The sequence below is a fragment of the Lissotriton helveticus genome, chromosome 9 (genome assembly GCF_964261635.1).
Source record: "Lissotriton helveticus chromosome 9, aLisHel1.1, whole genome shotgun sequence".
NCBI classification, from domain to species: domain Eukaryota; kingdom Metazoa; phylum Chordata; class Amphibia; order Caudata; family Salamandridae; genus Lissotriton; species Lissotriton helveticus.
In genome coordinates, this window is record NC_136070.1 from 522,062,730 (window position 1) to 523,216,162 (window position 1,153,433).

The 1,153,433-nt window shown below is 44.3% G+C and overlaps 1 protein-coding gene across 3 annotated transcripts; it reads right to left on the reverse strand.

The window, feature by feature from the left end:
• Nucleotides 1-149,770: 149,770 nt before the first annotated feature.
• ARMH4 (armadillo like helical domain containing 4) lies at nt 149,771-757,031 on the reverse strand. 3 transcript variants are annotated; one of them, XM_078660370.1, is made up of 7 exons: nt 756,774-757,031; nt 618,683-619,917; nt 577,037-577,234; nt 528,577-528,837; nt 218,716-218,747; nt 152,107-152,241; nt 149,771-151,894 (listed from the first exon to the last, which is right to left on the reverse strand). In XM_078660370.1, the coding sequence occupies exons 1-7, from the start codon at nt 756,782-756,784 to the stop codon at nt 151,829-151,831; spliced, it is 1,938 nt and encodes a 645-aa protein (XP_078516496.1). In that variant the 5' UTR covers nt 756,785-757,031; the 3' UTR covers nt 149,771-151,828. The 3 variants fall into 3 exon arrangements, with proteins under 3 accessions (XP_078516496.1, XP_078516495.1, XP_078516497.1); XM_078660369.1 differs by having other exon boundaries at nt 149,771-151,897; nt 756,774-757,028; XM_078660371.1 differs by having other exon boundaries at nt 149,771-151,897; nt 756,741-757,026.
• Nucleotides 757,032-1,153,433: the final 396,402 nt, after the last annotated feature.

The window sequence follows — 1,153,433 nt, forward strand, 5'->3', positions numbered from 1 at the left end:
CTCAGACACCTAGCCCTTGCTCTCCCTCCGCCGCAGCGCCCTTTGTCCCCTGGGTGCAGCCACCGAGTGGGGGGGCGCGAGAACGGACTACAGTCCCCGGCAGCCATTGCGACCGGAAGTCGCACAACGCAACGTAGCGGACGAACAGCGCCAGGAGGCGCTTAAAGCAAAGCTCCACTTGCGGCCGAGCGGGGTTCCTGCAAACCGCACCTGCTGTCCAGACTTGCTCAGACTTCCACATTTCACCGCTGCTGGCCTCAGACACCTAGCCCTCGATCTCCCTCCGCCGCAGCGCCCTTTGGTCCCTGGGTGCAGCCACCGAGTGGGGGGGCGCGAGAACGGACTACAGTCCCCGGCAGCCATTGCGACCGGAAGTCGCACAACGCAACGTAGCGGACGAACAGCGCCAGGAGGCGCTTAAAGCAAAGCTCCACTTGCGGCCGAGCGGGGTTCCTGCAAACCGCACCTGCTGTCCAGACCTGCTCAGACTTCCACATTTCACCGCCGCTGGCCTCAGACACCTAGCCCTCGCTCTCCCTCCGCCGCAGCGCCCTTTGGTCCCTGGGTGCAGCCACCGAGTGGGGGGCGCGAGAATGGACTACAGTCCCCGGCAGCCATTGCGACCGGAAGTCGCACAACGCAACGTAGCGGACGAACAGCGCCAGGAGGCACTTAAAGCAAAGCTCCACTTCCCGCGTCGCGGGAGCGCGCGGGGCAGCGCCGGGCTGAGCCCGGGCAGAGGACGGGCCATCTGTGGCCGTCTGGGGACGACCAGGGACGGGACGGGCCACCCCCCCTTGGTTCTAACTGTGAGTATGAGTACATCTGAGGCTGGGCTAGTAGCAGTTTTATTTTTTAACAATTGTTTGTGACTTCAACATTGCCTGAGTCTTTGGAGATAACCCCAACATGTCTATTCAATCTACACTACCGGATAATTATCTGCTGAAAGTAGTTACTAGAATTAATAGCGATAGGAGGAAATCGCTAGGTAAAGGCAATTTACCTGATTTACCATTGGCTGTATCTCTGGACCCTAATAATGAGGACATTAATAACATCAATAATACCATTATGGCAGTTGAGACTGCTGAGACTGATTACACCTGTATAAATGTTGAATCCACTGATGTTGAGGCCCCTGATGATCTTATTGTAGTGGAAGATCTATCGAACCCATCTGAGACTCATGAAGGCACCCCTCAACAATCTACTAGGGCCACAAGATTTATGAGAGCATGTAGGAAATCTGCTCCTAAAAGGGGAAACCATTCTGCAAGGGAAAAAAAGGATAGCATACAAAAGGAGAATAATGGTGATAAAGGGCCCCCATCTAAGGACAATTGTGTCTCTATTAATACTAACCAATTGGATCTGCTTGTCAGCACTATTGAGGATAAATTGAAGTTGATTGTGGAGCCTTTGTTAGCTAAAATTGACGAATTGTCGGCTGAAGTACTGAGACTGGGGGCTGTGGTGGATCAGCATGTAGCTAAATTGGCTAAATCTTTACCAACTACAAAAGATGCTACATGCTCGCAAGCTGCACCTAAACAAGATAAGGGAAGGCCTCACCACGTTAATAGTGCCCCCCCAGGCACTAATGTAGGAAAACAACCACTTAAGCCGACACCTGTATTGACCTGCCCGAAGCTTCCATTAGTACATGATACGGGTCGACCTTTGCAGGTACCGGTGGTTGCGCCAGCAGCTATAGTGCCTGTAGGTGTAAATTCTGGGGTAAGAACATTACCAGCACCAGGTAGAGATAGGAATATGCCGGGGCCAGCTGTGTCAGCTACACCAGCGGTCATTAGGGGCACTGATGGGGTACCTGTAAGGATATGTAGACGACCAGTAGACCTTCCCCCTGAGTGTGTGCCCTATGTTGTGGTTTTGACTAACGTTCCGGTTCTAACCCAGGCCTCACATACCCAGGAGACCGGGGATTCTTTAAAAAACAAAACGATTTCATGGTTGAACCGCCATTGCGGTTATCCAGTTGGCTACTCTGATCAAGTTATATCTATCAGAAGGGTTAACTGGATTGGTAATACTCGGAAGACCTGTGGGGGTGATTGTGTAATCATTAATTTTAAACACCCACAGCATGTTGCGACGGTCCTGCTCAGAGCAGCTGCATTAATGCAGTCTGAGACTGACGTCGTCGCAAGACCACTGGGCTATTTTTATAACCATCTTAACATGTTGCCTTCTGCTAATTGTAGGGAGGGGGCTGTGAATGCTAATTTTTCATCTATCGGAAATAGATCTCCATTGCTCACTTTCAGTCCCGATTTTACGGGGGGCAGATCCATCTTGCCTATGCTGAACCCTGTTTCCGGTGGGAACAGATTTGTAACACACACCCCCAATTTTGTTCCCTCTTGTGATAGCATTTTTTCGCCTGTTAATGGGATGGTCTATCAAGTCCCAGTCCAGAACAGGTACCAGTCCCTGAGTTTCTTGGACCAAAATGATTGACATCAGATGGGACCTGGAACTGGAAGGGATGGTATACTGAGTGTTAACAATAATCGCAGTGGAGAGTCAACCATGTCTGAAAATGAATTGGTTAATAGGGAGACTATAGATAGCATGTCCATTGGAGGAAAAGATGAGACTTTTACGCATAACATTCAGGTTTTTAATTTAGATGAGAACATGTCCATACTTAGTGATGGCCCATCAAATATTGGCTACTGTAGGAAAATCTGAACTTGCTATATCGCCAGTTGGAATGTTGTAGGCTTGATGGCCAAAGAGGATATTCTAGGATGGAAAGAATTCATCGGCCTATTTGATATTGTTTGTCTGCAGGAAACTTGGTGTAAAAAATTCAAGGGTTATGATGGCTTTGTATCTTACGAACTTCCCGCCTTGGCATCGCCCTCTGGTAGAGCAAAAGGGGGGTTGTTGGTTTTGATCTCAGTCAAGTTACCAATTTTGGTGAAAAAGCATGTATTAGTGGGGGCTCACTCCCAAATTCTATGGCTAGCACAAGAAGCGGGTAGAAATATCCTCCTGATTAATTTGTATAATAATATATTTGATGGCACCAGGCACACAGTAATTAACGATTTAAAAAATGCGTTAAGTAGTTTTGTGAATAATTTTAATGTTGTTTATGAATTTATTTTTGTGGGGGATTTTAACATTTCAGTTTGCCCCTTATCATACCAGAATTTATGTGGTGTCTTTGATCGTACAGGGGATGCCGATGCTCATTTTCCCCATAATTTGTATGGAGAAACTCTGAACAACTTTTTGGTAGCCCACGATATGGAAATTCTGGAAAACGGGAAAAATGACATGGGAGAAAGTTTACCAACTTTCATAGGAAGGGGGGCTAATACTGTCATTGATTTTATGTGCATGTCCTCTAACCTAATCCCCTTGTGCTCAGAACTGAAGGTGGTTGATGTTATGTTAAGTGACCACAATTGCTTGACTATTGAAGCCATGATCTGGAAATCTGCCTCTGTTTCCCATTCGGGTAATGTTGTTAATATTGAACCCCATAGACCCAATGGTTTCAGGTTGAGGTGGAAAGGGGATAAGGCCGAAATAACATCTGATTCTATCATTAATAGTTGTATGACAGGAATTACGGCGATCCTAGAACAGGAAGAAATCATGGCTGACAGTATTGATCACTTTGCTGGAATTAATGCAATTATTAATAAGAAGTTCACTAGAGCACCTGGGCACAAGAGCAGACAAAAAAGGGGATGGTTTGACCATGCTTGTTTTAACGCCCGGAAAGGCCTAAAAGATGCCTTAGCAGTTAAACCTAGAGATAAGAGTCTGGTGACACAACTAAGGCAGGATTACAACTTGACCCTTAAGCGCAGAAAGGCTGAACTTCAGCAGGAAGCGTGGGGTAAACTTAGCCAAGCTGCAGAATTGAAGAATTGTACACTGTTTTGGGCCACTGTGAACTGTCCATTTCTTAAGGACGAGAAGGTACCGGAGTTAACATCAAATGTGAGCATGGAATCATGGATCCAACATTTTTCCATTATTTTTGATTCTGGTAATGGACCGGTATCTTCCGGAGATGGTTGGCCTATCATTGCCCTAAATATCACCATACCTGAGGTCATGGATAGTATTAGAGCTAGTAAGGGCGGGAAGGCCCAGGGACCAGATGGGGTGCCTATAGATGTGTACAAGACTGCCCCGGAGATATGGGGCCCATTGTTGGTTAAGATTTTTAATGCAGCAGTTAGTTGTGAAATACCGTTAACATGGGCAGAATCAATAATCGTTCCCATCTTCAAGAAAGGTGACCGGGGTGATGCAAAAAATTACCGGCCAATATCCTTGCTGGATTCATCTGTAAAAGTTATGAGCCGGGTCCTTTTAGTTAGATTAGAGGAATGGGTAGAGACAAACGAGATTTTAACCAACAGTCAGTTTGGGTTTAGGAAGGGGCGTGGCACCATTGAGCAATGCCTAAATTTAGAACTTTTGGTAGGGAAATATACCCAGGCCAAAAAAGGGTCTATATATTTATGTTTCGCTGACCTAAGCAGCGCTTTTGATATGGTAGACCACGCTATACTCTGGGCCAAACTGATTGAAATGGGAGCACCCGAAGGTATAGTCTATTTCCTGGCTCGCCTGTACGAAAAACTATTCACTAGTGTCCGGTACGGACCTAATGGGGAGTGTACGAGCAAGTTCAGGATCGGGAGGGGAATAAGGCAGGGGTGTGTTTTAGCACCCCTGCTCTTTACACTCTTCATTAATGAGGTGGATTCTGTTCTACAGACAGTTGCGGCAGATGCCCCGAGAGTTAACAACTTTAACATCCCTGTGTTACTCTACGCGGATGACGCCGTGTTGCTGTCTAGGACCCCGTTAGGTCTTCAACGTTTGATGGACAGGTTTGTACAGTTCATCAAAAGCAGGAAACTGGTGATCAACAGGACTAAAACTTATGTTATGGAGTGTGGGACAGGACGATCTAAAATGAAATCTAATTCCCATTATTTTATAGAAGGTGAACCGGTCCAAAAAGTTGATAACTTTTGCTACCTGGGGATTACATTCTCCAAAAATGGCTGCTGGGATACAGAACATAAAGCAGTTAAAACAAAGATGACGAGGAGTGCTAATGGGGTATTTGTATTTGCTAAGAAGTTGGGGAATAGGCGTATTAAAGATATGTTAAATATTTTTCAATCTAGATGTCTTTCCGCGGCCCTTTATGGGGCTGGAGTATGGGGTGTGTCACCAGCCGGGAGTCTGCATGTAGAAGAGAATAGTTTTTTGAAAAGGCTTCTGTGTTTACCCAAATCTACATCTAATAATTTGATCCACAAGGAAATGGGGATTCAATTTCTGAATGACATGATTATGTTAAGACCCCTATTATTGTGGCGCTCGGTATGGCTGAAAGATGGTACATCCCTGAATAGAGCTATTATCGAGGATTGCCTTACTTTGGATCATCATTTAAAGATCCCTTGGATCAAATATACGATTGACAATTTTCAAAAGGTTTTTGGCCTTAATGTGTCCAATGATCGACATTGTGCCTCTGACATTTCCAAGTCTCACCTGAAAGCCACTTTCTTGAATTATTGTGCAGAGAGGCATGCATTGGAGGAATCGAATCTCTCTACCTGTATGCTGTATAACAGTATGAATGACTTTGTTGGATTCCAACTGTACTTGACACAGGTGACCAGAGTTTCGCATCAGTTTGTGTTGACCAGGATGAGGATGGGGACAATACATCATCTGGTTGCGTGCCCCACTGTAAAAATGCGTCCATCCGGACCCTGTCCTTGTGATAATAATGCTGAGCAGAGCACTATGCACTTTCTTTTATTATGTCAATTGTATGGTGAACTGAGGAAAATTTACCTAAAACCTATGCTGAAAAGATTTGGAGTAAGAACAATTAATGACTCTATGAAACTGCTTTTTAATTTGCACCTCCCGGATATTTGCTTTTTTACTGCTACTTTCCTGCTTAAGGCAATTGGTGCTAGGAAAAGTATGTGTTTTTAATTATTTATTCCATCCCCTTCTGGATAATAATGTATCATGTGTTTTTTCTTTTTAAATTGATCAAATGTTCTGTATTTACAACTGTGTTTGCTTTTATGGACATGTCTTTATGCTCCGAATAAAGCTTTACGAACGAACAATGGGAAATACAGATTCTGTATTTACAGAATCGTTAAATACCGAATCCTGCAAGGGTGCCGGGGGTGTCACTTTGACACCCTCTAGCACCCCAAGTACAGGCTTGTGTGACATGTGGCACACATACATGCCCTAAGGGCATGTCTGTGTGTCACATTGCACAGGTGTGCATGCACAGATGTGCATGCACACCTGAATTCGGTATTTTACCACACAATAGGATTGTGTGGTAAAATACCGACTCTTAAGGGCCTGTGGCACTCTTAGGAGTGTCAGCTACATATGGATTTACAGAATCGGTATATTTACTGATTCGGTAAAATACCGAAGTGGTAAATTTACCCAATCTGTAAATATACCGATTCTGTAAATAACGACCCACCTACATCTCAAAAGCCGGTCGGTAACGGCCGAAATCGGCCGTTACCGACCGGTATTTGGCTACCTACATCTGGCCCATAGTGATTAGTCTTAGGCTGTAGTTTATCTTTCTTTAAATATTTAAATGGGTTAATTTATGCTATATGATACATCTGTTTAATGTTATGTTATGTTATGTTAATTGGTTTTCTAAAGTGCATAGCTGCCAGATGGCTTCCCAGTGCTAAGTGATTGAGCTGTGAAAGGGAAGTAAGTATATTAAAAATACTGCAGAAATAACCATGTCTTTAGCTTTTTCCTGAATCTACATTCCACTTCTACATGTCTTAATTCACGTGGCAATGTGTTCCAAAGCTTAGGTGTCAAGTGTGAAAAGGATCTACCTCCCTATCTTGCTCCCTTGATGTCGTGTGCCCCACAAGTCTTACCTTTGCTTGTGGCGCGATTCCGCAGAGAAGACAGGAGCACCCGTCCCTGTACCGACGTGACCCTCGTGGAATGGTGATACCCAGCAGGGATGAGATGGACGCAGGGATGGAAGCCAGGGTGTAGGGCAGGGAAAGCGTAGAGCTGGCGGGGCGTTCCGGTGTCTACTGGAAACCAAGAAAAAGGCAAGATCAAGAACAGACCCGAAACGGAACCACCCCCCCTACAAGCACACACGGACCATGCAACCCTCTGTGGACTCACCGCTTCTTCATAAGAAAGCAGGTCTCCGGATGTGATCAGCTCCGAAGAGGAAGTCAATAGGAAATCACTCCTATGTGTGTCCCCTAGGTCCAACGAATGGAGGCGCTCCAGCGCGTTTGACCAAAGTTAGAACAAAAGAAAGCGCTCCTGCGCGTTGCCCAAGCTATAACAAAACTAAAGCGCTCCTGCGCGTTTGCACAAAGCTATAACAAAATAAAGCGCTCCTGCGCGTGGCACCCCAGAGTAAATGAAAGAAAAGCGCTTCTGCGCGAAAACGGCAATAGTCCGTAGTTACTCAGCTCCAGTCGGCAGGCTGAGCTTTTCTTCTATAATGTGCTCCTGCGCGCGTGACAGATACGGTGCACTTTATTATCCAGCCCAACCTGGTTTTACAAAGGACCCTCAAAGCGCACCATCGCGTTTAAGGGTTTCCAGTGATAGCACAAGTGCAACCAAATAGTTCCAGGCGGGCGCTGTCTCCGAAAGTTGAATAGAGCCCAACACGACGCTTGTCTCCAGCAGGACCGGCAGGTTCCAACGACGAGGCTCCAGCGAGGAATCAGGAATCCGAAGCACCAAGCCCGCGGGAAACGCGAGAGTTAAGCGTTTCCCCCGGAAGTGCTTCTGTGCTTTGCTGCCCGGGACTAGACCGGGTACTCGACTTCCGGCCGGAAGTGAGTATTCCGGCCTCCCGTGTGTGTCTGCGGGGATGGCCGGCCGCGGCAACGCCGCGAGCCGTGACAGTACCCACCCCCAGAACAGAACCCCCCCCAAAGCCACCCCCGAAGTCAGAAAAGAGAGACAGGGCGAGGACACAGGGGATGACTCAGATGGAAAGCACGGACCAGAACAGGAGCATGGCGCACATGGGACAAGGGCTCCCTGGACCGTTCATCGGGACCGTACCCCTTCCAGTCCACAAGGTAGAACAGCCTGCCCTTGGTACGACGGGACCCCAAGATAGCCCTGACCTCATACTCAACATGGCCCTCCACCACCACCGGAGAAGGGGGAGACGGAAGAGATCCGCCCGCCTGGACTGCCCGCAGCAGGGAAACGTGGAAGACCGGATGGATTTTCATGTGCGGAGGCAGGGACAGCTTCATGGCCACAGGGTTGATTACCTTCTCCACAAGAAAGGGGCCTACATAACGTGGCAACAGTTTTTTGGGCCCATGCACATTCAGGTGCCGAATAGAAAGCCACACGCTATCACCTATGCGATACGCGGGTTCTTGTTGTCTGTGTGCATCAGCTCGCTCCTTGTAGGTGTCCTTTGCCTTGGCCAGCTCGAACCGTGCCTTTTGCCAGAGGTCGCGTAGTGTCTCATGGTAAGATCGCACGGTGGGCAGGTGGCTGTCATGAGGCTCTTCCCATGCCGACGTGCGGGGATGGCGTCCATGGAGGCAGAAGAATGGGGACATGCCGATGGCCGAATGCTTGCTGTTGTTGTACGCATACTCTGCCATCCATAGCACTTCGGACCATTCCTTCTCGACTGTAAGCAGTAGACAACGGAGGTACTGTTCCATGGTGTGGTTTGTTCTTTCGGCCTGCCCATCGGTCTGGGGGTGGTATGCTGAGGAGAGACGCATGTCCATTTCGAGTATCCTGCATGTCTCCTTCCAGAAACGGGACACGAATTGCGATCCCCTATCCGTTATGACCACAGACGGGATGCCATGGAGACGAACCACCTCTTGTACGAAGATCAAGGCCAGTTTGGCCGCCGTGGGTAGCTTCGTCAAGGGAACGAAATGTGCCATCTTGGTGAGGTGGTCCACGATAGTGAGAACCGTGGTGTGTCCTGTTTTGGTGAGCGGGAGCTCAACCACGAAATCCATGGAGATGGTATGCCATGGGGATGGAGGCACAGGAATGGACTGTAAACGACCAACCGATGGTTCGGATCTGTTCTTGCCAAGCAGGCAAACGGCGCAGTTCATCACGTGTGCCTTTGTATCCGTCACCATCGTTGGCCATCAATACCGCCTCCGCACAAGATCGAGCGTTTTGTGGTAACCAGGATGGCCGGAGAGAACATGATTGTGACACGAGTATAGGGCCTTTTTCTGTTCGGGTACCCCGGTTAGATGTGTTTGGTCTCTTGTCCCTCCTTCTTCGTCCCCTGTCGAGACAACGGGATCGGACCGTTTCCTGTCTGGTTCTGCTTGGCCGCCGGAACGAACAGGAGCGATTATGCCCTGGAAGTGTTTCTCCGGTAAGATTAAGACAGGCTCATGGTCTTCGGCGTTTTCTTCCGTTTCAGCCAGCCGCGACAGCGCATCTGCTTTGGCGTTGTCTTTCCCTGGCCGGAACGTAATCACGAAGTCGTACTCGTTGAAGAATAAGGTCCATCGGAGCTGTCGGGCTGTGAGGGCACGTGCTGATCGTAGGAACTGCAGGTTTCTGTGGTCTGTGTAGATGGTCACCTTATGTTTCGAGTCCTTCAGGAAGTGACGCCATTCATCGAACGCGGTCTTGATGGCTAGTAGTTCCCGATCAGACACGGTGTAGTTGCGCTCGGCGGGTTGGAGTTTCTTGGAGTAAAAGGCCACGGGATGCAGTCGGCCCGTCTCGCAGTTCCGTTGTGAGAGCACACCGCCTATGGCGTCCTTAGAATCATCAGCCTCTACAATGAAAGGCTGCTCGGTGTCGGGGTGCACCAGAACCGGGGCCACGGTAAACCGTCTCTTTAGTTCCTGGAAGGCGTCGTCTGCGTTTTGGTCCCAAGCAAATCGAACTCCCTTGCGCAGCAAGCGCGTAATGGGAGCCACCATCTCAGAGAAGCCTGTGATAAAACGACGATAATAGTTGGAAAAGCCGAGGAACCGTTGAACGCCTTTCACAGACTCAGGTGTAGGCCAAGACAGGATGGCTTCCACTTTTTTGTTGTCCATTTGAATGCCTGCTGGGGTGATGATGTGCCCCAGGAACTCAACCGATGTGACGTGAAACATGCTTTTTTCTAACTTCACGTACCGACGGTGTTTCTCCAGTTGCTGTAGGACTGAACGTACGTGATGGACGTGCTCTTCGTTGGTTTGTGAATAAATCAGGATGTCGTCGATGTAGACGATACAAAAGACGTCGATGAAGTCTCTCAACACCTCATCAGTGAAAAACTGGAATGCGGCGGGGGCGTTGCAGAGTCCGAAAGGCATGACCTGGTATTCGAACAGGCCGAACTTCGTCCGGAAGGCGGTCTTCCATTCGTCACCCTTCCGGACTCTGACAAGATGGTAAGCCCCCCAAAGGTCCAGTTTAGTGTAAATGGTGGCGTTTTTGACCTGGTCCAAGAGGTTGGATATCAACGGTAGCGGGTACCGGTTTTTCACAGTGATGGTATTCATCACACGAAAGTCGATGCAGGTCCTCAGATCCCCTTCCTTCTTTGACACGAAGAAAAGAGGAGAGGAAACCGGAGATCTGGAGTGACGTATGAAGCCGTTGTCTAGGTATTCGTCCAGATAGGAGCGGAGGTGGATGTTCTCTTTTTCCGTGAGCGAGTAGATCCTGCTGCATGGCAACGTGGAGCCGGGAATCAGGTCTATGCGGCAGTCAAAAGATCGATGGGGTGGCAAGGTGTTGGCTCCCTTCTTGTCGAATACCTCCGCTAGGTCCATATACTCTTTCGGTATGGTTCCTTGGGAAACCATTCCCATGCCTACTACAGGCAACAAGTGTGCCTGTATGAAACGAGGACCTGCCAGGTTGACCTCTGCGTAACAGGTGCTACTGCAGTGCTCCGATTCTAGGTGGATGGTTCTGGTCACCCAATCGATGCGGGAATTGTGCTTCACCAACCACGGCAAACCCAAGATCACCTTGAACTGCGGGGCGTCTATGACATCGAAACTTATGGACTCGGTGTGGTTGTTTGAGAAGACCATTGTCAAGGTTTCTGTTCGGTGTCGAATGGGTCCGAAAGTAAGGTCCGTTCCGTCAACGGCCTTGACGGGTTCAGGTTGGGCCTTCGTCACTGTGTCAATGCCCAAGGTGCGGGAAAACGCTGTATCGATGAAACAGCCTGTCGCCCCGGAATCCAACATGGCGGTCACCACCCAGGTTCTGCCCGCCAGATTCCGTAAGGACACGTCTATGCCGACGTGATGACTACCGTCGTATACCACAGGGATCGCAGATGTGTAAGACGAAGAACCCAGAAGACGGACCCCTGTGTCTACTGGGTTGTCTCGTTTCCCGTCTTGTCTCCCTTGCAGATGGGCAACACGAACGGCCTTCTGCCTCGTGGTCTTGAGGGCTTAGCAGGGCATTCCCGTACGAAGTGGCCACTTTTGCCGCAATACAGGCACTGGTTCTGCTTCCTCCTTTTTTCCCGTTCTTGACTGGTCAGTGGTCCTCTTATGCCTCCGATCTGCATGGGTTCGGTCGCTTCTCCTTGGGGAGTGGGTTCCTCCTTGGCTTTTTCGGCGCTTATGTCCCCGATGGGCAAGAGACGGTTGTCGTTGCCTTTTTCCCTGTCGGTCTTTCTTTCCTGTAGACGGAAGTTCATTTTTACCACCATGTCAATGAACGGGCCTATGACTTCGGGCGGATCGGGATACTGAGAGATGAGGTCCTTCAGGTCATCCCGTAACCCCCGATAGAACACTGACCTTCTTGTCCTCTGGCCAGTGGGCCTCGATGACCAGCCTGTTGAACATGGTAATGTAATGGAGCAAATCATGAGTGCCTTGTTTGAGACCGAGCAATTCGTTGTCTGCTGCCTGCACGAAGGTATGACGAGCGAACATTCGCCGCATGGATTCCTTAAACGTACGCAAGTGGTGCAGCATGGGATCGTCGTTCTCCACCAAGGAAATGGACCATTGAGCAGCATCCCCGCCCATGTACGACAGTATATAGGCGACCTTGGAAGCATCATCGGGAAAAGCCGCGATCCTTGCCATGAAATGCAGCTGACACTGATGTATGAAAATCCCGTACTTAGTGCTATCCCCGTAAAAGCGTTCGGGTGGTGCCAACTGCACAGGATGGGGAGTGACTACCTGGATGGCTGTCTCTTGGTTGGTGGCGGCGGAGGACCCCCCAAAGGTGAATGTAGGTTGTCTCAATAGGCCGGCTCTGGGGCTGGGAGTGGTACCCCAAGGATTGGTGACCCCGGCTGCCATTTGACCCTGTAGGGCCGTTATATCCTGACGTAAGGCGAGATTCTCTGTTTGCATGGCAGCCAGCATAACTGCGATGTCTTGCAGAGTGACCTCTGGGTCGCCTATGTCGTCTGGGCGGAATTAGTAACGTGGGCTTCGGATTCTGTCGTGTGCCCCACAAGTCTTACCTTTGCTTGTGGCGCGATTCCGCAGAGACGACAGGAGCACCCGTCCCTGTACCCACCTGACCCTCGTGGAATGGTGATACCCAGCAGGGATGAGATGGACGCAGGGATGGAAGCCAGGGTGTAGGGCAGGGAAAGCGTAGAGCTGGCGGGGCGTTCCGGTGTCTACTGGAAACCAAGAAAAAGGCAAGATCAAGAACAGACCCGAAACTGAACAACCCCCCCTACAAGCACACACGGACCATGCAACCCTCTGTGGACTCACCGCTTCTTCATAAGAAAGCAGGTCTCCGGATGTGATCAGCTCCGAAGAGGAAGTCAATAGGAAATCACTCCTATGTGTGTCCCCTAGGTCCAACGAATGGAGGCGCTCCAGCGCGTTTGACCAAAGTTAGAACAAAAGAAAGCGCTCCTGCGCGTTGCCCAAGCTATAACAAAACTAAAGCGCTCCTGCGCGTTTGCACAAAGCTATAACAAAATAAAGCGCTCCTGCGCGTGGCACCCCAGAGTAAATGAAAGAAAAGCGCTTCTGCGCGAAAACGGCAATAGTCCGTAGTTACTCAGCTCCAGTCGGCAGGCTGAGCTTTTCTTCTCTAATGCGCTCCTGCGCGCGTGACAGATATGGTGCACTTTATTATCCAGCCCAACCTGGTTTCACAAAGGACCCGTCTCCGAAAGTTGAATAGAGCCCAACACGACGCTTGTCTCCAGCAGGACCGGCAGGTTCCAACGACGAGGCTCCAGCGAGGAATCAGGAATCCGAAGCACCAAGCCGGGGGAAACGCGAGAGTTAAGCGTTTCCCCCGGAAGTGCTTCTGTGCTTTGCTGCCCGGGACTAGACCGGGTACTCGACTTCCGGCCGGAAGTGAGTATTCCGGCCTCCCGTGTGTGTCTGCGGGGATGGCCGGCCGCGGCAACGCCGCGAGCCGTGACACTTGATTCTTGTGGTTCTGAGAAGGAATTCTTGAGATGATCTTAGGCTTTTGTTGGGGACATATAGCACAGCCATGCTTCTGATTTTGGGGGAACCTCTGTTATTTATTGCTTTATTCGTCAAGCAAAGTGACTTAAATGTAATCCTGGCGTCGATCGGGAGCCAATGGAGCTGCTTCAAATGCTCCTCTACTGCTTCATGAATTGGGACCTTACACAGAAGCCTAGCTGCCGCATTCTGCACAACTTGAAGTCATTTAATAATGTATTTTTGGGAGCCTAGGTAAAGGGAATGACCATAATCAAGACAGGAAATCACCATAGCATGAATTACTATTTTCTTTAAGTACTTTGGGATCAAACCCTGGCCCTTCCGGATCATTCTAGGTAGTCCGAAACAGGAGCTCACCAGCTTTTTTGCTTGAACTTCCATTGTTAGGTCATTGTCCATCCAGATTCCAAGATTCTTGCTGGAAGGGTTAGGAGCTGGCAAGTTCCCCATACAGCTTGGCCAGCTGAACAGAGGCCTGAGGACCGATTTGCTCCCCAGAATCATCAACTCTGTCTTGTCCCCATTTAACTTCAGGCAGCTGCTCATCATCCACTCAGCTACCTTTTCCAAATATGGCGCCAATTGTTTATAGTCCAAATTTGCTCCATTATTAAAGGAGACCACCAGCTCTGTATCTTCTGCTTACGAGACCACAGATAGGCCGAGCTCCTGGATGATATCTACCAGCGGTCGCATATAGATATTGAATAACGTGGGGCTGAGCGAGGAACCCTGTGGTATCCCACATATCAAAGGCATATTGTCAGAGAGGTAGCTGGATTCAATGACAGGGAAGGATCTATCATTTAGAAAGGACAGCAGACAATCCAAGACTTTATCCTGGATCCCAATCTCCCTAAGTCTGTTTAATGTGATTAAAAGTATTATTATTATGGACATTCAGTATTCTCATTAGCTTTATTTTTCTCATTTGAATGTGTATTATCTCTTGAATGTGTGAGGAATGCTTGGGATCATTTCCCAGAGGGAACTAAGGGGAAATACTTGTAGCATTTATTTCCTAACCTTAACCCCCTGAAGCTCAAGGGGTTGCTTTCTTTGTCTTTAATGGGTGTAGTACTTGGCCCTGTTACTCAGGACCCATAGATCAGGCCCCGGGACAGCTGGGATAAAAAGCCTCAATCACAGCGATTGGGCCAAGTAGCACCTGCTTTTCCCATGGCTTTCTAAAAGGGGTTTGGACACCCCATTAAAGGAGCAATACATTCTGCTGCCAGAATGATCTCCAGCACAAAAACAAGAACCATATTACTCTTATTCTCAAAGGCCTTCACTGGCTCCCATTTATGCCAGAATACATTATAAATTGCCTTGCACTACCTACAAGGCTGTACACTTCAATAAACCAGTTTGCCTCCTCTCTGGCAGCAAAAGACCGTGAGGCACCAAGAATATAAGGAATTAACAAAATCTCAGGGTATAAACTAAGGGATTAAACAACCATAAAGCAGCCTCACAAGAATACCCCAGTTCAACAACCCCAATAGGGAACTCAGTAATAAATGAAATAATGTTGTCCTACTTTTTTCTCATCTTGTCAGAAAGAACTTGAAAACTTTCCTATTTAACCTGCATCTCATCTATTGTCATTTTATGCTGTCACAATCAATGTACGGATAAATGTGTCCCACTATTCTCTCCTCTTTCACCTTTTAAACAATCTCTCCTTACTTTGTACTCTACTCCTTGTTCCTGATCCATTAAGCCAGTCACATCTTGTATTTGGCAATCTATGCTAGCATTTGGCCTCTTTTCTGATAGGCCATTCCTGTTAAGTCATCTGGATTTGTCACGTCCACGCTCTTTACTAAATCTACATCTCTGTTTTACTCTTCTATCCGTTCTCCTCCATTTTTCTCCTTATCTCGTTCTGAATATGATCTTATCTTCTTTGCGTAAACACTCCTAAATTGCTTGATTTCTATAGCTTGCTTATGCATTGTTAAACTAATTAACTTCACCCAGTTGTAAATACAGTGAATTGACACTCTTGGGTAGAGTGTGCTTTAAAAGAATGCATAAATAATAAATTAAAAAAATCAATCAGATAAATTAACTGTATTAAGCTGAATATATATATTTAAGCAAAGCCTAGGAATATTTTGTCACTGGTAAGTCATGTCTGTATTAACTCAGAATTCCACAGGGGATACATGTCAAGTCTTATACTAAGCATCACTCAAATTCCCTCTTTCCCAGGGACTATATGGGATTTATCCACATTTCCAAAGCACCCAGAACAGTATATATAAATCCAATATTCATGCACTCTACCACATTATTTACTAAATCTACCTTTTAGCAAGAGTTTGACCTTGCTATGAGGACCTAGATGCCTGACCCTTCACCCAGAAATCTTTCTCTATTGTCCAAGCTGTATTAAAACAGTAAAAGACAGACTGCACAGATGGTGTGGAAAAGACCTCGGAAAGTGAACAGGAAGAGAGGGACGCACAGTAATGTTGATTACCAATTAGTAGTTGGATCATTAACATTTCACCTGTCTTCATTGTCATAGTTATTAAATCTTGAGTACATACCAAGAAGCGCCAGTTGTTCATATGACCATCCTCAACTCATTGGTTCACTCGTTCTATATCACAACTTATGAAGGCAAGTGCCTGTCCAATAAGCTATCAGGTCAATGGTTAAAGTGGACAGGCTCTCTTACCTATATGTTGAAATCATGAATCACCCGTTTGCATAAAGGCATATTTACCAAATTGTGAAAAATATACTGAATAACCAGAAGCTCTGAAGTGGGAATTGTGGTGACACAAAGCCACACCAGAAGGCATTTTAATTATCTAACCACCATGAGTGACAAACCATGAGGTGACACAAACTAAGGGACCGTGGTTATCCCTCAAGGATAATCAACAAAACCTGTAAAAGAGCAAGAAACCAAAACAGGGACGCTCTCCTAGACACAGTCCAAAAACCCAAAGAAGATCCTGTACTCACCTGCGTAACAACGTACAACACAGCATCTAACCAAGTGTCTAACATCATCAACCGTAACTGGAAAATTATAAACTCTGGCACCAGGCAGTGGGAAAAGCCTCGTTTTGCCTACAAAAGAGCAACCAACCTAAGAGACCAGCTTGTGAGTACCAGACCGCGCCCCAAAACTCAAGATAAAGACAACACCATCACCAACGCATGGGGCTTGCCAAGGATTACTGGTCACCAACCCTGCAACAACTGCAGTGTATGCCACCTGACATCCCCCTCAAAAACATTGAACTTGGAACCGGGTAAGACCTGGACACAACGACAGTTTACAAACTGTAACTCCGCAAATCTAGTATACCTGATCACCTGCAGATGTGGCCTCCGGTACGTTGGAATGACGACCAGAAAAGTACGCACTAGAATGACGGAACACAGAAGCACCATAAGATGTGGGAAAAACATCAGTAAGCTCACAGACCACTTTCTGACCCACAACCACACACCCAATGACTTCACATGGACCGTCATTGAGAAATTTGACAACTTCAGGGATGAGAAACTCCTATTACAAAAAGAACAACGCTGGATTTACCGTCTTTCCACCCATACCATAGGCCTTAATGATTCCATCCCGTGGAACAGTCTGGCCACTTAGACACTCTTGTCAAACTCATGAGGTACCAGTGCCACCATGCTCCTACATGAACGTCCACCTCCCTAGCCCATTCTTCTCCAATAAAGACTGTCCCATGCGGCAGTAACATACTTTTGCTGACTCAGCTACTTGAACTAAGCTAATACAGCTAAATATTGCCACTTCAGAGCATCGGCAACCCTTAGAACTAGTTCGAAAGAGCTTCCGCTATCGCGCATGCGCGATTTCTAGACCGCTACAGCAGCCTACAACCCTCAGAACTAGTTCGAAAGAGCTTCCGCTACCGCGCATGCGCAATCTCTAGACCGCTACAGCAGCCTACCGCGCATGCGCTACCCATGCGCACTACTCCTCCGCACATGCGCATGCAGACTCTACATGAGACAGCGTTTACCGCGCACCCCTCCCTCTTTCTAACCTGAACAGGTGCATCGAGTCTACCAAACCATATAAATAGAGAGTGAGGCGGCCCTGTCAGCTCACACCGGGCGCCGCGGAAGGACGAATAGGTCCAAGGAGGAACCTGACCGAACTAGTCGTGAGTAAAACCGCTTGTCCAACAACATGGGGTAAGCCAAAAACTCTTCTTTCCTTACAGGTTAGACAGCCTTGTGAACCTCATTTATCTCCACAGGGTCTCTTTCTCTGCCAGGCGACCCATGAGGCTTTTTACAAAGAAATAACAGAGTGAGGACCCAGAACTAATACTTTCCTGTACCTCACCTTGTGATTTCGTTTTCTAGCCCACCACTACCCACCTACGGTTGTTTTTATACTCTCACCAGTCTCATACAATCGTTATGAGCTCACCCTAGCCGGTTTTAAGTCGTACACCACCCTATGAGCCGGCCACCATGAGTTCTAAAAAATGCCAACCTAATATGACTCTCCCCTGTACGTCCTGTCTTTGTCCTATGTGTTTCATGTAGAAAAGCTTGAGGGAATCCCCCTCTAACAGCTACAGCGCCTTAGCGAGCGCAACACATAGCCAACAAATAACACAATCACTTAATATAGTTTACTAGCTTATTATTTAATTGCACTTTTTTCACTTAACTCTTTGGTCCTGAGGAAAGCCAGCTTATAATAGAAAAGGCACTGGCAGAAACATGTAGACCACACTGGACATGGGAGATCATTAATTACTCCACTTTGTCCATTCGCCTTTTTAAACAGCTAACGGAGGCCCAGTTGATTAAATACTTGTTAACCCTCGGGTGCTGGGACCGCCTGTATAGCTTTTTAATCTTTCACATCTCACTCCTTCACTGCACACGCAGCAATATACCAGCTCCGCAGTCTCCTGGCGTTGCAGCACACCCAGGGCACATTCGGTGCCACTGTGGTGGGCCCGATGATGAAGCATGCCACCGACTAGGTCGGTGGGTGAGGGCTTTCAAAGGAAAATATTGCTTTTTTCCTTGTATTGTCTGACGTACCTGAGTCACCCTTTACCTTCCCCCTCTAAAGCTAACTAGCCCCCATTGATACTTACAAACCATGAGGTGAGACATTGTGTTGAATACCACATCTTCTTGGTCCGTGTGTAGTCAGACAGCACACCAATGGCTTACCTGCCATAGAAATTGGAACCAAGTAACATATAAAAGAAAATTTACATAGGCCCAAATACCTGAAAGACACCATCAGAGCCTTTTGAAAGTATGTTACAGGATAGCCTTTTAGTACTCCTGTACCAAGTTGGAGGAGAAAGGTCAAGCTCAGTCAGGCTACCCAGTTAGGATAACACCTTTTATCAAAGGGATCATTGAGAAGGAGGGACTAAGGACACCATCATCAAATATCGTGATGTTAGAAATGGGATTTCTGGTTGGCTCAGGCTTGTGTCAAAGCCAGGCAGAAACCACCACTCTAGTCAGGCAAGGGAGTTACACGCTGAAGATAACCCCTGCTCACCCTCTTGGTAGCTTGGCACGAGCAGTCAGGCTTATCTCAGAGGTCATGTGTAAAGCGTTTGCGCTTGCACACAGCAAAAACATACCAGGCACACCACAAAAGGAACTCCACACCAGTATATATAAAAAATAGCCTTTGTATTCCATAACACATTAGAATAGTAATCACATAATATACATTGTGCCACCTGGCAGTATGCAATATCTACAAGGGATTAATTACACCTGGCAGGGCCACATGGACCGCTGTCAGCACCATCACTTAGAACACAGCAAATGTAGAACATATAATACGTAGAACACAACAAGTACTCCCTGGCCATTACTGTACTCAGCATCATCCTGTAGCATAAACCATAGTATGCACAGTCTTACATTAGGTGCCAAATACATTGTACGCCAACCTCATCAGTCTAACATATTAGATCCTAAGCATCACTCACATTAGGGGTATACTCGAAGTAGGAAATAACCTCGCCAGCATAAACACATTATGCACATAATCTCATCCCCAAACGCATTTAAAGGCATGAATCACAGTAGAGAATCACATTTCCTACATCACATAAATCACTGACCCCCGGCCAACTGGCCTTCTCTAGGGCTCAAATGCCCTAGGTCCAGAATGTCAGGGCTGCTGCTAACGCAGCGGAATCCAAAGTGCGCCATTGTGCTGAGGCAAAGGAGTGCATCTCACTCCTATCTCTCAACACATGCCCCCAAAGAACTGTGGCCTAAACGAAGCAGCTGGTACTAAGTGTTGTGCAGCTGTGAATCCAGTGAAGGCCCTGGTACCACTATGTCTCTTGTCCAACTCAGGGACTCTCAAAACAAATGCCCCCCCTCATTGGTGCAGCTGCCTGCGCTCTTGCAGGGCAGCTGGGATCAGCCCACGGGCACCGCTGTGCCTCTGGATCCCCCACTGGTGCCCTACGAATGAATGTGCCCCCGTTGCAGCTGCCTGCTATGACGGCGCAGCTGTGACACTCCTCATAGAGGGGGCCCGGCTCCTCTGTGCCATCTGGACCCCTATGTGGCACTGAAAACATGCCGCCATTGTTGAAGTGGCCCGGTGCCAGACGGGGCCACTCAGAATGCGGACATGACACCATGCCTCGATCGGCACACGCAGGCAACCTCTACGGAGCCCCACTCACTGGCTCTCTGTATGGAGGAAGAAGTCTGCTCTCTCTGGACTGAGGGCAGGACTCTTCACCCGGTCCCCCCCTTGGGACCGGGACTTCCCCAGGGCAGCATGCGGGGCTCCGTCCTTGTCACAAGAGCCCCACCGAGAACCATGCTCCGGTCTCTTTCTTTGCCCAGTCCCCCCCTCGGACTGGGACTTCATGTGGAGCCTGCAAGGCTCTTTGCAGTTTCTTGCGGAGGCGGGGTCGGCTCCCCTCCTCTGTCCGTCACCACTCTCCTTTTTCGGCCGCCCTCCGCGGCATCCAGGAAGGCGGGGGGGCTCCCACCGGACTTCCTGCTTCTGGGTCGCTTGTTCCTTCGGCTGCGCTGCTATTGGCGGCCGCGGCACAGACTCCTCCTCTCTGCTCCGCCCAGTGTCAGGCACCTCTCATGGCTTCCTGGTCACTGGGGCTCGCTCTGGCTGCGGCGGTGAATCGCGGGGTGGGCTCCTGCATCAAATAAAGAGAATGGCGGGGTGGGCACTCGCCATGAATAAAATAGGCGCCACGATGCGGGTGGGCACCCGCTTTGCTCTCCTCCATCAGTTGGGATTCCCTCAAGAAAGCCTGCTGCTTCGTGCTGCAGAGCCCTTGTGCTCTCTTTCCCAAGGGAAGTTAAGAATAAAGCGCTCACAGGGCGCTAGGAGCTCCAGGAAGGTCTTCAAAGATGAAGGGGCAATGTAGGGCCCAGGGAGGCAAGCCTCCATGGCAGCCCCCCTAGGCCCCAGCAGCAGTACACCCCAGCAGGATCAGCACGCCAGAACTGAACTGAACAACCTCACAGCCCCTATATTTATATCCCTAATTCCTTTGTCTTAAGTGCAGGCCATGGGGGAACCAGATACAACTGGTTCAGGGGGGGAATTGGAGCACTTTGTTTTGCAAGCTCTTCCACTTTGTCAGGTGGGGGCTCGTTATCAGACACACCATGGGGGGCGGAGCCAGCATTCACAAGGGAAGACACCATCCTATTCAGAGTCAGGGAATTACCCCTCCCACTACTCTTAGCCCAGGTGTCAGCCTAGCGCTGACTCACCCTGCCCCTCCTGGAGTCACCCACACCTCTCAGCCCCAGTCACTCACAAACCAGACATGCAATTCACATCAGGCAGGCAGACACATAGAACACAGAAATGCCAACTTCTAAAAGTGGCATTTCTCCACCAGTCACCATAAATCTGCGTGCACCATTGCGCAGCATTTATTCTCATGAGTTCATAGATTCTAGACTCAACCCTGCGCTCCTCTCATACCAGGACTTACCACGGACACACTTATCCCTAATGCATTCCTATGGGAGGGCAGGCCAATCTCACCACAAACTCACAGAGAGCGCACGCACTTTATACTGGACCACCGTGTTAAAGTGCCCAGAGCCTAAAATCACCAACACCAGGTTACAGAAAAAGGCTAGAAGAATGCAAAAAGTTTAGGGGTGAACCGCCAAAAGGGCCAAGTCCAATATTTGATTGATCTAAACTCCAGGAGAATGTAATGGGCAGCATTAGTCCCAGCCTGGTCCACCCCTGGAATACTGAAAACATCACTGAACTTTTAAAACACACATTATTAGTAGGGTGACACAGGCCAACCATGAGTTAATCAATATCGATTGACTGACATTCCTGGTCCAAAGCACAACATTAAGGAATCTGAAGTTTAGCAAGAGCTATATTTAAGTACAGAAAATGTGCATGTAGGGAAGAAATGTTTAAGTACAGAAAATGTGCATGTAGGGAAGAAATACGCAGGACCTCTGGATGAAGGATGATTTATTTATGACATCTTAGCAAGTTAAATTGTTCGTTTTGTTAGTTTGTTAAAATTAAAGGACTGTTTCCCAATGGGACTCTTTTTAATGATGTACATATCTTGAAAATAGATGATGTACTTCTGATCTGCTTTTAACTCATTTCACAAAAGCAACTTCTGAAATGGATTCCCACCTTCCATTCTTTGATAGGTCTTTTATTTGTAAGACAGAAATTGCGAAGTATCAATAACTTTTACAAGGTAGACATTTAAAAAGGATCATGCTGCCTGATCCTTGAAAGAACATTGTTTTCTAAAACAGAAATGCAAAGTTGGCCAAAAGAGATGACCCTGGCTCACTGACAAGTCCTTCATTTCTAGGACATAAATAGATTATAAAACGAAGAAGTCATGCCTTGAAATACCTAATCTAATTCTTATTGAATACAAACAATACATCAATAGGTTGCATTGTAGAGCATGGGAATATGTTTTCAAACTCTTATTTTAGGGACAACCTACTGCAAGATAGAATTACAAACATGCAAATGGGTTTTACAAGTTAATATATGTGCAAAGGATATTTCAAAAAGATCTATTTTTACCTGTTGGCAAAATGCAGTCACGTAAATAGATTAAATGAGAGAAAACACGCATACTTAGTACATGACTCTCATTTCATAAAACACCTTTTGAATTTTATTGGCAAAATAAAGCCACATCAATAGCTTTTAAGTGACTTTGACCACAGGAGTTGATGTCCCTCTAAGTCCTCTTTGTTTCAGCAGCAGTCCTGTTGCCAATGGATTGCAGGTCTACACTCACAGCAAAGCCAGTTGTTCCCTTTTGTTGAAGGCTAGTGTCCATCTTGGTTGACTAAACTGCACTCCAATGACTCTCCCAGGTCCAGCAGACTCAGTTGCAACTTTGGAGCATTGGGACTCTGTTGTTCAGACTGCACATCAGCGGTCAGAGGCGAACAAGAAATTTTGGTGACTAATACTTCAAAATTTGTGGCCTTGCTGATGTAACAGGAAGTCAGTCAACTGACCTTTGGAGTTCACCTTGTTTGTCTGGGGCTCAGAGCGAATTTTGCAAGAGGCAGGCACCACATGCACAGTCTTCTACTTGCTAGCCCAAGGATCAGCAGGTGCAGTCCAGCGGATGGTGCAGCCTATCTTGCTGGGAACAGCAGTACAGTCCTTCTTCAGTCCTTTCTCCAGTCCAGGTGTGATCGGAGGTCTGGGAGCCAGCAGTGCCATACGTATGCCCAGAAAGCGTCCTCGGGATGTGGTGGTTACTAGCCAATGGACTACTAGGTCCTTTCCTTTCTGATGATTACTTCCTACAATGTGTGGATTTTAGGTATCTCAGAGTGCACTATTCATCCCACTTCTGAAATGACTGAACCCTTCTTTCCATGTGTGCAGCTTAGGTGTCCACCCTAGAGGTATGGCTATCTGAGGGCTACATGCCTACGAAAAAAAAAGTTAGGCAACTGGTCTCACCTCTGTGTCCCCGACACCAACCTGTTTACCTGAAAAAAAAGTCCCTATTGGCTGTGCCCACCATTTGTCATTCAAAAGCGGCTTCCACATTGAAGCTCGGCCTTTTGGGTTTACACCATATGTGGGTTCCTGCCAGGGAGCAGTGATACCTCTTTCAAAGGCATACCTCTATTGTTCTCACTCCTGGGAGTCATTTCACACTTCTGCCTAGTAGGGCAGAAGGCTGTCCTGTGGCCACCATCTGCAAATGGCCACTGTAAAACTGGGCAACGGGGTGGCAACTTTCTAAAAGTTGCCTTTACTGCATCAAGTCAAGTTTAATGCAACAATTTATTTCATACCTTAAAGTACCAACTTTAGTTGTCCCATTCAGAAGTTAGCACAGTTGAGTCGTCAGCGTGTAGCCCTATACTTACCAATTAGGCCTACTCACCATTTCCCCATTAAAAATAACAATATGTGTTTTTACTGTTAGTTCATATAAAGATATATGTTTTACTTTTTAATATACAGCACTCTGCCTTTGGACTGACCTGTGTTAGAAATTGGGTTGTTGGTTTACTGGAATGTGCAGGGTGAACCACAAAAAGTTACTAAATTAACCTGTGCTTAACCCTGGGTAGCTTGGCACAAAAGCAGTCAGGTTTAACTGTGAGGCGATGTGTAAAGTATTTATGCCGCACACAAACAGTAATAAAGTGAAAACTCAACACAAGAAAAATCCAACACCAATTTAGAAAAATAGAGTAAATTGTAATAAATTATTTTACACCAAAATACCAAAAATCCAATCAGTAAAACTGGAGTTATAAATTTGTAAAGATGTTAGGGAAAATAGCGCCAAAAGCAAAAAGTGCCAACTATGATTATTTGGTCATGCAGGACCACCTCAAAATCACAAATTCAAGCATCAGTCATCTGGTTAGGCCCGCTGAAGTTTTACGTTGCCAATCTGTGCCAAGAGTCCCGTTTGCAGTGGAGGTGCAACGAGGAGCAGGGAGAGCATCGCGGGAGGCAGCCAGCATAGCGCAAAGAGCAGGCTAGGCATCTCGGATGAGCATTGCTGGAGCTTTGTGTTGGCAATCCTTGCGAACGGTCGATGCTGTAGCACAAAGGGTCAGGCTGACGGAGCTTTGCGGTGCAAGTGGAGAGGTGCAAACAGGCCCGTTTGCAGTTGGGAAGAGCCCAAAAACTTGATTGCAGCTTGCTGAGCCACACCAAGGGTCCAAGACCTGAGGGGTACCACTTGGTGGACAGAGACTCACTTCAGCTGGGTCCAGGTTGTGGTGCAGGGTGTTAGGGTGCCTTTATCGTCCCTGAGGCCAGTAGACTAGCCCTTGGAGTCACTCTGGTAGCCCTGGGTCCAAGGATGAAGTTGCAGGTCCAGTTCTTCTTCCCCAGGCAAGGAGACATCAGAGCAGAGAGCCAGCAATTCGGCAAAGCAGCATCAGGTCATCAGTCCAGCAGAGTGGCAGTCCTTCCAGTAACACAGCAGTCCTCCTGCCTGGCAGAGTATCTACAGCTCCAGAAGGTTCCTGAGAGGTGGTGTCTGAGGTCCTATTTTTATAACCTGGGGCCCTAGTTGGGGAAGGTGGGAGAAGCTTCTAGACAGTGGCTTTGAAGTGCATGGCAATTCCTGACTCCCCTGCCATGGCTCCAAGCTGGCTGCAGTGACAATGCGAGGTTGTCAGCCCTTTGTTTAAAGGCAGAGAAGTTGCAAATGGCGCTGAGCTCAGTTCTGCCCCCTATCCTGCCAGCAGATGGCCCACTCAGGCATACCTGTTCCCTTGTGTGACTATCTGGGATGAATTCACAAAGTCTAACTGTCAGTTAAACGCCTTCACATTACCCAGGCCAAGCTACAGGCACAAAAAGACTAAGGGTAGGAAAATGCTAATGTTCTAATAGGGCCATTTTTTAAATTGTAATGAAAAAGCTGATGTTGCCATTAAAGAGGTTTATCATTACAATTTCATAGACTCCAAACATGACATAGCTACCTGCTCCCAGTTGGAAATTACAGCTTATTGAATGAAATAAGGAATCCCCACTATCAGAACATGTAAACCCTAAAAGTACATGTCCAACCTTTTAATTACTTAGCACCCTGTCCTATGGGCTACTTAGGGCCTAACTTAGGAGAATCTTATACGCAGTGAAAGGGGAGTTGAAGGCTTAACAAGGGGACTTCAGTGCCAAGTCGTCATGGCAGTTTAAAACTGCGTTCAGACTGCTGCAGCAAGCCACTTGGAACATGTTTTGAAGTGCTACTTAAGTGGGTGGCACAATAAGTTCTGGATGACCCACTTGTAGCATTTAATTTAAAGGTCCTGGATATGTAGTATACCACTATACAAGATACTTTACAAGCAAATTAAGTATGCCAATTGGGTATATGCCATGTAACCTTGTTTTTAGTGGAGTGAGCACAAGCACTTTAGCACTGGTTAACAGTGGTAAAGTGCACAGAGTCCTAAGGTCAACAAAAAAGAATTCAGCAGAAAAGTGGTGTGTAAAAGCAAACATTTTGGGGGTGACCCTGCAGAAAGGGCCAGGTCCAACAACTGGCCTGCTGTAGGGGTGACATATATTACAAAGAGAGCCTTGGACGTTATCATCACTTTAAATGCAAAGGCGAGTTTACCAGTTTAAACTGCTTTTCCAGTCTGCAGTGGCATGGTTGGAGGGATGTTTTCATGGTGTCACATGCATGGTGGCACAATCAGGTGTTGCAGCCCTGGTTGGGATACTTTACAGGCCCTGGGTACCCCTGGTACCATTTACTAGAAACTTATAAGTAACTTAACATATGCCAACTAGGTATAAGCCAATCAAACAATATACGTTTAAATGTCCAAGCACTGGCACTGAGGTCTGCTTAGCATGTCTCAGTGCTGCCAGAGTAAAAAAACAGCAGCATCAGTAAAAAACTTTGGGGGTGATTATGCAAAAAGAGGCATTTACTTATATGCCCCTCCAGACAAAAGGAAATAAGCAACTAACCTATATCCTGGTAGTTCTCATTAGCTAAGTGAAACGAACGTGGAAAAGCAACCTGCATTGGCATGGTCAGTCCCAGGTCTGTGTTCCACTGTAAAGTCCATACCGGGAACAGAAATGGACCACCTCGAATATTTTGGGTTCTCTCCTTTAATCTGCATAAGCCACCTGAGAGTTCGGTGGTAGGTTTGAACTCTGAAGTGAGTCCCAAACAAGTAGGGTCTCAACCACCTCATGGAGTAAACCATGGCAAAGGCTTCCCTCTCAATGGCACACCAACTATGCTCTCTGAGGGGTATCACCAACAGATAACAGCAACTGGTTGATTATTGTCATCATTTACCTGTGAAAATACTGCCACAACCCCATGTTCAGAAACGTCTATCTGGACAATAAATTAGGTGCCTTTAGGACAGATGCTGACCACAAAGCTTCCTTGAGAGTGTCAAAGGCCCAGATAACCTTTATTGGTTGCTTTTTTGAAGTGAGTTCTGTCAGTGGTGCCACTATAGTACCATAACCTTTGACAAATCTTCTGTAATACCCAGTCAAGCCAAGAGAGGCTCTGACTTGGGTTAGCCTCCCAGGTGGAACAAAATACAGTAATATCATCTAGATATGCTGCACTAAAACGTTCCAAGCCTGAAAGTACTCTGTTCATCAACTTCTGGAAGAAGGTTTCAGGTGCATTCTTCAGTCCAAAGGGTACTTTAAGCTGAAAGTGGCCTTCAGGACTAGAAAAACCAGAACGCACCTTGCGTGATGGCTATTTGCCTATAACCTGAAATCAGGTCAAAGGTGCTCAGATACACTGCAGCCCCCAACTTAGCAATGAGCTCATCAGATAAAGGTATGGGATGGGCATCAGTCTTGGTGACTGCAGTTAGGCCTCTGTAGTTCACGCAGAACCTCATCTCAGGTTTCCCTCCTTTTGGCTTGTTTTGGGCACCAGCACTAATGTGCTCAACCAAGGGCTACTAGACTGTTTAATCACTCCCAGCTCTAGCATCTTGGCAACCTCATCCTTGATACTATGATGGTGTGTAACTGGTAGAGGTGTGTAGTTTCTGCTTTTTATAAATTATAGTCTGGCATGCTCAGTGCTAATGTTTTTTTCCCCAAAATCAAGGTAATTTCTTTCCCCCTGTGGTTCAAGGATAACAAACATTTGTTTGAAATGTTGCCATTGTAGGCCACATTTGTGTTCTTGTATTGAGTATGAGACTCCACTCAGTGTGAGAGCACTGTCTGAGAATAAAAATAAAATTGAAGTTTATTAACATTTTATTTATAATGAATATTAATACATTTGAATAAAAAATGTTTTAGAAACTGTTTGTTGTTTATAAATGATTTGAATTAACATATGTATTTATATTGGATAAAGCTGATCACTGTGTTAGTAAGTACTTAAGCAGTTTCTCACTGTTGCAAACCCGCATAATGTCTCAGGCCCGACTGGGGACACTCTTTGGTTTGTATTTGTTTGAATTTTAAATCCTGTCCTTTTCAGAATCATCGTGTTGTTATACTGACGTGATTTTGAGCTCCATAATTGTTGTAATTTATAATCTCTGATCATTTGCACAGTAACACTTTAAAAACGTAAGATCTTCAGCAACCTTACCTTTTTTAGCCTTGGCGTTTGACCCCGGCGGTACCCGGATGTTAGACGAGACTGCACGGCACTGTGGTTGACTCTCTAGTCTTTTTCCACCCTCCACCCTATTTTTAGCGCTCTGGTGCGACCGTGCAGCGGGGGCGCTGATGGCAAGCCCATCTGCGCCCCGTTGGCGCCCGGAGCGTGACCAGTGCCAGAATCCCTGGCTGATCTGGGCCCCAAATTTACAGTAGGAGGCAACTGCTGGAATTGCAACGAGATATATGTGTATCTTTCCTTAATATACTCCCTCAAAACTGCACCAACTACCATTTTCGAATTAATTCTGACGTTATTCTGGTCCCTACGCCTACAAATAAGTCAGAGAAAGAGCAAGTAGCCATAAAGCTGGAAACTAGTAGTGACAGAGAGAGTGGTTATAGGGACAAGAATACAAATGAGGCCATTACTGACCCCAAGTCAACATCCATGGTGTCTGTAAAATGTCTCTTGCTGAACGCCCGCTCTGTAGTTTTTGTGACTGAGACTTGGACAGACTCTACATCAGCGCCAGATTGGAATATTGCCTTACCAGCAGGCTATGCTCTTCTCTCACAGGATAGGGAGAAAGGCAAAGGGGGGCAGAGCAATTATTTACCAAGACCATCTAAATGTACACGTAGAGGCTATTTCTGCTCTGCCTGCAGAAGCATTGCATTTCTGCATAAAGCTAAATAACCTCTCTACATTTCAGGGGATACTAATATATCGTTCACCTGGTACCAAAGCGGCTTTCTCCCAAGCCCTTTTGACACTCCTGAAGTCCTACACCGACCCCCATTTCCTCACAATACTTGGAGATTTTAATTATCATTTAGAATCCAAAACTAATATGGACACAATTAGATTGTTGGACAACCTTGAGGCTTTTAGCTAAAATCAAATCATCACTGAATCCACCCATCAGGCAGGACACACATTAGATGGCATATTTTCTAGCAATCCTGAAATTACTTTGACCAATATATCAGCTTTGCCGTGGACAGACCATAAGGCTATCTATTTTAATATTAAAGTCTTGCAGCCATATCTCGGCTCACAGGCCAAGCCATCCAAGGTACAAGTCAGGTGTTGGAACAAAGTCAAGGGCAGTGATTTTGAGCCGGCCCATGACCACTTTCCTGCCACACTAGGCAAGGATAATAATGCAGCAGCTTTGCAGGTTAATGGCTGGCTACTGTCATTTGCTGATCAGGTTTCACCTAAAAAACGAGTGACGGTGAAGAGTGCCAAGATATCATCTTGGTATACCCCAGAGCTAAAATGTTTAAAAATCAATTGTAAAAGAGCTGAGGGCCTTTGGAGACAATACTATGATAATCAAACGAAATGAACATATAACATAGCTATCAAACAATACATGGAGGCAATTATCGCCGCAAATCTTTCTTTACAACTAAAATAAGGAAGGCTGTTAACTCTACTTAGGAGCTGTTTAAATGTGTTAACATGTTAGCGAAATCGCAACAGGTAAATGCCTTTAAGCCAGATCAAGTCTTGTGCAATAAACTTGCCTCGTTTTTTCAAGATAAGGTGCACGGAATTTACAATGATTTCTTAATATCCTCAGGGTCTCAGGATACAATGGAACAATTTATGGGATCAACTCATTGCAGACTATGCTGTTTCCCAACAACAACAAGCAAGGAAGTACAACAAATGTTACTCTCTATAAAAAACGGCTCACCTACAGACCCCTGTCCCCCTACTATTATGCCACAGTCTGCTCAGAAGATCTGCGCTAACCTTACTCCTCTAATAAACCAAGTCTTGGAATCAGGTTGCTACCCAGAAATCTGGAAAAAGGTATCAATCACACCCCTTTTAAAGAAACCTAACCTGGACCCTTCTGAACTAAAAAACTATTGCCCTATTGCCGGCTTACCAATCATGGCCAAGATTCTGCAAAAATCGCTAAACACAACGCTGACCAATTATCTAGATGCTAATAACTTATTGGCCACCTCCCAGCATGGCTTCCGTGCACGCCATTCCACTGAATATGCATTGATCCTTGCCACCGAGGAGATCTGTAGGGTGGTGGACAGGGGGGAAGGGCGGTCCTCGTGCTCCTGGATCTATCAGCCGCGTTTGACACCGTGAACCATATGGTTCTGGTGCAGCGTTTGAGGGGTATAGGGGTGGAGCGGGCCTCCCTGGCCCTCCGGTCCTCCTTCCTGGAGGCAACAGAGCAAAGACTGCTTTGGGACGGCCTGCATTCAGACAGTTTCCATCTGCCATGCAGCGACCCACAGGGTTCCGCCCTTTCCCTGCCAATGTTTAACATCTACGTCACCCCTTTGGCTAACCTTATCAGGAGGCATGGTTTTGCCCTGGTTTCCTATGCTGATGATTCTCAACTTGTCATCTCTGTTACTAACCAGCCTGAGAACACAGCTGCCAGGTTCCATGCCTGTCTCACCGAGATTATGGCTTGGATGGGCCATAGCTTCCTGAAAATAAACACAGACAAGACGAAGGTGATGGAATTCGGCCTGGGCCAGCCCCTGTGGAACAAGTCCTGGTGGCCAACTGAGGCTGGAGAATGCCCTCGTCCGGTAAATAGGGTCAACAACTTAGGGATCATCTTTGATGATAAACTGAATTTTGGTGCTCAGTTAAATAGTCTTACCTCATCTTGCTTTTTCTTATTAAAAACTCTGAGACTTTTTTTACCATACATTTCTTTAGATTTGCTCAAGACGGTGATGGTGGCACTTCTGTTATCCAAGTTAGATTACTGCAACGCCCTGTTTCTGGGCATTGACAAATTCCAACTGAGAAAATTGCAATCCTTACAGAATGCAGTAGCGAGCCTACTCCTGGGCATACCCAGAGAACAGTCAACCTCTGCAAGAATCAAATCTCTCCACTGGCTTCCGATTAAACAGCGTGTGGAATTCACATAGAGGTTGAGCCTCTTTTATATACAACTCTCTCCCTGATCAAAGCTCAGCCTGAACCCTCCATTCGCATACCACATGTATCATGTACTGGTAGGGAAAGCTTCTTCTCTATAGAGGTGTCTCCCTAAACAGAACTCAGAGTGAATAGGCCAGGTCCACGTCACATACACTGCATTTTAATATGATGAACCTCATGTACATGCACTTGTCCCTCTAAACAAAGGTCTGTATGAAAAGACCAGTCACCCACTAGGCACATCAGGTATTAGGCCAAGCCTCTTCTACATTCAAAGTTTTGTTTTAAGGAAGTTGAGCCTAAAGAGTCTTGTCCTTCACCACACATATGTACTGGTAGGCCAAGCGTCTTCAACATACCGCAGTCTCTCTAAGCAAAGCCCAGGATCAAGAAGCCAGCCTCCCACCACGTACACTACCTTTGAGTAGATCGAACCTCATAATATATGTAGTTGTTCCTCTAAACAAAGGTCTGCATCAAGAGGTTAGGCCCCCTCTAGAGACACTAGATAGGAGTAGTTCAAGCCTCTTCCACATTCAACTTTCTCCAGGAAAAAAGCTCAGACTGAAGACTCCAGTCCCCCATCACACATCATCTACTGGTAGGACAAGCCTCTTCTACATGGTATGCCTCTATGATATATTTAAAGAGGTAATATAAGTATCCTGACATGTGTTTAAATCACTTCAGCAAAGTTTTAGTTACTCATAATATATAACACAAAGTAACTGTGGATAGCTGCACTCTACTTGTTTGTTCTTGTATGTTTGTACAATAGTTTTTTAATTCCCACATTATTTTTCAATTATTATTTAGTGTCCTTAAAAATCTGTCACATGAAATACGTAACATAGAGGCCTGCTGTGGACTTTTTTTATTTTATATTTTGCATAGATATGACATTAAAAAAGTTTATGGTCAAATTTTAATATTTTATATGGTTTGAAACTGGCAACACAATGAGAAGAAAAGTTTAAAGAAGAAGAACCCGAAGAATAGAATTTAAAAGTGGTTGAACAAATAGAGACTTGATTATGAAATTCTGTTTGTGTTTCAGCTTTAATTTTCAATGCTGTAATATTATAACTCTTTAGCTTTATGTACTGACATTTGAGGAAGTGATAGGTATAAAAAATGTGGATCATTTTTGAAGTGTTCTCACACAGACATACCCTTACACAATTAATAAGACACATAAAAACATGCCCCACACACTCAGTCACACATTTACACACATATTCAACCAAACACTGTGTCACACACAAACCAGACATTCACTCAAACTCACAGACACATGAAAAACTAGACCCACACATACATACCCTCACACACTTAGTCGGACACATGTACACACACCCCAAACATACAGCCACACAAATACACACATACACAACCAAACACTCTGCCACACACACATACACCGATATGCACGTATTCACAAGTCCACAGACTTTCACTCACACACCAACAACAGAACACATGCACACATGTACCCACCCATACATACACTCACAGACTGAGTCCATCACACACAGACGTCCCCCACACACTCAGTCACACAAATACCTGCATGCACAGCCTTTCTTTCACTTTGTCACACACTTAGCCATAGTGGATGTACTCACACAACCATAGATATCCACTGACACTCATAGAGAGAGATGCATAACTTTACACACTTACATATTCCTTCACAGACTCAGTTACATGTTGGAAGCACACACCCTTCACACTTTCTCTGTCAATGACTGGTGGAACGATAGACAAAGTAACAGAAAAATGGATATAGAGCTGCTTAACATAATCATGATCATGTAGGGAGCCAGAGGTGAAAAGGTATCTAAAGAAGAATCTCAGCACAAGGGAACAAGAAGACCACAGCTCAGAAAGGAAAAGCACACAAGAGGCAAATTGGCATTCAGAATAACTAACACCCTAGGATGGAAGTATAAGATATATATATATATATATATATATATATATATATATATATATATATATATATTCATTAAAAAAACATAGGTTTCACACACGTTATAGTTAGGACTTAGCATTTAAAAAAACATGCAAATTCATTGAAAAAACCATAGGTTTCACACATGTTATAGTTAGATGAACATTTCTCTCATACAAAACCTTTGAAATTCCTCCGTTATAGTTAGCTCAGCTAACTATAACTTGCACGCCCGCAATGCACTGCTGATGACGTTACATATTACATCACTCATGACATGGTCAGTCACATCACTCATGACATCACTGATGACATCATCCAGTGAATGTGTGTCTTTCTGAAAAATGAATATTTTTTATATATGTATATCTAAAGGCTGATGGAAGAATAAATGGATAAATAAGTGTCTAAACGTTTTTTGGGTAAAATTGATTGTATAACTGACTTATTAAGTATATTTTAGTGAATACATGTATTAGTGAGTAATGTTTAAATATGTAAATATCTGTATTAGTATCTCACTTTGTGTAAAAGTGGCTGCATGGGTTAGTTAGTAGCTACATGAGTGTCTATATAGGTTATTATTTGGATTTTTGAGTATCAGAATGAGTGTCTGTATAGTTTGGTGGGGGGTATTACCTAGATGCCTGAATGAGTGACTCACTGTATGTGTTTTGAAGACAGCATGTGTACAGGTCTGTATGGGTGAATGAGTGTGTGTATGGGTGTGTTAGTAACTGAATGACTGCCTCAATAGTGTATTTATGAGTAGGTACATATGTTTTAAATTAGTATATGTTAGTATTAATGCATATAAGTACGGATACATGACAGTAACAGATTGGAAGAGTTCCTGTATAAATAAGTATGTGTTTCTATAAGTGCTTGTTTAAGAGAGTAAGTATGTGTACGTTTCTGTAGAAATAAGTGTAGTGGTGTGTTTAGACCAGTATATGCAAGTAAATGGATGTTTGAGTATGTGTGTGAATAACTTTGTGTATAAGTGTAGGTGTGTAACAGGATGTATAGGTGTATGAGTACATATGATGAGTGAGTACATGTATGAGTGACTATATAGAACTATTGGTGAATAAGTAGATATGTATATAGATTTGGGAATTACTGAATAGGTTGTTCTAACTGGTATTGGTATCTCCATTTTTTTGAAAATTGTAGTTTCTATTCTTGAATGTGTGTATGAAGGGTTATATTACGCTGAGAGAAGGTCTGCCACTCTTTCACAAGGATGATGTCATCAGTGATGTCATGAGTGATGTCATTTGAGATGTCATCAGTGATGTCATGAGTGATGTCATTTGAAATGTCATCAGTGATGTCATGAGTGATGTCACTAACCATGTCATGAGTGATGTAATATGTAACGTCATCAGCAGTGCATTGCGGGCGCGCAAGTTATAGTTAGCTGAGCTAACTATAACGGAGGAATTTCAAAGGTTTTGTATGAGAGAAATGTTCAGCTAACTATAACATGTGTGAAACCTATGGTTTTTTCAATGAATTTGCATGGTTTTTTAAATGCTAAGTCCTAACTATAACATGTGTGAAACCTATGGTTTTTTCAATGAATTTGCAAGGTTTTTTAAATGCTAATTCCTAACTATAACGTGTGTGAAACCTATGGTTTATTCAGTGAATTTCAAAGCTTTTGTAAATGATAATTTATAAATGTATTAATTATTATGTCATTCTTCTTATACTAATTTGTTATATTTTTAATATAAATATTTTAATGTACTTAATTGTTTAGATTATATTTCATATTCCTATTATAAAATAATAACAAAACTAAATTGCAAAGTAATTTTTGGATTAATTACTGCTTGACTTCGGTTGCAAGTATAACACAGCTCTAGCAATGCTCTGGGGCCCTATGCTCACAAAGCTGTATCAATCCTTACACCTGCTTCAAGCATATGCAAGGTTTTGACGCAGCATAAGCTCAAAAGTGACTAAATGAAATGTTATACATTTCACTCAGTCACTTTTAGGAGGGGCCGCTGCACCCCCTTCTGCACAGGAAAGCCTCTTCTGGCGCAGGACTTTACAATGTAATGCACCCTCCAGATGCGTCACATTGTTAATAGCACACACCATGGCACATCTTTTGCACCACCGCTGTCTCACAAAAGTGACGCAACGGCTGTGTAAAAGAGGCACAAGGGGATTATAAATCTGCCCCTAACATATATAAATTCACCTAGGCAGTTTCACCAGCAGCGCAAATTGAAGCATAGACTTCTAACATATTTATGTACATATATTACATTCAAGTGCTTCGGACATACTACAGTATACTATAGGTAAACACCTTATAGATTTATGCTGTAGCACTTCCTTATACTTCTGTACTTTCATATTCTCCATAAACTAGTAATATATTCATTCATTCATTTATCAACTACACATTCATTCTGACAACCTTTTACACACTAACATAGAAATATAGTTCTTTCTTTGACCATTGAAGGTAGTTCTAAAAAGAACTGTTTTTTATTGTTTTTTTTTTTTTGTGTTTTCTGAACAAAATCCAAGCGGAACAAAAGAATTAAAAAAAAAACGAATGTCGAGGACAGCGATGCTCCTGCATCCTGCATTTCATCAGGTCCATAGACTGTTCCCCATAACACAAAAGTTTATCGCAATAAATGCATAGAATTTTAACTTTAGCAAAGTCAGAATCAATTTGCGGATGTGGACTGCTTGCTGAAAATGCTGCTGCAGCAGTTGATGTGCTTGGTGTAGCAGCAGGTGGGTTCTCGTGCAACGTGCGCCTTGCAGCTGGAGAAAAGATGTTGGGGTGCAAGTTCTTCACGTATCGCACCATATTTGATGTCCCAAAGGAGTATTTTTTACATGGATCACCCCTTGAAAGAGTTGTATCGCAAATTTTACAGGTTACTTTTGGAGCATGAACCTTTTTTTGTCCTTCTGGAAAAGTAAAAAACTTCCAAATTAGAGCTTCTTCACTCTTCTTTGGAGGATCTTCAGGAATGAAATCTCCCTCTGAAGAACTACTGGAACATGAGTCCATTGCTCTTATTATTGTGATCTTCCTTCTATTTGAGAAGATTCTCAGAAGAAATGATTCTTCTTAGAAACTCAAAGTAGAATAATTATAATGGGATGGGACTTTCAACAGTCGCAATAGGAAAAGTTACGAACCAATCAAATCTCTACTTTTAAAGTCACATGGCTTTGCGTATGCTTATGATGCGCTTGCGCAGCTCTTTCAATACGAGTACGCATCATGTTCTACCGCAATTTGTGTAATTGTTTTTAAAAGTAATATATGAATGTTACAAGTATTAAAAAAAATTCATAGTTATCCCAAATGTCTGACCTTAGTATGTACATTAAATACATAAATAAATGTTTTAAAGCAAGTAGAAGCATTGCTGCCTTTCGCGTACAGAACGCCGTACATGACGTCACACCGAAGCTTTAATGCGACGCGTAACATCAAAGCATATTCATACCGTATGCGCGGGTACACGCTGAGTATGATAAGCAGTACAAACTATGGTGCAATCACCCTCTCAGTGACAAATCAGAGCTCAGGGCGCACTAAGGAGAATGATTAGAAGTGCTGACTCATTGCAGATCCGATTCTGGGCCTGCCTCTGCGTACATTATAACACCGCCCCCATCTCTCTCTGTTGTTAATTGTTAGTGCACACACTCATACTTGCAAATGCGCGGTGCACGCCCGCCCACACTACCCACATGCCACCACCTAGCATGCTTCCTACCACTAACCCTGGAAACTAATACATTAGCCAATGGAATGTCCCCCAGGAGCGTCATTCTTGCAGACCGCGAAAACGCTACCAATCACGGCCCTCGGCTTGATTTGGTCAGCACCCGCGGTTCCCCTATAATGCGGGCACTGACGTGAGCATGCTCTCTTTTGCCTGCCTGTGCTGCGGTGACAAACAGAGTGTCGTCATCAACTTTACTAAAAACTGATTGCTTGAGCAGGGGAGGACTCCTGACACTCGACGTGGTGTCACTGCTGCTGTTGCCGCCGCCCAGCCACAATACCATAGGCGCGGAGTCGGCGCCGCCCGCATGCAAAACACCCCAGACTCAGCGAAACCGCAGCCTTTGAAGACACGACAAAAGACGACAGAAGCAAAGGTAAGAGAAGACGTCACAACATCAGCCTCCACTGTAAATTGTATATCCATAATACTATTTTTTTCTCCTTCATATGGCTTTCCTACCCTTCAATGGTTTTAAATTGTATGCACATAGTTTAAAAGTATCTATCTGCGTCACGACTTGCTCAATACCTCTATTTTTTTTATAAATTGTTCGTCCATGAATTTCTGTGTACTACTTCTATAGTACACCACGTGCTTAGGCCTCTATTATCAATTGTGCGTGCATGATGGTATTTTTTTTTCTGCGTCACAAGGCCGTCCCAAGCCTCTTTTTTTATAAATTCAGCATATATGAATTTCTTTTTCATATTTCTCTACTACACCACGTGCTCAGGCCTCCATTATTAATTGTGCGTGCATGATGGTACTTTTTTTTCTGCGTCACGAGGCCCTCCCAGGCCTGTATTCTTATTGATCTTCCTTTGTTGATCCTAATATTTCCTTCTGTGTCACGGAGCACTCCCAGTCCTCTTTTTTTTATAAACTGAGCGTGCATGAATTTCTGTGTCGTATTTTTGAAGAGTCTCACGTGCTTTGGAATCTGTTCTTTTAATTGTATGTACATGATGGTATTCTTTTCTAACCAGATTACATAGCATACACTTGAAGGTAGAGGGCCATACCATCAGTAAAGGATATTGTGACATACAAAGTGCATCAACAACATAGTTGGGCTACAATAGTGGACAGGCCCAGTAACCCGTACAGGAAGGTGGACATTAAGACTTGCCCTACATTATGATACACGTCTAAAAGGTACGCCATTGTGCATTTGAAAGGAAATCAATATATCAATCCCTGCAGTTAAGCAAAAGAGGCAGTACATCAGTCGAACCGGTGATAATAGTGGTAACATATTCATGTTATATAATCAGAGGTACAACAATAAAAAACCATAAAGTAAGAACATATGAAGCCACATGACTCAATGGTCCCCCGATTCCCTCACCCATCACAACCAATAAATGTGTTGCTTATGACCCATAAGTAAGATATAGTGGGAACGTGTGAGTGTGGAACTTTCCTGATTAACAAAAGGGATAGGCCATAGGCAGTATCCCTAGGCTCTATGCACAAGTTCCTTATAAGGGATCAGTGCCGTTGCTTGCCTTGTGCAAGTGGTTAGACTGCAAGTCTGATAAGATAGTGTCCCAGTAAGTCGCGATCGAATACTTCCTCAGTCCAAGTATGTAATTTCTATGCAAGCCCACGCTTTTTGCCCTTGACCAAATGAGCATTAAGCATGTCCAGGTTACAAATGGAGGGGGCTTGAAGGCTTTCCACCTACGAGTAATAAGGTGCTTAGCCACAATCAACCCCAAGTCCAGGAAACGTAGAGTAACCCTGTGTTTCTTGCACCTGCAGTACAGTCAAGGAGGCATATTTCCCTATTGTGCAGGTCCGGGCGCTCAGTGAATGCAGATAGACTTGACGTGATACTGGACCGAAAGTTATGTAGAGATGGACAGGCACATAGCTTGTGTAGCAAGACTGCTTCTGGCTGCGCAAAAAGAGAGCAAGTATCATCTGCTCTGTTGTAATAATTATTTATATTGGTGGGGGTGAAATAAGTCCTATGTACTGTGTAAAGTTGAATAAGCTTAAACCGAGCATTACGCCTTGGGTCCTCTAGCAAAGCAGTCCATTCCTTATCTGTACAAGGGCATGTTAAGTCAGTATCCCACCATTGTCTTAGAGTAGTGAGCTGTGGAATAGTGTGGGCATGATATGAATCAGCAAACCATCTTGAGAGGTGTCTACCCCTTCCCATCACATGTAGCTATTGGCCTGTGAGAGGGATGGGTATTTCAGTGGTCATGTCCTGCCAGTGGGTTCCCAGTCGGGCAATCAGTGAGTTGTGGAGTAGGAATTTACCTAGGGGCAGGTCATCCTCTCCATCAGCGGCAGGTATGGTGCCAAGGTACTGTCCGGGTATAAGTCCCCCAGCAAATGCAGGCCAGCAGCGTGCCATGTTGCAGCTCAATTCCTGATGTAAATCCCCCATTCCTTGGTACATAGGGGATCGTGTGTTTGGTAAGGCAGATGCACCAACCATAGCAGCAGAAGGCCACCCCAAGTAGCAGAGTCCAGCATGCACCTTCATGTAGAGGGGTGAAACAGATGCAGAATAGTGGGAAAGCTCAATTTAGGTGTATACCCACCAGCCAGTTAGTGATCCATTGGATTTGAAAAGCGAGATAGTGCTGCTCGGAATGTGATGCAGCTAGGCCTCCCTGATCTTTGAGTGATGAGCTCAGCTATAAAGAGGAACATTAGTAAAGAAATATAGGAGGCTAAGTAAATCCACCATTTTAATTACGTCACCCGCCCAGCAACAGCCAGTGGCAGCGTGTGCCAAAAAAACATTTGGGCCTGCAATGATGTGCCTGCACAAGTAATATTCCCATCAATAATGTCAGACATAGAATGGTAGACCTGCACACCTAGCTATATGAATGTGTTCATCTTCCACTCTAGGTGCGCCCCACCAATGACGAAGCATGGATTAGGAATGTCTGATAGAAAGGGAAACATACAGGACTTAGTCCAATTGACTCTCAGTTCAGAGATGAATGAAAAATTATCAAGAGTTAAAGCAATTGTGGCAGGGATGCTGTGCATGTCTCTAAAGTCTAGCAGCGCATTGGCGACATATAAAGATATTGCAAGCATCCTGTCACCTAAGGGGATGCCCCAGGGCACTTCCCGCTCTCGCATTGCTATCGCCAGCGGTTCGATTTCCAGGGAAAACAATAAAGGTAAGAGTGGGCAGCCTTGCCTAGTCCCCCTAATGATTGGAATGGACCCTGAAATAAGGGGTCCTGTCTTGACTCTCATTTGGGGCTTAGTGTATAGCAGTTTTGCTAATTGGACAAAATGGTGGCCAATACCATAGTGGGAATTACAGGGGTCCTCAGCACAGCCAAACGTAGCCGTCCGGGATGGAGTGAACACTACATCGCTGACAACTCGTGGGCCACAGTCCCTGCTCCCATCAGCGGTGGTTTTGCCACATATCAGTAGTAAGAGAGATAGGGAGTGCGGGAGTCAAGTTGGCGAGTGGTGATGGTGGGTACCAGGGAGGATAATTGTGGGACAAGCAGGACGAGCAATAGGGCTTGCTTAAAGCACGAACGCCATGTTGGCTTCTCAACCCCCCCCCCCATGCAGATACTTGATACCTTTGAATTTCAGGCAAATTGATGCGCAATGCTGTCTCTAACATGCATGGGTAAAGTAATCTGTTATGTTTATTTGTGTTACACATTTATTTCAAAGCTTCTGTTTTGCACCTGCATCATTAACGGAAAATTTGATCAAGTTCTACACTCCACTGAGCTGAAATGTGTCAAATGTCTAAACTGCTCTCCTCTGATTTTTTTAATTATCTTCTTACATTCAAGTTTACATTTTAACAAGCCTACTTTGGTGCAGATGCATCCTCTATTTAGTCATTTAAAATTGAACAACTGGAACAACTTAGATTGAAAATAGGTACACCGGAGGCCTAAAGACAGTAGCTGTCAGGTAAGATAAAGTCCAATGGATGCTTTCTGCTGCCTTAGAAACACTGTTTCATTATATAAACTTCATTATATGTTTGAAGCAAATGCTACAATGCCACAGAATTAGCAAATATTTTGGGCCTGATTCTAAACATGTCATTTATGGATGTAAACCTACATTTACAGCGGAAAATGACTCCATTTAAGCCTGATAGCTGGAACAGAGTAATTTAGGATCTATTCTCACATGTCACAGACACGCAATTATATACATAAACCTGGCATTATATTTATTGAGTGCCTTCATTTTATTACCATGTGTGAAACATTTAAAAGAATTACTGAAATGTATTCACTGTAGAAACATAGAGGTTTATATATGTGTGCACTAATGCTCAGTCTAAACATGAATCATGTTTTTTTATTCACGTTTTACACTTACACTTCAAGTTATATTTCCATATGTAAATATGTATTCTTTTGGTCAAGTTTTGCAGTTCCTTTAGATTTACACAAGTGCATGTATGAGCATGTAATCAAAGTACACAATAAATGCTCATTTAAGTTAGCCTGACTACTGGCCTCAGTTGAAATGTATTTTGCTTGCTTTCAAGTTTATTATTTCAATAGCTAGAGAAAGGCTCACTGTTTGTATTAGATGACTGATAGAGAGGTCTGATAGACTAGCCAGTGAACGTGGAGAAACAATGGTTAAAAGAAGCTTTCTGTTCATTGTGTACCAGGATGGCTAGATGTTCAAATCAGAACAGCAGCCTTAGTTTGATGCGTTGGGAATTCAGAGCTATGTTGCGGATACACTCGAGAGGTGCTCTGATTGATTCCTGGTGGTGTGAATGGAGATAAGATGTTTTTTTAATCTCCTGTTACTTTTATTTTGGTGTTCCTAAAGTTCGAATTAGGAGAGATTCCTTTTCGACTTGGAGAGGTACAGATCTCTCTGATTGCCCTATTCTTGCAAGTGTGAAGCTTTATGCTAAAACGTATTTCCTTTTTCGTTTGACTGATGATGCTGACACCTTCTGCTTTTATGCTCCTGAATTAGAGTCCCTTGATGGATGATCCTATGTTTGACCCATGTTAAAGAAGAGAAGTTTCTTTATGGAGAACCTGTTCACTTTGAGTTGCTATTGTATAACTGTGGCTGTCACAATTCTATATCTCATTCTTTTGCGTCTCAACCAACTGGTTATTGTACTTTTCCTATTGTACTTACTGAATTTGCATAGGGTTTGCCTATTTACTGGAATGATTGGTAATCCAAATAAAACCCTTCTAGTCATATTCAGTAGGTCCTAATCCTCATTGTGGAGTCACATTAGCTTCACAAGTAAATTGTATAGTTAATGTTTTTTCCCTTTCAATGCTTCATGTCAGCTATAAAGTTCATTTGACCAATGGGAAAATCTTCGACAACTTGACTAAGAGATTACTCTGTAAGGCCCAGGACACTCCAGCATAGGTATCCATAAAACAATACCTATTAGGTGTAATTGTATGACACTACTGCATACATTTATGGAGTAGTAAACACCCTGCAAGTAGTGGGAAATGGGAGGTTTTGGTGAGGTTTTTCTTGACACTTTGTGAACACCCAGAAACTCCTCTCTAACCTTTCCCAACCCTGGAGATTATTGGAGAATTACTTCAGCAAAGAGCTAGATTATCTCCATTTTTAGGGTTGGACGGAGAAAGGAACATGCCCAAACTGGCGCAAGGAAAGGTGTTTCTCTGTGGGAAAAAATATTTCCATTGTAGAGATAAAACTATAAATATGTACATTTATACATCGGGTAAATATCAGATGGCACATGAATTTCCAAGGAGTACACATGATTGACACAGCTTTACATGTGTACATCTGGAAAAGTTTGTAAATTCCCAAAAGTCATAAGTTTGCGTCCATTTATAGGAGTGTTTCTACAGTTGTAAATGTATGACTTTTCTTTGTGTATTGGGCCCATATTCATTCGCTTTTATAATAGGTAAACATACTGTAACTCTACAAATCTAATTGACTTGCATAGAGACTACCCTGGTCAGTCTGTGGGTATACCTAAAATGGACACCCTCAGTGTATTGTGCAGAGAGAAAGGGAATATTACGTGTCTACAGAATGTGCGTTTAACCACTGATCTTGCACGTTTCAAACATGTATTACTTCTGTTTCCTACAAATGGCAGGATATTATTCAAAAAGAGCACAACGTTCACAACATAAATTGTTAAGTAGTTAATTACCATTCAACAAACTCTTGTCATAGCACATTAACTCCATTAATACAACTCACAAGTAGCGGTCGGTATGTAACCAAGCAAAACACAAGGCTCTTTTCATCATACAGAAATAAATACACCCATCTTTAGCCAGAGAGTAAATATTGTGGGTAATTTACAGGATATTGAATGAGTGAAAATAAGCCTTATTACATGCCCATTCGCTAGAAAGAGGTTGTCGTGCAAGGTTTTCATATTAGGACAGGATCAGGTAGAGCAGAGAGATTCTGTTCCAAGAGCTTAATGTAGTGTTTCCCAAATTTTTGCGAAACGCGAACCACTTTTTAGTATGACACATTTTCGCGACCCACCTAGCGTTAATGGACATGAGGCGTGCGATTTTTAAATGTAAGTAAATGATTGTGTGCTAGCGCAATTCATTTACTGACAGAATATTTTCTATTGAAATGGTCAATAAATTTGCACAAACACAATTTTACTGACAAAACTAAATTGCACATAAACGATAATGTGTGGAAATCGGGTTTCCTTGTGCATTGCCAAGTAAAGTGTAGTGATTTGTTCTGAATCTATCAAAATTATGCTTTCCATCACTCTTCAGAATTACAAAAGAATATGCTTAATTTTTGCTTTCCTAACTGCTGAATGTGTACAGTTTATTTACAGGTATTTACATTTTGTTGCATGTTACCCAAAAATGACAGATAATTCACTTTACTTTTCTTTTTCTGACTAAAAAGTGAGAGGAGTTTGTCACCAGTCCCCATGTTAAAACAAATAGACAGATGTGTCAAGATATATACAGAATTTCAAGGCATATTTATTTATTGCTTGTACTTTGGCCACCCACCAAAAATTGACAGGCCAAACTGCCTTAATTCAATATTTGCCTATTTGTCTGGTTTGTTGGTTAATGAATGCCTGGTTTGCTTCCATTTTTTTTATATTCCATAAACGTACTACTATTCGTCAAATGGTATCAAAGCAAACATAGCTTCTTGCTTTAATTCTGCCTCCTAATGGATGTTGTGCTTCTCCTGACCATACCTTTTCCAGGGACATTTCCCACCCCACTTATCCTTCCCCTTCTGCATTACGCCTATCCTCACCTTCTAAGATATGACCGTCCCCTTGATGATGCCACTAGTTTTTGTCCATACCCCACATCAGCATTTTGAGGGAGTCTATACTTTACTCCAAGTATCTATTTTTAAAACGGCGAGAAAAAATTCTTTTAGCTTTTTAGGTTTAAACTTTGAAGTAGATATGGCAGCAACCGGCTGTTCAACACGAGAACTATATCATTTACTTCCATCACTTTACAAGAGTAATAATAAATAAAATTATTATACTTAACGTGGGAAATAGCTAATGACATAAGCAAAATATCTAGGCAAAAATAGTACGCTTTATTAGGCTGGTGGGTAGTTATAAACTGCAGATACCAACAATAAAAACTATGTAGGACAGTTTAGAATAAACTTAGAAGGGCAAATCTGTGTGTTCGAGTAACTGATTGGTACGCTGATCCCGACTCCCCCCTTTTCTCTACAGAACCTATCAACGTTTATTTGACCTGGGGATTCACTGTTGTGTAACCTGCCTCATATTGGCTTTAATTCTGGTACCATGTGTTGGTATCTATAGGTAAGCAGACTACATAATATAACAATAAAGTGTCCAGCTAATCAACATGGCCCTAGACGGCCTGTCAGAAAATGTTATAAACACTGTGACATTAGCCTATAAGCAGTTACCTTTTATTACTAGTAAAATAGCTCAAGAACTAATAAAGCTTTGAGGATAACGAAAATACGCAAACCTTGACAGGCTCTGTCCACTGCTCTTATCTTTTCTGGCAAATCATAAATATGGTCTACCATTCTCTACTATAGATGTGGATGTATAATAAACTGTTGTAGGAATTATGTGAATAGGCTCATATAGATATGTATATAGATTTGTATATATGTACATAAATGATACCCCCTATGTATGAATGTCTAGCGGTATTAATAGCCCTTGTGAGAATCGGAACACTAGTACTGTTTATGAAATGTTATATTGTACATTATAAACGTTTTTTGCACTGTAGATACAGACTTGTAAATATCTTTTATATATATTTTTTACAGAAATATGATGGTACAGTCCTGAGGAAGACACAGTTGTGTCGAAACGCGTAGACAGGAAACCATCTTTTTATTGTATCATATATGTACCTACTCATGTCTAAATTCACGCATATGATATAATGCTGGAATATCTGATCATGTATTGATACAAATGTACTTAAAAATAGTTTTTATCATTGAATCATGTTTTATAATAGAAATTAAAATACACTTAATGTGCAAAAACGTTTTTCTTATTATTTTCTCAAAAATCTTTTTGAGCTAATGTCACTGTTTATGTCCTAGTGTTCAATTGCGGATTTGCCTGGGTATTTTACTCACATATACTATTTCATGGGAAGGCCACACCCTCTCCAGAGTGCTCAGTATCTAAGAATTAAAGAGAAGTAAAAGTGAGAAATTGTATAAAAAACCTATTTGTAAGGCATGATTTAAAGTGTGGTAACTTCACTTGCCTGGTGTAAAGCAAGTTGATCGTGGAGGGTTAGCAGTAATGTGTATTCTATGGAAATAAATATGAATTAAAACTGCAATAATGCAATGAATAAATTAGTTGCAAAAAGGAACATGTCTACAATGTATGCCATGGTACTGTACAATTCAGTATTCTCTTTGTCTTCTACTATGAGAAGCGAGTCCTTCTATGTATGTTACCGAGATTAAAAATCTAGCGAACTATTGTTTCTAAATATAGGAGACACCCCAGGCTCTCTAAAATTATGGGATCACCCTTTGTTAAACCATATATATAGATTTATAATAGGCAGGGCCACTAGAAGTATGCGATGGTGCGGCTGCGATGATTTTCGCATAATCATTGATTTTGCAATTTTTCCAATTAATCCATGTTCTTCCGAGTAATCTGCAGATTTTAACAAAACAAATTGGGGTTTCTAGCTCAGAGAGTTCAAAGGTTACTAAAAATGTGACTACATGTGTTGGTGTGCAGTGGAAACAACTTTGCAAAGCTGGACTGGTCACCTTTCTGTTTCTTTTTTATATATTTGAGCGTTAAATTGGTACTAATGTAATGCAACCAAGGCCCAGAAAGTGTTACCAAGTTTAACAAGCATTGGCATAGCCAATAGGTCTCGCTTGTGGGACCGTATAAGTAGTTTTTCATGCAGCACATTATCCTCCGTAGTTTACTTGAAAGCAAGGATTGTTAAAAGACACCAAAACAAACAAATACCAATGAACCGGAGAAAATTTAGTTCGATTGAAGTGACTAATAATGATACCTTTTTTAACTGGGTTGTTACAGGATTGAATATGGCAATGAACAGCAGAACTTTCACCCTTCTGAAGAAAATACAGTCAGTAGCAATGAATAGATAATGGTAATAGCCAATTAATCTGCAGGACAAATGCTTAAATCCTCAAGGGTTAGATGACTCACAGGCCTATGATGCATGTGCTCAAGCACTAGGCTATCCCACAAGATCTATTTTCAGGAAAATGTTGGTTTACATTTTCTAGAGAAGCTTGTGTTCATAACAACTCCAATCAATTATATTTGTTTTATAAGCCAGTGAAATAGGCAGATTGTTTCCTGATGAGGTGGAAGGAAAATGAAAAGTAGCGTATAATAGAAGCAAAACGTCCTTCGTGATCTCCAGAGAAGAGGTCTTAGGCCGTAGATAGTGTCTATGTATCCTCAATCTATAAGTAGTGAACATCGCCTCTAAGGCGGGGGGTAAGACTCAGTGGGCAATTGGACACCTCCAGTGTAGCTACGCTTGCCGAACACGGTCTCGGCTCGGACACACTCACCGATTCAATCAAGTACTCTTACGAGACACATTAAAGGCGTCCAATTGCCTTCTGAGACTTACCCCCCCCCTTTGGAGGCAACGTTCACTACTCATAGATTGAGGATACATAGGCACCACCTAAGGTCTAAGACCTCTTCTCTGGAGATCACGTCCTTATGAAGGACGTTTTGCTTCTATTATACGCTACCAGATTGAATCAGTTGACCAAATACACCTCATTACCTTTTATTGCCCTGAAGAAGCCTTTGCTAGGGCCAAACGCGTTGGCTGTTTCTACAGCTGCACACAGAGCTTGTGTTAAATAAAGACATACAACGAAACCTGCAAATCGACTGTTGAATGAATGTTACTTTGTAGACTTTGTGATTTGCTGATTTTGTGTATTGCCTCTCATCTACCTTCTTCATCCTCCTTATTCTTACTGAGCCTTGTTCCACCTTCCCTAGCATTTTGTGAACCTCTTAGATTTATAGCTGCAGGATCCACAGGTATCATGCAATTGTATGCAACTTTTCTTACAGGAATCTTCTATCTAGGATATTCTCATCTTCAGGTATTGTCTCTTGAAAATCCAACTATGAATGACAAATTTCTCATGTTAAATCCCCCCAAAAATTGACTTCTTCAAAAACTAACATGACCATGCATTTCTTAAGAAATTCAAAGTGGATGATTGCTAAGGTTCTCTCGCCACCACAGTAAAATCCTTGTGCTTCATCAAGTAAACCATCAAAAGGCAGGCACAATATGGCAACTTTTATCTGCACTCGCTGGAGGACATCAAACTCCCCCTGACCTGTGAACCACCCACCTCTAATCATATCTCAACTAGACTCTGGAAACACATGTTTGCTTGTGCCCTTAGTCCTCTGTCACCCCAAACAAGGTTGTTTTGCACACTATGGCATGACTTGTCTCCATTACAGGTAAATGTCACCATATCTGCCAAGTATTGAACAATTTCGCCTGGATTCCAGTTAGGGCCACAGGTAAATTTAAAATCTGTGGTTTCTCATACAGGGCTGTCCATCTTAATCAGTTTATCTTGCCAAACTACTGTCTCTCCCTGGTAGACAGCAGAGCCCCAGCAGTAAAGACACAATACAGCTGGAAAACCTGAAATTCAAAATAACTCTAACATGGAACCATAACTCTGGAAGGAGGTTTGCTGCTGGTATGAGATGTGAGGGATCGATTACTTGGCCCAAAGACATCCCCCTGTTTTTAACCTTACCCCATTCCTGGCTTATTAAGGTGCCATTCTTTTGGGACAGGAGGTCATTTTAACTACCCCAACAGATCCCACCATATTTCTATACCCAGAAACTCTTCCTCCTGGTGGAGGCTTTACCTACCAGGAATACCCAATGCCCAGATTGGAGACCTCATGATGGCAGAATCTGCTACAAGTACATCAGTTGATATCATCTACACCACTGATAGAAACGAATGCGGAGAGTATCCAAGAATTTTCTTTATGAGACTCTGGAATATGGAATATTGTGTTTTCACTCCCCATTGATTTTGTAGAATTGCATTAGGAAGCTGAGTGATCACCTTTACGCCTCTCCCTCCCCTCCAGTGACTGATTTCTAGGGTGCTGCAGTATCTGCAATATTACCTTACTTGAGTTTCAAAAGTGAATGGGACGCCTTTAAGTTTTATTTTTATCTTGTCACATGTGCTATGCATTCAAAGACAGAGGTCAAATGTCAGGCTATGTCTTGTGACAAATTGCTGTTTATTCTTTTAACATGGAGATTGTTTTTTTTTTTATCTGACTAAAAAGTGAGAGGATTTTGTAAAGTGAACTAAGTGACAATTTTGCTGGTTTGAAAGGAAAGGCTGTAGGATGTAATTTTTTCTATCACACAACTAAATTAAAAAGCTTATAAGTCAACAGTACCAAAGCACGAATAATGCACTTTTTAAAACTAATTCTGCAGTGTGATGCAAAATATGATTTTAATACGATCAAAAGAAATCATGTCACTTTACTTGGTAATGCGCAAATGACAAATATTTGCTGAAACACAATTTTCACACATTATAGTTTGTTTGCTGTACAGCATTATCAGTAAAACTCTATGTGCAAACTTAGTGCTCATTACAATCTGCTGTCTTTAAACATCAGTGCATTACTACACCATCATTTAGCAATACATTTGAAACAGTGTGCTCCAAAGTGTACCATCAGCTACATAGCATGCTGTTACCACTCTTGCTTAATTCATTTGCTACATTTGTTCTTTGGGTGATGCTTGGATTTTACAGAATCCCTATGAATTCAGTGATGTAACATTGATGGTCCCACCCCCACTATGAAAATCGTTCTGAAACCATTGATGTACACAGTTCTTCACTGGTAATGCAATTACACTTTTCATGTTATTATCCTGTGTCTTTTAACTGTATTAAAATGCGTTGTGCCTTCATGAAAGCCAAGTCTGTTCTAAGCCTAGAAGAAATAAAATCGTTATGTTTGAATGGGGGGGGGGGCGTATGGAGCCCCTCAAAAGGCCCTCATTATGAGTGGGCCAGAATGGGGTAACGTTTTTACCACACCCTGGGTGCTGTTTTTACCCAGTGCAGTAAATACATCTAAATACCAAGTTTTGCCACCAATAACAACATGTGGAATTGGTGTTCTGTGTTTAAGGAAGCAGTCTGTGATCCAGTGGGCCACTTCCTTTAGGCAGGGTTCCAATTGCGATTCCTTTTCCTGCTTGTCAGGGGCAAGGGACAATACAAGATGTGTATCGTCAGCATAACTGACAATTGAGAGGCTGAAAGGCTGGACTATGTCAACCAATGGGCATACATAAAGGTTAAATAATGTGGGGCTTAGGGAAGAGCACTGAGGGGCCCCACATTTCAGAGGGATTACCTCAGAATCGCAAAGGTTGCCACAAACTTGAAAGCTCATATCTACCAAAAATGAGGAGTGAGAGTCCAAAGCAGTGCAGCTTATTCCTGCACTCTCCAGTCTCTGTCTGAGAGTTGGATGTGCTACTGTGTCAAATGCTGTGCTTAGATTCCAATAGTATGACTGCTGCCGAACACCCTTGGTTCAAGATCCTTTTTAATTCTTCATAAAAAATTATGAATTCATCTTAGCTATCGAAGACAATTTTTGAGTAAAACAAGCTCTCATTAGCAAGCAAACTTTGTTAATGAGAGAATTGATCTTGAGATCCAGCTAGCTTGCCTGAATATAATGTTACAAGGCAGTACCCTAGGTAGCACCCTCTCCAGTTATTGGTGAAGTCATTAGTTTAACACCTTTGGTTAACATTGGGGACTCAAAATACCTGTGATGTTTGTTGTCTGTGTGTTTAAAGGGTGGTTGCAATGCTATTGTGTATCCTGTAGCTGTTCTGTGAGTGAAGCCTGCAAGGCTACTAACATGTTGGACCTGACCTCAACATGAGGGAAGCCTGAGCTGCTGCTGCCCATAGGCAGTGGAAGTAAGGGATCTGCAGCATCCCCAGAAAAAATCATGCTGGAGTTCAGAAGGCGAATGGGTTCAGAAGGTGAATGAGCAATAAAGATGCCTTAATTTTTGGGCTTATCTTGTTACATTTGCTGCCTGTTCAAAGACAAAGGTCAATTGTCAGGTTATGTTGTCTAAAGCAAACACAAGATGATGGAGGGAGTGCTGAAACTTCTCACAGTTCTGGGTTGAGCCCATCATCCTTCTTTAGCTCACTTGCCACTCCAGTTCAGACCCAGCCATAGGCGAATCAGTCTTGACAGCCTGCTGTTTTTCAGAAACTGGCACGCACTTTTATTTCTCTGCCTGCAAAGAGTGGACTTTGTAAAAGTGATCTCGGTGACATACCTGCTGGTGTAAAGGAGGGAAAGGAAAGTCTGTAGGATGTTTTCTAATACAACAACAACATTTAAATACCTGTAAATGAACAATCCGCACATTTCAAAAGATATCAGAAATCAGGAAAGCACAAATGAAGCACAGGCTGTGTAATTCTGAAGTGTGCTGGAAAAATAAGATGTTAATAGAATCAAAACAAATCGAAGCACTTTACTTGGTGATTCGCAGATGAGAAATATTGGCTGAAATCTGATTTACACACATTATCGTATTTGCGCAAAACTTTTTTACTCATAAAACCGATTGTCTATGCAAATGTAACTACCATTTAAACAGAAAACATTTAGGCAGATTTATGTTAACTGGCGCATCCCCAGGGATGCGCCAGTTAATGTGCGCCACAGTGCGCCACAGCTCCGCCACCCATGGTGCGCCGCATTTACAATGCGGCGCACCATGGGGCAAAAACGGCACAGATGCGTGATGCATCTGTGCCGTTAAGGTGGCGCATTGCTGGAGTTGCGTCGCAAGCGCGACGCAGCTCCAGCAAGGCTCGGGGGTGCCCCATCTTTGCAATGCTGCGTCAAGACCTACGCCTACTTCAAGCAGGCGCAGGGTTTTGACGCAGCATTGGCCTGAAGTGGCACTCAGCCACTTTTGCGAGGCGCACCTGCCCCGGAACGCCCACCCTGCGCCGGATCGCCCACAAGCGGCGCAGGGCTTTACAACGTGACGCATCTGCCTAGATGCATCACGTTGTAAATCGGTCGTAGGGATGCGCCACGTTTACGCCGCCTTGCGTGACGCAACAGCGGCGTAAACGTGGCGCAAGGGCCTCATAAATCTGCCCCGCAGTATGTAAATGACCCGCCAGTACTTTAAAATGCACCACCAGCTACACACTACACCCATACCACTCTCCTGCAGAACGGGCATGGCACATTTACTACACTTGTTTATTTTTGTGTGATGCTGACTTTTTCCACAATGCCTATGACTTCAGTGTTATAACTTGAATGGCCGCTCCCCCACTCGTTCCAGCACCACAGCTTATGCCTGCGCTGCATGTGTACGAGGGATGCGTCCACTGCTGCTTGTACTGCACCTCTGTTGTTTGTGTGAGGAGCTTGGTCTGATACTGTCCATAATTCTGTTGTGTGTGAAGGGGTTTTCCTCTACTTTTGTTCATGCTTTTTCTACTCTGTGTGCGTTCGGGATGTCGAGAAAACCTTTCCTTTGTACAAACATTTGTTTTATTCTTGACTTTTATTTTTGACACCATGGATTATTAGTTTTAAGGTTATCAGGAGAAATTATTTCAAATATTTTTGTATCCGAACACAGAATTTCGGTTCGACAATCTGTAATCAAACATAACATTTCAGATACATTACGATGAAAAGAAACATGAACCTTCATTTTGAGAAAGGGGTCTATATAGTAGTTCCTTCAACAGCTATGTTTATGTACGTTTTTTGAATTACCGTCACGATGAGGAGTCTGCCATTTAAAAGCACTTATATAAATAATCAAATAGACTGAAAATTACATAAACTGCCCAGGGGCTATTAATTTGCACCAAGAGGATTCTAGGCACCACCCTACGCATTGTAAGGGTGTTATTTGCCCCGCTGCTTTTGTGGCTTTCTGTGTTTTGCAGCTGCTAAAATATGTCATATTTTGTCTACATGCATAGATATTACGCAAACATGTGACACTGGGCAGCATGGATTATTTGGTGCCCGGTGTAAAACCAAGATCTGACCCCTGGACTCCTGATCAGTCTTGGATTTCCGAATGGTAACATGCATTGTGTTGTCCCTTATGGTGACGTCACGCAACTGGAGACCACCCTCCCTGTCCAGCTTGTTGGCTGCCACCAGTTCGCCTACTCTGAATGCCCCATAGAATGCCAAAGTGAAAGCGGCCCTAAACAACCTGAGCTCGGCCGTGGAACTGCATGTGTCCTGGAGGGCGAGGAGCAATGCTGACAAGCGGTCAAAGCCTATTGGCTTCCTGACGTCAGCGGTGGGTGGTTGCAAGCGCCGCCATCCTCTCAGTGCTTTCTGTACTAGGAAAGTGTTTGTTGGATCCCTGACACCCCTGGCACGCGCGAAAAAGGATACCGCTGCTTTGTGTCTGCTAGCTGTCGCCACTGTGCGCCCTTCACTGTGTAAGGTGGACAAGTACCCATTGAAGCTAGCCTCCCGATCCCACTTGCTCTCCCAATCATGCCCCAGATAATCACAATAAGACCTGAACGCCCCTTCATAAGCTGTCTTTGTCTTTGGCGCTAAACTGGCTGCCACGAGGTCTTGTAGTTGGGGGCACCAATCTGCCAGAGAGTCGCTGGGAAATGAGTTGAGGAGGCCTCTGCAGCTGGTAAGTGTTCCCTGAATACCTGCATCTTAAAGCGAGAAAGGGCATCAGCTGCATTATTGAAGACACCCGGGACATGTTTGGCCCTGAAATGTATGTTCAGTTTCATGCAACACAGCACAATCTCCTTCAACAGGCGCAGAATGAAGCGACACCTCGCCGCCTGCTGGTTGATGCATTCCACCACAGTCATGTTATCCGACCAGAAAATTACAGAGTGATTGGCCAATTCCTCCGGCCACACTTCCAATGCCACCCAGATTGGGAAGAGCTCCAGGAACCCAATGTTTGCTGTCAGTCCGCTCTCCTCCCACCATCCTGGCCATTTCTGTGCCACCCATTTCTTGCCAAGGATCGCGCCAAACCCCACACTGCCTGCAGCGTCGGTCCATAAACCTAACTCCGCCGAGGACAACGCGGGGGCGCCCCACAGAATCTTTCCATTAAAATCCTCCAGGAATGCCATCCATATACGCATGTCCTGGCGAACCTCAACAGAGAGCCGTGTTCGATGATGTTTCTCCCGCAGACCCTTCATGGCTTGTGCAATTGAGCGGGAAAACGGGCGTTCCATGGGAATCACTCTCAATGCAAAGTTTAGCTGCACCACTGTCTGCTGTAACAATTGTAGGGTGACTTTCTTAGTCTGCAAACATAGTTCCAGCGTTGCCATGAATTTTTCGATCTTTTCTTTGGGTAACCTGGAACATCCCTCCCTCGAATCCTGCTCAATCCCCAGAAATTCTAGGCACGTTAATGGCCCCACCGTTTTCCCCTGCGCTAGCGGCACCCCAAAAGTACGCATGAGCACGCAAAATTCCTGCAATGCCCACGCGCACTCCCGAGAGCCAGCAGGGCCCAGGAAAAGAAAATCGTCTAGGTAATGCATGACCGACTGGTGACCTGTAGATTGTCTGAAGACCCATTCGAGAAAAGAGCTGAATTGCTCAAAGTATGCACATGAAATCGAGCAGCCCATGGGCATGCACCTATCCATGTAGTGTTTACCCTCAAAGGTGAATCCCAACAGGGGCTGGTCCGCCGGGTGCACTGGGAGAAGCCTAAAGGCTGACTCAATGTCTGATTTGGCCATCAATGCCCCAGGACCCAAACTCCTCAACATTTTCACTGCCTGATCAAAGGATGCATACTTCACACTACAAATAGATTCATCTATGGCGTCATTCAAAGATATGCCCTTGGGTGCTGACAAATTGTGTATTAGCCTGAACTCGCCCTTTTCTCTCTTAGGTACCACTCCTAAAGGTGAGCACACAAAATTATGCACAGGGATGTGAGAAAAAGGCCCCGCTACCCTGCCCAGGCGTAGTTCTTTCTCAATTTTGTCCGCTACCACCTTGGGGTTCATCTGTACTGACAACTGATTCTTACACTGTGGTGCCCCGGTGTACCCCCCAGCGGGAATCCGGAAACCATGCGTGAAACCTTCCTGTAACGTCATAGCGGCATTGTGATTAGGGTATCTGTTGAGCCAGGGAATTATAGCCGTCACCAATATAGGGGAATGTGTCACCGGGGGCTGAATTCTGCTATTCAGGTTTTCTCCTCCCTCTGTTCCCGGCCCCATTGCCCTTTGACCTGCATGTGCTCTCTGGGTGGGACGAGTGGCCGCATAAGTTACACGCGTGCCTGAACTTGCAGGTGCCCGGAGCCCTGTTGCACGTCCGCCTATTGAAATCCCAGCACACTCCCTTCCCGCCTGAGCCACTCCTGGACTTGTTGGCCGACTCCCCCCCTTGTGCTGGTCGAAAGGGTTGTTTAAAGGGCTGCTGGGGTCTGGGGGAATACCTGTTGCCAGAGGTGCTAGTGCTTGCGGCCTGACCCTTCTCAAACTGTGAATGCCAGGAAATGGAATCGACTGTGTCCCAAGCTAATGACTTGTTGAACTCCCTTGATTTCCTGAAGGCTAGTCATATTCCTTCCATGTATCCCCTCCATGATTCTTATGGTACATTGTAATCCTGCTCTGATAGCAGGCCATCACAGTTTGCAAACCTGAGAAGCGTTCCCCAATCACTGCACTATACACTGAAAAAGCCCTGATCCAGTTGGCGAGTGTCTCTTCCACCCTAAATTTGTACAGTTGTGAGCGGCACTCACTAGGCAACATCATATCCTTCAGAGATTTCGCATATTCCCATTCCCTGTTGTCAATCAGTAGTGAAAAAATATTAACATATTTGTCCGCCCAGATTAACTCCTTCACACTTTGAGATACGTGTTGCGCTAAGCTCTCCCCCTGGAGGGAATTGCGCCCTCGCCCAGCACCGGCAGTGTTACCTCCTTACCACTTTCGTTAGGCTGTTTAACTTCCACTGTCTTGACCGCCTCACCACCGTTCACAGGACCTGTTTGGGGAGAAATCGGTGTACTCGGAATGCCATTCCCCCCCTAGCCAGCAATATTTGTGCAACCAATCTTTGGGCCTCTGCAGAGGGATCTGCTGCAGCAGGTAACACTCCCCCAATTCCCAACCAAGGAAGTACCGCCGCTATTTGTGCTGCCAATTCGGGCGGCACTGGTCCCTGCACTGGGGTGACCGGTGAAACGGGTGATGGGGCAGGGATGGTCGCTGGCGCGACTGGTGCAGGAGGAGTAACCAGGGGGGCTGGGGCAGTCGGCGGCACGCTAGGCGCTAGTGGCACAATCACTGGTGGTGCCTGCGGGGCAGGGGCGGGAGCACCCCCCGCGGCGGGGGGGATAGTAATTGGCGCACTAGGGGCCCCAGGGGGTATATTATGGACTGGACTCGGGGACCTCCCCGCCTCACCGGATCTGGGGAGGCGACCACCCACTTTCTTAGCTCTAGCACGTTTGGGCGGTGCCTCAAATTCCCCCCTTGGTTTGGGGGGCACTATGGTCTGTTTAGGCCTTCCTGAGGGGCCTGCCTGGGCATCCACTCTCGCCCCTAATTCTGCCACAGTTTTACCCAACTTGTCCACCGTCCCCCATCGTTTGTCCATTGCTGACATCCTGCGCATCATTTTTTGAAACATTAACTCCACACTCTTGTTCCCTGCCCCTCTTCTAGCGGACATGTTGCCCTGCCCCTACGCTACACAATACGTTCCTTATGAGCACGCCGTGCTCGGTACCTGGCCAAGTTGGAGGCTCACGAGCTGGCCGTAGGCACCACGCGACTGTGACCGCACACCCCAGCTAGCCTGGAGTGTTTAGGCGAGCGAACTCTAGCCCAGCGGCCCTCCAGAAGCAGTGAAATGCAGGCCTGCCCGCGTCCTCGTAGTCCACCGACCACCGCGAGCTCCTCGGCTACACTGGTCCACAATCGGTCTTTAAATTCCGGCGTCCCCCGTGAGCTCCTCGGGTCTCTGGTCTGCGCCGGCCTTTGCTCGCAACCTACGATGAGAGAAATGTAAGTACCAAATAGAATCTCAAGAGACACTCAATTGAACCTTGAACAAGGATGCCCCCCGGGCTGGAGATAATGTCGCGTATAATTCAGGGTTAAAGCGTTTACATAAAGTAATACAGACTTGTCTCACAAGTATTTTTGCAAGTTTATCTATATATATATATATAATATAAATATAACCCAAAATGCTAACAATTTTGGCTTTAACTGTGATTTATTGCTCAAAACACTTTTTGTCTCACAGTCCCTGCTTCACACCACTTCAGCTTGTGATCACTTGCCAATTCGTACACTCTAGAACAAACTGCTTAACCTCAATTGTAACCTTCCCAATTGCCTGCAATTTAACAGCCCCAGCAAACTAAAATTTGTGTGCCCACCGCGGGGCAAGGAGCGAGCCTGGGGAGCGCGGGCACAAAGAGGCCGCTTCCCGCGCTCCCCAGGCTCTTGAACCCCACAGCTGGCACGGTCCCGCCCCCTTGCCCCGGAAGCGCAAAACTGCTTCCGGGGCAAGGCGGGACGCATGCCCAATCAGGACTGGGCAAGGGGAGGGGCCGGGCACAGCCATGTGTGCGTGGGGGCCGAGCGGCCCCCACTTTCCTGTCTACATGCATAGATATTACGCAAACATTCCTAAATATGCAGTGGGGGGCTATGTAGCATCTTAGTGCAAGTAGTAGAGTAGTACCACCTGTGCAATTTACGTAATTACCGACAAAAACATGAATTTATTTACTTATAATTGCTTTAAAACTATTAATAAGGTATGTCAATGTCACGCCTGTGAATCCAGGAGTGCGTATTTAAACAAAATATTTAATGCTATAGTTCTCCAAATCAAAGTTCTACATATTACCTTTAAAATAATCTTATTTGCAGTATAAAGCTACGAACACGCACACGGTGCATCTGTGAGCAGGTTATGTGCGGAATCTTATAAAGCCACGGGGGAAATGAACATCTGCCACTAATAATCTAACAGCTGGCAAGTATATACGGCTCGCAAATAACACAACATTTGTTAAAACAGAATAACCAGTTTTATTTACAAAAATATTTGGGCTTCTGTAGTAAATCTCATTCTGTGAGATCCCCCAGCACCCAAAGTGAAAATGAATCAAGCTGTTAACAAAATTACAAAATACCGTATTGCTGCAGCTATGTCACCACTGTCTGTGGAGTTCTAAATGAGCTGTGGAATTTAAATATTTTGCCTCGGTTAAGGCACAATAAAAGTTAGGCACAGAGTGGCAACCCCACGACTTTTGTTTATCCTTGACAAAACCCACACACTGCTCCAGTCTCAGACACAGCAATCCCACTTAAGGCCATCTTGCAGCAGCCCTCCCCTTCCTTCCATTTTTGAGTAATTTACATTTTTGGGTAGCTCTGCTACTTTTTGGCTATTCACAAAATTCAAGTGTAAATTTACTCCAAAAGTGTAACTTACACTAAGATTTTCTGAATAGCCAAAAAGTTGTTAACTTACTCAACAGTGTAAACTTACACAAAAGTGGAAATATGACAGTTGGACTTGACTTTCTATGCAGGGTCACCCCAAAGTTTTTGGCTTCAACCTCCTGTTTTCTGAATTTCGTTTATGTTGGCATTAGGACTGTGCACTTTATCACTGCGAACCAGTGCTAAAGTGCTTCTGCTCTCTCCCTAAAATATAGTAAAATTTGCTTACACCTTTTGGCACATTTAATTGACATATACATTTCTAATAAAGTAGTACTACATGTACCCAGGGTCTGTAAAGTAAATGCTACTAGCGGGCCTGCAGCACTCATTGTGCCACCCACTCAAGTAGCACTTTCAAACACTAATCAGGCCTGCCATTGCAGACTGTAGTACAGATTTAAACTGTCAATTCAACCTGGCAAAACAAACCTTTTGCCAGGCATAAACCTTCCTTTTTAAAACATATGTAACCTCTAAGGGAGGTCCTAGACAGATCATAGAGCAGGGTGTATTGTATTTGAAAAGTAGAATATGTGTGTTTAAGTTTTACATGTTCTGGTAGTGAAAAACTCCTAAATTTGTTTCCATTACTGTAAGGCCTACCTCAAACATATGATAATAACATTTGGTTACCTCTTTACATTTAATAAGTGCTAACTTTTTATTCAGAACCAGTAGCAGTGTCATATTTGGACTCAAATGAATTGCAATTATAAATCCACTTTAAAATGATGAAGTAGGACTTTAAGTCACAATTTTAAAAAGGACACTTTTAGAAAGTTGGCATTTCCCTGGACTAAGTGTTCTGAGGCATTCTAGGAGTTTCCTGCTACCTGGGAATGTTAAATGCTCCCCCATCAGAAATGCATATTGGTCCCTGACAGTGAACAATATAATCTGGGTGTAGCTGGGAGAGGGCCATTCTGCCAGGTTGGTTGAGGCATATCTGTTCCCTGCCTAATTTACAATTCAAATTGCTTACCTCCAGCACACACACAGGAACCTGGCACTAGTCTGTTATCACCCCACACTCTTTGGAGCTTTGGCTTTGGCAGGAGAAGGGAAGAACTTTCCAGAAACAGATGTGGGGGTAGCCTAGAAAATTCCCCCACTTCAGAGGATGGCAACAGGTATAAATATTGGACCTCCTGAGCCACTATCTTAATCATTCCTAGACCTGTGTAATACTGAAGAAGGGCAGCCTTGATCCCTAGAGGACTGCCCTACTGCCTGAGCTGTGCATTGTGTTCAGAGGACTGCCCAGCTGTTGCCAGAGAACTGCCCTGCTGCTTGAGGCCTGCCTTGTTCTCCGGTGGACTGCTCTGCTGCTTGAAGTTTGCCCTGCTGTCTGAGAAGGAAGACTAGACCTGATCCCTTTATTACAGGCTAGCCTGAGGGACTCCAATGGTCAGATGGCTGACCTCTTGTTCTGAGCTACAGGGACACAATGCGCTTCAGAGACCTCTTGGCAACTGTCCAACTGACCTCCTGCAAATGGACCTGCCTGGACTTCTAACTAGTCCTCAGCCATGTTGGCATCTACTAGAGTGAATCCCTGATCCCCAAGCGGTGCCTCCTCAGTTCCTGGACCCTGGGCTGGCATCAGAGTGCACTCTTCTTCAAGAAAAGCAGAAATCCTGAAGTTTTGGGCTCTTCACAATTGCGAATGGGCCTATTTACGCCGAGACTGCCATCTGCGCTGACCGCCAACGCGAAGCTCCTTTGAACCCAACTCTTTATGCTACAGCGACCACCAGCGATGACTGGCAGTGCGAGATCTAGACTTTGCAGTACTGCAATGACAAACCTCGGTGACCACCAATATAAAGGTCCAGCAACGATCGCCTGCGATGCCTGACTGAATTTTTGTGCTACTGTAATGACTGTCCACCATGCCAACACAAGCCTGCTCTTGGTGCTATAGAGATGACCATCCATGACTATGTCTCTGCTCCTCGCTGCCTCCTCCACCCTGAACCGGATTCTTCATGCCAGACTTTGAGAAGTGAACTTTTTCAGTCGGACTAACCTGGTCCCTTTTTCATTGCAGTGAACTTCGGCTGTCCACCGGTGTAGCATGACCATGTGACTGCAAGTGTCTCTTTGTGCTTTTAAGCCCTATATCTATTTAAAACGTTAACAATTTCAATTCTACAGTTCTACTGATTTAATTGTTGTTGTTCTGATATCATTTTATTTATAAAAGTTTACTCTATTTTTCTAAATTGCGTTGGGATGTTTCTTGTGGTGTGTTTTCACTTTATTACTGTGTGTGCTGCATAAATGCTTAACACAGTTCCTCTAAGTTTAGCCTGACTGCTTTTGTGCCAAGCTACCAGAGGGTTAAGCAAAGGTGGGGAGATGTCACTGGAGGAGCATGGAGCACATTGACATCTGTAGAATGAATGATTTAGGTGTGGTTCATGCCTCTCCATGATAGGTATTTTCAGTGCCCCTTTCGTACCAGACGTATTGTCTGCCCATCATTAAGAAATACCAATTCCAGCATCAAGAACCATGAATTAGCATCATTTCAAGGCAATGAAGAGAACTAGTACTGTGAGTACAGTTATCAGAAAAAGGAAGTATCATGACTACAGCTTATTAACATTATTGACTGAGACTGAGACTGTTTGTGGAAAACAAAAATTAAACAAACCTCAGTTTGTTTTCAGGGGCACAGACATGCTATTTTTACATGGAAATGGTAAACGTCAAGTCTGGTACTATCGATTGCTTGAATGACACATATTTTTTAAACGCATCCTTCGTATGAGCGTATGCACTCCAACTGCGTGTGCTTTAATTTATGATCAGCTGTAGTTAGGAGTGTGTGCATTCCATTAGTCAGATTCCATGGGCCGCGCCGTGCCGTGCTTTTCAGCGATTAAAAGCCATTATTGCCAGATCCATCCATGAGCACAAGCATCTCATTAGTATTGCACCATGCTTCTCAGCTGAAGATAACTGCGTGGTTAACAGCGAACGTGTATTAAAAGATAGTTAGTCAAGATCAGTTCAGGATTTCAACGGGAGCACGTGTGTTTTTTGCATGGATCAAATCCTTGTTTGGCCTGCAAAATAAAGATTTAATAACTTTTAAGGGAAAAGCTCACTCTCATTTTCAAGCTCTTCCAACTTTCTCTCTCTGACTGACCCCAAAAGAAGGTTTTGGAAAAACAAGCTAAATAGCAAGTGGGCCATATCTACTGGTTATTCAGAGGCAATTTATGAGCAATATGGAAAAGTTTTATTGAGCCTTTCAGTGATTTTCACATTTAGAAATGTTGCTGCAGATCATGATACCCACCCTTAGGGGCTGATTACGAAGCAGCTTGTAAAGGCTCCAACCTACAGTAATGGGCTGCTCAGTTTCCTTTCCGACCACCTCATTACGATGGAGGTGGTTGGAAAGGAAACTGACCGGTCATTCCGGTTGGCTTCCAACAGTCTCAGAGAACTGTCCGCCTGTCAGAAGCCAGGTAGTAATCTCAACGGCAGGCTTTTCTGCCCTTGAGATTATGATGATGCTTTATGACATGGTTTCCATGCTGGTTTGTCTGACATGGAAACTACGTCGGAAAGCGTGTTTGGGGGCCCCCAGCAGGGCCCCCTTGGGTGCACAGCCTGCAATTGGAGGGCAAGAGTGTCCCTTCCTGCACATAAACATTCATTTTAAAAATGACGATTTGCAACTTCTATGTGTGCTGCCCAAAGCAGCACACATAGAAGTTACAAATCGCCATTTAAGATTGTTTAAGTGCAGGAAGGGACAACTTCCTGCACATAAACAATAATTCCCCTCAATGCAGGCACCCTTGCACTATGGTGCAAGGGTGCCTGCTTTGGTGCTAGGCAGCTGAATTTAGGGTCAGCACAGGGGGAAACGCAAAGCTGCGCCATATTGTTGTAAATACGGTGCAGCCCTGCATTTCAGAAGTGGTGGAGCGCAGCATTAAGCCAAGAAGGCTAACACTGCGCTCTATCACGTCTGTGTAAATATGCCCCTGCATCCTCCAGATGTGTTAACAGCAGCTTTTGAAGGAAGTAGCATAGATCTGGTGGGTGTTTTTGGGCCTCCATTGGAGCTTTGAGTGAAGTAATTCAAGGAACATTTACGTAGCCAAAAAGGGGATTCACCAACTGAGTTCAATTTAACCATTAAACCTGGATAGGACAAACTATTTTGTATTGATAGATAAGAGGCAATTTCACTAATGGACACCTACAAAATCAACGAAGGTTAGGAGATGAAATTTGAGAAAGTTATTTAAGATAGTCTAGGGATAATCACAGATTATCATTGAAAATGTTGATGCAACTCTAGGGTTATCTCCCATAGTCCTAGGAAGAAAGAAAATAGGAGATTTAAGAATGGGTCTTGATTTAAGAAGCTTGAATAAAGCGATCTGGGTAGATAATTTCCAGTTGCCAAGAATAGAAGATGTGATAGCAAAATATTAGATGCTCTAGCTGATTCACCAAATTGGATTTGACAGCAGCATATCACCAAGTAGAACTATATATCCAGTCTTGTCATCTAACAGCATTTGTTCCTCCTGATGGAGTATTTCAGTTATGTACGTTAGGTTATGTCTGGCATCAGGGGCAGCTGTTTTTCAAAGACTGATATCAGATATGTTTTATGACAACTCTCATGAAGTTGTAGTATTCCTGAAAGATATTCAGATTTTTTCTAGTAATGGAATAGAACATGATAATATTCTAGATTCAGTATTGAGCATTTTAGAAAAGAGGGGTGTGACATTAAGAAAGGATAAATGTGCGTTCAAAAGCAGAGAAATAGAATATTTAGGACACATTATATCAGAACAAGAGGTCAACCCCAAACCAGGTCTAGTTAAGAGCAGTGTAGAGGCTCCTGTTCAAGGGAATAAAGAACAATTGTAATCTTTCTTAGGGATGTGTGATTTTACGTGAAATTTTTAAGAGATTTTGCCAAGAACACTGAATGCTTCAGATCGAACTATTAAAAAAGGGACCTACTGTCAGAAGTCTTAGCAGATTTGAGAAACTGGAGATTCTTGTGGTCTGTGAACACTGTGACTGTGTGTTTAGCACCCAACAGGTAATGCCTCCAATCTTCGAATGCATCTTTTACAGCCAAGAGTTCCTTTTCAGCGATTGTGTAGTTCAGTTCTGCCGCATTCAATTTCCTAGAGCGATAGGCCACCGGATGGAGTTGGCCCGTCTTGCGATGACGTTGCGAAAGGACCCCTCCAATGGCTTGATCAGAAGCATCCGCCTCCACAAAGAAGGGTTCTTCGGGATCTGCATGTAATAGAATGGGAGCCGTCACAAATTGACTCTTGAGGTCAATAAAAGCTTGCTCTGCCTCCGCGGACCACTCAAACTTGACCCCTTTTCTCAGTAACCGAGTAATTGGTGCAATTAATTGTGAAAACCCCTGGATAAAGCGCCGGTAGAAGTTGGCGAATCCCAGAAATCTCTGAATTTCTTTAATGTTCTGAGGAGACGGCCAGGTTTTCACTGCAAGCACCTTTCCTGGATCCATTGTAACCCCATGAGGGGAAAGGACAAATCCTTTACCACCAGAGCGACTCCGCCTACTGATGGCCCGACTCGTTTCCCTTCAACGGGGTCTTTGGACGTTTGGGGCATTCTTTTACAAAATGCCCGGAACCTCCACAGTACAAACACAATTTCTTTTGACGTCGCTCTTTTCTTCTTGGCTTAAAGGACCTCTCACGGCTCCAATTTGCATAGGTTCACTCTCATTACTGGCTCCAGTTCCTTTCTCACTTCTCATCCGATCAAATCGGGGAAAGGTCATCCTTCAACCCTTCTTCTTTTCTCCTTTGCGTTCAGAGCTTCTAAAATCTAACTCCAACACAAGATCCACCAAAGCAGTTAATTCCGTAGGACGATTCGGGACTTGTGCTAAAACATCTTTGATCTCATCTCTTAATCCCCGATAGAACAAAGCAGTTCTTTTCTCCTCGGGCCAGTTGGTTTCCAAAATGAGTTTATTAAATTGGGTAAGGTAGGTGATTAAATTCTGGAACCTTGGCGCAATTCCAATAACTCATTGTCGGTAGCCTGGGAAATCCTTCTCCTGTCAAAAATTCCAAGGAATTCACTCTTGAATTTGGCAAAATCACATAGTAAAGGATCATCTTTACTGACCAATGGCATAGCCCAATTTGCAGCATCGCCACTCAAGTAGGATAAGATGAAAGCCACTCTAGACTGTGCATCTGGGAATAGGGTGGGACGACACATGAAATGTAAAGAGCACTGTGTCAAAAAAATCTGCACTTTCTGGGGGTCTCCTGAAAACCTTTCCGGAGCCGCCAAAGGGATTAACGGAGAGACGGAGTGAATGACCTGTGTTACCGCCTTGGGGTCTGTGAGTGGAAGACTAGAACTGGGTGTTGAATGGCTCTGGACGGGATTTCCCAAGGTTAAATCATCTACCTTCTGCGCTAACACTCTTGTCGAGAGGCCACTAATTCCTGTTTTAGATTTTTACTCTCATCCCGGACTGCAATGATTTCCCTTTGAATCCCTTCTAAAATATTTCCTTGGGCCTTTAAATCCATTCCTTCAGCCATACTACTCAGGCGAAGAAGTTAACGTGGGCACTTCAATCTGTCAGAAGTCTCCAGAACCTTCGCAGGAGCAGTATGATGCTGGTCCCAAATGCCCACCTCCCAGTGGCTCCGCTAAGAAGCAGATACACTAGCAAGGGGGAAAAGGGGAATTGGACAGAGAAGAGAAAACCTTGACAACTGCTGGTCCCCTCTAGATCGTCACAGGTTGGAATGAGGACCTCAACGACCAATCTTCTGGAGTACCTAATGCACAGAACAGGGGAAACATAAGACCACAATCTTCTCTACACTTTAGGCTCTATGAAATAACTAAAGCTGATCCTACCAGGAGTTCTCTAGGCAATTCTTCTCTTCTATTGATAGCTTTTCTACAGGAAGTGTAGTGCTGTAATAAAAGGGAATTAGGTAAGGGCTTAATCTAATCTAACTTTCTTCCCTACTAGTATATGTTCTAAATTGCCTGTACCTGTAAACTCTCCTGTAGATACCTTCATACGGGGGTTCTTCTGCTTCAGTAATTCAATGCAAGCAATGTACAAACTTGACTCCAAAGGTCCTCATGAAGCGCGCAAAAAGGATCAAGGGAGGAAAGGAGGAAAGGAAAAAGCAAGGGCAAGCGCAATAAGGAATCAGTTAGGAAGCAAGGAACATTGCTTAGCTTCTGGTGCGAAAGTCTTACTGTCTTATCAGTTGCTCTGTTCGCGCTCTTGCCTTCTGTTGAGCTGCAGACTTTAACCCAGGAGCTCTGCTCTCAATATTCAGGAGAGTAGGAAACTGGTTATAGTGTCTGTCCGGCTGACTGAAGAAAACGTTTCTGAAGGCACTGCACGAAACGCTGTGGAAACTCCTCAAACGCAGAGTACACTCAATTCTCGGCAAACTCGACGAATTCACTCTGTGGATTCTCAAAAGATTCTGGCTGGGAATACCCTGAACTTGTTCTCTCTCTCACTCTTCGAAAATACTCCGCTACCTCCTGTCATTAATCATTGACACGGAGAAACGGAAAACGTGACTGACTCTAAACTAAACGTTGTTGAAGTGCGCAGTTAGTAGTGCGCAAACGTTCCAGGTACACTAGACTGCACTAACCTTCTGTGGAACTAGACGGCACTTGCGGCGGCCATCTTGAGAGGGAATCCAGCGCTGAAAAATGTTGAAGGTAGCAATCTCACCAGTAATATTTCAGAGGATATATTAGATGGCTCCCAAAGAAATAACGGGGGGAGAGATAAACAACATGTTGATAGAAATGTTGATTCCCTCCCAGCGCCCACTGGTTCACCGAGTGATGATTGTTTCTTCACTGGTAATGATGATGATAAGGAAGAAATTGACTCTGAAGAGCCGGAGGAGACGGCTTCCAATCGTAATTTATCTACCGATATAGAAGATACACCAACAACAACGGGAAGTGACTCAGAGACTTCGCAAACAGATATTTCAGAATCAGAGACTGAGTCAAACCCAGAATATAATACTATACTTAAACGAAATCTGGTATCTAAGCTAAGTAGAAAAAAGGGAGCTAAGGGAGCTAAGGGAAGGACTTGTAGAAGAACAAAGAAAAGAGGGAGTGTAATTCAATCTGTGGTGGCGAAAAAACTGGATTTGGACTATGTAGCCGCTCCACATATGTATCAAGAGGGCGCAGTTGGAGGCTCTGACCGGCTAAATAAATCACAAAGTCAGGCACGGGCATGCTCACAAACACAGGAAAATAGCAATGCAGCAAATTTTGAACTCTTGTTCTCAACTTTAAAACAAATTCAGGGAGAGGCCCGTCTGGAGAGCCAAAGAGCTAAGCAGGCGAACAAAAAAATTCAAGGGTCCCTCCGCAAGGTTGACGAATTGTATATAGAAATGGCTGATCGATTGGCGGAAGTTGAGGAGAGGACTGGCAAAGTCGAGGACGAAATGGTAAAGTTGCAGAAGTACAGGGAAGAGCAAGAAAAAACATCATCTGACGTCTTGTGGAAACTCGAAGACTTCGAAAATAGACAGAGACGCAATAACATAAGAATTTTGGGCGTTGAAGAAGAGAAGGAAGGGACGGACATACGTGTTTTTGTTGTTGAACTGTTGAAGGGGGCTTTCCCAGAGCTTGATAAATGGGATTGGGACAAAGAGGTGCAGCGCGCACATAGGTTTCCCTTAGCACAAAAGAAAACCACAAATCTGAAAGCAAGGGCTATTTTAGTATACATTGGGAAATTCCTGCTGAGAGAGGAAATAATTAAAAAGGCAAAATCTATGTCTAAGCGCTTATATAAGGATATAACATTTTTTACCCGCCCAGATTTTTGCCACACAACTGTGGAAAGAAGGTGGCGTATGAGGCAACTAATAACGCCCTTTCAGAATTTGGGATGTGAAGTATATTTAATGTTTCCCTGTCGACTTAAAGTTGGTCACAACGGCCAATTCAGGGTTTTCTTCTCAGAAGTAGAAGCGCAGGAGTATCTGAATTACTTAAAAGAAGCGAAAACACAAAGAGATGGGAAGACACAAAATGAGAGAGCGTTAGCCATAAGACAAACCGAGAGTATGACACAAAAAAAGAAAAAATGAAATGAAATAGAAAGAGAATAAAGTGTTAGGGGTGGAACAGTATAGGTAAATAGTACTAGCGATACAGATTGTATAAAATGACACTAACACTTCGGGAGGGTGGGAACGGAGAGGCCCTCTGGGGGAGGATCGGCCGTCAGACAGAGGTCAACATTGAACTCTTTGCCAGTAGGGAGGGGGGTGGGAGTGGGAGGGATGGGGCCTAGGGGAGGGGGAGGGGAGGGAGGGACAGGGCACGACAAGACAGAAAAAGGCAGAATTGTTGATGGAAGTAAGGACGGGAGTGGGAGGTAAAGGAGAAGGAGATAAAATGGGATACAAGATAAGAGATATGAGGTTGAAAAGAAGAAGAAGATATAGAGCGGTAAAGTATGAACATGAGTATGAGTACAAATATAGTTGGGCACATAATAGATATACAAAGAAACGTTTATGGGAACGAGGTATGTGACGTGGAATGTTTGTGGGCTAAATGAGGCTCAAAAAAGACCTAAGGTATCATTGCTATTAAGGCAAATGAATGCAGATTTTATTTTTATTCAGGAAACGCATGTCATGAGTACACAAGAATTTTTTTTAAAACAAATGGGCTTTCAGGTATTGGTTGCTTCGCAGCAAAATGTTAAAAAAAGAGCAGTTGCTATATTATCTAGAGATAAAAACATACGCTTGAGAAAAAAGGCGTACGATCAATGGGGAAGATGGGCAATGGTTGAATGCATGATTGATGGGGAGTGGACGACGTTGATAAGTGTATATGGGTCAACCGAGGATGACCCGGAGATTTTCCAATTTCTAGATGTGGAATTAGCCACTTGGGCTCCGAGAATTATAATGGCAGGAGACTTGAACATTAATGGTGCTGATGGATTAGGCTTAGGTTCATTTGGTAAATACTGTGGCAGAAAAAAACGAATGTGCCGTGCTTTACAAGAATTGGCTGCTAATAATGTCTTATCTGATGTCTGGGGGAAAAGAATGCCAGGGAATAAGGGCTATACATACTATTCTGCCCCACATAAAATATGCGTGAGATTGGATTATTTCTTTGTCTCAAATGAAATATTAACAGAATCTAGGATAGATAGACTCCCGCGAATTCTAAGCGATCACAATCCCCTAATCCTCACAGTGAGAAAATCAACAAATATTAAACAGCAAAGGCAATGGACTTTTGAAAGGGCATTACTATTGGAAGAAAAATACGTGGAGCATATGAAGTTGTGGATTAAAGAATTCTTTGAGAACAATAGGGATAGTACTTCTGTGGGGGTGGTTTGGGATGCATTCAAGTCGGGGGTACGGGGAGAGACTTTGAGTTTTAGTTCCTATGAGAGAAAACAAGAACAAAGGAAAAATGTGGAAATAGCTGAGGCAGTACTTAAAGCTGAGGAGGAATTAGAGGAATGCATTCGGAGTGGAACCCTGGCAGAAAATGTGTATCTGAAATTATTAAAAGTGAAGGGTGAAGCTGAGGGAGATATTGCGAGAAGGGCTGCAAAACTCTATATTAGTAAAAGAGAAAAATGTCATGAGTTTAGTGAAGCAGTGGGAAGAATTTTAGCAGTACGAACAAGACAACAAGAAGCGCTAGGCACGGTAAGGGAGATTAAGGATTCCTCTGGTAGGATACATACAGAGACTGAGAAAATAAGGGAAGTTTTTAGATCTTTTTATGAAGAGCTATACGAGGAACCGATTAGGAGAGATCCTGGGAAAATTAGAGATTATTTACAGGATATTCCGGTGGCTAGATTCACGGCAGAAGAAGCAGATAGTTTAGAGGAGACTCTCTTGGAGGAAGAAATAAAAAACGCTATATCAAATCTCCCATCTGGAAAAGCAGCAGGCCCGGATACGATTTCAATAGAATTCTATAAAATATTCTGGGATGCTTTAAAAATAGATATGCTTAGGACAATGCAGAAGGCGCAAGAGGGTAATTCAATACCTAAGACATGGGGAGGTGCCGAAATAGTTATAATATTAAAAAAAGGGAAACCAGCAGAAGAACCTGGATCATATAGGCCTATCACGCTGATGAATACGGATACTAAAATCTATTCCAAGGCACTGGCGACAAGATATGCTAAGATAATAGACAGAGTGGTGAGCAAAAATCAGCATGGTTTCATACCCGGAAGGGGCACCACCCATCACACATGTAAAGTGATTACACTGTTTGATGCCGCAGCAGTCTCAGGGGATCCGATGGCAATTATGTTATTAGATGCAGAAAAGGCATTCGATTGGGTCTCCTGGGACTATTTGTGGTATACATTGGAAAGAGCAGGAGTCAAAAAGGGGTTCATTAAAGCAGTCCAGGCGCTATATGCAAATCCCGTGGCCTCGGTGAGGGTGAATGCGGGGGTCACCACCCAATTTGGGATAAGGAGAGGTACAAGACAGGGTTGCCCCTGTTCTCCATTGCTATTTGCAATGTATATGGACCCACTAATTCGGATAGAAACGAGTGTTTTAATAAAACCATTACCTACACGGATTGGGTATTGTAAAATATTGGCATATGCCGATGATGTTGCAGTAATTACACCAGATCCAACGGAGGCTGTTCCCCAAGTAGAAGCAGAAGCACTGAAGTTTGGAATAATCTTGGGTTACAAACTTAATACTGCTAAGACCCAGATCATTAAAAATTGGCACACCCCCTGCACAGATAGCCGAGTAACTAAAACTGGCACATATTTGGGGGTGAGGATATCGGCTGAGTTAGATAAATTAGTGGAAATAAACATAACCCCTTTAATAAATAAAGTACGGAAGGATTTAGACAGAAAAGATAACTTGCACCTCTCAATTTTGGGGCGGACCAATGTGGTAAAAATGCTAGTGTTACCGAAGTTTCTTTATTTTTTTAGAGCAATACCTTTATTATTTGAGAACAACTTATTTAAGAAGATAGAAAATATGATTAATAGGTTTATATGGGCAAAGGGAAAAACTAGGAGAGCACTTAGGTACATGACACTGCCAAGGGAGAGGGGAGGGTGGGCATTACCAGATCTAAGGTTTTACTATTGGGCGGCATCTCTACAAAATATGGTGGGCTTGGCGGGCGGGGGAGAAAATGAAGGAGGGAATGAGTTAGGCTCATTGGCAATATATGGCTTGCTACTAGGGCCAGAGGCTGAGAATGTTCTTTTGAAGTATACTGAACCCAGCTATTACAAAAAGACACGGTTTAAGACACTTATCGCTGCATATACGGTATGGAAAGCCTTCACAAAAAAATTTGGATTGGGGCGGTATAATGCATATACGAGATTGAAAGGGAATCCGAATTTATCTGAGGAAATTACATCAGGGACTATACTGGCAGAATGGGAAAGAAAGGGGCTTAGAAAGGTAGGAGACATTCTGGGGGAACAGGGGGTCTACCAGTTCTCTGAGTTACAAATTAAGTTTGCATTAGATAGAAGACAATTCTTTAAGTATTTACAAATTAGGAGTTTTCTATATAATAAGAAAGGTGGGTCAGCAGGGTTCAATAAAAATCCAATTATGGAAGTGATACAAGCAGGTGAGGATTGCACCATTAAGAGATTTTACGCAGAATTGCTGACCTCAAAAGAGGATGATATAGAGAAATGGGCCGCTAAGTGGAAACATAGTCTGGAGACTAATGAGGAAAGTTTTGATATATCCTTGGAAATGGGATATACACTGTTATGCTCAGCGCCTCTACAGGCACAACACTACAAAACATTATATCACCTATATTATACGCCTGCTAAAATAGCTCAGTGGGGTGGTACAACTGGAATTAATTGCTTTAGATGCGGAGATTTAGAAGCAGACTTAATACATATATTTGCAGTATGCCCTCATCTGCAGTCGTTGATAAAAGATATTGAGGGTTTATTAAATCAAGGACTAGCAATAGATGTGACTCTCACTCCCTCAATTATTCTCTTAGGGGTAAAAGAAGGGGGAGATGGACAGCAATGGTGCAACACCAGGGCAGATGAGAGTTGGGAATATTTCTTATTTCTGGCTATGGCAGTATTAAGACTCTGTATTGCATCGTCATGGTTAGATCCTAAAACCCCGACATACCACCAATGGTTGGCTAAATTATTATCAATATATAACTTGGAGATAGAGATCTATGCAAGAAAGGGAAAAAAGGGTAGGAGAATTGGTAGACAGATTTGGGGCCCTATTAGCCGCTGGAAGGAACAGAGAGTGGAATGAAAGATTTGATTTAAACAATTGATGGTCTGGAGTAACTCGGATACAATGTATTAATATTGTTTGATTGATATGGAAATTTCAAAAATATTGTATTTGTTAATCTGCCTAGTCATCTGTAATGCTAAATATATTGTCGTGCCTTGTATGTATCTAAAAAATGTGGGAAAAAATTCTGGCAATAAAAAGATAAAAAAAAAAATAAAAAAAGAGAGGGAATCGGGATCGGTGAATAAGGAAACCACACTCCTACACTATTGGGTTTGGACAAGGAGCGTCTCCTAGCACATAGTTTAGCAGCACTAATGACGGCAATTCTGAGGTTCCTGACACCTACAGTCAGGTGGTCTAATTCAATGTGAAGGCGTTTCAAAAGATAAACAAGCATTTTCAGTGCAATAGGTCTCGCATTTGGGAGAGTGGAGTTATTGCCATTGTAAATGTCAATGTGTTTTACCTGTGTGTTTTTGTTTGGAGTGGAGCAGGCCACAGATGCATGAAGAGCGAGCGTAATGATTTACCAGCTCAACAAGGCTTTACAGCGCTGGGTGCCTTCAGACGTATAGTTTGAGTTTTAATGAGGATTTCTGTCAAGACGTAGAGTGTTTCTTTCCACGGTTGTACAGGAACAGATGGCTGCTTTTTTCCCAACTCTTCCTCCAAGATGAAAGATATATTGTCCCCGAGCACAATACAGCAGTTACTAGTAAATTCTGAGAGAAAAGAAGAACCAAATCATATTCTTTCTTTTTCAAAGTTCATTAAATCAGTTCCTTTTTATTTTCTTTTTTTCTTTTCTCTTCACATATCAAAAGGTCTCCATCACACTTTCAATCTTCATAATTCATTGAGTTCATACAGAATGTGGCCAACAAAGCAAAAACCAATGCCAACACGTGTTTCGTCACGGGAAACAATCACCCAATGACTTCTTCAGGGCTACAACAAAAAATAAAGAACAAATAATATATACAGTTTTCTTGAAATAAACAATATCATACCATCACCAATAGTCATAGGGAAACACACCTATCACCGCCATGATTTAACCAAGAAAGACGAGATAAGAGAGTTCAAGAAAGAAAGAAGGTCACATAAACACCAACCAATAATTAGGTGAAAGCATAGGAAATAAAGAAAAACCAATGGTGTCACTCATCACTACACCTGTAACCTCACAATAGAGCGTAGGCGGAGAGTAAGAAATGGCTGGAGGTCTGCAATTCTGACGAATCTTAGAAGTCCTAATGCACATAATAAAAGATTAATTAGCTTCCTACCTAACTCTCTCTCTACTCTTACTCTGGTTATGTAAACTCTTACCAATCTATCCAGAGACTAGTGCTACTCTTCTTTCTTTTTGTGTTCGTTTCTTTTTCTACTCTCATGCTCCTGGAGTTTTAACCTGTGAACATATTCATATTTTATTCTTGTTTTTCACTATGTTATTAATTTCTAATTATATCTTTCCTGTATCTATTCTTACCTCCTAAAATGGGCCTTCTGCTCTAACGATGTACTTTACTTATCCTCTCAGTATCTCGTTAATCTTTGGTTTAATATTTCTTCTTCTTGTCTTTCAGGTTGTCCAGAACGTCTATTTACATATCTCTAGGTAAGTGTCTGTATCTTGTCTCTATTTTATTATTTAAGGAATGTATTTATCTCGATTCCTTATTACATCAACTTCTCAAATGTGATAATGCTAATCACTCTTTAATTGCTCTACACCTTTTATGCGCGTTGTCTTCTCTTATCATTCTCTTATCAAACTCTGTCTTATTATTTATTCTTAACACTCTCTCTTTCTCTGATAGTAAGCGCTGCTTTCACTTATCTGAGTGTATCCTTGTTTCTTCTCCTCGTAGGGTGGATTCCGACTCGTCATCAGCAGCCGCCGAGATTCGAAGTCGGTGAGTTCTTCTCAGCAAGCTTCCTATGGTTCAGTTTTCTTTAAACTCCGATAACTAATACCTAAGAACTATTCCTCCTAAACCTAAATTCTATTTTTAGGGAATTTTACAAGAACTGGACTCTAATTTCGAATATAGGCTGACAGGAAAACTACAGTTGTCAACCGTCTCACTTCGGTGCTCTGGTGAAGTGCGCATTAGCATGGGCACGCGCGCTTCATCACCGCCTCTGCACTTGGAGGGAAGAAATCAACTAGACCGCCAACTCGTTTTCCGAGTCGGCGGCCATCTTGAGATTCCGCCGGTGAATCGCTATATTCCAACAGCGATTTCTGATTTTGTTTCCTTTACATGGCCAGCTATCTCCGCCTCGTATGGCACAAACTGAAGCGCTTTGTCTATTTTTGAGGATTCTGACAGTACCCCCCAACAAAGGAGATTCTTCCTCTCTCGGCTTAGTTGGAAATCTTTTGTGGAACGATTTGACCAGTTGGGGTGCGTGGACATCTGAAGCAACCTCCCATGACTGTTCCTCAGGACCATAACCTTTCCAGTCCACCAAGTAATACAATTTTCCCTTCAATCTTTTTGAGTCCAGAATCTCTTTAACTTCAAATTCCACTCCTGACTCTAACTGAATGGGTTTTGGTGGTGAATCTTTTCTTAACTCTAATGATGCCTTTTTTAGCAGAAATACATGAAAAACTGGATGGATTTTCATTTTAACTGGCAATTTTAGACAATAGGTTACTGGATTTATCTGTTTCTCCATTGGGTAAGGTCCTATAAATCTAGGGAGAATTTTTTTGTTTCCTTTCAACCTCAAATTTCTAGTACTTAACCAAACCTCAACTCCTTCTTTTAAACTAGGGCCTTCTCTCCTTCTCTTATCTGCATAGGTCTTATATTTCATTTTTGCCTGCTCTAGATTCTGGAAGGCATCTTGTTGAATTTCTTTTAAATGAGAAACTAAATCCTTAACTGTTGGAACAGTGAGTTCAGTATTTTTTATAGTAGACTGTGGATGTTGGCCATAATTCAAATAAAATGGGGAATACCCAGTGGAAACGTTCTTAGCATTGTTATATGCAAATTCGGCTGCCCACAGATAATCAGACCAATCTCCACCTTGCTTCAATAGGAACAACCTCAAGTACTGCTCAAGTTCCTGGTTAACCCTCTCGGTCTGCCCGTCAGTCTCGGGATGGAAACTAGTGGAATATCTAGCCTCGATTCCCAAACTAATTAAAAAGGCCTTCCAGAAATGGGACAGAAACTGTGAACCCCGGTCAGAAATGACAACCCTGGGAATTCCATGGATCTTGACTATGTGTGTACTAAAATGGTTCGCTAACTGTTTTGATGTTGGTACACCTTTTAAGGCAGGGAAGTGTGCCATTTTAGTATATGCACCCACAACCACCCAAATTGTATTAAAACCTTGACTGGGAGGTAAATCCACAATTAAATCCATAGTGATTGTATGCCATAGACCCGGAGGAGTGGGAATGGGTTGCAACAACGCTTTTGGTGCCTGCCGTTCAGATTTTCCCTGCGCGCAGATTTCGCAAGTCTTGACATACTTTTCTACGTCTGTGGTCATATGTGGCCACCAATAGTGTTTTTTCACTAGTTCTTTAGTTTTGTCTTCTCCTTTATGCCCAGCCAAAAGATTATCGTGACATTCATGTAATACTTGGTTCTGTAACTCCTTAGTGGGTATATATAGGGCTCCTCTGTGATAAGGCAGGTGATGTTGAATTTCTCTCCCTTCATCCTCTTTAACCCATTCTTGCATTTCTTCAGGTGTCATTACTTGAATAATCTGTTTCCCGAAGGTAATTGGAGTAATGGCACAGATTACTTTCGAGTGTGGTATAATAGCTTGAATCGGTTCCAGAGGTTTCTTATCTTCAGTACCAATACTTGACAAGTCGTCAGCCTTTCCATTTTGTGTTCCAGATCTGTATGTAATCACAAAGTCATATTCAGCAAAATACAGCGAGCATCTGAGCATCCTAGGTGTTAGAGTCTTGGCTGATTTAAAAAATTTCAAGTTTCCATGGTCAGTAAAGACGGTCACTTGATGCCTGGCTCCCATAAGATAATGGCGCCATTCTTTGAAAGCATCCTTAATTGCCAATAATTCTTTTTCCGTAATGGTGTAATTCTGTTCTGCCGATGTTAATTTTCGTGATCTATCGGCCACTGGATGCAATTGACCTGTTTCCTTGTGTCTTTGGGATAACACACCTCCAATGGCCTGATCTGAGGCGTCCGTCTCTACATAGAACGGTTCTGACGAATCAGCATGTAGTAACACCGTGGCCAAAGTAAAACTTTTCTTTAACACACCAAAAGCCTCCTCTGCCTTGTCAGACCACTCAAATTGGACTCCTTTGCGTAACAATTTGGTAAGGGGCAAGATTTTCTTGGAGACTTCTTCTATAAACCTCCTATAAAAATTGGCAAAGCCTATAAAACTCTGCATCTCTTTCACGCTGTTAGGGGACTTCCAATCCGTCACCGCTTGGATCTTGTGTTCGTCCATAGTCATGACTTTTGGAGAAAGGACAAACCCCAAAAATTCCACCTTAGATACGTGGAAGGCGCATTTTTCCAGCTTGACAAACAATCGATTTTCTCTGAGCTTCTGCAATACTCCTCTGACTTGTTCATGATGTTTCCGGGGATCCTCTGAATAAATCAGGATATCATCTATGTAGAAGACGATGACACATTGATTGATACATTCTCTTAAAATGTCATTAATGAAGTGTTGAAATGCCGCTGGGGCATTGCACAAACCATAAGGCATCACCTGGTATTCGAACAGCCCAAACTTGGTTCTGAAGGCAGTTTTCCATTCATAGCCCTCCTTCATCCTGATTAAATGATAGGCCCCCCTCATGTCTAACTTTGTATAGATTTGTGCACTCTTGACCTGATCCAACAGAACCGAAATGAGAGGGAGTGGATAGCGATTTTTCTTAGTTATTCTGTTTATGGCGTGATAATCTATACTTGTTCTTAGGTCACCTTCTTTCTTCGGCACAAAAAACAGAGGCGAATATACTGGGGATTTGGACGGTCTTATGAAGCCATTTCCTAAATACTTGTCCAAGTATTCCTTCAAATGTTGATGTTCCTTTTCCGTTAATGCATAAACACGACTGCAAGGTAGATTTGCTCCCGGCTCCAACTCTATTGAGCAATCATAGACTCGATGAGGTGGTAGTTGTTCAGCTTCTTTTTCACTAAAAACATCTTCGAAGTCTTGATATTCGATAGGTATCTCTTGGGAATTGATAACGCACACTGAGCCATCCATCGTGCACAAGGTATGAGCTGGATTTTCTTCATGGTTGTATTCTTTTCTTCCAGAACAGTTTCTCGTACAGTAATCTGAATCCATTGCGATCGTCCTTGCACTCCAATCAATGGTGGGATTGTGTTCTGTTAACCAAGGTAAACCTAGGATGAGTTCAAACTGAGGTGCATCAATCAAATTAAATTGAATAATTTCCTCATGTCCGTCTCGAGATGTTATTTTCACTGGCTCGGTGTGGCTTACAATTCGGCCGGACAAAAGGTTTGTGCCATCTACAGTCCTCACCGGTTCACTCTTGGGTTTTGGGATGGCTTTTAAACCTACTTTTGACACAAATTTCAAATCACAAAAGTTTCCCGTGGCCCCAGAGTCCAACATTACCGAAACATCTGTAAGAACCTTTTGTCGAAACTCGATTTCCATAGATAGAACCAAGTGAGGTGAAGAGGACTGAAGTGTGTTCGCCAGCTGGTGTTCCTTCGGAGTTGATTCTTGATTAGCACCCACCTGTCCAACTCCTCCTACAGGTGGTGTTGCAAGTTTTCCTTCAGTTTGAAGGAAGTTTTGGGTTTTCTCAGATGTTTTCACAAAATGTCCTATTGATCCACAATACATACATAAATTCCCTGCTCTTCTCTTTTCTTTTTCTTCTTTTGTTAGTGGACCACGAATAGTTCCTATCTGCATTGGCTCTGAACTTGATGGCCCTTCTACAGTCCTATTATAATCCGACCGAGCTCGATCAAATCTAGGCACCACTGGTTTAAAGTCTTTTCTTTTCTCTCCTTTTCGTTCTCCTTGACGAAAGTCGATCTCTAATGCTAGGTCTACCAATTCGGAGATTTAAGTGGGTCGGTTAGGAATTTGTGCTAATACAGCCTTCAACTCATCTCGTAACCCACGATAGAAAACCGCAGCCCTCTTGCTCTCCGGCCAATTCGTTTCCACCACCAATTTATTAAATTGAGCAAGGTGAGCAACTAAGTCTCGATTACCTTGTCGTAGCTCCAACAACTTGTTGTCTACTGCTTGTGAAATCCTTCTTCTGTCGAAAATTTGGAGGAATTCTTTTTTAAACTCGTTGTAATTTTGTAAGACTGGATCATCTCTGGATACCAAGGGCATTGACCATGCTGCTGCGTCACCACTTAAGTAAGACAGTGCAAATGCTACTCGTGACTGCGCATCTGGGAAAATAGAAGGGCGGCACATGAAATGGAGGGAACATTGGGTGAGGAATATTTGTGCCTTCTGCGGGTCCCCACTGAATCGTTCTGGAGGGGCCAAGGGAATAGCCGGGGAAAGAGAGTGGATTACTTGAGTGGTTAACCTGTTCGAATCCTCTGCTGACAATCCTAGGTTTTCCCTACCAGTACCAAATCGTTCCCCCATTCTTTGCGCCAACTCAGCCGTCTCCTTCCTAGATTTTACCACCTCTAGCTTAAGGTTTTGATTCTCTTCTCTAACAGCTATCAATTCCTTTTGAATAGATTCTAAAACCGTACCTAAGGTATGCAGATTTATTCCTTCTGCCATTCTGTTCGGGTACAATTAAACAACGTGGGCACTTCACTCTGTCAAGACGTAGAGTGTTTCTTTCCACAGTTGTACAGGAACAGATGGCTGCTCTTTTCCCAACTCCTCCTCCAAGATGCCCAGAGCCAGTTATATGAAAACTTGACCCTCGAGGATCCCAAAGGGGGAAGGGGGAATGGACAAAATAACAAACGAAGAAGAGACTGCTCTGAATCTTTTCTTATCTGCTTCTTCAAACCCGTCTGCAATTCTGACGAATCTTAGAAGTCCTAATGCACATAATCATATTTTATTCTTGTTTATCACTATGTTATTAATTTCTAAATATATCTTTCCTGTATCTATTCTTACCTCCTAAAAGGGGCCTCCTGCTTTAAAGATGTACTTTAATTATCCTCTCAGTATCTCGTTAATCTTTGGTTTAATATTTCTTCTTCTTGTCTTTCAGATTGTCCAGAACTTCTATTTACATATCTTTAGGTAAGAGTCTGTATCTTGTCTCTATTTTATTATTTGAGGAAATGTCTTTATCTCGATTCCTTATTACAACAACTTCTCAAATGTGATAATGCTAATCACTCTTTAATTGCTCTACACCTTTTATGCGCGTTGTTTTCTTTTATCAAACTCTGTCTTATTATTTATTCTTAACACTCTCTCTTTCTCTGGTAGCAAGCGCTGCTTTCACTTATCTGAGTGTATCCTTGTTTCTTCTCCTCGTAGGGTGGATTCCGACTCGTGGTCAGCAGCCGCCGAGATTCGAAGTCGGTGAGTTCTTCTTAGCAAGCTTCCTATGGTTCCGTTTCCTTTAAACTCCGATAACTAATACCTAAGAACTATTCCTCCTAAACCTAAATTCTAGTTTTAGGGAATTTTACAAGAACTGGACTCTAATTTCGAATATAGGCTGACAGGAAAACTACAGTTGTCAACCTTCTCACTCCGGTGCTCTGGTGAAGTGCGCATTAGCATGGGCACGTGCGCTTCATCACAGCCTCCGCACTTGGAGGGAAGAAATCAACTAGACCACCAACTCGTTTTCTGAGTTGGCGGCCATCTTGAGATTCCGCCGGTTCGATCGCTATATTCCAACAGCGATTTCTGATTTTGTTTCCTTTACATGGCCAGCTATCTCAGCCTCGTATGGCACAAACTGAAGCGCTTTGTCTATTTTTGAGGATTCTGACAATTACACCCTCTACAATCCTTCTCAAATTAAAATTCACAGAAAACAATGGATTTCTCCAGTAGATTGTGCCTGTCTCATGCTTTAAAGTAGGAACATAAATGAATAGCCATTTACATGGCGTCGGACACTGGCTCCACAAAGTTGTTTGCTTATGACACACACATTTGTTCTGCATGGAGTGCCCTCCACCAACAACAGCAGATCTCTGGGGCCCGAAACAATAATGAGGAAGAAACAGAGCGGAGCAGGTGGCACAGCACTGCCCTCAGGTTTCAGGTGAGGGTGGGCACTGCACTATGCTAAAATCTGCCGGACAAGCAGGTCTTACATTTGGCTACTTACACGCCTTACACCTGCTGACCAATTTCCAAATTAAAAAAAGTCCAAGCATCGTGATTTGTGTTGAGTGCCCTTTATCTTGTCTAGTGTTTTCTGAACTTCAAAGCCTCAATTTTTGGCAGTTTCACATTTTTTTAAATATATCTTTTTGGGGGTTATGACATTTATGATGTCAAGGGTTTTATTTGATTGGCTGATTGGGAGATTTGTTTAATATTCTCGGTCTCTGGATGTGACGTGCTATAATCCTCTCCCTGGCAGACTCAGACCGTCTTTGCCTGAAAGGGCTAATGCGCTGTTAATGAGCTTTAAATTACATTTTATCATAAAGTGTCCGGCCAATCACTTTCTCCTTTCAGCACTCCGCAGCTCTCTGTTCACCTGGTTGAGTGCATCACTCCCTTACTCAAAAGTCCACCCACACATAAAAAAAGTGCCAAAACTAATATGAAACGAACAAAACCCCTTAAAAGTACTGCTTTTACAGTGAAAACAAACAACCACTGTAACTAACCCATGTGCCTTCAGTCTGCTAGGTTTCCTAGTTAAATTGTTTTTTTAAAAGAGTGCAGTAATGGCGGGAGATATTTCCCCGGTCTGCCAAACGTGTATTGTTTATTTTTTTTTGCACTTTCATATAGCACAAACTGGACCCGAAGGTACCAGAGTGCTTAACAGGAGCACCAGTTGCATTATACAAATGGACATATTCATTTTTAGGCACTGGGAGGATAAAGTGATTTGCCCACAATCACAGGATGTTTGAAAAAACACCAAGGCTTGAACCTGGTTTCCCAGCTTCATAGTTGGCCACCCTAGCTGTAAAGCCACACCCCTTACGCTACTAGCTCCCACCCTACTTTCTACTAAAAAGAGGCATGCCACGAAAGAGTTAATCATGAAGGGGAAGAGTGTGGATTATGCTCTAAACCTGCCTCTCTTCCTAAATCCTCTTTGTAGCCCAGTGTGAAAAACAGGAACCAGAACAATGACACTGATTGTAGAAGGGATGGTCATGGTCCAAGATAAGCCTGTGGAGAGCAGGGTCAGTTTAAAACCTGACACTAAGATTTAGTGTGTGGATAATGCTCAGTTCACTCACGCTGCCTCACAGGGAGACTTTGTGTGAATGTATTAGCGGGATGCCCATGTCCTCCTTTCTTTTTTTCCATGGAAAGCTCTCGCTTCCATACTCCCAGGACCTCCTCTCCTGATTGGCAATGGCCAAAGCAGCCAGGCTACCAGCGTCAAAGTCCTGTAGACACGTGGAGGTGAGGTTGAGGGATGCTCAGCTTCCCTTCGAAGTCCCAGCCCCTCTGTCTCATTTCTTTGTTCTGGTGTATGGTGATTCCGGTTTTGCCTGCAAGTCTGAGCTCCTCATATGCTGGTGGCTGCAGACCTTGCAGCACCTGGGGTTTTCCTGCTGGTGTGTGAATGATGCCTCATTCCACAGCTTCTATGCAGCAGCTGGCTGTAACCACTCACACACTTCTCCTCCCTGTGTTACTACCAGTGAACTCTGCAATAGTCTTTTTTTAGTAATAGAAAGATTGAAGGCAAACACTAAGGGCCCCATTACGATCGCGGGCGGATCGCCACTGCCAGCTGGGCGGTTGCGATCCGCCCGTGGTGGTGGCGACGGTCATGCTCCAAGATAAGCCTGTGGAGAGCAGGGTCAGTTTAAAACCTGACACTAAGAGTTAGTGTGTGGATAATGCTCAGTTCACTCCTGCTGCCTCACAGGGAGACTTTGTGTGAATGTATTAGCGGGATGCCCATGTCCTCCTTTCTTTTTTCCATGGAAAGCTCTTGCTTCCATACTCCCAGGACCTCCTCTCCTGATTGGCAACGGCCAAAGCAACCAGGCTACCAGCGTCAAAGTCTTGTAGACACGTGGAGGTGAGGTTGAGGGATGCTCAGCTTCCCTTCGAAGTCCCAGCCCCTCTGTCTCATTTCTTTGTTCTGGTGTATGGTGATTCCGGTTTTGCCTGTAAGTCTGAGCTCCTCTTATGCTGGTGGCTGCAGACCTTGCAGAACCTGGGGTTTTCCTGCTGGTGTGTGAATAATGCCTCATTCCACAGCTTCTATGCAGCAGCTGGCTGTAACCACTCACGCACTTCTCCTCCCGGTGTTACTACCAGTGAACTCGGCAAAAGTCTTTTTATAGTAATAGAAAGATTGAAGGCAAACACTAAGGGCCCCATTACGATTGCGGGCGGATCGCCACTGCCAACTGGGCGGTTGCGATCCGCCCGTGGTGGTGGCGATCAGCCCACGATAAACAGCCCATTTACCCACCGCCACATTAGCATTCCGGTGGGTACCGCTGCGGACTGAAAGTATGTCCGCTGCTTTTTCACCGGCCGGGCGGAAAAGGCACACAATATTGTGGCGTTGCCTTGCAGGCACCGCCACCCATATTATGATGCATGCGGTGTGCATTCCTTTTCATGGCGGAGACTCTGCCGTGGAAAGCATGCAGTGAATGATATTGGGGGCCCATTGGGGGCCCCCGGGTGGGGTGGGGGGTGGGTGGCTGCGCTGGGAGGTACCTATTGCACCCCCCTTCATTGCCATGCGCAAGGTGGCAGGCACCGCTCGATGCCTCTCACGTTGTGCATTGCAATGCACTACATACTCCCTTAACATTGCGGATGGTGCTGTTTACAGCACCGCCCGCCGCAATGTTAATGGCAGGAATGCGTCTGCCAGTGCGACAGGTACAACCTAATTGGCTTAGCGGGACCGCCGCACCTCTGGCGGTCGGTCCCGTTTTCTATTATGGTGGCGGGCGGACAAAGTCATGTCGAAGTCGTTATTTTGTGGCCGCTGGGAGGAGGGGATACTGGTGGCTGGGGGAGAGGTGACGAGGAACTATGTTTGGCTGCAAATCCTGGTAAACAGTCATAATATCGATTCTAAAATATAGAATGGACATAATATCGAAGTAAAAATATAGAATGGACAAAATATCGAATGGACACAATATAGTGGTTAAAAATATCGAATTTAAGGTAAGTAATATCGATTTTCAAAATATAGAAGTCAAAATATCGAAATATACAATATAGGCATTAAATATATCGATTTTTTTAATAATATCAATTTTTTTCAAGTGTTTTGTATGTTAGTATATGTGAGAAAAGTGTATATTAATTTTGTAATGTATGTTTAATGTATTTTAAGTAATGAATGTTATGTTATTTAATTTTTGCGTAATTTAATTCTGTTGTGGGTTTATAGGGGAATAGGGTGGGAAGTAATTTAATTATATTAAATTAAATATTAATTTTTAGCAATTATTATTCATTTTGAATTAAATTTTGCTTTTTAGTTCTGTAGCAGGTTGTGGGTTTATAGGGGTATAGGGTGGGAAGTAATTTAATTGTAATTAATTAAATATTTGTATTTATTTATTGGTATTCATTTCGAATTTATTGTTATTTTTTAATTGGTAATTAATTTTTATTAATTGCCAATTAATTTGTAATAATTGATTAATTGTTAATTATGTTAATTTTCTAAATTTATTTTCTGTAGCGGGTTGTGGGTTTATAGGGGAATAGGGTGGGAAGTAATTTAATTGTAATTAAGTAAATATTTTTATTGGTATTGATTTTAAATTTATTGTTAATTAAATTTAAATTGGTAAATAATTTCTATTAATTGGCAATTAATTTGTATTAATTGGTAATTATTTTGTATTAATTAAATATTTGATAATTATGATAATTGTATTAATGTATTTTCTGTAGTGGGATGTGGGTTTATAGGGGAATAGGGTGAGAAGTAATGTAATTGTAATTAATGACATATTAAAAATACTTTTTGTGTATTGATAATTAATTTACTGTTAATTTTTAATTGGTATTAATTTTTATTATTAATTAGTTTTTGTTATTGAAAATTAATTAGTTGTTAAATAATTATGAATAGGTTATTCATTTTTAATAACTAATATGTAGTTGTATTTCTAATTAATTATTACATAATATTAAATTGATTATTAATTTCAATTAATGTTTTATTGGTATTGATATTTAATTTATTTTTAATAATATATTAAATCATTACTTTCCCTACTGTTAAACTCACTGGAGTGGGAATAGTAATTTTCACCCTCCCGCTATCCAACGCTTTCCCTACTGTTGCACTCTCTGGAGTGGGAATAGTAATTTTTACCCCTACGCTATCCAACGCTTTCCCTACTGTTGCACTCTCTGGAGTGGGAATAGTATTTTTTACCCCTACGCTATCCAACGCTTTCCCTACTGTTGCACTCACTGGAGTGGGAATAGTATTTTTTACTCTCCCGCTATCCAACGCTTTCCCAACTGTTGCACTCTCTGGAGTGGGAATAGTAATTTTTACCCTTACGCTATCCAACGCTTTCCCTACTGTTGCACTCACTGGAGTGGGAATAGTATTTTTTACCCCTACGCTATCCAACGCTTTCCCTACTGTTGCACTCTCTGGAGTGGGAATAGTAATTTTTACCCCTACGCTATCCAACGCTTTCCCTACTGTTGCACTCTCTGGAGTGGGAATAGTATTTGTTACCCCTACGCTATCCAACGCTTTCCCTACTGTTGCACTCACTGGAGTGGGAATAGTAGTTTTTTACCCCTACGCTATCCAACGCTTTCCCTACTGTTGCACTCACTGGAGTGGTAATATTAAATGTTACCCTCCTGCTATCCTACGGTAAAATATTGTATATTTTTTTATTAATAACTTAAATTAATTATATCTTAATTTTAAGGTATTTGAGTATTTTTAAGTATGTTTTAGTTAATTATATTTATTATTTCATTAATTTTAAATTACTTTTAAGACATTTAAAAAAATTCGATATTTTGACTGACTATATTTTTTACAGACTATATTTTGGATTCGATATTTTTGTACTTACCTGTTTGTAGATAGGAATTCGATATTTTGGCATTCTATATTTTGGTGACTATATTTTGGTAAGTCTATATTTTGTCATTCTACATTATGTCAGTGATCCGCAAATCCCTTCTAGCTGCCTTGGCTCGAATAAAAAATTTTGTCCAAAGGGTTAACTAACTGAAACCACCAAAAAAATAACATGCTGTGTTCTTAAGTGAAAGTGGTGAGCTCCAGACCACGCACTCCGTCAAGCAAGCACCAGTCTACACACACCGCCACCAAGCGCTAGTCCACACACACACCACTAGCCAAGTGCAAATCCTTACACACTGCCAGCAAAATGCCAGTACCCACACAGCCAGCCTAACGCCTGTACACGCAGACTGTCAGCAGAACTCCAGTTCACACACGCACAGAAACCTTCTCTGGTATCTAGTGGTTTTCAGACCCCCCTGGGGATCAGATGAGCCTAAAAATATTGACGATCTGCCCCCAAGAGGGCAGAAACTGCCCTATTGTGTCTCTAGATAAAAATGGCAGCAACCCTTGTCTATGGGGCTGCTCTATCCCTGTTGTCTAGTGGCCTTTCTACCCCCCCATGGGGCAGATCGGGGTAATAACACCCATCTGTCCCACAAAGGGGGCAGAAAGACTGTCCAATTTGTGTTTGGGGGCACTGGAATGTACATTTTGGGTAGCCCCCACCCCTAGGTATAACAAAACATAATCCCTGGTCCCTAGTGGGCTTTCTGCCCCCCGGGGACCGATCTGGTGCTATTGCCCCATCTGCCTCCCAGGGGGGCTGAAAGACTGTCCAATTAGTTTGGGGAGGGTGGGGGGCACTAGCAGGCCCATTTTGGGCAGCTCCCAACCCGATGTATAAAAGAAAAACAAAATCCCTGGTGGCTAGGGGGCTTCTGCCCCCCATCTGCCTCCCAGGAGGGCAGAAAAATCGTGGCAATTTATTTAGGGAGTGGGGGCATTGGCATGCCCATTCAGGTGCTGCCCACTGCCCTCAACTACAAAAAAAGTCCCTGCCTTCCTAGTGGGCTTTCTGGCTCCCACCGGGGGGGGGGGGACATAGCGTGTGTTATTGCCCTTGTCTGCAAACGGTGGGGGCAAAAAGACTGGCCAATTAATAGGGGTAGGGGCTGCCCAAAATGGGCATTCCAGTGCCCCCACCCCTACGTATAAAAAAGATATTCCCTGGTGCTTAGTGGGCTTTCTGCTCCCCCCCAGGGGGCAGATCAAGGGCTATTGTCCCATCTGTCACCCAGAGGGGGCACAACACTGTGTTAATTTTTTAATGGGTGGGAGAATTGGCATGCCCATTTTGGACAGCCCCACCCCTATATGTACATAAATAAAAATCCCTGGTGCCTAGTGTGCTTTCTGCCCCCCCCCCGGTGGGCGGATCGGGGGCTATTGCCACCCATTTCCCTCCCAGCAGGGGCTGAAAGACTGTTTCCAAATACATTTAGGTGGGGGCATTTGTAAAATGTAGTGTATTTTGTAAAGCGCACAGCTGCCCCAACGGGGCGTCCCGGCGCTGTATAACGCTGTGGAACCCTTCCTGGCTCTCCCTGTGAGATGCCTCTTCTGGGCACCCCCAAGGTGAAGCCAGGCATCCCAGTGTTGTAGGGGCCGTTGTAGAGATTAAGCAAGCTATTGCCCAGAGTTGCAGCGTGGGACCCATGATTAGAGTAGGCGCCGATGCGAGAATTATCGAGTCTGCAGACATTGAGCCCAAGACCCTGCCGCGTCGGGACTTGAACCCTGGTCCCGGGCCTGATCTCTGCTTCAGAGTCTGCCGCTCTAACCAGTGAGCCACACTTCTCCAGGGGGTAGAGGGGTAGAAGAGGGGTAGTAGAGGGGTGGAGGGGTAGTAGAGGGATAGAGGGGTAGAAAAGGGGTAGTAGAAGGGTAGTAGAGGGGTAAAAGAGGGGTAGATGGATAGAGGGCTAGATGAGGGGTAGAGGAGGAGTAGAGGGGTAGAAGAGGGGTAGAAAGGTAGAAGAGGGGTAGTAGAGGGGTAGAGGGGTAGTAGAGGGGTAGAAGGGGGTAGAAGAGTAGACAAGGGGTAGAGGGGTGGAATAGAGGTAGAAAAAGGGTAGAGGATTAGAAGAGTAGAGGGGTAGAAGAGGGGTAGAGGGGTGCAACAGGGGGAGGGGTAGAGGGGTAGAAGAGAGGTAGAGGGGTACAAGAGGGGTAGAGGGGTAGAGGGATAGAAGATGGGTAGTAGAGGGGTAGTAGAAGGGTAGAGGGGTAAAAGAGGGGTAGAAGGGTAGAAGAGGGGTAGTAGAGGGGTAGAAGAGAGGTAGGGGGTAGTAGGGTACAGGGGTAGTAGAGGGGTAGAAGAGGGGTAGAGGGGTAGATGAGGGGTAGAGGGGTAGAGGGGTTGAGGGGTAGAAGAGGGGTAGATGGGTAGAAGAGGGATAGAGGGGTAGAAGAGGGATAGAGGGTTAGAAGAGGGATAGAGGGGTAGAAGAGGGATAGAGGAGTAGAAGAGGGATAGAGGGGTAGAAGAGGGATAGAGGGGTAGAAGAGGGTTACATGAGGGGTAGTAGAGGGGTAGAAGAGGGATAGAGGGATAGAAGAGGGGTAGAGGGGTAGATGAGGGGTAGAGGGGTAGTAGGGTAGAGGGGTAGTAGGGTAGAGGGGTAGTAGAGGGGTAGAAGAGGGGATTTGTCTTCTCCATTGTGGGCAGCCCCCACCCCTCTTTTATGAAAAACATCCCTGGTGTCTAGTGGGATTACTGCTCCCTGGGGGGCGGATCGTGGGTAATAACCCCCATTTGCACTCCAGGGGGAGGAAAGATTGTGTTGGTTGTTTGGGGGCATTTACATGCCCGTTTTAGGCAGCCCCCATCCCTATAGGTATACATAAAATAAACCCCTGGTGTCTAGTGTGCTTTCTGCCCCCCTGGAGGCGGAAAGGCTGAATTTTGCCAGAAACATTGGGGGATCAAAAGCCCTTGCCCAAGCGGCTGCCCCCACAGTGCCTAGTGGGTGGATCCCTGCTTGGGGATTCCCCCCTCCCTGGCGCCTAGTGAGTGGATCCCTGCTTGGGGATCGCCCTTCTGGGGAGAACCCCAAGCAGAGGTCCACCAGGGATGGGTACATTGGAAATGGGAGATTCTCCCCTTTCCAGATACCTCTCCCATCTTGCTACGTGCACGGGGACTGAGAGAGCCACACAAGTACGTTGGAAGTGAAACTGAAATGAGCTGATCAGCCCATTTCAGTTTCGGTTTCAGTGAAATGACGTCTGCGCGCTGTGCGCGCTGATCATCATTTCACTGAAAACCCCTGCACAGCCTCGGGAGCTGGGGAAGATATTCCCCAGCTTCCAAGGCTGTTTTGGACTGAAGGAAATCCATCTGGTGCCTGGACTAGAGGGATTTCCTGTGCCATGGGTGCAGGAGGCCGTGAGCCATCCGACGCACACGAGCACTGTAGCGTCGGACGGCTCCCGGCCGTTCGACACACCGAAGGGGTTAAGTGAGCTAGATATCCAAGAATGACTAGCCCCTGGTCCAAATAATTGTGGCACGGTTAGCCATCCATGTACTACCAGTACCCTAAAGGGGATCAGTTGGAACATTGCTGAGGTCCAAGGTAAATTAGATGATGATGAATGTATTTAACAACACATTTGTTTTATCATCATCGGTTTACAAGAGATCTGGAATGTCATGGGGACTTTGTTTCTGGATGGTTTGTCTCCAATACCACGTCCTCCTGTCATGGTAGAGCTAAAGGGGGGCTAACCACCTTCATAAAACTGTGTCTAAGTTGTAAAATGGAGTGGTTGCATCAAAGTCACCTCACATTTTGGACACTTTCCTCGCTTTTTCAAGTTTGTACAGGGTTCTGGTGGTGAATGCCTATAATTCAATCTCAGTTAGGTGGGAGCATGATGTTGTTTGTGACCTTAGAAATTTCCTGCATGATTTCATTGCTAGCTCTCCAAGGTTCACAGTGTTGAGGTTGATGGGTGACTTTATTTTGTACCCATGCAGGGATTGTTATTTGTATGGAGATATTTCAGATGTATGTTTTTGTCTCAACTAAGCACATCTCAAACACTCCCCCTAGGGGGATCTGCTTGATAATTAGATTTTAGATCATTATCTAGTAACCCTGTATAACAAGGAGGATGTTAATTGTGGGGCACTGGGTGCAGGTTCCAGCTCGATTATATGTTTGTATCAGCATGCCTATTTTCCTCTTTAACCAATTTGAATGTAGTTTGGCACACACAGAGTGATCTTAACACTCTTTTCTCTAACTTTTGATCGTTCCAGACACCAGCTAATACTGACAGCCTATATAAGGAATTTGTATGCCTTAAAGATCAGTGGGATAAAGTAGTCCCAGCTGATTTAATTTGACACCTGTTATCCTCCTGCCAATCTGACTTTCATATCTGGTTTGATCAGGAAGCCCCTGATGCCACCTTTTTGGCTCCTTTCTCTAGCCTCATGGGATGTGTTAAGGTTACCCTTACTTTTACTAGTGCTGTGCATCCTGCACTTCCATCTAAATGATTTGACAAGACATGCTCACAGAGTAGTCATGACATTCCTACAAAACCAACCCGACAAACGTGAAGAGGTACACGGTGAAATAAAGAAGCTACGGAAAAAGGAGTTATGGGCAATCTGGGGTGGGGTGCCTCCTGTAACAGCCTGGCATTCTGGAGGGTAATAAACCAAAACTTGTTCTTCCCATGCAGGCGTTGCAGCAGACTTTTACTATCATCCCACAGGCATGACTTGATCATTTCATGGCCATGTATGATTTTGAGGAAGTAGAGGGTCTGAATTGTTGTGGCCATAAGGCTCAGGAGCTTACTTTCAGGGGGAGGAAGTCAGGAAAGCCATTATGTCTCTCCTAGATAGCAAGGCCCCTGGCCCAGATAGGGTACCAGGGGACCGGTTTAAATCTGCAGGTGATCTCTGGGCCCTAATAGGGACCCAATACCTCAATACTGCCACCCGTAGCCCACTACCGATTAGTTGGCATAATTCTCTGATTGTGCCTATATTTAATAAGGGTAATGGAGGGGACCCGCCTCTTATCGGCCTATCTCCCTGGTAGACAGTAAGGTTAAAATCATAGGTCAAGTGCTCTTAGATTGCCTCACTGTCTGGCAAAAGAAAATAATATTCTATCTGAGTTTCAATATGGGTTCAGGCCAGTGCGGGTAACCATTGAACAAAATTTGAACCCCTATATGTTGATCTCTAAATATACAAGGTCAAAGGGGGGGAAATTCACCTGACCTTCATGGACATCAGCTCGGTCTTTGATAGGGTCAATAGTTGTTGTAATACTTTATTCGACAAAAAAATAGTCATAAAAGAACAGACATACAAACTCATGGACATACATAAAATACATAAAAGCAGTCCGTCCCAAGTGTTACAACAAGAAGGATGAATTTGAAACTTAAGAAGTAAGTAAATATAACTAGCTGTTCGATTCAAGCGGGTTTACCGTGTCACTTAGCAGTTTTGAGCGGATAAATACAAGCAAGGTATTTTGAGACCCCACAGACAATATACAATGAAGCTGTATTGGTTAACATAATACGCAAGGCAGATTTATGATCATTCACGCCCATGGATCTACAGATTGGTTTTAGCCATTTATTCCTAACATGCTTATAGGCTGAACATGCAAATAAAAAATGCCCCAGGGATTCTTTCGGGCAACTACAACCTGGGCAGTTTAGGTCTTTCCCCTCCATGCTTTTCCATCCTGCCGTTATTTCTTTGATAGGTAAAGTTCCATGTCTAAATTTCAAGAACAAAGTCCTATCTCTAGGTGATTGGATGAAATCCAAAAAGGGTTCAATTTTGCGCCCTACTTTGTGTTCTAGGAACTTGGTGGTCAGGGAGCCAAGATTTGAGTTAGCATGTATCTTGGAGTCTACCCATTCCCAATATAACTTTTTTACTTCTTGTTTAGTGGGAGGGCATTGTGATGTCCAGGATGCCCCCAGACCTAATGACTGTACCAAAAGCTTGAGGTTGTTAAGCCACTTTATTTTATTATTCACATTAAGGATAGTTAGCTCGTCCAGGACTCGGGCACAGTCTTTCAATTCTTCCGTCCTTCGCAGTCGCACCCAAAATAATAAGGGTCTAAGATAGACTTTATCAGCTATACATTTCATACCCATGTCAAAAAATAGTGGCAGCAAAGGAGTTGACATGGGAAGTGAGACCAGTTCTCGGACAAACTTGTTCTCTATGACTGTCAGGGCTCTGGTGCTGTCAGCGCCCCAAATTTCCGAGCCGTAGACTGCCGATGCTACAGCCTTCCCCTCATAGACTGAAATGGCTGGAGCGATTGGTCTACTGGTGGATTGGCGCTGGTTTTTAATTATAGCACCAGAAACCCTTTTAAGATTAAGTATCATTTTGGATAAGTGCGGACGCCAGGACATATTATTAGATAGTCTAACACCCAGGTAGTCAAATTCATTTACCACCTCAAGCGGGGACCCGAAGAGTGAAATATTTACATTCCTAGACTTCTTTTTTGCTGAGAAGACCATTAGCTTTGTTTTCGTGGTATTTATTGTTAAGCCCCGCTTACTACAAAAAAACGAAAGGCGGTCTAACAGTTTCTGGAGGCCTGACGGGGTCTTGGACATCAGGAGGGTATCGTCAGCAAAGAGGAGTGTGGGGGTCTTCTCACCGGCAAGGACGGGCGCATCCGCGGGGTCCTCTCTCAAATGGTCTACCACCCCATTTATGAAGAGGGAGAACAGCGTTGGTGCCATCACACATCCCTGCCGCACTCCTCTATTGACTGGTACCCTCTCTGTCAGTTGCCCTTGGCTTCCCCAACGAATCCTCGCAAAATTGTCCTCATGGAGCTTGATAATAAATTGGAGGAGATAGTTAGGAAAGCCCATTTCCAATAATACTTCCCACAATTTGGGGCGGGAATGACATCGAATGCGGTTTTAAGATCAATAAAAGCCAGGTACAGGCTGCCTTTGTTAATGGATACTGACTTCCAATAGACCGCGCAAAACCGAAACACCTGGTCTATTGCGCCCACATTCTGTCTAAACCCTGCCTGGAAGTGGGTTAATACCTCTTCTTCCATAAGCCAGGTCTCAATTCTATTTACAATGACCGTGCCAACCACCTTTTGTATGGTGTCAATTAAACTAATTGGTCTATAGTTGGCAGGGTCCTCTCTATTGCCTTTTTTGTAAATTGTGATTACCTCTGCCCCTTTCCAGGAGTCTGGGACGGGAAAACCCTGTTGAATTAAATTCATTAAACTAGCTATAAAAGTCGCCCAGACCAAAGGGTCATGAGCTAACAGGTCTCCAGGCAAACCGTCTGGGCCAGGTGCTTTACCAGGCCGGATTTTAGAGATAGCATCTTTAACCTCTGTTACCTCAAAAGGGACTATCTCTATCGGTGATTCTATTCTTAAAGCCGGAAGTGTTTCTGGGACTAGATGAGCTTGGGTCTCATCTACACAATATAACTTTAAAAAGTGAGCGTGCCATTGCTGGGAATTTATGTGATTTAAAATTGGGTCAGCTCCTCTTCGATCTAAAATATTAATCAGTTTCCTAAAGGAGATAGAATTTTTATCCCATGCTGCTATTTTAAGTTTCTGCCAATGATCTTCCTCCCAATTCTTTTTTGAAAGTATCAAGGTTTTCCTATAGTCTCTCCTAGCCAGTCTTACAGCTCTGGAGTCATTTAACTTTATTGCCCGTGTGATTGCCTTTCTCTTTTCCCTGCAGTCAGCGGTATACCAAAGGTTTGTTTTTAAATGCTTCTCTACAGGTGGATCTCCCTTGGTGGTTTTTTGAAAGACCTTGCCTATTTTGACTACTAGGTCATGATAATGAGTTAAGAATAGTGGGCCATAGGTGTTAAGGGTAGCCAGATCCGTCTTTATTCCTAACATAGCGGAAGATTCCATTTTAACTAAGTCCCTGATATGTAAGAGCACCTCATCTTCAAGCTTGATCACCTCCCATCTCAATTTCCTATTACAATTGGTTGGGATGGCCTCCTTAGTAATTGATTTCGAGTCTGAAGACTCGCTTCGTTCATTAGGCCATTTAATTGACATGCATAGCGGATTGTGATCACTGTCTATAGTTTGTCTAATCTCCATATCTACAAGGTTGGACCAGGAATGAAGGTCTAAGAAGATATAATCAATTCGTGATGGGGAGACTATCCTGTTATATGTCATAGCCCCATTGCGATCAGAGATGGTCCGGCCGTTTAGGGCTCTTAGTTTATGGGCCAAGGCTAGAGCATTCAGCTGTATTACTCTAGGATACCATTTCTTAATGGGTGCTAGATCTAAGGTGGGAACGGAGTACTTCCAGTCCTCCGCTGTCCAGCCCAAAATATCCTCATCATCCAGAGGTTCGAAAGTACAATTAAAATCACCACCCACCAGAATCTTTGATCCCGGGGCTAATTCTAATAACTTAGAATCCAACAACTCAATTGTTGGCGAAGTTTGGCAGCCCTGCGATCCCCTAGCATAAATGCAGAAAATATGAATTTTGCCCCCTTTTGGACTTTTCAAAGAGATGTGCAGTAAGTCATCTGAGGGAACACTATACACATTAACAGCCAGGTTAAGATTGACTTTTACCCATATATGAAGTCCACCAGATGGGCGACCTTTCCCTGAGGAGACAGCCGGGACATAAAACGTAGAGTACCCATTTTTGTACTGAGGAGACAGACACCACGTTTCCTGGAACATGCATATATTGAAAGGATCAATAAAGTTGTTCCAATCTGGGATTTCAAGTTTTTTTTTTAGCCCTGCTATGTTCCAGGACAGGATATTTATAGGGGGGCTGTCTGTAGTCAGGACAGTTAGCAACTGGGGAGCAGCTATTTCCGTTACAGTGCTACTAAGACCACCTACTTCAAGAAATAACTCATCCTGCCCAACACTACCTACTTTAGTCACCAAATGTTCTGTCTTTTCCGCACTTGTTATTTCTCCGATTTTATTTGAGTTGTGAGGTACAGGAAACTTGGTTATAGGCCCAGGAATATGGGGTTTTAAGGGGACTTTAGTCACTCCTGTTATAGAGACTTCTAGACTGTGTACAGCTATATTATCCTTTGTTTCTTCTCTTACAGAAGTAGCTAAAAGTCAATCTACATTTTCCAGCCCGCTATAGCGGTTATAACAAGGTATAGACCAGGGATTGAGTTGGGGACCTGAGCAAGCTCTATTGGCGGGCTTAGGACCGTACAGAGGTCTGCTTGAATTTCTAGGGTCAATAGAGTTAAGCTCTGGGATGAGAGGGCGTCCATGAGAGTCAATCCTGTTTTGGTCACCTTCTTGCAGGATCTACATGAATGCCTCACAGTCTCCATGAGGTATGGGACAAGTGGCGAAAGTGCTCAGCCTATTAGTCTGAAGAAAGGGGTGCACTAGGGATGTAACCTGGCTTCCTTTCTCTTCATTCTATTCACTAATGCCTGGAGGCAGCCTTAACTGAAGAAGGGTTGCATGTGCTGAGTATGGGCGGTCTTTCATTGCCTGTACTCTTAAACCCGGTTGATGCCGTCTTAATAGCACGCACAGCTAAGGGCCTTCAGAGCCTCCCAGACATTTTGTCACTTTCATGGATTACCTTTACCTCTCTACTATTTATTTTAAGTCCCATGTTATGGTTGTTGGCCTCAGAAACACAAGTTTTACATTTGTGGTGAAGGGTCATGCTGGGTTGAGCAGTTTTCTTATTTTTGGATCCTCTTGGATCCCCTTTTCCTTGGCATTCATTGCTCAAAAAAAATGTATGATGGTTAAAAGGGCCATCAATGGCATCAGCGTTTTTTTTAGACAACTATGGCCCTACTCATATTTTTTACGGCTCCTCGAAGTCAGGCACAGGACTGCCTTCGGGCCTCAGACGTAGATAGCTCGCTCAAGTACCTGGCCCATAAGTAGACCATTAGGAGCGGGCGCTCTCACATTGCCTGACCGCAGATACTGTTACTTTTCCTCATCCATGCCTTGGAAGACTTGCTTTAGCACGGACGCAGCTTCTATTACTGTAAGCTCTTCAATCGCAGGTCTGTTTTTCCCACACACTTTGCTTTTGCGTGTACTTGCCTTAAGCTTGGTTACCAAGTTTGTCACGGCCTTACAGCCATTCGACCACCCTTTTATCATGATATGCTAACACAGCTACACCTTTTTCTGGCACCTCTATTAGTCTGATGTTTGGATTTTGACAGATACTTTGTCTCCTAACATGGTTTTCCAACTATAATAACTATAGGCACACTTTGTTATTTTGCACTTACCGCTACTCGCTCTTATTGTGACCACTCAAACACACTTCCTGCTGCTTACATTAGCCTTATCATGTGCCTCATCCCCTTTTCCTCACTTCCATTTACTATGCAGACCCAAATATTTCAAGACGCATTGGTATTATCATTTAAAGACTATTTGGTAAGCTTTGATCTGTTAACATAAATAGAACTTTTAGCAGGCCATTCACGGTCTAGACTCTCTTTCACTCTGGACTTTGTCAATTATTCTGTAACCATCACGCTTATATTCTGCTATCCGATCAGACATGCCTTCCCCTCTCCTGCATATATATATTGGAAAGAGAGGATGTGGTCTTATGGCTAGACTGCCGACTTTGGAGCTAGGAAAACATGGTTCGGGCCTTGGGGTCGACTCCACATCCTGTGATTATGGACAGATCACTTAATCTCCCCGTGCCTACCAAAAAATGAATGTGCCCTTGTGTAACGTAACAGGTGCTCATGTAAAGCGCTCCAATACCTTTGGATCGAGTTTGCGCTTGATAAATGTGCAAATTTATGATTGTACTTTTGTTCCCATCTGAGAATGCCTCTCTCAGGATCTCTGCATGCCTTGCATGATATTTCACTTGCCAAAAGTCTCTTTTCTTATGGTTCAAGCTGACTATATATTGTTATCAATAGAAACGTGCTGATTATTCCATATTATTTCAGCTGAACATGTTATTACATTGATATAAGTTGACTTTTTTGCTGGCCTGTCTCCTTCCCCCCTCTTTTCCTCCCCTTTCCTTTTGACTATGCATTTGCTGTGATGTAATGATTTTGCTGACTTGCTTCTTTCCTTCCCCTATACCTTCCTTCTCCCTCCCAGCCTTGTCAATCCATCACTTCTGGCCTCCTCCCCCTACTATGTTGCTGCCAACTTGGTTTTTGTTCTATGGCCATAAACCTTTCCCTTACCTGCACCCTATTATCTATCTTCCAACACGGCCCACCTTTCATTTTCCTCTCTCATCATAACAGAACTTTACTGATCTCTCTGTCCTATCCTAACTTATTCTTACTCTACACTTACTTTACCCCAGCACTCTCACCATATTATTTATACAACACTAGGGGCCAGATGTAGGTAAACGTGAAATACCGATTCCTTAATACCGAATGTTACCAATTCGGTATTAAGGAATCGGTATCTCCGATGTACGTAAGGATTCGGTAATAATTACCGAATGGGTAATATTCGGTAAAAAAATAGCGAATCGGAAGGTATCGGTAAAAAAAATACCGAAACCCCAATACTGATTCGTAAATACCGAATCCAACACCGAATCGGTAAATACCGATTCGGTAATTTAAAAATTCGGAAATTGATGAATCAGCCAATCCTGTGCATCCCAATTACCTCCCAATCAGGAAGTGGCCACACCCAGGCAGCTGCACTGAACCTGGAGCTGACTGTGAGGCAGGTAGCTGAGCAGAGGAGCCAGGAGCAACACAGCCTTCCTTTTTCACCCAAAAAAACCAAACCTTGGAAAATGGCAACCCAGAAGAGAGAGAAGGAGGGAGCAGAACGAAAAAGGAAGATGAAGTTCAGTGAAAAGGAGCTGGAGGTCCTCATCGAAGACGTCATCAAGGACCATGAAAAGCTTTTTGGCAAACAGTCCGTCCATGTGCCAGAGTCTCAGAAGAGACAGATCTGGCGTGGGATAGAGAGCAAGATAAATGCCATTGAGGTCACCCAGCGCTCCATTGAGGACATTAAGAAAATGTGGTATGTCCTGAGGAAGACGGCGAAGGCAAGGACGGCGGAGAGGCAGAGGCAGGCCAGCAAAACTGGTGGAGGGAGGAGCAGAGCACCTGCACCAACAGCTCTGGAGCTCATGGTAGAGGCCACCCTCCAGCCGGAGAGTGTGAGTGTGATCGGTGACGCAGACAGCTCTGCCAGAGCTGCCAGCAAACAAGGTAAGATGCATGCCCAGCATGCTGTGCTTCCCCCTCCCCAACCCCAATCCCCAGAGAGGCATAGGGACTCCCACTCCAGTCCATGTTTTACTCTTAACCTGCAATGCATCATGGGAGATGTAGTCATAGAAAACACATGTTCAGAACAGTCAGTCTAGCAAACACAATAGCATGTGACAGCAATTAGCAAGCAGAGGACAGTCAGTGTGATTGACAGGCCTAATGTTTAATGCAATGCAAATGCTGCCAGATAAGTGAGTATATCCACATTCTATCATTACAGGTGAGACATCTCGCACTGCAGCAGAGGGGAGCAGAGGGAAGGCACCCAGGCCAGGCGGGAGACAACAGGAGGAGGAGCAGTCGCCTGCAGGGCCCACAACCACCGCACCACCACCACCAACAACAATTTTTCCATCCCCACCATTACCACAGCTCCAGACAACGCCGGCATCACCACCAACACCAACACCACCACCACTGCCACAATCAACACCACCACCACCGTCAGGCAGGAGGCATGCCATGGCCACTCTCCAGCAGATGGAGGTGTCGGAGGAGGAGAGCACAGGGAGACAACAGTCACCAGTGGCTGAGGACGGCAACATGGAAATATCTGATACCCCATCAGAGACCGCACACACATCCTCCAGACGCCACAGGGCAAGGGCAGCCAGTCCTCCAATCTCAGACCAAGGTGACAGTGTGTTCACTGGGCTGGAAGGCAACATGCTGAAGGTTCAGCGCCTGCAATGGAGAGCGATGCGGTCAATGCAAAGGGAGAAGTCACACATGAATGCGCACATGCACAGAATTGAACATTGAATCAGTGCAATGAACAACACCATGTCTGAGGGCATGAGTGACGTGGCGTCGGCTGTGAGGCAGCTCTGCAGCAAGTTCGAGGAGGACCACCTGTCTAGGCGCAGGGAGAGGTAGAGACATGAAGCATACACCAGGGCAGTGAACCGGCTGTCCACTGCTACCTCCCTCATGTGCAGAAGGTCAATAGCCATGCAGGAGGAGATGGCACACTGTAGTAGGGATGTGGCTAGGAGGATGGTGACAATGACCTCAGCACTGGAACTGCTGCAAACCGAGAAGGTGGCCACTACAGCAGAGGGGGGGGGACAGTGAGGAGGCTACGAGCAGTAGTAGTATTACGCCCTCTCCCACCGAGACCAGAAGGCGCAGCGAACGCCACAGCGCTGGCGCAGGAAATAGAGCCAACTAGGATATGGTACTCATTAAATGGGTGATGTAACCCATGTCTGTATGGACACTGGTTTTGATCTTGGTGGTGTGCTCATTAAACACCATCACTCAAATATAGTAACTGGCTATGCCTCTTTTTGTGGAGGCAACGGAACCTGCTTTTTAGCAGTACAAAGGTGCGCTCCACAATGCTGTGTGTGCTTTTATGTGCCACATTGTATCTCCTCTCTCTTGGGGTGGATGAGTTGAGATATGGGGTTGGTAGGAAAGACTGGAGGGCCTATGCGCTGTCACCTAAATGTAAAAGAAAGTGCCATTAATTTGTTATTCCAAGGTATACATCAGGGTGTGTCACATTGATTTACCTAGTAGGTATCCTTCTCCAAATTCACCAGCAGTCAGACGTGTATAGATCCCACAGTTCCTGAATATGTAGGAGTCGTGGGTACTCCCTGGGAATTTAGCAACAATGTCAGTGATGATGAAGTTTGCATCACATATCATCTGCACGTTGATGGAGTGAGTGGATTTGCGGTTGTGGTAAATGTATTCTGTAGCTGCTGGAGGGCAGATTGGTATGTGGGTCCCATCGATGGAGCCTATTACGTGTGAGAACTGTGCCTTTTGGTAGTAATCCAGCTTGGTTTTCTGCAGTTCCCCCTGTGTGCTGGGGAAGCTTATGTAATGATGCATTCTGTCCATAATGGCGTCCAGGAAGGTGTTAAAAAAACTGGATAGGCAGCTCTTTGACACACCACCTGCTGCGGCTATCACACCCTGGTAACTTCCTGATGCCAGGAGGTGCAGGCAACAGAGTACCTGTACATGGGTGGGTATTGCGTGCGCCCTTGGTGCCTGGTGCTCCAGGTATGGTTCCAGGTCCCGTATCAGGTCAAGGATGGTGTGTAGGTGTAGCCTGTACCTGTCATGGATTTCTGGCTCAGTCAATTGGAACAGTGTGACATGCAGTCTGTACACACGCTCCTCCCGTCTCCAGAACCTCACTCCTGCTGCTCGCAAACGTAGCTGCCTTGCTATGACATAGAGGCCCGCCATTGTGTCCACACTGTTGCATTTTGGGGCTGTTTTTATGCACTGCACCCAATTACCACCTGCTCTGGGTCAGTGGTAATTAACGATTCTTTAATACCGATTTTGGTCAAATTCAGTATTACCAAATTTTGCTACATCGCAATTCTGAATTTTTACAGATTCCTTATTTACCGAATTGGTATTTTTTTGTTTTGGTGTTCACCGATCGGTAAATAAGGAATCGGTTACCGGTTCCCCTTTAATTTACCGATTCGTTATTACCGATGGCATTCGGCAATACCTACATCGCACAGGGCTAAATACCGGTTGGTAAAGCTGAAATTCACCGAATTTCGGCTTTACCGACCGGTATTTAGCCACCTACATCTAGCCCTATATCTTTTTTGGATCATATCTGATTATGTTATCCTCATTTATTTATTCTGTACAAATATTATGCCTATCCTTTTTTAATTAGCCGGGGGAAAGCCCTTGGCCTGCTGGGCATATGGGCGAAACACGTGTCGACCGTTCTTTTACTCACCTGTATTTATGATAACGAGTAAATACAGAAATACTAAATCTAAAATGCAACATTGGACCTTGGTATTTCGTTTTTCCCAGGAACCTTTATATATACTTAAGGCACGAATCTGTCATAGTTTCAAAACATACTCATATTGAGGCAACGCGTACAGTTTATAAGGCCAAATATATCCCTGCAGTAGCTTTTGGGTGTGACATTTGGGGTTATGCCTCTATAGCTCCATTACCGGTAGCTCAGAACATCTTTCTGAGAGGCCTTTCAAACATCTCCTAAAGCACTCCCAGCGAGATAGTTCATGAAGAACTGGGGTCGGGGTGCATTTCTAATTTTATTTGTCTATATCCCTTGCTTTTATAGTTATCCCTCTGGCTGAAGGTGGAGTTAAAACTTAATAGACTCATAGTGTGAGACTGTATGAATCTGGATATGTCCCGCATTCCATGACTGACATTTATAAAGAGAAATTTTACTGAGCCTGGCACACAAGAACTCTTCTCAGACCCTGACCCCATAGCAAAAGGGGACATCGCTTGGCTGAAGCTGTCATTTCAATCCAGGGTGGCAGTGGAGCAAGAGGCCTCTGCCTTGACTAAGCATTCGATTTGCAAACTCATTATGGTCAAAACAGGATGGGACCTTATTCTGAACTTGGAGTTGTCCAGCTACCACTGTAGGCTGTTGACCTATTTTGGGTAATACATGTTTTATCAGTTGATGCTGTCCAAGGGGGGCTGGAAAAAAGCATCAGAGCTTCCAGCCTGCTTTTTGATAATATTTGCACTCCCAACACTCTACACTTCACAATGATCTACCCAAGATTTAATAGCTTATGTCATCAATACATTCGCCTGTTGCTTTTACCCTTAAATCTTAGACAGGTAAGAGCAGCCTTCCTGTACTTACAACTCTTACAGTCCCACAATGTGTGTTTTTTCTTGTCAAGCTTTCTGTCTGGTATATTACAATGGCCATGAGCTGTGTTTATAAGAATTTATCTACATAGAATAATTGTAATATATTTTGCAATTCCTATGAGGACACAGTTGTTTTTATAGTGTTTGTGTATATGTATTTTACCTTTGCACTTGTGTTGTAATCTTTTCTCTTTTTTGTGGACATAACTATTCTTACTCAGAAAGTTACACTCTCTTTTTATGATTGTATTTTATATCGTATGTACTTTTATGATTTCAAGACTAAATCGAATAAAATTAACAATCAACCAACTATAGGAAAACTATTTTTTGATTTGCTTATAGCTTTGATGCCATTTGATAAATCTTCACAAAACGTTCACAAAAAATGTTCCCATCTCCTTCCTGTAATGTTTTGGGGCGATCCGTCAATCGGGGACCAAGAAAAAGGTTGTTCCAAACATGTTTTCCCAATGTCATTGTCGATAGGAAAATGAGGCACAGCTACAGCAAAAAATGACTGAACAGAAATACACCACTTTTGACAGAACGCTAGATCTTGGCCCGGAAAGCAGCATTCATACTGCACCTGCTAATTACTTCACATGCTACATCGCTCATGACATATTTTATGGCATCACTGATAACATATTATTACAATTCCTAACTATAAAGTCACTTTAACCTTTGTTTGTTTTGTGGAAAAAAAAAAAAAAATATATATATATATATATATATATATATATATATATATATAAATATATATAAATATGTATATAAATATATATGTGTGTGTGTGTATATATATATATATATTCACTAAAAAAAAACAAAGGTTACAGCGACGTTATAGTTAGAGTCATATTTTACACATACAAAACCAGAGAAATTCAGCCGTTATAGTTACTTGAGTTAACTATAATTCGAGCCCCTGCAATGCACTAAGTATGACCTCACATATTACATTACTCATGACTTGGCCAGTGACATCACTGATGACGTCTCAAACGACATCACTGGTGACCTCATCCAAAGCATCTCTGATCAACCCACTCACACCTCTATAGAATCTTTTAGAAGAGCGAAATGCTCTCACTTGTTTGCTATGGGATGGCAGGAGAATTCCTCATCCCACAGCAAACTGCAATGTCCTGGGTTGGGCACCCCAGGACATTGCTGGAGCTAGCCCTGGGGGTGGCAGTCCCCAGGGCCATTTATGGCTCCATTTTTAAAATAGCCCTTGGGAGGTGGGGGTCCCCGGGACAGCAGGGGGCACTTGGCCCCCCGCATTTTACTAAACTAACCCTTGAAAGGTGGCGGTCCCTGGGGCTGCGTAGGGGGGCCGGAGCTCCCCAAGCATCGTCATTCATTACATCCCTGAGGAGGTTGCAGTCCCTTAGGCTGCGTGGGAGCCCATGTGGCCCCCCGCATTAAAAAAAAAGCCCCGGAGTGGTGGCGGTCCCCGGGGCAGTGGGGTGGCCACAAATCTTTATTTTTATTGCCCCTGGGACCTGGCCCACCCTGGGAACTAAAGTAAACAACGGTGCAGGAGCCCATGCTTCTTTTTTTCTTTTTTTACATTTTCGGCTGGATTCGGGGCTCCACCACGAATCCTGCCTAACAATGTTTTTAAAAATGCTTTTTTGAGACCCCCTTAACAGGCCCAGGGGGTCAGGGTGTTTCTACCCTGCCCCCTTTTCTGGTTTTTTTAATGTTTTTGCTTGTGATTGCTTGTGACTTGTTTCAACTGAGTCACAAGATGGCTGCCAACACTTGCTGGTTTGAAATGTTGGCAACCAATCCACCTCGGCCACAGTTATATATCTGAGAAATCTTAACATTTCTCAGAAACTACTGAACTGATTTATACCATTGAATAAAAAGAGTGCTTTCTGGACCAAGAGCTACCTTTTAGCCAAATTTGGTGTAATTCCGTATAAAGTTTCCTATGGAACTTAACATGGAGAAAAAGGGTTTTGGGACCCCCCCTTTTTTCTCAGCCCCCACTTGATAGATCACCCTGAAAGTTTCAACTCAGCAGCTAAAGTGAGTGGCGTATAGCTTTGTAATGAAACAAACGCTCTTCCTATGGAAACTAGGTCTTATCTATAACTACCTACTGCCTACATCAAGTGTGAATATATATATATTTCTTACGGAGGGAGTACTTTGGATATTTTTCACGTCAGCCGGCGACGTGACTCAGAGGCCCCTGCTTCACAAGTTGCCCGCGGACACTGCTGGTAGATGCATCTGCAACATTGTTTGGTGTTCCGAGGTATCGGTTAGTCCGTGGCCCGCCTTTGCATTCAGGACACAAGAAGGTGGCGATACGTAGGGCGGGCTGAATTGACACTCCTGCCTCCACCGTAACTGTTGCCTGTCATGCGGGGCTGTAGCGGTATTTGGGGACCGGAGGAGACACCTGGGAAATCATTCCAATGGGAAATTGGCAAGTTTGATTCACCACGGCATGCCCTGCAAACCCCGCGATTCCACTTGGACTGATATTCTTCCCCCTAGCAGCACCTGCCTGGACTATCGAGGCATCCTGCGACCCGTAGTTCCAATGTACTACAGGTCGGTGAGTGGGCGGAGCGGGGCTCCACCAATGAGGTCGCAGGACATTTAAATTGAAGGTGTTTCAAGTGCCTCCTGTCATTCACGCATCTGAGGAAGGCCGCTCAAGGCCGAAATGCATTATGCCGCTTTTGTTCCGATAAAGGTGTTTCCGATCTGTCCCTCGTGAGGCCTCTGCTCTTTTCTTACTGAGGGAGTACTTTGGATATATATATACATATATGTTTACCATTTTCTTTCTGAAAGGATGACAGCGCGTGTAGATGCTAAAACTTTATTAGTCGGCCACCATTGAACGCATTTCTCACCCATGCCAAGGCACAATCTTCAAACAACATTTAGCCATCTTTTTGTGTCACGTGAGAACTACTATACAAACAATAGTGAATGCAGACTGGTATTTTTCATTACAACACAATCAATAAGTGTATTTCAATTCATAAATCATAGTGATATTTCTTGCTAATTTCACAAATTTAATTTTTATACCTATAGTAAAATTGCAGCAAATTACGTTTCATTATTTCAAATGTATTAATATCGTAGGGTTAAACCAATTTCTCAAACCTGTTTTTTATGCATCCTGCACAGCAGACTATTATGGCTCTTTTAAATTGTGATAAACGGTACTAAATGAATTCAGTCTATTACAACATATCAATATTTTTGCAGAAATATCGATATGTTGTAATAGACTGAATTAATTTAATAACGTTTGTAATAGTTTAAGATGTTGATTAATCTTTATATTCCTTAATGGTGGAATTTGAAATGAATTATACTGTTTCAAAATGCTCTGACAAAAAGATTATCCTAACATTTATCACAATTTTAAAGAGCCATAATAGTCTGCAGGATGCATAAAAAACAGGTTAAAAAATTGGTTGAGCATCTACACGCATCAAACTCATCCGTTCATAAGGAAAATGGTGAATTAAAAACGGACCTTCTCTTATGCGGTCCAGAACGACAATGCGTCAGGAGAAGCGGCGAAACTTTCACGAGAGAAAGCACCAAATTAATTATAACCCAGGGAGGCTGATCATCTTCACTACTGCCTGATTTCCACACAACGCGCCTTCCCTGCTAACACTGCTCACTGCACCCACAGCCCCGAATATACTGCATTCTGGGAACTGGAGTCCTACTTGGGAGTAGTGGCAGCGCGGACATGTGACTAGGGGGCTGAACTTTGAACCTCCTATCTCCGCGAACACAGGACACTTAAGGCGTGCACGGATACACTAGCAACAATACAGCGGCATCCGACGAAGGCTACAGACGCCGAAATGCATTATGCTTACGCTGTGATGAATTAAAGCTTTCCCTGCTGACCCCTGTTGTGGCCTCTCACCTTCTGTAACGGGAGTGGTGATTCTTCTGATATATATATATATATATATTCCTTGTACTCCGCTCGATGTTGCAGCCGCCACATCACTGTCCTCTCTGCTCGGACAGTTTTCGAAAAAAGCGAACAAGTCAGACCCAAAGTTTCTGGTGCAAATTTAGTGTTTTATTTCAGAAATAAAACCCAGCAAGTCCGCATGATGCGTTTCGCCTCTAGCTCGAGGCTTGATCACATGATACGATATATTTATATATTTCTGCAACGTCAAACTTTTCTTGAGGTTTGAGATAGAAAAGGCACACTCGAAGGATTTAAAGCAAAGAATGCTTTATTGGTGCTGACCCCCCCTTTCCCTTGACAGACACGTTTCGCCTCACGGCTTTCTCAATGTCAAAAAAATATATATATGTATTTTATATATATTATCTACTAGCGGTCGCTAGTAGATAGTTATAGTTAGGACCTAGTTTCCATAGGAAAAGCGTTTCTTCTTTTACTAATAACTTTAGCATCGGTTGACGAATCTTTGCGAAATTTTCAAAACTTGTTGGGCTCTCCGGTCAACTCCTGTCTTGAAAGTTTCGGGGTAATTCGCCAAGCAGGGGCCAAGAAAAAAGGGGGGTCCCAAAACGTGTTTTCTCCATGTTATTTTCCTTAGGAAACTTTAGACACGACTACAGCTCGAACTGCTGAACGGAATTACACCAAATTTGGCAAAAAGGTAGTGCTTAGTTCAGAAAGCATCCTCTTTTTTTAAATGGTGTAAATCCGTTCAGTAGTTGCTGAGAAAATCAAAAATTACAAGTTTTGATATCTGGAGGCGCTGTGGATCCGCGCACCCTCCAGACCACAAGCTTTATTCTATTTGGCTGTCAACACTCCAAACCAGAAAGTGTTGCCAGCCATCTTGTGACTCGGTAGAGCTGAGTCACAAGAAAAGAGAAAAACAAACACGAAAAACAAGAAACGGGGGCAAGGTAGAAACACACTGACACCCTGGGCTTGCTCAGGGGTCCCACAAGGACCCCCACGGCCCAAAAAAGATTTTTTTCAAAAGAATAAGTCGAATTCACGCAGGGTGCACGAATCGGGCCGAGAATTCTTTTTTAAAACGAAGCGCGGGCTCCCGCTCTTCGTTGTATTGAAGCCCCCGGGTGGGCCAGGTCCCGGGGGGAATGAAAAAATGTGTGAGGGATCCCCATCCTTCCACACTGGCCTGGGGACCGCCACCTCCACAGGGCTTGATTGATGAGTTGCGGGGGGCACGTAGCCCCGGGGACCGCCACTCCCAGGGCTCATTTTTTTAATGTATGGGGCCTCCAAGCCCTGGGGACCACCACCCCTGTGGCTTTTATCAATTATTTGCGGGGGACACACGCCCCCCGCAGCCCCGGGTACCGCCACCCCCTGGGGCTTTTTTTTAAATAAACATGTGGGGAGGCTTGAGTCTCCCCACACGCCCCGGGGACCACCACCTCCCCAGGGCACTAAAATGCAAATTTGGGGGTATGTTACGGACCCCCGCGCCCCAAGGACCACCACATCCCAGGGCTTTGTAATTGAAGGGAGAGGGCCGTGCGGCCCCCTTCCTGGAGCCGGTGATGGCCCTGGGGACCGCCACCCCCCAGGGCCGGATCCTGCAGTGTCCTGGGATGCCCACCTCCAGGACACTGCTGTTTGCTATGACAGGGTGGGAGCACGGCTCTTGCCCTGTCATAGCAAACTCTGCTTTGGATTTTGGAATCGAGAGCAGGGAAACCTGCTCTTGCTTCCAAAATCCAAAGCAGATTGCTTTTCCACACAGGGAGCTGCATGTCAGCAGCTCCCCATGTGGAAAAGCAATGCCGAATCCCGCAGGAGGCGGGGAGCCGGCAGGGACCTTGGGGGCATTGGGGCTCCCCCCACGGTCCCCAACGGAGAGGCCCTGCCCCGGGGATGGTGGCCCAAGAGGGGGGCCACGTGGCCCCCCTCCCCAGTAAAATAAATAATAAAACGAGGCAGAACCCCAGGGGATGGGGTCCCCGGGCTAACAGAATCCTCAGGAGGGGGGCCAGGCAGCCCCCCCTTTGAAAATATAAAAAATATATATAGTGGCCATGCCCTGGGGGTGCGGTCCCTGGGTCAGAAAATGGCCTCGGGAGGGGGGATGCGCGGCCCCCTTCCATTTTTTTTAATGAAAATTAACAAATGAGTGGTCAGGCCCTGGGGGATGCGGTTCCCGGGGCCCAAAAAATATGAAAGGAAGGGGGAGCCAAACAGCCCCCTTCTAAAAATTAAATTAAAAAAGCCAGCATCGTGCCGGAGGTCCCGCCCCCTCCCAGCAACACTATGCAAACACGCCCTGTGGCGCGATTTAAGATGGGCAATTAATTCCCCTACAATCCTGGGGGTCCCTGGGGTGCAACTAGCCCACCAGGTACCTCCAGTTAGCACCACAGGGCTGCGTTGCAGAGAGGTGGTCTGAGGCCATGCCCCTTTTGACACCTCTCTGCAACGCAGCTCTGTGCCGCTTACTGGAGGTACCTGGTGGGCTAGTTGGACCCCAGGGACCCTCAGTATTGAAGGGGACTTAATCCCCCAACTTAAAACGCGCCATGGGGTGCATTTGCAAAGTGGTGAAGGGAGGGGGTGGGGCCTGATGTGACATGTGTGCAAACAGGCCCTGTGGCGTGTTTTAAGTTGGGAGATTAATTCGCCGTCAGTCCTGAGGGTGGGGCCAACTAGGCCACCAGGTACCTCCAGTAAGCACCAAAGGGCTGCGTTGCAGAGAGGTGGTCCGAGTCCACGCCCATTTTTACACCTCTTTGCAACGCAGCTCTGTGGCGTTTACTGGAGGTACTTGTGGGTTAGTTGGCTCCCAGAGACCCTCAGGATTCAAACAGACTTAATCCCCCAATTTAATAATATATATTAACACTGTTCCTCCAAGTAAAAAGAAGAAGTCTGAACTTGGGGCGTGACTATTTTCCTTAATTTATTTGCAGGCAATGTTCACCAACGTTCAATTTCAGCAGCTTATATATATATATATATATATATATATATATATATATATATATATATATAAACACACACAGATGGCGTGCTTCGACCGCTTTAGACGGCGGGCACTCGACGGGGTTCGCCAGCCCCTAAATATTATACTGCACTCCTGGTCTCCTTTTCTTAGCTCGAAAACAACCAGAGTCGAGGCCCCAATGTAATTAAAGAGTGCTTCAGTTTATTTGGCACAAGAAAAACACCCAACGCGTTTCGAGATCAGCCGACCTCTTGCTCACGGTCTTGCTTGGTTGTTGTACATATATATATATATATATATATATATATATATACAGTCTATCTGAGAGAGCGCACCGCAATGGACCGCTTTGTTTGCGAACATGTATATATATATACATTTGTTTGCTGATATATATATATAGATATATAGATATATATATATGTATGAACATGTATATATATATGTACGAACATGTATATATATATATATATATATATATATATATATATATATATATTCGCAAACAAAGCAGTCCATTGCGGTGCGCTCTCTCAGATAGACTGTTCTCCAAAACATATGCTTTCCCAGAGAAATGATTGCACTCCAAGGAATCAGTATCACACAACAATTTTATTCACCTAAGCAACCGAGTCTTAACCCCACAATGACGTGTTTCAACACCAAGGGTCCGATTACGGTGTGGTTAGGAAAGCATTCCCACCTAGAGCCCGATTGCGATGTGGTTAGGAAGGCCTCCTAACGGCATTTGCTCCTTCCTAATCAAATCATGAACATGTCTTCTCCAATGAGGGCCCGATTACGATGTGGTTAGGTATATAGGCTCCCATTGAAGTTAATGGGAGTCCAACCAAATCGTATCTGGGAGAATCCGGATGCATCGTACTCGGTCGGTCGGACTCTCCCAATCCGAGTGGGTCGGAAACCACTTCCAAACTGTTTCGGACAGGAAGATTTCCTAACCGCGTCGCAATCGGGCCCCAAGCCTTTCTCGCAGTTACTGAGTCCCTCTTATTTTTCATTTAAATATTCATGTCCAGTTAACCATTATGCAGCATTATGGGAAACATAGTTATCTCTTGGGAAATAATTCTATACATTTCAAAGCAGTTAAATCTTTCCAACAACATTCAGATGGGAGCAGTGTTTACAACATAGTCCTTGTTGGTCACAACCTCCTTATTGTACACAGCAAAGTTACAGGTCACTATTTATATATGCTTTTCAAATTTTTTCAGATTTCACACTAATCACTAATGATTTTTTTATTTCCAATGTTCATATTTTGCTGAAAATCTGTCATTCTATGTTAAAGGCATGTTCCATATTTATTTTATATCTCCGTATTACATATGCCCTATTGTGAACTGTTAGGAAGATGGTCAGTCTAGTTCTACCATATATTTATTCCATAGAGACAGTTTGTGTTTACATGTAGGTTTGAGTCAACTGTGACTTATTGCCCGCAGTCCCTCGAACGTAAAGATTCCTCTTTTGTACGACTAATTGTACGTGCTCCTTGCACCTGCCTCATTTATTGTGCAACTGCATTCCGCCGTATGGCTTAGACCCAGGGTGCTCTATACGCATAATTGGGGTTATATGATACGTGAAATTTTGTCCATTGTGATGTACCAATCCCCAGGTAGTCTTGTAGGTAATTTTCATATGGCGGACTGCATTTACACAATAAATAGGGCAGGTGCAGGGAGCACATACAAACAGTCATACAAAAGAGGAACCCTTACGGTTCAGGGACAGCGGGCAATAAGTCACAGTTGACTCAAACCTACTTTTAAACACTAGGGGGCAAATATGATGTGGTCGGAGCCTTCCGAACTGCATCGTAATGTGCCGGTCAGTTTCCTTTCCGTCCGCCTCATTTTGATGGACGTGGTGGGAAAGGAATTAGACAGGTCACACTGGCTGGCTGGCTTTTTTTTTTTTTTAAACCTTTATTAGCAAGAAAGAAATACAGTTACAGGCCTACAACCGCCAGGGCCGGCCAGTCACACATCGTAACGGTAGCGCAGTAAGACACAGCTCATCAGCCGACAACCGAAGGTCCGGCAGCGATAATGCACGATATTATTCAAATCTACAATGAAAGGATATTTAAAAGGTTTCACATTTTATATGATTGAACAGTAAAACGTAACCAAGAAAAAGAGAGAGTCGAGGCTGTACCCTGCGATGTAGTGTCCGTTCCATAAGACACAGGGAGAGGCGAATATTATTTATTAACAAAGAACAGTGTAAAGAAGCAGGAGAGATTCCGGGAGAAGGGGGGGGACACAGAGCAAGAAACATATCGTTAACACGGCAAAGTAGGAAACCGGAACGTACAGTCAAGGAGAACAAGGAGTGTCAGGAGGTTCAGTAAAGGGGGGATCACATATCTCCCCTCGGTATGAATTCCATTGGTCCCATATCCTACCCCATTTCTTTGGCCTGCCACGGGAGACATATACAATTTTTTCTCTGAACATGCACCAGTCCATGTTCTCTTCCCAGTTGTGAACTGTTGGTGCACTCTGAGATCCCCACAATTAAGCAATGTCCCTTTTCGCAACCATGTTTCCCAGCGAGACCCATTGAGTCTGAGCAACAGTGCAGTCATTCGGCTCCCAGATGTTCAACAAACAGCGCCTGGCCTCAGGCCGCAACTCAACACCCGTCACCTCACCCATCACTGCATGCACTCTAGTCCAAAAAGACACCACTGCCGGACATTCCCATATGATGTGGGGGAAGGTAGCAAGCACACCACAGCCACGTCTACACAGCCCATCCGCAGAAAAACCCATATGCATCAGTCGCGGACCCGTGACATAGACTCGGTGCAGAATCTTCAGCTGAACGAGTCGCAGACGCGCCGGAATCGCGACCTCCTTAGGAGAGGATATCGCAGCCTGCCAGTCCTCATCATCCAACTCCAGCCCTTCGTTAGTCCAGGCACTACGAAGCTGGACAAGCAGGTCCGAACGATCATTGATGACTTTTTTATAAATAAGAGAGATAGTGCTGTCCGGAACATGTCCGTCCAGCACCCTGTCCTCCAGGGGGGAACACACCGGGATAGTAGAACCGTCTGGAAAAACCGAAGCAACGGCATGACGAACCTGAAGATAGCGAAAATATTCAGTATCATTCAAATTATATTCCAGTTTCAATTCAGCAAAGGTCTTAACTCTATTCTTAGCCCAGAGGTCGCCCACTTTACTAATACCAATGAGGTCCCATCTATCGAAACCCTTCGACGTCCACAGTTCACCCAGTCTCTCCGCGGCAAACAAAGGGGTCGCTTTGGTCAGCTTATCCGCCCACCCCGTAGCCGTGGTCGCACTGCCCCACACTCGCACCGCCACTCCAGTGGGACCCGTCAGGTTCTTTCTGGCACCTCGAGAATAGAGCGCCCTGTAATAATCGCCCCCGGGCAGTAGCCACCGATCCATCTCAAATGCAGGATTCGGAACCGGACCGTACATGGCATGGTTAACCGCGTTCAGCTGAGATGCCCAGTAGTATCTTTTAATATCAGGCAATGCTATTCCACCATCATACCAGGGCAACGTCAACTTAGCCAGCGCAATACGGGGCCGTCCGGCCCACACTAGTTGCCTCTGGAGGCCCTCGATTTCACGAAAATAGCTGGCCGGCACCAGATCGAGTGTGTTTTGGACGGCATACAGAAAACGGGGAAGAGACATCATTTTAAACAGGGCTGCCCTTCCCAAGGGGGACAAGGGTAAACTACACCATGCCGCAACGTCCGACCGAAGCCGGGCAAGCGGAGGTAACAAATTCCGCTCGTAGCATACCACGGGGTCCAGTGAAATATAGATCCCCAAATACTTAAAGCCACCTCTGGAAACCGGGATCGGGCAAGTGCGGGGCAGAGAAGGGGAGTCTCCAGTCAATGGGAAGATACAAGATTTGGCCCAATTGATGACTAAACCGGAGTTACGTCCGAAGGAACTCAAAACGTCAAAGAGGACTCCTAGTGACTTACGGAAGGAGGTCAGGTACAGTAAAATGTCATCGGCATATAATGATATACGATCTTTGAAGTCAGGAGACCATCGAATACCCTTGAGTGAGGGCTCCCAGCGGAGCAAGGGGTTCAAGCGCAAGCGCAAATAGAAGCGGCGACAAAGGACACCCCTGCCTCGTGCCACGTCCAAGAACAAAGGGCTCCGAGGCTCTGCCGTTAACCACAACCTGTGCCAACGGCTGCTCATACAGAAGTTTGACCCACGCAATGAACTTCGGGCCAAAACCAAATTTAGCAAGAGCAGCCCACAAATATGGCCACTCGACCGTATCAAAGGCCATCGAGGCATCAAGGGAAACCAAGATGGCCGGCTCGCCGAGAGACCCCGCCCTCGCAAGGACGCCGTGAAGACGGCGGAGATTGAGCGCAGTATTACGTTGGGGAATAAAACCAGACTGATCCGGGTGTATCAATTCACTAATCACCGTGACCAATCGGTTTGCCAAAAGCTTCGCCAATATCTTGGGTTCCGCATTTAAAATCGGTCGATACGATGAACAGCGCTCGCGGGGCTAGCCATCTTTATGGATAACCACAATGGACGCCAGCCTCTGGTCCCTGGGAAGGGACCCGAGGTCTCGCGAAGCCGCAAACATCCGAAGAAGATACGGCGCCATTTTGTCCGGGCACAGCTTGTATAATTCAACTGGTATACCGTTCGGACCAGAAGCCTTCCCCGAGCGAAGGGAGCGTATAGCGAGCGCAACCTCGTCAGTGGAAAAGTCCGCTTCCATAAGCACCCTGTCCGATTCTGAGAGACTAGGCAACACGAGATCACGAAGCAATAAATGCGAGTCCTCTTCCGGCATATTCGAGACCGGCGCGCACACGACCCGAAAGTGCTGGGCAAACACCTCGACTATCTCAATCGGGTCCACCACTCGCGTTCCGTCAACTTTCTCAACAACCGGTACCACACGATTCAATCTATCTCGCTCGTCTAGCCAAGCAATCAATTTTCCCGCTTTATCACCCACATCATACAAACGCCCCTGTTGCACACGATTCATCGCCTCGGCCGCGTCAGTCACCAAGGCCCTGTATTCAGATTGCTTAAGAGCCAAAAAGTGCAGTTTCTCGGGTGTAATCCCAGACTCCAACCGTTCCTCCAACCCAGCAATTTCAGTTTCCAAGCTCACCACCTCCTCATTTTTACGCCTCCTCTCACTAGCAACCAAAGACACGGTCTGACCACGAATCACCGTTTTATAGGCCTCCCACAGGGAGACCGGGGAGGACACCAATCCCTCATTTTCAGCAAAGTAGAAGTTCATACACTTGACCACCTCCGATCTAATTTTGGGGTTCTGAAAATGCCATGGATTGATCGGGGCAATCCGTCCCCCGTTCCCCAATTGTACATCGATGTGGAGCCAAAGCGGGGAGTGGTCGGAGATCCCCTGGCCAAATGCTTGATTTCACGTACCGAGACCAACTGCACCACCGGTACGAGGATATAATCGAGTCTCGAGAGACTCCCATGAGCTCCCGAGTGGAAGGTGTACTGGAGCCGTCCAGGGTGCAGTTGTCTCCAACAATCCGCCAGCCCAAAAGCATCCAAAAATTTCCCCAGCCATAACTGTGATGCGGGAAGGAGCCTGGGGGGGCTACGGTCACTCTCTCCATTAACCACGGAATTAAAGTCGCCACCCACTACCAACAAACCATCAGGCAGCCCCAGAACCACCCCACCCAAATCGGTGAATGTAGTAGACTGCAGACCAGGCGGAACATATACAGACAATATGGAGATCGACTTTCCCTCCCACCTCCCCGCAATAGCCGCATAGCGGCCCCTGTCATCCAACACCGTGCTATCTATCTCAAGGGGGAGGGAACTCCTAACCAGGATGCCCGCCCCCCTCGATCCAGTGGTAAAGCCGGAATGGGCCACCAAACGGTAACCCCGTCTATTCAGTGCCTGACACGTATTACCCACCAAGTGCGTCTCCTGGAGCAAGACCACATCTGGGGAACATCGCCTCAAGTACTGCAGTACTATCCCCCGCTTTATCCTGTCACCAAGACCGTTAACATTCCAGCTCAACACCCTCAGCCCCCTACCCCCATCCCAGAAGTAGACAGTCAGCCCCCCCCACCATGAAACAGGCACATAGCAGCAAAAATGGAACAAAGCGCAGCCTCTATACAAACAAGAAAGAAAGAACCCCACCACCACCCCCAGTGAACCCGCAAAACACAAACCCCCCTCCCTGCACCCCTGCGGTAGACCAGAAAGCCACCCCAACTTGCAGTGTGCCTGTCGCCCCATTAACTAAACTACAAGAAGAGAGAAAAAGTCCCCAGAGGAGGAAGATTCCCTATTCCCCCCCACCCCCGGGTAGCCACACTATAACAAAACATAGTCTCTGAGCCACTGCCGTGTAATCAGGCTCGCCGATGTAGACTCACTACTCCTGGTCTTCCAAGCCGCCTTCAGCGCCCCTCGAATTCTCCGGGCCCTCCTGGCGCATCGACAAAGTGTCCAACCAGTCACTAGCCACCTCAGGGCGATCGAAGAAAAACGCACGATCTTCATGTTCGATCCTCAGGCGGGCCGGGAAAAGCATAGCATATTTCAGTACCATATCCCTGAGGCGCCTTTTCACTCCCGTAAAACCCTTACGTTGTTTTTGCACCGCCTGAGTAAAGTCCGGGTAAAAACTGATCGATACATTCTCAAATTTGGTGGGTCCATTCGTGCGTGAAGCTTGCAGGATAGCGTCCCTGTCCCGAAAATTAAAAATCCTGGCTATTATGGGTCGCGGAGTAGCTCCCAACTTCGGCTTCCCACCAGGGACTCGATGAGCCCGCTCCACAGCGAAAAATTTACTAAGGCCCTTCGGTGCCAGGTGTTTCAGTACAAGGTCCTCCACCAGGACGTCTACGGGCAAGTCAGCAGAGTTCTCCGGAACACCCACGATGTGAACGTTGTTGCGTCTGGCCCGGCCCTCGAAATCGTCCAGCCGACGGGCGAACAGATCACTGGTAGTCCGAAGATTGCGGACTGTGGTCTGGAGATCCGAGACATCCGTGGTTGACTCGCAGTCTTGATATCAAGGGACTTGACCCGTTCATTAGTTTTCCCCAAGTCCGCCCTGATGAGGGTGACCTCGATCGCCACCGTGTCTATCTTAGCTGCCAATGTTTCATATTGCTGGCCCATGGTGGTACGAACACTCGCAATGGCGCCCATAATGTCCTTCAATGTTGGCTCCTCAATTTCAGGAGTACCGTCGCCAGCTTCCTCGAGGGCCCCACTCGACCCGCCCGAGGAGCCCCCAGGGCGAGTAAAGCGATCGATAGTCTGGGATTGGGCAACCCCTCCTCGGGACGGGCCTCTAGTGGTGCGCTTCTCGACAACCGCCCTGCCCGCCATGATGGGCAACAAACGCCGACGGGACCTGTAGGATCTGGTCAGAACTATTACCGTCGTGGCAAGCTCGTAAAGGCGAGAGGGTAGAGATGCAACGCTGGCTGAAGGTCGGCAGCAATAACAGAGGCGGCGTGCCGATCGGCTGCAGGACGATGACCACAACGACCAAAAACGAAACCGAAAGTACCTCAAGGGCAGAAGGCGTGGCGTAACAGCCGTTGTTGTTCAATTGCCACCTGGGTACCTCGGGGACTCAAGCCCCCGGTTGGCATACGATGTAGGCCTCAAAGTTCAAAGTGCATTAAGTCCGGTGTCCGGCGGCCAAATCGATTTCCGAAAAGAGTGTGGACATCAGCAGGGCATCAATGAATAGTACCCGTCGTCCAAATCAGGATCATTCACAGGATAGTCGCGGGAGGTGGAAAGGGTCTCGGGAGCCCTTAGCTCACACGTCCATCTTGGAAACGCGCGAAGCTCCTCCCTCCTGGCTGGCTTTTGAAGGGTTTTGGAGAGTTCATCTGCCAGCCAGAATGTGACCCGCCCTTGAGATTACGATGATGATTTCTGACACGGTTTCCATGCTGGTCGGTTCCACATGGAAACCATGTCAGAAGGCGTCTTTGGCTGCCCCCAGCAGGGCCGCCTTTGTTGCACATCCTCCTGTTGATCCCTGCACCTTGTGGCAGGCACCTTGAGGTGCAGGGATGAACCGCACCTCGCATTTTACTATGGGAGCATTTTGTTTATTTATTTTATTTATTTATTTGTTAAGTTTGTAATGCGCTCAGCTACCCAAGAAGGGTTTCCCGGCGCCAGGACGGAGCTTTGGCAGTAACGCAGGACCTTCAGCAGGTGTTATTGATCAAACAACCGGGTTTTGAGGTTTTTTCGAAAAAGCATGTAATTGGATTCTTTACGGATGAAGGTAGGGAGAGTATTCCAGATGGAGGGGCCCAGATAGGAGAATGATCTCCCTCCCATTCTGGAAAGTTTAAACCTGGGCACACAGAAGTTTTCCAAGGTTTCAGATCTTAAATGGCGGGCAGGTACGTAAGGACGTACTAGTGCTTGGAGATATTTGGGAGCTGTACCTACTTTTATCCTAAACATATAGCTCAGGGCTTTGAACTTAATACGGTTCTCCACCCTGAGCCAATGTAGGTCATGTAGATATCCAGAAATGCTGGAGGTCTTTGGAATCCTGCAGAGCAACCTAGCAGCAGAATTCTGGATTAGCTGCAGTCTACGGACCACGGCTTTGTTTGACCCAAGATAGAGAATGTTGCTGTAGTCAAGTCTTGATGTAATAAGAGCATTGACTACGGTCTATTGAGTGGACACGGGCAACATCCATAGAATCTTCTTGAGCCATTTTAGAATGGTGAAACATAGTGCAGCTACCTTAACAGTTTGTTGGTGCATGGACAATGTGTTGTCCACAATGATGCCCAAGTTCCGAACATGGCTGGTAGGTTCGGGGAGATTACCCATTTGAGTAGGCCAGTGGGAAAGCTTCCAAAGGTTTACCCAAGATGAGAACATCAGTCTTATCACCATTAAGTTTTAACTGGTTTTTGGTCATCCAGTTGGAAATGTTGGTGAGGCCTTGTTTGAGATGGGAAGGAGCAAGCGGGTTAGAGTCAGAGAGGGAAAAGATGATTTGAGAATCGTCTGCGTAGGTAAACAGAGTTAGTCCAGCTTGTTCTGCTATGTCCGCTAAAGGTCTAACGTAAAAGTTAAATAGCAGTGGACTTAGGATTGAGCCCTGGGGTACTCTGTGAGGTGAGGTATAGATGTTAGAGCAGGCTGTGGTTGACATGATTTGGAACGTACGATTTTCTAGAAAGGAGATGATCCACTCCAATGCCGCACCACATATGCCGGAGTTTTTAAGCGTATGTATTAGCCGTTTGTGCGAGATGGTATCAAAAGCCGCACTAAGGTCTAATAAAATAAGTGCGACTGTTTGACCTTCATCTAGAAGTTTACGGAGCTTTTCGGTGACACCCAGTAATGCTGTCTCTGTGGAGTAACCGGCCCGAAAACCGGATTGAGAAGGATGGAGAGAGTTATTGTTTTCCGTGAAATGTGTTAGAAGTGAGTGAACATGTCTTTCCAGGATTTTCGAAAAGACTGGTAAGAGAAAAATGGGTCTATAATTGGACAGTACCTCAGAGTCAGCCATAGGTTTTTTCAGGAGGGGGGTGACCATTGCATGTTTCCAGGACGCAGGTACAATGGATGCATGCATTCCGGCTGCTTTACCGTGTTCGGTCATATCCTAATAAGTTGATCAGGAGTGCTGACTGGGTGTCGGTCGGTCCTATGACTGATGCAGTGTCGGGCGGAAGTGATTCTGCTCAACATTAAAATGAGGACCAAAATGTCTCTAATGAATGAATATATGGTAGAACTTGACCGACCCAACTTCCTAACAGCTAAAAATAGAGCATATGGACTAACATGTGATACAAAGTTAATATAGAATATGCACTTAGCATAGAGTGACAAACTAGTGAAATATGCACACTGGAAATTTGAAAATCATTAGTGATTTGTGTGAAATCTGAGAAATCGAAATCCATACAAATGTAAAAAAATATATATAAATAGTGACCTTTAACTTTACTGTGTATAAGAAGGTTGTGATTAACAAGGACTGTGTTGTAAGCATTGCTTCCATTCAACTGCTGTTTGAAAGACTTTAATTGCTTTGAAAATAAACAATAATAAACTTATTTGTAAAAAAATAAAGATTTACAGTTTTAATGAAATTTTAAATTATTTAGAAAAATAACTTTTACTTTAAATGACTACATACTGATTAAATAATAAAATATAGTGAGTGTTTTTTAAATAGTGTTTTAAATATGTTTTTACAAATTAAATAATATACTTTAAATACTTAGGGATAGATTTAGGTGGCTAAACACCGGTCGGTAAAGCCGAAATTCGGTAAATTTCAACGTTACCGACCGGTATTTAGCCATGTGCGATGTAGGTATTACCGAATGCCATCGGTAATAACGAATCGGTAAATTTAAGGGAAAGCAGTTACCGATTCCCTATTTAATGATCGGTCGACACCGAAACTCCAAAATTCCGAATCGGTAAATAAGAAATCAGTAAAAATTTGATAATGCGATGTACCAAAAATCGGTAATACCGAATTTGTCCAAATTTGGTATTTAAGAATCGGTAATTACCACTGTCCCAGAGCAGGTGGTAATCAGGTGCAGTGCATAAAAACAGCCTCAAAATGCAACAGTGTGAACACAATGGCGGCCCTTCACTTCATAGCAAGACGGCAACATTTGCGAGCAGCAGGACTGAGGGTTTGGAGACGGGAAGAGCGTGTGTACAGACGGCGTGTCACACTGTTCCAAATGACTGAGGCAGAAATGCATGACAGGTGCAGGCTACACCCACAAACCATCCTAGACCTCATACGGGACCTGCAACCATACCTGGAGCATCAGACACCAAGGGCGCATGCCAAACCAACACATGTGCAGGTGCTCTGTAGCCTGCACCTACTCGCTTCAGGAAGTTACCAGGGTGTGATAGCTGCAGCAGGTGGTGTGTCACAGAGTTGCCTGTCCCATTTCTTCAACTCCTTTTTGGACACCATGATGCCGAGAATGCATCACTACATACGCTTCCACAGCACACAGGCAGAGCTGCAGAAGACAAAGCTGGATTTCTACCAAGAGGCACAGTTACCACATGTAATAGGCTGCATCGATGGGACCCACATACCAATATGCCCACCTGCAGCTACAGAATACATATACCGCAACCACAAATCCACTCACTCCATCAAGGTGCAGGTGATATGTGATGCAGACAACATCATTACGGACAATGTGGCCAAATTCCCTGGGAGTACCCATGACTCCTACATATTCAGGAACAGTGGGATCTCTACACGTCTGGCTGCTTGTGAATTTGGAGAAGGATACCTTCTAGGTAAATCAATGTGACACACCCTGATGTGTACCTTGGAAGAATGTATTAGTGACCCAAATTAATGGCACTTTCTTTCCCATTTAGGTGACATCGCATATGCCGTCCGGTCATTCATTCTAACTCAATACCTCAACCCATCCACCCCAAGTGAGAGGAGATACAATGTGGCACATAAAAGCACGCGCAACGTTGTGGAGTGCACCTTTGGACTACTAAAAAGCAGGTTCTGTTGCCTCCACAAAAATGGAGGTGCATGTCAGTACCGCCCCATCATCTATTGCAAAATAATAGCAACATGTTCAATGCTGCATAACCTTGCCACAAAGAAAGGAACAGCAGTGGAACTAACTGACTCTGAGGATGAGGGTGAGGACTATCCACAGCCAGAGCACAGCGCAGCAGGTGTGGCAGCAGCACCGGATGGGAGACACAGACGGGCTGAGATAACATGCAACTATTTCTGAGTGAGTAAGGAGACATAGCCAGTTACTGTATTTGAGTGATGGTGTTTAAGGATCAGAGCACACCACCAAGATCAAAAGCAGTGTCCTTACAAACATGGATTACATCACCCATTTCAGTACAACCATATCATGGCTGGCTCTATTTCAAGCACCCACGCGCTGCACTGCTACGTTCCTTTGCCCCACTGTCTGCACTGCCAGTTTGTTCAGGGCCAGCGCTGTGGCATTCGCTGCGCCTCCTGGTCTCTGTGGGAGAGGGCGTGATGCTACTACGACTAGTAGCCACCTCACTTTCACCCCCATCAGCTGTAGTGCCACCTTGTCTGTTTGCAGCAGTTCAAGTGCCATGGTCACTGTGACCAGCCCCCTAGCCACATCCCGACTACAGTGTGCCATCTCCTCCTGCATGGCTATTTAGCGTCTGCACATGAGAGAGGTTGTAGTGGACAGGCGGTTCACCGCCTTGGTGTAATTATCCAGTTTCTGCCTCTCCCTGCGCCTAGACAGGTGGTTCTCCTCCAACTTGCTGCAGAGCTGCCTCACAGCTGACGCCACGTCTCTCATGCCCTCAGCCATGGTGGTGTTCATGGCACTGATGCCCTTTTCAATGCAATGCATGTGAGCATTCATGTGTGCCATCTCCCACTGCACTGACCTGATCGCTCTACCTTGCTGGCGCCGGACCTTCAGCATGTTGCCTTCAAGCCCAGCAAACACGCTGTCATCTTCGCCCTGGATGTGAGGTCTGGCTGCCCTTGCCCTGCGGCATCTGGAAGATGTGTGGGCGCGCTCTGTTGGGGACTGTGATCTTGCCCTGTTGCCGTCCTCAGCCACTGGTGACTGTTGGCCCCCTGTGCTGTCCTCCTCGAACGCCTCCATCTGCTGGATGGTGGCCACTGCATGCCTCCTGCCTGACAGTGGTGGTGGCGTTGATTGTGGTGGTGGTGATGGTGATGGTGGTGATGGTGGCATTGAAGGGAGCTGTGGTGATGGTGGTGGCATTGATGGTGCTGGTGGTGGGGTTGTGTGCCCTGCAGGCGACTGGTCCTCCTCTTGTCTCCTCTCTGGCCTGGGTGCCTTCCCTCTGCTCCCCTCTGCTGCACTGCGAGATGTCTCGCCTGTAAAGACAGAATGTAGATATGCTCACTTATCTGGCAGCATTCGCATTGTAATAAACATTATGCCTGCCAATCCCACTGACTGTCCTCTGCTAGCTAATTGCTGTCACATGCCTTTGGCTTTGCTGGACTGACTGTTCTGAACATGTGTTACTTCTGACTACATCTCCCATAATGCATTGCAGGTTATGAGTAATACATAGACTGGAATGGGAGTCCCTATGCCTCTCTGGGGATTGGGGGTGGGGAGGGGGGTGCACAGCATGCTGTGCATGCATCTTACCTTGTTTGTCGGCAGCTCTGGCACCCCACTCACACTCTCCGGCTGGAGGGTGGACTCAAGCAGAAGCTCCAGGGCAGTTGGTGCAGATGCTCTGCTCCTCCCTCCACCAGTTTTGCTGACCTGCTTCTGCCTCTCTGCCATCCTCGCCTTAGTCTCCCTCAGATAGTACCATCTTTTTTTAAGATCCTCAATGGAGCGCTGGGTGACTCCGATGGCATTGATCTTGTCCTGAATAGCAAGCCAGATCTGTCTATTTTGTGATTCTGGCACATGCAGAGACTGCTTGCCAAACAACTTGTCATGGTCCTTGGTGATATCTCCGATGAGGACCTCCAGTTCCCTCTCGCTAAATTTCTGCTTTCTTTTCCTTTCTGCTCCCTCCTTCTCCCTCTCCTGGTTTGCCATTTTGCTTGGTGTTGTTTGGAAAAAGAGGACGTGTTGCTCCTGGCTTCTCTGCTCAGCTCCCTGCCTCACAGTGAGCTCCAGGTTCAGTGTGGCCACTTCCTGTTTAGGAGGTAATTGAGATCCACAAGATTGGTTGATTCCACAATTACCTAATTTTTAAATTACCGAATCGGTATTTACCGATTCGGTATTGGGATTCGGTATTTACGATTCGGTATTGGGGTTTCGGTAAAAAAAATGTTACCGATCCATTTCGAGTCGCTATTTTTTTCCGATTAATACCGATTTGGTAATTTTTACCGAATCTTTACGTACATCGGATATACCGATTCCTTAATACCGAATCGGTAAAATTCGGTATTAAGGAATCGGTATTTCACGATTACCTACATCTAGCCCTAAATTATTTAATTAATATTTATTTTGTTGCGTTGAGCTGTAAAATTTTATTTGAGTAGTTCTAGGTTAATAATAATTATTTTAATAAAATTTGTATTTTCTATTAAAATATTGTTCATATGTTTGATTAAGAATTAATGATGTTTAATTGTTTTCTCTATACTGCACCATGTGGGGATTCTTGCACCAGTTGTGGACACCTCTGCCTATGTGTGAAAAGTTGCTAGCAATAATTTTGCACTCGTAAAATCTCTCTCAGATGTCCATATACTCTGAACAATAGTGATGAAGATATGATATGTTAATCAGCACTTAACTGCAAATATATGTCCAAAAATGGTGAGTAGCAAAAAGTGCAGATTTATACCTATGTTCATGAGAATATTTCTATGTGAATAAATCTACATGCATAAATTTACCTTTGTGAATACCCTGTATGCGAGAAGCAAGAGTACTGGTATTGAGATATGCACATGTCTGTATGATAGAACATAATTTTTATGTTAGACAGTATTCCGGAAGTGCTATTATGAAACCACATGTGCATATATCAATAATAAGGCATAGCTGCAATGATTGTTAGATAGTCAATTATTTAATGATTTCAATGAAACCAAATATACAAATCCACTTGTGTTTGTGTCTTATTATTACCTAGGCACACAGATCTCTTAGAAAAGGCCCTTAAGTATGGTGTGCGGTGCCCCAAGAACCTTGTTTTGAGGGAACTCCTGGTTCCTGTATTTCTCCATCCCAGTACACTTTACTGAATACTAAGCACTGTTTGTGTGTAGCTACTGGCTGATTTGTGATCTTAACTGTTGGTTCAGTTTAAAGTAAAGCAAATAAATCAGTAAATTAATGGTTTTAATAAGATTCTTTATAAGCCACTAATTGCTCCTCATTTATGTTTCATGAATTAAAATGGTCGGTACTCTATCTCATTGTTTTGGATCATTTTCTATGCTCCTGGGTCTAGCTCCAGGTCACCTGCAAAAAACATTTATCTGAACTGGATAAACAACCTAATTATAGCAAAACAAAGTGAGCATTAGTAATGCCTTTTAAATATTGAAAAAAGTGTCACCGGCTTGAGTAATATGGTGTCCTTGCTGCATGTGTGTGTGTGCTTTAGATTCAACTATTTGAAGAAGAATGTTTTATCATAGTGATTCACAGGATCATTAGAGTTGTATCCCTTCAATAATTTTACCAGGTTTAGCATATTTGTATGTCAGAATATCAATGACAGAAATATCATCTGCTATAAAGATTGTGTCCTAATTATTGTATACAAAAATATCATCCCATTGGATGTAGATTTTCCATTACAAACTCCAATTGGAAGATAGTTTTGCAAACCATATTGCATGGGGTGTCTGTGTTGCAGGCAGGATTGTTTTTGTGCAAGAAGGGGCACCTTTCTGCACAAAAACAATCCATAAAGGTGTTTTTCACATACTATGTGTGTAGCAAAATGAGGAAAAAATTAGGAGGGACATAAGACTTTGATGCATTAACAGGTTTACAAGTCCTTGCAATTCTGGGAATGCATCAAATCACATGGGAGTTGCATGGGAACACCCAACACAACACGCATGGAACACCTCGTTTGCGCAGACTAAGGTGAGGCGATTTGTGCTGCATTGCCTTACTCAAGATTTATGATGCCACTTAAAGCCACACAATGTGGCTTTGGGTGGCTTCATAAATCTAACTCAAAGCCTTGAGTCATGCATGTACCACTTTGAGTGGTGCACATGTGATGCAAGGCTCTTATAAATATCGGCCTATATTTTACAAAAACTTAAAAGATACCTTAACAAGAATTACTGATGTTAAATCAGAAATCAATGTGTCAATCAATCAATCAGGGAATTGTGAAGCACGCTACTCACCCGTGAGGGTCTCAAGGTGCTGGGCAGCTCCGAGTCAGCCGAAGAGCCAGGTCTTGAAGGTCGTACTGAAGGTGTGCAGGGTGGGGGAGCGTCTAATGTTGATTGGGAGCTTGTTCCATGCCTTAGCCGTGATGTAGGGGCGGCTCTTCCACTCTCTCTGGTTCTGCAAATGCACAGGGTTTCTGCGAGGTCAGCGGAGTGGAGATTTCGCTTGGGTACGCGGAAGGAGACTCTTTCTTTGAGGTATTTGGGTCCGTGTTGTGGAGGGATTTGTAGGCGTGGGTGAGTAGCTTGAAAGTTAATCTCTTATCGACGGAGAGCCAATGGAGGTCTCGCAGGTGTTGGGTGATTTGTTCATGTTGTGGGATGCCGAGGATAAGTCTGGCCACGGTGGTCTGGAGGATCTGGAGTTTGCGTAGCAGGAATTTGTCGATTCCAGTGTAGAGGGGGTTTCTGTAGTCCAGTGTGCTTGTTATGAGTGCGTGGGTGACGGTCTTTCTGGATTCGAGGGGGTTCATTTGAAGGTCTTGCGAAGGATGCAGGGGGTGTTGAAGCAGGTGGAGGAAACGGCGTTGATCTGGCGGGTCATGGTAAGGCATGGGTCGCATATGTAGCCGAGGTTCTGGGTGAGGTCCATGGGGCTGGAGGGTTCCCGAGGGCAGTGGGCCACCAGGTGTTGTCCCAAGCTGAGGGGGTGGGTCCGAGGAGGAGGACTTCCGTCTTCTCCGAGTTGAGCTTCAAGCCGCTGCTGCTCATATAGGATGCTACATCTTTCATTCCTTCCTGGAAGCTGAGACTGGTGGCGTTGGGTTCCTTCATGAGGGAGAGGATGAGCTGGGTGTCATCGCCATGGGATACTGTGCTGAGTTCATGCTGTCTGACGATGGTGGTGAGGGGGGCCAATGTTTTTCCCTACTGACGATTGAGGAATCATGAAACACGTGTCTAGGGATACGAATTGCAACTAGCAATACAGCACTGGCTATGAACACTTTTGAACTGAACTGAGCGAGAAATAATGAACTACATGAACCATCATGCAAAAGGTAATTTCGTTGGGGCGTGTCTGGTGCGCTCCCACCTCCCTGAAAGTATCAAATTCCTGTGAGCTGACGAGCTCGGGAGCCTGCACCTTCATGCTGTGAGTGGAACTGGTCCTGAGAGATAAGGCAGCATGCCCTGCAACCTATGAACTTTGCTTTTTTTCCCTATTGACGATTGAGGAATCATGAAACATGTGTCTAGGGATACGAATTGCAACTAATAATACAGCACTGGCTATGAACACTTTTGAACTGAACTGAGCGAGAAATAATGAACTACATGAACCATCATGCAAAAGGTAATTTCGTTGGGGCGTGTCTGGTGCGCTCCCACCTCCCTGAAAGTATCAAATTCCTGTGAGCTGACGAGCTCGGGAGCCTGCACCTTCATGCTGTGAGTGGAACTGGTCCTGAGAGATAAGGCAGCATGCCCTGCAACCTATGAACTTTGCTTTTTTTCCCTACTGACGATTGAGGAATCATGAAACACGTGTCTAGGGATACGAATTGCAACTAATAATACAGCACTGGCTATAAACACTTTTGAACTGAACTGAGCAAGAAATAATGAACTACATGAACCATCATGCAAAAGGTAATTTTGTTGGGGCGTGTCTGGTACGCTCCCACCTCCCTGAAAGTATCAAATTCCTGTGAGCTGACGAGCTCGGGAGCCTGCACCTTCATGCTGTGAGTGGAACTGGTCCTGAGAGATAAGGCAGCATGCCCTGCAACCTATGAACTTTGCTTTTTTTCCCTACTGACGATTGAGGAATCATGAAACACGTGTCTAGGGATACAAATTGCAACTAATAATACAGCACTGGCTATGAACACTTTTGAACTGAACTGAGCGAGAAATAATGAACTACATGAACCATCATGCAAAAGGTAATTTCGTTGGGGCGTGTCTGGTGCGCTCCCACCTCCCTGAAAGTATCAAATTCCTGTGAGCTGACGAGCTCGGGAGCCTGCACCTTCATGCTGTGAGTGGAACTGGTCCTGAGAGATAAGGCAGCATGCCCTGCAACCTATGAACTTTGTTTTTTTTCGCTACTGACGATTGAGGAATCATGAAACACGTGTCTAGGGATACGAATTGCAACTAATAATACAGCACTGGCTATGAACACTTTTGAACTGAACTGAGCGAGAAATAATGAACTACATGAACCATCATGCAAAAGGTAATTTCGTTGGGGCGTGTCTGGTGCGCTCCCACCTCCTTGTAAGTATCAAATTCCCGTGAGCTGACGAGCTCGGGAGCCTGCACCTTCATGCTGTGAGTGGAACTGGTCCTGAGAGATAAGGCAGCATGCCCTGCAACCTATGAACTTTGCTTTTTTTCCCTACTGACGATTGAGGAATCATGAAACACGTGTCTAGGGATACGAATTGCAACTAATAATACAGCACTGGCTATGAACACTTTTGAACTGAACTGAGTGAGAAATAATGAACTACATGAACCATCATGCAAAAGGTAATTTCGTTGGGGCGTGTCTGGTGCGCTCCCACCTCCCTGAAAGTATCAAATTCCTGTGAGCTGACGAGCTCGGGAGCCTGCACCTTCATGCGGTGAGTGGAACTGGTCCTGAGAGATAAGGCAGCATGCCCTGCAACCTATGAACTTTGCTTTTTTTTCCCTACTGACGATTGAGGAATCATGAAACACGTGTCTAGGGATACGAATTGCAACTAATAATACAGCACTGGCTATGAACAATTTTGAACTGAACTGAGCGAGAAATAATGAACTACATGAACCATCATGCAAAAGGTAATTTCGTTGGGGCGTGTCTGGTGCGCTCCCACCTCCTTGAAAGTATCAAATTCCCGTGAGCTGACGAGCTCGGGAGCCTGCACCTTCATGCTGTGAGTGGAACTGGTCCTGAGAGATAAGGCAGGATGCCCTGCAACCTATGAACTTTGCTTTTTTTCCCTACTGACGATTGAGGAATCATGAAACACGTGTCTAGGGATACGAATTGCAACTAATAATACAGCACTGGCTATGAACACTTTTGAACTGAACTGAGTGAGAAATAATGAACTACATGAACCATCATGCAAAAGGTAATTTCGTTGGGGCGTGTCTGGTGCGCTCCCACCTCCCTGAAAGTATCAAATTCCTGTGAGCTGACGAGCTCGGGAGCATGCACCTTCATGCGGTGAGTGGAACTGGTCCTGAGAGATAAGGCAGCATGCCCTGCAACCTATGAACTTTGCTTTTTTCCCTACTGACGATTGAGGAATCATGAAACACGTGTCTAGGGATACGAATTGCAACTAATAATACAGCACTGGCTATGAACACTTTTGAACTGAACTGAGCGAGAAATAATGAACTACATGAACCATCATGCAAAAGGTAATTTCGTTGGGGCGTGTCTGGTGCGCTCCCACCTCCCTGAAAGTATCAAATTCCTGTGAGCTGACGAGCTCGGGAGCCTGCACCTTCATGCTGTGAGTGGAACTGGTCCTGAGAGATAAGGCAGCATGCCCTGCAACCTATGAACTTTGCTTTTTTTCCCTACTGACGATTGAGGAATCATGAAACACGTGTCTAGGGATACGAATTGCAACTAATAATACAGCACTGGCTATGAACACTTTTGAACTGAACTGAGCGAGAAATAATGAACTACATGAACCATCATGCAAAAGGTAATTTCGTTGGGGCGTGTCTGGTGCGCTCCCACCTCCCTGAAAGTATCAAATTCCTGTGAGCTGACGAGCTCGCGAGCCTGCACCTTCATGGTGTGAGTAGAACTGGTCCTGAGAGATAAGGCAGCATGCCCTGCAACCTATGAACTTTGCTTTTTTTCCCTACTGACGATTGAGGAATCATGAAACACGTGTCTAGGGATACGAATTGCAACTAATAATACAGCACTGGCTATGAACACTTTTGAACTGAACTGAGCGAGAAATAATGAACTACATGAACCATCATGCAAAAGGTAATTTCGTTGGGGCGTGTCTGGTGCGCTCCCACCTCCCTGAAAGTATTAAATTCCTGTGAGCTGACGAGCTCGGGAGCCTGCACCTTCATGCTTGTGAGTGGAACTGGTCCTGAGAGATAAGGCAGCATGCCCTGCAACCTATGAACTTTGCTTTTTTTCCCTACTGACAATTGAGGAATCATGAAACACGTGTCTATGGATACGAATTGCAACTAATAATACAGAACGGGCTATGAACACTTTTGAACTGAACTGAGCGAGAAATAATGAACTACATGAACCATCATGCAAAAGGTAATTTCGTTTGGGCGTGTCTGGTGCGCTCCCACCTCCCTGAAAGTATCAAATTCCTGTGAGCTGACGAGCTCGGGAGCCTGCACCTTCATGCTGTGAGTGGAACTGGTCCTGAGAGATAAGGCAGCATGCCCTGCAACCTATGAACTTTGCTTTTTTTCTCTACTGACGATTGAGGAATCATGAAACACGTGTCTCACTGGTTAGAAGTGTGGCTCACTGGTTAGAGGAGGCAGACCTGGAAGCAGAGGTCAGCCCGGGACCAGGGTTCAATTCCCGGCTCGGCGGGGTCTTGAGTCCTAAAAAATGTCCATGGACTCGACAATTCTCGCTCCGGTGCCTACTCGATTCACGGGTTCACACTCTGCGACTCTGGGCAATAGCTTGCTTAATCTCCACAACGGCCCCTCGTGGTGGGATGCCTGGCTTTCACCTTGCGGATACCCTGCCGGGGTTATCTCACAGGGGAATACCAGGACGGGTTCCCTAAGCAAGCGCTTAGAAACCGCTCGGTGATTTGCGCTATATAAATTCCTGTACATGTACATTTACATTTACATTTACATTTACATTCATGCTGTGAGTGGAACTGGTCCTGAGAGATAAGGCAGCATGGCCTGCAACCTATGAACTTTGGTTTTTTTCCCTACTGACGATTGAGGAATCATGAAACACGTGTCTAGGGATACGAATTGCAACTAATAATACAGCACTGGCTATGAACACTTTTGAACTGAACTGAGCGAGAAATAATGAACTACATGAACCATCATGCAAAAGGTAATTTCGTTGGGGCGTGTCTGGTGCGCTCCCACCTCCCTGAAAGTATCAAATTCCTGTGAGCTGACGAGCTCGGGAGCCTGCACCTTCATGCTGTGAGTGGAACTGGTCCTGAGAGATAAGGCAGCATGCCCTGCAACCTATGAACTTTGCTTTTTTTCCCTACTGACGATTGAGGAATCATGAAACACGTGTCTAGGGATACGAATTGCAACTAATAATACAGCACTGGCTATGAACACTTTTGAACTGAACTGAGCGAGAAATAATGAACTACATGAACCATCACGCAAAAGGTAATTTCGTTGGGGCGTGTCTGGTGCGCTCCCACCTCCCTGAAGGGGCCATGTAGATGTTAAAGAGCGTGGAACTGAGCGATGATCCTTGTGGTACTCCGCAGTTTATCTCTGTGGGTTCGGAGAGGAAGGGTGGAGGTCTGATCCTTTGGGTTCTGCCAGTGAGGAAGTTGAGGAGCCAGTCAAGTGCAGTTCCTTGTTTGCCGGCGTCGTGGAGTCTGGCTGTGAGAGTGCGGTGGGAGACAGTGTCGAAGGCTGCGGAGAGGTCTTGTAGGATGAGGGCTGCGGTGTGGCCTTGGTCGAGGAGCATGCGGATGTCGTCAGTGGCAGCTAGAAGGTCAGTCTCAGTGCTGTGTTTGCTGTGGAATCCAGATTGGGGGAGGGTCAAGGATGGTGTTCTCCTCGATGAAGGTGGGCGTTGATGATCTTCTTGGTGACTGTGGCCGCGAAGGGAAGGAGAGAGATGGGTCAGTAGTTTTTCAGGTCTTTGGGGGCTCCTGAGGGAGTGCTCTTCATGGTTGGTGCGGTATTTTCAGTGGTGACCGGGGTCCAGGCGGCGATGTTAGGTTGGCTGTCATTGCTGGAGGAAGGAGTGGTTTCTGGAGTATGTTCGCTGAAGTTGTTGTGGAGGGCCTTGATTTTCAGATGGAAGTAGGAGCCGAGCTTGTTGCAGAGGTCCTGGGCGGGTGTGACGTCTGTGGCTTCGCTGGGGGGTTTGGTGAATTCCTGGATGATGCTGAAGAGCTCCTTTGAGTTGCTGGAGTTGGCGATGATTTTGTTCCGGATGAAGGTCCTTTTGGTGGAACTGATGTGATTGTGGTATTCTGTCATGGCGTTCTTGTAGGTGGTCTGGTCTTCAGTGGTTTTGCTGTTCCTCCATCGCTTTTCACTATGTCTTCAGGTGTGTCTGGATTCTTGGAGGTCAGTGGTGAACCAGGTGGCCTTCATCGGGCGCTGTCTATCAGGGTTGCGGAGGGGGTGAGCTTATTTGCGCAGTTGTGTAAGTTTCATAGGTTAGTGAGTTTCATACAAATGTGTCTCTGCCATGAATGTATCAAAGGAAGTGTCATGTGTGATAGACTGCTAGATTTCTAACAATATGAACTCTCTTCTCTTGCACTTCTGTATAGTTTAGTTACTGGAAGTTGTAAAAAGCGGTGTGATTCTGGGCAGACTTACAATATACATTTTTTTTACATTTATTATTATTGTTTTCAGTGCAAAACAAAAGACCTACAACTCAAGAAAAAGAAAGCATGAGAGTGAATCGGAATAACATTTCAACGTATTAGATCACATGCATTTCTGATGCATCCATACTTAATAGCATATCTCTAGGATACAAGAAGCTTCTTACATAAGGTCCTGTCATTAAGTCATGCAGCACCTCAATTGATTCCTAATCATAGCCCCATTGACCCATACCATATTGGGGAGGTGGTGTAGTACTTTTGATCACTGGTGACGTAAGAATCCCCCATCCCTGTCTGGCATCTTCTCTTATACTGCATCTGGTAGGGGCGATATCTCCTCATTAGTGTTCTGTGACTTAGGTGGTGTCTCATTCGCTTTATTTAGCAAGAAAGTTTGATAGTTCCTTGGGTGGCTTCTGGGTGGGAGGAGTTGGCTATAGACATCAGTCAGAGTATTACAATACAGCATATCTTAATGCCAGTCTGCTAGTTGGGGACAGAGCCTCTCATCCAATGTAATGCTATCCTACGTTTAGCTAGTAGGAGGCCGATGGCCACTAACGGACGCATGGTCTTATTCACTGAGAGATCCCATCCAAGGAGCGCCATGTTAGGCTCAGGTTCCAGGTCTGCACTTTTAATAATCCCCAGCTCCCTGAAGACTTTCTCCCAAAAAGCATAAAACCCTGGACATTGCCAGGCTAGATGCCAAAATCCTGCTCCTCCCAACCCTCATCTAGAACAATCGGAGTTCTCTGCAAGACTATAACGAAACTGTCGCTCAGGGGTACAATATGCCCTATGCAAAAATGTATACTGATTGAGTCGGTGTCTACCGTTAAGTGATACTGATCTGGTGCGGGGGCAACAGTAGCGCCATTCTTTGTCACTTGGGGGTGAGCCCAAATCACGTTGCCACTCCAGCCTCACCGTTAATACTTCAGAATTACGTGTATCCTGTAGACTGTTATAGAATTTTGTGATCAACTTTGCAGGTTCTTCAATTTTAATTAATGTGGACAGTGCCCCATATTTTGCAGCTTGATAAGGTCATGCCCTATCAGGGCACGCCAAGTCTGCCTGGCTCTATAGTAATGACCCCCCACTTGTTTGTCTGGTGATTGTAATGATTTCCATGTCGCCAGCACTCCATCTTTGAAAAAACTCCCATTGTGCATATACCTATAGTCTGTAGTGCCTTCCTAGCTCCCGCCTCTTGGCCCAGTGGAAACCACATGCACCACTGCAGTGGCATTTCCGGTGCATATAAAAAGGCTCCCGCCTGCATGTGTAGTAGAGCTTGCCATGCTTGCACTGCAACAGCTATGGAGTCAAATACTCTTAATTTCCGGGAAGCAAATTGAGTAAGAGTTTGAGGAAGCGTGAGCGGGTCAGCTGCGTTTCTTTGCATATACAAGAAGGGCAAACCCTGTGGCCCGTGTACCCAATAGTGCGCAAATACACTGTTCACAGCTCTATAGTATTTCTCCAGGTCAGGAGCCCCCAAACCATCCAGTTCATATGGGAGGGTCAGTGAGGTCCATCTTATTCTGGGTTGCTTACCAGCCCACGCAAGCCAAATTAATTGTGTGCGCCAACTTTGAAACATGTGTTTTGGTAGCGGTAGGGGGATGTTCTCAAATAAAAACAAAAACAATCTCGGTAGTATTATCATCTTTATAATGGAAATTCTCCCCATCAGCGAGAGCGGTAGCTTTATCCAACCATCCACATTTTTTATGAGCCTCTGTGTGGCTCTACCATAGTTTTCTTGTAGCATCACCGCAGGGTCCGTGTGGAATTGGACACCTAGATATCACACTGCATCTGTGGTCCAGCGCAGAGGGAACTCCATGGACGGTTCCACTGTACAGGGTGTGAGGGCTAGAGCTGTTTATACTGCTACCGAGAAAGTTATTGCCTAATAGCTGAAACATCAGTTTTGTTGGACATGCCCTTCTCTGTAGGGTCGCCTCTAAACGTTTGGCTTTACTCCTCCTGTTTTTGCTGAATTTATTTTTCTTGGCCTTAGGACTCTGTGCACCTTACCACTGCTAAAGTCCTTGCGCTCGCATATTTAAACAGGGTGAAATTGGCATACACCTAATTGCCACATTAAATTTACATGTAAGTCCCTAGTAAAGTGGTACTACATGTACCCAGGGCCTGTAAATTAAATGCTACTAGGGAGCCTGCAGCACGCAATGTGTCACCCACTTAAGTACATATCTCAGGCCTGTCGTTGCAGCCTGTGTGTGAAGTTGTAAACTTTTGTTTCGACCTGGCAAAATATACATATAGAGGGACATAACGGGCTTTTTCAACATCGATGCAACTCCTCGCATCACAACGCAGCGCGACACAACTCTCCACTGGCACAGAGCCACACATCTTGTCCTCTGCAGCAAGGCATGCCTGCGCAATGCCCCGCAAGCCTAGGTGGCTTCTAGACTATGTTGCAGCTCCATGCCCACTTCGGCCCAGTGTGACGCATATTGTCCTTATTCGCAGCACCGCCAGGTGCTCCCAAGCTCCTGATAATGGCTTAATCGACTCTGCTACTGAGCGACACATCTCCACGCTGGACTTCACATTACAGCCCCTCATCGATGACTTCTTGACCTGGCCCATGCAGGGCTTCATTGTGGTCAACCTGAACTTATGACTTGTACCGAGTCGGCCGCAGCCAGATAAACGCAGTTGGTGCCTTTTTCTTCTCAGTGCTTGATTTCTTCAAAACCTTTGAAATTACATATATCCGGTTCTACTGATTGGATCTTTTTAATTTTAGTAACAAATCATTTATTACATTTTACTCTACTTTGTTAAATTGGTGTGGGATTTTTCTTTTGTTGTATTTTCAGTTTATTACTGTCTAAATGCTGCATAAATACTTTACACGGTGCCTCTATGTTAAGCTTGACTCTTTTGTGCGAAGCTACCAGAGGGTTAAGCACAGGTTAATTTGGCATCACTGGTGTTTCACCCTGACAGGATTGTGGTTGCTTCTTTATTAGGGTTTCAGCACCTTCAACCAGTAGCTCAATTTCTCACATTGGTGTTCAGTGGTGGGATTCAGTACTTGCGTATGTGCAGTGTCATACAGTGATTTTCTGTAACACTAAATTCCCATATAAATAATTTGATACCATATTTAACCTCTTTTTAAATTCTCCTTGATAGTCCTTTTTTGCTTTTTCCAAATTCACTCTCATTCTACCAATCTGTGTTTGTGACCATACTTGCAAAAATGGAATTTGAGCTCATCCATATGGAGAGCTAAACTGTGGCTGGGCTCAAGTAGGTCTTTATGCAAAGGCAACTTCCAATCAAGAGTAACACCTGGAAGCTTGGGCTACAGAAGGCTTTGAGGGCATTGGCAGAGGCTCGCCACTTGCTCGCAACAACAGTGGACCAGGATGATGAGGAGCGTATGGAGGAGCAGGAGGAGGACCTGGTCACAGGTCCTGGGCTGCAGCACTTGGAGAAGGGGGACAACTCCAACTCAGGAATAACAAGCTAACCCTCTTAGTCTATCTCACAGCTAAGGGAGCTCATGATGTGTTCTATGACCTCGGCACTACTTCCCCCTAAGATCATATCAGCCACTCTGTATATTTCACACCAGTGGTGGGTTTCTTAGCACAGGGTACCCCGGTGTGAGTCCTAACACAAAATAATCAAAGCACGGGTTTGAAATGGGTCATCCTAAGTCACTGCCCACCAGACCTTCTCCCTGTTTTTCAGAATGGGTATGGGAAGGCTCCTGCCTTATTCTGGGACTTATCTATGTCTCCCAGGACCTCCTCCTCACTCTGATGCGAGGAGTTGATCCACCCTTGTTAGGGTCACTCTCGGGTACCGTCTTAGGCACTCTGATATTAATCCTGAGGTTTGCCTCCTTAGCAAGCTCCAAAGTGTTGGCAGTGAGCTTACTTTTAACCTGGTGTAGGCGTAGCTGTGCAACAAAGATATTGAGGGTGTGATTTCTAGCAAACAGATTATACAGCCCCTTGTAATCATTCATATCACTGGCCTTCACCCCACCATCCACTGCCTTGCAACAGTAATCCATGAAATCCACCCAGGACTGCTGGGGCAGCTTCTGGCTGTCCCTAAATTTCTGCCCTTACTTTTCTGGGGTAAGGCCATACTTTATGATAAGGGTGTCCTTTTTGGAGATACCGCATCTTGTCCCCCTTTCCCAGGGCCAGCTAGGCATCCCTCAACTCATTAGGTAAGTTCCTCCAGAAACTGGCCCCCAATCCTCCTCAGAGATCCTATGCATCACCAAGGCAATCTCATAGGCTTTAAACCACTTATCTATGGCATCCCCCACAATAAAGATAGGCACCAGATCCTTACACCTGTGAACCCTTCCAGGAAGAAGGACGGCCCAGTGTGAAGTTTGCAGTGCTGCACATACTCTGCGTAGCTGACCAAGGACTGCTGTTGCTGCACCAGGACTCTTCTGCTGCTGTGAGCTTCCCTGCTCAATCCAGCTTGCCTCTGTGGACCAAGAACTCATGAAATCTCCAAGGGCAAGTTGGTGGGCCCCTTTTCAGAGCAAAAGATAAAAAACGTTTCTCAACATTGACACAACTCCTAACATTTCAATGCACTGTGATGCTACGCTACAATACTTTGATGTCGGCCCAGCTTGACTCATCTTGTCTTCAATGCAGACACAGCACAACATAACTCCTCGCAAGCTCCGGTCAACGGCTTGTCAATGATGATCCAAGGCATCGCATCGCAAGCTCACGTAAGCAGCTTCATCGACTCCACCACTGCATGACACATCTCCACACCAGACCTCTCATCGCAACTTCTCGTCAATGGCTCCTTGACTCAGGACCATGCAGCCCAATGCAAGGACTCCGCAACTCTACACCCAGGCCACAAAGTACTGTTTCAGTAGACTGAAATCATTTCTGTACCTGGCCCGCACTCCATAGGGGTCAGCCTGAACTTGAGACTTGAATCCACCCCATCACAACCAGATAATGTCACTTTTTGTTTCTCATCACTTGATTTTTTCAAACCTTTAAAATTGCATATCTCCAGTTCTACTGTTTGGATTTTTGTCATTTTGGGTAATATCTCTTTATTAAGAGTTTTGGTATACAAGTATCACAGTAAATAAGCCTTATTGTTTAGTCACATCAAGATTGCAACATTCCAGTATAGTATAGTGCCCAACTAAGGTCACCCATCACAATATAGCTGTTTCACATCCCCATTATTGTGACAGGATCCCCAAGGGCCTAAATAACCTTGTGAATAGTCTAGCTAACATAAGCCAGAATAATGGAAAAGTAAACATGTTCAATAGTTCAACATAAAAGGAAAATAAAGACGTGCAGGTAGAAGGGGAGTTAGAGTGTAGTTTAAAGGCAGTCATCTGTTGTGAGAGAGTATCCATTGGGGACCTATACAAGTAGAGTTTAGGGCAGTGAAGGCAGGTAGGGATGTGTAGACAAGGCATAGAAGTTCAATCAAAAAGCTGGAGGGCTTTGAGTGCAGGAGGCGAGAAACATGAGTGCTCCAATCTCAAGAAATAAAGTACAAGTGGTTGCCAGATGTGAGTGAATTTTTTTCTGTGTGGTTGATCCTATGAGGCAGAATTTCCATTGCAAGGACCTGCCACATGTGTGTAAACCAATGAGCCAGAGGAGGATCATGTGTGTTTTTAGTTATTACGCTGCCCCTAACATGTGACTGATTAAATGCCATTCCGCCTGCGACATGGCTTGAAAGCGTGGGGGCTGGAAGCCCAGAATAATAGTCAAATAGGACTCCGGGAGAGGGAACCCTACCGTCTCCCTTATATGACTAAGAATTTCTTTCCAAAATATTGCAATAATGGGACAGGTCCACCATAGGTGTATGAAGTCTTCCGGTACTGTCGAACAACGCCAGCAGAGTGGTGAGGTGGCAAGGAAAATAGAGTGTAGGCGCTTGGGTGTGAGATACTACCGTGGCATTATCTTATACGCAGCTTCACGTTGTGAAATGCATTTATGTATTCTAGGAATATCTTTCCAAAGTTGTTCCATTGTTTCATGGTTATATCCTCTCGACCTCCCCCATGCCATTGTGATGTACGTTGGGAGGGGATGAGTGCTGGAGTACCTGGTTTGTGCAGGAGATCAGCCCCCGATCCCTGTCAAACGACGGACCAAGGTCTCAAAGGCAGTGAGCTAGTGCGTGGCTTCCTGCGCTTTGGGCGAAGAGAGAGCTCAATGGCATAGTTGAATATACTGTAGCTTAGTGGATATGGGAGACCAAAGTCCTGCCGGCATTGGTCGAGTGTTTTAAAGGAGTCACCCTCAAACAGATCTCTAAGAGTGCAGCAGTCTCCTTCCCTCCAATGTGGAAAAGAGTGTGGTTGTAAGGCTGGGACAAATTTCGGATTCTGTGCGAGGAAGGTATTAGGTGAGGTGAAGGTGGTAAGGCCTCGTTTTAAAACCACTCTATCCCATATTTCAAGGACAGTTTTCGTGGGGATGGTGATATAGGAACTCTATGGCCTTGCATGTTTAGGGAGCCACGCTGGATCCCAAAGGGGTCGACAAGCCACGGCACATCACGGATCATGTGAAACCAGAGCTTGTCACTTTCCCTCACAACCCACTTGGAGATAAATCGCAAGTGAGCTACCCAATAATACTCAACAAGGTTGGAGCATCCCAAACCCCCCTTGTTGCGGGGTAGCATCAATATGGAGTTGGAGAAACAAGGACGCTTACTCCCCCAAATGAAAGAGCGTATATCATGCTGAAGACGTGTAATCTAATCTTCAGGGACCGTAGTAGGCATGGTCTGGAAGAAGTACAGGATCTTGGGAAGGAGGGATAGCTTTACTGCATTTAGTCAACTAAGCCAGCTATGTACCCCAAAAGTATTAAAGCAAGGTTTTAACATTATTTTAAGCTCAATTAATAATCCCAGACAGCTACACGACAGCCAGGAAATAATCTCTTCCCTTGTTTTGCCATGGTGACTATAAGAACATTTAATCTTAAAGTAGTTCCTCCACATTTGGCTACAGGAACGACAAAAAATCTAAATCTCAAATAGTTTTAGGTCACCAAATGTTTTAAGGTGTCTGTAGTAGGTCACCCAGGAAGAAGAAATACTGGAATATCTGTCAGACATCTCACGCCAAATAAAATATTTGAGTTACGCTCTCAATGGCCTATATTAGGCTAAAGCACTAGGTAATATGTGGAGAACACAAATAAAATTACCATACTCATTCAGTCGAATTCTAACCAAAATTGTACTCCTAGGTATGATATTGGTAAGTTTAAAAACTAATGAGCAAGGTAAGGCAGGGGCGGCTCCTCCGCTATGGCGAGGAGTATCCCCCCACTTCTGAAAATCCAGCACACAGAAAAAAATAAAATGACAATAAAACTATGTTATTGTCATTTTATTTTTCACTTCTAGTCCGCAAGTATGAGGCAGGGCGGGCCATGTCTCCGCATCATCAGGGGGGACTGAATGTGAAGGAACGTAGGTAATTTGTATTTAACACAAACAGGTCATTTGTAGAACTAGCTTGAGACCACAGCTGTCTGCAACCCTGTTATTACCTATTCTTTAAAATATACATAGGCCCTGATAACAAGTTGACAGGTACATTCCAGCACGTGTGTAAAACTGTTTACGCACGGGTCTGAATTATGAGTTGGTAGGTATTCAATGCATTCAACAATTATTGGATGTGTAAAATCCCTCAGCCTTCATTATATTTTGGCAGGTCAAACCTGATGAAATATAACAAGAAAAGCATACAGTATTTATTAAAACAGGTGGATTTCAGTGTGTTAAACACCAAAACCTGCATGTTATTTCCCACCAATTCATAAGAGGTGGTATTTGTCGCACGTGATAAATAACGTGCCCTCTCTCGTCGTTATCTATCAAGCGCAGTAAATAAAACCTAAACTTGTAAACAAGGCCATAGAGTGTGATTTGGCTCCACCCAGAGCAATCTTTCTCTCTCACCTCATATACTGGCTGTGTGGTGTATCCTGTCTCTTCCTATGGAAGTGCTTGCATTTCAATACATTAAGCACCATTTAACCATCTCAAAAGTACTCTGAATCATCATACTATAATTAATCATCTCATAGATGCATTTTGTATAGAAAACAATTGTGTTTGTTTTGTTTTCGCACTGCAGCATTTTATGTTTTACTTGTTGGCTTTGCCAAAGCTTGTTCTTTCTGCCAACTGCAAGCTGTAGTGTGATTCGATGATGCTTTATGGTGCTTTGTCTGTGGGATTAGAGTGCACTTTCCGTATTCAAGCTACTAGGCTTCATACTGAAAAAATGCTGCTGGTGACAGATTAACACTTGTCCAAAATTACCACATGAACAGATGATATTCCTGGTGATATTGGTGTTCCATAATATTACCTGCAGTTATTACATGTGGGGCTAAAAATACCACGGGCGGACTACATCATTTTCCACTTTTCAACCGCGAAAATAGTTGTATGTTTGACTGCTGGCCGATAATGATCACCCAGGGAATGACTGGCAAGTGAAAAGAACATGATTTGAAAGGGCAGTGACAGATGCACCATGACAAAAAGTACCCCTCTGTCATCCTAGTGTCAGAGACAGCTTCTAAACTACACTTCAGAGAGTGGCAGTTAGTGGTAGTTTTTTTCATTTTCAATGGTCTTACTTCTGTTAATGGAAAAACTAGTGGTAGTGCATTAATAACTAGCTGATAATTTACAACTAACGCTGTGGGAACGAGCCAAAATGCGGTGGGTCCATATACTTATAATTTTATAAAAATTGCAGCACCTGCAACCGAGTCTCGGATGTTTTTCTGGCAGTGAAGCGCAGAGTGATTGCATATATAGGGTCATGTATATGAAACCTGCTCTTACCTATATACTCTTACCTATGTGCGTAACTTAGTCAGTGAGATCTCGGGGGTTGTGGATCTCAAATTCCCCAACTAAAAAAGCAGTTGGCTGCAGGGTGCCCAAGATTTAGGACAGACTATTTCCATAAGGAACACGTCAGTACTGATTTGCATTAGGTGGATCTCTATCTTTAGTGTGGCGATGTGGGTAAAAAACAATGGCTTTGAATGCTACCCAAAACAATTGCCACTACCAAGACTATTTGCAGGCATTCGCCCCATCACATTTTGGGTCTTTGATTTCCAACAGTATGGTTGGAAACCTGAGATCGGTGCAGCTTTCCAAGCCTCCTACTGCCAATGTTTGTGAATTCCAAAAAGTAGTCCATTTGAACCCAGTCAAGAGGTGCTTCTATAGGTGCAGATTTACTACTGTTTTGGTAAACTGGTCAGTGTATGTTTCAGATCCTGATACAAAAATGAGCAACAAGAAAAAAGAAACACAGACATAGCAGACCCAGCTCAGGGCTCCTGGACCCAACAACTAAATCAAGAATGCAGTTAGGCGTTTCACACTCAAACACCTGTGCTAAAGCCAAGACCCTGCTCGTCCAGCCTTGGCCTGGTATTTCTTCCTGGGATGGGAACTCATGATTACAGTCACACACAGCCCACCGGTCAGTAGTCGCTATCCTGGATCACCTATTGTAAATGTAAAGTCCACATTTGTAAAGCGCACAATCACCCGTAAGGGTCTCTAGGCGCTGGGGGCCGTCGGGAAGATTAAGCGAGCTATTGCTCAGAGTCACATGGTGCTGGGCTAACCTGCCGCCGGAGCCGGGGATCGAACCGTGGTCCCCAGATTCCAGCGTCAGTCGCCCTGGCCGCGGCGCCACACCTCTCCCGAATGTATTTTCACTGCAGACACTCTTCTCCGCTGTGGCATCCTAGGGTTCTTTACCTGTTGCCAGGTGTTTAGGAATGTTATGCTTAAGAATGTTATGATGTGAGGCAGTTGAAGCCTGGCTTGTCTCCTGGTAATACCTCTTTTATGGATGGGATCCTTCTTATGGAATAAACTTATTTTCTACTTCAAAGCTAACTCACCTGATTCTTACATCCGCCTCTACTAAAAGACGCGTTGATGGTAGAGGTGTCAAATTGGTGCATGCAGGCAGGGTTCCATGTTTCTAGTCTCCACCTTTTACAAATTATTTTTTCAAGTGACTGACAGATGCATCTGTTAAGCCCGAGAAATAGAGAAGGGCGTACAGGTAAATTAAAAGGGTGAGCAAAAGCTCAGCTATGGGTCTGGCCTGGCTGTAAGAGATCATGTATGAGCTGAGCCATGAAAACTTTTGGCATGTATATAGAGCAACAATCATAATGTAAAAATATGATATAATATCTCCAAAGTTGAAAAAAAAGTGCATTTCTTTCACATGCGGAAGTGTTTCACCTTAGTACATCAGACTATATCATTTCATAGAGCAACATTTATTAAAAGGGATAGATTTTAGAAACATTCATAGCTTGGCACCCCCTAATGACAATGCCATTAATAAACTGAGGCAAGACAGTAGTCATGTAAACCCTAAACGTGACCTAGATTTTTATTATAGATGGAGTAATATCACAGTCTATAAAATAAAATATGAGCAGCTTGTACAGCGTACCTCCAATAATCTAGTATTTATGAGTACGCTTGTTGGAACAGAAATGTCCTCTGCATAGTAATGGACAAGCACCACTGCCCTAAGTGCCCAAATGTTATGATTGCGGTCTTGTTGGACCAGGAGGGGTGCCCAAAGCGCTATCCTCATAGTGATGAGCGACTATTGCCTTCACACGGAGTTAAGCAGCACGAGCGCAGGGGTGGCAGCATAGCGTGTAGTGATCAGTAGGAGTGAACAGGTCTATTTAACCTGTGTTACTGGTGTGAGGTCACCAAGCTCACTGATTTTAAAGTTAAGCTGCTGTGTGCTTAACTCACCCTTAGCCTACATTGGTTGGGTGTGTAGTGCTGCACAGCGCATGAGTGGTGTATATGTGCTGGGTGTATGCATACTTGTGAGTGGTACAATATGAGGATAATGCAATACTATACAGTGCATGAATTGTGGATGCATGTGGTGAGTGTATGTGTGCCTGTTGAGTGTATCAGCATCGGAGAGGTGCATGCTCTGGGGTCCGCAGCTACCTCAGGGTACCCCGCCCAAAGTTCCTTTCACCCTTATTGCAAGGTTTTCTTTTCTGTCTTCTCCATGATGCAAGGCACGTAATGCCTGAGGCCTGCCTTGTGGTACCAATGGGTCAGCGCATTGGTGCTTGCACTGCAAGCTATTGTGAGAATCTGGACTTTGCCGCCACTAAGCAGCTGCCTTTATTTGTTCTGACTCGGCATTGATACTCCGGACTTTAGCTCCCAGTTGCTTCTCGTGGTGGCCATCTTAGGTGTGGGCTTTGTATAAAGAGCAGACCTGATCTAGGTAACACTCTCACTATTCTTCAACTCTCCTGGAAATTGGTTCCTATCGCATGCCAGCTAGCACTTGTGGGGACAATTGGCAGCAGGAAAATAAGTCACAGCTATCTCCCAAGTGGGGGCATTGAAGTAAGACTGGTAGGATCTTTCGGGTAAGCTTTTGATTTTGGCAGCAAACGCAGTCAGTAGAAAAGGAGATTGATTCAGTCCTGGTACAAGTTCTGCATAAGTGAGCTTACCACTCATTCTGAAATGTAGTCCCCTATGGCTTCATAGGTGCTTGATGGGATAATCTAGTTACCTTGTGAATTGACCAGGAGTGTTTTCTTTCGTTGTCCTTAGGGAAATGCAGTGAAGTCATTGTTACTTTGTACATCGTTTTTCCTAACTGCAAGAGAGTGTTGACATGAGAGCATGTATTTATATCTTGTACAGCCACGATAATCTCTGATATACTTCCTTTCCACTCTTCAATATTACAGAACTGATATAAGGCACTCACATTCAGAGCAAGTTTATCAATCCTTTGTCGCGAACTGTAGTCATTGGAGCGTGGTGATTAATGACTCAAGTGCAAGTGATTCTTGGCAAATTGTTCGTTTTCAGATCTCCCGTCCCGCTGTTCCCTCCCAAAATCCTTTTCCCTCACCTGGCCATTCCAACTCTCAGTGCTAATACAGCATTCTGAGTTGGAGGTGCATAGAGGTGGACATAAAGATCATCTTGCAGATTTTGATGAAGGAGCCCAACACTGACAGAGAGGTACAATACATGTAGGGGCAGATTTACAAGCCCCCTGCACCACCACTACGTCACTTTTCGCGACGTACTGGTGGCGCAGGGGGCTCCTCCATATTTAGAAGGAGAAGAAAAGCCACCCTGCGTGACTTTTTCTCTCCTCGTAAATATGGCCCCTTCACATGCAGCACTGTGCGTTCAAGGGGCGTTCCATGGGTGTTGCTGTTGCAACACCCATGGAACAAGCCACATCTCCAGATTTATGAGAAATCGTAAATCTGGAGATACGTGTGAATGCTATACCACCCTAGAGGAGAAATGTCCTAGTTTTATCCTCTATCAATGTGTGCTGCATTCTACAGCACGCATTGAAAGAGGAAAAAGTCTCTTGTGATTGTGATTGTTTTTGGGGAGGAAGGTGTCCCTTCCTGCACAAAAACAATCTCCCAACAACGCAGGCATCCTTGCACCATGGTGCAAGGGTGCCTGCGCCAGCGCATGGCTGCAGTTTGTGCACCAGCGCGGGGGAGGCACAGAGATGCAACAAAATCTTATAAATATGTCGCATCTCTGTGCTTTCCAAACTAACGCAGCATTGCTGCACCGTGCTGCGTTACTTTGCCCTGTAGTGTGTACTGCTGTGCAATGTGTGTCAGACGTATACATACACTGGGTGTATGTATGCCTGTGGATGGTACCATACATGGTGGGCCCTGAGTTCCATTTTAGGAGACCCAGGCCTGCATGGTAAAACATGGAGAGGAGGTAAAGAAATTTTCCCAGACAGATTTGTGTATGGCTGCATTCCTCTGAGCTGAAGAGGGGAGGGCCAGGCTTCCCCTGCACACTTCAAAGGGTGCTGTTTGATTCAGTGAGAGAGCACAAGGAAGGGGTCTGGGCACATCTCAAGAAGGAGATGAGGCTGATAACAGAATCATAAAGAGTGGAGCTGGATCCCTGGGCTAACCTTTTGATACACATCACTTTGGCTGACATGTAGGTGTGAACTCTAGTCACTCCCATGGACTGTATTGGGGCAATCAGCTTTAGAGCCACTTCTGCTGTTATAGACTGCTTTCAAAAGGAAGAAGGGGGCAGAGGAGGGATGTACGTTGTTACAACGCATGCTTTTACTACGCATGCCATTACAACGACTTGCATTGGGGGGTGCTGGATAGTGAATAGTTTAATTTACTATTCCAACTCCAGTCCCCGTGGATAGTAGGGAAGGTGTTGGATAGTAAATTAAACTATTACCTATCCTAGAGCGCCCCCCAGCGCAATTCGTTGTAATGACTTGCGTTGAAAACCCTGCGTTGTAAAGGTACTGCATGGTAAAAGTTGCGTCGTAAAGGATGTTTCCCCAGAGGAGTGGTTCGTTCAAACGAAGCAGACCCGAACATAAACCTCAAAGATTCGGACTCTGAATCTCATTTTGTGTCAGGAAATAATATAAGAAGTGGAGGTTGAGACCCAAACAATTGTCATCTGTCAAGCAGCCAGATTGGATGTGTGAGTGGGGGAAGCTCTTAAAGACTTCTGCCTGTGGCCAGGCTGGGGCCAAGGCCTGCTAGTCTCGCTGCTAGGTGAGGGGACATTACCTAGGGAAACCAAGATCAACTGCATTGGACCCTGGAGCAAAAACGCTTGCCTTTATCGGTGTGCCCTGTGAGGAAGAGGAGGATTTTGGAGGGAGTGAGGTCCAGTGGGGAAACCTGTCAACTGAATTCCCATTGTGAGGTGTGAGGAAACAGATGCTGCACCAATCGTTTTGCTGCCCATTTGCAGGACAAAGTTGCTGACCCACCGTGAATTAAGCCATGGTGAACGCTGTGCAGATTGGGCTGGAGCCTGTGTGCAGCCAAGGAGCGGAAACCCCGTATGGCAGGAGGGGCTATTGCATGTGAACTTTGTTGAACACTGTGCCGATCAGGGTGTAGCCTCTGTGAAGCCTAGGATTGGCAAACCCTGTTTGCCAGAAGGGGCTGCTGTGTGAACACCTGCTGAGCTGAGTGGGTCAGTGCCCATGAATACAGGAGGGATGTGGTGCCCTTGTATGTTGGATGGTCACTGGCCCTAGCCAAAAGGATGTACTGTCCCAGAGCATAGTTGGAGGAGTGACGACACCATGGAAACCTACTTCTGGATGTTGGATCAGTGCCAGGAACTTCACGTCATCTCCCCCCCCCCGTCATGGGAGAGTCCAAAAAGCCTTCCCTGCAATGAGGAGCTGCAAGGAACCTTTGGTCACTACAGGAGAACAACCACGAGGGAAGGAGATCGCGGATCGACCTTGGCCGCATGCAGTGAACTCACCTAGACCAGCTGCTGCCTATCCAATGCCTGCAGAGGGGGCTGGGCTCAGAAACTCTAAACCCTCTGAGCCTGCAGGTGCAGGTGAGACTGAATTCAGGCCAGTCGGCCACAAGTGAACTTGCTAATTGGAAAAGTGCATCCGTACTGGAACACTTTTAACTTTAGAACAGAACCAGGGTGGACTCTTGAGACTTGGACTACAAGTGGGCCATATCCTGGGTGTTGCCAATAGTGAATGATCAGTTTTGCTAGATTGAAGAGGAAGTGGGACAGGGAACCATCAAGGAAACACTAAAGTCCTGACCTCTAGGTAGTTGCTTAGTTGATAGAGAATGTCTTATTTTTCCTTTGTGGGATTAGAGGTAGAAACAAAATACTTCTGTTTTCATGAAAGTGAGTTTTTGGCTGGATAGTGATTTATTACTGCTGAGCACATTTTAATTTGTGAGCCTGTGTTCACTCCATTGTATTCACTCCTCCCACCCCTCTCCAATGGAGACATAGACTGTTCGGGCCATTCTATTCCTGAGAGTCAAGTGCTGAAGGGATACTTGGCAAGGTTGCTCAGAATCCATAATAAGTCAGGCCAGAGACATCAAGAGTAAAAAGCTTCAGCCCGCACCATTGGGGCCCAGTAACCCCTGCTTTCCCTGTGTATCTCTAAAAGAGGTTTGTTACAATCAAAGATGGATACTCGTAGGATATAAAAGAAGTAGGCTTATTAGCTTAGTTGTAGGTAACAGATATCGCCCCACCACCAGGAGCAGCATCCTGCAACTCAGCCCTTCTCACTCCAGCTGTCCAATCATCCAAGCACAAACGGTCTCAACATTCCAACCATACAATGAACTGCTCACTTACTGGCTGAACAGCAAGGAACATCAAGATTGTGGGGAGAATGCATAAGATAGCAAGTGCCCACAACACATCTCCCCCTTATGAAAACAACAGAAAATTCAGCAGGATGAAGGACGGCAAAACACACCCCACAAAACGTCCAACAAAACTATAAATACCAACCCAACGAAATGAACAGTAATGGTTAAACAAACTCTCTCTGCATAACGTCAATGCTCCAATTGGATGTAAGATGGTAAAAACACAGGCAATCAATATGTCCCACAAATGTACAGTACAAGTGTACAGGTGCCCCAGACCTTCTCTGCTCATTCATCAGGGACACATACTCTCTAACAGGACCAGCTGATTGTAACAATGGTGACGATTGAGGAAAGAACCTGCGTGTGTAATTGAAGGGAAACTGATCCTACAGTTGAAACTAAGAGGACTAACCAACAGGAAGACTAGAAGACGAAGGAATTGAAGCTGGAAGGAAACCGAACTGCCCTGGAAGCCTCACCAGTGTCCTTTTCACTGGACAGCCCACAGTCAAGAGAAGTTCTGGGCATGTATCTGTTATTTAAGTGGACTGGCAGCATCTAGGTAAATTGACAGCGTTTAAAAACGGATGCTTATTCAGTGTGACTTTTCTACCAACAATATTGAAGTTGGCTGTGTGCAGCATCTCATCGTTTTAGTATACATGCCGGTGAGGACTGAAACCGACAGACCTGATGATAAAGGGATGCAGGGAATACAGCAAGCGATGTAAGTGAACCGGAAGTGTGAGTGATTTCAGCTGCTCATGGGCTCATATACAACTTTAATTAGCTCATGGGTCATGTACAACTTTAATTGTGTAAGTTGGGAATACAGCTAGTGGAAACATTGGTGCTTCATGAACTGACAATAAGACTCAACACCAGTGAGGAGTGAACAGATGAGGCAATGAACATCTGACCTGTGTAATGTATACGTATAGCAAGTACCTGCACTTAACGGGTACATTGAGGGGTGAGTCACCTGAGTTTCACAGTGACTGGTGAGTTTTACCTGATCTGGGGGGCCAATTTATGTTGTGCGAGGCTATCAGCGCTTTAGACCCTGTGTTTAAATTTCAAACGCAATGCGTGGAGCAATGCGGGAGCATCTTAAGACTGACCAAGTACACTTAAATGCAGTGCATGGAAGCAACCGTGAGCAGCTGAAGACTCAACGTTGCCTTTTGAAATGATCTGTGCCTCACCTGTATGCACTTTGGCTCGAGTGCATGTGTTTCACAAGTTCACTGTTCTCGTGACAGCTTGCTGAAACGTTGTCCCAATAAGAGAGGATATAGATCATGCTTCGGAGGAGGCTAGTGCTGACTGCATTGTCGGCTGTTGCACTGTGATGTATGTGTGATAGTGGCATGGGCATTCCTTCCTGAATTCCAAGAGGAGCGGAGGTACCTGCATGGAGCCGTCACCAAGAACAACTTTAGAACCTGCAGTGACCAGGAAGTGAACATGGCTGATCACATGATTTCTATCTGGCATATTTAAAGGGAAAAAAAGAAGGGGAAATCATGTGTGTGTAGCTCATTCTGGGTTCTTGAAACTGTTCCAGGCAACAAGAGGAAACATGAAGCTGCACTTCCTGGATTGATGTGAGAAAAGGTGAGCGCAGGGTTTAGCGCTGTACAAGGAAGTGGCACAAATGTTATCATGGGAATGGCACCCTCTTGACTGTGAATAGTGAAAGTAACTGTCCCAGTAGACTTTCGGAAACATGGCAATGTGGAACCCAAATCACATTTCAGGTGAGAAACTGCTCACTGATGTTGAAGAACATTGTAATACCTGTCATGGTCAGGTTTTTACTGTCATGTTTTTATTGTCAATGCTAGTTTGAGTTGCGGCTTATTTAGACATTTTATGTCATTCTGAGTTTATTGGCTTATTGGGCAGGTGTGATGTGCTGTATTTCTAGAGCCCTGTTGATTTTGGTGTATGCTTTTATGCGGTTCTATGCTATAGTCACATGTGCTGAGTGACATGTTAGTGTTGTGTGATTAGTCTTCTCGGTTCTGTTGTGTATGCATAAGGGGGAGAGTGTGAGTTATCTTGATCCTGAAGTGGGACTGTGTTTTGACCATCCTTCTAAGGGGTTAAGGATAAAGAGGCAGTGCGTTAAGCCCGGAGTTGTAAAGTTGACCATCCTTCCTTAGGGGTTTAAGATGTAGGGCCAGTTTGTTAAGCCCAATGTTTTAGGGGTGTGTATTACACTCAAGTGATATAGGTCAATCCTTCCTAAGGGGTTAAGGATGTGGGGCAGTCTGTTAAGCTAAATGTTTTAGGGCGTATGTTGTTACACCCTAATGCAGTAGAGGGTAGGTGAAGGCCTTTTACTGCTTAGGTGGATGGTGAAGGGGGTAGGTGGTTATACCCCAATGCAGTAGAATGGAAGAAGCCCTGGTCCTGTTTGAGTGTTTGTGTTGTGGAGGGTAACGGTCTGGTTCTGTTTGAGTGTATGTGTTCTGGAAGGGAACAGATAGTTAGTATACCCTGATAGATGAACAGAGAAGTTTTGGGTTATCTGTACATTTGTATTGTTAATTTGTGGAACGTATTTACTGATTGTGGATTTAACCATCTTACATTCCATTGGACCTTCTACTGTCTGCATAGGGAGATGTGTTGTACTCTACTGTTGAGTACAATGCATCCTCCCTATTGATCTTCCTTAATATTCTCTTCCTTGCTGCTCTGCCAGTGTGTGAGGTCATTAGAATATTGAGAGTGTGTTTGGATGAGTTCAGTTGGAGAGGTTGGGCTGAGTAGCAAGGAAGCTGCTACTGGTGGGGCCTTACCTGTAACAGGTAATGAAGTTAAAAAATACTACATTTGTAACGTATAAGGATTCATCATCATTGTAACGAGGTTCTGACAGTGCTCATCTATGATAATAAAGAAAAAAAAGAAGTTTTGTCAAATAAAATATTTGTCTAGGATCATACAGTTTGGACAAGCATTAAAGCCGAGATTCAGCCACCAAATATGTATCTGTTTAACTCTTTCTCCCTCCCGTTTAAATCAAAGGTCACTGTTCCCCTTTTTGCTCTCGGCTCACAACAAGAAAAACCAACACAGACATAGCAAATCTTACTCAGGGCCCCATGGCCCAACTACCAAACGTGATTATGATGAAGGTCGGACTTTCCTTCGATCGCCATCCTATCGGAGATGGGACCGCCCGACAGGCTGTCGGCGGTTTCGCCATAGGCATTGGGATGCGACCGCCACCACAGCGGTCGCAATGCTTAAACTTTGTATTGCGGCGGGTGCTGTGGACTGCAGCACACACCACAGTACAAAAAGAGGACACTAAACATATCCCTGCACTACGTGGCAGGCACATGGTGCAGGGATATGTAGGGGGGCACCTATGGTGACCCCCAAAGTCCACAGATGAGGGCCAGGGGGGAAGGGGAGCCTGCTACAGGCCCACATTGTCCCTTTCCCCCAGCCTTTTCATGGCGGGTAAACCGCCATGAAACAGCCAGCAGAGAGGGACATCATAATCCCAACGGCGGTGCCTGGCAGGCACCGCCACCAATGTAGGGATTGGAGTTCCCTCCGATGGTCTGATGGGCTCCTTGAGCCCATCGGATCCGTGGCAGTCAGTCTCTCCGACCGCCATACATCCACCCGCCATCCTAATGAGGCAGGTGGGAAGCCTCATTCCAATGGTTGTGGGACTGCCATGACGGGCTGTCAGGGGCGGACCCATCGTCATCATAATTAGGCCCTAAGGATGCATTTATTTCAGGGGGTGACACACCAAACCTGAAGCTACGCCTCTGCTCTTACCTTCACAATATTCTGTTAGTCAGTATTATTGTCACAATATTTTGGCAGGTATATATTTGAATGTACATATTTGGGCAGTAATCCTACGCACACGTGAGTCTTGTAACCAGTTTTACAAATTGCCTGCACTCCGCCCCCTAATATGTTTGGAAATGTGTTGTTCTATAATATTCCTTTATGTTCATAAATGAAACAATCATATGTGACCCTTCTTAAATATTTATGCAATGCGAGGTTTTTTATTAAAACTGATTATGAAATAACAACTTTCCACTTATTAAACAAAAATACCAAATTCTTGTCGTTTCAAGAAGCAAAAGAATGTGAACACTGTTTGGTTTTGTTCCATGCCTATTTGTCAGGGGATTTAAACTTCAAGTCTTCACTGAGTAACAGCCACAGGCTTCAACCACAGAATTTAAAAGCACCTCTTCACATTTATCTAGTGCACTGTCTGTGAGTTTTATTGCTCTGTCATTGTTTTGTTGACAAATGCATTTGGTATTCTGCCTGTTACTCAACGCCATGTCGTTCAATTTTATTTTCACTCTGCAAAGCATACACCTCTGGTACAAAGCTACTGTTTTGCTTTTTGAGAGGAAATGTTTGAAGTCAAATTCTTAAATCGATCGCCTTCATCTGCCAACAAGCAGTCCTATTGTACACTCATTAAATAAATGGTGGGTTTATTAGAGGTGTTTGGATAGATATCAATATTATGGATTAAACAGTCATTTATTTTTCTGAATAATAGGTATGAGATGTATTACAGTTCTAGAGAGACCAACATTTACTAGTAAACCCCATTACCTTGTTTCATGTTTTTCACTGAAAATGCAATACTATAGCTTAACAAAGACAGAAAAAGAGCATTAATTATCTTTTCCGCATTTCCATAGGAAGCCACAAACATTTACTATAAATAATTATATTGCTCAGATCAATGAAGAGTTCCTGAACAAATTAGGCCATTAACATATAATATTCGTTATTTGTTTTTTTAATTCCCATACTCATACTTTCCTTTAAAATTCATTACATGACTACTGTCAGAAATTGTTTAAATTGTTAGCAAGCACATTATTTCCATTATACCAATTCAGAACAAAATGTACACTGCAACAGCCAAAGCAACATTGAAACGATGCATGCTGCTAGTCCTGAAGAAGACACAGTGTGAGTGGACATTGATCTAATGCTTCACTTGTGGAATATGCTGTATCACACTACATTAGGGCAAAGGGATGGCAATCTTCAACACTAACTTATGACATGGCATACGATATGTGAGAGTAATGCGGGGGAAACCTTTAGCAGATGATGGCTCAATTCTGACAATGCCACAGTGATTTGGAAATATCTGGGTAAGTGTTGCATAATTAGAAAGTACATTGGTTAGCATACTAAATTTGAACAAAATCAGAGCACACCTTGAGAAAATGCTTCAATTATGAAATATAACACAGCATAGTACATTTGCTTAAAATGTGGGTAAGCACTGATCACATTATTTAATGATGGGATACATTATAGCATACTAATTTTGGGCAAAGGTGGGTAAAACTAAACAAAAACTAAAAACTAAACAATTGATACATTTGTGATCAAGGATACGCCATGCATTCCAAATGCGGTCACATTATGGGTACACATTCCTTAAGTGGCTCAGTTGTGAAACAGAGGTGAGTATAGTCAATTTTCACACACATAATTGTAATTTGTTTTTATAAAGTACTTCATATTGCATGGCAGTTGTTTTAAAAACTGTGAATAAGGGGTGTTACCATTACGTAATATTAATCAATTTACCAGACTCAGTATGAAGGAAGGTTGAGCTGGCCTTGTCAGGAGTTGAACCTATGACCAGGAGACAGCTCCTGGTGTTTGGAGTACGTCCTTAACTCACTGATCCTTTTTGCAGACTTGCAATGTGAATAAATGGGCAAGTGGGTAAACCCTGACCAGACAGTTAAATTGTGAAATCTGATGAGAAACATCTTTTTTTCAAAAGGAGGGTAGTCCTTGAGAAAACTGTTCACTTGTGAAATATTGTACAGTCTACTAAATGTTGTGTAAAGTAGTAATCTTAAGCAAATTGCTCACTTATGAAATATAATACAAGATACTAAAATTGGACAAAAGATTGACAAAACTTGTGGAAAGCTGTCTATTTAGAAACTGTAACATGGCATAATAAATTTTCACAAATTTGCTGGTAAACATTTAGTAAATCGTTATAAAATGGAATAGAGTGCAGAATACAAAATTAGGACACCTATGATGAACTTGGCTCAATGGCTGTGTATTAAAGCTTATATGTGTGAAATACATATGTTTATCATATATTTTAGAAGAGGGGAGCATTTTTCATGGAATGTTGCTAATCATAAAAGATAACATCCGAAGTTATACATGCTCTTGATGAAGCATGACATTATTACAAATAGCAGCCGGATAAAATCAGTTCATAACACACCTATCGACTATCACTTTACAGACTCAACAAGTGTGCACATGTAAACAAACGCTCACAACTTTATTAAAAAACAAACAATCCAAAATAAAGCATGCCTTTTCTTTTAGTGCATAAAAATCACTACACAGTTGGCGGATAGCAGTGAGACAGCATCTTTTTTTCTTTGTTCTGCAAAAGTGTCATTGGAAATCACAATAACGTGTGGCCTCAAAATTCATCTTCTGAGCTGTCGGCAAGAAGCATCACTCGATCTTGCATGCTGTTAAATTCTCTCTGCTTGAGAAAGAAAAGAAGAAACAGTCTTACAGGGATGATCACAAAGAAGCCTTGAAATCTGCAGTACAAACACAAGCATATCTTATAATAATGGTTCTGAGGCATGACAAGGAGACACCTACAGTGATTAGATCAGATCCTATTAAGAGACAGGCATGGCAGGTTAAGTGTCTGAGGATAAAATCTCAATTTTCACATCATCCAAGTACCTTTCTTTTATGTCGTTTGAAGCCAAGTCTCCTCCGGCGATTCATAAATTTAATGCTGTAGAGTACTCCCAGGATGAAAAAGGCTCCAGCTATACCAATCCCCACCGGTAACAGCATCCCAGACATGTATCCAGCCTGCAAGAGAACAAGACAACCACATGAATACTAACTACAGCATGCTTGCGCTTCTTCTCCCGCCCCCATGACTGCGGAGGGCTCTTACAAATGCATAGCGTTCTATCATTGTGTGACAATTTGTTATCCCTTTGACAGGATCAGTGATCCTAAAATGGCACCCATGAATGACAAGAAGCCCTCAAGATTCAGGTGACTGTTGAAACTTAAGAGACTTCCATGTGAGTAAATATTTAATAGACTTTATAGACAAAAGGCTCATTGCTCTACGAGGTGTTGTAAATCTAGGATAAAGTAATCCTGTTCATCCTTGTCAAAGGATTTATGCATTTGACCATAACACAGAATGGCATGTGAGATAAAGCAGACAAGACGTATGGACACCGGTTCTTTCACATTGTACATTTCTACAAATCTGCATGTCCAAACACGTCACATTTACAAGCGTCCTCCCTAGAACATCGAATATAATGCATCTCTTATGTATGCATGTATGTGTATGGTTGCATTCATGTTTGTATATGATATTTGTATAGTGCAGAGTGCTATACAAGGTCAAACAGATACAAAGGGACTGAAAGGGTAGTTGGGAGTGGAAAGATTCTCTTAATACATAGTTCTTTAAAGATGTGTGTCTTAAATTCCCTCCTAAATACCACCAGAGAAACCCTTAGACCCAAAGGGACAGGGTTATTAGTTATTGTAAACAACAATGCCCATGTAGGTATCAATGTATTTTTTTTAAAGCGTTATTTTTTGTTTATATGCAAATCAACTGTGCAGCAGTAGTAACAGAATGGACACTATACAGAAGGTAAGTAAAGGAACAGTACCCAACAGTGCAGTAGTCATTCCTATATCGCCCAAGGAGGCAGTAACAAACGCGCAACAGAATAAACCAGATACACCCACCCCCCACACTCCCCAATCCGGGGACACTACCCAACAACAGGCCATTATTCGGAGAAATCACTGTTGCCACTGTTCGGACCAGCATCTGGGGTCAAGAACCTGTCACTCAGTTCCCGCCACACAAGAATGTCGTCCCCCACCTTCTCATCTCTCCTGCTGAGTTTCATGAGAACCTCTTCTGCTAGCATCTCTTCTTCCACCGCCTTATGCCAACAGTCTATCCCCAGGATGCGCTGTCCCATTCAAGTGATGGCCACCCTACACCTAGCTAGCACCAGCTGCAGGAATGTAGATGCCATCTTATGACATTTAGGCCTCCTGATGTCCATCAGTGAGTAGCAGTGTGGAGTTAGCATGGTGTGGAGTTAGCATGGCCCGTAGTGAAGTATTACCTACGAATGCGCCGAACACCCAAACTCAACATCATGTACTGCACGGCAGCCCAAGGCCAAGTGAAGGAAGACGCCCACTTGAAACCCACACCAGGGTTATTTGTCAGTTCGGGACGGAGATATCCGCTTAAGAGTCAAGGGAGTTAGATAAGTGCATTGCAAAAAGTTAGAATGGACCAGCTTGAATGGAGCATTGCCCAATGCAGTCTGCATGAGGGCACAAATGTGAGTCCAGTCTTTCCCCCCAGGTCCCCCTCCAAAGCTGCCCGGCCCACTACCGGCCCTCAACAGCATCCGCTCTGAGGGCTTTATACATATATGCTATCAGATGCCTACCTGACCCGCAGGACAGCAGGGTCCCCAAAGTGTTACTTCCAGTGCTGCCAGGAAGGTCATCCAGGTCATCCATTTGTCTGACCAACTCTGCCAAGCCATGTAGTGCAGAAAGTGACCTGGCCCCAGTGAAAACTCTACCCATGCATCTTCAAACGAGCTAAAGTCCTGCAGCCGCTCACAACCCCGATCTTTCCTTGCCTGGCAGAACATCGTTTGAGCCATCTGACGGACAGGAGCCAGTATCCACACCGGCAACTCCTGGTGAAAGGGCGTGCACCTTAGCACTACTGTGCCTAACCTCTGCCAGAGTCAAGTGGTCTGCCTAACCACGAATGGCATGCCATTCGGGCCCCAGCGCCTCCATCAATATCACTGGGAGTTGTTCACCATCAACTACCCCGCCGACATGCACTTCTCCAAGCTGTCTCCAGACTCCAGCAGGCATGTGGCGTATCCCATGTGCATAGTATAGTCATAGCGCTTGAGCTGCGGCACTTCCAGTCTATCCTCCTCACACCCAGTGGCGTAACGATAATTGAGGGGGCCCCCCTGCCAGGTACAAGGAGGGGCCCCCTCCGGACTCTATTAGGAGCTCTCAGGCCGAAGTGCAGTGCTGAGGGGGCCCCTTGAGCTTGAGGGCCCCCCCGCACTGCGGGGGATGCGTGGGCCTGTGTTACGCCCCCGCTCACACCATTTAGTTAGGGTGGCCAAGGCCACTCTGCTTATTTACCCAGCCCAAATGAGAGAAACAAGGATCATGTCAGCTGTCTGAAGACTCTGATAGGCAGAGGGCAGAGAGAGTTCTGAATGACATATAAACAGCACAGTAGGAGCATCATTTTAGAGATAGCTATCCTACCCATCAGTGACAATGGGAGGGTGTTCTAGAAGGCGACCAAGGCACATAGAGAATCCATCACCATCCCCATATTAAGGCACATTTGTTGGGCCCTGTAATATGTAACCATAATCCCAAAGTACCGAAAGTGTTCCAGCTCCCGGTGCAGACCAATGTCTGCAAGGCTCTACACTGGGGCAGCCAAAGGGAACAACAGGGGCTTACCTCGGTTGACCCACAGCCCCGACAGGGTTCCCAAATTTGTCCAGTAAGCGCAACAAAATCACGGAGTCCCGGCGGGAGCTAAGGTAAAACAGAGGGTGGGCCACTTATAAGGAGACGATGTGCCTAACGTCGCCCAACTGTATGCCCCAGTCCCTCAGTTCCCACATAGTCCACACCACCAAACGCTCCATCACAAGCGCAAAAAGGAGCGGGATGGGGGGCAACATTACTGTGTGCCCCTCTCCAGTACCCAGCTCTCCGAGCGACAGTGCCCCACCCATACTCTGGGGCTAGGTTTAGTGTAAAGCAGACAAATCCAGAAGTCCCCTTCTCTCATGGTGGCCGGCAATACCCCGGTCTCCCAAGCCTCAAGGAGAACCTCGAGCAACCCCTGCATGATTGCTGGGGAGAATTCCTGAAAAAGGAGCCACTGGGAACCCTTCCCCTCCGGGAGCCTTGGCCCTCGGTAGCATATGCAACACTGTGCATAATTCCTCCAGCTAGGGTGACCAGGCGTCCCCGTTTTGCCAGGACGGTCCCTATTTTTAACACGCTGTCCCAGCAGATGTCAAAAAATGTAGCTCATGTCCCGGTTTTTAGAGTGGGTCGACTAAAAACGGTGGGAAGTGTTTTCTATATTTTACAAAGCAGGGATAGTTAGCAGTTGTTTCAAGAAAGCAATTTAATTAACAGGCAGGCTACTGGGTATAAACAGAGCATTTTAATTAGGTTCTTACTGCCTGTTCTGTAATTCTCTGCTGAGGAGCGCTCTCATCGCTTGAAGTAAAATGGTAGTCCTTCTTCCATTTTTGTGAAATGTCCCCATTTTTGGCTTTAAAATTCTGGTCCAGCTCGATGGTGAAGTCTAGGTCCTCGGTCGCGGCGTTCCCAATCCCTGGGTATCCCCAAGCCTCCCTTGACTCTTAAGCGGATATCTCCGTCCCGTCTTGTGCGACCTGAGGGTCGGCCCTGTACACACTCTCCAGATGTTCGCAAAAGGCAGACACAATGCCCGCTCTGGATGTCACATTCGCGCCATCAGAAGTCGCCAGGTGTGTTGTGGGAGATGGCGTGCCTTCCCTGCGCAGAATCCAAGCCAGCAGCTAGCTTGCCCAGCTTTTCTCCCTCCTTATGCATTTGCTGCCTGTATTGCCCTAGCGTGTATTTATCTAACCTGTCCCATATGTACACTATGCCCCATCTCACATCCGTTTTCTCTCTGTGTGTTTCAGGGTCCTTTGGGTCCCTTGCCTGCAGCAAAAGCCAGATCCGATTACTCTTACTTGAGATCAGCCTGAAGCTGATGCCTCACTCTGCAAGTGAGACCCATATGTGTTCACCATTGCAGCCCCTTCAGCACATCCCACTCTGGGGCCCTACGACCTGTAGTGCCCTAGTTAAAATCCATATAGTTGTTCAAAGGGTTTCCCTTCCCACTGGCTCTGTAAGTATTTCTGTCAGCAGCCTCCATGCAGTGTACTCCAAGTATCCACAAGGCCCAGATTATCCATAACTGCCCTAAGTGTAGCAGTCATGTGGGGTTTAGTGCCCTCCCTGGGATGCACCCTGTCAAGGCCCCCGTCAATCTCGCAACTAAATCCCCCCAGCCAGAAAATGGGCATATCCACCTCCAGCACGACAAGATCCTACATCGCGGGGAAAAAATCTGGGTTGTCTATAATCGGGGCATACGTGTTAAGCACAGATACTGGCTTCCCGTCCAGGGTGCCCTTGAGCAAAACATATCTGCCTTCCACATCGGCCTCGAGGATGTTAAAGAGAACAGTGTGCCTGGGGCTACCCAGATAAACAACCCCCTGGCATACATAGAGTAAGAAGAATGGAAAATCTTCTGGGCAAGGTGTCTAATAGACACCGCCACCATATTAAACTCTTTTCTGCCCGGTCGACTTTTAGACCGGGCAGAAAAGCCGCGGACGGTCTTTCCGTCTGCCGCGGTCCCCCCCGCCATAGTAATATGGTGGGGGAAATGGGTGGCAGGCAGGGATGGATCTCGGGCGGATCGCCTCCGCCAAGTGGGCAGTGGCGATCCGCCCGAGATCCTAACGGGCCCTTTAGTCTGTATTATCAACAGCCTGGTAATGAAACTTGTAATTCCAAGAGATACCATTTACCGGACTGATCCGTATCGCATGGGGTAAGAAAAACAGCCTCCTTACAAGTTGAACCCGGAGGGCTTGGTTCACAAACTGCATTTGTAGTATGTTAAGTAGTACTACAGTATTGCTGGTTACCTACTACAAAATGCAATTCACAAACCTACAAGTTTAAATCTCCAGCTCCACCTCTCCTGTCTTTTTTATGGGGAGGTCTTCACACATGTAAGTGTATTACTTAGAGGTAAATGTGGAAGAGACTAGGAGAGTGGCTGAAAAAAAGGGGTATGCTTACTACTAAATGGGAGGAGACAACACAGGCGGAAGGAGGCTTTTAAGGAGGGATAGGAAATGTTATAAGGGAGGGATATGCACTCACCCACAAAACAGTGAGTGCATTGTTGTCCACAAACTGCACTTCCAAAGCTACTACATCCAAAAAGGAGACACAGTGGCAGTAAATGTTCTCCAGACCAGAGCCTGAGTAAGTCCAGCACCAAACATGACCAACCACTGGTTCTGCAACATCCTCCCATAGAAAATAATGATAAATTAACTTCAATAATTACAATTAGTTATAAATATAAATATATTTACTGTAATTGCAAAAAAGTATATACAAATAAAATATTTATTAATGTATTTTAACATATTTAATAATCTTTTTTGAATTTTGACATAATGTAATATTATTATTTTATTAAAATCTAATTGCATTATTTTTAATTAATTATATACATCACTTTTAATATTAAAAAATGTTTTTCATTAGGTGTTTTTTTCAATTTAAACTTTAACAAAATAATTTAAAGTGAAGTTAAACATTTAATATAAAAGCATTTTTAATTCAAATTAATTTATAAAAATAAAGTCTATATTTAAAATTAAATGAAATTAAATTAAGAGAAATAAATAGATCCAAATATGTTTAGCAATTGTTCTTAAGTTTTTATTTTTTTATTTTTTTACTTTTCCATAAGCTTTACCATGGGGGGATCTTGCCACCAGGGCAAAGATCTCCTTGTGGCACAGCATGGGGAAATTGTTATAAGTTTATTACCATGAAGATAAAAATGATTAAAAATATTTTTATAATAAATATAATTATAATTTAAATGTATATGTGTATTTTAATTGTAGAAGAAAATAAACAGACATGCATAACTAACTACATTTTTTATAAAAATTTAATTTTTTAAAGAATTTCTAACAAAAATGTCCCATCTAAACTAGATTTTTCATATTTATGTATTATACATTAAAAATTACATACATTTATTATAGAATTAATTTAAAATATTGCAATTATTTTTCCGAATGAACGTGACAGTTCATTTAAATTTAAAGTCATTAATTTCTTTATATTTATATTTTTTAACATAAAATTATTTTTTTTAAACCCTCCCATGCTCAGCTCGTCATGAGCCACAGTTGCGCTGTGCTCATGACGAGCTGAGCTCGTCATGACCACCGTGGCGCTCACACGTGGGGATAATTCCCCTGCTGTGCTGAACGTTCCACAAAAATGGGTGTGGTCATGACGAGCTCAGCTCGTCATGAGCACAGCGCCACTGTGCTGCATGACGAGCTGAGCTCGTCAATTCAATTCAATTTTATTTATTATGTTTTGGCTCTCAACAGAGGGCCACATAAAATATACAGAAATACAGTACAAAGCAATACAAATGCTGGCAAATGTCCGCCCAAAAGGGACCTAAATTACATACAGACTAACTTACACACCACAGCAATAGAAAATTGGCATGTCAAAAGAGGATCTCCATGGATTATTAATAAATAGCTAAAAAAACCTTTAAAAAAGTTAAAAATGTGGAAGCAGAACATTTCATTGGGGGGACAATAAAGTGCAAGAAAAAAGTCTTTCAGGGTTAAAATGCCGAGACGGAGACAAATAACTTTTATCCATCTAGAGCGCAATTTACATAGTGCCGGGCAAATCAGTAGAACATGCGTACAATCCTGAATATTCAGATTACATAGATTACACAAAGAGGTGGAACCATACCATTTAGATAACAGGAGATTTAAAGGTATTAAATCGTAGCGTAGCAGGAACCAAAATCTACGTATGCCGTGTGGGAGGGACCATCGCACATAAGGTTGTGGCTGCTTCATCAGATAAGTGTCAAGAAAGATATCTACATTCCTTTTCCCATGAATTAATTTTTTATCCGATTGAAAGCAGAGGTCCCAGGAGGCTGTTTTTAAAACACGTTTTAACTGTGTAGGGGAATACACAAAAAGAATAGTTTCATCTAATTCAGTCATGAGCACCAGGTCGCTGTACGCGCCCACCTCCCCCCAGCACAGCGGGGGAATTACCCTCGGCAGCGAAGGGGTTAAAGTTAAAATCATTTGATTTAGTTTACCATTATTCCCTGGGGTTCAATTTTAGGTTCCTAACTACCTATTTTCTGTGGGAGGATTTTGCAGTATCAGTGTTTGGCCATGAGGGTTGTTTGACTTCCTATTGCTCATTTTTGCCAGTAGTAACTTTAAATTTGGCCCCACCCCTTTTCGGGAAGTGGAGACATGTGGAGAAAAATCAGGGGAATTAGATTTGAGGCATTAAATTTCCCTGCTTACTCCTCATTTCTAATCTGATTTTTTACCAAGCATTGCAGCTGCTTTGCGTAGATGGAGTCCCCAGGGAAAAGAGGTCTGGGGTCACCAGGTTACAGCATAACTCATAATCTTGATGGGCCCTGGAACTCCTATTAGCTTGCCCATTTGAGACTCTGAATACTTGAAATGTTCGACCAAGTCTTGCTCTGCCAAATTATGCATTCCTTGATCATTCAAAGCAAGACATAGTGATCAGACAAATAAAGAGTGTACCCCTCAAGAATGTCCAAATTACAGCAAATAGCCTTCAATCCCGCGAAATACAGGCTTAGAGGTGAGAATAAAGCCCATGCACTGAGAAATCCCCAGGAAAAACCACTATCCTCTGAGAATGACATCCACGCCATAACTATAGGGTACTCTGAATCAAAAGGCACCCACTTGGAGAAAAAAAAGCTGGAATCAACTGCCAAGTCAAAGCTTTTCTGATCACTTTGATGATTGAATGTCTAGTAATAGGTCTTCCAACAAGACATAACAAGAGAGACCAGTGACTAGAGGTGAAGATAGACCAATAGCACCATTACCATATACACTGCCAAGTTCCCCGGGCGTGCACATATTTGCATATGGCCACAGAATAGAGCCATTGGAAAAAATTGAAACTGATCACTCACTCTGGACCATTGATACTCAAAGTATCACCTAAGGTCCGGCTACGGCCCACTTGACCTTTACCTGCGGCCCACTTGTCAACAGGAGAGCAGGGCCTCTGTTTAATCAAGTCAGCACTAACAATAACAATATGTTAAATAAACAGGCAAGCATTTATTTAAAGGTTAATTGGTGTAAAAAAAAATGAAAATAACTAGGGAGTACTGCACCGCTTAACTTTAGAAATACTTTAATTTTTAAACACATCTTGCAGCAAAAGTGTACAAATATGACGGTCTCTTCAAAATCCAAAACGAGAATTTAATTAATATGCAGAAGCTTTTCACCTTGGTAAAATTGATTTCACTTTGTTCAATTCAGCCACTAGATAGATGTATATGCTGCGCTTCCCCAACACCCACCTTACTGCCATTTCCCGCCACCGCACCCTGTCGTCAACCACCACCCAACTGGCATCAATTCGGCCCTCTGGCACATCACACAACAAACATTATGGCCCCAGGGAAAATGTTTTCGAGTACCCATGTTACAAACATCCACAGATGTGTTGTGAATTTATCTCAAATTTATAGAGATTCAGTCAAAGAGGCAGTTCACAAAACACCTTTGAATTGAGTGGACTGGTCTGCATCATATAAACTTTAGAGTCTGCATGCCTGACACTACAAAATCTGTGACAGATAATATCCTCATGATTGGCTGACAAGTCATGCTGGAAAGTAAAATATCACATACGGTGCTTGAGACCATCCCCATATAAATTGTTTAATTCGTCCCAAAATCTCTTTTGTTTTGGGGAAGAAAGACACTCTTTTAGGGGAACATAGAGATAACCCGCTTATTCTCAGAGATGGGCTGTGACCCAGATACAGAGGTCTGGTTGGTCTAGTGGGCCAACTTCATAGTGCAGACCACTTCCTTTTCCCCTGCTTTCCTCAGCTTCATTACTTCCTAAATATGGAGCTCATCTGTGTCCTTGTCCTTTTTTAAAATAAAAACAGGAGTCCCCAGAACCCTCAGCAGTATTTCTTTTAACTGGTGAAGGAGGTATTTTGGTGTGGTTCAGTGGGTGGCACCAACAATTAAGCTGTGCCATTAACGTTTACTTTGGCTGGAAGACGCTGCACAGAACAGTCCACCTATCCCACTACAATGTCTTCACTATCCAGCCTGCCTGTGTTTGCCAGACCATGTGGATGACTCAACCAGAGGAACAAAGTATCTCTAGCATCTTTTTCTTCCTTGAAAAATAGAAGCAACCTAACATTCTTCATTAACAACCTTACATTTGTCTTTAAGCATGGAACCACATAGTTTAGATCTTGGGCAAGGAAGAGAGATAAAAATTAAGGGCCTGACAACGATGCGGTGGGAGCGCCACCGTCAGGCCATCTGTGGCGGTCCCACTGCCATCGGTCCCTGCAGGACCGCCCGCCGCATTAGGATGGCAGGCAGATGGTGGGCTGGCAGAGAGACCATCCGCCACGCATCCGACGGGCTCAAGGAGCTCGTCAGTTTGTTGAAGGGACTGCAATCTCTACAGTAGTAGCAGGGCCTGCTCAGGCACCGCAGTAGGGATTACAACAATGCCCCTTTCACCCCGGCCATTTCATGGCGGTTAACACGCCATGAAAAAGCAGGTGGAAAGGGATTAAAACAATATCCCTTTCCCCCGGCCATTTCATGGCGGTTAACACACCATGAAAAGGCAGGTGGGAAGAGACTTTCGGGGCCCCTAGCAGGACCCCACTGGCCTTCCGCTATGGGCCCTGGGGAACATTCCTGCACCAGGTGGCAAGGCACCACATGGTGCCTGCCACATAGTGCAGGGATGTTTTAAATGGTTTTTTTATTGAGGCGTGTACTGCAGCTCGCAGCCCACGCTGCAATACGAAATATACACATTGTGGCAGCCGTGAAGGCGGTTGCATAGTAATACGGCCAGTGGAACCTCCAACTCCTAGTCGGGCGGTCCTGCTTCTGCGTCGGTGCTGACATCCTAATAAGGCCCTAAACTCTTGAATATTTCCACTTTCCATATATAGAACTTGATGACAAGCAGCAAAGACTGCATCTGATACCAATGATAAAGCCCTCAGACCATGAAAGGCAATGTCAGGAATGATATGCACATTTTCAATCATCTCCAGATTTAAAAAAGAGTCCTTTGTTTCCAGTATTGCCCAAAAAAATATTTGGATGATCTACAGGTCTTTACATAGTAATTACATTGCAAGGGCTGTTTATGTCTCAGACATAACACAAACTGTATTGCTGAGTAAGTTTGCTTCAGTGAAGCATAAATCATGGTATAACCAAGAACCCTCCTTCAAAGAACCGAGAAATTGCCGGTCAGATTCAAGTGCAGAGGATGAATCTAGAAAATCTCATGGAACTGTAGTCATTGTTTCACTAAACCCATTTTCTACCTGACGCTGCTGTAAGGTCTCCACAGATAAATGACACTAACCTGACAGGAGCAAGTCACATTCTATATGTTTGCAATGTATGTTGGCTATGATAGTGAAAGAGAGAGAGAGTGAGAGAGCAAAAGAGTGAAAATAGGGAAGTGTGAAAAGAGAAAGAAACATATATAAAGAGAGAATGAGTTTCCCAAACCACTTACAATTCATTCATATGGACATCACTACTTCCATGTGCTTCAAATGGTCAATTAATCTAACTACATCTTATAATTCATTCATTCATTCATTTGCTTATGTGATGTATACAAATCTGCTTGTTACCCAGGCCCCTCATAGTGATGGAACTAAAAACAAATGCATAGCACAGAAAGTATTGACAACAATAAGGATGGTGTCCATCCAGATGCTGAGTGTATACCTACTCAGATACTCTTCCAACAGTCTTAATGACAAGATTAAGTTTACTGACAGTTTGGTTTTCAGGAGTTTCCTGAACTGGATGTAACAGTCTTCTTCTTCTGTGTGTAGTCGAAGGGTGAGGTGGTTACAAAATTTCAGTCAACAGCCCCCCCCCCCCCAATTCTACCACAAAGCTTTATCTTCTTGTAGAAACATTAATGAGTGAAGAGGGCTGAGCACAGTGTTGGGCCAAATTTAGAAGGTAGCCAGGAGCTGTGTCCCAATATACTTTTCACATAATGCACAGTGTTTTGAACCTGACACATGGTCATCCAGATAGCTGGGTTAAATACACCAGAACAGACCCAATAGGGGAAACCACCTACTTGTCAAAGTGTTTAACTCAACCAGACCAAATCCCACAAAAATCTCATTGCTCTTATTTCTGACCTCATACACCCCTGACCTCCCAGACAGATTTTTTATAGGGGGGCGCGATGTATACACCTCACCCAGGGTTGCTGACACCAATGCCATAACTGTTGTAGTGTAAACAGGTATGAGGTTGCATCACTCCTGCTTCCTGTATAAGACGTCACTAGGAATTGTGCAAGCCTGTATCTCTGTTTGTGAAAGTATGGTAAATAACTGGCTGTAGGCATGAGGAAGCAACACCCCGAGGGATACGAAATTGGGCCTACATCCTGTCTCACCCATCTGGATTAGTAGTCCTAAAAGTTTTGCACCATCCTGAGTTGCTCACTTACTGCACTGTAGGAATATGATATGTCTGGGGTCCCATCAACTCACTGAACTCCCTCCCATTCAAATGACATTAGAGGCTGCAAAAATAGTGTGAGGCCCACAGAGGTCTTGGGAATCTAACTGCTGGTGCCTCGTACCGACCTACTGCTCATCTGTTCAACCCTTGGTCAAAGAGAATACTGACTCTTGACGCTGAGAGCTGAATCCAATAAATGGTTGACCCAGCAAAGATCAAACTTACCATCCCCTATAAACTGGTGTGGTGACATGGCCCAAGACCAGCCTTCCACATCTGTCTCAACACCCTAGAGGGACAAAATGACAACAAATTATCCCTTGACCCGTACACACACAGCCACACCTCGTAGGGGGCTCAACTAGATAACCATAAATCTGTTACTCACAACAGACTTAGCCTGTACACATTAGCCCAATTGACTTACAGAGTTCTTCTCCCTGTGACATAAATATGGGACCTAGCCTCCTGCTACATGTTACACTCATTCTGCCAGGGGAAAGCGCCATACAGGTTTACTCAAAAATCTTTTTAAAGGGTACATGTAAGTAGTAGCTCGTCGTAAAAGATGCTTATCGAGAATTTTAGGATTTTATTGGTGACCTTGCAGGCATTCCTCTAGAGAAGCAAATACTTCACTGCTTATTTTGGCCAAAAATATATTTTTCACTTAAATTGAGAAGATGTGGCCTAACGGCTAGAACAGTCGACCTTGAAGCTGGGGAACCGGGTTGGAGTCTCAGCAGAGGCGCTCAACATCCTGTGATTCTGGGCAAATCACTTAGGGGCCGATTAGGATGGCGGACGGACTTGCGTCCGTCCGCCACCCCTGAGTAGGAGGGACCGTCCGCATGGGCAGCGGCGGTCCCTCCATGGCAATTAGGATGTGACCGCCAGGGTGGCGGTCACATCCTCTATTTTTTACATTGCGGCGGGTGCAGCTTCAAGCTGCACCCGCCGCAATGTTAAAAATGCATGTGTTGCATTTACATGCACAAAGCGGCAGGCACCGCACGGTGCCTGCTGCTTTGTGTACGCAAATGCAGGGGGGTACCATAGGTACCCCCCATGTGCACCCCCCACCCCCCATTCACCCAGGGGGCCCGCAACGGGCCCCCAAAGTGAATGTCCGTATGCTTTTCCATGGCGGAAAAGCCGCCGTGGAAAAGCATATTTACACCAACATCATAATATGGCGGACGGTGTCTCATAGACACCGCCTGCCATGTTATAGCTTTTCCGCCGCGGTCGGAAGCCGACCGCGGCGTAAAAGCGGCGGACGGAATTCCAGACCCACCAGCCATCCTAATTTGGCGGTGGGTCTTTGGAGTCTCCGCCGCGGTTTTTCCGCATCCTCCAGGCCGGCGGACACTTCCGCCGGCCCGGAGGATGCGGAAAAACCGCCATCCTAATCGGCCCCTTAATCTCCACGTGCCTAACAAAATGATTGTGTCCATCTGTAACACAACTGGTCCTCATTTGAAGCACTCTGATACCTTCGGGTCGAGTTTGCGTTCTATAAAACACCAACAAAAAAAGTAGAAAAAGGTAAAGTCTAAATTATTTTGAAGTCACACACATTTCTTTGGCTACTACTATGTGTAGTTCCCTCAGAGACTCTTGCCCTTTATACAATGGCTCCCAAAACGTCCGGAGATAGCACATGCATGATTCAGATACGCCCCTATTTGAGACTTCCCTGTGGAATAGCATTTGGGTTGTTGTGCTTCTCTTTGGGTGCAAGGGCTGAAGTAAAATTTGGTAGATTTGGTACCAAATACAAGTCTCCATGATTTTGTAGGAGTATAAGGAAATGACACTCCCAATATGCTGTCATTTCCATGCATTGGAAAAGCCTGAATCAGGAGTACTACAAACACGATCACTTGACACTAACCAAACAACACAACATTTTCAAATAAGGCGCATTCCACTCTTTTACATTCATTGGCCTCAGTTGTAGTTCTTTGTCTTCACCCACCTTCCCTAGTTGATTGGTCAATACCAGGGATGAAAGTTGTTTGCATTCCCTGAACCTCCTGATTGGTCCTCATTCTAGTTTAAGCAGTGCCGGCTTAATCAGCACGCCATGTTTCCTGCCATTCTGGCCTATAACTGCTTTGTGATGTCTTCCAACAACCGATGCACTAACTAAACACTCGATGGAACCTCGACATGTACAGACGTTTCCAAAGACTCGAAAGCTCCAGCACCCACCATGGTCAACTATGATTAACTATGATCCTACGGGTCAAAACCCGTTCCAGAGCCCTGCGATAGATATCTTTTCTGTGCGGTTCAGATGAGTCCGGCCTGAGAAATTATCCAGCTTAGCATTGGAACATTCTTGAGCATGGTGATTTCTCTTTAGGATTTGGAGCCTCCTACTATTGGTTCTTCATTATATCATAGGCCGTGTGTTGGACCACGGACATAGGTGGGACTATGACATTACCTTGAGTCCAGCGAGGACATTAATGCTGGCATATCTATAATATGAACAGCAGTATTTTCTATGATCATGAACACAGGCTAATTTCTCTGAAGATCATTCTGTCCATACCAATGCAAATCAAGCACATTTGAAATAAAGACACAAAGACTGCAACCAATTACTTTTTGTTTTTCTACCTGTATACTTTAGATCATTTTGAATGCTAATATTGCCTCTCATCCTGACTTCTTACAAGTTTCTATGTGTGGTCAAGTGGCAGCTTGACCATTTGAGGTGCGCAATATCTACACTTTAAGAGACTAGCCTAGATAGTGCCTTTTATCTATTGGATCCTCTTATTTTTATATTTACCACTTAAGCCAATGTCAGGCATAGCTCAAACCACGTGAAACAAATTCCCCTGGATTATAGACTGAGAGATAGGTTGAAGCATGTCCATATCTAAAACATCAATGTCTGCAGGCCAAGGTTATGGATCTTTAAACCAAACACCTGGCCACCAAATCCCTGCAAACCACCAAGTATCACCACAAAAAAGGAAACGGCTTGGATGGTGGCCATTTTTAAGTGACGCAAAAAAAAACACTTGAAATCATTGCCTTTCACCTTGAAGGCTTTCATAAAGATTGATAAACTGTTTCTCTTCACCCCGCCGAGAAACGGGGCTCAGTATGTATGTAATATGCATATGGTATTTCTATACTGTGAATCTACCCAAAAGGCAGGAGAGCGCTATACATGGTCAAAGTCCAGGGTAAAGTCAAAGGCATGTAGAATGTTAATGGATTTTGATGTAGTTTACTTTAAAGAGTCTTCAACTCTTTCCTAACTTGGACCACCACTGGGGGGGTCCAGATGGATACAGGGCTGTTGTTCTAAATCCTTGGTGCATAGAGGGAAAAGGCCTGTTGGCCTCTATTTTACTTTTTTTTTGCATCTTACTGTACAGGCCTCAAGGAACTCCGTAGGATTCGTAATCTGAAGCAGTGGATATCAGCAACCCGTTGCATGGTATCTGGTGGGCCGAGACCGCCCCAGCAGAGATTGGATTGGGGGCAGGTTTAGCACTGTCATAACCTGAGGCCAGGAGTGGGGGGGTAGAACCTATCACCGGTATGTCCTTTTTTGGATCACTGTCCTATTCTGTGTCCCTATGTTCATCAACATGATTCAACAAAGATAACTGAAGTTGGACCATCAGACAGGAGCCTTAGGGCCATATGTATCAACAACCTGATTTGCGATTCTCAAATAGCGATTTTTTAGAAATCGCTATTTGAGAATCGCAAATAGGGATGTATGTACAAAATCGCAATTTTTTTGCGATTTCTTAGTATTCCTTAATTGCGATTAGCAAATTACGAATCCCAATTAAGGAATACTGTCGCATTCATTTCTATGGGCCAGGGGGCCCATAGGAATGAATGGGAAGTAATTCTCAATTTGCGATTCGCAATTTGAGAATCTCAAATTGAGAACAATTTCAAGGGTGCAGGGGTGTCCAAAGGACACCCTGTTGCACCCCTGAAATAAGCATGGCTACACATGTGGCTGACATACATGCCCTAAGGGCATGTATGTGCTCCACATTGCACTTTGAGAAATGCAAAAAAGTGCATTTTTCAAGGAATTTGCAAATTACCACCAACTTGAAGTTGGTGGTAATTTGCAATTCCTAAAGGCGAAATTGCATTTTTTTTAAGCTTCTTACATTGCATTTAAGGAATCGCAAAATTTGCGATTCCCTAAATGCAATCGCAAAATAAGGAATCCCAAATTTTGTGAATCCTTATTTTGCACGCAGATTTCTTTGATACATTCCATTTAGCACTAATGTGTTCGCCAACGCCGAAATTCTGCGAATTTCGGCATTTGCGAAAGCATCAGTGCTTGATACATATGGCCCTTAATGTTTTGTTTATTCTTCGCAATTGTGTCTTTTCAGTTGTCTGTTGCCGCAGGAGTCATTTCCACTTTGGGATCGATAAAAGTAAGAATTTAGATATTGGTCTAAGAGCGCACGATAATGGAAAATCCTTCTTTCCAGGCATTCATCGGACAATAAACTTGTGCATGTCTAACTCGACCTTTAGTAACTCTCTGCGAAAAGGCAAGCTCTATTTTGTGAAGCTCCATATTTGAAATCTATCTGAAAGCTGATCGATAAACATGATTGCAGTGGAATTGGACTGCTTGCACTTTCGGCAGTTTTTACGTTTCTTGACAATGAATATCAATCCAGGGAGAGGGAATTGTTTTTTCCCAAATTTCGAGACCGCTGGTGAAATAAATGTTTGTAAAAGTGGTTCATTAATTCTTTAGCTCGGTGGATGAAGAGAGAATTGTGTTTATTAGATGTGACATTTTGATTCAGGCCCTGCTTTCTTCAGACATGGGATTCAAATAATTGTTTTGATTTCTTAATTTTTGTAAACCTCCACATTTTTTATGTAGATAGATCGGACAGGTCAGCTTAGGTATAAGATTGTTGTCTGTGATGTCTTATGGTCCTTCTTCAAGTAAAATATTGATACACTTCTAGTAGATATCCCACTGTGGCGCCCATCCCTTGATCAGAATCCCCAGACATGGTCTTTGGACCCTACAATTCTGGAGTTTTGCACTGAAGCATGAATATTCGAACAAGCCTCTCTCGTTCCTGACATCCAAAATGTCCGGGTGCTCACCATGGACTCTACCATGCCTTGAACCTCTCACTTGATAAGTCATCGACATCTCTCTCTCTTTATAGTTAAATACCCATGAATGGCTTCCATGCAATTATCACACCCCTTAAAACCCTAATGCGAACACACAGATCATGACACACCTCCAGAACCAAAAGGGGCTACCGCTCGAGCGAAATGTTCTCCAAGCATTTTGCACTATAGGCAGCACTTTCTGCTGCTGAAGGTGACAATAAATGTGCCGCCCCAAGGGGAGAGAGTGGAAAATAATGTTCCGGTACCCAATGAGTCCTTTATTTCTGAGAACAAGGGAAAGAAGCAACGAGTGTGCCTGACTCACCACAGCACTTTTACAAACTACTAGATAATTAGAATATGGGCCACAGTAATAAGGATACGCTTCTGATAGCCATGTGGAAATTAGTTTATTGGGAATAAATACTATCAGTTAGAGTCTTATATTATTACAGAGCAGGAAAAACAGGCCAAGGGGCATATTCGCTATCATCTTCAAAAAACCTAGCCAATGCTCCACCATCACGAAAAGCAGCACCAGAAACAAGGAACACCTGACCTTCAAACCCCTCATCACCGCCAACTACACCCTGACCAGCACCGTCGTTTACCACCCTCCCGGCCACATGCCAACTTTGGCTACACCATTACAGACTTCCTCAACCTCTAATCCTTGAATCCAGTACCTTCATCCTCAACGGTGACCTCAAGTACCACCTGGAGGACCTACCCAATCTCATCACAAGCAGCCACCTTGAGGACCTGTCAAATATCGGACTCATCCAGCGAGTGGAAGACACAATACACGCTGCCAGACACCTACTGGACCCCTTCTTCATCAGCAACATTACATTTTAACATGTCTACACTATTCACCAGGTTCGCCCACGCCCTCATCAACTTCAGCATACCAATCCCACACCACAGCAGTAACACCATCACCAAATGTTCACGATGTGACGGGAACAAAATCTCAGAACCATCCTGGCCTTCGGAACTCCTTCACCACTGGCCTTGTCACAAGAATAGCCTCTATGAATGCAACTTGAAACACTGCCTGCGCAGATACCCCTGCTCCTCTTAAAACCAACAAAGTAAGGAGAACCAGACCGCATACAAGTTGGTACATGGAAGAGCTCAAGCTCACCACACGCCACTACAAGCAACTCAAATGCAGATGGAGGCAAAGTCAGAACGACACCAACAAGAGCACCCACTTACATATTCATCCTCCGGCGCTACTATTAGCAAATCAAAGCCACCAATTGCTCCGCGCTCAACGACCACATTGAGAGTAGGACCAACAGTGCCAAGGAAATCTTTGCCATAGTGATAAACTTCACTTCTCCAGCAGCAAGCTCAGCCAGCGGGACCCCTTTCCACTTGATGTTTAAAAAAACATCTAAACCAGGTCCGTAACTAATCCCAGTCATGGTTTATATATAGGTGAGCAACACCAGTTACCAACTTGGCAGTCACAGACATGGAATTTGATCTGGAACACCTTGAAAGGGACTATGAATGGAGGAACTTATTCTCCTCTGTCAGGGAGACGGCAGACGCCCTTGGAATTGACATCTATGGTAATGTTGAGACGCCATTTAACCTAACTTAGTTTTCCTTCCAATCCTACCTACGGACTCAATGGACATACTTTCGAAACTGGTAATTAGTGACTTGAAATCATTATCAGTAACAATGAGTGAGAAATTTCTGTCTGGAAGTGAGGGACAGGGGGTGAGATATCAACAAGTTGTAAGCACAATTAAAAGAAAAAAGGATATAGTAATTTATCAATCAGACAAGGGGAGACATTGTTCTATGGCCCTTAGATAAGTATATTACAGAGGCAAAGTATCAGTTAAGAGAGCTACGTGCTACCAAAAGGTGTCACAATTGAACGTGGTTGAAATTAGAGACAAGTATTTTGTTGAGTTATCGAAGTGGAGAGGGGTAGGTTTGATCACCCAGTAAAAGTATCTTTAATTGAAAGTAGATGCATCGATAACTCCCATTTTATACCTGATCCCAAATATTCACAAGAACTACCAGAACCCTCCGGGAAGACCAATCATTTCAGCGATAGGAAATCTGTTTGAAAGAACTTCGCAATAGAGCAGGGTATTCCATTGGGATTTATGTTGGGAGAGAGAGCCCACTTGGGACAGCTGCATGATATACAATGTCCCATAATTGAATCAATGACTACTGCAATATGATTTAGACCATTGAAGATAAACATTGATATTATTGTGTTTCTAGAGGGATCAACCATAGATATTTATGTGATCCATTACTGTACTGTATACTTATCACATTGGCACAATTAATGTTATGATGATGAACTATGTATAGCACTAGCACTTTAGAATTTTCAAGCACCATGATTCATGTGAAGAATCCTGATAGTAACCTAACATTTTGCACAGCAATAGCACTTAAGTTGACTTTGAACACTAAAAAAAGGAATTGAAACAATGGGATAAACGTACATAAACGTACATAAAAGAAAAAGGCAACAACAAAGATAAAAAACCCAAAAACAGTAAAAAGAAAAAGAAAAAAAAGATTGAACAAAAAGCATGTGCATGGGTGTGTTCACTATGTCTATGATGATTTAGTTACGATGTGGCGAGGTATATATGAGGATGCAGCAATGGCGTCCATTGTGTGTGAGCAAGGCAGGAGAGACTGCTGAAACACATTGGGCCCCGTTAGGATGGCAGGCGGGCCGGTGGTAGTCACCGCCGGGCCTGCGGGGGTGATCAGCCCGCCATCCTCGCAGCAAAGACCCCCCGCCATATTACAATGGCTGGGGGGTCCGCGGCGAACGGAAAGACCATCCGCCGTTTTTCCGCCTGGTCGACAAGTCAACCAGTCCGAAAAGTGTTCTATATGGTGTGCTGGGACATGCCAATGCCGCAGCGGAAAGGCATGCAGAGTCTGCCTGCGGGGGCCCGTTGCCAGCTCCCAGGGACTCCGGGGGATTGGGGGTGCACATGGGGAGTACCTATGGTACCTCCCTGCAGTTCCATGCACAACATGCCAGGCACCGCGCGGTGCCTACCATGTTATGCATGGAAGTGCACAACATGCCTTCCTGGCATTGTGGCGGGCCATACTGAGTGCACCGCCCGCCGCAATGTCAGGAATGCAGGATGCGCCTGCCAGTGTGGTGGGCGCATCCTAATGTCTGCAACGGGACCCCCACACCTATGGTGGGTGGTCCCATTCCACGGGTCCGCCCGCCATCCTAATGACCCCCATTATGCTGTAATTTAAATAAACTGCGAAGAACAAATCTCCCCATGGTGTCAGTACCTGTTCATTGATGGACTGGTATAGGAGTTGAGATATATGCATATATATATATATATATATATATATATATATATATATATATATATATATATATATATATATATATATATATATATATATATATATATATATATATATATATATATATATATATATATATATATATATATATATATATATATATATGTATATAGTTATGTTAATGCATTGTTGTAATGAATTAGTGTGATGTACAACATAAGCACTTCATGAATAGAATTTGTTGGCAAAATATACCAATAGTAGAAAGATAGAGAGAAATTACAGTAATAGGCAAACAAGTGTGTGCTAATACACCAGCCTGTGCTGTATGCCGAATGATCATAGGGAAGATCAAGGGGTAGGAAATCCCTCCTCATTTTTCTACCTCTTCTTAAGTTTAATTGTTGAAAAAAAAATTGTATTGATTGTATATTATATGAACTGTAGTATAAGCCATGGGCACTAGCCAACAATCCCCAGGTCTCCTTCTGGCACTAACAAGTGACAATATGGAAAAGCATTGTTCACGAAACTGCTCTTTAATGAGACGGAAACAGTTACATAAAATTGGCTTAGGAAATTAACTTACATTTATTAGAAATGTATGTATAATTTTTTGAAATATTCTTAAAATGTTTTTTATGATCTTAAAAGAGGTTTTATTATGCCGATATAACACTTGCACTTTCGGAGATCATGGCAATGGATGAGAACTACTGCACTTCAATCCTTAATTGTTAATAACTAACTATGGGTTAATGAGACATGAAAATAGGACAATTTATGTATGTACATGTAGGAAGGTAGGATCCTTCTGCATGGTTACCCCCACTTTTTGCCTGGTGCTAAGCTGTTTTTGACTAAGCTGACTGGGATCTTGCTAATCGGGACCCCAGTCTCTCTGCTTCCTTCCTTAAATTGTTATGTTCAGTACTTAGGTACATCCCAGATTGGATACTGGGGTACCCTTATCAGTCCGTAGTATATGCTACTAAGGTACCAAAGGCTTAGGTACCTCAGAGTTTCCCCATGGGCTGAAGCATGTATTATGCCACCCAGGGTTGACCATTCAAACTGTAACTACATGCCTGCCATTGCAGCCTGTGTAAGCTGGTGCTAGCACCACTTACTAAAGATATAGGTTTCCTATATCTAGGTTCATTGGCCTTAAAACCTATAAGTCCCCCTATAGAAGGCAGGGTGCTTGGTTCTAAGTGTGGGGGTGCCCCTGCATGAGCAGGACACCCCTACAACCAACTGAGTCCAATCTCCTGGGTTGTAAGTGAAGCAGCCATATACCATGTAGAGGGGCACCGCGTAATCACGCGATGACCATCTCAAATCTGGCTGCAACAAATCCTATCATGTTTGGTATCAAACATGTTGGAATCATACCCCGACACCATAAACGGTGTCGGCGGTATGATTCCAAGCACTGGAAGAGCCCTCCTTTAGACCCTTCATGTACCCGGTACCAGTCTTCCAGACTTGGACAGCACAAAATTGTTGCTGCCAAACAGAGACATGATTCTGCCCTCTTGCTGCTGAGACAAGCTTGAGCAGGGGAAGGCAGAACAACAGGCTTCCTGTCACAGGGAGGTGTGACCACCTCCTAGACATGATTTAGTGTATTGGGGCAGGGTGGGTGCACTTGCCAGCGCCACTCAGTCTGCATGAGGGGCACATTTGGTGTCCCCATGCACAGTCCAGTTCAAACGAGCTGGTGGCAATCTGGACAAAGGACATGGGAGTAACCTCCCCACTGTCCAGACCCTTCCCTGAGAGGGTCCCCTGAATCATCCCAACACTTTCCTTAGGGTACTTAAGGACTTACCTGTGGGTGGGTCCCTAGATTCATCATGGGACATGATTCAATTCAGACACCACTACAACTTCTACCGTCTGGGCACTCTGGACTTTGTTAGACTTCGTTTGGGCTCGACTTCATCCCCCTTTCAATCCGCTGCATCGTCTGTGCCTGTGCACCATACAGGAACCAGTGCTAAAGTGTTTGTGCTCACTCCCCTAAAGATGTTTGATTGGCATATACGTAATAGGCATATTTAATTTACTTGCATATCCCTTGTAGAGTGGTATACCTTATACCCAGGGCCTGTAAATAAAATGCAACCAGTGGGCCTTCAGAACGTATTTTGCCACCCACCTAAGTAGCATTCTAAATGTGTCTCAGGCCTGCCATTGCAGCCTGAATGCAGTGCCACACTGCCATGTAAACTTGGCATTTAAACCCCTTGCCAAGCCTTAAGCACACCTTGTATTATATATTAGTCATCTCTAAGGTAGGCCCTAGGTACCCCATAGGGCAGGCTGCTATGTACTAAAAGGTGGGGCATGTACGTTTAGGTTTTACATGGTCTGTGGATCCCTTATTACCTTTAATAAACTGTAATTTCTAACTGAGAGGAGGTACATCTCTCATGTTTGGTACCTATGGAATTGTAATGATAAACTCTTTTAATAGTGAAGTCTGATTTTTCCTTACAATTTTGAAATTGGCACTTTAAAAAAGTTGGCATTTTCCTGTTCTTAGCCCTATGTGCATGCAGCCTGTCTTGGGTCACATCACTGGGTGTAGCTGACAGTTAAACGTTATGAACTCCTCTCAGACAGTCACACAAAAGAGGGATTAGGTGAGCCTCAATAGGCAATCACTGACAGGATTGGGCGAAGCTAAGCACAGCCCCACTTACACCAGAATAGGCTGTTACCTGTCTCTACACAAAAGGCTTAACAACCCTGTTTTGTCACTGCAGCCAGCTTGGAGGCAGAACCGGGGAGTCAAGAAATTCCAAGCACTTCAAAGAATGTTTCCAGATGCTTCTTCCACCTTCCAGGAGAAGGGGGCCAGGGTAACAAATTACGACCTTCATACTCACTCTTCACTTCACTACTGGACCTCTGAAAGCCTGCTGCTGTGACCTGACGTGCCCTCTTCCAGACTGCTGCTGGACCTGGACGGACTGCCTTGCTGCCTGGAGCCTGCCTTGAACTCTTAGAGGCCAGCCCTGCTGTTGAGCCCTACATCTCCACCTACACTCAGGACTAGCAGAAGTGACTCTAAGAGCTAGTTTGCTGGCTTCCTATTCAGAGCAACAGGGACATAAAAAGCACCTACAATCTTGCACCTGGATATAGTCTGAGTTAGTCCGGAACCCTAAGAGGTGTCCACCAGTACTGGACCCTTGGTTGTGGTGATAAAGATGCCCAAATAGCCAATTGCCAAAACTGAGTAATTAAACAACATTTGGCAAACGTTGCTCCGAGAACCAGGAGAAGACCGGGACTAACATGCTCACCCTTCTGCCCAAGGTGCATCACTGATCAGATTGACTTTGTGGCTTCTCCCGCTATGTTCTTCTCCGCAGCAGCACATCCGTTTCAGCAGTCCTTCGCCAAATGAGTCTCTGACCTAGTTTCACTGTCTTCGGCTACAGGCCTGTGCCTTGTCCCAATTGAGATTTTTGACTTTAACTTTGGCAAGTCCGAAAGTAAAATTCTTCACTGGGGCTTCGCTACTTGGCCATCTGACGACAATGCTCCCTCCTCGGACAGTCTTGCAGGCTTGCCCCGCTGAACCTCTACCTTCTCCAACATTTTTCTTTAAGAATTTTTCTAAGACAGAAGGTAAGCACAGGCCAGGTCCAATTCACTTCTTGAATCTAAACCATGCTAAATTGCGCTCGGCCTTAAAGATCAGGTTTCGCACAACCAGATGGCTGCAGTTGGCTCTTTGATCTTTTAGGCGCTAGATTTGACCAAAAAAAAAAACGTTATAAATTCATAACTCTGTTTCTATTCATCGGATTTTTGTTGTTTTGGTGTCAAATGATGTATTAAAATGTACTCTATTTTCCTAAAGTGGTTTGGGGTTTTTATTATTGTTCATGTGCTGCATAAATACTTTACGCATTGCCTTTAAAGTTAAGTATGACAGCTTCTTTGTGCCAAGCTGCACAAGGTTAAGCTTAGATTAATTTAGTGACTTTTTGTGGTTAACCCTGCAAGGGATTGTGGCTGTTGCTTAACCAGGGCTCACACTCTAGTCAACCAACAAACAAACTTCTGGTGCACTGTAGATTTAGAACCTCGTTAACCCATGTGATCACTGCCCCTCCCAAGTTCTTTGCCATGCCAGGGCTCCATCAGCCCTGACTGTACACTAATTGCTTAATACCCTTAGTAAGGATAAAGATGCTGACAACTGATGTGTGTATTACACCTTTTGTGCTTGTTCACCTAGTGACACATGACAAATAATGTTAGCAGCTCCCCTGACACTTCTCAAAGAATGAGTACACTTCACAAAATCACTCCTAGAGAGTATTAGTTGTTACCACCATTGTAGTGATGAAACGTATGACAAGATTTTGCGATCTTCCCAGATGCTTGGAAACAAACAACTGTCCTCCCATTGCTGAAGAAACCCTCTGTTGACCATTTAACATTTGACAACTACAGACTGATCTCTCTGCTACAATTCCCAGCCAAGGTCTTTGAAAAAACATCAACGGATTCCTCACTGATAACCTCAGTGACCACTTAGTCTGAATTCAGACCCAGCTCCAGTATGGAAACTTCTCTCACTCCCACCCTGTATTTGTATTTGTATTTATTTTATTTGTAAAGCGCTAACATTCATCCTAAAAGGACATCACGGCGCTAAAGAAGAATTACAAGTGATTTAACGGCAACACTTTAGAAATTATTGATCTGGGCTGGGAAAAAGGAATGTTTTTAGTTGTTTCCTAAAAGAAAGGAAGCAGTCAGTTGTTCTGAGTTTGTGGGGTAACTCGTTCCATTTTGTTGCGGCAATGTGAGAGAAAGCCCTCTCTCCCATCCTGACAGTCCGAGCTCGGGTGATGGATGCTCTTCCGGACGTCATAGATCGTAGGTTTCTAGAGGGTTTATGAAATCTGATCATATCATGTAGGATGATGGGGCCTGTATCGTGGAGTACTTTGTGTGAAATACACAACAGTTTAAAAATGGCTCGTTGTCGCATTGGGAGCCAGTGGAGCTCACGCATACATTTTTTGGCTGAGTCATATTTTCTTTTATTACAGATGGCTTTGGCAGCGGCATTCTGAACCAACTGCAATTTGGAAAATAGGTAATCTGCCATTCCCACAAACAGTGAATTACCATAGTCCAACCTACTCAGCAATAGTGATTGGACTAGTGTTCTCCTGCAATCTGTCGGAACCCAGGGAAATAATCGTCTGAGCATCTTCAAAAGGCCAAAGCCTCTGCCGCAAACTATGGAGACATGGGATTTCATGGATAAGTCCTTATCCAGTGTTATTCCTAAGTTTTTAGCTTTTGTAGTCGGGTTAGGAGGCAAGCCCAAATCGCTCGGCCACCAACTGTTGTCCCAGACCTGTGTGCATCTGCCAAACAATAGAATTTCGGATTTGTCAGCATTAAGTCTAAGACAATGGTCCTGCATCCATGTTGCCAGTTCGGTCAGGCAGTTTGTCAGTCTAGTTTTAGAATCATCATTTTCATCAATGGTGACCATCAGCTGGGTGTCATCCGCATAGGAACACATTTCGACACCCCATTTTTTGCCGATGGTTGCCAATGAGGAGACGAACACGTTGAACAGAGTTGGGCTCAACGACGCCCCCTGAGGAACTCCGTATTTTATAGGTCGCGGAGGAGATGTATAGTCACCCAGGCGAACTGATTGGGTTCGATCCGCTAGGAACGATGTTAACCATCCAAGTGCTTTATCTTGAATTCCTTTCTCTGCCAGAGTATTCAATAATTGATGGTGGGGTACGGTATCAAAAGCCGCTGATAAGAGACGCTGGGACAGAGAAGACACAGCAATCCTAATCTGCCACATTTGTCCCAGTCTCCCAACCGAACCAACACCTACTCGACATCAGAATCCAAAAGATCTGCTCTTTCCTGGATGGAAGGACACAGTCAGTCAACCTGGCACTATACACCATACACCCCATGACCTCATCAGTGGAGTTCCGCTAGGATCTTCCCTAGGTCTGATCCTCTTGAACACCGAAATGATCCCTCCAGTCTGCATCATCCACTCTCATGATACCCAATTAAACTCTCCCTCACGGACAAGATGCCCAGGACCCGGAGGAAGTTTGATGTCTGCATGGCTAAAATTGCCCACTGGATGAAGACCAACTATCTAAAGCTGTGAGCCAACAAGACCAAAATCATGAGCTTCAAAAACAGCACTTTACCTTGGGACTACACAAGGTGGCCAACATAGCTAGGACCTACACAACCACCACTCCAAACACCTCTGGGTGATCATAGAAAGCAAACTCGACATGACTGTCCAAGTCAACACCATCTTCACTTTATGCTTCCACCTCCTGAAGATGCTAAGGAACATTTTCAAATGGCTTATAATCAGTACCTGGACAACTGTTACAAACATCCTCATCACAAGCAAGCTGAACCCTCTGAGCTGGGATCAACAAAAAACTTACCAAAAAGCTGTAGACCATTCAGAACTCCGTGGCCAAATTCATTCTCAGCCTCACATGACACACTCATATCACACTATACCAGAACAGGAATGGCTGGTGAACTTTTAAAGTGGTGGGGCGAGCAAAGAGCCGCACCACCTCCAAAAACAAAATTTCCCTCCCTACAAAAGCCCATACAAAAAGAAATCCTCCCTCAAAAGCCTAAATAAAAACAACCCCTCCCTCCAAGCTAAAACAAACACAAACTAAAGCATAATCATTACACATTTTATATTATTTAAAGAAAATTAAATTGTCTCTACGTCTCCTCGCTGTTCTTCCAAATACTGTGGAACAAAGAACCCCCTAATCAATCCAGATGCTGCTCTCATGATGTCAACCAGCATGAGCACCAGCAGTAGAGGAAGTGGATTGGCCTGATGCGCCTTCAGGACCTAGCGGCCTGTACTTGATCTTCACCCAGCTGTTCTAAGACAGCTGTGCAAAGAGCTTCAAAGTGCGCATGTCACCTTGGTCGGGGCAAGACAGCTGGCTAAAGTGGCATGCATACTTTGAAGTGTCTGGCCACGACTACTCCAGTCCTCCATGCCACCAATCGCCAGCAGAAAATACACCCTCCTGGCTCGGGGGCAGGCTGCCGCTGTGGTGTGCCTAGGTTAAAAATTTAATATTTTATTGCAATTTTAATTGTAACACTTAGCACACACGCAGTGGGGGGTGACGTCCCCTGCCCTCATAAAGAAACCGCCACTACACATGAAGGAGCTCCACGGGCTCCCCATGCACAAAGAAGCTTAATTCAAACTCCTCACCCACACTTTCAAGGCACTAAATAGCACTGGCCCAGTTTACCTCCACAATCACATCTGCTTTCACAAACTTTCTAGGCACCTCCGCTCCGCCAGACTCCTACTTGAAAACATCCCACACATATAGAAAACCAGATCTGGCAGTGTGCCCTCTCCTACATAACTCCTAAAGTTTGAAACGACCAGCCACTACACATGAGAGCCACCTCCCCACTTCTTGAATTCCACAAAAAGCTGATGACCTGGCTTTTCGACTAGTCCCACTAGGCCCTAACTTTGGCTAGACTAACATCTACTAAGCGCCAGGATACGCTCCCGGTGTTAGTTCCTTCTACAAACCTGTATAACATAACATATTTTAAATGCTGCTGGTTTCATACATGGTCACCTTATTATTTTTTATTTATTTCTGAGTTTTCTGTATTCTTCCCGGTACTAGCTGATAGTTTTTATGCCTGTTTTCCATATCAAACATTTGCTAAATTCCCACCCACAATACAGTGGACTTCCATAATGGATTGCTTCTGCAATCAGCAGCTTTTGAGAAAAGCTGGCAATTCCAAAGCTTGTTACTTGAGATGATTGCCTGTACAAAGAGCCATGAGGTTCATACACAGAACACTGTGGCTAAATATCATTATTATAGTGTTCAGATTATATTGCCCTGTTGAATTCGCTTTGGCATATTTGGATCAACAGGGTACAAGATTAGAACATGCATTGGTAAATGCAATAGGTTTCGCCTATGTGATTAATAATAAGCTGTTTTTTGTTAAAAGTTATAGCTTGCTGAGTAGTTGTACAATATAAGTTACAGAAAGTCTGTTAAAGTGTTATGACTTTTTTATGTACAAAAAGGCAATATATTGTTTATTTTTTTCAGTATTTTTTGGGTTGCCAGCACAGGCTTGATTTGTACAAATAATCTGAGTTTATTCAATTTACATCCGGATATTTGCCCTAATAAAAAAGCCAATTGCTCTTTCTCCAGAATAACAGTAATTGGATCGGGAGTGACAATGGCAACATCGTCTGTATAGGCAAACACCTGGTAACTTTCCTGCCTATATTGGATGGATTTAATGATAACACTATCCTCCAACATAGTAAAAAATAGGTTGATATAAAGAGCAAATAATAAAGGAGATAGTCACGGGCTCAGATTCTAAGCCCATCCTGCAGATTCAAGCAGTAGGGGTTCTATACATAGCCCTTATGGATTTAATAAAACCTATCCAAGCACAAGCCGATGAAGAGCCATCCACCAGAAATCCCAAGAGACCCGGTCTAATGCCTTTTCGGCATCCAATACTATCAGCCCCATCGCAGCATGGTGTACCTTTGCCAAATCAAATAAAGTCACTACCTTACTGATATGATTAACTGTGCCTCTTCCTGGAATAAAACTGTGCTGTTGAATCGAGACCAAAGGGGCGATAACCCTGGCCAGATTGATGACTAGGATCTTAGCATATATTTTATCATCACAATTCGACATGGAGATGAGTCTATATAACCCAGATAGTGCAGGTGGCTTATCTCTCTTTTTGAAAACGATGATATTCACCAGATCCCGGGATGGCGGTACCATCCACTTCTGTGCTTCCTGGAATGTCACCAGTATATCGGTTTTGCGCTCTTGAAAAAAAACTTTGTAATGTTCTAATGCCAGTTTATCTGGGCCGGATGCCTTGCCAATAGCCAGTGTATTAATCGCTTTTTCTAACTCATCCAGTGTAATTGAGGCACAGAGTTGCACAGATTCCTCATGGCTGAGGCTCTCCCTACATACGTCCTGTATAAGGGCCTCGCCCACCAGGCCTCCAGTGCTACCACTCTCAGTATAAAGGTCCTCACTGTAGGGATCTTGAAGGGTGTATCCACTAGCCTCCCTGTTGAATCCTTCATTGCAGCTATCCCTCGATCAGCCTCCCTAGACCTGATCCGTTTCACCAAACATCTTCCTGTGGCCTCCCCATATTCATAACAATCTTTTCTATATACCTGATATTTATATGGAATCTCTTTGGTCCAGTTTATAAAGATCTGGCTATTTACAAACTAACACAACTCTCCTGTCCACAAGAACTCTGTCTCTCCCCTCTACTGAGCACCTAGACGCCCTTGGGCATTTGTGCGCTATATAAATCCCACAAACAAAGCAAATCAGTGTGAATTAATCCTAGCCCTACAACAGGTGACCTCAGTTTGTGACAGCGTAGTTGCGATATTATCATGCACACATTGTATGAGATTTTGCTCACCCTTCTTAGATCCTCGTATAAACTCTTCATCAGGAGCTTATGCTGCCGCTGTTTATGGAGCCCAAAACTAAGAATCTTCACCCTGAGCCCTGCCTTTAACGCATCCCATACCACCAAACAGGCAGTCGGCTACTGTTAATTTCAAGGAATTGTACAATCCATTGTTTCATATGGCTAACAAACAAGGTGTCTTGTCTCCTATCAAAGGAGAAAGATCTTCGCAGTCGAGAGAAACCTATATCCGGCATAACTAGCAGTACGTGATTATGATCAGACAAGATTCTAGGGCAGGTTTGAATTTTAATCCCTGCTATTCATATCCTAAAAGATAAAGAAGTAGTCTAGTCTGACAAATATGTTATGTAGGCAAGAATAGTATGTGAAACCAGGGTCAGGATACACCCTTGTCATCCAAACATCAATATTGAAATCACCGCATAATACCAGGGGTGTAGGCCAAGATGCCAATTCTTTATTAAGAAAATCAAGAACATGTGCTGTGTCCAAATTGGATCCCTTTACAGAGCAAATAACAAACTTAGTAGAACCTGCAGCACATTCCACAATCACCCACGGCCATATTTATCCACCAATGTTCTACCTACCATACGAACAGTTTGCTTTGTCAGAATGTCCACCCGTTGAGTTGTATTACCCTATTACATACAAGCTATTGAAATGTATCCCAATTCTGCCAACATTCTGCGCTTGCCCCAAGGGATATGAGTTTCTTGTATACAGACCACATCGGGTTGTAAACCCGTAGCTCTGCTGACACTCTCTGCCTTTTAGCACTTTTATTCAAGCCACACACATTAAAATAGCATATATGCAACCCTGTGGCCGTCATCCTATCCCCCATCTGATCATATTGATCTTCACATTAAAAAAATTAACCATGATTAGTGTCAAAATCTGCATACACCCATCTTGCTCCAACCTTGCCATGACATGGATTGCTTTTCTTTCTTCCCTACCCTGACCCCAAGGTACCCTGCAACCCTTACACCGGTGACCTCTCCCCCCGCGATCCCCCAACAACTCCCCAAATGACCCAAACTCCGCTGACCGCCCTTTCCAACCCCACCCCTCTCCCCCCCCCCAACTATCGAGGCAGTAGGATCCCTTGTCCTGTGTGATGGGAAACTCCCACTCCCCCTGCTCACCCCCACCTTTCCCCCGAAGTCAGTTACCATGCAGTATTCCTATATCCAATCCACTACACCCCAGCCCTCGACTTCCTCAGCAATAAACACGAGATCCCAGTAATAAATTTAAAGTGATGCAAGTACTCTTTAGCTTATATCTCAGAAGGGAAAAAACAGATTAGTTCATTATAAACAACCTTCAATTTTGTGGGATTGAGAAGAAAGACCTGTGTCCCTTTACCCTGGAATAATGGAATTAACTGCTGAAATTGCCAGCGTTTCTCAACCGTCCTATGGCAGAAATCAGGTCTCACAAAAAACGAATTCCTCTTCCCTGCCAGATCGTAAACTGCTTGTCAAGCCAGGAAGTTATTTAAACAGATTAGAATTGCCATAGGTCTAAAAGATGTTTGTCCAAGTCGATGATGTTGCTTAAAGGGAAACTGATGAGCTCTCTGGACTTCCTGGTACCAATGCCTTTACTGTCCTTCGAAGCCCTCTGGTATACCCAGAACTCTGAGATTGTTTGGACAGAGGCGATTCTCCAAATCCGTCAGTTTCCACTGCATATCCTCCTTCTGCGACCGTATTGCCTCGGTTATAGATCTCTGAGCTACAAGCTCATCTTCCAGCGTTGAAATTCGTGCCTCAGCTTCATTAATCCTTTTAGCGAACTCTGAGCAGGGCCTTGCGACATGCCAAATAGACTTCTGTAACTTGCAGCATGCTCTCTGAGTTTTTTGACTCTCCGTTCTTGTCTCATCTCTATGCGCCATGATACTTTGATAAATCACAGACAGTGAAATTTCGTTGGGATTCTCCAATGTCACTGGGTTGGTATGCCTTGGCAAGGAACCTCCATCAGCCCCAAGCCCAGAGGTGAACGAATCATCCCACAGGAGTTCCCCTGCAGTGTCTGATTGTTCTGCCCCCTCAAGCAGCTCTTTCTTTTTCCGCACTGTATTTGGTTCTGTATCTGTATTTTCCATGGCTTCGTCCTCGAGGTGCAGGCTGCTTGACTCAATCCAATCACTACCTGGTGATTCCTCTCCTGAATGTTGCCTTGGAACAAGCGAAGTCTCATCTCCTGATGAGTTGGAAGGATCCGAAAGAGAGAAAATGTATTACCCAAGTCTGTCTCTTTCAAGGCATCATGGTTACCAAGATTCTCCCTTGATTTGACCCAACTCTGGTCCTTGTAGTTCCCTGTCTTAGACTTAGATTTTTTTTAAAGATATCAGCATTGTTATGCCATTTTTCAAGGCTAGTTCTTAAAGGTTATTAGTTGTTACTATGCCTGGAAGAATTGATATAGCTACGAGCCCTGGCCCCCTCACCTGAAGCCATCCTACAATTCTTTTGCACCCCTTCACCCTAATGAGTCTTGCCTGTGTTACCTGGATTATCTTCATTGGTAGGGTTCACAGCAGGCTTCTGCTCAGACAGACCAGCCTCCTCTTGTTGACTCTGCTGAGTATCTATACTGGCTTCACAGCCATCCGCAGCGGCACTGAGATTCTCCCTGTCGGTTTGGGCTAGTTGACACTATCTACCTTTGACAGACAGAAAGAGTGCTGAGCTGATTTTTTGCCAGGCTCAGTGCATCGGGCTTTCTCCGAAGCATTTTCCGGATTGACAGCAATATCTGCAATGCTGCGCTGCACACAGAAGCTGCCTTTCGCCGACCCGGAAGAATTGGCTGGTCAGCGAGTTTTCACTCCTCTCGCGGCCTGTTGGGGGGCATTGCGGCTGCTGAAGTCGAAGAGGCCGCACTGCGTTCGAGTGCACCGAGAGCTATTTGGAAGCCAAAAGAGATATATCTTAAAAATAGATGTAAAGAATATGTTCCATGTGCAGCCCAGATCATATCCAGATACGTTGCTGCACGGTTGAGCCTTCAGATCCAAAAGTCGTATCGGAGCATGCTTTGGAATGGGGGTCAATTAGGAGTGAAAGCTTATGTGACCAACAGAGCAGACGCCATCTTTCCTCCTAGATTAAAAAAAGCCAATATATTGTGCTGTTATTAGTGGTATAGTGTGGGAAAGTAACAGCAACATTTTGAAAAACGAAATGAAAGAGGGAAATAGAATTCATTGATATAATAGCAACTTTATGCGTTTAGAGCTGTTCTGATAACTATTGGGCCCGGTGCCACTACACCTGCTGCACCATTCAAATCATGCCCCTGGTGCCTGCAAGATAACTGCTTTTGTGACTGCCTGTTTAGTAGTAAAATATAGCAATGTTTGGTGTTTAGAGGAGTTATGACAACTTGTGGCCCCGGTGCCACTGCACCTGTTGCATCATTTAAATCACGCCCCTTTTAACTGCAAGATAACTGTAATTGTGTCTGCCAGTATAGTAGCAATATTAGGAGGTCATGACAAATTGTGTGCCCGGTGCCACTGAACCTTCTGCACCATTCAAATCATGACCATGTTGTAAACAAGGTAACTGCACTTGTGATTGCCTGTTTAGTAGTAAAATATAGCCATATTAGGTGTTTAGTGGGGTGCCTAGAGCTTTTAGTCCTGGTGCTACTGAACCCGCTGCACCATTCAAATCATGACCCTATTGCCTGCTAAAAAAATGCACTTATGCATGTCTTGTTTAGTGATAACATTTAGGAATAAGGTGAGTTTAGACAGAGTTCTGACAACGTTTGGGCCTGGTGCTACTGCACGTGCTGCACTATTCAAAACATTACCCTGTTGTCTGCAAGGTAGCTGCCCTTGTGGATGTCTGTTTGGGAATAAAATGTAGCAATATTAGGTGTTTAGTGGGGTGCCTGGAGCTTTTGGTCCCAGTGCCACTGCAGCTGCTGCACTATAGAAATCATGACCCTAGCACTTGCTAGATTACTGGACACATGCCTGCCTAATTAGTTGTAAAATATAGCAATATTGGTTGTTTAGAGAAGTTCTGACAACGTGTAGGCCCAGTGCCACAGCACCTGCTGCACCATTCAAATCATGACCCTGTGGCCTGCAAGGTAACTACAACATGACTGCCTGTTTAGTTTTACATTTTAGCAATGATCTGGGTTTGGTGGGGTCCCTGGAATTCTTGGCCCTGGTGCCACTTCACTTGCTGCACTATCCAAATCAGGCACCTTTTAACTGCAAGGTAACTACAGTTGTGACTGCCTGTTTAGTAGTCTAATATAGCAATATTTTGTGTTTAGAGAAGTTCGGACAACTTTTGGGCCTGGTGCTACTGCACTTGCTGCACCATTCAAATCATGTTTCTGTTGTCTGCAAGGTAACTGCACTTGTGGCTTCCTGTTTAGTAGTAAAACATAGAATAGCTTTTGTATGTTAACTTTATTTTTAATATGCAATGTTTATTAAAACAGTTACAATTTGATCATAATGACGAAATAGATTAAATTGAAAAAATAAATCCGATAAGCCTACAAAGTGCAAAGAAAGCTACTGAGGCATATATAGGAAATGCCATGAAGATGCTAAGGCTAAAGCATCTGTTTTACACAACTAAGTAATAAAAAGCAAGCATTCCAGCAAACTGTTAGACTCTTTCTGTCTTTTCCATGGGAAGAAATCTTATCTTGACAGTGAATGGGGCTTAAACAGAGTGAACAGATTTAGTAGTAGTTTCGTAAATGCGTGCAGCCAGCAAAAGTAAAAAAAAAATGACAACACAAAAGCGAATGAACACAGTAAATCAGCTATGTGAATTGAAAAGAGCCTCCTTTGAAGATATATTAAATACAAGAGATTTCACAAGCACAAATCAAGCGCTGTGCAGGTCAAACCTAAAAATTGGGTGCTGCTTACCAGCAGCACGTTGTATCCCTGGCCACTCTGATTGCAGCAATCCTAAGGTTAACCTTGATGTGATATTGACACAAGAAATCTATCTAATACACCCACACAATATGAGCTGTGGGACCCATGTGTGAGAGGGATGCACAGGCTGCACTTTTAATGCATAATGCTCCAGTGTGTATAGATGTGTTTAGACAGAAATGAAGGGACATCTGGTAGATGCAATACTGTACTTCAGACAATAAGCTCTGCTTCTATAGCTAAAATTGTCCCAAGAGTTAAGTGGTTTAGGAGCAACTAACCTGCAATGGTATAATATGCCGTGCATGGCATGGCAATTCATACATTGCTAACAACAGACGGACGTAAAGAAACGCTTGTTTTCTGAAACTGTAATTCTGCTATCTTCAAATTTATTTTGCTCTTTCTTTATTAGGCATCTGTCATCCATGGTTTGATGTAATTTGTACAACTGCAATATTGATGGTTTACTCTCACTTTTGGCATTAGATGCTATTCTTTGAGGTTTTTGGCAATGGCGCAGTTGAGTAGGTAAGTGATTTTCCTCCATTTTGTTGAATTTAAAAACTGCTGGTGAGCTGGATGGCAACAGATATGGGAATGGAAATACAAGCACAGCCGCTGCCCATGCAGGTATGAGAGGTGAGGCCGGGTGAGGGGGTATTTCAACATACGACCGCGAGGGAAAATTAAATAAATAAATAATGTTCTCTCATGGTCGTATGTCGAAATCCCCCCACCCCAACCAGGCCCCACCGTTCTTGCCTGCACAGACCGCGGCTGTACAAGCAGAGTAGAAACAGCATAACACTACAAAAGAAATTCCACAGCAAAACCGAGAAAGGGGAGTAAAGAGGCAGCCACGTTGTGAATTTTGAAAAGAATGCATATGTTGGAAATATTTTGAACAAGTCAAGTGAAAGGTCATACTAGAACATGAAATTCATTTTCATATCTGATGTTATGTTATGTTATTAATACTTCTAAAGCGTGACTGTTACCCTAGGGTGGCCTGGCGCTGAGCACTGCCTAATTGGAAATTGATGCATAAAAAAGAAAATGTAATAGTGAGCAAGGAAAGGAAGAATGTCGGATTATTTTTAAAAAGTGTGCGGACGATAGAGCGCAAAAACTAGAGCTAGATATACATGTAGCAAAATGTAATATAGTACAAAACATTGAAATATTACTGCTGATAATCAAAAAGAACTGAAAAAATTGAAGAGACAAAAGTGTTTGAGAGATAAAATTATCATGCACTATGGTGAGAATATATAATTTTTTTTTTAATGATGCTGTGACAACAAGAATCGTGAACAGAAGTCGGAAAAAGGGCGTTGTAGAAAGAAAACATTCAATTAAGGGAATCTCTGACCCAAGATTAACTTTGGATGAAGAAGCAGAATCAACCATTTTTTTTTAAAGGAAATGTGCCTGCTTCATATGGGTCAATGAAGCCAATTCTAAGGCAAAAGTCACATGAGATCAATGAGCAGAAGAGGTAAAAAATTTCCTATTGACAATAATAGAAACACAACTGCCCACAACAGAGACATAACTTCCCCAAATCAGGTTCTTGCTTCGAAGAGCAAGAACAAGGGCTGTCATCCACACAAGATAAACAATTTTTGTAATCAATATCTGACGTACAATGATTACTCACACAAAAATGGATGTACGAGAATTAGGCCTTATCTTCCAGCATAGTATAAATGTGAACTGAGCGCATAAGGTCTACAAATACACCAGAAAAATCGGCCTGCAAATGTGAGACTGAAAAAGACGGAAGGCTTGACAAGAGTTTAAATGGAGTAATTGGGAAAAGAAAAAGTATTTTTGGAAGCACCAATAGAACTTACAAAAAAGCACTGGTCAAACCATTGTAGGTTTGGAACCAGGTACATTAGGACACAACTGTACTTATCTCTCAGAAAAGAGAGGAGTAACATTTTAAAGTAGGTTACACCCAACCTAACCACTTGGGAATCTAACTAACATTTAATGATATCATCATTGAAAATCTGAAAGAAAAAGAGAACCAGAAGAGGAGAACGAATAGACAGTTACAAAACATCAAACAGTGGCCGTCAAAAATTACAAATATACAATAATGTAAAAAAACGAAAGCCCTCTAATTAGACCTGGAATGTAGTTATTATGGGTATTTCCAAGAAGAGCTGAGGTGATTCAGGGACCTATCACAATATTAAATAGTGTAGAACAGTCCCATAGAAACAATACAAATAATAGTGAAAATGTGGTAATCCCAGCAGTTTAAACATTGCCCTTGGGCACAGAACCCATGTAAATCCATCCTCTCATCAATAGGATACTCTCTAAGAAATACTTCCAGGGTTTTGGAAATGTTCTTTTGCAAACCTGTCCAAACATTTGCTTCTCACATAAAGGCACAACACATTCCCTGCCAAAATGTGTTGAATACCTCGCTAAAGTCACACAGAATGCTCTAAGAGTGAGGCTGATTCTTTTACTTAAGGAAACTGACATGCTACTGGCAATACTGCAACTTCAACGATGAGATATATCTACAAATGAGGATTATAGCAAAGGAAACAGTGTTTGCATCCACCTATACCAATTTATTTCTGGGGTTCAGGGAACATAAAAAGGTTTGTAACCTGAATATAAGAAATATGTACCTGATATCGCCGTATAAGACTAATTTATTCATGAGAATTTCCTGACATGAAATGGTGGCATTGACTTGGTAGAATGCAATCAAACGTACTCATGCATGCGATATGTGAGTGTAAATTTGATATTAAGATGTAAAATTGCATGCTTGTATTGTTCAGTCAGACGACCAGGAATCAGATATATGTTTATAATATGCTTTGTTATGGATCCTATTCACCCGTAAATACTAACTGGAATGTTATACCGTAGGAGGTACTCTGTGCATCATATTGTACTGCTGTCTGCATATGCTCCACTGTTATGCATTTTCTTTATTCTTTTGCTGATGGCTTTGATTTCAGCAGAGGAACAATATGTCATTTGGCACACTGCAACATAACTGTATAATTTGTCTCCTGCCTTTAGGTATTGTTGTACATATTTTCTGTTCATTTTTGAAAAATCTAATAAAACATCTTTTTTTGAAAGATACCATTCAAAATGTCAGATATAACTGAAAAGCAACCTATTTTGCAAAAACACTCACACTGCATGCAACAGTACCCTCCCAGAAGCTCTTAAATGGAGCATCTCCTACAGGGATCTCCCCAGAACAAGTACAAGGAAGGATTGCTCTGAATACATGTATTTGAAAATTAAGCAAATTGAATGATGAGGAGAGTCTATGAAAATTGGTATCAGAAAAATCTTTGAAGCAGCTAAAACAACTTATTGCAGTCAAGTGAGTATGGTAATCAGAATCAATCACCAGAAACAAATCTGGTAGATTTTAATGCTGGATAATGATATTGGGGAAAATATGAGAGAAATCACATAGATAATGGAAATACTGCTCCCAAAATAATAAACTGACAGCAGACTTTTAGAAAGAAAAGGAAACAAATTTGAGGGCATGATGTGCAGGCTTCACCCAGAAAGGGCTTTTTGGAAATGCTCAGCTTGTCAGGCAAGTGAACATGACTATAACATATATTATATCTGCATTTGAACTAGATTGAAGGAAAAATATACAACACGTCAAATATTAAAAAATGTAGAAGTACATTAAATTAGATAAACCAATAATGGCAGGTGATCATAATGAAGCAAGTAGTAGAACAGCGAGAGGCAGTTAAGATAAAACTCTAAAATATTAGAGAACAGAATGAAGATGAATAAAATGCACTGTACGAAACTGATTTGATTATAATGTCACAGTTGACTAAGGCCAGCTTCATATACATTTTTGATTTGCTCTGAAAATGAAAATGTACAAGTTTCAGAAATATATGCCAAGGAAAATTACAGGCATTTTTTGCAGTACTAAGTTTAATGTTAGGTGTAATCATATGTATGTGTAGATATCCATGTACTTTCCCTATGCGTTTTTCACCCAGTGTACTCTTGTAAATATACTCCTATAAAACATGTGGGTGTAAAGTGTCCCCCAGCATGCTCACCTAACATATTGCTATAGCAAAAGAGAGTGCTTCAAAAGGAAAAATAGTTCCAGGCAGAAAAAAAGGTTTGATGTGCTAATACAAAATTCCACTGCAATACCTCCTGTGGGTTTCTTGCTATGTGACCAATCTGCAGGATTAACTGTTCAGGAGGAGGAGAACTCACGGAAATCCATGTGTGCTGATTGGAATTTGTGTTAACACTGATATCCTTGAGATAAAAACTACAATGACTAGATTTCTGACTACTGAAAATACTTATGAAAATCACCTCACTTGCTGCAGTCTTCATCCTGGAATACTGATTACTAAAACTGAGATTACATACCCATACACACAGACACACGCTATATATAGCCTGAGAGTTATAGATTGTGCAGCTAACCATAATTTGTAATTTCTGAAGTTTTTTTTTATTCTACTTCTGTACCATCATTGCTATTTGCCTGAATTTTATGAATGCTATTTATTATTATTTTTTTATTTCGCAGATATCTATAGCGCCTGGACATTCAAGTTATAGATGTGCTTGACCAGTTAAAGCAAAACAAGTTCTTAGATAGAACTGGCAATTTGTTGAAGCAATAAGTGTGATAAAGGTTTGACACACAGAGGGGTGGGAATTGATCTATTTATCTATCTATTTATCTATCTATCTATCTATCTATCTATCTATCTATCTATCTATCTATCTATCTATCTATTTATCTATCTATCTATCTATCTCTCTGACTCAAGAGAGGTTAAACCCCTCTCCACCCACAACAATGGCAATAAATAGCGAATTGCACACTCTACATCAGAATATATAGTTTATGCCATGGTGTTTCTCATATGTATTTTTTTAAAATAAAAACATATGTAGGCAAGAAAAGAAAGCAAGTTGTTAAATGTGTACAGTGAGGTAAAATCAAATTGGAGACACGCCCTAACTATTGGCAGAGATATACATAGTTTATTAGTTAATTAAAACCATAAACAGCAGGAACAAAATATAAAAGGAAAAATAAAAGCAGAATAGTTAATCAACATTCTTAAGAAAACCCTACATACTTGATCCAGTAATCCCTAGATCTAAAGGAACATGATTCAGTAAGGTTAACATCCTACAAATTATCCCCTCAATGTTTACAAAAAACGATATCATGCCAGGACACCTGAAACAGTTGGTCAGATCTAAGGAAACATTCTTCAATTAGGTTAACATCTTTCAAAATGATTCCCTCATGAATACGAACATGTGTAACGGGGAAACATCCTTTACGACGCAACTTTTACCACGCAGTGCCTTTACAACGCAGGTTGTACAACGCAAGTCATTACAACGAATTGCGCTGGGGGCGCTCTAGGATACGTAACAGTTTAATTTACTATCCAACACCTTCCCTACTATCCACGGGGACTGGAGTTGGAATAGTAAATTAAACTATTCACTATCCAGGACCCCCCCAAGGCAAGTCGCAACGACTTGCGTTGAAAAACCTGCGTTGTAAAAGCATGCGTGGTAAAAGCATGCGTTGTAACAACGTACATCCTGTGTAACGTAGGATTTTGGGGGAGGGTGATAATCCAGCTGAAAAGCAATCTTCTAGAAGCCTGGCCCCTGGGAATAAAAGGTGGATAATAATCATAGGGGGTGAGCATAAAGGACAGCAAAACTCAGATAAAGAGAGCAGTCCTCTAGCAGCCTGACCCTTAAGGATAGAAAGCAAAAAAGAGACATAGGTGGAAATATCTTTTTCATGACAAATGACATCATAGATCACTCTACAACCTCCTTAATGAAAATGTCTAAGAATCGCACTGTTTGAAGGTTCAGGAGAAGGTTCCACTGATGTAATGACTCAGTGAGCCTGCAGGTCCACACCCCAAGGGACAGGAGTTTTTTGCACAGCAATGAGCTCCGATGGATGCGCATACAAGGACAAATGCAGAATATATTCTAGATTGTTTCCTCTGCAAACTTGCACAGTTGACATCATTTATTCACAGCATTACCTTCTTTGAGCCACTTTAGGGTGTAGTCCAGGATCGGAAAGGATTCTAATCGCAGAGGCATTCATTTTCTTTTAATATGTATAGGGTAGCAGTCCCCCAAGTGTGGTTGCTCCACCATGCCTGTGTAAGAATGTAGCAGCAACCATCCAGGAGCCCGCGTTGCAAGAGCCTTTTTTCCCTCCCCCCCGGCTTATCCTCTGGATACATTGTAAACCGTTTTTTAAACACAGCTTGACTCATTGGAAGGGGCAAAAAAAAAAAACTAGGCCCAAGATCTCATCTGATTCATCCAAATATCTTATAGAGTGCCTTTCTTTTCGGCATGTTTATTTCCGCTCATACATAGTAATCCAGGGTGTCATTTGTAGTGGTCCGAATCTTATAGCAGATTTTTACTTTATCCCTCTATTCTTGGCCAGTTCATTTTCACTGATTTCCCTGTTTGCCCTCCTGGTGGTCTGGCCTAGGGTTGGGGGCTACTGTTTGGCCTACTTACCCCCACCCTTCACTCCTTGTTTCTCCTTGTGGGTTGCCACTCGTAGCAGTTAAGTTTGAAGTGCGGCCAGCCTCAAACCAAGTGCCTGAAAATAGAAGGTAAGGAGTGGGAATAAAGAGATTTTTTGGGAGGGTTGCCGTATATTGGGAGGCTGCATTAAAATTCGAGCTAAGAGTTTCTGGGTGAGAATTGCCTGATCTAGACCAGTTGATTGGCAGTACATTGCTGGAATTTCCTTTAAAAGCAGCATATGTTGTGGGTCTTCTGCTGTGTTTGTTACAGGTTGTTGTTACTTAGGGTTAAGCCAGAACCATGCCTCCAAAGTCAATTAAGAAGGCTACACAAAAAGGGATAGGGACATGGAGTTTGTTATGAGCAGACTTGACTCAATTGACAAATTGCTGACATTATTACATCCAATGCACTTGCTGGTTACAGGGTCAAGGCTCCTGTGCTGGTAGAGGTTCAGGAGCGACTGAAGAGAGCTGTGGTCCCATCAAGGTCAGCGTTTCTGCTGGTCCCTAAGAAGCCTAGGAGGGGGCAAAGGCAGGGCATGACCTCAGTGTTCCTTCTAGTGTTGTGTCGGGGAGAGCAGAGCAGCCAGGTTTGTCTCCAGTGGCTGGGCCGGTTGTCCGCAATAGTGAGCGGTCACAGCCAGAGGGTGATTCCGATAGGTGGGCCTGCTGTCAGCACCAGCCTTGTGCAGAGCGGGGGAAATTGCACTGGCAGAGAACGGGGCAGTAGGAATTCCGGGGCCAGGGCATAGCAAAGGGGGACAGCAGTCAGGACAGCAGGTCGACTTGGTGGGCAATCTAGCAAGAGCCTTGCCGTTGGGTGCTTAAGGTGGGGGGCTGTCTGCAGCACTCATGGGGGATGGGTCACAGAAGGAAGTGAAAGAGACAATATGGAAAAGGCAAGGTGGTTTATTGCTTAATTTGGAGCTGGCGAACAATGGAAAGGGCAGCCAACCCCGGTTTTTCAGGAGAGGGCTGTATCTGCGGCCGTTGTGCCTGCGACACTCTCGTCGTATGCGGAACAGTAGGTTCTACTCCATGTGTCAGCTGCGGCACAGGCAGCTGTTGAAGTGATGTCAGCACGGTTTACTGTTGCCTAGTATAAGGCTGGGTGCTGTGGAATCTGAGTGTGACCGGCTGGGTAGTCATCTTTTGGTTAAAGTGCAAGAAAACCTTTGAAATGGGGCTTTTATCAAGATATTTAATTTGATTTTGGACATTCCTGTGAGGGAAGTGGACAACAGGTGCAAGAAGTGTTCACACTCGAGAGACTGTTCTCACACGCATTGCATGCAGAAAGTGGATGAAGCCGCAGAGAGCCCATCAACATTCCCATACAATCTGTGGAAGCATGGTGCCCTGTCCTACCAGACCTCGTGGCAGCCAATTTAGTGCCAAAGTCAAGAAGTGCATATGAGAGGGCATTTCAGCTTTGTCTCATTTCTGGGGCAAGGGGGCAGTGGCGATATATTTTCCGAACAGTCTTGGGTCGCTTCCTCACTCTATTGAGGCAGCAAGGCCAATCCATGGCTTATGCCAGGTGGCATGTGGCAGCATTATCCTTCTTTACAAAATGGTGGGTCACAATTATTAGTCAGGTTCCTTTTTGATTAAGAAGGCACTGAAGGGTTGGTAAAGACTTAAAGGGAGATGTCATAATGTGAGGAGACCAACAAATATAAAAGGTTTGGGCAGTATAGTATATAGGCTTCCACAGGTTTGCAGGACTGATTTTGAGGCACGGCTGATCAGGGTGGCTATTTTGCTTGGCCTTCTATGGGGCCTTAAGAGTAGGAGAGTTAGTAGCGGGTTCCAGAAAAGACAGACATACATGGTGGGCTCCTGCTCAAGGAGGTCTGCTGGCCAGGTGGTGACTTTGCAGTAACATGCCATTTTCTAAGACAGGCCAGATGGGCTAGGGGGAGCATTTATGTTAAACAGGGTTCCTGGCTCAGACCGTTGCCCTGTCTGGGCCCTTGAAGAGTACATTACAGTGAGTTCACATGGACTGACATGGGCGCTGTTTTTACATGTGAATGGATTGCCACTGTCCAAAGTCATGTGTACACAAGTGTTAAAGATGACGCTAGTTATTGCAGGGATTGATCCAACTAATATTAATGCTTGCCCAACCGCATAGGGGCAGCCACTTTGGCTGCAAGGGCCTGGTTGGATGGTCACCAGGTTAAAAAGAGTGGGCAATAGAAGTCTGGGTGCTCTAAATGGTATGTGTGCTTGCACATGGTCTAATCAGGGCCACCAATAGTGATGTAATGCTCTCTTCTCCTTTATAACTTGTATTAGGTACATGCAGTATTATGCCCACTCGCAAAGTTTTGTTGTCGGTGCACTCCTACATACCAAGGTCCCCGGAGGTGTATCTGTCAGGCGGCATTCTTGAGCATGCAAGAAAAAGCAGATTCATCATGTGGTGGTATGGCCAGGGAGGCCATGGAGTCACAACCTGAGGACGGCTGTGGAAAGATTGGTACCAACAGGGCTTCCGCCTAGTGTTCTGGAAATTTTACAGTTGGGTGGCAATGATCTAGCTGATCTTAGCCATAGAGACTTGTCTGATGCCCTGACCACTGAGGTTATGTGGTCGACTAAATGTTTTCCAGAGGCAATGGTAGGATGGTCACACACTGTGCCAAGGCAAGCTTGGCATGAGGACTTTTCTGTTTGGGCGCTGGATAAGTTCATAAAGTGTCTGAAGAGAAAAATCTCCCGGCTCCTGAGGTCACTTAGAGTCAGGTGCATACCCCATGACTCCATCAGGAGTGTTGGTTTTTTTCTTTCTGATGAGGTGCACCTGCATGCTTATTTTTTTTAAATACCATGTTCTCCTTTGCAGGCAAATAACTCCTGCAGTTGGGTGGGGGTCTATGGTAGGTGAACCATACTGGCTCATGGAGGGTGAGTTCATGGTGGACAGAGACACTTCAGATTCACTTGGCATCTCCCAGGAGCTCTAAACACAGGACACCAGTGTCATGGGGACCTCAAAAGAGGGTGCCTGCAGCATGTAGCAAAGAATCTGTAATTTAGCGGGGCAGATTGGGGCGGCAGATTTCCACAGTCATTTACCCAACTACGTTCCTTCGCATTGATGCTTTTGGACATTGGCCGTTTGGGATTTGTAGGGTGCCGCCTGTGTCAGGGAACCAAGGTATGGCCAGATTTTCCACACAGGCTCTCCAGCAATGTGGGGGTGCCACAGGTAGGGTTGTTTTGTGGTGAGCAGACCTCCTGCATGTTTTTGAATGTTTTAGGAGGGTCCAGGAAGGACCCCCCTAAAGAGTGGTGGACCCTCATAGAGCTTTTAGAGAGCAAGAATTGTTGTGCAAGAGCTTGGGAAAAGTCCCCGTTGAGGGCCCTACAAATTGCAGAGGTGCCAGGGGAACTGAATTGAAGGGCAAACCATAAGCTCACAGAATGTTTCTTCCACAGGAGGTAATGGGTTGTTTGATGTCTAGTATACTCCATCAAAATGCGGAGCTATGTTACAAGAATGTAAATAGGTTTGATGGGTGATATTTTCAGAGTAAAACTTTTGATGTTATCAAGTAATGTTTCAAAATGAAATACCGCCTGATTTGATATCCGTACCCAAAGTACAAACTTTTGTCTCAGTCTGTCTTCTTAACAGGGGTTTTGGGGCAGGTGCAAGGGTGCCTGCATTGGCACTAGGCTGCCGAAATGGCACCAGCACAGGGGAAAAGGACGGGAATGCCCCGTGTGCCATAAATACTGCGTATTCCTGCCCTTTCACTTTAATGCAGGGCTGCCCTGCTCCAAATCCCTAAAAATATACACCTACTTTTATTTCAGTACGTGATTTACTGGGATTCTTTGCAAAAACTAAAAAAAATGCCAATTCGGCAAGGCTTGACAAGTTAGAGTAATGATTACATTTTTTTTATTGAAACCGTATGACACAAAAAGAAAAAAAAATGGTGCCACCTAAATATGGTGGGTAAATAAGAAAACATGTTACTGCCTAAACACGGTGGCCATGTCTGCAATAAAACGTGTAAATAAATAAAAATATTCATTGTATATAACTTTTAATATAACACTATATAGCAGGAAAGTGTTCTTGAAATAAGTATAGACACCCTTTTTAGAATTAATGTGCAGCATAGGAAAACATGATTCTTATTGGTGCAACGAAAAGGAACTACTAGCTTTGAATTCTGTAACCTATAACGCATTTTAAGCATACAATGCTGACTAACACATTAACAAAAATGTAGATTGGAAAGAAAAAAGCACTGCCAAAGTGAAATATTAACCCATCAGTCCTACCAATGAAATACACTTCTTTTAGGCAGATGTGCACACGTGATGAGTTGAAATACCATCAATAATATTGCGAGAAGGTCAACGGCTGAAGTGTGTTGTGTCCTGAGGTTAGGGAAGGATTGCCTTAGGGGTAACAACTCGGGAGCTACACTTCGGGGCATCTAAGTCTAACTAGGCCTGACACGTGGCCCTAGAAATAACTGAGGCAGACTCTGGGAATAACTTGGTGGCTCTCCGTGCGCTCGTCTCAGAACTGCGTACGTCTCAGAACTGCGTACGTGCGTGCGGAGCCTCTCTTTATTGGCCTGAGTCACATGACTACAATACTGCACGCCCCTGGCGTCAGGGGCGGGCCATGCCCCCAGAACATAACAAAGTGTACTTGCACGTCGGCCCATCTCATGAGCTGTGGTGGGCAGAAGCAAAATAGGTATGACTGCTGAACAAGGCAGTGGATGAAGAGGCCTGACCCAAATCCCCTCTGGATATGCATTATTTATTTAGTCCGTTTTTTTTTTATTACATGAGTTTAGCAAAACTGCTAAAACTGTTCGCAGGCCAGACCTAATCCTTGCGCTTTATTAAAAGGTCTGCGGTAACTAAAAATAGGCATGGCAGTTTTTCATGCCTTTACTGTGCATTTCGCGAGGCTGGCGCTGTTGCAAAGCCTGTCACTACCATTTCCTCCCCGAGTGGCATGAAACAATGACAGCCCGAGCTTTATTTAGAAGGGCTGGCCTAGCTATCATCACTGGTGCCCCAGTTTGACTCAGCAGAAGCACTTCTTGAGAAGAAATAGCATCTTAGAGCCGCAGTTTCCCCATCGGAATCATACTCGGCGGTCATATACATATTGTGTTTACCAGCGGTGCAGCTATATAATTGGCATAGAGCTTTGCACGTGCATGAAGTCTGCAACAAGAGAGCTGGCAAAAAAAACGTAATTCTACGTTGTGGAATGTGAGTTTTAGTCAAATGCCTCGATAATGTGTATTTTTCAAAGATATTGCTCGGGAGAAAATTCTCGGCCGAGTGTGGGCTGGGGGTTAGTAATGGGTTCCGACATCATTCTGGAGGAGCTGGGCTGGTATTCAATCAATATTTCTAAGGACAATTCCAGCTTGAAATTGGAAATCACGCAGCTTGTAGTGGAAGGCAATTGAGAACTTGAAGAGAAAGCTAAATGGAGATTGGGGGAGGGGCAGGATGGTGGAGGAGAGCCTATGCCGGCCACTCAATGTAACGAAAAGGACAGTAAACGATTGTGACAAATTGTCTGGTAACGCGAACACTGGGTGGCAACTTGTGATTACATCTGATCCGGGCATGACCTGCAATTATTGTCCCCAAGGGCGCAGTGTATGGTAGATTGAACTGTCCAACTGGATTTCAAAATTGAAAAAAAAAAGAAAAAAAACGCTGATATGGTCATTCTTGAACCCGCAAAATCACGTTTTTCCAGATATTTGTAAATTGCTTACTTCTTTTGCTACACGTCAGCGCGTTAGATGGCGCCGATATGTTACTTCCCAACAGTATTGAAGTAGTACACAAAGGAAAAATGGAAATAAAAATATCCATTGGAAAAGTGAAACGGTCTGGTCTTGGCGAATTTTTTATTTAATGCGCTTTTTAGGTAGAGCATTCGAGGCCTATTGTATTTACTTTAGTATATACTTATATGTGTATGTACTTTGTGGGCTCTGGAGATCGTCTCTAGGACTTGCATGCTTCGCTTATGGACTTTTTTTCTGTTCAACTGCCTATATTTAACTGTCTTGAGGGAAAATGACCAGCGGAGGCCAATAAAATACCAGAATTGTTTTCTGCTTGTTCAACTGCCTCTTTTTAACTGTCTTGATATAAAACGACCAGTAGAGGTCAGTAAAATACCAGAATTGCTTTCTGCTGAGGGACTTTCTTTTTAAAAAATTTCTGGCAACGGCCTCTATTTAAATTTCTTGATAGAAAACGACTAGCAGAGGTCAGTAAAATATCAGAATCACTTGAGCATTCTCTAGATTCCAGTCCATAGAAAGTGTCTTCCACGAGCACCCGTAGACAATATTTTTTTCAAATCTTGTATTTTCCGTGATATGACCACCGAAGGCCCTGAATTTATATTGAAAACAGAGCTCTGGACTATACCATTTCGGAGCTGAAAGGCAATAGTTCTATCCATGTGTTCCCATACCTGGCGTGTCACGCAGTTTGGCGCTTACTTTCTCTCCATATTAAAGAACAGTAGATGTTTCAGCACCCAGGCTAATGTGCTGCATAGCTAAATACATATAAGGTCCCAAATGCGAGACCGATTGCATGGCAAATGCTTGTTAGATTCGGATGTCTGCCTGGTATGGTCACTGGGTGTGATTGACAATGCTTGATGACCGCCAAGTTACATTGTTTTTTTATTGTCCGTTTTCTATTTCTCACATTCCACTAAATTGTCTCTGCCTCAGAATGGTAGCTGAAGATGAGCGATCACCAGGGTAGGGCGCAGCTTCTGTCAGGCTGTGGAGAAGCATTCAGGGCCCAGGGCTTGAACAGCATGTAACATACGCTGTCTCTGCATGCCAGCGATTTGATCTATAATTGGAATTCTTCTCGTGTGTTCTGGGAGCCCTGATGTGCTTGCTCATGAGATGGGAGAGGACAAGGCAGGTGGGTATTTTTTACATTTTGACCCACCACAGGCCATGTATATGCACTCGACTTGTTCGGCAACTCTGATGTAAGAGGTTCATGTACGTATGTATTGTCCTGTGCTTTGAAGCTGCTTTCAGTTATCAGCAGCAGCATTAGAAAGTCAGACAATAAAAAGTGAATTTTTACATGATTCTGGTAAAGTGCATTTGAATTTTTGAGCATGTCGTTTTTGGTGACCAACAGGTGGACATCGGACAATGCAGGCCTTTAGGGCGGTGAGCACCCGGCGCTGAGTTCTGGGGCGCTGAGTTCAGGGGCACTGTGTTAGGGGTAGCTGGGTGTAAAAGTGGCACAAGGATTCAGGCAACAACAAAAAATGCCAAGATAGCGCTGCACGATGGTGATTAAATGTTATGTTCCTGCTGGAGAGACATCAGAGTTTTGTCTAGTGGTAGTTTTCACTGTAGTGCAGAGTGTTATTGTGCTTTCTGTAAAGAACATGTACCATGCAGATGACGGAACTGTATTTATGTGGACAGCTCAGTGGATTTCAGTTTTTGTCACAGAGATCCTGTTGTTACGGCCTTTTCATAAATTACAATCCTAATATAGCACAGACAGCAGACTCAGTTGAATTTTGTTCAAAAGTGCGTGTGGAAGTCTCTCTGAATGGAGTTGAATGTCTGACTTCCTTTTGAAATAGGCGGAGGTGGGATTTTGCAACTACTAGCCTGATCATGTAATAGAACTATTTGTTTGAAGCATGAGAGCCTGATTCTCCATCACAGCTTAATCCCAATAGTATAACTGACATTTTATAATCTTTTATCAGGAAGCCCTATCGTGATTCCACAAAAAGTTTTTGATGGCATAAAACCTTAACACAGGTAAAGAATCGCTATTCTGTGTCTTCGACAGCACAGCTATGCATTGATGAGACAGGACAAGAATGACACAGCCCTGTCGCCCCCCTTTTCTTGCTCTCCCTCAGTATCTGCTTTTCTTCCTCCCATTCACTCCTCACTCCTTCCCTTCACTCCATTCTTCCTTCACTTTCTGCCCTACGTCTATGTTTCCTCTTCATCGCCGCCTCTGCTCTTTAACTGCTTTTCATTTTTCACCTTCCCACCGTTTCCTTCCACTCTACTTTCACACGCTCCCCACTGTCTACTCTTCTTCCCTTGCCTTTCTCATCTTTCCATTTTTTATTCACATCATGTTCCACTCCAGTCTTGCACTCCCAATCTCTGCTTTCCCCACTTCTCTTCACATTCTGTCTACAGTATATATGTTTGCCTTCAGACCTCTCATCCTTCCTCACTCTCCCTTCTATGTTTTACCTTCTTTCACATATCTTTATATCCACTCCAGGAATCTGTGTTTGATCTCAGGGTTATAAATGCAAATCTTGGTGTGGCCACTCAGTCTTTCAACTTTCTGAGGTCAATAAAATTAGTGCCATTGAGCAGGATAACATAATTTTTAATTCTCTGGTGAATATGTGCTTTACAAACATACAAGGTGTGTTAAGGACAAATAAATGTATTTTAATCTTTTGTTTTTCAATTTCTTTGAAATATTACACTGTCACGATTCCCTCTGTTCCTCCCTGACCCAGTACCTTTCATACTCATAGCCATTCCCCTGACCTCCTTTCTTTCCTTCGTCCCATCTGTTTCCTTTCCTTTCTCAGCATCTCCAGCCATGCCTCCTTTCTTCTTTCCATTCTTGCTTCCTTACAACGTCATTCATTCCCCATCCTTCCTCCCTTGGTACATTTCTTCCTCCATTCATTCCTTACTTTCATTTTTCCCTGCTCCTTCCTTCATCCCTTCTTTAATTTCTTCCTGTCTTATCCTCAACCCTTCCTTCTGCTTCTCTTCCTCCGTCCCTTTCTTCTTTTTATACATCCATCAAACATCGTTCACTTCTATTCTCCCTGTATCCCTTCATTTCTTCCTTTCACATTCTTTCGTATTTACTCCTTCTTTCATTCATTACTTATTTCCTCACTCCAGTACTCCCCTTCCTGCCTGTACTTGTTGCTGTCTTCTTTAATGTATTCCTTCCTTCATCCTTTCCTTTCTTTCAAACAGCACAGTACAAAGATTCTCTTTAGTTTGGAAAGCTGGCTCAAGTCCACAAAAGACCTTTCCTAACGCTGCATTTTGAGATTTGCACACATTCTCTAATTTGAGTTGTTGTAATAGGCTCCCCATATATTATATTAAGTTTGTTATATTGATGTGTATAGTGCACTAATCACCCAAGAGGGTATCCAAGTGCTTGGGCAGGTGTGTGGTCCCTGAGGTACTTATGCGAAGAGCCAGGTCTTCAGCTTCTTGTGGAACTCAAGAAGTGAGGAGGTGGCTCTAATGAGTGAAGTCTTGTGGATGTGGGTGGAGCCAATAAAGGAAGTGAGTGGAGCCCCAGGAGGAAGTGGGCATGACCTCTTAAAAAAATTGACCACCTGCACTTAATATTTTACAAATTAGGCACTGCATAGCATGAGTCTACCACTCATGGCAAATCTGGGAATACGCCGAAATTCATAGGTAGATGTGTGGGAACAACCATGATCCATCCATGGAAATCCTCCCAGAGCACAGTAACTCAAGGTAGTGACTTGTGCTGCCTTGCGCTACTCCAGATTTTCTAAGCAACACAGGGCCACAAAAGGTACCCTTGCGTGGCTTGGTAAATCTGACTTTAGTGTTGCATTGCCTTTGCCTAACCTTGTGTGACGCAAGGTATCCAACCTTTACCACGCAACTTTTACAACGACCTACCTTTACCACGCAATTTTTGCAACGCAGGATCCATTACAACGAAGTACCATTACAACGCATGTATTTACAACGCAGGTACCTTTACAACGCATACCATTACAACGTAAGTATTGGTAAGTATATAATTTTATCAAAAATATTATAAGTTTGGGTTTTTGGGTAAAGGGGTATGTTTAGGGTTCAGGATCAGTTTTGGGTTTTTTGGGTAAAGGGGTATTTTTAGGGTTCAGGGTCAGTTTTGGGTTTTTGGGTAAAGGAGTATTTTTAGGGTTCAGGGTCAGTTTTGGGTTTTTGGGTAAAGGGGTATTTTTAGGGTTCAGGGTCAGTTTTGGGTTTTTGGGTAAAGGGGTATTTTTAGGGTTCAGGGTCAGTTTTGGGTTTTTGGGTAAAGGGGTATTTTTAGGGTTCAGGGTCAGTTTTGGGTTTTTTGGGTAAAGGGGTATTTTTAGGGTTCAGGGTCAGTTTGGGGTTTTTGGGTAAAGGGGTATTTTTAGGGTTCAGGGTCAGTTTTGGGTTTTTGGGTAAAGGGGTATTTTTAGGGTTCAGGGTCAGTTTTGGGTTTTTTGGGTAAAGGGGTATTTTTAAGGTTCAGGGTCAGTTTTGGGTTTTTGGGTAAAGGGGTACAGGGTAAAAATTAAGTACAATAAAATTTAAATTACATTAAATTAAACTGATTAAATTAAATTAAATTAAATTAAATTATATTAATAAAATTAATTTAAATAAAAATAAATTAAATCAAATTAAATTAAATTACATTATATTAATTTTAATTAATTTACATTTAAAAAAATATTATAAACTTACCAATACTTACGTTGTAATGGTATGCGTTGTAAAGGTACCTGCGTTGTATATACATGCGTTGTAATGGTACTTCGTTGTAATGGATCCTGCGTTGTAAAAATTGCGTGGTAAAGGTAGGCGTTGTAAAAGTATGCGTTGTAACGTCATACATCCGTGACGCAAGGGTAACACAACACTTTTAGTAATCTGGCTCGCTCTTAGTTCAAAGTACCCCTGCAAGCCCTAAAAATGACTTTCGAATGTCCACAATGTATCTGCTGGTCTCTTAATTGATTAAGACATCTCCAACTCTGTTTCTGCATCACCAGCAATGCTTACACTGGATGCCCTTAGGCAAACAAATTTATCTGAAATGAATTTGTATTTCCCATTAAACCTACCAGCTTTCAGACCTCTTGCAATCTTCTTAGCTGTAAGTCTAAGCAGAATTTGCGCTGCTCAAATATTCCAGAAGTATAGTTCTGGACTGTGCAAGAATCAGCTCAATGGTGTTCTTTTTTAAACTTGTGAATCTCCTTGAGCTGTTTGTACACCCTGCATGTGAACCTATGCTCTTAATCATACAGCTTGAATGGCTCCTAAGCCAACCAGCGGAAAGGTTTACGCTACACCAAATGGTCATCTTAAAGCAAATAAAAATATAAAATCATCTCAAAGTCTGGATCGAACTCATGCATTCCTATGTCACAATCACTATTTAACCACAACTCTTCCTTGTGCCTGACTATTGTAACTTGCCTATATGCATGTTTGTGTGATTAAATTTCAACCCAAGCCAACGTACTGGCCGAATTATCATCAAATAGCAGAACCAAGCAGAATAGGTTCTGCTGTTTGATGATAATCCGGAAGCTAAGAATGTGCTAAGAATACCTAGTGAGATTTTTGTCATACAAATAGGCTGTTTTTTTCTGTCTATAGTGAAACAGGGTGCTAACGAAGACATTGGCATACATACTCTCACCCAATATCCCTATATGAAGCACTGTGATCAGTGCACGGACCGGGATCGACTGTGGCATGGACTTCGGATAAGCTTTCCAGTGTAAGGCATTGTTCTGTGTGATTGGCATTAGCATATCTACAAGAACAATGTGACAGGAGAATGACAGGCTTCTCTTCTAAAGGTCAGTTAATGTGCAAGCTTGAGCTGGCAGGAATTGTTCTGAAAGGCAGGCTTCTGGCACTTTACCTCCTAAGCCAAATCATTCAGCAATTAAATGTGTTTTGAGTCTAGTGTTTTACCTCATTCCATCTCACGCTGAGGCATTGTGAATGCTGAGGCGTGGCCTACCTCTAGTCCAAACGGCTCATGCTTTTTAGGTTGAGCCTAGGCGACACATACGCTGTCTCTTCCAGACATGATGTAATCACTCTGTGGGATTACAGCCCGCCCATTGTCTTCCTATTTGTTCCTTTGAATGTCCTTTGAAAAAGGCTTGCTAGCTAGTGGGTAATCGTTCCTTGTCTCACCTTGTGCTCATTTGTTTCCTCCTAAGGCATTGCGCCTAATTACTGCTATTGTTCCACTTTGGTGCCTGTTGCTTTCTGTCTGGGACAATTTTTTCTTTCTGTCCGTCAGCTTAAAGGCGTCATAAGCCAAGCGAGTTGTTTAAAAAAATATATATTTTACCAATAATATATCTTAAAGTTGAAGGGACTTTTCAAAGAGTGTTCTTTAAGAGTCACCCTCTTGCCTTTTCAACTCGATTCCATCTTGTCGAAGACCCTCCAAACGTCCCCCGATGTCAGAAGAGCTGTTCCCGGAGGGCGGGCCTATTATTATTTATGTGTAGGCAAGAACACATTTCAACATGGCAAAACTGTTCTTTCTCGGATAATGTGACCTGGGACAGCGGGCCTTTTAAATGTTCCTTCCACTCCGGCGTCAGCTGCGGCACAATATCCCAGACAAGCGGTAAGGTACTGGTCCAATAGTTCTTAGGGCCAGCGCGGAAACTGGACTGCACATACTCAGCAGCCAAGTCAGGTCCAAGGAGAGGAGTTATTTCTCAGGCTTTGATTTTCAGCAGAGAGCTTCCCTGCTGGGTTACTAGTATGTGGTGAAGGGTCTCCTTTTTAGAGAAGCTATGTGATATAATTACTCGTTTGTAATGCTTCATCTGTTTTGCAGAGCAAGATTTGAGTTTACCAGAGGTTTTTCCTGGGTTTGTGCACGTCTGTTATTGATCCTACCAGGTCCCATTTTTCCAAGGTAAACTTCCCCTGGACTTGTTGATCCTCAGTGGGTACACTCTTGAGGTGTCAGTATCACTTGCATATCAGGGGAACTAAACTCCATAGTAAAAGTTGGTGCATTTTGTACGTCCAAGGATAATGTGCTGCATGGCTAAACACTTATAAGGTCTAAAAGGCAAGACCTATTGGCTATGCCAATTCTTGTTAACATCACAAGGACATCTAAGAATCCATAATGTGGATAGTATTCTGATAGGCTACTGAAAAGGTAATATTATATATAGTATAAAACAGTGCCGAGACCCAGCTCCCACTCCACTTACCTGGGATGGGTCCTCCGATCAGTCTAGGCCGTTTCAGACCTGGCCTTGGCGCCTCGAAGCCCCACCTCACTCCTCTTGCAGCCTCCTCGCTCCTTCCTCTCTCTCTCTCTCGCTCTCTCTCTTTTCATTCATCTCTTTTTGACCACCCCCAGCCCTCTTTCTCACACTCTGCTCACTTTATCGTTTCCATACTTATGCTGTCTTCTATCGTTTTTTCAACACTTTTGCTCTATCTGCTCGTTTTTCTACACTGGTGCTCATTTGTTTACATGTTTTCCCACACTGCTCTCTTCTATAGTTTTCCCACACTTGTGCTCTTGTTTTTCCACACTTGTGCTCTACTTATCTTATTTTTCCACACTTGTGTCTCTCTTTAGGCCTTGTGCACCTTTCTCATTTCTGCTTCCATCTCCTCTTGTGCACTTCTCTCTGCCTCGGCCCACTGGCCCCTTGAGGCCCCACAGCGCCCCAACCCCTCTTCTTCCCTTTACCCCCCCTGTGTTCCTCAGCTCTTTACATGCTCTCCGGCACCGTCATGCTTCTTCACGTGTCTTCTTCCCAACCATCCTGGCCCCACCCACTGCCCCCCTGACTCCTCCCCCATCCAGGTCCTACTTAATGGCATTCACTGCACGACCACGCCGCTGGTGCACCAAAAGCATGCCAAAGGTAAAACCATCTGTGCCCGTCTAATCCTGGACTGCGTCCAGTGCCATCCACCTCTGGTCCAGTCAGTCCCCGATGCTACAAAAGCTACCCTCCGTTCTCTCAAACTAGAATGCCCCACAGCCCACTGCTGCCACACCAATCCATACAGCACATTAGAACTTCCTACTTCCACGCTGTTTCACTTGCAGCATCCCTCCTACACATGCTCACTGCACTCATATACCCACACAGCCCACCCAGACCAGCACCCGATAACATGTCACACTTGATTCTCTGCAGATACTAGCATGAATGCTCCTCAACACCCGCTGGCTGTCACTGCAAACACTCCATCGAAATCTGGGACCTCCTCAGCAACAGTGCACCAGACCTCCTCTTCCTGATGGAAACATTGCTGAGCCCTTCATCGTCTCCCGGCATCGCCATGGCCATCCCAACAGGATACAAAATCACACGCCAAGACCATCTTCACAAACCGGGAGGTGGACTCGCAATTATCTACAAAGACACCATCAAATGCGCTACCAACACAGACCCTGACACCCCTTCAGGAGCACATGCATTTTGCCTCCAGATAAATGGAAGTTTCACCCTGATGGATGCCCTAGCATACAGATCACCCGGACCTCGAACAAACTTCAACAACATCATCTCAAACTTCATTGCACCCCTCACCATCAACTCCAAGGCCTTAATACTACTCGACAACTTCAATTTCCACTTGTAAGACTCCACTGATCCCTCCTCCTATGACCTCCTTGAAAGCCTGAACAACATCTGACTTTCCCAGCTCCACACAAACCCCAAACACAGCTCGCTCATGTCTTAGATCATATCTTCGTCCCCGTCAGCCACATTAAATACAACTCTGCGTTACTGCTCACTTGGACTGACAACTCCATAATACAATTCCAAATCGCCACACCGCAAGCCAAAGAACCCCAAACATCAACCTGCCCAGCCGAAACTGAAAACAAATAACATGAGCTCAATGGCGCAACACCCTTGAAATGGACCAACCCAACAACACGGACAACTTTGACAAGGATATCACCATCTTCAACCAGTGGATCAAGACCTTTGGAGAATCACTTGTACCCATCAAAATTCATAAACATAGCAGAACAAACAGATATGAAACCTGGTGCACAGACAAGCTCAGGGACTCCAAAAGATATTGCAAGCAGCTGCAAAGAAAATGGAGATCCAACCATGAAGCCGAAGCAAGATAAACCTACAAGGCCATACTCAGGCAACACCATCATCTCCTGAGAGAAACTAAGAGAAGAGACCTTACTGAATGGATTGAGGCTAGCTCCAACAACTGCAAAGACATTTTATATATCATCAAGGAGTTCACCACACCAGAGGCCACAGTCAACTCCATCGCTCCTTCTCAGGAACTCTGTGACAACCTTTCCAACTTCTTTCACAACAAAAATCTCCCTTACTGCAGGCATTGCACTGGCTGCCGGTGAAAGAGCGTGCCTTGTTTAAACTTGGTTGCACCACCTTCCAGGCTAAAACAGGCACCGCCCCGGAATTCATTTGTTCTGCCATCACCCCCTACATCCCTGGACGAGAGCTTAGGTCTACTCATCAGGCTCTGCTAACTATCCCCCGTTTCAGTAAGAAAAAGACTGGTGGTACGAAATTTGCAGTACTTGCTCCTTCGTTTTGGAACTCCCTTCCTTCGGAACTCCGCATGTCATCTTCCTACATGGAATTCCGGAAGGGTCTCAAAACTTTTCTTTTCTCTCGAGCCTACAATGCTTAATCCCCCTCTGCTCCTGCCCGCTTCTCTCAATCCAACAGCGCCATGAAACCGCATGGTAAAAGTGCGCTATAGAAAAGTTTTTAAATTCAAATTCAAATTCAAAATCAAACAGATCTACAGTAACTTCGAACAACAGCCCAACAAGGACATCCTAGCCAACCTGCCCATCACCATCCATGACCCTCTCCTAACCAACTTAAGAAAATTCACTGAGGAAGACACCACTGTAATCAGGAGAACTGTCCACTCCGGGTCCCCAACTGACCCTTGCCCCATCCCATGTGCAACATGGGAGGACTTCTGATCGGCAAAATCCACACTCTCATCATCAACTCCTCCATAATATCCACCACCTTCCCCAAAGACAGGAACATGCAGCAATCACGGCCCTCCTCAAAAAATCGTCCCCCAACCCCAGCGAGATGAGCAAACTGTATTCGAAGCAACTATAGCATGGAGAGAACACTCATTGTTGCAGCAGATAAGATTGGCACCACACTGGACTGTGGAGAAACTGCTCCCCTTATACTGCTTGACCTCTCAGCTGTATCAGACTTCAGCCTCATCAGAAGATTGCAAGACAAAGGTATCCAAAGCCTGACTCTCAACTGGATATGCTTCTTCCTCACAGGAAGAACACAGAGATTCAGATTCCCACTCTACACATCAAAACCCAAGAAATTGATCTGCGGAGTCCCCCAGGGTTCATCACTCAGGACAACCCTGTTTGACATTTACATGATCCTACTTGCTGACATCATCAGAGCACATGGCATCTCTATCATTTCTACGACAATGACACCCAACTCATCTCATTAATGTCCGACAAGTTTACCACCACCAGAACCACCTTCACTGAATGCATAATCAACATAGCAGAGTGGGGGAAAACCACTGCCTGAAATTGTTTCCTTTTCTGCATTTTCTTGTATTTGTCTTCTTTATTGCTTTTCAGATTGGATGAATTGTATCTAATATCAGGGAACTATTTTCAATTGATGTTTCATCCTTCCATAGAAATGCGTCTTTCTTCGCTTTTTCCCTCATCCACTTATTTCTCTTCACATCCTAACCCTGACACTCACTCTAGACTCAGAGGTCTTCAAACTGTGGGGCACGCCCCCCTGGGTTTCCGTGGCTGCATTCCCAGGGGGTCGCGAATGTCTCAGTAATGACTTTTAAATCTTGCGAATGAAGATGGCTTAGAAGCGCGTACTGGTTTATTTGCCCCATTTCCAGGCTATCTTCATTTACATGCAGCGCAAGGGAATTTTAAAAAGAGCACGGGAACTGTGATTTTCAGTGTCATGACCAAAGGTCAGTCAGTGTGGTGGCAGGGTCAATTATCGGTATACAAAGAACTCAGGAGCTGGTTTGATGTGTTCTTTTTTTTAATTTCACATAAACTGCATATAAAATAAGGCACACACTTTAGATGAAAAATAAATGGAAATGAATCAGGGGTAAAGGCACTCTTACAGGATGAAATCTTAGTTGGTACAATCACTGCAGATGTCTGTGTGTGTGACCAGAGTCACAAAATTGAATCCTGCTTGGTGCAATGAGAAATAGTGACTTTTGTTAGGCCGAGCATAGGCAGCACACGTGCTGCTCTGCGAGGCATGTTGTATTCAGGTGTGGACTTCAAGCTCCGCCCACTCCCCGCCCATAATTTCCATTGGCTTGTGTCATTGTCCTTTGTGAACTGTAGTTTTTCACTGGTCTATAGGCTTAGTAGTCCCTCCTTAGTACTACCTTGTCTCATATTGTAACTACCCATAAGGACTGGCCCTCTTACTTGTGTTGTTACTCTGTAGGCTTTAATTACAGCCTCCAAGGACTATTTCTTTAAATGGTTTTCACCTGCCTGCTGTTGCAGGCAAGACACGATCTCTCCTAACGCTTTATTATTATTTATTTCAATAGCATGGCATGCTTTCTGCATGTTTTTTCCCTATTCAGTCATTTTTCTTAGTATTGTTTAGAAGCGCCCCACACTTTCACGTTAATGGTGTCCGCGCCCTTTTCTTTAGGTGAGCCGTGTCTAAAGAAAGGCCCGCGGAAGCTATTAAAGTGAAGCCATGGTATGGGGCGCTTTTTTGTCAAAGCGCTCCCTACCGTGCTTTCACTTTATTAGTGGTGACAGTCCTTTCTTTAGTCACAGCTCATCTAAAGAATAGGGTGCGGACTTTATTAACGTGAAAGCGTGGCATGGGGCACATTTACAAAAAAAGTATTTGCCATCAATAAATCAATCAATCATAACACTTGTATAGCGCACTACTCACCCGGGAGGATCTCAAGGCGCTTGGGGGAGGGGGTCCGCTACTGCTCGAACAGCCAGGTCTTGAGTTGTCTCCTGAAGGCGAGATGGTCCTGGGTCAGTCGAAGGTGGATGGGGAGGGAGTTCCATGTCTTGGCCGCCAGGTAGGAGAAGGATCTGCCTCCGGCGGTGGCTCTTCGGATGCGTGGTACGACGGCGAGGGCGAGGCTAGTAGATCGTAGCTGGCGGGTGGGCGTGTAGAAGGTCAGGCGGTCGTTGAGATACTTGGGACCCAGGTCGTGGAGAGACTTGTGTGCGTGGGTGAGGAGCCTGAACGTGATCCTCTTGTTGACGGGGAGCCAGTGCAGGTCCCTCAGGTGGCCGGAGATGTGGCTTCGTCGGGGGATGTCCAGGATGAGTCGGGCGGAGGCGTTCTGGATGCCATGAAACGGTCTCGCATTTGCGAGGGTTTAAGCTATTGTCATTTACAATGCCAATAGCTCAAACTCGTATATACGAGACCTACTCCATTGCAAATGCTTGCTTTTATAATGTTGCAAGGTCCTAGTCTTTGGCAGAAAGCACTGTGAATGTGTCTTTATTTTAAAATGTCATTACACACAGCATAAGACAGGCTGGATCAAAATGATTTAGGCCAAGATTTGTCGTGTGATACATACCTGGCGCAAAATATGTTGGTATGTTGGTATTTACAATCCGGCGCATATCATGATTTGGATTTGCACTGGATTGTACCGAACGAAATGCAAGACTGCGCAGCACCACTCTAGGAATCAGATTTACTAATGCTCTGCAACAGGTTTGCATTACTTTTGTAATGCAAAACCAACGCAAAGTGTTATGCTGGGATTTACTATCCAAAGTAAGTCAAGATTTGCATCAGATAGTTTCCCAAAGTAGCGCAATGTTTTGCTACATGCTGCCTTGCATTACTTAGCATCAAAGTTCCATGAGTAGCGCATGGGCATCTTTACAAACACGGATATCAAGCTTGCTAGCATTAGAGCAAAGGGAACCCTTGCTGAAGAGTGGACACCTTGTGGAAGCTATTTTTGCTCTGAAAGAGATAGAGAGTATATGTCAAGACTGGAGTGATGTCCAGGCATGGGGGGGAAGGGGGGAAGAGGCACACGAGACAGACTGCTACTCAGGGATGCAGCTATTATTAGTGAAGCAGGTGGTGTTGCATTGGGGCCCAGGAGTGTGAGGGGCTCACATCTATCCCAATTATGGGGAGCAGTGTTTGTTGCTAAATTTCTGTTTTTGTTTCAAGCCTTTACTCTTTTGTAAATCTCACATTACTGTGGATTATGAGCTACATAAAAAGTACTCCTGAAATGGTCTTGCAAGCCCAAAGCCCTGTACTCAGCCTTGCCTCTCCAGTACGTCCCATAAAGTTTTGGAGGGGGGCCCGACCATGGGCGTAACAAACACCCCTGCAGCCCCCCGCTGTGCCAGGGGCCCCCAGTTTTCAGTAGGTGAAGGGGGCCCCCTCAGCTCATCAGTCGAGATCTGTGAGAGGCTCTGAAGCAGCAGCTGCAGTGTCTGCAGCCTGCTCTGAGCCCCTTGCTCTGACCCAGGACTGAAGAGAAACAATATAACAAGTTACATTGTTTCTCTATAGTCAGAGCCACAAGCCTGGAAAGAGGATGGGGTGGGGGCCCCAGCAAGGGCGTAACAAACACCCCCACAGCCCCTGCGGTGGGGGATGGGGACCAGTCTTCAGTGGGTGGAGGGGGCCCCCTCAGCTCATCGGTCGAAATCTGTGAGAGGCTCTGAAGCAGCAGCTGCAGTGTCTGCAGCCTGCTCTGAGCCCCTCACTCTGACCCAGGACTGAAGAGAAACAATGTAACAAGTTACATTGTTTCTCTTCAGTCAGAGCCACAAGCCTGGAAAGAGGATGGGGGTGGGGGCCCCAGAGAGAGCAGAAGGCAGCACAGAGGAGAGCTCACAGGAGAAAGGATCGGGGTGGGGGCCCCAGCGACAGCATTCCCCACAGAGCACTGCTTCCCTGAGGCAGCACAGAGCTGACTTCGGCCAGAAAGTTTGCAGCTCCAGAAACAGGATCTGCTGGGACGCATTGGAAGGTGAGAGTTAGAGCTATTGATGTTGTAATGGACAATGTATTTTACCTATGCGTTTTCTGTATGGAGTGGAGGGAATGTGTGTGGTGTCAAGTGGACATATATGGTTTGGATTGGAATTGTTAGTTGGGGAATTGTCTTGCGTGGATTGGATCTGTGTAGTAAAATAATGTGGCATGGTGTGCAGCGTAATTATGTGGTATTGAGAGGAGTGGGATTGTGTCTTGGAGTGGTATTATCTGGAACGTTTTTTTGTGTTGTGGAGTGGTATGTAGTAGAGTTTACTTATGTGGTGTGCTGTTAAATATTGTAGCATGGTGTGGAATTTTGTGATGTATATTGGATGTATGTGGTGTGTTGTGCATTTGTAGTGCTAGTCTGAATTATGTAGTTTGTTGTGAATTATGTGGTGTGGAATGGAAATGTGTAGAGTTGAATTGTGTGACGTGGAAGTTGCGGTGTTGAGTGAAATTATGTTGAGTGGTATTATGAGGCATGGTGTGAAGTGTAGCTATGTGGAGTGTTGCTACGTGGTATAGACTGGATTTATGTGAAGAGTATGTATGCAGTATGGAGTAGATTATAATTATGTGGAGGTTAATTATGTGGAACTGAGTGGTATTATGTGGAGTGTTATCATGCTCTGTGATAAATTGTGTGGGGATGAATTGTGGAATTGTGTGACGTGTGGAATTATGTTCCATGGTGTGGTGTATCATTATGTGGAGTGGAATTATGCAACATGTTGCAGAGTTGTATTTTGTGGAGGGTAAATTTGTGTTTTAGAGTTGAGTGTAAATATGTTGTATGAAGTGTAATCATACAGGTTGAAGTTGAATTATGTGTACTTGAGTTGTGTGGAATGTAATTATGTGGTTGGGAGTGGTATTAAGTTGTGTGGAATGTTATTCTGTGATGTGGAATTATGTGGTATAGAGTGAAGTGGAAATACGTGTATTTTTAGGATTGAAATTATGTGGTACGGAATGGTGTAGGGTTAAATTATTTATAGTTGAATTCTGTGGCATGGAATTATAAGCAGGGGCGTAACAAAGGCCCCAGGGGCGTAACACAGCCCCCGCGCTCCAGAGTGCCCCTCAGCGTTGCCAGCAAGCACTACACATCTGTGACCGTCTGGGATAGGTAATTAATTAATATAGGTAGGTTATGTAATTTACACTTGCTCTAGACTGTTCTTCATCAATTAAATGGTAAAATGTAAAAAAAAATGGTAATGGTGCACACTGCACAGCGTGCAGATGTCATTGCCGCCGCGTCTGCGCGGTCTTACTCTTCACCCTTAGGGTGGGGCTGGTGACCAATTGTCATGTACATTGCTGACTGGTGAAGCAAAGAGGCATCCCAGAGGCCAGAGTGGAGACAATTGAGAGGTAACATGCGACGGCGACCACCGGCCATAATTTAATTATTTCTCTGGTTAGCCTTGTTTGTCCTGTCTTCTGCTGCCCGCGCACGTGAGTCTGTCTGTTTCCCCAATCTATGCCACCCCCCGCAGACAAGTGCACACCACCCAAAATTCATTGCGACAACCACTTGTGTGTGTAAGGTCTCCAGTTTAAAGTGAATTCATTTAGTAAGAGAAAAGCGCCTTTGGTGCATGAAGGTTGTTTGGAAAAGAGGGGGGGTTATGTTACATATTAAAGATTAAAAGTGTGTGTCATCACTTTCACCTGCGATTTATATGGATTTGCGGATTTCACAGAAAACACAAAAATTGTCATTGAAGTTTGTGGGAGCAAGAAAATGTACCTATGAATTTACACCTTTGTCTGTGACTTTGGGAGAAGTTTCCCGGTTTCTCCCGACTTTGTCAAGGCAAAGTGGTACCCACTTCCCCCCAAAACTGACCCGATTTCTTGTCGCTGATTTCTAGTTGCCGAGTGATGTCAGTTCTGAAGGGGCGGGTCCAGCTGAACTGGACATCAGGGTGTGAGTGGGTGGAGTCAGGGGGAGGTTGGGGCAGAGAGGGTGAGGATTGGGGCTGTGGTGGCAGTGGTGCTACCTAAATTGCACGATTTTTTTTTAACACCAGCACAACCTACCTCACTTGCGACCTTTGAACTGTGGGGCGCTCAGTGTACTTTTCCGCCCTGAAGCTGTCGTACTCCGCTCAGTAGCAGTAAAAGGATCAATGTTTCTGGTCCATAAATGGCTCCAAATCCCTGGCTCTGGGGGTAAGACAAGATCACCCCGCATCCTGCCCCAGAAACCTGCCAGCCCCACAGACCTCTCCAGGCAGAGAAACCTGCTAGCCCTACAGACCTCTCCGGCACAGAAACCTGCCAGTCCCACAGACCTCTCCAGGCAGAGAAACCTGCCAGCCCCATAGACCTCTCCAGGCAGATAAACCACCAGCCCCACGGATGTCCCCAGAAACAGAAACCTGCCAGTCCCAAAGAACTCTCCGGGCACAGAAGCCTGCCAGCCCCATAGACCTGCCAGACTCACAGATGTCTACAGGCAGAGAAACCAGCCAGCCCCACAGACCTCCCCGGGCACAGAAACCTGACAGCCCCAACGACCTCCCCAGGCACAGATATCTGCCAGTACCACAGGCCTCCCCAAACAAAGTATCCTGCAATCCCCACAGACCTCTCCAAGCAGAGAAACCTGCCAGTCCCACAGACCTCTCCAAGCAGAGAAACCTGCCAGCCCCACAGACCTCCCCGGGCACAGAAACCTGCCAGTCCCACAGACCTCCTCAGGCAGAGAAATCAGCCAGTCCCACGGACCTCCCCAAGCACAGAAACCTGCCAGCCCCACAAAACTCTCCAAGCACAGAATCCTGTCAGCACCACAGACCTCCCCAGGCAGAGAAACCTGCCAGCCCCACAGACCTCCCCAGGCACAGAAACATGTTAGCCCCACAGACCTCTAAGGGCGCAGAAACCTGCCAGTCCCACAGACCTCCCCGGGCACAGAAACCTGCCAGTCCCACAGACCTCCCGGGCACAGAAACCTATCAGCCCACAGACCTCCCCAACCACAGAACACTGCCAGTCCTACAGACCTCCACAGGCACAGAAACTCCCATCCCCACAGACCTCTCCAGGCAGAGAACCCTGCCAGTCCCACAGACCTCCCCAAGCACAGAATCTTGTCAGCCCCACAGACCTCCCCAGGCAGAGAACCTGCCAGTGTCACAGACCTCCCCAGGCAGAGAAACCTGCCAGCCCCACATACCTCCCCAGGCACAGAAACCAGCCAGTTCCACAAACCTACGCAGGCACAGAAACCTGTTAGCCCCACAGACCTCCCAGGGTACAAAAACCTGCCAGTCCCACAGACCTCCAAGGGTACAGAAACCTGCCTGTCCCACAGATCTCCCCAGGCACAGAAACCTGCCAGTCCCACAAACATCCCCGGGCACAGAAACCTGCCAGTCCCACAAACCTCCCAGGGCACAGAAACCTGCCAGTCCCACAGACCTCCCCAAGCACAGAAATCTGCCATCTCCGCAGACCTCCCCAGGCAGAGAAACCTGCCAGCCAACCGAACCTCCCCAGACACAGAATCCTGCCAGTCCCACAGACCTCCCCCCAGGCGGAGAAACCTGCCTGCCCCACAGACCTCCCCATGCACAGAAGTCTGCCAGCCCTACAGACCTCCCCAAGAACAGAAACCTGCCAGTTCCATTGACCTCCCCGGGCACAGAAACCTGCAGGCCCCACAGACCTTCCCGGGCACAGAAACCTGGCCAGCCCCACAGACCTCCCCAAGCACAGACACCTGCCAGTCCCACAGACCTACACAGGCACAGAATCTATCTGTCATCCCCACAGACCTCTCCAAGAAGAGAAACCTGCCAACGCCACAGACCTCCCCAAGCACAGAATCCTGCCACCCCCACAGACCTCCCCAGGCAAAGAAACCTGGCAGAGAAAACTGCCAGTCCCAAAGACCTCCCGGGCACAGAAACCTACCAGTCCTCAGACCTCCCAGGGCACAAAAACCTGTCGGTCTCACAGACCTCACCGTCGGGGCACATGATAATGTTTTTCTAATTTTGTGCTGTGGCCAACATAGAATAAGCTTACTATGGGCTAATTATTGTTGCTATGTCAGTACAAAATGAATTTGTTCTGTTTTTACCTGGTGTCAAAGTGGATGTCATATGGCCCAAAGTTGTAGGTTTGTTGGTTTTTTAATGAGATAGCTCCATAACTGAAAATAAGAGGTGTTTCTGGCATCTTCACAGTGGCGTAAGATAAACCCCCGTAGCCCCTTAGGTGCAGGGTGTGACCTCAAGCTCCAGGGGGCCTCCTCTGCAAAAGTGGTAGGTGGTGGCCCGGGGAGGGGGCCCCCTCATTGTACTTTGCAGGGGGGCTCCCTCAACTTTCGTTTGAAGGCATCTGCTCTAGACGCTCCGCCCCTCCCCCCATTTATTTGCTGCTGCTCTCCCTTTTTTCTTTCTTTCTTTATTTTTCAATGCAATTGCTTTGGCAAGGGCCAAGCAGGTGCTCAATGCTCCTTGGAGTCTTGCTTCTTTTTCTTTGTGCGGTAACATATGTATACCTTTTACTTAACTTACAGTTTTAAAATGGCTGTCAGCCATCGTAGGATAATAAATAATCAAAAAACATACCAAAATGGTCACTGGTGCATCGCAACACATGCCCACTTATGCACACACATCGGCCACCATCTTGGAAGGCTTGTTTTTAAATTAGAGAAACCATTTCAAGATTGCGTATTTATGTCTTGTAATGTAACTGGCCACCTTGAAATAACTTTCCTCCTAAATAATAAATAACAATTTGACGATGGACCCCTAAGTGTGTGCATGCACGCATTGTGGGACACCAGTGCCTGCCTTGAAAAAAAAATTCTCGCAAATATAAACCATAGCAAGTCAGCCACCCATACTTGTGTATGTCTCATAACACACCACCAGCGAAATTGGAAGTGCGAAAGGAGTCGAGCATTGACAAAATCAATAGTCCTGGTATTACTTTTTAAAGGCAAAATGTATTAGCTCTGGCAGTTATTGTTTTATTAGTAAGTATTCTTCTGGTTCAAACACAAACAAAAAGTAAGTGCAGAGTTTAAAATAAATAAATAAATAAAATGGCAATTAATTGGGTATATAAAAGTAACCTTAGTGAGACAATGTCATCCCAGCTGCTTAGAAGCTGTGGAAATTTAAAACATTCATAAACTTACCCTAGAAAGACAGAAACAGATTCAAGAAATCTTTTTTTAAAACACAAATGAAGAAGGAAAAGGCTAATGGGAGAAGATAGAAAAAGTCTTACCTTGTCCTTCAGTCTCTCCATCCAGTTTCGTACTAGAAAATAGAAACACACCATGATTAAAACAAAATACCTTAGAATAATATAATCTATCCTTCTATTGACACATTATTTAAAAAGTAAACATTTATGTCAGTATTTTTAAAGCATGCAAGTACATGTAAGAAAAAAGGTTTTCACCATATGCTTTAATAACATTTTTAAAATACGCCCCACTTGTGTTTACGTGTACAATAATAACACATCCTGCAAACAATGTCATAAAGATGGAGGTAAGATTGTATTGTAAGTATTTTTATTCAGCAATGTAATATAAGTGTAGAAACATTCTACAACATTCAATGACAAATCTTCAGTTGTACCCAAAACTCTGAAATCCTAAAATTTGGTAAAATTATCTATACCACCGTAACTCTCACCACCATGAGCTGTGCATAGCATCACAGATAACTTCACAATTACATCATTGCTAGTCTACAGCCTACACAACAGCACTTCCAAAACCAGATATTATCAGGCCCTGACAAAGAGGCATCCTGTCAAATGAAGGTAAATTAATCAATAACAAGTCTTAATCTGGAACGACCTAATAAATATAATCATAAGTGACCACATAGAGACTGTTAGCCCCCTGAATTTAACCACAGCCTTCGATTTATAATCCTAACCACCTAACTCGCTGGACTGAAAGGCATGGTCACCCAGGACTCAGGTCTTACTCAGATTGCATTCTTCCTGAGATAGAGATAACAAAAAGTAAACATATCACTGTAATATATGGTGTCCCAAACGTTCCCTCCCTCCCGACCCTCAAACTAATAATCCACAACGGCACACAGATAATTTTCACAAGATAAAGACAACCATCTTTTGGCATCCCCAACAAAATTGACTTTTTCCAAAAAGACAGTCTTATGATAAGGCACAACCTCAAACTCATCCCAGACAACACCAACATTATCGTAGGTGGCGGCCTATCTGTGACCCATCCCTGTCTCTCAGCCTTAGCTCACCCACATGGCCTCCTGTCCCACCCTGGGCATGGGTAGGCCAGTTCTAAACCTAAGAGTGATCACGTCAATAAGTACTCCAAACATGATTCATTCGTCTACATACTTGATGTTCCCTCATACCTTAACTGGGCTACTCTCAAAGCCTGCGGACAATGGTTTCCTTGATACTTTCCCATGTGGAGTATACCATTCTACTATTTCTATGTTGCCAGAATTTTACTACACATCTCTGTGCTTTGCTAAGTTCACACTGCCTAAAGTTATACAGATTCAAGACCATCTACATCACACCATAATAAAGGTCCAGAATTTCTGGAGAACAGTATGTCGAAATGTCACCCCAGCTGGTCACTAATAAACATAGAAAAATGCAAATGAAACAGAAAGATGCTTTCCTGGAGATACAGCAGTAGGGAGATGTCAAAACAAATAGAGGTGAGGGCAAGGGTACTTAAAGACAAGGTGAGGTGGGGCCCAGGATACACAAGGAAAGGAAATTAGATTGGCAGGAGAAAAGGAACGCATAGGGTCAGGAGAAGGAAGAACATTATGATATAGGACAAGGGTGGCATAGGATCAGGACTGCATGAGATAAGGGAGATGCAGGGACAGGGAAGCTGAGGCCAAATATCATGAGTACAGGGAGACACATATTACTTGTGAGACACTGGAACGAAGATACATAGGAACAAAGTGACATGTAAACAAAAATGCATGGTCTGGGAGAAGAGTGAGTCGCATGGGAACGGAGAAACATAGGCACATGCGGACTTGGGGATGCTGGTACAGGGACAGGGAGATACGAGGGCATGGAAATTGAGGAACTGGGAAACACAGGGGAAGGAAAAAACAAGGAGGAGGGGAGCCTGAATGAATGAATGAATATTAGTCTTCTAAAGCGCAAACTTAGCCCGGAGGCGTCAAGGCACTGAGCCTGAGAGCCAAGAAGGCAGAAACACAGGGACAAAGAGGCATTTAAACAGTGAAGCATGGAAATATGAGATGCAGGAACTTTCATTTCATAGTAAGTCCTTCAACATCATCGGGGATGCATGAGCTAAAGTACCCGATTTTCAGTAAAAAAAAAAATGGACAGCACTGCTCTGACCAGTACCAAAATGTAGACATGTCGTTTTCTATGTATGTATCTATCTATCTATCTATCTATCTATCTATCTATCTATCTATCTATCTATCTATCTATCGGCCCCAGGGAAAGGGTCCATGGGGCCAAACTCCGAGTGATGGTGGGGGCTACTTGCCCCCTCCCCATTAAATATAGTGCCAGACCCTGGGGAACTGTGTCCTTGGGCCTAAATCGGCCTTGGCAGGGGAGCTGCGTGCACCCTTCCCCCTGATATATGGATGGGGTCCCAGGAGCCAAAAGAGGCATGATGAGGGGGGCCCTGTGTCCAACTCCCCCCACAACAATGCATCGGGAATGGGGTCCCAAGGGAGAAAAGCAGCCGTGGAGTGGGCCAATGGGTCAGCTGCCTTTCACCATGTGCTTTTGGCTTGTGGCCAACTTCCCCGGTGCATGGCGGGGTTTGGCTGCATGTGGGGGGTAGGCACAGGGCCTAGCCGCAAGTCAGGCCTTACGGCCAGCCCCATGACACCTTGCGTAATGTGGGGTTGGCTGCATGTGGTGGGTTGGCCCACGGGCATGTGCAGCGGCAGTTGAATTAATGTATGGTAATTAAATATTACTTTACATTTAAAAAAAACTAGAAATCCACTGGAAAAAAACAAGGTTGCAGGGATGTTATAGTTAGGAAATATCATTAAAAAAACATAGAAATTCACTAAAAAAAACTAAAGTTAGAGGGACGTTATAATTAGGTTCAGATTTTACACACACAAAACCATAGAAATTTAGCAGTTATAGTTATCTCCCGCCCCCACCATGCACTGCTAATCACCTGGTATATTATATCACTCACAACATCTTCTATGACATCACTGATGGCGCAAGTTATAGTTACCTTAGGGCATGAGTTATAGTTACTTGAGATAACTATAACTCTTGAATTTCTATGGTTTTGTATGTATAAAATCTCTACATGACTATAACCTTTGGTTTTTAATTGACAATGGTTACAGGAACTTTATAGTTTGGCTAGGGTTTCACTTGTGAAAAACCATAGAAATTCAGCAGTTATAGTGACCTGAGCTAACTATAACTTACATGCCCGCAATGCACTGTTTATGACTTCACATATTACATCACTCATGACATGGTTAGTGACATCACTGATGACATCTCAAATGACATCACTGATGACATCACTAAAGAAATCATCCTGTGAGTGTGTTTCTTTAACGTTTCTGAAACTTAGAGAAACCTATTGAGCTACTGCATAAGTTAAATTACTATTCTGTCTGTACTAATTATGATTGATACTATTTCTAACATATGTTATTTAAGTGGCTGTGAGACTATTGGTGTGTGAGTGGGTGTCTGAGTGGCTGTATGTGTATGTGAGTGGGTGTCTGACTGGCTATATGCTTGTGTGAGTGGGTGTGTGAGTGGCTGTATAGGTATGTCAGTCAATATGTGAGTGGCTGTATGAGTCTGTGAATGGGTCTGTGAGTGGTTTTCTGGATGTGTAAGTGTGTAAGTGGTTATATGTGTGTGAGTGGTTGTATGGGTGTGTGCGGTTGTATGTGTGTGTGAGTAGGTGTCTGATGAGCTGTGTGAGTAGTTGTGTGAGTGGTTGTATGGGTGTGGGAGTGTGGGAGTGGTTGTATGGGTCTGTGAGTGGTTTTGTGGATATGTGAGTAGTTGTATGGATCAATTGCTGGTTGGGTGCTTGGCTGTGTGGGTCTGTGAATGGGTGTGTGAGTGTCTATGAGTATAAGAGTGGATGTGTGAGTAGTTCTGAGGGAGTGTGAGTGTGTGTGTTCATGGATTTGTGAGCAGGTGTGTGAGTGACTGTATGGATATGTAAGGTGGTGTGTGAGTGGCTGTATGGGTGTGTGAGTAGTTTTGTGGGTGTGTCAGTGAGTGTATGGGTCTGTGAGTGGTTATGTGGGTATGTGAGTGGCTGTTTGGGTCTGTGAGTGGTTTTGTGGGTGTGTGAGTGACTGTATGGGTGTGTGAGTGACTGTGTGGGTATGTGAGTGAGTGTGAGAGTGGTTGAATGGGTGTGTGAGTGCGTGTCTGAGTGTCTGTGTAGGTATGTCAGCAGCTGTGTGAGTTACTGGCCAGAACAGAACCTCACTTGTCTATTTATCCAACAAGAGTCCACAGTTGTGTACCAAATGTCCACCCAACTGGAGTACTTTCTACTGGTTAATTAGTTAGGGGTACCTCGTTGGGTAAATGTCTAGTGCGTATTTGTTACAGCTGCACAATGCACCACGAAGAATTGTCTCCAGTGACCTTATGTGTGTTTCAATAATGTGATTGTTCCTCTGCGTCTTCATTCACAAATCTGTGATATCATGAATCCTCCTATAGAGAAGACCACAAGACTACAAAGAGGTAAATCTCCACCAAACAAGGTCCTTCCTCTTAACTATATGAAGTAAGTGCTTCTTTGTTTGAGGGAGATATTCTTCGGCATCAATAGCACGTCACTAAAATTGGCAGGTAATGCAATGGGGGGCCTTCTGGTAAGCTGTCCATCATACTGGTAAAAGGCGGGAAGACCTTTGCATACTAGAAAGGTCAACAGGGCGAGGCCAAATAGGAGATGCCTCCAGGTGATTTTGCTACTTCTGCATACTGGTAGTAATTTAACTTGAGAACCATGGACTTTGCTCTCACCAGGAGAGGCCAACAAAGAACTCACTTGTCACAGTCACTACAGATTACACTCCAATACATCAACTATGCATTCACCTCCATAAAGGTGATACAAGAGAAGGGGGGCCATGCGGCACCCCTCCCTAGTCTGATTTTGGCCCCACTGGGCTCCATCCTCTGGAGCCCAGACACTTGATTCTGGGTGCCATGGAGCCCACCCAGGTCACCCATTGTGTAATGTTGGGGGCAGTGTGGGAGGCCCAATGCCCCCGCAGTCCCAGCTAGCTCCCTGCTTCCAGGGGGAGCCAGCATTGCTCCTGGAGGCAGGGGGCAGCCAAAAATGTTGCTCCCTGCGTTCATCTGTTTTCCTGCCCAAACAGATGAAAAGTCTGCTACCAGTGAGCTGGAGCAGTTTTCCTGCTCCCGCCCACCGGGAGTGGACTTACTATTTGCTCTCACTTGACAAGAATTGTCCAAGCTCCAGCCAAGCAAGAGCCACCAGCTATTTCCTGGGGGTGGGCACCCCAGGGCATAGGCCAGGCCCCAGGAGGTAGTGGTCCCTGGGCCCATATCGTTCATGGGGAGGGGGCCATCCACATAATATTTAGCTAAATATGCCCCCGGCTCCTGGCCCACCAGGGATCTCAAAGACAAACAAGTGCGGAAGACCGTGCTTGTTTTTTTTTTTTAAATGATTTTCTCAAGGATTCACAAATCTACATGAGTTTCACTGCGAACATTACGAAAAATGCTTGGGACCCCCACACCAGGCCTGGGGGGTCAGGGTATTCCTACCCTGCCCCCTTCTCTTTATTTTTTCCATTTTGTTTGGGACTCCGCTAATTCTGAAGTCCAAAATGGCTGCCAACACTTCCTGGTTGAAGTGTTGGCAGGCAATCAGATCTCAGGTTGAGATCTGTTGGATTCACAGAGGGTCCGCGTCCCTCGATATCTATATTTATTTTTCCATCAAAATCTCAAAAACAATTGAGATGATTTACACAGCATCACAAAAAGCATACTTTCTCGACCAAGAGTTCTGCCAAATTTGGTGTAATTCTGTTCGGCAGTTCGGGTTGCAGTTGTGTCTAATGTCTCAATGGGAATTAACACGGGTAACACTCTTTTTTTAAACCCCCCCCTTTTCTCGGCCCCCGCTTGACGGATCACCCCGAAACTTTCCATGCACAACTAGACAAAGTGGGGAACTCTTTTTTTTTTTAATTTACTAAAGATTCAAATAAATTAAGCCAAAGTTATAAGCAAAAGAACAAATGCTTTTCCTATGGAAACTAGGTCCTAACTATAACTACCTACTGGCGACGGCCAGTAGGTAATATGTAGATCTATATGTAATATGTAGATCTATATATACCATGCGGATGGAATCACTGCATGAGGGGAGGCTGCGGCGAGAAACTTCTTCGTGGCCATGCAGGACGTTGTTTCAAAGTAACCAGCAGCTCTATAGCCTTTCCCCTCCTGCCTACTAAAGGTTTTTAAAAAACTCATAATAGCGCACAGAGGCTTGCAACCTACTTAAGGATGAATGCACCCACTTTCATGGACTACGTTTACCAGCATGCTGGTGGACGGGACTTTCAGCCACGCCGACTACGGGAGGAGATTCAAACAAATAAAAGTTTTTGAATTCTGAAGGTGCGCTGGCTGCCTCTGTGTGAGATACCATGATGAAGAGGCGTTATGGCCCCGAAACGCGTCGGACCTGGAAAATGAATGGGAGAGGAAGTATGAGAGCTGCACCTGGGCCAAACAAGCTGGATAGCAGAGCAACGTGGGGTGCCTTCCCGAAGCTCAAGGAGCTACTTTGTTTATTCATTTACCTGCAAGGCCGGCCTTGGCAGTGGGGAAGTGCACCACTCCCTCCATGCGGATGGAATCACTGCATGAGGGGAGGCTGCGGTGAGAAACCTCTTCGTGGCCATGCAGGACGTTGTTTCAAAGAAACCAGCAGCTCGATAGCCTTTCCCCTCCCGCCTAATAAAGGTTTTTAATAAACTCATAACAGCGCACAGAGGCTTGCAACCGACTTAAGGATGAATGCACCCACTTTCACGGACTACGTTTACCAGTATGCTGGTGGATGGGACTTTCAGCCACGCCCACTACGGGAGGAGATTCAAACAAATAAAAGTTTTTGAATTCTGAAGGTGAGCTGGCTGCCTCTGTGTGAGATCCCATGATGAAGAGGCGTTATGGCCCCGAAACGCGTCGGACCTGGACAATGAAAGGGAGAGGAAGTATGAGAGCTGCACCTGGGTCAAACAAGCTGGATAGCAGAGCAATGTTGGGTGCCTTTCCGAAGCTCAAAGAGCTACTTTGTTTATTTATATATATATATATATACAGGGCCGGCGCTAGGCATGGGCAGTGTGGGCAGCTGCCCAGGGCCTCGCGCTCAGGGGGCCTCGCGCCGCTGTGAAAGGTCACACTTCCACAGCCCACCACAGGGCCCCCTGCCTCACCTGATTACATTACGGATGGGGGAAGGGACAATCAGAATGGGGGCCGGCACAACAGCTGGGCCAGCAATTATGTTGGCTCACAATGTCAGGGGCAGGGCAGCGCCTCGGTTAAGTACCGGCCATTATCGGTGCTGTTTGCGCATTTTGTATCTAGGCAACAGAAGGCCCCTTTGGTTCCAGCACAAGCCGGACACAGGTAAAAGGAGGTGGGTGAGGGGAGGAGGGAGCAGCCTTCAAACCTTGATAGGGCAGTGTCTCTCATCTTCATTGAATACAGCTAAAGTTTGGTAATAAGCATGCCTGTGACATACAGTGATGATACATTCTTTCTAGCTCGATACATTAAAAGCAATTAATTCATTTATGCAGAAACACTATCTGACTCATACTGATCTGACACAGGGGGGCAGTATTACATACAAAACATAAAAATATTTACCGTTCTCGTTGTCATCTAAGCTAGGTACAGCTACCACTTTATTTTCTGCCCACTATTGAAGAACACCCCTTCAACTGAGGTTTTTTTGTACTCTGATGAGCTCTCAGCAGTGTCTTGGGAAGTGCCTTGTTACTGTTTGAAGGCCCATGGGAGGGGGCCCCCCCTCCCAAGGCCTTCAAGCACTGGATCGAGCTGCAAGGTCATAGTGTGGGGGCCCCCTTTCCTGGGCCTTGTAGTCTTTGGTGTCTGTTTCAGAAAGCGCAGCAGGAGTGTAAGTTTTAAGAAGGACTCATTCATATATTGGTGATACATTTGGCAAGTCAGTGATGGTGGCAATGTATGCCTCTATTGAGCCTGTCCTGGACTACAATATGGTCTGATACCTTGGAGATAAGTATGCGTCTGGATGCTCTCCCATGATGGTGTTGTTTTAGAGCTGGAATTTCGTTGACACAGGCCACATATACAATGAAGTGTCTCAGGTACATTTAGTGATCTTTGAATCCCTGGAACTGACCAGGGTAGTACTGTCTTCTTGACTCCACATTTTTTCATGTAAAACCACACCACTGTGATTGGGTTTGCGTATTATGGGTTATAAAAACAAGCATTGGCATAGCCAATAGGTCTCGCTTTTGGGACCTTCTAAGTATTTAGTTATGCAGCACAATATCTTTGGTGCAACCACATCAATTGTTGCATGGCTAAACACTTATAAGGTCCCAAAGGCGAGACCTATTGGCTATGCCAATGCTTGGTGTGGTTGTGTGTGTGTGTGTGGTTGTGTGTGTGTGGTTGTGTGTGTGGTTGTGTGTGTGGTTGTGTGTGTGGTTGTGTGTGTGGTTGTGTGTGTGGTTGTGTGTGTAGTTGTGTGTGTGGTTGTGTGTGTGTGTGTGGTTGTGTGTGTGTGTGTGGGTGGTTGTGTGTGTGTGTGTGTGGTTGTGGTGCTGTGGTTGTGTGTGTGTGTGGTTGTGTGTGTGTGGTTGTTGTGTGGTTGTTTGTGTGTGTGGTTGTTTGTGTGTGTGGTTGTGGTTGTGTGTGTGTGGTTGTGTGTGTGTGTGATAGTGTGTGTGTGGTTGTGGTTGTGTGTGTGGTTGTGTGTGTGGTTGTGTGTGTGTGGTTGTGGTGTTGTGGTTGTGTGTGTGTGTGTGTGTGGTTGTGTGTGTGTGTGGTTATGTGTGTGTGTGGTTGTGTGTGTGTGTAGTTGTGTATGGTTGTGTGTGGGTGTGTGTGTGTGGTTGTGTGTGTGTGTGGTTGTGTGTGTGTGGTTGTGTGGTTGTGTGTGTGGTTGTGTGTGTGTGATAGTGTGTTTGTGGGTGTGTGGTTGTGTGTGTGTGTGGTTGTGTGTGTGTGGTTGTGTGTGTGTGTGTGGTTGTGTGTGTGGTTGTGTGTGTATGTGTGGTTGTGGTGTTGTGGTTGTGTGTGTGGTTGTGTGTGATAGTGTGGTTGTGGTTGTGTGGTTGTGTGGTTGTGTGTGTGTGTGGTTGTGTGTGTGTGGTTGTGTGTGTGGTTGTGTGTGTGTGTGTGTGGTTGTGTGTGTGTGGTTTTGTGTGTGTGGCTGTGTGTGGTTGTGTGTGTGGTTGTGTGTGTATGTGTGGTTGTGGTGTTGTGGTTGTGTGTGTGGTTGTGGTTGTGTGTGTGTGGTTGTGTGTGTGAGATTGTGTGTGTGTGATAGTGTGTTTGTGGTTGTGGTTGTGTGTGTGGTTGTGTGTGTGTGGTTGTGGTTGTGTGGTTGTGTGTGTGTGTGGTTGTGTGTGTGTGTGTGTGTGGTTGTGTGTGTGTGTGTGTGGTTGTGTGTGTGTGGTTGTGTGTGTGTGCGGTTTTGTGTGTGTGGCTGTGTGTGTGGTTGTGTGTGTGTGGTTGTGTGTGTGGTTGTGTGTGTGTGTGGTTATGTGTTTGTGTGGTTGTGTGTGTGTGGTTGTTTGATTGCAATATTTCCTTTTATCTGGATATTTGCTCACCTGTTTTCCATCCCCTCTACTTTTTGTCCATGTTACTGATATCCACATTATTTAGCTTCAGTGATGCCAAATAAGATCAATAGTACGGTGATGTTACTTTCTGTGATGTCACTTATTGTGACGCAATATTCAATTAGGGGGGGCCTCACATCTTCCCTTTCGCCCGGGGCCTCAGAAGGCCTAGGACCGGCCCTGTATATATATAGAGAGAGAGAGAGATTGATAGTCAATTTAAAATTGAAGACTCCCACCCCGCAGTTTTGTTCCAAGGGCAGGTTTGTGACCCTTGCCTTGCATGATGGGCTCCAAAGCGACTGATTCAACTCTCATTAAATCCTACTGTGCTGTGTGACTGAGGTCAGGCAGCACCGCAGGAGACTCTTTGATCAAGTAAACTCTGTTCCAGGTGTGATAAGAAGGCCAGAGTAAAAGTGAGCCACAGCACGGTGGTAAATGTGCATGTTCAACCAAACCTCTCTGAAAACCTGGACATGTAGTTATTTTTGAAAACAAAGTGTAGGGATGCCGGGATAGAGAAACCAGTATTGTAAATCCGGGACATCTGGTCACCCTGGCAGTATCCTGTGATGTTTATGTGTATGTTTAGACCCGTTTCACACAAAAAATTGATGTGACTCTTGTAGTACTGTTTGCTGACTCCTGGAATTCAGGAGGGCAGTAAGTACCCCTGGATGTCAGGAATAAATCTTGAGTGCTAAAAGAGCAAGCCGTATCTACTCTTTGTGAATCGGGCTACTAGTCCTACCCTGGTTGTTGTTGTCCCTGTTTTCTGACAGTCATAATTAGTGCTTTCTTCGTCGGGAGCTGTCCTGCCAGTTTAGTGCTAACGCGAATAAATATCCAATTTTTCACCGAATAAAAATATGGCACAGTACTTCGCTGTTGAGGCCAGGAGACTATCATGTTTATGATCCTGTTTTTGATTTTTTTTATATCGGCAGTATGTAAATATTCAATCAGCTGCCGAGAACACTATCGATTGTCCATCCCATCAGTGTCCAAAAAAGGCCCTGCTTTGAACACTTGCCTCGTTTAAAGACCAGGGGTGAAGGGTTATATTTCGTAACAGTGGATGGTGAAGTAGCTAGACTAATAACATTGATTCCCAGCGCCCCCACGTGTAATGGCGCGCATTATGGAAATAGCTGCAGCTGCAAAGCAACCATTTGCATTTTCAGTGTCTCCACAGCCGCAGTGCTTACAAGGGTGTCTTTTCCGCTTAGGTATCAGCAAAAATGTGTAATTACATTGCTCTAAAATGGGCACAGAACGTTCTAAGGCAACCTTAAAATAACTGCACAGTTAGTAATTAGGCGTTATTGCTTCAGTGAGTCACAATATACCAATATGACTTAAATTAATCCAGTTTAACGTCACTCATATTGAAAATCACATTATAAAGACGGCATGCTGTGTCTCTGCACTGTATAACACTCTCTAGCGCATTGACAGCGGATCCCAGTGCTTAAATGGGAGAAAAATTGATTAAGGGTCCCAGTGTTTTTCTTAGAAGCCCACCGGATGCTGCTGAGAGGGTAATTGAATACCAATGCTGCTGCCTGTTACTGGGTCCACCTCAATCCTCTTTTTCCACCCACTACACTTCCTGCCTCTTTTTCTCACTACTTTTTCATCCCTGCTTTCCCCCTTTGTCACCGTTCTCCTATCTTTCTCTTCCCTTCTTTCTTTTGTGACTGTCTCTCTTTTGCTCTGCTTCAAGGTTAAATGATAAAAAATAAATTGCAGTCTCTAAAAATGAGTGCAGGTGCCCACCACATGCAAGAACCCACACAAATTATGCCCTGGTGGGCCACAGTTAGAGTAAAGTAGATAATTCTTGCCATGCACTGGCTCTGTTGCCAACTAACCCTGATATCACGGCCCTTGCTTCTAAAGTATCTTAATTTAAAATGATGACAAATGTAGTCTATCCATGTCACATTATAAACCGCACATTTCAACAACCAAGCATTAAAAAATGGAACGCAATGGTGCCAATTGCTGGCTTTTAAGTAGTGTAGAATTTTAATGTCTTAGACTCAGCGATGGAATTCTGTCACAGTCTGTTAGAAATGGGGGTTTCTAGTTGGCAAGGATTTGTACTTATGTCCAAGTAGGGACCCTTCTTCTTGGTCAGGATAAGGGAGTTACACTCCTAAAATAACCCCTGCTCACCCCCTTGGTAGCTTGGCACGAGCAGTCAGGCTTATCTTAGAGGCAGTGTGTAAAGCATATGCACATAACCAACAGTAATACAGTGAAGACACTACAAAAGGACACCACACCAGTTTAGAAAAATATCCAATAATTTTATATATCCAAAACAAGACCAAAAATTATAAATATCCACCATACAGTTCTGATAAATCTTCAGTAATCAAAATAGACTTTAAATACAGTTCCTTGAAGTCGATAGCTCTGTTTGGGGCTATCACCTCGTCGTGAACAACAAATCCAAACAATTCTGGCTGACCGTGGCGTCGCGGACCAGCTACGGTGTCGGGAAGACCCGCAAAACAGTACCTTTAGAAATGCAGGACATCAGTGACCTCTTGATGAGCTCCAAAGGGCCGGCTTTCGCAGGCGTCGGTTCGAAGGTCGGTGCAGGAGTCGTCGGGCCCTTGAAGTCACACACATTGCAGATCAGACTCCTCACGGTTGAAGTCGGGAGCTCCGGCCTCTGCAGGCGTCGGGTCTGTGGTGGGAAGAGCAGCCGTGCGGCGCCCTCAGGTCGCGGTGCAGGCAGCGGCTCGGTGACAGTCGTCCAGCAGCATCGGTGAGACCAGGGCTACAGTGCGAAGTGATGCGGTTCTCGTCGCAGAGAGTCATCAGGGATACCAGGACGACGGCGTGAAGCGAGGTGGTGCGGAGTGCAGGGCCCACACATCGCGGTGCAAGCAACGGCTCAGTGGCAGCGTCAGGTGGCGTTGTCAGTGTGACCAGGGTTGCGGTGCAAAGTGCGGCGGTGCCCTCTGCGGTGCCTTGAGGACACGGAGCCAGCAGCGGCATTGTTGACTGCATCAGGTTGCTTTTCTTCTGTTGCAGCACAAAATACACAGTCCCCAGTTCTGGCAACAGGTGAACTTGAATTCTTTGCTGTTGCTGAGACTTCTAGAACATGGGGAAAGCTCTACCTCAAGCCCTTGAAGAAACTCACAAACAGGAAGTTGCATAAATTTCAGTCCAGTCCTTTCACTGCCCAAGATAGAAGCAGCCACTGCAGGCCAACACAGCAAAGCACACAGCAAAGTGGTAGTCTCTCCTCACCGCTTATCCAGCTCTTCTTCTTGGCAGTCTTCTTGGTTCCAAAATAATTCTAATGTTTAGGGGTCTGGACCCCAATATTTAAACTCCAAATTAATTTGTGCTCAGGTAGAGAGTGTCTGTGCTTAGTCCAAACCCGTTTGGTACTCTCTAGCCCAGCTTCCGAGCAGGAGGCGAAGTCAGCATTGTCTATAGAAGACCAGGTCCATTCAGGTGCAAGGAAATCTCCTCCCACTACTCTAAATGCAGTACAGGTCTATTCAGCCCAGCTCTGACTCAACCAGACTCTCTGGAGCCACTGCATATCCCCAGCCCCTGTCACTCCCAAGCCAGACAGTCAATACACGTCCGAGCAGAGGCACACTTGATGAAAAGCATGAAAATACCTCCTTTCTAAAAGTGGTATTTTCAAACAAAGAATGTAAAAAACACCCTCACTAAAAGATGCATTTTAACATTCTGAGTTCAGGCATACTAAACTTTATCTTCTTATCTAGTCCCAATAGGAAGCTATATTTATAAGATGTTATAAATAAACTCTCATTCTATTCTATAGGACAGCTAGCCTTTCAGTAGTGAAAAACGGAATGCATTGTAATTCACTACCAGGACATGTTACACACATCAGGGCATATCCTACCTTTCACATACACTGCACCCTGCCCACAGGGGTAACTTGGGCCTACCTTAGGGGTGACTCACATGTCAGAAAAGGGAAGGTTAGGGCCTGGCAAGTGGGTGCACTTTCCAGGTCGACATGGCAGTTACAAACTACGCGCAGACTCTGCAGTGGCAGGTCTGAGTTACCTTTACAGGGCTACTTCTGTGGGTGGCACAATCAGGGCTGCAGGCCCACTAATAGCATTTGATGTACAGGCCCTGCCACACTCAGTGCACTTTACTAACTTTACTATGGGCTTGCCAGAAAATCAAATATGCCAATCATGGAAACACCAATCCATAATGCAATTTACCCAGAAAGCATATGTACTTTAGCACTGAATAACAGTGGTAAAGTGCCCAGAGTCCTAAAACCAGCAACAGCAGGTCAGGAAAAAAATAGGAGGAAGAAGCAAACAGTTTGCGAATAACCCTGCAAAAAGGACCATTTCAAACACAGTCTTTTAGTTTTCAAAGGCATTATAGCTTAGCGTACCCTAGAATCTCGACCCAAACATGCGCTTTTTGTGGAGTCGATGAATAAGCAGACAAAATTTCCCAAAACCGACAGTGGCTATTGTTTAGCACCGTGATTGTAGCAAGATCTCTGATCACGATGACTTCAAAGTCAGATTGTTCGGGATGCATAAGGATCCGGGTCTTTGGGGTTCATCTGAGCATTTTTTTAAAAAAGATACTTCAAAAAGTGTTTCGATGAGAGTGAGCCTCACCAGTCTGGAACAGAACACACTATAGCATACTACATATAACTGACCTGATACATAGGAACAAGAAGAGGAACATCTCCACAAGTTATGCCAACAATCATTGCAGTATCAGCAAATGGAAGACTGAGAAATGTGTAAATTAACCTAATGTCTTCTTGTAATACAATTATTTTAGAAAGATAAAAAGAGCATTTATTTACTTTAATTATATTTTCCTTAAATAATTTGGCCATCATCATTGATAAAAGAGTGACACTAAAGAAGGAGCAATCATAAGCTCCCAAAAGCCTTGTTCTATGATAAAATGGAATTAAGATTCAAGTATATAACAATTTGGATATATTTGTAGAAAATATGCAAGATGTAATGGAAGTACAAAAAACCAAGTACAAAAGAAAGAAGTAAAATAAAATTAGTTAATTGCCTTGACAGAAAAGCATAATCATTTTTGAAGTGTCTTTTTTAAATGAAATACTGGAATAGACCCCCAAAAAGAGGAGCTCTTATTCACTTGAGCCTCCTGGGCAAGCAAGGGCGTGACATCATTTAGATTAGTTAACTGATTAATTCTTGGAGTGGCCACCGAGGTAAGGAGAAGTACATTAAGGAAGCAAAACAATTAAACAGAGAGTGATATGGGCAATTGACTCATTCTGTAAGTCAAATTGTCCCCTACGTATCCCGAAAGGCCTGTAAAAAATGTATTGTGATCTACAGGAGGGTATATTGTTATTATCTGCTCCTAATCTTGGTAAATTCTTTTGGAAGTGAGGGATGTTCGGGGTATCGACTGTGGGAGATAGCAAGGCCAAGATTTACAAAGGCTTTGCCTCGGGTTTGCGTTACTTTTTTAACGCAGACCTAAAGCAAAATACCTTTTGGGATTTACAAAGCAACGCAAATTGATATTGCGTTGGTTTGTAAGAAAAAGCAATGTCAACCAGCGCAAAGCGCTGCTTTGTGTTACTCTGCATCCAGGGGGTGGTACATGGGTGGTACATGGGTGTTGCTGGGCAACCATCCTTGGTTTTTGACTCAAAACCCTATCTAATAACACAAGTAAACAGGGATTTGTGCCACAAAATAGTGGCACTTGCAACAGGCGTTAAAAGTAGAAATAAGTTTATTTTTCCTTTCTTTTCTGACTTTACATGTGTGCTGCACTGTACAGCACACATACAAAGTATGAAGTTTTAAATTCAATCTAAGCATAGTGTTTTGTATTGGAAGGGCACCCTTCCAGTGCAAAACCCATGCTAGACTCCAGCTGACACGTTTGCACCATAGCGCAAAGGTGTGTGTGTGTGTGGTACTTGCCAGAAAAATTCTGCGCCAGCACTAGGGAGAGGGGAGGAAATTGCCATATCTCTGTCGATATCGCGCTCTCCTGCTCTCTCCTTGTCATGCAACGCTGCTCAGCAACTTTAGTAGCTGCGCAGCACTGTGAGTTTTTCATAAGTCTAGGCCCAAGTTTCAAGGAGTCTTTTGCTTAAGATAATAATTAATAATTTGTGCAACTTTTTGATTTGATGACATTTTATACTGGCTAAATAGTAATGCATGTTTCTCTAACTGTTTGTAATTAATTGCATTTTTGGAACCTTGATTATGTACAGATTTTGCTATTTCTAATATTTTGAGGTGCAGTAGTAAAAAATGAAAAGGATAATAGGTTACCAAGAAATCTGAGCAGTAAATACAAATATTTGAATGTTACAGAAGTAATAGTTTAGATTATCAGGTTAATAATACCTGCAATAATCACAAAAATGCATACAAACCATAACAATATTTTCAAACAGTCATTAAAATCTCATATCACACTCAAAAAAGCGATTTTTCCAATTGTCTTATTTAACAAACGTGTGGCACATAAAAACAACAGGTTTGGAATGAAGAGGAGTGTAACATTTTATGGATACGCACAACGAGAATAAGTGCATAATATATTTAGTTCTCGTGCACACACTATAAAGTTCATGAAACAGAAAGATCAATAAGATAATGCATGCATACTCTTTTTTTTATCAACGAGCAACACATGTTTTTATTGCATAATTTTCTGCGCTAAGGTATTGTATTTTTCAACTTTCAACAAAAACTAAATTTTCGGCATAGAGGCCCATATTGGCCGTCAGAGCCATAGCTTTGTCAGTAATATTGGGGCAGTTTCAAATTACCAAATAGGCAAAGTAGGCACCAACCTATGAACCCCACTCCTTTTAGGGGCCCTGCGACAAGGGATCAAAATAATATTGATTTGACCTTGAAAGAAAATTACAATTAAGCTTTCTTAAATATTGTTTCCAAAAGATAGAAAAAACGAAAACTTTACATTAAAAACTCTATAGAGAAAATACTGTATTGATGTAATTAACTTAAAGCACATACACCTGAAACATCAGATTCACATAATAGTTTGCCTCTTAAAAGCAGTAGTCACTTTGTAAAAAAAAATCCAGTGTATTGGGTAATAGGAGATAATTTATGAAGGAGCGCCTGAAATTTCGACTGCTCTATTTGGCAAATTCTCACTGAGCACAGGAGCAAATAAAATACAGCGCGCATGAGAAGAACAGAGCAAGAGAGAGACACATTTACAGAGATATGGCACTCTCCTCCCCTCTCCCTAGCACCGGTGCACAATCAGGTAGCAGTGCGCCACCCACAAACCTTTGCACCATAGTGCAAGGGTGGCTGCTTGAGTCTAGCACAGGTTTTGTACTTGGAGAGTACCCTTAAAGAACAAAATACAATGCTTAGATTAATTTTAAAACTTTTTCCACTTTGTATGTGTGCTGAACAATGTAGCACACATGCAAAGTTGGAAAAGACAGGAGCAATAAAAGCATTTTTCCTTGATAGGGCCTATTATAAATGGGCTTTATTTTTTGATGCAAAACTTTGTCAAGGTATTGTTAGTAAATAGAGTTTGCACTACCCATGGAACGCCCCTCGGTGCTAATTAATGCACAACAGCGTTATGCACTTTTTGCATTACTTTTAAGTTAATTTCCAGCGCAAAACAAGTTTTGCACTGGAAATGTAATCTTGAAAAAAAGATTTTCGCCACAAATTCTTAGGAAATATACCCCATAATTTTAAAATATATTCTACCACCAGCACAGGGCACAAGAGGGGTTTAAGGGACAGTGGAAAAGGAGATTAATGCGGACTGGTAGGAAGTCTAAGTGAGAGAAAGCACATTATTTTGTGAAATAACCTACATTTTTTTCATTCTCTTTCAAAACAGAGAGAGGGAGAGTGTGTGATTGCGTTTCCAGTCTGTGTTTGTAAAAATTCCTGATGAAATCCGACAGAAACCTCACCTTACCTAACTGAAAGCACCTGTACCCAACAATTTATCACAAAATAAATGTATTAGGGGGGTGTAAAACCCCTAACACCCCCTCTGAAGCTACGCCCCTGTTAGCCGTAAGGGCACTCAGATGTGGATTAAAAAGTGATGGCTGCTTTTAAAATGTACATAAATTGCAAAAGAAAATAAATCACAACAAATTCTCTGGTGGGACAACATGAGCCAGGAAGGTGCCAGGGCAACTGAAGGTAGCCCTGAATTACCCCGCAGCCACTCCCCTTGCCCCGGTAGCCACATTCACAAGCTTGCCCACTGCCTAGAGCTTGCATAAAGCAAGCATTGACAAAGTCAACAGGTCCCACCTATGGGTAAACTTTGGGCTTTGTCAATGTTTTGTTTGCCTAATCTTTGCCTATATCCATTTCTCCGAGCGAGAATTCACCATATATATTGTAGGGGGCACTCTAGAATGAGTCAGGGCACATTGACAATAGTGCTTTAGTAAAACCTTGTACGTGAGATTGTATGCCTTGTAACTCTACCCTTAACTAATTGTGTAGTATTTCTTTTTGCGGTGGTATTTAAGTACTTATTTGTAATAAATACAAGTTTTTGGCTGGTCTGTGATTTATTGGCTCTGTTGTTTCTGTCCCCAACCCCACACTACCTCCCTGAGAAGCCTTAGACTGATCACCTGGCTACTCTGAAAGTCAAGTGCGAAAGAGGTATATGTGGCCCTGTTTGCAGAGCCCTATTAGAACGGACTCCACACAAACAACCTTAACACCCATGGTTGTGGCCCAGTGACCTCTGCCCAGCCTGTGACCACTGAACAGGGTCAGAACATATATTTCAAACCAAAAATCCAAAATACAGCAAACATACAATCATTAAAACATAACTGTCTAGGGATTTTTTATCCAACACAATTCTAAATAGCAAATGAGTATCCAAACTGACTTAAAGGGAACATTGCCTATAATTAAGATCACATCTGCTTAGGTGAGATTATTTTGCTTTCAACGGATAGAAATTACATTTGTGGCTTCTTCTAGCTACTATTAATGTATGCATCACAGACTCTTCGAATGTTTGTGTTAAAATACTTCTGTAACTCACTAACATATTAACTAAAAAATCCTAACAATACTCTGAAAGCCATATCCATAATATGTCTCTTTTGATATGGCATCATAATGTAAAAAATACTATCTAATAAATTCTTCTTAAAACATTCTCACAAGCCTAGCTTAGCATAAAAAAATGTGATAAGATTTTCATTATACTTTTTACTTCCTAAATTACCCCCACATAGAACATAAAGAGCACATATCAACAAAGGATGCATCATGTCCAGTGTGTTAATTATATAATTGCTCTATACCCATATAATCATGCAAGCGGATGTATGATGTTACAACGCGATCAAAATATCGCGGTACATCACAATGCATCTTTTACAACGCAAGCCGTTACCATGACTTGCGCTGTAGGGTGCTGGACTTAGTAATAGTAAGATTTACTATTCCAACTCCAGCCTACGTACAGTAGGGAAGGTGTTGGAATAGTAAATCTACTATTCCTTAGTCTAGAGCGCCCTCTAGTGCAAGTCGTGGTAACGATTTGAGTTGTAAAAGATGCGTCGTAATGGCACCACTGTGTTTTGACCGCGTTGTGAAGGATGTTTACCCATGCAAGCTAGACAGACTTGCAAATAAAAAGTAAAATTGATCAACCTATCATTTTAGGAAAGATCCACATAACCCCCAATCTCAATGTCCAGTGGTCCAGTTCTCCATGAGCCAATAAATAATCTAGGAATCCTGATGTAGGGAACACACTGCCTGTGTATTCCTCCTTACTTAGCTACTATAACTTCCTGAGCCATGTGCAAGAATCAAAATCCTTACTGTACCTTTACCCTCTAAATTACTTCACTGTGCAAAGAGCCAAACCAAAGGTAGCCATGCTAAACCAAAGCTGAAGCTAGGTCATGCTTCAACACTACACTAAGGAGGAACACTTATCTTTTTATCACACTCCCCTGCTTTTTGGTTTGGCAGCAGACAGTCTGAGGTGTCTGAAGACCTCACGTAATCAATTCTTCAAAAACTTACAATAATTACAAAGAGCAGGTGGGCTTGATGTCCTGCCAGTTCAGATATTGACTTTTGTGTTTTCGTCATAGGATGACATTCCTTCCATAAACTATCCATCAAGGCCATGGCTTTTACCTAGTGGTTGCAATGTACATTGCCTAGATAATGGGAAAAACACGTTGCCCCTTTGTTACACAGCAGAAGTGGCATGTTCAAGTTCAAAAATTTGTATAGCGCACTACTCACCCATAGGGTCTCAAGGCGCTTGAGGGAGGGGGGGTGCTCTACTTGTCGAATATCCAAGTTTTAAGTTGCTTCTGAAGGAGAGGTGGTTCTGTGTAAGGCGGAGGTTGGTGGGGAGAGAATTCCAAGTCTTGGCCGCTAGGAAGGAGAAGGATCTACCCCCCATGGTGGATCTATGGATGCGCGGATTTGCGGCGAGGGCTTGATTGGATGACCGTAGTTGTCGGGTGGGGGTGTAAAAGGACAGGAGCGTGTTGAGGCATTCAGGTCCTAGGTCGTAGAGGGCTTTGTGTGCGTGGGTGAGGAGACGGAACGTTATTCTCTTATTGACGGGGAGCCAGTGGAGGTCTTTAAGGTGACCGGAAATGTGATCTTGGTGAGGGATGTCTAGTATGAGTCTGGCTGAGGCGTTTTGGATGCGTTGGAGTTTTTTCTGTAGTTTGGCTGTGGTTTCGGCGTAGAGGGTGTTTCCGTAATCCAGTCGGCTTGTGACCAGTGCGTGGGTGACCGTTTTTCTTGTTTCGGTGGGGATCCAACGGAAGATTTTTTTGAGCATGCGTAGGATGTTGAAGCATGATGATGAGACGGCGTTGACTTGTCTGGTCATCGAGAGGGAGGAGTCCAGGATGGAGCCCAGGTTACGTGCGTGGTCCGTTGGTATGGGTGCGGTTCCCAGGGCCGGTGGCCACCATGAGTCGTCCCAAGCGGAGGGGGATGATCCTAAAATGAGGACTTCCGTTTTGTCCGAGTTCAGTTTTAGACGGCTGTTCTTCATCCACTCGGCTACTTCTTTCATCCCTTCGTGAAGGTTTGTTTTGGCGGTGTTTGGGTCTTTGGTAAGGGAGAGGATCAGCTGGGTGTCGTCTGCGTAGGAGATGATGTTGAGGTTGTGTTGGCGAGCGATGGATGCGAGGGGACTCATGTATACGTTGAAGAGGGTGGGACTGAGTGATGAACCTTGTGGTATGCCGCAGATGACTTCAGTGGCCTCTGATCTAAAAGGGGGGAGGCGGACTCTCTGGGTTCTTCCGGCGAGGAACGAGATGATCCAGTTCAATTCTTTTCCTAGTATTCCGACATTGCTGAGGCGTTGTATGAGGGTGCTATGACAGACAGTGTCGAAGTCTGCGGAGAGCTCAAGTAGGATGAGGGCAACTGTTTCTCCGTTGTCCAGTAATGTTCGAATGTCGTCTGTTGCTGCGATGAGGGCGGTTTTGGTGCTGTGTTTGGCTCGGAAGCCGGACTGTGAGGGGTCAAGAGATTTGTTGGATTCGAGGAAGGCGGCGAGTTGAGTTTTGACTGCTTTCTCTATGACTTTGGCAGGGAATGGGAGGAGCGAGATGGGGCAGTAGTTCTTAAGTTCAGTGGGGTCTGCTGTGGGTTTCTTCAGAAGGGCGCTGAGTTCGGCATGTTTCCAGCTTTCCGGGAAGGTAGCGGAGTTGAGGGAGCAGTTGATGACGTCTCGGAGATGGGGTGCGATGATGGAGTCTGCTTTGTTGAAGATGTGGTGGGGGCATGGGTCGGTTGGCAATCCTGAGTGGATGGAGTTCATCAGGTGGATGGTGTCTTCAGTGGTGATTGGGTTCCAGGCGCACAGGTTGTTAGAAGGGGGTTTTTGGTTTGGATGTGAGTGGAGTGTACTGGTCTCCGGACTGGTTTTCAAAGCAGTTGTGCATGTCGGCGATTTTGTTGTGGAAGAATAACTTAACTTGCTTAACTTCCGCACTATTCTGGTAGTTTCATTCTCTGGTGAGCGCTGGGATGCCCAATGGTAACCAGGCGCTATACAAAACTCAGAATAATAATAATAATAAGAATGAGGCTAGGGAGTCGCAGAGGTCTTAGGAGGGAGTGATGTTGTTGGTGCCAGCGGTGGGGTTGGTAAATTCTTTGACGATGTTGAATAGTTCCTTGCTGTTGTGGGCGTTGTTGTCAAGTCGATCCATGAATGCTGATTTCTTGGTGCATCGGATCAGTTGGTGGTGTTTGTGGGTGGCGTTCTTGAAGGTGGTCAGGTTGTCAGTGGTGGGGTTTTTTCTCCAGGCTTTCTCGAGGGTGCGACAGAACTTCTTGGACTTCTTAAGGTCATCGTTGAACCAGGGGGCTTTTTTGTTACCTTGCTTGATTTGATGGTTTTTCAAGGGAGCTAGTTCGTTGGCACTGTCGGTGATCCATTGTATGAGGTTGGTGGCTGCTTGGTTTGGGTCCAGTGATTTAGCAGGAGGGTTTTGGTGGAGCGATGTGAAGAGCTGGTCGGTGGTAATTTTGTTCCAGTTTCTTCGGGGGACTGGTTGTGGGAGGTTGTGGGTTAAGGTCTTTTTGTAGTTGAAGTGAACGCAGCTGTGGTCCGTCCAGTGGAGAGCTGTGGCGTGATTGAAGGAGATGTGCTTGCTGGAGGTGAAGATATTTGATATTTGATATTTATGAGCATTTGTAAAGCGCTAACGTTCGCTCCCAGGGGAGCATCATGGCGCTAGGGTGATTGGGTCGAGTGTGTGCCCGGCATAGTGGGTGGGGGTGTCAACTAGTTGTTTGAGTCCGAGATTGGCGAGGTTGTCCAGAAGGGTGGTGGTGTTGCTGTCGTTTTTCTTTTCCAGGTGGAAGTTGAGGTCTCCCAGTAGAATGTAGTCCTCGGAGGGGAGGGCGTGTGGGCTGATGAAGTCAGTGATGTCTTCGCTGAATTGTGTGCGGGGTCCTGGTGGCCTGTAGATGAGGGTGCCTCTGAGTGTGGTCTTGGGGTCGGTGTGGATCTGGAAGTGAAGGTGTTCGGCGGTAGCGAGGTTGTCGTCGGAGCTGGTCGTGATGCGGATGGTGTTCTTGTCGACGATGGCGATGCCTCCTCCTATTTGGTTGGTGCGGTCCTTTCGGATGATCTTGTAGTTGTCCGGGATGGCTATGGCGATGTCGGGAGCTGATGAGGCGTTCATCCAGGTTTCCGTAAGGAAGGCGACCTCCGGCGAGGTAGTGTCGAGGAGGTTCCAAAGGTCAATGGCGTGTCTGTGGATCGAGCGTGTGTTGAGTAGGATGCATTTCAGATGGTTAGTGTCGGAGTTCTGTTTGGAGTTAGTGGATTTGGTGTGGGTTTTGATGCAGTCGAACTTGCAAGAGTGGCAGGTGAAGGGTCCATGGGAGTGTCCTGGGGCGGCTTGGTAGCAGTTTAAGAGTCGGCCGGGATTAAGTGCTGAGAGGGTAGCGGCGTCGTACGTTATGCGGGTGGAGAGGATTTTGCGGGGACCAGGGGGTCTGGCAATGGGCGCGGTCCAGGCGCGGACGGGCGTAGACGGGATTACCTTTGGCGCGCCTTCGGCGCGCATGCGGCGCGACCGCTGTGCGTGAACGCTGCGCGCAAATGCATCTGTCATTAGTGGATAGTGGAGGGGGGTGGGGCGAGGGAGGAGCAGCTGGGAGACGGGAGCGGGGTGGAGAGGACGGGCTCCGAGGCACAACAACAACAAAAATGGCAGCAGAAGTGAAACCGGAACAGGATGGGGCACAAAGTGGGGATACGCTGTGGGAGCAAAGAGCGCAGCTCAGCGATACCACAGGGCAGCAGGGAGCGTGGGGAGCGACCGCTACTGAGAGCGTCAGGACGGTCACAGCGCTTCTCGGGACGGGACAAGCCTAAGCAGTCTGTGGGAGGGAGGAGCAGCTGGGAGGCGGGAGCGCGGTGGAGAGGACGGGCTCCGAGGCACAACAACAACAAAAATGGCAGCAGAAGTGAAACCGGAACAGGATGGGGCACAAAGTGGGGATACACTGTGGGAGACGAGCAATACAAATAATAATGAAAGGTCTAAGCTAAACAGGCGAGCGATACAGACTAGGACAGCAAAAATAATCGAGCAATGTTTAGGAGAGGCACAGCGCTATATCATAAGGCAGGCAGCAGTTATTCAAGGCGCAGAGCAAAGAGCGCAGCTCAACGATACCACAGGCAGCAGTTATTCAGGGCGTAAAGCAAGGAGCACAGCTCCGCGATACCACAGGGCAGCAGGGAGCGTGCGACCGCTACTGAGAGCGTCAGGACATGCGTCAGGACATGCCTTGCTGTATGTAATTAAGAACCAATATGTGTTCGTGTATTTACTTTGATGACTCAACTGCAGTGTTATGCATTTTTATAAGGAAGTGTGTGCTGTTTGGATGCCTTAGCCAGTCCTACAAACACAGTGTTATTCTCTAATCACTGATGGACATGGACCTTTCGGCACAGTCGTCCCCAAACCTTTTGCCTTCACCCTCCTGTTTTCTGATCCAATTTATGTTGGCTTTTAGGATTCTTCACACTTTACAGTGGTAAGTTGCTTGTCCTTTCCCCTTAAAACATGGTGAACTTAGCTTCCACCCAATTGCCCTTTTTAAGTTACTTGCAAGTCCCTAGTAAAGTGTGCTCTATGTGCCCAGGGCCTGTACATGTAATGCCTCTAGAGGGCCTGAATCACTGATTGTTCCACCCACCTAAGCAGACCTTTAAATATGTCTCAAGTCTGTTATTGCAGCCTGTGTGTACAGTTTTAACTGCTATTTACACCTGAAAATATAATTATTTTGCCAGGCTGAAATTTTCCTTTTTAATACATGTAAGTCAGCCCTCTGGTAGGCCCAGAGAAGCCCAGAAGACAGGATAAAGTGTATTTAAAAAGTTGGACATGTACTTTTAAATTTTACATGCCTGGTAGTTAAAAACTCCTAAATGTGTTTTTCACTACGGTAAGGCTGACCGCTCCCATAGGATAACATTGGAGTTACCTTATTACATTTAATAAGCTGTAACTTCCAATTGGGAACAGGTCAGAAGGTTGATTTTGGTGTCTAAATAATTGCAATTAAAAGCCCTCTTTAATGATAAAGTTGAATTGTTATTCACAATTCTGAAAATGCCACTTTTAAAAAATTGGCAGTTTTTTGTTCTAGCCGTTTGGAGCATGCAGCCAGATCCTGGGTCACATTACTCGGTATAGCTGGCAGTTTGCCTTTGTGTATTACTCCTAGACAGTGAGACAAAAGGAAGAAGGATGTTGGCAGGAAGGGCCACTCTGAGTTAACGAGGGGGAGGAGCTGTCACCAACCACACCTGCACATCACAAAGGCTCTGCCGAAGCCCACTCTTGAAGGGGTTGACACCAGTCTACTGTAACCCCAGATAATCTGGGACCAGGCCAGGGCGACAGGGAATTCCAAGTACCTCTGGGGTGTGGGGGGCTCTGAAAGCTTCAACCATTTCAAAGTGGGCACCATAGATAAATATTGGACCCTTAGACTCAACTCTTCAGTACACTTCTGGACCTATGGACTCTGTCCGGAAGAAAGACTGCTGTGCTGCTGAAAAGACTGCCACTCTTCTGGATTGCTGCTCCGAAGGACTGCTGCCCTGCAATGCTGACCTGCTGACCTTTTGCCTGGGTGAAAAGGACTCAACGTGCATCTGTTGAACCCAGGACCCATCTGCATCTGTTGAACCCAGGACTCCAAGGGATAGTTGGCTGTCCTTCTGACTAGAGCCTCATGGACAGAAGGCTCTAACAACCTTGAACCCAGCATCTGGTCCACGCCATCTGTGAGCCCTACCCCACTAAGTGGTGCCAACCCAGTCCTGGACCCTTGGAAGTGAGCTAGAAGGTGTTCTGCTAGCCCGGCTGTAGTCCCCATCGGAAGCCCAGCAAAGCCTCACTGCACACCTGCCAGCCTCATCGGTATTGACGGCAAGTGACGCAAAGCCCTGAAAAGCCTTGCCACACACCTCACCTGAACCGAAACAAAGCCGCACAAAGCCTACGGCACAGCTTCATCAGAACCGACCACGTGAAGCCTCACAAAAGCAATGCCATGCAGACTGCGCACAGGGATTTAAGGTGCTTTATTCAGTGGGTTGAATAAAAAAAGCACTTCGTTCAGTGGGTCTAACTGAGTGCCTGTAGCCAGCACACGCTTCATTGTGGTCAGCCTGAACTTGTGCGACCCGATTTGGTGCTTTGTGCAGTATTTTCACTTAAATCTTTAAAATTGCATGTCTCTGTTTCTACTGCTTGGATTTTTGTAGTTTTTGTCATGATTTACTTATCAAAATGTACCCAATGTGTGGGATTTCCTTTGTGTTATGTTTTCACTGTATTTCTGTTTGAAGAGCTGCATAATTACTTTAAACATTGCCTCTGAGTAAATCCAGACTGCTTTAATCAACCAGAGGGTTGTGTACAAGTTAATTTGGGGTTTGCTTGTCACTTCACCCTGACAAGGATTGTGGTTCCTGCCTGAGTAGGGTTTCACGCCACTCAAACAGTAACCCAGTTTCTAACAATTGCTTTTTAGTATTCATTTGATTTACTTTGCTTTCATGATTTCATGTTGTTAGATTTACTGTTTTGTCATTCACTTAGTAAATACATATACATGTTTTCTTAAAGATGCAACAACAATACTGACCCTTTGTCTACTATGCAATATACTTATTTAAGGTTATAGCTAAATCCTACTAATGCAGTCTGTTTAATAAAGGAGCACTACTCCCAGCTTCCATAGTACAATGATTGTTCCTTGTGGGATTTCCTTAATAGAGCTTTCCAGAGCAGCTGCCCCTACGTTGGGCAAATATTACATAACACTTCCCCTACAATGCCTCACATATTGGTTTTGCCAATGCCTGTTTTTATTGCAAGTCGAACAAAAGGGCAATCAGAAGAAGGGTTAGGTATATGAAATAACCAATTAATGTGATTAATAGAAAGAAATCAAAATAAGTACTTCCTATGCAGATAGATACAATTATGAAACCATTTGGAGCGGGTTAAGGCATACTAAGTAAGATGACACAATCAGAGCCCAATATAGTCTGTGACAAAGGAAAAAGTGAAGTAGTGTGGAATGGCATGCAGCTATGGATGAACTACTGGTAGAAGGCAAATAGTGCTGTTGTACTTGGGCATCAAATTCCAGTATAAAAAAGTTCAATCAAAATGAAATAAATATTCTGTTGAAGTGTTGTTTTTTTTGCCTTAAGTGGTGCTACCATACCTTCAGAGAAAACGGAGGAAAGGTGTTTCAGTAAACGGTTACAAAACACAGACATCTAAACTATTGCCTGGTCCGACTTTGCCCTGAAGCAAGGAAGAAAAAAAAACACTGTTGCCTTAGTAGCAGTATAGTCAGGGCTTTAACCGCATGCATGCGGCCGTTTTTCCCGCGGTATGCGGCATTTTTAGAATTACCGCGTTACATGACGAGCTCAGCTAGTCATCAGCACACGGTAGGTAACGCTGATGACGAGCTGAGCTCGTCATCAGCATGGAAGGGGTTAAGAGGCCTTGAACCGAGTCTCTATCGGGCTCTGTTTTATGCCCTGGTACAGGCGGTCCTCCTTTTTTCCGGACTGCAGTGACAGCAGGCACAAGATGCGCGCGTGCTCAAGCTGCTCACTTCTCCCTAGTGGAGAAGTTACAGCATGATGTCATGCCAGGTGAGCGGTCTGGGGGAAGGGAAATCCTTTAAAGAGAGTCATTTTCTGTCAGGATTTCCCTTCTCTTTTTGAAACTCGGGAGCAGCAACACTGTCCTGGTGTAACCAGGGTTCTAAGTGAAAGCTTTTTCAATATTATATACCACAAGCCATAGTTGCTGCTTATTTATCTAATGCAACTAACAACCATTGACAAAGCCAATAGTCCTGACTTGTTGTAGGTATGATGTTACTTGTTGTATCTTATATCTAGATACAATGACAGAAACAGCAAAATACAAGTTGGGTGACGCACTATGCTAAGCACAGATTTTTTAGTTTAAGTGTTTTAAGCCACGCCCTTAATTACATTGGCCACGCCCCTATCATACCCCCTCCAGTTTTTTCATCCCACTTAAAGCCCTGAGTATGGTTGTACCCTTACACCTGGGCTCGTGGTTTATGATGGCAGCATCAGTAAAAGACAAGGTAGAAATGTACCTGTGATCAGTATTTGTCACTCCTATTTAAAAAAATCAGACTTGTGAGCCCTTTTCCATCGAGATTAAGTTAGCCGATCCAGAATTAGAAAAAAAGGTATTCCATACATTCTCACAATCTCACTATAATTAACTTGCTTTCTTGCTTTAGGGAAAAAAATTAAAAACGTATGTATATTTACCTCAGAAAACAGAGATTGAGCAGAATGGTTGGAAACACTGATAAACCTACTGTGAATTAAAGAGAGACTTTCAGTGAATTTTCATCTCTAACCACATCTCAAGTAGAGAAGTGTCTTATTGAAACACCATCGGGATCCCCTGTCCACCACCCATTATCAAATATGGGGTAGGAAAGATAACACCACTTATTACTGACATCTCTAATATTTCTCTGTCAGCCGTGATTGTACATTTTCATTGTAAGAAGGTGATTATTAGACCGTTACTTAAAAAAGGCAATTTCTGATCTATACATTTATTTAACTACCAACCTATTTCGCTATTTCAAATGCCAGCTAAGATGTTAGGAAAACATGACGGAAACTGCTGACTCCAACGGCAAAACTGTTTAAAATTGAACAAGGAAAAAAATGAGGTTTTAGTAAAAAAAGATGGTTTAAGACTCTAGAAACCAAGAGGGCTGCAGGGGTTTGATCGTCCCATGCGGTTCTGGCTTTTTCCTTGCTGAAATAATGTACTTTAAGCGCTATTGACTGTAGGCCACAGGATTATGTGGTTGGAAGGCAGGCACCTCAATATTCAGCTACTTTCGTCAGTTTTTAGGTCTTGCCTAGCATCGCAGTGCATGCGTTGCTTGCTCTGAGAGATCTATTGTTATCGAGGCGATTTCGGAAGTGGAGTGGAAGCTCCGCCAATGCTTTTGATTGGCACGCGTCATTGTTTATGGTAAACGTTGGCCTCCGATTGAAAGTGATGTTTTTTGGTGACTGCCCTGTCTCCTTTAGGCCCCGCCAATTCAAGCTCGATCGTTTGTTTGCGGCATTACACCCACGGTCTCCATAAGTCTGTAAGTACTCTTTTTTTGCTTTTTTGTTATTTGTAGCTTGCTTGTTTATTAAATGTATTTGCCGCATGGGCCGCTTTCACATCGCTTGTTACTTCACTTTCTCGAGCAGGTAACATAATGTCATCCTCTAAACAAAGGTTTCACTGTACTCGGCTAGCTCCCTTCCAGAACCACTGTGCACTTCCCTGCCATGGCCATGTGTTCTGGGTTGTAGCAATAGCGGCTCTGTTCTTCGAGCACTCCATGCACCTCTTGCTAGGTTTTCCATGAAAGTACTCGGTTGAATGTTAATTTTGGGAATGTACCTGCAGCGTTTGCTGTTATTTGCAGCACACTTGTTTATTACATTTATTTGCTACAGGAGCCGCTTTCACCGCGCTTGTTTTCTAACCAATAATCCCTTCTTGAGCAGCATCCACCTCTATATATGATTCAAAGTATATCTGTACATCGCAGATACTGGATGTATGGGCGCCCGTTGTATTTTCTCCATATTATGCGGCTCATCCCCTTCACTAGTTAGAAATGGGCTCCACTGGATGCTGTGGACAGAAAATTGCTCTTCGGAAATAAGGTAATTTCCAGTAGATCCCTTCGCATCTTGAGCGGTTATGACGTTGAGTCATGTTCAATGGCTGCTTGCTGGTTTATGTTTTAACTGTATTAGAATTTTCCTTGTTACCACCAATTTTTCGGCAAGGAATGAGTGCGAGTTTGACACGCGGTGACCAATGTGACAGAAGTTTGAATACCACCAAGGCAAACTCCGCACTTTAGCCGCCAGAGTCGATAAACTGAGCGTCTTACCTGTAGTACTAGTTCCACCTGTTTGCAGCGCTTTAACGGCAAAACTGATCTTAAGTGCTTGTGTTTATTATTGTTTTTCCACTGCACACAAATAGCCTATTGTTGGAGACACTTCTAAATACTCATGACCTTAATGCAGGCCCTTGTAATCTGCCCAGCAAAGTCCCGCCCGAGGGATGTGAGCAACGTTCGGCCTTGGCCCCCCCTGTAGATGCCCCCATCAGCCTCCACCCTCAATCCCCGGGTCCTATTCCTGTGCTGTGGTCTGTAATTAAAGCCCATCGCGTTGCGATCTACTTTCAAAGGCCCAGTGCAGGGGGTCTGTTATTGTTATCCTTTCCAAGTCCCTCCGCCCCCAGGACTCTGACACCCCGCGCTCAGGGGCCATTTCCTCGACCCCTTGATATGCAGATGTTCGCACCTAGAGTGGCTGCGGGTGGGGTCTTTCCATGCAGACCTGTTCCATGGCCAAGACCACCTGCCTAAGAGCTAGCATTGACTGGGCGGTTCAGCTGGGAGGTGGAGGAGGGGGCTGGGGTTTATCAGCCGTCCATGCTGGTCTTACCTTTTCTCCTCTTTTCCTGCTGTACAAGGGGGTTAGTGACTCCCTCCCCCTCTAGCCACTCACTAAATATTCTGACTTCCGGGTGCTCTGTTAGGAGAATGGCTCAAAAAGCTACAACAATCCCTCCCACAAGGCACCTGTGCACAGTGTGCTTAGGTACCCCTGTCATAAACTGTATAGCGTTTGGAAACAAACCAGGACGGACAGCAGTCCGGACAGCTCAGTTCTGAAGCCTGCAGCTCTGCAGAACAAGCATTTGCAATGCAATAGGTCTCGCATTGAAGCACGTTTGAGCTATTGAAAGTGTAAATGACAATGCATTTTATTTATGTTTTGGTTTTTAAAACATAAATAAAAGGCATTATCAATTACAATGCCAATAGCTTAAACTCGAGTAAAAGCAAGACCTATTGCATTCAGCGCTTCACCACAGAATATGCAGATGCTTTCCTTCGAGACCTGGGCACTGTCCTTACAACGTTTCAAGCACAGTAAGAGCAGCATTTCATGAAGACTTTCCTCTTTACCTTAATGTAGGAGCATTACTCTTTTTGCAGTTATTTATTAATGAAAGTGGATTACAGTCTCTTATCTTCTCATTATTAACACTGTTGCTATATGGAGTGTTATTACTTATCACCAGCTGCGTTCTCCTTCACCCTAAGTCACTAATCTACTGAAGGTTTGACGCAGGTCTCCTAAGCTTCTGCAGTGCTTTGGGGTTGCTTACTTGGTGGTTCCATTCCTAATGTTGTGACTGGAAGATTTTCTGCATAACCAAGGGGATTCTCCTTCCCCTCATAAGTATTTAACAACCTAACACCCACTTATGGGCAGATCTCAGCAGCAGAGGCCAAAGTATATATATCTCTACCAAACTCCCCCAAACTCCCTATTCACCACAAGAATTGTCAATGGGACCTTGTCCCAAATAATTTCTCCGCTCTTATGGATGGCACTAATAATTTTGGTATAGTCGGTTGCACGACAGTTTCACATCTATGCAACAAAATTAAACGACAGCTTCTGTCAAATGACCCAAGAAGGACACAGATTCTCCCTCCAAATCACTGCCTCCTCTCATGCTAGATAATGTCATGGAAAAAATTAAAGCTCTAAAACCCTTTGTGGTAGAAACTAACGCTGCTCTTATACGCATTGAGGGGAAATGGTCCATGCATGATCAACGTCTTGCAGATGTAGAGAAGTGTATCAACAAGGTAGAGAATTCTATTACAGAAGTTTCTCAGCTGTCAAAAGATATTAAAAAACTCAAGAGAGCCTTGCAAAAGGCACTCCCTTTCACAGTTCATCTATAGGACAAAAACGTACTTGCTAAACATTGAAAGGGCTCATCATTGCTTGGGTCCCAAACTTCCTGCTTCTGCTTCTAATCCTCGATCTAGGGGCACAATTATTCTATTTTGCAGCATACTGCCTTAATGAGTATTCTTTCCACTGCAAAACAAGCTGGGCCCTTCCAATGGTCTGGCCAAAAGGTATATTTCTCACAGGATGTTTCGAAGGCAATGGCTGCCATACGGAAACGCTTCCTCGAATTTCATCCACAACTAAAGTCCATTAGCATTGGATACAGTTTAGTTCATCCTTGTGCTTTTAAAATCACTTATAAGCAGAACTCCTAATCTTTTGAGGATCCATCTCAACTTCAGACGTTTCTTCGTCAACATAGCCATGAAGATATGCAGATTGGCGCTAGGGCCAAACATGGCTGCTGTTCTGATATATTGCTTGTTATTATGCTCAACCTATTGATTTTTTTCTTTCAGGTACTACATTTACTTCAGGTAATTACAAATTTAACTTCTGTTTTCTCCCATTGTATATTATAATTAGACCTATGTATGGAGTGGATCACTGACAGAATATCGAGGAGCAAAAGATCAACCTGCCAAAATATCGTGGAGAAAATATAGAATGCCAGAATATCGACTTCCTATCTACAAACAGGTAAGTACAAAAATATCGACTCCAAAATATCGATTATAAAAAATATAGACAGTCAAAATATCGAATTTTTTAAATGTCTTAAAAGTAATTTAAAATTAATATAATAATAAATATAATTAATTTAAACATACTTAAAATACTTAAACTTAAAATTAATAAATAATTAATGTAACTTAAAAAAATAATAATAATTTTAATATATATATATATTACCTACTGGCGATAGCCAGTAGGTATATATAGTTAGGATTGTTTTCCATAGGGAAATCGCAACATTCTATTGGTAATAACTTTGGCGCCGGTTGAGGAATCTTCCTGAAATTTACCTTACGGCGCTCCTTCCCTGAAAGTTTGGGGGGGATTCGACAAGCGGGGGCCGAGATAAAAGGGGGTCCCAAAATGTGTTTTCCACATGGTAATTTCCATAGGGCGGTTGGACTCACTTTTAGCCCGAATGGCTGCATGGTTTTCCACCAAACTTGGCAAAATTGTAGGGACTGGTAGCCTGATGTGCCTTTGCTATGTCTCAAGATATGTGCTCCAGTGTTTTTTACGAAAATTTACTTTGAAAAAATATATATTGGGCTACATTGGGCTATATATATGTTAGAGCCCAAATGTAGCCCAATGTAGCCCAATGTAGCCCAAAGATGGCCACCAGAGACAAAAAAAACAAATGTAGCCCAAATATCAGCCAGATGTAGCCCAACTATAGCCCAATGACAGAATGTCCCAGAGTGTTCTAAAGAACAACTAGAGCGCTAACAGTTACTTATGACAAAAGTATGGCACACCTGAAGTCATCTTGATTGGAATAAAGTGTTAACACTTAAAACATTTAATTTGCAAAGGAACAAAATGAGGGGGTTCATTTTGCCATAGAAATTATGATTAGTGCTGAAGAAAGAAAAATTAGGGTACATTTTGAGTGACTTCTCAAATCCTCTTATATTTCATTAAAAAAATTCTGATATGCAGTCTCCCAAGATGGCCACCAGAGACAAAAGAGCCCAAATGTAGCCCAAATATCAGCCAGATGTTGCCCAACTATAGCCCAATGACAGAATGTCCCAGAGTGTTCTAAAGAACAACTAGAACGCTAACAGTCTTACTTATGACAAAAGTATGGCACACCTGAAGTCATCTTGATTGGAATAAAGTGGTAACACTTAATACATTTAATTTGAAAAGGAACAAAATGAGGGGTTTCATTTTGCCATAGAAATGTTATATATATATATATTCACTGAAAAAAACATAGGTTACACACCAGTTATAGTTAGGAATTAGCATTTAAAAAACCTTTGAAATTCACTGAAAAAACCATAGGTTTCACACCAGTTATAGTTAGCTGGAAATTTTACTCGCATAAAACCATTGAAATTCTGACGTTATAGTTAGTTGGACTCACTATAACTTGCACGTCTGCAATGCACTGCTGATGACGTCACATATTACATCACTCATGCATATATTTAAATATTTAAACATTACTCGCTAATATATGTATTCACTAAGATACACTTAATAAGCCAGTTAACCAATCCATTTTTTTAGAAAAAACACTGAAAAAACCATAGGTTTCAGGCCTTATATAGTTAGGAATTAGCATTTAAAAAACCTTTGAAATTCACTGAAAAAACCATAGGTTTCAGGCCTTATATAGTTAGGAATCAGCATTTAAAAAACCTTTGAAATTCACTGAAAAAAAACATAGGTTTCAGGCCTTATATAGTTAGGAATTAGCATTTTAAAAAAACTTTGAAATTCACTGAAAAAACCATAGGTTTCAGGAGTTATATAGTTAGGAATTCGTTTTTAAAAAACCTGTGAAATTCACTCAAAAAACTATAAGTTTTAGTGGTGTTATAGTTAGCTGGACATTTTACTCATACAAAACCAATGAAATTGCTCCTATATAGTTAGTTGTACTAACTATATTTCGCGCACCCGCAATCCACTGCTGATGATGTCACATATTAGATCATTCATGACATGGTCAGTGACATCACTGATGACATCTCAAATGACATCACTGATGACATAATCCATGTGACAATCACATACACCTTTTCATAGACTATTACAATTTTTCATCACTGTTTGTAAAATACAGAGTATCATATTTAAATCCATTGTCACAGCAATACAAGTATCTAAAAATCCACTCAGTGATTCATAGATGTATACACACATCTAATCACTTACCTATGGATTCACTCATACATGCTGTCAATGAACAATAGAACACTATCAAAAATACTTATACATCTATATCGACATTAAACAACAGCACGCATCCTATTCACATATGAAGTCATCCTACTCACTTATGCAAACAATGGATCATACTTACATATTTACTTAGCAAAACACTTATACAAACACCACTTCTTCTATTCATTTAGATAGTAAGTCATACTTAGTGAATTATAAAATCATTATTACAAGTATACAGTTATCCATACAGTCACTCACACAATCATTGTGTCTTATGTATACTTATTTATATACAACAACTGACACATACACTGCCTTTTATTTTTCTAGTTTGTTGGACCTGTACCTTTGAGAAATATATTTGCTCATCACCACACCCATAAAGAGATTCCCTCACCCAAACTGTTAGAACATGTAGTTTTAACTTCATATATCTACTGAATCAACTATTCACACATCTTTGGACAGTCACACACCCCCTACCGAACGACACACACTTTCACACTCCCATACAAATACTCAGTTACCTAATCAATAACTAATATAGACTTTCACATAGCTAGTAACCAACTGTAGAATCAGTTTACACAACAACTGACAAAGTGATACAGATATTCACACAGTTTAGTCACTATCCACTATATTTAGTGAGACATTATAAATTGGTCAAGTAAACAGTCAATTACACTGCTACTAAATCCTCCATCCAAATATTTATTTATATATATCCACTCATTCTTCAATGTAAATTGCTATATATATAATGCATATTTAAATAACGAAGCAAACCACATTCACTGGATGATGTCATCAGTGATGTCATTTGAGATGTCATCAGTGATGTCACTGACCATGTCATGAATGATCTAATATGTGACATCATCAGAAGTGGATTGCGGGTGCGCGAAATATAGTTAGTACAACTAACTATATAGGAGCAATTTCATTGGTTTTGTATGAGTAAAATGTCCAGCTAACTATAACACCACTAAAACTTATAGTTTTTTGAGTGAATTTCAAAGGTTTTTTAAAAACGAATTCCTAACTATATAACTCTTGAAACCTATGGTTTTTTCAGTGAATATATATATATATATATATATATATATATATATATATATATATATATGCAAAAACAAGATTTCTTGTATAAGAACCACGCCGCACACCACTCTTTAAATTCCGCTGTTTATTTCTTGTAGGTCTCCCACCTACGCGTTTCGGACTGCAAGAGTCCCTGTTCACGGTGTCAAACATTAGTACTCTGTTTGTTTTGCACATTTATACTGTTTAAGCCATGTAGCACATTATGATGCATTATGGGTACAGTAGGCAAAACTATTTTATTTTATTTATTATTATTTTTTTTGGCGAACGAGTGTCTGCACCTCCAGTTTGCTGCTGATCCTTGAAATGAAATGGATGCAAATATGCCGTTCCTGTGGCATCTTCCACCAGGGCTTAAACTTTGGATTGAATACTTGCGGCTAAAGCCCAGCCGCGGAAGCAATGCCTGCCGCTCTGAGGCGGACCTTGCGATGGGGTCCACTTGGCTCCATCGTAATGCGGGGGACCGTCCATCCTGGTGCAGCAGAATAAGCCAAAACTGGACAGTACAGAATTCTTTTCACCGGCCCACTGGGGTTTGAATTTGTTTTAATTAACAGTTTTTAATGATGAACTCACTGGAGTATGTATTTGTTCGTGGACTCCAAGAACCAGCATGCCGCCTTGCGGCCACGCCCACTGCAGCAGGTTCTTTTGATATTGAGCACACGTCACTCATCATTATCAACAGTTGCCATTGATAAAGGGATCACCATCCCGAAACCGGTCTGGCAGTTACTTACTTGGCGAATGAGTGTCTGCACCTCCAGTTTGCTGCTGATCCTTGAAATGAAATGGATGCAAATATGCCGTTCCTGTGGCATCTTCCACCAGGGCTTAAACTTTGGATTGAATACTTGCGGCTAAAGCCCAGCCGCGGAAGCAATGCCTGCCGCTCTGAGGCGGACCGTGCGATGGGGTCCACTTGGCTCCATCGTAATGCGGGGGACCGACCATCCTGGTGCAGCAGAATAAGCCAAAACTGGACAGTACAGCATTCTTTTCACCGGCCCACTGGGGTGTGAATTTGTTTTAATTAACAGTTTTTAATGATGAACTCACTGGAGTATGTATTTGTTCGTGGACTCCAAGAAACAGCATGCCGCCTTGCGGCCACGCCCACTGCAGCAGGTTCTTTTGATATTGAGCACACGTCACTCATCATTATCAACAGTTGCCATTGATAAAGGGATCACCATCCCGAAACCGGTCTGGCAGTTACTTACTTGGCGAACGAGTGGGCGGACCGTGCGATGGGGTCCACTTGGCTCCATCGTAATGCGGGGGACCGACCATCCTGGTGCAGCAGAATAAGCCAAAACTGGACAGTACAGCATTCTTTTCACCAGCCCACTTGGGTTTGAATTTGTTTTAATTAACAGTTTTTAATGATGAACTCACTGGAGTATGTATTTGTTCATGGACTCCAAGAACCAGCATGCCACCTTGCGGCCACGCCCACTGCAGCAGGTTCTTTTGATATTGAGCACACGTCACTCATCATGGGATCACCATCCCGAAACCGGTCTGGCAGTTACTTACTTGGCGAACAAGTGTCTGCACCTCCAGTTTGCTGCTGATCCTTGAAATGAAATGGATGCAAATATGCCGTTCCTGTGGCATCTTCCACCAGGGCTTAAACTTTGGATTGAATACTTGCGGCTAAAGCCCAGCCGCGGAAGCAATGCCTGCCGCTCTGAGGCGGACCGTGCGATGGGGTCCACTTGGCTCCATCGTAATGCGGGGGACCGCCCATCCTGGTGCAGCAGAATAAGCCAAAACTGGGCAGTACAGCATTCTTTTCACGGCCCACTGGGGTTTGAATTTGTTTTAATTAACAGTTTTTAATGATGAACTCACTGGAGTATGTATTTGTTCGTGGATTCCAAGAACCAGCATGCCGCCTTGCGGCCACGCCCACTGCAGCAGGTTCTTTTGATATTGAGCACACGTCACTCATCATTATCAACAGTTGCCATTGATAAAGGGATCACCATCCCGAAACCGGTCTGGCAGTTACTTACTTGGCTAACGAGTGTCTGCACCTCCAGTTTGCTGCTGATCCTTGAAATGAAATGGATGCAAATATGCCGTTCCTGTGGCATCTTCCACCAGGGCTTAAACTTTGGATTGAATACTTGCGGCTAAAGCCCAGCCGCGGAAGCAATGCCTGCCGCTCTGAGGCGGACCGCGCGATGGGGTCCACTTGGCTCCATCATAATGCGGGGGACCAACCATCCTGGTGCAGCAGAATAAGCCAAAACTGGACAGTACAACATTCTTTTCACCGGCCCACTGGGGTTTGAATTTGTTTTAATTAACAGTTTTTAATGATGAACTCATGTCTGCACCTCCAGTTTGCTGCTGATCCTTGAAATGAAATGGATGCAAATATGCTGTTCCTGTGGCAACTTCCACGAGGGCTTAAACTTTGGATTGAATACTTGGCTAAAGCCCAGCTGCGGAAGCAATGCCTGCCGCTCTGAGGCGGACCTTGCGATGGGGTCCACTTGGCTCCATCGTAATGCGGGGGACTGTCCATCCTGGTGCAGCAGAATAAGCCAAAACTGGACAGTACAGCATTCTTTTCACCGGCCCACTGGGGTTTGAATTTGTTTTAATTAACAGTTTTTAATGATGAACTCACTGGAGTATGTATTTGTTCATGGACTCCAAGAACCAGCATGCCGCCTTGCGGCCACGCCCACTGCAGCAGGTTCTTTTGATATTGAGCACACGTCACTCATCATTATCAACAGTTGCCATTGATAAAGGGATCACCATCCCGAAACCGGTCTGGCAGTTACTTACTTGGCAAACGAGTGTCTGCACCTCCAGTTTGCTGCTGATCCTTGAAATGAAATGGATGCAAATTTGCTGTTCCTGTGGCATCTTCCACCAGGGTTTAAACTTTGGATTGAATACTTGCGGCTAAAGCCCAGCCGCGGAAGCAATGCCTGCCGCTCTGAGGCGGACCGTGCGATGGGGTCCACTTGGCTCCATCGTAATGCGGGGGACCAACCATCCTGGTGCAGCAGAATAAGCCAAAACTGGACAGTACAGCATTCTTTTCACCGGCCCACTGGGGTTTGAATTTGTTTTAATTAACAGTTTTTAATGATGAACTCACTGGAGTATGTATTTGTTCGTGGACTCCAAGAACCAGCATGCCGCCTTGCGGCCACGCCCACTGCAGCAGGTTCTTTTGATATTGAGCACACATCACTCATCATTATCAACAGTTGCCATTGATAAAGGGATCACCATCCCGAAACCGGTCTGGCAGTTACTTACTTGGCGAACGAGTGGGCGGACCGTGCGATGGGGTCCACTTGGCTCCATCGTAATGCGGGGGACCGACCATCCTGGTGCAGCAGAATAAGCCAAAACTGTACAGTACAGCATTCTTTTCACCGGCCCACTGGGGTTTGAATTTGTTTTAATTAACAGTTTTTAATGATGAACTCACTGGAGTATGTATTTGTTCGTGGACTCCAAGAACCAGCATGCCGCCTTGCGGCCACGCCCACTGCAGCAGGTTCTTTTGATATTGAGCACACGTCACTCATCATTATCAACAGTTGCCATTGATAAAGGGATCACCATCCCGAAACCGGTCTGGCAGTTACTTACTTGGCGAATGAGTGTCTGCACCTCCAGTTTGCTGCTGATCCTTGAAATGAAATGGATGCAAATATGCCGTTCCTGTGGCATCTTCCACCAGGGCTTAAACTTTGGAATGAATACTTGCGGCTAAAGCCCAGCCGCGGAAGCAATGCCTGCCGCTCTGAGGCGGACCGTGCGATGGGGTCCACTTGGCTCCACGTAATGCGGGGGACCGCTCATCCTGGTGCAGCAGAATAAGCCAAAACTGGACAGTACAGCATTCTTTTCACCAGCCCACTTGGGTTTGAATTTACTTTAATTAACAGTTTTTAATGATGAACTCACTGGAGTATGTATTTGTTCGTGGACTCCAAGAACCAGCATGCCACCTTGCGGCCACGCCCACTGCAGCAGGTTCTTTTGATATTGAGCACACGTCACTCATCATTATCAACAGTTGCCATTGATAAAGGGATCACCATCCCGAAACCGGTCTGGCAGTTACTTACTTGGCAAACGAGTGTCTGCATCTCCAGTTTGCTGCTGATCCTTGAAATGAAATGGATGCAAATATGCCGTTCCTGTGGCATCTTCCACCAGGGCTTAAACTTTGGATTGAATACTTGCGGCTAAAGCCCAGCCGGGGAAGCAATGCCTGCCGCTCTGGGGCGGACCGTGCGATGGGGTCCACTTGGTTCCATCGTAATGCGGGGGACCAACCATCCTGGTGCAGCAGAATAAGCCAAAACTGGACAGTACAGCATTCTTTTCACCGGCCCACTGGGGTTTGAATTTGTTTTAATTAACAGTTTTTAATGATGAACTCACTGGAGTATGTATTTGTTCGTGGACTCCAAGAACCAGCATGCCGCCTTGCGGCCACGCCCACGCCCACTGCAGCAGGTTCTTTTGATATTGAGCACACGTCACTCATCATTATCAACAGTTGCCATGGTCTGGCAGTTACTTACTTGGCGAACGAGTGTCTGCATCTCCAGTTTGCTGCTGATCCTTGAAATGAAATGGATGCAAATATGCCGTTCCTGTGGCATCTTCCACCAGGGCTTAAACTTTGGATTGAATACTTGCGGCTAAGGCCCAGCCGCGGAAGCAATGCCTGCCGCTCTGAGGCGGACCTTGCGATGGGGTCCACTTGGCTCCATCGTAATGCGGGGGACCGACCATCCTGGTGCAGCAGAATAAGCCAAAACTGGGCAGTACAGCATTCTTTTCACGGCCCACTGGGGTTTGAATTTGTTTTAATTAACAGCTTTTAATGATGAACTCACTGGAGTATGTATTTGTTCGTGGACTCCAAGAACCAGCATGCCGCCTTGCGGCCACGCCCACGCCCACTGCAGCAGGTTCTTTTGATATTGAGCACACGTCACTCATCATTATCAACAGTTGCCATTGATAAAGGGATCACCATCCCGAAACCGGTCTGGCAGTTACTTACTTGGCGAACGAGTGTCTGCACCTCCAGTTTGCTGCTGATCCTTGAAATGAAATGGATGCAAATATGCCGTTCCTGTGGCATCTTCCACCAGGGCTTAAACTTTGGATTGAATACTTGCGGCTAAAGCCCAGCCGCGGAAGCAATGCCTGCCGCTCTGAGGCGGACCTTGCGATGGGGTCCACTTGGCTCCATCGTAATGCGGGGGACCGTCCATCCTGGTGCAGCAGAATAAGCCAAAACTGGACAGTACAGCATTCTTTTCACCGGCCCACTGGGGTTTGAATTTGTTTTAATTAACAGTTTTTAATGATGAACTCACTGGAGTATATATTTGTTCGTGGACTCCAAGAACCAGCATGCCGCCTTGCGGCCACGCCCACTGCAGCAGGTTCTTTTGATATTGAGCACACGTCACTCACCATCCCGAAACCGGTCTGGCAGTTACTTACTTGGCGAACGAGTGTCTGCACCTCCAGTTTGCTGCTGATCCTTGAAATGAAATGGATGCAAATATGCCGTTCCTGTGGCATCTTCCACCAGGGCTTAAATTTTGGATTGAATACTTGCGGCTAAAGCCCAGCCGCGGAAGCAATGCCTGCCGCTCTGAGGCGGACCGTGCAATGGGGTCCACTTGGCTCCATCGTAATGCGGGGGACCGACCATCCTGATGCAGCAGAATAAGCCAAAACTGGACAGTACAGCATTCTTTTCACTGGCCCACTGGGGTTTGAATTTGTTTTAATTAACAGTTTTTAATGATGAACTCACTGGAGTATGTATTTGTTCGTGGACTCCAAGAACCAGCATGCCGCCTTGCGGCCACGCCCACTGCAGCAGGTTCTTTTGATATTGAGCACACGTCACTCATCATTATCAACAGTTACCATTGATAAAGGGATCACCATCCCGAAACCGGTCTGGCAGTTACTTACTTGGCGAACGAGTGTCTGCACCTCCAGTTTGCTGCTGATCCTTGAAATGAAATGGATGCAAATATGCCGTTCCTGTGGCATCTTCCACCAGGGCTTAAACTTTGGATTGAATATATATATATATATACATATTATTAACAAAACATATACAATATTTTTACCGTAGGATAGCGAGAAAGTTAAATTTACTATTACCACTTCAGTGAGTGCAACAGTAGGGAAAGCGTTGGATAGCGTAGGGGTAAAAATTACTATTGCAACTCAGTGAGTGCAACAGTAGGGAAAGCGTTGGATGGCGTATGGGTAAAAATTACTAATCCCACTCCAGAGAGTGCAAAAGTAGGGAAAGCGTTGGATAGCGTAGGGGTAAGAATTACTATTTCCACTCCAGTGAGTGCAATTGTAGGGAAAACATTGGATAGCATAGGAGTTTAAATTACTATTCCCACTCCAGTGAGTGCAACAGTAGGGAAAGCGTTGGATAGCGTAGGGGTAAAAATTACTATTCCCACTCCAGAGAGTGCAACAGTAGGGAAAGCGTTGGATAGCGTAGGGGTTAAATTACTATTCACACTCCAGAGAGTGCAACAGTAGGGAAAGCATTGGATAGCATAGGGGTTTAAATTAGTATTCCCACTCCAGTGAGTGCAACAGTAGGGAAAGCGTTGGATAGCGTAGGGGTACAAATTACTATTCCCACTGCAGAGAGTGCAACAGTAGGGAAAGCGTTGGATAATGGGAGGGTAAAAATTACTATTCCCACTCCAGTGAGTGCAACACTAGGGAAAGCGTTGGATATCGTAGGGGTAAAAATTACTATTCCCACTCCAGAGAGTGCAACAGTAGGGAAAGCGTTGGATAGCGTAGGGGTACAAATTACTATTCCCACTCCAGTGAGTGCAACACTAGGGAAAGCGTTGGATAGCGTAGGGGTAAAAATTACTATTCCCACTCCAGAGAGTGCAACAGTAGGGAAAGCGTTGGATAGCGTAGGGGTAAAAATTACTATTCCCACTCCAGTGAGTGCAACAGTAGGGAAAGCGTTGGATAGCGTAGGGTTAAAAATTACTATTCCCACTCCAGAGAGTGCAACAGTAGGGAAAGCGTTGGATAGCGTAGGGGTAAAAATTACTATTCCCACTCCAAAGAGTGCAACCATAGGGAATGTGTTGGATAGTGGGAGGGTAAAAATTACTATTCCCACTCCAGTGAGTGCAACAGTAGGGAAAGTAAATACTTCATATATAAATAAAAATAACATAAATATTAATACCAATTACAAATGAATTTAAATAATAAACATTTTTATATATTATATTAATTAATCAATTATAAATACAAATACAAATTAATCTGTATTAATAATTACCAACTAATAAAAATTATTTACCAATCAACAATAAATTAATTAACAATTTAAAAATAACATATTTATCAATTAATCAATTAAAATTAATTGCCAATTATATTTTAATTAATTAACAATTAATTCAAAATATATACCAATAAATAATATAACATATTTAATTAATTATAATTAAATTACTTCCCACCCTATTCCTCTATAAACCCACAACCCGCTACAGAAAATAAATTACTAACATTAACATATTTAACAATTAATCAATTAAAAATATTTACCAATTATATTTTAAATAATTACCAATTAATAATTAATTAACACTTAATTTAAAACAAATGCCAATAAATAAAATAACATATTTAATTATAATTACATTACTTCCCACCCTATTCCCCTATAAACCCACAACCCGCTACAGAATTATATTACACAAAAATTAAAAATAATATTAACTTACTACCCAAAATTCGATATTTTTGTTGTCTATATTCTGTCCATTCGATATTTTGTCCATTCTATATTTTTGAATCGATATTAATGCTATTCCGTTTGATATTAATACTATTCTATTCAATATTTTGGTTGTCTATATTCTGTCTCGTCGATAATATGTCTGTTCTATATTTTTTACTCGATATTATTGCTACTCGATATTAAAAATTCGATGTTTTGACTGTACACCATATGGAGTACTACATCCGTCTTCGTATTCTCCGCTCTTTTGTCATTATATACTCCTCCTATAGACTCCTTTCCTTTGTACTTCATGGTAAGTCTTAACCTTGTATCATTTGCCCTTTTGTTTTTTACTTGACTATTATGTACATCAAATGCTTCTGTACTGTTTATGCATTGTTGTTATTCTTCAATAGTAATCTACAGTGTTTTTCAAAGTTCATTTTATGTCTTCCCGGTTGCCGGGGCTGAGCTTGGTTCCATCTTCTTTAGGTGCTCCGTACTCTCCACATCCCAAGGAATTATTTTTTTCCTCATTACGATCATTTCTGCAACCATTGTGTTGATTATTTCCTGTGTTGCCTTCCTGGTTCATTAGGGTTTTCTGCCCCATAATATTTTTCTTTTTTCCATCTTCTTTTTCTACCTGTCTTTTCCATCCTCTTCTGTTTCTCCAGTGGATATTCATTATGTTTTCAACTAAGTTATCTATGTAATATTTTGCTGTTACCTCTTAATTTCATTTAAAATGCCATGGAATGTCAAAGGTTTCAAAAATCCTATAAAGCAATAATGGGTCTTGTTGTGTAGTTCCTATATATTGCTATACAGAATCTGTGCATTCAGATAACATAAACTGTGGGTTTGATGGCAGACTGGTTCCAAGCACCCCCACCGAGAATGTTAACCTGTTTGCATTAGCTTGCTCACAGTGCCACTGGAATCTCCTCTTATCGGGGAGAGAATAGTTTCTGGCAACCTAACAACATGACAACCCTGATCCCTCTGGATCGTGGAAACAATGTACTACTTTACGCTCAGTCACTCATGCTCACTTATTCGGTCTCAGAGAGTTACACATAAGAAACAGTTGGGCGTCTTACAATAAGAATGAATTGCACAGTTGTTCTTCTAGTGTAAAATAGATGTGCTGCAACAACCGTTAGACAGTAGCAGATATATATTATTAGCAGTACAGTGACCATAAAAGGATAGTACAGTTCTACCATCTTGCAGTGATCATGAATACATACATGAATATAAAATGCATGATAAAAGAAAGCGCATACAACTACAATGCCTGTCTAGATGTACCTAAGTGTACCTAGCATGTGAGTAGGTGTGAAGCCAAGAATCCCTCTAGGATTTCGTCTAACCCCATTACCGGAAGTGAGAGAGTATGGGACCCCGTCCTGGTCTCGAGTTGGACACCCCGCGAGAGATGTGTTAGACCACTGTCACCTGGAGCGTCTGCATGCAGGATCTGCAGCGTCTCTGGTCAGTGTGTCGGCTGGAAGTCTCAGTCTCCTCTGCCTAACACTAGTAAGATGTGCTGTATGTATACAGAAAGTATCTAGGGTTCCTTTTGTCCCTTGTTTCTTGTATTAGCCATTGTTGGATTTGAGGATGACATATGGGATGAACCTTGTACGTAAATATTATGCAGGTGGATGTAGCCCCTGCCTGGTTTCCAAGAACCCTTATGAATATTCATTCATACAGTGTCAGTCGAAAGTTGATTTCATAGTACTCTATTATTCAGGGAAAACCCTTCTTCTGCGCCCAGGACCAGAACTAGGTAAAGGTTCAATCCTAAAAGACTTGTTACTGTGTAGTGTAGGGAAAGTGATGTAGGTGAAGGTGTATGATATTTCCCGGGCCTATATTAGGGTACCTATATGGAACATAACAGTCTCACTTCTCTAGATTAAAATGCCGCTTAGCATTACTTCGTGAGACCCATCTCACAAATGCAGAAACTACCAAGCTCATGAAACAAAGGGTGGGTGAGCCCTCTGTTCTACATAAAAACATTGTGGCAAGTTTGTGTCATAAATGTTTGAATACCTCACTTGTTTTTCAGGAGAATGATGAGGAGGGTAGGTGGGTTTTGGTTCAAATAAATATTGATGATGTCACTTTCACAATAATGAATGTTTATGGCCCTACACACTCCGACCCAACTTTTTGAGAAATAGTTCTCACAAGCGTACACAACATTCCACTACAAACTCCATTTTAGGAGGAGAAAGCAATCAAATTCTGGACTCATTCCTTGAAAGAGATCCCACTACTAAGGTCCTCCCTCATAAACCCCACACAGCTTTTAAGAACACCATTTCACACAATGCTTTATCTGATTCCTCTAAACTAGTCAATTCTACTCTCCAAGAATTATCCTTTTACTCTGCCCCTCACAATTCCCAAACTGGAATTGACTATATCTTTCTTAGTAAAAGTATGACCCAACACCTAATTCATTCAGAGATCAGTTCCATTCTGGTCTCAGACCACGCCCCTATAAGCACTGATCTGGATATGTTTGCGGATAATTCCTCGAAATCTCATTGGCGATTTAATAAATACGTTATTTTTCAATAAGGTATTCCTTTCTTCTTATGAAGCCTTTGTTGACGTCTTTTTTTCCTTCTACAATACTGGGGAGACCTCCGTGCACTTTGTCTGTGATGCCTTTCAGGCTACCTCTACGGGTTTCATTATCAGCTGAGTTTCTAATAAAAGCAATGGAAAAATAATCTGCTTCCATTTTATCCACCATCAAACAATTAGAACACAAATTTTATGATTCTAATAATAATAATACTGATTTAGGTGCTTTAGTAGCTGCTAAGATTCAATTTATCAAACCTACTACAGACAAAGCATATGGTACTGTACTAAAAATTGACGCACTGTATCAAGGGGCACAAATAAAATGAGTTCTCTTTTGGCCAATTATCTGAAAGTTAGGAAGGAAAAATCGGATATTAAATCAATTACCAATTCATCAGGTGCTAACCTTTTTCGTGACGACAACATCACTCGTTGCTTTGCAGATTATTATCAAGACTTGTATACGACAGAACTCTCACCTTCCGAAGAGACCACTGAATCCTTTTTCTCTCACCCTCAATGCATGAGTCTACTCACACTGATTTTTCTGTGCTTGAACAACCACTTCTCACTGAAGAATTATTTTACTGATGTCAAGCGTCTTCCCACGGGTAAAGCCCCTGGCACAGACGGCTTCACCATCTAATGCTTTCAACACTTCTCCAAATTATTCTTCCCTAAACTATTTAAATTACTTCAACATTTCCTTTCATTTAACAATTCCTCTGCTTCCTTCAAGAAAAAAGGATCGTGATTTATCCCAATGTCAAAACTATCATCCTATATCCTCGATAAATACCAATTGTAAGATGTTCCCTAAAGCCTTAGCCTTCCTAGTTAATGATAATATTACCAATTTTGTTTATATCGAACAATCAGGGTTTGCTAAAAATAGAAATATAGTCGACAATTCACGCATATTTCTTACTATCCTCAATAAAACCCTGAAGCTTAAGCTTTCTATCACAGTGATAACTTTCGATGCCGAGAAAACCTTCGATAGAGTTAACTTGAAATTTCTCATGCATTCTCTTCACTGCCATGGTCTGGGCCCTCAATTTTTACAACTAATTGCCTTCCTCTACTCTTCACTTCGTTTATGTGTCATGGTTAATGGAGTCCAGTCTCCATACTTTCCTATGTATTGCGGTACGTGACAAGGTTGGCCCGCTTATCACCCCTGTTCTTTATCCTTGCCCTTGAACCATTTCTGTATCGATTAAAGCACTCTAATGATATCTCTGGATCCCACATAAAAGATGGGTATATTACATGTACAGCATTCGCAGATGACATCCTTCTTTATGTTTCTATGCCAGAATCTTCTCTTCCATCCTTTTTTTTGAAGAGTTAAAAGCGTATTCAGAGGTATCTGGTTATAATCCTAATGTGGATAAATCTGAAACGATGCCATTGAACATGTTCTGTTTCAAATCCTCCTTTGATGGAATGAGCTTATTTTGGAACCTAGGTAAAATAAAAGGCCTGTGGGTCTGGTATATTAATAATCTTGGAGACACAGTCAAATCTAATATGGACGTTCTTATTTCCAAAGTTACCAAACTGACACAGGGCTGGTCAACCTTATATTTCTCATGGCGGGGCTGCCTTGAAACAATTAAAATTATGCCGCTTCCTATTGTTAATTGTTATGTGATGATGTTATCTATAACAATGTCCAGAAAATATTTCATAACCATCGACAAGCTTCTATCATGCCTTCTCTGCAATGGGAAACATTCTTACATATCTCTTTACAACCCCTGAGGCTATCTAAATCTCTGGGGGGTGGGGGGGAGTTAACCTCTGATTTTAGACTTTATCATAAAGAATTTGGCATTAAGCAAAGTCAGGGTAGTTTTTATGATCATTCTCACTCCCAATCTAAATTGTGGCATTTATTTGAACTTACCTTGATATCCACCTTTTCTCACACGTGTATTTTTCATGTGTCTGGTCCTCATAAGTATTGGATACCCTCACTTATCTCTCACTCTTGTTCCTTATTCACGCCATACTTGACTGCTTATCCATCCTCTAACGAGCACTTCCTCCAAGGCCGCTGTAATTTATAAAAGCTGAAAACTCTTCCATAAGACAGACCTAAATTAAAATGTTAGCTTACCTAGGAATTTGAGTTACAAACTTATTGGTCCACAACTTTCATGGGGAAAATATCGGACAAAATTCATAAAACCGCACGCACGCCCTGCTAACCTTACTCAAACTTTAGATTATTTTTATAACAGGCTCTATTATATCCCTGTACATCTCTTTAAACTTAACTGCTTCAACAAGATATTTGTTGGTGTTGAAACAAAAGCCCTGGAACATCTGTTTTTTCAATGTCCTAACCTGTCCCCATTATGGGATCAAGTGTGGTCACATATAAATGTCATTATGAAATGAATTTAAATTAAATTAAAATGTCATTTATATTGCATACTACTACCCAAAGGTGTAATATGGGTATTAGGTCTCCATTTTCCATAACTGCTTTATTTCTAGGTAGCTTGGGAAATCTCTGGTCTCATGACAAAATCCATGGCAAATTAGTGCACCTTTTTTATCAAAATTTGTTTTCAGGTAATCACTTCTCACTAGAACTCTATAGACACTATTAATCTCCATCAATGGTGTAACCCGGTCTGTCATAACCACAGTTTGGATCACCATAATGTACTGTCTACTTTATTATTTGTTAAACGGAAAGCATTGTGGGAACCACTTACTAGATATTTTTCCGTTATGCATGTAGAAACTGTAATTAACTGTAAGATTCTGGTAAATTCCTGTTCTTATTGAGGTTGCATATTTACCATGTTTTTTTTCCTCTAATTCTCTGGTATTGATTTGAATCCACAATGATTAGATACCTTTATCAGTATATACTTTTCTCATGCTCTTTTTCTTCACCTCTTTACTTTCTCTCATCCTCCCTCCCTTTCTTCCTTTCTCTTTTTTATTAACTATTCAGTATTTATATTGGAAAACTTGTTCCATATGACAAGCCTAAAATATGTTATCTCTGTAGTTCAACAATGGACATTATTTGTTTTCCCAGTTTTATAAAGCACTATTATTGAATTGTTCGTTGAGTATGTTTATTTCTCTTAATTAAAAAAAAATCTGCGCTTTATACATAAAGTTTATTACAATTCAGTATCAAGTTATCTCAACTGTAAAATCAAAACAAAATACATCCCCGGATGATGTATTTGCTCAGCAGATAAATGCTTAGCTGTAATACCAAAGGTGAAACGCTCCATTTCTTTGATGGCACCCTCTCTCTGGAATGCACTTCTGCTGGATCTCTGATAAAATAATAGTCATCTCTCATTCCAGAAGCAGCTTAAGACCTGGCTTTTTTTACAATAACTATATTTTCCTCTGTTCTATAGTTCTCGTCACTTTGGGGTCATAGCGCCGTGACACCGTTAGAGAGCTGTTACCCATTAAATGTGCCATTTTATTCAGTAACTAAAATGAAAGCAAACTGGGCCTACATACACAAGATGGCAATACCTTATCAACAAGATTCAAATTGTGAATATTATATTTTAAATCACGTTCACATGACTCCTCCAGAGAATTTTGCATTCTTCTCTGAAGGAGCAATTTGCTTAAGTAGAATACAAGTCATAAATATTCCGTAGACATTATTAAGCACATACTTCACTAGACAGAGCATATCACTTTCATATGGGCTCAAATTCCCACAGATACTTCTGGGCTTTCAGATGAACTATAGTGAAGGTTATTTGTAGAACTAATATTATTTCCCTTTTCAAGCAATTAATATCTCAAGCAGTGTATCTCTGACATGCTCAAATGCTGTGGGTGCACTAAAAACAATTGAAGAATGGGAGACATTAAGACTTTGCATAAAACGAGAACAATTTGCATTGTATTGCTAAATGTTTTATATTTTAGGGAATGTCGCATATGGGTTGCTAAATGGTAAAAATCCAGAGAGTGTGCTGCATTTGACCTAATCTAGGCAGTTGCCTTGTGGTGCAGCCACAAGAGGGCGCCAAATTGCAACTAGGCCTGGGCGGTGAACTCCGCTCCATTCATGGAGTTTACAGACTTTTTCGCAATCCTTGCTCCATAGAGTTCGCGGAGTTCCGAAAATCTGCGATCCGCATAGCGGAGAGGAGTTTTTCCCCACTCCTGCTCACCAAAGGTAAGTTGTGAGTGAGGAAAATCTCACGCTAGACTGCATTCCAGTGAAATTTCTCAACGTGGGTGGCCATGGATGGTCGCTACTGATCGTGTTGCGAAAACTGCTGTTCTCGTTGAGGAAGTTGGCGCTTGAGTAGAATTTCGACTCGAGAGGCAGAAAGAAGCTGCGCCCTCTTGTGCTGCACATTATGCTGTTCGCACGGGACAAACACCCGGCGCTAAAAATCAGTGTGAATGGCGCAAGGTAACGCATTCCGCCGCTTGCGGAACTCCACATAGCTTGGAGTTTTTGTTGTCTCTTGGCGAGTTTCACGCAGCGGAACTCCACAAACTCCGCCCAGGTCTAACTGCAACAGAAGATCTCAAAAATGGCTTTATTGCTAGGTAATGCAGAGTACCCAAATGAAAAAAAATATTGTTTTGCCTAAGACTTTGAAAATTTAGCACAAGAGCAACAAACAGTACCTATCCCGTCTAATAGTTCACATTTGACCCATTTATGACACGGAAAGCATACTCATTTTTTGCAATTATCTTTATGAATAAGTCCCATAGCTTAGGTTTAAATCACGTTTTAAACCACAGAACTATGGCTGAGTAACTTAACTGTTCACCTCTTGCATCGGCTATGAAAGCACGTCACTAGCTTGAATCATTCAGATGTTGTAATACTGAGTACCATTAAACTGGGTGTCAGCAATACATTATTTTCAGTGCTTAGAAACAGCTGAAGTGTGATATGAAGCGGATTATGAAAAAGTGAGTCAATTATCAACCATTTGGCCAGCTTTTTCAAACAAGATTCTCGTCTAATTGAATTTACAGGAAGCTTTAAGCCAAGCACTGGCAACTGGTGTAAGGGTTAATTAGGTGTACATTTTATAGCAAGCCCTCGACACAAAAAGAAGGACAAAAAGGAGAACGTGCCCCGCTGTAAATGTGGCAGTCATATGTTTGCAGTTTTAATTTTAAATTAAACATATTTAATGATCATAATCATTTTTAATAGAATGGGTGGTGCATATTTCGTTTTAATGCACATCAAATACAAATTTTAAAATAAGGTACACTGGTTTCGAATTACTGTAACTTGAAAAAATAGGTTTAACACGCAGAAATGACTAAAAATGAAAAAAGCAAAAGGATGAAAAGAAAAAGAATGGGAAAGCTAAGGTATTGGTCCACGAGCTCTAGGACGGAAAACACTTCTTTTTAGGTTGATGTGCACAGTTCATACCAAATGCCACCAATCACAGTGGAAGAGCCAATGGGTGAAGTAGGCTTACCCGCTGCCTTATGCTGTATGTTGTGGTGGGCAGTCACAAAACGTGGGAGGCAGTCGAACAAAACTTTGGATGAAGAGAACTGATCCAAAGACCCATTATACACATATATATGTACGTATTTTTAATTCATGATTTTTGTTAAATGAGACTGGCAAGACAGTTAAAGCAATCTCCTGGCCAGACCTAAAAACTATCATATGGAGAAGGTGATGGCGTGGAGGACCTAATTCACAAGGACGTGTGGAGCATGTGTACAGTCGATAAAATGTTTGTCAAAGGCAGGCTTGCCCAAGGGGCAGACATGTAAAGGTTTCTACAGTTTGGGACCTTGCTATCAATTAGGAAAACGACCATGAATAATGGAAGATATTATGCCTTCATCCGGAAGGCAAAACTGCATTTTAAGCAGTCATTGGGGACCGAGTCTTGCTACTGAAAGTGATATCACGGTTTTGCTCGAGGTCTTTTGACGCTGAAATGTCCTTTTAGATAATTCCTCCCCTCAGGCTACAAAGGACCTTGCACATTATATTCATGACTTTCTTCACCGTCCTTTGTAGCAATGGAGGTCATTTATTGATAGGCATGAAAAGTAATTTTCTGAGATCATCTCAAAACTCTGCAGACTGTAAGTGGAGTTCTATTAATCTGAACTGTTAAACATACCCTGCAGATTATATTGTATTTTAGAATTTATATATCACTTGATACCCTTGGCGAGGTCACGATGCACTCAAATTCACAACAGGCTGCAGGCGCGCTCTTAGAGTGCATGGTTGCAAGGAAGTGGGTTCCAATTTGGTCCAAATTACAGAGTTAGGTGGGGTGGGTAAGGATGAGACATGCTCCAGTCAGTATACGTCAAACTGGAGCTCTATATAGCCATGACACAATGCAGAAAAGTTTAAGAATAGTGTGTGTAGGTACCTACCTTTTTGAGGGTTTTTTCTGAATGATTTTGGAGCGATTTGTGTCATAAAATGATGTTCATGGTAACAGCCAAGTTTTTAATGTTCGCCAAAATTTGAGAAGATTGTCAATTATTCTTATACTTGCAGGAATAGAGCTCCAGAGTGTAGGTGCCTGAAGAGAGAAAGAGCTTCCACCAGTGTAATGCTTTCTAGAAGGATGGCCAATAGTTTGGCTCACCAGAACAAAGTGATCTTGGTTGGTGATAGACTTTTGGCATATTCTCATTATGTCAATGAAGCCATGTCAGTATCCATTTAGCAGTATTTTCTTATGTGCATTAAGACTGTTTTTAAACAAAATCGTAGGGAATTAAACAATATAAAACGTCCTTGTTAAGCAACGGTGCCACAACAATTTGGGGAAAAAACTCCTCTGACATACAATTCTTATTTCAAATCTCAAAAAGGAAAGGCAAGGCACTAGGCATCACTCTTACCAGCTGATGGCCCCCACATCAAACATTTGAATAGAAAGTCCAACTAACTACGCTATATGTCAACTTCCAATTGAACAGCTTCCACTTTGGTAGCTTTAATAAGGGCCACAGAGTGGCTTCAATTGCACCCAAACCAAGACAACCACAAGAAACCACAGCAAAACCTTGCCATGATAGACAGCTTTCCATTAAGAGACTCACGGCCCAATTTTTAGTTTTGCACATAGGGTACTTTGTTGCAACGACGACTGATTACTCTCTCCACCAAATTGAAGGTCCGCCGCCAAATTTAGAGTTGGGCAGACCTTTAGTATGTCGACGGCGGAGACTACTCCAGCTCCGCCACCGACATACACCTCCAACAGGCAGACAGAGGAGGAGGCTTGGTGGTTTGTCCACCCACCCTATTGAGAGTGGGTGGACAAATGGCCAGTTTTTACAGTCTGCCAGTACCAGGAAAACGGTTAGGTACAGTGAAAACTATAAAATAACCCCCACACCAAGGGAGACAACTGGATCATTGTTTTTTTTTATTTTTAAAAAGAAAATGTGTTAAGATTAAGAGTTCTTCACACAGGAAATCGATTAAAACTTGTCTTTATTGGTACATCAGTAAAAGACCACCAGTCCATACTAAGGTCAGGCTTACATTAACTCTTAAAACTCCATATTCTAAATGGAATGCAGGACTTCCTAAGCAACAAGGTAAAGAACAAGTATGAAGTGAAATTGTTCAACCACAACAAAATCTCACTTTGGGATTTTCTGTTTGAAACTAAAAAAAAAAAACATTGAAAGTTTGCCATACAGCTCCATCATGTTGATGGAGCCATCTGTCAAACTTTCAATGCATTTACAGAAAACGCTGTGACTGCAGTTCCTGTAAATGCAAGAGATGTCCACTGGGCTGCCAGACATCTAAAAATTTGGCAGCCCGAGACTTCTTCAGAGCGAAGGAGTACTTTACTCTGTCGCCCTAACGGAGTAAATACCTGACCTCCAAACTCTAAATTAGGCCCTCAGACACCTACACTTCTTCTAACTTACCCTGCCCCCTCACCAATTACCCAGGATCAGCTTCTTTACAATAATCTTCTTGAATGTTAGCCAAATTCTACAACAAAATAGTCTGACCTGCACTGTTCTTTAGTGCATTTAAACCATTTTAGAGACAGAGGCCCGCTGGGTCACTGATTATCATGTAAAATGAGAAACATCTATGTGTCTATGTTAGATGAGAAACAGATAAGAAACATCTATGCACAGGAAATCACTGGTTATTGGTCACGTAAGAGTTGTCTGATAATGATCAAGAAGAGACAAAGCCATGCCTGGTTTTCGGGATATCCACATGTGATAAATTTACAAGGAAATTATCTAAAAGTGAATCATTTACACAGTCGGTATTCTGAAAATCTGCAATGGTGTCCCTGTCCTCGTCGATACACTTTGGATTCCCACATCTGATAGGCTTGTTTCATGTTGGTTCTCTTAACACCACACTGCTGCACAAAGTGAGTGCCTACTTTGAGCCAGACCCCCCAGCATTCATTTTTAGGAACCTGACCTTATGTTTCCTCATCAGACTTTGACCCCGAAGACAAGAAAGAGAGAAGGGATGAAAACACCATGCAAGAATGAGATAAAGGGGCAGGGGTAGTCTCAGGTGAATTCAAGTGGCATAAGGTGGAATAAAGACTGCACAACCTTGGTATTTGGCACCTCAACTTTCAATAATACCGATCACTGGCTTGTGAGCAAAACTTTGAGCCCAGCTCTTAATCTTTTACAAATTAATCACTTCACATATTTGTATGATGTTAATTTTCCTTTGTCTTGTGATGATCATTTAAGCCCTTATTTTCAAATGGCACTTCTAAAACAGTTTGCATTCTTGCACAGCCCTCCCCACACTTCCTTGGGCTGCTGTATAGGAACACATGTTTTGCAATGTGGGATCCAGGTTTCACTTGTAACCAACAGTTTTGACAGTGAAATAGGCCACCTATGCTCCCAAAGGTGGCACGAGTTTGTAATCGGTCAGGAATGAATGATTTAGAAGAGTCTACATTGCAAGTAAAAACACTTGAGGTGTGTGCTCTTTCTTCATGTTTCAATCAATCAATCAGCATTTGTAAAGCGCAACACTGTCACCCCTAGGAGTATCTGGTCTACGTGTCTCTGTCGAAGAGCCAGGTCTTGAGTCTCATTCTGAACTCTTCCAGCGAGGGGGCTGTACGGTTTTCAGAACATCTTGGAAACATACTGCTAAGGAGAATTTGATGTCCTGCAGGTGGTAGTTTATGGAGACCAGGCATGGCAGATCAGTATTGAGGAGCTACGACCGACCTGGGCATCAGCAATTGAATCTGAATCCAAAAAGTACTTCTGGCAAAATAACTGCAGAACAGAAGGAGCTGTTTGAGGGTCTCCATTGTTACAATGTGCTGATGCCCCTGGTACAACCACACACACTGCATCCTAGTGTTTACACGACAGTTGTTGCTGCTTAGCCTATTAGAAACTGTGCTGAGTGGTCAGGTGAGAGTAGTGTGTGACAGGTATCAGGGAAAATCTCTGAAACAATACAATATGTTATGCGGGTGCAGTAAGGGTGTGAGGCAGAATACCTTGTGAAGCACAGTACCCCCACCCATAAAGGATCCACCCTGACTGTGATTCCAGGCCCTCTTCAATTTCAAAATCTTCTGCACTCCCTGCGAAACAGCAAAAAAACGAGCATCAGCCTACCTGGCTGAAAAACTAACCACATTAGGTGGCCAACGCAACTCCAAAAGACACAATATTGCCAGGCCTGAACCCGAGAAGTGCAAACAGAAGAAACCCAAAAGGTAAATGTTCTCTCTCCACGCACAAAGGATGTGGAGCAACATATGACCTAACATCAAGTTTGCACCATTGCTCCTGATATTCAAAAGTAACTTAAGACCCACCACTTCATCGACCACCCCTAAGACCCACTAGTACAGCTGGCCCTCTGCCCTACATGAGGCCTTCGACTTGCTGCCAATGGACACAGTCTGCATCACTCTTCACTAATCCTCAGTACCGGCTTTGCCTTGTATAGCGCTCAGTTGATAACCCATCAGTGTTACAGCCATGTAAATACCATTGCACACATACACTCAGCATGTGTAATTAGCAGTATGGTTTGATGCACGTATGATCTTTTTCTGATAAGGTGTAAGAGAGCCCTCCTTTGTTGCGTTTTGAAGTTTCAGCAGTCCATCGCGACATTGATGGCTTTCTGCTTTTACACTGAAAGGATGCCAGAAACTAAGCTCCCCAAGGGCCACTCTGATATCAATGTTTGCCTGACAACTCATTATATTAACAAATATAGTTAGAAGATAGACCTCTTCTTCAAGCTGAACAGTGTTGAACAATGACCATTTTCAGGCTAAATTTGGAGAAATCTTGAAAACTCTTAAAGGAGCCGACTACATTGGGGGCCATCTTAGCTGCCATACAGTGAAGAGATAGTACGGGTAGTACGTGGCATTTCTGAGATAGGTGAAAACCACGGAACAGGATGGCGGGTAAAGGGTACGTACAGAGTGCGATGGAGCAAAGGCACATCATCTTATCAAGCCCTGAAGGAAAGGTAATTAGTTTTAGAATGACATGCCTTGTTTCGGCAGAAAAGTAATTTGTGTAACATTTCTCTTCGGGATTGTATACCTCCACAATATCACATGCACTATATTGCATGGCAACGATATCGCGTCCAGTACATCAGCCTAATCAATATCTGTGAATAATAAAAACAATTTTTTTTAAAAGCCTAATCAATATATCGCAGGGCAAATTTAACAGATGAAAAAGTTAGTTGGACTTGGGAGACGATGCGGGGGTATTAATAATAAAATGATATCTACCTTGATGCTGAAGTGGATGTGGTTTACTGGATGTGATTGCTGCAGGTCAATGTTATCAACATGAATATAGTGACTAACAACCCTCATAACTACCTGTACAAACTACGGCTTTCAAGGTAATGGATTTGAGTAATTGGGGTGCACACTGAATTAGTTGGTCCTCATTTGTTTTTAAAACAAATATTTCCTGGATGGGTCGATTATTGGGGCTGCTTTCGGCTCTCAGGCCTGATCAAAATTGTGGTGGCAAACTATAGATCAGTTATAAGACCGATAAGGGTTGGTAACAGGCTCACACAGTGGAAGCTGTCGAGTGGAACCTTGCCCTCACTAAAAGACAGCTTCCACATGTGAAAGATGACTACCCGCATCGGGGCAAGTGCATAAGATCATTACATGCTCCCCCTAATTCCATCCACTGAATGCCTACCTTTATTTACTAAAGCAAACCATGCCCTTTTAAAGCTTCAATTCTTTACATAAGCATATGGCAGCCGGTGCAACGCCTCTTTGATTCTTCTAACCGCTCTGGGTCCATTATGCTGAAATTCTACCTTGGGGGATGCTCAAATGCATGGTAGTGAACTGGACACTCACATTTCCGGTAACAAATCCCCATGGACACCGAGGCCTTTGGCCTGGCAATCTTAACATTTTCCTGCAACCTTTCTCAGTCTGCAGAAATGTAGGTGCACCAGTGGCGTAGCAATGCGGAACATTTCTTGTTACCCCTGGCTTGACAAAATGGCTAAAAAATATGTTTAAAACACATATTTTTGCCATTTTGTCACCCCCTCAGTGATGACACGTGTCACCCCCGGCTTGACAAAATGGCAAAAATATGTGTTTAAAACACATATTTTTTGCCAATTTGTCAACCCCCTCACTGATGACACCCGGGGCGGCCCGCATAAACCGCACCTACGCCACTGAGGGGTACTTCGCTATTCTCCTTCAAAGACCAAACTGCTACAGTAGTCAATTCGAGCTATTTGTAGAACAAGATCTTGAAGCACTAGGATTCTGTCTAGTGTGCAGTTTCCAGTGCTGGTTTCATACTGAGGTGCCTTATTTAACCTTTGGGGAAATTCAGCTAGAGAGGGATTAGTTTGGCTTGCATGAGACACTCTCTGCAACTCACCAACTGCCCACTCTCTCTTCTATTTCTACGGTGAGTCAGCTCCATGAGCTGCTGGGGATGGCCTACTCTCCTCTGCACAGTCATGTAAGTGGAGGGGATGGTCGCCCTCAGCACCCGCTCATGCATATCTTAATACAGAAATACTGAGCACAATAATGCTAACGTTTAATATAAAACCATACAGTGTCCTATGCAATTGTTGCTGAATACACTTGACTTCTAGTTATTCATAGGAGGGCCGGACTAGGAACCCAAAGCAGCACTGGTAATTTTGTGTCGGACCGGCCCCACACCGTGGGTGGGGTTGGGAAGGGTACAAGCTTGCAAAACAAAACCGTCCCCCAGCTCTGCTGCTTTCGTTACTGGGGGTCGATATTGCAGCATCGATGCAAAACCAGCCCCCAGCAACAAAACCGGCCTCCAACACTCCAAAGCCGCCCCCTACCCTTCCAGCCTCCCAGGCAAACACCCGATGTCTGCTATGGCCAGTACAGCCCTGAATTATAGCCAGATCTACAAACCATGTGACCAGTAACTTCTGACGCTGGCTACCAGTAGAGGATCATACAAATTCAAAACAGTTTAAATACTAACCTACAAAATATTATATCTGCCACATAGAATATTACTACACTACCAAAGTAAGTATATATTTACTATTCCTAGCTCCAGATCCACATACCTTGATGATATAGTGGTAGTCGGTGAAGCAGATGCAATGTTTTGTATGTTGATCTTTCAACTGCAAACTAGTGACATACAACAAATTTGCGTGGTGCATAAGATGCACCAAGGCAGAGGTCCAGACTTCCTGATGAACACATTTCCAACTAACTGCTCCTTATTCGCAAGCTGTTGGCCTCAGGCCATTGTCAGCTTCTAGTATGAATTATAAAGTACAGTCAAAAGTGGTGCTTAAGGCCTCTGTAAGTGAAAAGAGCCACGCAACTCCTTTAAAAGTTTTCACCAAAAAAAACAGTTTTTTATTTGTTATAAATCTTTAGATTTATTGCATACAATTCACAATTCAATTTTTATCTTCCTTATTCCTGTGAATAATCTGACATCACTTTACCCTTCATATTAGGCATATAGCTTTTCATGAATGCATTTTGGAACTAAATTCCTTCATCAGAATGGTATACCTCCTGTTAGTAAGTATCATCACATAGAAATACCAACCATTTCACAATATACTCTTTTCCTCAAGTATCAACTTTTAATTGAATGAACAGAAAAACGACCTAGTTGACATTAATTACATTATGTATCTAATTTAGACCCTGCACTGCCCTGGTGAAGAACCACCTACAAAATGTACAGCTCTCTGATGGAGAGGTGGGATACTCTGTCTTCAGCAGAGCTGCACGTGCGAAGGTACCACTCAACTTGCTAAAAGGGGTCTACATTTGATTTGCCAGGTCAGGAAGGCACTTTGTTGTTTGGGAACAAACTCCCTAAGCATGAGTTTGTTGCTGCAGAGCAAAATAACTACCGCCCAACATGCAGGGAGATTTCACCCCACTTGTGGGTCCCATTTGCAATGTTCCTTCCCAGGACTGACATATCTGAAAGGCGACACCAGACAGAGAATATGAGTGACGGTTGTACCACCCTAAATAGAGTAGACAACCATCACTCTGATCTAATGGCCTTGTGGTGGAAGGACCGTTGGGTCAGATATTTTTCAGGGACGAGACATTTGAGGCTATGCCTTTGGAATCCTGGGGTTACCTCTCTTCTAAATGAGGCAGGGGAACCACCAATTTGGTAGAACAATGCATCACTCTTTGGCCAGACTCACAATAACAAACTTATAAAAATTTAATGATAAGCCAATCATTCTCTCACACTTCATTCTATTTGCATTGTCTTACGGACCAATATACTATTAACACTGTTATCACGCCATTGAGCATCCATCCATCATAATAGCAAATATTTTTTTCTGCCACTCTATTCGGCATTCTCATCCACTTCCGCCATCTTAAAGGTAAAGAACTGTACATCATTTCCAGTTGTTCCAGAGAATTAAATGGGATTTTTTTTATGAATGCATAACGAGAAACTTAGAGTGATGGAGGATAATCTCAACTTACTCTGCACTTTGAAAATGTTGAGTTGATCAGGATGATATCATGAAAATAATGCTGATGGGAACAGCCGTAAATGCCATACAAATGAATGAATGAATGAATGAAATAAAACTTATAACGCACAACTTTGCCCGGAGGCGTCAAGGCGCCTATGAAAGAATCATAAAAGGCAAAACCAGAAAACTAAGGGTAAGCTTTGGCAAAAAGCCATGTCTTCAGGGCCTTTCTAAAAGTTTGCATCGAAGGCAGAGTCCTAATTTCATGGGGAACAGTATTCCACCATCTAGGAGCAAGGCTGGAAAAGGCTCTACCTCCCCACTTGGCTCTTCGAACTCGGGGGACTGATAGAAGAAACTTCTTTGAAGAGCGGAGGTTTCTAGGGGGGGCATGGAGAAACAAGAGATCTTTTACTCCTCCTGTCTCTTTTCTGTTCAAGGCTCCGTAAACCAAACAGAGAACTTTAAAAGAAATCCTGGCATCGATTGGAAGCCAGTGCAAGGATTTCCAGGCGAGAGTTGCTGATGACCTCCTAGGCAAGTCCAGTACAAACTTTGCCACGGCATTTTGCACAGTTTGAAGTCTTTGTAACAAGCATTTATTTACTCCAGCATATAGGGCATTGCAATAATCAAGCCGAGAGGCTATCAATGCAACCACAATTTGCTTCCGGGCTTGTACGGACAGATAGTGCTTAATCTTCCGCAAGATCTTAATAATGCCCCAGCAAGTGGAGATGGTCCTGTTGACTTGATGACCCATAGCAAGGGCCGGATCGATCATGACCCCCAAGTTTCGTGCTAAGAGGGTAGGTACCGGGCAAGTCCCCAGAGATAGGGGCCACCATTTCATCGACCAGATGTCTTCCTTCCCGCCGAACACAAGGATCTCCGTCTTTTCGCCATTTAGCCTCAATTAATTGTCAATCAACCATTGAGCAACTGCCTCCATACAGTGTCTAAACTTGGAGGCAGAAGAGCTAGCAGGCTGGGCGAGAGACAGCAGGATCTGAGTGTCATCGGCGTAGGAAACTACCTCCATCCCGAACGATCTAATGAGCCTGGCCAGTGGGGTCACATAGATGTTAAACCGGGTCGGACTTAACGCCGACCCTTGTGGGACCCCACACTTCACTGGAAAGGATGGAGATAGGAACTCCCCCAGCTTCACTCTCTGTTCCCTCTGGTCCAGGAAGGAGGCCAACAAACTTAAAGCAGGCCCCTCCACCCCTATCTCCCTCAGTCGAGATGTTAAGACGAAGGGAGACAGGGTATCAAACGCAGCCGTGAGATCTAACAGGATCAGCAGGGTACTCAAACCCTTATCAACTGTAGTGCGGATGTTGTCAAACACCACAGTAAGGGCCGACTCCGTGCTGTGACTCTTTCGAAACCCGTGCTGCGAATGATCCAAGAGACCAGAGGTTTCCAGAAAGGATGCAAGATGCTGGTTAAGATGGATTTCCAGCATCTTTGCTGGGGCTGGGAGCAACGAAATGGGGCGAAAGTTTTTGAGAACCTCCGGGTCTAGGGTAGGCTTTTTCAAGAGGGGTTTCACCACCGCTTTCTTCCATTGGGAAGGAAAAATGCCATCCCTCATGGCCCTGTTCATGATCTGGAGTAGGGGGGGCAGAAGAGTATCCTTACATTGTTTAAGGAGTTTGAGAGGGCAAGGGTCGAGGGGAGAGCCCGACCTGGTCTTAGCCAGGAGGACATCCAGTTCCTGCAAGGAAAGAAGGGGAAAACTAGACAGAAGGACCGGATTAGCAGGTCTAACAAACACTGGGGAGGGAGAGACCTGAGAGGTGGAAAAAGATATTGAGGCCCTTTGTAGCTCTAGGGCCGAAACAATATCAGCAATTTTGGTATGGAAGTATAGGGCGATATCGTCACACAGCTGTTGAGTGCAGGTAATGGGGTCCGGGGTCTGCAAGGTAGTCAATGAATCCACAATCTTAAATAGCTCTTTCGGCGAGGTAAGAGCAGTGGTAAGATTCGAAAAGTATTCCTGCTTAGCTCTTATGACCTCAGCCGTATATTCCCTCAGAAGAGTTTTATGGGTTTACCTATCCTGTGTGTTCCAGCTAGCCCTCCAGAGTCGTTCCTGCTTTCTGCAGCCCTGTCTTAGATGTCTTAACGACTCCGAGTACCAGGGGGCCAACGGCCTTTTTCTGGCAGTGTAGCGTAGGGAGGCAGGTGCTAACTCATCCATGGCAGCTGTGGTGGCGTTTTCAAACTTACATACCGCTGAAACCACATCCTCATCCATAGAGATCGCCATGGTGGGAATTAGGGGAGCCAATAAATCATTGGTTATCCTCCTCAGGTTTCGCGTACATTCCATTTTACTAGGGCCCTTTGGAATATTATTTATGGGAGTAGTATCCAATTTCAACGGGGCTGCAGAATGGTCTGACCAGGTGAGCGGGATAGGGGCATCGGTGGTCAGGCGCCTATCATTCGAGAAGACCCCGTCCAGCGTATGGCCCGCCTGGTGGGTGGCACCCTTAACTAATTGCTGCAGGCCACAGGCCGATAGGGTATCAAGGAGAGAAAGAGTTTTGTTTGCCTCTAGATTTTCTAAATGGAAATTCATATCTCTCAAAACCGTAACATACTCGCAACCAAAGTAAGGTTCTAAGATACTAAACAAATGCTGTCCAAAATCTACTCTGAGCCCAGGAGGTCTGTATATAAGAATGCCCATAAATGGGACAGCATAGGATGCATTGATAGAAAAATGTAGGGCCTGAAAGGCATCGTGGGGGGCTGATAGAGGGGTGATGCGACACGTGTGAGAGTCCCTATACAAAATGCCCAGCCCTCCACCTATACGTCCCACTCTGTCCTGCCTAACTAGGGTATAACCCTCTGGCACTGCCTCTACCAGATCAGGTCCAGAAGATTCTTTAGCCCATGTTTCAGTGATGAAGACCCAAGAGGGTCTACTATCCAAAACGAAATCCTTAAAGGAGACATTATTCTTAATTAAGGATCTCGCATTAATCAGAAAGCCATGGTCTCTACTTATGCAGGTTAAAGATTTATCTAAGGAGCCTACATTCGAGGGTCGAGGAGGTAACGCAAGTACTGTGCAACATGACCTGAAACATCTACAGACGGGCGAGTTTTGGAGAGCCTCGGGGGTAAGCGAGTGGTGGCACGGTAACCGAGAAGGTTTAAGATCCAACAGGACCTGATGGGAGTACCTGATACAACCGCGTCCACTCTCGGTAGAGCTGAGCGCCCCCTCATCCAGCTCGTCCTTAGCGCGGACGGGCACAGACGGGCTGGACTCTGGCGTGACTCCGGCGTTACTGCGGCGGCACAAACGCCGTGCGCATGCGCCGTGCGCTTGCATACTCATGTTTAAGTAGGGCTCTAGCCAGTCAGCCTGACTACTAGAGCGCTAACCTACAATGGCGTCCGGCGTCCCTTTCAGACCCCCAAGGTGGCGTGTAGACTGCCGGGGAGCGCGCAGGAGAGCCGCTGAAACCGCGGTGTGGGCACAATTAAGGTGCAAGAATGTAGAAGTCAATTAAAAACAGGGCGGACAATCAAAGTAAGATTTTAACTAAAATACAAAAACGGGGCATTTAAAATACAACACAGCGCTTTAATTCAAAGCGTTACGCGCAGCAGTGGGTTGCCTTGTCAAAGCATTGACGCTAAACTTTACCCATTATATGCAAGATCTTACAATGCCCAGCACCTTTTAGTAATGTTTGGTGATGGACAATACTTGGTCTTCCTCATGCTAACAAGGTCAGTTGGTAGCTATGGGAGAGTTCTTGTAGTCTTAAATTGCTTTTTTAAACCAGTCCCATGAACATGATACCGAGTGTTAGAAATGGGGTCTCTAGTTGGCAGTGGCTTTCACCCTGTCAAGGTAGGGACCCTTCCTTCTAGTCAGGGTAAGGGGATCACACAGCTAAGATAACCCCTGCTCACCCCCTTGGTAGCTTGGCATGAGTAGTCAGGCTCATCTCAGAAGCAATGTGTAAAGCATTTGTATATAAACACACAGTAACACAAAGAAAACACTACATATGGACACTACTCCAGTTTAGAAAAATAACCAATCTTTTTCTAAACCAAACAAGACCAAAACGGCAAACACCAGCTTACACAGATCCAGATATCACTTTAAAAAGGATTAAAACAGTGCAGTACACAAACAACTATGGATACAGCACTTTTAGCACAAATTACCTGGGATGCACCAAAATCACAAGATGAAAACAGGTGCAGTGGAGGTGAGGCACTGGAAAGTAAAGAGATGCGTTGGTTCCTTACAAGCAGGGAAGGTGATGCGTCGGTTCCTTGCTCCCAGGGAAGGTGATGCATTGGTTCCTCACTTCTTCGCACTGGAGGTGATGCATCGGTTCCTTACTGTGAGAGGAGGTGGTGCGTCGGTTTCTTACTGGACGGGGAGGGGATGCATTGTTTCTCCCGACATATGGACACAGTTCCTTACTGAAGCCCAGCCTTGATGTAGACTTTGCACAAAAGTGTGATGCATGGAAAATCTGGGCGCACTGGGGTTGATGTGGCAGCGGTGAACAGGCGCTGTGTCGATTCTCCCAGCCGCGAGCAGATGATTATACGCCGATTCCTTCAGCTGCTCAGCAGGGCCTATGTCGGGTCGGAGTGGGGTCTCGGACTTCGGCAACACAATGCTCCGGGCTCCGGTTGTGGCGGTTCTTCCAGCAGTGAACAGGTGCTGCATCAATCTTTTCTGCTGTATTGCAACAATGCATTGGATTTTCAACTGCATGGCACGCTTGCGGGTGGAAAAACGGCACTGAAGGGGTGATGTGTGGATTTTTAACTCTTGAAGCAGCAACACCACCTCAAAGGGCTCAAAACTGGAATTGGCACCCCTTGGCAGGTCAGAACTCCCAACACAGAAGTTCTGGGAAGCTGCAGATGAATTTGTTGATGGCCCTAAGATGTCGTAACACAAGGCAAGCCCACACAAGCCCTTGGAGAATCTTTCCAAGCATGATACAAAGACAAAGTCTAGTCCCCCTTCTCTCCAAAACAGAAGCATCCATCGCAGGCTAGCCCAGCAAAGCAACACAGCAAAGTACTCCTCCTGGTACCTCTCCAGCTCTTCCTCTTGGCAGAGTCTCCTCTTGATCCATAAGTGTTCTAAAAGTCTAGGGTTGCAGGTCCCATACTTATACCCCTTTTGGCCTTTGAAGTAGGCCTACGTCAAAACCTAGTCTTTGTAGTGCACAGATCCTGCCTTGCCCTGTCCTGGCTCCAGACACACTACAGGGGGGTGGAGACGGCATTGTGAGAGGTCAGGCACAGCTCTATGCAGGTGTCAGTGACAACTCCTCCCACCACTCTAGCTCAGGAAGACCCATCAGCCTGGTGCTGGGCAATCAGGATATGCAGGGCATACATCAGCTCTCTTTGTGCGGCTGTCTAGAGTGAATGCACAAAAAACCCAGCTGTCAGTCTAAAAGTGGAATTTTCAAACATACCAGTTAAACCACCTTCACTAAAATATGTATTTTTAAATCCTGAACTCAGGGAGCCCAAATTCCAAATCTCTATCCCTTCCTAATTGAAAGTTACACTTGTACTAGGTTACAACTCAACTTCAATGATAACTAAGGCTCCCGGTTTTATGGTATTTATTTTTTGCCCAAGTTGTAAACTGTACATTTCCATATGTATTTAACTGATAGACGCGCACTCATATTTTGATGTTTGTTGTGTTTTAGCTATTTCAGCTGCCAAATATTACATAACAATACATCCACTGGTAAATACTAGCATTATACCATAAATGTATGTTGACATATGTTGTTATTTAAAAAAATGTCATCCTGTAGTTTAATTTCCCATGTTCTCCATCTGCTCAGCTGCTGGCCTATAATTCATAAAAGACAGCACTGAGAGTCACTTAAAAGAACCACAATTTTCTGTATTTATCCACTTTTAAAAATAAATGTAGACAGAAAACAGGAAGCCTCAATGATAAACTATGGGTGAGATAGCCCTTGTTATAGTGAATAACGAAACTGGCCGTATTTCACTATCAGGACATGTAAAATACACCAGTGCATGACCTACCTTTTACATATACTGCACCCTGCCCATGGGGCTACCTTGGGCTAACCTTAGGGGTACCTTACAAGTAGAAAAAGGGATGGTTTGACCTGGCAAGTGGGATCATTTGCCAGGCCGACATGGCAGTTTAAAACTGCACTCACAGACACTGTGGTGGCAGGTCTAAGACAAGTTTGCATGGCTACTCATGAGGGTGGTACAATCAGAGTTGCAGGCCCACTAGTAGCATTAGATGTATAGACCCTGGGCACACATAGGGCACTTTACTAGGGACTTACCAGTAAATAAAATATGCCAGCCAAGGATAGCCAATTACATACATATTTTACACAGGGAGTACTTGCACTTTAGCACTGATCAACAAGAGTAAAGTACCCAGAACTCTAAAATCAGCAAAAACAAAATGCAGCGCACAGTCAAAAACAGGAGGTTAGAAGCAAAATGACAGGGGAAAAATATGCCAAATATGCTAGGTCTAACAGAGAAGCACTGGAGGAGACCTTAGCACCCATCACACTCTTCCTCAAGCATTCGTTTCCTTTGATTTGCACAATTCTAAACTCCTAGGAAAGATTTGTCATATATTATTTCAAGATTTCTTTAACAAGTGAACCTTATGTAGGCATGGGCATCAATTTGGGTAAACTATTGGTAGGTGGGCTAAAGGTTTGTATTAAGTGAGCGTAGCCTTGTGTACTTCCTCTTTTATATCACATTCATTGTTCGCTATATTTTCTTCACCTACAAAGATTTTTTTTCACAAACTAGCAATATGTCTTCACAAGTTCCAATTTTTCCTTGTGAGTGCCAGTTGGCGCTGAAAATAGATATGTTATTTTCTCGTGCGTTTAGTTTAACACAATTTGCATGTGAACTTGAAAATGGATAAAGGATTCTTTTTTTCTTCGCAACAACTTAAAAGAAATACCTGTATTCTGAATTTAATGTGAAATCTCACATCCAGAAAACTTTATGTACTAGAGGTAGTAATCATAGTATTTGCAGGAATCACAAGACGTTTGCTAGAGAAATGGGTGGTATCTACCATTTCTGCCTTTCCTATAGTACCCTTGCACTGTGTATGTTACCTCAGGTTTCAGGGACCTTGGACAGCGCCAAGAACAGAAAGTAAGCAGGGCTCCAAGAGTCTTTTTAGGTTTCGCCTGCAGAGCACTTGTGCCAGAGAAATATGTTGTTTTTAATATAAACGTAAAAGAGATTTACATCCCATCGCCTCTCTTTCCTGGCTTCTCATCGATTCCTGTGTGTGCAACTTACCTTTCCTCCATTTCCATTGGCTGTAGCATATTTACCTGCATTTACCAATGTTTCTTTTATCTGTTTCCCGCTGCCGAAATACTGGTAATATCCATTTTGGTAGAACTGTATTTTCATAAAGTCTTGACTTTTACTCTTGTAGTATATTTATATAACAATTTATCACCCGGAGATATTAAGTGATTTGCATAGAATCACAGGATGTGGCGTAATACTGCAGAGACTCCAACTGGGATCCCCAGCTCTCAAGTCAGCAGCTCTGGCTGCTGCACCACATTCTCTCCACTCCGTGTTATCTGTCAGGGAACTCTTTCCTTCTTCAGGACGATGACTGATGAAAACAGCTCTTTATTCATTACATAGGCAAAGAAGATGCATTACCAATGCTTGTTTATTGTTTGCAGTTTCCTCTGTTTGTCATATCCCTGATTATAGTCCTTAATCAGCAAATAGGAAGGAGTTCAGGAGCAAAGGGTAAGATGAAGGTTCAACTCTGTGATGTCATCAGATGGTCATAGGGCGCATGATGTCACTACTGTTGCCCCTGCATAGAGTAGTAAATCAATGCCCATCATGTGACACAATATTTCAGAGAAGTCAGGTACAACAGTAAACAGTGTTCTGGCTTTGCCCGACTCAAATACATACTTGTAAATGGGTTACATATATAATAAAATACATGGATAATAAAATATCACGCAGCATTGTTTTTGTTCTTGGTAGCAGGTGCACGTGCGTCAACACAGGCTGTGAACACAACAACGCATTTGCTATGTATTCCCAACTGAGGGGGGGATTTCTGTTGGGTGAAAATTAAACCAAATCAATTAACTGACTAAACCAGAGGGTAGAAATAGCCTGTCCCATTAAATTACAGATCCCATCAATTTCTCTGACACACACCCCCGTTTCACAAAACTGCTTAAAGGACTGTTGCAAATCTTCCAGGCTTTTGACAAGTTAATAGGAAGACACAGCATCTGCTCCACTTCCTCGACAAAAGAAAATGCACTTAGTGACATGAATGAAGGACCATTGGCAAAGCCAACAAGTCTGGGGTTGGTTCCAGTCTTTGGCTTTGGCGAAGCTTGCTTTGTCATCATTTTTGTAAGACTTTATTGTTGGTTGATCTGCCGAGCACTCGCCAACATTAAAAAAAATTGACTGAAAGCAAAAGTTTTGTCTCTTCAATTCAGTATTTGAAAACAATATACTTTTGGCAATTTTTTGACAGATTGTTGTCAAATTGTAAATGATCTAGTTTTTTTTAAAGAAATGACACGTGTTGTTTAAAATCATTTTTAAAAGAAATTACAAGTGTTGTTTAAAATTTCTTAAGACAGTGAAGTTACGGATTTTTTTTTTTTTTAAATAAAATGCACTTCAAATATAGATTATTGGGGTCTGCCTGGCTGTGGGCCAACACTCTAAACATAGTTATGTTAAGGATTGACCAGTTCTGAAGACCTTGAAGTGGCAAAAAATCCAATTTTTCTTATGAACGACATTTCTTATACAGTTTATTAAATGTTGGACAATTTAGTGCCAGAAATCAATGAAGGTCTGGATTTCAGACTTCATAGAATTCTAACACCGGTGCAAAACATTTTTTGCCTTAGTGTCCGAATTATAAGTTTGTCAGTATAATCGACGAAAAGATTAGATGGAAAAGGGTAAGTAAATCTAAGGACAATTGGATTTTGATGCAATAAGCACCAAAGTGTGCATGGCATGTCCAAGTTTGAGAGCAGTATTGGCAATTCCTGTAATTTACCGTAGCTAATAAAAATCGATCCTAGGGTTTCGCTATTTATTGGGCGCCATAAATAACAATGCAATTATGCAGGACTTGTAATTCAGACTAAATGTAGTTATTTTAGGCAGGGCCGGACTGGCCATTCAAGAACTCCAGCGTTTGCCTTCTCAGAGAATACACAATACCTCCAACACTACTTTTGGCATGAAATACCACCCCTTCGCCATAAATATCCTGAAACCCCACTGAACACATGTAAGTTGCAGCTAGATTCATCAAAGTCCCGTTTTGCGAGTCTGTAATAGCGATTCATAAGGAATCGCTATTAAGGACTTGCAAAACGGGATTCATGTAGGAATTGCAAAAAATATTGCGATTCCTACATCTTCCTTATTTGCGATTAGAAAATTGCTAATCGCAAATGAGGAATAACTCCCCATTCATTCCTGTGGGCCCAAAGGCCCATAGGAATGAATGGGGAGTTATTCCTTATTTGCGATTAGCAATTTGCTAATCGCAAATAAGGATGCGAATTCAAGGGTGCCAGGGGTGTCCAAAGGACACCCTGTAGCCCCCCTGAAATGCAAATTTACACAGGTGTTGCGCACACACATGTCCAAAGGACATGTGTGTGTGTAACATGCAATTGAGAAAAATGCACTAAAGTGCTTTTATCTTTTTTTTCGCTATTTACCACGAAGTCAGACTTTGTGGTAAATAGCGGCCAAAAATTGCGAATTCGCTATTTAAAATTGGTTAATGAATTGCATTTAAGGAATCTCAATTAGAGATTCCTTAAATGCAATTCCTCGCAAATATGCGATTTCGCTAATAGAGATTTTTGCATTTGGGATGATGAATCCCAAATGCAAAAATTGCACTCGCAAAGGGCCAGATTCTCAGAATCTGGCCCTTTGCGAGCCGTTTTCGGCTTGATGAATCTAGCTGTAGGTGCCTTGCCCAAGGTGGGTTCTGCTTATGTAGCCTCTAAAAGATTAGGCTTTGAATGTATGTCTGGCATAATGCAACATTGTGGGCATGAATGTCAATTCATTAAAATGGCAGTGGTAGTGGAAGTGACATCGCACGCCCTTTGATCTACAACCCCGGGGTGAACTTTTACAGCACTGTGGGGCAGCTCCTCCACTACTGCGGAGGAGCATCGCCCCACTGCTTTCTCGCAGTGCCAGAAGCAGAAACATAAAATAGTAATAACTTTCGGTTATTACCATTTTATGTTTGGTAGCAGGCGTGCGAGTGGGCGGGGCTGCTCTGCGAGCAGTCAGGGCAGGGGAGGAGTGGTGTGCCCACTCGTGAGGGTACAATGCATGTTTGGATGGTCCTCTGGGGCCGCCCAAACCAGTCATACGCACTCTGCCCTTCTCCACGCAGGCTGCAATGCAGTCTATATGGAGAATATGGCCTGTCGTAAGGACCCGGCTGGGCTGCGTCCCCACCAATCACAATGCTGCTTGCTTTGGGGAGGGTCCGGAGGGAGCCTGGCTGCCTGCTTCCTGCTCCTTCTGGAGGCTGGAGAGCAGGAGCCAAGAAGGGGCGGGACCCGGCCGGCAGAGAGGTAATTCTATTTTTTGTTCTTGTTGTTGTTAAATTAAACTCCCCCTCCCCGCCCAACCTCCCCTCTCCACGCACGACGCCCTCCCACCTGCAAGACATACTGGGCGCAACTGACAGCACTGCCTACCTATGTCCCCTAACCCTTACTGCTGCTGCGGTAGATGTCCAAAATGAGCTAGTGGAAACTGAGGCTAGTACCTCCGATAGGGCGGGGGCCTGATCTGTCACATCTTTGGAGTCTGACAGGTGACCTATGAACAATCCTGGGGCCTTTCAGCAGCACTTGCTGTCAAGAATGCCACTGGATTGGATATAGTCTAGTCACCACCAAGCGGGATTTCAGAGGAAGCAAATAGTTCTGAAGAAAGAGTGAAATGAAATGTCTATCACAGTCAAAAAGAAAGAGACAACAATGCAGCAGCATAAACAAGTAACCGGTAAGATAGTGCCCTGAATTAATGCTCCTGCTGCAGAAATCACAGCTCAAACTGAAGGTCACAGAGTTGCTACTTCTGGACCAACTCACCCTTTTATTGGCCTAGAGTCAATACAAAGGACAGCCTTGAGTTGAAAACGAAAAAAATATTTCTAGCACTGAAAAGCTGGGGCTCAACCACTACATGGAAACTGCAGAGATATATATAAATATATATATTTTTTTTTTTCTGGGTCATCACAGTTCACACTGCCACATTCAGTTCTCACTGTCTTCTTCCTTCTGTGTCACAGACATATGCAGACATATGCAGGTACTTTGTTCCTGCTTGAGCATAGTCTTGCGGGGGACACCTTGTTTTTAAAATATTTGTTTTGCTTTGTGTGCTTTTAAACATCTCTCCTTCCGCTCTTGCGGCAATTTTTGTTACCTGATTTTGGGGGCTTCTTATTACGCCACACACCCCGGTCCACGAGGTTTCTACCGTTTGTGTGGAGGATGTAGGCGGCTCCATTGCTCCGCTGACGAGGGGCGAGGACAGGGGGGTTGGCGCTCTAGTGCGCCAAGCCTTCATTTACAGCCAGTTTTCGCCTGCCGCACCACAGACATATGCAGCTACTTTGTTCCTGCTTGAGCGTAGTCTTGCGGGGGACACCTTGTTTTTAAAATATTTGTTTTGCTTTGTGAGCTTTTAAACATCTCTCTTTCCGCTCTTGCTGCAATTTTTGTTACCTGATTGTGGGGGCTTCTTATTACGCCGCGCACCCCGGACCACCGCAGTTTCTACCGTTTGTGTGGAGGGTGTAGGCGGCTCCATTGCTCCTCTGCCAGCTGGCGAGGGGCAGGGACAGAGGTGTTGGCGCTCTAGTGTGCCAAACCTTCATTTCTATATGAACAACATGCCCTGCTCCCCACACAGCGGGCGTGCCGCTGGCGAGCCAAAGGCAAGCCCGTCTGTACCCGTCAGCACCAAGTTCGCGACAGGGATACTGTCCCTCCGCTGCAAGGCCCCAATCCCGAGTTAAGGTATTCAAGGGGGGATCTTCTAGAACTGGGCATGACGAATCCGTCGCGCTGTGATCATATTTCAAACTCAGAAATCCTTTTTCGTAAAGGGCCCTCCTCTTGCATGTCGTGTGGCCCAGGTTTCATGGGCGGGGAGGTGAAGAGTGTTTCCACTATCAAAACCAGAGCCATCCCCACGGGAAGGGGGAAGTCGCTTCGGGGCCTTCTTATTAATTCTAGGTCCCTGATTAAAAATAACGTTGCTTTTAAAGATTTTGTTCTTCAACATACACCTGACTGGGTATTCTTAACTGAAACTTGGGTTAATGATTTCTCTGGTCCTGAGCTTTTAGAGGCGATTCCATCTGGCTATTGCCTCACCATATTGGACAGAGTGGGTCGGCGTGGGGGGGTCTAGGCATCCTGGTTAGGGAAATTTTCACCTGTCGGTCAGAACCTCTTACCTGGCCGACCGATTTATACCAGGCCCTTTATTTTTCCATAAACTCGGCCCCCTTGGAAAGTTTCTCTGGGGTCCTTTGTTACAGGCAACCAGGCCCTAGGGCTGCTTTTAGCCAGGACCTGTGCAATCGGTTAGAGCCCTATTTAGAAAGAAGGAATTTTAGTCTTCTTGGGGATTTTAATTTTCATTTAGAAAATAATACAAGTCATGATACACAAACACTATTGGAATGCATGAATGATTGTGGTTTTCCACAATTAGTTAAATCTCCCCCACATGTGGCAGGTCACACCCTAGATGGGATTTTTTCCAATGATCATCGGATCATGGTGGGAGAGCCCCATCCGTTAGCTTGGTCAGACCATTATGCTATTCCTTTTGAAATAAGGGTTTTAACATCTGGTAACTCTCAATCTGCAAATTTGAAAGCTGCTGACAGACGAAATCTTAATTTGATCAGCAATGAAGAGGTCACCAATGCTCTTATGGATTTTCACCTCTCAGAACATCTAACTGCAGACTCAGCCGCAGATAAGCTTTCTAAAAAGCTATTAGCAGTGATGGACACACTAGCCCCCAAAAACCCTTTTTATTCAGCTAGAAAAAAAAACTCTGCACCCTGGTTCTCAGGCCAATTGCGTAAGTTGAGACAGGAGTGCAGAAGGAAGGAGAGACTTTGGCGTAGGGTTCTTGCCGCTTTGGGTAGAGAGTTACACAAACAATCCCTGAAGGCATATAGAGCAGCTATTATGGAGGAAAAGGGAAGATATTACTCTAAGATCACAGAGGATCTTAAAACGCCTAAGGAACTTTTTAACATCTTTAACTCCCTGGTTGTGCCTACAGCCTCTGACTCCGTGGAGCCATCTCAGGAGCTTTGCAACAGTCTCTCTTCCTTTTTCTGCTCCAAGATATTTGATATATATATATCCAGTTGGAGATTTTAAATCGGAATCAGACATCTGATGCCCTGCCTGAAATCTTTCCCATGTATAGCTCCAGCAACATGGCATCTCCTAGTCTATGTGCTTTTCCAAACCTTACTCCCGCTATATTTGAGCACCTATTGGAAGGAGTTAAATCGGGATCGCCCATGGATCCCTGTCCTTTAAAGGTTCTCAAAAGGGCTAAAGTGGCACTTATTCCGCATTTCACCACGGTCTTAAATTTAGCCATCTCATTGGGCCAGTACCCTCTGACCTGGAAGGCGGCAGTGGTTAGGTCACTCTTTAAAAAAGCCCTCTTTAGATCCAACAAATCTAAAAAAATCCGCCCCATCTCCCTGCTGCCGGTTCCAATCAAGATTCTAGAATCCCATTTGAACTTTCACCTGAGTGCCTACCTGAGGGTGCATCATATTCTGGATGGCTCACAACCCAGATTCAGAAGGTTACATAGCACGGAGACTACCCTCACTGTGGTTTTTGATAATATACAAGTTCAGGTGGATGCAGGACATACCACTCTTTTGATTTAATTGGATCTTACCGCAGCATTCGATACCCTGTCTCCCTTGACATTGGTGGAGCGTCTCAGGGAGATAGGTATTGGGAGCTTGGCCTTGGACCTACTCGCCTCCTTTCTGGGTGAGCAGTCTCAAACAGTCAAACTGGGAAATTTGTATTCGGATGCTGCACCCCTTGTTTGTGGAGTGCTTCAGGGCTACTCCCTGAGCCCCACTTTGTTTAATATCTATGTGGCCCCACTTGCAACGGTGGTGAAATCATTTGGGTTGAAATAATGGTGTCGATCACGCAGAACGAATGGCGAAAAGACGGAGGTCCTGATTTTTGGGGACAGGACAGACATCTGGTCTAGGGAGTGGTGGCCTGATTCCTTGGGCACCTGTCCTACTCCTGTTTCCCATGGTAAAAACTTGGGAGTGGTGGTGGATGACTCCTTATCCTTGAACTTGCAGGTCTCTAGGACAGTGGCCACCTGCTTTGGGCTCATCCGGATCATAAGGAAAATCTCTCAGTTCCTTTCATTTGATGCCCGTAAAAGGGTGGTTGTTGCATTAATATTGTCCAGATTGGAATATTGCAACGCCCTTTATTTAGGTATCAATAAAGGGCAGCTGCGCCGATTGCAGCTGGTGCAGAATGCCACTGCAAGGCTAGTGATGGATCTACCTAAACATCACTCAGTTTCGTCCTCTCTTCTTTCGCTGCATTGTCTTCCGGTGGATCGCAGAATTATGTTTAAGACTCTATGCCTCACTCACAATGCCTACTACGGCCTGGGCCCATTGGGCATCAAGACTTTATTCCAACATTACGTGCCCTCGAGGAACCTTAGGTCAGCAAAAAATAATCTCCTTACGGTGCAAAAGGATGAGATGGGGCGGGAAGAGCTTTTTCATTTACTGCCACCAACGTTTGGAACTCTCTCCCGGTTGATCTTTCGGGGCAACAATCACACACAATTTTTCGAAAGAAGTTAAAGACCTGGTTGTTACCTGTGAGGCGGGTTTGAGGGGGCATCTGTCTGCTTGCATATTGGTCTGTATTCAGCGCCTTTAAGCCCTTGGGCTAAGTCTGTGCTTTAAAAATGTGCTATTCATTCATTCATTCATTCTCCATTTATTTGCATTAGCAACAAGCGTGGAATCAGTTTTCAACCATGCCTCATTGCGCCTATATCTAATTAGAGTTCTTGGTGATTTCCCACATGCCATGTCTCACATGACATGAAACCACATTTAAAATCAGTGCCCACACCAAAATGTATTCTCTATTTATCTGCCAGTGCTTAATTTGTGCATGTAGTTTCGAATGGTGGGAACAAGAAATAATATCTGGGGACAGGGATTTATTTTTCATCATCAGATTTTGACCCAGAGCAAGAGGAGAACAAAGGTAAGGCAGAAAGCAGGAAGAAGTTGGAGGAAGAGAAATACAGAGGCAAAGGGAGAAAGCAGGTAGGTAAAAGAACCAGCAAGAGTGAGATAAAGAGGTATAATATGGAATCAACAGTACGAAACATTGCTATACGGCAGCTCTGCCTTTAGGCAATGCTGGTGGCACTTAAGTTTCTGCAAAATTAAGCAGTGCCATTCTCGCCATTCAATACCAGCATCGAGGTTTTGCTGCCATAGATAAAAATGCATAAGAATGTAAAAACATCCTGTCACAACTTCCCTTTCGTATAACACACGCTCATATTACCTATTGGCGGTTGCCAGTAGGTTGTTATAGATAGGACCATGTTTCCATAGGAAAAGCGTTTTTTGACTTGCCTATATCTTTGGCGCAGGTTGACGAATGTTCAGCGGTCCGTCAAGCAGGGATGAGAAAAAGGGGGGTAAAAAAGTGAATTTCCCATGTTAATTCGTATAGGAATTTTAAACTGTTGGACTGAATTACATAAAATTTGGCAGAAAGCTAGCTCTTGGTCCAGAAAAAGTGCTTTTTGTTATTTGGAGTAAATCCATTCAGTAGTTTTAGAGGTATTAAAATAAAATAAAAATTGTATATCTAGGTTTGCAAAGGCTCCGCGAACCGTCCTGATCACGTGTTGAGGTCTGATTGGCTCCCACCACTTCAAGCAGAAAGTATTGAAAGCCACCTTAGGACTAAGCTTCAGCCAAGTCCCTGAAATAGGTTAAAAAAAAAGAAACTGATGCAGGGTAGGAAAACCCTGACTTTCTTGCCCTGGTCAAGGATTCCCAGCAAGGGCAAAAAAAGCACTTAAAAAAAATATTTCCATTGAGAATCGTGGCAGATGTGCGAATCCGATTAAAATTAAAAAAACTAAGCAAGGGCTCTTGTGCTTGTTTTGAAAAGGGTCGCCGGGTGGGCCTATTCCCAGGGCATCTTATAAAAAAGGGAGGGGGGCGCACACACCCCCCTCCTGAGGCTTCCTATATGCCCCGGGGACCACCACTTCCCTGTGGCTAAAGAAACAGTAATGGGGGGCGCAAAGACCCCGGTGCCCAGGGGACCACCACCTCCCGGGGCTAAATAACAGCTAGGGGAGATGGCACGGCCCATTAGCTGGTATTTAGCCCCGAGAGGTGGTGGTCCCAGAGCTAGGGGGTCTGTGCGATCCCCCTTACTGTTTCTTTAGCCCCAGCAAGGTGGTAGCCCCTTGAGCCACCTCCTGAGGGCCAAATATGTTTTAAACAATGGGAGAGGGCCCATGCTGCCCTCATCCTAGAGCCATATACGGCCCTGGGGACCACCACACTCCAGGACTAACTCCTGCGAAGTCCTCAGTTGCACAACCCCGGTAAAAAAGCGGTTTGCTTTTGCATGGCAGGAGCTGACAGCTCCAGCCAAGCAAAAATAAGCACTCCGGTTCCAGAGGGCGGGACTTGTCAAAGTGTTCCCGCCTCCTGGAAGCAGAGGTTTCATCTCTTTCCCTGCCCACAGACATGCGGGCATGGAAAGAGATGAAACTATTGCATTTGCACACAGGGAGCTGTATTTCCAGGAGCTCCCTGTGTGCAATTGCAATGCCGCCACCATCAGGAGGTGGGGAGCCACGGTACCCATCCTGCACACTGGTGCCCTGGGTGAGCTCCTGGGCACCCAGGTGATATGAGCGGGCCCCAAGGGACGGGGTCCTCTTGGCCGAAAACATCCTGGGGAGGGGGGTTGCGAAGCCCCCTACCCAATTCAGTTGACACCTGGCCAGGGTGGTGGGGTCTCCGGGTCCCAAACTGCCCACTTTCCTTTCAATTAAGGCAGGGCCCCAGGGGTTGGGGCCCAGGGGGCGAAATATGCCAACTCCAAGGCTTATTTGAAGTCATTGCCTTTCCAGGATGTTTTGTCTTCAATATGTAGTACAACCACATGTTTGAGGATATTGGTAATATTCTAATGCTAGCACCAGCAGCAAGAGCGTGCCACTTCAGACCAATATGTTTAACATATATTAGGTTAAAAAAAGGTGAAATTCACTAGAAATGCAACTGTTAAATGGATGGTATAGTTAGGTGTTGTAATGAGACACAAGCTAATATAAAAAACTAAAAAAACACTGAAATACACCAGTTAATTTTAGTGAACTAACTACTTGCATCCCCGTCATGCACTACTTTTGATCTCACATTTTACATAACTCATAATATGAGCACTAATGCTTTAATACAAATACTAATACTCACTCAATCCTGTTTCAGTTATTTTTGAAATCTGGATATGGCAAATGCAGGACAAATTTACTTAAGTCTATGCTCTTGGGTGAAGTGATATTGAACAAAACGAATATATATGCAACTTTGTTCAGATAACATTCATTATTAACACAACATTGTCAGTGAATAGAAGCAGGTTGCAAATAAACTAATCAAATTATATAATCTTCAAATAGAAAAGGCAGAACAATATAATATTGGCCGGGGACTGAGTTTTACTTTTGACTATTCAACAAAAGAACAGCTATCTAGTACCCTTTATGCTGAAAATAATGCTCCTTTATGTGAATATGCTCCCTTGCAACATTATGTTAGATCCCAATCCAGCCAGGATCAAACAGAACATTTAAATGATGTTGCATATGTGGTTTTGACTTAAAAGTTTATCATTAAATCTTATCTACTTGGATCTACAAACTAAAATTACACTAAGGTAATACAATTTCAAATTTGTATATATAAATGACTAAAGGTAGGAGGAAAAGTAGGTTGATTAAATGTATAATATATGCTACACTTTTCAGGATCCTTTTCCGTTTTATTTGTTTTTATGGTTTTATATTGTGAATTTTATGCACAATAGTATGTAATAACCATATTAATTAAACCGAATTTGATTACAAGTGGCACACGTTTTGCCTCCACCTATGCAGGCAATATATACATAAGGGAGTGTTGCAGCTTCCTAGGAGTACTTTACTATGTGGATTTTTTTTTTGTATTTACTTCAATGTAGGATCAAATGGGAAACATCCATTACAACGCAGTCATTACAACGACATAACTTTACAACGCAACTGTTACAACGCAACTGCCTTACATCGCATGCCATTACAATGCATGCCATTACAACGCATGTCACTACAACGCATGCCATTACAACGCATACCATTACAACGCATGCCATTACAATGCATTATAAGGTAAGTAATGGAGATTGTTTTAGTATTGGGATGGGTATGGATTTTGGGGTAAATGGGAATAGTAATTTTTACCCCACACTATCCAACACTTTCCCTACTGTTGCACTTACTCGAGTGGGAATAGTAATTTTTACCCCTACACTATCCAACACTTACCCTACTGTTGCCCTAAAAGTATTATGCGTTGTAATGGTATGCGTTGTAAAAAATGTGATGCAATGGCATGCGTTGTAAAATCATGCACTGTAATGGTTGTTGCGATGTTAAGACTGCGCTGTAAAAGCATGCATTGTAACGTCATATATTCGCTTAAATCCACAGTAAATTGGTAATTTCTTTAAGGAATTGGACATCTACATTTAACTAAGAGTAAAAATGAGGGCTGATGAGAGAGTGAAAATGAATGTTTTCAAGAAAGGTGTTCAGGGAGGCTGCTGTGATGTTTCAAACAATTCTCCTTTCCTTTAGCAAGAATCGTGAGTAAGATATACTGGACGTTATACCGCTGTGTAATACATCGTTTTTGCTTGAAAAGTTGTGCTGACTATGGAAAAGGAGACGAGGCAGTAATGTCACTGGGAAGATGGCTCCACATTATCTGTAAAAAGAGCTGTCATGGGAGTTAATTAATTTAGAATAAAGAAAAGACCAAAGTTGGTACTTTTTGAAAGGTTGAAAGATAATAAAGATAATAGCTTTACGAGATAATTGCTATTCGGAACGTTTTTACGTCCAAGTCTGACAAAAATATCAACTAGGCCCCTGATATTCACACCACGCAGTTCTGCATGCAAATCAGCAACACTGTATTGCACGAATCATAAAAAAGTTGAATAGCACCAAATTCAGCAGAAGTCGACCACTGATTTTGTCATCCACCCCTCTGGCTCTATACAAAAGCTCATCTAAAACATTAAGGGCCAGATGCATCAAAGGGTTTTGCCCATTCTGTGTCTATGGGAAAATGTGTTCATGCATATGGCCCTAAGCATTACGCAATGGCACAAGGCTAACCCTGCAGTGCCTTGATGAGATTTGCACTAGAGTTAAACACTTCAGCAAAACTTTCAATGCAAGGGCAACTACCCAAGTTTCAGCTGTGTAAAATGTGTATTTTAGTAGTAATTATGTGTCCTTCATGTGGGAATATTACGCAATATACTACTTGCTGCTTAATACCACCTGGGCACCTAGCTTGCTACTGACCTGTGGCCTCCAGTTCCAGCTTGTTCGAGCTTGTCTAGTTGCTGCCTTTTGACCAAGTGACACCGCTACTGCCCGGGTGTTCTAGCCTTGGTTTTTCCCACACACCGTTCTTTCCGCCAACAGAAGCCCCATTCACCCCAGGACCTACTTAATGCAGGCCGCAGGTTGACCGCATCAATAGGCACCTGGGCGCCCAGCTTGCAACTTGCCAGTGGCTCCAGTTCCTGCTTGTTCCAGCCTGATCCAGTTTCCGCCTTTTGACCAAGAGACACCGTCATTGCCTGGGTTTTCCTGCCTTTCCCACTCACTGTTCTTTCTGCCAACAGATGCCCCGCTCACCAACAGGACCTACTTACTGCACATCGCAGATCGACCGCATCTGTAGGCACCTGGGCACCTAGCTTGTCTCTTGCTAGTGGCCTCCAGTTTCTGCTTGTTCCAGCCTGATCCAGTTGCTAGCTTTTGATCAAATGACACTGCCACTGCCTGGATTTTCCCGCCTGGGTTTTTCACACTCACAGTGCTTCCCACTAACAGAAGCCCTGTCCACCCTAGGACCAACTTAATCCAGGACACAGTGCAACAGCATCAGCAGGCACCTGGGCCCCTAGTTTGCTTACCAGTGGCTTTCAGTTCCTGCTTGTTTCAGCCTGATCTAGTTGCCGCCCTTTGAGCAAGTGACACCACAGTTGCTTGGGTTTTTCCACCCAGGTTTTTCCCACTTACCGGTCGTCCTGCCAGCAGAAGTACCGCCCATCCCAGGACTTATTTAATGCAAGCCGGAGCGCAACCACATCAATAGGCACCAGTGCACCTAGCTTGCCACTTGCCAGTGGACTCCTGTTCCTACTTGTTCCAGCCTGATCCAGTTTCCGCCTTTTGACCACTGCACTGGTTTTTCCCACTCACCGTTCTTACTGCCATAGGAGACCCGCCCATCCCAGAACCTACTTAATGCAGGCTGCTCAGCAGGCACCCTGCGGGTACGCCAAAGGCAAGCCTGTCTGTGATTGTCCATGCCTAGACCATGCACTGTGCCGGGAACTCTGCCCCACAACTAACCAACACCACAGTCACCACTGTAGCCAACAAACGCAACAACTACTCCTCTACATTTTTCTGCGACCTCAACACACACCAGCAAACAAACGTCTGCCGCGCATCCCCCAGCACCACGGTAGGACCTTTCTCCTGCACACATTGCAATTTCACCTGCAACACCTTAGACGCTGACAGCATCACCTCAGAATAACCGAGGCACGCCACTACCCCGCACCAACTGTTCTCCATGCTCCTCAGCACCCGATCCCTCGGGAAAGACTCCACCGAAATCGGGGACCACGTTAACAACAAGACTCAAGGCGTTTTCTTCCTGACTGAAACATGGCTCAACCCAGCCTTCAACCTGGATATCGCTTCAGCCATCCCACCCGCCTACAAAATCTTATACCAGGACCAAACCCACAAATCAGAACGGAGGGCTCACGGTCATCTATATAAACAAGATAGACTGCACCACCTAAAAGGACTCAGACACCAATTAAATAAAATGTGGTATTTATAAAGTGCAACTGTCACTCCGGAAGGAGCCTCCTGGCGCTATACGGATAAAAACAAACTTAGCAGTTAACCACAGGGAACACCTCCCCTTCAAAATACGAAAAGACTACAATGCCACAAATAAGAGACCCCTTACCTACCATCCCCCGGGCCCCCAAGTGGAATTCTGCACCCACATCATAGACTTCATAATTCCTCTATCCATCAATTCAATCAACTATATCTTCCTCAGGGACCTACATTTCCATTTGGAAGACGCCACAGACTCCACGGCCCTCCTCAATTGCCTCAACAGCCTCAGCAACCTCAGACTCACCCAGCTAGCCCAAGGACCAACCCTCACAGCAGGCCACACCCTCAACTTTATTTTCTCCTTCAACAACAGGATCACCACCACCCACCTGCTAATGTGGTCCAAACAACTTTACCATACATTTCAAGATACCAGCCCACTAAGACACCCCACCAGAAAAACCCAAAGCACCATCAAGAGACTGGGACAAAATATCCAAAGAAAACTGGACCAAGACCCTACAGAAATGACCGCCCAACTACACCGGGAACCTCGATGTCGACCTCAAGCTCTTAAAAAAATGGCTTGCCGACTGTGCCAACAGCACTGCTCGCACCAGAAATAAGACCTACAATAACAACAAACGACCCAGCTGGTACACAAACGAGCTCAGGGAGTCCAAGCACCACTGAAAACAACTTGATAGAAAATGGGGACTCAACAAAAACACCACCGCAAGATCCATATACAAAGCCACACTCAACCTCTACCACCAACAACTAGGAGAGACAAAGAAAAACACCCTAACTCTCAGACTCAAAGCCAGCTCCAACACCATCAAGGAGTTCTCAAATCCCGCAGCTGCCAACAACTACATCATTCCATCCCAAGCACTCTGCAACGGCCTCTCAAACGTCTTTGAACAGAAGATTGCCAAGATCTACAACACATTCAACGCACATTCGTACACCTACTTCATCTTCAAATAGCAGATAAACAACTGAAAGCTTCTCTTGAATAGAGAAACATCCATCCTAATGAATACCATCCACTCAGGGGCCCCTCAGGCCCATGCCCCTACTTCATATACAACCTTGGAAAACCCATCATCTCCCCCACGATCACCTACACCTCTCTAACCACTGCCGCCTTCCCATCTTGCTAGAAAAATGCAGAAGTCAATGCCCTATTGAAGAAACCAATAGCAAACCACAACACCTTCAGCAGCTACAGACACATCTCGCTCCTACGTTTTCAAGCTAAAATCATTGTGAAAGCCATCTATATCCAACTTGCAAACCACCTCGAACTCCATCAACTCCTAGGCAGCTCTCACTGGGGCTTTCGCACCAACCACAGCACATAGACAGCCCTTATTGCGGCCACCGATGACATCAGAAGCATCCTTGTACTCATCCTCCTCGACCTCTCTTCTGCTTTTGATATGATCTCCCACAAGTCACTCATCAGAAAGCTTCAGCACTTGGATATCTGTGGACCGCGCCTCAAGTGGATAATCTCCTTCCTCATGGGCAGATCTCAACAAGTTAGACTTCCCCCTACACCTCAGAAGCCAAAAACTGATCTGCAGAGTTTCTCAAGGATCATTGTTCAGCTCAACCCTCTTCAACATCTACATGATGCCTCCCATGGACATCGTTTGAGCCCACTGCATCAACATATTATCCTTTGCTGATGAAGCACTGCCAAATCAAACTTCACGAACTGCACGAGACACATCCCTGCTTGGATGAAAAACAACTGCCTTCAGCTCAACACAGATAAAACCAAATTCCAAATCTTCGGTAACAAACACCCCTACTGCAACGTCTCTTAATGGCCTTCTAAACTTGGCCAACGGCCCACCCCTATGTACTATGCCAAGAACCTCTGGATCATCCTGGACACCAACCTCTCCAGGAGCAGACAGATCAACACTGTCCTCTCATAATGCTTCTGCATCCTGAGAATGCTACGCAAGATATTCAAGTGGATCCCACTGAACACCAAACGAGCGGTCACCCAGGCACTTTTTACAAGTAGACTTGATTACGGAAAAACCCTTTATATTGGAATCTCAACATATGTCCTACGCCAACCCCAAACCACCCATAACACAGTCGCCACATTCATCCTGAACAGCCTGGGAAATAACCACGTCTCTCCACACCTCAACAATCTCCACTGGCTCCCAGTCTGAGAAAGATGTTAGTTCAAGCTACTCATCCGCGCTCACAAAGCTCTCCACAACACCGGTCCAACTTACCTCAAACACCACCTCAACTTCTACCAACCCACCAGACACCTTCGATCTGCGTCCCAGGCAAGAGCACATCTCCCTCGGATCAAGAAGACCAGAGGCGGAGGATGCTCCTTTTCATGTCTCTCAGCCAAGACCTGAAAGGACCTTCCGAAACAGCTCAGAACCTCCCCCTCCTTCATTGACTTCCGAAAGAACCTCAAGACATGGCTCTTCCAGACGAGTAGGATTAGAATGTTTTGCATATGGCTAGGTCCATGATTTAGGCCCAGATCTCTGACTGGGGGTGAGTGTTTGACATTGTTCAGCATTGCATCCATCAATTGTTATTTTTGCATTTGTCACCACAAGTAGGACAGGTGTGCCCAGATGTGGGTCCCCTGCTCTATATGCCTCTAGATTCAAGCTATCCTGGATAATGAGGGGTTATACCCTGACAACGCTCCATGAATGCTTGTTTCTTGTCCTGGTGGTATCTGGCCTGGCAGTTCAAATCAAATCAAATCATAGGATATTTGTTAAGCACACATATCATTCGAAAGTCTCATGGCGCTGGTGGATGACCATGAGATGAACTAGATTTGGTGCAGTTAGATGTCAAACAGCCATGTCTGTAGCTTCTTATGAAAACAGTTATGATCATTTATGGTGCGTAGAAGTAGCGGTAGTTTATTCCAGAACGCCGTGGCAAGGAAGGAAAAAGATCTCCCTCCACTTGTGGTGGTGCGAATTCTGGGAGATGACAGGAGTGCTTGGTTACTGGAGCTCAAGATTCTGCCAGGTTGATACCAGCTTAACTTTTTGGCCCAAAAACCTGGACCTTTTACATACATATTCTTGTGCGTTAAGCAAAGAATCTTGAAACGTATGCGTTTTTTTACGGGCAACCAGTGTAGGAGTTTCAGGCTAGATGCCAATGGGGATCTAGGTGGAAGATTAAGTACAAGCCTCGCTGCAGTGTTCTGCAGAACCTGCATCCTTGAAAGAAGATTTTCATTTGCGGATGCTAGCAGGGCGTTCCCATAGTCCATACAACTAATAATTAGTCCCTGGACTAGTGGTTTTCTCGCCTCCATCGGAATCCACTTGAAAACTTTGAGCAAGTTACGCATGATACCAAAACAGGAGCCAACGGTCTTATTAATGTGGGCTTTCATTGACAATTTATTGTCCACTTGAAAGCCCAGATTTCGCACTGACTGTGTTGGAGTAGGACAAGGGCCAAGGCTTAAGGACCACCAATCGGGTGACCAGTGCTCATGAGCTTTGCCATAGAGCATTATCTCAGTTTTTCCTCCATTATGCTGCCGGTGGTTGGAGCACATCCACTTATCGATGTGAGACATACAGTCTTTGAAACGGGACTTAGGGCCAGATGTAGGTAGGCTTTTACCGGTCAGTAACCGCCTTTTCCTATGTAGGTGGTATATTTACCGATTCGGTAAATAACGAATCGGTATTTACCGAATCGGTAAATGAGATGTAGGAAGCAGTTTAAAGAGTGCTTTTGTGCTTCAAGGATTCGTTATTTACCACCAACTATTGGTTGGTGGTAAATAAGGAATTCCTGTGTAAATGCAAATAAGTGCATTTACACCTGTGCCATGTGACAGACATAAATGCCCTTTGGGCATGTATGTATGCCACATGTGTAGACCAGCACTATTCAGGGGTGCAACAGGGTGTCAAAGTGACACCCTGCCACCCTTGACTATTTCCCTATTTTACCGAATCGGTATTTACATTCTTTCCTATGGGCCTCCAGGCCCATAGGAATGAATGGCAATTACCGAATCGGCAAATACCGATTCGATTCGGTCATTTTTACCGAATAATTACTTACATAGGATTTACCGATTCTAAAATACCGAATCGGTAAAATTCGGTATTTTAGAATCGGTAAAACCTATTTACCTACATCTAGCCCTTAGTTTTCAATGGGTCTGGACCAAGAGTGACCAGGATCTGAGTGTCGTCGGCATACGACAACATCAAAGCCATAGGTTCTAATCACTTTGGCCAGAGTGGTCACATAAAGGTTGAAGAGTGTCGGGCCCAAAATAGAGACCTGTGGTACTCCCATCCTGACTGACCTGCTACAAGAGATGGTATTTCCCACCGGTACAATCGTAGTACGATCAGTTAGATAATTTTTGAACCACTATAAAGCCTTTCCCCTGACACCAATCTCCCAGAGCCGACGTTCAAGAATGCTGTGGGAGATGGTGTTGAACACTGCAGATAAATCTAGCAGGATAAGGATAGATGACTGCCCCCCATCCAGTGCCAGTCTGATATTATCGGTGACCTCCAGCAGAGCTATTTCGGTACTGTGGGCTGCCCTGAAACCCGCTTGAGAGGGGTCAAGTAGTCCGTGGCTCTCACGATGGACAAAGAGCTGTTTATTGACCAGTGACTCAAGCATCTTACCGAAATGGGGGAGCAACGATATTGGACGTTCAGGCTGGACTGTACCCTTCCTATGGGGAGCAGGCTAAACCTGATTTGCATATGGCTGTGTCCAAACTGGAAGGGCATGATGAGCAAGAAACAACAGATTTTGGCTTAGATCCCTAACTGAGGGTGAGTGTTTTACATTGCTCAGCATTCCGTCCATCAATTGTTCTTTTTGCATTTGTCACCCCGAGTGGAACAGGTATGCCCAGATGTAGGTCCAGTGCTTGCCATGCCACTAGATTCAAGCTATCCTGGTTGATGAGGGGTGATACCCCGAAACCAGTCCTAGGATGCTTGTTTCCTGACTGGGGAGTACCTGGCCTGGCAGTTCGGGCTGGACTGTTTGCCTGGGAAGCAAGGTCAAGACTGATTTGCATATGGCTGGTTCCAAACTGTAATAGCGTGGTGTTCATTGCTTTTGTTATGTTAATTGCATTTAAAATATCCTGAAAAGACACAAGTTGTTGATTAACTAGGGTCTCTATAACCTTTTCAAGAAAGGGGAGCAATGATATTGGTCTGTTAGTTGACCAGATCTTTGAGATTAGCAGTAGGTTTGAGAATCGGTCTGACCCGTGATGAGCAACAAAGCAATGGATTTAGGCCCAGATCTCTTTGTTTGACATTGTTAAGCATCCCGTCCATCAATAGTTCTTTTTGCAACTTCCAGAGGAAGCAGGCATGATCTCCTCTTCCCCCTCAGGCCTGCCCTACTCAGCACTTGGATACCCTCAAGGATAATAACCGGGTGGTTAGCCGTGCTCTACAAACCCACATACATAACATTCATTTGCATTAGGATTTCAGGCCAGGCAAGGTTATTTTAGTTGTTCTACCTTTGTGTAAAACCCTTGGTTGTTGGCACTGCTCTGTTAAACCCCTTTGCATAAATTACAGGGAACCTGGTGCTACACAAAGTGAGTTGAATCTGGCTCAGGCAGGTGTATGGAGTCGAGGATGAGCTCAAGTCTCAAGAGTATCTGAAATAAACTGGATGGGCTTCTGAGCTATATGCTGCGCCCTCTGCTTGTCTTATGTCCTGGGAGTTGACATCCTCTGCTGCTCCTGTAATGCCTTCTTTCAGGTACAATTACAATGAACAGCTGGTCAACTTCCAACTGCAATCTTCGCTGTGCAAGGAGTTAGGGCGTCATCCCTTCGCTGTGCAGTGAGTTATGGGGTCATCCCGCGGCTGGTGCCAGCATTTATTTATTTATAAAGTTTTATATAGCGTGAACAAGTACAAGCCAATGGTGCAGGACTCCCAAAGGAATGGAAGTAGCCCCCATACAGTAGCACAAGGCCTTCCATCGAATGTTGGGCACTTCCCCGCTGCATCCCGGGGTGAGCTGAGGGGGTTGGGTAGTCACACTCGGCCCCCTTGCTGGAACCCGCCCTCAGTAGTCCATGACATAAATGTATCCCAGGCACTGTAGCGCATTTGTAAATACAAATAAGTGGGTAATGGCAAAAGCTGAAACAATTAGCATTACATTTAGAAGTCATCTGACATTGCTTGTGCTATACATAGGCATACGGCTATACAAAGAGCTTCAGAAAAGCACCGGCTGGGCATGATAACAGAACAAAGAAAACCATCGCATTTCTAAACCAGTACATTGAGGAGCATATGTACAAGCTCATATCACCACGGGACCGTCACTTATTGCGAAGTTCCTGTGGCGATAGAGGCTTCACCTTATTTACAAGGTAGCGTTGAGCCACTTATCGTGGCTGAACGCAGCCTTGTAAATAAGGCCCCCACTATGCTTAGGGTAAAAGTGGATGGCAATGGGTTTTGCTGTGGGCATTCCACAACAACATCCATTGATTCTGATGCTGTCTCCTATTTACAAGGGAGGCGTAAATAGGAGGCAGTGCCAGAATTAAGACCAGGGAAAACCTAATCTTACCCTGGCGCAATGAGGAGAAATGTTTCATTTCTCCTTGTTTTTGATGTTTCATGTGTGCTGCCTTGTGCAGCACACTTGAAAACAGCAAAAGGCCAATGATTGTTTATGTACAGGAAGGTCCCCCTTCCTGCACATAAACAATCATTTTTTTAAATGCTGGGGTGCAACTTCTGTGTGTACTGCTTTAAGCAGCACACATAGAAGTTATAAACCAGCATTTAAAGACTGTTTAAGTGCAGGAAGGGGGACCTTCCAGCACATAAACAATCTTCCCCTGTACGCAGACACCCTTGCACTATGGTGCAAGGGTGCCTGCAATGGAGCTAGGCTGTTAAGTGTAGCGCCAGCGCAGGGGGAAACAAAGGCTGTATCATATTCTTGTAAAAATGGTGCAGCCCTGCGCTTCCGAAGTGGCGGAGAGAGGCGTTAAGCCAGAAAGGCTAACGTCTCTCTCCGCTACTTCCCTTGTACATATGCCCCTGAGTCTTTTCTGCAACTGGCATTTAAAGCCCGCCAGAGGCCAATCAGCAACTAGCCCAGACGAAGGTGTCAGATTCAGCCTTATAAGGGTCAGAAAGCCAGAAGGTTAAAATATTGCTCTTTGTAAAACACAGGGAATGGTATCAGGTGGTTATTTTGAAGTTTTGAACCATAAATTCTGCATCTTGTGTGAGTCTAAACCGCCTGGGCCCAATAAGGGCCGTAAACTGTACGTCGAGAGTAGATTTAGCCTCAAATGTAGATAGACACGCACCGTATTCAAACACGCTATCTGAACTACAGCCAACATATAATGGGCATATGAATATGCATTATGCTCCATGCCGTCACTGTACGACACACAGTAAATACAGAGTCAGCACAAATGTAAAACTATAGAAGAAAACACGAAGGCACTAATGCATGAAGCACTTATAGCTGATTTACATAAAAGAACATACACGAAGAATTAAAAATGAAAAGGATTTGCATGCTTTGCAGAAGCACATGTTTTGGTAATAGTGAAGGAGTGAGAGAGCGGTTTTCTCTCACAAAGGGGCGAATGTTATCATTTGTACAGCCTCCATCCAACTGACAAAGACAACAAAAGATGATAACATTTGTAATGGACTTGAAAATGTCTTCAGATGAGCTCTGCGTTTTTCATCTTACACTTTTTGTGCTCAAGTTGAAGCATAAAAGCTGACTTTTGACACAAAGTAGTTAGATTTTATGTATAGGTCTGGAGTTAGCCAACAGCTTTTGAGGTTACTAAAATTATATTTTAAATACCATGCCATTGGCTAACTTCCCTGCGAGTGACGACGTTCTGTTTAAGCATGAGCGCAAAATCCGCTACGCTCGCGGATTTTGCGAATTTTCGGCAAATCCGCGATCCGCGAACTCTCGCGAATTTACCGAAAATCCGCAATCCGCGAGCGGCGGATCCGGGGGCAAAAGTTCAAGCCTTGCTGGCCTGTTGTAACTAATTTACGATGGCGCCGGCAAGCTGCCAGCGCCATCCTAAGAGAGTTACTAAATTAGCTTCAACAGGAAGCTCTAATAGATAAGATAAAGCAGGTCATCAAGCGCCTGCTTTATTTTATCTATTAGAGCTTCCTGTTGAAGCTAATTAAGTAACTATTTTAGGATGGCGCTGGCAGCTTGCCGGCGCCATCGTAAATTAGTTACAACAGGCACAAAACGGTGGCGTCTTCTTGAATAAATATGAAGGGCAGGGTTCATTCTGGCACGACGGTCCTGGCACAAAAATTAAACCTCAACAGGAAGCACTTTCAGATATCGATTAAGCATGTGCCCTAGTTGAAGCTTAAATTCAGTGACTCATTCATTGGCCCAAAAACAATCGTGAGCGTTGTCAAGGCTAGGCAGATGTGCCTTCTTCCCTAATATACCATCGCAAATCAGCTGTGATGCTGGACAGAGGCCTTTGCATCCTTGACTTTCACGAGCGCAATCCTCGTGCTGTTCCTGTGGCCAGGAGCTTCTGTATCTTTATCTGCTGCTCTGATCGGTCTCTGACCTTTAATGCACACAAGAGGCATGTGCACTCGCATGGAAGCCCCGTCCGTTTGGCCCCGCCCACACACTCGTGGTGTGCACCGTCTTCCCGCCATTTACCCACTATGACAGCTCACTCACGGGACCCCTGCGCCCTTCGGCGCGATTGCATAGTAACACACACCTGGTCGCTGTAGACAACTCTCTGGCACTTTAGGCAGCTGTAGTGTAGTAAAAGCACTATACATCTACCCAACGAGGTAGCACTTAGTGATTATCTAGTAGAAAGTACTCCAGTTGAGTAGAGGTATGGCACAAAACGGTGGCGTCTTCTTGAATAAATATGAAGGGCAGGGTTCAATCTGGCACGATGATCCTGGCATGGAACCCCCGCCCCAAATCCGCCGATCCGCAAAATCCGCGGATTTTGCGGATCCACGATCCGTGAATACGCAAATCCGCGAATCGTGGATTCGCAAAATCCGCCCATGCTTAGTTCTGTTCTTTCCCAACCACTCAGAACTCACTATGTCAGAAAGCATCAGGCAGACCTGATACAATCATTGTAAGGTATTGGTTCTGAAATTGTCAAACCTGAAAGGGGCCAGTCCGTAAATGATGACATAATATGTCTCAAAACTTTTATTTTGAAGAAGCGTCTGAGCTCACAGTAAAAAGAAAAGATAAAAATCAATGTCTTCGGGAGCATAACATTACATGATTAGTGTATTTGTAAAGCACACGTTCACCCAGAATGGTATCTTGCAGGGGCGGCTCCTCCGCTAAGGGGAGGAGCGTTGCCCCACTGCCTTTCAGCATTGCAAAAAAGGAAAAATAAAATGATAATACGTGATGTTATTATCATTTTATTTTTCTTTGCTGGGGCGGTTTTGTGGGGCAGGGCTCACTGTGCTGGGTTGAGGAGTGGTGGCACCCTCCTAAGTGTGCATGCATGTTTGGCCGTCCCTCTGGGGCAGGCCAAATATCCATGTGTACTTTGCATGTCCACCCAGGCTGATTTACAGCCTGGGTGGAGAACATGCCCAGGCTTCCATTCCCCATCTGAGTACCGAACCACGACACTCAGACCAATAGGAACGCTGCATTGCAGCATTGTGATTGGCTCAAGAGAGACTCAGTGCTCATCAATCACAACGCTGCTTTGCAGCAATGTGATTGGCTTAGGGGAGCCTATCCTACTTCCTGCTTCCCATTCCAACAAAAGCTAGGAAGAGGACGGAGGAGAGGCGACGGCCGACCAGTCGGCCAGCCAGCAGGTAAGTGATTTTTTTTCATTTCCCCCCCCTTCCCTGCTCCCCGCCCCACTACTGATTCGCAGGAACAGCCGCGACTGGTATCTTGGCACTGAATAACAATAGTTTATTTTTACCCAACCCAAAGCACACATTGCCTCAGGGACTGGAACTACTTTGTGTGCGAATGTGCTTCTTGGGAAACAGCAGAATGTTGTCACTACAGTGAAGTTAGCTAAAGCCTGAAGTAGGCAGACCCACCACCCAATACTGCGTGCTGTGGGGTGGGGGCAGAAGAAAAATATGAATTACACATTAACAGACCAATGGATGAACAGGGCTGGCTGAAAATCCTATAAAGTAAGTTTATATTTTTTAAGTATAATTTTAGTAAACTCAAAAGTTGTTGGCGAGTTCATAAATTGTCAAAGTTTCAAGGGGGCATCATCCAGTAAATGATGACACAATATGTCTCAAAACACCAACTGGACCAGACTGACACAATCAAAGTAATATTCTAGAATGCCTATTGTTGGTGATTGTATGTAGTGTATGAGTGGATGAAGAGGAGTGGATGAAGAGAACTGGATTTTTTATTACACTGGATGGTCCCTTTAACGTCCCATTCTGTATAATCAGGGCTACTGGAATTATGCAGCAACGGAAGACCAAATTATGTGGCATGGATTACTAAATTATGCAGTGAGAAAAAGCTACTTCTACAGCATAATGTGACACATTTTGCAATATTATTTCTTCACTATTTTGTAATTTTTACATGTTAATACTCTCTGAGCATAGGTTTCACCTCATTCGTACCACACCCAAATATAGCAATAAGCAATTGTAAAGTGACCAGTCAGCCTTTGCCAAGGGGCTTCCACTGCATGGCAACACATGTTGCTGAATTTTAGTAACTATTGTTCTGCTTCTGCTACAAACATTTTTTGTTGTTAAAATCTGCAAATTGTGCAGCAGATGATGGATTATGTGACGTAATGTGGCACCTTTTGTGGCAATATTACTGCACTATTTTCTCTTTTTTTACAATGTTAGCTCTGTCTGGAATTTTTTTTACCACATAAGTTTCAATTTAATATTTCGAAACAGCTTTTACCACACAGTCGGAACCACATAGTGGTTTTACAACGCAGGGAATTCAACAAACGCATTGTTACCACATGTTCCTTTACCAGGCAAGTCTTTATAACGACTTGTTTTAGGGAACACGTTGTTGGGCTGGTGTTTCCCTAATGTTGTGCAGAGTGGAGCTGGAATAGTAAACTATACTATTCCAAAGTCCAGCGCTTCCCAAAGGCAAGTTGTTGCAACGACTTGTTTGATAAGGGAAAACCTGGTAACAGTGCGTTTGTTGTATTGCCCGCGTTGTAAAGGCGTGCGTGGTAAACACATGCGTGGTTTCGTCATAGAACCATTTCACATCTAGGTACACCCTTCAGCAACTAAAAGGTGACCAGCTTCTGTGTTGCAACACGTGTACAAGTATTTTTAGTAACTTTTGAGCTAGTAAATGTTTTATTAAAATCTGCAAATTACTCAGAACATGCTGGATTATGTGGCAAATTAGGCAAATCCACAATTTAAAAATGCACAGGCCACAGAATTAAATAATTCCAGTGCCCATGAATGTAATCACAGCACATCCACGATGCTTGTGTTGAGCTGATAACTGAATATATGTCCTCAAAGACAGTGGTGTAGTTGAAGCTTTTGTTGCTCAGGGCCATCCCTCAGTTTGCCGCTTAGTGACGGCCAGTGCAAGTAAGCATTGGGGGAGCAGACAGACGACCGCGAGTGGGGGCAAGCAACAGACAAGGAAGATTAAAAAAAATTCTTTTAAAAGAAAACTTACCTTACCACCACCCCAATAAAGTGCTGCCCAGGGCGACCCCGCCACCAGTAACGCCACTGTTCAAAGACACCATATTTTGAGCACCATGTCAGATTAGCATCCTGGAAAACACTGAGGGCTTTTTATTGAGGTTTATTTTGATCTTTTTTTAGTAGGTTTGGTTATTTTTAATTAGTATTTGATTTTCAGTGCGTCTAGTGAGACCCATCCACGGACCTTGGAGAGGCATCGGCAGCGAGAGTAGTGAATGGAAAGGATCTTAAAACCATCAGCATGATGTGTTTGTACATCTGAAAATACATCCCCTAGAGCTAATACACTTGTGTTTTTTTTAACCAGAATAAAACATACTTCTGTTTAGAGACCACTTACCAGCGTGCTGGCTTTGCAAATGCAAAAAAAGTATGTGAATTCGAGTGAATCCAGGGGATAATACTTTTTTATTTCCCATCGCTTAAAGGAGGCTTTGGGGTTTAATTAGGAAATAATGCGTTTCTTGAATATATAGTTATGTCTTTGGGAAAATACATTTGCCGTCCGTCGATATGAGGAAGCATTTCTGAGTAATTTATATGAAAGTATCCAAAAAATCAATACAGGATTTATATGGTATCTCTCTGAAACAGGATTGTCAAAGGACGCTGCTCGGAAATGATAGCTACAGGCGGGCCCATTTTTTTCCTTAATTCCGTGTGTGTGCTGTAAACAGGCATGATTCTGCAATACGACTACAGATTGGAAACGACGCCATAATCTGCGTGCATTCTTCACGGCTGACAGACGTCGGGAAAAAAATCGCATTTGGATGTGTCGGCGTTACGCTCGTGCGCAGCAGTATAATAAGAACCACTGCCAAACAAAAACATGTTTTAGAGATTCTATGCGGCACAGAGGGACATTTTCTGCACAAGTGCACTTCATGCATAAATTAGGAATGACAGCCAAAAGTACATCTGAGACAGGTGAGCCTTTGGGAAAAATGCACATGCCAGCTCCAAACGGTCAATCTGTGAGGAGTTTACGCGTTTAATGCGCAGCATGACGTATATGGGTGGTGTGAGAGACACGGACAGAAAATTGTACTGTTTCTATGAAGAAAATCCTTTCCCGCCAGGCAGCCATGTTATCTGTTAATTCACTAACTATATACATTATTTCAACCTAGAATTAATTGTATGCCAATTTATTTTATGTGCCTGTGCTGAATGTTCTGCACGGTTTCAGCCTTCATGGGCCAACGCTGGACACCACTGAAATAGAGATGGGCTGAGAAGAAGCCTTGTGATGTGATCTTCTTCCTGCCCCCCACTGGGCTAAAACTGTATTTAGTTGTTTTGTGGCAGAGAAATTGCACCTTTAATCAGACCGACTGTTTTTCAAGTTGGGATTTTTATAAATTAAAAAAAGCATTTAAAAACAGAAATGTGGTGCTTTGTAATTTAATTCGTTAATTCAGCCATCCGTTTTGGTTTTATTGGCTTGGAGAGCATCTTTAGCTGCCAGGCCTCTTCTAAAGTAATCTTTCTTTGTCCACATGGGAGGGGAGGAGGAGAGACCCTGTGGTGTTGTGAGGGAAAATGCTTTGAAAGAAAGGTCACCTACCACAACTTCAACAGGCTCTGGTAAACAACTTTCCAGAAAGGTTAGAAAATACTCATAGGAGATTGGGTTACTGGTTGGGGGGGAATGGGGTTAAATCCTACTCATGCAGGACCACAATCTCTGTCACAGTAAAACACAATCAAACCCCAAATTATCCTCTGCTTGACTCTCTGGTAGCTTGGCACAAAAGGAGTTAGACTTAACTTAGCGGCAATGTGTAAAGGTATCCAGCACTTAAAACAGAAAAAAACACAACACGAAAAATCCCACACCAATTTAGAAAAATAGAGTAACATTTAATAAATTATTAGAGATCAAAACAAAAACATTCCATTCAGAAAAACCGAAGTCATGGAATTGGATGCATCGCACAGCGGCTTTGTGATGTGCAAGTGCTGTAGGTGACGCTCCTCTACCTCATTAAGTCAGAGATTGGTCACCCTGCCAACATCTATCTTTCCCTTATTCACACTATCCGGGATCAATACACAAAGGCCAACCTAGTCATGTGACCCAGGAAGCAGGCTGTAGGCACCAAATGGTTAGGACAAAAAATGATAACTTTCTAAAAGTGGCATTTTCAGAATTGTGACTTATAGTTCTACCTTGCCATTAAAGAGGGGTTTAAATTACAATTCCTTAAAAAACAAAACTTGACATTCACCCCTCCTCCTAATTGAATGTTTTCACTCATTAAATATAATAAGTTAACTCAATGTTATCCTATGGGAAAGGTAGACTTCACAGTAGTGTAGTTTTTCACTACCAGACATGTAAAACTTAAAAGTACAAGTCCAACTTTTTAAATGCATTGCATCCTGCCCTCAGGGTTGGCGGCACAATGAGTGCTGCAGGCCCACAAGCAGCATTTCATTTACAGGTACTGGGTACATGTAGTACCACTTTAATAGGGACTTACAAGTAAATATATGTGGTAATTGGGTGTAAGCCAATTTTACTATGTTTAAAGGAGAGAACGTAAGACTTTAGCACTGGTTATCAGTGGTAAAATGTGCAGTCCTAAGTCCAACAAAAACAATTCAGCAAAAACAGGAGAATGGAAGGCAAAAGGTTGGTGGAAAACCACACAAAGGAAGTTCAACACCACTGGACTCTATAGTAGGTGTGTCAGAATCCCTGTCAGAGGGCCACAGGGTAAGCAGGAGCTCCTGGGCAGCTACTGTGGGGGTTGAGGCTATTTACTCCTCATGTCCCTGGGCCTGACCTCCTCTGGATCCTGAGCAACTGGGCCAAGTGCTTTTTCAGCACTTTACTCTCTAGAATAGCATGGTACGAGCAGTCCAAGGCTCCCTCTATGTGTGGAGTAGATACAGGGAGTGAACACAGGCTAACAATTCAAAATACATGCAGCAGTACTTTAGACAACATACATGCTAAGTTCCACTAATAGTCCAAGTCTATAGAGACCACTCCGACATTATGATAAAGTCAAAAGAGTTCCAGCGCCGAAGCGCTATCTAGCAAGCAAGTTCCCCCGGGGTGGACTTGGCCCGAATTCAGTCTTACTCGCACCTGCAGGATCGGAGCGTCCCGAGTTCCTGAATCGACCCCGCTGCGGGTGCCGGAGCAGCAGGAGCTCACTGCACGCCACCCAGGCGGACGGAACTCAATGATCCCCAAGTTCCTCATGTGTGGTTGCACTCCAGCAGCACCTGGAGAATCTTAGTGGCTCCTCCTGGCAGGGTAAATCTGTCCGTCTGTCCCTCGATGACGAGATGGTGATACAAAGTTACTGATGCTGGTTTAGCATCCCAATATAGGAGCATGGGGGATCCCACAATGGACTCACCACTCCGGCGATGCTCCCAGTCAGGTCCCACTTCTTGCTAGTTTTGATGATCCCCTCTGGCATACGGGGTCACCACACCTCTGCTATATATGTGCACTGACCCGATCAGCACAGCAGATGACATACAACAACCTCACATGGCTCAGAGTCACTGGCTCATCACTGCGTTAGAGGTATGGCCCACTCCACATGGCAATCTGGCAACAGCAACCTCTCCTGACTTACAGTGTCACCATATCCTCACTGCACACAGGCTCCAGCTTGGTCAGCACAGTAATAAGGGTAATTCACTTTGCGGTGACCTCTCCCGGCATACAGGGTTGCCTGCACCTCACTGCACACCGGCTCCTACCTGATTGGCACAGCACAATGGTATCCATTGCTCACTTCACGACGGCCTCCCCTGGAATCAAAGGGTCGCCATCATCGTTCTACTTGCAATGACCCGACTGGTATAGCAGCCACTCCTCACACCTTGCACAGGGAACCCACTCAATAGGATTCCCCACTAGACCATGCTTCCTCCAAAGCTCTTCTATTCCTCACAGTGCACACTGTTTTTGGCATGCGCCAGGCTGCAGGGACCATGGTGTTGAATTCCCTGGGTGATGTCCCCTCACCCAGCAGGGAGACTAGCAGGCCTTAGCCTCAAGTCCTGGTCACAGGCAGAATATCTACAGAGCTTCTCCTCCTTGCACAGGATGTCAGCCACAGCAATATGTATCAAAAGGTTAGCCCAGGGGCTCAGCCCAGCTCTTTGGGATTCCCCTATGGCTCCCATCTCCTCAGATGTGCCGATGTCCCTTCATTGTGACCTCTCTCTGAATCAAAGAGCACCAAGTGTACAGGTAAAGCCTTGCTCTCCCCTCTCCAATGTGCCCCACCCAGCTTACTGGAATGCAGTAATACGCTAATCTGTCTGGGGGATTCCTCTACCTCCTCATGTTTTGCCATGTAGGCCTGTGTCTACCATAATGGAACCCATAGTCTGCCATGTATTGTGCCATTTACAGGCACGCATACACCCAGTTCATGTATTTAATATACACCCAATGCACAGCTCTTTATCATTCTGTACCATACCTTTCACAGGTACACAGACACCCAACACATACATTTTTCATGCTTGTACTGCACAGCGGTATACCCTTCATGTATTGTACCACTCAAAGGCACAGATACATCCTGCACATGTATTTATCATGCACACACTCCACAGCACTACATCCTTCATGTATTGTTGTAACACTCAGAGACACAAATGCACCCGGCACATGCATCTACCATGCATGCACTGCACAGTACTGCATTATTGCTGTAGTGTACCCCAACCAGGCACACATAGGCACAACACAGATACACCACTCCTGCACTGCGCAGCACTTCACAACAACCCAATGTAGCCCAAGAGGTGATTTAAGCACATAGCAGCGGAACCTTGAATGATTGACCCAGTAGGCCTCTCACCAGTGACACAGGTTAACAGGGACTTGTTCAGTCCTACTGATCACTACACTACTACGCACTTGTGCTACTCAACTCCTGGTAAAGGCAGTAGCCATTCACCACTATGAGGGTAGTGCTTTGGGTGCCCCCCTCAGTCCAGCAAGACCACAGTCCATCAGACAAGCCTATGTACAGTGCACACACATGATCCATGCTTGCCTATGGCAACAAAATCAGCATTAGGGATCCAGATATCAGTATAGTTGGGGTACTCGGGGCAGGTATGTATGTCTATTACCATACAGAGGCCTTTTTTTGTCCCAACAAAGTGTTAACATGTTTTGTCTTTACTGGAAGGAGAGAAATCAACTTAAATCCCGAAGATTCAGTTCACCAACCTAAAAACTGCTAAAGCAATTCCAGTAGTTTGTTGGAATTTAATTATGCACCTCTCATGACCGTAATTAGGGCAGTTATGGCAGGGAGATCTCAAATTAGGCTTTAGTGGCTTGAAAGTTTAAGAAATCATCTAGCTAGATTTTTTTAGAAAACCGGAGGTTGTAATTTTAACAGCAGCCAAGAATACAAGGAAAAAACTACATTGCACATAAGGCTCAGACACAGATCAATGTGGAACAATCTGTAGTGCCTTAGTGTTGAATAAACACGTGCAGGATATATTATTGTGGTTGTCTTGGATTTCTCAGAACTAAATTTACTCAGCGGATTCTCTTGCAGGTCTGATGTCATCTCCATACTTGTCCATCCAATAGGGTTGTTGAAACCCCTGTCTGTTTTTCCCTCTAGCTGATCCACAGGCAATCTACATGGATCTAACAAAAAGGGCAAAACATATTTTGCCATGCATGAGAATTATTATTAACTGCTGGATAAGTCAGTTTTACAAATTTATGTATTTGAAGAGATTTGTTTAGAGGAAGATCAGTCGATTTTTTTGTAAAAATATATTCCTGTTCATTTCTTCACACCGTGATCTCAAGTGAAAAACAAGCATTTGCAATGCAATCGGTCTCGCCTTTGGGACCTTATATGTATTGAGCTATGCAGCACATTAGCCTGGGTGCTGAAACATCTACTGTTCTTTAACATGGAGTGAAAATAAGCACCAAACTGCGTGACACGTCAGGTATGGGAACACATGGAGAGAAATATTGCCTTTCAGCGGGAAATGATAAAGTCCAAACCTCTGTTTTTCATATAAAATCCGGGCATTTGGTGGTCCTATGACTGAAAATACAAGATTTGAAAAAAATATTATTGTCTAAGGGTGCTCATGGAAGACAATTTCTATGGACTGGAATCTAGAGAATGCTAAGTGATTCTGGTATTTTACTGACCTCTGCTGGTCGTTTTCTATCAAGATAGTTAAATAGAGGCAGTTGCCAGAAAAATTAAAAAAAGAAAGTCCCTAAGCAGAAAGCAATTCAGGTATTTTATTGACCTCTGCTGATCGTTTTCTATTAAGACAGTTAAATAGAGGCAGTTGAACAGAAAGAAAGTCCCTACGCGGAAGCAGACAAGTCCTAGGGCTGATCTCCAGAGCCCACAAAGTACATAAACATATAAAGTATATATTAAAGTAGATACAAGATGCCGCGAATGCTCGACCTAAAAAGGCAGTGCATTTGCTCCTAACATTTTGAGCAATGTCCACTGGAAATCAATGGCTTTTGTGCTTTGCTCCTGATTGGGACAGGAGCAGATCGTGATGAGCCAATTGCATTTGCTCCCTTTGGATTAGTGAGTAACAGTTTTACAAGATTGATTTCCTTTGTAGATATTCATTTCACTTAACTTGCCTTTCTTTTGCCAATCCCAGTCTGCATGTGCAAACTGTTACCGCCTTTCATTGGTCCTCCATCTGGGGGAATCACTCAACCCTAAAAGTGATCCTCATCGGTGACAAAGAAGTCGCAGAACCAGCAACAAGAGTGAGTCTAAGATAAAAAGCAGCCACAGGGTTCCACTGTGTAGTTGTGCGGAATAAAAAATGAAGAGCCAAAAAATAGCCGTTTTATAAGGGCGTGGAGAGCGCTCCAGCAGCAAAATGCTGTTTTGCTTGAGGCACTGGAACTTGCAGCATTCATGTGAAGCAAGGAGGGGACGGGACATTAGCAGGACTGCCCAATGGGTCCTGAAGAGGGAGGCTGGACTACTAAGGAGAATGAAAAGGGAGAGGTGGCAATTTATAGGATAGGGTATAGGATATCCTCGCAGGTTATAATGCGCTTTTTAAATACATATAACATAACAATTTCTGGTGAACTTTGACATCAACAGCAAGTAGCACTTCTGTTAAGGAATAATGATCAGTATATTTTCAATCACCCTATACTGTATAAATAAGGAGTGCATGGAGTGGTGAAGATGAAGCATGGAGTTTTGAAGGCTGTCTATTTCAAACAATGGGGAATCGATGAGAACTATTTGGTCCAGCAGCACCATCATGCTGTGGCTAAGTGAGTAGGAATTGTGATGTGAGTATGAAGGTCATTTACTGAGGTGATTGTTTAGAAGTCATGCTGTGCATGAAGGAATGCCTAAATGCCCGTAGATTCACCGGCATGGGTGGCATGGGGAATGTGAGTGTGGCAGCGTAAAATGACAAAGGGAATGTTTTTTTACGTTTTGTGTTGCTGTTTAAAGTACTTTAAATTATCCTGTTAATGATGCAAAGGAAGTGGTGAAGGAATGTCTGAGCCACGTTGAAAGCCATCTAATGGATCCAATATGTGTTTAAATTCTGCACTGCACTGGGATCTGCGCTACCGTCAAGGCCCTGATGTACAACTGTCATGTTTAAATGAGTCCCTCATATGTGCCTGAACTTTTAGGACATCCCACAGGAAGGTTCCCAGACTACAAGAACATGTGATGTCCCTCGACTTTCCTTAAATCCTTATTAACTTCTAGTGATCAGTATAGGCAGTTTTAAATGGCCGGATACACAGTGCACTAGTTGTGCCCCAGCATGTTTTATACGCGGATGGGCTGATAAAATGGCCAAGCATCAGCATTCGCGATGAGCTCCTACAGAGTGTTCTCCATCCTGTGATTATCCTGCATTAACTTACTGGTGTTGCCTTGTGGCATAAGCCTCTTAGATTCATCTGATGTTTTTAATTGGTGGGATTAAATGATACAGGGCTCAGGAGTCTAGTACCCATTGTGTGGGTCCTAAACAACAAAGCACCCTTCTGAAATTGGTGATCACCTACCCTACAGCATGATGTTGAGACATCATTAGGATCTGACCAGGCATCTGAGTGTGGGCAGAGGAGCCATTCATCCACGCCAGCCAACAGTTAGATGAAGATCTGGACAAGAGGAGTAGAGGAAGCAGAGACAGGCCTAATTTCCGGCCTATGGCCCAGAGGAGGAAGTGGTGGTGGTGTGCGGTTGCAGGCTCTGCAAAAGAGTGCCTGGGCATGCTAACTATCCTGGGCTCACAAGACACAACACTCTATCCGTGGATGAGGTGACAGCAGGTAGTGCCTGCGTGGATCCACAGCAGTCACATATGAAAGATTCTGTGGCATGTTGACAAACATCAAGAGAGTTGCCATTAAGGAATGGAAGCCTAGAAGGGAAGTGATTACCCCGATCCTTAATTAGTGAATCTCTGGAGAGAACTGGTGCAGGTTGGCAACTAGTGTGCAAGAAAGGCTATAGTGTGGGGATCTAGTGGTCGATAGACCTGGCTTTCAGGGTGCAACAATCCACAGGTACTTTCTCAAAACTCTTCTACAGTCGGGCCACTTAGAAGGTATTCTAAATAAACAGTATTTGAACTGCAGAGACCATGACTTCCAGTTGTTTGGGAAGGGCATTCACACATTGTTCTACAGAGTGCTGATCATCTAGCAGTTGAACATATTGTTGAGAGACAAGGTCAGATTTGGCTCGGCGTGAGGTGCTGGGAAGGTGACTACTCATAAACATACAGCACTGATTGGAATAACCTCTGCTCTGGCCTGGGTGGATTCTGGACCTAGGCCTAGGCCTTCTCAGAGCCGACCAACAGAAACTGTCAAGAAGAGTTGCAGATGCACAGACCAAGCTCACCTCAGTTGGGTCCAAGGTACAAGATTTACAGATTGAGGTTGCGGATCTTCAAAGAATGGGTCTGCTTCCTGGAATATTTGGCCAATGACTTGGAGACAAACTCCAAAAGGAACAAGGTGTGTGTTGTTGGCTTACCTGAAATAACTGAAGGGGTCAGCATGCAACTGTATCTAGAGGATTGGTTTAGCACCCTTTCACTGTGCAAAGAGCCTATAGAGTCCCAGCAGCCCCTCCTCCATCTGATTTGCACTCCAGGCAGGTGGTCGCTCGATTATTGCCTACACAGACCAGGACCACCTATTCCAACAGGCCGGGTGGAAAGTTAATTCCTAAGTCAATAATAGTAAATTGCTTACCTTCCTGCAACTTAACAGATGTGGTTTAATCTCAAAGTGACTTCTTTCTGGCAATAAAGAGGACATTTATGGAAATGGACATCAAACACATGCTAATCTTCACTGCTAAATTAAAGTTGATTGCTGGCGGCAAAACACATTTTTCATCGACCTCAAGGAGGCTTAGGTCTTAGCAGTTGGAGTAGCGGGGTCAAAGATGTTTCGGAATTTAAATCACTATGGCAAAAGAAATGCAGAAAAAAACAGGACTCACTCCAGAAATGGATCAAAACCAAGTGTTGCACAGATACAAGCTGGGGAAACTGCATAGTTTGCCAATCTCTCTACATGGTGACCAAAGGATCATTCCATGCTGACATCGGACTCCGAGACTAGGCACAGGCTCTGCCACAGGTCCCAACGATAATGGCAAACTCCATCAAAGGTACAGAGATGGCAGTCTTCCTGTGTGTGGGAGCCCATGACCTGGTGCCTGACCCTAGGCATGACTGAACTGTCTTAGTGAAGAATGGCAAATGAACTAAGAAGAGAAGCTCTAGTAGGATAAATACATTTAACCGCATGTGCGCTAGCGGGTTTTCCCACTGTGCGCTGAAATTTAAAAAAAACGCAGTTTGTGACAAAGCCAGCTCGTCATCCGCGTAGCGCAGGAAACGTGCATGACGAGCTGGCTTTGTCATCCGCATCGAAGGGGTTAAGTAAGAAAAAAGAGGAAAACCTGTTATTTCTTGCCTCAGTACGTGTGTCAAATCATACGTTTTCGAATAATCTATTTAAGGTCAATGGTAGAGGCATGGTATAAGGCAACTGATGGCAACGGTTATTCTCATAATATGTTCACTCATGCAACTTTTCTTTCATATTTACATCAAACACATTAAAGCGATTGATTGAAGAATACAAAAATCATAGCAGCTGATTCTATGTACTTGGGCAAAATGCTTTAAGACAACAATCAGATTAGCACAAACAAAATGTACCTAGGAGAACAATATAACCGTAGTGATGGACAATGCACCGTTTTGCTGCTCACATACCATACAAATACATTGCAAACAACTTTTTTGGCAGTACTCTGAAACACAATTATTATTCCATATGTGTTCTTCTTGCCTGGTGTTGATCCTGGATTATGTGGGACAACACGTTTCAGTCTTTTGCTTTATGGCCTTTTCAGGACAATGCTGAACAAGAGTCACTCAAGCTTTAGAGGGAGCATATCAATCATTTGCTATGAATTCAAAATGTTGTAATTAATAAGAATTAAAAATTAAGCAATAGTGTGTGCTTCCTGCACGTATTGTCCTAGTGTGTTTATCGCATGCTGTTATCCCCCATGACAAGCCTATTGGGCATATGATGTTGCACTTCAAGGAGGAGTGGAACAGATAGTTAGCGTAACGTGTCGTAATTCTTGTGCCCGGACTAGTGCCTGTGAGATTATTTGGGAATGAGCTGTAAAAATTAACATGTAAGGAGAATGAGTCATCCCATATGCAATAGTGAAAAGTAAAAAAATAGGAGTAACAATAAAAGTGAAGACTCAAAAGTGCATGGCTGCGTCCGGAGCATTCCCCATGGTGGTAGTGATAATATTATGTATAACGGAAAAAGACCACGCGTACTATGGGATGGCCAACCATGGAAGCAAGGGAGGAGCTTTAGAGGGAAATGTAGATCCTAGGTGCTGCTCTACATGCGAGGTAAAATGTAATGAATACATTAGTTTCTGATGTTAGGAACCATCTCTGCTGCTCCTCAAATTGATGAAAAAGGATGGAGTGGTGAGGTGTGGCTCACTGGTTAGAGGCGGCAGACCTGTAAGCAGGGAACGGCCCGGGACCAGGGTTCAATTCCCGACGCGGCAGGGTCTTGGACCAGTGTCAACGGACTCGATAATTCTCGCCTCAGTGCCTACTCTAACCAGGGAACACACTCGGTAACTCTGGGCATTAAGCTTGCCTCATATCTACAACGGCCCCCCACAGACGCCGGGGATGCTTGGTTTCGCCCTGGAGATACCCAGAAAAGGGACCATCTCACAGGGAAAACCAGGACGGGTTCCCCAGCGGTCTACAGCGCCAGGACACTCGGGTAGAGTAACAGTGCGCTTTACAAGTATCCAACATTTACATTATTTACATTTAAAAAAAAGAGAGTGCCGCTTACATGTGTCCCCACCTCTAAGGAGCACAGAGTGTGAAGGAGGAGAACCCTTCTGAATCTCTAGCACAGGGAGGGGGTGAGTCCCAGATCCAGCCTTCAAGGTCAAAGTCTGCCAGTTGCAATGCTATATGTGTTGGGGTCCTGCGACAAAGCCCTTAAATGAAAGGGACACCAAGATTAAACGAGGTAGCAAGATAGAAATGTAGCGAGTAGGCCTCAAGGATGTTACAAACGTACATCGTCAAGATGTATTGCGGGAGCAGAACGTATCATACAAAAGCTTGGGTCTCTGCTGCGATCCTCAAGCCAGTGTGTCGCGAAACAAACTACGCTGAACCAGAAGCCGTAGATTACTACAGCCTATAAAAGCCAATGAATGGCGGCAAGCTAAATGCTGCTCACCCTTAGGGTGTGACCCTCCTTGATATTGGTAATGTGTACAGGAATGTATGCTTACTATGGGCACCACTCTCATGTTCATACTAATTTCTGTTCATTGTAGCATGTAACTTCAACACAAACAAGGATAATGGGTCACCCCCTGCCATGCAGCTCCCACATATGATATGAGTTAGCAGCGCTATGAACAACAACTGGCTTTTTGGTTATGTTTGGGCGCGACTAGTTCCTTTGTCTAGCCCTGAGAGGGAGCTTCCATTGAGGCTGGCAACAAATCGAGTCAGAGTCGTACATGTGATGATCAGATAAGGGTGTTTAGTACCTATATAAATTACACTGTCCAGGAAGTTCTATGTCCAAATTCACACATATTCTTGCACCATTGACAGCCTGTAACATTCCTCACATGGGAGGACAGATTTCCCAGTCAAACGATATAAGAGCTATAACTATCTCCATCATTGCAACATCAATATAATCCTACCGCAGGACAGCCATTTTGTCCACATTGGAGGGTTTTAGGTTCAGAAAAAGCTTGATGGGTCAGTTTGTGCACACTGCATACCCTTCCTATGCCAAGGGATGCTAAATTGCATCAGGCCCAGGATACTGTACAGGATAAGTGCAGGTATGTGCCAGTGGAGGGAAGTCTGGATGGAGGCCCGATGACATTGCTCTGTGTTTATGCCACCAACACATCACAGACTGTTCCTAGAGCACCTCAGAGACAAACATGCACACAGATACACCCCCTGATGATCAGGGGAGGAGATTTCAATTGCTTACCTTATGTTGAAGAGGACTGAACATTTCCAACCCTACCCAATACTTTCATTAGGATACCATCAGCAAAATTACAAAACAGCCTGCTCAAATGGAACCTCACTGAGGTTTCGAGAACCATGCGCCCACTAGACAGGGGGGATTTTCCTACTCCCCAGTCCATGATCTGCAGCATACACCATACATGTGAGTTTGTGTTAACAAGGCAGAATACATAGGCAAAACACTCTTGGATCATAGCCCTTTACTATTAACCCCTTCCATGCTCATGACGAGCTGAGCTCGTCATGAGTTGCGCCTCTCGCATGCTCATGACGAGCTCAGCTCGTCATGTAACGCAGTTTTTTTAAAACCGCCGCACAGCGCGAAAATCGCGGCCGCACGCATGCGGTTAAAAGTGTAATGGGGCAACATCATCACATGCATCCCATCTTGGAGAATGAAGGCACTGTGCATTCAGGATTCAGAGTGGGAGACATTCAAGGTGGTTATACATGGTACACATATCAAGTTGACATATGGGGTGAAAGTTGAGTTGAAAAGGGTGCTTCGAACTTCGGATAGCACCGTGGAAAAGCTAGAAGAGAACCATACATGCAACCAAGATAGTGAGATACAACTATTACAGACAAGTAGACAGTACTCGCAAAAGGTTGTCTGACTCCAACTATTTGACTACCAAGAATACATAGCAATGAGACATAGTATAGATGATATGGCGGGGCACCTTCTCCATTTGAGCTAACTGATCCAAAGAGTGTCGGTTTAGATGGTCGAAGGGAAGGACAAGGGTTAACCCTGTGATGTCATTAGAGGTAAAAGGGTGTATGATGTGAATTCTGTGACATTATAAGGGAACTAGCGTCCACGACGGTGGCTTTTTCCAGTGTTGATACTGAAGATGCTTTGAATTGTAAGATTAAAACAAAAGCACACTTTTGGCATGATTCCTAGCGGCTCAAAGAGTACTAAATGATAAAATGGTGAACACACCAATAATATCTAGTGTCTGTGGCAGCTTGGAGTGATCAAATTGCATTTTTTTCACAGCATTAATAGTGAGCTATACAATCTCTTTGATATTGGAGTGTTTTTTTTCAGATTTCTTACTTGCAACTACATGTTACTGATATGCTGTGGCAGAAAGTCTTCAAACCCCAGCAAATGCCTGGAATTTCATCTGTCAAAGCGCATACAGACCTGCCAATATTTCCTCACAAATGTCTGCTGCCTATTCCATCTAGAAATGATACACAGTGACAACTCTAGACTCCAGGGGGGACTTTCTTGAGCAGAAATTGACAACAGGCTTAAACAATTGTGTGGCTTTTGTGATGAATTGCAGTTTGCAGGCGGGATTGAGTTAAGCCATCAAAACCCATTCAAAAGAAAACTGTTGCTCCAAGGTCAGGACTTTATCAAGTCACAATGTCCAAAACATTTCTCAATGTTATTAAAAAAGAACATGTGATAACAATCATTCATTTTTACCTCATCTTCCCTCACAGTCTTTATTTCATGAACTACGTCCACACCCTGAGGTCCGACACTACCTGTGCATCTAAAAATAATGATGTGCTTTCCCACAGACTATCCTAAGCAATAACCCTTCACCTCTTCCCCAAACTCAATCAATCAATCAATAAATCAGGGGTTTGTATAGCGCAATTACTCACCCACAAGGGTCTCAAAGCGCTCAGTTTAATGAGGATTAACGGAAATCAGGGTCACTGGTCTTATGTGGTATTAGCAGTAGCTTAACAAAACTTGAGGGGGCCCCCTGAAAAGCGCATGGAGGGTCTTCTCTCCCTGGCCCAGCACCTAGCACTTTTTCTGAGGGTGCCCCCAGGAGCTCGAGGGCCCCCCATCTCCACGGGGGCTGCGGGGGCTCATGTTATGCCGCTGGGTAATAGAGGACCAAATTATCTGGCAAGAAGTAGAAAATGGTTTGCCACTTTCAATGTAATAATTATTTTGCTACTTTGTAATTTTAACACACTTTAATACTTCTTTGGGAGACATTTTACCTCATTAGCACCAGTTTAACACCTACACACTGCAACTGAAAGGAGAGCAAAATATCTGTCACTGCACACAAGTTGTTATGTAATGTTGATCTATGTGATGCAATAAGATTTTTTGGGGTGAAATCTGAAAATTATGCATCAGATTGTAGATTAGTGTGGAACATCGATATTTATGCAGAAAGCACCAAGACTGCAGAAACACACAACAGTGGTCTTGTATGTAAGTACTGGGAGCAATACACATACATACATTTACACATGAGGCCTTTTCCTAGAAGCTCTGAAGGCATACATGTTCCGCGCACTCCTATAAAAATCTACATTAGACCCTGACGTCCAATCCAACTACGGGCCCATCCTTCAGCTAACTTCATTTGCAAGATCAGGTAAGACCCAATCTATGCTCAACTTCAAGGTAACATCAGTGCTACTCATCTCATACACAGCAACGATTCTGGCTTCAAATCATGCTGCAGCACAAGACCGCGGCCTTATATCATGCAAGATGCTGTAAAGACCACAGATGAAGATGTCTTAGTCAACCATACCACCGTTATCCACATCTTGGAATCTCAAATTGTATTTCCTCACAATGCCCTTCACTGGTTCTCTCCCTATCCTTGATATGAACAGTAGTTTGGTCACATGAACACCTCATGGTCCCAAAGTAACCTTATCATCTAAAGAGTTTCCCAGGGTTCCATACTGTTCTCTGTCATGTTCAATGTCTAGATGGAACCCTGTGGAACTCTACCCACAGATGACAGCATCAAAATTCACCAATATGCTGACAATACACAACTCTACTTGAAAGTCTCCATTGCTCCAGACATGCAGCCTCTCAAACACTGCCTCACCTCATCCAGACCTAGATGTTCAGTGCTTAACTGAAGCTCTAACCCACCCTGAAGCTCTAACCCACCAATACAGAATTCCTGTTGTTTTTCAAGAACAACAAGTGTGAAACAGCGCAAATCTGGTTCACTGATATAAACCTTTACAGCTTCGAAACATGACTTTAACGGAATGCCAAGTGACTTGGACTCATCCTGAACATCAACCTTACCCTTAAGGAACACTGCCAAAAAACAAAGATGGCTCGGTACCAGATATCTACTCTAAAGAAACTGAAACTGTTTCTTCCAGGGAGCGACTTCAGAATTCCTGCTCAAGCCCTCATACTCATCAGGCTGGTAATAATGTTCTTTTCCGTAGCCTCCCAGACCAGACTCCACATTACAACCTCAGCAGGTCTCCTTGAGGACCTGAGAAACATGATCACATCACCCCCATCCTGATGGAACTCTATTGAGTTCCCATGCGGGCCCACACCTTGTTCAAAATCATCTGCATTATTTACAAAGCATCACAACAAGCACCTCATTTATCTTGCAGACAAGCTCACCATCGCTGGTGGATCTCTAGACACCATGAGGCTGGAGACTAAGAAGTTTGAAAAAGAAAACATAAGGCAGCAGGCCTTTTCCAACTATGCACCCAGAATCTGTAATAACAGTGCAGGATCGATCAGACCACTCCAAGGCTGCTCTAACTTAGGTAAGAGTTGATGAATCACCACTTTAAAAACACTACATCACAATGCAGTTATAGTAAACTTTTGCTTCCGGAAACCAGATACTTTTTCTACCACTTGTTGACTCTATGCTTGATTTGCAATATACAAATGCCACATACATACGTACATACATACTACACAGCAAACCTAAGAGAAAAATATTCAAATGAATGTAGTCTCTCATAGTTTTTCACATATCCAAGTTCTGAGATGCAATGCCATGGATATAAATTGCTATTTTTTAGAGCTTAGGAAAGTGTGTAAATGTGCGGGAGCCTATAAAAAGGCATGAAGGCACCACCCTCATAGTTTCCTGAAACTGCAGTTAGATAGCTGAATATGGTGATACAGCTAAATGTTTATAAAGAATACACTGAAGGTTTGAACTCACAATTTGCACAGAGGAGCCTTCACTGATTTTCACAACTAGAGCTATGGATGTTGGCATGGAACAAAGCCGTTAAATAATTAGGAAGGATGAGCCCAAGAGACTCCAACTTAAGGCCTAAAGGGCCAGGTCCATGACAGATGTTGATGATATCCAGATAAGAATAATTTGCATCCAATCTTTAGTCTCAAAGTATGGCATGACCTGGCCCTCCTGTGGCTACATCGGACACCCGTGGGTCAGGCATACTCCCCTCATACAAATGCAGCGAAATGGAAAATGCACACAGCACCTATAACTCAATCTACTACATTTAGACAGTCACAACTGACCTATGGGCGCTAGAACTTGGGATAACAATGTTGATTCATAACAGAAATGTCAAAAGCAGGATCAAGACACCCTGAAGAAAGAGCCAGGTTTTATATGAGATGATAACATTTAAATAATCTCCCTTTTCCTGCATGGCAGGAGCCCGGAAGTTCGATAGATTTCAGACAAGCACTGAATAAGGTCCACTACCATGACTAGCAGAATTAATTTTTGTGATTCCCAAAGGAATGCTTGTGAATACAGGGTTATGGGCCTGCCAAACAGAAGACCTCCATCCCTGTATGTGCAGTCATTCCATCAGCGGCAGCTCCTCCGCTATGGGGGAGGGACACCGGCCCACTGCTCTTTGAGTAGTGTAAAAAGGAAAAGTGAAATGATAATGAACACAATGTTATTATCACTTTATTTTCCGTACTGAGGCAGTTTTACAGGGCACGCCATCGTCACAGTCAGCAGGATGAGGAGCGATTAGTGCACTTAAGTGCGCATGACGGTTTGGCTGGTCGTCTTGGGCCGGTCAAACAGTAATGAGCACTTAGCATGTTCCCCGCCTGGCTGTATTGCACAGAATGGTTGGAGAACATGCACAGCAGGGGCGTAGCTAGAGATTGTGGCGCCCGGGGCTATCCCTCAAATTGCCGCCCCAGGGACTGTAGTGCTGGGAAAAAAGGACGGCGAGCACTTGAAACAGGTTCGAGAGACACGTAGTATCGCTGCTGATAGTTACCTCGATTATGCACATACATGACATGGTCTAAGGCTACATAGTTGAATACACTACATAAGGGCTACAGTATGAATTAGCTTCCAGTGTAGTAGTGTGATGTTTAAATAAATGTCCTCTACTCAATTTGTTTGACACCAGGGTTATATTAATGTAGAGCGGGAACAATGGGGTGCTGTAGGATGTTTTCGGGTCATTCAAATTTTTGAATGCCCTAAATGTTCACTGCAAGATGATCTAAGTCAGCGGTGGCCATCAATAGGCGGCTGGGCCAGCATGGCTTGATCCATGATACAGTTTCAGAATATGTGTACAGTATACATTTACATGCCGCAAATCTAAATAGGACTCATTTACATATCAGTTACTTTGAAAATATGGCAGGAATCTGGAGCTGCATTGGCCGCACCTGCTCTAAGCTTTAGTTCAGAAGCTGCACATCTCTGCAAATCAGATGTCTCCTTCAGGGGCAAAACACAATCCTCTGTGGCGCAGGGTGGCCCCAAACCTTTTAGGGGGCCCCCATTCAGCCCAAAGCCGATGAATACTTATGAGATCTTGGGGACTTGGGGCCCCTTATCTCAATCTGGAGGGGTACCCCATCATTTTGTTTTACGCCACTGGTGTGCTTAGGGTTCATGTGGATGTCCGATTTTTCATGGTATCGGGCAGTCACTGTTATTTAGACAGTGGTTGGTGACTGTTGTCACGACTTCATCGCCCTAGCAAGATTCGTTTGACCAACTTTATTTTGGTATATTTCATTATTTTAAACAATGGTTATTTCAGAGCGTCCTGCTTTATAGGTTGAGGTGGTAGTGCCCCCTGTGGATGCCTCACATGCCCTCCTAGGATGAGTTTACAGCATTTTTTTCTGATGGCAAATTAAGTTGCTTAGCTGAAGTGAGCTGACCAACAAGAGGCAAGAGGAGGTGATTTTTGTTTTCAGTACACTCCCTGTCCAAGGGAGTTTCAACTTAATGGTGCCCCATTCACCATTGAAAAGGCAGACCTTAATACAACCCCCCCTTCAATTAGTATTTTGGGACTGTGATGTCAAGTGACGTCTCACTAGGAGAGAGAGGATAAACCTTATGCCAGAGGTGCCACTGGAATTATTAGACTCTGCGTCCTAGAATTACTCCACAAAAATATGGATTTGCTGCACTTTCCACAAAACCCGCCATCTGCTATATAAATTGCAGATCTCTACATAAAACGTTTCTAGTTCAAATGCATCATAAGTTGGTGCCATACAGTTTCCAGCTGAAGAAGATCATTTTATTGACCGGATGCCACCAGTGCTAAAGCTGGCCCGGAGCAGCACAGTCTGTGCAGGAAGACTTTTGTGGTGCGTCATCAGCTCTGTGGTCAGGGCATGAGGCCGCCTCCTTGTTCACAGGTATGTTGGGACATACAAATTACAGGACATGGACTGCTTTGCTAACCATCCAAGTGCTAGAGGCATGCGTTTTTAGCTTTTTCACTAACCTGCGCACATCACCATGCGCTAAGCCAAAGGAACCCTGGTGTGCAGGGGTAACATCTGGCCAGATCACAACCAAACCCTCCTTGAATGTCACACACGTCCCACTACAATGAATTGCAGGACAGCTCTGATCCCAGTATTCGAATGCACCCCATCATTTGTCATTCTGTCACACTCTATTTTCATTTTAGAATAACCAACAATAAGGTGTGATGAGATGTTGCAATGCAGATACATAGCAACAGCAAAGCTTAAAACCATCAAAACATGGGGAAACAGATCAATAAGTCTCTACAGGTCCTTGAACGGCCCAGAGTAGCTTCTGAGAACCTGATGAAACCAGGATTGGCAAAGAAAATTGACCTGGCCTTGAAAAGTGTGAACATTTTTTTAATGTCTTTTTTTATAAACATTTGCAATATCCAAAAATAAATTGCCAAATGTATAAAAAAAGTGAAACTGAAGCAGTGTCTCAGCAGCCTTGACATACCCCCCTGATACTGAAGTGCCATCCTTTTCAGGCGGCTAAGCACATACACGCTGGTAAAGTGCTGTCACTCACAGTGCACATCAACAAATGGGTCAAGTTGACTGACGCATTGAGCCCATACCATGGTGGGCGGAAGTAAATCTGACTGACAGTAGGAACAGACCAATGGATGAATTGGGGGAACCAAAAGCCCTGTATTTATTTTTTCATTACGTTTGGGATAACATGAGCCGTCTCTAGGCCAGACCTAAGCACATTGACTGCAAAATTATAGACTCAGAAACGAAGACTGACAAAATCTCGACCACATGTAATGTAAATATCTCCCGACAAAAAGTCGACTTGCTTCTAAGCACACCATCAAACAGTTACCTCACCCCCTGAACCTGATAATACTGAAGTTTAAGATTAGCCCAGTCTTGAAAGAAAGTGAGTTTTATTGCATGTATACGTTTTATACATGCTAATACCGTTGCTGATTTGCAAGGTAAACTGCTCACCTTTCGGTTTCTTGCATATGAAGCTCCCCTCCCATGCCACAAACAGTGCTCTTGCGGCGGAGGAAGCTTTCTGCCGGGTTTAAATATCCCTTCCTCGGCTCGCAAGCACCAGGATACCATAGCTGCCAAGGTTTCAGATTGCTTACGTGTGACATTTTCATAATTTCAGTGTAATTATGAGTGACATTCAACAAGTATGAGTGAAATTTTTTCGCAATCAAAATCAAGCAATTAGACAAGAAAAACGTATAAACATCAATAATTACACCTATTTGACTAACGTGTATTTATTTTTGCAGACACCCAGCCGAAAAACGTGGTATTGCCTGTGTGTCAACTGCCCTGAAAGTTTGTCATTAACAAAAGCAATAAAAATGCTCCAAGAAACAATTTTGTGCAGGAGCCCATCATTTCACTTTGACGATGATGAATGAAATGTGCTGATGGTAATACAGCATGTTGGGGTTTGTATGACAAAGGGAGGCTGGCTGGCACAGGTTAAGAAAGTAACCACTTTTACAGGAAGGAATTGCGCAAGTAGGCAGTGTGCAAAAATATTCATGTCCCTTGCATCTAACCTGAACACAAAAAAAACACATGTCTTAAAAAAACAACACGTAACCAGAGAACTTCAAACTATTTTTTTTAACTAAAAAAATAAATTTTTGGCCTCTTCCTTACTGTGTCTTCAAGCTTTTCAAGGCAGAAACACCAGAGGTCCGCATCACTGCTGGCTGGCAGACCCCCCACACCCATCATGCCAGTCATGCTGCATGCAGCCGCCCGCCCGTCGCAGTCAACTTTGCAGAAGTTAATTCTGGGTGCGACGGGCCTATTCTAGGTCGTCGTGGTGTACGCTGCAAGCAGCACTTCAAACGGGCCCCACGCGCAGCGCTGGCGGTCCGTTGCAGCGGCCTTTATAATTTGGTGCCGCCTGAGGCGGACAGCCCCCACTTAGCTACGCCGCTGATTCCCTGTCTATGGGTGTAATAGTTTTATGGGTAGGAGGGCTCTAGTATCAGCAAGCACCATCACCATCACCTTGTGCCTCATTTCTATTAATACATTGAAGGGCTGTCAAACTAGTTTGTGATTTTAACATCCAGACAGCACTAATAAATCCAGAACGGTTGCATTTCACAGTGCTCTAACATGCATCTAATTTGACCTAAATATGTGAATAACTCATGTGAAGAACCAGAAAACCGCACAAATAATAGATTTATACGTGCGGTTACTGGAAAACCTAGAGCTGTGGGAGTTATAACTATGGAGTCATCGCTTGCAGCTGAATCGCATTAATCCTTATTTTTGTTTAGCATTCTGTTACTATTAGCTAAACTTCCCCCATTTTAAATGCAGAAGCAGAGGTATGAAAGTAAAACACAACATCAGAACTGGGCGAATTACTCATACAAGTTATGGGACAACTTGCGAGCGTTGTAGCTCATTCACGTATGGTTTCTACTTCCATTCAAGTGCTGGCAGTCTGAGCAGTGCACTTATCTATGGCAAGACGCATCACTGGAGTGGTGTGGCTCACTGGTTAGAGGCGGCAGACCCGGAAGCAGAGGACGGCCCGGGACCAGGGTTCAATTCCCAACGCGGCAGGGTCGTGGACCAGGTGCCTACTCTAACCAGGGATCACACTCGGCAGCTCTGGGCATTAGCTTGCCTCATCTCCACAACGGCCCCCCACATACGCAGGGGATGCCTGGTTTCGCCTTGGAGATACCCAGTAGGGACCATCTCACAGGGAAAGTTAGGACGGGTTCCCCAGCGGTCTACAGCGCGGAGATACCCCATGTGGGGTGATTCATGCACTTTACAAGACATCATTACATTACATTACCTCCCCTGTCCAGCACAGCCCCTTAAACCGGCAAATAGAAACGCATTTACTTCAATTGCTTAATAGAAATGCTCCATAAGTTTTCATTTTGACGCTCCACCCAAATCCCGATAATCAAAGGCTCTCACAGGTATCAAAACAAGAAGAAGAATCTAAATAGCTTTTCACCACTTAAGGAAACATCACTTAAAAAAAGAACTTTAAGCTCTGGTGCACTAATTAGTTCGCTTCCAGACTTGTGGCAGTAGTAGTCTACTGATTTGGTTATTAAGTAAACGAAATAATTTAAATCATCTCCATGCACACGTGCAAATACACGCTGCTCCTTTTTGGGGTTCATTCTCTGACTCACTTCCATATATAACGTTGCCCACGATGTCGGTCAGCGCATGGACAAAATGCCATACTGTGAAATGCGACCTCACCACTGTTGACAGAACGGAACAGCAGGCCCGAACTTCTTCGTCTATCACAGTTGTCTGACAGACTCCCCGCACCACCAGTCATGCTGCATGCAGCCGCCCGCCCGTCGCAGTCAACCTTGAAGAAGTTAATTCTGCGCGCGACGGGCCTATTCTAGGTGGTGGTGGTGGTGGTGGTGGTGTGGCGTGCGTGCAATGTGCAAGCTACCAAGAGGGAACCAGTGACTGGTCATGGAGGGTCCTCCCAATGGACCTCAAGGGTTCTTAGACTTGGTTTAGTTTCTAGTATTTGGTAAGTGCGGAAAAGGAAGAAGGACTCGACACTGGATCAACCTGGTTCCTGCCAAAGCCGGGCAACAGACACACAATCTAACCCATAAATTGGCAATGAAATCCAAAGTATTTTGGACTTGGGCTAGTTTTGCAAAAAACTTCAAAAGGCAAAAAACATTCACTCAATTAAAAACAAATTCTCTGGGAGAGACCCCCCCTTTATTATTTTCGCTCTCACTCAGAAAAATGAACAGTTTGTGCGCATCACCACCTTCAGACTTCACCAGCCGCCACTGAGAGATCGTCCAGTGGAACTCTATTCTACATATACAACACCAAACATATTTTTAAAACGATTGAAATATAAAAAAGTCTTTAATTTATTTTGGTTCCCTTGTTTTCTGTTTCACTGGATCTAATGAAAAAATAATATTCGAGAATTCTGGACCTAATGACCTACAGATCAATTTCATTTAAGCCCTATTTTTTCATCCGATGCCCATTACTTCAAAGAGTATGAGGGCGAATTGGCTGTACCGGACCTCAGAAAGTACTATTGGGCGACACAGCTGGTCAACATTAATGGGTGGGTTTTCTCCCCCATCGAGGAACCAGCTTATCGGGTGGATCGCATGATCCTGGGGAGGGGCAGCTATCTTGCAGCCCTCTACAGGAAGGAGAGGGGCAATTCAATTCTCCCGACCCACATGGAAACAGTGGTTGCTGTGTGGCGGAAGGCAACTAAGATGACGGGGTGGGAAGCCAGACTCACGGAGCAAACCCCACAATGGGAAGGAGACTTTGTGACAGAAACCGTGCGCCTGAGAGGCCTTCGTGGATGGAGTAACATCGGCATAGATCTCCTGGGTGATGTTTGGATAAACGGGAAGATGCTAGACTTTGCCGCCATGCAGTCGGAATATCAGATGGGAGGGGGAATTTTTACGATACCTACAGGTCAGGCATGCAATATACTGTCATCTGAAGGATGGGGAACAATTGGCAGAGTATGCTCCGCTAGAAGATAGGCTTCTGCTTGACCCAATGATTGACAAAGCCATTTCACTCACATACAAAAAACTACTAAACAACACATCAGACCCACTAGGACCACTGCAAGACGCCTGGGAATCAGATCTCGGCCTTCTCGAGGATGACGACTGTGCTGAGGCCCTACAGAGCCCCAGAGAAATAGCAATGCGGGCCAGGTTTCGCCTGGTCCAGCTCCGAATTCTTCATCGCTCATACGTTCCTAGGACTGCACAGTATCGTATCGGCTATTGTGGGTCTGACAAGTGCAGGCGGGGACGTAATGAGAACGGGACATTCTTTCATCTCCTGTGGGCGTGTCCCCTGATACAAAGGTACTGGGGGAACATAGCCCAGGTCATGTCTGAGGTGATGGGCTCCACGGTCCCGGTGGACGCTAGGTGGCATATTCTGGGGGTGACCGGGAGATAGTGTGGCCCAAATGGGCTACAACGTGGCTAGTGCTGGCGGGTATCGTGGCGAAATGAAATATTGCTAGTGAGGTTCCATCGGTGGTGGGCTGGAAAAAGGATCTTAACTGGTGCCAGAGGGCAGAACACACTGTGTACCAGAGTAGAGGGTGCCCACAAAAATGGGAATAAATCTGGGGGGGCCAGGATGACATACCCAGGTGATTTACTGACCGATTGAGGGGACTCATCAACTCAAAAGCGCAGGAGGTTATTGGATTAACTGGGATAACCTTGGGGACATCAGAGAATTAAGGGAACTGTACATTGTGAACAATGATATATAACTGTAGCCGCTGATCCACTGTAAAGTATATTGTTTTCATTTGTATGGAAAGTATTTGTTTTTGTTAATAAACAGATGTATAATGTGGTCATTTACATTGCTGATTCTGGGGACGCTCCGCGAAGATCAGCGTGGATGGTTGGTGGTGGCTGCACAGCTGCCTTGTTTTCTGCTAGCTAGCTGTGGCCATACTAAGATGTCACCTTGTGGCACTAACAGATCCTGGAGAGTGGCTATACCAGCTTCATCCTCATTTGGGTATCTCAAGCAGGTACAAAGAAGAGTGTCGGCTGACACCATAAACTAGCAGTCAATGCAGCCATTGGAGCATTGGGGTCTGATAACCAGTTGTAAAAATAATTTAATACATTTTTGCACCACCCCTCCATTGTGGGGCAGGAGGTTATCATTTTTTCCCACCTCACCATTTTAGTTAGAATAATATTGCCGTGGTCAGTGTGTGGCTGAACTCATTGGAATCGTCAATCGCTGTTGCCATTTTTGCATTTTGATAAATATTCTAGGGCAATATTAAACAGTTGTGAACTTTTAACCCCATATAAGAGTGATGTCTTTCTTCTGAGTGTAGGTTTGAATAAATTGGCTGCCAACATCTTACGATCTTGGAGGAGTGCAACAGAACAGGCTACCGCCCTCTGAAGCTGATCTGTGGGTTTGGCGAGGGTGCTTAGCCACCTAGCCCGTGGGATGGCTGTCCAGCATAAGAGTGCATGCGAAGTGTGTGCATGGGTACAACTGGACCCAGTGCCCCTCCCATGCAATATATATTCACATGTGGTTACTGACTATGGGCCATATGTATCAAGCAAATTCGCATTCGCCGACGCCGAAATTCGCAGAATTTCGGCGTTTGAGAATGCGAATTTGCCAAATGGTATGTATTAAGAAAAATCTGGCGCAAAACAAGGAATCGCAAAATTTGAGATTCCTTATTTTGCAATTGCACTTAAATGCAATGTATGAAGCAAAAAAAATAATGCAAATTGTCCTTAAGGAATCGCAAATTACCACCAACTTCAAGTTGGTGATAATTTGCGAATTCCTTGAAAGATGCAAATTTCTGTGTTTTTCAAAGTGCCATGTGACGCACATACATGCCCTTAGAGCATGTATGTCCGCCACATGTGCACCCATGCTTATTTCAGGGGTGCAACAGGGTGTCCTTTGGGCACCCCTGCACCCTTGAAATTATTCTCAATTTGCGATTCTCAAATTGCGAATCGCAAATTGAGAATAACTTCCCATTCATTCCTACGGGCCTCCTGGCCCATAGACATGAATGGGAAAGTATTCCTTAATTGCGATTCGCAATTTGCAAATCGCAATTAAAGAATACTAAGAATTCGCAAAAAAATGGCGAATTTGTACATACATCCCTATTTGTGATTCTGAAATAGCGATTTCTAAAAAAATCGCTATTTCAGAATCGCAAATGAGGTTGATGATATATATGGCCCTTAGTCTTTTGTGAGGGGACATGATGTGAAACCATCCTTGTGAGCCTACAGTAGATACACATGACAGAAGGTTACCTGACCCTCTGAACTGAATTATTCTTAGGAAAGTTCTGCTATGGAAAGAGGTTTTATTTGCATTTATTACAGTTGGTTAGGTGAGAGTTCTTATATCAAGGTGCAGTACAACACTTGCTGTTTTACGGCTTGATTTTGAGTTCTGTTGACCAGTTGTCAAACCATTGAGACAATCCCTTTTCCAGTCCAGCAATGCCAGCCTTCTATATCACTGGTCTGTCTATGGCTCTCCACCAAAATGGCAGGCTAGCTGGCATATTTTATGTTTCCCATAGATAAACCACCAAGGGTGAGTTTGATTTTGGAGATTTCTCCCAGTAGGTGTGGTACACTGTTTACTTATTCCCTACCCAGGACCACCATAGTGTACCATGCAGTTCCGGACACAAAATAAACATTAGAATGGCATTGGAAAGGCTGCCTTAAAGTAGGCAGCTATTCCAATGCTATTCTTCATAGGCATTTCGAGGGCAGAGCCAGTGGCGACGGCTCTGTCAGAAACAACATATTTACCCTGCCTCTAAACGAGGTATAGGAAGCAGCAGACGGGCTAACAGGAAATCTATCCATTTTTGACAAATGTCTCTTTAACACCCACCTCTGTCTTTAGTCTATTACTATAAAGTAGCATAGACTGAAGGGGTCATTGAGAGTTTGGCAGAGCAGGACCACAGCTGTAATTTGGTGGTGCTCCCGTCCTGCCATGCTTGTGGTTCCACCTTACCTTTTGGAATCGGGTAAATGGATGAGTTTACATCAGGGGATCCTCTGCTGGCATCATTGGTGTAACTCCGATCTCCCAGTACATCAGGGCCATTTTGTTTTGGTTTCCAAGAAACAACTGTTTGTACAGCAAACATGAAGCATTCTCAACAAAGCTCAGTGCTTTCTATGTTTTCATTGGAACTGCCAAAACAATATGGAGCTAGTTGCCTTTATGGACTACCTACGGGTGTTAAAGTCAACACTATAAACATATGGAAACACCATACAATTATGTTTACAAGGATGGTATGATGACGACCTATTGAATTATATTGATTCATAACAGCATTTTATGATGTAATATAGCAGTATGGATAATTATTTACATGTAGTGACCAGATCATTAGAAAATTGGATTAATTTGATCACACTTTGCTCACACAAAGTGCATAAGTAACTGAATGCAAAATGATTGTTTGAGATGCCCAACAATGACTTCAAGTATCAAATTTGAATGATCCCTTAAGGAACCCTCTTCGTATGATGCATTTGCACAAGCGCAGGTTCCGTAGGGGTTGTTCGGGCTACTCCATATTTTTTCCGCATCCCCAGCAGCTCCACTAAAGTCTCAGATATCCCTGTTGGTAGGGGGGTTCTAAAATCAGCTGGCGGTTCTTCATAACTGCATAACTGCAGGGTCTAAAGGACTTGGTGAATGTGCAAATTAGTTAACATACATTTCATCTATCATGTTAGGTAAAGTTGAAATTATTATTTTTGTAAATGCACAATCACATTTTGTGGTGTGTGGTCTCAACTCTCAAAGTAAAAATTACCTGGCCAATGGAACACAAGGAGAGTAAAAATCCTACTTCTAAAAACAACAAGAAAAAAAAAAGTAAGACTTTAAACGAGGCTTTCCCTTCCTTAGCCCCAGTATTCTGGAATGTTATCTCAGAACACATTATGTTCAACCTGGACCTACTACCTTTCCTTGAAACTTTGAAGACATATCTTTCACCAATCTTCTATGCTATTTATTATAACTGCTGAGCCATAGTTATTTGTAATGCAGTGCCTTACGCTCAAGGCTTGATTTGCAATATAAAACTACCAAAAATAAATATGTAATAAATAAATGTAGTGTACTTCAAAGACTGTACTGCCATGACAAACCTATGACCGAAGGATAAATCTCTGGGCTTCTTTTATTGTTTTGGGAGGCCGACTTAATCTTCTAACAACATTCAAGGGATATAGGGCCAGATGTACAAAGGTTTTTCCATGGGCAAACAGTTTGCGAACCCCTTTGCGCATGCAAAAACCAATAGGGGTATGTACCATTACGAAATAGCGAGTCGAAATTTATTTGCGACTCGCTATTTTGGAATTGCGAGTAGCTATTAGGAAGGGACATTCCCTTCCTAATAGCGAGCGCAACCGCATGTACAAATGTTTTGCGACCACAATTGGGGTCGCAAAACACTCGCAAATTACCACCCTCTTCAAGAGGGTGGTAATGGGGTCGCAAAAGGGAAGGGGTCCCAGGGACCACTGCCTGCCCTTAAAAAATGAAATTAAAACGTTTCATTTTTTTCTTCAAGGAAAACGTGCGGCATTAAAAAAAAAAAAGTTTATTTAAAAGCAGACCCAGACATAGTGGTCTGCTGACCCCAGCAGGCCACCATACCTGGGAGGGCTTGCCATTCCCAATGGGGTCGCAAATTGCGAGAGGTTTGTTAATATTTATGAGCCTCTCAATTTGCGACCCCATTGGGAATTGCTATCAGTGTGAAATACACTGCTATACATAGTGAATAGTCGCAAAAAACTCGCAATTTGCAAGGCGCTATTTTCTTGGGCGTACATCCGGCCCTAAAACAATATGGCAAATGCAGCCCAACCAACACAAATCATTTCATATTTACCTATAGGCCAATGTGTTACATGAATATCTCATTACATTTGAGGTACTTCAAGGTGCTTTAATTTGCAAATCTACTATTGCAATAGGGCAATGTAACAAAACCAAATTTTACAACTGACAGTTTAGAAGTTAAACAGGCCAAAATTCCAAACATGTAAAAGGCTGAGAATTTATTAACCCTGAAGGGACTCCCAAATTCAGATAACACAAGTCTGATCGTATTGCATTATTAAAATATCTAAATAATTTGGACATAATTAATAATAATAATTTGGTCTAAATTTAAGACCTCTTCTTCTTCTGAAGGAAAAAATAAATTCACCCAATACCTAAACATACTAGAGCAACACCAATTGTTTACAAGATGCATAACATTATGCTCAAGTCCAACCAAAGTTGGTGTCACTTCACACAAAGCCTTTTTTCAGGTACATGAAAATTAAATCACAATTGCATATTTTGGTATATAAAGAAAAAAACATCAGAATTTGCATAATCAAAAACCATGAACTTTATGTAAAACTCATTATAATGTGATTATCTCTTTCAATCAGAATTACCTATTACTTTTACAGAGAACATAAACAGTCAACACCACTAATTGCTCTAGAAGGTATACACCATATACCAGGGACATTTATTACTAAGTTACCCATGCACACTGAATTTTAATAGACTCAGGTTCCATGTTACTCAACCTTTCCACTACACAAAATATATAAAAGGAAAAAAAAAGGTGAAGTAATTAAGTATTTCATCTAAATGTTTTGCTTCTTTTTAGTTCCTATGACAATTATTGTTTTTTTTCAAATGTTATTAATTTATTTCAAACATATATTCAAAATAAAATGATTACATGTTTTGTTGTTTTAAACCACAATGAAATAGAGACAGTAATTGGAATATTTGTCCAGCTTGAAACACTAACTAATGTAATCACCCACTTGCTGACACTTAAGATGACAAATTTGAATTTTCCAATTTTCTACTCCTGGCTCTTGAGTTCAAAGAGAATAACATACTGTATAATGCCCCAGTACTTTCATGTAATATTGTAACTATCTGGACTGTAGATTGTACATCAAGTTTGACGAAAAAAAAACATCAGTGTTCTACATATCGGTATTTTTTCTTCAGACTGTTTTATTTATTTTAATGGGGAGTGTAGCGGGTTTCAATGCTCACTCTTTTTACAGCAAGACAAATCCTCCTGTACACAGCACCACTGCCCTTATCCACACTCCATTCATACGCACAACTCGGCTTGCCACTCCTGCTCTTTTTTATTGGTTATTTTTCCTGTCTCACTTTGGCATCTGTTGCTGTTTTTATATTAAGTGAATTTGGTACTGTTTTCACGAGTGTAGTTTTGGGTTAGCTATCGATATCAGTCTGCATGTCAATGTTGTATTTTGCAAATCCTGTGAACTTCAAAAAAATCCCTGTGATTTAATCAATGCGACCATGGAACATTAAACATATGTATGCCATTAACTTTAGTAAGTTTTGGTGGAAGGAAGTTTGCTCCTGTAGCCCATGATCTATTCAAATCCCTTCCTGTCAGGTCACGAGTGGCCATGGGACATGTGATGTCATTTCAATACCCTATTGATTTTGGTGAAATGACATAGTTCATAATGTGGGCTGTCAACATTTCTCATGTGTGTTTCTGTTGGAGAAAGGCTTATTTACATTTCCACCATGTGAATATTTTCTTGGGTTCGAAGTGTACTATAATAGGGATAAAGTACCCCCATGGTGTACATTATAAGGATATTGCAAGTCACAGAGGAGTCGCATAACCATATGGAGGAACAAGGCTGAAGGCTGAGTTCCATTAAAATGTTATGTTACTCCAAGGTGACTTGCAATATCCTTATAATGTACATCATGGGGTACTTTATCCCATATAATACATGGTCATGCCCTCATCTTTCTCACAAACCACTTAAATCTTGGTGCGTAACTCTTTGATATGAAAGAGTGAGCATGTTTGTGAACATGAAGAATGAAAATAAAACCTGTTAAATATTTGTTGCAAAAAGATATTAGAAACAGTTCAATACTAGTCAGTATTTTTCTAAAAGCTACAGTAGCTCAGAATATGTAGAAACATGCACAAAGAGTCTAGCTTTTCTCTATCTAAGGAGCACTAAAAATAAACATAATCTCTATACTTGTCATTATAAACTATTAAAATAGAGCAAAAGACAGAAAAGCAACATTCCATGTTCGTTGCTTTAAATAGCTGTTTCAGTTATGCTCCATGACCTGACCTGCCTTCACTTCGGCTGCTAGCTGAGGCGAAAGGCATTGTGACATCAGAACTCAACCGTAATAACTTATAATAGTCGAGTTCTGATGTCTTTTCTATAATCGGCGACTGGGTGTGTCACAAGGCACTGATTATATAGAAATTAGAGACTGCTGTTTATACAAGGATTACAGAATCCTGTGTAGCATGAGAAAATCACAACCATGTTCGCAGTATTTTTGTTTTCAGTGTTATTTTAGTAAGGATTTTCATTGCCCACCTTGAAAAAAAACCTAAGTCTAGATAACTCAGTGAACTAAGCCAAGTGTATAGTTGGCCTCTGGCTTTAAGGCCGTGGATGTTGACTATTTTCTTAGAAGAGATATCATACTGGAAATTTCAAGTGCTTTATCCCTCTTTATTTGAGGTGAGGTGTGTTTAATAACTAAACTTGATAGAGATTAATGTAAAAGAGATGGAAATAAAAATAATGGGGAAGTGTTTCAGTGCTCTGGTCACCTCTTTCCATAGAATGTGCCTTTTGTTACATGCTGGAGCTCGCACAGTGCGAGTTTCCAAACTAAATGTGCAAAAGATGATTCTCAATATCAAACATTCAGCTTCACAAAGAGGGATATTTTAAGTGCTTTACAGTTGTTCTCATACTTATGTGTTCAACATCAATTTTACCAGAGCTACAACAAGTTTTAATTAGCCAAATGATTTAAAGTTTTTAGTGTTAGTGGATTCAATGTAATACTCTTAGTTAGAAAATCATTTAGTTTGAAAAGGGTTTGAAATTTGAACTTTGACCATGGCCACAGCTTAACAATACAAATACGCAGTTCTACTGCCATATTGGCTGTGTTTAGAATTAGAAGTGTAATTCACTACTTATCTGTCTTCAAACTCTCTATCTACATAACTTCTTCTATTTTTATCTTTTCCTCTTCTTTTCTTTCTTTCTCTCTATCTTTTTCTCCCTCTCTTTGGTCCTCTCTTATTTCAATCTCTTTTTTCCTTCCTTCTCTCTTTTAATTTTTTTTTCTTCTCTAATATAATATACTCGCTCATATTTTTCACAGTTTATTAATTTACCAGTACGTTGTTCAGTACTTTTTTTATTATGTGTAATTTATTAGTTACTTTTTTAGGAATATTAATACAAATGTTCGGCATTATACTGATTGTATATTTTTAATTCACCTATTTACAGATGTTATTAATATGTAACTGTATACTTACATCTTCCTCTGAATGGAATAATATATTTGTATTCCTGTGTTATTTATCTTTAATAAAAATTATTTACCTAAAAAAGAAGTGTCATTCTGTATGGTAAAAGTAATTGCAAGGCAAAGGGAAGACCCAGATATCCCAGATATTTTAAAATTAATTGCATTACATCAGAATATATATTTGAAAAAGAGGTTTAAAACGATTCACGTAGTTTCAACTTAAAGAGGTCCATAGATACTTATGGTAAATATTCCATCACTACAATTTCTGATAATGATCAGCTGTAATTAATCCCTCGTCCACTGTCCAATTAAAATGGTCACCGTAGAAACATAGTACAGGTCTATTAATTAGCACAAATACAGATCTTAGACATGTATTTTCCTTTGACTTCAATGCCTAAGAACAGTGCATCGTAGACTACTCAGACCCTTTTTAGGTCGAGCAGACCTAAAAAGCATGCGAAGCATGCTTTGTCTGCGAAGACAACTTTTGCTGGCGTGTCTGGGGGAATGTGAGACAGCGATCGGCCACGCGCGTCGCTGTCTCAGATTCCTTCTCGAGGGCGCGCACGGCGCCGTGCACATCCCCTGCCTCGGAAGCTCCATTCACACACACACACAAACACGCACACACATACGCAGGCAAACACACACACAGGCATACACACACGCGCACACAGACACACATACCGTCGCCGCACCCCGCCGCACCCCACCCCGCCCCACTTACCGCGTCAGCGGCCTCAGCCGCCACTCCTGACTACAAACAGACAAACGGGCAGCCAGACACTCGCCTACACACCACCTCCCCCCCCACCCCACCAGTCATCGTGCTATTTTAACACGCACACACATGCATACATACACACGCATACACACACGTGTGCACACACACACGCGCACACATCCCCCTCACACCCCACTCACCAGGTTCTTCTTGCGTGTCCCTCGGCAGCCAGCGGGTCATTCCGGGTAACAGGCGGGGGCCGCGGGGCTCACCACGAGCACGGGAGCCCCGCTAGCTAACATGGAAATCCTCCAGCGGCCACAGGAGCGCCTGCTTCCTGTTTTTGTCCGTCCCCGCCCCCGTCCCAACAAAGCTTGCCTGACTTCCTGTTGAAGCCGGGCTGCGGCGGTGAGTTTGCTTGGTTTTTTTTTGTGTTACATAATCCTGTCCCTTGGCTGGAAATTGCAAGGGGCGGAGGAGAATGCATTGCGACACTCGTATCCATTAAAATCCACATAGCGCCTCGCGCGCTTCTAGGCCTTCACTAATCTATGCATATGATGATTTGAGGGCTCGCGTTATTTAATGAACCAGGATTACGGAATTATTTGATCCGAGGAAAAGAAACCGGTATTGGAAAGCTGCTTGTTCCTGCACTGGGCTGAATATCCGTGTAAGATTTGATTTGCCCGTGCGTGTAACGTCCCAGTGGGAGTAACGTGTTTGCAACTGCTACACAAACTATTTCCAGAGACAACCCCCGCCCCCATCCGCCATCTAAAGTAATCCAATACTTGAGTGCGATTTCTCGAATGGTCTCTTTCATTGCCTTCCATTGGTACCTTCAGAGGGGGTCCTTTTGATCCCCGTCAGGCTCCTCCTCCTGTCACATAAACACACTGACCTCGGCAGGTGGTAAATGACGGGCCCAGCTTCTCCTTCCTTTCCCGGAACCTGGATTTGCCGCCCCCTTTGTTTTAGTGGTGCCTCGAAAATTCGAAGGCGGTGGTGTTTACTAGATCGTTTGCCTTAATTCCAAATGTTCAGACATCATTTAACATATTCCGAGGTGGTGGTGAATCTAGTACAGTTGAGAGCAGAGTTGTGCACAGAGAAATCTATTCGAACCTATGGAACAGTATAAGGTATAGGCATGGAGTATAAGCAGGGGGGTCTCCTATTAAAAGGAGAACCATGTCCATTCAGAAAAGAATCCCATGACCTGTTCATAGTTTGCCAGAGGGCCAATTAATAATGGGATGGGGGAGAAGGGGGGTGAATAGCAAAATTAGTAAACTATCGCGGAGAAGATTCAACTTGTGCATAAAAGAGCATGTGCATTATTCTTTGAAACTTGTGCAGATGAAACCCAAAAATTAACAAGCATTTGCAATGCAATAGGTCTCGCAGTTGTGAAAGTTTGAGCTATTGGAATTGTAAATGGCAATGCCTTTTATTTACATCTTGATTTTGATAACATAAATTAAAGGCATTGTCATTTACAATGCCAATAGCTTAAACTCTCGCAAATGCGAGACCTATTGCATTGCAAATGCTTGTTATTTTTGGCAGTCAATTTTTACTCGGTCCACACCTACCGAAAGACCTTTTTCTCCGCACACCTTCGATTGAATGCTATCTGTTTATTAATAGTTTGAGAGAATATACATTTTAGTTTGCCAATGTGCTTGCCCAAAATGCACAAAAGATTTATTGAAAATCAGACATGGAAAGCTACAACAATATTCCACCTAGTAAATACATATTTATTTATTCAGGATCTATCACTAACCTATAGTAAAAGAGTGTTTAGAGTATTGCATTGTCTCTATAGATAAGCTATTATTTGGGCTACAACTTCCACAACTTTTGGGAAAGTAAAATTGTGTAGTTTCATGCTGAGCTTGAGGTAGTAAGTCGCTTTTAATTTGCAGGATGAATCCTACTTATCTACATGTACCTTTAAGAGCAGAGTCAATCAACGGACATTGCAGGACATGGTAAAAAATAAACACATTTAGCTTTAAAACGTCTTGATGCTAGCTCGATCAAATGCAACAGTGATTTAAGTAACACATACCAAATTGTATTGAAAATATTATAGATTTCTATTGTTAAATTTTCACCTTACAATAGAAAAATAACAATTGATTATGAAATGTAAAATGAATCTGACTCTAATCATACCATTCACTCAAAACATAAAATAATCTTTTACTACAGTTAAACAAGATATACGTAAAATAGTTTCGTAGCAAAATATCTAGCAAACCACTTTTTTATGCTGGAGTACACAAACAGATACGCCACCTGTCAATCTCATAATATTTTGTTGTGTTTGCTGATTCAAGTAATTTGACCAAGAGCATTTTGAGGAAGACTTTTTGCTGGATTGCTTACAGGTGACTGAAAACAAATTTATGAGATCTGTCCTAACAGTCCCACAGTCCACTCCCTCATATACTGTCCATTCTGAATTGGGGGCAGGTTTATTTTTTATTTTTATTTTTTTGCATTTGTATGGCGCGCAGCTACCCAAAAAGGGTTTCCCGGCGCCTTTGGCATGAGGATGAGCAAAGGTATACGATGAGCATTGTTTTAGCACAGTTGTTTCTGGAAAAGCCAAGTTTTTATATTTTTCCGGAACGTGGCATAGTTTTCCTCTTTCCTCTTTCATTTCTGATATGATAAGAATGGCTCCCATAATATGTTGGATGAAGACCTGGCTGAATCAGGAAATCTCTTTAAACCATATTATCCTGAAAGATTGTCTCCTATTAGAAAATGCCAGTAAGATTCAGTGGCTGACATATATTAAAAACTGTTTTTATAAACTAGGGAGACCGGAGCTTTTCTCATCACCAGAGTTAATTATTTCTAAGGACATTGTACAAATTAAGGGTGCAATGGCACAGATGCTGACACTGGAGAGAGAGGAACTAGAACTTAGAAAACCCACTGTAAGGGCTAATCTCATGGTAACCAACCTACCAGGACCTGAACTTTACCTTAACATGGTGAACCGTCCCTATCACAGGTTTCTTTTAACTCATGTTTGCTTCAACCTGATCCATCTGGACTTAGGCTACTTCCCTAATTGGAGCACCCCGGGAAATGCATTGCTTTGTACATGTGACAATTTTTCCACTCAGAACACAATGCATTTTTTGATGTTCTGTGGTCATTATACAGAATTAAGGATGACATTTCTGGTTCCTATACTCAAAGAGGCAGGGTTTCTGCAAGTTAAGCCTGCTCTCTTGTATCTGCAATTATTAAAGAGCCCCCGTATCATGTTTCATGTGGCTAGCTTTTTAGTGGGTGCTGCTCGGATCATGAAAAGGAAAGGAATTAATTGTTCCTAAATGAACTTGGATGTAAATAAGAATGTTGTCAGTTTATCCTGTAAAAATGATAGCAAGGGTAATCACACTGGTTGATGGTTTTTATTCTTTCTTACTGCGATTTTATGAAATGTTATGAATTTTTTGCGAAATTTTTAAATGGTCATGAATGGTTTTATATTCTTTTTTCCACTGTGTGTAAATAATGTATATTTTGTCTAGTACCATTGTCTTTTTATGATATTGATTTATCGAAATAAAGTATTCTGACTGACTGACTGGCTGGTTATCTCCCACAACGTGATATTATATTAGTCCTTCTAGAGTTAACCGCAAAATGTTTTGAAAATAGAAGATGAAGGATATATTACTGGGCAACTTCCTAATTTAAAAACGATTTATAAATTAACATATATTACTCCACCATGCAAATTATATGCATGTATGCTGACAAAAAATACACGTTAGCTCACTTTATTTTCACATTTTTCAGCACAGAAATGTATATTATGCCTATTTCTTGTGGAGTGCTATTGGAGAGTTTCATAACGAATTGTTCGGATAGTCTAAACAATATGAGCAAAAGACAAAAGCGGTCTTAAAAGATTATAGTGTCCATTAACTTTTATGTAATTGGTATGGACCCAAGTCATTAAACTTTCTTCTATGAGTAGATGAGAAGATGCCACTTACTCTTAGAAATTCAGACACGTTATGAGTAAACCGAGAATACATTTTATCTAGACGTAGAAATCATTTGTGAAATAGACCATATATGTTCACATTTTGAAAAAAAGAACAAATGCACACACATATAAAGAATAAAAAAATGATGTAAGTCAAGAAACCTCTGCTGCATAACAAGACTATCTTCCAATTGTTGCCTTTATACTTAGCTGCACAGTTATGTGCTCCTGGGCAACAATGCAAAGTCTACACAATAGCGGGCTACACAGCAGATGCACCACATAAAATAAAACAGTGCTCTAGAATATCCACTGCATAATTAGAGAAGGGCCCATTCTGCATGGCAATGAATAGCATGATGTTTAGGGAGCAGTAACCATCATGTCACTAGCAATGCAGAGGCAGTCCAGATCCATGCAGTCCAGATCCATGCAATCCAGATGGGGCGGTGGTTGTGTGTGCATCTGTTTTTGGGTCTTCAGAGCAACCCAAATTATAGTGTGGAGCCAATCTTCTGCAGTACATTAGGGAAGCTAACTTTTTTCATCAGACTTTTTTTTATCAGGTCAGATGTACCAATATGCCTATTCTGTTTTGAAAAAAATACTTGTTAGTCTTTCATAAGGAGGTAAAATCTCAGTGGAACTCTGGCCTTTCTATTGGCACAGGACCAGATATCACTAAGTGGATTGCACTATTGGGGTCAAGTAACTTTGTGCACAGAGCAGGCCATCTTATTAATATGCTTAGATCAAGGGCCCGATGGTCCCCGAGGCAGCAACATAGTCTTTCCTTGGACTGTAGGACACTGATTCAAAACGCATCAGGGCCTAGTCACGAATGCATTCTGAAAGTCATAAATTATTTCTACTGTGGCGCTTTTGTACATACTCTTACAAATATTTGTGAATAATCAACAAAATGTCTACAATGGGAATGAAACAGGCATATTCAGGGAATTTTTATATAAAAATTAATACAAAGGGCGTGTCGGTGTCTATAGTATACAATTAATCTAGAGGATGGCACCCTAATTGCGCCTTTAGTAATAGGGAGTTGGATGTTTTGGGGCTGACTCAAAAAAGGCATGTAAGAGTACGTAAAATAAACTTCTGAAGTACTACTTCACAATCAAAAATGCTACTGTGAATTGCAGCAGTATTCGCAATATACTGCATTGCAAGTCAACGAAGGAGCTATTTTGAATAAAACATGTTTATCATCACTGAAAAATAAGCCAATTAAAGTGTTTAATTTTGGGATGCTGTATTTACATTTAAATATGACCCATGAGGCAATGGTGAGTTAAATGTTCTGTGAAAAAAGGCTAGTTTGTTTACTGTTTCCTGATTTCTGCTTTGACAGCCAGTTTATTTGTCTTAAAATAGCTTTGCTTGAAAGGTAAGCACCTGCCTTCCCTGAACAGAAACAGTTTGGCAGCATCAATTGCTGTTTTGCAAACCGTGTATTCTTCGCCTGTCGAAATATCCTGAGCACTAGTTCTGTACAGTAACTGCAGACTCTTCTGAGGCACTGATTTATAAAATTGCCTTTAATGAGATTTTTGGGAACAACTAAGCCCAAACTCAAATTAGTAACATAAAAGAGCATAGATAATATGATATACAGAAACCTCAAGAACAGTCAACACAGTAAATAACAAGAAACTGCTACAGATGAAAGGGTCATGGGAAAAGAGACTTCCTCCTACCATGGCTAACTAATTAATTCTCTTGTGAGAAAGGAGGTCAGGAAGCAGCCACCTAGTAGCAAAGTAGGAGACCTGCTGGTCCAGGATTAATGCGATACCAAAGGGGATGATGGGCGGAGCGTTTGAGCAAATCAAACACTCACCCCCAGTCAACTGATCGGGGTTTGATCCATCATTATTCTTTAGCTCACTCCACCACCCCAGTTCAGACATGGCCATATGCAAATCAGTCTGACCATGTCCCTCATGGGAACAGTCCAGCCTGAACTGCCAAGCCATGTATTCCTTGGACCGTAAACAAGCATCCTGGGACCGGTTTCTGGCTAATCAGCCGTCATCAGACAGGCTAGCTTGAATCCAGTGGCAAAGTGAGCAAGGGACCCACGTCTGGGCATACCCTGCCAACTTATGGCGAACCAAGCGATACCAAAGGGGATGATGGATGGAGCGTTTGTGCAAATCAAACACTCACCCCCAGTCAACTGATCTGGGTTTGAGCCATCATCATTCTTTAACTCTCTCCACCACGCCGGTTCAGACATGATTAATAGCCTATTAATACATTGAGAGCTTTCCTTGCATGCCATGAAATACATTTTTTGTACTCCCAACTATTTGGTTGTGCTAATCCTGCAGTGAAGAATGGAGAGGTCCAGCCACGTTAATAACAAGCATTTGCGATGCAATAAGTCTCACATTACTGATAGTTGAGGTATTGGCGTTGCAAATAATAATGCAAAGCCAATAGCTCATACTTTCAGTAATGCAAGACCTAGTGCATGGCATATGGTTGTATAGTGAGCCAGGAACCAGCATTGTATGTCTCAGTGCAGTACCGAAAGCTGCTCCCTGAGCTCCCAAGGAACAAGGCACCAGCACTGCATGTCTAGGTGCAGTACCGCAAGCTGTTCCTAGAGGTCCCTAGTGAGTAAGGCACTAGCACTTCTTGTCTAGGTGCAGCACCACAAGGTGCTCCTAGAGGTCCCTAGTGTGCATCATAAACTTTGAAGATATGGTAAATCACCCTACCCATAAGGCATTGCATGCAAGACAGTACCACGAGTACATTCAAATAGCTGTATAAATATATAAAGTTAGTAGCTTTGAAATGTGATAAAAGAATTAAATTAATTCCTGATTAGGGTAGGTTGTACTCTATGTGGAGCTGATGAAGGAAAATGTATAGAAAGTGTAACATAAGTGAGAGATGTGCTAGCGAGTAAAGTAACCACTGCCAACCTTGTTTAGGACCAAGTGAGTGTCCTGTCTGAAGGCCTTTAAGAAAATAGTACCTTGAGGCCGTAATTAAAACCTAGGGCATAACAACACATGTAATAGGGGGTGTCCTAATCAAAAAGAGACAAGGCCGTACTACGGAGGGACTACAAAGCCTAATGACCAATGCAAAGCTGCCATTAACAAAGGACAGGGACGGGGGAGGAGCCAAGATGGCGATCGGAACAGTCGCATAAACGCCTCGCTCCGAGATCCCTTCCTCCCCGCCGCCTATCCTGTCTTTCATCCTGTTCGGGGTGTTCCGAATTCGGTTACCAGGGAAGAGCCTTCACTTACCGTCTTTTTCCGGGGCTCTGGCGTGCAGGGGTTTCTGCGTTCTGCCCTTGTCGCCTTGCTGGCCTTCCCGGCCCTGACGCCGAGGCCTCGAGTGCTGTGTCTGCCCGGAGGTGTTCGGAGTGCCGGCGGCCCGGAACCGCAGAAGAGACCCGATGGTGGGAGCCTGAGAGCCGCGAGCCGGAAGCGCCGGAGTGGACCCACCCCCGATGGTGGGCCGCCCCGCCTGCCTGATTGCCTGCCGGCCCGAAGAAGAGAAGCCGCGTTGTCCGGCACCCCTCGGGTGAGAAGCCCACTCCTGTTGATTGTCCCGCCTGGGATTCGGTGCAGGGCTCCCCCGAGTGTTGTGGGGAGCACGCCCGTTCTTCTGGTGACTCTCCTTTCTCCGCCGAGCGCCATCCGCCGCGGAGCGGCTGTGTGTCCTGGGGCCTCCGGCGCTCCTGGTGGACTTGGAGGCGGATGCGACAATGGCGGCGGGCGATATGCTCAAGATGGCGGATGACCCCTCGGAGTGTCTTCCTCCTGGAGACAGGGACGTTGCTGCATTTGCTCTCCCCAGACCGCGTTTGATTCGGGCGGCCCCTACACGGAGTGCTGTCTTGTTCGCCCTGGGTGCTCTGCGGATCGACCTGTCCTTGCACTGCCGGGACTTGGAGTGGCGGATCGCCGCCATGGTTGCTCAGCCATTTTGTGACGCGGTGTCGTCTCCCCGAGTTGGTATTGTTGAGACTTCTCTAGCTGCTGTGCTGGGATATCCGGCTGAGTGTTCGATTCCATGGGATCAAGTGGACCCGGTGCCGATGCTGCAGTATTTCCTACATCCTGATTTCTTTGTTTTGTGCTGGACAGCCCGGACTTTGTGCTTGGCCTCGTGGATCTTTGGGTTACTTTTGCATTCTGACTGCTGCCGAGTTTTCCTGGCTGCTTCTTGTTCGCCGGGACGGTGTTCCGCGAAGATCCCACTTGCTTTCCCTGACTGGTATGGACCCACTGTATCATGCTGTTTCCTGGCCGTGGCGGGGTCTGGCGACTCTGCTTTTCATAGAAGTGGACAGGGGTGATCGTGCCTGGATGCCTGCGGGACTTTTGTTTTGTTAATTGCCATCTCCGTGCCTCATCATTTGGACAGTTCCTGTCTTCATCCTTTATGTAGGCTTTTCTCAGTATCCTTTTTTGACCTCGATTAGTGATCCGTTATTGCGGGTGGGGTGGTGTTCTGTATTTCGATCGCTGGCTCCCCTCCTCTCTTCTCTCCTCTCCTTCTCTTCCCTCTTTTCCTCTCCTTTTATCCCTTCCTCCTTTTTCCCTTCGTTATTATTCCCTTTCTCTCTCTTTCTTCTATATTTCGGGTGACTCTGGGCGACAGGCACGCTGTTTAGTGGGGTAGGCCATAGCCATTACAGTGATGTAGGGTGGGGGGGGTGTTTGTTATTTTAGTTTGTTTTCTTCTATGGTCCCTTCTTTGCTTTATTTCTAGGGGGTGGGCTATGTCCCTTTGTTCTTTCTCCTTCGTTTCGTAAGTGTCTGCACTTTCTCCTTTTCCGGGGCGGGGGGGCGGTCTATGTGGTGACCCATTTACTTGTTTGCTACGATTTGTCCTTTATTTTTGAACCTTTGATGGGCATTGGATGTCTCTGGGCTTAGCCCTACTGTGGTTATTTGATTGCGGAGGGGGATGCATCCCTCTCGTCCCCCCCCTCTTTTTCTGTGTATGTTGCATGACACATGGGTAGATATGGCTTCTGCCTCCTCTATGCATCATAAAATGAAACCTTTCTTATCCTGGCGCTTACTGTGTAACGATTTCATTACACGTCTATCCTGTATTCATCCTACCGTACACATCGATGTTGTTCCTTTTTGACTCTCCTGATTTTGCGGCCGGCCCTTGTGGTTGTAGGCCTGCGCTTGTACTGATACCTGTCTCTCAATAAAGGTTTTAAAAAAAATAAATAAAAAAAATAAATAAAACAAAGGACAGGGACAAGAGCCAATTAAAAAGATGGTCGGGAAGTAGGCGGAGCTTTATGCACATATCCTGGATACTGCATGTCTCGCAGAGACAGCGCAAGCGCTGCCTAGGAAAGACATAAAAAGATTGATTAGAACTAATATTTAAAATGCCTCACATGTTTGGAACTTTCGACACTTAAGTAACAACTATTTGCACCTCCTGTGCTGTCCCAGTCCAAGAAAAGGAGACAACAGATCAGTGTTGCTTTTATTTCCAGCAGGCATGGAATTAGAAACAGGACAGCCAATACAATGCTCTTTCACCATTTCAGTGCACTGGTAGCCCTTCATCCATTTATATGAATGACAAAGAAAAATGAAAGTTGAAATATTTCTGGCAGCATGCTTAGGCGGTTGGAAGTTTTGAAAGAAAGATCTGCCACCCTCGAAAGAGAGTAACCCGACACTTATATTTTTCCAAATTAAACGCAGGTCAATATTGATCTATTTTGCATTATTGTCATAGGTCTGGCAGACAGGTATATAGCTGGCTCTAGACCAGTTTTAAAAAACATAAAACAAAATGTATTAAAACTTTTTATGAAAAAGTAAAGTTTGTCAGGGAACCCCAATTTGAAACTGAATTACTTAGCGGGTATCCATCCCCTTCATAGGCCGCAAATACTTGAGATTCACTAAAAATGGTTTGTCTGGGCCTACCGAGAACAGTATAATGGTGAAATGGGAAGCTTCATGAACTTCGAGAAGAAAATTATGTAAGAGATGCTTACATTTTATATTACATCCTTATCCTCTTCCTTGTCCCATTCCTTACACAATGAGGTTTACCCCATACTCCACTCAAACTTTCCCAAGCCATCTTTTATTTCAGGTACTTCAGTTAATATGACCATTGGCTAATCCCCTCCTGTCCCATTACTCCTACAGTTTTTTTTACATGTGCAAAGCCCTTTTTCACAGTATTCCTGGCATTAGAAGGTGCTTGAGCACTCCTAGCATATATCTTTTATATTTAATTTCCTCTCCTTATGAGAGGTTAGAAGGATAAAACTAGAATATCATTTAAAACGTTCAGCCATTCCCTGAGTATGCTTTATTCTGAAGCTTGCTTTGGCCACATTTTAATAATGGATGCGTTCCCTAGAGATCCACTCTTTTTCTTGGTGTCTCCAGAGGTCCACGTTAGCTATCAGTCACAGTCTCTTTCTTAAATGAGTGCCGGGGTAACGTTAGCGGCCTTGGAAGCATGCGTCTGTACCCTGCACCTCTGCGGTTCAGGGCTTGGTTTCTAACAAGATTTCCTCACTCTTTTTATTTCTTATAATGACTTTTATTTTAACTTACCTTCATGTGTGGCTGAAGGAGCCGGGGCATCGGTCTGGAAGTAAGTAAAAACAAGCATTTGCAATGCAATAGGTCTAGTATTTGTGATATTTTTAGCTATTAGCATTGTAAATGGCAAAGCGTTGTAGTTATGTGTTTAAAAAACCTGCAATGATAAAAGGCATTGTCATTTACAATACCAATAGGTCAATATTTTGAAAATGCGAGACCTATTGCATTGCAAATGCTTGTTTATATAGCGCTCGGGAAAAGTAGGGGACCGAGGCACAGGGAAGTGAAGTGATTCGCCAAACTGGGCTTTAGCACTCAGAAAAAGTAAGGGACTGAGGCACAGGGAAGTGAAGTGATTTGCCAAACTGGGCTGTACGGTTGACTAGTGAACCATTAGCCTGCATGTCCTTTTGAAAAGAGTCAACAAGGACTCAAACGGGTGGGGGCTGGTTTGAGGGGGTCAAGAAGGAGATGGTGGTTCCAAATGGGTACCGTATGATACAATAAAAGTAAAAGCATGGTATGCCGTGATGTTAAACAGCATTAAATCGAGCTTTGTAAAATCTAAAACATAAGCACACCCACCACTTTACATATTTAACGCGGTGTGCATGCTATTGTGAAAACAATGAACACAAGAAAATCACTCACACCATTATCCCACCTCAGGCTGCAGGCTGCTGTAATAAACAAGAACTCTGCAAATTAATTAAATAAACAAGCGTGGATAAAAAAAACTAGCAGGGCCGCAAATGTGAAAGTAGTGTGCAGCAAATGAATTAAATAAGCAAGCGCGGTCCCTACAGTGAAAGAGGACTGCACAAAATAACATACCAGCCATTATATATTTAATCTACTGCAGTAATTAAAGGGCACTGGATAACGCCGCGAGTAAAAGATCCAGTCCGGGTGGGCGTGGCCAAAATGAGACAGGGCGGTAATAAGGAGGGACTAAAAAGCCTCACTCACAATCCAAAGCCAGCGTTTAGCATCAATGATGATGCAAGCCAATGGAAGGAAGTGGCGGAGCCTCGACTCCACTTCTGAAATTGGCTTGATTACAAGAAGCTTCGCAGAGCGAGCAGCGCATGCACGCTGTAACGCAGGTCTGCAAGACCTAAAAAAAGGAGGGCATATGGTTTTTTTTCTTATGAGGTGGACTAACTGCCTAGTTTTGAAAAAATGTATAACATGTCACAGCCGCACATACTCTCTTTATCATATACAGAGGGTTATTTGTAATTAGATATTTATTTATATTTTATTGTTTTTTTCAGGCCTTGTTTTTAGCATTCCAGTTTAGGACTTGGGTGTATATTTAAGGGCTTTACGGACCTCTTAAATTTTGTCCATTGACCCGCTTTTGGCTAAATTGGCAGGACAGCCTTCCCTCTTAAACGAGGATGGTATAGTTTCTGACACTGTGGATATAAAAGTTGCGGGTGCTCCCAAGAAGGTTATACAAGACTGAACATTTCAATTGGATATAAGATATATTTTGTTTATACTTCTCAGTCTTTAGATGAAGATTTTCAGTCACTTTCTACAGCTATTCAAGAGGGTGATGACTGTTCCAAGTTGCTGACATGCCTGGAGGTCCGGGGCAAGTTTATATCGGATGTGGTGTTTAACAGTCTAAGAGACTCTGATGTGGCTTCAGCTGGAGTGGTGGCTGCTAAGCATCACCTTCATTTGAGCAACTGGAAAGTTGATTCTTCATAACATAATTGTCTACTTCTAATGCCATTTACAGGTAACAAATTGTTTGGTAAGGAACTAGAAGTCGTCCCGTGTAAATCCTTCAAAAATCAAAAACATATACCGCCTTTTAGATTCAGAGGTAAAGGATTTGAGAAAGGTAGAAGGGATTTCCACAAATGCAAGAACAAGAGATCTTCCTTTTTCCTTTAAAATGTCTTGTTTTAAATCAAGACACAAAAGTAATGACTCTTCCCACTACACCTTTGGGGTAAATGAAAACCCAAAACAACGTTTCTGAGTATACTGTGTCGTTGATAACCAAAATTTCAGTAGAGGGTTGCCTGAGCTCCTTTCAGGATCACTGACTCTCCAGCGCTTTAGACAAATAGGTTCGGTACATTGTGTCTGTAGGATACAGAATAACATTTTCTTTGATCCTTCCAGGGTCCAGATTTGTCCCCACTCCTCTTCCATCCATTCTGATCATCAGAAAGGCATTTATAGACAGTTTACTGCTCTTGGTCCAGAAGAATGCAATTTCACAAGTTCCTCAAGAGCAGTGGGAACAGATTTGTACTCCAGAGTGTTTTTGATCTAGAAGGTATCTGGAGATTTCCGAATGATTATAGACCTAACGGAATTCAGCAATTATATTGCCACAATTCATTTGAAGATTAATTCTCTTCAGCAGGTTATGCCCTTGATATCCAATGGAAGGTATCGGACAAAGATGGACTTGAGGACTCCTACCTGAACATGTCAGCTGTACCTCATATTCTGTGTAGGAGAGGACTATTGACAATTTCACATACTTCCATTTGGGTTCAAAACTTTGACAAGAGGTTTTAAGGAGGTTTTAGCACTTGTGATGGTGCTTTTTCACAAGGGGATACATATTTACCCTTATCTTAATGATTCCTTGATCTCGGAGCAACCTATCCCTCAATTACTGACTCACACCAAAGAGGTCTGCTAGGATTAGGAGATAATTTTGATCAACCAGAAGAAGTCCCTTCTTGTTCCATCTCGGTATCTGGATTATATGCCAATGTCAGAACAGATATGGAGGAAGTATTTCCTTCCAGGTACAAGGAAACTAAGGTGCACAGCCATTTGATACAAATACTGAAGAAGCAGGAAGATCCAGTAGGAGGATGGTTTGGGACCAAGGGAGATAGGGTAATTATTGATCTTTTTTTCCTTCCTTGTCCTAAAACATACAAGCATGGGAGGAAGATCCTTTCATTCTCTTCCCTCTTTTCTTTCCGGTATCAACAGTATTCATCATCCCTTGGGTATGTTTTCATCTCAGACAAATGGTTCTCCACAAAATTCACAATTGATCTCCTAGCTCAGAGGACTACGAAGTCTGTATTCCAGTGACCCCTTTACTGAACTCAAATGGTTTGGAGGACAGAGACCCAGGCCATATATCAGGGCACTTCTTTTTCTTCCCCGAGTCTTAAAATCTTGACTACAGATGGCAGTAGTCAAGGCTAGGTAGCAGTTCCAGGGGCTTTAGCTGCTCAGATGCTTTGGGCAGATGGCAGTTCAGAGGGTTCTGGATGTCCTTCTTCCTCCCTTCCAGGGTTCGGCATTGGTATTCTGTGTGAACAATCTGAAATTGAAGGCTTACATGAACAGCCAATTAGGGACAAGTGTCAATCTTTAATTCAGATTTCCCTAGATAAAATGTCCTGTGTAGAGTTCAAGCACTATGTTTCAGGTGGAGAAGCAAGATGATAGAAATGATGATAGACTGGACAAGATGGCCTCCAGGTGAGGAGCTCCGGAGGGCCTTTTAAAGAGTATTATTCCCTTACCTATTTGCCTTTCAATCCAGGATTCTAGAAGGGATTCCACTAAAAAAAATAGTAGTACAATTACCAATGCACCTCCTTCCTTAAGTGGGGCATTTCAAAATGTTTTTCTCCGTTACAGTGTCCTCAGGAGAGAATTCTTAAATTTCTTTAGGATGGTTTTAAGAAAGATTTTTCTGTTTCCACACTGAGGCACCGATTGTCAGCTAGCATGGCCTTTAAAGAGCATTGGGGTTGTGTTTCCACAATTGAGGATCTAGTCTCCAGACTCTTCAGAGGTTTTGATTTGATAAAACCTAAACTTAAGATCTTTTTGCCTCTCTGAGATCTTCCGTTGGTTCTGCCTAATTTGCAAGTTCCTCCCTTTCAACCTCTGGAGGACGCCTCAGATAAATGTTTGACCCATAAGGATTTTTCCCTCATTGCCATCACCACTACTAGAAGAATAGGTGAATTAGGTTCCCTCCAATTCTATTATCCTTATCTGACATCTTTTGAAGAAAGGACTGCATTGTCCTTGGGTCCAAGCTTCCTCCCTAAAATAAACTCTTCCTTTAACAAGAATCAGGAAATCATTTTCCCATCCTTAGATACTGCTTCTACAGAGTTATCGGTGGCATGCCTCTATTTTTGTGAAAATGGCAGCAAATTTCAGACAATCGACTTATTCATTAACTTTGGTACTGCAAGGAGGGGTTGTAAGTCCTCTAAGACCACTTTAGCAAAATGGATCGTATCTGTGCTCTCCTTAGCCTATATGCAGGCAGGTGAGGATTTTCCAGATAGTGTTCTAGCTCATTCCACCAGAGGCAGGCTGCTTCAAGAGCAGAGTTGGCTGGGATTTAAATATTGGACATTTGTGTTTCTTTCTTCAGCATGGGCTTTCCCATCCACATTCATTTCCCAGTACAGGCACAGAACAGAGGAATTAACTTAGTCAGAACCTGTTGTAACTTTTATATTGAGAAATTAGGTGTATGTAGAAAGTCAAATGTTTTAAAGCAATCCAGAAGACCCTGCACATTTAGCTTAAAAGGTGGGCTGTACCCCTATGAACATCGAAATAAGGGAGGTGTACAGTACTGCCTGACTAGGGGGCCGATTACTATAGCGGTTAATCTGCATCCTCCGGGCCGGCGGAAGCCACCGCCGGGCCGGAGGATGCGGATTAACCGCTGGGGACTGAAGAAATACCCCCCGTCAGATTAGGATGGCGGGGGCTGTTTTTTATGTCCGCAGCTTTCACGCCGCGGTCGCCTTCCGACCACGGCGGAAAAGCTTTAACATGGCTGGCGGTATTAGGATGGCTGCGGTTGTATGCCTTTCCACAGCGGCTTTTCCGCCGTGGAAAGGCATAGGGTATTTTGTTAGGGGGGAGGGGGTTGAACATGGCCTTTGCGTGCACAAAGTGGCAGGCACCACGCGGTGCCTGCCGCTTCGTGCATGCAAAGGTCAACATGCATTTTTTAACATTGCGGCGGGTGCTGCTTGAAGCAGCATCCGCCGCAATGTTAAAGGTAGGGGATGTGACCGCCAGGGTGGCGGTCACATCCTAATTGCCATGGAGGGACCGCCGCTGCCCATGCGGATGGTCCATCCTAATAGGGCCCTTGATCAGGTTTGGCCAATGTTCTAAGGGGAAATCGTAGCAATGCTCATTCAGTAGATCAAGGATAGGCACTAGTAGGGTCTTTGCTCCATCCCCCTTTTATTTTATTTTATTAATTCAACATTTATAAGATTTTATATTTTTAATTCCTGGAAATTAGATTTGTGACTATTGCATATACATAATGTTGATTTTTACTGCTATGTGTATTATGGATTTTTAGTCCTTAATAAACAACAACTGAACTCAGTTTGGGTTCTAGTATCTTTTGTCAAGCAACTTCTCGGAACTCACAATTGATGTTTTGCCATGTTGTAGTTCTGCTCCCTATGATCCACAGGGATGTTTTTATTAACATTTTTGTGTGCACTATTTCCAGTGTTATTTTATTTAATGTATTTCATGTCTTTGGCAAGAAGGCCCTTGCTTGGGTATAGTCTCAATTTGTAAGGAATGGGATGCGTAAGAGGATGAGGAGGTAATGCCCGCATTACGTACCGGTAACGTCCATTACTAAAAATCCTCTCTTCCTCATCCCATTTCTCACATCCCAACCTTCCCCCCTTGCCCGTGTCATTATTGGAGGGCTTCAGAGGCGCTCAGGAGTGTCGGTGGGGATTTATAGGGATGGGTCAAGGATAATTTTAAGTGAAATAAAAGACGGCTTGGGAAGGTGCGAGAATGGGGTGGAGCATGAGATAAACCTCAATTTGTAAGGTTTCCGATGAGGAGGAGAGAACATGAGTACTGAAGTTGACCGGCAGGAATTTAAGTGGGATGAAAAAACTGGGGGGGGGAGAGGTTTCTCTCATGGGGGCGTGGCCTATGCTATTAAGGGCAGGGCTCAAAAACGCTAAAAACCTGTACTTAGCATAGTGTGCTGCCCGACTGGCATTTTGCTGTTTCTGTCACTGCATCCAGACAGGGCCGGACTGGCTACTGGGCGATTTGGCATGCTGCCGAGCTGGGGGCTGATTTCGTTGATGGGGACCTGTGTGTGTTGAACGAAATTCGTTTTGATTTGTTTATTTCGAAGCACACGCAGGTCTCCATCAACGAAATTAGCCCCCACCGCAGTGACATCAGCCCCCAGCTCGGCAGCATGCCAAAACGCCCAGTAGCCAGTCCGGCCCTGCATCCAGATGTATAATACAACAAGTAACATTATACCTACAAGAACCCGAAGTATTGACTTTGTCAATGGTTGTATGTTAAATAAGCAAAAACTAAGGCTTCGTTGTATATAACATTGAAAATGCTTCGGTTTTGAAATTATGAGACTAAAAGAACCATAACGAGTCTCTTTGAAGTTACATCAAAGCCAGTGAAGAGAGGTACTGCTGAAGAGTTAAGATTTTTTTTTACCCTGAGAGTGAGGACAAAAATGGAGATAGGGACCCGTCTCAAGCCCGCTTTTTAGAACTGCCTGCGCTGAGCACCAGCCGGACCCGGCCCACTTAAAGCCCTGATACCAGACTACATTTTCAATAGCTATTTGCACTCGTTTACAAAGCTGCGCTTGAATATATTTTCGGTGCTTTTATTGATCATACTTAAATAAGATTCGCATCATAGCTTCCAATGCCTCCGCCCGCCCACCACCGAAAATAACATACTGATATTGACAACTCAGCAGAACAGTAATGCGAAGTGCTCTCTTCACTAAAAAGGTAATGCTATAACTATCGAAACTGTATTGGTTCCGCGGCAAGTTTGGACAATGAAATGAGTCACGCAGCACTTCTCTGTAAAAAGAATAATGCTTTCTTGCTAACAGCTCCAGGCTGCCCACGGTTTATCGAGCCGACCTAGAATGGATTTCTGCAGACTTGTGATGTATCAGCCAGAAGTGTGGTGCGCGCGTTTCTTATATTGGACAAGCCCTGAGGCCGCGGGGGTGCAGAGGAAAATGAAGCACCTGCGCTTGAAGGGGAAACTTTAAGCGATACAGTTAAAAAAATGCGCATTTATGTTTTGTGTTTTTACCAGTATCAAAGTGATTTATGCACATATTCGAGACCTGCAATTAAGTTTCTATGACTAAAATGGATTATACATACTGAAAGAGCAACTAAATAAAGCAACTTCAATGCTTAATTTGAGCCGGGGATGCCGTTGGGGGACACCGGCGCTCATTTTTACGCATTTACAGAGCGTAAGAGAGAAGAACACACAAAGCAGAAAGATGGAGGAAGAGAAAGACGGAAATCTGTCGCAAAGGGAGAAAGCGGGAACGTGCGAGAGTGGGATAAAGGGACGTGGTGTGTCTGGTCGAGAGGTGGATCTAGGAGTATGCACCAACTGTTAATTGGTACTCATTCTTTTACAAATTAAGCACTGGAAAACTGACATCTAAAATGCTTATTTCCAAGTTTACAGATTTATTTGAGTTACCCTACAGCTATTGGAGATGCTCGCTTTCTGAGCATGAAAAGAATTATCAGCAACCCTCTGAAAGCTGTGTAGTATCGTGAAACGCATGCCCCAAAGCAGACAACCAGGGCCAGACTGAACGAAATTCATTTTGCTTTGTTTATTTCGAAGCACACGCAGGTCTCCATCAACTAAATTAGCCCCCACCGCAGTGACATCAGCCCCCAGCTCGGCAGCATGCCAAAACGCCCGGTAGCCAGTCCGGCCCTGCAGACAACGGAGTTAGTCACAACACTGCGCTACAGGAAACAGACTTTACTATGCAGCCAGAACTACGCAGTACCATTACAACGTGGGCAATACAACGAACGCATCGTTACCACCCGTTCCATTATCACGCAAGTCGTTACAATGACTTGCATTAGGGAACCTGTTGTTGGATTTTAAATCCAACACCTTCCCTACTGTTGCACAGATTGGAGTTGGAATAGTAATATAAACTATTCTAAAGTCCAGCGCTTCCCTAATGCAAGTCGTTGTAACAACTTGCGTGGTAATGGAACGCGTGGTAAAAACGCATTCATTGTATTGCCTGCATTGTAATGGCATGCGTTGTAAAAGCAAGCGTGATTGTGTCATACATCCCTGCACTGCACATGCTTGCCTTTTATTTCTCAACGTAACATCAGAGCCAAAAGCAATAGGGTCATTTCCTATGTTTCGGGCTCTATATCATATGATTTCCTGTAGGAAGCAAGCGTCATGTGATGTAATTTATTTTATTTATTTTTTTATTTTTGGCATTTGTACAGCGCTCTGTTACCCGTAGGTGTCCTGGCGCTAAGTGTTACTCCTAAGATAGAGGCAGGTTCGGGAATCAGATGGTAAACAACCATGTCTTTACTGCTTTTCTAAAGGCCATGAGGTCCGTCAATTTTCTGATGGCGTGGGGCAAGGTATTCCAGGCTTTGGCTGCGCCCAGCACAAAGCTTCTGCCTCCCCACCGTGCCCTCTTAAAACGAGGGATCACGATCAACCCCTTGTCAGCTGATCTAAGATTTCTCATCGGACGGTACCAATAAAAGTGTCGCCGAAAGAATACAGGTCCCTTGCCTTGTAAGGACTTGAATACTAGGCATAGGGCTTTAAAGAGAGTTCTCTTTCGCATTGGAAGCCAATGCAACTTGACCAGCTCCTGAGACACGGAAACAAATTTAGGGATCCCCAAAATGAGCCTTGCCGCCGCTTTTGAAGTACCTGCAATTTGTTAAGTACCCCCTGTTGGGCACCAAGAAATAAACCATTGCAGTAATTCAACTTTGCCAAGACCAGCATTGTGACCACTGTTTTCCTGTCACTGTCAGGGATAAATGGCAGAATCTTGCGGATGGATTTAAGCAGGTAAGCCACCGAGGGGGATAAAGCACTGACCTGGGGACGGAAGGTAAGTTGATCATCAATCAACATCCCCAGATTTTTCACCTTCGCTACTGGGGTGGGGGCCTTGCGCATCTGGTCTGGCCACCAGCTTGGGCTCCAGAAGTTGGTGTTTGAACCAAACACAATAACTTCGGTTTTAGCCGAGTTCAATTTAAGGCAGTTAACCGCCATCCAGTTCCCCATCGCCAGCATACATTCCTGAAAATTCCTAGCTACTTCTTCTTCCTTCCCTGGTAATACCGACACCACATTCTGGGTGTCATCTGCATAGGATGTGAGATCAAACCCTTGTGCCTGGATTACTGGCGCCAATGAGCTAACATAAACGTTAAACAACGTAGGGCTCAATTTCCAGTGATATCTTCATTATGCTAATTAGCGGTTAAAGAAACCTGAAAAACGTGTCTCATTTTGTCACAGATTTTAGCAAGTATGAAAGAACCCAGACATTGGTCCCTTGCTTGCTCTGCCACATGATCCAAGCTATACCTCACTGACGAGACATAACAAAGCTGAAACCGAGCTTTGGATGCTGTGTTCTCTTTTGGAGGAGGTCACATTTGGCAGTTCAGTATGGACTGATCCTATGAGGAGCATAGTCAGTACTGATTTGCATAAGGTGAGCCTCTGTCTAGAGTGGCACAGTGGGCAAAAAACGATGGATTGGAGTGCTAACCAGGGTGATTTTCAGTGACTATTTACAACATTCCTCCCATCCCCTTTTGTGTGTTTGAAGTACATAAAGACGTCATAGGGCAAACGTTTATTGTTTTTTCAATGGAGAGAGTTTTTTTTTTAAATCATTGAATAGTAAAATCCAGTCAGGTATTCAATATAACAACAATGAATATGTCAAAATATGTTTTTTTTCTCTAATATTTTTCAATGAAGATAGTTTGAAGATTTGGTAGATACTCTGAGAAAACAAATCGAGCCAAAATATATAGAGCAACCAGAATGCAATCATTTTGGACCAGTTTTATTGTGTAAATATAGGTTTCAGTGCGAGTAGCTTTCAAACTATGGTCATCACAAGGCATATTGGCCAACTGTAATACAAATCTGGTATTAAGACGAAGCGTTTCATACTAGTACAGAAAGGTCTAGCAATGTAGTGATCCAGCGGGCTATAGAAAATATATCATAAACAACGCTACCCAACTTCATAACCTATAAACAAAATTCTATACTAAATATGGACCCATTTATGAACCTGATATATTTTGGGCCTACTGAATCAGGTGGTCAGAATAAATCTTTATACACATTATCTACAAACTATATACATATTTATACATTTGCTGAAAGAATATTGTCATTAGAATAAAACCCAACCATTTAAACGACCACCATAGGCGATGTGATCTAGCTAATAGTAACCTACACTTCTGAATAACCAAGACCAGCTTGTTTGTCAAAAGTAAGATTTTATTTACTAAATTATGGTATATAATTTGGAGGTTTTATAAATGAATTTTATTAGCAATAAAGCAAGCATGATTGTAAAGAATTAAGAGAAAATACAATTTAAGCAAATGAATCAAAAATCAAAGTGAATATTTAAAGTTTAGCATTTCTAAAACCTAAGTCCCTAAATAAGCTAAATAGATAGAAATTAAAGTAAAGTTCTTTGAGGATTCTTACGTGCTCCACGCAAAGTCCAGCAGCACTTCGCCCTCATCGGAAAGTCAGAAAGCAGCAGCCAGCCCAACCCTAAGGGCATGACTTTTTATACCTTTCTACGCTAACTAAACTAGCAAAGGAAAGTTTTCAGAAATCCTCGACGTCCCATTGGCTGAGAGTGACAAGTGACATGTCACCCAATTCTCAAAAAGTTCCATAAAATCAAGTCTCATAAGGACCATTGTCTCTTCCACGTGAAGCCAGAAGCTTCCTGAGATTGCAACAAATGTATTAAGTCATTCTCGCAGCGTCCATAGACTTTCAATACAACTTCCGCGGATGCCAAGTTAAGGACTGACAAAATGTTCACTTTCGACCTTGGCCATGTCCGACAGAATGATGTCAGCTCATCAGTTTTTGCTTTGTGAATGTAGCTTCAATAAACGCTTTAATTCGGAATGGGCGTCTCGTGACTTTCTGCAGAATTATATGTCAGCTCTTTTTCTGCGGTTCAAATGACTAGGCCCAAAAGCAGGCAACTTATGATTTCTAATATAAAACAAACACAAGAAAAGTATTAATGTAAGAAATAATGTAGATTCTGTATCCACCCCAAGTTTTACTAATTAATTAACCCACCCGATTAATCAAATGTTACCTAGCCATTGCAAACAAATAAAGCAGCGTTTATATCTACCAGTCTCCGTTTTTTCATGAGACCCATATGCACCTAGAATAGTAGAAATGACATCACACAGACAAGGAAAAGCAAAACAAGCACATGCTTCTTTTAAGTTTGCAGCAGTTAGTAATGACAAAAACGAAAACAATAATTTATTTTATTATTTTGCACGAACAAAAAGATGCAACATTTATGCACGTTTATGAGCACATATGTTAGTCCCCCCACATGTAAAGTTTAATCTAAGTTGTATTAGTACAACATATCACAAATCATTAATATTATTATTCATGTTATGGAAATATGACTTTGCGAGTTTAAACAAAATTTTGTTTTCTATCTCGCTCCATCAACTCCCTCATCTGGTGATTAACAAATCACCACACCAGCACTCAAAATTTTGGTAAATTAAATTTATAAGAAATCGATTCAAATTCATTTGTATCAGTAAACCTAAAAGTCTGTTTCTGCATAATCTTTGCAATTAACATGACGCTCTCTATGTAATTCCTGTAATTCGATCTCCCTTTCTTCTTCTTTTCTAAGTTTATAGATTCTTTTCTTTTCTTTCAACTGTTTCTTTCTTTTATGTAACAAACAACCTAATTTGGTCAAAATAAAAATGAATACTATTACAATCAAAGGTGCCAGAATCTTGCCAAGAATTGAACTTCCGATATTATGAAACCAGTTTTTAATTGCTTGAAACCTTTTTGAAAGTTTCCCTGTAAAATCTTCTTCTTCTAAAGGAATTATCTCTGAATGCATTTGTGTAATATTCTTAATATACATTTCAATATTTTTACTTTCGTCAGGTATATATGTACAGCAATGTTGAACATGTAAAATGCCACAGACTCCTCCCTCTTTTGCTAGGAGTATGTCTAAAGCAAGACGGTCTTGAATTACCATAGATCTAATTGCAATAACTTCAACATTCACTAATTGAAATCCATCAGCAGTGTCAGTTGATAATCTATCAACTAGAGTGGACAATTTTCTGATTCTCCCTGCATTTAGGGTTATACCAACAAAAGGAATTACAGCTTGAAAAATATCTCCCAGAACTTCAGTAAAAGTTTCTCTTTTAGCTCTATTTACATAATTATGAATTTTAAACAATCCTTCTGAATCTCTGTCAACATGAAACACTTTAGGAAAAACAATTCCCACATAACAAGTTCCATACCAATGGTCTGGAAGGTTGTAGTAGACCTTGTCACCACAAACAAAATAAATCCCAGGAAAGATAGGATCTTTTCCACCTTTAAATCCCCAACCTCCCATAATCTGATAAGTATCTTCACAGTTACTTGCACCTACAAAATAATTATCAAAAAGTGTGTTATCTCTTCTAATGCAAAGTTTTCCACTAACAGGTTTGTCTATGTGAATTGCAATATTTTCAAGCATTTTACCATTTAACTTCTCATCCTCTTTCTGCCAGAAAGCAGTTTTAGTCTGCTTGACTAATTCATTCCTTTTATAAATTGCTCTTCTCTCTTCAACCATATTCAAAAATTTCTTTCCTTCAGCACTTAATTTACATGTTAGATTATTCTTGTAAGCATACTCATATGTGAGTTCGTTAGTAACAAGGAAATATTCTCTCATTTGTTTTGCTTTCTTATGCTTATTTAAAGCATTATCAATCTTAACATTAGCAAAAATCTCATCATAATTTGAATAGTAATATTCTAAACGTCCATTTTGATAAAATAAACTAGTTAATACACTACATGTTACAGCATAAGTGAGAGGAAGCATATTATATGTTACTCCCTCAGAAACAGAAGCAGGTAACTTAACACAGACATAACAGTCTTTTGCATCCATTACCTTGACATATTCACTCAAAAGCTTTGTGAATGTATTACTTGAAAAATCACCTATTGATTTATCTTGATGAATGTTAGGCTGATGATCAATAACTTTTGCAGATGCACTATGTTTAGTTTGGCTAACTAGAGCTTTGCTTGTTAAATTAACTTTGTGTAATTCTCTATTCATTTCTAACGGGATAATCACAGCTAGAACCAACCAGAGCAGAACTAAAATGAGCAGACATACCAGAGTCATCTTACAGCATCTTTTAAAAACAGAACATTTTGAAGTGTTCTCCTTAACATAAGGCATTTTTGGTTAAATTTAGCCTCAGAAATAAAAATAAATTTTAAAATTTCTAAATTTATATTTACACCCCCCTTTTAAAATATATTTTTCTTTCTCTTAAAACCCTAAACAAGATTTCTTCGACCTTATGTCATACATAAGTTTCTTTTAACTAAAAACAGTTTTTCTTCGACCTTGTGTCAACTAACAAGATTTCTTCAGCCTTTTGCCAATTTAATATTTCTGTACTTCAATCATTGTCACTAATTTCTTGGATTTCGTTTTCTTCTTCACTACTATCATATATGTCAATAACAGGTGGAATTACTAAGTAAGTCCACTCAGGAGACTTGTATTTTTGATTTGGTCTTATTATCCTCTTCCCTTTTCTTGATATCACTTCAATTTTTCTTCCAACTCCAACTTCTTTTCCAGGACTCTTTTGACTACTGATTTCTTCAACTTGTTCTATTGGCTTTTTGATCAATCTGACTCTCAATCTTCCACCAGGCCAGTAGTCTGCTTTTCTCACGTACTTCTTCTTTGGTTCAGAATTATTTGATTCTGACTTCCAAGTCCTTTTCTTTCTCTTTTCACTTTCACTTTCCACGTCACTTTCTTCAGTTTCGTAGTCTGAAATTTCAATTGACTCAGGGACTTCTCTATTCGGCAATTTCACTCCTTCAGGAACTTCACTTTGTCTTCCATCACTGGTACTCGGTAATTCGTTCTCTTCCTCTTCTTCAATTACCTCTAACTTCCCAGATTTTGGATATTTGTTCCTTACTCCAGAGCTTGTTCTCTGCCTTTCGATACTCTCCTGGTCTGAAACTTCCTTTTGTTCAGCTTCTCTGTCTTCAATGGAGACAACCGAATCCTCAGTTATCTTTCCTTTTAACAGATTCTCTTCACCTTCAGAATCTATTTCAATGATTTCTAAGTCTTTTCTTGTTACATTTCCATTCACAGGCACAGTTTCCAGATGTCGACTTTCTTGTCGATCTTCAGAATCTGGAATTATTTCACCTTCTGTTCTGTCTTCTGCCTCAGAATCAGAATCATCTGTGGTGTCACTTTCAACATCAGAACTCTCAGGAGTTGGTACTGGAATAGTATGACTAGGATGTATCCAGCGTTTCAATCCTCTGCACTTTACAGCATTAGTAGTGATCAAAATTATCTGCCTAGGTTTCTGCCATCTAGGAGCTAGACAATTCCTCCTCCGATGTACTTTCGTTCTGACCCAATCGCCAGGTCTCAGATCATGAGTCAAAACCTTTTCATTTGATTGTGCTTCAGTTCCCACCTGATTAGACACAGAAGTTACCATATCAGATAACCTTTTACAGTAATCCAAAATTGCACTGTCATTTATGCTCAACAGTTTACCTACAGGTACAAAAGCTTGCCTCATAACTCTTCCCATTAAAATTTCATGAGGACTCAAACCTGTCTTTTTATCTGGTGTACTTCTTATTGACATCAAAACAAGTGGAAGAGCATCTGTCCACTTAATTCCTGTTTCAAGACACATTTTTCCAATTCTGTTTTTGATTGTTCCATTTATTTGTTCAACTACACCTGATGCCTCTGGTCTGTATGCACAGTGTATTTTCTGCTCAATGCTCAAAGCTTCGCAAATTAATTTCATCAGTTTGTTATCAAAATGGCTTCCTCCATCACTCTCAATAGTGACTGGAAAACCGTACCTTGGGATGATTTCTCTTAGCATTAGTTTTGCTACTGTAATTGAATCACAATGTCGTGTAGGGAAAGCCTCTACCCATCTTGAGAATAAGCAAACAATTACAAGTACATATTTCAAACAATTGTGTAAGGGCATTTCAATGAAATCCATTTGTAACCTGGTAAAGGGACCACCTTCTCGACCAATTATTCCTGTCCCCACCACTGATTTTCTGTTTGGATTCATTTGTTGGCATGACAAACACCTTTGACAAAAAGATTCAGCAATAGTTCTAAACTTGGTATTGAACCATGTTTCTCTGAAAAGTCTGACCATAGAATCTCTTCCTAGATGTGCTGGACCATGATATAATCTGGCCATATCAGCAATCAAACAATTTGGTAAAACTACTCTGCCATCTTTGTAAACCCACACTCCATCTTCTTCACGTGGTCTACAATCTGATCTTAACCACAAGTCTTTTTCATCATCTTCTGCTTCGTTTTGTAAATCTCTAATCTCATGCCATGTCTCTACAACAGTTGTTAGCATTAATGAATTTGAATCAGTTTCTTTACTCCTCTCCCGATTGTAAGAATAATTTTTCCTTGCGCAGTACTTTGCTGTTTCATCTGCGAAGGCATTTCCCTTGGAAATATAATCAGTTCCTCTAGTGTGCGCTGCACATTTGACAATGGCAATTTCTTTTGGTAATTGTATTGCTTCAATTAATCTCCTAATGAAAACTGCATTTTTAATTGGTGATCCTGTTGATGTCATGTATCCTCTCTGTGACCAGAGTTGTCCATAATCATGCACAACTCCGTACCCATACTGACTATCAGTAATGATGGTAACTCTTATATCTTTTGATATTTCACATGCACGAATTAAAGCAATCAATTCAGCCACTTGTGCTGAACGAACTCCTTCAAGACATGATGCTTCTTCAACATCTACGACTGTACAAACTGAGTATGAAGCTTTCAAGACACCTCCTTCGGATCTTAAACATGACCCATCTACAAAGTAGACATAATCCGATTCAGACAAAGGTCTGTCCTTGATGTCTTTTCTTGGTTTAGTGCAGAATTCCATGACATCTAAACATTCATGTTCTGTCTCAATGTCATCAACAATTTCAGAATCAGGCAGTAATGTAGAAGGATTCAGATTCAAACATCTTGAAATCGAAACATTATCTGCTCCCAGTATGATTTTCTCATATTTTGTCAATCTGCTACTTGTTAGATGTTGAGTCTTACCTCTTGTCAATAATATTTCAACTGAATGAGGCACAAAAACTTTCACAGGAAATCCCATAATGATTCCTTCACTTTGTTCAAGGCTGATACTTGTAGCTGCAACTGCTTTTAAACAACCCGGTAATGCTTTTGCAATTGGATCAAGAACTGCAGAGAAGTATGCAATAGGTTTCTTTAAATTTCCATGTCTCTGAATTAACACAGATAATGCACATCCTTCTCTTTCACTGCAATACAGTTCAAAATCTTTCTCATAATTTGGCATGCCTAAAGCAGGAGCTTGGCATAAGCTCTTTTTCAGGTTTTCAAAAGATTCCATCTCAGCATCATTTAGAATAATTGGATCTTTTACATCTGATTTGGTCAGTCTTTGTAGTGGTTTTGCAATTACTGAAAATCCACTTATCCATTGTCGACAGTAACCTACCATTCCCAAGAACATTCTGACCTGTCTTTGTGTTCTTGGTGGTAACATTGCTTGAATCATTTTTATTCTCTCTATTGTTACTTGTCTTTTTCCCTTTGCAATTCTGTGACCAAGATATTTTACTTCTTGTTTGCAAAACTGTAGTTTTGCTGGGGACACTTTATGTCCTTCTTCTGCAAGGCGATTTAACAGAATTATTGTGTCTGTTACACAATTTTCTCTTGTCTTTGCAGCTATCAGCAAATCATCAATATACTGCACTAGCGTAGACCTACCTGGTAAATCTAGGTCTTCTAATGATCTTTTTAACAGTTCGTTAAAGATTGAAGGACTTTCTGTATAGCCCTGAGGGATTCTTGTCCATCCAAGGGTCTTACCTTGGAATCTGAAAGCAAATATTTCATAACTGTCTGGATGTAAGGGAACAGTAAAGAATGCATTGCAAAGGTCAATGACTGTATACCATTCAGCATCATGTGGAATCTGAAATAGAATTACTGCTGGATTTGGAACCACAGGACAACATGGAACGACAATTTGATTAACCTTTCTCAAATCCTGTACGATTCTAAATGTTCCATTAGACTTTTTAACTCCCATAATTGGTGAATTACAAGAGCTACTCTTCATTTCCTTTAATACACCTTGCTTGATTAATTTTTCAATTATAGGTGTAATACCTTCAATTGTTTCTGTTTTCATTTTATACTGTGGAGTGTTTGGAAATTCCATTCCTTGTTTCAATGTAATCTTTACTGGATCTACATTTTTCATCAGACCCATTTCATTTCCAGTAAAATCCCATATTTCAGATTTCACTGTTCCTTTGAGTTCTTCAGGTAGATCTTTTTCTTCAAATGCAGGAAACAATTTTGTTTCTTCTGCTTCTATCATCATCATTGTCATTCTGTATAAACCATCTTCCTCCATTGTTTGTAACTCAACTCCATCAGGAGAACAATATATTCTACAATTCATTTTACATAGGATGTCTCTGCCTAATAGATTTACTGGACTACTATTACAAACCACAAATCTGTGTTTATCTTTGTAGTTTCCAATTTCAACTGGTACTGGATCAGTTAAGTCAGTTTTAATTTGTTGATTACTTACTCCGACAACTTGGATGGTATCCCCTGAGAGAGGTAGGTTTTCAATTTCCACTGATCTAACAGTAGAACGGGTAGCACCAGTGTCCACTAGAAAAGTGATGTCTACATCATTAACTTTCCCGTTTACATAAGGACCAGACTGGTCAACCTCAAGAGTGGCTCCAACAACACACTCTTCCTCCTCTCTCGGGCACCGTCAGCAATAATCATCAGAATCGCTGTCTTGTCTTTCTGTTAATAAGAATTGTTGTGACGCATTTTGCATTTGAACCCTTTGCTGCTTTTGCTGTTTCTGTGGTTTTATTACCTGTTCACTTCCCTGAAATCCCACGTTTGGATTATATTTTTGAACTCCCCCACAATTCGGAAAAGGTGGTTGTGGTAATTGGTCTTGACGATTATTCACCTGTTGTTGTTGCTGTTGCTGTAACTGTCGCTGAATATTAAATTCGTTTAACCCCTGTTGCATCTGTAGCTGTCGCTGCAGGTCAACACCATTCTGCATCTGTGGATTCAATAAGGGATTCTTTAAGTTTTTAGGAGGATGAGGACACTCGTCCCTCCAATGTCCAATTTCGCCACAATTAAAACAAGGTAATCTTTGCTTTAACTCCTCAATCTTTGGGCTAAATTTCTTTGGGAAACTATTACTTTTAAACTTTCCTTGTATCTGGTTTGTATTTCCAGTTTGAACGAAATTAGTGTTCTTATTACCCATGCTGGCAATCTGTTGCTCAGCCACCTTTACCTGAGCCCACATGGCTTTCTCCTTCAGCTTCTTCTGTTTTACTTCTATTTCATCACTGCAATACTTTGCTTTTCTTAGAATATCATCTACAGATAGTGATTGCCATCCGACAATACTAGTTCTGATCATTTCTCCAATTTCAGGTTTTAATCCATAAACAAATCTATAGACAAAATGACTCATGTCTTTTTCATCTAATTTTTCATAACCACTGTATTGTTTAAAGATTAACAGTAGTCTTTCATAAAAGGAATGAACTGATTCTTTTGTTTCCTGCTCTGTTCTTTCTATTTTAACCCAATCAACTTCTTTGGGTGGAATTTTGTTTTTCATCCAAACAATTACTTTTTCATAGAAGTCCATTACAATTGGATTTGGGGCACCTGTTTCTTTAATTCGCTCAGGTTCTGCTTTTGGCCAACTAATCGATATTTTGCATTCTGTCCAAAGATCAGATGGAACAACAATGTCAAAAAATCCATCTAAATCAATCCACAGAACTTTTGACACTTTGATAAATCTATCAACTTGCCTGTACCACTCAACTGGTTTTTCCCTCAATTTTGGAAAATCATTTGTAAATAACAGAATGTCTTGTCTCGACCACGGGATATGAACATATCCTCCACCTGCAACTTCTCTCATTGGAAATTGTTTTGACAATTTATCCAATCTTTCATCTTCCTTCTTTTTCGTCCATTTTACTCTCCATTTATTCAGTTCTCCTAGCTTTTTGATATAGACAATCAAATCTTTAATATGAACTATTCTTCCCATTGAGTTTAAACTCTCAATGTCACTTTCTGAAAAGTCTAATCTGTAATGTTTTGCAAAATTCTTTTGTTTACTCACATCGATTTCAAGTTCTGCTGCTAGATCCTCTAGTTGATCATATTTGTTTTTCGTTTTCCACTGAATGCTTTTGCAAATGAACAGTAGTTCATCATCTCGATAGTAATTTAAACTATCTGGACCAATTGTTCCAATTATTAATTCTTCGATATTCGCTTTTAATTTGGCCACGTCAAGTTTTGGTGTGGTTACCCTGACTTCAGGACTCCCTATATCTGATACAGCACCCATTGGTGTTTTTGGAGATAAATCCTCATTAAAGGTTAAATCAGGCATTCTCGATTTAGAAGTGTTTATTTCAGATAATTCTGAATAAAATCTTTCAGCAGCCTTTTGAATTTCTGTATTTAAAGGAATAGTTAATCCAGTTTTGTTTGTTTCTCTTTGCTCAAATACGGGTTGAACAGGACCAATCGTTACTGGAACTGTGACAGCTTCCATGCCTTTTGTCATTCTTTTTATTAATTCTTCCTTTGATCTTATATATTCATTATAATCAACATCTTCAACATTTCTTGTCTCTCTTGTATAATCTTTTGGAGGTTCCCTTGCTCTTGGAGTCATTGTAAAATGTCTACCTTCATTTCGAACATTCTCAAATTCTGATCTTCTAGGAGTTTCAGTGATTTCACAATTATTTGGATAAAGTTTAGGAGCTTCACTAATTGGAGGTGCACTCGGTGAAGTTTCAGTAGAAACCACCGGAGTAGACCATGATCTAGGAGGTCTCAAAGGCTGATTAGGCTGATTCTTTCTAGCAGTTGTATATATTTCTTCCATAACTGCATCCTCAGATTCACTTTCCATAGATTTCCCTGTAGGAGTACCCGTTACCATTTCATGAATTAAATACAATCCTTCACTCATATTTCCCTGTCTCCACATTCGCAATCTATCTTCATGAGTTTCTCTTTTCCAAGATGGATTTTTAGAAGGTCTTTTAATTCCACTAGCTTCTCTTTGTAACTGACACATCTCATCTTCCCACTCAACTAAAGCTTCAAATTGAGTTGGTCTCGGTTTAGGAACAAGAGCATTCATTTTCTCTCGTAAATTTCTTAAGACTCTTACATTAAATGAACCTTCATCAGGCCAAGTTAAAACACCGTCATTTTTAGTATAACGTTTCCAATTATCGAACCATAAGACAGTATGATATCCGTATTCACCTTCCATATACGCTGCAGGTGTTTTATACTTATGAAGTAGTTTACCACCTCGCGTTTCGATTTTCTTGTCAGGTGAAAATAAATTCTTGAATTTCTGAAATAATGTTGACTTTTTCTCAACATGTTTAAAATGATAACTCATTTTTAAAGTTAAATCTAATTCACAAAATCGTTCGTAAAATATTTCCGGGATGTTCCGAAAAACAACCAATCCGTGCGCGAAACACACCAACAAGCCAATGACAGTTGAGCTACGTCACTTTTCTGCTCAACCAATAAATTTGGAGTTTTTCCGAACTACCAATCAGCTCACAGGCTGTCAGAGACTCAAGAGCCAATCAGAATACAGCTTGTGACGTAGGTCACCCAATCCCAGCGCGGCTCTGTGACGTACACAGCAGCTGCGGTTTCTCGTTTCTCACTCCTGGCGCTCACCCCTCCTTCACAAAATCTTTTCACAGCGCCATTTTAAGAACACTTTTCAGTGTAAATTAATTCTTAACGATGACTATAAAGACAACATCTGTTCGTTTCACTATTTAGGATAGTTTACATACATTCAAGTATCCACACTTCGGAATAGACGGCGCTATTCACACTAAGGATAATATTCAATTGTCAGTAGAGTAACCTTACCCCACCCTTCTAACACGTATAATTATGAACTCGCTTTGCTCTGAACCCACCGCGAAGTGAAAGTTCTAAGAGTTCCACTTGAACATAAAATACAATTCAAACTCGCACTTTCATACGGAAAATTCCCTAATTTCAAACACACATGAAATCCGTACAGGACTCTCACCTGTTTATAGAATTCATGCACCGTTAGCAAAATAACGACTTTATCCGTACAGGGCTCTCACCTGTTTATAGATATGAAGCATGTACCCGTACAGGACTCTAACCTGTTTATAGATAATCATGCACCGACGTTAATTTACCCTTCACTCAAGCTCGAATATAACTAATACTCTCATCACAGTGAGTTTTATGGAAGGCGCTTTGTCCCTATTCTCATGCTGCTTTGATTTCTTAGAAAACCCTCACTATACAAGATTCAGACCTAGCCCTATAATTGTGCTGCTCGGCGACAACACTATGGTACTCGGCGATACCTCTTGTGATACTCGGCGATATCACTACAAACAGAACAGATGGCTTGCGTGACTAATTTCTCGCCACACAATCTATACCGGTATAGCTTACAGATAGGCACGAAAAACGAACTTAACATGTGTTAGAACATCGATCCTATTTCCATACCATAACGCAACCCTTAGCAACCAACATATTATCTTGGTTACCTCTTAGCAACCATCAATTTCTGCTACCAGAGAATTGATCCAGCGGGCTATAGAAAATATATCATAAACAACGCTACCCAACTTCATAACCTATAAACAAAATTCTATACTAAATATGGACCCATTTATGAACCTGATATATTTTGGGCCTACTGAATCAGGTGGTCAGAATAAATCTTTATACACATTATCTACAAACTATATACATATTTATACATTTGCTGAAAGAATATTGTCATTAGAATAAAACCCAACCATTTAAACGACCACCATAGGCGATGTGATCTAGCTAATAGTAACCTACACTTCTGAATAACCAAGACCAGCTTGTTTGTCAAAAGTAAGATTTTATTTACTAAATTATGGTATATAATTTGGAGGTTTTATAAATGAATTTTATTAGCAATAAAGCAAGCATGATTGTAAAGAATTAAGAGAAAATACAATTTAAGCAAATGAATCAAAAATCAAAGTGAATATTTAAAGTTTAGCATTTCTAAAACCTAAGTCCCTAAATAAGCTAAATAGATAGAAATTAAAGTAAAGTTCTTTGAGGATTCTTACGTGCTCCACGCAAAGTCCAGCAGCACTTCGCCCTCATCGGAAAGTCAGAAAGCAGCAGCCAGCCCAACCCTAAGGGCATGACTTTTTATACCTTTCTACGCTAACTAAACTAGCAAAGGAAAGTTTTCAGAAATCCTCGACGTCCCATTGGCTGAGAGTGACAAGTGACATGTCACCCAATTCTCAAAAAGTTCCATAAAATCAAGTCTCATAAGGACCATTGTCTCTTCCACGTGAAGCCAGAAGCTTCCTGAGATTGCAACAAATGTATTAAGTCATTCTCGCAGCGTCCATAGACTTTCAATACAACTTCCGCGGATGCCAAGTTAAGGACTGACAAAATGTTCACTTTCGACCTTGGCCATGTCCGACAGAATGATGTCAGCTCATCAGTTTTTGCTTTGTGAATGTAGCTTCAATAAACGCTTTAATTCGGAATGGGCGTCTCGTGACTTTCTGCAGAATTATATGTCAGCTCTTTTTCTGCGGTTCAAATGACTAGGCCCAAAAGCAGGCAACTTATGATTTCTAATATAAAACAAACACAAGAAAAGTATTAATGTAAGAAATAATGTAGATTCTGTATCCACCCCAAGTTTTACTAATTAATTAACCCACCCGATTAATCAAATGTTACCTAGCCATTGCAAACAAATAAAGCAGCGTTTATATCTACCAGTCTCCGTTTTTTCATGAGACCCATATGCACCTAGAATAGTAGAAATGACATCACACAGACAAGGAAAAGCAAAACAAGCACATGCTTCTTTTAAGTTTGCAGCAGTTAGTAATGACAAAAACGAAAACAATAATTTATTTTATTATTTTGCACGAACAAAAAGATGCAACATTTATGCACGTTTATGAGCACATATGTTAGTCCCCCCACATGTAAAGTTTAATCTAAGTTGTATTAGTACAACATATCACAAATCATTAATATTATTATTCATGTTATGGAAATATGACTTTGCGAGTTTAAACAAAATTTTGTTTTCTATCTCGCTCCATCAGTAGCAATCAGCCTTTAAAGGTGGAAAGTCCATTTGCTGTAGGAAGGTGCAAAATGATACCACACACATTTCAATTATATGGCTGAGCCCAGAGAAATCTGTCTCAACGCTTGTTTGAACTGTGTCTTGTTCTTACAATTCCTTTCCTTCACCATTCATTGATGGGTTTGTTCTACATGGTGCCGAGAGCACCCGGCTACCCCCAATGCTGGTCACTTCAGGCTTCCACGTGTAAAATGATCAGTTCAGTCAGTTTTTGGTATGAGTCCTTTATTTCTGATCTTCTTAGACTGCACTAGCCCAAGACATCTTTGCAATAAGTATACTAAAATTACTTTAATGACAGAATCATAGTTTTCAGATTGACAGTGCAGCAAATTGTGTTAAATTGAATGTGATGCCTCTTGAAGAGCAGAGAATTGTGTCCTTTGTGAAATATGATGATTATGGAAGGTAAATGCTGTTAACAGGCCAGAACAACCTACCTATTTGAGAATGAAACCAAGACACTCGTTTACATAGCTGTGACAGGGACAGAAATATGTGGTGATCAGCTGAATCTATGTTAGAAATGAATATGAAACAGCTAGTCTTTGTTATTATTTAATTCCTGACTATTTGCATTTTGTAGGGTCCATCTTTTTTTAATAATATGTTTATTGACATTTTACATGTTCATCATACGGCGAGGATAACATAGCGTCTCAGTGCATTTTTTGGGCGGGTTTTCTTTAGCGCAAACTCGACCCGAAGGTATTAGAGCATTTTACATGAGCACCAGTTGCATTACAGATGGACACATTCATTTTGTTACGCACAGGGAGATAAAGTGATTTGCCAAGAATCACAGGGTGTTGAGCATCCCTGGTGCAATTCGAACCCAGTTCCACAGCTTTGAGGTCAAGCACTCTAGCGGTTAGACCACATCCTGACCATCCACACAGATCAGTCAAGTAAGTTACTCTACTTTGTCTCTGTATTCTTCTGTAGTGTGAGCCTTGATGCACTCAAAAGTAGTTATTCCTGTTCTTAGAATCTTCAGCAAACCAGTAATTATGTAAATGTTTGTTTAATAAGTATCATTCAATTCATTAAAAGTTTTCAGATTAGATTACACTCATTTTACATATTTACCACCAGTAATCATTGTATCATACTCAGAGAGCTTGAACAAACTATCACACATTAAAGTAAGTAAGGTGGGAAGGGTGGAGGGAAAGATCTCAAACAAGATAAACAGTTTACATCCAGAAAGAACTGTCCCTGGACAACACCTTCAAAAGTGCATAATTGTAATCTGTGACATGTTTTTAATATTGTATTGTTGTGAAGCTAAAAACTAGATTTAATTACAAAAGTAACTAAAATGCAAAATGTATATTAAACAAGGTAACTGAAGCGTGTTTTCCCATGTGGCTTATTTGTCATGACTAGTGGTGCACTCTCTAGCGGAGGGTCAACTAAACATTTTCGGGTGTTTTAAAAGAAGTACTTAAATATATGAAAACATAGGTGCTCCTACTGACAAGATGGCTGAAATAGCACTACACTTTTATCACCAGTTATTAGACTGCAAACCTTTCAAATACAGTTGACTGAAGCTGGTGCTGTTCTGTTCATCTGATGAAAAGCATGAGGTCGTGGAAGTATCAGAACATTTAGCTACTAGAAGTGTACAATGTCCAATAGTGCTCACTATGGAACAAAGAAGGACAAAGAAGGTTATGCCTTTACTGGGGAGATATTGGTAATTTAGTGGATTAGTGCATTGGATACCATCAGTAAGTGACTGAGCCCAGGGTTTGAGTGCAGATTATGCACTGAACCAGGAAATTATAAGCATTTCGTCATGTAGAACCTTACGACTAAGCCCAGGATATGTAATTTTTGGGGGTACTGTTAAGCACTGGTGATCATCATCATAAGATAAGCCACTGCTATAATTTCGAAATTCTCGAAATGATGGCATTACCCAGTGTTGCATAATTTCGCTCCATTCACTGCAAACGTTTACCACAACCATGAGAGCTGTTGCTCGTACCGCCTATGTTTCTTGTGCTACTTTTTTACTGTGAAATGTGTCCTCACATCAAAACTTGACACAAGGGCTAAAATACAGCTGTAAACAACGGATTTGATTTTTCACATAATTATGCATATCTTCACGTCATTTTCTCGAAAGTTCATATAATTATGCAAATGCAACTTACACATATTTTGTACACCCGATGAGTCCCATTAGGATGGCGGGCGGATCACCCCGCCAGGTCAGCGGTAGCCACCGCCGGCCTGGCGGGGTCGATCCGCCCGCCATCGGTGCCGGAATGACCCCCCGCCATATTATTATGGCTGGGGGGTCCGCGGCGGACGGAAAGACCGTCAGCCACTTTTCCGCCCCAGCCACCTTGAGACCGGGCGGAAAAGGGTTCTATATGGTGGCGGTGTCTATCAGACACCGCCAGCCATATTAGAATGGGCATTTTCCAATGCCTTTCCGTCGCGGCATTGTCGCCACAGAAAGGCATGCAGAGTCTGCTGTGGGGGTCTGTTGCGGGCCCCAGGGACTCCGAAGGGTGGGGGTGCACATGGGGGGTACATATGGTACCCCCCAGCAGTTCCATGCACAACATGACAGGCGCGGTGTCTGCAATGTTGTGCATGGAAGTGCACAGCATGCCTTCCTGGCATTGTGGCGGGCGGTGCTGAGTACACCGCCCACCACAATGTCAGGAATGCTGGATGCGCCCGCCACTGTGGTGGGCGCATCCTAATTGCAGGCACGGGAACCCCGCCCTTATGGCTGGCGGTCACTATATATGATGAAATGGCGGGCGGACAAAGTCCGCCCGTCATCCTAATGGGCCCCTTAGTTCTAAGGTTGTGTGTGTGCAAGCTCGTATCTCATCATAAGCGTGAGTGAAGATATGAATTTTAAAATGTATCTCGAAGAATATACAGGCCCATTACTGCCTGAGAGAAAATAAGTCAAACAATTGGTTCCAGAGCTGAAAAACAAATGATAACATGAAAAGTGAGCCGGAGCTCTACTAGTAAAAAATTACCTTTCACATGTTCCCAAGATATTTCTGAAGAAATACTGCTGTTGTATTAATTTATCTACATATATATTTTGTGACTGAAAAATAACCCATATTAAGAAGTCAGTCATGCTATGGGGAATGTTTACAACTATAACTTCATGAAGTCGTTTCTGCTGTCTCATAAACATTATACACAATGCTATCGTTACATTCATTCTCACTCTAAGAATATTATTTATTATGGCATATGCAAGTGCACAGGAGCTATATTATGCATTCTGATCATAAAACACAAAGCATGAACCTAATAAGTCTACACACAGAAAAAAAAGCGTACATGGGGAACACGTGTGCGTGGTTAAAAGAGGAGAAGACACAGACTGTACAGCTTGATCATCTTGATTTAGAATTGAGCCAGTATAACGGAAGCTAAAAGTGGAAAGGCACTGACAGGGCGAATAACAGGTCAAATTATGAAAAAATGTAATTTTAACCCGAAATTTAAGTGCATGATTTTTTGGTTTATCAGCATTAGATTCTATAATATGACATCAAACCATGTCACGGGATAATTTGTCCATCCACAGTTTTTTTTAACTTTTGTGTGGCAAGTAATCAAATCGCGATTATATTTTTTGACTTTTCTATTATAAGAGACTTAAAAACGTAGACTGACTCTCAATGCATTCTTTTTTTCAACAAAAGCAGAAAAGTTTGCCCACTTCTGTTCCATAATTGAATGGAATGAGTAAATTACAGATTTGTCAAGGGAGCCCGGGAAGCAAAGCTCCATCAGAGTCAGGACTGGCTTTTGAGACAATGCTAGAGTGCTCATCAGAAGGCCCAGCATTCACAACAATTACTACTAAAGAATTGGAAACAATAGCGGAAAGGCCGAGCAGAGCTGTTCTGCTGATAAATGGTAATCCTCAATGGATGGAGTAGTCTCCAACAGGACCATAACTGCAAACTGAGGCCTGGAGAGGACAGCAAAGACATGTCTATCTCTACCCTATAAAGATGAGACCATACTCCCATCTGAGTACACAAAGTGGCTAAAATGTGACCACAGTTCGAAATATAGGGATAGTTAAAAAATCCTTTGAGAAGTCAGTAGGAAGAAAAAAAACAACTGTGAGAAGACAGGAGTGCTGTGCAGAGGATGTGCGTCCACAAGAAAGACTCAGAGTAACTGAAGGACATCAAGGGTAATGGAAATTGGAGGAGAAGTGTCCCCAACTCCAAAAACTATGAAATTTTGTGAAAAGTTAAGTTTTGTTACTTTATATTCAGAATTTACTGTTATGCTAGACATCTAGAAGGAAAAATAAGAAGATAGCAGGCTCATCGCCACACAGACATTATCAGATCAGAAATCCCAAAAATTCAATTTTGGCTATCCTGGTCCTAGAGACCTGTAAAGTATGAGTAACTAAAACACAACCAACCTGCTATACCGTCAACATGAAGCTTGATGCTAGGAATGTGTGTTTAATGTGAAAAAGAATCTCAGATCATTCCATATCAAGTAATTTAATCTACCAGATTATGATAATAGGTTATTTATTTCCAGCAATAGGTAATTTCATTACAAGTCAATCAGGTTTTGATCGCAGGTTTATATCTCCACAGAATTGCAAGATAAAAGACTTGGCCTAAAGCTGATAAGATAAGAGTGAGCAACGCAGGGACTAAATCAATATATTGCAGGTCTTCTTTTAGAAACAATGATAATCATGTGGTCGTTTCTTCCAGAAATTGTTTATGACACCACTGAAATACTACCAGAAGATTAGGGATGACCCTTCATCTCCTACACTAAACACAATGCAACAACATCAGAAAACAGTATGAAAATAGGACAAGTGAGGTAATAACAAAACTACAAAACAACCAGATTGAGGTTTCTTATAACACAAAACATAACATTTATTTTCTGTGAAATCAAGCATGTCACGTCATGCAATCAATTTGCTGACAAAGGGATTTAGAAGGTGTATTTCACTCTATTTTCATATTTTTAAAAGTTATGTAGTGTGGACCTAACCACCGAACCACGGGAGCACTGGGGCCCTTGACAGAGAACACGCCATCAGTAAAGTAGATTTACTGCAATTCCAAGACAAATTGAAACATGATTTTTTAAAGAACACGAGGCAGAAATCGGTGGAATAAGAACCAGAAGTACCTTTTTAACAAACACAATTTAAATAATCTACCAACAAATCCCAAAACATGACATCTGTAAAAAAGAAACAAAATAAAGGGATTTGTTAAGACATTAAATTGACCCTGACCATAATTAATTAATTCCGGCAGGACAGAATTGTGAGGAAATTAAATATAAATCTCCAAGAGGCCACATCATAGAACACATCAAAAACAGGATATCAAACAGACACACAACCTGTATTTTTTAGTAGCCTTAAGTTAAAACAATGCTGTTTATCAATTTACATACAAAATTCAGAAGACGGAAAGTCGGTATCTTCACATACCATAACCATGAGTAATCAGCTAGCCCATAGTTATGTGCTAGATGAGTCACTTACGTAATAAAAAAAACAGACCACCCAAGTAGAGCAATTATTTGGATTAAGACATTTTGGATATGTACACATTTTGTGAAAGTTAACAATCTGTAGATTATTTCCAGATAAGGAGATCACCTGGTAGCTCAAAAAGGCTTCCATGTGTTCAGGTCCCTGTAACCACTTCAAAAGAGATCAAACATCTTTTGTAAAATGGCTCTGACCCACATCAGTCCTGTGGTATTCTTAATAACTAACTCTTCTCCCTGGAAGTCTAATGGCCCTGGGTTGGCTCAACACTACATTTTGAGGAGACACTTTGAAAATATTATATTCAGAATACAGAAAAAGATAAAAATTGTCAAAAGAGAATTCCCTAGTCTGTTTCTTTATTTCAAGGGCATGCAATTAAAACTAAATGTTCAAGGAGATAATTCGAACTCCAATATCTGTCTGAGGTCTACATGTTTCAGCAGACCTTTCTTTTCTCTGTGGGTGGGGTTAAGCCTGCCCAAGGGTGTTAGACTTCCTCGGCAAGGATTGAAATACCTAGGACAGAATAGTCTGTGGATCGTCTGCACCATCTAGAAACCCCCTCCTAGAGAAATTATACAGGGCTATACTAGTCAGTAAAACTACACAATGATACCCAGCTGTAAACATTGACAATATTATAGCAGAATGTTATTGCATCAAAATGTATTCTAGTACTGTACTAATTGGATTGGATGTGTTTATTGATTTAACGTTTAGAATCAAATAAAAAAATAGCAGAGTTTGTCTAACAATTTGAGTTTTCAACTGAATTTTTAATCACTCAATCTTTTTTTATATAAACTACCAGACCTTGCATATAAAAAACATCACGTCCCGAGAGATCTGCACATAGTTTTTGAAAGTTATTTCCAAACTATCAAACAGATCCCACAAAAGATTGTACTACAAAAGAGCAGCTCTGTTTCTCTTACTTTGAGTGAATTTTTGATTGACAATCCCAGATATCATAGAATATGACCAGAAAATAGTTATTGCAAACTCACACAAAGTTTGTAAAGATTATAGAAAACAGTTCTGCAGCAACAATCAAACAAACTTACCTTGGTGTATCTTTCAATGCTCCAAGTTGTCTATCAAATAAAGGAAAATAAAACAATGTAGTCTAAAGCAGTGGTTCTTGACCTGTGGTCCGGGGACCCCTGGGGACCTACCAAGCCTAGTCAGGGGGTCCGTGACTGCTTAGAAAATTTAATAATATGAACAGAATTTTAAAATATGTATGAAAAAACAGAGCAAACTGTAAAAATGTAAATTTTAAACTGTTCCGTATATGTGAAGGCATTTGTAATTGGTAGCTAAAAATGAAGTTGACATCCTCAGATTGATTGGTGGGAGCAGTGCAAATGTATCATACAGAATATAATATGAATAATGAGTGTCCTCAAATGAATTCAGAAAAGCTCCAACCTTGCCTTTAAAATTATCATTGTTTTATATTTGTTTGTGAATTAAATAGAATATTTCATCACTTGTATTTTTTTGATGGATGCTTGTTTCTGTGTTTTTGTGTATTACGTTTTGGTTCAAATCATCAAAATCGGTTAGAAAGTCCCCTGATTCCAATAATGACTCAGTTGGGGTCCCTGGATGCCAATAAGGATTCAGTGGGTGTCCCCAGATTTCAGTTATGGTTAAGTGGGGGTCCATAGAAGTCAAAAGTTAAGAACCACTGTTCAAAGGTAATCAGTTCATTTAACAGCAGCACAAATCTGAAGATGTGTGAGCCGCACTTAACATAACTACAGACCTGCCAACTCACCAAGTGCAACTGTGTGTTACATGATTTCGTCTCCCTTCACACTGTCACCTGGTGAGGAAGCAAAATCACATGATGGCAGCGAAAAAGAGCGGAAGACCACTGTTAACAGTTCATTTCCAGCTTGTTTTCAGAGGCAGTAAGCAGCCAATGTCCATTTAAAGGTGTGAAAATACCCCAGGACATTGGCAACAGCCTTGATGACACTTTGGGTTTTTGGGGGGGAGAGGATGGGGGCTTGGTGAGGGACAGAATGCTATGTAAGGTAGTTCTTGGCATGAGTCCCGCCCCTTCAAAAGCCCGGCCCCCTCCTTACAAGGTGAAATTAATTTGCAAGTTGGCTGGTATGAGGCTAATATGAAGAGAGTCACATACCCACTTTAATGATAACCAGTTATGAGCTTCAGTGCTATGTAAGTGAAAATCCAGAGCATGTTACCTATTACAAGTTTCCTGACCTTAGAATGCCACCATACATTTAAAATGTTAATGGAATAAGAATGTACCTGTAAATAGAATATTGTATGTCAATAACATTATTTTGGCAACTCATAGTCACCTACACTTGTGCCTTTGTACTAATGATCTAGCTAGACAATTTTGTCAATAAGCAGAACAGTTTATGGTGAAATGAAAACGTATATAAAGTTACGCCATGTTATTTTAGATCACAAGGTTCATGAAACTCATTTAAGCAAACACGCCTGTCAAAATGGCCAAAAATGTTTGTTTATCTTAATTGACTAGATATACACTGTTTTATTAACCTATTGTAGCTGTACACCAAAACTAGAAATTTGTGGTTTACAAGTTAAATTAGTATTTAGTCAGTGTTGGATTTGTTATCGGTAATGGGTTCTGGAGTCATCACAGCACATCGTATATCCAGGATTCAGCTGTGGCCCGTGCAGGTAAGAGTGATGGGGCCCAGTGAGGGGGGGTACTTTGATGGACGATGATGAGGGAAAATTAAATAAATAATTAATTTTCCCTTGTCATCGTCCGCCGAAATGCCCCTCAGCGGGCCCCACCGCTCTTACCTGCACGGGTCGCAGCTGCCAGGATTTCTCAGAAAGTGAACATTGTAGTGGTCTTAATTGTCATCTCTTAATTATAGTGGTGGGTTCATGAATTTAGCTGCTCAGAAATCCTAGCAGCTAAGGCTGATGTTTCTCTCATACTAAAGCCATAAATAGCCTTCAGGGTGGTTGCAAATCTCGTCCTCCAGTGTATCTGCCACTCACTTACAATCATAACCCCTGTACTTCACCAGCACCGCTTCTGGTGGGATCTCAAACTCTTCAGCTAATGAGTCATTTTTATTTGAAGGAATGCATTGTGAAATTTCAGAGCAAATGGCAGAACTGGCTACAGCATCATGTGCTTAGTCATACACAGGCTGTCTGTGGTTTCAAACACTTTTCCACCACTTGAACTCTTTACCCAACATCTGTGATGTCGAGAACTATAGATATGGTGCCCTACTGTAAATTAAGTGAACTGCAGAAAACAAAAACGTATTTCATAAAGTCTCTGAGTGAGCTGCTTGGTACCAGTGTTGTAGAATCATCAGATGACGGCAAGGATATAAGGCTCATGAAGAGTGGACATGTCTCTCAGAAGAATGCTAGGAGGCATACTTAGACTATAGTGGAAAAATATGATGGAGGTAAAGGATATGTGGTCAGTGACAAGAAGTGTAGACAAGCTGTATGTAGTGCATGGCAAGCAAATAGTGCAGAAGAGCTAAGCAGCGGTTCCATTGAGCTAGATTAGACAAGTAACCTGACTCTGAACGCTTCAAGGCAGTGTTAATGTGTGTTTCTACCTTTCAATTGATAGGAGACGCATAAAAAGTCCCTACTCCTTAGAAATCTACAAATACAATCCCAGATCAATTGGTCTCAAAGATCTCGGAAGTAGCCATTATTCCTGAGGCAGACAAGTTACAGTGCTTCAACTTTTGCAATTCTCTTTCTCAGTGTCCTTTGAGCAAGCCTCTAAAAACAGGATTGTTCCCTATAAGTCAAGGTGAAGGAGTGATTACCCAGACACCCAAATTCTTTCTTTACCACCAATCACCCCAAGGCAGCAGATACTGTCAAGTGCCCAAAGTCAAATATAATAATTTTTCTTTGGAGAGATGTCTAAACCTAGCCGACACCAGTCGGGGTTAATAAGCATGGAAACAAAAGGGATCAAGTGGGCCGTAGTCACACTGAGAAAAGCACAAATACTTGGCATCATTACAGCAGACCAGGCCTGGTAAACACCTTCTTTGTGTGGCCCCACACGAATTGCTTATACTGGCATCAACAGAAGTATACCAGCTTTCATGAGTTGAAAGAAGTAAAGATGATCCACATAGAGATAACCTAGAAAACCAGAAAGGCATGACAGGAAAATCCATATTGATATCTGAAGGTATTTGCTTGCCTTCAAGGCCATGTCAAAAAGGGAGTGGTGGTTTGGACACACCTGGTCATCAGCACCTGCAAGACAAGTATATCAACTCCAGGCAGAAAACAGGAACACTTCTCAATTCAACTGAGGACTGCATTTAAAAAAAAGCTCTCAAACAAGCACAGAATAATTAACATTACATGAATTGAGCTGATCACCACACCAATGCAGTTATGTGTTTCCATCATACTCTGTCTGGTACCTAAGATGTTATGTGAGAATAGTGGTGTAACACATGATGGGGCCCTCCTGCAGAATGTGATAAGGGGACTCTGAGTCTCCCATATTTCACAGAATATTGACTTTAAAGGGTTGGAGCCCCTTAGGGGGATGGGACCCCCTGACCCACAGGGACTGCAAGGGTCTGCGCTATGCCTCTACCTGGAAACATGGTTATTGTCATTATACGCCAAGTGTACAAACTGGAACTATGAAAACAATTTCTTTGTGCGGCCAATTCCTCCCAGCATATCATGAATGAAATTTTTCAGAGTAACCCAGAGGGTAAGCCATTGCTCCCTTGCCTCAGTTAGAACTTAGATCGAAATACTTAAGATCTCAAAACGATTCTTTATGGATTAATACATAAAGACTATATATCATTTATGTGTTTGGTTTTTATTTGAATTTTTTTCCTTATTTAGAAAAATTTGCCATAAGATGAACATAGAAATGTAACATTGGATTGAATCAGTAAAATATGTATGTTGGAGACAGATAATTGACGGTATCTGTTTCACAAATAATTACGTCTCAATTTGAATTACCTTTGGCATCACCTGTATTTTGTCAGTTAGAACTTAGACAACTAGTAATGGCCGAATATGTTTCCAAGCAAGTTCCAACTCTATCCTCCATCATCTCTAAGAGTTTCATCAGAATGATTTCCTTCAGTGTCTATGGGAGCTTCATGTGGAACATGAACCTTATGTCTGATAACAAAGAACCATAGTACAAAACGAGGGAAACCCTTCAGATGCAAAGGAAACTGTGTTTAAGTACCTAATAACATGAAAATGTTCCCTAAGTTGTTGTTCCTTTGCTTACTGCCTATTGCAACATCATTCCCGTTCACTCATACACACCATACTGATTATAAGCCTGTATTTTTGTAAAAATATCACCTCTTTTATTGAAATTTTTTATTAAAAAACACCTTTTTAAAACACCAAAATTAATACATGAAATATCAACGAGAGGACACAATTCTGTTATTATCAGCTCTCTCACATAACATTTATCTACATAACATGGGGTGCCGCTCGAAGGCTTGAGACTCTGCTTGTTTGCTCACTGCCCTGGGAGTTCGCTGGAGCCAGGAATCATTTTGGGACCACGGTGAGAGGTGATCGCACGGGCGTGCAGCAGGACTGCGAGGACCAGGGGGCCAAGTTCCAGCTTAGTGGCCGCACCTGGGTCCTCTTCTCGCTCCGCCCCTTCGCTCTTATCAGCGCATCGCGGCCTCCGCTCCGCGGGAGCCGCTCGAAGGCTTGAGACTCTGCTTGTTTGCTCACTGCCCTGGGAGTTCGCTGGAGCCAGGAATCATTTTGGGACCACGGTGAGAGGTGATCGCACGGGTGTGCAGCGGGACTGCGAGGACCAGGGGGCCAAGTTCCAGCTTAGTGGCCGCACCTGGGTCCTCTTCTCGCTCCGCCCCTTCACCTCACTCCTCCCCAGTCTCTCAACTACTTAAAGGAATCACAGCTACGCCCACGCAGGACGCGCGCGGGGGCAAGCTCGGGGCTAAGCACGGGCCAAGGGCGGGCCCGTTGTAGCCCGTTAGAGACCGGTTAGGACCGGGCTGGGCCACCCCCCTAAAAACTGTTATCATCCAGGACTATCCTTTGAATTGCTATTGTTCCTTTTATGTTCCCCTAACACCTAATAACAACTACTAGGAACCCCTATATTTTCCAGTGCTTACATACGTTATCCTACTCTTCGACAGTTTTCAAATTCCATTATGTCCACTAGAGGAAGCAGAAGCAAAACTGTGGCAAAGAAAGGGCAACTCACAGGTCCTATAGATAGCTTCATCACTAGGGCTAACTCGTGTATTAACCAGAGCATCTCGCTCATGGAGTGCAGAGTATCCCAAGACCTAGCAAACGCTAAAAGATCCTCCATGTGGCACCTGGCAAATGTAAGAACGCCGGACCCCCGTAGGGATTTAAGATGGAGTGAAGGTGGGGGTCAAAGGCAGAGCTTACCCAACACAGTTGACCTATCGGTCTCACAGCTGTCTGTAACACAATAAATCTTAGATCTAGAAAAGACTCCAGATCCAGTGCCCCAACCCACCCCGGAACAGATAAGGCAGTCAAGAGGGAGGAGAGAGGGAGCAATAAGGAAAAAGAAACCTGTAGGCCCAACAAACAAAAAAACAGAAAAACCTCCCAAACCTCATACCGAGACGGTAGAGAACCCCCCCAGCTCCCCCTTGATAGAAGACCGGAATAGACATACGGTGATGACACCCCGTCCCCGATTAGCTTAGAAACTGCAACCTACGCACCATCAAATCAGGAGGCAGACGAAAACGCCAACACCCAACTGTTATTAAAAATTGGAGACCTATTAAAACAAACCCTCACACCATTACAAGTTAGATTATCCAAGATAGAAAAAGCACTAGCCGAACTTTCAACCCTGATAAAACCCAACTTAAAACCCAACCCAAACCAGGGAGTACAAAAAGGTGTGGCAGGCAAGCACCCTTGCTCTACTCCCACTGCCCAAAACAAAAAATCGACCGTCCCAGTGGTAGCAGCCAAACCCACCCAAACCACAGTGGTCAAAAACAAGACAATAGAGAAGCCACCATCAAATCCTCCAAGTATAATCACTAACACAAACACTAATCATGAATATAACAACACAGGCTTAAAAATGCAACCAACACAATCGAATAAAGGGAGGGAGAGAGAACTGTTTGACGGAAGACTTCCTGTCAACCTCCCGCCAGAAGCGAGTCCCTTTGTCGTCATCATGACTGGTGTTCCAGAACTGGCGGATCAAAACACCGAACCAAATTGGTCACTAAGGAACAAGATTCAACACTGGCTTAGTATGAACCGCCCACCCCCGGCCTATTGTTCAACTAGAATTCTGATGGTTAGAAGGGCCCCTTGGGTTGGCCACGGTAGAAAAACGATACAGGGTGACTGCGTCCTAATCACCTTTGAAGACCCCAGAATAGCTGACCATATCTGCACAGGGGAAGATTCGAGCTTAATCGGTGGGATAGGAACAAAGCGCCTTTCCTTTTTCTACCCCCCCAGATTTCGCGATGGTTCCCTCTATGATGGACCCTGGTACACAGTGGGACCTCGATATCGGGGCAGAGAAAGGGAAGAGTGGGGAGGACAACATCAGAGGGGTAATTATAGAGAGCCACCACGCTGGGAGAGCTGGAATGGAATACCAACGATGAATAGGTACAGTGGCCTAGAGTCAGTTGATTGACCATCACAGGCAGAAGATCCCCGAGGTTAAACTCAGTGGAGCCTGACATTCTTTCTGTTCCACACACTGGTGATGTTCCCAAGGGGGACCCCCAAGTCCTGGCCGTCGTTTTTTGGAACATCGCTGGTCTTCGCCCAAAAATTGAAGATGGGAGTCTGCTGAGCCTTGTAGATAGACAACAAATAGTCTGCCTTCAGGAGACATGGTCACTGACGGAACTCCACCTTCTGGGATTCAGGACGTACTTTTCCCCAGCATTGATGGGGACTATGGGCAGGCCAAAGGGGGGACTAAATATCTACATAGCTAATACCATCCAGCAAATAAAAATAACTACTGTTGAACTGGATGTTAATTTCCAGCTTCTTTCCCTCTCCCTACCCAAAAACGAGACAGTCCTCCTTATCAATTTCTATAATAACCTGGAGGAACGACAGCTTCTGAGGGTGATATCTAATCTAAATGAGAAACTCTCTAATTTAAGACAGGCAAAAGGCGGAAAGGGCACGGTCTTTTTCTTATGGGGGGGGGGGGGATTTCAACCTACATCACTGCACCCTTTTAGGAAAAAATTGTGCTGGGATGGTGACTGAGAAGGGTAACCCCCTTACCCATTTCCGTCACACTAAATTGGGGGCCACGATGAACGATTTGCTATCAGACTTGGACCTCCAAATAGCGAACAGTCTAAATGGTAATACCAACCAGTTAGAGCCAACTTATGTGGGGAGGGGTCATCACACAATGGTAGACTATATCTTACTATCGGCTGGTTTGTTGAATAGAGCCAAGCACTTTGAAGTTATTCCTAACGCACTAAGTGACCATTCGGCTCTTAAACTGGAACTGAACCTAATTCACCAACAATCCCTTCCCCTAATGATAGTAAAAGCCCTGAGTCGGAAAAACTTACACTTGGGTCAGTTAAACGGGTACACCTTAAAATGGGGGAAGATAAATCCTGGCCAACTCACCAAAGAGCTGATAAAATCTGCATACCCCCACATCAAAAAATGCCTAGATCTAACAGTGGCAGACGAGGAAGTCTTAAGTAATTTCTCTATTATTTTAGATAAAATTAGGTCCCTACTCACAACGAAACCAACAGCCCAAACCTCGAACAAGAAAGGATGGTTTAATCACGACTGCACACAGGCTCACTCCAAAATAAAAGTGGCACTGAATAAAGATGACAGAGATCCTCAGCTAATTGCCACACTTAGAAAAGAATACCTCTGTGCGCGGAACCAGAGAAAGGCCAAATTAAAGCAGGCCCTGTGGGACGAACTTCACAATAGTGCCCTTGCAAAAAACAGCGAAGCCTTCTGGAGAGTAGTAAGATCCCCATTTCTGGCTGATGATAATACTCCAAAAATTGAAGTCGCTATAGAAGAGGCCGTGTGGGTATCTCACTTTTCTAAAATTTTCAAAAAGAGAGAAACATACTTAGAAAGCGATGATGAAACTCCCGCAGTTGTGGCATACCCCATCTCCATAGAGTTTGACATCTCCGAGGTCCTACTGGCCCTAAAATCAAGTAAAAATGGAAAAGCTCCCGGGCCTGACGGTGTTCCAGCGGACGTCTTTAAACATAATACAGATCTCTGGGCCCCCATACTCACCAGGGTATGTACGGCAGCTGCAAGGAAGGGGCTTCTGGAGTCCTGGACGAAGTCCGTTATGGTCCCGATCTTCAAAAAGGGAGACCGCCAGGACCCTGCCTGCTACCGCCCGATTTCATTATTGGACTCGTTGGGCAAGGTAGCTGGCAGGGTCATTCTCGAGCGACTCCAGCAGTGGGTGGAGGAAAGGGGCATCCTGTCCGATCTGCAATTTGGTTTCCGGGAAGGCTTTGGGACAGTAGAACAGGCCCTAAACCTATCCATGATCATAGCGAAATACATTCACGCAAAGCAGGACAGACTCTACATGGTGTATGTGGACCTGTCCGCAGCCTTTGACTGCGTCTCCCACACGAAACTATGGTCCGTACTGTCACAAATGGGGGTGGATCCCCCACTTTTAGACTTCTTGAGGGAATTATACTCTAAGGCTTCCGCGAGAGTCCGTTTCGGAGCAAAGGGCGAGCTATCGGCATCTTTTGGAGTAGAGCGTGGAGTCAGGCAAGGTTGTGTCCTGGCCCCCTTTTTATTCTCCCTCTATACAAACAGCTTGGAGGTTGAGCTTTTGAGGGGTGCCCAGGACCTCCCACAAGCAAAACAACGCCCGATTCCCGCTCTGCTCTATGCAGACAATGCCGTTCTACTGGCTCGGACTCCGCGCGAACTGCAGAAGGCACTTTCCAGATACTCGACTTTCATGGGTAGTCTCGACCTCCATATTAACATTAAGAAGACCTTTGTAATGATGGCAGGTACAGGGAGAAAACGGCCCAAGGACCTATTGCTTAAAAATCAAAAAATAGAAGTGACAGCTCACTACCCCTATCTAGGCATCATGATAGACGACAAACTGTCCTGGAAAGCGGCAGTTGAGGCCAGGAAACATTGTTTTAAGAGAGCCATAGCAGCCCTGATGTCCTTATCACAAAAACTGGGCAAACGATCGCCCCTGGAATTATTAAAAATTTACAGTGCCAAATGCCAGACAACCGCACTGTATGGGGCCGGAGTCTGGGGGCACGTGGATGTTACTGCTTTACAGGTTGCAGAAAACACTTTTTTAAGGTTTCTCCTTGTAGCACCGAAACGATCCTCAACATACGCGTGCCACACAGAACTAGGCATACCATATATAGAGGACCTGGCAAAAATCCAACCGTTGCTACTATGGCGACGTATCTGGACCTCTAACAAAAACACGCTAACCAAGGGGATCGTGGCTGACTCTATGGCACTAGACCATTCCCTAAAAATAAGATGGCTTGCCTACATCAGAAACTTTCTCACTGACCTAGGCCTAGAGACTTTCTATTCCATACCGGCAAAGATCAGTGAGATATCCAAAAAAGAGCTAAAAGACATGGCCTTGAGCCACTTAGACAACTTAAGGCTCGCCAGCGAAATAGGGAAACCCTCTGTCCATCACACTATCATGGTCCAGACTACCCTTACCATCCAGCCTTACTTAACGTTTGAAATAGGTATTTTCGATCGATTTCTACTGACTAGATTCAGATTAAACCTATTTCACCGGTTAGTAGCTTTCCCCACAATGAACGATTGGGACCCAACTTTACCTTTCTGTCCCTGCGACGATAAATCAGTGCAGTCCACCATACACATAGCCATGTTTTGCAAAATTTATAATGATCATCGCAAACTCTGGTTACTATCCTTGTTAAAATTGTGGGGTGTCAGACAGTCCCGCCCTGCTATGTTGCGCTTACAGTTTTTCGATTCAGAAATTACCTGTTATCACGTTGTTAACTTCTTGAAAAGCATTTTTAGGCATAGAAAAAACTTGTAAAGTGACTTTTGCCAAACAAAGATTAATGCTTTTAAATGAAATGTGAACCTATATTCTTTTTAACTTTGCCTTTTCTAGCAGCAGTGTACTATAAATGTCATGCTTAATATTATAATAATGTGTACAATATTGCTATTATGGATTTCTATAACTGAAATACCGAATAAAGAAATTTTGATTTGATTTGATACATAACATTATCTACATAACATTTTTCAGTAAGCGCATTTTTTAATTCAAATAAACACAATTCTGTATGTTATCCTATTAAAAAATTCCAGTGTTGGCAATCAAATACCACTGAGACAAATATATTAATGTCTCTATGTATACATACATACAAAATGTACAAGTTAAAAAAAGGATTTATAAAGCCAATAGACAGGCCTTCACAATGTCCAATCTTAAAAAACTTTATAAACAATACTATGTAATTTTCTATTGGTTTGTTTGTTCTATTGAAAAATGTAATTAAAACAATTTTTTTTAAAAACAATACTATGGAAAGAGAACAATTGTCAACACTGCGTTTCGGTGGGCTGTAAATGGCTGACACCACCTTCTTCAGGACCAGCCACGGCCGGTGGTAGGTGTAACTGCAGGGCGGTGACGTAGGGAGGGGGAGGGGTAGGGTGGGGGGTTGTAATGTATGGATTACGGACTTTAACAGGTAAGTAAACATATAAATAAATAAAACGAATTTCGTTGTGTGCACTGCATCACCAAATGCGATGCAGTGCGCGCAACTAAATTCGTTTTATTTATTTAAATGTTTATTTACCTGTTAAAGTCCGTAATCCATACATTACAACCCCCCACCCTGCCCCTCCCCCTCCCTACGTCACCGCCCTGCAGTTACACCTACCACCGGCCATGGCTGTTCAGGACAGATTCATTCAAAAAAACAGCATTGTTGACTCTAAGAATAGAAAATACAAATACAAATAGAAAACAATGCATGTATGAATATTCAATAAAGGAGGAGTATTATTACTACAAAAATAGGCTCACAACTTAAGCTCCTAGGCAGCAGCCAAGATACATAGCTACAAAGTCTCTTGATGTCACATTCGACACCTTCAGCCAGTCCAGGCTTTTTAGCCAATATCACATTACATGTCGGCACTTGTAAGGCCTTGTCTAGGATGGATAAAAGTTAAACTACATCAGTGGCAGCTCCTCTTTGAGCAAAAAAAAAAAAACGAAAATGATAATAACATGACGTTATTATCATTTATTTTTCAGTGCAGGATTCAGAGACAGTGTAGGGTCGGGTTTGGCTGGCCAGAACAGAGGGAGGAGGGGTTTGCACTCTCTAAGTGTGCATGACTGTTTGGCCGGTTCTATTGGGCCTGCCAAATAGTCATGCGCACTTTGCATGTTCTCCACCGGGCTGTAATGCACAGCCTGGGTGGAGAACATGCACAATCTCCCAGCCCCTGTCTGAGCACCGAACCACAGCGCTCAGGCTAATCACGACACTGCTGTTATGGTGACAGCAGCGTTATGATTGGCTGTGAGACTCTGGGAGCCGGGGTACCTCCGTTCCATGCTGCCAGTGCCGAGAGAAGAGGACAGAGGAGAGGCGGAGGTGTTCACAGATAAGTTGATTTTCTTTTTTTTTTCAACTCGCCGCACCACCCTCGTTCAGAGGCACTGAACTATATGTCCCAGAACCACAATTGCTGACAAGGTTGTCACACATGGCACACACCAGGTGTGAAATCACCATCCCATGTGGCTGGGACGAGTAAGTACACATACAAAGGTCTCAGAAGCTACCAGTTCACTGGACTCCTCCACAGAGTTGATAATTTAATATCCCCACTTTAATCATTTAATATCCCCAGCTCGCATAGTCTGCGCTGAAAACGTTAAAGGAAAGTGCAAACAAAGCAAGTTTTAAGAATAAAGTACAAAGACTGGACGTGTTCCCGGATCATAAATGCCTGATATTGTACAGTAGCCATTTTGGCCCAAGACACTGGCTCCTGTCACGCGCACGCCTTCTCATTTCTCCTCAGTCACCAAGTTACTACTGCTGACCTTGCAGCATTGGACGTGCTGCTTCATATCTCAGCGATATTGTACGTTATTTTTAGGTTTTTCTAGATCAATAAATGACTGCATTAGAGCATTTCTAATGGATAAAAACTCAAAGCGCGGCTTTCGCTGCAAAGGCAGGCCTCTTTGTGCCAGGAGTACAGTGCTGAGCCAATAATGTCTCAAGCTGTAACCAAGCTGCTGGTGTCAATTCCAAATCCACTTGGAAAGTACAGTCAGAACTATTGTTAGCAAGCGTATCTAGTTTTATTCCTATGCCTACTGCTGGAACCCAGTAGACTTTATAAATGACCTCCACTTCATCCCACATTTCACCATTTAATTGGTTCAAGATTTTTTATTTTTTAATCATCTGAAGTAAGTAAGCAAGAAAACTCAACACAAACAACAGCTGCAAAGATCTTGAGCCAGATCACAAAATATTTTTGACTGTCACAATATCATGTCCATTCTTTTACCACTGTATTATGAAAGCAGCATCCTAGAGGTGGTGCAGTATGACAGGAACGTTTGTGCACTTTGCTGTGCGTCATTTTGTTGTGGCGGTGCTGTCTTCTGTTGTTTTTTGTGCTGCTGTGTTTTTATTCTGCATTATTGCACGGTAGTATTGTCACATTGTATTGATGTTGCTGTGTTTCATTCTGTTTTGTTGAGCTTATGCCATGCTATGTTTTGTTATATGTCGCTTTGTGTGTATGTTGTTGTGTTATGTTCAGTTTACTTTAGATATGTCAACAAATGATGCTATATCGCTGCTATATTTTCTGACAAAAGCAGCACATGCCTTGAAAGTTCCACTGACAAGCAACCATTCACCACTGTCTGGAGTTGTAAAATAGCATTGCTTCAGCTCTTCAACTACTTAAGACACCAGTATGACCGCTAGTGCCCACTTCATGTGATAAGCACCATTATGTCACACGCAGGGCTGGACTGGGCGCCAAAAGCAGCCCTGGCAATTTTGTCAAACCAGCCACACGGCGGGCAAGTGTGAAGCGCTGCTGCTTTTGTTACTGGGAGCCGATATTTTTAGCACCGCTTCAAAACCGCCCCAGTAAAAAAACAACAGGCCCACACCACTGGAAAACCAGCCCCACCCCTCCTCCAGCCTCCCGTGGAAAACCCGATACCCACTATCAGGGGCGGCTCCTCCGCTATGACGGAGGCACGTCGCCCACCCTGCCAGCACCCTCCAAATCATGATAAATAAAACCATAATAAAACAGGTTTAAAACCCGTCTTATTATCATTTAATTTTCCTTTGCCGACTCTAGGGGGCAGGGCCACAGTGAAGACAGGCACTGAGGGGAGTGGTATGTGCATTCCCTTCACTGCACATGACAGTTTGACCGACCGTTTCAGGCCGGACAAACCATCATGCGCAGTGAAAGTTCTCTCCAACCCAGCAACAAACAGGCACCGGCTCACAGTCTGTTCTGCAGTGCAAATTGAGGGCGCTCAGGCCAATCCTGAAGCTATTCTCATGCGACAGCAGCTTCAGGATTGGCCGCAGAGCAGGCTGGGAGCCTGTGCCTTCGGAAGAAAAGAGAAGTTGAGCGTGACGTCATGGAGGGCAGCAGGTACGTTTATTTTTTATTTTTCACGTCGAGCTCCCTCATCCCCTTTTCCAAGCCCCCCCCCGCCCGCATGTTTCCATGATGAGCCCGCGCCTGATGGCCAGTCTCGCCCTGGTCACACGGATGCTCCTTCCGACTTGAACCCTTAATTCCGTATTGGTCTGCCGTAAAGTGCACTTCTCCAGTTTCAATCTATTGGTTGTTGTGCCTATTTTTCGATTCAGTACTAACATATACCTTTTAAATGTGTGCCAGCTTGTAATCTCATGTCCCCCTACTGGTTACTACCATCACATCCACAACCTTACAGAAACATTGTGCCTTTACATCAACAAAATCGTTGCACCCACATGACTTTACCTCCATCAGTAATAATTATCTTGCCTTGGATAATTTAGGGCCTGATCACGAAGTGCCTAGTGTCTCCGCATCTGTTTTTCCCAAGAGTGAAAACACTGGCCCACTGTTACCAGCAAATTCTAACTGGTAAAATCATATGAGAATTTAACTGCAACAGCAGCCAAACTTCGTTTTCTTGGTTCCTGCCAAGCTTTTTCTTTGGCAAGGACAGGGAGCCTACCAAAAATATTCTTCCCCTCCCACCTCCCCACTGCCCCCCCTTAGACCCTGTTGTCTATAGTCGTATTTTGGCTAATGGTATTCTTCAAACTCAGACGGGCCACGTCCTCCTACCCCCATCCCCTATTCTTCCCCATTCACCGCCCCCACAACAGCGAACCAAATCGTCCTTCGTATTCTTTACCTCAATACACGTTCCCTGGTAAAGCACCAACTTGACGTTTTCCTGCTGCTTACCTCGGAAAAACCTGATGTCCTCTTGATTACCGAAACCTGGTTAACCCAGGACTCAACACCAGACATCTTAGCGTCAATCCCTTCAGATTATTATATCCTGTCGGCTAATCTGCCCTTAGGAAAGATGGGTGGCGGTGTTGCCGCCATTATACATAAAGATCACAAGTTTATTACCATGACCTCCCGGAGGTAGAGAATATTGTTATTAAACTCAACACTGACACTGGATCTCTTACAATAGTGCTTATTTACCGACCCCCCCAGGCAATGCCTACCTTCCCTCTCTCCCTAAGTGAACAAATGGCCAACATTGTCGTGAATCATGCTAAGGTCCTACTTATCGGGGACTTGAACTACTGGTTCAATGACGCCCTGGGAGGGCCACATGCCGCAGAACTCTCCGAGCTACTCTCTAATCTGAACCTGGCCCAGCATTTATCCTCCCCTACCCATGAAAAGGGACACACCTTAGACCAAATCTGGTCCCATAACCTTACACTGTTGGTGCCCATAATCTCTCCATGTATATGGTCAGACCACCACTTGATAAAATTCACAGCTACTATCTACGGTAAGATCAAGCCCCCCACAGTGGCGGGAGGTATGATAAGAAAGTGGAGAACCCTCGATAAACCGGAATTTGTTAATACCTTGGCTAGCTCATTACCTACCTTTAACCCTGATGTCAACTCCATGGAAGAGAACATCTCGGATTGGCTATTGTCGGCAAGTAATGTACACGTCCCACTTGCTAAATTCTCCCGCGCCCGTCACTCAGACGCCCATAAATGGTTTACCACCTAACTAAAAAAACTCGAGCTCTACCAAAAAGAGAGAAAATGGAGGCTAAGATACTCCACAGAAGACAAATTGCAGTTCTCGCTAGCTCGAAGAGAGTATAAAAAAGCCATTTTGGATACCAAAGCGGCCTACTTCTCCGCCAGAATATTAAATGCCCACAACAAATCTAAGGAAATCTTTACGATTGTGAACGACCTGTGTAATGACGAGAGAACATTGCCCAGCCAGGCACCTACCCAAGAGCTTTGCAATTCCTTGAATAATTTTTTCTTGGACAAAATCTCTACCATCAAAGCCAGCATCCCCAACACTGTCAGCACGGAACTACTGGAAGATGTATCCAGTAATTTATCCACCAATGACCTCCTCCCACCTATATGTCCCAAAACATTATTAGATCTAATGTCTCGTGTTAAATCCGGGACTCCTAATGACAGCTGCCCACCTTTTGTCTTGATGTACACTTTTTCCGTCATCCCTCACAGTGTACTCCCTTTCCTTAACGAGTCACTCGCACAGGGCAAGGTACCCAGCACCTTCAAGAACGCTACAGTAGTTCCTCTTTTAAAAAAAACAGGGGCTGACCCCTCGAACTATTGTCCTATATCCCTCCTCCCCTTTCTGGCCAAGATCTTGGAGGCCCACGTGGCCAGGTGTCTCTCCAACTTTATCGAACAATCAGAATACTTAGAGCCAAAGCAAGCCGGCTTTCGGCCTGCGCATTCAACTGAGTCAGTGATCCTCGCAGTACTGAACACTCTCAGAGCAAATGCGGGCAGGGGTGTCCATAAGGCTTTGATGCTCCAGGATCTGCCGGCCACGTTCGACCATAACATCTTGTTGAACCGTGTCGAACAGGCAGGCTTACGAGGGCCTGCACTCAACTGGATTAAATCCTTTCTTGTTGACTGAACTCAAGCAGTAAGACTTGGAGCTTTCACTGCCCCCAAGCTCACTTCCACTTGCGGAGTCCCACAGGGCTCATCCCTGTCCCCATTATTGTTTAATCTTTACCTCAGGCCCTTGATTCACTCGTTAAAAAACAGAAACATCACCGCAGGTGACCTTCAGCTTGTATTTCCATTGGACTCCCCTGAGTCCGCCATTACATTCCAAGCTATTATGCTTCATATTCAGTGCTGGATGGATCTTAACCACTTCAAACTCAACCCGGGCAAGACGGAATTAGTGTTGCCTGGGAAGAGTGAGATCTGCTGGGGTCCGCACTACTGGCCGACCGTACTCGGACCACCCCCTACTTCCTCCCCCTCGGTGAAAAGCCTAGGGGTCACCATCAATGCTGACCCCTCGCTTAGAGGACAAGTTGGAGCAGTAGTCTCCTCCAGCTTCTTCCAACTGCATAAAATTTGGAAGATCGCCCACTTGCTGACCCACTCAGCCCTCATACAGGTGGTGATAGCAAGCTATCTACCTCGGTCTGCCTTTGTTTTTACTCAAATGCCTACAAATAGTACAGAACCAGGCTGCAAGATTAATCTACAAACAGCCCGAATGGCAATCTGCCAGACCTGGCCTGCTTAAACTCCATTGGCTACCGATGGCCCAACGGGCAGCTTTTAAGACAGGATGCTTACCCTTTAAGGCCTTGCATTGTAAGAGCCCCAAATTTATCAGCAGCATGATCATAAAGCATGTCCCACCCGAAGCCTACGGTTGGCGCACCTCCACCTGTTAACCACACCGACTATCAAACGCAAATGACAGAGAGGGTGTCGATTCTCTTACCTTGCCCCTAAATTCTGGAACTGTTTACCCCTGGCAGTCAGGAGCTTCGACAACCTCTTGGGTTTCAGGAAAGCTCTTAAAACCTGGTTGTTCGAGCAAGCTTATGCATAGTTCGATTCTGATTCCTCTTACCCTAAATGCCCCTTTATGAAGTTCTAACCCATATATGGAATGTTTACGTTGCTCAAGACCCACTCTGGTGCTTTTGTAAGTAACATATTGTCAATCTGTTTCTTTTATCAAGCCATAGGGGGAGATAATGTGGTGTTATGACAAAAGTTGCTGACTTTGGAACTGAGGAACTGTTGTATAGCGTTTTAGGACCCTAGTGTAATTTTCCCGATTCATGCCCTTATATAGGTATAAATCACCTTGTCCTTATATAGGCATAGAAATCATAACCATATTTAGATGTCGCCCATGCAATCCAAATACAGCATGGACACTTCCACTTGTTACGAAAAGCCACAACGATTTCTTGGAAAAATCGGCTTCAGCAGTTAGGGACTTCCCCATGCTTGAATATTGATTTGTCCAAGAACTCAGGGACTTTTCAAAGAACTGAGACTCTTTGATGACGTTATTATGTCCAACTGTACGTCAAACTCGGCACCTTCAATTTAAAAATATGCCCACACTTGCCATAGCAAGCACACAGTGGTTTGGAGAAGTTCGACTATCTACTTGCCCGACTCAGCTCGCTACAGCAAGTGCCGAAGGAAGCCGACCCTCCAGCAGACGCACTGAGAGAGCCGCTGTCGTTTCTTTTGCCAACAAATCCAGCTCCAGTGTTTCCAAGCTCCCTTTGCGTGGTGTTGGGAAATCCAGTCCTGAGACAGAGAGATACCAGACCTCCTTCATTCTCAACCAAGGTACGGAGCTGATTAAGAGAAATCTTGGATAGATTCTTGGCAAAATAATACTAAACTTATGCTATACCACACTTACTTCTTCCCTCGTACTAGACTTAGGTTAGGTACATCGGGGTAGGCGTATTTTAGAAGCACCAGTTGAGTACTTTTAGCCTTTATTTATTTATGTATGTATTTTATGGCTTAGAAACCATACCATGCTTTTACAGTATTATTTTATAATACTCTTCTTGCTGTACGAATGATACTTTACAGCCAGTATTACGATTGTAGCAGTTCATTTCTTCTGCATGAGAAAGAAGACTGTTCAATAAATACCTTTTTATTGAAAATGCCCGTATCTCTATTTCTCTGCACCTCTGATGAAACTAAGCATGCACGATTGACTGAGTAAAATATCTATCTATTGTCTCCACGACTCTGAAGATACGTTTTATCTTGGGGAAACAAAGTTGTCATGTTTATGCGGTTGTCAGAAACAAATCCCTTCTTATTTATTAGAGAAAGTTTCTAGTGACCTCTGAGCTAGCTGGCACTCACAATTAAGTCTAGTATATTCGATAGAGACCTAGTAGACATAAGTCCTACGCCAAAACTATAGGATATATTATTCCAATGCGCAGAGCCTATTGGGAATATAGGAACTACACTACAGAACCACCTTCGAATTCCACCTTTGGCTCAACATCCTGTTTTTCTGGGCAAATCACTAAATCTCCCTGTGCCTACAAAAATACATAAATCTGGCCTTGTGAAATATAACAGGCACCCATGTAATGCACTCCAATGTCCTTGGGTCGAGTCCACACCACATAAAACTGAAGAAAAAAAAATCCTACGGCTACGGGTGAAGATCCTTCTCCCAATGATGGAGTGGAATCATATCCAGGACCAGATTGGAAACTAAAATCAGCGTTGGCAAAAAAGTTGAAAGCCACTCTACTCTGCAGGATCCTACAACTACTATGGGGTATGGGGTCTTTTGTGTGTGGGTCATGGCAGCCCATCCACCTCTGAAAGTAGCCCCAAAGCCTTGCAAGCATACCTGAAAAGTGCCAGAGTGGTAGAGTGACAAGTCCGCCCCTGACCATATTCTAGGGAAATAACCATTACAACTCAACTTTAACAACACACTACCATTACAACTCAACTTTTACAACACAATAACCATTACAAAGCATGCTATTACAACACATGCCATTACAACGCAGATGCTATTACAACGCATGCCATTACAACGTAAGTATGGGTAAGTATTTAATTTAAAAATTATTAATTTAATTTGAATTTAATTTTCTTAAATTAATTTAATTATTTTAATTATTGTTAATTTTAAATAAAATTAATTTTAATTTAATTAATTTTAATTAAACCCCCTGGAGTTAAAATAGTAATTTTAACCCCTACTCTATCCAACACTTACCCTACTATTACACCCCCCTGGAGTTAGAATAGTAATTTTAACCCCTACACTATCCAACACTTACCCTACTATTACACCCCCCTGGAGTTAGAATAGTAATTTTAACCCCTACACTACCCAACACTTACCCTACTATTACACCCCCCTGGAGTTAGAATAGTAATTTTACCCCCTACGCTATCCAACACTTACCCTACTATTACATCCCCCTGGAGTTAGAATAGTAAATTAAAATATATTTTAAAAAAAATAATAATTGAAATACATTAATTAACATTTTTGTAATTAAATTAAAATTAAATTAATATTAATAAAATTAAATACTTACCTATACTTACGTTGTAATGGCATGCGTTGTAATAGCATCTGCGTTGTAATGGCATGCGTTGTAATAGCATGCGTTGTAATGGATCTTGCGTTGGAAAAGTTGCGTTGTGTTGGTATGCGTTGTGAATGTATGCGTTAGAACGTCATACATTCCATATTCTACAACCCCTTATCCAGAAGCCAAGGGCGGTGAAACACAGTGGGGCGAGAAGGAGAAGTTACTAGCATAAAAGATGTGGCCTTGTAAAGGGATGTGCGACGTGCAGTCACCACTGTGGGATAAATGTCTCTCCAGTCAGCCGTGCGGGGTGGTCAGAGATCCCCATTCTCTTTTGAAGTAGCAAAGTCTTTACCCACTAGAAATTGTGGGGAAATGAGCTTCCCTATCTTCCGGTTGCTATCCTAAACCATTCCCATATTGAGGCAGGGGTTGTAAATAGAACCAGTTTAAAGTTGTAATATTGCCTAATCGAGGTACAACTGCTAGCTAGGTAATGAAGACACAATAGCTAAATGTGCTATGGAAGATACGTTACAATTACCAAAAATGTATGTAAGTTATTTGATGTTTATGTAAAAATTGATCTGAATGTAAATGTAAATGTAAATGTGTTGGATTTGTAAAGCGCACGGCTGCCCGTGAGCGTCCCGGCGCTTGCTTAGGGAACCCGTCCTGGTATTCCCCTGTGAGAAACCCCGGCAGGGTGTCCACAAGGTGAAAGCCAGGCATCCCGCCGCGAGGGGCCGCAGTGTCAATGAATCAGGTCAAAATTCATATTTGTCTCATGTATGTAATTTTACTTCACTTCCACGGATTAATATCTGTAACTACACCCATTAATAGTGTTTCGACCTTTTTTTAACTTCACTAACCTATATTTTTTTCTTTTTGTGTTTCGTCAAGCACAATTTACATTCCGTTGAGAAATGAAGACCTGCTGGTTCCAGCTAGTCACAGTTTCACTTCCTTGTAGTAGTAGAACATTAATAAATGCATAGAGGTGGGCCTAACCTCTGCATATTGATTAGAAGGAAGGCTGCACAATACAGCCTTGAACTCAAGAGTAAACCAGAGGGTCAGTGTCAGAGCAAAGTGGACAGCATCATTTACTTCCCCCCAAAAAATGACTTGCAGCCTAGGCAGAAGCCCCAGGGAAAAGCAAACAATCGGGGGACAGAGATATTTTCCAGACAAAAATCCTTAATCACAAGAAAGATGGGATATAGTGCTGTGCAAAAGCGTGCAGCTCTCTCCAGATGCAACTGGTGTTTTGAAAGTGGAAAGGGAGGAGTATATGGACTTAGGCATTACTGTGCTGCAGCCCCAGAATGTTTCTGGAAAAAACTGCTCTGTACTATGCAAAGCAGTTAATGATACCAAATCTGGGCAGAACCACGAGTGTCCACGCTTTTGAGACGCTAGTAAGAATCTACATAAAACATGTGTTTCTAATCTCCGTTAGTTGAATCAGTTGTACCACATAATCTGTTGTTAAGTCAACTGGTAGTGTCACTGGTAGTGTCACAGGACTTGAATGAAATCAAAGGGAAACCCAAAGGCATGCCTCTTGCATTACCCTACTTCAACAGCAGGAGGAAGGAATATATCCAGTAAACACACCAAGGTTATAAGACATCAGTTTTTCAGCCATCTGGAAAGTTTTGTGACAATTACACTGTATATATGCAAGACCGTAAGTCATTTCCATGTCATCCGGTTGAATGCATTTTCAATACAGGCAATATACATTGCCTTCTTTTAACATGCCACAAAACAATTACTACTCAACTACTATAAAACTTATATAGAATGGTGTGCAGTATGGAGATAACTGAACCAATAGCCTTTGAAGGCATATCAGAGACTATCCTTGTCAGTATCTATTGGACTATGCTGTAGTTATCAACATAATGTCAGGCACGGGAAGGAATAATAGAAAGAATGCTATGTAGCCCCCTGCTTTGTTACTTAAAGGGTAAGAAGAAGGTTTGATTAATGGCCTTTGAGTTTGAGAAAGGCGTGCATTGTGACAGCTGTCTATTACCGAAGATAGTGTCTAAAGCCTGTGATGTTTATGATGACTAATTATGTTGTCTTGAGATTGCACAGCAAAAACGACCCTACTTGTGAATGAGGGTGATAACAGATTGAACTGTGAAACGGGCAGGTTAATTTAACCTGTCTCGCTTTACCCCAACAAAACCAGTTGGTGATAGACGGTGCTTAATATATGAAGGACGGCATATGCAATTGTGCCTTGTATAAGACGCCAACAATGCAGCTTAAGAAATGTACCAATGATCTAAAATCCAGAGACTAGTTCACAAAGTCCTTTAGAAGAATCACATTACCCAGTCCTGTGCACCACAAAGAGACTGCTCGTGAAGAAGACCGTCAATTATAAAGCCATATTTGAGGTACATAATGCCTATTATCTGGCCTAACTGAAGTTTATTGTAAAATATCTTTACTAAATTTGTACCAAGGTGGTATATATAATCCACTGAGAACTGTCAATCAGTAGTCTACAAGTTTCATAAAATCGGAATGGAGGAAATGTTTAATCAGCAGAAGCCCTGGACTCGTGCAACAACCAACTTTTAGAAAACTCATATATCATTCGCAATTTCTGATGTCTGAAACACTAAAAGTCATGAGAGGAGCCTGATCCAATACAGATACAAGAGACTAATTTTGGCAAAAGCATGTTGTACAAATACTCATAGTTTTGAAAACAAAAAAATAATATTTTGGGGTTTCAACCATGTAGACATTGATGTGGTGATAAAACCTGGGAGCTGGGAAGACTTTTGAAAATGTGTTTTAGACCTTTTTAGAAGATGACCCTATTTTCAGAGCTAAAACGGGAAATGTTTTTTGCTAATGAATGATGTGCTCTGGAATATTGAATTAGTTATGAACAGGTGCAGTACCTTTATGAGCTGACTGTTCTCTCTCGCAACAGTACCACGCATCAAGAAGACCAGAACAGGAGGACGCTCCTTCTCCTTCCTCGCGGCCAAGGCATGGACCACCCTCCCTCTCCGACAGACACCAACACTCTCCAAGTTCTTGAAGGACCTCAAGACCTGGCTCTTCGACTAATCACTATGAACATCCAGGATCTGCCCGGCCCCCCTCTCCTCCCCCCTCAGAGCTTTGAGACCATTTCTAGTGAGTAGCTGCACTGTACAAACCCCTGATTGATTGATTGATGTACATTGCAATTTAGATCGCTATCATGCCAGTGGTGTCCAGAGGGAGCCCAGATGGAGTTTGTTCTTCATACATGGTCTGACAGTATCATGCACCTTGAGTTTCTTGAGGTCAGCTTAGAAGTATAAAGAGCTTTAACAAGATCCTGCACTGACAATTGAATTAGGTCAGGATCATCAATCCTGAACACGTTATGGTAATTCTGTTTCAGCCAAAGCACATCATTAGGCATGGTCATTTTTAGATCTGATTAAAATTACCAATATAATATACTTAGAGGGTGATCAGCCAGCCCTTTTAATTCAATGGTCAGCTCTTATGTCATTCACATTTTGCTTCTGCTCACTTCAGCCCACAGCATGGATCAATAGTTCAGGCTGCTTCAGACATTGGCTATTTTCCCTGTGAGTGACGGGATTCTGTTCTTTAGTATCAGCACATCTACACACAAAGTAATTCCCTTCGGTGTCATGGACAGTTATAAAAATGTGTAGCCCAAACACGCAAACAAATTTTCATTTGGCCAATGTTTTTTTTCATATTGGTGAGAGATCTGCAGCTCCTCCAATTTTGAAGTTTTTTTTGAAAAAGTGACAAATCAAAAGAGGCATTAACAAAGCCAAAATTCTAGCAGCCAATGCCAGACCTCTTATTGACTTTGGAATTTTTTGTGTTTGTTATATATATATGGTGTAGTGATCCATAATAGTCATTTTGTGCTTTATTTTTTGTACATGGAGAGACCTTGTGAAGAGAATATGTGACCCACTACTTATGGAGTCACCATATTGATAGGAGCAGATGGACCTTTTTGAGAAATGCTGGGTTATACGTAAGATTTTATGTGCCTCTGGCTTTAGATACAAGAAGTCTGTGTTGTTTTTACAAAGCTCTGAAATCTTTCTAATCTTTGGAATTACAACTGTTAAGGCCTCCATAAACAACTCCCTCTGGTGGCTACTGAGTATAAGTAAATAAAAAATGTAGAAGTCCAAATTATGCTAGAGAACCATCTATCCCTAGATGTGACGCCTTGGATCAAGATTTGCGTTTTTTACATTTATTCTTTTATCAAACCATTAGGAAGTGCAAATGTCTTCAAGATATGTAAGATGCGTGTATTTTATAGGTACCTCTCACAGCAATCAGGAGAATCCTCTGCAGCCTGAATTATGTATAGGTAAATGTACCTTTTTGTTCCATATTTACATTAAATACATTATTTAACAACACTGTTGTACTTTTGATTGCTTGTAACTTTCTTCTGTTTTCAAGTGTGTGCAAGCACAAGTGTTTGTGCATAAAATAAATTTCACAGGCCACCATAAAGACTATAGACACCATAAAAATAAAGATTTTTATCTTTGAGTTATATTCAAGTGATACATGAATGTAATTTCAACAAGGTTTTACCAAATAAAATCCTGCTTGGGTGAAATGATAACCAAATGGTTTGCCCAAAGGGCTATAATGATTGCCTGTAGTGCAAAGGTAGGACATAGGAATGGACAATAGTGGCATCAGAGCCTGTTCAGTGTGACAGATAAGTGGGTGTAAGAGTTAATGCCCGATTAGGTGGATGGAGACTAACAGGACCACAAGAATAGAAACTGTGAGAATTTGCAAGGATGGAGAAAGTTGCATCTTGGCTAAACACAAGGCAATTGTTTGCTTAGCTTAAAGGGATGCAAATGAAATCAACTGGAACTAAACAGATGTTTGGCCTATGTTGGAAACCCCAAATGTCAGCAGTGAAATGCATTTGTAACAAGTCAACTGGAACTTCCTTCATGTATGCTCCATAATAACACAGAGATCAGAAATGTCAGGATTAGTTGGGGTTTGTTTTGCTCTTGATTAATGCTGAAATGCTCAGAGGCAGACCTCTAAGAGCTGTGTGATGATCTGGACACACCAGCTAATAGGGCACCCTTCATAAATCTCCTCTGGCCACATGGTATGGCCCCTTGAAAGCAGCCTGGTCCTTACACTAATAACAAGGGCAGTCTGTCCTCCTGTGTTCCCCCTCCTACTCCACAATACTTACTGTTCTCAGTCTACTTACTATCCTACATCTAGAGTAAATGCCTTCCACATCAGATATACTATCCTTGCTACTCCAAGTGAAGCAGTATTCTCCTTCTAGCAGGCTACACAGTTTCTGTGACCTCACCCTACACTCAGGTTGGTTCAGTGAGCCCAACACCTTACACCTTTTGGAATGACACACTGACACACTAGCCCTGACTGAGCTGATGAGCTCCTCCACCAGCTCGCTGGTTGCATCTGCCTTGCTATGGCATTGTTTCCCACTCCTAAGATGTGATCTCTTTCTTGCTTTTAGTTTAACACTCATTGCCCAATCTGCTCTTCCTTTCTCCACGCTTGGGTCTGCATCAGTACAGCTACCACCATATTTGTTTGATGGTACCCAGGAAACAAGAACTTGAGACAATGGATCCATCAATAAAGGAATGACCTAAATGCATGGAGCGTGACACTACCATTTAATTAGGAAGATAGCGCTGCAACTGCACTGCTGACCAAGTGTGGATCCGAGCTACTGTCAGGAAATAGCATGAAGGACTATTTTGGGGTGGTAGCGGAACCTTTTTTATTTGCCATCTCTGCTTCACTTCCACTGAGAACAACAGAAAAGACTTGCAGCCTTCCTGATGGAAGACGCTCAAAACTGATTTACTGTGTTGAGATATAATCTTAAAATAAATCAAGTGCTCTGACATAGCAAATTCTGTCTAAACAGACAAAATTCAATCCCTTAGGGACAGAATCATAATGTTTCCTGGATTGGTCTCTGGCGGATCCAGAGAGCAGCATGTAGAGAGAACAGTCACTATTAGCCATTTCCCCTCTGCAAAGAGAGACTGTGAAAAAAAGATAAAGCAGAGGGTGGATGTTACCCCTGTAAATACATGTAATTATCATATCATTCACGCATCACATAACTCAGGACCTCATAAAAAGTTGCTGGGAGATATCAATTCCAACCAATATTTCTCACCCGTTTCCACCAATTACGAGATAGAGTCCCAGTAATGAAGAATAACCGACAGACACAGAATCATCAGACTAAAAACTGCAGCTTTTCCCTAATTCCAGACAGTATTTTGCTCACAATTACCACCAGCACTCGTGAATGTGAGGATTCAGCCGCAACAGGTTGCTGTTAAGGGACGGAGGAAAGGTATAGGGCAGGGACAGGGTCTATTAGTGTACGTTTCATGCTCCCCTTTGCTGTGGAGGGGTTTCAGGGGAGGGTCGGACTGAGCCGCTGCTCTCAAGCTCAAATCATGGACACCAGTAGTTTTAATGGGTGTATATTTCTGCACCTGATAAAACAGGGCCGGTATTCTTGCACCCAGTAATTTTGGATGATGGAACACAGGGCTACTCAGAGTCGACCAGAGCGGTATCTCCCCATGCATACTGTAATGGGCCCCTCAAAGTCTTGATATTTGGAAATCTTTAGAAAGCAAAGTTGACATTTAGAAATATTATTTCAGATCTAAACACAATAACTACTTCTAAAACATTGTTTCTGTATAGGAATGTGTAATATTCCTGCACTATGATTCTTTCTCCATGTTACCTTGTCCTAGATGCTCAGCCTGTGTGTCTGTGTTCTCTATGGAATGTTGGTGAATGGGCAATGAGTGGAATGCCTGTGTGACTGGATGAGTGGTGACAGTTGGTGGATGGGGCTGAGCAGCTAGCAGGCTGCTCCTGGTGGGGTTGTTGATGAGGACTTACTGAGGATTTATACTACCTGTTTATCTACCTGAATAAACCTACTTGGATTACAACGTACCAGCGTGTCTTCATTACTACAGAATGCATCATTAGTGTAGCAATGGATACTATATTCAAATGGAAAAAATAAGAAACAGCTCCAAATTAGAATGCAAATGGTTTCCCAAAATGTAGCCATTTTGCAAGGAAAGGTTCCTCTAGAGTTTGTATACAATATATCCAACTAGCATAGTCAAGACGTTGAGTGAACGTTGGCCAATGTTCTTGGAGTTTTATTTTTATTCAAATGTTTTTATTAAACATTTAGGACCGTCGATACAGTTAAACTATAAATAACATTATACCAAGTTTCAGTTCTTATTCGATAAGCGGCTTGGCATAATATACATTTTATGTAACTAGTCTAGTATATCACTCGGCCTTTTGTGGTTCTCAGTTAATACGTGTTGTAAGAGATAGCCAGACAGTGTCTACCGTCTGCACTATCAGTTTATTAAGTGAAGCTGCAGATTGTGCTTCCACTGCCAGACTAAGACAACCAGATTAATATCTACGTGACTTTAATGCAAATGGCGGCTGCAGCTGCCCCTGAGCGGCGTAGGACTGCTTCCAGCCAGACTGCACTAATACATTTATTAATGAGGCTGCCTTAGCAGTGGTTTGTGCGCCTGGAGAAACAGAAGGCGAAGAGGGGGTGTCAAGCCTGGGAAGTGAGAAAATAATTAAGGGAAATTATGTTTGGAAATACTACCTCAAATAAGCAAGTCTTTATGGGATTCGAGAAATATCCAATTTTCTTCCTTACTAAAAAAAAAATACTTTAGGAGGTTATATATATATCTGGATAGAGAGAGATGTGCTGATGTTTTTCTTTAGTTCTCTGCACTGTGGCTTTCTGATTAATGAGATTCGTTGTTGCACTATGTTTCTATCCTTCATACAGAGAAGGTCCTTGCCCAGTGGGCCAGCCATGTTGCAATAAAATAGAAAGTAGAAATGTAAGGTATAAGGCTGAGGCCAGAATTGATGTGACAAGTAAATGTAAGTAAATTCATTGGAATTCTGAGTGGCATTCCAACCTGCAAATAATGTCAACATGGATGAAAATTCCAGGTTCATATTGTGCAAATGGTTCCTAGCAGAACCAAATGTAACACATGGGAATTTGCACATTAGACATCATGTATGCATCGGGGAAAATGAAGGGAAGCTATGCTAGTCACAGTAATGATAACTGGATCCAGTCTTGACCATTTTCATGTGGGGACCATTTTATATTAAGACGATGGTCCTGATTTCAACATGGCTGCAGCATTAGATAGAGGCTAGTACCAGTCTACCAGCAATGAACCTCCAAGGGCCTATTCAAAAAGAACATTTTGTAGTACATTCATTGATGTTACAGACGTACTATTACATACCACAAAATGCTGTTCACTAACCTTAATGTGGAGGTCTACGCTTCTGCCTCTCCTATGTTTTATGTGCAGCGATTTCCTCCCAGACTGTGGAGCACACCTACAATTACCTTTTAGTAGTAAATGTGAGTGGGATCGGGCAGTGTCTTGAAAATGGGGAATACTTAATTCTAAATTGGAGGGGCTCATGGAGAATTAAGGAAGGGTTAAGAGAGAGCCTAGGTGGGATTTAGAAAGGGACATGGACTCCCCCACAAAAGAGTAAGCCTTTTGATATTCAAAAACTGCACTTATAAAGTTACTACAGACAAAAAGAACTCCAAAACATTGTAAATATACTCCGGTCACGACTGGAGAAAGTCCAGCAGGACCCATGGACACTCACATGTATAGTAAACTCTCTAAAATTAAGTGAATAGTGCTGCAGCATTTTTGTATTTTGTTATACATTTAAAGTAAATATACAAAATACATTAACATTATTATTTAAAACACAATTATTTTTATTATTTTTATTTGAGACCATTAAACTTTTTTACTTTTCCCCATACTTTTCATAGGGAGAATGAGATATCCAGTCTGAATGTGGAGATCTCCACCTATGTGTGGAAAGTTCCAAGTAGTAACTTTACACTCACAAATTTGGCTCCACTCCCTGAACTCAGGGGATGAGACAAATAAGTCTGCACTTTCTGGTAACTTTACACTTGGAAATACTCATATGGAAAATGTCCATTGTGAATAGGGCCCTCAGTCTCCAAAACAAGACTAATCTCCCACCAATTCATTATCACATTCAGCACTGCACTACCACCTTATAGAGCTGCACAAGCATGTTTAAGCCCCTGCTCTACGACCCCGTGCATCATACTTCCAACTTCACTACCGTAAATGCTGAAATATGGGAATGCCTTCAAGGAGAATGAGAGGGGAAAAGCGAGAAATTAACTTACATTGAAGTGGAAGAATTTAAGAGAAGAATTCTAAAACAACTTTAATTTTTAGCTTAAGCAAACAGGATCTACCACCTCACAAAAGCGTACTACAATGTGTAGTGGGAGCAACAGATTACATTTTTGGAAGCAATATGGACATGGGACTCACAATAACATTGAAATCAAATCTAAAATACGTTAATTGAAAGTATAATTTTAATTGGCTATACACTTTACCCTTAAGACAGTCAATAAGTTTTAAAAAAACACTGACGTTTATCAGCTATAGTTTACTGGGCTAACTATAACTTGTGTCCCCTTCATGCGCTGCTTATGACCTCACATAATACATTACTAATGACATGTTAAATTACATAAGTGATTACATCAGAATTGACATCTCTTATTACATCCTTGATGACATCACTGATAACACCATAGTCATATGAAGCATTGAGTTACTGAGTGTAAAAGTATGACTCAATAGCATAAAAATAGTGTAGGCCCTGGAAGCAAGCATGTGTATGCATATTGAAAGTGATGTGGTGCACTGTTTACAAATCAGTAAAGTTTGGGGTACTAGCATTATTCCCTATTAAATAAGATAAAGGCTCAGTGTATCGAATGCAGAGGTATGTTTGCAAGTAGGTTGAGACTTAAACCTAAATTCTCTTTAAAAAAAATATGTAAGAAATGCCGAACTGTCTGTTCACAAAAGATCATTTGCCAGTGGATATGTAGGCACAAGCTCATACTAAATAGTAGTAATGCAGTGATATAGATACATTCTATTAGCAAAGAAATGTATAAAGTGTGGGTGTTTATTTCCAGAACTTCTTGAAGAATATTGAGGCACTGTTGAAAAATTTAGAATATAGTTGTGTACCACTTAGATGTGGTTCATCTTTCACTGTGTTGTAACCATGACTGTAATGCTGTATGCCACTGTGCCCTTCTCAGGAACATGTGTAGTGTATCTTACTAAACTACATAGCATAGTTTACAGGGACTGCAGAAAAGTGTCATTACAATAGCAAATGTATATCTATCAACTTATTTACTAAACATTGCAAGTCATGCAAAATATTTTAGTGGCTAATACCATTAAGGTAAATCATCAGTAATGTAATCAATGATGTAATTTGAGATATAATTAGTAATGGTATCAATGATGTCACTTAACATGCCATAAGTGATGTAATATGTGGGGTCATAAGCAGAGCAGGTTGGGGTGTCAATTTAGCTCAGTAAACTATAATTGGTAAAATTCAATGCTTTTTTTAATTTAAAAAACATATTTTTTATATTATTAAAAGGACTAACTGTAATGTCAGAGCTTATTACCTTACCTTAATATAATGTCTCTTTAAATGTTGGTTTGTTCAGTGAACTTCAGCTTTTTTAAATCAAATTCAAACAAACCCATTACTGAGTATATGTGCTGGATGGGACACAACCCCAACCCCCTGCAGGCACCCAAACCCCTATGGCCATTGGCCATATGAAGGAAAGGCAGCAGCTTCCAACCCTCCACCCCTGCAACCTGCCAAAGCCCTGATGATACCTTATTTTCGCTGTACCATGGTATGCCCGTGGTGAAACAGCTCAATGGCTCAAGCTGCATGTTGCCACGGTACCCCATGCTACTCCTACAGAACCTCACAAAGAGGCCATGATGGGTCCAGTGGGACTCTTGCAGGACCTATAGAGGTTTTGTGCTGGGTCCTCCTAGCACATAATTCTATGGGATTTTTTTTGGACCCTGGTGGTCCATCTGAGCCCCTCTGCCCCCACAGGGGCCCCTTATACCATATTTTTAACTCAAGACAAAGTAACCAAGTCTCTGAGTCTTAAAATGGCAGGTGCAACATTTCTGTTGATGTCGCTGCTAGCTAATCATATTGCACAGTACAGCAGATCTGTTACCGGTCCCACAGGACTGAGGGGGGGGGGGCGATAGGAAAAAAATCTATCTCAACCAATCAGAATGCTCTGTTTTTTAAATTGATGGTACCGCTTTAGCACCTTTCTCAAAAAACGTCAAAACAGATTTACACCAAATCACAAACAACAGAATTTCTGAATAAAGATCTAGCTTTCTGCCAAACTTGGTGTAATTCTGTTCACCCTTTTTTTTCTGTATCACTTCTTAACAGTATGGTGGGAATTTGAATGGATAAAATGTATTTTGGTTCTCCCTCCTTTTTTCTCGGCCCCTTCTGACAGATCGACTGAAAACTTTACAGAAAGGAGCTGAGGTGGATGAACATTGTTTTGGAAAGTTTAGTGAAGCTTAGGCACCAAAGTTATTGGCAAAGCAAAAATGCTCTTGCTATGGAAACTCTGACCTAATTGTAACTACACTATGGCACACCACCACTGTCAGATAGACAGGCAGGCGGGTAGACAGGCAGACAGACAGAGAGACAGACAGAGAGGGAGAGAGAGAGAGAGAGGGAGAGAGAGGGAGAGAGAGAGAGAGAGTGAGAGAGAGAGAGAGAGAGATAGATTAGTGTCAGCGCACACTGACACTCCACACAAATACATAATGTTATGGTGATGACTTCACTTGTTTTATCTGCTCTGCAGGATTTTCTAGACAGTCAAAACAACTGATGTTTCAGATCTAAGATGTTCTACTTCTTCAGCCCTGACCTGAAGTGATTAAAAACAGTGATAGAGCCACGTGACATGGTGCCCAACAACCCTGAGAAGAATTATTTAAATTTATATGCAAAAACATTGCATTTAAAAGAGTACATTTTTATATATCTTGGTTCCAAAGCGATAGGATTTTGACACTGTTATGTTAAGGAATTATTCAATAATTCAGTGCCGCGTCTACTACGTTGAAATATTACCACTCCACCATAGGAAACACATTATTGCATCCATCGTCTCCCAGTAGCATTGGATGCAGCAATACAATGTTTCTTCCTCAGGACAATACTAGCCCCCGCAGAGTTAGCATGTGAGAGTGGTGGACAAAACACTGCATGTAGCTTCTCTCATGGATGTTCAATGGCTGGTTTGAAATCCCTCTGGCAGTATCAGTGGTCTTCAGGGTTGCAGTGGGGCACCTAGTGAACCCCGCATGCCAATGCATGGGTTTTCCTATAGGTCGGTAGGAAGGAAATGATTGAAACGAGGAAGAGCATTTTGTATAGTGAAGCTGGTCAATGGATATGTGCATACTGTGTGCCTGGTCAATGGATATGAGCATACTGTGTGCACGTCACTATACAAAACTCCTGTCACACTACAATGACTTGTGTATGCATGCATTATACAAAGTGGGTATCAGAGTACTGCTCTGATGAAACAAGATGATTATTCCGACCATTGGGGGTCAAATAAAAGGCTGCAATATTGTCTGCATGCAACAATCAAAACACCGGTTGGCCCGCAATGGACCGGGGATCGCCAGCCCCATTACTCAGGTAAGGAGATAAGTCAGAAATATACAGGGAAAATACCAAAGGGGCTAGAAGCAGCCCTGCTTTAGGCCATTTTTTGCAGGAATTACAGCAGACAATCCCTGACTCCACCCCCCTTAACAACACTTGACACCATGTAGAAGAATGTAAGACAATATATAAGTTTAACAATACCCCTGGTGTACTGAGTGTCGTGGCGTGGGCCCTAGGCCCTCATGCTGATAAAGTATTGACACGGACACCGTTATGGGGATACTACAACTGGCTTCGAGCACGTGCACCCGGGCCCTTTTATTGACAGGCTCACATCACTCGAGACGCCTGTGAGGGATGCCTGTGGGGGTGCAAGAGTGTGCCTACTCCCATAGGGGAGTGGCTATAAACTCTATGCCTATCGAGACACTAGAACGTATATCGCACGAGACTATTTAATTTTTTCCACAGGGTAGGACAATACACTCTATCAAATGCTGTGGAAACATCAATGACAGTTTCGAATACCAGGGAACCTCTAATAGTTATATATTTTTCCATTATACGTTGCAGGGCAGTGATGTAATCTAGTGTACCATGATTTTTCCTAAAGCCAGACTGTTCCAACGGGAGAATCATGTTTTTGTTACCCCAGGAATTAAGATGATTTTATAGGCTCTTTGTAAAAACCTTTCCCACTGCATCTAGTAGAGCAATCTGCTGATAGTTAATTGACAGGTGACACGCCCCCTTTTTAAATAATGGGGAAATACCTGTCCACGATGGAAAACTGCAGAATGGAGATACCAGTGTTCAAATACCGGTGTAAGGAGGGTTGCCCATAACTTAGCTTCTTTTTTTCTAACAGAGTTTATGCATCCATGTGTGCAACTGGTTGCAGTTAGGACAATGTATAGTTCAATTATTAATTCCACTACACGTGTTACTATAACTAATTATTTTTGTGTGAATGCCCCACCTCCTTTCCACATGGTGTTGCCCACTTTACTGTATATTTCGCACAATTTACACCCTGTAACTTACTGTGTGTGATAGGTGATCAAGGAAAGGGGGGCACTTGGCAATCCTTGTGAATATTCAGGAAGTTACTACTTTCTGGTGTGCAGCAAATGTGCATTGTTTGTCACTTGCCACTTCCCTTACATCCTCCTGAGCTAACCGTTCAGATATGAAATCTGTGCAACATATGCATACACTACATACATGATACATATACATCAGATGCACACATGTAGACTGTACCTACACAGAGTTCTGCAAATCTGTTGCAGTGTGCTCCCGTGTCTATCGCGTCCACAAACTCATAAAAGCTTTACAGATGAACTCCTAAAAATATATGGCCCAGCTCCCAAGAACATGGGCAAATTACAAAATGTATAATTTATGCCTTACATGATGTGGCTTCATAGGATGCGACAGATGGAGGCACAATTAAGTGTTTCAAATAATAGTTGGTAAATTTATTTAATTGAATTTTGTTAGTAAGAGAGATATTGCCTATAACTTAACACCTGTCAAGATTTACTGCCTCTCTGCCAACACTGGTGACAAAAACAATTTGAAAGAAGTCGCTTCTCCAGGGCATAAAATAACATCAGCTTGACGTGGAGAAGCGTGGCTCAGTGGTTAGAGGCGGCAGACCCGGAAGCTTAGATCGACCGTGGACCAGGGTTCGATTCCCCGCCTCGGCGGGTCTCGGGCTCAAAATTCCACGGACTCGACAATTCTCGCTCTGGTGCCTACTCAACTCACGGGGTCACACTCTGCGACTCTGGGCAATAGCCTGCTTAATCTCCACTACGGCCCCTCGCGGCGGGATGCCTGGCTTTCACCTTGTGAACACCCTGCCGGGGTTTCTCACAGGGGAATACCAGGACGGGTTCCCTAAGCAAGCGCCGGGACGCTTACGGGCAGCCGTGCGCTTTACAAATCCAGCACATTTACATTTACATTTACAGGTTAAAAAATGAACTTGAACATAAATTTAACAGTTGATGCTGAGGGTTTCCCATACAGGTTTATTGAAATACAAAAGATGGTAATAAATTGCTGAAACAGCTGAGTGAAATCTTTTGCATATGTTATCCTGCTGTTTGGCACTGCCTCCCTTATTAGCCCTGCTTAGGGTGACCAGAATTTTAAAAGCAAAAAAACGGGACATTTCACAGAAATAGAAGAAGGGCTATCATTTTACGTCAAGCGAGCGCACAGAATGACAGCGCTCCTCAGCAGAGAATTACAAAACAGGCAGTAAGAACATACATAAAATGCTATTTTTAAACCCAGTAGCTTGCCTATGAATTAAATTGCTTTATTGGAACAACTGCTAACTATCCTCGCTTTGTAAAACATAAAAAAAACTCCCCCCAATTTTAGTCGACCCTCTCCAAAAACCGGGACATGAGCGAAATTTCTCGAAATCTGAGCGGACAACTAGTGAACAACGGGGACGTCCTGGCAAATCCGGGACGCCTGGTCACCCTAGCCCTGCTGCTATGCTTTTGAATCACCTGAATTCAGCAGCGGCCAGTGGGGCCAGGTGAGGGGAATTTCGACGGACAATTACGAGGGGAAATTAAATAAATAATTACATTGCCCCTCATCATCATTGTCTTTTGAAATCCCCCCTCACCCAGCCGCACAGCCCCACCACTCTTACCTGCACAGGCCATGGCTGACTTAATTTGCAATTCACTGTCACCCTTTGGGCCATTTTTGGGGACTAGGGGCAGAACATTCTGTCAAAATGTGATGGATATTCCGTCCGCTGTAATACAAGTGCCACAAGCTATAATGCACTTGTAAACTCCTTTGTGTTATTTGCTGTGGCAAACCTCAGAGACAAGATGCTGTTTGTAGACATGTACAATATGTTGGTCTATTACCTGAACTTACCTCTCCTTTTGACTTAATGACTGTGACTTATGCGTGTAATATGCACACTTTTCTAACATACACATGGATAAAGCATGGAAATCATTTAGGGGATGCCAGGGGCCACAGCTGCGACCCCTATCTTGCCCCTTGCAACCCCTGGCACTCAGGGCCGGACTGGGAACCAAAACCGGCCCTGGCAAAGTGCTCGGCTGGCCCCCCAGGGATTTGAGGGTGCGGCTGAGCTAATTGTCAGGGCCGGTTTTGGCCGATTTTGACACAGGAGCCGATATTGAAGCTATGCTGCAAAAATGGCCCTGGGACGCCCCCCGGGGCCCGAAATCGCCCCCCACCCTGGCGGCCGACCGGGGAAATGCCCGGTGCCTGTTTCGGCCAGTCCGGCCCTGCTGGCACTACACTTGAGACCCCTGGCCTCAGAAGAAGCGAAATAATGGGCAGCTCATCCTTATGGACATCGGTTAGGTTTCTCCTTGTTTTTTCTCAATTTCTTTACTACACTAATAGTGAATAACAATGCATTATTCACTATTAGTGTAATAAGAAATGGAGTACAATTAGCTATATGACTCTCCATGGCAGGAGAGGGAATTAAAAACTGATTTTAAATGTATGCTGTGTGCATGTGTGCACGTGAGTGTTTTTATGTGAGAGAGAATGAGTGTATGCGTGAATGTGTTAGAATGTGTGTGTGAGTGAACATAAAAGTCAAATGGCGTTTGACGACGTCTCTTCCGCTATCCCTGGCTGTTTGGCGAATTAACGTTCATGGGATAAAATATTCATGGTATGATTTATTTTACAAACATAAGTGTGCAGCATTCATATACACTACATGCCGGCACGTTTTTATAACCTCATGTTTGCACACGGACATATTACTTGGGGTTAAAGAAAATTTGAAAATAGGTGATTGATCAATATCTTACAATACATAAACACATTTTTATAAAATAATATTTCAGCAAAAAAACTTCCCTTTATTACACATGCTCTGCGCAAACGGGTTAGTTTGGTCAACGTTCCGCACCTAAAGAGCCCTTACACCTCGGCCATTCATGTAAGCTACATGTGTTGGTTAAGTGTGGCAAATGTCTTGTCGAGTGGTCTCACCGCTGGTTATACAACCCCGAATAATTAAGAGTTAACCAGGCGTGGAACTGCACACAATAACTCCACTTGTGTTTCCATTTACAAAGTGCACGTGCTGAAAACAGGTTGAATTTGTGTGGGAATCTGTGTTCAGAAACGAGCTCGAAATCGGGGAGCTGGATATGGTACTGGGACTGGAAATTCTGGAACCCGCGAGTTCTCTACCGTTTAGCACATGAAAACCTTTAACTGCATAGTAATAGGTCAGGAAAACAATTCTTAAACGGCAATAACTACCTGAAACTCCCTTAGAGTTCACTTATAAGCATGTGTTCTATGTTTCTTGAACCAAGCATACATTTCGCATACAGAGCCACACCAGTGGTAGCAAAACTCCATATAAAAGGCAAATACAACGCAATCACAACTGTTTCCATTCTCAAGAAGAATGTATGAATCGACCACTCACATAATACTTATTAGGAAGATAGAGTTAAAAGACATTAGTAAAAGGTGATTTAGCTCCTAGAATTTGATGCTTCCCTGGTTTCTATTCACACTGCTACCAATGTCAGGAACATGAGAGGAAGTGACAGAGCAGGTCTATTTACATGCCAAAAATTCAGCATATGATCCCTGTTTTAAAATAAATGAATAAGGAGAGAATGGCAAGAGGCAATAGCTGCCTGTTTATTTGCTGCCTGCTCTGGCTTCCTTATTAATTAGATATATGCCTCCTGGCCAGTAGTGAATGTCCTGCTCCAGCTACCCCAGAGCCACATCCCTCTTGCTCTTTCTCTTTACATGCTATTAAAAGGCTCGTGAAATGCATCCCCTGGGCCCCCCATCCCTGCTCCAAGGTAATACGATAAATTATGCTCGTGACTCATGCTGGAGGTTACGGCGCAGACAGGCGAGTTCCGCGGCATCCTTGTCTGCCAATGTCTGAGTCCCGTCAGAGGCCTCTTTCCCGCCAGAGCCCGTGCACGCGGGTGATTGGCCTGTCAGTCAATGCGCAGCTGGAAATCAAGGCCACAGGTCACAGGGCTGCACCCAGTCGGCCATTCGACTGGGTGCACAGTTTTAACACGAGCCTCGTGAGTGAAGGAGTGAGCGGGTGGATGTAAGGTTGAATGAGTGAGTGAAAGGGAGGGTGGATGGACAGAAGGGTGGATAGATGAGTGAAGGGTGGATGGACGATAGAAAGGATAGATGGATGAGGGAAAGGATGAGTGAAGGAGTGAAAGAGTGGATATATAAATGGATGAGTGGATGGATGGATGAGAAAGGATGAGTGATAGTGTCAATGGATGGGTTCATGAATGGATGAGTAGATGGATGGGAGGATGGAAGGATGGATGGCTAAATGAAAGAGGGATGAGAGAGAAAGGAAGGAAGGATGGATGAGTGAATGGATGGATGAGTGGAAAAATGTATGGATGAGTGTATGGATGGATATGGTGAAAGGGTGAATGGAGGGATGGATGAGTGAAAGGGTGGATGGAGGGATGGATACGTGAATGATGGATGGATCGAAGGATAGATGATGGATAGGTTTGCAAATGGTTGAAAATTAATATGGACGGGCACACAGATGGGAGGACAGAATGAATGGTGAAAGACTGAATGATGGATGAAAGAATGATTACACCTTGTAACCAACATTATCTTAAGTACATTTCCAATAGATTGATTTTCACATTTATATCAGTCATTGTCTCTATATAATATGTGTGTGATGTAACGCACTCCGACACCCTGTCCTACTTACTTGGGATGAGTAGTACTATAAAAGAAATTAAATACACATGAGAGAGGGTCTATGTGGAGACGAAGGTCACCATTGGAGGGTGGTAGCAAGGCCAGACTGGCCGGACCAGGCATAGGGCGTTTCCTTGGGAGGCTGGAACGGTGGGGGGGGGCGGGTTTGTTACCACAAAAAGACCTGCACATTTGCTCAAAGCTGTGCGCATACTGAAAAACCATGATATGCACAATTGTCTCAACCTAATACAAACTTATTTTCGCTTGTACTTAAGTTGATATCTATTTACTTACTTATATACTATTGCGCAACCTCTTCTGATGTGTCTGTAAAACTTACTTTTTGTCCTGAAATTGACCTCCTGTCCTTAATTTTTGCCCTGAATTTTGACCCTTTGTCCTGAATTTTTACACTCACCTTCCTGAATTTGTACCCATGCCAGTTGGTCACTCTAACACGAGCGCCAGCGAAGTCTGGCACAAAAAGTGCGTGTGTGCGTCTTAAACTGCTTAAGGGCACTTATAATAAGCATTTGCAATGCAATAGGTCTCGCAATTGCAAGATTTTTAGCTATTGGCATTGTAAATGGCAATGCCTTTTATTTATGTTTTTAAAAAACCTGCAATAATAAAAGGCATTGTCATTTACAATACCAATAGGTCAAAGTTTCGAAAATGTGAGACCTATTGCATTGCAAATGTTTGTTGTTTACAAGCATCCCATGCTGCGCTTTCACGTTAATAGAGGCCATGCCCCTTTCTTTAGACGAACCATGTCTAAAGAAAGGTCAGCCACCGCTCATGAAGGGAAAACATGTTATGGTGCACTTTTATCAAAAAAAGAATTTGTTTGTCAAGTTGACAAACAAATGCTTTTTTTTTGTAAAAGCGCCCCATGAAAGCACGCATGGCACGCTGAATGCGCTGAATGTTGCAGGAAAGCATGTCATGCTTGCAGTACGAGAAACGCATTAAAGAAATAGTGCTGACAGACTAAATAAGTCATACCGTGTAACAACTGTAGAAAAAGGGCCAGTCCTCATGGGAGGTTACAAATGAAGACAAGGCGGTACTAAGGATGGACTAACAAGCCTATTGACGAATCATAAGCCAGCATTTACTAAGGACAATGACACAAGCCAATGACAAATTTGGGCGGAGAGTGGGCGGGTCTTCAAGACCATATCCTCGCAGAGCAGCGCATGCGCTGCCCAGGCTTGACCTAAAAAGGACAGTAATGACTTTTGAGGCAGAGGCAATTCTGAAGACGTTACTGCCTGTTGTGAGAAATCAACATGACAAAGCTGCACAACCTCTGCATGCGAAAGAGAAATGTCTGAACCATAACAAGCATTGCCTAAGAGGAAAGCACAGAGGTGATGGGGGAAAGATTTGCACAAAGTGTCAGCCGCTAGGAATCACTTAGGGTAGTTTTCTAAACATGTTGCCCCCTATCCTATTCCAGATAGAGGCCAGCTAAATAAGCCTTGGTCCTGCTTCATCAGGAACAGTCTAGCCCAAATTATCAACCCCAGGCTCTTCTAAATGGAAACACATGCAACCCCAGACCAATATCAGCCTTCTTAAGCATCATCAGTGAGATACAGATTGAGTGTGGTGGCACAGGACTAAGCATTGGCAAAGCCAATAGGTCTAGCCTTTCATACCAGGTGCTGATCTATTGGCTTTGCCAAAAAAAATTCCTTCACGTTGACCACTGTACGTGTGCATGCTTGCACTGTGTCCTCTCCAAAATGGATTTTGTGATGTTTGTTTTTAGAAACATTACGAGATGTCCAATGTGCACGCTTCACCCAGACACAGAAGATGATCTACCCTCCTAATTTTCACAAATCTGATACAATCCCATCAGCTCTTCCATGTTTTCAATGCATTTAAAAATATGCAAGGAAGGATGGGGAGTATCTCATGTGCCATATTGTCCTCTCTGCTCTAGCTTACCGTTGCATGAACGGAACACATAGAGAAAACGGAAGGCGCCACAGATAGTGAAGCGACAGTAGGAAACAGCACACAATGCAGTCAAACCTATATGTGCACCCACAAAAATAAGGAGGCGCTCCGTGTGCCTGGTTTTACTCCAAATAAATTGTTCTAAAGAGCAAACTGATCACAAGATCTTCCAGATCGGAGGGGGGGGGGGTGCGAACGTTATTGGGCTAGGACATAAAATGTTGTCAAGACTTCCCCTTCGAGATGAAATGGCATAGGGGCTTGAGGATACGCTTGTCTAATATTTATCGGACCTAGACAAAGCATCATGATGATAAAGATATGCTGGCGCAACCAAATGTTCCGACCGACCAAAGTAAGAAAATGCCAATTACTACCACCATTAAAGTCTAGTGCATTCATACGTGAGCTCTTTGTGGAGGCAAAAGAAACATGTTGCAACTAACAATTTCTGCCATATCAAGAATACAGTTGTAGACATGCTGCATCTAGCGTCGCCTTATTGGCAGTGGGTTTAAGTTCCCCTTTAGTATTTAATTTTCACAACCAAACAATGGCAAATCTAGGGCGGGGTCTAATAGGAATCTCAAGCATGCCACATCAGAAGAAATTTGTGGAGATAAAATATAAGCATGTACCACCTGGCTACATTCCTAAGCACAATAATGACCTCTCGTTGTAAAATATATTACATTCTTCAATCAAGCATTTCATTTCTCTGACTCAGCAAATGATAAACAGGATCCCAAACGTTGTAGCTACAAACAGGCAAGCTTAGGACTTCTATCATACGAACTTCAAGATAGTATCACTTTTATAATCTTTCACTCTTTTCAAGACTTTATTCAGGTTCTCTGCCCTTTTGAGGTCCTACAAGATATAGCTGGCTTTTTAGACAGTGGCGGATTGTTCATTGGTTTTCCAAGGGAGCAGAGGCCATGGCCTCTGCCACGCTTGCAGAAGATCATCTGCCCAATTTAAAGATCCCCACCGTCTTCGCAGGGAGCTGTGAAGGGAGCCGCTGCAGCCCCCCTCACAACACTGCAGGTTTGTTGAGGAGTGCCATGAATAAAGCACCCAGAAGGCAAACCTTTTTGTCTGGAGAAGCAAAGCAGGAGCTTGGTTTCTCTAAACAAAAAACAAATGCACAATATGTAAGAAGTTTCTACCTGAGCATCAGGGCCATTCAACATTTTTATTGCCTCTGTCTCCCATGCTAGAGTGAGGAAACAAGTGGTAGTCACCCTGCCCTAAGTGGGGCAGCTGCTACCATGAACTGATGGTCCTTACCGCGATGGCCCGCTGGGTCAGGTGTTATGGTTGCCAGAGTCAGCAGAGGATCCGCCGATGCTAACTTAGCAGATCCCACACCTATAAATGGTGTAGGGTTGTGTGGGTTTGGTAGGACGGGAGGACTGCTGCTTTTAGTGGTCCTCCTTCATCAACAAACACTGAAAGTGGCCCATTGTCCTTCCCCTCAACAGTAAGTCTCAATTTTGCAAGCTTCAGCAAGTCCTCCTTCACACCATGAGCTAGACCTTTTTTAATGAGATTGAGCGCTTGTCTACTCTTGGTGGTTACTATTACGAAGTCCTGGAAACATCAAAACCCTGGGGCCTGGAAATGACAGGCTCGCTTTAGCCCCAACATGCTGTTAGGGTGTGCTCTCGGTCTATGTTGGTAATCTGAAGACCCAGTGCTGATCCCGAGCCCTCACCTCCTGGACGCACACAGGCACCACTCTTGATTATATTTAATTTGTCCACGTACATTGCAACATTCACTCTTTCAAGACATCACTCTATACCCAAGTTAGCAATAGAAAGTGTCATAAACATTGTAACTGAAGACAATTGCTATTAGTAAAACCAGGATTGATAATGGCCATGCTTAGTTTTACATTTGCTGTTGTGTGGTGCAACAGTCCCAAACCACCAATTTTAACCACTTGGAGGAGACAAAATAGTTTGCCACCCAAGCACACAAGCACACACTCCGAGGTTACAAACTATACAAGATGCTGAATTGTAACACTAACAAAACACCTGAAAAGTTAAACAATCAGTTTAATGCTAAAGTAGCTACAATGATGACAGTGGGCTGGCTGCCACAGTCCTTAAAAGATAACCCAGGATGCCATGAGTTAAGGGCATGTGCTGTTCTTTGGTGGGAGCTCCACAGCCATTAATGCATGTCTTGTACAACTGGAAGGAAAATTCACATGATGATAGACATGGATGAATGGACAAAGTACATTGTAACTGACAGACACGACTCCCTGGGTACCTTCCACCAATGGGGAGTAGCCCTTTCTCTACCCCCAATGGTTGGCAGCTGCATGATCTCGCCATCTGAAATTAAGCTATTTTTGGCAGGTACACATTTGTTTACAAATCCCACAAGGCAACAAATGCACTTGAGAATTGAAGAACTTGATGGCTCGAAGGCTTCTTCGTCGCTTCATAAGTTCTCTCTGAACATCTTTAGACACTGGAGTGTGTACTACAGTCGCAATTTGTGAATGCGTCATCGATCACTTGCATCCAAAACCTGGTTACAACCATACCTCCATAAATGTGAACAAGTGCAGAACTTGGTGTCCACAGAACACAGCTGATCCTATATTTGGCAGTTCATGCAGTGAACATAATGGCAAGCTCGCGCCCAAATTGGAGCTCCCCACCAGGTTGTACTACAAATTGTACGTTTGTGCACTGCTGCGAAGAACAGGATGATTACATGTTAGCCATTAGCACGCAATTCTTTCTTGTTATCCACACAATGGCAAACTGATTAGTGACGTAAGCAGGTCTTGCAGCCATTCAAATACACTATGGTGACAGCCCCACTGTTTGTAGCTCTGTGCCTTACCTGCTAGTTAAGTCAATCATGTTGTGACTAAAATTTTGAAAATGACATCTGTATGTATGTATGTATGTGATATCTGTATAGCGAAAACCTAGATGAAAGAGAGTAAATCACTATAAAGGCTCAAAGGCGGAGATTCAATCAAAGACCAAATTCAGATGAGTTTCCAGCTCTTTCTTGAACTGAAAAAGGTTTGTGAAAGATTCCATAGATGCCTGATGGCAGTTTGAATTTTAATTTTCTTTTTACCAGCTCCAAGTGCAGAACGAGTCCTTGAGCGATTTTGCCGCTAATGTTTGAAGTTGCAATCCTGAAATATCTACCTCCTGTACTCAGCTGTGTTTGCAGGTAGACACTTTGATAACAAATCGAAAACTTTTCATAGGTGGTCATTTTCATTTCTAACTTTGCAATTTAATTATGGAAAATTTGAAAAGCAGTTTATTTTTTTAATAATGATGTTAGTTTGCTCTTTGGGTTGAGGTTCAACTTAGTTTGTCTTTATTACATTTCTAAAGTAGTGCCCTCAAACTTCTTCATTGCTTAGCCTCACCCATCTCTAAAACAAATCTGGATCGGTCCCCAGCCCCAAAATGCTATTTGAGTCTCGAGTTATGTCTTTTTTAGTTTCCTCTCCCATCTTGTTCTCTGTCCCTCTGCTTTTTTCCTTCCTCCTTATGTTCGTCATGCGTTTCTTGCATCACCTTCGGGCCTGACACAAGTGGTCAGTTTATGTTCTCTTTGCACTTGTAGTACTGCACTATTTGTCAATTATCTGTTTGTTGGCCTTCTCTGCATATAGTGCCCAGTGCCTGGTCTACTGCTCTCCAAGGGTGGACCATACTATCCTTGCTTTTATACTACTTTCCATCTAGGGGCAATCTGTTTGCATGTTAATCCACAGAACATGACCATCCTATCGCAGTATCCAACCATTGTAACTTGTGTTTCTACCAAGTTGTTCCACAATAGTTGGTCTTCTTCCAGAGTCCTGCCCTGCTATGTTTTCTCTCAAGTAACTGTCATCCATGCGCTTCACCGTGGATTTTGTCCACGTTACATCAATTACGTTTTCTTGCTAACATTTGTTAAAGTAAATGCTTTGTTTGCAGTCTCTCCTTCTCTCTCTTTTTCTCTCTCTCTCTCTTTCTCCTTTTCCCCCTCTCTCTTTCTCTCGCTCTCTCTACCCCCCTCTCCTTCTGTGACCTTGCTCTGCCTGTTACACTTTGCTCCTCCTTGGTCTTCATGGTACAGGAGCATCCTGAACTGATATGCCTCACTTACTCAGTCTAATTTGTTGGGGGCAAATGCCGGTATAAATATTCCTTGTCTTTTCTATGTTGCTTTGTGCAAGCCGGAACATGTATTGGCTCCCATCGCACCTTCTTGTCTTGCTAATTCCTCAAGATCATCAGGTCTTTCAATCCAGTTTTCTGCTTGATGGGTGTTTTCCTGTTTGGACATTTCCTTTGTGTCCTATACACCCTGTGTTGGCTGTCCACATATGAAGTAATCTGGCCTAGATAGTTTGTGGTAGGATGCTGCCACATCTGGATAGCTTTTACCTGGTGTTCCCTGAATTGGATACCTTCACATGCTGTACTCTGGCCTGGATGCTGTTTTGTTGCTGCTGGCTTCTACCCGGACTGTCATTTGGATGCCTTGCCTGTGATCTCAGAATGAAGAGAATATCACTAGGTTCTACAGAGGTGTGCTAGTTTGGTCCTGTGCCTCCTGGCAGCTTCCTTTCTAAGGTGACTGCATCCCCATCTTCTGTTTGGAACCTTCACTTTCTTCTTGGAATGAATTTGCCATTTAGATTGTCGCCTGTCTTAAGAGAAGATGTTTCTGGATGTGGCTGCCTCTTATGACTGTGCAGTTAAATTATCTCGTATAGTTTACTTTTCCTCTCTCTATTGTTGCTGTTTGGATCTGTAGTGAAGGGATTTGCACAAAATCCTCACCTTATGGTCTAATAAATTCTTTGATTTTTCCTGTACTAAAGCTAGGAAAAAAAGTTTTTACACAACTAATATACTTAGTTGAAAACACGGAAAGTGGGCCAAACATTTCAAGTGAGATCAAAGAAAGGGGGCATCTTAGAAGTCCAAAAGCTACATTCAATGCAGCTTCTAGAAAGCAATATAGTCGGTGTAGGAAACAAATTATGTTGCTAGTTAAGGCACCAGACCATCAATGGGAGCGTAGGGGAGCTATGTTATCTTAAAGAAAAATTTCCAAATAATTTATGTTTACAGTCTGATTTTATTTTGTCACCTTAACCAGTCTCACATTACATTTTCAACAATTCACTCAAGTAGAGAGATCCTTTAAAAAACAAAAAGTAACAGATGGAATACTTGAAGTAATCGATGAACAACATTCCCATAATTTGCTTTTTGCTCACGGTACCATTACAGGCATGTGACTAACCATATGCAAATCATTCTTAGCTCCACCCCTAAAGGGACGTGCCAGCCGAGCTCAACTCCACTCTGAAAGGGAGCATAGACAACCAGAGGCATGTTTTAGAATTGTTGGACCTCAACAGTAAGGTACAGCTTGAGGCTTTATGGTACACTCAGATTTTGTTCTGTTGTTCCTTTAAATTAAGTGATAATAGCAATGATTAGTTATCCAGAATTGATCACATAGTGAACTGTCTCTAGTTGGTGGAAGAAGAAGCAATATCATTACCAAATGGCAGATAAACACATGAACAGCCATGCAGGTGTTAGAATCAGGTATTTCCAAAGTATTTGTGCACCCAGGAAGAAAAACATCAAGGGGGCCCAGCATATGTCTTTGTCTAGTGGTTTAAGCCATGTTACCAGCCATGAATAAACAGCTTCAAAATATGGCTTCAAAATCTGGATATAGATTTTGCAGGAAAAGCGCGGGCCCTGAAAAAATGCAGGGCCCGGAGAATAATGCCCCCTCTCACCCCACTTCTGATGACCCTGGGTAGACTCTGTCGGCCTCAAAAATTGAATGTCTGACGGTTTAGTGGGCTCGAACCAGTTTCAACTGTTCTGCTTTTTTATGTTATGCTGCAGTTTATTTCTTGTTTAAGATTTTACTTTACTGATTGCCACTCATTTAAAAGCTAATTAGGGTTTATTTTAAGGGTTTTGCCTTTTTCTTCATCTAGACCTGTAATCTCTACCTCTGTCTCCCACTAGGTACACTGCACCACTGACCCCCATCTCTGCATAACTATCACCCCCTTGATCAGCCTCCACTATGATCAACCTACTACCTTCTGACCCACATAGTCAAGCATAATGATTGGGGAGACATATGTTTTACTCTGATCGCAAACCCTGGAAAATCTCGAACAAGATATCCCAAGAGGTAAGAGCTCTACAACCTGTTCCGTCTAAGAAAAGCTCTGCTCTCTCCCTGTTGCCACAATCCAAAAATTGCACACCAATTCTGCCAGTGAGAAAAAAAAATAGCGTAATGGTTGGCAAAGGCCATAGCTCGGGAGTAGGAGCTCGCGGAGCAGTGCGAAGTCCACAGTGTCCGGCCTTCTACCCCAACGTACCACTTTGGGCCCAGGAATGCCACCTGCGAGAGCAGCAGCACCCTGAAGGCTGGCTGAACGAGCACCGCAATAACCCCACCAAGGCGAGAAGATCATGCTCTGTAAATATGTAATATATATTTGTCCAACCTTAATTGCCTCAACATTTCTTAATTCGTAATCTTGAGTGAATTTGCAACTTGCATATCTGTAACTCTCACCACGAGTAACTGTAGTAGATATATGCGTTGTCACTTAGTACCAATCTTTTTGAGTTTAGCCGCATGTATCTGTTTGGTATCTTATATGTAATTCATGTACTCTGAAGTCCTCATGTAAAGTAACTGGTTCTATTGTAAAGCGCTCTGACGCCGTCGGGTAAAGTACGCAATAAATAAAAGCATATAAATACGATAGTTATATTTATTGAATATTTGAAAGACGTGACATAACTAAAAACAACTAATATGGCATCCCTCCAGTCAGTGGGTCCACCACTGCATGTGCTCTCCATCGCAATGTCAATGACTACCCCAGACTAGAAAAAGGTTGTCCCCTTCCCCAGTGTAGACTCTGAGGTGTACCGTTGTTCAAGAAGCAAAGGTTATTAAGCAATTCAAGTGTATGCATATCTTTTGTTGCAAAGTAATGGTGTGTGCATATTTTTTCTAGGAATCGATGCCCTGCATTTCTTTATTGATCATGTTTTGTTCATACAGACCAACTGACAGAACTTAATTTCCTAAAATTGTTTGGAAAGCGCATTATTTACCCTTTGAACCTCAGAACAAGAGGAGAGGTGTTTATCTCTGGGATGCCCTTTTCACTGAGGTCAAACACTGGGGAGAAGGCATATTCCAGGGGACCTACACTGCGCCCCCCCACACACACATATGCACGCATCAGCACACACACATACAGCTGTGTGCACACACACACAACACGAGCACAGCAAATGAGCCCAGCTCACTGAAGCCGATATTTTTAACCCACGACGAACAAAGAATAGGGGTACTCACTCGTGTTTGTGCTTTCATTTAAAACAGTATCACTCACCACTCCAGAAACAGGTTGCGCCTTTCATTACACACAAGGTGAACACATTTGAAAAGCGAATCAGCACTTTGTGTAAATAATACAGGTACATGTATTTCCTCTGGAGTATCACATGTAAGGGTTTGCATTTCTTGCTCCAGCCGTGCAGATGTTTCATTAATATCAAAGGCAAACAGGGTCCCTGAAAAGTCAAGAAAGGGCGTTCTTGGCACAAGATTGATAAGAGAAGTTCCCCTTCAGTTCACCTGGCTTCCCTTTGTTGTTTTGCCAGGTAGATTGTCTCAAAAGACTAGCGAAGGGATGATATTGTTAGAAGCAGATGGCAGGGACTGGCTTTGAGCCCCGCGCATAAAACAATGTTGGCTTGTGCAATTTTTCTGAATTAGTTACAATGCTATAGAGTGGGACCAAGTAGTCAGCGCGGTATGCGGGTTGTCACTTTTATTGTTATGAATGGACTGCAATATGGCTCTCAAGACAAACAGGCTGTATATTTTAACATTGACGTTAGCCAAGACATTTTGATTTTACTAATATACTTATTTATAGGGGTTTTCATCCAGCTCTCTTTCTCGTTTGGTTTATTGTTGTGTCTCTTACATTTTTCTTCCATCCATAACAGCATACAGCATGGGTCAAAGGGAAAGGTATTGTCTAACTTTATTGGTTGTGATGGCATTTTGCTCTTTCACAAAAAAACACATCCACACACAAAGTAGTTCCCTTCAGCAGAGGTGACCGGTAATTTTATCAGGGCGGGGTAGGGGCAGCCCATAGACGCACACACACCTAACTTCCACTCATGCATTCACACATGCACACATCCATTCACAACACTTACTAACAAGTACACATACATTCATGCATACACAAACGCACCAAACATTAAAAAAACATAATTCTTAACTGCTGCTCAGAAGGAAGCCTCGGAGGACCCAAGAGAGTTGGGACTGCTGCCTTCCCTCATTGGATGACATTAGATCAGCCAATGAGGGAAGGCAGCAGTCCCTTACTCATCACAGATTGGGATGGGGTCAGTAAGACTGCTGACCCCCCAACCCCCCGACTCTGTGACCAGGTGTCACTGATTACCACTTCGCCCTGGGCACTTCAGGGCTTAAAACTGAAGCGCCCAGTTCCGAGGCAATTGATCCTTCACCCCCTCATCACGCGGAGGAGAGCCTTGACGCACTTTTGCCAGGCTGAGGAGGTCACGCCCACAGGGTTGTTAAATTCTGAGCCTGGCAAAGTTCATCTCAGGCAGACAGGAGCCAGCACATTTAGCGCATGTCTAGCTCCTGGCTGCCTGCCCTGAACAAGAAGAGTGTCTGTCAGGCTGACCTTTGTTCAACTTGACAGACACTGTTCTTACCTGGAAAAAGGAAGGGGCGTGGCCCCTCAGCTCCTATGGACGGGCCACTGCTGCCGTTCAGTACCAGAGACTATTATGGCAAAATGTGCTTTGTGAGTCCAAAAATATATATTTTGTCTTTAGCCAATGTTTTTTTTAAATGTGTAAGGACCCTGCAGTTCCTCAAAAATAAAGTTTTACAAAAACCATAACAAAACAAAACAAGCAGTAAGAAAACCGAGAAGCTGACAGCCAGCACAAGACCTATTGGCTTTGCCAATGCTTGATCTCCTAAGTGGTCATTTCAGACCCTACTATAGACCACTTTGGGATGTAAGCTTTGATTATGTTCTTCCGGAGGCGAATGGAATCTGCACTGGGTTTCTAACCTATGATTTGATAGGGTGACTTACTAAAAACTTCTAAACATGTAATTTACATTCTGCAGCACCCAAATGCAATGCAATTGCTTCCCTTGTGGCTTGCAGTCTGTCAATATGATGGCAGATATGGTTCCCCACCATATCTCTTTTGATAATGATTAGTTGTTTTTTCATATATATCTGCAAACCTGCCTGATCCTTTGATGACGTTCATGATTAAAATCATCGTAAGACTAAATGGAGTGGTCTGGCCAAAGCCCCCGGCAAAGAGTTTGTCTGGAAGTCGAGGTTTGAAATGACAACTGTGTGAACAGTTGTGCCAGGGGACAGCTAGTTATGATACCTTTTCTATTCCCCCTTTGCTCCTTTGAAGCCAGGGGGGCAATGTATGGAAGAATCTAGGGTTGATACCCCCTTCAGCCCTCACACTTTGTACCCTAATCTTGCTCCTAGAGTTTCCTTTTGTTTCAGTAGAACAAAAGGCAGCAGACAGAGTACCAACAGTCTCCTCCTGTAAGGCATTTCCTTGACCAAGGCCAGGGCGAAACACCTCAGGAGAGTTGAACTTTTTGGAACCCTAAATGCTCATATTTCTAGAAGGGTGTTTCAAAGTTAGGTGAGAAGTGGGATGATGACTGGAACACATAGTCCTTTGGAAAACGGGTAAGACAGCCCTGATTGGTTATTTGAGAGGTACATCAATGCCTTCACACTCCTGCTCCTATATTTTTGGACAAAGGGTCAGTAGAAAATAAATCAGATAAAGGTACTATACAGTGATGTGGATTTCTGTCTTCGTATTTGGTAGCAGAGTGAGTGCCCTCTTCATAGACTGGAGGTGTGCAGTGTGGAACTGGTTGAAAGATATGCAGAGTCCAAGAAGTTTGGGCATACTAGCCAATGTTGCTGCTGGGAAGAATTAGAAGCCAAAGGATGTCTAGAAATGGATGTTGTGAGAATTTTCCTGAACTTTCCTTTGTTTGGAACAGTACGAGAAAAAGCAAGGATCTATAAGCCAATATCATGTTGCCCTTTTTAAAGGTGATGAGTACATTCTCATTCTGTTGACTATGATGCTTGTGACAGAGCTTTAGCGATTCTAGATTTGGTTTAAACAACCACATCTTTTCACAAAGGTGCTTGATAAGGAGCATGTGATCTACCACATCACAGAGTGCAGACTCACAAAGAAGGCTCAGGGCTGCAAAAAGTATTTGTTGAGTGAGATGCAGAGACATCTCACTCTGACATCTGATTTGGCAGTATCACTCACACTTTGGTAGCCCAATAAATCAACAGAACTGATGCTCCTTTGGCCATCAGAAACAAATTGGTGGTAAATAAATCTTGTGATAAAATAAGAGTGGGCACAACTTGAGAAACTAATGTTGGTACTTAAATGGGCACAGACTCAATCTGCACTTACATATGGATCTAATTCAGCCAGTAATGTCCTGATTTAAAGTTGGCATTACAGAAAATCTCCAGATATCTAGATGAAGTCTAAATTTGGAAGATAATCCACCACTGAAAATTCATCCTGCACAGTGGCAGTAAGCTGGAGAAAATTGCACTAGTGGAATATTTTGGATTTAGACCTTCCTCCAGAAATTAGAGTCATTTCTGTTAGCACCCAACTCAAAATTAGGCTGTTTTTTGTTGCAAAGCAAGAGTAGTTGGGTGTTTTGGTTTCTTATCACTTTAACATTGATTTGTATCTTCCATTTGAGGTCACATTGTTTCATTCTTGGTCGGGGAAATCAAATGTCTACTAGGTTAAAGATGATGCTCACTTTTTATGAAGCTATCTGCTGATTTCTTCTTGTTATATTGCTGAACAGGAATTCACCGGTGGTGTTTTCCTCTAGCCTCACATCTTGTATGGAGAATGCAGCACACCTTTGACTCTATTTCCTGGCATTTAGTAGGGTTCCTCTCCCTCTGCTTGGCCGGAGTAGGGATCTCTGCAATCACAGCCGCTCTTTGGGGTGCTCGCTGGTGTTGGGGAGCACTGGGAGCAGGAGGCAGCTGGCAGAATACAAATCTATGGTGGATGTCAAACATGGTATTCTTCTTGCTTCGCATGCAATTTTGGGGAAATATCATTGTCCTGGAATACTAGGCATTGCTACTCTTATATCTAGGTTTATTGAAGAACAGAAGTAGATGCCACTGTACCACGAGGCAGGTGTTCATATTTGAAACACAGAAAACTGAGAGTGAGGTGTGATACTGTAGCTAAAGGTCTTAGAAGCAAATACAGCTAGCCCCCCTAACAAGTAAAGAATCTCTAATAAGGTCACAATTAAGTTCAGCATTTTCTACAACACACTTCGACTACATTGTCTTTGGTGCATCAAATGAATAGGATAAACAACACAAATATACATTAACAAAAGGTAGGCTATTAAAAAATAATGAAACACTAATCTAAAAATAAGAATTGGCAAAATCAATAGGCCTTGCTTCGGTAAGTGTGCATATGCAATATGCAAAAGAATAGCAAACATAAAACTATATAAATCACGCAATGGCAAAGTAAATATGTCTCTAGCTGGGAAGCTGATATGATGGTTATTTGTTAATATTGTTTTATTCAAGCACAGCCACACGAAAGGAAAGCAAAAATAGACAACATCCCAATCCCTAAATGTGGTGGCCATATGCTTGAGGTAAAATGGTAAAACTGAACAAATTGCATATCAGTTTAATAGCACAACACGGAGCTTCCTAGCCGGAAGGTGTACTTGGAACATATATTTTTTTGTTTTAATGTACATCACTGTAAATGGGATTCCGAATTAATACAAAGAAAAAGGTACCACAGTCTTTCACTTACTATAACCTGAAGACCTACTTTAAACAAGGAAGGATGATTAAAAATAAAAAAAAATATATGGACAGGAAAGAAAAAAGAACTGGCAAAGTATTGGCCCACCAGCTTGCAAAGCTCACTGGGCATACTGAGCACCATATTCACTGGTCCTTTTCTGTTAATTTTAAACATAAACCCTTGAGCACACGCTTAATAATGTAACAAATTATGTGGGCAGTTGATAAACAATAATTCTTCTTTGTTATCTTTATATTCTTTCTTCTTTTAGCCAGCCAACACGTGTTTTGTCATGTAGGGAATACCCCACGTCTTTTTCAGGGCTGTTGAGAGAGCGCAAATCAAGAAAAATATAAAAGTGCACCATATTTACAAGCACGTTGTATTAGTTTAGTAAACATTTTATAAGAGTGTCGAATCTATAGAGTGAAAATATATAATAGTGTTTAATTAAAATAGAATACTTATATCAAGTGTGAAGAACTAATGTAGATGTTTGTAGAAATGTTGGAATGATGTTGAAATCCCATGTTATGTGGCGGTGGTAGGGGAAAATGTAATTCTGCTAAACGTAGAAATGTGTAGGCCACATGGCAGTTCACATAGAGTACAAGATGCTGTTACACTCTTACACGATGGTGGATTTTGATGTTATTGTAATTCAAAGTATTATCGATCATAGAACTGAAAAATATGTTTTATAGAAGTGTTTCATATAATCATTGTGTGTAATAAGTTAGAACACTGTTTAGAAGAAATTAAATGTTTTACAGAGTGCACAGGCCCGTTCATGTAATTCTAATAGGCCTGAATAGACAAAGTCATTTCTTTTGATCTGCATGTGCTCGTTAGAGAAAGGTCGTGTTAGGCACAAACTGTGGAGCCTGTTCGAATGGTTTACGACTTAGAAGATACGGTGGAGGCCGGAATTTGGGGCCCGCAGTACAAGTGTCTGTTTGCAGGTGCGAGGAGGTTTTAATCAAGAGAGTGATGAATAGACTTTTGTTCAAGAGAGCCAGGCACAGGCCTGGAGGAGTCTTCAGGAATTTCCTGGGGGTACCGTCTTGCCGGAGAGGAGCCTGGGAAGCAAGGTCAACGCTAACGATGGGCCCAGAGGAGTACCAGCATGGAACATACCAGAACCAACACCACGTGAGGGGCGTCTCTAAGGGGTGTCTCCAAAGGGCGTTTCTATTGTAAATGTGATTTTGTATTAGGGACAGTACCCCTGGGTGGAGTTAAGGCAGATGATCTGAGGAACCTAAGAGAGCGGATGGGTAGGCAGATAGGGAACTGCGCGACATCGTTTTTTCAACAGAGACTAAGGGAAGTGTGTGATCTTCTTTGGAAGTCACCACTGCTGACACCTTTTTAGGTTAAGATCTTGCTAAGTAGGGATGTCACTTAGTCTAGTGTAGGGACAGTCTAATCTGATTTCTTTCCTTTCTGTAAATGACTCATAAGCTACAGCTTGTGTCTATTCTTGCAACTTTGATGATTTTTGAATTGGTTTTGGTAATATTCTTCTGCCGATTAAGAGCATTTAGAAAATTCATGTTTGTATTGATACCCGTATATCTTTTGAACCTTATATTGAGATGTTTGTATCTCCAGTTAAGTTTGGCTTTGTAATAAACTTTTAAACTTTTTTAAGCTTAAGTGGTTCTTTGGAGTGGAGTAAGTTATTAACTGATTGACCTAGTAGTGGATTGCCTTTTACTCTATGACAGGTACCAACGGTTCAGTCGACCGGAGTTGGGATCTAGATCTATAACAATAGACCAGAAATCCCGCGTTAACAGTTGGTAGCAGAGGATGGTTACCTTCTTGAGGAAGGTGATGTAGACTAGGTTAAGTTTACCCCAAGGTCCCTAGAGATCGAGAGGTGGCCCGCCGAAGAGGGTGCTGACGGCGTGAGAGAAAAGCAGCAGAATCGGACGAGAGTGAGTATAACAAGGGTCATGCGTGGACAGATTGCGGTGTTTTGTGTTGTATTTGTAGTGTAATGTCATGTGGAGTTGAATGCCTGTAGAGTGAATGAGAGAGGGTTGTGAGCGCGCGCAACCTGGCAGACTGGTAAACTGGTAACCTGGGAAACGGGGGAACCGGTGAACTGGTGAAAATCTTAAGTTCGGGGAAGACTTAAGTGGTTCGGGTGTATCGAACATCCAGAGTAGTTGTCGACCAGAGAAAAGGGGGTCATGAGGTACCATTGATCACCCGCAGGACCGAGATAGGGGGAATGCAAGAGTGAGTGTGTGGGTAACGGACGCAGGTCGAAAGTTACCGTGTGCAAGTAACCTATCAGAGAAGGCGATTGTCTGGACCAACGGAAAGACATTTCGTCAGTTAAGGTGACAATTACAGTTAGACTGTGGACGTACAGTCAAGGAAAGTGATTGCTTGGTCGGAAGTAATCATTTTTCAGAGTATGAATGGGACGCATGCATGACCGGGAGACGAGCGGAGAAAGGAGGGGAACTGCTGCGAAAGGGGGACGAGTGACGTCAGCGAGAGCCGCGCTGAGATAGGCCGGTCGGTGTGAAGCCGCGCTGAGACGAGTGACGTCAGCGAGAGCCGCGCTGAGATAGGCCGGTTGGTGTGAAGCCGCGCTGTGATAGGGCGGTTGGTGTGACGTCAGCAAAGAGCCGCGCAGTGATAGGCCAGTTAGCGAAAACCGCGCTGAGATTGTTGGATTGTCATCAGGAAGTAAACAAACGCCGAGAAAATAGAAATTTTGTAGATTTTGAACATGAAGTGTTTTAAATGTTTGAGAGGGATTTTTAAGAGAAAAAGAAGAGAATCTTATTGCGGGGAAGAGGCACCGCCGGAAGGTACACCAGCTCACTATATGGCAACGAATGTTGGGTTGCACACTATACTGTGGCTTGGGACTTGGAGTAAGATTACAGAGGGGAATGAGGAACTGACTTTTCCGAAATACAGAACGTTTAGATTAGAAGTGTTACATCAGTTGAAAGCAGTATGTCCTCATTGAGACCTTTGCCTAGACCAAAACAGTTTGAGGCGCTTAATGCATGGATTAGGGCGGCGCACGACAGGAGTCAGAACAGACGCCAGGAAAGGGTACGGCGATCAGTGAGGGCAGTGCAAGATGCCAAATGGGATGCGGAAGCCAAGAAGTGGAGGGTACAGGTGATTGAGGTGGATAAGTTGTACCCCATGAGAGAGGTTACAGGTGGAAAGAAACCCATAGAAGAGGATGATGAGAGCGAGTCGGAGGACGGCCTAATAAATAGGTTGTTGATAGATAAACCACCTCCGGACAATAGGGAGATAGAGGGTACTGAGCTCTCAAGGAAAGGTAGGGTTGACATAGAAGAGAACAGGCCACTCCCTATAACAGATTGGGTACCTACCAAAGGGGAGGAGATACCTCAACATAGTCCTATACAGAGAGTAGTCGGAAGGGTTGTGGTGCAGAAGATGCCAGCAACAGAGAGGGTTGAGTCTTATGGATTGCCAGATACTCTTCAAGTACCCGTTACCATAGGTCCTGTAGTGTCGGTTTACCACCCAGAGAAAGGGAGAGAGGAAGAACAGGTACGGCTAGAGAGAGAGAGAGTTGAGATGGAAAGAAGGAATAACACGACAAATGCCTGGAGGCAATTGCCGGGACGGATAACGTGGAGCACCCCATTGGAGTCAGCAGTGGATCCCGTAACAGAACAGGGGGGTCAGAGGGGACCGATGGACCTGAGGGGACCACGGCCGAAATCCTACAAAGAGTTGAGGGCTGACTTGAGGGAATGGGATGGGTCCACAGGAGTACCGAGCAACAGGTCAAGAGCAGAAGCAGAATGGGGAAGTCGAGGAAATGGAATATTATCTCACTGCGGGGCTAGCGAAAGCAGTCAGGAGTGGGAAGGTAAAAGTCAGGAGAGTAGAGGAGTTACACGTCATACAGACAGAGGAAATGGGCAGGAGCAAAGAGGCAGAAGTACGGAGTGTGGAGAGACATCTCGTCCCATTCAAAGTGAGGGAGACCAAAGGACCCAAGAATACAGAGATAGGTTTAGGTGCACTCACCATGCACCTAATGATAACGTACAGCACTGGAATCGTGGGAACACGGGGAACAGTGAAGGATCTTGCCATGCGTCGAGTGATCAGAGGTCACAGGCGAATTGTGAAGACATGGGGGATAATGGAATGTCTTACCATGCACCTAGAGAAGCCATGCAGAATGAGAAATGTGGGATTATGGGAAATAAAGGAGTGTTTCATCATACACCCAGAGAGGATGGAACTGCATGGGACCTGGAGAGATGGGAACATGGGAGGACTCCCCATAACTCGCCTGAGCCTAGACGTAGGACTCAGAGCTGTGATGGGAGAGATGTAAATAGACTCTCTAGAGATGGCATACTGAAAGCTGTGATAAAAGCCAAAAGACTCGATGTGACCAGCTTAAGATCTGATCTGAACGATATAATAGATGGTACATTGTCTTTAGAAAGGATCGACATGTACGAACAAGATGAGCTACTGTTTATGGCAAAGGACATCACTCGAAAGGCCAGAGCAACTCGTGAGAAACTGTCTGAACTGGCAGACAAGTATATGGTAGATTTGTCCAGAACCAAGGCATTACAGGGTAACCACAGGTTGCATTATTCAGATCAGGACCTAGAAGAGAGGACAACTGGATTAAAAACACATATAAGGGAACTGATCACAGGAATAAGAGCATGGAGGGACCTGGACAAATGGGAAGAGAGGTGGTCGAAAAAGGGAACGGTTAGGCGAAGTGCGAATGTGATGTCTCCGGAGGGAAGACTAATGCAGATGGAGGCATTCCCTTTGCGAAAATAGCGAATGGGAATTATGTACACGTACCCTGGAGTAGGGGAGATTTGGCTGCCTTTGCCAACTCATTTCCAAAGTTAAGGGAGAACCCTGTAGAGTGGTACAAGCGGGTAGAGAGGTTTGTGAAGATCTCAAAAGTATTGTGGATTGATTTGAACACCTTGTTTGACATTGTGGTCCCAGGAGACTTGTGGATAGCATGCAAGGTTAGTGTCGAGTGGCCAACTGCAGAACCAGCAAGGGATACTCGTACTAATGGACCGTCAGAAACAGTAATGTTAAAATACGATAGGGTAATGACATGGCTGAAGGAGAAGGTGCCACCACAAGACATAGATTGGGTAAAAATAGACCGAACAAGACAGGAACCAAAGGAGACAGTCCATGAGTATTATGAGCGATTGCTGAAAGCATTCAAACAATACAGTGGACTAGATGTAATGGACCCCAAGGATATAGGACAGTTTGTATCAAAGTTTGTCTTGGGGTTGAGACCTGATATTTGTCTGATGATTCAGCAGCATTTAATTTGTTGGCAAAACAAACCATTGGATGAGATTTTGAGATACGCAAGATATTGCAGTGATGAGATAGAGTCCAAAGCAAAGAAATTAAAGGAGAAACTGATGATGGTGCAGATGCAGTCAGCTGGAAAGGGAGGACAGCAGCAACAGGGAACAGGGACAATGGGACAGAAATCAAACAATCATAATAAGGACAACGAGGAAAATCCGAGACCTAGAATAGACTTTGCTACATTGAAAAAAACGACAAAGTGTCACCAGTGTCACCAGGTGGGACATTGGAGACGCGAGTGTCCCTATAACCCTGAAAACGGAGAACTGGAAGTTCTAGAGGAGGAAGTTCAGGAAGTTCCAGTCCAAAGGGTGACAGTGACAAAGGGTAAGGTGGCCAAAGGCGGGATTTCGGCTCCACGAGCTCAGTTCCCGCAGCCACCAAAGATTACGACAGGGGGAAAGGTCTATAGACAAATGCCTTTTTTCACAGGTAAAGAAGAGTGTTACTACGTTGATCCATTGACGGGACGACGTGTAAGTAGAGAGGAGGACTGTACCCTCGGGGCAGTTCTAGAAGTGGATCAAAGAGGACCGTTTGTTGAGGCTGAAGTGGCAGGGTGTCCTACAACATTCTTGGTGGATACTGGAGCTACTCGATCAACTTTGAGATCGGCAGTGGTTCCAGATCTACCAATGTCGGGGGAAACGATTCAGGTGGTAGGAGTTGCAAATAGGAGAATGAATAGCCCTTTGACGGAACCAGTATCAGTGAAAATAGGAAACTATACGGATGAACATCAGTTTGTAGTATGTGATTCTAGTCCTGTGTGTCTGTTAGGAAGGGACTTATTGTGCAAACTGAACTGCACAATATACTGCACCCCTCAGGGAGTAGAGGTACAGACTACAGACGATGATGCTATCTTTAAAGTTACAAATTCGAGGACATGCATAGAACTGTATCCTACCCTGACTGTGGAGGACCTTCCTTGGGACTTACGAGATGCAGTGTCATCAGAGGTATGGTATTTTACTGGAGAAGAGATAGGACTGATCAAAGGAGTAGAACCAGTGAAGATTATGGTTAAACCAAATGCTGAATATCCAAGAACGCCCCAATACAAACTGACCCCGGAGACGATTGCAGGAATAAAACCTGTAATCGACTCTATGATAAAACAGGGAATACTGAAGGAAATCGTGGGAAGTCCATGCAACTCCCCGATTATGGGTTTGCAGAAACCTAGTGGGAAATTTAGAATAGTGCAGGATCTTCGAAAGATTAACAACATAGTTGTTTCATGTTGTCCAGTGGTACCGAATCCATCAGTGATATTGTTTCAGATACCATTCCAAGCTGAGTGGTTCACAGTGATAGACCTTTGTCAGGCTTTCTGCTCAATCCCATTGGATGAGGAGAGCCAGTACCTTTTTGCTATTAAACTGGAAAATCGTGTTCTAACATGGTGTCGTATCCCACAGGGGTATACAGAAAGCCCATCAATTTTCAACCAGCTGTTGAAGAAAAATCTTGAAAGTCTGGTACTGCCGCAGAACTCGGTTCTGGTCCAGTACATAGACGACCTACTTGTTGCGTCAGAAACGGAAGAGGCTTGTAAGATAGATACCATTGCCTTGCTGAACCATTTAGCTGAAAATGGACACAAGGTATCTCCGAACAAATTGCAGTACTGTTTGACAGAAGTACAGTACTTGGGTCACCGGATAGAAAAAGGAAAGCGCAAAGTGTCACCAGATAGGATAGAGGCGATAATGAAGATGAACACGCCTACGACACAGAGAGAAGTCAGGATGTTCTTAGGAATGGTTGGTTATTGTCGACAGTGGATAGCTAACTTTTCACTGAAAGCAAAACCTTTACAAAAACTGACGCACAAGGAGGTGAGTGATCCGGTACCATGGGACAAGGATTGTTTGATGGCGTTTCTACAGCTGAGAGAGGACTTGTGTCGTGCTCTGGCTTTGGGGATGCCTGACTATGAAAAACCATTTTCACTTTTCTGCTGCGAAAGGGAAGGTTGTGCTTTATCAGTTTTGGTACAGATTCATGGAAATGCCCGTAGACCAGTTGCATACTTTTCGGCTACCTTAGATCCAGTAGCCGCAGCGTTGCCCGGATGTCTCAAATCCGTTGCTGCAACAGGTGTCAGCATTGAGCAGTGTGAAAATATTGTCATGGGACACCAGTTAGTGGTGTATGTACCTCATTCTGTAGAACTGTTAATGACCAGGACCAAGACACAGCACTTGACCAGTAGTAGGCTCACGCGCTACGAGCAAGTTATACTTGCTGCGGAGAACGTGACCCTTAAGAGGTGCTCTGTTTTGAATCCTGCTACATTGATGCCACTTCCAAATGATATAGAAGGCGAAGAATGTGAAGATCACGATTGCCTTGATGTGACTGAACTATGCACGAAGCCAAGACCAGATATTGTGGATGAGCCGTTGATCGACCCTGATGAAATTTTCTTTGTTGATGGCTCATGTTTAAGAGACGATACTGGTCGGTTGAGAGCAGCTTATGCTGTTTGCACCATTACTGGAGTTGTGGAAGCCGCTTGCCTGGAAGGAGTACACTCCGCTCAAGTAGCAGAAATCATTGCATTGACGTGTGCCTGTATAGCAGGTAGCAAAATTAGAGTCACCATTTATACGGATAGCCAATATGGTTTCGGTGTAGTTCATGATTTTGGGCAGTTGTGGTCTCAGAGAGGTTACATGACCTCCTCTGGTTCGCCTATTCGAAATGGGGAATTTGTGCGACTGTTAGAAGCATTACAAGGTCCAGCTGCAATTGCTATCGTTAAATGCGTAGCCCACACCAAAAATACAGACTTTGTGTCACAAGGTAATAGATACGCAGACGAAGTTGCCCGCTATTGTGCGGAGCAAGGATACTCTTTCACGGAGGTGGAAGTAGGTGGGCCTCAGGAAAAGACAGAGTTAAACATGATGCTAGAGACAGTAGATACTTGGGAGGATTTTAAAAATATGCAAGAGAATGCACCTGAGTCGGAGAAAAAGGCCTGGGAAACAGCAGGTTGTGTGAAAAGTGAAATGGACTTCTGGGTTTCAGCAGATGGTAGGGCAGTATTACCTGAGGAATTTGTGAATCCAATGGCACGACAGATACATGGTCCAGTACACTTAGGAAGAGATGCCATGCTGAGGGTATTTAGGCAGACTTGGTATTGCCCTAAGTTTAGGATTGCAGCAGAAGCAGTCTGTAGGAGATGCGTTACTTGTCAACAACTGAACGTAGGGAAAAGAACACCAGTTACAATGAGTCATATTGGGAGGTCTGGGGGGCCTTTCAACAGAATGCAATTAGATTTCATTGAGATGCCAAAAAGCAACCGCCTCAGGTATGTTCTGGTGGTTGTATGCATATTTTCCAGATGGGTCGAAGCATACCCTACACGCAGGTGCGACACACTCACAGTAGCAAAGTTGTTGCTTAGAGAGTTGATCCCGCGCTTCGGGGTGCCGACCTCCCTGGAATCAGATAGAGGTACTCATTTCAACAGTGAACTTGTGAAAATGCTTTGCTCTGCATTGAACATTGATCAGAAGTTGCACTGCAGCTATCGACCAGAGGCTTCAGGTATCGTGGAGCAGATCAATGGCACTTTGAAGTCCCGAATAGCCAAAGTATGTTCATCGACTTCCTTAAGTTGGCCTGATGCTCTGCCCTTGGTACTCATGAGTATGCGTAGCACACCAGACAGGAGGACAGGTCTCTCTCCACATGAAGTTTTAATGGGGAGGGCAATGAGACTTCCGTCTGTACCAACTACAGCTTTGTTGAATATTACAGATGACCTGATCCTGGATTACTGCAAGGGTCTGTCTGACGCCATTCATTCTGTGTCTCTTCAGGTGCAGGCTGCTGAAGTTCCATCTTCAAGAGATCTATGTCACGACTTGTGCCCAGGTGACTGGATCCTGCTGAAGAAGCATGTCCGGAAGAACTGCTTAGACGTGCGTTGGAAGGGCCCCTATCAAGTTATCCTGACAACGAATACCGCTGTGAAGTGTGGAGGGCTGCCAAACTGGATTCACGCTTCCCATACTCAAAGAGTTCCAGCACCCCTGGAAGAAACAGCTCCTCTCACAGATGAAAATCCAGCTGTGGACGGTGAACCACTAGAGGGGATCAGTCAAGCTGTGGGGGTGTCGGAAGAAGTTGGGAGCGCTACAGATCAAGAAGAGGGACAGGACGGCAGTGAAACTGAAGTTGCCACAGAAGGAGAAAGTTGCTGTGAATACGGCTCAGACCCAGATCAAGCCCAGAGTGATCAAGAACTGAATGGGAGGACAAGATACAGGAGAACAAGGCGTGCAGAAGATAGTTGGCCTGAAAGAAGGAAGAGGCCAAGCTTGAAGCCAGCTCCAGAGAAAACTCTTGCCCCTGTATCAGAAGACTCGGATTTGGACGAAAGTGCACAAGGACAGGAACAGGAAGGTCCGAGAAGATCGAGGAGGGTGCGAGTGCCTTGCAGAAGATACGCTACTCCTGAGTGGACCTACCTCGCTGCAGATGTCCAGTGCACAGGGATCTGGGAGGGTGAGGGAAGTGACCCTGATCAGTACTGACCCCATCATAACAGTGGAAATAGTGTTGTTGATACCGGGAGTGGAAGTCGAAGGGTTGCTGACACTCAATATCCCCTATCCTCCTTATCTGAGTGGAATAAGAGACCTGGTTTTGAACAGAATAGATTTCCCGACTTGTTGTCCAAGGAGGTCAATACTTGGGGAGGTCCTTCTTCGTTTGGAAATATTAGAAGCCGTGATTAGAGTCGCTGGAACACGTATAATTTCGGATTGCTAAAAGACTGTGTGAAAGACTTTGTAAATAAACAAATTGAGAGATAACCTAGCGGCAAGTGGAAGAAGAAGAAGAAACTAGGGACTTCTATTTAGTGGACGGAGAAGGGCTAGGGTTGTCTGTTGCTATAGAACACAAAGACTGATCTTGCGGAGAAGATTATCAGCTTCCAGGTGTGGTTCGAAAAGAGACATTGTGCTGTGAAAGAAACTGGAACTACACTGTTTGAGATCATGGAGGTTGGCAACCCGAACCGCAGGGCCAAATGTATAGTAGGCACACTTTTAGTGGGAGTGATTTTTCTTATAGTTTTAGTAGTTACTATATCATATATAGTGGGACATGAAAATGAAGAAAAGGCTGCAAAGGAAGCAAAAATTGTATTGACGCAGAAACCTACTATTGCTGGTAAAAAGGGGGACAATACAGAGAAAGATAAAGCTTTACTAGCAGCAGAGACTCGTAGGTTACATGTAGATGAATCACAGGGAAATTTTAAATTGAATACATATGCTAAATTGCTTTATGAATACATTGATGCTATGGAGGCCAAGAATTGTTATGTTTGTATGAAATTGCCAGCCTCTGTAGACGAAGGTATCAGATATCATCATCTTCCATTGACTTATGGAATCACATGTAGTTTGTTGCTTAGTATATTTTATGAACGTGATGGGTTTGAATACTATTTTTCAAACTTCGATGCTCTTTTACCAGAAGTGCCGAACTACAAGCATTTAAATAAGTGGGATTATTATAAGAGTGAAGACAGATTACAGAAATGTTTCCTTCCTTGGAAAACATTAGATACTTCACACGCCAGAAGAAATAATTTGACTTGTAAAGTGTCAGAAATTGAGAAAAAGTTTGTAGGACAAGTGGATGATCGATACCGGAGACAGAAGATCTTAAAGGCTTCAGGTCAATGGAAAACAGATTGGACCGAGGAAGAAAGGGCACACCAAAGAAAGGGTAGCAATGGTCCAATAGCTTTAGACCGAGAGAAAAAGGGGAAACTGTGTATACATAGGGGTGAAACCTATTACGAGAATGTGTTTGTGGGAAAAGTAAGTTGTGAACATGCTTTCCAATTAGAGTACTACTCAAAAGACTTCTTGAAGGAAATGCAGGTGATCCCAAATGTATATTTTGTCTGTGGAAGAAATGCATACGTGAAACTACCAGATAATTGGTATGGATCATGTTATTTGGCAATTGTCTTCCCCAAAATATACCATGCTAAGGATTTGGAAATTATAGAGGGAGGAACTCAAGCTAGAGGAAGAAGGGATGTAAGCGCTGAGGAGGTAGTTGGAGACGTCTTTGGTGCTATGTTTCCTATTTTAGGGATAGCACTAAATGATGTCAAGATAAGAAGATTGGCAACAGTTGTAGATAGGTTGTCCGCCAGTACTGCTAGGTCACTAATGCTGGTGGAGGGAGAAATGCAATCGATAAGGGCAATGGTTCTTCAGAACCGACTTGCTCTAGATGTTCTGTTAGCCAAAGAGGGAGGAGTCTGTAAGGCTTTGAAGGTCCAGGAATGTTGCACTTACATTCCAGACAACTCAAAACCTTTAGAAAAGTACATTCGGAACATTACTGAAATACACCATGAGATTGAGGATTTGACAAAGGTAACAGTGTGGGAAAAAGTAGGTCAAGGAATGGGTAAAGTTGGAGGTTGGTTTGCCAACCGAGGAAAAAATATAATTTGGTACTTACTGAAACCTATCATCATAATAGTGATTTGTATAATCGCCTTGTGGGGATTGGTGCGGCTGTACCAATGGTATAGATCAAACAGGTTGCAAAGAACCATGAGAAGGCAAGAGAGGAGATTGACTGCGATGCAGGATAATCAGTATAGGAGTCTGAAGGCTCTAGAGATGATGAAACGAGGGGGTACTGCAACGACTTCAGTTTGACTCAGACCATACCTCAGGGATGGTGTTGTAATGGTGATGACTACTAAAAGTCATCAAAGGGGGGATTGAGAGAGCACAAATCAAGAAAAATATAGAAGTGCACCATATTTACAAGCACGTTGTATTAGTTTAGTAAACATTTTATAAGAGTGTCGAATCTATAGAGTGAAAATATATAATAGTGTTTAATTAAAATAGAATACTTATATCAAGTGTGAAGAACTAATGTAGATGTTTGTAGAAATGTTGGAATGATGTTGAAATCCCATGTTATGTGGCGGTGGTAGGGGAAAATGTAATTCTGCTAAACGTAGAAATGTGTAGGCCACATGGCAGTTCACATAGAGTACAAGATGCTGTTACACTCTTACACGATGGTGGATTTTGATGTTATTGTAATTCAAAGTATTATCGATCATAGAACTGAAAAATATGTTTTATAGAAGTGTTTCATATAATCATTGTGTGTAATAAGTTAGAACACTGTTTAGAAGAAATTAAATGTTTTACAGAGTGCACAGGCCCGTTCATGTAATTCTAATAGGCCTGAATAGACAAAGTCATTTCTTTTGATCTGCATGTGCTCGTTAGAGAAAGGTCGTGTTAGGCACAAACTGTGGAGCCTGTTCGAATGGTTTACGACTTAGAAGATACGGTGGAGGCCGGAATTTGGGGCCCGCAGTACAAGTGTCTGTTTGCAGGTGCGAGGAGGTTTTAATCAAGAGAGTGATGAATAGACTTTTGTTCAAGAGAGCCAGGCACAGGCCTGGAGGAGTCTTCAGGAATTTCCTGGGGGTACCGTCTTGCCGGAGAGGAGCCTGGGAAGCAAGGTCAACGCTAACGATGGGCCCAGAGGAGTACCAGCATGGAACATACCAGAACCAACACCACGTGAGGGGCGTCTCTAAGGGGTGTCTCCAAGGGGCGTTTCTATTGTAAATGTGATTTTGTATTAGGGACAGTACCCCTGGGTGGAGTTAAGGCAGATGATCTGAGGAACCTAAGAGAGCGGATGGGTAGGCAGATAGGGAACTGCGAGACATCGTTTTTTCAACAGAGACTAAGGGAAGTGTGTGATCTTCTTTGGAAGTCACCACTGCTGACACCTTTTTAGGTTAAGATCTTGCTAAGTAGGGATGTCACTTAGTCTAGTGTAGGGACAGTCTAATCTGATTTCTTTCCTTTCTGTAAATGACTCATAAGCTACAGCTTGTGTCTATTCTTGCAACTTTGATGATTTTTGAATTGGTTTTGGTAATATTCTTCTGCCGATTAAGAGCATTTAGAAAATTCATGTTTGTATTGATACCCGTATATCTTTTGAACCTTATATTGAGATGTTTGTATCTCCAGTTAAGTTTGGCTTTGTAATAAACTTTTAAACTTTTTTAAGCTTAAGTGGTTCTTTGGAGTGGAGTAAGTTATTAACTGATTGACCTAGTAGTGGATTGCGTTTTACTCTAGGACAGGTACCAACGGTTCAGTCGACCGGAGTTGGGATCTAGATCTATAACAATAGACCAGAAATCCCGCGTTAACACTGTCTTCTCATGAAAACCTTGTAAGCTCAGTCCTTGATACTGTCCGTCCCGAATATCAACTATGCATCGTCTCTGTTCCCTGTTTCTATATCGTGTGATTATGCAAACACCAATCCAAAAATCTCAGTAAGTCGATTATAACACCCGGGAATCATGTGCCTTCTGTTGCGGCAATCAAACCATTTCCTGGGGACAATCACTCCTCCAGAATTTCTCTGCAGAAACTGCAATACCTGAAAGTTAGTACGCTTGCAGAATATTACGACGTCTCGGAACCGTGCTACCTCAATTCTACCTCAGCAGACTGCTTATGTTGTTTATCAACTGCACGCATAATTTGTTAAACTATTCAGCGTGTGCTCAAGTGTTTATGTTCAGAATTGTAGTGATCTTTTTGATCCCATTTAAGAGGGTAGGGTGAATCCTCTTCCTTTAGTGCACTGTAACATATATGAAGGTCTACTACCTTAGTGCGAGATAGGTTGTGCACTTGTATTCCCTTCAACACCACAAATTCCCTGTCAATTTGCTTGAAGTATCATGTTCTTATTCTTAGAAGCTGATGGTGTGGGCGATTTTTGTGTCAAGGAGAGGGTTCAGTCTCATTACACTCTATGCCACTGCCTTTTTCTCATTTATAGATTGTCTATATGTGATCTAGAAGGTTGTTTTCAAAATGTAGTAGCTGGATATAAGGATGAGCTTTAAATGTTACTTTCTTTGAGTAAATGGCTCTACTTGACACTGTAATATGCTGTGCTCTCCAGACGCCTGTGGTAGTCAACACTGTTGCAGGTCAGAGACCCTGCATCGTGGACTGCAGACTGCATTGCCTTAGGCACAGTGGCAAATTCTACGCTAAGGTGGAGGAGCATCACCCCACTGAACAGGCCAACAAAAAAAGATAAAATGATAATAGCTCATTGTTATTATCAATTTAATTTTTGTCCTTGCTCAGCTGGGTAGGGGCAGTGCTACTCTACTCACAGCCAGAGCAGGAGTGGTTGGCCCACTCTAAGTGTGCAAGACGCTTTGGCCAGTCGTCTCGGGCCGGCCAAACCATCATGCGCCCTCTGCATGTTCTGCACCAGGCTGCATTACAGCCTGGGTGCAGAACATGCCTAGCATCCCATTCCCTGGCTGAGCGCAGAATCCCGTCGCTCAGACCAATCACAAACCTGCATTGCAGCGCTGTGATTGGCTATGGGGAGCCTGGGAGCAGGGTGCTTCATGCCCTGTAAGCGGGCGAAGGGGAACCAGAGGCGGAGTCGGCAACAGGCAAGTGATATATTTAATTTTTTAATTCCCCCCCCCCCCGCAACCCGGCTCTCCACCACCGTTAAATACCAGTCGCCACTGCTTAGGCACAGACCCCACCAAAGGTAACTCCCTCTTGACCTTTAGCTCTTGGTCTCCTGTCCCACTGCTATGACCTCCTCACTGTGCCCCGGTGATGCCTGGTGCACTAACCAGTGGTACTATGAACTCATGTCTACTGCTTCACTGCTAGCTCTCTGACCCGCTCCACTGTCCTGTTCTCACGGTCTACAGATCCCCACACTGCATATTGAGGGCATACACTAGGGTTCGGGATCAGTGGCAATTCGAGGCTTATGTGGCACTGCATAGATCAGCATGTAGAGTAACAAGGACCCCCTGATTTAGATAAAGTTCCTGGGTCAGGGCAAATAACATATGTGAAATAACATACCCAGGCAAACAGAACAAAAACTGGCACAATTCAAAAAGCAAACAGAACAAAGTTAATAATAATGAAACACTTAATTTAGCATAGAAAATACATTTTAATAAATTTCATAAAAAGTGTCATGAATGGAATCATTGACATATTGATAAAACATGATAAAACAAATTATTTTGATGAAAGTATAATGTTTATACAGTAAGATGATATAGTGGAGGGATGGTTTCCTGTCTACGCGTTTCGACACGTTGAAGGTGTCTTCCTCAGGACACTACCATCATGGTACTGTATAGCGGGAGCTGTGATATATCGAGACGGTGAAATTGTTCGGCAACAACACGCTCTGTGCCGATTCGGGGTGTTCACTATGTTTAGAGCCTATGTTGAATGGTTGATGCTAAGAAGTAGGAAACGGTCCCCCGTTCAACCGTATGTCTCCACAGGCGGGTAAAATGTCAGCGAGCTTAAAATACCGGCTGTCTTTTTAAAAATGAGTCAGGGCATGCCGGGATAGCGTGGTTGCGAGGTTGACCGTAGTTTTATCTTGATCGGAAAAACCGACTCTCTGTATATTGTGTGGGCATGCCGGTATCACGCGATTATACAGCTGGTGGATGTTTACTCGGCTACAGATTACCGGTTATCTGCATTGGTTGAGTAAGTGACGTGCCGTGTGGCGTGGTCTAACGTCTCGAGGTTCAATGGACGTGTCGAAACGCGTAGACAGGAAACCATCCCTCCACTATATCATCTTACTGTATAAACATTATACTTTCATCAAAATAATTTGTTTTATCATGTTTTATCAATATGTCAATGATTCCATTCATGACACTTTTTATGAAATTTATTAAAATGTATTTTCTATGCTAAATGAAGTTTATACTGCATAGATCAGCAACATACCTGGCAGTAGCCCCAGGGCCGGACTGGCCATAGCGGGCACCGGGCAATCCCCCGGTGGGGTGCACGGGTGGGTGCCGGTTTTGGGCCCCTGGGGGCCGTTTTTGTTACAGGGGCGTTTTTGCAGCAAAACGGCCCTGCGGCCGAGCACTTTGCCAAGGCCGTTTTTGGTTACCAGTCCCGCCCTGAGTAGCCCAATCACAAGCAGAAAAGAAGATGACATCCAGCAGATGTAAGGCAGCAACCTTAGAGAGCTACCTGGGGGAGGGAGTTCTTTTTTTTAATCTTTGTTTGGAGAGTGCTTTTGCATGGAATTGTTTTTTGCTTGTAAGTTATTCGTCATTTTTCTCTAAGGTGTTTCAGTGGGTGAATGGGACTTTTCCACATTTTAAACAAGCCTGCGAAATAGGATGATATAATTAAAGGGTATGAGAGTTTGTAAAAGCAAATCAAACAAGTCAAACCGCGAATAAACATCGTGAATTGATTAAAAAAATAGCCGAGTAACCTAAAGCATGAACAAGGCCACAATCTTGTCCTGGCAATAACAACAAACAAAAAAATGCTGTGTTTATTCTCTTCGAGTTCACGGACACAGCACCTTACATGCTAGCTGCCAACTCTGCGCCGCTGCACACCTGATGAAGTGTCGAACATCCCTTCCTGGACACCGGAAGGGTCGCGTGGGCGGAGGGGAGTTCAGGGAAGCGTGACCCGAGCAGAACGGACGCAGAGAGGACGTGCTGACAAACGCTGACACAGCATTATCTTTCGCCTTCCAATCAGCCAGGGCGGTGTGATGTGTGCTGGAAGGGTTTGGAGAGAAGCCATGCATCTCATCATGTTTATGTGTATTATGCTGGCTGGCGTTTTGTTGAAGCACAGCAGTTCCCAGGTCCCAGATCTGTGCTGACAAGACCACCTTGTACTAAATCCAGTACATGCATTATACATCTCTGTGCAACTCTGGTCAACCCATGTAACTCTGATACACATCTAGGGGCTTATTTATGAGTCCCTTGCAACACTTTTGCGACACCGTTGCATCACTTTACGCGACGCAGCGGCGGTGTAAATAATGCCCCACGTTGTGCCATATTTACAAAGTGAGGCATCTAGGCAGATGTGTCACTTTGTAAACCCTACATCAGGTATAATGTATGCAGGGTGGACGTTCCCCCGCAAAAGAAAGCCTCATAGAACTGGTGCAGTGAAATCTATCAGATTTCACTGCGCGACTTCTAGGACGCCACTGCGTCAAAACCTTACGCCTTCTTCATAGCAGGAGTAAGGATGACGCAGTGCAATAGGTATAGGCCTCCCCCATGTATTGCTGGAATTGTGTCCTGCTTATGACACAACTCAAGCAATGCATGAGTTTTGCACTGACAGATACGTCAGGATTCCTGACGCATCTGTCAATCCTTGCAACATGGAACACCGTACAGTAAATACAGCACATACATGGTGTCGCAAGGAGGGCGCAGTGAAAAGTGTTGCACCGCTGTTTTACCACAGCAATGCAACACTTTTCAGAAATGAGGCCCTCGCTATATAATGTTCTGAATTCTGAGAGGAAGTCAGTGGCTCCATCTTGCATAAAAGTCACCATCTTGAAGAAACCTACATGTTTTTAATGACTACCATACATGTAAACATCTTTATTTGTGCACTATGATGGGTAGTTAAAAGCACACACTTAATGAATAACAACTGGCAATGCCAATTGGTCGGGCATATGAATGCACTGTCAAGCCACACCTAAAGATTTATGTAGGTTAATGACTGTCCTCTTCCCATCTGTGATGCTGCCAGAGGAAAACACCATAAAATGTCTAGGTATCTAAGACACTTTCATAGCACTACAATGTCATTTGTATGCCCCTGAATGTTCAAGCTCAGGCTGCTGAATAAATAAACAAAATAACCACAGCTGTGTGGAAGGTAAGCTATTAAAACGTGGTGTCTTGCACCATAAGCACAGTTGAAAAGCTATTTATATAATGTAGGGCAGAAGGCATGCAGAAGCTTGTGCTCCAACACGTAAAATAAAATATATCTTTCTCTCCTGCTGTCAATACAGCCGTTAATCACTCGGGACACTCTTATTTCTCCTCTCTACTTATTTTTTATGTTCCTGCATGCCTCTTTGATTCAGACACCCAGCATCATATTGTGTCACCAACACTTGCTCTTAGTATTTGTATGTTTGTGTTGACTATTATGTTAAATTACTTTCATATTTTCCCTATACAAATTCACCACTAATCCTTTCTGGGTTCCGAAGTAGCGTGCTACTCGCCGAAAAAGCACTTCAACACCACATCAAGAGTAGCAAGCGCTATTTAAATGCAAACCTTTTTTCCTCTTCTATCCCTCCACTATGCTTCTCAATCCAAATAACTGGCTAACATATCCACCCCTCAAATTACTTTCATATTTTCACTATACTAATTCACCACTAAATATGTATGGTTCCGGAGTAGCATGCTACTCGCCGAAAAAGCACCTCGACCCCTTATCAGGGGTAGTAAGTGTTATATAAATGCAACTACAATACAATTACAATAGAATGTAAATTAGTATTTGTATAGGACACACTTACCACCGGATTGGGTAAATTCCTGAAGGCCATAAAAGATTTTGGAAGGGAGCAATGAACTGTATGTCTGCGGGTGCCACCCTCTTTTAAACTTCTTTTTTAACATGTATTGAATTTTAACTATTAATGATGTTGCCTATAGTACTGAGACGGCTTTAGTCGAAATATCGGAGGCTATTCGGGAGTGTCTTGACGGGGGTGGCAGAGCGGCTCTGATTTTATTGGACCTCTCTGCTGCCTTCGATACGGTGCCTCACTCCCTTCTACTCTCCAGACTAGCCGATATAGGTATTACTGGCTCCGCATTTGACTGGCTGACCTCATTTTTAAAAAACCGCACGCAACAAGTTTGGTTGCCCCCCTTTGCTTCCACTCCTAAACTGCTTTCTACTGGTGTTCCTCAGGGGTCCATGTTAAGCCCATTGCTTTTCAATATTTATCTTACCCCCCTGATCTACCTGGCTGAACAGTTAGGGGCAAAAATTATGGCGTACGCCGACGATACGCAACTTCTGTTTACTTGGCCCAAAGATAATTTAGATACGTCGGCGGCCCAATTATGCCTATCCTCTGTCTTCCAATGGTTAGCTAACGCCCAGCTAAAATGTAATGAAAGCAAATCCGAGATCCTGCTATATGGTTCTTTTCCTGAGGATTTTAGTGATTGTCTTTGGCCTACCGACCTACCCCCTCCAAAAGCTGCTTCGGGCCCAGTGAAAAATTTGGGGGTTTGGTTTGGTAAGAACCTTAAGTTCGAGGACCATATAAATAAAGTCACTGGAGTTTGTTTTTTCACTTTAAAAACTTTGCGCAGGTTTTTCCCTCTGTTACCGAAAGAAGCTAAAGAGACTGTCATTCGGGCATTAATACTCTCTCGGTTAGACTACGCTAATGGACTGTTTTCTGGCTTGCCGGCTTACCTGATTCACCGCCTTCAGGTTATTCAGAACGCCGCCGCCAGACTTCTGTTTAATGTCCCAAGGCGTTCCAGTGCTCGACCTCTTCTCCGTGCTTTGCACTGGCTCCCTGTTGCCCACAGGATTTTGTTTAAAATCCTAGTGCTGGCGTATCGGGCTATCCACCACACTGGTCCTGTCTACCTGAGAAAAAGGTTCTGCTTGTATATTCCCAATCGCCTTTTGCGCTCGGCCAATCTGTGCCAAATGACTGTCCCCAAATTTAAATATTGCAGACTTGGTGGCCAATCAATCTCAGTGAGAGCAGCGAAATCCTGGAATACTTTACCTCTTCATTTAAAAACTGCACCGACTCTTGGTTCTTTTAAGAAGGGTCTTAAAACCCATCTTTTCAATATTATAGTCTAAACCTCCTTACTTTCTGTATTCCTAGTTATTTACGCTCCCCCAGTCTGCTCTGCCTTCAACGCGCCAGGATACTATTTTTTTAGTAATAGAGCGCGATATAAAAGCCTTTAATAATAATTAATAAATAATAATAATGTAGTAGAATTTTGTCTGTTCGTACTTTTGGATTCTGATTGTGTTCTGTTATGTATTGTTTAAAAGACCATGGTCTAAATAAACACGTTTCTCTCTCTCTCTCTCTCTCTCTCTCACTTCTCACCGGCATGCCCTGGCAGTACAATGCACTGTCTGGAATGTGAGTGTATGCATACAGACCACAGGTTGGTGTACAGAGGGGTAGTAAGCTATGTGTGTTGAGAGCAGGCTGTGAGTTAGGGGGCATGATGGCAGTATAGCCCATGAGAAGTCTGGTGTGTGCAGTATTCCCAGATAAAAGTCTGTCTTCCTGTCCCAGCAGTTCACTGAAAGGCCATGCTTGGTGATAGCTAGTTGGTTGTGAGTCAAGTTTGTGTGGTGCATGCACCGAGTGGTTGTATTTGTGTGAGTGAGCAGCAAAAACTAGCGGGAACATCAGTCAATTTTACATTCTAGGATGCATACCGTTGTCCAGTATCCAGAATACAAATGTGATTTATACTTTGTCTAGGTGAGAGTGTGAGTATTGTGGAATGTTATGCTGTGTAGCAAAGACAGAGAAATACATCTAATGTATTCAGTTGCAGTAGATGTGATGGGCAGTACCATTCACCATGTGGTGTGTATGGTGCTGATGCTGTGTTGGTGGCAAGGCTTTCTGGTGTGTTTTTCACTGTTGCATAGCGGCACTTTGCAGTTGTTATTATTTGTGTGAGTGTGTGGCTGTGGTACATCTTCTAGGTATGTTGTGTTGGTAGAGTTGGGTGTTGTTCTACAGGCTCAGAGGTGCATCACGTGTGTACAATGTGTTTCAGATGTTAAGAAGCATCTGGTAGGTTCTGACATATTTTTGGTGTAGTAGAGTGATACACTGCTATATGTATGGGTGTTATCGTGGTGTTGGCTGCAGATTAGCATTGTCTCTGTGTTCATCAACTTTCCATTGCGCCACCCAGCGCAGAGACCACCATTTACATGACAGTTGTTATCAGGCCTTTAGTATTGAGCAGAGTGCCTGGTTTTGACCATTTGTAGACTACATTCAGTAGAACAGCCAGTGTGTAATTGTTTTCCAAATTTGAGCTTGTCAGTCCATTTGGTGTGCCTAGGAGAACACTGGAGGTTTGCTCCCTTCCATAAGCTCAGGTGATCATAAACTCTGTGTCACCCCCGTCGGATTGGTAACGTGGGCACTCGGGCAATGCCCGAGGGGCCGGTGTCCAAGTTCCAGCTTTGGGCTGCTTTTTTGAGCAGTCTGGAGGGTCGACTTGGGAGGTGTCAATGTTGTTCAAATACAGCCAGCAGCCCAGTGGGTGTCTGAGTGGCCTTCCTGGAGGCAGATGGGCGCTAATTAACTCCCATTTAGCAACAGGCAGAGATGTCACTCCCTTTCTCTCGCTGGCCGGCCCATTAATGTGTGCATACTGAGCGGGGCAGGGGCCTGAACATAAGTGACCTCACTTGTTTTCAGGTGTGTTTCATCAGTGTAAACGAATCCCTGCGCATTTTTTTAACCCCTCCCTTTTTTTTTTAAATAAAATTTCGCCGAAGCAGTGTTTTAAGGAAAGGCAATATGCAAATGTTGGCCACTTTTTTTTGCGTGCCCGGGACGATTTCTAATCCCAATCCAACCCTGTGTGTCACTGCTTATCATTTCATGCTCCTCCAGAAATGAGGCACTGTGTTTGAGATGGTAGGGGTGTCCCAGTCCCAAGACGTAAAGTACTAGCAATCATGATGATGAAATACCTCGAGATCAGCGAGAATTAGGTAGTAGGGCCAGATGCGTATGAAAGAGAGACTATCACCCTGAACGTGTGAGAATGATCTATGTTTCCGGGCTACCCAGCGGGTTTTAGTGTAGCTGTATTGTGGCACATGTTAGCCGGCTTCTCCAGTAGCCAATGAAAAGGAAAAGGCATTCGCCAAATCACTCAGCCAGAGAGCAGATGTGCTAGAGAGGTACTTTGTGATTACAGATCAAGGCGTGGCACATAACCAACCATGTATTATTAATTATTGGATAGGTCATATTTGCTTCACTACAGATTCACTCAGGTCAACCAAACAGCTGGGCGTGCGGGTGTCGGGTGTAAATAGGGCCACCACCTCATGGCCAGTCATTACAGACACTGTTTGCACTTCAGGACTCTCTTTTGACAGCTGTAGCAGTCTTGATTCGTTTTCATTGAATGAATTAGATTAACACACCCAATTATTAATGATTTATACATGAAAATTCATGACTGGACAAAGATGTTCATAGATCCCCCATCCAGAGTATTATTTTCTGTTCCAAATGTATAGAAATATAAAGAAAGATGCCAAAAGAGCCAGAAGGGGAGTCAGAGTAGAGAACGAAATAAGGTCATGGAGTTCCTACAGTGTGATACAGGAGGATTGCCTTAGACGTTATTATCCCTTATTGTAAAACTCAAGAAGGTTTAACAAAATGTCTTTACATTTCTGCAAATTTTCGCAACGCTAAAACTTGTATCTTATTTTTAAAAGACATGAAATATTCAAGTTAGGCTGAGGTTTCCTTGGTATTTTTTAACGTTTTGGGAATTTTTTTTGTATCTTATTGCCTTTCAGGTTCAAAGTCTTTTAAAATAATTAAAACTGTTTTTTTTTATTTAATGTTTTAAAAAATCAATCTAAACAGTTGTTTAGTAAGAAAGAAGAACACTGCTGCATCAATATATAATGCCGGAAGCAATATGGATGAAGAATTTACTTGCAGAGTCATGGTAATGCCATGTAGCGAGGACCTATAGTCCTTATGTTCAAGATAAACTCTCATTAATGGGATGAGATTAATGGAATGTAAGGTTGGAATGGAGGTTCTCACACATAGGTCACTGAAAAGGCCATAAGAACTCAGTCCAGAGACATAAAAATATATTGGATGCAAAATAATTGTATGCTAGCATCTGCGAGACGTATACACTCCACTGGGAATCACCTCCATCACTGTGGGTGGCACAGCCTGCCATGCCCACCTTTCCAGGCCTCAACACTGGTACGCACACTAGCCGGGAAGGCTTTGGCAACCAAAGACTGTTGTAGCCCACTCCCAATAGGTACAGCCAGACCCCACATCAGCAAGGCATGCTAGGCTCCCAGGATGATTATGGGTGGCCCAACTGGGCTTCAACTCACCCTGTCATCTGTCAATACCAGCTTAATAAAGCATACTATTTCTCCATTATTATTCTTTGAATATTTATGATAATTTCTAAACAACACTAGCATGCTGTTTTGAAAGTGTTAAATAATCCATAGCATTTTTCCCAAGCATTCTCTTACAAGCATTACTAAATTTTGTCGTACATCTTTATGTACAATACCTGTTCTTTCATATACCCTCCTAAAGTCAGACCAAATATATAAGAGCATGAGAAATACCCCAGTTGATTTCCTTTAAAACTTTGCAAAACCCTAAGTAAAAACGACTGGCAAACAAACATCCACAGAAATTGGTGACACCAACTCCATATCTACTAAACCTGTCCGAATTTTGTAATTCCAGTGTGCGAGTTTGAAAATGGCGGAAAACTACTTCAGCGGCTTCAAGGTGAGGAACATCTGGAATGAAACCGAAAGTGATACATATGGATTCTTTGTGCATGATAGGAGTCAGTTTTCTCAAACCTCTGCAGAAATTAGGTCAAGTGCCCTGAATGAGATAATGTTCAGGCACATCTAGGTTCTGATGAACGCTCCCCAAAATGTTTGTACAATAGAGCAAAAGTATGTTCACTTTGGTTATCAACAGCAATACTTTTGTTATCATAATCTTCTTTTAAAGAATGTTCTGCATTACTTATTTAGCTTCAGCAAACCACATTTTTCTGATGGTATCCCTGATAAGGTTGTAGATTTAGGTTGATATGAGATGCACCTGTAGTTACAGGGCATTTGTTAGCTACTTTAATCAAGAAGCAAGTTTTTTCAAAAACAAAAATGTAACATGTTTTTTTTATTATTTCAATTGAATTTTTCTATTTCTTATAGTGGCCCCGAACTAATTTTTTATGTTGATAGGCTAACTTTCACTAGAAGAAATAGTGAGATTTTTTTTAACAATGTCCTGAAGATTATTGTTCGGTCAAAGCCTAAAACGCCTCTTCAAATTACATCTTTTATATTTTTGCCTAATTTTGCAGTAGAAGCTACGTTTAGGCAAAATGTAAACCACGCTAGGATAATTTGATTAATTTCTGGAATTTCTGGAATTTCGCATTGTTTGTTATGTTAAACGACGTCATTATGCTAAATTGCAAAAAGACATCATAGTTCATGCAGAATTATAGCGTGAGGGTGCAGGAACAATGTGAACAGCTCGAATGTGTGTAGTGGTTGTTCACAGCACTTTTTTTCACACCATTTTTTTAGCGTGAAGTGCCTCAATGTGACAAAAATTGACACAAGGGTATTTTTTGTGCTAAAATATAACATTAAATGATGGATTCGCATTTCATGTAATTACACAGATTTTTGTGTACGTTTCCCCAAATTTTGTGTAATTACGCAGCAGCAAATTACACGAATTTCATACACCAACGAGCATATCTCCATTAGTAACAGATGTTTACGTAGTATACATAGAAATCAAATAGGAAGAGAATTGGTCTGGTGGCTATATTTTACAGCTTAAAGCTTTGCCTCCTAGATTCTGGATTGTAATCATGCCTCCCACAATCGTAGCCACAAAACCATGTGTTATTGGGAAAACCACTCCTCTCCCTCTGCGTGAAATTGTAAACAAGGGTCATATATTGTTCCTATGGGCCCTGCAAAGAAATTCAAGTATATACTTCGCTATCAAATACTCATACCCAGGCAGGGGTGATGTCAACTCAGTAGCCACTTTGTCATCCTTTCCCTTTGGTGTATGGAGACTCATGTGAAGAAGGGGATGCTTTCTTCTGCTGAGGTTGCAAGTTCCTTTTGCATTGCTGTGACGTCACAGATGTGACTAACGTGTTCTTTACCACATACTTTGAGACAGGAGAGGTGCTCTTCGTCAATCACAACCAGAAATAAATAACCAGGGATCTTTGACCATTCCAAATGTAGCAATCTGTTTAGGAATGAAAGTGGTCTGTATTGATGTCTGCATGATTGTTGTGTTTGTAGAGAGCAATTATATCTAATTGCAGCACAATAATGGGGTCAAAGGTAAAGACGCAGTCGCTAAGTTAATGGAGAGTTCATTGGGTTCTGCAGTCAACCTATTGGTCATGGTGGCAATGCAAAAAAAGCATTCAGGAATCTAATGCTCATAAAATCTATACAACCAATCAAATTCACCGTTAAAATAATTAATTTGTTTATTGTGTTCAGTGAGTTTCTCAAATATCAGCAAGGGGCAAAAAGTGCTCAGTTTCGCATGCTTCACAGTGTACACAATCTTATCTTCAATCGGTTATGTTTGAATCTCTGATCATAGTCATTCAGAATAAATGAACTACCAGAGTTATTGGTTTTATCGACCCCGGCCTTCCCCTCTGGGGTCCTTCCCTGCATTATTTGTGGGAAACGATCGGGGCCTGATGTCTTTCTTCTGATTGTTTTAGAACACTTAGAACCCCAGGATAGTCTGTCTTCTGACAGGTGGATCATACATATTTCATTTACTGAGCTCGAAGTCCCATCTCGATTCATTTTTTTAATCTTTGTTTGTGATGGGAAGCGAGGAGCAGGAGTGATTTTTAGTACTCTCTAGAGGGTTATTCTTTATTTGAATGGCAGCTCTCTCCGGGCTTCATTATTTATGCAAAGGAGACAGTACAATTTCACACTCACGTAATTTAAAGAGAAAGGCTAACCAATTAAAGCAATACATCAGCGCCTACAGCCTCATCCAGAAAAGACATATACTAATACTTTACAATGAACACAAGATAAATGGCATGCGTGCGCGTGCCCACACACACTCCACTGGAGCACACAAGGTCCTCCTGTTTATTGGTCCCCTACCAAGCGCACTTTGTTTCTGTAGTCGGTTGCCCATGTCTCGGGTCTCTCTTGTAGTTTCCAGGCTGGAGCCGCTGACTTGGACTAAGGACACACATTCATGGAGTCAGAACGTGACCCAGAAATGATGCCAAGATGCTGGAGTTAGTTGAGGAATGGAAGGCAGGAATCAGGCTCAAGCAGGGTGCCTCAGCGGCGGCTCCTCTGCAATGGCGGAGGAGCATCGCCCACCCCGCCTGGATCAGAGCCAGCAAATGTAAAATAAAACTATGTTGTTTCATCGTTTTATTTTGCATTTGCCAGCTCTTAGCTAGCGCTGGAGGGAGGGCGGGGCCTTGGAATGGAAGGGGGAGGAGGAGTGCTACGTGCACTCCTCTACCTAAGTGCTCATGTGTGATAGGCCGGCCGTCTCAGGCCGACCAAAACACACACACGCACTTAGGTTTTCTCCAGCCAAGCTGCATTGAGCAGCTGGGCTGGAGAAACCCCACAGATTCCCTGGTCTGAGCAGGGAGTCTTTTCAGCCTACTCAGGCCAATCCCCGTGCTGCTCTGCAGCAGGCCCGGACTGGCAGTTGCGGGCACCGGGCAATCCCCCGGTGGGCCGCACGGGTGAGGGCCGGTTTGGGGCCCCTGGTGGCCGTTTTTGTTACAGGGCCGTTTTTGCAGCATAGCTGCAAAAACGGCCCTGTAACAAAATCGGCTGAAAACTGGCCCCGGCAAAGAGCTCGGCGACAACTCCAACCCAACCCCCCCCCCCCCCCCCCCCCCCCCAGTGGGGAGGGGGGCCGGACGAGCACTTTGCCAGGGCCGGCTTTGGTTCCCAGTCCGGCCCTGCTCTGCAGCATAGGGATTGGATGGGAGTCTGTCCCATGGGCTGCTTTCATGTGCTGAAGTTGCAAGCACCTTTTGCATTGCTGTGATGTCACAGATGTGACTAACGTGTTCTTTACCACCTACTTTGAAATAGCCACACCTCCGCCCTCCCCCCTGCATGACCCCCCATGCTCTGCCACCCGCCCCACCAACCTTTATTTGTGGCGGCTGCCACTGGGGTGCCTGTCTCTTGCTTAGCTCGAGGTCCTCATGGACCTTCAGGCACAAAAAGAGCCTACTATTCGTGTGGCTTATGCCTGCCACCCAAGCTCTAACCTCATGTGCCAGGAATTAAAGACAATGTATTAACCTAACCCTTGATATTAAAATAGGAGAGAGAAAGAGATACCCATCTAGTGACTGAATTGCACAAAATGGACGTAAAAAACCCTGGGATCAATCCCGGCTTCCCCTCTTGACAAAACTGTGAAATCTGAGGTAAATATTTTATTTCACTTTGCGTCCATTTCTCTTCATTATTGAGAGCGCCTTGAAATATGTGAGTTTGGGGAGTGCTCCGAACAAAAACTTCTCTTGTATTAGATTTATTACCCTATAATGTTGCACCATATAGAACAAGACTACAGGATACATATAGGGCGCACAGGACAACTGACTTGCATCACAAAAGTAACGCTTCCAGCGCAAAAAATGCTTTGTGATGGAAAGTACCCTAAAAGTAACGCGAAGCACTGCTTTGCGTTATTTAGCGCCAAATGGGCATTACATGGACGTTCCCATGCAACCACCCATGCCTTCTGACGCGAAAGCCCTATCTACAAACAATAGTAGATAGGGCTTAGTGCCAAAACTTAACGTCATTTCAAAGGAGGCGTAAAAGGAGAAATGTTTTATTTCTCCTTTCTTTTCCAACACTGCATGCATGCTGCACTTTGTAGCATACGTACAAAGTGGGAAATGTTTTAAATTAAGACTAAGCATAGTAGCCTAAGAATAGTATAAAATTAAGCATACTATTTTGCACAGGAAGGGTATGCGAGACACGCACACACCCTTGCACTACGGCACAAAGGTGTGTGTGTGTGGTGCCTGGCCGCTGAAATCAGGACCGACGCAAGGGAGAGGAGAGGAGAAAGTCATATCTCTGTAGATATGGCGCTCTCCTGCCCCCTTCCTCTCACGCAATACAGCACAGCATTTTTGACTGCTGCTCTGTGTTCCGTTACATTTTTTAAAATCTGGCCCTTAATTCGCTAATGGTATTGTCATCGGGCCATGGGGGAAAGGACTGTTCCTAAGTACATTTTTAATAAATGGCACTCTATCCAGCAATATAATCTCATCTGATGTTAAATGAAACGTTTCTGCATGTTATAAAATACACTTTTTTTAAACTTTTGTAGACTTTATCATATTTTTGTTTGTTACATGATTTACATGCCCATCACTTTCAAGGCTCGGCTTGAGCATGGGCTCTTAGAGCCAAGCCAACCCTTTGGCTCAGCACTCAATGTTCAATAGTTGGCTCACCCATCTCTCGATTGGCCCTATGGTTTACCTCCTGGGGAGTAACTCAATCCCTTCCATCCCCTGCTCTGCAGGCTGACCCCAACCCTTCAGAGGGGCCCCAATCTGCCCAAGGTGAATGAATATCTGTGAGATATGGGAGTCTCAGGGGTCCCTCTTCACATTTGAAGTAGGACTCCATCATTTTACATTACACTACTGCTTGCCTCCATAGTGCAACCACACTACTTTTTCTCTGTGTTTTGCCATTTTAGTAAGCAATGATTGTTTTGATAACAGTAATTTTGTACATAATTTTATTATGGTATAGCTGATGATTCCCTTGTGGGAAAGCTTACGCCACAGTTCGTCTGAGTTGGTTTTTGAGACAAGCCTATGATATGGCTGATAGGTCTGAAAGTTTATTCTAAAAAGTTATGATAAAGGCATTAGGCCTCAGTGACGTGGGGGGGGTGGGGGGTGCTGGCGATTCCCGGGCCGACCGCAGGTAAGAGCTGCCTCCAAAATGCATGCCACCTGGGGTGGATCGCAACTCCCCCGCCCACCCCTTGCTACGCCACTGGCAGACCTGACCTATTGATTGTGAAAACCATATGGTAAATTCAATAGGCATTCAAGGGTGTATTATTATTACTTTTGATTAGAGCCTACAGTGTGATATTTTGTAACATGGAACCCCACGGATTACCAAAGTAGGCAAGGGTTTTTGTGTTGGTTACCTCCTCTGACAAACCGTGGGTATAGAAAATGTGCACAGTGAGGATCCGTGTTAGACCCTCCTTTGAGACATAGAATACTGCTTTACCAACTGTAATTTTGTACACATTTCTAATTTTATGACTGCATTTCTGCTGCTTGCCTTGAGAGAAAGACTACACTCAGTACAGTAGGCCTGATTTGATTATGGTGACAAGCCAACAATACCTGCCGCAATTTAACAGTGGAAAACAGTTCAGTTTTTACAGTAACAAGTGGATTTTGTTACGTTAAGCCTCAAAATCCGAATTGTAATACCTAACAACTCAAGATGGATGCTATTTATCACAACAGATACATTTCGAACACCATGGTGGGAGGTTTTATCTGGAGAGATAAACAGCACCTGCTTTCCACCGCACTCAGAATCGGGGCTTAAATGTGCACCACTTCCTAAGTGACACACAGTCAATGAGCCTTTTGATAGATTTTATATCCTTGAGAATATTATACAATAATATTGTGTGAGTGCAAGAGCAAAGGCACTACCTTATTTTCGAGGGACCATGCTCCTACACAAGTGAAGCAAGCCCCTTCACATTGCGGGGGTATAAAAAGTGCAACTGTTTAATGCCTAATATAAAAGGGCCACATAAGAGTCAGTGGCCTTGTCTATATTATTATTTTTTATTTATTATTTAGAAGTTTTCTATAGCGCTAACAAGACCCGAAGGTAGCAGAGCGCTTTACAGTAAAAGGAATGAAAAGGTGAACAAAAAGGCACGTAACAAATAAAGGCGATCATCGAAAGACAATAATGGAGGAGGAAAAGTTCGTAACAGTAGGACTTATTGGTAGTAGGATACAGAGATAACACATAGTTCTGGGGATGGTCATAGTTACCCAGGACCTAGGGAACGGATGAGGAACAAGGATTTGAGTTGGTTCTTGAATTCCGCATAGGACGGTATGGTTCTGATATGCGGGGGGATAGAGTTCCATATTTTGGGGGCATTTCCAGTGAAGGAGCAGTCCGCAGTTTTCTTCTTTCTGGTTTTTGGTAGGATGAGCAACAGGGAGTTAGAGTTATTATGTATATTATTATGGGAGTGGCAAGCAAAAAGCAGGTGTAAACGCTTGCTCCGCCCAGGGGCACTTTTATGAGCCAGTCCCAAGTATAACTGTAACCCAAATTCACAATACTTAATTTACAAACTTTGAAAGGTTGAGATGGCCTTGCAGGGATTTCAACGTGTAACCTGCATACCACTAGATGTCAGTCGCAAGTGTTTAATTCATGGATTCATCTTTTTGAAGCACAGTGTCTGCAGTAGTAGATACTACTGAGAGATGTAGCAGCACTTGCACAGACACCTCCCATGCATCAAAATACTTTAGTAGGATCTTATTACAGGTTGTGTGGGAACACTGCATCAGTAATCTTGCACCCAGAATTACTGATACATTTCAGGGTGTCGTGTGACTGCAGAATAACATGGTATCCACTCAGAAATCAGGAATAACCTTTGAAATTTATGTTTGTGTACAAATTCCTACAGGTTTTTCCTCAATTCTTGCCAGTTTCCCCCAGCAAATTCCATCAGATTTTTACCCAGCAAAATATCCTCGATGAAAGGTATCAGGAGTCCTTAATTTGGCTATAAATCCAAGTTTACAGTCAAATCGGTATTACCATGAATCCGGTAATGTGGTTCTTAATGTTAGATCTGCGAGCAAGAAAAATAAAGTTGAGCGTAAAAGAAGCATAATCTGATGAAGCAACAAAAGTAGATGTGCAGCTCCTTTTCTTGTTCATGGTGTGTGTTTCCTAAAGTTTTTTAAGGTATATTCCTTACCATCCGGAAAACTGCTTAAATTGGTATAAATTATTGGAATTAGACTTTTATTTCAATTCTGGCTGAGCATGATTCCCCTGGTGCCATGTAACAATTTTCATATTTAATAACTAAGACATTGCCTGCGCTTAGAGATTGGAGGCAGATTTAGCATTCGCAAAACAGAAGTGTGACAATTTGCACCTTCGACATTGAGGCAAAACAGACCTCTGCCTGCAGGGGGCGCTGCATCATTCGCATGCGCATGTAACCCTGTCTTCATCCATCCATACAGCTAACTCCACTCTCTCATTAATGTAAGGCAAACACATTGGAATATTATTATATCTAAGGACTTGATTCGATTCAGAAAATGTACTCAGCATATATAAACAGCCATAAAAGTGGATACAGGATTAAAAACAAGTACACTCAATTAAAACCTGTAGGCACAATTCTAGACAATTCCTAAAATAAATGAGTAACTTCACCCTTGTTTGATATATACAGTTAATAGACATCAAATCAAATGAATAATTCTACAGTCCTTCAACGTTTAAAACATGCTTTTTCGTGCCTTGATTGCTTTCAAGAATAAAAAGTGCACCATTAAAACACGCCCTGCTATCATCACAAAATAACATAAAATGGACTGTGCTTTGCTTACTCAGCCCATCACAGGGACAGGGAATCGTATCTGGATGGCAAGATTTCATAGTAGGGAAGGCCACCAAATGATGGATAGTCCCAAAGCTAAATCTAGTTAATACAAAACGATGCAATAAGTTAGTAACCTTAGATAAATAGCTTTGACAACCCTTTTCCAGCCAAAGCGACATGTAGAACATAACAGTTGGCTTTCCCAGTTCAGATCTCATACGAGATTCAGTTTGATAATTCATAAAGGTATCTTTAATAGACAATTTGGTTAGAGAGTTCACCTGAGAGGGATTGGACCGGACTGTAATTTTACACAAGCTACTAAAAATAGAAATGATGTAAACTAACCAAGGAATGCTCAAGGCGTTGTACAAGGACAGACAATCTATTACAATTGATTTGGTTTAGCTGATCTCATCTTTAACCCATGTAGAATGCAAGAGCAACAAGGGACATAGCATAAGCAGGTCCCCTAGATACTGTTGCCCACACTCCCGATCAGCAATCTCTGTATCTAAGGACACAAAATGACAACAGATTTCAAGTTTCATCATTTTTTAGATTTGCTCTGAAGGAATGGTTCAAGTTCAAAAACAAGTTGTGAGGCAGAAAGGGGGTGGGTATCAATAAAAGAAAGCTGCGGCTGACTAAAGTTCGCACTCAAATTTCATAGTAGAAAGTATTTTGATGATCGTGCAAATCACATCTGGGGCTAGCCGCACAGAAGCTCCGCTGCCAAGGCACATACCAAATTGTGTGAATGAAGGATGGTGCACCGAAAAAACTGGTCCGTAACAGCAAAGTAATTTAGAAAAAGTTCCTTTATTTTAAATATTAAAAAGGCCTCAGCCAACGCGTTTCGTCCCCAAGGGGACTTCGTCAGGGCTAGAATGAACCGTCAGTTATGGTTGGTCACAAGGAGGTCGAATTGTCACTCCTATAGCAACAGCCTAATCATTCAAAATTATGCATAGGCAATATTAATCTTCAATGTACGAAGAAGCAGCAAGTGATGCGGCATATATCAATCCTGTTCACCGCTATAGTAAAGGTCTCCCCGTATTAAGGGAACGTACTGAATTTGTAGTGCCGAGATTCAGCGAGCCAGAGATTCGAAGGGGGTGGGTGTTGGGGAAAGAGCAAAGAACGAAATAGGGGAAAGATAGTGGGGAGAGGAAAGGGACAGGGGAGCTAAGAGACCTCTCTCTACTAGTTGTCAATAGTTTGCACAAGTGTTCAACTCTTCACTATTTGTAGTGATCAAGGGATGTGGAGAGGAGTCCAATTTTATATACTGCCACTGAGTGGTTAAAACTTATGATGGGCTCTCACTCGCTTAGTTACCCGAGGCTGAAACAACCTTAATCCATGGAAAACATGTCTAACCTATATACCCGAATCATAATCTCCACATGTTTCCAGGTTAATCTTCAAATATGTAGTGCCTCCATTTTGCCTAGCTCTAAACTCTTTACAGTTTCAGCAAAATGGAAAAAGGCATATTTGCAAACTAAAACACAGACTCGTTCGTGGACTTTAGTAAAAGAAAACAAAGTCCTGAAGTGGGTGTTAACAGTTATTATGTATTAACCTTCTAAAATAGGCAGAAATTTACAACGTATAAAACGAAGAGTGCTTGACTGGATCCTCTTTACATCCTTTAATTTTATAGAATTACATGGCTGAGAGGCCACTAGCAGTGCTCTAAATATGAGAGCTACCCAGACGTGAACTGTAAGGAGGCATCATCAGCATCATTGACAAACAAGGATGCAAAATGTCATTGATGATATTAAAGAAATAATAGTAAATTTGCCAACATGAGGTCTATCTTTAAATGCAAAAGAAACATTTTGTGATGGCGGTAGGGCTCCAAAGCCTTTTGAAATACATTTGTGATTTCTTAAAATGTGTAGGTTTTAGACCATGATAGACTTTACTTAAGACATATAAATATCGAGATAAATTTAGAATTATTTCACGCAATGCAGCGCAGTAACTACAGTTGCTGCACCGCGTTGTGTGAACGAGGGGAGTAGGACAGCACCATATCTATTAAGATATGACACTGCTGCCCTTTTCTCACTCATTGGTGCACAATCAAGCTGCCTAGCACCACACACGCTCATTTGCACAATAATGAAAAGGTGTGTCTAGTGGAGCATAGGTTTCGTATTTGAAACATACCTTTCCATTACAAAACACTAGGCATAGACTAACTTTAAAACGTTTCCTACTTTGTGTATGTGCTGTACAGTGCAGCTACATGCAAATTTGAAAAGTGTCTAGGAAAAAACATTTTTCCACATTATGCCTGCCTCAATAGCATAGTTTTTTGGGAACAAAGACATGCCTACCAGAATTAGTAGATGGGGCTCTGCTTCAAAAACTATGGGTGGTACAGTATTTTTAGTCAACTTTGTAGTGCAAAACTTGAGTAAATAGTACATAAACAATTTAATCCAGTTTGTGTCACCTATGGTGACTTTGTACAGGTGCAAAGTGTTGATCATTTTTTTGAGAGTTAAGCCCTGTCTACTATTGTGAGTAGTAGATACGTTTTACTTCAAAAACATGTGTTGTAACCTTGGAAAGCCCATGTATCACCAATGGATGCCCCCTTGGCACAGGGTCATTCAAAGCAGAACAAAGTTTTGCAGAAGAAAGTAAATAACAAATCAACACTTTTCTCCAAAATGTGACTTTTGTTGACTTTGCATTGGACCATCGAATGTTATGTTGACTTTTTTTGATTGATGACCTTCCGTAAATGTTGACTGAAAGGCAGTCGTAAATGACAATGGTTCCTTGACCTGCTGCACTGGGAGCACATTTCAACAGCCCTGCTAACTTCCACATCAAAATACAGACTGGAATTTCCATGGTGGGTGGAATTGGGCTATAAAGAGATTATTGCCTGTCACATTTCTCACTGCAAACACCACACATATGCCTTTCTGAGAGAAAGTATGTAACTGAAGAGACCCTAGTTGCTCACACCACTTTAAAGAAAAAGTCCTTGATCAGTCTCTGCAGCCTGTGCAAAATACCACCCCCTGACGCATATTTAAGAAACTTTTTGCGGAAGTAGCTCTTAATCTTTTGACTTCTGCGGAACCCGCTGAATCACTACTGGAGGCCAGAGACACCTGCCTAAACAAATTTTACGATTTGTACCTCAAAACAATACACAAAAATACAGAAAATAGTATACATTAAACAAATGCACAAATTATTAAATATTTTATTCAATTCACAAACACAAAATATTGAACAAATCGAAATTTAAGGGGCAGGCAGAATCTTTTCTAAATTGTGTTTTACTCCTCTAAAAATGAAAAAATGCACTAGACTCTAGGATATCACTTTGCAGTGGAGTAGCTAGACCTTTTGCCGCCAGTCCTGCGTTTTGCGGCCCAGCGATGGCTACAAGTAAGGGGGCGGGCTGCTGACGATCCCAAAACTCGTAGCGCCCGAGCGGACTGCCCCGGTCCCCACCCCTTGCTACGCTACTGTCACTTTGACTCGTTTGCTCCCAATGCATGTTTTTTTGCCAGTGCATACCAGTTGTGCTTCATCTGATGCACCAATCTATGCTTGATTGGGTTTGCTGCACATGTGCTGCTCCCATAAATCAAGATAAGCATATCAACTTAAAGTTTCGTTTCTAATTTCAAATGCAGAGGGTTTAAATTTTTTAATGCTTTCTTGTTTTATATATGTATTTTATTAATGTGCTAATATTCTTTACTTTTCTAAACAGTTAAGGACCCCCTGAGTATGTGCTGTGGACACCCTGGGGTCCTGGTCTCTAAATTAAGAATTACTGGTTCAAAGCAGACCAAATTCATCTCTACAAATACTGCTGCTTTAAAAGGATGAAACAGTGCCAACAGTATTTACTCAGAACAAAGGGACTGTATTACACCTCGATTACAAGTGCTGCGTTAATTTACATTATTCAAGCAAACCCTTGTTTGCACTGGTGTCTCAATTACGAGTGGGTTGGAGTTTTTATATCCCTTGGGATTATCTGCAGATAAATATTGTTAGGTCAAACTTACTAATATTTACCAAAGTGAAAACTGCTCTGAAAATGTCAGCACATGTGGATTTATGTAAGACAGCCACGAAAATGAACATATTATTGCAATCAAACTGGTAATTTGTAGGGTACTCGTAATTGTGGCTTTAGTATTGGGTAGTAATGGGAATTGATCTCATTTATGGAGGAAATGGTAATATTAGTGGTAGACACTTATAGAAGGTGGAAGAAATGTCTCCAGCATATTCTTCTCGTGAGCCAGCATTTCTATCACCTATTGGAGGATTTCCCATTACAACACATTTCTAAAACAATTCCTATTGCTTTGCATCGTGCAAAATATGCCACAAACTGATGCCATACTGTTTTCAGCATTTATTCACAAAATAGAGAAAATTGATTAATGCCTGTTCCACACTTTCCAAATGTGAAAGATGACGAGTGTGATGGAAAATCAATTTGTGATTTTTTTTTATTACATAAGGACCTATTACATAAGGACCTAAAATTGCTCTGTTCATGATAAGAAACTTTATTCACTCTTTTTTAGAAACTGAATTACACTTATAACATGGTTGGTACGCTGTAAAGTGTTATATATCTACCCATGGTCTACCAATTCATTTCTGCATATTTGTTCTGCTGCAAAAAATCGGAAAATGAAATAAGACAGAATGGGTTTGCCCCACTCTCTATTGCACACGCATAAAACAGTGCAAAATTACAGTAGACCTGAAATCTACATTCTTTTTTGGTTTGGCCTGATGTTAAGACCTTTTTCCAAGAGGAGTGTGCTAATATTCAATTTCTTGCCCTTTGTCTCACTTGCTTGCCTTTTGATATTGTTTCATTATCTACACTTCATGCTGTCTAACAACTGATATTCTCTTTCATGCTTCTTGATAACCAGTGTGTCTTCAGCAAATATGCATTGCTCTAAATTTTGTTCATGTCCTCATGACATGCACAGCAAACACAAGGAGATGATGGACAGACTGCTGAAACTTTTCAGACACTCACCCCCCAGTCACAGATCTGGGTTGAATCCATCATCGTTCTTTAGCTCACTTCGCCACCCAAGTTCAGACCCAGCTATATGCAAATCAGTCTTGACCCTGTGCCTCATGGGAAAAGCCCAGCTCAAACTGCTTGTTTTCAGATCTGACTGCAGCAAGGAAGTTTAGAGACTGGCTATACCCAAATTCATCCTCAACGTGGCTCCTTGGGCATTAGAGCTCTTGGACATCAGGTATGTCATTGTGCATCCCTTATTAGTTTTCATAAACATTCAAACTTATTTTTTCAGTCGTTTTCCTTAACTCTGAACGAGGCCTTTTTCCCATCTTCAGCTATTATCTTGATGATCGGTCCAATTTTATTGATGACTTTCCATCTGAGACCTCATTCCGAATTGCACGTTATTGAGGGCGTGCAATTTCACCATTATCATATGGTAAATCCACCCCAGTACAGAGCAAATTCAAGTTAAACCACAAGGAATGAGGACGTTTTCAGTCGTAAATTTGCACAGAATTCCCAATTGTGGGGCTTAATGCATACATTTATCATATGCTCTGAGCTGGGAGGGAGGAGTGGGGAAGAGAAAGGGGAGGTGTTTTCTGGAATACGGAAGTGCTGTATGAACCACATTGTCGGAATCCAGGAAGGAGCTGGACTGGTAAGGCATCCAACACCTTATGCAATTTTACCAAACAGAATTACTCAGTAATAACAGGTCTGGTTCTCCCACACGAGGAAAAATCGGGTGTTGGAAAACTAACAAACTTGGAATCATGAGGAGCGGAAAACCTTGAGGTAATTCTGTTCCAGCCCATTCGCAATGAGGCTCTAACTAGCTCATGTTTAATGACTGTTTTTTCTCTGGTTTATTTTTTAGCTCTGTACATTTTATGATATATTTTTATTCTGCATTGCTGCCTTACCTTCAGTGGTTAGGGCCTCACTTTATTAAATGTTCAAATATGAATAGCTATTCATTCTGAAACACACTTGGCCTGTCCACAAGCTTACACAATTATTTTTCTACAGGCTTTTGTCTGGTGACTGTACAGCATATCTTGTGATGTCTAGCAACAGGCATACCTTTCTTTACAGTTTTCATCAACATTGCTTTTGGGGCAGTACTGTCTCCTTTCTCTGTTTAGTTACATCTGGATACAAAAATCTCGAGTGATTATTGAAATTGGGACATCCAAAAGCTGAAAAATATTGGGAGAGTGGCAGGTAAGTAACAAGGACTAAAAGTAGAAATAGAAGTGGGAAGAGTGAAGTATATAGTATGTCTAGTAAATGGAGGGTTAAGATAAAAAAAAATTGCTAAACTAAGGTAAAATGGGATTAACGATGATATTTTACATAAACAAAAAAGCAATTTATAAGACGTTTACAGACAAGTAATAAGGCCTTAAGAGTAAAACCATGAAAACGATTAAAGGAAAAATAAATGTAGTGGGTACAGGGGTCTCCCTGTTAATACAGTATTTTTGCACAAAAAAACCTAAAAATCTGAGTGTACTCACTCCAATAATAATAATCTCAAAGTGATTTACCAATCCACAATAAACACATTGATCCATTTAAGCCATTGAAAATATGAGTTGGATTTAATGGGTTCCCTGGCTCACAGTCAATGCAGAGCTTGGCGGTATGTCAGAATACCATCTACATATATATCCTCTTACATAAATATTGAATTCTTATTATCACTTATTTCAGTATTTTTAATATTTTAAAATTATATTTGGGGAACAAAGTTTATGTAAGGCAGGGCTTGAGTCGGGGTACCACGCGGGTGGACGGCGTCTCCCCACTTATTTTACAGGGAGCTCGATAACTGGAGCCACCCATTCTCTCTTTGGCCTCTCTGGGGCGAGCTCGGAGCCCATTCAGAACACTGCTCACACGTGGGCTTCTCTGATGCAATCACACCTAAGGGGTGAGCGGGGGAAGGCAATGAGTCTGATGGTGCAAGCCACCTTTCGTGACGTCACTTCCTGTTGTGACATCAGCATCTCCCCACTTCATTTTTTTAGGACTTGTGCCCTGATGTAAGGCACTATTCTTACAATGATGTCCTAGTGCCAGACCCAAAGCCTCAAGTGCGTAAGATGCATGATCACAGTAAACTAGTGCAATCAGAATCTAAGTGAAAAAATTCTGAAGCCAATTATTTTGAGATTATTAAATGCTATTACCCTCGTGCATCTTTGATAGGATTAAGTCCACCACAGGCTGTACTGTAGCGGAGGGACTCAGAAACCCAGGGATTTGTTCCACTCTATTTTTAGTCAATGATCATCCGACAGAGTGTGTGCCCATTGGCTGACAATGCACAACTGCTCCAGCAAGCTGCATCTTTCAATCAATGTCCACCCAATGGCCTCTTAATCTCTACAACGTTTTGTCTGGAGTCACATTATTCTAGCCTGTCAACAATTCTGGCTCTCATCACTAGGGGTCAAAAGTGCTATAGGAAATACAGCATTTAAAAGACAATGGATGGCCTGTACAGCTTAGAATGCATAATGTTCTTCCTGTCTCTCTGTCCCTTTACTTCATTGACTGCACACCCTTAGCTAATTGTCTATAAGCTACAACTGTCAATTTGTGATGTTTTTTATTGCCTGCCTCTTGAAGGCTGTAAATCATTGGGATAGAAAACACATCAACAGGGACACTTTCAAAAACATATTTCACCACAATCAGGAAAACATGTATGTGCGTCATATGCCACTAATGCTGCTGCTAGTAGTGAGACAGTCTGTTGACATTTCCTCTCCTGTCTTTGGTGACATCTGAGGGCACAACTCATCGAGACTATGAAGCAGTACGGTCAGTGGCGTAATGTAAAACGATGGGAGCCTGCCTCAAAGGCATTAACCCTTTCCCTGCGCCGCGAATCCCTCCGCGGTGCTGGGATTTAATTAGGGGGCGTAACCCCTTGCATGTTCAGGATGGCCCCGGCTGTCCGACGTCACGGTAGGCTTGTGCGGTGGACGGCCCCCGGCCATCCAAACTCCGCCCACAAATTAATTCTCCTGCGCAGGTGGGGAATTTGTGCAGCGCTGGGGAAGAGGTGGCGTTCGGACAGCCCCCGGCCATCCTGCGCACATGCCCACCGTGACGAAGGATGGCCAGGGGCCGTCCTGAGCACACAAGGGGTTAAGGGGCTCTGAGTCTCCATATCTCAGAGATATTCATTGACGTTAGGCTGAAAGGGGGCCCCCTGAAGACTGTTGTCCCCTGCACCTCAGGGGCTGCTGTAGCTTGTGTTACACCCTTGACTATGGTCATTTAATGGCATAGGAGGGCATTGCTGAGCGTACTACAACTCAACCGAACAATATTAGAAGTCTTGCATTCAAGGGGGACACTCCATCCAACACAATTTTGAGCAGTGAATGGCCCATGGTCTCTTTCTTCAGCTGCATCACCTCAGGAATTACTAAGGGCCTGATTTAGATCACAGCAGATGGATTACTCCATCACAACGTTGATGGATATCCTGTCTGCCGAAATATAAATCCCATAGGATATAATGGGGTTTATATTTCGGCAGACAGAATATCCATCACCGTTGTGACGGAGTAGCCCAACCACCGAGATCTAAATCAGGCCCTCAGTCTTCTTTCTTTTAACCTTTCAGGGGGCCCCCTCCTCCTCATCAATCTTCTAATGCGAGGAGGCTAGACGCTATTTACTGCACTGATGATGGCTGGATGGCCAATTGTAAGCCAGATAACTTAGTTTCGATTGGCATGGAAGAAATCCACCTCAGGATGGTTTTCGAACAGAGGTTTATTCGATTCCACCATGTACATATGCCCTGCTCTTGCAATTTTCTCAAAATGTCTGCAATTCTTACAGCAATCCAGTCCCTTCTGAAGAGAGCCATCATGCCAGTTCCACACCAAGAGTTGGGGGCGGGAGTCTACTCCATCATCTTTCTGATTTCAAAGATAGCAGGAGGCTGCAGACTAATTATCAGTTGGAGACATGTCAAGAAATAGATTCTGAATTGGGACTTTCCAGAGAATAATTCCTCTTATTCTAAAAAAGGCCTTACACAATCATGTTAAACCTTATGGGTGCATATTTTCACAACACCTATTGCATATCATCTGGCGTTCCCAAGTTTTTTTTTTATTATGGAAGCATTATCATTTCTAGGTATTGCCATTTTGAATCCTATCTGGCCAAAATGTATTTACCTGGACGATGGGTACATTTAGTGCTCTATTACATCTTCAAGGATGACATGTTTTCCCTTACCTAGACCATTGGTATCTTCATGCCCCATCAGATCAAAAGGCTCCTCTAGAAAACAAATAAGTTGTTCTTCAGAATGCCTGGTTCAAAATGGGCTGTTCCTCAATCTCCCCTAATAACAACTGACTCATTCATGAGACAGAGTTTTTATAGGAGCTCACTTCAGAACAAACTTGGAGATGGAGTTCTTTCCAGAAAATTGACTGAGATAAACACTTTCCTCTTCATTGTCCTCTCTTTGAGCTCCAGCACATCTATGCTTGAAGATGCAGGTGCTCATGGCCTTACGTGGGTTTCAGGTACCTTGGGCATGGCTTCATCTTAGGGCACCTATGGTTCATCTTTCCAAGCCTTGCAATCCTGACTCCTACGATTTCCACAAACTGGTTCCAGTAACAGTTCATTTCTCTATTATTATTTAGTGGCCGTTAAAGCCAGAATCTCCAAACAGAGGTCTGCCACTCAACTTCTAGTAGTAGCAATGATGAAAGAATGTAGGGATGAGGTTCAATCCAAGAGGATCTTTCAGTCTGGGGAAGATGGATCTTCAAGGAAATGCAGCTCTCTTTGAGCTGGATGGTATTATCTGCAGTTCTTAGAGCACTGACTCATTTTCACCCTGCCCTAGATCATCATCATGTACTGCCCTGACCAACAATCTGGGCATTGTGGCCTACGTTAATAGGCACAGAGGAACCAGTCTACCTCTCTTAATATAGAGACAATTAGTTAGGGGCAGGGCAGAACTTCATTTGCTTTCTCTAAAGGTTGCCCACTTCAGATTCAGGACGATCTCTAGGCAGACATGTTAAACAGAGCATATATCATATCTCAAGGTCTGTCCCTGTCTCCGGAGATCTTTAAAGTCATTTGCCAGATATTCATAAGACACTTGTCTGTGTTGAGAATGCACACCTTTCCAGGTGTTTGTCTCAATTCTGTGCCTCCTGGGTTCTTGGGCGGATGCTCTTTGTGTACTTTGGCCATATTATTATCTATATGCCTTTCCTTCTATTCTTCTTATCCCTCATTTCTGCTGAGAATTCAAGAAGGAGCAGCAGGTTTGATAGTGGCCTTTCTGTTCTCACCTTCCAGAGCTTGGTTTCCTGTCCTGCAACCATTGTTTCCGACCCCTCCTTGGAAAATTTCTTTTTTTCCCTTCACTCTCCAGGCTCAAGGGTGTCTTCCTCTTGAATGTCTGTCCATGCCAATCTAGAGATGGCGAGAGGTGGGTTGCAAATCAGAGGTCTCACAGCCCACCTCTAAGAAGCCATTCAGAGATTCAGACTTTTCTCCAGGAAATGGGGAAACTTTCAGGATGGGTGTACTTCTTGCTCTTTAACTGCTCTTCACTGTGAAATAGCCCATGTCTTTCAATATATTTATGAGAGATTTGAAAGAAATCTGGCTGTCTCAACAGTTGTGGCTTGGTAGACCGCAATAGGAGCAGTCTGTGAATTTGGGGGTATTGCCTAGGATGAATCTCTTTGCGATGCATTTTTCAAGGGATTTTTCTATCTCAAGGCCTTTGGTGTGTCCTTGTCTTCCTCCTTGAGACTTGTCTCTTGTATCGAATTTTCTTTATGGTTTTCCGTTTGAGTCTCTCATCTTTGCATAGTTGGCATTTTTGACAATGAAAGTGGTTTTCCTTGTGGCTATAACTTCAACCCGCCCGTAGGCTCATTATTTTTAGTTTACATTTCGAAGGTCAGCTCTTGTTTTGGTATTTCTCTAGAGTAAAGACTGGGACAAGGATGAGGAATGTTGGGATGATAACCTACCAGTAATTTTCATTTTTCCTTGACCTTCTCATCCTCATCACAGTCATTTTGACCCACTTAACTTACCCATCTGTTGGACTATGATTGGGCATGATAAAGACAGGGTGCTGGGTAAGCTGTACCTTTATGGATCTAAGTTGGCTGGGCAGCGTCAGATGCAATATATTTCAGTCTTTTTCTCCTGTCTTGGGGTGGGAACACGTCAAGAGTAAGGAATGTGATGAGTAGGACTAAGGATCATAAAGATTACCAAAAAGTAGTAAGACAACACCTCATAAACCTTTGGTTCAAACAAGTACAGGTGTAAGAACAGGAAATAAATGCATCAAGAATCAAAATATGATTGTGATTTTATTTGGTCCACAAGTAAGAAAACAAGGCTCATAAAACCACTGTTTCACAGTAACTAACCAAAATGCACCGACAGTCTTTAACTACAGGAGTAAGATGAACACTGTAGCAAACTGGTTTCTGTCTAGTAAAAAGTCAAGTACCACTCATTTACGTTAGTGAATAGGTAGTGTTTTAATGAAGGTGTTTGTTGCTGTGTAAAAAGTGTGTTTTGTGTACGGTTATGAGTGTTTTTGATAACTGCTGTTTTTAATCTCCAATCAACAATGCACAGATGATTGTACACAATGATTAGGCGCTGCTTACATTTCATTGATAAACTGATGATAAGCAAATGGGAATGATGAATGTCTTTTGTGTGTTTTAATGTTTTCAATAATCACAGTCAGTGTCTAACTTATAGATTAATTAGCTGTAGTGAATGTAATGCTTAGTTACCAGTTTTCTAGGCTCCCCCTTTTGTTGAGATCAATAATGTACAGGAAGTATACCATTGAAATTAATTAAGAAAATGTATTCATGAATATATCATCCCTTTTAATTATGGGTTTTGAAGCCACGTCTGTTTGTGCAATAACAGAAGCTAAATATGCATGCTATATGCACCAAATGCAATGATTATGACCTCACAATATTTATCGCGATCAGTACCAACATTTAAAAGCATGACATAATTAAAAACACATACTGAAACCACTCAACATAATCATGCACACACAAACACACACATACATATTCTGGGAGTAATTTAATAAAACATACAAACAGTTCGCAAAAACCAACATCACATGGATTTCATTAAAGGAATTAGACTGTAAAATGGTCCACAAATAAATTTGACAAAGAAGTTAGCATTAAGTCCGAAATAGAAACAAACAACACTTCAGATGTTCAACCTATTACGCTAAGCCGCTGCTCTATCAGAAAAAATCTATTTCCATGAACCAATAGATACAGGGGCTATTCCAAGAAGGACACAAATCAAGCGCTATGCCATGTTAGTTTGGCCGATTCTAAGAGCTCATGAGGTGAATATTTAAAATGGTCAATAGGGGAAACATATTTTTCAGAGGTGCTAGCTAAATGGGGTAAAAGAAGAACAAATTGGTCCAACTTTTAACATTCCAGAGCAGAAGGGAGAGACCTTTGACTGTGGGTTTGAGTGCCCCTTTTAGTACCTAACTGATCACAGTGGTGAAGTCATAAGTCAGCACTTAATCATTAGGTACTTTTCCAATTGTATCGCTACAAAATACAAATATGTTTCAGAAGATGTTGGGTCCCTTGAATGCAGATGGAGCTCTGCAGCACATCACCCTTAAGCTCCTATAGACAAGAAAACCATAAAATACAAACTAAGTTTTAAAAGCCATTTTAAGTTGAAGCCATGATGGGTGTGCCTATATATGTTCCATCCGGATGCTTCATAGTTGTTCATGAACATATTTGACGTATCTCAAAGTGCAGCTTCCATTTATCCTCAGCATCTCCCTCACTGCTTCTCTGTAAGGTGTTAGTTTTTGGGTTTCTCATATTCTCTTCCAATGTAGCAGCGGTTCCAGACATGCAGCCGGTTTGTTGAAAGTAACTCCTAGCTTGTGATAAAGGTGCACATTCGGTGTACTTTTGGGTAAGCATACCATAGTTTTTAACAAACCTATTTTTGGTAATATCCAGTGCACCGATATTGGTATTTTCCCAAATCTGTTAACAGCCAGAGACAGTAAACCACTAGGGCGTGTGATATTGGCCTGTCCCCAGACATTTCGTGAGAAATAACTGCCCTACATTCACAGGTGTCTTTTGCAGAGTAATGTGGTATGTAATTCCATCTGTAAGATTATTTAAGACATTTGTATTTTCATCTGTCATATCAAGGGTGTGGGCTTGAGGCCTGCATTTGATGTACAAGTTATAGTTTGCATGACTTTTGTGCGAGCTATGGATTCAAACATAACCTGGAAATTTCAGTGCTTTTTGGTATTAATTCATATTTATAACTGTACTACAAATATAGGTTTTCATATTCATTTCTGAGGTTTTTTAAACATACATTAAGATGTTAAAACCAAGGGGGCATATTTCCGAGCACCTGAGCATCACATTTTGTGATGATCTGGCTGTGCAAATTACAAATTCATATCGATACCACGCTAAGCCACTATGTGTGGCTTTGGATGGCCTGATGGACATGGAATAAGGCAAGGCAGAGCAAATCGCGGTGTTGCCTTACTCTGTGCTCGGGGGTGTTCTATGGGGGTTGTGGTGGGTTTTCCCAAGCAACACCCATGGATTTTGATACTGCCCGGATTTACAAGCTCATGTAAACCTGGGGAAGTTCCAAATCCTTACGCCTCCCGAGGTGAGACATAATGAGGAGAAAGATCTTTATTTCTACTCGTTTTCTCTTCTTTTTCTGCATTCTGCAGCACACATAAAAAGAGGAAAACGCTTCTTAGGATGGTTTTTGTGCAGGTGCCCCTTCCTGCACAAAAACAATCCAGCTGACAACACAGGCACCCTGTGTTGGTGCTAGGCTGTCGAAACAGAGCCAGCACAGGGAGAAAGGACAAGAATTCACCATATTGCATAAATATGGTGCATTCCTCCTCTTTCACTTTGGCGAGAGCAGCACAGCAAAATGACTTACTGCGCTGCCCTACGCCAAAACCACATAAAAAAGGCCTAAATGTGCAAAACAAGATCCGTTTAGAGACGGGGTGGATAAAGGGAATGAAAGATAAAGAGCTTGTATTTACAACGATAAGGTTCACAGACATTCAATAACTTGGAAATCAAGACAAGATTCTTGCTGAGCACAATGTATTTATCAATTAATGACTAAGTGTGCAGTCATCATGTTTACCTTCAGGTCTCAGACTGTGCAGAAATACTAATGAGAATCTATTGACACGCCGGATCTGCATTAGCAGGCAGCTGGCATTGTGCTGTACAGCAATTAGAAGGCAGCCCATCAGTCACCCAGAGTGAGATGGGATTGTTTTGCACCAGTAGCTTTCTATATCATTCCGGCGCAGATCACATTTCATTTTTTGATTTTAATTGTTCTTTTGTTCTGCTGTGTTAAATTGTCCCTAAGTATTCAGCTATCTCCAAATGAAATTTGAAATGACAATATGACTAGCACAACATGCTGAGTGCATATAAGGCAGAAGCACTGAATACCTAAGGAACTGAGGGATGGGGAACAAGCATTGGCACAGCCAATAGGTCTGCCATTGTCCATCATCTTTTTGGCAATTCTTGTTTTGTTTTGTCATGGTTTTTGCAAACAAAATTTTGTCCTGGAACTTGTTGGGTATTCGTCAATATAAAAAAATTATTTTACTAAAGGCAAAAATGTTTTAGGTCTCAAAAAAGCACACATTGCTATAGTACTCACTGGCACTGTAGATAACTACTTTGTTTGTGGAAGTGTTTATTGTGAAAGGGCAGCATGTCATAGCTCCTAGTGAAGTCACCAATGGCTTAAGTAGGCTGATGCATTGTCCCTCAATGTGTGCTGGTGTGGGTTGGAGAAAAATGTGAATGACTCAACCACAGACAAATGGATGAAGTGTGGCTGAAACCCCTTATAAGTAAGTGTCACACATAATTTAAATAAAATCAAAAAGTCTTGACTAACAAAGTACCAAAAGAAGCCAATCAATCTGCCATTGGGGCGTCAGCCTCTTGCCTTTAAGAAAGAAAGAAAGTAATATAGAAAGAAGAAAAAAAAAGAAAGTAAGCGAGAAGGAAGGAAAGCACAAAAGACAAGAAACGAGGCAGGAAAGAACGTGAAAATGAAAGAGGTAAAGAAAGAAGGAACTGTTTAAAAAAAGAAGGATAGAAGGAAAAATGGGAAAAAAGATAGAAAGAAAAAAGAAAATGAAAGAAAGAGAGAACATAGAAAAAAAGAAAGAAATAGAGAAAGAAAAAAGAAAGAAAGAGATGAAGAAAAGGAAAGACAGAAAGAAGCAACGGAAAGAAGGAAATACATTTAAATGAGTGTTTAAAGTGCTGTAAATTATACACAGTAACAGCTGATTTTCTTCTTGGGCAAAGTTTATTGAAAAACCATAAGTGAAATTGAGTCCAGAATAAATATGTTTTTAAGACGTGTCCACTTAAGGATTCACATGTATAATACTGAAGCTTTTGATTTGTGAACTACATGCATTGCAGATAGAAGCTAACCTAATAGTGAACAGTTCCAAATGGGCAAACCATTATGCTGTGAAATACCAGCAGTCAGATCAACAAGGGACTCTTCAAAAGGAGTTTACAACAGCATTGGCAAGCTAAAATAATTGATAAAATGGGGAGTGTGGCCTCTGATCACACCTGGTAGAAAGGTCTTCTTTTACATTAGGCTCTAAACACAAAGGTAACACTAAAATATTTATAAAGTAAAAACAAAAACAATTGAACTGAAGGGAACTACCTTGTATGTGAATGTGCTCACTGTGAAAGAGAAAAATGCAGTCACTCAAACTGAAGTTTACCAGTGGCTGAGGAGGCTGACCCATCGCTCCAGGCTGTATGCAGTAGTCACTGGAAGCAAAACACGAATGAAACGAAAAAAGACCAATGGAGGAAGAAAGATGACTGAAAGGGCCATTAACTAAGTATGTATTACAAATAATGTTAGTTAAATCAAAAAGTCTTGACTAATGCCAGACCTAACAAGAATTTCAAAGTATGAAATACATCAACTGAGAGGCTCAAGAGAAGCAAACTAGATAAACAGGCAAGACATGGAGCTAAATATAAAAATTATATATATATATATATATATATATATATATATATATATATATATATATATATATATATGTGTGTGTGTGTTTTACACCAACTGCCCAAAGCATTTCAGGATGCACGCTCAGCAGATTTCATACCATCCGGTTAATTTTCAAGGCAAACCGACCATTACAAATCGGAGTTCATTCCAATGCCGAGGCGTTTCGAGGCAGGCAGCCTCTTCTTCACAGGCAGTTTGTAATATATATATGTGTGTGTGTGTGTATATATGTATATGCATCTTGTTATTCAAAAACTAGGGTAAATATGCTTCACACAAGATGGAAAGCTGATGGACTATCAGTTTTCCATCTTGATGGTGTACAGTTGGCTCCGTCAATGAAAGGTTTCATCTGCGATCCTGATGGAGTACGGTCTCTCAGAGGAAGAGCGTTACCACTGCCCTGCTATTTAGGGTGGATGGTGTGATGTCCTTTTTTCTGTCTGTCACTGCCAGGTAAAACCTGTCTAAGAGGAACAGCCGAAAACAAATAAGGACCCCAAACCAAGGGGTATTTGTTTTTCAATAACAAACATGCACTTTGGGAGTTCATTTCAGAATACAAAAACTTTTGTAAACTTTGGTGAATGGTCATCAAAATCCACAGCGGACGGCCACCAAACTTTTTGTATCTTTACAAGAACCCTTTATGACGGTGTCAAGTTACAGAGCAAAACGCTGGGCTAACGGGGATCACTAAATGTTGAGAGCAGTAGTCAGTTCAGGTGGTTCTGTATTGTGCAATGAAGCACCAGGCGCACTGAGGCACTCAGCCCATCAAGCAAATGTTGAAGCAAAAAGAAAACACATCTTGTTGGGGAAAATGTAGAATGATGCTTAATCAATGCTTGGTAGGGATTGTAGGTTTGAAAGCCACCTAAGATCAGATGTTCTTAGACCAAGATTTTATGGGCAAAAATGGCAAAAGATCTTCCAACTAAGATTTATTTTGTCTGGTCCCCTGACACATTTAAGTTGACTACATTCTGTCTATCTCAGTGGGCATTCTGAAGCTTACATCCTCCTGTTGGTAGCCAAGTGGTGTGTGATGAACTTCTTCAGTGGTTCATTTATTGCAGATCCTAGTCGTGGAGAAGTGTGGATCAATGTTTAGAGCAGGTAGACCTCGATGCAGAGCTCTGGCCAGGGACCAGGGTTCGATTCGCGCCTCGGCGGGTCTCGGGCTCATTAATTCCCCTGACCGGATATTCTCGCCTCAGTGCCTGTTCTGATCATGGGTCCCACGCTGCAACTCTGGGCAATAGCTTGCTTAGTCTCCACAACGGCCCCCACAACGCAAGGGATGCCTGGTCTGCACCATGGGGATGCCCAGGAGTGGACACTTCACAGGGAAAGCCAGGAAGGGTTCCCTTGCGGTATTCGTACAAGCGCCGGGAAACCCACTGCGGGTAGCTGTGCGCTATACAAGTACAAAAACATTTACATTTACAAAGAGTTGTAGTAGACCAGTCGGGATGAACATGTGACATAAATGTCAGTGAAAATCAGTAATGTGCCATTAGAGGAATCAGCAACTTGGACTTCCATGTTTGCATGGCATACAGTAGCACCCTAATTCTTGCAGTAGTCATCTCTAGGCCGCACTATTGCAACAGCGCCTACTTTGAACACTCTGCAAAGACAGACATTTAATCCTAATGATCCCAGAACTAAGCAGCCTGCCTTATTTTCTAGGATGCTCAAACCATATAACCATGACTCTAAAATCACAACAACTGGCTCTTGAACATGCAAAAAATATATGTAATGCTTAAAGTATTCCTTAGCCATATACCTAAATATCCTAGGAATATGTTCTCATCATACAAGTCCACCAGTGCCTAATTACCTTTCTCATTACAAAATATCACTTCACACAGCCACATAACAACATTATGGATGTAGAGAGGACCTGGCTTGGCTATTAGACCTAGGCTGTTCCTATTGGAGCACAGTTGTCTTGCATATGGTTGGTCCCTGTCTGGATTGGCCTAGTGAACAGGATGGACGGATGTACATGCTCTCCTTGTGTTATGTAAGTGTGAACTTGAATAAGGCACACTTCGCCATTGGTGTGACATCACAGCACTTTTCATATCCGATAGTGACTTTCCAAACAAATCTACGGTTTTCCTTCGATACTGGATTCTGATCAGCTTCTGAAGAAAATACTGTCAGCAGTGTGAAGGGGTATGTTCTTTGTTATGTGTTAACTACAACTTCACTGAGTGGTGGGTGAACATTTTGGACACAACCAAAAAAGCACTTATCTGCACACTTTATACATCATCTATGTCAGTAGGCAAGCCATTACCTGGCAGACATATGTGTTTCTAAACCAAATTGTGGCAGCAAATGCTGAAGGGTGCTGTAACAGCAAATTAATGTCTTGTTTTGGTTGTCTTGTATGTACGTTCGGAGTTGTGTCTAACACCCCCATTCCCAGTGGGCCTACGAATTAAAGTGCCTGCACAAAACCCTGTTTGTGAAGGGATCAGCATGAAAAGCAGTACTGTAAACCAGCACATCACATGCAATTTTCCCGTGGTGAATGTCACTGGGGTAGACCTAGAAAATGTACCAGGTCATAAGATGCTCTTGTGTTTGAATTAATATACTATAATGCTGCATCATTTATAATAAGAATCTAGGTCATGTTTATGACTTACATGACTACTGACTTTCCTCTTAGTTCACTAATGGCATTTTAATTGGGGGGGCATGCAAAGAATGTTTCCATTATTTTAATAAATGTCTGTCTATCCAATGGTACAGTCTGATATACTAAGTAAGGTGAAACACTTTTGCATGTTAAAACAGTACACTTTACTGAATTTTCTAAGAGATTATATCATATTTTTATAATATATTTGTTCCGCTATATAAATACAACTTCTCATGGCTTAGTTTGTGCACAAACTCTTATAGCCAAGCCAGACCCATGGCTCGATCGTCCCATTAATCCACCTGCACTCCCTTCTCTATTTGCACTTCATCTCAGTACATGCCACGGTCAGTCACTTGATAAAATGATTTATAATATGCGAGGACTAGAAGCATTCAGCCCTGACCAAATGCACTGATTTGACAACCCTGCCATCAAGGCTTCTTTTAGCACAGACGAAGACGAGTGCGTTCATTGCAAATACATTTAAAATAGGTGATCCCAGAGCAGGGACTCCAGGCCATTTTGTTGTGTGTAACAACAGGGACATAGCTTCAGTGGGGTGTTTGGGCTGTGACACCCCTCAAATGCATTCTTGGTTTGTTAGTAGTAGTAAATTCCTTTATTCGGCATGATTTACAACACCATAAAAAGTACATATATTTTAAAAAAACAAGAAGAAAAACACGTTATTAGTTCAATACAGGGTCAATGAATATGACAATCAATAGCTAAAAACACATCAGCAGAGATGTTCATTACAATTCAATTGGGGTGAGGTAGTCCTGTTTCCTGAGTCCCTCTACTATCCAATGAGCCTCTCGTCTCTCTTAATTTCAGTGCTAACCGTAAAAAACTAGTGATGGCAAGCAGGGTAAGAGGGTCCTGCGCTAATTATAAATATAAAAGGGCACCCCTGGTGTGTCTGAATTTCATTTTCTTTAACCAATCTTTTAAATACAAACACCTTGGTAATTGATAGTATGGGCAAAATAATACAAAAGGAAGGGTGTCCTGCGGAGATCAGCCGCAAGGCTCCTTTGGCTGTCCAAAATTTATAAAACCTGCTGGATCAGCTAATAAATAATGTAAAATGTTGAGCCTAAAACGTGTTATTAAAAATCTATCCTGAGGGTTATATATAAGTGCTAGGTATGGTTCCATTTCTTCACAGGACCTGACCAAACTATAAGCTCTCACTGATTGTTTCCCCCATTCCTTCTCCTCTCTGGTGGCTGTCTTGTAGGTGAAGAACTTCTTCTTCAAACTAGCCTTATCCCTGACTATTCCCCTAGCCGGGTCGGGAAAGAGGTCCTTACAGTCAATATTCCCAAAGTCTGCCTTAATCGATTTTAGCCAGGGTATGTCCAGTCCCTTAACACTCCCGAGACAGTCCCTAATGATTTGCCTGGTCAAGTCAGCCTCCGGGTTTTCCCAAATCTTGAGCCATGCTAACAGTGGTCTAACTTGTATCCTATCTTCTAAAAAGGGGGCCCCTAATTCTTCATGATCAATATAAGCAGCCCCCCCATGGGGACCCGCAGGAGCCTTCTCATAAACTTATTCTCCTCAACCTGCAACTTTTCCAGATCGGAAAACCCCCAGAGCTCCGCTCCATACGCCACTTTAGAGTAGCAGATGGAGTTATACAGTGTCATCATTTGCTCTGGAGACCACCTCCCCAGTCTACGGCCAAAGTTCATTATGGCCCCTGTACTTGACAACAGTTTTGTGCAGCGTTCCTCAAGTAAGACTTTAAAATATAAACGCCCATCAAACAATAATGCCAAGTAAGAAAAGGATTGCACCTTCTTAATTCTACATTCTCCTATACTATAATTAAAACAGGCCCTCTGTTTCTTCCCCACTTCCATAACATAGGACTTGGATAGGTTGGCCAACAAGTCTAGGTTGCCCATAAAGGTCACAAATCCATCTATCAGGGTCTGAAGACCCCGCGGAGTGCGGGCCAACAAGACCACGTCATCCGCGTAAAGTAACACTGGGATTGCTCTTCTGCCTATACTTGGGGAATCCACCTGTAATTGTAGTAGCGCTTTCTCCAGACCATTTAAATATACTGAAAAAAGAAAGGGCGCCAGAATACATCCTTGCCGCACGCCACTTTTGCAGGCAAAGGAGTCTGTGCATCCCCCCTCCATATTGCATCTTACATTGGCCGAGGTGTTCCAGTGCAGGGCTTTTAAAATATATATGAGATTCTAGTCTGCGCCTAGGCTATCTAGAAGGTCCAACAGCTTATCTCTATTCACGCAGTCAAACGCTGCCGTGAGATCCATAAAGGCCAGGTAGACCGTTCCTTTGCCTGCGATTACATACTTGGACACCAATAAGTAAAGATTCAGGCACTGGTCTGAATTGATCTATTGGCTCTAAATCCGTACTGGACGTCAGAGATGATATGGTGGTCTTCCGCCCAGGTCATCAAGCGATTAAGGACTACTCGACCCAGGATTTTTGCCGTGACATCTATAAGAGAAATCGGGCAGTAGCATTGGGGGTTATCTTTATTGCCCTTTTTGAAAATCGGCACAATTGTAGCCGACGACCATGACCGAGGTAGCCCTGTGGCTATAGCGGCATTCAATGTTCTAGTTAAAATTGGGGCCTACAGCTGTACTATACTTAGAAAGAGATCCGGCGGAATCCCGTCCGGGCCAGGCGCCTTATTTTTTGTGAGACCCCCGATACCCGCAGTGACCTCCTCCAATGAGAACTCTAGCGCTACATTCCATTGCCCGTCACCTTCACCCCTGTTTGGATGCCCCTTATGGCTCCTATTGTAGAGGCCAGAGAAGTGTTCTACCCAGTGCTCCGGTAAAATGTTAGAGCCAATCTCTGGGATGTTAGTTCCATTGAAACAGGGATTATTAATTATGCTCCAGTAGGCAGCCAGATCCTTCCTTTCTGCGGCGCCTCTTAAGTCCTCCCAAACTTGCGTTTGGAACGACTTTTTCCGTCTGCTCAATTCCTTTTTATAACGTGTTCTACATAGCGTGACCCTAAGTCTGTCCCTGGGGTTAGACCTCAGAGCAGCCCTCAGCTTCCTTTGTGCAAGTGAGCAGGCATTATCAAACCATCTGGGATCCCTTCTGGTCCTTCCCTGTCCTTTTGTTCTGAGGAGGGCATCAATTATCCGGCCCATTACCTCAAAAGCCGTCACTAGTTTGGGTCCTTCTACCGAGAGATCCAAACATTTATCAATAACCCCTCCACCTTTAATTGCCACGGACCTATAAAATCTTTCTCCATCGATTCTTGCCCATTTCATCCGCCTGCCCTGGTCGATTAGCCTTTCCTTGTTTAGGCCCTCCCCTTTATTTCCCTTCCTGCTTGCATTTGATACTTGCAAGACCAATGTTAGGGGATTATGGTCGCTGAAGCCACTTGCTTCTATAGAGAAACCCTCAATCTTTTTTTTATCAAATGCGATACTAAGATAAAGTCAATAAAGGGAATACAGCTCCGACCTTTAAAGGTAGGCGTAATCTGCCTGTCTGGTGGGATCCTAACTAGATCAATGGTATAAGCCAGAGTATATTTGCACATTAACCTACTCAGACCCTTACCCTCCAATGTGTGCTCGAAATGTGGCCCTTCCTCCAAATTACAGGAGTTCCCCTCTTCTGTGATAGGAAGCAAATTGGGGCACAGGTGGCAGTTGACATCCCCCACCACGACTAACATTGGTGCCATGGATTTCTGATTTTGCTTCAACTGACTGAGCCTCTCATCGAGCTCTCTCACTCTGGAGCCTTTCGAGTTATAAGAGTTCACCAGGGTTATATTATATTCCCTATTCCTAAACACCAGTGCAAGAAGGTCTTCCGAGTTCCATCTTAAGTCGCCCCAGCTCCCACCTAGTGAGACATCTACAAATGTTAAGAGCCCCCCCCTTGCTCTTCCGGCCATTGAGGGGCACAGGAAAAGATGCTCGCTCAGAACAATGCCCCCAGCAGGGACAGGAATACGGCAAAGAGGCAGCAAGACTGCTGGTGAGGACCCCTTGGTTTGTTAGTTGGGTCTGGGCGCCCTGAGTCAAGTCTGCTCTGACTGTGTCATTTTGTATCATTGTTCTCAATTCACTTAAAGGTTTTAACTTGTTCACTTTTTGGATCGATATCTTCAATGTATGTATAGTGACTGTTCGACAAAAAAGAAGCAAATCTGCACCCACAGAAGTACTTCTTGAATGGGTGCAAATGTACTTCTACTTTTTGGAATCCACAAACTTTGGAAGTAGTAGGCGTAGGAAGCTGCACCAGTCTCAAGTTTCCAGGCATATGACTAGCCATCAAACACCCAAAAGGTGATGGGGTGAATGCTTTCAAATAGTCTAACCAGTGGCAATCGCTCAGGGTAGCATTCCAATCCAGCATTTTTCGCCCACTGTGCCATTCTAGACAGAGGTCCACCTAATGTAAATCAGTACTGACCCTTTTTCTCATGGAAACAGTCCATCCTGAACCTTGGCCATCTCACACCTCCAGCCTACAGCCCACTGCTTTTTTACTTGTGGAATCTGAGATTCACATATCTCGAATCTCACTAAGCTAGGCCCCTGGCACTGACGGTGTGTAAGGGTAAAGTAAAGACGCCATTGACACTAGGGAGTTTGAAGGGTCAGGAAAGGCAGAGAACACAGCGGATTGGAAACACATTACTAAATTTGAGCCCGTGGTTGCAGGTGGGGACTACCACCACTCGTTTTTGGGGACATGCATTTTTTTCTCCACAAACTTAGGGCCTGATTTGGATTTAGGCATCAGTGATGATATCCCGTCCATGGAAATCCAAATCACATAGGAAATAATGCCATTTAGATTTAGGCAGATGGGATATCCATCACCGTTGTGACAAAATAACCCATCTGCCGAAATCAAAATCAGGCCCTTAATCCAGAGGAAGAGAGAGAAAAACACAAATCGGGGAAAGAGGTAGGAAGAGGGCAAACAGTGACAACGGGAGGGAGAAGTGATGAAAAAGATTCTACAACAGTGAGAGAAAGGAGCAGGAAGTGTCAGGTGGTGGATTAAAAAGGCATGAGGTGGAATCTAAACTATGCAGCCTTGGTATTCGGCACACCGCCCTTCAATACTGTCGGACACTGGCTTTCAGAACTTATTGTATATTTTTACGAATTAAGCAGTGTGGAACACATGGTATCATGATGCTGGGAAGAGATGAAGCATGAACTGTTTCAGATGTCTACAGATCAGACGGTCAACCTAGAACATATCTATTTAGGTGTCTTCAAATTACAGATTCACAGCCAGCTTGTTTAATTAGACCAATTAACTTAGTAGTCAAAAGACATACACCATTTACTGGTATATTATTATGGTATTTCGTATAAAATATGTCAAACTCTCCATACACGGACCTAATGATGTGTATAAATATTTGAGGAGGCCAAGTAAACACATTAAAAGGGTTTCTGTGTTCGATGCAAGCATCTAGATACAATTCTAAGGTTTAGCTTACCCTGCCCCCTGCTGGATAAGGAGGGTCAAACAGCTGGTGCTTGAGTGAGATGTTATGTTTCTTTGAATAAATACCACGTTGATGATACTCTTCAGTCACTCCCTGGCTTAAAAACAGCTGAATTACAAATCAGTAGGAAAGAATTTCAGTTAATTTTTGGGGAGCAGGGTCATAAGATCCACTGCAGAAATTTTGTAAGTAATTCCACCTTTTTGGAAGTCCAAAAAACATCACCACAAAAGTTTCTGCAGTAAATGGTTTCCAAAACAAAAGAGGGCCATTAATTAGATGTGACTGGTATGTCACTTTTTCCCATATTAAAAAAAAATGCACGGGCGGCACAAGCGACTCGTAAATAAGCCCCACAGAGTTCATGCACCTTCTGTTTTTCAGTTCTGAAAAAGCTTATCCTAACATGTCAACAATTCTAATTTACCATTTCACTCCACTAATATAAGTTACGGCATAAACTGGCAGGTATACCCAAGGGCATAGAGTGAGCTGCAAAACTATGTTACTTGTGCAAAGTTAAGAAGTCTGCAGGCTCAAAATGTATGACTACTAATGGTCCACGGTTAGAGTGCAACTTATATTTTACACCGCTTGCTGATATCACTGTGTGGATTTGGTTGTATGTGGGTTTTTACGTATGTGCCCATAAGGGGGAGGTGTAATAAGGCGCACTTCAGCAATTTCACCTACAGCAGGAAGAAGTCTAGGGCGGCCAAGGCAATGAGAATCAATTTTCCCAGGGAGTAATGTTACCCCTGATAATAACAGCATGACTGGGCCAGGCTAAAATATCAATGGATGGTTCTAGACAGCATATGCATCAGTGGTCCAAGGTAGTATATTCATCAACGTCCCAGGTATTATATATCTGAGTGGCCCTGATAGCAGCATGTGTCAATGGCACAGCATGTAGCCGATTCAAAGTTTATGTTTGAGACAAAAAATGTAATGAAGACAAGAATCCTGTGCACACGTTAAGCGAGGTGTACACATGTATCATGCTTAATCAAAAGAACACAATAGGTAGTAAATGAAACAAAGTGGACACAATAGAAAGTCTTTTTGTTCTTCAAAGGATTGTATTTGACCTTCCTTTGTTGAAAGGCCAGCCCCTTAGGAAGACAGGACTCGTCTCTCCGCTGCCATATCCCAGGCATTAGCTGGTGTGAGACGGATGTACCCGCCCGTCTCTGAGTCCACAGTGACTCACTATTGCTGATTCTTTCAACCCAGACCCCAGATGCCGGGTCGGAAATATCACCGGCTATACAGACCGTTACCCCATTTGTGTTTACAGCCCTGAAGAGTCACAGGCAGGCATGGGCGGATTTTGCGAATTGGCAATCCGTGAAATTGCGTATTAACGGATTCACAATCCGCAAAATCCGCGAACTCTCGCGAATTTTGCGGATTCCTTTTTTTTGTGTTCGCAAGTGTTTCTGCCATTTCGCAAGGGTTTTTTACCAGTTCGCAAACGCAAACTTACTTGTCGGGTAGCAACGCTCGCAACCATGTTGTTTCTACCTCTGGTTCATCACAGAACCCTCTGTTTCACCACTGCCACCCTCTGTTTCACCACTGCCACCCTCTGGCTCACCCATGCCACCCTCTAGTTCATCACTGTAGATTATGGGGGGAAAAGCACACCTGCCCTGCCTCAACTGACATGAATGAATTAGGGGCTGATTAATGTGTCACTGAATTTGAACTTCCAGGCTGGCACCTGCTTCCTTATCTGTAATTGCTTTCTGTTGCAGTGTAATTTTTTTAACAGGACCTTTATTGTATACTTGTAGCTATTCTCTGAGCCTGCTGTGAGGGTCAGAGCAGGGTCATAGAATAGTTGCAAGTAGGCAACTGAACTCTGAAGGAGCCCCTCAGGAAGCACTACAGGGAATGGTTACTAATGATAAGATTGAACTTTTGCACCTGCTGAGTGCTTTCAGTTTTGCAAAAATCCAAATATCCAGCAGCATCCACAAAAAGTAATCCTTCCAGGCACTACAGGGAATGGTTACTAATGATAAGATTGAACTTTTGCACCTGCTGAGTGCTTTCAGTTTTGCAAAAATCCAAATATCCAGCAGCATCCACAAAAAGTAATCCTTCCAGGTCAAGATCCAAATCAAAGTGACCAGCACATGAAGAAAGCACTGGGAGGAGCCTGCTGGACAGGAACAGCAAGTTGGAGACTGTGTGGCACTTCCTTCCTCCCACCCCCCCACCCCCCAAAATGGACTCCTTGCAAAAAAAAGTGCAGGCAAATGTCAACCTGAGGAGTTATTCTGATAAAAATCATAATTTTCAAGGTTTATGCTGCCTGCTGGTGGATTTCTTGTGCGAAATTGCAAATTTTGCAATCTCGCAATTGCGAGATTGTCGCTGCCCACCACATCTACGTGTTCGCAAGTGTTTACTCCCGCGAAATTGTATAGTATTCTAGTTGACAAGTGCGACCAAGCAAAAAATCCGCTTCGCACGGATTTACGAATTTTCGGCAAGTTCGCGAGAGTTCGCGGATTGCGAATTTGCCGAAAATCCGCAAAATCCGCGAGCGGAACGGATTTTACGCCCATGCTTAGTCACAGGCTCCTTGCCCGCTTGACGAAACACGTGTCGGCTGGTCATTTGCTTTTGAAGTTACCTTTCAACAAAGGAAGGTTAAATACAATCCTTTGAAGAACAAAAAGACTTTCTATTGTGTCCACTTTGTTTCATTTACTAGCTATTGTGCACTTTTGATTAAGCATGACACATGTATACACCTCGCTTAACGTGTGCACAGGATTCTTGTCATAATTACCGAGTGGGCCCTGGCCACTCTCTGCAGAGGTTTTGGGGTCTCCTCTGACCTTGCTGTCTTCATTGTTTCTACCTAACACACACCGCTACCAGTTAAGGCGCCACACTTCCTGTACACGTCAAAACCCTCCACAGAACCCACAAAAAATTTAATTAACCCTACACTTGACACTGAAATGAAAATGAAATGAAGAAGGGAACACTGTGACAAATCACTGGAAAGAAATCATTTTATCACAGAACAGCGCTAGATAAGGCAGTTTTTATTGAATATGTATGGGATAAACTACCACTGCTATAAATTATGAGGATATTGTGAGTCACTGAGGAGTTCCACGACCATATGGATGAATGAGGCTGAATGCCAAATTCCTTTAGAAGGTTTGGTACTCCAAGGTAACTTGCACTATCTGTTAGAATAAAAAAATATGCTTCAGCATTGGTTATGCAAAGTTAGCATTTTATGTATGGCCGCCATTTTAAATCGTAATCGAAACTAATCCTTTGCCATTTCCGAGAAACGGCCTTCCCTGGCTTATGTTTCTCTGAAGCTGAGTTCTGCTTTGGAATGAATACACTGCTCCTAATAGCGCACACCTTTCTTGCGGAATGTAGGCCTTCTCTCACTTGTCTAGTAGTGGGTACAGGCAGAATGACCTTGAGTAGCAGATAATTTGTGCCCGGCTCCAGAATTGAAACTTACTCCTTTGTCATTTATTGTCCAGCTGCATCTGTTTGGAAAATTCCATGATGGGCGTGCTTTCATTGGTTTCGAAGTGTACCTAATGTATCGTTATGCTTGCTGATGTCAGTCCCTCTACAGCACTCTTAAGCGACCGGGCAGACTGGGCTCCACTCTGAGTGTATCTGAATAAACAAGTATTAGTTTGTATTCTATACTGTTTGACCGACTCATCATTTAGTATGGAAGGCTGAGAGGTGGTCGTGAGTGACCTGGGTGACCCTATTTGGGTCATTTCCTTCTCTATCCTTATCATGTACAGCAGTGGGAACTTACTTCCTTATAATACACGGTCACACCATCAACTTTCCAACAATCCCCTTAAATTCTTAGAGCGTAACTCTTTCCTATGAAAGAGAGAGCATGTTTGAAACATGACAAATAAAACCACATTCTCCAGTGCAAAATTAAATACATGAAAAAAACTGTCTAAAACATATCTATATCAGTTAATACAAAAAAAGCAGAGTGTGTGGAAACATGCAGAGAAAATGTAACTTTTAAACATATTGCCATAAATATATCTTTGCTGTTTGTCATTGTACACCTAGAAAAACAGAGCAGAAGAAAGAAAACGTTCTTGTTTCTTGTTTTCACTCTTTAAACAGCAGCTTTGATTATGCTCGTGACTTGACCTGCCTTTCCCCTTTGCTGCTGGCTCTAGTAGCAGGCATTGTGACATCAAAACTCAACTGTAATAAGTCATTACAGTTGAGAAGTTACGTCACAACCTCAAGTTGCTTACTGTAAAGAAATTACAGACTGTTTTTTATACAGGGATTGCAGAATCCCATGTATTATATAATTCTTACTGAGGCCATTGAATTCTCGTAATTTGGTTAGATGCTGGTCAGGCCTTAAGGTACGTTCATCTAGCGTTTTAAGAGTCTGGAGAAGTTAAGTAACAAGAGATCGCCATTTACTGGTAAAAAAGATATGCATTTGCAATATTCAGGTCAATTATCATAAGTGTGAAGCCCTGAACTTTTATGCTCAGAGCTCAATAGGCAAAGGTGCAAAAGGAAAGTTATAAGTGGCAACTCTCGTTACAGTGTCAAACTGCTTAATTGTAAAACAGAGATGCTTTAGGTCACCCCAAACCGCTCCAGGCAAGACATGCTCCCAATTGGCCCAACTTCCAATATTCTGAAGAACCTGGTGGACACTACATTCTAGTGTGGAACCTTGACCATAGAGAACATAACACACAGATGCCTTTTCAGAGTAAACAGGATATGCAAAGTACACAACAATATATCTTGCATATGACTGAACTACGTGAATACTACAAAATAGCTTTGTACGATGGTGCAAAGGGTGAGTGTGGCAATAGGTGGCCTTTATAATGTCAGCACAAGGGAAGACAACAGCAGCAGACCATTTTTAATAAATTTGGACCAGTGCAGGTTTCTCAGCCTTGTGCAGTGCAGCATAACAAGTTTTGTTGCTGCACTGCACTAAAAAAAAAAAAATCTACCCTGTGTTAAATGACAGTTCAAAGCAATACATCATGATGAGTTTGAGTTCAGAGAGGTCACTCAAACTGAGCTTTAGTCCCACAGTGGTAACCTATTCAGTGTGTATCCCATGCTAAACATGAGTTCTGAATGTTCTCTATGATTACAAGGCAGTGCCGGGCGCAACGAGCATGTTCCCGGAACTATATTTACACCGTGCTAAGAGTGATTCTGAAGTTGTACCCCATGCCACGAGTGAGTGTGGCGTAGTACTCTTTGCTGAATGTAATAAGTCACATATAATGGGTTGTGTAGTATAAGGCAGGAGCAGTACCCTTTTCCTGGTATATGTCATGTCTTGAAATAACGACAGACAATTCTTTATGTATACTTCTAAAGGAGCTTTATTGAATACTTCCTTCCATGTCCCGGTCCCTACTCTAAATGCCCACGAGCCGGTCCCGGCTCCTCCCGTTCCTCTTCCTAGCTCCGCCCTCCCAAGCACTAGACTGCATAGAACAATGTTACAACTCCCCCTTTCTTAACAAAATGAAATTAACTTCTACCAGGTTCGCAATTGTCCACTCAGCCCCATGAGTCGGCAGACAGTCTGTTTGGGCCACAGGAAGGTGTCCCCATGCATGAGCTCAGACTCAGTCCGGTCTTCGAGCATCAGTAAGGTCGAATCAGTGATGGGTCCGTCTTTGGTCGATCTTTCTGTTGTCTCACCACAGACATCTTTGACCACGGGAGTGCATTCTTGAGAACGTGAGGCATCGTGCATGAACGGCTTGTTCTCAGATTCCACAGTTGTTACGGTTTCGTTTTGCTGTGTGACTACTGATATCTCGGCGTGGCAGTGGCGGTCTGTTCTCCATTGTGGCACATGTTTTCCTAAGCATCCGCTTGTGAGTTCACTTCCTTTCTCCATTCGGTCAGGGGCATCAATGCTCTCGTGCTCACGACCCTGCATGTTGGACGATAGAGCACTGAGTGTCTTGGTTCGGCTTTGGGACTCATATGCAGGTTCTATTGATCCTATCTGCTCCCACTCGCGTTTGAAAATGTTGAACTCTTTGAGCATGGGGGTATCAGGTTCTATAGATCCTATCTGCTCCCACTCGCGGTTGCAAATGTTGAACTCTTTGAGCGTGGGGGTATGAGCATGTTCCGTTCTCGTCCCCTCTTGTCTCCGCGATGCGGATCCATCTTTGCCAACACACCTTGTCTCTTTGACGGAGTGATGAGACAGTCCTTTCCCATGCCAATGTGTAGTGTCCCATATGGTTGCTCCTTTTCTGAAAACCCTTGGAGTCAGCCTCGCAAACCCCGTCAGGGGTGACGGTACCCTCCTCAAATCCGGATGTGACTGCGACAGACAGGACAAGTTACTTGACGGGGTAATCAAATGTTCCAAGACATCTGCGTGCGATATGTTGTTTTGGATGAGTGGAGTAGTCTCTGAGTTTAAGGTCCGTTCAGGTGATCGGTGCCATGGATGTTGTCGTGAACTTGATTCTGTTGACCTCAGTGATCGTACCGACATGTCTTCTGAATCAGAGAGGTCTCTTGCTGCTTTTCTACGGGACCCTTCTTTCAAATGTGTTTGGACTGATACACTTCTTGAACTGGTAGGCTGTGACAAACGGCTCTTAGATTTAGAGCTGTCTGTGGGACACTTCTTGGGGTATGTGTCTCGCCATGTCTTCCATGCTGTTTCAGTGAAATGATTATCTGAAAGCCAAGCGTGTATTTCTTTTGTTCGATCCCGAGGCCTTTCGTTGCTGCCCTTTTCATATGATGTTACTGGTCTCCTCTCGGTTTCCTCATTTTCACGTGTGTCCTGAGTGTACTTGCCTAGCACCTTCTGGTGTCGGAGTGAATCACCCAGTTTTGTGAGGTCTCTTTCGTCTTCTGGCTCGCTGGGAGCCCTGGTGTCTGTGTCCTGGGAGTGGTGTTTTCTACGGCTGCATGTTTCTTCGGACTTGTCTGTGAAGATTGGTGACCAGCGGATTTCTCGGGTGTGTTTGTGTACCGGCTCCCAGAGTTGACATGACTGGTCCGGTATTCTGTAGCTCGCCTTTCCTTCATACTCGTTGAGTAAGCTGACATCGGTTCCATCTCTGTGATATGTCCCACTTGACTCTTCTTCAGAATGGTTTGTACCATTTGCTAAGGGACTCCTTGAAGTTGAGTAATTCCCTGAGGTTATGTCTGTGAGGCTGTCATAATCCTGGATCATCCCAGTCTTTCGTCTTCGCGTTGTTGACTCAGAGTCTTTTATGTCACTTTGTCTCTCCCGCTGTCTTGTCTCTAGTCTACCCTCGCCCTTCCTCTTTCTGGTTCCAGTTGCCTCTTGAATTTTATGCTCTGACCTGAGGGAGGTCTCCTTTCGCTTGTCTTCTCTTCTTGCATTAATGTGCAACTCTCTTGACAACTCTCTGGTTTCTGCTTGCTCTCCAGCTTTAGCCCTACTGATGATTTCCTTTAACGAGAATTGCCTTTGAAGTATCTTGCGCTGTGTGCCGGGTTTTGAACAGCTCTCAATCGCCCACACGCGGATGGCTTCCTCATTTGTGAATGTATTGAATTGACAGTATCGTACCAACTTTTGTAACCGCGTTACGAAGTTTGATAAGGATTCCCCTGGTTCTCGCCGTGCTGCATTGAAAGCGATGTGTTCATGATCGACATCTTCCTTTGTGGTGAAATGAGCATATAACGTCTGTTTGAGTCTTCTATATGTCCCTGTATCCTTTGCTGAAAAGGTTCTGACTAGGCGTCGGCCTTCGTGACCCACCAATTGAAGTAGTAGTAGTAGACGTTTGCTGTCTCTTCGCTCTCCGGTAGCGTCAAGAAATGCATCCAGTGATTCCAGCCACCGGTTCCATTCTGGACCCAGACTCTGGTTGCCGGTCTGTGTCACTTCGGGTGGCACTCCAATGCAGGGGCTAGATGCATGTGTTTCTTCTCTCGCCGACATGATGGTGGAATGTGCTGGCATGACAATGTCACAGGACTGTTCCCTCCTTCCTGTCTTCTTTTACTGACCCTTCCCGGCCGCTAGTCTTTGTTTGGTCGTTTTCTTTGAATTCTGGTGAGGTTCGCCGCTCCCAGGTGACTATTGTATGTTGTCCGCTCCTGGCGCGACTGTCTTTGTACGCTTCAGTGGGTTAAGCTTGGATCTCCTGACGTCAAATGGTCACCATTCAGCTGCACCATGTGTGACTCGTGACTCTGCGATTTTCCACTCTCTTTGGTGTTGCGTGCTAACTGCAGGTGGTCGGTGGAGCTGTTGCAACGATATGTGGCAACGTTAATATCTTCTTCTCGCGCTTCCACTTCGTTGACGAGAGAAGGCTTTTTTGATATTTATCTACTCACGCTTCTGTAACGTTTGTCTTATTAATCTCTGTTGCTCTTGAATTGTTTGTCTTCACATAGTGCTGAACATGTACTTTGGCACTCGCCTTTGCTCGTGTATGTCGCCTTCTCAGTGCACGCGTTTTCAGTACATGTCTTCAGTGCATCCTTTGCACTTGCCAGTGTTTGCTGTGTTCATTTACATTCAGTTTTACATTCAGTGCGATCTTCACTTGTTTCCGGCACTGCCTTCTGCCCTCTTCAGCTTGTGCCGCTGTTGTCTTTTGCATTTGCTTAGGCTTGTTTGTCACCTTGCTCTTGCACTTGCTGGTGCTTGTTTCACATTCCACTTTTGCTTTGGCTTGTGCTTGTTTTCTGTCTTATTCTTGCCTTGACTCAGGTTTGTTTGCCAACTCACACTTGCACTGACTTGTGCTTGTTTGTCCTTGTTCACTCTTGTTTTTACTTGTGCTTGGTGCTTTTCCTTGCACTGCCTGACTTTAAGATGGCCGCTCTCACACTGCACAGGGGTCTGTCCTTAGGGCCGCCTGACTTCAAAATGGCCGCCGTCTCTGACATCCTAGTTTACACGATACTTTCTCTCTGTCTATTCAGACCCTGTCTGATTCAAAACAGGACTCACCGGCCGCCGGTCCCAGGGACACCAGCACCTCTCCAGATCTCCACACCGGTCCACAGCCAGCACGTTCAGGTAAGGTTGGGGTGGGCTCCCACCTTGCTTCTTTACGTTCCGCGCTCACTCAGCGACAGCTTGCCGAGTCTCACGCATCGGGGGTGAGATCCCGATGTCGCGCGCCGCTCGAGCTCCGTCTTCTACTACGCTCGACAGCAGTGAACAGCAGTCCTTCTTGGGGGAGTACCCTCTGGCAGGGGCAATTCTTTGCTGCTTTGGGTGGCAGGCAGAGTCGGAGTGGGCTCCCGACTTCTGCCTCTTCAGTGCTTGCCAACTTGCACGCATCCGGCGTGAGTCGCGTTTTTTTTGGCGCAAACGAACTCTTCCTTTCTCGAGCGTCTCGGCGCTTACTCCTCCGGTCCCTCTTGGCCTCCTCACAGTCGCCTGACTGGGGGAATAGGGTCACCTGCTGCTGGCCTCTCTCATCAGGCGGCAGCTTCACTCTCCACAGCAGCACTTCTCTTTATTGACGCTGCTCAGGGCGGAACGCTCCAGCAGGGTTCTGTGGGTGGTAGACATACCCATCCCACCCTCGTCGCCAGTTGTCATGTCTTGAAATAACGACAGACAATTCTTTATGTATACTTCTAAAGGAGCTTTATTGAATACTTCCTTCCATGTCCCGGTCCCTACTCTAACTGCCCACGAGCCGGTCCCGGCTCCTCCCGTTCCTCTTCCTAGCTCCGCCCTCCCAAGCACTAGACTGCATAGAACAATGTTACAGTATAAGTCTGGAATAGCACACTGTGCTGAGTGTAAGTTTGGAATGGTGCCTCTTGGGGCTAGGGGTTCAGGCTAGAATTGCACCCCATGATGAGTGTGATTTTGGAGCAGTGCCTCATGTGAAGTGAGTCCAGAGCTGTATCCTGTGATGAGTGTGCACTTCTAATGTGGAGCATGTTTCTGAAGCAGTAGCCCTGTCCAGAGGGTTACTATGGGTTTTCACTGGATGCTGAGTGTGGGTGTAGAGTGATACAACATGTTCTGTTTGAGCCCAGTTTTCAGAGATGGTCGATTGACAACAGAGGGAAGGGCATTTTATGTGTTCCAAGGCAGGAATAATTAGCAGCTCTTATCAGACAGCAATTTAATTAATACAAATTAGACTAAGTTTAAAAATTGCATTTAATGTATTCCCTTAGTGACTCGTTCTCTGTTTCTATGTAGATGAACATTGTCATTTAAGCCATTCTGCGCCCCTCTGGCTGATATAAAATTGTAGTCCTTCTTCTATTTTTGCTACATGTCCCGGGTATTTGGCATTCAAACTCTAGTCACCCTAACCGCTAATCTGAAGTGGTCCCATTGCTGAGTCCGGATCCTTGTGCAAAGGGTAAGCCTGGATCTGTACCAGGTGCAGACTGTAGGTCTAGGGTGAAACAACACATTGAGTTCGAATCCAGAGTGCCATATGCTTAGAGTAAGTCTGCGCTGCTAAGCATGAATCTAAAGTAGAGCCCTTGCTCAACATGAGTCTGAAGCAGCAGCCCTGTGCAGAGAGCCAGCAACAGTGGAATAGGTCCCAGCGTGAACAAAAGTATAAATGTAGTGTCCAACCACTCAACAGAACCTCCTATAAGATGGGACTCCTCTATCTATAGGCCACATTACCGGTCATCATGAAGGACTGGTACTTTACAGAGGATGCTACTCAGCGCAACATGGGAGATCCCTTTGAGGAAGCCAGCCAGCTTACGTTGGTGGGAAAGGGTTCTACCACCTATGTGATGGGAAGGGCACAGGACATCACATACAAATTATTTAAAAAGGCTAAATTCACCTCAGACTGCCACATGTTAGTGTCAAATGTCGTAAGGTTAATAGAGGGTGGATGATGGTCTGTTTAAAATACCCTCTCTCTCCCTCCCATTTTATTTATGAGACATTACTGCATCAATTAGAAGTAATGTCACTGTCCTGTTTTATCCCTCAGTTTAAAGGGATGGAGCCTATTTTACAGTGGAAGGCAAGATACAGTCTTTGCTATACTGGATATAAGAATGTATATATATGTTTATGGGTATACATGTATGCATTCATATCTAAACCACACATACATGTATATCTACTTGTCGGTGAATGTTTAACAGTGAATCGTTTTTGCTACTACACAAACCTACATTTAAACAGTAATGCATTCATTTGTAACATGTAGTCATTTGCATGTTATATAATTCTGAACATACATATCTGTCATGCAGTTTTACTAAAATGAAGGAATGCACATAATACTTAAGGTGTACTCCTAAACTAATCATTTACATTTTGCACTTGTTAGGTTGTTATGTTATGTTAAAATGGCTTTTGTAGAGCGCACGGCTACTCAAAAAGAGTGTCCCGGCGCTTTTAATTGAAAAAGGCTGCAGTAAACTAACATAACACATTAAAAAAGAAAGAGTCACAGATAAAAAGAAAACAACAAACACAGGAGGCCTACTGGGGGAACAACCAGGTTTTAAGGTCCTTTCTGAAGGCTAATAAGCTAGTGGCTCCCCGAAGTGGAAGGGGCAGAGAATTCCACAGTTGGGGCGCCAGTAATCCAAAGGAACGACCTCCCAGGCGTGCTCGCTTCACTCGTGGAACAGTTGCCAGAAATAAGGATTCTGACCTCAGAGAGCGAGCCGGTTGGTAAAAGGTAAGTCTCCTTTGGAGGTACTTAGCACCCGTCGCATGGAGGGCCTTGTATGCCAAAGACAGAGCCTTAAAGGCGATCCGCTTGCGAATTGGGAGCCAGTGCAAGGTCTGGAGCAAGCCCGCAGCACTGGCGCGTCTGTTCAGTCCGTAAATTGCTCTTGCCGCAGCATTCTGCACAACTTGTAGCCGCTGTAACAGGTACTCTGGCAGGCCCAGGTACAGAATGTTAGAATAATCCAACCTGGAGCCTATCAGGGCCTGCACAGTCAGCTTCCTGTGCTCCTCCGATAATAAGGGAAGAAACCTCCGTAGCATCCTGAGGAGGCCGAAACACATACCCGACACCCCCAGAATCTGGGCCTTCATTGTCAGCCCCGTGTCCATCTTAACACCCAAGTTCTTAGCCAGTTGGGATGAGCACGTTGGGGGGAACATATTGATAGGCCACCAAGCCTGCCAGTCTGGCTCCGTGTTGCACCCAAAGAAGAGTACCTCAGACTTATCGGAATTGCACTTGAGGCTGTGCAGTTGGAACCATTGAAACACAGCCCCAAGGCAATCCCGGATACTCTCCCCCTCAAAATCTCCTCCTCTCTTACACGAGAAGAGGAGCTGGGTATCGTCGGCATAGGATACGATCCGGGCCCCAAACGACTCCGCCAACGCCGCCAAAGGGGTCATGAAGATATTAAAGAGGGTCGGGCTCAAAATAGAGCCCTGAGGGACCCCGACTCCCAAAGGCGGCATCACGGCGGAATCTGGTGAGGCCCAGACCGTTTGCCGGCGGCCAGCTAGAAAGGAAGAAAACCAGCTGAACACCGTTCCCCGAAGTCCTATCTCATAGAGTCTTGTGAGAAGACCGTCATGGGGAACGGTGTCAAAAGCCGCCGACAAATCCAACATTACCAGCATGGCTTTGCCCCCTGAATCCAAGATCCCCTTGATTGTTTCGGAGACCTCGAGGAGCGCAGTCTCCATGCTAAGACCCGGGCGAAAACCCGACTGGGTGGCGTGCAGAATCTCATTCGACTCTAGAAAATTGGAGAGCACCGTCTGCATGTGCTTCTCAACAACCTTCGTAAGAGCCGGCAGCAGAGAGATAGGCCGATAGTTAGCAAGGGCCTTAGGGTCCAGACCAGGCTTCTTAAGCAGCGGGATGACCATTGCCTGCTTCCAAGCCTGCGGAACCACTCCCTGACTCAGCGAGAGATTCAGCAGCGGATTAACCAATGGATTAATCACCTCAGCCAATTTCGCCAGAATCTTAGCAGGGCAAGGGTCCAGGGGCGAGCCAGATTTCAAGTTACTCATAAGTGCCAAGGAGACGGGCGCCGAAATAGGTGGAAATGCGCCGAGTGTGAGGCCTGGCAAAGCCGGGGGCGATCGATTGGCCCCCATGGCAGTCCGCTCCTCGGGAATAATCGACGGAAAGGAGGCCTGTATAAGTTGGATCTTGCTAGTGAAACAACCAGCAAGATCCGCAGCCCACGAGTCAGAGGGCCTCTCCTCAGCGATGTTAATCCGTGGCGATGTAAATTCCCTAACTATAGAGAAAATCTCCTTGCAGGAGTTGGAGGCAGCTTCTATCCTCCCTGCTAGGTAGACTTTCTTACCTAGGCGGATGTCTCGGTGATACTCCTTGACCATGTTCTTCAAAGTCACCTTAGCCTCTCCGTCATATTTTAGCCGCCAAGCTCTTTCAGCTACCTTGCACTGCTGCCGCTTAGCCGACAGTGCTGCGGTAAACCAGGGGGCGGAGACCCGTTTAGGCGTGAGACGGGGGACTAGTTCCGGGGCCAGGTCGTTAAGCCTGTCTGCCAGCCACACCTGCAGGGACTCCAGATCCTTCGTCAGGTCTCCAGAGAGAGGGCAGGGATGATCCAGAGCAGCCTGAGCCAACATCTCAGGGGTCACTCGATGGTACGCCCTATGGGGTTGACCGTGCCGCTGTAGGGCGGCAACAGCCAATTTAGCTGTGCCTTTGATCGAAAATTTAGCCAGCAGATGGTCTGACCATAGAACCGGGATAATCTCTAACACCTCTAAAGGGGTGGTCGAGAAAACCTGGTCTAGAGTGTGCCCCTTGTTATGCGTCGGCCCGTGTAAATAGGGAAGCAATCCCAATGGAGCCGTAGCCTCTAAGATTTTAATTGCAGCCGCATCCAAAGGATCGTCCATCCGGAAGTTAAAGTCCCCGGCCACAATGCAGTGTTCTGCTTTCAGGGCCAATCTCAGTAAGGCGGAGTCTAGATCTTCAAAAAACATTCCGGGAGGGCCAGGCGGTCTGTAGACTAATAGCCCCTTGACTGATTGGTGCAGAGCCAAAGAGATGGAAAAGGCAAGGGCCTCCGAGCCACGAATATCCTCCACTGGCAAGATAGAGCAAGCCATGTCCTTCCTCACCACCAGTGCCACTCCACCGCCCCTTCCCCTAGCTCTGTCCTTCCTGAATACATTGTAATCAGGCGGGATTGCCATGGCGACATCTGGATTCGATGATTCTCCCCACCATGTCTCAGTGAGCATGAGACACAGTGGCTTGACCGTATCCAGAAGCTCATAGATATCTTGAGCATGTCTGCATGCCGATCTGGTATTTAGTAGCATGCAGAGATATCGCACACTGGCGCTGGTATTGCCAGGAGACAGTGGCAGAGCCCGTGAGGGACGCCTGCCGCAACCGGGGCAGATGGACTTACCGCGGTGCCGCCCAGGGTAGACAGTGCAGCAGCCACTAGAGGCAGAGAGGAGAGCGCGAAGCTCCCCCGCAGAGTAGCGCAGCGCAGGAAGACCTGGTCGGCACATCATGCAAGGCCGAGCCTGCCACGCCGCCCCGAGCGCCTCCGGTTGGTATCAAGCATGACATATGAAGTCCAAGGCATTTATTTGTAATACCTTAAATTATGAGATTGTGCAATTAAGTCTGTGCTCACGCTATGTTTTATCAGTGCTATGAGTTGGCCTCCTGTCCGTGTGAATGCTTACAAAACTAAACACTGGCAAAGCCAATAGGTCTGGACTTCATGTTGGTAACATGCTTACAGGGGCTTGCCTATGTTGCAGAGATTCTGTTTGGAAACAGAACTATACCTGGGAACACATGATGTCAGAATGTAGAGACTGACTCACATGCCATATCAATACCCATGGGCCCAAATCTGAGTAGCTCATAGTGCCTTACCTGCCCTTCTAATCTTCCCAGACTACCAGATAAATAGGCACCCCAGAACACAACTCTCTAGTCGCCAGGGGAGCTGTAAAAACAGATCATCACCTTTCGTTTTCTCATTCATGCATGTCCATAATAAACAAAAGAACAACCAAGTTTACAATATTTATTGAAACTTTTGTGCTCTATCATGAAGCAACTGTGCTGCAATTACAAAACATACACAACTGAGCATAGTAATCCGCATTACGAGGAAACTATACAATGAGAAGCCCTGTAATGTTTAATGATATTTCTGCCTAACCCTACCCTCGCTACGTGAGCAGAGTGATATATCAGTTATCTCTGTGATTAGAACTGGCCCTCATACCTCCCATTTGTAGTTAGCTGGTCTGCATCGCAAGTTGCACAATGCTAGTGCGTCCGTTCCGGGACCTTTCTCTCTGCAAGAATCCTCCTCTCTGTTTTTCAAAGGGTACGTCTTGGTTTGTATGACAAGAAGTGCCATGTTAAAAAATAGCAGCTGCACTTTTGTTGTGTTTGTATGTTAGGAGAGTTTGCTTCAATGAGCACAGAAAAACAGGGCACAATGTGGTTTGACCTTGTACGAAATGTTCAGACTGAATCCCAGCATAAGAACTGTATAACAATAATAACATGTGCAGTCTATTTCTAAAATATTATCGTGGCACAAAAATAAATGTGTTACATGTGACTGTGCAAAGTAAATGTGGCCAACAAAGTGCAATTAGGCAAAAATAAGGGAAAACTAGAGTGGTCCTGTTAGAACTGGGGGTCTCTAGCTGGATGAGGTAGGTACCTTAGTCCAAATAGGGACCCTTGCTTCTAGTCAGGGAAAGGAGGGACACACTCTTAGATAACCCCCGCTCACCCCCTAATTGGCACGAGCAGCCAGGCTTATCTCCAAGGCATTGTGTAAAGTATTTGCAACCACACTCCCTGTAACACAGTGATAACACCACAAATGGACACCACAGTGGATTTATAAAAATAGCGGTATCTTTATCAAAAAGACTACGAAGAGACCAAACATTAGAAATCCAACATGGCCTAAAAGGGAACTCACTACACATAAATGCTCTGATGATTGTAATAGTGATGGTATATTTAATGACTCATGCTTGAGTCCTGAAAAAAAGATTAAAAAGCATATGGCACTAAAAAAAGAAAAAGAAAAAGCACTGATTTCTATAATAAATGTCGTATGAGATAAAGAACTGAATGTTATGACTGAGTGTATTTTTTATTTCTGAAATAGTTCCTCATGCACTGCGATGGATACATTCCGCAGGTGGCTGAATGATACACTAAACTGGCAACCAATAGCATGAGGTGAGACAACAATGAAACTCTGAATGGAGCCAAAGACCACTCACTCTATGTACAGTGTAAACAATTGGTTACAATATGTTATGCAGACAGTCACGCTGTCAAGCTAGACCTAACAACACAGGTGGCACTTGGTAATTACATGTAAAAAAAGCACTTTTTCTTCTTGTTTCCTTCTGCTGTTTTACCTTGCATCAAAGCACAGAACAGTAATTTGCACATCATCAAGAAATTAAAGTGCCACTGGTGGGCAGCTCCCTTCTCAGTTAAGAGCTTCAAAGACAATTCTTGGTCATCCACACCCAACCCGACTTTTACCGATTCAAACTCTCCTCATTTAAGCTAGAATCTCCCAATGGTATTTTATCATGAACATTATGTTATTTCACCTTTCTCCCACTTAACTCTTCTTCCAGTTTAGTGTAAAGTAATGGGAAAAAAATATTTCTCTGATAAAATGAACAGCATTGAGATGGGTAACAATAAACATTCGTTATGCACTGCCAAGAAGCTGATTGGGGTGAATGTGTACTTTACAAGCACACGCTTTGTTCGGATGATGGCAGTAGCGGCTGGCAGGGAACGAGAGTGAAGAGGCGGGGAAAGGGGTCCACGGGGGTACAAAACAAAAACATAAAACACTTACCTCCTCACAGCTACCACCACTGCCGTCCTTCTTCGTCTCTCTATGGGGAGCCAGGAAACACACAGGCTCCCTTCCCTAAGCCAATCCCAATGAAGCATTGTGATTGGTCTGCGCACCGTGGCTCGGCACTCAGACTAGGAATGGGTGGCTGGGTATCCAGGCTGTGTAATGCAACCTGGTGGGGAACATGCAAAGTGAGCATGACTGTTTGGCCGGCCCAAGAGGGCAGCAATCACTCATCCTCCAGGACGTCACAGGAGCCCAGCCCCGCCGCACCCAACCTGGCTGCTACTAAAAAATCAAATAATATTAACAGAAATAACTTCTGTTATTATTTTTTTATTTTTGCTTTAACACTGCTCTGAGAGCAGTGGGGCGGACCTCCTCCACCCCTCCACCTTAGCAGAGAAGCCGCATTTGGGTGATAGTAGGCTTAGTAGTAACATGCTCTTAGTCCTCATATTCCACAACCACCTACAATCCCATTGGCCTTCCTCTCACCCATAATAAAGTGTGCCACGTTTCCTGTGGCAGCACACTGGTGTGCTAACAAACTGCTTAAAATGGCACATCCACAATTTAGTAACCCTCGTTTTTAGAATACAAAGTGTTCTTTTTTTCATTGCCCGCTATTATCTGGCATCCAATACACTAGATGTGCGTCGTAGGAGTTAAATAACACATCTTCATGCATGCAGCCATTTTAGCATTTTAAAATGCAATCCATATGAACTGTTGCCAATGGAGCTCGCTGCTCTACAAAACTAGCGGAGATGTGAGCATCTGCGTTTACTTTAGATTAAAACCACTTTTTCTTTTCAGTCTCAGCTCATTTTCTTGCCGGTTATAATGTCCCCTTCCAAACGTAAACACAGTAGGCCTCAATTGCACTGCGTGAGTGGTTATTATCTGGGATGTTACGTCTTGAAGGTCCATAAGATCTCAGCGGGGACAAGGTCTTACCGCTGCAAGCACAGGAAATCAGGCCAAGACAAAAAAGATTACTAACACAATAAAGGGACCTGCACAAAAGTGAACAGCGATCTCTCACACTTCCTCTTCCATTACGCTGGAAAGTGATGCATCCCGTATTATTAAATTATTATTAAATTTTAATGCGCACAGCTACCCTTGACAGGGTTTGCCGGCACAGGCATGTCCACTACTGCAGACTGAGTAAACGGAGAGCTAATCACTGAGAGAAAAGCCAGGTCTTGAGATCTCGGCGAAACTTGAGGTAAGAAGATTCGTGTTTCATAGAGCTGGGGAGGGAATTCCAAAGTCTAGGTCTGAGACATGAGAAGGAGCGACCACCCACTCTGGTTAATTTAAAACTAGGTGTTACATAATCACCTTGAGTGGATGAACGTAAAGGCCGGTAAGGGACAGATGGATGGATAAGTTCCTGAAGATAGACACGCATGACATAGAAAGACTTCCTACATAGGCTCAAAGCAAACTCAACACTCTTCCAACCACACATCCACATGGTGGAGTGTGCTACCCAGGGAGGCAAAGGCGTTTCTAGTGTGCTATCCAGGGAGGCAAAGGCTTTCTTCCCCGCATAGGGGAAGAAAGCGCTATTCAAATTCTTTAAAACAATAGATACCCCTTCACTTTTGTCTAGGCTTCTGAGCAGTTCTAGGGAGGAATGGGAGCCAAGGGCAGTCCTGGGAAATGCGTTCATCCCAGCCTCGTAGTACAGGGGATGAGTGTAGCAAGTGAGACCATGGCAAATGGGCAAATTATATATGTGCTAACTGTGTATATTCTAGTTGCATCTTTCCTTCGTACCTTTGTCTATGCCAGCATGGGTGGTCAGTGTTGAGAATGTGTGAAGCGTGTGGGATGTTTGTCTGTTCCACAATGATCAGTTGGGAAAGCGCATTCCAGAATGGGCTGCGCAAGGGTCATCCTGCTCTTGGTGAGGTGTAACCAGAACTAGGCCTAAGGCTATCAGTTGGCAATACCTGTCACCTGTATCTTTATATGGAACTGATGATAATAAACTACATGTTACCTACAATGGTGTGAACGACCTCAACTTAGTAGTTCCCACAGGGCTCTTTTGTCAGGCTGGATATCTGATGATCCCTCCATCCATCAACACCTTAAAGCAATCCCGTGACCCTCCTGGGATTTTCCCCTGTGTCCAATAAGACCAGTCCACCCATGCACTACTGTGTAGTTATAATAGAAGCTGTGCTTATGCAAAAACTATAAGTTTTCCTTAGGAGTTCACCGCTGATTCTGCAAAATGCCAGGGCTCAGGGCCAGGTCGAGAACACAAATCAGCCCTGGCAATTTGATCAGACCAGCCCCCAGGGGTTGGGGGTGCAGGGCAAAGGGTGGGTGAGGGTGCAAGTGTGAAGCGCTGCTGCTTAACTAAACCAGCCACCAGCACTGCTGTTTTTGTTACTGAGTGCCAATATTGAGCACTACTGCAAAACCGACCCCCAGTAACAAAACCAGCCCCCACTGCTCCAAAACCAGACCCCACACTTCCAGCCTCTTGGGGAAACGCCTGATGCACGGTAACTGACAGTCTGGTCCTGCCGGGGCTGCCAACTACCGTAAATGTTTGGTTTGGATTCCAGGGCATGCCTCTTTCGTCCAGCTCCGTACACTTCCTGTCTAGTTATACCACTCTAGAAGGTTCTCTTCTATCCCTACTTTCTCTCTTCCTCCTTCAATCTCCACTCATGCCTTTCCTTCTCTTGTTCTCGGTCAAACACAAATGTTGAAAAATAAGCCCCGCCCCAAAAATGAGCGCCCGTGCCCACCACCAGCACGAATTCAGCAATGAGCGGTGACGTGCCACTGCTTCAATCAAGGCATCTGAGGCCAGGTGTAATGCTGCCTGCCAGTGGTTTGGATTTATCTATTGCTGGCACTATCAAATGTCAACCTTTCGACAAAGCATAAAACGAGAGATAAGGAAGTGCTACATTACAACATCAATTGGGTCAGATCCATGGCCCCTCAAACAGGATATCCTGACTCAGGAAATAAAAGACAGGATGTTTCCCAGGAAAGTGATTTTTTTAATGTATTAGCCTTCCCTTTTAATTCGTAGAATTGCAAGATCCCTGGGTTTAAAGACTAATGTTATAAGCCTCAGTATAGAACGTGTGTGTTGGTCTTTGCACCAGTTTTTGGTTTAAGAATGTTTGCTTTAAGTTCGAGCTCTTTTTCTACGCTCACTGTTTCTAACAGAAATCAATGTGACGATTCTTTACAGGCTCCTGAGTGAAGTTTGACTTTCAAACAAACAGTAAACTGAGGTCGAAGGTAACCGTAAATCAGGATTCAAAGGAGTGATTCCAATGCAATGACTATAGTTCTTGTGCCATTCATCCAAACATTCACACAATGTATTTATTTATAGGACTTTCCATTGCGCATTTCAGCAAAGCGCTTCATAATAATTATGTAAATGGTGCAATATATTTAAATATATGATTACACGGCGAAACACCACGTAGAAAATAAATCAAGACGAAAAACCAGGGTAAAAAGAGAAAATGAACACGTTTAAAAATAAACTGAGACAACGCTCTACGAAAACCTATGAGAGCATGTCCCAATACACCAGAAATGTTCACGCAAGAAACATAATCTAATAGAATCGTTCCGAGACCCTAAGAGGTAATGCAGTTTGACAAAGAATGATATACTCTGTTTCCCAGAAGAATCTTTATTTTTACGCAGGAGGGGGCGGGAATATGAAGGATTTTTTGAAAATGACAGACAATAAAAAAATTTGCAGTTCACATTGCGGAAGAATTAAAGTAAAACATGCCCTTGCTAAACAAGTATACATTGTAGTACTGTCTAACTAGAGATAAAATACACGGCCCGACACTGGGTAGATTTTCTTAAGAGTTTTACACAAGGGAAGCTTCTTACATAGAATATGCTCTGATATCAATCAATTTAGCAATCAATCAGGATTTATAAAGCGCACTGCAACTCAAAGAGTGTGGCAGCCCTAGGACCCGTTAGACAACTTAATACAAATCTAAAATATTGAAAAGCAGTTTGGAATAGCCAGGTTTTAAGGTTGCGCCTAAAGCAGTTTTGATATGATGTGCCTTTGCAGTTTATTCTGTCATGCAGACAACCAGAAAGGTACATATACATGAGAATAAATCAAGCAATAGGTATTGCATAGGTATGCTGTCGCCGGCATACAGAGAACCGGCCTCGGCTAGCTCCACTCCTTCCTCGCTGGAAGAACCCAAAGGATCAGACTCCCGCCTTTCGTCATCGAACCCACAGAGATCAACTGCGGAGTTCCCCAAGGATCATCGCTCAGTCCCATGCTCTACAACATCTACATGGCTCCCCTCGCCACCATGGTCAGACAGCATGGACTCAGCATAGTATCCTCCGCCTACGACATACAGCTCATCCTCTCCCTCGCAAAGAACCCTGAAGACACCAGACTCGGCTTCCAGGAAGGAATGAAAGATATTGTAGCTTTGATGAGCAGCAGCTGTCTGAAGCTCAACTCGGATAAGACAGAAGTCCTCGTCCTTGGACCCACCCAACCTCTCAGGTTGGAACAACACTTGGTGGCCCACTGCCCTCGGCAACCCCCCCACCCCCACGGTCCACGCCCAGAACTTCGGCATCATACTCGACTCTTCCCTCACCATGTCTCGCCAGATCAACGCCGTCGCCTCCACCTGCTTCCACACCCTCAGTATTCTTCGCAAGACTTTCAAGTGGATCCCCCTGAAGCCAGAAAACCCTTCACCCACGCACTCATAACTAGCAGACTGGACTACGGGAACACTCTCTACGCTGGAATCAACAAATCCCTGCTACGCAAACTCCAGACCATCCAGAAGATCGCAGCCAGACTCGTCCTCGGCATTCCCCGACATGAGAACATCACCCAACACCTGCCAGACCTCCACTGGCTCCCCGTCAAGAGGAGAGTAACCTTCAAGCTACTCACCCACACCTACAAATCTCTCCACAACACTGGACACAAATACCTTAATGAAAGAGTCTCCTTCCACATACCCAAAAAAACCTCCGCTCCGCCGACCTCGCCCTTGCGGAAACCCAGCACATCTGCAGAATCAGAGCGGGTGGAAGAGCCTTCTCCTATGGTGCAGCCAAGGCCTGGAACAAGCTCCTGGTCAACATTATATGCTCCCATACTCGGCACATCTTCAGGAAGAGCCTCAAGACCAGCCTTTTCGGCTTACTCTGAACTGCACCCCCCATACCAAGCGCCTTGAGACCCTCACGGGTGAGTAGCCTGCTTTCACAATTCCCTAATTGATTGATTGATTGATATATTGCTTGCCTAGAGATGCATGCAACATATGGGTACATATGCAACATGAAGCATGCACACAAAATAACACAGACACAGGTACTCAATGTTCAACAGACAAATAGGCACCAATGCCCGCAAACAAACAAACTCACAAGTATCAATGCACACAGGCCAAGAGTCTTATCATCTCTTTGTGTAGGAGTACTCCATCCATCAGCAGGAGGATGATGTGCTGTAGGGGGTATCAGTGGTACAACGCAAGTTGATGGGTCTGCCTGCAGAATGTGAGGAGGGGCTTGTTACATTGTAGGTCAGGGACAATCGTATAGGCCTAGCACGCTGAACACACCAGCACTGACACGCTTGCTTGGGGAAAGTAGTGCAATAACCTCGAGCCGTTACCACACCTTTATTTAAGCCCTTTGGGCTGCGCCTGGCCGCCAGGATGAGTGCACCATAAAATGCATTGTAGTGGCCGTGTGGCTCACTGCAGGGCCCTTGAGCCTTCCATATCTCACAGATATGCAATGGCCTTGGGCTGTATGGGTGCACCTTAGGTTTCGAGAGGCCCCTGAAGAGTTGGGTGCCTCCCTGTGCCGCAGGGGCTGCAAGGGACCGCATTACGCCCCTGTGGGCTATGCCACCACAGATAAGGCCTGATTAACAAAGGTAAACATACACTTTTGCGTAAGTTTGCATTTTTGTGGGTGTTCGCAAACTACAAGTTTCATTTTTCTAAAAGTTATTTTATGAGTGCAGTGACTCCACACTTGTTGCAGAGACTTTGCATATAAAAAGACAGGCCTGTCCTCTTTCTATTATGGAGTTCTCCTCCTTGACTGCGGAGTCGGCAACAGTCATAAAATTACTACTGCTAAAATTAAACTGGTAGTTTGTGAATACCGAAAAAATAGTAAACTTACACAAAAGTGTAAATTTACCTTTGTGAATCTGGCCCCAAGTGTTTAATATTGGCATGGAAAAATACTTCAGTATATCGACAACTACTATATCGTGAAGGGGATTTATACCGGTAATTGTTGATTTTCTACTAGTAACTCCACAATTACATACCTTGACTATATAATATCTTCAAGGTTCATAGATGTAGAGTTAAGGACAATAAATCTGTACATACATATTTAAGCCTAGTTTCATGATATAGTAGTAGTCGAGATTCTGGAGCCAATCATTTTGCAGGGCGACGTTATTAACCTCGATATATTGTTACACACACACACTATAGCCTTATGGCCCGCCGTAGCGGGCTATGTCGGCTATTAAAAGCTTGCTGCAGCGTTAAAGGCCCGAGCCGAAGGCGAGGGACTTTAACAAAGCAGAGGGACTTTAAAAGCCGGTATAGCCCTGCTACGAAGGGCTATAAGGCTTTTAGAACGTTCTGCGACTAGAGGGCAGAATGTTCTAACAATAAAAACAAAGCCTTCAGGGAGCGCGAGGGGATTGCAATCTCCTCAGGCTCCCTGAAGCCTTTGTTCACAGCCAGAGCTGTGAACAAAGAAACATTGGAATGTTGGAGCTCCAGGCTTATATCAGCCATTATCAGCCCGGAGCACTCCATTGTTTTCAATGGAGCTACCAACATTCCAATGTTCTAATTTAGGATACAGTTCTGTTTAGGGATGCAGTGATGTACAGCAGGGGAGTACAAGGTGGCATGCAAGAGGTGAATAGTGATGTGCAGCGGTGGAGCATCAGTGATGTAGATCGTGGTGGTACTCACTGGCATCCCTCAAGAGACACTCGGCGCTGTGCATCATGGGAGCGCTCTCTGTTGTCCAATAGATGAGCTTCTGGTGTTGTGCATCAGCAGAGCACTTGGTGAAACACAAGTCACTCGCACAGGGTGGTGGCATTAAGTGGAACATGATGATGTGCTGAAGGGGGCACACAGTGATGTACACTAAGGGCACTTTGATGCACAGTAAGTGGGCACAGTCTGAAATCAGAGACATTTGAAGGTGTGACCGCAGATATACTCTCCTCGCCCAATCATGTTTATTTCTGTATGTATTCTGGAAGAATGCAGAAGCATCAGAATGTCAATAGAAAGTCGAAAATAGAAGCACTTAACCTATCTGACCTTTATGAGGACAATTGGTTTAGAGCACCAGAAATCTATTTATGGGCATTTACCTTTGGAAACGATGGGGCCTATTTATGAAAAAGTCCCGTGGTGCAGCACAGCACCTTGTTGCTCTGCACTGAGTGACAGGTAGAGCGCAGTAATGTGCTATATTTAATGCAATACAGCGCATTCTTGCCTTTTGCTTTGCTCCGCCACCCTTTTGGCAGCCAAGGGTCAACGCTGGCACCTTCGCACCGTGGTGCAAGGATGTCTATGTTGCATGCAGCATGGTTTTTTCAGGAAGGGGCACTTTCCAGCACAAAAAGAATCCTGAGAGGCACTTACCTCTGTCTTTGTGTGCTGCAGAATGCAGAACATGTAGAAAGAGGAAGTAACAAGGAGAAATAAAGATATCTCTCCTTGTTACGCCTCTCCAGGGAAGGCTTATCATTTGGCACATTCCCAGGTTTACCAGTTCTGGTAAATCTAGGAGTGCATTAAAAACCATGGGAGTTGCATGGGAACACCCACGCAATGCCCATGGAACGCTTTTCTAGGGCAGAGTAAGGCAACGCAGCAGAGTGGCCTTGCGTGGCTTCATCAATCTGACTTACAGTTGGCGTTTCTCTTGCTTGGTGCGAGAATAAAGCAAACCAGCTCATGAATAGGCCCCTCTGTTTTTGTACAGGCAAGCATACACACACATAACACACATAGGCACAAAAATACATCGCTGCAAGAGCCCCGCACTTGTATGATACCAACTGACAGTACTGGGGATTTGACCAGTAGCATTTGCATTGTGGCGCTTTTATTGAAGAATTCTGTTTAATATTTTTAGCAAATTACAAATCACAAAAATAAGCAGTGACCAAAAGAGAAAACACAGCATAATGAACACCCCTTGTCGTGCAATCTGACGTTGGACAACACAGACAGGGCCTGGGGCATTTACATAAACCCTAAGCTTCCCTTAATGCCTTATTCATGATACCGTCATAACAAATAAGAACAGGACATCCAGGACCAAATTTTCAGGACAGTTGTAGAGCTCATAGTCTAGGAGGAGAACAGCACACATCATCCAATTTTGAAAACTAAGTAATCAAGTGTGCCCGTTTATTAGACAATTTTCGATTTACATGTGACAGGTCATGGGTAAACATTTTTATCAGAAGGAACTGTCAAACCCCCTCCTCCAACCCAACACCAAAGGCAAGAAAACCCAGTCTACTCAACCCAAACACTTTACCTGGGGGTCTCATCGGAAGCCCAAACCACTTCAACGTTGCCAAGACAATTTGAATGGCAGTGCAACCATATAGGGATCCAGGAGCAGCTTCAATTTAGACACTCCTTGCATAACTATGAGACGTTAGGAAACATGTTATGCTAACGTCCACGCATCATCTACCACTTATAACCTTGTTTGCCGATTTCCTATAAGGGATACTTCTATACAATTTGGGGATATCTCTCCAAAGGATTCACCAATCTTCCTTGGTAAAAAGCCTAGTCAAAGTTTTCTCCCACCAGTAATGAGAGCACCACCTAAGAGTTTGTGCCACATGAGTAATATCTGGTACACCTATAAAATCAGGATTATAGTGTACTGGAGCATTGGGTTAATGGAACATAGTCAGGACACCCTTTTCTGCTATCTATTGATAAACCTCAGGAACCAACTTCACTGGTGGAGCTGTGTAAGTACTGTGAAGGCATTTTTATTTCTCAAACCACGCAAAATCTCACAGGATGCTAGTTGTGACACCTGGCGAGGTGAGGTGATTCCTCCAGGCCTTGCCACCTAAAATGAAGCACTGACAGAAAAAAGCCAACACTACCTGAATTGCTTTTTATGACGTTCATGTGTCACTTGCCACAGCCCTCTTCTCAACAGCAATGCGGATACTGACAGTTCTTTATTTAGGAGTGTTTGAACTGTCACCATACTCCATAGAGTCCACCTGTCTGGCATCCCCCATGATTCTATCCTTAAGGCAAGAGCCCACAAGCTTATATAGAACATCCCAAGGTCTAGTGTTGGGGGACCTCTGGATGATGACCCATTGTGTGTGCACATATATTGCCGATGCTGCAAAACAGGTCTCTCTGTAGAACAGCCTGAAAGGTCTATGTAAAGCAGATGTAGGTATCATCACTTTCGGCTCTCAGGTTCCAATTTTGGATATTATCTCTTTTAGGCTTATTCTCTACATCATCACATTTATTGAACGAGACAATGTTTGCATCTCCAAAGGGGTGACAGTAGATAGTATGGATAAGTAAGTCAGCCCCCACATTTGCAGTTAGCAGGCTTTCATCTTTGGTTTGATTTGATTTCTGCCATATCCTTGCTTGACTTTGTCCTCGAGTAATCAAGCTGTCACTTTGTGTTTTCTTATAGTCTGCTTTTGCAAGAAATTAGGGTTCTCATTTATGGAAAGTGTTGCATCGATGAGTGAAAACAGTGATGCAACACTTTCAGTGAGCCCTCCTTGCAACATCATGGATGCGCCATATTTACTGTATGGCGCTCCATGCCGCAGGGCTTTACTGCTACGTCAGTATGCCTGACGTATCTGTAGGCGCAAAAGGGGCGTATTTTTGGAGTGTGTCTGAAAACAGACGCAACAGATGCAATGTGTCCTTTCACATGGGGCAAGCCCCATGTGAAAAGGCCTACGTCACTCCTTATGCCTGCTGTGAAGCAGGTGTAAGTATTTAACACAGTGGAGTACTAGAAGTGGCGTAGTGAATTCTCATAGATTTCACTGCACCACTACAACAAGCCTTTTTTCTGGAGGAACGCCCACCCTGCATACATTATACCTGACGGAGGTATAATGTAGCGCAGCGCTTTCCAAAGTGACACATCTGCCTAGATGCGTCGCTTAGTAAATATGGCACACTGTGGTGCATACCTTACACCGCTGCAGTGTCACAAAAAGTGACCCAATGGCAGCGTAAAGGGCTCATACATAAGGCAAGACTTGAAGCAGGCATAAGGAGTGGCAGAGGCACTTTTACATGGGGCTTGCCCCGTGTGAAAGGACACACTTCTGGAGTTGCGTCTGTTTTCAGACACACTCCAGCAATATGCCACTTTTGAGCCTACAGATACTTTAGGAATACGGACGTGTCTGTAAATCCTTGTGACATGGAGCACCGTACAGTAAATACAGCGCATCCATGGTGTAGCCAGGATGGCGCACTGAAAAGTGTTGCATCGCTGTTTTCACACAGCGATGCAACACTTTTCATAAATGAGGACTCGGTTTTCAGTTAAGGGGGATGGAAGCCCCACTCAATTATTAAACACAATCCATGTCAGGGTGAATCAGAAAAGTCACTAAATAAACCTATGCTTAACTCTCTGGTAGCTTGGCACAAGAGCAATCTGGCTGAAATCCGAGGCATTGTGTAAAGTATTTATGCGGCACTCAAACAGTAATAAAGTGAAAACACAATACAATAAAAATCCCATATTCCCATATCCCAGAGTTATTAATTTTTAAAGTTCTAGGTTAAAATAGTGGCAAAAAGCACAAAGTGGCACTCACAGTTATGTAGTAGTGGTGGAACAGGGTAAAGTAACAAGTTCAGGCCAAGCGCGATGGTGTATGGGTTGGATATAGGGACTAAGTTTGCCCCGCTGAAGTGTTTACCTTCTCAAGTCGAGGTCTACGTGATGAACTGCAGCTGGAGTTTTGCATTGATGGAGGCTGCGAGGAAACTGCTATCAGCGCGAGGAGCAGGTCGAACATCATGGATAGTCGCTGGAGCTGCATGTAGGAGGCCGACGCAGACTGTCATTGCCAACGTGAAGTGCAGCCATCCTAGACATTCATATCGGCAGTAGCGCAGATGTGCCACTGGATTCAAGCTAGCCTGGTAGATGAGGGATGTTACCCCAAAACCGGTCCCAGGATGCTTGTTTCCGGTCCAGGGAGGACCCAGCTTGGCAGTTCGGGCTGGACTGTTCCAATGAGGAACAGGGTCAAGACTGATTTGCATACAGCTGGGTCTAAACGGGGGTGGTGTGGTGAGCAAAAGAATGATGGATTTAACCCTGATCTCTTGACTGGGGGTGAATGTTTGATTAAATAAGCATGCCATCCATCATTTGTTGCTGCCGAACTTTCTATAAGTGGCATTTTCAGAATAGTAATTTAAAATCTGACTTTATCATTAAAGAGGAATTTAATTTACAATTCAAATGAGAGGAAGGAGCATTTCTCTGTCAATTCTCAAAGTGAAGTTATCACTTATTAAGTGTAGTAAGTTAACCCAGTGTTAGTCTATGAGAATTATAGCCTTACAACAGGAAAAAATGTCTTTAGGAGTTGTTCACTGCCAGGACATGTAAAACTTGAGAGCATATGTCCTACTTTTTAAATACCTATGCACCCTGCTCTATGAGCCTATAGGGTCTTCCTTAGTGGTGACTTACAAGTAGTAATAAAAAGGAAGGTTTAGGCCAGGCAAAAAAAAATATTTTGTGAATTCGAAATGGCAGTTTAAAACTGCCAGCTGGGCTGCAATACCAGGCCTGAGACATGTTTTGCAGCGCTACTTTGGTAGGTGGCACACAAAGAGCTGCAGCCCACTTGTACCGTTTAATGTACAGGTTCTGTACATGTAGTATTATTTATTAGGGACTTATAAGTAAATTAAATGTGCCAATTAGGTGTATAACAATATTGCCATGTTTAAGGGATCAAGCAAAAGCTAACTTTGGTTAGCAGGGGTAGAGTCCTAATGCAAAAAATAGGGAGGTGAATAGGGTTGGCTCTTCTGCTAAGGCACTACTGCTTTTTAGCAGTGTAAAAAAAGGAAACATAAAATGATAATACCTTGTTGTTATTATCATTTTATGTTTCCCTACTTTGGCAGCTCGGTGGGCAGGACAAGGCTGCTCTGCTTTTAGAGTGTGCATGAATGCTTGGTCTGCCGTCTCTGGCCGGTCAAACAGTCATGCGCACTGTGCATGGCCTCCACCCAAGCTGCATTACAGCCTGGGTGGAGAACATGCCCACGCCTCCAGTCCCTGGCAGAACGCTCAACCACGGCACTCAGACCAATCACAACACTGCATTGCAATGTTGTGATTGGCTATGGGGGGCCTGTGAGCCATGTGCTTCCTGCTTCCCTATTCCGGCCTGAAGAGACGATGGAGGAGAGACGATGAGGGATGCAGCAATCAGGTATGTTTTTTTCTTTTTTCAGGATTCTTTGTAGTTGCCATCTGGACGAAGCTGGCCTCAAAACAAAAGAGGAGTCTTCAGGGTCACTTCACAGGTCCTCCCAGCAGGCCGTACGGAGTGACCAACAGAAGAACAAGGCACCTCCTATCAGGCGCGCAACGCCCATAGTGATCAAAGGGCTTCCGGCCCCCTCCCACGTCGTGTGTCAGCCTGGGCTGAAACAGCTTCCCGGGCACACACACAGACAGGTCTTGAGCTGCTGTGGGCTGGCGTCCGTCTTAAGGAAGCAGCACCCAAGTACTTCACAGGTTTTAAAAGACCATTTGCTTGATAACGAGCCTTTAGTTTTTTTTCACCCCTTCCTAGAGCCCCTGCACCTCCACTCTGCCTATTTCTTAAAGTTGCAAATTACTTTTGCTGCCACAGTGTGAGAATGCATTTCCTCAATAGTAACCTTAGGCTTTGTTCTTTTCGCAGTTTTATATAGCTCAAACTCCACCTGAAGGTACTGAGGCACTTTGCGTGAGCACCAGTTTCATTATAAAAGGACACATGCTGGAATAATTAGCCCCCCTGACATTTTTATTAGCCCCGCCCCCGAAATTTGGCTCTAGATGCGCTCCTACCTCCTATCACAGTGATCATCCTAACCTCACCACCGAGGGAAACGCTAGTGAGGCAATCCAGCCCCCTTGACCGCCTAAATTCAATCTCTGGTAGAAGGGCTCACGATGCAGCCGGTGCCATCGTCCCTTCCAGTATGCCTCGCCTGGCATTGCCAAAATAACCTCGAGACTCACTATCCAACAAACATGCAGGATGCCAAGAAGGACCACAATAGTTACATTTGCCAGTCTGCACCTATCAATATCAATAAATTACAGTCGCACCACCAGACGTTGTGTTAATCTGTGAATCTGAAGACTATAATAGTAAAAGCAAAACTACAACATTCTGCTGGCTAAAAAGCCACACTTTACGTAAGAGACTTGGTAGCAATACATATAGACAGATGGATGGCAAATAAAAAGAAGCATTTGCAATGCAATCTGTGTCCCCTTTGGGATCTTATATGTATTTAGCTATGTAGCACATTAGCCTGGGTGCTGAAACATCTACTGTTCTTTAACATGGAGGGAAAGTAAGCAGCAAACTGCGTGACATGCCAGGTATGGGAACACATGGAGAGAAATATTTCCTTTCAGCTGAAAATGGGATAATCCAAAGCTCTGTTTTTAATATAAAAGCAGTGCCTTTGGTAGTCATATCACTAAAAATACAAGACTTGAAAAAAATATTATTGTCTACTGGTGCTCGTGGAAGACAATTTTTATGGACTGGAATCTAGAGAATGCTAAGGTGATCCTGGTATTTTACTGAACTCTGCCAGTCGTTTTCTATCAAGAAAGTTAAATCAAGGCAGTTTCCAGAAAAATTTAAAAAAGAAAGTCCTTCAGCAGAAAGCAATTCTGGTATTTTACTGACCTCTGCTGGTCGTTTTCTATCAAGACAGTCAAATAGAGGCAGTTGATCCGAAAAAAAAGTCCCTAAGCGGAAGCAGACACACCCTAGGGCTGATCTCCAGAGCCCACAAAGTACATACACATATAAGTACATACTATTTATTTATTTATTTATTTATTTATAAAAAGTATATATACACTAAAGTATATACTAAAGTATATACAAGAGGCCTCGAATGCTCGACCTAAACAAGCATTTGCAATGCAATAGGACTCGCATTTAAGCGAGACCTATTGCATTTGAAACGGGTGGGCAATAAGGCACGAACGGGAGAGCAGGGGGGGGTTGGTGGTGGGCCGATAAGTAACGAACTGCGGGAGGAGAGGGGGGAGGCACAGCGACAAAATTGTGTTGAAAGTTAAGGGGCCAGTAGCCATGGAAGGATACAAATTACTACATGGTCGTCAGGAGGAGGGACTAACAAGGCTAAAACCAATAGGCAGACAGCATTTAGGACCAAAGCCAATAAAAAAGATGGCCGAGAGTGGGCGGAGCTTACACAGAGCTTCCACGCCATACTCAATACTGCATGCCTCACAAAGTGAGCAGCGCATGCGCTGCAACGCTAGGCTCGGCCTAAACAAACATTAATTTCCCCTTTACAGTGGTAAATCTTTTAACTAATTTTTGTTCAGTTGCTTTAAAGTGCTCTCTGCTTTTTTGGTGTCCTGTGCCCTCAACAACAATGTGTGTCCTTACTAAAATGTTCACTTATTTTCATTCATTGTGCAGAGCCAATAGGTCGTAATTTTGGATATGTGAAGCTGGGAGTAGGGCTCCAATTCTGAACAGATTGGATTAGAACAGTTTTTGTTCTAAGTGCTGAATTTAAAAATACTGCATAGGAGATATATTTGAAAATGGGTAGGTATTTTTACTCTGAAAAAAAGCCATAAATCTGACAATGTTATCATAACAGTAAAAATGAACACGCAATTGTGATTAGTGAATAGCACTGTGTTTTTATGGAAGGCTAAAGCATCAAAAGAATATGAACCTTTTAAATAAAAAATCCATTAATCAGCAACTAAAATGTTTTTGTATCCTCAAAGTAAATACATCAAAGAGCACACAATGGCTCTCAATAACACGCTACACCTCATGTCACATCTACAGTCAAACAAAAGAACTACTTTATGCCCTTAAACATCAACCTAATAGAAACACAAATAAGACAATGTAACCAAGCAAAATGCCACAGCCTTCCAAGCAATGGCAAACCATGAAAAACACATGAAAGCCAGTAGGTGAAGTAGGCTGGTCCAAAGCCTACTTTCTCTATGTACTTATTTTTATAGTACCTTTTTGAAAAATGTATGACTTTAGATGTTCCAAAATTGTGAAGCGGCCCCTTAGCCACGAATTAAAACAAACAAACTACTGGCAATTCCAGTTCATAGTTCTTTTTCCTTGCTGTTCTGCTCCACATCGAGACCAACCTTATGGAATTTCGTCTTGGAGCCATCACAAAAGAGAAAGTCCTGCCCAAACAGCTTGGCCATGTTCCCCTTGAACAGGAAATCAGCAAAATCAGACTAGTTTAACCTTGCTTGTTCTCCATCAAGTGCTTGGTGCTCCCCATAAAAATAGGCTTCGTTTTCATTCCTCCTCACCACCTCTTGATCACTTGCGCCTTAGCCACCACCCAACCTTTTGGTCGCGTTAGGGGGGGACTTAATGCCTGGCTTCCGGAAGCTACTGGGTCTCAGTGTTTTTACAAATTATGTCTTCTAAGAAACATTTTTAGCTCTCCTCTCTGCAATTCACCTCAGCTTCTCTCCTCTCTGCTCTGCTTCTTTCTTCTTCTCATCTCTCTGCTCTTCTCTTCAACTCTTCACTCTTCTGCGCTCTCCTCCTCACTCTGCTCGGCTCTACCTCGCCTTGTTCAGCTTTGCTTCTCTGTTGTTTGCTCTGCACCACACCTCTTTCCCTGTCCCTGCCTGACTCCTTGTCCTCTACTCCCCACACTGCTACCTCCAATGGCCAACTCTTTTTAGTGACTTTGATCTGGACATGTGAGTATTTCAAGGCTTCCAGGGTTCAAGGCTTCCAAGTGACTGTCTCCTTGATCTCCAACCAATCTGACATTGCCCTTCCTGTATCAGCACTTTTCCTAGTTTACACTGCATCCACTCACGCATGGAATATACAGCCAAGTGTCCATGGTATGCAAGTCAGCATGTCACAGACGACAAATGGAGCCAGGCCCTGTACGCTGGCCAAATATGAAGCATTTCCATTCTACTGAAAGCTCTATTTTTGCTGAGAAGCTTAGCTCTGGAGGTTTGAATGAGAAATGGTAATTTTGAGACCTAATCAGTAGATGAAAAAAGGTGCGCCCTTATGAATTTTATTCAAGAAAATGCAGATTTTCGCAAATTGTGAACATTAATTTATGAAGTTAATGATAGCATTTTGAAATCTAAAAGACATCCACTAATGAATAAGATGTGACAAAGGCATATCTCAAAGCCACTAAGAGGTGCTGGTCATTTTGAATATCTAAGTTATTAGATAGAAGGTACTCACTGTTCTGATGTCAATTTAGAACAGAGGGCCAAAACAATAAAGTCTCCCAAACTGCCTAAGGGAAGAGCACCAGAGTCCTAGGCAGGGATTACTTTACAGCATTTCCCCCAGGGGCATTACATGCAATACAGCTCCTCATAACATAACATAGGAATGTTTTCGCTGTCAGCGTTTTCTCAATTATTATGCAACCATAGGTATATTTGGTCAGTATTTGTAGCCCTGTATTGCTCATGTAAAATGTTGACCACATCACCTCACTTTAGTGTGGGAGAGCACCATAGAGCCCAGGCCCAGAGCACAGGTCCTTTCACATTGTGTAGCCTTAAAAGTAAATGCAGTGCACTACAAAGACATACACTATGGAGTCAGGGTACAGGGTTGCCAAGATGCCAAGACTTTACCTGCAACTTTTCAACTGCACAGGTGGGCCACTGTGGATGCATGAATACAATTACTTAATACTCTGGACAATCTATTAATATAAACCAGCTACTGGGCATGTGCAGGACTGTCACTTGTACCAGCCTAGATATCACCATTCTGTGACCAGCCTTAATTAACGATACTGAGTTCCTAACACTGATACTACAGACAATCATGCATAAGGCAACTGGCTTCATTGCTTCTTTATGAAACACTTTGTGCCTTTGTTACTCAAAACTGAAAATCCTCCATTTTGTATAGGAACGTCTATAAGGAATTCAAAGGCTGAACCTCATTCATCGACAATATTAGCCCTTTGTTCGAGGAAATTGAGCCGGTGGATTCTACCCCATATTGAGAGTTTCCTCCAGGAATCGCAGGATTTTTCCCAATGTAATTTATCCAAAAAGCACATATGGTTGAAGATATGATGTTTCCACTTACCAAGACCCAGGTTTTGCTTCTCCCATTCCAAAGTGTCGGGCACCCGGTAGGACACCTCCTCCAGTGCCTGCTGGTTTGTCTTTTCTGCTGGAGTTTTCATGGAAGCCAGAACAGGAAGAGTGAATGCTGGAACATCAATATCACTTTCAATACTGTCATCCAAGGACTCAGGGTCTTTTTCTTCATCATCCTCTTCCTCATCATCATCATCTTCATCCTCGTCCTCATCTTTCTCATCCTCTTCTTCCTCCTCCTCGCCCTCTGTTTGGCAATGCACAAAAAAGAAAGCAGAAATAATTATTTTTGGAGCTTTTTTCATTCAATTCTAAAAGGAATCATCTCAAAATCAAGAACTTGTGACTAAATTGTTACATAGAGTGCAACTGTTTAGGGCTCTCTACCTTGCTTATGGTGGACTAGCTAGAGGTTACCTATGGTAAAGGGTGCCGCCAAGCCTCTTGGCTGGCTAGAACCCAGCCCCAGCACACCTCCCAGCAGCTAGGCCACCATATTTGGAATTATCCACTGTACACCAAAGACATTTTTGCTGAAAGTGCTGTGACCAACACAACAGGAGCACATTTGGTGAAATGCACGCCAAGCAGGCTGCCATATTATGGTGGCCTGCTCAGCATGTGTTTTTGATTTTGTTTTTCAGAAACAAAGTCCCAGAGCAGGGGTTTTGTTTGTGAATTACAAACCCAAATGTCCATCACAAGCATAGATTTTCACTCTGCATCTTGGGGGGCATTCTTTTTATTTCTCTGGCCTGGTCATCCCAGTCCTCACTTGCTGATCTATGAAAGGAAAATGCACATCAAAAAGCCTTTTCATGGGGTCTCCCAGTACACACAAAACAATGGCCCTGTGGGGGATGGGTCCTCGGTCAAAGGTTTCCGACAGCAGAGTCAACTGAAGCGCCATTTTCAGGAACCTGCCCGCTACCCCGCCTCTAAACGTGGTAGGCCGACCGCAGACCTGTCAATTTACAGAGAAACTCCCACTCCGTCAAACTTCAAATGGCTCCCAAACAGCTTTCCTTGGTATAACTGTAATCTGCACATGATACACAGTGAGAAGCTGGTGCAGGAAATCACTGAACAAATATCAGTGGACCAGCAGCCTTTCCCCTCTAATTGAATAGATAGCAGATTCCTGGGTTAGTGATGAAACCAAGCACTCACTCCTGCATATATATAGCTCCAAGCCCATGTAACAATACTGATTTCAAAGCTGGCATTGATAGGGAAGTACGTCTGTTTCAGAAGAAGAACTCAGTTGAAGTAAAACAATTTGACTAATTTCCTTCTCACCATACATTTGGGACCTCATTTCAAGTGTGGATAAAAAACATGTGCAAGAAATGCCAGTGGCAGAAATCAGATACTGCACAAAGTACGGGCAGTTTTTATGACTGTTTATAAAAATTCCCTCCTGAAATTCAGAAACACTGCTCCATGCACAATAACAGAATATCAAGCTAAAAACTGCTCTGTAAACAGCTCAGAATCATTATCATGGGCCCAGACCCTTAATCCAAGCTCTGCTGCTTCCTAGCTATGATTGTGCATTACAAATACTTATACATACATATATACATTTCCCCACTGGTACTGGAGCATAACAAGCATAATAGAATTTGGAACCAGTTTCACTTCGTGGTTCTCTATATAATTCACTGTTTTCACTGCACAGGTTCCTCCGTGTATTACCTTAAAGGAAGAAACTGCACTGCTACAAGTTTAAGGTCTGAGAGCAATTAGAAACAATAATTTGTGAGTCTGATTTCAGAATCAGAGCAACCCTCTGATTGAAGCCATCAGAAGAAACAACACCAGGCCTGCAGCATCCCTGCTATAAATTGTTTGTAGATAACTGGTTCAACATTTGTCTAGGCTAATATGTAAATTACAAATAAGCACAGAAATAAAAAATAGCTGTAACAGATAACCATTCGGTCATTCTAAAACCATGTCTACATTTCAGATCAGAAGTAACCTGGAGTTCTTAACGTATGTTAACAGTCACTGGTATACTTGCCCTCCAAGCAAAAGACCTGGAAATACAAGAAGAGGTGTGGCGCAGCGGCCAGGGTGCCTGACTCTGTATCACAGGGTTCACGGTTTGATCCCCGGTGCTGGCGGCAGGTTAGCCTAGCACCATGTGACTCTGGGCAATAGCTCGCTTAATCTTCACAACGGCCCCCAGCGCTGGGACACCTCTCCGGAGGTAGTTGTGTGCTTTACAATTGCTGGTATTTCATTTCATTTTCAATAGCAGGAAGTATCTTTGAACCAAATCAAGTTGTGGGTTTACTGGTTACCTTTATGATTTCAATATTGATCAAAGATTGGGTACAGCTGGAGAAGGATACAATCACACAATATCGGCAAAGCCTTTTTCGCAAAGGCGATTAATAAGGAAAACTGCTGGCATGGTTGTTAAAGCGGGACAGGTCCCTCACACATAAATTGTCTCTACAGGATGCTGGACGACCTGACATTATTGAAAGCGAAAAGATAAATGACGCTTGGTCTGCCTATCTGAAACTGGGGTTCGCCCATGCGGAAGCTGCTGCACAGGACAAGCTGGATCGCGATCCCTCCGAGATTGATCTGCCTCGCTGAGCTGCCCCATGGCAAGATGCTGGGAGCAGACGGGATCCCGCCAGAGCCATAGCAGGCGCTGCCTGTCCCTGTACTTGAGAGGCTCTTAGAGTTTTTACTGGAGGCAGGAGAAGAAGGGATCATGATCATGCCTCCATTAAGAGAAGTGGTGATGGTCCTTATCCCCACGGAGGGACGGGATCCACTGGACCAGGCTACTATTGATGCTGAATACAGACTTAAAATTGCTGTGCAAGGTCCTGGCTGCGAGGCTTCTCTAGGCAGAGGGTAGCATGGTGAACCCGGATCAGATGGGATTCATTCCAGGCAGGGGTATAATGTTTAACATCAGGCACCTGAACCATGAGCTATGTATGCTGGACTCCTCTGAGGAGGACTATGCTCTTGCCATGCTGGACTTGGACACAGTGGGGTGGCAGTATATGTGAGCGGTCCTCCGGCCTAAGGGTGTTAATATGCCAGTCAGTCAGTCAAAACTTTATTTCGGCCACTCGAGCCATAAAAGCACTTTAATATTTACACAAACTGATCAATATTTACATCCCATACATTTGTGCAAGATTAAAAAGACTGACAACCACACAAACATTTAAAATACATAAAAACAATAATTAAAATACAATGGACAGAGTTTGCAAGAGTTATTGTGATTTATTTTGGAGGCACCCAGAGTGTAACTTATAATGTTTTTTTCCAAATGATCCTCCCCTGTAATTACTTTAAAAACCCTCTCCTAATGTGCCACATAGCATTTAAGAAACGAGTTACGGCAAATATAATTGGAGGGTCAGTATCGTATTTTAGAACTCTGTAGGCCTCTAGACAACGAACAATCCCTACGTTTTTGCATAGTTGGGTTATCCAACGTTTACGGGGCAGGACATATGCAGAGCAGAAGAACAGTACATGGATTTCATACTCGGACGTTAAATTACATGCAGGGCACACACTTGGGTTCTGTGGAGCCCATAGGCTAGTGTGCGCTGCCAGTGGTAGGTTCCCCAATCTGAACTGCAGATAAAATTTCCTAGCCATAGGAGGGTAGATTACATCCAGAAAGAGTTCTTTTTTGTATACCTCTTTGATTTGTAGGAACTCCATCGTCAGCCTGCGCTCTTTAGCACTTTCTTGGAGGGACAGTAGGTTTGATTGCCAATAGTGTTTTACAAGGTCCAACCTAGATATCAAGACACAGGAAAACTCCGGGGATGACCATAGCTCTGGCCTGCCAAGCCTAGCGGAGAGATTCCTTATATGGGCCAGCCACTGTATTTTACAGGGATTTAATCTTGGGAAGAGCTCCTTTAGCTTGACTTTGTAGGGGGACAGCTCTGGAGTTACCCATACCCGGTGCCAAAATATCAGAGGCCTAAGAGCAATCTCTTCATCAATAGGCCTCATGCCCAGATCCAAACGGAGGGGAACTAATGGGGTGCAGCGTGGAAGGCCTATAAGCTCTCTCATGAAGTTGTTTTCCAGCTTGACGAGATCAGAAGTAGAACAATACCCCCAAAGCTCCGCCCCATATAGTGTAGCCCCTCTTGCTCGGGCCTTAAACGTCTCCACAACAGTAGCTGCTGGCTTATATACAGAGGTTCTAAGCATTTTCCTGATCCCCCCCACTGTCTGGGTTAGCCTAAGTCTTACTTTAGCCATCTAGGGGCCCCACCCAAATTGCTCAGATAGTGTGATACCCAGATAATCGAATATCCTCACTTTTTCAAGGACGATACCGTTGAGAGAGGGGTTTGGGCGCGTGCTCATCGGCGGATTAAAGACCATAAATTTGGTCTTGGATAAATTAATCTCCAGACCTCTCAAATTGCAAAACTGTGCAAGCCCATCCAGGATACATTGAATACCTAGAGGTGACTTGGACAGTAGCAAGGTATCATCTGCAAAAATCAATGCGGGTTTCTTCCCCGTGGTTAACTTTGGGGCATCAATGTCTTTTATGTTGTTAAGAAGATCAGTAAGCCCATTAATGTAGAGACAAAATAGGGTGGGGGCTAGAACACATCCTTGTCTCACCCCCTTTTTGACAGGAAAGTGTGTGGAGAGTTCCCCATATTTTCCACATCTTACCTGTGCATAATTGCTAGTATGTAACCTCACTAACACATTGAGAAGGTAAGGAGGAATCCCAAGGTCGCTAAGCACTTCCCAGAACTTCTTCCTGGGTACGAGATCGAATGCCGACTTCAGATCAACAAATATAAGATAGAGGCTGCCACCCTCCATCTTCACTGTTTTCCAGAAAAGTAGCTGTAGTCTAAAAATCTGGTCCACGGTTGACATGTTTGATTTTAAGCCGGCCTGGTAGGGACTCAAAATCTCCTCTTCCTCAAGCCACCCCTGTATCTGAGCCAAAAGGACCCTGCCCATCAGTTTTTGTGTGATGTCAATTAAGCTGATGGGTCTGTAATTATAGGGTAGCAGAGGGCAGCCTTTTTTGAATATGGGTACTATCTCAGCGCCATTCCAAGTATCGGGGGATTCATGCCCTTCAGAATAGCATTGAAAAGGGCACCGAAATATGGGATCCATATGTTGGGTTCCTCCCGAAAGAGGTCAAGAGTTTGTCAAGACCAGGGGCTTTGTTGGGGTGCAGGCTGTTAATAGCATTTCCAACTTCCGTCATAGATATATCCCAGCCCCCCTCCTGACACAGCTCCGGAGTTATACTCAGAATGTCTAGGCCGGTGGGACCATCAACCTCACAGTCATACAGAGACCCAAAATGTGACTCCCATACTTTGGGCGCTATGTTAATATGCAGTTCATCCAGTGGGTGAAACTGCTGAATACGGACCAAGTGGCCAGAGTGTGCGCTGGAGGTATTGTCTCTGAGGCCTGGATACTGTGTAGGAGCACTAGGCAGGGATGCCCACTATATCTACTACGATTTGCGCTGCAGTGAAACCACTGGCCTGTCGGCTAAGGGCAAGGCGTGGACCCTAGGGAGTTTGACTGGCTGCAGTGACATGTGGTGTATGCGGATGATACCCTGTTGTATCTAGGGGTCCCAACACAATCGACCCCTCTCCTATTGGAGAAACTGAGTGCCTTTGGGCAAATGTCAGGACTCCATATCAACAGGGCTAAGTCTTGGTTGTTCCAACTGTGCCAGCTTTTACACGCAACTGCAGCCCTCCCGAGGGGCTTGGGGCTGCAGTAGAAAAGGCTTAAAATGTACTATTTGGGAGTTTGGGTTTCGCACGATTTTGCTACCCAGTATGACCTAAATGTGGGGAGAGTAATAAACTGTGCAATTGTGGACTTCCTTGCCACTGTTTATGATGGGACGAGTGGCACTGGTGAAAATGGTGTTTCTCCTGTGCTGTTTGTACATGTTACAAAATGTGATGTGGCCAAACCTGAGTACTACTTTCGCTCGCCTAGATAAACTGCTGGGGGTTCTAGTGTTGGCTGGAAAGCGAAGCAGAGTCAACCCCGCTCCTCTTCTATACAACCACCCAGCTCCACCATACTGTGAGCTGGTTTGATGAGGGCCCTAATTAGGACAAAGCATTGCTGGTGAGCACCCATGGGGAGAACACCCTCCCAGAGCTCTTTATGATGGGGAAGGGGATACCCACGGGCTCCCTATTCCTGATCTAGATGATGTCAGACACCTGGCACAGGGTAGTCTGCAAAAAATTCTGGCGGGCCTCCTTTGAAGATGGTCTCCCATTGTTGTCTCTTTAGCCGTTCAACAACTTAATGAAGGACACAAATTATGTGGCATGGCTGACTGTCCACTGCCAGATGGTGGGTGACCTACACTTGAACAAAAGATTAATTTCTTTCATGCAGGCGCAAGAGTAGTTTGGCCTAGATGAAGGGCAATTCTCGCACTATACCCGAATTGCGCACAAGGCCCGTGGGATATGGCCAACCTTACTCGCAGGCCACAAGAACATGCCACTCTGCATCAACCACTGGAGTTAGCTGGTTGTCGGTGCCTGATTACGACCTGGTGGTGATCGGACTGTGCTGGGGTCTGTTTGGCTCTGACTAGAAGGTGGGAATTTGGTTTCTCCTAATGCAAGGTTAAAGCTTATTCAATTCTATTATCTGCACAGCCCATACTGGAAGCTTTACAAATTGTCCATGATTACCCCAATAGGCACCTGGCCTGTGTGCAATGCGAAAGCCTCTTGGCCAACTTCTTGCACATGGCGTGGAGCCATACATCTGGCATGCCCTTGATCCTCTTTTAATTTCGTGGGAAAAGACACTAGCTAAGTTCACCCCAAAATTCGCATTCACCTTGTAAAAACATGGAACGATGTTCTAGAATTCTGGTATGTATTATTTGGATGTATCCTCACCACAGTTTGGGAGGACACACCATAGGTATTTCTTCTAACAGGTATCACCATGGCTCCACTTATGAAGACAGGGGCTAAGGAGGCATCACTGGTAAAGTTATTAGAGGTAGCAGAGACATCTGAACTATCTAAATGAAAGAAAAGAGACCACCCAAAAGCTGGATGCAGATCCAGAGACAAAGGAAAGACACCGGGGAACTGAAGAAACAACTAGCCGAACAAATCTTCAAAATCTCGCTGAACCACACATCATCATAAAAAGGGAAAATTTAGAGAAGAATTTCCATAAATGACGTGGCCTGGTAACTACTTTTTAGAAAGAATATAGGTGCAGAGATCTGGGTTTCATAGTTTACAGTAGTTTCACCTTTAAATCAGCATCATCAGCAAAGAAACAATATTTCATTTCCATAAGCAACAGATCAAAGTAATATATTGAATATAAGTATTTGATAATTTTGTGATATTAAACACACCCATTAAGTAGCGACACCCCGGGGATAGTGATATATTCCATAAATAACAACGGTGCCAGGCTTTCCTGTGATAATGGGGAATAAAATGTGGATTTTGGTGCTACATTTCACCGTATTTTCCAGACCTTTTACCTCAGGAAAACATTGGCAGATTTAACCCCTTAACACTTCGAAGGGGTTGGAAAACTCCAACCCGCTCATAATAGCGGCAAACAGTAGTTTGGGCTGGTGCCGCAATATAACACGGTGATGGATTAAACCCAGATCTTTTGACTGGGTGTGAGTGTTTGATTGGTTCAGATGCTCCGTCCATCACCACCCCCTTTTGTACCGCAATATAACACAGCACTTGTAATCTAAGCCTAAGAGTACTGCAACCTCTGATGCCAAGATCTGGATGAGTTAGTTGCAGCAGAAACAGATCGTCGCACGAATCCCCAAGATTTCGCTGGTCTATTCCAGGCACGGCCAGTAGTAGGTGTAACTGCAGGGCGGTGGCGTAGGGAGGGGCAGGGGCAGGGTGGGGGGTTGTAATGTATGGATTACGGACTTTAACAGGTAAGTAAACATATAAATAAATAAAACAAATTTCGTTGTGCGCACTGCATCGCATTTGGTTATGCAGTGCACACAACAAAATTCGTTTTATTATTACCTGTTAAAGTCCGTAATCCATACATTACTACCCCCCACCCTGCCCCTCCCCCTCCCCACGTCACCGCCCTGCAGTTACACCTAATACCGGCCGTGGCTGGTCTATTACGAATCACCACTGACGAATAACAAGATGGGAGGCAGCAAAGCAGTGGCGGCTGATAGGGAGGGGGGTGGGGGCGTGGTTGAAAATATATATATATTTTTTTTAATGTACCTGCAGTCGCGTCACAGCTGCCACCTCTCCTTTGTCTCAGGAAGCACCCGGGCTCTCCTAAGCCAATCACAAAGCTTCATTGCAGCGTTGTGATTGGTCTGAGCGCCATGGTTCGGGGCTCATATGGGGATATGGAGCCTTTGTATGTTACTCACCAGGCTGTGCATTACAGCCTGCTGGGAAAGATGAAAGTGCGCAGGACTGTTTGGCTGGCCCAAGAGGGCCTGACAAACAGTCCTGTGCACTTTGGGAGTGAAAACCACTCCTCCCCCTAGCCCCTATTCTGGCCAGCCCCACCCCTCCCTGCACCTAGGAATGGGAAAATAAAATGATAATAACATTCAGTTATTATCAGTTTATTTTCCCTATTCACTGCTCTCAAAGCAGTGGGGCGACGCTCCTCCGCCTTAGCAGAGGAGCCACCACTTCTGCAAAGGCCGATGAATCACAAGATGGGAGGCATCAAGGGAACTGGCAACAAACCACGAGCAACCTGCTTTGGGGTCAGTTTGTGCGGTTAGGACTGCGTGTGGTACTTGTGGTTCACCATGGACAGCGTTTTTAGGGCAGAGAGAACCATAAGAACAGCACCCGCCACACAGAGCACCCATACATTACCATTTTCTCTTGTTTGTAATAGGAGCAGCTTTAGACTTTTTTTCAGATCTCAATGTCGCTCCATGATTTTATTTAACAAGCATTTTCAATGAAATCGCTCTTGCATTTGGGAAAGTTAGCGCTATTGGTGTTGGTAAATGACAATGTTTTTTACTTATGTTTTTTTGTTGGCAAGCATTTAACACTGCTCTTCCATAAGCAGATGCCATTTTTAGGAAAGCTGAGCATTTGGGCCGTTGTGCTGTAAAGAAAGATAACCGAGACTTGGGGCCTGATGAAATTGGAAAGTGTTGTGACAAATCTTGTGTCCATGGCAGGGAAACAAGGTAGGGGGTACAGATGCACAGGTAGAAGGAAGTGTGTTGTTACAGGTGTGACAGTACTCAACTTTTAGCGTACAGTAAGAACTGGCCTGCCCTGAAGCAAAAGTGTGGTGTGTGAGGAAAAGTCAGACACTTTAGACAAGTATCCAGGAAGAGAACGAGAGGACGTTCTAAAGAGAAGAGTACTGCTAATGTTGAAAAAATAAATATTGAGCGTTGAGGATGTTCAGGGGCTTCCTGGCGTTTTGAATGTCAAAGAGAGGGTTGTTTTGAATGTTCTTGAGAGGAGTAAAGTCAAGAACAAAGCTATACATTTTATCAGTGTTGGAGCTATGGGCATCTATATAGTATCGAAACTGGTTTGCCATATATCATTGTAAATAAGAATCCGTTTAAAGCTCCTTTGAGAAAAGGTTAGATATTAAACTCTGGGGATCCAATATGGTGGGTGTTGCCCATTTCTATCTATATTAAGTTACACAAAGCCGTAACTGACTCGTCCCCGACCACCACATACTTGCTGGCCTGTATGGTGGCTGCCATGGCCCTGCTCAAGAGAACAGCGCTGACACTGTGCTCAAGCGGGTTAGCAACCCTTCTGATCCGCCCTCGGCCGCAGGCGCTCCTAGAGACAGATTGCGCACTGAAGCAGTCACCACCCTAAACCAGGACTAAACAGGAAATGCTGGGCAGGCGTACATACAGCCTCACATCCCGCTGCGCGTGGGTACTCATTGTAGCACCATGGAAATAAAAAGCAGCTTTGGTTTGTATTGACTCATAGACAGTGAGGGAATAGATCGAGAAGTGTTCACTCAGCAACCCTTAGGAAAGGTAGAGAGGGTGATGCACTGAGGGGCACCAAGGGTGCACTCAGGATGCTGAAGCAATTGTTAAAGATAAAACGCAGCATGATGCGTTGTGGAGGAGCAGGCCAGTAGGACACCACGCAAGTTAAAGAGTCGTGAGATGGTGCTGATCGGAAAGCCACACAGAATGTTTTAAAAGTTGAGTTGGGAGCGCCATGCAAAACAAAATAAAGGCATGCGGCCGAAATTGTTAAAGTTAAAGTGCTGCATGTTGCGCTGCAAAAAAATGAGATAATGTTTTAAAAGTTGAGTAGGGCGAGCGGCGCAGAAGCAAAGCCAGGTGCTTGCAAAAAAAAAAAAAAGAATGTTTTAAAAGTAGATGTGGGCGAGCCGCACAAAACAAAAGAAAGGCGCCCGGCTGCTATGTTAAAGATGAAACACGGTGCGCTGTGCTGCGAAAATAAAACATAGAATGTTAGCTTGCATGCACTCTTACTAACATGACCAAATAACAAGAACAACGTGTTAAGGAAGTGCGCGGCGGTTGTACCTGCAATGCCAGCTACGACAAAGAAGTCATTAACGAAAGAGTGCTCAGAAACTGTAAATAAAACATAGAGAGTAAGGTAACATTTAACATGGGCAGTCCTTGTGGGAGGTTATAACAGTAGAAAAGGAGGGACTATTAAGGAAATTAACAGACAAAAAAGAAGCATTTCCAAAAGACAGTCAAAGGAGCCAATTAAAAACATGGTTAGAAGATGGGCGGAGCTTTAGGCCCATATTCTGAATGCAGCATCTCTCAACGATACAGCGCAAGCCCTACATAGGTGAGAACTAAAAATGGGCAGATTTTGCCTCTGTCTGAATTCAGCTCTATTGTTCACCGACCACTACCTATTCCATAAATAGAGTGATGAGCAGAATCGAAGTGTAGAAGTGGCCAAAAAAGAAAAGGAAAAAAAACAATTTGAAATCATACCAGCAAGGACATTTTAGGAGCACGTCTAAATGACTAATCCATGAGGGGCGGGGGGGTTACAGCTATCACTCGTGTTTTTCTGCATGTAAATTTCATGCACTATTTTCGTGACAATCTTTAACCTGTGAATTTCCTTGGAAAGAGTTTCATCCTGCTAGAATGGGTGGTACAAGGAAAAAACATTGTTTAGAAAGAAAAACTGGAAGCCTTTACATCAAACAACTCAGCAGATAGTAAAGGATGTTGCACTTTCTACTAATAAAGTCTCATTACCTATGATTAAGTAAACACATTTTCCATTTGATATGTGTGTGGATTTTCCATCTGTAAGAGGCTGCAGGTCAATGTGTAAAAGGTGCTAGGGCTGGGGATCTGGTGTGGGGTGTAGGTTAGGGTTGTGCTGTGCTGTGGTTGAAAGTGATTATGAAGCTACTGAGTAACCTTAAAATCCTTGAGTCACCACCCGTTCATTACTGCTGTGATGTTCATTTCTGGGCCTGCCCTGCTGCTCTAGTGCTAGGTGTAGTATATTATCACTTCTCGTGGGAAGTCAGGCGAATAATGCATACTTAGCAGTTCTACACTTTTTCAGCAGACCTACCACCTGCCAATTTCAGCCTCTGATCCTATCGCCTAGAAGGAGCCTGACCAGCCCTCTGCAATTCACAACCCCCTACAGTGAAACAAATAAAAAGCAATGCCCAGACAGGGAGCGTCATTATTAAGTGAAACCAGAAGTGTCTTCAAATGCGAGAGGAAATCACAGCAGTGGGCGAAGTGCAGTAAAGGGAGGCAAAGCCTCAGAGCGAAAGCAGTCTGTTTGTAAACCACTTCCAATAGTTTATATGAAAAGCAACATGAATGTTTGTGTGAAGTGCTTTGGATTCAATCTTTGGGGCAGGCACTGTGTCTGTATTTCAACACCAGGCTGTGCTGATTTTTGACAGCATGCAACATTTTAGAGTTGAATCCAAGAGCCCTGACACCTCAGAGCCTCAGGTAAATCTGGAAGACAGAGTATAGTGCTTTTTTATTTCCATTCTTTATAATTTTCTGTTTATTTTTAGTCATTCTTGTGTTTACACTTTGTCTTCATTTTAAAGTAATTCCCCAATGTATAGCTAATAGTACCTTTTCTTTGAGCCAGTAAGATTCATACGTTCCTGAGATGTTCACTAATCACTAGAATTCATTTAGGTACACATTTTGTCAACCGATCTTTCTGTATTACTCTTGAACCTGTAAAGCGCTCTGATACCCTCACGGGTCAAGTTCGCGCTCTATAAAACTTTAAAATAAAATAATAGTTTGCTAATCTGGTATGACTACCTGGCAACCTTCATCAAAGTTATCAACACTGGAAATTCCAGTATTAACAGTTAATGGCTTCTCTGATAACGTTTGCAGTTTGTTAGTCCTCCCTTCATTATAAGCACTGAACATATGTTTGCCCCTCGCCTTTTCATTCTATGCTGCTCCTTCATTTGTATTCATATCTACGTTATATGAAAACTATATATTTGTCGAGATTTGTTCCTATAATCCTATGTTCTGGAGTCTTTCTTTCATTTGTGGACTGACACCAGTTTCTCGTTGTCCTGTTTATTTGCTGATATATTGAATGAGATGGCAGGAGTTCATGCCACAGTAGCACGCTAGATCGCCTCCGCTGGCATTGTGAGTTCAGGGTAAAACCAAATGCTTCTTTGAAGCTAAAGTTTTGAACGTCATTTAGGGGTCACCAGGGGTTGCAGCTGCGACCCCTGGCTTGTCCCCGGTGACTACTGCCACTGCATTTGCGACCCCTGACCCCAGAGGTAGGTTATCAGGGGAAGTTTGCCCTTATATTCATCCGTTGGGGCTCCAATCTCATTGTTTTTTGAATTTTTTTTAATTATACTAATAGTGAATAACAATATATTATACACTATTAATGTAATAAAAACGGAATGCATAAAATGTACAAAATATTTTTGGGGCAGAACTCAAAACCTATAGAATGCTTTGCTTATTAAATGTGTGTGAACTCGGCCACAGAGCTTACTTAGCAGATCTTCGGTGCTCTTCCGCCTTCGAATTGATTAAAATACTTCTACATACCACACGATGGCAGCAGAGACATAAAATAAGGGCCAATCGCCCCAAAATCACACACGGGGCACATTCTATGTGATCCCGTCCACTTTCTTCACAGTCGCAATTCATATAAAAATACAGACATTGTAAATCCTTTGCAACTGAAGACGTATAAAGAGATCGAGGGCTATGCAGAAATCATACTGACTGATCAGCAAGTTAAGTAAGACAAAGTTGTAGACAGTAAAATATGTTGCATTCCGAAAGTACAGACATGTATTAACTATGCAAGCGCTATATAACTATGTAAGCGTTATATAAAAAGAAAACGAAAATGGCGCTATATTGAATGCAATAGTCTTCAGGAGGTTTGTTCGAAGCTATAACGTCATGTGTAAAAACTGGTAAAGTAGTAAGTGGAAACACCTTTTCCTCCTTTGCAACAAAAGTGGGAATTTATTTATTTATGTATTTGTAGAGCGCCTGAATCAGCCCCGAAGGGGTATCTCCGCGCTTTTGCTTCCGTTGTGGTGTTGTGTTGACAGACAAGGACAATACTGCAGTATGGAAGAGGAATTACTAGGCCTGAGTAAAAAGATATGTTTTTAATTTCTTTCGAAAGGAAAGAAGATTGGTGGTATGTCTCAACTGTGCAGGTAGGGAATTCCACAGAACTGGGCCTTTGAGAGAGAGAGAGCCCGACCTGTAGTGGGGCTTTTGTAAGGCACGTGTGTCTGTGTGCTGTTGAGGCAAATAACAAAATACAATACCACGAAGACATGCCAAAATACTCCAGGGTAGCCAGTGATGGTCCCCATTGTAAAGTTAGACGTGGAGGGCCCTAGGCCCGCATGTTAGGAGCAGCAATGACGGACGCAGACACCAGATGAGGGTCGTTGGAATGGCCTCGAGCACGTGCGCTCGGCCCCTTTTATTGCCAGCGTCATGTGACACCATGACGTCTGTGGTGGGTGGGTGTAAAGTAAGTTACATCACACTTGAACACTAGAACGTGTCCATGCTAGGACACTACATCCCTCCCATTTTTTAATTGCAAAGACCCACATTCAGAAATCAACCTGTGGGGAAAACAACATGTATCAGGATGCAGTAAAGTGTTCAGCTTCCGCAGTGTCTTTCAATCCGCCGCTGCTTGGAATCACAGATGGTGTTTAATCTGTTGCGGGGAACATCAGTTCACAGTGGCACCGGTTTGTGGTGCTCGATGGAAACAGTCTGTTGACGACTCTGCAACCAAATTGTCCTCACAGTCTTTCTTTTGCTCACTTCCATGGCGACGGGTGCAGTTAGAGTTCTTGTGGTTCGCCGGGGAATGATGCACGATTTCCGGTCTTGGCCTTAGCTTTATTTGTAGTCTGTGTCCTACTTGGCAAAAGGCAGATCCGTTGCAAGGCATCCCTCTCACTAGGATGACCCCTCTCGTCGGTGTTCCCCTGCCACGGGATATCCTTGAGGTCCTCTTTCTCGGATTCGCGCTGGGCTGGATGTGTCCACATCAGTTGTTCCTGCGCCGCCGTCAGTGGGGGTATGGAAGAGACGATGTGTCTCACCTCAGATTCCGCAGCCTCGTCCCAAGGTAGCTGTTGGTTTCTGTCTTTGCTTGCGATGTCTTCGCCCTCCCCGGACCTTTCGGATGGGCGTCGGAGGACCGTCTCTCGTCGCGGGGACTGCGTCCCGGAGGCCTCTGCCCCTGGGTCACCACGGCTGGCATGTGTCCAGTGTCCGTGTGACCCCAAAGGTGGATGTCACTAACGGTCTCGCTTGCTCCTCTCCGCAGATCCTGGGTGTGCGGAAACATCGTCTGTCAGCTGGTCTTCTTTGCCACTGGTGTTCTTCCGGCCTCGTGTTCCTCGCACCGTTGTCCTGGCACTTGTCGCCTTCCTTCTCTTCGGGAGCGTGAGTGGTCTTCCTGCACTCCTCTCTCTTTCCTTAGTTAGTTCGCTGTGGGGATGTTGCTTCGCACTGACTTCTCCTTCTACTCTTAACTGTGGCAACAGGCCACATGGATATGCTTTCTTCCTTTTCATGGTGGCAAACGTGCCACTCAGATCTCTCCTTTTCTTCCTTCCTTTTCGCAGTGGCAGACGTGCCACTCAGATCTCTCCTTTTCTTCCTTCCTTTTCGCAGTGGCAGACGTGCCACTCAGATCTCTCCTTTTCTTCCTTCCTTTTCGCGGTGGCAGACGTGCCACTCAGATCTCTTCTTTTCTTCCTTCCTTTTCGCGGTGGCAGACGTGCCACTCGGGTCTCTCCTTTTCTTCCTCCTGCATCGCGACATCACTTGGACCGATCTTGTGTCTTCACTCCTGACCCGGGTCCTCCATGCAGTGCGCGCACCCTGCATGTGTACCCCTGGTCTTGTCCCCGTCGGGGACACTTTCTCCTTCTTCCTCAGCAGCCAGAGTTGGTGTCGCGAACCTTCTTTTCTTGATGCTTTCTTTTCTTGATGCTTGTTGGTGACGTTCGGGGGTCCATGTATGTAGACCTGTTCATGGTTGAACGTCTTGGACCGGTTGGTGGTCCACTTCTGCTGATGCCTGGCAGGTTGCCTTCAGTCGTCCTGTCGGACTTTGTGCTACAACAGTTCCTGGGGGACCCGTTGTGGGTCAGCACTTGATGGGCGATCATTCTGCGGATCGGCTCCTGGGAGGCGCCATGGATCTGTCGCGGGTCGGCACTTGATGGGCGATAGTTCGCGAAGATTGTTCTGCGCGATGGCGCTGCATGCATTCTTCTTTCTGCTTGCGGTGGCTGTGCGTCGCCACGTGGCGCGTTGTTTGCGCACTTACTGTTCAGGGTTCTGGGACGCCTGTTGCAGGACGTTGGGTACTTGCTGCTTTGGCTGTCGTCAGGTGCTTGATGCCTTGGACCGTTGGCGGGAGTAGTTGATGCTGCGGTGAGCGCCTGTGGCCACAAGGCGTCGCTGCTCTCTCCGTCCTTTGATCGCGGCAGTCGTTTCCCTGGACGTTCTTTTAGTGCTTGGCAGTCGTTTCCTCCAGACGTCAGTGCTTGGATGCTTTGTGAGGCATTGGTGCCTTTTCCCACGTCGCGTTGGAAGTGGCAGCCGCCGACTCCTGGCTGGTGTGTGTGGGTGTCACTTGCGCTGTTGCGCAGTTACTTGCTGCGTGAGGTTGGATGCTTTCTTGCTGCGGGAGTTGAGACGCTGTCGCTGTTACTTGCGCTGTTGAGAACTTACTTGCTGCGTGAGATTTCTTGCGTTGTGCAATGCTTGTTTTGGTTCTTGGATGTAGGTGCACTTTTGCATTTGGCCACTGGGTGGCAGTGTTGCTGGATTCTGGTAACAGCTTGTCTTGTCTTTCCCTGATGTGCACCCTACTGCCTCAGTCTCTCAGTGCACAGGGGGGGGGGGGGTGGAGATGCTGCTGTGCATCGGCCCCAAGGACTGGACGCCAGGGGCTGGAGCTACTGCTGGGAACCTGGCCTCATGCTGTCTTCCAGGTGAGTCCCTTCCCTGTTTTGGTTTGTTTGTGCAGGGAGGGGGTGGCAGGCTTTCAGTGTCCTACTGGGTAAGTGGGGTGCAGGGAAGACGGCTCAGTGTTTTGCCCAGTTTGGGGTATGAGCTTAACTTTGGCAGCGCTGGCAGTTTACAGGCATTTTGTGTGTTCATGAGGCCCACGAGGTAGAGGCTCCTCTAATCTGCAGCGGCGCTGGCCGCATGTATGTGCTTCCTTCTGCAGCCGGGAAGCCTAGGAGGTGGGGCTCATTTGGACATGGCGGCGCTGGCCGCATGCAGGCTTTGCAAACCCTCTCCACCCTCCTCGCTCGCGGCAGCCTCCGGCAGTCCTTGCGCAGGCGGGGGGGGGGGTGCATTGATGCTTCTCTGCTCTGGTGGGGGAGCGCGTTACTCCGGTCTCTCTTCCCTGAGCGGGGGCGCCTGAGGCAGACCGCGGGTAGGCTCCGCCGGCTCTGCCCGTGTTTGAAATGCTGATGAGGCTCCGGTCACTTGAGGCAGGCCGCGGGTAGGCTCCGCCGGCTCTGCAGTTCTTTTCCTCTCGGGGGTGCCGTCGGCAAGCCGCGGGTGGGCTCCGCTGGCGCTGCAGAGTCCTTCCTCGGTGGGGATGCCACCGGCAGGCCGCGGGTGGGCTCCGCTTGGTCTTGATCACGTCGCGAGGGGGGTCGGGAGGCGGTTAGCTACTCCGCTCCCTCCCCCTCGTTGTTGACGGGTGTTGCGGGTCCGGCCGCGCTTCCTCACGCCGCCATTAGTCTCTGTGCCCCGCCGCTTCTAGGCACACACGCGGCAGGGGCGGGGGACGACTCGGGCAGGCCGCGGGTAGGCTCCGCTGGCGCTGCTTATTGATTGGCACAGTTCATGGCGGGCACTTCGCCCGTGGGGCTCACCGTCGGCCGGCGGGCCAGATGCTCGGTCGCGGCGGGTGGGCTCCGCCCGGCCCGTGCACCTCTCCGGTGGGGGTCTTCAGCCTCGCGGCCGTCGCAGGTGGGCTCTGGGCGGTCCGCTGTTCCTTGGTGGCACTCGGTGGTGGCGGTCGACGCGGGTGGGCTCCGGTCGGCTTGCTGTGGGGCGCCGACGTGCCCACCGGCTTCACGGCGCGTTGCGCCTCGCTACAGGGGATGCCCTCTAGGCGGGCAGCTCTCTTCCCCTTTTTTTCTCCTTGATCAGCCGAGGGTAGTGGCACGCATGGGCTGCACTACCGACCTCGTCGCCATTGTAAAGTTAGAAGTGGAGGGCCCTAGGCCCGCATGTTAGGAGCAGCAATGACGGACGCAGACACCAGATGAGGGTAGTGGGAATGGCCTCGAGCACGTGCGCTCGGCCCCTTTTATTGCCAGCGTCATGTGACACCATGACGTCTGTGGTGGGTGGGTGTAAAGTAAGTTACATCACACTTGAACACTAGAACGTGTCCATGCTAGGACACTACACCCATGACACTGATTTATATGATTTCAGCTAATCCTCAATATGTGGAAAAGCAAAGACTCAATACAAAGTACTGGAGATTGTAAATTACCCAAAACATTATTTTGTTTCTTTTTTCACAAGTAAATACCAAAGTTGCATCTTGAAATCATCACTGCATTGATTTAAGTCTACAATCTTGCACAGGAATTTTTCTTCAAACATCTTCAGCCAGATGGATGTTGCCAAGTTGCGGTCCACCGCTTTGTTTTTACCAGAGAAAGTATGATAAGGTGCGTAACAAAGACAGCCTTCCTTTGTGTGTGTGTTCCTGTCGAAGTGAGAGCGAGAAAGTGAAAGTATGTGGGAGAAACAGAAGGTGAAAAAGCAATAACAAGAAAAGGCAGTGTGTTCGTGAGGATAAGGTGTGTCAGAGAGCAAGAGAGTATTGAGAAGGGACAGAAATAGATTTGTGGAAAGCAGGTGTGTGTGTGTATGTTTATTTTATTTTTTATTTTATTTAATGTGAGTTTATATAGCGCAAACTTTACCCGAAGGTGTCAGAGCGTTTTAAATAAGAACAGTTGCAAAACATAAGGATTTAGGATTACGTACGTTACATAAAAGATACAAACAGAAAAAAATGCAAATGTACAAGATGTAAAGTCACACAAGGAAGAGATACAAACAGAAAGAAAAATTGCAAATGTACAAGTAGTAAAGTCACTCAAGGAAGAGATACAAATTGATATACTCTAAGAGTCACATAGGAATGGTAGAGAGAACAAAGGTCTACTGCATATACTAGCAATTAGAGTTATCTCTATATACATATATATATACACATAGTAAATTTTCTTAGGTCAAGACCCAAAAAAAAAAACCCAGGAGAGCAGAGTTCCATTAAGTGGGGTCGGAGGTGGGACGCAGTCACAGCACCAAGGGAGGGTGGGAGGGATACACAGGTATGGAGAAAAGGCAAAACAGAAAAGGGAAGAAACATTTGAGGATCGTCAAGAGGGAAACGAGGGAAAAGGGTAACGGGTGGGGAATGGACACCATGGCGGGTCAGGGTCCAGAGAAAAGCGGCGGAGAACAGCAGCAAAATGGCAGCCAGGACAAAAGAAAAAGTAAAGAGGTCCATGAGAGTCCGTGGCGGGACAGACCGCTCCGATGAAGAGTGTTCATGGGGGGCCTGGGGTGGGTATGTTCCGGAAGGGGCTGCGGTGTGCCAAGCAATATAGGTCGGGACTGGAGGGTAGACATGTCCAGGGTTAAATCGCAGGACCACCATCACTCACTGCAGGCTCCGGTTTCCACAGGCTCTGGTTTCAGCCATGGATTACACTGGAGCGGTTCCTCGCAGGCTACTTGCCGCAATCACCACTCCTCCCGGTCCGAGGGGGGAGAGCCGCCAGCTCAGACTCCACAGCAGCGAGGCATCTCTGCCGAACCAGCGGCCATGTTGGTGAAGGCTCCGTGGGGGCTCCCTCTAGAAACTCAGAGGGTGCAAGTAGGCAATCCGGATCGTTCCTGGGGTCCGCAATGCGTGGATAAATGGACGAAATCCTTGAGTAGGATGGCGGTCGGATGGGGGGAGCCGCCAGCTCAAACTTTACAGCAGTGAGGGATCTCCGCCGAGCCAGTGGCCATGATGGTAGAGAATCAGTGGGCGCTCCCTCGAGAAACTCTGCAGGTGTGTTGCAGGCTACCCGGATAGGTCCATGAGGAAAGGAAGGCACTGGAGTGCAGGCACAAGATCCACCGTTGGTTAGGAGGCAGAAGGGGGAGGGAGACCCGGGGAAAGTGCCAGAGTCCGTTCCCTTTCGGAGGAGCTCCTGGCTGGAGCTCCTCACCCGGCGGCCATCTTGCATTTGTTTTCTCGTTCAGTGACTCTGGAAAAGCGCAAAATATAATGAAGCGCGCCAGTAGGACGCGCCCCCCCCCCCCCCGGAACCCAGTCACACCACCTTTGTGGTCCTCATTGATGGTGTGTGTATGTGTGTGTATACACTTTATTGTCAACACTGGTCCTTATAGCAGCTGCCACATGATGGCGCTGTTTGTCTAATTTTATGAGAAGTACAACAGTTGTTTAATAATTAATTATACGTTCAAATCAATAATACCTGCCACCCAACGCTATACGAATAGCTTGGTCGGCATGTATTAGTCACTCTTAATGTATATTTAAAGTCTGAACTGTCACACTTGTATAAGTGTGATGGTTATTTCTGATGGTACTGTCATCAGCAGCGCTAGTGTGGGCAATGGGTGGTGCAAGCTACAAATGGCCTCCTGACGACGGCCCTGGCACTTATTTTTTTACAAATTAAATATCGGTAAAATGAGAGGGTGGGTGAGACATAGCAGATGTTCCGAAAATGCAGAGAGATGGGGCGTGCAAACGAAAAGTGAATTTAGGGGTGAGAGAGCTGGGCACACAGGAGCAATTCTTAGGGCAGTGAACGCGTATCTGCTCCATATTTTAGGCAGTTGCATGAAGAAACCGTCAGTATCTTTATTTGCTGTTCTCCTTTATGAATGTGTCCCTTTTCCTATCTCGATGTATCCTTTCACTTGTTTTTTTTTTTCCTTGTAAAGTGCCCTCATACCACTCTTGGTCGTGGTTTTTATTATCACTGTTGTTGTTGATGTTATTATTATGAGTGCGAAGGGGTGTGGCACATGTGTTTAAGTGCAGGGAGGAGAAGTAGTGATAGAAAGAGTTCAAGAGAGGGTGATGAGTGAGTCAGAGGAGAGGGTAGGTGTAAAGTTTGGGAATAGAATACTATTTGGGAGCCTAGGCTGCCACCAGCAGGGTGTGCTATGTTACCAGAGCAATCTGAAAATGTGGCACCTCTATAAGTGATGGTATAGAAAAAGTGAACTGGTCCTAGTTGCTGGAGAGGGAGATAGAAATATGCAATATGAGGAAGTAAGAGAGGAGGTAGGTGAGGGGTAAAGGTTGGGAGGGAAATCAGAAGAGTGTAAGTATGTGCAAGAGTGTGTGAAAAGAGAGACTGACTACAGTGTGAAGAAGGTGAGGATAAGATACGTGGTGAAAAGACAAATCAAGGTGAAACCAGGAAGGTGAGAAGAAATGTCTCTCCTTTCTGAGTCTCTCTCGTGTGTTCCCTAATATGAAATATGCTAAGGTAATGACCCTAAAAGAACCACTGTAGTTTGTTCTATATTGATTACTCCCAGGTTCCTATGGATACTGGGGTACCCCAATTTACTCTACAAGAAATATTACTGACATCATTGTGAAGTAAAACAAGAGTGAAAGAGAGTGACAGCAAGTATGCTGACTAGGAATGCTACCTGAGAGTAGTTACAGCTTTCACATACTCATTTACTCATCCATCTATACACTCAACTCAGTGGAATAAGCACCTTCTCCACAAAAGTGTCAAATCTACATGCCACTAAACGCTTAAGTGCTCTGTGAGTAATAAACGTTTTCACTTTGCAGTGGAGATAAGCTTGCACAGCAGCTGCCTCTGTGACCTGCTATCAAACCATACCTTTTCTGTGAGAAAGGGAATTTGCACCACTGCTGCTCGCTTTGTACCCGCCCTGTGAGAAGGAAGCTTGCAGTGCTGCTGCACAAGCTGTACCTGTTCAGAGAGAGAGGGAAGCTCGCACTGCTGCTGCACAAGCTGTACCTGATCTATGAGAGAGGGAAAATTACACTGTTGCAAATGTTTGGCGAGAAACTCACATTGTTTATGCTCCACTAAACCTATTGTATAAAGAAGTGAAGCTTGCACCATTACTACCTGTGTTGAACCTGTTCAGTGTGCATATGAGAAAATATTGTTCAGCTCCACCAGCTACTGTCACCTGTCCTTTACCTATGTTTGATGTTAAGGAAGATTGCACAGCTGTCACCCATGCTGTCCCTGTGTTGTATGATAACAAAGTTTAGTATAAAACGTTACACAATAAAAAAAACTAAAGTATCAGCATTGTCAATATTTGTTTGAACACATTATATGAGCGAAATAATGCGCCCCCGCAAAATAAGTTAGTGGACTCACTCAATGAAAGATGTTGTTATATATGCAGGACAACCTGGAATGTATCACAACAACCTCTATGGCAAAAAGTTTGCTATTTAAAATATAACGTTATAGGTAAGAAGTAATATACTTCAGAGACAGTTTAAACTCCATCTTCGTGGGGTTTAAAATGTATTGAAATGTTTCCCTTGTTGGAGCCACTTGCTGGTAACATTACACTACACCTGACTCTACCTGAGGTTCCGCCTTTAGATGGCTGGCAGCGCAGGTACGCTCAGTCAGAGACTGAACAACGGTCCCCCGCCTGTCCATCTGCCTCTCTTAAATTAGTCAGTAGTGGCTGGCAGGGAATGGGGGTGGAGGGGCAGATGGATTGGCAGGGGGATGGGACAAAATACCCCCAGAAAACACTTCCTCACAGCCATTGTGACCATTTCTCCACCATTGTGTCTCGCTCTCTGGCAAGTCCCAGAAGCATGTAGTACCCAGCTCCCTTAAGCCAATGACAACGATGCAATGCAGAGTTGTGATTGGTCTGAACGACATGGTTGGGCGCTCATGCAGGAAATGGGAGCCTGTGCATGTTCCTCACCAGGCTGTACATTACAGCCTGGTGAGGAACATGCAAAAATGCACATGACTGTTTGGCCGGCCCAAGACGGCAGGCCAAACCGTCATGCATACTTAAAGTGTGCAAACAACTCCTCCTCCTGTGCCACCAGCCCCGCCTCGCCCTAAGCCATCTCTGAACCTAAGAAAAATAAAATGACAATAGCAACGTTATTAGCATTTTATTTTTCCATCCCTGAGAGCAGTGGGGTGACACTCCTCCGCCTTACCGGAGGAGCGACCCTGAAATTAGTCTTGCAGAGTAAGGTTCTTGGTTGGTAGGTGGATATGAGTTTCTCAGACGTCAGTCTGGTGATGCACTCTGTGGAAAGGCAGCTGCGGCAGCAGCAGCCAACACCAGACCCCTAACAACTTATACGATGTAGCCAATGGGGGTAGGTCAGGTGGCATGGCATCACAGGTGGTCACAGGGAGCAGCAATGCTGTTGTGAGGCCAAACAAAAACAACCTGTCAGAGACAGGCGACTCAAGGGGCTGAGTAATGAGTGCCCCTGCTCTAGTCGGACACGACAAACACGTTACAATAGCTCAAAATGTCACTCACCTACTGAAATTAAATGTATTAGATCAGGAGTTGACCCACACCAAAACAAGGCACCAAATGTGTTATTTTGTCATTACAACTCACACCTATCACAAACACCTTTTAAACATGAATAAAAACGTTTTAGAAAGTGTTTTTATCTCTAAAAAAACAAAATACTGTCAGGTCCCACTGTAAGAGAGCTGCCTAGATACTTGTATTCTGGAGTCCTTTGTTTTTGCACCCATATATTCTTAGAAATGCAGTGATCAGGGTCTGACTTATAGAGCATGATCATCACTCTCTGATGGACACCCCACTTCGTCATTCATTGGCATTGGTACGTTTCTGTGTACAGCATTCCTGATGTACACAACATTCCCCCTTCTGCCACCCGAAGGCTGTCTCTTGCCTCATTTTGACAGTTTTAGACTGTTAAGACTGTAAGCAAATTGAAATATGCAGGCTTCATCCTCCACATGCAATCTCTCTTTGACAACCATGTGTCAACTCAAATGTTAAGGGCTGTCTTCCTTACACGCCCCTCCCTCAACACACCCCCAGGGCCCCTTGTGTGATTTAACCTCATCGATGCTGGTAACGGAACCACTCCGTCATCAGCCACGGACGCGCTTTGCTGATGACGGAGTGGTTCCGTCACGGCCCGGCAGCCGCGCCTGTGCGGCGTGTTATATTGAGTGTGTGGGGCCGTGACGGAACCACTCCGTCACAAGCACAGTGCGCCCGAGGCTCGTAACGGAGTGGTTCCGTCACGAGCATGGCGGCGCCGCGCGGCCCCTCCTCCCCCCTAGCGCTGCGGCAGAATTACCGCCGCAGCCAAGGGGTTAAGGGAAGAGTACCTGCACCCGCACACACCTTTCCACTCTATGAATGCTTGTACAAGCGTGCTTGGTGCATTCAGTTTCTGGGATGAGGAGTCACTGGGTGACTGAGTGATTTACGCTGGGTGACTTCCTTGAAAAGAACTAACCATTCAGGTGACCTCTCTTCTGCCCACCAAGAAACCCGTTTGGGCAGGTATTAAACTTAACTAGGACCTCAGACAATACCTGCAGTCCTGCTAGATCATGGGTACTCGTAAACATTTGCAGAGGGGGAACAACATATGGTCTGTTGTGTGACAGAGGGCCGCACTGTGGCGGTAAGGGGTCTTGGGAGGATCAGGGATTGTATAAGGAGGTCTAAAAAATGATAAACAAACTGGTAAGCATTTATTTGCAGGTTAACTAAAGGTAAGTGATGCAGAACACCACAGTAGATACTTCCTTTGATCAGCAAATAAATGCGTGCCCATCTATTTAACAATTTTTTTTAACATTAGTGCTCAGCAAGTATCAGCAGCTTGTTCTGCTGTTCACCAGGGGGACCGCATTTAAAGGCAAAGGGGGCCAAAAGGAGCCCCCGGGCCATACGTTGATTATCACTGTGCTAGGCCATACTGACAGTAGTCACTGCAGCTATGCATCGTCTACCCGAGTCATTTTTCAATCCTTTCTCCCACTTTTTCATGCCATCTCTCTGCCTGCAAATCCAGGCAGAGATTAAAAACATACAAGTAATTTCCAAAATGTCAAACTTCTGCTGCTGAAAACTTGAAAAATGTTTAAAACCTACAAGGACTCTACGGGAAATTAAGACATCTGAGGATTTTGCAAAAACTACCCCTATTTTGCAATATTCCAGATACTCTGGATTCCGTTGGCCGTTTCTTCATACATGCTATTCCTGGCTGTACTAACAGTGCTGGGGCCTTGCTTTCCTGCCCACACCTGTTATTAATTTTTTTCGACTTTTGCCTTTCTGGTTGGGCTAAGAATGTTCGTTTCATTCACTAAATTGTCCTTTCTTTCCAAGGCTCTTCAAACCTCAAATCTATCTGTTAGCTCCCAGATCTGATCGGCCATGTTCACCAGCCCTTGTTGTCAAGCCGCTGGTTTTGCAAGATCCTTTGGTCCATTCCTACTCTGACCCATACCATAACAAGCAAAGGCCCTCTCAAATTGGGTCAGACACAATCTCTCACAGTCCTCCCTCACGCTGAAAGGACCCGGTGCGAAAACGTTTTAATGTTCTTCATTTCTCAACCACTAGATGGCAGCATAAGTCACAACATGTTTGTCTAAAATTGGATTGAGCAGCAAAATACCTAAAAGCTGCTAAGTAATGACTGTCCAAGGTTGCCCACCATTGGGGAATCTGTTAAATAATAGCAAGCAAACATAATGTATTATAAAGAATCTGGCCGCTTCGTTTCAGAAATGTGTTTTTTTTCAACTTCTGTTAAGTTATCTTTTGTGTGGAAATCAACAGAAGTAAAGTGTGGTTGTCTTTCTGGCTGACTACTACAGGAAACACTGCGACGGTTGTAATCACAGACCTTTACAAAGGAGACTGCCGTGGCTTTCAGACGCATTAGACAAATCCCATATGATATGTTACTTTACATATTTATAAGAGCAGTAATGAATCCTGTAAACTGTTTCCGAATGTTTCCTAATTTACTTGCTAGACTGGAAGGATGACACATCTTTTTTACTCTGAGGGTTAAATATTATCAAGAAAAATACTGTAAAAAGAGCTATTTAATAATTGGACTAAGGCCTTCATCAAACGTCGTTCAACAAAAAAACACATCGGGTTACCAACACCTGGAATTACTGTTATCATCATATTTCAGATGCTGGCACACAAGTTTGTCTCCGAGGGCCCTCTCAGAAATGAGGCATTGCTGTAGGAAGGAGAATACAGATAATTCCCCTCTATACAAGGACAGTCAACAGCGGGCAAGTAATAGCCTGGAAAACTTCGAAATCATTACGGAGGATGATTTTCACCTTCTGGCCCATGGTGTTTCTTCCGGATCCACTCTTGATCCCCTTCCACACAGGTTTTGGAAGACTCTAGGTCAAGGTACTTTCCCTTGGCTAAATCAGATTTGCAACCAGTCTCTGGAGTTGGGAGAAGTTCCAGATGCTTTGAAGCAAGCTGTGGTGACGCCACTACTTAAAAAACCCACGCTAGATCCCTTGCTTCCAGCAAACTTTAGACCCATCTCACTTCTCCCTTATCCCATCAAAATTCTAGAGAAAGCTGTCAGCAAAACTCTTTCGCGATATCTAGAGACCAACTCTCTGCTGGATGAGGATCAATTTGGTTTCCGTTCCTGCCATGGAACCGAATCAGCATTGGTCACCGTGATGGATAATTTACGGATGCGTGCTGACAACGGTAGCGACACCATTTTGGTGCTACTCAATATGTCAGCTGCCTTCGATACGGTGAGCCATGTGGTACTACTGGAACGTTTAAATAAGATCGGAGTGAAAGGACTGGCACTTAAGTGGTTCCAGTCCTATTTAACGGGCAGACAGCAAATGGTAACACTGGCACCATTTACATCAGCGAAAACACTAGTGCATCATGGAGTCCCTCAGGGATCTTCAAAAAGTCCCGTTCTTTTTAATATTTATTTGCAGCCTCTCTTCCCTCTGATTAAATCCTTCGGAATTGACCTAGCCAACTACGCCGACGATACCCAACTGATATTCTCTTTGGAAGGAAAACAGGCAATCTCCCTGGACATCTTTCAGGAGTGTATGGGTCGGACGGCTGAGTGGCTGAGAAGCAATTCACTTCAACTAAACGGAGGTAAATCAGAAGTGATATACTGTCCGAGTGCCAAAATTCCTAGGCAAAATCTAAACAACTTTAGACTTACCCCCACCGATGAACCTCTGATTCCAACAAATACAGTGCGAAATCTCGGAGTACTGATAGACAACAACCTCCAGATGGAGTCTCAGGTAAACAAAACAACTAGTACCTGTATATCATTACTTCAGATGCTGCGACAAGTTCTTCCGCTGCTTCCTAGCGAATCACGTTCTTCTGTGGTAAGCAGTATAATATCTAGCAGGCTGGACTATTGCAACTCTCTATATTTAGGTGCCCCTCAATACATCATTCAGAGACTGCAAAGGATTGAATCAATGGCTGCAAAATTGGCACTTAATAGACAATGCAGATCCTCATCCTTCCTAGTATTAAGGGATCTCCATTGGCTCCCCATTCAGGAAAGGATCCACTTTAAATCTTTGTGCATGATATATAAGGCACTACATAAGTTAGGCCCAGTCCCACTGCAACAGAAATTCAATTGGTATGTGCCTGTTAGGGAACTCCGGTCATCCAACACAGGCCTGATCAGAATCATTAGATCCAATCGCACCAGGCTGGGAGACAGAGCCTTTAGTGTGGCTGCCGCCCATCTCTGGAATGAGCTTCCTCAATCCCTATGGCAGGTCAATTCACTGATGATGTTCAGAAGAAGCCTGAAAACATGGCTCTTCCCTAAGATCTGAGTTTATCTCCTGTTATATGCAACCTTTCTGATGAGTGAGAGCTTCTTTTATTCAATCTCTGAGTGCCTAGATACCCGTAGGGTGATAGCTGCGCTATATAAGAACCCAACTCAACTCTCAATTTGCGTACCCCATTCACCATATCTTAGTCAACTCAACCGCAGTAATTTCATCATTATCTAATTGATGATATGTTGGGGCGATTAGACAGGGAATTCTGGGTATCGTTGTTACCGCGTGAGCCCTGCACCATTACAGTTGCAAAAACAGCAGTTGATGGACAGAATGCAGAACAATGTCATACATTCGCCCCAGTACAGCGATTTGGGCCTAAATCCATCGTTTTTTGCTCACCATGCACCATTACAGTGGCGGCAATGATGGAGACAGCTCTGCTGATCCCGCTCCTAATCCTCCTCCTCGCTGAGTATGAACTGAACACGCCTCCTGCCATGCTGTATCAGCCAGGGAGTATTCTGCCACTTCTCGACTTCAGCAGGAGGTGGTCATCAGGCCTGTCTCCATTCACCCTGGCATCAAGGGCATGCTACACACCTGTTTCAGGCCTCAGCCTGTGCTCTGGCCGTAACGGGCACTGGGCATTTCCCCTGTGGGCCTCTAGGGTGGGGGACAATTTTGGGGCCCGGGGGGCCATTTTTGTTACCGGTGGTCCGCAATATCAGCCCCCTGTAACACAAAATGCCGAAATGGGCACTAGCAAACTGCTCCGCTGCACCCCCTCACCATGGGGGGGCGGCCGAGCAGTTTGCCAGGGCCGGTTTAGGTTCCCAGCCCGGCCCTGCCTGTGCTGCTTGATATCAGAATGTCAACGCTACACACCTGACAGCCCCCTACCCACGCTGGCCCACAGATCCCAACAGCTAGGATAAGGTCAGTGCAACCAGTTGCACACCCATATGCCCCAGAACCTGCCATGTGCTGAGTGACATTCTCACATGCATAGATTGCATCAGGAGTACTGCACAACAGGATGGGATGCAAGTAGCACCAAACCAACAGGGAGCCCCACCCCCATTCCGAGCTGACGTTATACCTCCACAGCACATAATGCCCTTTCATGCCATCGCAGGTGTTGTTGTATGGTTCATACTTTCCCAGTAAAACAGTGCGCTTGTTGGATAACATAAACGTCAAAACTGCGTGAGACTGAGTCCACACACACCATCATGATATGTTGAGAACATGACAACGCTGGCTCCCCAAGGAAATCGAGGAAATTCATGCATGCCCAAAGGGAAACACAAGAAATGCTTGAATTGCCATTTCAAATATTTATTGAAGCAATATGATTCTTCTGTAGAATACGTGTGCTGCAATTATCAATAGAAGGAAACAAAACAGAGGAATCAGCATCACAAGAATGGTAAAGAAAATGATCAATTCAATCATTCTCCTGTCACACAGATGATATGCTTGCATATGAGTATAGTTATAATTAGGCTCCTACCTAGCGCTTCCTATCCTAGAGTGTCTAGGGTGGGTGAATCTGCCAAAATCCCTGAGGGTGATCTAATTCCTCAGTTACCTGTGGGTATGTTTCATCAGGGAGCCCTTCTAGGTGTAAAGCTGGGCACCATCCTTCTCAGGAGGTAAACAGGATTCAGTTGGGCTGGAATTCCAGCATGGGGCAACCTCAACAGTGTCATCAAAATGCTCCTCTAAGTAGACAAAGGAGTGATGTTGTTTATATAATAAATTGCACGTTGCCATGCCGAAGCCCCAATCAGGCCGTCAATATTGATTCTATCTTTACAGAGCTGTTGCTGAGCCAACAATAACAAACAACATTTTGCACAGTGCACTTAGCTCTCATACTGAATTTTCAAGGCTCTGATAATATGTCTATGAAGAAGTGTAAATGTAACCAAAGTTATTGCAGAGAATATCATCCCATACAGGCACACAAGCAAATGTGTGTCAAGTGTCAACATTCAAGCAAAGATGTCAAATTTAAATGTGAGCATGAAAAATGGTGGTGTTCTTGCCCGGGTCTAATGTGACAACATAACAGTGTGTCCAACCCGCTGCCTCAGTTTAGGGAGCTTAGTGCAGGGGCGTAGGAAGGCGGGTGCGGTGGGTGCGAGCCGCCCCGGGTGTCATCACTGAGGGGAGTGAGAAAATGGCAAAAATTTGTGTTTTAAACACATTTTTGCCATTATGTCACCCCCTTCAGTGATGGCACTTTTCACCCCCGGCTTGAAAAAATGCAAAATATGTGTTTTAAACACATATTTTAGCAATTTTGTCAAGCCAGGGGTGACAAGAAATTTTCCACACCAGGTACCACCTGACTTGCTATGCCTCTGGCTAACACTGTGTAACAGGTTCGGGGCGGGAGGCCTTGAAGACTGGTGGACCCCTGACCCTAACTCCCCTCCTTACCTGCAGACTGACTCTCCGAGGGCAGAATGGGAAAGCCGTTCCGACCAGGAAGAGGAATACTACCCCGGCGCCTTTAACTGTGCATATGTCGACCAAGACGAGACTCCGCCCCTGCTGACGTCGAGAGCCCCAGATTGGTGAAAGGGCAGGAAGTCCTGTTTGCAGAGTGTGACATCACCCCGGAGGTCGGAGAAGGAAGCGGAGAAGCGGAGCAGAAGAAAAAGCGAGGAGAAGACGGAGAGGACGGGAAAAACGAGAGTGGAAGAAAGCCAGGAGGCCAACGACCCCGTGAACCGCCGTGCCACACTCCCGAGGGAGGAGTGTGGCTTTCTCAGTGGGAGGAGAAGAAGTCCACCTGAAGTTCCTTCGGCCATACAACACCGCCACCACGGACAAGCTGGACTTTGCAAGAGAGAGATTCACCTTTCCAACCCGTCGAACCATAAAAATAAAACCCAGTGTAAAGAAACCTTCTGGTCCTCCACTTGTTACTGTTGCCGCGCCCACATCCTCCTCTTCCTCCCCTCCCACGCCCACACACTGCTACTGCGTGAGCACTGCGCTACTACACTTACCTTTATTTGCAAATCTCGATTTACCCGTAAACACCATCTCCGGACAAATTCAAAATTACACACTTGATGTGGCTTGAGGTGCCAGATTCCTGCAACAAGCAACTCTAAAACACCAAACTCCCTGGTTGTCCTTGCGGGGCTAAACCTGCAGCACGTGCTGTACCTGTTCAAAGCAGGGTGCGTTTCAGGTGCTTCACCTAAATCACACCAACCTCTTGGCTGAGGATAGGCTCAGGAAGCGGAGTATCAGCACACAATGTTTCCTTTCTCAATTTCTCTTCAGACACTTCAGCTGCTGCTGTGTGCAACGCTCTGGTAAATAGTTTTTCTAGCATTCCAGTGTGTTAATCCAATGAGTGTCAATGTTGACCAATTAGCAGTGAGATGCTCACAACTGAATTTGAAAGACTATTTCTGTCTCTCACCCACTAGGCTATTAAAATAATTATTGGCTATAAAAAAATAAGCAGGAAGGCAATAGCTAACTTTTATTTTGCATTTCACACGTCTGCCAATTTGCTCAATGACATATAATACCATCTGTATTCATAGCTTTTCAGCCAAAAGAATGTTCCATCGTTGGCTGCTGCTGGCTACAACGCCAGAATTGGCCTAAGGTGACATACATAACACGGAGTTATATTTAAAATGCTTACAAATTCACTTAGTCCATTCCAAAAACTGCTTCTTTCACATATAAAACCAAACGTAATCTCTGCTCACATATTTTATAACGTTTCACTCGTCCATTTCTCTTCATGCATTAAAACAAGCACTGCCAATGCAAATTGTTTTGTCTTTTGTGCAGTGGAATGTTTACTAGCGAGCTCCACATCACAACAAAAGTGCAACATAGGCAGCAGCATCACAACCTTCCCTAACACAAAGAATAAATAAAATACATGTCGCAGAATCAGAATGGACATCAAGTGGGTCTTTCACACATTCAGAACAAGTACATACAGGTAGCTAACACACTAAGGAGGGATTGTGGGGAGTTAAAAGACTGTTGTACATTCTTTTCTTAGACAGACATAAACATACATACAAAAAGATATAGCACTCCTGAAGAAACACCAAACCTCTTAGGACGATGAGGCCTCAACTATCTAGAATGCTACTGTTCATTGGTTGTACAGTGCCTTAGTTATGGGTTCCCTAAGTTAGGTGAGGGTATGTCCCTCATGTCTACATTTATGTTCTCCCTTTCTGAAACTGTCAGATCTATATTAAAATTGTATCTGTTAGAGCTAGACATGTTTTATTGGTGTCTCTCTAATACAAGATTAAAAAGCAGGAGGGTAAGCAACAGACCATGCTTCTGGTTTCCATCAACTTGTTTCGGCACTAGAATATTGCCCATTGTGGGCTGTGCCTTCCTCAGGACTATAGGTCTTGGTCTCTCCTTCAAATCTTGTGAAATAGTTTCTGATTTAAGTGCATTCGATATATCCTTTATTTTTCGTAATATGGAAAAACAACAGGGGACACAATCCTTCTTCATGAAACAGGCACACGTTTAGCAGAAACACTATAAGGTCCCATCCTTTAGAGACAGCTAAAGCAGCACATACAACTCAGGACATAGTAGTGCCATCGTTGCTACCTGACAGAAAAGGCACAACTAGGCAAGGGTGTACCAAGGGACGCTTCCCTCTCTCGCTGTAGGGAGCAAGTCCAGTCTTCCATTCCCTGCAGAACAGTTTCAGCACAGCAGATTAGCACAGCTTTCATTGCTCTCGGAAGATGTACGAGAGGCAGGAGTGACAAAGTAGGTTACAGACAGATCTTTGGAGCAGGTGCTTAACTCACTCCAATGAACATATAGGAAGGGGAATGAGTGAATATACAAGTTATAATACCATTCTCTAACACGTTACATGTTAGATCAGCATCCTGAAAGTCCTGCTGCTGTCACGTGGAGACCTGCTGCCACTGATGTAACTCCTGGTATTATATCCTGTAGGCTCACTGCTGTCCCTTCCTTTACATCCAACTGCTGCCATTCACATGCATATTTGTCAGTGAACCTTAGAATTCCAAGGCCAAGCCCTTGCTATACCAGCACAGAGAACTTCCTTATGCATGGTTGAAAAGGTGATGGAGGGACAGCCATGTGCCAAGGGATGTATGTCATTACCACGCATGCTTTTACAACGCATGCCTTTACCACGCAACTTTTACAACGCAAGTCGTTACAGCGACTTGCGTTGGGGGGTGCTGGATAGTGATTAGTTTAATTTACTATTCCAACTCCAGTCCCCGTGGATAGTAGGGAAGGTTTTGGATAGTAAATTAACTATTCCCTATCCTAGAGCGCCCCCCAGCACAAGTCGTTGTAACGACTTTCGTTGTAAAAGTTGCGTGGTAAAGGTACTGCGTTGTAAAAGTTGTGTTGTAAACTCTGTTTCCCGTGCCAAGTAGAGCCATTTAGAGACAAATTCACAAAAAAGCATCCATGCTGCTCTTTTGTTCTACCCCCTCCATTGTCCCTTCTGTCTCAATATTCCCCTTCTCCATTAGATATTTCCATTCCCCCTCTAGCTGTCTCTCTCTCTCTTTATATACAGTCTCCATCTACCTATTCTTTCATTACCTACCTTTTTCCTCTTTCTCTCTTTCCCTTCCTCTCTCATTTGTGCATCTCTTTGACTTACATTTCTATCTCATCTCATGGTATCATATTACCTTTGTTTGTCTTTTTACCCTTTTTTCTTACTCTCAATGCCCTCACACTCTTCATGCACACCTGTGCCTCTCTCACCCACTTATATCCCAATTTAACATATTATAAACACCTCTGTCACACTCTTATAATTTTTCTTACTCTCTCCTCCCCTCTATTTCTCATATACTCCTCTTTTACTTCCTCCTCCCTTGTACTTCCATCTCTGTCAGCCCCACCTAGGGCCAGCACAAGGTACATTTATATATACATATCACCCACTCTAGCAATGGTGCCACATTTCCTGCTTGTACTGTAAATATGACATACCCTGCTGGTGGCAGCCTACGCACCCACATAGTATTCTCTTCTGCAAACATTTCCCTTGTTCTCATGTGTTTCACACTGTCCTGTCTTCTCATACCTCATACCTAGTCTCTTGAACTCTTTTAACCATTCATCCTTGTTCCTCTTCTTAGACGTATGAGCCACACTCTTTTCCTTCTCATCCTCATCCCTCTTTCTCTATCTCACATACCATCCTCTCTCACACTTTTCACATTTTCATTCACCCATCCACTGTAGTGTATGCTCTGATACTGTAATATATGTATTGCGAGTATATATTGCGAGTGAGTGTTACGCGCTCCCGCATGAATGCTTTAATCTTTATTGAAGTATTGCGTAAGTTGTGTTGGCTTAAAGTACGTCTCACTGTTCAGCTGCTAAGGTGTCCTTGGAAACACCATACTGAGTGTTGGACTCGTAGCAGCTGGATGGCTCTGGTCGTGGGTGTACCCTACTGGGAATAAAATATTCTTAAACTTACCTGCTGTGTCCACCTCTTCGCTACAACTTGGCGAAGAGCGCACTCACCCTGTTCCTGCACCCACCACCAAGACTCCTGTTTCCTGCCTGTTTCCTATCGCTATCCTGGAAACCCGGCCGTATGATGTATCGTCCTTCAGACCAGAGTGTTACTTATCGTTATTGAAACGTGCACACCGTTTTTATCAAACCAGGCTCTCTGGAATTTGATGCTTTACTGATATTATAAAGACATTTTCCTGGCCATCCGCATAGGGACCACTTTGGAGGACCCGGCGGGGCTGCTCTGGTCATTTGGATAACATATAAGATGCATGCACTTGTATAAGCAGGCTTGATCCGGCACTATTTATTCCTCAAATGAATGTCTGACTTTCCATATATCCTCGGATTGCCGTTTCTCCACAAGTAATTGAGTTACCTTGGATCCAAACATTGTTTTTTGGTTTCACTTGCATACCTTAAATAGGTTGCTGTGGCTGTCCTGAAGAAGGCGCTCACATGCCGAAAAGAGCCTAGACAATAAATAAGAACTTGTCCAAACAACTAGCCAGGTTTTCTCAATAAACAACAATGTATTCATTTTGATATGTTTATATGTCATATGTTTGATATTTGTATATTGCATTCATGTAATGTGTTGTTAAATGGAATATGTCGTAATATTTTGGATCAGATTGTGTTTTTAAAAATCTATAAGAATAAAATGTATTTTTTAACCTAAATGTTTAGTACACCGAGTCACTTCAAATATCAATGTTTGGTTATAGGTCCTTTTCTGACCAGTTATTTGCCTAGGTATTTACTGTCTCCTGCCTGTTTCCTGCCATCTTGTTCTCCAGCTGGATCCGTCATTGCAGCACGCCAGACACTGCCTAATATTCTCCCCAGTGGCTCTACAGTGGTGCCTCGCTCGTGTTCCTAGTCGTGCAGTTCAGGTACTGGCCCCTCCTAAATTTAGGTCCCGCGAGTGCACATGCGCCCTGAGAAGGAAACCAGCGCACGAGGCTACTCATGTTGCCCAGCAACATTAGCCTTTGTTCTTCTGTAAGAGTACATGTGTTGGCAAGGTAACACGTCTGCATAATTATTTCGTACCCTGCGCTGCCGCCTAGCTTTTACAATTAACATTGCGCATAACTTTTACTTAATTTTTTTTACACTGCTGCCGCTTGAGGCACAGGCTTTATTTTTAGGTCTCGCGTGCGAATGCAGCGCATGCGCTGTTTTTTCTAGTGAGACTATTTTTGCCACTTTCTGTGCCAAAGGGAGACAGGAAGTGGCAAGCACAGACAGGAGATGTGCACTCCCTACGCGTGCACATCACCTGTCCGCGCGTGCCAACTCCTGTCTCCCTTCAGCAGAGAAACCGGCAGCACAGCGCGCGCATCGCATGCTTTCACTTTCCCTCCCTCCCCTTCAAGAACCCGGACATTCCACCAAAGAACATTTATGAAGTTAGAGTGCCATCTAGTGGAGAAACCCTTTGACAACAATCTGCGCGTCAGACTACATCCTCCGTTACAGCTACTGTAACGCGGTAAACAAAGAAGAGAGTTTGTTAATGAAAGTTCACAAATGACGATTGTGTCTCGTGCGGTTAAAAATGGCCATTCTGTCACTTAGCGTGCGCACGTAGATTCTCCGTTCCTTTCCTGAATAAACCGTTAATGATTGTTGTGGTCCATTTTAAATTAATGAAACGATTCGTGGGAGGGCGCGCTTATGTGATGACATGCAATTGCTCCCCCGTGGTAGTCGAGAAAAAGGTAGGAATGTAAACGACTTACGTCAACCAACATTCCTCCATCGAACTTGAAACATAGACTTATAGCCAGTAGAACAAACATACCGTACTTACGTATTAATATGTCACACCAGAAATTACTGAGGTGAAATGTAGGCCCGTTACAGACCTGGACATTGTCGCTGCTCGTGGTATCGCAGTTGCAGAAGATCAGGGCCAGACTGCTTCGAGCCACGCCTCCCTCCTTCCCACTGGGCCCACCCCTACTCTGGACCTTCGCACTATGGATCCCAAAGATAAAAAACAGCTGCTAGGACGTGCACGCAGTGTGCTAAATGAGATGCAGTGAGGTAGAATAATGGACATTACTAGAAGGGAGACTCATAGATTTGGACGTGGCCTAGCGAGACTCCTTTAGTATATAAATCGAAGGAGCTCTGTGCAGGCTGGTTGTAAGGATAAAAATGATGGTGAAAATGAAATTTATTTAATAACTATTTAGAAAATATAACTCCTATCAAACAAACTTTATCCCAGCAGCACCAGCAGAACACTGTGAATGGGAACCCTTATGACGTCACAGACCCAGCAATTGTAAAAAAGTGGCTCCAGGTCCCTGGCCTCTCATAGCACTTACTGCCTTGCCCCTGGCCCCACGGCACTGAGGGGAGGCACAACCTTCCTCACATCTGCTGACACAAATCAACAGAGCTAGAAAAAGAGGGGGAAGGGAAAATAAACACAGGAAATTGCTTTTTTTTGCACATGTCTTATTTATTAATTCTGAATTCCAAATTCGAGTCTCAGGGCTGAATGCCCCCTTCACCCATCACTGTTGGTGCCCCCTCCATCCTCGCGGGTTAGATTTGTGAAAAGCAGGCATGAGTGGCGTATGCAACTGGTGACCTGAAGCTGCAGAGAGTGGCGGAGAACATGTCAGGGAGGGGGTGGTGGCGGAGAAGGGGGTGTCACCATTCCAGCACACGGGGGACGAACATACCGAAATTGCCTCTCTCCTCTGACTTAAAGCCTCCCCCCCAGCTCATCCCTGAGGCCAGTTAGCAGCTGTAATTGGATTCCTGGTAGGGTTGTAATTAATTGGGAGATTTCATTAGTGTCAACTGTGATGTGGGGCTCTGGCAGCCAAGGCCTGGGGGGTGTACAGAGATAAGCAAGGGGGGGGGGGACACCTAGGTTTGGTTTACCAAGACCGGAGGGAGTCGAGGGTGAGACAGAGGAGCAGTGGGAAAGTGGTGGTGCTCAGCGAGGGTGTGGAGCAGTGAGACATAGGCGCAAGTAATAAGGAAGTATAGGGATACAGTTGTGTTTATACAGAAATCGAGCTCATGGCGTGTTGTGATTTCCCGAGGATCACACAATGTCATCAAGTGGGAACGCCAGGATTATTACTCAGGTTATCAGAGAACGTAGACTCCAGGGGAAAAGATCTCTGCTGTAACTATCTTGTGGATCCACTAGGCAAAACCGCCTTTCACCTGTGTCTCTGGCCGGCAGCTTGTGCCCACATTCTGTAGCCCCACCCACACTCTATTCCTCTTGGCCTGCAGATTCCAAACCTGGTGTGTGGCCCCTATCCAGCTCTGGGCCATCCACTCAAACACTGCAGTAGACATCATGGTCCAATGGTCCAACGCCATCTGCCCAGGCTCTGTACCCTCCACCCCTGCTCAGAAACCTTCTACCAGGCTCTATGCCCTCCACCCCTGCTCCGAAACCTTCTTCCAGGCTTCGTGCCCTCCACCGAAGCTCTGCAGTGTACGTCCAGGCCCAGTGAACCCCCCCCCCAACCTCTGTAGCCCCAATCCAGGTTCTGTTCCCGGCCGCACCCCCAGCTCTGCAGCCTTCAAAAAGGTCCTTGGCTTTCACAACAGGTTCCTTGCCAACACCGAGGCGCTATCACCACCCCCCACCCTCTGCAGCACCGAGGCACAGTCTTCTGTGCCCACCTGGATCCTATTAATATGATATGCCCCCCTGCCCATCCTCTGTACTAGGGGTATAACTTGACCCGAACTTCAGGGGCCAAAACCTCAAATAATTGAGGGGAGGGGGGGGCTAACACTTCAAGCAGTGTGGGTGGAGCTAATGTCAGAGCCAACATAAGAAAAGAGAGTAACAAACTGTGCATTTTAAACACAAGGGCTAAACAGTCTAGAATTAGAATAAACCTATACATCCAGGTATCACCACAAAGGAGAGCCATAGGATCATTAATATATGTTGAACTTTAAACCGGAGATGCTCCAGCACAAGGGAGGCTTAAGGCAGTGTTACAATGGCTGCAAAAGCTCTAAAAAACAATTTCTGTACTATTTTCAAGACTATAAACAACAACTAAAGTCCAATTCTATCACTCGTCATGAGGGGGAGGCGAAAGAAATCTTTCCTGGGCTGACGAGGTCACACTCACACCTATCAGGCTGTGAAATCTTTAGCTATGCACATTTCGGCTCAGGAAGCCAGGCACCTATTTAATTAGCGTATGTACAGTGCCTGGATCCTTGAGCTAAACATAAAGCGAGTCTGGAAGGCTGACAGTTGATCATCCTGAGAGACACTCTTCATGCATCAGAAAAAAGTAGAGACATGGACCCTCTGCCCTTAATGATGGGCCACTACTGTCCAGAGGAGCGGCAATGAGCACTGTAAACTCAGTGAAAACCAATGCCTAGGGCCGGAAGAGTTGGGCGATTATGTGACTGAGGCGTCCACATTGGCTCTGCACTTCCCTTGCAGACACAGACGCCTCCACCTCGGCTAAGTTGCTCCTGCCCAGAAAGCTCTGTAACCTCTACCCAGGCTCTGCCACTCCAACCAACCTCTCCTCCTCCCATGCTATCTGTCGTGATACCAGGCTTAGTCTGCGCATTGCGTGCAGGACTTGCCACCACCTCGCTATGCCAGAAGCACGGACCTGGTGCCCCAGGCACAGACCCAGCACAGAGCCCATCTCAGTGCCATGTGCTTTCAGTCTGACACCTCCGATGGCAGCAGCTGTTCACTCATTGGCAGCTCTGCGTGTGACAACTGCCAGGCTGCTGCTAATGAGAGGTGCCCTTCCACAGACCCCCACCCTCCCTAGACCCACCATTAAAGAATCAGTGATGGTTCATGGAACATAAAAATCCTCAAACTGTTCACACCCCATATATTCATGCAGAGAAATCACCTCTCCCAAGCAGACAGCCCCCCACTAGTGTCCTGTCGAAAACCACCACCAACATTCATATTTAAGACCTAACTTAGAGTTGGCGGACAGGTTACTCTGTCACAACTTGACAATTATGTCGACCTTATTACCTGTGCCGTAGGATATAATGCACATGTAATAAGGCACAGGATTGGACTGGGACGGCAAATAGGCCCAGGCACCAAATTATAAGTGGCACCCATTAGTGAATTAGATAGCTTAAAAATCAAACATTTGCAATGCAATAGGTCTCGCAGTTACGAGGGTTTCAGCTATTGGCATTGTAAATAACAATGCCTTTTATTTTTGTTTTTAAAACAAAAACAAAAATAAAAGGCATTGTTATTTGCAAAGTCAATAGCTCAAACTCCCATAAATGGGAGACCTATTGCATTGCAAATGCTTGTTAAAGACAGTGTCCATTATTCTTCACCCCAGCCAGCATTCTATTAATCAACCTCGTATTTTACATTTACTTGATTTATATGTTCAAAGCTCAATGTAAATTTGCACATACCTAATTGTGCATTTAATAGTTCAGTTGCATTTACAATTTGAAATCCACTCACATTATTGCAAATCTTGGTAAAATTATTACTATGGCTTCTGCAGACCAATTTCAACAACCTGCTCTTTTCTTGCACTCTCCTGGCAAACCAATTATCAAATTGTGACAATGGTTAAAAAGATTTGAAAATTATCTTGTTGCAATCGACGCAGCAAAATACTCTCCAGCACACAAAGTAGGTATCTTGTATAGATGTCTGGGTATTGCTGCACAACAGGTGTTTGAGAACCTTCCTCAATGTTAAGCACTAAGTGGATCAGGTGATGATTGGGATGCATATAAAGAGGCCTTAGCATGCATATCGTAATAGTATGCCGAAGAACCCAGCATTGAGCTTGAGTGGCACAATTTCTTTAAGCACGAACAGAGTCCTCATGAAAGCGTAGAGGACTATATTGCTGAGTTAAGAATCCTTGCGGCAACATGCGAAGTTGGTGCCACTATGGACATGTGCATTAGGGATCAGTTTATTTTTGCATGTTTCTCCAAAAAAATGCAAGAGAGGCTGCTTAGCTGCAAAACTCCTACTTTAATAGAAACAGTTGACATTGCTAAAGGAATAGAACGTGCAACTATTTCTTCAAAGGTTTTGCAAGAAAGTCAAATACATCAGGAGGTCCATATCTTGGAGGACAATTCTTTGTGCACAGTTGGAAATACATTTTCAAAGCAACCACCCAGAAAACCCCTAATTTGCTACAGATGTGGATCTAATAACCACTAGGGAATTCTCCTAGTTGCCCGGCTTCTGGAAAAAGATGTTCGTCCTGCAAAAAAAAAAAAAAAATGGACTCTTCCAAGCCATATGTAGAGGAGGAAAGAGATTCACCAGGGTCAACAGTGTAGAAAACAACGAGGACATAGACAATTGTTCGGAAATGTTACATATTGTGGTTTTAACTGTGGAATGCAATTTAATCGATCTAGGCCAAATTAAAGGAGCTTTGGGGTGAAGTGATCATCGGGGAGGTTCCTTTGCAAGTAAAGGCTGACTCAGAGTCACCTAATACCATATTATCTGATGTCACATTACATGCAAATTGGGATGACAGTGTTGTCCTCACTCAGTCTGAAGTTAACCCAAAAGCTTTTGGAGAGACAGATATTAACATGTTGGGTTATTTTTATTCCAGAATTCAATGCTTAGGCAGGCATACCTTTAGTAAGGTGTATGTTGCTTTAAAAGGAAGGAACATTATAGGTTGGATAGACTTAGCAAAAACGGGTTTATATCTCAAGCCAGGAGCTGAACAACCCATTGTCCTTGGTAACATTCCAGTTGGTTACAATGATTACAATGAATTACAGGATGTAAATGTATCAAACCTTTCTATTCCAGCGCCTAACATTGCACCAAATGTATCTAATTCTTCCTATGCAGGGATTGGCGTTGATCATATTCTTGATCAATTTACTTCAGCTTTCAACAACAAATTTGGTAGGGTCATTGGATTTGAACACCAGATTCGCCTCAAATCCAATGCTTCAGTGATTCATAAAGTCCGCCCTTTGCCATGAAGTGCTAGAGGAGAATTGAAGAACGTTTCGAAAGATTTATGTGAAGAGGGCATCATTACACCGTGCTATTCATCTGAATGGATTCGTCCGATAGTTTTAGCCAGATAAAGGTCTGGGGAGGTCAGATTGTGTGCCGACTTGCGCTCCCTCAACCACAACATCTTGGTGGATTGTCACCCCTTGCCCAAAGTCCAAGATTTGTTGGCCAATTTGGGAGGCGCAAAATATTTCTCCATTTTAGAATTGAAATTGGCATACCATTAGATTCTCCTTTCTGTTGAGTCACAAGAGCTTACCACTTTCGTGACTCCATTCGGGGCATACAAATTCCCAAAACTACCTTTTGGTTTAGTTTCTGCTGCAAGCGTATTCCAGAAATTAATGGACACCTTACTGGAAAACATGTGCAGGCATACCTGGACGACATTCTGGTGTGCGCTGGCAGTCGGGCAGAGGGCGATAAAACCCTTGTTTGAGTACTAGAGACACTTTACAAAGCTGGAATGACCACTAGAAAGGACAAGTGCAAGTTTGCCATCCAGGAACTGGAGTATTAAGGACACACACTTTCCCTGAATGGTTTTAAGCCCAAATTTTCTCTGATTAAAGCTATCAGAAATGCTAATCAACCTAATGATAAAGAAGCGCTTTGCTCTTTCCTAGGATTTGCAGAATACTACACAAGGTTTGTCCAGGGGTCCGCACAGATTGTGGAACCACTGAGGGGTCCTTTTAAAAAAAGGGATAAATGTGTATAGTCAAATGAACTTCAGTTTGTGTTTGAGCATGTCAAGAAACTTATTGAAGAGTCACCAGCTTCACATTCATTTCAAGATGGTCACAAATGTTTACTGACAGTGGATGACAGACTCTATGGTCTTGGAGCTGTTTTAGGGCAATGAGTAGCTGGCATGTGTTTGGGCCATTAACAAATGTAAATCATACATCTGGGGTCGTGAGTTTGATTTATACAGCAATCACAAGCCCCTCATACATTTACTCACCAACAGTGGCCCGAACAAAGCATCAGACTCATTCACTTACTTTCCAAACTCCAAGAATATCATTTCACCATCAAACATATTCCTGGAGGGAAACATTTTAGAGCGGACTGTCTCTCAAGAATGGCTTTGAATGAAGCACCCTGTGAAGCGGATGATATGGAGTACGTATTTGCTGCTGTTGATGCTGTAGCTGAATGCTCACCCATTAGAGAGAATGAATGGAACACCGCTTATGCTAATGATGCAACACTTACAAAAATTAAGACATTCATTACAAGGCCTGAATGCAGAACTTTACCTTATTAAATGAAAGCATTTGCAAATGTAGCTGATGAATTGTCTGCAGTACATGATATGGCTATGCGCCATGATCTTTTTGTTCCCCCTGAGTCTCTACATAACACAATCCTTCACACTGCTCATCAAGGACACTTAGGCATTACTAAAACCTGCCAACATTTAAAGCAATACTATTGGTGGCCGTCAATAGATTCCCAAGTTAGGTCCATGATTGGTAAATGTGCTGAGTGTCTGTTATCTGACAAACACTGGAAAACACTTCCTTCTCCTCTTCATTCTGTCCCATTCCCAGAGAGTCCATTCCCAGAGAGTCCATGGGACAAGGTGGGGCTTGCTTTTTCTGGCCCATATGAAACTTTACCAACTGACAACAAATATTTAGTTTTGATTGTTGACTATCATACCAAATAAATTTACTATTTTTTTTGCAAGGGGGCAACCACTGAGAATGCCATTACATTTTTGAGAAACATGTTTGACATAGAAGGTTCTCCCAAAATGATTGTGACCGACAATGGCACACATTTTGTGTCTCAACAAATGTGCTTTTTTTTTAAATTGCATGATATACTTCATTTTAAGGCTGCACTATATTCACCTTCCTCCAATGGCGTAGTTGAAAGGGATAACATGATTATCAAAGAGAGAATAGAAACTGCAATTTCTTGTGGTCAAGATCCAATGGAATTTGTATGTGGCAAAGTGTGGGCTCACAACACTACCCCACACTCGACCACATGTATTGCTCCCTACGTTCTTCTTAGAGGGAGGAAAGCACACACTGTTTTGCTTTCAAATTGGTTGAGTGAGAAAGGGGGAAAGGTGAGATTGAAGTTACTTTCAGAGAAAGTGTGCAACAGAAACAAAATAGCATGAAAGAACGCTTTGATTGTGGTAAGCATTCAGTGATCCAAACCATTCAGAATGGAGACTGGGTCCTTATTAAGAGCCCCAGAAGAGTGGGGAAAGGGCACTCCAAGTTTTCATCGCCTGTAATTGTGGTACAGGTAACCAAGGGTTTGGCCCTCCTTGACAACAAAGGTTGGTGGAACAAGAGATCCCTGTCAACATTTCTAGCTCACATGCTGACATCATTAACATGACATGAATACAGAACATTGTGACTGGTTTGACTTACCTGAAAAGTGTGATCTGCAACCCAATCCACATATGGTGTCTGTTGCACCTGCACCAGATGCTACACGTCAGGCTGCCACAACATGTCAGATTGCAGCAACACTTGAAATGAGTCAGACTACCAGTGGAAAAGGGGCGCGGCAGAGACACATGCTGCATAAGTTAAAGGATTATTGTTGGACCTGGCCCTTTTTGGCAGGTTCACCCCGAAACTTTTAGCTTTTTCCTAGCCTGTTTCTGTAACCTGGTGTTGGTGATTTTGGGTCTCTGTGCACTTTTTCACTGTGGTCCAGTGTAAAGTGCGTGTGCTCTGTGTGTGTGGTGAGAGTGACCTGCACTCCCATAGGAATGCATGAGGAATATGTGTGACCATGGTAGTTCCTGATGTGTGGGGAGTGCAGGGTTGAGTTTGGTTTGTGTGAACTCGTGAGATTGAATGCTGCGCGATGATGTGTGCGGCTTCATTGTATCTGGTGTGGAAGTGCCACTTCTAGAAGTTGGCATGTCTGTGCATTGAATGGAAATTGGCTGTCTGGCTTGTGATTGGCTGGAGCTGGCTGGTGTGCCTGGCTCCAGGAGTCAGGATGGGTCTGCCCCAGTGGTGAATGGAGAGATATGCATGTTGATATCAGGGGGGAGTTGCACCTGGGACCGGAATAGGGCTGGGCCTTCCCTCCACAATGCTGGCTCCACCCCCTGTGGTGCGTCTGATGTCCCTAGCCTGGCCAGTGAAAGGGAGAGAGGGGCAGAGCAAAACAAAGTGCTCAGGAGTTTCCCATAAACAGTTGTAGCTGGTTCTCCCATTGCCTGCACCCTGCCAGACAAAGGATTTTGCTGTATAAAAAGGGGGCTGTGACCCCATGAAAATGTTCTTGTTTTCTAACTTGAAACTACCAGGGGCGTGCTGCTGCTGGGGCCCAGGGGAAGGCTTGCATCCCTGGGCCCTGTCCAGCCCCTGGATCCCTGATGGACTTTCCTTATGGACTTTTCTTTGGACCTCGTTGCTGGGACCCTTCTTGCTGTAGGGGTCACTTCTGGGGCCTCTGGTGGTTTCTGTGCCCCAGCGCCTCGTGAGTGCTTTGTTTTTATTGCCTGAAAACGCCTTCCCTGGCGCTGTGCTCTCCGCAGCTGAGGAGCACTACAATTACCCCGCTGGTGGGTTTCCCTCCGCATCACAGCCTTTTATGGTTTCTTAGAGAGTGCCTACCTCACTTATCTTCGTGTCTAGATGTGGGTGCCCACCCCGCTTATACCGCTCCTTGGTTGTGGAACTTAGGAGCTCACTCGCCCCTCGGTGCCGCTGAGGAAAGTCGCCGTGGTCCGCCTGGTTGTGGGCGGGGCCTACGGGACGGAAGCGGAAAGAAAATGCAGCCGGAAGGAGGTCGGGAGCCTACCCCGCCTCCGCAAGCGCGAAGGAGAAGCCGCCGTGGGGGTAAGCCTGCGCCATGCCCGGGTCCCAGGAGGGGGGCCCGGGTGAGGAGGAGAAGCCACCCGGGGTGAGTACGCTGGCGCCTGCCCGTGCGGGGCTCCCATGGCTGAGGGAGAGCCCCGCAGGTGCCAGCAAGCTGAGAAGGTGACGGCCCGGGCAAAGAGTACTGCAGCACGGGGCTCCCAGGAGTCCAGGGGAGCCCCGCAAGAGGAGTGCAGCCGCCGGGAGGAGCCCCCACCAGAAGAGAGCAACCCAGTGAGTGAAACAGGCTGGGGGGCTCCGTAGGGGCTAGTGTTGGTGCCTGAGACAGGCACAGCGTCGGGTGCATTCAGGGTGGCCCCGGATGGCAGTGGGCCGCCCCAACAGTTTAATAATACTTTTTCAGGGCTCCAATATCGTTGGAGGCCATTTGTTTTGAAGTCCCAAGGAGGACTTGGGGGCCATGTTCCTTCTAGGAGCCCGGTGCGGCTCCAACAGGTGATCTCTTTATTTTCAGAGCCCCAGAGGGGCTCGTGGCCTTTCCCCAGTGCTTGGGGACATTTAGTCTCAGAGCCAGATGGCTCCAACGTGTGGCCCATTTATTTAAAAGGCTACTGAGAGCCCATACCACAGCTTTGCTGACTCACAGCTGCCCAGCAAGTAGTGGGCAGCTGCACCGTTTAGGCTTTTATTTCTTTTAGGGGGACCTGTTCTTTGTGAATCTAGGAGTGAGTCGCACTCCCTTCGCCCCTACCTTGGCCTTTCACAGCTGCGCAGCATTTAGTGCCAGCTGCAGCGTTTAGGCCCTTGTGATTGTCCTCAGCTGCCCAGCAAGTAGTGGGCAGCTGCAATGTTTAGGTTTGCGCCGGTGGCACACCCCTGACTGGCGCTGCGATGGCAGCGCGCCCTGACATTCTGGACATAGGACATTTGAGCCCCTTCTTGAGATGACCAGTTGGCCGGGGGGGGGGCTAGTATATGGATAGGGTGCAAGGCCCTAATGTGATGTTTGCGCAATGTGATTACTTACTATGTTTGTGATGATAATTGCCTAATGTGATTTATGTGCCCTAAATGTGGCGCAAGGTGATTGCCTACTGTATTTATACTGTTTAGGCCTAAATGTGATTGCTGCGTAATGTGCTTTGCCTTTATGCTTGTGGTATATTTCTAAAGGTGCTCATGCTTAGAAGTTTGCTTTGCCTAGTATGTTATACTAGTGAGTTTGTGTCCCTGCGTGATCTAGGCCTATGGTTACTAGTATTGCGTAGTGTGTACCTACCTTTACCAGTGGTTACTGGTGGTGTTCTACAATTGTCAGTTTGTGCTACAACTGTTCTAAGTACTAGTTCTAACAAGTGCTTGTTCCTGACAGTGGCCCACGTGGCACTGTCCTATGTAAATAATCCCGTGTGAATATTGCCTGTGCCAGTTGGCACAATGTATATTGTGTGATACTATCTGATGTGTTTTTGATAATACAAAAGTTATTTTTATATAACCTTGTGTGGAGTTCCTTTTCTAGTGTGCCTGGGATGTTGTTGCTGTGTGCGTGCGCAAATGCTTTACACATCGCCTCCGGGATAAGCCTGTCTGCTCGTGCCAAGCTACCAAGGGGGTGAGCAGGGGTTATCTTGGCGTGTGACTCCCTTGCCCTGACTAGAATGGTGGTTTCTGCCTGGCTTTGGGGCAAGTCTTAGCCAACCAGAAATCCCAGTTCTAACAATTATGTACTAAATTGAATTTCTGCTAGCATAACTTGCATTTATGTTGTTGTTTATTACTTTCGCCTCTTTCTCATGTTTTTCATGCAGTTTGAGGGTAAGATGGTGTAATATATATTTTGCGAGTGGGAGTCACGTGCTATCGCATGAATGGTTTCATCTTTTTTGAAGTATTGCGTATGTTGTATCTGTTTAAAGTATGTCTCACGAGCGCTGAAGTTCAGCTGTTACGGTGTCCTTGGAAACGCCATTCTGAGCGTTGGACACATAGCTGCTGGACAGCTTCTTTCGTAGGTGTTTCCTACTTGGAATAAAATCTTCTAAAACTTAACTGCTGCGTCCCTCTCTTCACTACAGATACCCTACTCTCTATTCTTTTCACTTTCCTCAAGCTTACCACACACTCTACTCTTCCTGATAGTCACCCACTATTGTATCTCATACACCCCGTCTCACATTTTCCTTTCCCATATCTTCTAGCCTAACCTTCTTCTCACTACTTTCTCTCAAAGACCACCTTTTCTGTCCCACATACTCATCTTTCCTTCCCATTTTCGCTCCCATGCACGCTCACACTCCTACCTCTCAATGAAATGCTCATCTCACAAACACATGCACACATTACATTCCCTCTTTCAGATCCCCTTTTCCCTTGCAACCCCCATTTAAGTGCCCTGTCACACTCTCAACACACCTTACACCATGCTTTCTCTTGAACATATCTCTCCTTATCTTCTCAGTTCCTGTTTCTCACATGCTCTTTCACTTTTTTTTGCTTTCTTCCTTTCACTAACACACACACTCAATGGTTGCTGTGTTTTGTTGTTTCCTATCACCAATTCGAATGTTGAATGATTATTTTTTTTTAATTGCGCCGCTGAAGACAAAGCTGTGATCTACAATTTGTTAATATCAATTCAGAAGTCCTGCTGAGGAGGTCTGAACAAAAATCCTATGCAGGATTGTAAACTTAAATCAATGCAGTGATGACTTCATAAGGAAACATGGACATTCAGTTAGGAAACTGGAGCTAAAGGAAAGTTTGTGGTCATTGACAACTTCCTGGCATTTGTGTTGATTCTTCGGCTTTTCACATATTGAGAAGTAGGTCATTGTTATTTGGAACAGCCCAACCACAGTCCCTAAACAGCTTAAGTAACTATGCTCTATGCAGGCATGCAGGTGCCAAAAATGATGCAAAAGCTTTAAAAAGCTTTTAAACGAGCATGCACCAGGCTCTTCGCAGTCCCAGGATTGGTGCTCTAGATGTTCAAAATATTGAAGCCCCATCACTGGCCAGGCGGCTGCATGAGCAAGCGAAATGAACTATGCGTATAGAAGCCACATTTCTCCTACTAATGCCCACATACCCAATGTCAAAACATACGGACTAAAGGGAGCTGTGTACCACTAGGAACAATACTAACCTAAATTTGTGCACAATGTAATAATCCGTAAATTACACCCTGATTTACTCCCATAACCTACATGAATAGTCCACTGAAGTGGCCAAAATGTGGCATGTTGGTGCTATATATCACTGAAAAAAAGAAATAAAACACATAATTGCACCCATAAATTCCCACAAATTGCCAGACATTAAAAATTGTAAGGGGCACTGTCTTTTATCACAAATTACTAAGTGACTGGTGGTTAATGTGTACCCTATTATATCAAATCAAGTTTTGCTTTTCAGTGTAGAGCATACCATATACATGTTAGAAGAGAGAATCACATTGAACTCTATTGATTATGCAAACTGGCCAAAAATAAAATTCTATAAAAATTGCATACCTTCTGATTCTAACTTTTTCAGTCCATACACTCTGAGACGTTTGGGCGAAGAAACCAATGGCGTTCTCTCTGAGGAGGTGGGGGAAGAAGTTACTGTGGTGATTCTGGCTGTTTCCTCAGTCTGTATTTTTGTTCCATCAAAGAGATTTGCTGACTCTGAAACAACTGAGGGTACATCAACCGAATCTGTCATGACGCCTGTTGCAACCACAAACAAAAGAAAGAGAAAAATAATGCATAGCTTTACTATTGTTTGTGTGCAAAGATCCAGACCTGTACATTTGAGAGAATTTTTAACTACAAATCAATATTGTATACTTTATCTCACATTAAATACCATAGTTTAGTAACAATTCCATTGTGAACATGAAGACATCTGTAGGACACAACACATCAAGAAGAATCAGTAAAGATGTTAGTGTTTAGTTCCACGTACTAGTAGTCAACGTATGGAGTCATTTGTAAAAGAAGTTGCTGGGTCATCATCAGAACTGAAAATGTTGTGAGGAGCTGTGGGGAACAATTCAGGAGCGGGTTATCCAGTCCCTTGAAGGGTTTCTTGAATGAATGAAATAATCTATTTCCAAAACACAAGAAGAATTTGGCAAGATCCTTGTGTGTGGAAAACATTAAAAAAACAAAATCATGAAAAAGCTCCAAGTTCCTTAGACTATTGCGGCTTTCCCTAAAGATCTCCCAGATTCAATTCGAGATTCATGATTTTCGATTGGAAATGTCTTCCATATCCATGCAGACTGATGAATTCTCTTTGCGTTTTGCCATCTAGCCTCTTCCATTAAATGGAATTTCGGATGAAACTGGTCAAAGTCAGCGTTGTACCCAACTACAGATATAGATATACTGGAAGTCTGGAAATAGGTGATTGTAGTAAACAGACAGCTATTTTTCTACCTGTTCATACAAATCAGTCATGAGGTGGAAACGTTTTACAATGAGTATATAGTGACACTTTGTAGAAAACTGGGGAAGTCCATAAAGTTGTGGTTGACCTTTCTGGCGTCTCCCAGGGGTAGAATTGTGCTGACTAAAATGATATGGTTCCTAGGCTTTTATATGTTTGCCAGTTCATGCCCATGAAGAACTGACAAGATGTTGTCCTGCTATACAATGTATGCCTAAGTATAAGGTTTGGCTTATATCTTTATACATCCCTATGTCATGCTATGTAATGGACCTATGTATGTAAAGCACTCTGATACCCCCGGGTCTAGCTAGCGCTATATAAACGTATAAAATAAAAAAAATTAAAAAATAGAATGTTTTCAAACACTTGCATTACCTTCAGGGTAATAGTTCTAGGTTAGAAAAGTGGCATGGAAATGAATAAATAGTGTCCATAATTTCTGGGAGCAAGGTGGGATGGCAGTCCCAGATGTGGAAGCGAGCCAAATTCAGTATGTAGTTTCATAGATCACTGGGGCACTGCTATAGCCACAGAGGTATTTAAGGACATTGAGGCACCTACAGATCTGCTATTGTTACCACTGACAAGTGATTCTAACGCAAACAGTCCTACTTTTATGTAGGTTTTGGGAAAGGGTTGTCAAATTGCCCAGACATAAATAAATGTATATACCAGACTCACGGTTCTGAAGGAGAGCGTTGATGAAGTGGCATCATTGTAGTTTAATTCAAGGGGAGGTACAGGTGACCTGAGTTTACCAACACATATGTATGATAATGGTAGATCTGTGACAAGTGGAACACTCAAAATATCCTAATATATGCTGACACTGCAACCATGTTTTGCAAAATGGACAGACGCACCCAAAGGATCTGTAGCTTCATGGCAACTTATCTCCAAGCTGTATGAAGCATGTTCAGCTATAAGTACCAAGGCTATACGTACATTAAGTTAACTGGTTTGTGGTTTGTGGGGGGGGGGGGGGGGTAGAAGACATGCAAAGCCAATATGCACCTACTGGATTTACATGTGTCCAGAAATTATACATTTAAATTTGCACACTATAAATGCAGACAAAAAGCTTACATGACACCCACAGTATTATGCTCGCTTAGCCTCTTAAGCCAGAGCTAGTTTCGGAGTGCTACAGGTTTATGAAAGATTTGGGGTTCATTTGATTTTGTAGTTGGTCTGGAAGTGTATGTCCCTTGTGTCAGCTGTCTGGATGGAGCTAACGTATCCTTTCATTGCAGAAGGTTAAGCACTGGCCCCATGTCCCAGACTTTATTTGTTGGGGATGGCCCCAATTAGGAAAAAGTTCAAATAGCACTCATTTTGTACAAAAAGAAGTCTGCTACTAGTTGGGGAGAAGTGTTGCTAAGGCCTGTAAGTTATATGCTGGCCGACTAAAATGCCAAATGGATACAAGAAAATGGGTGATTGTTGAGGGAGACCTCAGAGACGGAGGTGGTAGGGTCAGGAAAAGAAAATGCAGTCGGCTGAAAAGATAATCAGAAGCATCGAGATACATTCCATGGGTGTAGTCAAGAAGAGCTAAGGATGCTTACACTTGTACAAGGAAAACCAAGACGGAAAACATCAACCAAAGAATTCTGTGGATGCAGGCATCATGCCTGCCTACTCATAGGAGCTGTTATGATGAGGTGAGGTAGACTTCCAAGGTGATTCTGAAGGTTTTCCCAGCTTTAGATAGAACATGTAGTGAGCCCAGCTCTGTGGGCCAATGGAGGGGTAGCCGACAATCAGGTAAGCTGACAACTGTCAAATCATTCGCCATACTACCCTTTTGTATTAGATTGCTTGTTGTCACCCAGCAATCAACTATGAAAAGGCAGGGTCTTTGTGTTCAGGCAGACAAGTTTGGAATGATTTTGGTATAACCTATATAGTTGTAGCAAGTAAGGGTAAAGGTCAGGATGATGGCGAAAGGGATCCAGGTTGGAATTTATAATCAGAGGGACAATAATTGAGTCCTGAAGAACACCAGAATCAACACTGCCAGGGAAGGAAAAGTACAGGGGAAGGGGGGTGCCTTGCGCTTACTCAAAGAAGGAGAAGGAAATAGATTACAAAGTCTTACCCTGGGTGAGCTGGTGCAGTAGAGTGTTAAACTGTAGGTCAAGTAGGATAAATCTTTATGGAAAATGTCATTTTCTTCAGTTTTGAGGTCACCTTGGATGCTGATGAAAGCTGCTACTGTCCCCTGATTATAGATGAAGGCCAACTTTGGAGTCAGGGAAAAGTTATTTATTTAAGCTAACTCATTAGGCTGCAGGTATACCTCTTCTTCATTTAGCTGGGCCACAACACACACATTTTTCAAGACTTTTTCCTGTAATTTGACACCTCCATTAGGTAGCATAGGAAGGCTACCACACCTTGCCTTATGGATGCACCAGTTATGCCAACGATTCAGATGTTTGGCATGGGGCATTAGGATCATGAAATTCAGGGGATAAAAGTGCTACAGGATGCATTCAGTGTGGCTCTGGAACCTCAGTAAAAAAAGAAGGTGTTTTTACGATTATTTTTTAATAATCAAATAAAGAATCTTGATGATAATGGTGATGATGAAGATGGTAGAAAAGGAAGACTGGTGAACATGTCCTGGGGCAGGAAGGTGTCACAGAGCAGCTGAAAAAAGGGATCAAATCTAAGTTCACATAATCCAGAAAAGTTGATTGAGGAAGACAAGCAGCGTAAGTGGAGTAGGAGAACTCTTGGCATTCTGTGCTGCTGCCGTACGTATCCAAAGTTGCTGCTTATAGCATTTCTATCTAACAGGTCTGTTCCATTCCTCCACATGTGCTACAAGGCATGGTATGCAGTTTTGAGAGTAGCACACTCTTTGACAAACCATATGGTAGGTGTGGATTTTCTGGCACAGTGAAGATTTGTGGGCTGGGTGAGGGTTTTGAAGGCATCGGTGAGAAATAGGTCAATGATTTAATGACAGTAATTAAGGATGTGAACTTATTTAGAGGTTCAATGGCAAGACATGGAGTCTCATAGAGGACATGGAAAAATACTTTCTACCACATACTAGCAATTTTCAGATAAACTACATTTGTGTTTATTTTGTTCTGGGCTGAGGTGTTGATAGTAAATGGGATATCATGGTAGTCAGTCCAAGGAAAAGGGTATGGCAAAAAAACTATCCAGTGGTCTGCAAACATGTTATCAAGAGTGTTGACAGCTAAAAGGATTGGTCAATGACCTATTGATATAGTTGCAGTGCTTATAATTCGGACAGTATTCCATTAGTTGAAGCAATGCTGGGTCGGCCAAACCAGAGTTGAATTTGCAACAGAAATCTAGCTTACAATGGTAGAGGATAACAGTTGCAATAGAGTTGCACAAGGCTTTAGCAATAGTTTCTTGCATGCGGGAGGTCTCTGTTCGTGTTCGAAAATGTACCAGGTGCAAAGAGAGGGAGAGTGCTTCTAACAAGAAGGAAGTCACATTCAGCAGCAGAGAAAGAAAGAAGGGGTGAACGTCAAAAGGTGTGTATGTGTGCTATCGCTATGCAATCCGCTTGTTTGGGTGATTCTTGAGAAGGATCATGGAGCTCAGAGTCATTGCATCATGTATGGCAGGCGACGTTGTTTGCCTGACAGTAAAAAATAAGTAGTCAGATGTCCTCTCAGAGATCTAGTTTGTGATGCAATACACGTTCTCATATAAGGACCTTCCTGAGGGATATTTCCTCAAAGGGGGCAATGGAGATTTAAATGGCGTGGGGTGCGATATAAGCAAAGCAGACTATCACTGAAGGATGTGTGGGTGAGGGGAGGAAAGAAGGGAGAGGAAGGGACATTGGAAAGTAAGCTGTGGTAAGCAGAGCAAAATGTTTTGTGATGGGCAGGAGAGTAGGATGTTTAAATTAATATTAATCAGTTTTATTATCCAGTCGGCTAAAAATATTTTTAACAGAGGTAAGGATTTGAAAGGGAAGGCAAAATTAATTTGGGAAATCTAGAATAGAATATGTTCAAATTAATGGAATCTCAGAATTTGCAAATATATGCTTAGTTGAGTGTGAAACAAGGTAAGTAGATGGTAGACTTTTTGTAAAAGCAACAAAATCTTGAAGAACCAAAGATTACACGTTTGAGCATGATTAAGTCACCCTCTCAAGACTATCAAAAAACAAAAACCCAAATTCCATTTCACAAAATTAAATGGTACTTACTCTACACAACAAAAGAGCTGGTACCTTACCACAACAACTTTATGTTTTCAGATAATAAGTAATCGCAACATCAGAATAGTAAAGAATTCACCACCATACAAGACTAGGTTCCACAAGCCATAAAACCTCTCACACTAAAACCAGTCAGTTCCTCGGTTCGGTAAGACTATTGTTTCATTGTAAAATTACCAGAAATGGCTTTTATCTTTACAATTCGCTACTTCCTCAGACTACAGCAACATCTAGGCAACTGGGGACATTTTGACCCTGCCAAAGAGGGCTTTCTGGGATCCTAAGCACCCTTTCCGCACGTTTGCCACAATATATGACAGAATGAGGATGAATGATAACTCTATGGATTCGATTTTGATGCTGACTAAGTCCTAAACTACAGCATGATCAACTCTGTGGAAAACCCATCAGTTTATACCCTAAACTGGTCACCATTCCTAGACAACTGACGAAAGCATGTTAAACATGTTAAACCTGGCCAAGAACTGTGTTTTCTCCAGATGGTCTCACACAAGATTACGCATCATCATCTATCATCTCTCATGGGTACATAAGACACTTGTTGAATCTGAGAAGCATCAAACCAGACCTGATAAATTTGCAAAGCACTTACAATTGAACCCTTGCTTTGTGTCCATAATCGAATAGTAAAACTAGAAAAAGAATGAGTTGATATAAACCCATTTATGTGAAACTAGAGCAAGTACAGCTATATATACCTTTGGGATAAGTTGGAATGCATTCCTAAGAAAATGAGTAAAGTCAGGGCTGTATTGGTAGCACTGCCTTCCATCTTGTTTAACTACTTGTTAGAGACAGGTGCGGTTGTGAAGGATTTCAGAAAGCGGATGTAATACCAGCTTATGAATGTAGACGTATGGAGGAGAGGGGCATCTTTATGCCTCTGGGTCTGGCCTTGGTGGTGAGGAATTTAATGTAAACAGTAAAGAAAGAAAGCCAGGGGATTGACTTGAAGCCATCAGATTACTGGATTTACAGGGAATGGTTTCACTAAGTGACCAGAATCACTTGCAATAGCTTTACATAATCTGGACCTAGGTCAGTGAAGAATGGAGGATGTGATGTGGATTCCATAGATGACACACTTTTTACATAGAAGGCTCTGGAGTGAGCTACATAATCTCAGTGTGCATGGCTTAGAAAAAGGAGACAGATTGACTCTGAAGACCTAGGCCAACCAGCGGAAAGGTTCAAAGATGGGAACTAGGAACCGCCCTTAACAACACCTTTGTTAATGATCATTCCGAAGGAAGGGAGAAAAGTGCTTGCGCCACTGCAAATATCAATAACATCTGCAGCAGAGTACATAACCCACATGTAATGGAAAAATATGTGAAGGGGTGTATCAAACCTCAAAGAGATGCTAGAGATGTGCAACTTCTTTTCAGTTGCTAACTGGTCTGTCCTTCATTTGCGGTGAAGAAATCTTGGTAAACAATGAATACGGGTTGACCCAGGGAAAGGATCTGATGCATAGAGGAAAGGGTGTGGTACCGGAATATCGTACTCTAAATATTGTCATATATAAATGTTGTGTCCTTAATATAATTTATAAGAATATTGCCCCTTTGAAGTTACTAATCAACATTCTAAACCAAATGGATCGATATTTTTGTAAACTATATTTAGAATAGTATATTTCTGTCAAGTAATGCTTCTGTATACAATATTCTGCCATACAACTGGGGGAAGTACTATAAACAGGAGAAGGAAAAAGTGTTCCCTCTGGTTACTTATGTTGTGAAGCGTCACCTTCAAATACTACCACCTGAAACTCATGCAGTATCACAAAAATTATCAACTCGTCTCTGTAGCAAAGGAGGTTTCCTTAGAGCTCGTAAAAAGTGGCTCCACTCTTAATGAAGCCACATCCAGGTCCTGAACAACTATATTACTGCAAAGTGTAGCAAAGATTATGCAGACCTGCCACAGAATAACCTCTAACCGACCTTCAATCTGGGTTCTGCATGAGGAAAGGGCTGGAACCCACTGAGAAGCATGTCAGAGAAGAACATCTTTCTTTCCTGGTTCAGGGTTAGGCCTTCTTTGTATCCTGTGGCTCTTTCGGAGCCATCTATTCCTAGTGGTATGATTTACGTCTCGAGAAGTGACTACCTGTGCATCACTTAGGATCCATACATAGAGATGCCAAGCTAGATATCCCTACTAGACTCCACTCCTTGAGGTGAGCCCCCCTGTATCCTTGAGTAATCATCTAAGTCCATCCTGCCCTAGAGATGACAGGCTCTCCTAAATCCTGTATCCGTGCTAGAGATTATTACAAAGGCATGTGCTGCTGTTACTGGCAGTACAGGTGAAAAAGTGCACTAGCACTGGTGGTACTGACGGATGTACCAATCCCTGCGGTTGTGTATTGCTTTATAAATCTTTGTCTTTTAGCTTTGCCAATGCATTATTATTCAGAGCTTCGCGTTCTCTTGTAAAGTTTCTAGACGTGTAATGTCTTGAATACTGAGCTGCGTCTGCCAGGGGCAGCACGTATTTTCCTAGACTCTCAGTAGTGTGTTTCTCCTCAAGAGCCTGCAGTAGCAGTACTTGTAGAAACAGTGGATGAACTGCTAAGAATTGTCCTGATGGCACTAGGACTGATGGTGACTTAGGTATGTATATGTATAGAGGTAGCACTAGAAGAAATGGTGCCAGAGCTACTGAGGCACGCCTGAATGTTCCTGGCACTGCACTGACAGTGACTGGTTTAAATGCATTGGGCTGGTGTTACTGGTACAGTTAGGGACTGGGTTACTACAATGATGTGGGTTTTGCAACTGGTGGTACAGAGCATCGATGATGAATGAGTCATAAGGTCTTCACATAGCACTGGTGCTGATGGCAACTGAGTTGCTAAGGACTGAATCATAGTACTGTCACTGATGGTAAGTGGCTAATATGGCTTGCATTGACAGTATTTGTCAGTAACAGAATTTCTAAGGCATGGACTGGTGGTACTGATAGTGACTGCAGTGGTGGTACTGCCACTGGTATGAACTTAGTTACTAGTCATCTACTGTTGGCAACGGACCCGATGGACACAGGGTTACTACCACCTGCACCGCACTTCTGGAACTGATGGCGGAGTTACTAAGGATTGTATTGGTGGTACTGGCACCGACAGGAACTGAAATGCTAAGGCTTCCGCTGGCCATACTGCCATCTACCTTTATAGCTATAACGTGTTCTAATGTGCAATATGGGCATAGCAGATCTTCTTTTCCTATCATAATATATAGAAGCATATATCTCCGCTTAAAACCACCTGGAAATTGGAGCATGCTTCTTCTCTGCAAATTATGACATGTTTTTACTTTAAAATGTCCCTGTCTGCCGCTGGCATTACTCCATCAGGTCATGACATTTTTGCAAGACCATCTGTAATGGAAGACTTGCCTATCAGCACCCCAAGACTGCAGCAGTCACTTTACCACAGCACTGTGTCTCCCCTCTCAAGTCAACTCCCATGGTTTGAGCTCACCAGTGGGGTGGGGGCGTTTATCAAGCACTACGCTGTGTGTAAGAGCTATGACGGTCTGCAGTGAATAAAATGCCCACGTGTTTCAACTGAACTACTGTGAAGCCCAAACCATTTGACATGTGGAGTGTGATAAAATTAAGAAGGGCAAAACCAAGCAGGCACTAAAGGAACCAAAGGACTACAGGGACTCAACCCCTTGACTGGAAACCCATCTATTCCCTAGTTAGAGATATATCCAACAAGGTGATGCAATGAATTATCCATAGCTTTGGCAAAGAAATCAAATAGGGGGCTGTCAAACACTGGTCATGACAATTTACACCTCAGCTCATGTATTTCCTTTGTAGAGAACAAGTCAGAGCATGGAGGCCAACATTCAGGAAATCAGGTGCTATATACACAAAGACTGTCCCGGCACCCAAACATATCAACAATATTTCAAATCTTGTGGGGACAGACAGAATGGCATGGAATTCCAGTACCACACTGAAGTTGGTAGCGCCTCCGAGCATCCTTCTGTCTCTGTGTCGGTGGTTAAGCCCTTTCATCAAGTCAAGAGTGAGAGCATCATAACTTCAAGAGCTACTGGACCATGTATAAGGCTAATAATGAAGCGTGTCACAAACTATCACTGAGACATCTTTCAGCAGCCGTCTACCGACTCCAAACATCCACATCATTGTGAACTCTCAAGATGAGGACAGGTTGTTGACATTTTGCCAAGAATATACATCTAAGGGCAACTTTGATACGCTTAACAGTAGAAATATTAAATATTCTCAAGTTATTAAAAGAAAATGTAGGCATAGGAGCATAGAAGCACAAAAGCTGCCGAGTGCACCACATTTAGATCCCTATCACACCAAGATCAAGAGAAGCAATGGTGGTAAGGTAGATAAAAGGCAAGAATGCAGCCATGGTGTTTTATTATTAATCATTTTTTGATATTTTCAGTATTAAAGTGCCAGACAAAGAATTATCGCTACTCACACGCATTGGAGCAAGCAGCTCAGCATAAATCCGTTATACTTTCAGAACAGGGGCCCACCTACTGTGCCTTTAAAAAAAAAATATGTGAAAGTGCAATACTGGGTCTCCTGTTAGCTGAGCTACAAGAGTGGGCCGAGGAACAGGGAATTATTCCATTCAATCAGACAGGGTTCTGTAATGAAACCAACACAACAACTAGCATCTTAACAATGTCATTTCTTATGGATATGGCAAAGGCAACCAAACAGGCATTGCATTTCTCCTTCATAGATTTCAAGGCTCCATTCGACAACATAAATCGGACAAGGCTGTGGAAAAACTCGCTGGTTGGATAATCTCCAAAGCTCTCCCAGACATGCTAATACAATTACATACTGGAAAATGGGCGCATGTAAAACTGGGCAATTGCACAGATCTTTCGAGGCATATCCCTACTACTAACGGGCTTAAACAGGGCTGTGTGCTTGCACCAACCTTTTCAAACTGCATAAGGCAGATTTGACACAATCCTTAAACTTATGCAATGCACATGCTCCAAGAATAGGTGGCAAGGCCTTTCCCAGTATCCAATATGCGGAAGACGTGGTCTTGAATAGCCACACGCAAGTAGGCTTGCAGCACCTCCTGAATGCACTAGAGAGCTATGCCACAGAAAACTTCCTGGAAGTTAATCTTGACAAAACTAAACTATGTCCATAAAAAGATCTTTTAAAGGATCCTGTGCATGGCATCTGGAGAACATTGAAGTTCAGAATGTCGCAAACTACAAATATCTGTTGACAGTGGTCAATTGAATCAATCAGAAGGAAAGGATTGGCCTTAGCAACATCTCTGAAACAACTAAAAACTAAATTGACGGGCTCCAGGCTTTCTCCTTTATTCAGGTTGCTCAAGCCAAATTTTTCCTAACCATCTTATATGGAAGCGAAACTCAGAGAAAGAATCTAAAACTCTAGATAGCACTATTATCAGAACCTACAGAATTCTTTTTAATATACCAACTCATGCCTCAGCGACTCAGATTAGACTGGAATTTGGGCTCACCAATCAACGCCTAGCAAGACAGGGGTCCTACCTAACTTGCTGGCACAAAATTAGGGATGCACCCTGAACTCCTAAAACCATCTACTCTGGAAGGAGTTACATCACAGATCACAATTGCCACCCAGAAACTATTTAAAAAGTAGCCTTGCAGCCAAAGGGCTTTCCCAGCTTTGGGATACACCAACCACTCATGCACTCTTTAAAAAAGCAGTAGAAAGGATCATTAGGAGCCTCTCGCTAATAGACGACCAAGCCGCCTTTGCAAATCGGAGCCACACATGGATGACCATAAATGGCTATAAAACACTTAGCCCACAAATTTACTTCAGCCTGGGGTACTCGAGGTGTACCCCAGAAGAAACTTTCTTAAACATCGATTAGGAAAACTGCCCTCTATCCTGCACCTTCCACCATTGCAGAGGGGACAATCTGCGACTAACTTTCGTCTGTGTAGGAACAGAACAGAGGGCATGGCACATCTGATCTGTACCTGTATGTATTTAAAGCAAGAAAGGGACCAAATACTTAAACCAGAATTCAACGTCGGTAGGATTCGCACACACAAGCAGTGATAGCATGCTTCAAATCAGATGACCCGCAGTTGAACTGCAAGCTAGTGACATGTTTAGGGCTCGCATAGAGCAGCGCATGCGCTGCCTCTATGAGGCATCAAGTAATTAGTATTAAGGGTGAACTCCACCCATTGCGTTTTTTTTGTTTTGTCCCTTGCCATTGGTTTAAATCTCACATTGCTCTTTTTACCTCTCTCATTATTGGCTGGTGGGCCGATGCGTCACTTCCGTTTTGTTTCATTTTCAGAGGAAGCAGCATCGACCAACTACGGTTCTCTGACACTGCAGGGCAGTATCTTTCAATGTAGGGACTACTTTGTTGTTGCCTGTTTTCTTTACTTAGTAATGGCTTCACTATGAAAGCTGTGGGAGTCCTGACGTAATAATAGCTCACATTAAAACCCCAATGGTGCGGTTCAATTAGTGCAGGTGCGATATTATGACACTACTAAGAGATATTTCACCTTAGGAATGGGGAGTTATCCCTGGGTTATGCACAGATTTCTGCAGCTTTTTCCACGTTCTGTGCCATGTTTTTTCTCCGTCGGGGGCGCTAGAGGGCGCACTGCGGAATGGCTGGCTAGAGTGTCAGCTCCGCCGGACGGTCGCGCATCTAGCGGACTTTGACCCCTTCGATCCCCAGCTCCAGTGGCGACGGACAGCGTGTTGGACGTCGGAAACGGGAACCGACATTGTCCCGCACAGCAGAAGCAGAATATGGGCAGAGTGAGCCTGGTCAGATCGAAATAGCGGAGACCGGCCGACAACATCGCAAAATGGCCGCCCACGGAGATCGGTGACCCGACGATTATACAGTAGCCAGGCAGATTTGGACGGGGGTCCCCCTCGTCGTCGCAAGAACTGAGGAAGCTGACCATCGTCTGGGGCTGTGCGGCGATCGGGAGCGGCGCTGGACCAGAGACCGCGGTGAGTGGCGGTGCGTTCCACCGACGGCAAGATGGCGGCGCCTGTGGAACGCAAAGGACTGGCGGAGGGAAACGCTTGCAGTTGAACGCCGAACGGAGCGGAGGTCCCCGTGCTGCCCCGGCGGACATCTGAGGCGCGGTGAGTTGGAGGTGAGGAGGGGCTCTCAGACACTGCTGAATATAGTGCTGAGTGCTGCACCGCGTAAATGCGCTATGAAGCCCGAGTACCAGCGAGTGACATGAGGCAGTCTGCATAGTGCTCGGGAGGCAAGGGGTGTACATGGAGCACGGCGTACACATATGAAGAACGGACCCTTTGGTTCTGCCCAAAACGTCGCGTTTGCACAACGGATCTGGGGGAGGCTGCCCTTTCAGCGTATTGATACCAATATTGCGGCGCCACTCGAGGACCTGAGAAGGCAACGCTAACTGTGGACATACGACCCTATTTACAACAGACATAGCCGGCTGATGACTGCACGTACAGCTCGGTGGGGGGCTGCAGCGACAACACATCGCGCCAACTCCGCGACCAGTGTGACAACGGCTAGCAGCCCTAAATCATCATCGGGACAAACTACACCAAAGCAGCAACTCGACATGGGGAAACCGGACCGACAACAAACCAAGCTCCAATTTGAAGCGCGGAAGCAGGGAAAAACTGCCACGACAGACCCCGAAGTGGAAGGGGGCCAGGAACAATCGGACGGCACGGGCATGGAGTCAGTACTACGAGCGATCCAGAAGAGCCTGCAGGAAATGAACGGCAAACTTGACAACGTGGTGCAGAGAGTGGACAATATGGCGGCAAAAATTGAACAACACGACGGGCGCATAACAGAAGCCGAACAACGAATCTCACAGGTAGAAGATGACCACCAAGCCATGTCCAGGTCCTGCGGTGGCCTAGAAAAGACAGTAGAAAGCCTACGCGCCAAGGTGGAAGACCAGGAAGCCAGGTCCAGGCGCAACAACGTCCGGATTTCGGGTTTGCCGGAATCCACAAACACGGGGAAGATGGAGACATATATAGAAGCACTGGTGAGAGAGGTTTTTGGTTCTGAGAAACTGTCTTCAGTGTTCCTGGTTGAACGGGCACATCGTTCACTTGCGCCTGTGCCTAAATCTGGAGCCACCCCACGCATGGTTATTGCCCGCTTACTTAATTACCGGGACCGCGACACGATACTGAGGCTGGCCAGAGAAATGGGCAAAGTCACTCATCAAGGTAACTCGCTGGAGTTCTATCCAGACCACACCATGGCGGTGCAACTAGCTCGGAAGGAATTCGCTCCAGTTAAAAAGAAGCTGAGAGAACTTGGTCAAGAGTATGCCATGCTATATCCGGCGAAACTCAAAATCTTCACTGGCGGGAAACCGGTCATACTACCAACGGTACAGGTGGCACAGGAATATGTTCGGCAACAACTGAAACGCCGAAAGCAGCAAGATCGGAACGAAGCTACGAGCGATGTGGAATAACTGAATTTGTCTATGGGCGGACTGAACTGAATTACGATACCCACATGTGCGACGCAGATAACGGACACTGCAGCCGTGGGCAGACACTTCAGCACGTTTTGGCGTTCACAAATGTAGCGGATGACGAACTGGCATGGCGCTTACGAACTCACTGTAAGTACGGACCTTGATGGAGATGTGCCACGGAAGAGTCAAACTGGATGTGAGTATCAATAGTGATGAGGGCATTGGGGTGCGCTCTGTTAACCAGCTGATGGGGATGTGTGGTCGCTAACTGATGTCTGACACCCTGGAAGAACGTGTGGCAAAAACAGTTCGACTGACAGGAGAGACATTGTCAATAACACGGCTCAGCCTATCGGTTGCACTAGTGCAACTAATAGTGGGGAAATTGGTGGACTGGCAGCATGCCACTTCGGCGACACTGCTTATGTTGGGGGGAGTGAGGGGTTGGGGGAAACCAAGCGCGTATATTACAATGCAGCGTATACATGCGACCGTCCACGTCCACTATGTGGATGGAGATGTGTGAACCTGGTGACACCCCCAAGTGGGTGTACCCCACTACGTGTTTAATTTCACAGTTAAAGGTTGTTCAGGGATGGCTTTGGCAATGTTTGGGGGCTAAAGTGGGTGGGGGGAGGGTGGGAACTTCAGAATGTATCCAACTGCAATTTCTGTGTCTGAGAAGCATGGCGAACTCCTTAGTCGTGTTTTATGATGCGAACGATGTTTATATACAACACATACCACTATCGATTTCAGTCGCTGTAAAATGTATCCATCCGTACACACTCTACAGACAGCGGTATACATGCCAGGTGCACATCATTGATCTCCAGGTACACACCCATGGCAGGTCATAACACGCTGAAATTTCTAACTTGGAATGTAAGAGGATTAGGCGACCCGAAAAAGATTAGGCGATTATTTGCTTACTTTGACAGGTTACAAGTTAACATTGTTTTTTTACAAGAAACGCACTTGGTACTTGATAGTACTTCCACACTGGGCGCTAAGTGGGCTGAGTCTGTCACCAACTCGAGCTTCTCGTCATACTCTAGAGGGGTGAGCATATTGATCAGAAAGGGCACGGGATTTGAGATTACAAACATACACAGAGACACAGACGGGAGGAGCGTTATGATAGCTGGAGCGGTTAGACGGCAGAAGATACTACTGGTAAACACGTACGGCCCTAATGTGGATGACCCGGGATTTTTCAGTAAGATATGGCACACTATCATCGACATGCAGACGACTCACGTTATATGGGGAGGGGATTTCAATGTTACCTTACATGACACTCTGGACAGGGCTACGCACACGCTGGAACAACACGGCAAAGCAAGATTAATGTTGCGAGACGCCATGGAAGACCTACATATGGTGGATTTGTGGAGGACACGTAACCCAGAATTGACAATAGCGACACATATAAATGCGGCAAACAATAGTTGGTCTAGGCTAGACTACTGGCTGGGCACACAAGAGGTACTCTCATGGGTTAAGGACATCACACACCTACCACGAACACTATCGGATCACGGTCCAGTAGTACTGTTAGACATTGCCATACCGTATTATGATCCACCACCCTTTACTTGGCGTTTCAACGCAGCTGCACTGCAAGACCCCATATATGTTGATACCATTCATAAGGCAATAGTAGATTACTTTGATCTCAACGGCCCAACTACTGAGGACCCTGGTTTATTATGGGAGGCCTTTAAAGCCACAATCCGGGGGGTCTGTATCGGTACTACCTCAGGCATCCTCAAAGATATCCGACAACAACTGCACACACGAGAAAAAGCCATTCAAACACTAGAGCAAACATACACCCAGACGGGAGACACCACTGTTTTGGGGGAAATTCAAGCGCTGTTAACGGAATACAATGAGTTCGCAACGAACGAACTTAAATATGTGTCAAAGCGAGCGACAGCAAGAAGGTATGGGGAAGGGGGTAGGCCTGGAAGGGAACTGGCCGCAAAGATATGCGCAGGTAGAGCCCCACAAAACATAGCGTCCATTTGTACGAACACCGGGGAGGTCATCACAGACACCAAGGGGATATTAAAAGAATTTATGAACACTTACGGCACACTTTATATGGCGCGCCCAACACCAACACAGGAAGAATTACTGAACTATATGGAAGATATAGAACTGGCGTGGCTGGCTGAAGGGCACAGGAAATATTTAGAACGCCCGGTTACAGTGGAAGAGGTGACTGACACCATTAGGCGATTACCTAATAATAAAGCACCAGGGCCGGACGGCTTCGCCACGGAATTCTATAAAAAGTACGCCGACCTACTCGCTCCGCATTTGGTGCAGCTATACGGGGCGGCACATGAAGCCCAGACGCTGCCAGCATCTATGAGGGAAGCACTGCTCATCGCATTATTAAAACCAGGTAAAGAGGTAGATAAATGTGACTCATACCGCCCCCTTTCCTTATTAAATGTGGACACTAAAATCATAGCTAGTCTGCTAGCGGACAGATTAAAACCCCTTATGCCTTTGCTAATCAGGCCAGACCAGTCTGGTTTTATCCCCGACAGGGCGACTACGCATAACACTCGTACACTGTTCGCTTTGGCTCATTATCTAGCACCGGAAACGAAGGCTGTGGCTGTACTACTAGACGCAGCTAAAGCATTTGACACAATCGGCTGGTCATTTATTCAAGCAGTACTGGTGCGTATGGGATTTCCGTTGATCTTTCTGGGTTGGATAGCGATGTTATATTCAAACTTAACGGCACGCATCAGAGTAAACAGGTACGTATCAGAACCCATTCAAATATGCAGAGGCACTCGACAAGGGTGCCCGCTCTCGCCGATGCTCTTCGCGTTGGTGCTAGAGCCGCTAGCGTGTAAAATCCGACAACATCACCACTATTCGGCGATTCAAATGCCCTCCAGACCCATACATATCTCGCTATACGCAGATGACATGGTGCTCTATGTTAAAAATCCTGAACACCACCTCAATCCACTCCTGAGAGAGTACATAAAGTTTGGCCAGCAATCCGGGTTGCAAATAAACTGGGATAAATCCCTTGTCCTATCCTTAACAGACAGCACCTGCCCGACCAAATTAGACTATCCCTTAGAATGGCAGGAGGAACCCACGAAATATTTAGGCATATGGTTCCACAGAGACCCGGAATTGGTGATAAGGACGAATTACGGGCGGACCATATCATCGCTAGAAGACAAAATTAAGCGATGGAACAGACTTCCCTTATCATTGGCAGACAGAGCGGCGATTGTAAAAATGGTGCTTCTGCCGAAGTTTCTGTACTTATTTAATAATATCCCAATAAAACCGCCAGCAGCTGTATTCCGCAATATAAAAACGCTGGTCCTTAATTTACTGTGGGCGGGGAAGCAAGCGAGGATGGAATTACGCACCATGACGCTGCCGTATGCTAAGGGGGGCTTCAAGGTGCCGGACTTCTACTTATATTATTTATGCGCGCAAGCGCAGTACGCACATTTCTGGTACCACGAGGTGCCCTTCCTGACACATGTGGCCGTGGAAGCAGGTGACACTGACCCAATCCCACTAGCCAATATACTGACGCACAAACGCCCTAAACTACATGACCGCGACATTGATCCGGTTAATACCACTTCAGAGGCATGGAGGCTGATAGGTAAAGCAACAAACAGCTTACCGCTATATGCACCAACACTTCCACTGGCACATCACCCGGCCCTTTCGGTAACGCAGGAGCAAGTCGGCATGGATCTGTTCAAGCGGGCGGGTATAGACACACTTGGGGACCTGTACGATGGTGGGGTCTTCCTGACATTAGACAAGCTACAATACATCACGAACCCGTCTCCACTGTTTAGTTTCAACTACTATAGGCTACAAAGAGCACTTCGGGAACACTACCCAACACATCCGGAGGAACCTCCTACCCTTGCACCCCTTCAACTACTCCTAACTACACCCACGGCGTCTCACCTAGTATCCAAACTGTATGCGAATGTACAAGAGGCGGTGGGGGCGAACACGCACAAGGCTAGGGACAAATGGAGCGCTGGGCTGGCAGAACCCCTCACAGATGTAGAATGGGATTCCTCCTGTGTGCTCACTGGTATGCTGACATCTAATGGGAACTTGAAAATCATACATTACAAGTATTTGCACCAGGTGTACCACACGCCTCAGAGATTACATAAATATGGCTTGCGGGGAGATTCACAATGTTGTAGGTGTAAACAAGAAGATGCGGACTTCATGCATCTAGCGTGGCACTGTCGTAAGGTGGCGGGATATTGGGAACAAGTTGTACAGGTTTTGAACGATATGCTTGGGACTTCCATGCTGTGTGATGCGAAAATCTGTCTGTTGGGCATTGTTCCGCAACTTAGAGCGTTGAAACGCAAATTTTGTGCTATAGCGCTACTGTTGGCTAAGAGAAGGGTGTCTATTCACTGGAACAGCAGGAGGGCCCCTGAGGTAAAGAGCTGGATAAAGGATATGGTCTATTGTCGAGACACGCTCACCACGTATGAGGAAGAGCTACCAGGCAGCTCTAGAGCCAAAGACTATTGGGGGTACTTACGGGCGTATTTATTAGCTCATGGTGAGTCTGAATCAGAAACGGAGATAGAGTGAACTACAAGTACGACGAAGACAACTCGGAGCGAACAATTTCTGTAATGATGGCACTAAGGAGGGAGGATGCTGTGACGCAGAGAGATTATAGCAAAAGGAGAACTAAAAGTTGGGGAATACACTGTTTGGTTTGTTTCAGTTAAGCTAAAATTTGAAAATGTAAGATTACTGATGTATAAGTAAGCGAGTACAGCACTAATATGCATGTGGGTGCTATCAGACAACACGCCGCCGGTCCGCTGGATGTCGGCTGATGGGCCGTGTAAAACTGATGCTGATGGTCTTGATTTTGTATGCGTGTAGCCGGCCCTTTGTGGATGTAGGCGTATGCACTGCATATGTTTTCTTTTTTCTGTGAGCGATGAAAAGTGCAATGAACATCTTACACCAATAAATAAAATTAAAAAAAAAAAAATGTTTTTTTTCCGTCACAATTTGTTTGCCTGAAAACCGCGAGGGTGCAGTATAGCTCGTGTCTGACAATCCGGAATAAGGAAAAAACTCCCATTTCCAATTAGTTTGAGGACGCCTTCATGTGACGAATTGGGACAGACAACGTTTTCTAATGTGTTTGTCTTGATAAAGACGCATGAGAACAGTTTACGCGGTGCGCAGGCACGTCTGTTTTTTATTCTTCACAGCTCATGCTTTCTATTTCTTTATTCTCTTTTTTTGTTTGTACATGACTTCATTGAGATGCATACTGGGCTATCTTCTGGACTGCACCCCTCCCTCTCCCTATTCGTGATCGAAGGGTAGGTGCTGTCAGGAGTGCTTGAGCAAACACACATGTGGCGGTATAGTTGGAATGTATCCAGCCTCGCTCCAGTAGCTCACCAAGTATCCTAGAATCATTGGACCTGAAAGATGGTCCCAGAAAGTACACCGGCCAAGAATTTAGCTTAACGTTTCCACCTCCCAACCTTTTCAGATTTCTGGTATAGATTGGATGGCACCGTGGAAATAAAAGTCTGATCCTTCCCTTCCGTTCAGTGATGGTGAGAGTGTCTCATAGCTGGAACTATTGGCGGGAGATTTGCCTTTGTATGCAAAATTAGTGTTCCTTTAGCTTTCTGCCTCTTAAAAGTAACCCCTCATATTTTTTTTGTTGCATTTTTATATATCTACAGGTTGTGGGCGCGACTCTTGAGGCTCAAACCCTGGTTTCTAGCACCAGAGTCGGCAGTTTAAGCCGTAGGATCACATCCTCTCCCGTATATGTTATAGATACATTCAGCATCACAGGCTTCCAAACATTTCAATTCTACAAGCATAGTTGCAGAAGTGGATACTTCACGCGGGATAATCACCCTCTTTGTACCTGCATTTGTTATATTTATCAATTTCTTTATTACTCCCTTGACCTTGTTAACATGGCATTCCTATAGCCAGTTAACCGGTGTGATCAAAGGCCCTTATGATGCAGTCAAAGCTGAGTGCACTTGGATTTCCAGAAAAAATAAACCAGAAATAATTTGCACACATTTGGTTAATTATATTAAATGGTTGTTTTTTGTTAAGCGGCCCAGTTCCATTTTAAGTGAGGAATATTACAAGGGCATAGCATTGCTTCCTGGGATGTCACTTATTGTGACATCACTATCTGTGACAACATTGTAAATTACATATGTAAATTACTGCCCTCACTAGTTTTCGTATGACTAGTGCCCTGCTCCCAAATTAAACCCTTGCTCTCAATACATCACTTCATTTTTACACTTTCAAAAATCCCATTCCCCTATTCTGCCATACAGTCCATCTGATCACAAGTGGGGTGTCAAAAATAATTATAGATTTGTTTTACTTTATATAAAGCACATGGAAAAATTGTATAGATTTTTATAATAACCCAATTTTACATTAATATCGTTTTAAGACTACTATTCAGTGATACAGCACACGTTTCCTGCATAGCAGTGTGTTATTGAGCTCAGAAATGGCTGAAAGCGACATTGTTTTTAAATAGATGTGGAATGTGGCAGTGTGTTTTGACCTTTGTTTAGAGCAGAAACAGAATTTACTGGGTGTATTTTGAAATGGTGAAACTTTCTGTTAACGCAGGTTTGTTTTCTGCTGGTATTCTTATCCAGCTTCAAAGTACAAATGGAAAATTTGCAGTTAGTTTGCAGCAGAAGGTTAAATGAAGTGAACGGTTTATTTTTTTCCTCAGATAAAAGATTCGAAGATTTCCCCCTCCTGAGCCTTTCTCACAAATGAATAGGCTGTTGCCAATTGGAAGGGGTTTTAAAAATACACTGCGGCCAGGTTATACGTATGCACTGTTTGAAGGTGCAAGCATTCAGCGTGGTTGGGGCAGAAGGTGACACCTCTTAACTTCCTTATAGCTCAGACAAGGGGAATGGAGTTACCTCTCTAAAAACCAGTAGGCGGGACTGCATACACGTCCACCAAATACTCAACATATGACTTAGTGCTACTACACTGTGGTGGAGGTATTACTGAAATTTATGTTTTCAAGGCCCTACTGAATGGGTAAAGTTGCAGAGATTATCTGCATAGAATTTCATAGAAAAAAGCTGTGATAGGCTGTACCACATACTTTCAGATTTTAGTGGGATCAGTAAATTCTCGTTAGCTGACAGAAGAGCAACAGTCAAAAATAATGGCTTGTATCGTACATAGAGAGCTAATAAGCGATTATTAGAGTTTTAAATGGAATGCTAGCAGGTATTGAAAGCCAGGGAATCTTTCTTGCAGCGGCTTAAGCCTGTGATGATTTGGCAAGTTGCATCCACTTCAGCCGCTACATTTTGCAGGGTTTGCAAATACTTTTAGTGTTGGATTTCAATGTACTTACCAGGAGAGGATTCTGATAATTGATTTTAGAGACAATTACAGTTCTAACAATAGTAGCACTTGCCTCTTCAAAACAGTTGTCAAAAATTAGTAGAAGCTTACTATTCTGATTTGAGGTAGAAATCGCATTAACATCTTTTTCTTATCTAAGCAGGTATTTGGAAATGCTCTTAGAAATGTGACCCTATCTTTAACTAGAGTCTCAGCTCCTCCAACCTGGAATAAACAATAACTGTGGCCATGTTTTTATAGCCAATGGTAGGTGCTTGTGTGTAAAACCTCAGTGGGTGGACAACATTAAAAGCTATCAATGACTTTTGAAAGGCTTATCAAAACAAAAACTTTGTATGTTGTTCCCTTCCCCCACCAACTTGCCATGCCACTTCCCTTCTATCCTACAACTGTCTTACTTATGATTTCACTCCCTTGACGCTTCTTGCTTACACATACGCTTCCATACTTTATAATGTGCGCTTACGTTCTTTAAAAAAACACTACACTGCAAATAAAACCACATTAATAACAGTGTAATTGATATCACAAATAGCTCTAACTTTACAAATGCGAGACGTATTGCATTGCAAATGCTTGTTAACCTTGGTATATACCAAACTGGAAGAAGCTTGTTGCACACAGGGGGTTATTACGGCTGACTGAGAACAAAGGACTATGCAATCCAAAGGTAACCAGATCAAGATGACTGTAAGAGGCCTTTTAAAAACTTAAATACAAAATGTTAATTTTTTTTGTACTTATTAGTCTTTTTTTTAAAGAATTCTTAATGTATTGACTGATTTTTTGAATCTGTGTTAGAAATTGGATTTTTGGTTGGCTAGGGCATGTGCCAAAGTCGGGCAGAAATCACCACTCTAGTCAGGATAAGGGAGTTACACTCCTAAAATAACCCCTGCTCACCCCCTTGGTAGCTTGGCACAAGCTGTCAGGCTTATCTTAGAGGCAGTGTGTAAAGCATCTGCACATAACCAACAGTAATACAGTGTAAGCACTACAAAAGGACACAACATCAGTTTAGAAAAATATCCAATATTTTTATATCCTGAAGATAAGACCAAAAACGATAAAAATCCACAATGCAGTACTTAAAAATCTTCGGTTATTAAAATATGCTTGAAAAAAGGCACTCCTTCTGCTCCTTGCAGAATTCCTCCCTGGTGGGACCCCCTTCTTACTGCCAATGGGTCAGCTCAGAGATGTCCCCCAGTTCAGCTACAAGCTCCCCTGTAGGCACCGGGAAGTCCCCCTCAAGGTCTGCCTCCTCCCGGTCCGTGGGAACTTCAGGGGCCAGTTTCCTGCACCCCTTGCCATTCCTCTTGGCAGGGACTTGGGCCACTGTTTCAGGCTCCAAGTCCTCTTGATCACCCTCCCTGGCCACCATTGACCGAGTGGACATGCATGCCCACTCTGGCAACCCAAGCATCTCCAAGTGAGACCTGAGCTCAACATCCTTCCATAAGGACTGCTCCAGGTCGTTACCTAGCAGACAATCTACAGGCATGAAAGGGCTCATAACCCCCTCAAGGGACCTGAGACCTCCCCCACTCGAAGGGAACCTACGTCACCAGACACTGGCGCTCTGAATTGTCCACCAGCTCCTCTGGGGACTGTCCACTGCTGCCTGGCCTGGAGGGTTCCCCCCTCCCAAAAGCACATCCACCCTAGGAATAGGCTCCTCCGCCACCCCACTAAGATCACCAGACTGCTCGCTGGCAAGTCTGGTTGCTACCCAGGATCTCAGCGCCTTTTGTAGCTCCTCCTTCCTCATGAGGCCTCTGACTTGGACTTTTAGGTTTTTGCAAATTGATTTCAATTCCCTAACTTTGTAGGATTCCAACCTATCCTCCTTGAAGGCAATTTCCAGGGATGCAACAGATGATGCTCTTGATTCAGGCATGATGAAGTAGCAAGTTCAAACTGGCAAGATCAAAATTGGGCCAAATAGAAAAAGAACCAGTATGTGACACGTAATGGTCTGCGATGTGGTAGTAGTGCACACTAATCACCGTAAGTCAAGTGCAAAAGCAAGTCCTATCCTCGCCGCTGACAACCATTGTTAGAAATTGGATTTTTGGTCGGCTAGGGCATGTGCCAAATTCGGGCAGAAACCCCCACTCTAGTCAGGATGAGGGAGTTACACTACTAAAATAACCCCTGCTCACCTCCTTGGTAGCTTGGCACGAGCAGTCAGGCTTATCTTAGAGGCAGTGTGAAAGCATTTAAACATAACAGTAATACTGTGTGAGCACTACAAAAGGACACCACACCAGTTTAGAAAAATATCCAATATTTTTATATACTTAAGACAAGACCAAAAACAGTACAAATACTAAATACAGTACTTAAAAATCTTCGGTTATCAAAATATGCTTGAAAAATAGTTCCTTGATGTCAATAGTTCCGGCCAGGGCTATCACGGCGTCGTGAGCTAACAAATCCAAACAGTTCTGGCTGACCGCAGAGTCGCAGGCCAGCTACGGTGTCGGTAAGACCCGCAAACAGTACCTTTTAGAAATGCAGGGCGTCGGCGACCTCTTATTGAGCTTCCGAAAGCCAGCCGTTCGCAGGCAATGGTTCCGGAGGTCGGTGCAGGAGTCATCGTGGCCCTCAAAGTCACACGCGTTGCAGATCGAACTCCTCTCTTTCGAAGTCAGGAGCGCTGGCGTCGGCAGGCGTTGGGTGCAGCGGGGCGAAGTGCAGCGGTGCGGCGTGCAGTGCCCTCAGGTCACGGTGCAAGCAGCGGCTCGTGACGGCGTCAGATGGTGGCGTCGGTGAGACCAGGGTCACGGTGCAAAGTGAAGTGAAAGCGGTGCTCGTCGCGGCACTGGCAGGTCACGGTGCAAGCAGCGTCGTCGTCGTTGCAGTAACGCTATCGTCTGGAGTCGATGGCACCGGCGTTGGTAGGCCAAGGCTGCAGTTCGGGATGAAGGCAGTGCATCATGTAATGTTACGAGCGGTGCCCTCGAACCATGGTGCAAGCCGTGGCGCCGATTTCGGCATGGACCGTCGTTATCGGGGAGGCCAAGACGTCATCGAGAGGTGAGGTGGTGCGGAGTGCGGTGCCCATAGGTCGCAGTGCAAGCAGCGGCCCAGTGGCGGCATCAGCAGACATTGTCAGTGAGACCAGGGTCGCGGTGCGGCGCTGCCCTCTGCGGTGCCTTCAGGACACGGCGGCGGAGATGGCGTTGGGTTGCTTTTTCCTCTGTTGCAGCACAAAACACACAGTTCCCAGTGCGGAGGCCAGAAGAACTTGAAGTCTTTGCTGTTCCTGAGACTTCTTGAACAGGGGGCAAGCTCTACATCAATCCTTGGAGAAACTCACAAAAGTAGATTGCAGAAAGTGCAGTCCAGTCCTTTCACTGCACAAGACAGAAGCAGCCACTGCAGGCCAACACAGCAAAGCACACAGCAAAGTGGTAGTTCCTCCTCACAGCTTCTCCAGCTCTTCTTCTTGGCAGTCTTCTTGATCCAAAAGAGTTCTAAAGTTCAGGGGCCTAGCCCCCAATATGTATACCCCAAAATCATTTGATCTCTTAGGCAGAGAGAATCTGTGCCTAGCCAGAACCAGTTCTGCTTTCTCTGATGTGACTTCCTGGCAGGAGGTGGAGATGGCAGGTTCAAAGGCAGACCAGGCCCTCTGAGGTGCAAGGAAATGTCCTCCCCCTTCCCCAATTGCAGCCCAGGCCTATTTAGCCCTTTCCTGACCTACCTAGACTATCTGGAGCCACTCCTGCTCCCCAGCTCTCTGTCATCCAAAATCCAGACAGGCAATCCACATTCCAGCAGAGGCACACGGTATGACTGAGCAAGAAAATACCTACTTTCTAAAAGTGGTATTTTAAAACACAGAATGTAAAAATCTACTTCACGAAAAGATGAATCTTTAGATTCTGAGTTCAAGCATACTAAACTTTATTTTCCTACATAATTCCCTGGGCCAGTTATGTTTATAAGATGTTATAAACAAACTCCAAATTCTGTCCTATGAGAAACAGGTAACCTTGCAAATGCAAAAAACTAAATTGGCCTGGATCAGGACATGCCACACACACCAGCGCATGTCCTACCTTTCACATACACTGCACCCGGCCCACAGGAATACCTTGAGCCTACCTTAGGTGTGGCTGACATATAAGAAAGGGGAAGGTGAGGGACTGGCAAGTGGGTGCACTGGCCAAGTCAACATGGCAGTTACAAACTAAGCGCAGACTCCACAATGGTGGGTATGAGTTGCCTTTTCAGGGCTACTCACGTGGGTGGCACAATAGGTGCTGCAGGCCCACTAGTAGCATTTGATTCACCGTCCCTGGCACACTCAGTGCACTTTACTAGGGACTAACAAGTAAATCAAATATCCAATCATGGAAACACGAATCCATTACACAATTTACCTCAGGAGCACTTGCACTTTACCACTGATCTGCAGTGAGAAAAGTGTGCTGACACACTAAGCCAGCAAAAACAGAGTCAAAACCGGGAGGTAAGAAAGAAAAACTCAGGGGAAACACGCCAAAAGAAGCCAAGTCGAACACACTGATCTTTTAAAAATGAACTTTGTAAATGGTTTTAATTAACCATATACAATAAAAGCAACTTACTTAGTCTCAACACTGGGTCTCACATTTTGTCATCACAGACAACTTTAATCCAAAGGGGACTGATTCACAAAGGTAACTTACAATTTTGAATACGTTTCATTTTTGAGTAAATGTAAACCTTTCCGGCTATTCAAAAAAATCTGAGCCTAAATGTAATCCAAAATTGTAACTCACATGACTTCACCAAATTGTAAGGGCTACACCTTTTTAAGTAGTTTACAATTTCGAGTACCCGCCCTATGTTGCATCTGACCTTAAATATCCGAGCATATGGTTTGTCAAGTCAAGTGCAAATATTCTGAAAATAAATCCAGACAGGGTAACAAATAACAAAGCTTGGGAACTATTTTAGGCAGGATGGCGTCCATGGTCCAAATGGGCTACTTGAGGTCATGTTCAGAGATAATATGGATGGGAAGCCACGTGGCTGAGCTCACCATGCACCTTTTGCTTCTTGCCGTGGCAACACCCGACAGTTGGAGAACATCCATCCTTTTCCCAATAAATAACAAGGGGGCACATTCTGCACATTTCAACAATCAACTTACTGCTTTACTTGATGTGGAAGGGAAGTGTTATACAAAGACAATACTACAGGCTCTAGAAATCTGGGCCACGGATAATAAATTAATCTCTCAATATAAGAGAGGGTGTCAAGGAAATTATAGCATTGAGGACACTTTAACAGCCTTGGCCCTCAGGGCTCATATTATTGGCTTCATCAGTGCATTCAATTCAGTAGATGGGAATCTACTTTGGACAAATTGGAAGACAAATTGGAAGATTCCCAATTCTGTGCTAGAACCTATTATTACCCTTTATTGAAAGACATGGGTAAAAATGTAATTATGAACAGCCACACTATGAAGGGATTCAATCTAAGGAGATAAAGGCATCGAGCAAGAGTGTGTGCTAGCATCACTGATTTGGGAATTTCCCTGGACACAGTAGGAAGACTTCCCTTAAAGTTAGGATGGCATCACCTGTCCTCAGTATTCAGATTATATCGCCTTACTCCAATTGGTCTTCAGATGGCAATGACCATGTTAGCTACATATTGTGGGGTTCATCAGATAACCATAAATATTAACTCCAAAAATTTTAATATTTGGTCATGAGGTTAAAAAAGCTACATTTTCTAGTTGAACAGTCTTCCTCTGGAGCAAGCTGGGATCTATGAATATCTGAGCATATAGAAGAGACGGTGAGGTGGATATTATCATCAACAGGCCTTGCTGAGAAAAAAAAAACTGGCACTCAATGTAGCACTTATGAAGTTGATTGAAGACATACCCAACCTTTTGTTGAGTCAGATGTTACGTGTCATGTGAGCCAAGAAATGTCCAACCTCGAATATAGTTAAATGATGTATTTGGGAAAGTCAGCAAAGTGGTCAAATCTAAATTCAATGTCACACTTATAGATGATTGATTGGGCTTTCAAAAATGACAACACAGGCACAAATATGTCTTGAATCTGGATTGTTAAAATAAAAACATTCAATTATAGATAGATTTGCTAGCCATTGTGCCAAGATAAAGCCAGCATCTAAAATGTGATTAAGGTACTTGACCTGGCGAAAACTAGAACCATTTCCCGGGTTGTTTACACCTGAGCCTATATCTAGAGGTGACTATACAAAAAATTCCAAGAGACTCAGCATGGGCTTTGCCACTAATGGGCTAACAAATTAAACAATCATTAAAGATCCAGGTAAAAAAGCAGTCGTATAACGGCGAATTTAAAGCTGTACTGTGAAACGTGCATGGATGGTTTTAAACTAATAAAATTGAGGATACAGCCTAAATATTCTGTCCTCCCAAAAAATGTTTGACCTCCCATTATCACTGGCCACAAAATGCAAATCTATATGCTTAATGTTTTATTTGTTTTAATTACTATAATTGAGGGCTAGATGGGCAGGGTAGCCGGGGTGGGGGAGATTACATCTTAATTTACAGATAATGGGCTTCTCACTATGAATCCCTTCAGTACATCTTAGGTCTGTATCCTGCGCTGGATACAACTCATACGTTTATTTATAATCATTTATAGTTGCGAACACACAAGGAAATGGTTCGCAGTTGCCTTGAAGGAAGTTACCCTCTGTTAAAAGGATGTTTTGTGGAATTTGTGGACTTGGCAATAAACCTTTAAACAATCAATGTCAAATTTAAAGATTTGATGAGAAGTGTTTTTACGAGAGGGGATGATGCAACAAATTAGCAGGAAGAGCCAAATAAGAGCTGAACAAAGAGTCGACTCTGAATCTAAGAGACCTATCATGAGACAAGCCCTGAAAATATTTGGCATGTAAATCATGCAACAAGACCATTTAAAATTCCAAACAGTATATTACTTTTACGCACAAAAGCGTTTCACCTTATTATTATTATTATTGTTATTAGTACATCAGATAGTAGTATCTCTTCATTGAGAAGTATTTAATCAAAGTAATAGTTTATAAACAGATACTTATAAGCATTTATGCCCACCCACATTGTAATAACAATGCTATTAATGAACTAAGAGGTAAGTCAGGTGTCATGTGTTTCCTATCTGTGACCTAGATTCTGAAACACATAGCACCATTATAGTTTATTACATCAAAGACATAAGCGTTTTTTGTAGAGGGCACATTCTCCACTTGTGTATTTGAAGATGCTCTAATATATGATAATGAATGAAAAGGAGGCCCAGTGACATAGTATTTGCCTAGGATCACACAGTTTAGTCAAGCAGGGAGGCTGATGCCAGAGTTTTCAGTTCAACTACCTGATGGGTATCTCTAGCTGACATCAAAAGTTAATGTTTTCTCCTTAATTCCTGGAATAGAGATTAAAATGTTGGCGAAAGGCATGGACGTCAATTAGGGGGTCAACAGGGGTCACAACTGCGACCCCTAAGCCACCCGTTGCGATCCCTGCCACCTTGCTTGTTACTCATGGCTGTTTGTCAGCCCTTGCAAGAGCGCTGATTGCATAAAATCAGCTGCAATGTGAGCAGAGCTTGATTGCACGACTGTCCTAAAGCTCTTCCTGCAGAGACATCATGATGACCTGCAAGCTAGGCCTTGCTGGGCGAAAGAACTCTTTTCACTTGTTGCTATGGTGATCCCGGGCCAGCCGGTGCAGTCCTTGGTTTGATACATTGAATGTATCTGTTGCGGGCCTGGCCCAGGAAGCTGAGCGAATGAGCACAAAGGGTGAAGCACAAAGCACATACAGCCTGGCTGGGCACGATTGGACAGTGACTAACTACACATGCAGCAGCTAGCAGCATGTGTGTGTAAGTGCAACTGCGCACCTGCTGCACCTTGCCCTAGCTGGGGACGTGGTGCATGGTGCTTTATGTGTACCACTGTTTTTAGGACTGCCGACCTGGTCCCTGGGCCATCAATCTGATAGCACAAAAGCACTACCAATGACGGCCCAGGCAAAAATGATTGGCCAGCCTCGGCACGGCAGTAAAAGCTGTGCTGATGTGGCACGGCCTCGGGTGTCAATACACAAGAGTGACTGACTAAACTACAGATTGATGTTTCTGTGACCTATCAGAGCCGCTCTGCCTTTCCAGCATTGGTGATTTGTTATATCCAGTTACTCTTATGTCAATGGAGTTATTGGAAGGAAAAAAAAACAGGGTGCCAGCTACCCTTATATCAGGGGGACTCACAACAGGTCAACAGCTTGGGCTCCAGCACCTCTTTGATGTAGCATGCCCAAAGATGATTCTGTAGCACATATCTCTGTAACTGGCACAGGAATTCCTGCCACGGAGGTTCCTCCTTAAAATATTAAGTTGGAATGTGGCCGGCCTACAGGCAAAGCTTAATATACCTGAGTGGCTAAACTTTGTTAGGAGTTATGATATTATCCTTATGGGGGTCTCTAGTTGGCAAAGGTTTGCACCTTGTCCAAGTAGAGACCCTTCCTTCGAGTCACTTCAAGGGAGTTACACTCCTAAAATAACCCCTGCTCACACCCTTGGTAGCTTGGTACGGGCAGTCAGGCTTATCTTAGAGGCAGTGTGTAAAGCATGTGCACATAACCAACAGTAATACAGTGTAAGCACTACAAAAGGACACCACACCAGTTTATAAAAATATCCAATATTTTTATATGCTTAAGACAAAACCAAAAATGATAAAAATCCACAATACAGTACTTCGAAATCTTCAGTTATCAAACCAACCATAAAAACAGTCCCTTGAAGTCGATAGCTCCCTCTGGGGCTATCAAGACGTCGTGAACAAACAAATTCAAACAGTTCTGGCTGACCGTGGTGTCTCAAGCCAGCTACGATGTCGGGAAGACCTGCAAAACAGTACCTTTAGAAATGCAGGGAGTCTGCGACCTCATGTTGAGCTTCCGAAAGCACAGCGTCCGCAGGCGTCGGTTTCAGTGGTCGGTGCAGGAGTCGTAGGCCCCTTGAAGTTACACGCATTGCAGATTGAACTCCTCACGGTAGAAGTCAGGAGCGCTAGCGTCAGCAGGCGTCGGGTGCTGCGGTGCAAAGTGCAGCAGTGCGGCGTGCGATGCCCTCAGGTCACAGTGTGAGCAGCGGCGTCAGATGGTGTAGTCGGTGAGACCAGGGTTGTGGTGTGAAGTAATGTAGTGCTCGTCGCTGTAATGGCAGGTCACGGTGCAAGCAGTGTCATTGTCGTTGCTGTAGCGCTGTCGTCAGCTGACGAACTGGAGTCGATGGCGCTGGCATCAGCAGGCCAAGGCTGCGGTGCAGGATGAGGGCGGTGCATCGTGTAATTTTACGAGCAGTGCCCTCAAACCATGGTGCAAGCAGTGGCGTCGATTTCGGCGTGAAGCGGCGTTGTCAGGGATACCAAGGCGGCGGCTTGAAACAAGGCGATGTGGTGCCCACAGGTCCCGGTGTGAGCAGCGGCTCGGTGGCAGCGTCACCAGACGTCGTCGGTGAGACCTGGGTTGCAGTGCGGCGGTGCCTTCAGGACACGGAGTCGGCAGCGGCGTCGTAGATGCCGTCGGGTTGCTTTTTCTTCTGTTGCAGCACAAAACACACAGTCCCCAGTGCTGAGGGCAGAAGAACTTGAAGTCTTTGCTGTTCCTGAGACTTCTTGAACAGGGGACAAGCTCTACCTCAAGCCCTTGGAAAAACTCACAAAAGTAGATTGCAGAAAGTTAAGTCCAGTCCTCTCACTGCCGAAGAAAGAAGCAGCCACTGCAGACCAACACAGCAAAGCACTCAGCAAAGTAGTAGTTCCTCCTCAAAGCTTCTCCAGCTCTTCTTCTTGGCAGTCTTCTTGATCCATAAGAGTTCTAAAGTTCAGGGGTTTGGGACCCACTTTGTATAGCCCCAAATCCTTTGTCCTCTCAGGCAGAGAGTGTATGTGCCCAGCCAGAATCAGTTCTGCCCTCTCTGGTATGGCTTCCTGGAAGGAGGTGGAGACGGCCTTGTCAGAGGCAGACCAAGCCCATTCAGGTTAAAGGAAGTCTCCTTCTCCTACTCTAAATACATCCCAGGTCTATTCAGCCCTTTCCTGACCCACCTAGACTATCTGGAGCCACAGCTCCTCCCAGCCCCTGTCATCCAAAACCCAGACAGTCAATCCACAACTCCAGCAGAGGTCTACTGGATGGCTGAGCAAGAATATACCTACTTTCTAAAAGTTGTATTTTCAAACACAGAATGTACAAATCACCTTCACTAAAAGGTGCATCTTTAGATTCTGAGTTCATGCATACTAAACTTTATTTTTCGACCTAGTTCCCAGGGCAGTTATGTTTATAAGATGATATAAACAAACTCCTCATTCTGCCCTATAGGAACAGGGAGCCTTGCCGTTGTTGCTGAAGCGCTGAAAGCGGGTGACAAACTGGAGTCGCTGGCGCTGGCGTTGGTAGGCCAAGACTGCAGTGCGGGATGAGGGCGGTGCATCATGTAACTTTACAAACGGTGCCCTGGAACCATGGTGCATGCGGCGGAGTTGATTTCTGCCTGGAGCGGCGTTGTCGGGGATACCAAGGCAGCGTCGTGAAGCGAGGCGATGCAGAGTGCGGTGCCCACAGGTCGCGGTGGGAGCAGCCGCTCAGTGGCGGCATCAGCAGACCTCGACGGTGAGACCAGGGTTGCGGTGCGGTGTTGCTGCTTTGCCCTCTGTGGTGCCTTCAGGACACGGAGTTGGCAGCGGTTTCGTAGACGGCGCCAGGTTGCTTTTTCTTCTGTTGCAGCACAAAACACACAGTCCCCAGTGCTGAGGGCAGAAGAACTTGAAGTCTGCCCAGCCAGAACCAGTTCTGCCCTCTCTGGTGAGGCTTCCTGGCAGGAGGTGGAGGCGGAATTGTCAGAGGCAGACCAGGCCCATTCAGGTAAACGGAAAGCTCCTCCCCTACTCTAAATGCAGCCCAGGTCTATTCAGCCCTTTCCTGACCCACCTTGACTATCTGGAGCCATGGCTCCTCCCCAGCCCCTCTCATCCAAAACCCAGACAGTCAATCCACAACCCCAGCAGAGGCCTACTTGATGGCTGAGCAAGAACATACCTACTTTCTAAAAGTTGTATTTTCAAACACAGAATATAAAAATCACCGTCACTAAAAGGTACATAATTCTGAGTTCAGGCATACTAAACTTTATTTTTCTACCTAGTTCCCTGGGCCAGTTATGTTTATTAGATGTTTAAACAAACTCCCCATTCTGTCCTATTGGAACAGGTAGCCTTGCCATAGTGAAAAACGAAATTGGCAGTGATTCACTATCAGAACATGCCACACCATGGCATGTCCTACCTTTCACATACACTGTACCCTGCCCACAGGGGTACCTTTGGCCTACCTTAGGGGTGACTCAAATGCAAGAGAAGGGAAAGTTAGAGCCTGGCAAGTGGGTACACTTGCCAAGTCGACATGGCAGTCACAGACTGCACACATGCTCTGCATTGGCAGGCCAGAGTTGCATTTGCAGGCTGTTGGTGTGGGTGGCACAATCCAGTGCGGCAGCCCACTAACAGCATTTGATTTATAGGCCCTGAAACTCTCAGTGCACTTTACTAGGGACTGATAAAAATAAATATGCCAATCATGGAAACACCAATCCATAACACAGTTTACAACAGGAGCACTTGCACTTTACCACTGATCAGCAGTGAGAAAAGTGCGCAGAGACACTAAGCCAGCACAAACAGAGTCATAACCGGGAGGTCAGAATGGAAAAACTCAGGGGAAACACGCCATAAGATGCCAAGTCTCACAATCCTGTTTCAGGAAACTTAGGATATATTGCCCTCAGAAGTGGATAGCTTTGGAGTATACCAGTGACTCCATCACAATGTGGGCACGCGTCAGGGGGATTGGCAATAAGAGTTTGCATAAGGGGGACATGTTAGATTATTGGAGACTGCAGATAGTAATTTTCAATCAATAGTGTAAATGATGTGTGTGAGCGTGCATATTGTGAATTTTTACAATAATGATTTTATTGGGATCCCAAATACGAAGTTTTCCCCACTATTTAATTTTATTTCTAAAATACTAGATGATTTGGCACAATCAGGGCATACGCATATCTTTGCTTGGCGGGGGATTTTAATGCTCGTCTCCCTTCGACTGAATGTAACAGATGGTATGTTGACTCCTATTGATTTGATTGCCAATAGTAATCCACAAGGTGAGGAGTTAGCTTAGTTTCCAACTCCACTTGACTTGGTCAATGTTTTAGAGGCTATTGGTCTGAGTGAGTGCACAATCTCCACTTTTCGTGGTAGAGGTTGTACCGCCATACTTTCAATCAATCAATGAATCACGAAAATGTATAGAGCGCACTACTCACCTGCGAGGGTCTCAAGGCCCTGGGAGGGGGGGGCTACTGCTCGAAGAGCCAGGTCTTGATGTGCTTCCTGAAGGCGAGGTGGTCCTGGGTCAGTCGTAGGTGGGTGGGGAGGGTGTTCCACGTCTTGGCCGCTAGGTAGGTGAAGGATCTTCCTACGGTGGTGGTTCTGCAGATACGTGGAACGGCGGCGAGGGCGAGGCTGGCGGAGCGGAGCTGGCGGGTGGGTGTGTAGAACGTGAGGCGGTTGTTGAGGTATTCGGGACCCATGTTGTGGAGAGCTTTGTGTGCGTGGGTGAGGAGTCTGAACGTGATCCTCTTGTTGACGGGGAGCCAGTGCAGGTCTCTCAGGTGGGTGGGGATGTGGCTGTGTCGGGGGATGTCCAGGACGAGTCGTGCGGATGCGTTCTGTATGCGCTGGAGTCTTTTCTGAAGCTTGGCAGTGGTCCCTGCGTAGAGAGCGTTCCCGTAATCCAGCCGGCTGGTGATGAGGACCCGGGTGACCGTCCTCCTGGTTCCAGTGGGGATCCAACGGAAGATCTTTCGGAGAATGCGGAGGGTATTGAAGCAGGAAGAGGTGACGGAGAAACCGTTGGTGAATGTGCGCGGTATAAGTATTTTTAACGTAACGTAACGTAACGGAGTTGACTTGCCTGGTCATCGTGAGGGAGGAGTCGAGGATGAAACCCAGGTTGCGTGTGTGGTCCGTGGGCTTGGGGGGGTGCCCAGAGCCGGGGGCCACCAGGAGTCATCCCAGGCGGAGATGGATGAGCCGAGGATGAGGACTTCCGTCTTGTCTGAGTTCAGTTTCAGCCGGCTGAGCTTCATCCATTCTGCGACGTCTTTCATTCCTTCCTGGAAGCTGATCTTGGCGGTGGCGGGGTCGTTGTTGAGGGAGAGGATCAGTTGGGTATCGTCGGCGTAGGAGATGATGTTGAGGATGTGCTTGCGTGCGATGGCTGCTAGGGGGCTCATGTAGACATTGAAGAGGGTGGGGCTGAGCGAGGAGCCTTGGGGTACAGCGCAGATGATTTTGGTGGCCGCTGCGCGGAAGGGCGGGAGACGGACTCTTTGGGGTCTGTCGGAGAGGAAGGAGGTGATTCATTCCAGGGCCTTTCCTTGGATTCCGGCGTGGTGGAGGCAGGTTGTCAGGGTGCGGTGGCAGACCATGTCGAACGCAGCCGATAGGTCGAGGAGGATGAGGGCGGTGGTTATCCCGTTGTCCAGCAGAGTCCTGATGTCGTCAGTGCCTGCGATGAGGGCGGTCTCGGTGCTGTGGTTCGCTCGGACTGTGATGGGTCGAGGGAGCCGTTCGTCTCGAGGAAGGCGGTCACCTGCTTGTTGACGGTTTTCTCGATGACTTTTGCGGGGAAGGGGAGGAGCGAGACGGGGCGGAAGTTCTTGAGGTCGGTGGGGTCTGCGGTGGGTTTCTTCAGGAGGGTGTTGATCTCCGCGTGCTTCCAGCTCTCCGGAAAGGTGGCGGATGCGAAGGAGTTGTTGATGATGTCCCGGAGTTGGGGTGCGATGATGGAGTTCGCTTTGTTGAAGATGTGGTGTGGGCAGGGGTCGATTGGGGAGCCGGAGTGAATGGTGTTCATTGTGTGGGTGGTGTCTTCCATGCTGACGGGGGTCCAGGTGCGGAGGGTGGTGGTGGGGGGCACTGGTTCGGTGGTAGAGTCTGTGGTCTGAGGGCCGAAGCTGTCGTGTATATCGGCGATCTTGCGGTGGAAGAACGTGGCGAGGGAGTTACAGAGGTCTTGTGATGGCGTGATGGCGTTGATGCTGGCGTTGGGGTTGGAGAGCTCTTTCACGATGCTGAAGAGTTCCTTGCTGTTGTGGGCGATGTTGTCCAGCCGTTCTTTAAGGGTGACCTTTTGGTGGAGTGGATCAGCTGGTGGTGTTCGCGGATGGCGTTCTTGAGGGATGTCATGTTTTCCTCTGATTGGTCGTGGCGCCAGGTTTTCTCGAGGGCACGGCAGGATTTCTTGGAGTCTTTGAGGTCATTGGTGAACCAAGAGGCTTTTTTGCTGTCAGGGTTGCTTGGGGGGGTTCTTCAGTGGTGCGAGGGCATCGGCGCAGTCAGTGATCCACTGTGTGAGGTTGCGGGCTGCTTCGTTGGGGTCCGTGGTGTTGGTGGGTGGGTTTTGGCTCAGGGAGGTGGTGAGCTGGTCGGTGGTGATCTTGCTCCAGCATCTTCGGGGGGCTTGTTGCGGTCGGTGGTGGGTAGTTGTTTTCCTGAAATTAAAATGGACGCAGCTGTGATTGGTCGAGTGGAGTTCAGTGGCGTGGTTGAAGGAGACGTGGTTGCTGGATGAGAAGACGCGGTCGAGCATGTGGTTAAAGTTTTGTTACTCGAAGCTTCGAGGATTTATTTGCTCATGGTTCAGTGTTCCCTTCCACCTTTAGCAACCATAACCCTATCAAGATTTCATTATTTATTTGTTTGAAGGATAGGCTTAGGGTTGGCATTGGAGCCTGCGATCTACAACCCTCACCCAATAATTTGAGGTTGGTAACCAGACTACGGGACCCTGTTCAATTTTTTAAGACTTTAATTAGAGCAAATCAGAAGGTGGTGGAGCAGTGTCTAACTTTAGAGGCCAATGATGACTTGGTGGTGGATGCCTATATCACATTATGTGACAGAGACAGAACGGCTCTATTAAAGCCTACACGACCTCTGCAGAATTCCCCAAGATGGTTTAACACTGAGTGCTCAATGGCAAATAGGGCACTGAAGGCAGCTTTAGCCTCTAAACCTACGGATCCGGCCCTAGTGCTGCAAATGAGTAAGCAAAATAAAGAAATAACCACCAAAAGATGGTAGGAGGTAAATATGAGTCAATGGGAGATTTAGGTACAGGCATCAGAGTCGAATAATAGCAGATCCTTTTGGCTCATTATATCCAAGCTGAAGCACAAAAATAGGCCACTCTGTACGATCTCATGTCACATCTCCAGCAAACTATGGGAGGAGCACCTTAGCAAAATATATGCTCCACCTCCAATGTCCATAACTTTTGACATAGACCTTTGTCTTGTTAAACAGTATCAGGTAACTTTGACGCATGTGGAAGAGGCTATTAATCAAAGTGTTGGAGATAAGGCGCCAGGTCCTGATGGTGTCCCCATTGACTTGTTGAGAAGTAATATTCTTTGTTGGGTGCCACTCCTTATGAATTTGTTCAATAATCTTTTATATTCTACACTTTCAGTATCATGGAGCACATAAATTGCTGTACCCATTTTTTAGAAAGGCGACAGATTAGCTCCAAACTGCTATCCTCCTATTTCCTTAATTGATACCACTTTAATAATTTGGGGAAAACAATCTATAACAGAAGTAGAGAATGGGCTGATGATGAGTCTGTGCTATACCTTGTAAGTATAGGTTCCAGCCCAAAGTGGGAAGTATTGAGCAGTTTCTCAATCTGAACCTGGTTTTAGGAAAGTACACAGTTGCTAAAAAATGTCCTCTTTATTTAGCATTTATGGACCTCTCATCAGCCTTCAACTGAGTAAATCGGACAAAATCGTGGTCTTTGTTTATAAATTGTGGCTTGGATAGGGTGTTTGTCCATTTTTAGCATACTTACATAACAATATGAGGGCATAGTCCGTGTCAGTATACAGGGTGAGACACCTGGAGATGTAGGCATACATCGGGGTGTAAGACAAAGGTGCATATTGGCTCCCCTTTTATTTATTCTTTATATTAATGAGCTTCGTCCGTTTTTAGTGCAGTCAACACAGGATGCACCAAAAATTAAAGAGAATCCACTACGGACATTACTATATGCCGATAACGCAGTGCTCATGGCAGCACGCCCCTGAGGGCACTACGTCATCTAGTGCATGCTCTTGTGGATTTTATGGCCTCACTCGATCTGCAGACAAACTTTACAAAGTCTCATATTGTGTCTTGCATACCGAAGGCTATTTCTATGCCAAACATGTCAATTGGATCTCAGTATTTGAACCGCACCAGTACTTTGCCATATCTGGGTGTGATTTTTTCGGCTTGAGGGTCTTGGCTGGCTAATACTGCGTATTGTGGCACTAAATTTCCAATGTTTCCCTGTGTAGCCTCCCCAAACCTGTGCGGGGTGGCTACCTTAAGCCACTTCTGCAAATTTACAAGGGGCAATATGTACCCATCGCCATGTATGGCGCTGAGGTTTGGGGTTTTTCAAATTGTCAGGCTATACAGTGTGAGGAAAATTGATTCTGCAGAAAACCTATGTCTGTTCCCATTTCTGCCTCACACTATATTTGTCACAGAGATCTTAGTCTTCCATACCTAGCTGATCGTATTACAGCTCACCCTGCCCTGCTGTGGCTTGCAATTCGGAGGAAGGTTGAAGCCGAGCTAATATAATACATCATTTTGGACAGTCTTTCTATGGACAAGGGTCTACTTGTTCCCTGGCTGACCTATGTAAAAGCTGAATACTGTAAAATTGGAATGGAATTTGTTTTCACTGAACCATCAACTTGTACTGACAAAGACAAAAAGATAGTAGCACAAGCACTTTATGACCATGAACAATCACAGCGCCTAAGGGATATGTTGGTGAAGCCAAATGTGTCTGCATATATAGGAATATGTGAACTTGACTGTCCTTCTGATTATATTTGGCATACATGGAGGAGATGGAAACGATCTTTGCTATTCCATTTTAGATCAGACACCATGAAATGTCTGTTGTGCTTCCCCCAGTGTTTTGTTCATAATCTAGAGGCTGTATAATGTCCCTTTGATAATGTTTCAGGTCAATCTATGCAACATTTTACCTTCTTCTGCAAGTTTTACGTAAGATTTACAAGATTGATTGTAATCCTGGTTTTAAAAAAGTATTTTCAAAGTATTGGTCAATGTAGGCCAGCCCTTAGACTTTTGATGATCTTATCTAATGCTGAAATTGTCTTGTATGTCGGGCTGTTTACTATCAGCTGTGCGAGCTCATAGGTCTATATTGTCTTAAAACTATATTAAACATACATTGTTATTTCTTAACTTTTTAACTATTGCTTGACCTCTTATTATGAGTTATATTTGATGCAATATTGTATGTGCTTTTATGGATGTTAGTATACTTCTGAATAAGGCTATTGATTGATTGATTGGTTAACTAAAATCAATGCAAGTTCGGGACCAGGCCATGAGTGACTTGCTTCACTTACTTGTCCCTCTCTGACTGAGTCAGACGGTCAGACCTCAGGCCTGCTGCGGGGAAGGTGAGGTTGTGTGAGAATGAGACTGACTGAGTCGTCACTCGAATAAAGCCTCAGCTCTCTGAATGCCCTTATGGCGGTGCTGGTCATTGTGACTCCTGTGAGCTGTAGGCCCTGAGCATACCTCTAACAGAAGTAACAAGTAAAGTACGATAAGATTATCCGTTTTTGGACTTGACACAAGATTTTCAAATGTCTTGCAAAACTTCAGAAATGATTGTTAAAGAGCACGCATTTCAGGTTTAATCCTTATTGCCACTGGAGTCAAGCAAGCCCGGCTGAAGACGGCTGTAATGCCAGAAACCGGTCCTGGGAAGCTTGATTCCGGTCCAGAGAAGACATGGCTTGGCAGTTCGGGCTGGACTGTTCCCATGAGGCACAGGGTCAGACTGATTTGCATATGGCCATGTCTGAACTGGGGTGGCGGAGTGAGCTAAAGAACGGTGATGGATTAAACCCAGATCAGTTGACTGGGGGTGAGTGTTTGTATTGTCAACGCTCCGTCCATCACCACCTTTGGTTTTTCTTTGTTCGCCCTAAGTTGGCAGGGTATGCTCAGACGTGAGTCCCTTGCTCACTTTGCCACTGGAGTCAAGCAAGCCCGGCTGAAGACGGCTGTAATGCCAGAAACCGGTCCTGGGAAGCTTGATTCCGGTCCAGAGAAGACATGGCTTGGCAGTTCGGGCTGGACTGTTCCCATGAGGCACAGGGTCAGACTGATTTGCATATGGCCATGTCTGAACTGGGGTGGCGGAGTGAGCTAAAGAACGGTGATGGATTAAACCCAGATCAGTTGACTGGGGGTGAGTGTTTGTATTGTCAACGCTCCGTCCATCACCACCTTTGGTTTTTCTTTGTTCGCCCTAAGTTGGCAGGGTATGCTCAGACGTGAGTCCCTTGCTCACTTTGCCACTGGAGTCAAGCAAGCCCGGCTGAAGACGGCTGTAATGCCAGAAACCGGTCCTGGGAAGCTTGATTCCGGTCCAGAGAAGACATGGCTTGGCAGTTCGGGCTGGACTGTTCCCATGAGGCACAGGGTCAGACTGATTTGCATATGGCCATGTCTGAACTGGGGTGGCGGAGTGAGCTAAAGAACGGTGATGGATTAAACCCAGATCAGTTGACTGGGGGTGAGTGTTTGTATTGTCAACGCTCCGTCCATCACCACCTTTGGTTTTTCTTTGTTCGCCCTAAGTTGGCAGGGTATGCTCAGACGTGAGTCCCTTGCTCACTTTGCCACTGGAGTCAAGCAAGCCCGGCTGAAGACGGCTGTAATGCCAGAAACCGGTCCTGGGAAGCTTGATTCCGGTCCAGAGAAGACATGGCTTGGCAGTTCGGGCTGGACTGTTCCCATGAGGCACAGGGTCAGACTGATTTGCATATGGCCATGTCTGAACTGGGGTGGCGGAGTGAGCTAAAGAACGGTGATGGATTAAACCCAGATCAGTTGACTGGGGGTGAGTGTTTGTATTGTCAACGCTCCGTCCATCACCACCTTTGGTTTTTCTTTAATCCTTATAGCGGTCTAGTCATAGTTTAGGTAATGTGAATAACACATTAACTGCCACTGTTTTATGTCAAACACTGCATCCGTGTAGCCACAGCATGCACACGCCGGTCAGTGAGTGCTGGTGAACTGCCCAACAATTCATTGTCTGTTTTGAACACTTCCAAGGCCGTAAAGTCATACTGGGCATCGAGCGAAAGGCGGGCATTTCCCCAGTAGACTGGAATAGTGGAGGGGCACGTTTTGTTAGTAAGGCAGGTTCTTAATCAATGTTACATTATCTTAATTGTATATCTGAAGATACTACCTGAAACAATGTATGTAGCTGCATTTTCAATAGGGTTTGAAGTATGTCTGTTTATAGAGTACTTCTTTTGAACCAATAGAGATTTAACAGCCTCTGTGTGTGATGTAAGTAACCAAAAATTCCTGTGATAGCACCAAGGCAAAGGTGATGCAATGTCGCTTCCTTTGATTTCATGGGGTCCAAAGGGCATGTGATGTCACTTCCTGTGATGTCATCTGGTCAAATGCCTTGTGATTTCACTTCTTGTGACATAATTGGGGTGGGTCAAAGGGCAGGTAATGTTACTGCCTCTGATGTTACCAGATCAAAGTTTGTGTAATGTCACTTCCTGTGACATCAGGCAGAGGATACATGGCATGTGATGTCACTTCTGCTACCCCAGACATTTTGATGAATCAACGTTCACGGTGACAGGCAGAATCCACATTTTATTTTTGACAGTTGCATATAGCACATACCTTAACCACAGACATACAGACATACAAGAGCTTCACAACAGTTGCCCATGTTAGATGGTCATCATCTGTAGCCTCTAAATCACATGGCCTCCCGTGAGAGCTCTGCTTGTTTTGGCTCGAGGGTCGAAGAGGTCCTTGAGCTGAGCCAGTGCCAAGCATCTGGCTAGAGCCTGGCTCGGCATTCACTGGTTCACCCACCTTTATTTTAACCCATTCTAGATTGGCCTCATAACTAATGTTTATTTTTAGAGCCAGGACCAACACAGTTTATTTTATGTATTTATTTTACAATATGCTTTAATGTTTGTATATTGCAACTGTTTTAAGTAACAAGAGCAATAAAGTCTTACATTCATTCATAAAAAATCATTGTGCAACACACTTTCAGTTGCAAAACAGACTTTGAAAAAAACATTTTGGAGTACTCTGAACTTAACACTAGATGACAGTAGAGCGCACAGCAAGTCATTTACAGCAACACATACTTCAAGCACTACATTACTTGCATTTTACATGGGCATTGAAAGTGAAGTAAATGCACTTGACTAGTGACATTGTTGTTGTGTTACCTCAAAAGTCATATACCCACTTACTTGTATGGTCAATGCTGCTGGTATATGAAGTGGAAAGGATGATTTTATCAAGTGTATCCGTGCTGCTGACAGTTGGCCCAAAATCAACTTCTGCAACCTCTGGTGGTGTTTCTCCCTCCCCAATGGCCGGCAAGGTGCTTTCTTCTGTTCCAGTGTAAATCTTCTCTATGAACTCTGTACTTGTCTCTGTCCTATTTGTGAAAGTGAGATCCAAGTTTCCAGGGACAGGATCAGTACTCACAATTTCAGGAGACACTGCTGGCACAGACATTATGGTTTCAGGCTCTGTAACTTTGCCTTGGCTAGAAGGTGATGGCTTTGTATCATCCCAGTCTTCACTGAATTCCAAGGCAGGTGACACAGAGAGAGGTTGCACCTTTTCGCTCCTTTGTACATCCACCACCCCAGTGGAAATGTCGGTGCGCATGTTGGTGACAGTTGTTAGCTGCACTGGATCCACAATGCTGGATACTATGACGCCATGTTCAGCAGTTTCACTGTGGTCAGCAAAAAGCAGAGGTGCTGTTGAATAGTCACTCCCAGTTTGAACAATGCTAGTTCTCGGGTTGGTGGTCAGCATTTCTTCGGTGTTGAACTGAGACAGTGGTGGGTGTTCAAAGGTATTGCCATTACCATTATTTTTTTCATCAGTTCCCTTTGTGGGGAAATCCTCATCTAGAGACTTAGAAACATCAGATACAATTGTAGTGGGGGTTTCTAGCGTGGTCTTGCTAACTGCAACGCTGGGCACGTCGACTTCTATGTCAGCCTGTAAAGGTGAGGAGGTTGTGATGGTTGTGGTTAACAGTCCATTTTCTTGTGATTTGTTTTGTTTTAGGCTGGGAAGGAAGACCTCTTGTGCCACAGAGGTCAGGGGCAAAGTTGTACTCCTAGTATTGGTACTTTGATCACCTATCAAAGTGTCATGATCAAGAGGTTTGGTGTAGGCCTGTGTTGTTCCATCAGGTGTGAATGTATTGGTCAGGGATGTCCCAGGTGGCACAGTTAATACACCTTGTTTATCCTCAGAGTTTGCCCCCTGAGAGGTTGTTGAAAGCAGGCTTTGAACATTTTGCAGGATGTCAACTGAATCATTTGTGTCTCTTTTTTGAATGGCAACGCATCTAACGCCCAGAGAGCTGAGCAAGATGCTGCTGAAAGCCAAACAAACATGGAGTCCACTGAGTGTCTTCATGTCAGAAGGTAGCATTGCTGGTATATGTAGACACTTTAACCTAGGGAAAACAATTAAACTGGTTAGTTACAGTCAGAAATACAAATTAAGAGACAGTATAAAGGAACCTATAGACAGCCTATACGTTTATGCCTTGAAATAGTACAGCCTGAAGTATGTAACATTTTCATATATTCTAGTAATCAATCATCATTAATGCAATTTTTTGACATGGCAAATACCTGTACTTTTGTCTAACACAGTCCTCTACACAACAGTGGAATGCAGGTCGAACTGCTGATATGAGAACTATTAGACTATACTGGTGAGGTGCGTAAGGTGGTTGAAACCCATGTGTATGAGCAAAGTGATAATGATATACCGAAATTCATAAACTTTAAAAATATTGTATATTTCTTTAATCTTGTTTATCTTTTTTTAAGAGTTTTATTAACGCTAATTTCTAACTATAACGTGCCTGAAGCCTATGGGTTTTTCAGTGAATTTCAAAGCTTTTTTAAATGCTAATTTCTAACTATAACGTGCCTGAAACCTATGGTTTTTTAAGTGAATTTCTAAGATTTTTTAAAATACTAGTTCCTAACTATGCCTATAGAGGTAGGACATGTGAAGAAAGAAGAAAAAATGCACACAAAGAAGCAAACGCAATGCAGAAAGAACCAACAGAAGTCCACAAAGACAAAGAAAATTGCAGGAAGAAGCCAGACATGTGCAGAAAGAACCAACAGAGGAGCAGAAAGAGGCCTTGTTGCAAAATCATCCTGTGCCCACAACTTTCTCAGATGGTTACTGGTGGTAACTGACTCTGACTAACCAGGCCTAGAGCCAGTGCAATGCTAAAAGACACTTAGAATACAGTGAAAACACCTACATACACTGGAGAACACTAGGCGTTGGGGTACACCTGTGATTAGTATGACCTCCTCTGTAGGGCCCTAGTACATAATAGGGCAGGTGGATACATGTCACCTCAGGCCTGCCCCCTCCCTTCACCACTGTGCAAACGCGCCCCGTGGCACGTTTTAAGTTGGGGGATAAAGTCCCCTTGAATCCTGAGGGGCCCTGGGGTCCAACTAGCTCACCAGGTACCTCCAGTAAGCGCCACAGAGCTGCGTTGCAGAGAGGTGTAAAAAGGGACGTGGCCTGGACCACCTCTCTGCAACGCAGCCCTGTGGCGCTTACTGGAGGTACCTGATGGGCTAGTTGGCCCCCAGAGACCCTCAGGATTGAAGGGGAATTAATTCCCTAACTTAAACGCCCCACAGGGCGTGTTTGCACATATGTCACCTCAGGCACCGCCCCCTTCCTTCACCTCTGTGCAAACGTGCCCCGTGGCGCATTTTAAGTTGGGGGATTAAGTCCCCTTGAATCCTGAGAGTCCCTGGAGTCCAACTAGCACACCAGGTACCTCCAGTAAGCGCCACAGAGCTGCGTTGCAGAGAGGTGTAGAAAGGGGCGTGGCCTGGACCACCCCTCTGCAACGCAGCCCTGTGGCACTTACTGGAGGTACCTGGTGGGCTAGTTGGTCCCCAGGGACCCCTAGTATTTAAGGGGAATTAATTCCCCAACTTAAAACGCGCCACAGGGCACATTTGCAGAGTGTTGCTGGGAGGGGGCGGGGCCTCGGCACGATCCCGAGTTTTTAAAAATTATTTTTTGGGGAAGGGGGGCTGTGTGGCCCCCTTCTTTCTACTTTTTTTGGGCACTGGGGACCCCATTTAAAAAAATAAATTATATATATATATATATATATATATATACGGGAAGGGGGCTGCATGTGCCCACCTCCCGTGGCCAATTCCGGGCCCGGGGACCCCATCTCCCGGGGCATGGCCCAACTTTTTATTGATTATAATGTAGGGGGGCTGTGTGGCCCCCCTCCTCAGGCCATTTATGACCCTAGGAACCCCACCCCCGGGGCCGTCCTTTGTGTCCTTAATTTATTATTTTTTTATTATTATTTGGGAGGGGGCCGTATGGCCCCCCTCCCGGGCCACTTCTGTCCCCGGGGACTCCATCCCCAGGGCCTGGCCACTTCTTTGAGGACCGTGGGGGGAGCCCCAATGCCCCCACGGACCCTGCCGGCTTCTTGCCTCCTGGGGGAGCCAGCATTGCTTTTCCACACAGGGAGCTGCCAACATGCAGCTCCCTGTGTGGAAGAGCAATCTCGTTTGAGTTTTGGAAGAGAGCGCAGGTTTCCTGCTCTCTCTTCCAAAATCTAAAACACAGTTTGCTATGACAGGGCGGGAGCTGCACGGCTCCCGCCCTGTCATAGCAAACAGCTGTGTCCTGTGAGTGGGCACCGCGGGACACTGCAGGAGCCGGCCCTGGGGGGTGGCAGTCCCCAGGGCCATCACGGGCTCCTGGAGGGGGGCCACGCGGCCCCCCCTCCCATCAATGGCAAAGCTCCGGAAGGTGGTGGTCCCCGGGGCTCGAGGGTCTGTAACGGACCCCCAAATTTAAATATTGGTCCCAAGGGGAGGTGGCGGCCCCTGGGGCGTGTGGGGGGGCTCGAGACCCCCCCACAGGTTATTTATTGTAGTGGTGGTGGTCCTCGGGGCTGCAGGGGGTCATGTGGCCCTCCGCAAATATTTTTTAAAAGCCCCCTGGGCTGGCAGTCGCTGGGACTTTGGGGGGCCTTGGAGGCCCCTCAGATTAAAAAAGAAGCCCCGAGGGGTGTCGGTCCCCTGGGCTGCAGGGGGGCTGCGTGCCCCCGCAACTCAAATATCTTGCCCCGGGGAGGTGGCGGTCCCTGGGGCAGTGTGGGGGGGATTGGGACCTGCCCCCGAGACCTGGTCCTCCCAGGGGCTTCAAGACAACGAAGCGAGGGAGCCTGCGCTTCGTTTTTTGGTTGTTTTTTTTAATGCTGTTTTGGGCCCTGGGGTTCCTTGTGGGACCCCCTGAGCAGGCCTAGGGGGTCAGGGTGTTTCTACCCTGCCCCCTTTTCTTGTTTTTCACGTTTCATTTTATCTTTTATTGTGCTTCGGTTACTGGGGCACAAGATGGCTGCCAACACTTCCTGGTTTGGAGTGATGACAGCCAATTAGAATAAAGCTTGTGATCTGCAGGGTGCGTGGATCCACTGCGCCTCTAAATATCAAAACTGTTATTTTTTTATTTTCTCAGCAACTACTCTCTTTCTGAACCAAGGGCTACCTTTTTGCCAAATTTGGTGTAATTCCGTTCAGCAGTTTCGGCTGTAGTCGTGTCTAAAGTTTCCTACAGGAGTCTCCCGATTTTGCTTTAAACAGGGGGACCAGACAGGGATGCCCCCTGTCTCCACTTTTATTCGCGTTGGCCTTGGACCCATTGGCGGCATGGGTCCGACAGGACCTTTCAATACGTGGGATGAGATGGTCCTTGGAGTGGGAGGATAAAATTTCAATCTATGCGGACGATATTCTTCTTTACCTCACCAACTCAAAGTGGTCCCTGAGCTGTTTCTTGGATGTGCTGGCTATATTCGGACAACACTCTGGCTTTGCCATTAATTGGTCTAAGTCGGTCTTCTTTGTTCTTACCGGGGACCCGCCAGATGTTCTGAGCGGTTGCCCGATAGAGGTCGCCACTGAGGGTTTCAAGTATCTTGGGATCTATATCACCTTAGATCCTAAACTCCGCTATGTCCGGAACCCGATTCCCCCACTCTTTTAATTCAGAAATGATGTGGCTTCTAGGGAGGGCGATGCTCTTTAAAATATTGGCCTTGCCCCGGTTCTTGTATGCACTGCAGAATGCTATGGACCCCGTTCCAGCAACTTATTTCAGGGAGATAGAATCCCTTCAAAGGCAGTTACTCTGGGATGGTATACCCCGCATTGCGTTTTGTAAACTTACCCTTCCCTGGTATGACTTGGGCATAGGCTTTCCAGACTTCAGGAAATACAACTGGGCCTCACAGCTGGCGGCAGTAAACCATGGGATATATGGCGCCTTGAATGAACCTGGGTACGCCATGGACCGCTGGTTAATGCCAGGAGGTGACTACACTAGGGCACTTTATGCTAAACCCCACAGATTCCCCCTCACTGGGCCTACGGCGCATGCCGTTCAGGTATGACATGCGGCTAATGGGCACCTTAAATGGGAAGGGAGGCTTACGCTCGGCACTCCATTGTGGCGCTCAGAGAAGTTGGGTAGCTTGTGGAAGTCGAAAGGCTTTGACAGGTGGGACCTCATTGGAATTACGCTTGGCCGGGACATCTGAGGGGAAGGCGCGATACTCCCGTTTGCTTCTCTTAAGCTACAATATCACCTGAGTGACGGTGAATATTTCCGTTATTTGGCCTGGCGCGTCGGGGATAGAACCCTGGTCCCGGGCCGCCCTCTACTTCCGGGTCTGCCGCCTCTAACCAGTGAGCCACACCACTCCACTATAGTAGATATATATATATATATGGTTTAATGACTAGTAATGTATTTGTATGTGGCATTACTTATTCAAATATGGCGTCTGAACTTGATATTAATGGTTTAGTCCCTTGTTTGTGGCCATTATAACTGTGAGGCTTTATCAGTAGTCACGAGTCAAGTGCCACTGACGAAGGCTAAACGCCCGAAACGCGTTTGTTGTACGAAAAATAAAGACCGTTGAAAATTGCCATCCCCGGAGTGCTGTTTTCCTGCTTTGAGCGAGAGGAGATTGAGCGATATATATATATATATATATATATATATATATATATATATATATACTGGAAGCAGGTAAAATCACTTAAGTTAATGGACCAATGCATCCATGATGCACGTGTAACATGATGGCCACAGGTATGAACCTGAACAGTTATGCTAATCCTTCTCATCTTGTCAAAGTTCATAAAATCTCTTAGAAGAAGATAAAAAGCAGGGCAAGACTGTGCAATGAATACTTAGTGGTAGATTTACAAATATTTTACATGACGCAAACCAGAGCAAAATATTTATTTGGAGTTTGCTTTAATGCGCAAAATGTGTTTTTTGCAGGAAAGCTGCCTGATCGTAACGCAAAGCAGAGCATTGCACTGCTTTTCATTACTTTATGTCTAGGGGACATTCCATGCAACTACACGTGTGCTTATTAGCAAAACCCTAACTATTAACAATAGCATACAGGTTTTGCTCACATTAATACACCTCTTTGAGACAGACGTAAAAAGGAGAACATTGTAATTTCTTCCGACTTTTCTGAGTTTGCATTTGTACTGCATTGTACAGTACACATCCAAAGTGGGAAAAGTTTAAACTTTGTCTAGGCAAAGTATTTTGTACATACAAAACTTATGCTGGATATGAAGCAGAGCAAACACAAGGAGATGATGGACGGAGTGCTGAAACTTTTCAGACACTCACCCTCAGTCACTATTAGATCTGGGTTGAATCCATCATTGTTCTTTAGCTTACTTCACCACCCCAGTTCAGACCCAGAAGCAGAACCTTTGCACTATTGTGCAAAGCTGTGTGCATGGGTCTAGGCCGCCTGATTGTCCGCCAATGCTAGGGGAGAGCAGGATAGCACAATGTGTTGGTAGATATGGTGCTGTTCTGCTCTCTCCCTCTCTCAACTTTGGTTGCTGCTCTGCTTTGCATGACAACTTTGTAAATCTAGGCCTTGATGTGCACCACTTAGTTGGACATTAATACCATCTGCTGTTAGCGGCAGTTTGTAGAGTGCACTACAATGTGGCCAATAAACAACTTTACGGAAGTCCATCAGTAGGAGAGCTATACTTCACCAACACTGACTTTTCAATCGCCTTTTGACACAACGAAGAACACCCACCTCAAAAGTCAAATGTTTTGCCATGCAAGTCTTACTGAATTCCTATATCGTTCTTAAGCAATGTTTAATGCCACAAGGGTTTCTTCAAAGAGAACTTACACGTCCCAGGATGGAAGCCTTAAATGACACTTACAGACTTTAACTAAGACTTCCATGTTGAAATAGGGCAGAGTCACTCTTAGAAAAACTACAAATTAGATAAAAATTGAACATCAGCATACAGGTAGTAGCTAGGCACAGGGAAAACAGGAATAGGGTAGTGAATTGATATCCTAAACCCAGTAGTAACACTACGTATACTCTTCTCCTTAAATGGATGACCATGGGGATAGTGTAACACATGAGCACAGTGAGTTCTTGCTACTGAGAGGCCACCTGATGGCCACCTAAAGACCCCGTATGAAGAGGGTATGAGAAAGGGACAATGGGGTTGATCTATCCTAAGAATTTAATGAAAGGGAAGAGACCTAATCAGCTGAGGGCACTGCATCACCCTAGTGAAAAGTCAGAAGCACAGATGACTGAAAGGGACAACTAAAGTGGGCAGAGTGGGTGAAACACCATAAATTGGAGGTTCACCTGCCCCCCAAAATCACTGTTCCGGCACCCCATTTAGATATGGGGGAACCATAGGGTGTCCAATGGCAGAAGTTCAGCTGGCTCCACCAGCAGAAACCCTTGCTTGACCCGGTGGTCCATACTCAACTGGGCGCCAGATCATAGTGATGGTCAAGATATTTGTCAGTTGCATGGCAGAGTAGTGAGACACTAAGAGCTGGAGACAACTGGAAGAGGTGAAAAGTTTATTCCCAGGGAAGAGCCGCCTCAAACAAAAGGTAAGAAAACTACAAGGATGAGGTGGAAACAGAAGCAACTCGTCGATCTAGGGAAGTAATAAGTGTGGAGGATAAGGATAAGCTGGTTGCAAGGAGCCTGGGAGAGAAAATGTTTGAGGGTAACAGGAAAGAAAGCTGCCATGCATATGATTCATAGAAAAAAAAGGTTTTCTGACAAGGATCAGGATAAAGAACATCAACAAGCTTGGGAAATATTGGTAATCCTAGATGATACAGACCTGTTATTCACATTGTGGATGTGGTACCGGAATATCGTTGTCAGAACATTGGCTGACATAAATATTGTACCCTAAATATTGTATACCGAAAAATCACCCTAATGGAGTTAATAGTGTAAAATCTACATTCAACAGGTCCATATTTTAGTAAACTATATTTATGAAAAAATATTGATGTCAGATTATATTTTTGTATATCATATGCTGACCTGCAACCTTTGTGAGTTACTTGAATCTGAATCTAGTAATGTATTACCCTTACTCCGTAATGCATTGGGAGATAGTTGCAGCTAGCAATGGATGGTACATTGTTGCTCTTCTTGAGGTATGTATTATAAGTTTAAGCAAGGACAGGGATAGAGCTTCTTCAAAAATCAAAAATGCCCTCTCAGTATTTGCTCCACACTTTATGCATCCTATGATGGGGCTGTTCTGACACCAGCGTATTGAAAATGGCGTGTTTCGCAGACTGCCGAAGGAGATGCGTTTGGGCAGCCTATATGCTGACGACAATGATGACCAGTCTATATTTTGTTTTTTAAATAAGTGCATGCGGCCAAAAGATTTTTATGGGAGACCACCAGCAATTCTGATGAATGTTGGAGTTGTAAAGTCCCAACACCACTTAGTCCTGATTCCACCTCAATTCTTTTTCTTCCACTACCCTACAAATCCTGTCTCTTTATCTCATACTTGGTGGTTGTTTTTTACCCCTACACTTGTTACTGTTTCTCAATCTTTCTCTTCCTTCTTCGTGCTATTTTTTTCCCTCATTATATATCTTGTTCTGGGTCAAGGTCTGATGATGAAAAATAAGACTTGGTCACCAAAAACAATTACCGCTGCTCACCACCTTCAACCACTGGCACACATGCCATGACAATGACAGATTTTAAGATGCTGCAATGGCGTCGCTCACTGGTCCTCAAAGTAAATGAGAGCAGTGATGACACTCAATGAGGTAGTAGTCAGGAATGAAAGAGAAGGGATGATAAGCCACAGAAGACAGAGCGGGACAGAACAGTGATAGAGAGCGAACATGGAAGGTCGGAAAAAAGATGCACCCAGATGTGGCTGTCATGCTAAGGGAGTTGCTCCCATGATGCAACACTTTGAGGAATATAAAGGAAAACTGAAAAAAGTGGTGATGTAGCTGTGGTCAAGTCACAGACGCAGTAGAAAAGAGCAGGGGGAAATCCAGTGGCAGTTATAGAAACACTTGGTGCTGAAGTAGGGGAGACCCCAACCAGCTCCTAATATTTAGAACTGCTTTTTTATGTAGAACATTATACCACACATCACCATGCCCCCAGAAACATATCTAGCATCCCGCCTCTGGTGGAGCGGTCCCAGAATATTGTTGTCAGAATATTACCCGACATAAATATTGTGTTCTAAATATTATTTACAAAATACTGCCCCAGTGTAGTAAATAAAAGAAAATCTAAACCCAGAGGGACGATATTTTTGTAAACGAAAATTAGGATATAAAATGTATGTTAGGCAATAACTCAATATATGATATTCTGGCATACAACCTTCAGTGGTATCAGACCTGTTGAAAGGTCAAATAATAAAGGGAGCAGATAGTGAGGCTTGCTTTGATGTCTCTGCCAAGAATGCAACTCCAGAGAGAGGAATGAGAGGGGCTGAAGATCAGCACAGAGTTGAACAGAATTCTGACTCCGACCTTTCAAGTAGCAGAGGCACTCTCAGAATAAATTGAAAAATGTATATCTTGCACTGTGCCAACATTGGAGAACGTGGGATTTCCCTTTTGACTGAGGTGTTTTTGCACCCTAAAGAAGGAAAACCTAAGGATTACTCTTGTCTTCTGAGGAGCTGGTTGAAGATGGCAATCTCACTCTCTCCAGGGCTCAGGGAATCCTTTGAGGTTTCCAGATCCCGGGTTACTGGATAATTCGCATTTAGACGCACCTCAGCTCCATGCCACATTAGAATCAGGCGGCGAGAGCCAGCCAAATCTGACATTGTGAGATTTGGAAAGGTCACTTGCAAGAGTAGAGGCAGGACCTTGCCATCTTAATTGTGGTTTACCCATCTCCACCACTGACTAGTGATTGATTGGAAGAAGGATGCTGCCTGTCTTTGTCAAGGTTAAAACAGTGAGAGTTGGCGGGTAGATCAGTTCCTAGTTTGTGAAGGTGATTGCCGGTTGCGGGCATTGGCACTCATTTTGGGGACCAACCATGACTTCTTTTTTAGCATCAGACTTTGACCTAAACCAAAACAGCGAAAGACGGAAAGGGGAAAAAGGAGAAGGAAGAGAAAGATAGCAAAATACTGACAAAGTCAGTAAGCACTTGTAAAAAAGTAACTACTGACATAACAGGATAGCACTCGCAAAAAAGAACCTGCAATATATTAAATAGACAGGAACTGTAGGCTAGTGGAAGAGAGAAGCCTGAGATGGATCCAATGCTAAGCATGCTCTGTATTCAGCAATTTTCTTGTTATAACTTTCTTGGAGAACTTTTTCCAAAGTTGCACAGAGAATATTTTTTACGGCCCACTTCATTTCTGAATCTGTTGCATAAAATAATCTTAATGCCTGCACTGAACAGTGCCCACTGGGATGGAACACACAGCAATACGAGATGGGTGACCTCCGTTTAATTCTATAAAGGAGATACCAGAGTTTGGAACTGTTGCCATGGCGACCCATCCTCTGGCAGAAGATTCTGACTGCAGCCCTCCTGGGCTCCCACGGTGACTGGCACAGAGTGGCACTGCAGTATCAGAGGAGACGGACGACTTCCCTACGTGAAGCCCTAGTGCTGCAATGCAGCTCCTCCAGATACAGTGGGGACTAATGTGCCCGGAGGAGAACACAGCCTCGTGCCAAGGGGATAGACTGAAGCTACGTGATGTAGGAAAGAGAGGGAACATCCACGCATATTTCAAAAGAACACTCAATAACGTAAATTAATTTTGGCCTTTTAGAACATGTTTAACATCTAATTCAGTCGTCATTACATTGAGGTTTTTTTCTCAATGTTGCTAAACGAGGCAAAAAGTTCATACATTACCTATATATGCCCAGATAACGCGAGTTGCATTTGAAACTTTCCCAAAAAAACATCGCTATCAAAGTCAACAGGCCTGGTGATGCCCACCAGTCTTTCGTCTTTGTCAATGCTTTTTTTGTTTAGTCTTGTGTTTTGTAAAACCTTATTGTTGCGAAAGTTCCTGTGCCGTTCCAGTCTAAATCAGGGCCGGACTGGCCGTTGCGGGCACCGGGCAATCCCCCGGTGTGCCGCAAGGGTGGGGGCCGGTTTTGGGCCCCTGGGGGTCGTTTTTGTTACAGGACCGTTTTTGCAGCATAGCTCGGCCCTGTAACAAAATCGGCAGAAAACCGGCCCCGGCAAAGAGCTCAGTCGCACCACCAGGGGGCGGCCGAGCAATTTGCCAGGGCCAGTTTTCGTTCCTAGTCCGGCCCTGGTCTAAATAACATATTAACTGAAAGCAAAAGTATAGTCTTGCTTTCAAAACTCACACATTGCCATAGTAGTCCTTGGCACTTAAGGGTACTACTTTGTGTGTGGATGCAGGGCTGGCTTTAGCGCTGGTAGCACCCTGTGCGACAATGTCAGTTGGCGACCCCCCAATGACCACCGCTGCCACGGATTCCTTGAGGGGCACCCTTTAACAGTGCCCCTTCAGTCTCCATAACCACTGTCTCTCAGACTCATTTAGTTTTAGAGCACCACTGATACTAGTGTAAGGTGTCAGAGCACTTTACACCACACACATATTGCACAGAGACAATCATATGTGTGTAAATCAGTGGATAGGAAATGTACATCAGACAGGACTACAAGGTGTAGTGTAGGAGTGACATGTCATCGATACTGGTAGGCAATATAGTTAAAGTTCTTATTCAGGAAAGGCACAAATTCAGAATTAAAAACGTAACATCATTGTTATTGGTTCTCTTTCATATTAAGAATTGTTTTCAACCCAAATGAACCTTTTTCACAAAATTAGGATAATGAAAGACTGGGCAAAAAACATATAGCTCTAACATATACCTTGCAGTTTGCAGCAGCTTTAGGGTGACAGTTAAGAGTTCAGTGTTCTATATTAGGATTTTGACTTATAAACGACAAGTAACAAAAGGAGATTTCTTACAGAAGCAGTAACCCACTGACCTATTTACATTATTTGCACTTCGTTATCTGCATGCTACACGTTCTTAGCAGCAGGCATTTTAACCCTCTGCCCTACCTTAGGATGAGTCAAAACTTCCTCTAGACAAACCTCCAGTCTCTTTCCAGGAAGACGATTAATCACCGGACTTCTCTTGACATTTTAATTGATGTTTGAAAGTTGCTGGAGGCCAGGAACGAAGCAGCAGGTGCTTTCAAAATGTTAATACACATTTTCGAAAATGATCCTCCCATCCCAAATCAACGCCCGGTGCAGTCACACCAATGGAACCGCCCTAGAGCTGGCCCTGTGTGGATGCACTAATTGTGAAAGTGTAATTTGCCGTCAGTCACACTAAAGTTAGCGAATGGCTGAAGTCGGCTTATCAACTGCCAGTGCGCAATTTGTAGGAAAGTAAGTGCCGGTGCCCAAGGATTTCCTCCAAAGTCCACGGCCAGTGCTATTAAATGTTGGCACATCAAATATCAAGGCTGCATGGTCTTGAACCCACTTCATGCCTCTTTAATCCACCCCCGGACACTCTCTAGCCCTTACACTCACTTTTGTAGGTTGTTTTCACTCTCATGATGGTTTTTCTGTCTTTCTCATTCTCCTTTCCCCATAGTGTCTTTTTCCTTCTCTTGTCACATGTCTGATGAGGAAATATAAGTGTTGGTCCTCAAAAATGAGTGCTGGTGGACTCTACCGGCAACCACCGGCTCAAATTTAGCACTGCCCCATGGTATATTCCGTAGTAGGCAGAAATAAATGTCAATGACGCAATAACACACCAATGGATTAAAATGGCTGGCTGACAGCCCCTACAATAAGTGTAACACATAATTTGAGTAAACTCAAAACTCATTACCTCTGCTGCCACCAGAGGTAATGAATTTACACCTAAGCAATACACTTCACGTCTGACAACATCATTTGCAAAACCACATTAGTCTAAAATCCATCAAGGCAACAGAATGGAGGGACATGGCTTGGCACCAGCCAAGATGGCTGCAGATTAAGTAAACTCCATAGCAGCCGCTGCAATATACCCCACCATCCGCACATTATCCAATACGAACTGCAAAGATAAGCATGGCAGTTTAATCAGGGTTGCTTTCCAGTCGTGCAGGAGGGATCGGGGCTATTCTGGGTGGCGGATGAGCAGCCTGTGGGTGGAGTACCAGGACAGCGGAGGAAGCCTCATGGTGGGCTGTGAGAAGGAGACGGCCCATGCGGGATCCCATTCCCATCGACTGCAACGGCCCATGCAGTGGATGGAGGAAACGCTTTAACCTGAACGGGTGGCGCGAGTGGAACTCAGGAGGAGAAGGCAGGTCTCACGTTGCAGCAGCCCCTGGTGCTGACTAGGAGATGGGGAGGCCTACTGCAGTGGTGAGTCGTGGCAGAGGGGGGAGAGAACATGCGGCCGGATCAAGGAGCCTGAGGCTGACAGTGAGGGCGGTCCCCCCCTCTGGTGGCTAGTTTGTGATCTGGCTCTGCCATCTGCCTTCCCTTAAGTCGTCAGCCGGTAGGAGGTGAGGCGCACTATAGCGGGATCACCCCTCTGGGCATAGCGAGGGGGCCAAGATGACGACGTTCCCTGCACAAGAGGCCTTTGAAAACCCCCATTCTCATGACTGACTCCGGGGGCTTGATGACAGCCAACTCTTTAACTGCGGCCCTGAACTAACGAGGAAATATAATGGGGGCAATTTTGTGCTCAGGAACACTAGGAGATCAAGGAAACAGTCCCATGCCGCAAGAGAGAGCTTACCCTAGCGGACCTCACTACACCGTTGACTTGGGACGTGTTGTTACCTGTGTGGACACCCCTCCATTCCTGCTCCTTGGTGTTGGCACAGGAGGGGTGTGCTGGCTGTGCCCCCCTAGCTGCCTGTGTGATGACCCTGGTGGATTGTGGGGCCCATGACTGGTATGATTAACTACCAAGGAGGTCTGTGGTGCTGCCGATACTGGGACAGAGGGCTGTGAGTGATCTGGGGGAGAGCGATCCGAGGTGGTGAAGGCTGTGGGACGGGCATGAGTAGGAGCACAGAGAGGCGATCCCTACTCAGCGGCTATGGTGAAGCCCAAAGGAGCATCCCTGGCCCAGGCTAACAAAATTGATCAAAATGCGGTGCCCAGACACTCGACGGATGTGGCAGAACCGGGCGGGGATCACCCAGAGGCAGCGGAGCCCTCCCTGGGAGCTGTATTATAATCTATACGTGACCTCAAAAGCACATTACAACCCAAAATAGACACAGTGACCATAGATGCTAACCTATTGAGAGCAGATGTCAACAAGATGTCCAAAAAGATCACAATGGCAGAGACCCATATCTGTCAATTGCAGTCCACGTCAAGTGAACAAGTCCAACAGTTACGACAAAAACATACGATTATGGCGGCACGTCTGGAAGACCAGAAGGGTCAGGCTTGCTGGAACAATATTATAGTGGTCAGAGTCCCTGAAAGGACATGGGACCCAGTGCGGACCTATATATTGAAGACCTCATAGTCAATGAACTGAAACCCAAGTGCCTCTCCTGTTTCTTCTCAGTTGAGTGGGCGCACAGGGAGCTGATACCACTGCCTAAACCAGCTGCTCCACCTTGGACAATTATAGCCCGGATCTTCTACGATCGAAATGATGCTATCTTGCAGGCTTCCCATTTTCATGGGGACTTAGCATATAATAATGTGATGATTCATTTCTTTCCGGACTTCACCTTGAGGGTACAGTGCCAGGGCCACTGTTTTGATGAAGTTAAAAAGGCGTTGTGAGCTGATGACCTTTAATACATGATGCAGTACCCAGAAAGACTTAGAGTAATATCGGACGTAAAGTCATGGCACTCCACAGCACTGGAAGAGGCTTGGGACTGGTTTGAAAATTGGCAAACACCAGGGAGGAAACATCTTTGAGAAAAGGAGAAGAGACACAGCGACAATTGGCAAGTTAACGACATCTTACCGGCCAATGACAATTGCCTCGAGGGGGTATACCATGGCTAGAATCGTCGACGAGCCCCCCCAAATGAATACATCCTGTTGCTGGCTGATGAGACCAACTGCGAAGGGTGCCCACTGGAGGCCACGGATGTGACTGATTTAGGTATGCAACAGGTGCCACTAATGTTCGGACTTTTACATTGCAGTTCTACAATTTACATGTCAGGTCTAAAGGGGGGGGACACTAAACTGTTATCTGGCCTGACCAACCTTAGCTAGTTATAAAAACTTTGTTTGGGCAAGAGGCACTCTGCAAATTGGGAAAGTGAGCAGTTTTAGGCCTGCCGTACAGGGTAGCTAGGTGGGGGGGAGTTCTTAGGGGGTAGAGGTTTTTGTTGTTTTATTGGAAATTTGCTGTAAATGTTCTTTGTCACCCTCTTGGCGATACCAGATCCAGGGAAACAAGATGGAAGGACATGGATGGGAGGGTGGAATGAACACAAGGCCAATCCGGGAGGAGGGGACACACTTCCACTAGCTGCCACATGGAGTTCCGAGTTGCATGCGCCTTGAAGGTGTTGACGTGGAATATCAATAGCCTTGGTAATATCCCTACAATATCGCCGCAGACACGCTCTAGATGTAGTTTGGATATAGGAAACCCACTTGAGAGGCAATCATTATAAGGCACTAAATAGGTTTGGATGTACTCTTCTTGCCCATGCAGGCTTTACGTCATGCTCTAGAGCTGTGGGCTTATTAAAGCACCAATACCAATTTCATCCGGATGTGTCTAGTAAGACCACTTGGGTAGGTATGTGGCACTAATATTTTATCGCCGTATGTGCTGCAAAGACTCCATGCTGGTACATTTCTGACACTTAGCGCCCTAATGTTGGAACTGTCTTCCGGCACTCTTGTACTGGGAGGCAACATGAATGATACTAATGACCACGAGATCGACAGGATCTCAAATTCCCTTCTAAGTGTTGGCTTGGAGCCATTACAGTCCTACCTCCCAGAAGAGAACCCTGGCACCTCAAAGATAATACATACAGGGATAAGCTGAGGGACCGGACAGACCAATATTTTCAGGAAAACACGGGGACGGTGGACTCTGACTGCATGCTCTGGGAAGCCTTTAAGACAGTCCTGTGGGATCATGCCCAGGCCCTGATAGTGGGAAAGAGGAAAGAGCAGAATTCACAATACGAAACACTTGAACAAGCAATTGTTTCACTTGAGGCTCGTGTTCCACAGGATGGTACTCCTCTGGGGCATCAATTATGCCTCAAACAGCGGGAGCTCAGAGACCTAGCTGAAAACACTGCCCATACGCATGCGATAGCGACACAGCTCAGGCTCTATGATGTTGGAAACAAGGCAAACAAACTGATTGCCTTGTTGGAAAAACAGGATAAAGCGAGGAACTGGGTTGAAATTCGGGTTCCAGGAGGGACCCCATGTAGGACCAGGAAAGACACAGTGGAGGCCTTTGCAGCTTATTATGAGACAGTGTACAAGTCTGTTTCTGAAAGGACTGCGGACGACTGGACTGAGCTCCTTGAGGATCTCTCCCTCCCTGAACTGTCAGCTGCAGATAGGGTAGATTTAGAGCGCGAACTGGAGGTGGAGGGGGTCATTCGAGAGTTAAACTCTGTGAAAGCTGCGGGACCCAACGTTCTTCCTATAGAGCCCTATAAGTGTATCATAATGTGGCACAACCCATGGAGAACATGTTTCAGGCTGCAAGAGAGGGGGGCTGCATGCCGGAGGACCAGAGGTTAGCTACTATTGTGGTAACTCTGAAAAAGAGCAAGCCTTCAGAGCTGTTTAGTTAATTTTGCTGCTAAATTTGGAGGCTAACGTCCTGGCAAAGTCCTTGGCAAACAGATTGCGAACAATGTTATCCTCAGTGATCGACCTTGATGAGACAGGATTTATGCTGCACAGAAGCACCAGACTGAATCTCCGATGACTTTATGGAGTAATGCACATGGTGCCTGCCAAGGAGCAGGGAGCAGCTGTTCTGCTCTTGCTGGTATTGAATGGGCCTATCTCTTTGCTTCCTTGGACAGACTGGGCTTTGGCCCTCGATTTTGCGGAAAGTTCAAACTCCTCTATCAAAAACCCATGGCGAGAGTGCGGGTCAATAGAACGCTATCTCAATCGCTCACCCTGCACAGAGGCACAAGGGTGTCCTCTGTCCCCAATGACGTTCACCCCAGCACTCAAACCACTCATGATTCAGGGCATAAAGGGAGAGGGAAATTGGGGAGAATGCATCTCCCTCGACGCGGACGACATCCTGCTGTTTTCTCAACAGCCTCGTCAGATGATTCAAAGATTATTAGACATATTCCAATTGTTTGGCAGCTATTCGGAATACCAGATTAATTGGGATAAATCCAGTTTTTCCCCTTGACTGGAGACGCCCCGCCATTGATAAAAGAATGCTGTGCCCTGGCTGTGAGGGATGAGTTCAAATACTTAGGCATCCAAATTAGTGGGCGGGCTGTGGATTTTTTGACTTTTATTTTACTGCCTCAGCTCAAGAGATTACGTGAACGATGTGGCCCATAGGCAAAAACTCCCAGCATCCCTGATGGGTAGGGCTGTCCTCTTTAAGATGATGGCCTTTCCGCGTTTGCCAAATGTCATGCATAATACACCATACAAAATACCACTTGACTTCCTTCAGAAGGTTAACAGCAAACTGCACAAGCTCCTTTGGGATGGGGGCAGTTCATGAATAATATTACACAAGCTCCAGCGTGGAGTTTTAGAGGGGGGCCTTGCAGTCCCAGCCGTCAGGAAATATTACTTGGCAACCTAATTGATATCAGTCAACAACTGGGTCTTCGCAGATCGAAATAAGTCTGCCTACCAGGTAGATCGACAGGCCATGGGAACTCAAGGCTACCCAGCCATACTGTAATGAAAAGGGCTAGAGTGACAGTTACCGATTCATATGCAAACAGTGGTTCATGCATGGCCCGAGGCTACAAAACTATTGGATTGGGAGGTCAAGTTAATGGAATAGGGACCCTCTCTGAAGACTTACTTCAGGAGGTTAGGAGTTTAAAGGGGTTTCACAAGTGGGGGCTCTTGGGCATTGAGTATCTTGGAGATGTCTGGAGGGGCCAGGCACTAATCACATTTGAAGACCTTCAGGTAGAATATCAACTGGCAGACAGTGAAAGGTTTCGGTACTTATAATTGGGGCACGTGTTGAGGCGGTATATATTGGGGGGGAGGGGGACAACTGCCAGAATATTCACCCTTCGAGGTTGATTGTTGCTTGACCCTATGACAGAGTAGGTCCTCCCACTCACATATCAGAAATTAGTGAATAATTCCTCAGACCCAATGGGACCCTTAATGGAGGTGTGGGAAGCGTATATGGGACTTCTGGAGGACGCTGATTGGGTGGAAGTGATACAGAACACCCATGAAATAGTCAAACATGCACGCTTCACATTGATACTACATAAGGCCTATGTAGCGATTTCGGCGTGTACGAACTGGCGTCAGACACACAGCCGCACTACATCTCCCAGAAACCCCTGGGCTCAGGCGGTCCGGAGATCAGTGGCGGCTGGGCTACATAAGCACCTCCCAGGAAGGGGAGGGTGCTTGTCATTCCTTCCTGTTTCTCGGAACAAGCCTGGTGCAAGAGGGTGTTCCGCCGGGGGTGAACGTCATGGGAGAGCCGCGGACGCTTGCCTGCCCGCATTGGAGGACGCCGCTGAGGGTCACGGACGCTTGCCTGCACGCATCGGAGGACGCCGCTGAGGGTCGCGGACGCTTGCCTGCCCGCATCGGAGGACGTCGTGGGAGAGCCGCGGACGCTTGCCTGCCCGCATTGGAGGACGCCGCTGAGGGTCGCGGACACTTGCCTGCCCGCTGGATTGAGGTAGGGGTATCGCGCAGCTGTGCTAGCGAGACTTTGGTAGCGTGTGTAATACAAACAGTGTATGACCCCCACAGTATATTTTCAAACTAGGGAACAGTAGTGAAGTCCACTACGAGAACCCTCCCGCAGTATTTTCTTTCATTTAACTGAGGCTGAGACTACTAATTCGTAACAGTGCCATATCTGAGGAAGAACTGTGATTCAACAGTTCGTGGGTAAATCGGATCTTAGAGACACGGTCACTTGTGCAGAAATAACGGGACCTCGAGTAAGTGCACTTTGGATTGTTACTGTATCTTGAAACATCGATACCTCACTGTGTGTGGTAAACAAACTCTTCTTTATTTTTCTCAATAGCTGTTCTGGGTACGGAGGCCGTTCATCTGAGACCAGACCTAGAGGGGTGTCCCGACCAGACTTATATTGTTTATCCCCTTCCCTTTTCCCCAGAGTGCGTTCTTTCCTAGTGGTGTGCCTCACTGTGGGGAAGTTGGCGCTTACGGGAACTGGGAGGTCTCTCTTCAAGCAGTGGTCCCTGCAGGCCAGACAAGTTAAGGTTAGTGGCTAGTATGTCTATATGTGGCTACGACCTTTCTGACTAAACCTGACAGATTGACAAGCCCACGTTAGACGCCTGCCCGGACCATGGACACCGGGGCGGTATTAGCCTCACTCCTTGAGAGCTTTAACACACTACAGCAAGAAGTACAGGCTTCTAGGTTAGAAAATCAGGAGCTGAAGCGCGACATGAATTCCATGCGAAGAGAGGTCGCAGGGATTTCGCGCAAAGGCATGGGGGCTGGGTCCTATATCAGGGAGGCGACTCTTTCCCCACCAGGCCAACCAACAACCCTTCCTTCGTCTCCGACCACGTCCGGGGGTGGGTTCTTTACGGCCACAACCCTCACACCACCCGTCTCTTCCTCGACACCTACCGTCCATGTCATACAAAACTCGGGCATACCATTGGCCCCTCCTGAGAGATTCTATGGAGACCCCAAGAAATTTGAAATGTTTCTGAACCAGTGCAGACTCCACTTCCTCTGCAAACCCGCCGTCTTCCACGATGACGTAGCAAAAACTGCTTTTATGATGTCATATATGGGAGGAAACGCCGCAAGCTGGACGATCCCTCTAATGGAGAGGAACGATCCGGTGCTTCATCAGTTCACCGACTTCTGCGCTGAGATGAGAAAATTGTTCGACCGCAAATCTCATATGTTGACCCTAGATCGGGAACTCCTCACGTTACGCCAAGGAACGCAGGATCTGTTGTCCTACATCACCTCTTTCAATCGCCTCGTGGTTGAAACAGACTGGCCTCCCGCAAAAAGGATCTCCCTGTTTACCAAGGCTTGCGAGGAGAACTCAAGGACGTACTTGCCCAGGTTGTACGGTTGCCAGCTACATGTGAGGAGTTGATTGACCTAACGGTCCAGCTGGACCATCGTCTACTGGAAAGACGAGGGGATAAGAGCAAGGGCGAGGTACGAGGATGGTACCCCAGACCAAAACCCTTTGCGGAAGACGTTCCCAAAACCACAGACGGTGTCGAGCCTATGCAAATAGGTGGCATACGGGGCCCCCTTACGACGGAAGAACGTGACCGCAGAAGAAAGCTGAAGCTCTGCTTATATTGTGGTAAGGGTGGTCATTTCATAAGGGAGTGTAGGGCCAAGGCCCAACAACCAGAGAGGAATCCACCACCCCGAAGACCAGCCGTTTTAGGGACCAAAGAGGTATCGGAAAACTGAAGAGTCCGAGCCAGACGGAGATCACTGGATCGGACGAACCTCGTACGTCGATCCCCTCGCACATTGCTAACACCTTAATGCCAGCTGTGGCCCATCTGAACATGACTGTATCTTTGTGGGTTTCCTTGGAAACCGTTGTTACAGTGGATGCACTGTTGGATTGTGGGGCCACCGGTAATTATATGGACATCGAGTATGCCTCCTCGTTGGGAATCGCATGGGAAAGAAAGAAGGAACCCGAGAACGTGAAGGCAGAGGACGGATCCGCATTGTCTTCAGGACCAGTAGCAAGGCATACCTCACCTCTTCGCCTGCAGATCGGGACAGACCATGCCGAGTACATCCAATTCGACTTAATAGCTGCCCCTCAGTTCCGCCTAATCCTGGGTATGCCCTGGCTGACTCTGCACGACCCTACGGTGAGTTGGTCGGCTCGCACCGTGGTATTGACTTCTGCTTATTGTATGGAACATTGCAGACTTCCTCTCCCTTTGCCTCATGAAGACGATGCAGTACCTACCTGTGCACGTTATGTGGCCTCGGCGTGCTCACAAGAACGTGCTTGTAACGCTACCACCCTGCCAGAAGAATACGTGGAGTTCCAGTCTCTCTTCAGTAAACAGAAAGCCACCCACTTACCTCCACATCGGGTGTATGATTGTTGTATAGAGTTACAACCCGGAGCGGTTATTCCCTGTAGTCGGGTCTATGCCCTTACCGAAAAAGAAAACCAGTATCTGAAGGACTATATAGATGAACATCTGGCTTCTGGATTTATCAGACACTCCACGTCCCCTGCCTCTTCGCCTCTCTTCTTCATACCGAAAAAGGACTGCGCCGAGTTAAGAACGTGTATCGATTACAGGCCCTTGAATAAAATCACGGTGAAGAATCGCTATCCCTTGCCTTTGATTGCGGTACTGATGGACCAACTGAAAGAAGCTCAATATTTCACTAAGCTGGATCTGAGAGGGGCCTACCATTTGGTCCGAGTTAAACACGGAGATGAATGGAAGACAGCATTCCGAACCAAGTACGGCCTTTTCGAGTACTGAGTGATGCCATTCGGGCTCTGCAACGCCCCAGCTGCCTTCCAGTATTTTATGGATGAGGTACTGAGAGGATTACTAGACACCATCTGCATGGTTTACATTGACGATATCCTCGTCTACTCACCTACTCTCCACGAACACATAGAACACGTCCGAGTAGTACTGGAGAGGCTCCAGCAGCACTCCTTGTATGCCAAGCTAGAAAAATGCCTATTCCACACGCAAGAAGTGACCTTTTTGGGATATGTGATACACGCCAACGGCTTTCAGATGGAGAATGGCAAAGTGGAGGCCATCACAAGATGGAAGACCCCCCAGTGTGTGAAATCTGTACAAAGTTTCTTGGGCTTTGCCAATTATTACCGGCGTTTTATTCAGGATTTCTCCAGGATCATCCATCCCTTGTCCTGTCTGTTACGAAAAAACGCTCCTTTCACCTGGAACGCAGAAGCAGAACAGGCATTTCAGTTCTTGAAAGAAAAGTTCACCCAGGCACCCATCTTACGTCATCCTGATGCACAGCTTCCGTTTATTCTTGAAACCGACGCATCCCAGTACGCCTTGGGAGGGGTCCTGTCACAAAGACATCCCACAACAGGACAAATCCACCCCGTGGCCTACTATTCCAAGAAGCTAAGCCCCAGCGAAGTCAATTACTCCATCACTGACAAGGAGTTGTTGGCAATTAAAAGAGGGTGCGAAGAGTGGCGCCACTACTTGTTAGGAGCCCGCCACACTATCGAAATCTACACCGACCACCGTAATCTGTTGTTTCTGAAGACAGCCAAGGCCCTAACTCCTCGACAACTTCGGTGGACTCTTTTCTTTTCAGACTATGACTTCGTCATCAAATACCGTCCCGGTTCACAGCACGGCAAGGCCGATGCCCTCTCCCGGAACCAGGACGTCCTTGAACATCAGACAAGGGAGGACAACGATCCACCTTCCATCTTGCCTGATAAGGCTTTTCCAAGAACCACGATAGCCTTGCTCACGTCTTCGGATTTCCTTGAGGATGTCAAAGTAGCATTGGCGGATGTCGATGTCGCAGCATGGCTCAATGGAGAACCCCAGTGGCGAACGCAGAAGGACGAACTGTTGTATTACCATCACGCTTTGTTTGTACCTGACCCCGGTCTTCATCTGCAAATCCTAAAATGGGCACACGACTCCATGTTAGGTGGTCATTGGGGTGTGTTCAAAACCTTCGCCACGATAGAACGTTCCTTCTGGTGGCCTTCCATAAGAGACGATACCAAGAAATATATCGAGAACTGTTCAGTGTGTGCCCAGAGCAAGGCGCCACATACCAAGCCGACAGAACTGCTCCGCCCCATACCTATTCCACCCAAACCATGGCACACGGTTTCCATGGACTTCATAGTGGAAATGCCCTTGTGTCAGGGGAAGACCGTGATCCTGGTGTTAGTGGACCATTTGACCAAAATGGGTCACTTCGTACCTTTGGAAGGGTTGCCGACATCCGCAGAACTGGCCCTTGTGGTGTTACAACATCTCGTCCGAGCTCACGGCATTCCGACCGTCTTCATCACGGACAGAGGGACCCAATTTACATCCCGATTCTGGAAGTCATTGTGTAGCACTTTGGATATTGACGCTCGACTCTCGACGAGCTATCATCCCCAAACGGATGGTAAAACAGAACGCCTCAACCAGACTGTCGAACAATATTTGCGTTGTTTTACCCTTCAGAACTCTACAGACTGGGTTACCCTCTTATGGTTGGCCGAGTTTACCTATAACAACACTGACCATTCGACATTGGGTTGCTCCCCATTCTTTTGCCTTTTGGGTTATCATCCTAACATTCTGCCCTTCGAATGGCCTGGTATCTCTAACCTTCCTAGCATCCAAGAACATCACACACATCTGCAGGCAGTGCTGTTGGATGCAAAGCATCACTTGGCGGCTGCTCAGGCCTCACAGAAACACTTCGCTGACAGGAAACGCAGTCAGGGACCGGTCTACCAGGTGGGAGACAAGGTATGGCTGTCCACCAAACACATCCATCTCAGAGGCATTAACAAACTGAAGCCTAAGTTCATCGGCCCGTACAGTGTAGAGGAGGTCATCAATCCAGTAGCATTGAGACTGACTATCCCCCGCTCGTGGCACATACACCCTGTTTTTCATGTGTCCCTGTTACAACCCTGTTCTCTAGACACTAGACTACCCGATCACCCCCCCCCCGGTGTTAGTGGAGGGATTGGAGGAATACGAAGTGCAGGAACTGCTGGACTCTAGGTTGCATAGAGGCAGAGTGCAGTACTTAGTGAGTTGGAAGGGCTATGGGGTCGAGGACAGGACTTGGGAACCCGAGCAGAACCTTCATTGTCTGGAATTACAGGAGCGGTTTCATCAGGCCCATCCGGGTACACCCGGTCGACCGCCGAGTCGGCGGTCCTTGAGAGGGGGCTCTGTAGCGATTTCGGCGTGTACGAACTGGCGTCAGACACACAGCCGCACTACATCTCCCAGAAACCCCTGGGCTCAGGCGGTCCGGAGATCAGTGGCGGCTGGGCTACATAAGCACCTCCCAGGAAGGGGAGGGTGCTTGTCAATCCTTCCTGTTTCTCGGAACAAGCCTGGTGCAAGAGGGTGTTCCGCCGGGGGTGAACGTCGTGGGAGAGCCGCGGACGCTTGCCTGCCCGCATTGGAGGACGCCGCTGAGGGTCACGGACGCTTGCCTGCCCGCATCGGAGGACGCCGCTGAGGGTCGCGGACGCTTGCCTGCCCGCATCGGAGGATGTCGTGGGAGAGCCGCGGACGCTTGCCTGCCCGCATTGGAGGACGCCGCTGAGGGTCGCGGACGCTTGCCTGCCCGCTGGATTGAGGTAGGGGTATCGCGCAGCTGTGCTAGCGAGACTTTGGTAGCGTGTGTAATACAAACAGTGTATGACCCCCACAGTATATTTTCAAACTAGGGAACAGTAGTGAAGTCCACTACGAGAACCCTCCCGCAGTATTTTCTTTCATTTAACTGAGGCTGAGACTACTAATTCGTAACAGTGCCATATCTGAGGAAGAACTGTGATTCAACAGTTCGTGGGTAAATCGGATCTTAGAGACACGGTCACTTGTGCAGAAATAACGGGACCTCGAGTAAGTGCACTTTGGATTGTTACTGTATCTTGAAACATCGATACCTCACTGTGTGTGGTAAACAAACTCTTCTTTATTTTTCTCAATAGCTGTTCTGGGTACGGAGGCCGTTCATCTGAGACCAGACCTAGAGGGGTGTCCCGACCAGACTTATATTGTTTATCCCCTTCCCTTTTCCCCAGAGTGCGTTCTTTCCTAGTGGTCTGCCTCACTGTGGGGAAGTTGGCGCTTACGGGAACTGGGAGGTCTCTCTTCAAGCAGTGGTCCCTGCAGGCCAGACAAGTTAAGGTTAGTGGCTAGTATGTCTATATGTGGCTACGACCTTTCTGACTAAACCTGACAGCCTACTCCTCCATGACGCTCATGCACCGATTAGTCTATTCAAACAAAGGGGGTTCGCCCTAATACTCCATCCACATCTGGGCAAAAGAACACTGAAAATGCAAACATTTATGCGGTGGAATGGATCTGAAAACAACTTATGTTTGAAGGAAAATTAAATGAATCCCTCAAATGGAATTTTATGTCCAAACAATTTCTCTTATTCAGAAACCAACACCAAACATGATCCAAAGTGGTATTTGTATCTATCTATATTTGTTAAATGAGACAATACTCAACATATATACACACAGATTCAATATATATAAACCATCACACATATATCTTTACAACAAAAACAATCCTTGTTACCCTGTTTACTATTACAGATGCGAAGAATTTTTTTTCAAATTCAAACACAATAATTATCGCTCGTAATCCGTATTAAAGAAGATAGCCCATATGGAAAGCACAAACAAGGGGAAATTTATCGGCCCTCTTTCAACATTAGGCTGTGCTTTAAATTTCTTTATGCTAAATTCAATTTTTTTTAAGGGCTTCCCCAAAATGTGGAGTTGACGCGTTTCAGCCCGATCGATTTGGGCCTCATTAGAACTGGGACAAAAGGAATCCTTTATTTAATCTAGCTGTCACAACAACGTGAATAACCTGATGCCAGAGATGCAATGGTCCCAATTGGTTATAGTTTCCTCGGCTGAAATCTCTTGCATGGTCGTGTTCCCTGTAAGGGACCTCGCTTATTAGGGGAGGTGCCAGACAACTCTCCAGAGTCTGATTTCCGAGTTCCAAAGTCGCAGAGGTTGATGGACCAATAACGCAGCAGTCAACCACGCATTGGAAGAATCATCTGTGGCCGTACAGCGCGTTCGTGTCGTTTTGTATTTTTGTATTTTCATTTTCATGCACCGATTAGGGCAATGCAAATCAGACCTCGGTGCCAGGAAGTACCGGGAGGTGTGATACTTCTTCCATATTTTGTGGGTCTGTCCCAAACTCAAATCATATTAGAAGGGGGTAACGCGAATCATGGTCAAAGTTACAGACTTGAAAGTCCAATTGGAAGCACGATGGCAACTCTTGGGAGTGGTGGGAGACGAGGTATGTCCTACATATCCCACGTTATGACTGATTCTAGCATCAGGGGTGGCAAAAAACGAATATAGCAAGGATCTGGGGAGCAGCTAACACTCCTCCCAGGGTGGCAGACTGGGATACCGACCTGGACTGATGTCAACAAGCTGAAAAGGTGATTTACCAGAGATGGGGATGCCCAAAGAAGTGGGAGAAGGTGTGGGGCTTGTGGGGGACATATAGGGGTAGATGAGACTGTATCTGAATGGTAAATGTGGTTCATTCGGGCACCTGGGTTTAAGTTGTAACCTGAATATACACTGCACTATTTTCGCATTATGGATGTGTGCCTTCCCTGAGTGATTGATTGATTCTCCCTGCCAATCATCAAAATGTAGTTTGGTTCTGTCATTATAAGCCATGATTTATATGTATAAACCTGTGTTGGTATGCTGAGAAACTGTTTAACAAAAACATGTTTTTTTTTTTTTTTTAAAGCAGTGGAATGGATATTGCACCCGCTGCAGGTTATTAACACTCAGAAAACTCTTTGCATTGTGGCCTCAAGTTCACCTTTCTTTTGGTTTGCTCAATGAAAATCTCAAAAACCAACAGGTGTACTGGTAGCAGAGTCTACCATTACTGCAGTATCCATGCCAGTTTCATTAGGCATCACTCCAGCAGGCATCCTTTTGTAATTACCATCCCTCAAACAGTACAACTGGATTTTGGTGCTGACGTGCAAAGGTGGGGGCATAAATGCCTGGTCCAGGGGCATGTTTACCTGGAAAACAAAGCTCCATCCTTTCCTAAGTACATGTAGGCCCCGGTTGCTGAGGTAATACCACGTCGGACACAAACTCAGAGACATTTCAAGGCATGGGCAATTGCACATGGGCCCCACCTTCCAAGCCTGCACATGTCTGGCTGGCCATCGTAATATGGACAGCCAAAGGGACATGCGCACTTTGAACTGAAGTGCCCAGGCAGCCCACCCTCCTCCCAGCTGCTGCTGCCATTCAGCAGGCCCCACCCCGTCCTGACACTGGTTCAGGACGGGTTGACGAAAAATAAAATGGTAATGAATTCATTTCATTACCATTTTATTTTTCGTCTCTGGGGCATTTTAGTGGAGCGATGCTCCTCCGATAATGGAGGAGCAGCCAATGGCCTAACTTGATATGACAACCAGAGTACAAATTGCACATCCTTGGAAGTTTTATCCCGCTGAATGGGGTGGGCAAAAATGTTCATGTGTTGTTTGTGCACCTTGGAATGGAGGTTAACATTCAGTGATAGAACTTTATCTCATTTCAAGGTGCGCAAAGAGTAACTCCATTAAATATTGAAATCTGTATTCGGTATTTACTATCAGCACAATTTTCATCTGGGGGTCGCACAATTTGTAATCCCCTTGCGTTTGAAGCCTTAGTGGCTCACTAGTTATTTAGATCAAGAAAACAGTAGACCACACTTCCTATCCAAAAGAAACAGCACCTACAAGTAGGGTTGCTGCAACTATATGGTATTTTACTATTACAACCCCTTTTAAAAATAGGGCATCATTTATTATAATTGTATAAATCATACGTCTGTCTGCAACAGAAGAGTAAACATAAACTGTTTCTGAAATGGCGAAGCAACTAAACAGTCCATACCACAGATTCACAAAGTTGTGGGCCTCATAATCATACAAGCGAGTTAACATACCCAACACCCCTCTGTAACACAGGAAGAGGCACTTTCTCCTCTTCGGTGACCAATAACCAGGGCCACTGGAACAACGCAGCTGGGCTGACTAAATTATGTGGCATGACTTGTAAAATTATGCAATGTAATGTGGCACAATTATGTGATGCTATCACTCCATTACTTTGTCATTATTTGTATACATGTTAAGAATATCTGGGCAAAGGTTTCACCTCCTTCTACCAGTATAACATCCAATTACAGCAATAAGCAACATAAAGGTGACCAGTCAACCATTGCAAAGGTCCTTCCACAACGTGGCAATATGCGTTGCAGTGTTTATTTAGTAATATTTGATCTGTATGAGCTAGAAACAATGATTTTGTTGAACAAAAAGCAGAATATGCAGCAGATGATGGATTATATGGCAAATGCAGCAAATCCATAATAATGCGGAAAATGCTGCAAAATCACATAATTTTAGAGGCTCTTCAAAGAACATAGAAACAACCTTTACCTACTTTGAGGAGGTAGCCTACAGTGTGAGATGTCACAGGGACAGGCAAGCATGTGTGAGGTCCCAAACCTAGGAGCCGCCTAAGGCTCTACCTAAATAACGGCCAGTGCGATGAGTATCCATCTGGAAAATAAGAGGCACCTGCCATGGCTGTGGTCAATGTAGTGAGTGAGCAGGTCCTACCCAATGGGTAGGGAAGCAGGACCTCAATCTCGGAATGAAGTCATCTAGCCACTGGACATAGGAAGACTAAGACTACTTATAGACAACATTTATCCATGTACTTCCTACACAGGAACGGCACGTCAGCGAGCACTCCTCTCCTTCACATGCTACTTAGGGACGGTTGAGGACAGCACTCTGAAACAGTTAGCTCTTGGGAGTTTTCCCCAGGCAGGCTCAGATTTGGCCTACCTACTAAATTCAAGGACTTCATTAGGTGTTGCATGGATCCGACAGCATCTATTAGAACAATTCCACTCACAATGGCCACCTTACGCACTCGCACACAAACCTATTCCCTCTCTTCACAATGCCATAGCCCTGGGGATATGCAGACAAATTCTCTTATACTTGACTCCCATCACGCTCAGAAAGTTTTGCATCTCTGTAGAGGTGAACTGCACCATATTGCCCAACCAAATTTCATCAGGGCATCCTTCCCTAGACAACACATCAGTGGAAAACTATATAACATTCTTGGTATCAGGATCCCTTAACAAATGAACCCCTAACCATTTTGATTGGTGATAAACTAACACAATAGCATACTTTTGAGAAGCTGGCAAGACATGGAAAGAATCCAGGAAATACAATGTTAGTGTTTCCCAGAGAATCGCTTAGGAACATCCACCAATTTTGGTCAGACTACCTCAATACCAAACAATTTCCAACTTTTTGCTAAATATCCAACTCATCTTTAGCCACTGGTGACCAGTCACACATCCTATTCTTTTTGAGTGTCATGTATAGATAACTTGTGTGCATGATATCTAGAAACCTCCTCCTAATCTTCAACAGGGATGTCAAATTGTCACCTCTGAATAGCAAATCACCTTCAATAGAGAGTTCTGTTTCCAACTTCTGTATACTTGGAACTCTATCTTCAGAGCACGTTCCAAGGGCCAACCTCTCTAGATTGTTTACATTGTTTTAAGAACTTAAAACAGGTTCAAGTGCCTGACTCCACTCCTGCGCCATGACACATATTTCCTTGGACTACGTAATAAATGCTACCAGGCAATACTCATCCTCCGATGTATCCAAGCCCTCATCATCTAACTCGTTCTGCAGACACCTTGAAACACAATCCCCTTTTTTGATCCACACCCCAGGAAAAGGTTTAACCACAAATCGCTAATAATTTGGAGCGTTATCTCAGTAAACGTGCTGTGGCTCTACTAACTTCAATACGGGTGCTGTTCTTTACCTGCAACCCTCTAGGATAGCAGAGCTCCCAATCCACACTCACTGGCATTGATCGTGATGGTCACCTCATGATCAGGAATATAAGGACTCAGGACTGAGGCATGAGCCAGATCATTTTCAGTCTGTATGAAATGGTCCTCTAATACCAGCTCTCATGCAAATTCCATACCTTTTTCGACCAGCTCAAAATAGAGCTCTGACACTGAGGCAAAACCTCCCACAATCTGTATTCACTACTCATGAAAGATATGAGCTATTGTCTATTTCTGGAAGCTGAAGCTTCCTCGATGTCCCCCAAAAAGTGGTTTACACATGTAGGTTTGCATCCCTTCCTCATCACAATATTAAGTTGAGGACTCCAATAGACGCAGGTAAGGCATTTATTTACAACGCATGACAGGAGCACCACCAACGACCTCCGAGTCCCCTTCCAACCACCAGTAACTATCCATCAACAGAATCCACTCACAATGTTCCAGATGCTAGTACTTAGCATAACATTAGAAGTACCAGACTCAAGAGACAACAGAAGCAGCAAACCGTATAGACTGCAAGAAGGACTCTGCTACCATCAGAGGACCTTAAAATGCAATAATATCCTAAGGTGCTCCTACCCCCATGGAGAGCGCATACAGCCAAGTCTCCTCAAGGCAGTCACACACGACGTGTGCCTGCCTGCTCCTGACTTTCAGCTGTCTACCTTTAGAACTTCATCTGTCTCTCTGGAAACCTCAGCCTTTACAAATACCCTCTTGTAAATCATTCTACACACCAATCACACCACTTTAGGTGTTGCTTTTCACTCTGATGCCTGGTTATCTCATCCTTCCTTCTAGACAGCAGTTGTAATGGTGTACTTCTTCCCCATCCTACTAACTGTAGCTCATCAAGGGCACTCCAACACCATGCTCTTGATGCAATCATTCTACGGATATGTCAGACTTATATCACAAGTGGTCTAGTGCCCTGATGTCCGCTTAGACTGTTTCGAGGAATACTTGTTTTAAAAATATCCAATATATAATCCTTAACAGGGCTTACGTTACACACTCTTGTCTAAATCATATGTTCCCAGGAGCCCATTGCACTTGTCCTAGATGTTTTACCCAGGTTGCTGACTTAGGCACATGCTTTGGTCATGCCCTAGAATAGCAAGTGTTTGGCATGCTTATTTGAGAAAAGTCACAGAACTCACCACATTGATTTTATGGGAGGCTACTTCCTTAAGTATTTTCCAAAGACAAAAAAAGCACAGGGTATGGGTGCAATTCACCAATCTCAACCGCCTGATGGGCAACCATCTACTAACTATGCACTGGAAGGCCCTGGAAGTCCCAACACCCCTTGCTCTACCCACATGGCATAAGGCACTACTTAGAAGGGGAGAAGCACAAAGCTCTGCACTGCATTGGGAGGAGGCCTGTTAAATACGCCGGCGCCCTACTGCTGCTGCCTGAGACACTATGCTTATATGGTATAAGGAACTAACTAAAGAGAATCCCCCTCCCTCACTGTGTTAAATTTATAGGCACCGGGACACTGGCTACCCGCTCTCTCCATCACAATACATCTGAGTTTACAACAGCTCCAGGAACCCCCCAAATTCTGTTTTGAGGCATTACACTATTATCGCTTGTGCAATCCCCAGTTCCCTTTTCCAAGTTTTATAACCCAACCCTATTATTCACTGGGTCTCCCTCATGCTTTAGTGTGAGCCAGTGCAATTCACTCCTGTAATTCTTTTTATGTCTCATCCTGCTACTACTGGTATTGTCTACAGTTGATAATTTGTTATTGTCTCTTCCTTTTACAATTGCTATCATCAACAGTTGATAATTTGTTAATGTCATATTCTGCAACAATTGCTAGAGTTGATAAAACTTAATATAAATTGTTTCGTCGTCATACTTATATCACATATATGGTTAGGTAATTCAGCTCTATACAGCCATACTCTCCAACCTGCAAATGGAACGTCATGTTGTCTTATCAACAGCCAGCGGATCGCAGGCCACCAAAAGTAAATGGCACAAACTGTAGCATAAAATTATGATCATACAAATTATTCATCATCTATTGACATGTCTAGCACAAATCAAAAGCAAATCACTGCAATAAACTGTTCTGGAATTGTCCCTCTATCAACTCTCCTTCTCTAAAAGTTGCACTGAAAACGAAAACCAGGTTAGCCATACTCACAAGTGCAAAGTGCTGCAGTTTCCTGCTTGAGTCAAAATAAAATCAAGATCTCAGTTTCAAAAAATGCTTTAAAGGGTTTTCAAAAGCCTTCAGCCCGGTAGTACTCTAAAAACCTTGCTGACAATAAACAATCCATCTACAGATGGGAGAGAAAATGGAAGAAAAAACATTACTCCTGAGAACCTATTGACACTGGAGTGCCTTCATGCAACATGCAGACAAACCCCCACAGCAGCCAAAGCAAAGCACTATACCCAAACCATCAATAAGGCCGCCAACAGAAAGAGATGCTGTTCAAGACAATCAAGCACTGCACATAAAAGTGCAATGACATCAACATCTTCTTTAGTGAAGAAATATAAATGATCCGACAGCACATCAACAACATCAAGCCTGTTTCATCTCTTCCCTTCCCGTAGTCAGCCTTCAAAGCCCTTTCGCTCCAAGATCTCGCTGACTTACTTAAGTCTGTCAAAGCCCATCTTTCTACTTCAAAAGAATGCTCTCTTACCTCTAATATCCATTATCAATGCCTCCCTCACTCAAAACATCTTCCTAGAAGTTCTCAAGACAGGCCAGATTATCCTACTCCTAAAGAAACCTACACTAGACTCTCTGTTATGTAGTCACATTTTAGGCCTGAATAGAAACACCACCATTTTGCATGCTCACATTTTTAAATTGCCTTCTTTCTTAAAGCACAATGACATTTGACACACATTGTGTGCCTGCACAGGATAAAATTATCTGTACTAGCTTTGCTTACATTTCCACTTAATAGGCACATTATCAAATAACTTGTTTATTCTGTACAAGGGCTAAGTTCGCTATGCAAAATGTAATTTTTTATTGTCCATTCAGCGACAGAGCTATCACAATATAATAATCAATTGCAGCCTGACTGGGGCTTTGGCATGGCAGCATGAACAATGTTTATTATCAAAATGACATCACTCCCTTGTTTAGGTAGAGGAGTATTTTGTTGGCAGTGAGAGTTCCAGCCCAGCGATTCCTGTTTACCTCATGTGAGTGATGCTACCCAGCTCTCCACAAAGACCTGATGACACTTATCCACAGATAACGGGGGAGGTAAATCACCCTACAGGGATTTGAAAGATTCTCTCACCATAGGCACACTAGGTAAGGAAGCGCTAGGTAGGAGTACAATACATTACTGTATGTATATGCAAACATATATTCTCTGTAACAGCAAAATGGTTGAAATGTTTATCTTTTTCAGCACTCTGGTTATGTTAATAAGCATTATTCTGTTTTCTTCTATTGATTATTGCAGCACACATATTTTACTCTAGAATCACAATTCTTCAATAAATATTGAAACTGCATGTGGTGTTTTTCTTGTGTATCTCTTTGGGTATGCATCAGTAACCAAACAAAAAGGTTCTAGATGTGTTACCATGATTTCCTAGGGGAGTCAGGGTTGTCATGTTCTGAGGTTGCAAATTACATTTGTTACCTTGTTTGGGTAGCGGTACAGATGATACACTGTGAAGTAGCAAGACTAAGGCCAACATAATCCTGATGGTGTGTATAGAATCAGTCTTGCACAATTTTTATTGAGAAAGTATAAGCCATATGAGATGGTGCCGCCAACGTTCTAGCTTGGGTTCTTATTTAATGGATCGCCTGAGTATTTTTCTTTTGTTTACCCAAAGACTCCTACTCACCTCTTAACTTGAGACATCTGTGGTATTAGGGATGAATCATCCTCAGGTGAGTAGGTAAATCCTATGCATTACCTGTAGGTTAATAAAGCTTGAACCTTTCAAAGGATCACTCAATAGAGGTACCCTCTCTCAATTCCACATATTCATATGGCTGACAAAGCCGCAGCAATTAACATACCACTAAACTGCAGACATACGGTTACAAAAATTCTGCAACAACGTGGACTGCTCCTTGCGGGTGGAGACGTTACCTTCGGGGTTGAGGTCCACTAAGCATTCAGGACAGAGGTATTTTATTCATGGATTACATTCCCAGAAGCAGAAACACGAACAAGACCATTTCAAACATACACTGAGGCTGCATTTTCTAACAACTACACAGCTTATGAACCTCTAGAAATACCACTAACATACCAAGAACACCAAAATTGGTTTGAAGTTGCCTTACCAATTAGAAGAAACAATGTTAGTCTAGGTCCCCTTAGCAATGAGGGAGCAACACACCCTACCCAGATTTAGAAAATCTGACAGCTCGAGAACTACTTATACTATATACAGATCTGGTTAAAACATATAGATGTTTGACAAAATTTCTCATGAGAACAATGACGATCAATTCTGCAAGGGCTGCTTAAGCTGCACAAACACAATTGGGTATGCCTTGAATTTTTCCAGTAACTATCAATACAGTCACAGGTAAAATTCCCATCAGACGGGATATAATTCCGTTCTGGATTGCACGAAAAACAAGTCAGCTTGACGCAGAGCTTCCCCAGATGGTACATCAAGAAAAGCACAACATTCTCACAATATGCCTTCCAATGGAAGACTACTCTACTTGGGGTACAGTCTTTCCTGCAGAATGTACCAGAAAACACGGTGCACACTCATTAGCTGTTTTGCCAAAAGTGCTTAAACAGATCCAAAATGAGTATGGGGTAGCCCCTGCCCTGTATCAAACTGATGGGCAACTTTGCCACAGTAACCACCATAATGTTGAGTAACATCCTAGGGAAAGCAGCAGCGCTGGCTATACGCCAGAGCCTCACAAATTTGGCCCTGTGACAACACGAGTGTGAATTACCAATAATGATTGTGGAGACCTATGCATCCATAGTTAGAGGTAATTTTGGAGCCACACCTAGTAAACCACAAATTAAGGGTAATTCTGAAAAGGATAACTCGAAGCAGGTATAAGACTCTTCTACTAAGAAGAAGTGGGATAATAAGAAAAATAAAGAAAATACTAAAGCATGGGGGGGGGGGGTTCTCCTCAACAGGTGTCCACTGAAAAAGCTATAATCTCTGTAACCATGAAAAAATTAAAACACCTGATAGGTATCAGGATTCTGATACACGTTCTTTCCTTTCAGGATTCATCCAAAAAATGCTTGGAGAGACAGGAACGATCAGAATGCAGATCAGAGGAGTGTGTAAAACCAAAGAAGAACTCACAACACTCATCTGACTTTATAAAACTGGAAAACCAACCTAAATAATCCAAGCCTCAATTCAAAAAGAAGAAGGTAGCTGGCATCAAAGTCAAGCATTCCTCGGATACTGAGGACGCTGCTTGTGAGCAGGGAGTGGGCTCTGACCATGCTAGACTGCGTGGCAGAAGTCACGATAATGCACCGGAATCTAATGGAGTGTCTGGCGACACTAGCAACGAGTGACTATATCCAGGAGGAAACACCGGATAGGACAGTAAGTGTCCTGCATCAACTATATGAGATACAACTCCAGATGGAGGCGGATATACAACACACCATAAAAGTTCTCTTTTGGGAGAACTTGTCATTCGGCCACGACATTCTTTGAGTTGAAAAGGATTGGCCAACATAGTTTGTTATGGATTGGCCTGAGGGAGAAATGGTAATTTTCCCTACTTTTCTGACCTCATCCCAGATGAAGTTAAACATTCATACACCAAGAAGTTGGCCTTAGCACAAGCTTCAGCGTTATACTGCAACCATGTGGGATGCAATGATTATTATTATCATTCCTGTGAGATCAACCCCACAACCACAAAGACAATACCACAATAAAAATTAGGCTACAGAACAAGTTAGAAAGATCCTCGCACAAGTTGAATACCGAGGTATAATCGAAATGTGCACCTCCCTGAAGAATAATCCCTTGATTCAAGTAATGAAACAAGACCATTCATATAACGTTTCGTCTTAGATTACAGACACTTGAACACCGCTTTATGTAAATTCAATGTACAAAACGTGTATGAGCGGCACTAATGAACAACATACTGCGTAAAATATTTAAAACAACATTAGACATTTCCAATGAATTTTTCTACAAAAATATAGCGACTGAAAGCAGGTACGTGACCACATTCTCAAGGTTCTCAAAAGCAGTTCTGCTGATTGCCCCAAGGGTATAAGAACAGTCCAGGGTTGTTTTCAGCCAGGTAACAGAACTTTTGCAAGATTTTGACAACTAGGCATTGTTCTACGTCAATTACACATACCTAATGGATGATAATATTTCAAATCACTTGGCTAGAGTATGTGGCATAGTTTTGGGATTTGCTCGCATGAGCTACAAATTTAATTTCAGGAAATCAAAAATAGCCATATCCCACGTCAGTGTCCTGCTTCTAGGATACTTGTTGTCAAGTGAAGGCAAAAGCCATGTGTCACATTTCCTCAAGAAGTGAGTGCTTCTACAACCACCAAACACATTGAACAAGCTCCAATCAATATTGTGCTTTCTGAATTTTGGCAGAACGTACATTCCAGACTAAGCAGAGCGGATAAAACCATTCTACGATTTGATTCACACACAAATCCTACATTTAGCACAAGCTGACATGATAGCTTCAAAACACACTGGTTTTATTACCACTAACCTGGTGAATCGTATAATTGCGGGTACATCAGGATACACCTATGTCACATTTAATGAAGGAGACACTGTACCAATTGCAAATAAATCGCATTTATACACTAATGCAGAAATGTGTTTTGCACTGAGAGAAGATTCTGGCGGGGGTACAGACTGCTGTAGTGAGAGAAAGATCTTTGGCTCAGGGGAAACGCATTATTGCCGTGCCTCCAGCCAGAGTTCAAAAAGCAAAAGCTTTACATCCACGATGGATACAATGGGTCAACTCTCTTATGCAACAGATGTAGATTACATAATTGACTCTACCCTACAAACACAAGCATACCCGCAATATGAAAATGAATATCCTCTGCCTAATGAAATCATGCCTTTAGATCAGTATGATATATCATCTATTATGATGGTTCTGCACAACCTGCTGTTGGGACAAAGCACCAATACTCTGCAGCGTGCGCCGCTGTGAAGGGTAAAATGGATAATGGAAAAGTCCGCCCTGACAAAACCTACATAATATGTGATTGCACAGCACAGCTGGTTGAACTTAAAGCTCTAATACTGGCACTTGAAAATACCGATCCACGATTCCCCACACTTATTGTGTGTAGTTTATAATATTGTGCCTGGTCTTACTACGAGTATTTACACTACTGGAGCCAGAATGGATTTAAAGATTCCAAAGAGTACACTATAAAGCACAAGCTGCTTTGGGGACAAGTGGCTAAACTCAAGGCATGTTTACACAGGCGCATGTCATACACACACTGAGTCATCAGCGTGTAGGAATAAATGTTGTAATCCCATGGCTGATGAAGCGACAAAAGCAACAGTGCAAACTGCAGCAGTTGCTGCAATTACTCGTTCAAGTACAAGGATAGATGGAGACATTATGAGGGCTGTCAACATTGCGCGTGATGGCACCCACTTGCCGAAAGGTTTTCCAACAAAATATTCCTACCAGTAAAGTGCGCAAAAGATTCTCTTGACTCAGATTCCTGGAGTGGAGGATCGAGTACTACCAAACTTAGACCGCAGGTTAGGTTTAATCCTAGCAGCACATGAGGCCCTAGCTTTGTAGGATGAAAGGCCCAAAGATTCTCTTCCTAGATGTTATTGCCTAGTCTTAAAAGTATTGGGAAGGTGCTAACTCGAGGTATTAGGACCTTACTGACCTCTATTATAACTGATTAGAAACATGTGAGTACATCCTCCTCCTTATCAGATATTGCTATGTTTTTGACAAAGAAAGCTTCAGAAATCCAAATGATATTTATTTTCCACTTTTATTCTTCATATTTAATCTTGATTCATAAACTTTCATAGTTTTCCAGCGTCTTACAAAGATTAGGTTTGGACATTCGACAGCCGACACAGGTGTCACCCTTAGATGGTCATTTGGACCAGGGCTATCTCAAGGCTGCAAAATATGTAGTTAAGAATCAGTCATAGCCACCACTGAGTGCTTAAGCACTAAGTCCAGACTATCAGGAAAGAGCGAAAAAGCTAGTGCAGTGATATTAAAAATAGAAAGAAAAAGAATAAGAAAATGCTACAATGATGCTGGCAAAAAATTGGAAAATCTGAAAAATAGAATGATGTGTATAGCTTATAGTAGTTACTTCATGAACAGTAAATTTTACTTGATAACATGTTATCACACCTTCGTCTCATGCATAGCATATCTATTATAAGGTTGCGGATGTTTATGAATCAAGATTAAATATGAAGAATAAAAGTGGAAGATAAATATCGTTTGGATTTCTGAAGCATTCTTTGTAAAATACATATTAATATCTAATAAGGAGTAGGATGTACTCACATGTTTTTATACATGAGGGCCTAGAATCTGCACACGCAGAAGTAGCAGCTACAAGTTCGCTATTGCAGCAACGCTACTGATGGCCAGGTTTATATAAACAGACCAAGGGCTTTGTCCCTAAATGCAACATCTGCATCAGATGAAGGTTTCCACCATAGTTCACCCACTACAGGCACCTCTATTAATCTCAGACCAACCCCTGGCTTGTGTTTATTTGGACCACTGCAGCCCTTTACATTTTGATGGGCCTTACAAATACATCCTGGTAGCAGTGTATTCCTGCTTTTGATTCCTATGGGTTTGGCTAAAGCGATCAGCTGACGCCCGAACTGTTTTAAAAGATCTGCAAGTCTTCATCGGGACATACGTAGTAGCCCCATTTCATTCAGACCGGGGTCCGGCGTTTTCCTCCAGGGCTTACAGAGACACATGGGAAAATTGGGTGTCGCTGTGCAGTACTCCTCCCCATACCATCCCACCGAAACACAGTATTGGAGAAGAAGTACCAAGACTTAAAGGAGTCTTTAGCAGCTAAGGTATTAGGTTTGGGTTGCAGTTGGGTTCACCACCTGTATGGATCCAGAGAGCTCTAAATAATCTGGCCAGAAATTCTCTTGGTGGTCGGACTCCCTATGAAATCCTGTTCAAGGTTAAGAGGTGGGTTCCAGCCCTCGATACTCCCAGTACAGTGGCAGAAACACCATCTGACATCAGTAAACGTTTGAATGTTTTACAGGATCTGAACAACTTTCGAGAAGCTCAGAGCAATGACCAGCAGAAACGTTATGCCACTGGTGAAGTGAAGGGCACACCACCAGTTCCTGGTTGAATTCCAAAGATCGGGGATCTAGTCTGGGAAAAGATTGTGGGCAAAAAGGAGACTACAGAGAGCCTGTACCTGTCCTGGCTGTTGATGGTACCAGAACTGTAGCACCGAGACGCCCAAGGGCATTTGTTTGCGCTTTACAAATCTCAAAAATAAATAAATAAATAAATACTTCTACTGCCCCTTGCTGGCTGCAAAAACAAGAGATTTGTGTCACAGATCTCATCAAATCACATCATATGGCTGGTTCTACACAGTAGGCCTCAAGAGCTCCTGGGTAGTTACCTTTCTCCTTTCACTACCTTACAGGAAGTCCCGATGAAATCTCGGATCACGGATAAAGATTATTTGCCCCAGCTGGGGACAGCTAATACTAAAGTGTCACTTCTACCTGTTACATCAACGAATACCATACAATCAGCATGTACGGAAATACATATTTCAATTCTGCAAACAGGCAAAGATGGTATCTACAGCAACGTACAGCCATTCACGTCAACTCCCAGTTGTACACAGCTTCCAGAGCTGCCTAAAATAGATCGAACAGCCTCTGGCTGCTTCATCGACTTTGATGACTTCTCTTTGGATTTATCTGTCCCACCACTACCACCACAAGATAGATAGCGTGAACTTTGCAACTGGGTGAAACATCCCTCCATGGATATACATTTGGATTACAATTGCATCACTTTTCCTCTTCATTTGGATTGATTTTGTGACTGTCTTTTTTCTGCTTCTGAATGGACACTATATCCCAGTACTCTCTGCTGTTGAACTGGTTAACTTTGTTTTAATACCCATTCTATCACATAAAGTGCGACGAGACTTTTACTTGGTGAACATTTCTGCTGTTCAGGTTCCTGGTGGAATTGTTTGGGATAAGGTATCCTATGATATATTTGGACCGACTGAAATTATTCAAATTCATTATGTATTTAACATTTCTTTACATGACATTATCACTCCTAGTACTATCTCTGATGATTGGGACATTGATACAGTGCATTCAATGCTAGACGATCTACATCATTCTACTGTTTTTAATTCTCAAGAAATGTATGATGGTAGTTCCAATTATGATGAAATGTTCTGCTTTCACCCTTATGGTGACCATTTTCTGCATAGAGCAAGTACTCCATGTGCTGTATTTAATTACACACAATGGGAACACTGCCCTACACACCCAGAGGATAGCTCAAAAGCATTTGCACTGAGGTTTGTGTAGTTTTCTGGTCACAATCCAGCTGGCCCAGAGTCTTATTATTATACACTCACACCTTCATGGGTTAAGACAACTATGCTCACTGACGCAAAACTGATTTAGTCTGCATCTTTCATTTCCCAGCTGTCTAAACAAGCATTTGACTTTAGGAAAGGCAATGTTGGTGTAAAATCTATGTAGGGAACAAGATATTGGCAGGTTCAGGAGTACGAGGCTTTATTTAGAGCATGCCTTATACCTCAACAAAGGGTTTTCCCGAACAAAACAGTGGAGAAAACATCCTGCCTTGGCCTGGCCAAGATAAAGGTTTAAATGCACCAAATATGACCTCATTTGCACGATTTGCGAACTGGCAACAGTTCACAAATTACATGGAGAACACATTAGACAACAAGCCTCGCAAGGAAACATGCAATTCTTCATGAACCAACCAGGGGGAATGGTTAGTGTGACCGTTAGATACTAACTGATGTCAGGCACATTTTCTTGACAACACCATAGGGTTTAGGATCAATAGGCCCGATTCACATTATGTGCAGACACAACACTCTGGGTGATAACAACATACAGCGTTGGGAAGTTGTGCATTGATTGGCTTAAACAATCCACGCTATCCCAGGTGAAACAACAATTGTCTCTTCTTTCTGATGACATGAGATTATAGGACTTCTTCTTAGGTCCTTGAAGACCACATGAAAAGCGCTATATGTATGCTATAAACAATACAGTGTGGAAGGTTTCACAGCTGGAACCTGCTGAGACACTGCATGAAACAGACACAGCAAATTTAGAAAGGGCTCTAACAATAGCTGACAACGGTATGACTACTGTATCCACCAGGATATAACCCCTGGGTAACACTGTGTCATCTGCTTTAGACATCATACAGAGTGACATGTCTTCTTTACAACATGGGCAGTCGCAGCTTAGGGCCGTCATGTTACTGAGTTGAACTCTACAGACACTTTGTGCTGGTCGCGTTCCATAGAAACATCTTAATGCCTCTAGCTTGTTTCTACCATACAATCTCACTAAACAGCAGACCATCTTGGCTATAAAGGACAACATACACTATGTTACACATAGAGAAGTTAGAAAAACTACCATTCACATTTGCTGAAATACCATCCACGGATTGGATAATCCATGCATTATTTCTCTGCCAATTTCGACCTTTCACTTCTTATATTGCTGACAACACCATCACGTGGGCAGATATGAGGCACTAGGAGAAGGGTAGGTATTCAAGTCAAGTCAAGAAGTCTTTATTCGATTAGTTCATCATAAAAGACATAAAAAGTACAATAAATACATTTGAACAATTAATAGAATTATTAAATCATTTGACAAGCTAATCAGCTTCTTGAACATAAATATAAAAAAATTTGAGTAATAACACACATGAGACATTACATCATCAATTAAAATGTGCTAAAAGGACTCCTACTATTTGATATTGTTAAGAAACCTGCATCTAAGAACCCAGGCCCATCCAAGGAACTTCGCAACCCCTACAACAATAAGTTGGTCCAAATTTGTTTTTAACAGCCTGGTTGCTTCAACAGCCAGTCTAGTTCCTAGCTGCCGGCATACGGGTTTTAACCATTTGGCTCTGGGAGCAGAATATAGCGGACACACATACAATAAATGATCCAAACTTTCCCGAGTATCTTTGCATTTAGGGCAGTAACACAACATTTCGGTACCCCATTTTTGAACAAACTCCCCTATTGGGAGAGAACCGCATCTAAACTGAAAGAATAATTTACGATCCAAAGATTTGGATATAATATCCCAGAACCCCTCTAACTTGGGTGTATCCTTATGTACGAGGAACAGTCCAGTGAGGCTACTAGGGTTTGATTCCATGAACGTATTATGGGTCACCCATTCCCAATAACATCTCTTTAAATCCTTTTTAGACGGAAAACTAGCTAACTCGGGCGAGTACCACAGTTCACCGAGGCCCAGGGCTAGAAGGATGGATTTAAGATCTCTGAACCATCCTACACTAGAAGCACCAGAACTGTTTTTGACCTCCAGGCATGCTGCTGCATAGTGGTGAAGTTCAGGCGTAGTCCATAAACGACGCCAAAATGCAACTGGCCGGAATCTCGCTTGGGCCTCCACTGGTTGACATCCCAGATCGTAAAGAAGTGGTATAGTTGGAGTCGACTGGGGAAGACCTATAGACAGTCTTAAAAATTTATTTTGGGCAAGCTTTAATGGTTTCAGATTACAACTGCCCCAAAGCTCCGCGCCGTAAAGAATGGCTGAGAGAACCTTACCACCATAAATCTTCAAGAGAGGGGACATTGGCCTTGTGTAAGATCTTTTATGTTCTTTAATCAGTGCACCGCCCAGCTGTTGGTGTTTCAGGGCCATGAGCTCGATCTGATGGGACCAACTCAGGGTGTCACTGAAAGTGACACCCAGATAGGTAAAGTGCTTGGTTTGCTCCAGGGGGACACCCCCCATAAAAACCCTAGCAGTAACTCGTTTGCGCCCCCTTAAAACCATAAATTTGGTTTTTGAGACATTCACCTCCAGCTCATGGTCGCTGCAGAAACTCTCGAACCTTGTCAGTGCACGTTGGAGGCCCTGTCGGGTTCTTGAAATCAGGAGAGTATCGTCAGCGAACATGAGCAGGGGGATTTTCATGCCTGCCAGGGTTGGTGCATCCGTTGGAAAATTATCAAAATATTTCGTAACTCTGTTAATGTATAGAGAGAACAAGGTAGGCGCTAAGACGCAACCCTGCCTGACCCCCTTGGCCACCAAAAATTTTTCTGTCACTTCGCCCGGTTTGCCCCAACGCACAAAAGCATACGTCTCAGCGTGGAGGTTTACTATAAGGCGCACCAGAGCGGGAGGCATACCCAGATCTAAAAGGCAATTCCATAACCCTGCCCTTGCCTTGGGACAAGGTCAAAAGCTGACCGTAGATCCACAAAGGCAGCATAAAGGTTGCCCTTGCCCAAGGTTACCGTCTTCCAATGCAATAACATGAATCGAAACGCCTGGTCCAAAGTGCTCACACGGGGTCTAAACCCAGCTTGGTAGGTATTCAAGCTATGGATCTTACCTTTCAAACACCGATGTGGGAATTATGAGACTGAGGATTTTCTTAGTGGAACTGACCGCCAGAGTCACTTGAGACATCCCTTGGTTTGCAGGGTGGTTTCCTTCTATGGTGCATGTAATGCGTCTGAAGCAAACTTGTTGTGTCATCTGAAGGGGTCTCAGGCTGCTGTGACCCGTCCGGCTTTTAGATTACTCTCTAATGGGAGTTATTTGATGTTGAATGATCAGAGCTGCTGTTGGATGTAACCTGGCATTGGCTATCTTTTGACGGTTTCTGCGGTTGTGACCTGTTGCATGCAAGTACTGTTTCCACCTGCCCACACAGTTAGTGATGCAACACTTTGGCCTTCGATAAACCTTTCAAATGAGCACTTTGATACTTTAAGCAAACTGAAAGCCTTATTGTTCCAGTAAGATGTAGCCTTAACATCTGCAGGGGAGACGTTAAATCTTCAAGTTGCAAGGTCGTCTTTTGAGATACAGTCGCTGCTCCACACTAATTTCCCACACCATTTCGGGGAGCTTGTGCACATAATTTTTAACATGTCTAGTACTAGGAAGCAGTGCACTTTTTAAGTCAATCGGCTTTGGGTTGGTTAGCAACTTCCAGATGGTCTTCGAAGTTATTCCATTATTCATACACTTCTTGCTTGGAATCATTTTTGAAAGTTTACCGCTTGTCCTGTTACATGTTGTCGGGACTGTGCTTTTATTTTTTCTGCTCCACAATGGATGTCCTAGCACAAGGCCAAATGGGAATGGCACTTCCGCACGTGCTCCTGTGTCGCGAACAAAAGATATAGTCCTTTGGGGCACCCTTACTTCAGGAGCTGAAAGACAATTGATTCTTGTTCTTCCAGCGTGCCTGACTACAATGCGTGCAGCCCATTTTCTCCTGTCTGCTGTGCACCTTCAAGTGTGCCCAGGACCTATGCCTAGGAACACAACTGGTTCAATCTCCAGACATACAACTGGGGTGGGTTCCCTAAAGGCCCACTTGTACCATTGTCCTTTACACCTGCCATTGCTTCTAAGCACATTCTATGAGCCTTCTTGGGATCTGGATCCTGGCTCATCTTCTGTGGACTCAGTACCGGCTGTTCCTCCCTTGGTGGACGCTGAGAGGGATGGGCTGAGAATTGTTTGCTCTAGGGACCTGATGTGTTGGGTGCCTCTGGGAACATCATCAGAGGTTGCTAGGAACAGCAATGTTTCATCAACTGCTCAAAACACATAAACATTCTGGCAGTATAGAGTTGTTGGCACTCTTATTTTGCCCATGATTTTCTCATTCTAAATTGCTTTTACATTGGACTGCTTTTTAATTCGCTTTTTAATTTACCTTTTCAATTTGGCTTTCTGAATTATTTTTTTTTAGAAAGGGTTATGAGCAGAGAGGTCTCGGACAAGGACAATATGAACAGAGGAAAATTAATATAGACTAGAAATCAGTACTATATTAGTGCTGTCCAGCCAGACAGGATCAATTTATTATTTTGAAAATTTGCAAAAAATAAAGTGGGGTCACAATCCTGCATCCGTCAAGTTATACATAAAACAAAACAAAGGCTCAGGCAGAACAAATTCTTGTACATAATACATTAAATAAAATAAGCATAGATGTGCGGAGACACCATTAAGCATGAGCAATGACCAATTAAATTACATTTACGGTGTACAGAGAGTCAATGACGTTTCGATCCCATGAAAGCAATTGTGAGATCACCATCAGGACATTACATTGCATGCCTGAGTAATGTTGCCGATGAGAAGTGCTGTGCCTTACACTATGGATTCCTGGAAATGGACCGGCGCAGCGTAGCCAAGTGGGGGCCAATTGTCTCTAAGGAGTCCCTTGGAAAACGACCACTAGGACAGTGGTTCAAGGAGCCGTAAAGACAGAACGGCAGTAAATTACCACGTTAATAGCGAAGTGTTCTTTTAGGCATATACCACTGAAACTGTTGCTTCAGGTGGTCAGGTCCTGTTCCTTGAAGGGCCTTATAAACGGTGCATAGAGATTTAAAACGCACCCGATTCCTAACAGGTAACCAGTGCAGTCTTTTGATTTCCATGAAAATTGATGCAAATTTAGATGTGCCGGTAAGCAGTCTTGCGGCGGCGTTTAGCAACAGTTGAAGTTTATTCAGAAGATTTTCTTGAATATTCAAGTAAAGACTGTTACAGTAGTCCAGTGAGCTTATCATCCACTATGACTCCTAAGGTTTTTATTTTCCTGGTGGGTGTGGGTAGAGTACCCAATTTGGGGACAGAAGTTGGCATCATTTCCAAATAGGATGATCTCAGTTTTGCCCAAATTGAGCTTCAGGCGACTCTGTGACAGCCATCACCCGGACGCTTCCATACAGTCATGGAACCATTTGCCTATTCCCAATTCCTATCCTGGCAGCAGGGACACGAAAATGTGTGTGTCATTTGCATACGAAGTAAGGCAAAAGCCAAAGGAGCTAATCAGGGCGACCAAAGTCAATACATACACATTAAAAAGTGTGGGGCTTAGAGAAGACCACGGTGAAACTCCACAAGGCAGGGAAAAAGAATTGGAGTAGAATTCGCCCAATAACGCGATTTGTGATCTGTCGGTTAGGAGGCCACTGCCTCAGGATATTGCTGGATCTCTCAGCTCTATTCGACACAGTTCACAATCTAACTCTCATGCTCTCTGCTGCAGACATTCAGCGCACCAAACACTGCTTGACATAATCTAGATGTAAATGGTCAGTGCTTACCTGAAACTCACACCAATTAAAAAAGAATGACTGTAATTTGCCAAACACAACAAATAAGATAGAGTACAACCTGGTTCAATGACATGAACCTTGATGGCTTCAAACCCCAACTTCAACAAATGACAAGTCACTTGAATTTACAGTGGACACCAACCTCACCCTCAAGGAACACACTGCTAAAAATACAAGGATGGCCTGATACTAGGTCTCTCTTCTAGAGCAGGGGTCTTCAAACTGTGGGGCGCGACCCCCAGAGGGGGCGTGGAGTGTTACAAAGGGGGTCGCGCATTCCCAGTCAAACTTCTGCCCAGGCCCCCTCCTCCTCGTCTGTGTCTCAGCCCGGGCTGCTGCAGTGCAGCTCGAGCTTCTGTGGGCTGGGCAGTGTCTGGAGTCTTATCTCCGGTACACCCAAGTTTTTGACAGGTCGTTAAAGACCATTTGCATATTTACATGCCTTTGTAAACTGGTTACAGAGGCTTTGTTTTTTTCTGGTTCCAGTACCCCCTGGGCTCCCACTCAGCCTATTCCTTACATTAAACAGTTTTATCAAGCTGTAGCTGTGAATAAAACTCCAGGAAGTTAAGAATGTCACAGGTCAACAACAATTTAAATTAACCAAGAACAGAAAAGACATTCATACATCTTAAAAGGTTTTTTTCTGTACACCAAGGGGCGGATTTACAAGCCGCTTGTGCCACTTTTGCGTCACTTTTCACATGTTAAAAGATACGCAAAAGTGGCGCACGGGGCTTGTAAATCTGCCCCAAAATGTTTTTCACTTTTGCCAATTTCTATTATAAGAATAATTTATCTTATAAAAACATTATATACAAGTCCTATTGCAACTCGGCACTTGTGAGAATTTGGTCCTGTGGATGTGCTGGAGTTGTAAAAATTGTAAAGCACTTTAGGGCAGATTTACAACAAGTAACGCAGCACGGTGCAGCAAGTCATTTTGCTGCGCTGTGCTCTGTTAGTTTGGAAAGCACAAAGATGCAACATATTTACAAGATTATGTTGCATCTCTGTCCTTCCCCTGCGCTGGCGCACAAGCTTCAGCCATGCGCTGGCACAGGCCTCCTTGCACCATGGTGGAAGTATGCCTGCGTCGTGGGGAGAATGTTTTTGTGCAGGAAGGGATACCTTCCTGCACAAAAACAATCACTACAGGCATTTTTCTCTTTCAAAGCATGCTGTAGAATACAGCACGCATTGAAAGAGAAAAAATGAGGAGAAATGAAAAAATTTCTCCTCGTTGCGCCTCGCTACGCCACCTCTAGGGTGGCGTAGCATTCACACGCATCTCCAGATTTACGATTTCTCGTAAATATGGAGATGTGTCTTGTTCAATGGGTGTTGCGTGGGAACACCCACAACAACACCCATGGAACTCCCCTTTCACGCACAGTGCTGCATGTGAAGGGGCCATATTTACAAGGAGAGGAAAAGGCTCACAGGGTGGCTTTTCATCTCCTTGTAAATATGGATTGGCCCCTTGCACCACCAATACGTCACAAAAAGTGACGTAGTGTTGGCGCAGGGAGCTTGTAAATCTGCCCCTGAGTATGTAGGCTTAGGAAACCGTTTGTTAACCTGCGGCATTGGCAGAGCCATGAATCCAGGCTTTTTGCCGGCTCCTGCTCTGGGATGAAAACTTGTTGTGCTGCCCGGACCAGAGCTGGAGTTTGATGCATGTGCAGATTCTGCCTACAGGTTTGGAAATTTTTGTCATGAGGGGGTCCTTACACCTGAAAATATCGACAGGGGGGTCTCGGCATCCAAAAGTTTGAAGACCTCTGTTCTAGAGAATGCCATACTGTTTTTTCTTTAAAGCAGCTTAAGAGTTGCTGTTCCAGCCCTCCTGCCCTTGCATATGGAATGTGGATAATGCCTATTACATGGACTACTAGACTGGCACCTCAAAGGGGCATCCTTCACACAGCAGCATGTCTCAGTCAGGACCAGAAGAAATAGGTTCACATCATCCCCATCCTGATGGAACTCCATTGACTCCCCTTGCAGCCCAACACCATCTTCAAAGCCGGCTGCATCATCTACAAAACCATCAGACCAGCACCCCCACTTATTTTAGACAAGCTCACCTTCTCTGGCAGTTCTCGGCAGACCTGTAGAAAGAACACCACCAGACTTTAGACTAAGAAAGGTAAAAAAAGAAGACATCAGGCCTTTTTGATCTATGCACCTAGGAACTGGGCCAACATGCCCGTATCCACCATGACTGCCCAATGCTTGTCCAGTTTAGGAAAGAGTTAAAGACTCACCTCTTGAAGGAGCTAATTTACTTATGCCTACTATCGCTTCTGAGGTATGGCCATCAAACAGGACTCTCCACCCACCTCTGTCCTGGGCTTTTCTTTTAAACTGACTCCAGGTGTAACCCATCTCATTGCAGTCAGCCTCGAAGCCTCAATACTAGATGTTTGGCCTTCCTCTTTTCCTTTTCCTTTAAGGGTTCCAGGTGAGGGCTTGCCTGGTGGTGTATGGCATGGGTTTGCAGAAGGTGTGACCTATCCAGCCCCAGCGTCTTTTCATGATTTCTTCATGAGCCAGGAGTTAGAAGGGCTGCTGCTATAGGTCGTTGTTACTGATGGTGTTTGGACAGCCGGTTTGAGCATTTCCTCAGACAGGAATTGATAAAGGTCTGGACTTAGTTGGTGGTGGTCACTGTTGTCCTTCAAGCTGCTGCTCTAAACAGAAGGACCAATTTTATGTTGGTGTTAAAAAGCCTGATCTTGGTTTGCAGTGTTAGGTCCTTGGAGCTCCATATTTTCTTTAGCTGAATGAAGACAGCCTTTACTTTGCCGATTCTTGCCGTGACGTTGATGCCGTCCTGTTTCTCTATGCAAAAACAAGAAGGTAATGGATGGAATGCTTGAATTAACCTCAGCCACTGGCAATTGCTCGGGCCGCATCACAATCCATTGTTTTCTTGCCCACCATGCCACCCCAGTGTAGATTCAAGCTATCCTGGCTGAGGGGTGATACCCCAAAACCGGTCCTAGGAATGCTTGTTTCCGGTCCAGGGAGAGCCTGGCTTGTCAGTACAGGCTGGACTGTTCCCATTGGGAGCAGTGTCAAGACTGATTTGCATATGGTTATTTCCAAAATGGGATGACATGGTGAGCAAAAAAAAGATTGATTTAACCCAGATCTCTGCACTAAGGGGGAGAGTTTGACATTTTTCAGCATTCCTTCCTTAAATGTTTGCCCAGCTTGTCACTTGCCAGGTAGGTGAACATCTCAACGTCTTCCACTGCATCACCTGCAAGAGTGACTGCAGTTGCGCTGGCCGTATTAGCCTTCAGGATCTTGTTTTTTCCCCTGTAGATGTTGAAGCCAAGTTGGGCTGATGTGGCTGCCACTTTATAGGTCTTCTCTTGCATCTGCAGGTGGGTGTGGGGCAATAGGGCCAGGTAGTCTGCAAAGTTACGGTTGTCATTCCTTCGTTCTGTTAAGGATGACTCTGTTCAACACTTCGCTTAGGGTACACCTTTTCCTCTTCCCAGATCCTTCCAAACATGGGGTAGAGCATGTCTACTGATGTTTCAATATTTGCCTTCAGTGCCTCTACAGAAACATTTTCAGGTCCTGCTTCCTTCCCATTTCTCAAATGTCCGATGGCTTGCTGTATTTCTTCCTTGGTTGGTCTGCTGCAGGTGATTGGCAAGTCCTTGTCAGCTGGCTGTATGTCTGGTGGAGACTGTGACACGAGCTGGTTCAGCAGTTCTTCAACGTGCTCCACCCATCTTCGTTGTTGACCTTCATTACCCATAATTATCTTCCCAGATTTGTCTTTAACAGGTGTTTCTGGCTTGCTGTATCTGCCGAAGAGTTTCCTTGCTATGGTGTAGAGTTCTTTCAAGTTTCCATGGCTTGGTGCTTCCTGACTTCTGTGGAAAGACCATCGATGAATCTTCACTTGTCTGTTTTAAGCTTCTCTTTGCTTCCTTGTTGGTTTTAATGTCTTTCCCTTGAGCTTTAGCTTTTTCTGCTCTTGTTCGGCTGGTGTTGACTGCAGCTTCCTTTTCTTTTCTCGCTTGGATTTTGCAGAAAGTCTTGGTGGTGGTGTTTCTTTGATATTCTCCCACTGGCTTTCTACTGGGTCTCTGTTGTCCTCTAGTTCCTCAGAGACTTGAAACGTGTTACTCGGAGTGACTGACTTTCTGTGCATCTTTGAGATGGGTGGTATTATATCACTGGCACTAGTTTGTCAGTTCCGTCCATGCTTTCATCAGCTTTAGCTTAAGCCTGGCTATGACAAGGTGATGGTCTGACACCACATTCCGTCCTTTTATCACTCTCACATTCTGCAGGGACTGCTGCAAGGATTCTGCTCATACACAGAACTGTGCACGGAGACCTGGGACATCAGTGTGGTGTACCAGAAACTCACCTCAGTACCTAGAAAAACCCCAACCAGCTGGCATCAGTGTCACATTAGCTCTTCGTCCTATAGCAAAGTAACCAATGATTAGACAACCTAGAACATGCGACTTAGGACCATCTCAGGAATGGTGGGAAGTGAGAACACTCTTTTGTTATACCTTCATACCAGTCCACAACAGGAGTAAATAAGAGACACAGTAAGATTAAAATATTTATTTTAACGACGTGATCTCATGTGCAGCATCTTAGCCAACATAAGCAGACATATGATTAAAAATAATATGGTCAGCATGGTTACAATTCCATAAAATACAAAAGGAGAAATCATATTACAATGATGTTGAAAACAGGTCCTATAGCGCCTAGTTTTAACACCCTCCCTATATAGGATCTATGTATTATAAACTAAAGAAGGTCTCTTAGGCTTGGTTTGGGGGACCCCATTACCTTTCCGCTCAGTAAGAGTAAATTACATCTGGATCAGCATAGGCTCTCTGCATCCCTGGAAACGGAAATCTTCCAAGTGTGTGAAATCATGGCCAGTGTGGAATAACAAAGGCGCCAGAATCTTACTTGGCTCACAGCTGCCAAAATGTTGTGTCTAGAAAGCATTACATGGACATGTCGAAAAACAGCTAACATATTTTGATAACCTTGACGGCTTCAGCACTCACTGTTCAGAATAGGGGCACGATGTAAGTCTAGAGATGTCGAAAACAAACCTTTTCTCATGTGTAGACCTTCGTGAAGGCTAACTTACAAAAAACAGCTATGCAGTGTTGTGTGTAAAAGCAGCAAAAGGTAAAATGGCGTTTAAACTTCTAATAAGCCATGCTAACATAACATGCGCGCAAAAGCAGGCCTTAAGCCATACTACAGGACCTCCAGAACTTCTTGGTTATGCAGACATGGTCAATTGGATTCTCTGTTGAATGGTCTCATGACACCCATATTGCCTTGTGTTTTTTTTTGGTGGGAATACACTATCACCTATCACCAGACTGTTCAGGGTGCAGAGATCTGCAAGCCTTTCACCATTCTCTTTCATGTTGTCAAGGCTATGATTGCCCATAACGTCTTTGTACCCAGTGTTGTCTCTTCTAATCTTGACATTGAGGTTCCCATTAGTATGGTGATGTCTCTATCAAGGCATTTCTCCAGGATGGACTGGGGTCTGTTGTATAATTGTTCTTTTTCCTCTTCTTTGATGTCAATTGTAGGTGCATAGCATTGTATAATATTCATGTTGATTTCCTTTTTTCTTTGTGCAGAAGTTCGCTGAGATTATTCTTGAACCGTGTGCTTCCCATTAATTCAGAGCTCTTTTGGCTGCTGGCGTTAGCATAGTGCTACTCCCCGAGTATGTGGAGAATTCTCTTCCTTGTGTCCAGAATACAGCAGCATTCCTCCTAGAGCCAGTCTTTTCTGTCCGAAATGTGTCCATCTGGTCTCGCTGAGGCCAAGCCGGGCAAGGTTGTAATTTTTCATCTATGCTGCCCCTTGGGCTGTCTTGCCTGTCTCGTACATGGTTCTCATGTTCCATGTCCCACTGGTGATGGTCTTGGTCGAAAGCAAGTGGATTGGCTTTGTGGCTTCCAGGGATCTCTGCCTTTGACCACGGTGTCATAGCTCTCGGTGAAGGAGATTTCTATCTCCCCAAGGTCGGGATGCCTTTTGGTAATTGGTTGATGTTTCTATAGCTAGGATTTTTTTAAATGGAGGGGTAGATAGCTCTACACGCAACCCTCCTCCGTTCGCAGCTGGGCTTGGGACCAGACATGGCGCGCTTTAAAGAGCACTACATCACAATACATTAACACAGCTTCCGCTTTCTCTCCTAAATCTTTATGCCTGTCTTTGACCATGTACAGTGCTCCACTGGCTTTTGGTTACGTTTGTACTATAGAAATAAAATATACATATAAACAATTATGGATATTAGTATTGTTGCCCACATTCTGTCATGTGTTAGCAGCTGTTAATTGCCCTCATTCAGTACCCTCCACTTCAGCTCAAGCCCCTTACAGTGGAGCAAGCAATTAATACGGGTTAATGCCATCTGTAGGTATTGCCTTTTGCTCAGGACATTAACCACTGTTAACACCATGAGCAGAGGCCAATAACTCCTCAATAAATCCTTCCATTGGTACTGGACTTCTTCAAATCCTGGTTAATTGAATGACACATATCAGATTCTGCTAAATTAATATGTTTCCTATTGGCTTTCAGAGGTAACTGCATGCAAGTTACATTACTTGTTTGTGCTAAGAGAGAGTGATGCTAATATTAAGGGATAAAGGGCCAGATGTAGGTAATTTTAATTTACCACCTCTTAAATACCGATTCATACCGAATCGGTATTTAAGAGGTGGTAAAATAGAGGGGGGGAGATGTAGGTATTTCAGGGTCGGTAAATACCGAATCGTTAAGATTCGGTATTTACCGATTCTGTAAATACCGAATCGGTATTGCCCATTGATTCCTATGGGCCTTGCAGCCCATAGGAATCAATGGGCAATACCGATTCTGTAATTACAGAATCGGTAAATACCGATTTTTGCAAGGGTGCAGGGGGTGTCACTTTGACACCCTCTGGCACCCCAAAAATAGGCATGTGCGCCATGTGGCACACAGACATGCCCTAAGGGCATGTCTGTGTGTCACATGGCACAGGTGTGCATGCACACATGTGCATGCACACCTGGATTCGGTATTTTACCACCCAATTGGATTGGGTGGTAAAATACCGAATCTGAAAGGCCTGCGGCACTCAAAGATGTGCTACCTACATATGCTTTTACAGACTCGGTATTTTTACCGAGTCTGTATTTACCGATTCGGTAATTTTACCGAATCTGTAAATACAGATTCTGTAAAATACCGATTCTGTAAAGCATGCTCCTACATCTCAAAATCCAATTACCGGTCGGTAACGGCCGAATTCGGCCGTTACCGACCGGTAATTGGCCACCTACATCTGGCCCTTAGTCTTTTACAACCGCCTCTGAAGATGGCTGTTAGAGCATGAGTTGTGCTAAAAGAAAATTGTGCTTATGTTAGGGTGAAGCAGAGGTGCTCCTTTTAGTGGGGTGAACAAGTTAACAACTCTCAGTCTCCTTCATTTCAAAGAAGAGTGAACAAACAGTTTATAACTATTATGAGAATGAAACCTAAGGACATTCATTGCCATTTCCAAGTGAGGCTTCAAACAAAACATTTCTATGCCATTACAGTAAAGGAGACAAAACTGAATAGGGGAAAAATACACTGTAGCAAGGAATCCTCTACTAAGCCTAAGGTGGTGCTGGATGCCCCACTCTTGGTTTCTGTGCACGCCTCCTACGTCCGTGACAATCTCTGCCGGCTTGGTGCTGACTGGTGAAGTTGCAGCGGCGATAGGGTGGGTGAGTGGGCAAGGTGAGCAAACTTTGTAAGGAATAGGCTAGTAAGCGTATAATAATTCTAAATGTATTGATATAGTGCTTATGTCCCCTAATAAGGCATTGAAGTGCTTTTTTTGCGGCAATTAGGCCGCTACTCTGGAATCCAAGATTAGTCATTAGCAGGTTAGTAAAAAAAAAAGGTTTCTTTTCCCTTTCTTGTGAGTTAGTTGTGTTAGGATTGTGCTTGTGATTGCTTGCGTTATGTAGAGTTTGGGGTAGGGATAGAAATATAGGTGTGGATTAGAAAAGGAAAGTAGTGGGTTGTTTTGTAAGTGTTGGGTGTGTGTGTTTGTTAGTTGGGGGTATGGTTTAAAAAGAAGGGATGAAAGATTGAGAAGGGTGCTTGTGAGTTCATAGTAGTCAGAAGGTTTGGGAGGAGTCAAAAAGTTTGCGATGGGAAGGACAGAAGGTTTTTTTTCATAATAGCCACATGTAAATAATCTATATTTATTATCTAATATACACACATGACGCTTGTTAGAGTTTTGTTTGCTTGATTAAACCTGTCTATATAAAAATCCATATATACATTGAAGTGGCAACATTTACATGGTCTGCTGTCCACATTTATCATGTGGCCATTTTTTTATGGTTTCAAATAGCTGTAATTAACCCTTTCCGTGCGCGCTTTGGCCAATGGCCGTCGCTAGCACTTCCTGGCTAGTGCTGCGCAAGTCCGTTGGCCGACACAGCCCCACCCACTCATTAGAACTCCCGCGCCGCGGCGGAATTTGAGCCGCAGTTAAGGACTTAACTTATATAAATATACACATGGCACTTATTGCAGTTATTAGTAGCAGACATAATCTTCTATATGTGCACCTATATTTACATAGACACGCCAATTTTGACATAGTCTGATACACACATGCATCTTGTGGGGTAATATATAACTTTGCCTAATATAAATGTATCTTCTTTTAAGAGGAGGCATAGTTCAGATTACAATGACTTGGATTTGTATGACGATACCTCTTTTCCATATCGTAAGAAGTATAGTTTGTCATGTATGAATATATTGTTGTGGTATATTCGTGATTTGTCAGTAAAGCTGTTATGTGGGGAGGAGCCAGCTTTTGACTAATCTTCTGAAGTGGAGATGGTTGTATGTGTGCAGGTAGGGAATTCCTTAGTTTGGCAGCTTGAACAGAGAAGTATGTTCAACCCATTTTTTTTCCTTGTAAATAGGAATTCTGAGGCTGGGAGCCATTCTTGATTGTAAGTTCCTTTGTTGTATGTATTTGTTGATTCTTTTTCTGATAAAGAATAGTCCTCTGCCATGTATTACTTTGTGTGTGCTACAAAGATGCTTGAAGGAGGATCTTCGGGCAAGGGATGATAGCCTGAGAGGCGGCGGCTAATCAGTTAGAGGGGAGAGGATCATTAAAGTGGTTGTTAGGGTTTAGGGAGGATAGAATTTTCCAAACTGAATGTTTGTCATAAACTTTGAAGTTGGACCAGTGCGCTTGGTTTTTGGGTGATGTCTGGGGGGGGCAGCGCAGAGAGAAGAGGCAGAGCCGGAGGGGTTTGGGAATAAGTGGCGAATCTAAGTTCGTTTCCTAGGGAAGTGATTTTGCGGAGAAGAAGGAGAAAAATTCCTCGCAAGATAGTAGAGATTTGGGGGTTTCTATGGAGGTTTTTGCCAGTTTGTTAGAATGGTATTTGACCAATTTGAATAGTTTGCGCGGTCTGTTCTTGGCGTTCTCCAGTTCTGTTCTGAAGAATTCTTTTTTTGAGTTGAGGATGCTCCTATTGTATGCATTTCTGGACTGGCAGGGAAGTTTTAGATGGGCTGCTGATGGGTGCTGTTTCCAGTTTTGTTCCGGAGGGATCTCCTCTTATTGTTGAGGGATCCGTTGAACCAGGGGTTCCTGTTTTTGATTTGGGTTCTTTTTAGTTTTAGCTGAGCAAGGTCATCAAGAATGTTGGATATACTATCCTGGTACCCCTGATATATTATTTGCAACATGACAGTGACCTTTGTAATGTGATTTTTGCTGATGCTTTTGTTTAATAAAAAGAATTATGAAAAAAAGAACGTTGAATATGGTTGTGTAATAGTGTTCAGTGAGGTTGTTGGCCGTAGTGATATGAGGGGGGCTCACAACGAGTAGCCAGTTTCCAGAGATCAAGGTTCCTAGTGTCTCTAACCCAACGTTTGGAAATCACAGGTTGTGGAGCCCTGACTTGTGGGTGCCAGGCAGAAGGAAGGTGATAGCGTGGTGTTCAGACCAGTCGCATGGGTCTATAGAGATAAGCTTGACCGCTGATTCCTTAGCAATGATCCAGTCAAGAGTGGCGCCTTTTGAGTGAGTTGAGAGTGTGCAGGCTTGGGTAAGGGCTTGGCGGCCAGAAAATCTCTGATGGTGTTGACCTGAGGGTATTTGGGGCTGTTCCAGTGCAGGGTGAAGTCGCCACGAAAAATGTCTTTAGAGTTGGGGGAAACCTTGGCTGTGATGATTTCCATGAGGTGGTCAGTGAAGGTGTCATTCCTGCATGGGGGGGTGGTAAAAGATGTGCAGTTTGCATATTTGGGTTGTGTTGCTGCATATGGAAAGTGCAAGGTATTCGCATGGGTCTGTGGGATCTGCCAGAAATTTGGTAGTGAGGAGGTTAGAGGGTAGATGCAGGCAATGACTCCCCCTTTTTTTTAGACTGCCTGTCCAGCATTACGATGTTATAGTAGGGAGGGACTAAGAGGTCTAGGCAGGGCGATGAGGATTCATTGAGCCAAGATTCGGTCAAGATTGATTAGTCCAACTTGTTGGCTCAGGATGAGATCGGCGACATCAGCGGCATGCTTTACTGATGAGCGGCAGTTAATTAGGAGGCCGGATAGTGGCGGATCGGAGTGAGTGTGGTGAGTAGGGGTAGAGATGGGTACTAGCACTAGGTTGCTATTGACAACTCCTCTGTTGCGGAGGGTAGCTGATCTGTTGGGGTTGGTTCCAACCATGCAGATAGCGGGCTCGTCACTCAAGTCTGAAAGGCATGGGGTTACCAGGGCAGATTTGTAGCTAATGAGGAGGTCTAGAACTTCTTCCTCCATGAGGTCTAGTGGACTAGGAGTTACAGAGGCAGATTTGTAGGTAAGAAGGAGGGCCAGAATTTCCTCTTCCGAGAGGTGGCAAGGCTGCTTGCGAGGGCGCAGGTGTCTCAGGGATAGCGGTAATGGGTGAAGGAGGGGCTCGGTGAAAAGGGGGTAGTAGAGTTCTGCAGGAGTTTGAGATTCAAGAAGGAGAGTTAGATGAGGTGAAGGAGGTTCTTTAGTTCCAGAATGAAGTTATGGATGCTCTGAGTTAGTTTGGTAGCTCTGTGGTGGAGAATTTCAATATCATTAAGAGGGATGCTCTTGCGGTCAGGGGGCCGATGGTTTGGGAATGGTTGCGGGGTAGTAGGGCTAGGTCAAACAGTGTTGTGAGCCCTTGTAGGAGTTTCAATAACCATATGGGAGGGAAGAGTTTGCGGGCAGGAGGTCAGAGTTTTGGGGACGAATCTGTTGGCATGTGCTGTTAGCGTGGTAGAGTGGCTAGGCCGACTGGTGTCATGAGCCCTTGGGGGAGTTTCAATAACTATATAGGAGGGAAGAGCTTGCGGGCAGGGGGTCAGTGGTTTGGGCACGATTCTGTTGGCATGTGCTGGTAGCATGGTAGTGGGGCTAGGTCGACTTGTGTCGTGAGCCCTTGGAGGGGTGGTTTGTGAAAGGCTATGCACCCTTGACTGATTGATCAAGGGATGGTGCAGGGGGAGCGTAGATGGAAGAGGGTTGTGCACATATTTTTTGGAGGAGGGTGAAGAGGTCTGTGAATTTATTGAGGTCTTTGTGTGAAACTTGGATTAGGACAATGGAATTTTTGTATAAAGTGATGGTAAGGTCAGCACACAGATTTGAGGATGGTGCGATCGTGATCCTAGTGCCTTATGGAATGTTCCTGGCTTCATGTACGTTAAGGAGGTTCGAGATGGCTTTGCGCCATGGAGATGTTTTTCTGGTGTAGAAGATGAGGTCATTGATGACTGTGCCCTTGTCTGGGCTGAATCGTAGGTCAGAGATCAGAGTCTCTGGATGACTTTTCAGGATGGAGTGTTTGAAGGATTTAGCAGCGGTTTTGGAGAGATTAGGAGGATAGATAACGGTGTGGAAGTTGTCGTCAGTAGGGGTCAAGCAGGGCCCTGCCATGCTGGCGAGAGTTGGGCAACTTAAGGGTTAGGAAGGAGCTGAGGGAGGTTGCAGGTGTGGTTCCAGCAGTGCTGATCCCTACCCAGGGGTCCCGCCAAGGAGGTGCTCAGAATTGCGGGCTCAGGCCGTGAGAAGAATGCTCCGGGCCCACAAAGGAAGTCCGCAGCCTAGCAGGGCGTTCCGAAGACAGGGAGCGGGCAAAAGATCAGGTGGCTGGATGGAATGCATTAGGGTAGTGTGTCTTTGGGGAGGACGTCCACCCTCACGATGGCTCCGTTATCGGTAAGTTGGGGAAAGTCTCATTAGGTCACTGTGCTAACAAGTGGGCTAGTCTCCACCTCCAGGAAATGCTGCAAAGTACCAGGATCAAGCCATTTGGATCCCGCAAGTTATCGCCTTGAGAGCGCAGGTCCGCCCATGCACAGCAGATGCGGCCGATGCCAAACCCGAGATGGGCCAAGGTGTCAGACCTGAGAGGCCAGAGAAGGCTCACATAGGACTTACCAGGGTTGCAACCGCCCCGAGCGAGGCAAACCCAGTTGAGTGGAGGTCATCTCAGAGGCAACGAGGTATGCGGTCCGCACCGCAGGGCTCTGGCCCAATCTGGAAAAAGAGGCAGGAGGCCGTGGGGGTGAGGGAGCAATGGGCCCAGCAGGGTGGGCGCTGCCCTGCATGCGAAGGGCCCGCAGCTGGCACAGCAGGTCCCTGGGCCGCCCCACCCGCAGGCCAGATACCGCTGTTGTAGGAGGTTGTTGCAGCGGTAGGCGTCTGCGGGGGCAAGGATGCAGCGGGACTCAGGGCACCCCCGTCGGCTGGCTGGAAGGTGCTAAGGCAAGATGCCGCGGGGTGAGGCTGCAGCGGGTTGAGTCAAGTGGGTGAACGTGGGGCGAGGCTGCAGCGGGACAAGCCAAGTTGCGCCAGGACAGGCCTCAGCGCCTCAAGCTCCGTGTTTGGGCCAGGACAGCGGGGATCAACATAAGTCAGGCTCTCACAAGCCCGGGCTTCGAGGTCCAGCACTCTGGCAGGTCGCCTTCTTGGACTGCAATAATCAACGCCTCCCTCCTACAGGGATTGATACCTGACTCTCTAAAAGCTGGCCAAGTCATCCCCATCTTAAAAAAACCTACGCTGGATCCTGCTTCACCTGACAACTATAGACCCTTATTGAATATCCCATTCCTAGATAAAGTTCTGGAGAAATGTGTCCAACAGCAGTTAAGCCAACACATCACCAACTTCCATCTACTAGACGACTTCCAAACTGGGTTCAGACCTAGTCACAGCACGGAAACCACCGTCCTCCACACCGTGGTTGATGCCCTCCAAGCCCTTGACCAAGGCAAAAAACGCTAATCCTCCTAGACCTATCCTCGGCTTTTGATAAGGTCAACCACGAAGAACTACTTGAGAGCCTCAAAATCAGGATGGGACTGGATGGCCCCATTCTTGAATCGTTTAGTTCCTTCCTCCAGAATCGATCACAGAGATTCCTAATCAACTGTAACTTATCTGCTCCCTCTCTGATCACTGTTGGAGTCCCCCAAGGATCAACCCTGTCCCCCAACCTCTTCAATCTCTACCTTGAACCGTTCCCAGAAGTGCTACGCCCCGCCAATATCTCTTACCACATGTATGCTGACGACACCCAGATCTACATTAAAATCTCTTCTCCTGAGGACATTCTGTCTCTGAATGAGGCCCTGAAGTTGACTGTCCATTGGTTCACCTCTAAGTAGATCATACTTAACACAAAAAAAATGGAATTTCTTCTAATCTCCCCACCTAAAACCAACCCTGTCATCCAGGAATGGATCAAGGCGATCACAGCGTTAAACTGCCCACCAACCATAGTGGACTCTGATAAATCCCTTGGAATAAGCCTAGACTGCAGCTTGAATATGCATGGCCACATCAACTCAATGGCCAAAACAGCCAGATTTCACCTGAGCTACCTAAGAAACCTTAAACCCTTCCATGACACTCCCAACCTAAACATGTCAACCCTGGCTCTAGTCATCTCTAGACTGGAATATGGAGGCTCTACCCTCACAGGTCTACCCAAGATCTCCCTGGTACCCTTAAAAGCCTGCCTCAACGCTGCTGCCAGACTCCTAACAGGTACAAAGAAATTCGACCACATCTCTCCACACCTTAAAGCTCTGAACGTACTTCCCCTCGAGGCTAGAAACCAACTTAATCTGGCTTGCATCACTCACAAGACTCTATACTCTAACTCACCTGCATTCCTCACCCAAAAACTTGTGGTATCCGGAGGAGCCAGAAACCTCTTGCACCAACCAGCACACTTGCGGGGGGAAAAAACATACAATCGGGCCTTCTCTGGGGCCGCACCAAGAATATGGAACTCACTCCCGCCCGCCATTTGAAGAATTCCGTCTCTGGCACGTTTTAAAATGGGGGCCAAAACTTTCCTAATGGGTAAATTCCTCTCCTAATGCTTGCATTCAATCACCTCAGTGACTTTGTTCTACCTTCTGTTATGGCCTCTCTATGGTGTTCCGGACGATATCCGGCACGGCACCTCTGGGCATCGCACGCAGGATTCGAGACCGCCTGCTTCTTATAAAATGTATCTACCTATTTTATCCCAAATGTATCCACCTGTTTTTATCCCAAATGTATCCACACCTCTTAAGTCTTTTGTATACTACTTGTCAATCCTGTAAAGCGCTCTGATACCCTTACTGGTCTAGTTTGCGCTCTATAAAACACAAATAAATAAAAAATAAAAAACTGGCAACCAGATTAGCACCCTTATTGCAGGAGAGATGTGTGCTTGTGGCTTTACATGTAGGAGTCTAGCTGCAGTGTTCTGAATTCTTTGTAGTCTACTCATAGTTGAGCTTTGATACAGATCATTAGGGTAGTCCAATTTTGTTCGGACAAGAGAGGTGGTAGCTTGAACCTTGTGTGGGGATCATAGGTGTGGGAGCATGCCTCATAGTGCTTTCATTGCGAGAAAGCTCGATTTGATTACCTTATCCACTTGAGGATGCTTTGACAGTTCGATGTCTATGGTAATTTCACGGTGTTCTACCTTCTTTGATATTTTTGGAAGTGGTCCTCTATCATCAGGCCAGGTGTAGAGAGGGTTGTAGGTTTTCCAGTCATCATAGGAGAGTTTCTTGGTTTTGGAGGAATTCAATTTGAGGTGCTTCCATTTCTTCCATTTGTCAACAATCTGGAGGCAATCGAAGAGTTCTGATGTTTTAATGTCCTTTGGACTTTACAACTTCAGAAGTATCCGCGTGTCATCAGTGTAGTTAGCGGAAGGAGCCATGCCGTATTTGGGCTGCACAGGCTAAGACTAAATAGGGCAATGATTCCTATGCCTATATAGGATTGGGTGAATTATACCTATATATGGGCATGAATCGGTAAAATTACACTAGGGTCCTAGATTCCCACATAACATTGTAAGAAGGTCCTGCGACCTTCCCCAGACTGCCTGAGATGCGGTTCAGCCCCCACGGACTTTTACCACATGGTGTGGCTTTGCCCGGAGGTAATGAGGTTCTGGAGGGGGGTGGAGCGGGAACTCACACATGCTCTGGGATGGGAGATCCCCCATGAACCACTGCGAATGTTGCTGGGGGTCTTTGATGGCCTAGATCAGGGGTACTCATAGTACGGCCCGCGGGCCGCTGGCGGCCCGGCAAGCCTTCCCTGGCGGCCCGCGGACCTAGCAGATATCATACCCGAGTTTTTTTTTTTTTAAAGTGTGTGTCTGCTCTGCAACCAGAGCGCCACTCGGCAAATCTGCTGCTCTGTGGGGGCCGGGCGATTCCCGCGATAGTCCGAGTGAGACTGCAGGGGCGCTGAGAGGTGATCAAGGCCTCATTAACATGACAATGGTCTATTAAAGATCTGTCAAGAGCTCGGGTGCGGCTGTGTGTGTGTGAGCCTGCGCCTGGAAGCTGTCACAGCCCGGGCACACACAGCGAGGGTGAGGAGACAGAGGGAGGAAGGGAGGGAGCCGCATTTTAGAACCTGCACTTTATTTATGATGAGCAGATTTCAGAAGGGGGGGTGGGAGGGGGAGGGAGTGGATAACGCACGCTCATTTTGTCCAACATTAGTATAGCATTAAAAGGGCATTGATAATATAGGAGAGACTGGAATCCCTTTATTAAAGCGTGTCTCTGATTTCCATACGGTAGGCGACTTGTGACATCTCTAGTCGCTTGTGACATAGCTGATCAACTGTAATGCCTTATTACAGCTGAGCTCTGACATCATCACGCCTGATGCCAGAGCCAGCGGCAAAGGTGAAAGGGAGGACATGGAGCATCATTAAAGCTGCAATTTAAACATTCAAAAACGAACCCTCGCATTTTCTGAATGAACGATGATCTGTAGAACGGAGACATTTATGGCAACATATATATATATTTTGCATGCATGCATTAGGAAATTATAGAAAAATATATCATCTCTGTTTCTGTCCATGCATATTGCTTCTGCATTCTGCACTACAACATTTTAAAAAAATCTGACATGTATTAAACTGATTCCAATATCTTTTTGCAAAAAAGTCTAACTGCCCTTTGGTGTGTTTAATTTTGTGGTACAGGTCCGACTTTTATTCATCAGGTCAGCAAACATACTATCGATTTCATATGAAAGTGCAACAACCCAAGGACTTTAAGCAGTGTGTGGGAAGGGTGATGGAGTCACCATGTATTATAAGAAATAAAGTACCCTGTGATTTGCATTAAAAGGATATTGCAAGGCACCCCAGAGTACCAAGACCATATGAAGGGAGGGAGAGGGAGGGAGGGAAAGGGAGGCAGATGGAGGAGGGAGACAAAGGGAGGGAGAGGGAAAAGTAGGGAGGGAAAGGGAGAGAGACAGAGGGAGAGCGAGGGAGGGAGGGAAAGGGAGGGAGAGGGAGGGAGAGGGAGGGAGGGAGAGCAAGGGAGGGAAAACGAGGGAGGGAGGGAGAGGGAGGGAGAGCGAGAAGGAGGGAGGGAAAGGCAGGGATAGGGAGGGAGAGCAAGGGTGAGAGGGAAAGGGAGGGAGACCAAGGGAGGGAAAGGCACGGAGACAGAGGGAGGGGGAGAGGGAGACAGAGGGAGAGGGAGTGGGAGAGAGGGAGTGGGAGGTAAAGGGAAGGAGGGAGGGAGAGAGAGGGAGACCTCAGAGAGAGGGAGACCTCCGAGTGAGGGGGAGGGAATTAGAGAGAGGGAGACCGCAGAGTGAGGGGGAGGGAAGGAGAGAGAGGGATACCTCAGAGTGAGGGAGACCGAGTGAGACCTCAGAGGGAGGGAGAGGGAAGGAGAGAGAGGGAGACAGAGGGAATGAGGGAATGAGGGAGAGGGAAGGAGAGAGAGGGAGACAGAGTGAGGGAGAGAGAAATAGAGTGAGGGAGAGGGAAACAGAGTGAGGGAGGGAGACAGAGAGAGAGAGTGAGACAGTCAGAGTGAGTTAGACAGAGGAAGAGAGGGAGAGAGACAGTCAGAGTGAGTGAGACAGAGGGACAGAGGGAGAGATGGAGAGAGGGAGTGAGAGGAAGTGAGAGGGAGTAAGAGAGTCAGAGTGAGTGAGACAGAGGAAGACAGAGACAGAGGGAGAGAGGGAGAGAGAGAGGGAGGGAGAGAGAGGGAGAAAGAGAGAGAGAGATGTGTGTATGCCGGGTCTGGTGGCTCAGTGGACGAAGGTGTCCGCTGCAGGGACCTGTGATCAACCTCGTGGTTGCAGGTTTTTTTTGTTGCTCTAGCCCCGCCCCCTTCCCCACTGACCCCGCCCCCACCGGTGCGGCCCTCGGACACAAACCACACTGTAAATTTGGCCCCCGAGAGAAAGTTTGTGAGTACCCATGGCCTAGATGGTTCCAGGATGGACAAACGCCTGTTGGGGACAGCGGTAGCAGTGGCCAAAAGAGACATAACGAGGTATTGGTCCCGTACTGCAGCGCCCACTGTGGGGGAGTGGAGGAGGGGGGTTGATTGGTGCGGCACCCAGGAAGGGGCCCTGTTTGAAGCCCGAGGCGCTCTAGAAGTGTTCCATAAAATATGGGGGAAATGGTTCAACACGATTCCGCCATGATTCTCGATGTACTGATTGTTTTAGGATCTGCTGTTAATGTGTTACAGGCTGAACTGCTGGCCTGGAGCGGATTGACCCGATCTATACGTCTTATTGACTCAGAACCGATGTATGTGTTGATTTATGAGCTGCAACCAATGAATTCTTTTTGCTTTCAAATATTCAATAAAGTTGATTATCAAAAAAAAACATTGTAAGAAGGTAAGAGATTGTGTCTAGCAATGTGTTTTAGAATGTTATATTACTAAGAGAGGGTCTGAAGAGAAGGAGAAAATAACAAGAAAATGTTGGAGAGGGGTTCCAATTGATAAAAAGGGTCTCACAACCTTGTAGTGAAGCATCCTCAGCTATGGTGAGATTTGTTGTTTCTTTAAATATGATGGCTAAGCCCCACCTCTTTTGCTGATGTGATTTTGTGTAAGAATATATATTTATATCCTGGTGGAACAACTTCATGCAATACCAGTGCTATATCTTCCCCCAGCCATGATTCTGTCAGGCTGTGTGTCTATCAATAGGTTGAATAAGTGGCAATCACTTATCAGGAGGCAATGTAAAGAAAGTGTTTTGGAGGTGGAGAGGTTGTGTGTTGCAGAAGGGTGAGTGCAGGCCAATGAAGTTGTTGTTGGTGTGATATTGTTGGAGGTGTTACCTGTGGGTGGAGAGAGGGAGTGCTGTTGATGGTTTTTACTATCTTCTTCCAAACGACTTAGGAGACATCTTTTTGAGTCTGGTTGTGTGGGTGGTGGTGAGTCTGTTTGAAATTGAGAGGTTAGGTTGGGTAATTGTGTCTGAATGGTGGGTTTGTTTTGGAATAGATAAGGGGATGTGAAGTTATGACGAGTACTGTGTGGTTGCTTTCTTTTGCGCAAATTGAAGGTGCACATTGTGGGAGAAAGGTCATGGTGGAGCATGAGTGTCATGTTGTACGTCTCTGAATTGAGCAAAGGATGATAGATGTTTTAGTGGGTATTGTTTTGTGTTTGTGGACTGGGCGATTGGTGCATTTGATGCATGGAGAGGGTGAGTTTGAGAAGGCTTTAAATATGGGTTGTATGGTGGTGTTTGGTGAAGAGTGGATATGTGTATGTGTGTCAGGATGGGTGTGAAGTGTTGGATGAGAGAGTATGTGCTGGTTGATTCTATATGTGTATTTGGTGTTTTTTGAGGGGCAGTATTATCTGGTATTTTGTTAGTGATTTTAAATGTATGTTTGAGCGTGGAGAGTTGGAGAGTTGTGAATGGTAAAGGAGAAGGAGTAGGGGCTGTGTGTGAGTATAGTCTCTATGTAATGTGTGAGATGGAGCATATCTGATTTGAAAGACGCTTCTAGGCTGAGCAGGGGGTTGATTTTCCCTTATTTGTGTAGCGTAAGGTTGATAGAGTGTTGCCATTGGTTATGTGTGAGAAGAGGAGGATTGTTGTGTTGTTAAACAGTATGATTGATGGTTGAAGTGAAGATTTAGAGTGACTGCAAGTGTAATGTTAGGAGTAGAGAAAGGGTAGTGAAAGGTATTAATTTTGTACGGGTGGGAGTTTATGAGATTATACATATGTCTTTTGAATTTTATTGGTAAGTACATTAAAAGTGTGTTTGGTTGTGCTGTAGTACAGAGTAGTGGTTTGTGTAGGAGTTTGTCATTAGCTGGTGATGGGTGGCCTGCTGTCCCTCATCCTGGCGATACCAATTGTAATGTTCTTATTGATGTACAGGATGTTGCTGTGGATCGATCATTTCTACTATATACAAGGGCCTTACCAAATGTCACTGTAAAGTCTTGAAACGCACCTTGTATATTAATCTAAGTTCATGAAATCATCGCTCCTACAATCTTGGTTCATCATGTGACTCTGCTCTTCTTTACAGCATTGAGTGCCCCCCTATGATTTTTGTATTATTCTCCTTTGTGTCATCTGTATGTGAATCATGTGATTATTCATGTTTTGTATTATTACTTTATGTTGATATTGGGTTTTGACCTTCCTTCCACCCTTTTGTAAAGCGCTCTGTTATCCTTCGGGATCTGGTTCGCGCTATATAAAACTTTATAAATAAATAAATAAATAAATAAATTAAATAATAACTCAGATCAGAAGTGGGGCGAAACTGAAATTAACAATGGGTTAATGATCACTACGCTCTTTTACTGTTAACCTTGTGTGTTTTTCTCACTCTTGCTCTGGGTAAAAGTCTGATGAGGAAAAATAGGTGCAGGCCCAAAAAATAAGTGGAAGAAGGCCCCACCTGCAACCATCAGCTCAAATTAAGCACTGGTCTTGCCTCACATCCAGACAGCCAATCATTACCCCAGGGCAGAATGGGATGCAGGGAAGGGCCATTGGGATTTGCCTGTCGCAGCCCTGCACACTATGAACACAAGTTGTTCATAATATTCAGCAGAGCCTATGAGGGGCCAGTGTTTCCTTCCTTGTTAAACTGGAGGGAGGAGCTTCAGCATAGAAAGTGTCCTGTTAGAAATAAATTGTAGCCATTCAAGGTGCTAATAGGAATTTGAACATCTGCGGTAAAGCAGATCTGCTTAATAAGGGTAACGGCACAAAAGTAGGTGTTGACTGACCCCAAGGCCTTTAATCCATTCCAACCCATCCGCCATTACCCTGACTGAGTTAATGTTCACTTGTATATCACAACATTGAGGTACAAAATACTGTCCTGAAAAAATACTGCCTCCAGAATATCGACTACCTCTATATTGGCAAGCTATAGTATACTTAGGTAAGCAAATTTACAATTCTTAACTTTAGAACAGTAAATCTAAACTTACCTATATGTACTTACCTTTACAGTATGGTGGTAGCGCATATTCCGGAGTCAATATTTTAGAAGGACAGTATTAAAAATACAATACTGTGGCTACGATATTTTTGTAGGATGATATTTAATACACAATATTCTGATCGAAGAACCCAGAGGGTGAAGGGCAACACGTTATAAAAAATAACGAAATAAATCATTGGCTCAAGGCAGCTAAAGATAGGCCTTTCACAGAGCACTGAATATATTTAAAGTCTGTGCGTGTTAATCTTACAAGAGGTAGACTGACTCTGAGGCGGCAAGAATTCTATTTATATACCTATGAGGGAACATTAAGCAACAGGCGGTGAATGCCGCTCCAATTTCAGTTCACTAATAAAATCAAACTCTTTCAGGTGATTAAAAAAAAAAAAGTTTGAAATAACTCTCAGACCGACAGGAGCATGCAGTTTTCAGTTTTAGCACCCGCCGAAAAAATAATCAAGTCTTTGGAGATATATATTTCGGAAAATCCAAACCCATCGACATCTGTGGAAAAAATGCAATTTGCTCTTACTTGAAAATGATTTTTCTGCGCCTCGCCCTAAGAAATGCGCGTTTTCTAAAGTATACGAGTCTGCTTCCGCCCACTGGCACCAGCCCAGTGTGAAATTAAAGCACAAATCCCTATCTAGGAACGAAAACAAACACCTGCAACGTAGTTCCGGTCTCTCTGAGCCTTTGTTAAATATTGTAGCAAGGCTCATACTTTCAACATAGGACTAAAATGTCAGGGTCACGCCTTTAAACCGAGCATTTATAACTCAACAGTATGGGAGAAAAACATTGGGAGTGGCTGGTGACCAACTGGGGCTTGGGTATCAGCTCATGCGCTGGTACAATTTGGCATCAGCATTGTGCTCTCAAGATTCTCAGGGCCAAGCGTCAGTCTCTGACTGTTCCAGAATTATGTTTGAATTCTGGAAAGTAGTCCTGGTTTTATATCAGTTAAACAGGGCTACAAATCACAGCATGCAACAACATCTGCAACCAGGGGGAGGCATGGCCTAGTGACCAGAGCATCTGACTTTGGAACTAGGGAACAAGATTTGAGTCCGCCGTTGGCTACTGTGATCCTGGGCAAATCCCTGTGCATGCAAAAGAATAAAGATAATCTGACCCTAGTAACGTGAGCTATATAAAACTGCAAAAAAAAAAAAAAAGAAATGTATTTGCATTGTACAGGTTTGCCAGATTTGCAGAAACAGCCTCATTTTATGGTATCTGTCCCAGCATCCCAACATTTGTCAATAAATTAAAAATATGAGCCGGATTTAAGTCTAGCTTGAGAGCTCAGTTGTTTGCATAATCCATATATGCCAAAGTACCCTATTCAGATGGGAGACTTCCGATTTGTGTGGCAATATTTTGGCTGCCTCCCACATGAAATTGCCTCTGTTTCAATAGAAGTCAATAGGGAAAATACATTCTCCCAATTCTTTTTTAATTTTTTTTAATCTCCCACTTCCCTCTTCTAAAATGTTGGCATGTATAAAAACCTATGGTTCACAATATACATAGAGTGTCCTTTCGATCAGCGTATTTCAACCGTTGGCTTGTTCGTGCCAGCCCTCTTCAGCCATTGCTTTCATTCAGGGACATCTGCATCTTGGATCAGCCCAGAGGAGTGTATAGCTACTGGCTGTTTGGTGTATCACTCTACACCTAAGGAAGTGGATCCACTGCAACGTATGCGAGTCCATTTTAGAAAGAAGAAAAAACACCCACTCATCACCCTTTTTGTTACATCCAATTCTTTATGTCATTTCATATATTATATCGGACACCTCCAGGTCTCACCAGGGTCAGTTCATAACCCATGGACTTGTACTAATTGTAGCACAGATACATATCAATACAAACAAGTTTCTCACATCTTCCTAGAAAGAAATACAGATAAAACCTGGTTTGATAACATTACCCACATCTTCACACGTTCAGTGGTTGCTACAAATTGATCACAGTATAAGAATTTATTTATTTATTTTTAATATGAAGTTTTATATAGTGCTAGCCAGACCCAGAGGTATCGGAGCGCTTCACAACCGTTCAAATGCAAAGACTGAACAAACATTCACAGTAAGTACAGTGCAGATATCAGCACAAGTGTCAAGAGTCTCGAGACAATATCGGGTATACACTTTGCGTATTGGAGGGAAAGTCAACAGTGTCAATACATACTCGTAGTACCATATCAGGATGCCCGTAATCTGGGTATCCCACCCCCATTGGTGGGTATTGTCAAAAGCTCTTCTGTGACTCCTGCCCTTTTGCTAGGGACCGATCAAGGAAAAGATTTTTGAGTTGCTCTTTGAATTTTGCGAAGGAGGAGATAGTTCTTATATGAGGGGGAATGGCGTTCCAGATTTTGGGCGCGTTTCCCACGAAGGATCGGGCTGCGGTTTTTGTTTGCTTGCTTTCATTGGGATGAGTAGTAGTGTGTTTGAGCTCCGGAGGGACCTGGTTTGTCCGGCTTTTCTTAGTTTAGAGGCCAAGTATTCGGGTTTGCCTGTGTGAAGGGCTTTGTGGGTGAGGCAGGCTGTTCTGAAACTGGCACGCATTTCAACTGGGAGCCATTTTAGTTCTCTGAGTGCAGGTGAGATATGGTCAAATTTCTTCACTCCTGTGACCATTCAAGCTGCTGCGTTTAGTGTTGTTTTAAAGGGGGGGTGCAGGTGTGCCTTTGCTGAGCCTGACAGTGTTGCGATCCCATAGTCTAATCTGGATAACACCAGTGATTGGGTAACTTGTTTAAGGTCCTTTGCTGGGATGAAAGGTTTTATTTTGTTCAACAGCTTTAAGTTCAGGAAGGCGCTCTTTGCCGAGATCTTAATGTGTTTGGTCATGTTCAGTTTCGGGTCTAAAGTAATGCCTAATGATTTTACAGAATCCGCCAGGGTGATGTTTCCGTCGAGTGTATCGATTGCAGATAGCAATTCTGTAATTTGAGTGTTCTCTTCTTTGTTTGAGATGAGGAGTATTTCAGATTTGTCCTGATTGAGTTTTAGGTGGTTCCTTGATAGCCAGTGTTGGACTTCTCTGAGCGTGTCATTGAGACTCTGAATGTCGTCAGTGGATGTGGTTTCCAGGTAAATCTGTGTGTCATCTGCATAAAGGTGAAAGGGGATGTTAGCTTTTCTGAGTAAGGTTGCAAGTGGTTCCAGGTAAATGTTAAAAAGTTGTGGGGAGAGCACTTATCCTTGGGGGACTCCTTTGCTAACTTGATGTAGGTCAGACGAGCAGTTTTTGAATTTTATTCTTTTAGTGCAGTTGTGTAGGAAGGAGGAGAACCATTGTAAGACCACCTCATCTAGACCTGCTCTTTCTTGAAGAGCCTTAATGAGCCAAATTGCTCTTAATTCCAGTTTGGTTAGAAAATCAGAACTCAATAAGTCAACCAGTACAAGCAAGTACATACATTTCCAGTCAATGCGTGTACTTTGAAAGGAACGCATTTTCCTCAAAAAACCAACACAACATAATACTATACATAAGGGTAAGTGCAAAAATGATCCCAAGTGGTTCGATAGAGGGTGCTCCCTAGCACAGAGGAATTTAAGAGCAGCCCTTAAACATAACCCAGAGGATAAACTGAGGATTATGCACTGCAGATTAACCTACAAGCAGGCAGTAAGGCGCAGGAAGAACGCACTCCAAACTCAAACTTGGGAGGACTTGAGAGTAGCTGCGGAACGTAAAGACCTGAACACTTTCTGGAAAATAGTCAATAATCCTTGCTTCCAAGACATAAATAGCCCGCAGATGGCGTCTAATGTGCTTCCTGAACAGTGGGTGGAGCACTTTAGAGGGCTATATAATCGAGGGAACACCGAGACACAGGAGAATGAGGAGGGTGGGGGGAGGTGTAAGATGCAGTTAGAATTCACCCTAGAAGAGATTATCACTGGTATCCTGGGCCTTACTCAAAATAAGGCGCTGGGACCAGATGGGATCCCCCCGGACCTTTTCTTAAGTAATGTGGAACTATGGGGGCCAGTTTTAACAAGAGTAATAAATGCTGCCATAACTTCGGGGCTCCCCCGCTAATGGTCAACGGCTATAATAGTGCCCATTTTCAAGAAGGGGAACAGAGACAGCCCCCGATGCTATCGCCCTATCTCTCTGAGAGACGTGACTGCTAAAGTGTTGGGTCGAGCTATCTTAAATCGCCTAATGAGCTGGGCTGAGGACCACCATATCCTTACTGACAATCAGTATGGATTCAGGGCCAATAGATCAACGACAGACCAATGCTTAAATTTATATCTACTAGTGGCAAAATACACCATTGCCAATAATGAAGCGGTCTACTTAGCATTCATGGACCTCACCGCAGCATTTGCTTGTGTGAACATGGAGAAGGTGTGGGCCTTAATGTCTAACCTAGGGGTGGATCAAGATCTCATTAGGATCTTGAAAACTTTGCATTTGAATACATCGGCCAAAGTCAGGTACAATTTGGATGGCGGTAACACCAAGCCTTTTATTTGCACCAGTGGGGTAAGACAGGGGTGTATTCTGGCCCCGTTCTTGTTTTCGCTATATAAAAATGGCCTAGAACAATCGCTAAGAAGCCTAAAGGTGGATTCACCTAGAGTAGGCAGCAGAGCAATCCCCGTCCTGCTCTAATCAGACGACGCGGTCTTGTTGGCACGTACTCCACTGGGACTACAGCGATTGATAGACGGTTTCTTGGACTTTATGAATGGTTTAGATTTATCTGCCAACTTGACTAAGTTGTATGTCATGAAGATGGGGACCAAACCCAGAAATTTTTTTAACTACAGAATAGGTGCATTTAGTTTAGCGTAGGTTCAGACTTTCTCGTACCTGGGCATTTTATTTGATAGGGGCTTACATTTTAAACCACTGATTGAGGAACGATGCAATAAGCTAGTATCCAGTACAGGGGCAATAATGGATTTTGGTCACAGATTAGGGCGATGGTCGCCGGAGCAAATGATGTACCTATACAATTCAATTTGCTACTCTAAAGCTGCGTACGGGGCAGAATTGTGGGGGGATCACCAACGTCGATAAGCTGCAGACAGAGGAGAATAAATATCTGAGAAGGCTCTTCAAAGTCCCACAGTGCGTACCGTCTTATAACATACATGAAGAACGGGAAGGAGCGTTTATAGAGGACAGGGTGGAGAGCCGGCCCCTGTTAGCATGGCTAAAGATCTGGGTTAACCCAGAGGCCAGGCTGACTAAGCACATAACTATGGATTGCCTGGGGAGGGACAGGAGAATGAATATCCCATGGCTGAAGTATATAAAGGGAGCTTTGGAAAATATTGGTTGTAAGGACTATTTTCTAATGACGACGGGTATAACAGGTCGGGATCAGGTTAGGATAAAGGAGATGTTCTTCAAATACAAAGCCTCAGCCAGAGAAGTTAGGGAATGGGGCAAACAAACAGTCAAAGCTCATGGTTTAGTGAGGACCTGTGAAGGAATGGAACCCTACCTTGCCCTCACACACAATGCCCAGGACAGATTTTTAATCACACGTTTTAGGCTCAACTTTTTACATCATTTACTAGCCGACCCGGCAGGTTTTACTAATTCAGTTGGGTCAAAGCGTCCCGACGATTGCGATCAACGATCTCCGCAGGACACCCTTCATTTTATATTATTATGTCCATTTTACTCATTGCCCAGGCGTCGTCTTTTAGTAAGTTTGCTGAAAAAAGCTGAATTCAGGAATGCGAAGGAGGCCCTTTTATATTTACAAATGGTTCAAGACCCCCTGACTTTACTTTCTGTGACGAGTTTCTTAAGGTCAGCAGTAAAATTAAGAGACACTAGAGGGACTCGTTGAGTAAAATACCTCCACAACTACGACTAATATGTGGGGGGCAATGGGCCCAAGGTATTGCAAGAGTAACAGTTTCTGTATCTTTTTTAAACTGCACTCTATTGTTAGTTTTAATCTGTACTTTTATGGTGTTAATGTAAAATGACAAATAAAGAATGTTTGATGATGATGATACTATACATAAGAATTCATATGCAACAAACTATAATCTGTAGTACTACTGCCCTTCAGCAATCACCGGGGAGACAGCCTATGCTGCTCCTTGGGACAACCTCTTAGGGTACTCCTTGTGCAATAGTCCATGATCAGTCACTGGTGGGTCCCCTAGCAGAAGCCGGGTATCAGCAGAGACCCTGAGAATGCTGGCCACGTTGTGGGCCTGTTTGTTGTAATATTTCCTCCCCATTGATGGAGATCTCTTCCCTCTTCCTGTCTGGCTTATCACCGATTTGCCCAGTACCTTTTTCATTGTCTCACTTGGTTCACTGGCTGTGCATACAGCACCTGCGTTCTTTGTCGGGGTAGCCCTGCTCTGTGGGGTGTGCACCACATTGCCCATGCAGCATGTGTAGCACTGACTTTGTCCCGGGCCTGCCATCTAGTATGCTAGCAATATCTATGACACAAAGTAAGTGGAAGAAACACCAGCACCGGATGAGGAGGCTGCAGGAATATGCAGCTTGGATTCTTACTAAAGCCCAAACACAAAACCACCGCCCAGACAAGCTAGGTGTTCACCTGTGGTCATATTTGTGAGTACGTAGGCCTTGGTGGAAGCATCTAGGTCGCTATGGTTCTCCTCCGTCACTCTTGGTCCTCCTTTGAGAAGACTGCGGTTTTAAGTTTGGTATTTCTTAGTGCAGCATGGCTTTTTGGAGCTCAGTTCTGTAACAAAATTCACTAAACAACTTCATTAGTACCCTCAGTCCAACGAGATATAGGGCTCCATTCGTACTGCAGGGTTACGTCAGAAATCCTGGGCCTCACCATTGCAGATCGGTGCAGGTCCTTCCTTGATGCTGCAGTGGGAGTTTTCACCTCGCCCTGCCTCAGCTCGTTCACAGCACTCTCCTTCTGAGCAGTGCCATCCTTGTGAAAGGGCACTTAGATTGCCCTTTCTGATCAGTTGGTCAGCTCTCTTCAGTGACGCTTGGTCCAGACATCCTCTCCTAACAGTCTTGGCCAAAGACCCCAGGTCTCTGCTCCAGAACATGGCAAAGAGAGCAGGCAGTGTATACCCTAACTCTGTAGTACAGAGAGGTTCTCAGTCGCCAAAGTTGTGGAAATACCTGAATCCTTGTAAAGAAATATTAGAACTCCGGCTGGAAGTCTCTGTCCCATCTTTGTACTAGAATTGCAGATGGCTGTTGGTATTCCAACAATCAGCTCAGAGACAAGTTCAGGGCAGTCATCCCCTTTCAGTTATTCCACTCAAAGCTAGCCTAGGAAAGATCTTTGTCACTAAGTGCTAGCAGGAAGGTGAGGTGAGGTGCAGTTGGAAGTCTTCATGCAGGAGAAATCTAAAACAATGATAAAAGATGCCAAAGAAATGGAGGCTGTCCCATTTAACTGCCTGTTTATCAATAGGGGTAGATCTTCTGGTGCAAATGAGCCAAAAAGGGAAGGGGAAACTCCCTCACTTTAAAGGAACCCTCTATCTCCTTTCCTTCACACTCAACAGTCTGTCCCACCACAAAAGATACCTGAAGAGTCCTGCAAAATAGTCCTGCAATTCACAATGAGTGTAGCCATGTGGATCACAGGGAGTTGCTTCTCAATCTGTATCACAGAAATGATTTCAATGCGCACGTCTCATTGTTGGGTGAGCTGAGGTAAGGGTAAACAAAAAGCCACAGCTTACTATGTATGATGAACTTGAGGTAGGGGAGCACACTTTCCAGAGCCATTCAGGTGACATTTCTCTATTCCAAATTGGGAAAACAGAAATTTCAAAGTATTTTAATTCTAAAGAACCAGATGGGTTTATGGTTTGACGGATTTGGGATCACACGTGTGTAGTAAGCACTATGCCAGAGAGGGACAGAGTGGTACTTAAAGCTCAGATTTTAGAAAGATTGACTATGAGTTGGTTGCACAAGTCACCCAGGTTCAGTATTCAGACTGCTGAGCTATCATGCTGGTTCGGAAGATCTCACTTCTAAATGTTCACAGAACATCGATGTGTTGCAAGTTGCCCAGATATTACATGCTCGGGCTTGAGACACAAGCAACCCTTCAATTTATTGACACCATACAGCTTTAATCTTGGATAATCGAGCGTTCCCCGAGGTTGCACAGATATTACAGGCTCAGACAACAATTTAAGTTGCAGCATGTAGAATCTGTTCCCTATAAGGAAGATGAACAGCTTAATTCATCAAAAACAAGTAATTTAAAAACAGCAATTTCGGAAGGTTCCACTTTTATCGCCAATTTTGCATCTTAACAGCAGATGTTATCAGTTTTAAAGGACCTGCATAGGGACATGCTGTATTAGTGCCATAAACAAGAAAAGAGAGAGGGGGAGAGAGAGAGAGTGTGTGTGTTTGGGGGGAGGTGTGGAGAGAGAGAGAGAGAGAGAGAGAGAGATAGAGAGATAGAGAGAGAGATAGAGAGAGAGAGAGAGAGAGATATATATATATATATATATATATATATATATATATATATATATATATATATATATATATATATATATATATATATATATATATATATATTGGGGTTTAGATATGTCTGTTTCTTCAATTTTTTGGACTGCTGTTAGTTGATTTTCTTTTGTGTTGATGCTGTTTCTCTGATACATTCTATAACTCTTGTTACCAAGCAATAAACAATCACGTGCAGCACAAGATGTGTTGGCTGAATAGCTGAAATATTTTGTACAATTTCAAAAGCTTTTGATATAATACAACCTTGAAGAACAGAGCATGCATTTAGACACCTTTTTTTAACAAATTTGGTGCACCTATAAAACTTTTTTTTACAGGTGTTATAACGTTTTTGATGTAAATAAAACATGAGTGGTCATACTCATTCTCCTATTGCTTTTAATTGTGTTCGGTGGGGGCTCATTCATTTTTTTCCCCCATCGTAACACAATTAACTCAGGGTCTGTTTGGGGACAACATAATGTAAGGCTTCAATCTACAGGTGTTGATGAGATTGGCCATCAAAATAAGACCAGGAACATTATCAGCATTGAGGGCTGGCTAGACAGACACAGGGGTAACCTAGGACGTGATGTTTGATTCATCCCAGTTTAAAGCCACAAACACAACACATGTGGGAACCAAATATTCGCCACAGAAGTGGCAACCAGTCCACATACAGGAGCAAATCCAACAATGAAGTACTCTACATGATGTGGGTAAGGGTTTGTGGTCCTTTCCAACTTCCTCACATCAGCTACTGCAAACTGAATATGAGGCACCTGCTTGGTAAGTCACAGTAAGATATGAGCATCTACGTTACCGCATTTTCCAACTCTGCTAACAGTAACTTCAGGACAGCGGGCTACTTAGTCTTGCTCCTGGCCATAACCCCCACCCACTGGTAGATAACATGCATTTCATTAAAAAAAACAGCAAAGCTTAAATCTCCATGGCGTTATGTAAAATATGTCAACATGTTTCAGACCATTACGAGGAAATTACACAGACCTTGTTCTGGACAAGTCGCTACTAAGCCACATTACAGGAGGAGACCCATAAATAACGTTAACTCATATTAAAGCATGTAAACTCCCGGGACAACATATTTTTATTGCATTTTCTGCAAAATATAAGAAATAGTGCTGATTGGTACCCATTCACTAAGTCATACAGCAGGAAAATGAAATCAACCTCCTTATTTGACATGACTTTCTTGAAAATACTTCCAGCAGACATATTTATACCTCAGAGAGAATGTATATTGTTCGATTTGCTGTGGTCAGGTCTAATTTTGGTGTGTTTCAAACTGTAAGCTGGTTGTGAGTACATTAATCTTGCTATGAAATCACCCTAAAATTATGATTATTACCAAAGTTATAACTAATTGTGGGAATGTATTTACTTCTCTTTAGTATGTTGAACAGAGCCAACAATTCCAAATAATGGCGGTTTCACAACCAATCCTTTTCCAGTAAACATATTTATACCAGAGAAGGAGTACCTGTTGTTTGATTGTGTTGTGGACAGGACAAATTTTGTTGCACAAAAAATTCCACGCAGGGTGTGTGTAAATTAAACCAGTCACAACATCACCACCAATTTATGCTTAGTAGTAACGTTATTGTTAATTGTGGGAATCTATTTGTTTTCAGAGTGTTGTGTAGAGCAAATGTTTGGTCCTGTGGCTGCCTCACAGCATTTTGAGACATTCCCAAGTTGGCATGGATTCTTAGAAAAGAAGGCACCAATATTACCATCTAGGTGTCCTACATTCTCCTGGGCTTTCCCTTACCCATATCAGCCTTTAATGCACATTTTGCAATTCTGTTTCACTACTACCCTCAACTTTAAAGTATTCTTTGGAGCAGGTTAACATGCCCAGAGCCTAACATACCTGAACCCTCTCCTTGATGATTAATTACTACCCAGTGTTAACCAACTACTCACAGGCAGGACTTAAAGTTTAACTAAAACCTAGTTTTAGCAGGTGGTAGTCGGTCAGTGAAGTTGGCAGAGGCCATTGCTTCTGCCACCCTGGCGAACTACTACCAGCCAAATTTAGAGATCACTTATGGCCCAGCAATGATATCTGTACATTCAGAGGAAATGCCATCAAAGTGGTTTCTCTAAAGGAAAAAGAATGGTGGATAGTAGGTTTTGTGAGCCATCAACCAAACTTTTGTGTTTCAAAAACAAACCCTCAAAGTTCCCATGGTGCAGGGGGTCAATATTGTTTTTTTCTGTTAATGACTGCTAGATTTTTAGTGGTAGTAAAGGAATGGGAAAAAAGCCATAAGACCGTCTGCTGTAAGTAGGGTGTGCAGTTTGATGACTTTCCTGTGACGGCACCTACTCATTCGGGCTCTAAATGGACACTGCCAATGCTCAACTGACAGTCCAACCGACTCAGACTTGAGCGGGTGGACTGAGTCTTTGGCGGACAGTGTACTCTGTCATGTTAGTAATAAGGTACTACGAATAGTATTGTGCTACAATTTATGCTATAGAAATAGAGACAAGGAAACCGTTAGGGTAAAAAAAAAAAGGGACCAAGGGTAGTAGTTTTCTTTCAGAGACAGCGGTCCCTTTGAAACGTAGATCGATGTAATTTAAGACAAATTATCACAATCAAGACTGGCTCTGTTGGTGTCTGTATTGACCGTATCAAACACATTTATTCTTCATAAATATAGAACACAACAATATATACAGGGTGAGTGAGCTTGACGTGACAGGGTAATGGGAAATCAGCCGATTTCCTTCCCACAGGCAAGTGACTTAAAAGTGCCTTTTAGGTAGAAGAGCGTAAATATGCAAAAGTCACAATAGGAAATACATCGTTTGCGAAAAGTGGACATCTTGGTTCACATAGATGTACTTTTACATTGCTAACTATGTACTTGCTGCATACATACCGTTTTCAGGGGCCCAGATGTTTTCTAATAGAAGTGGTGCTCATATTGTGACTATATGATAGTTTCCTTTAGTTTACATGTCTCGTGAAACTGCTTAATCACAGTACATGTTCACTTGTACCTAACCACACAGAAAGTAGCTGGACTTTGGAAGGGCGGTATATACACAGTATGTTTGCTTTAACCGCCTGATGTGTCACAGTAAATGTATTTGCTGGAGCTGTCCCATAACCTCAAATGTTACAATTATGAAATGAAATACCAGTCCCAGTCAAGAACAATAAGTATTTTGTCACACGCAACTGGAAGGATAGTCCAAAATATTCAATTACAGATGTTCATATATTTTAGGTTAGACGTCACAGTACCAGGGGATGTGTTAGAGAAAGTGGAGTCGAAGAAGGCATTAGTAAACATTTGTTTGTGGCACCCCTGGTGAACGTTTGTACGACAGAAGGGGCTGCAGACACTTTTGTGCCCACTTTCTGTAATATGTATTGCTTAGGCGCACATTTTGAGTGGCCATATACAAGCGAGGGTACATCTTTGTCCCGGCACCCATGCCTTTACAGACATGGGCACTGGGGAATAATGCCCGCTGGAAGGTGAATTAATTGTGTACTATTTATGAACTGGCTCGCAGGCCATGAGGCTCCTGAGAGCACTCCTTGGACAGGGGCATAGGGGTTTCAGTGACTTCCAGGCGTCAATCCTGTGCAAATTACAACAACAAAAGAGTGACTATTACTGTGAATTCATAAGTGACAGAATGTCCCTACCTAGTGGAAAACACAGTGTGGGAAGAAAAAGGTTCATAAGGACAAAAGACTAGAAAAGAAAAAACGTATTTCTTAAAAGAACCCTCACTCACCCTAGTGGTGACATGCTTCATCATGGGGTTCCCACAGGAGGGACCAAATGTCCCCCCTGTGTGCTGTGACGCCTGCGATTGCAGCGGAGCGGGTTTCTTTGTAAGTGTTTTTATGAAGTGAGTGCTCAGTGAAGTGAGTGTATATTAAAAGATCACAGCTGGACCCAAGAAAACTTTATTAGTGGACCAGCTGTTCACATTAAAAACAGTGAGGCCACGTGGTGGTTTTTATTAGAACCCCAGTGTCCAGGTGTAGATGGTCAACATGTTTCTGCTGTATACTGCGTGTTATGCTCAGCTTTCTTCAGGACCAATATGTAAAAAAGATCCCCCGGGGGTCCACACTCGCTAAGGCGCGTCCACTCCGTGCAGTCAGGCCCTACACCTATCTGTGGGGCGATCCATGCCCTCTTCTCATATCTTCCAGTGCCTCTGCATTGAAGTTTTTCAAATTGCCAGCTTACAGTGGCGGTTGGCATCTACAGGGAGGGTGAGGCGGGCAGGCGCACGCACTCGCACAAATATTTTAATAATAATACAAAAATACCTTAACTTAACTGACGTCCTCCAACTTCCTCAGCTCTGGACCTCTTCCCAACCGGATGCTGCAATGCCGGCATCAAACCTGGCGCTGCTCTCACGCTGTGAGAGCAGCGCCCTGGTTAGAGGGAGGGCCCTCACTCGCCGCTCCCAAGGACTCTGGAGCCCTGCACTTACTCCAACCCAGCTGCCTTAAAACAGCTGGGTTAGAGGTTTCAAACTGCGCATGTGTGGCTGGCCATCGCACGACAGTCGGCCAAAAAAGACATGCATACTTTGAAATGAGTAAACACAGCCCATCCTCCTCCCTGCTGCGGTCTTTCAGCAATGGCCCGCCCCCGTCCGGACATGAGAGTCAGGACGGGAGGATGAAAAATACAATGGTAATGTATTACCATTTTATTTTTCATCTTTGGGGAGGTAACTCAAGTGGGGCGATTCTCCTTCGCTCCAACTGAGGAGCTGCTGCTGCCAGGTTGCCTTTGAATCCTGTGATGCCTTTAGTGCATGCACAAGCTTGTGCCCGCATTAGGAACAAAGTAATTTTTATGCCAAATGGCACCTGTCTCTGTCAGCTAAAAGCACATAATTGAGGGTATACCCAGTACAGACAGGAATAATACCTGGCGTCTGAAGGCAGCGCTTAATTTGAGCCAGTGGTTGCAGGTGGGGCCCCACCAGAAATCATTTTTGGGGGCCAGCACCTATTTTTTAACTCGAGACTTTGAACCAGAGCACAAGGAAAAAAACACAAATAGGGCAAAGAAGGGGGGAAGAGAAAGACTGACAAACAGCGACAAAGGAGAAAGCAGGGTAGAAAATAACCAGCAAGAATGAGATAAAGGGTAAAGCAGCATATGGACGTGGATGAAAGAAGCGAGAATTGGAATTAACGCTCCGCAGCCTTGGTATTTGGCAACCCGGATATTCGGCAGCTCCGGCTGCGAATTTCTGAGAAACCTTTGGCCACCGGCCCTTATTATTTTAAAATATTTAAGCCCTTATTTTACAAATTGAGCCCTGCCGGCGAAGACTGCACCATGTGGGGGGGGGACATTCAGATGCCATTTTTTCAGGTCTCGCGCCTAGCATTGAGAACCCGATACTTGAAATCTCGTGTTTAATGACAACGCCCGGTGAACACCAGAACAAACAAGGGAAAACGGCAGGCTTCCACATTACTTTTAGCTCGTGCAGCGTTTAACTCAGCAACACGGCCAGGAAGACGCAACCAAATCTCCATTGAAGAACATAATTGAAATATGATACATGTTATTTACATGTTCAAATTGTGTGTTATATAATACCCCTGAAGAAGGGTCATTTATGAACCCGAAATGAATTGGGTTTTACTTTTTTTCTTGTTCACATTGATCTTTTGTAATGGTTGATATATACATACAATATGATGAAATATTGTTATCCCATTTACTCATATGGATTTACATGTTTGACAATTGATTTGTGACAGAATACAGAAATGTTATATGAACTCTGATACAATGCATTTTGTTCAAATTTTGTAAAGTTTTTGATGAATTTTTGCTAGCACAGTTGACTAAACTCTCCTTATTTGCATCATGTTGCTCTGTTCCTGATTGTGAGGACCGAGAAGGTGTTTCCAGCTACCTTTCACGGCCCCCGCTCCGCGGGCGCCGTTCACAGAACTCTGAGGCAGGGCACTCCTGACATTGAGGGACTGCGAGGCCCAGCAGGCACAGCGTCACACACCTGCTCCCTCTTCCCTCATTGGACACGCCCCCTCCTGGCTCTACATTAGCGCACAGCGGACCGCGCTCTCTGGGTATCAAAACTCTCCTTATTTGCATTGTGTTGCTCTGTTCCTGATTGTGAGGACCGAGAAGGTGATTCCAGCTACCTTTCACGGCCCCCGCTCCGCGGGCGCCGTTCACAGAACTCTGAGGCAGGGCACTCCTGACATTGAGGGACTGCGAGGCCTAGCAGGCACAGCGTCACACACCTGCTCCCTCTTCCCTCATTGGACACGCCCCCTCCTGGCTCTACATTAGCGCACAGCGGACCGCGCTCTCTGGGTATCAAAACTCTCCTTATTTGCATCGTGTTGCTCTGTTCCTGATTGTGAGGACCGAGAAGGTGATTCCAGCTACCTTTCACGGCCCCCGCTCACGGGGGCGCCGTTCACAGAACTCTGAGGCAGGGCACTCCTGACATTGAGGGACTGCGAGGCCCAGCAGACACAGCGTCACACACCTGCTCCCTCTTCCCTCATTGGACACGCCCCCTCCCGGGAGGTCTTCATAATCTGACCAAGGACCCGCCACGCGGGACGCAAGCGGGCGGTCGCCGGGCTAAGCCCGGGCAAAGGGCGGGCCCTCTGAGGCCCTCAGAGGACGAGGAGGTCGGGTTGGGTCCACCCCCCTAACAATTGGTCTCTTACAGCAAGTAAGACTTTTGACTTTGTTCTCGAGACCCCCATTTGAAACTGTTAACTTGTGACCTACTTGTTCCAAATAGTTTTGTGTAGGGGTGCAATATCTGTTTCTAAAAAAGACAAGCCAGAAAGCTTTACATCATGTCCACTAGAAGTAGTAGAAGCAAGACAGCGGCTGGGGGGGCCTCTGTTATCGGTCCAATAGATAGCTTTATAAAAAGGACAAATGATGCCATAGACCTCAGCATCTGGCTCCTTGAGCATAGGGTCTCGCTAGATTTGGAAAATGCGAAACGCTCTTCTCTTGGGACCATAATGTCAGCGACAACTCCAGTAAGACCTAGAAACTCAGATAGTAATTCACAAATAGGTCTTATTCACGAAATCCGACCTGACCTTCATACCATGCCTAACGTGGTCAATTTATCGGCTACAAATCCTTTAAATGAATCAGATCTTGATACAAGTAGCGAACTAGAGAGAACACCAGACCTACACATAGATTTTACACCAGAGATTGTAGATGAAAATAACGAGAAACACCCTAGAGACAGGCAAGAACGTGCCATCAGAAAGCAAATAAACCAACCAATCCATTTTAATCCTCCTGCTGTTAAAAAACGCAACCCTCCAAAAGGTCAACATAGGAAAGGCAAAAATAACCACTTAAACGCTAGGGGACCGAATATACCCACAGAGACATTAAATAAAGATACTCATGAGAACCAATATGTGAGTACGGATAAGCCCGAAGTCATTATAGAAAATGACCAATTAGTGGAAAGATTTGGCGACCTTTTAAGTATCTTTATGTCGCCAATCGAATCCAGACTTGCCCGCCTTGAGAAACAACTAGAAGAACTCACAGCCCATAATAAAAAAGCTGACAGCGCCGTTCCGATAGTTACCATTAGCTCAAAGACAAGTGTCAGTAAGCCCACACTATCCATATCAAAAGATCCCCCAGTCCATGACCCTCCGAGAAAACTAAAACCTGTCCAATCTCTAAGTAAAGTAATGGTTACAAATAAACATGCCTCAATTAGTAGCCCAATTCCTAGAATTGACACAAATAGTCAATATACAAATACTCAGGTTGAGAAGCTACAAACAATATCCCAAAGTGGTAGAAAAACACCAAATCAACGTAGTGACACGTTCCCAATATTTCAAAGGTTTCGGGCCCCTCATGATCCTCCTTACAACTCGAGACAGATACCTTCTCGTATTAATCTGCCACCTGAGTGTGGGGCATATGTGCTGGTCTTGGTCAATGTTCCAAAACTTAGAAATGACCAGGACGAGACCTCTTCCTTCTTAAAAAATAAGACACTACACTGGCTGACAAACAACTGCAGCTTTCCAACGGAATGTTCTGGAGAAATCACTCACACTCAGAGAGCTGGATGGATAGGCCCTCTGAAGAAAGAATTCGAGAGGGATTGCATAACTGTCACTTTTAAAAATCCGACATGGGCCGAAAAGACCCTGGCCAGGGCACCCCCCCCCCCCTCTACCTGGGAATTTAACACTACTCTTCTCCGTTTGGGGTATTTTTATAGGCATCTGATTTCCACCCAACCGTCTGTGGCAACAAATCAGATTACTTATTTCCATGATCAACATTTTCTATCGGAAAACAACACGCCCTTTCTTCATCAAAACTCGAATTTTAGGGGTTATTCGAAGATGGCGATCGGAACAGTCGCATGAACGCTCTGCTCTGAGGTCCCTTCCTCCCCGCCCGCCTATCCTGTTGATAATCCTGAACGAGGCTTTTTGATCTATGTTGTTCGAGAGAAGCGCTCACTTACCATCTAGTTTTGGGGCTCCACCGTGCAGTGAATCCGACGAACTGCCCTCGTCTGCTTGCCGGCCTTCGTGGCGCTGACGCCGGGGCCTCGAGTGCAGAGGTTGCCCGGCAGTGTTCGTAGTGTTGGCGGCCCTGGTTTGGATGAGAAACCGGTCAGTGGGAGCCTGAGAGCCATGAGCCGGGAGAGTTGGTGCTGACCCACTCCCAATAGTGGGTTGCCCCGTATGCCCGAGCTGTCGACGAGCCAGAGAGAAGCCGTGTCGCCCGGTTCCCCTTGGGTGTGACGCCCGCCCATGTTCATAGTCCCGTCCGGGAACCGGCGGTTGGCTCCCGGAGAGCTGCAGGGAGCGCGCCCGGCCTTTCGGTGACTCTCCTTTCCGCACCAGACGTCGACTGCCGCCGATCAGCCGTGAGACCTGTTGCCTCTGGTGGTCGGGCTGGACTCGGAGGTGAAGGGGAAGTGGCGGAGAACGAAGTGGTTAAGATGGCGGATGGCGCCTTGGCTTGCACCCCTCCTGGGGACGGAGACACCGCTGAATTTGAGACCCCTGGACTTCGGCGGCATGGAGAGACTCTTACGTGTAATCACATGCTGGTTGCACTGGTTACCCTGCGGATTGCTCTGCTCCGGGACTCCCGGGATTTGGAGGTACGGATCGCTGCCATTGCTGATCCGCCATTTTGTGGCATAGTGGCTATCCCCCGAGTTGGTGCCGCTGAATCTCCTTCGGTCGCTGCGCCAGGTTCCCCGGATGAATCTACAGTTTTGAGGGTGCGAATGGATCTGGCTCCTGTGCTGCGGTGCTCCCCACATCCTGTAATCTCCTTTCCGTGCTTGGCAGACCTGTTTTTGGACTTGGACTTGTTGGTGGTCGGGGTATTGTTGCATTCTGACCGCCGCCGTGCATCGTCGGTTGTTACTTGGTGGCTGGGACGATGTTGTGCGGCGGCGTTGCCTGCTCCGCCTTGGAAGGATTGAACTTTTTGTATCGACCTGTCTCCTGACTGCAAGGCTGTTTAGCAGTTCTACTATTTACAGAAGTGGCCAGGGGTGACCTCGCTTGGGTCTTGGAGGGACTTCTTGCTGGTTAATGGTAATTCAAGGACACGTTTTGTGGGGCTGTTACTGATTGCGTTTTGTGCACTCGCTGATCTTTGTAATTTCTATGGCCTCTGTCTCTACGATTTTAGTTGCGGGGGTGGGGGGGACCGAGTATCCGACTCGCCGGCTCCTCTCCTCGCTCTTTTTCTTTATTGTCTTCTTCTTTCTCTCTTTCTTTCCTTTCTTTGGGGTGACTCTGGGGCGACAGGCACGCTGTTAGTGGGGTAGGCCATAGCCATTACGGTGATGTAGGGTGGCCGATGTTGGAGGGGTTTTGTTATTTTAGTTTGTTTTGTTCTATGGTCCCTTTTTCTCTTTCCTTCCAAGGGGGTTGGCTATATCTTTTTCTTACATCCTTTTTCTGTTAGGCATCTGCACTTGTCTCTTCTTTCTGTCTTGTACGGGTGGGTTTTCCACACGATGTTCTTGTTAACTTGCTCGCCATTGTTTGACCTTTACTCCTGGCCTGCCTTCGGCGGGCGTAGGATGTTTTCGGCCTTATTGCTTACCATTGTTTTTTTGATTGCCTGGAGGGGTACACCCCTCCCGTCTCTTTTTGTTTCTTGTGTAGTGTGATGCCTCTGTTGATATAGCTGCTGCCTCCTTCTCAATATTATAAAAATGAAACCTCTCTTATCCTTGTGCTTCGCTGTGCTACGACCACGTACTACGACTATAACGTGATTCCTCCTTTTATCGTACACATTTACACTGCTCCTGTCTTTAGCTCCTGATTTTGCGGCCGGCCCCTGTGGTTGTAGGCCTGCGCCTGTATTGCTCTGTTTGACTTAATAAAGGTTTAAAAAATAAAAAATAAAAAAATAAAAAACTCGAATTTTAATTATCCTAATGGTCCTGCACAATGGTTTCAGGGCCCAACTCGTGCACATCCGACTACCCATCCCTATCTGTCAATAACGCCACATTATGAGCACAGAGACGCCCGCTGGCGACAAGTTGTCGCTGCACCGGGCAATTCCTATAATATTCCGACCTATAATAGATTCAGTGCATTCTCTGGCCTGGATTTCAATGACTGACTGACTCTTGATCAGTCTAAAGCAATGGATGGACATATTGTAAACAAGGGAGAATTATTAATATTTAATATGCCAGCTACTGAGGACAAAAATATAATACTTACTCCTGGCAAGCATATCTCTAAAACTCCCTCGCAACATAGTCAGAACGCGTCGGCCAATCTAATGGCAGTCCATTCCACTTTGAGTACCACCGCCAACCAAATGAATGCATCAATACTCCCTAATTCAAGTCCACCTATTTCATTAGTACATTTTACATTTTGGAACATAACTGGTCTATCTGCTAAACAGACAAACCCTAATTTCCTGAACCAGGTCAACTCGAGCAATATTATTTGCCTCCAGGAAACATGGGCTATCGATCCTATACACATAATAGGTTATAGGACCTTTTTTTCCCCAGCTAAAAAATCACTATCTGGAAGAAGTAAGGGCGGTTTGATTACCTACATAGCAAATACTTTACAATATGAGAACATTTCCTCTTTAAAAATGGAAGAAAATTACCAGCTAATGGTTTTAAAGAGATCCAAACAAGATATATACGCCATAGTAAACTTTTATAATAACCTGGATACGGACGATCTGATAAATATTCTCTTAGAGATTACCCGAGCTCTCCAAGACTTGCGATAACGCTACGCAAAACAGTCATGCACTATAGTGTGGGGTGGTGACTTTAACCTTCATCTATGCAGAATCAATAACACAGATAGATGCGGAATAGAAGAGTATGATGGCAATGGTATAACACATTTTTTACACTCCATCAAGGGCGAGAAAATGAATGAGATCATGACAGAATTGGAGCTGGGTTTTGCTAATGAGATAAAGACCTTCCCAGTACCTTTCTCGCCAACATTTAATGGCAGAGGCCTGACGAGCCTAAAAGACTACATACTGATCTCATCATGCAAAGGCCCTAACATCGACTTATTCGATGTAGTTAAAAATCCATTGAGTGACCATTTCCCAAGTGCCATCGTTATACGCGAACTAAATTCCAATAAAATGCCTCACCTAATGAGTATCCTAGATCAGCAAGAGCTTGAACTAGGATCCACGAATGGGTTTACACTAAAATGGGGAAACATCGATAAAGGAGCTGCAACTGCAAAGTTAGTTAGACAAAATCAAACAGACATACTAAATTGTCTAGATTTAAGTACTAATCCCAGAGAGGTTTTGGTCAGTTTCAACATCATCTCCCAAAATATAAAAAAATAACTTACCAGAACAAGCAAAAAAAAAATTAGAGCTAAAAAAGGCTGGTTCAGTCCGGCCTGCACAAAAGCCTACACGAAGTTAAAGGCAGCCTTAAGTAGGGAAATAAGAGATAGAGGGGAGGTCACTAGATTAAGAAAAGAATATGATATGGCCTTGAAAATCAGAAAACAAGAACTAAAAGCTGATTTATGGGAGCGTCTAATCAAAAGTTAAGCACTAAAGGACAGTGCAACTTTTTGGCGAACTGTCAGATCTCCTTTCTTAGCACCTAAAGAGAACCAACCATCCATCGATGTTGCAATTAGCGACTGCGATTGGGTCAGTCATTTCTCCAAAGTATTTGGCGATGAGAACACACGGGGAAAGGAGTGCATAGATTACTCGACCGAGGTTGCTTTCCCAATAAAATTGCACTTTCTCCATGAAGAGGTACAAAAGGCAATTAAATCCTCGAAATCAGGTAAAGCCCCAGGCCCAGACGGGGTTCCAGTGGACATCTTTAAACATCTAGTAGATCTCTGGTCCCCGCCATTGAGTAATGTATTAAACGCCACCATTGATGAGGGTCTAATAGAAACCTGGAAAACCTCAATACTGGTCCCCATATTTAAAAAAGGAGATCGAAATAGCCCATCTTGTTATAGACCGATATCACTCCTGGACTCGCTCGGGAAGATCGCAGGGCGGATTCTCCTCGAGCGACTCCAGGATTGGACAACAACTCATAACATCATCTTGGAAATACAATACGGGTTTCGTGAGGGGCTAGGCACAGTGGACCAGGCACTAAACCTGTCTCTACTGGCAGGAAAATACGTAGAGGCCAAGGGGTCAGCGCTGCACATGGTCTATGTTGATTTATCCTCAGCGTTCGACTGTGTGGTACACTCGAAGCTGTGGAAGATCATCACTGTCATGGATGTCGACCCTCCGGTTGTGGACTTCCTACGGGAATTGTACACTAGAACAACCGGAAGAGTAAGATTTGGAACTAAAGGACAGCTCACAGAAAGCTTCAGAGTGGAAAAGGGGGTCAGACAGGGATGCGTTCTGGCCCCTTTCTATTCACTCTGTATACTAATGGCTAGAGACAGCTATGCTAGTAGAGAGTAAAGATCTTCCTTCAATCGGTCGTCGGCAGATACCAGCGTTGCTGTGTGCTGACAACGCGGTTATTCTAGCTAGAACCCCTGTTGAGCTGCAGCGAGCACTAGACAAGTATTGTGCCTTTATGACTAGTTTAAATCGGACACTTAATGTTAAAAAAACATACACCATGCATGCAGGGAAGAAAACCAGTAAGATAAGAGGTTTGTATGTAAAGGGCGAGGCACTGGACAGAACCACAACATATCCATATTTGGGAATTGTAATTGACGACAAATTCAAATGGAAGCCAGCGATTAATGCAAGGAAACTAGCCTTTCTAAGAGCAACAACTGCATTAAAATCGTTTGCACAAAAACTGGGACAGAGACCACCACTGGAGCTGTTAAGAATATATAATGCAAAATGTGTCAGCACCGCCACATACGGTGCTGGGATATGGGGGTCAGCGAATGTGGCCGAATTGCAAATAATAGAAAACTCATTCGCAAGATATTTGTTAGGAGTAACGAAGAGCACTTCCACATATGCCTGCCATTTAGAACTGGGCATGGACTACATATCAGACATTATAAAAATACAGCCAGTAATGCTATGGCGTCGAATTTGGGTAACAGAACAATGTCATCTAACAAGATCAATTATTCAAGACATTCAGTCACTCGATCATTGTAGTAAAATAAAATGGTTAGCATACGTCAAGGCCTTGCTAACCGATTTAGGTTTTGAAAAGTACTTTGCTGAGCCACTAACAATGACCAAGATTTCAAAGGCAGACTTAAAAAAAGCTTGTTTGGCACATTTGGATCAAATACGCCTGTTAAAAGAGATAGGGAAACCCTCTGTCCAACAGGCACTGCAAGCTCATACTGTGTCTTCCATTGAACCTTATTTGATGTACAGTCTAACCCAATTTGAAAAATTGCTGCTGACGCGTTTTAGATTTAACATGTTTCATTTGATGGTTTCTTTCCCTATCCAAAATGAGTGGACGTCAATATCAACTTTATGTCCCTGTGACTCTGTTTCCACACAATCGACCATACATACAACCCTCTTCTGTAAATTTTACAAAATACCAAGAACCCGCTGGTTACTGCCAATACTTAAAATCTGGGGTTTTCGTCAATGTCGACCAGCTTTTCTGGCGCTTCAATACCTTGAAAATGAAGTTATTGCAAAAATGCTGGCCTGTTTTCTCAAATTTTGTATTCGCCATCGCCCAAATCTTTGAGATGACTGAACTACTTTATATTTTGGGTAACAGGTTCCTTTTGTGTAATGATTAAATTCAGGGGATACAATCCAATGAAATGATATTATGCGTAACTAAGATTTCGATGAGAATTGTTTTATTACTGTACAAACAATAATCACATTTTATTGATTTCTCTTTTTTTTTTCTTAACTGGACTATTGTATAAAATGTATTTTTGTTTATATGTTTGTACTTTTATGGTATTTCTACAAAAATGAAAAACCGAATAAAGATGGTTTTGATTTGATTTGGTATGCCAATGCCAAAGGCTCGATGTACTTATCCTGGGCATGTCAGGCCTCCGTACATCCATAGTCGGGCCGCCGTTAAGCAAAGGCCCAAACATACATGCTTCACTGCAGGTAAATACAGAAGGTTTGTGTAAGACAGCAGCCTTGCGCTACGGTTCTATTTTCAGCATGTGTATACTGCCTTTTGCTATTTGTAAGGCACTGTAGCATTTTCTTAATCTGGGTGCCCTTTTCGACAAGTTCTGAGATGTCATTGATTGTCTGTGTGGTTGTTTTTAGCCTTGTATAGTTCGAGTATTGTTAAATGTCTGTTTTGTTAATCGTTGTGTAGGTTAACGTTAAAGTAAAATGAGGTTCAGCCTGCTCAAGAGTTTTGCTCCATTACCTTTTTCATCCATATAGTGCTTCCCAATCTTTGCAAGACATGAGGCGCTTTAGGATGCTTGTGATTAGTTGGCGGGTGCGCGTATGTATGAGGGAACAGATTGTGAAGTGCTACGCCAGGTTTGGCGATGATGCTCCACCCTCTGCTTGAAGTGTGTAGCTTTGGTAAAGAACAATTGTGGGAGGAATTGATACTATCGTTAATACTACCACACCAAGTATAGGGTCAGGATGGTCCACCGAGGCGAGTTGAAGGAGCAGACCCGGGATTAACCACGATGAAGGTGATGTACCAGAGGCAAAGACACCACACAGACACCGCTGTGGGATCTATGAGGATCCCCTAGAAGCAGCGGGTGTCCGAGCCAAGAACAGTCACAGATACCGCAGGTCAGGGTCAAGGGTCACCACGCAGAAGCTATGAAGACAATCCAGACACCAGAGGAACGTCTCGAGGCCCACCAGGGAGCGGCAGGGCACAAGTCAAGGATATTCAGACACGCGAGGGGGTGATGTACCAACCCCCGGGGAGCGGGGAGGCCGCACCTCACCAAGGTTGGTGAAATTCATGAAACAAACTGCATAGTACCCTCCACAAGCCACGGACAGGCTTTAGTGACTTGCTTGCGGTTTGCATACAAGGGCTGCCATTTCGCCACTACCACCTGATGGATCATACCAAACTATTGCAGAGGGCTCATCTCCACTGCGGACAGGCGGAACCTGAGCAGCAGCTCGTCTGAGGTCAGGCGTTTCCAGTGCTTGGAGTGCGACCACAAACGAGCCCTTCAGGTCTGTGGGTGGGGGCGGCGCGCGCTCAGTCACGCGCGCATTCTGTCACCGTTACACCAGGGCCGACTCCGCAGAAGGGGCTCTGGAATTCGCCTCTCACTGCCAAGGAACAGCTTCTTGTAACCTTTGTTAATGAGAGGGGACTACATTTCGTTACGCCACTTCCTGTCATGATGTCACTTCCGGTGACACCACCTAACTTGAAGCATTCCCCCACTTCTTTTTTTAGGACTTGTGCCCTGGGCATAGGTGACTAACAGAGTGCAAGACTCTAGGGGAAAGTGCCCTAAAGGGGATAACAGGAGTGACTGGAAAACTTAGAAGAACCACTACCCCTTCTACAGACCATAGTAATGCTTAATTTACCGTCCTATATTTCCACCATTGAAACATTTCCAATTCTAAATATTAACAAGTCTTAGTTATTCAATTAATACTGCTAGCAAGATTGGCAAAGTCAACAGGACTTGTTTTAGATGCCGGACTGTTGTCTTAAATGTCTGTATGTAATAATAGAAAACTTGGCACAGGATTAAAGTTTACTTGTTTAAAGCCACACCCAAATTTAAATAGTCCACGCCTCTTGGAACGGAGTCATAGTTATTCTTCTTTGGCTCTGTCCTTTTTGGATACCCCGCTAACCTCCTTTAACCCACTTAAAACACTGCTTTTGCACCTACATACGATTGCCCTTAGGAAACAAACCAGAGTCTCCGTATCTACAATTCACAAGTCTCTCCATAGAGCCTGTGCAAACGACTTTTAAGATAGGTCAGTGGGTTAAAGTTCCTGCTGTGGGTAAAATGTGGATCCCAGAAGTAAAACTAGCGACTTTATTGTGGTTGATAAGTCAGCATCAGTAGGATGAGGGATATTTGTATCTGTTACAATAATGTTTTGCTGTAGGGCTTTTCTTGTCTGAAACACACTAATATATAACTTTTTTTTATTTTACCAGTTTCTGTCAAATTACAGAGATTCCATGAGTAGAGTGCATCTGGATGCTCAGTTACAGGTTAAAAATGTGACTATGGATAGTCTTTACTGCACAATGATATAGTTATCATTAGTGCATCAAGCGCAGTGGCACCGGACCCTAAGGTTGTGAAGGATGCACAGCACGCCCAATTATGTCCATTACTAACTATGGGGAAGAGGGGCTCATTTTTCTTGCGTGCATCATGGCCCATGGCTCACCTGCTTACACAAGACCATTCAAAATGGGACTTTGGGGTGCCAAAAAGGGACAGTCTCCAAGTTTTGAATTATTTTTATTGGACCCGCTGGAAATTTACAATGACAAATAGTGTGAAAAGTATTACACGTGCCAAGTTTCAGTTCTCAAAAACACTTCTACGGAGGGCACAGCAGGCCCTGTGGCATAGTGGTTGCATGCATGATGCAGAGCATTGCAACTTTCTCTGCAGCACTTCAAGGCCATGAGTGTAAGCACCTTTCTAACAGATCGCTGATTGTTCTCAATACTTTGAATGCCAAAGGTTTATCTGCAGAATGGACCTTGTGGCCTACTACATGTAGGCTGCCCTCCTCCCCATTCCCCCAGCCCCAAGACCCTCTACGTGCATTAGCCCACTGAGCTAACTTACTTGCTTCCATGGTGAGTGAGTTGGCTAGATATATAGTTGTAGTGTTGTGCAGCTCCCATGGGGAGCAAGGCTTTCTGACAGTCCCACCCTTGCTCAAACTCACACTGGCATGACCCTCTACTAGGCGTGGGCGGAGTTCGCTGAGTGCCATTCGCACTGATTTTTAGTGCCGGGTGTTTGTCCCACACTGTAAAATCAGTGCAAACAGCATCTCGTACAGTGCAAGAGGGTGCTGCTTCTTCCTGCCACTCGAGTAGAAGTTCTACTCAAGTGGCAGCTTTCTCAACGCGAACAGAAGGTTTCTTAATATGAGAGTTTTTCGAAACTCTGCGAGCTCCGCGAAAATTGAAACCACATGTCTCGCTATGGCGCGTGCAACACTCGCGGCCTTGTTTGTTTTACAATAGCGATCGCTTTCACTTTCGAGATTGCTTTCACTGCCGCTTGTTGGCTTTTGCAGAGGCTTTTTTCCATATATTAAGTTGCGACAGTGCTGTGTGTACCGTAAAAATTGCATATTATTTTACTTCTTATGATGCCCTTATCTGTTGATAATCTACAGGTAATAATATTGAGAATCCCAGATGCGTAGTTCTAATGAAGTCAAAGGTGTAATTAATAGAAATTCCATGGACCTGGAAACTGAAATGGTCAACAAAATTATTAAAAGGATCAATTTGGTGTGCTAATTTTATTATTGTGACATTCTGGCTCCGAAATGAAGTTGATACTCATAACAGCAATGCTGGCCAGAATTGAATAACGCTTTGTCGTTGAGAGCCAGGCAAACCTGATGTACACATCCAAATGTTCGGAGGGTTTGGCGCAAGGACAGCAGAAGCTGGCAGCATGTCTCTGAGCATCCAGCGGTGAAACAATCCCGCATAGACGTCGTTTGAAATCGTGTGCTGCCTCGACCGGCCAGAGGTAAGTGGATATTCCAGTAGGCAGTGACGGAGTGCAGCAGTGAAATGGAACCGGGTATTCCCTTGATCAGAGAGGTAGGAGAAAGTGCCTCCGATGTTATTTTATTTTTTAACCTTTTTTTTTTTCTTTGCATCATTGTACTTGCGGGTGTGAGGCAATGAGTTGTGTGGACAGGTGTGAGGACAGAAGTGGGACAGTAATCACTTTGCACAAGGAACGAGTATCTGTTAAGTCAGTCGACCTATTTTGGGATATTTTATCATTGAACTTTTGGTTTATAAGTAATTGGATTCCAGCCATTGTAGGGACAGTCATTCATCCCTACTTGGTTTCTGAGTAATGAGAGAGCGCAAACTGATCTAAATGTATGAGTGCATCACACTTATCTGTAGTAAGCACAAATCATGAGGAGAAATGCCATGAGTGCTAGTAGTATCTGTAATTATATTCTGAATGTATAGCTAATGTAGAGATTTAAGTAGAAGTGGAACTAATACAGAAATGTGTGACACTATATGATTTTATTAGATGTGATTATTCCTGAATCCATGTCGTGTAGCTGCTAAAATGTAAGATGGCATGTGGTTAAACGCAGAATGTGGTAGGCCTCAGGGCCAAAGCTAGAAGGTGTTTCTTTTCACGACATAGATTGTATTAATGTTTTGGCCATTGCATTAATGGGCCATGATTTATAGATGTGTTTACTGAATAATAGAATAAGAGTATTAACATGCTTAATTAATGAAGAAGTTGAATGCTATAATCATTATGAGAAATGCTGTAGGCCTGAAATGTTTTAACATTGACTTATACGTACATGTCTGGGCCGAGAAATGTTGCGAAACCTTTTTGGAAGTCTATGAGAGTTGGGTTCTTGGCTGCAGATGTCTGTCTGCAAGAGAAAGGGAGGATCCGATTATAAATAATATGAATAGAGGTCTGTTCAGTAGACGGCCCAGACATGGAGGAGGGTTCTGGAATGTTTAAGGGGTATCAGCGGGCCGGAGAAGAGTCTGAGAAGCAAGGTCAATTCCAACGTATGAGGCCCAATACAAAGCAGCATGGAAAAAGCCAGAAGCTACACCACGTGAGAGGCGTCTCATGAGGGGCGTCTCAAATGTTGTTGACTGTTTTGTATTAGGGACAGCACCCCTGGGTGGAGTTAGAGCAGAGACCTGAGGACCCTTTAGAGAGCGGATGGGTAGGCAGAGAGGGGTCATGACTGGAGAACTATAGGTTTTCACCAAGAGACTTAGAGTGAGTGACTTCCCTTGGGGGTCACTTACTGCTGACACCTTTGTTAGGTTGGGATTTGGTTAAGTAGGGATACCATCTAGAGCAGGGTAGGGACAGCCTAACCTGTGTGTGTTTTCCTCCAACTTAAATGAAGGAGAGATATGCGTCAATGCTGATAGCTTTATTATTCTTAGAACTTGTGTTAGTAATTTCCGTTGCTCGTCTGAGGGCTTTCAGAGAGCACATGTATGTAGTTGGACCTGTGTATCTCGTGAATCTCATTCTGAGATGCCTGTATTTGCAGCTTATCATATCTTTACAATAAACTTTTGAAAGCTAGAAGTTGTTTGTGATCCTTGGGAGCCGAGTCCTTTATTGGGTGAACTAACTTGCTAATAGATGCACTTTCTTCCTCAAAGACAGGCAACAAAGGTTCAGTCGACCAGATCGAGGTTTAGATCAATAGTGATAAGGTATCGATCAAAATCTCGCCCTTCCAGTTGGTAGCTATAGAGGATGGTTGCCTTCTTGAGGACGGTGACCTAGGCCAGGTTAGCTTACCCCAAGGCCCCTAGAAATCGATGATCGGAAGAACCGCCCGCTGAAGAAGATCCGGATGACGTGAGACAGAAAAAGCAGCAGTATCGGTCGAGAGTGAGTATAAAGGGTCATGCGTGTTAGATTGCGGTGTTTTTGTATTGTATCTATGTTGTAATGTCTGGCGGAGTTGAATGTCTGTAGAGTGACTGTGGAACAGGTTGTGAGCGCGCGCAACCGGTGGAAATCTTAAGTTCAAGGAGAGCTTAAGTGGTTCGGGTGTATCGGACACCCAGAGTAATTGTCAAATAGTGTGAAGGGGGTCATGAGGTACCATTGATCACCCGAAAAGACCGAGATAGGGGGAACGTAAGAGTGAGTGCGTGAGTAACGGACGCTGGTCGGAAGTTACTGTGTGTGTAAGCAACCTATCAGAGAGACGATAGACATTTCGTCAGTTGTGTTGACAATTACATATAGACTGTGGACGTACAGTCGAGGGAAGTGACCGCTTGGTCGGAAGTAGTCATTTTTCGGTGTATGAATGGGACGCATGCATGACCGGGAGACGAGTTGAGAAAGGAGGGGTGCTGCTGCGAAGCGGAGAAAAGTGACGTCAGGAAGTGTCGCGACGCGATTGGCCGACAGGAGAAAGACCGCGCTGTGATAGGCCAGCTAGCAAAGACGTCAGAAAGTGTCGCTCTGTGATTGGCCGACCGGAGAAAGACCGCGCTGCGATAGGCCAAGTTAGCAAAGCCGCGACAGGATTGGTGGATTGTCATCAGGAAGTAAACAGAGTAGCGAGGCTGGATATTGTGCGTATAATTATGAAGTGTTTTAAATGGCTGAGAGCGGTGTTTAAAAAAGAGAAGCGGGGATCGTATGAAGGGGAAGAAGCCCCGCCGGAGGGTACGCCGGCTCGTTACATGGCAGTAAATGTTGGGTTGCATACGATCCTTTGGATATCAGAGTGGAGTAAGATTACTGAAGGAAATGAGGAACTGACGTTCCCGAAGTACGGGACGTTCAGATTAGAGGTGTTACATCGATTAAAATCAGTCATGACCTCAATGAGACCCTTGCCTAGACCGACCCAGTTTGAAGCTCTTGATGCATGGATTAGAGCAGCGCATGAAAAGAATATGAACAGACGACAAGAAAGGGTGAAACGATCGGTAAGGGCAGTGCAGGATGCCAGGTGGGATGCGGATGCTAAAAGATGGAGAGTGCATAACATGGAAGTAAATAAACTGTACCCGGTGTTAGAGGTGCCCGTAAATAAAAGCCCCCTAGAAGAAGATGATGAGAGCGAAACAGAGGACAGCCTGATAAACAGATTATTGACAGACAGGCCACCCCCGTATAATAGAGCAGGGGGAGAGGTCGAGCATAGTGAAGGAGAAAAGGGGGGCAATGCAGGAGAGCATAGACCGCTTCCCAGTTCAGAGTGGGATCCTGAGGCAAAGAAAGAGCTGTCCCAGCCTAGTCAGGTGCAACAGGTAGTCGGGAGGTTTGTGGTACAAAGAGCGCCGGAAACGGAGTGCGCCACATCCTACGGATTACCAGCTGCACTACAGGTACCTGTTACCATAGGTCCTATAGTATCGATATATGACCCAGAGAGAGCAAGAGGGGAAGAACGGGTACGGAAGGACAGAGAAAGAGCAGAGACGGCAAGGAGGAACGATACGATTAATTCCCCAAGTCAGCTGCCGATACCGAGAGAGTGGAGCACCCCGATGCACACAGCAGGGGATCCAGGAGGGGACCCTGGGGGCCCTAGATGGCCAGCGGATCTGAGGGGAACTGGACGAAAATCTTTTCAAGAGCTAAATGAGTACATGAAGAAGTGGGATGAGGCAGTGGAGGCTCACAAGAGCATCATAGCTGCAGAAGCAGAAAGGGAGAGTCAGGACAGCAGAGCGCGGACTCACTGCGGGGCTGGGGAGAGCAGCCCGGAGTGGGACTGTAGAGAGAGAGATAGTAGGGGAGTCACCCATTGGGCCCGGAGTGGAGGTAGAACAGACCTGGAAAACGGGGGCCCCGAGAGTGGAGGGGTGGCGCGCCCAATACTCAGTGAAGGGGAGAGGAGAGCGCAAGAGTACAGAAACAGCTTTAAGTGTCCACACTGTGTGCCCGGCACCAGAGAACAGAATGGGAGTTGTGAGAGGTCGCACCATAGTCCCTGTGATGACGGAAATGAGCGCAGCCCAGGGAATATGGGGAACCAGGAAGGATCGTATCGGATACTGAGCGATACTAGGCAAAGGGAGAGTAGCGACCAGAGGGAAAATAACAGAGAGGCGTACGGTGAAAGGAGAGAAGCAGAAGAGAGTGGGCAGAGCAAGAGTGGGGGTAACAGGCCCGTGTTCCATCACCTTCCAAGATCGGATGGCCGAGCATGGGACCTGGAGAGATGGGAGCAAGGGAGGGCACTCATTAACTCTCCCGAGCCCAAACGTAGAGCTCGAAGTTGGGATGGTAGGGAGACCAGTGAGCCCCCTTCGAAAGACATATTGCGAGCTGAGATAAAATCTAAGAGACTCGATGTCGCCAGCTTAAGGTCAGACCTAGATGACATGGTAGATGGTACCCTGCCTTTAGAAAGAATGGAAATGTATGAGCAGGATGAAATACTGTATATGGCAAAGGACATCACTCGAAAGGCGAGAGCAATCCATGAGAAGTTAGTCGAACTAGCAGGCAAATATATGGTGGACCTGTCAAGAACCAAAGCATTACAGGGTAACCACAGGCTACATTACACAGATCGAGACCTAGATGAGAGGAGAACGATTGGGCTGAAAACGCATATAAGGGAACTGATCACTGGAATAAGGACATGGAGGGCACTAGATAAGTGGGAAGAGAGGTGGTCCAAGAAAGGGACCGGCAGGAGAAGCACGCTTGGTATGACACCAGGAAGGCTGCAGGGAATAGAAGCATACCCTTTGCGTGAAGTCGCCAATGGGAACTATGTGCATGTCCCTTGGAGTAGGGGAGATTTAGCTGCTTTTACCACCTCCTTCCCCAAATTGCGGGAAAACCCAGTGGAGTGGTACAAGCAAGTCGAGAGATTTGTAAAAATCTCAAAGGTCCTATGGATAGATCTGAACACGCTGTTCGACATTGTAGTACCAGGAGATCTGTGGACAGCATGCAAGGTTAGCGCTGAGTGGCCCACAACGGAGCCAGAGAGAGATGCTAAGACTAATGGGCCGTCCGAGATTGTGATGGCAAAATTCGAGAGAGTGATGACTTGGCTGAAAGAGAAAGTGCCAATGCAAGACATAGATTGGGTCAGAATAGACCGAACCAGACAGGAACCCAAAGAGACCGTCCACGAATATTACGAGAGATTGCTGAAGGCGTTTAAACAGTATAGCGGCTTGGATGTAATGGATCCAAAAGACATAGGGCAATTCGTGTCCAAGTTCGTCCTGGGACTGAGACCGGATATTAGTTTAATGATTCAGCAACACTCGATTTGTTGGCAAAGTAAACCCCTAGACGAAATACTGAGGTATGCCAGGTACTGCTGTGATGAGATAGACTCCAAGGCTAAGAAACTAAAAGAAAAGTTGATGGTGGTACAGATGCAGGCAGCAGGGAAGGGGGGACAGCAGCAACAGCAGCAAGGAACAGGTACAGGAGGAAAGAAGCAGTACAGTCAGAACAAGGGCAATGAGGAGAGTTCCACCTTTAGACCCAGAGTAGACATAGCTGCCTTGAAGAAAACGACTAGGTGCCACCAGTGTAACGAGGTGGGGCATTGGAAACGCGAGTGTCCCTACAATGTAGAGATAGGAGAGCAAGAGATAGAGGAGGAAGAGGTCCAGAACGCGCCTACAAGAGGGGTGACGCCATACCAGGGAAAGGTGCTCAAAGGGGGGGGGGCTCCTCCCCGAGCCCAGTTCCCGCAACCTCCTCGAGTAGGGACCATGGGTAAGACCTATAGACAGATGCCCCTGTTTGTAGAAGGAGAAGAGTGCTATTATGTGGACCCATTAACCGGACAGAGAGTGGAAAGAGAAGACTGCACCCTCGGGGCAGCCTTGGAGGTGGACCAGAGGGGACCCTATGTCGAAGCAGAAGTAGCAGGGTGCCCCACGACCTTTCTGGTGGACACAGGAGCCACTAGGTCCACGATCAGATCAGCTGCAGTTCCAGACCTGCCCATGTCTGGAGAGACCATACAAGTGGTGGGGGTCGCAAACAGGAGAATAACCAGCCAATTGACAGAACCAGTACAGGTGAAAATAGGGAAGTACAGTGATGAGCACCAGTTTGTGGTTTGCGATTCAAGTCCTGTGTGTCTGCTAGGCAGAGACCTGTTGTGTAAATTGAATTGTACAATATACTGTACACCTCAGGGAGTGGAGGTATTGACCAATGATGATGACGCAGATTTCAAAGTTGCAAACTCAAGAATATGCGTGGAGCTGTACCCTACTTTGACAGTAGATGAGCTCCCCTGGGACTTGAGAGAGACAGTTGCACCAGAAGTATGGGATTTCACTGGGGAAGAGATAGGATTGGTCAAAGGGGTGGACCCAGTGAAAATTGTAGTGAAACCGCATGCTGAGTTCCCAAGAACACCCCAATATAAATTGACTCCAGAAACGATTGCAGGCATAAAACCCGTGATCGAGTCCATGATTAAACAGGGAATACTGAAAGAAATCGTGGGTAGTCCATGCAACTCCCCGATTATGGGTCTGCAGAAACCAAATGGGAAATTTCGGATAGTGCAGGACCTTCGAAAGATTAATAACATAGTCGTTTCGTGTTGTCCAGTGGTACCGAATCCATCAGTGATACTGTTTCAGATTCCATTCCAAGCTGAGTGGTTCACTGTGATTGATCTTTGTCAGGCTTTCTTTTCGATCCCTTTGGACGAAGAAAGCCATTTTCTTTTCGCATTTAAGCTGGAAAATCGCGTCCTAACATGGTGTCGTATCCCTCAGGGGTATACAGAGAGCCCATCGATCTTTAACCAGCTTTTGAAGAAAAATCTTGAAAGTCTAGTGCTGCCCCAGAAGTCAGTTCTGGTCCAGTACATAGACGACCTCCTCGTGGCGTCAGAAACAGAAGAAGCTTGCAGGGAGGACTCCATTGCTTTGTTAAATCACCTAGCTGCCAATGGGCACAAGGTGTCCCCGGGAAAGTTGCAGTACTGCCTGACAGAAGTGCAGTACTTGGGACACAGAATAGAGAAAGGCAAGCGAAAGGTGTCACCAGACAGGATAGAGGCGATCATGAAAATGAATGCGCCTAAGACACAGAGAGAGGTCAGGATGTTCCTAGGGATGGTGGGTTATTGCCGACAGTGGATCGCGAACTTTTCACTGAAAGCAAAGCCCTTGCAAAAACTGACGCACAAGGAGGTGAGCGATCCGGTACCATGGGACAAAGACTGTTTGATGGCATTCCTACAGCTGCGAGAGGACCTGTGCCGTGCTCCGGCATTGGGAATGCCTGATTACAATAAACCATTTTTTCTTTACTGTTGTGAGAGAGAAGGTTGCGCGTTGTCTGTGTTAGTCCAAATCCATGGGAATGCCCGTAGACCAGTTGCTTATTTCTCGGCTACTTTAGACCCAGTAGCCGCAGCGTTGCCCGGATGTCTCAAATCCGTTGCTGCAACGGGTGTCAGCATTGAGAGATGTGAAAATATCGTTATGGGGCACCCGTTAGAGGTGTGCGTGCCCCATTCTGTTGAACTGTTGATGACCAGGACCAAAACACAGCATCTGACCAACAGCAGGCTCACACGCTATGAGCAAGTTATTCTTGCTGCAGAGAATGTGACCCTCAAGAGATGCTCTGTTTTGAACCCTGCCACCTTGATGCCACTCCCAAATGATATCGAGGATGATGATGAATGTACAGACCATGACTGCCTCGATGTGACTGAACTATGCACCAAACCCAGACCCGACATCGTAGATGAGCCACTGACCGACCCAGATGAAATTTTCTTTGTCGATGGCTCATGTGTAAGAGACGAAGTTGGGCAGTTGAGAGCAGCTTACGCTGTTTGTACAATTACTGGAGTTGTGGAAGCTGGGTGCCTGGAAGGAGTACACTCCGCTCAGGTAGCCGAGATTATTGCCTTGACACGTGCTTGCTTGGCAAGCAATCAAATTCGAGTCACCATATACACCGACAGCCAATATGGTTATGGGGTGGTTCATGATTACGGGCAGTTATGGTCTCAAAGAGGGTTCATGACCTCTTCAGGCTCTCCCATTCGCAATGGAGAGTTTGTGCGCCTGTTGTTAGAGGCGTTGCAATGCCCAGCAGGTATCGCAGTTGTAAAGTGCACCGCACATACCAGAAATGAGGACTTCGTTTCGAAAGGCAATAGATATGCTGATGAAGTTGCGCGGTATTGCGCAGAACAAGGGTACTCTTTCACAGAGGTGGAAGTGGGTGGAATAAATGTAAGAACTGAATTAGCCATGATATTGGAAACTGTTGATACTTGGGATGAACTGTCAAACATGCAAGAAAATGCTCCTGATTTTGAAAAAGAAACATGGGAAAAGGCAGGATGTGTAATGGGTGAGTCCCATTTTTGGGTCTCAGCAGATGGCAGAGCAGTGTTGCCCAATGAGATGGTGAGTCCAATGGCCAGACTCATACATGGTCCCGTACACTTAGGGAGAGATGCTATGCTGAGAGTGTTTAGACAGACGTGGTACAATCCTAAGTTTAGAATAGCAGCAGAAGCAGTGTGCCAGCGTTGTGTGACCTGTCAGCAGCTGAACGTAGGGAAAAGAACACCAGTTGCACTGAGTCACATAGGAAGGTCTGGAGGTCCATTCAATCGAATGCAGATAGATTTCATTGAAATGCCGAGATGCAACCGCCTCCGCTATGTCCTGGTGGTTGTTTGTGTGTTCTCCAGATGGGTTGAGGCATACCCTACACGTAGGTGCGACACCCTCACAGTGGCTAAGTTACTGCTTAGGGAACTCATTCCGCGCTTCGGGGTGCCGGCCTCTTTGGAATCAGATAGGGGAACACATTTTAACAGCGAGCTTGTGAAGATGATTTGTGCAGCTCTGAATATCGATCAGAAGTTGCATTGCAGTTACCGACCAGAAGCCTCAGGAATTGTGGAGCAGATCAATGGCACGATCAAGTCCAGAATAGCAAAAGTATGCTCCTCAACGACCCTGAGTTGGCCTGACGCCCTGCCATTGGTCCTCATGAGCCTTCGTAGTACCCCAGACAGAAGAACGGGGTTGTCACCACATGAGGTGTTAATGGGGAGAGCAATGAGGCTGCCATCTGTCCCAACTACTGCACTGTTAAATATCACAGATGATATGATCCTGGACTATTGTAAGGGGCTGTCTGACGCCATTCGTTCTGTGTCCCTTCAGGTGCAGGCTGCCGAGGTTCCATCGTGCCAGGGCCCGTGCCATGACCTGTATCCTGGGGACTGGGTCCTGGTGAAAAAACATGTGAGAAGAAGCTGCTTGGATGTTCGTTGGCGTGGGCCCTTCCAGATCATCTTGATTGCGAATACGGCTGTGAAGGTGGGAGGCCTGCCCAATTGGATCCACGCGTCACATACGCGAAGGGTTCCAGCACCTCGGGAAGAAACAGCTCCTCTCTCGGATAGACGTCCAACAGAGGACCGAGAAGCCATAGAGGGGGCTAGCCAAGCTGAAGAGGTGCCAGCGGAAGCAGGGAACGAGTCTGACCAAGCTGAGGACGGTCAGTACAACAGCGAAACAGACGACGCTACAGAAGGAGAAAGTAGCTGGGAGTACGAGTCAGACACTGACAGGTCTGACAGAGAGCGAGAACAGACAAGAAGGAGAAGGAGTAGAAGGGCACGTGGAGAAGCTAATTGGCCGCAAAGAAGGAGCTCTAGCCTGAGGTCAACTCCAGAGGTAACCCTTCCTCCGATATCAGAAGACTCAGACCCGGAAGAAGGTGCTCAGGGCGCTGAAGCACCGGACCGAAGAAGGTCAAGAAGAGTGCGTGTGCCTAACAGAAGATACTCCACACCTGAGTGGACATATCTGGCGACAAATGTCTGTGAAACAGGAGACAGGGAGGATTCGAGCGGTGGTGGTGTCTAGTTCTGAGCCCATCGTCACCGTGGAAATACGACTGTTGGTACCCGGAGTCGAACAAGAAGGGTCACTAACATTCATGCTCCCCAGACCTCCCCGCCTCAGCAAGTTAAAACATATGTTTCTTTCAGAATTGCAATTCCCCGACTTTGGTACAACGATAACAGCCCATGAAGAGCACAATCTTCGTTTGGAAATACTGAACTTTGCTATCGAAGCTGCAGGCACAAACTTGATAGTAGACTGTTAAAGGACTTTGTAAATAAAGCGAGCAGAAAAAGAAGATTACCTAGCGCCCAGGAAGCAGAGAATATTAGGGAACTTCCCTTGAGTTGATGGAGAAGGGCTAGGGTTGTCTTTATTGAACTGTTAAAGGACTTTTGCGAAGAAGGTTGTCAGCTTCCAGTTGTGTGGATTCTAAAGACAAAAGGAGTAAAAAGAGACTGTAAAGGAACGAGAAGAAAGGAACTTTGTGCCAAGATAAGAGAGAGCTATATTGTCTGACGAAATGGAAGCCGGCACCCAGAACCGCAGAGCTAAATGTATAATAGGTACACTAATAGTAGGAGTGATAATATTAATAGCTTTAGTGGTAACAATTTCTTATGTACAGGGACATGAGGAAGAGGCGAAGGTAACTGATGTGAAATCTGTAGAAACGCTTACACCCACTGTTGCTGGTGAGAAAAGGGAAAACACTCAAGAGAAAGCGTTATTAGCTGCAGAAGCCCGCAGGTTACACGTAGATGAGTCCCAAGGAGACTTTAGGTCAAATGCTTATGCTAAACTCTTATATGAATACGTGGATGCCATGGAGGTTAAGGACTGTTACGTCTGCATGCAGTTGCCGGCGTCTGTAGATGAAGGCATTAGATACCATCACCTCCCGCTGACATATGGCATTACATGTAGCTTATTGCTTAGTATATTTTATGAGAGAGATAGTTTTGAATACTATTTCTCCAACTATGATTCAGTGTTGCCAGAAGTCCCAAATTATAAGCAGATGAACAAATGGGACTACTGGAAGAGTGAAGACAGACTGGCCAAGTTCTTCATTCCTTGGATTACCTTAGATACTTCACATGCCCGTAGAAATAACCTGACATGCAAAGTGTCAGAAGTCGAGAAGAAGTTCATAGGGCAGGTGGATGATCGTTACAGGAGACAAAAGATTTTGAAAAAATCAGGACAATGGAAAACAGATTGGACCGAGGAAGAGAAGGCACACAAGAGAAAGGGTAGTAGTGGTCCAATAGCTTTAGATAAGACGCAGAGAGGAAAGCTATGTCTTCACCGAGCCAAAACGTATTATGAAAATGTATACGTGGGAGAAGTCGACTGTGAACATGCTTTCAATATAGAGTACTATACTAAAGATTTCCTGAAGGGAATGCAAGTGATTCCAAATGTGTATTTTGTATGTGGAAGAAATGCCTACGTGAGACTACCTGACAACTGGTATGGATCATGTTACCTAGCAATTGTCTTCCCCAAAATATATCATGCACAAGACTTAGTGATCATCGAGGGTAAGACATCATCAAGGGGAAAGAGAGATGTAGGAGATGCAGAAATGGTTGGAGATGTCTTTGGAGCTATGTTCCCTCTTTTGGGAGTAATCCTTAATGATGTTAAAATTAGGCGACTGGCAACAGTCGTCGACAGGTTGTCTGCCAGCACTGCTCAGTCCTTAATGCTGGTAGAAGGAGAGATGCAATCGATAAGGGCTATGGTTCTTCAGAACCGTCTTGCGTTAGATGTCCTACTAGCAAAAGAGGGCGGAGTCTGTAAGGCTTTGAAGGTCCAGGAATGTTGTACTTACATTCCAGACAATTCGAAGCCCCTTGAGAAAGTTATTAGGAACATAACTAATATTCACAAGGAGATCGAAGACTTGAGTAGAGAAAATGTCTGGGAAAAGGTGGGCCACGGAATGAGTGAAGTTGGAGGGTGGATTTCCACCTTAGGCAAAAGCTTTGTGTGGTATATACTAAAACCTATCATCATAATATTGATCTGTGGGATCATATTGTGGGGATTGGTGAGGGTATTCAAATGGTACAGAGCAAGAAGGTCAGAAAGGGCCCAAAGAGAGCAGCTGCAGAGATTGGCTGCCATACAAGATAATCAGTACAGGAGTCTGAGGGCTCTGGAAGCGCAGAGACAAATTATGCCAGCAATAACTGCAGTTTAAATGTTAGTGATGACCCCGAGAGGTCATCAAAGGGGGGAACTGAGAGAGCGCAAACTGATCTAAATGTATGAGTGCATCACACTTATCTGTAGTAAGCACAAATCATGAGGAGAAATGCCATGAGTGCTAGTAGTATCTGTAATTATATTCTGAATGTATAGCTAATGTAGAGATTTAAGTAGAAGTGGAACTAATACAGAAATGTGTGACACTATATGATTTTATTAGATGTGATTATTCCTGAATCCATGTCGTGTAGCTGCTAAAATGTAAGATGGCATGTGGTTAAACGCAGAATGTGGTAGGCCTCAGGGCCAAAGCTAGAAGGTGTTTCTTTTCACGACATAGATTGTATTAATGTTTTGGCCATTGCATTAATGGGCCATGATTTATAGATGTGTTTACTGAATAATAGAATAAGAGTATTAACATGCTTAATTAATGAAGAAGTTGAATGCTATAATCATTATGAGAAATGCTGTAGGCCTGAAATGTTTTAACATTGACTTATACGTACATGTCTGGGCCGAGAAATGTTGCGAAACCTTTTTGGAAGTCTATGAGAGTTGGGTTCTTGGCTGCAGATGTCTGTCTGCAAGAGAAAGGGAGGATCCGATTATAAATAATATGAATAGAGGTCTGTTCAGTAGACGGCCCAGACATGGAGGAGGGTTCTGGAATGTTTAAGGGGTATCAGCGGGCCGGAGAAGAGTCTGAGAAGCAAGGTCAATTCCAACGTATGAGGCCCAATACAAAGCAGCATGGAAAAAGCCAGAAGCTACACCACGTGAGAGGCGTCTCATGAGGGGCGTCTCAAATGTTGTTGACTGTTTTGTATTAGGGACAGCACCCCTGGGTGGAGTTAGAGCAGAGACCTGAGGACCCTTTAGAGAGCGGATGGGTAGGCAGAGAGGGGTCATGACTGGAGAACTATAGGTTTTCACCAAGAGACTTAGAGTGAGTGACTTCCCTTGGGGGTCACTTACTGCTGACACCTTTGTTAGGTTGGGATTTGGTTAAGTAGGGATACCATCTAGAGCAGGGTAGGGACAGCCTAACCTGTGTGTGTTTTCCTCCAACTTAAATGAAGGAGAGATATGCGTCAATGCTGATAGCTTTATTATTCTTAGAACTTGTGTTAGTAATTTCCGTTGCTCGTCTGAGGGCTTTCAGAGAGCACATGTATGTAGTTGGACCTGTGTATCTCGTGAATCTCATTCTGAGATGCCTGTATTTGCAGCTTATCATATCTTTACAATAAACTTTTGAAAGCTAGAAGTTGTTTGTGATCCTTGGGAGCCGAGTCCTTTATTGGGTGAACTAACTTGCTAATAGATGCACTTTCTTCCTCAAAGACAGGCAACAAAGGTTCAGTCGACCAGATCGAGGTTTAGATCAATAGTGATAAGGTATCGATCAAAATCTCGCCCTTCCAGTAACAATAAATCACTGCTCAGTAACATGCAATTATACTGGGGTAAATCTACAGTGGAGGTTGAATTGCTATTGGATTGAGTTTGATTTCTCTGTGTTGTGGCCTTCAGGAGCATTTATCCAGATGTGCATTTGCACTAAGGTGAACACGAGCTAACATTCTGCATTGTCAATGGTTATCAACAATTGGACTTAATTTATCAGTGCTTGGTGGAGGGGCGTGCACTGCAAAGCTGACCACTGACATGACGGGTAGCATGGAGCAGAGAAGGTGAAGAGAAAGGAGCATTCAAACAAGGATGTACTCTAGAGAGGGAATATATTATTTCTTTGAATTGTTTGCTATGAGGAAATAGCAGAAGAATCCTTCCTTTTTGTTCAGAGAAGAGAGAGGGATAAAGTGGTGTCTCTCATTACTCATATTCCTGGAAATCCTTTGCGGTTAGAACATTGTGTACTGCCTTGGATTATGACTTTGTTTATTTGTGTTTAAATTTCTTTATTGGTTTTAAGATAGACATATCACACATAAGAATGGCATACATTCCATAAACCCTACATAGGCTACAAGTTCAGTTTTACACATCTCGCAAATTCATTAAATCCATCTTCCATTTTAAGACAAACCAAGCATTTGCAATGCAACAGGTCTGGCATTACTGAATGTTTGAGCTATTGGTGTTGCATTATTATTACAAATGCCAATAGCTCAAACTTTTATAATGCGAGACCTATTGCATTGCAAATGCTTGTTTACATTTACTCCAATAACATTAGGGAATTTCACAGGCACGTTTCGGGGGTTTGTCTTTGGAGAACAATACAAACTGCAGATCAGATCAGTCTACCATGGCATGGCAGATCGTCAGAGATGTGTCTTTTTGCAAAACTGAGTTCTCCCTCCCAAAAAACCACAGACAAGGCGCGAATTAAAATAGGCCTAAATTGAGGCCTTAAATCAAGCTTGCTTTTTAATCAGGCCGCTGTTACTGCAGCTAGCCAGCAAGAGCTTCAGGAAGTTCATCACTATCTAGTAACATCTGATATAACTGTCATGTCACAAGCTCCAATTCTGGCACAGAACTCTCAGCCTTTCCTCTTTCTGAAGATGATAAATGTAATGCCATCAAACCGAGTGATAATGAAAGATGTTATTTATAAAGCTGAGAAATGGCAAATGCTCTGGTATTAAAATGTCTACAACAAACAAATGTATTATTAGCATACTTCCTGTCACCTCACCTCCAAAGAAAAACTACCCACCCCATTAAACCTATGAAAAGAAACACCAATCATGAATGACATGGACTCATCTGGAAACATCAAGTGTCAGGAGTCGCAGATGGAAGGGCTGCTTATCACTCTGTCGGATTCTTGTGCACAGAAGCAGTTCCTATAAATCATCTGTTATGGCCTTTCAGAAAACAAAAGGATTGTGGTCTAACTGTATGCAAGCAGCGCATGCGCTGGGAACACGCAGCAAGGTGTAGTTTCAGCAGGGAACGGTGTTTCCCAGTAGGCCACATATTGCCACGCCTCTAGAGAAATGGTGGCCATCTTGTATTTGCAGGTAGAACTTTCTTTGTGGTGTCTGGCATTCTTGTTAGTCAATGTGAGTTGCAATGTTGCTGCAGCTGGACCGAGCTACATTGTAGCTGGATTTCAATTGTCAAGGCCTCTAATTCCCTAAGGACTGAGTTACTGATTCTCAGAGAGGTATCTTGATGTCAGGTGTGCTGTGCAAACACACTTTGAACTATGTTGCACACTTGTTTGAGCTCTGAAGACTAGGGGCCTCATTTACGATGAGGCTATGCCACCTGAGCGTCACTTTTTTCAAAGCTTTGGTGGTGCGGTGGTATGCTTCATATTTACCATGCAGCCCTAAGCCACTTTGGGTCGCTTAATGCAGCCTTGTAAATATTGTTTAACGCAGAAAACTGCGTTAAAGGGGCATGCAATGGGTGTTGCTGTGGACATTCACAGCAGCACCCATGGCTTTTTGACTCTGCCCCAGATTTGCGAGGAATCGTAACTCTGAGGCAGTGCCAAAAACCTAAGCGTAAGGGCGGCGAAATACCTTTATTTCTCCTCGTTTTACCTTTTTCCATCTGTGAATTCTGCAGCACACATAGAAAGAGGAAAAAGCCTCTTGTGGTTGTTCTGGTGCAGGAAGGTTTTCATCCTGCACAAAAACAATAATCCCCACAGTACAGGCACCTTTGTAAAATGACGCAAGGGTGCCTGTGCTGGCACATGGCAGCCCATTGTGCGCCAGTGCAAGGGAAATGGACAGGAATGCACCGTATCTAACAGATACGGTGCATTCCTGCCCTTTTCTTTTGCCGTAGGGCAGTGCAGGAGGAAGGCCTGTGGTACTGCCCTATGGCAAAATCTTGCAAATAAGGCCTGAGGGTTATACGTTCTTGTGGCGCCCCGGGGTCGCCCTGTCGGTCTGGAGTGTGTGTGAGCGAGGGTTTTGACTTGTCCAATAGACTTACAGACACCGGTATTCTGGGTAATGCAGGTTTTATTGCTTTAATGGTTCTCTTTCGGTGTATGGTCTTCCTGTAGTACGGCAGGGGGGTCTCCGTATCCTCCGTTAGTCTTTGTTGGCGTTTCTCAACCGCTTTCCGTCTCTCGTCCCGGTGTCTTCTGGGACTGGTGGTCCGGCCGTCCTCCTCCACGATGTCGCGGCGTCTCGTCCGTGCAGGGAGGAAAGACAAGATCGTTTTAGGAACCGTTCTGCCCAACAGCACAGGGTAGGGAGTGAGGGTACACACGTGCACAAGTAATCGTCTAGGGTCCAAAGTGCAAGGGTAGTGAGGGATGGGAAGTGCACTGGATATGAGTCAGGAGTTCTTATGGGGTTTTACGCCACTTAAAACCCGCCCAGCCCGAAAGCCTGGATCGTACCTCTGGTAGCCACACTTCCCTCGATGAAGTGTGGCTGGGCGAAGCGCCTTCCTGTTGGCCTCCTGGCTTGTTGGTGTCTCCTCCCGTCGACCCGCCTCTGCTCCTCTCTCCTTCCTCGTCTGTGACGGTCACCTCGGTTCCCCTCCGATGGTCTCTCTCCTCCGGTCCCGTCCCCGCCTCCGTCCTCCGATGTTCTTTCTCCTCCGCCTCCTGCTTCTGTTCCGCTCTGCCTTCGTCGTCTCTCAGCTCCCGCCTCTCCTCTGTCTCCGCTCTCCAACTCCGCTCCCTCTCTTATTCGTCTTCCTCTTCTCCTCGTCTACCGTCTCTCTCGCCTCCGCCACCTCCGAGTATAAAACACACCTGTGATGAGTCCTGGGCGGTCTTTACCTGGTAGGAGGGGGTGTGTCCTGTGACGTTATCATGTTCTAGCTCCGCCCAATTAAAGTAGCAGGACTCGCCTCTGTCTTCCGTGTCCGGGTCGTCCAGGACGTCGGTGTCTCTCCAGGCCCCTGTATGCTGGTCAAAAAGAGGGGAGACAGGTAAGCCTGGCGGTCCCCCGTCCTCCCCGTTACACCTCTGCTAACCTCATGTGACTGAACATGGACTGAAACTAAAAGGAAATGCATTCAAATATATGTATAACGTATTACAATTGCAGTGCGTGAATAGATTGCTAAGTGTAGGGAATAGCAGGATGTTAATGTTTCTTATCTTTCCAGTTTACAGCGATATAAATCTTTCACATGAGAGAGTATAGTGACAAAGCTTGAGGTAGGTAGTCTTACAAAGGTAGATGTGGAAGTGTGTATATATGTTCAGCAAAGACATTCATGTCTCCTTACATTTAGATTGCAGTAATTCCATGTACTGTGTCTAAGCATACTGTGTTCTGTACAGAGATATTGCTGATACATAGCATTTCACTGCTACAGTTGTGTTCAGTGTTCCGTTTACTAGTTATTTACAGTATCTATATAATATGTACAGCTCTACTACAGCAAGCAGCCTTTCTTGTCCCCCATGTGTAACAAGACAGAATGTGAAGTTCTGTGTCTCTGTTTTCTCTCTTATCCTATTTCCTTACCATTCGCTTTCATATTCTTGTAAATGTGTGGTTACTGGCAGGGATGAGTGGGCGATATAAAAGAACATAGGTGGCTGATTTTGATATCGGTGGGACCGCCACTGAAAGGTCGTCAGTGCCAGTCTCACCGACAGACAGCCCTTCAGTCTGTACCGCATTATGATGCAGGTGGTCGAACCAAAGCCTTTAGGGGCTAGCGGAGACTACTGCCTCCAACAGGATCTATGATCCCGCCGGGGCAGCGGTCAAAATTGTATCCCTTGAATGGTGGCGGTGAGGTGGCAGGCAATGCCGTCGGGATTACGATGTCTCCTTCAGACAGCCTTTTCATGGCAGTGCGACTACCATGAAAAGGCTGTCATAAAAGGTCTTTTGGGACCCCAAACAGGGCCCCGTCTCTTGTGGGCCCCTTCAAATTGGCCCTGAGGGTACATATAATGCCCCCACGCACATCCAAGCACCATGTGCCATGCACCACATGGTGCATACCACACTGTGCATGGATGTGCACAAAGTGCTCTTTTACACAGCAGCTTGTGCTGTGTTCTCTTTTACTGGGCCGCAGCACAAGCCGCCGTGTTAAAGAGCACTTTTCTGACTGCCAACACGGCGGTCGCATCCTAATTCAGCAGTCAGACTTGGTTACACCTACGGTAAGTGCAAAACCTGACATCAATTCTCTTTTAAACAACTACAACAATGCCATGAACTTATCACTCTGCTCTAAGACACTCTTAAGTATGAGAAGAGAGCCTCAGACGCCATTCTCACTGCCAAAAACGAGTTCATTTAAGGTCAAACTGAGTCTATATACTCTACCAAATGGCATGTCTAATGGTAATTCTGACAATAAAACTCACACAAAAGACAGTTTCCATCAAATTGCACTTGCACATGCAAAAATAGCATTGCTTTCTTCTCATCCATAATCACTTCCATACTAAGAAAATCTTCTCCAATGCTCTCACTAAAGAACTACATTTTTGTTTTACCAAAACACACCGTCTAATGTTTCTCCTTTCAACATTAAAGAATTGACCAACATCATAAAGACCACAAATATACCAATATTTTCTCTTGACATCTTACCAGCAAAAGTGTTAAAGGTCATTTTTCAGATACTTGCACTGGACTGTTGCTTCATAATCTACATACTACAGGCTCCTTTTTTTCTGGGACTTGGTACAATGGGGTAACTCACCCCATAGTGAAAAACTACCCATGTTCCTAACATTCTCTCCCATGTCTACCACACATCAAACTTCCCCTGGGTACGAAAAGCAATAAAATTATGTGTGCATAAAACTCAACTACTACATTGAAAGAATATTTATTGGCTAACAGCCAATTTGGACTCTTTAGTGGTTGTGGGAAAGCAAATGCCACTCTGAATGTTTTGTATGGTGTTTACCACAAGTTTGATATAGAGGATTCCTGTCTTCTCATGCTCCTTGATCTGTCGGCAATCTTCAGCTCAGTTGACCCTGGAAGGCTAATTAAGGCTGTGGAACATAGCGTACGCATTCCAAAATCTGCTCTGCGTTGGTTCTTTTCTTTCCTTGGCAAAAGCCACAAGTTGTGATGCTATGAGACCACATCCATGAACAGTTAGTTCTTGGCGTCCTGCGAGAATCCTTAAAACTCCATGTGCCCTCACATTTTTCAACCTGTGTTTGCAGCCAGTGGGGTCATTGGTAAAGGGGGACATGAATTGCCATCTGCCAATTTACAAACTATAATTACCTCTACCTAAAAAGCTCATCCAGTCAGAATATCATCACTTTGTTCTTGCCTTAGCAATTCACAGTCTTGCCTAAAAACAAGAGCAAATTTTACAGTGCCTAGGAAACGAAAGGAACATGACTGTTTTCTTGCTCCCTCTCAGCTAAAGTCAAGTCTCTGGGATTAAACCTCTACCCAAGGTTTAGTTTTGTTCCCCATTCCAACTACGTAACCAAATCGGCTCCGTCTTACCTACCCGCCGTGAAGAAGACAAAATATCTTCTCTCACCAACCTAAATCAGTGATGCAATCACTTGTCATTGACTATCTACATTTCAGCTGTACATTATCTAAACCCACTCCTTCACCTACATCGCAAATGCCTTTTGAAACTCTCTCTTTCACCTCTTAGCTCTCCATCAAGAGGAAATTAAAACCCACATTTAACTGGACTGAAAACTCTTGTATTCTTTTCTCTTGCTGTCTATTTGTTCTTTCTGGGTTTGTCAATCTACTCTTTCCAGTGAATTGTGTATGTTGCTGCTGTATGTAAAATGTTCACATACCATTTGCAGTGCTGGTGCACTATTTAAAATGCTCAATAAATAAATGAAATATAGAAATACTGTCCTATTTATAACACTACATATCCAAGGTGTTCCAGCTGCTCTAGGAATGTTGGGGGGAAAGTGGTTGGCTGCTTCTTTCTGATAAAATCAATCAACAAAGATAAAGTACAAACAATAAATACAATGATGTTACTAATTGCTGTATGATGGAGAAAAAGAGGCATGTGAATCAATACATAATTGAATGAGGTTCACATATGCATCTGAGGCTATTCATAGGTCTATGAAGCTGGTCCCGGCATAAGAGAGTGGTAAATGGACATATGAGAATTCACTTCAGTATATAATGTTTAAACCAAGGCATTTAAGACATGGTGTGGGTAAGTGAAGCTGAACCTACAAAACCTACAAAACATTGTGGCCAAAATATTGACTACCAAAATATTGTGAAGGTAAGTATGTATGGGGTTAGGGATATAGTTAGATTAGAGTTAACAAGTAAATGTTAAGAGTGTTGTTGCTCATGTTAAGTTTTAAATATTAAGAATAATAATAAAAATACCAAGCAGTTATTTGAAGGAAAAAGTAACATGTTTAATAAAAATTAAAAAGGGTATGAGCAGAAAAAAGTTTATTTTAAGTAAATCATGAGCTGATCAACAATTTAAGATTACTTACTATTAATGTAAAACTCTTTTTTTAACCAATGTGTGTACCATATCAAGTTGATATTTCGTGACAGCCAATGTGTTCTCAGAAAACAAAATTGTGATTGTTTTTCATGGGGATCTGACCTCAAAGAATCTGATCATAATATTTTTTTTCAAAATCTGATTTTGCCACTAGTGTTCTACGAGCAGCAACATAATCTTCGATCGACCCACAGGAAACTTGTTTACTGGCATAGTATTTAAACCTCTCTATAAAAGTATTTGCATTGGACCCATTTCGTGTGAGTAAGTATTTCACAGCATAGTCAAATATGTTAAAATTGGTTACATTTCCTAATGCAGGCAAAAGTCTGAACTTGTAGAGATCTTCATCACCTAAACATTTCTTCGGTACAGAAATCACCCTGTGGGGAATGCACTCATCCCCATCTAACACTTATATACGTTAAGAACATTTCATACCATATGTTCCATTATAACGGTGGTGTACCTGGTGTTGGTAGGAATAAATTGTGGTATTAACATATCAGACATTGTTAACAATAATGATATACACTTCTCAAGAAGATTTCCAATTTTCAATCAGTAGCACAATAAACTAAAACAAAATGGTCACCGTAGTCTGTGAGTGTTACTGGGAATGGGATCGATAATGAGTTGCACAAATGAACAAGTAAAGTGGTCACCATGGTTTCCATGACTATCACAAGAACCTGGCTGCTGGGTAGTAATGGGTAGAAATAAGAACAATAACAAACTGTTATAGCAGTGCTTGATGGATCAAATACTAGATAAAAAGACAATGTTGTTTCACTACGTAAATCTTTCCACAACAGACTCTAGGATCACCTCCAACAGCTGATACAGCTGATTCAGTAAGCAACAATGATGTTGACAGAGCCTATATGAAGGTTCAAGCATTCTTGCCCTAGAGGGGGTAAAGCACTAGAATGCCACAAATACAAAATCAGTTAGTCCAAAATCAGTTAGTCTACCTTGGTTTATCAGTCTGCGTGAGAAGGTACAAGCTTACAAGATTATCAGCCACATTTTTGAGGTCAGGAAGGCAGAATCTGAGAATGGAATGAATCAAATGGTATAACCAGTGACTCTGAAGACATCCTGCATTCTAAAAATTTAATCTCAAAGACTGGCATGTGTCTAGGTTAGGCCTGGTAGGAAATCATGCAATTTTTACACATACACAGTCTTTTTCCTAAAGTTGCCTTCACTTTATCACATCGACTTTTGACACACATTTGCATTTGTGACACTTGGGTTCGTTTCTACGAAACATCAACCTTGCTGCCACAAGGGACTTTGTGAGAAAACTATCACACTGGCATGGCATTAAAAGCAAAGCCCTCACACGTGTGATACAAATGTGTTTGTTATTACTTCGATATGGTGACACGGCTATCTGTGGAATACAAACAATGGTAACCTGATCATATTCTTGGCCCAAGGCAAGGATACCCTTTTATTTCCTAATACAATCAGAAGAGATGCCTCTGCTGACTTCAAGGGGTCCCTGCATGCTAAAGCTATCACCTAGCAGCTGACTGACATCTCCATGAGGGGTGTCCAGTTAGTGAGCAAGACGGGGTCCTACACTCTTACCCACTAGGTAAAGGGGTTAGATCATCGAGAAGTGGGTTTCTTGGCAGACCATATATTCACACCCTAGACACATAGGTTAGGGTTTGCCTCGCATAAGAACACTAGATTGTTATAATACTGTATATGTATGCATATATGTGTATATAAGTTGTCTCGGCAAGTTTGTGGAACTCTTCATTTTATTCACTGTCTTGACACTTATAATAACTTTTGTCTGCTTCTGTCTATCGATCACTGCAGCTCATATCTTCTATACAAGAATCACTAGGGTTCAATAAATATTGAAAAGAAATTCCTCTGTGTATTCTGTGTATTTTTCTCTGAGCGAAAGACAGCATGAGTGATTGATCGAAAGGTTCTAGGTCTGTCACCGCAGTTCCTGAGCGATCAGGGTTGTCATGTTCAGTGGTTGCCAGAACTGTTCGCTCCCTGTCAAAGTTAAGTGGGGTTAATGGTGGCACTGTGAGCTAGCTGGTCCAAGGTACAACTTATCCTGCAGGGGTGCACGGAATCAGTCTGGCACCGTCCTGAGTTTATGTCATCCGCAAACGTGCAGTTTCTACCAATTAGTGGAAACTACAGGCAGGAATCAGTGGCGGCTCCTTGAGAGAGTGCTGCAGGGCGGTGGGGTGGGGTGGGGGAGGGGCAGGTTGGGGTGCAGCAAACTCCGGCTTACGGTCAAACAGAGTTAAGTAAAGAAATAAATATATAAAAAGAATTACATTGCGCGCGCTGCATCGCCGATTGTGATGCTGCGGGCGCAATGTAATTTGTTTTATTTATTTATTTCCTTAACTCTGTTCGGCCGTAAGCTGGAGTTTCCTACCCCCCACTCCCTCGAGGAGCCGCCACTGGCAGGAATGCAAGGAAGCAGCTCAAAAGGATGCCCCCAAAATTCAGTTCCATGATCTTCTTAGACCTATAAAAGTCTTGGGTGCTCTATTGAAAAAGTTCTAGGAGTATCAAAAGTGACATCATACACCTTTTGAATCCTTAAGAAAACTCAGATCTGGCACCTTGTGCACCGTTCTGCTAAAGGACTCTGTAAAGGCTAAGAATCGAAAATTCAGAGAGTATCCAAGAACATTTAAATCCACTACCACCACCTCCATTTCTTCAAGAAAAATGTCCGTTGACTCTGTTCAGAAAACCTTTATCTTACTACACTTCAGCCTGGCAAACAACACTGACACTCTTCTTCACATTTCTCTCAACAATGAAAAAACGTGCTGATGCAAATACTTCACTCTAAGCCCAACCACCCTTATTTACACAGTGCAAAAAAGTGCACTATCTGGAATCCACAGGAGACAAATAAGGCTGTGTTCTAGTTTTCATTCACTATTATTACTTTTTCCATTCTGTCTTCCTTTTTACATTGAAGTTTGTATTATGGTATGCAATAAACGAAGCCCCCCACATTGGCAACCAATCGCTCGTATCTCTAAAATGATCAATTGAAGCTTGTCAGTTGGAACGCTTGTTATATATATTTGTCTCATTTTTCTCCTCTTTTAAGTGTTTGTTTTGCCAATAGCCTCATATTATGGTTAGCAGAGGTTTATTTTGCTCCCTCTGCGCTTTTTCTACAATTCTGAATCTTGTAATGTAAGTTAACAATAACAATGTTCTTTGAATAGAAATTGCTAATTTATTATAAACAACTTAATTAGTATTAACCGCTGTCGTCATTATCCCGCTTGATTTCAAGGTTCCTATTTGACTCTGTCTTGACATGAAAAAGTGTTCTGCCTTCGACAAACATTTGGATTAATGCACTGACCTACTTCCCACCTATCTGAATCATTGATTCGGTACTGGGCACAGTTTACCACTGCTTTTCTTGTCCATATTGTCTGGCTGCAAATAAATACAAATGCAATAAACACAAGTACATCACTTTTAAGGAATATAGCCCTGCCTCCCTGCATCAGTTTGCCATTTATAGTACATCTACTAATATTGTCTCAAAATAGCAACATGGTTTTATGTAATAGTCTTCAATTATCCCCAAATACGTGTTTTACTTTTCAGTATATACTCTTTTGTCCTCAAGTATCAGATTAGCATTTTCTGAAAAAACACTGACTGTCACCAAATGTCAACTTGATTAGGTACAGACATTTGTTAAAAGAAAGAGTTTTACATTAATTGTGCCTGAACTTATTGAGTATCTAGAGCTTCCATACTTTAGATAATAGCCTCTACGTAGAAACAGACAGGTAGCAAAGCATTTGACTGAATGAGAATAACATGCTGATTGGAAACCCACACCAGAACTCCATACTACAGATCTAATTATTGTGAGTGACTAATATTCGAATCATAAAAATTAAACAGAACAAATTACTGTGCCGGGACTAAACCAAGGCTTCACTGTTACTGTCTAGGGACAGATGATTTAAAGGACTTTCGCACGGTTTAAGTCCTCATGTGTGGAGCATCCTCTCCAGCCCGGGTAACCACTAATGACTAGCCACACAGGAGCTTAGTATAACACATCTTTATTCTTCTGCGTATAAAAGCAAACTCAACACTCTAAACCTAAATTCACTTCACAACGCTCTAACGCTTACGTCACAGTTCTACGGAGTCCATCAGGAGCCAAAAGCGTTCCATCATAGCTAACTCACACAATACTACAATGTGGAGGCTTGCTGGCCTTCTGCCAACAGTCTTCACTTGATAAAATGTGTTCTGAAAAGCCACTCAGTACCAGCATATCTCATCAAAAGTATCCCCATGGGTCAACCTAGCTTCTGGGCTTCTTTATCTGACTGTTTGTTGGACTGGGTGGCCATCCTCTAGATACTAGAACTGATTTTAACTGTGTACTGGACACAACCCTTGAACTTACGATGTCCCCACTCCCCCAATCCTCAACCTTATCTGCCTCAAAGGAACTTTGAGCTCAGTTAGAGGGTTAGCATCTGGGCAATGTCTGGCGCATAAAATTTCCACTCCAGTGAGACTACTTCCTCTATTCCCCAGTTCACCTCAACCACTTCAGAATAGATAAGTTTGTTAGCACCCCTGACATTCACGTATGCATTGTGTACATATCCTATTGTGGCAAGATGGCATCGGGCATATCGTATTGTACCAGGATGCCATTGGGGCGACTGTTAACACTGATTGCAGCTTGGCATCTGCAGGCATTGGTATTGAGGACAAGGTATTCCATAATTCCTTACACTATCACATTGATTCCTTTTTTATGAAAAAGAAGGCATCACCTCGTCCACCCTACTAGAGTGGGAAGCCTTTAAAGTTCTCATTCATGATTTCTGCATTAAGTCAGTGGTGAGAGTAAGGAGGGTGTTAGCAAGGAACCATGCCCAACTGGAAATCGCATGCCGATCCCTTGAACAGCAGCTTCCTGCTCACCCGGACAAGACAGCCGAGGTTAAGCCTGCCAGATTCTCTTTCCTCTTTAGCCTAGAGAAACTGCACTGTTTAGACTGTATGCTTACCTAGACAGAACTTATAATGAGAGAGACACAGCAGGCTGACTTTTAACGCATCTGACCAGGTCAGTGATGTTGAGTTCGGTTGCACTCTGTTTGATTCTCCCTTCAGAACAGATACTGGCCATTCAGTAGGCCTTTAATGACGCTTTCTGTACGTACTGCAAGGCCCTGTCTAGGACCTCAACTGCCATCCCATCTTCGGCATTCTACACCTTTCTTGGGCCGCTTTCGTTACCCCACCTAATTCTGACAGTCAGACAGGCACTTGACCTCCCTTATCATTGCAAGAGCTCAGAGCTGTTGTACATGACCTGCTGCGGGGCAAGATGCCCTGGTCCAACAAGTTTTTTTTTATTTTAGAGTTTTATATAGCGCGAACTAGACCCGAGACATCGGGTATCAGAGCACTTTACATGAGAACCAGTTTTGTTACAGAACAACACATTCATTTTTGTTACGCACGGGGAGATTAAGTGATTTGCCCAGAATCACAGGATGTTGAGCGGTGTTGCAGAGACTCTTTTTATTTTTTTTATTTTTTTATTTATTGGGGTTAAAAAAGCATCACAGAAATAAATAACAATAATGAATTTATCCGGACGTAAAAACATGGAATGATCAACAAGCTAGATGAATAAATATTTTCTACAAATTGTACAAAAAGGTGCATAAAAACCTCCGACAATAAGTTGTACAGGGCCTAAGTCAACTTATTCATAGTTCATATAGCGAGACTTAGCTATAACCTAATGATAAAAAGGGGAACAGGTAAAGTGCAAAGATGTTACTCAAGCGCTTAGCTTGGTCTGCCGCCAATTTGTAACCGGGGCCCAGAACCTTCTTCCAAAATCCCGCATTTTTAACCCCTTTCGTTCGTACAGACAAGTTTCAATGTTATGAATTCCAAGAAGCCTACATGGCCACATTTGAAAGGAAGGTGCCACAACGTCCTTCCAACCTGCTGAAATCAAAATCCTGAGCACAGCCACGGACATAAACACTAAAGCTTCTTCCTCTTTCCCCAGATTTAACTTAGAGTCTGTTCCCAAGATCATCAGGGTAGGGGATAGATCGATCTTATGACCTAGCAGCCCCTCCCAAAATTTTTCAATCTCATTCTTTAATGGGGTCAGAAGTCTACAGTTAGAAAACATATGCAATAAATCAGCTTGTCCATCCCCACATCTTGGGCACGTGTCATCTGCTCTAACCACCCATGCGAATAATTTCGCTGGTGTATAATACAGATTAAAAACCGTTTTATAATGCTGAGCTCTTAAATTTGTGGCTCTAAAGATCTTTTTATTCAAGAACAGGGCCAAATCGACATCTGTATCTAGATTTCCCAGTTTTCTAGACCAAGCTACCTCAGTCTTGTTGACATCATCTTGGATCTCTAGGATAAGAATATTATAAAGTATATTGATTTTTTTACAACCACTCGTTAAAGCTTCTAGAAGGGGGCTGTTATCGGGAGGGGGAGGTCTTGGTTTTATAGCCTTCAAGGAACGAGCCAGTTGGACATAAACAAACCAATGATTACTTGGGATTCCGAAACCAATTTGTAAGGTCTCGAAGCTTATAATCCCTTCTCCATCCATTAATTCCCACAATGTCTTGATACTCAGCCCATTCCAAACTTTTAAGGTCCCTTCTGCACCTAACCCTGAAAACAGGCTAGCGTTATAGATATGGATATATGGATTGATTTTGGGGATGTTACACAGGTTTCTACAGGCCTTCCAAACCCTCCAAACACCGTCAATAACCTTATACCTTGCTTTTTTATAAAATCTTCGATCCACCTCACGAAGCAGCAAGCCCATTGCCTTACTACCTAGCAATAACTCAAATATAGAAGGGGGCTGTTGAGCTTCACGGCTTAAGTTATTAAGGGAAGCCGCTGGCATGAAGAGCACCGTCATTTGGGTCAAAAGGCATGTCCAATGATATAATCTTAGATTAGGTAACGCTAATCCACCCCTTTCTCTTGGGAGAGACAAAAGGTTTGTGGAGCGCCTTACCTTCCCAAATTGCCAAATAAATTTAATAAATATAGATTCTAGGTTTGAAATTATTTTCTCATCTAGATATAGTGGTATGGCCCGGAAGAGGTATAATATCTTGGGGAACATCGTCATCTTGACAGCATTTACCCTTCCAATCAAAGAGAGATGTAGCCCGTCCCATCTTCTCAAATCGGTCTCTATTGATTTAATGAGTGGTACATCATTTCCTTCCACTATCTTCTCGATGGTGTTGCAGAGACTCAAACCCGGTTCCACAGCTTCAAGGTCGACGGCTCTAGCCGTAAGGCTACAACCTCTCCCCCATCTGAATTATACACTCTCTTTGCCCCTCAGTTAGTTTCCCGGCTGCTTCAGTTCTACACTGCCTACCTTGAGCAGGATCCCCACTCAGGCACCCTAAATGAAGCAATCATATCTACGATGCTTAAACCCAATAAAGACTAGATGGATGTAACCTCTTGTCGCTACTTAATACAGATTTTAAGATACTTTCTAAATGACCAGCTAATGGATTGTTTGTGAATCTCTCTTTGCTGTTACACTCTGACCAATCCGGTTTTATCCCAGATCACAACACCTCGTACAAACTTAGGAGACTGCAGCAACAGGGAGAACTATGGGGCATAACAACCCATACCACTCTCCTTATATGCTGCTGATGTATTTCCCTAAATGCCTCCACTACATTCGCAGGAGGCCTGATCTACCGTTCTCCGGGGAATGCCACATTGTTTTTGGAATCCTTAGGAGAATCGTTAAGCAACCTTATGCTCAGGTACGCAAACTTCACACTTTTGGGTGACTTTAATTTGCACCTTGACTCACCTACTGAACCTAATGTGGAGAATGTTGTCCACACTATTGAAATGTTTGGCCTTACCCAAAGGATTGGGAAAGCTACTCATCAAGCAGGCCACATCCTTGATGGCGTGTGTTCCAACTTTGCACATCTTAAGACCTCTCAACCTAGTCCTCAAATCCTGTCTGATCATTATTTTATCCCTTTCCAGATTATTCTCCCCTTACTACCCAAACCTGATAAAGGCAAGCGGCTCATGACATCCAGTCGTAATTGGGGGAAAATTGCTAGGAACCCCCTTTTGAGCCAGCTTGCTTTCTCCCACGTCCTTATTCTTACAGGTGAAGTGGAAAAAGACTTTCAATTATTCCACGACTGGATGAATACTGTAGTCTGAGTGTGCAGGGCCTGAGGTTACAAGCAAGGAACTTAAATCTAGAAATAGCAGAAACAAGTTTAACGCCCCGTGGTACACTAAAGCCCTCACTGAAGCCCACTTGCTCTGTAGAAAGAGTGAGCGCAAGTGGAGGAAGGCATATGACCCTATGGCCAAAATATCCTTAATTGAACTTAGGAAATCTTATCATTCTCTCATAAAAAACACCAAGAGGGAACATTTTATAAATAAAATTAATGATGTAAAGCATGGACAAAAAACTATCTTTTCTATAGTGAAATCTTTTACTCACCCAAAAATTCTTCAGCCAGTAATACCCCCTTCTCAGTCCCTCTGTGACCAAATCGCGGACTACTTCGAAGATAAAATAAAATACATTCAGAAGGCTTTTCCGCCTAATCACCCTACAGCTGTGATGGACTCCGGTATACGGGCCGTGGCTCGGCCGCATACGTTAAGGTGCTTCCAACAGCCTCTTTGCTTCAGACACAGGAAGCTATCCTGGCAAGTAAATCAGGATCCCCCGATGACGCCTGCCCCCCACTTATTCTGCATCAAATTGTGGACATCGTCAATCCGATTATAAATGATTTAGTTAATCTATCCATCCAGTTCGGTATTGTGCCCTCTGATTGGAAAAAGGCGTCTGTCATACCTCTTATGAAAAACCTCAAAGTTGAGCACACTTTGCTCTCTAATCTTCGTCCCATTTCACTCTTACCGGTTCTTGGTAAAATAACGGACATAAGGTCCATCAGGATTTGTCTAACTACGTCGAAACGCATAATATCCTTCACCCCCAACAATCTGGGTATCGCGCAGGGCACTCCACTGAGACTGCCCTGATCGAACTGACTGATACCATTAGATTCATCCAAGATGAAGGCAAAAATGCTGTCTTGATTCTTTTAGACCTCTCGGCAGCATTCAATACTATCTCACACCCAATTCTCCTTGAAAGACTAAAGGCGTGTGGGATAGCGTGTACCGCCCACAACTGAATTAAGTCATGTCTTTCTGACCGGAAGCAAACAATCTCACTTGGTCCGTTCACCTCTCCTGCAAAAGATATTACGGTGGGCGTTCCTCAAGGCGCATCTTTAAGTCCTCTTTTGTTCAATATATACATAGCCCCTTTGATAACATTAATTTCCTCCTATGATATAAAAGTAACATCCTATGCTGACGACACTCAATTGGTTGTGGCACTGGATAAAAACTCATCATTGGCTGAACAAAATTTCAAATCAAAACTGCCTATCCAATGTTTTCATCTGGATGAATGAGAATCATTTAAAGTGTAACCCAACAAAAACTGAAACCCTCCCTATGGGTAAAAAACACCAAATTCCTACCACAGGATTGGTGGCCGACGGGCTCATTGCCCCTCCCCCCCGGAAACTGTAGAAACAGCGAAAAACCTGGGTGTCAAATTTGACTCGGCTTTGGCCTTTGATTCGCACGCACGAGCCACTGCTGGGACCTGCTTTGGCATTATTAAATCCTTACAAAAGTTTTTTGATTTCCTCCCAGTAGAATCCAGAAAGTCAGTGGCGGTGGCTCTGATTCTGTCTCGCCTAGACTACTGTAATGGCCTACTGGCGGGTGCAAAGAAGACCACCTTGAAGAAACTTCTGAGTGCCCAACATGCTGCAGCCCGCCTAGTTTTGAGATTACCGCGCATATCCTCAGCATCGGCTGCTCTCACGAGCCTGCATTGGCTTCCTCTCCACAAGAGGATTCTTTTTAAAATCCTTCTTACCGCCTTTAGAGCCCTTAATAAGGTGGGACCTAGGTACCTCTTGTATAGTCTCTCTACATATTCCCCTAAAAGATCACTTCGCTCCGCAGGCACTAATTTACCTAACATTCCAAAATTCAAATATCAAACCAAGGGAGGGAAATCTCTCACGGTGCTGGCCTCTAAGGTCTGGAATACCCTCCCGGTAGATATCAGACTCCATACCATGGAAAGTAACTTCCACAAGGCACTGAAAACATGGATTTTTAAAGCAACGGACTCAGTGGTTTGGGCTGCAATCTAACTCTCTCCAGCTTTTTTTTCGCTGCACATCAGCGGCAGGATGCTCCTTTCAGGAGCGACAGTACGCGCTTTATACATACCACATTACATTACATATATATCTCTATGTTAGGGACGACCAATCGGATCTGATCCCTACAGCTCTCCTCCTGGCTGAATTTGTGGCGATCTCTAGTCTTAATTTCAAATGATCCAAATCCTGTATATTCCCCCCTCGGTGCAGGTTATATAATTTCACCTCCACTTCAGTTAGATCCTCAGCTTTAATGAGCAATGGTAACATTCAAGTATCTTGGGATCAATGTGTATCACTCACTGGTGGACCTCCAAGATGGTAACCTCGGGAGAGAGCTTTGGTCAATAAGGGCCCAATTCTTCTTTTGGTCGACACTAGCCCTGTTGGTTTTGGTTTAGATAGCATTCATCAAGATGATAGTGCTACCATGACTGCTGTATTTTTTTCATCAACTTCCCTTTGTCACTGCCCTGGTCCATCTTCAGAGAATTAGATATGGAGTTGGGTGATTTTCTTTGGAACAAGGGACCCTGGAGGGTTGCATTGTCTATCTTTGACTCCCTGTGGAGGCTGCTGGCCTGGGACTCCTAGACTTTGAACAGTATTACCTAGCAGCACAATTCCAGTGGCCTGCTTGGTGGCTGACGGGTCACTGCCTTTTTGAGATGGGAATTTCGGCGAGTGTTCAAAATTGGGTCTCGAGTCAGGGCCGGACAGGCTACCTCTAAGGTCTGGAATACCCTCCCGGTAGATATCAGACTCCATACCATGGAAAGTAACTTCCGCAAGGCACTGAAAACATGGATTTTTAAAGCAACGGACTCAGTGGTCTGGGCTGCAATCTAACTCTCTCCAGCTTTTTTTTCGTTGCACATCAGCGGCAGGATGCTCCTTTCGGAGCGACAGTACGTGCTTTATAAATACCACATTACATTACATATATTTCTCTATGTTAGGGACGACCAATCGGATCTGATCCCTACAGCTCTCCTCCTGGCTGAATTTGTGGTGATCTCTAGTCTTAATTTCAAATGATCCAAATCCTGTATATTCCCCCCTCGGTGCAGGTTATATAATTTCACCTCCACTTCAGTTAGATCCTCAGCTTTAATGAGCAATGGTAACATTCAAGTATTTTGGGATCAATGTGTATCACTCACTGGTGGACCTCCAAGATGGTAACCTGGGGAGAGAGCTTTGGTCACTAAGGGCCCAATTCTTCTTTTGGTCGACACTAGCCCTGTTGGTTTGGGTTTAGATAGCATTCATCAAGATGATAGTGCTACCATGACTGCTGTATTTTTTCATCAGCTTCCCTTTGTCACTCCCCTTGTCTATCTTCAGAGAATTAGATATGGAGTTGGGTGATTTTCTTTGGAACAAGGGACCCTGGAGGGTTGCATTGTCTATCTTTGACTCCCTGTGGAGGCTGCTGGCCTGGGACTCCTAGACTTTGAACAGTATTACCTAGCAGCACAATTCCAGTGCCCTGCTTGGTGGCTGACAGGTCACTCCCTTTTTGAGAGGGGAATTTTGGCGAGTGTTCGAAATTGGGTCTCCAGTCAGGGCCGAACAGGCTACCGGGTAGTTCTTGCTGGGCTGGCAGGGTGTGGTCCAGGTTCACTGCTGAGGGGCTGATTTTGTTGCTGGGGAGCTGCCGGTGCTTCGAAATAAACAATGCAAAACCAATAGCTTTAAAGCAAACTTTTTTAAACATTTGTTTTGCATTGTTTATTAAGGAAAACCCGGTAGCCAGTCCGGCCCTGTCTCCAGTTGGCAGAGGTATGAACCCTATCCAAGTAGGGACCACAATCCAAGTCAGAGTAAGCTAGATACACACTAAAAGATAACCTGTGCTCACCCTCTTGTAGCATGGCACAGAGCAGTCAGGCTTATCAAAAGAGGCAATGTGTCAGCCGCTGCAGGTAAGAGCGGTGGGGTCGGCTGGGGGGGATTTCGAGAGACGACCACAAGGGAAAATTAAATAAATAATAAATTTTCCCTCCGGGTCGCCTCTCGAAATCCCCCAGCCGCCCCCCGCGCTCTTACCTGCAGCAGCTGCGGCTGCATTGTGTAAAATATTTGTGCAAAACACACCTACAGTAACACAATAAAAACACCACAAAAATACTCCACACAGGTCTAAAATTAATTGAAAATAATGTTATGACTAAAACAAGAACAAAACAACAAAAATCCAATATGTAGAACCGGAGGTCTGATTTTTTAAAGATTAAATTAAAAAGTAGTGCTTAGAAGTCAATAGCACTTAGGGGTTAATTGAGGTTGCGCTGGATGGGGCAAATCCAAAGTTCAGGCCGCCAGCAATGGAGGGCAGGCCGGCTACAGGGCTCACACAGGTCCCACTGAGAAAGTATCTTCGATGGACCAAGCGTCGACATCAATGACTCGATGTGAGGAGTCCAAGGGGAGCTGTGTCGCCGTCGATCCCGTGAATGGAGTCGAAGTGTCAGTTCTGATCCACGTAGTCGATGAAGACATCGGCGTCGAACCCCTTTACAATGCAGGCGCTGCCTCGTCGTTGAGCCGCGCTGTTTGTCGTCGAGCCGCGCACTCCATGGAAGCAATGTTGTTGATCGGCTTCCTGCATTAGCACGAAAGGGCAATGTGTCAGTTCCAAACAGTGCAAAGTTTACACTGCGTCAATTTTGATGGTTCTGGACAGCAGAAATCACCATTCAAGGGCCCAGGACTGGACTGGCACAACTTGGCAGGGCAGGATCACAGATGGCAGAGTCCAGGTGCTGCTGCAGGGTTGAAGGAAGTCTTTGATGGTCTGAGACTTCAGAACTCGGGCAAGCTAGAGAGCCCTTCGTTTGTCACTCTGGATTCAGGCGAGATAGGTCCATTCCTTATCCTCAGCAGAGCAGAGATCAGCAGGAAAGCAGGCCAGCTCCACAAAGCAGTTCTCTCAGAGCAGCAGTCAGACAGAGTGGTTATCCTTGTAGCACAGCAGTCCTTACTTACGGCAGTTCTTCACAGGTCCATTAGTGTACTGTCTTGATATGGTCGGAGACCCAGTACTTATACCCAAATGTGCCTTTGGGGTAACTTCAAAGTAAGCCTCTGATGTGCACAGGTCCCCTTCATCCGAGCCCTATCTGCCAGGCTTTCAGTAAGGGTTAATCAGCCCTTTGACTGGGACACAGGACACTGCCTTTTCAGGTGTGTCAGCTCCCTCTCCCTCTTCCTCCCCAGGAAGAGCCACCAGAATGTAGATGAATGCAGATGAGTTTTCTGTCACAACCAAGACCTACTGCTTTTGGAGCTGTCCAGAGTGAATGCAAGGAGTGTAGCTTTCACCCATCCCAGATGTTTATTTGGGACAGGCTGCAAGGCACACATAGAAATAAGATCAGAGAAATATCCACTTTCGAAAAGTAGCATTTCTAAAACAGTAATATTAAATCCAACTTTCCAGTGAAAAGGATGTATCATTACCATTCCAAAGATATGAAACATGATGCAGCTACTCTTTTCTAATCGGGAATTACAGCATTAAAGATTTTAAGGAATTCTCAATGCTCGCCTATGAGAGGAGCAGGCCTCACAGTAGTGAAAAATTAATTGAGCTGTTTGTCATTACTAGGACATGTAAAACTTAAAAATACATGTACTACCTTACACAGCACCCTGCCCTTAGGGCTACATAGGGCCTAAGTTAGGGGTGATCTATGTGTAATAAAAGGGATTTAAGGCTTGGCAAGTGGTTTTAAATGCCAAGTCGAAGTGGCAGCAAACCTCACACACAGGCCTTGCAATGGCAGGCATGAGACAGGTTTGAAAGCCTACTTGTGTGGGTAGCACAACCAGTGCTGCAGGCCCACAAGTACCATTTAGATTACAGGCCCTGCTTATATGGTATACCACTTTACAAGGGACTTATAGGTAAATCAAATATGCCAATCATGTATACACACCAATGTCATCATGTTTAGGGGAGTAGCACATGCACTTTAGCACTGGTCAGCAGTGGTAAAGTGCTCAGAGTCCTAAGGACAACAAAAAGATATAGCAAAAAGAGGAGGTTAGACCTGTTAGATGACTGGTCTAACAGCGAGAGACCAAGACAAGAGGCAGTTGAACTCCATGGTGCTGCCTTAAAATCCCCTTACTCTGTTGCCCCTACCACTGGTATCCACTGTTCTGCACTGTGTTAGGCACTCACAAGCACTTCACAGGCATAGATGTACCTATTCCCCTACGATCCCTCCTTCTGAGCTACCGGCCACTGCTAACAATATTCCTCGTACACATCTGGAATTGTGGGGCAAGCAGGTGATAATTATCAGCGCAGATCTATTCTCAGCTGACATTCTGCGAACATATGAGGCCCTTGAGGCTCAGTTTAACATCCCACCCGGTCACTTCCTCATTTTCGCACAGATTAGATGATCACTGAGAATCCTGTTTCAGGTCCACGACTCGGAACCCTTTGCCAATGCGGTGACTCAAGCGTTGTATACTTTAGGGGATAGTACTTACCTAGTTCAATGGCTTTATAAAGCGCATCTCCAGAATTTGGATCAAGCCAGGAGTTCCCTACAGGAGAAGCAGGAATGTGGCTTAGGTCCCCATTGCATGATTCACAATGGGCAACAGATTCTATCATATCCCCATAGAGTATCCCATAATTTGCACTTTAAGTACATCCAGTTCAACATTCCTAATAGAGAGTATCTCATCCATATCGCATCTCTAACAGTTATAAGGGGACATCATCGATTTGCTCTCTGTCGATCTTCGAATGCAGCTCTACCTCATATCCTATGCTTATTCTGGTCATTGACCAGCTACTGGGCAAAGATTATCCAGCTGCTCCACCGGGTCACTGGCTGCCGATTAAATAGTTCTCTGGAAGAGTTGACACTATGACTTATCCCTGCCCTGACTTATGCAGAGCCTTGACTAAATTTTAAACCTGACCCTATTATTAGCTGAATCACACATTACAGTGCAATGGAAGAACCCTACTTCGCCGACGGCACGAGCCTGGGTTGAAGTGTCACTCCCCTAGCTGTTGTCTGAGAACGGTAATTTACATAGGGAAGAAAGGGAGAGCTTATGTAAAAATCCCATCGCTCAGGACTGGAACTCCATGGTTAAAGCATTTACGCAAAGCATCAAAGATGATACATAACCCCTGTAAAAACTCCTCCTGACAAGCATCAAGGCACTGGTTCTTTTCATTTTTATTATTTTACTTCCAGGTAAGGCTCCCTATAGTTAATTCCCTTGGCCAAGTCAGTGACACCGGCAACTTACTTATTTTTTATGAAACTGCCCATCAATACTGGCAGCTGTGGACAGGGACAGGTGAGGAATAAGGAAGTGGCATGGGGGGTGTGAGTTCATCCGGGATTAGGAGGGGGGGCTTCAGTGTTTTGTGCTGCAGGAGCGATGGAAACCTTACACAGAAAAAAGACAAGGTCAACACACTAGTTTCAATTGTATCTTTATTTTATTTGGATACTGTATCGATATTGTTCAAATGCTATACTTATCCGAATACTGTCAATAAAAGAAAACACTTTTAAACGTTCCCCAATGCCTTGTCCAAACTCAGAGGTGCCTTCTTTAATAACACATGAAGTATGTCACCAACATCCACAATACTGTTGTTAACTGCGCATTAAAAGTTTTCGAAGGGCCTGATGAACAAAGTCTTTCCATTTTTTGTAACTCTTCATCAAGTCAAAACGTCTTGTAATCACAAAGACTTGGCTGATTGATATGATGGCACCAAAAATGCCTGACTTCACACCCGCTGCAACAACTTGCTTTCCAATACCCAAGCGAATGGTAACAAGGTTGGTGACAAAAGAACCAGAGAGACCATAATGCATATCAACAACTATTCGTAAAATGCATTACTTGTCCCATTTCCATGTTATGCGATTTGTCGTTATCACACACCAAAGAAATGCATCAAATCATTTCCAGCCAATGTCAAGGACATGGCTCAAATGATAATGCAAACCTTAGATCACTCCTTTCTCTTGGGCGACTTCCACATGTTTGTAGACAATCCTTGTAATGCCAATGAAAAAGAACTAGTGGTTGATATAGATAGACCCCTTTGGGTTTACACAACTGGTTCACTACTCGTGATGAAGGACACAGCCTCTGCCTACTCTTCTTGTTACCTCTATACCACATAATCACTGAGTATCAACCTCTGTCTTGATCAAAGCATGCTCCCATCCACTTCACTACGACAGAGAAGCATACCTCAAATTCAATCACCCTGCCCCTAAACAATCCTTTTACATTTATACCATTTGAGAGGACAATTTACTCCACATATTTCCTGATTCCAACTGGGGAACCAGAAAGTTCTTAACCTATATACATTCAGTTATGATCATTGATCTTAATGTGTTTGTTCACTCTTCCACGTGAAAATCTAAGCCCCAGAAATCTTTCATTACCAAGCAGTACTCAGAAGAGCTACACCTTCGGAAACATACGTGAAAATCCCTCCAAAGTATTTCTAAATTTGAGGATGCCATAGTACCCTTGGGAGGACACAAAGACATATCTTTAACACCAAATTCCAGTGGCTTAGTCAATATGGGAACAGACCACACAACTGCATAAAGAGCTTGTGTTTTCTGTATATCAGGCACTGGATAAGGATTACTAGGCAGAATGTAGTCTGCTCTACTCTGCACTATAACACAACAATACTACACATCCCTTGGTGCTTAGCAGTCACATGCCATAAGCTATTTGCCTAATAAGCATTTTTACTGAGAAGAGCTTTATAAGAAATACAATAAGGAACCAGTTACAGAGTATGAATAGATTCCAAAGTCCGCCATATATAGCTTATGTGCTCAGAATCAGATAGAACTGATGGTTTACATGATCATGCATAGGAAGGTCTAAAAAATAAGTGTTTTAGGACTACATAAGCACCTAACTTTAATAAGCTGGTGTATGGGTTTGATGTGCTCATCTGTTTTGACCCCTCTGTTGTAAAGGCTGCTTTGGAGAGTAGGAGACAATATGAAGTGACACTACTCTCAATAATAAAATATATATAATAGGGTGCTGATCTTTTTGTTATGCCTGTAGGTTTGGTAACGGTCGTAGTGGCATATACTGGCATTGTCTTCTGTGGAGGAGAGGCAGCGAGTCAAAGATCAACAAGAGAGTACCTTACATTTTCAGATGAAGCCTTACTCCTCTGTGCTTTGCATTCAGTGATGTACATTATTACTTTCCCTACTCAAGCTTGGATCCACACAAACAAAGCTCCTGTGCTGCAAAAACGGATAATCAGCCATCAACTTCTACGGATTCACTGAATGCACGAGATCAAGATTTGAAACCTGCATCTCTGACTTACTTAACAAAACGTTGCTAATTTATTCCAGTGAGTTCAAATTAAGTAAAACTATAAAACACATGTCCATATATGAATTTCACATGCATGTGTGGTTGCTTGAACGTGTGTCTTAGACAGACTACAGGGGCTGTCCAACTACCCTGAACCAGGGACAGTAAATTATTGCACCTAACAAAGGGTTCAGGTGAGCAAGGGATTACACTTAACATTTAGACACTAAACATTAGGGTTAAGCACTGAATGAGGAAAGGAAAAAGGGAAGAAGCCTGTATATACTTTGACAAATTTACAAAAACAATTATGATTTATTCATATACACATATGTCATAAAAAATTACAGAAGGGACAATAACGCTCAAAAAAAGAGTTGGCAAAACAAAGACATACAATCTACATGCCAAACTAGTGGCTAACAGACAAGCATTATCATTACAAGAAAGGAACAACATAGACAAAATAATGTGTCCTTTGTAAATTATGGCCACAGAATGCGTCGACGGCGTTTCAACCGCATAAAAACTGCGCGGTCATCTTCAGGACAAGAATTAGTTGAGCGTAGACTTTCTAGTCAAATGGACGGTCAATCGTGAGGGAATTCGGTAACTTGCAAAAAATTCCAACCTTAGACAATTGTAAGTAAGGCACTCCAATAGTTGGTGTCCAGATCAATCAATGCTTCTTAGATATAACTCCAATTGCAGGAACTTAAGTAATCCCTGTCGGTCTGCTCAATCAATCAGCAGCCGAACCCGCAGGCGACCCCAAAACCGCTCTGCTGCTCCAATCAAAGCAGCTGACAAAGTGTGTCTTGGCACATATGTGGTTGTGTGTTTGTGTGGTTGCTTTTGCATGTAGTTATCTTTGGGTCTGGGGGTTTGTGTGTGTTCCGCTGTGTGTCTAAGTATCTGTCTGTGCTGGCCTAACCATCTGTTTACTTATAGGAAGGACTTCGATACTTTCTATTAGTCTTTAGCCTAATGTGTGACACTATCAAAGCAACACAAATCAGTCTTTTTGATTCACACACAACAATATTTGAAAGTCTCTCCTGTTCCACACACCCAGCACTTCAAACACTAGCTACACCTAATCCAGACCTGTATGTCCAGCGCCAACTTGAATATTATCCCACCAGAACTCCTGCTATTTTACATAATCAACAAACCACAACTACTACAAACCTGGCAGAACAACATGAACCTGAACGGATTCAAACTCTATTTGCAAATTCACCCTGAACACCAATCACACCCTAAACTAAAGGAACACATCACCAACAATATCATGATGGACAAGTACCTGCTGTCTCTACTCAAGATGGAGAAACCATTCCGCCCAGAAAGAGACATCAGAACTGCCATTCAAGCCCTCATACTCTCATATCTGGTGGTGGCATTGTACTTCCCCATTGCATTCCATAGTTCACACTGGCCCTACCTCCTTAAGAGCTACCTAGAAGCAACATGCCTCATTAAGGTCCTGAAGCCGACTGACCACGTCTCGCACCCTGGTGGCACTCCATTGGCTACCCTTGCCAGCCACACCATCTTCAAAACCATCCTGTACAAAGCCATCACAATAACCACTCTTATCTATCTGGCTGACAAGCTCACCATCTCTGATGGCTCTTGGCTCACCCGCAGCCTAGGCACAGTCAGACTGGAGACAGAAAAGTGCCAAAAAAAATGGCAATAGGCCTTCATGATCTATGCCACTAGTGAAACAACCTCCTATATCCATAAAGCTTACCTCAACCGTGCTCCAATTTAGGAAAGTGCTGAAGACTGAGCTATTTAACGAACACTACACAATAATGCAGTAATAGTCCACAAACCACCTACTCCTTGTATCACACATTCATTGTGACTTGGCCTTTGATCATGTACAGCACTCTGCTGCATGTGTGCTTGCTTTAAGCTATATAAATACCACATCCTTACACACATATCACTAATGTAAATCAAAGTAGTAGCAAAACATAAAATAAAAAAGTACACTTTATTCAGAAAAAAATTGTTACCTCACATTCAATAAATAGGTAAATGAAAACTGTCCATGGCCATAAGATAAAACTCGAACATAAACTCGCCAAGCCAATTGCTCGGAGGTTGGCTGCAGAGTTCGGCTTGTGTTTTTTACAACATTATTTTTGGAGATGCTGGCCCCTTGAAAATGTTTTTAAAAACATTGCAGAATAACAAAAACATTTTTCGGGTCTCAAAAAGCACACATTGGCACAGAAGTCCTTGACAATCAATCAAGAGAATTATTTTGTGTGTGGATGTGCTCCTTGTGAAAGGCCAAAATGGTGTCACTCACAGTGAAGTTAACCAATGGCTAAAGTGCTCTATGCTGAAGTAGGGTAGAGAAATATGTGAATGACACAACAGATCAATGAATAAAGAGGGCTTGCTGAAAGCCACTATTCTATAGATAGATATATATTGGCTTTGTGTGTGTACGTGCGTGTGAATGTGTGCTTGTGCGTGTGTGAAAGTGCTTAATTTGAGCCAGTGGTTTCTGGTGCTTGGCACTTAAATGCCTGCACCGGCTCTTATGCCATTCTTATAGCTCTGAGGGCCTGGAATAGTATGATTTGTCACAGTTGTTAGAATGTGATGGTTAGTGATTGTGATGGTATTGTCATTGGCAACACTGGAGGAGAAAATGGATGGTGCGAGCTGCAGTGTCCTCCTGACAAGGACACTGACACTTATATTTTTTTCAAATAAAGGACTAGTGTGTGTGTGTGTGTGTGTGTATATATATATTTATATATAATAATTTTCATAAAATGAAAGGGTCATGACCAATGCCAAAATTAAAAGGCATCCGATGACATTAGATGAGGCACACAGATTTCATTGTACCCGAAAACAAACATTACTTTGTCCCTTTTATCATCTCCTACTTTACTCTCCTGTGCTGATTTAAGTCATATTACATTTTTAAAAATGCCTTTTTCTATGTTTAGAAAGGTCAACAAACGTCTTGATTTAGCTTCAGCAAATATTTTATCATAGCTTTGACATAAACAAATAATACCCTCCTTGCACAAGCACATACAGGTTTGGGTCACGTGACAGTCCCAGCAGGGTGGTGCCCTGCTGCTATTTTTTATCAAGGTGAACAATTGAGCAAACTGAAATAGCAGAGCAAAATAGGCGGGTTCTCTCTTCAGATGGTATTTCAATACTGCACCCGTGCCCACAGTGGCATAGCGAGGGTGCCAGGGGGGGTCTAATGCAAGCAAGGAAATTGCACCTCAACCCCTGTTTTGGTTGAACACAAGTCACAAATTGGAATGAGGTGGGTCCATCAAAGCCTAAGACCCCGGTGCCACTGCACTTGCTTCACTGTTAGCCGCGCCCTTGTATGCCCAGATGCACTGTGTGAATCCAGTCACCACCAGACAGTCTGATGATCGCCCCTTCTCAAGTACAAGGCTGCAAGGAGGGGCGGAGGCGGCTGACTAGCAAGTCTACATTTGTGTATCTTTCACACGTTCCCGAATGCTACCTGGGGTTATCATTTGCATGTATTTGGAGTTACGTCGCCCTAATGCTCTTGCCAGTGAGACTCTGAGACTAGATTTTCCACCATGACAACAAAGGCAAACAACCTGCCTACTGCAGTCCTCGGGGCTTTGTTTTCCTCGTCGTCCTAATGAAGTGAGAAACCCCCTTGGACACTCCCCTGGGGCTCCCGGCGCCTCGTGCCCGCTCTTCAAATCTACTTCAGCGCACGGACTCTTTTCTCTTGTCCTGGAGCATTGCGTTTTTGACGCTGACAGCGTTAACTCTATTTAATAATGTGACGCGAATGCGTCCCTTCAGACCCAAAGGAGGACGTGTGGGGGTTAACGCAGGTGTGACGAAACAGGCGTGGCAGCACGCGGCTCGAGTTTATTTCTTATACTCCATGCCTTCCATCAACATAATGTCAAAATAATGACCCTAACAGCAATAATATCATTTATTATTATTATTGGTGCTATTCTTGTTATTATTATCACTAATAATTTTAACACAATGTTAATACCGTCAGATATTATTATTAACGCTAATAATAATAATAATGATATTAATAACTCGATTTCTATGGTGGTGACGATGATTATTATTATTTTTAGTAGTAGCAGTCTTATTATTATTACCCCGGATGTGATGTGGGGATTGGTTCAGCCAATCACATCTGAAAATGCTGCCAATAAACTGCTGTTGCTTGCCCGCATTCCGGGTTCAGTGGAAGTGTGAAGCAGGAACATACAGACGCCTCATCTGTGTGTGTGGCCTCCTTTTTGGGAGAAATTAAGGGGACATCTGCCACGTCTTATTGCCCACTAACTGCCGGGCATTAACAGCTGGTGGAAGCCTTTCCCGTGATCATGCACCTGTGACTCCAGTTCAGTGGCAGGCACATGAAACAGGCAGAGGCAGTGGGTGTGGTTTTTTCCCTGTGTTAGATGACAGTAGGAGCACATGTGATAATAACTTTAATACTCACATGCCCCTGGACACGAACACCTGTTTATTGCGTTGTTTTTCCATTGTATGCCCTCGTTTTGGGCTCGGGACCCTAACTGCATGGTGGGGCTAATAAGAGCAGAGGGCGATACAGCTTAATTATGAATGTAATTATGAATATTAATGAATACTGTAGAACATCTGATAGGGAATGAGTGACAGCAACGTGGCCAGGACTCTTTCACAAAGTCCATGACCATGATTAAGACTTCTCAATAATAATAACAATAAAGTAACAACAATAATTAAGAAAGAAAGAATCGCTACGATAGGCTGTCCCAGCATTGTTGCAGGAGCTTATCTCGGCCGCCATTATTAGAAACAGACTTAATAATAATGATGATAATAATAATAAAGATAATAATCCTAGTAGTAGTATCATTATTTATTATTTGAACAGCTGTGGTAAGTATCACGTGTGGGCAGCCCTGCTGCTTATATTATGCATTCCTGCTCATATAGTATATTTAATATCATTATTATTACTACTATTATTAAAGAACAGCATCATCGGTTAACGCCCCCCCCCCCCCCCCGCTTGCAAAAGACACGTCTATAATAAATAAAAAACAGTAAACCTTATTATTAGGAGCATTCTGTGCGCCTCACATTTAGTTACAAGACAGCACAACATCGGTAACATCTGGAGTGTATAGAATTGGATGAAATATCACCCCACTGTGTTTGTATTGAAAGTATTATTGTATTACTAAGAAAAAAGCCAGATGTTACACAGCACATGGATTGTAGCAGCACTGGTTATTTCTATTTTGACCCCCTACCCCACCCCACTCCAAGACAGACCCCCATATTCATAATAATAATAATAATAATAATGTGTTCGTATTGTTATTGTTATTATTTGTAACAATTAACACATGTGCTGCAGCACATGTGACCTGCCATGGTGCCGTGGTTCTGCACGCCAGATATCAGACCCGCCGGGAGCCCGCTGCTGCTGCCCAGGCCGCCTGCCCCGCCGGAGGCTTGCGGGCCGATGCCCATCCTGAAATTGGAAACACCGACAGCAGCCTTAAATAATAATAGACCCAGCCAATGACCTCGAGATAACCCTTGCAATCAGCAGACCCACTGCAAAATGATACGCCAGGGAGACACGGTGCAGGTGTACACAGAGCAGCCAGGCAATGAGAAATTAGCACAAAAGGAGAAGCAAACAGCACGTACCAAGGTAGCGCAGCAGTGCAGCACAGCCCTCACCAGCAGCTCATGTCCCCAGCATCGCGTGCCGCCCTGCTTTCATCCGCACATCAGCGTCCCCTGCATCCTGTGATGCCTCGCAGGGACCAAGATGCTGTCTCCAACCAGGCTTCGGCGTTGCTCTGCGAGGATTCCCAATCTCCCGTAGAAAAGAGCTTCACTTACAAAACGACGTAAATCGGACACACAAGTGAATCCTTTGAGAAAAAAAAAATACAACAAAATAAAATGTGCGTTAGACCGTTATCGAACAGGTGAACCTCGATCTGTCTCTTTCCTCCTTCCACTCGTATCCCGGCTCGCTCCGCCCCCACCCCACAACAGACAGTCAGACACTCTCATCCACAGAGATTGCAAAGGCTGGCTATAGGCTTAAAGGCACATCATTGTTATCAAAATGAATGCAAACTCATACAAGTGCATTTATGAAATTTACTCACCAAACTCAGTGGGTGGGTGGGGGATTAGTGGGCGGGGTAGGAGTTCAGAGGCAGGACTATGGATCACTGGGCAGGTTTAGTTGGTTTTAAAAGGCCATGGCTTTTAATGTAAATTTTTGATGGTCTAAAAAGCACGATGGCTCTGTTTTTCTTTCGTTTTTTTAATGGTTCAGTGAAGGTTGAAAGATTTTTGCCCACAGTAGGTAGCCATCCTGAAAACAACTGCAGATGGCTTTGACATTCTCTGAGGGTTTTGCAGGTTTGATGTACTGTGCGGTACTTTCTGGAGATCTACATTTACCTCCCAGTTGAAAAAGACATAGTCATTTCTCATTTCATTTCATAAAGCTTTATTCGGTGCATATCAAACAATGACCATAAAAGCACATACTAATAGCATACTGATATTTACAGACAGCAAAGTTACAGGGGTAATTTTTACATTTGAACATATATTAAAAACTGTTAAAACATCATACTTTTCCTTGCATGGATTGATTTGTATAATTGGTAGCAGTATAAAAGCACACATCGGGGTGATGCATATTAAAAAGCAGTTTCATAGAATCATGCACAGTGCGGACTCCATATTTTACAAAAATTGGTTTTAGAAAGGCTATGTGCAAATTTCTGTACAAGTTGCATATCAAAAGAAAGTGCAATGTGCATTGTACGGAAGTGTCATCACACGGGCAAGGGCCAACTGGATGTTTTTTAGGAGACGGAAAGGCCACCAGCTGGTGTACAATCCCAAGCCTCAACCTGGTTAGGATATACCGATGAGTGGCTCTGGTCACTTGACTTAGATAAATTTGATAGCCTTCGTTACCCCTGAATTTGTTGTAAAACATACAGGTCGATAGTTGGCCAGTACTACTCTTCTGTCTCTCTACCCTGTAATTCATTAATGTATTCTTCATTTCCTGTTTAGACAATGATGTGGCAGCATAGCGGTCAGCAACAATGTTAATACCAAATATTTCCTGGAAACTACAGACAGTATATTTTAACCAAAGGATCTTAAGGTGATTGTCAACAGAGAGGCAGTCATTAATAATTGCTCTGTTCAGGGCTGTCTCATCCTTCTGCCAGATCGAACGCCATAACATTAGCGGCCTTAAAGATATCAAATCTGACAGATAGTTGATCCCTAGCTCTCTGTGGGTTAAGTCATTTGGGGCAGAGTTGGGTACGCACAAAAGTTTTTTGAGAAAAAGATTTTCCTCAACTTGCAAACTACTGTTGGAGATGTGTCCCCACGCCCCAGCCCCGTAAAGGGCGATAGACACGCATCGCGATTGATAAATCTGTAGCATATCCCTGATGCGTCTATCCCCTATTTTAGTCGCAAATTTGAATACCCCATGGGCACTTTTTGCCATCTTAGCCCGCACATTGATAATTTCATGTGTCCATGTACAATCCTTTGCAAATGTAATTACCAAGTAACAAAATTTGTCAACTTGGTGAACCTTGTGCCCATCAATAAAATAAGTATGGGGTCTCCTGCGGCCAACCCCACAGGTCATGGTATAGGTTTTGGTTTTGTTTATAAGTAATTTCCTATCCTTGATAAAAATGGAGAACCTATCCATCAGACGTTGAAGCCCAATTGGGGTTCTTGACAGTAACACGGCATCGTCCACGTATAACAATACCGGTACGTCTAGGCCATTAACCTTTGGGGCATCAGCACTAATTGTTTTTAAAACTGCGTCTACCTCGTTAATAAAAAGGGTGAAAAGCAGGGGGGCAAGTACACAGCCTTGTCTTATCCCACGCCTAACCTTAAACTTTAGGGTACACTCCCCATTTGTACTGTACCGTACACTAGTGCGAAGGTTATCATATAATCGGGCTAGGAAAAAGAAAATACTTTCTGGTGCCCCCATTTCTAACAACTTCATCCAAAGAATCGAGTAGTCTACCAAGTCAAAGGCACTACTTAAATCTGCAAAGAGGTGGAGAGAGCCCGTTTTGGCCTGTGTATACTTCCCGATGAAAAATTTTAAGTTTAAACACTGGTCCAGGGTCCCACGCCCTTTCCTAAAACCGTACTGGGTGCTGGCCATGATACCGTTGTCTTCTGCCCATTCTTCCAGCCTTACCAGTAACACCCTGCTCATAATTTTGACTGAGGAATCTAGTAGGGATATGGGACGATAGTTCTTAACGTCCCCCTAATCCCCTTTCTTATAGATCGGAATTATGATTGATTCCTCCCAAGTCGGTGGGACTCCATTGCATACTGCAGCGTTAAATACTTTAGCTAGCACGGGCCCCCAAATCGCGGGAACGGTTTTATATACATCAATTGTAACCCCGTCCGGTCCCTGGTCCTTTCCCCATTTGCTTGCACTAATACCTTGTGGGACCTCAGCAATGGTGATATCCAGCGGTACTATGGGCCAAGATCCGCAGCCATCCCCATGCGGTTTATCAGAGTTAAAAATAGTGGAGAAATGGGTTACCCGGGTTGCCATATTGACATTGGATGTTAATTCTGGGGCCATGTCATCTTTAAGGAAGGGGCAGTTGACTGTTGCCCAAAATAATGCACAGTTAGAGGTTTCCGCAGCCTGTGCCAACTTTTCCCATGCCTCTTGCTGTAACTCAGTCTTTCTCTGTCTAACAGCTACCTTATAGTCATGCCTAAGTTGGATTACCGTGTTCTTGTCTCTCGGCCTGGCTGCCAAGGCCTGCTTTAGTTCCGTTAACAATGCAGTACATGCGTGATCAAACCACCCTTTTTTATAAACTGATTTTCCCGGAACGGTTTTTAGTAAACTTAGTGTCAATAATATCATTAATAATTATAAAATCCCTTACAGTATCAGCGGCGTCATGATCACTCACAAGGATAGCGTTAATTTCTCCAAAACATCCTTTGACAATAGATATTAGTACTGCATCAGCTTTTTCACCCTTCCATCTTATTCTTACACCATTGGGTCTGTGTGGTTCAATATTCGTTATAGAACATACAATTGGTAGAGACCTATCTTTCCAAATAGTAGCTTCAATGATGATACAATTGTGGTCGCTTAACATGGTATCAACAACCTTAGGAGCCTTACACAGTGGGATAATATTAGATGACACACATATATGATCAATCACTGTGTTGGCATTTCTTCCCGTAAATGTGGGGATTGTATCACCTCGTTCATCCTTGGCATAGGCCAGGATTTCCAGGTCATAGACCCCCAGTATGTTATTCAATGACTCCCCGTAATGGTTATGCGGGAAGTGCAGGTCATCTTCCTCAAAATTGTTTTTAACCCCACATACCACCAAGGTAGACAAAGTGCATATGGGAGTGTTAAAATCACCTACCCAAATAAAATCAAAAACAACTTTTGCCCCTGCAATTAATTCGTCTAAAGCGGCCTCCAAGTCATTCACAACTTGGTGCCTCGTGCTATCAAAAACATTATTATAAAAGTTTATTAAAAGGATATTACGTGCCTGTTTCTGGTGTAGCCACAAGATCTGCGAATGGGCCCCAACCGTCAAGTATCTTTTCACAGTTATAGGGAGGTTTACAGAAACCAGTGTCAATAGGCCTCCCTTGGCTCTTCCAGATATCGATGCCAGCGCTGGCAAATTAAAAGAAACATGGCCAGTATAACTAACCCTTTCCTTACACCAGGTTTCCTGGAGGCAGATAATGTCATACGACTTAATGAACTCTGTCCATCCCAGGGTATCTCCTTTAGCAGCTAACCCTGCAATGTTCCAGCTGGCGATGGAACATAGCGGGTACTGATAACCTTTGTTTGACATGGTAGTCGTCTGGCCATAAACTGTCCACCCTTGATCGCCCCCCTCAGTTCTTAGAGTGTTAGTGGGCCCAGCCACAGCCTCCTCATCATGGCTATAGTCGAGTACATATGTCACCGCCAAATCTCCCAAATTATCCCCAATTTTGCCATCATAGTTACTATTTTCAAATACATACTCGGTCTCTGGCTTTCCAGAATTATCATTCTCCGACCCAACCTTCCTGAGAATGGCCTCCTCGCCTATGTCAAGGTGATCCTGTTCGAGTCAATCATTTGTATCTAGGCCGCTCAGGGATTGGAACCGATTAAAAGTTGGGACCTCATATTTACTAGATATGTCATTACTACTGCCTCTATCAGGTTCGTCATTGGTTCGGAACATTAGATGGCTATAAAAATAGCCAAGAGGGCGTAATATAATTCCCTGGTCTTTATAGGGTAACGATGTAGCTCTTATCAGGGAGGGGGTGGCGAAATGTGGGTTTTTAAAGTTTATGATGACACAATCCCCATTGATATTTTTACGTGTTTTACCTATCCAGTTAACTCTTCTGGTGGTGAGGATCTGGTCAGAAAGTGCCACCGGAAATCCACATTCCCGATTTAACCATGAGATAGTTTTATTTTTAAGTGATTCACGGGTCTCTAACTGACTTAAGGGTGCATTTTCGTTTACAGGTGGGACGTTTGTTAAAACTGCCACATACGGCGCACAGTCAGGCGGTAGGTTGATAGCCCTACTGCGCTGAATAGTACGGCGTCCTGTTTCCCCCCTTGATTCAGGAACTGCCTTACTTTTTTCTGCATTGGGGGTTAGCCTTGGTGGTTCAGCACTCTGTATTTGAGGCCTCCCGTCGCTACTTTGGGCAATGGGTTTAGTCACTTCACCTGTTGCTGTGCTACTAACCAGATTGCCCTAGGTGTCCATGCAGCTTTTTAACAATTCCTTTTGAGCTGTAATTTCCCCCCCCTATTCGTTTAACCTCGCTGCAAAGGTTATCCAATCTATCTGATAGTGGTTTAATGGATCCCTCTAATTTAGCGACGAACAGGTTCACTAGGCTCTCGAGCTGTACATTATTTAGTGTTACTACACTAGTGTTGGCCATATGGTCGTCTGATCCTGTTACAATCCCAGAAGACTTTTTGGCACCCTTACCTTGATTAGTTGTGCCTCGTTTACATTGTGCTTTCCTAAATCCCCTTCTGGTTCTGGGGCCAGGCAAACCCGGGGTTGACGTAGGTGTAATGGTTGGTACTATAGGTGGCTCAACTACACTAGTATGCGGGGACATATTAAAACTAGTATTTTCCCTGTTTTCTTCTACAGCTACTGATAGCGCTAAGGGCAATACTGATGGGCTGTTTAAGTCGAACGAAAGTCGCCGCTCTGTTCTAGTTATTTGTTCATTAATGGCGCTCACAGCTCTAACAAGGTAGTTGTCAAGTGTAGAGCTAACAAGCTCAGCTGGGGGTTTACTACCCTTACGCCGTGCCATTTTAATATTATCTTTAAAAATATCACCAGGATATGTATAAAAATAAAGCTTTAGAAATTAATATACACAGTAATCAAATACAATCGATAAAATAATAAGGTGGTGCCATACACTACTACTGGCTTCTATCCTAGACAGTCCTAGATAGGAAGAGTTCAGATGTAGCTTACACCCAGAGCACTTGTATAGTTCACTTTCTTTGCCACTTAGGCCAGGTACAAAGGCCACCAACAATTTAATGTTTTAACCAAGAGAATCGGCCCAGCCCAGCCTCGACAGTCTCAGACGGGCTCAGACGGGCCCGCCCTTGGCCCGGGCTTCGCGCGCGCGTCCCGTGGGAGCTAGTCGTTTATATGATGGCTGGGGGGGAGTCTAACGAGCCTCAGGTGCTCCCGGCGCTGTGGCGTGCCCAGGTGCGGATGGGACTCGTAGTCCTTCGGTCCCACGCAGACGGCAGGGGGGGCGTGGGACAAGGTGAGGTCCTCCTTCACTTCGGGCCCCCAGCAAGAATCGCCTCCTGAATCAGCAGAGCGGCCCCACAGGTATGCCAGCAGCAAAGTCCGTGCTTAGACCCCAAAGCGCAGTGGCACCTGCGCCAGCGGGTGCGGCAAGTTGTTAAATGCGGGAAGGCTAACGAGCCTCAGATGCTCCCGGCGCTGTGGCGTGCCCAGGGGCTGATGGGACTCGTAGTCCTTCGGTCCCACGCAGACGGCAGGGGGGGCGCGGGACAAGGTGACGTCCTCCTTCACTTCGGGCCCCCAGCAAGAATCGCCTCCTGAATCAACAGAGCGGCCCCACAGGTATGCACAGCAGCAAAGTCCGTGCTTAGACCCCAAAGCGCAGCGGCACATAGTCAATGAAGTCGACTGCGTCTGTCAGGAACTCGCATTAGTTTTGTGTAAGGTTAGGCCGTGTTCCAATAAGTGTTGTAGCACTGCTTTAGGGGAGCATCTTTCTCTCTTTCAAAAACCAAAGCAGTTTGCTATGGTAGGGCGGGAGCCGCGAGGCTCCTGCCCTACCATAGCAGACAGCAGTGTCCCGGGGGTAGGCAACCCGGGACACTGCAGGAGCCGCCCTGGGGGGTGGCGGTCCCCAGTGCCATCAAGGGCTCCAGGAGGGGGGGGGGCGTGGCCCCCCTCCCACCAGTTAAAAGCCCCGGGGGTGGACCGCCCTATTTTAAATATTAGTGCCCCGGGAGGTGGCGGTCCCCGGGGAGTGTGGGGAGACTTGAGCCTCCCCACACAGGTTTTTTGGTTTTTATTTAAAAAAAGAAGCCCCGGGGGTGGCGGTCCCCGGGGCGGCAGGGGGGCCGTGAGCCCCCCGCATACATTATATTAAAGCCCAGGGGGGTGGAGATCCCCGGGGCTGGGGGCACCTCTGGGCCCCCCTTTTATTATAAAAAAAAAGAAGCCCCGGAGTGGCGGTCCCCGGGGCTGGGGGGCCTCAGAGCCCCCCCACCCTATTAAAATAAGCCACGGGGTGTGGCCGTCCCCGGGGCTGGGAGGCCCCTCTGGGCCCCCCTTTAGCAAGAGTAAATTGCCCCTGGGATTGCCCCCACCCCTCCCCCCGGGGGCTAAAAAAATGTATTTTTTTTTTATCTGCAGGGTACGCGTACCCCGCGATTAAAAAAACAAATATATATATATTTTTTTTTTTTGGCCTTGGGGGTCCTTGTGGGACCCCCGAAGCAGGCCTAGGGGGTCAGGGTGTTTCTACCCTGAACCCTTTTTGCGTTTTTTGTGTTTCTTTTTCTGTTTTCTTGTGCCTCGGTTCTACCGAGGCACAAGATGGCTGCCGACACTTCCTGGTTTGGAGTGTTGACAGACAGCTTTTAGCCAATTAGCATGCAGCTCGTGCTCGTAATGGTACGTGTACTGTCCTCGGATGGTACGCGTACGGTACAACTTCGGATATACATCTATGATTTTACTTTTGATTTTCTAAGGAACTACTGAACGGATTTATACAATTTAACAAAAAGCGTAATCTGCGAACCACACTTTACCTTTTTGCCAAATTTGGTGTAATTCCGTTCAGCAGTTCGGGCTGTAGCCACACTTAAAGAACCCTATGGAAAATTGCATGGGGAAAACAGGATTTGGGACCCCCCTTTTTTCTCGGCCCCCGCTTCACGAATCACCCCGAAACTTTCAGGGAAGGAGCGGAGCGCCCCATCTTCTTTGAGAATTTCGTGAAGATTCGTCAACCAGCGCCAAAATTATTCCAAATAGAATGTTGCGGATTTCCTATGGAAACTAGGTCCTAACTATAACTACCTACTGGCGACCGCCAGTAGGTAATATATATATCAATGTATTGGCCCTGACGTTTATCACTCCTTTCATCCCAGCTAGCATTTCCCAGATGCGATTTAAAATACCTCAGCAGTCGAGGATATTCCAAAGTTTAACTTCCTGTTGTATCAGTGGTGTTACTAGGTTACTATGGGCCCTAGTGCAAGCAGAGTACCTGGGCTCCCTCACCAGGGTGGCATTTCAGTCTGTCAGCTGCCACACTCCTCAACCTCCTTCGACATACACGGCATCTGAGATATCATACCTCACTACCATTCACATACACACGCTATTGTATTTAGATTCCCTACACCACATTCTACAAGTCAAAGCCATAACCCTATAAAGCATTACAAAAGTCAATAGGTTTGGCGCTGGTAAAGTGCATGCACACAGAGACATAATATGCAGGGACCTCACAATGCTCCCCTCGCATAGGCACATCCCGCCTGCAGCTTTCACACATCCTTATGCCTCATTCTGCACTCACATGGGCACGACTTTCAACCTGTACACCACTAACCCTGCACTTACAAAGGACAGTCTTAATCCTACATTCACACAGGCACAGCAAACACAATGCACTCACTAAACATGGTGGCTGTGCTTCTTTCACACAAGGACACTGCTCACACACAGGTACACCATTAACTAGGAAGGAGCAGGACAGAGGGTGTCACAGGAGGCATAGGTTGAGTATCTGGAGCATCGGTCCACTGGTGAAAAACCAAAGCTGTTGAGGTAAGCTACACTGAAGCCTGAATGTCCACGGATGTTATCTAATCTCATATAAAAAAACACTTGGACCAGCACTGCAGGCTATATGAGTTTGATCTCTGTGGACTTTTGCCAGGAAGTGTCTTGACATCAAAAAAGACCCACTTGTCTTCTAAAAAACAAAGTAGTGGTTTTCCTTTGAATGCAGGCATATTCTCAAAGAAATAAAGAAAAACAGATAAAAAAAATATGCTAACTGAATGTGGAGGGTATGTCCCTCAATAATAAAAAAAGGAAAGTTTCACATTGGTCTGCCATCTTGGAACAGTAAAAAATTATAGAGTATGCAGAATACCATTTCCAGATGATGACATGGTTTTGCAGTTTGCAGTGGAGATGCCTGGCTCTCTGCAAAGAAGGACGTGGTACAGTAGCAATGACAGTGGAGCTGCTGACACATTCATTACTCAATTGGCACTAGTCTGCAGTTGCAGGTGAGCTGATGAGGGATGAACTCAATGAAATATCCCACGAGGTCTCACTCCTCTTGATACAGAGTAACACAGGGGTGTTACTCAGACAGTCTGACATTCTAAAGATCAGTGACTGTCTACCACGAAGAACCAAACATTGGCAACAAAGCCAATTCCTGAAGATGACTGACCCACTGCCAAATTGTTTATAAGCCGTCCTGAAAGGTTTAATAAATATGTAAATGACATTCTGATAAATAACTGAAGTGGGATTACCCAAAGCCCGTTTTCTCTCATCAAGATTATGTATTATTTTTTAGGAAACACAAGGCTGGTGGCACAGCTAAAACAGACTTTGGTCATCATTAAAACACACAGAAATAGATAGAGTGCAAGGAGCAGGAGTGCAGTGGGTCCTTGGCTCACAAACATAAGACCTGTGCGACTCGCTGGCCACCTTCTTCCACCGCAAGATCGCAGACATCTACGACAGCTTCAACACCACGACCGCCCCAACAACCACTGAGACCTCCGCCCCCATGACCACCATCCACACCAACCGCCTACTCTCCTGGAGCTACATCAACGATGACGACATCATCCAGATCATGAACACCATCCACTCCGGATCTCCGTCAGACCCATGCCCACACCACATCTTCAAGAAAGCCAGCACATCCATCGCACCCCATCTCCGGAAAGTCATCAACACCTCCTTCGAGACAGGAACCTTCCCGAAGAGCTGGAAGCACGCCAAGATCAACGCCTTACTCAAGAAACCCAAGGCGGACCCCAAGGACCTCAAGAACTTCCGGCCCATCTCCCTGCTCCCGTTCCCGGCAAAGGTCATCGAGAAGATCGCCAACGAACAACTGACTCGCTACCTCGAGGAGAACAACATCCTGTACCCTTCCCAGTATGGGTTCCGCAGCAACCACAGCACCGAGACTGCCCTCATCGTCGCCACCGATGACATCAAGTCCCTGCTGGACAATGGAGAAATGGTGGCCCCATCCTCCTGGACTTGTCAGCCACCTTCGACACGGTCTGCCACCACTACTAACACACCTCCACAACGCCGGGATCCAAGAGAAGGCCCTGGACTGGACCACCTCCTTCCTCTCCGGCAGAACACAGAGCGTCCGCCTTCCCCCCTTCCGCTCTGAAGCCACCGAGATCATCTGCGGCGTACCCCAGGGCTCATCCCTTAGCCCAACTCTTTTTAACAACTACATGGCACCGCTCGCCCACGTCGCCCGTCGGCGCAACCTCAACATCATCTCCTACGCCGATGACACCCAGCTGATCCCCTCCCTCACTAGGACCCCTACACCGCCAAAATCAACCTTCACGAAGGAATGAAGGCCATCGCTGAATGGATGAGGAACAGCTGACTGAAGCTGAAGTCGGACAAGACGGAGGTCCTTATCCTCGGATCTACCCCTTCGGCCTGGGACGACTCCTGGTGGCAGACCGCACTGGGAACTGCTCCAACGCCCACCGACCACGCAAGCAACTTAGGGGTCATCCTCTACTCCACCCTCTCCATGACTAAACAGGTCAAAGCCGTCTCCTCCTCCTGCTTCAACACCCTCCGCATGCTCTGCAGGATCTACAAGTGGATCCCCACTGAAACGAGAAGAACGGTCACCCAGGCCCTTGTCAGCAGCAGGTTGGACTATGGAAACGCCCTCTACGCAGGAGCCTCGGCCAAACTCCTGAGACGGCTCCAACTCATCCAGAACACCTCTGCACGCCTGATCCTTGACATCCCTCTCCACAGCCACATCACACCCCACCTGAGAGACCTGCACTGGCCCCCGGTCAACAAGAGGATAACCTTCAAGCTCCTCACCCACGCACACAAGACACTCCACAACACCGGACTGACGTACCTCAACAGACGACTCAGCTTCTATACCCCCACCCGCCAGCTTCGCTCCGCCGACCTCGCCCTCGCTACAGTCCCCCGCTTCCGAAGAGCGACCTCCGGTGGCAGATCATTCTCCCACATCGCCTTAAGACCTGGAACACCCTCCCTATCCACCTACGGCATACCCAAGACCTGCTGACCTTCACAAAACTCCTCAAGACCTGGCTTTTCGAGCAGTAGGAGCATTCCCCACCCCAGCGCCTTGATACCCTCACGGGTGAGTAGTGCGCTTTACAAATGATATGATTGATTGATTGACATACGGGCCAGCACTGGTGAAGAGTATCACAATCTTCCCTGAAATACATGGAACAAGTGTGCTACTGCAGGACCAGGGCAAGTTTCCTTCAAACACATGGAACAAGATGGGTACTGCAGAGCCAGTGCAGGCTTGCTTCAAAGACATGGAACAAGTATAGTACCTCCGTGCTAGTACAAGCTTAATTCAAAGACATGGAACAAGAATGGTGCTGGAGGGCCAGTGCAAACTTGCTTCAAAGACATGGAACAAGTGTTGTACTGCAGGGCCAGCTAGTGCAAACGTCATTCAAAGAATTTGAACATGTGTGGTACTGGGAAGCACCATTTAACGCCTCCCTTAGATACAAAGAATAAGCAGCATTTCAGATTTGGTACAAGTTTAAGTAACAGCACTGAGGTGTAGGAGTTCAAGCTTAACCCACATGCATAGAAAGATTTTTACAGACAAAACAGGCATAGCACTGGGCAGGAGTACACACTTCCCTCATACCCATAGAACACATCCTTATCTGTCCAGAAACAATGCAAGTTTGGCTCATATGCAGAGAACATGGACAGCATCTGCTAAAGAAGTCCAAGCCTGTGTGTAAGCAGACACAATGAATGTGCAGCATTTGGCAACAGTGTAAGATCTCCTCACTCACAGCACAGGTACAAGATGGTCAAAAGTCATGCAAGCTATGATATCCTCATATACAAAACATGTATTGCACTGGCAGCTGCAGCTAAACTTATTTCAGGCACAGAATACCCAGAGTATAATATAGTGGTGAGTGAGCCACTTAAGACTCCAGTTCAGATGCCATGCTCTGGTTCAGCTCGAGCCACAATTGAGAGAAGCTTTCATCTGGCTTCTGCCTGCTACCCACACTCTAACCTTATGCACAAAGAACGAAGGACAAAGCATTAAACTTTGATCTGAAACAGGAGCAAGAAAGGGATATTAATCTAGTGGCTGAATTAAGCACTGTGAGACTAAAAAACCTAGGATCAATCCCAGCTGACAACTTGATCAAATTGTCTGATCATAGGCATCCTAGGGAAATATTTTATTTTATGTTACCTCTCATATTTTCATTATTGCATAAGAGAAAACCTTAAAATACGTGAGGATATGTGCTGTACAAAAAACTCTATTGTGTTTAACTTCATGAACTATAATGTTGCTTTGTGTAAAATAAGAATATAGCCCACATATAGGGTGCACATTATAAACTGACATGCCTCTTAGTTCACTAATGGTATTGTAGTTGGAGAGTGAAGTGGGGCCATCAATGTTTCTATTTCATGTTTGAAAACTATCACTTTTCTTAAAGGACTCTCAATCCAGTGACAATGGATTACCATCTCTGCCAAACGGATAGTCTGCCTACTTAATTTAGATTTGAGTGGGCCTTTAGTATGTTGACGATGGATACTACTGCATTTCCATCTCCGAGATATAACTCCTATGTCCAGACAGAGTAAGAGCAGTCAGAGGTTTGCCATTTGTCTGCCAACCCTATTTAGAATGGGCCATCACCGTACAGTGAAAACTGTAAAATGACCCCCACACAATGAGAGAAAACTTCCATGGCGGGGGGTCATTGTTTTTTATTTACAAAAAGAAAATTCCGCTTTGGGATTTAGTTTTTGAAACTAAAAAAAGGTGAAGGTTTGCTGCACAGCTTCATCAAGTTGACAGAGACGTCCGTTAAACATTCAGTGCATGTACAGGAACCCCCCATGACGGTTAGGCTGCTCCACTGTTGCTGGAAACTGCTCACTATGTCCAGGTCTCTGAGGCTCCTTTCATGATCCATTTTCGCCAGCTTCCATGGCCAGTTTCTTTTCCTCCATCTTAAGTTTGGCCACCTGCAGCCTAAACTCCCATTCAGCCTTTCTGTCCACCAGCTCCTCTGGGGACAGAGCTTGGGAGGACTCACTACTTTACACTCTGGCAGGGATCTCTAATTCAAGAGACAAGTCATCCTCCTTCCCTGTGTGCTGTATCTCAGGTCCTGCACCCAGATCCTCTCCTTGTCCCTCCAAATAATCTTCTTCATGCTGGTCATCTGTTGCTGTCAGCAACTGGTGATCTTCTGCTCAGGCTCTCAGACCTTTCTGAAGCTCCAACATTTGGTGCCTTACTTGCTTGGAAGACCCCTTTCCTTACAGAACTCCTTGAGATCAACCACAGTGTAGCTCTCCGGATTGATGAGCTCAAATTCCATTTCTGTAGGTATGGTCACAGACAGACAGGTAGAATGAGAGTGAATTTAAAAAAAAGCAAAAGAGCCAATCATGGATAATTGAAAGGAAACAAATTGGTATCAAATTACTTATTTGGGGCTTTAGTGTAACACAAAATTCACTGTGTGCACTGCCTAAACACAAGTCCTAATCTCACCACTGAACACAAATGCAAGAAATTGGGTAGCCAGCCAGTTGAGGTGGGGGTAACCCTACTCAAGCAGCAACCACAATTCTTGTCAAGGTGAAACACAAGCAAACCCCAAATTAACCTATGCACAACCCTCTGGTACCATGGCTCTAAAGCAATCAGGCTGAACTTACAGGCAATATGTAAAGTATTTATGTAGCACTTCAAACAGCAATAAAGCAGGAGCACAACAAAAGGAAAATCCCACACCAAGTTAGAAAAATAAAGTAAAATGTAATACATAATCTGGGACCAAAATGAATAAAAGCCAATCAGTAGAACCAGAGAAATTACATTTTAAAAATTAAAGTGAAAATAGGGCCTAAAAGCACAAAGTGCCAACTGTGGTCATCTGTTGTCGCCAGACTGGGAAAAGTCACAATTTCAGGCTGACCGCGATGGAGCATGGGCGGATACAGGAACAAAGTTTGGCCCGCTGAACAAAGTCCCTTAAATCTGGGTTGCTGAGCATTGCGTCTCATTTCCAGGATGCTTTGCACAGTGGCGGTGCGAGGGCCTGCATTACGAGTATAAGCCACACGTTGTTGATTCCATGGATCCGCGGGGCTGCGATGTGAGGTCCTGTATCGCGAATGCATTGAGGATGCATCGTGAAGCGGCAGTCCGGAGCAGCTGCGGTTTCCAATTTTACAATTAAAGAGGATTTTAATTTAAAATTCTTTAGACACCAAACCGGATCTTCCTACCTGTTTCCAATTGAAAGTTATCACTAATGAAATTTAATAAGGAAATCCAATGTTATCCTATAGGAGAGGTAGGACTTTCAGTAGTGAGAAATGAAATTAAGAGTTTTTCACTACCAGAACACATAAAATTTAAAGGTACATAGCCAATGTATTAAATGCACTAAACCCTGCGCTCTGGGCTCTTCGGAGCCTACCCTTTGGGTGACGTATATGTACTTAAAAGGAAGGTGTAGACCTGGCAAAAGGTTTATTTTTCCTGGTTGAAATGGTTGTTTTAAACTGCATACAAAGGCTGCAATGGCATACCTGAGACAGGTATTACCTGGCTACTTGAGTGGGTGTCACAATCAGTGCAACAGCCCCACTAGTAGCATTTGATTTGCAGACCCTGGATACAAGGGTTACCAATTTACTAGGCACTTACAAAGAAAATAAATGTGCCAATTGGGTAGAAAGCAAACACAAGGAGATGATGGACGGAGCGCTGAAACTTTTCAGACACTCACCACCAGTCACAGATCTGGGTTGAATCCTTAATCGTTCTTTAGCTTACTTCACCACTGCAATTCATACACAGCTATATGCCCATCAGTCTTAACCCTAAGCCTCAAGGGAACATTACAGCCTGAACTGCCAACATTGTGTTCCCTGGACCGGAAACATGCACCCTGGGACCGGTTTCGGGCTAACAGCCCTCATCAGCCAGGCTAGCTTGAATCAAAGTGAGCAAGGGACCCACCTCTGGGCATACCTGATTTGCATATAGCTGCATCTGAACTGGGGTGGCGAAGTGAGTTAAAGAACGATTATGGATTCAACCCAGTTCTGTGATTGGGGGTGAGTGTCTGAAAACTTTCAGCACTCCGTCCATCATCTCCTTGCGTTTGCTTTACCATTTAAGAATGAAGACTTACTGCCGCTGTTCAGGTTGGGTTTGAGGGGTTGACAGCCGGGTCAGGGATATGTTGAGTTGCCTAAAACAAACTGGGCATGGGGGATCGGCCAGCTCTCTTCCCACGGCCAGCCCGACATGCGCACTTCTGACTGCACTAATCCAAGCTGTTTTAAACAGCCGAGCATATTGCAGCCGCAGGTCCCCAGTCTCCAAAGGAGCACTGGGGTAGCCTGCTCCAACCAATCCTGATGCTTCTCTGCAGGAGAGCAGCTCCATGATTGGTTAGGTTGGTTGGCTGTAGTCAGGCTGCATTCGGAACGGACAGCCTCTTCGTGACTGGAGTGGGATTGGAACGGAAGCCTCATCGTGACTGGAGTGGTTTCGGAAATGTTAAGGTAGGTAATGTATGGCACGATTCCACTTTAATTTGTATAAATATTTTTTACTGCTGGCTCTACTCTTTTGATTTAAAACCATGTGGCAGGCACAGCCATATATGTCACCCATAGGGTAGTTACTTTTATGGCTCACCACTTTTAAATGCCAATAGCCGCCACTGTGCAGATTCCTATTTGTGTGGAGGAGCTGAGGGGTGGCTAACATATCTCATGTGCCAGGAATCAAGGTGCTACAGGTGCACTAGAGCTTAGGTTTGTGCACAGGACTGCATGTGTGATTTTTGGGCCTTTCTCTCTGGCGCTGGACTAGTGGCACAGCTGCACTAGAGCTTAGGTTTGTGCACAGGAATACATGTGTGATTTTAGGGCCTTTCTCTCCGGCGCTGGACTAGTGGCACTATTAACTGACAGCGATGGCAATGCTTCTCAGAGAGTGATCGCTCCCTTCCCGCATCTGTGCTCAGCTTTAAAAAAAATATATTTTCTAACTAGAGAATTTACGCCAAACCTGGAGGTGAAAGAACGCCTGCAAAAGGGACTAGGGCAAATTCCTTACACCTGCCTCTCGAATGCCTTATGTATGGATTCAGGAGATCTGGGCAGTGAACCCCTTACTTAAGTGGACATGGCCCTTACACAGAGGGCTTTGGCTGCCTCTCCTGAGTCCAGGGAAATTCCCTAATAATGAGAGCTGTCTATTGATGAACTTAAGGAAAGGGTTATTACTTAAGTATATATGGCTGAAATGTGTTTTAGAAGTGGAAATACAAGTTTAAAATATTTACTGGTTAACTCTCAGTGAGTGACAATCGCCAAAAATGTCATGAGAGAAAATGTTCCTTTTAAAGTCTTTCTTTTGCTTTAAGTGGGGTTCATGAAAGGGCGTGTATTTATTTTGTTCTCAGTCATACTTCCCTCCAATGACTGTATTTCCTATTGACATTATCTTTTTTGTTGTTGTAATTTCAATGCCGCCTTTGGTCAAACCCCAACGCTGACCTTTTGGTCCCTTAGGGAATGTTTCTGAGTATCTCAGACATAATTTGCTTTTGCTATGTAGCAGACTACCTCTTCAGGATTGGTTGGCCAGGAGGCCTAAATAAAAATTGAATGTGTGTGTGTGTTTTACCAAGGAGTTCCAAAACGAGATATTTCTTGCCTACCTCTTTTATGAAGGCACAAGTTCATGTGCAAGGTGTATTCAGATTCGTTTTCACCATGGATTAACTGATCAAAGGGGTACCATATACATAGGATTTCTAAGATTTCCAGACCCATCAAACCAGAAACAGTAAAAGTAAATTATTTTGCAAATTTTTCTGAGCAACTGATTAAAGCGCCACCGTTGGAAGTGAGCGTACAGCCTTTTTCTGCTCTGTTTTCATTATACAGACACCTGTTGTGTGGAAGGTGGGTCAAGATTAGGGGTGGGTGGAACTTGCAGAATTTGGCTTAGTGCAACTCTGCAAAATTACAAAAAACATTCTGCGAGATTCCGTGGATATCCGTCAACGGGCGGAAACAGGCACGTTGTGCTGTGATTTAGCGCCAGGAGTGTGCCCTGTGCTAAAAAATTGGTGCAAACAGCACTACGCGGCCTGCCAAAGGGCGCCGCTACTTGAGATTAGTTTGCTGCCGCTCAAGTAGATTTTTTACTCCAGCAGCAGTCTTCTGCCCACGTTGGAAAAATCTTGCCGGATATCCTCCTAGAGAATGAAAATCGAGCTAGGGGACGCCAATTCTTGCTCGCGCTTGCCAACTTACCGTTTTGGCATGCACACGAGAAAACATTACACTATGTGGCGATTGGCGGCATTTGCCCAGAACTCCGCATTACAAGAGTAACACAGAGTCACCAAAATTCTGCCTATTCCAACTGGCAGAATGGAATATTTTGCCCACCCCATATCTAGATCCTGTTGGGTTTATTGAGTATAGGCATACAAGAGTGAAATGTCTAATATTTCTATTTTCATTATTGCCTTTTGTGAAAAAGTGGATTATTATGTGGGGTAGGTGGTCATTCACCTAAAGGGAAATAACACCCGCTTGTCACAGTGAACCACAAAAGTCACTAAATTAACCTCAGTTCAACCCCCTGTTAGGTATGGTGCAGAGCAGACAGGCTTCACTTAGGACAATGTGTAAAGAATTTATGCAGTGCCATAACAGTTACAAAGCGAAACACCAAACAATAATAATCCCTTTCCAATTCGGAAAACAAAAGTAAAATCTAATCAATAAAATTATAACAAAATAACAAAAATTCAAAGAGGGGAACCACAGATATGAGTTTTTAAAGTTGTATGTGTCAATGGCCCCAAATAGCAGTATTTTATTTTTTATTTATTTATAAAGTTTTATATAGCGATCACGAACGATAGCAGAGCGCTTTACAAAAGGATGGAAGTAAGGTAATAACTGCAGTAACAACATCAGGTACAAGTAGAAACAAGAATAATCGCATAATTGCACTACGAATGGGTCAAAGGAGAGTAATACAATAAGCAGGTAAATATCGGACTACAAGGGGGAAATATTATGCGGTAAAGAAGAGCAATATCCAATGATGGTCAAGTGGTTGTTGGGGCAAAGGCTTTGAGCAGGTGAGCCTAGCCACATTAATGTAGGAATTTGTTAATTAGGAATCTTTTAGTACCTGCCCCGATGGAAATCTTATATTGTTTGGTGGGGATGCGGAGCAGGTCTAGGGCGCTGAAAGTGAAATTAAAATTCTTGGACCTGGCCATGATCCTGTCGATCCGATGTATTACTAGGAGGTGGAAGTCCCAGAGGCCCCCTACTCCAGCTATGTGGCAATCGGATCTCATACAATGGGGCAGGACAGAGGGGGCAGCTTTGAGGCGAGAGGAAGAGAGGGGTCATAGGAAACATCCTATAGCGCTGGAATGGGACGCAATGGGTGTAGAACTAGAGGGAATGGTAGATAGTGCCCCTCGGACACCTGGAACGTAGGAGCTGGTTCAGAAGGAAAACAGAAGATGGGGTGGTTGCCCTCCCCCCCTCTACACAGTGATGTACCTGTACGCTGTAATGTTTGACAGACATGAGGCGCTGTATGTATAACATATAGTAAGTGGAACAAACTGGCGATGACAGAGGGTAGCACTTCATACACCTCATTGCCTTATTGTTTGTAGTCCGGATGAGACGATAATTATTTACTTTGAGTTGTAAACTGTGGCTTATTAATGCTCAACAAAAGAAAAATTGACTGTGATGTATAATTGCCCTGATATATCATTATGCTCCGATATGGTCAACAATAAAGAGTTAAAAAAAAAAAAATTAGGAATCTTTTCACTTCCAGTTTGAAGTCAGACGTTGAGGAGATTCTGCGTACTTCCGATGGCAGAGAGTTCCAAATCTTTAGAGCGGCGCTGGAGAAGGCTCGGTGGCAAGTTCTCTTTTTGTTAATGATTTGCGGTTTCAGGAAGAAAGTGTTAGCGCTTCTTGAGGCTCTACCACCACAGCATAATTCAAGCTTTTGCGCTAGATAGCTGGGGGTTTTGAAGTGAACCGCAATTTTTAACTGGATTCAAAGTTCAAAGGGCAACCATTTAAGAGATATTAGGACTGGGGATATATGCACATTTAGTTTGGTACCTGTAACCAGTCTAGCTGCAGCGTTCAGTGATGCCCTTAGAGGAGCCAGGGTAGGTTTGTGGAAGCCACAGAGCGTAGCGCTGACATAGTCTAATCTCGGTAAGACAAGCGCTTGGACCACATGCTTGAAATTAAGTTGCAGAAGGAATGGTTTGATATTTCTAAGTGTCCTCATCAAGTGATTTGTTCCCTTACACACATTGCTGATATGATTCTTCATGTTCAGGTGTTTGTCCAGGGGGATTCCGAGAGAATCACCAATGATAGTTTATGGTCTCACTTGACTGGGACCAAGGCTAACTTTGAGGCTGACCGCGGTGGATCCCAAGGTGGAATATGCCAAGCTGTACAACCCGGTCAAGGATTTTACCTTCTCACTTAGTCTGCAAGATGGAAGAAACAGTCTTCCAGTGGGGCAAGGCAGCTGGTGGCATCCAGTTAAATCATTGCGATTCCGGATACGCGTTGGATGATGACCTGCTGAAACCATTGGTTTGAGCGAAAAAGCTCAGAGCAGGAGAAATTTGAATTTCCCACCCGCCAAAGTCCAACTGTTGCTTGGATACTTTTCGTGCCTTTGGCCAGTCAAGATTTTCTCGTTCGGATTTAGGGATTGATTTAGTGTTCGGAGGACATCATACTCCATCACAAATGTGATAGATATCCCATCTGCTGTATTACAAGTGCCAGAGGATATAATGAACTAATAATACAGCCGAAAGGATATCCGTCACGTTTGTGAGGGAGTATCTCATCCGCCAAATTCTAAATCTTGCCCCAAGTCTCTGAAATGGAGGTCCTTTTCTTAGAGCAGGGCAAGGCAACAGGCAGTATCTAATGATGGCTCCAAGAGGTCAGATACCTTCTCAACGGGGTCTGCTGAGACAGATTTCTTGCTATGAGAAGCTCCAAGTGGGACAAACCAGCAAAGTTGCACCCATGCAGGATCAGCTATGGTGGTCAGTCCCTATCCACAAGTGGCTGGAAGTCAGAATTTTGCTGAATTCCAAAACTTTGCAGGGGTAAGTCCCTTTCATCTCAGCTCTTTACCAAAGGCTCCCCGACTATATGGGGGCTCTTAACACTTTACGCCTTGATACAGGAAAGGCCATGTGCAGGGTCAGTCCAGTTGGGACTGGGCAACAGGGAATCCAAGAAAAAGTGGTTCTTTAGCTTTTTGTGTCCTGGCTTGTAGTCACATATAAGGTCAGCCCACTGACCCTTGCAGTCCACTTCTTTGTTCTGAGTACAAGAGGGAGCATATCCAGTCCTTCGGGGCTCCTCTGAGGTTACAGAAAACATAGTCCAGACCTCATCTGATCTTGCACAGGTCCACAACATGTTCTGAGGAGGGTTCATTGTGCTGCCATATGTAAGGCTGCCAGTTGTCAGTAGGTGGAGGTTACTCCTGGCGTCTCCATAACCACTGAGGTAAACGTTTCCAGGGATACCCCTACCCACTTCACAAGCAGTACCTGTTTTCCCTACTGCACACATTCCTAGAGTGCACCTTACTCCTAAAACTCAAAATGGTGGAACCTTCCTCCCTTGTGCAGAACCCTTATGTTCACCCAGGGATGTGGTCAGGTAAATGAGCAGTCCCCTCACCTATGTCCCTTCAAACTGGTTTTGAGGAAGCTTCCCTACCACTGGCTTTAGAGCCAGCCTGTCTAGTGTGTATTGGGGAATTATTTACTCCTGTTTAGCATGGGTAATTTGTGCGGAGTTCTAAGTCCAGCAAAACAGAGAGGGACTTTTTTTTTAGGGAAATCACGCCAAAGACCATCATTTTCTACAGTTTTATTTTAGTATAATAACATTGCATCACGTTTTCCCAATTTTACTTGCTATGGGCAGTGACACTTATAAATACCATGCAATAATAATACAGATTCAAAACATAAAACAAACCTAGATAACTATTGTTACCTCCTTTGTTAAACGCAATTACCCTGATCTCACTCTTTCCTGACATTCACTAAATAACCACAGAAGTCTAAACTTACTATGACGTTTCTGGTTTTTTTAATGTGTCGTGCTACACATTCTCTCTTTGACCTATCACTATTAAAATGTTAATATTTTCCAATATTTCTCATCATTAACAGGCCCCTTGGAGACATCAATTTTTGCACAAGCCAGGCTCCCAAATGCACTCCTAATACAGTTCACTAATATTCAAAATTGCCACTGTTCAGTCCGACTGGTGAGCCCTCTATTCAAGAATATCCAATTTGTAGCACTGAATTTTCTTTGTCCTCAGAACGTACTGCTGTATGTTGCAGAATCTTACATCAATTATGAAACTTTTCTTTTAAATAAAGATTTTTTAATCTTGAATAAAAGTTTAACTAAGATGCATAATTGATGCAATTGTTTTTACTTTACATAGAGCAGTGCCTCCCAGATATCAGCAAGATGTCCCTACAATATAGTTTTTGCAAGCCATCAAGAACTGGACACTAAAATAAGAAATGACGAGTAGGTTCTACCCCCTTTCACACTGTCTGTGACCCCCCAGTTTTGGAATTGCAATCAAGGATCCAACCATATCCCTCAGGGGAAGAACACCTAATAAGCAACATAGAATAGGCCTCCGGCAAATGGATTTCAAGGATAAATTTAAATGAGAATGCCAGAAGCTAATTATCCCTGCCTAGGCCTTATATATTCTTTTCTGTATGAGATAAGCAATATCAGCATCCCTGACACTTGCCATAATTCATCATGACATCCTCCTAAAATGACCTCTGATAATTGTGAATTATACATACAGAGGAAAATCAGCAATTTTTCACCAATCAGGAAACCCACTTTGTCTATCTGGCCTGCCTGTGACCTGTTTTCTTCAGCCGCTGCCCTTGCAGGTAAAAGTGGTGGGGCAGTGGGGCCGGGTGGGGGGGATTTCGACAGATGATGACGAGGGAAAATTAAATAAATAATACATTTAATACATTTTGCATCATCATCGTCTGTTGAAATCCACCCCCCCCCCCCCAACCCGGCCCCACGGCTCTTACCTGCACGGGCTATGGCTGGTTTTCTTGCCAAGTTACTCCAAGGTATTGTTCTTACATTTAAGAACCTCACAGTAATGATCTTCAAGTTAATTTAGGGAATGATTTATAGTTCGGTTGATAGGGTGTTCGATCACAAATGCAACAGAATACCCTGACTGCCAAACTGATAGTCCTCCCGCCCTATGTAATTTCAGAATGACCATCAGCTTTCTGTTGACAGAGCCAACAAGGAGCACTGTTTACATTAGTTCCTCACCAAGGACCACTGTTCTTATAAAATACTGAGAGCCAACAAGGGCTTCCTTCCATGGCAAGCTAGAGTAGGGGCCTTCAGAGGAAGGGCCCTACACCACCCGCCTTATTTAGGGTGGAAGGCGTGATGTTCTTCTATCCGAATGTCAGAAAAATCATATAATGAACCCCACAACCAGGGAAAAACTCCCTAGGTGTTGGGGTGATTTGTTTTTTGTTTTTCAATAACAAACTCCTACCTTAGAAACTTCTGTCAAGAAACCGGGTCCAGCCTGGGTCACCAGTAATCGCTAAATTTAGCAGATGGTAGTCCATCAGGGTGATGAATGTAATGTTTTCCACCACCCTGACAGACCGAGTACACCCTGCCAAATTCTAGATCTGGCCATCAATTAGTATCTCTGTTCTCAGAGCCTGAGAGTTCTATAGTTGAACTGTGGGAACAGCTGCTTCTGACCGGTAGGGCTGCTGTCTGACAGATCACCTCCGTTGGCTTAAAACCCACTTTACAATGGGGAGTGGCCACATGAGTCCCAAGGATGATGGATCCTTTGTGTGTTCCATGGTGCTCGGACTGACTTTCAATCTGTTATGCTTCATATCCGGGACTGGATGAGCCACAATCATTTGAAACTCAACCCCGATAAGACCGAGCTGGTGTTGACGGGTGGTTCATCCAGCCCCTGGTCCTCTCTTTTCTGGCCCCCTGCACTGGGCCCCTCCCCTGTCCCCACTACCTCTCTTAAAACTCTGGGTATAAAACTCAATTCTCAACTCACCCTTCATTCTCAGGTCAGCTCCGTGGTATCTTCTTCTTTCCTTTCATTGCGCACTATTCGCAGGGTGTCCCGTTTTTTTACTTTCTCTGCTCTTAAACTTATCATTTTGGCCATGGTGGTGTCCCGCCTGGATTATGGCAACGCCCTATATGCAGGTATTCCTGCATATAGTCTTCGGCGTTTGCAGCAGATACAAAACCAGGCGGCCCGCCTGGTCTTTAACCTTCCGAAATTTCACCACTCCTCCCCTCTCTTGAAAACCCTACACTGGCTTCCTGTGCGAGCCCGGGTCCAATTCAAACTCGCCTCCATTACTTTCCTAGCTCGACAGGGCTTGGCACCCGCATTTATCTCTTCTGAGATTACCCCCTATGTTCCCGCCAGGGAACTGCGTTCTTCCTCTCAGTCCCTCCTCACTATCCCTCGCTATCGGAGAAAGAAGTGGGGAGGTTCGAAATTTGCGACCCTTGCCCCAACCCTGTGGAATTCCCTCCCTTTTCAACTTCGTTCCCTCACTTCTTACTTAGATTTTCGCAAACACCTTAAGGCTTACCTGTTTACCAAGGCCTTTGACTAAATATTTTCTAGCTTCCCTTGCTCCCTAGGCCCAGATCTTTTCAGTTTTAGCGCCAAGAAACCGCTGGTGTACGTGCGCTGTACAAGTATTTTTAAACTCAAACATTGTTGCCTTCTGTTGGTCCGAGCGGGTCCCAGGAGGCATTAAACACTAATGAGGGATTGGAAGCCCCGGTGCCCCTGGTACAGGGTTGTTTCAAGAAGAATTGACTTTCACCAGACACATTGGCAGTGGTGCCAATACTTTGGAGCTCCTGGTATGTGGGGCTTTACAAGGCAGGTAGGTTTGTCATTGAATGGTGAAAATGGTGAGACCCACAGCTGACTGGCTGTTGCTGGCCGCATAACCGGTCCACTCAGGACCCAGAGGAGAGGCAAGGCCGGACTGGGTACCCAAAGCAGCCCTGGCGATTTTGTCGGACCAGCCCCCCGTGGGGGCTGGGGAGTGTGCAAGTGTGAAGCACTGCTGCTTTTTTTTTACTGGGTCTGTTATTGCAGCACTTCTTCAAAACAGGCCTCCAGTAACAAAATCGCCCCCCACAGCTGCAAAACCGGCCCCACCCTTACAGCCTCCCGGGGAAATTTCCGATGCCAGCAATGGCCAGTCTGACCCTGAAACAAGGGGCGGGCTGATTCCAGCTCTGTTCCCCCATGCCACAAAGGTGTGATTCCTTGCTCCCTCGGAGGTAGGAGCTTCATGACATGAAGAGCTTGGTGGACTTAGCTGCCTACACCTGAGCCCCTGTCACAAGGTGCCTTTATAACACTTCACTCATTTGAAGAGCATTAATTTCGAAAATCACAGAAAATGCGCATGGGTGATACAGCTTGAGCACCCCACGTGAAGACATTACAGGAAAAGGCACTGGAGGTATATTTCTATGTCAGATCCCGGCAGCAGGATGGCACAAAAGCTGGATGCCCAAGTGAAATGAATGATGGTGGCTCCTTGGCAGGCTTGACTTCGGGAAAGAATGCATTAATGGCATCTTTGAACTGTCTTCCCGCGAAGATAGATGGAATGGAGTGCAAGTTGATGGCAGCAGAGTCGAGGTTGGAAATAATGGTGCCTTGGGTCACAGCAATTAAAACAGCAACACAGGAATTTGAAGTCAGAAGAGTAACCCTGCTGAAGCTCTGCACTGGTGTTCCTGCGTTATGATAAAAGGGAACACGATCATTAAGAGTGCACCCACGAATCACAAACATTTATCATAATGTGCAAATAGAGTGCCCGAGGCAACCTCTGTGATATTCACCAGTTCACCTCCTTTTAGGGTAACTGATCACTAACATTTCATTTTAATTAACATTGGAGTTTATAAGAAGGAAAATGAGTTATCCTCACACTCTAACTTCTTCCTTTGTTTAGGTAGTCTGGGGGAATCCACACAGTTTCCCAATGGAGAAGCCCAAGATGGTCCACCTGAGCCCCTCGCAGCCACTGAGGAAGGAAACCTGACCCAGCCTTATTAGCTGGAACTTCAAAATTCTGATAATGTATTTGCTTTAATAAGCCATTGGTTTCTGCACACTGTTAGCAATGGGGGTCTCTAGTTGGCAATGGTATGCACCCTGTCAAAGTACGGACCCTTCCTTCTAGTCAGGATAAGGGGATTACACACCCAAGATAATCCCTGCGCACCCCTTTGGTAACTTGGCACGAGCAGTCAGGCCTATCTCAGAGGCAATGTGTAAGTTTTTGTACATAACATTTGTACATAAAACACACAGTAACACCGTGAAAACACTACAAATGGGCACCACACCAGTTTAGAAAAATTAAGTATCTTTATCTAAACTAAACAAGACAAAAACAACAAAAATCCATACACAACTAAAAATATAACTTTTAAAATGTTTTGCAATACTGTCCATAGAACTCTATGGATGCTGTGATATTACACAAAGTACCATTAGATGAGTCAAAATTCACAAGGAAAAACAGTTGCAGAGAAGGGAAGCATTGGAAAACACAGCGATGCGTTGGTTCCTGAGTCCCTGGGGAGACGATGCGTCAGTTCTGCTGCACGCAGGAAACGTGCTGCGTCGAATCCGGACTGTAAGGGAAGGCGATGCATCAAAATCCAAGTCGGCTCTGGTCTGCGAGTGATGTGGTGAAAAACGTGGCACATAGGTATGATGCGTGGAAATCCGGACAAACTGGATGTTGAAATGGCAGCAGCAAACAAGCGCTGCATCGGTTTCTTCAGCCGTGGTTCAATGATGCGTTGATTTTTTCAGCAGCACAGTAGGGCCTGCGTCGGAGTCAGTGCAGCGGTCCCAGACTTCGGAGACACAGTGCGCTAAACTCGGACTGCGGTGGATTCCTTGGCCACGGGCCAGCACTGCGCCGATTTCTTCGGCCGCACGCCAACACTGCGTGGAAACTTTTCCCTCACAGTGGTGCTGCGTCGGGAAAAAAGGCGCTGGAAGGGCGTTGCATCGATTTTGATGGCTCCCAGCAGCAAAACAACCTCCAAGTGCCCAGAAGTAGAATTGGCTCCACAAGGCAGGTCAGAACTCCCAACAGTGAAGTTCAGGGTTGCCGCAGATGACGTATTTGATGCCATGAGACTTCTCAACAGGAGGCAAGCACACACACACCCTTGGAGAAATGTCTCAGGCAGGATACACAGCAAAATCCAGGCCTTTTCTCTCCAAAGCAGAAACATTATCTGCAGGCCAACCCAGCAAAGCAACACACAGCAAAGGGGCAGTACTCCTTACAGCTATTCAGCTTTTCTCCTTGGCAGTCACCTCTTGATCCAGAAGTGTTGAAAATGTGGGGTTACAAGTCCAATACTTATACCCCTTTTGGCCTTTGAAGTATCCATACTTCAAAGGAAAGTCTTGGGTGTCCGCAAGATCCTGTCTGGCCTTGACTTGGCGCCAGACACACTACAGTGGGGTGGAGGCAGCTTATGTGAAGACAGGCACAGCCCGATACAGGTGTCAGTGACAACTCCTCCCACCATTCCAGCTCAGGAAGACCCATCAGCCTGATGATGGGCCTTCAGGATATGCAGGACACATCTCAGCTCCTTTTGTGTGACTGTCTAAAGTGAATGCACAAACAGGCCCCTGTCAGTCTAAACCAGACGTTGATTCCACAGGCAGGAAGGCCACAGGATGGTTAAACAAGAAAATGAAGCAAGAATTGTAGCTACACATTGCTACAAACCAATCGCACAGCTTCCGCAAGAATACGTTGCAAACTTTTCAAGTTCAAATTCAGTTTATTCCATACTTTTCATATTTCATCCAGCTTGACTTGCTTATACACGATCAAACTGTCCAAACGCCCCTCTGTTTCAAATAAGGTAGTTGTGCCAATCCAGGCCTCGTACTACGTCATGTTGGAACATTAATTCAAGTGTTACAGCTAATAATCTTAGTCCCAATGCATTTCGGGCATTTATTTTGCCCTTCGTCAGGGGAAGCTGTTAAAAAACTTAAAATGAAAACCCTTGTTCTTCTTTCATGCTGACTTAATGAAATGTTTTTACACAGATGCATATTTGAACAATAATTTTGCGTTCATGTTATCCCAGTCCTACCCTTCCATATTAAACAATAACCCAAACCCCGCACTCTAAATAAAATTCTACCACTGTTTAGAGTTTACTGAACGCGCTAACCTCCCCCACTCCATCCTCGATGTTACACCTGCCAATAGACCCGCGTTTCTAATAAACACTGAACATCCCTGTTGCTGTTAACAAAAACTGAATACTAAACCAAAACTCCACTCTCTACAGTCCACCGTGAGTAAAAAACTAACCTTGTGCCCTTAAAACGTAACTATGTGACCTTCCAAAATTCTGTGATCTTCAATTTACCTGTTTCTTTACAAACGATATTCAGGTCCGTTCTGAACTGCCATTTCAGCCAAATGTTAAAATAAACCTCGTTTCACTATGTGCGCTATTTCACCTGTTCGCCTCGTTCCAGATTCTTCCAATCACGTCGGTTTTCCCGACCTCACCTGCATCCTATTGAGGACTACCAATCAGTTAACCCTTCTGTTCTAATCCCTACTTCTCCTTCCCATCTACATATCCCATAACCCCTTGCAATAAAAACTAACTGCTGCGGGAAACTCAAATACACCCTGCCTAACAAAATAATATCCTGTAAACAATAACCACTTTTTCATCATTGTGTTTCAACACCAGTTATACGTGAAGGACTGCTCATAACTGATTCATTTACATGAAAATGTTGGAACCTGCAAAATGTCCGTATAATAAGTGCATTACATTCCAATATGTAAACTCCAAGAAGGAAAGTTCATGAGTCCCTTTTATTTTTCCATGAATTGCGACAGCTTTGATCGTGAAGATATTACCACATTGATTCCATTGATCATAATTAGCCTTTTTCATGTCGGGTGCAGAACTGCTTGTGAGGCAAGAATTTCATTCAACAATGTGCATAAAGGAAGCAGTTGCACACCTTGCTTGTGAATTTTCTCAGGATTAATTATTTGAGTCCTTTTTGCATGCTGACTGGGACCGTGTCTCGCCTCAGAACACGTATAAGAATTGAAGCAAGAATTGTAGCTACACATTGCTACAAACCAATCGCACAGCTTCCGCAAGAATTAATGTTCCAACGTGACGTAGTACGAGGCCTGGATTGGCACAACTACCTTATGTGAAACAGAGGGGCGTTTGGACAGTTTGATCGTGTATAAGCAAGTCAAGCTGGATGAAATATGAAAAGTATGGAATAAACTGAATTTGAACTTGAAAAGTTTGCAACGTATTCTTGCGGAAGCTGTGGGATTGGTTTGTAGCAATGTGTAGCTACAATTCTTGCTTCAATTCTTATACGTGTTCTGAGGCGAGACACGGTCCCAGTCAGCACACAAAAAGGACTCAAATAATTAATTCTGAGAAAATTCACAAGCAAGGTGTGCAACTGCTTCCTTTATGCACATTGTTCAATGAAATTCTTGCCTCACAAGCAGTGCTGCACCCGACATGAAAAAAGCTAAATATGATCAATGGAATCAATGTCGTAATATCTTCACGATCAAAGCTGTCGCAATTCATGGAAAAATAAAAGGGACTCATGAACTTTCCTTCTTGGAGTTTACATATTGGAATGTAATGCACTTATTATACGGACATTTTGCAGGTTCCAACATTTTCATGTAAATGAATCAGTTATGAGCAGTCCTTCACGTATAACTGGTGTTGAAACACAATGATGAAAAAGTGGTTATTGTTTACAGGATATTATTTTGTTAGGCAGGGTGTATTTGAGTTTCCCGCAGCAGTTAGTTTTTATTGCAAGGGGTTATGGGATATGTAGGATGGGAAGGAGAAGTAGGGATTAGAACAGAAGGGTTAACTGATTGGTAGTCCTCAATAGGATGCAGGTGAGGTCGGTGAAACCGACGTGATTGGAAGAATCTGGAACGAGGCGAACAGGTGAAATAGCGCGCATAGTGAAACGAGGGTTATTTTAACATTTGGCTGAAATGGCAGTTCAGAACGGACCTGAATATCGTTTGTAAAGAAACAGGTAAATTGAAGATCAGAGAATTTTGAAAGGTCACATAGTTACGTTTTAAGAGCACAAGGTTAGTTTTTTACTCACGGTGGACTGTAGAGAGTAGAGTTTTGGTTTAGTATTCAGTTTTTGTTAACAGCAACAGGGATGTTCAGTGTTTATTAGAAACGCGGGTATATTGGCAGGTGTAACATCGAGGATGGAGTGGGAGAGGTTAGCGCGTTCAGTAAACTCTAAACAGTGGTAGAATTTCATTTAGAGTGCGGGGTTTGGGTTATTGTTTAATATGGAAGGGTAGGACTGGGATAACATGAACGCAAAATTATTGTTCAAATATGCATCTGTGTAAAAACATTTCATTAAGTCAGCATGAAAGAATAACAAGGGTTTTCATTTTAAGTTTTTTAACAGCTTTCACTGACGAAGGGCAAAATAAATGCCCGAAATGCATTGGGACTAAGATTATTAGCTGCAACACATGAATTAATGTTCCAACGTGACGTAGTACGAGGCCTGGATTGGCACAACTACCTTATGTGAAACAGAGGGGCGTTTGGACAGTTTGATCGTGTATAAGCAAGTCAAGCTGGATGAAATATGAAAAGTATGGAATAAACTGAATTTGAACATGAAAAGTTTGCAACGTATTCTTGCGGAAGCTGTGCGATTGGTTTGTAGCAATGTGTAGCTACAATTCTTGCTTCAATTCTTATACGTGTTCTGAGGCGAGACACGGTCCCAGTCAGCACGCAAAAAGGACTCAAATAATTAATCCTGAGAAAATTCACAAGCAAGGTGTGCAACTGCTTCCTTTATGCACATTGTTCAATGAAATTCTTGCCTCACAAGCAGTGCTGCACCCAACATGAAAAAAGCTAAATATGATCAATGGAATCAATGTCGTAATATCTTCACGATCAAAGCTGTCGCAATTCATGGAAAAATAAAAGGGACTCATGAACTTTCCTTCTTGGAGTTTACATATTGGAATGTAATGCACTTATTATACGGACATTTTGCAGGTTCCAACATTTTCATGTAAATGAATCAGTTATGAGCAGTCCTTCACGTATAACTGGTGTTGAAACACAATGATGAAAAAGTGGTTATTGTTTACAGGATATTATTTTGTTAGGCACGGTGTATTTGAGTTTCCCGCAGCAGTTAGTTTTTATTGCAAGGGGTTATGGGATATGTAGGATGGGAAGGAGAAGTAGGGATTAGAACAGAAGGGTTAACTGATTGGTAGTCCTCAATAGGATGCAGGTGAGGTCGGGGAAACCGACGTGATTGGAAGATCTGGAACGAGGCGAACAGGTGAAATAGCGCGCATAGTGAAACGAGGGGTATTTTAACATTTGGCTGAAATGGCAGTTCAGAACGGACCTGAATATCGTTTGTAAAGAAACAGGTAAATTGAAGATCACAGAATTTTGGAAGGTCACATAGTTACGTTTTAAGGGCACAAGTTTAGTTTTTTACTCACGGTGGACTGTAGAGAGTAGAGTTTTGGTTTAGTATTCAGTTTTTGTTAACAGCAACAGGGATGTTCAGTGTTTTTTAGAAACGCGGGTATATTGGCAGGTGTAACATCGAGGATGGAGTGGGGGAGGTTAGCGCGTTCAGTAAACTCTAAACAGTGGTAGAATTTCATTTAGAGTGTGGGGTTTGGGTTATTGTTTAATATGGAAGGGTAGGACTGGGATAACATGAACGCAAAATTATTGTTCAAATATGCATCTGTGTAAAAACATTTCATTAAGTCAGCATGAAAGAATAACAAGGGTTTTCATTTTAAGTTTATTAACAGCTTCCCCTGACGAAGGGCAAAATAAATGCCCGAAATGCATTGGGACTAAGATTATTAGCTGTAACACATGAATTAATGTTCCAACGTGACGTAGTACGAGGCCTGGATTGGCACAACTACCTTATGTGAAACAGAGGGGCGTTTGGACAGTTTGATCGTGTATAAGCAAGTCAAGCTGGATGAAATATGAAAAGTATGGAATAAACTGAATTTGAACTTGAAAAGTTTGCAACGTATTCTTGCGGAAGCTGTGCGATTGGTTTGTAGCAATGTGTAGCTACAATTCTTGCTTCAATTCTTATACGTGTTCTGAGGCGAGACACGGTCCCAGTCAGCACGCAAAAAGGACTCAAATAATTAATCCTGAGAAAATTCACAAGCAAGGTGTGCAACTGCTTCCTTTATGCACATTGTTCAATGAAATTCCTGCCTCACAAGCAGTGCTGCACCCGACATGAAAAAAGCTAAATATGATCAATGGAATCAATGTCGTAATATCTTCATGATCAAAGCTGTCGCAATTCATGGAAAAATAAAAGGGACTCATGAACTTTACTTCTTGGAGTTTACATATTGGAATGTAATGCACTTATTATACGGACATTTTGAAGGTTCCAACATTTTCATGTAAATGAATCAGCTATGAGCAGTCCTTCACGTATAACTGGTGTTGAAACACAATGATGAAAAAGTGGTTATTGTTTACAGGATATTATTTTGTTAGGCAAGGTGTATTTGAGTTTCCCGCAGCAGTTAGTTTTTATTGCAAGGGGTTATGGGATATGTAGGATGGGAAGGAGAAGTAGGGATTAGAACAGAAGGGTTAACTGATTGGTAGTCCTCAATAGAATGCAGGTGAGGTCGGGGAAACCGACGTGATTGGAAGAATCTGGAACGAGGCGAACAGGTGAAATAGCGCGCATAGTGAAACGAGGGTTATTTTAACATTTGGCTGAAATGGCAGTTCAGAACGGACCTGAATATCGTTTGTAAAGAAACAGGTAAATTGAAGATCACAGAATTTTGGAAGGTCACATAGTTACGTTTTAAAGGCACAAGGTTAGTTTTTTACTCACGGTGGACTGTAGAGAGTAGAGTTTTGGTTTAGTATTCAGTTTTTGTTAACAGCAACAGGGATGTTCAGTGTTTATTAGAAACGCGGGTATATTGGCAGGTGTAACATCGAGGATGGAGTGGGGGAGGTTAGCGCGTTCAGTAAACTCTAAACAGTGGTAGAATTTCATTTAGAGTGCGGGGTTTGGGTTATTGTTTAATATGGAAGGGTAGGACTGGGATAACATGAACGCAAAATTATTGTTCAAATATGCATCTGTGTAAAAACATTTCATTAAGTCAGCATGAAAGAATAGCAAGGGTTTTCATTTTAAGTTTATTAACAGCTTCCCCTGGCGAAGGGCAAAATAAATGCCCGAAATGCATTGGGACTAAGATTATTAGCTGTAACACATGAATTAATGTTCCAACGTGACGTAGTACGAGGCCGGGATTGGCACAACTACCTTATGTGAAACAGAGGGGCGTTTGGACAGTTTGATCGTGTATAAGCAAGTCAAGCTGGATGAAATATGAAAAGTATGGAATAAACTGAATTTGAACTTGAAAAGTTTGCAACGTATTCTTGCGGAAGCTGTGCGATTGGTTTGTAGCAATGTGTAGCTACAATTCTTGCTTCAATTCTTATACGTGTTCTGAGGCGAGACACGGTCCCAGTCAGCACACAAAAAGGACTCAACTAATTAATCCTGAAAAAAATCACAAGCAAGGTGTGCAACTGCTTCCTTTATGCACATTGCTCAATGAAATTCTTGCCTCACAAGCAGTGCTGCACCCGACATGAAAAAAGCTAAATATGATCAATGGAATCAATGTCGTAATATCTTCATGATCAAAGCTGTCGCAATTCATGGAAAAATAAAAGGGACTCATGAACTTTACTTCTTGGAGTTTACATATTGGAATGTAATGTACTTATTATACGGACATTTTGAAGGTTCCAACATTTTCATGTAAATGAATCAGTTATGAGCAGTCCTTCACGTATAACTGGTGTTGAAACACAATGATGAAAAAGTGGTTATTGTTTACAGGATATTCTTTTGTTAGGCAGGGTGTATTTGAGTTTTCCGCAGCAGTTAGTTTTTATTGCAAGGGGTTATGGGATATGTAGGATGGGAAGGAGAAGTAGGGATTAGAACAGAAGGGTTAACTGATTGGTAGTCCTCAATAGGATGCAGGTGAGGTCGGGGAAACCGACGTGATTGGAAGAATCTGGAACGAGGCGAACAGGTGAAATAGCGCGCATAGTGAAACGAGGGTTATTTTAACATTTGGCTGAAATGGCAGCTCAGAACGGACCTGAATATCGTTTGTAAAGAAACAGGTAAATTGAAGATCCCAGAATTTTGGAAGGTCACATAGTTACGTTTTAAGGGCACAAGGTTAGTTTTTTACTCACGTGGACTGTAGAGAGTAGAGTTTTGGTTTAGTATTCAGTTTTTGTTACCAGCAACAGGGATGTTCAGTGTTTATTAGAAACGCGGGTATATTGGCAGGTGTAACATCGAGGATGGAGTGGGGGAGGTTAGCGCGTTCAGTAAACTCTAAACAGTGGTAGAATTTCATTTAGAGTGCGGGGTTTGGGTTATTGTTTAATATAGAAGGGTAGGACTGGGATAACATGAACGCAAAATTATTGTTCAAATATGCATCTGTGTAAAAACATTTCATTAAGTCAGCATGAAAGAATAACAAGGGTTTTCATTTTAAGTTTATTAACAGCTTCCCCTGGCGAAGGGCAAAATAAATGCCCGAAATGCATTGGGACTAAGATTATTAGCTGTAACACATGAATTAATGTTCCAACGTGACGTAGTACGAGGCCTGGATTGGCACAACTACCTTATGTGAAACAGAGGGGCGTATGGACAGTTTGATCGTGTATAAGCAAGTCAAGCTGGATGAAATATGAAAAGTATGGAATAAACTGAATTTGAACTTGAAAGGTTTGCAACGTATTCTTGCGGAAGCTGTGCGATTGGTTTGTAGCAATGTGTAGCTACAATTCTTGCTTCAATTCTTATACGTGTACTGAGGCGAGACACGGTCCCAGTCAGCACGCAAAAAGGACTCAAATAATTAATCCTGAGAAAATTCACAAGCAAGGTGTGCAACTGCTTCCTTTATGCACATTGTTCAATGAAATTCATGCCTCACAAGCAGTGCTGCACCCGACATGAAAAAAGCTAAATATGATCAATGGAATCAATGTCGTAATATCTTCACGATCAAAGCTGTCGCAATTCATGGAAAAATAAAAGGGACTCATGAACTTTCCTTCTTGGAGTTTACATATTGGAATGTAATGCACTTATTATACGGACATTTTGCAGGTTCCAACATTTTCATGTAAATGAATCAGTTATGAGCAGTCCTTCACGTATAACTGGTGTTGAAACACAATGATGAAAAAGTGGTTATTGTTTACAGGATATTATTTTGTTAGGCAGGGTGTATTTGAGTTTCCCGCAGCAGTTAGTTTTTATTGCAAGGGGTTATGGGATATGTAGGATGGGAAGGAGAAGTAGGGATTAGAACAGAAGGGTTAACTTATTGGTAGTCCTCAATAGGATGCAGGTGAGGTCGGGGAAACCGACATGATTGGAAGAATCTGGAACGAGGCGAACAGGTGAAATAGCGCGCATAGTGAAACAAGGGTTATTTTAACATTTGCCTGAAATGGCAGTTCAGAACGGACCTGAATATCGTTTGTAAAGAAACAGGTAAATTGAAGATCACAGAATTTTGGAAGGTCACATAGTTACGTTTTAAGGGCACAAGGTTAGTTTTTTACTCACGGTGGACTGTAGAGAGTAGAGTTTTGGTTTAGAATTCAGTTTTTGTTAACAGCAACAGGGATGTTCAGTGTTTATTAGAAACGCAGGTATATTGGCAGGTGTAACATCGAGGATGGAGTGGGGGAGGTTAGCGCGTTCAGTAAACTCTAAACAGTGGTAGAATTTCATTTAGAGTGCGGGGTTTGGGTTATTAGCTGTAACACATGAATTAATGTTCCAACGTGACGTAGTACGAGGCCTGGATTGGCACAACTACCTTATGTGAAACAGAGGGGCGTTTGGACAGTTTGATCGTGTATAAACAAGTCAAGCTGGATGAAATATGAAAAGTATGGAATAAACTGAATTTGAACTTGAAAAGTTTGCAACGTATTCTTGCGGAAGCTGTGCGATTGGTTTGTAGCAATGTGTAGCTACAATTCTTGCTTCAATTCTTATACGTGTTCTGAGGCGAGACACGGTCCCAGTCAGCACGCAAAAAGGACTCAAATAATTAATCCTGAGAAAATTCACAAGCAAGGTGTGCAACTGCTTCCTTTATGCACATTGTTCAATGAAATTCTTCCCTCACAAGCAGTGCTGCACCCGACATGAAAAAAGCTAAATATGATCAATGGAATCAATGTCGTAATATCTTCACGATCAAAGCTGTCGCAATTCATGGAAAAATAAAAGGGACTCATGAACTTTCCTTCTTGGAGTTTACATATTGGAATGTAATGCACTTATTATACGGACATTTTGCAGGTTCCAACATTTTCATGTAAATGAATCAGTTATGAGCAGTCCTTCACGTATAACTGGTGTTGAAACACAATGATGAAAAAGTGGTTATTGTTTACAGGATATTATTTTGTTAGGCAGGGTGTATTTGAGTTTCCCGCAGCAGTTAGTTTTTATTGCAAGGGGTTATGGGATATGTAGGATGGGAAGGAGAAGTAGGGATTAGAACAGAAGGGTTAACTGATTGGTAGTCCTCAATAGGATGCAGGTGAGGTCGGGGAAACCGACGTGATTGGAAGAATCTGGAACGAGGCGAACAGGTGAAATAGTGCGCATAGTGAAACGAGGGTTATTTTAACATTTGGCTGAAATGGCAGTTCAGAACGGACCTGAATATCGTTTGTAAAGAAACAGGTAAATTGAAGATCACAGAATTTTGGAAGGTCACATAGTTACGTTTTAAGGGCACAAGGTTAGTTTTTTACTCACGGTGGACTGTAGAGAGTAGAGTTTTGGTTTAGTATTCAGTTTTTGTTAACAGCAACAGGGATGTTCAGTGTTTATTAGAAACACGGGTATATTGGCAGGTGTAACCTCGAGGATGGAGTGGGGGAGGTTAGCGCGTTCAGTAAACTCTAAACAGTGGTAGAATTTCATTTAGAGTGCGGGGTTTGGGTTATTGTTTAATATGGAAGGGTAGGACTGGGATAACATGAACGCAAAATTATTGTTCAAATATGCATCTGTGTAAAAACATTTCATTAAGTCAGCATGAAAGAATAACAAGGGTTTTTATTTTAAGTTTATTAACAGCTTCCCCTGGCGAAGGGCAAAATAAATGCCCGAAATGCATTGGGACTAAGATTATTAGCTGTAACACATGAATTAATGTTCCAACGTGACGTAGTACGAGGCCTGGATTGGCACAACTACCTTATGTGAAACAGAGGGGCGTTTGGACAGTTTGATCGTGTATAAGCAAGTCAAGCTGGATGAAATATGAAAAGTATGGAATAAACTGAATTTGAACTTGAAAAGTTTGCAACGTATTCTTGCGGAAGCTGTGCGATTGGTTTGTAGCAATGTGTAGCTACAATTCTTGCTTCAATTCTTATACGTGTTCTGAGGCGAGACACGGTCCCAGTCAGCACGCAAAAAGGACTCAACTAATTAATCCTGAGAAAATTCACAAGAAAGGTGTGCAACTGCTTCCTTTATGCACATTGTTCAATGAAATTCTTGCCTCACAAGCAGTGCTGCACCCGACATGAAAAAAGCTAAATATGATCAATGGAATCAATGTCGTAATATCTTCACGATCAAAGCTGTCGCAATTCATGGAAAAATAAAAGGGACTCATGAACTTTCCTTCTTGGAGTTTACATATTGGAATGTAATGCACTTATTATACGGACATTTTGCAGGTTCCAACATTTTCATGTAAATGAATCAGTTATGAGCAGTCCTTCACGTATAACTGGTGTTGAAACACAATGATGAAAAAGTGGTTATTGTTTACAGGATATTATTTTGTTAGGCAGGGTGTATTTGAGTTTCCCGCAGCAGTTAGTTTTTATTGCAAGGGGTTATGGGATATGTAGGATGGGAAGGAGAAGTAGGGATTAGAACAGAAGGGTTAACTGATTGGTAGTCCTCAATAGGATGCAGGTGAGGTCGGGGAAACCGACGTGATTGGAAGAATCTGGAACGAGGCGAACAGGTGAAATAGCGCGCATAGTGAAACGAGGGTTATTTTAACATTTGGCTGAAATGGCAGTTCAGAACGGACCTGAATATCGTTTGTAAAGAAACAGGTAAATTGAAGATCACAGAATTTTGGAAGGTCACATAGTTACGTTTTAAGGGCACAAGGTTAGTTTTTTACTCACGGTGGACTGTAGAGAGTAGAATTTTGGTTTAGTATTCAGTTTTTGTTAACAGCAACAGGGATGTTCAGTGTTTATTAGAAACGCGGGTATATTGGCAGGTGTAACATCGAGGATGGAGTGGGGGAGGTTAGCGTGTTCAGTAAACTCTAAACAGTGGTAGAATTTCATTTAGAGTGCGGGGTTTGGGTTATTGTTTAATATGGAAGGGTAGGACTGGGATACATGAACGCAAAATTATTGTTCAAATATGCATCTGTGTAAAAACATTTCATTAAGTCAGCATGAAAGAATAACAAGGGTTTTCATTTTAAGTTTTTTAACAGCTTCCCCTGACGAAGGGCAAAATAAATGCCCGAAATGCATTGGGACTAAGATTATTAGCTGTAACACATGAATTAATGTTCCAGCGTGACGTAGTACGAGGCCTGGATTGGCACAACTACCTTATGTGAAACAGAGGGCCGTTTGGACAGTTTGATCGTGTATAAGCAAGTCAAACTGGATGAAATATGAAAAGTATGGAATAAACTGAATTTGAACTTGAAAAGTTTGCAACGTATTCTTGCGGAAGCTGTGCGATTGGTTTGTAGCAATGTGTAGCTACAATTCTTGCTTCAATTCTTATACGTGTTCTGAGGCGAGACACGGTCCCAGTCAGCACGCAAAAAGGACTCAAATAATTAATCCTGAGAAAATTCACAAGCAAGGTGTGCAACTGCTTCCTTTATGCACATTGTTCAATGAAATTCTTGCCTCACAAGCAGTGCTGCACCCGACATGAAAAAAGCTAAATATGATCAATGGAATCAATGTCGTAATATCTTCACGATCAAAGCTGTCGCAATTCATGGAAAAATAAAAGGGACTCATGAACTTTCCTTCTTGGAGTTTACATATTGGAATGTAATGCACTTATTATACGGACATTTTGCAGGTTCCAACATTTTCATGTAAATGAATCAGTTATGAGCAGTCCTTCACGTATAACTGGTGTTGAAACACAATGATGAAAAAGTGGTTATTGTTTACAGGATATTATTTTGTTAGGCAGGGTGTATTTGAGTTTCCCGCAGTAGTTAGTTTTTATTGCAAGGGGTTATGGGATATGTAGGATGGGAAGGAGAAGTAGGGATTAGAACAGAAGGGTTAACTGATTGGTAGTCCTCAATAGGATGCAGGTGAGGTCGGGGAAACCGACGTGATTGGAAGAATCTGGAACGAGGCGAACAGGTGAAATAGCGCGCATAGTGAAACGAGGGTTATTTTAACATTTGGCTGAAATGGCAGTTCAGAACGGACCTGAATATCGTTTGTAAAGAAACAGGTAAATTGAAGATCACAGAATTTTGGAAGGTCACATAGTTACGTTTTACGGGCACAAGGTTAGTTTTTTACTCACGGTGGACTGTAGAGAGTAGAGTTTTGGTTTAGTATTCAGTTTTTGTTAACAGCAACAGGGATGTTCAGTGTTTATTAGAAACGCGGGTATATTGGCAGGTGTAACATCGAGGATGGAGTGGGGGAGGTTAGCGCGTTCAGTAAACTCTAAACAGTGGTAGAATTTCATTTAGAGTGCGGGGTTTGGGTTATTGTTTAATATGGAAGGGTAGGACTGGGATAACATGAACGCAAAATTATTGTTCAAATATGCATCTGTGTAAAAACATTTCATTAAGTCAGCATGAAAGAATAACAAGGGTTTTCATTTTAAGTTTTTTAACAGCTTTCCCTGACGAAGGGCAAAATAAATGCCCGAAATGCATTGGGACTAAGATTATTAGCTGTAACACATGAATTAATGTTCCAACGTGACGTAGTGCGAGGCCTGGATTGGCACAACTACCTTATGTGAAACAGAGGGGCGTTTGGACAGTTTGATCGTGTATAAGCAAGTCAAGCTGGATGAAATATGAAAAGTATGGAATAAACTGAATTTGAACTTGAAAAGTTTGCAACGTATTCTTGCGGAAGCTGTGCGATTGGTTTGTAGCAATGTGTAGCTACAATTCTTGCTTCAATTCTTATACGTGTTCTGAGGCGAGACACGGTCCCAGTCAGCACGCAAAAAGGACTCAAATAATTAATCCTGAGAAAATTCACAAGCAAGGTGTGCAACTGCTTCCTTTATGCACATTAAACAAGAAAATGCCCACTTTTTGAAAGTGCCATTTTCAAACTCACGATTGAAAAATCAACTTCACTAAAAGATTTTTTTTTTTAAATCTGAGCTCAGGGAGCCCAAACTTCAAATCTCTATCTCTTCCCAATTGGAAGTTACGCTTGTAAAATGCTGCAAGGCAACTCCAATGATAGCCTAGGGAAGAGACAGGCCTTGCAATAGTGAAGAACGAAATAGGAAGTATTTCACTATCAGGACATGTAAAACACACCAGTACATGTTCTACCTTTCACATACACTGCACCCTGTCCATGGGGGTAACTTGGGCCTACGTTTTGAATGCCTTACATGTAGAAAAGGGGAATGTTAGGCCCTTACAAGTGGGTGCACATGCTAGGTCGACATGGCAGTTTACTACTGCACTTACGGACACTGCAATGTCAGGCCTGAGACAAGTTTACCTGGCAATTCATGCAGGTGGAACAACCAGTGCTGCAGGCCCACTAGTAGCATTTGATTTACAGGCCCTGGGCACATACAGTGCACTGTACTAGCAACGTACCAGTAAATACAGTATGCCAATCATGGATAACCAATCAGAATAACAATTTACAGAGGAAACGCTTGCACGTTACCAATGATTAGCAGTGGTAAGGTGCCAAGAGTCCTAAAGCCAACAAAGAGAGGGTCAGAAAAATAGGAGGAAAAAGGCAAAACGTCTGGGGATAAACCTGCAAAAAGGGCCCGCTCCAACACTGTCCACCTTTGTAAGTATTAACTGGTGCTGTCCTACAATTCACTGAATTTTTCATGGACTTGGACCTCCTGGACCCTACTTGTTGCATTCCCACTTGTAGCAACCAGAGAGTACGGCCAGCATGCTGCCTGCTTCCTCATGGCTGGGAATAAGCCATGGACCTGCTGATGCTCTGCTGCTGCTGATTGCCTTGAATTAGTGCTGATGAATTAGCCTCAACAATAAGTGATGTTCACGGGGTGCACTGTGAACCACTTCCACAACATACACATGAGATGGATAGCAACTATGCTCAACATTGAATCCCTCAACGCACAAACATCTGTTATCTTCATTTGCAACCTTTGGAAGCTGCTGCATATGATGGTCCACAAGCTATTTGCATCCAGTTAGCCTCATGGTCCCCTTGTGCCCTAGGTTTCCACTACCTCTATATTTCCAGTATCCTGAAGTAAGCATTTTCCTCAAGACCCATAACCACATCACTCAGCAACACACAAACCTCAAAACACTATCTCCTTTTTAGGTTTCGCCTGCACAGCGCTTATGCTGTGCTTGAGAAATCAATTGTTTTTGATAGAAATTTACAAGAGACATACATCCCACATCCTCTCTTCCCTGGCTTCTCATTGGTTCCTGTGCGTGCCGCTTACCTTTCCTCCATCTCAATTGGCTGTAGCATATTTTCCTGCATTTACAATTGTTTGTTCCTCGTCTGCTTCTCTTATCGGTTTCCCGCCACCGAAATACTGTAACATTCGCTTTGGTCGAACTCTATTTTCATAAAGTTTTGCCTTTTGCTTCAGCAGCATATTTATATAACAATTTATTACCCGGAGAGATTAAGTGATTTGCATAGAATCACAGGATGTTGCACGGTGCTGCCGAGACTCAAACCACAATCCCCAGCTCTCAAGTCAGCAGCTCAGCCCGCTGCACCACATCCTCTCCACTCCTGTGTTATCTGTCAGGGAGCTCTTTCCTTCTCCTGGGTGATAATTAATGAAAACAGCTCTTTAGTCCTTACATAGGCGAAACCGATGCATTACCAATGCTTTTTTTAGGTACTTACACTACTGTTGTAGAAGTGCCTGGTGTTTCCTTTGTTTTTTACCTGCTTTAGATGCTCCTGAACTGGTAGGGTGGTGAATATCAAACATTCGGGAGGTATAAAAAAGAACACAATTGATAGGATGATTGTGTTGTCACCATCCTATTAAGCTTTGTGTTCATTAGTCCTTCTTAAAATGTGCCTTTTTTAAACCTTTTGTGGACATATTACTGGTTCAGTACTGTATTTTATAGGTTCTGTATTTCTCTTATTTCAGGTGTGTTCCTGGCTTTCAAACATAAGATCTCAGTGAATACTAGCTTTTTAAACAGCATACAGTGTTTGATTAGGACCCCTGATTTCATTGCAATGCTGTGATCATGTCTTGAGATTAAACTTGTAGATGACCTGAAGCACACCCTGTCTTTATTTGTAAAGTTCATATGTATTCCTTGTTTATTGTTTAGCGTGCAGCACTTGATTTATGCGCTCCGTCCCCACAGCGCATTTGGAAATCATCAAAGAGTGGTGACGCGCTGCTTGCGGGTCACCGATGAGTTGCACAGCCTCATGCACCACTTGTGTTCCAATTAATGCTAGTGATCTAACGAAACTCGATTCATCCAAGTCAGCAAGATACATTTCCACCCAATGCATTTTGGTCTGTTACGACCTTCATCAGGGGCATCTGTGATATTTAAAAATATATGTAAGCTACACATAGTTCACATTCAACAGCATTGAATATCAAACAATTCTTTCCAACCCCTGAACCTAAAAACGTTTGGTAAACAATTATACAAAAGCATATATTAATTATATTCCCTGTTGTTGTGCACCCAAAACATTCCACCTCTATTTCAAATATGTGGTTCTGTCCCTTTTATTAACTATCATTAGGTAAATCCTCACCAAAACAAATACAACTATGTTGCTCTAATATGAAACTGACAATTATTAAATCGATGCTGTGAATTTTCGAAGCCCTGCTGTTTTACCAAATTTTAACCCCTTCATGCTCTTCCTGCACCCTACCTGATACATAAAACAATGTTAGTCCCCAATGCATACCTGTAATTCTCCTGCCGCTTACACAGCAGCATAACCTCCTCGTCTGTGCTTAAACACCAGCCTGATCTAAATCTACAAACCCAACTGAATTTAACTGTGCATTTCCCTCCCCACCTGCGAACAGCTAATTACAAGCCATCACGTGACTGAGTGCCCCCGCCCTCCAGAATCCTCGTCTACACAAAACATACGAAAACGTTACCTCTGAACTCCACATATGGTGCAATACAATTTCAACCACCCTGTGTATATCCCTAAATATTTCATGTAAAATAACAAACGAAACAGATATGATTCATAGACTCAAAGTCCATTGAAAAGTCTTGCTCAATCTTGTATTAGACCTCTACTCCATAGTTCTTCCGTAGCCGTGCCACAACCTGGACTGCCTTTGACGTGAAAATGTTACAATCAAATGTCTATTACTTTCTTATTCATCGGGGTGCTATAACAGTGTTGGAACAGAAAATAAACTTGTAGATGACCTGAAGCACACCCTGTCTTTATTTGTAAAGTTCATATGTATTCCTTTTTTATTGTTTAGCGTGAAGCACTCGATTTATGCGCTCTGTCCCCAATGCGCATTTGGAAATCCTCAAAGAGTGGTGAGGCGCTGCTTGCGGGTCACCAATGAGTTGCACAGCCTCATGCACCACTTGTGTTCCAATTAATACTCGTGATCAAAATTATTTCAAATTTTCCATCCATTTTATTTCCATATGTTAACCACAATTGTCCATCATGTCAAAGGTACGAGGTTTCAATGTTTTTGCGTTTTAATTGCTCAAGAATTGCCCATCCAGGCCTATTCGCAGGCATCTAACGAAACTTGATTCATTCAAGTCAACAAGATACATTTCCACCCAATGCATTTCGGTCTGTTACGACCTTCGTCAGGGGAATCTGTGATTTTTAAAAAATATACGTAAGCTACACATAGTTCACATTCAACAGCATTGAATATCAAACAATTCTTTCCAACCCCTGAGCCTAAAAACGATTGGCAAACAATTATACAAAAACATATATTAATTATATTCCCTGTTGTTGTGCACCCAAAACATTCCACCTCTATTTCAAATATGTGGTTCTGTCCCTTTTATTAACTACCATTAGGTAAAGCCCCACCAAAACAAATACAACTATGTTGCTCTAATATGAAACTGACAATTATTAAATCGATGCTATGAATTTTCGAAGCCCTGCTGTTTTACCAAATTGTAATCCCTTCATACTCTTCCTCCACCCTACCTCATGCATAAACAATGTTAGTCCCCAATGCATACCTGTAATTTTCCTGCCGCTTACACAGCAGCATAACCTCCTCGTCTGTGCTTAAACACCAGCCTGATCTAAATCTACAAACCCAACTGAATGTAACCGTGCATATTCCTCCCCACCTGCGAACAGCTAATTACAAGCCATCACATGACTGAGTGCCCCCGCCCTCCAGAATCCTCGTCTACACAGAACATACGAAAACGTTACCTCTGAACTCCACATTTGGTGCAATACAATTTCAACCACCCTGTGTATATCCCTAAATATTTCATGTAAAATACCAAACGAAACAGATATGATTCATAGACGCAAAGTCCATTAAAAAGTCTTGCTCAATCCTGTACTTGACCTCTACTCCATAGTTCTTCTGTAGCCATGCCACAACCTGGACTGCCTTTGACGTGAAAATGTTACAATCAAATATCTATTACTTTCTTATTCATCGGAGTGCTATAACAGGGTTGGAACAGAAGGGTATCAAATAAACTTGTAGATGACCTGTAGCACACCCTGTCTTTATTTGTAAAGTTCATATGTATTCCTTTTTTATTGTTTAGCGTGCAGCACTTGATTTATGCGCTGTGTCCGCAATGCACATTTGTAAATCATCAAAGAGTGTTGACGCGCTGCTTGCGGGTCACCGATGAGTTGCACAGTGTCATGCACCACTTGTATTCCAATTAATACTCGTAATCAAAATTATCTGTTTGATATTCAATTATTTTGAATGTGAACTATGTGTAGCTTACGTATATTTTTAAATATCACAGATACCCCTGACGAAGGTCGTAACAGACCGAAATGCTTTGGGTGAAAATGTATCTTGCTGACTTGGATGAATCGAGTTTCGTTATATGCCTGCGAATAGGCCCGGATGGGCAAATCTTCAGCAATTAAAACGCAAAAACTTTGAAACCTCGTACTTTTGACGCGATGGACAAGTGTGGTTAATATATGGAAATAAAATGGATGGAAAATTTGAAATAATTTTGATTACGAGTATTAATTGGAATACAAGTGGTGCATGAGGCTGTGCAACTCGTCGGTGACCCACAATCAGCGCGTCACCACTCTTTGATGTCTTGAGATTACCATTCTCAGTAACAATTCCAAGTTATACTGTGCAATTACGGGGCTACATATTGTATTGTATTGTAATTGCATTTATATAGCGCTTACTACCTCTGACGAGGTGTCAAAGCCCTTTTTCAGCGAGTAGCACGCTACTTCGGAACTCATAAATGATTAGTGGTGAATTAATATAGTGAAATATGAAAGTAATTTGAGTATGGTTTTCTGGTTTGTGTTGTGTATAGTTCTACTACTTGGATTACTGTTTATACTGTTGATATATTTCGTATATGATCAGACATTGCTAAAATGCTGCTTTATCACTCTGGAGGGACATTGATAATTTATTGAACTCTGATAATTGGATTGTCATCTGCCTGCCTCGCCACATACCTCCCATGTGTTGAGCTTTGGCTGCTTGCCCACAGTTGATAAATACACCCCTGACAATGTACCATTATGAACACAGAGATTTATTTGGACACAGTCTTAACAAAACAGAGTTCTCTTGTCTTTGTCAGATTTGGGTGACGTAACACCGGGCCTGTAGGGTTTACATAAGAAGTGATTCGCTGGCATTCAATAACAAGCATCGGCATAGCCAATAGGTCTCGCTTTTGGGACCTTATAAGTGCTTAGCCATGCAACAGTTGATGTTGTTGCACCAAGGCTATTGTGCTGCATAACTAAATACTTATAAGGTCCCAAAGGCGAGACCTATTGGCTATGCCAATGCTTGTTTTGTTGTTGTTGTACTTCGACCGCTCTGCTAGGCAGTCAAAAGTGCGTCAGCACAGGAGGAAAAAGGAGCTGCGCCATATCCTAGCAGACATGGCGCTGCTCTGCACTCTTCCGGTTGCTGCTCTGCATTGAGTTAAATCTCATAGTATCTCCATCGGTACGCCGTTGCCCACAGCCCCAAACCAAAATAACACACAGACACCAGTTATTGGAATGAAAAAGCTGCAGGTTTATTTGTTGTACAAATAAAAGGTGGGTTATCTTACAGGCGACCCCGTCCGCCCTGCAACCCCTTGTTGCAGGGTACCTGAAGTGAAATGAAAATGGTCTAGAGTCCGGGCGGGAAGGCTGCCTAACGGCCTGCTGCTGGGGGGAGCAGCCAGGGTGCGACCTATCTATGGAGGGGGGACAGCAGCAAGAGGGCGCGCTATAGGAGGGGCCACCCATATAAACCCTCCCTAGGCCCCACCCCTTATCCCGCCCCCTATGGCTCACGCCGCCCCACCCCGAGGATGGGCTGCACGGCTGCCCACGGCCATACTAAGGGGCCTGCCCTCCTATGGGGTCCCCTGCGGAGACCTCGGGCATCCTGCATTCAATCCTGCCCTTTCTGTTTTCCTTACATCTACATCAGCTGAGCAAACCGAGAACGTGGCAAGTGGAAAATCTGTTATTTTTTGGCGGATCTACCTTTTCTATCAGACTCTAGTTAAAGACCTTCTTGTCTGGAGCGATGATTAGTAGAGGCCCTCACACCTCTGTCCTTTTTGGAGAGCCCCTGTATTGACTGCGCCCGAGAACATGTCCTGACACTCACTCGCACGCACAAACAGATAAAAACGCACGTACACATGTTTGCCTGACGCACTTGCTTGCTTCTAGAGTATTTCAGTCCCCACTGTCTAATTTTTTCCATTAGATGCGCGGTGGCTAAATTGGTCACCCTGGGTGAGGTCAGCTACACAGGGGAACTGGAGGTGAAAACCCTGTTTATCTAGCATGTCTGCCTCTCCCGCAAAGATTATTCCTGCACTCGCTCCAGGTGATTTTGTGACTTGACCTTTTCCTACAAATTTTCAGTTTTCCTTTTCCGGCGAAGGATTTCCTGGTAATCTTCCCCAGACATCGGAGTAGGAACCTGAAGCTTAATGGCATTCACCAACTGCAGTGAGGTCGGATGCACACAGACGTCAAGGTCTGGACGCAGACAGGTGCACAACAGATTTATTTTTATTCTCAGGATTATGGCGGGGGAATATTTAAACAAGATATTGAAAAGGGTGAAATGTACCGTTTTCAACACCTGCAGAGTGAAATGAGGGTGTATGGTGGCTCCACTGCTCTGTGGGTAAAAAAAAAGCCCCATTTTGAGCTTGATTACAATGGCTGTTGGACCGCAACTGACGGCTTGTCAGTTGCGGTCCGACCGCCATCTGATGATGCAGTCTGACCGACGTATTACAATGTGTGTGGTCGGAGGCAGCAGGCGGAGGGTCCGTCCAACGCATTGCAACAGGCTCAAGGAGCCCATGGGTGCGTTGAAAACACGTCATAATCCCTTAACCCCTTCCATGCTGCCGTCGGCCATTGGCCGACGGCTGCACTACCTTGCTGGTGCTGCCGTCGGCCAATGGCCGACGCGGCCCGCCCGTTTTCCGGAAGTGCCGCACTTCCGCAAAATCGGCGGCGCAGCCAAGGGGTTAATGACGGCGGCTCTGTTGTCGGGATTCTGACGTGGAAAGGCTGTCAGAAAGCAACATTGGGGGCCCATAGCAGGTCCCCCTTTCCTTGTATCCCTCCGCATTGTGGCCTGCACCGTGTGGCAGGCACCTCACGGTCCCTGCCACACGTTGCAAGTACGTTTGAAAACATCAATTTTTCAATGAAAGCTTCTGCTGCTGGACTTTTCTGCCCGCCGCACAAGCTTTCATCGAAAAATTGATGTTTACCTGTGGTCGGGTGGTTCCCAAACTGCAACGGGGTCAGGCGGACGTGAGTCCACCCGACATCGTAATTAGCCCCTTATTCTTTAAGCTCATTGTAAGGGGCAGGGCAATATATTTACTTTATGATAACTGCAATAAGGTAAATACATTTGCTGGACCCCTGACAGTGGTCTTGAAAGCTATAGGGTCCTCCTAGTGCTCTACCAAAAACTAGCTCTCATACACTGTCAGGGGCCAGGCAGTGGAATTAACTTGGGTAATCAGTAAGGAGAGAAAGGGTATTCGCCTAAAAGGCAGGAGAGGGACTCCCTGTCCCCTTAGATGTATCAATAAACAACAAAAAGGGAGTTACACCTGGAAAGGTATACTCAGCCTCAGTAGAGGCGAGTCTGTGTGTTAGCCACAATCCAAAATGAGGACATCCTTTGTCCTTAAGAAGACCCCTCACTCACCAACCTAGTTGGTGACATGCTTCATCATCGGGGTCCCACCCGGACAGCCGAATGCCATCCAGGTGTGCTGCGACACCTGATTACAGTGGAGCGGGTTTTTTTTTTTTTATATATGTGAAAGGGAAGAACTAAGTGTTATTAAAAATATCCGGAACTGCCCACTTACGTGATTTATTCTGGGGTGCTGCGGATATAATTAAAAGAAGGAAAGCACCTGTTGCCCAATTAGGAGAGCTGTCGGTGAAAAAAACTAATGGTGGTGTAGGATAAAAGATATGGTCTACATGTTTCTACCTATGTGTCAGATTTAACAGGTATTCGTCAGGACCTTAATGTGCTTACGGGACGGTATGCGCACGCTAAGGCGCACCCTATCCTCGTAAGTTTCAGTGGGAGAAACAAAATGATTCTCCAAATTAAAAGTTTCTTCTTTAATTGTGGAAAAAACTAGGAGCTTTTGTATTCAATGCTCCATGATCCACTCCGTGATCGGTTTGTATTCCCGTTACGATTTGTACCAGGAGGATGAGGCGCCGTTCACACCTAAACCGTCACCGCAAGTGCTCCGATCATTTAAAGAAGAAACTTTTAATTTGGAGAATCATTTTGTTTCTCCCACTGAAACTTACGAGGATAGGGTGCGCCTTAGCGTGCGCATACCGTCCCGTAAGCACATTAAGGTCCTGACGGATACCTGTTAAATCTGACACATAGGTAGAAACATGTAGACCATATCTTTTATCCTACACCACCATTAGTTTTTTTCACCGACAGCTCTCCTAATTGGGCAACAGGTGCTTTCCTTCTTTTAATTATATCCGCAGCACCCCAGAATAAATCACGTAAGTGGGCAGTTCCGGATATTTTTAATAACACTTAGTTCTTCCCTTTCACATTTATAAAAAAAAAAACCCGCTCCACTGTAATCAGGTGTCGCAGCACACCTGGATGGCATTCGGCTGTCCGGGTGGGACCCCGATGATGAAGCATGTCACCAACTAGGTTGGTGAGTGAGGGGTCTTCTTAAAGACAAAGGATGTCCTCATTTTGGATTGTGGCTAACACACAGACTCGCCTCTACTGAGGCTGAGTATACCTTTCCAGGTGTAACTCCCTTTTTGTTGTTTAGTGGAATTAACTTAGCATCGCCCCTCGCATTACCACTGTACTGTATTATAAAATTTCTCAATAAAAAATGTTTGAAATAAAAATAAAAAAATTAAGGTAATTATTTTGTCCAGCCACTGACAACGCTAGCTTGCACAAGTGTTCCTCATTCCACGCAGTCCTCACTGCACGGAATGAGGATCTTGTGCTGCAGGAATTCTATAAGCATCGTGGTGTTTTGTTCATCCAGGGCAAGCGGATGCGAAACCAGCAGAAATGGGCATAATTACCTGAAGTTTTCCATTTTTTTACCGGAGGTTTGAAAAACAATTAACATCAAATGTTACCATGCATTGCTTTTACACACATGCCTTCATCCAACAGACATGGTTATGATGTGTTGACCTTTACAATGTGTTGTAATACCATGCAGGGCGTTATCATGTATGCCTTTAGGAAAAAAAATTACACTCGACTCTGCACTGCAAAGGCATTTAGGTAAGTAGCTCTGGCTTGTTCCAGTAACAAAAACTCACTGCATTTAAAACACACACACTACTTCTCAAATGAGGTCTCATGGCGCAGATATGACAAAAGTCAGCTGCACACATAGACCAATATGTTTTCAGAGCTCGGAAACATGAAATAAAAGAGCATGGCATAGTTCGATTGGGAGTGGGTTACAGACACGGGGGCCGTTATAGAGCAACCATTGGCAAAGCCAACAGGTTTCACTTATGCAAGATCTATTGGCTTTGTCTGTGTTTTTAGACATGTTGCACCGCAGCAACACAGCTTAAAGGAAAGGAAAAAAGCACTATGAAATGGCCAGCGTTGACCTCGTCATATCACGGAATTTTTTTAAAAAAAATAATAAAATCAGGCAAATAGTGCTTGCATCTGCGAGAGCTATTTGACTTCTTCAATGGTATTTGTGGCGGATGGGAGAGTTGGAGGGGATGAGGGGATATGGGGAGTCATGGGGGAGGCATCAACATAAGGGGCAACAGGAGGAGGGTGGGGGCAAGCAACACAAGGGAAGTGTGGGGTAGAAGAGAGGGAATATCAACATATGGGAGGGCAGGGAAGTAGGTGGGGCAAGCAACACTAGGCATGTGTGATGGAGGAAGGAGGGAGCAGCAACATAATAGAGAGTACGGAGAGTTTGGGGCAAACAACAGGAGGGAGGTGTGGGGGAAGGATCAGCAACACAAATGAGAGCAGAAGGAGGATGGGGGCTAAAGCAAGGACGGAGGGACTGGAAACACATGCACTCTTATAGAGTGAATGCAAAAAATAAAAAAGTACCTGCTGGAGCCTGCAGCCAGTCGAAGGACATTGGAAGCAGACAGGAAGCTGTACTAGGTCCATACGTCACATCAAAGTTAACACTGAACCCAGGGAGGAAGCAGGAAGAAGCAGGAAGTGCTGACCAATTAGATTCAAGAAACCAGGAATAATTAAGCCCGAGGCCTTCATCAAAGTGTGTGGAGGCACCGCTACTCGGTTGGGGTTTTCCTGAAGGCCCTCAGTGGCCCACTGCTGTTGAAGTTGCTGAAGGGTTTGCCACAAGAGCCCAGTCATGTCACCAAGGCATGACCCCGTGACCCATGTTCGGTCCTGTGCCCAGAGATGAAGAGAGGAATGTGACTGGAGTCCCGGCTCGTTGGGCTGCCTGCCCCGAACATCTCTACACCTGTGGCGGACCTCTGGGTCATTCAGTGGCCCCATTCTGCTTTAACATCTGACTCTGAGCTGTGGTGGAACCCGGGAGACAAGGAGGAGGGCTGCATTGGGCCTATGTGATGGCCTCACTGAATACTGCTGTGAGGTGAGTCCGTAGACCGAGGGGCTAACCTGCCCCTTGCTGCCTTCATCTGCTAAGCCCTCATGAAGCGAGGTTGTCCAGGGTCTGGCAAAGGGGATTCTGTGACTTTGATTAGCTGCTGGCTCTCTGAGCCTGAGCCCTCCATACCCTGCCGGTGGTTGTGGCTCTCACCTTCCACCAGAACTGTGGTGGGACATGGGGGATGAGTTGAGAGCCTTGTCGGACCTTTGCTGGGGCTGCAACATCCCCGTGGCCACTTGGGGACAGCCCACACCTGGTGCCGCAATCAGGCCACGTGCGTTTAGCCTTAGCTGATGAGAGCCCACCGGAGACAGATAGTTACATGCCCCTTCCTTCACACTTGACACAGGAGGAGTGCTAATGGTGCCTCCTTGTATTGCAATACGTGGGCCACATGAACAAGCCTGATACTGCGGTGCCCACAAGGTCAGGGGCACATTGGATATCCCCACAGAGGCCACTTCCTCAGGTTTGGTGGGGTTGGACATCTGGCAGTGTGTGACCCGCAACTACCTTGCGTAGCTATTGCTTTGGGGATGTTGGGAGTGCCCTCCTGCCATGATCAAATCGCACAAATCTCACCTAACTACACTACAACACTTGGTGGGACAGCCGGAAACCTGAGTCGAAGATGCCGAAGGCAGATTGAGGCACAACAATGTACGCATTGTGGGAATCCCTGAGGGTGCAGAGGGGACTGCGCCTACCTTGTTCAATATATGACTGGTTGAAGAGCTGCGTACCTGCAATGTAGGTATCAACCTGCTTTACTGTTGAGCAAGCGTACTGAGCATTGCTCGCTAAACCCCCAGTGGGTGACCTGCCTCATTCCTTAATCACCCAGGGGGGTTAACTATGCAGACCGGGATGCTATCCTCCATGCAGAATGCAAAGCAGGTTCACTGACATTTCAATCCTTCCCTGTGATGATCTTCCCACACCAAGATTGCTCCTTTCAAGAGTCAAAACAAAAAATCAGGGCCATGGACATTAAATACATGCTCCTCCCCCCAGCTCACCTGAAATTCATCTTTGAGGACAATACTTTCTTCTTTGATACACCAGAGGCGACTTGGGACTGGATAGAGGAGCGTCCCAATCTGCGCTCAGGAGCAACTTCTTCACAGGGGGGTGAGAGGGGTGGCAGGAGGGTGCTGGAGGTCCTTTGTGGTGGAGGCTGCACTACTGGGACCGTAGGACTCGCTTCTTTGGCCAGAGAGATCCCCTGGTCGAGACAACACTTTAACAGAGGCAGAGGGGTCACCTCCAATGCCTGTATCTACTGAACTATCACTGGCCTCACCAGACCTTGTATAGCGAATCAGAATTAAAAGTTGGCAGGTGCCTTCCCAACTATGGACAGGGCGCGATGTGCTTCTGCAACATTAAGCACGCTAAGCCTGTTCCTACTGGCCGCTTTCCCTCCTGAACCTCGATTACATAATTCTGGCCAAGGCTCTTGCATGCGGTTTTTCCCTCCTAATGGAATTTATATTTCTCTGGCCCAATCTGGTGTCATCCCTCATCGCTCTACAGCTTTCAACCTTCACACTTTAACACCCTGCATAGAATAAACCCTGAAATCCCTGCCGTGGCGATTCTCTTAGACACAGAAAAAGCCTTTGACTCCCTTGAATGACCTTTTATTTTATCCATCATGCAGCAAATGGGGATGCGAATTGGTTTCATTGCCACTACAGCCCTGTTATACATTCGGCCCACTGCTCGATTGAATGGTACCTTCTCAGCACCCTTTTCCCTCTCACGAGGTTACGAGACAAGGCTGCCCATTGTCCCCCTTGTTATTTATTTTAGCCATGGACCCAGTGATACGACATTTTCAAGAGAAAAACCTTCATTGAGGTTTACAATTCACCACAGGCCCATTGTTAGTTTTGTTGTATGCCGATGACACAATACTTTACGTTCGCAACCCCCAGGTCAACTTAGATCCCCTTATTGGGGAAATACTGCGCTTTGGAACATATTCTGGTCTGGGCATCAACTGTCATAAATCAGTGATTTTCCCCCTAACAGCCAGTACAGTCAGATGGGACCTAGAGTTCCCATTCGAGTGGTGCACGGAATCGGTAAAATATTTGCGTATACACATACACCTAGAGGCTGAGCAGGTCATCAGCCGCAACTACGGGACAGCAATTTCCAAATTAGAGTAGCAAATAGACAAATGGCATAAACTCCCACTTTCTATGGCCAGGCAGGTTGCCCTTATCAAGATGGTCGTACTTCCCAAATTTTTATATTTATTTCAAAACATCCCGATCCCCCTCACGAATAGATTTTTTTCGACCCTTCGTACACACTTAATTAGATTAGTATGGGGTAACAAGAGTGCCAGGGTATGCTGGCAGGTTATGACACTTCCCTGTGATAGAGGGGGGTACGGAGTCCCTGATCTACAACTGTATTATTTAGCCGCGCAGTGCAGTTTCACGCAGACATGGTACCATCTTGATGCTTGGATCCCCTATCGCCGTCCGGAGTCTGATCTAGTTCTTTTAGATACATTGGCGGCCGCATTGCCTGAGGGAGTTCCCAGAGACCCCAAAGATATCCAACCTACATCCACCACCAGCTGGTCTTGGGAGAAATTACGATGAATTACGAATACACCATTGCTTTACTCTCCTGCCCTGCCACTCCGGAATGCCAAATGGTCACCTATCACTGGTGAAAAGCTCATTCAGAGGACCTGCGCTAAATTTAACACTGTAAAAATGGGAGATCTGTTTCCCGATGGCCATATTTTTTATCCCGATAACGTGTCCCTATTCCCCAATGCCACATTCATGAATAGATTTGTCCTTATGAGACTCCGTTCAGCGCTGCAAGCTGCTCTCCCTGATTATCCTTTAGAACCTCCGTCCTTCCTCCTGCTCACAATAGTGATCGGTAGCGAGAGAGGTGTACATATTATATCTCAACTCTACAAGGCATGTGCTGCCGTCATCCCATTTAATGATGACAAGTTACGCAGTGCTTGGGAAACTGACTTGGGTAATCCAATAACGGATGAGCAATGGGCAGCTTGCTGCGCAGCAATGAAAAATATTTCCCTTAATAGCCGCCACAAATTGATCCATTTTAAGTTTCTTCGTAGGATTTATTTCACCCCATCCAGAGCCCATAGGATAGACCCCACCTGATCACACCACTGCCCAAGGTGCAATGCCCCACATGCTGACTTCGCCCACCTTTCCTGGACCTGCCCACGTATACATACATTCTGGGTGGAAGTCCATAAGACAGTAAGTAGTATGGTAAATGTACCTATGATCCCCCTGCCAGAAATTGCCCTCCTAGGGTACGTTGTTGCGTTCCCCCCAAAGGTTCGCAGATTGTTTGCCATTTGTTTGTTATTGGTTAAAAGAGAAATCTCCATTCATTGGGGCGGCAGATCTGCGCCTTCGGTAAAGCGATGGTTTAAGAGTTTAGGATCCTGCTCCATGAGAAGCGAACTATATGCAACAACCATCCCACCCACCTCCAGACCCAAAGATATATGGGGCCCTTTCAGATCCCTCCTGGATGCGCCGCAACAAGACCCCCCACACAACAGGAGCAGGGTATAGTCTCATCCGGGGTGGGTTAGGCTGCTTCAATGTGCAAAGTCAATTGTTACCTCCACACGACGCGAGTCTTACACCTTGTTATGATTTCAGTCTGTTTATATGCATGTCATTGAGATGGGCAATGTTTATGTAAAGGGGGTTGCGGGCTACTGTTACGGCGATCCTGCTGGGAGTTGGAAGAACCTGCTCATGTCATATATAGTCATAATGCGTCACCGATTGAGCCTACGACAGAATGTATTGTCTTTGTTCTTGTACTTGCACAATGATTTCATGCAACTCAGTGCATTGCTTTGTCTCTAACAAAATGCAAAATAAAGTTAATTACAATATGATGTTCTTCCTATAAAAAAAAATGTGTTTAGGGTAGTTGGGGAGGGGTTTTGCACAGTTGGGGATATACACATCTCAGGCTAGGCCAGTTGGCTCCTGCCCCTAGATGCAGCACAACAGGTACTTACAGTTCACAGAGTATGGGGAGGAAGTTGCGGGTGGGGATTGCTGGGAGGGGTTTGTTATGGTTCATCACACAGATGGTACTCCAAGTACTTACTACACGACAGACACATGAGAAATTCACACTGAGATTACGCAAACCACTTACTCATGCACGGCAAGCCTGAACGCATGACTGTGGCTCAGTGACATGTCTTACCAGATAGACTGACAATCCTTTCATGGAATGTCAATGGCATGCTTGACCAAATCTAACGAGGGGCAGTGCTCAGAGTGGTCCATAAGTCCAATACTAAAATCCTTATAGTCCCAGAGGTGCATCTCATGGGTAACCATTGCCCCTTTCTGGCCCTTAGGGGTTACTCGCAGGTCAATCACATGGGATTTCACAGCGGCTCACAGGGCACAGCCATTTTGCTCCGAAGACATATCCCTTTGGTGGTGTCTAGGGTGTGGTATGACAATCTCGTCTGATATGTAGCGGTGACGGGAACCTTACTAGGCTCCCTGATTTCCTTGCTTTGCATCTATGCCTCTCCACCCCTTACCTCTGAGTTTTTGGGAAAGTTGGGGGAACTCCTTCTGGAGATGCCTGACGCACCATTGATTCTGAGGGTGACCTCAACGGGGTGTGCAATCCTGGCTTGGTTCGCTCCTTCACTTCTCCAGCTGCCGGTCGAGGCCCAACACTACTCTTGACTTTTACACACAATATGTTCCTAGTAGACACATGGAGAGTACATCACCCAACTGAAAGTGTATACACCTTCTACTCTGGGGCCCACAGATCCATTTCCTGACTGGACCATTTTCTTATGCCCAGGCGCAATTGCTACTGTGTACTTCCTATCCGCATCCTGGCAAGGTGCCTCTCGGTTCATTTGCCAGTGGCACTGGACTTGGCTTGGGGCCCGAAATGTTGGATGGAGGCTGAGCTGCTGGGGCCTCCAGGACGAGGAGTTTCAGGAGACATGACAAAACATGAGCCAGCAATTTTTACATGAGACCCTGGAGTAGGTGTCCTCCCCAGGAGTCCTCTTGAAAGCCCTCAAGGCCACCCTTAGTGGTGACATCATTAGCTATTTCAAGGGACAGAGGCAACACACTCAGCGGCAGGTGGGTGACCTCGAGGCATGAGTTCCTGACCTCGAGCAACGGTACATCACCAAGATGAAGAAAGACCTCCTACGCGACTCTCTCCATACACAAATTCTGCTTAGGCAAGAGCTCAGAAAGGAGGCTCATGAGGCATGACTTGCCACCCGCAGTTGTATTTACCAATGGGGCGACAAAGCCAGTAAAGCATTACACGGCTTCTCCTGTCACTTATCTTGAGACCGATGCAGGGTCTCAAATAACGGGTGGTGAGGCCAAGGCAAACACACTCACGACCTACTATAGGGACCTCCATGGTTCAGATCCCACTGGTCCTCAGGCGGACTTTCACAAATTTGTTTCAACCATGCTGGTGCCACGCCTGTCCCCAATGGACTGCGAATCCTTGGAGGCAGAGATTACCTGCGAGTAAAGTAAAGGTGCCGGAGCCCAACAGCTTCCCAGTGGAATTTTGCCATATTCCTTGGCACCAGGTAGGCCAACTATTGTTAAAAACTTTCAATGAGACCCTATCAAAAGGCAAACTTCCTTGGGACCTCTGGGCAGCAGAAATGTTGGTAATTCCAAAACTGGGCCTTGATGGCACACACTGTAAAGAATAAAGACCGATCTCATTACTCAACTTAGAGGTCAAAATAAAGAACAAAATGTTAGCTAATCGGCTCACTGGAATGATTGCCCATCTTGTTTAACCGGACCAGTCCAGGATTTGTGCCTAATATACATAGTGTTCATAATGCCATAGACTGAGTGGTAGATTACCGGGCCATCAGTCCCTGTTCATGGTAGATTTTATGAAGGCGTTTGACTCTGTGGATTGGGATTACCTTTTTGCCATCCTGGTTCGATTTGGCTTTTGAACGCGGTTCATTAGCTTTGTGTGCCTATTTTATACCACTCTTGTAGCGAGGGTACAATTTGTGAGAGCTGTGTTGGACTAGTTCACCATAGAAAGGGTTACTCATACGGGGTATCCCTTTTCCCCTTTGCTGTTCACCTTAGCCATTGAGCCTTTAGCTGCATGGGTGCACGTGAATGCTCTATTACACATTTTCCAGTGGTCCCCAGAGGTGAGTGATATGGTGTGCCTTTATGCTGACAACGTCCTACTGTTTTTTTGTACAAGGGACCTCGGGCCCTCCAGATCCTCCACATTTTCTGGTCCTACTCCGGCCTACTCATGAACAAGACCAAAGTCTATGCATCAGAGGGATGGATCATGGGGCGCAGCAATCTTCCCCATTCGTTCTATGGCGGCGATATCCCAACTTCCCTACCAAGCACCATGAAAGTTGTGCTGATGACATGGGTGGACGTGGCGAAATCTATAAGTTGGGCGGGCAGGCTTACCTTGCAGACTCTGCTGTTGACAGGGACAAGGCTCCCAATTGTCGCGGCCATCCGAGGCTTTTCCGCTTGAGATACTCTAGGCATTTAATTGTTGGGCTACGTGCTTCACAAAGGGTCCTTGAAGTCCTTTCAGCACTTGCAAGCGAAATATCAAATGCACAGTACTCAGTTTTTCCAATATCTTCCGCTCCAACATGTGCTAATGCCCTACTTACAGTCTGCCATAGATGTCCCCGAATGCTCTCCCTTGAAAGCAAAAATCCTACTCAGCGATATCATAAACCAGACACTACTGACCCGTTGGTGAAGGAAATGTGGGCGCGAGACCTAGGACCGCTAGAGGACAACTGGATCGAGGTGGTAGCCGCCCCCAGGGAGGTGGTGATAGCCTCCTAGTTACATTTCATCCTACATAAGATGCTACACCACACATATTTCACTCAGGCACGATTGTTTAGAATGGGTTTTATTACTTTCTGGAAGTTGCCCAGTTGCGACAACCCCACTGGAGTCCCAACACACACATTTTGGCACTGCCCTATGCTTTTGCTTCTCTAAAGCGGGGTGCTGGGAAGAGCATACTGGGCTGGAGAATACCTAAAGACCCCAAAATAATCCTCTTACATATTACAGAGGGCAAAGAAGGGAATAGGTACCAGACGGCATTGCTTTGGCTGGGACTGATGGTCGCCAAGTTAGACATAGCACAAGTGGGGAAGAATATGGAGGCCCCATTATTGCATGGGTTTGGAGCATCCAGTATACTAATCGTGGGGGTGCCCCAGAAACATCACAAGATATGGAAGGATATGGCCAGTCACAGGGGGATACTGTTAGAGCCTTGTCCAGCCAGAGCATGGTCCATGGGTGGAGACGTGCGCCTTTGTGGGATGAATTCGGATAGCTGTTGGGAGAGATAAACCCTGGAGCTGCCTTGCTGGGTCTCTTTGTGGGTTTTGTTTACACATGCTATGACATGGACATTTGATTATTTCTCTACTGTGTAATGTTGTGAGTGCATCCTGCCCTATTGATTCTTCGGTACCAACCATGGGAGATTTGTGGTTAAAATCAATAAAATGTTTTACAAAAAAAAAGCCAGGATTACTCAAGGAGTTAGTATATGCAACGTCTTTGTACATCAGGCAATTTAACCAAAAAAGAAGGAATGACTAACCAAAAGCGAAGGAATGATTTACCGAAAATGAAGAATTATTCAGGAAGGCCATGCAAGTTAAACAATGCTCTAGAGATCGTATTAAAATAGACTGCAATTAACTGAGAAAATAATCACCATGCAGTGCGAAAATATTCTACCCTGAAGGGCATCGTTTAAATGGACTACATTAGTGCAATTTTGCATCACATTTCCCAGAGTTGCATAACGTGTATTGCTACCAGCACAATTTAGCACTAATATTCACACTGGGGCATCAGCACAAAATATATCTTTCACAAGGAGTTGCGGATGTCATGTTTGCACTTGTGAGACAGTGGAAAGATGGGTAAGAAAAATGAACTACAGAAACCTAGGTAATCTACACAACCAGAAATGTCTGTGCAAAATTGAGTGATGTAATCTAATTTGTGTAGAGAACTATGCACTGCATGTCGATATCAGTGGCTATTCAGTAGCATTCTACAGCATGAAGCAAAGAGCTATAGTTGTATTGAAATAATGGTTTGTGTAATATGGACCTTACCTAAAGATTGCATGCTTTACATAAAGGAGATATATATATATCACAGATCCGAACCAGCCATCATTGGCTTATTTCTCTTGACTGGTGGGAGAGTGTGTAAAATGCAAGTTAACCAGTGGCTTAGCTTATTGTCACTCAAAAACATTTGCTAAGCCAACACTGCACATATTAAGCCATACATATTTGCACTCTCCCTTACTGTGGGCTTCCTGGGGTTCACTAACGACCAACAACAAATTAAATCTGAACAGTCAGAAAGAATCTCACTGCACTGATTTAGTCATGATTGCACATACCTGTCTTTAGGTATGTTAGACAGAACATCAACTGAATAGACTCTGGAAACTGTACATCAATGGGGAAGAGAAACAACAACACACCTTGCAGAGGAAGGTGGGTGCACTGGGTGTGAAGGGACCAGGCAAGGAAGGTGCACTAGGAAAAATCAATGAATTGGTAAGGAGGAAGAGATATGCCACCCTTTCGAGGGAACTAAAAAGAAGAGGAGAGTTCTGAAAAAATTGGATTATGACCATTTTGAATCTCTAAAAGATGTTTTGATGGGCAACGTGGCTAAGATGGCGGACGGGTAAGACATGTTTTTTGGTCTTTCCTTCCTTTCCGCTTCAGTAGCTTTGCACAGCACCCTTCCTGCTGTCTTTGCTTAGTCCCCTTCGATCTCCCAGAGATCGATCACCCAGAGCCCCCGACATCGCCATAGCCATCCCGGATGGCTACAAGATCACCCGGAGGGACCGCGTCAACCAAACCGGAGGAGGCATCGCAATCGTCCACAGAAACACCATCCGCATCACGACCAACTCCGACGACACCCTCACCGCCGCCGAGCACCTTCACTTCCAGATACACACCAACCCCAAGACCACCCTCAGAGGCACTCTCATCTACAGACCCCCGGGACCACGCACATAAGCCATCGCAGACTTCATCAGCCCGCACGCCCTCACCTCCTCAGACTACATTCTCCTAGGGGACCTCAACTTCCACCTGGAAAAGAATAACGACAGCAACACCACCACCCTGCTGGACAACCTCGCCAACCTCGGACTCATACAACTGGTAAACACCCCCACCCACCACGCCAGACACACGCTCGACCCAATCTTCTCCTCCAGCAATCACATCTCCTTCATTCACGCCACAGGACTCCACTGGACAGACCACAGCTGCATCCACTTCAACTTCAGAAAGACCACAACCCACCACCACCCACAACAAGTCCCACGCAGAAACTGGAACAAAATTACCACCGACCAGCTCACCACATCGCTAAACCAAAACCTTCCCGCCAAACCATCGGACCCAAACCAAGCAGCCATCAATCTCGCACAATGGATCACCCACTGCGCCGACGAATTAGCACCCTTGAAAAACCATCACAACAAACCAGATAGCAAAAAAGCCTCCTGGTTCAATGACGACCTCAAGAACTCCAAAAAGAACTGCCGCACCCTCGAGAAAGCCTGGCGAAAAAACCCAACCACAGTCAACATGACCGCCCTCAAGGACGCCACCCGCAAACACCACCAGCTGATCCGATCCTCCAAGAAATCTGCATTCAAAGATCGACTCGACAACAACACCCACAACAGTAAGGAACTCTTCAGCATCGTCAAAGAGCTAACCAATCCCAGCGCCGGCTCTAACGACATCACTCCCTCTCAAGACCTCTGCAACTCTCTAGCCTCATTCTTCCACAGCAAAATCGCTGACATACATAACAGCTTTGGCGACCAGTCCACCCCCCTCACCACCACCGAACTGAAGCCCCCCACCACCACCCTTGGCGCCTGGGACCCAATCAGCACTGAAGACACCATCCGCTTGATGAACTCCATTCACTCCGGATCACCAACCGACCCATGCCCCCACCACATTTTCAACAAGGCCGACTCCATCATCGCACCCCATCTCCGGGATATCATCAACTGCTCCCTCTACACCGCTATCTTCCCAGAAAGCTGGAAACATGCCGAACTCAGTGCTCTACTGAAGAAACCCACAGCAGATCCGACTGAACTTAAGAACTACCGCCCCATCTCGCTCCTCCCTTTCCCTGCCAAGGTCATTGAGAAGACCGTCAACAATCAGCTCGCAGCCTTCCTCGAATCTAACGGCTCCCTCGACCCCTCACAGTCCGGCTTCCGAGCCAAACACAGCACCGAGACCGCCCTCAACGCAGCCACAGACGACATCCGAACACTTCTCGACAACGGGGAAACAGCTGCCCTCATCCTCCTGGACCTCTCCGCAGCGTTTGACACGGTCTGTCATAGCACCCTTGTACAACGCCTCAAAAACATCAGGATACAAGGAAAAGCACTGGACTGGATCATCTCGTTTCTCGCTGGAAGAACCCAGAGAGTCCGCCTCCCCCCTTTAAGATCAGAGGCCACCGAAGTTATCTGCGGCGTACCACAAGGATCATCGCTCAGCCCCACCCTCTTCAACGTCTACATGAGCCCCCTTGCCTCCATCGCACGCCAGCACAATCTCAACATCATCTCCTACGCCGACGACACCCAGCTGATCCTCTCCCTCACCAAAGACCCAAACACAGCTAAAACTAACCTACATGAAGGGATGAAAGACGTTTCCGAGTGGATGAAGAACAGCCGCTTAAAACTGAATTCTGACAAGATGGAAGTCCACATCCTAGGATCATCCCCCTCCGCATGGGACGACTCATGGTGGCCACCGGCCTGGGCAGCGCACCCAAACCAACGGACCATGCTCGCAACCTGGGATTCATTCTAGACTCCTCCCTCTCGATGACCAGACAAGTCAACGCCGTATCATCATCATGCTTTAACATCTTACGTATGCTCAGAAAGATCTTCCGCTGGATCCCCACCGAAACAAGAAAGACGGTCACCCAAGCACTTGTCACAAGCCGACTGGACTATGGAAACACCCTATACGCCGGAACCTCAGCCAAATTACAGAATAAACTCCAACGCATTCAGAACGCCTCCGCCCGACTCATCCTAGACATACCCCGCCACAATCACATATCCGGTCACCTGAGAGATCTTCACTGGCTCCCAGTCAACAAGAGAATAACGTCCCGTCTCCTCACCCACGCACACAAAGCCCTCCACGACCTGGGACCCAAATACCTCAACACGCGCCTGACCTTTTACACCCCCACCCGCCAACTACGATAGTCCAATCAAGCCCTCGCCACGATTCCACGCATCCGTAGAGCCACCATGGGAGGAAGATCCTTCTCCTACTTAGTGACCAAAACCTGGAACTCTCTCCCCACCCACCTCCGCCTTACACAGAACCACCTCTCCTTCAGAAAACAACTCAAAACCTGGCTATTTGATAAGTAACGAACACCCCCCCTCTCTAGTGCCTTGAGACCCTCTGGGTGAGTAGTGTGCTATACAAATTTTGACTTGACTTGACTTGACCTTTCCGGAAAGCTGGAAACATGCCGAGCTCAGCGCTCTCCTGAAGAAACCCACCGCGGACCCCACGCATCTCAAGAACTTCCACCCCATCTCGCTCCTCCCTTTCCCTGCCAAAGTCATCGAGAAGACCGTCAACAAACAACTCGCCACCTTCCTCGAGACGAACGGATCCCTCGACCCCTCACAGTCCGGTTTCCGAGCTAACTCCAGCACCGAGACCGCTCTCATCGCAGCCACCGACGACATCAGATCCCTGCTTGACAACGGGGAAACAGCTGCCCTCATCCTCCTGGATCTCTCAGCAGCATTCAACACAGTATGCCACCTCACACTAATACAGCGCCTCAGCAACACCGGAATCCAAGGGAAGGCACTGGAGTGGATCATCTCGTTCCTCGCCGGAAGAACCCAGAGAGTCCGCCTCCCCCCGTTCCGATCCGCAGCCACCGAAGTCATCTGCGGCGTACCTCAAGGATCCTCGCTCAGCCCCACCCTCTTCAACGTCTACATGAGTCCCCTCGCAGCCATCGCACGCCAACACAACCTAAACATAATTTCCTACGCTGACGACACCCAGCTGATCCTCTCCCTCACCAACGACCCCGCCACCGCCAGAGCTAGCCTCCTGGAAGGAATGAAAGACGTCGCAGAGTGGATGAAGACCAGCCGCCTGAAACTGAACTCAGACAAGACGGAAGTCCTCATCCTGGGATCATCCCCTCCGCCTGGGACGACTCCTGGTGGCCCCCTGCCCTGGGCACCGCCCCCAAGCCAACGGACCACGCACACAACCTGGGTTTCATCCTGGAATCCTCCCTCATGATGACCAAACAAGTCAACGCCGTCTCATCATCCTGTTTCAACACCCTGCGCATGCTCCGAAAGATCTTCCGGTGGATCCCCACCGAAACCAGGAAGACGGTCACCCAGGCCCTCGTCACCAGCCGACTGGACTACGGGAACACCCTCTACGCAGGAACCACAGCCAAAATACAGAAAAGACTTCAGCGCATACAGAATGCCTCCGCACGACTCATCCTGGACATCCACAGCCACATCTCTGCCCACCTGAGAGACCTGCACTGGCTCCCTGTCAACAAGAGAATCACGTTCAGACTCCTCACCCACGCACACAAGGCTCTCCACGACTTGGGCCCCAAGTACCTCAACAACCACCTCATATTCTACACACCCACCCGCCAGCTCCGCTCGACCAGCCTCGCCCTCGCCACCGTCCCACGTACTCGCAGAGCCACCGCCGGAGGAAGATCCTTCTCCTACCTGGCGGCCAAGACATGGAACTCCCTCCCCATCCACCTACGGCTGACCCAAGACCATCTCTCCTTCAGGAAACAACTCAAGACCTGGCTATTCGAGCAGTAGCGGATCCCCCCCCCCCTCCCAGCGCCTTGAGACCCTTGCGGGTGAGTAGCGCGGTTTATAAATTTGCTTGATTGATTGATTGAATGAGTGTAGATCGCCCGAGTCCATCTCAAATCCAGAGACGGTTCTTCCTGACCACGTGAAGCACAGCTGGAAAAGTGGCCGGAAAGGTATACGGTGGTGCCTGATAGCAAAACGGCGACCCCGTGTGTGGGCTGATGAGTAGCAGCTCGGCAGTGGCACCACAGGACCCTGTACGGCATGTTTTGGAGGCTGACACCATGGCGCTGCCCCTGGCTGGACTGCACAGCTGCCCATAGTTGCAGCTGAAGAGGTGAGCTGGCGCTGTTTGCTGTTATGCCTTGTGCTACTGGAGTGGACGTGGTCGGCCCGGACCCAGGGGCTGCTGTGGATGGGCATGACCCCTGAGGCCTGGACACAATTCCCTGTCTGAGCTGGGGACATCACTCGACAAGAGTCTGTCCCCCCCTTTAATCCCCCAGTGTGAAATAGCGGTGGGCCCCGGATGAGGGGGAAGTGTGGACTTAAGGAGATTCAGCCATTATTTCCCTGCCTCGGGGTAGCATTCCTGGGCGTTCGCGTGGCAGGGCTGGACAGTACTGAGGTTGGGCGTCTTATCTCTGCCTTTCCCCATTTCCCGCTCACAGGAGGATTATACACTGCTGCTGCACAGCCTCTGTAGACCTGTGAACACCAAGGGGCTCCCCCACACTTAGATGGAGGCCCTAGGCAGAGGGCTGCTCACCCTAGGTGCCCCCCCCCAGGAACTGTGACAATTGAAGGAGCCTACCGGGGGTCTGCCATTCTGTGAGCCCCTGTTTACCTGAGCATCTATAGACATTGAGTGGGCTGGCCTTCTTGGTGTCTGCTGGGAACCCCCCAGTTCATTTTGAACCTCCTGTGCTCCTTCAGCTGAAAGCCTCACTTGTTGGTCCTGCCTGTTGGCCTAGGAGATGTCTACCTGGCCCCCTGTGTGGTCCTTGCGACTGGTCCCGCTGTCCTCGGTCAGCCCTATACCTGATTTCTGCTCATAATCCTTGGAGCACCTGACTTGCAGGGCCAGTATGGACTGTGTGGTCTGGGCACTTTGGCGGCCCCTACAGTGCCGGCAGTGTTTTTGGCAGGGAACAGTGGTCTTGAACGGAGACCGCCTCGTCTACCACATGCCTGCAAGTGCGGTCTCACTCTGAGCACCCCTGAGTAGTTGCAGCTACAATAAGTAGGGCGAGTAACAGTCCTTCAACAGAGATCCTGCATTGAACAGGCCCCTAACCTAGCGACTCTTCTCCTGCTCGTCACCTGTGAACCTGCTGTTTGAGTGGGGGCCCTTGCAGTTCGCCACTCCACTACTGTCATTGTAGATCACACTGACACGTGGAGAGGCATCACCTGGCTGCCCCCCTCCTGTGTGGTGCAAGTCCGCCATGTCCTCAACTAGGACAATGAACAAACTCTCCCTTAAGGACATGCTCACGAGGCCTACTGGGAGTGAAATAGGGGACAAGATATTTACACCTGCTAAGAGTCATCAAGCTAATGATCTGAATGGTCCCATGACAAAATCAATTCTAAAAGCTCTTTGGGTGTCGCTCAGAGAAGATTTACAAGCAGTCAAAAAGGATCTCTCGGAGGAACTACGTGAAGCTTGCAGGGATCTAGAGGAGGTTGGTGACAGAGTATCAGTCCTGGAGGAGCGAGACTCAACATCTGAGGAAGAGGTAGAATGGCTCCAACAAAAAGTTCTTAGATTGAAAGACCAACACTTTGACCTGCAGGTTCATGCCGAGAATCTAGAAAATCCCTCTAGGAGAAATAATATCTACATTAAGATGGTTCCTACCCAGGCCGCAGGTGCTGACTTGAGAGAGTATGTTGAGGCCCTGTTCCGGCTTGTCTTAGGGCATCCCAGACCATCTTGAAATTAAACTGGATGGAGTTTACTGCATTGGTTTACCAAATCCGGACAAAGCCCACCTGCAGACATCATGGTCTATGTGCATGATTTTCAACTGAAGGAGGCCATCCTTCGTAAGGCGTGAGAGGCTCCTCCGATTCAATTCCGAGGATATGCACCAGTGCTATACCAATATTTGACGGCTATAACTCTCCAGAAGCACTGGGAATTTTGCCCAGTCACTGCACATCTAGGAGAGCCGGTAAAACATACTCATGAGGACACCCTTTTCAGATCATTTTCCGCCCCAAAGGCAAACTGTATCAGCTTAGATATTTGACTGAGGCATGCAGTGTTCTGGGTATCACTGACCTTCCTGAGGATACCTGCCGCACCAGGTCCCAAGATCGCCCAGCTCGTAATCGCTGCCGGTGGCGTAGAGCTGGAAACTCCATCACGACAATTAAACCAGACCCTACCACTACAGCCCAAGAATGGAAATCGGTCCTGAAGACGTTAACAGAGGGCAACAATAAATCTGACACAGCGAGAACTATGCCCGGTAAGGGGGCACCTTGCTGACGGGAGGTGAGATGACACATACAACTGACATCGCTAGACCTGCGTTCTATTCCTTTGGGATCCTCCACTTCTGCAGCCATGGCTGATTATCCCCACCCTTATCCGGCTCACATTCCCAGCTGTGTGCCATGCCACAATGGACTTCTTCTATTATTTAAAGTATATTTTGCCTGTTATTCTCTGATGGCTTCCTTTCTAAGGGTTTTTTTTGCTTTTGCTTTCTCATACGGGTCTGCTCTTGGGCCCTTGCCTGGGTGACCATGGGACAGTTTCTTGCTTGAAAGGCTCCCAGTTGAGAGCTTTCTCCCTGGGGGATAACAGATTCCACAGCTTTTGCCTCCCGTCCATATTCCAGGACCCTAAGATCACTGGCTATAATGTACGGGGCTCAACAATCCCATCAATCGGTCCGCCGTCTCTCCTTACTAGAACATTCAGGTAGTGATATCTGCCTTTTACAGGAGAATCACCCCCTCTCAAAATATACATCCAGAATGCAATCCCGCAGGTTCCCATGCCAGATCTGGTCCTTAACCTCTCTAAGAAGGTAGGGTGGCCATTCTCTTCTCCCGTGGATTTAGGTGTGAAGTTTTGGACACAGTTGCCGAAGTCAATGGGCAACTTCTTGCAATTAGACTTAAATTAGGCACCTTTCACTTTACGTTAGTGAACATAAATACACCTAACAAATCGCAGGAACTCTTTATCATTAATTCCATGGCACCTGCACTTGGATACCCAGACTCAGCAATCCTGATTAGGAGAGACATGAATCTCATGTTAGACACCAACCTAGATCATTCAGGGCAGTGCTCTGGACAAACGGGAGCTTTCTGTACCTTATGATTGCAGTGGATGGCAGATTGTGGACTGCAAGACGTCTGGCGCCATTTCCATCCACTGTCTAAAGATGATGCGTTCTACTCAGCAGCCCATAAAACATATACACGCCTCTATCACTTCCTTGCAACTCTGACTCTATTTGCTCTCATCACAGAGGCCACCATTGCCCCCAGCTCACTGTCAGATCATGCCCCTCTCTCTCTCCAGATTAATGTAACTCAACTGCTGTCTTCTCACTGGCATCTCAGAGACTCTGTTGCAGTCTCCAGCCACAGTAGACTCCCTTCGCCATTGCTTAGCAGATTATTTCCGGGCTAATGACACCAGTGAAGTTCCTTTGTTATCCGTCTGGGAGGCCCTGAAACTGGTAATACAGGAGAGCTCATTGCTCTCTTGGAAGCTGAGAACTGTAGATGCCGAGATAAGTGGCAGCTCTTAGAAAAATCAGCCTATGAGCTCAAGGCCACTCACAAACAGACTGGTGCCCCAGGGTTTGGAGGGAGCTCAAGAAGCATAGGCTCCTTCTCAAGCATCTTGACCTCGACCAGGCAGAGTACGGCTTAGTGTGCCTCAAGCACAAATTTTACCTCAGCAACAATCGCTGTGGGAGGATGCTAGCTCATTGCCTCCGCAGCAAAATCCAGCCTGGAGTGGTAAGGAGATTGCTTTGGCCTCACTCGACGGCCACAATACCAAGTGCCTTTCCTACATTCTGGATAAGATCTATAGGTCTTGGAGAGACGAGTTGCTCCTTACCATAGATGTCAAATAGGCATTTGATTGTGTACACTGGCCCTATCTCTTCGAGACCTTAGGCCGGTTTGGCTTTGGGGACAAATGTTGCAGATGGATCAGTTGCATCCACAGTGAACCCAGGGCATCAGTGAGGATCAATGGTCTTTCTTCCTTCCTCCACTTTTTCTGTCTCTCAGGGCACAGGACAGGGGTGCCCTCTATCCCCTCTTCTAGTCGTCTTATATATTGAGCCCTTGGCACAGCTGCTTCAGGATAACCCTGACATTGCCTGTGTTGCGTATGAGGGAGAGCAATATCTCATCAGCCTTAATACGGATTATGTCATCTTGTCCATAACCAACCCCATATCCTCACTCCCTCCACTGGTCTTTGAACTTCAACTATTCAGCGAGGTCTCTGGTTTTAAAGTAAATCTACAGAAATTGCAGACTTTGAATCTTTCCATCGTTCCTGTTCTAAAATTTGCCCTACGTGCTCAATTCCTGTTTGAATGGGTGATGGACTCCAGTGATTATCTTGGTGTAAAAATTGCTAAGTCTCTCCCCAAGATTCTGGCTTCTAATTATTTGGCTCTCATGTACCATAGGCGTGGGGTGCTTAATGCATGAAGATGGCTCTGTCAGACTTGGACTTGCCGAATAGCTGTGATAAAAATGACTATACTCCTGCATTGTTAATATGTGCTTCAGATGCTCTCATTGACCCCTCCTCCTAGGGAGTTGCGCTCCTTGCAACTAGGTATAAATACATTTTTATGGGATGGCAAAAGACCTCACCTCCATCAGAAGATACTTTTTTGGCCGAAAAGGGATGGAGGTCTTGCGGTCCCTATGGTGCTACTTTATTTCCAAGGGTACAGCTCTGTTTTTGGTGGATTGGAACCGCCCACTCTCCGAAAAGCATTGTTTCTTTATGGACCAAGTGGTTGCAGGCTCCAGCATTTGGAAAGAGGTGGTTGTACGATTGGGTCTTACTACATTACCAACTCCAATGACGCCGATTTTAGCATACCCTGATTTCCCTCCGAGGGTGTGTAGACGGTGACAGGAAGGGGGCTGCAAAAGAATTGGATCTCTTTTTGACCAGAACGGGCTCATTCCTTTTGATCAATTACAAGCTGACTATTCTCTAAGTGCGGCAGAGCACATTCAATATCTACAGCTCCGACACTGGGTGACCTCCCGGGATACAGGACAGGAACGGGCTGCCTTTGGCCCATTTGAGAAATGGCTACTGCTTAAAACAGAGGATAAACATCTTATATCTGACTTTTATACCTTGCTTGCCAAGGAAGCTGCCTCTGTAAAACCCATGGGTCAGACTCCATGGGAGGCAGAACTTGGGTGAGCTCTTACCACTAAAGAATGGGAAGACATTTTTTATAGGGCTCACCACACAGCGCACAATATGGCCAGTACTGAAACATCTTACAAGATTGCCTCCTATTGGCATCTGAGACCAGCGTATATCCATAGATGGCATTTGGGAGGCTCCGGGGAATGCTGGCGGGGCGGAAATATGCGAACTCTCTTGCATCTCTTATGGCACTGCCCAAAACTTACCAGATACAGGGAACAAATCCTTTCTGACATCGACACCACTTTTCCAACCTCTATCCCTATGTTTCCAGCATGCACTCTCTTAGAACTCCCGAACCCTTATGATTTATCCCCTCCGTTCCAACAGGGGTAGACAAATGACGCTAGCCTTGGGCACCACTCACCAAGTGATCCTGCCCCTTTGGGAAATGGATCAAATTCCTGTCTGCACTTCCTGGTTACACAAACTATGGTTTATCCTGGGGATGGAGAAATTGTCCTTAGGATTGGACCCCACATCGCCCTCCTGTGCTGACAGATGGGCCCCTTTATCCAAATGTTATCCTCTGAATTTAGAGAATTGACATGTCCCTCCTATCTGCGATTGCTTTGCTTGGTTCTCCATGAGTCTCCGGATACTAACTAATGGTTGTTTGTTACTGCAATGATATTTTCTTCTTTTTTTAATTGGCTGTACATCCCATGATTTAGCCTTGAAACACTTAGAACAGAGAGCAGAGTGGGTGGGGATTGGTTATGGGTTGTTTTGTTTTCTTACAGTTTAAAATGTATTCTTGCCTGACTTAGGCTGCAGGGCTCACGGTTGTAGGCAATCAGCTGTGTTCATTGGATCATATTTTATTCCGCTGCCAGACATTGGTTGTAGGCTAACAGCTGTGTACTATATTCACAAGGCTCAATAAATAGAATTGTTCCATAAAAGATATTTTTAAGTTGTGTGTAATTTGCAACTGAACGTTGAGCTATTTTGTTTGAACTAAAAAGGTCTGGGTTTGTATATTCTGCTAAATGTTCCTGTGATGGAACAGACCTACAACTAAAAGGATATTTCAAGTGTACACACGTTTTAATTCAGGTATTGCATAAGGTGGCTCGTTCTAAACTGTGCATCTAACCCACTGTTGGGTTGAGAGACGATTTTTGGGGGGGTCAAGAAAGTCCAAGTGATGAATAAATAAGCATTAAATATTGTATTTATCTTGTCACATTTGCTGTGCTTCAAACATAGAGGTCAAATGTCCGGCTATGTCTGATGACAAATTGCAGCTTATTTTTTAACATGGGGATTGGTGCTTACCAACTCCTCTCAGAATCGTTAATGTGCATTATTTGACAATCTTGCTGGGGTACAAGGAGTGTGAAAGATAGACTGTATGTAGAATGTCATGTTTTTGTAACACACAACAAAATGTAAATACCTGTAAATGAACAGCAGTTAAGAAAACAAAAACTTACCACTTTTTTTTGTAATTCTTAAATGTGATGGTAACAAAGATTTTAATGGGATCAAAACACATCAAGAATCTTTACTTGGCGATGCACAAATGACTTTTAATCACTTGGTATGAATCAATAATCGTATCTATTTTTAAAAAGGGAGCTAGGTTGAGCCCAGCCTGCTATTGCCCAATCTCATTACTAGACTCTTTTTTTTGTAATACACAACAAAATGTAAATACCTGTAAATGAACTTTATACATTCAGCAGTTAAGAAACAAAAACGTACCACTTTTTTTTGTAATTCTTAAATGTGATGGTAACAAAGATTTTAATGGGATCAAAACACATCAAGACACTTTACTTGGCGATGTACAAATGTACATTTTCACTGAAACCAGATTTCCATGCGTAATCCTTTGTGTGCAATGTAGTTTTATGAGTAAAAAGGGATGTCTGTGAAAATGTGGTGGCTATTTCAATGGAAAATCTACTGTCTGTAAATGGCAGCGCTGTGCCACATAATGCTTTAGTGACATTAAAAATGTACCCATCTCATGTCCATTAAAGCTTGATGGGTCACAAAAGTTTGTTGTTCTAACAATGAGGTTGTGGTTCTAAAACTTTTGGGAAGCACTGGTATAGGGTATGAGAATTTTTGTATATGAATAGATTGCTAGACATAGGGAATCACATGGTGTTAATGATGTGTCTCGTGTTTTCATTTTACAGAAATCAAGCAGAAACTATATTCATCTTTTACAAGAGAGGGTACAGTGACACAGTTTGAGGTAGTTATTCTAACACAGTAAAATGTACAAGTGTATATATTTAGCAAGATAACCACGTCTCTTTGTGTGCAGCTTATAGGAATTCCCAGTACACTGTCCAAGCAAAGGGAGCTGGTTATACAGATGTATTACTAATTTCACCCCTACAGTTATGATTAATGTTCATTGGCAAGTTCCTTAATGTATCCCTATTTCTTGGAGAGATCCACTCCAGTCTTTCTTGACCCGAGAAGTCCCAGGGCAGAGAATAGAGTCTTATGTCTCACACTTTTGCCTTTCCCTTTCCTTCACTTCTACCACCAACTGCCATGTTCTAATGTATGTGGTCACTGGTGGGGATGGTGAGGGACAGGCAAAACCTATGCATTCATTGGATCCTGCACACCAGTCAAAGTCTGACACCAACACCAGAGTAGCAATGAAGAGTAAAATGTTCCTCGCAAATTTACATTAAGTATGATTTACTATCCATTTAAAATACATCCAAATACCTTAATTAAGTCACAAGTCCTCCACATCCAGCCATCTCCAAACCTTCATGTCTGGTCGTCGGTGGCCATAAGATAGACGAACACTACTGCTGTCCAGGCTCCTGTGCTGCCCAACAGCAGAGTCGACAGAGAATGAGAGCTGAAGGGTCTGTGTGCTCTTAAATCTGCTTTCAGCAATGCAGGGGAACCAGTCTGGCCACTGAGACACCAGGAGCGCGAGGGGAGGCACAGCTAACGTCAGACACGGCTAATAACCGCCCAGCAGTGTCCAGGCATGCTAACTGTTATCCCTAAAAATACCAGAGTTACGCTCTTACTTTACTTATTTTAATTATTGTTTTATGGAACCCAAGAGAAACAGATAGCGTTGTACACAAACTTTTATTTTCTGAACGGAAAAAGATCAGCATTGACAAAAGCGAATTTCCAAGAATAACTCCGTATCACCAGTATTTCCTTCTGAGCATTTTTTTTAAATTGTTTGGAACTCACAACACCAAAAAACAAAACAGGACAAATGCGATTCTGGGATCTTGTGTTTTTTTTTACAGTATTTAGAATTTCCGGTTCATCTGATAGTTCGTTAATTAATACTTAAACATCATTCAGTATTGAGGAGCATTGCTTCCATGTTCTCCCTCGGACATCCGTGTTGATACCTTTCTGTTTCATTGTTTGTCTATTTCATCACATTGATTCGGTTAATTGTAATTATAGTTTTACTCAATGACTACTGTCTTTGCAGAATTACAGCGGAAACATGCTTCATATCTTTGGCATTTGTAACACTGCGGTTTTTTTCGTGGTAGAACTACATGCTTGGGGCGATCACTGAAGGGTTATTTTAAAGAACAATTGTTTAAACAAATAAAAGCTATGTTAAAATTATCCCAGCAACAATCACATTTCAAATACAAGGCATAATTCATAAAGGCAATCTTACACTTGTGTTTACACTCACTATTTTATTGGTATTCACAAACTACGAATTTAATTTTACTAATGAAGAGTGCCACACATAAAAAGATAGGCCTGCCCTGCCTTTATGTGTGGAGTTCTCCTCCCCTACTCCGAATTTGGCAAAGTCGTAAAATTACAATTAGTACATTTAAACTTGTAGTTTGCGAATACCAAAAAAATAGTACACTTGCACAAAAGTGTAAATTTACCTTTGTGAATAGGACTCTAAGTATGGATCTGTGTCATTATAAGCAGAAGTGTAAGACAGGGCCCTGCTGCTCCTGCTGCACAGGGAGCCTCTAGCCCTTTAAGGGGCCCACAAAGCTTCGAGAGGGCCCTATTCAGTCCGAGGCCATTACAAATCTGCGAGAGATGGAAACCTCTGGCCTCTCATCACATTCTACAGGGGGTGCCATTATTCTGCGTTGTGCCACTGGTTATAAGTTCCTGTTTAGCTAAGAACATGTCAAGATCAGCTTCCAAAAAAATGTATATTCCCGTTGTACTCTTTATATCACTCTAAGAGTGACACTGCAATTCTAATATAATTGTTTGACATTTTAGGATATGTGAGAAAGAGGACAAAGCAAACAGCGATACCCCTTTTTTATTGCGAAAGAAAACAGTAACTTTAAATGTGTTAGATGAGAATAAGTGTTACTTTGTGCCTACATGCGTGTGTGCTCTTGTTTACATGCATGCATGTCTGAACGTGTCCATGAGTGCATACATGTTTGCATGTGATCATGTATCCATGTGGAGCAGCTTAATTTAGCTCATCTCCTACACTTTACTTATATACATTAGTTTATATAGGTTACTACTTCTTTAGTTTGTGTGTTCTAACCTGTTATTAAACTAGGGGGGATTGTGAATGTATTTCCGAAATGCTCCATGATAACTGATAACATTTTTTAATAGAATCATTTAAATGAGTGCATATTAATGTTTAACTTGAAAAGCAATCGGTGCACCACTAAGTAACAATTCAATAAAATACAAGGTCTGTATCCAGAGTCGTATTCTTCAAATTCTCCTTTTATTTTCAATCACAATTGTTTCTAGCGTGACATGCAACATGGCTACAACTGCTTCAAAGTACTTCAAAGTGACCCAATTGTCTGGCTATTAGTCTCAGGATACTGCTGACAACTTATGTCTTGTCTCAGATACAGCGGCACCTCTTATAATTGGACTCCGCGAATGCCCTGAAGAAGTCCATTTGTAATGGACGAAACGCAATGGCTGATCCACTCTACATGTCGCATGTCACGCTAGAACCAATTGTGATTGAAGATAAAAGGAGAATTTTAAGAATACAACACAGGAAACAGACCTTGCATTTTATTGAATTATTACACAGTAGTGCACCGATTGCTTTTCATGCTAAACATTGTACAGTCCAGTTGAGGACCGCACCTTGACAGTGGGTGCTTATGATCATGTGCACACAAACTTTGGGATACTTCCCTCTATTTACTGAGTTTGGGGATAGTAGGTTAGGTGCTAGCAGCTAAAGGGCCTCACTGTCAAATTGTTGTATTCCAAGAGTGCATATTAATGTTGAAGGTTTTATTAGAAATCTAGCTCATACTCACAATTATACAAATTATTTAAATGTAACACACATTTTTATGTAACTATGAATTATTCTGCTTGATATTTCATACATGTATTCATTTGAAGGTGCGTGCACATATATTCAAATGTCAAAGTGCACTCTAACTATTGTGTTAGCTTAGAGTAACCAAATGCCCTAAGCTTCTGAAGTTCAATGTTTCACTTTTGCGTGAGAGAGAATCAGCAAATTCTTAGGAGAGAGACTGTCACGGTTATGAGGATTAATGATCACTTATCTTTGATTTAATCTTTTTGCACAATAAGAAGTACTCTTGCCTATAGAGTGCTTAATTCATTCCGTTCTTTTCGATATTGTTAACAGGGGTCCGTTGAGCCCTGGTATGGTTCAATCCCTGTGAGGTTATGCTTCTTGGTTTATTTGGTAGGTATTTATTTCCATGGGAATGGTGGTGGAAATTAACAGTACAAGCTCAGGTAGATAATCTTCTTTAGTATTGCAATATTAATAGACTGTTAGAGACTAGTGAAATACTTGGCCTCTCTCCCTGGGGTCAAAGGTCAATCAATGGTTATTTCATTTTACAGAATATATATATATTTATATATATGTATGTATATATATATATTTATATATATGTATGTATATATATATATATATATATATATATATATATATATATATATATATATATATATATATATATATATATCCTTAAGAAAACGGCGTTCCTCACGAGCACTCAGGCGCCAGATAAACAGACCACAATCCACTTAGAAGTCCAGCAAAGTTGATTTATTCAATTCATAAATCACCGTTTACGGTGATTTATGAATTGAATAAATCAACTTTGCTGGACTTCTTAGTGGATTGTGGTCTGTTTATCTGGCGCCTGGGTGCTCGTGAGGAACGCCGTTTTCTTAAGGATATTGATTCCGGCTGCTCCGCCGGTTCAAGCCACCCCAGCCAAGTCGAGGGGTTGCCAGCAGGAGCGTTTTTGTTGGAACATATATATATATGTATAGTCTTTTTGTTAAAAAGACAGGTCCCAATACTGAAGGAAGATTCCGCATCATAACATCTTATGCTGCTGACTCGTTCAAACTACGATCTATCCTGTCAAAACATTGGCACATTCTGAAATCTGATCAGATTGTAGGGCCTGATATTCCCAGCGCACCGTTAATTACGTTCAGGAAGGCCAGATCTCTATGAGATCAAATAGTCCATAGCTATTTACAACCGATACAAAAACCACTAGGCACCTTGAAGGACACCAAAGGTTTTTTCCCTTGTGGAAAATGCAAGGCCTGTGTAGCTAGTAAAAGAACACTGACATATCAAGTCCCGGGTAGGAAGGATGGGAGGCATATAACTAAGTTTATGTCATGTCACACAGACTTTGCAGTATATTGCCTTATGTGTCCTTGCACGTTACGATACGTTGGGAGTACCATCAATCCTGTCAAGTTGAGGATATTAGAACACATGTGGGCCATTGCGAATAAAGACTTTACGTACCCCGTGGCCCGACATTTCTCTTTAAAACACAACAGTGACAGGAATCTTCTCAGGTACTTTTGTTTGGACCAAGTTGGAGAGAACCCTAGAGGGGGCAATAGATTGCTCACACTTAGGAGACTTGAGTCTCGTTACATCATAGACCTGGAGACTAAAGCACCTGGAGGCTTAAATATGGGAGAAGAACTGGCCTCTCATCTGGGTTAACAACGTTTAACGCTGTGTTATGAGAATCATTTGAGTCAAATATTGAGTTTCCTATATATCAGTTGAAATGTTTGTGTAATATTTTTTGAAATACTCCGGTGTTTTTGTTTTTGTGTTTTTTCCGTGATGGATAATGCTATTACTAGCAACATTTAGCTAGATGAATTGCTTCAGTTTTTGACTACATCGAAGTTGTGGCGGTCCTATTGGGCTGCAATTGCCGATCCACGGCTAGATCTTGTCCGACTCAACCACATTAGAATTTTGTGTTTTTTGTCGGTAGTTGAATATTTTTCAACAATACATTGCTGTCTTGGCCATAAATTGTATTAAGATTAAGTATAATACATGGTTTTGTTTATAAGATATCAATCCTGCCGATACACGGCAGTATTTAGGTGTTGTAAACTTGTTAGCAATTCAATGTGAATCGTGTTGAAATTATACACTCTAAGATGGCGCCCAGTACTGCATGTATGAATTAGTCCTTTGTTTGTTTTTATTCATTTTGCAAACATTGATAATGGTGCTGCGCACTGTGTTTCAGATGTAAACATTGAGAAAGGGAGGGCTCTCCCGAAACGCGTCTGTTTTTCAAATAAACCGCCCTGCTAAAGAACACTGCCGTGCTCAAGAGTGCTTAATTTTCCTGTGACCCGGCTGGGTATTATCAGGACTTTGGAGCTGTGATATATATATATATGTATGTATATATACATTTACACATATATATGGACATATTTTATGTAATGGTTACAGATCTGAATTGGTTAAAGGTTTTTATGTTATTTTTGCAGATCTCCCTTGCTGTTCCCTTACCTTCTTCCCTCACTTGATAACCTTAAGCTCTGTGCTATTATAGCAATCAGAATTAAGGCTATCAAGTGGTGGTCCACTTGAGCAACCAGCCGACCCGAGGGACTTGATTATTGACACGTTACAGTCAGGCGAGGAAGAAAGTAAAGAAACCAAACTGTAGCATTGCAGGGCAAACTCTGCCTTACAGTTGGTGGGTTTAGGGGACCAGCATTGTCCACCTCCACCTTTTCAAAATAAGTCCCAACCACTGGTAGTGGTATCAAGGGATCCTTTGCTTGCCCCCTGTCATGTCACTGGCCTGATAGGTTGCACAGGAGCGGATGTACGTTGTTACAACGCATGCTTTTACTACGCATGCCTTTACAATGCAGGTTTTTCAAAGCAAGTCGTTACAACGACTTGCGTTGGGGGGTGCTGGATAGTGAATAGTTTAATTTACTATTCCAACTCCAGTCCCCGTGGATAGTAGGGAAGGTGTTGGATAGTAAATTAAACCATTACCTATCCTGGAGTGCCCCCCAGCGCAATTCGTTGTAATGACTTGCGTTGAAAAACCTGCGTTGTAAAGGCACTGCGTGGTAAAAGTTGCGTCGTAAACGATGTTTCCCCACAGGAGCTACAGAACTCCTTCACTTTGGCAGTCATGTTGGACAAATATAAATGGTTAACCAATCTATTATGTCTTACTCTGACCCAAATATCCTGCCAAGGGGATGTCATGACAAAGTGAGGAGGAATTCTTTGGACTTTTGGGGGACTACCAACTTCCTAGTGGCCCCTTCTTTGAGGTCTCTGGCCTCAATGTAAATAACTCCATTCTCCCAGTAGACCTTGTGGCATCCACTGACTTCCCCTTTCTCTTGCCTTAAGGCAGTCTGCCTCAGGCTCTCAAGAGTGGGACACTCTCTCTGTCCCTGACACATCTCCTCTCTGAAGGGTCCACCAGTTCCTTGTAATTCTGCCAAGTCAGACAGATCTTCCAGGGGTGAAGTGCCTACGTCAGAGGTCAGATCCTTCCCATCAGGGTCAGATTCCCCCTGCACCTCTTGAGTTCTTTGGGCTGGCTCACCAAACCCTGTGCCCTTTCTCTTGTCATTAAGGCTTAGTCCATTGCTCCAGGATCCAAGTGTCCAGCATTTCCCTTCTGTGCAGTCTGTGACCCAGTCACAGAACATTCCCCCTCAGGAAGGTCCAGCATCCTTGCAAGCTATCCTCTCCACCCCATACCATCCAGAAGCTTTAAGATAATTTCCCAGTAGACACTCTACTGGGAGGACAGGAGAACCGACTACCTTCTTAGAGCCTGTCACACCTTCCCATTCCAAACTCACCGTTGCCATGGGATGGAGTTTGGCTCTGCTGTCTGCATAGATTGCCTGGTGATACACAGAAGGTACAATCTGCTCTAGAGAAACCAGTATTTTATTACCATAGTCACACTGGCTCCTGTATCTCTCAGAGCCTCCACCTCAGTCCTATTGATTTTAGGTCGCTGCCTATACCTCTCCATGCTGGGAGGGAAGACTGCCAAGGCTGTAATTTCCACACCACACAGAGAAACTAAAGTTGCCTCTGAGAACCCTTTCCCCATCTCTGGGGCAACTTCCACCCCCACACCTACACTGACAATGCCCTGGGACTGCCCACCAGTAAAGGGCGTCTTAGTGCAGACAGCATTTCCTTTGTGTGTCCTGACTAATTACAGTCATAACACTTTCCCACCTTTGAAGGGTCAAAGAAACTGCCAGCCTTGGCAGGGTCAAAGGACTTCCCCTGATACCCCCCTCCTCTTGAAAGTGGATTGGCTCAGAGGTCCTCCCCCACCTCTTTGTCCAGGTGTTTGTGGGTCTTTTGAGGACTCTTTTGCTATTTTATATTGGTTACCCAGGGCTTTGCCCTGGGAGGGGACCAGTTGTCCTTTCTTTTGATCACCCCCTGGTGTTTTGTGGAAACCTTGGTTCTTACCCACCCATCCACTGTCTCTCCCAGTTCTCTGGGACCAGCCAGGTTACAGTCGACTAGCACTCCCCTTCCAGCCCTCCTGCTAATTCAATAACTGGGGTTCCTGTCCAGCTGGGGGTGCGAGAAGTGGGGGTGAGCTTGTGTCATGTCCTGTTGTTTCCTCTTTGAAGACCAGTTTTGCTATTCCACCCCATCCTGTCTTGTGCTCTGCAGCTACAGATCTCCTCCCACCAGATGTTCTCTATGCATGTCACTTCATAACTAATCAGAGCAGTTTGGCTCAGCTGGCCAATAAGGAGAGAAGGCTGAAAGGCTGGATTTTGGCACATCAGCACAGCAAGTTCTATAACTTTTTTTCTGTGACAGTTTTTTATATAACCTTTATTTTTTAGTTTCAACAAACTTGCAGCAGCAATACAATTACAATCGACATGTTTGGCAGAGGTCATGAGAACATACATTGGTGTGGGACAGCCGGTAAGTTAATCTCGAGGCATTTCAATTCACTGATCCTCAGCCCGTCATTCACCCTATCATTTACTGTTCATCCTCCCCTGCAGACATGCTTACACTAGTATTAGAGTCATGGAGGGCACTCAGGGCGAGGTCGGCGGAGCGGAGCTGGCGGTTCGGGGTGTGGAAGGTGAGTCATTCGTTGAGGTACGCTGGTACGGTGTTGTGGAGTGCTTTGTGAGCATGGGTGAGGAGCTTGAAGGTGATCCTCTTGTTGAGGGGGAGCCATTGCAGGTCTTTCAGGTGGGCTGTGATATGGCTGTGGCAGGGATGTCGAGGATGAGGTGTGCAGAGGCATTCTGTATGTGTTGCAGTCGTTTCTGGGATTTGGCTGAGGTTCCCGTGTAGAAAGCGCTGCCGTACTCCAGCCTGCTGCTGAAGAGGGCCTGGGTGACCGTCCTCTGGTTCCGGTGGGGATCCATCTGTAGATCTTGCTGATCATGCGGAGGGTGTTAAAGCAGGAGGAGGAGACAGCGTTTACTTGCTGGGTCCTAGACAGGTTGCGTGCGTGGTCAGTGGGCGTCGGTGCAGTTCCCAGTGCGGCCAGCCACCATGAGTCATCCCAGGCGGAGGGGGTGGATCCGATGATGAGGACCTCCATCTTGTCTGAGTTCAGTTTCAGGTGGCTGTTCATCATCCAATTGGCGATGGCCTTCATTCCCCTACATGAGCCCCCTCGCGGCCATCGCATGCCAACACAACCTCAACATAATCTCCTACGCCGACGACACCCAGCTGATCCTCTCCCTGACCAACGACCCCGCCGCCGCCAGAGCCAACCTGCACGAAGGGATGAAAGATGTAGCCGAGTGGATGACGACCAGCTGCCTGAAACTGAACTCAGACAAGACGGAGGTCCTCATCCTGGGCTCCTCGCCCTCCGCCTGGGACGACTCCTGGTGGCCCCCCGCCCTGGGCACCGCACCCAAACCGATGGACCACGCACGCAACCTGGGCTTCATCCTGGACTCCTCCCTCTCCATGACCAGACAAGTCAACGCCGTCTCCTCGTCATGCTTCAACATCCTGCGCATGCTACGGAAGATCTTTTGGTGGATCCTCACGAGACCAGGAAGACTGTCACCCAGGCCCTCGTCACCAGCCGACTGGACTACGGCAACGCCCTCTACGCCGGAACCACCACCAAGCTCCAGAAGAGACTCCAGCGGATCCAGAACGCCTCAGCCAGACTCATCCTCGACATCCCACGAAACAGCCACATCTCCGGACATCTGAGAGACCTGCACTGGCTCCCCGTCAACAAAAGAATCACCTTCCGTCTCCTCACCCACGCACACAAAGCCCTACACGATCAAGGCCCGAGCTACCTCAACAACCGAATCAACTTCTACGCTCCCAAGCGCCCCCTCAGATCAACCAGCCACGCCCTCGCCGCCGTCCCCCGCATCCGAAGAGCGACAACAGGAGGAAGGTCCTTCTCCTACCTGGCCGCCAAGACCTGGAACTCCCTCCCGACCGACCTGCGCCTGACCCAAGACCACCTCTCCTTCAGGAAGAAGCTCAAGACCTGGCTGTTCGAGCAGTAACGACACCCCCCCCCCAGCGCCTTGAGACCCTACGGGTGAGTAGTGCGCTCTATAAATGTCTTGATTGATTGATTGATTGATTTGTGGAGGTTGGATTTGGCAGTGGTGGGGGCCTTGGTGAGGGAGAGGATCAGCTGGGTTTTGTCGGCGTATAAAATGATGTTGAGGTCGTGTGATCAGACGATGTTGGTGAGCGGTGCCATGTAGACGTTGAAGAGTGTTGAGATGAGGGAGGATTCTTGGGGTACTCTGCAGATGATTTTGGTGTCTTTCAAACGAAATGGGGGAGGCGGACACTCTGGATTCTGCAGGTGAGGAAGGAGGTGGTCCAGTCCAGGGTTTTCTCGCGGATCCCTGCGTTGTGGAGGTGTGTGCAAAGGATGTGGTGGCAGACGGTGTCGAAGGCGGACAAAAGGTCCAGGAGGATGAGGGCCGCGGTTTCTCCATTGTCCAGCATGGCCCTGATGTCCTCGGTGGCGGCGATGAGGGCTGTTTCGGTGCTGTGGTTGCTGCGGAATCCAGATGGGGATGGGCCCAGGATGTTGTTCTCTTCGAGGAAGGAGGTCATCATCCCTTTTCTCCTGCCCTGCCCACTTCTACTTAGCTAGGTCCACTTTCTCCTTCTCTACAGCTATGTAAGCTAGTTGAGCCCCCCAGCTTTCTTTATCTGAGGGACATCTCTGGGTTCTTTGTGGATGAGCCTGCCCTCCCCCAATGAGCCGAATGTCTGGACTGGGTGCTAGAAGTAATGGACAAGATGTAATCCACATCTTAAAGGCTGTTGAATGGGTCATACTCCCCTTCCCATTAATTCACATGAGATGACTCTGCCCAGGCCTTAAGGGACCTAAGCATCTCTGATTTTCTAGTTCTATCAGCAGCTGGTAGCCCCTTGGCCCTACACTGCATCTTAAGCTCAGCTATAGTGAGGTTAGTCAGGGTAGCCAGATCAAGCTCCACAGTATCCCTAGTTTTGGGTCACACAAAAAACGTTGCAAATCAGAGCTAGAACAATTTAGAAAAATTAAAAACGAATTTAAAGCACTTGAGTCCACATTTAAAAAAAATTAAATTCAGTTTTGTTCTAAGTCAATTTATTGGATTTTCAAAGATCTTCAGCTAAATACTGCATGGTGTGGTCAAACACAATTACTGGATCCCACCACTGTGCACCAAATGTTGAAAGGTGGTTTATTTGTATGTGCAGGTAGGTACCTACAACTAGTATTAACACCACAATCACAAATATGGACCAATCAAGTTCTCCATAAATTAATCCTTGCTGAACCCTTGGCAGCTCGGCTGCCAATACAATAAATAAGTAAGTCACAATACACATTAAAAACTCCACACCAATATATAGAAAATAGGTTACATATATTTTTATGAGTAACATAACACCAACATGAACAAAATCCTAAGTAGGAAACTAGAGATAAGAATTTTGAAAGATTAAAAGCAAAACTAGTGCTTATTTATTTATTTATTTATTTTATTTTGAAGGTTTTATATAGCGCGAACAAGACTCTTGCGAATATCAGAGCGCTTTATAAGTAAAGTAGAAGGAAGGATATAGTCTACCATGAATAATGAGAGTAAGTTATAATGGTACTAAATCTAGAGAATACAGTGCTAAGCTAGCACAAACAATCTAAACAGCAGGACAACTATAAGCACAGGAAACAGCAAGTAATACAATACATTGAATAGACAAATAGTTCACGTGAATTTAACCATGAGGATTGCTTTCACTTCTCTTTTGAAGGAGGCGTGGGAAGGGTTCATTCGTGTTTCGCTAGGCAAGGCGTTCCATATCCTAGGAGCCATACCAGAAAAGGACCGGTTATACGTTTTTTTCTTTGCAAATCGTTGAGGTTGTAGAAGAAGAGTCTTGGCACTCCTGGAAGTTCTGCTGCCCGCTGAGAGCACCAGTTTCTGAGCTAGGTATTGTGGGGATTAGAAGCAAATAGCGCTCAAAGGATTAAAAAAAGATTACACTGGACTGGGACAAAGTCAATAGTTACCGCTGCCTGTGATGTAACACTTTTACACTTACTTCAAGTAGGGTTTCTTGGTGCAGGAAAGTGGTCTGGGGCCACAACCCTTACAATGCACCCGGTCAATCCAAGTAAAATCCAAGTGAAGCTTGTCACTCATCAAAGTTGTCCTTGTTGTTGATGTTGCGGTAGTCCTTCCAGCACTTTTCTACCTACTGCTGATCAGGATGTACACTCCTTATCGTTTAAGACAGGCAAAGTCCTTTTGTTGTAAATCTTTGTGAAGCAGCAGATAAGTCTTATAAGTGCAGTCCTCTCTTGTCCAGTCCAGTGGTTCAGCAGAGCAGTAATTCTTCTCCAGATGTTTATTTTTGGTGGAAATGATGCAGGTGGATCTAATTAAACTACTGCTTTCAGGGAGTCCTTTCCTTCAACTTTCAGAGCAAGGCAAAGTCCTTTTTCGACGGAAGATCAAAGTGTGCAGCAGGTGCAGTCCTTATGAGTGCAGTACTCTCTTGTGCAGTACAAGGGTCCAGCAGGGCAGTCTTTCTTCTTCTTGTAGTTTCAAATCAGGAGTCTGTGTTGCTGGGCAGTTCTCCCATATTTATCTGTGCTTCTGGGGTGACAGGTCCTGATTAATGGGATGCAGGGTGCCACGCTCAGGTATGACAGCTTCCTCCAAAGTATGGCGTGTTCTTTACCCAGAAAGCTCTATTCTTTAAAATCCAAAATGGAGAAACTCTCTCTTGGAGGTTAAGATCTGGCTAATCCAACCCTAACTTTCCCTAGCACTCCCCTTCAGGCCATTCTGCTAATTCAATAACTGGGGCTCCTGTCTGGCTGGGGGTGCAGGAAGTGGGGGTGAGCTTGTGTCATGTCCTGTCATTTCCTCTTTGAAGACCACTTTCGCTATTCCACCCCAACCTGCCCTGTGCTCTGCAGCTACAGATCTCCTCCCACCAGATGTTCTTTGTCTCTATGCAGGCCACTTCACACCTCATCAGAGCAGTATGGCTCAGCCTGTCAAAAGCTGGCTAATAAGGAGAGACAGCTGGAAGGCTGGATTTTGGCACATCAGAAAAGCAAGTTCTATAACTTGTTTTCTGTTTTAGTTATAATTAATCCAACCTTGTTAAACTGTTGGATTTATTCTATCATTTTAATACTTCGAAGTGCATTTTTATCTCAGTCCTGTCAAAAGTTATATGTTATTAAGTATTCCCATGTTAGACTATGGAGCCAATGTGCTAAAATGGAGAAAAACAAAATTGGCAGTTTTTCGCTTACCAGGGCATATAAAACATCTTTTAAAATGTCCCTGCTTATTTTTACATGGCACCCTAACCTGGGGGCACCTAGGGTAAACGTTAGTGGCGATTTAGATTCTAAAAACTATGGTAGTTGAAGACTTTGGAAGTACTTTTAATTGCAAAGTCGAATTTGCATCTAATTTTATTTTAAAAGCAGCCTGCAAATCAGGGCTGTCTTTAAAATGACAGCAGGCAACACAGCTGTGCACACTTAAGTGCATTACATCTACTGGGCCTCTAAACACGCATGCCCTACCATATGCTGTAGGAGAGTAGGGTCTGCTTCCTATGGTCACCCCCACTTTTTGCTTTTGCTTTACTGGTTTTCGACTTAGATGTGGCTGTGGGCCTGCTAATCAGACCCACAGCCCAGATGCACTCTCTCTAAATTCTAACCATGTACTCTAGGTACATACCCAATTGGGAATTGGTTCACCTTGTCAGCCCCTGTAGAAGTGCACCTTAGGTACTCAGGGCATAGGTGTAACCAAGGCCTACCAGGGGCTGCAGCATGCATTATGCAACCCCTTGCTGGCCACTCAAACTGACACAACTGGATGATCACTCAGCTGGGGCAAGGGTGTGTAATCACCCCTTGCTTAGGTATAGTATTCCTATATCTACCATTACTTATAGACACAAAGTAACCTATAAGTCACTCCTATGGCAGGCCTTAACAATCCTGGAGGCAGAGTGCTTGGTTATGTGTGAGATGGTGCTCTAGCATGAGCTGAGCCTGTCTGCAGCTTACGGAACCATGTCCTTATAGCTGTTTTATGATATTGCCATACCATATACTCTTAAGTGCATTATAATCCTCGCGGTTGAATGCTAACTTTGGTTTGGCTTTATCTAAACACGTCGTTTAAGGTGTCATACGCTTTGGAATACTACCCCCTCGCCAATTCTGGCGACGGGGGTAGCATTCCACCCTTCTAGAGGGAGAAGACATGTTAGTTCTGACTATCCCGGTTAAAGTTAACCCGAGCCCCAGCATCACAAAATGGATGCTGCTGCCACAGACACAAGTCTGACCTCCTGCTGCTGGGAGTCCTTCCAGCGAGGGAGGCCTGGACAATAGGTTTCCTGCCTGGAGAGGTGCGAGCACCACCCCACACGGGATTTTGTGTATTGGGACAGGGAGGGCTGAATAGAATGAGACATGCCTGGGGCACACTAGATGCTCCATGCATACCCCAGTTCAAGCCGGTTGCTGGGGCACTCCAGCCCCAGCTCTGGCGCAAAACTGCACAAAGGAAAGGGGGTGTAACCACCCCCCTTCCTGGTCCCACCCATAGGAGGGACCTAGTGAGTAACCCAGCCCCCTTTAGTAGTATAAAGATAGGAGCTGACCCAGGAGACTTTAGATTTGATCCTGAACTGAAACTTGAAACGAAACTCTGGACCCTTCGACATTCAATCGACTTGAAGACTGAAGAATCTCCCTTGTGGCCAAGGAGTGACCACCCTGGGAAACCAGGCACCATCCAGCAACTCGACTGCTTGCTTTGTCCCCATTTCCGCCGGAACTCGAGCGCAGAGCTTGACAAGACCAGGACTCCTCTAACCCCACTGCACGACTCCAGCACAGCTGAGCTCCGTGGAAGGCGTGGGAATCCGTGGAACCAGGCAACTTGGAAAGTCTTCAACTTGCTAACAGCGCAGCTCCTGAGGCATCCTCGAAGCTGTGCACTGGGGACTGAGACACCCCGACACCGAGCTCCACCTGCACCGAAGACCAGCCCTCCACACTCCACGAGATCTGCGTGGGGCCCTTCTGCTTGTGTTCTGCTCGACGCGTTGTCCCGGTTGCTGGCCAGTTGGCTAGTAGCCCTGTGACGACGATTCCTTTGAAAATCCATCGTTGGTCTGGTTGCTCCAGACTGGCACTTGCTTCCCTGAAGAGGTGAAGTACTTCAGACCCTCCTGGTCTGCACCAGAAGCTCCTTGTGTATCTTACGTGGGTTGCCTTTGCTTAGGCTTGTTGGCTCCAATCTTGAAGTCGACCCCTCCATCTGCGAGAACCTTTGTGGGACAGCTCCTCTCCAGCACCTGGTTGTCCTCGACGCCTCCTGGTCCGCGTGGCTGCAACGACAAGCTTCACATCTGCACCTGATTGCTCCTCAACGACGTCTGGTTACTCCCTGGTTCCACCCGGTCACTGACTAGTGACCTAGACTCTGTCCCCTCTGCTTTCAGGTCCTCTTCATCCTAGATCCACCCTTGGATCCACCCGGACATCTTCCTCCTGGTCGCCTGCAGCATCTTCTTCCAAGGCTCGATAGGAATCGACGAGAAAACCCGACACACTTTGACACCTATGTACCCGCAGCCCGTGGGTGAGGTAACGCGAGTACTTCGGTGCTCCTGTAGGGATTGACTATCCTAGTGTCTAGTTTTGTTAGTGGTACATTCCTAGTTAGACCGGAAGTGTCCTAAATCTTCGTTACTTACCTTTTTAAGTTCCCATTGACTCTCGCGTGAGTGTTCTGACACTGCACGCGCCGCCTGTGGGCCTCCTACTCCTAACCTAAGGGTCAGATAGTATAGCCCCAGCGATTCCCTAGGCCCTAGGCCTCTTCCTTTCCCAAGTCGTGGTTCTTATGCTACTTACTTAGTATATGGTTTTACGCGCCCCTAGGGCCTAACTGTAAATTGTGCTATTTAAAGTATTCCTAAGTGTAACTTGTTATGTGCTTTTGCCTCTGGCCTCATAAAGAGTTCAGAGGAGTGTGTTAGTGAATAAATACATATATATTTTATATATATCCTGTGTAGTGTCCTTTCATTTGATATTCAAGGGGTTACATATGGTAAAACAGCTGGCTTTACACGCCCTCAAGAGTCTGTTAGCCTAAGACTGTTCTGTCCACGCTACCACTAGGATAGCCTGTCTATAAGGTTGACTTACAACCATTACCATAAGGGTTGTTTGGACTGGTGCAAGGTAATCACTAGAACTAGTGAGTACCATATACCAGGCCAACTTCTCACATTGGTTGCAGCGGTGGGATTAGAGCTTGCTGTTGTTTTACCACTTGTAATCTTGAGAAATCATTTGAAAGATCACATAGGTACCTGTAGGTACATATAAAAACAAGTCTTAGTATACTTAAGTTCTACTGAACTTAGCTGTTGTAGAGCCTGGGCCTAGCACACCCTGACTACAACTCCTAGACAGGTTCTGTAGGAAAACACATAGTGTAGGTAGGTGCAACACCACACCTCACTAGAAACCATGTCTCAGACAGTGAACCCAGTGGTTCTCTGCCTGCAGAGGTAGATCCCTTGAGGACTGCCTCAAGATATGAAGCCTTAGCCTTCCAAGAATTGAGACAATTGTGTACTTCTAGAAGGCTAAAACAGGGTTCAATCCCTACCCTCAAATTCCTAGTTGATCTCTTAGAAGAGTATGATGCTCAAAAGACACCTGACTCAGGTGCTTCAGGTAGTGCAGAAGAAGTCCTTCCCTCCACAGAAGATACCACTGATACAATAGTACATGATGAGGTAGATGAGCAAGAGGAGGATGATTCTGATCTTGAGGGAAACAGCCAGGTCCTAGTCAGAAGACTTAGCCAGGTTAACTTAAGCATACATGGGAGTCAGTATGGGCAGCCCTCATACAGACCTCCAAGTGGGTTTAACCAGAGGCATGGAAGAGGGAGATCCCACTCCAGGCACTCTCTCCACTCTCAGGCTTCAAATGGCTCTCGTGGCCTTACTCAGAGAGGGATGGCTTCCCCTCAGAGAAGGGAACATGAGGCAAAGATGAAAGAGCCTGCTGTTAGGATTGAGAAACAGGAACTTGAGGGTGCCCTGGCCAAAGAGAAGCTTGCTCGTGCTAGAGAGCATAGAGAGAGTGGGTTAGAACCCACTGGTGGCAGTAATATCCCGAAGGATAAAGATAGGTCCTATGAAAATAGACACCTAAGCATGATTGTGCCCCGCTATAAAGTAGGGAATGACATCCACAAGTGGATTACTGCTTTGGAGAGGGCCTGCAAAGTGCAGCAGGTACCCCAAAGTCAGTGGGCAGCAATCTTATGGCTCTCCTTTTCTGAAAAAGGTAGAGATAAGCTCCTCAGAGTTAGTGATGGGGATGCTAAGAACTACTCTGTCCTGAAGAGTGCTCTGATTGATGGGTTTGCCCTAACCACTGAACAGTATAGGTTGATGTTCAGAGATAACCAGAAGACACAGGCTCAGGACTCGACTGATTTTGTTGATTGTGCCACTAAGGTTCTGGAAGGCTGGTTATTCGGAAGTCAAGTTAAGGACTATACAGGATTGTATAATTTGATCATGAGAGAGCAAATCCTTAGCAATTGTCAAAACCAGCTATTGCATCAATACCTGATTGACTCTGATCTGACCTCTCCCCAAGAATTGGGAAAGAAGGCAGACAAATGGGTCAGAACCAGGATTAAGCAGAAAAACCAGAACCAAGGGGGTGATCAGAAAAAGGCAGCCCAGAAGGCTAATGAGCAGAAACAAAAAGACCAGAAGTCTTCACCAGGCCCCCAAAAGGCACAGGGGGAGGGTGGCTCCAAAAAGAACAAAAAAAAACAAGAAGGTCCAAAGAAGCCCTGGTGTGGATACTGTAAGTCAGTCTCTCACTGGTTTAGTGAGTGCACCAAGAAGGGCACAGCACCAACCACCATTGCCTCTAAGGCAACTGTTCCCCCTAGTCCAGCTGTAGGTGGTGGTTCCCAGCAAAAGGGTGTAGTAGGGTTGACCCTGGGAACTGGGGTGGACTCTGGCCTAGTCAGAGTACCAACTCAGGCTGTTCTTGTCTGTGATGGGGACGTAGCAATGTCCTATACTGTAAGTCCCAGTAATCTGAGCAAGTACAGGCAGACACCTTTTATTAATGATAAGATGGCTCAGGCCTACAGGGACACATGTGCCAGTGTCACCATGGTGACATCTAACTTTGTGGACCCTGAACAGATTATACTAGGTGAAACCTACCTAGTGACCAACGCTAGCAATGCCACTACCTCCCATAGTATGGCAGTTGTTAACTTCTCCTGGGGAGGGGTAACTGGCCTCAAAAGAGTTGTTGTGAGTTCAGACCTTCCTGTAGAGTGTCTGTTAGGTAATGATCTTGAAACCTCAGTTTGGTCTGAGGTGGAGTATAGGGCCCATGCAGAAATGCTGGGAATCTCAGCACATGTCCTTGCTGTGACCAGGTCACAGGCCAAAAAGTGCTTACCTGAACAAGTGCTGGATCTTGAAACAATAGACCAGACACTACCCAAGAGAAAGAGCAAGAGGGTTAAGGCATTGCCTTCCCCCCTGCCTCAGGTTGAGGATCAGCCCTCCCAGGAGGATGAGTCTGAGATCCTAGAAGGAACTGTCCTAGAAGAGCTTGAGCCTGATCAGGTTGAGTTTCTTGGGACAGGGGGACCTTCAAGGGCAGATCTGAGGCAGGCTCAATTAGATTGTTCCTCTCTTGAACCCCTCAGACAGCAGGCTGCTGCTGAGGCTGCTGGGAATGCTCAAGGTACCCATAAAGTGTATTGGGATGATGGGCTCCTTTATTCAGAGGCTAGAGACCCCAAGCCTGGTGCTACCAGGAGGTTGGTCATACCTCTGCAATTTAGGGGCTTCCTTCTTACCTTGGCCCATGATATTCCCCTAGCAGGACACCTGGGCCAGAACAAGACTTAGGACAGGCTTGTCCCTCACTTTCACTGGCCCCATATGTCAGAAGATACCAAGGAGTTTTGTCGCTCCTGTGTTACCTGCCAAGCCACAAAAGGGGGTTGGCTACAGCCCTTTTGAGCTTTTTTTTGGGCATCCTGTAAGAGGACCCTATGTCTTGTGAAGGAAGGTTGGGAGTTACCAGGATGAATGAGTATATGGAGAAGGCTTCTAAAAACCTTGAAGCCAGCCAAGAACTTCAGAAATCTTGGCATGACCAAAAGACTGTGCTGACTGTGTACCAGCCAGGACAGAAAGTATGGGTGCTGGAGCCAGTGGCCCCAGCAGCACTCCAGGACAAATGGTCTGGACCCCATACAATAGTTGAACAGAAGGGAGATGTCACCAATTTGGTGGACCTTGGGACTCCCAGAAGCCCCCACAGGGTGCTTCATGTCAACAGACTAAAAGCATTTGTCGACAGGGCAGACATGGGCTTGCTCATGGCTACAGATGAGGGGCAGGAGGAAGAGAGTGACCCTCTCCCAGACCTTCTTACTCAGAACCCTGATGATGGGTCAGTACATGGTATTGTCTTTGCTGACAGCCTCTCTGAACATCAGCAGCAGGACTGCAGACAAGTTCTTCAGTCCTTCAGACATCTGTTTTCTCTGACCCCGAGTCAGACAAGCTGGTGCACCCATGAGGTGGACACTGGTGACAGCCTGCCTGTCAAGAGTAAAATCTACAGGCAACCTGACCATGTCATGGACTGCATTAGGACAGAGGTCCAAAAGATGTTGGAGCTGGGAGTTATTGAGCCCTCAGAGAGCCCTTGGGCCAGTCCAGTAGTCCTGGTGCCAAAACCTCACACCCAAGATGGTAAGAGAGAGATGAGGTTTTGTGTGGACTACAGAGGTCTCAATGCTGTCACTAGGACAGATGCCCATCCCATCCCCAGGGCGGATGGGCTCATTGATAGATTGGCTTCTGCCAAATTCTTGAGCACATTTGACCTGACAGCTGGCTACTGGCAAATCAGACTAGCTGAGGATGCAAAAGCCATGACAGCATTTTTGACCCCAGGAGGACATTATCAATTTGTGGTAATGCCCGTTCGTTTGAAGACTGCACCTGCCACTTTGCAAAGGTTGGTAAATCAAGTTCTCACAGGACTGGAAGACTATTGTGCAGCTTATCTTGATGATATTGTTGTCTTTACCTCCACCTGGGAGGATCACCTGGTCCACCTGAGGAATGTTGTAAAGGCCCTGCAAAAGGCAGGCCTCACTATCAAGGCCACAAAGTGCCAGATAGGGCAGAGCAAGGTTGTGTACCTGGGCCACCTGGTAGGTGGGGGGTCAGGTTCAACCACTGGAGAGCAAGATCCAGACCATCAGAGACTGGACTCCTCCAACCACCCAGACACAGGTCAGAGCTTTCTTGGGCCTGTCTGGGTACTACAGGAAGTTAGTGAAAAACTATGGGTTACACCACTGAATGACCTCACTTCCAAAAAGATGCCAAAGAAAGTTCAGTGGACAGTTAGCTGTCAAAAGGCATTTGATGACCTGAAGCAGGCCATATGTACTGCTCCTATTCTGAAAAGTCCAGATTACTGCAAAGAGTTCATAGTCCAAACAGATGCTTCTGAGTTGGGTGTGGGAGCTGTACTTTCACAACTGAATATAGATGGTCAAGACCAGCCCATTGCTTTCATAAGCAGAAGGCTGACCCCTAGAGAGAAACGTTGGTCAGCTATAGAGAGGGAGGACTTTGCTGTGGTTTGGGCCCTGAAGAAGCTGAGGCCATACTTGTTTGGCACTCACTTCAAGATTCAGACAGACCACAAGCCCCTCCTATGGTTAAATCAGATGGAGGTTGAAAATTCCAAACTTCTTAGGTGGTCCATTTCCCTACAGGGGATGGACTTTACAGTGGAACATAGACCTGGGACTGACCATGCCAATGCAGATGGACTCTCCAGATATTTCCACTTAGAACATGAAGACTCAACTGGTCAAGGTTAGTTTATTGTCCCTAAGTTTGGGGGGGGTGTGCAGGAGAGTAGGGTCTGCTTCCCATGGTCACCCCCACTTTTTGCTTTTGCTTTACTGGTTTTCGACTTAGATGTGGCTGTGGGCCTGCTAATCAGACCCACAGCCCAGATGCACTCTCTCTAAATTCTAACCATGTACTCTAGGTACATACCCAATTGGGAATTGGTTCACCTTGTCAGCCACTGTAGAAGTGTACCTTAGGTACTCAGGGCATAGGTGTAACCAAGGCCTACCAGGGGCTGCAGCATGCATTATGCCACCCCTTGCTGGCCACTCAAACTGACACAACTGGCTGATCGATCAGCTGGGGCAAGGGTGTGTAATCACCCCTTGCTTAGGTATAGTATTCCTATATCTACCATTACATATAGACACACAGTAACCTATAAGTCACTCCTATGGCAGGCCTTAACAATCCTGGAGGCAGAGTGCTTGGTTATGTGTGAAATGGTGCTCTAGCATGAGCTGAGCCTGTCTGCAGCTTACGGAACGATGTCCTTTTGCTGTTCTATGATATTGCCATAACATATACTCTTAAGTGCATTATAATCCTCGCGGTTGAATGCTAACTTTGGTTTGGCTTTATCTAAACATGTCGTGTAAGCTGTCATACGCTTTGGAATACTACCTCCTTGCCAATTCTGGCGACGGGGGTAGCATTCCAGCCTTCTAGAGGGAGAAGACATGTTAGTTCTGACTATCCCGGTTAAAGTTAACCCGATCCCCAGCATCACAAAATGGATGCTGCTGCCACAGACACAAGTCTGACCTCCTGCTGCTGGGAGTCCTTCCAGTGAGGGAGGCCTGGACAATAGGTTTCCTGCCTGGAGAGGTGCAAGCACCACCCCAAACAGGATCTTGTGTGTTGGGACAGGGAGGGCTGAATAGAATGAGACATGCCTGGGGCACACTAGGTGCTCCATGCATACCCCAGTTCAAACCGGTTGCTGGGGCACTCCAGCCCCAGCTCTGGCACGAAAATGCACAAAGGAAAGGGGGTGTAACCACCCCCTTTCCTGGCCCCACCCATAGGAGGGACCTAGTGAGTAACCCAGCCCCCTTTAGTAGTATAAAGATAGGAGCTGACCCAGGAGACTTTAGATTTGATCCTGAACTGAAACTTGAAACGAAACTCTGGACCCTTCGACATTCAATCAACTTGAAGACTGAAGAATCTCCCTTGTGGCCAAGGAGTGACCACCCTGGAAAACCAGGCACCATCCAGCAACTCTAACGGCTTGCTTTATCCCCGTTCCCGCCGGAACTCGAGCGCAGAGCTTGACAAGACCTCGACTCCAAGACTCCTCTGATCCCACTGCATGACTCCAGCACAGCTGAGCTCCAAAGAAGGCATCGGAATCCGTGGAATCAGGTAACTTGGAAAGTCTTCAACTTGCTAACAGCGCAGCTCCTGAGGCATCCTCGAAGCTGTGCACTGGGGACTGAGACACCCCGACACCGAGCTCCACCTGCACGAAAACCAGCCCTCCACACTCCACGAGATCTGCGTGGGGCCCTTCTGCTTGTGTTCTGCTCGACGCATTGTCCCGGTTGCTGGCTAGTTGGCTAGTAGCCCTGTGACGAGGATGCCTTTGAAAATCCATTGTTGGTCTGGTTGCTCCAGACTGGCACTTGCTTCCCTGAAGAGGTGAAGTACCTCAGACCCTTCTGGTCTGCACCAGAGCTCCTTGTGTATCCTGCGTGGGTTGCCTTTGCTTAGGCTTGTTGGCTCCAATCTTGAAGTCGACCCTTCCATCTGCGAGAACCTTCGTGGGACAGCTCCTCTCCAGCACCTGGTTGTCCTCGACACCTCCTGGTCCGCGTGGCTGCAACGACAAGCTTCACATCTGCACCTGATTGCTCCTCGACGACGTCTGGTTCCTCCCTGGTTCCACCCGGTCACTGGCTAGTGACCTAGACTCTGTCCCCTCTGCTTTCAGGTCCTCTTCATCCTAGATCCACCCTTGGATCCACCCGGACATCTTCCTCCTCGTCGCCTGCAGCATCTTCTTCCAAGGCTCCATAGGAAACGACGAGAAAACCCAACACATTTTGACACCTATGCACCTGCAGCCCGTGGGTGAGGTAACGCGAGTACTTCGGTGCTCCTGTAGGGATTGACTATCCTAGTATCTAGTTTTGTTAGTGGTACATTCCTAGTTAGACCGGAAGTGTCCTAAATCTTCGTTACTTACCTTTTTAAGTTCCCATTGACTTTCTATTGACTCTCGCATGAGTGTACTGACACTGCACGCGCCGCCTGTGGGCCTCCTACTCCTAACCTAAGGGTCAAATAGTGTAGCCCCAGCGATTCCCTTGGCCCTAGGCCTCTTCCTTTCCCAAGTCGTGGTTCTTATACCACTTACTTAGTATATGGTTTTACGCGCCCCTAGGGCCTAACTGTAAATTGTGCTATTTAAAGTATTCCTAAGTGTAACTTGTTATGTGCTTTTGCCTCTGACCTCATAAAGAGTTCAGAGGAGTGTGTTAGTGAATAAATACATATATATTTTATATATATCCTGTGTGGTGTCCTTTCATTTGATATTCAAGGGGTTACAAATGGTAGAACAGCTGGCTTTACACGCCGTCAAGAGTCTTTTAGCCTAAGACTGTTCTGTCCACGTTACCACTAGGATAGCTGGTCTATAAGGTTGACTTACAACCATCACCATAAGGGTTGTTTGGACTGGTGCAAGGTAATCACTAGAACTAGTGAGTACCATATACCAGGCCAACTTCTCACATATACTAGGGATTACAAATAGGTTGGCAGAATCAATTTTAATAACACCTAATTACGATGTACTTTTAATCAGATCACAGGCCTGGTTTGGTTAGCAGAGCCCAGGGCTTATTCAGAGTCAGAAAACCTGCATCTAGTAGTCAAAATGTGGGCAAAAAGTGGGGGGACAATACAAAAAGAGCCCTGGTTTCCCACATGTGCAGTCTTAGTAGATACCTTGCAAAACACTTCTATACTGTGCCCTTACAAGCTCAAAACTGGGCCACTTTGCAAACATGGACCACTTATTTAGCTTTCTAATTCACAAATAGGGGGACACTTTTATTTTGGTGGCCGGATCTGTTTTCTGTCCTAATCCGACCCTGTCAGTACTGAGAAAAGTGAAAGAACATGCATATGTTTAGGAGCGACATAAATGTGCATGAAAGGGGCTGCAATGTAATGAAAGAATCAGCAGGTGAAGAGGTTATGCACGATAAAAGAAGCGAAGCATGGCAGAGCCAGGAATAAAGCAACTAGACAAGAAAAAGTCAATAAAAGTCCACTTGTTGAAGAAAAGACAGTAAAATGCCTGATGTTTAAATGATAACTAAATAAGACCGAAGTAAAGAGACACATGTCTGAAAAAAAAGCTGCAGTGTGATAAAAAAATAACACACAAGATTAGAAATACATGTCAGACTGACAAAAAAACTGCAACTGTAAGCCATATTGTAAGATAGAAAGGATGGAAAGCAACAAAAACAGAACTTTAATAAAGAAAAGCTGGAGTGCAACAAAAAACTCGGAGTAACAATTAAAAGATTAATTTTTTACACAATTGGGGAGATAGAAAAGAAGCAATCATTGACAGTACCAATATGTCTGGCTTATAAATGAAAGTGTCTCTTCAGTCATGGATGGGTTTAGGCACTAAATAAGTCATCATACCTGGACACTGTCACAAATCTTATTAGCCACCCATTGATTATTTATTGCATTCATCCACTTACACAAGAATAAAACATACACATAAACTCAACAGCACATGAAAGATAAAGTAAAAGAATAAAAGCCGAACATGCTATCCTGTAAAAATGATGGGCATAAACTCACAAACACAAATAAAATATAGCAGTGGGTGGCAATCCTACAATGGTATTGTACATAGTAAATATTATTTTTTTATTTGTAGCAAGACTGCTACGTTTAGCACTAACATGTTGGTCAATTGGAATGGCAAATCAATTATACCCTTTGGCCAATACCTTTCCATGATGGTGCTCTGGTTTAGAGGTAGTGACCGCACAGAAAGCAGCACAGTGCAGATTAAATGAGCACCAAGCAAGCAGCCTATCAGCAGTGCCAGGCTATCTGTAGATTGATTTAACAGTAAAAATAAAAACATGGGACGGGAAATTGAAAAGAGACCTATAGAAGAAGATAATGGGAAACTGGAAGGGTAGCCCACCTGGACTGCCACGGAACCACTTTCATTTTCAGTGGAATGTGCGTATGTGATCAGACGCTCACATGGCAAGAGAGACTATGGGGCTAATTATGTCCTGAGAACAAACGACCTCTGGTCAGTGGTCCCAACTACCTAATTAGGATGCGACCGAACAACACTGTTCGGTCGCATTCCTATATTTCTCTATGGGAGCATGCGTTACAGCTGTAAACCGGCAGTAATACATGCTCCGATAGGGAAATGGGAGCTGCAGTTCATCCCTGCACACAGAGGTAGGCACCTCAAGGTGCCTCCCACAGGCCGCAGGGATCAACAGCTGGGCACCATAGGTGCCCCCTCTGCCCCCAACCGGAGGCCCTGCCCTGCTGGGGGCCCCCCAAACATGCTTCCCGACATGGTTTCCATGTCAGACACGTCGGCATGAAAACTATGCTCGAAACCGTGCATCGTAATCCCAAGGGCAGAAATGCCCGCCATTTGAGATTACGAGCTGGTTCCGACTGGCCGATGGGCTCCTTCAGCCCATCGGAAGCCAGCCGGAATGACAGGCCAGTTTACTTTCCGACCACCAGCATTGTAATACGACTGTCGGAAAGTAAACTGAGCAGCCGATTACTTTGTGGCCCGGAACTTTACGGGCCCCATCGTAATCAGCCCCAATGACTGAAATGCGCTGACCCATTGTCCCATGATGCCATGGATGAAATAAGAGTGTAAATGACACACATACATACCAATATATATATATATATATATATATAACGGCGTTGTACAGAAAATAAAAACCTTTTTGCCACTTACTATTGGAGTCCGGATCTCTCTCAACGACGGACGGAAATTGGGAGATCAAAAGCTGTTCATATTTGGTGCCGTTTAACGAATCTTCATAAAATTTCCCATTTGCAAATGGGTTCCCACCAACTTTGAGTTAGTGGTAAAGTACAAATGTTTTGCAACCCTATTTCAGTCCCAACACATTAGTCCATACCATTTAGTTTCCCTATTTGGAAGGGATGCCCTGAACGCGTCACTCTCAAATATCGATTCTATTTTTGGTTGCAAATCTAAATAGCGAAATACTATTTGTGGTTTGTATATTAAAAAAACAATTTTGTGGATGCAAACGGCCGAATTCTGCAAATCAGGCCCTTTGTAACCTCAAAAAGTATTCATTCATCTGGCTTCATGTGCTATAAAAGTTCTAATAATATATATGCCAAGCTTAGTGTATTTGTCATAATGTTTCTTAATAAACAGCTCGCCCTCTCGCATCAGACATAACGTTTTCCAGTGAAAAAATAATGCTTATATCCATTATCATTGGCTGTCACCATAATCATAATACAACATAATTTGACAGATATACATACAATTATAGCTGACAAAGCAAAATATTATATCTTCTAATAGGGCCTAAGAAGGTTTATCACAGTGCAAATCTTCTATCCCCAGGGCTTGTCAGAGGAGGTAACTAATACCAAAACTCTTGCCTAATACAGTCATCTGTGAAATTCCATATAACAAACTACCTCTCTGCAAGTTTTAATAGAGTAACAGCAATTCACACTTAAATGCCTACTTACTTTAATATATGCTTTTCCTATTAAATATGTCAGGGGTGCTGTATTTATTGTAACTTTTCAAAAAGAGCAAGTCAGACCTTTAATCATTTTCATTGGCTTGCCACCACAACCAGCTTAATCCTGCAGCATCAAGCATAAGCTTTCCCACAATGTAAAAAGTGCAACATAAGCACTCTTTTACAGTGGATGCACACTAACTTTGATCAATCAAATGTTATCCCCAAGAACACCAGCATGTGCACAGTCTATCCCCCTCTCTCAGTCCTTTTGAAAGCTGTTTTTCGGTTAATCACATAAGGTATGTGACCTAAAAACCACTTGGTATATGGGAAATGCTACAATGGTAAAGTGAAGACGAGCTGTGGTGCAATAAATAATTTACAAAGGAAAAAGGTCAAATGTAGTTCCATAAATGCTACATGGCATGGCCAAAAAATTGTTGTGCCCAGAACTTTACAGTTGGTGTCAATGCAAAAAACTACAAAGCTATGAGGAAATCATGCTGTGCAACATAGCTTGAAGAGACAAGGACGAAAACTGCAGTGCAACACAAAATAACTGAAAGAAATGCAATAATTCAACAAACAAAATGCATTGAGGTAGAGAGAAAAAACTGCTAAGTAATCTATCCCTTATGGATTAACAGTTGCATGTGCAGGACAAAAAGACAACTATGGCATAAATAAAAAAAATGCACAGTGGAAAAACATAGGGTAAAGAGGAAAAGATGCAGTGAATTACCAAGCATTGACATTGGCTTTTGTATAATGCATGCACACAGAGGCAGACAAGCTATTGGTATACGTTCACTCATTGTATTGTACGGTAGCATTGATAAAGTACCTACTACCCCACTGTAGGGTTCTGAGCTTACTCACACAGTAGACCGCCTAATGTTTGTAATTGGAAGTTTTTTGTCTTAGCCTTGAGTCTATGTGGAAAGCATCTTTGTGTTGTGAATGAGTGATGAAAGAGAGTATGACAATGCAATGTGTGTGATAGATTATAGGCATGACAGTCTGACCGGCAGTTGATGTTGTATTTATGCTGGCATCTATGATTAGCTCTGCAGGTCCTATTATGTTAATGATTTCTTTACATTCTGGTCCAAATTTATGTGCTGTCTGAAGCAAGAGAATAATATGATCTTATGGATGTGGTGGACACTGGTGGTATAGAGAGCAAGGCGAGAGACCGAGATCTGACAGGACGTACTGGCTTACGGTCATCCCTTCTTTGGCTGTTGTCATAGATTCTCAACCTAAAGTAGTCAAGTAATGATCAGAATAGTTAGCTAGTCGGCACCTGCAGGTGTGGATTATGGTAGAGTTCTCCTGAGACCTGCAGTATTTAGTACACCACTTTAGACTTTGTATGCTTTTCCAAATGGTACTGAGTCATGCCCGGTTACTCACCGGTAATATTCATTACTCCGTGTCCTGGTCTTCCCATCCCATTCCTGAACAGTGAGCAGCTAGTCTGCTCCCCAGAAACCTAAAACCTAGCAGAGCTTTTCAGCACTTCTCCCAATATGGCGCCACCAATCGGTGAGGATAAAGGGGTAAGTGCGACATAGAACATGCTGAGAATACCAAAGGAAACCCAGAAAGCAAAACAATCACCAAAGACAAAAACCAGGGAGGGAGAGAAGGGCTCAGGAATGGGACGGGAAGACCAGGACTCGGAGTGATGAATATTACCGGTGAGTAACCGGGCATTACCTCCTCGTCCTGTCTTCCCGTCCCATTCCTGAACAGTGAGCCCATACCCAAGCACACGGTGATTGTAGGAACAAAGACCCGAATAGAAGCAAAACAGGTCAAGCAACTGAAATGAAAGCAGTACAAAACAAACATCATGTACAGCAGACAATACATGAGAGCCAAAGGCCGACAAGGCCGCCAACCCCAACTGAAGAGAAAAATGCATGGGGAGAGGCCCAAGAGACAGCATCACAAAAGCCACGCAAGGAGGCATCCACGAACATGGCCCATGAGGAGGATACACCCCGGGCAGACCTACCCCGTACCAAAGAAGGGAGAGGACAGGGAGCCGAACCGCAAGTGGAAACCATAGCACAGAACACCCCATGTGACAAGGAGGACAAGGAAGGACGAAGTTCCACCCCAAGGTCCCGCAGGCAACAAACAATGAAACAAACCACGAAAGGCACCGGAGCGAACCAAAGGGATGAGGAGAGCCCCCAACACATTCAAAGAACGCAAAACCACCCCCTCCGGAGAGGAGGGGCCCAGAAAAACAGACAGGGATGACAAAACCCACCTGACAGTGGAAAGTAGACAAAACTGCGGGCAGAAAGAACCGACAAGGACGAAGAATCACATCGTCCAAGCAGAAACGCAAAAAGGGGGGAAGAAGCCAACAAGGCACCAAACCCACCAATCGTCCGTCCAGAAGAAACTGCCACCAAAAAAAACAACCGTAGCCGTAAGGAACACAAGGACCACAGAACGCAAAGGCACAAAGGGGTCCCAGGCACGACCTGCAGAACAAGGGGAAGATCCCCGGCCTGGACAGGAGAGAGAGAAAACAGGACGCTGAATCAAAAAACCACGCAGATGGCAGGCCACCAAAGGGGAGACAGAAGATACAGCAGAACCCCCAAAACCAAGAATGGCAGCCCATAGTGCACGGAGCGACAAAACAGTGAGCCCCAGGACAAACCCATCACGCAAAAAGTCCAGCACCCCCGCAGCCACACAAGAGGAGGGAACAAAACCCTCCCAAGGCACCAGGAGAAGGCACTCAAACGACGATCAAAAGATCACAAGGAGTAAGGGCGGACAGACAACCAGACACTCCGTGCCACATCGACAGAACAACTCTGTCCCAACAAAGAGCAAGTGCCACACCCCCAGCCGGAGGCGGTGCAGAGAGAACACCCGGAGCAGAGGTGTCTGCAGAGGGGACGGCCACAGAGGAAACAAGCCAAAAGGGTAAACCCCAGGACAACAGAAGGTGAACCAAGGCCGCCTGATCCAACCAAAGATCCCGTAGGACCCGGGGGATCAAAGCAAAAGGCGGGAAGGCAAGCAGAAGATCCAGGGACCAAGGAACCGTGAAGGCATCGAACGCCCAGGCTAGCCGAGAAGGAACCAGGCCGCAAAAAGGGAAAAAGGGAAAAAGGGCCGACGCCCCCTGAGGCAAACAGACCCAGCCCGGGAAGGCTGAACCGGAGGACAATCCAACAGAACAGAAGAGAGCACAAACACAGCGCCCCAGAGGAAGGGAACACCCTGCCCAGAGAGTCTGCAGGTCCATCCACCCTCCCCGGAAGAGACACGGCCGACAGAGACAACAGACTGCGCTCGGCCCAAAGACCGACCGCCCTGGAGAGGAGCCACAGACCAGCACAAGCCCTCTAGGTGATTGACATAAGCCCGAACAACCTGGTAGACGCACTGCACCGAGACAGCATGACCCAGAAGAACAGGAGCAAACCACAGGAAAGCCAACCAAACCGCCCACAACTCCCTCCAGAATGATGATTGGCAGTACACAAATGTGGATCACAGACCCCGAGCCTCGGAAGGACCCAAGACCGCCTGCCAACCAACGGCACTGGCAACCACCGAGAAAACACCCATAGCCAGAGGTGGAAGAATGTCAAAGCCCCGGGAGAGAGACTGAGGGGACAGCCACCACTGGAGGACAACCCGAATCCCAGGGGTGACAGGGATAAGGAGCCTCATAATCCAGAGAGGCAGGATCCCAGTGGGTCAGAACGAGATGCAGGAGAGGTACAAATGCAGCCGGGTCAAAGGGAGGAGACGCATAGTGGAAGCCAACTTCCCCAGATCCCGCACCCAGAGCGCGGCAGACACCTGGGAATGAGACAGAACCGAGGAAAGGCGACGGTACAAAGACAACTGCCGTGCCCTGGAAAGGAACACCAACTCCAGATCCATGCGGAAAAGAGCCCCCAGGAACAACAGAGACTGGGAGGGCATCAGGGAGAACCACCGGAGGAGGACAAGGAACCCAAAGGATCCCAGAAGATGACACACCAGGCCACAACCAACCGTCAAGATAGGGAAAAAATCCGAAGACCCCTGGAAAGGAGAAAAACCACCAGAGGGGCCAAGATAAAAACTAAAAACCCCAGTGGTGAAGAAAGGCTGTAAGGAAGCACTCGGAAATGGAAATGCCGGGAAACAACAGCAAATCAGAGAAACACCCAATCGACAGGATGGACGGGGACGTACAGAAAAGCAGACATCAGGCCCAGGTATGCAAGGAAGCACCCCTGATGCACGTCCGGGAAAGAAGAGAACGGACCTCCAGAGACCTAAAACAAGGCATAGAACTGAAGCATCCAGCCCGGAGACTAGAAAAAGGAACGAATAAAAACCCTCTCCCCAGTCCAGAGAAGGAACCCCCATGACAGCCGCCTACCACAACAGAAGGCGCACACCTCCCAGCAAGGCCACCCCTGAAGAGGACGACGGGTCAGGGGGCCACCCAGAAGACTCGGGGGGGGGGAGGTCCAAGAACTCACGGACACAGGATGCAAGGCCCAGGCAGTCGGAACCGGCAGCCACCGGGGCAGGCAAAAAACAAAGGCGACCACCAGCCGGGGTCTGACCCACCAGGACCCCACAAAGGGCCACCGAAGGCGGACCGATGTCTGAGAGGACTGAGCCAACCAAGAACGCATCCAGACAGGACACCAGGAAAAGAAGAGCCTGGGCCTGGAATCCAGTAGCAGGGACTGGACCACGCAGATGGAAAAGGACACAGTCCAACTGCAAAGAGGCAGTGCAGGAATGCTCCACCGCCCCCTCCACCCCCGGAGACACAGCGTCAGAGGGAAGGGCATCATGGAGAATCCACCGTGACAGTCCACAGGAATGCGTCCAAGAGACAACAGAGGAGCCATCGTAACACAACTCAAAGGAACACATATAAACGACCCCAGATGGATGAAAGGCTGAGCGGACCCACCGTGAGCAGAAAAAATCCACAGCAACCGGCACACCCAGGCAGACTCCCAACCAGAGACCAGCAAGAGGCTTGAACCACTAGGCCACCGTGACATATGCAAATGAAAACAGGAGTTAACAGGGTGTCAAGAGCGGCCGCCAAAGCAGGCCATGCACAAGAAGGCGAGGGGCCGGGAAAGGAACAAGCACAAACGGCTGCTACAGCAGGCCGCGAGAAGGCAAACAAACAGAAGTGCACATTTCCCAGCACCAACACCAAACATAAGCAAAAAAGCAGCCGCTACAGCAGGCTGTCAAAACAAAGAAAAACAGAAGGTACACTTACCCGACCCGCAGCTCCGCTAGGCATAAAGGCAACTGACGAAGGCAGAAAAAAATGAACAGGATGTTCTATGTCGCACTTCCCCCTTTATCCTCACCGGATTGGTGGCGCCATATTGGGAGAAGTGCTGAAAAGCTCTGCTAGGTTTTAGGTTTCTGGGGAGCAGACTAGCTGCTCACTGTTCAGGAATGGGACGGGAAGACAGGACGAGGAGGTAATGAGTTATAGTAGACTGGTTGAGTATACCCCACTAAAATATGTGATCACATGATTGCATAATTGGAGCAGGTGGATTGTTATAGTTATTCAATATTAGGATGGAGGATAGGTGCTTCTGGTACAGTTAGGTTAGCTGCATCTGTTCTCACATTGCTAGCAGCTAGCCGAGGGTGATAGCCGGGGGCAGAGCAGCAGGTTGTAGACCCACTTTGTTTGCCAGGACTAATAGCATTTGGTTTATCCAAGAATCAGCCAAGTTTTCACCCCTTGCCTCAATTTCATGTACTAAAATATACTTTGGGTTATCCTTGGAAGCAGTACTGCAGTTTTGCAGCTTGGACCAAAAATGAAGGACCTCCTATGAATTTGTTTTCATAAAAGGATGCAGCAAACTGCAGAATTAATCATGTTTTGTGAATTTCTGCTGTAAATATAATTGTCCTTTTCCACAAGAAGTGAATGATGCAGAATGCATTGGACGTTGATCACCAAGCTATAGGTAGCCAGTGAAGGACTTGTAAGACTGGTGTGATTTATTCCTTTGAGTGTAGGATGAGTAGAATTTGTAACAGGGCATTCTCAATTTTTTGCAGTGTCTCTATAAGGAAGCACGGGCCCCTACTGTAGGCAGCTGGCATAGCCCACCTTTTTAGATAAGAAGGGTGAGGATTACTTGGAGCTTTTTTTTTGTATCCAACGTACGGTAAGATGTATCTAAATGTTTTCTTTGCGTATGAGGTGTTCGCAGAGACTTTGTGACAAGTGGGATTCGTGACAGGTTTAAATCCATGACTACCCCATGGTGTCTTATTTCTCTTGATGTGGATGGTGAGGTGTCAAGTTCTTCACGCCATATGCAGTGGCAGCTGCTCCCAGGCAGCAGAGTTGGGGCGGGCGGGTGGATTTAAAAACAAGCATTTACAATGCAACGGTTTCGCCTTTGGAAAAGTTTGAGCTATTGGCATTGTGAATGACAAACTTTTTATTTATGTGTTGGTTTTGAAAACAGATAAATAAATGGCATTGTCATTTACAATGGCAATAGATTAATCTCTCGCAAATGCGATTTGTATTGCAACTATTTCAGTTATCATTTTGCACTACGATGAAAACTGTCTTGTGCATTTACTCCTGCAGAAGAGTATCAAGAGGAGAGTCAGCAGGCGTCCCTGTAAGAGGTAGTGTATTCAAGACTGTGCAATACAATACATGCTCCCTTCCCAACTCACTTGGTCTCGAACGCCCAGTCATACACTGCACCACCATACATTGCGACACAAATCTGGACATACATTAAAACGAAAAACCGCCTGTTTGTCTATAGTTGATTGTACTAGGTGGCCTTGAGAGAGGAGGCAGAACTGTGGTGAAACTGCTGGGTTTGTGTGTACGAGGGAGGAGAGGAGTCGTATTTGTGACAGAACTTCTGGGTGTGGGCGAAGGAGCTGGGAAGACCTGGCACAAGAGTGGAGGAACGGCAAGATCTGAGGGTTGGAGTGGCCTGGGATGACTGGTTTCCAGATGGATGCCTTGAGACAGAGTTTCACTTATACAGTCTGTGCTGCCTGCCTCTCACGTTCAGATGAGTGAGCACAGGTCCTGCAGAGTCCCCTTGCGGAGTTGCGTTGGACCCGCTGAGGGAGACGGTATGTAGGGAAGGGCGACACTGACGGCAAATGGCTCAACATCCTGTGATTCTGGGCAAATCACTTAATCTCCTCGTGCCTATCAAAAAATGATTGGATCCTTGTGTAACGTAACTGGCGCTCATGTATAGCGCCCCCATACATTGGGACAGAGCTCGCGCTATATACAACTGCAAAAAAAATTGAGGAATGTGACCTTAAAATGAGCTGCAATTAACTGGAAATATAGCATGCACCTTAAGAAGGAATGCACGCTTCAGTAGTGGTGTGTACAACACTACTACCAATGCACTCCCTGGCTTAAACGGAATTACTGTGATGGGGTAGATGATGGGCGGTCATGTTATGGAGCAGGGCTTTCCTGCAATCAAGCCCTATCCTAGTGTAGTGTGTTTCAATAAGGAGGTAGGGCGGTTGGGGTGACGAGGGCTGGAAAAGCTGCGTGGATAAACCTCAGAGGAACTCCACCCTGCCCCCGTCTGCAGACACCAGAAGCGTGCCGGGCTCATGTCGCAAACACTGATAAGTCACCCTGCCTAAGCTCGTTTCCACATCTGTTTCCACACTAGTCTGCACAGTACTATTAGCGCCCTGGTGCCATTAACACATCAGCTCACCCCTGTACAGAAGAGCGAGACAGGTGCAACGCTAGACGGAGCACTAGTTCCCCCACCTGTGCTTCCACACAAGTCCACAGAGCACAACTAGCGCCCATCTGGCGTTATTGTAGCAGCTAAATCCTGCGCAGCAGCTAAACCCAAAGCAGCAGCCACCCCCTGCACATTAGAGCGAGGTGGGTGCAACGCAAGAGCGGAGCCCTTGTTTTCACCACCTCTGTTTCCACACAACTCTGTAGGCACGACTGGCGCTTGTAAATCTGCCCCAGAGGGTTTGCTAATCTGACTCCTTCGGCCTCATGGGATGATTAAAATTGTGAGGGGCCTGTGTCCATCTGCCCATATCCTGCTTTCAGTCTTCTACTCACCACCGCGGGAAAGTTTCGAATTAGTGGTTTATCTCAGCTGAGGTGCGCTGCGGGGGGAGCATGGGTTGAAATGTGCCCGTAATACAATGTACGCATTATTGTCAACTGCACCACTCCCACAGGTGATCCCCATGGGTCAGTCAACTTTCTTGTTTCAGGTGATAGAGCGCGCGAGGTCACCCAGCCAATGATTACGCCGTTTCCGGCTTCAGGGCCCATATACTTTCAATTCACACTATTCATCGACCAGGCGACTTCACGGGCTGCTACCAATTGTGTGTGTGTTCCCTACTGTTATGACTCAGTGTACCCGACTTACCATCCACCGACACGGGTACCTATGACTTCAATGGATCAGGGGCCTAGCTGTAAAAGGAAAGGCAGCAAATGCAATTTCAAATGACATTCAATACTGTTTAAAATGACCACGGACAACTGGAAGTTTTAAAATGTTTATCTAAAGTTCGTTATTTTCATTCATGAGATATACAAGAATAAGGCATTCAATAACCAGGATAATGTAAATGATATAACTATAGAGAAATAAAGTCAGGGTAATCATTAAATGCAATTATGAGATGCAAAGGAAATATACTATGCATTCAAGGCAGGAATTCTTTAGAAAATCTAAGTAAGGTCGTTCTAGACCATATCAGAAAATGACAAACTGCAATGCAAAATATAATTTCTAAAAGGTAGGGTGACATGAGAACATATCAAGAAAATTATGCAAATGACTTTACGTTTCTATAGTTTGCGGCAAAAGCATGGAAAAATCAACATGTGCAAGATGTCTTTTATTAAAGCAAAAGGCTGAAATATAGAAAGGTGCAAGTTTAAGGAACTTACAGCCTGATTCATGTACGGGCCGTTTTGCGTGTCCCTAATAGCGATCAATAGCGACTCGCTATTGAGGAAACGCAAAACGGCATTCATGTACTTTTCTGAGAAAAAATAGCGACTCGCATGCGGGCGCTAAAGCCGTTAGCGACCCACCAAAAACGCAGAATAATCGCTATTTCCGGCTACCTGCGATCGGGATTGCGACTCGCAATCCCGATCGCACGAGATTGCGCTCGCAATCCCGATTGCACGGGATTGCGAGTCGCATTCTCGCGGGATCAGGAAAACGGGAAGACGCATTCCGAGCACCGTGATGACATCACAACCAGGAAGCAGCCAAATCCCACCCCCAAACACCACAGTGACGCTAACAGTCGACTGTCCACGACGGAAAAGCTGCCACCAACCCGCCGTTTGCGCATCCCGACCACGCCGAAATAGCGACCGCTATGGCAAAGGACCCGCAGGCCGGACCCAGCAACAGCGCTGGCCGAAAGCGCAAATTGAAATTTTCGGAACAGGAGCTGGAGAACCTCATAGAGGGTGTGGTGGCCAACCACGACCAGCTGTTTGGTGCAAACTCCCGGAGGGTCCCGGAGCAGGAGAAGAGGAGGATCTGGGTGGGGATTGCCGCAAGTGTGAACTCTGTGGGAGTTGCGGACAGGTCCCTTGAGGAATTAAAAAAGCGGTGGTACGACCTCCGAGGGCGTGCCAAGGAGAGGGTTGCGGAGCGCCTTGGTGAGGCATCAGGCACCGGAGGAGGTGGCCCGACTGTCCCACCCAACACCCCCCTGGAGGACCGGGTAGAGGACACGTTGGAGAGGGAGGCGTGTGTTGGCGTCACCCCTCTGGACTCCTCCCGCCCCACCCAAGACACCCAAGGTAAGTGGCATGCGACTGCGACCCTGTCCCTATGACCGCCCATGACCAAATAGGCTCACTCATTGGCCCTTAGTCATGCCGTGCATCAGGAAATGCCCTGAAGCATTGTGGGAGACGTAGTATGTCCACAATGTAGTACTACCACAATGCGGCCCGAAAGGTTCCAAAGTGCGCAAATACACAGCCACCCAGGGAATGACACCCAGCATGCATGTAACATCTGCACGTCTGTCAGTCACATGCACCTAATGAGTATCCACTTACCCTCACAGGTGCAGGAGATAGCAGCGACAGTGAGAGGCTGCTGATCGACGAGGAGGCCCAGGAGGAGGAATCCCTACCTGCCACCCAGCCACCAGCCCCTGCGCCAGCGCCAACACCAGCAGCCAGGCCACCCACCTTGCCTGCTGCATCCGCATCAGGCCCACCGGCTGCCAAGGCCAGGCCACCCACCTTGCCTGCAGCATCCGCATCAGGCCCACCGGCTGCCAAGGCCAGGCCACCCACCTTGCCTGCTGCATCCGCCTCACGCCCACCGGCTGCCAAGGCCAGGCCACCCACCACACCTGCCGCACCTGCAACACCAGCTGCTGCAAGACCTGCAGCTCGTCCACCACCATCTGGGCCAGCCACATCGGCTACACAGCGGCCGACCACCAGGAGGGGCAATGGCCACTTCCACGCATGCATGAGTGTGGAGCGGCGCATGCTGCGTTTACACCAGCGCCAGTCGCAGCAGCAGGGAGCCATCCAGCTCCAGCTGCAGAAGATCGGCCGCAATGTTGCGGGAGTGGGCGACAGGGTGGACCGCATGACGGCGGCCATTGACCGCATGACGACGGCTATGGAACACAACACTGCTGCGCTGGTGAAGCACCGAAGTGTTGCTAGCAGGCGCCACCACCAGTTGCTGAGCCGGCTGTGTACTTACCAAGTAGGTGTCCTTCCCCAAACTCTCCCCTGATCAGTCGTGTGTGGAGTCCGCTGTGCCTGAAGATAAAGGAGTCATGGGTACTCCCTGGGTACTGGGCCACAATGTCAGTGATGATGGTCTTGGCATTGCAGACCATCTGTATGTTGAGGGAGTGGTACGACTTCCTGTTGTGGTACATATACTCCGTGCCAGCTGGTGGGCAGATGGCGACGTGGGTACAGTCTATGCAGCTAAGGACATGGGGAAAATGGGCAACATTATAAAATTGTAGTTTTGTGAGGTCCAAATCCTGTTGGCTGGTGGGAAATGTGATGTGCTGGTGGAGCTGGGTGAGCATGGCGTCAACAAAAGTGTGGAGGCAGCGTGACATGGTGGGCTGGGAAATCCCCCCAGCAGCGGCTACTATGCCCTGGAAACTGCCGGATGCCAGGAGGTGCAGGCTGCACAATACCTGCACATGTGTGGGCACAGAATTGTTTCGCCTTGTTGGGTGCTGCATGATGGGGTCGAGTTCTTGTATCAGCCAGGTGATCATTTCCCCATTCAGCCTGTATTTGGCATAAATCTGTTCTCTGGTTTGCCCCAGCAAGGTGACCCGCTGCCGGTAAATCCGTGCCTGCCTCATGCGTCTCCTCCGTGCTGCTCGCTGTAGCCTTCGCCGCCTCACCACCATGTACATCCCAGGCATTGTGGAACGCCTATTGCTGCTGCTGAATGTCCTTATGTGTGATTGGTCAGGCCTGGACCTGTTGGTGATTGGCTAACAGTTTTTCAAAATTTGGTTAATCATGGCTTTTATGGTTACCACCTGCTTTGAGTTGTCCTTAAATTGCGCCGCGCTAATGTGCGATTTAGCGATTTTTCGCTAATGTATTTCTTTCATGAATGCCGATTGAGACAGTATTGCGTTTCGCTATTCAATTTGCAGATTCCGTGGTTGGTCGCTATTTCATTTTCGCTAATGCTCGACTTCCCGGAGTCTGCGACTTTTACAGCGTAATCGCTATTCCGCTCGCTATTATTTTTTAGCGATTTCGCTATTTCGTACATGAATGCCGATTCCGTGTTTTGCACCCGCAATTGCATTTTCGCTGCCATTGCGGGCGCTATTTCGCTTCATGAATCAGGCTGTTAGAGCAGTATTTACCTAGACTGGTGTGGAAACCAAACCCTGGCCACGGGTCAGTTAAGTACAGGAAACCCTCAAGGAAGGATACCCCTCAAAGGACAGCAGGTGCAGAGTGGACACCCAGGACAGGACAGGATACCCTCAGATTAGGAATCAGGACAGGACCTCAGGACAGGACAGCAAACCCTCAGGACAGGACCGCTCAGGACAGGACCGCACCCGCAGTTTGGAAGCAACGCCTGCGCTCCACCCTCTCTGCAGCTATCGATCAAGACCCCGATTGGGTCAACGAACTCCCAGCAAAGTGCTTCGCCAGCACTTTAAGGTTCAGTAAAACCTTAGTCTATGGTCAATTTCAGACAGAGTGCTCCGCAGCTCTCTGTATCTTCAGTCACCTATTGAGTACGATGGGTCAGTGACAGGTCAGCTAAACCAGACAAGTCGGACAATTCCCTAGGTGAACCCAGGGTAGATATACTCTTTTGGGTCAGTGTACCACCCCCCAATGTTGCAAAGTGTCAGAATCCCTCAATTTGGATTGGTCCTAAGGTAGGATTTGGGTAACACACCAATCAGAATACACGATTTATATGCCTACTTTACATATTTGGGTACCGCCTAGCAAAATTGGGGTTCCCATGAGAAACCGTGCAGAAATACGAGTGACAAATTAACAATGTAACACATGAGGAGCAACATTCTCCGTTCTCATAGCGCAGAGGTGGCTTTCCCAGGCGCATCTTGACTGTGGCTGCCAGCTGGCTGAGTTCCACTGTCCAAAGTGGCCACCTTTCAGTGCTCCCTGGTCATGCGCAGAAGAGACCGTCAATATGGCCCCCAATCAGTTCGGACCCCCATTCCCCGCAGTACATGAAAAGTAAGCGAGAACAAATTAATATACAAACATAACGTTATGAAATCACATCACAGGGTTGTACTTTCAACTTATCATCATAAAATATACTTATGCAGTCTAAATGTTAGCTACATAGAAACGGTGACAAGAGCAGTGGCACGAGCAGTACCACATTATGGGTCAAGCTATGTATTACGCATGCGCATAATTTTCCCTCCAACTCTGCAGACGCGTCAGGACACGTGAGTGTAACTGACGCATGCGCAGTAACTAAATACAAGCGGCAGACATTTTAAATGACTCGAGTAAATTATTTTAGTAAAACACATAGGCAAGCGTCTGGAAACCTCGTTTAACATAAAATGAACATTAGTAAGACGTACACTTATTACCTTGTTACACATAAACGAGGTTCATGACTTCGGCAAGGTCGCAAAATATGCGAAGCTTTGCTTCATCAATCCCCTCTTTGATGATATTTACTATCATCACAAAATATAATGGAACCAGATGCCAACTTTTCTTTCACACTTTATACAGTTCTATCTCTTCTAGCAATCGTTCCAACTTTTCTCTCTTAGTTTTGGTAGGGTGAGAAGTCTTCACCTTTTTGTATATCTGATCATTCACTTCCTCCAATTCAATCTCATCCACACTTCGTTTCACCCCTCTTGCATTCACTTCATGCTTTCCGGTGCGCTTGCGGCATTTGCAACAGACAAATATGAAAAATAGGATGAGACCTATTATTCCAATTGGCATCAGTACTTTGAGCAATAAGCCTTTACCTATACTAGCGAACCAATGACCTACATTTGAGAGACCATCTACCAGTCTCTTCCAGGCACTATCAACCTCGAGTGGTCTGAGTTCCTTTGCCAAATTAGTAATATTTTTCACATATCTTTTGATCTGTACACTTTTATCCGGAATATAAGTGCAACAATGTTGCGCCTTCAACATCCGGCAGACTCCGCCCTCTTTCGCTAATAAGGTGTCAAGAGCAAGTCTGTTCTGCAAAACCATTGATCTGATCGCAACCATTTCGGTATTAACCAGCAGAAATCCATGAGCTGTCTCAGTCGACAACACATCCACTATAGTGGACAATTTACAAATTCTGTGAGTGTTCAGAACCACTCCCACTCCAGGTATCAGTGCACTGAAAATACTACCCATTATTTCACCTATGCTTTCTCTTTTACTACGCACTAAGCCATTAGTACTTTCACTGCTTCCAGCAACTTTGTTCACATGGTATATTTTCGGGAAGACAATGCCAAAATAGCAACTTCCATACCAGTGATCCGGCAATTTGAAATAAGCCTTGTCCCCACAAATATAATAAATTCCAGGAAACACAGGCTCTGACCCATTTTTGAAACCCCAACCTCCAATTACCTTGTAATTATGTTTGCATTCACTGGAACCAATGAAAATGTTATTATAATAGCTAGTCTTCTCGCGGTGAAGACATAGCTTGCCTTTCTTTTCAAAATCCAGCAACAGAGCAGGACCCGCCCCACCAGTTGAGGTGCCTTCCATGTTCTCTGCCCACTTTGGCTTTTTCTGACTTTCGTCATTAGCCTTCTTTTGTATTTTAATTCTCCTTTTCTCTGCCATGTTTAGGAACATCTTTTCCTGCTCATGCAAAGAACAAGTCAAGTTATCTCGGTGTGCGTCCGCTATGTCAATGTTACCTATAGTCAGGAAATAATCTCCCATGTATCGTATTGCGTCACTTTTGGTATGTACAGGATTCAAGTTCCCACGTATAGGAAGCTCAGAAAAGATCACGTCATTGTTAGAGTAATAGTACTGTAACGGTCCTCTTTTGTAAAATAAACTAGCTAAAATGCTACAGGAAATTCCATATGTCAGCGGTAAGTGATGGTATGTCACGCCTTCAGCTACAGAGGTAGGTAGCTTCATGCAGACATAGCAATCTTCAATTTCCATAGTCTCTACATAGTGTATTAACAAGTTTGCGAAAACATTTAAGCGTGTCCTGTTTTTGATTCTATGATAGTGTAGTTCTTCCTCATCTGATGCTTCTAAGTTCTGTTTTGTTTGTCTCAGTGCTCTCTCATGTCTAGCTACACTCTGTGTTGTCAGCTCTTCACTGTCAGTATTTACAATTTCAGTAGGGACAATGTTAGTATCTTTACTCACAGCAAACGGAATGAAAATTGTTAGTCCTATCCAGAGTAATATCAGGACAACTATACTACAGACACATACCTTGCAGCAAGTTTTGCAACCGCTGCGACTAGGTCTACCATTCACGTTTGAATCAGACATTTTGGCTTCAGAAGAAGTTTGTCAACCCCTCTTTGTGTCTTTACACAAGTATCTTACTTTGTGCAAATTCACGGTGGCTCTTCTTCCTCTTCGTCAGAGTACTCAGGGACGGGCTCTCCGTCGCTTACGTCAGTGATATCGAGATCTTCAAGTTCTTCTAACACAAGTGTCCATTCAGGTGACTTGTACTTTTTGTTTTGTCTCTTTATCCGATCACTCCTTCTTTTGGAAGAGTCTTCTGGTTGTTCTGCTATACGAGCACTTCTCCTTTCTTCTGCACGTTTTTCTTCTACTGTTTTTATTCTCAATCTCAATTTCTTTATGTATTTAGGCTCAAGATGCTTTCTTTTCTTAAGTCTTTTGGTTGGTACTTGGACTTCGTTTCCTTCTCTTGCCCTCTTATTTTCATTAGCTTGTGGCAATTCTGCTTCAGTTTCTTCTTCTTCTATCTGACTAATTCCAGGGCTAGCATCTGTTTCTTCTGCCTGGGTACTAATCTGGCCTTGTTCAGGTATACTGTGTGTTTGCTCTTCAAGTGTCTCTGACTCTGTTTCCTGAACACGTTCTTCTAATTCTATCTGATCCTGTTCAAGCACTTCGATCTCTGGACTTTCTTCTGCTCGAACTATTACACTATCTCTAGTCTGTCCCTTCCCGATATCAGGTGTCAGTGGAGGAGTATCAATCACTTGTTCTGTATCCCTCTCTTGTTCAAGATCCTTCACTTGTTCAGTATCGGGCACTTGTTCAGTCTTATTCACTTGTTCTGTATCAATCACGTGCTCTGTCCCTGTCTGACCTTCTCCTTCCTCAGTTTTGATGTGAATCTCAAGATTCTGAGGCTCTTCGCCTATGCCTTGCTTTTCCTGACTAGTCCACTCTCTACCTTCCCAAAGTCTCTCATTTGTTCGAATAGGGTGTTCAGTGAGGTCAATCAATGGAATCCACTCTTCTGGCCATATGCTTGGCAGCTCGTCTTCAGCTACTTCTGGCTCAGCTTCTTGGACCCCTTCAGCAGGCTGGGCTCCTGGTAGTTCGTTGTCAACTATTCTTGGGCCAACGTCTGCTGATTCTGCAGCTTGACTGGTACTGGGCTGTACGTTGTCAGCTACTTCTGGTCTGGCTCCTGCAGAGTCCTCTGCTGGACGTCCTTCTGCTTCAGGCACTTCGTCTGGTGGTACCTTCTGGGTGTGGCTGGCGTGTATCCAACGCGGAACCCCGGCACACTTGACTGCTGTGGTAGTAACCAGAATCACCTGACGTTTTTCTCCCCACCTTGGCTCCAGGCAGTTCTTCCGAGTATGCTTCTTTATCTTCACCCAGTCCCCCGGGACCAGTTTATGGAGAGGAGTCGTTGGATTGAGGATGGCGTCTTCTCCGATCTGGCGAGAGATAGAACGCACTTGGTCACCCAATCTCTTGCAGTATTCAAGTACCAAATCATCAGTAATACTCAACAGTTTGCTTCCTGGTACCCATGCTTGTCTCATTATTCTTCCCATAATTATTTCATGGGGACTTAGGCCTGTTTTGCGATCAGGAATACTTCTGAGTCCCATTAGGACCAAGGGCAGGGCCTTCACCCAGTTCAATTTAGTTGCATCACACAGTTTTGCTAGTCTGTTTTTGATAGTTCCATTTATTTGTTCCACCACTCCAGAAGCCTCTGGACGGTAGGCACAGTGTAGCTTTTGTGCAATTCCAAAGGCCTTACAGAGTACATCGATGACGTCATTGTGAAAATGTGAGCCTTGATCTGATTCAATAGTGACTGGCACCCCGAATCTAGGTATCAGTTCTTTTAATAAACACTTAACTACTGTTTTTGCGTCATTTTTGGGAGTAGGGAAAGCTTCCACCCATTTTGAAAATAAACAGACCATGACAAGGACATATCGTTTCCCTTCACAATGGGGCATGGTGATGAAATCAACCTGTATCCTTACAAAGGGACCCCCGGACCTCCCAATTTTCCCCAGTTCCACTACAGTCTTCTTCCCTGGGTTCATCTTTTGACATGACAGGCACCTCTGGCAGAGGGACTCTGCTACTTTCCTGAACTTTTTACTGTACCAAGTCTGTTGGAACACTAGAATCATGGCGTCCCTACCAATGTGTGATCCTTCATGTATCAACCTCGCCATTGCGCTAAGTAGGTGTCTAGGTAACACAGGCATACCAGTTGGACCTATAATGACACCATCCACACGTCTTGGTCTACATCCATCTTCCTTCCACTTCTCTCTTTCTTGCCAAGGTGCCGCCTGCTGCCACTCTTTCACTTCATCCCATGTAGGCACTTCTTCAAACACCTGAAGTTGGCAGCTGGTTCCTGGCCCCCCTCGTTTTGGATTTATGATATACCGATCTCTTGCGCACCATTGGGCCACTCGATCAGCATAATCGTTTCCCAGTGATACCTTGTCCATGCTCTTCTTATGAGCAGCACATTTTACCACTGCCAGTTCCTTTGGTAACTGGAGTGCCTCTAAAAGGTCTTGAACAACCTTTCCATTTCGAATGGGGGTACCTGATGAAGTCAGGAACTCCCTCTGTAGCCACAACTGGCCAAAGTCATGCACAACCCCATAACAGTACTGACTGTCAGTATACACTGTTATGCGTATGTTCTTCCCAATTTGGCAAGCTTTTATCATAGCAATCAATTCGGCTACTTGTGCAGACTTGATATGATATAGGTAACCTGCTTCCTCCATTTTCTCTAAGGATACTACCGCATAGGCAGCACTCAGGCCTTAGACATGAACCATCTACAAATAATTCTTTGTCATGCTCAGGCAATGGCGTTTCTTTTATGTCTGGGCGTGGCTTAGTGTTGAATTCTGTTAAGTCTATGCAATCATGTTCATCATCCACCCCCCCTTCCATATCCTTTGGGTCGGGAAGTAAGGTGGCTGGGTTCAGAATACTGCACCTAACAATGTTTACATTTGCAGCACCCACAAGAATCCTTTCATATTTAGTCAGCCGACTAGGAGTGAGATACTGAGTTTTGGTTCTGGTCAACAAAATTACCACTCCATGTGGGACATACACAGTTACCGGATGTCCCATGACAATTGACTCACTCTGCTCTAAACTGGCACAGGTAGCAGCTACTGCTTTCAGACAACCTGGTAATCCAGCAGCCACTGGATCCAGGGTGGCAGAGAAATATGCCACAGGCCTTCTCGTTGTGCCATGATCTTGTGTCAGGACCGACAATGCACAATTATCACGAGTGTCACAGAACAGGGCAAATTCTTTGGAATAGTCTGGCATTCCCAATGCAGGGGCTGTACACAGACAATCTCGCAGTTTCGTGAAGGCTGTTAAGCTTTCATCATCCCATTCTACAACATCTGGAGTTCCTCTTTTGGTCATTTTTATCAAGGGCCTAGCTAGGACTGCAAATCCCAGAATCCACTGCCTGCAGTATCCTATCACACCCAGGAACATTCTTATTTCTTTCTGAGTACGGGGCAACTGCATCTTTTGAATTATTCTCACTCTTTCCGATGTCACTTTTCTGACACCTTTTTCTATCTGGTGCCCCAGATATTTCACCGATTTTGCACAAAACTGTAACTTGTCAGGGGACACTTTATGTCCCTTTTCACACAGGTGATTCAGTAGGGCAATGGTGTCAATCACACAATCCTTATGACTTTTAGACGCCACCAAGAGGTCGTCTATATATTGCACTAAGACAGAGTTCCCAGGTAGGACTAAAGTTTCCAAACATTTTTTCAAGATCTGATTAAAGATAGAGGGGCTCTCTGTATACCCTTGAGGGACCCGGTTCCAGCAATACACGTGACCTTCGAAGGCAAATGAGAAAAGAAATTTGCTATCTGGATGCAAAGGAATGGAAAAGAATGCATGACACAAGTCTATCACGGTGAATCACTCAGCATCCCAGGGAATCTGATACAGAATCACTGCTGGATTCGGGACAATAGGGCAACAGGGAACTACTAGTTTGTTGACTTTTCGTAGATCCTGTACTACTCTGTACTTGCCACTAGGCTTCTTGATACCCATAATCGGAGAGTTACATGGACTACTCATTACCTCCTGTATGATGTTTCCTTCTAACAATTTCTGTATTTCCACAGCAACCCCAGCTTTCACTTCTGCATTCATTCTATAGGGCTTAGTATTGGGGTATACTGCATTGTCCTTGATTGCTATCTGTATGGGGTCCACATTTTTCATTAACCCCACATCTTTCCCAGTAAAGTCCCACACCTCTGGCTTCACTGCTTCCAGGAGTTCTTTGGGTAAATCCTGCATGGTCATTCGTTTAATTTCCGAGTCAGGGCGGACTAACATTAATTTATAAATGCCGTCTTCATCTGGGGTCTGGATTTCAACACCTTTTGGTGTGCAAAAGATGGTACAGTTCATTTTGCACAGCAAGTCACGTCCCAGTAAGTTCACTGGGCTGGTGTCGCACACGACAAATCTATGCATTTCCTTAAAGTTTCCAATTGAGATCTCCATGGGCTTGGTAACAGGAGTACTAATCAATTGATTAGATACACCCACTACTTGGATGGCTTCTCCCGAGAGGGGTAGGTTTGGAACGTCCACTGTTCTCACAGTAGAACGGGTAGCGCCAGTGTCCAACAGAAAGGTGACATCGTTTCCGTCAACCTTTCCTTCAATGTATGGTCCGGACTGGTCTACCGGCAAGGAGGCGCCAAGTACGCACTCCTCGTCCTCCCCTCTCAGGCCCCGTCAGTACTGGTCATCACAAAGGAAGGTATCATTTAGAAGATACTGCGAAGTTGCTGCATTTCTGTTCTCATTGCTTTCCCAGACTTCTATCTCATCTCCCTCTGCCTGTTTTCCCCTGTATACTTGCTTTGGTGCTCGGGGCACCTGAACTGTTTTTACCTGTGGGTGAGTCTTTCTTGGTCTCTCTTTCTGCGTCTGTGGAGTTAAATCAGGAGTTTTGGGGTTATCTTCGGGCAAGTAAGGACACTCGTTACGCCAGTGTCCAATTTCGCCGCACCGATGGCAGGGAAATTTCTTCATAACCTCCTCCCTGCTCATTTTGGGCCGGGGCTTGCCTCCTCCCCCTCCCCCAGGGCCTTCATTCTTAGCATTTTTGACCATGTTACTCAACTGCTTTTCCTGCTGCTCTGCGAGCTTCACCTGAGCCCACATCACCTTTTCCTTGAGAGCCTTTTTCTTTTCTGCCATCTCGTCCTCGCAGTACTTTGCGTACCGCAGGACCTCATCTACCTTTTTGGAGTGCCAACATATTTTGTTATCTTTTATCCACTGACAAATTTCAGGTCTTAAACCATTTACGAACCTGTAAATGAAGTGCGTCATGTCCTTCATCTCGATGTTATCTATACCACTGTATGTTTTAAACACCTGTAACAGCCTTTCATAATAGGAGTGCACTGTCTCCTCTCTTTCCTGCGTTGTTCTATCTATCCTGGTCCAATCAGTCTCCTTTGCTTGGACCTTTAGTTTCAGATGCTGAATTACTTGCTCATATTTTCTCATCACTTCTTTCGATGGTTCCCCGGTTTTTTCATCCCTCGGGTATTCCTCACTAGGCCAGGCTATGGCTATTTTACACTCGGTCCATAGATCGACCGGGACCACAATGTCGAAAAACCCATCCAGGTCTTTCCACAGGCATTTCTGCACCTTTACAAACCTTTCCACTTGCCGGTACCATTCAACTGGCTTCTCCCGCAATTTCGGGAAATCGTTAGTAAAGGACACAATATCCTGTCTGGACCACGGAACGTGCACATACCTCCCACCGGGTACTTCGCGCATGGGGCATAAAGTTTCGGGCTTGTCTACTTCTCTCAGAGGGAACTCAGGGGTAGCTTGTCTGGAGCGTGCCTCCTCTTTCTTATGTGCCCACCTCGTTTTCCATTTTTCCACGTCTCCCCATTTTTGCAAAACTGTAAGCAACTCTTTAATCTGCGACTTTCTTCCTGACACATTCAAATTCTCTAAATCTTTGTCTGAGAACTCAGCTCGGTATGGTTTCTGCAAGGGCTTTGATCTGGATATATCTATTCCCATACTAGCTGCGGTGTCTGTCAGTTTTTCGTGGAGCACCCTAGTACTCCTGGTAAGACTTTTACACATAAACAGCAACTCTTCTTCAGAATAGGTGTTCAGTCTGTCTAGCCCCACATTTCCTGCCATCAATTCCTCTATTTCTACCCTCAGTTTATAGAGGTCTAAAGGTTTCGTTTGCGGAGCCTGTTTTTCTAAATCACGACTCCAATTTTCAATCTCTTCTGGCGTTACCAAGGAAACACTCCTAGTCCCTGTTACTGATTCTAATTTAATTTCTTTCGCATCAAAAGGATTATGCCTCTTCTGCACTCCCTTTCCGGTCTGTTTGTTTAGTAGATCCAAGAACACCACTTCGGACTCACACTCACTGGACTGATCGTCTATCAGTAGGGGCTCTTGCCTCGGCGGGGCCATTATCGGGTTCATAACCGGAGGGTTCAGACCTCCTTGACTATTCCCGTACAACGGAACCACTGGTCCGATTGTTACCGGAATAGTCAAAGCTTCAGGACTGGTATTTAACTGGGAGATCTTCTGAATTATTTCTGTCCTCTGTCTAGCTAGGGCCTCTTGCTCCCTTTCATCTAGTACTCTTCCTAATGTCCGGTCAGGTATCATCTGTGGGGTCAAGTGAGGGGTAAGACTCGGGGCAGTAGGATGCGTTTCACTTGGACCCCCACCATAATTTGGTTTCGGGAACAAAGTTCCTGTGCCAAATGACCTACGCTCTTCCCCATATGGAGGCTGCAAAAAGGGTACCCCTGAACTTAATGGCTTCTCTTCGTTTTCATAAAGAGGTCTGGGGAAAAAGAGCTTTTCACGGGAATATTTTTCCTCCGGGTTCATGGGCATACTGGGATATATATTTCGTACCTCCGGGGGCTCGGGCTTCTCAAAATAGGGCAATACCTGGCCCCCTCCCCCCCTACATAGGGATCTGTCCTCCTCCTTAATAGATGGACGTTGGGCAATTTCTCCTGCATTGGAAGGTCGGGCTCCCTCATTATAAGGGGGCGGACTTCTTGTAAAGATGTCATCTAACAATTCATCGTCTGACTCCCCAAGGGCTCCCCAATGCTTACTTTTTTCTGTCCTTTTCTCTCCCCCAGAAGGGTTACCTGCTGGCATCATGGGAAACAGACCCTCAACAATCATGCTCTGCCTCCACTGTTTCATCCTCTTATCCCTTGTCTCTTGTTTCAGCCTGGGGTACCACTTGGTCAGACCTTTGTCCATTCGGGGTTTCTCTCTTTCAAAAGCCTCAATCTCCCATTCCTCTAATGCCTCATACTGCGTTAGTCTTGGTCTGGGATGCAATTCATTCATGCGGGTTCTCAAATTAAATAAAATTCTGCCATTGAAAGTGCCGTCTAACGGAAAAGCCAATACTCCGTCATCTTTTGTGTACTTCACCCAATTCTCCAACCACACACAGGTGTTGTACCCTCGGTCAAACATCATGAATGAGGCAGGAGTATTCGGTGGCGGGATAGTAACACCCTCTCTAGACTTAATCGGGTGGTCCGTTTTGAAGAAATTCTTTACCCTGCTTACAAGGGACATCTTTCTCTTAGCTCCGTACATAATATCGTATCTATTAGCTTTCCACTGATCCCTTTCAAACCCTTGGTTTCTTGGATCGGGTCTAGTCTCTGGACAATACGAGTGCCACATACAATTTCTACGCTTAACTCTGTTTACAAAGTCACCTCCAATCAGAACGCGTCTTGCAATTCCGTGCAACCAATGAGGTGCGCGCGTTCAAATAATTTCGGCCAATGGGTGCGCGGCCCCTTCGTGAGACAGTTCTCACTCCTCGGCGCTTCACCCCTCCTTTACAATTCCAGCCCCGCTACCCGCCCGCTGCTTCTACCAATCCCAGCGCGGCACGGAGTGACGTCAGAGGCGCTTTGCGGCTGACTCCCTCCCTTCACAAGGTAACGGAAACTTTCTTTCTTTCTTTCTAAAGTGCTCAGTGCTTGGTTATTTTACAACAAATACACATTCGCCACAGTGCTCAAGTGTCTAGACAGGATAGCTTTGTTTTACTGCAAGTAAACTACTTCCATTTACTTTTCACGCGCTGCGGGTAGATCTCTTCCGCCTACCCTTCACTCTAGCATCGGTGAACCTGTTATTCCCCTAAACTCATCCACTTCTTTCCGGGATATGTTCCGAGTCTAAGGTTTCTCAGCGGACCCCTCTGCTTTCACCCTAGCTCCGAGGAACCTGCTACTCTTCCGATGTGACCCTTACTAGGTTACGCCACTATGGGAATTTTGCCAATGAACCTCGTTACTGACATTTATTCACACATATATTCAGAAAAACCCTAGTTAGTGCTTCCCGGTTATCCTAACCTGCACCTAACTTTCCTTAAGCCTGTGACCTCAGGACAATGGATTCTATTCACCACTTGCCCTTTCAATTCCCCGGGGAGTTCGGACAACAAGAAACGATACGGTTTACAAATGCATGGATTAATACATATAACAATATAAGAACAAGAATAATAACAATACAACAATTCATGAATTATTTTTACAAGATATTATTCATACGTATTCACAAGAGATTGATCAGGTCTCTCGGAATGACCGTTTTTATAGCAGCATTAATGTACTAGCAGCTTCCGACTTAACTAGTCTAACTAATCCTGCCTAACCTTTAGCTAGTCCCTAACCATCCTCTGATCTACCAGAAAACTGATAGAGCGCGCGAGGTCACCCAGCCAATGATTACGCCGTTTCCGGCTTCAGGGCCCATATACTTTCAATTCACACTATTCATCGACCAGGCGACTTCACGGGCTGCTACCAATTGTGTGTGTGTTCCCTACTGTTATGACTCAGTGTACCCGACTTACCATCCACCGACACGGGTACCTATGACTTCAATGGATCAGGGGCCTAGCTGTAAAAGGAAAGGCAGCAAATGCAATTTCAAATGACATTCAATACTGTTTAAAATGACCACGGACAACTGGAAGTTTTAAAATGTTTATCTAAAGTTCGTTATTTTCATTCATGAGATATACAAGAATAAGGCATTCAATAACCAGGATAATGTAAATGATATAACTATAGAGAAATAAAGTCAGGGTAATCATTAAATGCAATTATGAGATGCAAAGGAAATATACTATGCATTCAAGGCAGGAATTCTTTAGAAAATCTAAGTAAGGTCGTTCTAGACCATATCAGAAAATGGCAAACTGCAATGCAAAATATAATTTCTAAAAGGTAGGGTGACATGAGAACATATCAAGAAAATTATGCAAATGACTTTACGTTTCTATAGTTTGCGGCAAAAGCATGGAAAAATCAACATGTGCAAGATGTCTTTTATTAAAGCAAAAGGCTGAAATATAGAAAGGTGCAAGTTTAAGGAACTTAGAGCAGTATTTACCTAGACTGGTGTGGAAACCAAACCCTGGCCACGGGTCAGTTAAGTACAGGAAACCCTCAAGGAAGGATACCCCTCAAAGGACAGCAGGTGCAGAGTGGACACCCAGGACAGGACAGGATACCCTCAGATTAGGAATCAGGACAGGACCTCAGGACAGGACAGCAAACCCTCAGGACAGGACCGCTCAGGACAGGACCGCACCCGCAGTTTGGAAGCAACGCCTGCGCTCCACCCTCTCTGCAGCTATCGATCAAGACCCCGATTGGGTCAACGAACTCCCAGCAAAGTGCTTCGCCAGCACTTTAAGGTTCAGTAAAACCTTAGTCTATGGTCAATTTCGGACAGAGTGCTCCGCAGCTCTCTGTATCTTCAGTCACCTATTGAGTACGATGGGTCAGTGACAGGTCAGCTAAACCAGACAAGTCGGACAATTCCCTAGGTGAACCCAGGGTAGATATACTCTTTTGGGTCAGTGTACCACCCCCCAATGTTGCAAAGTGTCAGAATCCCTCAATTTGGATTGGTCCTAAGGTAGGATTTGGGTAACACACCAATCAGAATACACGATTTATATGCCTACTTTACATATTTGGGTACCGCCTAGCAAAATTGGGGTTCCCATGAGAAACCGTGCAGAAATACGAGTGACAAATTAACAATGTAACACATGAGGAGCAACATTCTCCGTTCTCATAGCGCAGAGGTGGCTTTCCCAGGCGCATCTTGACTGTGGCTGCCAGCTGGCTGAGTTCCACTGTCCAAAGTGGCCACCTTTCAGTGCTCCCTGGTCATGCGCAGAAGAGACCGTCAATATGGCTCCCAATCAGTTCGGACCCCCATTCCCCGCGGTACATGAAAAGTAAGCGAGAACAAATTAATATACAAACATAACGTTATGAAATCACATCACAGGGTTGTACTTTCAACTTATCATCATAAAATATACTTATGCAGTCTAAATGTTAGCTACATAGAAACGGTGACAAGAGCAGTGGCACGAGCAGTACCACATTATGGGTCAAGCTATGTATTACGCATGCGCATAATTTTCCCTCCAACTCTGCAGACGCGTCAGGACACGTGAGTGTAACTGACGCATGCGCAGTAACTAAATACAAGCGGCAGACATTTTAAATGACTCGAGTAAATTATTTTAGTAAAACACATAGGTAAGCGTCTGGAAACCTCGTTTAACATAAAATGAACATTAGTAAGACGTACACTTATTACCTTGTTACACATAAACGAGGTTCATGACTTCGGCAAGGTCGCAAAATATGCGAAGCTTTGCTTCATCACAGGTAATATGTAGTATCACTTTCAATTCTGGGAGTCATCGATTTGCGTTTATTAAATGGATTTGTTTTAAAGGCGCCGCATGCTAAGCCTGGTTTGCGGCTACTTAAACAAGAAAGGGAAGGGGGTAGGATCACGGCAGCTTTTACTCAAGTTTTCAATCAAATCCACCGTCGAGATGTTCAAGACACGATAAAGAATATATATAATTATTCAAAGTACCACATTCGAATTTTAAATATGAAGCTATTAAAACGATCGCAAAGTGAAGATTTTCAAATGGAGTGCTTGGTTCCAGACTCTAGGCGCTGGATGCATTGGTTTGCGGTTCGTTCCGTTTCTACACACAAAATACTTCAGGTGGCGGGAAACCCCGCGGATCCTTCATGCGGGAAATTGGACCGCAGAAATATAGGCTTGGAAGCCACGAACCGGGGGCGTGAAGCCGGACCGTACCCCTGCCTGGGACAAGGTAGCTGAAGAAGGGTGTGGAGGGAGTCCGCATTAGGTAACCGGAAAAATAATCTATCTACCTGCGTGAGCGTGATCCGACGGAGTAAGCGCCAACATCTTTTAAAGAACGAAGGTATTTCTGCAACAAAAATAAAACTACACGATAGAGGTGGGCAGGCAACATTATCATAATCGAAAATATGCCTTTAACATGTTTACAAACTAAATTTATGTGAACGTATTTTACCCAAAGACAGGCGTATGTTGTATACAAACAGCGTTAACGAATTCTTCTGGTGACGTAGGAAAGGAACATTATACTAGCGCCTCCTTCCTATTAGACGAGCACAGAACTATGTACTTCAAACATGAACCAATCACTGTTCAAATTCAGTTCTTTTTTTACGGCAGATAATGAGATTAAAAACAGGACTGATCTTTAGCAAGGACTGCATTCATAGTATGACGCATGGCCATGTCCACCTTCAGTCCAGTGGATTAACCCCTTTCCCAAGTTCTGTGACCCACCACGTCACAAGCGACCTTTCTGGCTGCCTGTTGGTAAACAAAAACAACACATAGACGAGTCTGCGCCCCCACTGATCATTCCATTTACTGCACCAGGTTCGTGGCCAAAACCAAACAGTGCCTTTTATAGAATATAGGTTCCAAACCGGACAAAGGCACTAAACCTATTTTATAATTCATAATTATGAGTGCAGTGTACGTTATAGTGACTTCATTTTCAGGAGCGTGGCTTACATAAATAAAATAAAAAAACAGACCCTGAAAATAAATCACAAACGGGCAAGTCACATTTCAAAGTAAACAGAATTCAAATTTCGCGATTTAAGTATGTTCTGACAAGATCTACATTTAAAGATCTCTGCTAAAGTCGCCTTCAGATGGACCGACGTCGAAGATCAGCATTGTGTTTGCTCTGCTACACAGCCTTAGCACGCCCATGAAGTGAGCACTTCTATTTTGAAATCCCCCTGTTAGGGCCCAATACAAACTCCATTTGGGATATATACATCAACACAGATAGCATTCTGTTCCCTCAGGCGCGCGAGGGCTCCACAGATGTGCAGTCGCGTGAATGCGCCTCTGTGCCCCGGCCTCCAGGCGCTCTGAAGGGCAGGAGACTTCCGAGCCTCCCTCGAACACCTTTGAACAGCCTCCAGGAGCACAGGCAGCCCTTGTCTGGGGCTGCGGCGCGACACGCAGCGGCCAGAAGGCCAGTGCTCCCTACTCACCGGAATCGAGAGCGAAAGGGGGGGCGGGAACGGACAGCGGGAACGGGCACACGGACAGCGGGAGGGGGGGCAGGAATGGGCACACGGACAGCGGGAGGGGGGGGGCGGGAACGGACAGTGGGACATCGCGCAACCCACCCCTACAAAGGACACTTCTGAAATGGTGGAAAACAAAGCTGTAAAAAAAAAATAATAAACACCGCCCACCGCCGCATGACGATCGCAAGGGGGCGGGATGAGTAAAAATGGCTGGAACGCCCACGAATCTGCTCCGGCCATGACGGACAGATCTCTATTCCAATGGCTAGCCTCCATTTATGGAGCTAGCCAATGGAACAGAGGGGCGGGACATGAGTACACATCTCTAGACATAAGCTTTCGCCTTGCGCAGAAAGTCTGCTACGCAGCCTTTCGATGAGGCGAAACCTAAAAACTAATCATACTTAAAAGGCACAGGTCAGTCCAGCCCTGGGGGAGATTTCTTTTTGCAAAGGCAGGTTTTGTTTCCTACAAAAAAGCATACACCGCATTTAAGAGTGAGGATTTTGCGCTGCATCAGGACTGAATAAGAAGTCATTTTTTGCATTCCTTATTTTAACTCCACAAACTTGGTTCTCGAGTGCAGTACAACAAGTATATGATTATTTAAGCTACCTGAGAATTTGATTTATGGTAAAATGAAGGGTTTTTGTATTCTGCTTGAATGTTGGGTCTCTGACTGGGCACCTTTTTGCTCCCCCTTTTCATGGACAATGTTATAAAATCTTTAATACTAAATTATTTAGCTTTATGTATATAAGCCATGCAGACAAAGAGATATGCAATCCTTTAGCTCTAGGCGTTGAAGTATGTGCAAGACTTCAACGCCTGTGGCTTGCCCACGCATTCCCTCATGCACCCTGTAAGAAATATGGTGGCATTTTTATGTCTGACCTCCTGTGCCTCAGATACTCCTGTCACCCCTGAAATGTAGTTCTGTGAATCTAATTTGCTTCTCCCAATATTATTAACTTCAGCGCTAATGACAAGGGTAACTCGTCATGGACTTTCCATTGATTTCAATGGAAAGTCAATGGACCTCGCACACACCCCTTAGCAGCCAAGTGGTTAAGTCACTACACTGCTGTATTGAAATTGGATCTGTAGCCCGCAGGTTAGTTAGTGCTTTATTTGTAAAATAATGAATGATGGTGTCCAGGACTCTGCCCAGAAGCCTACCTCCGGTTAAGTTAAATGCTGGTGCACCAAATACTAAAGCTGCATAGACCTAAACTCACCACTTTAATCCACTACCAGGCACTCCCCGCTCTTTTATCTCACTCTTACAGGTTCCTGCTTCCTGATTTTGTGAACGTTTTTCAGTCTTTCTCTTCCTCCGCTTTGTGTTTTTCTCTCTCTTGCTCTCATAAATGTCTGATGCTGAAAAATAAGTGCTGGTGACCAAAACTGAAAGTCAGTGGCCTCTACGCTCAACCACTAGCGCAAATTAAGAGCTGAGGTTAGTGATCTAATTTCAGGGGTTTTGCAGCGATTTCAAGGTTTTTTAGTTAGAGCATATCATTGCTCAAAAGGGGGTAATTTCTGACATCAATCTCTACATTAATTGCTTGGCTTTACTTGTAAGAAAGCATCACTCAGTGTCACACATTTGACAGTAGAATGTCACTCATACTTACTCTAAAATCATCAAAATGGCAGACATTAGCAATCTGAAAATGTTGTAGTTATGGGTAGGGAGTAAATACTGCCAAATCTCCTTACCAAATGTGGAACCAGATTCTGAGGAAATATGACATCCTGCCAGGAGAAGCATGAGTTGTGGACGAATAATTTATAATAAATTATAAGAAAAAAGGAATATTTAGAGGAAAATAAAAGGCACATAAATACCACTGTCAATGCCATAGTTCTAATGCTCCAAGTTGTCGATTTCCTAAATAAACAACTCTAATATTTACAAGAAGTTCCACCATAACAATAAATGTGACAATTGGTGGGGGTCGTACAGTACGAATCTCCCATCCAAACTTTTCAAACTAATTTTTACTCCTTTTATGGGCAATCAAACATATAAAAAAAAGCACATCATTTACACATTGACAATTTATAATTTGCATTTAAAGACATTTTTGGGTATTCACAGCACATCAAGTACTAAAAAGTCCATCATCCATACACAGCATATAAATAATATAAGGGCTTCAGCTGCAAGAAACCCTTTGGGTTAATCAATGTAATATTGATAGATACAATGCTTCTTCCAAGAATTTAAATGTTGTACTGCATGGCCAGTTTCATTACTCTCCTAGAGGCTTGCATTAGTCCACCTGTGATTCAGAAATGATGTGTCTGAAAAGGCAAATGCAACCAGGAACTGATGAATTCAAAACAGAATAGATCAGCCAACCTGTGTTTCACAGTGTTTTTTTATATCACTGTTTCCTTTGAGCTGTCAAAATATTTAATACGAAAAACAAAAGAAGCATAAATCAAACATACACAATCATAGAGACAGGAATATCATCTAACATGTATTTTGAGCACCCCGGTGATTTCCAAAATATTCAAAAGTCTACTCCAGACATGGCAATATATCTTAATTATATTTACAAATTGTATTCAATTATAACCTTTACAACATCCAACTCTCAGTATAATTCATTCAAGAACATGCAAGATAACTTTAGACAAAAAACGTTTTGGAGTTAATCTTTCAGTAGTTCAAAGCAAGTGAGTGCATTGTATGTTTCTTTTACTCAAACAAAATCCTCTAGAGTACATTCTGGACACTCCGCTCAAAAAGATAAAATCAAATAGTGAATTGAATCCAGTATATATCAATCATTCATGCACCCTAGATATATCAATTTTTCAACAGTGAACTTACCAGACTTTACCAACTTTGAATAGTTTCTAAGGAGTCAATATAGGTACCTTCCTTTAGTTTGTGCAACCCTCACTAAGTAAGAGCCGCTTTATCGCTAACTAGCAGCCCGTCCCGACGTTGTCCGGGTATGAAATAGAATGTGTGTAATGTGTGTATTTGGCAAGGGCAATTTATTTAAAAATCTCGCGGTAGACAACATTTTTTGTTTCATTAGAATAGGGACGGAGAAGGCCCAGCTGCAGCCCTGGTTGATGTTAGCAGGCGCGTGTAATTGGTGTAGCGATCCGCCGCCTGAGCCCGGATACAGCACTGGTTGATGTTAGCAGGCGCGTGTAATGTCGTTGAATGAGAGAGTTGAGGGACAGCGAGTAGGAGAGGCTGCAGTAATTTTCCCCGCAGACACGCTCATTTGCGTGTTCTCCCTCTTGAGGCCCAGATGCAGGCCTGTTTGATGTTAGTAGGCGCGTGTTCCCCCGCTTGAGGCCCAGCAGCAGCCCTGGCTGATGTTATCAGGCGCGTGTAATTAGTGTACTGAACCGCCGCCTGAGCCTGGCTAGAGCCCTGGTTGATGGTAGCAGGCGCGTGTAATTTCATTGAATGAGAGAGTTCAGTAACTGCGCGCAGGAGAGGCTGCAGTAACGTTACTTACCAGGTCTCCAGGTGAACGCGTTTGTCACGCCCCCAGCACACGGCCACAGCAGACGATCTTCTGATTAATGTACGACCCACATGGGATGAAGGGAGGAACGTAGCACACGCCCCCAGCGTTTCTCACGCCCCCAGTGTGCCCCTTGATGCGGCGCAATTGCGTTCACATGGCATGAAGGCCGGACACAAGCCCCCAGAGTTTCTCATGCCCCCAGCGTGCCCCTTGATGCTGCGCAGCAGCGTAATTGGTGCTTGTATGTACGACTCACATGGCATGAAGGGCGGACACACGCCCCCAGCGTTTGTCACGCCCACAGCCCACGATGCGATGGCCTTACCACATGCCCCCAGCGTTAGTCACGCCCCCAGCCCTCGCCCACAGCACAACGCAGACACGCCCACAAGGGACTACTTTGCTGGCACGGTTCTTTTACCTTTTAAATGTATAGAGGAGTTGGCCTAACGTCTAAGGCGCTCGACCTCGGACCTGGGGATCTGGGTTTGAGTCTTGGTAACGACGCCAAACATCCTGTGATTCTGGGCAAATCACTTAATATCCCCATGCCTAACAAAAATGAATGTGTGTCCTCATGTAACGTAACTGGTGCTATGTAAAGCGCTCTGATACCTGATTCAGTTCGGGTTAAGTTTGCGCTATATAAAACTCTGCAAATAAAAAATAAAAAAATATGGTGGCCGTCTGCACAGCCTATGTCCTTCTGCTGCAACTGCCCTTTCCAACGCTGTATTGGGTGTTGTGATTGGTTCTGTGGTTACTGAGATTACCCGCCTCAAAGGTTTGGGCTCTCTCTTTATAATATTAGTATGGATAAGCCTCCTTAATCTATGGGGCTATATCAAAGAAAAGATTTATTTTGATATGACAAAAGACACTTTTATACTAATATACATATCAGATTTCTCATTGTCTTCAATCTCCAAAAATAAAAATACCTATCAAGCGCAGGCCATGTTACATGTGTGCAATAATTGCCATATATCAAATGTATGTCCTTCACAACAAACTAAAGTACACTAAGAAGATTGTGCTGTTGTTTCAAACCGTACTGTGTTCGTTTTATTTTTATTCTATCAGACCAGGGGCCGTAGGCTATCACACATATTGAGCTGATGCCAGGAATACTTCCTACCTAATTAGTACTTCACAGCATGCTGTTATCATTCTCCAAACATTGCTATGTTATTTTATTTAGTCAAACCGAGGGCCAAGACGAGTATATGTTTTAACCCATACCAGGAATACATCCTCCCTAGTCAATGCTTCTTAATGCAAACTGAAAAAACCTACCCTACAATATGAGACATAATAATTTATATTGTCATCTTAGATAATGGATAATTTCATACAGACGTAGTAACTCAACAGAGAAATCTCAGAGGAAGATAATTGCCTTTAAATTTCATCCAAGTTCCTCTGATATTCTTTAGATTGTCATGCTCAAATCAATGAGAAATCGCCATAACTATACAAATATCGAATGAACATAATCTGCCAATTTAAATCAATGGTACGTTATAATATTTGAAAGTCTACAAACAACAAATCAGTGCAATCTATAAGAACGCCTAACTCTATAGTATCAACAGGTATTTGCAAATGGATATATAGACAATGTGGAACTGCTTTTATAAAAAAACATCATGTTTTATTCATAACAATTAACCCCCAAATACATTTGCCACAATTCTGGTCATTTATTTTCTTCCAAAATAAAAAAAAGTGGTAAAGTTCCCTGCATGTCTGCCCAAAATCTCAGGTTTCAGATCTCTAACAGAAAGAGTGGTGGAATACATTGACATTTATCTTGCACGGTGGCTGAATTACCTTCCTATTTGAAGGACACAAAAGAAGTCTTAAACCAACTCTATGTTATCTCATGGGAAAACAACTTTCTGTTAGTCACAATAGACCGCAAAAGCCTCTATTCGATCACTGATCATAGTAAAGGTATGACAGTTTTTTTTTTTTTGTGGAACGTCGGTTGTTATTTATAAGTGCAGATGAACATTGAACTAACAGACTTTCCTTACATAATAACTTTTACTTCTACCAAAACACAGCTTTACCAACAGATAGGAGGAACCACAATTCGTTCCAGGTTTGCCCCCTCTTATGCCAACCTATTTATGGGTTGGTACAAGAAGTAGCATGTCTGGAATGAAACCCTGTCATTGGTCACAAATCTATAATTTAATGGATTAAATTTATAGATGCTAATCTGATGATCTGGGATGGTACAGTGGGTAGTTTGTGGGACTTACCTTTTTGAACAGCAATGAGTTTTGCATAGGGTTGATTCTGGAATATAGTAAATTTTAATTTTCTGGCTCCAGAAGCCTATATCAAGAAGGATGTTGTGCTATGTAACCCATATAGAAAACTACATTCTGCATATAGTATTCTCCACTACAATTCTTGCCTTACAAACCTTCTGAAAATTATATAACTTAGGATAAACTCGTAAGGTTGAATAGTAATGACAGTGAAATTACAGTTTATAACAAGGAGGAAGACAGGCTACTCGATCAGTTTCTGAGAAGAGGCTATTCTAAGAAGAATCTAAAAACAGCCTGTAGAAAGATTCAAAATATGAATAGGGAACCCCTTTTAGAGAACACATTGAGGTACAAGGCGCAAAGAGAGGCTCCGGCGCTCAGAGAGGGAGTGGGAGGCTGGACATGTTCTCCACCCAGGCTGTATTACAGCTTGGATGGAGAACATGCAAAATGCTCATTACGGCTTGGCCAGCCCGAGACAGTCGGCAAAATAGTCATGCACACTTATGTGGCCTTACCACTTCTCCCGCTGCTGGCTGGTAGCCCCGCCTATACCTTAAACAAAACTAGGCCAATACCATAAAAATAATATGATAATAACGTTATGTCATTATCATTTTATTTTTCGTGTGGGGTGACGCTCCTCCGCCTTAGCGAAGGAGCCGCTGCTGGATTTGAAGGATATCTGATTATGGGGCAGAGAGCTCATTAAGAAGAATTAAAGAGGACACGATAGGCTGAGAGATATGTGTATCCCTGCTCATTCCCGTGTAGCCGGCGCCAAGGGTCGACCCAATCAAGCCCCATCACCAGGGAGTGTAATTCAGTGAGATGGGGAGCGTCTGTGCATGCCCCAGGTCTCCAAAGATCTCTGGCCACTTCCATCACATCATTCCAGTCCCCCCGATCACAGATAAGCCATCTGGCATCTCCACCCAGGAGCTGATGGCGATAACGATCACAGCACTTTTGGTCATGCTGTCAATCGAAGCAAAGCGCAAGGCTGCTCCGGGGCACATGGTCACAGGGCAATTCTTACGAAGGTCTCAGGCTGCAAAAAGCACACGCACACAGCTTCGCTGAGACACACTTGGAAACTTTTATGTTACTGAGTTTCCACAACAGGGAGCCAGGTCCTCTCGGGCCCTTGGAGACAAGTTACTTCAGGACACAGCACACAGCAAAGTCCTTTCAAGCAGGGGGACACAGCACACAGCAAAGTCCCTTGTCCTCTCCTTAGTCAAATCAGCAAACAGCAGGCCAGCCCCAGAACACGCATCAAGGGCAGTCCTTCTCTTCAGTCTTTTCAGCAGTTCTTCTTTGGCAGAGGTTCCTCTTGATCATGAAGTAGTTTCAATCCTTTTTCAGGGGTTTCAGCTCTCACATTTATACCCCTAAATGCCTTTGAAGTATTTGTGTTCAGGGGGCTCTGAGCCCAGTCCAAACCAGACCTGGGTGTCTTTCTGCCAGTGCATACCTTCTTTCTTTGATAGTCAGGGTCTGGGCCCCAGACGCTTTGCAGGAGGTGGAGCCATTCTTTTGTGGCAGCAGCACAGCCCTCTTTGCATCAAAATGGGTTCTCCTCCCACCACACCAAATGCAGGCCAGCCTTTTGCTGTCCCACCTACTCCTTCCCGGTGTCAGGACACTCCCCAGACCCGGTCACATCCAAAGGATGGTTAGGTCAAGAAACCAGACACCCCTAAAAGCGTGGTTTCTAAACACACAATTTAAAAAACATCTTCACAAAAAGATGTGTTATTAATTTCTGAGTTCAGGCACACTAAACTCCATCTCTCCAACTTATGCCTATGGGAAGATATGTTGGAAACGTGTAACACAGCATTCCTCATTCTGTCCTATGGGCAAGATGGCCTTGCAACAGTGAAAAACGAATTTGGCAGTATTTCACTGTCAGGACATGGTACACACCTCAGTACATATCCTACCTTTCACATACACTGTGCCCTGCCTAGGGGGGTACCTTGGGCCTGCTATAGGGGTGTTTGATATGCATAAGAAGGGAAGGGTAGGGCCTGGCAAGTGGGTACACGTGTCAGGACAACAAGGCAGTTAACAAACTGATCTCTTTTTGGGGCTACTTGTGTGGGTGGCACAATTAGTGCTGCAGGCCCACTAGTAGCATTTGCATTACCAGCCCTGGCGCACATAGTGCACTTTACATGGGACTTTAGCAGTAAGACAAACATACCAATTATGGACAACCAATTACCATAACACTTTATACAGGGAGCACTTGCACTTTGACACTGATCTGCAGTGGCGAAGTGCCCAAAGCATCTAAGCCAGCAAAACGAAATCCATCACAGCATCAGAAATAGAGGAGTTAGAGGCAAAAAGTCAGGGGTAACCACGCTAAGAAATGCCAGGTCTAACAGTGCTCTTCTAACATTTTGTGCATCGGTAAAACAGTATGCAATGAGAAGCAATTGAACAATTGTCAATAGGTGGGTTTGATTACACTGATTACCTCTTTCCACGGCAATTACTTATCTATCTTTACTTGAGGCTTCTGTTAGATAACATTTTGTCTAGATTTTACTAGTATGAGAATAGTGGATTTGTTTCAATAAAAAGGAGAAGACCTCTTCTGATATAAATACCTTGAAAATGGTTGGATTGCCATCAGCACGATAGAGCAACAGTACAACACTATACAATGTGAAACGTGCACATCTTTTAGGGTGCGGGTTCGTCTCTCAGTCTACTCATTCTTGGGGCAGTAATAGTCAATGTTTATTAGTAACGTTTTTTGAAAATGAGATAAATGAACCTGCAGATTGGTTGGTTACGCGGCTTTAGGAGTATATTAATTTCAACAATAGAAACTAAGATGTGTTTGCTGTTTAGAGAGATGTATCTGTGTGCATTACAACATTCCGATAATGGTAAATGCAAAGACACAATGTTTTAGGGCTTTTGTTATGGATTACAGTTGGCGGTTGTTGTTTTCTACTTAAAATAGTTCAAAACGTTTTGGTGGGAAGGTTTCTTAATCTGTTATCCTTGCGTGCTTGCTGTGTGACTCGTCAAATCAGGAGATATCTGTGTAAAAATATAGGTAGATGTCGCCACTTCGATAGACGTTTTCCATGTAAATGGGATAGAAGTTATGAGTTGACAGCTGAGAGGAGAAATGTTATATACATGTGCTATAATCATTAAAACCTAGCGGGAAGAACACGCCATAACCGTAAAAACAGAACTGTCAACATTGTTTGACGAATAAGCAGACAGAGGAGTTGGAAGATTTAACGATCTAAAATGCAAAATTACATAACAGAACGCCTGTTGTTATATTAAAGGCCGTTAGGGGGAGCAATTGGATAGCAATTGTGAGTTCTGTATTTATGAAATACGAGTTGGACTTCATCCTAGTGGTTTGCGGATTAGCATACATTAGCTAGCTAGCTTTACTACTAAAAGAAGAGTTCTCTTTGAAACACGTTATGGCTAAATGTTAAGAATAAAACATTAATATTGTGATAAATGAAGTAGGTACACATATGTAAATACCTGTTGATACTATAGAATTCGTTTTTATAGATTACATTTGATTTGTTCGATTGTAGACTTTCAAATATTTATACCGTACGCCTGACGTAAAACTGACATTATGTTTAATGCATATTGTATAGTTATGGGGATTCATCCATGAGTTGAGCATGACATTCTAAAGCACTGTTTTCCAAACTGTTGGTCGTGAGTCACTGGTACTTCTAGTGGGTCGGGAAAGACCAAGCATTTGCTAGCTGCAAACACAGAGGTCAAACCGTCAAATGTCAGGCTATGTCTTCTTCCAAATTGCTGCTTATGTTTTTTAACACGGGGATTGCTGTTTACAAACTCATCTCATGCTGCAGTCAGAGAATGAAAAGTAAAGTGAATTATGTGATCTTCTTGCTGGGGTGCAGACAGTGTAAAAAGGGCAGGCTGTATATTGTCATTTTTTTTGTAGTACACATCAAAACACAAATACCCATGAATGAACTGTACACATTCAGCAGTTAGGAAAACAAAAATGAAGCAATTTTTTAAAAACTTCTGAAGTGTGATGGAAGCAAAGATTTTAATAGGATCAAATCAAGTCAAGACACTTTACTTAGTGATGCACAAATGATAAATATTCACTGAAGCCATTTCCACACATTATCATTTGTGTGCAGTACAGTTTTATTGGTAAAACCGTATGTCTGTGTACATTTTGAGGCCATTTCAATGGAAAATGTGCTGGCTGTAACTGACAGTAAGTTGCCACACAATGCTTTTAGTTACATTAAAACATCTCCTGTTTGTCCATTAAAGCTAGGAGGCTCACAACCATTTGTCATTCTAAAACGTGGGTTGCGGTTCTACAAAGTTTGGGAAGCACTGTTCTAGAGACTATCACAGGTGTTTGGGCGAAATTTAAGGTACATTTTCTTCCTCTTGGATTTTTCTGTTGAGTTACTATCCACATTAAGAAATGATCTATTATCTAGGGCAACAATATTAATTCTTATGTCTCATATTGTAGGTTAAGTGTTTTCAGTAATTATTAAGCAGTATTAACTAGACTGAAGGAAGGTGCCTATATAGACTCCTTAGGCACTATTCAAAGTTGTTAAAGCCTGTTAAGTTTACTGTTCAAATATTGTTTAAACTAGTTTTCTTGTGAGACTTATACATACTTAATTCAATTAGCAAATGTATCTTTTTAAGCAGACTGTGCAGAATGTACTCTGGAGGATTTTTTTTGCATATAAGAAATATTTAATGCATTGACTTGCTTTGAACTAATAGAAGAGGCTTAACTCCAAATTCGTTTTTTTGTCCAAAGTATATTGCTTGTACCTGAATGAATTATAATTAAAGTTGAGTGTTGTAAATGTTAAATTGGAACACAATGTATGAATATAATAAGGATATAAAACATGGGAATCTGTAATCCCTGTACAAATGGCAGTCACTAATTTCTTTGTGATTGGCCAGTTGTGATGCACCAAGTCGCAGATGATAAAGAAAATACATCAGAACTTAACTATTATAAGGATATTACAATTGAATTCTGACGTTACAATGCCTGCTACCAGAGCCAACAGCAGAGGTGAAAGGCAGGTCAGGTCAAGGCACAGCAGGCTAAAGCAACGAAAAATAAAACGCTTTTCTATCTTCGGCTCTATTATAATAGCTTACAATGACAAACAGATAGAATATGTTCATTCTTTGCACTCCTTTGACAGAGAAAAGCTAGAATCTTTTTGCATGTTTCTACAGGTACCCAACCTTCTGGAGATTTTCTTTTATTTAAACTGACTTGTATTGAATTGTTTATAATATCTGGTTTGCAACAAATATCTAACAGGTTTTTCATTTGTTTGATTTTCCACTGAAGGTTTTATTTTTATTCTTCATATTTTCAAACATACTTCATCTTTCATATGAAAGAGCGACACACCTAGGTTTTAAGTGGTTTGTGGGAAAGGTGATGATGTGATCATGTATTCTATGGGATAAAGTACCCCCTGGTGTACATGACAAGGATATTGCACGTCACCTTGGAGTTCCATCACTATATAAGGAACTCATCCTTTGAACTCGTTTCTCTATATGGTTATGGAACTTCTTGGTGACTTGCAATATCCTTTTAATGTAGAGCAGGGAGTGCTTTATACCTTATATAATGCTATGTTTGGAGTACACTCTTGAACATTTTGTAAATCATGAGAGTGGTCAAAATACATGTGGTTTTAGATGTTATTCTTATCTCTATAACTATATATATATTTGATTTATGGTTATTTTGCCTTTTGCAATACATTCTTTACAGCTCTGAAGAAGTGGTGATTTTAAAACGCTGCAAAGCACATATTGGCTGTTCTATTCTCTTTTGAATAGGTCAGTGTGAGAAGTTGGCCTGATATGCAGTGCTCACTATTCTAGTGATCACTATGTATCAGTCCAAACAACCCTTATTGATGATTGGTTGTAAGTCAACCTTATAGACCAGCTATCCTAGTAGCATGGATACGAGCAGTCTAAGGCTAAGACTCTAGAGGGCGTGTTAAGCCAGCTGTTTTACCATCACATTACCCCCTTGAACACCAAGTGAAAGGACACCACACAAGTTGTTATCAAAAATAAAGTATATTTATTTATAACAGGACTACCCTGGCTCTTTATGAGACAGGGAGCTAAGCACACAACAAAACTCTTAGAGGAATACTGAAAGTCGCACAATTTACACAAATGCCCGAGGGGCACGAAAAACCATATACACAAGAAGTGGAATGCGAAGTTACTAGCATGTGGTATATAAATAAATAATACCGGATCTATTTTTGAATGAAGGAATGAATAACAGATAGCTCAATAAAATAAGAGTCAAGATTCGAGGTAGTAGGAGTTTCTGCAGGTTTATTACAGCATAAGGACAGGATCAGGACAACCTGCATAGAACAGAGGTGACAGGGCCCAGCAGGACAACTGGGGCCCAGCAGCTGCCGGGGCTTGATCTGGGATGAGCGCGCTAGCTTTTTAATAACAATACATCAACTTATATACATAGCGCAAACACATAGCATTACATTGCAGTAGGCGTAGCAGTGGGTGGAGCAGAAGGCGTGACGCGTAGCAGTCGCGAGAGATAACAGTAAAAGTAGGTGTAACTGGGAGTATACATAGACATGTGATGCAAACGTAACAGAATATGTCATGAATGGGCGGAAACATAGGAGGGGGCTACCTAAGGAGCCGGGACCTCTAACCTGGTGGTGCGCGAAAACTGGCAATGACGTGTTACTAGGAGAAGCTGGGGGCTACGAACTCTGTGCTAGGAGCGGAGACTAGAGTCTGGAGGGTCGGAGCGACATGTACCTAAACCCTATCTGGTATCTGATGTTTAGGGAACATGTTGATATAAACTAGAAGTCATGAGGGGAAAAGCTAACTTGATTCTAAGACTGGACCATGCATTATTCTACATGTAGTGCGTGATGAAGAATATTAAATGACCATTAAATACAGTATTTCTCTAACGTGGAGACGTGAAGGTTAGACAATGACGGAAACTATTGATGCAGTTCAGTAGCTTAGGAATGCAAAGAAGAAGGACTGAACTGATAGCTGGAATCATAACACACTCTTGGCAGACTCAGAGGCAGAGCCAAGCTGCACCGGGCACTGCGAGGCAGGAAGTAAGTGAAGGGTCGAGGATACAGGTGGGGGCTGTATCGCTCCTCAGCGAGGCTTTCAGGAGACAGGAGCCGAATCTGATGTCCGGGCCCTTTTGAGGCCTGGAAACGGGGACTTTATAATGGAATAATGTGCACACTGAGAAACGTGGCAACATTACTTTACATAGGCATGATATTCGTAGTATTCACGAGGACTGGAAAATGTCATACCAGAGGTGGACACAACTATAATTGCGTCATTAATCAGACATGGGGAATAACATATGCATATTGGTCATGCACACATAACATATGATGGATGAGGCGTAGGGACACAGAACATGGCAAAATTTACTTTTCCACATTCCCTCCTTGTCACTACGTTTCCATCAGGAAACATCAATTTTCATGATACCATCTATCATTTCATACAGTACCATTTGCTCGTCTCGAATTGTCTTGGAACGGGATTTAGAACGGGGCTTGGGACTAGGAATACAAGAGGTAGCACACATGCTGCAAATCGCAGGGCCACATTGTATACAGAGGCAGCAGCTAAATATGATCGCTACTGCAATACCTAGAAAGGACAGGACTTTCCATCCCCATGCGGAAATTATATTCCAGAACCAACCGGACCATGTCCAGGTGCCTGGATCTTGGTGTAACAGATGGGCAATTTTATGGAGTCTGGTTATAGCTGAATAAACAGACGGCGCGTTATTTGGAATAAAAATGCAGCAACTAGATCCGATGACTCTACAGGCCCCGCCCCTATCGGCCAGTATGACGTCAAGGACGAGACGATTTTGCAAAACGACAAATCTCATAGCAGATTGTTCTTCGGTTAAGTTACCTAGAGCAGAGGCAGTCTCATTTACTACAGCTTCAAGGGTTCTTGTTAACCTACGGATCAGTTTACTATTCTGGACAGGTCCTACAAAGAAGAAGAAACCTTTATTGAAATCTGTATACTGTTCTAGAGTAGTTTCAGTATAATCGACAATTGGGGACTCCCTTCTATGTCTAATGTGTACTAGATGTGTGTTTCTGTGATAATCAGATGGGGCTAGGAAAACAGGTGGCAGTAGGAAAGCAATGTAACAGGTTCCCTCCCAATCGAGGGGCAGACGAACATATGCGGTCTGACCACAAATAAAATAAGAATGACGTGAAGCTTTGAAAACAGATTTCCTACTGTCACTATACTTGATAACAGTAGTACAATCACTATGTCCTACGTGTACGGAACCATAATTACGGACACATAATTCGCCTTTGACTGGTAGTACTGAAATAGCAGGTAAGTCTGGAGTAGTATCAGACTGAACATTTAGGACCATGAAATTCGACGAATAATTACCTAAATTATAAACTTCATTTTCTAGATCTAAACCTGTTCTGTGGGGGAAACCTTGCTTGTCTGAAAAACATGTACTGTTAAGAAAAGACATATCTGTTGAGGATGACGTTAACGTGAACCATGCTCCACACGAACCATTATGTGAGAATGGATAAGGAAAGAGTGGCAGAACTCCCTTCGGTGTCTGAAAAGGGGGGAGTCGACCACACACCCAACAATTAGTGGCATTGCTGGTCTGGTGTGAATAATGTAACATACGGATAAATGAGTTGTTGCGCATAGCGAGGCGGTATGAATATTCGTGAGGAGGCAGATCACTAAACGTGTGCTCTACTGTAGCATTAGCAGACATATTTACATGAGGAACTGGAAAATACAGATAGAACGCATAGCTGGTGCAGGAAATCATAATGCTGATGAATAATACGAAACTCAGAAAAACGATACATTGAATTGAACTTCGACTGACTCTCTCACTATGGGGGTCTATTTTATACATGTCAGAAACAGTCTAACCGTTTCACCTAGGGGAGGACTTATACAATCAAACTGACTGACTTATTTTACTAGACCTGAGCTTTAACTTATACTCCTGCTGCGGAGTTTTCTCTAACAAGGGAGGGGTTGTAATAATGTCTTGTGCGGGACAGTCCTTAAGAGCAATATTCTGGCAGTCCTTCAAATCCTGGGAAATGTTTTTAGAAACGGATTTCAGTCCTTTAAAAAGTTTAACATGAGACAGGTGGATCCATCCTTTTCTGCCTTCCAACTTCACGGCTGTACGGGTGGTGAGGAGGACCTGACGTGGCTCCTTCCAACGTGGTTCCAGCGGACTTGATCTGTCAAAATTTCTGATCATCACCAAGGAGCCTGGAACGATCTCGTGCGGTGCCACCTCGGTATTGTCTGGAAAGGCGGCAGCAACCTGTGAACGACATGAGTTGAGGGCAGACATCAAGGAAGCTAGGTAATCTGTCAGCATATTACATGAAACATCGGTAATACTTCGGGGTCTAGGAGTACCCCACATGTTAGGGGGGCGGCCGAATACGACCTCGTACGGGGACAGACCTGATCTGGAATGTGCAACCATGCGCATATAAAACAAAGCGACTGGCAGAGCTACTAGCCAGTCCACACCTTTTTCTTTACAAACTTTTGCGATACGGATTTTCAGAGTCTGGTTATGTCTCTCGACCAGACCGGCTGCTTCAGGATGGCGTACACAATGAAACTTCCACTGGTACCCTAACAACAGGGAAACATGCTTCATTAACTCTGAGGAGAATGGCTGACCGTTATCAGAATATACGACTCTAGGGAGTCCATACCTAGGGAAAAATTCACGAACCAACTGTTTGGCAGTGGTCGCGGCTGTGTAATCTGGGACTGGATATGCTTCTGTCCACCTGGACAAAGCGCATACTACTACAAGGACATACTTGAAACCTCGACATCGCTCCATCTGAATATAATCCATCTGGAGGACCTCAAAAGGGTGGTCAGGGGGCTGGAAACCACCTTGTTCCACCGGGACACTTTTACCTGGGTTAAACTGACAACATATCATACAGGTACGGACTTTCTGTTTGGCTGCAGCTCGTAAATGCTTGTTGAACCAAATGTTCTGGATACTGTCTAACATAGCTTTTTCTCCTAAATGTGCTGGACTATGTGCGGTATTAATAATGACTTGAACCATAGAGTCGGGGAGAAACCATGTGGCTCTACCCTTCGTTAACCATCCTTGATCTGTCTGGACCCCTCCTTGTTCAGACCATTTCTTGATTTCATCGGGAGTAGCATGTAACTGTATATCTATGACGTCTTGAGTAGGGTCCTTAACTGTCATGCATGTAGTCGGATCTGGAGTATGTGTCTGATTAACTGGAATGTCTGGAGTCTGTGCTGTAAGCTTGGCTGTGCGATCTGCTAGATCATTACCTTGAGAAATAATGTCAGTAACTTTCGTATGTGCTTTGCACTTCATGATAGCAATAGATGTCGGTAAATGTATGGCATCTAACAGGGCTTGAATAAGGAGACCATGCTGAATCTTGGTTCCATGAGAAGTCATGAAACCTCTCTCCTGCCAGAGCACTCCGAAGTCGTGTACAACTCCGAATGCGTAACGTGAATCTGTGTAAACATTAACTTTCAGGTTCTTGGCGTGTATACAGGCTTGTGTCAGGGCGACTAGCTCTGCTGCTTGAGCGGACAGGGTATCAATACGGTGTGTCTCAATAACTTCGGTGTCAGTAGTTACTGCATATGCTGCGACTAGTTCTCCTGTACTAGTTCTCATACATGAACCATCCACATAAAGTGTCAGGTCGGGATCTGGTAACGGAATATCTGTCAGGTCTTGTCTTGGCTTTGTCGTAATGTTAACTACTTCCACACAATCATGTGTGTCTGGATTTAAATTAACTGATGGTAACAGTGTAGCAGGATTCAGAACGTTGCAGCGTCTAATTTCTATGTGTGGCTGGAACAGTGTCAATTCATAACCTGTTAAACGTGCAATTGTCAAGTGCTGTGTTTGTGTTCGGTTTAAAAGAACTTCTACGGAGTGTGGAACTTGTACTGTCAGGGAATGCCCTAAAACTATGGAATCACTTTGTCTGATAGCTAGTGCTGTGGCTGCAACTGACTTGAGGCACGCAGGCAACGCCTGGGCGACTGGATCTAATGTGCTCGAAAAATAAGCACAGGGCTTGTATTGTCCTGCTTGATCTTGTGTGAGAACAGATAATGCTGTACCTTCACGTTCAGTAACGAAAAGTGTAAAAGGCTTACTGTAGTTCGGTGTAGCTAGAACTGGAGCTTGACATAGGGCTTTCTTTAACTCGTTGAAACTAAGTGTATGGTCAGATGTCCAAGGGAGGACAGTCGATACGGCTGCCTCCTGTGTCGTTAACTGTATCAGTGGCTTGGCTAGAAATGCATACTGGGGAATCCATTGTCTACAATAAGAAGTAAGGCCGATAAAGGCACGTACCTCCTTCTGGGTTCTGGGCTGGGGAAGACTCGCTATTAACTGGATACGGTCGGGTGTCAACTGCCTACCCCTCTTGGACAGCAAGTGTCCTAAGTATACCACTTGCTGGACACAGAATTGAAGCTTCGAAGGTGACACCTTGTGCCCCATCTCGGCTAGAAAATACAGGACTGTAAGTGATGCTCGCTCGCAGTCACGTTCAGAACGGGCTGTGATCAGTAGATCATCGACATACTGGAGTAGGGCAGTGTCAGTTGGCATGTGAATATTGTCTAGTTGTCTCTTGAGTGCCTGACTGTAAATACTAGGGCTTTCTGTGAAACCTTGAGGAGCGCGTGTAAACATATAGCTCCTTCCGTTTAAACAAAATCCGAAAAGAAACTGGCTGTCTGGATGAATCGGAACACTAAAAAATGCATTCTTGAGGTCAATGACAGTGAAAAACATGGCTTCGGAATCAATAGCAGTTAACAGGGAAGAGATGTCTGGAACAACTGGGTACTGAGGAATAATACATTTATTAAGCTCTCGTAAATCAATCACTAATCGATATACTGGGGGTGCATTTGGATCAGTACGTTTCATGACTGGAATGATCGGAGAATTGCATACATTGGAGTCAGTTTCTACAACTACTCCTTGAGCCATGAGCTCGTCAATAATTTTGGATAAGGCTGCTACAGCCTCAGGTGGCAATCTGTACTGTCTGATTCGGGGTAACACTACACCTGGTTTGAGAGTCACACGATGGGGTGTGATTTGCATATAACCTACATCAGTTGGACCTTGCGCCCATAAGTGCTGTGGAACATTAGACAATCTTGAATCAAAATCTCGTAATACATAGTGACCCTTAAAGTCACGTAGGAACAGACGTATTCCCTCTGGGGAACAGCAAATAACTGCACCTAATTCTTTCAGTGTCTTAATGCCTAATAGATTTTCTGGACATGTCTTAGTGAGTAACAGATCAGTAGTGCGGGACAATGGACCTACTTCTAGAGTGACTGGCTTTGATATCTCATTAACTATTGGCTTTCCTGAAAATCCAAGGGAAACATTTCTTGAGCCTGAGAGCGGAGCCCCTGGAACTTCGGCATGACTAATTGTGGTCCTACTTGCCCCTGTATCGATCAAAAACTTTCTGTCTTTCCCTAATACTTGACTGTGAACATAGGGACCTTCTTGATCTACAGGTATCTCGATGAGAGGCAAGCCTACCTCCCTCTCTAGGCTGTTTCATGAATATGGCTGGTACTCCGGATACTCGGACTGTGCATACTGGTACATCTGTGATGTGACATGCTGTGTTGCAGCGATAGGCTGCGGTGCGGGAACTGTCTGTTGTGCATTCTGTGGCTGAGAAGTCTGTGAAACTTGTTCTTGTCTAGGCGGACGTGGTCTTTCTTTAGTCTTACCAGTAGCTATATTATGTTTCAGAACTGCACACTCGTTTATAAAATGACCTGGCTGTTTGCAATAATTGCAGTTCCCTCTAACGGGAGCTGCAGGATGACTGGCTTGATTCGGACCCCTCTTCTGACTGTCTTGAGGAACAGATTGTGCAACTAGCACTTTCATTTTCGTGTCTTTCATACGTTTTCTCTCGTGTTCTTGCTCTTCCCTGATTCTATTCTGGTGATACTGGAGCATCTGGAGCATCTGGGACGGGGTATTTGCTTGCCAGGTGCTTTCGACTTTCAAAACTCGATTTTTAATTTGTGGACTTGAATTCTCGACTAATTTGGTAACGAAAAGGTGAGGGTATGACTCACTACTTGTCTTGAGACCACTGTTAATACTGAAACATTTCTCAAATCTAGAATAAAAATCACTAATATCTTCATCTTGTTTCTGTTTACAGGCTGAGATTGCATCCCAGTCTTCTTTTCTCGTTGTCAATAATCTAGGTAAAACTTGAATCAATAATTCTGGTAATTCTTTACATTTATCTCCAAGACCGGTACCTGGTACTCGTGCCTTGTCTTCAGCTTCTAGAACTGCCCAATCGATCTTTTTCTCTCCCACCTCCCATTCCTTTTCCTTTAACTTTTCATACACCCCTGCGGGTAACAGGACCTTTAACATTTTAATGATATCTGGGTAAGTGTATTCTCCCATACGGAGCATGTCTTTTAATTCTCTATGGAACCCGGCTGGATCTTTGTCATGACAGGGAATTAATTTCTTCATTTCAAGAAGTTCCATCTTTGAAATCGGAGTGTATACAAACACTCGTTGCATTACGCCACCCGCCCCTTGGACTGGGTGGACTTCTCGTAACGGATTCTGTCTGTCTATGTAAAATGATTTACTTTCTGGGGGTGAGACATGAACAAAATGCGGGTTCAGAAACGTTCTGTATTTGTGACGCTGTTCTAGAATGACACTAATTAAATCGGTACCTAGACCTCTCCATCTATACTGGAGTAACTCGTTCAGAATATCATGCAACGGACCTGGATCAGAATGTTGACCCTCATACAGAGTGATGAGGTGCTGGATCATATACATACCCACCAGTCGTTGCTCGGCTGGGGGCAGTTTCAGAAACATTTGTGCCACTATTTCGTCTGGAAAAGTGGTAGAATCAGTAATCCATCGGACTGCTGATCGGGCTAGTTCTTGTTCATGCATAGTACTTAATTCACTGTAACCGACTCGTGATTTCAGAATGTGATCGGTAGCTTGAAATACTTGTTCTAGAGAACCTTGTTCTGGTGCTGGATGATGAAAAATAGACTTGTGTTCTAGACGTAAATGGCGATCCGGAAATCTAGATTTTCCTACATACGCTATTCTGGCGGGATTCTCGTCTTCCTCTTCAGGATCAGAGATACTTTCTTTCTCGCTTACTTGTGCTGCTTTACGCTGGTCGTGTAACCTTATTATTTCTTTACGAATTTTCTTGTACATACTCTCCATGGCACCGACGGTCTTGTGCTTACCCTCGGCTATATTATCACTCCACCTTGTCAGGATTCTCATTTCGGCAGAATCTTTAGACGGGTAATCTTGTTCTCTTATTAGACAATTGATCAGGAACTTTAATATCATGAGCTGAATCTCGGCTTTCCTTTGAGACATAATCTCGCCAATACTTTCTGGATCATCCCCTGTACGGATGAAACGATATATTCTGTCTAGATCTTCTTTCATATTCGGTAAGGTGACTAGATACTCGGCCACCTTTCTTACGCGGAATGAATATAAAACCATATTATCCTCGCCTGGGACTGGATCATAGACACATTCGGCAAGGGCTTGTCTGATTTCTGCAACAGACTGATATCTAGGCGTACGCTGTGATGCTTGTGCATGTAATTCGGCTAACGTTAAACGCTTGTGTGGCGGCGGGGTTTGAGGAGGACCTCCTCCTGCGGCCCCTAAACTGGAGTCGTCTACTGAGGCTCTACGTCCTGGCAGAGTGGGAAATGGAAATGTAGGCTGGACTTGTATGACGGGCTGGACCGGGGGTACCGTAACAGGTACTCCGGTGTCTGGAAGAGCGGGAAGTGCCTGATTTACAGGGACTGGCGGAGCGCGAACAGGATTTGCATATTCTGGGACTATGTCGTCCAAGTAGGACGAAATAAAAATATCAGCTGCGGTCTGTTTGTGACGTAACTTGGTCGGAATTAATGGTGGCGGGAAATTACTGGATGCCTCTGGGGTCGCTTTTGGCAAACCTTCGGCAAGGAGAGGATACATACCCTTAATAAGGGCATGCCTCTGTCTGTCTGACTGTTCGGCTTTGACTCGTTCACCTATCTCGATTAATTCTCTTTCTTGGGCTCGTTCCTGGGATTCTCTACTTAACTCTGACTTTCTGACTTCTTTCTCGGTTCTTCTATGAGCTTCCTTACGCCATAACTCGATGGCATCTTTCTGTGACTGTCTGGCTTTCTTTTTCCATAATGCTTCTTCCACTCGCATGATACATTCGGCATCCCATGTACCCGATACGGGCCATCTATACTTTTCTTCTAACTGTTTGGTATACTCTACCCATAAATCTAGATACATTATGGCGCTTATGCCATGTTTCTGATACATAAAGTGACCTGGACTGTCCCTGGGCGGGACAGGAACCGCTTCCTCTAACAGACCCTTTCTAGTTTTTAACTGACGTAACTTGGAAAATATAGGCATGACTGAACTGTAATCTGGACACAATACAATACACAATAAAAACACGAAATCACATCACACTCATACCACAACAGTAAAATACATGAAGAACATTATAAATAACAGTTCGAACAGAATATTACCTGGAATACTGAGAACAGAAACAGAACAGAATTTCTCGAGAACGGAACAGACTAGAATTACTGGATGCACTGCTGTAACAGTACGGAACATACCGGTCCCATAAAGGGACGCATCAAGACCCGTATCCACCTAGGTGAACACTTCGTTTGTGAGTCTGGGCACCACCAACCCACGGACCAGGAGTCAATTTAGATTGGTCCTGTCTAGATACTACCCCAGCAATGGTACTCCCCGGGCAGCAAGAACGGAAAGGCCTCGGACTGGACTGGACGACGGACGACGAACTTCGGACTTCAGTTACGGGTGGGCCTCCGGATACCTCGGACCTTGGACTCTCGGCTTGGGCTCTGGTCGGGACTCGCCGCGTTCCTCCACCGTCTCGTTCGGATGCTGGACCGCCTCCTCCGTCTCCTCCGTGGGCCTGAGGGATACTTGAAGCAGAAATATCTGCACGTGGCCGGTATGGTTCCGTCACGGCTGCAGAGGGTCAGGGGGTCGGCGTGGCTTCACCGACGCGTGGGGAAAGGGCAAGTCCCTGTTCGGGCGCCATTATGTGGTATATAAATAAATAATACCGGATCTATTTTTGAATGAAGGAATGAATAACAGATAGCTCAATAAAATAAGAGTCAAGATTCGAGGTAGTAGGAGTTTCTGCAGGTTTATTACAGCATAAGGACAGGATCAGGACAACCTGCATAGAACAGAGGTGACAGGGCCCAGCAGGACAACTGGGGCCCAGCAGCTGCCGGGGCTTGATCTGGGATGAGCGCGCTAGCTTTTTAATAACAATACATCAACTTATATACATAGCGCAAACACATAGCATTACATTGCAGTAGGCGTAGCAGTGGGTGGAGCAGAAGGCGTGACGCGTAGCAGTCGCGAGAGATAACAGTAAAAGTAGGTGTAACTGGGAGTATACATAGACATGTGATGCAAACGTAACAGAATATGTCATGAATGGGCGGAAACATAGGAGGGGGCTACCTAAGGAGCCGGGACCTCTAACCTGGTGGTGCGCGAAAACTGGCAATGACGTGTTACTAGGAGAAGCTGGGGGCTACGAACTCTGTGCTAGGAGCGGAGACTAGAGTCTGGAGGGTCGGAGCGACATGTACCTAAACCCTATCTGGTATCTGATGTTTAGGGAACATGTTGATATAAACTAGAAGTCATGAGGGGAAAAGCTAACTTGATTCTAAGACTGGACCATGCATTATTCTACATGTAGTGCGTGATGAAGAATATTAAATGACCATTAAATACAGTATTTCTCTAACGTGGAGACGTGAAGGTTAGACAATGACGGAAACTATTGATGCAGTTCAGTAGCTTAGGAATGCAAAGAAGAAGGACTGAACTGATAGCTGGAATCATAACACACTCTTGGCAGACTCAGAGGCAGAGCCAAGCTGCACCGGGCACTGCGAGGCAGGAAGTAAGTGAAGGGTCGAGGATACAGGTGGGGGCTGTATCGCTCCTCAGCGAGGCTTTCAGGAGACAGGAGCTGAATCTGATGTCCGGGCCCTTTTGAGGCCTGGAAACGGGGACTTTATAATGGAATAATGTGCACACTGAGAAACGTGGCAACATTACTTTACATAGGCATGATATTCGTAGTATTCACGAGGACTGGAAAATGTCATACCAGAGGTGGACACAACTATAATTGCGTCATTAATCAGACATGGGGAATAACATATGCATATTGGTCATGCACACATAACATATGATGGATGAGGCGTAGGGACACAGAACATGGCAAAAGTTACTTTTCCACAAGCAGGTAAGTAATCCTTTTCTAGACTGTAGAAACGCTAGGCCTACAATGCTGAACCCTTGGATTAGAAGCAGGAGGCCTAGGGACGCCGTGTGCAGAGTGGGAACTCTCACGCGTAATGCGGGAACAAGTCTATGGATACTAGTAATCACAAAGTTACTGTTCTCGGGCGAACCCGACTAGGTGGGTCGAAAACAAGGGTGGATCCGAACACTTAGGGTGTTGGACTATGCTGGAGCACCGGAGTACTCAGTTTACCTAGCCCAGGGGCTGCGGCTGCATAGGGTTCAAGTTGCGTCGGAAACCCTCGTTGAAGATCCAGGAGCCTGAAGAAAGAAGTTGCTGGCAGGTGGCCAGTGAAGAAGTTCGTGGTGATCCAAGCCTGGATCAGGGAAGAAGAAACCTGTAAGCAGAGGGGACCAAGTTCTGAATCACTAGCCAGTGATTTGAGTGGGCACTAGGCTGGCACCGGACGAAGTCACCTCAGCCAGGTGAGTGGGCGCTGCTGGGCTCTGCAGTCTCTCGGACCAGGAGGCGTTGTCGGCGACCAGGATGGAGGTGCGAGCTGTCCCACGAAGGTTCTTGCTGTCGACGTCGCTGGACCCAGGATTGGGCAACAAGTCTTGGCAAATGCAAGGCCCACGCGGTGGACCTAAAATGGCGTCTTGAGTGGACCAGGAGGGTCCAGGGTGCTCCTCTTTTGGAGGGGAGCAAGGGCTAGTCTGGAGCAATCAGACCAGCAGTGGTTGTCGTCGTGGAGAGTCGTGAGAGGGCCACTAGCCAACGGGCAAGCGACCTGGACAACGCGGTGAGCAGCAAAGAGCAGAAGGGCCCCACGCAGATCTCGTGGATGCAGGGGGGCTGAACTTCGGTGCTGGAGCTGCTCAGGGTCGGGGCTTCTCTTACCCCAAAGCACTCAGTCGAGGGTCACTCGGTGGTCGTGCTGGACAAGCGTCGTGCAGTTCTGAAGATGGCCGGTCCCTCGAGGTCTCGTCGCACCCACGAATCACAGCTGGGCTGATGATGTAGGTTGAGGTCAGAGGTGCCAGGGAAGCCGGTTTTCGTCGTGCTGGAGCAGTCTTGATCCAGAGGAGAGACTGGCAACAAACCGCGATGCTTGGTTGGTGCCTGCTGCTGCAGGGTGACTACTCCTTAGTCACAAGGGAGAATCTTGGGAAGAAGTCTTGAGTTCCTTTCGTGGAAAGTAGTTTCAGGATTCAAAGATGATCTGATTTGGAAGGGGGCCAGTTCCTACCTTTATCCTGCAAAAAGGGGCTGGCACGCGACTAAGTCCTGCCCTATGGGTGGGACTAGGAGGGGGGTGGTTACACCCCTCTCCTTTGGCGGGCTTTCCCCAGATCAGGGGCTGGAGTGCCCCTGGAACTGGTTCCAGCCGGCCTATGCACAGTGAGCACCGGGGTGCCACTTGCAGTCACCTTCCTCTAAAGCCCTGCCTACCTAGGATACACAAAATCCTGTCTGGGACGGTGCTGGCACCGCCCCTGGCAGGAAACCCTTTGTCCTTGCCTCCTGGGCTGGGAGGACTCCCAGCAGCAGGAGGGCAGACTTGTGTCTCGGTGGCAGCATCCATTTTGTGGAGCTAAGGCTCTGTCTGACTTTAACCGGGGTTACAGGTTACATACATGTCGTGTCCCTCTAGAAGGGTGGAATGCTAACCCCGTCACCAGAATTGGCGAGGGGTTAGTATTCCAATTCGTATGACACCTTACTTGACATGTTTTGAAAAAGCGATACCAGAGTTGGCATATAACCGCGAGGATTATAATGCACTTAAGAGTATATGGTATGCGATATCATGGAAACGGCTAAGGGATGGATCCCGAAAGCCGCAGACAGGCTCAGCTCATGCCAGAGCACTATCTCACACGATTCCAAGCACTCTGCCTTCAGGATTGTCAAGGCCTGCCATAGGAGTGACTGATAGGAGATCTGTGTGTCCATTTAGGTTTAGATATAGGAATACTATATCTACAGCAGAGGGTGAGTACACCACTCTGCCCCAGCTGTCAAGCAGCCAGTTGTGTCTGATTTAGTTAGTCAGCCCAGGGGTGGCATAATACATGCTGCAGCCCCTGGGAGACTTCTGGGTGCACCTCAGCCCTGGGTACAGGGACTTGGAGAGGGCCCAGTGCCAATTCAGTACCTGGGTACAATTTGGAGTGGAGAGAACAGCTAGGCTGTGGGTCTGATTAGCAGGCCCACAGCCAGGGAAAGTCGTAAACCAGTGAAGCAAAAAGCAAAAATCTGGGTGATCATAGGATTGCAGACCCTACTCTCCTACATGACCCCCCCCAAACTTTGGGACAATAAGCTAACCTTGACCAGGTGAGTCTTCTTGCTCTAAGTGGAAATACCTGGAGAGCCCATCAGCATTGCCATGATCAGTACCAGGTCTATGCTCCACTGTAAAATCCATCCCCTGTAGGGAAATGGACCACCTAAGTAGTTTGGGGGTTTCACCCTTCATCTGATTTAGCCATAAGAGGGGCTTGTGGTCGGTCTGAATCTTAAAGTGAGTGCCAAACAAGTATGACCTCAACTTTTTCAGGGCCCACACCACAGCAAAGGCCTCCCTCTCAATAGCTGACCAATTTTTCTCTCTGGGGGTCAGCCTTCTGCTAATAAAAGCAATAGGCTGGTCGTTACCATCAAAATTCAGCTGAGATAGAACAGCTCCCACACCCAACTCAGAAGCATCTGTTTGGACAATGAAGGTCTTGGAGTAATCTGGACTCTTTAGGATAGGTGCTGTGCACATGGCCTGCTTTAGGTCATTGAATGCTTTCTGACAGCTTGCTGTCCACTGAACTTTCTTTGGCATCTTTGTACTTGTCAGGTCATTAAGTGGAGTCACAATGGACCCATAATTCTTGACAAATTTCCTATAGTACCCAGTCAGGCCCAAGAAAGCTCGAACCTGAGTCTGGGTGGTTGGAGGAGCCCAGTCCTTGATGGCCTGTATCTTGCTCTCCAAGGGTTGAACCTGGCCTCCACCTACAAGGTGGCCCAGGTATACAACCTGTGTCTGCCCTATCTGGCACTTAGTGGCCTTGATAGTGAGACCTGCCTTTTGCAGTGCCTCTAACACTTTCCTCAGGTGGACCAGGTGATCCTCCCAGGTGGAACTAAAGACAGCTATATCATCAAGATATGCTGCACAGAAGTCATCCAACCCAGTGAGAACTTGATTCACCAGCCTTTGGAAGGTGGCAGGTGCATTTTTCAAACCAAAGGGCATTACCACAAATTGATAATGCCCACCAGGGGTAGAAAATGCTGTCTTGGGCTTGGCCTCCTCAGCTAACCGGATTTGCCAATACCCAGCTGTCAGATCAAATGTACTTAAGTAGTTGGCAGAAGCCAATCTATCTATAAGTTCATCTGCTCTTGGTATTGGGTGGGCATCAGTCTTAGTGACTGCATTGAGTCCTCTGTAGTCTACGCAAAACCTCATCTCTTTCTTAGCACCCTGGGTGTGAGGCTTTGGCACTAGAACTACTGGGCTAGCCCAAGGGCTATCTGAGGGCTGAATGACTCCCAGCTCCAACATTTTCTGCACTTCTGTCTTGATGCAGTCTCTGACATGATCAGGCTGTCTGTAGATTTTACTCTTGACAGGCAGACTGTCTCCAGTGTCCACTTCATGGGTACACCAATCAGTTTGGCTGGGTGTCAGAGAGAACATATGTCTAAAGGATTGCAGAACTTGTCTACAATCCTGTTGCTGAGGTTCAGAGAGGCTGCCACAAAAGACACCAAAAGACACCATCTACTGATCCATCATCAGGATTCTGAGTGAGCAGGTCTGGGAGAGGGTCACTCTCTTCCTCCTGTCCCTCATCTGTGGCCATGAGCAAGCTCATGTCCTTCCTGTCGACATATGCCTTGAGCCTGTTCACATGGAGCACCCTGAGGGGGCTCCTGGGAGTTCCAAGGTCTACCAGGTAGGTAACCTCTCCCTTTTGCTCAATGATGGTGTGGGGCCCAGACCATTTGTCTTTGAGGGCTGCTGGGGCCACTGGCTCCAGTACCCACACCTTCTGTCCAGGCTGGTATACAGTCAGGACAGCCTTCTGGTCATGCCAAGCTTTTTGAAGTTCTTGGCTGGCCTCAAGGTTTTTAGTTGCCTTCTCCATGTATTCAGCCATTCTGGAGCGGAGACCAAGTACATAGTCCACTATGTTGGTTGCAGGCTTTTTGAGAGGTCTCTCCCATCCTTCCTTCACCAAACACAGGGGTCCTCTTACAGGATGCCCATACAGAAGTTCAAAAGGGCTGTAGCCAACCCCCTTCTGTGGGACCTCTCTGTAAGCAAACAAGAGGCAGGGTATCAGGACATCCCATCTACGCCTGAGCTTTTGACCTCAGTTAGAGTCACTAGGGAAGGAAGATGCACTTGTCACTTTAAGTCAGAGAGGGGGGTTAGGCAAGGGTGTATACTTGCCCCCCTCCTCTTTACCCTATACATTAATGACCTTGAGGCAGTAATGACAACATCCCATAGTGACATCCCGCGTGCAGGTGAGACAAAGATACCTGTCCTCCTGTACACGGACGATGCCGTCCTTCTGGCACGTTCTGGAGTGGCGTTAAACAAACTTCTTTTATCTTTTGGAGTTTTTATGTCATCACTGGACATGAAAATTAATACCGAAAAATCACATGTAATGATTGCTGGAGCCGCAGGCAGGAAAAGAAAGTCGTTAACATTTTACTGTGCGGGGAAGGAGGTCAAGAGAGTCCCTTCTTTTCCATACTTAGGAGTGACTTTTGACGAAAAGGGTACTTGGGGCCCCCAGCTTTTGGTTAAAAGCAGCGCTGTTGCTAGAGTGGCTGCAGGGCTGCTAGGTTTTGCTAAAAAACTGGGCGCCCGTCCCATGGAAAGCATCATCAAAGTTTATAAAGCAAAATGTTTGTCAGTCGCCCAGTATGGTTCTGTTATCTGGGGACATACTAGTTCCGCCAAAATACAGAATGTAGAAAACAAATTTTTGAGATCTCTGCTTTCTGTTCCCCAATCAACCCCGACCTTTGCATTGCATACAGAGTTGGGTCTGGGCTATATATCTGATATTTTAAAACTAGCACCAGTGATTGGTTGGATAAAAACTTGGCTTAACCAGGAGAATACTTTAAATCATATTATTTTAAAAGACTGTTTAGCCCTGGATAGAGCCCTTAACATCCCATGGGTAAGATATGTGAAAACGCAGCTTACCTTAGCAGGCCGTCCAGAGCTCTTCTCATCTCCAGATGGAATAACTTATGAAGATCTAAAATCAGTCAAAAATACTCTGACAAATTTATATGCCCTGGAGAGGGAAGCTACAGAGATAAAAAAAAAACATGGTAAGGAAACACTGTATGCTCTCCTCCGTTCCAGGAATGGAACCATATCTCCTTCTGGTAACAAATTCTTATCATCGTTTTCTCTTAACGAGATTTCGTTTTGATTTAATTCATTTTATACTGGGCGACTTTAGAACTTGGACTAGACCTGATGATGCTGAACCATGTGACTGTGACCATTTTTCAACACAGGACACGATGCACTTTATCATGTTTTGCGGACATTATATTGAGATTAGAAAAAGATATTTGCTCCCTATTTTACGTAACCAGGGCTTTATTCAGGTAAAACCAGCCCTGTTGTTTTTGCAACTTCTCTCTAATGTTAAAATAGCTTTCTCTGTCGCTAGTTTTCTAGTTGCAGGAGCACGTTTAAATAAGCATCGTACAAGGGACAGGCACTTTATCTCTGAAAAATGAATTTCCTCTTTTCTCATTTTTCTGAATGAGTTGTGTTTTAATAAGCCCTTATAATAATAATAATAAGCTTTATTCGATTTTCATTAAAAAAATCATAAAAGCACAACACATACATCAAGGTATAGTCAGAATTAATATACATTTACGTAAACATTAACAGTTAAAAAACAGCAGCTGTAATAAGCAAATTATTAAAAAGAAAATTCGGACGAATACAATGTGATATAAAGTGCAAATGATACTGTCTAACATAATGAACATGGACCCAGGCAAGAATGTTTTACCACATGGTTTTCCGTAACAACATAACAGCTCTTAAAAAACATGATACCGCAAAAATTACATGCTCATCTTCAAGTTTTGATAATCTAAGAAAGGCAGGCCTACAATTTCTTACACCCCACCGTTTTAAAAGAGGTTTTAAATAAAGTTTTCTGGGGGAGGAATAAAAAGTGCAAAAGAACATTATATGCAAATTAGATTGCAGAGCGGTATTATCACAGGTGCAGGGCAATTTAGAGGTAGACCAATAATTCATCTCCGGTACAGATACCATGCGAAAAAAGGTCCCAAGGCGAAGACGGGACAGAAGCATTCTGTTATATGGGCTGGGCTCCACAATTAGATACGTTTGCATGCCTTCATTGGGGGTGACTTCCTGAAAATTTAAGATGGTTTGTTTATTCTTTTCAGCATTCCATCTCAAAGTTTCCAGATGGGTGATTAAAGTTTTTTTGAGAGCTGATCTAGATATACCCTCCAGGGTTCTAGGATTTACATAGTATTCTAGGAGACCCAGCTCATTTAGTAAAGATTTTACATACGACAGCCATCGGAAGCTTGCAACCCCGTCGAGGGCCAGGCAATCTTCCAAGAGGTCCCTGTTAAAACTAGCTTCCCCTGTGGTCCATACCTTGTGCCACAGGAGAACTGGGGCCATCTTGATTATATCACTCAGTTGTTTAACTCCTGTCTCTATGTGCGTCATAAATGAGGATGAGGTTTTAGCAACACCTAGGAGATAAGTGATGAATTGATTCTCACAGGCCTGCAAAGATTGATCCTTCTCAATGCCCCAAAGTCCCGCCCCATAGGTGGCTGTGGACACACACTTCGCCCGATATATCTGCACCAGCTCTTTAATGGGTTTACCTCCCACTCTGTTGGAAAAAGCGCGTAAAGCGCCTATGGTGCGAATGAAGGCCAGCTTCCTCGCTTCAATCGCCTGCTTCCAACGGCATCGCCTGTCAAACAGTATGCCCAAGTAGCAGAACTTATCTACAGTGGCTATATTCTGTTTGTCCAGGGAGACATTACACGGCGCCCTCCTGCGCTTGTTGGAGCATGGCATGGTATATGTTTTTGAAATGTTCACTTTCAGTCCTCTATCCTGCATATACCCTGCAAATATTGTCACGGCCCTCTGCAGTCCCACTTGGGTGCGGGACATTATTGCCGCGTCATCGGCGTACAAAAGAATTGGCGCCGGTGACCCTTTCACGGTAGGGTAATCGTTTTGAAAAAGGGAGAGGTGATGGCCCACTGAATTTATATAATAAGTAAAAAGCCTTGGGGCCAAAATGCACCCCTGTCTAACCCCTCTTGACAGGACAAATTTATCAGTAGTTTCGCCCTGCTTACCGTATCTTACTCTTGCCCCACAGTTGTGATACAACTCTCTGATGAATGTAATTATGCGTGCATCAATACCCATCTCGGCCAATGTTGACCACAAAAAGATATGGTCCACACAGTCAAAAGCACAACTTAAATCAACAAAAGTTATAAAAAGTGACCCATCTCTAGCCTGAGTGTATTTCGCACATAAAAGCGCCAGGTTTAGACACTGCTCAGCAGTCCCTATGCCCTTCCTAAAACCATATTGGAAGTGTGAAACAACGTTGTGCTCTTCCTCCCAGTCCTGGAGCCTTTTCAAAATAATCCTCCCAGCTAGTTTCATAAGGCCATCCAATAAAGATATAGGCCTGTAGCAGGTCGGGTCGTCCCGCCTGCCCTTTTTAAAAATGGGGACCACTATTGCGTCCGACCAAGTTTCGATAAAAACCCCTTTTGATTGCCCTTGTTCAGGACATTAGTGAGCAGAGGGGCCCAGAAGTGTGGTTCAGCTTTGTACACATCTACCGTGATACAATCCGGTCCTGGTGCTTTGCCTGCTGCACTGTCCCTAATTGCATCCTGCAACCTCACCTACTGAGAAAACAATATCGATCGGGAAAGGGCAAACTGAAAAATGGGTGTCCCTCCCAAAATCTGTATTTTGGGTGGACATTAAAGTCAGCCCTATCGAGGTGGAGGCGTCAACGTCAACAGGCTTTGTGTGCTTATATAATTGCCTGAAGTGTGTGAGCCATCTGTCGCCCGTTATAGCCAGATCGATTTTATTTCCGCTAGGATTTGGTTGGTACAAAGATTTGACCAATCTCCAAAATTTAGTCGTATTTTTCTGGGAGGCTGCCTCTCTTAATGTGGCCCAAGCTTGCTTTTTTAAGGCACGGGTTCTTTTAAAACGAGTTTATATGCTTTCCTGGCGCTGCGAATTAAGTGGGGGTCCCTCGGTTTAGTAGCCAAAACTTTTTTAAGGGCTTTTAGGGCTTTTGTACACTTCCCATCAAACCACCCTTCTCGGGATTTGTAATTGTTAGCTGCTCGGGTCAGCAAATTTTTAATCCGAAATTGGATATTGGCAAAGGATGACATAACTGAAGCGGGGTCCGCGTCTTCCTCGAGGCAAACATTAACATCCTTTAAAGAGTTGGCGATTAGCTTATTCAAAAATACGCTGGGGACGATCTTCTCCCATTTTACCACATAACCATTGGTTTTGGCTAGTTCTACCCTATATGGATACATGCGATGGGTAGGATTTTTAACATTTCGCTCTTTTACTTTTACGCCAATGGAAAGGGGGTAATGGTCGCTAAATACATCCTTGCCAACCATCCACGAGGTCAGGAACCCAAGATTGGCAGTGGTTATCAATATAAAATCAATAGTTGAGTTACAACCTCTGCCAAAAAAGGTTGGCTCAAACTGCACGGGTGCGGAACAAATCTGGTTGGCAAAACCAAGATCAAAGTTAAAAGCAAAGGTATTTAACAGGGTCCCCCTCTTTGAGTGAACAAAATGAGTTGGAATTTCCTCACCATGATCTGCAAGACCACACAAAGGAGAATCAGACTGTGGGCAAATTGTACAGTTGAAGTCCCCTGCCCAAATTATTTTTGCCCCCTTAAGGCGATCCACAGAATGCAAAATCAGACGTGACATGTATGACATGATGGATTCCAATTCAATATCAGACATATTATTGTAAAAGTTCACCAGTACAATATTCTCTGACATGCCCCACTTAAAAGATAAGATTTGGAAGTGGGTATTAGAGATAAATTTGTAGATCTTAACATTTGCTGTTGTTGAGACATAGACACAAAGGCCCCCCCTATTATGACCCTGAGCTGACAGCGTGGCCGAGGTGTAAAAAGTTTGGTAACCCAGAAGGTGGACTTCTTCACAACACCAAGTTTCTTGGAGACAAATGATGTCGTGAGAGTGAATAACCTCTAACCAGGCTTTGTTATAGGCTTTACTTGCTAGCCCCGCAACATTCCATGAAAGAAGTGAATTAGAAACGGGAACGTTGCTAAAGCCCCCACGTGGGCAGCCCGCTTCCACACAGGATGGGTCTACTTGCTGAGTTGGAGTAATACAAGTAAGGGAAAGAATGGGTGGATTAGTAGTGGAACAATTGAACGTGGGCGAAAGGGCCGAGTATTGAATGGGGCCAGTTAACAAGGGTTCACCCGGAGAATCCGTCCCCGCCACCAAGATGCCCTGTCGGCTCTTAGGCTGCTTTTTAGACAGGCTGGATGACAAGAAGTGGGCCGATACGCGCTGTCTGTACTGCGGGCCTACAGCAGGCTTAACTTTATTAATCGGTTTGTGAAGTCATTCATTGTCATCTAAGCCTGAAAGTGGCTGGTAAAAATTTGACAGGGGTATATTCCAGAAATCTTTGGGGTTGTAATAAGCCCTTCTTTTTATCTTTTATCTTTTTATATATTGATGTATGTTTTATTGTAAATCTAGTGTTTTTTATAATGATTGTCTGTTTTAAATTTGTAAAAATGTGTGCCCTGATGAAATGGTGATATGTAATTTTGCTCGTTCTTTTATGATTTTCAATAATCGAATAAAGATAATTGACTGACTGACTGACTGGCCTGAGCTTTTCAGGTAGTCCATGAATCATCCCTTTGAGGGTCCTGTTAAATCTCTCAACAAGCCCATTGCACTGTGGATGATAGGGTGTGGTGAACGTGTAGTTGACACCACATTCCTTCCACATTGCAGTCAGATATCCTGACATGAAGTTTGCACCTCTGTCAGAAACAACCTCCTTAGGGAAGCCCACTCTGGAGAACACTCCAACTAGGGCCCTTGCCACTACAGGTGCTGTAGTGGTCCTAAGTGGAATAGCTTCAGGGTACCTGGTGGCATGGTCCACCACCACCAGTATAAACTTGTGCCCTGATGCTGTCTGGGGTTCCATTGGACCAACAATGTCAATCCCCACTCTTTCAAAGGGAACCCCCACCACAGGTAGTGGTATGAGGGGGGCCTTTGTTGTGCCACCTGACTTACCACTGGCTTGGCAAGTGACACAGGAGCGACAAAACTTCTTGGTATTCTCACTCATGTGAGGCCAGTGAAAGTGTGAGACAAGCCTGTCCCAAGTCTTTGTCTGGCCTAAGTGACCTGCAAGGGGAATCTCATGGGCCAAGGTGAGAAGGAAACCTCTCAGAGACAAGGGGATGACCAGCCTCCTGGTTGCACCAGGCTTGGGGTCTCTTGACTCAGAGTACAGGAGTCCATCTTCCCAGTATACCCTGTGGGCACCTGTGGCATTCCCTGCAGCCTCAGCAGCAGCCTGCTGTCTGAGGGGTTCAAGGGAAGGGCAGTCTAACTGTGCCTTCCCCAGGTCTTCTCTGGAGGGTCCCCCTGAGCCCAGAAACTCAACTTGATCAAGTTCAAGCTCTTTAGGCTCAGTTTCCCTCAGCTCTCTCAGGTCAGCCTCCTCAGAAACTTGATCCTCAACCTGGGGCAAGGGGGAAGGCAAAGCCTTAACCCTACTGCTCTTCTTCTTGGAAGGTGTCTGGTCCATTCTTCCAGGATCCAGCACCTGTTCAGTGGGGCATCTTCTGGCCTGTGACCTAGTCACAGCAAGCACATGTGCTGGCAAGCCTAACATTTCCATGTGAGTCCTCTGCTCCACTTCTGACCATAGTGATGACTCCAAATCATTGCCCAACAAACAATCCACTGGGAGGTCTGAACTAACCACAACTTTCTTTTGGCCACTTACCCCTCCCCAGGAGAAAGCAACAATCGCCATACTATGACTGGTAGTGACGTTGCTGGCATTGGTCACCAGGAAATCTGTACCTGGCATGATCTGTCCAGGGTCCACAAAGTTAGGTGTCACCATGGTGACACTGGCACAAGTGTCCCTATAGGCCTGAGCCATTTTGCCATTTATCAAAGGTGTCTGCCTGTATTTGCCCAAAGTATTGGGACTTACATCAGGGGACATATCCATATCCCCTGTACAGACAAGGACAGCCTGAGTGAGTGTGCCAACTAAGTTGTCAGACTCCTCAGTTCCCAGGTTAACCCAACTAATCCCTTGGGAGGTGCACTACCACTACTGACTGTACTAGGGGGTGCAGTTGCCTTAGGGGCTGTAGTGGTAGAGGTTTGCCCTCCTCTTTTGGTGCACTCACTAAACCAGTGAGACTTACTTTTACAGTACTGGCACCACCTTTTTGACTGGCCTTCTTGTGTCTTCTTTTTCTGCTGTGAAGCCTGACCCCCACCCTCTTTGGTTTGTTGGGGACCTGTTGAAGACTTCTGGTCATTTTGTTCACTCTTGGTATTACCCTTCTGGTCTGCTTTCTTCTGACCACCCTGGTTCTGGTTCTGGTTCTGCTTGATCCTTGTTCTGACCCATTTGTCTGCCTTCTTTCCCAATTCTTGGGGAGAGGTCAGATCTGAATCAACAAGGTGCCGGTGCAACAACTGGTTCTGACAATTATTTAAAATCTGTTCTCTCATCATGAGATTATACAACCCTGTGTAATCAGTAACCTTGCTACCCAGCAACCAGCCCTCCAAAGCCTTAGTGGCACAATCCACAAAGTCAGACCAGTCCTGAGACTGAGTTTTCTGGGTGTCTCTGAACAGCAACCTGTACTGCTCAGTGGTTAAACCAAACCCATCAACCAGTGTATTCTTCAGGACCTGGTAATTGTTAGCATCCTCCACTCTTGTAGTGAGGAGCTTATCTCTACCTTTGCCATCAAAGGAGAGCCACAGTATAGCTGCCCACTGACTCTGGGGAATGCCCTGCACAGTGCAGGCCCTCTCCAAAGCAGCCATCCATTTCTGGATGTCATCCCCTTGCTTAAAGGGGGGCACTATTTTTGTCAGGTGTTTAGTATCTAAACCCTTCTCTTTTTCTCTTGGGAGATTGCTGCCACCAGTGGGAACTAACCCACTCATCTGCTGCTCTCTAGCAAAGGCAAGCTTTTCTTTGGCCAGGGCAAGTTCTTCCCTTTCAATCCTCAGAGCAGCCTGTCTCATTCTGGCTTCATGCTCTATTCTCTGAGGGGAAGTCAATCTCCTCTGGGGAGAGTTCCTTCTCCTCTGAGAAGAGGCATTAGAGTGCAGAGATCTATTGGAGTCCCTAGAAAGAGATCTATCTCTCCTAACTCCAAGGTTAGGCCTACTTAGGGTCAGTACTGGGGGTCCCCCAGATCCTAGCCCAAGCAAGTCTAAGTTGGCCCTAGTTAGCCTTCTGACTACCTCAAGACCTTTGTCTGCCTCATCCCCAGAGAGTTCCTCAGGATCCTCCTCCTCAACTGCATTTACAGTGTTGTGGAGGTCTGGATCCCCAGTGGTACCCTCTAAGGCTGGCATATTCCCATCTAGCTGAGAAATCTTTCTCGCATCATATGTCTCTAAGAGACCTATCAGAAAGGGAATGGTGGGGTTAGACCCCTGTTTCAGTTTCCTGGAGGTACACACTTGTCTCATCTCCTGGAAACTGAGAGCTGCATATCTTGAAGTGACCTGTGGAGGGTCAACTGCCACAAGGGGAGTCTCAGTAGACTCTCCATGGGTAGACATGCTTTTCTAGTGAGGTGTAAGTGGTGCACTTACCTACACTATATGTTTACCTACTGATCCCTTGCTAGAGTTGTAGTTTAGGGTGTGCTAGGCCCTAGGTGCTACAACAGCTGGTTCAGTAGAACTCAGAGTATTCTAAGCTAAGTTATATGTACCTTAGTACTTATGTGATCTTTCAAATGATATTCTTAGGATATGCGTGGTAAAACAACAGCAAGCTCAAATCCCAACCGCTGCTCACCAATGTGAGAAGTTGGCCTGATATGCAGTGCTCACTATTCTAGTGATCACTATGTATCAGTCCAAACAACCCTTATTGATGATTGGTTGTAAGTCAACCTTATAGACCAGCTATCCTAGTAGCATGGATACGAGCAGTCTAAGGCTAAGACTCTAGAGGGCGTGTTAAGCCAGCTGTTTTACCATCACATTACCCCCTTGAACACCAAGTGAAAGGACACCACACAAGTTGTTATCAAAAATAAAGTATATTTATTTATAACAGGACTACCCTGGCTCTTTATGAGACAGGGAGCTAAGCACACAACAAAACTCTTAGAGGAATACTGAAAGTCGCACAATTTACACAAATGCCCGAGGGGCACGAAAAACCATATACACAAGAAGTGGAATGCGAAGTTACTAGCAGGTAAGTAATCCTTTTCTAGACTGTAGAAACGCTAGGCCTACAATGCTGAACCCTTGGATTAGAAGCAGGAGGCCTAGGGACGCCGTGTGCAGAGTGGGAACTCTCACGCGTAATGCGGGAACAAGTCTATGGATACTAGTAATCACAAAGTTACTGTTCTCGGGCGAACCCGACTAGGTGGGTCGAAAACAAGGGTGGATCCGAACACTTAGGGTGTTGGACTATGCTGGAGCACCGGAGTACTCAGTTTACCTAGCCCAGGGGCTGCGGCTGCATAGGGTTCAAGTTGCGTCGGAAACCCTCGTTGAAGATCCAGGAGCCTGAAGAAAGAAGTTGCTGGCAGGCGGCCAGTGAAGAAGTTCGTGGTGATCCAAGCCTGGATCAGGGAAGAAGAAACCCGTAAGCAGAGGGGACCAAGTTCTGAATCACTAGCCAGTGATTTGAGTGGGCACTAGGATGGCACCGGACAAAGTCACCTCAGCCAGGTGAGTGGGCGCTGCTGGGCTCTGCAGTCTTTCGGACCAGGAGGCGTTGTCGGCGACCAGGATGGAGGTGCGAGCTGTCCCACGAAGGTTCTTGCTGTCGACGTCGCTGGACCCAGGATTGGGCAACAAGTCTTGGCAAATGCAAGGCCCACGCGGTGGACCTAAAATGGCGTCTTGAGTGGACCAGGAGGGTCCAGGGGCTCCTCTTTTGGAGGGGAGCAAGGGCTAGTCTGGAGCAACCAGACCAGCAGTGGTTGTCATCGTGGAGCGTCGTGAGAGGGCCACTAGCCAACGGGCAAGCGACCTGGACAACGCGGTGAGCAGCAAAGAGCAGAAGGGCCCCACGCAGATCTCGTGGATGCAGGGGGGCTGAACTTCGGTGCTGGAGCTGCTCAGGGTCGGGGCTTCTCTTACCCCAAAGCACTCAGTCGAGGGTCACTCGGTGGTCGTGCTGGACAAGCGTCGTGCAGTCTGAAGATGGCCGGTCCCTCGAGGTCTCGTCGCACCCACGGATCACAGCTGGGCTGATGATGTAGGTTGAGGTCAGAGGTGCCAGGGAAGCCGGTTTTCGTCGTGCTGGAGCAGTCTTGATCCGGAGGAGAGACTGGCAACAAACCGCGATGCTTGGTTGGTGCCTGCTGCTGCAGGGTGACTACTCCTTAGTCACAAGGGAGAATCTTGGGAAGAAGTCTTGAGTTCCTTTCGTGGAAAGTAGTTTCAGGATTCAAAGATGATCTGATTTAGAAGGGGGCCAGTTCTTACCTTTATCCTGCAAAAGGGGCTGGCACGCGACTAAGTCCTGCCCTATGGGTGGGACTAGGAGGGGGGTGGTTACACCCCTCTCCTTTGGCGGGCTTTCCCCAGATCAGGGGCTGGAGTGCCCCTGGAACTGGTTCCAGCCGGCCTATGCACAGTGAGCACCGGGGTGCCACTTGCAGTCACCTTCCTCTAAAGCCCTGCCTACCTAGGATACACAAAATCCTGTCTGGGACGGTGCTGGCACCGCCCCTGGCAGGAAACCCTTTGTCCTTGCCTCCTGGGCTGGGAGGACTCCCAGCAGCAGGAGGGCAGACTTGTGTCTCGGTGGCAGCATCCATTTTGTGGAGCTAAGGCTCTGTCTGACTTTAACCGGGGTTACAGGTTACATACATGTCGTGTCCCTCTAGAAGGGTGGAATGCTAACCCCGTCGCCAGAATTGGCAAGGGGTTAGTATTCCAATTCGTATGACACCTTACTCGACATGTTTTGATAAAGCGACACCAGAGTTGGCATATAACCGCGAGGATTATAATGCACTTAAGAGTATATGGTATGCGATATCATGGAAACGGCTAAGGGATGGATCCCGAAAGCCGCAGACAGGCTCAGCTCATGCCAGAGCACTATCTCACACGATTCCAAGCACTCTGCCTTCAGGATTGTCAAGGCCTGCCATAAGAGTGACTGATAGGAGATCTGTGTGTCCATTTAGGTTTAGATATAGGAATACTATATCTACAGCAGAGGGTGAGTACACCACTCTGCCCCAGCTGTCAAGCAGCCAGTTGTGTCTGATTTAGTTAGTCAGCCCAGGGGTGGCATAATACATGCTGCAGCCCCTGGGAGACTTCTGGGTGCACCTCAGCCCTGGGTACAGGGACTTGGAGAGGGCCCAGTGCCAATTCAGTACCTGGGTACAATTTGGAGTGGAGAGAACAGCTAGGCTGTGGGTCTGATTAGCAGGTCCACAGCCAGGGAAAGTCGTAAACCAGTGAAGCAAAAAGCAGAAATCTGGGTGATCATAGGATTGCAGACCCTACTCTCCTACAGTCAGTCACTGGTTGCATTTGTCTTTCTTAATACATTGTTTCTCAATCATAGATGGACTAGTACGAGCCTATAAGAGAGTAATGAAACTGGTAATTAAAAATGCTTTGAAATTCCTAGAATAAGCATGGGAGCCTATAATAACATATTGATTGACCCTAAGGTCTTCTTGTAATTCAAGCTCTAATAATATGCATGTGTTTTGTATGAATAATGGACTTTTTAGCACTTGATGTGCTATGTGGAACCAAAAGTGTCTTTGAATGCAAATGATAAATTCTGTCCAAATGTATGCCCTCAAGCATTGGCAACTGCACAGTAGACAGGCACGCACGCCTGAACCCATATTTGTTATAGAAAGAGCCCATCTTCTGCACAGAGTCTTTCTTACAATGTTGAGGGAGCCTGAACTGATAGAAAAATCAGAGGAATAAACCTTGGCAGAGCATACCGCTATATGAAAGGAGACTGGAAGCTGTCATTTTCCATATAAGGAAAACACCAACAGGGAAAAGAACACAAGGTATTTAAAAGAACCAACAATGGGACAAGAGATGGAGTCAGTTAGAACTCCTATGACAATCAAGAGAGGGAAAAAGATACAAAAGGAGACCACAACAAGGAATGGGTTGTTGAATGTGTCTTTTGTTCCTCAATTCCACAAAAATACCTAAGAGGAAAAAGGCCTACATATCTCCATCCTGAAGCTCCAATTTCCTGGACTCCATGGAAGCTTGAGAGACCTTTTGAGGAAGATCATGGTGAAGGTGACTGGGAACTAACTTCAGGATATTTAGTCAAACCTGGAAAAAAGTATTGTACTGCAGAAATCTTGTCCTGGGTCTTTTATCTCACCGGCTCTTAATTACAGTATATGGATTTTTTTGCATTATGAAGGAATTTTCTTTTAATAAACCAAATGTACAAAATCTGCCCTTTCTGCGTGATCACTCCCCATTTTTCAACTTTGACTGGACCCTATATTTTTGCTGGCTTAAGTACTCTGTGCACATTAACCCTGCTAACCAGTACTAAAGTGCCTGTGCTCCTCCTTTTAACATGGTCAAATTGGCATATCCCTAATTGGTATAATTAACTTGCCTATAGGCCCCTACTATATGGTACAAAATATACCCAGAGCCTTAAAGTTAAATGCCAATAGTGAATTGCAGCATCTATTTTGCCTGCTATTTCAATGGCCGTTCAAACAAGGCATCAGACTTACCCTCTACATCCTGACTATAGTAGAGTGAAAACAAAAATTCGACCTGTCAAAATAAACCATTTTAACAGGTAAAAACCTGCTTTTCACATATTAATAAGTCATCCCTATGGAGGCCTTGTTGCCCACAAGGCAGGTTGGATGGTTTTTAAAAGTCGGACATGTAGAAATGTAATGTTTGTTAACATGCACATACAGTGCATAGCACTCAAAACCTATTTTTCACTGTGGCAGCACTAGCTGTCCAATGTAGAAATCTAGGGAGGTAATTAAACTCCTAATAATGTATCTTGAGAATGGGATAGCAAGAAAAATAATTACACAACAATTTTTAATGATTATTAAAATCCAATTCATTCGTGAAGTTAGTTTTTTATTAAATAATAAGGAAAAGTAACTCTATTCCATGCTGAAGTTTATGGAGACTAATTTGAATTTGCTTAATAACTTCTCCCAGTCTTTGATTAGTATTTAAATAAGTGTAAAAAAGATGTGAAATGCCACCCAGGAGCAAATAATAGGTTCATCTGAAAGGGCAGAGATGACTACTTTGAATCTCACAGAATAAGCAGGGTAGGGCTGCGGGAATCTTTTTTGACACTACATTGTCAAATCCTGCTGGAGTGTCAACTCCTGAATGGCAGGTCTGCTTGGTTTACATATAACACTTGGGGTGCACTTAAGTATAGAGAACAGAAAGCCAAGACAGTTCTTGTGTATCCACTGTCTGGTGACGGAAACCCGTGCTTTTGTCCTACCTGACTTCTGCCTCTGGGTTTATTGGAAGTCAGTGGCCACTTAAAACCGGATATTAATTTTAGATTTGGAAGGAGACAAAACTTACCATGGTACACTCCCAACACACATCCCCCCAGCCCTCAAAGCCCCAATCTTTTGCAGCCGAAGACTTTTGCCATCTTGAAAATGACCAAATTGGGTAGTTTAGGCCAAGGAACTTTTACCCTAATGATTAGGCCATGCCCCGGATTCATTCTTACCCACTACCATCTACCAGGCAATAATGTGGCATTTCCAGGCTCCCACAATGGAAAACCTCTGGACCTAGAGAAGAGGACTGGAATCTGCTGTCTGTGACCTAAGAGGAGCCAAGAAAGTACTGGACCTACTCTCTCTTGTACAAAGAAATGGACTCCAAGGCTCATAAATGTGACCTCTTATTCAATCTACAGGGATACAGCACGCTACAAGTGGCCTTTTTCTAGAAGTACCCAGCTGACCATTGGCAACTAGACCTGAATTTGACCCCGCTATTGGACGTTTCCTGACACCCTGTGAGTTTCTAGGTGTCCCCGTTGCTGTCTTGGGGGCTTTACAAGAGTACTCCTGTGGTGGATTGGGTCTTAAAGGATTAAATCAGAAGGTAAACTCTTTAACCAGGATGAACACCAGCCTTAAATTACGCCTAGGCCCCCGTTCACTGCAAACATTGACTATCATTAGCACTTTCTGCTTCTTGATGCTATTCCTATTTAAAAATCATATTTCCAGTTCTCCTTATTAGATTTTTGTAATTTTGCTTATTACATTTTATTCTATTTTTATAATTCAGTTTGGGATTTGTATTGGTTTGCATTTTGACTTTATTACTGTTAAGGTATTCTATAAATACTTTACACTTTGCCCGATCTTAAGCCTGTCTTCCCTGTGCCATAGCTACCAGAGGATTGAGCTCAAGTTGATAATGCAATTTCCTACACTAAAGTACAAGATGGACAGTGGTTTATTACCTGATATCATATACTTTTTGAGTTCTGGACCTCTAACTCCACACAGCCTCCCCGAACAAGCCTTAGACTGCTCTTCTTCACTATCTTGAGGGTAAACTGCTAAAGAGGTGTACTTGGTGCTCAGTTTGAAGTCCAATAATACAGTTATGCCCCAGGACACCAGTGGTGTAACCGTAACTGATTGATACAGTTTGGGCCCAGTAATACCTGATTGCCTTGGGACTTCTGAAATAATTCCCACAGGAGATAATCCATTTCAGAGGATTGTCATATAGAGCAATATGTTTCAGTCTGAGTGGTAGCGTGAGGTGGTAGACAGTGTTGAACGCTTCCGATAAGAACAGTAGCAGTAATGCTGCTATCCCAATGTTGTCAATTGTAAATTTAAGGTCATCCTATACAGATGTGGTAGGTCATTCTGTGCCTCAGCTTGGTATGAAAGCAGACACCTGATTCGACAACAGGTTGTTTATCTGTAGTGCTCAAGAGCTGGTTAAAGGCAGTTTTGAATGAGTTGAATGGATTAAGATTCTTCTTCATGAAACGTGGTCTGATGTTGGAGGTCTTCAAATCAGATAGTTGTTGTAAGGATCTATTTAACAATCATCTGGTGACTTCCCTGGCACAGGTTGCCAGAAAGATACCTTTAAAGATTTTATAGGGCAGTATGCATTCAAACCAAAACGCCCATATTCACAAAGTCCAATCAACAAACAGGGACCCATGAATACAGCCCAACAAACATGCATGCATTATTGCAGGTCAAGGGAGCGTTTGTTGATGCTGATCAGTTAAATGCATGGCGAAGTGCTTCACAGGACCATGGTGTTATGTGTGTAGGAGAGTAGGGTCTGCTATCCTATGGTCACCCCAAATTTTTGCTTTTTGCTTCACTGGTTTATGACTTAATGTGGCTGTGGGCCTGCTAATCAGACCCACAGCCTGCTGTTCTCTCTCTAAATTATTGCCAATGTACTTTAGGTGCATTATGAAATTGGAACTGGTTCACCTTATTGGCCCCTGTAACAGTGTACCCAGGTACCCAGGGCATAGGTGCTTCCAAGGCCTACCAGGGGCTGCAGCACGTATTGTGCCACCCCTGGCCTAGCCTCCATATTTAACACAACCGGCTGATCACTCAGTTGGGGTAAGTCGGTGTAACCACCCCTTACTTAGGTGTAGTATGCCTATGCCTAACCTAAAATGGACACATATGTTCCTATCAGCCACTCCTATGGAAGGCCTCATCAATCCTGGAGGCAGAGTGCTTGGAAATATGTGAGATGGTGCTCTGGCATGAGCTGAGCCTGTCTGCAGCTTTCGGAACCATGTCCTTTAGCTGTTCCATGATACTGCCATACCATATACTCTTAAGTGCATTATGAACCTCGCGGTTAAATGCTATCTTTGGTTTGGCTTTATCAAACCATGTCGAGTAAGGTGTCATACGAATTGGAATACTACCCCCTCGCCAGTTCTGGCGACGGGGGTAGCATTCCACCCTTCTAGAGGGACACGACATGTACCTAGCCTGACGCCCGGTTAAAGTTAAACAGAGCCTCGGCATCACAAAATGGATGCTGCCACCACAGACACAAGTCTGACCTCCTGCTGCTGGGAGTCCTTCCAGCGAGGGCAGCTTGGACAAAGGGTTTCCTGCCTTGGGAGGTGCTAGCACCACCCCAGACAGGATTTTGTGTATTGGGTAGGACAGGGCTGAATAGAATCAGACATGCCTGGGGCACACAAGGTGTCCCTGTGCATATGCCAGTTCAAACCGGTGCTGGGGCTTTCCAGCCCCAGTCTTGGTGCGAAGCTGGACAAAGGAAAGAAGGGGGTGTAACCACCCCCCTTCCTGGTCCCACCCAGAGGAGGGACCTAGTAGGTGATCCGGCCCCCAGATTTGGAATAAGAGTAGGAGCTGTGTCCTTAGACTTCAGGTCATCCTGAACTCAACTTGAAATACAGAAGAAACTTGGACTTCGACATTCTGCTGCACAGAAGACTGAAGAGAATCTCCCTTGTGGCCAAGGAGTGACCACCCTGTGAATACAGGCACCAACCAGCAACTCGACGTCTGCTTTGCCGCCGCTGGAGCCCGAGCCCAGAGCCTGACAAGACCCAGACTCCCAGACATCTCAGAGCCCGATCCACAGTCCCTGAAAAGAAGAGACCCGTGGAGGCACCGAGAGACGTGGGACCGGACATCTTGGAAGACCCCCGAAGAGCTGACTGCTCAGCACCCTCGGCATCCTCGATGCTGTGCTTTGGGGTTTGAGAAGCCCCAACACCGAGCAGCATTTGCACCAAAGATCAGCCCCCCAGCATCTCCACGATCTGCGTGGGGCCCTTTTGCACTTTGCCACTCGACGCGCCATCCCGGTCACTTGCCAGGCGGCTAGTGGCCATCTTGGTGACGAAAACTACGACTTACACCACTGGTCTGGTTGCTCCAGACTGGCCCTTGCTCCCCTGAAAAGGAACACCCGCTCTGACCTTGCTGGTCCGAGTGAGAAGCTTGAATCGATTCCTGCGTGCCTTGCTTTTGCCAAGGCCTGTTTGCTCCAATCAAGTTGCCAACACTGCCATCAGCGAGAGCCTTTGTGGGACAGCTTGTGATCGACTCCTGGACGTCCTTGACCTCTTCGTGTCCACGTGGCTGCAGAGACAATCTTCACTTCTTCACCTGTTTGCACCCGACATTGCCTGGTTCCATCCTGGTTCCACGGTAGTCACTGGCTAGTGACTTTGAACATTGTCCCCTCTGCTTTCAGGTCTTCACCTCTTCAGATCCACCCTTGGATCCACCGGAACTCTTCACGACGACCCGCCTGCAGCATCTTCAGCTCCAAGCACCATCGACCTGCGTGACGAAACCCGACACTACTTCGCACCTGTGCACCCGCTTCCTGTGGGTGAGGTAACTCAGCAACGCCGGTGTTCCCACACTGGTGTACACCTCTAGTGCCTGTGTCTAAAGTTTTATCCTTGTAGGTCCATCGGAAGGTTCCTTAAACACTAACTTTGTAACTTTTACGCACCATTGACTTAACATTGGTGCATGCGTGCACTTTGAGCACTGCACCCGAGTCCCGCGGGCCTTTCCCGACTTCATCACTGCTAGTCTTGAACAGCTCCAGCGATTCCCCAGGCCCTAGGCCTCTTCACTTCCCCCGTAGTGGTTCTTATACCACTATTTTAGTATATGGTTTAGGTGGCCCCTAGGGCTCATCCATATTTGTGCAACTTTTGTATATTTAAACTGTGTTTTGTTTTAACGCATTTTCTTCTGTGCTCATAAAGAGTATAGGGGATATTTGTAGAAATAAATCTATATATATTTTCAATATATATCTGTGTGGTGTCCTTTCATTTGGTATTCAAGGGGATTGTGTATGGTAAAACAGCTTGCTTCACATGCCTTTACAGAGTTTAGCCTAAGACTGCTTAGTCCATGCTACCCCTAGGATAGCTTGTCTATAAGGTTGACTTTACAACCTCCACCATAAGGGTTGCTTGGCATGATACAAGGTGATCACTAGAACTAGTGAGCATCATATATCAGGCCAACTTCTCACATTGGTGAGCAGCGGATTGGGATTTGAGCTTGCTGTTGTTTTACCATTACAATCTTTGGAGAGTATCATTTGAAAGATCGTACAGGTACCTGATAGGTACACTAAAACAAGACTAGTATACTTAAGTTCTACTGAACTTAGTTGTTGTAGAGGATAGGGAGTAGCACACCCTGACTACAACTACTAGATAGGTTTAGTAGGTAAACACCAGTGTAGGTAGATTGCAACACATCCACCCACACTAGAGCAATGTCTGGAGCAGAGGGATCCACTGGACCCATCTCTGTTGAGAGTGACCCTCCAAGGGCACCATCCAAATTTGCTATCTTTACTTTTAAAGAACTGAGGCAGCTGTGTTCCTTAAGAGGAATCAAAACGGGTCCTACCCCTACAGCAAGTCACCTCAGCGAGCTTTTAGACCAGTCTGAAGCTCTAAAGACCTCCAAACCAGGCCCCTCAGGGACTGGAGAGGGAGGCTCTCCCACTGAAGAGACAACACTGACACCCCTGCCCCTTCATCCAGATAGATGAGGAAGACCAGGTCACTGGAGATACTCAGCCAGAGGAGGAGGAAGAAGAGGAGGAGGAGGAGGAAAGTGGGTCTGATGATGAGAGAAATAGTCAGGTGCTAGTCAGCAGGCTTAACCTGGCTAACTTAAGCACATTTGGGGCTGAAAGTGGGTCCAACCCATTCAGACCCCCAAGTGGACTTAACCAGGAGCAAAGGAGGAGAAGGAATCACTCAGGTGAGTCCAATGCCTCCCAAGCTTCTAGAGGTTCTCATGGACACTCCAGAAGGGAGCTGTCTAGCCCTCAGAGAAGGGAACATGAGGCCAAAATGAGAGAGGCTGAACTTAGGATCCAGAAGCAAGAATTAGAAGTTGCCCTGGCCAAAGAGAAGCTTGCTAGAGCAAGACAGCCTAGAGAGAGTGGATTAGGATCCACTGGTGGCAGCACTATCCAAAAGGATAAAGACAGGTCCTATGACAATAGAAACCTGAGTAAGATTGTGCCCCCTTACAAGAGTGGGGATGACATCCACAAATGGATGACTGCACTTGAGAGAGCCTGCAGAGTACAGCAGATCCCTCAGGAGCAGTGGGCAGCAATCTTGTGGCTCTCCTTTGAAGGTAGAGGCCGAGACAGACTCCTCACAGTTAGTGATGGGGATTCTAGAAACTACCTGGTCCTGAAGAGTGCTCTGATTGATGGGTTAGGCTTAACCACTGAACAGTACAGGTTAATGTTCAGAGATACCCAGGAGACACAGACTCAGGACTGGTCTGAATTTGTTGAATGTGCCACTAAGGCTCTGGAGGGCTGGTTGCTGGGAAGTAAGGTTACAGACTATGAAGGATTGTACAATTTGCTTATGAGAGAACAGATTTTAAATAACTGTCAGAACCAGCAGTTGCATCAACATTTGGTTGACTCAGATCTAACCTCTCCCAAAGAATTGGGAAAGAGGGCAGACAAATGGGTTAGAACCAGAGTTAAGCAAAAGAACCAGAACCAGGGTGGTGACCAGAAGAAAACAGCCCAGAAGGGTGGGGAGCAGAAAGCTAAAGACCAGAAGTCTTCAACAGGGCCCCAAACTAATACTGAGGGTGGGTCCCAAACTTCCAAGAAGAAGAAGAAAGAAGGTCAAAGAAAACCCTGGTGTAGTTTTTGTAAAAACACCTCTCACTGGACAAGTGAGTGTAAAAAGGGTGGAGCCCCCAACACTGCAGCCCCTAAGGCACCTGCACCCACTAGTACAGTTGGCAGTGTTGGTCCACAGACTAAGGGGGTAGTAGGTATCACCTTGGGAACTGAGGGAGATTCTGGCCTAGTCAGAACCCCTTCACAGGCTGTTCTGATCTGTGATGTGGAGATTGATTTGTCCACTACTGTCAGTCCCAGTAATCTGGGCAAGTACAGGCAGACGCCTTTGATTAATGACAAAGTGGCTCAAGCATACAGGGACACATGTGCCAGTGTCACCATGGTGACACCAAGCTTTGTGGACCCTGGACAATACCTGCCAGGTGATAATTACCTGGTGACCAATGCCAGCAATGTCATTACTACACATAGTGTGGCACTTGTTAACTTTTCCTGGGGAGGGGTAACTGGCCTAAAAAGAGTTGTGGTTAGTGCTGATCTCCCAGAAGAATGTTTGTTGGGCAATGACCTGGAGAACTCTCTATGGTCAGAAGTTGAGTACAGGACTCATGCAGAGATGTTAGGGATATCATCACATGTCCTTGCTGTGACCCGGTCACAGGCCAAAAAGTGCCTCCCTGAACCTCAGGTCTTGGATCCTGGAACAATGGCCCAAGCACCTTCCAAGAAGAAGAAGAACAGGAGGGTAAAGGCTGTGCCTTCCCAACTGCCTACAAGTGAGGATCAGGCTTCACAGGAAGATGATCTTGAGACCCCTGAAGGAACTGTCCCTGAAGAGCTTGAACCTGATCAGGTTGAGTTTCTGGGGACAGGGGGACCTTCTAGGGCAGACTTGGGGCAGGCTCAGTTAACCTGTCCTTCTCTTGAACCCCTCAGACAGCAGGCTGCTGCTGAGGCTGCTGGGAATGCTCAAGGTACCCATAAAGTTTATTGGGATGATGGGCTCCTTTATTCAGAGGGTAGAGACCCCAAGCCTGGTACAACCAGGAGGTTGGTCATACTTCTGCAATTTAGGGGCTTCCTTCTTACCTTGGCACATGATATTCCCTTAGCAGGACACCTAGGCCAGAACAAAACTTGGGACAGGCTTGTATGTCATTTTCACTGGCCTCACATGTCAGAATATACAAAGGAGTTTTGTCGCTCCTGTGTAACCTGCCAAGCAAGTGGCAAAGCAGGTGGTACCACAAAGGCCCCCTGATACCACTACCGGTGGTGGGGGTGCCCTTTGAAAGAGTGGGGATTGACATTGTTGGTCCAATGGATCCTCCTACAGCATCTGGGCACAGATTCATACTGGTGGTGGTGGACCATGCCACCAGGTACCCAGAGGCAATTCCACTTAGGACCACAACAGCTCCTGTTGTGGCCAGGGCCTTACTTGGAGTTTTCTCCAGAGTGGGGTTTCCTAAGGAGGTAGTATCTGATAGAGATGCCAACTTCATGTCAGGATACTTAACAGCTATGTGGAAGGAATGTGGTGTCAACTACAAGTTCACCACTCCCTATCATCCACAATGCAATGGGCTTGTTGAAAGATTCAACAAGACCCTCAAGGGCATGATCAAAGGATTACCTGAAAAGCTCAGGCGAAGATGGGATATCCTTCTGCCCTGCCTTCTGTTTGCTTACAGAGAGGTCCCACAAAAGGGGGTTGGTTTCAGCCCCTTTGAATTGTTGTTTGGTTACCCTGTAAGAGGACCCCTATGTCTGGTGAGGGAAGGATGGGAGTTACCTCGCAAAAAGCCCAAGCAAGACATAGTGGACTATGTACTTGGTCTCCGTGCCAGGATGGCTGAGTATATGGAGAATGCATCTAAAAACCTTGAGGCTAGCCAGGAATTACAGAAAGCCTGGCATGACCAAAAGGCTGTCCTGACTGAGTACCAGCCTGGACAGAAGGTATGGGTGTTGGAGCCAGTGGCCCCAGCAGCACTCCAAGACAAATGGTCTGGACCCCATACAATCATTGAGAAAAAGGGAGAGGTTACCTACTTGGTGGACCTAGGAACTCCCAGGAGCCCCCACAGAGTGCTCCATGTTAACAGGCTGAAAGCATATGTTGACAGGGCAGACATGGGCTTGCTCATGGCTACAGATGAGGGGCAGGAGGAAGAGAGTGACCCTCTCCCAGACCTGCTGACTCAGAACCCTGAGGATGGATAAGTTGATGGTGTGGCCTTAGATGGCAGCCTCACTGAACATCAGCAACATGACTGTAGACAGGTTTTGCAGTCATATCGACATATGTTCTCCCTGACACCCAGTCAGACTAACTGGTGTACCCATGTGGTGGACACTGGTGATAGTCTTCCTGTAAAGAACAAAATGTACAGGCAACCTGACCATGTCAGAGATTGTATCAAGACTGAGGTGCAAAAGATGCTGGAATTAGGTGTTATTGAGCCTTCAGAGAGCCTCTGGGCAAGCCCAGTGGTTCTGGTCCCCAAACCGCACACCAAAGATGGCAAGAGAGAGATGAGGTTCTGTGTGGATTACAGAGGACTCAATGCTGTCCCCAGGACAGATGCACACCCTATTCCAAGGGCAGATGAGCTCATTGACAAATTGGCTTCTGCCAAGTATTTGAGCACATTTGACTTGACAGCTGGCTACTGGCAAATCAGGTTAGCTGAGGAGTCTAAAGCCAAGACAGCATTTTCTACCCCAGGTGGGCATTATCAATTTGTGGTAATGCCCTTTGGTTTGAAAAATGCACCTGCCACCTTCCAAAGGTTGGTGAATCAAGTCCTTACTGGGTTGGATGACTTTTGCGCAGCATATCTGGATGATATTGCTGTCTTCAGCTCCACCTGGGAGGATCACCTGGTCCACCTGAAGGAAGTGCTAGAGGCTCTGCAAAAGGCAGGCCTCACTATCAAGGCAACCAAGTGCCAGATAGGGCAGAGTAAGGTTGTGTACTTGGGCCACCTTGTAGGTGGAGGCCAAGTTCAACCACTGGAGAGTAAGATCCAGACCATAAAGGACTGGTCCCCTCCAACTACCCAGACTCAGGTCAGAGCTTTCTTGGGACTGACTGGGTACTACAGGAAGTTTGTTAAGAACTATGGGTCCATTGTGACTCCTCTTAATGATCTGACATCTAAGAAGATGCCCAAAAAGGTCCAGTGGACAGAATACTGTCAAAAGGCATTTGATGACCTGAAGAAGGCCATGTGCTCTGCACCTATCCTGAAGAGTCCTGACTACTCAAGAGAGTTCATTGTCCAAACAGATGCTTCTGAGTTGGGAGTGGGAGCTGTGCTTTCACAACTTAATGTAGATGGTCAAGACCAGTCCATTGCTTTTATTAGCAGAAGGATGACCCCCAGAGAGAAACGTTGGTCAGCCATTGAGAGGGAGGCCTTTGCTGTGGTGTGGGCCCTGAAGAAGTTGAGACCATACTTGTTTGGCACTCACTTCAAGATTCAGACCGACCATAAGCCCCTCTTATGGCTTAATCAGATGAAGGGTGAAAACCCCAAACTGCTCAGGTGGTCCATTTCCCTACAGGGGATGGACTTTACAGTGGAGCACCGCCCAGGGACTGACCATGGTAATGCAGATGGTCTCTCCAGGTACTTCCACTTAGAACATGAAGACACAACTGGTCAAGGTTAGTCTAATGTCCCTGCGTTTGGGGGGGGGGGGTTGTGTAGGAGAGTAGGGTGTGCTATCCTATGGTCCCCCAAAATTTTTGCTTTTTGCTTCACTGGTTTATGACTTAATGTGGCTGTGGGCCTGCTAATCAGACCCACAGCCTGCTGTTCTCTCTCTAAATTATTGCCAATGTACTTTAGGTGCATTACGAAATTGGAACTGGTTCACCTTATTGGCCCCTGTAACAGTGTACCCAGGTACCCAGGGCATAGGTGCTTCCAAGGCCTACCAGGGGCTGCAGCACGTATTGTGCCACCCCTGGCCTAGCCTCCATATTTGACACAACTGGCTGATCACTCAGCTGGGGTAAGTCGGTGTAACCACCCCTTACTTAGGTGTAGTATGCCTATGCCTAACCTAAAATGGACACATATGTTCCTATCAGCCACTCCTATGGAAGGCCTCATCAATCCTGGAGGCAGAGTGCTTGGAAATATGTGAGATGGTGCTCTGGCATGAGCTGAGCCTGTCTGCAGCTTTCGGAACCATGTCCTTTAGCTGTTCCATGATACTGCCATACCATATACTCTTAAGTGCATTATGAACCTCGCGGTTAAATGCTATCTTTGGTTTGGCTTTATCAAAACATGTCGAGTAAGGTGTCATACGAATTGGAATACTACCCCCTCGCCAGTTCTGGCGACGGGGGTAGCATTCCACCCTTCTAGAGGGACACGACATGTACCTAGCCTGAACCCCGGTTAAAGTTAAACAGAGCCTCGGCATCACAAAATGGATGCTGCCACCACAGACACAAGTCTGACCTCCTGCTGCTGGGAGTCCTTCCAGCGAGGGCAGCTTGGACAAAGGGTTTCCTGCCTTGGGAGGTGCTAGCACCACCCCAGACAGGATTTTGTGTATTGGGTAGGACAGGGCTGAATAGAATCAGACATGCCTGGGGCACACAAGGTGTCCCTGTGCATATGCCAGTTCAAACCGGTGCTGGGGCTTTCCAGCCCCAGTCTTGGCGCGAAGCTGGACAAAGGAAAGGGGGTGTAACCACCCCCCTTCCTGGTCCCACCCAGAGGAGGGACCTAGTAGGTGATCCGGCCCCCAGATTTGGAATAAGAGTAGGAGTTGTGTCCTTAGACTTCAGATCATCCTGAACTCGACTTGAAATACAGAAGAAACTTGGACTTCGACATTCTGCTGCACTGAAGAGAATCTCCCTTGTGGCCAAGGAGTGACCACCCTGTGAATACAGGCACCAACCAGCAACTCGACGTCTGCTTTGCCGCCGCCGGAGCCCGAGCCCAAAGCCTGACAAGACCCAGACTCCCAGACATCTCAGAGCCCGATCCACAGTCCCTGCAAAGAAGAGACCCGTGGAGGCACCGAGAGACGTGGGACCGGACATCTTGGAAGACCCCCGAAGAGCTGACTGCTCAGCACCCGAGGCACCCTCGATGCTGTGCTTTGGGGTTTGAGAAGCCCCAACACCGAGCAGCATTTGCACCAAAGATCAGCCCCCCAGCATCTCCACGATCTGCGTGGGGCCCTTTTGCACTTTGCCACTTGACGCGCCATCCCGGTCACTTGCCAGGCGGCTAGTGGCCATCTTGGTGACGAAAACTACGACTTACACCACTGGTCTGGTTGCTCCAGACTGGCCCTTGCTACCCTGAAAAGGAACACCCGCTATGACCTTGCTGGTCCGAGTGAGAAGCTTGAATCGATTCCTGCGTGCCTTGCTTTTGCCAAGGCCTGTTTGCTCCAATCAAGTTGCCGACACCGCCATCAGCGAGAGCCATCGTGGGACAGCTCGTGATCGACTCCTGGACGTCCTTGACCTCTTCGTGTCCACGTGGCTGCAGAGACAATCTTCACTTCTTCACCTGTTTGCACCCGACATTGCCTGGTTCCATCCTGGTTCCACGGTAGTCACTGGCTAGTGACTTTGAACATTGTCCCCTCTGCTTTCAGGTCTTCACCTCTTCAGATCCACCCTTGGATCCACCGGAACTCTTCACGACGACCCGCCTGCAACATCTTCAGCTCCAAGCACCATCGACCTGCTTGACGAAACCCGACACTACTTCGCACCTGTGCACCCGCTTCCTGTGGGTGACGTAACTCAGCAACGCCGGTGTTCCCACACTGGTGTACACCTCTAGTGCCTGTGTCTAAAGTTTCATCCTTGTAGGTCCTTCGGAAGGTTCCTTAAACACTAACTTTGTAACTTTTACGCACTATTGACTTAACATTGGTGCATGCGTGCACTTTGAGCACTGCACCCAAGTCCCGCGGGCCTTTCCCGACTTCATCACTGCTAGTCTTGAACAGCTCCAGCGATTCCCCAGGCCCTAGGCCTCTTCACTTCCCCCTTAGTGGTTCTTATACCACTATTTTAGTATACGGTTTAGGTGGCCCCTAGGGCTCATCCATATTTGTGCAACTTTTGTATATTTAAACTGTGTTTTGTTTTAACGCATTTGCTTCTGTGCTCATAAAGAGTATAGGGGATATTTGTAGAAATAAATCTATATATATTTTCAATATATATCTGTGTGGTGTCCTTTCATTTGGTATTCAAGGGGATTGCGTATGGTAAAACAGCTTGCTTCACATGCCTTTACAGAGTTTAGCCTAAGACTGCTTAGTCCATGCTACCCCTAGGATAGCTTGTCTATAAGGTTGACTTTACAACCTCCACCATAAGGGTTGCTTGGCATGATACAAGGTGATCACTAGAACTAGTGAGCATCATATATCAGGCCAACTTCTCACAATGTGCATCAGTGAAGTGCTGGAAATTGAACATGAGATGGGCACTGTGGCCTGATTCACATAAGTAAGTCATAAACCCTTCACCCTTGCCTGGGTTCAGATTTACGACTTTAGGAAATTCTGAGAGGTTTCCAGAAATACAATTGGATAAATGCCTCAGTCGCAATTTTGGTGTCCCACTTCTGTAAAACTTTTGTGGGTTGCATTTTCTAAAGTGAAAACATACATCTATATTTTTGAATAGGAAAATATGCAGTGCTAGATTAAAAGCTCTTGCTATGGAAAACGTGTTTAATTACACACCACCATGTTATAACAATATAAATACCGCACATATTAGTATTGTGTTAGACATCTTTACAGATAGTTTTGTGATCAAATTTAATAAATTAGGGAAATTGAAGAATGAAAAGATTCAGGGGCAGTGGGGAGTATGATTTCATAGAGTTGAAACGGAGCCCAGGTACAGGACAGGAAATTGAGTAAACATGGGCTTTAAAAGTGGTGGCACGCTTTCTGCGCCCTTGATTTCGACAGGAAGTTGGATTGGCTTTTTTGACCAACATCCAAAGAACACTGAAGTAAGTGGGTGATTGTGTCAAGCAGTGCTATACTGCAATGTGGGTGGGGTCTGCCCCCGCACACTAGCAGATAGCTTCGGTGCTAGACGGCGAGTGGGGTTCTTACTCTGTCTAATATGTAATTCTAAAGTGAGTGTGGTTAAGATCCTTTCCAAACTAAGGGCCCGATTAGGATGGCGGATGGATCGCCACTGCCATGCAGGCGGTGGCGATCCGTCCGCTATCCGTGCCCGTCCACCACCTATTTCCCCCCGCCATATTACAATGGCGGGGGGACTGCGGCGGATGGAAACACACCGTCCGCCACTTTTCCGCCCCGGTCGCCTTGCGGCTGGGGCGGAAAAGGGTTCATATGGCTGGCGGTGTCTTCCAGACACCGCCAGCCATATTAGGATGGCCTCATGCAGATGCCTTTCCGTGGTGGCAATGCCGCCACAGAAAGGCATGCGGTCTTTACTTTGGGGGGCCCCAGCGGGCCCCCATGATGAAGGCGAGAGGGGGTGCGGACATGGGGGGTACCTGTGGCACCCCCCTGCATTTGCCTGCCGCTTTATGTATGCAAATGCATGCCTGCATTTTTGCTTGCTTGTGTGCCTCGTAGTGTGCTCTGGAGGAATAGCCTAGCCGACGCCCAGCGCTGCTGATTCTCTCTGTCTATAACTGCCTGAGGGACTCACACAGAGGCATGGATGCTGAGGTCCTCACAGCCCTAGGGAGCCTTTTACTGACTGCCTGGCTACCTGGTGACCCTAAAAAGGGACTGTGATTTACGTGTTCCCCCACCTTCACGCTCCTGATTGCCTTCCCTTCTGTCCCCTGCCTTTCCTTGCACTGGGAAACATACGAGGCTAGCATCTCTGGGGTGCTGGTGTTGACATCACTGTTGCTCCTGTTTGTGGTGGACCACGGCGTGCTCCTACAGGTCGCTGCCAGGGCAAAACATGACTCAAGGAAATCCAAGCTGTCCTTTGACACAAAAAGCCCACCAAACTTGAACCCCTTGTGGAGGGTGACTCATCACAGGCTGCCACTACCATCTCAGATGGCGTGAACTTTAAATCGCTACTACTGATGATGCAAACAAACCTCCCTTCCATCAACAATAAGCTGCACTCCTTGACAGACCGAGTGAACCAGATGAAGAATATCTTAGACAAACAGTAAGGATGCTTATCCTCTGCCGAATCACACATCTCTAGCCTGGAGGATGATGCAAGTGAGAAATTGCTAAACATGGACAAGGTGTCAGTGTAATCCGGGCCAAGAATGAAGACCTGAAGTCCCTGTCCTATTCCAATAACTTGCTGATACTTGGCATCCCTGAGTCTACTAATACTGGGACATGACAGTCTATGTGGAAACTCTCCTCTCTAATCTGCTTGGAGCTGATCATTTCTCCAACCTCTTTGCAGTGGAGGGGGCACATCACTCTTTGTGTCCCCCAAATGCCCTTGGTTTGGCCCCACTCCGCAAATTGCATGGTTGCTCAATTTCAGAGACCGCAACACAGCCCTAGCGTTGGCGCAGAAGAAGCAGATATTGGTGCATGAAGGATGTTCCCTTTCCATCTATCCAGATTTCACAGTGGCAATTCAGGTGGCCCTTCAGGAATCCCTCCCATTAAAGTGCAAGGTACCACAAGTGGGCATTGCATATGCCATGCTATCCCCGGCACGACTGAAGATAACCCACCGGAACAAGCCACATATCATCTCCGTACCGCAGAAGGCCATCTGTTATTCAAGCAGGTTCTTCCTATAAAATGGACTCCTCTCTGAGTGATAAAGATTGACTGCCTGAGCCATAATCCCTTTATGCATGCTCTTCCACACAGTGTTCTCTGCTTTTTTGCAACAACTGTTTGTTCGATCACACACCCAACACACTGGGCCAGATGTAGGTCACCAAATACCGGTCGGTAGTTACCGACCGGTATTTGGTGATGTAGGGGGTCAATATTGTACAGAATCGGTAAATTTACCGATTCGGTAAATTTACTGATTCTGTAAAATACCGAATCAGTAAATTTACCGAATTGGTAAATCTATATGTAGGTGGCACTGGAAACAGTGCCACAGGCCCCTAAGAATTAGTTATTTACCATGTAATACTATTGCATGGTAAATAACGAATTCCTGTGTACATGCACATCTGTGCATGTACACCTGTGCCATGTGACACACATACATGCCCTCAGGGCATGTATGTGTGCAACATGCCCTCAGGGCATGTATGTGTGCCACATGGCACACAAGCCTGAATCAGGGGTGCAACAGGGTGTCAAAGTGACACCCTGCCCCCCTTGTAAATTTGGTAGTTTTACCAAATCGGTATTTACCGATTCGGTAATTGACATTGGTTCCTATGGGCAAGGCCCATAGGAATCAATGGCAATTACCGAATCGGTAAATACCGATTCGGTAATTACCGAATGTTACAGATTCGGTAACAAAATCGGTAAAAATATCTACATAGCATTTACCGATTTGTAAATACCGAATCGGTAAAATTCGGTATTTACGAATCGGTAAATGCCATTTACCTACATCGGGCCCACTATGTGGTGCTACAGCATAGGCTCACCACTGCTCTTAGCGTGAATATCATTGGCACAACACACTGGTGCTGTGGGTCATACAGGAACCCATTGACACTTTATAATGACCTCCTGGTCTGGTAACTTTCTCCTACCCCAGCAGACACCTTCCACTTGGGGGTGTTGGTCTGCCAGCCACTCCTTACGGCTCGCTCTGATGGGCTTTTGTGTTTCTTTTGCTGTTTTGGGGGGTGAGTAGGATGGGAGGGTTTTTTCCACTGACTGGCTGGGGTGTTCAGCGTGGGTGGCGGGACAACTGTCACTGCAATGTTAAACACTCTATGGTGACCCAACATGACTTGACACTTCACCTAGCACCTCCATGTATCCTCCGAATATTCTTTCCATGCACCCTCTAGGTGGCCCACGTGGCTTCAGCTCACTGAATTCACTGTTCACCTCCATCAATAATGCCTAATGGTTTGACCACATTGCCCTTCCTCACTTGGAATAGTAGGGCCCTAGGAAATCCTCGTAAGATCCGCTCATTACTATCCTACCTGGACCGCCACCACATAGAAGTGGCCCTATTCCAAGAAACCCACCTTGCTATCTCTCAAGCTGTTAACTTTGTAGTACGGTGGAGTGGCTAATGAGCACTTGCAACCTATTCCTTGTGTGCTAAGGGAACAGCTATCACCATTAATTGAAGGACCCCCTTCCACCTAATCCAAGAGGTGAATGCCCTTAACACCAATTCTCTATTGTACAAGGAGTCCTGTAATGATAGGACCTTGGTCAACGTTTATGTCCCAAATTTATATGATCCTGAGCTCTTACAAAAAGTCTGGCATCACTGTTTACAACTGGTGCCCGACACTACACTATGGGGTGGGGACTTTAATTTCGTTCCAGACCCTGCCCTCGACAGATCTCACAAGCAGGTCAGCTCCCACCCCACTGCTACTTTGGTCTTGTGGTCCTTCATGGCTGAATCTGGTAAACTTTTGGGAGAGACAACATCCTACTCTTAAGGTGGGCACATACACCTCTGTGGTCCATGGCTCTTGGTCTAGATTCAACTTTTAGCTTAGCACACCTGAGTTATGTCCCTGGGCCAAGACTGTGGAACACCTTCCATTCACCTTCTCAGACCATACCCCAGTGCACCTTTTGCTTCAGCTGCCCACCTCCCAACACCAAGCATTCACCTGGTGCTTATCCCAACAAACTCTTCTAGATGCACTTTTTAGAGAGGAGGTAAGATCTCAAATAATCATCAATTTTGCTACACATGAACATTCTGACGATAACCTGGTTACGTTGTGGGAGGCCTTTAAAGTGGTCATCCAAAGGGTCTATATTTCAAAACAGCACAGTGTTGGGGATACACTTCATAACTACCTCAACATGCTTGACGGGGAGACACACACTCTGGAGGCGGATTACACCCTCACAAATGGTCAAAGTTGTTCAGTGTAGCTTAGAAAGAAAGAATAAGACTCCTCTTGACAATGTAAAAACACGTCTTTACTGTCGTAGCAAGTAGAGCTACGGTCCCCACACAGGTAGACAGCCAGTCTCAATTTGCTGCTTCACAGGCAGCTATTTTTATACAAAGTCAGACATTGCTATTACAAAAGTTCAAACATTAAGTTCATTAAAAGTTACACATTGGTTACAAAACATGAAGTCACCTGTGACCCTAAACTTTAACCTAATTCTGTACATAGCCTTTACTGCAGTTCTAGCAATGCTTAACAAACAAAGTATTCTTCTACTTTTGAATGCATGTGTATTTGGGTTGAATACATATTTATGTGCCTGGGTGCTTTATCATTGTGCTCCTAAGACCTCTTATCAGATTCCATATTTTCTTGGCTAATTCAATCTCCTGCTCCTATTGTCGAAACATGTTTCAATCAATTGAAAACACAGAATACGTGCTGGCTTGCATTTGTGCTAAGGGCACAAATTCATTCAAGCTTGCTGAACATTAGTTTTCCTTTAACTATAACCTCACAGGTCATGCACTCTCTTCAAGTGAACTCTACACTTCTTTCTCATTAGCACGAGTTTTAGGCCTGCTCTTCTCTTTCACCATGTATAGATGTGTGACTCTCTCTACTGCTGTCTGTTGTTGCGCTGTGTTTTCATATTTCATTCCTTCCATAACATTCCCCCTCTAGTTGATATTTCAACTACTGGTTCAAAACCTTGGTCTACACTTGGCGCTAAGTGATATGTGTTGCCCTGAGCATCTACTACACATGTTGGTGTCCTAATTGGAAACATCCCTCCCACATTGGTACCAATTCTTCTACAACATGCTAGAACTAATTAGACAAAAGACACACAATTGATGGACGGAATGCAGAACAAATCAAAACATTCACCCCCAGTCAAGAGATCTGGGTTAAATCCATTATTCTTTTGCTCACCATTTCACCCCAGTTAAGACTTGGCCATATGCAAATCAGTCTTGACCCTATGCTTCATGGGGACAGTCCAGCCCGAACTGCCAAGCCAGGTCCTTCCTGGACCGGAAACAGGCATCCTAAGACCGGTTTCGGGGTTTCGCCCCTCTTCAGCCAGGATACCTTGAATCCAGTGGCATAGTGAGTCCGGGACCCACGTCTGGGCATACCCGGCGCACTAAGGGCGAGGAAGCAAAAGACACACAATTGATGGACAGAATGCAGACCTGGCTTGGCAGTTCGGGCTGGACTGTTTGATTTGCTTGGCATTCCGAACATCAATTGTGTGTCTTTTGCTTCCTTGCCCTAAGTGCGCCGGGTATGCCCAGACGTGGGTCCCGGGCTCACTGTGCCACTGACTGGGGTGAATGTTTTGATTTATTCTGCATTACGTCTATCAATGGTGTGTCTTTTGCAACCTAGAACTAATTAGACAGCACAATCCACAACTAGTAGGACCACAATAGCTGGCAAGAAGACTTCCAACAGTCTCAACACCCAGGATGGTAGACAAGAAAACCATCTGGTAAACCAATTATCGGGGGCATCTCCTTCAGCAACAATTGTCTTCTGTAGATTGTACAAAGTTTTTATAGCATCTGCTGGCAAAGTTCCATTGTGTTTATAGTTTGCTGGGATAAAGGTACAGCAAGCAGTTACCATCTTGACACATACCCCTCCTTGCATGGCCGTCATAAGCTCAAGTACATAATAGTGCGGAATTATCATAATTCTCACAGCACGGAGCTCTTCCTTTATGACATTAAATCCATCTTTTATAGCGTTGATGCACTTGAGTAGTTCCCATCGAGTTATCTGCAGCCATTGAGCTGTTGCCTTAGCCTGAACAAACATCAGAATGCATCCAAAGAACAGCTGTGAATCATTAAACAACCAATACTCTTGAGGAATATTGTTCCAGGTAGTACTGCCATAATATTCGATGATGATGTAGCAAAGTCGTTGGACAGCTCATGGGATGTTCATGTAAACTTAATATGTTAACTCCAGGCATTACCAAAACAGATGTGTGAAGGTGAGCAAGGTAGAGAGCCCTCCCCAGTTTGGTGGTAACTGGGCGTACAGTAGTTCTCCACACTGCAAATAATGGTCCATGAGACTGGAGGTGCCCCCCTGCATGTGGGTGTTATCTATTGTGGCGCAACAGTTGACATTGTGTCCTACATTAATGGTGCAATTTCCTCTGAAACACAAAGAAACAGATGTTAGTCTCAGGAGTGTCTGAGGACTCAGTGTACTATCTACCCAAGTGTAACACACTACATTATTATACTATATAGGCGCACACTTTCTTACTGCCCCCTGACTATCATTAGTACCATTATATAAAGGCATGACCCTACAGGAAGATTCTAGATCAGAATGCCATTTATCATTGGCAAAAACTGATCCAGTAACTCTAAATCTTGGCCTACGAACACAATCTGGGGGTAAAGTGAGCAGGCGTGTTATTCCTAAAAGCTATAAAACTAAGACCATTTATATTCATTCTTCAGTAGTAGGATGACTTGTTTTCTTCATGCGCGCCATCTCATCCTTAATGCCCTGTCTATCTGTAAGGATATATAAAATGCCTGCTGAATAGTCATATTTCGTAGAATTGACCAGAGAGCGTGCCACTTTGACATGTATTAGTTGCATTTGGGCCGTAATCCTACATGTAGAGATGCAATAAACATAGAGCTGTGCTTCGTCGCAACAATTTCTGCTTTCTCGGAATTCCTGAAAAGAAGGAAGGGGTCGACGCAAGAAGATTTATCATCAAACTGTTGACAGAAGCATTCCCCGAACTGTAATCATGGGATTGGTCAAAAGAAGTGCAAAGAGCGCATAGATTTCCATTTAACATCAGGAAGACTAGGAATATCCTAGGACTATACTAGTCTGTTTCAACAACTTTCTTGCAAGGGAAGAAATTTATAGTCTAGCCCGCCCCGATAAAAAAGCTTTGGCTAAAAATTGTTCTTTTTTTGTACGACCTGATTTCTGCCAGGCTACAGTCTCCCAGCACTGGCATTTAAGGCAACTAATACCAGAATTTCAAAAAAAGGGGGCCTCTGTATTCTTGCAGAATCCAGCTAAATTAAAAATTGTGGTTAAAGGGCAAACTAAATTTTTTCTTTCAGAAATGAAAGCGAAGGAGTTTTTAGAGTCCTTATGAGGTTTAAATAATGGTCTGATTAACTGAGAAGTTATATACTAATTGTACTGTACTAATGTGACTGTCACTATCAGACGAACGGCGATTAGCGACAGAATTGATACAGGCATATTCGTATATTCACATTGAAGATGTGGCTATTGTCAGTTCTTCTATCATGTTGCTCTTTGACTACAATATGGTTTCTTTCTCATTTCTTTTTTTTCTTCCTTTTCTGGGTTCTCTGGGCGGGGGGACATGGCATCCATACTACACAAGAACTGAAGGTTCCTGAGCCTCATATGTTGGGGAGGTGGGAGGGGGGTGGGTTTTTTGGGTGGGGGTGTCCTGGGAAGGGGGTAGGTGGTGGGGGTGTAAGGCAGTGGTAGATTTTTGGTACATATTGTTAGACAGATTAATACAGCACATGTATACAGTTTCGAGTGCTGGTCGATTAAAACTAATGATGCCAGGCTTGGCTTTAACTTTATGTTATGATGAATAAAAAAATTAAAATATGTACACTTAACATTAATGGCTTGAATGACCCAAAGAAGATCGGGATTTTGTGCAAACCTATTCAATTTTTGCGAATTGACATTTTGTGTCTACAAGAGACTCATATTCTGTGGGGTAAGCGGAATATACTGCATAGATTGGGGCTTAATCTTTTAGTTTGTTCTAAGCAGACAGGGGTAAAAAGAGGTATCGCGATACTAATGAGACAAGGGGTTGGAAAATGTGTTGGAACTTCAGCTGATAAATGGGGGCGATGGGGACTAGCGGAAATAATTATAGCGGGTAATACATTTTCATTATGTTGTTTATATGGTCCAAATTTGGATGACAATGAGTTGTTTAATATAGTTAATTTAGAATTAGCCTCTTTGCCTCAACCCCTCATTCTTTGTGGAGACTTAAATATCCATATGGATGCTGAACTTAATATTCGATCACTTGGGAGATATAAAGGACGTAAAGTTAGGACGTTCAGTGCTTTGAGAACTTTAGTATTAGACAATGGGCTATTTGATGCCTGGAATCGACATCAACCTACTAACCCCGGTTACACTTTTTTTTCATCACCACATCGGAAGTTTGTTCGATTAGATTATTTCTTTATCTCATCCTTTTTCTTTGATAAGTTTAATATAGATATTATGCCTCAAGTAGTCTCAGATCACAACCCCGTTATACTAGAAATATCGCTACCTCTTCAGAGATTTAATCCAAATCATTCATGGTCATTTCAAAGAAGTCTTCTTTTAGATGCAGCCTATCTATTACATATGTCTAAAATTATCCAGGATTTTTTTTACGAAACAATGACACAGCCTCTATTCAAACCGTTTGGGATACTTTTAAATCTATCATAAGGGGAGAAACCATTAGCTATTCCAATTTTTGGCGTAGGAAAAACGACGAGGATTTTATTCATAAATCCGATAAAGTCAGGAAGGCAGAATTGAATTTAGCCACCAACATTAGGTGCGGTCAGGGTATCGAAGAAGCTCAACGCCTTTTAACCATCGAACGGGCTGCTTTATATGCCTATCTGGCTGATCAGGTCGCCAGCAAGTATAAATAACATATGTTAGAGTGCTACGAATTTAATGACCAGACTGGTGAAATCTTAGCTCAAAGGCTAAGACAAAAAGCCGTTAGGAATGATATAACTAAAATTGTTGACCCAGAAGGCATACCTCAAGAAACCCAAGCCGGGATATTAAAGGCATTTAATGGTTTTTATAAAGCATTATATAATAAATCATATGATGGTAGCACTACACATAGGGATCCATTGGACTATCTGACTAATATTGATAACTCCCCGATTAACGATATAGATGGAACATTAATGGGTGCCCCAATTACTTGGGATGAAATTGAAGCTGCCATATTGTGGTTAGCCTCTGGTAAAGCAATGGGGCCAGACATGATCCCACTGGAATTCTATCGTGTCTTTCGAAATATGCTCGAATCTGAGCTACTTAAGATTTTCCAACAAGCCTTTCAAGGATATCCACCAATATCCTGGTCTATGGCCACTATAGTGATTTTTAAGAAGAAAGGGAAGAATGGGGAGGAATTAGGATCTTATCGGCCGATATCTCTTATTACATCAGACAGCAAAATCTTTTCTAAAATATTAGCTAACAGACTGGAAGATATAATGCCGAAGGTTGTCTCTAAAATCCAACACGGCTTCATTAAAAAACGGGACACTACTGATCATGTTAAGCGGATCATTACCTTATTAGATTGGGCACAGGCCACGGGATCCCCAGTCGGCTTAGTTCTGCTTGATGCGGAAAAAGCTTTCGATCGAGTTGACTGGGGATTCTTGTGTTCTGTCTTGGCCTGGAAAAGGTTCCCCAGAGAATTTATCCGTGCTGTGCAGGCATTGTACACTAATCCTCAAGCAGTTATTCGGATAGCTAACTCTACATCTGACCCTTTTCAGATTACAAGGGGGACGAGGCAAGGATGTCCTTGTTCCCCCTTGTTGTTCGCGTTATATATTGAACCTTATTTAAATAGACTAATAAAAGAAAATGGGATTCCTCCGGTAGTACTACATCATAACGCCTACAAAGTATTCGCTTACGCGGATGATGTGGCGATTATTACTAAGGATGTTGCTTCTGCCCTACCAAAAATTAAAGAACTTGCTCAAGAATTTGGGGAACAATCCGGTTATAAATTAAACATCACAAAAACCCAGGTAATTCATTCGGATGTAGGCAAACCTGATGGTATAGCATTTGCTACCACAGCCTCCTATCTTGGTGTGACAATTTCAGCTAAAGTGGAAGACATTGTTAGGCTGAATACAGATCCATTATTGTTTTCCGTCAATCGAACTCTGGAGAGGCTGAACAATCTACACTTATCTTTATAATGCCGCACAAAGTAGTGGAGTAGTGTGGCTCACTGGTTAGAGGCGGCAGGCCTGAGAGCAGAAGTCAGCCTGGGACCAGGGTTCAATTCCCGACGCGGCAGGGTCGTGGACCTTGGTCAGCGGACTCGATAATTCTCGCTTCGGTGCTTACTCTAATCAGGGGTTCCACTCGGCAACTCTGGGCATTAGCTTGCCTAATCTCCACAACGGCCCCACCAATTCCGGGGATGCCTGGCTCCACCTTGGGGACTCCCAGCAAGGGACCATCCCACAGGGAAAGCCAGGACGGGTTCCCCAGAGTTATACAGCGCCGGGACGCCCCGTTGCTGGGGCAGCTGTGCGCTTTACAAGTATACTACATTTACATTTACATTTACATTTACAAACGCTGTCAAAATGATTATATTCCCAAAAATGTTGTATTTATTTCGTACTATACCACTTTTGTTTCCTTCTGTTCTTTTTAATAAAATAGACAGAATTGTATCCAGGTTTTTATGGGGTTTCCGGAGAGCTAGAAGATCTCTTAGATGGTGTGTAATGCCCAAAGAAAAAGGAGGGCTAGGGTTCCCCAACTTTCGCTTATATAATTGGACAATTTTTCTAAAAAATATGGGTATTTTAATATTCCCAGATTTTAAGTTGGATGAAGCCATGGCACCTTCAATCTATGAAATGCTACTTGGAGCTGAAGCTCGATTATGTTTGCTTAGGTTCATAGAACCGAGTTACTATAAAAAAACAAAATTTAAAGTTCTGATTACGGCGTGGGGAATTTGGAAACAATTTAACAAAAAATGTTGCTTTTGTACAAAATGGAACTATTATACGCCTTTTTTGGGGAACCCTCAGCTTCCTGAAATTTTCAGGGATTCTGTCATGCAGAAATGGCATAATCTTAAAATCTGTTCATTCGGCGACCTATTTCAGAACGGGCAATTGGTACCATTCACTTATTTACAAGAAAGATACAATCTCACAAGAGGGGATTATTTTAAATATCTCCAAGTCCGTAGCTTCATAGAGATTAAAATTGTGCCTAATGTCAATTCTATGAACAAAATTGAGGTATTAGAAAGCTGTAAGAAGAAAAGCAGAATTGGTACGATCTATCAATTAATGCTTAATAGAATCAAGGACGATTTAGAAGTTCACACTGTCAAATGGTCTAGACTCTTTGAAAAAGAGCAAGTGGACATATCAAGGTCACTGAAAATGGCTAGTACTGTCTTGTTTAATGGGTCATTCAAAAGCCAACATTTCATGTCTGTTTTCGATTTATACTACACACCATTTAAGTTAGCAAAATGGCAAGTATCAAAAGGTACTAATTGCAGTCGCTGTGGACATATGGCTGCCGATCTAGTCCATATGCTATTTTTGTGTCCGAAGTTAGTTCAATTCATAGCAGATGTGCAAAACTTTTTAAATAATATAATGGAGTCATCACCAATACTATCAGCTGAATTAGTGATATTAGGAACTCAGGTGGAACAAATGGATACTATTACGATTGAAGAGGAAGGTTTTTTATTTATCGCTATGTCAGTTTATAGATATTGTATAACATCTCGATGGCTAGAAGTTAATCCTCCAGTTTTTTTGCACTGGCAATCTAAACTACTAAATATATATCAGTTAGAAACTGCGCTATACCGACTTAAAGGCCTGAAAAAGAAGATGTATGGACAAAAATTATGGGCATCCATTAGTAACTGGATATAATTATTTAGTCTAGATTTAATTTCTTTGTATTCCAAATATTGTATATTTTCATCCTTTTTTGCTGTATTATCTTGTCTATAGTCCTATTGTAATAATTTCATGAATGCTTTTCTCTGTGATGAACTAGTCAATGCCAACACAAATGTGATTTATCTGTCTTTTCCTCCCTCTGTTCTCTTTTTTTTATTGTTGTTTTCTCTGTACCAAATAATCACCCCCTGCCATAAAAATTCAATAAAAACATTTTTTTTAAAAAGAGCTGTGCTTGGGTGTACTTCTTTAGCTGAATGTAGCCTACCTGATCCTGTAACATGAAGAATTAGAGAGCAGACGAAACATGATTCATTTGTACTTTCCGAACCTATGTGTGACATATGCTGATACCACTAATTATCTGGTAATCTGGTATGAACACTATGGGACACGTTGGCATGAATTGAAAGTTCTCTTTGTAGGTGTGTGGGGTTAAAGCTTGGGAATATGTTGCTATGGAAGAGCAACAATAACATAGATAGTATTAAGAGACAAAAGAGAAAAAGGAAAACAACAATACATAACTTTCTTTCTGTTATTCCCAAAAATGGTCCAACTGCAGATGTGGAGGCAGGTATTTTTACAATGCCAATCTACCCCCCCTCTTGTTCCATTTACATTGTCGATGGTACTTGGCGTGATGCTTGATTCAGACGAATATCAGTGCTGTAGATTTGGGATTTCCTGCCATCTACCTTGAGGGCCGTGGAGGTTACCATTATCACTGTATAGGGTTCATCAAACATTGGCTGTCACCATTTCTGGACATAATTGCAGACAAAAACAGTGTTTCCTATAGGAACAACTGGGAGGTTGATCTCAGCTGTGGTGTGCTTCTCCTTCCCTTTAGTTACCTGTTTAGAAATTAACTTTGTAACCTTGATTAATTCAAAAGGGTAAACATGCATTTAATCAATTAATTTCTACTGTGCTTTCTCCTTGTACATTATTTCTAGTAGCGGGCATTTGTACATTCATGGGTCTCCCTATCACTATCTGATGGGGTGTCAGGTGATGATCAGATCCAGGTGTATTACTAAGGGAAAAGAGTGCCTGTGGTAGGCAAAATCACCCTTTCTTATGCAACTTGGTGCATAGCTTGCTGACCTTATTCTTCAGCAGGCAGTTAAAGTGCTCAATGCTGCCCTAGGTTTGGGGATGATGAACAGAATTATATGTTTTATCCCTAACATTGTTGTAAGATGTGTGAAGATTGCAGAAAAAAATGTGTGCCATTGTCGGATCTTATCCCTTCTGGAATTCCCAAGTGTGGAATCACCTCACGAATCAGAAAGGTAGCAGCTGACTTAGCACCACAATGGACGCACTCTCCTGCTTCAACCCATAGGGAAAAAGGGAAAACTACAACTATAAAACTCTGATAGTTGTTACACCGTATCTAGCATGTCTAAGAAGTCAATATGGAGAGCTTTAAAAAGGACCTGCGGTCGTGGGATAGTAGAATTTATCTTTTTCAGTGTGGCGTTGGGGAGAGTTATTGGCAGAGACTACAGTTATGAAGGAACATGGTAAGCATATCATGCAAATTGGGAATGAACCAGTCTTGTTGTATGTGCATAGACAAATGATCTCTTGAAATATGAGCTGGTAAATGCAACCGAGCAAGATCTATCATAAGTAAAGCCTGAGGCATTACTGGTTTGCCTGTAGATATTTGTATATATAGCAGGTTATCCCCTGACTGAGAGAATACTCTAGTCTCCCAGAACTGTAAACGCACTGTCTCAGCATAATGAGGCGTGACATTATCTATCAGAGCCACCAAAACTGGGGTATGTTGTGAAACCAATGGCACAGGCTGGGGTGTGTGCCTAGCCACATCTTTAGCTGCCAAATCTGCTTGTGCATTACCCCAAGACACCAAATCCTGTCCATTTGTATGTGTGGCACATTTCAGCACTGCTACTGCCTGTGGTAACGCAAATGCCCCTATTAAAGCTTCATGGAGATTCCTATGCAGGATTTCCATCTGACTTAAGTAAACCTCTCCTACTCCATCTCATAATGCTGGAATCTACAGAGGTAGTCACATAATCTGATTTTAAATGGTACATGATTACTTTTTCTGGTCCTTTCTTGGGAACAGGTATCAAGGCTATCAATTCTGCTGCTTGTGCAGAATAGTGTGCTGGTAGGGTTAACTGCTCTACTATGTGTGTGTGTCTGAAGAATCATGCTGTTGTGCTCTGACTAGTGCTGCACCTGTGTGTCTTACTCATGTATCCTGGTGAATGCTAGAAGAACCATCAATAACATAGACAATTCTGCTTCGTATAGGATCCTCTGTTGCTTGGCTAGATTAATTAGGAATGTAAGTTGCACAGTCAAGCGCATCATCCTAAGAGCCTAACATAAAATGAGCAAAGAATGTTGCAGGATTTACAGTATGACAATTCACAACCTTCAAAGATGGTAGTGATAGTATCTCCTCATATCTTGACACTCTCTGTGTAGTCAGAGTAGTCTTAGCCATCTGAATAATACCAAACACTGGAGGCTCTGCATAGATCATAAAAGGTACCCCCATGACAATGGGGATGCTATTCTGCATCGCAAAGGCTGCAGTGGTGAGAGCTTGCCCGCAAAAATAATGGCCCCCCCATTACTGAATCCAGCAGTACCCTAAAATATGCAATGGGTTTGTGTTCTAAAGGATTTTTCTGTGTAAGGGCAGCTATCATCACCTGACCAATGCAATGTCAAAAGATGTAAAACTCCTTGGTATAATCAGGAGTTCCCAAAACTGGAGCATTTGTTATCTCTGCCTTCAACTTCTCAAACGTTTCCCTCAACTCTGGTGTCCACACTATTAGTCATTCCTGTCTTTTGCTTGTTTGGTAGCAGTTAAAAAAAATGCTGTTAGGGTGCTGCAGTCAAAAACCAATTGCCTCACATAATTAGAGACCAAGAAACGTCTGCTTGCTTTAACAGTTTCTGGCTCAGTCATTTGATGAATAGATGCTGTTCTCTCAGGGGTTACTCGTCGACCCGAAGCTAACAGTAATTGGCCTAAATAATGGGCTTCCTCCTCACGATATTAGACTTTGTCTTTCTATACCTTGTATCCTCTCTGTAAAAGAGTAACTACAATAGATATGGTATATTTCCTATACTGCTGTCCTGTAAGATGCAAACTAGTATGTCATTGATATACTGCAACAGTGTACTGTCACACTGAAAGGTTGACAGATCATTTTTCACCACTCTGTTGAAAATTCTAGGGGACTCACAATATCCTTGGGGTAATCGAGAATACAAATACTGAGTCCAGCGATAGGAGAACGCTGTCATTCTTCAGATCTATAAAAGAGAAATATTTTGAATATTGAGGAATATTTGTAAGAATGATGGAAGGGTCAGGAACAATTGGAAATTCTGGTACACAAAGTATTACCATTAGACTTAACCGGGTAAATCGGGGTGCTACAAGGAAATACTCCATTGTAAATCACTCCTTGCTCAGCAGTGCCTGTATAGTAGGTGCAATGCCTTCATCTGCTTCTTTAGAAACAGGATACTGTCTCACTCTAGATAAGATAGCACGTTTCTTTAATGTAATTCTAAATGGTGTAGCAGTATGAATGAGGCCTACATCATGGGGACCCTTAGTCGATAAGATGTCTGGTACTTGGGAAAGGTCTGCTTCCCTAATAGAATCAAAAGCTCTAGCTAGTAAGGCGTCCTTACTTCTGATATTGCCCTTAACGGTATGTCATCCTGGAAGACTATAAGTGTTTTCTTAGAAAATTATCATCAACCAGTTGATAATCCAATATTTCCCTAAACATTTTACCTGGCTCAATAAATATAACACATTTCCATTAAACATTACCTCTAAGGCTCTATTTTCAATATTAACTCAGTGTCAGGCATCTAAGAATCTTGCCCTTCTCGCCAGAAAAGGAATTCTTTGGGTAACTGGACCTATCTTCCTAGTAACTCTGGCATCTCTGCTATAATTGTATACACAGCTGTGGTAAATGCTTCCATATCAGCATTTCAGGCTCTAATTTGATCTATAGTAGAGGAATCTACTGTTGCTACCATAATCCTGGAATGTGAAATTTCAGGGCTAGAAGAAATCATAGTACCATCATACTCAAAATGAATGGTCATATTTAACCTGGCCATAGGATCTCTCCCTAACAGATTGTTATAACTTACTTGTTGCCATTCCTCTTCCCTAGCTGTCTCTTCCCTACTGCTCAGCCAGAATGAGTGCTGGTGTGCTTGATGATGTTTGGAATGTTGGATGTGTGTGATGTCATGGAATGGTTGGGGTCTGGAGATGTGTGGAGTGGCAGTTGGTGGATGCAGGCTGAGCAGCAGGGAGGCTGCTCCTGGTGGGGCTTTGCTATATTCTACTTGATTACCTGAAACTTAACCTGACACTAAGCGTGAATAAACTTATCTTGTTTTGTACACCTGGCTCAAGGATCTTCTGTTTATAACATTTTTTGGCGATGATTTTAAGAACCTACAGCGTTAAGGAGAGAGATTGCATTTAAAGGAGCTAAGGAACACTGGAACTGAGGAACCTACTAAAAATATTGAAACTACGGAAATCTTGAGGAAAAGAAATTCCCTGGGGTCAGCCCCCAGTGTCTCACATCATCTGGACAGCCTTCAGTCTGGGCGTTTGACATTCTACTATTGGTAAATGTTACTTTGGGATTTGCTGTCACCCTGCCGTGTGAAAGACGTTTCCAGTGTATCCAGCTACATTCAGCATATTCCAAGTGTGTTTTATAAAGTGTTGACAGCTACCCTTCCCTTGCTGGACTAATCGGCACCTCGTTTGGAAAATATAAGTGGACTTGGAGGAGGTTTCCACTAATTTTAGATGAACAATCTTCACTTGCTGTGGAAGACCGGCACTCCCCAATTCATTTTACTTGGCAGGGAATGTGTCTCTGGTGGAGAAACAGAGATCCAGGCATTTTTTTATTGTGTGAACGTTGGCGGGCAAACAGAAGAGCACAGCTCAAGTCACATTTTACAAGACTACTCGGTGTTTGTGGTGCCCTGCTGTGAGATTGGTGGAGTAATCTTTATTGGGGTGAGTCTACTTTGGTAATTAATTCTAAAAGCATGTTTTGTAGTTTAAGGGTAAACGGCCGCACAAACATTCAAAAATTCAAAGTAGACTTGCTACTCACCCTTTCACGCGGTTCAGCCGGAGAGTGTTGTGTGACGTTTCACTTAGTTCCACTCTTCATTCCTGCCTATAGATGTCTTCCAGCAGCAACGTGCCAAGAGCCACCCGGTGCAGCGTATGCTGTGTGCTGCCATTTTAGGAGTGGTACAAAAGGGGTGGTGATGGACGGAGCATCTGAATCAATCAAACACTCACACCCAGTCCAAAGATCTGGGTTTGATCCATCACCGTTCTTTAGCCCACTCTGCCACCCCAGTTCAGACATGGCTATATGCAAATCAGTCTGACCCTGTGCCTCATGGGAACAGTCCAGCCCGAACTGCCAAGCCATGCCTTCCCTGGACCGGAAACAAGCTTCCGAGGACCGGTTTCTGGCATTCCAGCCGTCTTCAGCCCGGCCTGCTTGAATCCAGTGGCCAAGTGAGCAAGGGACTCACGTCTGAGCATACCCTGCCACACTTATGGCGGCCAAAAGCGGTACAAAAGGGGAGGTGATGGACGAAGCATCTGAATCAATCAAACACTCACACCCAGTCCAAAGATCTGGGTTTGATCCATCACCGTTCTTTAGCCCACTCTGCCACCCCAGTTCAGACATGGCTATATGCAAATCAGTCTGACCCTGTGCCTCATGGGAACAGTCCAGCCCGAACTGCCAAGCCATGCCTTCCCTGGACCGGAAACAAGCTTCCGAGGACAGGTTTCTGGCATTCCAGCTGTCTTCAGCCCGGCTTGCTTGAATCCAGTGGCAACGTGAGCAAGGGACTCACGTCTGAGTATACCCTGCCACACTTATGGCGGCCAAAAGCGGTACAAAAGGGGTGGTGATGGACGGAGCATCTGAATCAATCAAACACTCACACCCAGTCCAAAGATCTGGGTTTGATCCATCACCGTTCTTTAGCCCACTCTGCCACCCCAGTTCAGACATGGCTATATGCAAATCAGTCTGACCCTGTGCCTCATGGGAACAGTCCAGCCCGAACTGCCAAGCCATGCCTTCCCTGGACCGGAAACAAGCTTCCGAGGACCGGTTTCTGCCATTCCAGCCGTCTTCAGCCCAGCTTGCTTGAATCCAGTGGCAAAGTGAGCAAGGGACTCACGTCTGAGCATACCCTGCCACACTTATGGCGGCCAAAAGCGGTACAAAAGGGGTGGTGATGGACGGAGCATCTGAATCAATCAAACACTCACTCCCAGTCCAAAGATCTGGGTTTGATCCATCACCGTTCTTTAGCCCACTCTGCCACCCCAGTTCAGACATGGCTATATGCAAATCAGTCTGACCTTGTGCCTCATGGGAACAGTCCAGCTCGAACTGCCAAGCCATGCCTTCCCTGGACCGGAAACAAGCTTCCGAGGACCGGTTTCTGGCATTCCAGCCGTCTTCAGCCCGGCTTGCTTGAATCCAGTGGCAAAGTGAGCAAGGGACTCACGTCTGAGCATACCCTGCCACACTTATGGCGGCCAAAAGCGGTACAAAAGGGGTGGTGATGGACGGAGCATCTGAATCAATCAAACACTCACACCCAGTCCAAAGATCTGGGTTTGATCCATCACCGTTCTTTAGCCCACTCTGCCACCCCAGTTCAGACATGGCTATATGCAAATCAGTCTGACCCTGTGCCTCATGGGAACAGTCCAGCCCGAACTGCCAAGCCATGCCTTCCCTGGACCGGAAACAAGCTTCCGAGGACCGGTTTCTGGCATTCCAGCCGTCTTTAGCCCGGCTTGCTTGAATTCAGTGGCAAAGTGAGCAAGGGACTCACGTCTGAGCATACCCTGCCACACTTATGGCGGCCAAAAGCGGTACAAAAGGGGTGGTGATGGACGGAGCATCTGAATCAATCAAACACTCACACCCAGTCCAAAGATCTGGGTTTGATCCATCACCGTTCTTTAGCCCACTCTGCCACCCCAGTTCAGACATGGCTATATGCAAATCAGTCTGACCCTGTGCCTCATGGGAACAGTCCAGCCCGAACTGCCAAGCCATGCCTTCCCTGGACCGGAAACAAGCTTCCGAGGACCGGTTTCTGGCATTCCAGCCGCCTTCAGCCCGGCTTGCTTGAATCCAGTGGCAAAGTGAGCATGGGTCATGGGCCATTTTAGGAGTGGCATTTCTGAAGACTTGGTTGTCTGCTATTTCAATATGTTTTTCACTCGCATTGCCAACTACGATGTGTTTTCTTCCTGAGGACTTCTGATACTGTGTCATTACGCTTTTCAAATATGCACAACTCTGGTAAAGCTTTCGGAGTTTTTGCTGGTGAAGACTTTGCCTGCAGTTTGGTGTTGGAAACACACCACAACGTTAATTATTTGCACATTATACATGAGATGCTACCAGGTGGAGGTCACAGCGCTACACTGCATCGGATTTGAACAGCTATGTGGAGACTTTGGTGAGGAGCTCGGGTGAGAGATCGCTCACCGGAGCAACACACTTACTATTTGTTCAATTTCATTGCTACAATACTGCTTTGGGAGTGTGGTTGTGGGGGTTGAGATTTGTTTTTAGGGAGGAGTGTACCCTTTATGTTGAGCTTGTGCTCCAGTTATGTTTCTTAGGGACGTGTGAGGTTGTGGGGTCTGATACTTAGGTGGCGCTGTGGGGTGGCGAGTACTCCAGTTCTTTTACATAGGGATGTGTGTACCCTTATTATGCCCCAGTTCTGTTACTAGAGTGGTGAAAATTTTATTTTATTGTCTCCTTTTACGTGTAGTTTCTGGGAGTTGAGTGCCCCTGTTCTGTTTTTCTAGTGTGATGAGTAACCTAGTAGGTCGAGGTTGTGGTGTGGTGTTTGCCCCAGTTCTGGTTTTCTAGGGTGGCGAGTACCCTAGTACGTTGAGGTTGTGGGGTGGTGAGTGCCCTAGTTCTGGTTTTCATGGGTGGTGAGTACCCATTACTATGGTGTGGTTGTGGGAGCTGGTTGCCCCAGTTCTGGTTGTCAAGGGTGGTGAGTGCCCATTACTATTGTGTGGTTGTGGGAGCTGTGTGCCCGAGTTCTGTTCCTGGGGTGGGTAGTGCCCCAGTCATGTTTTATTGGCTGGTGAGTACCCTATTACAGTGTTGTATGGTCGTGGGGTGGTGTGTGCCCAAGATCCGTTTTGTAGGGTGGTGATGACCCTCCCACGGAGTACCTTATGGTGGTAAGGTTGTGGGGTGATTAATGCCCTGCCATATTGTTTTGAATTTTGTTGCCTGACTGTAGAGATGACAAAAAGCAGGTTCTCTTCTGAAGGTTTTATTAATATAATTCAAATATATGGAAAACAGGTGAGCGCCAGGCAGCACAGCTCTTAGTCCAAGGCACAGCAGCAACTGACTCTTGATCTGGAAGACTCATGACACAGAATACATTCCAAGACTCGCAATGGCACAAGTCTTAAAGAAACAAGGAGCAACTTAGAATGTGCAGATACAATCTTTTAAAAACACTATACAACACTGACAGTTGTGTTGGCTCAGAGGCATAGGCTTGGTGTGTTTTTTTAAGCCATGTCCTCATAATGTTAGTAGTTCATTTTCCCTAAGGGAGGGGGTTGAGGTGTATCTCAATCAGTTCATCTTCCCTAAGGGAGGGGGATGGGGTTAATCTCTATCAGTTATTTTTTTCATAGGCGGTCAATTCCATAATTTCATGCATGTATATGGTGGATTACTTCCATCTCTTCTGATGTTTTATATTTAATGATGTTTTCCATTTATCCTCGTCATTTCTATTTTATGCATGAACAGTGTGGATTGCTTCCATCTCTTCTTATGTAATGTATTTAATGATGTTTCTATTTATGTGCATCATTTCTGCTTTTAGTTTCCCTAAGGAAGGGGGATGTTTTATAACTTACTTGTTGCCATTCCTCTTCCCTAGCTGTCTCTACCCCACTGCTCAGCCAGAATGAGTGCTGGTGTGCTTGATGATGTTTGGAATGTTGGATGTGTGTGATGTCATGGAATGCTTGGGGGTCTGGAGATGTGTGGAGTGGCAGTTGGTGGATGCAGGCTGAGCAGCAGGGAGGCTGCTTCTGGTGGGGCTTTGCTATATTCTACTTGATTACCTCAAACTTAACCTGGAACTAAGCGTGAATAAACTTATTCTGTTGTTTTTACACCTGGCTCAAGGATCTTCTGTTTATGAAGCTGGAAAAAAACTGAAAACAGGCATCAATGTACATTCCTCCTATTTCCATCTCTACTTGTTTGGTAAATGGAACCCTCATTACTTCCCCAGAGAATCCTTGTGTGTACATTGTTCTGTTAAATATTGGAAAGTCTCCCTCTCTAATACAAGGTCAGGTTGCTCCTGTATCTACGAGGAATGCATATCTCTTGTTATTGATAGCTACTGTCACAGTGGATTCCTCATCCGGCCTGTGAGTCACTGACAATACTGGACACATGGAAGTACTCTGTGGGCACCTTTATTGTGTGCATCCTCCCACATAATTTGTCTGGAGAGGATTTTCTCCTCACAATCGCACCTCCCTGTCCACTTTGAGGTGGAACCACCATTGGAGGTGTTTGGTAACTTTGCTGTGGCAGCACTTGCTGTGCTTGAGGCATTACTAATTGCAGCACATGTTGTGGGGGCATCTGAGGTACATATATTATTTGTGGGTTTAACTGTGGCTGTACTGCTGTATTTCCTGGCTGATTGTAAACTGCTGTCCTGTTCATCCCATCTCTTAGTTCTACAGTCTCTAATAAAAAGTCCATATCTGTGACAGTAATGACATACTTGATCCATCCTTTGGGGACCTAACCTGCCTCTTTCTATTCCCTTCGTCCTATTCTACTACTTCCTTGTTCTCTTACACTATCCTGCTATTGCGGGTACTGTTGTTGGGTGGTCCCTGGGACCGATTCCACAGGCATCGCAGTCATCTAAGTGGTGGCTGCAACTACAGCTTCTTCCACTGCTCCTTTCTTTTCCAACTTTTGTTGCACCAACTTAGCTGCTGCTTTCTCTGCCCCTTCCTGCTTGTTTTTCTATTTCTCCTTCTTCTTCTTACAAAAATGGTTTATATGTGCCTGTATCTCTGACCAGGGCTTGGTTTTCAATGGCAAAATATTATCAAGGTTGTCCTATACATACGTCCTTCACTGCGTTGTAAAATAACACTCCATTTCCTTCTGTTACTTCCCAACCCTGACCGACTACTTGGGTCCATTTTTCTTTCATCCCACTAAGAAACTGAGCAGGGTCCTTATTTGGCTGCATTGATTGAGCCTTGAGAGAACCAATGTCTGGCTTGTCTGGATACATTTTCCTCAGCTGATCCCAAACTACTGTCCTAACTAAGTTAAAAGGAGATCCGTTATATCTAGTCTCAGAGAGGGTAATATTTCTCACTCTATTTTTCTGAAAAGCAGTGTCTGTTTTATCTCCTACAAGAGAGCTAACCAGACTCTTTATGTCTCCTACTGCCACGGTGATACCTGTACTTTGCTTTTCAAAAGCACTAATCCATTTCCCTACTCCCTCTGTGAGCAATGGTAACAGTTTCTTGAGATTTGTCTTGTCCATTTGCGGCCATGGAACATAATGTGGTACCCCAGGTCCCTAATATCAGGGGCATCTAATGTACAGGGCTGGCAGAATGTTGGGGATAGTGCTGTCTGGCATATTTTTGCCACATGGGCAAACATTTCCACATGTAGGGATAATCCCAGTCTGCATCTCTATCATCATAAAAAGAGCAGTCCTCAGCATGTGCTAAATCAAGTGGATCAAAGGACCCTTCTTGTGGCCAAGGACTCATCTGTTGAGCGAACTCTTCAGTCCATTCTGTGAAATTTTCAACATAAGGTACAACACTATACCAATTATTCTCTCTTCCAGCAACTATCTCACTAAGGGTGAGATCCGTGCTCTGCAAAACTGATTGAACACTCATCTGCTGCATTGGTCTATCATGTAGGAAACTCCACTCATAGTCTCATAAGATCCTGTCCTGGGGTCTGGCTGGCCATGTGTTCCTTAAAGCCGCAATCGCTCAAGTTCTGTTCCTCGGGGTTTCCTAGCTTTAGAGAACATATCCTGCTTTCCTTCTCTATTATTAATGAGATTAGGTAATTCCTTTGCACTCTTTGTTTCATCAAAATTGATATGGCGCCTTTCTTGAGTGCTGATATCATAAGTGGAGTGCCTAGCCTTTGGGTGTCTAAATATTTCACCCATGTTATCTACACGCCTATGTATGGACTCTATTCTATTTGCCATTCCCCCAAAACGCCCCTGAATTTGTCCTGAAAGAGCACCACAACATCCTTCTTCCCTTACTGCTCTCACATCTCTCCTATCCTCACTCTGTGATAACCATTCCAGAACACTCTCTAGTGAAACTATTTCATTCCCTTTCTCCTTCTGACAAGATGGTAAATAACCTTAATTCCTATCTCTTCCTTGCAATACTGGCCATTGTGCCATACTAGCAGCCCTATCCCCAAAGTTACTCCATCTAGCATCATCTGCATCTCTTTGCTGTGGGGTAGACATTCCTTCCCTAAGTACTCCTGTTGTGTTTCTTTTCTGTAACAACTGTGATGTGGGTGATGTAACATGTGACTGATTGTCACTGTCTCCTGGACTCTACTCTTCACCTCTATGCTCCTGGGGAGTGACTGAATTTAAATGCAGTGTGAACTGCACTTTGAGTTGATCTGAAAACTTAGAATCACCCAACCTTACTTGCTGTTTGGGAGTGCTCATTTGGCTTGTCTTTGGCATTTGTGGAGCAACATTAGGGAGTCCTTTAGGGGATTGTGAAGGGGTCTCAACATCAGGGTTCTCTTAGCCCACTGTGGCTTCTTGTAGCTGCGTCAGTGGATATATAACAAGTGCCCTGGGATACATACTCATAGGATCATATGTAGATGGAGAAGTGGGCAGGGTACTAGGGCCATCAACTTTTAAGGAGTGTTCAGACTTCTCACAAAAGATTTTCCATGAAGCTAAGGTGGCTTCTAACTTCTGCAGTCTGGCTCCTGCATATTTACTTCTAAGATGTGTAACAATATGCTCTAATATTTTATCGCCGAATGTCCCTTCCTTTGCCAGGGATACACATATTTTGGAGTGGCTTTGAACCATTCTTGAAAGTATTTTTGTAATTTTCTTTGATTTTCTGGAAAGGTCTTTTACACGTGCACTAGGGGAGACTCCATAATTTCTCGTACAGTTTAACTTGTATCTGTCTGGTTAATATTACTTTTTCTGTAAATATTTTCACACTAGTCCATATAAACAAGAAAATCTGTCAATTTTGTCAAAACAATTATATATTAAACATTATGCATCACAGTAATATTATGCAATATTATACATCATACAACAACTTCACTCTGTGGCCACATTTCTAGTCAAATGCAAACACACTCATTCACCATCAGCATATTTAAAATACGAACATCAAAAACACATATTCAAGCAACAAATGTGTATCACCCTTCTTCTAACTCTAAATGGTAAATGCAGTTGGCACCCATTGGCCACTTCCCTTTGCACTTAGAGAGGATAGCCCTCAAACCATGTGTCTCATAGAACATGGAAGGACATCTGGATATTAGGTCCAGGTGGCAATTCAAGTGTTCAGATAGTACTTGGAGGTAAAGTTCAGTGACAGCATCCTTTCAACTGTCCCTCTATGTCAAATATTGAAACACATATTAACAACCCAACTTCGAATCACCCAAATTGACCACTTCCAACTTCATATTGGGAAAAACACATTAACCGAGTATACAGGGCCTTCAACTTAATATTGTGCAACACATGTAGACAATCTTAAAAGCGATAACCTAATATCTCTTATATCATTATAGTTACATCTGTGTTTACAATCGCCAAAAGAGACAAGTCATACAGTAAATAAAAAAACATGGAAAGAAGTTGGCATTGTCCTCACCTTAACAACAGCAATCTCCGTGTCCTACCTGTTTCCCATGAATAGGCAGAACTTTAGACAACATGGTGTCTGTTAACCTCATCAAATATGAGAAATAATCTATGGTAGCCAGTATTCTGGTGGCAGCAGTCAGTTGAGGGCAAGAGGAACTCCTATCTGGCTGGCCAACTGTTGCAGGGTAGCTTAAAAATAAAGAAAAAGACAGACTCCTCTTGGCAATGTAAAAACAGCTCTTTACTGTCGTGGCACAGAGAGCAACCATCCCCACACAGGTAAACATCAAATCTCAATTTGCTGCTTCACAGGCAGGTATTTTTATGCACAGTCAGACAATGCTTATTACAAAAGTTCAAACATTAAGTTAGTTAAAAGTTACATATTGGTCACAAAACATGAAGTCACCTATTCTTCTACTTTTGAATGCATGTGTATTTGGGTTGATTGCTTATTTATTTGCTTGCGTGCTTTATCTTTGATCTCCTAAGACCTATCAGATTCATTGTGTTCTTGGCTAATTCAATCTCCTGATCCTGTAATCTAATAATGTTTCAATCAGAGGTTTATATAGCGCAAGCTACTCACCCGGAACTCACCTGGAATGGGTCTCAAGGCTAACAGAATGTTATTACTCCTACATGATATGGTGCGCCCATACCAGGAGGTGCTGTGAAAAGTGCTGCAATGACCAGGAGACGGTTGAGACAAGCTGCAAGGAGAGATGTCATACTGGTGTAGGCCTGTGGTCATGGTCCAGGCTGCTTGCTACAGCCTCGCTGGGGACGCAAACTGCAGTTGTGGCTGGTCCTGGCTAGGTTATGTATCCAGAGAAGGCTCAGAACGGTTGCCCCTGAAGAAAAGGTATTAGTGGCCTGATGGAGAAGTGCCTGGGATCCTGCTGTGCGGCGATTGGCCATGTGTAAGTTGTGGGCCAGGTGCCGGGGCTCGCCGAGTGATATGGCGATATGTAGACCATATGCCTGGTGGTAAACTGCTTGGCCTCCCACTGTGGACACTTTCTTGGCTTGCGGCTGCTGCGGAGGTTGCTGCCGGCCGCCCCAAGAGACTGGTAATGATAGCGGCAGACTTCGAAAGGCCTATAGTGAGCAAATGGGCTCTGCTGACGGCACCTGATGCGCTGCGATCCGGCAGCCTACGGTGATTACTGGAAGTGGGGACCGCCTGAAGATTGAGCATGCGCCACTCCTATGCTGCCCTGACTCGTATGTTCTGTAGTAGGCCCTGAGGGGCGTTGCTGTCAACGTGAGGCCATGGGGTTGGTCACCTTCACCCACCCACACAGTAGGTTAATGGCCTCCATCCCCGGCGCTTTCACTGCTCATCCAACGAGGGTACTAATGGATCTATCTTTGGAGCCTGCTCCTTGGTGCTGAAGCCCCCTTGAGGGGTTTGAGATCGGGCCCCCGCCCCCTTGGAATTTGAGACTGTGTAATACCTTGGTGACTGCTGCATGGGAATATCAGCTGGGGCGATGCATTTGGATCATATTCTGCACCCTGTTATATGTATGCAAATGTGCGGCATGACTGACATCCTCAGTGCTCTGCCTCTGCTGCTGGGGTGTTTCACTGCCACAACGATCTGCACTGTATAAGTTGGGCCATACATCCACCCCGGGACCACGTTTGTACTGCCCTGAATGCACCACTGTGCCACTTGCACAGTGACTCCTTTCACCAATGGTGCTAATTGCAGATCAGAATGGGTTACACCAGAGCCAAATCTGTGCAGCCCTCTGTCCTCACGCGCTCTCAGTAAACACCATCAGACAGCTCCTCCATGACAGTACTTTATACCACATTGGCCACCCCTCCATTGGACAAACTTGATGTTATATTGCAGAAAAATACTCAACTCTAGACTGGCCATTGAACAATGCCTTGACGCAATTACCACTGATCTCAGTCTCCTTAAGGAAGATCACTGTAAACTTGTGGAAAGGGTCAAGATCAATGAAATGGCCCTATCCTCTCTAAAGTCCTGGCAGTCGGAGCAGACCTCCATTATTTCCCAACTGCGTAAGCAGGTTACCACACTTAATGAACGGGTAGAAGACACAGAAGGGCAGGCACACCAGAATAATGTTCATATCATAGGTATACCCGAAGGGGTGGATGGCCCTAATGTCACTCAGTGTTGGGAGGATTGGCAGTGGAATACTCTGCCGCCAGCGGGTTTGTCGGGATTGTTCACGGTAGAGAGGACACCTCACAGCGACCACCTCCAGGTGCGCAGCTGCACCGATTTATGGTTCTCATACTGAATTTCAAGGACCATGATGTACTGCTCCACTGCACTAGGGAAAATGCACCCATTACAATGGAAAACGTGCAGATCTCGCTGTTCCTAGATTCCACGCTCACAGTCCAATGACAGCGCCCGTCCTACCAGGAAGTTAATCGGCAGTTGCGTATATTAGGTTTGACATACGCCCTCATTTTCCCTACCAAACTGAAGGTGCTCCATAATCAGCATGCCTTCTTTTTTTATACACTGGAATCTACTTGGGATTGGGAGGAACAGCAGTTTCCCAACTCCAGTAGTTTTGAGACAACTGGGGGGGCCGGTGCCTAAAGCTCAGATTTCCCCACGGAGGCGCAGCCTTGTCTGGTGCTGTTCCTTCTCCGCAGCAGGCCCTGGAGAGTTGCACTTGTATTAGCAACTTCCTTTCTAGACCAACTTCCCCAGATCAGCTCCTGTTCTTCATCTGCTGTCTTGGACTCTGACTCCTGTGGAAATATGCCATTATTCTCTTCAGTCACACCAAAGACTGCCAATGAAATCCTCAGAAGACTATTGTGAATACTGGTATAGGGTGCAGTATGTCCCAGGTCCTGTGGTGTAGATTATGGAGTGCCCCCCTCTAATGATAATGCTTGGTACGCTACATAGGACTTGACGTTGATCTGCTCGACATTGGCAGGGTGTGAGAATGTGTTGGCTGTATGATGACACTGTCGATATATATGAGCCCCCACTATGGAAGTCTTTGCCTCATAAATTTGTTGCAATTATTGTTTTCATACTATTATTGTGTTTTAGGTTTCAGGGCCTCTGATCTGGGTAGGCATTAGCGCCCAGATGATCATTTCCTTCTACCTGTGGATCTATGTCAGGTCTGACGCTATGCACCCAGTAGCGAATGCACACATTGTTATTTTGTTGTAATGTTTTTCCTACAGTTTTGGTGGAACGATTGTTCTTCCCTGGATCTTGTATTGTGGGTTTAAGGTTGTATGACATAATTGAATGCTGTTCATATCATGGTATTATTGTATGCTGCGTGAGGTAGGGATTTATCAATTAAAGAGCATCATACAGTGCTGGATTCTGAAAGTAAATATAACGTGATAACTTGGAATGTCAGGGGTATGGGGGTCAGTACAGAAGAGGTACTGAATATTGGCGCCACTACACCGGCGCAAGGCACATATAGTTTATTTGGAGGAGACACATCTTACTGCCCCCAAATCCCTCAAACTGCATAAAAAATGGAGGGGACAGCAGTACACGCCTCTTGTTCAACCGTTGCATGGGGTGTAGCAATCTGGTTGTGCGCAGGGGTCCCCTTCACAGCTTTGGATACTAGAATTGATGTTTACGGATGTTATGCTCTTGCCGAGGGTACCCTAGATGGAAAACTGGTGGTGCTTGGCAGTGTGTACTCACCTAATACGGAGCAAGATATTTTTTTAACACACTTGGCCACAGTCCTCACGGATTGGGCGCAGTACCCCTGGGTGATGGTGGGACCTTAATAGTATTCGCTCACATCCCCCCTCCCTAGCATGTGCTCTGTCCAGCAGGCTGGGGCTTTGCAGCAGTGGACTGTGGGGTGGACCCTGTCTGATGCGGTCGCAACATGGCATGCATGAATATTCCGTTTATTCGCCCCACATAAATGCATGCACGCCTGGATAGAGTCCTCTGCAATGCAAAATGTAATAGACGCAACATACTTGGGTAAGACTCTATCTGATCATAATCCTCTGGAGCTCACACTATTGTGGAGTCAGGTGCCGTCCTAGCCCTTCTTGGGGCATGCAGCCTCAGCTTTTGGAGGATGCTGTGTTTCAGGATGCCCTGGCTACCACGATTGAAACATACTTCACTGGTAACACGGACACTGCCTCGTCACCATTCATAGATTGAAAGGCCTTTAAGATCATGGTGAGGGAGTATTACTGTAGTGGGGCCCATAGAACAGTCCTCTGTGACATCACCCACATTGAGAACAGTTTGGGTCAGCTGGAAAAGTTTGCATTAAAACAAGTCTGTGCAGCTATGTTGCAGGAGGCCAGAATTACTTATGATGAGCCCCTTGAATGTATGCCAACTACCGACTAAGAGGTCTATATTCAGAGGATACACACTGAGGCTGACAAGTCCGATGCATTGCTGGCGCGGATTATCCATCTGTAGCCTTCCCCCACACTCAACCTATTTGTACGCACACCTCAACATAATCATGTGACTACCCAATTGGAGAATACTATTTCATGACTTTTATGCCAACCTTTGCAGTGCCCCCACCCCATGTACCCAGCTGCTCTTCCTTAATTGTTTGGAACAATTGTCTCTACTTAGAGGGTTGACTGCAGAGGGGGAGGCTTTGCTTGCTCCGTTTACTCCAGCGGAGATCCAGGGTACCATTGATGATCTTCCCCGTAATAAGACGCCAGGATCAAATGGCCTCCCAATTGAATTTTATGCAACCTTTGCTAAACGACTGGTGACACAGATGGAACAGCTTTATAAAACATCCCTGGAGGCAGGAATGCTGCCCCCCACTACCAAACAGGTGTTAGTAACCTATCTTTTAAAGCCAGGCCGACCCCCAGTAGCTATGACCTCTTTAAAATGTTGACCAAGGTGCTGGAGTGTCAGTTGCTCACCCCTCTCCCACAGTTGATACATGCTGGTCAGTGTGGCTTTGTTCCATGCCATAACACTTCACTCAACATACACCGCTTTTATCAAATTGCTACACACTCATCCCACTGCATGGCTAAGACGGGCCCCATATCTCTTACCATAGCCAGTGTTTCGCAGCAGTAGACAAGGATGTCCACTTTCACCACTGATTTTTGTGTTGGCACTAGAGCCTCTGGCGCAACGGCTTAAGCAGGATGCAAGGTGGTGGGGGATTCCCCTAAGGCTCAATGCTGCATGCCATTTTGTTGTATGCCGATGATATGGTATTGTATGAACAGGATCTCCGGGCACTTCTGGCATGGGCCTCTGGGCTTCTCTCCTTATTTGGTGAATTATCCTGCCTCCGATTAAACTACAGTAAGTCCTGTGCCTTTTACCGGCAATTGTACCAGCCCAGGTTTTCAAATTGTTGAACACACTGTTAATTGATCGGATATGGGGTACTGGGCGGCACAGGGTTGAGTTATCGATGCAACTGCCCCCGACAAAGGTGCGATGGATACTACGGATTTCAAGTCCTACTGCTCAGCAGGGCAACTGCAATGGCTGTCGTATTAGCTGGCTGGCCATAATCTGACTGAAATAGTGTATATGAACAGTGAGCTTGATCAAGGAACACTGCATTGCCTGATCTGCCCCGTTTCTAGTCTGCCCTTGCCTTGTCCTTTTCAACAGCACATAGCTCTTACGTACTGAAAGCAGTAGAGGCCGGTGTGTTGATAGAGTGACAGGGTGGGGGTGTGGTAACGGAGGACGAGACAAATTAAAAGAACATTTAAAAAAACACTTACCTGTGGCATTGTGGCATTGCACCCCTCTCTTCTGCAGGCACAGGCTCCCAGAGTGCACTGCAGCCAATCCTAACGATGCTTTCATGCTGCTCAATGCAGCACTAGGATTGGTCTTGATTTCAGTTAGACTGGGAACCTGTGCCTGCTCTCTCCAACCCATCAACGCGGCTCGGCTTAGAGAGAGCTTCAGTGGGCATGAAGGTTTGGCCTGCCTGAGACGGCCAGCCAGACCATTATATGCCTCTAGCCTGTCGCCACCCTGGCCCAACCCCCAAGCTTTGGCTCTGAGAGAAAAAATAAAAAGATAATAAACAAGGTCTTATGATCGTTTTATTTTTCATTTTTTTGACTGCTAGAAGGTGGGGCGACGCTCCTACACCACAGCGGATGAGCCCCCGCTGACTGAAACGTGCTCTGTGATACACTGACCCATCTATGCTCTGTGTGCCATACATCCCTCTACGGGGTCGCCCTACGGGATCTCTTCTGGTACCCTAACGGCGAGGAGACTGTAACCCTGGGAGCGGGAGGAGATCACAACAGTTGGTGCGCTTTTTGAGGAATGGGTCCTCATTTCTCATCAGGACTTCTCCCAGACTCGTGGCCTGTGGGAATCGCTCTCATAGACACACGACAATATTAGCGTTATGTCTGCCAACACTGGGCTCAACACAGCCCTGAACCCGATACCCACAAATTTACACAGGTGGTGCATGTTCTAGATCATGGTAGCCATTTGATCTGCTTATTGTACAGGGGTCTGCATACACACCAGGCGGTCTCCTTGGCTCTCCTATGGACCAAGTGGATGGAGGACATCGCACAAGGTTTCCATGATAAAGAATGGGCCTTCCTTCTTGAATACCGCAGCAAAATTTCTTGCAACTCATGTTTTAAGTTCATACAGTTTTCCATTTTACATAGGGTTTATATTACATCAGAGACTCCACTTAATGTTCCCCACTGTGTCCTCCACTTGCCCCCATTTCCACACGCCAGATGTGGACTGTATGCACATTATTGGACTGTTATTCACTATACTCTTATATTGTGGTCGGCTATTCGGACCCCCTTGACGGAGTTAACTGAGTTGGACCACTGGCGTACGGTGGAACAATGTATTCTGGGGATGTATCCTAGGCCCAAGGGCTCCAAGGTTGTGGCGCATTTCGCCAATTTAGCTCTCTTATTGGCAGAGAACCTAACAAGACTCTTGAAGTCCCCAGTAGCACCCCTGATAACCCAGTGGCAGGAGGAGGTGCTGAGGTGGAGCACGGTTGAGAGTGGCTCCTTGCACAATGAAGAGTATCAGGGCTTGCGAAAGCGGCCCATAGTCATGGACTGGGATACATTCCTTGAATCCTTCAAGGCTCAGGAGACTGATCTGTAGTCAACCCTAGCATAGGGTAGGTATTGTCCGATGTCTGTCTCCTCTCTCAGAGTCTTATACAATAAACGCGAACTGAGCTGGGACGACCCTATGCTAGCTACCCCGTTGAGTTTCCACTGTAAGTCATTTGGCTCAACACATTGCTCCAGACATGACAAGACACCTGTACCCATTTTTTGTGGAATAGAGAGTACTGCAAATCAAATACCCACAGAAATATCTTCGCCCAGCTGCACGTGGCACACGGTCGCCACACCCAGGGCTGTGGCGGAGTTACAGGGCAATGCAGAGGCGGAAAGGTACCCGGGAGTACCCTCTTCAGGAGCACAAAGGATGCTGAGGCTTAATATCCCCAGAAAGTCTGTGCGGTGGACCCTGGGGGTGCGATGGCGCCCCGCTGTCCTACGGGCGGTTGGAAACCTGTCCAACCAGGGGTCGCTTGAACGCTCCGCCCCTCGTAGGGGGGGGCGTGAGCAAGAGGGTGGACCAATGGTTCACCGGAAATGGGAGGGGCTATCTCCTCACCACAACCGCTAAGCAACGATTGGCTAAGGCCATGTTGCAAATTGGAAAAAACACAGTTGATGGACAGAATGTAGAACAATGTCATACATTCACCCCAGTACAAGGATCTGGGCCTAAATCCATCGTTTTTTTGCACTCCACACCACCCTGGGTTAGACACTGGCTATATGCAAATCAGCTCTGACCCTGTGCCTCATGGGAACAGTCCAGTCCGAACTACCAAGCCATGTCTTTCCCAGACCGGAATCAAGCATCCAAGGACCGGTTTCTGGCTATCAGCCTTCATCAGCCTGGATAGCTTGACTCCAGTGGTGTGGAGAGCCTGGGACTCACGTCTGAGCATACCCAGCCCACTCGGGGTGAAAATTGCAAAAAACACAGTTGATGGACAGAATGTAGAACAATGTCATACATTCACCCCAGTACAAGGATCTGGGCCTAAATCCATCGTTTTTTTGCACTCCACACCACCCTGGGTTAGACACTGGCTATATGCAAATCAGCTCTGACCCTGTGCCTCATGGGAACAGTCCAGTCTGAACTACCAAGCCATGTCTTTCCCAGACCGGAATCAAGCATCCAAGGACCGGTTTCTGGCTATCAGCCTTCATCAGCCTGGATAGCTTGACTCCAGTGGTGTGGAGAGCCTGGGACTCACGTCTGAGCATACCCAGCCCACTCGGGGTGAAAATTGCAAAAAACACAGTTGATGGACAGAATGTAGAACAATGTCATACATTCACCCCAGTACAAGGATCTGGGCCTAAATCCATCGTTTTTTTGCACTCCACACCACCCTGGGTTAGACACTGGCTATATGCAAATCAGCTCTGACCCTGTGCCTCATGGGAACAGTCCAGTCCGAACTACCAAGCCATGTCTTTCCCAGACCGGAATCAAGCATCCAAGGACCGGTTTCTGGCTATCAGCCTTCATCAGCCTGGATAGCTTGACTCCAGTGGTGTGGAGAGCCTGGGACTCACGTCTGAGCATACCCAGCCCACTCGGGGTGAAAATTGCAAAAAACACAGTTGATGGACAGAATGTAGAACAATGTCATACATTCACCCCAGTACAAGGATCTGGGCCTAAATCCATCGTTTTTTTGCACTCCACACCACCCTGGGTTAGACACTGGCTATATGCAAATCAGCTCTGACCCTGTGCCTCATGGGAACAGTCCAGTCCGAACTACCAAGCCATGTCTTTCCCAGACCGGAATCAAGCATCCAAGGACCGGTTTCTGGCTATCAGCCTTCATCAGCCTGGATAGCTTGACTCCAGTGGTGTGGAGAGCCTGGGACTCACGTCTGAGCATACCCAGCCCACTCGGGGTGAAAATTGCAAAAAACACAGTTGATGGACAGAATGTAGAACAATGTCATACATTCACCCCAGTACAAGGATCTGGGCCTAAATCCATCGTTTTTTTGCACTCCACACCACCCTGGGTTAGACACTGGCTATATGCAAATCAGCTCTGACCCTGTGCCTCATGGGAACAGTCCAGTCCGAACTACCAAGCCATGTCTTTCCCAGACCGGAATCAAGCATCCAAGGACCGGTTTCTGGCTATCAGCCTTCATCAGCCTGGATAGCTTGACTCCAGTGGTGTGGAGAGCCTGGGACTCACGTCTGAGCATACCCAGCCCACTCGGGGTGAAAATTGCAAAAAACACAGTTGATGGACAGAATGTAGAACAATGTCATACATTCACCCCAGTACAAGGATCTGGGCCTAAATCCATCTTTTTTTGCACTCCACACCACCCTGGGTTAGACACTGGCTATATGCAAATCAGCTCTGACCCTGTGCCTCATGGGAACAGTCCAGTCCGAACTACCAAGCCATGTCTTTCCCAGACCGGAATCAAGCATCCAAGGACCGGTTTCTGGCTATCAGCCTTCATCAGCCTGGATAGCTTGACTCCAGTGGTGTGGAGAGCCTGGGACTCACGTCTGAGCATACCCAGCCCACTCGGGGTGAAAATTGCAAAAAACACAGTTGATGGACAGAATGTAGAACAATGTCATACATTCACCCCAGTACAAGGATCTGGGCCTAAATCCATCGTTTTTTTGCACTCCACACCACCCTGGGTTAGACACTGGCTATATGCAAATCAGCTCTGACCCTGTGCCTCATGGGAACAGTCCAGTCCGAACTACCAAGCCATGTCTTTCCCAGACCGGAATCAAGCATCCAAGGACCGGTTTCTGGCTATCAGCCTTCATCAGCCTGGATAGCTTGACTCCAGTGGTGTGGAGAGCCTGGGACTCACGTCTGAGCATACCCAGCCCACTCGGGGTGAAAATTGCAAAAAACACAGTTGATGGACAGAATGTAGAACAATGTCATACATTCACCCCAGTACAAGGATCTGGGCCTAAATCCATCTTTTTTTGCACTCCACACCACCCTGGGTTAGACACTGGCTATATGCAAATCAGCTCTGACCCTGTGCCTCATGGGTACAGTCCAGTCCGAACTACCAAGCTATGTCTTTCCCAGACCGGAATCAAGCATCCAAGGACCGGTTTCTGGCTATCAGCCTTCATCAGCCTGGATAGCTTGACTCCAGTGGTGTGGAGAGCCTGGGACTCACGTCTGAGCATACCCAGCCCACTCGGGGTGAAAATTGCAAAAAACACAGTTGATGGACAGAATGTAGAACAATGTCATACATTCACCCCAGTACAAGGATCTGGGCCTAAATCCATCGTTTTTTTGCACTCCACACCACCCTGGGTTAGACACTGGCTATATGCAAATCAGCTCTGACCCTGTGCCTCATGGGAACAGTCCAGTCCGAACTACCAAGCCATGTCTTTCCCAGACCGGAATCAAGCATCCAAGGACCGGTTTCTGGCTATCAGCCTTCATCAGCCTGGATAGCTTGACTCCAGTGGTGTGGAGAGCCTGGGACTCACGTCTGAGCATACCCAGCCCACTCGGGGTGAAAATTGCAAAAAACACAGTTGATGGACAGAATGTAGAACAATGTCATACATTCACCCCAGTACAAGGATCTGGGCCTAAATCCATCGTTTTTTTGCACTCCACACCACCCTGGGTTAGACACTGGCTATATGCAAATCAGCTCTGACCCTGTGCCTCATGGGAACAGTCCAGTCCGAACTACCAAGCCATGTCTTTCCCAGACCGGAATCAAGCATCCAAGGACCGGTTTCTGGCTATCAGCCTTCATCAGCCTGGATAGCTTGACTCCAGTGGTGTGGAGAGCCTGGGACTCACGTCTGAGCATACCCAGCCCACTCGGGGTGAAAATTGCAAAAAACACAGTTGATGGACAGAATGTAGAACAATGTCATACATTCACCCCAGTACAAGGATCTGGGCCTAAATCCATCGTTTTTTTGCACTCCACACCACCCTGGGTTAGACACTGGCTATATGCAAATCAGCTCTGACCCTGTGCCTCATGGGAACAGTTCAGTCCGAACTACCAAGCCATGTCTTTCCCAGACCGGAATCAAGCATCCAAGGACCGGTTTCTGGCTATCAGCCTTCATCAGCCTGGATAGCTTGACTCCAGTGGTGTGGAGAGCCTGGGACTCACGTCTGAGCATACCCAGCCCACTCGGGGTGAAAATTGCAAAAAACACAGTTGATGGACAGAATGTAGAACAATGTCATACATTCACCCCAGTACAAGGATCTGGGCCTAAATCCATCGTTTTTTTGCACTCCACACCACCCTGGGTTAGACACTGGCTATACGCAAATCAGCTCTGACCCTGTGCCTCATGGGAACAGTCCAGTCCGAACTACCAAGCCATGTCTTTCCCAGACCGGAATCAAGCATCCAAGGACCGGTTTCTGGCTATCAGCCTTCATCAGCCTGGATAGCTTGACTCCAGTGGTGTGGAGAGCCTGGGACTCACGTCTGAGCATACCCAGCCCACTCGGGGTGAAAATTGCAAAAAACACAGTTGATGGACAGAATGTAGAACAATGTCATACATTCACCCCAGTACAAGGATCTGGGCCTAAATCCATCGTTTTTTTGCACTCCACACCACCCTGGGTTAGACACTGGCTATATGCAAATCAGCTCTGACCCTGTGCCTCATGGGAACAGTCCAGTCCGAACTACCAAGCCATGTCTTTCCCAGACCGGAATCAAGCATCCAAGGACCGGTTTCTGGCTATCAGCCTTCATCAGCCTGGATAGCTTGACTCCAGTGGTGTGGAGAGCCTGGGACTCACGTCTGAGCATACCCAGCCCACTCGGGGTGAAAATTGCAAAAAACACAGTTGATGGACAGAATGTAAAACAATGTCATACATTCACCCCAGTACAAGGATCTGGGCCTAAATCCATCGTTTTTTTGCACTCCACACCACCCTGGGTTAGACACTGGCTATATGCAAATCAGCTCTGACCCTGTGCCTCATGGGAACAGTCCAGTCCGAACTACCAAGCCATGTCTTTCCCAGACCGGAATCAAGCATCCAAGGACCGGTTTCTGGCTATCAGCCTTCATCAGCCTGGATAGCTTGACTCCAGTGGTGTGGAGAGCCTGGGACTCACGTCTGAGCATACCCAGCCCACTCGGGGTGAAAATTGCAAAAAACACAGTTGATGGACAGAATGTAGAACAATGTCATACATTCACCCCAGTACAAGGATCTGGGCCTAAATCCATCGTTTTTTTGCACTCCACACCACCCTGGGTTAGACACTGGCTATATGCAAATCAGCTCTGACCCTGTGCCTCATGGGAACAGTCCAGTCCGAACTACCAAGCCATGTCTTTCCCAGACCGGAATCAAGCATCCAAGGACCGGTTTCTGGCTATCAGCCTTCATCAGCCTGGATAGCTTGACTCCAGTGGTGTGGAGAGCCTGGGACTCACGTCTGAGCATACCCAGCCCACTCGGGGTGAAAATTGCAAAAAACACAGTTGATGGACAGAATGTAGAACAATGTCATACATTCACCCCAGTACAAGGATCTGGGCCTAAATCCATCGTTTTTTTGCACTCCACACCACCCTGGGTTAGACACTGGCTATATGCAAATCAGCTCTGACCCTGTGCCTCATGGGAACAGTTCAGTCCGAACTACCAAGCCATGTCTTTCCCAGACCGGAATCAAGCATCCAAGGACCGGTTTCTGGCTATCAGCCTTCATCAGCCTGGATAGCTTGACTCCAGTGGTGTGGAGAGCCTGGGACTCAAGTCTGAGCATACCCAGCCCACTCGGGGTGAAAATTGCAAAAAACACAGTTGATGGACAGAATGTAGAACAATGTCATACATTCACCCCAGTACAAGGATCTGGGCCTAAATCCATCGTTTTTTTGCACTCCACACCACCCTGGGTTAGACACTGGCTATACGCAAATCAGCTCTGACCCTGTGCCTCATGGGAACAGTCCAGTCCGAACTACCAAGCCATGTCTTTCCCAGACCGGAATCAAGCATCCAAGGACCGGTTTCTGGCTATCAGCCTTCATCAGCCTGGATAGCTTGACTCCAGTGGTGTGGAGAGCCTGGGACTCACGTCTGAGCATACCCAGCCCACTCGGGGTGAAAATTGCAAAAAACACAGTTGATGGACAGAATGTAGAACAATGTCATACATTCACCCCAGTACAAGGATCTGGGCCTAAATCCATCGTTTTTTTGCACTCCACACCACCCTGGGTTAGACACTGGCTATATGCAAATCAGCTCTGACCCTGTGCCTCATGGGAACAGTCCAGTCCGAACTACCAAGCCATGTCTTTCCCAGACCGGAATCAAGCATCCAAGGACCGGTTTCTGGCTATCAGCCTTCATCAGCCTGGATAGCTTGACTCCAGTGGTGTGGAGAGCCTGGGACTCACGTCTGAGCATACCCAGCCCACTCGGGGTGAAAATTGCAAAAAACACAGTTGATGGACAGAATGTAAAACAATGTCATACATTCACCCCAGTACAAGGATCTGGGCCTAAATCCATCGTTTTTTTGCACTCCACACCACCCTGGGTTAGACACTGGCTATATGCAAATCAGCTCTGACCCTGTGCCTCATGGGAACAGTCCAGTCCGAACTACCAAGCCATGTCTTTCCCAGACCGGAATCAAGCATCCAAGGACCGGTTTCTGGCTATCAGCCTTCATCAGCCTGGATAGCTTGACTCCAGTGGTGTGGAGAGCCTGGGACTCACGTCTGAGCATACCCAGCCCACTCGGGGTGAAAATTGCAAAAAACACAGTTGATGGACAGAATGTAGAACAATGTCATACATTCACCCCAGTACAAGGATCTGGGCCTAAATCCATCGTTTTTTTGCACTCCACACCACCCTGGGTTAGACACTGGCTATATGCAAATCAGCTCTGACCCTGTGCCTCATGAGAACAGTCCAGTCCGAACTACCAAGCCATGTCTTTCCCAGACCGGAATCAAGCATCCAAGGACCGGTTTCTGGCTATCAGCCTTCATCAGCCTGGATAGCTTGACTCCAGTGGTGTGGAGAGCCTGGGACTCACGTCTGAGCATACCCAGCCCACTCGGGGTGAAAATTGCAAAAAACACAGTTGATGGACAGAATGTAGAACAATGTCATACATTCACCCCAGTACAAGGATCTGGGCCTAAATCCATCGTTTTTTTGCACTCCACACCACCCTGGGTTAGACACTGGCTATATGCAAATCAGCTCTGACCCCGTGCCTCATGGGAACAGTCCAGTCCGAACTACCAAGCCATGTCTTTCCCAGACCGGAATCAAGCATCCAAGGACCGGTTTCTGGCTATCAGCCTTCATCAGCCTGGATAGCTTGACTCCAGTGGTGTGGAGAGCCTGGGACTCACGTCTGAGGATACCCAGCCCACTCGGGGTGAAAATTGCAAAAAACACAGTTGATGGACAGAATGTAGAACAATGTCATACATTCACCCCAGTACAAGGATCTGGGCCTAAATCCATCGTTTTTTTGCACTCCACACCACCCTGGGTTAGACACTGGCTATATGCAAATCAGCTCTGACCCTGTGCCTCATGGGAACAGTCCAGTCCGAACTACCAAGCCATGTCTTTCCCAGACCGGAATCAAGAATCCAAGGACCGGTTTCTGGCTATCAGCCTTCATCAGCCTGGATAGCTTGACTCCAGTGGTGTGGAGAGCCTGGGACTCACGTCTGAGCATACCCAGCCCACTCGGGGTGAAAATTGCAAAAAACACAGTTGATGGACAGAATGTAGAACAAAGTCATACATTCACCCCAGTACAAGGATCTGGGCCTAAATCCATCGTTTTTTGCACTCCACACCACCCTGGGTTAGACACTGGCTATATGCAAATCAGCTCTGACCCTGTGCCTCATGGGAACAGTCCAGTCCGAACTACCAAGCCATGTCTTTCCCAGACCGGAATCAAGCATCCAAGGACCGGTTTCCAGGCTATCAGCCTTCATCAGCCTGGATAGCTTGACTCCAGTGGTGTGGAGAGCCTGGGACTCACGTCTGAGCATACCCAGCCCACTCGGGGTGAAAATTGCAAAAAACACAGTTGCAAATTGGCCCATCAGGTGGTAGGCCGCGAGGGGCGGCTTGCCTTTGGATCGTCTGTAAGATAACCCACCTTGTTGGCATGTGTATATGCTAATAAACCTGCAGCTACGTTTCTCCAACAAAAAGTTGTCTTGTCTGCTTATTTCTGCGACATGCATGTTGCTGTGAGCGGGCTGGTGAGTGGGCCGATATTGGCACTATGCAGGCCGACCGACACGTCCCCGCAGGGGACACAAGTAAGAGAGCGGCCCCCATAGTGCCACAAGATGGCACAGAGGGCAGCCCAGCGCTACGAGATCCCGGAGGGTCCCACGCATCACTTCCGGCTTGGTGTGGGCGGGGGAGAGTATATATTCTTCTCCCGCCCACCAAGCAGCCTCTTTGTCCGCCGTCCCCTCACCCTGATGCCGTTTCCCTCCCTACCGCATACCCGGTGTTTTCAGGGTGGGGGGGAAATGTCTTCTAATGTTTTCTCATTTGTGTTGCAGGCGGAGTTACAGGGCGATCCAGAGGCGGAGAGGTACCCGGGAGTACCCTCTTCAGGAGCACAAAGGATGCTGAGGCCTAATATCCCCAGGAAGTCTGTGCGGTGGACCCTGTACAGGCACCCTGGCGTCCTGTCCACCCTCCCCGTCACTGTTCTGTTCGCTGTAGCACATGGCATAGCCTTGAACATGTGGTGTCAGGGTAGTTTCACTGCTAGCGCCCAGCCCTACACACACCAGTCTGGGTGTAGTTGGGGGGTGGAGCGATATATGTCTCGCCATGTAGTTCATACTCCTCTGCTGGTTATTGCCTTCCACCCACTACCGCTCCCCCCGCCTTGGAGTCTGTATGGTTCTTGCCACAGACCCTACCATCTTGTACACACTTCTCCCACCCCTGTCCTGCTGTCCGTGGGAAACTCCTGAAGAAGAGGCTCATGTGTAGGGACAATGCTGGGCCCTGCCGCATCACAACAGTGTTTGCGTGTGTGTCGGGGTTGGTATATTCATGAGGATGGGCACGTGAAAAGGAGCTTGTCTGAACCTCACATGGTGCTCGGTGGGCAGTGGTCAAGTAACCGGGTAAATTCGCCCCCCCCCCCACTGCCGGGTTGCACACAGCACACTAATGTGGTAGGCATCGGACAGAGCTTCTCCACAGTGGAGGCCGTGACCTCTAGTAGCCTGTCTGTACCTATGACTGTGTGGGCGTTAATGTATGTTTACAGTAAAACATGCGCCTTGAGGATCCCTTGACCTCTGAAGTGCAGGCTGACAGGTACTTCCATGATTTGAGCAGGGATCACCACAAAGCAGTTTGAATGTGATGGGAAAGTGACGTCACTCACCATCTTCTGACTCTTGAAGAGGGACTGACCGGTACCTCTGTGTCTCAACAACTAGGCCCCAGTGGTCCACACTGCAGTTCCCGGTTTGGTGTTGTTTTGAAATCTAGAGTGGCTCTTCGTCTTCTAGAGTTAACTCTCCCTCCTACATCACCCCCTCCCCCACAGGGTGGACTGACAGAACCCAATAGCTCAGCCAAGTATTGTTTTTCTTCACGTTTCTAAGTTTAAGGTTTTAAGGAGTTTGTCTATTATATATTTTTAAGCTAGTTCTGTTTCTTCTCTTCCTTAACTCCCCCACCACCACTGAAAAGGGGACTAACCGGCACGGCCCACAGCTCGGCCTCATTTTGTTTGAGTGTTTTTTAAGGAAGCCCCATATCTCCCCTTCGTTAAATCTCCCTCCATGGCCGCCACCCCCTCACCCTCCTCGAGGGGACTGGCAGGTACTCCCCACAGCTCACCCATGCCCTCCGCAGGGCCGGGATCCGGTTTCTTGTCCGACTGCCAGCCCGGCCCCGTCCAGTGCCTGCTCCGAGGGGGAGCAGCCAGGGAAGACATCTGAGCAGAGCCACACCCAGGCTACATTAAAGGGGAGACATCACCACTTCTTCCGCTGCCTCCCTGCTGCAGAATTAGTGTAAAAAACACATGAAAATGCCACATATTTATTTCAAGTTTTGCAGACCGAGGCCCGCATTCAAGTCTGACTGACTACCGACCGCATATTGTGTGTGGGATTAAACTTGTCGCTTGCCCTGGGAGGGGCTGTGGTGGCCCTCTTGGTGCATTAGTAGCCCCCGTGGCAGACTACGAAAGAGTCTGTGCTTGGATAACGGGGCAGGGAGGGCTGGAGCACGAGCCTCTGCAGCTGTCCTGAGCTTTGAAGGGTTCGGAACGAACCTGAGCAAATGTAATTTCCTGTATACTTTCTGTTAATTTCTCCTTTGTGGTCAGTCCTACACGCCTGGGTCGGGTGTCATGTTCAAATTCCGTAAAAGGCGTCTTCAAAACATGGCTCCCAGCTAAGTAACCAAGAGTGCGCGCCTTGCGCTGAAAGGAGGCGGGGGGAGACAGGAGGGGGCCTGCGGCTTTTTCCCTTGCGGGAGCCAGCTTTAAAACCATCTTTTAATTATAAATAGATGGTTTTAAAACTCGCTCCCGCAAGGGAATCCCCAAATTTGCACGAGTTGCCATTCAAAGCAATGCAACTCGTGCACGTTTTTGGCTGTGAAGCTGAAGCGATGGCTTAAGGTCCTTTCCTATGCAGCGCATGCACGCTGCTAGGCAAGACCTAAAAACAGCAAGGTGGTGAATGGAATGCCTGAATTACTATCATCCACTGGTGATCGCTCAGGGTTCTATTCTGGCCCATTAATCACCTGGGCATGAAGCAGATGACAGCACCACTGAAGCCTGCCAGACTCTTCCTAGGCCTATAAGACTGTATATGGCATATGATGGGGGCAGTTCTGCACATGAAAACATATTAGCTTATGCAAATGTATATTTCCGAAATGGACTCATGCCAATTTACTGCATTCTATCAAAATAATGCAGGCATGATCAATGCACAATTGCCTCCTTCCCCTTTTTAATGTCAGCCCAACCTATCCAATCTTTTTCTACTAACCACTGCTATGCCATACCAAACTTACAAATTATGGGACACGATGGGGTGAGATACATCTAAAGGGTCATTGTTGTCATTTCACATTTATTGTTCCCTATTTTTGCTGCAGTAAGGCTAACACTTTGTGCTATCATTTCAGTCATTAAGTACCTCTTTTGCAATGATTTATATGCTAAACATACACTTCATAGATCAATGTAACAAGACCTAACCTGCATTGTCTTTTTTTTTCACCTTCCTTCACATCTTTTTAAAAATGCACCTGTAGTTGGAATTATGCCAAAACACTTCTTTCAAACTAATGGCCTGATGTACAAAGCTATGTAGTGGTTGCAAACCTTGCAAAATCTCATGGTGGGAAACCACTAAGGGTCCGATTACGAACTGTGACAATGAGCACTGCACTTGGAGCACCAAAGGCCATTCAAAAGTGCAGAGCCTGGGGCGCATGCACATGAAGGGGTACAACTGCTGATAGGGAGGAAAGTCCTAATATGCTTGGTGGTGCAGGACACCACCAAGCTATTGCGGCCCTCAGATGGCACGCCATTACCACGGATCTCTGATCCCTGGCAGTTGCAGCAATGCCATGGAAGTCCAACCGCTAAGTTGTGAACAGGAAAGGACCCTACATCTGCACTTTACATACCGCACTGGAAAAAAAGATTTCCGACAAAGAGCCCACTTATGGAGGTCCGCATTGCAGCCCCGGCACGATGAGGAGCACAGCCCTGTGATGAGGCATAACACCCATATGAGTTTATGAGGGTTACTTTTCCTAAGGGAGCAGACCCTGCCAACATTTGAAAATACTTTCAAATCATGACATATTGGTTTAAGCTGCAACTTGTTTAACAGCAGCTAATCCTTAAAATGGCAAAAACTATGTCTTGATATCACCAAATCCAAATTGATGCATTTGTGCATGCCTGTGACAGAGAACAGAGACACTCACAATAGAGTTAAACCGGAGATGTAATGTCCTGAACTGCAGGTAGATGAAAATCAGTAGTTTCTTACTATGTTTTATCTCCACACTTTTGTGTCCAGTGTGAGTGACAATTCTGCAGTGTGCATCTTGCTGTATAGTGACAATTGGGTAGTATTTTTGTGATTGTGAATCAAATCATTCTCCCATTCTAAACCTTGTATAAGCTGTAAACTGTGTACTTTCGTTTTTTAGTATATTTTGGAAGGCAACTGACTTGAGTTTCAACTGGTGCAACAACTTGTCTCATGATAGTGCTTGGAGACCATCCTGAGCTTAAAGAAATATGCCACCCATGTTGCTGCTGGTGAATAAAATGAGGCAGCATGGGGTCCCTTTCACAGGTCAGTTCCTGGTTGGCCACATCAAAGCAGTGACTTGCCTCTGAACACATCTCTGCACCTTCCCCTAACACACATGAATCTCCCACAGCTTAGCTCCTTCAGGCTAGTGGCAAGTTGTTTGGTGGGGTGGAGGAGGGAGTGCTGGTGTGTAGCGGCCAGGGGTGAAATGTAGATTTATAGGGCTCGGACTCGCTTTTAGGAAGGGACGCCCTTGATACGCCATTCCTAATAGCTAGCCACAAATCCTAATTAGCGAGTCGCAAATAAATTGCGACTCGCTAATTAGTGTTTTTACATGGCCCTTAGGTATTTTTGCATGCACAAACCTGTATGCGCATGCAAAAATACTTCGTACATCTGGCCCTAAGGCTCCTAATATGGTGGTTAATAATGAAAAAATATGGTCTTAGAATGCCACTGATTCCTCAAGTTGAGACAAAATAGATCCAAGTATTCGTTGCGTGCATGCTCTCCTCTGAAATTACATCAAATCGAGGGATGAATCTCCATTTCTTGAAGGAGTGCCCAAGAAGTCAGATTCTGTGACCTTAGCCACCTAACCATCTTCTCTGCCCGTGAATCTTGCAAATTGAGTTTACTCTAGGCGCAAGTGAAATTTTTGTTATACTGGCGTGACATTCCTGAAATTATGCTATAGCACAATGTTGTGTACTTACAACACCGTTCACACCACAATCCCATTGCGGGAGCATCAGAAAACCTCAAACAAAACAGCTCAAATAACCTGACCTCATGAAGCTGTTGTTCAAGGCACTTTTATTTATTTGCTCTAATTCTTAGCATAAAATGTGTGCAAAAAGAATGTGAGGAAGCATTTTGCACTCAAATATAGTGCTAAGTGCTGTATTTGCATTATGTGTAATTACATTTAATATCTCTTAATTTTTCAGAAACTTTGTATATTTAAACAAAAACAAATTACACAAATGTCACACACGCTTGTTTTAATTGGCACATCTATGAGAGCTCAATGGGTTACAAGGAGAAGCTTGTTAGTAGAGTTACCCCAGGACCTGCAAAACGTATTTAATGAGGATGTATATGCTGACTGATGTAAAAGGAATACCCAAACCACCACTTTTCTTAAAATGTGTTCGTTTAAGAAAAGTACTGGGAAACCTGAGAGATAGGAATTGAGCTGGTTCAGTAGCACCGGGGCTCAGATGTTTGAGGAGATCTCTGCAGCAACACCAGGCACAGGAATTCAGACAGCTAGAATTAGTGCAGCAGGTGTGATCACACAGGGGCATTTGGGTGAGTAGATCTTAGAGCAACCTACTCTTAGGACAGAGCACTGGGATTTATCTAGCATTAGTTTCGCAAGTACAGTGGCACAGGAGGTGAAGGAGGTAACAAGTCCAATGTAGTCCACTCAAAGTCGATTTCCAAACATTTTACCATAGAACAAACATCACTACAATCTTAATGCCGGTGTTCGGCCAGCAGTGAGTGCCTTTTTTTCTTTGTTTACGGGGTGTGCTCCCCTCTGTGCCACTGCTGCTGACCCCACTGTGCCCATAGGCATTTTGCCATCTACAACTGCAGTGCTGGTCAATTAAGCTCTGCCGTGCAGGTAGTGAAATGTCTGTTGGCACAATTAGCATATGCTAAAGTCTGCATACCCTCCAAAACCAATCATGGACCCCAAAGGTACAATTAATAATAGTGCAGTAGGTGCAGTGGTCCTGGGCACAGCAGTCTGTTCCCAGCATTAAGGGTTGGGATGCTGCTATCATTGTATCAGTTCTGCATACCTTTATGTGGGGTGCTAAAGCACAATTTTGGAGGGTAGCATGCTACACCATGAAAAAGTGTCTTTGGCAGAGCGTTGCATTTATTGTAATCATGGACATGCTCCTACCTTGTCTTGGGGTGCAGTGCCTATGGATGGATAGGAGCTGTTAGAGAATTATAGTTCTAACAGAAACATATGCAGCAACAAAGCCTTAGCCTAGTCAGATGGACAGCAGGATGCCGAATGCATGTCCCTTTAAAAAGTGCTGTAACCAGAGGTGTAGTAATGCAGTTGGCAACATGCACAAAGCACAGAATCTGTGAAATATGTAAAATCATGCCAAATTAGCAAGAATGGGATTGGTGATATGAGAAATTGCCATGCACCTATTTAAATGCCTGGGCTCAACCTACTACTGCACAATTATGTAATTTGCTTTGTAGCAGAACACTATGAGAAGTGGAAAGACTAGTCCACTGAAAGATTTTGGACTAAATAAATGCTGCTCATGTGTGTTGTTTCCACAATTCCTGGCTTGTTTATCTTGTTCACGTTAACGGCTTACCTGGGCACTGTGCTTTCAAGAACTTTAACCAGTCCTGCAGCAGATTTGGCGAGACCGTACCGCTGGTGGTGACGCGGACGGTCGCAACTACAACTCCCGGCATTCCTGGCCCTCCAGAGGGCCACAGGTGCTCATTATCATCTTTAAGCGCCAGGAGGTGCTTAAAAGCACGCCGAGCCTCCTGCGGCGCGGGCTTCCACAATCCCTGGCTTGTTTATCTTGTTCACGTTAACGGCTTACCTGGGCACTGTGCTTTCAAGAACTTTAACCAGTCCTGCAGCAGATTTGGCGAGACCATACTGCTGGTGGTGACGCGGACGGTCGCAACTACAACTCCCGGCATTCCTGGCGCTCCAGAGGGCCACAGGTGCTCATTATCATCTTTAAGCGCCAGGAGGTGCTTAAAAGCATGCCGAGCCTCCCGCTGCGTGGGACGCACGCGGGCGTGCCTGGGCACTGCCCGGGCAAAGCCCGGGCCAAGGGCAGGCCCACCCGCGCCTGTCGTAGCCAGGAGGAGGCAGGGCTATTTTTCTTGAAAGTTGTATCTTATGACTTAAGCTAATAATGAGTAAGAATAACCATAAGGGATCAGGGGGATCAGGGGTTCCGGGATTGTTGGAACACTTGACGCCTTTCTCATTAGAGAGGAATCTGTTCTAATACACGAGATCGAGCTTACCCAAAGGAGATTGTCTCCAGACCCTCGCAGAGCTTCTATTGGAGCTCCTCTAGTATGTCCCCAGTTAAACTTGAATCCATCTGTTGAATTGATGTCTCAATCAGCTTCTGGTACTTCTGTAACACCAATAGTTGCTCCTTCCACCTCAGTGAGTGATTTAACCGATATTACTCTGTCCCCAGATAAAATACTTACTCGCCATCAGCGACAAACCCAGGCAAAGAAGGGGGAGGGTAAGGCCACAGCTCTATCTAAGAAAAGGAAGGCGGGAGGTGTGCCGCTTACTACGCATCAGGCTAGTAAAGTAGCAAAAACCAGAGGGGCTGCTCGTGCGAAGAAAGGTTGTGTACAAGAGGCTATTACTCCAAACGTTTCCAACCCAATAGTTAGTACTTCTCAGGCCAGTTCTAGGGAAATGCCAAGCGATATGGAGGACAGGCTTTTAAACAAATTTGAAGATAAACTACTGCCTATGTTGGAACCCCTAGCATTAAATCTCGAAGATATTGCACAAAGATTGAGCAATATTGATCATCAACTGTCACTGACAACATGTAATCTATCTGATGGTATACCTAGTAGCTCTATTGCCCCACTGGAGTGCTAGCTTCTGTACCAAATCCGTCCCCAGTGATATCTGTGTGGCTGTCAAAACTGTCACACAAGCCCCCCACAAAGTATGGGTAACACACTAGTTTCTGATGTTTCAGCCCCATGTGGGAGGGAACCAACCAGGAACCCTAGTAGAAGATTGCCACAGGGTGGCTTGGGGGGTCGCATTTGTAATGACAATCTTAACCTACCCCCCCTCCCCCCCCCCCCCCCCGAGGCTATGCCCTATACCATTGTACTCACGAACGTACCTCCCCTGCAACCCGGTTTTGAGGAAAAATGGGTCTCTCTTAGGAATAAGGCCCTTCATTTAGTAAACGCTAAAACAGGACTGGGTGGTCATCTATTTAGGGGTTTTAAAATGGTACATAGAGTTACCTGGATAGGCAAATCAAGCAGAGGTGATTGCGTGGTGGTGAATTTTGGGTCCCCCCATATGGTAAAAACAATCTTAGATAGAGCGGGATCAAGGCATTTGAGTGGGGAAGGTATCAACATCCTACCTCTAGGGGTTTTTTTATCAAAACTTTCCACCTTTGATAGAAAATCAGGTGGATGCTTCCAGCTGATACCCTGAGGATAGTAGTCCAGGCCCTCGTCACCTCACGCTTGGACTACGGGAACATTCTGCTTCTGGGTGCCTGTAAAGAGGTAACAAAGAAACTTCAGGTGGTCCAGAATGTGGCAGTCCGACTTCTTTGTAACTTGCCTGCTAGGTCATCGGCCTCTATCCATCTGCGCAAGTTGCATTGGTTACGCATTGAGAGCCGAGTAAAGTTTAAAGCGCTCTGCATAATGCACCATATTAAAATGGGTAAAGCTCCTGAATATCTATCTTCCCTAGTCCAGCAGTATGTTCCGTCCCGTACATTGAGATCTTCTACACAAAACAAGTTTACGACCCCGCGGGTCAACAGAGCTAAAATGGGCGGCCGCTCGTTTGCTCTATTGGCACCCTCTCTATGGAACTCTATGCCCCAGTCCCTGCGTTCTGAAACATGTTACCTGTTATTCCGCAAGGGAATAAAGACCTGGCTTTTTAACACTTAATTTTGTATTTCACTCCCCCCTCAACTCACTCATTCTCTGTTTATCTTTAGCGCCGGGAAACCTTCGGGTAGCTGTGCGCTCAATAAATATAATAATAATAATAATAATGGGTGGGGTTGATTGCAATATACTCACACACGCTCAGGGAATGTACGAGTATTCTGTACCAACCCACAATAGATTTGAATCTTTCACGAACATGGAAGACATAGACTGACTGGGTCCGGCAACTCGATTTGAAAAGATTACATATGATCAAGGTGGGGGCCATCAAGCATTGTGCTTTTGTAGAAGTGATGAGGTAGTTTCTAATGTATCCCAGAGGTGGTCATCATCTATCAACCTGGGTCCATCTGTAACCGACAGGGAACATGATATTGGTATGGCACACTCGTCTAATTCAATTGTTCCAGTATCTCACAGGTTAGACCATGGGCAAGGAGCCCTAACAAACAGCGGTGTCTCTACTGAGCCTAGCACCGTTTTAAAAAGAGCTTCGTGGAATATTGCGGGCCTTGTAAGCAAAGTAGCTTCCATTGGATGGACCTCATTTATTGAGGGCCTAGATATAATATTCCTTCAAGAAACCTGGGCAGTGGACCAGGTTTATTGCCAGGGATCTATTAATTTTTCAAAACTGGCTGAACAGGGTGAACGGGGCAGACCGAAGGGGGGTTTGACATTGTGAGTCAGGCAGAACCAGGAATTCAAGTTAGAGGAGATTGCTATTGACACACAGGATATTCTTATTGTCAAGTTATCCCAGGGCAACTCCCAGGATGTCTTACTCATTAATGTTTATTCCAGGGGTTTGCAAGGCGGGAAGGCCTCAACTATTGTAGCCCAACTTGATGTTTTTTTAGCGAATCACAGAGGTCACAGTAACATTTTAATAGCCGGGGACTTTAATTGCACCTACGAACCTCTTGACTGTGAGGATATGAATCTTAGTGTAGAGGAGGATGACCAGTGGTCGATTCCACTTTTGGAACTTCCTCCCACAGAAAAGTGGACCAGTGCAGCACTCCAATTGATAGTATTTTGTCTGGAGCATGGGTTGAGAGCGGCAAATGGTCGCACAAAATCAGATAAACTAGGGATGCCAACATATATTAGTGGGCAACACTCTAGTCGTATTGACTATTTTATTATAAATAAGGAGTTTTGGTCCAAATTGTTAGACATGGTGGTAGTAGCCCGGCTAGAAAGTGATCATAATCCTCTTTTAGTCACTTTGCGGGCTCTGGAATTCAAGCATGCTGAAGGGTCGCCACCTTGTGTAGATGTTGTAGAAGGTCATCTGTCTAATGACACAAAACACCTTAACTGGGCCAAGGTTGCACTCACCCCTGAGAAAGTGCTAGAAATTAGTAATCTAGTAGTTAACACCATAGTCGTTCTCCAGAAAGATGCTGTACTTGGGTTACATTTGGACAGAGTTGGGCAGGTGCATGAGCATCTTTTTAATCAACTTAGAAGTTTATTTATAATGAAAAATAAAAAAGGCCCCGTATCATCCAACTATAAGGCCGCAGTTTGGTATAATTCTAATTGTCGCATGGCCTAAAAAACTTTGGCAGTTGCAATCAGGAGTAAAGACCGGGTTGCTATAAAAGAGAAAAGGCAGGCATATAAGACAGCACAATCCCAGGCTAAAAGGGACTGGGATGAAGCTCATTGGGCAGAACTACTTAGTGCTTGTTCTGGAAGGGACATGATGAGATTTTGGCATCTGGTGAAGTGGGGGAGTGGAGACCCTAGAAATGTTCCAACGAATCATGTGGAACCGGCCCAGTGGGTCCGCCACTTCAAAGCCCAGTTCGCCAGTGACTCAGGTGTCCAAGTTGCCTTTGTAATGCCGTCTTCTCCTCCTCCTCTTAGCATTACCACAAAAGAGGTAGAAAACGCTCTTCTCCAGGTCCCCTAAGGTAGGGCTCCTGGTCTTAACTGCATTCCTGCAGACCTTTTTCTTCAAGATCTGGACTCCTGGGCAACGTATATTCAATTAATAATGAATGCTATCGACAAGGGAGCGGCGATTCCCGCCTCCTGGGCAGGTGCAGTGATCCGTCCCATTTTTAAAAAGGGGGACCGCTCCCTACCAGGAAACTACAGCCCTATAACCCTGATCGATTGCATTCAAAAGGTATCAGCCAGGGTGGTTCTAGGCAGAATGCAGGCTTGGCTGGAGGAATGCCACATCCTTTCTGATTTACAAGCAGGGTTTTGACAGGGTATTAGTACAGTGGACCAGGTTTTAAGGTTTGTTCTTATTTACTGGCGCACTGTTGCCCTGGGAAAAGGCTTTTGACTTAGTTCCATGTCCCAAGCTGTGGCATTGTTTCTTAAATTTGGGTATGCCACTGGATATCTTGGCTTTTGTTATTAAATTGTACACAGATAACTATGCCCAATTCAGATGGGATATGGCAGGTAGCACATCTGAAAAGTTCCCGGTAGAGAAGGGTGTGAGGCAGGGGTGCGTATTGGCTCCCACTTTATTTCCAATATATATAAATGGGGTCTTGGAATACTTTGAAAATATCCCCACGGATGCCCCGAGTCTAGCAGGGACAAAGATCCCACTCCTAATGTTCGCCGATGACACCCTCATTCTTTCTAAAACAAGACAGGGCCTGCATAGTGCCCTCTTAAGATTTGAGGAGTTCTGTGCGGATCACGACCTCGTTGTCAATGTTGACAAAACAAAGTTTATGGTCCTCCAGAATTCTAATAAAGTTATCTGTGAAATTAGAATGCAGGAGGGTATTCTAGAGCAAGCAGAGACTTTTTCATATTGATAGAGCGTGCGAGGTCACCCAGCCAATGATTACGCCGTTTCCGGCTTCAGGGCCCATATACTTTCAATTCACACTATTCATCGACCAGGCGACTTCACGGGCTGCTACCAATTGTGTGTGTGTTCCCTACTGTTATGACTCAGTGTACCCGACTTACCATCCACCGACACGGGTACCTATGACTTCAATGGATCAGGGGCCTAGCTGTAAAAGGAAAGGCAGCAAATGCAATTTCAAATGAGATTCAATACTGTTTAAAATGACCACGGACAACTGGAAGTTTTAAAATGTTTATCTAAAGTTCGTTATTTTCATTCATGAGAGATACAAGAATAAGGCATTCAGTAACCAGGATAATGTAAATGATATAACTATAGAGAAATAAAGTCAGGGTAATCATTAAATGCAATTATGAGATGTAAAGGAAATATACTATGCATTCAAGGCAGGAATTCTTTAGAAAAACTAAGTAAGGTCGTTCTAGACCATATCAGAAAATGACAAACTGCAATGCAAAATATAATTTCTAAAAGGTAGGGTGACATGAGAACATATCAAGAAAATTATGCAAATGACTTTACGTTTCAATAGTTTGCGGCAAAAGCATGGAAAAATCAACATGTGCAAGATGTCTTTTATTAAAGCCAAAGGCTGAAATATAGAAAGGTGCAAGTTTAAGGAACTTAGAGCAGTATTTACCTAGACTGGTGTGGAAACCAAACCCTGGCCACGGGTCAGTTAAGTACAGGAAACCCTCAAGGAAGGATACCCCTCAAAGGACAGCAGGTGCAGAGTGGACACCCAGGACAGGACAGGATACCCTCAGATTAGGAATCAGGACAGGACCTCAGGACAGGACAGCAAACCCTCAGGACAGGACCGCTCAGGACAGGACCGCACCCGCAGTTTGGAAGCAACGCCTGCGCTCCACCCTCTCTGCAGCTATCGATCAAGACCCCGATTGGGTCAACGAACTCCCAGCAAAGTGCTTCGCCAGCACTTTAAGGTTCAGTAAAACCTTAGTCTATGGTCAATTTTGGACAGAGTGCTCCGCAGCTCTCTGTATCTTCAGTCACCTATTGAGTACGATGGGTCAGTGACAGGTCAGCTAAACCAGACAAGTCGGACAATTCCCTAGGTGAACCCAGGGTAGATATACTCTTTTGGGACGGTGTACCACCCCCCAATGTTGCAAAGTGTCAGAATCCCTCAATTTGGATTGGTCCTAAGGTAGGCTTTGGGTAACACACCAATCATAACATGCTATTTAGATGCTTCATTATCATATTTGGGTACCGCCTAGCAAGATTGGGGTTCCCATGAGAAACTGTGCAGAAACACGAGTGACAATTAACATTGTAACACATGAGGAGCAACATTCGCCGTTCTCGTAGCGCAGAGGTGGCTTTCCCAGGCGCATCTTGACTGTGGCTGCCAGCTGGCTGAGTTCCACTGTCCAAAGTGGCCACCTTTCAATGCTCCATGGGCATGCGCAGAAGAGACCATCAATATGGCTCCCAATCAGTTCGGACCCCCATTCCCCGCGGTACATGAAAAGTAAGCGAGAACAAATTAATACATAGAAATAACGTTATGAAATCACATCACAGGGTTGTATTTTCAACTTATCATCATAAAATATACTTATGCAGTCTAAATGTTAGCTACATAGAAACAGTGACAAGAGCAGTGGCACGAGCAGTACCACATGATGGGCACAGCTATGTATTACGCATGCGCATGATTTTCCCTCCAACTCTGCAGACGCGTCAGGACACGTGAGTGTGGCTGACGCATGCGCAGTAACTAAATACAAGCGGCAGACATTTTAAAAGACTCGAGTAAATTATTTTAGTAAAAACACATAGGCAAGCGTCTAGAAACCTCGTTTAAACATAAAATGAACATTAGTAAGACGTACACTTATTACCTTGTTATACATAAACGAGGTTCATGACTTCGGCAAGGTCGCAAAATATGCGAAGCTTTGCTTCATCAATCCCCTCTTTGATATTTACTATCATCACAAAATATAATGGAACCAGATGCCAACTTTCTTTCACACTTTATACATTTCTATTTCTTCTAGCAAACGTTCCAACTTTTCTATGTCAGCGGTAAGTGATGGTATGTCACGCCTTCAGCTACAGAGGTAGGTAGCTTCATGCAGACATAGCAATCTTCAATTTCCATAGTCTCTACATAGTGTATTAACAAGTTTGCGAAAACATTTAAGCGTGACCTGTTTTTGATTCTATGATAGTGTAGTTCTTCCTCATCTGATGCTTCTAAGTTCTGTTTTGTCTGTCTCAGTGCTCTCTCATGTCTAGCTACACTCTGTGTTGTCAGCTCTTCACTGTCAGTATTTACAATTTCAGTAGGGACAATGTTAGTATCTTTACTTACAGCAAAGGGAATGAAAATTGTTAGTCCTATCCAGAGTAATATCAGGACAACTATACTACAGACACATACCTTGCAGCAAGTTTTGCAACCACTGCGACTAGGTCTACCATTCACGTTTGAATCAGACATTTTGGCTTCAGAAGAAGTTTGTCAACCCCTCTTTGTGTCTCTACACAAGTATCTTACTTTGTGCAAATTCACGGTGGCTCTTCTTCCTCTTCGTCAGAGTACTCAGGGACGGGCTCTCCATCGCTTACGTCAGTGATATCGAGATCTTCAAGTTCTTCTAACACAAGTGTCCATTCAGGTGACTTGTACTTTTTGTTTTGTCTCTTTATCCGATCACTCCTTCTTTTGGAAGAGTCTTCTGGTTGTTCTGCTATACGAGCACTTCTCCTTTCTTCTGCACGTTTTTCTTCCACTGTTTTTATTCTCAATCTCAATTTCTTTATGTATTTAGGCTCAAGATGCTTTCTTTTCTTAAGTCTTTTGGTTGGTACTTGGACTTTGTTTCCTTCTCTTGCCCTCTTATTTTCATTAGCTTGTGGCAATTCTGCTTCAGTTTCTTCTTCTTCTATCTGACTAATTCCAGGGCTAGCATCTGTTTCTTCTGCCTGGGTACTAATCTGGCCTTGTTCAGGTATACTGTGTGTTTGCTCTTCAAGTGTCTCTGACTCTGTTTCCTGAACACGTTCTTCTAATTCTATCTGATCCTGTTCAAGCACTTCGATCTCTGGACTTTCTTCTGCTCCTTCCCGATATCAGGTGTCAGTGGAGGAGTATCAATCACTTGTTCTGTATCCCTCTCTTGTTCAAGATCCTTCACTTGTTCAGTATCGGGCACTTGTTCAGTCTTATTCACTTGTTCTGTATCAATCACGTGCTCTGTCCCTGTCTGACCTTCTCCTTCCTCAGTTTTGATGTGAATCTCAAGATTCTGAGGCTCTTCGCCTATGCCTTGCTTTTCCTGACTAGTCCACTCTCTACCTTCCCAAAGTCTCTCATTTGTTCGAATAGGGTCTTCAGTGAGGTCAATCAATGGAATCCACTCTTCTGGCCATATGCTTGGCAGCTCGTCTTCAGCTACTTCTGGCTCAGCTTCTTGGACCCCTTCAGCAGGCTGGGCTCCTGGTAGTTCGTTGTCAACTATTCTTGGGCCAACATCTGCTGATTCTGCAGCTTGACTGGTACTGGGCTGTACGTTGTCAGCTACTTCTGGTCTGGCTCCTGCAGAGTCCTCTGCTGGACGTCCTTCTGCTTCAGGCACTTCGTCTGGTGGTACCTTCTGGGTGTGGCTGGCGTGTATCCAACGCGGAACCCCTGCACACTTGACTGCTGTGGTAGTCACCAGAATCACCTGACGTTTTTCTCCCCACCTTGGCTCCAGGCAGCTCTTCCGAGTATGCTTCTTTATCTTCACCCAGTCCCCCGGGACCAGTTTGTGGAGAGGAGTCGTTGGATTGAGGATGGCGTCTTCTCCGATCTGGCGAGAGATAGAACGCACTTGGTCACCCAATCTCTTGCAGTATTCAAGTACCAAATCATCAGTAATACTCAACAGTTTTCTTCCTGGTACCCATGCTTGTCTCATTATTCTTCCCATAATTATTTCATGGGGACTTAGGCCTGTTTTGCGATCAGGAATACTCCAGAGTCCCATCAGGACCAGGGGTAGGGCCTTCACCCAGTTCAATTTTGTTGCATCACACAGTTTTGCTAGTCTGTTTTTGATAGTTCCATTTATTTGTTCCACTACTCCAGAAGCCTCTGGACGATAGGCACAGTGAAGCTTTTGTGATATTCCAAAGGCCTTACAGAGTTCATCGATGACGTCATTGTGAAAATGTGAGCCTTGATCTGATTCAATAGTGACTGGCACCCCGAATCTAGGTATCAGTTCTTTTAATAAACACTTAGCTACTGTTTTTGCGTCATTTTTGGGAGTAGGGAAAGCTTCCACCCATTTTGAAAATAAACAGACCATGACAAGGACATATCGTTTCCCTTCACAATGGGGCATGGTGATGAAATCAACCTGTATCCTTACAAAGGGACCCCCGGACCTCCCAATTTTCCCCAGTTCCACTACAGTCTTCTTCCCTGGGTTCATCTTTTGACATGACAGGCACCTCTGGCAGAGGGACTCTGCTACTTTCCTGAACTTTTTACTGTACCAAGTCTGTTGGAACACTAGAATCATGGCGTCCCTACCAATGTGTGATCCTTCATGTATCAACCTCGCCATTGCGCTAAGTAGGTGTCTAGGTAACACAGGCATACCAGTTGGACCTATAATGACACCATCCACACGTCTTGGTCTACATCCATCTTCCTTCCACTTCTCTCTTTCTTGCCAAGGTGCCGCCTGCTGCCACTCTTTCACCTCATCCCATGTAGGCACTTCTTCAAACACCTGAAGTTGGCAGCTGGTTCCTGGCCCCCCTCGTTTTGGATTTACGATATACCGATCTCTTGCGCACCATTGGGCCACTCGATCAGCATAATCGTTTCCCAGTGATACCTTGTCCATGCTCTTCTTATGAGCAGCACATTTTACCACTGCCAGTTCCTTTGGTAACTGGATTGCCTCTAAAAGGTCTTGGACAACTTTTCCATTTCGAATAGGGGTACCTGATGAAGTCAGGAACTCCCTCTGTAGCCACAACTGGCCAAAGTCATGCACAACCCCATAACAGTACTGACTGTCAGTATACACTGTTATGCGTATGTTCTTCCCAATTTGGCAAGCTTTTATCATAGCAATCAATTCGGCTACTTGTGCAGACTTGATGTGATATAGATAACCTGCTTCTTCGATTTTCTCTAGGGACACTACTGCATAGGCAGCACTCAGGCCTCCTTGTTCATGCCTTAGACATGAACCATCTACAAATAATTCTTTGTCATGCTCAGGCAAGGGCGTTTCTTTTATGTCTGGGCGTGGCTTGGTATTGAATTCTGTTAGATCAATACAATCATGTTCATCATCCACCCCCCCTTCCAAATCCTTTGGGTCGGGGAGTAAGGTAGCTGGGTTCAGAATACTGCACCTAACAATGTTTACATTTGCAGCACCCACAAGAATCCTCTCATATTTAGTCAGCCGACTAGGGGTGAGATACTGAGTTTTTGTTCTGGTCAACAAAATTACCACTCCATGCGGAACATACACAGTTACCGGATGTCCCATGACAATTGACTCACTCTGTTCTAAACTGGCACAGGTAGCAGCTACTGCTTTCAGACAGCCTGGTAATCCAGCAGCCACTGGATCCAAGGTGGCAGAGAAGTATGCCACAGGCCTTCTCGTTGTGCCATGTTCTTGAGTTAGGACTGACAATGCGCAATTATCGCGAGTGTCACAGAATAGGGCAAACTCTTTGGAGTAGTCTGGCATTCCCAGTGCAGGGGCTGTGCACAGACAATTTCGCAGTTTGGTGAAGGCTGTTAAGCTTTCATCATCCCATTCTACAATTTCGGGTGTTCCTCTTTTAGTCATTTTTATCAAAGGCCTGGCTAGGACTGCAAATCCCAGAATCCACTGCCTGCAGTATCCTATCACACCCAGGAACATTCTGATCTCTTTTTGAGTACGGGGTAACTGCATCTTCTGAATTATTCTCACTCTTTCCGATGTCACTTTTCTGACACCTTTTTCTATCTGGTGCCCCAGATATTTCACCGATTTTGCACAAAACTGTAACTTGTCAGGGGACACTTTATGTCCCTTTTCACACAGGTGATTCAGTAGGGCAATGGTGTCAATCACACAATCCTTATGACTTTTAGACGCCACCAAGAGGTCGTCTATATATTGCACTAAGACAGAGTTCCCAGGTAAGACCAAAGTTTCCAAACATTTTTTCAAGATCTGATTAAAGATAGAGGGGCTCTCTGTATACCCTTGAGGGACCCGGTTCCAGCAATACACGTGACCTTCAAAGGCAAATGAGAAAAGAAATTTGCTATCTGGATGCAAAGGAATGGAAAAGAATGCATGACACAAGTCTATCACGGTGAACCACTCAGCATCCCAGGGAATCTGATACAGAATCACTGCTGGGTTCGGGACAATAGGGCAACAGGGAACTACTATTTTGTTGACTTTTCGCAAATCCTGTACTACTCTGTACTTGCCACTAGGCTTCTTGATACCCATAATCGGAGAGTTACATGGGCTACTCATCACCTCCTGTATGATGTTTCCTTCTAATAATTTCTGTATTTCCACAGCAACCCCAGCTTTCACTTCTGCATTCATTCTATAGGGCTTAGTATTGGGGTATACTGCATTGTCCTTTATTGCTATCTGTATGGGGTCCACATTTTTCATTAACCCCACATCTTTCCCAGTAAAGTCCCACACCTCTGGCTTCACTGCTTCCTGGAGTTCTTTGGGTAAATCCTGCATGGTCATTCGTTTAATTTCCGAGTCAGGGCGGACTAACATTAATTTATAAATGCCGTCTTCATCTGGGGTCTGGATTTCAACACCTTTTGGTGTGCAAAAGATGGTACAGTTCATTTTGCACAGCAAGTCACGTCCCAGTAAGTTTACCGGACTGGTGTCACAAACGACAAATCTATGCATTTCCTTAAAGTTTCCAATTGAGATCTCCATGGGCTTGGTAACAGGAGTACTAATCAATTGATTTGATACACCCACTACTTGGATGGCTTCTCCCGAGAGGGGTAGGTTTGGAACGTCCACTGTTCTCACAGTAGAACGGGTAGCGCCAGTGTCCAACAGAAAGGTGACATCGTTTCCGTCAACCTTTCCTTCAATGTATGGTCCGGACTGGTCTACCGGCAAGGAGGCGCCAAGTACGCACTCCTCGTCCTCCCCTCTCAGGCCCCGTCAGTACTGGTCATCACAAAGGAAGGTATCATTTAGAAGATACTGCGAAGTTGCTGCATTTCTGTTCTCATTGCTTTCCCAGACTTCTATCTCATCTCCCTCTGCCTGTTTTCCCCTGTATACTTGCTTTGGTGCTCGGGGCACCTGAACTGTTTTTACCTGTGGTTGAGTCTTTCTCAGTCTCTCTTTCTGCGTCTGTGGAGTTAAATCAGGAGTTTTAGGGTTATCTTCGGGCAAGTAAGGACACTCGTTACGCCAGTGTCCAATTTCGCCGCACTGATGGCAGGGAAACTTCTTCATAGCTTCTTCCCTACTCATTTTGGGCCGGGGCTTGCCTCCTCCCCCTCCCCCAGGACCTTCGTTCTTAGCATTTTTGACCATGTTACTCAACTGCTTTTCCTGCTGTTCTGCGAGCTTCACCTGAGCCCACATTACTTTTTCCTTGAGAGCCTTTTTCTTTTCTGCCATCTCGTCCTCGCAGTACTTTGCGTACCGCAGGACCTCATCTACCTTTTTGGAGTGCCAACAGATTTTGTTATCTTTTATCCACTGACAAATTTCAGGTCTTAAACCATTTACAAACCTGTAAATGAAGTGCGTCATGTCCTTCATCTCGATGTTATCTATACCACTGTATGTTTTAAACACCTGCAACAGCCTTTCATAATAGGAGTGCACTGTTTCCTCTCTTTCCTGCGTTGTTCTATCTATCCTGGTCCAATCAGTCTCCTTTGCTGGGACCTTTAGTTTCAGATGCTGAATTACTTGCTCATATTTTCTCATCACTTCTTTCGATGGTTCCCCGGTTTTTTCATCCCTCGGGTATTCCTCACTAGGCCAGGCTATGGCTATTTTACACTCGGTCCATAGATCGACCGGGACCACAATGTCGAAAAACCCATCCAGGTCTTTCCACAGGCATTTCTGCACCTTTACAAACCTTTCCACTTGCCGGTACCATTCAACTGGCTTCTCCCGCAATTTCGGGAAATCGTTAGTAAAGGACACAATATCCTGTCTGGACCACGGAACGTGCACATACCTCCCACCGGGTACTTCGCGCATGGGGCATAAAGTTTCGGGCTTGTCTACTTCTCTCAGAGGGAACTCAGGGGTAGCTTGTCTGGAGCGGGCCTCCTCTTTCTTATGTGCCCACCTCGTTTTCCATTTTTCCACGTCTCCCCATTTTTGCAAAACTGCAAGCAACTCTTTAATCTGCAACTTTCTTCCTGACACATTCAAACTCTCTAAATCTTTGTCTGAGAACTCAGCTCGGTATGGTTTCTGCAAGGGCTTCGATCTTGATATATCTATCCCCATACTAGCTGCGGTGTCGGTCAGTTTCTCGTGGAGCACCCTAGTACTCCTGGTAAGACTTTTACACATAAACAGCAATTCTTCTTCAGAATAGGTGTTCAGTCTATCTAGCCCCACATTTCCTGCCATTAATTCCTCTATTTCTACTCTCAGTTTGTAGAGGTCTAAAAGTTTCGTTTGCGGAGCCTGTTTTTCTAATTCACGACTCCAATTTTCAATTTCTTCCGGCGTTACCAAAGAGACACTCCTGGTACCCGTTGCTGATTCTAATTTAATTTCTTTTGTATCAAAAGGATTATGCCTCTTCTGCACTCCCTTCCCTGTTTGTTTGTTTGGCAGGTCCAAGAACACCACTTCGGACTCACACTCACTGGACTGATCGTCTATCAGTAGGGGCTCTTGCCTCGGCGGGGTCATTATCGGGTTCATAACCGGAGGGTTCAGACCTCCTTGACTATTCCCGTACAACGGAACCACTGGTCCGATTGTTACCGGAATAGTCAAAGCTTCAGGACTGGTATTTAACTGGGAGATCTTCTGAATTATTTCTGTCCTCTGTCTAGCTAGGGCCTCTTGCTCCCTTTCATCTAGTACTCTTCCTAATGTCCGGTCAGGTATCATCTGTGGGGTCAAGTGAGGGGTAAGACTCGGGGCAGTAGGATGCGTTTCACTTGGACCCCCACCATAATTTGGTTTCGGGAACAAAGTTCCTGTGCCAAATGACCTACACTCTTCCCCATATGGAGGCTGCAAAAAGGGCACTCCTGAACTTACTGGCTTTTCTTCGTTTTCATACAGAGGTCTGGGAAAAAATGTTCTTTCACGGGAATATTTTTCCTCTGAGCTCTTGGGCATTCTAGGATATATATTGCGTACCTCCGGGGGCTCGGGTTTCTCGAAATAGGGCAATACCTGGCCCCCTCCCCCCCTACATAGGGATCTGTCCTCCTCCTTAATAGATGGACGCTGGGGATTCTCTCCTATACTGGAAGGTCGGGCTCCCTCATTATAAGGGGGCGGACTTCTCGTAAATATGTCATCTAACAACTCATCGTCTGAATCCCCCATGGCCCCCCAATGCCTACTCTTTTCTGTCCTTTTCTCTCCCCCAGAAGGGTTACCTGCTGGCATCATTGGGAACAGACCCTCAACAATCATGCTCTGCCTCCACTGTTTCATCCTCTTATCCCTTGTCTCTTGTTTCAGCCTGGGGTACCACTTGGTCAGACCTTTGTCCATTCGGGGTTTCTCTCTTTCAAAAGCCTCAATCTCCCATTCCTCTAATGCCTCATACTGCGTTAGTCTCGGTCTGGGATGCAATTCATTCATGCGGGTTCTCAAATTAAATAAAATTCTGCCATTGAAAGTGCCGTCTAACGGAAAAGCCAATACTCCGTCATCTTTTGTGTACTTCACCCAATTCTCCAACCACACACAGGTGTTGTACCCTCGGTCAAACATCATGAATGAGGCAGGAGTATTCGGTGGCGGGATAGTAACACCCTCTCTAGACTTAATCGGGTGGTCCGTTTTGAAGAAATTCTTTACCCTGCTTACAAGGGACATCTTTCTCTTAGTTCCGTACATAATATCGTATCTATTAGCTTTCCACTGATCCCTTTCAAACCCTTGGTTTCTTGGATCGGGTCTAGTCTCTGGACAATACGAGTGCCACATACAATTTCTACGCTTAACTCTGTTTACAAAGTCACCTCCAATCAGAACGCGTCTTGCAATTCCGTGCAACCAATGAGGTGCGCGCGTTCAAATAATTTCGGCCAATGGGTGCGCGGCCCCTTCGTGAGACAGTTCTCACTCCTCGGCGCTTCACCCCTCCTTTACAATTCCAGCCCCGCTACCCGCCCGCTGCTTCTACCAATCCCAGCGCGGCCCGGAGTGACGTCAGAGGCGCTTTGCGGCTGACTCCCTCCCTTCACAAGGTAACGGAAACTTTCTTTCTTTCTTTCTAAAGTGCTCAGTGCTTGGTTATTTTACAACAAATACACATTCACCACAGTGCTCAAGTGTCTAGACAGGATAGCTTTGTTTTACTGCAAGTAAACTACTTCCATTTACTTTTCACGCGCTGCGGGTAGATCTCTTCCGCCTACCCTTCACTCTAGCATCGGTGAACCTGTTATTCCCCTAAACTCATCCACTTCTTTCCGGGATATGTTCCGAGTCTAAGGTTTCTCAGCGGACCCCTCTGCTTTCACCCTAGCTCCGAGGAACCTGCTACTTTTCCGATGTGACCCTTACTAGGTTACGCCACTATGGGAATTTTGCCAATGAACCTCGTTACTGACATTTATTCACACATGTATTCAGAAAAACCCTAGTTAGTGCTTCCCGGTTATCCTAACCTGCACCTAACTTTCCTTTAAGCCTGTGACCTCAGGACAATGGATTCTATTCACCACTTGCCCTTTCAATTCCCCAGGGAGTTCGGACAACACAAAACTAAACGGTTGACAAACGCATGGATTAATACATATAGCAATATAAGAACAAGAATAATAACAATACAACAATTCATGAATTCCAAAACAGCGTATTCACAAGAGAATGATCAGCTCTCTTAGAACAGCCGCTCTTCTAGCAGCATTAATATACTAGCAGCTTCCGACTCAACTAGTCTAACTAATCCTGCCTAAACTTTAGCTAGTCCCTAACCATCCTCTGATCTACCAGAAAACTGATAGAGCGCGCGAGGTCACCCAGCCAATGATTACGCCGTTTCCGGCTTCAGGGCCCATATACTTTCAATTCACACTATTCATCGACCAGGCGACTTCACGGGCTGCTACCAATTGTGTGTGTGTTCCCTACTGTTATGACTCAGTGTACCCGACTTACCATCCACCGACACGGGTACCTATGACTTCAATGGATCAGGGGCCTAGCTGTAAAAGGAAAGGCAGCAAATGCAATTTCAAATGAGATTCAATACTGTTTAAAATGACCACGGACAACTGGAAGTTTTAAAATGTTTATCTAAAGTTCGTTATTTTCATTCATGAGATATACAAGAATAAGGCATTCAGTAACCAGGATAATGTAAATGATATAACTATAGAGAAATAAAGTCAGGGTAATCATTAAATGCAATTATGAGATGTAAAGGAAATATACTATGCATTCAAGGCAGGAATTATTTAGAAAAACTAAGTAAGGTCGTTCTAGACCATATCAGAAAATGACAAACTGCAATGCAAAATATAATTTCTAAAAGGTAGGGTGACATAAGAACATATCAAGAAAATTATGCAAATGACTTTACGTTTCAATAGTTTGCGGCAAAAGCATGGAAAAATCAACATGTGCAAGATGTCTTTTATTAAAGCCAAAGGCTGAAATATAGAAAGGTGCAAGTTTAAGGAACTTAGAGCAGTATTTACCTAGACTGGTGTGGAAACCAAACCCTGGCCACGGGTCAGTTAAGTACAGGAAACCCTCAAGGAAGGATACCCCTCAAAGGACAGCAGGTGCAGAGTGGACACCCAGGACAGGACAGGATACCCTCAGATTAGAAATCAGGACAGGACCTCAGGACAGGACAGCAAACCCTCAGGACAGGACCGCTCAGGACAGGACCGCACCCGCAGTTTGGAAGCAACGCCTTCGCTCCACCCTCTCTGCAGCTATCGATCAAGACCCCGATTGGGTCAACGAACTCCCAGCAAAGTGCTTCGCCAGCACTTTAAGGTTCAGTAAAACCTTAGTCTATGGTCAATTTCGGACAGAGTGCTCCGCAGCTCTCTGTATCTTCAGTCACCTATTGAGTACGATGGGTCAGTGACAGGTCAGCTAAACCAGACAAGTTGGACAATTCCCTAGGTGAACCCAGGGTAGATATACTCTTTTGGGACGGTGTACCACCCCCCAATGTTGCAAAGTGTCAGAATCCCTCAATTTGGATTGGTCCTAAGGTAGGCTTTGGGTAACACACCAATCATAACATGCTATTTAGATGCTTCATTATCATATTTGGGTACCGCCTAGCAAGATTGGGGTTCCCATGAGAAACTGTGCAGAAACACGAGTGACAATTAACATTGTAACACATGAGGAGCAACATTCGCCGTTCTCGTAGCGCAGAGGTGGCTTTCCCAGGCGCATCTTGACTGTGGCTGCCAGCTGGCTGAGTTCCACTGTCCAAAGTGGCCACCTTTCAATGCTCCATGGGCATGCGCAGAAGAGACCGTCAATATGGCTCCCAATCAGTTCGGACCCCCATTCCCCGCGGTACATGAAAAGTAAGCGAGAACAAATTAATACATAGAAATAACGTTATGAAATCACATCACAGGGTTGTATTTTCAACTTATCATCATAAAATATACTTATGCAGTCTAAATGTTAGCTACATAGAAACAGTGACAAGAGCAGTGGCACGAGCAGTACCACATGATGGGCACAGCTATGTATTACGCATGCGCATGATTGTCCCTCCAACTCTGCAGACGCGTCAGGACACGTGAGTGTGGCTGATGCATGCGCAGTAACTAAATACAAGCGGCAGACATTTTAAAAGACTCGAGTAAATTATTTTAGTATAAACACATAGGCAAGCGTCTAGAAACCTCGTTTAAACATAAAATGAACATTAGTAAGACGTACACTTATTACCTTGTTATACATAAACGAGGTTCATGACTTCGGCAAGGTCGCAAAATATGCGAAGCTTTGCTTCATCAATATCTACGGGTAAAAATACATAAAAAACTTAGTTGGAAGCCGCAAATAGACAGCCTAACGGTGAGACATGCTCAACTCTCAGGTGTGTTGCTTAAGGAGCATAGATGTTCTTATACTAAACCCTTAGCTCCTGTTCTGCAGATCTATAATTCTAACATTGGTGCGTCAATCCTTTATGGCGTAGAGTTGTGGGGTCATGTAAACCTGGAATCATTAGTGGTGGGTCAAAATACATTTTTAAGATTGTTGATTGGCCCTCCCGCAATCTACCCCACTGGTCCCTTTAAATTTAGATCTGGGATGTCTCTCCATCAAAGAGGTTAGTAGTATATTGGAGGAGACTCTGGGTGACTCCCGAGTTAGCCAATTATGCCTTGGCTTTGTTAGAAGTCAGGAAGTTGGATGCAAATAAGAAAATTGCATGGTTTAGCTGTGTTAGAAATATTCTCTGTGAGCTGGGGTTGAGTAGTTTGTGGACCTCCCCAGCTGGAAGTATATTCCCAAGTAAAGCAGAGTTAAAGGCAGCCTATCGGCACATGATAAATCTTAGATGGTTTACAGTTTCTTCCAGTCTTACCCTGTCTAGCACCTGCCTTCTAATCAAACATGAACCAACATTTGAGCAGTACTGGAATTTAATCACTTCAACTCGTGATAGAAAAATTATTTCACTAGTTCAGAGTGGGAACCATACCCACTAAGGCTTTCATTTTGAAGTGGTCCAACTCTGATGTAAGTAATAGTAATTGCCCCTTCTGTCCGAATAGAGTAGGATCATTGGCTCACATCTTTTTTGCTTGTCCGGCTTACTGTAACCCGAGGCGACACTGGTTGAAACCTGTCTGTTTAGCCCTGGGTACCAGGGCATATAGTGAGGCATTTAGAATATTTAAAACATCAGTAGATGGCCCCACCATGATTGCTACAGCTAAGTTCTTGGGAAGGGTGTGGGTGATTCGTTGGACAGAAGGGAGGCATAGGTAAAAGTCTGTTTATCTGCCTATTAACTGTTATTTTATTATCATTGTACTATGTATTTTATTGGACGATTTGATGCTCTTTTTAAAGGGAAACTTTTACTACATTATTTCCTGACCGCTAATATGGGACTGTTTTAGAGCTTTTTTATAAACTATTTATTGTATTTATTGTCTTAAAGATGACTACTATACATCTTCGTTACTAAACAAGTGGTTGATATGGTGATATTATCTTATGTGTAACCTGGCTTTTATGTTTGTTTCGTGATAACTTTTGTGATATTTTTTAAATTGAAATAAAGTTTATAAACTGAAACTGAATATAAAATATTTAAAGAAAGACCATTAGCTCAATTAAACTTGATTAGACTGTAAAGGAAATGCGTAAAGAATAGATCATGCAAACATGCATATTTAAGTCGGTGCTATTGGCTTAGCTTCTGTTCTAAAAAGTAATCACGTCAAATAACAATATCATAAATGCCAATGGACCCGATTCAGACGGGAGACTACTGATTATTCAAGCCACAAATGGCTTTATTTCAGCTGTCTCCTGCCTGAAATTGTATTTGTTTTGTAAGGCATTTGCATCTGTGGGGCCCAGCCTTTCAACTTAAGTCAAACATTAAATTGTTGCAGCTTTGAAAGTTTTTCTTTTTGTCTGCAGAGTATACTTTAAGCATGTGAGCTGTTCTGATGTGAGCGACTCTTTTGAGATGTCACTGCAGCTCGTAGAAATCTATAGACCGTGGTCCAGCGGCTGAAAGAGACTCGGCTGCCTCAGTGGGAGCTGGGAGTGTCAAGGTCTAGGCCCTTTGTCATTCAGAGGTGCCTGGGACCGCCCACATTCGCACCTCTTCCTCCTCGGCCATGGAATTACAAAGGAAGCCTTCACTTTGCACGTTAGCATAGGGGGAAGGGTCTGTGACAGAGGACGGGGTTGGGATCAGCTCAGCCCTTTAGGAGTGTATTGGTATCGGGTTTGCAGGACGTGGAAGGAGAGCGAAAGCGCATTTCAGCATTTTGATAGGCTGACCTGGAAATTGCTTTAAAAACTCGTCTGCATTTTGTAGCAGAATAATTAAGAGTGCACCCCAAGCGAAACAAAAGATGCCTTATTTCAAATATGTAAATATATGTATTTTTTTTAAAGCTCTGCTCCTGCATTATTGTGAGAATTTTTTGCCTGAAAAAACACACTTTGAACTGCTCTGGATATGGTTGCGCTTTTCCTCTGATCTGAATTTTACCTGTAAAATGTTTGGCCTTGCTTTAAAGATATTTCATTAAGTACTGCATGTAGAATAGGTTGTAGCAAGGGGTATTCGCAAATAGAAAAATTGTTTTTTTGGGCCATTATGAAAAATTATAGCAAACTTACATGAAATTAGGTGTGATTGCTGAATGCAAATCTGTTACTTTATGTTACATTTTAGTGCAAAATGCATCCTCACATCAAATACTTTTGCAATAGGATGCATCTAAACAAAAGCACTGCAAACAGCAGGCACTTACATTCTGCTGTTCCTGTTCATTCACTGTAAAGTTTTACTGCAAACTGCGCGCTTGCAGTGAATATACACTGCAAATTGCATGTAATTACATGAAGAGGCATAATGGCATCATTTTAGGAATTTTGCATACCAAGCATAACACAAACTTACACAAATTACACAAACGAAATGTAAATTTCACCCAGACTGGTTACCCTTCTTTAAAAGATAGTTTAGTGCATAAGTAGTCAATGAAATCCTGGTTTTATTCTTTAAGGAACTAGTAGTTTAGAATTTCTAATTGCAAATGCAGGACTACAAGCCTTAGAAAGCAAAAAAAGGCAGCATGAATGCCTGGAAGAGGATAACTGTGGGCCAGATGTACAACCTCTTTTAGCAGTCACAAGCAAAAATCAAGCCGCTCGCAACCACTAAAAAGGGTTGCGGTATGTACAAACCCTATTTTGCAAGTAACCTACTACTGACTAGCAAATTAGGGGTCGCGAGTCGCCATTAGAAAGCGGCATGTTAAGGGTGTCCCTTCCTAATACAGAGCCATAGTAGTATCTACTATTGTTTTGCAAATGGAAATGTAGTTGCAAAACATTTGCAGTGTATCACCTACTTCAAGTAGGTGGTAAGCCGCTCACAAACAGGAAGGGGGTCTCAAGGGGCCCCTACCCCTTTCTGTTCGGAAGCAAAAATATTTTTTAAGAGCAGACCGTGGTCCCACAGACACCATCCTACTCATTGAAAATTAAGGCAAACTCTAATGGCTCATAGGGCAGTGTGCAGTGTATTTAAAAAGTAGCAAAGGTTTACTTCAGTGTTACATGCCCTGACAATGAGAATATCTTAAAGGCATGGTTCACTGCCTCCCCTTTGTAACCCTAGACAGTGTTGAGCCAAATATAGGAAAGAGTGAAGTTTAGACAAATGGGACATCCCTCACCTGCAGACTGGCACTGAAAATAAAAGTGGGACCTTCAAAACCTCTCATCAGAACACTCCTTGACCTGTGGATGATTAAGAAGAAGAACTGCCCTGCTATTTGAAGATGGAAGATTGGACCTGCTTGACTTGAGCTCAGGCTTCATAGAAATGACTACAAGAGTCAGTTGACTGACAACATGTTTGAGATACAGGGACAAGGCAATCTTCCAGGGGCCTCCCTCCAACTGCAAAACTGACCAGCACCAACTGGGCCTGCCCCTGATGGAGTGAACTCTGATCCCCAGTAGGTGCCCATCCAAATCATGGACCCTTGGCTAGAATCAGAGTGTTCCCTTGGTGTCTGAAACCACAAGTCCTGAGTCCCAGGTGAAGATTCTGAAGTTTTTGGCCACTGTGCGACTGCGAATGGACTCCTCATAACACCCGACAACCATCTGCAATGCCAGCCAATGTGAATATCCTGCAACGACCTGCTCTTTATGTCCGCTACTAGATCCAGCTCCACGCAAACAAACGATGGATGGAATGCTGAATGAATCAAACATTGACCCCCCACTCAAGAGATCAGAACATTCATTGTTATTTTGCTCCCCATGCCATCCCAGTTTAGACACAGCCATATGCAAAACAGTCTTGACCCTGCTTTTCATGGGAACAGTCCAGTCGAATGGCCAAGCCAGGCCATCCTTGTACCAGAAACAAGCATCCTAGTATCGGCTTAGGGATATCACACCTCGTCAGCCAGGCTAGCTTTATCCCAGAGGCACAGTGTGCAAGGGACCCATGCCTGGGCATACCCATCCTACTTATAGAGAAAGGTGCTATGCAAACAAATGACGTTTGGAAGGCTGAATTAATCTAAATCCATTGTTCCTTTGCTCACCATGCCACCCCAGCTTAGACCTAGCCTTATACAAATCAGTCTTGATCCTGCTCCTCATGGAAACAGTCCAGCCCGAACTTGCTAAATTTACTGCAATTCCGTTCAGGAGTTCGGGCTGTAGTCTTGTCTAAAGTTTCCTATGGAAATGAACATGGAAAAAATGGATTTCGGGACCCTCCTTTTTTCTCGGCCCGCACTTGACAATTCACCGAAACCTTTCAAGACAGGTACTGAACGGAGAACCACATTAGTTTTGAAAATTTTGCGAAGATTCATCAAAGGGCGCCAAATATATTGTAAACAAAACCCAATATTTATTCAGACTCAGCATGCATCTGCCTGGTTGGTTTGAGCGCAGGACACCTGAACATCGTTGGGCTGAGGAGGACCGAGAGACCACCTGATGGGGAGTGGCCACGATATTTAAATCTGTGCGTTTGGCACCCCTGGAAGAAGGAGCCATTGAAACGGGCACTGATGAATCCATTTGAAGGCTGAAATTCGTCTGCCTAAGCTTTTCATGGGCCTCACTTGCTTGCACAAAACAAGAGCTATTAAAGCCTTTTTAACTCCAAGAGCTGTGTCATCCCTTTCTCCTTACCAGGGAGAAAGGTTTGGTGTCTAGGTTTGCCAGCAAGCAGGCGCTTGCTGACAATGGCCCTCTTGGTCTGGGGCAACTCTGAGAGCCTGTGAACTCCAGTAGCTGCATGAAACTTCAACGTGTCGCCCCTCATACTTTGGGAGAGAGGAGGCAACATTGTTTGCCTGAGAAGGGGACATAGGAAGGCAAAATCATTCCAGGTACCTGTGGCGGCGTTGGGCTCCTTAGCCAACCAATTGGAACTTCACATGTTGTTAGGAAATGCCCCGTCACTGAATGGGCTTCCTCTGAGGACTCCCAACCCGGCACTGTGCAATCACTGCAAACAGCATTTTTCTATCATACTCTGCTACTCGTGTAGCTCTGCGTAGTGCGGCAGAGATTTGTTTACAGTTTGCATAATGCCGCATAGTATAAATCCGAGATCCCCGCCCAGGGTTAGTGCAGAGGCATTAGGCAGGAAATAAAGCAAAGTCATATCAAACAATGTTGGTATCAAAATTACTTCATAATAAAAGGAACGTTCCCTGTAAGCACCAGAAGATAGTGGCCAAAAATTATTACAATATGCAAAAAGTGTGCAAATTGATAGCCACTGGTTTTCAAATGGTTTAAAACATTGTAAAAAAATAGCAATACTCCACAAAAATTGAGAACAAATATAACTGGAAATTATAAAACCCTTCCCATGATGTACATGGAAAATAAACAATGTCTGCTTTTTCATTAAAGGGTACAGAAGAGTGATGCATGGAATCTTTGAATTAATCTCATTCATTGGTAATTCCTCGGGCCACATCCCAATCCAACATTATTTTCCATACCATGCCACTTGAGTTTGGACCCCACCATATGCAAATCATTCTTGACTGTGCTCCAATGAGAACAGGAAGTTCTTCCTGAACCGGAACCAAGCAACCCTGGTTAGGGCTCAGCAAATAGGTATAGCTTTGTTCCTGTGACAGAGCATATGTCCAGACGTGGTTTCAGTGACACTGTGCCACTGGAACAAAGCTTTAACTGAATTTAAAGCTTGTGGGCATTCCGATATTGAAGAACTTTGACCTTTTCTGCATTTTAATTAAAGATAATCCTGCTTCTGTTGTTTGTTGGAATTTCCAAAACACCAGCATTCTCAACTCATCTTCCACCCTCTCCACATTCTGTGTCTGTGACATCATCAGACATTGCCAAAGAACAGAAATAGAAACATAACAAGCAGATGGTTGCTGATAGTGTCATAAGGGCTCCATTAGTGCTTCCTAGGAAACTGAGGCTGAGAGTTCTAGATCTCTGGCGCAGGTCACTTTCCTTGGAGACTTGGAAGGAGGAGGTTGGAGCTGTGTTAGCTTGTGAGAACTGCAATTATTTTAAACACTGACATTTATTAGTGATCTTGAATACTACAACAACTGGTAAGGTCATGTATGTGTTAGAATGCTTGACTGAGGGTCTAATTTAGAGGTTTGTGGATGGGATACTCAGTCAAAATGTGACAGATACTTCTTCCCCTATGTTACAAGTGCTTTAGATTATAATACAATTGGAATTTGATGCATGGGATATCAGTTATGTTTTGAATCTAAAACATTATGTTAATAATAAACTTAAATAGAATATTAAATTATTTATTTAATTATTTACTTACAGTTTTCTATAGGGCGAACATGACCCGTGGGTATCAGAGCGCTTAACATCCTATGGTATGGGTTACAAACACAATTTATTTATTTATTTATTTTGAAAGTTTTATAGAGCGCGAACAAGATCCTTGCGGATATCAGAGCGCTTTACACGCAAATGGCATAAAACAGATAACGAGTTAAACAAAATATAATACAAAGGTGAAACAACACAAATTGAACAAATGTAAACAAGGTGAGGTAGCAGCGGTGTGCAAGTGGTCAACTGTACACACATACAGGAATAAAAGTTAAACAAATATATCATGCAAAGATGATCAAACAAGTTAAGCAAATGTAAAGCAAGGAGAGGTAGCAGCAGTGTGTAGGTGGTCAACTGCCCATTGTTTTGGAGGAAACATAATGAGATCGAGAGTACAGTAGTCTAAGTTCATGTGAATTTAGCTAAGAGGAGAGATTTTACTTCTTTCTTGAAGGAAGCTGTGGATGAGATAAGTCTGATTTCAGGAGGAAGGGAATTCCAGATCCTGGGCGCCATCCCAGAGAAGGAGCGTTTATATGTCTTCTTCTTGTGGAATCTTTGGGGTTTCAAGAGCAGGTTTTCTGCGCTTCTTGTAGCTCTTGCGCCACCCGAGACTGTCAGTTTCTGAGCGAGGTAGCTGGGTGAGTTGTGGTGTAAGGCCTTGTGTGTCATGCATGCGATTTTCAAGTGTATTCTAGCTTCGTATGGTAGCCAGTTCAGGGATCTTAAGTCGGGAGAGATGTGAGATCGTTTTTTTGAGCCCGTGATAAGTCTGGCTGCAGCATTAATAGAGGCTTTTAATGGTGCGGTAGTAGATAAGGGGAGGCCACATAGGGCAACGCTTCCGTAGTCCACTCTAGGGATTACTAGGGTTTGGACTGCAGTTCTGAAGTCGTTTGCAGGGAGGAAAGGTTTCAGCTTTGAACAATTAAATTCACTGATTCGAAGGGTCCAAAACAAAGTGGGTGAAAATCATACCTCCACAGCACACCTAAACCAGGAACTGCTAGCAAACATCACCCCACATTCAAACAATATGCATACCAATTGCATCTGTGAGCCTCTGATAAAAAAACTCGAGACTCTGCCTGAAATAATGTCCGAGCTAATTGAAGATCTAAAGACAAGGCCACAAATAAAATCGCAGAAAGCATGTACTTCAATTCAGCAGAAAACTAGCTTCGTCTCCAATCCCCAAATCCATGTAACACCAGTGAAATCTAGAACAACTTTCAACATCTTAGCTAGCCCCAGTAATATTAATAACAGCTCAAAACAGGTCCAGCAACAATTAAATATCGCAACAAGCCTTCCTCCTGATCAAGCTTTTGTTGCAACAAACTCTCCTATGCCTTTAAGCGAGCCCAAGCAAGTCCTGAAGGAAGGTACAACGCTGTCGAGAAAAAATAAGAAAAAACTGAAGAAACTAAATAAAGCTAATAAAAAGAATACTGCACTAATACAATGGCTCGGAACAAATGGGAGGAATATTTCGTCAAACAAGGTGGAGGAGCTAGACGAATCAATGGTCCCCCACAAAGGCATTGTTGTTGAAAAATCAAAACCAACTCAATACCCTACACAGAAAACAATAGACCTAAAGGAGGTAAAAGCACCTAAACATAACAGCAATATGAAAATGCCTTGTAGCAACCATCCGTCTCAAAGTGAAAAGTCCATTAAACCTGCCACTAAAAACTCTTCAACCACTACAAACAGAATAAACATGCCCACTGCTGAAGGCATGGGGCAAATAAAAAGAGTCTCTAACACAGAAACACCAACATTAAGAGAAAACGAAAGCCAAACCAACAAAGGGGCCGCACAAGAGGAGGTCGGACCTAACAATAAAATATCTTCCCCTCAAGAATCTGCTATAAGCGCTCAGTTAATAAGTACCCATCCCTTGACTTTAAAGCAAACTCTCTTAGAACACCTAGAACACCATGTCAGGGAAAAGTCCCAAACGGATCCTCCTATTGGTGCCCCCAATCGGCCACATACGCATAAAGCTAATACTAATATACAGGAACCTAGCCTTCTACAGCGACAGAGCAAAAAAGTACTACTCTATCCAGAATATGAATCGCAGGGTCAATGGGACATCCTCAATAGGGGAAACGTTCTAAAACTCTGCCAGAATTTGCCAGGCTTAGAAAACATTAATACAGCAGACATTGAAACAGTGGCTTTTATTGACCCAGCCTGGGGCCAAAAAAATGAGTCAACTCTGGTAATTTTTATCAATCCGGAGCCAGCGGCAATATTAGCTAAAAACTCAAAACAACTGAGTGAATGGGGTATTCGAGTAAGTTCCTACACGTCCCTCAACTATCCGTCCTTCTTAAAAAAAAAAACCTGAAACCCCGCTGCCCAACAATACGGGCTCTGACTTAAATGTGGAAGGGAGAAGACATCAACAACAGCCGATGCTACGGGGGCCAAGACAGGAATTAAAAGCAGCACCCTGGATGGACACTCCACTTCAAGTAATCGCCACAGCTGCAGGCGGTCCACGCAAGTGCATATTTAAAGTAAATAAATCTCATGATTGGTCCTGGCTTTCTAAGGCCTTAGGGTAGTACACCGGCAAGTCAGTCAGAAGGTAAATCAAAATATGACAAAGCTCGATGCTTAAACATTTGCTCGTGGAACATTAGGGGCCTAACCAAAGAGAAAATGTGTCGCACAATTAAGGACCTCCAGGAGCTAAACGACATCCTTGCGATCCAAGAGACTTGGGCCTTGGAGAATACCATCTGGGAAGATTTCACTATATGCGAATCCTTTGCTATTCCCTCTGCAGTAGGCGGTCATGCATCCGGGGGCGTGTTGATCGCCGTAAAGAACTCACTGGACGCAAAATTAGTGACACTCTATAATGGGAAGGGCGATTATATTTTTCTCAGTATCGAGTTCAAGAGCCACGATAAGGGGAAAATAAGGAAAAAAATCATCCTCGGTTGCATCTATCTCCACCCTGTAAAAACTCGCCGGGAGGCAACTTTAAACACTTTGATTCCCATAATAGAGGATCTGGAAGCTCTATTCCCAAATGATTTGTGGTTGCTAATGGGAGATTTCAACTGTAACCTAATGGACCCGGACCCAAGTCAATCCTTCCAAATAGCACTAGGAAATGAAGAGTGGGCAACTCCGGAGATAAAGTCTCAATACCAACGGAAGGAAGTTGGTGGAATGAGACTTGCAACAAAACTAAATCAATCCGGTCTGCGTGCTCTTAATGGAAGATTTCCCACCGACAATCCTGCAGCCTATACCCATATATCCCCTTTCCGCATGGCTACTTTAGATTACATCTGGATATCTCTTTTCGCTTTTCATCTGGTGCACCAGTTCTCGGTAACGCCATCTGCAGACAGCGATCATGCCATCTTAGTATGTAACATCGCCCTTCGGCCTCAACATCGCCCAATAATTCCCCTGATTGGACGGGAATTAAACCTTCAGAAGGTAAAAAAACGGAGATGGTCCGAGGATAACTGTGAAGTACTTGAAACAGAGATTGATAATCTTCTTTCCGAACATTACCAAGATGGGGCTGAGTATTTGGCAGGTCCCTCCTGGGAAACAAGACTGAGTAAATTCAGAGACCAGTTGGCATTAAAAATAACAAGTAGCCCTCCACAGGTGCTCCCGGTTTCGACTATCTTGCTGGAGCAAAAACAAGCTGTAACTCTCTCAAAGAGTAAACTAAATAAGTTGCAACGAGCCCATACGTACAGCGAAAGCCAACATAAATCTCTGAAGAGCGACATATCAGCGGCTAGAAAAGTCTATAGGAAGGCCAGATTCGCCTTACAAAGAAAGGAAGAAGAGTGTCATTGGGTGGCAGCCTTCGAGATAATTAAAACCAAGGATCAAAGGAAGTTTTGGAATTGGGTGAACGAGGCATCCAAAGCTGTCAAACCTCCGACTGCTACTAATATCTCCCCCGCTGATTGGGAGAAGTATGTCAAAGACCTGTATACAACATCGGGCGTACCAACTGGCAGTAGGGGCGTTCAACTAACTCTAGACCAGCAAGTCGAGGAGGAAGACACGCCATGTCCTATCAAGATAGCAACTGAAGAAATAGCTGCGGTAATAAGGAAAATGCGCTCTGGGGGCGCTCCAGGCCCCAATGGAATTCCAACACAGGTTTTTAAAGCTGCTGCACAAAAATGGGCTTTTCTGTTGACTCCGTTATTCGAAGATGCTATACTGGGACGTACCATCCCGCATACGTGGCAAGGATCACTTTTAGTACCTTTCCATAAAAAAGGTTCCCGCTCTGATCCCGATAATTATCGGATGATAGCTCTACTCGATGTGGACGGGAAAGCCTATGCAAGCATATTGTTGAAAGAACTTACAAATTGGGTGGAATCGAATAATCGAATCCCCTTTAGTCAAACTGGCTTCCGAAAAGGCTGCCACATCGAAGACAACCTGATTTCGTTAGTCCATTTGATGGAGACTACCATAGCTGCAAAAGGCAAATCCCTGTACATGGGATTTATTGATTTCCGCAAAGCATTCGACAGCGTTAGCCGTCCCAAATTATGGGAAAAACTGTCAAAATGGGGAATTCCGCGGGAACTATTTAATGCGCTAATAGCCCTTCACACGGACACATGGGTCAAGGTCAGAGTAACATCAAAATGGACCACCTCTAACAACATTTTTACAAACAGAGGCCTTAAACAAGGGTGCACCCTCGCTCCACTACTTTTTAATCTGTACCTCGCTGACCTTCCGGAATGGTTAACTGGATCAAGAGCCTTCCCCCCAGGAATTGGCCAAAGCAAAATTCAAATTCTGCAGTATGCGGACGACACGATTCTGCTAGACCAAACTCAGGTGGGCCTCCAAAGGCTGTTCAACTCTCTCGCCCAGTATTGTAAAAACAATATGCTCGAGATAAATGTAGGTAAAACCAAGGCGATGGCAGTATCACCTACGAACACAAAAAAGCTCCTGTGGTTCATAGAGGGGAAGCAATTGGAAACTGTCCCTACATACAAATACTTAGGTGTCTGGATTGACCACAAAGGTAGATGCTCGGTGCATATAACTGAGATGCTGACAGTGGCTCGCCGTCTAGAGGGGGTCTTTTTGAGAACAAAGAACGCCCTACATTCTCAGGATTTTGTCCCTGTGGGGGAGTGGGTGTAGCGGGCCGGAAAATCAGGCGAGGAGGTCGTAGGTAGTGAGCAATAGCGGATATTTATTAGCGTGGAACAACAAGGAAGGTCACAAGCGAGAGGACGGGAGGCTCCAGGCGATGATCTCTGGTCCGGCTCTTCACTGCAGCACGGGGTCTTGAGGCTCTCCAGGGTAGGCTCCGATGTCGGGGAAGGTCCAAGGAGGGCAGTGAGAGAGGAAACAAAAAATACAAGGGACCGTTAGGCCTATCCAGAACTCTACGCAGTGGTTACCGCTCACCGTCACCCGGATAGTGCGAGGGGGGGGGCGGAAACAGGCAGTGAGGAAAGGAGGGTACCGGGAAAGGGACTGCAGGGTAGGAAGATAGAGAGGGTGCCAAGGAGGGACGTGAGAGAGGGGGGGGGCTGTTGTGAGGTGCTCTACAGTATTTATACAGTGCAGGGGTGGTGAGACTATGGAGAAGGGGTTTATTTACAGGGACTACACAGGGACTCCTAATGAGTAGGGAATAGGAAGGCAAAAGGCACTCACGCGGTCCGCCGTAACTCTCCGCTGAGTTACGGCCGCTCTCCAGCCACCTCCGTTGGATTCCACCACTCCTCCGTCCACACGTCTTCGTCGTACTCCTGCTTTCCTTCTCCGTCTCCGTCTCCAGCCAGAGGGTCCTGCCACGAAACTCCGACGATGGGTTCTGCGTGTTCCTCGTTTTTATCCTGTGCTGGCGCTGCCTTGGGGGCGGGACTTCCGGGGTCAGCGCGATATGGTTCCTCCGGACCAGGTGCTCGGGTTGGTCCCTGCGGGAGAGAGAAGGGCGGGGTTTCCCCTGTCAATGCTGGCGGTCCGAGTCCGGTCTCGGTAATGGCGCTCTGGCTCTGGAGTAGCAGTCCCGGAGGTAATGGTCGAGGAGTGCGCAGGGGGGGGAGGGTGGCGGCCGACGGGGCTCTTTGGGACGCCGTCTCACAGTCCCATTAATAAAACTGATTAACGCAAAATTTCTGCCCACAATTACTTTTGGAGCAATCATCTTTAAGAACAAACTGAATAATTGGCTTGATAGAGCGCAATCATCTTGTTACCGCCGGGTCTTTCGATTGCCAAACTCGACTTCCCATGCCCAAATACGGAAAGAATTTTCTCTATCCTCCATGCGTTGGATTATGGCTGCAAGATTCGCTATATATTGCTTAAAAGCGAAACAAGCACATTCCCATACGCTAAAGAGCTGTATATGGCTGGTCCTCAAAAACCCCGCTTCATCATGGAATAAATATCTAACGTTCTCCCTCAAATCGCTCGAAGCGGGGGACATATGGTCTTCTTTTCTGCCCAACGAAACGAAAGGAAATCTCTTAATTAAGCAAGCAAAAATCCTTTCAAACCAATCGGACACACAACTGGTGCTTAAGCTCTCCCATGGCACTTGGGCTGCCAAATTATACGCTCCAAAAATTCTTCCATCTTATCTTGCATCAGCAATGAAACCGTATATTAAGCACCAGCTAATGAGATTCCGATTTGGCCTAATTCCGCTGAAAGCATACAAGTTTGGGCAAGGATATAAGATAGGAGCCTCCTCCCAATGCCGGTTTTGCAAACGGGGAGAGGAAAACTTAATTCACATTTTGTGCATTTGCCACCAATTGCGGCCACAAAGAATATTCTGACTGAGACCAATTTGGCGCCTTCTTGGTATCAGGACATGTCAAGAAGCACTTGAGGAATGTATGAGGGGGGATTCGCCTCAAATGGCGACCCGCTTTGTCAAATTCATTACCGAAATTAATTCCATGACTTTTCCCTCTGTGTAATGCCTGAATTTAATTCTTTGCAAGTAACCAATCTCTGACTTTCCTTGTCCTTTTACTTTTCCTTCCCACCCACTTATTGTTTAGTTTTAGTTTTTAACAGTCTTGAATGTCTTTATTACTGTCTTTCGTATTTTTGCATATTGCAATGATTTTAAATAATTGTGCAATAAAAACAAACTTAAACTTAAACTTTCTCAATGTATTGATTTGGAAGTTGGCGCCTTTTGTAGCATTGCTGATATGGTGTTGCATATTGAGATTGCAGTCGAGGGTTATGCCTAAAGATTGCGCTGAATCCACGATAGTAGGTTAAACGTTAAGTGCAGTGAGATGGTTAAGCCAGGACTGAGTGATGGGACCTTTGGAGGGAGGAGCTATTAGGAGGAATTCTGTTTTTAGGGCGTTACGTTTGAGATGATTCTCTGCTAGCCAAGTTTGTGTGTTCCTAAGCGTTGTGTTGAGAAGTTTGATGTCTTCAAGGGTGTGTATTTTAAGGTAGAGCTGGGTATCGTCTGCATACATGTGAAACTGTACATTCGATGCTTGGAGCAGTGCGGTGAGTGGTTCCAGGACTAGATTGAACAAGGTAGGGGATAGGGAGGATCCTTGTGGGACACCAAGTGTTACAGGAACTGGCGTAGACATATTATTGTTAATCTTGAATTTCTGAGCCCGGTTGTGTAGAAAGGAGGTGAACCATTTGAGTACTGTCCCTGATATACCCATTCTGAGATTCAGCAAATCGAGTACGTTCTCGTGTTTGACCGTATCAAAGGCTGATGAGAGGTCGAGAAGGATGAGGAGGCAGGTGCCATTCCGATCAAGAATTTGAAGTGCATCATCAATTATGTGTGTCATAGCAGATTCCGTGCTGTGGCCTGCTCGGAAGCCTGATTGGTGTAAGTTGAGGAGTTGAAAGTGTTCGATGTGTTTTGTCAGTTGGAGATGTACACATTTTTCTAAGAGTTTGGCCAAAGTGGGGATATTGGTGATAGGACGATAGTTAATCAACTCGGTGGGGTCCGCTGTAGGTTTCTTTAGAATGGGCGAAACCTGTCCTACTTTGAGGGAGTCCGGGATGCATCCTTGTTGCAGAGAGCGGTTAATGATTTTGGTCCAAAGCGGGAGAAGCAATAGGATAAAGTCATGTACAGCGTTAGCGGGTAGAGGATCAGTCAAGTGATTGGAGGGCTTCAGTGTACTCAGAATCTTGCCGATAGAGGCTTCCGAGTAAGTTTCGAAGGATGCCCACGATGCATTGTTTTTTAGAACAAGGGGCGTTTTGCTGTGGGGGTTAGAATAAAGTCTTAGATCAGAGGAGGTCTATCCTGATCGTGTCTGTCTTTAGATTAAAGAAGGAGGAGAATTCTTCACAGGACGGTAGTGTACTAGAGGTGTTAAGTGGTCTTTGAGGTCCATCCCTGGATTGAGTTTTGATTAACTCGAGTAACTTCTTAGGTCTGTTCCTTGCCTCGTCAAGTTGGAGGCTGAAGAAGGATGCTTTCGAGCATTTGATTTTTCTAAAGTATGCGTTTCTTTTTTTCCTTAGTGTTTTGAGGTGAAAGCTGAGGGGACTGATCTCCAGTTGCATTACGCTAGTCTCATGGCTCGTCTATCTTCATTAAGCACTCCGTCGTACCATGGTTTGGAATTCTTAGAGGAAACTCTCTTTAACTGAAGGGGGGCAACTTCGTTGATAATAGAGGACATCGAGTTGAGGTAGTGGTCGGTGAGAACTAGTACGTCGGTAGCACCAGTAGGGGGTAGGAGAAGATTGTAGCTGGAGGAGGGTAGAGGAAGGATTGAGTTTCTTCAAGTCTCTCCTCCAGACCTTAGATCTGGTGGCTTGAACCAGGTTAAATTTCACTTTTTCATTGATGTAGAACGAGATAATGTGGTGGTCAGACCAGTCAAAGGGTAGAATTGATTCGAGTTAGGTGGAGTTGCGTTTGGAAATGATAAGATCCAGGATAGAACCTTTGTCATGTGTAGGGCTGTTGCAAATTTGCGTGAGGGCAAGGGCGCTGAGGAAATTTTTGAGACTGTTGACCACAGAGTCATGATCATTCCAATGGAGGTTGAAGTCACTGAGGAATATTTGTGTGTGTTGTCGTCCCGAATTCGATGTGACCAGGTCCATGAGGTGTTCGGAGAAGGTGAGGTTGTCTCCTGGTGGGTGGTAGATAATGTGTAGGGAGCATACAGGATTACCTTCACTGTTGATGTCAAGGCAAAAGTGTTCACAGGAGGAGAAAATAGGGGAGATGGCTCTCATAACTGAGAGGTTGCTCCGGTAAATACATGCGATTCCACCCCCTACCTTGCCAATCCTATCCAATCTGATAATTTGGTAGTTAGGGGGAACTAGAATGTCAAAGAGTGGCGAGGAAGATTCTGTTAACCAGGTTTCGGTGAGTACGGTCAGGTCTAGGTCATGTGCGATAATGAGGTCGGCAATGTCTGATGCGTGTCTAGGGGCCGATCCACAATATATCTAAAGCAATAAGATTGTAAAAGTCTGATATAGTGGAAAACAATAACGGGATGGTATTAATTGAGACTTAAGTTATAGTGTTCTGAGGTAGTATTTCTTTGGGTTCGGGCAAATCCTATATTGGGTATACGGTCATACAATCAGCGGCACGTCTTCGGTAGAGTTTGACTTGTTATGGGAGGAACTTGCTCATAAGAAAGTTCTTGATTTCTTTCTTGAATGTTATAGTGTTTGTAATTTTTCTGATGTTTGCAGGAAGGGAGTTCCATATCCTGGGAGCTACGCCTGAGAATGTTCTCTATATATATAGACATTGTTCTACCTCTAAAGGCCTGTGTATTTTCAGAATCCTTGCGCACTTACCTAAACACACACACATCCTGGGGACAAATGATGAAACTTTACTTTTAAGATCAGGGACTAGTGTTTATGCATTCGGGGAATAGATGTGAGGGTATGGGGGTTAAAAAATGTGGTTTTATGTTAAAGCTTTAGGGTATAATAGTTAGGAGTTTGAGGTACAGATTTAAGTGTTAAGGGTTTTGGGTATAATGTTAAGGAGTGAAACGGTTAGGAGTTAGGGTTATGACAGTTATAGGTGCTAGGGTTTAATATTGTGGGATATAAGGTATTAGAATTAACACTTTTGGGTGTAGGGTTAATGGACTAAGGGAATAGAGATTAACACATTGAGTATAAGGTATAGGGCCTAAGGGTATGACTTAAGTATTTCAGGAATTCTTTTAAGGTTATGGTGAAGAGGGTTAAAAGTGTGGGTTTCAGATTAAAGAAATCCTGCTATTACATTTCTTTAATAATATAGAGGAACATGTTTTACATATGAGGCATGCTAATGAGTATTTCGAGAAATTATATTAATCTGTATGAAAAATATGCAAGTTTACTTTTCATAGTAACATTGCACTCAATTTATTTCAATGGAACACACATGATTTTCCAGGCATCTATTTCTCAGTAAACAATATGAATTATCTAGGTACACAAACACATACATTCAAAACACACCTCTTGAGTATGTAGTTTTATTGTTATCTATAATAGTTCCTACGACACTCATAGATGTCTCGCTGATCCTCTTCTTTCTTAGCTTTAAACTAAGTACCCATAGAATGTTGTTCACTATGCACCAGTTCAGATGATTTCTCATTTCAAATAAAGGTTATTATTATGTTTGCATGTTTCATTTTTTTGTGATTCGTTGTGTTTGCTTGTGTATTTTCAAAACATCTATAAATGTGGTAATTGAGCGTGAAGTGTTTTAATTGTTAGGGCCTGAAGTCTGTACATATTACGACATCCCTTAGTGGTTCAGAGTTGATGTTCTGAAGTGAAAAATACTTTTATTGATTTGTTGTCCTCAAAATTTTACAGGCATCTCTAGTTTTTGCTTAGCTCTTTCATTTTCGGGTAAGTTGTATTTGTTGCTGCACTTTTGGGCTGGTATTGTTGTTATTAAACTCTGCTCTTCCTTCTGTCTGTTCATGTGAGTCTTGTGTTAGAGGGCTGGCATTCTGTACACCCGTGTTATGAACCTGGGTATTGGTACGGTATAGGAGAAAAACGTACAGGCAGTGGGAAAAAGAAGAAGGATTACTTGTGTTCAGTTCAAAAACTATTTACCATCTAGAGATATCTAATATATGTTGAAATTAGGGCTGGGCTTGTCGACCTATCAAATAGGAAAAGGTGAGATACCTATGAGGTATATTTGCATCTAATCAATGTCAGTCGTGATGGTTTCAATATCTCTTGGTAAGTCTTATAACCTGCAGAAATATTACTATTTAGTGGGCTTGTAATATGAGTTCTACATGTTAAAAGCAGCAACAGAATGACTTGGTGTTCGACCTGGCCCTCTATGCCAGGTCACACCAGATGTTTGCCTTTCTTCGCTAAACCCAGTTATGTTGGCTTTTAGGACTCTTTGCACGTTGCTCCTGCTAATCACTGGTAAAGTGATAGTGCTTTCCCTTTAAAACAGGTTAGATTTGGCCTACACCTGATTTGTACATTTAATTTACTTGTAAAGCCCTAATACATGGTACTAAATGTACCCACTGCCTGTAAATTACACTCTGCTAGTGGGCTGTAACACTCATTGTGCCCCCCTCTCCCCCACTAAGGTAGCACTGCAAAACATATCTTACGTCTGCCACTAAATCTGTGGTATAGTTTTTAACTAAACGGCTATTTCAACCAGGCACAAAAAGCATTTTGCTAGGCCTAAGCATTCCTGTTTAATACTTATAAGTCACCCCTAAGGCAAGCCCCAATGGTTCATAGAGCAGGATGCAGTGTATTTATAAAGTAGCAAAGGTTTGCTTCAGTGTTACATGCCCTGACAATGAGAATATCTTAAAGGCATGGTTCACTGCCTCCCCTTTGTAACCCTAGACAGTTTTGAGCCAAATATAGGAAAGAGTGAAGTTTAGACAAATGGGACATCCCTCGCCTGCAGACTGGCACTGAAAATAAAAGTGGTACCTTCAAAACCTCTCATCAGAACACTCCTTGACCTGTGGATGAATAAGAAGAAGAACTGCCCTGCTATTTGAAGATGGAAGATTGGACCTGCTTGACTTGAGCTCAGGCTTCATGGAAATGACTACAAGAGTCAGTTGACTGACAACCTGTTTGAGCTACAGGGACAAAGTAACCTTCCAGGGGCCTCGCTCCAACTGCAAAGCTGACCAGCACCAACGGGGCCTGCATCTGCTGGAGTGAACTCTGATCTCCAGTAGGTGCCCATCCAAATCATGGACCCTTGGCTAGAATCAGAGTATTCCCTTCTTGTCTAAAACCACAAGTCCTGAGTCCCAGGTGAAGAATCTGAAGTTTTTGGCCACTGTGCGACTGCGAATAGACTCCTCATAACACCCGACAACCATCTGCAATGCCAGCCAATGTGAATATCCTGCGACGACCCGCTCTTTATGTCCGCTCCTAGATCCAGCTCCACGCAAACAAACGATGGATGAAATGCTGAATGAATCAAACATTGACCCCCCACTCAAGAGATCTGGGTTGAATTCATCGTTATTTTGCTTCCCATGCCATCCCAGTTTAGACACAGCCATATGCAAAACAGTCTTGACCCTGCTTTTCATGGGAACAGTCCAGTCGAATGGCCAAGCCAGGCCATACTTGTACCAGAAACAAGCCTCCTAGTATCGGCTTAGGGGTATCACACCTCGTCAGCCAGGCTAGCTTTAATCCAGAGTCACAGTGTGCAAGGGACCCATGCCTTGGCATACCCATCCTACTTATGGAGAAAAGTGCTATGCAAACAAATGACGTTTGGAATGCTGAATTAATCTAAATCCATTGTTCCTTTGCTCACCATGCCACCCCAGCTTCGACCTAGCCTTATACAAATCAGTCTAGGTCCTGCTCCTCATGGAAACAGTCCAGCCCGAACTTGCTAAATTTCCTGCAATTCTGTTCAGGAGTTCAGGCTGTAGCCTTATCTAAAGTTTCCTATGGAAATGAACATGGAGAAAATGGATTTAGGGACCCTCCTTTTTTCTCGGCCCGGACTTGACAATTCACCCAAACTTTTCAAGACAGGAGCTGAACGGAGAACCACATTAGTTTTGAAAATGTTGTGAAGATTCATCAAAGGGCGCCAAAGATATTGTAAAAAAAACCAACATTTTTTCAGACTCAGCATGCATCTGCCTGGTTGGTTTGAGCGCAGGACTCCTGAACATCGTTGGGCTGAGGAGGACCGAGAGACCACCGGATGGGGAGTTGCCACAATATTTAAATCTGTGCGTTTGGCCCCCCTGGAAGAAGGAGCCATTGAAACGGGCACTGATGAATCCATTTGAAGGCTGAAACTCGTCTGTCTAAGCTTTTCATGGGCCTCACTTGCTTGCACAAAACAAGAGCTATTAAAGCCTTTTTAATTCCCGGAGCTGTGTCATCCCTTTCTCCCTACCTGGGAGAAAGTGTTGGTGTCTAGGTTTTCCAGCAAGCAGGTGCTTGCTGACAACCGCCCTCTCGGTCTGGGGCAACTCTGAGAGCCTGTGAACTCCAGTAGCTGCATGAAACTTCAACGCGTCGCCCCTCATACTTTGGGAGAGAGGAGGCAACATTGTTTGCCTGAGATGGGGACATAGGAATGCAAAATCATTCCAGGTACCTGTGGCGGCGTTGGGATCCTTAGCCAACCAATTGGAACTTCACATGTTGTTAGGAGATGCCCCATCACTGAATGGGCTTCCTCTGAGGGCTCCCAGTCCCGGCACTGTGCAATCACTGCAAACCGCATTTTTTTATCATACTCTGTTACTCGTGTAGCTCTGCGTAGTGCGGCGAAGATTTGTTTACAGTTTGCATAGTGTCACATAGTGCAAATCCGTGATCCCCGCCCAGGGTTAGTGCAGAGGCATTAGGCAGGAAATAAAGCAAAGACATATCAAACAATGTTGGTATCAAAAATACTTCATAATAAAAGGAACGTTCCCTGTAAGCACCAGAAGATAGTGGGCAAAAATTATTACAACATGCACAAAGTGTGCAAATTGATAGCCACTGGTTTTCAAATGGTTTAAAACATTGAAAAAAATAGCAATTCTCCACAAAAATTGAGAACAAATATAACTGGAAATTAGAAAACCCTTCCCATGATGTACATGGTAAATAAACAATGTCTGATTTTTCATTAAAGGGTGCAGAATCTTTGAATTAATCTCATTCATTGGTAATTACTCGGGCCGCATCCCAATCCATCATTATTTTCCATACCATGCCACTTGAGTTTGGAACCAACCATATGCAAATCATTCTTGACTCTGCTCCAATGAGAACAGACTAAGTTCTCCCTGAACCGGAACCATACAACCCAGGACTGGTTTTGTCCTGGTTAGGGCTCATCAAATAGGTATAGCTTTGTTCCTGTGACAGAGTATATGTCCAGACGTGATTTCAGTGACACTGTGCAACTGGAACAAAGCTTTACCTGAATTTGAAAGTTTGTGGGCATTCCCATATTGAGGAACTTTGACCTTTTCTGCATTTTAATAAGGATAATCCTGCTTCAGTTGTTTGTTGGAATTTCCAACACACCAGGATTCTCAACTCATCTTCCACCCTCTCCACATTCTGTGTCTGTGACGTCATCAGACATTGCCAAGGTGCAAAAATAGAAACATAACAAGCGGATGGTTGCTGATAGTGTCATAAGGGCTCCATTAGTGCTGCCTAGGAAACTGAGGCTGAGAGTTCTAGATCTCTGGCACAGTGGTCACTTTCCTTGGAGACTTGGAAGGAGGAGATTGGAGCAGTGTTAGCATGTGAGAACTGCAATGTTTTTAAACACTGACATTTATTAGTGAGCTTGAATACTACTATGTTAGACCTGTCTGCCCTTTGGGTAGTCCCTCCTAATTAAATTTTTTTTTTGTCCCCTTTTTGCCCCTCAAACCTTTTTATCTTTTTATGTCCACTGGATTTTTGAGGTAATGACCTAGGGGTTAGATGCTCTTTTGCCCTCATAGTCCTTTTTCCTGAGGCCTAGGCGCCTTCCTGACTAGATTTACAAGATACACAAAATGGTGGCTATTAACTGCCACAACTGCCACCTCAGAGACCAGACCCATAGGGTAGAATAGGAACATTCCAGAACCTTCTGGACCCTTGGTGGTCAGCCTATAAAAGGCCAGGGACAGGGTAGCCATTTTGTGATGACCAGAGAGCTTGAGGAGTGAGGCAGTGGCGTGGGGAGGTGGGCGCACAAGCAGGGGTTAGTTCATCTGTGAGATAGACAGCCTCTTCCTGAGGACGACCCCCCCCCCTAGCCCATGACCGAGCCCTGACGTGGGTTCATGATTCCTGAGGGAAGCGGCTTTGAGATTCCTGCTGACCCCCTCTGGTTCCCCTGCCTACGAGGACACCGCCTGCTGACTGTGGCAAGCCCCGCTAGACCGTCTTACCGGCTTCTAGAGTAGCGGGTCGGGAGTGAGTTGGGTGTCCTGTTCTGGCCGGAGAGTCTCTGGTGGGGAGAGTGGCGTCTGCGGAGGTTCCGCCGATCAGTGCGCTGGCCCCGAAGCTGAGTGCCCGACTGCCGGTGGAGAGGAGAGTAGCGCCGATCAGTGCGCAGGCCCAGAGGCGGAGTGCCCGACTGCCAGAGGAGAGAAAGGGAGGCGGCGCCGATCAGTGCGCAGGCCCAGAGGCGGAGTGCCCGACTGCCAGAGGAGAGAAAGGGAGGCAGCGCCTTGCTGAGACACTGTTCCCCCGCGCTTGATCAGTGACGCGATCATCGGAGGGACTGAGGAAACGACTCGAGCAGCCCATATCCCCGCTGGCCCAGGCAGGCTTCCCCTCGGTGCCGGTTTGTAGAGCACTTGACCCGGCCCACGAGGGAGGCGCTGCCAGGAGAGGAAGTCTAGTGGCAAGGCCTGGTTGGGAGCAACTGCACAGTATTCTGCTGGCCCAAGTAAGGTGGAAGCTGGGGGCTGATGTATGACTGAGAATTGATAGTCAAGGTACCAGAAGGGAGATCTTTCCTTCCCTCAAGTCCTTTGAATTACCTGGAAGCCCAGCTCTGGCAGGATTGGGGAAGACTGAGATTAGTAGACGTCAGAATTAGGGTTAAGAGGAGCAGGTGACACAAAGGAGAGCAACTGCACAGAAGAGATTAATTGTACCCTCTGAAGGCTGACAAAGATGGGGTTTGTGGCTTAATCCTTTGCTTTCTTTCAGGGGTGAAAGGGGAAGAAGACTCTGGCCTTGCCTTTATCAAACATCTGAGACTGTCATAGATAAGTTGAATGTAGTACTTAATCTGTCAATTGAAAATCCCTATAGTTACTCACCTGATCGTGGGGAAAGTGTCACCCTCTGGGTACCAAGGTGCCAATCCAGATTTATGTTGCCTGGGGGTTCCCAGGGAGTAAGAAATAGTGTATTAAGAATGAATTGTTGAAGGATTGATAAATGTAAAGCTGGAAATGCAGACGTAACTTAGAACATAAGGAGTAGAAAAGTTTACAGAAACAAGAAGCGTAAATGCACTGAACTCACTGTAAATGTGGTATTAATTTAGCATCTGAGCACAATACAAGAAACTAGCAACAAGAGAGAATATAAAGCTTTTCTACTTACTGAAATGTTGATGATCCAATCATTTATTGAAGCAAATCCTTTATTTAATCGAAGAGCACTGTACAAGTAATCCAGCAAGCTCAGCATCAAGGAGTAACTGACATTTACAAAGGATGCACTAAACATGACATGTATAACATTCTATATCAATGATGACCTAACTAGAATGTGTGAGGTTAAAGGAACAGTGCAGTAAATAAGCAACACAACACATCCCCCTTTCTAATAATAAAATTAAAATAAAAAGAACCCGGAACATAGAATAAGTGGACCCAAATATTTACAATCATAAACAAAAATAAAAAAAGGAACCACTACCTATTGTTAGTGATGGCAATAACGGCAAAACGTTTTTTGGAAACAAAACGCTTCTTGACAACAACACTTCTTAAAAAAAAAACGGTAAAGCGCCTCTTCCTTTGATTTTCGATCACACGAATAAAATTGTCATTCCTGTCAGGAGTATAGTTTATATCAAAGCGAAGAAGTTAATGTCAATCTTGTTGTTATCATTATTGTCTCAAACAGCTCGTATTTTAAAAATGCACGAAGTTAAAATATGCTCAAGCACCTGTAGATTAATCCAAATGTAAAAGTAATAAATAATTGGTATATTTACCAAGATAGATAAGTGTCCAAAGAGTTCTTTTTCTTTAACGTCCTTCCAGTTAAATGAGGTAAACCAAACACAAAAATATTAAAATCAGGTATCCCACGTAGGTTCTGCTCTTCGAATCCCGTCGCCAGTGAAATGTTGATGATCCAATCATTTATTGAAGTAAATCCTTTATTTAATCGAAGAGCACTGTACAAGTAATCCAGCAAGCTCAGCATCAAGGAGTAACTGACATTTACAAAGGATGCACTAAACATGACATGTATAACATTCTATATCAATGATGACCTAACTAGAATGTGTGAGGTTAAAGGAACAGTGCAGTAAATAAGCAACACAACAGTTACTGAGTGGGTGTGATGCAAACTTAACACATGTTCCTTTGAACTAAGCCTTTCCATTTAGTGCCAAGCTACCCTATGTGACTTGGAGACCCCAGGTCCAACATAATTGGTGTCTAGCGGTGGGATCAGAACTGTGTTTGCGTCCACTCTGAAGTAACAAAGTGTACTCCACAGGCCTACACCTGGAGTTTTCTCCTTGCGGACTCCCTAATTATTTTTTTTTCTGTTTTCCAAATTTACTCCTGGTGGTGGGTGGAGGTAGCTTCGAATTACCCTTTTAAACCAATTCCTTCCGAGTGGTTGTCCCTATATCTCTCATTAGCAAAATGGAATTTGCTCTGGAGGAACTGGAGACCTATACTACAGCCCAGCTTAGAGACTTTTGCCAGAAGATGGGAGTGTTTTTTAAGCGTTGTGCCAAGAAGGGGGAACTCCAGACCAGTTTGAGGGCATGGGTGGCAGCGCACCCAGAGGGGAAGGAGGAGGAAGAGGGGGAGCGGGACGCGGTCATCGGGATAGATGAGTTGTATCAATCTGAGAGGGAAAACTTGTTGACAGGTCCCAGAACACTCTCAAGAGAGGACAGCAGTGTCTCCGCGAGAAGCTTGACTGAAGCCGAACTAGCAGATAGGAGGGAGGAGAGACAGTTGAGATGGGAGTTGGCGAAGTTGGAGAAGGCAAGAGAGGAGAGTAGATTAGCTCACGAGTTGAGCCTCAGAGAATTAGACTTTAAGGCCCTGCAAGTAGGGACTTCCAATTCTCAGAATGGTGGCAGCGAAACAAGAGAACTGACCAGGGAATCCAGACCCTACTTACCTAAGGATATAGTTGCCAGCTACAGCCCAGGGGATGATATCGCCAAGTGGCTGGCTGCCTATGAGGTCTCATTAAGAGCCCATGGGATCCAGGAAAAACACTGGGGGGGTGGTTTATACAGGTACATGCCTCCTACTGGACGGGATACACTATTGGCCCTAGAGCAGGATGAGCAGACCCACTACCCCACCATGAAAGTGGCACTACTTCAGAAATTTGGACTGACCCCAGAGAAGTACAGACAAAAGTGCAGGGGAAGTCACAAATTAGGCACACAAAATTGGGTGGATTTCCTGGACTATGCAAGGAAGGCCCTAGAGGGTTGGATACAAGGCAGCGAGGTGAGGGACTATGAGGGGTTGTACGACCTTATTCTCAAAGAGCACCTACTCGAGAAATGTGTTCCCGAGCTGCGTCAACACCTGGTGGACAGCAAGCTGACCAACCCCAGGAAGCTTGCAGAGGAGGCGGACATCTGGGCAAGTACCCGGGTGTCCTCAAAGGGGACTGGAGGGGATTCCCAAAGGGCCGGACAGGGCGCCCCCCAGAAGAAGGAGGGGGGAGATAAAAGGCGGGAGTTCTCAAAAGGTCCCCAAAACAGTTTCCAGGGAAAGGGAACAGGATTCACCCCTAAGGCTAACCCGCCCAGAAACCCTCATCCTGGCCAAAGCCAGCAGCCAAGGGTTGTCCACTGCTTTGAGTGTGGTGGTGTTGGACATTATAAGGGAAATGTCAAGTGCCCAAAAAGACCACCCCCTCCCACCGGAGGAAAAGCCCCGGGAGTCGCTAGTGTAGTGCTTGGGGAGGAGTTGCCCTTAGATAAGGGGGGTGAGTGGGCGGGTGTCATCTTAGTGTCCCTGGGAGATCGGGAGATGGTTCCTAAGATCCAGGTGCCCCCAAATACTGTAAAGTACGGGCAATGGGTCACCATCAATGGCCAAAGAGGGGAGGCTCTGAGAGACACAGGAGCCAGTATGACTATGGTAAGGAGTCAACTGGTGTCTCCAGAGCAGGTGATTCCACATGTACTCCATCCCGCCGCGATGGCTGACGGCAGATTGGGCTACTACCCTGTGGCCGAGGTTCCCTTTGAGTGGGAAGGGGTTGCAGGTTCACTTCGAGTTGCCGTAAGCCCTGCCGTGCCAGTCGATTGTCTGTTGGGAAATGACACGGAGCACAATGCTTGGAAGGAGGTGGAATACCGGACTCATACGGAGATGCTGGGTACACCTGACTGGGCCTGTGCAAGCACAAGGTCTGCGACTGCCCAGAGGGGGAGTTCGCCTGGGCTGGAGCCTGGAACAATGGCCCAGCCCGCTGCCAAAAAGGGAAAGACCCGAAGACAGGAGGAGCATGTTCGGCTTCCACGCCCCATGAGACAGATCGGCCACCTGCGGTGGAGGGCCAGGAGTCCATGGAGGGGGAAGTAGTCTCCCTGGAGGACTTGCCTATCCCTGCTGAGTGGCATGTGGAAGGAGGGCCTACCAGGGAGGAGTTCTGTAAGGGCCAGAAGGAGTGCCCTACCCTTGAGGGACTGAGGCGTCAGGCCGAAGCCCAGGCAGCAGGGAACGTTGCAGGGCACTACCATATTTACTGGGAGGACGGACTCCTCTACAGAGAACCCAAGGTACCTTTGCCCGGTTCATCACGGGCCTTGGTAGTCCCTCAACGATACCGAGCCTTTCTTCTCGAATTGGCTCATGAGATTCACTTGGCAGGACACTTAGGTCAGGACAAGACCTTTGCCCGGCTTGTCCCCCACTTTTACTGGCTTCAGATGAAAGTGGCATCCGACACATACTGCCGGACGTGTGTATCCTGTCAAGCCAGTAGGAAGACAGGGGTGAAGCTGAAAGCTCCCCTGGAACCACTTCCTGTCGTTAGCACCCCCTTTGAAAGGGTGGGCATCGACATTGTGGGGCCATTGGATCCACCAACTACAGCTGGTCACAGGTTTATCCTGGTTCTAGTGGATCACGCCACACGGTACCCAGAGGCAATTCCTCTGAGGACTGTCACTGCACCTGTAGTGGCTAGGGCCCTGATGGGGATCTTTACCCGAGTGGGTTTCCCCAAGGAGGTTGTGTCCGACAGGGGGACCAACTTCATGTCAGCGTACATGCGGGCTATGTGGAAGGAGTGTGGAGTTACCTACCGGTTTACCACTCCTTATCACCCCCAGGCCAAGGGCCTAGTAGAAAGGTTCAACAAGACCTTGAAAGGCATGATAAGAAGTCTGCCTGAGAGCTTGCGGAGGAAATGGGACATCCTCCTACCCTGTTTGCTATTTTCCTACAGGGAAGTGCCACATAAAGGAGTGGGCTTCAGCCCCTTCGAGCTTCTGTATGGGCACCCTGTGCGTGGACCTCTCAGCCTGGTGAAGGACGGATGGGAAAAGTCTCCCAGAAAGCCTCCCCGGGATGTGGTGAGTTATATGCTGGCCTTCCGGAGCCAAATGGCAAAGTTGTGGAAGCAAGCTTCTGACAACTTGGAAGCCAGCCAAGCAGTGATGAAAGAGTGGTATGACCACAACGCTCACCCTGTGGAGTTGGAGCCTGGCCAGAAAGTGTGGGTGATGGAACCTGGAGAGCTAAGTGCCCTCCAAGATCGCTGGACAGGCCCCTTTGAGGTGTTGGAGAAGAAGGGTAAGGCCACCTACCTGGTGGATCTTAAGACCCCTCGACAGCCCCTACGGGTGCTACATGCTAATCGCCTCAAACCCCACCATGAGAGGCCCGAGGTTATCTTGATGATGGTGACTGATGGAGGAGAGGAAGCGGAAAGCGAGCCTCTCCCTGACCTTTTTTCGTCTCAGGAAAAGGATGGGTCGGTGGAGGGAGTGATTCTCTCCCCATCCCTAACTCCTGAGCAGCGGGAGGACTGCCGCCAGATATTGGAGCAGTAATCTTCGTTGTTCTCCCTTGTCCCGGGAAGGACCCACCTGTGTACCCATGATGTGGACACAGGAGACAGCCCACCAGTGAAGTCAAAGACCTACCGGCTGTCAGACAAGGTGAAGGCCAGCATCCACGGTGAGGTTACCAAGATGCTGGAGCTAGGAGTCATTGAACCTTCCAGTAGTCCCTGGTCCAGTCAGGTGGTTTTAGTACCAAAAGCTGCCCCACCAGGCACCACTCCAGAACTAAGGTTCTGTGTGGATTACCGGGGACTGAACTCAGTGACCAAGACTGATGCTCATCCGATCCCTAGGGCGGATGAATTGATTGACCGGCTGGGAGCTGCCCAATACCTGAGTACTTTTGACCTTACTTCAGGGTACTGGCAGATCTCCCTTACAGATGGAGCAAAGGAAAGGTCAGCCTTCTCCACGCCTGAGGGACACTACCAGTTCTGTGTGATGCCCTTTGGGCTCAAGAACGCCCCTGCCACGTTTCAGCGGCTGGTGAACCAGGTCTTCTCTGGTATGGAGGCATTCTCCGCTGCTTACCTGGATGACATTGCCGTCTTCAGCAGCAGTTGGGAGGATCATTTGCGTCACTTGCAAGCTGTTCTCCAGGCCCTGAAACAGGCTGGCTTGACAATCAAGGCCAGTAAATGTCAGATTGGGCAGGGGTCGGTTGTGTACCTAGGCCACTTGGTGGGTAGGGGAGCAGTGCAGCCCCTCCAGGCAAAGATTGAGGCAATCATAGCCTGGGAACCCCCCAAGACCCAGACTGAGGTCTGAGCTTTCCTGGGCCTCACAGGTTACTACCGTCGCTTTGTGAAGGGGTATGGCACTATTGTAGCGCCCCTCACAGAGCTCACATCCAAGAAACAACCTCGACGGGTAGTCTGGACAGAGGCTTGTCAGCAAGCCTTTGTGAAATTGAAACAGGCAATGTGTTCAGCACCAGTCCTGAGGGCCCCAGACTTCTCCAAGGAGTTCATTGTCAAGACAGACGCATCAGAGCATGGCCTTGGGTCAGTGTTATCGCAACTCAATGAAGAGGGTCTGGATCAGCCTGTAGTCTTCCTGTCCAGGAGACTGCTTCCCCGGGAACAGAAGTGGAGTGCAATTGAGCGGGAAGCTTTTGCGGTGGTATGGGCTCTGAAGAAGTTGCGGCCATACCTGTTTGGCTCACACTTCCTGGTTCAGACTGACCATGACCTCTTCGTTGGCTGATGCAAATGAAGGGGGAAAATCCCAAGCTGTTGAGATGGTCCATCTCTCTACAGGGAATGGACTTCCGGGTGGAACATCGGCCTGGAGTGGACCACGCCAATGCAGACAGTCTCTCTAGGTATTTCCGCCTTAGTGATGAGGACTCCCAAGGGGTTGGGTAGCTCTCCCCACTTTCAGCTGGGGGGACGCGTGTTAGACCTGTCTGCCCTTTGGGTAGTCCCTCCTAATTAATTATTTATTTTGTCCCCTTTTTGCCCCTCAAACCTTTTTATCTTTTTATGTCCACTGGATTTTTGAGGTAATGACCTAGGGGTTAGATGCTCTTTTGCCCTCATAGTCCTTTTTCCTGAGGCCTAGGCGCCTTCCTGACTAGATTTACAAGATACACAAAATGGTGGCTATTAACTGCCACAACTGCCACCTCAGAGACCAGACCCATAGGGTAGAATAGGAACATTCCAGAACCTTCTGGTCCCTTCTGGACCCTTGGTGGTCAGCCTATAAAAGGCCAGGGACAGGGTAGCCATTTTGTGATGACCAGAGAGCTTGAGGAGTGAGGCAGTGGCGTGTGGAGGTGGGCGCACAAGCAGGGGTTAGTCCTTATTCGGAGGTGGAAAACGATGACATGATCAGGGACATTGCCATGCCTTGTCTGTCGGAGGAACATAGAGATTACCTTGACTCCGCGTTCACGGACGATGAAGTGGCCCAAGCGATTAGGCAGGTTAAATCGGGCAAGGCGACTGGTCCGAATGGGATCCCCATTGAATTATACAAGTTGAATGCTAACAAGCTGGCCCCATATGTGCGTGCTATGTTCCTGGAGAGTAGGGATGTGGGAGAGCTCCCGTACGATCAGCGTATTGCTAATGTGGTGGTTTTATACAAGGAGGGCAAACCCAAGATGCAGTGTTCTTCGTACAGGCCTATATCGCTGTTGAACGCGGAACCTAAAATCCTCGCGAAGCTCTTGGTGACTAGTCTTGTCAAGGTGATCATGACTTTGATTCACCCGGATCAGTCCGGATTTATGCCGCATCGAAACACGGAGTTGAATCTGCGGCGGCTGCAGGGAGTCCTGGGAGGTGCCTCGAAGATACATGAACAGACGGTGCTGGTCTCTTTGGATGCGTCGATGGCCTTTGATCGAGTGGAATGGCAGTATTTGTTTGCGGTCTTGGGGAAGATGGGGTTCGGCAGTGAATTTATTGGATGGGTTCGCCTGTTGTACTCCAAGCCCTTGGCTAGAATAATAGTCAACAATTGCAAGTCCCGCGATTTTCAGCTCGGGAGGAGGACGAGACAAGGATGTCCGCTGTCCCCCCTGTTGTTTGCGCTTGCGATGGAGCCACTGGCTGCGTGAGTGCGTTAGGACAGGTCGATTCAGGGTTTGCGTTGGACGTCGGAATGGGAAGACAAGATTTCGCTTTACGCAGATGATGTTTTGCTATACCTCACTAGACCTAGGGAGTCGTTCGGGGTCTTCCTGGATGTCTTAGCCATTTTTGGTAGATATTCTGTTCTAGTCATCAACTGGGATAAATTGGTGATGTTTGTAGTGGCAGGGGACCCTCCGCTGATTCCGCAGTCTTGTCCGGTGCGGTTAGAAACAGTGGGGTTTCGATACCTAGGCATCTACGTGACGCTAGACCCGCAGCTGCGGTATGAAAGGAACTTGGTCGCTCCGTTGACTAGGTGCAGGGCAGAATGTTTACAAAATTATAGACCAATCTCCCTGTTACCATTCCCTGCAAAAATTACTGAACGCTGGGTGAGCTTGCTTTTTTCTCAACATTTAGAGCAATATCAACTTCTGGACGAAATCCAATTCGGTTTTCGCCCAGCTCATGGGACCGAAACGGCCTTGCTCACTGCCATGGAGGATCTTCGAATGCGTGCAGACAGAGGTCAGGCAGTGGCTCTGATTCTGCTTGACCTGTCTGCCGCATTCGATATGGTAAATCATGTGATCCTCCTGGAAAGATTGAGTGAGGTCGGGGTAGGGGGGGTTGCTCTGCAATGGTTTTGCTCCTTCCTATCTAATAGGAAGCAGGCGGTGTCCCTCCCCCCTTTTCAATCTGACTTCACCCCGGTGTCCCAGGGGGTGCCGCAGGGCTCGGCAGTTAGTCCTATTTTATTTAACGTGTATCTGAAACCCCTGGTCACGTTGATAAAATCTCATCAGATCAACGCTATTAACTACGCAGATGATACCCAAATCATCTTGTCGTGGGAGGGTGAGGAATCGATCCCGCTGGAGACATTTCATGACTGTATGCGAGATACGGTGAGCTGGCTGCATAGTAACTCACTGTAGTTCAACGCCAGCAAGATGGAGGTGTTGTACTGTGCTGGAGGTCGGATTCCTCGTCCTTTTCCGGACAACTTCTGGCCTCCAGAAACAGTAACAAAAACTCAACCGGTCACCATTGTCCGCAACCTGGGCGTCATGTTGGACAATAAACTGAGCATGGAAGCTCAGGTGGCGAAAACGGTGTCCACCTGCTTTGCCCTCTGTAGGCCTCTTCGAAAGATCCTACCTTTACTTCCCTTACAGGCCCGGGCTTTGGTGGTCAGATGCACCATATCGAGTAGACTCGACTATTGCAATGCCCTCCTGCTTGAGTCACCGGGTATGCTGCTAGATAGACTACAAAGATTGCAGTCTGCCGCCGCCAAGCTGGCTCTTGGTTGGCCTAGAGGATCCTCTGCATCGGCGGCGCTGGCTGAGCTTCATTGGCTTCCGCTGAGGCAAAGAATATCCTTTAAATCTCTCTGCCTTGTCTTTAAGGCCCTGCATGGACTTGGGCCCAGCTCTCTGCAAGCCAAATTTGCATGGTACACTCCTACCAGAGCACTCCGCTCTGCAACTGCTTGTCTGGTGAAAGTACCTAGGTTCAAGAGGGTCAGGGCGGGGGGAAGATCTTTCGGAGTTGCTACTGCCAGGCTCTGGAACAGTCTGCCCCTGGAGATCCGTCAAACAGAGGAACTTCTCCTCTTCAGGAAACATGTCAAAAGGTGGCTGTTTCCGAAGGTTTAATCTGCTGGACTCCTTTCCCCTTGCTACACTCTTGTTTGCCACTTTGTGAAGCCTAAGCACCAGGATGCCAGTAAGGTGATCGCTGCGCTCTACAAATTCTCTAAATAAAAAATAAATAAAAATGTGGAGCGTTGGAGGTCCCTTCCGCTCTCTCTGTTAGGGAGGGCGGTTTTGTTCAAGATGATGGCACTTCCTCGGTTTTTGTATGCGTTGCAGAATTCGATGGACCTGGTTCCGGCGGCCTATTTCAGAGAGATAGAATCCCTTCAGAGACAGCTTCTCTGGGGGGTAGTGCTCAAATTGCTTACAGCAAGTTGACCCTTCCTTGGTACGATGGGGGAATTGGGCTCCCAGACATTCGCAAGTACTACTGGTCCTCTCAACTAGCTGCAGTGAACAACATAATATACGGTATCCCTGGTGACCCTGGTTATGCAATGGATCGGGGTCAGGCGCCGGGAGGTTCATTGGAGAGGGCTCTATACTCTAGGCCGCGTAGATTCCCGTTGACGGGCCCCACTGACCACGCGGTCCGTGTCTGGCATATTGCTAATAAATGTTTGGGGTGGGAGGGTAGCTAGCCCTAGCCACCCCTTTATTGAACTCAGAGAAGTTGGGCAGTATGTGGAAGTCGAAGGGCTTTGACAAGTGGGACCTGATTGGCATAGTGAGGATTGGGGATGTTTGGAAGAAGGGCGCAGTCCACACGTTTGAGTCCTTGGTGGCCCAGTACCAACTACACCAAAACGAATATTTTCGATACCTACAGGTGCGATACTCATTAGATACACATGTCCCTAAAGGTATGGTTCTTCCGGAGGCTTCGCCTCTGGAGGACTGAGTGTTAGATGGACATATCCCTGAAAAGACGATCTCCCTGATATACCGTAATTTGGTGAATCATTCAGAGAATCCACTGCGGAAGATCAGGGCCCAGTGGTGTGAGGATGGATTGGAACTGGATGATGAGGACTGGATAGCAGCAGTGGCCTCTCCCAAGGAGGTGGCGATTCAGATGCGGCTGAGGTTGGTTCAGCTGAAAATCTTGCATAGATCATATATTACGGGGCCGCGTCTGGTTCGTATGGGACGTGCTGATAGTGGTGCGTGCCGGAGGGGATGTGCGGAGGATGGTACCCTAATGCATATACTGTGGCATTGTGAGCGAGTGCAGGACTTCTGGTTGACCATACATGTGGAGCTGAGCCAGGCGTTGGGCACCGAAATAAGACCTGAGGCTCGCGTTCTTTGCTGGGAACTGTCTGATTTGAATGAGTCCCAGAAACAGTGGGTGACGTTGGCGAACATGGTTGCCAAGCGCAACATAGCTCAGCTCTGGGGCGCCAGCCAGACGCCATGGGTCACCAAGTGGGCGGAGGACCTGGACTGGTGTATGGTGCGTGAAAAGTCGGTATACGTGGCCAGAGGGTGCCCTCGTAAGTGGGGGAAGATTTGGGGACCATGGAACAGCTACAGGGGTGATATCTGTGCCCCCCTGAGCCTAGCCTTGATGAAGATGTGCCCGACACCAATGACCCCTGAGATTTTCATGTGACAATGTACTCCTGTTTTTTTTCTCGCACCAAAGTATTGTAATGTTTTGGCTCCCCTGAGATTCTATTTTTTGATTTGTATGTGTGTTTTATGATTTAATAAAAAGAAACAAAAAAAAGACAGAAGGGTAATATTACACATGAAGACATACGGTTTTGTTTAAAGTCTCATTTCGTATCACCTTTGCATACTCTTAAAACAACTACAAATGTCTGATATTTTTCTCTTGGAAAGGAGACAACCCTATTAAGGGATAGAGATCTTTTGACATTGCCAGTGCTGGCTTTACCAGTAGTTTTAAGCACATACATCAAGAGCAGAACACTTTGTTAAGTTAAGTTTTGCTGATAAGTTTATGGGGAATTTCATCAGCTAAATGCACTGTACAGAGTTTTGATGCAGATATCTGCTGTTGATATATTCTGTCTAGTCCTGGAGGTACTGTTGCTTTCATGTGTAAATTTCTATTTCACTACAATATTTGCTAAATACGGGAAATGTTCTACCATATTGTTCTGCTAAATCTCGAGATTGTACAATGCTGGAATTTTGATGTATCTGTATGGATTTCCTGATGCCGGATCGTTTAAACTCACAATAAATAAAAACGTTTTTAAAAAAAGAGAATAACACTTGAATTCCAGATATAATCAAGCTGTAAGAAAATAACATTAAACATAATTGGCACAAGCACCAATGCATCTCGGACATGTGTCCTTTCTTTAATATTTCATGCAAATTTTGCTGCAAGTTAAAAATATCTTGTGACACTTTTTTCTACATTTCTAAAGAATGTCAAATAACCTCTGTTTGGACATTATCTGTACACAAGTCAGTTCGACTGGTGGAATCTGTCCGGCGCATGGACATAAACATCCTTATGGCTTTTTTGCATACATCTGCTTTTGTCAATCCAAATGAGACCATTTTGTTATGTTGTAAAATCCTGGAACATTGTAAAAAAAAGGTAACTGCGAGTCTCAATTGCTTTACCGGGCATTCTAGGCAATAAGAGGCAATGTGCCCTATTTACACATGTGGTTGTCTAATGGTATGATATATTATGTATGTGAGAATTTCAGAGTATTATATGATATGGCAGTAGAAGCCTTATCATGGAATACAGTCGGAAAAACTGTCTTGGGTCCAGTCAAGCTTGTTTGTATCACTTTTGTTCAACCCTGGGTATCTGGGGCTTCGAGCAGCAAAGCTTGACAAAGGAACTTAGTGTAAATCATTTAACAGCACCAAACAATGGAATAAGAAAGTCGCACAAGAGATACAACAATACTTTATCATAATAGAACATATTTGTATATATTTTTAGGATCTGTGTTCATCAAATTTCACTGGAGGTTCCAGAGATATGTATTTTGAAAACAATTAAAAAAAAACTTTCATTACAACCACAAAACAGTGCTGGTCAACAAAAGATTGTCAACTTTGGGCTGACTTAAGGTCACTTTCGGCAGTGACCTGGCCACCAGACCCTTTTCCAGTTCAGTTCCAGCCTTTAGAAAACAACCACCATAGAGAACAATGAAGTGGTTCTTATGCTGGGGATGCAGGCAGAAAAGATGCTCAAATATCATCCTGGAGCTGTGCAGTCGACAAGGGTGAGCTGTGGGTGATTCCTTGGTGCATGGGTGAGGTAGGGGCAACTTTGGCTACTGCATTTGAGGTCTCATGGCATCCTCTTTGTGACCGTCGAAGGCCAGCAGCGGCTGGGCTACTGATCATCCAACACAGCAATCACAGTGAATATCCTTGGTAGAGGCTAGTGTCCCTTTAAGGCAAGAAATCCTTTGATAGCAGTCCTGGGTCCAGCAGACTCGAGTGCAACTTTTGGCTACCTCAGATTTGTCTCTAGGAGCACCCAACACCGGTCAGCGGTGATTCCTCTGAAGAGGATACTGCTTTGCCGGTTTCGGCTTTCTCAACTTTGGTATCCATGGTGCTGTTCCAGGGGGCCAACCAACAAACCCTTGGAGTCACTGCTTCAGTCTGGGGCTAGGATCAATATTTTCCCAAGCCGGGATCCGTAGGCACAGTCCAAATTTTACTAGTCCAAAGTGCAGCAGGTGCAGTCCTTCCAATGGTGAATCCTCTCTTTGTGCAGTTCTAAGGGCAGCAAGACAGTCCTTGCTGGGTTCTTTTTCCAAATCCTTGTGTACTTAGGTTTAGCATGCCAGGAGTGCCTATTTTATCCTGGGGAAGTGCTTGGGAAGACAACGCGGTCGCTATCAATGGGCTAGTAGGACCACTTCTCTTTGCGTCACAGTTCAAGTTATGTGTGGCATTTCACAATCCCAGAGTGCAATATTCTTGCTACTGTAAAGATGTGTGAACCTTTCCTCGACTATGAGGAGCTTGATAGTGCATCCCAGAGGTGGGGCTTCCCAATGGCTGCATGCCCACTGGAAAACAGGGTTGAGGACAAGTTTTCCCTCTCCATCCCTGCCTCCAACTTGTCTGCAGGAACAAAAACCATCCTGCTTGGGTTTGCTGTCACCCTTTGAGCCTACCTTTTGGGCTAACACCTCAGTTGGCCTTTCTGGGAGAGGAGGTGACACCTCACTCTGAGGCAACTGCCTTTGTTCTTAAGCCTTGGAGTTGTTCACACGTCTCCCCAGGTGGGCAGAAAGCTGGTTGTTGGCCCGGGCCTGCACAAAGCCACTGGACTAGCTAGGGCACAGAGTGTCAACTTTCTAAAAGCTGCTTAACTTTAACAGTGACATTAATTTTAATTTGGGCATCAAGTTGGATTTAATGTACCTAGTAAGGTAGTCCCATTCAGAAGTTAGCCGGACTAACTTTCATCAGCAAAACAACAACTTTAAGGGTTTTGCTGCTAAGGCTATATAAACCTATATGTCTTGCTTAACAATATACAGCTCCCTGCCATAGGCGTCTATATGGCTTCTGAGGGGTGAATTACATATATCATTAAGAGAATGTGTGGCTTTGCCATTAATGGCAATGGCATAGTCAAACTAGTCCACGGAGTTATATAACAGTGATGTATGGGGTTACATGATGGTCGATAAAATTTAACTCACAGAAAATATATTTTAAGGTGTATTCTGCGGGTCCACAAAGTACCCCAGCTTTTTTTGTTGATGAGGAACTTGGTTTTAAATACGTTGGTGACCTTGTTGCTCTCAGACCCTTGCTGTGCTGGATCAAGATATATACTGAGGAGGGATGCCAACTGAATAGACTGATTTTGTCTGATTGTCTGACCCTTGACAACATGCATCAAATCCCTTGGATTGCTTATATGAAGGCAGCTTTTACTAGCATGGGTTGGGTGAACATATACTGCAAATATTACTCCCTGTACCCCCTGGAGCTCAAAAGAGTGAGAGACTGTTTCTCAAAAGTTCCTTATTACAACATGAACACATAGAGCTTGTGAAACCCATTGTATAGGGGCATTTGTTTTTAAAAGCTGTGCAGGGCATGGAGCTTTCCTATCTCTCCTAGCTAATGAAAGGGATAGATTTCTGTTAGTACGATTCAGGGTTAACGTGCTACATCATCTTTTGGCCACATCTAGTGGTCGGTCTCTTTCAGGCACTTAGGGCCCTGTGACTGCAACAATATGTCTCCACAGGAAACCCTACATTTTGTTTTGCAAATATTTGAGTTTGCCCACGTAGCAGTTCCTCCTCCCGTTACTGAAAGTTCTGATCTTCTCACAAGGATACCTGGCACTTATGTATCTGCAGCTCCTGGTGATCAAGCATTATCTGTTTGCTGTTTCATGCTTTCTAAATGCTGCTTTGAGATCAAGACAATCTAGACCGGATTAACCTTGATGTGGTGAATGAGATTATTTCATGTATTGTTACTGTTGACACATTTGTATTTCTTTTAAAAATGTTAATCCTACTTGTTTCTACTATTTTATACACATAGGATTTTATGCTCTTTTATGGTTGTAATTATAGCCCAATAAATATTTGTATGCTGATAATATGTATATATAGATGTATGCCATGTTACCTACTGGCGGACGCCAGTAGGTAGTTATAGTTTGGACAATTGGAACACGTTTCCATAGGAAAAAGATTTTTTAACTTGCTTATATCTTTGGCGTAGTTTGACAAATATTCACTATAAGTGGGTGTGTGAGTGGCTTTATTGATGAATAAGTGGTTGTGTGAGTACTTGTATGGGTCTGTGAGTGATTTTGTGGGTGTGTGAGTGGGTGCATGAGAGGTTGTATAGGGGTGTGAGAGGGTGTGTGAGTAGTTCTGTGGATAATGTCATTAGTGATGTCCTCAGTGATGTCACTGACCATGTCATGAGTGATATGTGAGGTAATAAACAGTGCATTGTGGGCCCGTGAGTTATAGTTAGATCAGATTTTGTATAAGTGGAATCTGAGCCTAACTATAACGTTCCTGTACCCTTTGTTTTTATAGTGAAGAATATATCTATCTATCTATCTATTGATCTATCCACACTCCCTATTCACTTGAGCAGCAAAAAATGGCGAGAGACACTGCACCGCTTGAAATCTGAAGAGGTGGTTTTTAACTAGCAGTGTCTGTAGTCATTATTTGTTACTAAGGAGAACTGCTGTTAATATTACAGGCCATCTGAGCCCGTCACAGACCACCATCGCAAAAAGGCCTGAGAGTATATGGAGCCTTTGTTTGTTAATTTACATATATTTTTAAATCACCTACTGGCACTTGCCATTAGGTAGGACGTCCCAAAACAACTTTTCCTCATGTAATTTCCCATAGGAATTTTGAACGTGACTATAGCTCGAACTACTGAATAGAATTACACCAAATTTGACAGAAAGCATGCTCTCGTAATTTGGTGTAAATCTGTTCAGTAGTTTTTGAGGAAAAAAATATAATACTCATAGTGAGATCTGATTGGCTGCCACCACTTCTACCAGAAAGTAGTGGCAGACATCTTGGGACACAGGGCTTGGCCCGACTCACATGAAAAATGGGAAAAAATGCAATGGGGCAAGGTAGGAATACTCTGACCCCTAGGACTGGTTGTGGGGTGCCCCAGGTAACCATGCCTGGGGCGAAAATGTTTAGATTTTTATTTTGCTCTGATTTTCTAGAGGATCTGTGGCCAAATGAAAAAAAGAAACAAACACAGTCTCCTGTGCTTGTTTTCTTTAGTCCCCTGGGTGGGTAAGGTCCTCTGTTTTTTTTTTTTTTAGAGAGTTGTATATAGCGTGAACTTGACCCAAATCAGATACCAGAGCGTTTTACATAGCACCAGTTGCATTACATGAGAACACATTAATTTTTGTATATTCATATAGGTCAGGGGCGTACGTGGCCCCCTTCCATAGGATGAGTCAACCCTGATGACCCCATTTTCCGGGGCCCAGCTTTGTAAAATATTTAGAGGACAGCCCGTAGGCCCCCTACCGATTCCAGCCTTCGGACCCCATCTTTGAGGGCACAGATATAGGTAAGAAGGGTGAGGGGGGCACCCAGACCCCCTCCCCAGGCTGATTCCAGCCCTGGGGACCCCATTCCCCTTGGCCCGGCCATGTTACTAATGGGGAGTAACTATACCTCGTGCCCTAAGGCAACTATAACTCGCAAGCTCACCATGCACCTCACATTTTACTTCACTCATGACATCTTCTGTGACATTATTGATAATATCAGTGCAGCATTTGCTGTCAAATTGTTGATGAGATAACTGTTCATGGTGGGGTTGAGTTATAATTACCTAGGGGAACAATTATAGTTACTTGAGATAACTCTAACTATAACTGCTGAATTTCTATGGTTTTGAGTGCGGAATATCTTAACCTAACTGTAACCTCCCTATAACCTTTGGTTTTTAATGAATATATATACCCATTCTACCTTTCCCTAAAGCTCTCCCATTTAGTAATCACTTTCCCCTGTTTTCCAGCTACTCACTCCCATCCCTCCCACAGGTAGTACATAATTATAGGTGTATGTGTGGGGCAAAGATCTCGTAGTTAAGATAAGAGAGGTGGAGGCAGAGGTCTTTAGACAAAGGTTTTGGGATAAGCATTTTGCAGTATGTTGCAGTTTGTGAATAAGATCCTGATTGACTCTGTTGTTCACATGTATGAAATGTACTTTTTCTTCCAGTTAACACTCCTTCAGGAACTAGCCATTGTACATTGTATGTATACTACCATCACTCAAAGGGAAGTGACAGAGAGCAACATGTTGGTGACTGCTGACACTCTGGATAGCATCCTGACGGGCTCGGTAAGCAACAGGTTCTCACAGACAGATGGTGATCATTCACTCAGTCATGGAAAACCTCAGAACCTTCAGGGCAAAGCAGAATTACTTCTAATCATTCAGTCAGACCTTTGGTATTCCAGATAGTTCCATCATGGTCTGCAGCCAATATGGAAAATAGCAGTGGCGCAATTGAATGGTAAACAGGGTTATACAGATGTCTCTCTCAGAGTATCTGAAATAATTTGCACAGGATGATTAACTTGTCGCCACAATGGATGTGAGTGGAGAGCCCAGCAGGAAAAGTGCATGGGAGACGCAACGGGGCACAAAAAAAACTAAATATTACTGACTTGAAAAAGTCTAATCAGTTACCCAATGAAAATAGAAGGGATTTTGTTGGATTGGGGATGTCATGGGAGCTACAAGAAATAAATCAACTCTTATAACGAGAACACTGACTTAGTTGAACAGTGGGTGGGAATGTAGATATCAACAGTACTATAGATTAGAATATTACATATAGAATATCATTTGACATCAATATCATGTCCTAAATGTGGCAATAATGTTTATGAACAATGTTTAGTACAGAGTATTATGTCAGTCAATATAAGGGCTGATAGCAGGAAGATCATTAGCACTCAGACAGGCTGATGTACCATATGAAAATCCAGTACGTATGGCCACAGGTTGACCTTGCACTTGGGGCCGTTCATTGAAGGCAGAGCAGAATAACTCAATGTACAGTACTGCATTGACACCAGCTGCAACTGTGTCATAACATTATGTCAGATGGAGCTATATGATAGATTAGGTGCTAGTTCAGCTGTGTCTGCAGCAAGAAGTTATATATGGTTTCACAAAGTTTGAAATTCAGCCATAGTATTTCTATTTAAATTAAAACACTTAACGTAACACCGTATCCACACAAATTATTTTAAACAATGGCCTTATTAACTAAGTAAATTTAAGTAAGTCAGTTTTATTTGTAAAGTGCATGGTTAATTAAAACCACTGCACAGATAAAAATTAAATCAGAAAAGTAATTACTATAAAATATGACAGTTTTGTTATGTACACACCGGTTTCTCATTTATTTCCATTAAGAATTCTTTAGGTAGGAGTAAAAGCAATGTGCTGATCTTTTTAACTACCATCTTTGATACTATTGTGGGTGCAATATTCAATTATTCCCTTTTAAAAGTTTTAGTAAGGAGTTTCTCTGCTGTTAGCCCTCAAAAGACTTACAGATGGAGTCCCATGTGTGAACTAAAGGATAGAGCTGGTACGAAGAACGGTGGCTCATTTAGGGTAACACAAACTCCACAGTTGAGAGGAGGGTGTTACAGATTTCCTGCTTGAAAGGATGATATGAGAGTAATGGGATGTGTATGTGTTCTGTTTTTACATTTGGCATTCCCCGGAAAAAGTTATCTGAGTGTCCAGTACTGGTGCCAGGCGACTCTGTTTGCCCTTAAGAAATTGCCCTAAAATTAATGTGGCAATGAAACATGTTGGGGCAGTATAAAGCGGTATGCATGAGAGGCAACCAATTTTTAATTTGAATAAGTGCACAGTAAATAATAAAGTTGGCACTGAGTAAAGTGCAACTTATTTCAATTTTAGCTTCACATGGTCGCATCGTGGGATGTGATTTATTCACTTCACTTCTTTCACAGCACCTATTGTATTTGTTTGGACACTATATTTATTATTTTTCAAGGCAAGATGGCTACCAATGATGATAAAAGTGGGCACAGCTGGTAAGTACCAACCAGTGAGCTCGATTGGTGGTGCGCACATGAGGGGTCTGTAGAGATGTCTTTATTAGAATGTTTATATATTGCTAGGTAACATAGAATGTGATCATTAGAAAAGCTGTGTACAGTACAGAGTGAAGCTGGTGGATAGAGGAGCTGGAGTTTCCTGTGCCTTATCTTCAATAAAAGACTTATATTTATAAATCTACAATTTCCTGCTTTCATCCTTACAGGGTCATCTTGCCTTTTCACAATTTTTTGTTTTGATTGTGATGCTCAGATTTTATGCACCTTTCACATTAACCCTTCTGTATGTTGGTCAGGGGTAACAAAGCGTGGTGACTGCCATCTGTTAAAACGTTTTTTTTTAATTGAAGGCAAAAAGCGGGAGGTTACTACCTCGTTCTGGAAAAGAGAGGTGTCTATGGGAACTACATTTTGTGAATCCCTACCTCCACTTTATATTGTTTGGCTTTAAGAGAGGTGCCTTACAGACCAGATCTTTTTGTATTTCTATTAAGCACTCAAAAAACAACAGTTAATTTTTTGTTATCTAGTGTTTGAATGTTATTTTTTTTATCATTCCAAGTCCTTTAGTTTGGTGTAGTGGGACTTTGGAGTTGATAGTGATGAATTATTATATTGATATTAAGGAGTGTCCTGAGGAAGAAAGAAATAGTGTGCCTTAAATGGTCTGCCTGTAGAAAATTAGTGTACTGAACATCATTATGCAATGCACATTAGTGTAAGCATGACACTCTAATACTTTTGAAGGGATATCTGACACCACCAGCTAAACTAAAACCTGCATCTACACTGCACTTCCATACCACACCTTCACTACCTACATCGTACATGAAACCTACATCCCAATGTTTTCTGTTCTACACTCCTGCATCACAAAATACATCAGTTACAACTAGCTGGCATATACTGCATTCCCCATCACATGCAGCCTAGAGTACAATTAGCACTCATTAAATCAGGAGTCTCCAACCTTTCCTGAGCTACTGTCTAATATAGGAATTTGATAAATGCACACAGAGACCAAATAACTTAAACACTGCCCCTAGAGTACCCTTAAGTTCTTCCTTCCAGATACAGGGAGCATAAAGTATTAATAGAACAGGAGCTGTATCACAAAGGTTTACATTTGGGGTCCCTGAGGATCAGTGGTGTCCCTTTGCTCTTGAAATACCTAAAGAGAGAAAGAGAGACGAGCAAAAGAGGAAGAGAAATAAAACAAAAAGAAAGAATGACAGAATAAGGAAAGAAATATGGAAAGGAAACCAGAAAGAAAGAAAGAAAAATACGAAAAGAAAGAGGTAGAGAAATATAGGAAAATAAGTAACAAAATAAAGGAGAAAAACAACGAGGACAAAATAACCAGAGAAAAGAGTCAAATACAGGAAATGAAGGAAGAAATAAATAAAGAGGAAATGAAAGACGAAGAAACAGGCTATGAAAGGAATGAATGAAAAGACAGGAAGAAAGAAGGTATGGCAAATAAGAAGTAGGCAAAAGAATGAAGAGCACAACAGGGAAAGAGTAAAGAAAGAAGGTGAGAGAAAGGAAAAGACAGCAAGAAAACAATGGAAAGGAAAGAAAGAAAAAATGTGGGAAAAATGTAGAAGAAAAAAGAAGGAAGAAGATCAGGTCACAGGTGGAATTAAGAAAAGGTCTTTGTGGATGAAGAAAGTAGAAAAAGAAAGAAAAAGAACAATAAGTAATAACACCAAAAGGAGAAATACAGAAAAAGAATAACAGAGGAGGAAAGATGAAGGTAGAGAAAACAGACTGAACAAACCAATCAGAGAAAACGGCAGAGAAAGAAAGACATTGAGAAAGATGGAGATTGGACAAAAGAAAAGAAGGAGAGAAGGAGGGAAATCAAGTAAGAGTAGAAGAAAGAATAATAAACGAAGAAAAGAGAAAAACAGAAATTGGAGAAAAAAGAAAAAAGGAAAGAATTACTGAGAGAAACAAGATTGAAAAAAAGAGAATAAAGAAATAGTAAGAAAGAAACAAAGAACGGGAAAATGGAGGAAATATTGAAATAGAGGTTGAAATGAGAAAAAAGAAAGAAAAATATTTGGAAGAATATTAAGCCAATAAGAAAAAAAGAAAGAGGACTGAAAAAGAATGCACAACAAAGGAGGGAAGGAAAGAGATAGTGTAAACAAATAGGGAGGAAGCGAGAAAGAGGGAGAAATAAAGAAAGAGGAAAGCAAGAAAGAGAGAATAAAATACATTGAGAAATGAAAGAGAGACATAAAAGCAAGGAAAAAGCAAGGAAAAAAGAAAGACAGGTAAAGACAGGGTAGAAAGAAGTAGAAAAAGAAGAAATTATTTTCAGAAAATGGTAGTCTGCATCCTCAAGCACTGTCAGCTTTTGAGTAAATCATAGAAACGGGAGCTGTGTTTTAAATAGCTGTGTTATCAGGTGGGCACCTGTATATTCTCAAGCCTATTGACAGGCAATTATCATATGGGAGCTACTCAATGGCAGCCTGCGAGATACTAGTAAAGTGTGATTGATTAGTTGGAGACCAGTGCTTTTAATCCACCAATACAAAACACGCCCCTGCCTACTCTTTAAGTCTCCCTTACTTCTGCACCTAGATTCCTCCTCCTTCGGTGCCCTACATTAACACCTGCACCAGGCATCCTATAAGTTATACCTACATACTGACCATCAACTCTTGCACCACCACTGTAATCGTAATCGTAATCATACGCTCTTGTATAGCGCCTTATCACCGTAAGGTCTCAAGGCGCTTGCTTTGGGAACCCGTCCTGGTCTTTCCCTGCGAGATTACCCCTACTGGGCATCCCCAAGGTGAAGACCAGGCATCCCATCACGGTGGGGCCGTAGTGGAGATTAAGCAAGCTATTGCCCGGAGTTGCAGAGTGTGAACCCACGATTCGAGTAGGCACCGAGGCGAGAATTATCGAGTCCGTGGACATTATGAGCTCAAGACCCTGCCGCATCGGGAATTGAACCCTGGTCCCGGGTCTGACCTCTGCATCAGGGTCTGCCTCCTCTAACCGGTGAGCCACACTTCTCCGCCACACTGTCACTCTCACCACCCGCCATATCATACGTCTCACAAACTATACTCTATACAGCATATCTCAAACATAAACACAACATCCCACACCGATACCCATACAAAATGCAACAATAAGACTGTTCTGCTTTAGCCCTGATTCTATTGCAAAATAGTGATATACTTGGTTGCGGTTTTCGTAACTATTAAATACATTTTTTGCATATTGTATTCAGAGGTTTTGAATTATGACTACATCTAACACACTTTATACATTAGAAAAACATTAATCTGGTCAAATGGAAAACATTCATAAAATCTCAAATTGTATTCACTATTTTTTCTGCACATTGACAGTAAAAGAAAGAGAGGTTTACTTCACAACTAACGGCAAAAGAAAACTGTAAATACATAGATCAATTAAAAAGCAAATGAGCATTCATCAAAGTAAATATTTCTTTGTAACCATATGATGCTCAATATATATCTAGGAGGGAAACCGGTGGATTTCAACGATGGTCTATGATTGTTTCACCTCTTTATATATTCTGCAGAGCCTTTAATAAGACCATGACAAACATTAGGCCCCTGATTTAGAGGTTGGCGTACAGTTATACCGTTGCAAATATGACGGAGTACCCTGCCCTCCAAGCTTTTGTCCACCTGCCTTATTTACAGGTGGGCAGACTACAACTTTTCAATCAGTGGAATTCTTGATGGCTCAGTTGACCAAAGCCTACTTCCGACATAAAGACATCACACTGCAAACAGAATGATTTTCTTTTGTCCATTACTGCAAAAAAAACTTGCCTGTGAGGGACAGAAAAAAACAATAATGACATCCACACCTTGGGTGAAAACTCCCAGAATGTGGAGGTCATTAATCTTTTGTTTTTCAGAAACTGCCGCTTCAGGGGTTTCTGAAAATAAAAGTAAAATATTTGGTGAACGGCTGTCAAACCGAGGATGGCCATCCACCAAACCTTTTGTACCTTGAAGGAAATCACTGTGACAGTGGTTCCTTTCAAAGTACAGAGATGACCCCTGGGCAAGAGGTCAGCTCTAAACATAACAACTGGAATACCATTGGGGTGGCGGACGCAGTATCCTCTGACACCCTGGAGGACACTGCTTCGTCTGTCAAATACAAAATCAGGCCCCAAATTCCATATTTTCACTCCTAAAGAACCTCTTAAATATCTTACAAATATTGTAACAAAGATAATCGGATTCTTCTTTACATTCCACATGTAGGCAAGGGCTGAGAACACAAAATAGAGTCAATCTGTATATAACAAACTAATAGATTCAAAAGTAAAGCTCTCTCATAGATCTTGATTTGTATTTTGTAGAATGAATTGTCTGTTTTAGTACCTGATTTGCACACAGAAATGTGTGTGCATGTCTGTACTGGTTTGTGTGTGTAGTTGTTTATGTGCGTGAGAAACTCAGAGAAGAGAGAGAAAGACAGGGGATGAGAGGTTGGGGCTGCACTCATTTAAAAACATGGACTAAATTAGCAAAGTCCACAGGAGGTAGGTGGTGTTTGTTTTGCAGCAGATGCTGCCAAGGCATGTGCTGGGCCTTTTGTAACAAGCATTGTGCTTGCACCCATTTCACCCCCACACTGTGTCAAGATGCATTGCACCATTTGCTAGGAGTCTAGGGGCCCATAAAAATGAGGGAACACTTTTGTCCGGGTGTTTCTGTCAAATTACTAAGCACTGGCAAAGGCAAACTGGATCGCAGAAGATGTCTAAGGGAAGCGGTGCAAAGGTAGAACACCTACCGAAGCACACTTTGGGAGGCACCATGCGGAGTCTCTGAAACCCAGTCATCCCCATGAAGAAAGATGAAGTTAAGTAATATACCCACCTCCAAATGTGTTCCGATATGCTGGCAGTACAAAACAGAACAGCAGCTTGGAAGTGCCACACATCTTTCACGGTTGCACCCTCTCTGGCCTCTGATACTTTAGGACTTCACAAGTGAGATCATGTTTTTTATCAAGATATACAAGGAGATGAAACAATTGTAGACCTATTTCGTAATACACCACATTGTTATTAGCATGTAGTTCATGTATTATGCCATTGCATTACTGTTGGTTTATTGACTTTGTGTTTTATCATGTATTTCCATGTATTTTTATCTAAAGCAGTCCATCCTATTTAGAGTGTTTGAAATACATTTGTGTTAATCTTAAAACAGGTAAAATATTTGTAAAAATAATCATTCCGTGTTTTTAAAGCCAGTTTACCTTTTGTTCTGCTCAAAAAGATATTGCAGTCTCTAAGGCCAGTATTGTGTTGAAAAGAGGTTAAATATTTTACAAAATCATACCCCAGATACAGACATTTTATAAGTAGAAAACACTAGGTAATCCAGATCTAGAGAATAGCCACATAGAATGAATTATTTCTGATTATGTATGCCCCATGCCAATACAGAAAGCGGCTAGGTCAAATAGCTCGCACCTCCCAGCCTGTACCTAGAAATACATTAGGTTCACACCCTAGATGGTATCAGTCACTTCTGGATACCTCTGAAGTGCAGAAAGACATTCATTTATAAAAAATAAAATTATTTTTGATGTGAAATTAAGAAAAGACAAGAACTTCTTGTAATTTGATGGACTTTTTTATTCATTCATTCAGGGCACCAATATATTTATAATTTTATCATGAACCATTTTTATCCTCCAAACTTTTTTGGTGCTAGGGGTCAAGAAATCTCAGGCTACAGGCTTATTTTCAATCTGTTTTGTCAACTGCTGGTTCTACCTGGTCTATTTCAAGGAGTGATTACATTTTTGTTATTTGCTCTGGTTCTATCTTATTGTTGATTGAGTCTTAGAGCCTGATTAGGAGTTTCGAGGACAGGTTTACTCCATTACAAACATGATGGATATCTTGTCCTCTGTATTACAATTCCATTATATCCTATGGACCATGTAATATGGTGGACAGGATACCCGTCACGTTTGTGACGGCATATCCCATCCGCCAAACTCATAATCAAGCCCTTATTGATTTGTTTAGGCATCTCCTGTTTCACAATATCTCCTCCATACCTGATACATGGTACTTAATACTCATTTTGGATTTGTTTTTCTCCTCTTGTTCGTCATAAATGTTTCAAATTACCAATATTTCCTATTTATGCATATTTAGGAGAATGCTGCTGAACTTGAAATGATGGCTTTAATGTGTCAAATTACTCTTACCAAGTGGATACCACCGTCAGTATCTTCTAAGATTGTAAATCTGTTTACGGTGCCTTCTATTCCAGAGGAGATTGTGTTTTGGGCCATTCATCAAATGACAATTCTATACGGTAATTTGAAAAAATGCTATGTTGTTGTCGAACACTGTGCTCTGTGGCAATCTACTGGATTCTACATTGATTTTAGGTCTGTCTGCAAATAGTTTTATTTGTCTATGGCTCATGTCATCACAACACTCAAATAGACAGAGAGTGGGCTTTGAAGCATGCTGCAACATACGTTGGCTTGTTCTTTCAGTTCCCTTACTCCATTGCATGTTTAAAGTTTTTCTACATTTTCTATAAACCCATAACAGCCTGGTGAATGTATGTATTTTACAGTGGTGATTGAGAATGGATCAATCACTAGCACTGCATATAAAATGCTAATTGAAAGTGGAAAGAAGCCACAGGGTATATTTAAGTTATTTTCTACATATACTTCAAACTAATCGTGGCATTCAGAATAGAGTCCCATGCCCATGCCTTTGCCATTTCAGCCCGGATTGTTAAAACAATTATTTTTTTAGGAAAGTGACAATTAATTGGAAGGAAATAAAACAGCACCACTATGTGTTGCGACTCTATGTTATAATTGTAATGCAAATAAGCTCTAAGATGATTACTTTCTGTACAGTGCTCATTAAAGAAACAAGCATCTCTGTGCTTATGCCATCAGAATGCTTCAAAATATGGAATTCCAGCAAGAGGCCTTTGAAGTGAATGGTTGCATCTTAAATACAGGTCCACTGATAGCCACTTTGATGCAAATGTATTGATGATATTTTGGTTATTATGTTCAAATGATACATATTGTTTTAGATTTGTTGAAATTTAGTAATTTCACATTGTAGATTCACATTTCAGCACCACATACCAGCACCAGATGTCCCTTACAGGTTTTGTTTCATTATGTCTCTTGTGAAAAAACTGTTAAAAACTAAAACAGCTCCAACCAGCTACTTAACTATTAAGCCGTTATTTGTGCAAGGATTAAGAATTTCTGTAAATGCAGCAACTCTACTATAATGCCGAACTCCTTCATCACTGTCATAACAAGCATTGAAAATGCAATAGGTCTTGCCTTTTATTAAGTTAAAGCCATTTGCTTTGCTATACAATACCATTAGCAAAGCAAATGGCTTTAACTTAATCAAAGGCAAGACCAATTGCATTTTTAATGCTTGTTTAATATACTGCCAATCAGTTTCAGAGACCATAGATGGGGCAAATAACTTACACTTGTATTGGTGGCCACACCTACCATTCATCTTGCGCTGAAGTCTACCAACAACATTGCACCTTGTGCCTGCTTACTTATAGAATGACTACAGAGGAGGGTGACCCCAAGTGCTGTTCCCTTGCCACTGCTTCATTTTAAGGAGGGAACCAAATCCCCATCTTGCCAGACACAATGTTCCTACTGGTAAAGCAACATGGTGTAACTTGACCTAGAGGGGCACAGAGAGGACACCTATGACAGACGACGATGGATTTCCTGTAGAAGGGAAAGAACCACTGTTTCAGAGAAACCATGAAACTAGATACCACACTACCAGTTCCTGGGTTCACCCTTGACTGACTGTTCACAGGGTCACAGGTAACTCCTGTAATGAAATTCAAGCTGCTTCAAACCTAGGTGTGAGTGGCCTAAAAGGGGGAAGTGCAGGGCAGACTCTGCTGCGTAAATGTAGTGTTAGAGCGCAAGTGTTTGCAGTTTGTTGTCAAGTTATTGTGGGACAATGAGGCAGCGGCTTAGAGTTTTGTTTGTTTGTCACAGTGACATCATTACCAACCCTGTGACTCTTGGAGATATTCTAACTTGTGGACCCCTGTGAAATAGTCCTATGTGCAGGATCGTATCACACAAAAAAACAGCAGGTGCAAAGCAGTATGCACCACAGAGAGCATTGAGTAAGTCAAGGTGGAGAGCAGCTCTAGTCACACCCAGAAGCTACATTTAAGGCTCAGCAAATCCAGAATGATCACACATTTAACCACCCTGACAATCCGTCTTGGAAACAGAAACAAAAATGCCACGTTCGTGTTTAACAAGGGACCTATTTTGAACAATTCCGTTTTCACTGTGACAAATGAACGCAACTCTTAGCCGCTGCCCCATTGTCCCATAATAACTTCTGAGAACAAAAGGCAAACACTTGAGCTCAAACACTTACGTAGCAGAGCCTGCCCTGCACGTCCCCCTTTTAGGCCACTCACACTTAGGTTTACAGTAACAAGAGTCAATCAACAAGCAATGAAAACAAGCACTGACAAAGCCAATTAATCAGGCATTTGCAAGCTGCTGTGATGATAAAATAAACTATTGCAAGGATATGCAAAAAAAAGATAGGAAATATGCATCCACTAGGACCGGCTGGACATTTGAATGTAATAATAACATTTCAGATAGTTAATAACAAAAGTACAGGTGCTTCCTAGAGAGTAGGTACACTTGGAACGGATTGAAGTAGTGCAAGTACTCTTCCTTTAAAATTAAATAAGTACAGGTACTCAGTACCCGGAAGCACCTGCCCAATTAAAGCACTGGCAATGGATGAAGAGGTCTGACCTAAAGCTCCTCCATGTATGTATTTAGGAATAAATGTATAATTTTCAAATGACAGGAGGCACACAAGCTGTCTGAGCCAGACCTAAAACTATCAAGGTCTTGATGCTCCAGCCAAACGCCTGACGCATCTGTCAGAGCACCTGATGTCGAAAGTGTGACATTCGACCAGCGGGACGCTGCATGCCGGAACTTGTAGAAGAAAAAACACAAATGTCCTACAAGACTCCAAAGCGTGGTTAATTAAGAGCTGACAAACATCACACGTGGGCACCTAGCAACTGTGCTCTTTCAACTACTTGCTACCCTGACGGGTAGGTTCACAGACAAGGATAAGGGCAACTCTAAATAACTTGGCTTGAAACAGACTGAATACACGCAAATGGATATTGCATTCAGTGTCAGTCCACAGACAAGGAAATCGCTTCTCCCGGTGTCGTTTCAACATTTCGAAAAGGGGAGCAGGACATTCCGAAAAATAATGTCCATTTTAAGTTGTAACCTTAGACTTTGATTGCAGATTTCTAAGTAACTCTAATTGATAAACGCACCAAGAAGCCGAAATCTTGGGGGACAGAACTGACTTTGCAAGAAGTTGTCATCAAGACTTGAAGGTGATGAGGCAAGATGGCGGCCGTGAGTGTGGTCATATGAGCTTGTTGCTCCTGGAGCTGTTCCCCCCCTGTTAGACTTACTGCACCAATGGTCTCGAGAACGCCGAAGGCAGCGCTTTAACAGAACCGGCTACCTGGCAGGGCTGCGTGAGTTCTATGGACTTGGTTGCTGGCTTGATGCGCAACGGCGGCAATGCTGCTGAGCCTCCGCTGGATTCGCCGAGTGAAGGCTGGAAGCTGCTGCCTCCCGCTGGGCGGTCTTCCGTGTGTGCGCGCAGGGGTGCATGCAGAACGCTGACGAGGTTGGAAGGTGCCCGGGAAGCTAGACCGCGCAACACTTCAATGCCCCCGAAAGCAGGACGGGGAAAAGCGAGTAGCATTGTGGAGGCAGCAGATAACGGGTCATTACAAGACCCCCAGAAGAAGAAGCTGGAGCTTACCGCGGAGAAAACTCGCATGGAGAGCGGTAAGAAGTCCGTCCCTGCGCTGTTTTTGGCGGGGAAGATAAAGAAAGGTATGCCCCCTACATCTAAAACAATGGTGAAAACACCAAATGCGGAAGTTGACATGCTGGGGGAGAAACTCCCTTAAGACTTAACACCAGATTTGATATTGGACAAGGACAATATAGCCGCCGATAAACACCAAGAAATTAGTGAAAAGGGGGAGGCAAGTGGAGAGAGGGCTAAAACATACAAGGGAAGCGCAGAGCTGCGGGCAAGTGGAAATAAAACTGACAAACAGGACAATGTAAAGGAGAGTGACTCTGGAGATTATCCTTTCTTTTCAATGTCTGAACCTTCTGATACCTCGGGAATGAGACGGATGTGAGTACCCCATCCAAACAGGGAGAGACCTCCACAATACAGTTCGTAAAAAAGCTGATCTAGGGGAGAATGCAGGCCCTACGATGGTGGAAAGTATAGATTCCTTCCAGTGGGATTATTCATTACAAGACCCCCAGAAGAAGAATCTGGAGCTTACCGCGGAGAAAACTTGCATGGAGAGCGTTAACAAGTCCGTCCCTGCGCTGTTTTTGGCGGGGAAGATAAAGAAAGGTATGCCCCCTACATCTAAAACAATATTGAAAACACCAAATGCGGAAGTTGACATGTTTGGGGAGAAACTCCCTCCAGACTTAACACCAGATTTGATATTGGACAAGGACAATATAGCGGGCGATAAACACCAAGACATAAGTGAATAGGCGGAGGCAAGTAGAGAGGGGGCCAAAACATACGAGGGAAGCGAAGAGCTGGGGCAAGTGGAAATAAAACTGACAAACAGGACAATGTAAAGGAGAGTGACTCGGGAGATTATCCTTTCTTTTCAATGTCTGAACCTTCTGATACCTCGGGGGATGAGACAGATGTGAGTACCCCTTCACAATACAGTTCCTAAAAAAGCTGATCTAGTGGAGAATGCAGGCCCTACGATGGCGGAAAGTACAGATTCCTTCCAGTGGGATTATTAATTTATGGGATACTCTTGGGTAAATGTGGCAGCCTCTGGGACACAACTCAATTTGAATGAGAAAGAGAACCCAGAAGTTATCTCTTTGGCTCTCATTTACCGCAGCATAATGGCCCACAGGGAGGAGACCCGCACAGAGAGCTTGCGCACTCAGGGAGCGTGTCGCAAGCTGCATAACTCAGTATGGAGGGTGGTAAAATCTTGCTCGGAGTTCGCCGAGAGGTTCAATGAGGCAGAGGCACGCATCTCGAACTTAGAGGATGAGCTTACCGCGCAAAAAGCAACAACTGAGGCACTCCGTACTGCAAAGGACGATTCACTGTGGAAGATTACGGACTTGGAGAATCGCCGACGGCGTAGTAATCAACGCATATTGGACATTCCAGAGGGGGTGGAGGGGCAATATGTGAGAAAGTTTGTTTGCGAAATGTTTTCTGAGGCCTTTCCTGGGCTGACCCAATGGGATTGGGATCGGGAAATCCTCCGAACACATAGGTTCCCCTTTACAGTATGCAACAGAGCAGGGCAAAATGTAAACAGACCAAGGGAAATCTTAATATCAGTCAACAATTTTTTGGGCAAGAGAGGCAGTATATGACCTGGCGCGACCAGATCGGAAGAAAAAGGGGAAGGGGATAGAATTTTTTGTGCGCCCCGACTACAGTCCACTTACCGTAGAGAAAAGATAGCAACTGGGTCAGTTCATTACTCCATTTAGGGATAAAAACGCGCAGGCCTTTTTATTGAACCCTGCTAAGCTAAAGATTATATACAATGAGCAAGTGTGTTTTTTTACCACACAAGCAGCAGCTAAGGAATATTTGCATTCATTGAAAAATTGATATTGGGATAAATCTAGGTAAAGCGATATGGAGCACTAGGTGTGATTTTCTTTTTAGCTAGCAACAGCAATATGTATGGACTAGATTAGTTTTGCTCTTTATTCTTTTTTTGCATTTTTTGTTGAGTGGCTCTTTGGGAATTTTATTTAATTTTCGTAAAGTCGGTGCTGAAGAAAATAAGCATAGCTTTGCAAATAGAGGAGCAAGGGGGGGTTCGGGGGGATACAAGCTCGCTCCATCACGGAGGCCTTGGGTCTCCTAGCCTTTTTTTGGGGGGAAGGGCATGGCTTTGGCTGAAACCGTGCGGAGGTAGGGAGAGGGAGGGGGAGAGGGGGAGCAGGAAGGGGGTTGGGTACGGGGAAAAAGAATCCATGAAGCTACAATGAGAGTAATCAAGAAATTCAATGGTTTTGGTCATATGGTCCTAATGCTCAAGATTGTGATGAATATGAATGGGGGATAGGCGTAAGGATGCTTGCATTCGGCTTGGGCCCCTAAATGTTTGTGGATTGAATAGCTATAATAAAAGACAACAGATTTTGGCAGAGTTGTGACCTGGTATGCATTCAAGAAACTCACATCCCATGGAGTAAACGAAAACTGCTGGCAGAACTGGGGTTTAGTGTGCTGGCATGCACAGAGCAATCCACGAGCATAAGGGGGGGTAGCTATTCTAGCTAAAAATCACATACAGGGGACCGGAAGAGTTTTAGCAGATAAAACCTGGGAGATGGGTCATTGCGGAATGTATGATTGGTAAACAAAAGTGCACTGTTTGTTCAATATATGGGTCGAACCACAACAAGGCTGCAGTATTAGAAGGTTTGAATGTGGAACTTGCACTGTGGCCCACTCCACTGATTATATGTGGAGATTCAAATATACATTTGGAGGTAGGGCAGCTACATGATAACAACAAGTCTTACAACGGAAAAAAAACGAAAGTCTTTAAGGCACTACAGTCCTTAGTCGTAGATCATGGCCTGGTGGATGCATGGGCAACACTGCGGGGTTCGGAGTCTGGGTACACTTTTTTTCCACATCCACACCAGAAATTGGTAAGGCTGGATTATTTTTTCTTATCTGGGCTGCTACTGTTTGGTGCTAACATTAAGTTTCACCCGCGGATCTCCTCGGATCATGGCACTCTTGTATTGAAATTCAACATGTTTAAAACTGGAATTAGACAACAAACATTTTCATTTGATAAGAAGCTGCCTCTGGATAGCGAATATGTGACACATATGATAGTGTGGGTTGAGCAATTCTTGGCTACTAATCGAAATACCGCTCGGATAGGGTCAGTGTGGGATGCCTTAAACGAGGGTATCAGGGGTGAAACCCTGAGCAATGGCATTCACAAACAGAAGCAACTACAAATATATGTGCAGGAATTATGTGGCAATTTGGCTGTAGCGGAAGAAAGACTCATGCAGGGGATTCAGGCTGGGCTTGAGATCTCTGAGATACAGGTGCACGTTGCTAAGTGCAAGGCTCAAATAATCCTACACTGGCGCGAAGAAATAGCCAAGAAACACATTATTAATAAGGGTCAAAGTTATGAATACAGGGAGGCAGCCGACCGCTGCTTGGCACAAAGGGTGAGATCAAGAGAAGCGGCCCAAAGAATCAGACCAGTAGTAGATGCCGGAAGGAACTTGGATGATACAGATGAAGGGATATTAAAGGTATTCCAGGAATACTATGAGGCACTTTATACAGGTGAGCCTCCTGATAAACAGGCCGTGGAAAAGCTACTACAGGGCCTTGACCGTAAAAAAATAGAGATATCAGATGCAGAAAGACTTGAGGAACCCATTACTATAGAAGAACTGGAAAGAGGTATTAATATTCTAGCCATGGGAAAAGCAGCAGGGCCGGATAAGTTACTATTAGAAATATATAAAACCTTTTTTAAGGAACTTAACATGGATATGCACGCTACTTTCCTTCAGGCACAGACAGGGGCTCCCCCGCTGTCCTGGGAAGAAGCAAGCATAATAGTTTTTTTTTAAAAAGACGAACAGCCAGGCTCGTATCGGCCAATATCGTTACTGAATGTAGATGGCAAAATGTATGCCAAAATCCTCGCGACCCGGTTGGCTGGCGTTATTACTCCGTTAGTCTCAACACGGCAACATGGATTCATACCGATGAGGGGGACTACTAATCATATTAGCCGTGTAGTTACTCTGTAAGATATAGCTAATACTACAGGGAATAAATTCAGTTTGATTTTCTTAGACGCTGAAAAAGCGTTCGACCGGGTCTCGTGGGAATTTTTATAGGCAGTACTACGGCAGGCGGGTTTTCAGCAACATTTCCTTAAAGCTATCCAAGTTTTATATAGACGCTTTACGGCTAAGATATGTATTATGGGTCTTGAGTCAGGCTCAGTAAATATAACATGGGGGACAAGGCTCTCTCTTACTGTTCTCCCTGAATATTAACCCCTTTATAATGATGCTGGAGCAAAGTGCAGGAATAGAACTAGTAATATGAAAACAAGAACATTTATCGGGTTCTTGCATATGCTGATGACGTTGAGGTGGTCACCCCTAATCCAAAGGGGGCTATCTCCAAGAAACAACAATTAGCAGCAGAGTTCGGAGCCACGTCAGGATATAAATTAAATGTGTCTAAAACACAAATATTATGTTTAAATCAAGAGTTTTTTAATGATCAGCGGGCTACAAACGAGGTATCATATCTAGGGGTTACAATAAGAACGTGTTTGAAATGTTTAGTTGAGGTCAACTGGGGTAACTTTTTATTGGCAGTACGAAAACAGTTAGACCGGTGTGAATGTTTACATCTGACACTTGTTAGGCGGTGTAATGTTCTTAAAATGCTTATCTTACCCAAGGTCCTTTACTTTTTTAGATCCCTGCCTTTAGAAATCCCAGCTGCGCAATTGGCTACATTACAGTCGATATGTTCGAGGGTTTTAAGGGCACAGGGGAAACCCCGGAGAGCAACGCGCTATATAATTTTACCACAGGACAAGGGTGGATGGGCAGTCACCGATTTTACTTTATATTATCTGACTTGTATGTTACAGCGTATGAACATCCTATACACAGGGATAGAACCATTTGATATTGCTGAATCACCTTCAATATATCAAATGTTATTGGGTAGTGATGCGAAAAATCAGCTGTTTGTTAACGAGGAACCCAGCTACTACAAAAAAACAGATTCAAGGTTTTGCATGCTGCATATAAGGTGTGGACAGTGGTGCGAAAATGGTACAGATTTCAGAGGGTCTCTCACTATACCCCGTTTTCCGCCCCATGCTTTTCCTCCCGATATTTTGGGATCGGATTATAGATAGATTGCGGATAAAAGGTATTCAATACATCGGGGACCTCTATGAGAATAGGGATATGATGTCGTTTGAGATGCTGGTTGGGAAGTATCACCTTTCCAGTACTGAACTTTTTAATTCTTGCAAATCTGTGATTACCTACTTAAGAGCCACTGGAAGATTGATACAAACCCCGTAATTGAAGGTGTAAGGAAAGCAAAAAAAAAAAAAAGAAGGTAAACAGAAATATAAGGTGTAAGGAAAGCGGCACACCTTTGCTTGCTATATAACCTATTATTGGAAACTAAGGAAGGGGATCTGGATAGGCAAAATATGAATTGGGATAACAGACTGGGGTGTCAAGGAACACGATTGGAAAATTCCATTGATTTGGCAGGGAGAATATTGATATCTGCCAACCTTCGTGCACAGCATTATAAGACTATCTTTAACCTTTATGACGCTAGGTTATTAAAATGGGGTGGCGTTAATGATGGCAAAGTGTTTCAGGTGTGGAGCGGATGATGCAGGAATTGTCCATATATTTTTTATATGCGGGCATTTAGGTAAATTATTTGGGGACGTAGAAAAATTCTTGGCGGAACTGCTCGGGGTCCGATTAAATTGACTGCATCCCATGTGTTGCTAGGGGTAACAGAGGGAGATGGATGTGATCAGCTGGCATATAGACATCAATATCTGATGGCTGTGTGTGGCATCAATGTGGCTACATAAGGATGGCCCGACATTTGAGTTATGGAGGGCAAGATTTTTCTCCATCTTTAATCTTGTATACAGCTTATATGCATTAAAGGGGGCTCGGAAGAGGAAGCTAGGTAGAGACATTTGGGGGCCTGTGGTCTCCTATATGAGTGACTGAAATGCTAAGAAATAAACGATGTAGTTCATGGAATTATGGTACTGTTTATATTGCACATTGCACTTTTTTTCCTCTCCTCCTCTCCTTGGATCAAAAGCAATATTTGAACACTTTGTACACTGCACCAAGCACTTTAGTACTTGTGGAAAGGGGGATAAAATGTGAGAGGAGGACATAAATACATGACTCTTTTTCCCGGTTTTTACTAAATGTATGTACTATGCTAGAATTGCTTCTTCTTTTGTTTATCTTTCTTGTGTAAGTCTATTTGAGTGGGGCTTATCCTTTTTCTTTTAACCATTGATTGTATAATTGAAATGTATTTATTGCTCTTTGATGACTTCATGGATTAATAAAAATATTTTAAAATGGAAGCCGAAATCTTAGAAGTGATACAGATGGCAGAAGAGGAGCACCTGATCCGAAGGAAAGACTGGTGGAACATGACTCTACTAAAATTGCACTCCGCTTTGCTTCACCGGTTTATTTCTGTTTACTTAAGACTCTCGGCCCAAGGACTACATAAACGTGTATACAAAGGGCGTGAATAGCACGCACCGCCCGCCTGCTGAATAATAAATGGTGATGTGCTACTACTGAACGGGCACAATGTTGCTGGCCCCGACCACCAACTGACCTCATACTGCCTTAGAGCATCATGGGTAATCACTATATACTCCACTACTGCGCTGCATATGTTTTAGTGCATCCAACCTATTCCAGCCTGGGCTCCCTACCAGACTAAGGAGGCCCAAGCTTATGACGCCATTATTGGACACATATTGTAGAGAAAAAAAATCTGTCATTTTTATGTATGAACACAAGGTCCCTACTCACTGCACCATCAGATGAAAAAACACAGACCAAATGAAAGGCATAAATGCTGAGTGCACCCCCAAGACATGCGTGACACTTTTCATTAATTTGTAAACAATAGCACTGTGCATTCTGGGAGTTGTAGTTTTGCGTTTGCCCCATTGTAACTATAGTCTTGGTTTCCTCAGGGGACTAACTGAAGGAGCCATATATGACAGCTATGAAACTAAGGGGTGGCAATGATGGCTAATCAATGTAAGTGCAAAGCGAAAATGTCAAGTTTAGTTATAGCCAAAACATGACATAGCAAAAGCCATACTGCATCATTTTTCATCACAGCTTTAAACAGCAGATTATGTTCCATAAACACTTAACAGGTCATGAAAAGGTAGTGGGTCAGTTGCACGGTACACCTATTACACAAGAGGTACATGTTTGCATTTAGAAGTGCTGTCATGAGTAAATGCGCTCCATATTTCCCAGGCGAAGCACTTGAATATAAACAATGTGTTGTTTTGGCTAGCAAGTTTGCTTGCTTCCTACTAACATATACACAGGCACGCCTTGTTCCTTGTACCAAATGTTGTGCATTTAAGGGAAAGGACACTGCCAACAAACATGGAATGCCACCAAATAGCGTTAATGGCTTTGGGAGAGAGGGTGGTGGGTTGCACTTTTAGCAAAACTGCACGGATTCTTCCAGTCTCCTCCCCTTGCAAAGACTCCACGTTCCTGGAGACAGCCTTCCATTATGTGGACCTGTGCCTGCGGGCGGATAAGCAGAGACTGCTGCTTGTGCGGACTCCCCACCAAGGCTGCATGGGAGTGGGAAGTGTTTAAAAAAACAATGGTCCCAAACATTAGCAAGGATAGGACAATCCAAGTGAATATAGACCAAAATTGAAATCTATATTTTGCTGTCCAGCCGGACAGATTTTAATAGCATAAATAGTAATATATATCAAAATAGTAGAGCAATTTACCAAGCGGGACACAACCTGTGTCCAGCTATCACATATGAGAAACCATATGACCGTCCAAGTGGGACGGCAGAAAAAGAGAAAAGTCTACGTCAGACAAAACTCTTTCCCAATGGCTGGCCATCGTTTAGCATAAACGGGGACGCCGGCCAATGGGAAAGAGGGGCGGGGCTTAAAGCCCGATACTCAAAGCTCCTAAAAAACAAAACCCATAACATCTCGCCAGCGAGACTGCGCATGTACGCAGCCCAGCAGGCGAGACCTAAAAAGGTGTGAGTGAATCCTGGGAAAAGACAATGTGAAATTTTCGTTTCCGCTTATTGACAGAGGCTTATTGTATTACGATTTATGTTTTGCTGGGTGGAAAATATACAAAGCCATGCATCAAGATTTTTTACAATATGTTTCATGACAACACGACCTTTGCAACACACTCATCATCTTAAGTTGGTATTAGTCTTTCGTTTTATTAATATTGTTTATCTTATTTTCTCCTAAAGGACCGCAAATTGAACCATATCTAGGTCTGATTCTCAGAACGTTCTTTCCTGTAATGAAGACAGCTTCTACAACCGACCAGAAATATTAGTTTAGCCTTGGTGTGTACCTGCGCTGCTGGAACGGTCGGGTTTGGTTTAATGGTAGGGGGAGTGTGGGGAGAGGACACCTTTATTAAGTTCACTTTTGTAACATTTCCTGAGAGCACCCTTTATGCAAAGAGATGCAATTTCTTACTCTGATTGGTGCAGAGAATTACAGTCCCTATACATCTCATTGCTTTCAACAACTGATTACTTATCTGCATTAAACTCTCATTTGTGGCCCAAATCAGAACTCAACTGCAACATTGGTCTGCATAATGAGTAACTCCACTACTTTCTAGTACATTTGCCAATTGAACTGGCATGCTGAGCTGCTGTGTCAAGTGTCATGACTGGAACACACCTCTTGTCTGAAGAGTGCACCTCCGGAAAACACCCTATTCTTTTTAGTAATAAAAAACCAAGGGCCTGATTTAGAGTTTGGTGGACAAGTTGCTCCATTACGAACTTGATGTCATCTGACTTATTCCAAGTTCTTTGTATCCTATTGTATGTGTAATAAGAGGGACGGGCTATCCAATCACGTTTGTGACGGGATACTCATTTGCCACAGCCTGAATCAGGCCTTATGTTGTGAACTCACCTCCCTAGGAAGAGGAGCATTAAAACATGTAGAAATTGTACATCATTTTCAAGAGGTAATTGTTCATTTCAATGGCACAGATATCTTGTTGCAACCGACAGCTCGCACAATTGCAAACTAGTCACCATATTAAGTAAAGATTTAGACTGGTGCAAATCATGGAGTAAATATATTTTAACAATTTTGCCTCTTGAAAAATAGAGAATGCAGGAAGCAAGATTTGCTCCTAACTAAACATTTGCAATATTAGGACAGAAAAAGGGGCAATGTGATTTCACACTTTTTGCTATGTTTAAAATAGGAAATTGAGTGAATCAGTGTTTATTTAGATGTGAGATTAAAACCAGTGTAGTGTCCTGCCTGAGTAGCAGAATAGTGCAAAATCATTACACCACTTTTTTTACTCTGGTGATATCGGAACCAGCTCTGCTTTGTTAACCACATAAAAGGATTCACAAAATTACTGATAAGGAATACTCTGATGCATCATCTTTTATATTTTAACATACTTTTTTTATTTTGCCCAGAGGGCAAATATTGTCATGCAGTAATAACTTGTGCAAAATCTGATTTCTCCACTCTTATTTCACAAACAACAAAACTGTACAAAATGAATTGCTTTGTTGCTAATTTTAAGTAAAAAGTACTTTGGTGACACATATTCTGCCTTTCCTTCTTTTTAGTTCAATACAATGAGTTGCAGTGATGTGGAATTATTACCATGTAGCAGTGATGTGGAATTATTACCATGTATTGTCTAGAATGCTGCAAAAGTGCAATAGGATGCAGGAATGAAATGGTTACCATTACATGAGCTATGTGAGTCAGAGAATACCTATGTGAATTGAGTCTAATACCTGCTGGAAATAATTTGATACCACCAGACACATTGCTTTTTTTTGCTCAGTATGTCCTATGCACGACCAGGCAAGGTGGTAAATGTGTAGATAGGCCTTTGAACTTAACTGTGATTTTTTTATTTTTGTGCAGTCATTGAGATGTTATCAGGCCAGTTTGCTGTCAGTATAGACACTCCTCTAGTCACACTTTTCTTTGAAGCCTACTCAACCTGTAAGGTATTTCTCCTTGAAACCATCCCCAGTCTCCAGGAGGTGAGTTAGGAAAGTGGGGAAAGAACAGAGCGCAGTGGTTGAAGGTTAAGATCTGTTAACGTTTTGTGAGATGACTGATGCATACACATTGACTGCCTCTCTCTGCCTTTGCATATATACCTCATTTGATGAAATACAAAAAAAATGAAATTCATTCTCTTGACCCAGACTTGTGATCTCTATTTTTGTAGCTGAATAAAATGTGTAAAAACCTTTATTGTACCCACCCAAGTATCAAATTTATATCAGGTCAGATATATAAAACAAAATCAAAGCTAAACCATGCTATAATACTTAAGTATTAGGGAACAGTAAGTGTAATAAGTATTTTTGAAAAAGAAAGTAACAGAATTAGATTCTAGGGTAATTTAATAAACTTTCAGTTGCAGTAGTGTGTTTTCTATGTGTACCACAACCTGTCCATGAATAGGAGGCAGGGAAAATATATGTTAAAAAAAGAGCTGGGGAGTGGGAAAAAATAGAGAGAGTGGGTAGGGAACCCTCATCCAAATAAGACAAGAGAGAAACAAATTCATGGATAACATTTCTATTTTAGAGAATCAGTGTTGTCTAATGGATTATTCTGCCAGTAAAACAAACCACTGCCTTTGCATGACAGAATCACTTCCTAGTGAACAGATGTCAAGTGCAACTGCCTTTCCAAAGAACCCCCCTACTTGCACATGTGGCTCATGTTTTCTTAGGAGTTAATGTCTAGTGTGTGGAACTGAAAACCTGGTGTAATTTTCTTCACAGGTCTGGGGCAGGTCATTACCACTCTGGGACATTTGGCCTCCGTCCTGCCAGAGGAGCAACTAGATAAGGAGCTTCCTTGGTTGGTCAATGAAGTTGAAAGGCTCCAACCCCAGCTTCCTGCTGACATGGCATTTCGTTTGCTCACGGTGAGTGTGACCTTTATTTGCTGTCCATGCTTGCCACTCAACCAATCCAAATGATCCACTCATAATGAACACCGTCTCCCATAAGGAGAGATTAGCTGCAATGAAACACTACAATATTGAGAAATAAGGGATGAATACAGAACTACAGGGATCCATTGGTGAGTTAGTTACACCACAGGTGGAGTTGTGAGATGGTTCAGGCCTCCACCATGTGTACATTGGGCCAACACATTGGTATTCCGCACCCGAAAGTACCAATGTTGTGGGAATCAGAAATGTTGGGATGTAGGAAAAACTTATGATTCCAAGTTTGCCCCTTAGGTACCCGTGAGAAATGGAAACACCACACCAATTTGGACAGTAATTCCCCACTATTTGACACATTCACACCTGGTAATTTTTACAGCTTTGAGCTGGTGTATTGTTTTGGGAGATGAAAGGATTCCAGGGAATATAGTTTTCCAACATTAATTCCAAATACTGAACCAGCTGAATTGTGATTTGTACACAATCCATGAAGGCAGCCAGAGAAGCAAAATGCCATTTTTCATTTGTTACATATGAAATCGGGATTAATAAAGGAGAAATATGAACCAAAGCAATTGTGCTAGAATTTAAATAAACATCAACAGTGCTGAAATTTGCTCCACTGTTGTTGTGATACTGGGTCAGTAAAATTTGGTTATGGAAGTGAAATCGAGCATACTGACGCTCCATCTTGATGCGTTAATCACAACAAAACAGCAGATCTTCAGTCACTAGAGCCCTGACATAGGTCCCACACAGTAATAGGGCGTACTGAAGCCTCAGTGACCTCTTAGAACAAACAGCGTGCCATTGCATCTTCTCTAGTCTGAGAGGCTGCTTACACCCTGTGAAATACAAGTACATTTACAAATGACCGTCACTAAAAGGCCCAATGACTTTACATTACACTCTTGGTGACCGAACATACAGGTAAAACAATGAAGTCCAAAGAGGAGCACTGGAAATGTATCATGTTGGTAATCAATAGTGTGTTGGAATTATTGAATACTACTTTTAGTTGCTATGTGAAATAAAAAAACAAATATTAGCAAAGGAAATAGTCCGTAGTTACAGGGATGCGAACTGTATTAGCTGAAAAAGCAAGAGAGACGGAGACCTTGGTGGACACACTAATCATTACGTCTTCAATCTGCCAATTTTCATTTCCACAGAAGTATAGTTTGGGGAAGCTTGAGAATAGAAGATTAATGTTGAGGCTCTAAGTGGGCCAGTTTCTGCCAGGTCTGAGCACTTACAGTTTAAAGGACAGGATGTTCACATTTCCTTACCAGTCCTTCTTTTGACAGTCTCCACTTGTAATAAAAGTTTAAATACCAGCTACAAACATAAAAACATGACATAATTTTGGTGTATGGCATATTGACCATATACATAATTTGAGGCTGTTCCCCCAATGAGTCTTCTAAGCCTTCATTGCAGGTGATCATTTTCCTCATTAGCATCTGTGAAGCTAAATGTGTTTCTAAAACTGATTTTAGTCACCCATCTTCTGTGCTGCAGCTCCTGCCTCCACGTTGCCTTTGATTGTCATAAGCAAACGCTACCCTTTTAGGCTCCTCTGTACTCCCATAGTTCACAGTGTGCAGGGCTGCAAGAGGGACATTGAGGAATTCTGGTCCACAAATGTTAATAGTGAAACAGGTGTACTGACACATGGATCCAGGTTTTAGAGGAACGCCCCAATGATGTCTGTATTTTACTATCTAACAGGAAAAAAGGGGAAAATGTATTTCCAATAGTGTCCATCCACCCATGCTACATCTAAGTGTGCCCTCTGGCTGGAGGGTGTATTTGGCTAACTTTGGGTGAGACTATATTAGTGGAGTGTGGAGCACTTTGAGAAGCAGGCAGCTACCTAGAGGACCTGTAGGATGAACAGGGGGAAATAGGAGGGTGAAGAGGTGGTCAAACAGAGGAGGGGGACAAGGGAACAAGACTCTCAAAATAGTCCAGTACAACTGAATGGGGGAAGAGGAGGCCCAAGATCACTAGCAGGATTAGGAACACAAGGAACTGGATTTTCAAGATAATCGAAGAGAAAGCAATAGCAGGAGTACCATGGGAAAGACCTGGAGGATCGGGCAGCCAAAGACCACAGTCAACCAGGATGACTGAGACCACAAGGACATAAGGCCCAGCATGCCCAAGACAAAGAGGAGAGTCAGTAAAACCAGGAGAATAAGTAGAATTAAGTAGACCAGAAGGACCAGAACCAGGAGGCCAAAGAGGAGAAGAAGGATGTGCAAGTGGAAAAGGAGGGTCATCAGGAGGACCAGGACCACCATAACAAGAAGGAAGAAGATGGCCAGGTCAACATGGAGAACCTAACCACTATGAAGACCCTACACAGAATGAGGAGTAGAAATATGGCCATAAGGATGAGTAGAAGGGGAGGTGGGGGTCCAGGACAGCCAAGATGTTTAGAAACTCCAGGACCACCAGAAGGATTTGGAAAACTTGAACCAATACCATGTCCAAGAACTAGGAAAACCAAGTGGATCTAGACCAGGAAAAGGATTTCCAAGAGGACTAGGAGAATAAGGAGGAAAACCAGGAGGAGGAAGACCAGTAAGAGGAAGAGGACCAAGAAGAGAAAGTGGAGGCTAGGAGTTCCAGAACAGCAGTCACCATCATGACCACCATGAAAAACCTCAGGGCCAACACCAGGATTGCTAGGAGCACCAGAGGATCCAGAGGACCCGGAAGATTAGCTGGACCATGAGCATAAGGACAAGGAATATCATGAGGACCAGCAGGACTGGGACCAGAAGAATGAAAAGATTGAAGAACACCAGGGCAAGAGCATCAGAAGAACAACTAAGAGGGACACAGCAATAAGCACCATAGTAAAGATAACCCTTTTAACAGGAGTAGGATCTCAGGAGGATGAGGGCGACTTATGGCCAATGACCAATACCCAGAAGGCCAGGACCAAGAATATGTGGATGAAGACCAGGAGGATGAGTTTGGGGAACATAGGAGTTGACAGAAGGGAAAGAAGAATAAGAGGATGATCAGGAGGAAGGGATCTAGAAAAAGGAGAACATGAAAATCAATACGAAGATTAGGAGAACTATGATAATGAAGACCTGGTAAACCAGGAGCATGAAGAGGAAAACCTATAGGTGGAAGACCAGGAAGAGGAGAATGACCAAGAGGAGTTGAGGGACCAGGGCAACCAGGAAGACCAGGAGCACTAGGATTACCAGGTCCACCGAGAGGAAACAACCATCAAGAGAATCACAACGGGACAAGCATCAGGAGAACTAGGGACAGGAAAAGCAAAGGCAGAATGATGATTTGAAAAGGAAAGAGAGATCAACAAAACTGATGGGTACCATTAAGAACAAGACCAGCAGGAAGACCGGGGCCAGGAAGGAAGGGACTTAGATAGCTGAGAGGATGTTGACAAGAGTGCCATAAGAAGCAGACAACCAAGAGAACTAGAACCACCAAGAGAACTAGGACAACCAAGGCAAGGGCCATCAGAAACAGTGGCTAAGAATACAAGGCATACGATAACAAGTGAGTCTAGGCTACATGTGTTAGGGCATGCCCCTGTTAAATGCTGAACATGTCCTTTTCTGGTTCCTTCATGGACTAAAATCCAACATCTGACAGATAACCTCTACAGAAATTGCTATGTGGATCTGAGAGATCTTGAGGCACTGTGAGTCAAGAAAACAGAGCAACCAAAAATTTGACATAAGCACGGTCATCTGTCAAAATCTACTTGTGGTCATATGTATTTAGAATTAGTACACAAGAGAGCTCATTCACACACCAACTCATTCTTGCATTCAGACAGAATTTACACTTTGAAGTTTGTAATCCACCACTGACCATCATCATTTCCTCAAACTGCCCTTTGGCCTAATTTCAATTTTCCTATCTCCTTGCAGACCCTTGAGTTCTGCATCAAGGCTGCTGTTACTAAGAGTTGTAGAGCGCTGGATGGAACTGTGCCAACCGTGCTTGCTGCCCTGCATCACCTGGTAAGTATATACATGAGGACATACAAAGTATTTCAGTGGGAGGCGACAGACATTTCCTGTGTAACATATTCTTACAAATAAAGTTTCTACTTTAATCTAATTTATAGTAGGAGTGTTTTTAAAGGGCAAAATTTGGGAACTCTCTTGCATAAAATATTAAATTATAATCCATAAAAAGCCTATATGAACCAATTTGCTTCTCGGATGCAAAGAAAGAAGACAATGGATATACATCTGTCAGTTCTGAGAGCTCCTCTGCAAGAAACCCCTATAAGTCTGCCTCTCGGCAGCTCTGGCTCTGATAATAGGTAACAGAGGAACATAGTGACAGGGAAAGGGAAGGAACCCAAGTTTTCCCCAATAACAATGGTTTACAACAGAAACTTTATACTAACAAAGCTTATCTCAGAGGTTCAATTGTCCAGTTAGACTTTACTATATAACATAAACTGGACTGTTCGTGACATTCCCAACAACAGCAAACTCATTCTTAAATCAATATATTTAATAATAAAAGGCTATATCATATACATTTGATTAATGCCATCAATCAAAGGAAATTCTGTATGTATCCCGCTAGGGGTCCTAAATGCAATATGTGCAGAAACTACCCCACAATTTAGTTCAAACAATTCAAACACATAATATTTCTGGAATATCCTTACAATCCAAACTTGAAGCATTCAAGACCTCAGTCCACATACAAGAAGGCCCTCTGAAAACAGGTGCACGACTTGACGGCCATAAGCATGAAATTCCAAATAGCAATGCTGGCACGTGGAATATGGAATGAATGGGAAAAAAAGACAAGCATCTCTGATGGGGACCAAAGTGCGAGAACTGAATGCCGGTAAAGAAAAAAAAATGAAATGGTACAACAGAAACAGTGAGTGGTGGCGAGAACAGAAAAAGGCCCTAATGCAGCCACCGACAGAAACACTCGCTCTCCACTCTGCTGACTAGAGACCTGGGACGCAAAAGGGGCAAAAAAATAAGCAAAAGAGGCCTGCTCTGAAAAGCATGCAGCCCACCTTGCTGGCCAGACAGCTAGGATGCAAAAGGGGAACGGCTTTACGGTCCCCAGAGATAAAACAAGTTGAAGTGTAACAACAGCCTCTGTCTTGATTTCCTTGAATAGCCACCACTAGTGGCAGCTTTGTTAAAAGCATTCAGGACCACTACCTGCTGCAATCTCGCCAGACTTCAGAGTCTACAAACCATCCAAAAACCATAGGAAACTAAGGCATCCATCTTAGAGTGGTAACTGAGGGTTTGCACTTCCACCAATATCGGGCACCCTGAATATGCTGAATTCCCCACAATTAATGTTGCTGTAGCGCGGTATGGATCATGGCCCCACAAGTCCTGACAAACTCCTATGCTGTCATTTCCCCACTGAAAGTTATTTGCTTTCTGGACATATGGTTTTGACTTTCAGATAGCCTAGCTTCCATTATTGTTTATTATGGCTTTGTTATTGACAGATCTGCACACCCTCAAGTGGGGTTTCCAATGAAAGGGAAGAGCCACTCAAGTTGTCCACATCTATTATCCTGTCACTGGGTGAGTTGGTCATACATGTATGTATGTAGGTATGTATATCTTTGTGACACTGCAAGTATATTTTGGCCTTTACTGATAGAGCCCGCAGGTTACCCGACTATAATTTTTTTTACCATATGCACATTTGGGCCCATAAATTTCAATTTACCATATTTATTAATCAGGTAACCTACACTCTTCTACCAGTAACCCAGTTCATTCCTATTTCTTTCCAATGTACCCGACTTACCAATCCTCGTCACGGGTACCTAAGATCACAATGGATCAGGGAGCTAGCTGAAAAGATAAGCAGTCACCAAAATACAATAACATTTATAATATTTACACTCTTTATAATAACCACAGACTCAGGAAGTTTTGAAAACCTTTATCTAGTTCTCGTCAAAGTCAGAAAGCATGAAATTCACAGCGAGTAAACTATCAATAACCAAAATCATGAAAAGCGTATATCCATGTAAGAAGAAAATAAAGCCAACCATCTAGACGCCTAAAGGGAAGGTAAGAACAGGGAACATACTATAATGAACTCACAAAATCTTTATTTAGAAAGGTGGTTCTAAAGGACGGGAAAATAAGGAGCATGCTAGAATGTCACAGTTTATTGTTTCCTACAGGATAGTTAAGAAAATGGAACATGAAACAATAATAACGTAAATTTTGAGTTCACCATGTAACTATAAGGTAGATAAGAAATTGGAACACGCTAATGATTCAGAAGGACCACTTTAGTACAATAAAGGAAGGGTAAAGAAAAGGAACATCTATATATCATAAACTGTATGTCACCATTTGCTTAAAGGATGGGGGAAAATGGAACATGCTAATAAACCGCAAACGTATGACTTTTAATATTGATCAGGACAGTGAGGGTAAGGAAAAGAAACAATGGACAAGTAAGACTTTTACTATTAAAAGCAAAGAAAATTATAGTACGCAAATGGGTTCCCTCACAGATTTATATTTACCTAGAACGGTGTGGGGACCAACCCTGGCCACGGGTCAGTTAAGGACAGTAGGAACCCCAAGGAATGCAGTCGTCAGTAGGCCAGCAGGTGCAGAATGGAAACCCAGGACAGGAAAACCAGATTAGGATCGGGACAGGACCACCAAAGTTGAGACCAGCACCCGCAGTTCAGTTGCAACGCCTGCGCTACACCTTCTCTGCAGCTATCAGTCAAAACCCCGATTGGGTTCTCGAATTCCCCAGAAAAGTGCTTCGCCAGCACTTAAGGTTCTCAAAACCCAGAATGGGTCTGTGAGTCTGTCTGACAGAGTGCTCCGCAGCAGCTCTGTTTCTCGATCAGCTATTGAGTGCGTTGGGTCAGTGTCAGGTCAGCTATTCGGACAAGTCAGACAATTTCTCTAACTAACCTAGGCTAGTTATACTGTTTTCAGGTCAGTGTTCCACCCCCCAAATGTTGCAAGTGTAAGGATCCCCAATTTCGATTGGGAAAAGGAAGGACAGGTCATCACACCACCTAGGATTTGACTTTCTCAAGTTCATGATTTGCATTTTCTAAGACCGCCCATCAAACTTCAGGTTCTCATGAGGTCTTCACTTTGCGAAACAATGGACAGTCTATTGATTAATACATTGTAGTCATTTTAACTTCTTCTTAGTGGGGTCAGACGAATGTTCCCAGGAACATCTTGGCTGGTGCTCCTGTCTGGCTAGCGTTCAATGACACAGAGTTCATCTTCTGGCTGTGGATTGTCATGCGCAGAAAGGATTTTCAAAATGGAGTAGTCCCGTCCCTCATGCCCAAGGATTACGATACATGAAAAGTAAATAGAAACAGTTTTAGAACACAGAAAAAATTAATGCACTGTATACCATGAATCCCTACATTACTCCCACTATCTCATAATAACTATAGCCTTAATGATTAAATGCAGAACAAACAGCATAGCAAAAGCATCGCTGCAAGCTTCAGGCATGTGAGGACACAAAGCAGCCATCTTAGTTCTACTGCGCAATTGCAAAGAGATTCCCACCAGAACTGCGAGTACGTCACGTCACATGGGTATGACCGACGTATGCGCAGAAGAAATTCCCACGTAGCAGCAGCCATCTCGAGTAGCAAGCGTATTAGGATTAGTAAACACATAGGCAAGCGTCTCTCTGACACCCATAATGTCAGAATAAAGGGTAAATTAATAAGACAAACAGGTTGATTAATACTATTGGGGTTATTCGAGGTTCATGATTACAAGCAAGGCGCTTTACGTGCGAATCCTTGCTCCAACAATCCCCTCTTTGATGATATTTTATATCATAAAAAATTAATGGAACCAGATGCCAACTTCTCACATTTTACCCAGTTCAATTTCTTCAAACATTCTGTTTAGCTTTTTCTCAGTATCTTTATTAGGATGAGAATTTTTCACCCTTTTATAAATTTGATTATTTAATTCTTCTAATTCAAGCTCATCAACATTTCTTTTCACTCCTCGCTTGTTCACAGTCTATTTCTTTTTGTGTTCTCGACATTTGCAGCAAATTATTATTATGAACACTACTAAACCTATTCCCGCTATTGGCATCAGTATTTTGCTCACAAGACTTTTACCTAAATTAGAAAACCAACTACCTACAGCGGAGAGACCATCAGTAAGTCTCTTCCAGGCACTGTCAACCTCAAGTGGTTTAAGCTCTTTTTCCAAATTCGTAATATTTCTCACATACCCTTTAATTTCCACACTTTTGTCAGGTATGTAAGTGCAACAATGTTGCTTTTCAACATTCTGCAGACTCCGCCCTCTTTTGCCAATAAGGTGTCAAGAGCAAGTCTGTTTTGTAAAACCATTGATCTGACCGCAACCAATTCAGTATTGACCATCAGGAAACCTCCGGCAGTGTCAGTAGATAAACGATCCACTACTGTTGACAATTTGCAAATTCTGTGTGTGTTCAGAGCCACTCCCACTGTAGGTATCAATGCACTAAAAATATCACCTACTATTCCACCAACAATTTCTCTTTTAGTACGTACTAATTCATTAGTCTTTTCAGTGCTTCCAGTGATTTTCCCCACATGGTATATCTTTGGGAAGACAATACCAAAATAACAGCTTCCGTACCAATGGTCGGGCAATTTGAAATAAGCCTTGTTCCCACATATATAATAAATTCCAGGAAACACAGGCTCTGACCCATCTTTGAAACCCCAACCCCCAATTACCTTGTAATTGTGTTCGCATTCACTGGAACTAATGAATATATTATTATAATAACTGGTTCTTTGTCTTTGAAGACAGAGTTTCCCTTTCTTTTCGAAATACAGCAACATAGCAGCATTAGCCCCACCATTTGAGGTGCTCCCTATGCTTTCAGCCCATTTAGGGGTTTTCTGATTTTTGTCTTTTGCTTTCTTTTGGAAACTTTCTCTTCTTTTCTCTACCATGTTTAGAAACAATTTCTCTTTTTCGTGTAATGAACAGGTCAAGTTATCTTTGTGTGCGTCATCTATATTTATTTTACCTACAGTTAGAAAATAATCACTCATGTATTTTGCTACATCTCTAGTTGTATGTACAGGGTTCAGGTTTCTTCACACAGGAAGTTCAGAAAATGTCACATCAAAGTTTGAGTAGTAATACTGTAAAGGTCCTCTTCTATAAAATAAACTAGTTAGAATACTACAGGAAATTCCATAGGTTAAGGGCAAGTGGTGGTAAGTCACACCTTCAGCTACTGAAGTGGGCAGCTTCATGCAGACATAGCAATCATCTATTTCCATAGCTTCTACATAATGTACTAACAGGTTTGCGAAAACGTTTAAATGTGTTTTGTTCTTGATCTTATTATAATGTAATCCTTCCTCATCCGGTGTTTCTAAATCTAATTTTGTCTGCTTAAGGCTAAGTGTCTTCTCTGGTGCATCTACTCTTTGTGGTGTATTTCTTGTGTGTGATTCTATAGTGTCTTCTGGTAAGTGATTATTCGGGTACAGGTTCAGGTTTTTACTCATCATAGAAGGAATAGCTAATGTTAGTCCTATCCAAAGTATCAGTACTATTGCTACGCTACATAAACATACTTGGCAGCATGTTTTAAAACAACCTCGTCTCGGTCTCCCATTCACAGAAGAATCAGACATTTTGACTCAAAAGAAGCTTCAACCCCTCTTTGTAACTCTGCACAACTTGCTTACTCGGGCAACTTTTTCAAGTGGGTTTCGCTTCTTCACTGGTCTGGTCAGCAATCAATTCTTCATCACTTCCGTCACTTAGGTCCAAATGTTCAAAGTCTTCCAACACAAAGTATGTCCATTCAGGACTCTGATATTTGTTATTCAGTCTTTTTAGTCAGGCACTGCATCTCCTAGCTTGTATCTCAGACGGACCAGCTTGACTTGAGACTTCGTTTACTTGCTCAGGTTCTTCATTAATTGTCTTTAATCGTAATCTCAATCTCTTTACAAATCTGGGTACTGAGTCACCTTTTCTGAGTCTTTTAACTGGCACTGTGTCTTGACTTTCCTCAAACACTCTTTTATTTTCGTTCAGTTGTGGCACATTTGGTTCAAGTTCGTCTTCTGTATTTTCCCCTAACTGGCTAGGTCCAGGTCTTTCATTAGTTTCTTCTGCCTAGTCACTAAACTGGCCTTGTTCAGGTGTATGCTGGATTGGGCTTTGTTCTGTATCTTTTTTTTCTTCCTGAACACAATTGTCTACTTCTATCTGGTCCTGTTCAAGGACTTCGAAATCTTGATTTTCTTCCGCTTGAACTTCCGCCCTAATTTCTATCTGTCCCTCTTCTGACTCAAGAGTTCTTGGAGGAGTGTCAATTACCTGTTCTCTCCCTATCTGGTCCTCCTCCGAATCAGATTTGATTTGGATTTCGATGATCTGAGTACCTTCTTCTATACCTGTCTCGTCCTCACTATCCCACGGTCTATCTGAATAGGATTGCCTTCTGGTTCGTATAGGGTCTATGGTCAGGTCAATTATTGGGACCCAATCATCTTGACTGGAGCTCGGTTGTTCTTCTTCAGCTACTTCAGGACAGATATCTTGGGACCCCTCAGCTGCACAACCTTCAGCCTCAGTTTCTTCAGGTTCTGTCACTTTCTTCGTATGGCTGGCATGGATCCAGCGAGGTACTCCTGCACACTTTACAGCCGTGGTGGTCACCAGAATTACCTGGCGTGCCTTACCCCACCTTGGTGCAAGACAATTTTTCCGAGTATGTTTCTTAATCACGACCCAGTCACCTGGATTCAGGTCATGTGCTGGAGTCGTTGGCCTGGCGACAGCTTCTTCCCCAACCTGGTGAGAGATAGAACGCACTTGGTCAGCCAGTTCTTTGCAGTATTCTAGTACCAAATCATCAGATATGCTTATCAGTTTGTATCCTGACACCCATGCTTGCCGCATTGGTCTTCCCATTAGTATCTCATGGGGACTCAAGCCTGTGTTCCGGTCTGGAATACTTCTGAGTCCCATCAACACAAGTGGCAAAGCATCAGGCCATTCCAATTGAGTGTATTCACACATTTTTCCCAATCTTGCTTTAATTGTGCCATTCAGTTGTTCTACCACTCCAGAAGCCTCTGGGCGATATGCACAGTGCAGTTTTTGCGTGATTTTGAATGCTTCACAAATCTGTTTTATTTTTCATTTTGGAAATGACTTCCTCTGTCTGATTCAATTGTGACTGGAAATCCGTACCTAGGTATGAGTTCCCTAAGTAATAATTTGGCTACTGTAATGCTGTCATTTCTACGTGCAGGGTAAGCTTCCACCCATTTTGAAAACAGGCAGACAATGACAAGTAGGTATTTCATTCCTCGACAAGGGGGCAACTGAATGAAGTCAAGTTGTAGTCTAATAAAAGGGCCTTCTGCCTTTCCAATCTTTCCTGGTAACACTACAGTTTTCTTTCCTGGGTTGAATTGCTGACAAATCAGGCACCTTTGGCAGAGTGCCTCTGCTACGTTTCTGAATTTCGAATTGAACCATGTCTGTCGGAACATGCGAATCATGGCGTCTCTGCCTAAATTTGTGTCTCCATGTATCAATCTAGCCATAGGAGCAAGCAGACAGTCTGGCAACACAGGCATACCATCAAGGTAAACAATTACACCATCTTCATCTCTCCTCTGACAACCAAATTTCCTCCAATTTTCCTTTTCCTTTGCCTCTGCTGCATCCTGTAAATCTCTCACCTCCTCCCATGTGTTTATTCCTTCTATCATCATAAGTTGGCAGCTGTTTCCGTTTCCCCCCACCTTTTTATTAATTGCCATTTTGTATTTTGCACAATGTTGGGCTAACTGGTCAGCATATCGATTACCTGCTGTCACTGTGTCATTGCCAGATTTGTGAGCAGCACACTTGACCACAGCCAATTCTTTTGGTAACTGGATTGATTCCAGTAGATCCTGCACGTATTTTCCATTTCTGATAGCGGTGCCTGAAGAAGTCAGGAACTCCCTTTGCATCCATAATTGGCCAAAGTCATGCACAACCCCATAACCATACTGGCTATCAGTATATATGGTTATCTTCGAGTTCTTCCCAAATTTACAAGCTCTTGTCAAAGCACCAATTCAGCTATTTGTGCAGACTTGACTCCATGCAAATAGGATGCTTCCACTGGACCTCCCACTGTGCATACTGAATAAGCAGCGCTTAGACCTCCCTCCTCATGTCTCAGACACGAGCCATCTACAAATAACTCATAATCTTCGTCAGTTAAGGGTGCTTCCTTTATGTCTGGGGGTGGTTTTTTACTAAACTCGGTCAAATCAATGCAATCATGTTCAATTTCTTCCCTCACTTCTGCTGCGAATAAATTAGGCAGTAAGGTAGCTGGATTCAGAATATTACATCTAGCAAGGGTTACGTTTCCTGCACCTACAAGGATTCTCTCATATTTAGTCAGCCGACTTGGCGTGAGATACTGAGTCTTTGTTCTTGTCAGCAAAATTACAACAGAATGTGGAACATACACAGTTACTGGATGTCCCATAACAATGGACTCACTCTGCTCTAGACTTGTGCATGTTGCAGCTACAGCTTTCAAACATCCAGGTAATCCAGCTGCTACTGGGTCCAATGTGGAAGAAAAATATGCCACTGGACTTCGAGTTAAACCATGAATTTGGGTCAGGACTGAAAGTGCACAATTGTCTCGTGTATCACAGAACAGTGCAAATTCTTTTGAATAGTCAGGCATTCCTAATGCAGGAGCAGTACACAGACATTCTTGCAGTTTCACAAAAGCAGTCATGCTTTCGTCATCCCATTCCACAGAATCTTTTGCTCCTTTCTTTGTCATCTTTATCAATGGTCTTGCTAGGACTGCAAATCCCACAATCCACTGCCTACAGTATCCTACAACTCCAAGGAACATTCTGATTTCTTTCTGGGTATTGGGCAATTCCATGTTACGAATTATTCTGATTCTTTCCGTGGTAACTTTCCTGATACCTCTCTCTATCTGGTGCCCCAGATATTTCACAGATGACGTACAGAACTGCAGTTTGTCTGGTGATACTTTATGTCCTCCTTCACCTAAATGGTTCAGTAAGGCAATGGTATTGACAACACAGTCTTTCATGCTCTTAGACGCCACCAACAGGTCATCTATATATTGCACCAGGACAGATTTTCCGGGCAATACCAAAGTTTCAAGGCACTTTTTAAAAATTTGATTAAAAATCGAAGGACTCTCCGTGTACCCCTGAGGAACACGATTCCAGACATATACATGACTGTCGAATTCAAATGAGAAAAGAAATTTGCTGTCTGGATGCAATGGAATTGAAAAGAACGCATGACATAAGTCAATGACGGTAAACCATCCAGCATTCCACGGTATTTGGTATAGAATCACTGCAGGGTTTGGCACGACAGGACAGCAAGGAACGAAAATGTTATTAACCTTGTGCAGGTCCTGTATGACCCTGTACTTTCCACTTGGTTTCTTTATGCCAATTATCGGTGAGTTACAAGGACTGCTCAATACCTCTTGCAATATGCCTGCTTCTAGCAATCGTTTGATTTCAATAGCAACTCCTGCTTTGACTTCTGCACTCATTTTATACTGTTTAGTATTTGGGTAGACTGCATCTTCTTTTATAGCTATTTTAATTGCGTCAACATTTGCCATTAATCCTACATCTTTTCCAGTAAAATCCCATACTTCCGGTTTCACTGTCTCTTGGAGTTCTTCAGGTAAGTCTTGTACTGTCAGTCTTTTAATTTCTGAATCAGGTCTTGCTAACATTAATTTGTAAATTCCATCTTCATCTGGGGTCTGGATTTCGACGCCATTTGGAGTGCAAAAGATAGTGCAGTTCATTTTGCACAACAAATCTCGTCCTAGTAAGTTTACAGGACTGGAATCACAAACAACAAATCTATGCATCTCTTTAAAATTCCCAATTTTAACCTCCATAGGTTCTGTAACTGGGGTACTAATTAGCTGATTAGAAACGCCCACTACTTGAATCGCTTCTCCCGAGAGGGGTAGGTTTGGAACGTCTGCTGTTCTCACAGTAGAACGGGTGGCACCAGTGTCCAACAGAAAGGTGACGTCATTTCCTTCAACCTTTCCTTCAATGTATGGCCCTGACTGGTCCACCGGTAAGGAGGCGCCAAGCACGCACTCCTCGTGTCATCACAGAGAAATGTGTCATTTAACAGAAATTGTGAAGTTGCTGCATTTCTATTCTCCCTTCCTTCTCAAACTTCGGTGTCTTCCGCCTGTTGTGCTTTGCTCCTATAATTTGGCCTAGGTGCGCGAGGCAACTGATTCTGTTTTACCTGCTGCTGGGTCTTCCGTGGTGTCTCATTCTGCGTCTGTGGATTTAAATCATTAATTTGCACATTACCATTCTGCACAGCCTTACACTCGTCTCTCCAGTGTCCTATCTTTCTGCAACCGTGACAGGGGAATTTCTTACTTGCCTCTTCTCGGCTCATTTTTACTCTGGGCTTTCCCCCACCCCCAGGGCCCTGACTTTGATTACTAGTCATTTTATTTAGCTGCTGTTCTTGGTGCTCTGCCAATTTTACCTGTGCCCACATGACCTTTTCCTTTAATTCTTTTCGTTTATTTTCCAGCTCATCTTCACAGTACTTAGCATACTTCATGACTTCATCAATTGGTTTAGCCTGCCAGCAGATTTTATTGTCTTTAATCCACTGTGAGATCTCAGGCCTTAACCCTAACACAAATCGATATATGAAGTGGGTCATGTCCTTCATTTCAATGTTATCCAGGCCGCTGTACGTCTTGAACACCTGTAACAGTCGCTCATAGTATGAATGCACAGTTTCATCTCTATTCTGAGTAGTTCTGTCTATTCGGGTCCAATCAGTTTCTTTTGCAGGCACCTTTCCTTTCAGATACAACATTACCTGGTTGTACTTCCTCATCACATCCCCTGAAGGAGCCCCTGTCTTTGGGTCTCTAGGGAACTCTTCACTAGGCCAATCAACAGCAATTTTACATTCTGTCCATAAATCTACAGGGACTACAATGTCAAAGAAACCATCGAGATCTTTCAGGAGACACTTCTGAACTTTCACAAATCTCTCGACCTGTCAGTACCATTCTACAGGTTTTTCTCGTAATTTTGGGAAGTCATTCGTAAAGGACACAATATCCTGTCGGGACCATGGAACATGTACATATCCTCCACCTGCACTTCTCGCATAGGATATAATTTTTCCACCTTTTCTGTTTCTTTTAAAACATATTCAGATGTCATTTGCTTTGAACTACTATCTTCCTTTTTCTTGGCCCACCGGGCTTTCCATTTTTCTAAATCTCCCCATTTTTGTAACAGGTTTAGCAATTCTCTGATCTGTACCATTTTCCCTGACACATTCATGTTCTCTAAATCTTTGTCTAAGAATTCTGCTCTGTAGGGTTTTTGCAACACTTTCGATCTGCTAATGTCTATTCCCATGCTAGCTGCAGTATCCATTAGTTTTTCATGGTACACTATGGTATTATGGGTAAGACTTTTACAAATGAATAACAATTCCTCTTCACTAAGGGTGTTCAGTCTGTCCAAACCCACATTCCCAGCCATCAGTTCTTCCAATTCTATTCTCAGTTTGTATATATCTAATGGTTTTGGCTGAGGATTTGGTTTCTCTAATTCTCGAGTCCATCTGTCGATTTCTTCAGGAGTCACCACCGTGGCACTTCTCGTACCTGAAGATGACTCAATTTGAACTTCTCTTGTACTAAAAGGAGTGTTCTCTCTCTGTGAACTCCCTTCTGGTTCCCTTATCGGTAAATCCATCAAGGAAATCACAGATTCACATTCACTTGCCTGATCGGACTACTTTGCTTATCCCCGTACAGAGGAACAACTGGTCCAATAGTTACTGGAATTGTCAGAGCTTCAGGACTGGTATTCAATTGGGAGATTTTCTGAATTAGTTCTGTCCTTTGTTTAACCAAAGCCTCTCGTTCTCTATCCTGCAGTACCTTATCCATGGAGGTTTCATGTACTATCTGCGGAATCAAAGGAGGTTATAATTCGGGGCACTTGGATTTGTCATACTTGGACCCTCGCCATAATGGGAGAGGGGTTGGCCAACCGGCTAAGGCGCTCAACCTCGGACCTGGGGATCTGGGTTCGAGTCTCGGTAACGACGCCAAAAACCTCCTGTGATTCTGGGCAAATCACTTAATCTCCCCGTGCCTAAAATGAAAGTGTGTCCTCATGTAACGTAACTGGTGCTATGTAAAGCGCTCTGATACCTGATTCGGTTCGGGTCTAGTTCGCGCTATATAAAACTCTGCCAAAAATAAATAAAATAATAGGTTTCAGAAATGGGTTTCTCGTACTTAAGGATCTAGGTTCCTCATTATAAGGTGGGGGATTCTTCATTAACAAGTCCTCTAGATAATCATCGTCTGAATCACCACTGGTCATTAAATGCTTTGTTTTCTCTGTCCTTTTCCCTCCCATGGGCTCTTCTACTGTTATTACAGGGTACAGTCCTGTGGTAAATAAAATATTACCCTGGCTGAATTTCTAGGCATTAACAATTAGCATGCATCAAGTGAGAAGCAGAGTCCGTGGTATCTGAGTTAAAATGGGCTTTATTCCAATAACTCGAGTCAAAGGGAGAATATGTTCCATCACCACAGAGGTTCAGGAAGAGTCTTCTGATCTTTTAATAACAAAACATCATATTATATACTTTTTACTCCTTGTACATAGGAGCAGGCGCAAGACAGAAAATGAGATAAGAACATGTGGGTGTACACTTGATGAGTCATAGGTGTGTGATAGGTAGGTGTCATAGGTGGGTGGTACACAGAGGAGGAGTTTGCATGACCAGCTCGAACTGTGCCCTAATTGTGCAACTTTGAACATGACGTGCAATTGACGTGTATCTGGGTGGAGGCTGACTTACAACCTAGCAGAGAGATCTCTTATGTCAAGGCGACCAGCACATCTAGTACAACTGATATCTAGAGTCAGGGGATGTATTATCTGAAGAAAAGGTTGTTCGTCACTAAAAGACAGAGAGGGCATATTTATTCGTTCATTGCATGAGCTTTCTATGGGTGCAAGCACTGTGATTTACTTCAATGGAGACAGAATGGCTAGGCCTATCTCCCTCGGACGGGTTCTGTTTACTTTTCCTCACCGGGCAGGCAGATAACTGTTAAGCAAAATATACTGTCTTGGCAACCCTTACTGGGCTTCTTGCGGCTGAGCTAGAAGTATGCGAGGTCAGAGGGACGTAACTGCAGCTTCAGTGTGTCAGGAGTCATGAAAACATTAATTCAGAAAGTGGTTTCAGGCTCAACCAGTACGATATTTATTTAAAAGAGCACAATGCAAAATGCAAATACATGGGCCTTATGCTAACTTAATGTTTGGGAGACTTGATGACTGGCATTTCTAATGCAGGACATGATTGCAGGGGCCTAGTGATTCAGGCCACTACGGGAAATATGCATGGGTGACATGTAACATAGGGTATATGTAGAGGACATATTTGGTCATATTTGGTCAGGCAAAATATCATTTTCCTCATTCCCTCCTTGTTCCCTACATAACCCTTTAGGATACATCTATATTCATGAGACCGTATAGTTGATCATACAGCATCATTTCTTCATCTTTTATCCTTTGTTTACGTGGATGTGGAATACAGGCAGTAGCACACAGCCCGCAAATCGCCGGGCCACACTGCAAACAGAGACAGCAACCAAATACCATAAGTAGGGCCATTCCTAGGAAGGACATAACTTTCCATCCCCATGCAGATATTACACCCCAGAACCAACTGGACCAAGTCCATGTGCCTGGATCTTGATGTATGGCATTAGCAATCTTGTGGAGTCTTGTTATTGCTTCGTACACAGATGGTGCATTATCTGGGATGAAAACGCAACAACTAGATCGGATGACTCTACAAGCTCCGCCCCTATCCGCCAAGATGACGTCTAGAACGAGGCGGTTTTGAAGAACGACAAGTCTAATAGCAGACTGTTCCTGGGTTAAGTTCGCCAGGGCAGATGCAGTTATATTTACAACTGTTTCAAGAGTCCTTGTTAACCTGCGTATCAGTTTACTGTTTTGGATGGGACCTATGAAGAAAAAGAATCCTCTGTTGAAATCTGTATATTGCTCCCATGCTGTTTCAGTCTGATCGATCCCTGCGGAATCTGTCTCTCTCTTTTGTCTAACATGTTCTAGTCGTGAATCTCTATGATAATTGGATGGGGCTAGAAAAACGGGTGGCAATAAGAATGCTATATAACAAGTCCCACCCCAGTCTAAGGGCAGATGTACGTAGGCTGTCTGACCACAAATGAAATAGGTATGGCGTGACGTTTTGAAAGAAGAAAGTCCGTTATCATCAAACTCTACTACAGTGTTACACTTGCTGTGTCCCATATGTACTGAGCCTTTCTTACTAACACATAAATCACCTTTTGCTGGCAGGACTGATATAAACGGTGGACCTGCGTTTTGCTTGGGCTGAACATTTAACATTATAAAATTAACAGATGCATTTCCCTGTTCGTACTCTTCATTCTCTAAATCGGTTCCCTTTCTTTGGGGGAATCCGTCTTTGTCTGGAAAGCATGCTTCATTCATTACTTTATTCAGGTTTCCATATATCCAGCCACCTGGATAAGCTATGTACCTTCTATCTATTGAGGTCATTAGAGCAAACCATGCTCCACACGAACCATTGTGTGAGAACGGTAAAGGGTAGAAGGGCAATACTCCCTTCGTCTCTTGATAAGGGGGCAGTTGGCCACATACCCAGCAATTAGTCGCATTGCTGGTCTGGTGAGAATGGTGTAACATTCGAATAAAGGTATTGTTACGTAGTGCAAGTCGATATGACAGTTCATGGGGAGGCAGGTCACTAAATGTGTGCTCTGCGGTGCTGTTACTGGAAGAGTGCATATGTGAGGAAATGGGAAAGAAAACATGTAGCAATAAACTGACACCAATTATAACAATGCACAGAATAAAAAGGATGATTAAAGTAACTATACATCTACTGCGTAATCTCTTGCAGTACTCTTCCTTCTTATCTCTCTTCTTGCTATTCTCGTTTTTACTATTCTTGTTTGTGATCTTCTGCATGTCAGAATCGAGTCTAACCGATTCACCACCGGGTGGGCTTAAACAATTAAACTACGTCTGACTTGCTATCCTGCTAATCTAGACCTATACTCTTGCTGAGGGGTATTTTCTAGCAAAGGTCAGTGTTCTTTTTTTAGTTTTTTTTTTTTGTCAAAGTTCAAAGTTCCAAATAGTGATGAAGGTGAGTTCGGCCTTTACGTCCTTCCACCAACTTCGGCGTCTTCCAACGTGGCTCAAGGGGACTTGAACGATCAAAGATCCTGAGGAGTCCAAATTCTCCTGGTGCTATGGCATGTTCCTTGACCTGGGTGTTTGTCAGGTGTCAGGGAAGGCAGCAGCAACCTGTGAATGAAAAGAGAGTAGTGCAGAAATCAAGGAAGCCAGGTAATCTGTCAGCATGTTACTGTCAACATCAGTTAGTTTTTTTTTTCTAGGCATAGGCGTACCCCACATATAGTTCATAAGTTCATAAGGAGATAGGCCTGTTCTGGAATGAGCTACCATACGCATGTAAAAGAGGGCAACCGGCAAGGCAACCATCCAATCCACGCCTATTTCTGTATAGATCTCAGCAACTTTTGTCTTAATTGTCTGGTTTGTCTTTCTACAAGGCCTACTGCTTCTGGGTGTCTGACACAATGGAATTTCTTTCCTAACAGAAGTGACACTTGTTTCATTAATTCAGAGGAGAATGGCTGATCGTTATCTGACTAGATCACACGAGGTAGATCACATGAGGTGATTCATAGCTGGGGAAGTACTGCGCACTAATTGTCTGGCTGTTGTAACAGCAGTATAATCTGGAACTGGATATGCTTCTGTCCATCTGGACAGGGCACATACAACTACTAAGACATATTTGTAACCTCTACATCTGTCCATTTGGATATAATCCATCTGGAGAACCTCAAAAGGGTGGTCAGGAGGATGAAATCCGCCTAGTTCCACCGGAATGCCTTTACCTGGATTGAACTGACAACAGATCGTACATGTTCGTACTTTCTGCTTCACTGCTGCACATAGGTGCTTGTTAAACCAAATATACTGTAAACAGTCTAGCATTGCCTTCTCTCCTAAGTGTGCGGGACTATGTGTTGGGCATATGATTACTTGTACCATAGAACCTGAAAGAAACCATGTGCTTTTTCCCTTAGTCATCCAACCTTGGTTAGTCTTGGCCCTCCTTGTAAAGTCCATTTCTTTATCTCATCTGTTGTGGCATGTGTCTGTATGTCGAGTACATCTTGTGTGGGATCCCTGACTGTCATGCTTTATGTCAGTAATGGTACCTCTGTCCTTGTCGTGTATGTTGGTGTCTGTGCTGTCTGAGCTGTTCGGTCTGCCAGGTCATTACCCTGGGTAATGGTGTCTGTAACTTTGGTATGAGCTTTATATTTCAGGATAGAAACGGCTGTAGGTAAATGTATGGCCTCTAACAGGGCCTGAATAAGCTGGCCATGCTGAATCTTGGCACCATGAGAGGTCAAAAAAGAAATGCAGGCTTGTGTCAGAGCAATGAGCTCTGCTGCTTGAGCAGACAGTGTGTCTATTTTCTGTGTCTCTATGACTTCAGTGGTCACGGCATACGCTGCTACTAAGTCTCCTGTACTTGTTCTCATGCATGATCCATCTACATAGAGTGTAAGGTCTGGGTTTTAGAAGTGCAATATCTGTCATGTCTTGTCTTGGTTTATTCATTACTTCCACATAGTCATGTGGTGATGCATTTACTGTACTTGAGGGCAAAGGTGTTGCAGGATTCAGAATGTTACAATGTCTGATCTCTATGTGTGGTTGAAATAATGTCAGTTCATATCCTGTCAGACTCGCTACAGTCAAATAAAAAATAAATAAAAATAAAAAAGCATTAATAAGCATAAAATGTTTACTGTAACATGGAGTCGCTTAAAACTGGCGCTTGACATAATGCTCTTTTTAATTCCTCAAATGCCAAGGTGTGTTCTTGTGTCCAAGGGAGAACAGTCAAAATGGCTGCCTCCTGTGTAGTTAACTGTATGAGTGGTTGGCTAGATATGCATACTGGGGAATCCATTGCCTACAGTAAGAAGTGAGGCCAGTAAAGGCACGTACTTCCTTCTGTGTCCTGGGCTGTGAAAGGTTAGTAATGAGCTGTATGATTCTTGTGTTAGCTGTCTACCTGGTGACCCTCCTTGGAAAGCAAGTGTTGTACACCACTTGCTTTACACAGAAAGTGCAAGACTGTCAGAGATGCAATGTCACAGTCTGGTTCTGATCCTGCTGTATTAGTGCTGTGTTGGTAGGCATGTCAATACTGTCTAGCTGTCTTTTCAGTGTCTGACTGCAAATGCTAGGGCTCACTGTCACCAATCTAGCAAAAATGAAATACATAAAAACAAATAAATAAATAAATAATTAAAATTAATTCTCAATTCAAAAGCACTATTTTATATTGGGGAACCTCTATCCAAAACCTCTGCAGTTTTACAATAAATCCTACTCTAGATCTTGGGAACAGTATGACCATACTACCTACAATATGTTCTCTAAATGTATCTGAATTAATCCACATTATTCGTGTTAGAAACAGAAGGCCTAGAAGCCTTGAAAAAAACTCACTCCTTTGAGAAGCAGCCCCTCCCTCTAGAATTATGTCCGCGCTCGGAGCTTTGAATCAATTCCAAGCCGGGCTACACTGAGATCTAAATTTGAATGACTGCCAGATGCTGAACTCATCGCAAGAGCAAGACTCTTGCCAATTATTCTGTTTACACTACTGAGGGAATAACTATCCATTTGCAAGTGTGACTTTATCTGAAGTCAATGAAGCTTTTTAGTGTTGACTGCTTCAGAGGAGCAACTTGGCCCCCCTTCACATAAACAAAGGGATCGCGGAAAGAATTGGGTTATGGCCTGCAAGACAGGCACTGCTCGCTCCAAGAGGGAGTAGCCCTCCCTTTTTATATAAACATTAATTACTGGGAACCAAGCCATCTCGGTCTCGGACGGACTGTCTCAAGGTTAAAAAAACACATTCCTTGTACGTCATAACATATCTCTTCCCAGGCCAGAGCTTTTCTAACTTTAACTGAAGCAAACTTTTAAAACGTGTTAAAAAGTAAATTAATAATGACATATATTTTTCTGTAACTGAGTGACATGCTAGCATTTTAAAATAATTCTGTACTGCTACTAGCTGCAAGGGAAACAATAAACAGAACAAAACAATCATGGCATGGAAACACACCATATTTTACTTTTTTGAAAATAACATGTCGAACTCCTTAATTCTGCATTGCATAACCAATATTTTCATAAGTAAGTGTGCAACCTTTTCTATTCTACCTATTAAAAGGGCCAGATTCATACTTTTTCAAAAGGCCATGTTTTCTAATTTTAGTGGGGACTGTTCTCTGCACATATCAATTGAAGCAGCCTGTCAAAGTACATAGGTCGGTCTTAAAACTAAATGCAAATTAAACTAATGTAGGGGACACATAGCAATGCATTAAGATGGTAGTGTATTATAGCTATCAAAAAGGGCCATGTTCATTAATTTCACAAATAGCCACTTTCCTAAGTGAGTGTGCTAACATTCACACGCTATTCTAAAGGGCAGCTTGCATTGGGAAAAATATTCTGTAGAAACATTCCTATTTAACTGTTCTATTACACTAATTAAAAGCACATTCTAAGATGGGTCTGATTCATATTTTCTTTCCAACCGTGAAAACATTAAAGCACTCTTTGTGCAAACCCTTATCTCAATTCGACTGGTCTATTTACAACTTTACCGACCTCTGAGCCAAACACATTAAATCAAGTATTCCAAAGCAAAACCCTTCACAAAAACACTCCTTTACTCTCCATGCAACATTTTACCATTCAATCTGCAAACTGAATACGCCCATTGGATAACATGGCAAATCGCACCCCCGCACAAAACATTCTTTTTTCACCACTTCCACAGCTCAGATCCTTTTCAAATTTGGCATCACAGTAGTCCAAGCTATTCCCTAAATCCTCACCAAAAGCAACCAAATCCCTCCATTGGAACGGGTACGAATTTCCGCTCAAAAACACGCCCCCCCCGCAAACACAAAAAAAAACGCCAAAATTCCTCAACACCTTGTTAAAACAAATACTGCCTTCTCAATAAAAGATATTAACTCTTTGGCAGCCGAAGCACAATCATTCCCCAATGACTGCAGTACATGGGAAAGTCATGAACTCATCTCTCCACGTTATCACATAACACATACGCACATCTTCAAAACATTTTCTCTAAGCACTTGAAAGAGATCCAGCTCTCTCCTGCCTAACGTAACGGCTAGGGACCTGATGATAACATGCTCTGCACAAGCCATAACCACATGGCGCTATTCACAAGCCATATTTACAAGAAACTCAACAAGTCACAAAAATGACACGCTATTCACAAGGCATATTTACAAGGAGCTATACTTAGGAAAATTCAACAAACTACTCACAAGTCTTAATCTCAAGTCGCTATTCACAAGCAACTACAAGCCATTCACAAGGCGTTTACACACATGGATGTAACAAACTATTCACAAGTCTTAAGCACAAAACGCAATTCACAAATAAACCAACTAGTTACTCACAAGGCACTTTCGCAGTCCAGAAGGGACTTGTCTAGATACAAGGAAATGAACTCTTCAGATGTTGTTGGCTTTAATTCTACATACTCTAAAGGGTACAGGTGGTGGCGTTCTCTACCTACTGGGTCTTTCTGAGGTGGTCACTTTAGCTAGTTTTTCTGACAGAACGGGATAAATACCAGTTACAACGGCATTTCTTGGCTTGTTTAGTTCTCTCTGCTTTATTGAATTCGTTCTTTGTTCTCCTATGTCACTCTTTGCGCCATAACTCAATGGCATCTTTCTGAGAGGGTCTTGACTTTTTAACACATATCATGACCCGGTGTGTCTCTAGGCCGGATATTAACTGTCTATTCTAGTATACCTTTTCTGGTCCCTATCTGACATACAGTGGTATGTTGAAACCAACACAATGGAAACACAATACACAAGAATAGACTGAAACATTCAACAATCATTCATACAAGACACATTATAACACTAAAACAGACACAGTCTAACCTGATACATGGAATAAAACATGTACTTGAAAAACAGTTTTGTGCACTGAAAATACAGTACAACCATACCGGTCCCAAAAAATTGAGACACGTCTTTACCGGGCCCACCTTTTACCGTGGGCACGTCTTTACCGGGCCCACCTTTTACCGTGGGCACGTCTTTACCGGGCCCACCTTTTACCGTGGGCCCGTCTTGAAACTAGATGCAATCCCCATAGTGGTACTCACCGGGAAAGCAGAACTTGAAACTTGAAGGCCTCGGAAACTTGACTTGACTACGCTTGCGCCTTGGAACAGGTGGACCTCTGGAGACCTCGGACCTTGCTCTCTCACGGGCTGGGCCTCTGGTTGAGACGACCCGCTTTCCTCACCGCCTCACATGGATGCCTGGTCGCAGTCCGTCCTCCTCCGTGGGCCTGAGGGAGTGGCAGGAAGACCTGCTGGTGCGCTTTGAAGTCCGTCACGGCTGTAGAAGGGGGCAAAGACTAGACCCACAACTCCGGCGAGTGGGGAAAGGGATATGTCCCGGTAAGGGCGCCAAATTATGTGGTAAATAAAATATTACCCTGGCTGAATTTCTAGGCATTAACAATTAGCATGCATCAAGTGAGAAGCAGAGTCCGTGGTATCTGAGTTAAAATGGGCTTTATTCCAATAACTCGAGTCAAAGGGAGAATATGTTCCATCACCACAGAGGTTCAGGAAGAGTCTTCTGATCTTTTAATAACAAAACATCATATTATATACTTTTTACTCCTTGTACATAGGAGCAGGCGCAAGACAGAAAATGAGATAAGAACATGTGGGTGTACACTTGATGAGTCATAGGTGTGTGATAGGTAGGTGTCATAGGTGGGTGGTACACAGAGGAGGAGTTTGCATGACCAGCTCGAACTGTGCCCTAATTGTGCAACTTTGAACATGACGTGCAATTGACGTGTAACTGGGTGGAGGCTGACTTACAACCTAGCAGAGAGATCTCTTATGTCAAGGCGACCAGCACATCTAGTACAACTGATATCTAGAGTCAGGGGATGTATTATCTGAAGAAAAGGTTGTTCGTCACTAAAAGACAGAGAGGGCATATTTATTCGTTCATTGCATGAGCTTTCTATGGGTGCAAGCACTGTGATTTACTTCAATGGAGACAGAATGGCTAGGCCTATCTCCCTCGGACGGGTTCTGTTTACTTTTCCTCACCGGGCAGGCAGATAACTGTCAAGCAAAATATACTGTCTTGGCAACCCTTACTGGGCTTCTTGCGGCTGAGCTAGAAGTATGCGAGGTCAGAGGGACGTAACTGCAGCTTCAGTGTGTCAGGAGTCATGAAAACATTAATTCAGAAATTGGTTTCAGGCTCAACCAGTACGATATTTATTTAAAAGAGCACAATGCAAAATGCAAATACATGGGCCTTATGCTAACTTAATGTTTGGGAGACTTGATGACTGGCATTTCTAATGCAGGACATGATTGCAGGGGCCTAGTGATTCAGGCCACTACGGGAAATATGCATGGGTGACATGTAACATAGGGTATATGTAGAGGACATATTTGGTCATATTTGGTCAGGCAAAATATCATTTTCCTCAGTCCTTCTACCATCATGTTTTGTCTCTATTCTTTCATTCTTTTTTTCTTGGGTCTCTTTTTGTACCTTCGGATAAAATTTTGCTGACCCTTTGTCAATTCTGGGTCTGTCTCGCTCAAAAGCCTCTATTTCCCATTCTTCTAATGCCTCATATTGCGTTAGTCTAGGTCTGGGATGTAAATCATTCATTCGGGTTCTTGGATTAAACAGAATTCTGCCATTAAATGTCCCTTCTAAAGGAAATGCTAAGATTCCGTCATCTTTAGTATATTCCACCCAATTCTCTAACCATACACAAGCATGGTAGCCTCTGTCAAACAACATAAACGATGCGGGAGTATTAGGTGGTGGAATGATAACTCCTTCTCTAGTTTTGATGGGTTTGTCTTTCTTGAAGTAATTCTTTACTTTATCTACAAATGTCATTTTTCTCTTGCTTCCGTACATAATGCTATTTCTAGCTGTTCTCCACTGCTCTCTCACAAAACCTTGATATCTTGGATCAGGTCGAGTCTCGGGTTGAGTCGGATACCACATATACCTTTTCACAAATTACTCTGTTTACAAAATCACTCCCAATACAAATGCGTCTTTTATTTTTCTACAACCAACCAATCAAACACTTTCAACCAATGGGTGCGCGGCGTTTTTCGTAAACGAGTTCCCACGCTCCTGTGCTCACCCCTCCTTTACAATGCTGTCTCAGCTACACACCCGCTGTCTCGACCAATACCAGCGCGGCACTGAGTGACGTCAGCGCAGCTCCGCAACTGACTCCCTCCTTCACAAGGTATCGTAAATTAAATTCTTTATTTAAAGTGCAAGTGCTCTGTTTAATTTACAACGTAAAACATTCGCCACTGTACTCGAGTGTCTAGAAAGAAAAGATTTGTTTCACTGCAAGTAATTCCCTTCTGTTTACTTTTCATATACTGCGGATAGATCCCTTCTGCCTATCCTTCACACAAGCATTAGAGAACCTGCTACTCCTTCGGCTCATCCACTCTGGGATATATACTAAGCCAAAAGTTTCACCAGCGAACCCCTTTGCTATCACTCAAGCTCAGACTAACCTGCTGCTCCTTCCGTGTGACCCTTACTAGGTGATATCACAATAGAAGTTTTGCCAGCGAACTCTTTGCTATCATTTATTCAAACATTTATACAGAAAACCCTAATTAGTGCTTCCAGTTCTGCCCAACCCGCACCAATTTTCCTCGAGCCACTGACCTCACTGCGATGTGGCTTCTATTCTACCACTCGCTATTCTGCCCTCGGGGATTCCAGACAAACATGTAACAATTACTAACGAGTTTGGTTAGAACATTAATCAATACATCAGTATATCATAGAAAATTTGAAAACATTTCATAACATTTCAAAGCAATTAAAACAACAATTTTATATTTGATCGATCAATACTTTTAGCAGCAATAAAATGTTCACAGTTTAGCAGCAGTTTACCTATCTACCTATCTTAACTAGTCCCTAACCATTCCTCTGCTACCAGAAAATTACTGATAGAGCGCGCAGGTTACCCGACTATAATTTTTTTTACCATATGCACATTTGGGCCCATAAACTTCAATTTACCATATTTATTAATCAGGTAACCTACACTCTACTACCAGTAACCCAGTTCATTCCTATTTCTTTCCAATGTACCCGACTTACCAATCCTCGTCACGGGTACCTAAGATCACAATGGATCAGGGAGCTAGCTGAAAAGATAAGCAGTCACCAAAATACAATAACATTTATAATATTTGCACTCTGTATAATGACCACAGACTCGGGAAGTTTGGAAAACCTTTATCTAGTCCTCGTCAAAGTCAGAAAGCATGAAATTCACAGTGAGTAAACTATCAATAACCAAAATCATGAAAAGCGTATATCCATGTAAGAAGAAAATAAAGCCAACCATCTAGACGCCTACAGGGAAGGTAAGAACAGGGAACATACTATGATGAACTCACAAAATCTTTATTTAGAAAGGTGGTTCTAAAGGACGGGAAAATAAGGAGCATGCTAGAATGTCACAGTTTATTGTTTCCTACAGGATAGGTAAGAAAAGGGAACATGAAACAATAATAACGTAAATTTTGAGTTCAGCATGTAACTATAAGGAGGATAAGAAATTGGAACATGCTAATGATTCAGAATGACTACTTTAGTACAATAAAGGAAGGGTAAAGAAAAGGAACATCTATATATCATAAACTGTATGTCACCATTTGCTTAAAGGATGGGGAAAAATGGAACATGCTAATAAACCGCAAACGTATGACTTTTATTATTGATCAGGACAGTGAGGGTAAGGAAAAGAAACAATGGACAAGTAAGACTTTTACTATTAAAAGCAAAGAAAATTATAGTACGTGAATGGGTTCCCTCACAGATTTATATTTACCTAGAACGGTGTGGAGACCAACCCTGGCCACGGGTCAGTTAAGGACAGTAGGAACCCCAAGGAATGCAGTCGCCAGTAAGCCAGCAGGTGCAGAATGGAAACCCAGGACAGGAAAACCAGATTAGGATCGGACAGGACCACCAAAGTTGAGACCAGCACCCGCAGTTCAGTTGCAACGCCTGCGCTACACCTTCTCTGCAGCTATCAGTCAAAACCCCGTTTGGGTTCTCGAATTCGCCAGCAATGTGCTTCGCCAGCACTTAAGGTTCCCAAAACCCCGAATGGGTCTGTGAGTCTGTCTGACAGAGTGCTCCGCAGCACCTCTGTTTCTCGATCAGCTATTGAGTGCGTTGGGTCAGTGACAGGTCAGCTATTCGGACAAGTCGGACAATTTCTCTAACTAACCTAGGCTAGTTATACTGTTTTCAGGTCAGTGTTCCACCCCCCAAATGTTGCAAGTGTAAGGATCCCCAATTTCGATTGGGCAAAGAAAGGACAGGTCATCACACCACCTAGGATTTGACTTTCTCAAGCTCATAATTTACATTTTCTAAGACCGCCCATCAAACTTCAGGTTCTCATGAGGTCTTCACTTTGCGAAACAATGGACAGTCTATTGATTATTACATTGTAGTCATTTTAACTTCTTCTTAGTGGGGTCAGACGAATGTTCCCAGGCACATCTGGGCTGGTGCTCCTTTCTGGCTAGCGTTCAATGACACAGAGTTCATCTTCTGGCTGTGGATTGTCATGCGCAGAAAGGATTTTCAAAATGGTGTAGTCCCGTCCCTCATGCCCAAGGATTACGATACATGAAAAGTAAATAGAAACAGTTTTAGAACACAGAAGAAATTAATGCACTGTATACCATGAATCCCTACATTACTCTCATTATTTCATAATAACTGTAGCCTTAATGATTAAATGCAGAACAAACAGCATAGCAAAAGCATCGCTGCAAGCTTCAGGCATGTGAGGGCACAAAGCAGCCATCTTAGTTCTACTGCGCAAGTGCAAAGAGATTCCCACCAGAACTGCGAGTACGTCACGTAACATGGGTATGACCGACGCATGCGCAGAAGAAATTCCCGCGTAGCAGCAGCCATCTTGAGTAGCAAGCGTATTAGGATTAGTAAACACATAAGCAAGCGTCTCTCGGACACCCATAATGTCAGAATAAAGGGTAAATTTATAACACAAACAGGTTGATTAATACTATTAGGGTTATTCGAGGTTCATGATTACAAGCAAGGCGCTTTACGTGCGAATCCTTGCTCCATCATCAGGTCTTCCGCAGCATTAATTTTTGTACACTGCCCTGCACGTAACTTGATCGTCTTAAAAGCTACTATTGCTTTAGTAATTATCTCCCGTCCCAGTGCATTGGTTGGCTTGGTATTGGAATATGATGCCCAGTTTACTATATACAGCTATAGTTGTCACATGAGTACCATGTGCTTGCAAGATCATCATTAAATGTTGTAGACAATTGATAACATACCTCCTGGACATGAGTTGAAGAATGGTCTTGAAGGGTTGCTCCCCGGCGTTAAGTTCCTTCTGGCATAATTTTATATTGTGTTATTTTTCATTTATGTCTATTTTTTCTCTTCACTTTACTCTTGCAGCCCATTCTCACTCTAGTGAGGTCCTTAAATATTTTGAAAGTAGCTTGATGCAGATAGGTGCAGAGTCCCGTGCCACAACATTACAGCTGCTCTGCAAGCTCCTTTCTGAAACTGGTAAGACTGTCAGTGGGGTGGTGGAAGTGTGTGATTTAGACAGGGAAAATAGTTGAAGGGATATCATGCTTATCATAGAATCCGGACCCCTAAATTGTAATCCCAATTTACTCCCTTACTTGTCCAACATGGTGCAGCTATAAGCAAATCACTTCAATTATATATTCCTCTGATACATTAACTGCCAACTTTCCCTGGTAGAGCACTGCAATTTACGAATAAAGTCTTGCTTAGATCAGCTTCAATTACGTGAATCGTGGTGAAGAAATAAAGGAGTGCCACTGTTTTCTTTTCGGTTAATTGTTCCCATTGTGAGCCATTAATGGGACAGGGACACTGTGAAAACCGATCCCGACATAGACACTGGACAGGAACAAAAAGGGAAATAAAATATGGAGCAGGCAGACACAGACACGCTCAGTGGTACATGATGACACAGACATGCACAGCGAAACAGGAAGGCATTGATAGCCCCATGGGACTCACGGTAACAGGCTCACACACCAAAACTGAAACACACGACCCTCACGGTGGTAATCACAGTTGATAGTGAAAACTTCACTTCTTATGTATTAATCTTGAACTTACTAGACAAAGTCAATATCTATGTGTTATGAACATTTGGTGTATGTCTTTATTTAATATATTCAGAAGCTGCCTTTTATCTGGATGCTGTCCGTCACGTGCTTGAGGATGAAAATCGCAAGGTACCATTAAGCTATTATACGTAAAGCAATCCATGTTAAAGTAGTTTCATAATTAGCAACTCAATCTAATTAAAGTTATGCAGTTTTTGCATAGTGCAGTAGTCTCTACTTACATAGACTCATAGCTGTGGTTTGCACACCACAGTCTGTTGACTTTCTCCAAGGCAAGTCTTCCGTGGAGGTGTTGGGTTATGCAACCTCCAGCCATTTCAATCAGTTCGGCGTGTCTTGTGTTCCATTGTCTCCCTGTCCAAGTGGACATATACCAGTTTTCCTGTCCTAGTCTGTGTCAATGCATTTTCAGACCCAATCCCAAAGGTTGCTGTTCCCTAATTGTTGAATAAATGTGTGTTAAAAGAAAGTTCTTGTGCGCTGTTAACATGTTTGGTCTGCATTTCACATTGAGTTGACCAATCACTGAGGAGGAGAATGTTGATGATCAAATAAGGGGTTTTGAAGTTCAGAATATCCATATCTCCTCAAATCTTTAACAACTGTGGTGTAAGGTATTGCAAATGTCTCTACCAAGAATAATATTTGGGCTATGTCTCAGCGAAATCTCACCAAACGTGGATCAATAATACAGGATAATATTCAATGTGCACATTTGAAAAGTCAGATTGTGATATAAAAGATGTATTTTATGTAGAAACTGGAAAATATGTGACTTTCTTGATGCTATGTATGTCCACAATGTGCCTTACTTCAGTGCTATTGAGAAAGCAAGTAACTTCAGTATCAGAAACACCATGTTCAGCATGTAAGCAAGCACAGGACATAGGCACGAAGGAAAATCAACAAAGCTGTTTTCTTTTGATAATGAACAAAAGGTTGTATTGCCATGACTTTGTCTCTATTGGATTCTCTTTGAGAGGTGTATTGGGTTTGTCATTTTTAACCTCTAGGGCACAATATAAACCAAGTTAACCTTAGATATTTTTCAGATTAAACCAGAAACATCAGAGAATAGGACTCTACTAGGAATGTTAGAATCACAGAAATCAAGCATGGATGTATTATTTGGCAGTTGAAACCATTGGGGCCAGTTTGTGCAAATACACAGCGTACAGAACCATGTTAAGGGTGTGAATTTTAACTCACTACGTGGATACAGGAGACTGTGACTATTTACGGTCTTGAGCCAAAACGACTTCTTAAAAGTGATATGGATCAACCAAACAACAAGGTGTGGGACAATGGACTCTAAGTACTGCAACCCATTTGTTATCTGCTGTCCATGTTGGGATGTCTGCTCAATATTGAGTTAGACAGCGGCCATCATTCTTCCCACAGACTACTGTAGGTTGTTTTAATTCCCTCAGCAGTGGAATCCACAGCCTATTGAATTCTCATTTGCGTTTTTGTAATCAATACCAGGTCCTGAGAGCTTTTGTGTTGGTTGTGACCTACCTAGGCATATTTTGCAATGTTTTTTTAAATCTTTTGATCAAATCTCAGGCACCTATAGACGGTGTAGCCCTCCTGGAATATTTGAATATTCCCTCAATCTCACTTCAATCAGACACTCTGTAAAAACAGTTTAATTAAATTAACTCTAGTTTTCATTCTCAGTGTGTCATAATAGCCCTCTTTGCAACATACCTTAAAAGGATGTATCCAGGTACTGGCTTTCCACAGATAAAAATGTATAGCTCTCTACTCTGTGGACAAAAGGAAGGCGAGATTGTATGGTTTCCTCCCTTGCTGCTTTCTGACCGGAATGTGTGATTTTCTCCTTTTCATACACCAAAAAGGTTTCTCACTAACCATGCTTACGTTTTTTCTTAATTACCGGTTATTCTTGCCACTTTAAGTTTAATATCCAGTTTAACAGCCAAAGGTTTTTATGATGTGAACGGAAGAGCTGTGATGGAATATGTGCTTTAAAAAAACAGTCTCCTCATCAAAGAGCAGGTAAGTGGCAGTAGTACATATTTGGGCAGGTGAACGTGTTAGGGAACAGCAACAGTAGTCAGCACACAGGAAATAAGTGGACCTTTTAGCCCCCTTGTGCCCCAATGTAGTTACTTTGCCATGTAATATACATCAGCAGTGTCACATATTTGCACCTGGTGGTGGAATATAGACCTCATGTCCCTTTTGTTAGTTCCCATAGGTTCACCTTGACATTCTATGTTCTTCATTTGAGCTTGACGTTTCCCACTTCCACTCCAGTGCGTCTTTCTCCCTCCGTCACTTTTATGGGTGTCCCTTATTCTTTTGTCTACTTACATTTGCACCTGAAATTCAGCAGCTCCCCATCAGTGACAACAATGTACATGCCTTTTCTTCATGTCTTGTTATTCCAGGGTGCCCTTGATGTGAACCAAACCACTCAAGTAAATTTACTTATAGCTTTCACTTCAAGAGTTATTCTTCCAGTATACCCAATCTATGGTTTTTCCATTATTGTGAAAAGTGTAACCTAGTGTACCCTTACTATTGTGGGGTCCGAGTTAGTGATATCAAAAGCAAGTGGAGTAGTTGTCCCGAAGTTCCGTTATTGCAGCTGGTTTTGCTCGTACTGTGGCACTTCTGAAAATGTTATAACTTTTATCCTGCTCTTATGTTGTGCAAAAAAGTCCACTGTTGTGAACAACGAGTATCAGAAAGTGGTCAGATAATATCCTTTAGTTATTCTCTTTCTCCTTCATTGCCCTCCTCTTCCACAGGTCCCAAGTATGATTTCATATTGGGAACTTCTTCTGCTTCTTCTCTTTACTTGTACCATCTCAAGTTCTTTGGGCACTTACACTTTGATCCTATCTCTAGTAGCTGGAGGAAACACCTGTCATCTGACTAGGGGCAGGAATGGGTGTTGGATCAGTACTCTTCACCGGTGCTTGTAGGACTAAAGGTGATATGTGGCAGCATGGGCAATGGCAGGTGGCATAGTGTCTGAAAACTGCAGTATTCTTGGCTTTGTCAGTGTCTCTGGGAGAGTAGACCACAATGGCTTATGGTCTCACCAATTCTTCCATAACAGCAGAGGTGCCATGACCTTCTTGATCACTGTGAACCAGGTAGGTCTTCCTCAAGCTTGGCAACTGCACCCATGTTACAGAGTAGTTGTACCAAGATGCACAACTCAAGTCCATGTTCAGTAATATATGTGGGGATTGGGCACCACTGATGACATCTGGTATCCATCTCCTTGGGGCCTGACCATAATCTAGAGTGTCTGCAGTCCATGCTTAGTCTTATTCTTGGGTTCCCATTAAGCACAACTAATAGATGAGCCAGACACTGTCCATAGTTTTTTTTTATCACAGGCCAGAGGCATCATGCCAGGAACAATTCAGATGCCTGTCTTTATGTTGCATCGCATTGTAACAATGGTGCTTGAATACCTAGATCGCATCTTTGTAACCTGATGCACATGTTGGCTGGCATGAGTGCAAAAAAATAAGATGCTCAGACACTGTGGAATGGGACTCGCTCCACACACGTCTCAACATCAGTGCTCACATGCAGTACATAGGCCTACCACACAATCCAGTCTATGTGAGGCAACTGGCCCTTAGACTTTGCTGGGGCTAACTGTGAAATTTCTTGGGTGATTGGGCAAGGCACATGGGCATTCAGCAAATGCACTGATAAGCTGTGTTTTTCACTGATAGTACATTATCTAGTGGGCTCCTTTCTGTTACATACCCCACTTTATCGTCTAAATGCCTAACAGGGCAAACCACCAAATCGTGCACCAAGTAGCACAAACATACTTTAAATCAGTATTTCATATCAACACTGCCTCCCAAAAATGTAGTTCCTGGTATGTTTTTGTCTTATTGAGTGTAAGAAGTCCCATAATGTAGCACATACTCCCCATCAAGTAACGAGGGGAGGGCGCATGGGGCATCACAATCTGTGTAGTGAGCACAAGAGACTTCACAGACATCACAGGCCTTATTCCAACTATGTCTGAAGCGGAAATAGTGCTCGTTCAAACTCTGGGAAAATACCTTTCTGTGCCTACCTCCTATCGTCCCATTGCCCTTTTAAATACTGATGCGAAGATCTATACCAAGATCCTAGAGCCTCACCTCCCAGGACTTATAGAACCAGATAAAGTAGGATTCATTCATCACTTCCAAGGGGCTGATAACATTTGTCGGATAGCTCACCTAATTGAAAAAGCTCAGTTAAGGAACATACCTGCTTGCTTGGTTTCTCTAGACGCCGAGAAAGCCTTGGATCGGGTAGGCTGGCGCTTTCTTAGGGAAAGTGAGGATAGCCCCATCATGACGCTAGACTGATGGCTTCTTACACGCAACCTACTACATGCATTTGCCTTAACGGACGACTCACTGCCCCATCCCGATTTATCGCTGCACTAGGCAAGGGTTCTATCTGCCCAACTAATGCTCCTGTTGCAAGTAAGGTCCATTTATCACCATTCCTCTCCACTTGTCTCTCCGTTCACAGCAACAAGGTTGGTGTGCCCTGAGTGTCTATGAGCCGGGGTTGTTGTCTTCCACAAGTTGGGTATTGCAGCAGTGGGCACTTGGCATGTTCCCCCGACCCTTGATTATCATCCTCCTCACCTCGGGCTATGTGCGATCTCCATCATACACAGCCCCACTCAGTGTCAGATTCTCAGTTCCTTCCTGACTTAGTGCCCCTCTGTGCCTGGGTTTGGGTGGTAATGGAGCTCTCTGGCCTCCTGTGGGGTCCTTGATGACTCTTGATACTGCTCTGTGGTCTCTGTATTGTATGGGGGCACGGCCTCTTTCAGTTCTCTCCGTTGCATTGTGGTACCAGCCGCGCTGTATTCTGGGCATTTGGATATTTCCCAGCAGTGTTTGATCCCCTACCTTGTTCCTCTGTATCATCAGGGCGTCTACCCACTTCTGCTTGTGGCTGGTGCGACCTACCTTTGTTTACTGCTCCACATTGTTGTGGGATCTCGGTGCCTCTGTGACCTGGGGATTGTTACAGCCCCGGGTTTGGTTAATCCCGGGAGCTCTCAAGCCTTTGGCGGGCCCTCCGATGCTGTTCTGAGACTCATTCTGTTTCACCATAGCTTTCAAAGCTACCAGTGTGGCGTGGCCTCGGCCATCTTTACTCTCCAATATGTTTGATTCCAAACACGACCGGGTTTGTTTCAGCCAGTTTTGAGATGGTCATTGTGTAATGACGAGGTGCCCCTCTATATGTTATATGGCTGTCTCACTTACAACCCACAAGAATGGACTCCGAAGGCTGTAGGGGTGTCCTGCTCATGCAGGGGCACCCTCACACTTGGAACCAAAAACCCTGCCTTTGGATTGAAAAGGCCTGCTGTAGGGGTGAATTATAGGTTTTAAGTGCAGTGACCTTAGATATAGGGAAACCTATATCTTTCGTAAGTGGTGCTAGCATCAGCTTACACAGGCTGCAATGGCAGGCCTGTTGAGATAGTTTAACCCCTTCCCTGCTAGGCACATTCCCCCGCTGTGTTGGGGGAAGGGGGGCGAGCACAGCGCCCCCGTGCTCATGATGAGCTCAGCCCGTCATGCAGCACAGTGCTCGTGTGCTCATGACGAGCTGAGCTCGTCATGACCACACCCGTTTCTTTAGAACGCTTGCACAGCAGGGGAATTTGCCCAGCATGTGAGCGTTCTAAAGGTTATGACGAGCTCAGCTCGTCATGAGCACACGAGAACTGTGGCTCATGACATGAGCAGCGGGAGGGGTTAAATGGTCTCCCATAGGTGACATACTACATGCTTCAGCCTATGGGGGACCTCTTGGGTACCTATGCCCTGGGTACCTTAGTACCATATACTAGGGACTGATTCTCCTCCATCGTATGAGTTGCAGCCTCTCTGTGCTCCAGACTACAGTGAGCAGAGTCCAGGAAGTGGTAAGGAGGCAGACTAGTGCTGTCACTTCCCCAAAACAAAAGTTTTTTAAAAAAACGATTTTCCCTTTCTGTGATTTCTGGCTTTGCCTGTGTTTATTACAGTTTAAAATTGTAGTTTTAACCTGCCTGTGATTGGATATTTTATCATCTGTTTTGTGTTTTAAACTTGTGTTTTTGCCTGCCCATGATTGCTTCCATTTAACATGTTGAATTGTGGGATTTGCAGTCCAAACTCTGTAGTTTTTCCCTCTCATTGCTAATGACTTTCAGGTTTCCCTCCAAATTTCTCCTTTGCTCTGTGCTAAGACCTGTATGGTAAAACATTGCACCCCCAGCCACCATTTTGTGTTCACAAGCCAGTGAAACCAGCCCCCCTGCACCCCCCCCCCAGCAACAGGGATATTCTAGATCAGAGGGTGCTTCTGTGATCTGTTGAAACTGTGTTTACTAGGGACTGTGCACTTCGTTTTTTGGCCAGTGGAGGGAGTAAAGTTTTATTCAGACAGTATTGTTAGATGTCAAGTTAGTGAGGCCTTTACCTGCAGAAGTCCAAAGTGTGGATTGAGCCTGTCTGTCTCCTAGGAGATTCTGAACAGGAAAAGCAGCTCCCCAGCCCCAGCCCCCCCCTTCCACCAGGCCAGCAGACCCAGAACTGGGGATTGGCTATTCAACTACCAGGCAACTCCGAGCCATCCCCTCACACTAGCCCAGGACCCTTATGGCCTTGCTGGATGCACCCCAAATCATTCTCCTCCACCTTATGAGTTGCAGCCTCCCTGTGCCTCAGACTGCAGTGAGCAGAGTTTAGGAGGTGGTAAGGAGGCAGACTAGTGCTATCTCTTCCCCAAAACAAAAGTTTAAAAAAAAAACGATTTTCCCTTTCTGTGATTTCTGTTTCTGCCTGTGGTTGTTACAGTTTAAAAATTGTAGTTTTAACCTGCCTGTGATTGGATATTTTATCACCTGTTTTGTGTTTTAAACTTGTGTTTTTTCCTGCCCATGATTGCTTCCATTTAACATGTTGAATTGTGGGATTTGCAGTTCAAACTCTGTCGTTTTTCCCTCTCATTGCTGATGACTTTCAGTTTTCCCTCCAAATTTCGCCTTTGCTCTATGCTAAGACCTTTATGTTAAAACAGTGCACCCCCAGCCACCATTTAGTGTTCACATGCCAGTGAAACCAGCCCCTGCCTCCCCCCCCCAGCAAAAGGGATATTCTACATCAGAGGGTGCTTCTGTGATCTGTTTAAACTGTGTTTACTAGGGACTGTGCACTTCGTTTTTTGGCCAGTAGAGGGAGTAAAGTTTTATTCAAACAGTATTATCAGATTTCAAGTTAGTGAGGCCTTTACCTGCAGAAGTCCAAAGTGTGGATTGTCTGTCTCCTAGGCGATTCTGAACAGGAAAAGCAGTTTCCAACTCCCTGGCCAGCAAACCTTGTCTGAGGTCGCTGGGACCTTGTATGGTCTGATATTGTTTGGTACATATGTACACTGATTGGTGGTTGTATCTGATGTTTCTATTGGATTAGGGTTAGTGTCCTCATTGGCTGGGTATTTGAGTGTTCTGATTGGTTTCTGGGTCTGTGATTCAATCAATGTAGGGTTGGGACTAGGGCTAGGGTTAGGATTTCTATTGGAAGTAGGGACTAGGGTTTCCTGTGTTACTGGTTGTTGGGACTAGAGTGGGACTAGGGCTCAGGTTAGACTTTTAATTGAAAGTAGCGATTAGGGCTTCTGGTGTGATTGGTTGCTGGACTGGTTGTGGGACTAGGAGTAGGGTTAGGCTTTCTATGGGAAGTAGGACTAATGGTTTCCTGTGCCATTGGTTGCTTGGACTTGGGGTGAGACTACTGGTAGGGCTAGGGCCTCTTTTGTACGTAGAGATTAGGGTTTTTGAACTGATTGTGTGCTAGGACTAGGGCTAGGATTGGCTGTAAGTTCCTGGTCTCCTATTGGTTCTAGATTTTTAGGGCTAGTGTTGTGATTGGATAGTGTTAGGGCTAGGGTTCACATTGGCTGACGGGGTCACCTGATTACTAGGGCTATAAAAGGCCTGGCTCAGGGTGGAGAGGACAAGGCAGTTGCTTGTTTAAGCCTGTTAAGGGCGGAGAGGACAAGGGCAGTTGCCTGTTTGAGCCTTTTGAGCGTGGAGAGGACAAGGCAGTTGCCTGTTTGAGCCTGTTCTAGACTGGCCAGGGCCAGGGCCAGAACTACTGCCCAATATACATACCTCCATTATGCATCTATATACTTTCAATGTACTTATGGATCTATATATTTATCACTTTCTTCTAATTTAGCATTTCCAATGCTCTTCTCTATTTCTCAGCCTATACTTCACTCAATATATCCTCTACATCCATTCTCTCATTTAACCACAAACCCCATACCACTACTATGATCCCCAAAATAACCCTTTCTAGACTCTCTCCTACTCTACCCCTCCTTGCATCATCTTACACCTCTTTTACTATACCGATTCCCCCCAAAACAAACCTTTCTAAACTCTTCCCTCTTTTCTACCCCTCCCCAACCCTTCTCAATCCAAATAACTGACTAACATATCCACCACTAAAATTACTTTCCTGTTTCACTATACTAATTCAACACTAATCCTGATTGGTTCCAGAGTAGCGTGCTACTTGCGCTTCAAAACCCCATCAGGGGTAGCAAGCGCTATTACCCTTCTCTACCCAAATAACTGAATAACATATCCACTACTCACATTACTTCATATTTTACTATACTAATTTTCAACACTAATCCTTTATGAGTTCCGGAGTGGCGTGCTACTCGCCAGAAAAGCGCTTCAACATCCATCAGGGGTAACAAGGGCTATATGAATGCAAACCTTTCTTCCCCTTTTATCCCTCCGCTATCCTTCTCACTCCAAATAACTGACTAATATCCACCACTGAAATTACTTTCATATTTCACCATATTAATTCACCACTAATCCTTTATGGGCTTCCTGAATAGCATGTTTGAACACCCCATCAGGGGTAACAAGCTCTATATAAATACAAACCTTTTTTCCTCCTCTGTCCTTCCGCTATCTTTCCAAATCCAAATAACTGACTAACCGATCCACCACTTAAAATGTACTTGCATGTTTCACTATACTAATTCAAAACTAATCTTCTATGGGTCCCGGAGTAGGGCGCTACCCGCCGAAAAAGCGCTTTGACGCCTCGTATGGGGTAGTAAGCGCTATATAAATGCAATTACAAAACAATACAATACAATGTATCAGATGTAGTGCCCCATGTATCAGAACCTTACATATTATAAGTGAGTCCACCGGTATTTTGACAGTATATGAATGCTATACACTTCTCCACCAAATGACCATATACTTTTATACTCTGCAGTGCGGAGCATGAGAACATAACCTCATTTATACATTTTTATGTACATATTTGGGGCTAGTGGTTTTGATTTCACATTTGAATTTAAGCCAAGATGTTCTTTTTGTGCTTACAGCCTTCATTTGAAAATTGTGATGTTTCAACTCTCAAATCTCTTGAACCTCCATGAGGAGAGAAAACACAGTGAAAATGATGTGGAAATATATGTTACTTTACTTCTCTTGCTTTGCTTTTCCACATTTTCACAGGGCACTAGTCACATGGATCATGGATCTGATGTTGAAGAAGAGACCATCCGCATCCAAATCTCTCAGCTCCTCAATAAAATTGCATTACGCCATCAAAATACTGATGAGGTAAGTGAGTAGGATGTGAAATAAGGTGGGTCAATAAACTGGAAGTGTATAAAATATAAATTGCAGAATGTCTAAAGACTCCTCAATTACCGGGTTATCTTTATTATCCTCTAACTCACATATTAGCATGTTTTAGAAAAGCTCCCTCTGCTGCAGGTTTGTATGTGGGAAATATGCACACGGTGGTCTGAACCATGAATGCATGTTTAAAATGCATTCCTTTTCCACCCAAGTCGAGTCTTGCAGGGTGAAATAGCTTTTCGCAAGAATTTAAAAACATGCTTTTTCAGGCTAACTTAGATTAGGGTTCTCATATTCTTACTCTGTATAATAGGACTGATACCCCAGCGCTGGGGCACACAGCTGATGTAGCTATGTGCTTTATAAATTTCATTATTATTATTATTATGGTTTGGACCACGTTGTTAAGGCACAGAGTGATTCGAGACGCGATGTAACATCTGTTTACTCTGCTGCAGGGATAGAGGTCTGCTGTCCCATGCAGTCCTCATTCCCAGCATTTCCGGCATTCGTAGAAGATTGTCAAATCCTACCTCATTCTTTTTAATGAGGCCGGAGGTCTTGAAAAATTATTCTAAATAGCCAGTTTGAAACTAGACTGAATGGCACATCAGTCATATTGCAAAACACAGCTACTCAATCTGCATCTACTATTTGCTACTTGCCCGATGATACATCAAGCACCAATATTTCATATCGACAGGGTTGTTAGTTCCCAGCCATAGCTTTGCACACTTTGGCACATTTAGAAAGATAGTTCTGTTTTGTGATTGTTATGAGGATAACAGCAGATAATGAGATAATTGGCAAATCATCTCACTTGCTGGGTTTTTGGAGAGTAAATGCGGCACTCATTCTCTGCAAATAATTGGTTCATTCTGCTCGGATATAGAATCACGGATTGTAGCATTGAACAGGGTTGGTGCTACATCAGTGTAATACTAGCAATCTGTCTTGGACCCCATCAGCAAGAAATGGTATCAGGAAGGGGATAATTCAAATGTAGCCCCATCTCCAGAAGACCCACCAGAAACCCTCCCATGGAAGTGTACAAAATATAAATTGCAGAATGTCCAAAGACTCCTTAATTCCCGGGTTATCTTTATTATCCTCTACCTCACATAATAGCATGTTTTAGAAAAGCTCCCTCTGCTGCAGGTTTGTATGTGGGAAATATGCACAGAGTGGTCTGAACCATGAATGCATGTTTAAAATGCATTCCTTTTCCACCCAAGTCGTTACAATGATTTGCCTTCGGGAAAGCACTGGACTTTGGAATAGTATTTACTATTCCAACTCCAGTCTGTGCAACTGTAGGGAAAGAGTTGGACTTAAAGTCCAACATTAGTCCAACCACGTTTTCCTTTAGGCAAGTGGTTGTAATGGCTTGCTTGATAAAGGAATGCATTGTAAAGACACATTAGGTTCACATACAGCAATTACGAGTCTTGCAGGGCGATGTGTTGGGATCTTAAATACCTTAAAAACATCTTGTCTTCCTGCCAGAAGCTCGGGGTGTCACAGGCATGATGAAGAAGACAATAACACAAATTAATCACATTATGGCATGTGAATATTGGTATGCATGAATAGCAACCATTACACATTTTTAATTTGACAGTTCACTCCTAGTTAATAATCAAGTAATTGTGAGAAAGGTGTGCCTGTCAATACATTTTAATCCATGTTTTGCCGTTTCTCTCGGTGGGCTGTCAGTGGACTAAGGGTTATTGTTTTAAGTAATAGGCAAGAGAGCGTTGCAAATAAACACGAAAACAGAAGATAGGTTTGTGCGACTTGATAGTAACGTAATGTGTACGCTTCGCAGAGTATATAACCAAAGCGACTATCAGACTCCATTTTAAAATTGTTGCCTAAAGAGAACGGGTTAATTTGTGTTGTTGTTTCGAGAGTGGAGGGCAACCCGCATTCTCTTTTTCCCTCTAGACGACAGAGGGTTCAGAATATGGCAGCTCCACTGCTATTTCATCTGCCTAGACACTCACCATCGGCCCCAGCTCTACCAATGCTGCACTGGCTTTCGTTAAGGCATCGGGTATGTTTCAAAGCCATGTGCTATTGTCACAAGATTCTCAATCATAACATCCCTAAATATCTTCACCCTCTGATCACACCTTATCTTTCTAAAAGAAATCTGAGACCAACTGATGCCTCTCTTGCATCTATTCCCAGAATCAAAAGTTCTCACATTGGAGGCCGATCCTTTAACTACTTGGCAGGCAAGATGTGGAACTCCCTACCACTTTGGCTTAGGCAAGAAAAATATGAAAGAGCTTTTCGCAAGAATTTAAAAACATGCTTTTTCAGGCTAACTTAGATAGGGTTCTCATATTCTTACTCTGTATAATAGGACTGATACCCCAGCGCTGGGACACGCAGCTGATGTAGGTATGTGCTTTATAAATTTCTGGTTTCTGGTTGAAGCTTTTATTCGATATGCAAGATATCTTGAAAGCGTACACAAATACAGCATTTAAAAACTGGAAAAAGACATTTTAAGAGCAGTATTGAATGTACAGTTAAAAAATATAAAAAGACATGTGATGTCAGAATAAATTAACTAAAAAACAAATTAAACCGCTATTGACAATCTCTTGCAGCGAATCAACCAAAAATGTTTTAAAAATTTGGCTACACCACAAACAATAGGAGGGGAAGTGTCCGTCATAAGGATGCGAAGAGCTACCAGATGACTACGCGTGCCCATATTGCGACAAAGGGGTTTGAGCCAAAAACCCCTGGGTTTAGCATAGTCCGGGCATTCAAACAATATGTGCGGTATAGACTCTGTCCTCGTGGTGCAACGGGCGCAAAAGGGGGACGTGTGGGCACCCGATTTCCACTTTGACACCAGGGCACCAACTGGAAGGGAACCCACTCTGAATTTAAAATACAGTGCTCGATCAGTTGCCAGGGTAATTAAGTCCAGATATGGTTCGTAGACTACAACATCTTTAATTGTTAAAAAGGCAGCTGTAGATTTACAATGTCTAGAATTTGTCACTAGCTGGTCCGCAACCCATTTCCAGTAGAGTCTTTTCAGAACATCTTTTGGTGGAGCCGTTCTTAATGACCAGCAGTCCCCTAGCCCAATATCCTCCAAAAGTTTTTTCGTATCTCTCAACCACTTGATCTTTGCCCAACCGCCCAAGCTCATTATCTCTGCCAGCCCTTCAGCATATGATTTTAACTCTTCACCCCTCCAAATACGTGCCCATAGAAGGAATGGCCGAAGCCGGGCTTGATCTTTGATATTCTTACACCCAGTGTCCAACAGCACAGGCACTGCAGGGGTGCTTGGAGGCAGGGCGATTAGAGATTTCAAGAGCTTGCTCTCTGATGTTACCAAGGAATCCAGGCAGCAATGTCCCCACAGCTCTGCCCCATATAGGGCTGATGTTACTCCCTTAGCCTTGTAGATGTCAATTGCCGGGGCAAGCGACCTCCTTGGTGAAGCCCGAAATTCCCTCAAGAGGGCCCCTCCTACTCTCTTGTGACTCAAGACCAGCTTAGCAATATGGGGTGACCAATTCATGGTGTCCGTAATCCGTATTCCGAGATAGTCGAATTCGGATACTTTTTCCAAAGGAACAGAGTTAAGAGTGGGTGGGCGGCCCAGTTTCCTTGGAGGGTTTAGAATGAGGAACTTGGTTTTATCTACGTTGATTACCAAGCCCCTTAAAGCACAAAAGTTCTGGAAACGGGCGAGCAACTTCTGGAGGCCTTGCGGAGTCTTAGAAATCAAAAGCGTATCGTCCGCAAAAAGTAAAGTTGGGATCCGCACTCCCCCTAGACAAGGAGCATCGGCTGGTTCTTGCTGGAGATAATCCACCACCCCATTGACATATAGTGAAAAGAGGGTGGGTGCTAGGATGCATCCCTGTCTCACACCCCGAGACACTGGGATCTTCTCAGTTATCTCTCCATTTCTCCCCCAACGAACCTGAGCAAAGGTATGTTCGTGTAGGCTAATAAGGAGGGACAAAATGTAGGGAGGTAACCCCAACCCATAGAGCACCCTCCATAGCTCCTCCCGGGGAACTAGGTCAAAAGCAGTCCTTAGATCTATAAATGCCAAGTATAGACTGCCCTTGCCTAGTTCCACCACCTTCCAACCAAGGAGTGCCAACCTAAACACCTGCTCAATCGTCCCTGTACCTGCCCGAAACCCTGCCTGGAAGTCTGTTAGTATTTTGTTTTCCTCCACCCAATGAAGAATCCTACCAAGGATAGCTTTACCTGCTATCTTTTGGGTGGAGTCAATGAGGCTTATGGGGCGGTAGTTCCCTGGGATTTCTCTAGAACCTTTTTTATAGATTGGGACCACCACCGCCCCTTTCCAGGAATCGGGCACTGGCCCCACCTTCATAATATCATTAAGGAGTGCCGCAATAACCCCTCCCCAGGCCACTGGATATGCCCGCATGAGGTCCCCCGGTAAGCCATCTGGGCCTGCTGCCTTCCGGGGGGCTACACACCCAATCACCTTTTCAATCTCTAGAGCTGAAAAGAGATTGTAGCCATGGGGTTCAGATACCAGTGAGGGGAGCATCCTAACATTTAGTGCCCCATCCGCCGGGAGATATAGGGCCCCAAAATGTTTGACCCAGCTTTGTGGGGGGATATTACAGGGTCTCATAGCTTCATCAGGCCTATTCCGGGAGCCTACAAGGTTCCAAAACCCCCTTGGGTCTTTGCTTTTACTAGCGACAAGTAGGTCCTCCCAAAATTTCTCTTCCCACTCCTTTTTAGCAAATTTAAGGGATCTGTTATATGCCTTCCTTGCTTCCAATATGTCAGGGTGGGATTTGGATTTCACTGCCTCAACAAGTCTTGATTTGTTTAACCTGCACAGTTGTGTGTACCACCCGCTAGCTTTCTTTTCACCTCCTTTCCTCCCTAGCTTACTCGAGGGGATAGAAAACACATTAATCAGCGCCTCTGTTAGTGCGGCGAAGACCTCGCAAGCCCTACCCACCCCTTCCGGGATGGTCCCCAAGTTTGTCAGTGCATGATCTAAAAGGGCTGATATTTCTCCAACTTTTTCTTCCGACATGACCAATTTAGCCCATTTTAGGCACCTTCCACATAGTGAGACTACCGACTCATCTGGGGGAGTTAATATGGGGTTATTATACCCCTTCATAGAATGACACCACCACTGAACCATGGTCAAAGAAAGCGGGTTGTGATCGCTTTCGACCGTGGGTACCACAACCATATCCCTCACCTGGCTCCACAGACATATATCTAATAGAATATAATCAATTCTAGAAGTATGTCCTGGTCTGTTATAAGTATGTGCCCCCCCCCTATCTGAAATCGTCCTCCCATTCACTGCCCTTAAATTAAATTCAGTGCTCAGGGTGTATAACTGTAACGCCACCTGTGACCATCTCCTAATGGGAGGAATCTCCAAGGTTGGGATCCCTATCTTCGCGTCCTCCTCATCTTGCTCTAAGGCAACATCCGAGCCCAAGGGCTCGAACGTACAGTTCATGTCGCCCGCTACCAGGGTACACGACTTATATGAAGTTGTACTAAGGTGGCTTTCTAGGAGAGATAATACAGTCGACTTCCTCCCGCCCTTAGTCCCTCTGGCATATACGTTATAGATATTCAATATTGTGCGACCCCTAGAGTCTCTTAAAATAATATTTTGGATATCTGGACATCCTGTCTGAAGGTCCTCTATTCTACAGTCTAGGGAAGCTGCCACCCATATAAGCAAACCTCCCGAAGGGCGTCCTCTCCCCGATTCTGAAATTTGTGCGGGCACATAGTAGGATGAAAATCCCACCCTGTGTAATGGGTCCAAACTCCAAATTTCATTATTATTATTAGTGGTTTGGACCACGTTGTTAAGGCACAGAGTGATTCGAGACGGGATGTAACATCTGTTTCCTCTGCTGCAGGGATAGAGGTCTGCTGTCCCATGCAGTCCTCATTCCCAGCATTTACGGCATTCGTAGAAGATTGTCGAATACTACCTCATTCTTTTTAATGAGGCAGGAGGTCTTGAAAATTATTCTAAATAGCCAGTTTGAAACGAGATTGAATGACACATCAGTCATATTGCAAAACACAGCTACTCAATCTGCATCTACTATTTGCTACTTGCCCGATGATACATCAAGCACCAATATTTCATATCGACAGGGTTGTTAGTTCCCAGCCATAGCTTTGCACACTTTGGCACATTTAGAAAGATAGTTCTGTTTTGTGATTGTTATCACAAGCGTGCAAGCCTCCGTGGCTCCAAAGTTATTACCGGACTATTTTTTATGCTTTTGCACTATTTAATTGTTTTTCTCCCTCACTTCCTTCCTTGTGTTGGGTACATGATTGTGCCCTATTGTATTTGTCTGTGCTTCTATTTTTTTCATTTGGACTCAAACATTGACTAAAATAAAATTCCCTGTCCGGCTGGGCAATGGAAAAACATATATAGTACTCATTGTAGTCTATATTTATCATTATTTACAAATTCCCTGTCAGCTCAGGACCATTGTTTATTGTAATAATTGATACCCGTGGTCCTACGCTACCTATCGGGTTCCCTTGTTTGTAAATTATAATGTTATGAGGATAACAGCAGATAATGAGATAATTTGCAAAGCAGCTCACTTGCTGGGTTTTTGGAGAGTAAATGCTGCACTCATTCTCTGCAAATAGTTGGGTCATTCTACTCGGATATAGAATCACGGATTGTAGCATTCAACAGGGTTGGTGCTACATCAGTGTAATGCAAGCAATCTGTCTTGGACCCCATCAGCAAGAAATGGTATCAGGAAGGGGATAATTCAAATGTGGCCTCATCTCCAGAAGACCCACCAGAAACCCTCCCATGGGCAATGACTGTTTATCTGTGGGAATAAAGCCTCATTAAATGCTAATGATACGAATAACACATTCGCTGCTCTATCTTGCAGGGATTTTGGAAAGAGATTTTGAGCTGCATGCTGGAAGAGGACTATACTTCATCTGTGCCAGCACTGTGCCAGATGCTACTTGTTGTAGATAAGAAAGCAAGCATCAACTTTAATGAATGTGGTGAGTCTTAAGCATTCTACTCATTGAAACAGTGGGATATACCATTGAAGGTGGTTAATGCTTCCTCCTCCACTCCCCAGATCCCCTCTTACTTAGTCATGATCAGGCATGAGTTGAAGAACCAGTCCATTAGCTCAGGAGTTATGGTTGAGTTATTATAGAATATGGGTGTCAATATTTCAAGTAACATTTATTGCTCTCCTTTTAGATATATATGTATCTGTGCTGATGTTGCTGCTCTCTGTGAGCCTTATTCACAAGGAATTAACTCATTGCAGTGCCTCAAGCCATTTGGCTGCGCCATGCTGCGTTAATTCCGAAGCACCGGGATGTGTCATATCTACAATGATATAATGGATCCCTTTGCTCTCCCAGTGTTGGTGCACAATTAGCTGCCATGCACCTATGAAGGCACCCTTGGTGCAAGGGTGGCTTCGTCACAGGGATGATTGTTTTTGTGCAGTAAGGCATACCTTTGTGCACAGAAGGTAATTTCCTCTTCCTAAATGTGCTGCAGTATGCAGTATGCATAGAAAGAGATAAACAACAAGGAGAACGAAAAACATTTCTTCTTGTTGCCCCTTCCTACACCTCCCCATAGGAGGTGTAGCATTCTGACACATTTCCAGGTGTACTATTTCTTGTAAATCTGGAAATGCAGCAGTAGTCTTGGGTGTTACGTAGGAAATCTCACAGCAAAACCCATGGCACACCAATTCCACACAAAGTGATACGTGTAAAGGGGCCATATTTACAAGGGCACGAAAAGGCACACAGGGTGGCTTTACCTGTCCTTGTAAATATGGAGCAGAAGGTTGCACTGCTGGTGTGTCTCAAAAAGTGATGCACAGGTGGCACAATGGGCTTGTAAATAAGCCCTATATACTTTTTGTAGTTTGCCAGACATAAAGTTACTTTCCTGTTTCTTTCAGCTCTTAGTCTGGTTAATGCTCCTACCCCTTAAATGCAATGTACTAACTGTCCCAGGTTTCCACTCTCCATGAGGCTACACAGGGCTGTAATGCTCCTCTTCAAACCTTGGAGTATTCTTGCTCTCCATGATGTTACTTCTGTATAGTATGCTGATCATGCCCTGTTGGGTATGGTACCTATTTATGTGTTGTTACTATTACCGGCAGCAACAGGGATGTATTTTATTTCTTCATGCAGTTACTTTTAGTTATGATATTTGTCTCTGCAAAGTTTCTGGTTCAACATTTTGGACTTCAGATCCAGACTAAAATGCTAGTTATTGGCCCTCACTTGTAAGCAGGGATGCATGCTCAATGATGGTAAGTGAAAATAATTATTTTGACTGACTCCAAGGTTACGAAGGAGATTCGCATCTGGTGGTGAATACCTGTAGTTGCTATAATTCCAGGGTTCCAATTAGCTCTCCCTGCTCAACTTTCCAATGGATGTGTTGATAAAGTGAAAGTGACCTGGGCAGATAGTATCATAGTCTATTTATCTGTCACTCATGTTAAGGGTCCTGAGCAGAATCGAAAAGGCAATTATGTGCTCATTATTGCCTGCCCCCCAGGTTGTTAACCTTATTAGAAAATAGATATGCAAGAACATGTTCTGGAGTCCTCTCTTCTTCTGGGGTATCCGGTGTCAGAAAATGGCTCCCATTTTTCCATAGTCCTTCTGTGGTGGTGGGCCTCAGCAAGGCCTACCAGTGCTAAGGGTTCGCCCTTCCCTGCACAAGTCCTCAGACAAATAGGATAGAAGTTGGGACGGAAACTGGAATAGAAACAAAAGCTTTATTAAACCTCATGAGATGGAACTACATTCACACAACACCCTTCGGTAATGTATGAAGTAGCACACTGAATGGAAGGAGCTTGGTCCTTTTTTACCCACACAGGTGCTCAAAAGAAGGCGGTACAAGTACAAGAAGAAGGGTTTAGGTACATATAGGGTCATACAGAAAATGCACAATCAAGAAGTGGGACGAGCTAACAGTAGCTAATTCTGGTAAACACATCCTGATATTTACAGACTACTAGCAGCTGCATGGACAGCTGCAAGCTCAACTGAGCATGTGCAAAGCAGAAGAGGCTAAATATAACATGTCTCTAGGCAAATTTCAAGTACAGACAACAGCAAGGTAGAACAAAGCACATGGTGAGCACGCGGTAGCACATGGCAAACAAAATGGCTGCCAGAAATACAAGATGGCTTCCAAAATACAAGATGGCTTCAGCTGATGCTAACCCAGATCGCTGCCAATTTACAACAGCCGGCCCTTTTAGTATTAGCTGAAGACATTTGTTCATCTGGGGTAATCTAAATATGCATCCTATACATTGACATTTCAGTGACCTCTTTATTCAGCATTTGTTGGGCTTTCCTTTCTGCAACATTTCTCTTAGCAGGTGTACAAGCAGTGATACAAATGGAGCACAGCATGGGACCACATTGTATACATACACAGCATGTAAATAGTATCACCAATAGTATACATAGAATAGTCAGTAGCTTCCAGCCCCAAGTAACAAAGAGTGTCCACAACCAGTTCGAAAAAGTCCATGTACCAGTCTCTGGATGAATCTCTGCAGCAATCTTATGTAGTTTAGAGATTGCATCATATACTGAAGGTGAGTTGTCCGGAATGAAAACACAACAACTGCTGCCAATGATGCAACATGCACCACCTCGATTAGCCAAAATCACATCAAGTACCATACGATTTTGGAGTGCTACAATCCTCGCAACTTGCAGCTCTTCCGTAATGTTCCCAAGTGCCATAGCTGTCTGATTGGTAACAGCTTCCACAACACGAGTCAATCGCATTATCTTTCTGCTGTTCAATGCAGCACCCATAAAGAAAAATAAGCCCAAGTTAAAGTTGACATATTGTTGCAAAGCGATGTCAGTCTAGTCCACTTCATCCATACTTATTGTCCTCTTATTTCTGTTCTTGGAAATGTCATTGTACAGCTTGAAATCTATGTGATACGATGCAGGTGCCAAAAATGCAGGGCGCAACGGAAAAGACACATAGCATACACCTGACCAACCAACAGGTAGTTGGTAATATCCCTTGTTACCGCAGACAAAGTAGGTATTATGAGAGGATGTAAAACTGCTGTTATTAGCACCTTCAATGGTCAGAATTACAGGACACTCACTTCTCCCCACTGCAATTCTCCTAACACTACTTATACATAAATCTGCTTTAGCTCTGGTCACAGAAATCACAAAAGGTCCATTGTTCTTTATAGTCCTCGTATTTGTGAAAACATATGGCATAGAAATATTGTCAGGTTAGTACTCCTCCCATTCCCATTTAGTTCCTCTAGCCTGAGGGTAACCATTCTCATCAGGATAACACTCTTTATTAAGGTGATAACTGATCCGTCGTACTGTAATACTTTCAAAGTTGGCCCTCTAAGAGGCAAACAAAAGCGCAAACCAGGCTTGACAAGAACCATTGTGTGAAAAAGGAAGAGGAATGAAAGGTGTTCCTCCTTTCTTTTGGTGCGCAGGTATCATCCCACACACCCAACAGTTGGTAGTATTCGTGGCATTATGAGTATGATGCAACATCTGAATGAATGTGTTGTTTAGATAGGATTGTCGATGCTTCTGCTCATGGTAGAGAAACGTGATATAGTGGTGCTCAACTGGTACTGAAGTAGTGGCGACCAAAAGCTGTCGAACAGGAGACACCTTCTCAACATACCAGGTTATTGCTGTCATAGACACCTTAGCACCAACAAACTCTACAGCACCAATTATTTTCTTATTGCAGATCTTAGCAACTTTTGATCTCTCAGCAGAAATGATCACTTCATCATCAAAAACAATCGTTGGAGCTCTTATCCCTGGGCAGCCGTTGATTTCTTCACCGAGGGTCAAGACGGGTGTCACTTCGCAGGACTGATCCCCCCCTTGCCACATCGGCACTCCGTTTCACCAACCCAGGGTGGTAGCTCCACCAGTCCTTTTTGACAATGCAGGTTCTTTCCGTGGTCTCAATTGGTATCGCGATGCTCTAGGGATCATGTGGTCCGGGAAGACTTCCTCAGATTTGTCAGGTGGGATGGCTTGGTTTTTCTCTGTATCCAGGATCTCTTCATGGTCGGTCAGCACAGCAGGTTCCACCAAGGTAGGTGACACTTTCTTGCAGTGGGTACTATGTACCCAATTCTTTCTGTTTGTAACTCGAAGCGCTGTGCTCGTGGCTAGAAGCACTTGCTTTGGTCCTCGCTACCTCAGCTCCAAGCTGTTCGACCTCTCGAAAATCTTGACCATTACATGGTCACCAGGTCGGAGATCGTGGGCCTCACCTGTAGATCTGTCAGGAAGAGCTTCTCGAACCTGTTGATGAATAGAGATCAAACTGTCGGTTAACTGTGCCAAATAATCATTCATCAGATCACAAGGTACATCATGTATGGGGCGTAGCTTAGGAACTCCCCAAATGTTTATTGGTCTCCCAAATACCACTTCATATGGTGTAAGCCCAGATCGTGAATGTAGCACCGATCTTATGGACAACAATGCCAAAGGTAGTGCATCAGGCCATTTCAGAGATGTGGAAGCCAGTATTTTTGCTAATTTCAGTTTCAGAGTAGCGTTATACCTTTCCACTAGCCCTGCTGATTGCAGGTGGAAAACTGCATGGAATTTCTGTTTGATCCCTAATCCTTTCAGGACATGCTCAACAACTTGCCTAATAAAATGAGGTCCGTTGTCACTCCACAAAAGTTTACAAACACCATATCTAGGGAAAAACTCCTTTAAAAGCACCTTTGCTGTGGTGAGAGCTGTATTATCCTTTATAGGGTATGGCTCTATCCATTTAATGAAGGCACATACCACCACTAGGACATACTTTAAGTTATTGCAGCGTTCAAGTTGGATATCATCCATCTGCAAAACTTCAAAAGGTGCAGTTGGTGTAGCAAACCCTCCTGTAGGAGTCCCTGCCCCTTTACCAGGATTATACTGTCAACAGATCAATCAGGACTGTACTACGCTCTTAGCTGTGCTGGCAATTTCAGGATGCTCCTAACCTTCATAAGCAATTTCGTTATCGCTAGAGCTCCAACATGTGCCATTTGAACCATAGTTTGTAAATAGGCTGCAGGCAGTTTCCACTTATCCATGTCTTTGTTGGGCCAACAACCCTCATCATCCAATATTCCCTCTTTGGCCCATTGCTCAAGTCCTGCTACAGAAGCAGATGTCTGTATGTCTAGTACTTCCTGTCTAGCATCATGCCAACGCTCAGCTTGTGACTTCACTACGCACAAAAATGTAGTGCTTCGTTGCATTGCAGTCTCACGAGCTACGCGATCTGCAAAGGCATTGCCTTGCCCTGTCTTGTCAGTCACTTTCTTGTGTGCGCTACACTTCACAATTGCTATTCTCTTGCGATATGTAAGTGCAGTCAAGAGATTATGCACTAATTCTCCATGCATTATCTGCATCCCGTGGGATGTACGAAAGCCTCTTTCCTTCCAAAGTAAGCCAAAATAATGGGCCACTCCAAAAGCATAGCCGCTATCTGTATGAATGTTCACACACAAGCCAGTGCTAAGTTCACAGGCTCGTGTCAAAGCTATTAGCTCAGCTGCTTGAGCCGATTTCTGTGGTATGCGAGCTGTCTCCACTACTATCTCAAGTGTTGTAATTGCATATGCAGCTGAGGTTGTGCCATCTGGTAACTTCAAACAGGACCCATCAACCCACAATTCCCCATCTACATCTGAAAGAGGCGTATCTTGCAAGTCGACGCGACCCTTTGTCTGTTCCTCAGTAAGGAATATACAATCATGAGACTCCTTTGACTGAGACTGAGTCACAAGATATGGCAACAAAGTAGCTGGGTTTAAAGTCGCACATCTCTTTAGGGTAATGTGAGGGGCCAAAAGTGTCAATTTGTATCCTGTCAGGCGAGCACTAGTTAAGTACTGCATTTTAGTCTGATTCAAAAGGGCATCTACTGCATGGGGTACTAGCACCAACAGTTTATGTGACAAAACTATCCCTTCACTCTGACTTATGCACACAGCTGCTGCTGCAACTGAACAAAAGCACCCAGGCAATGCACGAGCAACAGGATCAAGAACTGCTGAAAAATACGCACAGGGACACTGCTTGTCACTGTGTGTCTGTACTAAAATTGATAATGCACATCCATCTTTCTCGTGTACATAGAGTGTAAAAGGCTTTGTATCTGGAGTACCTAATACTGGTGCAGAACAAAGAGCTTGTTGTAACTGATGAAAAGCTTTCTGACATTCATCTGTCCATGGAAGGGGTATTGGAGTATCTTTAGTCAAAAGTGCTAGCAGGGGTTTAACAATGTGTGAAAACCCTGATATCCATTGTCTGCAAAACGAAGTCAACCCAATGAATGCACAAACATCTTTCTGAGTGGAAGGCACTGGTGTGTCTAAAATTGCTTGAATGCGATCTGGTGTAAGTGCACGGCCCTCTTTAGACAGATGGTGCCCTAAATAGGTTACTTTCGGTCTACAATATTGCAATTTCTTCTGTGACACTTTATGATGGTGTGTAGCAAGAAAAGAAAGCAAAGACAAAGTACATTTTTCACACTGTTCGAGCGTATCGGCTGCCAACAAGATGTCATTGACATATTGTATGAGAGCCACTCCTTTAGGCAAGACGGAAGAATCAAGTTGTCTTTTCAATGCTTGACTGTAAATGCTTGGACTCTCAGTGTACCCTTTGAGGAATTCTACAAAATCTTTACGATCGATTATTCAAAGTGAAGCCGAACAAATATCGGCTATCAGGATGAATAGGAATCGAAAAGAAAGCGTTCTTCAGGTCAATCACAGTAAATGTGGTCGCTGTCGGAGGAACCAAAGTAAGAAGTGTTGTTAAGTCAGAAACCACAGGGTATTGCAGTACTACAATTTTGTTAACTTCTCGCAAATCAATGATAAATCTGTAAATCCTAGTGTTAGACCTGTCAGCCCTAGGGTGGTCTTTCCTTATTTTTTTCGCCCTTGCCTCATTTTTCCCACCTTCTTTTTCGTTGGCCCTTAGGTATACGGGCACCTTTCCATGGCCAATCCATGTTAAAGTGCAGGTGCTCTCTACTCCAAACATGGCTGCCACTGACACCTGCTACTGCAGCGTGGTCTTTTTAGGCGCACTCTAGTAGCCAGGAGCTGGCTGGAACCCTTAAACAATGTAGCAATGCCAGCCTGCCAGCCTGCCCATAGCTAGAATGAGGGAAGCTCCTGGAACCTTCTAGAACAGGGGAGGTGACTGCCAACTGCCAACTGTCGCTATATAAGGAAAGGGAGGGAAACTTTCTAGTCAGTTGGGGCATCACTGACCTGGGGGACCCACGCAGGAGATGTAGGCGGGAGGGCCTAGTCAAGGACTTATGCCACTGAGAGTGACAGGATTTAGGTGCTGCCTCTTAAGTTGAGTGAGGTATCCTAGACTAGCCCCCTGATCTGGCCCAGCGGTAGGGGAACCCAGGGACCATCTTCAGTGACCTGAGGGAATTTGTAAGCCTCCAACTCAAGCCCCTCCCCCGGGGAAACGGTGACTGGGCCCCGTTGGCCCCCCAATGAACCTTCTGGTGACTGAGAGGCCCTGATAAGCATCTAGGTTACTCGGGCCAATTAACTGTGCATGCCTGGGCACAGGCTCATTCCCAATTAACTGTTTATGCCTGATTACCTGTTTATGCCTGGTGACAGGCTCATGCTTAATTAACTGTTTATGCCTAATGACCTGTCGATTTGAAGTGGTTTAGCCCTAATGCAATGAATTACCTGTATTGAACTGTTTATTTTTGTAGGATGAAATGCTCATACTTGCTTCCTGAAATGCTAGTTCATGGTTCATGAAAGTATCCCCTTTGCCTGCTGAAAAGGTTATTGCGACAGGCTATGTTATTTGATGAATTGCTAACTTTGCTCCCATGATGAAAATGCTTTAATGAAATATTCTAGGAAATGTTGATGAATTGATTACCCTGATCTTAATCCTATATAAAAGCTATTGATTTTAATCAAAAGTACTGGTGTGGTCTCCATTATTGCGCACACTTATTGTCTCAGTGGATGAGTGTGTTGTGTAGCTACTTTACAGGTAAGCCCCTGGTTGCCTACCTGCTCGAGCCAAGCTACCCCCCAGGGAACTGGCGGTCCCAGTTCTTACACCTAGTATCAGTGTCTTTTTTCAAAATAGGAAGAATCGGACTGTTGCAAACATTATAAGGAACTTCTTCCACAACCCCCACTTTAATCAAATCATGGACAATGCGTATAAGTGCTTCTTCGCCTTCTTGAGAAATTTTATATTGAGGCAATCATGGCAATGAAGCACCCTCCTTGACACTAATATGTACCGGTGGAATAACCATTTGCCCTGTGTCGGAAGAAGCCCACAAAGTACTAGGTAGTGAAGCTAATGCAGTATCCTCTTTAACAAGACAAGATCTCTCAATCACGGGGTAGTTGTCATTCAAAATAACACATACTCCTTCAGGAGAACATCGTATCGTAGCCCTGAAATATTTGAGCATATCGAGACCCACAATATTGTCTGGTGTGTTCGGAGAAAGCAAACACGGACATGGAGCAGTAAATTTGTCAACATGGAATGCAAGTGGTTGTGATAGCGGGCTAAGGGATGGTGTTCCATCGAAACCTATAGATGTAATGGCTAAGCCAGACAGGGGATCCCTTGGAACCAATTGTTTAGATAAGGTGCTACGAGTAGCTCCTGTATCAACCAGAAACTGATCAGTAGAACCCAAAACATGTGCTGTAACATAGGGACCCTTCTGATCTACTGGAAATTCAACTGATTCCTTACCCCATCCTAGGCAATCCTATGCATAAGCAGAATCTTTAAAATCAGACGGCACATGATCAGACATTTGATATTGATTTCGTCTATCAAAAGTGTTACATCCATCCTGTCCACATGTATTAGCATCAAACCTAGAACGATCATTTGTGCTTCCTCTAGGCCCTGAATATCCTGAACGAGTTCTCGTTTGTCCCTGTCCACGTGGATACTGCTGAGCATGTAATGCTGGACAGTCAGAAGCCCAATGTCCAATTTTCCTGCAGTACGCACACTGGTCAACGGACAAATTTGAACAAGCATAAGAAGGAAAAGACGGACCATAAGACCCACGTCCACCTCTATCATTACCTCTAGAAGACGGACCATAAGCCTGAGCCATCATAACTTTAGTTTTTAACTCCTGAGTCTTCTTATCCTCATTACCCTTCCCTTCTCATTCCTGCCGTTCATAATACTGAGCCATAGTCAAAAGAAAAAACGGAGAAGAGGTAGTCCATGAGCTCTCACTGGCCTTAAGGCAACTAGCTATTCCTGGTAACAGGTTTGCGACATATTTATCGACGAACAGATGCCTGCCCGTGTTATCCGTCAATGACTGGCCACTAAAGTCGTGGAATGCCTCCTCAAAGCGTGTAAAGACATCAGAAACAGATTCATCTGCCTTTTGCTTACACGACGCTAATGCAGTCCAGTCTATATTTTTAGGAGGAATAATCGTCTTCAACTTTACTATAATAGCTGCGGGAAGATCTAAAATTATCTGACATGGTTTCTGTGCAGGTTTCCTCTCTACATCCAGTCATTCCAAATCTTTCCATAATGCCCCAAAAGCTGCACGATCCTCAACCTTACGGACAGTTCTCCACATATCAGGGGGTAATATCAATCCGAAAAACAGGTCAATATCAGGCAGAGTCATGGTACAAGAACTAATGGCTCCCTCAACTTCCTCATAACAAGCTGCTGGATTTTTCCGTGGATCAGGCAATGCAGTTTTAGGAGCCATAACATCCGCTCTGTTTCAAGGAGTGTAAACCGAATTATAAATAAAATAACCCTTTGCATCAGCGGAAGCCTTATCATCACTAGTTCCCTCGCCTTTCAGAGGAACATACAAAGGTGCGGCTTCCCGCATAGGTTTCGCATTAACTATCATAGTCGTATCTGATCCGAAGACAGAAGCTTGTGCCACGCCGATCTGAGATGTTTGTGCAGCTGCGTCTGCTGCTTTTTGCTCCTCTCGTAAACGGACTGTCTCAACACGTAATTTAACCAAACGCCTGATAGAGTCAGCCACCTGAGAAAAGACAAAAAGACCATCACACATTTGCTTACAATCATTTGCTATATCAACAGGCTCCAAATTGTCAGAGTGTTTCCTAAACCGTTCAACAACTTTTGTGGTAAACACCTCTGTAAAATATACTTGCTCCCTTTCCGGCCAATCTTTTATGTCATCTAAAAGTTCAGAAGCATAAGTAGTATTACGGGCAGCTTTGCGAGCAGCAGATCTAAGCTCAGCAGAACGCACAGTGGTCAACATAGAACAAGTTTCTCGTGCTTTTTCCTGGTCTGTAGGAGAATCCTCATCTGACTCATGAGGAGCAGAAGAAAAAATATACGGAGGCGGATAACGATCTAATCATCTTGAGATCTATTCAGAATAGGATAGAGGGGCCGCCAAACAGCGTATTGGCTAGTTACCTGTAAATGGCGCTCCCTATCTTCTCTCTCATTTAGTTCTTTAATTTCTTTGTTTTTCATTTCTAATGCTTTCGCATGGATGCCCTTTCGCTGTTCTTTTTCAATCAGGGCTTGTTCACGCTTCATTCGTTCACGCACTTCTTTCTCCCACATTCGCACACAGTCAAACATATCTTGCCTAGTCTTTCACTCAAACATACATGGCTCCACAAACTGAATCTTTCGTAAATCAAATGACCCATGCATAGGCCAACGCAACTCAGGATCCTTATGAGTATATTTATTCCATAACATGCTGGACATTATAGAAGAAATACCATATTTAATATACATGTCCCTATTAGGCGTCCCCTCCGGAGGGGCTGGTTGTGCTTCATCAAACCTCAGACTGGTACCACTACAAAAGCAACACATCCTACGAAGTGTGCTAGAAACAGGCATGCCAAAAAATAGTGCAGAATATGCAGTATTATACGCAAAGTAGCACTTAAGGTACCTTTAGTATGTTGTGCCGTTCAAATCAATTCAAAACAGAGAAAATTCTCCTCATTACCTGCCTATATAAATTGTAATTCATATATGAATCACATACAAATCCACAGTTGGCCAACACACATTTCCAAAGCCACAGCAAGCACAGCAAAAACCACCTTACCAATCCCAGGCAACAAAACCAACAGCAAGTGTTGCATAACAACGCTTACCAATCACTTGGTGTCCAGATTCCAACTGCCAAGTTCTCAAATCAACCAAACGGTCACTGCACGGCGAATCAACAGAAGAGATCTCAGTCGAGGACCGGAACCACCTGGATGGTCAGGTCAGAAAGAGAGGAAAGACGCTGTGGTTTGCCAAGACGCATGTCTCCTCGGGCAATGATCATCCGTAGAGAGATTCCAATCCTTCGTTTCGACCACTCCTTCGGGCATCCAAGTCACCGATGAGTCCCACTGGTTGGGCGCCAATTTGTGGTGGTGGGCCTCAGCAAGGCCTACCAGTGCTAGGGGTTCGCCCTTCTCTGCGCAAGTCCTCAAACCAATAGGATAGAAGTTTGCACGGAAACTGGAATAGAAACAAAAGCTTTATTAAACCTCATGAGGTGGAACTACATTCACACAGCACCCTTCGGTAATGTATGAAGTAGAACACTAAATGGAAGGAGCTTGGTCCTTTTATACCCACACAGGGGCTCAAAAGAAGGTGGTACAAGTACAAGAAGAAGGGTTTAGGTACATATAAGGTCATACAGAAAATGCACAATCAACAAGTGGGAGGAGCTAACAGTGGCTAATTCTGATAAACACATCTTGACATTTACAGACTACTAGCAGCTGCATGGACAGCTGCAAGCTCAACTGAGCATGTGCAAAGCAGAAGAGGCTAAATATAGCTTGTCTCTAGGCAAATTTCAAGAACAGACAACAGCAAGGTAGGACAGAGCACATGGTGAGGACGCGGTAGCACATGGCAAACAAAATGGCTGCCAGAAATACAAGATGGCTTCCAAAATACAAGATGGCTTCAGGTGATGCTAACCCAGATCGCTGCGAATTTACAACACTTCAAAATGTAAAGCACGTCCACGGCTCCTGACGCATCCTCTCTTATTCCACTGGAGGCTTCTGTCCCTCAATGAAAGCTGTAGCAGGAACCTGTGCACTGCACCTTAGGTAGCTCCTCTTCCAGCTTTCATTCCTTGACAGCAACTGCTAAGGGAGGGAGGAAGAGAATTGAGGCATAGGCCGTCAAGGTACTGTACACCCCTTGAAGCACCCTTAGAGGTAGTGGTGCCTTTGCCAGTATCTGCAGGAATCTCAAAGCATCCTCATAACCGCTAGAGTCTCATTGAAATGCCACCCATCACCCCATCATCTTCTTTACAGGTACTACTGGTTGTCTTGAGTGTGTGTGTCAGCCATATGTCTTCCTTTGGCAAGTGTTGCTCAGTAATTTATGGACTGAGTATGACATGTCTTCTTTCTTTTGTACCTAAACAGCTAAAGAAATTCCAATACACAGCCTCTTCATAAGATTGCAGGTGAGTATCACATTCCATCCGCACCATGGTCCACCAGATCCCTCTTCCCAAGTTGTTTGCTGGCATTTCTATGCAACCTGCTAATGGAGAGCTTGAATTCAACTCAGCTTTTATCCTTTTGAATTTGATGGTTTTATTTCCCATAAATTGGTTATCAGTGCGACATGCTACTTACATTGTACAGAAACAGCCAAAATGTGGTTGATACTAAGTACTGCATAGAGAACAAGGTAGCATTTCCAGAAGCTTTAAAGGCTAGAGAATAGGAACTCATGAAAGAATCACTTTCTGAATTCTTTGTTGTGGGTTTTCAGGTAATTTCTTCATATCCTCGCTGGGATGTCGAAAAGGGAACTTCAGTCTTGGCTCTTCTCGAGCACCTGATTCCTGCAAATTACCCATTTCTAGCAAAACTCCTCAGAACGAAGATTCTCCCACTGATAACATATTTAGAAGGTGAGACCCCAAAGCATGAACCAGTGAGCACACAATTTAAACAAGTATTAATGGAATTTCAAACAACCATTGACCAATGACAAAGCCATTAAGTCTGGTGCTGGCTGCTAGCTTTGAGACTTTTATTGTGGGAGGAGATGGCAGGTACATACCAAGATAAAAAAAAAATGTTTTTGTCTCAAAATGCTCACATTCTTATTGTTGTCCCTGGAACTAAATGAAAATAATTTGTGTGTGGATGTGCTCCTTGTGAAAAAGCAGAACGCCATTGTTCACAGTGAAGGTAGCCAACGGCAGAAATGGCCCATGATGTATGTTGTGGAGGACAGAAGAGAATGTGAATGATAGAACACATTAGACCAGCAGATGAGGAGGCTTGGCTGAAGGCTTGTATAAGTAAGCAAAAAAAAGAAATAGTCAAAGTCTTTCTTTGTAGCTGGCCGATGCCATACTCCAAAGCGAATAAGGCAATAACAGAAACGGAGTCAGCTAGCTTCTTGCAAGTTCTGGGTTACTTCTGCATATAACAGAAAGGCAATTGACACCACTGGTTTGCTGAAAAAAATCAGTTTAATACAAAGCTTCTGCCATTTAGCGCTTCTTCTGTCAGACTCACCCTTGATCACATAAGTATGTGGCATCTTGATTCAGTGTTTTAAAGTACATAAGTGCCAAAAAATTCCATAAATATAGAAAAAAATATTTCTTCAGTATATCCAAGGTCACCATTATTTTATAGCACTTCCCGTTTGGGCAACATTTCTTTTATTTCAATTGTGACTCAGTAGCACCAACTTCTCTAATGACTAAACTTGAAACAAAGACCCCTGGTGACCTCAATACAGAAGAGATTTTGCAAACACATTTATAAATACCAAACACTCTCTCTGCATTTGTATTAGAAGTAGGTATTAGTCAGGGTACATGGTAGGTTAGATTAGTCTACTCGGGCATAACGTTGTTTGTGTGATGACTAAGGCTGAACAGGGTATTTCACAGCAATTAATATGAAAGAAAATGTTAAAACTCTGGTACAACCATATGTTGCAGTTAAAAGTAATGTTTTAAATGTTGCATAATTGAATCCTACTACGTGAGAACTTCACATGGAGGAACATTTAGAAAAGTTGGTGATATTATGTTGTTAGCAAATTGATTGATACATATTTCTGTAAGGTTAGACACCCTTGCTTTCTAAAAAAAAAACAAGATTCATATTTCTGCCTGTATAGCAGATATCATGCAGAAGTGTTTTATTGTGTTTTTAAGTGAATTTTAATTGCAAATTATAATGTCACTTATGTGAATTAGTCGCGTAGTTCCTGCAAATCTATAAAGGATCTGCATGTTTTAGACAACATAAATTAAGGGATTGGTGTCCAGACTGATTTCAGACACCCCCAAAGGATATGTTAGTATGTAGACCAGCTAGCTCACAGTGCCACTATAAGCCCCACAACCTTACCAAGGAGATAATAGTTTCTGGCAACTATCGAACATGAGAACCCTGACCCCTCAGGGATCATGGAAACAGTACAATACTTTTTGCTTGGTCACTTGTGCTCACTTTATCTCAGAGAGATACACAGAATAAATGGTGGGGGCGTTTTCAATAAGTATGTATTGAACCAGAGTCATTCTAGCATAAAATATATGTGCTGCAACAACCACGAGACCGAAACAGATATAGACGATTACAAGCACCAATAGAGTAAATAAAAGGTAGCATTCTACCATGATGCTAAAATAGTGAATATATGCAGGCATATAAATACATGAAGTTAATAGTGCGTACTCCTATGATGCAAACCCTAACTAGATGTACCTAAGTGTACCAAGCATGTACGTTGGTGTATAGCCAAGAACCCCCTAGGAAAGAGCCAAACCCATTACCTGATGTGAGAAAGCAAAGGACCCCATCTTGGTCTCGAGTGGACAACCCGCGAGTAGTGTCAGACGACTGTTAACTGGAGTGTCTGCATGCAGGGACTTCAGCGTCTCGCGTCAGCATGTCAGCATGGAATCTTTTTCTCCTCCGACTTCCCCAGCAAAGATGTGGTACTTATATACCCGAAAGGTACCCTCAGGGGTTCTACCTAGATGTGCCATGGTACTGTGGGCATGTCAGCAGAGGATGACGATAGTGGTGACCCTTATACAGAGTTATTATGCAGAAGATTGTAATCCTGCTGTGATACTAAGAATCCTCATGCATAAAAATGAGGCTATTTTTTTAGAAAACCACACAACATTAATGCAGCACCTAACTCGGTAAAAGTTCAGCGCCAGAACTGTTATGTAGAGCAAGGTAGGACAAATGTAGGTAAAAGCTTGTGCAACTATCTAGGACTATAATGGGGTACATTGGGTTTCATAGCAAATTAAGAAGTGTTATAAAATATTTTGGTCTTGGATATAATAAAGGAGTATTTTTCTATGTGTATGTAATTTTAGAGCACGTATGCACTTGTTTTACTCTGAACCACAACGGCGATCCCCTATGTGATCAAGGATGCATCTGACAGCTGAAATGCTTATTGGCAAAAGCTCTGTAATAAACTGATTTACTGCAAACAAGTGGTGTGGCAACCTTTCTGTTATATAAGAAAGGAAACCAGAATATATAAACCTAAAATTACAACCAGATATAAGGAGCGTAGAGTGACATCAAGGGCACATGAACAACTAATGACCTTGAATTCAATTCCCAGGACAGGCTGAGCCAACAAACACATTTTGCACACTTTGAATTGTGTGAATCTACTTCTGCTAGTACTTGGTATGTAAGCCCATTGCCTTTGGAATTTTGCTTGCTATTCACTTTTACTTACATATATTTCTTTTTTCCCAACTACTATTTCAGCTTCAACGGAAAGAACCTTTGACTTGGCAAAGTGGAAATGCGCGCTTGTTTCAGTAAGGATAAATTGCTCATGAATGTCCACATGACGCTTGTCTCTTTGCTTTCCATAATTCCTCACTCAGCGTGAATATATGCAGATATTAAATTCACCCCATCATAGTGCTGTTCTGCTATGAGGTTGCAATATTCTCACCATATCCCTATTATTTCTATGGATTATGATTGTTTCTATGACCTTGATTACGATTGGGCACAGAGGGGGAGCAGCTATACTTGGTACATAACATTTCCCTAATATGAAATATTTACCAGAAGCAGTATAAACCTCATTGTCCCAAGTTGACACTCGTTTCATAACTTTTATTCGATTAACATTCAGTTAAATCATAAAAAGTACATCATAAAAATCGAATGAATAATTAAAAACACAGTATTATAATACAGGTAAAAACGTGGTAAAGTTAGAAACATGGTTAAAAAGCAGTATTTACAAATTGATCTACAAATTGATCGGTAAGACAGCAATTTACAGCAAATCAAGGGGAAGGGAGCCCTATGTTACAACGTATTCTCAAAGTTGACACTCATAAAATTGGAAATTACATGCTTACGGCACCTAGTCCTGCATGTATCATGCATTATCTGCATGTTTTACCCAGGTAAATTACAGGCTCTATAGTGATCATTGCATTACTCATAAATCTGACTGTTGTTGCACAGGGCTACAAATGTAGCCCCTTACTGGTAATCATTTCCTCCGACTCTTTTTATCCCCCAGGGTAGTCATACTAGCACAACGTTCTTCTTTCCCTGGATTGTCACACTATCACTCTTCCCACTCTGCCCACTGCTTTCCACATTATCAGTAAATTCATATTCTGCAATCGGATTGGCACATGATCCATGCTCCCTATCTTAATCTGAATTGTCACTCTGCCACTGTTGTATGTTTTGCCAGGTCACCACACTCCACTGAGCTTCTATTGTGCTCCTAAGATGCAATTTTCTTTTCCTTGTGTTCAGTCTTCACCCTTGTTAACACTAAATTTAGATTCTGCCCCCATACTGGAGACCCAAAACTCTATATGTTTGCATTCTGCTTCTAAGTATGTGATATATATTGTTGCATAGTCCCCATGTGTGTTCTGTCTGTAGGGCTGCACTATTGCTCTTTTCACAATAATTTGTGGGCAGCATGATTTTGTTGCGTGTGTTTCTCTGTAAATCACGGCCACTGTCAAGGCCTCCTGTTTCTTCTGAGCACTGATATCACACCACACTATTTAAGCATTGCTGTATGTGTTCTCTGGTTCTTCTGTCCACATATAATTTCTTCATTACAGAGGTTGTTAGCGGAAGTATGCCTGGATGTATGACGGTACAACGCGTGCTTTTACAACGCGTACCGTTACGACGCAGGTTTTACAACGCAAGTCGTTACAACGACTTGCGTTGGGGGGCGCTGGATAGTGAATAGTTTAATTTACTATTCCAACTCCAGTCCCCATGGATAGTAGGGAAAGTGTTGGATAGTAAATTAAACTATTACCTATCCTAGAGCGCCCTCCAGCAAAAGTCGTTGTAATGACTTTCGTTGTTAAACCTGCGTCGTAACGGTACTTCGTTGTAAAAGTTCCGTTGTAAAGGACGTTCCCCGTATGTCTACCCTTCTCTTCTCAAAGTCACTGCAGACGTCAGTCTTGGATACTGCATTTATGTTTATATTACTGCATTAAAGTCTCTCACTGTTTTCCTTGCAGTTCCTGTGGACTATCCTAAAACAAGTCCCATGCAGAGAATGGCATGTCTCTTTTATGGAAGAACTCACCATACAGATTGACAGTTTTGCCCATCATGAGAATGAGGAGGTTAGTGCTATCAAGGGTCAGTACTGAACCATTGGGGAAGGCAATTTAACACAAAATCGGAGAAGGATAGAACTGTGTATTCCAATTGAACTGTGATTAGTAAAGTACATTTTTATAATACGGGGTACACAGCATTGGGTTTAGCCAGTTGGGAAAATCAGGTTTGGTTCTCCCACTCCCTGGAAGGACTGGCCTACTAAGAATCAGATGGAGATGAACTCCCTGAGGTAATCCTCTCCACCTGAATCAATAAAAGCCACCACATGTCAGGGCTATACTCCTTTCCCTTATGGATCTCCTTTAGCCAATAGGTACTCTTCATGTTAGAGCCAATCCCCATTCAGGGGATGTGAGGCCATATTCATCCAAAAGCAGTGGAGGTATTGTTCCTATCAAAAAGCAAAGAAGAAAGGAAGGCAGGCAAAGAAGGGGGAATCTTTATTAAGGATTATTTCTTGGTGCCCTCACACATCAGTGAGGATGTCATGCTTCATAGTGGGCTTGCTTCTCATAGGTCCTGCGCTGTAATGCACTATGGGCCCCACGAAGGGTCACTTTAGTGGAGATCTTTTTATTTTTGCTGTCTGATGAGAAGGGCTTGTGTAAGGGCATTTTGAATGTGAGGGGTGGAATAAATGTGTACACTGAAGTGAAGGGAGACTAAAACTATCTAAGAGATACCGAACTGAACTTTAATATGATGGTTCCCTTGGAATGATTAAAAAAATATAATTTGGTTGGGGTTACTACAGGGGCGTGATGTACCCAAGTAGACTAAATCTGTGAGTGTAGTCAGGTAGACATGTTTCACGCCCAATGGCCTAAAAAGGTTCCACAATGATTGGTCAGAACCAAAAATATGGGGGATAGTTCTACCCCACACCTAAAACATGATATGCTGCTAAGGTATTCCTTTAGCAGAAAATATCTGGTTCAAAATGTTTAGAATTAATCATCCAACCTAGAAAATAAGTGAAAAAATAAAGAAAACAGTCAGTAAACAAATGTTTTGTATGTTTGGTTCAATGTGTCACCAGAATCGCTTTTCCAACTCGCTGTATCATAGTGTCTCTAAAGGTAGACATGCGCATACCATTTTTGGCACTGATCAGTCACCACAACGTGAAAGAAGTGAAAAATACACAAGTACATATAATATACCAGAACAGGCAAGTGAACATGCATGGAACAGACAAAATAAACCAATCTGTGTTTGTGGTACTCAGCGTATCATAAGTGATTGGTTGTCCTTCATTGTGAGTGACGGGTCTTACCCTTTGGATCGATTAATTATGCCTCATTGATCAAAAGCAGAGGGTAGTGCTCAGCTGATAACTGTGGAAAGAGCTATGATGGTCAGTAAAAAGAAACTGTAAATCAAGGGGACCCAAATGACTTACAGCTAGATTCATCAAAGTCCCGTTTTGCGAGTCTGTAATAGCGATTCATAAGGAATCGCTATTAAGGACTTGCAAAACGGGATTCATGTAGGAATTGCAAAAAATATTGCGATTCCTACATCTTCCTTATTTGCGATTAGCAAATTGCTAATCGCAAATAAGGAATAACTCCCCATTCATTCCTATGGGCCTAAAGGCCCATAGGAGGCCCATAGGAATGAATGGGGAGTTATTCCTTATTTGCGACTAGCAATTTGCTAATCGCAAATAAGGATGCGATTTCAAGGGTGCCAGGGGTGTCCAAAGGACACCCTGTAGCACCCCTGAAAAGCAAATGTAGCCAGATGTTGCGCACACACATGTCCAAAGGACATGTGTGTGTAACATACCACTCAGAAAAATGCACTAAAGTGCATTTTTCTGAGTTTTTGCTATTTACCACGAAGTCTGACTTCGTGGTATATAGCGACCAGAAATAGTGAATTCGCAAAAATAAAATGGTTAATGAATTGCATTTAAGGAATCTCAAATAGAGATTCCTTAAATGCAATTCCTCGCAAATATGCGATTTCGCAATTAGCGATTTTTGCATTTGGGATGATGAATCCCAAATGCAAAAATTGCACTCGCAAAGGGCCAGATTCTCAAAATCTGGCCCTTTGCGAGCCGTTTTCGGCTTGATGAATCTAGCTGGTAGTGTTAAAAGAAAAAGGAAAACAGAAAGTTTTCCAGAGAAGCAACCACACTCACATGGTTTCTGCACGGAGAGCACAAGAGACCTACCCTCCTCTGCTCACCTGGCTCGAGACTGAGCAGAGGAGCAGACCTGTCATTGAAGGTACAGTCAATTGGAGCGATTGTTCCCAGGTGTGGTGTGGGCAGCAGCTGGAAAGAGTGATGACCTAGTAGACAATGAGGAGAGGAGAGGAGAGGAGAGGAGGGGAGGGGCGAGCTTGAGCCAAAAGGAGTGAGTCCCTCACGTGATGATGTAACAGAGGTATCATCCCTCAGTGGCACCCATCTCAGAGTGTGCAGTGGTTAAATGCTTGGCATCCCAAGGTCAACCATGGTTTTTGTAAGGTGGCGTCTAAGTAGTAAACTATGACAGTTGAATGTTTTGTTAATCAAAGGTGGTGGTAGGAGAAAAGTATGGTAAACCTAAGTGCTCTTGCATATACAGTGATGGAGAGCAAATCAGGTGCACATAACTCCTAACCATCCCTCATGGTGGAATCTAGGCATATTGGCATCTGTGTTCATGTTGGAAATCTAGGCCACCTCATGTAATAAGTAACACGGGCAGCCAAGTGGTCTATTCCCAATGGATTAGGATGCTTGGAGAGCACTATTGGGGAATGTCGAATGAGGAGAAGAGGGAAGAGAAGAGGTAGGCTGGAGCCAATAGGAGCAAGCCCCTCATGTGCTTGTGTAGCAAAAGTATCATCCCTCAGTGGTGGCTATCTTGGAGTGTGTAGCGGTCAAATGCAGGTCGGCCCAAAGTTGTCAATGGTATTAGTAAGGCGGCATCTAAAACAGTAGACTAAGACAGTTAAATGGTTTCTTATTGGAGGGTACCACCTCAATGGTATCAAAATACGCATTTGTGTTACTGAAGAAGAGACCAATGCCAAGTCGTAAAATGCTTATCATAAGCACTGCTCAGTGTGGTGTCTGGGACTCCAAAGCAGGGCATTCCATATGTGACTTGGTGTCAATGGTGATATGGTATATCAGGTCCCATGTATGAAGAGAATGTCAATCCAGCCATAGTATGAGATTATCTGATTTCACAGGGGACTGAATTACACCTCGCACTAGAGGATTTCATCGTTCAGACCTTTGCTGTTGGTGGAGAGGCAGAAAATCCACCCTTGCTCCCTTCTGAAAAGGTTTAAAGGGCTTCATGAATTAGTAGCTTTCACAATTATCTGCCGAAGGTCATCTGGAGAGTGGTTGAAGTTGCAAAAGTGATGGCACATTTTATTTTTGTAGTGCTGTGTCTGCAGCATATGTTGCTCCAATGCTCTATTATTCTTGGTTCGATAGCGCTCGTGGTCATTCCCGCATAATGAAGGCCACAAGCGCAGGTGATCAGGTAACCACAGTTTTTTGTATTGCAGTTACAGTGACTTTTCTGTTTCCAGGTGAATTGGGACCCAACCTGACCTTTTAGGAATGTTTAGTCAGTGGGCATACCCCGTAGGACCCACAGGGATAGTGCCCTGTGACAGGTGGTAAGGCCCATAAGGTGTTTTGCATGTGGGACTGTTGAATATGTGGTCTGGTGTTTACCAGGAGGTCCTTCAGTTTCTGGGTACACTTAAAAGCAAATCATGGCTGTGGAATCCCAAGGGGCATAGTGCGTCATCACTCCTTCCCACGGTCGCATGCACCCCACCCAAGGATAATCACTACAATTCAAAAAACAAATGTGCGGAGGGTCAAGAGGGGAAATATTTTAACGACCTGTCGACTCATGCCCCTTACAGCAACATGAACAACACAAAGAGAGAGGACCAGGTCATAGATGGTGTAGTGTCCTGGATAGTGTGCGGCAATCACACGGGCAAATGTGTGAAAAGAAGAAGAAAGTCCTACTGGGCTACAGAAGTCCCATCAGACCACCCATCTGGCGGCATATCATCATATGGGGATCAGGGATCGCTCCACACGTCGCCTGAGCCATCTCATGGCGGTGCATAAGTGGAGAGCGATAATCATAGCCACAGTAGTGCTCAAAAATACTAATGTTGAGAATTGTGGAAAAGAGTGCAGTGCTATTGAAAAGGTGCTAAATAAAATTGGCTACCTAGATATGAAGAGTTACTAGGTGTCAAGATTAAAAACACGCCTAGTAGTGGGTAAATGAAACTACATAGTGGCGCTGTGCAAGTGGTCGGTCGACTAGTTTCAGCTAACAAGAGTATTGCTCCAGCTTTCATCAGGACCGTAAAAAAAAAATATATATATATATATGCTAAGCTACTGCAACACAGTTTGGGGGGTGTATACACATGTAAGAGAAAATACGTTGAAACGATACCATGTGATATACTCAAGAGAAACATGTCTCCCCTCACAACTTGGAACCCCAGTGTCCACTGATCACAGGAGAAGTTCTTCTTCCCAGCTTTATGTGGGTGAAACCTCACCTCGCCCGGCAACTGCTCGGGAAGTAGAGGCCCCGCTCTGTCCGTCGGTACCTCGCGTTTGAAACCGAGCGGTTTCAAACGCGAGGTACCGACGGACAGAGCGGGGCCTCTACTTCCCGAGCAGTTGCCGGGCGAGGTGAGGTCTTCACCCACATAAAGCTGGGAAGAAGAACTTCTCCTGTGATCAGTGGACACTGGGGTTCCAAGTTGTGAGGGGAGACATGTTTCTCTTGAGTATATCACATGGTATCGTTTCAACGTATTTTCTCTTACATGTGTATACACCCCCCAAACTGTGTTGCAGTAGCTTAGCATATATATATATATATATATTTTTTTTTTAAGGTCCTGATGAAAGCTGGAGCAATACTCTTGTTAGCTGAAACTAGTCGACCGACCACTTGCACAGCGCCACTATGTAGTTTCATTTACCCACTACTAGGCGTGTTTTTAATCTTGACACCTAGTAACTCTTCATATCTAGGTAGCCAATTTTATTTAGCACCTTTTCAATAGCACTGCACTCTTTTCCACAATTCTCAACATTAGTATTTTTGAGCACTACTGTGGCTATGATTATCGCTCTCCACTTATGCACCGCCATGAGATGGCTCAGGCGACGTGTGGAGCGATCCCTGATCCCCATATGATGATATGCCGCCAGATGGGTGGTCTGATGGGACTTCTGTAGCCCAGTAGGACTTTCTTCTTCTTTTCACACATTTGCCTGTGTGATTGCCGCACACTATCCAGGACACTACACCATCTATGACCTGGTCCTCTCTCTTTGTGTTGTTCTAATCACTACAATTACCTTAAAAGACGGGTCTTCTCCCCTGCTCAGTCTAAATCCAGATGAACAGAGGATGGTGGGTCGCTTGCGCTCTCTGCACAGAAACCACATGAGTATGATTGCATCTCTTGAAAACTCTCTGTTTTTCTTTTTTTTTCACCCCAAGGCAATTTGGGTCCCCTTGATTTGCTGTTTCCTTACGTTGACTATCATTGTTCTTTCCACAGTTAGCAGCTGAGTGATACACTCTGCGTTTTACCTATGGGGCACTGATCCAAAGGGTAAGACCCTTCACTCACTCCTGAGGACAAATTGTAATACACTGTGTAATATCAACACAGATTGCTTTTATGTTGTCTGTTACACGTTTGCCCACTTGCCTGTTCTGTTACATTGTATGTAATAGTGTGTTTTTTACTTCTTTCACATTGTGGCGAATGATCAGCCATAACAATAGCATGCACATACAGTGTGTTGGAAAAGCGATCCTGGAGACCCATTGGCCCATACATGCAAAACATTTGTTTACTGTGTGTTTTCTTCATTTTCTCATTTATTTTCTAAGTTGGACGATCAATTTTAAACTTTCTGAACAAGGTATTTTCTTTTAGGCAAATACATACACTTTATGTCACATCTTAGATGTGGGGTAGGGTTAGCTCTCCTTTTTTAGGTCCTGAAGAAGTGCTACAGATACTATTTGGGCCATCAGGCAAGAAACACGTTAACCTGACCACATTCACAGATTTAGGCTACTTGGATACATCATGTCCCTGTAGTCGCCCGTACCAAATTATGATTTTTTAATCCTGCCAAGGAAACCATCAGTTTAAAGTCCAGTTGAATACCTGGTAGACAGTTTTAGTCTCTCTTCATTTCACTATACACATTCACTCCAACTCACACATTCAAAATGCCCTCACACTGGCACTTTCATCAGATGGCAAAAATAAAAAAAATCTCCGCTAAAGCGTCCCTTCGTGGGGCCCATGGGGCATTGCAGTGCCAGCCCTATGAGGAACACCCCTGATGATGAGACATTACATGCTCATGGATTTGTGAAGGCACCAAGAAAAAATCCTTAGGAGTCCCCCTTCTTTGTCCGCCTTTCTTCTTCTTTGCTTTCTGAAAGGAACAGTACCGCCACTGGTTTTTGCATTAGCACTTTCAGAGCCTAGGTACTGGACCTTCATTGGCTCCCATTACCCCTCACTTCCTTGTTTTGAGTCATATTCAGGGCCATATACAAATCTGTACAATGTCCAGATAATATGACTATACTATACATAACATAACAAACATTTCACTCAACTCATTAAGTGCTATTTGAAAGTGGGAGACAAAGATGTGTGTAGAGTGAATCAAAGATGAATACTTCAATATAAGTAAGACTTTCATAGAGTGGGCAAGAGATGCTGTTTATTCTTAACTTAAACTGTCTTCAATTCACTCCCATATTAGGGTTTTATTTTCCAGTGCCTAGGTGAGTGCCTGGCAAGCTGCGATGATAGTGCACTGATCTTACCCTTCCTTCGAAGCATGTTCGAATCTACTAGGTTCATTGCTACACCTCACCATATCTACTAGGTTCATTGCTACACCTCACCATGCAGTAAGTATCAAGTAGATTTCTTACAATTATCATAGATCTATTTTCCTATGGTATTTCACCCTGTACGGCCAGAACAAAAACAAGTTGAGAAGGTGGTCATATGGGGCTGTGGGGCATCTGGATGTACATTGTCCAGGTTTATAACGTCATTAATAGAGCTTGATGGTAAATTATTGATGACAGGTGAAAAATTCCTCACTCAGTACTTCCTCTCACCCAAAAGTGTGATTTTGTACTCCATGCATAGCCAAATTATATTAGAGTGAAAACCATCTACAGAGTAGATGAGGACTAAGTTAGCAGAAACTAAATATAGACCTCCTTTTTTCAGGTGACTAATAATGCATTTCATCAGGGATAGTTAGGATCCTCTTTAGGTGATCTCTCTTGATAGAACCTAGTGTTTGAACAAGATAAATCAAGTTTAATCAATGTAGCAGATAAAGCGGTGAAATACATAAAGCTATGTGAAGGCTTTGAAATGACTCTCCCAGATAGGCCTTTAAAATAGACAACAGAGCTGTCTGTTTCTACTTGTTGTTAGAGGTGGGATTTTTCAAGGAATGAAGGACAGAACAGAATCTGGTGTAATCCCTGCACAGTAGACATGAGGAAGAAAGGCTAAGCACCCCTTATAAAGAAATCGCACTCCTTTGTTGCAAAGAAGGCTTGTGTATTGAACTGTCCTTGCAGTTCCTTTATGTGACACACCAGAGAGAACAAAGTGACAGAAAACAAATAGAGACTGAACTCTCATCTTATTGTCCAAAGATGTTTGTTCAGTAGCATGGTAAAGGCCCTCCAGCATAGCTGTATAAGGGTATCCTTAAATCATGCTTTCTGGCCACTGAATATATTTGCTTTACTAGTTGACAATCTTTCACCAATACCCGCTGTAAACACTGAATGTGAAATCAAGAACCATCTTTATCCTTTCTTTCTAATATGAAATCTCTTGTACTAAATGTCTGTGTTTGGTTAATGCCTATTGTCTCCCTGAGGCTGTGAGTTGTCTTTCACTATTTGCAGGGCATAGTAATTGGTTTCCAAACATGTGCCAAGGTTCATCCTTTCGCATGCCGGCAGGTACTTGAAGCGTACAAGCGTTGTCTTTCTGCTATTGAGCTGGTAAGAACCATGCATCTCTTTCTGTCTCATATTTCAAACTTTCCTCAGCAGCAGTGGTTCACATTTATTAAATGTATTTTACAATTAGATAAAAGTTTATGAGAAAGAAAAGCTAAAATATGCCTAAAGACGTAGGCAGTCTACAATTCCAAAAACAAAAATGTATCAATAAATGGCCAGTGCAGCCTCCATGCCTCATGTGTATATAACATTTGTTGAAGAAATGTAGAAATTAGTTTAGAAATGTATTTTGAAGGGGCTTATGAGACCAAATTCAACAATCTATTAAATTGACCATAAAAACAAGTCATTCAACATTTACTTTCTCCTTTGATTTACTCATGACTTCAGAAGTAATAGACGGAAAGTCCACCCTCCAAGACAACTTACATTTAGGAATGTGGGTGTTCACTACAAGACCGGGTCTAAGACCAGGCCCTGGACTCAAGGGGAGAGCGGTACTCGAGATCAAACAACAGGCCTGGGTAAAGGCTGGGCTTTGCATCTACAGAATGCAGTTACATTGAGGAAAGGGACACGGCTGAGTCCATATTCTATATCACACAGCTTACTGTGTTCTAAACTCCTGCTGAAATGGTGACAGGCGGCAACTGGCACCAGCACTGGTGTGTTGTGTTACTGGACTACCTCTCCCGTCTTTCAGCAAGGTGGATGGGCCTTCATGAGGCCAAAGTGAACAACCCACCCTGACACATGGGTACGGCAGTTTGATTGCATTGGAGGGGCAGAGAACCACAAATATCCCCTATGCCTAGGACAAGTCCAGGGAGGATCATTGTATTTAGGGGCTGGGTGACACTGAGGCCAGGGTAGATTTAGGCAGCCATGTAAGGCAATATTCACTGGTTTATTGGTTTTGCAGGGCATTTTCTTCGTGGCCTTCCTGCCGCCTTTGAGGTTGGGGAAGATGTGTGTGTGTGTGTGTGGGTGTGTGTGTGGGTGGGTGTGTGTGTCAGAATAAGAGTTAGGGCAAGGGTAATGGTATACATTAAAGTTAGGTGTAGATTAAGGTAAGCATAAAGGATAGAGATTGACTTCAGGTTGTGTATATTGTGCCAGTTATGGAACAGTTCTTGTTTAATGTTAGTCTTAGGGATAACTTTATGGCTAGAGATGAAGTATGGGCTTGATACAGGGTTAGGGTAAAGAATATTGTTAAGCATACTTTGCTGGAATGAACTGGGCTCAGGTCTATGAAAAGTGGTGGGTATATTATCCTCCTAGTGTTAGGGGGTTTGGGTTTCGGTTATAGTACATAACAGTAATGGGCAAGTGATAGTGAGAGCATTATGGTTAGGCATAGGATTTTGTATTTGTGTACCTTACAACAAGAATAAAATCCTATTAAATCATTTTCAGATACTTATACAGCATTAACATTTGAAATATTATTTTCTCACTTTTCTTTTTGTATTTATTTCCTCATTATTGCACTTCTAAATTTTAACCTAAAAACCACCGGCAGGGGACAAGTGTCTTTTGAGCAGACAGGTGCATGAGGTAGTGCTGCCCAAAAGTTCTTTGACTCCATAATTCAACTATGAGTGAATAATTTATGTTGCATGCGCCACCCCAATTGTCTAGCACAGAAAAAGAATGGTGTTTAAACTTTATCATAACCAACAGCCATTACACATCCCTCACTTATTTCACAGTACATTGCGTCCCAGGGCAAGTGGAAGCTGCACTCCAATAAATGTGCCAATAGCTATGACAAAACATTTGTTTGTTAAGGCATGAAACCCATGAGCTGCAACCCTTAAATGAAATAAAAACAAGCTGCATAAGTTTATAAATGCTATTAAGTGTGATGGATCGATATCTGAAATTTAGGTTTTAGTTTGAAGTTTAACAGTGCCCAGAAGCTGCATGAAGTCGTCACTAGATGGATGAAATTACTTTTTCCGACAGTTGAAAGATCCGCTTTCTGGCAAAGCTCTTAACTTACAAAAGTGTTTACTTCTTAGGTCTTTGCTCTAGACAGCACATGTGCGCTGTGTAGATCTAGCATGACTGCTGGATCTACTACATGGGCTTCAGCCTGCCCATAGGCTTCCTTTTAGCTGCCCCAATTGTCACTCTTCAATTTTTAAACTCCATTTGTTTGTGGCATGAATACATCATGCCTCTTCCTGTATTGAATCCCCCCCTGAAAGCACCATCCTATTACTTATGTGTTTACACAGTGGTCATTTTAGGTACTCATTTCGGGACTACTTTTTTCATTGGTTAGAACTACTGTTCACGGTGGTTACAGGCACACTCTCTCGTTGATCTTGGAATTGCTTGTTTTTTTATTGTTATCTTGTGCTTTTATCTCAACACATTATTGTCTCAGGTTTGTTTTCCATTTGTGGTGTTTCCGTTGTTCAGCAGGTGCCCCTTTATGGCCGCTAGTTCATTGATCTAAGGGGTTTTGCAAAGACATTGGAATTTCAACAGCACAATGCCTGTCGTATAAAAAGCTGTTTTTCTGTAGTGAGAGCAAAAATTCTGACAGTGCCCCATGCTGCATTGGCTAAAACACCGCTATTAAGTTGTGAAAATCCAATAGGAGCGCTCAGTCAGAACACATTGGAAGCAAGCCTACATATAGGACCGGCAGTAAGATCATAGATGGGACCAAGCAGGATGTGGAAACTTGGGGTAAACATTGCAGAGGGCTGCAGTCTTCTCTGCAGGTTTCGTCCTCACCCAACAGAAACATTCAGTTTACTTGTATACTTTCTTTCTGCTCTCCTCCTTCTGACTCTGCACACATGTTCATGTTTAACAGCCTGAACACCGTAATCATAATAATGAATGTGTTCATTTATAGCTCATGTACCTGCATTTTTGTAGCTTCATAGTCGTGCCGTACGTCTTGAAGATACTGTTTTTAACAACCCAGGCACAAAGAAATATCACATAGGCCGAGGGCTTTAAGTGGGCTGGGTCTTGCTGGTGCACCAGCAGTTCTAAAAAGCAAGTGCTGGGATGGGTCATTATTGGGCTCTCCATTTTTGCCCGGACCCTCCAGGCAGAAACCTCAGTTTTGTCTGATTCCTGTTTTTGCTGGAATGACTGCTCTAATCCCGCTGCTTAAGGGAAATAATGTTCCTTGCTACAGGGAAGCATGGGTCTTTTACCATTGCAACATACTCTGTAGAACAGCAATATAATGCAGAGTACATTATTACAGTGTTCACTACAAATGACATTAACTGTCATTGTACTCTACTAGGGAAGGTTTCTGCCCTTCATGTGCTTGTATACTTCTGCATTTAAGGCAACAATGATGCTTACATGCTGTTGTTGCACAAAAGGACATATGGCTAGCCAGGGCACACCAAGGTCACGTTATACTTTTTCTATTTTTTTTTTCTGGCAGTGTATATAGTGTAATCTTGGCCCTAGGACACTAAAGGGCTTTACAAATAAACCATACATTGTTACATGACAACTGGTCTGCAGGAAGAAATGCTTTGAGTGTGTAATCACGGTATTGAAGCATATATTTTGTTAAACACCAAGGTTTTTAAAAAAACAAGTTGTGTAGGAAAAAACGTTTTGAGAGAAAGGCTAGGGCTTTACTTGGATATCCTGCTTTAAACTCAGGAGAAACAGAAGGTGGCCTATTTAAACTAATCTTTGCAAATCCTCCCTTTGATAACCAGCTCCACTTGAGAGAGAAAAGACTTAAAAGGAAAGAAATTATTTGAAAAGGGCATGGACATGTTCACCCTCAGATATAGCCAATGGAAATACACACCATTGATAAAACTGACAGCCTGGGTTTGTTGTGTATGCCATGTAACTTGCTGTATTATATATCTGGGTGCAGTGATAGAAGCTCCAAAATACTAGTGGGAAGACACACTATACAGAAGCACATATTTTTAGCTTACATGTTTTAAGCCACATCCGTAATCTTCTTGCCACGCCCCTTTGAGGGACCCGCAAGTTTTTTCATACCACTTGAAGCCCTGCATAGGCCTTTCGTCGCAGGCCAGTGTTTATTTCCTGAACCATGCTACAAACAGTAATTTGCTACATTTAATTTTATTTATTTCTGAGCGTGATGAGCTGCCAATTGTGGTAGACTTTTATGTTTATGGTAATTCAGCATTAGTCGTATCATGTTGGAAATTTTTATAACACGTCCTGGCAGCCGGGGCTGCCGCAAATTGCTGGGGTCTCTGTTTCAATTCTTTTGAGGCTAGTCTTGTTCATTATACCATGATTCTAACTTGTGTGACCTTGCACCCCCTCACACTGCAGTAGAATTGAAAGTGCGAGCATTTAGTTGTCCCTTGCCACTGCCCACCTGGGCTCTGCAGGTATGGCCTTTCACTGCCAGTGTGGCCCGCACTGAAGTGGCTTCCCACTCCGTGCACTGCCTGGTCAATAAAACATGAACATTGCCTATTTTTCTCAGAAAGTAAATGTAGGTCAAACGGTTGGTATGTGTATGGAAATGAGTGGCAAATTGTAAGGTACTACACAATAAACATTTTGGTAACTGTCAAAGTCATTCTACACTCATTATCTGATCCGATGAAACCTGTTACATATGTTTCTTTTATTATATTGATTATACCGTAATTGCATGTACATGTGATTTGTCTAGGATTACATCCGTGGGCATTCTCCCAAGGGCAGGATGGCATATTGAACATTTAGGGACACACATATTTTCTGCATTTACAAATCTGTCAACTGCCCCCACACCATGGCCAAAACACACACAGCCATTTTCTTTGTCGGGCATACTGCTACCACCAATTCATAAACTACAATGTCTGCTTGGTCATTCAATCTTGCTCTCTGTCTCACTCTGAGAACACGGAAGAAAACACATATGCGTTGGTACAGGCAAAGCATTGCAGCACTATTCGGTATCTCTCTGATGGTAAACTACGCAGCTGGATAAAGTCATGTTTTTTAGGTCTCAGCTCTAGACGGAGCATATGCGCTGTCTCAAACTGAGACATGCTGCATATACTGGATGGGCTTTAGCCTGCCCATAGGCTTCCCATTTGCTGCCACCATCATCACTCTTAAGTTCTATCCACATATATCAGAGCACACCATGCCACATATTTCCTCTACACAGCTTCACACCATGCAATACAATTCCACAACAAACAATTCCAACCTAACACATCTCTCCCTTGCACTATCATCAGCTCTGTCATCACTTCCCTACACACCCACTGCCTCTCTCATCTCTCCCTCAGACTCCCAGTACCTGGTCTCATTTGACAATACCGCTGATCTCTCTCATCCCCCTCACGCTCCCTGTCTTCTCTCTATACTGCCTGCTCACACTCGCTACCTTCCTGTACCTACTCAAGCTCTGCACTGGTCCACCTCTCGCCTCCCCCCTATTATTTGTGCCCCTTCCACTTGTACCTCTGTCTCTCTCTCTCTTACTCCTCTCTCTCGCTCTCTCATGCACTCTTCTCCCCTCTCTCATAAGGTTCACTTGAGTTCTCAAGCACAGTTTCCTTACCATGCCTTTTCACAAATTTCTGTCCCCCAAACCCACACTCTCTTCTTATTCTTTAAGTGTTTTACTTTTCTGCATACATATGTGCTCCCTCTTTATGCATATATGGCCTGCTCTCCCCTTCTTTCTCACATACTCTTTCTGCTCCTCTATCTCAAATTTCTGTCCCTCAAACCCACACTCTCCTCTTATTCTTCAGGTGTTTTCTGCATACACATGTGTTCCCTCTTTATGCATCTGTGGCCTGCTCTCCCCTTCTTTCTCACATACTCTTTCGGCTCCTCTATCTCAAATTCAATAGCCACTTCCTGCACAAACTACCTATCATCCATTTCTATCTATTTTGTGCAGCTCTCACCCCTATCTATTCACAATGCCACGCAATTCCACCATACAAATACACCACACAATTCCACCCCACACAATTTCACAACTAACAACTTGAATACAACTGACATAATTCCACACACCACATACATCCACTACACTCCAAACCAAAAAACATAAGTAAAAGACATTGTCATTTACAACGTCTATAGCTCTAACCCTTGCAAATTCGAGACCTATTGGAAAATCATGCAAGCTGATATATGTGAAGGTCTCTGCTCATTGGCTAGGGGTATGACAATGGTGATTAAGATGATCAGTGGCTAACAAAGCAAGACAATGAAAGGCTCAGATTAGATGAATAGTTTAGAGAAATGCACCGGCACCAAAAAAGGGGGAATAAAGGTGTCTACTTCAACTAATAGTTGTCGAACCAGAAATATGTAACATGATTCTCTTAGAATATGTCAGTCACAACAGCAGTCCCAGCTCTTGTATGCATAGATATTTCCATAATCTGAACTTCAGAAATATTGGAGTGTTGATGGATGGGCCAGACCATCAAATAATGAACTCCGTTTGGGCAGAGCAGTGGAAGCCTGTACTCCACTGACCTGGCAGCCATACAGCTCATTATATTGAGGGATTTCTGCCAGCCTGAAAATCCCATGCTAGTTTGTAGGACTTCAGTCAATAATATTAAAAGTTGTGGAGAAGTCCAGCTGGCACACCTGCAGGGTCAGCTTTCACAGTTAAGGCAACAGATTGGTTGAGTTTCATTGCCGCAATTTCACCCTGGTTCAAGAGCAGTTATTGCGCAAGAGGAAATTCTTGGTGATTCCTGTAGCTGGATAGTAATTTCTTTTTAATTATTTTCATTAAGGTTTCAACACATTTAAGATCACAATACTGTATCACTGCATAGCACTCCATCCCATGCTCCCCTTGCACAACATCCCACTTAGTTCTGGAATACCATGAAGTAGACTTCAGTTAAGTCTGCTGCTACCAATCCGGTGCACTGTAGATGGATATGTGCCATGGACAAATGTGCACTTTCCACCAAGAACTTCCTATGGGTGGCCAGCTCTGGGTGTTTTGTACTGCACTTTCCACTGTCCCCAGATTCTATCATACTTTTGTGGTGACCCTCTGAATCTGTACACTGCTTCATCAGCTAAAGAGCAGTTATACCATCCCTCTTGGCCACTTTGAGATGGGGGGAGGAGCCTGCATCTCCAATAGCCTGCTTTGTGATGTTTATCCAAAACACAACTGATCCCAATCATCCATTTTTGTTCCCTTACCCGTCCCATTCCAGAAATACTGCCATAATAGCCAACATGGGATTGTGTTCTATCAGAAATCGGCATACCATTTGTAGGTTAGGGTAAAGCAGGATCCAATACACCTGAATCACCTGGCATTTCCATACCACATGCATGAAGGAGCTTCTGGCCTCTCCACAACGGAAATATTCATGGCAGCTGTCCCTCCCTATCCTCCATAGCCTATCAGGGGTTTAAAATATTCTGTGAAAGTATTTAACCTGGTCTAATCTAAGGTAAGGCAATATTACCCATCTTCGGGCTGCCATTGTTTGCCTCAATCCATTCATCGTCCTCCAAGGGCTGCAGGTCTGACTCCCATCTTTCCTGCAATTTGTTTAGCAGGTCTGGGACATTTAGCACCAGAATTCTGTATAAGCAAGATCTGCCCTTCCTACCAATATCTAACATCATGAAACAGATTTCTAATGATCTGTACTCTTGTGAGCTCTGTTATGTGGGCTGTGTGCCTAACCAGTGCATGTCAGCGCTGTAAGTAAATAAACAACTGGGATCTCTGTAAATCCTCTTTAGCTTCAAGTTGGTCATAGAACATCATATGGTATGTCTGCCAGATTCCTCCCAAATTACAGATCCCAAACTTATCTCAGTGCCCTGGAGCCCTACTGTTTCAGTTAGGCATGTACCCATACACAACGGCTTCTTCCTAGTGGGCAACCTTCAGTTAATCAATGGAATGGCTGGAACGGCTAAAATGGCTAGAAGAGTGGGCAGAAGAAACTCCCTGTGCAGCTAAAACCCTGGTGCTTACCCGGAAAGGGAGTCTGCTTGAGTTTCGTAGCTGGGTCCCCCTGGTCTCCAAAGATCCAGTCATTAACCGCCAGCAGCTGAGCTGCCCAGTATTATAGTCTGATGTCTACTGCCCCTAGTCTACCATCGCAAAAAATTGAATGCACTTCTTATGAGAGATCCATGGCACCGATCCTCCCTACTTGTAGCTATTGATGTTGGACTGTAGTGTTGTAAACCAATCGGTAAGGATTTTCTGGAGGTAGTGTGGCAAAACATACAACAGCTGTGGTAAGGCCACCATTTTGAAGAGGGCTATACAACCTCATTATGGAAGGAAGCAACCTGTGGTCTCAGACTTTAAAGAAAGGTGCAAAAATTAACCCGGCATGCCAAAGGCCCGGATAAGGTTTTGGGCAGAGTCCTACTTGCACGCTTGAAAGATTGGGCATCAGGAAATTGGATTTTATCGCAGGACCGTAGGCTTCGGATTATGCCTTCTTTCTCCGCCTTTATTTTCACAGCAGCAATAAAAACATCAACAAACTACATTTCCCATGAACACTTGGGAAATGAAAACAAAGTCCAACAACAGTAGTCCTTCCTCAGTGACAGCATCCCAGCCAGCCCTGATAGTCGTTCTTCTGTTATTCCTCATCCTCTTTCTTCGCTGCTCAGCAGCAAGTTAAGTCGTTTTTTCTTTCAGGGTTTTGGGGGATTGTTTCTTTATATATTGGTAACGCTTGTTTGTGGGTGAATTTGGTTTTATATTTCAGATTCCCTATAATTGCGGGACGCTGCGAGCGTGCCTAACACGATTTGCTGCCCATTTCGAGTGCGGTGTGGTCCTCACGCCGCCAGGGGGGGATATTTCCTCTCGCTGGTAGCGCGACTTTGAAAGCGCGAAATTCAGCGTTTTTTGAGCCAGCACTGCTATCTTGAGGTTGCCTGTCCCCTGACACCTGTTTTACGCCCTTGGGGGGTCTGTATGCGACATATTTCTTACCTGTATGCCATATGGGGTCTGTAGAGTGCTTCTTCCTGAGCACCCTGTGGGGTCGCAATTTGGCACCGTGTGTGTGGTGCGCAGGGACACTGTTTTTGCCCTAGAATTTGAAGGGCTGGTGTGTCCCTGGGGCTCTGCCCGGTCATTGTGCACCTCTGGCCACCCACATTTGCCAGGTCCACAATCTGTGTGTCACGAGAGGCATTTATAAGGATCCCTTGTGCTACTGCACACAGGCTACCTGGCGCTTCTCTATCCTGCAGAGCCTACAGTAACTCAGCATGAAGGGAGAGAAGGATTATTACCAGGAGGAGGATCCACTGAGTTACCTCCCCTGGGAAGATAATTTTTACCAGGCGGTGGATGATTCTATTTAAAGAGCCGTGGACCAAGCCATGGGGCCAGTTGAACAGCGTTTATCTGCCAAGATGGAGGAGGCCTACGCAAAACTAGCGGCCCTCATTCCATCTACACCAGCACCCCCTCCCCCTTCCAAAAAGCCTTGTGTGGATGGGGTTGATGTGGCGGCCTTTGCGCGTTTGAAGAGCGCTTTTACGGCTATGCCGCCTGCTCAGCCTGACCCACCTGTCCCTGCAGAGGGGCCCTGCCATCTCCCAGACCTAGAACTCCAGACACCATCGATGATGGAGACTCCCCAGATACAGATGAGGAAGCATGCTCGTCTAGGTCCTGGGCCCCGGTGCCCGAACCTTCGGGTCCTTCAGGTATGCTGGACCCTGATGATATTGTTCACCCGAGGTCCTCTGATTGGGCTCCAGGGGATAAGGTGGCCCAATATGTGGCGGCGCGTCTCCGTAAACCCATTGATAAAGACGCCCGCAGTCACCTTCAAGCAGAGTACCCCCGCCCTACTCTGGAGGGGAAGGTCGCCCTCACGCCTGAGATAGACCAGAAAATGGCGACATTCCTGCCAAAAAACTCGTTAGGGACCTGAAGAAGGGCATGGACCGCTCCTGGCCAGGATAAGCTACTCGACGCAGTAGGGCCAGTCATGAACATTTTGGACATGGCTGAGGAGGCCAAGGTAGGTGTCGGGGGAAGTGATATCCCCGGAGATTATGTCTAATTGGGCACAGCGCGCCATAGTCTTCATTGTAAATGTGAACTGTGCACTTTCCACGGAGAGGATGAGGTCGTTCCTGATCAAGGTGGACCGTAAGGTGGGGGACCTCGCCTCGACCGAGGCTGGAGGGGTGGCCCAATGGGGGTTGTTTGGTGATCCCTTCGTCAAGGAACTGGGAAGTTTGTGGTGACTTTCACCTCCCTTAACAGGGCGCAGGCCAACATCAGAAAGGTGTTCAGCCCTCGGGTTTTCGACAGGGCTGGACGTGGCAGAGGCCACCTGTTCGGTTGATTCAACAGATCTAACTGGGGGCGAGACTCCGGCTGTGGCCAAGTCCAGGACAATGCCCGGTTTAATAACTTCTACCCTACGAGAGCCCAGAAGTTCCATGGCCGAGGCCACCAAAGAGGACAGCAACACGGTGCTGGGAGAGATGAGTGTGCTGCCTTTGGCGGGCTGGCAGGTGGGGGGGCACCTGGCGCAGTTCTTTCCGGCTTAGGTTTCCCTCACCAGCGATACATGGGTGCTGCAGACGGTCCAGGGCTTCCAGCTGGAGTTCCATGGCCGTCCCCGTCAGCTTCATCGTCCCCGTTGATAGGCGTCAATTCCAAGCCCCGCCCCCTTCGTACATTATGCTTATGAGTTAGCGGAATGTGTCTAACTAATTACTTGCATTTACGCATTTACATTTATGTTCTCATTATTCAGTTATTCACTTATGCGTGTGATATCATTTCAGTGTTTTTAGCTTAGCATGTGTGCCACCATTTTGAATTATTTCTCTCTGCGTGCAAACTGCACTTGCTCATTCCCCCTCCCGTAGGAATAGGAATAATTCCTCGTGTCAGCATATATTCATTTCTTGGTTTACTGTAGCTGAAGCTCCTGCTAGCGAAACTCCTTATCAGGCCGTTCTCATGTGCTGGAGATGTAGCGGCCTGGCTCTGTGTCCTTGGGAGATGATAACAACTGTTGCTATTGCAGGTGCAGATGCCTCTTGTATGAGGCCATTGTCCACACTCTTGGGGGACCAGTACTTTTCCATTATGGGCATGTTTACTCTGCCTTCTCGTAATATAATGTATCACTATGATGGTGTGAGGCAGTCCTTCTCGGCACACTCTTAGGGGTGAGGTCGATATAGGGCCCTCTCATATGGGAGTTTGTGGCCTAATAAACTTGCTTTGTTTATTCTTCTCCACTGTCCGGATGACTTATTTTGGGTAACTATATGTGAGTGAGGTAAGTCACTCGGGTGGTATTTAGCCACGCTTATCAGATGGCGCCCGAACAGGGACTCCGCGATTAGGACCTTTCTCACCCGTAAGTGGGTAGCAGAAGGCCGGAGACCCCCCTGGTCGGCACGGTGGGTCTGGGTACCCACTTGGTTCTCGCGGCGCTGCCCCACCCTGCTGATCGGAGGAGGTCTCGGTCCAGGATCCTAAGCCGGAGTCCAGAAGGCGGAACTTTGGAGCTGACCGTGTTGGTCCAGGCAGCCGGAAGTGGAGAACGGTAGAGGTCGGTACCGCGCACGGAAGGTAAGTGGTCCGACTGGTGATTGAAGGAGCCGGAGTGCTCCGTGAGACCGGTGTGTCTCTGGTGATTGGAGGAGCCGGTGTGCTTCTGGGGCTAGTGTGCTCCGGGAAACTCAGAGTGCAGATGGCGCTCTGACAGACTTGATGGAGATTGGGGAACGTTGGTTTGTAAAAATCCGACTGGATAGTACTGCGGGTTGGTGAGCGGCTTGCTACGTGAGGATTTTGGGCTCACCCGAACACCTAATGTGGTGGTTTGTGGGAGAGTGCCGGGTCCCGCGCGGTGTGGCGCCTGCCGATTTGTAGTGCTGCCCGGGAAACGGATTGGTTTCCCAGTCTCGGAACAGCGGGTGTGTGCTGTTCAGTCTGCGGTAGGGTCCAGGTTTTCCAGGACTTGGTCGACGGGCCTTGTCTCGTTTTGGTAACACGTGTTTTGGTGCGAATTCTATGTGATAAATATATTTATATTGAAACTGTGAATTTTTGTGCCGTTGTGTGTTTGTAGGAGAACAAGATGCCGTGCTTTAGTAAATTGCGGTGTTTCGGGTGTTGTGATGAGGTTTCAGATGTGAGATTGGCTAAGAGCCAACCCGCCCCGGCGGAGGGCTCTCCGAATTTCGACATGTATGTCAAGCATGGCTTACCTCCTATTTTGTTTTCCTCTTTGTGGCATAAGTATACAATGGATAATGTGGATTTGCAGTGGCCTTTACTGGGCTCTATTGATGCAGTAAAATTAGATTATTTACAAGACAAATTGTTTGCTAGGCGCAGCCGTCAGAGTATGTTTGATTCTTTGCAAATGTGGCAGAAGGAGGTACGAGAACGGCAGATGTGGGAGGAGAAGGTAGCTCAGAAAAGATCGGCACAGACCATGGCGCAGAAGGCTAGGGAACACACTAAGAAAGAGAATGAGCTGCGAATTGAGCGCGCAGATAGGCGTTTTAGGTTATTGGATAACAAGTGTTATGTGGTAAAGGAAGAGGACATAGATGAGATGGAAGATATTTTGAACGCCTGACCCCCTCCCCCATATGCTCCACAGCCCCTGTACCCCGTGCTCGGAGATTCCGCCTCACAGGCGGTGGTTTCAGTTCCCCAAGTCAGTGCCCCTCCCTTGTCCGGTACACCTGTTTCCTCTGCAGGGGGACGTACTTCCCCCTCTACCACTGCACCCTTGCTCCCTTTCTCGGTGGCGAGTCCTGCGTCTGCTGCGCTATCCCCGGTGTTCTCTGCTGGCCCCGCTATCCCCACTGTTTCTGCCAGCGCCACCCCTCAGAGCGCGTTGCGAACACCTGTTAGAGGAGCGGAAGGCGGACTATTTACTCAGGTACGGAAGTTACTTACGCGTGCTAATGTACCACTAGATGAGAAGACCATGGTAGCTAATCAGGCTTGTCAATGGGCCAGGAATAATATTTATTCATTAGAGGATATTTGGTCTACTATGAAGGATTATGAGCCTTTGATGCAACAGCATGCTTTGTGGCACATGTCAACGACACTAATAGCGCTATGGGAGCAGGGATATGGTGGTGAGGCGCCAGCGATTCTTCGCGATATTAAGACTCATGCTTATAAGGCTAATACTGGAGTAGCGGAAGTGCTCCGTAGTTTGAGGTACTTGTTGGAGTACAGAAACGAGCTAACAGCTACAGGTGAGACCCATTTCCCCGGGATACATCCGATGCGTGAAGTGCACCCTATATTTCACCCTGAGGTACCTGAAATAGTAGACCCGACTACCAAGGTAGTGACTAGAGCTCGTATAGATGCCCATTTCCAAGAACAATGGGTGTATACGCCCTGGAAAAGGAGCGAGGTATTAGCTCTGAAGGCGCAGTTACCCGACTCGAGAAAAAATCCAACGGCTTATTACAAAGAATTAACGGAGGCAGCTTCCTCAACAGTCATGACATTAGCAGACATTGAACTATTTTTGGGATTATTGGTTCCCGTGGACGTGTGGAGACAGGTGAAGGGTTCGGAACATAGAGAGGAGTTAGGCGGTACTTGGGAAGAATTTACGGATTGGGATAAGGAACGAAAGCCAGGTGAGAAGCCGAAGCCTGAGATATTAGCATTACCCGGGCGTATAATTAAATATATGCATTCACTCATCCCTCCCAAGAAGGTAGATTGGGATAAGTTAACGGCTTGCAGACAGAAGAAGGATGAGGCAGTTTCAGATTTCTTCACTCGTTTTGAAGAAACATTTATGGATTTTAGCGGACAAGATATCTCTCAAGATGGAGGGCTACGTCTTTTTGTCAACAGATTCGTTACGAATCTGCTGCCAGAAATATCGACCCGACTGCAAGCGTCAGAGAGTACATGGACAACATCTACCCCCTCAGGAATTTTGAGCATGGCCCAGTATTATGAACATAGAGAGAATGAGAATAAGGACAGGCAAGAAAAGAAGGCGAAAGATTTGAAGACAAAGGTTTTGTAGCAGCAAGTAGCGAAGGGCAGAGGACGGGGTGCCCCGCCCGTGCCGGGTGGTCGAGGAAGTAGCTACGGAAGGGGAGAGAGAAGGGAGCGTTTGGGACCCAACCAGTGCGCTAACTGCAAACAGGAAGGGCACTGGTGGAAAGACTGTCCACTGCTACGGTCCCATACTGGACCTGGCAGAGGACGGGGTCGGGGAGATGCGAATAAGGATACTAGACAGTCCGAGGAGGGCAGGAGACCGGGAGGAAATTATTTTGACGGAGGGAAGGATAGACAGCATTTTCAAAGGGAGGACGATGACGGCAGGGATAGACAGTTCTACAGTGATGCGTATGCTATGGATGATTTCACGGGATTTTCCTATAACTAGGATAGCGTAGGGCAGAGTGTGGGACCTGTTTCTGTGGATGTTGATCAACGTGGGCCTTATGTAACGGCAGACTTGTCGGGATCCCATCAGAAATTTCTATTGGATACAGGTGCTACGAAAAGTTCTGTAGCACGTTCCCAGGTTCCAGGGGCGGCTCTGTCTGGCAAGACTAATATTTCAGTGGGGTTCTCTGGTACCCCGGTGGTTAGCCCCATCTCTAAGCCCCTGCAACTTACGATTGGCCCCTTCACTGTTGACTCCTCCTTCCTCCTGACTTCGAATTGTGGTGAGAATTTACTGGGTTTGGACTTGTTAAAAAGGCTGCATGCTACGATTTACTGTTCCCCGGATGGTGTGTACCTTACGATGGGTCCTTCTGTCGCGCGTGCGCAGCAATGTTTTTCAAAGGACGAGCCCCTCCCGGTTGAGTTCAGGGATGTCCCCCCCGAGTCTGTGGGCCAGTAGCGATACCGATGTGGGAAAAATGGACATTGCACCGGTGTCCATAAATGTTAAGGTGGGAGCGAAGCTACCTCGCATACCCCAATACAAGATATCTAGAGATGGAGAGAAGGCTCTGTTGCAGATTATACAGGATTTGATTGGAACAGGGGTAGTCGAGGAAACGGACTCAAATATTTGTAATAGTCCAATACTTCCAATACTTAAAAGACCCTCAGGTGACGCAGGTGAGAATACACCTG

What these genes read in the sequence shown, in the direction of transcription:
- ARMH4 (XM_078660369.1), bottom strand. An exon ending in CAGCAGCATTGACCATACAA is followed by an intron (nt 577,235 to 618,682) that starts GTAAGTGGGTAT and finishes TGGTTGCAACAG; the next exon opens with GCGTCATGACAGATTCGGTT. An exon ending in GAAGCAAAACCTGGGTCTTG is followed by an intron (nt 218,748 to 528,576) that starts GTAAGTGGAAAC and finishes TCTATTTTCTAG; the next exon opens with TACGAAACTGGATGGAGAGA.